General features: G+C 43.4%; 2 protein-coding genes, 1 long non-coding RNA gene and 1 pseudogene across 13 annotated transcripts; 2 read left to right on the top strand and 2 right to left on the bottom strand.

Moving 5' to 3' along the window:
- Positions 1–83,421: 83,421 nt before the first annotated feature.
- Positions 83,422–690,865, bottom strand: CELF2 (CUGBP Elav-like family member 2). 11 transcript variants are annotated; one of them, XM_059183789.1, is made up of 14 exons: positions 690,847–690,865; positions 471,949–471,984; positions 234,677–234,873; positions 186,642–186,724; positions 156,918–156,966; positions 148,540–148,674; positions 140,267–140,346; positions 135,981–136,139; positions 132,236–132,299; positions 121,420–121,554; positions 100,571–100,702; positions 94,798–94,995; positions 89,866–90,009; positions 84,215–86,713 (listed from the first exon to the last, which is right to left on the bottom strand). In XM_059183789.1, the coding sequence occupies exons 3-14, from the start codon at positions 234,852–234,854 to the stop codon at positions 86,586–86,588; spliced, it is 1,485 nt and encodes a 494-aa protein (XP_059039772.1). In that variant the 5' UTR covers positions 234,855–234,873; positions 471,949–471,984; positions 690,847–690,865; the 3' UTR covers positions 84,215–86,585. The 11 variants fall into 11 exon arrangements, with proteins under 11 accessions (XP_059039765.1, XP_059039772.1, XP_059039771.1 ...); XM_059183788.1 differs by lacking the exon at positions 690,847–690,865 and adding an exon at positions 587,696–588,211; XM_059183782.1 differs by lacking the exons at positions 471,949–471,984; positions 690,847–690,865 and having other exon boundaries at positions 83,422–85,131; positions 86,542–86,713.
- Positions 408,739–421,760, top strand: LOC131838321 (large ribosomal subunit protein uL6-like; annotated as a pseudogene).
- A 102,137-nt stretch (positions 690,866–793,002) lies between the features above and the next one.
- LOC131838099 (uncharacterized) lies at positions 793,003–794,936 on the top strand. Its single transcript, XR_009356472.1, has 3 exons — positions 793,003–793,030; positions 793,626–793,711; positions 794,687–794,936. It is a non-coding gene; the product is annotated as an uncharacterized LOC131838099 (long non-coding RNA).
- Positions 794,937–852,110: 57,174 nt separating this feature from the next.
- Positions 852,111–852,542, bottom strand: LOC131838098 (metallothionein-1E-like). Its single transcript, XM_059183794.1, has one exon. It carries the CDS (start codon positions 852,468–852,470, stop codon positions 852,285–852,287), a length of 186 nt encoding a protein of 61 aa, XP_059039777.1. The 5' UTR covers positions 852,471–852,542; the 3' UTR covers positions 852,111–852,284.
- Positions 852,543–1,013,494: the final 160,952 nt, after the last annotated feature.

Here is a 1,013,494-nt window from a genome sequence, read left to right as displayed (position 1 = left end):
CCAATGTCCGTCCTCCATGAGACTCTGAGGGTCTCCGGTCTTCTCGGGGCTCATTCCATCCGGAAAGAGAGGAGCCTCAGCTGTCCTATAAGCCCTTCAGAGGACAGGGCTGTTCTAGTCCCCGTCCGTGGGCCTTCCTGCTATTTGTCATGTCATCCAAGCAGATGCAGACCAGTCACACTTCTGGATTCATCTTTAGATCCAATATTCCGGACAGCACCCTGCACTTGTCTTTGGCCTGGGAGCCCTTTCTTAATTTTGACATCACTTGGCATCCAGAGAAGTCAAGAATTTCCCAAACCAGGACGGTGGCTCCCTTTTGTCTAAGGGCCCTTCCTTTAGCTCCCTCTCCCTCTGGTTTTCACCAGAAGCAGCAAGAAGGCCGATGGTGTCTCCCACTCTCGGTGTGGACCCTCTCCTCAGCCGGATGACCCCGGGAGTAGGGTACATTTTTGATTTCCCCTATTCCTTGAGGCAGTGGGGCTGGAAGGTGTCCTGCCAGCACGGCTAACTGTTCCATCTTTGAGTTTGCTCTGTCCCTGAAGCAATTATTGGAGGCCCCGCTCGAAGACAGTCATGCTTCTGTGGTCAGGCTTTCAAGGTCATTCAACTTTTCGGTGACGTATCCCTCAGGGTCCTACAGGACCAGGTTCCAAACCACAAGGGAAATTTCCATGAATGTCCCCAAACTTATCTGGAACTTGCGTACCAAGAGATGAGGGGTCCTTCTTGGAAAACCTGCTCCCCGTAGCTCTCTGCAAACCCCTTCCCCTCCAACCTTCTTCTTCTGTTTTTCTTCTCTTGCTCACTTCCTCTCTCTCTCCCTCCTTCATGGGGTGGGGTGATTCGTTGGTCAGATACACTTCAGTCTTCTTGTCTTACCCAGAGACCGTAGCTCTGAAAATTTTGGCCAAGCGCTAAAGCCACTGCAGGTCCTTGTCTGATGTGGAAGAGGCGGGGGTCCCTGGTCAAGGGGAGAGCAGGAGCCTTCTCACCCATGAACACGTCATGCCGTCACTCAGAGCCCGATCGTGCTACCTGCCGTCTAGGTGTGGTCCCGGCTCATTTCTTGACAGCCCGCGTGAAGCAGTGTCACTGATGGGAAGATAGAAAGGTCACAAAATTGTCTCAAGGGCACACAGGTTGTCGCAGAGCCAAGATTTGAAAACAAGCCTTTCGTAAAAGCCCACGACATTTCTGTCACATCCAACAGCGTGTTGGCTAAGGGGCCCCTCAGTGTTTAGAGAACGGTTGAATGGATGAAAGGGTTTCTCTGAGTCGGTTCCGCCACGTCCCCAGGTTCCGCGGTGGAAACCGCAGGTGCTGGGGGATGAGGTTCATTTAGACAGGTGGAAAGGCACCCTGCTGTCCTCTGCGGGTGCTTACGAGGGGGAGGGTCAGCTCAATGCCAGTGACTTACCAGACCCAACAGGTTGACCAGGCATATGCTCGGGGAGGCACACGGGATCAGCGCAGGTGTCCCGTCTCTGCTGCCATCAGAGCGTGAGTCCAGGCATTTGTAAGGAACCTGCGACACCCAGAATACAATGGCTGCTGCCGCCACAACCAGCATCTCTCCACTCTGTCACGTGGCCCCTTAGAATCAGGTCTGTGTCACCTTCACATGTGGCAGCCAGAGAAGGCTGGCACTGCCCCATCGTGGCCCTTGCTAGAAACAGCTTCCTGCTTCCTGCCCACCCCTCGCTGCCCCATTCACAGGAGGAAGCAGCACCTGATCTCAGTCACCGAGATCAGCCTCGGTCAGAGGAGGGCCAGCGGAGTGCGATTTGTTCATTCGCACCCTCCGCCACCGTGGGAGGAGGCATGACAGCTCACTCGTCCGTGGCAAATAGATCTGTGAGGGCGTTGCTGATATTGGAGAGGCACACATGGGTTTTGGAGTCAACCTGATCACAGTCCGTATTGTGACTTTGGGCAGATGACTTAACCTCTCTGAGCCTCTGCGTCGTCATCCACCAAGTGGGATGCCAACCTCTTAGCAGTGTTGTAAGGGTTAAATATCAAGCATTTGGTGCCATGCTGGACAAACTGGAGGTGTTTAAAAAATATGTTTCCTCATTTAGGAATAAAAGAAAAGGTTTTTATTTGGGAAAAAGTGGGGTTTAGGAGTAAGCAAAAAAATAGGTCGTCTCAGTTTAATATAGGAAAAAACATTGCAGGAACATGAAATTCTGTGCCTCCCCACCAAAGAGCAGTGAGGGTCCCTCCTATGTAGTATCAGGCTGTCTGTGGGTCGTGTTGCTTACTGAGGCCACGTTATAGACCAGATGCGTGTGTCCTGCCACCAGACTCGTATCTAGACTTTGTCATCCCAAGGTGATAGTAATAGAAGATGCGGCCTTTGGGAGGTGGTTGGGTCATAAGCAGGGAGCCCTCATGATGGGATCAGTGTCCTTATAAAGAGACGCCAGAGAGCCCCGGCCCCTTGTCCTGTGAGGACATGCATGCACAGAGCTGCCCACAAGCCAGGAAGCGGGCCCTGACCAGAAGGACAATCCGCCTGTGGCTTGAACTTGGCCCTTCCAGCCCCAGAGGTGAATACATGTTGTTTCTGCCCCCAAAACTGTCATATTTTGTTACTGCAGGCGAAGCCAACTAAGACAGTCCACATGGCTAATTGGGACCAAGATAAAATCAGAGGTTTCCTGACACCCTATTCCTATGATTTCAAAGCAGTCATAGACCTTATTTTGGGGAGGGGGAGTTTACGTTTAATTTACCATCTCTGCCTCCGTTTCTTTACCTGGAAGGTGGGGGTTTGGGCTTGTCTTTAAGCCCGCCCCTTGGAGGATCTTGGGCCATCTTTCCTGGGGTGATACGGCCTTCCTGTGGCCTCTGAGTGTTCTTTCCCTTTGCCCTAAATCGCTTCTATCCACGGGACCCGGCCTGTTGTAGGCACGTAAATCAGTGCCCGGGAAAACCGCAGTGACTCCCACAGGTCCATTCTCCTTCTGCCTTCTCTGTTTTCTGACCTTCCGCCACCTGGCACTGCTGGGACTAAAGCACAGATTCCTCTGGGCCAGACTCTGCCCTCTTCCAGGGCCTTTAATGGAACCTCTCCCCCTCCAGCTCCGTCCAGCCACCTCCGTCCGGCCACCTCCCAGTCCTGGCTCCCATGCACTGTTTCTGTCCTGATAATACCTGTATTTGGGTGCTTCATTGGAAAGGTGTGCTTGCAGCTGAAAAGAAGACCCCCCCCCAACCCCAAACACACACACAAAACCCCAAACCCTTGACTCTGATCCTATTACAAATCATCCCTGAAGCTTTACTGAGCTCAGCCTTGCCACGCGGCCCTGGGAAAGAAAGATGTGGCCTGGGTTTCAAGTGTCCTATCGAGATCCAGCAGGAGGAATGAGTCACATTAATTCCGTCTGACTTCAGGGCCTCGTTGCGATTCTTCACAGGGCCTGCTCAGAGGCCTTCGGGGAAAAGCATGTTTTCAAATCGAGGACAAAGCCTCGGTGCGAGCCAGCTTCGGGGCCTTTGCAGCTGACTCTCAATAGAGAAATCCAGCTTTCAGCATCAGACTTTGCACATGGAAAACGTCCGCCACCGACATCACTGAATGCAAGGCCCAGACAGGTGGTTCTTTCTGCCAGAAAGCAGAGTTGGGCGACTGAATGTGAACTTGGTGGCGCAGGGCACTGGGCGTCCGCGTGCCCGGACACGGATCCCTGTCCTCTCTGTCCCCGGGGGACTGTGTCTGCGGGCCTGTGGGTCCCTGGATGAGGTCATTATTTGGTTGACAGTAAATGGCATGGGTTTTGTGCTGGGGAACAAGGGTTGGCGTCGCTCTGTAGGGGGCTGCCCCTGGGTCCGGGCCATGGTGATGCCTGGTGGAGTGGCCTGTGAGTCCCTCCTCTGTAGTCTGTGGGGTCTCTGCCCTCCCAGACACGGCCACATCTCAGCGCGGCTTCAGGCTTTGTGCACGCGTGCGTTCTCAGAGCCTGCCGCTGGGGCCGGAGGCTTCTGGCCTCTCCAGCTTTCCGAGCCTCTGCTCTGACGGCCACTGTGTGTGCAAGGGACGTGCCGTTTGGAAAAAGGAGCAGTTTGCCTTCTGACTGGAGGACGGATGCAAGTGGAGCATTTCCTCTTCTACTCAGAGCTCGACTCCAACCTGGACACATGCTTCCCGGGGTCGCCAAGCCCCACGCTTATTCAGAGTCTGGGCCTCCGCGCGTGCTTTTGGTAGGATCTGCTCTGCCCCAGATTCCTTCCAAGGTGTGTGTCACCTTCCCGCGCTTTATCTCGCTGAGATAATGGGTGGGGTCCCTCCGAGAGTTTCAGAAGGTCTGAGTCTGTTTGGAGGCCGATCTCCGCGCCCTCCATGTAGGATGAGACACTCCGTAGCCTGGCTTCCTCCACGGAGAGCGGGGCTCAGGTTCCGTCGGTGGAAGAGCTGTGGGGAGGAATCAGGGTGACTGTCACAGATGTTCACAGGGGGAATGTCACAGACTGGTCACAGATGTTCTCCCCTGCAGGGAGCTCAGAACGTGGGGCTGTGTCCCGGCCCCTTCCTGCCTGGCTTGTTTCAAGAGAGCCTGAGTCAGAAGGGGCAGGAGTGAGTGGGGACGCAGGTACCCCGTTCGCAGCAGTGGAGTAAATACGGGATCGTGGCGCAGGTCAGCGTCCCAAAGCTGGGCTGGAGTCTGTGGGAACCCACAGACGTGGTCAAGACCAGCAACATTTTATCACCTTCTGCTCTGGGGCCTCAGGCAGGAGACCAAAGCAGGTTACGCCCCAGTACATCAGCAAGGAGTAGGCAAGGTCACAGTGGCCGGGCAGGGCCATCAGCCCTGTCCTTCCGGAGTCTGAAAAGAGATGCACCAGGTCCAGGTGGAAGAAGCCACCTGGTGGTGCTCAAGGCCTGGCCTGAATTCGTCTCCCTTCTCCCTGGGAGGGAGGGAGAGAGGGCAGCCCTGCCTCCTCTTCATTACCCCGTGATGCCTCGGTCCTTACAGAATCTGTGACATGAGACTTGTCAGCTCTTGTCCCCGAAACAGGTCAGAACAGACATTGGCTAAAGCCAAGGACGCACTTTCCGTGAGGTCCCCCCAGGCCCCTGGTCCCGAGAACTGGCCTTACCCAAGAGATGTGGTGATCCCCTGACAGCATTGCCAGACACAGTGCCCCAAACAGCAGCTGCCCCTCCCGTTTTCGTTTTGCCAGAAAACCCAAGTACTCAGCAAATGAGATCTCTGGTTTCGGTCCCTCCTCTGTCAGTCCCGAGTCTGTCCTGCTTTGCCCTGCTGGGATCCCTGGAGCTGGACCCTCTCAGCGTTTCTCCTTTGCCAATGGAGGAAGACTGTCCTTCTAGCAAGATCTTCTTGCTGTGTCTCTGATGGGGTCCCAGGCTTGGGATGGGGGTGAGCCCCCATCCTGCTCCGTGTTCCCTCGTGCCCAGTCTCCCTCTGCCACAACGTCATCCTCTCCAGCTCCTGCCCCCTTCTGGGCCCCTTTGGGTCCCCTTCCAGCCTTTCCATGGTTTCAGGTCACAGTTCTTTATCTTAAATGTCCCCATGCAAGTACCCAGGGCAGTCCGTTTCTTCTGCCAGGACGCCTCCCTTTCCTGCAGAAAAATGAAAGTGGCCCAAGTCAATCCTTCTTCGTTCCTAATGCCTTAAAGAAATGAAACCCTCGGAGAAACGGAGAGAAACTTCTCTGTTAACGCCTACGGGGTGTGTGAGTACACGGGCAGTGTAGAGTCCGGTGTGTGTGTAGGGGGTGACCCAGGAAGGACCTAGTCTCTCTGCTGGGGGGAAGGCCAGCGCCTCGTGGAGGCTGAGGAGGGGTGTGGCCATCCCAGGCGCCGTGGCATGGGGGAAGGAAAGCCCTCCCCTCTCGTTGTGTTTCTGTCCCTCATTCAGGACAGCCCCCTCTTCAGCATGAGTAAACTCCTTCCTTCCTCTCTCCTGTCCTTCCCTCTTTGCTCCTCCCTCCGCTCCCCTGCACCCCCCCCCGCTCCCTCCCTCCGTTCCTTCCTTCCTCACCTTTCAGTCCTTTTTAAGTTGGAGTGAAATTCACAGACCCTGAAATTAACCATCTCCGAGTGAACAACCCTCGGGTTTAGCTCATCCCCCAGGGCATACAACTGCCACCTGCGTCTCATTCCGGAACGTGCTGTCACCTCAAAAGGAGACCTCAGAGCCATGGAGCAGCCACTCCTCATGCCCCCGTGCCCCCCAGCCCCTCACATCCCCCAGCCCACCTTCTGTCTCTGTGGGTTTGCCGATTCTGGGTACTTCGTATGAACGCAGCCGTACAACACGTGACCTTTGTGTCTCTGGAATACGTCCCTCTTGAAAACTTGATGTGCTCAAGGCTTACCCACATTGTTGTGGGTGTGACAGACGGTTGGGTTGTTTCTCCCATTTGGCTATTATGCATGACGCCGCTGTGAACATCTGTACAGATGTATTTATCTGAACACACATTGTTAATTCTCTTGGGTATATGCCTAGGAGCAGAATTCTTGGTTCATACGGAAACTCCATGTTTAACTTTTTGAGGAAATCACCAAACCGTTTTTCATGGTGAAAATGGGTTTTCATAACTCTAAGTCTAGAGTCTTGACCAAAAAAACCCACAATATATCAGTCTTTGGTCTTAATCGGTGACTTAGTCTGTTTGGGCTGCTCTAACAAAACACCACAGACTGGGTGGCTTTCGAAGAACGGACATGTATTTCTCCCAGGTGTGGAGACTGGGAGTCAAAGGTTGAGGAGCTGACATGGTTGGGGGAGGGTCCTCTTCAAGGTCACAAGCTTCTAGCTGCATCTCTTTTATAAGGGCACGAAGCCCCTTTCCAAAACTCCTGTCTCCTCATACCATCACACCGGGCATTATATTTCAGATATGCGTTCAGGGGACACACACACAGACCATGACCATCAGAGCCGCAGGGGTCACGGAGGGACTGTGAGCCGAGAAGTGACGAGGTCCGATCTGGGCTTCCAATGCGGGGTCTGGCTATGCTGTGGTGGGCAGAGAAGCAGAGCCGCAGGGAGACAGGTACAGAGAAGGCTGTTTAGGACCCAAATCCCTGGATCAGATTGGAACATTTCACAGCCCCATCCACCCAACCTGACTTTCCCTTGAATTTGTCCTACAAAGGGGAGGTGGTGGAGAGTAGAGGAGGGCTTGAACACATATAGGTTTATTGTTCTCACATAACCGGAAGTTCAGAGGTAGGCATCGGCTGCCACGAGTCCTGCTAATCCGCAATGCTTACCCAAGGTCTTTCTTTGCCTCGTGGTTGCAAGACCGATGCCACAGCCCCAGACATCATGTTTGTGTTCAAGGCAGAGAGAAGGGAGGTAAAGAGTAGAACCCGCCGAGTCTGTCCCTTTAACAGGAAAAGTAGAAGTTTTCCCAGAAACGTTCTCAACCTACTTTCGTTCTCAACTCAATGGCTAGAAGTGGGTCATAGGGCCACCCACAGCTGCGAGAGAAGCCGGAGCACTGAGGAACAGGATTGTCGTGGTTTAGGATCTGGTGCTGGGCGTGTGGCCACCACAGACACTGAGGAAGGAAGGGTTAGGAGGAAAGTTGGGGGAGTGGCAACTGACAGGTGGCTTCGTCTGGGCTTGTTTTTGAGAGTCTCATCTCCAGGCAGACTGTTTTAGATTGAGATCAGTGAACAACAATGTCTCCACACCGGCTGTGTTCTGTAAACCAATGTCGTTTCTGCAAGTGACACCGAGCGGCCCGGTGGTTTGACCTCCGCTTGCTGGTTTAGCGGAAACTGCCAGAATGCCCTCTACTTACCAGCTGTTCTGCTCAGAATGTGCGAGTATTTAGGAAGGAAATAAAGCCGATCGCTCTGAGGCTTCAGGAGGAAGTTGAAGGTATGGAGGAGGGAAGTCCTTCATTAACAAAGGAAAGCTTTTCAGTCCCAGGAGGGGTTCGTTAGCGAGCCCAGGGACCAGTGGGGTTGCCCATGGTAACCAACTGAACTTTCTATCCCCTCGAGGTGGCGGCGGGCAGACAGTGAGGAGAGTATTGGCGCGTTTCCCTGTAGATTTCTTCTTTAATTACATGTAGGGGGAGCAAACCAAGGCCAGGGGATCAGAGCCCACTGCGGACAGCCTCCAGCAAAGCTCTGACTGATTCTTAGGGAGACAATGGAGGCTTCTTTCCCTGGAGGCCACTGGAGAGAGACGTGGGACAGGCCACTGTTGCTGATATTTCTAACTCTAAAAAAAAAAAAAAAAAAAAAAAAAAGGCCAGAAAGATTTTTCAACCCAAGACAAAGTTAGGCAGTGGTTTATGAGAGCTAGAGTTTTTAATGACATCCCATTGTTCTTATAAATAAAACCTATGGTAAGTTTAAAACAGTATATGCGCTCTGGGGGTATCTGGGGGTCTCTGCGGGTAAAGAACAGCTTTCACTAGCTCCCAGGCTTTGTCATCTCTCAGCTTTTCTGGATGGAGGGGTGCTTTCCCCGGGGCCCGCCAGGCCACGGAGCAGCCAGGAGGCTCACAGGAGGGTCCACGGCAAACCACTGTGGCCCCTCGGGGGTGGTCCGGGCTGGATGCATCTCCTTTTTAGTGATGGAAAAGACACGAAAGCCGACTCGCACCTGGAATTCTGATTTCTGTTTTCCTCGTGTCGCACCCCCTCGTGTGACTACATGCTGACTGGCGGCTCGTACTCTTCAGCAGGACAGGTGCAAGCCTCGTTACGGGGCAGCCGCAGAAATGGTCCCTTCAGGAGCGAACTGGCCACTTGTGGCCGGGGGAAGCCTGGAGCTGACCTGGCAGGGGAGGGAGAGATGGAGCGGAGGAAGCCAGAGGTGGGCTTCCTCTGGCTGGGGCGGCGCAGGGGTGCTTACTTCCCACTCCCTGCAAGGGCGGGGGGCAAAAATCAACACTGAGGCATTTGCGAAGGAAAGAGAAGTGGGTCCTGCCCGCCGTTTGGCTCAAGGTCATAGGGCTCTTATGTCAGGAACCTAATTGGATCTTTTCCTCTTATGTCCAGTTTGCCTTTTTTGGGTCTTTCCAGAAGTCTCTGTTTTCCCACTGGTTCTTGCTCAGGCCCATTGGCTTCTTTGATGGACTCGCCGTAGAGTGCTCAAAAGCCGGGTCCCCGCTGTCCCTAACGGGCGGGTTCAGGGTGCACCTCAGCGGCTGCGGGAGGCTGGCTGTGTAACCGCACGCTTCCCGCCCCCTGCCTCCTGCCCTGACCCTGGAGCAGAAGGTCTGTGTGCCAACGTGAGTGGTTACATGTACACACGTGCTCGTATCTGTGTCTATGGAGAGGAGTACGTGTGTGCATGAAATCTGCTTATATTTATAAAAAGTAATGATAAAGTCCAGACTGCAGAGGTGCAGGGGGCAGGGAGAATAGCTGGGTTCCTCGGGTAGGGCTGCCCCCGGGTCTGGATGAGGGCACCCCTGCTCTGGCCTGTCCCTCGCCATCTGTCCCACCGGTCCCCTGAGGTAAGGGGTCTGTAGGGCACAGGAGCAGTGGAGTTAGCATCTTCCCTTCTAGGTCCTGGAACTCAAATCTCCTACCTCCGTGGCTCCAAGCCCACCCGGAGGCCCCATCCCCGGGTCCCTCCACCTATGGGCAAACAGCACCGCAGGGACACACGCCTTGCCACCTGAGGGCTGGCCCGGGCCCGACACACCCACAGGTGTGTGTGCAAGTCCTCCTGTGGGATGGGAGGGCATGAGAGATGGGGAGAGTCGGGGGAAAGTTGGGGCAGGCTCTCCCCAGGCCACCTCTTCCAGCGCCGAACTCTGAGCCAAGACTTCTGAGTGGGGAGTCGGTCTCCCTGTCCGTGGAAAGACGCGCTGGCTAAGTAGGGCAAGAGGATATACTGTGTTTAAGAATTGGGCAGCTTGCTTTAGAACTTGCACTACCTATGCCATAGGGACCTCGGCTACCTTGTCCCAGGGCCCTGTCCCAGGCAGTCTACTAAATTCACCTTGCTTGGTTCATGGACTCTATTGTCTGTGGTAGTATTGGGCATTTTTATTCTGAGACTTCAGTGTGTATGCCGTGGAGTGGGGACCCCGAGGTCTTTTGTGGGTGCCACTGAGGGAGACAGGACGATTTGCTCCAGAAGGAAGGGCACATGCACACTTAGTGATGCGAATAAAACCCCCATAATCCTGAATTTGAATTGGAAGTTTTCACATGAACTCGTGTATTTTATTTTTAAGATTTTATTTATTTATTTGAGAAAGAGAGAGAGATTGAGAGAGCGAGTGGGAGGAGGGGCAGAGGGAGAAGCAGACTCCCCGCCAACCGCCTCTTGTTCCTTTTCACAGAGCTCTCTTGGGGGCATCTGGAGCAGTAAGTCTGAGTGGAAAGCAGTGCCCTTCCTCTGACTGATGCTTCCAGACTGGATCCTGTGGGCTGGCTTGAGAAGCTTCTAGAAGACACCTCTGAGAAGAGCTCTGAGCTTGCCTCTGAGCTGCTGTGGGCTACAGAGGCAGCTGGCTTTTCCAGTCATCTGGATTGCAGGCCACAGGCAGAGTGGCCTTTGCTTGGCGGAGCTGTCCCCTTCGTGGAGCTGTCCCTCTCCCTCTTTGCTTGCAAACATTCCCAACTTAATGTCTCTCCTGATAGCGCCTTGCTAAATGCAGCAAGAAATAGTCCCACCCATTTGAAAATTTACTTTTCCTAGAACTACAGGCTCCTGAGGTACCTGGTCCACCTTCTGAGTTATCGGAGGCAACTGATTTGCCGAGTATCTTGCCGTCTAATCTCACAGATCAGCAGCTCTCTGGCCTGCGCAATGACTTTCTCACTGCCTGCCGCCCGGCTGCGCCCGGCTGCTAACACTGTCTGACCTCAGGGTTGAACTTGACCCATTCCATCCCGTCTGCATTCCAGCCCAGACCTAGGCAGAAGAGGAGGAAGTGGAGTGCAAAGAATTTCCTTGTGAAAATAACCTGTAACTTGCACGAATCATTCTGTCCACAGTCCACTGGTCAAAACGTAGCCTTACAGTCACACGCACATGCATAAGAGCCCGGGAAATGTCACTTCTAAACGAGAGGCCATTTGCCCAGCCACATTCAGAGGAGGGGTTCTGCTATTAAAAGGACAAAGGGCCAAGTAGATCCTAGGTACAATAAACCTTTCTGCCACACCTAGCCTGCCCTTGGAATTACAGCTCGCCCCGGGGTGTTTTTCCTTAAATCTGTGCTGCCCAGGACGGACATTTTCTGCCGCTCAGCATCTACAGCTCCTGGTTTAACTCACACCAGGGGGAGGGGTGTGAGTTGGGTGGTGTCCTCTCTCCCAGATGGCCAGGTTATGGGACCATGCAGGTGGGGGCCTAGAAAAGCCACGGAGCACGGAGGGTCACCAGCACAGCAGCAGAGGCTGTTGGAGAGGAGAGGCCTGGGAAGGGGCTCGCTCGCCGCTCTCAGAAGGAGCCAGCCCTTGATCTTGGCCTTTGCCTTCTAGAACTGGGACACAGTAGGTTGTACGGTGGACCTGCTTCAGTCCACAGTGCTCCTTATGGCAGCCTCAGCCAACAGCTCTGCTCTGCTCTCCTTGGAGTCCTTGTCTTGTTGGGATCCGTCCCATCTTGGTAAGGGAGCAAGAGCTTCTGTCTGCCCGTCAGTGGAGAGCGTCCGGGCTCCCACCCGCTGCTCAGGGAGGTTTGTGAGGGTCCCGGATGTGGACATGCCCCAGGGCGGAGTCTGTGGAGACGTGGGGGTTCCCGTCTCTGGTCTTGCCTTCATCGCCCAAGACCCTCCTGCGCTCATTCCTGCCTCATTGGTTTCCTCTCTCGTTCTTCAGGCCCAGGCTTACTCTCTCCACGTGAAGAAACTGGCCATGGGAGGGTTTTTTCCTTGTCTGCTCCTAACTGGTCTAGTCTCAGAAAAACTGACGTGGCCCTGGGATGCAGCGGACGGTGAGCTGCTCCCAAATCCAGAACGAGGACTGCGTTGTGCCCGTGTTGCGAAGGTTTTTACATAAAGAGTCACACAAAAGTACAAATACTAAATTCTATCAGGCCATTCATTGAAAAGGGTAGAAAAATACAAAATCAAGGCGACCTCAGGAATTGCGGTTGCGGGATCCCTGTCCCACGTGCTTGGGCTGCCTCAGCCTCTCTCTCTGCATCTCTTCAAGGAGAGCCTCCACTGCTCTGGGGAGAATCCACAGCCATGGCCACAGAAACTTCTAGGCTCACGGTCCTCTTGATTTTCCTCATGAGTTCTGTTTCTAAATTCTCTGAGACTTTCATTTTCTCTGCTCCGAATAATCCTTTCTTTTCTCCAGTCCTGGGGCTGGAGGTCCTCGGCTGAAGGAGGTCTCCACCATCACACTTGTCCCGTCTTCGCGGGGCAGCAGGAGCTGTGGACACAGACCACGGCCACGTGTGAATTCACGGGGTCCCGTCTCCCACGGACTCTGGGCCCTTGACCAGCGACCTTAGCCACGTGTGCCCAGGTGCTCCCTTTGTCACCTGGGCCTGGTACTGGTACCCGCTCACAGGGCTGTTGTGACAGTTAAGGAGTTAGCGCTCATACCAGGGGTTTAGTAAATGTTACTGTTCTCTGACAGCCCATCTCTGGGGCCCAGCTGTCATAGTCGATCTGCTCAGTAAACATTTGCTGTTTGAATAAATATGTCCTTCGCACTATCCTTTCCTGGTGCCCAACTTCAAATTAAAAAGCTGCAGAAATCATGCATTAAGCTTGGTCCTTGGGAGGTGTCTCAGTCTGGGTCCAATGAGGAGACAGAAACCACACAATAATGGGGCAAGGGAAGTTGACTATGACGAATTATCAAGCAGAGTGGCTGACGTCTTCCCATGACGTCCCCCTCCCGGCCTCGATGGTGACACTCAGCATCACACTCACGACAAAGGAGAGACGCTGGAGGGCCGCCCCTTGTCACCGTGCAGGTTCTGAGGGTGATTCTGGCCCCACCAGGAAATACATCGACAGCTGGCACATGCATAAAGATTGTGGTGTTGATCTACCAGTTAAAATTATATGGAGAAATTCAAAATCATCTTTTAGAAGACTCTTTGATTCCTTGAAAAAAATCTTCCTGATACATTACGTGAAAAAAAAGCGAATTACAAAAGTGGATAGTACAGTGGAGCCCTAAATTTATAAAACAGAGGAAGAAAAAGAGAAAAGCTCTTCATTTCACAGGAAAAGATTCTTGGACTTCATTTGCTTCCTCCTACTGCCTATCAGCCCCCTCCGGCCCCTTCCCATCATCTGGTCAAAATGCTAACGTAAGAAGCAGGTAGGCCAGGGACAGCCACCTCGCATAATGGAGAACGGCGGGTTTTGATTCGTTTTCTGTCAGCTGCCTCATCCCTCACCCAGAAGGAGTTGGGAAGAAGGTGCAGGGAAATTACTACTGAGCTGCGTCCAGTCGCAACCAACAAAGACCTACGGGCACTTTCCCTGTCCTTTCTGCTCTCAGAAGTCCCCCGTGATCCTGGACGGGCCTCTCCTCAGACCCAGAAGGACCAAAGAGACTTTGTGCGCTGGCTTCAGGGAGGGTGTGAGAAGGCAGGATTCTCCTTGTCATGTAGATCAGTGTGCATCCGCGTTCTCCTGGGAGAAAAAGCAGCCCGTGGTCGACGGTGCTGGTTAGACCGTGTTTAAAGGGGTTCCTTGCTGCCCTGCTTCTCAGTCCCTGTGCGCTCTGGGAATCTCTCTGTGGCTTGCACCGTGTCCCGGCTTTTGTTTTAATTCGTGTGTTTGTTTGGCAGAACACAGTTTGCAAAATGCTGCAGCTGAAAAACAGGAAAAACGCCTACCCTCATTTTTAAAGCTTTAAATGTTAAAATGCGTTTGATCTCACAACATCTTTTCTTATACTAGTGACTGGCTTCTGTTACAAAGCGTTCGCTCATGAAAATAGCCCAGCATGTGTATGCATATACACACATCTGTACACATGTGCACACACACACACACACACGACACATGCGGGCGCGCACACATGCACACAGATGTAATACGTGTGCACACAGAGGTGTATGTACATGGATAAGCATGGACAGATACTGGAGGGTTCGGTGCTGTCATGACAGCAGCTCTCGCCTCCCGGGCTGAAATTCTGGGTGGGGGCATCCATCTGTGTGGGTCTCGCCACCATTTCTATGGTTATTTATTCCGTGGTATTAAGGCAGGAGTAACCGTGAAATGCCTTCTATTGTGTTTCCGCCGTGGCATTTCAAGCCGTCTGCGGGGTGCCGCTCTGAAGGCGAGCTCCCGCGTGCCCCCCGTCAAGGTGACTACCCAGAGGATGCCCCCCGCGTCAAATTTCTTGATGAGGCAGCGTCAACGCAGATGTCAGCAGGGAAGCTCCTCTGACCCGCTAATGGGCTGTGTCCTGATTCCGCAGGGCCTGCTTTCCTTTCCAGGGTCACTCTGCTGTTTTCTCAGCTGGTGAAGCCCTGACCCTCTCTGGCAATGATTACTTCATGTCAAAAGGGCGCCGTGCTGAGCTGTCTAAATCTGACGGGAAAAGATAGAGCAGCCCCCATCAAACCTGGGCCGCAAGGCTCCAGTGGCGGGTTAAAGGTTCTGGAATGTTCTGTGGGAAGGCATAACAGCCTTCCCTGTGCTAGCCTCCTAAATAGGATCTCGGCGGACTGCGGCATCCCTCTGTTGGAGCACAGGCCTTCGGCTGTGGCACCAACGTGGGGCCCGGGGCCGTGCGCTGAAAATGGGATGAGAAGGCGGCCGGGGGGCTGTCGGCCAACCATCTTCAGCGCAAATAACCTGAATCTCCTGGAATCTGTTCCAAGAGGCAGTGGAGAGGGTGCTCTCTCGTCTAAGGAGAAATGACCTATTTAAAGCGCCAGAGGTGCTGCCGAGTCTGCACGGGGGCAGCCGACGCCGTCGCTTGCCGCCTCCCCCCACGTCCCAGGCTGTTGCCTGCAGCTGCTGACTGTGTGCTCTGGGCTGCACTGGGCCCGCGGGGAAGGAGAAATTCGTCCCGGAGACAGACGGAGAATGACGGAGGGTAGCTCATAGCTGGGGCTCCTGCCACGAAGGGACCCTGGGAAAAGTCACCAAGCTGGGAGGGCCTGGTTCCAGGTGGCGCGTCCTCAGGCAGAAGCTGGTTGAGCGTCAGCTCAGAACGTCCAAGCTCAGAAGCTCAGAAGCACCAGTGATGATCAACGCTGTGGCTTCTCTTGCTTTGTTCTGCTGGGGGTGGCAGCAAGGAGGTCACCTGCTTCCTGGTGGTGCCCAGACCCGCTCTCCTGCGTGCTTTCTGTTTATACCCACGAGTGCAGAATGACGGTGGCTGGTCCCAGCAAGGGCTCATGCTTTTGGAAGGTTTGCTGTGTGCCCTGAAGTAGTGCTTTCCACGGATAATTTCACGTAAGCCATTCTTGCAACACTTATTTGCACACCTCCCATGTGCTAGCAAGGTTCTAGGTCCCGTAGCATAGCAGGGGACGAAAGAGGCAGAGTCCCATGGAGAAACAAAGTGTGATTCGTCCGCACAATGGGATATCGTTCAGCCTTAAGGAAAAAGGGGACCCTGTCACCTGCCAGCGCACGGACAGATGCTGGGGACAGTAGGCTAAGAGAAATCAGAAGGACAAATGTGTGATCTGACTCACACGTGGTACCGATTGTCGTCACGTTCACAGAGACAAGAACAGTGGCTGCCCGGGGCTTGGGAAGGGAGGTGGGGAGTTAGTGTTCAATGGGGCGGAGTTTCAGTTTAGGAAGATGAAAAAGTTCTGGAGATGTGTGGTGCGGAAAGTGGCCACGATAATGTAAATGCAGTTAGTGCCACGGAACTTCGACATAGCTAAAAAGGTGAATTTTAGGTTTCGTATATTTTAACAAAATTTTTGTTTCTCTTTTCGAAGATTTTATTTATTTATTTGAGAAAGAGCATGCATGAGCATAGAGAGGGAGAAACAGGCTCCCTGCTGAGCAAGGAGCCCAATGTGGGGCTCGATCCCAGGACCCTGGGATCATGACCTGAGCTGAAGGCAGACGTTTAACCCAGCTGAGACACCCAGGCAACCCTAATTTTCATTTCTTTTAAAATCAGAAGAAACACAAGGCAGCTGTATTGATAGTTAGTTAAGCGTCTGCCTTCAGCTCAAGTCATGATCCCAGGGTCCTGGGATGGAGTCCCGTGTGGGGCTCCCTGCTCAGTGAGGAGCCTGCTTCCCTCTCTGCCTGCTGCTCCCCTGCCTGTGGCACTCTCTCTCTGATAAATAAAGTCTTAAAAAAATAAAATCAGAAGAAACAAATGAATTTATACGTTGAAAAAAGTTGTCACATATGTTATTAATGTACTCATCTTTGTACCGACGCAGTTGTAAAATACAATTTTTATCTGAATTTTTGGAGGAAGAGCCCATGAAGGTCATTGCAAGGTCCCGCCTCCTACTTTGCTAAATGTGGGTCCCCAGAGCCCTGACCCAGGGTTTGCACCCAGTGGACACGGAGAGAGAAGGAAAGGGACAGCTGTGAGGAAGATAAAACGCGCCGTGACAGTGATGCTTACGGGAAGTTTCGTGAAACTCATTCCTCTAACAGAGCTTGCAAAGTATGGGGGAGATCAGGCTTAAAAAAAATAAGGAGAGGGGCGCCTGGGTGGCTCAGTGGGTTAGGCCGCTGCCTTCGGCTCAGGTCATGATCTCGGGGTCCAGGGATCAAGTCCCGCATCAGGCTCTCTGCTCAGCAGGGAGCCTGCTTCCTCCTCTCTCTCTCTCTGACTGCCTCTCTGCCTACTTGTGATCTCTCTCTGTCAAATAAATAAATAAAATCTTTAAAAAAAAAAAATAAGGAGAAAAAGTGAGGAGGGAGAGAGAGCTGCCGAAGAAGAGAAAGGGTGCCTGGCTCTTTCTGGGGCCCCGGGGGAAGCAGGGAGCGGGCATCCTGACTGTGAGCTCTGTTCCGGTGGGGAAAAGCACAAGGCAAGCAATGGAGGGTCCTGGCCTTTGGCTCATTTAAAGGCAATTGAATCAAGCAAGCAAGCTGACAGTACAGAGTGTGCCGGCACGCTGGCGGGGGGACCCTGTCCTGCCCTGAGCTTGCAGCAGGAAGAGGGGCTCTGAGTCCCACGCACAGAGCCTCTGGGAGGCCTGGCCCAGGGCACCCTGCCTCTTTTAAGTCGCTCTGGTCCAGCAGCCTACGTGGGGTGAGCGGTGGGCGGAGAGAGCCTGCACACAGGACCTGCTCCAGAAAGACGCACAAAAGCACATTCTATTTATATGTTAGAAGCGGAAAGCAGCCGCAGGATTTTTGAAAGGCGTGTGCCCCGGCCTTGGCCTCTCTCAGCACCCCCACCCCCAGGAGGGTGGGCGTGGGCAAACCTCCCTGCTCTGCGTGGCACACAGGGCTGGGGACGGGGACTCTTGGGGGGTGGGAGGGGGCACTGGCAGCTGGGGCAGAACCGCATCATCACGCCCCCAGATGCTGCTCCTCTGACAAGCCCGTGGAGGAAAGGGGGCTGCATTTTCAAGCCGATGTTTGATGTTCAAGTGCAACCTGGTGCTTTGTGTGCTGCTATTAAATGTTGTTATGTGATGGCACGTGGTGATTAGCCGAGCCACGTCCCTCGCTGGGAACCTCCTCCTCCTGCTCGCAACCCCCACAAAGCCCTGGAAGTGGGTTGGGATCAGAGAGGGGGGCACACAACAGCCGGTTCCGAAGAGGCTGTACCCCCGCGCGGCTTCCGTTAATCAATAGACACCTGCCAGCTGAACGGTCTGCTGCCACCAAGATGTCCTCACTCACTCCGCCTGAGCTGGGGGCCGGGAGGATGGCACCATTCCTTTAATACCCCATAAAACCACCTGAGACCTCATTTCCACCCCCCATCCCTGCTCACTACAAAGGCCACTTTCTTCTAGAATAATTGGGGTCGTCTCACTTCGGCTCCAGAAATGGCCCTGCTGCAGCTGGCTTTTCCAGTGCCTCCTGCACAGAGCTACCAGCCCAGGGATTTGCCTGCTTCCTTTGTCCCCTGGGGCACATCAGTCCAGGTGTCTTCCTGATAGCTTGGGACAGCAAATGTGGACTCGTTGCAGAGCCGACGGGCAGCCTCTCAAAATGTGGCTGTTCTGTGCTAAGGGGGCCCCTGCCAGTCCTTCTGGAGGCCGCCTTTCTATTGGGGTGCTGCCCAGTCCCTCTTCATCCCAGAGCTCCCCATCTCGCCAGTCTTCCGGGGAAATTCTGCTTTTACTGCTTGCATAGCTCTTGCTTTTTTATGCTGAGCTTTGAATCCTGCTTTGGCTAGATCCCTTTCATCTGGGTGATTGATGCCTTTTGAGCGAAGGAGCAGAAAGTCCAGACAGGATTTTCCCACCTCCCTGCAGCGCTCTCCCCTCCCCCCACAGCAGGGATGAGGGTCTGCCTGTGGGTGCCATCCCGAGACAGATGCTAGGGTCCAGGGAGGGAGGGGGCGTCCCACGTCCTAGCCGCCTCCCTGACCTTGTGGTGCATCAGAGTGGTTTGTCAAGTCGGCAGATGGGATTGTCCTGCTTAGGGATCGAGGCCGTCTTGTGAAGCGTCCTTACGCATCACTGCTCGGGGGGATGGTTCTTCCATGGAAAAGTTCTGCACTGAGATCATCCTTGTTCTAGGATCCAGCTGTGATCTGGACAGAGAAGTTTCCCTAGTCATCGGTGGCTCTTCTCCATGTTCCAGATGGGGGGCACATCTGGTTTAGACACCCGAGAACCCCAAGGAGTTCATCATTGGATCTCTATAAAGATCAGGGTCCAGGTGTCCTCCCACATCCTGGCTGAAGTCCGAGGGTGGGGCAGAGCCTCAGGGACTCTGGGTGAGTCTGAGTCAGAGAGGACAGGCCAGGACACCGGCTTCCGGAGGGGCTCGGGTGTGCAGGAGTGTGCATGTACTCACACAGACACGTGTGCACATACACACACAGACATGCATGTGTACACATGCATATATTTACACAAACACTTGCATGCCCATGTACACATCACAAGCCCACCCCTAGCTTCGCTGTGGTCACAGTCACACACATAGATCCCAGGCCCAGGGATCTGTGTGCAGACCAGGTTAGCTTCAGAAAGCAGAGTTCTTGAAGCGTATCCTGTCCAAGTCTACAGGTGGTGGATGGAGATGCTTATAGCAGAGGTAGCCCCTCCCACCTCGAATCAGGCTTGTGAGGGCAGACAGGCTTTCAGGGAACGGGAAGAGAAGCTGAGGTCTGGGAAAAGGATCTGAGATGGGTTTTCACAGCTATGCAGGAGTTGAATAAATGGAAGAACATGCAACATTAAAGGTGAAGGGGCCCGTGCAAATGAAGGTGGAGGGCATTCGAATGTCCGGTGAGAGCAGGCTGCTGGGACCATCGGCAGGTGGTTGGGGAGGACAGCCATGGAAACGAGGCTGGGTAGATAGCATGGGTCAGACAAGGGGCTCAGAAGTCTGCACAGTGGGGTGGACATTAGACGCCATTGGTGTTCCTTGAAAAGAACAAGAGGAAAAGGAATAGATATTGACATGACCTCCCTACTCAGCGGACTCTGTGCCCGGGGCTTCGTGTTGGCTTAGCCTTCACCATAATCCTGCAAGGCAAGGCATGGTTATTCTTAGTTTTACAGACGAGGCGGCTGAGGCTCAGGGAGATGGTCTCACCAGCTTGTGCTGGTGCAACGTGTAACCGACCTGGCCAGTTCCAAACTCACGTTTCCCCGGTTCCAAAGCTCCTGATTGTTCCCACCATCACGCTGCCTCCCAAGAAGAGCAACGGAGCTAAAGTTAATTTAGGGAAAGATTCATCTGGCTACAGTGAAGACACAGACAGATTGGAGGCTGGGGTCAGGGGACTTTTCATGGAAATAAATGAAAGTAAGACGGATGTGCAAGATGAGCCCAGAGCAACTTGTCACACCGGCAAGTGAGCAAACTGTCACAGTGCGTGCGGGAGCCAAAGTGGTTCCTACTGGCTGAAGACGAGGTCGTTCAAACATCAATTAGGGTAATAACTACAAGAGATTGACTGCAAGGGATTAAAATACATCGGAATGTGCTCCCCTCCAGGCCTTTACGACAAGCTGCAAGGAGAAAACTCACTGGCCAAGCCTTGATGTTAGGGAGGCGGTTCATTCTTTGGGAAACGCATATGAGAAGGGACAGTCTCGAGGGTTCATTCCCTTTTTTGCCCTGTGCAGTTACTCCTCGTAGAAGCGTACTAGCAGATGTGTGAAGAAGGAGCTGGAGAACTCGGGCAGCGCTGTGTGTTGAGCGAATGAATGGATCTGGTACCAGGGCCTGTTCGTATCACGAGAGATAACCAGGGGGGTACCAAGCCTTCTTCTGAAAGACCATCCCTGCTTCGGGTGTTTGTTGCCCAAACCAGTCGTACCTGAGTTGGATTATGCCTCTCGATCTAAATATGAACTCGTAGGACATTCAAAGGACAGAGAAACGATCTAAATATGAACTCGTAGGACATTCAAAGGACAGAGAGACGTATTAAGTGACATTTGGGGATGCAACCAGCAAAATGCAGACCTTGGCCATCATGACTGGATATTTGATGATTATCAGAAATTGATTTCATTGCTAAAGGGAATGATAATGGTTTTGTGGGCTTGTGCTTAAAAGCTCTAATCTTTTCAAGAAAACTTCTGAGGTATTTACAGAGAGGATGTTAAGGATGGTTTTGGGGGAAGTGGGCGGGGGAGTTAGAGATAAAACAGGGCTGGCGATGCGTTGGAAATCGTTGAATTTAGGAGATGGGAGGGCATGGAATGATCTTCTCTGCATTGGCTTGTGTTTAAAATGTGCGTCCGGTGGGTGATGGTGATGATGACTTCTGCCCAAGGAAGCAGCGTGTATGGCGAGGAGGTTTTCGAAGGGATGGGAGAATGAGCCAGAGCTGCGTGCAGGGTGCCATGGGGAGGGAGAGGCGTGGTTGGGTCTAAGCCTTTAACCGGCCCCCAACAGTGTACCCCGGGCAGTGGGCCTGGGAGAACCCAGGCTCCTGATTACACACAAGCTTCTCTGCCCGGGGGTAGCTGAGAACAGCTCCCAGCCCAGCTGTTCAGGATCTGCTGCGGTCCCAGCTCCGAGAGCTCCTCCCCTGTGACGTCTCCTGCAGGCAATCATGCCCTGTTCCAAGCTCCCCTGCTCCCCACCCAGACTTCCCTGGATGGCAGTCACTTGCATTTTGGTCGATTGTGTTCGGTCCCATGTCCCCACTGCCATGCGTGCCCCTGAGGCAGGGCTCACAAGGGAGCCCAGAGCAACTCCACACGGGAGGCATTTAAAACCTTCCCACTGGCCTCCTTGTTCCCCTGGCAGGCGAGGCGGGGCAGGCATTGACCATAAACTGAAAGCAGAGGGAGATAGACAGGACAAGAAGGGGCAGCCTGGGCCTTCGTGGGGCTTGACACTGGCCAGGAGATACTCAGCCAGAATCCAGACCCTCAGCTCCTTCCACGACCCCATGAGCAGCTGCCTCTGTCCCTCTGAAGTCAAGTGCATTGAGGACCTAGGGCCAAAATGATCCTGAAGGTACTAACCCTCAGGTCACGCTCAGGGTCCAGGTACCCCTCGTGCCCACACTCTGCTCCGGCAGTTCAGAAGCTGCCATTACAAGCAGCCTTGCCCAGCCACATCCCAGTCTCTGTGCAGATTTCTGGGGGTGGGGCGGCCTGGGGCGCCGCTTTCTGCCTGTGCTGCTGAGACCTTGTGGGCTCCCAGGGAGCACCGAGGTCTTGGACCCGTTCCAGGCTGAGTAATTACATTCTGCCCATTAAACTTCCTCTGCAGTCACAATTGGATACTGTTGTCATTGCGTTTGCTTTTTCAAATCAGCTTTCAGAGTGATGTCCGCGGCCTGTGCTGCTGGGACCTGTCTCACGAGGCAGAGACACGGAGCAGAACCAGGGGTCTTGCTTCCGGAGCTCCGGTCCCTGTCCCCACTGCTGGGGTCTGGGACACCTCGGGGACTGACGTGGGTGGCTGGGGTCAGGAGGTGTCGGAGTCTTCCTGCCGGCTTGTCCTGTTCAGCTCACAAAGGGGCAGAGAAGGGGCCTAGTGGTTCTGAGCAGCACACACCCAGCGTGGGTCCACCTGGGTCACAGCCCTGAGCGTCCTGCCTGTCTCTGTTGGGGGTTGCTGTCTGAGTGGGACCTTCCTCTGCCACGTCTCTGTCTCCTGACTTGAACGGGATGCACTTTGGAGTCTTGGAATTGTTTTGGTCAATTATCAGGTCACCTATCTCCAGGTCAAGTATCAGGTCACCTATCTCCAGGTCGACCATTTGGCTTCCATGTCTCCATGGCAGGCAAGCAGGGGCAGAATGAGCAGAGCAGATCCCTCCCGCAGGCACAGCACCCCCGACCCCTGGGTCAGAAGGACCTGGAGAGCACCCAGCACAGTCCTGCTCGGGCCTCCCGGACACAGAACCCTTCTTGCAACTCGTGTGTAGCAGAGAGCAAAGCGGGGCTGCTTGATTCGTTCCCCCTGCCCTCCCCCACCCTCCTTGCCACCCTTCAGGGCTTGAATCTCATGCCTGGTGCAGCTCATGGGGGCTTCTGGGCAATGGTACACAGAGGCAGAATCCTGGGGCCCCTCAGACCATGGCCCAAAGACACTGTCCAAGTCCAACCTTCTCCTTGTGCATGTAGGAAACTGAGGTCACACGCCTGTGATGGGCAGAGACGGGACCAGAACTCCCTCAGCTCCTCATGACCTGTCCAACGTTCTCCTGCAGCATAGCCACAGCCCCTTCTATATCCTCCAGCACCCCTGAATCTGTGAGCAGGCCCACAGGGTTGCCTATTACCTACAGCGGGGCCCACTGTCTCGGGCTGGGCACCTCTTGTGCGGCGTCGTGAGTATGAGGGCCTGGAGCCCAGGAGAGCTCGATCCTCATGTCTGGCTCAGTGATGGCGCACCCACTGGGAGAAAGACTGCATCCGAATGCCCACACTTGAGTAAATCAGCAGGGCGAGGCCGACTCAGCTGGAGCAAGTCTCCAGAATGTCCCAGGACCCCGGCAGGCAGGGGGCTCGGCATCGGGAAATAGGGACGGCTGCTTCCCACTGAGCCCGTGGGGTGTGGGGGGCAGGAGGTCTGGCCTGGGGGCAGTGAGGCCTGGGGGCAGGAGGTCTGGCCACTCGTTCTCCTGGAGGGCATCCTAGCAGTCCTCCCCCCTAATACCACCGTCGAAAAGTCCCTCAGTTTCCCAGAAGACTAGGAAATCACCCGCCACAACGGTAATGATGGCAAGTCCTCCATAGCTCCTGGGACCCTGGGAGAGGAGCCCGTGGGAGTCCCAAGAATGAACAAAGTGGGAGGTTAGGAGGAGTGCCCAGTTAGCGATGGGGTCATCAGGGATCGCCTGGCAAGAAGGGTGGGTGTGAGAGGGTCCCCAAGGTCTTCTTCCTATCTGGGAGCCCTGTGCCGAATCGCGAGTAGTGCTCAAGGCTTCAGGCCCACCGGTGCCTCCTCCCGAGTGGCCCCTGCCAGATCTCAAGTGCTCCTGGGAGTGGAAATGAACAAGGAAGGAGTGAAGGCGCAGGACACAGGTGGTTGGGTTGAACATACGGCCGTGAGCTCGGACCGCTTCTCTTCTCTGAACCTCAGTCTCCTCGTCTGTAAGATGGGGCGATAGCAGGGCCCATGCCCCTGGGCTCACTGGAGCCTAAAACGAAGTCCTCTGTGGAGGAAAGCCGAGTGCCCGGCACAAAGTGGTTGCCCGGCACATGGCAGCTTTCTCCTACCGTCTTGAACGTGACCCATCCATCAGTAGTTTCCCCTACGATGAGGGACGGGGCCCGGGGACTTAGGAGAAGGCGGTGTCAGGACCCACGGGACGTGGAGAGTGCAAGCAGGGGGCCAGAGTGCAGGAGCAGGAAGTCTTTGTGGGGTGTCTCCTCGGTGACCCCCCTTTCCCTGCCAGGTGGGCGGTGAGGAGATCTGCTGGGGCACCTCAGTAGGACAGCTCTCAGGGTCACAGAGGCCTCGTGAACCCTGACTGTGGTCCCTGTGGTTGCCACAGCGATGATTCTCTCCTGGTCCCCCATGGTGTGACGTCACTGGGCCAGCCGAGGCCATGGGCTGTGACACTTTCATGTCCTTCTTGGAACCCCCCGCCCCACACATCCTCCTTCCTCAAGCGGCAGGCTGTGGGATTCCTCCCTGTGCAGGTTTTATGACGGATGGGAAGGTGGCGGGACAGGACTCAGGCGGGTCCTTGTATCGCTCACACCTCAGACAGGCACCTCCCCCTCAGATGACAGCCAGCACTGCTCAGGGCACTGAAGGGGAATTTGCTTGAGGGGTCCTGATTCCCCCGGGGACACCACTCACCGGCAGGAGATAACCCCAGCCTGACGGCTCGGAAAGGCCCAGAACCATGAGTCTCTTTGCATTTGTTTTAGTGTGAGTGATTTTAATGGGACCGATTGGAAATAATCCACGTTATGTGTGTAAAGCACTTGACCACACTTCTGTGTGGGGAGACCCATCCGCGCTTGCTCTGTCAGGGAAGTCTTGACGGCCAGGCCGCCGTGAGGGACTGCTCCTGGCTTTCTCGAGCCTGGAACCCCTGGACCGAACTCCTCTGCTGTATGCGCTTTCTTAAAGTCAGCCAATCTCTAAGCAAGTGATGAGGAGTGGAGGGGGGCTGGGGCTCAGGCTCGGACGGGTGGACAGTAAGGGGCATTCCATTTTCTTATGGCCCCTGGCACAGGTCACGGTAAGAGTCCTGGCCAGGAAACACTTCAGCCCCAGTATGGTCCCTGCTTTCTAGCAGCTGCAGATACGTGGGAGCCAGTTTGCACACATGGCTGAGTGCTCAGAGCATCTTGGTAAACTTCCATAGCCCGGTTAGCTGGTCGCTGTCAAATCCCTCCCTGACCGGGGAGAGGGGTCTGCGCTCAGACCCTGTGGTTCCTGCGGGGCCCATCAATGCAAACCAGGCTGTGCCAAGCTGTCTTCCTTTTTCCTGGCAAGCAGCTCCCACAGCTTCTAAAAGCCTCTTCTGGCTCCAGTGATCTCACATGCCCCCTGCCTACCAAGGAAATTAGCCATGGAACCTTCTGGAATGATAAATTCCAGAACTCTGGCTTAGTCACTAGGACACACAAATGAATGTCTCTTCTGTTTATAACCACCACATCCTGGTAAATCCTTTCTTCATGCTCCAGATCTCTCATGGTCAGGAGAAAGTTCTTCCAAAACACTAAAAACTGGGCTATAGTCCGTGACCTTTTCTTCTCCGTTTCTCTCTACGGGGTTGGTGTCTCTCCTCCACTTCTCATGGGCCACGAGTGGGAGGAGATGTTCCAATATCTGAGCTCTAATGAGCTCAGTAACTAGAGAAAAAGGGCCTGTGGGGTGATTTAATTTGAAACTCAATGGTCCAGTTTTACTCTGGACCCCAGAGCCCACAGAGTGGGGGTGTCCTGTCACAGCCAGACCCAGCACCTGCTGTGGTTTTGAGGGGGTCCTGAGGCAGGGAGGGAAGAGGAAAGGAGTGAAGAGAGAAGCCAAGCTCAAGGGAAGCACTGCCTGTTGTTTTTGCTAATAAAAATGACCCTTAAAATTACCCAGGTCCGGGCCATGATTCCTGCACGCTCTGTGGTTCACAGCTTTGGGGCCTAAGCATACTCCTCCAGCTTTTATAGTCGATTCAAAATGTTCCAGAGAAAAAATGTGGCTTGCCTATGGGCAGCTTGATGGCCTACTTCCATGTGCTAATGGGATGGTTCTGTCTGCTGGTCTAGAGCCCAAATGGCCATGGGTTACAGGTGACAATCTGGGGACAAACCTTATTAAAAAAAAAAAAAAAGCGGGCTCTGATTTTTACGTATCTCACCATCCGTATACTCTGCATTAATTCATCAGTTCAACCCACATCCCTGACGTCCGGAGAGGAGCCCTCTCCGCGGGTGCTCCTAGCGTACACCATGTCTCCGGCTTCCATCTTTCACTACCCTCTGGCCCTGCTCCTCTTTTTCTCCTTCGTTTGGGTTGAAATGGGAGAGTTGGACCATCTCTTTCCCAGAGCCGGTGTTCCCTCTGGCTTCCTCGGGATCCAAAGCCCCTTCTGTCCTGGCTCTTTTCTGACATCATTTAAGTGTTTGGGGGATGGGCATTCGGAGGGCGCTTGTCCCGATGAGCACTGGGGGTTGTGTGTAAGTGATGAATTCTACTCCAGAAACCAATCTCCCGCTCTATGTCAAGTACCTAAAATTTTAATGAGAAGCATTCCACTGGGGTCCGTACCCTTCCAGGTGTGACTCCAACCTTCTCCTCCCACACCGAGCCCCAACGTGCTAGGACTGTCCCCTCACCTTCTCTCCCTGTGGGAACTGGGCTCTCAGCCCTACACTCCCTGCAAGTGTTCTCACCCCGTGAGCCATGGCCTCAAGGTAGATGACCTCACGGCCTCTGTCCCTGCTGCTCTGGCCATTCACCCTGCTGAGCACTCCCTAGTGGGAGCACTCTGGCCCCCTGGCTCTGCTTGCTCTCACCAACCTGGCTGGCTCTTACTGACGTCTCTTTGAGGTCCTAAAATCCTGGTGCTTCCCCGGGGCTCTGCTCTGCCTCTGTCTCCAGCCCCATCTTGCTGTTTCAGTGTGCGTTCACATCCCCACGGCTCCCCAGACCCGCAGCTGTCCTCGGCTGCAGTCACCCTCATCTGCCGCCGGGACCACCAGAGGCACCACCCTTACCCCTCCAGCTCATTTTCCACCATGACACCAGAATGATCTTATGTCCCAGTTTGGCACGCCGCTCTTCTGCTTCAAACTCTTCTGTAATCTCAAGGTCACCTTGAAGCTAAGGTCTCTGACATTTCACGGTACCTACTGGATCCTTCATGATCACACTTGCTCTTCTGCAGGTATTTTCTTTCTGGAACACTCTTTCCAGGGCCAGGTGCTTGGTTAGTGAGTCCTAGGCTCTCAGGGGTTGAGTTGGGAGCCCTAACCTCCAGAATGCGACTGTCTTTGGAGACGGGGTCTTTAAAGAGGTAATTAAGTTAAAGTGAGGTCATTAGTGGGCCCTACTCCAATGTGATTGGTGTTCTTGTAAGAAGAGGTGATTAGGACACAGACATGCACAGGGGGAAGACCACGTGTAGACACAGGGAGATGGTGGTTATCTACAAGCCCGAGAGAAAGGCCTCCCAAAAAAGCAATCTTGCCAAACTCTGGCCTCCAGAAATAGAAGAAAATAAATGCAGAAGCCCCTCAGTCTGTGGTACTTTGTTCTGGGAGCCCTGGCAGATTGAGACACAAGCTTTTAAATGGGCTTCAGTGTCACCTCCCCAGGGAGGGGCCTTCCTTGACTCACTCTCGTAAATTCTTCCCATACCGTCCTTCCCCTTTTGAAACCCTTCTTACGTGTGTGGAGTCATTTCTTCTCAGTGGCTGTGTTCCTGGCAAGCCCTCGAGGGTCTGCAGGAGCAGGAGCTTGTGTTTGTCCTGCGTATGGGCGTGGTCAGAGTCGAGGTCATTGTCTGGTGTCTAGAAGATGCAAGTAGTGGTTGCATGGCTGACGGGATAGACAAATGACTGACTGAGTAGACAAGTGGACAGATTTCAAGGCATTGCTGGGAGGATCCTCTGAGCTGGAAGACCACTGGCTTCTCGACCGGGAGGCTGTGAGGAAGGCAAGGCAGAACCCTGATTCCTTGGTCTTGTCTGTGCCTCTTGACCTTTTCGTGTAGGATTGAGCTAAGTGATAGTGAAATGTTAAGGTATTACTAGAATGGCAGTGTGGATTTGACAGTCAGATCCTGGTCACCTCTTTGGTGAAGAAACGATCCGCAAAAGAACAGGAGAGAGGAAGGTATGAGGAGATGGAGTCAGGGAAGGCGGCCAGAGGGTGTCAGGGTGGGGTTGGGAACATGGCGGGCGTGTGGGGAAGAGAATGCCGGAAAGGTAGGTTTCTGCAAGGAAGACACCCTTCAGCCATGACTCACTCTCTTGTAGGGTCTCCCTGGAGTGATGAGGGGTCCAACAGGCCGCTCCTATTTGGTAGCTATCCAGCGAGAGAGATGTGGAGGGAGGGATTCCAGAAGGCTCCATGAGACATACCCCAGCATACATCTGTTTAGACTAAATTTCTCCGTGTAGTATTTTGTCCTTTCAAACTGAGGGTGGGAGAGGGACCACGTTTCCTCAGAACAGGAAGATAAAGAGACAGCTCTGGCCTTCTCTTCTCATTTTCCATATTCCGCTTTCCAGAGCATCCTGTCATCTAGCCTTTTGGGTAACCCCTCTAGCCCAGAAGCCCACCCCTCCTTGATATCTGTCCCTTCTGCAGTGGGGCTTTGGCCCGCGTGTGCATCTCATGACCCCTTCTGCTGGCCTTGGACTGAGATGGGCCCATGGGCTGGCCAGATTCTCGCCCTGGCGTTCAGAGGTGGACAGCTGTCTTCCGCAAGGAGCTAGGGTGTGGGATCGCTACCTACCGTGGGCCCTCCCGGCCAGCTGTGCGGCTGCGAGGTGGAGGGCACGGGGCCGCGGAGAGAGGCGAGTGGAGAAGAAGAGGAAGAAGGTGCGGGCAGAGTGGGTGGGAAGCAGGAAGAAACTGGGAGAGGCTTGGGTTCTGGAGATTTCTGGGTCTTTGTTTCAGAACTTGCTTTAGGCCCACCCAGGTGCATTTCCATGACTAACCCCTCTGTCCTTGTGGTCTTTCTCTTAGGCTGGTATCATTTGGCTTCTATCCTTGTGACCAAAGTTACCTGTGACCTTTTGCTCTGATCCCTGCGCTTTTTTCTCTCCCCAGCTGGCCTCCCCTTCCCCTCCCCTCTCCCTTCCCTTCCGGTCACTGAACTGAGCTAAGTTCCTGTCAGCCTGGCCATCTGGAGGGGGGCTTCTAGGCTCCATTGGCTGCCCTCTTGTCACTTACCCCTCCAGATCTCAGGCAGCTTCTTGGAGCTAATAAGATTATCTCTCTTGTGCTTCCCAAGTTCAAAGCCCCAACCCTAGCAGTGGAAATAAGCACTTGTTTTTATATAGTTATATCTGGGGCCATTTTCATTTATATTTTTATATGTGTTGCTTTTCCCCAACAGATCTTAAAGAAGATATGGGTTCCCAGGGAGGGTCCTATTGTCCTCAGTGCGTAGAAGCCCCACACTGTGCGTGTAAGGAGCTACGTTCTATATAGAAGAGGACCACAGCAGTGTGATTTTAATGAAAGAGGAAGGAAATAAAAACCTTTAAAACACATCGCTTGATCAAAATTTCTCATCCCTCTACGCCATATTCCTTCATCTTCCTGGAAGAAGAGTACTACAGTAATGACTCAGGCCTGCTGGGCTTGGCCTCTCTTTATTGAAAATGTTGTGTGCATGCGTGCGTGCGTGCGTGTGTGTGTGTGTGTGTGTGTGTGTGTTTAAGGAGTTTTTTGGAACAACCACACTGGCTAGGATTGCTTTAATCATGGAACGTTGGTGTGGCGGGCCATACCCGGCCCCGGAGAGCCACCGGCGGGAGCAGGGGAAGCCCTCCTCCTGGGAGCGTGCCAACAGCTCTCATGAAGCTCTGTTTTTCTTTTTCAGTGAACGTACACTGAAAATATAGGGTGAACAGGTGGATTCCCGGACGCCACTTGGTGTGAAAGCCTACTGCCATTTATACCCCCCATGCCCCCACAAAACGACCTTTTGAGTCTTCGTCCCATTGGTTTCCTGCCCTCTTGGGGTCCCTGCTGGGTTGTGAGACTCAAAGACCACCATGCGGACGGAGAGAATGGGGGATGCCAACGGTGCTGTTGGTGGTGGTTCCCCGGTCAGTGTGTCTTTGGACCTGACCCGCCATGGCCCCAAGGACACCCCTGTCTACCACTGTTTCATATCCATCACCCTGTCTCCTCCCAGGGAATGTCTTCAGGAGTCTGTAAGCTACGACCAGTGTGGGTGGCTCTATGGTCCGTCTGCTAGTGCCACGTGTCTCCCTGGTCCTTTGGCTCCAGCAGTTGGGGGAATGGCCTCTATTTCTATCTTGCACCAACTTGGGAGCAGAACTCAAAACATTTTCGTTCCTGCACTCGATGGCAGCAGTGTCCCCACAGGATTTATAGATGCTCTTGTAGGGAGACGGGTAGAGAAGCTGACATCACAGCAAACGACTTGAAGATCCATTTTGATGTTTTATTGCTCTAAATCTTTTCTCTCTGTGTTTTCTAGCTCCCTGTTCTCTGGAAGTGCAGAGTGCTTCCTGCATTCACACAGAGAGCACAGCACCTCTGCCCCTTCTCCTCCTCTGAAACCTGCCCCAAAACTCTGGGCCAGGGTTACACGGTTAACTAGACCCACTTCCCATGAAAGGCAGTTAGGCGATCGCTTAGTAATTACATCACTCTCCATAAGTGACTTACCCAAATATTCATTTCAAAGAGATTTCTCTGCCTAAGAGAAATAATAGAAAAAAAATTTTTTTCCATCACTGGCTTTCTATCTGGTGGTTGTAAACGTTGTGTCGTATTTAACACTCTTTAGACGCCACTCCTTTGGATTTCTGTAATTACCACGCTGTCCGTGAATGCATTCGGGGCCATCTAGGAGAGTAGAGGCAGCCCCCGCCCACACCGGCCGTCTCACCAATCTGTCCGCCTCCTGCCTGGTGTCAGCGTCTTCCCCTTGCTAGCAGGAGAAAGCTCGTCCCTCTTGACCTGGCGTGCACAGCCTATGGCAGTCAGGTACCTCCCACCGCTCTTTCCTACTTCTGCGTACCTCGGGGTTCCCATATAATGCCACCAACTGGGTGCTCTTAATGTGGCTCTGTCTTTTCTGCCTGACTCACACCTTTCCCCACACCAGGCATCCATCACAGGCAGTACACACCCTGCACACACCACCTTAATACCCCCCGATCCTTATCGTGGGGAGCAGGAATGGGACAGTGGCACCCTGAGCCAGGCCTGGCTTTCTGTCCTAAGAGGGGGGTTGGGAGTTTCCCCACTTCTGTCCTGTTTGGGGTGGCCACTGCCCTCTCTTCCTGTGACATTTCTCTTTTAGTTTCTAAAAGACTAAAAGACCTGAGCTTGTAACATTTCTCTTTCTTTAAAATTCCTCTGGCCTCTATTCTCTCTTCCTCTGCCCAGGCTGATCATGAAGACTCTGGAAGACCCTCAGGCAGCTCATAAAACCGAGGCTTTTTGTTAACACTGTGACTGTCTCCAGCCAAGCCTTCCTGGGCCCTGCTAAGACTCCCTGCCTCCCCTTCACGGCCTTGTCCAAGAACCTCTCCCGTCTCATCTCCGACTCTGGGCCTCCCACCCCCTTTCTGCCAGTAGGTAAGAAATTACCTTGGTTTTCCCCAGAACTCTTTTCTCCAACAGACCTGCCCCCCACCCCTTTCTGGAGGATACCTTTGCTTGAAAATTTTGGATCAGAAGAAGATGCTCATACCCCCCTCCCAAGCGGATTCTAGAACTAACGTTCTAAGACCTTCTCACTATGAGAGGCCATTCCAATCTTCCTTCCCATACCCTTCGCCCCTGTAACATCTCTGCAGCCAATCTCTCAGTCTGTGGGACCCTCCGTATGATTCTGACACCGTGAGACCACACATCAAAGTTTGGAGAGCCAAGATGGTGGCCTTTCCCACTTTTCTCTTGTCATTCCAGCTCCTTCTCTCTTTCCCAGGGTATGAAGTAAAGAGTGGGTAAGAGACAACCCAAAGGACTCTGTCTTGTTATTTTTTCAACCATTAACAGTGGTTGAAGATGAGTCTCCTGCTTGGGTTGACTGGAACTGAGACCTACTCTATGCCCTTGGCTATGGCCAACTTGGCCACCATCCCACTAAAGCAAACAGACATGAGCCCAGGAGATACCAAGGCTTTTCGGATAGATTTTAAGGTCTTTGGTGAGAAATCTAAACTTTAGAGGTGGGGATAGAAGAAAAATCAGGTGTTAGACATCCACCTGCCCCCCTCTCCCCTGAATCCTCCATCCTGGGCCTGGTCTAGAAATCCTGTGCCTTTTATTATCAAAGGATGGGGCCATCAGACCTTTGGGATGACCCCTCATAGATATCCCCTAGGCCACCTTTTCTGCTTTATTGGCTACTTCTTTCCTCCCCGTATGATTTTTCTGCCCCTTTAACTCCTTCCCACGGACCCTGCTTCTCCTTTGCCCTTCCCCACCACCGGCCTCCACCAGAATCTGAGAAATTTCACATTTCTCCCACCGTCTCGTGAGCTTTCACTGCCTCTGGATAGATCCGTGAGCCAGCGACGCCATCCATTTCGCGGCTTGGCGGGATAAAAGGGGGTGATGGTGGTCACCTGCTCCCAGTGACAGCTGTCTTTCCCTTTTATTTATTTTACCTCCCTGAAGCCAATCACATCACATCTCAAGTTGCAAGCGGTACTTTCCGCCACGAGTCCTATCCCTTTCACACTCGAGCCTCGGAGCCTCTCTGCTGGAGTCACTGACCTTATCCTGCCAAACGTCCCACCTGATGCACCCCCCACTGTGCCTCCTGGCTTTGGGAAGACTTGTTCCGTTGTTTTGGCTCTGAGGGGCCCCATGCCCAGCCCCTCTCTGGCCAGAGGACGGGGCGTTGGGGCGGGTGTTGGGGCCGGGCAGTGCAGCCACACCTAAGGTTGGAAATAACTCCGGGAGAAGACCTTCTCTGGGACCTTCTGTCTTGGAGATGAGAAGCCCAAGGCTCAGAGAAGTTAAGTGACCTGGCAAATCCCACGGTCAGCAAACAGGTGGCAGGACTGGGAGTGGAAGCCATCGACCTGACTCCCCGGCTGGCGCTCTTTCCCTCGCCTCCACCTGGCACCCAGGTGCACTTGCTTTCTGGGCTGGGACAGCCCCAGGGACTTGTCATAAGATGGAGTCCAGCCGCCCAGCGCCCCCGGCAGTGGTACCTGGGTTCTTCTCCCATCCCTTCATGGGGGAACACGCCATCTCCTGGGACGGCCCACACACCTTCGACGAACACGTCTCTCCTTGGCAGAATTGAATTTTGTCTTTTTGTTGCTTGCATCAGAGGCCCGGCTTCTCTGGGTCTGACCTCTCGGGGTCAGTCCTGAGTTGCTCTGATCCCTCCTATGGCGATGACAGCTCTTGCGGGAAGCCTGCAGTCCATCCTTTTGTGTTCTTTTCTCCTGGGGAAACAACTCTGTCTCCTGTCTATGACTCCGGCACTAATATCAGTGTGTGTGTGTGTGTGTGTGTGTGTGTGTGTGTGTGTGTCGCACCCCACCAGACAGTTAGCTCGATTCTGACACTGCCTACTTGCAGGTAGCCTCAGATCCCACAGGGTAAGTGCTGGGTCCTGCCAGTCTGTCCCTGCCCCATTTCAGATGCAATCCCAAGTCCAGGTCGTTACCTGGGCTCCCGACTGCCTGGGGATCAGAGGTTCCAGCAACCCTGGCTTTGGGTTTAAATAACTTGCTGTGTGGCGCAAAGAGCGCAGAGAAACTTTTTACTCACGAGATTCCTGGTCTATGAGAAAGGATAGCAAAGCAAGAGCCATACGGGAGAGATGCGGGGGGCAACGAATGGGGAAAAGGCACCGAGCTCCCATGCCCTGTCCAGGCGCGCCGTCTCCCAGCACCTCCGCGCGCTCACCGACCCCAGAGCGCTCTGGACCTACCTATCCTTTTGAGTTTTTATGGAGGCTTCATTACATAGATATGATTGGTTGTATCATTGGCCGTCGGTGATTAATTCCATCTCCAGCCCCTCTCCCCATCTCAGAGGTCCGTGGAGGGACACAAAGTCCCAACCATCCAATCACACGGTTGGCTCCCCTGGTGACCAGCCCCAGTCCTTAGGTAACTTCAGTGTTTTCTAGAAGTCACCTCATTAACACTGACTGGGACCCCTTTAGTGCTCTTGCCCCCTAGGAATTTCCAAGGGTTTTAGGAGCTCTGTGCCAGAAACAGGGACAAAGACCAATATGTGTTTATTATAATTTATAAATCGCTCTATCACAGTCCTCCGTGGGGGAAAGCCTCATGCCAGGGGTCCCCTTCCCAGTCCCCATGGGGTTAAGCTCCAGATGGGCCCTGTGGTGGGCCCAGAGGACTGAGGGTCACCTGCTTCCCTTTCTGATCGCCCCAGTGCCGCGGAGCAGCCGAGGAGGCCGCCCTGTGTGGGGGCCCAGCTCCGGAGCTCCTGCTGCCTGCCGCCGCCTCGCCCCCACCCTGCTCCCCTGCTCTGCGCGGCCCTGAGCAGAGCCAAGAGCCCGTGGAGGAGGAAGACATCCAGCTGGGGCTGGGCCTCTGGGGGGCAGGGGGCGGCTCAGCCTGCCTGGGCCCCCAGGGTGGGGTGCCGAGGAGGGGCCTGCTTCTGAGGTGACACTCAAAGAGGTCAAGACAGGCTCTCCATGTGGCAGTTAACCCACAAAGCTGGCCCCGAGTGGCAGTTTCAACCATGTGACTGGGATGCTTTGCCATTGGGGCTTGAGCTCCAGAGGCGGCCCAGCAGTGTATTCCCACAAAATGTTGAGCAGTTGGCATTTCTGGTGGAAAAGCCAGTTTTTGAAGGGTGATTTCTTGGCTCCTCTAATTAACGGGAAGTAGGGATTTCAGAATGGCAAATCAAACTCTGTCTGGATGCACTTTTTTCCCCCTCTTCTTTGCTTTTCTTGCCTTTAAGTCTTTTTAAAAAGACTAGATAATAATAATAATAATGATAAGCCTTGAGGTAGGCTCCAATTTTCAGATGTAATGGGAACACACGGGGCTGAACAGAGGGGCTCCAAGAGGCTCCCAGGCCCCAGACCTTGCCTTGGAAAGCACTGGGCCCCGACTCTTCTCTCTCCTTTGGTCTCCTTGTTCCAGACATCCTTAAACACAGGCTGGATGGTTTCAGTGCTTGTAGGATCCAAATGTCCCATACTGGCATCCAAAGTCCTCTGTGATTTCCCACTCTTCCAAGACAAAAGAGGCCCAGTTTCTTAGCCTGCCTGCCTTCCTTCCTTCCTTCTTCTTTAAAATCTTTCAAAGATTTTATTTATTTATTTGAGAGAGAGAGCATAAGTGGGGCAGGGGTGCGGCATGAGGTAGGAGCAGACGGAGTGGGAGAAGCAGGCTCCCGGCTGAGCAGGGAGCCCCATGCGGGGCTCGATCCCAGCACCCTGAGATCATGACTTGAGCCAAAGACAGATGCTTCACCGACTGAACCACCAAGGCACCCCAAATATTGAGTTCAGTTCCTAGAGGAAAACTTCCCAGGGGGATGTGATGTTCTCATCCTCAAACCCTTTGTGGGCCGAATGGGGGGCCCTGGGTCCTATGCCCCTCCTTGGAGGGCCCATCCCCGGCAGCAGCCAGCCTTGCTCTCTGCCCAGGGGCCGCAGCCTCACAGAACTTCAGAGCTTGGTCTAACCTGGTCACTTTATGAAGGAGACAGGTCCAGGGAGGACCAGGGACACACTCCTATCACCCGGGCAGTTACTGGCCAGGCCTCCCACTGCCATGCTGGGAGCGTGTTGGTTACTCTCCTTGGTCGAATATTCCTCCTCCCCCACCTCTGGCTTCTTTCCACTGTCTCTGGTGGTTGCTTGTCAGGGGAAATGAATGCAGCATGAACAAATCTTATTGGAAGAGAGACCCATGGGGAATGGGAGGCCATTCCTTCCGCCCCATTTCCCTGGTGGCCTTTGTCCCGTTCGTTCTCAGTGATTCCAGAGGCGGTCCCTTCATCACGGCTGTCCCAGGGCCCTGCTGGGGCTGGGTGGGCCAGCCTCCATGGTGGCCCAGGCTGCTCCTGGTGGTCGGGGGTGATCATCCCCCCATAAACATGATGGACGGTCTCTTACCGGACAGTAAATCCACAGCCAAGCAGTTTGCACTCATCTGCAAGTCAGCTCTTTCTGTCCTGGCCCCCGATCGTGGGATTGTGTGAAGCAGCCACTGTTTCCAGGATTCACGACTTTAATTACGTTCCTTCCAGGGGCCTGAGTTTATGGGGCCAGTGGATTCAGTCTCGCCTTTATGTGCTCACCACACGGGGGCCTCCACAAAGTGCTGATTCCCAATCTTGTTAAAAGTAGCCCATTAGCATGAACAGGGCCTGGAGAGAGCAATTGCACACCTGAGTTCCTGGAGTGCTTGTGGGAAGCCCCGGGCCAGATGGGAGTGTCCAGGAGGGTGCTGGTCCCAGACCCGTCTCCTGACCTGCTGTGTGATCTTGGGGAAGTCCTTGACTTCTGGTGTCAGCTTTCTCCTTTGTAAATCATCTACCACCGTCATTGGCTGCTCCATGGACAAGTGGTAGGGAAGCACTTGGTCCTAAAAGCACGTGTGCTTGTTCAGCAAGTGTTCACGTGGGCCTGGCCCCTTAATGTCCACAGAACTCATTATTCCATTATTTCCCATGCAACTCATGGCAGATCCAGAGCTCAGAGGGGTTCAGTGATTTCCCCAAGATCACACAGCAAGAGAGGGCAGAGCCATACAGAAACCAGGTCGTCAGTGTCCACAACCAGCGGGCTTTACCATCGGGCTTTGCTGCCTCCTAAGACTTAAAAGGTCAGCTCCTCAGGTACCCAGAACAGTAAAAGGAGCCAATAATGTCAGTCTCTTACGCAGACAGTTGAGGGCCAAGGGGACGTTAAGGCTCTTTGGAAGAAAATTCCAAATAGGCTCAACTTTGCCAACTCCTTGCAATGATTATTTCTTCACTAGTGGATTGCCTGGCCAGGATGGAGCGTGGCACAGAACAAAGATCAGTGGCCTGGGAGTCATGCCTGGGTCCCTGGATCACTCCTGCATGCTCTGTGCTAATGGAGGAATAGCCCTTAAAAATCTCCAACATCAGATACTCATGTAAAAACTCAGAAGCTTTTAGAATGTCTCTATGCCCTGGTCCTCCCCAGACCAATCCACTCGGCCTGTGCGTGAATGAGATCTGCACACAGCTGAGAACCACCGGCCCCATAGCCTCCAGGGTCCCAGCCAGTTCCAGGTTACTGGGTTTTTATAATGTATCGAGTGTCTACTATCATTCCAGAGTCACATTAATGTAACATATGATCTACCCTTGAACTGTATTAGAACCAGCACCGCTAGGAGACTAACGTGTGTGGAGTCGCTGTATTATGAGGGCTGGGGCTTGGAATCGGAGGTCCCAGTTTTATTTTTATTAGTTATTTATTTTTAAATATGTATTTATTTGAGAGAGAGAGAGCAGGTGAGTGAGCAGGGGAGGGGCAGAGGCCAAGGGAGAGAGAGAATCTCAAGCAGGCTCCGTGCGCAGTGTGGAGTCTGACCCGGGGCTCAGTCTCACCACCCAGGGATCATGACCTGAGCCAAAATCTAGACCTGGACATTTAATGGACTGTGCCCCCGCAGCATCTCTAGGTTTGGTCCTGGCCCTGTGCCAGCCCACTTTCTGTGAAAACAGAAACACCCATTTCCTTTTCTCACCCCACTGGCAAAAGAGCATGTGGCCTCCTCTGCAGCTGGGGCTGATGTCTAAAGCCAGCGGTCCCTGCAGAGAAACCTCCTCCGCCCTCAGTTTTTGTTAGCACCTCCTGGTACTGTTATTTCAGGGTGAAATGAATTTCAGTTCTGCTTCCGTTGCTTTTAAAAATAACTCATGCCGCCCCATTAGGGATTGACGTCCCCCTGAAATGTCACTGAGCCTGTCCCCTTATTTCCAGCATGAGAGACTGAGCCCTGGGTCCCATGGCCCTTGCAGAAGCAGACATGTCACAAGCTGGCAGAAGAGGGACAGCCTGGGGCTTCGGGTCTGACTTGGACTCCACTCTGTCACATGTTCTCCATGTGACTTGGAGGGTGCGGCTTAAACTTCTGGAACCTGTGTTTTCGCTCTGTCACATGGGAATTAAAGGACCGACTTACGAGGGTTCTGAGTGCAGAGGAAATGATATCGTTGGGTAAAGTGTGTCCAGCCTTGATGGGCTGGGAGAGGCCACCCAGGTTCAGTGCCCGGCTCCTGCTTCATGGCCTTGGGGTAGCTAGCTGTTGGGGTACAATAAATGAGACCAAACAAAGAAACAGAAACCCTGCCTCCCTGAAGCTTACATTCTAGCGGGGGGCCGGGACCCAGATGAGACACAGTAAACACAATGAGTACATCTGCCTGGAATGCTAGAAGTGGGGGGCCGTGCTATCGAGAGGCAGAGCAGGGTGCGGGCAGCGTGTGCGGAGCTGCTGTGTGCGTCTTGGCCCAACTGTGCACCCGGCGAGCTCTGGGAGGGGAGGTGGGAACCAGCCCCGAGGGGTATTCACCCCCTGGAAACGAGCAGCAGCTGGGAAACCAGTTGTCCCACATTTGGGAGAGCATCGCGGGTATGAGGAATGGTTGATGCGGGGGTTCCGTGGCTTAAGGACTGGTCACGGTGGTCCCCAGGGAGACTGGAAGGCTACCGGGGCAGGGGGTGGGGGGGTCACCTTTTCCACGTTAAGGAAGCAGCCATGGTGGGAACATGCCTGGCGAGCCAGCGGCCCAGCCAGGAGGTCAAGGTGGCTGCGGAGAGTCTGCAAGAAGGAAGATGGCGGGAGAGCAGGTCCCAGAGCAGAAGGGGAGAGGCGGGGAGGGGGAGAGAAGTGGAGATGGGGAGAGGCAGACGGTGTAGCACACAGGAGTGGAAGCTACCACGGAACTCCGGTGGGGGATCACGGTGGCCCATCAGAAGCAGTAACTTCCTCGCCACATGCTGACAAATCAGATGTCGGATCCCAGGGAAAGGGAGGTGGGCGCCAAGTGCTCAGGCTTTGGGGCTGACTCGCTGGAAGGGCGGTGGTGTTCTTAAGTGAGGCAGGATCAGACCGAGTTTGGACGTAAGTCTGAAAGTTCTCTTTCAAGTCCTAGTGTGGATGTCGCCCGGAGAGTTGGGTTTTCAAGTCTGTGGTTCAGAGGCGAGATCCAGACCGCAGAAGCCCAGGGGACAACTGTCCACGTGTGGGGGGGTCTAGCTCGGGGTCAGCAAAAGAACGGGTGTAGACGAAATACGGGAGGGACTCAATGACCACCCCTCGGGCGTATCTGCGTTTGCCGTCCGCGGACACGTGGAGAAGACAGAAAGATGAGTGACCACCGAAGCAGAAAGAAATTATTTTCTTTTCCAAACAAAAAACACTGGAAATCATAATTCAAAGTCAGCTCAAATTCTCCCCGCTCTGAGCATCTTCCGGAACCGTCCAACTCAGTGGACTCACTCCTCCCACGAGCACCTCCAACAGCATCTGCACAGGCCACTCATTTGGCACCTCTGACATGCTGCCTTGGGTCCCACCGCCTGTCCCAGGATGGGGTCCTGCCACCCACCTGGGTTCTAAGCCCCTTGAGGGCAAAGTCCATGCCTTGGATCTCTGTGTCCCCATACGGTCTGGCAGGCAGCTTTGCACACAAATAAATGCACACCAAGTGATTAGCAGATGGGCTGAAGTTGGGGGCAGTGACGGGATTCTTGCATTTCCCGAGCACTGTTTACGGAGCACCTAGCACATGCTAGCCAAAGGCTGTGAGCGTCTTCTAGGAGAGCCAAATTGTTTTGAAAAATCTATCAGAATATCAGGTCACAGAAGGATTCTAGGAGAAAAAAAAGATTAAAAAAGAATATATTTGGGGCACCTGGGTGGCTTGGTCCATTAAGCATCCAGCTCCTGGTTTTGGTCATGGTTTCAGGGTTGTGAGATCAGGCCCGGCTTTGGGCTCTGTGCTCAGCGTGGAGTCTGCTTGGGTTTCTCTCCCCCTTCCTCTCCCACCCCCTCCGCCCTTTTTCCGCTCCCACGTACCCTCTCTCTAAAATAATTAAATAATAAATAAAATCTTTAAAAAAAAAGATGACTTTGGCTTCTGGAGGGAAGACCCCTGGGTTGACTGACCCCAACCCCGTGCAGTGACAGAATCACCTTCCAGAGAAGATCACGGGACTCCAGCTGCTGTTCACCTGCTGGGCAAATCTCCCCCTCCCTCAGCCTCCCTTGGGTTCCTCGGGGAATGCAAGAAGCGGTGTCTGACTTTCTTGAGAGATTGCTCGGCACTTTAGAACCGGAGCCCAAAGAAAGCGGCAACCAGCAGGTGGCCCGGCCTGGTTTGCACCGGGTCGGGGCGGGGGGCTGCCTGCCGGCTGTTCACGCTCCTTGCTCCCACCCTGACAGGTATCCCCAGACCTGCGACCCCTCATCGCTCGCCCTCAAGAGGAGTCATTCGCAGAAGCCCTCTCCAGCCGCATCACCGTGAGCCCCTTTCCATCCTTCCTTCCAGAAACATGAGACTCATCCTCGATGTGTACCTGGGAAATGCAGACCAGGGGCCTCAGTGCTGAAGTGGTCGGTGGTCGGAAAAGTTCTTGCCTCATTTTATTCTCCTTCTGCTCGGTCACCACAGCCACGAGGCTCCCCCGAAGGGCCACTGTGGTATGTTCTGGGTGCGTTTCCGAGTCAGCGGCTCCTTTCCTCGCTGCAGGCCTCTGCAGAGAAGCGGACCCCGCCGACTACGGCCTTTCCTATGGACTTCATGCTCTGTGGCTGGCAGAGGGGCCGACTCTTGGGGCTGGCTTCTCTGGTTTCTGCCTCTCTGTTGTTCAGGTTTATATAATACTTAGTGGTTTGGGCTGTTGGCTAGCCCCTCCCCCACCCAATCACAGATCCAGAGAGCTCCATAGCTGAGAGCGCCCGGCAGAGCCTGGCTGTTTCCCTGGCTGTGGACCCCATCCTGGGAGGACCCCATCTCAGCCACAGCACAGCCCGGGGGGGGATGCTGGAGGCAGCCCCAGTGTGTGTGTGCAGAAGTGTGTATGTGCGCGTGCGTGTGCGCATGTGTGTATGTGGGGGGGGGGCGCCTGGGACAACCCATGTCTTCTGGTCTCAGTTTCTTACCAAACATGAGAGTAAGAACCATGGCATGTGAAGCTGGTCAGGTAACAAGGCGAACACGCAGCCTGATGGCCACACACAGTAGCTGTAGCCGGCTGGAGAGCAGGACCCCCAAGTTCACGTCGACCTGGAACCTCAAAACGTGACTTTATTTGGCAGTTGGATCTCTGCAGATATAATGAAGGGGAGAATCGAGATGACATCATGTGGGGTTGGGGGGTCCTAAGTCCAATGAGAGTGTCTGAGAGGCAGAAAAGGACACACGGACACAAGAGAGGTTGGGGGAAGACGAAGCCAAGGCATGCCAGGGACCTCCAGAGGCTGGAAGAGGCGAGAAAGGACTGTGTCCCTGAGCCTCCAGAGGGAGTGTGGCCCTGCCGACTCCTTGAGTTTGGGGTTCTGGTCTCCAGAACTGGGAGAGAGAAATCTCTTTTGTGTTAAGCCACTACGTCTGTGGCATTCATTATGGCAGCCCTAGGAAACGAGTCGTCTGCTTGTCATAAAGTAGTGAGGGATTACCGTCTTCCTTTCAAAGAGTAGCCTAGACTGTGTCCACAGGCTTCTTGGGGGGAGGAGCAGGGGCGTCCCTCGAGGGAGACCCCGCAAAAGGCTGGCAGGTGATTGGTGGAGGGACCTGTGGGGCAGAGCAGAGCCTGGTGGCAGGTGCCGTGGAGAATTCTGCGGAAAGTTCACCGTGTCCCTTCCCGTCTTCCCATTCGTACTCACCCCAGGGCGGGGGTGGGAGACGGTGGGGGTGGGGGGTGACGGGTGGGGGGTGAGGACTCTATGGACAGAGCTCACAGTCTCCCAGAGAACCCAGAACCAGACCATCTCCAGCGGTGGCTTCAGCAAGCCTGGACCCGCAGCGGCCCCAGGAGCAGGAGAAGCGCCCGCAGACTAGGAGGGGTCTTTGACCACGACTTGGCTTGGCGAAGGTCAAAACTCAGCCCCACCACCAGGGGTCCTTCGCTCCTTGTAGCCAGGCAAAGTGCCCTGGGACCTCTGTCAACTTGTCCCCCATCCTGCCTGTGCCCCAGGGGAGCCAGAGGATCTGGGTCAGCTGGGGACCCCCTCCCGACCCGCCACCCCCCACCCCGGCTTGGCCCTCATCTGCCACAGGCCTTCCTTGGCCCTGTCAGCCAGACTTCCTGGGGCCACACCTTTGTGCCGGGGAGCGCCAGCCCCTGCTCACCCCCTGACAGGACTCAGATGCTGCCTGAACCGAGAAGCCCCTCTGCTTGCCCTCTTGTTCACCTGCAGGCTGCGGGCCGGGACATCATGGACACGCCTCCTGTCTGTCCCAACTTTGTGCCCCCCTTCCCGCCTCACTGTCCTCAGAGCCGCCTCACCACAAAAGCACCCCTTGACCCGAGGGCCCGAGGAAGAGAGGCAGTGAGCGAGCCGACCCCTGAATCTTGCAGCGTCGCCCTGAGCACGGGCACAGTCCCCACAAACCCTCCAGGGACCCGTGTCAGTCGGCCACTCAGCGAGTCCTCCCTGAGAACCAAGGACAAGACGTCCCGGCAAGAAAGCCGTGAAGCGTCCCCTGCTTGTGGAACTTTCGTTCTGGGGCGAGGATGCTGAGAAAAGTCCTCGTGGGGGGTGGGGCAGGAAAGCAAGGAGCCCAGTGGGGGGCCAGTGGTCAGGGAGGCAGGCGGCCTCCAGGGGAGGGCAGCTGCAGAGGGCTCTGGGCGGAGGGGGCCGCTCGGGGAAGAGCAGGGAGGTGTGGACAGAGGTGCACAGCTGTGCAGGGGTGAGAGCTGCTCAGAAGCGGGTCCCTTCAGGGCGGCGCTAAGTTTCCTGGTGGTGGCCTGCAGTGATGAGGGGAGGAGGGAGTGGCCGTGGGTCTAGGGTCGGGGCTGTCAGGAGACGTGGGTGATGTGGGTCTCACGGTGTGGGTCACACAGGTGCCGTGGGGGCAGCTGCACCACCGCGTGGGCCACACCAGGGCCCCGTGTTTTCTCCTGAAGCCAATACCAAGCCGGTGAGTGCCAGGCGGGGAGTAATCGCACCAAATTTGCCTTTTAGAAGATCGTCTGAAGGTCGTGTGGAGGACGGATGGACATGGCCCAGCCCCAGGAGGGTGGAGGCAGGAGTGTGCTGAGACCGAGTGAAAGGTGGCCTCCACAGGGCTGCAGAGAAGTCGGGGGCAGGTGAGAGCTGGCCTCAGAGCTGAACTGGCACGGGAGCCTGTGGGCACTGGAGGTGCTGCCGGGCGTGGGGGTCCCACCCAGGCTGTGTGCACTCCGGATACCGGGCTGCGTGCCCCCACTGTGGGCCCCCCGTGAATACTGGCTCCAGGCCCTCCCGGCTCATCCCAGCCTCCCCTACACTCCCACCCTGTGTTTCCTGCCCGCACCTGCCCCGCAGGGCTCTGCACCCACCCCCCCACCCCCACCTGTCAGCCAGGCGCCCTCTCCGATGGTGTCGGGATGGGCCCCACACCCCCTGGGACTCTCTCACTGCATGAATGTGTGATTCTAGCAACACGAGCGTCAAATTACCAAGGACAAGTAGCTGCAAAGTAATTACATGATTCTTTGTTACTTGGAGGGTTGGGGTCCTCCCCCTTTTAAAGCCGATTCCTTTAAAAGCTCCCGTTTGGTGGGAGGGGCGCGGGCGGCAGACGGGCAGGACTAGAGACCGCGGAGGGGGTTCAGCCTCCTCAGGGCTTCAAGTTGGGGGGAGCGGCCAGGGGCGAGGTGAGAGAGGTTTGGGCCCCTCTTCCTCCTACCAGGGCAGGAGTGGTGCTTGGGGTGCAGAAGGGTCAGGGAGACGGGGTAGGAGTCCAGGAGGAGGTGGGGGTGCGGGAGGTTATTCCTGGGGTCTCCGGAACCGCCATGAAGGGGTGCGGTGCAATGACACATTATCCTCAGGAGGAACCCCCAGCACCTCCGTCTCACCCCATCACATTCTTCCCCGGGGCACTTCAGCCTCTGCTAAAGCCCCAGAGGGAACCCCAGTCCCCCAGGCACAGCCGCAGATGGAAGTCTGCGCCGTCGGGGCTCTGACCACCTCCCCCAGTGGAAGCAGCCCCGCTGTGGCCCCCGCGGGCTCCAAGCTGCCCACCACCCCCCAGCCCCGTCCAGCAAGTGCAGACACCGGGCTGGGCACACAGTAGGCAGGGAGTGGGTGGAGATGCCGACGCCAGTGTGTCCTGGCCCTAAGAGGAAGGAAAGCCAGTGGGACAGGGCTGTAGGGACCACGTCGAGCGAGACCTGTGCTTCTCCCACAGGCTCCCCTGCCATCCTTGAGGGGAAACTGTCTGCCGTCTGCCCCACACCTCTCCCCGACGTGATCTGCACGGTTATTAATCTGTGCTCACTTGACATAATGCCCCTGAAGGACTTGGTCAGCTCCCTGTTCCCACTGGCCCGTGGATCCTTCCTCCTGGACCGGACCCTGCAGTGCCCTGGGCCCTCGCTTGCCCGGCCAGGGACAAGGTCACAGGAAACATGCTTGTGGACGTCCTCAGGCACGCGGGCCGGCCACTGTTGAACACTCTCCATCACGCCCATTATGGTTTAGATTAGAGCGATTATCCTTCCGAGCAGCTGTGAAACTCACCGGTCGCATCCATTTCGCTTGCTAATGGTGGGCAGCGGACCCACACTGGGAAGAGCCCGGGAGGTCGGAAGCAGGCCAGTGCCTTAGCACCGTTCACTCCTTGGCGCTGTGGAGAAGTGGTCGGGATGTCTCCATCCAGACTCCGAGGTCGGTGCACAGGAGGTACGACTGGGGTCCAAGGGGGGTTTTCCTCCGACCTCATGGGAATAGCACACGGCCCGGGCCAGGTGCTCCCAGGCAGAGGAGAGCCCCTGACCCGAAGCGGGCAAGGCATTTTGGCTGGATTCAGATATCAAAAATGAGCTCTTTGACCCAATGGGGTGTCAGAACTCCATTTCTAGGTTTCTAGAAGGCAGAAACCCAGAGGTCATGCTGTCACCGTGGTGGTCCCAGGGGCCTTCCTGTCTACACAGCCATCTGTCTCTGTGGTGGGGGTCTGATGGAGGTGCTTGGAATTCTAGAGTCCTAGACCTCGAGAGGATGTGGCCTCCCAAAGCACTTAACTCTGTTCATTTTCGTGAGACTTAGAACTTACTTACCCAGGGGCGCCTGGGTGCCTCAGCGGGCTAAGCGTCTGCCTTCAGCTCAGGTCACGATCCCAGAGTCCTGGGATCGAGTCCCGCATCAGGTTCCCAGCCCCCTCTCTGCCCTGCCCCCTCAGCTCGGGCTCTGTCTTTCACATTTATTCTCAAATAAATCTCAAATCTTTTTTTGAAAAAAGAGAAAAAGAACTTCAGATCTAAGATCCGGAGCCTCCTCTCGTGCTCTCCTTCCGGTCCGTCCGGCTCAGCACACCCAGTTTCACACACAGTACCGCATGCCGTATTACAGCCCTGCCTCGGAGCCCGCTCTCCTGGAAGGTTCCACGCCACCTTTCTCCAGACCCTGTCCTCTGTGGCTCAGTTACGCTCACATCTTCTCCACGGAGCCCAGGGCCAATTCCGCGGGTGAAAGTCTTCTTTGTTCTCAAACTCCTCCCTTCCCCGTCTCTCCCAGGATTCTTTCCAGGGCTCTGCTGGCCCGAGGAACTAAGGAGAAAAAAAAAAAAAAAAAAAAATCAGCAAATAAGAGCAGGTCATGCCCTCGGGCTCAACAGGGAGACAGGGCCTGCCATTCGCAGCCAGGTGGGATCTATTCCCCAACAAGGCCTTGCGGATTTGTGCCCACATTCTGGAAAGCGAGGGCTGCAAGTAGAAAGCAGGGAAACAATTTTGCTGTGTATCTGAGGGGCACCAGGAGCCAAAGGGGCCCCCTGGGGTGCTGTCCCCGTGTGGATCGATGCTGGAGGGGCGGTGGGGGGCAGACGGAAGAGAGAAGAGAACCTGCTCGGACCCTGTGGTTCCCACGCCAGCACAGTGACACGGGGGAGTTTGTGAGCAGCTGACCTGGTGGCCGCTGGGGGTGAGCGGGAGAGGGGGATCATGGCCAGCCCGTAGTGGCCGAGGACAGCGCTCAGGAGTGCACGAGAGAGGTTCTCAGGCTGGGGTTGCAGAGGTCCAGGTTGGCAGGTAGGGTGGAGCCAAGAATTCCTGGTTTATCACCTGCGTGTTGATTACTATTTTTTAAAATGTAAATGTGACCTTCACTTTTTTTTTTTAAAGATTTTATTTATTTACTTGACAGACAAAGACCCCAAGTAGGCAGAGAGGCAGGCAGAGAGACAGGAGGAAGCAGGCTCCCTGCTGAGCAGAGAGCCCGATGCGGGGCTCCATCCCAGGACACTGGGATCATGACCTGAGCCGAAGGCAGAGGCTTTAACCCACTGAGCCACCCAGGCGCCCCTGATTACTATTTTTGAAAGCGAAGTCTGGGAGTACCCTCGCAGACATTGTCTCGGGGTCTAGAGGGTAAGTCCGATGAGGTCAGGTGCCTACGGTCCTACATCCTCCTCCTCATGAGCTGTGAGCTGTGTTGGTCATTAATTCAGCTACATTTTGCAGTGAGGCGATTTTGGAGAAGACGCTAGGAAGCAGCATTGCCCAAAGCTAGCCAGTCTCCAGGTGTTGGGTTTTGATCCTCGGGAAGCATCCTTTGCAGAGATGTGCCTCCAACTTTTTCCAGGCTGCAGTGACTACACCCCTGCTCTCGGGGGTGGAATTTTGGAGATTTTTAAATTTTATTTATTTATTTATTTATTTTGCATTACATCAGATTCCAAATTATTTTCTACGGAGAGTTGGCCTTTCTTTCCTTTTTTTTTTTTTTCCCCCTTCCTGTTAATTGTTCTTCCCTCCTGCCTTCGGCCACACCGTCGTCCATCCTTCCGTAAGTATTTACTGAGCACACAGTCATCGAGAGGGAGGGTGTCAGGCTGCAGTCAAATCCCGGCTTCACCACTTACGAGGTGGGAATGTCGCATGAATTGGTTGCCCTCTGTGTCCTTCAGTTGTCTCAGCTGCAGAATAGGGACCTCCCAGTGGACTGTTGGCAGGATTAAACGGCTTGCTATGCAGAAAATGCTTGGTCCATAGCAAGTGGCAAGTAACAACGCTGTTCGCTATGACTATTTACTGTGGCAGGTGTGGCGGTCGTGCTAGGGGGACATACCTGGCGTGATCCCCGCCTTCATGGAGCCCCGAGTTAGTGCTACAAGATGTGCTCTCCATTCCCTAGCTCAGCGAATTGTGGCAACTCCACGTCCCTACCGCGCTGGCTGGGTCAAAGGGCTGAATCCCGGGTGACACGATTGTAAATTGACCATCACTTAACACCTTTCACATGTGGCTGAGAGACACATTAGGTTTCTTAAATCAATTTTTATTTTATCTGAGGAAAGCATGCACATTGTCAAACAAGTTAAATGAAAACTAAAAATTTAAATCAGAAAAAAAGGAGTCCTCTGGCTCCTATTGCCATTTTATCTTCTTCCTTAAAGAATACTTTTCATCATCTTTATTATTAGTTTTTTACGGGGCTCGATCCCAGGATCCTGAGATCATGACCTGAGCTGAACACAGAGGCTTTAACCCACAGAGCCACCCAGGCACCTCCATTGTCTTTATTATTTCTGTTAGTATTTAATGCCACATTCCTAAATAATATAAATAGTCTGTATCCTGATTCGTCAGTTACGCGGAAGACGAGGGATTTTACTTCCTTACACCTGTCTCGTTTCCTGTGCTCCCACTCCAGTTATATCACATGTTTTATTAGCTCTTCCTTCCATATTTTCTGAGGTGACTCTGTGAATATTGTTCATTGCTGAGTCAAGTAATGTACCATGACAATATTTTATATGTCGTTCAACTTTTATTTTTCCTGGAGTTAATAACTGCGTTATTCTGTCGTCTGTTTAGGTTTTTCCTATCCAGTTGCAGATTTTATTTATAGGCAGTTTTCTCCCCTAAGTTTTATTCTGTGCCACTAGAAACTGCTTACTGGAAGGCCAGTGCATTATGGCTCTTGAGTGGCCAAGTTTCCTATTGGTGTGAAGTCACCAGCCTATATTAAGTCCCAAGGAGCTCATTACTGTGTCCTAGAAGGAAGCTTTTGAGGACATTGATCAGTAGGTTTTTCTCTTGTGAGGATTTCTTTGTCTTATCCTTGAATAGTGTCTAATTGTTTTTTACTGAGTGGCTGACTTGATCTGGCTAAGCATCCCTTCTCCTGTTGGCTTCTCCATAGCTCAGAGTGTGTAGAATTGAATTTGGGGTTCTCATCTCATTTCTACTGTTATTTTATCTCTACTCATTTGTCTTTGCCTTTGTTTCTTCATTCTCATCCACTCCTGGTTTTTGTTCTCTTGTTCCAGCATATATGATGGTCCTCATAAACGTCCTAGTTCAGAGGAACAGATCACCCAAGCTTCTTTGACCCACACCCGGAACGCTGATCTCTGATCTCCTAGTTTTGGAGCCAACCACTTGGAGACTGAGTCCAGACCTTTCAAAACTCTGTGATCTATGGATTTACCATATTCTAAGAATTGATTTCCCACTTCTGTCCCCTTTCCCCAGACACGGATGGCCTCTAGCTCCAATCTGGGCATGAATATGGGATATATACCATGGTGGGTCCTGAAGAAATGTGTAGAGATGGGAAATTGGTGTTCTCTCCCTCTAAGACAAGCACACTAAGATCTATCCAACCAGCAGGCCTTCACCGAATGCTACCTGGGCACACAATGCAAGAATACACGGCGATACCAAATGCTATCTTTGTTGTGAAAGAAATAGCTTAGACTTCCATCTTCAGGGAATTCTTGGGACGGTCAGATCTCTTTTTCCCAAAGTGAGGCCCTACTGAGGCAACCCACGAAGAGGGAGGGACTCGGGCCTGTCTATCTTGGGCCATAGGTGGAGTCGTTCAGTATGTGAGGCCAGAGAAGACAATAGTTTGCCCAACATTCCTGGTGTCCAGTTGCTGTGTTTCCCTTTAAGGGAGGTTTCTACTGCTTCCTGTTGTCTGACGTTGATAGTGGAGTAGAGATGGGTTTACTCTCAGATTTGTTTTTCAGTTCCAGTTTTGCATTAATTTCCTTATTACCCATCTGGCCTTTCCTTTCTCAGAGATTTGGGACTTGACAGGGACTTGGCCCAGCTCCTTCCCAAACGAGTGGCCCGACTACCCATTAAGGATTCTATTAGTTTCCTATTGTTGCTGTAATAAATTACTATGAATTCAGTGGCTTAAAGAACACGAAACTATTATCATTAAGTTTTGAGGTAAAAAGTCCAAAATAGGGCTCACTGGGCTAAACTCTGTTGGCAGAGTTGTATTCCTTTGTGAAGGTTCTCGGGGAGGATCTTTTTTTTTTTTTTTTTTTTTTAAGATTTTTATTTATTTATTTGACAGAGATCACAAGTAGGCAGAGAGGCAGGCAGAGAGAGAGGAGGAAGCAGGCTCCCTGTCGAGCAGAGAGCCTGATGTGGGGCTCGATCCCAGGACCTGGGACCATGACCTGAGCCAAAGGCAGAGGCTTTAACCCACTGAGCCACCCAGGCACCCCGGGGAGGATCTTTTTCTTGCCTTCCCTAATTTCTAGAAGGTGCACATTCCCTGGCTTGTGGCCTCCTTCCGTCCTCAGAACCAGCAATGGTGGTCGGTCTCACATGGCACAGCTCTCACACTGACTTCTCTGCCTTCCTCTTCTACATTTAAGGACCCGGTGACTTCACAGGGTCTGCCCAGATAATTCAAGGTTATCTCCTTATGTAAGATCAGTTGATGATCAACCTTAATTCCTTTTGCAACCTTAATTCCCCTTTGCTATGTGATATATCATATTGGCAGTTTCCAGGGATTAGGACCCAGACATCTGTAGGGGGCCATCATCCCAAGGATCCAGTATTCAGTGAACAGGAAGGGCCAGGTGTCAAGTCGAGAATGTATAACATGGAAGGCTGCTCCCTGTCCCTGCGTTCTGACTGATCTAATTGCCCCCGCTCACCCCTGTTCCCAAACTTATTCCTCTTCACGGATTATTTTCCCAAATTGTACAAAATTATGGCACAAGGTCACACCCAGAATTCTGACACTGATGAAGTCGAGATGCGGAACAGTCCCAGCACCACAGGGACTCCTGGGTTGTCCTTTTAATTTATTTACTGTAAAAAAATTATGGTAAGATACACAAAGTAGAACTTCTAATACTCATAATCCATCTTTTCTCTTGTTGAGAGAAAAGTAGATGGCTTCTAAATTTTTTCTGCTGAAAACAATATGGGAAGGATGAGTTTCAGACGTACCTCCTTGGAGACACGAGCAAAAGTTCCATACTCAAGAAGGGCGTGCCTGGGTCACAGGACCTGAGAATGTTCTGCTTTGCTAGATCTTGTCAAGTTTCTATCCAAGGAAGATTCTACCGATTTTTGTTCTGAAAAGATCACTCTGGGCGTGAAGTACCAAGTGAGGTGGGTGGGGGTTGGGGGGCTGCAACAGAGGCCCAGGCACACGGGAGCCAGGAGCCAGGTCAGCCAAGTTTAAGGTTCCTCAACTAAAACACTTGTGGACAACTTTCTGGGGGAGAGGCTCTGCTGCCTGTTCCCATTGTGCCTCGTATCATCGGGCTGGCAAGGACAGAACCATACGCTGCTCAAGTGTTAGCAATCAAATGGTGAATTGTGTGGGCCGCCAAACTTCTATTCCTGGTAGAAAAATATTATTTATTGTTTGCTGAACAGAACTCAAGGCCGAGAGGGTGCTCTGTTGTGCCCTTGTGCGGGCAGGAGTGTTTTCCCTGCTTTGGCTGGGCCCGGCCTCTTTGTTATGCGTGTGTTGTATTGCAAATGTGGAGCAAATGAAGCCGAGATATGAAATTAATACCGTGATCTGTTTTTCTGTTTTGTTGCCATAACAATCGGTGGCTCTTGAAACAAAGACAAAATGAGAATTGTATTAAAGGTGTTTATACCATGTACACTCCGTCTGCGTTGTTATTTATTGCTATAGTAAGTGTATTTAACATTTGCTTAAGGAGGGTTAACTGCTCCTGGTTTTTGCCTGATGTTTGCTTCTGCTCACCCTTCCAACCTGGTTTTGCTTTTGACCTTGACTCTTCCTATAGCTCTGAGCAGGAAGGAAGAGGGAGTTTGGGTCAGATGCCTGACGTCCTTACGTTTATTCCTTGCCTTGGCTCCCCAGTCCCGAGAGCAATGGTTAAGTCAGGAGTCTTGGTTACAAACAAAGCAGGACCCGGAGTCAGCTGTCTTCCTTTCTTTGCCGCATTCCTGTCCTCTGCACCCGAATAGGAGGCCCAGCTCTCGGGGAACAGGGATGAAGAGAAACAGAGAAACTGAGCAAAGGAGACCTGGAGGCATTTATGCCTCGCAGAGGTGGCTCGGAAATCGGAACTACAAGTGGTGAATCAGGGGTGCCAGTCCCCTGAGATTCCCAAGGTTAAATACGCAACGGTGGAGAGCCTTCTCTGACTGAGGTCCTTCCCCTCCAGCTGACACAGGCTGCAGTCCGCTGGGTCACGGGGTGGCCACGATGGTGAAGCCCACATGGTGGGAAACCTGTCTTCCCCACAAACTAGATAAACTTACCCGCCCGGAGGCCCACTGGGGACTGTCTAGTGTTACCAGCTCTTTGAAGGCGGAGGCTGACCTGCTCCTTGTATCCGCCTACAATTCCTAGACAAATGTAGGGTGCACGCGAGAGACTCTGGAACTTTGTTCGTTGCTTGTTAGGGTCACTGTAACTCATCTAAAGACACACTGGTCGTGCGGGAGGCTCATTTAAACATGTGCGTGATGTGATCTTGGTGCGTGATGCCCATCTTAGAGGGCCTGCGGCTCTAGGAAAGATAGAATGCAAGGGGATATCTCTGACCCTTCTTAGAAGACTCAGTCCAGGAACACCTGGGTGGCTCAGTCGGTTAAGTGGCTGCCTTCGGCTCGGGTCATGATCCCAGCGTCCTGGGATCGAGTCCCACATCGGGCTCCTTGCTCAGCGGGGAGCCTGCTTCTCCCTCTGCCTCTCCTTGCCACTCTGTCTGCCTGTGCTTTCTCTCTCTCTCTGACAAATAAATAAATAAAGTCTTTAAAAAAAAAAAAAAGAAGAGTCAGTCCTTCAGAGCATCTTTGTCTGTTTTCTTCTTCGTTGGGGTAGAATGTGGGCAGAGGGGCCACGTGGGATCCCCCACCTGGACACTGTGCAGGAAAGTGGGCGCCCTAGAGGCCCTAGTTGATGACAGATTTAAAAAATGTCCTATTGTTGTCCTTTATTGTCCAGGGGACCTTGAATCAAGCCTAAAGGGTCTTTCCTGGGTGCATCTCTCTTTGAGCACAATAGAGGCAAACTTAGAATGGGCCCTGATAGTGTTGGAGAGACAGGCGAAAAAGAGCCCATTAGTTCTAAGAAAAATCAACGTTTCTCTCAAGGCTAAAGTTACCTTCTGTCTTAGATTCTTGTACTTGGGTGTGCATGTGCATGCACGTGCGCGCGCGCGCGCACACACACACACACACACACACACACACACTTAAAAAGAAAGGATAAAGAGAATGAAAATGGGTTTGGAGGTCCCGGTTAGCACGTGAGCGGTCACAGTATTATCACGCGGGAGGCAGCTGCTGTGACTATGGCAACTTCGATCCCGAGGGAGAAGTGCAAAATGGAAGGAATATTAATCAGTTCCAGGGCCGGGAAGATGCTTAGGGAAGGGATGGGAGCGGGGAGAGGTGGGGGGTCCCAGACGTTTGGGTAAGGCTGGCTCTGGTGCATCTTCGGGAAAAGCTGTCACACGGTTTAGATCTCCTTGTTTGCAGCGGGCCCAGCCCTTCTGCCTGGGTGCCCTCCTCAGTCTAGAGCAGAGACATCTCTAGAACGGGGCTAACGACATACATGAGGCAAGGCACAGTCATTCCCAAACACGGCCCTTTTGCTTTTATGAATAACCTGTTGGAAATGCCCCACTGTGGTCCTGTGTTCTCACTCAGGCATGTCTGTCTCAGAAGGGGGAGCAGCCGATTCCTTTGTCTCAGTGGATCTAGTCTGTGTGCTGCCGAGGCCAGCCCTGTCCCTGTGGATCTAAACTGCTTAGAAACTGTCACATCCGCCACTCAGTTCAGTCACCAATTCTGACCAAAAGAGTTCATATCACGGTGTGTTTATTTTCGTGCCAGATCCTTCACTGAGGTGTAGAGGTGTGAAGTAACTTGTCCAGGTTCACACAAAGAGGGGATACTTCCCTTCAGAGCCCTGCGCCATTCTGCTTGCTTGAACAAGCGCCAGCGTGTCTGTGTGTGACGAGGGACCGCTGGAGCTTTGCTGAATTTTCTTTGGTTGAATTCCCTGGTGTCTACATGGTCTGAATGTCAGTGACTGAAATACAGTCACGAGAGAGCGGCTTGCGGTAATGTGCGCTTCCCACCTTACGCAATATATGACAGTTTCATTTGTTCCAAGTCAATTCCTGACAGTAGCCAGCTCCGCGGATTGTGCAGATGAAATGCCCCTATTATGCTTCCTTGAAAAACATTCAGGAAATGTGTGCATATTTTTGTGGGGGGGGGGGGAGGTGATGTGAAATATTAACAGAGTCTCCCATCTCGCAGGGACACACACATTCCCCCCCCCCCCCCGACACTACCCTGCATGAGGAGGTCAGAACCCAGGCCCCTGCGCTCCCAGCGTGCGGCTGGCCAGACTTAGCACGGAAATTTACCAGATGCTCCGCTCAATCCGAAGAGTCAGATCAAGGACATAGAACGGGATGCGGTTGTGAAGGGCATCAGGAATAGGGTGAAAATAAAATTGTAGGGGCTTATAAATATAGCTGGGAAAGATTTTCCTGTGTCAGGCAGCCATTTCATAGTCTCATGGATGCGCGTGGAGCTCGGCAATCCTCTGGTCTGCATGGAAGAGGGAGACGCGACTAAAACCTTCCTGCCTGATAGAAATCCCAGGCATCCGTCATCCAGTGGGAAGAGGAGGAAGGCTGAGCGAGCAAATAGGATTTTGAATGGAATGCAGCCTGTCCTGTCACAGCCGGACCTTCCCGGCGTCCCCATGCTGATCTTTTGGGAAGGGGAGAGTGAAAACCCCATCCTGCGTCTTCGTACAGGCCTTTTTCCTCCTGTTGCCTCGCTCTAAGAGTGAGCCCAACCATCCCTGTAACTAACTCTAAAGGCTACCCGTTACTCAAGTCTCCCAGAGCAGTTTCTGGCCCCTACCTCCTCAGATCAAGTCCAAGAGAGATTTAACTACCCAAGTCCCCTCGCAGAATATGCTTCTGCTTCTCTTGTGTCCATCTCAAGGGTATTTGCTACCACCTTTGGCTTTCTCATCCCACACACCTAATGTCCCCCCCCCCCCCCCCGCCTTTTTGCCATGCCGAAACTTTTTGTAAATGTCACACCTGATATTTAGCTATGTTTGAAGTACCTTTAAACCTGGTTTCTTTTCTCTTGTGTCGACTGCTTCTTTTTTCTCCGTTTAGCTGAACTATTGCAATATCCTTGAACCTAGTCTTTTTTTTTTTTTTAATTTGTTTGAGACAGAGCACGTGCTCTGTCGAGGAGGAGGGGCAGAGGGAGCGAGAACCCAAGCGGACTCCATGCTGAGCCTTGAGCCAGATGTGGGCTTGATCTGTGACCCCAAGATCGTGACCTGAGCTGAAACCAAGGGTTGGATACTAATGGACTGTGTCACCCAGGTTCCCCGGATTGTGTTATAATTACATACCTCTGTCCAACTAGTCTGTAATTATCTCTTAGGCAGGAGCCCCCAGAACACTAGCGGATTAGCTTCTCTGCCAGTGTTTCCCAAAGTGTGTCTCAGAACACTGGTTCTGCTGTTAATCAACACCTATAAGCCACTCATGGCGTTATAAATACTTTGCATGCAGGTAGGCATTGTTATTACCATATCCATTGTGTTGATGAAGAAAATACTGGCTACGAAATGGCAGAGCCATCGGGGTTGGGACGCAGGCAGCGTTGTCTTCTCCATCAGGCTACAGGCATATCGCCTCTCAGATAAATAGGGATTATGTGATACAAAGTTTCTGGAACAAATGCCCAATTTAATAAACACCAGATTAAACCAAGTCAGATAGGTGGATCTTTGCTGCAGGGTACAGAGACTTCTCAGTGCTTTTTGTATGTTAATGTACGTTGTGAATTTTCAAAGGGAGGTTAGAATTAATAGCATTCCTTACCCATTCTTGGTTATCAAATTTTATCCCCCGCCCGAGGTAGCTTATCTTGCACGTCTGTGTCTGTGGAATATAATTTGGAAAACGTTGCTTTAGATCAGTGTTTCCAAATTCATACCACATTGTAATTAATAGATTATCCAAATTTTAAACTGGGCAGTTGTTATTGTGTATGTGTATATTATATATTTATCACGTTCTCTCCTCCCCCACCCTCAGTGTATTGAGATCAGATTGACACGTATCACTTACAAGTGTATTGAGATCAGATTGACACGTATCACTTACAAGCGTACAGCATCATGGTTTGACTTACATTTATTGCGAAATGACCACAGTAGGTTTAGTTATCATCCATCATCTCATTTAGATATAGTAAAAAGAAAAAGCTAAAAAAAAAAGTCTTTTCATTTGTGATGAGAACTCAGGCTTTACTCTCATAAAAATTTTCCTATGTATTATACAGCTGTGTAAGCTCTAGTCATCATGTTGTACAGTACATTCCTAGTGCTGATTTTTATTATAACTGGAGGTTTGTATCTTTTGACCTTCCTCCTCCAATTCTCCCAGTCCCTACGCTCAACCCTCAGGTAACCACAATTTATTTGTCACTTTGGTTTTTTTTTTTTTTTTTTTTATTCTACACATAAGTAAGATAGTATTTGACTATCTGCCTGACTTAGTTCACTTAGCATAATGTCCTCAAGGTCCAATCAGGTTGTCATAAAAGACAGGATTTTCTAGTTGTTGTTTTTTTTTTTTTTAATTTTTTTATGGTGAGTAATATTCTATTATATATGTACACCGCAGCTTCCTTATCCATTCATTCATTGGTGGATGCTTAGGTTATTTCTACGTCCTGAATCTTATAAATAATGCTGCTGTGATGTAAGGAGGCAGCTATCTTTCTGAGTTAGTATTTTCCTTTTCTTTGTGTATACAATTAACTCTTGAACAATACCAAGCCCTTGCACAGTAAAAAGTGTGTATAAGTTTTCACTCCCCCGAAACTTAACTACTAATAGTCTCTTGCTGACCAGAAGCCTGTTAATATAAACAGTTGATTAACATATATTTTACATGTTATATGTATTTTGTACTGTAGTTTTACAATAAAGTAAGCTAGAGAGAAGAAAATGTTAGGGAAATCATAAGGGAAAATACATTTACAGTCCCGTGCATGTATTTATTGAAACAAATCCGCACACAAGTGGACTCACCTGGTTCACACCCATATTGCAGAGGCAGCTGCATTCCCAGAGGTGGGTTGCTGGATCAAAGATTAGTTCAGTTGTTAATCTTTTGAGGATTCTCCATACTGTTCTGTGCTGTGGCTGTGCTAGTTTTCAGTCTCAAGTGCAGTGCCCAAGAGTTCCCTTTGCTCTACATGTCCTCAGTATCTCCTCTTGATGACAGACATCCAGACAAGTGTGAGGTGATATCTTAGTGTGGTTTTGATGTGCATTTCGCTAAGGATGGTGATGTCGAGCATCTTTTCACGTACCTGCTGGCCATTTGTATATTGCTTTTGGAAAAATGTCTATCTGTCACCCACTTTTTTTTTTTTTAAATAATTGAAGAATAATTGACATATAACACTAGTTCCAGGTGTACAACGTAATGATTCGGCAATTACAAACATTATGAAATGCTCGCCACATTACGTGTAGTTACCATCTGTCACCATACGAAATTGTTCAATATTATTGAATATGTATATATGTCTTATGCTGTACTTTTAAGCCCTGTGACATACTTATTTTATAACTGTTAGTCTGTACCTCTTAATCCCCTTCCCTTCTTTGGCCTGTCTTCCCACCCACCCCCTCCGACAACCGCCAGTTTTGTTCAATATATTTATGAGTCTGTTGTGGTTGGTTGGTTGTTTTGTTTTTTAGATTCCACACGAAAAAGGGAAATCATGTGGTATTTGTCTGATTTATTTCACTTGGCCTAGTATCCTCTAGGTCTGTCTATGTTGTCATAAATGGCAAGAATTCATTTTTTTTATGGCTGGGTGACGTTCCGTCATGTATGTATACACCACATCTTCCTTATCCATTCATCTGTTCCTGGTCACTTGTGTTGTTTCTGTATCTGGCCTATTGTAAAGTATGCTGTAGTAAACAGGGGTGCATTTATCTTTTTAAATTAGTGTTTATGTTTTCTTTGGGTAATTACACAGAAGTGGAATTACTGAATCCTGTGGTATTTCTATTTTTAATTTTTTGATGAGCCTCCAACAGTGCACAAGGGTTCTCTTTGCTTCACATCCTCACCAACATTTTTATTTCTTATCTTTTTGAGACTACTCATTCTTACCGGTGTGAGGAGATCTCATTGTGGTTTTGATCTGTATTTCCATGATGATGAATGGTGTTGAGTATCTTTTCACGTGTCTCTTGGCCATCTGTATGTCTTTTTTGGAAAAATGTCTATTGAGGTCTTCTGCCCATTTTGCAGATTTTTTAAAAAAAGATTTTATTTTTTATTTGACAGAGAGATCACAAGTAGGCAGGGAGGCAGGCAGAGAGAGAGGGGGAAGCAGGCTCCCCACTAAGCAGAGAGCCCGATGCAGGGCTTGATCCCAGGACCCTGAGATCATGACCTGAGCTGAAGGCAGAGGCTTAACCCACTGAGCCACCCAGGTGCCCCTTTTTTGCAGATTTTTTTTTTGGTCATCTATTTTTTTGGCCTTGAGTTGTATAAGTTTTTGTGTATTTTGAACATTAACCACTTGTTGAATATATATCATTTACAAATACCTTCTCCCATTCAGTAGGTTACCTTTTCATTTTGTTTATGGTTTCCTACACTGTGCAAAAGCTTTTTATTTTGTGACTGTCTCAATAGTGTATTTTTGCTTTTGCTTACCTTTTCCTCAGGAGACATATCCATAAATATGTTGCTAAGGCTGATGTCCAAAAGATGACTGCCTCTGTAGAAGTTTTAGGGCTTAAGCTCTCACATTTACATCTTTCATACATTTTCTGTTTATTTTTGTATATAATATAAGAAAGTGTCCCAGTTTCATTCTTTTACATGTAGTTGTCCTGTTTTCCCAACACCATTTATTGAAAAGACTTGTCTTTTTCCTTTTTTAAAATGTTTTATTTATTTATTTGAGAGAGAGAGAGAGAGAGAGAGCGAGCATGGTAGGGGAGATGGTAGACTCCCCAATAGAGCTGGGAGCCCGATCCGGAACATGATCCCAGGAGTCCAGGATCATGACCTGAACTGAAGGCAGTTGCTTAACCAACTGAGCCCAAGACTTGTCTCTTTCCATTGTGTGTTCTTGCCTTGGTTGTGGATTAATTGACCATGTAAGTGTGAGCTTATTTCTTAGCTCTGTGTCCTGTTCCTACTGATCTGTGTGTCTGGGTTTTTTTGTTTGTTTGTTTTGTTTTGTTTTGTTTTTTTGCCAGTTACTCTACTGTTTTAATTTCTCCTGCTTTGTAATGTAACTTGAAATGTGAGATTGTGCTGTCTCCAGCTTTGTTCTTCTTTTTCAAGATTGCTTTGGCTATTTGAAGTCTTTTGTGGTTCCAAATGTATTTTAGGATTATTTGTTCTACTACTGTGAAAAATGCTATTGTTATTTTGATAGGGATTGCATTGAATCTGTAGATTGCTTTGAGTAGTATGGACATTGTAATGATATTAATTCTTCCAAGCCATGGGCATTGTTATGTTTTTCCATTTGTTTGTGTTATCTTCAGTTTCTTTTATCAGTGTTTTATAGTTTTCACAGTAGGGGCACTTCACCTCCTTGGGTGTTTGTTCCTAGGTATTTAATCTTTTTGGTGCAATTATAGATGGGATTGTTTTCTTAATTTTTCTTTTTGCTATTTCATTAGTCATGTATAGAAATGCAACAGTTTCTTTATATTGATTTTATATCCTCCAAGTTTACTGAATTCATTTATTCTAATAGTTTTTTTTTTTTTTTTTTTTTTTTTTTTTGTGGGGTCTTTAAGGTTCTCTCTATCTAGTTGTAATCCTCAGGAAGTCACAGTTTGATTTTTTCCCTTACCAATTTGGCTGCCTTTTATTTCTTGTCTGATTGCAGCAGCTGGGACTTCCAGCACTATGTTGGATCAGGGCATCTTGGTCTGGTTACTGATCTTAGAGGAAGCACTTTTAGTTTTTCATTAATGAGTATATGATGTTAACTGTGGGTTTTCATACAGTGCCTTTATTATATTAAAGTATGCTCTCTATGAACCCACTGTTGAGAGTTTTTATAAAAAATGGATGTTGGGAGTTTTTATCAAATATGGATGTTGGGGGGCGCCTGAGTGGCTCAGTGGGTTAAAGCCTCTGCCTTCAGCTCGGGCCGTGATCCCAGGGTCCTGGGGTCAAGCCCCGCATCGTGCTCTCTGCTCAGCGGGGAGCCTGCTTCCTCCTCTCTCTCTGCCTGCCTCTCTGCCTACTTGTGATCTCTGAGTGTCAAATAAATAAATAAAATCTTAAAAAAAAAAAAGAAAAATGGATGTTGGGAGTTTTTTAAATGCTTTTTGTATATCTGTGGAGATGATCATATGATTTTTATCCTTCCTCTTGTTAATATGATGTATCACATTGATTTGCAAATATTGAACCACCTTGCATCATGGAATAAATCCCACTTGGTGGTGGATGAGCCTTTTAATACACATTGTTGAATACCTCACTAATATTTTTGGTGAGGATTTTTGCATCTATGTTCATCAGGGATATTGGCTTGTGATTCTCTTATTTTGTCATGTCTTTGTCTGGTTTTGGTATCCAGAGTAATGCTGGCCTCATGGAATGAATTTGGATGTTTTACTTTCTCTTCTATTGTTTTTTTTTTTTTTTGAATAGTTTGAGAAGAGTGATTATTAATTTTCTTTCAGTGTTTGGTAAAACTCATCCGTGAAGTTACCTGGTCCTGGACTTTGGTTTTGTTGGGAGTTTTTTGATTATCAGTTAAACTTTGTTAATTAGTAATTGGTCTGTTCAGATTTTTAATTTCTTCTTGATTCAGTCTTGGAAGATTCTGTGTTTCTAGGAATTTATCTATTTTTTTGGTAGGTCGTCCCATTTGTTGACATAAACTTTTTTTTTTATTATAACTCTGTGTTTTTGTGGTGTCATTTGTTATTTCTCCTTCTTCTTTTCTGATTTTATATATTTGAGTCCTGACTCTTTTTTTTTCTTGTTAAAAGACTGGCTAACGGTTTGCCGGTGCTTTTATTTTTTTCAAAGAAGCAGCTCTTGGTTTCATTGATCTTTTTCATTATCTTTTTAGTCTCTATTTCATTTTTTCCTGCTCTGATCTCTATTATTTCCTTTCTTCTACCAACTTCAGGCCTTGTTTGTTCTTTTTTTTAGTTCCTTTATTTGAAGGTTAGAGTCTTTGAAACTTTTTTTAACGTTTCCTGAGGTGGGCCTGTATCACCATAAACTTCCCTCTTAGAACTGCTTGCACTGTATCTCAGAGATTATGGATCATTGCATTTTCATTTGTCTCATGTATTTTTAAAAATTTCTTCTTTGATTTTTTGGTTGGCTCATTAGTTGTTTAGTAGCATGTTGTTTAGCCTCGATGTGTTTGTGTTTTTTTCCAGTATTTTTTTCTTGTAATTTATTTCTAATTTCATACCATTGTGGTGAGAGAGATGTTTGACCTGCTTTCAGTCTTCTTCTTTTTTTTTTTAAGATTTTATTTATTTGAGAGCATGTGTGCAAGAGCAGAGGGGAGGGGTAGAGAGAGGGAGAGAGGGAATCTTAAAGATTTTTTACTTATTTATTTGACAGACAGAGGCTGCAAGTAGGCAGAGAGACAGGCAGAGACAGAGAGAGAGGGAAGCAGGCTCCCTGCTGAGCAGAGAGCCCGACATGGGACTCGATCCCAGGACCCTGGGATCACGAACTGAGCCGAAGGCAGAGGCTTTAACCCACTGAGACACCCAGGCGCCCTGAGAGAGAGAATCTTAAGCACACTCTGCTCCCGTTGTGGGGCTCAATTCGGTGATACTGAGATCATGACCTGAGCTGAAACAAAGAGCTGGATGTTCGACTGACTGAGCCCCCCAGGTGCCCCTGATTTCAGTCTTCTTAAATGTATCAAGACTTGTTTTTTAGCCTAACATGGGATCCGTCATGTAGAATGTTCTGTGTGCTCTTGAATATATACTCTGCGTTTTTAGACGGAATGTTCTGTTTGTTTCTGTTGGTTCCACCTGGTCGAATGTGTTGTTCAAAGTCATTGCCTCCTTGTTCATTTTCTGTTTGGATGATCTACCCATCAACGTAAAGTGGGGTATTAAATCCCCTACTAGTACTCTATTACTGTCAGTTTCTCTTGTCATGTCTGTTAACAGTTGCTTTCTGTATTTAGGCGCTCCTATTGAGGATGCATAGATATTTACAATTGTTATATCCTCTTCTTGGATTGAGACTTCAATCATTATTTAATATCCCTTTTTGTCCTTGATACAGCATTTCATAAAAGTCTGTTTTGTCTGATGTAAGTATTGCTACCCTTGCTTTTTTCTGCTTCTGTTTGCATGGAATTTTTTTTTTTTTTCTTTTTTCCATTCCTTCACTTTCAGTCTGTATATGTCTTTGGGTCTGAAGTGAGTCTCTTATAGGCAGCATACAGATGCATCTTGTTTTTTTTGTTTGTTTGTTTGTTTTTTATCCATTCAGTCATCCTGTGCCTTTTGTTTGAAGCCCTTAGTCAATTTACATTTAAAGAAATTATCAATAGGGATACCCTTATTCGCCATTTAAAAAATTGTTTTCTCGTTCTTTGTGTGGTTTTTACTCTGTTTTTCTCTTCTCTTGCTCTCTTTGCTTGTGGTTTGATGGCTTGCTGTAGTGTTATGCTTGGATTCCTTCTTTTTATTTTTTGTACATCTACTGCAGGTTTTTTATTTTTTTTTTTTTAAATGGAAGGAGGTCTGTGGGTTTTTTTTTTTAAGATTTTTTAATTTATTTATTTGACAGATCACAAGTAGGCAGAGAGGCAGGCAAAGAGAGAGAGAGGAGGAAGCAGGCTCTCCGCGGAGCAGAGAGCCCGATGTGGGGCTCGATCCCAGGACCCTGAGATCATGACCTGAGCCGAAGGCAGAGGCCTTAACCCACTGAGCCACCCAGGTGTCCCAGGTTTTTGATTTTTGATTACCATTGAGTTTGTATGTGATATCCTATGAATATAGCAGTCTATATTAAGTTGTTGGTCACTTGAGTTCAGACCCATTCCGAAAGCACTAAATTTTACTCTCCCCTCCATGTTTTATGTATATGATGTTGTATTTTATATCGTTTTGTTTTGCATATACCTCCACTAATTTTTGCAGATGAAATTGAATTTACTGTTTATGTGTCTTAATCTCCACACTGATTTTAGAAGTAATTAATTTACTACATATTCCGAATGATTGCTTTTATCTGTCAAATTTCTTTCTTTCTTATTTTTTCTAATTAATGGCCTTTTCTTTCTACTTAAAGAATTTCCTTAATATGTCTTGTAAGGCTGGTTCGGTGATGATGAACTCCTTTAAATTTTATTTATCTGAGAAATTCTTTGTCTTTCCCTTTCTGAATGATAATCTTTCTGGGTAGATTTTTTTTTTGTACTTTTTCTCTCAGCGGTTTGAATGTATCATGTAACTCCTTTTGGCTTATAAAGTTTCTGCTGAAAAATGAGCTAATAGCCTACAGGCTTTCTTCATATGCAATTGTTTTCTTTTTTTTCTTGCTTCTTTAAAAATTTTCTCTTTGTCATGACCTTTGCTATTTTAATTATTATGGGTCTTGATGTGGATCTCCTTGGGTTCTTCTTGTTAGGGGCTCTTTGTGCTTCCTGGACATGAATGTCTGTTTCCTACTCCGGGTTAGGGAAGTTTTCAGGTATTATTTCTTCAAATAAGTTTTCTTCCCCTTTTTTTCTTCTTCTGGGATCCTTATAATGTGAATGTTATTATGCTTGATGTCATCGCAGAGGTCCCTTAGCCTATCCCAATTTTTTAAAAAAGATTTTATTTATTCACTTGACAGACAGAGATCACAAGTAGTCAGAGAGGCAGGCAGAGAGAGAGGATGGGAAGCAGGCTCTCAGCTCTGCAGAGAGCCTGATGCGTGGCTCGATCCCAGGACCCTGAGGTCATGACCTGAGCCAACGGCAGAGGCTTTAACCCACTGAGCCACCCAGGCGCCGCTATCCTAATTTTTTTAATTGTTTTTTATATTTGCGGTTCAGCTTGGGTGCTTTCCACTACCCTGTCTGTCGGATTGCTGATCCCTTCTTCGGTCTCCTCTGATCTGCTGTTGATTCTCTCTAGTGTGTTTTTCATTTCAATCATTGTATTCTTCATTTCTGACTGGTCCTTTTTAATATTTTCTGTGTCTTTGTTGAAGTTTTCACTGAGTTCATCCACTCCTCTCTCAAGTGTGGTGAGTGTCTTTATGAACATTACTTTCAGCTCTTTATCAGGTGTTTTGTGTGTGTCCATTCCACTGAGCTTTTTTTTCCTGTGCTTTTTTTTTTTAAGCATTTTTTTAAAGGTTTTATTTATTCACTTAACAGAAAGGGAGAGTATAAGCTGGGAGAGCAGCAGGCAGAGTGGGAGGGAGAAGCAAGCTCTCTGCTGAGCCAGGAGCCGGATGGGAGACTCCATCCCAGGACCCTGGGATCGTGACCTGAGCCGAAGGCAGCTGCTTAAGGAACTGAGCCACCCAGGCATCCCTTTTTCCTGTGTTTTTATCTTGGTCTTTTGTTTGGAACAAATTCTTCTGTCTTCTCATTTTGTCTGACTCTCCATTTTCCCGTATGTATTAGGTAGGTCAGCTCCATCTCCTGGTCTTGAAAGTAGTGGCCTTCTGTGGAAGGTGTTGTGGTCTTCTCAGACCACTAGAACCAGGTGCTCCCGGTGTGTCCCCTGGGTGGGCTGTGTATGCCTTCCTGTTGTGGCTGAGCTGTGGCTGCTGTAGGCCCACTGGTGGGCAGGGGCTTTTTCCCCCCTGTGGCTAGCCAAGAAGTCTTGCTGCAGCTTCTGTGGGTATGCTGGGGGGCAAGGCTGACTGTCAGCCTAGCTGTCTGCAGCCATCTGCCTTGTTGTGGGGGCACTGATGGGCAGTGCCTGCCCCCACCATAGGTGTCTGGGAAACCAGCTCTCTTTGTAGCTGCTGTGGGGTTCCTGCTGGGCAGTGTCTGCTTGTGCCATACCTGGCGGAGAGGCCTGGCTGTAGCTAATCCTGGCATGCTTGTGTGTGGGGTGAGCTCCTCCACTCCTCAAGGCAGGAGTTGATTGGGAGGGCAACTTGTTTCTCTGGGTCTGCCCACTAGGTTGTGTGGGGTGGCAGTTGCTTTGTGGGGGTCGTCAGTCCTGAGGCAGGCTGTCCATTGGGTGTGCGGCATGGGAGCCACGTTGGAGGGTCACCTGTCTGGGTGGGCTCTTGGTGTGGGCCGTCCACAGGGGAATGCTGGGGCCTGACAAGTGGTGTTAACAAGGTAGATGGAGAGCATGAAAACTGGTTCGTGCAAATGTCCAGCTATCTAGGATGCAGGGCCCTAAGAAAAATGGTGCCCACCAGTACTTCTGTTTTTAAAGACCGTTCCTGCATTCCCTTCCCCTCTGGCACATGTCCTAAAATTGGTCAGTAAAATCCTTTATGTATAATCTATGCACTTTTCAAATTGCTACTTCCGTGCCGGGTCTCATGCTGAGTGAGAATATATGCTGGCTCTTCAAGAGCAGAGGCGTGGTTTCCTATAGCTCTCCAGCTCTCCTGGAGTTAAGCCCTGTGGATTTTTAAAGCTCCAGGAGTGAGTACCTACTGATTTTCAAAGCCAGCTGTCATGCGGCCTCATCATCTCAGTGACCTCCGCAGGGCTGGTGTGGGGCCTGGTCCCGATGCTCCTCCGTGTGTGCTGTCCCTTCCACCTGTGGGCAGCCGGGTTGGTGTTTTAGTTCCTGTTCTATTCAGTGTGGATTTCTCTTTACAACATTAGGGAGATATGATCTGCCATTCTTCAGGTTGTTTTCAAAGTTGGTTGTAATACATTCAGTTGTTGCCTTGGTGTGTCTGGGAGGGACGTGATAAGCTCAGGATCCTCCTGCTCTGCAATCCGTACTCTCTCTTGTCTTCTGCCCTCTTTTTAATCAGGTTAGTATTGTTGTTGCTGGATTATATGCATTATTTACATATTTTGAATATTAGACCCTCACCAGATACATGCCTTGCAAATATTTTTTCCCATTCTGTAGATTGTCCTTTTACTTTGTTGATTGTTTTTCTGTGCAGAAACTAAATTCAGAATTTCTTTTTATTTTTTTTTAAGATTTTTTTATTTATTTGACAGAGAAAGAGATCACAAGTAGGCAGAGAGGCAGGCAGAGGGAGAGAGAGAAGCAGGCTCCCTGCTGAGCAGAGAGCCCAATTCGGGGCTTGATCCCAGTACTCTGGGATCATGACCTGAGCCAAAGGCAGAGGCTTACTTAACCCACTGAGCCACTCAGGTGTCCCCTAAATTTAGAATTGGATGTAGTCCCATATGTTTATATTTTATTGCATGGCTTGTGCTTTGGGTGTTGCCTGCAAACAGAGACAGTTTTACTTCTTTCTTTCCAGTTTTGGTGCCTTTTATTTCTTGTCTGATTGTTCTGGTAAGGACTTTTAATACTATATTGAATAGGACTGGTGAGAATGGGCATCTTTCTCTTGTTCTTCTCTCAGAGGAAACACTTTCAACCTCTTCACTATTGAATATGTTGTTAACTAGATCATATATGATATTTATGACGTTGAGTATGTTCCTTCTCTACATGATTTGTTAACAGTTTTTATCATGAGCGGTACTGAATTTTGTCAGATGCTTTTTATGCATCTATTGAAATGATCATCCGATTTTTTCTTTCGTCCTATTAATGTGACAAACCACATCAGTTGATTTGCATATGCTGAATCCCCCTTGTATCTCAGGTGAAAATCCCAGTTGATTATGGTGAGTGATCCTTTTAATGTGTTTCTGAATTCTCTTTGCTAGTATTTTATTGAGAATTTTTCCATCTGTGTTTATCTGAGACATTGGTCATTAGCTTTCTCTTCTGGGTTTGGTACCAGGGTAATACTGGCCTTTTGATGTGAATTTGGGAGTGTTTCCTCCTCTTAGTTTTTTGGAAGAGCTTGTGAATGATCGACACCGATTCTTCTTTAAATCTGTGGTAAAATTCACCGTCTGGTCCTGGATGGTTTTTGTTTTGTTTTGCTTTTTTCTTGGAGGGGTCAGATTTTTGTTTATTGATGTAATCTCTTCATTAGTACCGGTCTGATCAGACTTCATGTTTTTTCCTGATTCCATCTCGTTAGTTTGTACATTTTTAGGAATTTTTCAGTTTCTTCTAGGTTGTCCAGTTCGTTGGCCTGTAGTTGTTCATAGTAGCCTCTTATGATGCTTCGCATTTTTGTTATCACTTGTAATGTCTCCTTTTTCATTTATAATTTTTTTTTAAAGATTTTATTTATTTATTTGACAGAGAGAGACCACAAGTAGGCAGAGAGGCAGGCAGAGAGAGAGGAAAGGAAGCAGTCTCCCCGCTGAGCAGAGAGCCCGATGTGGGACTCGATCCCAGGACCCTGAGATCATGACCCGAGCCGAAGGCAGCGGCTTAACCCACTGAGCCACCCAGGCGCCCCTCATTTATAATTTTCTTAATTCAGATCCTTACTCTCTTTTTCATGGTTAGTCTATCTAATATTTTGTCAATTTTGCTCATCTTTTCAAAGGACCAACTTCTACTTTTGTTAATCTTTTCTCTTGCTTTCCTGTTCTCTATTTTGTTAATTTCTGTTCTCATCTTTATCATTTTCTTCCTTTTACTTACTTTGGGCTCAATTTGTTTTTCTTTGTTTACTTCCTTAAGATGTAGATTTAGGTGGTTTATTTGGGATCTTTCTTGCTTCTCACGGTAGGTGTTGACAGTCATACCTTAGAGATATTATTCCAGGTTTGATTTTAGGCCACCACAGTAAAGTGCATATCTCAATAAAGTTATTCAGATTCATTTTTTGCTTTCCTGGAGCATACCCAAATTATGTTTACACTGTTCTGTAGTACAATCAGTGTAGACCAGCATTATGTTTAAAAATGTAATCAAAATTTTATTTATTATTTTAATTAAAAAATAATTTGTTGCTCACAGTGCTAAGCACCATCTCAGCTTTCAGCAAGTCACAGTCTTTTTGCTGGTGGAGAGTCTTGCCTTGATGTTGATGGTTGCTGACTCTTTGGGGTAGTGGCTGCTAAAGGCTGGGTTGTCTCTACTTATTTGATTTTTTAACTTCATTAAAAATTTTTAGTTCCAGTGTAGTTAACATACAGTGTTTTATTAGTTTCAGGTGTACAGTGTAGTGGTTCTACAATTCCTGTATTACTCAGTGCTCAGCAAGATTAAGTGTGCTCTTTTTTTTTTTTAAAGATTTTATTTATTTATTTGACAGAGAGAAATCACAAGTAGGCAGAGAGGCAGGCAGAGAGAGAGAGGAGGAAGCAGGCTCCCTGCTGAGCAAGAGAGCCCAATGCGGGACTCTATCCCAGGACCCTGAGATCATGACCTGAGCCGAAGGCAGCGGCTTAACCACTGAGCCACCCAGGCGCCCCTTAAGTGTGCTCTTAATCCCTTCATCTAGTTCACCCATTCTCCCGCCCATCCCCTGCTAGTAACCACCTGCTTGTTCTATGTGGTTAGGCAGTTTCTTAAAATAAAACAGCGGTGAAGTTTCCTGCATTGATGGACTTTTTCTTTGATGAATGATTTCTCTGTAGCATGCAATATTGTTTGATAGCAATTTTCCCCAGTGGAGTTTCTTTCAAAATTGGAGTCATTCCTTTCAAACCCTGCCACGCTTCATCAACTAAATTCATGTTATATTCCAAATCCTTTGTTGTCATTTCAACATTTTCTTAGCATCTTCACCAGGAGTAGATTCCATCTCAAGAAACCACTTTCTTTGTTCATTCATAAGAAGCTACTCCTTATCTGTTAACATTTTTAGCATAAGATTGCAGCAATTCAGTCATGCCCTCAGGCTCCCTTTCTAATTCTAGTTCTTCTACTCTTTCTACCGTGTCTGTAGTCACTTGCTTCACAAAGTCTTGATCCCCTCGAAGTCACCCATGTGGGTTGGAACCAACTTCTTGCATATTCTTGTGAGTGTTGATATTTTGAACTCTTCTGTGAATCATGAATGCTCTTAATGGCATCTAGAATGGCGAATCCTTTCTAGAAGGTTTTCAGTATACTTTGCTCAGGTCCATCAGAGGAATCACTATCTGTGGTAGGTACCGCCTTGTGAAATGTGTTTCTTAAATAGTAAAACTTGAAAGTTGAAATGTCTCCTTGATCCAGGGACTGCAGAATGGCTGCTGTGTTAGCTGACATGAAATCAACACTAATCTCATGGCACATCTCCATCAGAGCTCTTGAGTGACCAGGTACATTGCCAGGGAGCAGTCATATTTTGAAAAGAGTCCTGCCCCCCCCCCCCACGCAGTAGGTCTCAACAGTAGGCTTAAAACATTTAGTAAACCATGTTGTAAACATATGCACTGTCATCCAAGCTTTCTTTTTCCATTTTTAGAACATAGAGTAGAATTAGCATAATCCTTAAGGGCCCTGTGGTTTTGGAATGGTCAGTGACCCTTGGCTTCAATTTAAAGTCACCAGCTGCATTAGCTTTTAAAAAGAGTCAGCTTGGCCTTTAAAGCTTTGAAGCCAGGCATTGACATCTCCTCTCTAGCTATGACAGTCCTTGATGGGCCATTGTTTTCCAATAGAAGTCTGTTTCATCTACATTGAAAGTCTCTGGTTTCGTATAGCCACTTTCCTTAATTAGCTCAGGTAGATCTCCTAGAGGACTTGGTACAGCTGCATCCGCACTTGCTGCTTCACCTTGTACTCTAATATTGTGGAGGTGTTGTCTTCCTTAAACCTCATGAACCTACCTCTGCCAGCTTCAAACTTTCCTTCTATAGCTTCTTCATTTCTCTTAGACTTCATAGGGTAGATGAGAATTTAGGCCTTGCTTTGGATGAGGATTTGGCCTAAGGGATTGTTGTGTCTGGTTTGATCTATCCAGACCACTAAAATTTTATATCAACCATAAGGGTGCTTTGCTTTCTTAATGTTTGTGTGTTCATGGAGTAGCACTTTTAGTTTTCTTCAAGAACTTCTACTTTGCATTTATAACTTGGTTAACTGTTTGGCACAAGAGACCCAGATTTCAGTCTTTCCCTGCCTCTGACATGCCTTCCTCACTAAGTTGACTCATATCTAGCTTTTGATTTAAAGTGAGAGAGTTCACTTGAACACTTAGAGGCCAGTGTAGGGTTATTAGTTGGCCCAATTTCAGTATTGTTGTGTCTCAGAATAGGGAGGCCCAAGGAGAGGGAGAGAGATGGAGGAACAGCTGGTAGGTGGAGCAGTCAGAACTCACATAACTCATGTCAGTTAAGTGTGCCATCTTGTGTGGGTGTGGTTTGTGGTGCCCCAGAACAATTCCAGTAATGACACCAAAGATCACTGATGAGCACAGCAAACAGAATAATGAAAGAGTTTGAGACTTTGCGAGAACTACCAAAATGTGACACAAAGAAATGAAGTGAACAAATGGTGGTGGAAAAATGGCACTGACAGACTTGCTTGCTGCGCAGTTGTCACAGACCTTTGATTTGTAGAACACCTGCTATCTGTGAGGCACAGATGAAGTGCAGGGAGATAAGGTATGCCTGTTTTGTTACCAAGTTCCTTCTTAGAACATTTTTTTTGCTCCATCCAACAAGTTCTGGTATACTGTGGTTTCATTTTTGTTTCTCCAAATATTTTTATTTTTCCTTAATTTCTTCTCTAATTCATTGTTTGTTCAGGAGAGTGTGGTTTAATTTTTTATGTATTTGTAAATTTTCCAGTTTTACTCTAGTTACTGAATTCCAGTTTCATCTCACAGTGGTCAGAGACGATGCTTGATATTATTTCAGTCTTGAATTTTTTGAGATTTGCATTGTGGCTAACATATGGTCCATCCTAGAAATTGTTCCAAGTGCAATTGAGAAGAATGTGTGTTCTGTTTTGTTGGATTGAATGGTCTATTATGTCTGTAGGACAATTTGGTCTTTATCATTGTTTGAATCCGTGGTTTATTTATTCTCTACCTAGTTCATTTGTTATTGTTGAGAGTGGGATATTAAAGTTCCCAACTCTTATTGAAGTGCTTTTTATTTTTCCTTTAGCTCTATTAGTTTTTGCTTTGTGTATATAGTTGCTCTCATATTGGGTGCATAAATATTTAAAGCGGTTATGGTTTCTTGTTGTATTGATCCCTTTATCATATATAATGACCTTTTCCCCCTTTTTGAGCCATTTTTAATTGAATATCTGTGTTGCCTGATAGAAGTATAGCTAGCCCAGTTTTTGCTTTTGGTTACCATTTGTTCGAAATGTTTTTTTCCATCTCTTCACTCTCAGACTGTGTTTATTTGTAAGGCTAAAGTGAGTCTCTTGTAGGCAACATATTGTTGGATCTTGTCTTTTTATCCATTCAGGCATTCTGTATCTTTTGATTGGAGAGTTTAATCCATTTACATGTAATTAATTATTGATAAATAAGGACTTACTATTGGCATTTTGCAATTTTTTTTTTTTTTATTATTTTGTAGATCTTGTTCCTTATTTCTTACTGTGGTGCCTTTTTGTGTGTGTTTTTTTCATGTCTTCTGGTGTCCATATGCTTAGACTTCTCTATCATGTTCTTTGGTGTAATTTATGCAGGTTTTTCCCTTGTTACCATGAGGCTTACATAAAATATCTTAAAGCTCTGAACCCTATTTTAAACTACCAACAAATTACCTTCCATATAATTTCTATGCCTTATACTTTGTTTTTTTCTCCCTTTTACATTCTAGGAATTGGTGTAACATTTTCATATTTTTTATATTATATAACTAATAATTTTTGTAGTTATAGGATTTTTACTACTTTTTAAACTTTTAAACAAGAGTTGGAGGTGAATTGCATACTACCATTACTATATTACAGAATCTAATTTTGATTGTATACTTACCATTACCAGTGAGTTTTACACTGCCTTGTTATGTTTTTATGATGTTATCTAATATCCTTTTGTTTCCAGTCAAACAAGTCCCTTGATCATTTCTTGTAAGGCAGATCTAATGAATTTCTTCTGCTTTTGTTTGTGTGGGAAAGGTTTTATCCCTCCTTAATTTCTGAAGGACAGTTTCACTGGGTTTGGCATGCTTAGTTGAGTTTTTTTGTTTTTTCTTTTAATATTTTGAATATATATCATCCCTTTTCTTTGGGCCTAAAAAGTTTCTATTGAGAAATCTGTGGCTAGTCTTATGGGCATTCCTCTGTATGTAACTTCTCTCTTTTCTCTTGCTGTTTTAAAAATTCTTTCTTCTTCCTTGACTTATGACATTTTAATCATAATGTGTGCCTGTGTAGACCTATCATGGTTCACTGTGTTGTGGTTCACCCTTTTGGGGGCCCTTTGGGCTCCTTGGATTTGGAGGTCTTCTTTTTCTGCCAGGTTGGGGAAGTTTTCAGTCATTGCTTTAAAATTTTTTTTTAAGGTTTTATTATTTATTTGACAGACTGAGATTGTAAGGAGGCAGAAAGGCAGGCAGAGTGAGAGAGGGGGAAGCAGGCTCCCCGCTGTGCAGAGAGTCCGATGAGGGGCTTGGTCCCAGGAGCCTGGGATCATGACCTGAGCTGAAGGCAGAGGCTTTAACCCACTGAGCCACCCAGGCACCCCTCAGTTATTGCTTTAAATATGCTTTCTTAGGATGCCTGGGTGGCTCCGTGGTTAAAGCGTCTGCCTTTGGCTCAGGTCATGATATCAGGGTCCTGGGATTGAGTCCCATGTTGGCTCCCTGCTTATCCTTCTCACTCTGCTTGCTGCTCTTCCTGCTTGTGCGCTCTCTCTCTCTGGCAAATGATAAATAAAATGTTTATAAAAAATATACTTTCTTCTCTATTTCCTTTCTCTCCTGGATTCCTATAATGTGAATATTGTTTTTTTTTTTAAATTCTGTCCCATAAATCTGATATGCTTTTATCACTGTTTTCCATTCTTTTTAAATTTTTGTTCTAATGACTGAATAATTTCAAATGTCCTATTTCCTAGGTCACTGATTGTTTATTCTGTTTGGTTGAATCCACTTGAAAGGCTCTGATTTGAATTCATTTGTTCAGTATTGTATGTTTGAGCTCTAGAATTTTTTTTTTTTTTTTTTTTTTTTTTTTTTTTTTTACTGTTTTTGTTTCTTTCTGGGGTCCTCATTTGTTCATGCATTGCTTTCCTAATATTTAGTTTTCTGTGATTTTTTTTGTTGTTCACAAAACTTCTTTTGGGTGATTATTTTGAATTTTTGAGAGTTCATAGATGTCTTTTTTTAGGGTCAGTTAGTAGAGATTTACTAGTTTCTTTTGGTGGTGTCAAATTTACCTGAATTTTTTTGGTGCTCTTTGCTTCCTTCCACTGATATCTGCATCTCTGAGTAAGTGTCTTCTCTAAGTTTTTGCCAGTTTGCTTTCGCAGAGGTAGTTTTCATGCATTAGTTCAGTTTGGGTTTCTGGATGTGTCTGTTAGTAATGTCCTTGGCCTGGTGGGGCCTGCTTTTAGGGTTTGTTTTTGGGCAAGGAACTTCTGAGGTCAGAGTGGAGGGTTGGGCCATTTGCTGAGAAGAGCTGGGGAGGGCTGTTATCTTGGTTTCCTGCCAAAGTGAGGATGTAGTATGGGTTCCTTGGTTGCCTGGAGTCTTCGGTCAGGCTTGCTGGTTGCTCTGGACCGGGTCCTATGCTCAGCACTAGGTGGGACTACGAGTTAGCTTTCTGTTGTTTGGGAACCACGAGTGTCCACTGAATATCCTGGTTAGGTGAGGCCACTGGTTTTGGGGGAGAGCCATACGCTGCGCTTCCTGATGAGGTTCTCTTGTCGGGCCGCCTGAAGGCTGTATTCAGCAGCAGGTAGAGTTATGAATTCGTTTTCCTGCTCAACATAGCCGGAGGAGCAGCTCCAAGGCCGCTGAGGCTCTTTGTGGACTTAGCTCAAGCTGACCTGTGCCCAGGTTCGTTGGCCAAGCAAGACCCCTGGCTTTGCTCTGGAGGTCATCAGCTCTGCCCACCTCCCTCCTGGCTGGAGCATTACTGAATTACACAGCAACTTCGAGATGTTCTGTGCGCTCTTTCTGTCACATGGCGCTGGGGGCCATACTCAACTGCAGATGGGGCTGTGGCTCAGCTCTCCTGCTTGGGTGGCATGGGGAGGGCAGCGTCTCCACTTTCCCCAAAAGGCTTTCTGGTTGGGAGGGACTGGGAGGCGTCCTTTGTAGTAGGAGAGGTGACTCAGCTCTTCTGTCTAGACCTGGGTAGCGCAGGCTCCAGGGCCAGCAGAACCCTCTGTTTGAGGACCCGAGTCCGGCAGATGCACACGCAGCTGCATTTCGTGGTCGGACTGTGTCGCTGACTTGGTTCTGCAGACGAGCAGATCTGCTGGTTCGCGGTGCTGCTCGGGCTCTGCAGGGCGAACTTAAGTCTCCGGAGACCTGAGTGCTAGTTGTTGCACACCTTTCCTGGCTTCCCTGTTATAGTCACATTCTCCGGGATCAAGCCGCACAGAATCTCTCTGGTACCCCATGGAGCAAAACCAGAGTAGGGGCCCCCGCGAAGCCACCCACAGTGTTGGCTGCAGGTTTGGGGAAGAGAAACCCTGGGCTCTGTTTTTCCGCTGGAGGAAGCATGTGCTCAGAGCAGACGTGGGGGCACTGTGCCGCGCCGGGGTGCCGCGCCGGGGTGCCGCGCCGGGGTGCCCCGCTGGGGTGCGCAGTGTGGGGTGTTCCCCTTGCCCTTCCCGTGTGCTCTGTCTTGCGCTCTGTGCTGCTGGGGAGTGCTTTGTCCTCACACCCGAGTTCTAGGATTCTCTCAGTGCTGTCCTGTCCGTGAGTAGTTGTCAGTGGTTCTTGTGAGGGGAAATGGAGTCTGGAACAACCTAAACAACCTTAGTGAGAGCAGCCTAGGCTCGTTCCTAAGTGGCAGAGTCCGCAGTGTTTCCTTATCGCCTGTTCTAGCCAGCGCGAGGGGCCGCCTTGCTCACGGTTCACCGCAGGAGCGGGAAGGCTGAGTTGAGCTGGAAAGCCCTTTCTCTCTGAAGCCCGCTCTGCAGAGGTGGGGACCAGGGGAAGCTGGCAGGTGTGGGCGGCATCTGACAGTGCTGGGCTGAAGTTGCTCCTAGGAACGGGGGTGCAGCTAGTCCTGTCGGAGAGCTGAAGGAGGCTCCTGGGTGGTGGGCGCACACTCGCAGTGGGCTGGGAAGGGGGGCAGAGGCAGACCTGGGGGGACAGCGAGCTTGTGCGCCTTGGAACTGCGTACAGGTGGATGGTGGCAGCGCTGTCCGCTCTGCAGGACATCTCGTGCCATGTCCCCGTCCGTCATTCCCGCCAAGGCTCTATCCCTACCGGTCCCCTCCCAATCTCATCATACTCTTTAATGGGAAGGTTCTCATTTGTGTCGGGTCAGAGTTTTTAAAGAGATGCAGTTAGTGGCTGGAACTGGTTCTGCGGACTAGTAGGAATGTGCCATAGCTGGCCGGTTCGGAGTCGTGACACTTGACCCCACACAGCCACTTGGCTCAGCTCTGCCCTTTGTAGGGACTTAGGTTAATGGAAGACTTTAGGGCCGGCTCCTCTGCCTCCATCCCCTATTTTAATTTGTCTTTCTGGACAAACCTTGAAGCCCTAGCCAGGGAGACATTGTGTCTGGTAAGTGCTGAGCTCTGCCAAGGCGTGAAAAACCTAGAAGAGCTGCCATCTTTTTGTGGATCTTCAGTACGGAATCCCGCACAGGCACTGTGGGGTGTACCGTCTGCTGTGCAGAGACCGTGTTTTTGTCTGGCCCATCTACTCTTTCGCATTTGAAGGGTTTCTCTTTACCTGGCACATATGCTGATGACGGCAGTTTCCTGGAGGCAGGATCCCATACTTCTTGTGAGACCCTCTCCCTTCCCCTCCTAGAGGGTCTCACGAGGAGTAGCTGCCTAATACCCAGGTTTTAGATAAATGAGCGATTAATTGATTATGCACTATTGCTGTGGTAGTTACTGACAAGTTGGGACGCATTACTGGATATGTTTCCTGGATGCCGGCGCTGAGTGGCATCCCAGAAGCAGCATCAGCTTTGTGCCTTTTCAAAGCTGTTCTAGTGACTTGGTCGTACCATGCTCCCTGTGGGCTGGCCCAGGCCTCGTCCTGCTCGAGGCACTCAGCTGGCCGAAGGAACAGTGGCCACAAGTGGCAGTTGACCTGCTGCTCAGGAGTGCCTTGGGGTCATATGCCTGTACTTGTAGTTGTTTTCTTATTGATTTGGACTCCATTTTATAGTTTTTCTGGTCCCTTAGATGTTAAAAACCTTTCTAGGAACAGCCCTAAAATATTTTGGAGAGAGTGCAAAATTTGACCTAAAAAAATGACGGTATGCTGCAGGTGGCGTGGCTTCATGGTAGCAGTGTCCTTTCATTCAGGCCCCGGTGGCTGATGAGCCCGGTGGCAACAAGGAAGAGCCTACATCTTTGGGACCCACAAACAGATGAGTGTTCTTTGTCCTGCCTATGTCCCAGGCTTCCCATAGTGGCTCCTGACTTTTGCCCAGAGGCCTCCAGTTTCCACCAGCCTCAACCCATACCATAATCAGACCTCTCTCTCTCTCTCCAAGGGTGTTTCCTGAGTTGTCCGGTTAGTAAGGAATGCTCCTCCCCAGCCCCCGCAAGATCACCTGCTGCACTGATCCATCGTGCACTGATCCCCCCCTCCTACACGTCACCCCCTCCATCCAGCATTTTTGCACACTGGCTGTATGGCGGGGACTGTGTCAGGTGCTGGGGATACGGTGATGAATGAGAGACAGGCTCCTACGGCAAAGAGCTCACGTCCTAGCTTCAGGAGACACATAAGCAACGGGCAAACAGCGCACAAGAGTGACTGTAACGATGCATTGTGGACAAAGAACTATGAGCAGATAGGAATGGTGGAGAGACAAGGAAAGAAGAAAGAAGGCGAGAACAGCTCCAGAACAGTGCCTGTTTGTCACAGGGCGGAAGTACGGGTAAGCCTCTGTCAGAATTACCTTCTTCTGGAGCCGTGTTAAAATTTTTGTGGTTTTTTTTTTTTTTTTTTTTTTTTTTTTTTTTTTTTTTTGCTTTTGGTAAAAAAATAAATTTTTTTCCAAATAAAATTTTACATGAAACAACCAATAAATAAAGTAAGCCAAAGCAGAGAGCCTTTGATTAAATTGGGGATCGGGTAGAGATGGGGGTGATGGTCTAGAAAGACCTCTGCCTGGCCACATCCAGCCTTCTGAACCCTGCCCTCTGCTCTTCCCAAGGTGGTCAGAATTGTTTTGATTCTGGTTTTTGTTGAGGACACACCTTTGCCTTGGAAGGGCATAGAACGTAGAGGAGTTACAGGCAAATCTCTAGATTTTTGACACCCACTTAGGACCCAAACTGGATTGCTGGGCTTCTCTTGTGGGGAAGAGAGACCTAAATATAGTAGTCAGAGGTAGGAAGGACCCCTCTGAATGGGGGGTCAGTCGCCCCTTTTGAAAATGGAGTTAGTTCTCGGTCCTCATGACTTAGGGCAGGGCTGGGTGGGTGTGTTACCCCTCGAGGAAGGGTGGGTTAGCTTCTAATGTAGTTTCTCACGAGGAGAGCCTGTTCCGAGGCGTGTTCGTGCGGAGCTGTGGTATCTGGTTGCACCTTGTCCATATTTGTCCCAAGAGCCCAGGGAGAGCTGTGGGGCCCTCTGGGGTTGGCGGAGGGGACGCGTGGTGGGAGAGAGCAATAGGCCAGGCCGGCAGGGAGGGGCTGACTGTCGGTAGAATCTCCCACTGCTGCTAACTGGTTGACCTTTCTGAGTATTGGCGCTGTGACCGACCCTGCTCTGAGTGTTTTCTGTGTATCGGCTTAATTAATCCTCATCATAACCCCATGTGGAAGGTATTTTTTTAACCCCGATTTTGCTAACGACGTTAAGGCACAGAGAGGTTACGTGGATAATTAGTGGTAGAGCTGGCACTCAGAGTGAGGCCGTGGTACCCACGGAGTGCTCCGAAGTGTTTCCTCTTCCTTTAACTACCACTTTCGTGGTAGAAAGTTCACGCAGTCTCCAAAATAGGGGACTTTTAATTGACCAGTCTTCTAGATTTATATATTGGTTATCTCTGTATTTGTGTATTTTTTATTTTTAAAAACATCCTACAGACATGGGCAGGTATGAGTCGGTACCAGCCTTTGCTGCCCCACAGAACAAGGGGAAAAGAAATGTGGCCTTTCCATAAAGCACCTGACAGACCCTCCAGCCTCACTCGGGGCCACATCTGCCAGCGCGCAGCCCCTGGATGCCGGGTCCACGGCGGGGGGCCACTGCACTGGGGCTCGGAGGGAGAGGGCATCTGTTGCTGTCCCTTCTTACCTGACTGAGCCTCAGAGCTCTCTTGCCGTTATGACCTTGGATGTATTCTCTTACAAAAAGAAAGTGTTTTCTATGTTACTGATGCTCAAGGCAAGACTACGAGGAAAGTTCTGTCCTCAGGTACCTCCTCACCAAGCCTGCTCGTCAGTGCCGGACCCCAGGTCGTTCAGAGCAGTGGTTCTCAGAACGTTCTTTTTAATTTTTTAAAGAGAACCTCTTTCCTCTAACCCCAAACTACGTGGCTCCAGCAAGCAAAGTCTGTCTAGACCCTTTGATTTAACTACCCTTGGCTATTTCTCGGATCCTTCACTTTCCCTCGAAGTTGTTTTGTTCTTGTGCCCAACTGATGAGTAGGAGGTTTGGTGTAGGAGGAGGCCCACACCGAGCGAGAGAGAGTGCTCGCTCTCTGCTCTCTCCGCGCCTCGTTATCAGGGATTACTAAGATTTGTTTTATAAAGGATTAGGATGTCGGTGCTGTTTTGCAAGTAGAAGTTTAGGACTTTTTCCTAGAATCAAACATCAATCGAGAAAAACAAATCTACCATAAAACCCCAAAGCAAAAAAATCCAAGAGAAAGCTCCATTCTGTTCAGACTTACGGCCTGTAGGAAATTTTTCAAAAGTATTTTCTTCAAGGGGCTAAGCAGCAGGACTCCCATTTAAGCACCGCAGCTGTTGTAGGATGTCTGCCTCACATATGGCTTTGAAATTTTCCCCTTCTTATCCTGAATGATCAAACACCCTCTCTCGCTCTCTCCCATTTTGCGGTCCTGAATAGAGTGGCCATTGCGCTCCAGCGGCCTAGAGAGAGTTTTTGGTGTCACATCACAGTGGAAAAGCATTGAGGGCAAGCCAGCATTATTCCTGGAGCTTTCTTTTTTTTGTTTCCTTTCTTCTGAGCCTGAAGGGATCACATTCAGAAAGGCAGTTGGGTTTTCTAGTTTAGGGCAGATTCTAGACGCTTTTCAGGGGCCTTGGGCTGTTGTGAAGGGATTGCTCTCTCCTGCCACCCATCGTGCCCTGGGTAGAGGTTGGCCATGGTCACCAGGGAGGGGATGGTTTTCCAGATGTCTTTTGCTAAAATGTGCTCAGAAGAACTTCCCCCCACTCCATTTTGTTTCCAAAGAAAATTTATTGAATATTAAGTCATAAAGCCAGTGATATAATTTTAATGAAAAATATCCTGTATCACTCAAGACTTAAAAGAACAAAAACACCCCTTAGAAACACTGCCTTGAAAAATAATCACATTAACTGTACACACAACAGAGTCCTTTCTTAAGCTTTATTTAAGAAATCGAGTACTATATAGTTCAATATATATAAGACACATCCAGTATTGTGTTCCTGATAGCAAGTGCATAGATTTTGTTAAGATATCATTTCACTCGATATAAACGTTTTATGGTCACATGTAATATTCCCAGTGATTTTTGCCCAAGCATGAGAGGAGAAAACAGAACACAGCAAAAATAGTGAGCTACAACAGAGATGAGAAACAAAAACAGCAAATTAGCAGAACAGTCGATTCCTGATAAGTGAATAAGCTGATTGTTTGGTCACAATGTTTTATTCACTTATCAGGAACGATTCACAGTACATTGATGTTCACTGTGTTTCCTGGCCTGCCGGCTGAGAGGCCCAGCCCGAGGCTTGTTGGGAAGTGTAGTGGGCTGGGCAGAGGTGTGGCTGCTGTCAGCGCTGTAAACGTTGACAGTCCTGTCATTTCCCAAGGTGATCCGTGGGTGGCAAACATACACCTTGCTAGCTAACACTGCAGTGGTGTTGCACAGAATCAAAATGATAAGTATGAATTTAAGCTCAGACCAACTTTACAATCATGAATGCTTCAGGGAACTAGCAGCTTTGTCCCCTTCTTTGGAGAATTACTGTTTTTGTTGTTTTTCTAAAAAATAACAACAAAAAACTGGCTTTGTCTTTCCCTTCTTTTACTTAGCATGAGTATTTTGCCTTGTGCCAAATGGTAGAGAGATCTCTCTCTCTATCTCTCTGTAGAGATATATATATTTTTTCATTCATTCTTATGTACAGATTTTAAAACTAAACACTTGCATCTCGGAAAGAATCGATCACCCTCTGCTCCCTTCTCCCTCCCTTACGCCCCTCCCATCAAAAAAAAAAAAAAAAAAAAGAAAAAGAGAAAAAGAAATCACACCCTTAGCCATCTTTCCCCACTAAAAAGATGGGGTTTTCAGAGGCAATCTGATGGAGCCTATGAGATTTAAAGCAGAAGTATTGGCAGGAAGTCAGCTCCCAGGTCTGCAGGTTTGGAGCTGGTGGAAGTCACTTCACGGAGGTGTTCGGCCTATGGGAGAAAGAGCCTCTTTTTCCTCCACCTCACCAGGTCCCTCTGTGGTTGAGCCAATTGGAAAAGACAATCCAGGGGGCAGAGGGGCCGCTGACACCAGAGCGTGAAGGGCTTGAGCACCTGCGGGGACAATCTCACGGGCAGCGGGAGGAAGGCTGCCCGGTGCTGGGTGGCCTGAGTCAGACCGAGCTTGTGCGGCTGAAAAGTTGGAAGGAGAGCTAAGACAGAGGGAGCAGACATCAGTGGAATCTTTTAAGAGCACTTGGAGAGCAGTCAGATTCCTGAGCATAAGAGATGGGCCTAGAAGGGAGGGGGGCCTGGAGCTTCGGTTTCAGAGGGCTCTAGTTCTCTTTTGGTAACTGAGGCTGGGGTGATAGTGAGGGACACCGTGTTGACTCAGGAGGGAGTCGTGTGGGTGCTTACGGCATTGTTGGCTTTCGTTTGGAAAGGGATGATCTGTCGTGAAGACACGAGCGTGGGAATCTTCCCCGCCTTCCCCTCCCCCCTCACCGAGTCACAGCTTCCTTCTGAGCGCTGGGAAGTAGTCCCTTTGTTATTTTCAGTAATTAAAGCTGCCCCTGGCTTCCATCAGCTCTAAAAAAGAAATAATTTAAATTACTTTTCTAGAAGTAGGTAGTGATGGATAGGAATGTGTAAACTTCAGTTTAACCCTTTCGCATCTCTGTTGACCGGGCCAGTGTGTCGTTTATTCCCTTTGAGCTCACCTCTTTCAAAAACGTGGTTCGTTCCTTGGAAGAGTTGGTAATGATATGCCTTTAGACTTGTGGGGAGGTAGAAGGAACCCCAGCTCTGCTGCTGCTCCTCTTACATTTCTTAAAGGAATACAGCAAAGCAGCGGCCACTGTGGGCGAGCGTTCGGGACTGCACCCGCACACCCACGGGAGGGGGCGGGGAGGGAGGGTGCCAGGTACCAGTGGGGTCAGAAGACCAGAAGAGGCCTAGGCAAATCCAACTCTGTAGGCAGTTACTTAGGTGAAGGAGAGAAAGAAGCAGCAGTCTTGGAAGCAGTGATTAAAATGGGCTGTTGTACAGAAATCAGAGGTGGCTGGTGTGCAGTCTCCCCTTTCCCCAAATCAGATATTCACTTAGGTGGAATCGACTGTATCTTTTTACACAACATACAGGAAAAAAAACAGATACGTGAAACAGTGAGGTGTGTAGATGTATCACCAACACATAATGACTACCAACAATACAACACGCAGAGAGAGAAACAAGTATTAGGAAAATGGTTTAATATTGGAGACAGAAGCAAAAAACTGCATCACACAATAACATACGTTACAAAAATAAGTTTGACTGTCTCAACTACACGGTTATGTTCACAATGAGGACAGAAGAATCAGAAAAAACTTTGATCTAAACAGCAAAAAAGCAAACCCCTAAAGTTGTAACTAATACATTTATCCACTTAAAGTGACTGAGTACTTCTAAATCTAATTACCTTATTGTGTAACTGCACAATACAGAATAAAAAGTGAAACTTACCGCTGTATCTTTAAGACAAAATTCTAATGCTAGATATAAGCAAAGGGAAAAAAGAAATCAAGCCAAAGTTTTTAATTCTCAAAAGAAAAGCAACTTTCTTTCTATCAGTCAGAAATCAAACTTGAAATCAGTCATTGTCAGGGGGCCCACTAGAGTAAGCCACAAAAATTTCCATTTTTTTTTAATCTCCAGTATAAAAAGTTCCACTGGTACAAAATGCGTAAGTACAATCAGTTGTAGAAATAGGAAAGCCTGCTTTTTTTTTTTTTTTTTTTTTTTTTTTTGGCTCAAATTCCATCAAACAACAAAATCCAAATGCATCAATAAAACGAACAATACTCAAATGGTCTTACAGTTTCCACTAGGTTGCATTAACTTTGGCTTTTCTCAGACAATATTTAAAAACTATTTTGTAATTCTAAACAAAATGATATTATTAATCTACAAACAACAATTCTCACAGCACAAAAAAACACAAATACATTTTTTTGTATGACATTATTCAAAAAGGTAATGAAACTACAGGTTTTTTTAAAATTTTATTTCTTCTTGTTAATTAGCACTTAAGATAATAAAAACAAACAGTAAAATGAGTCCAGAGTAGCACAAGCCAAAGAACTATAACCCCTATGGTGAAAGAAAGATGAACTTGTTACGCCTTTGAGGACTGCCATTTTATCACAATTCTCTAATTTAGTGTAAAAACGACTATTCTCTACACTTGATTTAAAAAAAAGCAGTTTCCCTGTGTGTTTTTCCTTCTGGCACAGGCCCTTTGCACCCTGGCAGCTTTTTTTCCTTTTGATATTAAAAGATAAAGTGAGTAAAAGGACAATTTGTCTCTGAGGAGGGTCAGCTTTTAAACAATGCAAACATGCCAAAAAAAACCAAAAAAACAAAACAAAACCAAAAAACAAAAACCAAAAACCCAAGAAAACAAAAACCCCGACTTTCCCCCCAACATGTCCTGTTTTTGGTCACCTGCAAAATAAGAAACACCCAATGTGAAATGCCCATCCTGAGCCTCTTGTCACCGGCACTCAGGCTCCTCTTGGGGAGATGCGGGTGAGTAAGAAGAGGAGAGCTGGAAATTCAGGTGGTGTTCTCTCGTGTGCTGCGCGCCCGCAAACAACCCTATGCTGTGCGTGACAGAGAGATGTGCGTGAACTCCCGGCATTAAGCTGATGGCTGCAGGAAGTACAAAATAGCCCTCAAAGGATGAAGGAAGGCCCCAGCAGTAGTAAACACGTGTGAGGATAATACAAATCATTTCATTGTAAGTGCATGTGCTATAAGAAGGAAACTTGTTTTGTGTTTAGTTTTTGTGTCTTTTGTTTTTGTTTTTGTTTTTTTGGTTTTTTTTGCATCATTAGAGGCTAGTCCTTTCCATCCCAGGGCTATCACATCCGTACATGTGTTACTGAACAGAGCAGTGAGCGGGAAGAGAGGAAGGGGCGGGAGCCAGCGGTTTCTGAACTCCTTTAGAGATAAAGAAGCTTCCAGCGCCTGCTTTCAAGAAGGCAGGTGTTTGTGTTGGGGCTTCAGGGATGACACTGGGGTTTGTCAAGACAGCAAGAGATCTGTTCAACGTGAAGTCGAAGTCAGAGTACTATGGCACTTTACAGAGTGGCAGCAGGATCTGGTGCTAGGTATTTGGTCAGAAACTGTGACAGAGAACAGAGTTGGACTTAGATGGTTCAGGCCCTTTTCAGTGATTTCAATTAATAAAGTTAATAAAAAGGCAGGAAACGAAAGGACTGTCATCTTCTAACCCCAGACACCTCGCTTAATCAGAAGTATCTCCCAGCACAGTGGCTGATTAGAAACATCATTAACTGAGAGTATTTAAGAAACAAAATCCCTCAAAATACTACTTCATCACAAAGTCTTTTAACTGGAAGGTATATAAAAATATTCTGAACTAGAACATATCCCTACACCTGATCTCAAAAGCATATAGATTCAAGGTTAATGTAGGTGCTGAATCTACCTAATGTCCCCCTTAGAAGTTTTATCCAATCAACTGTTTCTAATTAAAACCAGAGAAGGAATTTCAGCAGCACATTCGTTTTTTTTTTTTTTTTTTTTAAATGACCAGAAATAATCAAAACTAAAAGAAAAAAAAGTGGTGTAGGGAGAAAAAAAAAAAACAACAAAAAACAGAGATGATGAAAATATATTTTTTTCCCTTTGGATTTGCTTTGTGGAGTTTTGTTTCTTTTGGATCTCAACCAATAGGTAAAAAAGGTAGGAAAGACAAAAAAAAAAAAAAAAAAAAAAAAACCCAAAAACAAATTAAAAAAAAAAAAATCCCCAAACCTCAAAGATGTATGGGGGCGGGGAGGGGAGAGGGATCCAAATTAGAAACACCCTGGAACAAACAAAAATGACAATGGTATAAAAAGTTACCAACGCTCCAGACAGCTCTGGGTAGAAAGGGTTAGAAGTTCAAAACTTTCTCACCTTAGAGGTTTCCATATATCATGAAGGAAATACATCGTGAGGTTGCCGTCACAGCATTGATGTGCAGAGCGGTTAAAAAAGTGAGACATGGGCACTTATACAATGTCTTACAAAAAACATCATAGAGAAATAACAAACAATAACAATTTCAGGCAACAAGACCACAGGATAGCAAGTTAACAAACTTTTTAACCTCTTTTTTTTGTTTTTTGTTTTTTAAATATTAGGGATTTATACAAAACACATAATAAAATACCCATGTTATCAAATTACTTCTCACAAGAAACACACTGAAGCTCTAGGAAGGAAGTACCTTTGGAATTTGGCACTATATATTTTCACTTTTTTTCTTTAAAAGAAAAAAAAATCACATTTTGCTGAACACAAACACATCTAAATAGTCCACAATAATAAAAAAAAAAATGACATCAATGCTTTACAAGCCAACACAAAACTTATTCTGGAATAGGGTTTTTTTTTTTTTTTTCCCTCACATGAAATTTTTTTTTTTTTAAGCAAACTTTTTTTTTTTTGAAATTCTTTAAGTAAACCAATTCTAAACTTGTCTTATCAACAGAGAACATTAAGACCATAAGACTCATGATTGAAACCACAACTTAATTCACAGAAGCACCAACATAACACAGTTTACAGTAACCTTTCTCCTGTACATTGAAACAGTATAAAATATAGGTAATTTCATGTGCATTAAACCATGGATTGTCTAACTGTGAGTCAGTTCAGCAAAAGGTGACACAAATAGGTAGCATTTGCCCCAAAACAGGGTAAATATTTTTCTTATACTAATCTACAAAAAGTGGTTCTATATATATATCTTAATGAGAAAGTGAGCCACCTAAAATGGCCTTATCAAAAAACTTTACACTGCCTGAAAAATGTAAAAACTATTACAGACCTCTAGAGACTTAAAATCAGACAGTTTTTTTCTCAAACTGTTTTTGGAAGTAGTCTGTTAGAAACCAACATTCTGTGTCCCTGGACACATATTGCTATTGTTACCAGTGACCGGGAAGAATGCCAATCCCTGTATAATACTTTCAAGTCTGTTTTATGAAAAGAAAAAAAAAAAATAAGAAAGAAACGTTTTTGCCACAGGTTTTTTTTCTATAATTAATTTGTCTAATAATAAATTTCAGTCTTGCATGAATGCAGCAATGTTTTTCACATTGACTTCCCAGAATTCATAGCTAGATGAGGTCACATGCAAATTTCAAAGGTCAAACTAGATCAAAGGTCAGTAGGAGAACCAAATGTGATGTGAGGTCAGAAAGACATCAGAAACAATGACGGGACGATGAAACTTTTTTTTTGAGACGCCACAGGGACATGCTAGGCAAACGGTGAACTAACGGGCATGAAGATGTCTAGGGAGAAAACAAGGGAGAGGAAAAAGTTACACAGAATCGACGCAGCAGCAACAAAATCACTCTTAAGGGTGCAGGAGAAAAACTAATGCAAATCTTAGGTCATCAGGGAGTCTAAGAGCCATTCCCGTAATTTGCATTTCTTACGATATTTATCCACAGCACAATGGAACCCCAAGAGAATCCATCCGGAGGAGGAGAGGGGATGGATTCCGGGAGGTTTGGGGTGGGGGCTGGGGAGGGACAAGGCGGGGGGAGGGGGGGAGATCCAGTTTCAACGGATGTGACATACGGGGGAGGAGAGTCAGACGACCGAACTATAAACTAGATAGATCATGGAAGCTACGAACAAAATCGTCAGACAGATACAAACAACAAGAGGGAAAAGCATGAACTGTAGGCCTAGGGTTCAACGGTGAAAAAAAGCCCATTCCTAGAACGATTCCTCTAGAGACTACTTCAAAAGGCTCTAGCTAGCACAGAGAACTGCTCTTTAGGTACCCAATAAGTTAACAATAGGCAATAAATAACTTCCATTATTTCTGAGGCAGTAAAAATTTTGTACAAAAATAGAAATGCTTTTTTTACAAATAAAATTTACAGGCCTGTGGCTTTCTTTTTTATTTATGTATTTATGTATTATTTATTTATTATTAAATTTATCTTTCAAGAAACATCAAGTATTTTCACTCATTTTTATTTTATTTTTAAACCCTGTAGCTTTAAGAAACAGATCTCTAAATCTTTTTTTTTTTACATTAATCCTTTCTAAAAACTAAAATAAAACAATAACAAAATAGACAACCAGTGTAATAATCTGACCGATAAATGTCATGTTTCTTTGAACCCTAAAATAATATCCTACTTGTTAAAACAAACCAAATGTAGTGGAAAGATGTTTGTATTGTTTTAAGTGCTTCTCCTGGCTTCTCTCTCGTGCTATGCCACCACCTTAACCTCTAAACGGTTGGCGCCCTCCTAGGGGGGTGGGCGCGGGCAGGAGGGGTGAATTCTCCAGGCAGTGCTCTGGGGCACCAGGGCTCTCAGAGTTAGAATTGCACGTTAGCCTTTGTTAGCCTTTTAAACTCTCAAGATGTCATTTATTCATGTGTGTTTTTCTTTAAAAAAAAAAAAAAAAAAAAAAAGCCAAAAAATGAGAACAAAACAGAAAAGGTAAAAGGAGATTCAAATTGCAAAACAAAGGAAAATACAGTGGCACAACTGGAAAAGGAGTTTTACTCGATAGAAACAAGGTAGCCCAAGTTTTTAATTATGGCGAACTGGGTGTGGGGCCACGGGGAGGGGACATGGAGGCCTTATTGTAAAAATAACCGTCTCTCTTGGTAAAAGTTGGTAATGTGGTCCTCCTCTGCCTTTCCTGTTGAGAACAGGCTGGCTTGTGGGACTTACCCTAAGAAAGCTAAAATAAGAGCAGGGAGCCTCGGGGGTTGGGATCAGTAAGGTTTGCTGTCATTCTTGGAGCGCTTCAGCTGGACCTTCAAGCGTTTCATGCCAATCTGAAAGCCGTTCATAGCCTGGATAGCAGCTTGTGCGGACACCGGATTGTCGTAGCTAACGAAGCCTGGAAGACACAAGGGGAAGGACACGGCGGTCACCAGGGAGAGGCAGGGGAAGAGACGGGAGGGAGCAGGATGTCACTGGGCGGGTGGGGGGGGCTGGAGAGTGGGACTGTACGTGGGGGGTAGCGTCCTGTGGGCTCGGCGCATGCTCAGTTCTCTGTGGGGGGGGGGGCGGCTGTGGATGGGTGGGGTGTGTTTTATGGCCACCCCTGGGTATGTCCACTGAGAAGCGGTGAACAGAGCTGGTCGGACTGGGAATTTGGGATCAGGAGAGCAAACCCCTCCTCTGTGAAAAGCGAAATCTCAGACTCTCAGACTCCTGGTCTGTTTACTGATCTCAGTTAGGTCTGTTTGTGTTTCAGGCCCCTTGGAGTCCTTCTGACAAAACCCCTGGTGCCTAAGTGTTCCCAGGGGCGGAGGCATAGATCCTCTGGGGCTCGCAGGGTCCCCAGGGGCTTGCGTGTCCCAATCAGGTGCAGTTTAAAGGCAGGGCTGGTCACCGCCCCCTGCAGAGACCCTGACCTTCATCCCAGTTCTCCACCTGCACCCACACAGCCCACACCTGCTCGACTGTCGGATGGGGTCCGGTAGTGAACTGAACTCTACGGTATTTGTACTTGATTTTTAACATTGTGGAGTTCTTTCTGAGAGGGACCTAGGGACCTAGGGAAATGCTGGCCCTTTCTCATTATATCAACTTCCATTTTCAAAGCGCCACTGCATTCAGCAGACTGGAAACTGCTACCTTATACCCCCTAAGAATAAAGAGTCCGAACAGCTTAGGGGTTAAGAGCCATCCTCACAGACTTCCCAGTACCTTCATCTGTACTAACACCACCAAAATGGCAGGGAGCGCATGCTTTTGAGAAAGAGCAGTGACGGTCTGCAAAGACCCAGAAACAGAATTCTGATCACAGAGGCTGCTCTAACCCTGAGGGTGGGGGACACACAGCTTTCTGCAGTTAATGCCCATGTTTAGGGGTTGAGCTTGTGCTGTCCCTACTTCTGGTGTTGAAAGGAAGCAGTTACACTGGGTGAATTTCAGTTCTTAACATCAGCTGTTCAGAAGGTTCTATACTAAGCTTCTTCACCTATCTGCTAAAGCTAAAGAGCAAATTCCTTTACAAACCAGAGGAAGAGAAGGACATCATTATACCTTTAGCAGAGTTCTCAGCTGATAAAAATGAGCATATGGTATAATGCAGACAAGTTTTCCGTCGGCAGGCTGTACTGCAAAACGGTGGGACAGATTTTTACTAAATCTAATTCCCAGTGTGTGTGCTCTCGAATCCAAGATTTTGGCTCTGAGTTTCTCCTTTCCTTCTAGGTCTTTATCCAGAAGCAGCAAGATGATTAAAGAATGGAAATGGGTCAAGGGTGAAATGGATAACGAAATCTGGCCAAGAGGTGAGCATGGAAGAATGGGCTACCTAAGACTAGCAAATCTGGGGACCCCCCCCCCCCCAATTAGGCCGGCTCCCTGAGAAATGTAGGTTTGGGATACTGCGGCTTTTGATCAGAACGGACAACAGCGCACAGTACTAAATACAGTTGTCCACATTCATGGGTGCAGCCTGCATTATTATACCTCGGAGGAGGAGCATGTGGACCAATCTCATCTCTTTTCAAGGCACTAAGTATTTTTCTCAAAATCAGACCCTGAAGCACAACCCCTTTCCAATCTCCAGATAAGCCCAGGGCATTGCTTCGTGACGAGGAGTCAAAGTCTGGCCCAGAACCTCGCGCGGGGCAGCTCGGCGTGGTAAGCTCCCACCGAGTGCACACACGCCCCAGTGGAACAGCTCCCTTTCCATGTCACTCGTTGGTCAACCATCACGGGGCGGGGGGTGTTATGTGCTTGTCATAGTGGAGACAGCCTTTCCAGTTGGGTAAAAACAGTGACTTTCAGTGGCGGACATACTAATTCTTCTAACAATAGAGGCTTCAGACCTTCCTGGGTGATGGCACAGAGATTAGAAAGACAGGACGATAACGGGGTTTTAGAAGCCCAAACATTCTCTTTGCATCCAGTGCCCATTACCAGTAGCCAGATGCTGTGTTTGAGTACCATTCCTAGCACCTTTGATGTTTCTCTCCACTGCATTTAGTTCTTTGTCCTTCCTCTGGCCCGCTCTGCGGCACTGTTCCGTGCCGTTAGGCCTACACCTACACGGATTCCTAGATTTGGAGGAAGGCAAACATTGGAGCTCAGGCTGGCCCAGAACTTGCCAGGCAGGTCATGTGTAATCTGAACAGTCTAGCCTCTAAACCACTTTGGAGACTAAAGGGGTTCAAAAAGCAAAACAAGAAATAGAATTAACGAATGCTCTGTGCGCCTGCTTCTAAAACATGAGGGCAAGCGGAGAGTGTGCCTTCCCGGGGAGCACAGACTGCCTCAGGAGGCAGAGTCCAGGCTGCGTGAGGAAAGAGGGAATCATGACAGCCCAGGCCACCGAGGAGCTGGGTTTTTCCAGCGTTCTCTGAATGCCTGCGTTTCCTGGGCTCTGCGTCCACTCGGGGCAGGCTGTGCAGAGCCCATCAGCCCAAATTCCGGCTCCCGAATCAGCATAACACAGCATTCCACGGGGCCATGAGAGACACCAGCTCCCTGTCCTGTGCTCCGGGTGGGGGGGGGGGGGTGTCTGCAGTGCTGAGGGTGGCCCGGCCACACCCCTGCTGTGAAGGGACCAGTCTCCCTGAAGGTTTGTGAGAGTGCGGGCAGCCTCCCCATACAACGTGCTACCCGATTCCACAAATGCCTGATGCCTCCCGCACCTAGAAGGCTGCGGCATCCGTGGCAAAGTGTCTACAGTGCCGCCCTGTAGCAGAGCAGCCCAAACCACCTCCGTCTCTTGGCTGTGTTTCCACCTGCTCAGGGTTGTGGTTCCAGCTGTGGGGCCTGAAGAAACCCCCGCTGCTGTCTAGTGAGAGAGAACCGGATGTGCGTCGTCAGACACTAGTAGCACAGCACACAGCTGTCACCTAACGCGCGGGCATTTACTGTCGTTTCCCAGATGCTTCCTTTCTAGAGCCCCTTCCTCTGCTTTGGATTAAAGGGCTTGGCCCGATCGGCTCCCATGGATCCAAAAGGCCAAGAAACAGCACCACCCAGGGGAAGTTACTGTCACATTCTGGCTTGGTTTCTTTTGCATACCAAAGCACTTGCTCAGATTGGTCTGTTTGTCAATGAAGACTTTAGCAGAGATAACGTTTCCAAAAGGCATGAACATCTGCAGAATGTCCTGGTCTCCGAACTCCTGCGGAAGGTGGTAAATGAAGAGGTTTGCACCCTCCGGACCTGAAGAGGGAAAAAAAAAATCAGAGTCAGGGATTCTTCGCTACTTAGTTCCCAAGGCCTCTTCTTAGGGCTGCTTTCACATCAGACAGGCTAAGCATTGCCTTTCTCTCTCGTACTAGAAGGGAAGGAGATAGATGATGGGTAAATGTCAGGTGTGGGATGTCTTTCAAGACAGGAATCATCCCTCAGATGTTCCTGATTTCCAAAGACACTGGTCAGCGACAGGGTCTTTTTGGGGATCATCTTCTGTGACTCACATTTGCTTAGTGTCCGTATTTTCAGTGTCTTCTTCGTGGGGCTGAGGGTGACCCCCGCGGGGTCGAGGTGGGAAGGAGAATGCTGGACTGGGTTTTTGCCGGGTGGCTGTGTTTTGTGGTATGTATATACGAACCTCTTGGAGTTGAGAGTATCCTGTGCATTCTAGCAAATTGCAGCAATTTAGAATAATGGATATAGCAGTAATGTTGCTTGGATTTCTCAATCATTTACCTAATTATCCATCCAGTTTTGATTTGCCAAATCTCTTAACACACAGTCTAATAATCATTTTTATTAGAAATGACTGGCAGTGAGTCAAGGCAGGAAAAAATAGGTAGTTAGAGGTTCACAGCTGTGAGAGGAATTATACCCCTGGGGATTAGCCTTGGAAATGAACGCATGAGGTACAGGAGCTAGTCAGAGACCAGGCTCAGCCATGCTCTTCACGCTCAGCCATCGCTTTCCAGAGGAAGAGGAAGAAAGGGCAGAGTATGGAAGGTCCTCTTAGCTACACTGGCTAGAGAGGTCAGCTCTTTCCTTGTTCTCCCATCTCATTCGCCATCTCTCTAGCACCTGCCCGGAGCCATCGCAAGGTGAGAAGGAGGGAATCTGAATGACCTGATGGAAGGTGGTCATCCAACTTGCCAGGTCCAAGGTGCCTGGGGTAGTTACAGAGCTTTCCCCCCACTGCTGGTCTGGAGAGGCCCGGGGCTGGATGTCTCTTGGACGTTCAGAGTTCTGGGCGTGGGGTCTGGGAGGGAAGGGTGCTCACAAAACTGGTGAAGTAACCTTGGCATCTGACTCCTGCACCCTTAACTGGCCCCCTGGGGGAGGTGGGCTGCAGGGCTGGGCGTGGTGGCTAATATTTGGGTCTAAGAAGAGTAAAGCTAGGGTAAGAATAACTTTGTAAAAATAAAGGACAGAAAGCATCTTTGTAAAGAAGAGTCAAACCACGTTTCTTCCCACAAACATGTGGGACTTTTCCTGAGGATGTCTTCTGGCGGCAAGCTTCTGAAGCCACGGAAAGCAAGCATTTCTCTGTCAACCTGACTACTTTAACTTTGTGTGTTGCTCAAAATTCCCATGGACATACCCACATTCTAGTGCCAACGAGGCAGTCTGTAATTCAAGGGACACAGTTGCACGTCTTAGGTCCCCAAATGTTTCCTGGTTTAAAAAAATTCTTAAAAAATCAATCACAATATGAACAGGTGCAAAACCGAAACACCGGAAAGGGTTGTACAGAGCCCCACTAGGCCAGGCTCGGCTTCGGCAGTATGTACCCGGCAAATCTGGCACCATCCAGATTTCGTGTTCCTTCTCAATAAAAGATCGACATGTACAAATGAGGATTTATGGGACCCACTCTCAACTCCTGCATCCTGGGGAGAAAATGCAATTTAATGCACTCTGTCCGATTACTGGCTACACCTGGATAGTCCTGGTATTCTGGAATGCCATACGTTCCGATTGTATCTGTGCCACATAGGGGGGCCAAGAAAATAGGAAAAAGGTCAATCTAAGGAGACTCTGTCCTTTGTTCACCATTTTCTCAGGTCAAAGTGCCACCAGCATCTCCTAGTATAGACCTCCCAGTTTTCATCACACAGAAAGCGTATGATTTTGCAAACTGCCAAAACTGTGAACACTAAAATGAGAAAGAGGTGACTCGATGTGGAAAACCTCTCTTCCGTGCAATGAAGGCGGCTGTTGCAACAGACACCAAGGGTAGAAACACAAGAACACGTTTTTGAGGGGTCCACCTGTGTATCCACCTCAGCCTTCCCTTTAGTAAGAACCTGCTGACAAGTCATGCATTCCTCAGATCTCTCCCAGTACCTGTCACTTTAACTTACTGGAGTTCTCTGTTAGAGTGTTGGTCCCAGCTGGCTGGGTGCTCCCATTTCCTGTTTCTCATAGGGCACCAGGTCTAGCATAGAGCACTGGGGTATCTGTGGCCAATGACCAGCACCTCCCCCCCCCCCCCACTGCTTGGTGGCCTTCCTGAGGCTCTACCTACTTGTGTGTGCGTGACTGCCTCCTGCAAATCAATTAGAGGTCAGAGGCTATTCAGGAGTCACCGGAAAGGTGGTCATCTTTTCTGGATTGAGGTCAGTAGGGATGCCATAACCCTTCAGAAGCTTTAGCTAGGGAACGTATCAAAGCTGCTTTAAAATACCACCACCGGGGCGCCTGGGTGGCTCAGTGGGTTGGGCCGCTGCCTTCGGCTGGGGTCATGGTCCCAGGGTCCTGGGATCGAGTCCCGCATCGGGCTCTCTGCTGGGCAGGGAGCCTGCTTCTTCCTCTCTCTCTTTCAGCCTGCCTCTCTGCCTACTTGTGGTCTCTGTCTGTCAAATAAATTAAAAAAAAAAAAAATCTTTAAAATACCACCACCAAAGCCAGCCCGGCTCATTTTCCTGTGGGAAAATACATACTAGGGTACATGACTAAGTGCATCAACCTGACTTTCAACTCTCTTAACTAAAGGATAAAACTGTGGAGCAGAAAAATCTAAAAATCTGTTTAGCTGTGGAATTCATTTTTTTTTTTCCCCTTCCCAGTATAACCTGCTTTGAAAATTATATTGTGGTTAACTGATACTAAGTTTAAATCTCTTGAGCACACAACTGGGTGAAAGGTGATCAGAAGACAGGTATGAGAAGGTGGGAGATGATTAAAATTGCTAAACAAACCAAAAATACCACCACCACACATACAAAAAATCAAAACTAAACCATGCTGCTGGTAGCCCCCATACTTAAATGTCAGTGATCCTGGGCTGGCAGCCATTATTCACATGAATCCCAGAAGGTTAGCTCCTACACAGGCAACCCCCGCCCCCCTCCAAAGTCAAGGCATGGAAATGTGGGGCAGTGGGCTGCGGTGAAGCAGCAGAGGAAAGTCGTCTCAGGGCCCACACTTGATCCTTGCACCAGTGCATGGCGACTCGGCTGGTGGCTGGTGTTTCTCAGCGACAGTCACGTCACCTGTGCCCAGGCTCTGCTGGACAGTGGAGAAGTGGCCAGCATTCTTTTAAGAATCCCGTAGGGAACTGGCTTTTATGCTCTCTCTTAAGAACATCCTGTCACAGATCCACCTCCTGCCACAGTCGCCACCGTAGTCAGACCCCAGACAGAGGGACCTCCGTGCAGGTGTTTTTGGGAAGGCATGGGATTTATGACGTAGGGTCTCACATGCTTAGGGAAACACAGTAGCCTGAGGATCGGTGCAGGGTTTTAAAAAATCTACACTAGCCATCACAGCGGCGAGTAAAGAGAAAGTTGAAATAACGAAGAATTTAGATTTTCATGTATCTTGCATTTTTAACGATCCCTTATTTCCAAATGGAAGCAAGACTTTTTTGCTTTACAAGAGTATCTTTAAAGCTCTTGTCCCTTTTAAAGTTCACAACAAAGTTAAAATATTCTTTTCTTGGGCGCCTGGGTGGCTCAGTGGGTTAAGCCGCTGCCTTCGGCTCAGGTCATGATCTCAGGGTCCTGGGATCGAGTCCCGCATCAGGCTCTCTGCTCAGCAGGGAGCCTGCTTCCTCCTCTCTCTCTCTGCCTGCCTTGCCTCTCTGCCTACTTGTGATCTCTCTGTGTCAAAAAAAAAAAAAAAAAAAAAAAGATTAAAAAAAAATATTCTGTTCTCCTAGAATACCATATTTAATGTACGCAGACAAGAACGTTTTGGAAATGTAAGGTTGAAGGCAAAGAAGGGAAAGAAATTTGTAAAAACCTCCTCAGCCATCCTTCCTCTTCTAGCCTCTTCTGCCGCACTCCCAACAGGTGCGGAAGAGAAAAATACCATGTGGCCGAGTTTGCTTTAAAGCAATTTCTACTGAGGAGAAGAGACCGAAAGCAAGAAAGGAAAAGACATGCTCTCCCTCTCTGGACTGGCTCATTAACTGTTTTATAATTAGCTTGAATTTATTCTTAGCCTTAACTTCCTGAGACTCAGTGGCCTGGCTGGCAGAGAACCAAGCCCATCAATCACGCACTCACTTCCTCAGGAGACCCCCCCCCCCCCATGCCACAGACCCAGCTGATCCTGACGGGGGATTCTGTCCTTAGCCCGCCACCGTCACCTGCCAAGAGGCCAGCCAGCCAGGGGCAGGGGCTGAGCTACCTGCGACATGCCTGGGAAGACCCCGGCTGACCCCCTCCACGAGGGCGGACTTGATGCGGCAGGGGAGGCGTCAGAGACCGGCCCTGCTGCTGATCCGGGCGGGGGCTCCTGGCAGGGTTGAGACGGCAGCAGCTACTAGAAACCGCAGAGAAGCACGCAGCGGGGGAGAAGCGTGTCTGAGGAGGTAAATAGGACACTCGGAACCTCGGCGAGATAAAAGAAGTTCAAGTCCGAGGAGGGGAGGAGGTGCAGACCGCTGGCTTGGCCGTGTTGGGTTTCTCAGCAGAAACTAACCAGGAGAACCCAGCCCGGGAAGAGCGGGACTGACCCCCTGGCTTCCTCTTCGGCTTCGTGGGCGCCCGCTCGAGGGTCCTTTGCCCCGCGGGCCGGGCGGGCACCTACCTTCCTTCTGGCTGCCCGCGGCGCTCTGCTGCTGCAGCAGGCTCTGGCTGTACAGCGTGGGCAGCGCCGCGGCCGCGTACTGCTGGATCCCTGAGTAGGCCTGCGTGAGGGCGTCCATGGTGCCCGCCGTGCCATTCGTCAAGCCCGTGGCGCCAAGTCCTCCATTCAGAGCCGCCATACCTGAGAGCATTTGAGCAACTTTACAAAAAACCCAACAATAGAGAAGAGAAATAGCACTGTTCATTAGTGCTTTCCGAAGGAAGGCAGAGTCATTTGACACAAGTACGACACAAGTGCATGCAGCCGGCACAGCGACAGCCCGACGCGACGTGAAGACGCCACTGCGACGTGACAGTCGTCACAACGGTGAACACACAACAGGACCCGAGGAACCCCCCCCCCCCCCCCCGCCCCGCGCGCGGACGCCGCCCCTCCCGAGGCGGGCGAGCAGACGGCACGCGGCGCGACAGCGAGACGCCACACGGCGGTTCCATGCACGCTGCTACTGGCAAGAACGCGCGTCCTTCTCAACGGAAGGTCTCTCCCAGCCCAGCCGTGGCCCTGCTGCAGGAGGCCGTGCGGGACGAGGGCTGCGAAGAGCCCGGCACCTACGTCCGTTCCCTGGGCGCTCGCAGGAGCCATGGGACGGCTCGGGGGCTAGCGGAGAAAGGGACACAACCGCGCTCTCAGCAGGCGGATGACAGGGTCCCGGAGGCAGCTCTGTCCCCAGCGAGCCCGTGCACGGCCACTGCCCCGCCAGCCCTGAAACAGCTGACGGATGGCGCCTGAGACTAGGCCGATCGAAGCATCGTCTAGCCGGGAAGAATGAAGGCACAGGACAGAATGGGGACCGGACCCTAGTTAGGGAACAGGGAACTGGGGCTGCTCGGCAGGAGAGGCTCAAAACAGAGCGGGGCCGAGGGCAGCAGCAGCAGCAGACACACGCTGGTATCAGCCCGGGCCCCGGGTCACGGGTTGCGCTGCCAAGACAGCCCGCTCCGACCCTGTGTTCCAGGTAATTGGAGTGACGCCGGTCTGTAGGCGGGCTCTCGGCCATTCCTGCGGGGGACTGCTGGCCCGCACGCTTTGGTTTTTTCCCTGTCGCCTGGCTGCTCTCTGGCTCTATAGAATGGTTGCTGACTGTGCCCCATGGGCCCCGAGTCCGGGGTCAGAACAAGCAATACTTTACAAAGGGCGAACTTTCCTAGGAGCTCAACAGATGGAAGTGGGGACGTCATTATTGCCTTCAGTTGCCTTTACTATGATTAAAACATTTCAAAAGAGAGAGATCCCGTTTCTGGGAAGAACTCACTGAAAACATTAAGGAAACTCTTGAATGGATTAGGGCAACTGATTAGGGCTATTAAGATAGCCAAGATGGGGGCGCCTGGGTGGCTCAGTGGGTTAAGCCGCTGCCTTCGGCTCAGGTCATGATCTCAGAGTCCTGGGATCGAGTCCCGCTTCGGGCTCTCTGCTCAGCGGAGAGCCTGCTTCCCTCTCTCTCTCTCTGGCTGCCTCTCCGTCTACTTGTGATTTCTCTCTGTCAAATTAATAAATAAAATCTTAAAAAAAAAAAAAAAAGATAGCCAAGATGACTAAGTGAAACACAAAACCCAGCAAGAAGCCTAAGGAGGGTCAGGGAACCAGATGAGCTCGCTTAGAAATGATCCCAGGAATCCAACCCCGGGTCACGTGGGCGCCCGCCGTGTTCTCGGGCGCCAGCCCCAGACCACGGAGCAGGTGGGGGTTCTGCTTCCCCTCAGCATCCCTCTGTCACTCAGATACCTCCCTCCCTCAGGTCGGAAGGACTACAGACATACTGGAGGCTTAGCAGCAGAGGAAACGCATCGAGCCTCAGGCCCGGTTTTCTTCCTGGGGGCTTGCGGGGACAGGAGTGGGCACTGGATGAAGTGACCGCATGCGGCCGCCTCCGTACAGACCCCGCGTGGCCCCGGGGGTGAGGGGCTGAAGGACGGGCCTCTTGAAAACCGAAATCCCTGCAGGTAGATCTAGCAGACGCGCAATAAGCTGACGAGGTGTTGACCAGCAGAGGTCCTGGGGACTCTGCTTCACGTTTCTTACTGCGAAGGAGTCTGCGCTCATCCCAATAAATGCTCTTAAAGAGCTTGAACCAGTGTGTCCTAATTAAACAGTCCCCCAGACACCGGCTAATCCCATCTACCCTGCTCAGGCCTCTCTCCTCCTCCATGCTGGTGTTCTTAGGGCTGCTGAAGGCTGGGGAGTAACTTCACTTTTCTCCTTTCAGTCTTATCTTCGCCTCATCTCCCAGTATTTGTGTGAATGCAAAGAAACAGCCTCGTTCTTTTCTAGGAAGGGGAGGGGAGGGTGTACAGTGTGTCTGGAGAGCTGGGCACAGCTCAGTGCTGTTGGTTTCGTTACCGCCGGGCTGTGCGCAGGTGCTGGGGACACAGACCAGCAGACCATGGGGCTCGGCGATGGGAAGCCGGATCCCTGTGCGGGAAGGAATTCTAGTGGGAGAGAGTGGGGACTTGCCACTCTACTTATACCTATGGCGTGAGAGTCTAGGTGTGCATTGCAGCCTACAGAGCTGCTCAGGCACAGCTGAAGATGGGTGTTCTGCCGCCAGCACGGAATAGAGCTCGATGTCTCTAGAACCTTGTCGGCTAAGGGCCTGGCTGTTTACAGCCCCTGACACGTAGGAGCCTTAGGAGTGTGCCTCCCTGGGCTTTGCAGCTTTACTGGAGACCAGACACACGGCTGGTGTTTCATTGAAGAGGTCACTGGGGGCCCCTGACTCCCTTCCTCTCCAGTACCACCCCCCCGCCCCTTTTAAAATCATCCAGGTCAGGTGAATTTTGTTTCCACCTTTTTAATTGAAAAAAAAAAAAAAATCTGCCTCTCAGTGGAGCTGCACAGTTCAAACCTGTGTTGTTCAAGGTCAACTCTATTTCTATGAGGACTGTTCACCAAGTGCTGGTTACATTCTGACAATCCTCATTTTAAGCACTATATGGTAAGCCATTTGGAAAAATGATGTGATTTGAACAAAGAAAAACAGGTACTTCACCTGACCTGTATTTCAACACATAAAGTTAGATACGGACTCTTGAGTGGACATACCTGCAAAAAATATTTGGTCTTAGTTCAGATGTACAAAACATGTCTTAGATACAGAGCATGTCTGGGGAACCCTCAGATAATCCAGAACTGAAAGCTCTGTTAGGGAGTCACCCACAGTCCTTACTTCTGATCTTGGCAACTTTTGCTTTTAGCTTTAGGCTTCCACTCTACTTTTTTTAGCCCCTCCATTCATGAATATATAAAGGGGAGACATGGGATATCGAATTTGAGTTTAATTGAGTTACTTGTCTTCTAGCTAAAACTTTATTTTGGGAGGAGGAGAGAGGCCCTTTGGCAGTGAAGAGCGTAGTAACATTTACATAAAGATGAGCTAATTGGGAATTAATTGGATTCCATCTACCTACATTCTTCCTGGCTCCTTGATCCATGGGAAAGAGATGGCTCTATTTGGACAACCAGAGATTTCTTTCAGTAGCGTGTCATTGTTCCTGGGATTGAGTACGGTAGGAAACAGCAGTGATATGGAAGCTGTGGCCAACTGTTTTAGGAGCTGCCTCTGTTCTGGTGACTCGAGTACCTTGAGAATCACGCTGTAGGACCGACAGCATGATTGCGTTCAGGCAGAACGGCCTGAAAGAGGATCCTCTATGTATTTCGGATTCCTCTTGGTAGTTGAGGAAAGAAAGACCAGCTCCGAGCCAACGTTGGGCTTGTTAAACAGCTCTGTGCTAGTAACCTTTACCAAATCAGAAGGAATGTCGTTTTGTTTGTGATTTTCGTAAATGAGCAATTAAACATTTTCCGGGTTCACGCCCTCCCCTAAGGGCTTTCTGAAATGAGACACCATCTCTATTCCCCGTCAGCTCTCCGTACTTACTGTGCCCCAATCGCAAAAAATTTAGAAAACAAAATTTAAGCGTGTTGTCCTTGCCAGAAGCAAAATTGGTGTGATGTAGAGCCCACGCAAGAACTAGCCCTGGTTTCTCGGCCTTTCAACAGAGCCCCTCGCTAGTCCCTCATGGCACCGATGGGAAACACCAGCAAAGCACCAGAGACTGGGATGGAGAGAGACAGGACCACACAGACAGGAGGACAGCACACAGCAGTCATTAGCACGTGCTGAGGAGGACAGCCATTCCCACTGGCCTGTTACTTTGCAGACCAAGGACAGGACAGGCAGGCGATCAAATCAAAGTCCTTGTTTTAGGGGAGCTAGGTCCTGGGGCAAGAGAAGCAGCATGAAGGGATGTGTGCAAACACACTTGTCTGCAACCGAGGGGAAGGAAGTGGGTTGGAGCGTCTGCAGAACAAGTCAGAAATAGGAGTCAAGGCAGTGAGGGCTCCTCCCGGGCCGTTGGAAACTGGGGAGCTGGAGGCAGTTTTACTGGAATAAAACATTCTGTTGTCACATGGTTCCCACTTCATGTACTATTTGCTAATCAAGACTGTCCCATCTGGAAGGAATAATCTTTTTCTTTTTTTTTGGCCTATGGTCTGATAAAACTCAGTCCCGCTTTCTGTTTTTCCCAGAGCATCTGAATAGCAGTTTAATAAAACTTGAACATTTGTTAAGTTCTAGATTTTTTTTTTCAATAAACTACAAGGCATTCTTTTTGAGATTTTAAAATATATACTTATTCGGATTTTTTTGTTTTTAAGAAAGTGTACCATCTGATCACTTCTTAAAAACTGTTCCCTGCTTGGATCATGGCTGAAATCAACTTGCCAAGGACCCCTTTCTGAAAGCTGAAAGTGGGCAGCCCTTGGGTTGCCCGGGCTGCATGGTAAGTCATTGGGCCCCCAAATCAGAATCTCTTTGGGCTCTCCTAGGCTGGGCTACTCCCCACTTAGGACCAAACTGAGGGAAAGGCCAAAGTCCCTCTCTGGGGGCAAAGGATCACTTTCCCCAGCTGTAGGAGCCAGTGCCAAGCACAAGGCTAAAATAGGACTTATTCTCTGTCTGGGGCCTATTCCGACCAACCCCCCAAACCCTTCTAAGATCCAAAATGGCAGAAATGGGCAAGCTGTGCAGGACAGAACCTGGAGTTCTTCCCTGAGTCCCTAGCTTTCAGGCTGAAGGGATTCTGTACGCCAGCTGCCCGGCTCTGCCGTGCCATGGTGACATTCTCTTCAGAGAGGGAGGTGCTGTGGAGGGAGTCCTGTCTGGGGGTGTGGCCGGCGGGTCTCCACACTCCGCTCTAGTTCCTTCTTTCCAGGGCCTCGCTTTTCCTTCTCTATATGTCATAGATCTTTAGAGCAAGAGGACACCAAGGAGATCATCTAATCCAGAACTTTTCTGTTTTCAAGTGGGACTCTGAAACCTGGGGTGGGTGGGCCGGTGTTTGCTCACGATTTTTGCAGTTTGGGGAACTGGACCCATGCGTCCCGACTTCTAGTTCATTGCTCTAATAAAACACACTGCCTTTCAGAAGAAGAGACCACAGCAAAACCCAAACCACCCTGCTGTGAAGCCTGCACCTCTCTGTCAGCCGCAGGCGCCTGTGGACGGATCCACACTGGGAGACCAGGCCGGGAGGGGGCTGCTTTGGGAGGCAAAGTGAGCACAGTCCGCGTGTGCCGGGAACGGCTGCGCGGCTCCATCCCAAGTTTTAGTTCTCTCTGTTCCCTCTCCTTTGCAGGTCATTACTCGCTGACCGTTTGCTGGGGAGAATTTGGGGGAAGGCTGTCCACCAGAGCAGCAAATACTCACTGTTTATGGTACCTGCTAGTGCATTAATATTATTCAGTCCGACAGTGGCTCCCGCCAGTCCTTGCAGAGTCCCGAGAGAGGTCAGAGAATTCATGGCTGCACCAGCAGTGGAGTTGGGGGTTGAAGCTGCCACTGAAACACAAGACAGGGAGACGGGGAGAGAAAACAGAAGGTGAGTGAAGGCCAGTAGGCCTGGAAGGTTATCGTCCTCACCACGGCGGACGGAGCGACCGCGCTCGGGGCTGCTCCGACCGTGAGGTTTGGTGATTAGAAGAGTCACAGCTCTGGCCCGTCGGTGGGTGTGTTCCACGCTTGTGGGCCGGGTGAGTCTGCGAGGGGGCGGCTGTCTTCTGGGGAGGCTGCCCCCCCTCTGCCCCGGCAAGCCCCATTAGCTGCAGGAGGAGGCTCTGTCCTCCAGGCTGGGGACTTACCCAGGTTCACCAGGGACCAGCACATGGGTCAGGGGCACGGGGGGTTGGTAAGTGACACTTCTGGGCTTTCTCACTGTTTCTGCTTCAGACTCAGCTTTTTCCTTCCTCAATGAAATTTCGAAAAAAAAAAAAAAAATCCTACATCTTCCTGAGTTTGACAGAAGACTTAAGGATCTAGGTGGTGGTGGTGACAGGGTGAGGAGGGGTAGGAGACGAAACCACTTTGCCCCAAACTGTCTCTCTCTTAACTACCCACCCTTCCCCCACCTTTTAGGTTAGCAGACTTATTTCTCCTGCTCCAGTGCACAGTTCATGGGTGTTCATCTGTCCACAGGGTTATCCAGCGCCACCACCTCGCAGAATATTCTTACCCCAAAGAAACCCAGCCCCCTTAGCACGCATTCCCCATTCCCCCGCTGCCGACACTGGCCCCCACTCGTCTCTCCCTGTCTCTGGGTTCGCTTCGCCTGGATAACTTCACATAACTGGAATCCTACAAATCGTGACCTTTTCTGACTGCTTCCTTCATAGCAGAACGTTCCCAAGGTCCGTCTGCACGGCACGGGTCGCAGAACTTCAGCCCCTGACTGCTGAGTAATACTCCGCTGTACAGAAGCGCTGTCATCGGTTGAGCCGCTCATGGGGGCGGACATTTGGACGTGTCGACTGTCGGGTCAGTATGAAGGATGATGCTGGGAACACCCGTGAACGAGCTGTCCTGTAGCCGTATGTTTTCATTTCTCCTGAGTGTGTGTATATCTGGGTCTTTATCTCTACACACACCCAGGAGGGGGATTGCGGGGTCATAGGATAAAGTTACGCTTGACATTTTGAGGAATTGCCAGACTGTTCTCTGGAGCAGCTGCACTCCCTGTCCCTACTGCACTTACAGTGGCTTCTGTAAATAGTACTTCAAGTATCTTACGTTTGTGTACAGTTGTTTGCTTTACACTCTGCCGACTTCTTCCACGGACATCACTTCCCTTCATCCTGACGATGGAGGGTAAAAGCTAAACTGAACTTCAGCCAGTGCTAAAAGCAGCACCGGGTCCGTTTCTGGCTGTGAAATCTAGGATGGCCCGGAACTCTATCCATCCTTCTGGAATGTTCCGGCTCAGCGGGAGCTCATCCTTGTTCTGCCTTCCGAAGCCACATACAGAGCATCGCTTGAAATGCACCCTGCTTGGGATCCCTTCTGGATGAGGCCAGATCAAATGCCGAAAAAACGAATTCCCCGCCTTGTCACATTTCCGTCCACACATGGCATTAGCTTCTGACACCTCATAATGTGTTTTCTTTCTTTTTATTAAAAAGAAAATGATATATAATCCAATGTTTTCATTCTTTTGTATTAGAAAACATTTCAAACACACACACAAGAGAAAATAACATGACAGACTCCTGTAAACTCAGGTCTATATGCTATCTGAGAAGCAACTTTGTTTATTTTAAGGCATAATTTCACACCTTTGTTGTCTCACCGCTATATACTTAAGTATGTAACTCTAAGAATTGTGGATGTTGTCTTTAAAGTCTCCAAACTATTATATCCCACAAAAAGAACAGTGGCTCCTTGGCTTTACTATGGGATCGTATCTTGTTTAGGATTTTTTCACCTATGAACATGAATAAGCTGGGCATTTATTTTCTCTTCTTGTGCTATCTTTAGTTGTGCTAATAAGCTTTTGCTAACCTCATAAAATGACTCTGCCTTTATCTCTGCATTTTCTGGAATAAATTGTGCAAGTTTGATATTACTTATAACTTAAATGTCTGGGAAAATACGCCAGTAAAAATGATGTGGACTTGATATTTCTTCAAGGGATGGTTCTAAAATACAGATTACATTTCTTTAATAAATAGGATTGTTCAACTGCTTTAACCAGTTTTATTAAGTCATAGCTTTCTAGGAAATTGTATATTTAAGTTATCAGATTTATAGTGGCATAAAATTACTCATAATATGCTCTTAATAAAATTTTAAAGTCAGGAACATTTACCTTTAAGTCTTTTTTTTTTTTTTTTGGTTTGCCTGAGCTGTCCGTTACTGAGAGAAGCCTGTGAAAATCTTCCACTATGGTAAAATCAGTTTCTCCAGGTAAATGTGGAAATGTTTTGGAATACACCTTGAAGCTAGCTATGTTTCTACTTGCATAGATGTTTCTAAATTATTCTATTTTCTGGTACAATAAACTTTGTGTGGTGATCTTCTTATTTCTACTTTTACCTTCAAGTCTTTTGTATGATGTTAAAAAAAGAAAAGCACCAGATTTGGTTATTTGAATGTCTCTTTTGTTATGGTTTTGCTTTTTTCTGTCTGTATTTCAGCTGTATCTCTTATAATGAATATATACACAGGTTTCAAAAACTAGAGCATAACAATTTAATAGTCTTTCAGTATTTCAGCACACACATTTTAAGTGTGCAATATGTCCTATCATTTTCCCTCTTCTTGCCTTCCCTTAGGACTATTATCATTACTCTTTTCACATTCTATTTTCTCCTCTACTACTCTGAAGGTAATATATACTATTTCTATTCTTTTATATGCTACTTTAACAACTTTAACAGTCAAATGTAACTTATAAAAATCAAAGGTAATCATTGTCTTTTTTTCCTTTGCCAGAACATTTGTCAGAATGCCTCTCCATCTGTGTATGTTTTTAGGACAATGTCTAGAGATGGTGGTCGACTTTTATAATTTTCACCAGTTATGGTGGTTTCACTGGGGAAGCAGTTCACAGATATCCTCATATGCTCGTATTTCTGTTCTAGAAGTAGTTCCCCAATGTCACCTAAAACTGTGTGAAAATTCTTCAGGTTTTTATTACCAGTTCAGAATCAGAACATGCATTACGGATAGTTTTTACTCCTCATTCCCTAGCCCAACAGTCTGGTGAAGGCTGTCACATGCAGACTGACACCAGCCCCACGTAAGTCTGGAACCCCAAAAGGTAAGACAAGCAATCTAGGATGAACAAGGGATACTCCCCCTTTGTGGACTATAGGGCAAACTGCTGGTTTCAAAATTCAGTGATAAGTAGGATGAGGGCAATTTCTCTGATAATGTTTAATACTAATCAAGCCCTCACATGGGTTTGCAACCCAACTTTATTTCATCTGAGTGGTCCAAAGCTCAATGTCTAGAACTTCGTGTGATCCCAGCCTTATACTTCTAACATCTTCAGAATCAAGTATAACTCATCCTTGAAAGGACCTATTTTCAACCCCAATGAACTCCCAGAAATAAAGGCCAAGATAGTTAAGTTGAGAGTAAAAAAGCAAAAAACAAAAAACAAAAAAACAAAAATGTACAACTAAACCAAGTACCCAGAATAAGCAGGAGTAGACACAGAGTTAGATACCTTATTGAGATCTACCAAGATTTCAGATACTGGATTTGTTAGCACACAATAGGAAGGAAGTGCATTTAAAATGTTTGCAGAAACTTAAAAGGTTCTGAAAAGTGAAAAAAGCAGGTTATTATAAAAAATGACCAAGTATACTGATAACTAAATGAAAATCCCAGAGGGGGACCTGGGGTGGCTCAGTTGGTTAAGTGTCTTATTCTTGGTTTCAGCTCAGGTCATGATCTCAGGGTCGTGAGATCAAGCCCTGTGTCAGGCTTAGTGCTTAGCAGAGTCTGCCTGAGATTCTCTCCATCTTCCTCTCCATCCACCCCTCCCCCTGCTCATGTTCTGTCTCTAAAATGAAATTTTAAAGTCCTAGAAATGAAAAGTATAATAAAATACAAAATTCATTGGATACAGAGGTTTAATAGTATATTAGACACAGTAGAAGAGAGAATTTAGGGAGCTTGAAGACAGCTTTGAGGAGTTCTATGCAACTCAGAGATTGAGCCAACATGAGATGTTAAAATACTGCACAAGATCTCTAACATGGCTAGGTGAAGCTCAGGAGGAAAAGAGAAAAATGGGGAGGAGGCAGTATGGGAAGAGTTAATGACTGAGAATTTTCCAAAACTGGTAAGATCCCCTGCCCTTCTCCAATATCCATACATACAGGGATTCCAATGAATTCTATTCAGGAAAAATAAAAACACATAATTAGATGCACCACAACAAAAAAACCAAAGAAAACAAACAAAAATGCAGAACACCAAAGGAGAAGATCTTAAAAACAACCAGCCAGAAAAAATGCCTTCAATGTCACTGAAGTGACAGACACCTCGCTACCTGGCATCTCAACAGTAATGATGTAAGACAGGCTAGAGGTGCGGAGAGCAGCTAACTGTCCACTTAGAATATCCAACAAAAATATACTTCACAAATAAGGACAAAATAAAGAAGTGATTGTCATGTAAAAGCTCAGACTTTTTTTTTTTTTTAACCAATATCCCTCACTAAACGTAAGGTTCAGGTGGCTATGCTTCAGACTGAAGGAGAGACACTCCTTGATGAACAAAAACTGAAGGGATTTGTTGCCAGCAGTCCCTGTTACAAGAAATACTAAAGTCATTCAGGCTGAAATCAATACCCCCCAAAATAATATAAACACACACACACACACAGGACACCAAGAAAAGTAATTATGTAGATACTTATAAAAGACAGTAAAATTGCATTTTTCTTTTCTTCTCTTAATTGACTGAAAAATCAACTGCTGAAAGCAGCGTGTATATAATTGTGCTGTTGGGCCTCTACCATCTAGAAATACATTTGACAGTAAAAACACAAAGAAAGTGGATGCGGGAGACAAAGTTGGGCTGCACGCGGGGAACTACACCAGATAGTAACCAGAGACCCAGAGGCGGAGAGAACCAGAGATGGTAAGTACGAAGGCTGCAGACAGACTCTACAGATACATGCCTGCCCTCCTTTTCTATTTAAAATTAACTCGATACTAGGTTTGTGACCACACAGACACAAGAGGTATGTAATAGCACCAAGGCGAGGGGGCGGAGCAGCAGGCGGGAGGGCCCGCTGTGTGTCCCACCGGCGTCCAGCTGCTGTTACCTGAGCCAGATTCCAGTAAGACGGCAGGACACGCGGAAAGTCGGGGAGCAGCCACCAGGAAAACACACTTTAAAAATAGGGAGCAAGGTCACTGAAGAAGTTCAAAGGTTATACTAGAAAATATTCATTTGATGCAAAATCAAGCCATAAAGGAGCAACAAAAACCAAGCAACTAGAGACCCGCTGGAAATGTCACACTCACGGGCGGCCTGAGACGGGTACTCGGTGTGGAGGACCGGACGGATCGGAAGCCGCGGCTGTCAGACCCGGATCTGCCGGTACCGTGTACCGCCGCAGACACACTTCGGAGTCCAAGACGCCAACAGGCTGGAAGTACGGATGTGAGGATGCAGGCCGTGCGCACGGCGCCCCGGGCCCGACCGGCCGAGCTGGCGCGAGACCGAGGCTTCCCGCAGCCCGAGCGCGGACGAGGCCGGGTCAGCTGCTCGCGCGCGGGACCGGACCCCCTCCGTGAAGACCGGGAGACAGAGCCCGTAAGAGACCTGCAGCGCCAGTGTGTGCGGACGGCCAGAAACCCTTGTCGGAGCTCTGTTGTGTGTTTTGCCCACGCCCTGGGACTCCGCATTCGGATCCAAGAGATGGTGCAGGAGCGGCGGGGCGCGGGGGCGCTCCTGCGGCGCGGGAAGCGGGCGCGAAGCAGACGGGGCGACGGCACCCCGAGGGGCAGCCAGGGCAGCGGAGTGCCTGCATCCGAAGGTTCTCGCTCTCCCGCGGGAAGCACAGGCCGCTCCTGCCAGAACGGACCAGGCTCAGCGGCGGCTCCCACCACGGATGGCCGGCGGTGCCCGAGCTCACGGTCGGCCGCAGGGAGAGCGCAGCGAGGGATGCCCCCGCCATCCCGAAAGACTCGGGCGGCCGTCCCTGCGCGGCTGGGGGGTCCGGGGACACGAGACGCGGGACAAGGCCTTCAGCGCTGTCCGTCGCACAGGCCTCCTCGGTCTCTAGTCCCTCTGCAGCCCCAGGGCGGCCCCCTTGCACCCCCGCCGGGCCGGCAGCAGGGGCCTGCAGGTCGCTCAGCGTGGGTGTCCCTGAGCGGGACCGGGGGACGCTGCCAGCCGGGCCGCGGCTGCTGCGAGGCGAGGCTTGCGCTCGGAGGAAACCGCATCTCCTCACCCCCTTGTACCGACAGAAAACCCGAGGCAGCCGGTCCGGAGCTGAGCCCGCGGGCGCGCGGTGCAGGCGGCTTCCTCATCTGCCCCGGCGTCTGCGTCATTCGTAAGCAGAAAAGACAAAACCAGATGCCACGCCCGACCGAGAAGGCCGGGAGGACCGGGTCACGGGTCGTACAGAACCGGCTGCGCGCGGTGCCTGGAACCATGCTGGACCGGACCATCGTCGCCTGCGGGGTGCGGAGCAGCGGAGGGGACGCACCTGCCATGGGAACCTCTACCACGACGAGAAGGGAGGCGAGCTTCTTCCCTGTCCACTCGGCTTCGGTTCCCGACGCCTGGACGGCCACAGGGTCACCCTGTCCTTCCTCCCGACGGGGGGCGGAGGACGCGTGTGCTTCGGAGGCCGCGGGCCCGTCTGCTTGCGCCCGCCCACGGCACCGAGCAGCAGCGGGCACCGAGCAGCAGCGGGCGCCGAGCAGCAGCAGGCGCCGAGCAGCAGCGGGCAGCCGCGCCGGCACCGCTTCTCGCTGGAGCTTCCCGTGGTGGCGGGGGTCGGGGGCAAGGAGCCCGCCGCAGAATGGGCTCGCCCCGTGTCTTGTGGGTGACCTGCCCCTCCCCCACCTCTAAGACGGGCTGGAGGAGGAGGTGGGGGAAGCCACACTCCGCTTGGTGTGGCGAATTCCCAATTGCGACGACGAACGGCAAGCTGGAGAGCGGACTTTGTGGACAGACCGACACACAGACACATGCGCGGGGGTGGGGGACACGGCGGGGAGGGGGGCTGGAAATCCAGGAGGCCGCCTGGTCACCGACAGCACCGACAGCAGGCACAGCGGCAGGCTCCAGGTCTGGTTGCTATTACTCAAGCCTGGGACCACGGATACAGGGAGGCCGGGCGACTCCCCGCGGCTGCGGCCAGGCCTGGAGGAAGGCTGGGCGCGCCCGGGGCTGGGGGAGGGATCAAGCAGGACAGTAAGACACGGGAACTCCCTAACTTGCCCCCATGAGAAGATGCCATGTGCCCTCGGCTTTGGGCAGAATCTGAAAATTCACCCTGAGCAGGTCTCAGCTGGAAAAGATATCTCCCCTGCGTCGCTGGCCGCCGCTGAGGACCTGCTGAACTCCAACAGAGTACCCACTTTGAGCAAAAAACCTCAAATTCCTCACAACCGATCTCAATGATGTGCTTTAAAAGCAGACACACAACAGAGACCCCAGACGTGGAAGGCAGAGACAGGAAGCCCCCACCCTGCACCCCACTTCTCTTTCCAGGAAGAACTCCCCCTCTCTCTGCTGTATGGATAAAGGGGACTCTACCCTTCCAGTCCCCACCAGCCTTGACCTCCCCAACGGGAGGCAGGGTGCCTAACGCAGCTGGAGACGTTGGAAAGGACCTGACCTCCACAGGACCACTGAATGAGAACACAGGACATCAGCAGGTGCCTGACGAAGGCCTTCCTCTTCTCTCTCCTCTTCCTGTTCGTTCTAATTTCTACATCACTGGGAGGCCAGTTAAGTTTATTTGGGTCCCAGAGCTATGTCTGGAGAGAGACCAGAATTACCACCCTGTGCTCTATGGTTCCCCCCCAAAGATGTCTGTGTCCTAATTCTAGGCACCTGTGACTATGTCAGGGGACATGACCAAGAGGGATTCCAGGCTGCTCTTGGGCAGACCTGGAGGTGAGGAGATGGTCCTGGATTACCTGCCTGCATTCCTGCCAGTGGAAGAGGGATTTGAAAGTGCGAGAGACGGCAGCATGAGAAGGACTTGCTGTGGAGATGAAGGAAGAAAGGAGCTGTTTGTTGAGGAAAAGTCTGTAGCCTCCAGAAGCTGGAAAAGCAGAGAAACGGATTCTTCCCTAGACCTTCCAGAAAGGACCATACGCTGGTGATACCCTGGTGCCCACCCAGTGAGCGCGCTGACCTTCTGACCTATGGAGGCGTGAGATAAGAGGCCTGCGTCGTTTCAGGCCACTCAGTCTGTGGCAATCTGTCATAGCAGTGACAGAAAATGAACACATGCTCTGTGTCAGCTCCAGCAGTAATAGAGCGAGCCATGGTGACGGCTCGCACGACAGAGGCTTCCCTTTGTTCCCGCACGCGCCTGTGGTGGCTCCCGGAACCGTTCCCGGCTCTCCAGCGAGGCAGTCACTGGCGGAAGCTGACACGCGGCTGCAGGCCGGGGTCGTGATTTCACCCAGCTGCCTGGCCCTGGAAAGTTCACAGTACGCGACACAGACGGAAACTCCTATGTTGCATCTTGCGTCTGTCAGGCTGCTGCTGAGACTGACTTAGAGAAGCAGTGAGCTCACTGCCATCATTTGGTTGGTTTTGGGGCTTGGGCCCCTCCCTAACCTGTAAGACCTTGGGCAGTCCCTCCCACTTCGCTGAGGTTCAGGATGATCCTCAACGTGGGGATAAGGTGAGCCCCCCCCCCCCCCCCCACGCCAAGAAGTGACAGAGGATCCTCAGGAAGTCAGATGAGGTGGTGGCACTGGTGTCTAATGCATGGGACGTGACCGATCCACACCGCAGATGATGTGTCCCGGAGGGATGCGGAGCTGGCCGTCCTGTCCTCAGGTTCATGCTGAGCCAGTCCCTCCCTGTCGAGAGGAAAGCAAGTGTGCGGTGCCCAGAGACCCCGCCGCCTGGGTGGTTGGCCTCATCCGTCGGGCATCTCCGGCCGTGTGCGCCATTCTGAGAGCGAGGAGGAGGGCGGGCGGCCGGCCAGGCAAGCTGAGACCCCGCTGATGCGAAGGCAGAACGGAGCCCAGAGAGAGGATGAAGCGGAGAGCCGGGGTGGGGTGTGGACGTCGGGAAGGTGTTCCCTGTAGCTCAGGAGTCCAAAACGAGGCTCACAGCTCGCAGGCCTCCAGGAGGAGGGTGCAGCCCAAAGGAGGCCACTCTGCAGGGGCAAGTGGCCACAGACGTGTGCCCGCCCCCCCTGCTCCCCCCCCTCCCCCCCGTCTGTGGAGCTAGGAAAGCAGAGGCTGCCAGGTGGTCCTGTGTCCGGGGTTTGTGCAGATCCTGCGCGGATCTCTGTGACTCCATCACAGAGAAAACGACGAGAGAAAGACCAGACTTTGGGGGTGGAAACCCTCTGAGCTGGGGCCCAGGGCCCAGAGAAGCTTGGCGCATCTCCCTGTCTGCGGGAGGCGGGGGCCGCACTGCCCTCTGAGGGCTGGTAACCGTGTGCACGTTGAACGGAGAAAACTCACTTCTTAAAAAACTACACTGTACGACCTCCTGCCCCACAGTCACCTGGGGGCTCCTTCAGATGCCCTGAGCCAGAATCTCCGGGTGCGGGACCGGATTTAACACGCCCTCCGGGGGGGGGGGTCCTGCTCCGGGAAGCATGAGAGCCCCCAGCCTCGGAGGCGTCCCAGCGCGGTGGCACCTGCTTCCGTCAGGCTGGGTGCGAGGCATCTGGGGCCTGAGAAGGTGAAGGGGTCTGGGGGAGGGAAGGTTTGGCTTGTGATAAGAACGGAACAGATGCCAGGAGGCAGGAAACCAGGAGTAAAAAAATTCCGTAAGACAACTGAGTTATGGGTCCCATTTCCGAGCGCCCGCAAGAGTAACGGACACGTAACGGGCACCAGAGATTTGCTGAATGAATAAAAGAAAATAGTACAGAATGCTGAGGCAGGTACACGGAAGGCCGTGTCCAGTTTCTCTGAGCACGAGGCCAGCGGGAGACCCCGATGAGAGCAGCCACGGGGATCCTGGTCCGCCTTCCACTCTGTCTCACGGAGGGCCGCACGGCCACAGCTGAGCTGCGGCTGAGCCAAGACTCTCCTCTCACTGTCCCTTGTTGCTCACAGGCCGCAGAGGGTGTGGCTATTTTGAAAAACAGCATGGACAAAGCCAGTTGCTGCCTTGTCACCGAGACAGGCAGAACTACCCTTCCATCCTCCGACGGAACTCTGTCATAGAAGGAACCAGACGCCCGCTCTCATTTGCCACACCGGCACTCCCGTGGGCCTCCTCGGTGCCGGGGGGTGGGCACGGGGCCCAGTGCCGAGACCAGCCTGGAGAACCCGCCCCTCCCCTTGAGCCAGATCGCAGACACACGGTAAACACTGGCTCCTTCTCCTTCTGTGTAGAAGGTAGGATGAGGATCTGGAGCCCCGGGGTGGCGGCTGCCTGCAGGGAATGTGGCTGTTCCTCTGTCCTTTTATAGATTCCAGACCCAGAGGGCAAGTAGAGAGACGGCCACGAGGGGCTTAGGAGTCTCCCACTTACCATGTGCCTGTTTACCACCTACCTCCTACCCGAACGTGGCCCCCTCTTGTCCGTAGACTGTGTCTAGCTCCCATCGACCCCACAAATGAGCGCCTCCTAGGAACCCGGGGCGTCAGTTTCCCCATGTTAACCAGTCTCCCCCTTGCCCCGGAGAGCGAAGATTTTGCTCTGAGCTCCAGCGAAACAGCATTAAGAGTGGACGGCGAGAATCTGTATTCAGCTCATTTGTTAAAATTTTGCACCAGCAATCGAACGGCAGAAGCACAGAGGCTTTGTGGTTTAGAAAATAAAATATGTCCAAACGGCAAACTGCCTGTCCCGACCAAACGTACTGAGGACATCGGAGCCCTCGGTCGCCCTTCTGCCTTGAACAGGCTTAGACGCTGTCGCCAGTGCGGGGAGCCGGCGGCGAGGAGGCAGGATAATTAGGCCAGGCCAGGAGCGCTATGGTTATTGGCTAATCCCAGCCTTGGGGCATGAACAAAATGCCCAGGTGCCCCTTCTCCCAGGGGGCTGATGACTGCGCAGGAACCACACCTCTTATTTGCATTTCTCCCCTATAAGGTTTTGGGGGGGTGGGGGAGAGGGAGGGGACGAGGAGGCTGTTTGTATCAGAATGTAGGATGCAAAGGGTTCTGGTGTCAGCACTCGACGGTCTGCAGCCGGCATATCCTCGGTCCCATAAACATCTGCTCCCCGCCTGGTTCGCCTTCCAAGGACAGCGGACGATGCGACACCGGGCCAGGCCGGTCCCCCTGGTTCTCTAGAACCAGGACCCTGGACCCTGGACCCAGGAACCTGGACCCTGGACCTCTAGGGCCTTATTCAAGGGCAGGAGACACAGCAGAGGGTGCCAACGTGGTCCAGAAACGGAAGGAGGCCACGTCTTCCTTGAACTTCTCTTTCCAAGTGCTGGTTGGAGCTCTGACGAGCTGATACTCCGAAGAGAGACACTGACTTCGTCAGCTGTCAGCAAACCTGGGGACCTCCCCAGTCCCATGAAGACAGACACTTTTGGAATATGTCATTTGGGGCCTCCAGTTTGAAAAAGTCTGTTCATAGAAACTCAGCAGATACGGATCTAACAAGACCGGATCCAAGAGAAAACTGGACCGGTTTTCCTTTCCAGCGATATTCTGCTGAGTGATTTACCGAAACACAAGCACATGCATCCCCTCAGATGGCCCCAGAGGTTTGCTTTTACAGATGGTCGTGAACATGAATAGAAGGAATTGTTGATTTTCTCACAAGGGTGAGAACATGTGAGTGGAAAAGTCCAGAACTGCAGCTTCACGTCTCCGAGAGTTCCTGATTTTGCATGTCTGGCAGCGTGGCCGGACATACTGTCATCACCTCTGCTGCTCATGGCCCGTGTCCCTTCGGCAAATCGTTTAACCCTGCGGCCTCTCGTGGGTGTCTCAAGATCATGCACGATGACCCTCAAGACTCCTCGTAACGGGAGAATGTGCCGATGGGACCCGCTCTGCCCGTGGGAGAGAAGGTGCAGGAGACGAGCCCCTGGGGCAGGCAGATGCGTGTTGGCAGGTCACCGACAACCTGCTGGAGTCCAGTTCTGGGAGGCTCGGGAGCAGGGCCCAGAGGGACAAAACACTCATTCCTAAGGGGCAGATCTTCCTTTGGAGAAGGGGCCGAGGTTGCAGGGGCCACGTGTTCAGCCAGCAGAGTCCTCGAGTGGGAAGGCGTGGGCCGCGGGCTGCTGCCCTCGTGAATGTCCGCGCTTGACTGGGTGGTGGCCACTCCGAGGACATCCTGCCCTGTCATGGTTCCCTTGAACCATGTTCTCGAAGCCAACTGTGCCATCGTATCTCTGGTAAGTACGGCGTGTTGCTTCTACAATTTCAAGTCCAGTGTGCGGTACTGTGGGAAGTTCACTGCCCACTTGTTCAGCAGAGCCCCAGAGCAGAAAGAAGGCGGGCACGGGTCTACTCCCTGCATTTGCATTCTAGCATTTTCAGAAGGGTGGGAAGACTCATTTTTTCCAAAGGCGAAAAGTTCAGAGAAAAATATCCCTGGATCTTCTTCTAGTTTTAACCTAGTTTCCTGTTGTCAACAGGGGAATTTTATATCATCTCAAAATAATGAAATAATCTTTCCCATAAGATACTTTAATGTTGTCTTTTAAAAAAAGTGATGGTGTGCATTCGATGTATGTATTACCCTCAATGTTTCAGTAAAAGTGAACAATTCCATTTCACAACTAGTCCATTTCACAACTAGTCCATTTCACGCCTAGTCTACTTAGGCTTAAAATCTGGGCTCAAATGTCAGCTGTTCTATTAAAATTTCCCCACCTCCTCAAGACAGAATCTCTCCTGTTACTGATCCCTTGCACCTTATCTGACTTCCTGCTTTTCAGCTAGACTGGTCTGCGTGGTGCATTTTGCTTTTTTTTTTTTTTGCATGTGACCACTGCATCTAGTTTATAGCGGCTCATGGGATCAAACCATCTGTGACCTAAATGTTCTTACTTTGTTGCTTTCAAGTCTTAAAACATGGACCTTAGATCATAAACCCCTGGGAAGCTGTGACTGGCAACTTTTGTTTGCAAAAGTTGGTTACTTTTCCCACTGATATAAAATACAATTAAGCCATTAATACATGCTTTTTGCCAGTGCTAGCAGTAATAATATGCCTATATCAGACACAACATAGGTAGTTTAGTGGGAAAAGGATCTCACAGTGTCGTACAGAAAATATACCTCTGAGCCTGTACACACATCACCACCGGATTGGACGTGGGTCTACCGCACAATATAGGAGACTGTGCAGAACACGATCTATGATGAATCACTAATCCTGGGCTCAGCACAGGTTCCAGAGCCACTCCAAGTCAACATAAAAAGAATGAGAGCCAGTATCTGAATATATTAGCAAGTGTACCCAAAATGAGGCAGGAGCAAAGCATGGAGTGGTAGGGGGAGACAGCCCTAGGCACGCACGCAGGACCTGTCCACCTCCCCGCACTGGGGAAGACGGGACAAGCAGGGCTCAGGGCACAGGTGAACTTGGCTTGCGTAAGTCCGAGCTCTGCAGAGAAGTGGGGGTCTCTACCCCTCAGGCACAGCTTTATGAAGCCTTAAAGCAGTTCAGGAACTGTCCAGAGACGGCAGTCTGCCACAGGTCAGGGGCTACTCCCCCTTGTCCACGGTGATGGGTCTCAAATGCCTAGAACAGTCCCAGGTGCACAGGAGACGTTCAGCAAATGTGTGTAGAATGGATGAAAAAATATATCCAGAAAATTACCGTTACTATGGTGACATGTCATTACGGAGCTTTTACATCACATTCGACTCCATTAGCGTCAATGAAAATAAAGTGAGTCCCGTAATGTCAGGAACAAGTTAACACACAGAAACCTTCTAGATAAAAAAATCGTTGAGGGTTGCAGGATGTGAGCAAAGAATGGGACTGTCCGTTCTCTTTTGGTAGCAATAGGGTGGAAAGCTATTAGATTCAACCCCACAAATAAATAGCCAATTTTAACCACCTTTCTGACTAAAACACTTAAAAAGTGTAGCTGATGATGGGGAAAACCGACTGTTTTGAGACTTTTCTTTGGTAACAAGCAGTGAAAACAGATGAGCGTCTGGAGGAAAATGGGAGGGTCCGAGATGCAGGTCAAGGCTGGGGGCCGTGTAAGCAGGAGCGTCCTGGACAGCTGGCGGGGCTCTTGTCGCTGAGCAGCGCTGGTGCCTGGAGGGCGACAGTGGCCCAGTGAGGCGCACATACTTCAGGGCGCTGAGGACATGCTCTTAAAAGCCCGCACTCGAGCAGATGGTTCGCGACAAAATGAAATGCCTTTCTTTGATGGGAGCCTCTCCCGCTTCTACCGCAACATCAGAATATTTCAAAAGGTGATCTTTGTAAAATGATGAGAATAAGAAAATGTCTTACGTGATTTTGTACTAATGGAGATTGGTCGGGTTGGGTCTTCAGGAACCTGTCAGGCCGGAGTGTTTGTTGGGAGGGAGTGGCTGTTTTGGGATTCTGGAAGCCCCGGGTCCTGGGTGGAAGGTGGGTGTGGGAACCCTGTCACCCGTCACCGTGGCAGAGCCAGCTTCCTGCTTAGAGATGGGCCCGCTGTACTAGGCCAAACATACGCTTTACAACACCTGCCTCACGACATCGTCACCTGCTGCGTGACGCAGGTGACCCATCTGAGGGTCCCCGGAGCAGGGGAGTTACAAGTAAATAATCCCTTCCTACTTTGTAAGAACTTCCTGTCTGGACAGTGAGAGACGGCGCATGTGCCCAAACAGCCAACCTACAGAAACGCTCCATGGAGTGTTCAGTACCGTAAGAGAAGAATACCGGGGTGGCCCCGAGGGGTAGATGGTTTTTCTAGAAGCCTCTTCCTTGCCTGACACTGCAGCCTCCCCTTCCTTCTCCACCCATAAGGAAAATCTAAGGGAGCTCAGGGTTAGAACCAGCTAAATATTTATCCACGAAATGAAACGTGGAAGCACTTACTTCCTCCTGGAGGGCTTCATGGCAGAGGGGGCATTTGCAATGACTCTTAAAAGTATTTGAGTAGTGGGGCACCTGGGTGGCTCAGCGGGTTAAGCCGCTGCCTTTGGCTCGGGTCATGATCTCACTGTCCTGGGATCGAGCCCCGCATTGGGCTCTCTGCTCAGCAGGGAGCCTGCTTCCCCCTCTGTCTCTGCCTGCCTCTCTGCCTACTTGTGATCTCTCTCTGTCAAATAGAATAAATAAAATCTTTTTTAAAAAAGTATTTGAGTATTAATAAAGCCATTTTTAATCAATTACTAGAAAACATTCCTTTCCTGCAGCTTAATTTAGTGTAAACTATACTTTTTAGGATGTGCCTTAAGAACACCATATTGACAGCTATACCCTTAAACTTTCCAAGCACTGAGGCCACCACAAATCAGCGATGTCCGGGATTCTCATAGGAGGAAACAGAAGGCACATCCAGCCGAGAATAAGGCATCAAGGCCCACCATGTGTTTGGGGAGGACGAATGGCCTGGTTTAGCTGGAGGGGAGCTGTGGCATTGCGGAAGGCCAGGGAGCACCCCAAGCGCCGCGCCAAGCGGGCTGCTTCCCTCCATGCTGCGCCGGAGCACGTGGGAAGCGACAGATCTGTTTTGTTTTGCCAACATGGGCAAGACGGATGAGGGCCAGAGCGGATGTGGCGGCTGCTGTGACAGCACAAAGGGATGACCGGAGCTTCATCCCGGGGCGGGTCGACCGGGAAAAAGGATGTTCCAGAAAAGGAACCAGAACCGCCTGGCTGCAGGCAGATGAGACGCACATCCAGCCTGGAGGCCAGTCTGCAAGAGGCCAGGAAAGGTGCGGTGGGCCGGGTCGTGGGGGCGGGGGGGGGGCGGGGGATTGACTCTCAGGCTTCCCGGGGTTGGTGGGGTCACTGGAGCGGCCTCGGCGGAGATGGCCTCGCCCAGCACCCACTGCGTGTCTGCCCGTCTCCTGGCCCCATCACAGTCCACCGGATGCTCCCGGCCCCGGCGTGTGGGGGAGGGGGGTTGAGCCCCATCACACCTCTTCAGGGGACACGGACACCCGCAGGGCACTCCTAAAGATACACAAGTGCCTCTGGTCACACAGCCTCTGGGGTGACCCTGAGGATAACCACCCACCGGTCCTTCTGACCTGAGGATCCCGGGCAGTGAGGATCCCAGGGAAACAACTCCAGGCTCCGTGAGCTCTAAGAACCCCTCCTTGGGGCTGTTTGCTCAAGACTGTGTTGGTCACAGCCTTCTAGGAGGCAGGTGACCTTCTGAAGATTGGAGGAAGAGATAGTGCCTTGGATTTAAAGGGGGAACTATTTGAAAAGCCAACGGTGGGAATGGGAAACATCCTCCCCTACATTTAAAAGGCTTTATATACTTAATAATTTCATAAGAAATTATCTCCTATCCTGAACTGTGTGCCTGATCGAGCGCACTTATGGAAGCATTTGGAGAATTTTAAAATATGTTAAAAACAAAACAGAAGACGGTCAGTGGAATAACGGGGTACATGAATGCAATATTATGTTTGAGACAGAAAATGCCAAAGACACGTGCCTGTGTGGCAATAATAATGCCCCCTCCCGAGCTGTCAAAAGCCCCAGGCAAAAACAAGCCCAGGAGCAGGAGAAAGACCAGCATCATCTTTAAGCCCTCACTGCACACCTTGTAGACAATTTCTTCTTTATACCAACACAGAGACACACTCCTCCAAAACAGGTTCAAAATTTGGAGAGGAAATGACCCAAGAATTAATTAAGAGAATGAAGTAAACAAAGGAGAAATTATCATATCAAAATAAAAGACAAGAAACACGATTAAATTAGGCTTTGAAAGACCCGTGAGGAACCCATAAAAGGCGTAATATGCATTTACCTGGTTTTTATTCTTTCATGATTTAATTTCTAATTTTATTCACTACCATCTGATAATTGCATGAAACACTTATTCTAACCATGGGCAATTTAAACTATTTTAATTTTTATTTCAAGGCCATGAGACAAAGGAACCTATTTATTGTCTAAGGGGATTTTTTTTTTTTAACAAAAATTAAAGCTTAATCTTTCATGTTTTAAAGCAGAGACTGTTTAAAATCACTTATAATAATGCTGTAGGGAGACTATGCCTGGGTATGCAAAATTGAAATGATAAATTCACAATTATTAAAAAAAAATTAATAGTTTGGGGGATTGACTTGTCCCTTCCCTTTCAAGATGGACTTGTGTGAGGTACAGGGGACATCTCTGAAAGCAGGGTAAAGCCAGGGCCCGTGTGGGAGCCATGCGATGGCGCCTCTGTGCCTTTCACTGATGGACTGGACTGCTAGGGGTATAATGTCGGCAGGTCCTGTTTTTTATTATTTAAAAATAAATAATGGCATTGGCCTTGGGAATTACGTCGCACCCCTTTTAGATTGTAGGTAATAGTTCTGATGAAGTGGACGGTCATGAATTCTACCAACCACATTTTCTGTGACTTTGAAAAAGTCCCTGATGGAAATTAGACAAATCATTTACTTTCACTTAAATGCCAGATTTTTTTTTAGTTACGCTTAAGAAAAATAATTGAAATGTAGATTTAAAATCGGGGCTGCTGCTACACTTCAGGATTCTAATGAAATACTTTCAGCTATTATGCAAAGCATTGCTCAACAGAGAGGAGAAAAACCACTTTCAGTGGTACCGCAGCAGAATTTCTGGAAGGGCAGAATGCGTCTTTGAGAGCAAAGGTAAGACGCTCTGCTATGGGGAGAAGGAAAACAGATCTCAGGACACATTTTCCCTTTCATTAAGAGCTCAGGAAAAACCTGAAAATGGTCACATGTGCTTAAAGTTCCTGAAACACACAGGCCATCTTCCTCAGCTGTCTGAGTCCCCCACCGCTGGAAGAAGGTTCCAATGTCTTCGAGCTGGTGACCCTACTGGATGGAAAGCGCTGGGTCCAGGGACGTGGCGGCCCCCCTCCTCTCTGCTCCGGGTGCCACAGCTCCCCTGCTGGGGAGCGATGGCCCCAGTTCCCTCCCAGCTTCCGGCGTGCTCTGTCTATGCCTGAATGTCCCTTCCCTAGCTAACCAGGTAGCCTCCTCCAGCTTCCTTCACTCTCCGCCACGGTCTGTCCAGGCTGGCCTCACAGCGCCGCGTGGCCTGGCGCACATGGGGCGCACTGAACTGCTTATCGTCTGAGATCCCCTCACCAAGTGGGACCTACCCGAGAGCAGGGAGCACGTCTGCTGTGGTCCCCCCGCCCCCCTGCACCCGGGCCAGGGCCTGGCATCAGACAGCCCCTCGGAGCGGTTATCTACCAACTCCACGGTCTACCCCGACCAGCTCGCAGTCTCTCTGCACTTGCCTTCTTAAACGGACATGTCTTCTTTTAAAGAACGAAATGTTCAAATATTGGTTCTGATTCCCCAGAGCCCAAGCACGTTCCAGCCCAAATATCACAATGGGAGAGCATATTTTAATAAAGTCAAATGAACTCTCACAAGCAAACGATAGGCCACAAACCATTAGCCAAAATGTCCTCTTATGCTAATGGCCTGTCTCTGGAATGGCAGAACAATTTTCATGTCACTACAGCACTGAACATCTCCAAGTTAAAGTTTTTAAGGGCTGGAGGTTCAAACTGGGGGCTACACGGCCCCCCTGCCATTTAAGGACAAGTTTTCTTTTTTTCTCTGCCTTATTGCCAACGATGTGGTCAGTTTCTGTGGTTGCTCTTGATAAAAGGAAGAGAAGATGAAGACCAGGGGTGGAAAAATTATAATCACTTCCTTTTGCCAAATACAGCTGACATGGTTTTCTCTTTTTAAACACCTAATCCTCTTCATTTTTATATAAGCAAATAAAGAGCAAACAGATTATAAATGACTTTTAGTTTTTTTTTTTTTTTCTCTCTCCAAGTAAAACAGAGTTAAAGATATCCGCTTCTGGTATATGACACTTGGTGCTCTTTCAATGTAGTCGTTCCATAGTCCTCATAGGCGAGAGAAACATCCTCATTTAAGAAAATGCTTTTCAATCTGAATTATAAAAGAGGCAAATTAGCGAGGTCAAAATGTTTAGCTTGCTTTTAAGAAAAGTCACGACTATTTTTATAAATGGGAGTTTACGCCAAAGATGTCTATTTCTTTTCTTTCCTTTTTTTTAGATTTTATTTGACAGAGAAAGATAGTGAGAAAGCAGAAGCAGGGGGAGCAGCAGACGGAGAGGCAGAAGCAGGCTCCCCACTCAGCAGGGGGCCCGAGGGCGCGGGGCTCCATCCCAGGACCCCAGGGCCATGATCAGAGCTGAAAGCAGACACTGAACCTACTGAGCCACCCAGGCGCCCTGAAGAAGTCTGTTTCTTAAACACAGTCACTGGAGAATTTACTTAAGTAACAAGTCTATGTACTGCGCAGTAGAGTTGTGACTTGATTTGCTGGAGGTAAAAAAAACAAAGAAATGGGGTGAAAGTTGATTTTTTGGAAAGACCATCGACTGCTCCAGACGAGGCCCGCGGAGAGTGATGGCACGTTTTGGAAGACATTTTACAGAACAAAGTCAACACTCCTCAGTGCTGTGGCTGGGACAGGACAGGATGTGAGGACGAGTCCCCGGGGCCTCGCCTACGTGTCCCCGAATGTGTCCCTGCAGTGGGGAAATGCGTGCAACACCCAGTGTTTCATCACTAGGCCACGGGCTGTGGTTCCTTGGGGGGCGCGGGCTCCCTGGGCAGCCCCGCTGCTTCCTGCGGCCAGAAACCTTAAGCAAGCCGGCCTGCCGGGTGCAGCTCGAATTTTTGGTTCTCCTGAAGGCCAGCCCCGTGCTCGCCCCCGGGGGCTCCTCCAGCTCCCGGCAATGCTGCGGCAGAGCCAGCACAGGGCCCATGGGCTCCGCGGGGCCCGTGCTGGGCCTCGGCCTCCACGCCTGAGGTGTGCGCCGGAGCTTATCTGTCAAGGCCTAGAAGACTCCAGACGAAGGAAAGCCAGCAAGACAGTTTTTAAGACACAAATCATGGTATCCAGGCAACCACGTTACATCTGGCTCAGATGAAAAGAAAAATGGCATCTGCTTTTGAATAAGGTGACAACACTTTGAGGAGAAAGACTTTCAACTGCCTCGCCCAGAAGGCGATGGGGCATCCCAGGCCGGTCCTCCCCAGAGCGGGTGTTGTAAAAGCAAACGAGCGGGGGGCAGGACCCCGTCGCTGTGAAACAGAACGCCGGAACAACGTGGGATTCTGAGATGCAACAGAATGTTCTGGAAGTGCTAAGGAGCACAACAAAGATGGCCGAGCAAACAAGACGGGGAGAGGGAGGCCCTTCCTCAAGGCGCCGGATGGAGTGGCGCTGGCCGGAGTGAGCGGGAGATGCCCCCAGCAAGGTGGTGGAGAGACCCTTCCAGAACACTCCCTCCTATGCCCTGGAAAACCGCACGCACTGGCCTTCACACCCCGAGTCTTTAAGAAACCTTACAGCGAGCCAGCAGCCCCGTACCCCTGAAGGCCGGGGTGCCCCCTCCAGACACAGTCCCCCCACTCCCCGCCCCGTGTCCCCAGAGGGAGGGCACCCCCTTACCGGGACTGGTGAGGGCTCCCAGGGCGCTGCTCGTGGTGGACAGAGGGTTTGCATTGGTGGTGGTGGCTGAGGTCTGGGCTGCGGCCGCCGCCGCCGCCAGCGTTGCCAGGTTCTGTAACTGCAGAGCATTCATGCCTGCGGGGGGAAGAGAGACGCCACTTTAGCAAGAGGCCTGCTTGGCCCGGCTCCAAACGCGGGGGCAGCGACAGGAGCAGGGGCCCCGGGCAGCAGGCGCTGTGATGGCCCGCTCTGCCCAGCTGCCTTGGTGACAGGGCGCCACCACGCTTCCCAGCGGAGCCACCGCCTGTGCGCCCTGCTGCCTGTCCTCGCCCAGGACCGGTCCCCAACCGCCGCCTCCCAGGGCCGCAGACATCACTGGGAAGGACAGGAAGAGATCGTGTGTGTGCACAGGCCACCCCCTGTCAGGAAACCGTGAGTCGGGGGCCCGGTGGCTGCAGGACGGGCCGCCCGGTTAGTCCACTGGGGACATCAAAGTCAAACGCTCCTCCTGCTCGGACGGAACCTGAATGGGCTTCCTGGCTCTGCCACTTTACCAGCTTGGGGGACTCGGAAGAATTGGCTCCCCTCTGCGCTTCCTGCTCAGTGACTGGGACTGTTCTCAGCTCCTCACGGCCAAGGACAGCGCGCAGATTAAATGAGACGAAGAACGCAGATCGCCCAACACCGTGATGGGCCCAGCGCCAACACTGCCCTTACGACTCTCACTGTCACAACCGCCACCGATGCCCTCGCTCCACACTCACTGTTAATGTGAACTCAAACGTGACCATGGTAGGAACTCACAAAACATTATGAATAAGAAAATGAAGGAATAAAAACGGCAATGCCCGTCCTATTTTTATTTGCGAAGTGCTTGTATTTGCATTTTTGGGTTTCAGAGAAGGACCGTGTTTAACCAGAACGGATCTCTAGCTACTGAAAAATGAAGCAAAGAGCAGCAGAGAGAAGTAAAACTTTGCAGGAACACGAGGGTGGGGTCAGCTGAGATCTGGGGGTGTCACAGGGAGGCTGCCTGACCTTGGAAAGGCCTTGGGGGTCATGCCCGCATCACCTCCCCACCTCTGTTTCTCACCCCAAGGGTCTCCGAACATTCAGTCTTTGTTCATGATTCACTTCCCACTAAAGCACATTCAAGAAGCAGGCAACAATGGTTCTCTCCCCACACAGAGGGATTTTACACAGAAAGATGCTAGTTTTAAGTAATCCGCTTAATTTTACCTTCTTCTCATGTCTCAAATCCAGGTACTTAATACATGCCGACTGCGCAAATTTAATCTGGTTTAGAGAGACTGGCCAGATCGCAGCTTCCTTCTATGTTGGGGGTGGTGGTGGAGTGAGTGGTGATGGAATATTCTAGCAACATTCCTGTGTAAGCCCCCAGCCACAGTGTGGAGCCCTCTGCGTAAGCATGGCTCAGAGCACGGCCGCGGGGCTCGCTTATCCTGCTCCCCCAGCCTGGCTGCCCCAGTCACAAGTCCTACTCAGAAAAGACTTCCTGATGTCTTTGCCGCAAAATGGCTCTTCATGTTGTTCAAAACATCACCCTGTCTTCTTCCCGGAGACATCCGGCCGCCTTGGCTTAGGAGAGAGCCAAGCACCTGATTTCAAAATCCACTTAGGGGCTGGGGACGCGCAGACGCCGGACACGGGCAGTTGTGGAATCCTGCTAACTTCTGTGAGCGCAGGGCAGCCTCCCAGCAACCCTGTCTCCTCCGGTCAGTGCAACTGGCACCAGAGCTCACTCCCCTTCCCTCTGATCCAGGGTCAGACAGGGTCATCCTTATGAAGACGTGGGATTTGAGGAAGCGTGGTCTTATTTTTCTGGGGGTACTTGAGGCAAATGGGGGAGGCACAGACCCGGCCTCGGCACGGACCCACCTGGACGCAGTGAGGGGCTCAGCGGCCACCAGGGGCTCGAGTGCACTTCACACCTGCGTGGGCTGACGGGCCCGGGCCCTGAGTGATGCTGGGGGCAGTGCGGGATGTTCCTTCTGACCCATCAGTCCCCTCTTGGCCCTCTTGTGGCTAAGGGTACTTCTGATGCTTTAATGGCACAAACCCCATAACCAGACTATATTCCCGACACTTGGCTGTGCTGGCGAAGAAAACCCACGGGACCCGCCTGGCACGAGTTGATGGTAAGCAGAGCCTGTCTCCTGGTTCCGGTCCCACGGAGCTCCTCTGGCCTCCAAGACCGCTCCCCTGACCCGCCCCTGATGCGGGCTGTGGCCCGCAAAGGGGATTCCAGAACTCCAAAGAACTTAGCCCACGCTTTGGCTCAGAGACTCAGGTCCTGGGCTGAGGCCTGACAGCAGAGAGCTGGCTGTGGGCCCCTGAACCCGGGCAGTGCTCCTACCACCCCGCACAGCCTCCCTCTGAAGACCGAGTCTGCATTCAACACCCCTTTCGTGTGTGCTCTAAGTCACTGGTCTCGCTGTTTTTGACTTGTGGCATTCGCCACATCTGACCTTGAGCTTATGGGTGTGTACCTTTCACCCCCGTAACTAGATACCGAGCTCCCTGAGGGCTAAGGTTTGTCTGTCCGCCTGTGCAGACAGACACACACTCGCAGCTGTAGGCGCAGCAGGCGATGGGTGAATCCGCGCAGGACGAATGGACAGGGGCATCCAACATGAAATTCCCATGAACCACAACAAAGAGGACCACCCGCAGACCCACACAAGCTGTGGTTTTCTCTGCTGTTCGTCCTTCAGAATTTAGCACGGCTTTCCCTATGGACTGTTTTCCACAACGGTCACTAATCCAGTCTCCAAATATTTATTAGAACAATGCATCTTCCTTATCTCACCACTGGCATGGCTGGGGCCCTGCTGACAATACTCCAGTTTTCCATTCCACTGTCCTCTTCTGCTCACACTCGGGGTGTGTCACCTTCAGGATCCCCCTCGACCCTTCTTCCCACGTGTCACCACTCAGGGGACTCTGCTGTCCTAGTCCACCTTCCCCTGCCTCCACCCAGCAGGCCAGGCAGAGGGACCTCGGCTCTGGGGCACCACAGCGGGTGGGGGGCCGACTGTGCTCAACAATCACAACACAAGGAAAGCAAAAACATGGGCCCAAGGAAGCCACAGAGAGGGACAGTGGGAAGGACAGGTCAGCAGGAGGGCCAGCATCTGAGGGGCCTGGGGAAAAAGGAGGATTCGAGGGAGAGATGCAGCAAGCAGGAGGAGCCCGCATCCCTGCGGCTCATCCGTCTGTCCGTCCACCCACCTTCCATCCGTCCATCTGTCCATTCACTCCGTCATCTCTCTACCTATCTTCCCAACTCTCTCCCCGCCCAGCCCCCGACACATCTGTCCGACGTTCAGCAGGTACCGAGGCCCCGAGGCCAGCCCCCCACCGCCGGACTAGGGACCGAGTGAAGACCAGATGACGTGTGCCCCCCAGAAAGCAAGGAGAAGCCAAGGCCCCGAGCGGAGTCCCACTTCATCTGCTGCTGGAAGAAGGTCCCAGACTCATAGCTCCTTCTCTCTGGTCTTTGATGGGACGGGAGGAACCCGGGACAGCACTGGGCAACTGACGGAGGCAGCCCCCCCCCCCCCCCCCCCCGCAAAGGATCACGCCACTCCTCCCATTCTAGTCCTTTCGGAGTCCCGCGTGCTGACGCTGGGAGGGCCACAGCCCCGTCCCCACCGAGAAGTGCGGGCTCCGTGGGCTCGAGGCGGTAGGTGGAGGGGTGGCGGCTTCCTCGCCCACTTTCTGGAGGAGGAGCGGTTCCCAGGCCGGATCCTCCCCATCCCTGCTTTCCTTGACGACGCAGAGGCCTCCATTCCTCCACCTGTCCTGTGTGGCAGGGCCTGGGCCGCGGGGCTCTCCCCGGCGACAAGAGCCACTGTGTCCTGGAGGCGCTGCCGGCGCAGGGAGGACAGTGGCGCCGGGAAGACAGCGCGGGCCGGGCGGGCTCCTCCGGCCTCACACGCGCCCTCGCCCCCGGCACCAGCGGCGCTCCCAACCGGCCCGGGGACCAAGGCACCCGCCGAGGACACAGAGCCCCGGGGAGGACCACCCTGCGGAGGTGGCGCCCCTCACAGGGGCCGGGCCGTCCCTGCCACGAAGGCCTCCCTGTGTGCCTTGGGTCCCGCTGGTTCCCTCTGCCCCGCCGCCACCGCCTCCTCAGGGCGCTTGTGATCCACGCTCGTCTCTCAGCTTTGCTCCCAGAACATTCCGGGCGAAGGGGCGGAGGAGGGAGGGATGGTGGGACACGGGGTTTCCCAAGCAGACGCCCGGGGCGCGGGGGCAGGGGCAGGGGCGCACACGGGGGTGCTGCAGGGGTGCGGCTGGGCCTGCGGGACGCCCCGGAGCTGACCAGCGGCCTTCTCCGCGCTCCCCGCTCGGCTCCAGGCTCGGGTCCCAGAAGCCAGGCCGGGGCGCAGGGTCCCAGGCGGGCGCGGTGCCTGGAGGGGACCAGGAACCGCCTGCGCCTCCTTCCCCACATCGCCGAACCGCCGCGTTCGTTTTGGGCTGTGACTTCCCTCCTGCCCGTCACCGACCCCCCAGTGTCCCCCTTCTTCCGTTCCCGATTCCCCGCGGCCCACATGGGCCCGGACCGCTTTCCCGTGAGCCCGGAGCGCAGGGCTGTGTCCCTCGGCTGTACTGGGGGGCAGAGGGGGGGCGCCCGGGAGCTGGGGACTCCCACCCACCCAGAGGCCCGAGGCCCGGCTGGGGCGGCCGGACCCGGGGGGCAATGGGGACCCGAACAGACTGTGCCGAGGAGGGAACCCGAGGCCAGAAACGGCTGTAGCGCCCGCTCCAGACAAAAACCGATGCACAAAGGCCGAGCAAGGAAGCCCAAGGAGCCAGAGGCTCTCCCCGAGCTCCCGGGCTGAGGTGGGACCCAGGCAGGGGCCTAAGGCGGCGGGTCAGGCCCCTCTGCGGGGCTTGCTGTGGCCTGGTCGCGGGGCAGCGAGGCTCCGCTCCCCGGTACATGGCCTTCTGTCCGGTCCCACGGAGGCCCAAGGCTCGTCCTCTCGTGGGTCCCTCCAGGAAGACAGCCTCCTCTGGGGGCTGGGGGCCTTCCAAATGCGGCTGGCACACCCCCTAAGGTGTCCCCAGGCCAAGGCATCTGGACCCTTCCCTGCCAACAGCACACAAGCCAGGTGGTGGATGTTAGGTTCTTCCTGCCCCTTCCCCGGCTCCCCCAGCCCGGGCGGACATCACACACGCCGTCGGTCCTACTGAGGGCCTGGGGGGCCCACGCTGCTTCCAGAAAAGGCATCTGCCCTTAGTAGGGAAAGCAGCGCCCGGAGCTCTGTGCCTCGACCCTCTCCTGCTTCCACCACCCCAGGCTGTCCGCGGCGCTCTGGCTCTCTGACCACACGCGCTTGCGCGGTCCTCCCTGGGCTCCAGCCCCCTCCGGGCCCAGCCAATACTGGTGGCCCTGGCTGCAGGCCGCCTGGCGCTCTCTGCGGCCCCGTTTTGGTTCTTCCCTGCCGTTTTCTTGTCTCTGGGGTGTGTGAGCCACTCTGTTTCTTCCTCTCTCAGCTCTCTTCTAGATCACCGGCCCTCTGGTCACCCTCTCCGCCGGGCCACTTGGTGATACCCAAGGGGCACCTGAAGAGCCCGCTGCACCCGGGATCAGCTGTCTCCCCGGCAGAGCAAGAGCTTTCCACCTCACCGAGCCCTCTGCTCCGAGGGGCCCCACGCAAGCCAGGGGCGACAATCTGGGTGACTAGAAATACAAAACATCTAAATACATTTTACGAAATCCCACAGCGTGCCAAGACCAAGATGGTTAAAAAAAAAAAAAAAATTAGGGGGAATGCAGGCATTCAACTTTTCATTCATTACTTGGGAAAAGAAAAATCCTTCTCCAGACGAAGAAATGATGTACAGAACAGATGTGCAATATGCCTACTTGAAATTTAAGATTTAAAAAAATTATTTATAAGGAGAAGGGCATGAAAATTTAATTTAATGTTCACCTTAGGTAATTTTGTGTCTTATTGTTCATAGCAATTACCATAAATCTGCATATCAATAAGCGAGAACAGATGTCAGTTGTTACAAGTGCTTGCCAATCAGGTCTGTTAAAAAGTGACAGATGGGTGGTTATGGAATGTTCTCATAAGGCCTATTAGCACATTCGCGGAAGCGTCTGCAGCGAGAGAGTGGGAAGCTCTGCTCCAGGAAGGCTTTCTCGAATCCAGAGCCCAGCCCTCACAACCCAGGCGCTGCGGAACATGGACACCAGCTTCTGGAAACATCTCCCGTCCTGTCCTCTTGTCACAGACATTCCAGGACGGCCTTCTGTAGAGGCAGGATCCCACACCCATGTAGGAAGAGGGCGTATGTTGTTTTAAGCAAAGAACGGTGCCCTGTAAACTCTCACTGTGACTTTTAAAACTCAGGCCGGATGTTCTGGAAGAGAATCATTGCCACCATCTTGGACGACGCCAAGTGCAGCCCTTTCCTCTCGTCCATCAACAGATACATTCTTTTTGGTCGTAGCTCCGTGAATCAACAGATGAACTCTTCTTCGTCAGAGCTCTGTAAATCTTTAATTTCTTTAATAACACCTCCGCATGCTGGGAAAAAACAAAACAAAACAAAGCTGCCCCAACACCAAACAGCCCGCTCTGAACACACGTGCGTTGCCTTCCAGAAGGAAGGGAGGCAGCTTTCCTGGGACTGTTGCTTCTTTCTGCGGCGTTCTGGAGAGCTCTCTGCATTACTGATCTGTGGCTTGGATTCGTGATTTGGCCCGTGAAACCGTGTGCAGGGGAAGGTCACTGCAGTCTGTGTGTCTGTGGACAGACCTCTGCACCTGCTGAGAACAGGTGCACCATGTCTGGGGTGGTCCGGAGCTCGGGGCTCGGATGTGCTGGAAATTTGGACCTGCTGTGTCCCAGCACAGTGACATGGGCAAGTGTGTTCATGACCCTCTAATCCTCGGCGGCCCCCCGCGCCCTTGAAGCAAGACGCCTGTGATTCCTTGAACTCTGGACGTCAGTCCGTCCAGCGGGTCTCACAGAGTTATTATCTAACATTTCCCACTTCAGTTTTTCAAGTGCAACAGAGTAACGAAGTGCAGGTTTTGTCCTTGGCATGCAGTGAGGATAAACTGTGGTAATTGCAAGGAGCACTGTTAAAAACGAAACTGTGAAATAGGACCCTTGCTTATTGAATGCGATGCTCTTTTGAGAGGACAGTGGTTCTAAAAAAATTATTGACCGAAAAGTCACTTTTCCCTAATTCTTTTTTCAGGGAGAGAAAAAAAAAATCCAGACTCTTAGCCCAAGTTTCTGAGATTTCAGAAATTCCTGGGACAAATGTCACAGTTGGGTGAGAAACGGACAAGTTTTTCTTAGAGGTTTTAAGCGGCAAAATAAAATCAGTCAACTTTAAGGACACACAGGCAGTACAGGTGAAAGCATCTGGCTTCTACAGATTTGAGCCTGATCTAGTTTCTGCTCTTAAATTCCATATTCAGTAAAGGTTCCCTTCCATAAAATTATGAAACACATGTGAAGTTCTTTTCAGTTTGAAAGGGAAATGGTCAGTCACTTTGGGGAAACTAGCCGATGCCTCATTCCGTTTTATTGAGACCAATACTTCATGCCTTGTCGAAAATGTTTTTCCTTTTGTGGCTTTATTTTCCGCTCAAACAGAAAGTGTTTTGCTCATTCAAATGAGACATTTTTAGACTTTAGTGATAAACTTCAATTTCCCGAAGGACAGGCTATTATATATTGAGAGTTGTTCACAAAATATTATTGCTGCTTTCTGGAATGATGTTTCTCTCTCTCTGGTGGTAGTGTTCCGAGCTAGATCACTAAAGTTCGAGTATGTTTTATGCCGTAAGACATAAAAACTGCGTCTGAATCATGTAGGTTCCCATTCGAACTGGGCCCTTATCTCAAGCCCTCAATAAGCATTTGAACCTCGGGTGAGATTTGGGGTAAACGGCCTCTTGGATTTCTTCCTATCGCTTTCACCAGACGCTGCGGGCCATGTGCTTGGCCACATGTTTGATCGTGAACCCACGGTTGCCAAATCCTCGGCAACCCAACCGTGAAGATGCTGTCATTAGCTTACGTAATGTTTTCTCCGCTCAGGAGCTAAGGCCAAGGTCAAATTTCTCCATTGAAAAAATAGGGCGTTTAACTTAAGCTCCCCTGGGAATGTATCCAAAATATCAATTTGTGTTTGTCAATTTATACATGTATTCAGCTGTCCACTCGGAAATAGTCAGTAGCACCTCTCAGCGGAGCCAGGCCGAGCGCCTCTTGGGGCCTGATGGCTTGGGAGCGTTTGGGGAAGGTGGTGAGGAAAGAAGAAAGGGCTTTAGGGTACCCCTCCCATATTTTGTGGGGTATCAGGGAAGCCTCCTTTATTTTTTAAAGATTCACTTACTTATTTTAAGAGAGAGAAGGGAAGAGTGTGAGAGCCAGCAGGGGGCGGGGCCAGAGGACAAAAGGGAATCTCAAGCAGATCCTGTGCTGAGTGCAGAGCCCAGTGAGGGGCTTGATCTCACGACCCCGAGATCATGACCTGGGATGAAATCAAGGGTCAGATGCTCGATGGACTAAGCCATCTGGGTGTCCCAGGGAAACCTCCTTCAGAGAGGTACTTCTGTTACCATTTCACTTTGTAATGCTGGTCCGGAAGACTGGCAAAGACAGGAGCGAAGTCCTACTTCAGGAGAGGACGAAAGAGCAGGAAGCCTTATAACTTGATTTTATTGGCAGAAAATATATAGAATATATAGTCCAAACCACCGTGCTTCAAATACTCAGGAGGAAGCAGCTGGATTTTCCCTAGGAATGAAGAAACCACCTTTCTGGAAATCACCGAGCAGATGGAGCCCTGACATTGACATCCTTGATACTCGGAGTGTTCAAGGTGATGGTAGATAATGGACCACTCAGCATGTGATTTCACAGCCTGTGCAGTCTTAGTGTGCTGAATTTTATATGTTGAAGGTTCAAGAAAGGGATATTCTGGAAGGCCCAGAGTGCTTACAGACTGCCTTTAAATTAGCCATCTGCTCCATGGACCTTCTAAGGTGACTCCTGGATAGCTTTAGTTTTTAAATGAGCGCACAGAGCATGTAAATGCCACCATCCTGACCTGTGGCTGGCGAGACCGAGGAGCCAGGGCACTGAAAAACGACAGGGCGCTCTGTCCACCGGGGACGACACGCTCGGCTGTCGCCTCAGGACCCAGTGACCTCTGCATAATTTAACTGGGAGTGGGAGAGCCGGAGGCTTCCTCTAAGGAAAGATCCTAATTTCGGATCTGGGTGGGTCCATACTATTAGAGGGGAAAATAAATGTTGTATTGGTTGAAAATATGACAAATCTTTGTATTTCCTGTAGAACCATAATCTGGAGATTTTCCCTTGAAAACACAGAGCACTCCCTGAGTATTTTCCACTTTTGTCTCTCCAATTCCCTTTGTAGAACTAAACGTTAACCATTTGCTGTGATCCTTAGATCCAAGGCAAGCCTCCCAAACCGTATTCATAAATATATTGCTGAAGGACTGAACTACTTACCATTTTAACATGTTTTTCCCCCTAGTAAACTGAGAGCAGTATTACAATAAAACACATTGGCATTGTCATGAGATTTAAAGCCCAATGAATAATTCTGCATTTTTTTTTTTAACTGTAGACCAACATATCCTGTCAGACAACAGGTTCCCCTTAGTCTGTGGGGCCACGGGGGAGGGCTGGGCTGGTGATCACGGAGCACACGTGAGGAGGAAGTCCTTCCAGATACATTCAAAGTGAAACAATCAAACAAAACCAAGAATAGTTATTTAGGAAAAAAAAAAAAAAAGAAATGAGAAAAAAGGTGTTTTCACAGTGACAGGGAAAAAAAAAAATCTGGCTTCTATTCTATACCTTCAAGGTTTCATTTCATTGAGTCAGGGTGTCCTTTGTTAAAAACAAATGGCGCTTGATTCTAACATGCCAAAATTCTGTTCTTCTCCTGCCCTCACTTCCCGCATCTTTCTGGAACCAAATAAGGGAAGTGCTCCCTCGCTGGCCCTCAGGGCAGGTGGACGGCACCTGTGTTCTGACAGACAGTGCGGGCCACCTTCTCGAGCCCTGCGGAAGTTAGGGTCAGAGCCCAGAAGGTGACGCCTTAGGAGTGACTTTTCACTAATCATCGCACCTGGGTTACTACTGACGCAGCTCATTCTACAAAGAAATCCTTCATGAGCCAGCTTTCAAATCCAGCCCCGCTTTGATTTTCTCAAGAACAAAGATTATACTTGTGCATAAAAGCTTCTCGTGCACAGTTCTGTCAACCGAGGGTACCAAAGTTTAAAAAAAAAGAAAAGAAATGCACCCTGTTAATTGTCTACGGCTATCAGGGGATTGCAAACTGTATCAAAGATAGGCCTGCAATCTTGGCTCTCATTATGGAGGTCAGAATATTTATTGACTGCTTCTTATTAAAATTTCAGCAGCCCGTCAATCATTCTGGCTGCCCTGGATAGAAGCAATCTTGTTGGAAATTCCCCAGCAATCAATCCCATCAAAAAACAAAAATAGCAAAATAGGAAACAACTCTGGAGGTTACGACAGGCTTCGCAGCCCCTTGCTCCCCACCTCCCCGCCCTGGCTGGAGAGGTCTGAGGTGGAGGGCAGCTCCCTAGCCCCGGACTCTGACGGTAACACGTGAGTCCGAAGGCCCACAGTGCTGCTCGTGGCTCTCCTGCTCTCTGTTCCCTCTTTCTTCCCTGCTTGTCTTCTTAGCCCTCGGAAGCCACCCAAGTCCAGCCAACAGCACGGTCCAAAGCAAAGACACGCATCACGACTTACCAGCCATCTGCTGAATGCCACTGAACGCACCCAGGTTGCTGGAGGAGGTGGCTTGCTGTAGAAGCTGCAAAGGGAGGGAGAAGTGGACCGTCAGACCAAAGTGCACACGGGACGAGGAAGCTTCTGGAAGGGGTAGGGGGGAGCTGTCCAGCTCCCTGTGCGTTTATACAGTCGCGTGCTGCTTCCTATTCATGGGCTGTAAATCCATATTCACGTCTAATCTCTATTAAGAAGCACAGACACTGGGGAAACTCAGTACCACTGCTGCCTTAAAACCATCCATTTGGTCTTTTTAACGACAGGTGTTACATCCATTGAAACTAATGCGGCGTGACTGAGGCGGGCTCCCTGTAGCCTGGTGGTCGCCACGGCGCAGCTCCGTCAACCGAGGCCCATCCCTCGGTCTAACAGCTCAGTGGCCTTCGTCCTCCATAGGGAGCGCCTGGCTTCACGGACTCTTGGGACAAGAGAGACATCACCACGATAACTACTCTCTCTCACACACACACGCACACACGCACCTGTGCACGGCTGCCCAGGGACACCTGGGACCACCTGAAGCTGGTCTTCACTGGCGGGGGGGGTGGGTGGGACATATGACTGGCCAGAATTTAGAAGTGTCTGGTGTAAGGTACAATGACACTGGGCGTTGACAGGTAGGTCAGCTGCTTTTCAAAACACAAGATCCCTGCGTTGGCATCTTTCCCTGGTGCACTCGAAAACACATCTCACCCCCCCGAGTCAGCGGGCACCCCAAGATAAAGGCCTGTGCCTACTGTCCTCAAGTGCTCCTTTACTGGTCCAATTCAGCTGAATTAGAGGCTAACTTGGGGGCCGTACTGTTGACCTAGATTTTTTTTTTTAAGATTTTATTTATTTATTTGACAGAGAGAGATCACAAGTAGGCAAAGAGGCAGGTAGAGAGAGAGGAGGAAGCAGGCTCCTTGCTGAGTAGAGAGCCTGATGCGGGACTCGATCCCAGGACCCTGAGATCATGACCTGAGCCGAAGGCAGCGGCTTAACCCACTGAGCCACCCAGGCGCCCTGACCTAAATTTTTTGATACCTGCTTTTTGGGAAGGTAGATCAAGACAGACATCGCCGTACAGAGCAGCGAGCATCTAGTTATCCTCGCTCCAAAGTCCTCAGACACCGGGAGGCCCAGGTTCACCAGACTTGTTACTGAGAAATGTGATGATACTACGTGCTCAGGAGGACACGACCGATTTGTGATTTTACAAATAGCTTTGAGAATTTGTTTGGAGCATGGCAGAGCCACACAGAGAGTCCCTCCTCTGGGTCAGGGCGGCAGGAGACTAGCAAGCGAAGTCTACAGCTAGGCAGGACTCAGAAATGGGCTCCATCCAGGGGCCGAGAAGCACCAAGTGGAACAGAATCCAGTGGCCGATCTGGCCCGAGTCTCGATTACCATGATGGTAAGGGGGTCAGCAGGGACAGGTACCAGAGCAACATCTGTGATGTTTACTCATCCCTTTGACTTGCTGAAAGGCGCTGCCGAGGGTTACACACAGACTCAGACACACACACGGGGAACGGCGAGGAGGGAGAAGTTAGAGATTAACTCTTTGCATGGACAGAAATTCCTTATTTTGATTTGATTTCATGGGTTTCCCATTCTCTGGTGGTTATAAGCCCTTACTCTCTTTCCTACCAGGTATGTTTAAAAATTAAAGCGAGGTAAAATTAAATTAGCTTTGAAGCTGTTTTGAGGAATTAATAATACCTAATGAGGTATGTGGAAGTATGTGGGGTGGCCTTGAACTATATCACCCAGGATTCTGTCCACGGATGGCCATTCTCTGGTGGGCCAGAGTCAAAAACCCTTCATCCCACAAGCAGGGGATGCCTAGAAAGCCAAGGGCTCTTCCGACGAAATGGGTCTTCCAACGGAAAGGGACATAATGCACATGGTCGAGAATGGATGAAAGCCCACAGTAGGAGCAAACGTCATTCAGATCATAGAAAAATATGTTTTTATAAATGATGTGGAGATGAATTCTTTTTCAGGGTACGGAACAATGTGCAGCTGTGGTCAAAGAAACACATGCTAGAGACAGTCGTCTGCCGTGGGGCGTGGGAGAGGGGCCGGAAGTTGGGGGACAGGCGCAGGAGTCTGGGTTTTTAGAAACGGTGGAGCAGGAAGCTGGATTCTTAGAAATCATGAAAAGGTGAGCCTGACATCCATCTCGGACACCAATTCTGGTATTCACAAACAGATGGTCTATGAATAAGTGAAAAGCACAAGTTTGGGGCAAACAAATGACTGTTCAGCTCATAAGGCATCAACAAGATTCCTTTCTTGTTTCATTAAATTTCAGACAGAGAGACCAAGAAAACAATACGGCAGAGCAAATCTGGGTTGTTTTTTGTTTTTTGTTTGTTTGGTTTTTTTAAGCAAGACCTCTGATGCAATCGCTCCCGGGGTCTCTGTGGCTAGGACTCAGAAATGGCCAAAAGGCAACGGAAAAGTCAGTCAATGCTCTTACTAACAACGCGAGCGAAGATGGGAGAAGCAGGCGCCGCCTTCGCTGAGCAAACGTGCACTAGGAGGTGTTAACAGCCAGACTGCCCTGAGCACGGCCGGGCGGGCACAGAGAGGAACGGGAGCCACAGCAGAGGGCAGGAGTCCCCGCGCGCCAGCAGCTCGGGCTCGGTGAGGTTGCAAAAGCTCCTGGAGCCTCCTTCCTCGCCTGCACCGGCCCGTTCCCCTGACCTACCCTTCACGGTAGGGGGGCTGTCGTGCAAGCTGTGCAGGCTAATGGACCCCGCGGTCCCGAGGGGGACAGTTCAAGTGCCAAGTGGCAGAATCAGGACAGAACACGCATATACACACACGCACGCGCCCCACACGGGCACACGGGACAGGCCAGGGCACCAGCCCCAAACTCGCGATGCAAATTTACAGTCGTCAGTTGGGGGGGTCCAGCCTGCGGGAGCCGAAGCAGGAGCGCGGGCTAGGGTACCACGGGTTCGTGGGGGTCAACTAGAAACAAATAAACACCTGGACCCCGTTAGCTGCCTCCCGCCTCACGGGCACTGAGGTCAGCACGAGGGCCCCTCCGAGGCTACCCGAGGATCCTGCCACGTCCACGGCGGGGGGTGGGGGGGTCATTGGTCTGTGCGAGGTTTAGCTTGTGCCACGGGAACTGTATTCCACAGCGACACATGGTATTTTACGGGGGGGGGGGGGGGGGGTTGAAAGAATTGGGTTTATCTGCCCCGAAATAGGATCTCATGTTTGGGTCCCAAACCAATGAAGAAACGTTTGATTTCGTCACTGTGGTTCCACAGGGAAGGGCCAGGACCACCGAATGGCCAGGCCAAGGGGGCTTTGGTGGTGGTCCCGGCATGGACTGTGCTCACCTCTCCGGCCAGACCGGCCTCGGGGTCGCTAGCCTGTCCTCAAGCGTGCCACCCCCTGTCATGCGAGACGTTACAAGGTCTCAGAAACAGTGGTTGGAAACGGCCTCGTGGGTCTTGGCTCAACGGACCTCAGGCCAGAAGGAGTCACGTCCTGATGCTATTCGAGTTAACTCGGACAACTACCGGGCACCGACGCTGATCTCAATCATTTCCCCAGATTCGAAACGGTCCCACCCAGAACTCTTTTGAGAACTTTGTGTGTGTGTGTGGGGGGGGGCGCGAGGCGTTTTGGGGAGGCCACAGCGGGGACGGCCCCCTCTGCCCTCTCGGGGACCCGGCGCTGGCCCCGGCCGGGCACTTACCGCCAGGTACTGTGGGGTGAGTCCGCCCAGCCCCGTCAGGTTCCCCCAGGTGGCAGTGTTGAGCTGTTGCATCTGCTGGGCCAGCTGCTGCTGGAGGCGCCTTTGCTCCTTGTCCTTCTGAGTGTCCGCGAACTTCACTACGATGGGCGAGGAGCAGCCCTGTGGTCAGACACAGCGGAAAGTGAAGAGGGGGGTTACCGCCTGGCTGAATCCTCCCATGACACTCAGCACTGGACCTAGCTCTCCCAACTATCTAGGAGCACATGGAACCTTCTGGAAGGATTTTTGTTTGTTTGTTTGTTTGAATGGCCTGATATTCCTTCTTCTTCTCTGACCAGTACCATCAACCGAAAATTCCAGATACTGCCACTGGTTTCTCGGGGGATCTGGCGGTCGGTGAAGCCAGTTGCTTTCTTGCTCTGCTTATTACACTGCCTCGCCTCCTGTCTTCGCGTGTCTTCCTCCAACCTTCCCAGGACCTCCTTAGAGACAAGAGACCTTATCAACGTTCTTTAATGAAGCTTCATGGTTCGCTTGCCTGCAAGACAGACTTGTCTGTGTGTCTGCCTGTCGGGCGGAGGAGGCGCGGGGGACAGGAAGGAGAGATACCGTGCTGGGAAGGAACATGTCCCTCGTTCTCGTCTTTATTTTTTCCCTCTTTCCATTGCCAGGGCTGCTGTTTTGGACTTTGGAGCGCGGGAGTCCTCCCGACGCAGCAGTAGAGATGGGAGAGGAGGGTTTTGTTTTAGGAAACGTGGATGGGGGAGCAGGAGAGCTTGAGGGCGCAGGCCCGGCCCAGCGGCCCAGGGAGGCCTCTCTCCCTTCTCGAATGTATCTACTCTACCCCCCGCACCTAGGGCTCCTGCACCCCGCCAGTCTCTGCAGCGTATTCTAGTGAAAGCAGCTGTGCGGGACGTGGCAGGAGGCCTCTCCCTGGCTTCTCTCGTCAATGGAGCTCACCGTTCTAGGGGCTTCTCTTCAGTTTCTGTTCCCTTTAAAAGGCAGCGAGTAGGGGCAGTGGGGGAGTGCGTGGCCAAGGGATACAGACTAGAATGAATTCATGTCCGAGATGGAGAAACTCATTAGGGATACTAAGGGTCTGCGTTTCCAGCAGGAAGACGTCCCTCCCTGAGCGGCTCTGGAACATTCGCCCCTCAGCCAACAGGTGGCAGAGACAGGAGTTCCTCCCTCCTCACCCTTCCCTCTCTCTTCCTAGGGCTTGCCTACACATCTCATCACCATTAAAGCTGTGGAGGTAAAAAGAAGTCATTCTACCTGGGTGATTAAAAAAAACAAACAAAACTTTCATTGAAACTCAGCATGATAATAGACCTCTCTCTCCCCTCTCAGAAATTTTATATTCCGACTTAAAAGAGCTCTCTTTCTTATTCCCTTCCCCTTGGGTCATTTTTCTTTCTCCTAGAAAACAAACCTGCATGTGCTTTTTTTCTTATCACCTTGAGTAGTTACTGGGGATGTAGCTGTGAGTATGTGTGGCTACCATGTCTGTTAGGAGCAAAATTTTAAAAAAATGTGCGAAAAGCGAGGTGGCTGGTTTCAGTTGGAACTTGCAGCGTCCCGGTCTTCAGCACGTAGCCGCGGCCACAGGACAGAACGTTAAATGTCAGTCAACCGCGTGAAAATAATCTTTCCACCACTTAAAAAAAAAAAATCTATACTTCATTTTTCTTCTTCTGCTCCATATTTCAGCACTTCGTTGCTTGAAAGAGAGCAAAATACTCTGAAGATGGAAATTAGACAGAGGGAGAGTTTTGTATGGAAAGGGCTGTTACTGTTGTGTCTAATTTGTTCCATAAAAAAATCATAGCATCTCCTCCTAAGAGTACCTTGAGTACCTTTACTGTTTTTTTTTCTTCCTTAAAAAAAAAAAAAAAAAGATAAAGAAGCAAAATATAGGTCCAAAATAACTTGTTTAAGCCGATTGGAGGAAAGTGGAAAAACAGAAAGTATGATATAAAAATTTTTTAAAGAACATGTTCTTTTAAACTTTAACATTCAAATCATTTTGAATTCAAGTATCTTAGATAATACATCTTGGTTAAAGATGTGAGCCAGAGTCCTGAAAATAACAAAATTAGTTAAAAAAAAAAAATCCAACAAACTTCGGTTGTACAACTATAATGTGACTGGCATATGATAAAGTCTTCCATTTCAATGTCAATATTTTTAAAATTCAATGAGAAATTTCAATGTCTGAGGGTCCCTCTGTCTGAGCCTGGGTGTTCCAGATTTAAAAACAAGTTGTACCAAATTTGATTAAAAAAAAAATTACAGATGTCAATACCAAAGGGTCAAGGATTTCCTAAGAATGAATATGCCCGATTCTCTCCTGCAGATTCTTTTCATTCTGAGCCCTATTTTTCTTTGGTTCTGGTTCATACCCAGGTCTGTGCTACGTTCCCGAGCTCTCTCCCTGCGGGAACACAGAAGAACACAGACCAGCGTCCTCTGCAGCTTGACTCAGGGGGCCCTGATGGAGGAACTGGGGTTAGAGCTGAAAGAATTTAGGTTAAAAAATCATCTAAGGTACCAATCACTAAATTACAGGAAATAAAAATGATTACAGAGGCACATGTATGGAAGTTAATAAATACAGGTGAAAACTTTTCTTTTTTTTTTTTTTCCTTCCCTAACCATACTTTTTGATCTCCAAACTGAAGGGTGGCTGGGTTTCAGACCGATCCCAATAATGGAGCAGCCGGAGAGAAAGTGGGGGACAAACACAGCATCAAGTGTGACTGCACGTCGTACAAGACTGGATCCCTAGGTATTTCAAATCCTGCTAATTATCTCTTATTGTGGCCGATTTTCACCTGAGCTCGCCTTCAGGTAGGGGGGTGTGAGTGTCTTAAAAATGCATTGCACTGAAAGGAAAACACAGTGATTATATAAGATATGTTAGGAATATCAAAGTCAAAATGAAGCTCAAAAAAGACAATAGGCTTTGCAATGCTGATATCAAAACTCAGAAAAGTACAGGAAACACTTAATGACAAGGCCATGCACACTCCTTGCCCCCCTGGTCCACCCACCTTCCGTCTCACTGTAAAAAAAAATTGCCCACAAAACATGACGTGGAATGATCACTTAGCTCCCAGCATGCTTTGGGAGATGCAGCATTGCAAAAAACGAACAAAACAAACAAATAAAAAAAATAAAGAAAAAATAACCCTCCCCACAGAAGGAGGTTAAAAAAAAAAAAAAAAAAAGAAGCGCAAACGATCCGTAAAGAAAGTTTTGCACATTAAATAAAATTGAAAATATTTTGCTTTCCAGAAGATGAAAACGTAACTTCAGGTAACACCACAGGGCCACCTTGAGAAAAGATCACCCGTACACAGATATACAGGGTACAGAACATGCACTCCCAAATGATTCTACCAGACAGTACAGAGTAAGTCACAGCATATCACTCTTGGAATGCTTTTGTGCAAAATTCTGAAAGGGCAGACCCAAATCACAGACTAGAAGTACAGCGCCATCTATCTACGTGAGTGGGCGAAACACTCACATCGGCGTATCTAATCTTCCCCCAAAGCCACTATCTCTCATTAGGAGACCAGATTTGAGCCTTCATGTTTCTTTCATCATGCGTTTTTTGTTTTTGTTTTTGTTTTCAAAAAGACGAATCTGATTTTTCAAGGGATTCTCGTCCATTCACATTTTCACTGGTTAAACAATGTAGGAGAGGTATTAATTTTCTCCCGACATTCTTGATGCAAAAACACAATTCTGTTGGACTAAAGAGAACTTGAGTCCACATTGAAGGGAGGGGAAAAAAAAAAAAAGAAAGAAAAACAGAAAAAGGAAAAAAAAAATTAAAAAGAGCCCCGTGACTGGCACAAGAAGGGGCTGTAATTTGGAGGGATGGCAGCTAAGGCTGACTCTGTACCAACCCCGGACCAGGAACGGGCTGGGTCCTGGAGAGGCCGAGGAGGAGTCGTGGTTTACATCGCATCATGACTGCTGTGCGGCAGGGCCCAGGGCCCCTGCAATAAAAGGCTCAAAAAAATAATGTACAGCACGTGGAAGGTTCTACTAAATGCATTTCAAGTCATTAGGGGAAAAATTCAGAGAGCGAGAGAGAGAGAGAGAGCGAAAGAGAGAGAGAGAGAGAGAGAGGATGAAGATGAATGAATGAATGGGAGAGATGGTGGAAGTGTCCGTCTGTGATTGTCACTGAACAATCCGCACAGGAGAGAGCTGCTTTACCATTCCCCATCATTTGCACAAAGAAAACAAAGAAAGGGCAGATGATACAGTACCTCCATGGTCTGAGACTGATGCATGGCTTTGATTGCATTCTGTGCCATTGCCCTTGTAGAAAATGTGACAAACGCACAGCCTGTGGGAAACAAGGGGACAGGGAGCAGGAAAGACAAAAAACAACAAGACAAAAGGGTTGGACGCTTGTTAAACCAACACAGTCTACGAGAACTGCCACAGGACGCCACTGTTCTCAGTAGTACATAAAAATCAACAACTTCTCTCTTGGTTTTATCTTAGTTTGCTTTTGACTCACAGTGCTGACTTGCTAATCTGACCAAAGCAGAAAGATTTATTTATTGACTAGTTTATTTTTTTAAATGGAGACGAGGGGAACGTAGTTGGGCACTTTTTTAAATTTTTTTAAGCCACGGGGAGTCTGAAATTAGCAAGATCTAGTCTGCATTTTCTAAAATAAAAAGTTGCTATTTTACATTTTTCTCCTTGGCTGATCATATCGACTCAGGGCATCCACACATTCAGGTTTCTGGATTTCAAATTCTAGTGCTGATTTTTTAAGCAGCAAATAATAAAATCCTCGACACCCAGAGGCCAATTAGCAAATAAAATTCCAAAGGCTCGGAATGTCAGCAAATTAATACATCTGATCTCTTCTGGGTAGTTAAAACATATACATGTATACGCATACACTGATGTGATTCAGATGCAGAGAAATGTACCCCATCCTGCAGGACCTGTTTAGTGATAATTATGAACAAAAACAAATGCTCTGTTACTCTCAGAATCGTCAATAGCGCATATGAGGCGAAACTTTAAAACCTGCATTGGATTTCTAAGTTGTAGAAAATCTTTAGGATTTTTCCAAGTTGTGGTTTCTGCTATGCATCCGGGATCTGACCTCAGGTTTAACATCCACCAGACAATGTACAGTTCTCTGAACGCTTCCGGTGAGACCCACTGAACTTTCCATGGCTCTTTATTTCTTGTGCCGTAAAATCACCAGAACCCACAGCACCTGCCCAAGTGCCTGGTGGCAGGGGCTAGCCACCGTGCAGGTCGCTGTTCCAACTACATGGCTCATTGCCCTTTTCACTAATAAAAACACTGTCTGCTGAAATTTACATTTTCTTCATCGTGCACCCTTGGGCTTCTTAGAGAAAAAGACTGTGAAATTAATGCAGATTCAGGCTGATTTTATAATAATACCACAGCACACTAAAAGCTTAGCTAAAGCAATGCAGACTTATTTCACTTATGATCTCTAATGACTTTAAAAGTGCATTGATTTTCAGCTTCTTTAGCTCTGCACAGTTTGAACTTAGGTATCAGAGAATAATTTAGTGTTCCACTCAATTTCTTCAAAACATTATTATTATTACTACTTAAAAGATTTCCAAATGAGGCAGATCTAAACACCGAGAGATGGGAGCCTGCTGTCATCTCAGAGTGAATGCAGGAAAGCGGGATACTGGCATCTGCAATGCAAGATTATTGCCCCTGTGGCCAGTAAACCAAACAGAATGTTCTATGTCCAAAAAAAAAAAAAAAACCCCAAACAAAGAAAACAAACAACCCCCCCCCAGCAGATTGTTTGGTTTATGTAAATCAATTTGTGAGCCATAAAATATATTTTCTTCTTTTGCTCTGCCTGAGTACCTGGTGAGATTATCAAGTCAATACTGTATTAGCACCTTTTAATCAAACAGCAATAAGAGAAAGCAACACCTGCCCATTATCCCCAAAGCACAAAAACATCCAGTCATGGAAATAAGTCAATGCATTTTTTTTTTTTTTTTTTTTTTTTTTTTTTTTTGCATCATGCCGTAATTTTGAATACAACAAAACTCTGAGTACACGGGAGAGTCCTCTCTCATTGACTTCCCAGTTACACTGGCCTCAAGAAGCCTGAGGTCTAGCTTGCTGTGAATGCCAAGCGGTTTTGTACACTTCTCTGACATTACAGCAGCTAGTGAAGCTGACTATTTAAACACACTGCCTGCTCCTCCACTGGCTGTAGCTTCTGTTGTCAGGGAAAGCAATCTGGAGCCTTCTTTGAGGCATCTAGAAGGTGTGTGTGTGACAGCGTGCGACAGAGGACAGCACGTCTACAGGCTTCCATATTGTGACTCAGCTCTACAATCCGAGAGCCCCAAAGTTACCGTCTGTCTCCGAATAATACCCCTTCAAGAACGTTGTGATTATCATCGGCATCGTTAACGGAGGCGAGAACACTAGGATGTGTCTTCTTCCGTTTCTTGAGACGACAATGGAATTATTTGCTTTTGTAAATTCTCTAATGGAAATATACCTGACGACATCTCTAATGGTATCTGACATCACGTGAAGCCTGGCCTAACTCTGCTTTTAATAGTCAAGAAGGCTGTTTCATTCACTTTATTTGCTCTGATTATCCAGGAACATGTGCCAAACTGACAAGTTTCTGAATGGAGGTTAAGAATGCATTAAAAAAAAAAAACACACATATAAAATGTCAACAGAAATCAATAAGGCACAGTTTATGCATTTACCACAATTTCAGAACAAGGAGAACTTTTTCAGTAACTTAGTGAGAAAGATACAGCAATTAGCAGGTCTCAGAAGTATTAGCAATAGAACCATAAAATTCCATCTCTATAAACTTGAACGACTGCTCTTTCCTCCCTTAAACTTGCAATTAAAAGCTTGACTGATGTTTCGAATTACAGAACCCTTACTGCATCCCCTCAAAAAAGAGTATCTGACAAATCTGATGACTCCTTTAACCTTTTTACTCTATTGGCAGTGGTGTAGGATGAGAGAACCTGTTGCGTCAGGGGCTGTCAAATTCGGGCTATGTATGGTGTTCAGTTACTTAAGAAGGAAATTACCGTCGTTTGTAAAGGGAGGGCGCGTGTTGGAAGCTTCCCTCCCTCTGCCTTTCTGAACTTCCACAACTTCAGAACCCAATGTTTCATGGCCGGGTAGCTTGTTAACCTTCGTAATTTCTGCTCTAGTCCTCTGGTGAGATGTTAATTTTCTTTTCCCCATCACTGAAAACATGGTGGCGGCTTTAGGATTACGCCTCAGATCTGTGGCTTTTCACTAATATAGGGTCATATGAGCTTCTTCCGTGAAGACTGGATGCCAGCTTCTCTGACCTTGTAGAGTTGGCCCTCCACCGTTCTAGAATGTCTCAGGGTCAGCCCTCCTCTGTTCTAGACGAGTGGATGTCCTGTCTCAGTAGTCAGTTCTCTGGCTACTGACTAAAACGCAGGAGAAACTAGAATGGGGCCAAAAAGATCCCATGTACCAAGATAAATAAAGCTTTAAAAAAAATTTTTGTTGTTGTTGTTGTTTTTTGTTTTGTTTTGTTTTCCTTAGGTAAGGTAGTCTGTATATCATTGTCTTAAAGCTTCTCCATACACGTAATAATAGCAGAAAAAATAAAGGAAAAGTCTGTCCTTAACTGTGGCCAACCTGTCATTTACCTTCCAATTACTTATTGTCTCTACTACTTTCAGAATGTCAGAGCTTCCTCACAGAAACCAAAGGAACCGAACTCCTCCTCGTTCAGTGAGGTCACCTTCTTGCTGCTAAAACAGATAAATGATTGACTGGAGAAAGGTTTCTCCAAGTAATTTCCTCCTACAGACGGGATCTAAGGAAAGCACGTGGCCCTGTCACAGAGAAGATTCTGGAACACATCTATTACACTTGTCAACTCAACCGAAAAGCTGTCTTACGCTCAGGTGTTCTACCCTTTCTCTCAGCGGCAGGAGAGTTTTGAGAGAACGAGATGAATTCTTGGTCTGTGCCAGAAAAAGCCAGAGAGCGAGCGAGCGAGAGGGGAAGGAAGGAGAGAAGGAAGGGACTTTTTAAAAGCACGTCTAACGCCAGGGCCTCTTGCTTTTCTGCCTCTTCTTTCAAAGAGAAGCAGCAGCCTGCTAGATTCCAAACAAGGAGGGTAATTTAAAATAACTTGGGCAGCATGAAAGCACTTGCGGCCTAGGGAAGACTTGTTTATAAATTCTCGTTGTGCCAGAGAAAGTTCTTAATGCAGCCAATTTTCCTTGTTGTAGCTTGCTAGCAGTGGCAGAATTTATGAAACGTTCCTATCACTACCACACGAGAGCTTCCCAACTACCGTGCGAATGGACCATCCCCAGGGTTGGGTTAGTTCACTGGGAACCGGCATGGAGAGACAGCTGGTCCGTGCTGCCCGAGGCTGAGGGCAGAGGGCGACTTACTGTTTTGCAGAAATCTCACCCTCATGAGGAGCTTCAGAGACTGCCCTCAGAACGACAAAATACAGTTCATAACCCCGGGGTATTTGATACGCGTTCCCACGTCTGTTTAGATGCTAAGCGGGCACGCCTAAGACGTCCTGATCAAAACCCAGTCCGCTCCAGGTACGTATTTCCGAAGTCAAATGCCCTGTCCTGATATTCTGATCAGATATAATGGAAACAAATGAGGATTTAAGGGCTAAAGCCAGTCTGGGCTTGCCAACAGCCCCGAAAATACTGCCGATTTCATTTGTCAAGGGTTTTGGCAGGAGGACGTTGGAACACTGTAAACACAGCTGGAATATTCTTAAACAAGCAGAGAGTTGCCTTACACGGCAGTGCAGATCTGACTACACTTCACGGGGAAAGGAAAAGGAGAGAGACTCTCTCCTGGTCTCCGAGTTACGGAGAGTCAGTCGTTGCCAGGGTGCAGAAAACAAGCCGTGTAGATTACATCCAGACAGCCCATTCTGACTGTGGGGTTACAGGTAAGTGAGAACATGTGCATCTTAGGAAACCAACAGGCTGAGGGGACACTGATAAATAAATTCACTGGTGGAGAAGACTTCCAGCCTAGATTTTGAGAGCAGATGCCCCCTCTGACTTCCTGTGCATGGGCTCGTGGCATCCTGCTGGCTTTCTCCAAGAAGGTCCATTCGGCAGGCCTGGGAGGCTTGCCTGCTGTTGCAGAAGGATCTGAGTATCATGAAGGGGCTGGAAAACACCTCAAACCAAGTTTTCCAAATGAGAAAAGGTGGCAGAATGGGTTACTGGCCCCAGAGGGGAAAATCCATGCTTAGCTGCGGGCACATTGCATAGAGAGAGTCAGACTCCTGATGCTCGCTGAGCGCTGGTTTCAACGTGCTTGGTAGAGGCCAGCTGCTGGTCCATGCGCAGCCATAACAATTCCTAGCGAGGGGTGGGCCGGGGGGGGGGGGTCTGATCTGGAACATGCCACAAATTGGGGGGCTTGCAGAGTCCTGATGGGACTTTACAAATGCTCCTTCTTGCCAATATGGAGATGACGATTTTTGTTTTAATGATGGTGATTCTGAGCCAAAGTCCAGAGCTGTGGGTCCCGGCAGCCCACCACTCCGCATCAGTGGGCCTACAAGTCTGGGAAAACCTTGGCTTCGCAGCCTTCAGGGAGCAAGGGAAGCCATGGAGGTGGCAGAGAAGACCGGACAGGAGACACGTGGCGGAGAAGACCGGACAGGAGACACGTGGCGGAGAAAGCCAAGAACCGCCTCTTTTGTCTTCATTCTTGGAGCGGAAACGGGCAGGAGTAAAGCCAGGAAAGTGAACCAGTGCTCTGGACCTCTCCCTTGCGACCAAACGGTGCGAGTGCAAAACCTTTTTCCTGACTAGCTCATACGCAGTTTAGCATTAGAAGGTGCTTTCCAGAGCAGCTCACCTTTCTTTTCACTTAGTTTTTATTTATTTGTTTGTGTCTCAAACAGCTGAGCTAGCAACAGGCAGGGAGACGGGAAATGCTGAGCACCCTTTATCTGCAGAGCCACTAATGGGAGACACTCATTAATATTTGATTGAAAACTGCAATTCTTTAATGAAAGCAAAATAGTGGCATGAAAGAGAATTGTTCTTTTCACAAATACACTGATTCAGGAGCCATGCCCTGTACCCGGGAGTCCCTGCTTGAAAAACCGACCACTGTCCAGCTTTGTATTTCAGAACAAGTGGTTATAAATGAGTATTTCCTTTTTTGCCATAGGGAATTCTCATCAGGTCCCCAGATGAGGAGGGGGAGGGGGAAAAAAAAGGGGGGAGGGAGGATCTGCTTTTTACACGGAGCCATCATTTGCATAAAATGCGGGTGAGAATGCTCCCGACACTCCTGCAGACATCGGCCTCTCTGGTGCCCTCGTGTCCGCGGCCGCGTCCTGCTCTCCCCGGCGGGCCCGGGCGCCTGGCAGATCTCATCCGCAGAGAAACGCCGTCGGCTCAAGCTGCTGAAGATGCTCCTTGTTACTGTCTCCCCTGGACAGTCGGGGAGAGTGTCTGGGGGCCCCGGGCCCGCAGAGGCAGAGCAGGAGCCGAGGTCTCTCTTAAGCCAAGCCCTGGGACAGGAGCGGGGCAGCTACGGTGACTGCTGCCATTCACAAAGGGGTAAACTGAGGCACAGAGCTAGGACGAGGAACTCGGAAGGCCTGGGACTGGATCTCGGGGTCACTGACCTCTGGGCTCTATAAATTTCACCACGATTAAGTGAAGGGCCTTGCTTTCTGTTCTGTCCCCCTGCTACATGCCTTGGGGAAGGCGAAACTGCCCAGACGGGCGTGTGGCTGAGAATAAGGGGAGAGAAGAGGGGTTCGGACTGCTGCGTTGGCCGTGCAACAGGGATTGCAAAGACAGGATCACATGTCCCTTCTGTGTTTGCTTTTCCGTCTAGCCTCACTGCCTTTTCCCATGGGGTTCTCCTCTACCCGGGGTTGGTCCCCTCGAGCGGGTGGGTAGCTCTCACAACTGCTGGCAGAGTCAGAGGACCCCAGGCGACAGGAGAGCTCTTGGGGAGCGGGTGTGCCGGAGTGGAGATCGCAGCTTCCTCCTATCTCCCTGGGGCTGTGTGGCCACGGGCCTGGGCGGCTGCCGTGGGTGACGCCGGTGACCGCGTGGGTGGCGAGCCACGGCTCGGGGTCTGCAGGCTAGGGTCCCGCTCAGGACCCACCTGGGGCGGCCGTGGGAGAGGCCCGTGTTTGCAGGGAGGCAGAATGATGACATTGGCCACTCTCGGGGAACGGCCCAGGTGTCACTCTCCTGCCTCCTTCCTTTTAAAACCACCTTCGGAAGAAAACACGAGCCCCGCAAGCTGGAAGCTGTTCCGCCTCCTTCTACTGTTCCCTCGACTACCTCCGTGCGGGGCTCTGGAGGCGGGTGTAGGCGCGAAACCTTCGTGCCCTGTGCCTTCCCCTCTAGCAGCTGACATCGTGAAGTTTCGTGTCTCAAAGTCAAAAGAACAAATGTTCTTCCCCACATGGTGCTGCGGTTAGCTAGAAGGAGGGAGATGGGTGAACATCAGTGCTTTGAGACGTCAGGCCCGGCCTTTCCTTCCAGCACCGGGAATGAGACGGCAGTGCTGGCCCAGAACCAGAGCCCCGGAACGATAAGAAGTTTCTCATCAGCCCCGCGGAAACCGCATCAATGAGCTTATGAATAGAATGAGACCCTCTCTGCGTTACAAACGTGGGGATCTCTTAGAAGAGGTGAAAAATATGTTGTATGCCTACGCTCTGACTGCAGCCTCCTGGGCCGTCTTGGGAAACACAGTCTGACGGGGGTGGGCGCCGGTGACCGCGCTTCCCAGTGGTTGAGGAAGGGTCTGTGTGGCGCTGTCCGAGGAGAGGAAAACACAGAGAGAGGGGTCTTTCCAGTTCCCTTGGAGCGCTGCTGGTGCTAAACTGCTGGTTTCTGTCAGTGCTCGAAGCCACCGCCCCTGCTCCTGTCACGGTGACAGAGCTGAGCCTACAGTCTCCTGGACCAAGACACCTCTCTGCCACTTCATGAACTTCCCCGATCGGGCCTCCAGGAGCTCTGATCTTGAAAATAAAACCCTGATAGCCCGAGACGGGCCCATCTCTTCTGAGCCCCTGCCTGCTCTGCACTACACGGGAACACCTATGTCCTCCCCTGGTTTCTACCGCTGTCGGGTTTCTCCTGGGCACAGGCAGGGAGCCAGAGACCGAGATGAAAACAACCCATGTCTTCTTTCCTCCTCCACATCTCTCCCTCACCCCCAAAACGTACTTCAGTTTGAGGTCAGAAGGGCTGTACCACGACAGGGCGGCCCGTCGGCTTCCCCGCTGGCCGGGAGAGCCTGAGACAACACGCTGGCTTCCAGACCTTCTCGACCTGAGAGATACAAGGCGATCCCTTCCGCTACGGTGAAACGCTCACGGTGGATAACTCGACCGCAGGGGACACGTTACAGGGTAACCTCTTGCTGCGTGCGGTGGCTACGTCTACCTTGACTGTGACACAGAGTTCCAATTAGCACGTAAGCGGGGAGACTTGATAGACAGCCCACTCACCTCGACTCAGCCCGTCGGGCCCCCGGAGAATCCGGCATTCTTCTATCTGGCCGAATGGAGAAAACATCACCCTGATATCGTTCTCGTTACATTTCTTCGAAACCATTCCTATGAACAATTTTCGGTCTTCCACGGCTAGGGGATAAAAATAACGAATGAGCAAAGGCCATTCTCATCCCTTTGCTTGTAATCAATGCCTCATTACTGCACCAAGCCGGGGCGGGGGGGGGGCTCATGTGAGAGGAAGCGGCGCTCCAAGGCCAGCCCTTCCGACTTGCGGGCCTGCTTCCTCCTCCACAGCCAACCCCGCCACCCTGCTCTCCCCACCCAGCCCTTCCTAGACACCGCTTTCCTCTGTGAGCTCGTCCTGACCCATGCGACACCTTCAGAGGACACCAGATGCTGTGAAGTCCCAAACCCCGCCCCACCCTGTTGGGAAACTCGCAGAGCTTCGGGGACAGGTTAAGCCCCACGCGCTGGCCCAAGGCTACCGTGGCTGAGACATACGTGGGAATGCGCCTTTGAATTTTTCTGTAGGTGTTCTTTTAACTTGAATGACCGAGAAAGAAGAAGGACCAGGGAAAGAAAAATAGGACGAACAGAGGAAGCATGATAGAAAACACAACTTTTAAAGATTTTATTTATTTATTTGACAGAGATCACAAGTAGGCAGAGAGGCAGGCAGAGAGAGAGGAGGAAGCAGGGCTCCCCGCTGAGCAGAGAGCCCGATGCGGGGCTCGATCCCAGGACCCTGGGATCATGACCTGAGCTAAAGGCAGAGGCTTTAAACCACTGAACCACCCAGGTGCCCCAGGAAACACAACTTTTAATAAGGCACTTGTTGGAAAAAGCCTTCTCCCCCAATTTCAAATAGCTTGGCCCCGTGGATCCAGACAATAAGGAGATAAGGGAGATGCTCCTCTCTCTGGAGAGCTAGTAAATGACCTGCTGTCGGTCTGTCCGTCCATCTGTCACGCTGGCTCTGCAGCTCTAACCACGACAAAGCATGGTCTGCATTTCTGACTGAAGAGCAAAGCCGCTGTAGGGAGAGAACGCGACTGTGGCCGCTGGAGAATCCCACCGGGGTGGCGCCACGCTCGGGCTGGAACCCAGAACAGAAAAGACCAACCGCTCTGCTCTTGGCAACCGGAGCCAGGACTCTCGAGGACCAGAAACGAGTTCAGGTGTCATGACAAGCACACGCCAATTCCAACCTTGGAAATGGCCAGGAGGGAAAGACTGGGAAAGGTTTGCCTCTGATGACTTGGGAGATCTTCCTCAAAATCTACAAGCTTGCGCTCAGGATAAGAAGCCTACATTTAGCTTCAAAGGCTCAATTATCACTGATTTCAGGACAGCGTTTGCAGCCTTTTTTAGGAAAGAGCAAAAAAAAAAAAAAAAAAGAGAGAGAGAGAGAGAGAGAGAAGCCCCCTTCCAGAGGTCCACGGAGAGGAGTCTTGCTTATTACTTCTTGTGTTGCATTTTAATCCATTTCTTAGAACTGCAAGCAAGGGCAGCCGGCCAGGCAGCACCTCACCCAGGCTGGCTCGGGAAGGGCCCTGCCGTCCATCGCTGTGTGAGTCGTATCTCACCTTTGCTCTCTAATGGGTTCTCATCTCTGTCTCCCTTACTCTTGCCCTGGACAGTCTCCTTTTCATTTAAACAACAAGAATGCATTTTAGACTTTGTAGGGTGAGGGGACTCTTGGTGCATGAGTCCAGCTGGCTGGGTTGGGGCAGGATCGGTCAGGGAAGCAGGGATGGGGCCCGGGGAGGTGCCCTCTGGAGCGGCGCCGTCCAGGAGGGGAACCGATCAGTCTGTGACGTCCGCTGCAGTAGCTGAAGCCTCGCGTGGCTCCTGAGCACTTGAAACGTGGCCAGCCGTGTGACTGCGAAACTGCATAGTTACTGTGATTTAACTGCAACTAATTTAAATTTAAAAAGCCACAGGTGACCTTCTAGAGGACAGTGCAGCTCTGAGAGGCCCCTCCCCGGGCAGCCACTGGAAGGGAGTGATTTGAAAGAGGTTTTCTGTCCTTCTAAAAGATACCCCCCAAACCCCGTGGGACAGGGAAAGAACTTCCCTGGGGTCACTCAGCAAGGGGGGGTCCTAGCCTGGACCACACCTGCTGTCCCACTCCTGGCTCCTGTCCTGTCTCCTGTGACGTTTCCTAGGAGAGCAGAGGAGGGAGAGGAAGCCTCCAGTGGACAGCAGCAGGGCCGGGTCAGGAGACCTGCCTGGTCCCAGCCCTGCCACCTCGTTGATGCGTGACCCTGGGGAGTGAGAGGACTTCTGCGGACCTTGGTCTGGTCACCCACAAAATGGGTTTAAATTCTTCTCTTTCCTTGATGTCCTTCTTAAGGAGCAAAGAGAGGGGGGCCCTGCTACATGGCTGGGGTGACTGAAGTACTTGGGGGTGGGGCAGAAATGCTGAAGCCCAGAATCCCACCCTCCAGCTGCACTCTGCCCTCAGCAGCTCCTGAGTCAGCGCAGAGAAACCGGGGCGGGGGGCGGGGGAAGGGTCTGAGGAACCCGGGTGGAAGCTGCGACGCCGTAACACCATGAGTTACGGATCGTGCGCCAAGAGCTGGAGAAAGGCTTGGCAGAGGAGGATGCGGCATCTAAGCTGGACTTCAAGGAGCAAGGGCGAGCCTGGGAGATGCGTGGGGGCAGCGCACGGTGGGACGGACCGAGGAAAGCAGCCAGGTTTCGGCACCACAGGCATCATTTCCTGCTGCTCCCGTCGAGAGGGGCCCAAGGTGTCAGGACAGGAACACCCTGGGTTAAGCCTCATCGGAGTGGATGTGGGCAACGGAGTCATTGGGGGAAGCTGGTGAGGACCTGGCTTCCTCCCTTAGATGAAACAATCTTACACTGAAGCTCTTTTCTCGCCCATCCGTGTAGGTGAGCTTCCAGAGATCTACGGAAAAGTGGTGGAAGGAAGCATCTGTGCTCACCAGCACTGGGACCACCAGGGGGACGCGGTGGCCCAGAGGGAACACAGCATCCCCCCCGATGGGAAGGGATGGACTGAACATGGTCGCGCAGGGAGCGGCAAACTTCGAGTCGCAGTCGTGACCTCCCCCTGTGCCCCTCACCATCCCTGGGACTTTTACGGGAGGAAGCTGTGGCTGGGATCTTGAGAGTGAAAAAAAAAAAAAAATTCTGCTGAATTTCTTCTTATCCCAAAGGATCCCCTTTTGGTTCTTTCAAACAGAAGCAAATGATAAATTCCCAGGGAGTCCTTGGTTTCACTGGGAAACCTATCACGATGGCACAGGGCTCCAGCGGATGCTGGTATAAGCACAGTGAGCAGCTCCCGAGTAAACAGAAGAATGATTTTTTCCTAAGATGTGTAGTAAGAACTGGAAGCCATCTGCCAACAAACCCTGGCTTCCGAGGCATCCCGCCGGCTAAACCCGGGTCAGGAGAGGGAAGAGAATGCTCTCTTCATTACCAAACTGTCGCTAAGGAAATAGAACGGAAACCTACACCATCCAGACGCTCTCCGACATGCTGATGCCCTCCCGTGCACGCGCCCCGTCAGGGAAGCTGGATGTTTGCAATCCCTCGACCGCCCTAGTCCCCCGTGGTCCTGACAGCTGGGACCCTGTATGCTTTAAAGGGCAAATGCAGAGAACCGCTCACTCTCTGCTTTCTTCCCCCCTCAAATTTTCCCGGTGAAAACTTTTCTGTAGAACTTAGTCCTGGCATTCCCAGCCTGAGGATCCCTAGGCGGCTTTGTCAGCATTTTAAACAAACATAATTATCCTGCGTTCACTGAACTTTCCATCGATTTTTGATGAATTTCTTGGTGGGGTTTATTCCTCCGTGTCCATAGGCAGGCAGCGGCTCACTTTGGTTTCCAGTCCACAGGAATGTGGATTGCTTAAAGGAGCATACTGTGTCTATAGTATTGTGTTAAGTGCTTTACGGGAATTTAAAAAAAAAAAAAAAGGAAGGAAAGACTAGGTCCCTGTCCTGCAGGGGAAAAGTCTACTTTCTTTAAGGCTACCTGACAACTGGCCGAGGGAGGACACCTTTCACACCGTGCGCCGTACAGGTGGGCTTGACCCCATCACCTGTTACGAAGGGACGTGAAGCTATCCCACAACCAGTGACCATTTCAAGTTGTCCTTCCGTGGTGTGGGAAAGGGTTAACATTTTAAGTTTTAAGTGGGGACTTTTCTAAGTTCGGGGAATAGAAACTTCGTTTCTGAAAAACCCCTAATTGTGAGTCTGTGCGAATGCCCTGGTGTACAATCTGTCAAAGTCACACCTGGATTCAGGGCGGCCTGAATTAATTAACAACTTTTCAATGTGTTAGTGCTAACATATGGCATTTAATTACTGCCTCCAAATCCGTGAGTCTCTCCACTCCGAATTTCAAAATTATTTCTTCCTCGTCGAGTGCCTCTGAAGGTGAGAGAATGGGGGTGCCCATGAACCCCATCTTTGGCGGAGGGTTGCAGGCCTCCGAGCTCCCCGACCATGTTCCGTCATCTGGACCCACGAGCTCTGAACTCAGGGCACGTACGCCAGGGGTCTGGGAGGCCTTGGGAAGAGAGGGCTTACTTGGCATTTCTGGACGTGGGGCTCCAAGCAGCGCCGACAAGCTGTTAGGTCGGAGGGTTAAAGCAGGGGCATTTATGCTCTGTCTACAGCGTCAACTAAAGCAAAGTAGAGCAAAACAAAACAAAAACACCAACTCTCTCAAGCAGGGGCATGACCCAAGAGTGAACACTGGTTTGTACTGGCTGGTTGCTGAGACCCCCAGGCCCAGAACCGAAGGTGACCTCTGCGGTTTTCTTAGCACTCACTGCCAGACTGACTTCAGATCCGGCAACTGACTTTACTTTTCCATCTTGCATAGCTGGTACCTTTTTCTGCACAGCAAACAAAGCTGGAAAAGAGGCCCTCCCATGTACACAGAATGAACGATGGTGGCCCTGTCTGCACGAGGGTATGTTGCCATCTGGAACCCATGCCTCCTCAAGCCTCTGGCCTTGCCGCTACCGAGAGTACGTGGTGTAAGCATGGCAAGACAACTTGGAATCTGAGCTTTGGGTATTTATTCACTGTGTTCTTCCTAAAGACCTCAGCACTTTACTGCTGATCCAGAATGGGATTTTTTTCTTCTTCTTCTTCTTTGAACACCTGCCACAGTTAGAAGCACCAGGGCAGAAGTAAAATGCTGTGAGTTTGCAGAAAGATGCTAGAGACTGCAGCTTAAATCAGAGCCAATTAAGAGAGCAGGCTCTAGGAGGCCTGGAGATCTGGAAAGCCCATGCAGGAAAATCCTGAAGGGCACGGCAGATCCGAGGGAAGCCCAGCAGGTCTGGGCTTGCCATGGAGGTTCTCTTCGTCAGAATCTCTAGATGGACAAAAGGGCTTCCAAGAGTGATTGCTTTCTGGAATTCATCTGTCCATCACTAATTAATCCGTGATTAGCAGCCCTTTCTTGCTCAGCAAATACAAAGTTTCCGAGAGCCGAACACACTGATAATGAAGATGGTAACTGTCTAAACTGTGATGAGTCCTTTGTGCCATCCGTAAATGTCAGCAAACTCAATAAAGGTGCAATTAGAGCTCGTTATCTCCCTTTCACAACTCCAGGAGCTACCGAGAGCATCTGGGCCAAAGAAATCTTTGTGCTCTCTGAGCTTTGGAAACTACGCTTACCTGTCAAAACTGCCATGTGAAATCAGAAAGGACTTGCACCTTTTAACACTTGCTTTAGAAAATGATGCGACGCTCCTGATTCCTCGGCCAGGTCCGAGGAGAACCCTGAAGCCCGCTCAGTCTTCGCAATGCTCGGCATAGGCTTTGCACCTCCATGAAGAAAAATGCGTTAAAGGGCGCTTTCCATCTGCTGATACTTTTTGAACCACCCCCCCACCCCCGCACTGAAATGCAGAAAGTGAAGGTCGCTCCGCAAAGCAAAGGAAGATCTGGCCCAACGAGACGGTTTACAGAGGTGGTTTTTCCCTTCGTGTGTACAGAGCTATGCCTTGCGATGAAAGGGAGCCTCGACTGCTCAAAATGCAGGAGCACAGCTGCCTCAACCAGCCACACGTGCGTGGACGACCCGGCAGAGTGGACATTTACTAAGGGCCGGGTATCACGTGAAGCTCTTTGCAGATGTCAACTCGTGTGCTCCCAGAGCCACCCTGAAAGTTGGGCATTACACGAGTTCAGACTGTGGACCACGCAGCCCCTCTCACAGCCAGAGATACAGGGGCTGGGTTAGGTCACAGGACCTGCCCAAGGACCCAGCTAACACGTGCAGGGTCAGGGGTCAAGTCTGGGCTCCTTGAAATAGCTTTTCCCGGGTACCCTGAGCTGCTTCCTGGACAGCGGTGTTTTCAAGTAACTTCGTGTCTTAGTGAAACAGTGTTTAATCCTGCTTTGGCTTCTGAGATTGTGCAAAATGGCTGGCTGACAGCAGTCCTACTCTGTTGCTGTGGTTCTGAACCCGGAGCGGACATCGGCCTCAGCGTCCAGAACCGACCCTGGGAACAAGATGTGACGTCCAGGCAGCTAGCCTAGGGAATGGATTCTCTGAGTCAGGCATTGTGTCCATAGAGCAGCAAATGCAGAAGAAGAAACCCTTTCATGGTCCCACAACCTGGGTATGTCAGGTCAAACGTTTCCAGCCGTGTTCTCCCCTTCATCCTGCTTCTATAACGGTGACGTAAGGTTCAGAAATAAGACAAAGCTTCCTTCGCAGCCCTTGTCCTGAGACAGGCTAGAGAATTCAGGGTCCAAAGGAAAGGGAGCATGTCTTAGGGGCCAGGAGCTCCCAGATGACCTTCAGACAGGGTTCATCCCCCAAATACACAACCCCTCTCTCCCAGGAGGAACAGAATGGACTGTAAATGTGCACTTCTGGGGTAAAAGGCTCAGGAGTCAGCATGGGCACCTGGTCTTCCACCTGTCGACTCTCTCAGTGCGGAGCCAGAGAAAAATCTGGGAGGTAACAATAACCCTTATTTTATAGAAGCAGTGGTGTACCATTTGCAAAACACTGTTGTATCTTACGTTGAGTCTTTAAATTGAAAAAAAAAAAAAAAAAAAGCCAACCTATGGGGTAGTGACCATCCCTCCCACTCATGAACGAGGAGATCCAAGTTCAGTCGTTAAGTGACCGTCAGATCAGCAGACTCAACGTCAGTACGTTCTGTGGGGGTCAGGACAGTGTCTCTGCAGTCTTTTCCCTTATTCTGCTTTAGACCTGGGGCCACAGCCCAGCCCAGCCCAGCCCCAGGCAACAGGCCTGGGGCACAGGAAGTCATCACAGGGTAACTGCTGAATTCTGGATGCAGGGTTTGGGGTACACAGTACAGGAAGGAGGGAACAGACTGTCAGAGGGGCGGTGGCAGAGAAGTCGGGGTGGGGGTGGGAGGCGGGCACCCAAGTCGGGTCCCTGTAGACCACCGGGGGGCTGGTGGCACCACGCCATGACTTGGAATTTACTTCCCAACTTCCGAGTCTGTGAAGAAGCCAGAAAATGGGACGCGCTGCAATTAGCAGAAAGTACCTTGTGGAGAGAGTTAGACCCCAATCATAATTTACATTTGCAGATATGCAGATCTCTGAGTGCATGGCTTCTGCCCTGATTACTAATTAATGAGCTGCAAACCTGCCTGTGGGAGCAAACAGTGCTGATTATGTTGGTCTGGGGGGACGGAGACGTGCCGCGGTCTGAGAAGGTAGAAGATTCCTTGAACACACACTTCAGTGCATTCAAAGAACAAAACGGGGACAGAAGACGGATATAGAGGGAAGCAGCAAGTTGGGGGAGACAAAGTGGCTGTTGGCCCTTCCGCGTCACGGAAAGGTGCGTCTCAATGATTTCACAGACCGTGTCCCATGCATATGTTAGCACTGAGCATCCGTTTCAGTAATCAGCTGGCTGAATTCTGAATGAATTCGGATGCAAATGCATCGGTACAACTTAGAGGAGAGTGCCAGGGAGGAACACACCGGAGAGCGGGGTTCCTGGTGGGCGAGCCCGTTCCCCCTCCTCTGCTCTGCACACCCTGAGGTCCTTCCTCCCTGTTGGGTTTCCTGGGCTGCATGGTCTGTGGGCGGGCGACCAACTAGAGGCAAAGGCCACCGAGTCACCACACAAAGCAAGCCCTGAACAGAGGGGCACAGAAAACCATTTCCCGTAACGTCTTCACACATCTCGACACCAGAGACCTACGAGGCGGGAGAGCGAACTTCTGCAGCCTCCAGGTGCAGGGCAAACCCCAGGAGCAGCTCCCCTGCCTCTCCCGGAGCGGAGGCACGTGAGGCCGGCGCCTCCCTCCCCCGCTGACTTCCTCATTGACACAGACAGACAGCAGTACACGAGACAGTCGGTCACCACCTACCGTTGGACTTTTCACTATCTGCAGGTTTCATCTGGATGGGATGATGCATCTAAAAACACAAAAGCGAGACAGTAAAGGCAGATTGAACAACTGTGCGCAGGTCTCCGAAACCCCGCACTCGCCCGCGCGAGACCTCGTCCTGCTCCGAGGACACATCAGTAATAACAGGATCTCTCTCCGTCAAACGTAACCCTGTGAAAATGCAGCCTGCTGCGGCGTTCGGGAACAGAACCCTTTGTGTCACTGGGCCCCGTGGCACAGGACTGGGCTTTGCAGCCGGACCTGAGCTTGCAACCCGGTTTGGACACTCAGCAGAGTTTCTGCCCGCATCAGACGGGCAGGTTTGGCCCTGCCGTTCGTCATCACTGCCATGTGATCTCGGGCGAGTATCCTAACTTCCCTGAGACTCAGTTTCCTTATCGGTGCAACAGAGGTGACACCGGCACGGCAGGAACGGAATGCGCAAAGGGCATGAAGGGGGTGTTGTGAACAGTGCACAGGACACGCTGAGAAAAGTGAGCTACTGTTACTCTGTATGTAGTATGTCACACATGTCAATGCAGATGGTCTCTGTTTTGCTGGTGGCTGTGCGCTCTGCTGCATGATCTTTTTTAGATCTCACGGTCATGGGTAATTTGAAGGTCTAGCGGTTGACTGATTGAGGCGCGATTATGTACGTTCTTCAAACACCAATTCTGACCCAGGAATGCGGAGCTACTAAAGGGATGGTGGGGGTGGGGGGGCGGGGGAGGAAGGGCAGGAGGCACGGATCTTGCAATTGGGTCTGCTCGGTCCATGTGCAGGGGCAGGAGTACCTTGGGACAAAACAGCGCCGAGATCCTGAGTCGCGGTGCCCCAGCGCTCTGTGGCTCTTTACACAATGCCCACCTCACTGTCGCGTGCGATCCACCGAGTGCTGAATGCGACCACCATTTCCAATGAAAATAAATTCCTCCAATCACGCTCAAAGGTCCTCGCACTTCCTACTTCACCAGATCCCGAGGAACCTCAGAGCCCTGGTTTAGATGGAATCACTGGCTGTGCAAATGCTTTTGTTCAAATGGGTCCTGTTCTCGCTGAACCTCTAATCCCCCCAGTGGACTGCCAGCACTTGCAAGCCCCAGCTCTGGGTTTTATCCAATTTAAAGGAAAGCAGAATGGTACTTGGCTCCGGCACTTAAATAATGGGAAATTATCATCAGGCAATCAGGGGTATGTGGAGTTAGTGCCTGGCAGGGTCTTCAAAACACGAGGGGAACAGCAAAGAGGCAGTACTATGAGGGGATGAGGGGCTGAATAATTCCGGGCTGCCTTGTCTGTTCTAAAAGGCAAGATGCTCTCGTGCACAGGACACAGGCCTTAACACGTGGGGTCTGTTCGGATTCCTGCTCTATTAACACATTCAGTTTGTGTAGGAGAGACTAGAACGACACGGGTCAGCAAGTATTGTTTCAGAGAGGATACTTTTCAATCTTTTCAGAAAAGATTGGCATTTATTCCTAAAAAGCAGAGTGAAGTAAAACGTGGAAAGGCCTGGTTTGGGCTGGGGAAGGTGAGCTCTGTCCTACGCTAATGCTTGGGGAAGATGGGCTGCATCCCTGAGGGGCTATCCCTCTAGCCGGCCTTAGCCCACCCACTCAGCACAGAGGGGTGAAGCACCCACTTGGGTCTCAGGCTCTAGGCTAGAAACTGGAGGATGAGGCCCAGGGAAGAATCTCAGGCCCTTCGGGTGCTCGGTGTGTCTGGGGGGTGGTTGATGTGCCAACAGTGCCAGGAGCCGTGTGAGAAGTGCTTTGCTAGACCCAGAGCAAGCTTGTGCAGGAGCTCATGGGAGCAGACACTCACTCTGCCTGGGGAAGAAAGCGAAGGCTCTTAGCAAACGGGATATGTGAATTGAGTCCTAAAGGCCACGCTGGACTTGCTGGCAGAAAAGGGGGAGATGGCACCTGAAACCAAGAGATTATCGTGTGCAAGGTGCAGTGGTGAGAAAAAGCACACTTCCTCCTAGCGAGGAGGCCAACGCGTGTGTGAGGAAGGGCGCACGAAGACGCAGCTGGCACCTGGGCGTCCGACATCCTGCCTACGAAGGGACTGAAATGGTGTCTAAAAGTCAAGGCGGGCATAGAAGATTCGAGGAGCAAGGGCCACGAGAGCAAATCTGAATTCCAGAGAAGTCCTTCCTGGCTCCAGTGCGGTGAGTGGATTATAGAAGAGAGGGACTGGGTGGGCGGAGGGGGGGGGGCGGGGAGACAGCCGAGAGGCTACTGGGAACATCTGAGTGAAACTGATGACGGTCAACACCCGGGAGGCAACTGGCTGGTTGTGGGGAAGCAGGGGAGAGAGAACCATCACCGGAGCATGGCCCAGATCGGGGAAACGTGAGAAAGTGGTTTGGGGGGAGACTGCTTCGTGCAGGTCTGAACACTCTACACCCGATGTGACTGGGGCTGGAAAGAAGTTGGGGGTGTGCATCTCAATGGCTCTGGGGCCGTGGGCGTGGGTGACACTGTCCAGGAGGAAACGTGAAGTGAAAAGAGCCAAGGAATATCAAGAGGATCATAGAATATCTTGTCAAGAAAGAGGAATGGAAGACGGATGGAGAGGAACAGCAGGTCCCACAGCAGTCTCGGGGCAGAGCTTCCAGAGCAAGGCGGTGGTCAGCACATGCGCCGCTCACTGCTATGACAAAAATGCCCAAGGATCTTTTGGCCCTGACCGTACGATACTCTTCTGGGAATTGATCCAAAGCAGCTTCTGTGAGGTGGTGGGGCCCGAACACTAAATTATACAGAGCGGGGGAGTTACAGGGAGAGCAGCAGGAGAGAGGAGAAATGGACACGACTATCTCAAGAAGATTCGCTGCCAAGGGCAGGATGGGAGAATATGAAAGGTCAGTGGAGTCAGGGGCAGAGAATGAGAAGGCAGAGTCTGTCTCTTCTAGTCTTTTCTTTTCCACACAGCTTTTCCAACGAGCTGTGAGACTCTGATGAGAGTCACAGGCGGAGGCAAGGAGAGAGGAGGCCAGTGCACCTGCACTACCTACGGGGCATGAAAATGAACCAAGAGGACTCCTGCCCTCAGAGAGCTTCCGATCCATCACGGCGGCTCATGTGCACAAAGAGAAAGAAGAACAAACTGGCCAACATTAGGAAAGGCCCCCAGACAGAGCACAACAGGCATTCAGAGGGACCTCCGACATGCAGGGAGGTCTCGGGCAGGAGCTCTGGGAGCTTCTGCAAGAACAGAAATCATTCTGCCCTAAAGCTGGAAAGGGCCCCGGGAGCATCCAGCCCAATGCTCTGAAGGGAGGCCTGATTTCACTAAGGACACACACAGCTGACTAACGCCGCCAGAGCTGGGATCAAAACTCTAAGCTCTTGCCATTTAACCCAGGGCCACTGACCCGCAGATCACAGTGCTCCTCTGTTAACCGCCCGACACGGGACTTGGACACACGGGCCTACGGTGGAGGGTGCCGGCCCCACCCACTGAAGACTCTGCTATCCCCCGTCAGGCAGAGGTCGGCCTCCCTCCTCTGACTTCCCCGAACCCGTCATCTATACAGCTCTGTGACGAGTATTACTCTAAGACTCGACTCTCGGTTTTCCTGCAGCTGCCAGGAGAACCAGATCTGTTTCTGACCCAAGACTGTCCCAAAGGCTCTGGATAGAAGATCAGTAGATAGAACTCGGCCATCGCCGCTGCAGACTTGAACTCCACTGTGGTCTTCCCCCAGCCCCGAGAGAGGGAAAGTCAGATGCACAAATCTAGACTGCCAGAGCATGGCGAATTCTGAATGGGCAGTCGCCCCCCTTCAGGTATGTTCTGAAGACTACGGAGATCATGTGTGTAAAGCACCATTACCTTCTTGGAGAAAGGTGTTCAATCAGTACTGTATTAAGAATGGCTCCTTGTCAATAACAGTTCATTTGAGTTACGGTTTTATAGGAAACAAGGAAGACCAAAAAAACCCACCACCACTACCACCACCACCAAAAAAACCTAGTTTGGAGGAATTGTTCTTGTAATGGTCTTCCATCGCCTTAAATCTCATGAGTCCAAAGAAGTTTGGGAGATTTGTTGAGTGGAGTGAGAAAGTGACTGAAAAGGAGCCCACATTCTAGTGGAAAGTTTCAAGGTGTACTAAAGAGACTCTTTTCCTACCACAGGAAATGGTTTCAAAGATTTGATGCACCCGGACTAGCACTGCACGTTTGTTCACTGATTTCTCCGTTTACCAGACGCCCTGTTAGATGCTGTGAACACACGCATGGAAGAGTCTGGATAATATGGTGGGGGTGACAGACTCCTCAGTGGCACATGCACTCAGAGATGCCGGACGCACACCCAGGGAGGGCAAGCCAGAGATGGTGTGTGAGCCCAAGTGGTGTCGGAGTTCAATCCTGAAGGAATCCTAACGCTCCCAGGACCTGAGGGAAGGATGTCTCAGGGCAGAGAACACACCCCAAGGCACAGAATAAGAGAAAACCAGCCTTGCTGCTACAAGAGACGGGGGTGACGACCTTCTGAGAGGAGGAGGAACAGAAGTCACTAAAGGAGGTCACTCACCAAAGACGAAATACCTAAAGCACGACAAGGCTAAGAATGAGGGACGTGTTCGGGGAGTGGAGAATTTCAAGATGGAAACTCAAGCTTGAATGAAAACTCAGAACCAGACTGAGGGCCAGCAGCACACCTTCACCACGTCATCGAGCGCTAAAGATGAGAGAGACCCAGGACGCCCCGACTGCTGCTTCTCTAGACTGTGTCTGATGGGGGGGAAAGTGGCTGCCCCCGCCGCCTGAGGGGACGGGGGGTGTGTGGGGGGGCGGAGCCTCAGCTCTGCACCTGGAGGTCCCAGCTGACAACTGCAGACCAGAGGAAGGGCCTGGGAATTCGGCCGTCAGGCTTCCAATCCCCTCATGCCTCACCCATCCTAAGGCAATGTCAGAGCCAGGCTCCAGGGTGGTTCCCTAGAGGACGGCAACCTTCAGGAATTTTTGCAAGGAGTCTCCTAGGAGACACATGCTAATGAGGTTAAATCTGCGTCTCCCTAAGCATACAGGGTGGGCAGTGTCCGAAAACGTCTCCAGGGGTCCGTACTGTCCCGATCTGCCCATGCTGTCGGAGGAGTCGAGGAACCGCACACATGCCCACGCCAGCCCTCAAAATCCCCAGGGCGGCTTCCCGAGGCGCGGTGGAACAGGAGCCACGAGTCTACTACTTCTACTACTCGTGTCCCAGTCAGCTGTCCTCCGAGCGAAGCAAGACAACAGGACCCCCCCCCCCCCCCCCCCCCCCCCGTCGGCAGAGTGCGTGTCCTGGGGACACGCCAAGATCAATCGTTTTGGAAACGGATCCTGTTCGTGGCAGTAAATTTGACTTAACATACTGCATCCAATTTGCATCTCTGTGAAGAAAGCCTTCTAAATCTATTTCCTTGAAGATTTCCTTGCCCATGAATTTTTCATTTCACTGTAGAACAAAATTTTGCCTCAAGTTACACATGAAGGTAGCTGGTGAACTTCTTGGTCTCTAGCCCTGTTTGGTTAAGAACAGATGCAATCTAACGAAAGGGGACATTTTCAAAGCTCCTTGCCTCCCGGTGCGGGGAGGGGGCGGTGATGACCGGAGCCACGCATGTTCCTTAGAAATCGGTGGTTGAATTTCGGTGACATCTGGGTATTAAGTGCAGCGTTCCTCGTACAGAAGGTGGGACCTCCCAGAGAAGAGGACAGTTACTGCTGGTCGCTGGGGTCCGTGTCTTGGGGACCTGCTCAGGCTCCCAGGGAGTGGGGGCTTCTTGAAAGTCAAGGGCAGAGGCTCGCAGCGGATCTGAGCATGGGGTCAGGGACACGCAGGCTGCTCTCCCCTGGCGTGGGGCCCTCTCGTGGGAAGCGGTCGGTCAGCGTCGGGGCGCACCAGCCTTCTGGTACAAAGCCTCTCCCTCTCCCAGCTCCTAACGAGTGAGTGGCACTTGGGCTTCCATCCCCTTGTCCGCCTGTATACACGCGGGGCCCCCCCTACTGGGCTTTCCTACTGCTGGTCTTCAGAATGGGGGGGGGGTCCCTGACAGGGCCAGACACTCCTCACTCCTGAGCGCGCTGCCCTTTGATCGTCACAGATGCGCCCGGCTGTGGCTCATGGAAATGAACATGAAGATGTAACGCTGGCGCAAAGCCACCGCGCCAAGTCCGTGGAGGTCACCGCACGTACAGGGAGCGGCGCAGGACCCCGGCGACGGCTGTCGCCGCCAGCCTCACGAGTCCCGTCATGTCACAGCGACAGAGATGGGCTGAGCCTGCCGAGTGCCAGCATTCCTGAGCCGCACTCTCGGGAGCTCGTGTGAAATCCGAGGTCTGGCGTGGTTTCTCCAAACCTGTCTGCCCTGGTGCCGTGACGAGCAAGTGGGGGGGGGCGTCCGAGCTTCGAGAGCCGGTGTGAACACTGAGTCTGGGGGGCCTGCGGGAGGGAGACACGGCTGGCTTCTCCCACCGAGGACTCGTGTTGAAACTTGTTTGACCCCAGCCATCGCCGATTGATGAGCGAACCACCTTTAACACGAGATTCAATAAAACATGCCATTTTTGAACCTGAAGTGGGTTTTACAGAGTCACTCTTTGGCATCTCATTACTAAACCGTCTTGACCCCTGAGGGAGCAGCCGTGATGGTACATATTATAAGCTCACTGCCCATAAAATATTTAAAGGGAGGGAAGCAGGGGGGGGGGAGGGAAAGACGTGACTTCACACGAGAGCCACGCACCAAGTGAGAAAATGACAGCACTCCAGCGCTCCAGCGCCTCAAGACCAACGGGAACCTTCCCTCCGTGACGGCGCAGACCCAGCTGGTGCAGACCACTGCCCGCCTCGCAGCACAGGACACTGTGAAACACCCAGAGCGCCTGTACTTCTCACATTTTTCTCCAAAAAAGCGGTTCAATTGGGAAAAATAAGTTTCAAAAGATCCAAGATCCACCTCCCCCTGGCAGCGTGCTGTGACTGCAGAGGAAAGCCCGCACTGTCAAGGGGTCCTCCCTGGGGGCGAGGCTCCCCGAAGCCACGTCGGCTGGCCGGGCTCTCCAGGCAGGCGAGAGTGGCGTTTTTGGTCGCGGTTCTATGAGGCTCAGCATCAGAGAGGGTGAAGAGAGACAAAGGTGGCTTCCAGAATGTTGACTGAGCCTTACTAAGAACCTTAGTGCAGTCAACTTACGAAGACATCTCTAACGGAATGGCACGTCTGCCGGAAACAGGACGAGCCAAATCGAGTGTGGCATTGGCCACAACGAGCTGGTAAGGGAAGTCACCCCTGGTAACGAAAGTAGAGAATTCAGGCAACTTTCTGATTTTTTTAAAAAAGATTTTATTTGTTTATTTTCAGAGAGAGAGCGTGCGCGCACACATAAATGGGAGGGAAGGGACAGAGAGAGAGAGAGAGAGAGAGAGAGAGAGAAGCAGACTCCCCACTGAGCAGGGAGCCTGATGCAGGACTCGATCCCAGGACACTGAGATCATGACCTGAGCTGAAGGCAGATGCTTAACCAACTGAGCCACCTGGGGAACAAGAGAGGGAGGGCCACGTAACCTGGTCCAGACAGAGAGCAAGTCCATCGTGGAGCGGGGGTTGACTCGGGTCTGTCCCAGGCTGGAGCGTACGTCCCCAACACCCCTCCATCTGCCTCTGGCACATAGCCACACAGTTGTGCTGTGAGAGAGTTCGGGGTTTCTAAGAAGCAGTAAAATTACCATAGTTCCCCTCTTCCACACGAAACATAAAGCTTGTCTAGTTCTAAGTGTCTTCCTTCTTCGCTTATACACGCGCGTGGGCAGTGTGCATGGGCATATGCGTGGACGTACGCTAGCGTGTGCATTTCACACGCACGTAAGCCACATCATAAGTTAGCCTCAAAACAGGAATTGCTGGGTTTCCTCCCCAAAAAATCTGGGAAAGCAAAAGCGCATGGCACTACAGCCGCGCTGGGAAAGTACTGCCCGACCGAGGAAGCATCCGACCGTACGCATGTCCTAGTGTAGACGCTTAGTACTGCTTCTCCCACAGCCCCTTCGTCAGGCCCTTCTGAACAAGACACACACCACGGCATCAGACCCTGAGGTCTGCTTCACGGGCCAGGCTGTTTGAAATGTTCCCCCCTACCCTGGTGAGATGTGCACTGATGATGACCAACCTTAGTTTTCATCCAGCCTCAGAGAGGATCCCTGCCACGGACGGATCCTACATTTCGTGGTTTCCGCCCAAATGGCGGGTACAGTAAAGTACTCAATCACGTGGACCACTTGGAGTTGGCTGAGCATCACAGAAACCAGAAAGCCCTAGCAGGCGGCTTTACTTTTTATGTTAACTGACTGGATTGCACAGTGCCCTCTATGTGAACATGGCTTTGGGAAGTCTGGAGAAAATGGAGCTCTCAGCTGCCCTCTCGAGACGGAATTCCTTGGTGGAAGCAGAGCGCATGGGATCCGTCTCTGCTTTGGAGCCCACGACTGTCCCAGATCACTTTTGGGCACTGCCACGAACTGAGCCGACACGGTCAAGGTGTAGAAAACTTGCGATTGGTGTTTGCTAACCCAAATTTTTATAAAAGTGATCCAAGCCAGGGGAAAAATGTGGCTTTGAACATGATGACAGTATAGAAACAAGAGTCACCTTTTCTCTTCCCACGACAAATCACAACCCGGGGAGAACACTCCGAGTGGAAAGAACTATTTCTTCCTGATAGCCCCTGACTGATAACTGCAAAGTGTTTAAAGCCTCCAGGGCAGAAGGCGGAATGAAGTCATTACCATCCTTAGTATCTTACAGAGCATAAAGTTTTCCCGGAGGTGGGGAGCAAAGGTCCCTTCAAAGCCAGGATAACACACCGGGGAAGAATGGCTCTTCTGGCTCACCTGGGATGCATGAAGCTAGTTTCATTCAACTCCTGAACACAGGAGAAAAACCCACAGAACCCAAATTCTAGATCTGCGTTTGGCCCATTGGGCAGCAGGGCAGCCAGCTTAGCTGCTGGACACTATTTGCATTCCTAGTACAATCATATGCGATACCAGAGGGGGAAAACACAAGGAGCATAACCATTCAGTCCTGGGGAAAGTTGTTTTTTTTTTTTTTAAATAAAGTAAGTAAAATAAAATGTGGCGGGAAAATTAGATTACTCTGGGTGGAATTCTATAAGGGAATCTGGAGTCTAACGTTAGGGTGATTAAGTCATCGTTTCTGACAGATTCCTCTAATTGGCTGTCAAGTACCATGGCACAGCCCCATCTGTGAGCCAGTGTCCTCGTCACTGAGCCTGGTCACCTTCGGGTGGCACCCACACACCCAAGAGAAGCTCCAACCCGGCATTAATTGTTCTCATGAGCTCTGATTAAGGTTCTGTGTTTTCATACGAAAGAGTAACACAAGCTCCCATTTTGCTTTATGTACTCCTCAAATTACAAGAAAAATGAACAGGCTCAAAGGAGGAGGGGCGGGGTCCGAGGGAAACGGAAGAGTTACAACCAAGTGCGAGTGTTCGGTGGCTCTCGGGGAGCCTGGCTGTTCAAGGAGAATGTTACTCGGATCCTAGTTTGATTTTGCTGGAAACTATTATAGTATATTACTGAGAAAGGTTAATCTGTGTCTGTCTGTAACCTTCCATTCGAGTCTGATATTTCATTAGTGGTTCCGGTAGAAGGGCACTGCTACTGTGTTTAGCAACATTGTAAACAGAAAGGTTTCCCCACCCTACCCCCCCTTTTTTAAAAGACAATTCAGGCCACCCCTCCTGGTCACTGCATCTTTTGGATACAAGCAGCCATTCACCCAAGAAGTTGAGCTCCCAAATAAATGTGGTGAAAAGCAGAACACGACTAGTTAAAACTGTAAGACTGTACTGTGCTTTGTCTAGAATCTTGAGATCTGTATGTTTTAATGACCAAAAAACACTGGAGGGCACAAAACCGTTCTAGAAATGAAGACGGACGGGCAGACTCAGTGTAAGGAAAGGCTTGTAGGATCGCAGGGCTGCTGGGACCGCCCCAAGTGCAGCAGAAGACCACACGAGGGTTTCGCACGACAGCTGGGAGATCACAATCACTACTGATTAATGAGCCAAAATTAAGAGAAAGGTAATAATTTGCCCTTATTACTAAATGGGAAAGACACAGATATCCTTTCTAATCATGATTTCTTTTTGATTGTGGAATTGTCTTCCAAAACCAGTGATGGATGCTCCAAGAGCCGTTCTTCCAGATGTTACCCAGATGCTAAATTCGACATGCTGCCTAATCGAGCCACACAAAACACACGCTGAAATAATAAGGCCTGGCCCGGTCGTTAAGGAGGGGTCAATGGCCCAGGGAGTCCGTTTATATTCCCGATACTATGACTCCACATGCCACAAACTGAGCAGAATTTCATACTTTAAGACAAATGAATCCGGTTTAAAAATAAGTCGTCCTTTTGACATTGGCCTCCGCTGGTAATGGCCATCCTTGGGCTCAGCTCTCACACAACCTTGGGATAAAGGGGAACCCAGCCAGCCAGGCTCGCGGTGGCTTGTTCCCCAACACCAGCCGTTTTCAGGTCGTTCACCACTACCTTGTCCTCTACCCCTCGCCCCCGCCCTTGAATGGGGACGAGCAGAGCCCTGCGTGCTGGAGCGCGGATCACGGGGCCTCCTTCTGTGTGAGGACGCCTCCTTGCTGACCTGGCCCTTCTGCGCCTGTTCACTCCCTGTGAACCCAGCCCGGAGGCCTGGCCACGCGGGGAGCTCTCTTCCTCCCTGGGGCTCGACCCAGTCCCTGGCAGTTCCTGGTGCCACTTCCCAGAATCCTCTCAGGCAGCCATTCAGCCACCGCCCGGCCGCATCCCCGCAGGAAATACCCTTTGGATGGAACAACCTGCTGGCCTGCCCCTGAGTTTCGGTCCCCCGCTGGAGGCTGGCACACTGGCTTAGACAGCGGCTGGGTCCGTCTCCCCAGACCCGCACCTGACCGCCGCTCTGGCTTGGCCCTACATTTGCAGAGTTTTCTTCCCCTAGGAATTCTCCGTGTAGATCTAATTTCCCCTCAATTTGTTCTCCTTCTTTACTCCTTGCTATTTCTCCGGCTGCTGCCACCTTGCTTCCTGCTCCCTCGGACTCCTGAAATACCGCCCCCTCCCCCACCATTTCCAGTCCTTGCCGTCCAAAGATCTCATACACCACTGCCTTTTTAATCTGCCTAAAACTCTGGTCTAGTAATTTCTGTCTCTTGCTCAAAAACTTTCCATGATCTGCCAAATTAAATTCCAGCTCCTTGGACTTCCAAACAACTCCACGCTTTGACCCCAAATTACCTTTTCAGGCTTATTTCTCCTGATCGCTCAACATTTCTCTTCAACTCCAGTAGAACTGGGCAGTTTCCTCGGATGGGAACTTCATCCATACGCTTATCCACAAAAAGGCGCAGCGACCCTCCCCAGGCATAAAGAGGCGCTATTTCCTTTGCTGGCAGGACCACTATATCAGGCACCTAGGAACTCCTATATGTTATTGGGTTGACTCGTGTGCCATTGCCCTTTTGTAGATCATAAACAGTTGAACAGGGACAACATCATAGACCGCAACCTTGTCTATTGCATAGCAATGAACCTGCATGACGTTCTTCCCAACGCACTCGTGAGAAGTCCCCAGGTTCCATTCAGGAGGGCTCTTGCTTTTGTAAGGTTTGAGAGCTTTCCAGTAATTCATCTGCACTATTTATGAGCTGTACGAGCGCAATTAAACGTGAACTTGACACAAAGCAAAACTACTCCCCGTACCAACCGTGGAGCCCATGGGTGTTCTGGGGGCTGCGCCGGGTTCCCTTCACCCACTCTCTGCGGCCTCGACCCTGTTAAGATCAGCGCCGCTTTATCCTGTAATCTCAGGTTCCCTTTCAACTTCAAGGCAAACTAAAGCCACCACAAGAATACCCTTCTATCAAGCAAATCTTTAAAACCTCCAGTTCAAAACTAACTGGGGAAACTTAAGCCCGCTGCATCTGCTCTTGAACCTTCTGACAGGGTACCGGCATCTCATCAAATCCACAGAAAAGCCCCACTGAGTTTCGTGTTCTACTGATCCTTCCCTAGCTTAGTGTTAGAGTCGGGAGTTGTTTGAGTTGCTCTCATAGCCACGTTTATTAATTAGTGTCTAACATTTCCATCTCTGCGAGTTGCAACCTCTCATAAAAAATGCACTGGGGTGCCTGTGTAGCTCAGTCATTGGGCATCTGCCTTTGCCTCGGGTCATGGGATCGAGCCCCGAGTCGGGCTCCCGGCTCAATGGGAAGCCTGCTTCTGCCTCTCCCACTCCCCATGCTTGTGGTCACTCTCTTGCTCTCTCTCTGTGAAATAAATAAATAAAATCTTAAAAAAAATGCGTGGTTTGATTGGCTTACGAGTGACAACTCCATTTACATTAGACAATAAACACCACACCCCACTCGGTAGCCTCTCTCCATTTGTTTCCTCAGCTCCCTCCATGGCCTTTGGGATTTATACTAAGTGAACGGAAGCAGATAACTTGTATCATTTTCCTCTCTTAATCATGTTTAGGCAAAAATGATTAAATATCTTTTTAAAAAAAACAAAAACAAAAACAAATGAGGCTGGTTTTTAAAAAGTGATTCCCTACTAAGAAGAGATGGCAAGTTTGAAAAAAAATGCCTTAAGGGCCATTTCATATTAGCCATGTTTAAAATGTAAATCCATTAAATGTCTGAGAAGACATCTGATATTGTTTTTAGCAACTCTATTCATTTCGCCTTCCACAGTAGTCCTAAACTTTGGCTGATATTTTGCCAAATGAAGATCTCTCCTCCAGCGCGGCTAATTCTTTATGAGTTCGAGTTTGATTTTCCTGTCTCATTTTGATTTCTACCTTCCATTCTCACATGTGAGGTCGTTTCCCAACTTTGGAAATTACTTGTTGGCAGCGCTCGGGGAAATTATGATGGTTCAATTTCTATCAATACCCTTACCCTGCAGCTCCGTCTTCTAAAGATCAGATTCTGGGTTGGGCCTTTGAGTACAGAGTACTGTAACCAAAATTCACATGGCAGAGGAAAACTCAGAAAGGGGGTACATTATGAATATGGGAGACATTTTTATATTAAGGAAGAAACGCAAGAAGTCTTTGTTGATAGCACCTGAACTGCAATGACTGATCTATTTTGATGGTTTCTTCTCTGAATGAGGTCTTGGGAAATCAGGGCTGCTTTATTAGTTCAATACTGGAAAGAACATCACAGTTACAATCACAAGGTCTAGGGTTGAGTCGTGGCCCAACTGGTCCAAGTCCAGGTATCTACAGTTCAAGCCTCTTGGCCTCCTTAAGCCTTGGGGAACTCTTATTTGAAGCAAGGATCACAATGGAAACCTCAATGCTTGATTATGAGGACTGAATCAGATAATAAGATGCAGAGAAACCTGAGATTATCAACTCTTATTAATTCATTTAGGAGTTACAACCAGAGTAAAAACTGCCCTGTGACCACACACGTTCGTGCCTCACCAAAAATGACAGTCTTTGAGATTAAAAAAATTTGAATTAGAAAAAAAAAAGAACAAAGTAGAGTAGGGGTTTAACCTGACCAAAAGGATTGCAAGGGAGAGCTTAGGTACAGGGACCACTTTCCCACCTCCCTCGTGTACCCCACCAGTGTGTAAAGGACCCTTGATATTTTTTTATATTGAGAGTCTTGATGAGTGTAAGCTATTCCTGAGTTCAGGCATTCAACACACATTTGTTGAGCAGCATTTCCGGTGTGAGGCTGGACTCTGAGGCGCCTGGAGCTCACTACAGGACAGAGGGTTAGATGATCGACTGAGGGAGTAACATTCAGCAGGGACAGGCTGAGTCTCGGCATCTGCTCCAGTGGACTACAAGTGAAGGAATATTCGATTCCACCCTCATGGATGTGAAACGATGCTTGTGTGGGAACCTATGGCTGGAACGTAGCGTATGAACAAGAGCGTCATAGAAGCTGGAGAAAAATAAGGGACACAGAGTGGAGGTCGGCTCTCGCCCTTAAGACCACCAGGTGTGTCCATTTTCTCTGCCGTAAGATCCAACACAACCACATTCACACGCTCCTGCAGCACACCGGGCATCACGGGCGACCCCAGTGTCCTTTCCCACCCCAACCTCTCCCACTCACGGAAGCGCCTGGAAGACGAACGAGTGTAGTCATTACAGGGAGAACTTGGAGAATCTCTTAATCCCTTCTATGCTTTCATTAGCTGAGGTGACAGCTAGTCCCAACTGAGAAAGAGGTCAGAATTCCAGAGATGTTGCTAAGGGGGAAAACAGGATTTCCTCGATGATCAGAAATGGGGTACAGAGATGGGGCCATCTCGGAAGAGGAGGGGTTGAGGAGGACTTCCAGCGTTCTGTCCTGGGGGGTGTCCCCATCCACTCAGACAGGTGCCAGGTGACTGGGGCCTGGGTGCTGGCGGGAAGATGGCTTTAGTATTACCGTTGCCTGTGGACCAACTGCATGGAACTTTCCAGAACCAGCTAGAATCAGAGAAGACAGATTTCAAGATCAAGATTTGGGAGGCAGCAAGGCACAGGAACCAGAGGATGCCTGAGGATGAGAGAAATCAGAACCATGCAGAGTGAGAACGAATGGGTGAAAACAGAACCCCGGGGCCGAGCTCTCTGCTTGCTATCCTTGTGAGAAACAGCACGGTCCTTTTTATTGGGGGAAAGTAGGTGATCGATCACTTGTCTTTGCTGCCTAACGGAGGCACCTGGAAGGCGTGTGGCTTGAGATGTCTTGAGAGGTTCTCTCGTGCCGTGAACTCTGCTCTATCTCCCAACCCCCCCAGCTTCTTCCCCGTTCCAAGTTTTAGGCCAGAACCAACTTCCTTTCTGTAAATCAGTGCCGAGCCCAGGCAGCTCGGGGACTTCTTCTTTCATCGCTTAGAATTTTGTTAAAGTCAAAGGTAACTTTTTGTTTTCCCACTAAGGCCTTTTAAAGTTACCATGGGAAATGTTTAATATCGGCATTACCGTAGGACTTGAAGGGGGTATCATGTCGAGAGAAGAGAGTCTAGATAAAACGCTTGTGAACACACCCCAAGAACTCCAACTCCAACATCGGTCCAACCACATGCTGCCAAAGATACTGAAGGTCACGGTCCATGGGACGCTATTCCGGGGCCCAGGCAATGTGCACCGACGCCTTCGAGAGACCTGCCTCGCAAGAGGTCCGGGACGTGCACGCAGAGGATTTTTCCATTTTCCTCTTCCCGTCCCTGAACGTGGGTGGGGACCTCCCAAGAGGCGATGGCACAGAACTGTGACATGGGTGCGCCCTTACGGCCGGGTGCGACACAATTCCGCTTGGCCAGCGTCGTCAAAGCGCCCTGAGGAGGCATCTCCAAGGACGGCCACAAAGACCAAAACGCCCTCTGGCTTGCTCACTCCCTCCCTTTCACGGTTCGTCAGCGGAGCTGGGAGACGGGCTCCGTCTTCTCTAATGAGCGGATGTGCGGACAGTGGCCTCCGCCTCCTGCCGCCACGAGGGGTGCGGACTTGGGCTTCTTCCCAAGGCCACGGGCGAGGGGCTCCGCCCATGGGAATCAGAGGCACCGCGAGCATCGATGGGACATCACGGGTTGTCCATCTCCGAAAATGCATGTTGGGGAGGCGAAGCCCCTCCGTGGCCCCGGTCTATTAACTCCGCTCCAATCACAGCGCGAAACGCAGAAGTGGGGAGAGGCAAGCGAGGAAGAAACGCGGCGTCCGACCAATGTCCTCTTGTGTCCCTCGGCGCCTCCCTTGTCGGGGGGGTCTGGCGGGGGCTGTGCGCGGACCGCAGGCTGCCAGCAGGCGGCACACGGGTTGTGGCCCGGCTTCAGAGGTGAGGTCAGACGAGAATGATGCCGCAACGAGCGGTGGTTCTCGGGGCGCACGAACTCCCTGCAGGGCTCGTGCTCACAAGCCAGCTGGGCGGCCATCGGTGAGACGGACACAAGGTGTGTGCTTGCGTGAGTTCCCGGGAGGCCCGAGGACTTGACTCTCTCCCGCATATGCCTTTCCGGGTCCCCCTTTCCGTGCCAGTCCAGCACACCCTCACAGGAGGCACGGCACCCCAAACGCGTCCTCTCCCCGGGGTGCGCTCCTCTCTGGGCCTGGCTCCTCTTGGCTTCCTTCCCGCCCTGGCTCCTCGGTTCACCTTCTGCTTCCCGTTTGGTCACGCGCTGACACGGGTCTGACAGCAGCGGTGGGACCCAGGCGAGCGCTGGCCATGGTGGTTTGAGTTTTTCTGTGGCAACACAGGACTCCGTGCTCAGAAACCGCGGCCCGGGATTCTGCTGTACTTCCAGGGACCGTGGACACCTGACTGTGACACCCATCCCAGCTCGGCCAGAAGGCGGGATGGAACGCCAGAGCCCACTCTGGGGAAATCCCACAGCCGCCCCGTAGGACGGGGGACGTGCTTTCCAGGCCTCCCGGGCTAACACACACACACACACACCTCTCAGGAGGCAGGATGTTCTACCCTCATGCTCACGTGGTTGTTAGGTTTTCTTGGTCTGCGTGAGCCTTTCAAGCTGTGGCCACCCACAGAGACGGGGTGGTAAGGGCTCTGTCCACCCCCTCCCCCACCGGTAAGGACCTGCAGGTCCATGAAGGTGAGGCAGGTGACAGTTTGTGCAAGGTGGAACCGCGCTGCCAAGTTACAGCTTAGCTCCGTGTGGCAGCGACCTGCTCCTCTTGCTTTAGCATGAGCTGATGCCGGCAGAAGCCTGTGCTGGAAACAGCACCAAGTGCACTCCTTATCTCGGAGGCCGGGACACATGAATTCTGTGTCAGTCTCACTCGTGCGAGATTTTCCGGCCGGTCTTTGAGAGATGACAGCATGGGGAAGACACAAAAGAGGCTGCGGGACAGCAAAGGACCTACTCCTATGCCAGCGACCTCTTTACCCCCTTCCCGACCTGTCCCCACATCGTAGATTACCCAGATCCCTTTCCAGAACATCCACAAGCAAGTGAGGGTAGGTGGTGTGGTCTCCGGCCAAGGAGGAGCTCGGCCCTCTCCGGCAGGGAGAGGCGGGAACACACCCACTCTGCCGCAGGAGGTAGGTGTGCACGAGCAGTCAGAGCTTAGACTGACCGGGGACCGAGTCCTGGAACAGTCCTGGTGAGGCCTGGCACTGGTGCGGAGGTACCAAACTTCGCTGTGAGTACCTAGCACCTGGGATCCAGAGCAAACATGGGTCCAGGGAGAGAGGCCCCAGAGTCAGCCTCTCTCGCATATTCTTGAGGATCCCAGCACTGCTGGCCCGTGGACCACACTCGGAGTAGCAAGGCTACCTGTGCCAGTGGGAGGCTAACCAGCCGGTGGGCGTGCTCCCATGCACCCAAATGAGCAGAAGGAGGGAAAAGGTGCATCGCTGTCACCTCGCCCTTGGCACTAAGGGTGGTCATCCTCCAACTGTGGTTTCCAAAGTTGGCTAAACACTGGGATCACCTGGAGAGCTTTAAAAATACGGACGCCAGGCTCCCTGCCCCTGGGAGATCCTTGCTCAATCTGCCTGGGGCATGGTCTGGGCATATGCAATTTCAAAAGCTCTCATGTGAGTCTGTGGGGCAGCCTGAGTTATTAATCGCTGCCCTTGCTGTAGATGCAAATGGACTTAAACTTGGGGTCACTTTTGCTTTTCTTCATCCCAGGTCACCTGTGATTTTAGGCAAATGGTCAGGAAGAACATTATTCTTATCTAAGAACAGAGGAGAAAAGGAACCACCATACGTTCGCCTGCCTCACATCACACAGTGGTAATGCCATGGACAGAGGGGGCGCTTGGCCCTGAATTCCTGGTTCTTTAAGTGACGTGTCTGGTACAATCTCGTACAGAGATTGTGGCAGTGCGAGGTGCGGACAAGACCAACAGGCTTGTGGTCGGGCGACTCACACTGCTGTTCCCACTCTGCCTTGCCACCTAACTGTCCTGGGCTTCTGCTTCCTCATCTGTCATGTGAGGGGGGGACAGTACTATCTCCAAAAAGCACTTTTAGCTCCCAGAGTCCATGACCTGGGACGAGCCAGGGTCCGCTTCCCCCCACACGCCCTGTCTTCCTCTGCTGACCCAGAGAGCCACATTCAAGCAAACAGAAAGCAAGCCCGAGAGCAGCCCCAGGGTTTCCTAGGTTTGGAACTCCTCCTTTCCTTACTGATGATCATTTAGTTTTGGTTAATGACCCTCCAGGGCTTTTCCATCTGGGCAATGCGGACTGAGGCATGATCTGGGTGACTTAGGGGTCAGGATCCTCTAATCGATGCCCTGATGGCACTTGTGAGTTTTGGTAGGATTTGTGATTACAGTTAATGCCTCCACAAGCTGCAGAAGAAGGCTCAGATACGACTCGTCCAAACCTAGGATAAAGTGCCTCTTCCTATTTAAGCGCTGGTTGGTAAATAGGAGTGAATCATCGGTTGTGAGGGACGCGTTAGGATGACGGGTGAAGTTAAACGGAATTAGAGGACAGCTGTCTTTCACGCCATCCTTGTGTCTAGGTGGAGGAGGTCAGTTACTAGCCAGAAGAGACATTCAACAATTCGTTGTCCCTAACAGTCAAAATTACTTTAATGCTCTCAAATTTGGAGTGACAGACATTCCGCTGAAAAGGCAACCCGGGAGGAGGGGAAGGAAAAACAAATTATTACTGTTCTATTATTTACCGAGTATTTTATTCTTTTCATGAGCTCAGGTGTATAATTAAAGCCCTGGGCATAGTGCCCAAGACATAGTAAGTGCTCAGTAAACGTTAACTATTACCGTTATTTTTTATCAAGTGAACATTTATTGCTATTTGGTTAAAATTATCTAAATCCTGAAAGTCACTGAAAAATATCAGTCACGTAGACAGAACATTTAGAAAGCCAAAATTTGCTAGAAACACACTTCTGGAGTTCCAGAACTACTGTTCTGCGTCTATGCCCAGCTTACAGCATATATGCAATGACAGTAACTAACTATTTCCTGACCTATGTGACTCGAGGACTCTGGTTCCACTGTGCACTGGACCTCATGTACCACTTAGCACAAAACACCTGGGACAGTTTCCTGATACTGTATTTACATACGCGCTTTTCTGAAGAAACGAACCACAGCATAAGCGTGGGTAAGTGCACAAAGGTCAGAATTTGACCCGCAGTCACCCCGTTTAACCTTCAGAGTTCAGGTGAGCGTCTAGGGAACCTAGTTCTTCACTTTAATTTGGTCCTTCCGGTCCCTGATAAAGGAAGGGGGCACAGGACTCAGGGGCCTCGAGATCGCAGAATTCCTGGTCTAACCCCATGTGCCATCACAGGGCGTCCTGTCTCCCGCTCCCACCACCAGGCCAGCAGCGGGGAGGCCACATGACCGAGTGTCCATGACACCCCCGTACCTCCATTCAGGTCAACCAAGCAATCACGGCACGATGCCCAGATGAAACCGACCACGTCACTGTCCCCCTGTCGCAGCTGGCACTCAGCAAAGGGGGGAACAGAGCAGGTGGCTGGATGGGGACGGAGAGAGGACATCCAGGCTCCCTGGACTTGAGGGAAAGCGCCCTGCTGACCTAGTCTCCCTGCCCTGACTCTCTGGTGGCTGTGAGTGCAGCTGCCGTCCTGGGGCTGTGTGCGACCGACCCCCCCCCCCCCCCCCCCCGTCCCCCTCAGTGCCTGCTGCTTCTTTTCCAGCGCCCTCTTCTGGGGTGTGGCATCTGGTCCCCGGTTTTCAGAAGCAGAGGGTTCGCACGCTCTAGGGTCCCCGCAGACTCATCGGGGGGCTATGGGGTCGGGGGAGGGTGTGATGATGGAGGGCGTCTGGAACACCTACTTCTTGCCGGCCCGGCCTGCCTGCGGGGCCTGCTGCGTCACGCTCTAGGTGGGGAGCCGCGGGGTTTGTGCCCGATCTCCTGAGATGAGCCCAGCCCCCAGCCTGCCCTTCCCCTGCGGATGGACACAGAGCCAAGAGATGGAGGGGAGGCCAGCTGGACAGAGCCGGGCATTAGAATGCAGATTGGGGACTGGGACCGAGCGCCTGTGGATGTGGATGAAGAAAAGGACCCTAACAACATGAATGTTGATGAGATGGTGCTGGTAAAGCCATACCCCTCTGAAGAAAGGTGTTGCATTCACAATCACTTGTGCAAAGCAGTTCCTCTCACAGGAACGAATGGCTCTGCCCGCGGGCTCCCTCTTCAAGGGCCTGGTGTAAGGAACCTCAGACCCGAGTCACGGTACCCACGGGTGGGGTCAGCCTGTGCCAGAGCACGTGGCTTTGCTCTGAGGCCAGGCAGCATGGCCCAGGGCCCGTGCCCGGGTGGCATCAGGACCACCCCCCGGGGGAGGGCACCAGCTGCCTTCCGGGGCGGCCTGCTTAGCAAAGCACCCGGACCCGGATGCCCTGCCCCTCGGGGGAGCTCACTGTGGACACGGCCAGCTCGTGTGGTCGCGGAGCTGAGGATACAGATTCGGTTCAGGACAGCTGCCCGGGGCGCAGATGCGGGTGCTCCGAGTATCACTGGAGCCATGGGGGTGCCAAGGGAGCGTACTGCCGCCGGAGGCCTCTGGAACGGCGGAACCCGGCCCAGGGACCTGCAAGTCTTCGTGCCCCGACCTCTAAGGGGCCTCTAAGGTCAGGGACTCACGGTCACCAACTGTCTAACCCCGGACAAGTCATGCTCGAGTTTCCATTCCTCACCAGCCCACGGGGGCCAGAGGCTACCTGCCCTGTGCTGTGGAGATGCTGGGCCCATTGTGAGCAACAGAGTCATGGAGCCTCCGCACGGAGCCCAATACTTGGCCAGCCAACACACGGTCAGTTTTGCAGGGGTCCCCGCTGCTGCGCTGGGCCGGCCTCCTGAGTCCCGCTCCCCACCCCCAGGATGCGGTGAACCATGCCGGGCCCACTCGCAGGAGACCGCGCTACTGGGGAATTTCAGCAACGGTGGCATCTGATTCCAGTGCTGTCACTGCTCTGCTAGGGGAGGTCAGAGAAGTTAATTTAATTTCCCAGTGCCTCAGTGTCCTCAGTACAACAAGGTGAACGCTATCAATACATCACCTGAAATATGTTTAGAAGGGATGACAACACCGTAAAGCCATCTACAAACAGAGGTGACTCACTTACCCACATTAACTGGGGACAGGAATCAAACAGATCACAGAAATCCACCAATAATCCTACAGCCTCATCAGGTTACATGCCCTTACTTGCCAACCCCAGGCTGTAAGCAAGAAATCAGACAGACTTGTCACCCTTCATCACCTCCCCCTCCTATCCTGTGGTGGGAAAATTATGAGTGGTAAGCTCTCTGTTGGTTGAAAACCAGAGGGGCCTGGGAAGCAGATGTCCAGAGGATCTGAATCGTCCAGATGCATCTCTAGGAGGCACAGGTGGCCCCTGAACAGTAGGAGGGCTAGGGGCGCCGTCTCCCGGTGTGGTCAAAAATCTATGTATAACTTTGGGCTCTCGAAAAACTTAACAACTGATTAGCCTGCTGTTGACCAGAAGCCTTATTGGTCACATGAACAGTCCATTAACTAGTATATGTATTATGCATTGTATTCTTATAGTCAGGGTAAGTTGGCGGAAAGAAAAAAGTGCCGCTAAGAAAATCCAAAGAGAAAATCAAGTTTACAGTTCTGCATTTATATAAAAATATCCCATCTGTAAGTGGACCCACGTCGCTCTAACCAGTGTGGTTCAAGGGTCAGCTGTCCTCTGAAGTCACTAACGAAGCCCTGAAGCAAACCAACTCATGTCCATCCACCTGGCTCCCTGCTCAGATGAACAGGCAGATAGACAGACAGACAGGTACAGCCAGACATTCCTCCTTAAGCAGGATACGACTGTAGACAAGGCACGGGAGGGAGAAAGTGCTGCACGACTAGAAAGGACTCTAAGAAGCAACCCCGGCAACCCCGTCGTCTCCCAGGAAGCGCTTTCCAGAGCTCCTCGGAGCTGGTGGGAGGGGACGGCAGCACACATGCGTGTCCTGAGTGCTGGCGGGAAGTAGTGACAGTCAGGAATGATACAGAGTATGAAAGAGAACATTTGTCACCGTATCCCCTCTCTGCAATCTCCTGCAGGTGGCTCCTTGGTGGCTCGTGGGTAGGGACAGCAGTAATGATATGGTCCTGAGATACTGCGTTATTATCAAAACAACTTTAATAGCTTATGTCATAATGCTAATGAGACTTCCTGAGCACCTGCGCACGGTGACCGTCTGTGGCTCAAATGAGCAAAGGGTACACAAAGCGTCTTCCCTCCCTGCCCCCCAGGGGCCGGCATGCTGGCCCTGCACCCAGCCGCACTGGATCTGGCCCACTGGGGGTTCTAAGAGGGGTTCGAAGACTCCCTTTGAACCTGGCTCCCCCTTCCCCCAGCTCCACCATTCTCCATGTTTCAGGGGGTGGGGAGGAACCTTGGGGCCCCTGGGAGAGCCGTCTCCACACGTCACATACTGTTTCATGGCCTGGAGCTCGAGGCTGAGAACCAGCCAGCCTCCTGGCACTGGACCCAGTCTCCCGAGCTGTGCCCGCCCCACACGTGACAGGTTCATGGTCCGTCCAGCATGACAGTAACATTTTCAGGGGATGAGTTCCCATGAGGACTGCAGAATACTTTGAGGACATAACTTGAACTATTTTTCAATGTTATTTAAAAAAAAAAAATTTTTTTTCCCCTAAGGTTGTAAGTTTGAGTCCCGCGTTGGATATAGAACTTAAAAATAGAATCTTTTAAAAAATTTGAAAAAAACCTTTCTCCTTTCATTTGTCTTAACTCCTTCCTCTGCAAGTCCATCCACACCTTTAATCAAACGCATGGATTCTCCCCACAATCTTCTCCCGAAATCGTCTCAGTCTCTAATGGAACAGGGATCTGATGAGCGAGCTGAATATTCCCAAGTTTGTCTCGGGATAGCGAGGAGAAACGAGTATGTCTGATATCTATTACTTCTTTTGCCACCGCGTCCTCCTACTGTGCCCTCACACGTTACCCGTGGGATCGCAGTCCTGCTCCATGACACGGGGCAACTCTGCACCCCTGGCCAGGCCCCTGAGCTCGGTCGTTTAAACAGATGCTCTCCAAAGCCCTCCCAAAGGTCTCAATAACTAGGTACGGAGTTGAGACTCCGATGTTTGCAAAACCAGACAAGCAAGGCCTTCCCCGAAGTTCTACCATCAAAAGGTGGTGCAGCTGCCGCCTGTTTGAACCCCGTGCCCGCTGTGCCGCTCTGCTCAGCCATCTCTGACTTTTCACCACCAACGACCTGTCATTCATTTTCTCCCACAGACTTCCTTGTGTTGAGTGGGTCCTATTTGAAAAGTAACCGGTTTTTCATTTTTAGCTAATCAAAGCCATGTATCACCACGTGCCAGTCAAAGCTATTGAACCAAATGCCCACCAGCCTAAAGCAGACCCTCCACTCCCGTGGCAGGAGAGGATTTTACGGTGGGTGGAAGAGATGCATTCCAACGGCTTGCGGTTAAGTCATTAAAATGTGTTTTCCCGGACTCCTTGGGATGGGCCTGCAGCTTGGGAGCCAGCTGGGCCCCGAGACTGTTCCATCGACTCATGATTGGTTCCAGGCTGAAACCAAGAGTCGGCCAGCACCCTGGCCGCGTCGGCCCGAGTCCCACCTGGGGCTGTTTCTTTCTGCAGGTTGAGCCCCTCTCCTCGTGGGCGTGGCGCAGGTGGGCAGGTGCGCCCAAGCCACTGCTCCCTTCCTGCACCGTGACACTCTCCACCACAGTCCCTCACTAGGTCATCTTAAAAAAAAAAAAAAAAAAAAAAAAGCGAATGAAATTCGCTTTCATTTCTGCAGAATTTAGTGTTACACTAAAAAACAACACAGGCCGCGGGAGAACAGCCGCTTTGGGCAAGCGCTACGAGGTCAACTACTTCGGCCCAGGCCCCATCCCGCAGACGAAGACCCCCAGAACGTACCCCGAGCCCGGGTCCCGGCTCACACACTACGTGGCCAGACACTACGTGGTCACACACCAGAGGAGCACACACCCACAGAGCCTGTCAAGGAGAAACAAGGCCCTGGAAGCACATTTCTTCGGGGGCTCAGAAAGCTTTACATCCATGATCTCATTCGACGCCTCCTCTTCTGTTAAGAAGGTGGAAGGCGGGGGTTATCGCCTGTAAATGGCAGCTTTCAAGCCCCCTCACATGGGGATGGAGCGTCTGCCTGGATCTTGACTCAAAGCAGAAACCAACCCACGAGACCAACAAACGGAAGAAGGTCACGGCTCCCCGCGCCTCCTGCAAGAAAGTAGACTATGAGGTCATGACGACCGTGCTGGCGGGCCGAACAGAAAGGGGGATTTTAAGGTCTCTCTTCCCAGTTCCATTTATTCGGCCGCACCGATACCCGTGTGTGGACATGTGACATGTATCCGCTTAGGTTCACGGAGCCCGACGCGATGCTCCGGGTACAGGATGTAAATTACACCGTTGCACGTGCACATGCGCATCAGCAAATTAACGTTCATCGTCTGTTCGGGGGCACTCGGAACACGTGTGGGCAAAACTGCCATTTTGGGGGGAACAAGACTTGACATCTCTGGAAATGCTGTAGGAAATGGACTCATTTGGGCACTAAACATCCCAGAGCTATTTGCTCAACGTGAAGCACATACAGGCGCGCGGGGCTCGCTTCGTTTTGGGGGGATTCCGCTCCAGGCGGCGTGGCTGCTGCTGTATTCTCTCGTCCTCAGCGCAGCTCTGGGCCAACATACAAACTCGGGGGCGACTCGTGGAGGCAGTGCATGGATGTTCTTTGGGTTCTACACGAAACAGGATTTTGAGGCCGGAAATCTGCTTGGGCAGATATTTTGGCTGTTTCTTCCTGTTTTTAAATAAATGGCATTTGAGAAGAAACCCGGCCTCTTTAGGCCTGGATTAAATAAGGTGGTTTGGGGGGCGGGGCAGGAGGGGAAGGGGCAGGGCATAGCCAAGATCGGATGAGATGGGGTTTGAGGGATTTTATGACAGAAAGAGTAACATGATGGTAACGATAAAATAATCCTGGTGGCTCTGAGAACAAGGGCGCTAAACACATATTAATAATTAGAAGGGGGGGCTCAAGGCAAAGGAAGTACCTCAAAATGCATTACAATGGGCAAATCGAATTCGGTCCCAGGGAGAGCCACGCTGTTCTGGTGGAAGCATATTAAACCCCAGCATTCCGCTCTTAAAGGACACAGGGGTACAATTCTACGGAGAGTTGCGAGGAAGGCCACCGGGGAGGAAGGAGCGTGCCTACCCGCGTCAGGAAATGATGTCTTCCAGGGCAAGCCAGGAAGGGGCCGCCTCACTTCATGTGGGTGAACACACTGGTCCCAGGAGGCAGTTTTATGTACTGCTTCTTCCTACTGGATGAGGCTCATTTGTTTTTATATCTCCAGTCTCCGTGCGGTCCTCGCGCCCGTCCCGTGTGCTCTTATAAAACACCTTTCAGTCAGCCACCACGAAAATGGAGCGCTCTAAACAAATGCTCTCTCGGGGAATAGCCCCTTCATAGAAACCGCATTTAATAAAACTGGTCGTGATTGTGAAGAGAAGAGAAGGGGTAAGGCACGGGCCGAGAAAATGTCTGGAAGAAATTTGCAATTAATATTTTACAAGACATTTAGATTCTGATTCCTCCTTGCTGTAAAAATTTAAGAGCTTTTCCAAAACTGTATTCCTCTCTGTTATTACATCCTTAATTAAATTAATTTATACAGTGAATGCTCTAACGATACGGCTGTAGATTTTCAATCAGAAAAGCCTTATTGCTAGAGACAGCATGCGCGGAGACCTTGAAAACCCAATGACAGAAGGGGCAGTGCCGACCCTGGCATGGGGGCTCTGTGGCCCTGGGCGTCTGATTACGGACGGGATCGTGGTGGTCTTCCCCTGCCTCCGTTAAGGTCTTGATTTTATTTTTTTAATTAAGCTAAATCAGGTCGGTGAGAATGGAAATGAATCCTGCAAGCTGCCTTCACACAGATTTGTCTCTGGGAAATACAACGGAGCGCGATGATGACATTTCTCCTACTCCCCCTACCAGGTAGGCTGTGCCTTCCCGAACAGAAGCCACCTCTGAGCCTGATTTGCTACACTGTCAAGGCAGAGGCAACCAAAATCTGTCCAGGAACACAAACGGTTGGGCTTCGGAAAAGGTCCGGCTAACAGTTTTGTAGCCAAGTCAACGGCTGGTCACGTGGCCCTGCCTGATGTCCCGAAAGTCTTCCCTTGAGGTGACGGGAGTCTCACTCCGCAGCTCTAGGACAGGCCTGCGCGCACGCATGACCGGCTCTATCCTAGTGCCTGGTGCCCAGCGGGCGCTCGAGAATCGTTAGTGTTTTGTTCACCTACCGAGATGTCATCTGCTGCCAGATCTCGAGCCTCCTTTTCCAGAGGAGAGCATGGTCAGCCCAGGGGAAGGACCCCAGATGCTCTTTCTTTGTTGCTCCCTGGGTTGAGCTGTTGCATCGGCTCCCCTTAGTGCCAACAGTGTATTTCTAGGATTAATGGTGAGCGTTTCACAGGATGAAAGACCCCGTGTCTTTTTCAGTTATACGGGGTGAACAACGTGTCCTTAATGACTCTGCCCTGATCTTTTGCCTTACCCCCCCCGTCCACTACGGAAAGGGTCTCTAAGACCCACACGAGGCACGAAGGAGAGGTGCCTCCAAAGAAAAACTCATTCAACAGAGTAAGATAGTCCCATCAGCATTTTTCCCTCTGCCATACTAACTGAGTTCTTTGCTTTTAATCTCAAGACTGAAAGACAGGTCCCTAACCATCAATCAAGTTTGGGTGCACGATGAAAGTTCCCTATGATATAAAACATCAGCTGCAAAAGAAAATTAAACAAGGGAGGGGGGAAAACCCGGCACTATTTGATCTTGTTTTAAATTGAAAGTTTTGGACACTTTAGGGGGAGGAAAAAAAAAAAGCAGCAAGTGCCTTTTTAATGGATTTTATCCGCAGGGAAAAATGATTACAACCAGAAAAGCTTTAAAGTGTCAGCTGCTGATGCATTTTTCTTTATCCCTTTTATTTTTATTCAGAAAGAAATTGAAGGCATATGGCAAAGTGCATCATTAATTTCTTATTAATTTCATAATACGAAGGCAACCAGTTAAAATAGTAGTGCTACAACTTTAAATTACCGAACTCACTTGGTAGTTAATGAGAGATTTAGCACAGCAGGGGTTCTGTTAAATTAAGTTGTGCCTTCACATCACAGTGGGAAAACAGGTGTATATTGGTTTAGAATTATGGAAATGTTGACTAATTCCAAGGCTTGTAATCAAACAGCAAGCCACCCTGTAATATTTTTTTCCCCCCAAATATGCATTAATCTTTTATGTCTGGTCCCACTGCTTTCTGTCCACCAAAAGCTCATAGCTGAAAGGAAACCAACTTTCATGTTTTGCCTCTAGCTGTTCGGGGTGCTGTTTTTTCAGACAGAACTATCCCTAAATGCAACATTGGGAGCCCTGTGCCCATGTACCTCATTTGAAGTGGTGAATGTACCCGTGGTGTGTGCCATGAAGGACGGGAGCCTACAAATCAGACGGGACTCCTCACAGTTTCCCTCTAACCCGTTGTAAGTCATGAGGCATAGGAAGCTGAACTGGAGAAAAAGAAAACCAAAAAACAACCCCCAAGCCATCTTTTCCAACTCCAGAACTCTTGCGCTTACTAACGGGTCTCCAAAATCATCGCTCCAGATTTCTGCATGCAGAATTTTTAAGAAGAGAAAAACAAACCATATATGCTTTTTTTTTTTTTTTTTTTAAATACTGAAGATGTTCCTTGTTTGCTAGGAAAGGGTCAGGGTAAGATGTCCTAAACAGAAGCAGACCTGCTACCCTCCTTGTAGGTTTTTCAACACGGCCCACTCATCATATGAACTCGGGGCTTCTTGAGAGTGTCTTCGCCAGTAAGGATGGCGTCCTGAGGAGTTGTGCAAGTTTTAGTGAAGTGGATGAATTCAAATGCCCCCAGCTGTGCATTAACTTAAATTAGAATGTGATATATATACCCTAAATGCTAAATATATTCATCACCTCGGGAATTGTTTTGAACATACCTAGAGGGGCTTTTGTGTGCTGATTACTAGAAAGTATTTCTTTTTAAAAAAAGGGATACAAAGTGGACTTTCGGTGTCCTTAGGAGACTGAGAAATAAAATAAACAAACAAACAAAAAATCCCCCAAAACCAAAAAACTTTTTTATTATTGACTGAGCCTATAAGTATTTGCCTTGGTTTCATCTGGTAATGTGACCTAACCCTGCGACCTTCTAGAATTTACACTGAAAAAAAATTTCATTTATAAGGAAAACAAAGCTGAAATAATACTTAAAAAAAAAAAAAAAAGTCACTGAGCAAAAGCACTTAGATGTCCTAAAAGCTGACTTTCACTAAAACCACCTTGAAAGTTTTAGGGAGAAATAGCCAAACAGGGAGGACAAGGTCTGCTCTGCCACGCTTGCTTTTCTGACTCTCCTGCTCTTTGATGGCCTCTAAGGAAAAGCGAAAAGCCACAGGGTGGGGTTGAAGACCACGGTTCGTAATTTATTATTTTGGGGTGGCTAAGAAGCTAATGTTTTGAAAACATTTTCTTGAGTAGCTTGCCACTACAAAATGCTATGAAATTTTCAATGGACCTAAGGTGATTTAAACAGATGTTCTCTTCTCTGGGGTGAAGGGTCATCAAATGCCTGCGTGCGTATGTCAGCCTGTGTACACACAGGTATGTCCGTGTGTCTACAGAGACGGCAAAATGGTAGCCAGAATCACGCCCTGAAAACACGAGGGACACTCTATTGTCTTTCTTACACTCTGATCAAACCAGGTTGCAGTGAAATTATTATCACGTGGCTCACCACAAGTTCTTCATTAGCACCAATACACACCATTTGGATAGTAAATGAATTCATCACCAGTATTCGGGTCATTGGAGAAAATATACAAACAGCACAGGACACATTACACCAGCATGCAATATATAAAAATGCCACAAAACCCCAAAAATCATGTATTCAGATGGAGGAGTTACATACAACATCAGTTCGCTTCTAGTGAATTGTACTAATCATCAAATATTACCAGGAAGGAAATGGAAAAAAAAAAATTGTAAGCTTTGTATTTTCTGTTCTCTACCAACATGAAGCCACAAATTAGGCATTAAAACATTGACTTTGTTAACCACCAATGACTGTTGAGAAACCATTAGGAGGTTTAATATTATGGCTGTACAGGGTACATTTTGTCCTTTCAAAAGAAAATCTGAGACTAAATTTCAAAAGGGGCTCCTGGTGAGTAAAAGCTTTTCCTTTTCCATCTGCTTTTCTCCTGTGTGTTGGATTTTTTTTTCTTTTCCCTTTTAAAATCTTAGCCCACCCAATACTCTTTGGCAGCCGCTGCTACCCAGTGGGGTCACTCTGATTTTCTGACCGGGGGACGTACTATTTGAGAGCTCTTTCCATCAGCATTAATGCCAGTCCTTTCTGGGCCGGCCAGCTGGTCTGGCTGCTGCAGGGGGGTACAGAGGGGTCAGCTCATACTCCTCAAAAGACCAAAGTCATTTTTGCCACTAAGAGCCCATAACTAGAACCTTCAGTTGAAAGGACCATTTTCAAGCAATAAAGTGATTTTGGTACAAAAGTAAACCGACTCACCCCAGGTAAAGTTTTAATATTGTGCAGTGCATTCTGGGCCTCAAGTGCAGCTTTTCTTGTATAAAATGTTACGAAACAACAACCTACAGAGAGAAATGAAAAGGTTTTAGAAATTTCTGTGAATGCTTTGCTTAGATATAACGGAGATGACGGCGAACAAATAATCAACTTAAAAGGACGCGCAATTTAAAAATAACAAAGTGGCATGAGAAGAGTAATAACATCTCAGGCTTTTTACCAGTGCCGTTCACCCAAACCATATTTACGAGCTTCACCCGTGTGGAGATCAATTCATGACTCTGTGGCCCAACCACCTGGAACGCAGCTCTTCAGGGATGGGGGGTTGGGTGGGTAAGTGGTGGGTGACATGTTAATGGGGCTGGTGTAGTGACTGCATACAGAGAAGGGCTTAATCACAGTGACAATGGCAGAAACTTGCAGTCACTCTCATTTCCTTAAAGGATATTCCAGAACATCACATTTTTAAAACACTGTCTAAACTCAACGGTGTAGAACACCGTTTCAGGTTCTGAAAAGCTGGGGTGCTGCTTCCTTCTTTCTTTTTTATCTCCACCAAGAGTATATAATGCAAAGTTCCATACATGAGATACTCAGTATTTGTTGGCCAAAATGTAGGGCTGTTTTAACCAGTTTGGGAATTCTGTTACGGTAGAGGTGGGCACACACCCAGACACATGTTTGCACACAGTGTCCCATGTCTTATTACGTAGGGCTACAGCATACCAACTGGCAACTTTGTGATTCCTTATATCTAAGAGCTGATGGGGAGTCGGGGAGTCTGGGATGAACGCCCCCCAGGAGAGACCAGCAAAGCCCCTCCACCTTCCTCCACCCAAGAAAATGGTGCTGAACCCTTACACCATTACTTCTGCATTCTGAAGGATGTCTGACCTCTCCTTCAGTTTGCAGCCAAAGATGCTGGTTAGCACAGCGGTTTAAATCAGATAGCGATGCCGATTAATGATCGGTTCATCAGCAGGTAGGTTTTAGCACAGTTGGGCTTGGGAAAGGGGGGTGGACAAAATCCTTAAAAATTTAAAGATAAATTTAACTCGGAGTTGTCTTTGTAAGTTGTGCTGAGGCAGGAAAGTGGGGAGATGTGCTCATGAAGACTGGAAATATTTGACCTTGAGTTGTACTTGAGCACCCTAAAGCATGGGGTCAGGGAGCTGGGGAGGGCTTGGAGAGGCATTCACTCACACCAGACAGAATACATTCACCAAGGACCATGAAAGAAATGCACAGCACTCTGGCATCAGCCTTGGTTCTACTTAGGGGAATAAAGTAAACAAGACTAAGAAGAGTTATAAAAAAAAAAAAAAAAAAAAAAGGCAGAGTTGACAACAGGAAGTTGGCCTTGCAAGCCATCGAAGGTTGGCACTGTCGTTTTTCAAAACAAAAACTCATTCAAAAGAGTAGAGAGGGAAGCCTGCGTGACTCAGTCAGTTGAATATCTGACTCTTGATTTCGACTCAGGTCATGATCTCGGGGTCGTGGGACTGAGCCCTGCGTCAGGCTCTGCAGTCAGCTCCGAGTCTGCTGGAGACAGATTCTCTCCCTCGCCCTTGGCTCCTCCCCCGTCTTGCACATGTGCTCACTCACTCGCTCTCTCTCTCTCTCTTTCTAAATGAACAAGCAAACAAATAAACAAAATCTTTAAAGCATAAGAGAAAATAAAGTTCAAGTCCATTCATTCAGCATTTCTAAACACATCTATGATACTTCGTCCTCATTTAGAAAAGAGATTTGGAAACTTGTATATTTGATTTTGCTTTAGTCTTCCAAGATTAAACTATACAAAATATACAAAACCTTCACCTTCTGGACAGAGCAGAAGATGATCACTGCTTCTTGGCGTTCAAACTACAGACATCCAAGGATCAGAAACTCCTAAAAGGTGGGAGTTCACAGATGTGATGGAAGAAATTGAAAGTCGTTAAGTTTCTTGAAAGAATCACAGATGGACTGACCATTTTTATTTATTATTTATTTATTTTTGAGAGAGAGAGAGAGAGAGATAGCAAGAGAGAGACTGAGTTGGGGGTAGGTCAGATAGAAAGGGAGAGAGAGAGAGAGAGAGAATCTTAAACAGGCTCCAAGCTCAATGTGGACCCTGATGCGGGGCTCAATCTCAGGACAGAGATGGTGACCTGAGCCGGAATCAAGTCAGATGCTTAACTGGCTGAGCCACCCAGGTGCCCCAGACTGACCAAATTTCAGATGAGTTTTTCACTTCAGCTATTTTGATTTCTGTGACCAGAGTTCATTTGACCTGATGTAGATTGATTGGTTGATTGATTGATTGATTGATTTTTACTGAAATGTTCAATTTAACGAGTGACTCTGACTTGACTCTGACTTGTGAGCCCAAGACTCGCTACAGGAATTGCTTCAGATCTAAGAAGAAGTTTTAACAGGGAAGTCAAGTCCCCACTTCCAACAAACCACTATAATCACTCTAAGAAGAAGACAAAAATACCAACTACGCCTCGCTGGGCTTAGTATAGCAAGAAAAGCAGAGAGAGACATAACCCCTGCCTTCTGAAAGCTCCTCACAGAATCTCAGTAATTTTTTCTCTCCCTCTTCTGCGCTTCGTGTTGGCCGCAATGGGGGAGCTCGCAACTTCACCTGCGATGACCAGAGCTCTCGATGGAGGCAGAGTCTGATACCCTCGAGCCGACGGATCTGGGGAGCGGGGAGCTTAGAAGAAAGAAGACCCGAGGGGTGGAGTGGCATGTGCCTGCCCGGACAGAAAGCAAGTCAGAAGATGAAGAAGAAGAAAGGGCAGCGTGGCCAAGCTCAGAGCTGAGAAGGAAGTCCAGACCGGCGCACGGGGCGGTGGAAGGAAGGGCGGGCGCTACAAACGGAGAACTGAATCAGTGAAAAGATAAAAGCACCAAGGAGCAAAGATGAGGCTCCTGAGTGAATCCCACGTGTGGGTCCAACTGGACGAGCTCAGGCCCAGACGCGAAGGTCTCGGGAATACAGGAAGCGCTCCTGCCTTCAACAACCGACAACCGAAACGCACTAGGACGGTGCAGTTCGTTTCCGATTTAAGTATTAAAATGCTCCCCATGGGGATGGAATCATCTAATTGTTCTTAGCGGTTTACAACTTTGTGTACATTTGGCTAAAGCACTTTCCTCTTAAAGTTCTTAGTGAATAGAAGGCGGTGGGGTGTGTGTGTGTGTGTGTGTGTGTGTGTGTGCGCACACACGTGTGTTTGGGGAAAGGCAAGTGAGCAGTAGGAGATGGGGATGCAGAGAGGAAAGGAACGTGGAGAGGAGTCTCATTCCAAAAGGACAGATGGGAAGACACCCCAAATCTCAGACTCCTTCCAGTTTCGTCCAGGGTCCTCTCTGCTTGTACAGCTGATACAGTGAAATCAGGGTTCCCGCGACAGACCCTCCTCAGCCTGTGCATAGCTCTCATTTCCTTTACTCCACACCCATTTGAACCAAGGTCTTTGGAAATGATGCCAAGAACAGCTCTGGCTGCAGCTGTAATGCACAGGAGAATGTCGTGGGTGCACCCGTGATTTGCTTCCCGACCCCCCACCAGCAGCTCAGCCCCCTCGGTGCTGTACTTGGGAAACACACTGAGCAGCTTTCAGAAAGGTGGGCACGGCTCCTCCCCAGCCCCAGGCTTGGTGAGCGGGATCTGGGCTCAATTTCTGCCTCTGCTTGTAGCCTCAGCTGGGTACCCTCATGCACCAAACAACTTACACAAACATGCGGTTTGGGGCAGACAACAGGGTTGGGACGATCACCCCGGACTCTACTTTCAGTTTCGTACGTTTGGTTCCTGAGTGGCTTGGGCAGAAAGAGCTTACTTCCTCTGTACCTTAGCCGCTTTGGTTTCATTACCTCTCAATCAGCGAAAAAAAAAAAAAAAAACCAGGGCTGCCTACAGTCCTCCTCAAAACAACACGGGTATACAGTCCAAAGGTTTTGCTTAGAGGAAGTTTTTTTAAAAAGTCAAAATTATTCTTTACTTTTCTTGGGTTACAAAGAACTTGTGCTTCATTTCAGTGCACAAACTAATGCACTTAAAAACAGCGTTGGATTAAAGTTATCTTCCATTTGCAGGATAAACACAGAACTACCAATTCAGGTGACCACCTTCGATAGAGCAATCTGTGGCTTTCCCCCCAAAGACCCAGGAGTCTGCACGCCACCAGAATAAGACCTCTATTTCTGAGAGAACCCTTCCAGCGAATAACCACTCTTTCTCATCATCCATCACTTGATAAGCTCACTTAAAATCTTAGATTAATTAACGTGCTGAGATTATTTCAACGAAAGGAAGGGAGAAGTATCATTTGCCTTGATGTGGTCATTATCATGGCCAAGGGTCAAGGAGCTACAGCAGATCCCAGAAAACCATGGCGGTTCAGCCAAGGTGGGATTTTCTTCTCTGCCTCCCCTATCTGGACGCACAGCTGTTCAGGGAACCACCTGTCCCTTAGATTTCCCCGCGCCAGCTGTAAGTCAGCTCTGAAATTCACTGGGATCCTTTTCAGGTCAGCGGCGACACCAGATGGCTCCGCCGTCCGAGGCAGGGGACAGACCTTCCTTCAGCGGGTCCTTCTTCAAACACTCTTGCGAGGCGGGCGGTTAAGCACCGACGTGCTCAGGGGCTCGTGCTAGGGCAAGGCCCGTGGCTGCAGTGGGCACCAAGGGGTTCAAGCCCTCTAGCGTCGGCATCGTTCTGGAGTCCCCCCCTCTCCCAGCTGCCCCTGGAACGCCGGAGAAGGTTCTGCTCTATGGTGCAGACTAAAGTGTCGCGGCCGGGGGTCGTCCGGCTGGTCAGGGGTGCGGCGAGCCGCGCAGATCCTGCTCGAGGTGGCTCAGTCACCCCATGAGCTGGTCTCCACCTCGCCACACGGCCTCACAACCGCGCTGCCCGACGAGACCTGCCACCTCTATCTGCCCCTTCAGGAGTCTCTGCCTGCGGCCCAAACTCTGAAAGGACAAACGTGATGTCCCACCCATGCGTTCCTTGATGGCATCTCACTTTTCAACACTTGACAATTCAGTGTATCCATAAGGGCTCTGGACTCCGGAGCCTCCCCGTCTCCCTCCCAATGTACCTCTCATGGGTCTGTTTATCGACACCGCCCCGTGACTCCCCACCAGCGGTTCTTAAATTCGTGGCTGCCACAGGTTTGGGGGTAAAAGTGGGAGGGGTTCCAGAACCGAGTCCCAGTGTCACTCACATCTCCCTGGGAATTCCTGCTGCGGCCGCACTGGGAACACCTAACGGAGCTCCTAGGAGGGCGGCGTAAGAGAGAGCGACCCTGACGGTAGACAAGGCCTGAGGAGATCTTGGGAGGCAGAGAGCCGTCTATGAAGGTTGACTGGTGCAAGCCTTTGGGGGGTTCGCAAGCAGCAAGTGGACGCTGGGCCCTGAAAGAGTGAGTCGGGGAGGGGGGTACTGGGAGCCTTTGGTCACCCAGATCCCCACATGGTGACAAGTTTAGCAATTTGATTGCGTATGTTCCGCGTGTGGAACCATGCGCAATCAACACTGTGATGAAGTGTGAGATATGATTAGACCATTTTGTCTCAGAAGCTGAGAGTGGCAGTTCCCACAAAGACTAAATGCTACCTACTCCAAACAGGGTACTTGGTGTCTGACTTGATCTCTTCACAGAGAGTTTCTGCCTGTCACGAAGAGTTCCCTCAGGTACTTTGCTGGCTTAATTGCAGAATAATTTTAGGCACCTTTAGGAGGTTTTTACTGTTCCCAAAGATAAAGCCCCAAGCAAGACAGGCCAATGATATCTACACACACACACACACACACACACACACACACACACGCACACACACACGTACACACGCACACACACACGCATACCAGTAGTGTATTTAAAATCATAAAGACACTCAACTTTACTGAAAGACTTTAATTTTAAATGATCAAGTAGATTTATCCTCAAAGAAACCATCTGGATTATCACACATCTTTTCAAACCACAGCTGTTTCTCTTGAAAATCTTTACTTGGAAACTCTCGGTAATAATACTCGCAGAGAAAAATAAACGCATTGCTTACGTAGAGATCACCAGTTTGTATCACGCCTTGCCCTGAGTCCAACAGCACCGCCTCTGTTCTTCAGTTGGAGGGCAGTGTAGACACAGCCTTAGAGAATGATACCCCAAACCAGGTTTTAAAACTAGCTCTGCCCTGAGGAAAACCGACACCATACTCATTAAGGAAATGTCCCTGAGGTTGCCAAACCCTGTTGCACTGGGGAGGTATGGAACGAAGGATTCCTGCTGTGGAGGCGCCATTTTAAAGAGACCGCTTTGAGTCTTACTCTACAATATAGACGACAAGACAGTTTGTACTAGAGAACGCAGGCTTAAAGACAGGAGGTCAGTGACTTCGCAGTTTTCAGTTATTGGAATGGTCACTTGTTAGCTGCGGGATGAAAGTTTCAGATCCCATGCCAATAGTCTACACTCGCAGTGGCGCAGGGAACCAGCCCTCTCCAGGGCTATCCTACCGAAACTCCTCATGATTCTCAAAAACCTACCAGCCTAGGCTGAGGTAAACGCTTCTTCAAAGGTACTCTCATAAATAGGAGAAAGGGCCTTTCTGGAATGTTCTAGTCCTAACTGTTGATTCCTTTTTTTTTTTTTTTTTTGGATACTACTCTTTTGTAGTATCTTAATATGGAAAATTGTGGAACATTTTCTGAAATACACAATTTTCCATATTAAGTTATTTTTACTGAAGAAGAGTGTCAGCATGGAAGAGAGAAGGCAAAAAAAAAAAAAAAAAGATTTCCCACTACTCTGGCTAAGCCGATAAAAGTATTTCACATTGGGAGCGTCGTGCCCTGAACACCCTTCTCCCCATGTGAACTCCATCCATGGGACTGTCTACGACTTTAAGGCCATTCAACATATCAGACATGGGAAATTTACATGCCTTTCTAAATCTCAGCCCATAAATACCTGAAGACAGCCACAAAATGATCCGCTAATGACTGAACACTGTACTTATTTCCTTTAAAAACAACGTAAGAGTCCTGGCAGACATATTTAGCTCAAGATACATTTGAATTCAGGACATCGACAAAGCCATCATGTTGTGAATTGAGAATTCCTTTAAAGGCTGCCTTTGAATTCCGAGGGGCCAACGGATCAAGGGACGAAGGCCCTGAAAGGCTAAATGAGAGAACCTGCTATGTTTTTTTCTTTCTGTGAATGAGGCTCTCTTTTGTATGCACATTTGCAAGCAAAGCAGGTGCCTGCTTTACGCAAGTTGAACTGCCATTGGGATCTTGGCTTCTTGTCAAGTCAGCAGCACACAAACCAGTTTAAGTCAAAAGAGGACATACTGCCCATACTTGATTCCCCTTGTAATCTATTTTCTCCTTCAACCTTAGCCACTGTATAGCGAATTTAATACTTTTTTCAGAGTCCAAAGGTTGTTGATCTAAGTGGTACATTTTGTGCTCAAGTGAATCTTCCGCAAACTAAAGGTTTTGACTATCAATCACTGGCCTCCCCCTTGCCGAGACCCCCGACTTCCAGTTTCTAGAAAGCAGTGAAAGGTTCAAAAAATCCCGTCAAAAACCCCCTGCATTAAATTTTTAAAGAAAACTCAGCAATGACCTTAAAACAAAACAAAACAAAAACAAAAACGGGAAGTAGTTTCCAGTGGTCTGGAAGGTGACCCTTAGCATCTCAAGGAAAGACGCAATGACGAGGTGCCATTCTCAAACCCACGGGGGCCCTTTGGGAGGCAAACTGGTCCCTTGGAGGGGCACAGATGGCTCTCCTTCCTCAGCCCAAAGCCTGCCCTCCAAGAGCTGGCCCTGCCAGGGGAGACCCCCAGCAAATGCAATGTTGCTAACTCACGGCCTCCATGGTCCTCCTGAGTGTTTATCCCTTTTACTCTGTCCTCGCAACCTGGCTCGCTCTAGAGGGTCACAAGATGGGATGTCACCATTCATGCTCTGATTTCACACGCCACATTTAACACCCAGCCCTGGGCTGAGCCTGACTTCCCTACTGTGGCAGCTCTGAACCTGGATGCCACACCGGGATGGCCATGGTGAAGGAAAGGAATAAAACAAGCAGACATTGGTCGTCTATGGGAAGGACCTCCAAAAAGATGAAGGGTTTTGTTCTTCGTCCCACTCCTTTTTTTGCTTTAAACTCAAAACTGAGGAGAAAAAAATTAGAGGAAGTTAAGAGGGCATGGCCTTCTCTTGGCTTCTGTACGTCTTCATTGGAATTACGGGATTTTCCATTTGGTTAATGCTAGTAACCTAACTTTCCATCACCCATGGAGGAAGTCAGCAGACTACCCACCAACACACAAGCAGCTAAGAGCAAAGGTATAACCATCCGTGTAATTCCTGATTAACAGCGCCTTCAACGACAATTTCTGTCAAAGGACAACACGCCATGGACCACCTGAGGGGTTCTGCCTTTCTCCAAAAGATCCCCAGAATGGCTGCCACCTCCTTTCATGGCACCAAAAATGTCTTCTTGCCACCTAGAAATCCCTCATTTTAAACTCTGGACAGTCTCCTGGGACAACCTTTTTTTCTATCTGAGACTGGGACTTCTTCCCCAGCTACAATAACAGCTACCCAACACAAACGCCACTTCCTGGAGAAACCAACTTTTAATGAAACCGTATCCAATTAGCTGAGTTTTATCGAGTTTGATATAATTGGCACCCTGATGTAAAAAGTATTAACATCTGGCCACTACCTAGGGAGCAGAGAAACAATGCTCCAATTCTGCCTTCAGTGTTGGGATGATGTGGACATCACTGTTTGGATTCCTGGGGAACCCCCTAGGAATCTCGACGAGAAGACAGGGGTTGTGCTTCTCATTTCTGGGTGCCTGGGGCAGGGAATTGATGTTCCTCCAAGAATCCAGACTCCCGTCCTCAGCGCGGTTACTGTTCCACAGCAAACCTCAGCTGACTTTCCAACCAACGAGAGAAGGATCTCACCCACTCCGTGCAACTCTGTCCACTTTCCTCAGACTCCGCACCTGACCCGCTATGACCACGTTCTGTTAACTGGCCACCAGATCTAGGCTACTGCCCTCCTCCTGCTGCTCTGGGGACTTCTCCTGGAGGAATCATCTCCTGATACTCCCATGGCCCTGTGAACGAACACAGGCATGCTTTCTAAATCTCCTGCCAAGAAAATTGAGGTTTTTTTTTTCTAATTCTTCTTCTTCTTCTTCTTCTTCTTTTTTTTTTTTTGACCTAGATTAAATCTACTGCATTTTCAGGCCTTTTGGGAAAGCAACTGTGGACGGATGTGCATAGCTTTGTGTGCCATGAACACTGCCTCGCCATTATTATGTAAATCCCAACAAGAACCGCAGCATAGACAGAAAAGACTTCAAGGGCAAAGTGGCTGGAATCTGCTCTCTCCCCGTCGCTGCGCCTCTGAAACAACCCACTTATGATGAACCACTTCAGATGTCTAATAGCTGTAAAAGTATCTGAAGAATTTTAATGTCACCTTTTCCCCAGATAGGACAATCACAGCATTTAGCCGTTTCTCGAACACTCCAACTCCACTCCAAGCATGGGAAGGTGAGGGGCTTTGGTGCCTGTGTTTGTCAGGGAGCCCTGGGGGGCAGGATGAAGCAAGCAAGCAGCCTCCTTTGTTGGGAAAGTCATTAGATCTTTGGAAGGCAAGGTAACAGGCAAGCTGTGGATTTGGTTTTCCTTTCTAAAAGACGAATTCTACAGTTGAAAGGAGGACCTTATTTTTTCTTTGAAGGTAAGGAAAAATACTTTAGGGTGAACCTGACAAGCCAACTGAAGGAAGCAGGAGTAGTCCCCCTAAGACCTGCATGTTGGCCAGGTCAGTCTCCTCGGAGTGTTGGTGATGAGACGGTCGTGGGTCCCCAAGGGGACAGCGGGAATGCCTCCTTCTCCAAGGGCTGGCCACTTGAACGGGGCTCCAGACTGGGTTAACCAAGAGAGTTTCACAGAGATGAAGGAAGGCATCCCAGGGTTAAATGTGGTAGAAGGTAGTTCTACCTTGAATCCAATTAAAAAGGATTTAGGTTCCCAAGTACTGAGGGACCTCATTAAAGGAAGTTTCTAATATAAGTTTATTTCGTAGGATGCGTTCTCCTGAGGACAGGATGGCATTATAATTAGGAGCCTAGCAGCAATGAGAGGTATGTTAAAATCATATCTGTTTTCCTAAGATTCTCAGCTCAGCACACTGGGCTGTATGATGCTTTCTAGCCAGGCCGGTCTTGTCTCAACTTCTTGATCCTGCTTCAAGGGCGGGGCGGCTTATATTCATGGACATTTCGAGTGCGGGCCCCTATCATTAGCGTGAGGTAAATCAAGCTGAGCCCGGTTCCTTCTGCACTGATCCCCGGTACCGCTGTATCCGTGTGTCTTAAGGGCCTGCTCTAGGCTTGGGCTGCCCTATTCTAACAGGTAGTTCAGTCTGAGGTAGAAGCGAGTTTTGTTTTGTTTTGTTTTTCTGGAATCGGAGTGTGGAAAGTTGTAATGCCTTCCTAACCCTGGTCTCTCTGGCCACCCTGGAATGGAGAGCCACGAAACTGGGTGCCGGCTAAGGTCAAGATCTGTACCGATTCTGGTCTTTTTCCTGCGGCGGGGGATTCTGAAGAGCTGATATTTCTGGCCGTGCTGTCTCACCCACTCTCATGGTAACTGAGTCATCTTTCATGTGCATGGAGATCATGGAGGGAGATATTTTTACAAATTGCCTGGGACAGCGGAACTCATGGGAGAAATGCGCGTCTGCAGCCAACTATAAATTGATGTTCCGGGGATAAAAGGCAAGTATCCTTGGGCCTGGAGTTCTCATGGCAGAGACTATGACAGTTTTCAAAGTGACACTGGCTATCTCGGTCCTGCTTCATTCATAAGCTTGTCGGTGAGGGAAACAGTCAGCCCTTATCAGCATTTCGGACTGACAGGGCGTTTGACAAATTTCTTAACCTCTTTCCCCCTCTGTTTCTTTATTTGTAAAACGGGGTTAGGAACAGCAATTTTACCTCAGGGTTATGCTCTTAAACAACATAATTGATGAAAATGGAGGACACAGCTCTTGACATAGACATCAAAGGGCTTCATAAATGTGCCAGGTTCTTGACCACCTAGAATTGGTCATGTTCCTCCGTAAGCCCCGCGCCCAAAGAGACAGGTGAGGGCCACGATAGTGTCGCCCCAATGTTGTAACACGGGAAACTGAGGAACAGAAAGGCTGCATGGACACGCCTGCCACAGTGTCGCACGGCTCCCCGCTGGTCTCTCCATGGAGGGAGACGGGGGAGCCTCTCCCGTAAGTGATGACCACTCACCCTTTAATAGGGTTTGGAATTGATTTTGTTGTCTTGCTTTCTGAAGTAATTACTTGGAACCAGCCAAGTTCACCCATTTGCATGGCCTCCGAGTTCTCTGAACACGCATTATGTGGCCTCAGAGGTGTCAATCAACGTTAATGGGATTCTTTCCATGACTTCCCTATTCAGGGGCCAACGAAATTTTAGCCAACTGTATGCTTGATGGTGCTCCCCCAGGAGGCAAAAATTCCCTGAAACAGTCTGGGATTTGAAATAAAACCCGTCGCCATCTCGTGGGCACATCCGGGTTTCATTATTATAAAAGGAGTTTAGCCACAGGCTTGTCACTTCCCTTTCTGTTGGCAACAACAGAGGAGGGAAAACAGGGACATGGGGCTGCGCACAAGGAGAGGCCACTCTAAAGGTCTCGGATCAGGGGAGGACAAGGTCAGGAAGAGAACTGGGGCACATGTGTCTAAAGTGAATTCAGGCACCCTGTGAACACAGGGTTTCCCAGGGGCTGGCTTTCATCTTGAGAGTTCCATCACCATGAAAAGACACAAGAAGAAAACCACAGGCCGCCTGATAAACTGCTGTCTTATCAGTGTGGGGGCACTGCCTTAGCGTCATGCCCACCGACAGACCCCTGAAGGTCTCTGCGGGCCGGGGGGCCACGTCCAAAGGCTCCTTGGTCCAGTGCACAAGGTGCAGCATGATGCTGGGGATCCACTTCTCAATGGACTGTCCTAGAGCCATTTTCCCATCTGCTGGCCCCATAGCAACACGGCTTCCTTCCAGACTTCATGTTCCACGAGCCTCCCTGATTGGGGTCACCAGAGATAAAAACCGTCCACACAACACTGTTCACTTCCCAAGAAGGGACTCTGGTTTACCTGACAAGTTTCTGAGCTGACATGGGTGTTGTCTACTGGTTGGGTGAGACAGATTTTCTTGCATCCATTTAGTAAGATCATGTACACAGAGGGCCAAGCTCAGAATCTGGCCCCTAGAGCCCATGACAGGAAGATGAGCTGCTTTTCTTTCTTCTACTGTGCGGCATCATTTTATGGGCACCAGGAAGCCTTCTTCTGTATCTAGGGTGATTCAAGAATTCATGCCAGTGGGGACACTTGGGCAAGTGGAAGGGGGTGATGTCAGTGGCCATCCTGGGACAACAGACAGAAACCCGGGCTACGACAGGCGCAGCTCCACACGCTCTCTCCATCACTCCCCTTCTCCCCACTTCGCAACCTGGGCCCTGAATCCAACGACACGGACCGTGTGCCGAAGACCACTGCGCCTCATTGTTCTAAATCTCAACCCTCACGTCTGCTGAGCACGGCCTTCCATTTTTCAGGAAACTAAGTAAGTATAACAGATTATGGATACAAGAAAAATATAATGTACGGTCCGTGCACTTGATGTATTTAAAACTCAGCTGTAGACGTAAGTGCTCATTCTTTAGCAGGTGGAGAGAAGATTTATCTTCCTCACCTACAGAATCTCCGCCTAGAAAACCTCAGAGGGAGAAGTGAAATATCTCCTTGATTTCGAGATTACAGAAAACTCTACACGCCACACACTGATTAGCGGCCATTTGGTTTCACTCGACAAGAACGTGCCATCGATCAACCAGCCTTCCCCACGCCGCGCACACACGGAAGCGGGATTGGATCTAAAAACTTCCATTTCTCTCAATCACTGCCAGTGACGCTTACTCTTCTGTGACACCTTTAGAGTGAAGAGGAAAGGAGCCTCCCGCAGCCTCGCCTTCCGTCCTGAGAGGACTGGATGAAGATGGATTCCCAAGCAGCTCTTTTGGACTTAAAGGGCCGCTGCTTGTTTGGATCCTGCGCGCACGAGGATTAGGACCCGGAGGGGAGGCAGGTCTCCTGTGAGACCCTCTGCAGTGAGCTCCAGGGCTCGGGGCACCACGGGCCCGTTCCACGGTCAAGCCTCTGCCACACACCGCTGCTTCCTAACTGTGCATGATAATGACACTTCTTTGCACTTAGAGGTGATCCTGCCCCACCATGTAGGGTCTCCCAGGCAGTTGGAGATTTTATTCAAACTCAGGGAGGTCGAGGTGCTCAGGCCATCCCCGCCAGTGGAGGTCACAGGCATCTTCGCCGGTTTGTCCTGGAGCACTTGCTACACCGGCGAGAGGAAGGGTCACCTTCCAAAGTGTGACTGTCTCGGGCTAATGTTAATGTCGGTGTGACTGCCCCGAGCACACGTGGATCCGTCGAGGGGCACGTGGTCCTCGTGACAGCCAGGAGGCCGAGAAAGCGGTCCAGGACCCCAGTGTGCCGTGAGGAGCAACAAACAGAATTCCTCACATCTCGTGTCATTTTTCTGGCAGGTGCAGGAGGCTAGGTGGAGAGCTTTCCATCCTTCATGTCTGGACTGAGGTCACTGATAAATAATTCAACCACTCTCCGTCTAATACAGTTATGCTTTTAATTCCCCTGGTGGTGGGTTTCTAAAAGATTCAACGTTATGACAGGAGGCAAAGTAAACTCCTAAGATTTCATTCTCAGTCCATCTTACACACCGGCTCCTGCGTGAAAAGCTGTCATAAGCTGGTATATTCCAAGCATCTGACAGAAACCATAAAATAACTCTGGGCCTAAGAGAAACCGTAGTAACCGTATGGACAGCTCTCTCACAGTGTTGACCCACGGGAGTCAGAGCAGAACCTTGTCTATACAACAAGGCCTACAGCCAAATTCGAAGGCTCAAGACTGTCAAACAAGGGCTCCAGGAGTTAGATCTCATTCATCTGGTCTGCCATTCTACCTTATAACCTACGATCCCCAGCCTCAAAGTGCAAAAATGCACCTTTCTACAGTCTTTCTAGCTCTCTACAACCTAATTGCATCGCTAACAGTGTTTCTCAATGTTCCTAAAGATCATCATCACCGGGCGTGCGCGTCCTCAATTGGATTCCTGCAACCACCCCGGGGTCCTACTGGGTGGGGACGTCCTGGGCTAAGGGCTGGGAATCTGTACAAATGTCCCCAGTGAGGCTCATTCTCTAAGAAGCCTGGGGAGCTCTGCAGGAAAAGACCCCCCGTGGCAGACGCCCCCGGCTGCCACTGCACTCGTCCTCTCTCCTCCCAGTGGCCAGGACCAGCGCGGAGCCCATGGGGGAACGCGTTAGCGAGCCTCCTGCCGTGTGGCTCACGGCACTCTAAGGAAGGGTAAAGGAGAGGGATATTTGCTTTTATTTATTTTAAAAAATTTTTAGAAGATTTTATTTATTTGCTAGCAGGAAAGAGAGCAGAGAGGGAGCGCACACGAGTGGAGGGGAGGGGCAGAGGGAGAAGCACACTTCCCACCGAGCAGGGAGCCCCACGCAGGACTCGATCTCAGGACCCTGGGATCACGACGCGAGCTGAAGGCAGATGTTTCCCCGACTGAGCCCACCAGGTGCCCTGGGCCAGGGCTTTTAGTAGATGGGACCTAACTTTTCCATATTTTTCTTCCCTTTCTTCTGGATGGATCAGATGGGAAGGAGAAGACCCCGGGTGAAGGCAGAGCCAGTAGACACAGCTGGCTGGGTCCCTGGACCAGCAGGTGGCGGACAGCTGCCCACCACCAGGAACACCCAGAAAGGACTAGTGACATGAGCAAGAAAGGGACTTGTGCTGGGTCTGAGGCCCTGACCCGTTCTGGGGTCTATCATAGGATGCAAGCCTATCCAGGTTACTGCAATACCTAGTGGTGAAAAAATACAAAAACACAGTTGCAACAGTAACACGTCAGGACCCTCCCGCACACCTTCAGCACATCTGCCGAAGGGGCTCCGATTCAAATGGGCCAGGAGGTCCGAGCGTGTTTCAGAAGCCAGAAGGGCGTGGGAATCTGCAGTGAAATGAGGGAGATGATGGGCGCAATGCATTTAAATTGGTTTCATGGTCAGAATACCTTCTTCTCCTTCTTTTTTTTTTTTTTTTTTTTTTTTTTTTGACCGAAACACTCGGTAAAATTAGCTAGACTGAGAGGAGATAATGCCTCCCCAGAGGCACGTCTACCCACTGCAATCCTCAGTGAGGAGCGATTCTTAATTCCGTAGGGTGACAGTCCACAAACAAAAGGTTTTGCAAATCCAGTGACTCAGGCTTACTCAGGCTCCCTTCCTCTAGTGCCCCAACTCAGTAGCAAATCTCAAAGGAGTGTGGGCGCTGGGCAGGGGGTGCTGTGCAGGTGGACGCAGAAATCTGACCTGGAGAGGTTGCGGGAGGTTTGGACGTGGCAGAGGGGAAGGGTATCATCCTGGACCACTTGCCCGGGCTGAGACAGGAGCAAGCAAGTGGTGTCTTCAAGCCCTTTTGGTACCTAGGTAGCTCCCTCCTTGTCTTAAAGCCCTCTCCAGAATCACAGAAATAAGCACAGGCCCCACTAGAACAGCGTGTACGAGATACCGAGGTGTTTGCGATGAATAACGAGGTAACAGGCATTTGAAAAAATTTAATAAATTCACCTCTTTTTTAATCCTCCTTGGTTGCGATTTCATGGGACTCTAAACAGCTGTACAGAAATACTAAGTATCTTTGCTCTAAGAAGAGGCTTTCAGAGTTGTGATCTCAGAACAAAGAAAAATTAATATCTTGAATGGAATTAAGGGCGAGGTTGGACGGCAGAGAGACAGCTGTGCACAAACGGGCTCTGAACATGCGTGTGTGGGGGCAGCTGGGAAACCTACAGTTTCTGGTTGTGGTCCTGGCACACTGTTTATAGAGCTGCTTTAGTGACCCTGGAGAGTTCATATCCTCCCTCCAAACCCCTCATGGGAGCACCTCCTTAATGCCGGAAAGTCTGGGTGAAGGTGAAATCTGGAAGGACTGTCCAAAATCCACGCCTGGAAAGGCTGCCCTCAAATATCTTCTCTAGAACGTACCACGCCTCCCATGACCCAGTTCTGTGACACTGATGCTGGGGCATCTCTGGGTGTTGGCTGCTCCGGAAAGCTCCCAGGTGAGAAATTCAGGCCATACAATCAGGACACATCTAGGTTATCGGATGCCTGGAGGCTCTGATTGGTTTTATCTCATTAGTCTTCATCACGTCGCTTGTTCTCTGTTAAGCCTTCCTCCGTACTATTGTAGAGACGCAATGACTAGATTTCACAGAGAGTTTAAAAAAAAAAAAAATTCTAAGTTTCCAGGCATCAGGGTGAACTTCTTGCCTGTCAGCAGCTTTTAAAATATTGATGGCTTTTTCCTCATAACAGACAAGCGGAGTGGAGTCTGGAGGGCCTGCTCGAAACTGTGACTAGAAATGGACTCCGTGTAAGTAAATGTAGTTTTCAAGAGAAGGCACGCTCAGAGAGGAGGGCGGGGGCCACGCGCCGCAGGCCCTCTTGCTAGCCCCGACGGGTCTCATCCGGATCGCGGACAGGGCGGGACCTCTGGGCCTGCTCTGTTCCCCAGCCTGACATCTTCTGATGCGTGTAACGGGCAGCAGACATCTTCTGATGCGTGTAACGGGCAGCAGAGGAAGCAGGGCCCTTGTCCAAGCAATGACAGGAGCCGCGCTTGGCTGGAGGGATAGAAGTCGGCTCGCAGGGAGCCTGCTGAATATTCGAGAGGGAAAGGAGAGGCAAAGAGACAACTAGCAACTGAACCAAGGAGGGTGGAAGCTCAGAGCAGCACACAGAGAGCATCTCACATGTGTCCTTAACCGAATGGCTTTCCGTGGGCCTCCATGAAAGATGCTGGTGCCAGCGATAATATTCCTGGGTTCTAATAAAATGATCATCTCGGGGCGCCTGGGTGGCTCAGTGGGTTAAGCCGCTGCCTTCGGCTCAGGTCATGATCTCAGGGTCCTGGGATCGAGTCCCGCATCAGGCTCTCTGCTCAGCAGGGAGCCCGCTTCCCTCTCTCTCTCTCTCTCTCTCTGCCTGCCTCTCCATCTACTTGTGATTTCTCTCTGTCAAATTAATAAATAAAATCTTTAAAAAAAAAAAAAAGCTCATCTCTTCCATGATCATCTCTCATCTGTAAAGAGTAATCACACACCTGTACATCAGACTCATCCGGGCTCTACAAACCCCTGCCCATCAGGCGTCCTTGGCCACCCAACAGATAAGGGACACTTGGTCTGCAAGATGGGAACTGCCTCAGACTACAATTCATTGTAGTCTTTTTCCCTAGACACAGAAAACTTACATTCCACTTTGGCTCCAAAGACAGGTCCTACAACCTCACCAACAGACTGTTATACAAAAGACTTTATTCCAAGTCTTGGGTCTTCCTTGAAATGTCAGTCAGTTGTGTATGGATTACTGCCAGCATCTTGGTCAACAGGAATAAGTTTCCCTTGAGACGTCACAGTTTATGGGAAACCAACCAACCGACCGACCCAAACGCTCTGGTGCTCTCCGTTCAGAGGAGTTTTATAGAAGGTGCTAGATCTGGAACAGAACAAAGGACCAGTCTTTCAGGTCTTCTTCAGTAGCTGCCTATGAAAGCAAGACGTGGAAAAGTAGAGAGTGGTCTAGAATCCACCCCCCCAAATTCACACAACCTCAGATATCTTTTGATTGCTTTCAGAACAAAAGAAAATTCTAAGCATCAGCATCCTTGTTTCCAAGGGGCCTGTCTAGGTCTTGAGGAGGGAATGAGACGTTTCCTCTAATCTAGTTTATCTAAAAATGAAAGATCAAAGGTAGAAGATGACACTGGTACCAGATTAAGTGTCTGTGCCCCAGGTCTCTGCCCTCAGCTTGCAGGCTCCTAGGAGGTCTGCCCATCGCAACTCGTGTGTTCCCTCTCGGGAGATAACAAAACACAACAGCCCAATCCAGAAACGGACTCGCTGAACACCGTGGCTTTATCAGCTCCCCCGGCCTTCGGCTCCCATGTTTTAACTGCAGCAGAATAATTATTTCTGAGATGGTGCACTGCCGTATGGAAGAAGCTGTAACCCGGAGAGATACCTGACTGATTACACAGCCATCTTCCGCACATTTCATCAGTCTCAAACAGCAGATAAAACAACTATTTCATGTGTACCAGCAGGTTCCAGATTAACCCTGCCGAGTTAAAACCGGTGGAAACGACTATCAGCTGATTCCGATTTTAAGCAATAAATCACTGGCAACATTGACATAGTTAGATGGGGTCTGCTTACCAGGTTACTGTGATTCTGCAGGGGGACCCAACTTTTGTATTAAAAAGGAGTATCTTTCCACGGCCTCGAAGGTGCCACAACACATTTTTAAAATCCAAAGAAATATCCTTAAGAAAGCCATCAATGGCATTAGAAGAGATAGAGAAGGTCCCTCACCGACACCTGACTTGACCTGAGCAGTGAATACACAGCCACAAAGGACACATGCAGGAAGTGGAACGGATTTGGTCTCCGTGCACCGAAATACCAGGAGCCCGTCTGGGAATGGAGATGGCAGAGGCGCCCCTCCCCCCCCCTCCCCGCCACCCTCGCCTCCGACTCTGCAGGTGGAACAGCACAGAGATGCTAGGCAGTGGCGGGAGCCCCACCCCCTGGGGGCTGTCCCTGTCACTTCTACTGTGTGTTGTTTAACAGAGACTGGCTCACTGAGGGACAGTCAATAAATGTCACTGCGGCTTTCCCTGGGGAGACGTGGACAACGAACTGTCTTCTGGCGAGCGCAGAAAATGATCCTGGTTTTCTCCTTCCCCGGTGACACTGGATGAGGAACCCTTGGCTCCCCTAGCACCTGAGTCTCTTATGGGAACTGAAACTGGAGAGGTGAACGGATGCTCCTGAAGCCACAAAGCCTTTCTCATGCACGAGAACGAGTAGGGGAGGAGGTGCAGTTCCACTCCCGCAAGAGAAGGACCCTGGGTTTTGCAGCACGCCTGATGTCACAGCCTGGGCCCTGGCCCGAGTCCCACGGGCTGGCTTGAGTCCCAAGTGCCCGAACGCGAGCAAGTCCCTGGCCTCCCTCAACCACAGATCCCTGCGCTGTCTGCCAACCCCCCGCCCCCGCCCACTCTCGGGGGGGCCACCGTGGGGCATGAAAGTGAGGACGAGGCAACGTGCTCTATGGACAGGTGGGGTCCACGCGGACAGAAGTTCTGATCCAACAGGCGATCGAGACGCCCGAGTTTATATAAACCTGGATCGGCCGCAGCAAAAGCTGAGCAGCTTCGGGCAAATTACTCTCTGTGTCTCCTCTCCCTTTACAAAGAGGCTAACGACGCTCGTGTGCTGCACAGGGTTACCGAGGAATGAGGGCTCTAAATGACTCTAAATTACATATTCACGGATTTATGTGATAATACGGCCACCAACCAATAAAAATAGCCCAATTATGAACTCGGGCTATATGGCCACGCAAAGAAGAAAGTCATTTTCAAGGGGCTAATTTTTTCCCACGAGGTGCTGGTGCCCCACAGACACGGACAAAAGAGGTTCAAAGGAAGACTCTGTTCTGCCGTGTTTAAGAAAGAGTATTACTATCTTGTGTGACTGTATCAGTGAATGAAGACATTCAAAAAGCCATTATGTTTTCAACATAGGTTAATAATGAGGCTATTTTTCCACCCACTCTTTGGCACAGCTGTAATGTTCTTGGCCTCAAGTGGGAGGCAATGCTGAACGAGGCATCAGAAGACAGATGACAGACAGCATAGCACTGCCAGTTCATATAAAATATTACCAGGTTGGAAATGGCTGTTTACTGTCTTAGTGACTGTGACCCCGCCCCCCACCACCCCGCCTTTCTGGGGAGCAGAGGGTTGTGACGACAAGGCCTGCCAGTACAGCCTGGTTTGCTGTACCCAGGTAATGGCAAATTAATTTTTGTCCTAATTCCAATCAGAGGCCAGCCAACACTTGAAATACAATTCATCTCCTGTCTTGTTTTCTTCAGTGACGCTGCTTCCTGTAAAAGCATGTTTGTTGGTCTGGATGAATGCGGCAGGTGCATGACCACGCCTGATGGTCGGGGGGAGAGTCAGAGATAAAAAAAAAAAAAAAAAAAGGATTCCAAGGCCTGGCTCTCAGACCTGGTGGCCCAGCACAGAAAAACCACAGAAACAGGGTCAGGGAATGCCAGATCTGACTCACTGCTGGTCAGAACCACCCACCGAGGGCACGCTCAATCTCCTCGGGGCGCCTGGTGGGTTTCTGTTTTCTCCACTGCAGAAAAGTGAGCCACATAGCAGTTAACACTCTCCGAAAGCACTCTGGGGGATGTTCTAGGAAAAGGACAGTGAAAGTGCCAAGTGTGACATTCCTCTGTTGTAAGAGAAGGAGAAATATTATCCCACCTAGAGGTGTGATAGGAGATGCGCTGAAGTTCGGAGAGGAGCGAGGACAGTAAATATCAGATGTTTCTACGGCTTCCAAAAGGGCATTTTGGAAGCGACTTCTCAGCGACGGGAGGCAAAGCCGCTGTCATCTCCCAACTCCGAAGCGGTGGAATTAGGTCCACAGGACACCGAAAAGGAGCCTGCTGGAGATGAGAATTCAGAGCAGAGGCCACGGAGATGAAAGCTCACCTCCACTCCTTCTCAAGATCCTGGCATGCCCCGCATCGAGCCACCGGTAATTTTATAACCCATACGGCACTATAAAATACGGCCGTGAATTGTTTTCTGTGAAACAGGCTGCAAATAAAAAAGGGAGTCCAAGTCCTCCCCGGCGAATGACACCTATGGGTGTTCGCAACCATGTTATTTTCTTCCAGAGCCAGACCCTGCTGCCTGACTCTGTAACATCACATTCTGTTCCTAGTAAAAGAGCAGAAGTTCTGAGCATGTCACTCAGCTTTGGTAACGGCAACCCCAGGCGCCAGGTCACATGTTCGGGACCATTTACTTTGGGGGTCTCGGTGGTTTCTCCTGTCCTTTTCATCTCCCGCGTCTGTGATCAGGACTGCGACCTGCAAAGTTGCAGGGGATCCTCGGAAAACGTCATGCTGCTCAAGGGGCTGGAACACCGTCACGGTGGGTTTACTGGCGTTACTAGGCAGAAGCCGATTTTCTCCCTTCAAAAAATTTCCGATTTCCTCGTGTTTTCATTTCAAGATGAAAACAGAAAAATCTTTACTTCTTTAAAGCTCGAAGTAAAGGAAAAAAAAAAAAAAGGCAGAAAGCTGTGAAACAGAGAAAGCACCAAAACAAGACCATGAGTCTGAGCCCCAGGGTGACCGCATGCCCAGCCTTGGGACTGTTTCAACTATACACAGCGACCTGCTCCTTCACGAAATGGGCACCAGCTTTGCCCCCTTCCCAGGATTCTCCTGAGGGCTGCTCCTGCACACATCTGTAAGCGGGAGGCACCATATAAGCTCATGCATCCTAGCTTTTCTTGGAAAAGCCGTTCCATTAACAAAGTGATGCAAACCTGCGTAAAATGAAACAGGACCTTATCCAGATCACATTCTTCTGGTTAAACAGACACTATTTTTTTCCTCACAGCAAAAACCGGATTGGACCCGCAGAAGGGGGTCTCTCTTATGGTAGAATTCTGCCACTCGGAAGGTCTGATTCACCTTCCGGGCCTCGCGTGCTGCAAACAGCAGCAGCGATGGGGCACGGGCGGGCGCGCGGATCTCCGTGTGAGCTCAGTTATACCCTTGCTTAGTTAACACAGTCTGGGCTGAAATGTTCTTCTGGGCTCTTTGAAACGTAATGTCTGCACTTATCTTGTCAGGGTGAGCCTTCTGAGTTGTACCCTTCATTCACATAAAGCTGCGGCTGCTCGCAGACCCTTCCTTGAAAGATCTGGAGACTGAAATTAACTGCCGCATCCTCCCCTTCACCTGGCGGGGTGTTGCTGAAGGAGCATGACGGGACTCCAGCCGGGACAGTCCTGCTGCCTGCAGAGCCTGGCCTCTCACAGTCCACGCTGGAACCACGCCCACCCAGAAAGGCCCGTATGACACTCCATGGGACGGTCCCTGCAAGCTCCGAGAGAGACTCACCCGTGGGAGCATCTGGGCTCAGGGGGGTGGACCACCACGCTGAAGTCTCTCTCTCTCTCTCTCTCTCTCTCTCTCTCACACACACACACACACACACACACACACACACGGCCTGTGGAGGGCGTTGGAAACAATGTTAAGAAAATCAAAGCAGAACCTGGTCACGATGGCCGTGACTTTACACTGGCCAGATGAAATCTTAGGGATTGCCAAAGTGAGTGGAATACGTGATGACAGGAACACCCAGCTGGATTTATTCAGTGCCTGCCCCCGTCCCAGAACATCTCTTCCTGTCCGGCCAGGGTCTTCAGACATCTGGCCGCACATCTGATTCACCTGAAATTGTGTCGATGCTGCCTGGGCCCTTGCACAGAGGAGTTAAATCGGAATTCCCGAGGGTGGGGTTCAGGCACGGATCCTTCTGCTGCTTTAATTCTCCAGGTGATTCTAATACAGACATTCTAGCAGACCAATGTCTCTCTTGGAAACCTCCTAAATCTCCTACCGTGAAGAGCGCCCTGAGAAGGTATGCAACTTACTCCAGGACATGCAGGAGAACATTCTAAGTGTGAATCCAGGAAGTCCTGGAGAGACCCTTCCCAATTCAGGAGCTCACTTGCAACGTTGTAACAGACTATCACAGGGGCGCCTGTCATGGGGGGGGGGGGTGTCCATGGACTAGCAGCAGGTCCCCACAAATCTAGTTCATCGGTATTCCCAGCTGCCACAGCCTCCCCCCACCAGTCGATGGCCTGGTGGCAAGGCCAGGCAGGATGGTGGTGGTTCACCCACCCTCAAGGTGACAAGCAGGTGAGAAATGCCATGCGGGTCACGGACACAGCAGGTGCCCTGTAATGCTACCGCAATAAAGGTGGGCAGCCTGGTTGGCGCTTCTAAGGAATGGTATCTTTTTATCTCCCTCTGAATATCACTGGGACGAAGGGGGGGGGGTCGGGGCCTGGGGGCAGCATGCACCAGAGGAACCCCACCTGAACCACAACCAGGCTCTCATACCCCACATGGTGTGAGTGGGTTTGACGCGACCAAAGCCCAAGGGGCCACACGGCTGTGCACGTGGGACCTCTCGCTCCTTAAAACTGATGGACGGGCTTCCACAGAGGCACGTGGGGCCGGAGAGGAACAGAGGGTGACTCCTCACTGCTAACTGGCTCCTCTGGGCCACTGGCAGCAGTGCAGACCACGCTGTCTCCATACCTCCACTAGAAAACTCTCCGAGTTATTGAGTTTCTAAGAGGTGAAAGCTACATGGGGGGAGGGGTGGGTGAGGGACTCGCAGGGAGGGTGGGGGGAGGGGTGCAAGAGAAACCAGAGGGATGGCATCTGCACCCACACATATCCCCTCCTTCCCTTTTTTAAAATTTATTTTTTATTTATATTCAGCATAACAGTATTCATTATTTTTGCACCACACCCAGTGCTCCCTCCCTCCCTTTTTATTGGCGATTTCTCTCCATTCAGATGGTGGATAATCACTCTGCTTGGAAATCTAAACACTAATGAAACAACCATTAACTATTTTTTATTTACAAAAGCAGCCTGGTGATTTGGAAAAGATCTGAGCTTTGAAAATGAGGATGCTTGAGGGTATGTATGCGGAGAAGTCCACACTCAACGGAAAGCAAGGGCAGGCACACGGTTCACTGTAGCTCTGACTGCCTCCAGCAGCTTGGGGATTTCAGGTTTTTAGGTGGTGGGTCCCCGTTTTGTGCCTCCTAACGGGTCACTTTCTGAGCCTTCGATGTAGGGAGCTGGTCGCCTGGCGAGTCCTGGTCCGGGGGTGTCGCCCCAAGGATGACAGGAGAGACTCGCAGACCTGTGACAGTCCACCTTCCTGGGGCCACCTCCAGAGACTGCGGTCCCAGGGTTCTCGTGCTTCAGCCTCTTATCAACAGGACGACAGGCTGAGCTTAACCAAACCATGCACCTTCCCAAGCCATCAATCTTGCCTCATTTACTCTGTACATTAGAAATACATGGGCAGAGTTTTCAAAATAAGACAGTCACTGTAAAGCAGAACAGGGCAGAACAGAGAGGACGTTTGTGAGCGCCTGCTATGTTCCAGGCACTGGATCAGGCACTTTGAGCTCAGTGCATCGGGCCCCACAAGGAGAGGAGAACACAGATTCAGAGCACATAAGCAGCTTTCCCAACCTTCCCACCACCAGCAGGCACTGCAACTGGACTTGAACCTCAGGTTTACCTATCACCCAGCCATAACATGGACTTTTTAAATGTCCTGCTCAGTGGCATCAAGTCCATTGACAGGGCCATGCCACCTTCACCACTATCTACTTCCAGAACTTTTTCATCTTCCGAAACTGTGCCCACTGAACAACTCTCCCTCCTCCCCTCTCCTGGCGCCCGGTGCCTGGCACCTACCATTCTACTTTCCGTCTCTCAGAATCAGACTACTCTGGCCAACTCAAATAAGTAGAATTGTTTCAATGGCTTTTTTTTTTTTTTTAAAGAGAGAAAGCCCAAGGAGTTAAGAGTTCAGTTTTGTGCCTTCTCCTCTCTTGAATGCTTCCAGTATTTCAGACAGATTTAGGAAGACAGAAAAGCTGTCCTTACCACATCCGTTGATCCAGTCTACTTTGTGGAATTTTTTTATTTTAAAGAACAAGTCTATTGTGAGGACCTCCCATTGAGAGTTACCACTGTGATTAGAGGGGCTATTTCTTGAACCAGGTACGGTACTGGGTTATGGGAAGACAAAGATAGCAATATAAAAATCCCTGGCTTGAGAGTCATTCTTTAAAGGGACAATGTCAACTCTCATTTTTAAAATGAGACACAGAGAAGAAAGGAGATGCAGCAGCTCGGTTAGGAGTCGGACTAAAGCATCCTGCAGACTATCAAATCTCTCCACTTGCTTTTTAGCCTAGAATATTCTTCATCAATGGGCTAAAATTCCATCGATAACTTTTCTGGGTGGATTCCAATTAAGTGTGTGTTGAACAGACATGTAAGGATTGCTTTACACTGTACACATCATATATTTTTCTAAGAGCCTCTGAATGAGACATGAATAAATCCTCAAAGGGTTTATAGATACTTAGAGGAGCTAAGATCTGTGCATAAATAAGTTAATACGCAGTAGAAGGTGATTGGGGGAATGCAAGAGGCACGTATGAGTCTTCAAGGAATTGGAGAAAGAAGATTATTTTCAACCAGGAGATTAAATAAAAATTTGTTGGAAAAGGCAGGTCCTCAAAAAAAGGCAGGCTGTAGAGAGAAATTGATGGAGTCCAGGAATTCCATTTTATAAAGAATCAATCTGAGGAACAGAGATTATGAAGGCAATTAGGAAAAGCGGGGTATGGGGGATTATGGAAGATCTGAATAACATGGTGGAAGATTCTGGCCTTTACTGACTAGGCAAGTAGTGCTGCCACTAAAAGCTCACATACTCTTAGCAGTATCGTGACTCCTCTGGATAAAAAGGCACTCTGAGAAATGAATCCAGAGTGAGAAAAAGAATCCGGAAGAACAGACCTCTGCTTCTGGTTGAGATGGATTAACTTCCAGCCTGAAAACAGCTGACGGCTCGGAAGAGTCTCCAGGCCACAGCGTGGGGAGCAGGAAGCTAGGTGGAACTTGGAAGACAACCTATGTTAAGAATTTGGAGCTGAGAGTCTGGGGAGGACAGACAGGTAGAACTCACAGAGAGTCCCAAGGGGAGAGAATGACACAGACAGAACCCCAGGCACCCGAAAAGGCTCCCCCTGAAGACTACCGTACAATACCAGTCAGTGCACGTGCGTTAAGAAACTATCAAAGATGGGATGGTGGGGGCCCCCAAAAGGATTAATAACTAAGAATAATGCCATTCCCAGCAGCCAGACTAGAGAAATGACTTCATAGCACACTGGTTAGAGAACTCAGAAAGGCCTGACCCCAGAAGTAGTAGCCCAAGGCTGGGTACTGTCCCAGACGGGCCTAATACATCCCAAAAGCAAGATTCAAAACAATTAAATTGCTCATAAGTATCTTAACTGCAGTGCAGAACAGAGCTCAACATTTTTTAGAGGCATACAAAAAAAAAGTCCAGAAGCCAGTAAGATGAAATTCATCATTTCTGGTATCTTGGTGAAGATTTCTAGCCATGCAAAGGAGGAGGAAAACATGGTCCACGTCGAGAAAAATCAACTAACTGAGAGGACCTGGATTGGATATAGATGTTAGAATTAGTAGACAAGAACATTAAAATGACTTTTATCCCAGTCTTTGTATATTTCAAAAGGTAAGTAGAAATTTGGAAAATACCCAAAGCACCCAAAATGGACTTCTAGAGACTAAAAACTGTAACATCTGAGATATGTAAGATAATGGATGGGAAGAAAGGTCAATTAAACATTAAAGAAAAAAATGAGTGAACCGTGTTTCAAACTGAAATCCAGAAAGAAGACTTAAGAAGAGGAAGAGGAGGAGATCCGCGAGCCACAGGGTGACTCTGAGAGGCTGGAATCCGTGAAAGAATGGGGAAAGGAGACAGGAAAAGTATCTAAGGACTGAAAAATCTCCAATTATGATGAAAACTGTAATCACACAGATCCAGAAAGCTCAATGAAGCCCAAGAAATAGGAAGAAAATTAAATCACAACACTTTCTAATGAAATTTCTTAAAACCTTAATAAAGAAAAAATCTTAAAAGAAGATGGAGGAATGAAGAGTCATGAATGAAGAAATAAAGGTAAGGATAACATCAAATTTCTTATCCGGATCGATACAAATGAAAAGACTGTGAATCCCTCACAGGTACGGAGAACAGACTGTGGTTACCAGAGGCAGGGGATGGAGGGTGGGGGAAATGAGCAGAGGGGGTCAAAGATGCAAACTTCCAATTGTAAGAGGAATACGATCTGGGGATCTACTATACAGCATGATGGCTAAATTAAAAATACGGTACTGTATATTTGAAAGTGGTCAAGAAAAAAAAGCTTAAAAAAAGTTCTCTGCACAAGAAAAAAATCTGTAACAATGTGAAGTGATGAGTGGTCACTGAAGTTATTGTGGTGATTATTTTATAATATATATATAAATCAAATCACCATGTTTTATACCCTAAATGAATACAAAGCTGTATGTCAATTCTCAAGAGAACTGGAAAGAATAAAAAATAAAATACTGAAGGAAAAATACCTGTCAACCTAGAATTCTATACCCAGTGAAAATATACTACAAAAACAAAGGTGAAATAAGTGATTTCAGACATACATAAGGTGAAAGAACTTAAAAACATATGATCTACTCTCTAAGAAATGTTAATTGAAGTCTTTCATCAAAAGAAAAATGAAGCCAGAAGGAAATAGGGGTCCAAACAAAGGAATAGAAGGCACTGGAAATAATAACATAAAAATAAGAAAAAAAATATTTTCCCTATTATTATTTAAATCTCTTTAAAGGAAATCTGATCACCTCAATAAAAATAACTAGGTAGTGTATGGTTTATGGCATATGTCAAAATTGAATGTCTGACTATAATAGTGCAAAGTCTGGGAGATAAAAATGGAAGTATACTACTGTAAGGTTCTCAAATTATATGCAAAGTTGTATACTATCAATTGAAGATAAATTGTAGTAAGATAAAGGTATCTACTATAAACCCTAAGGCAACTCCTAAAATAACAAAGCAGAGAGTTTTATAGTTAATAAAGATGATCAAATAGAATAAAACAACCTTAAGAAGAGACAGAAAAAGAGGAAAAAGAGAACAAAGAACAGAAAGGAGGAATAAAAAGCAAACCATGAAATGGTAGACCTATACCAACTTGATAAAAAAATCACATTAAATGTTCATGAAGCAAATACGTCGATTAAAAGATAAAACTTGTTACAAAGATTGAAAAAGAAGTAAGACCCAACTCTTGGCTATACACAGAAATTTACTTTGCATATAAAGATACAAACAGGTTAAAAATGAAAGAAAGGAGAAAGACCATTGTAACACCCTTAAAAGAGAACTTGAGTGGCTATATTGATACCTATCAAAGTAGATTTCAAATCAAAGGATAATACCAGAAATAAAGGTTATTTCAAAATAATAAAGGGGTCAGCTCATCAAGAGGACATAAAATTTTCTAAACATTTATGCACTGAATAGAACTTCCAAATACATAAAGCAAATAAATAACAGAACTGAAAGGATAAATAGAAAAATCCACAATAATATTTGGAGATTTCGATAGCTTTTTTTCCTGTAACTGATAAAATGAGGACATAGAAAACCAGTAAATATACAGAAGATTTGTACCACACTATCAACCAAGCCAAAATCTGTAGCATGTTTATTTCAATAACAGCATGATATTGATTTGCAATCACACATGGAACATTTACCAAGACAGGCCAAATTATGGGGCACACAGTAATTCTCGACAAATTTCAAAGTCTTCAAGCCATTCAAGGTGTGTTATGTGTCCGGACCACAGTGAAACAGAATATGAAATCAATAATAGAACAGTCTTTAAAAAATGTTCAAATGTTTAGAAACTAAATGACATACTTTGAATAACCATAGGTTAGAGAAGAAATCAAAAAGGAAATTAGAAAATAAATTTAGAATTTAGAACTGGATGAAAATGAAACCACAACACATCAAAATTTGTGTGACATAAGTAAAGCAGTACTTAGGAGAGAAGTATTCAAAGGGGTCCTCAAGAAAGGAGGAAGATTTTAAATCAATGACCTCAGTTCTACCTTAAACAACCAAACAAAATAAAAGCAAATTAAAACCAAAGCAAACAAGAATAAAAAACTAAGTGGAAGTCAATTTTATTGAGTAAAAAAAGACAAAACCAAAATCAAGAAAAGCAAATGCTAGTTCTTTGAGCAGACAAATAAAACAGACACTTTTAGCCCGATGAAGGAAAAAAAGAGAGAAAGCATAATTTATCAATATCAGGAATGAGAGAGGAGACATCACTATAGATTATACAGATATTAAAGGGACAAAAGAACATTACATGCATTTTCATGCCAATAAATCTGGCAAGGTAGATGAAACAGACATTCTCTGGAAGAGAGAAACTCAACAAGAAACATATAACCTAACATATAACATATAACTTACAGGTACATACAGGTGTATATATATATATACATACATTAAGAACATTCACATGTATATATACTAACAAAATTAAATCTGTGTGTAAAAACTATCTCAAAAAAAAAAAAAAATTGAAACTCAGATGGCCTCTGCATGAACTCTACCAAACATTTAAGAAAACAGTAACACAACCCAACATGAACTTTTCCAGGAAATTGAAATGGAGGCAATACTTCCCAAATCACTCATGAGGCCAGGATTACATCAAACCAAAATCAGCTAAAGAAATGAGAAGAAAACCACTTAACAATGTCCCTCCCTCTTGAACACAGATGCAAAAATTTTAAGTAAAATTTGAGCAACCAGAATCCCATACGGGCTGCACGTCCTAATAAAGTGGGGTTTATGTCCCAGCAATGCAAGGTCACTTTGTTTATTTTGAAAATTAAGGGGTGCCTGGGTGGCTCAGTAGGTTAAAGCCTCTGCTTTCGGCTCAGGTGATGATCCCAGGGTCCTGGGATCGAGCCCCTCGTCGGACTCTGTTCATCAGGGAGCCTGCTACCCTTCCTCTCTCTCTCTGCCTGCCTCTCTGCCTGTCAAATAAATAAATAAATAAATAAATAAATAAATCTTTAAAAAAAGAAAATTATTAGATTAATTAACATTAATTTTAATTTATTTATTCAAGACACATAAGCAGGGGGAGCAGCAGAGGGGGAGAAGCAGGCTCCCCGCTAAGTAGGGAGCCTGACTTAGGGCTCGATTGGATCCCAGGACCCTGAGATCATGACCTGAGCTGCAAGCACACGCTTAGCCAACTGAGCCACCCAGGTGCCCCGTTTTGTTTGCAAGGCTACTTCAACATCCAAAATCAATCTGTGTGAGTCACCAAATTTCTGAACTAATAAAGAAAGCCAGAGTCTCACAGGATCATCTCAAAACATGCCGAAGAAGCAATGGACAAAACCCAATATCCATTCCTGATGATAATTCTCAGTGAAACAGGAAACAGAAGGAAACGCGCTGAACTTGATAAAAAGGCATCTATGTAAAACCTCTAGCTCATATCATACTTAATGGTAAAAGAATGATTTTTCTTCCAGGAACAAAAAAACCATCATAATGCTACCCATTCTTAACACTCCATTCAACTCTGTCCTGGAGTGTGTAGCCAGTGGAAGCAGGAAAGAAAAAAATAATAAAATAAAAAAATAAAACAACAACAACAACAAAGACACCTACATTAGGAAGGAAGTAAAACTGCCTCTTATGTGTGTGTATGTGACTGTGCGTTAGGTTTTCTTTGATACCAAAAGCATCATCAGTAAAAGAACACACCAGTAAAACTTCATCAAAATCAAAAACTGCTGCTTTTACAAAGAGACCGTTAAGAGATTGCAAAGATAAGACAGATTGGCGGCAAGTGTTTGCAGGACAGGGATCTGGTGAAGGCCTTGTATACAGAGGAGGTCAGAAATCTCAAAATTCAACAGCAAGGAAACCAGTTAAAAAACTGGCAAAATATCTCAACAGACACTTCACCAGGAAGAAAGAGGAGTGTTGAGTAAGAACAGGAGATGATGAATGCCTTTCGTCATATGAAAGTTACAACCACAATGACACATGGCAATAAACACCTTTTAGAATGATTAAAATTAGAAACACTGAGTATACCAAGTGCTGGCGAAGACAGGAAGGGTCTGAGACGCCTACACTGCTGGGGAGGATACAAAATGGTACCATCATTTGAGAAAATCGTTCGGTAGTTTCTTACAAAGTTAAATCTACACTTAACCATCTGATTCAGCCGTTCCACTCCTGAATGTTTCCAAGAGACACCGAAGCACACAGACATTTGTACGTGAATGTTCACAGCAGCCTTGTTTGTAAAGTTAACAGTAAAAACTGGAAACCACCCAAAGGCCCATGCACAGAGTGTGCAGAACAGTGGTACAGCCATTCAACGAAATGTGACTCAGCCATTACAACGCAGTACTGAAAGACAGGAAGTCCTGACCCCGAGTCTTGAAACACATGCGGAGTGAAACACACTGGGTCAGAAAAAGGCACAACCTTATGACGGCAGTTACACGAATTCCAGGAAACAGAAACTTAACGATGGCAGAGAGCATCACTGGCTGCCTGGGTGTGGGGTCGGGAAGGGAAGGGATCCCAACAGAGAAGGAGGAAGTTGCTGGGATAATGAATAGGTTCCTTTCCTTGTGGTGAGAGCTTCAGAGGTGGACCCACGTTGTAAGATACAACATTTGAAACGTGTGGTAATGTCCATTGTATTTTGTATTTATTATGTACCTGGAAGGCTATTGGGTCGACACACAGTACTTTGAGAAGACGGAACACTGAACGGGGAATGGAAAAGAACAGCTAGAAGACGGCAACAGATTCAAGCTCTGGAGATCTGGAGCTTGGTTGACAGGAAGGAGGTGGCACCAGCACCAGCAACAGGGACAAGCAGCAGAAAACAGGTGCGTTCGAGCTGTGGGCATGGTGTGTGCCAGCGGGACATCTCGTTCCAAGGGGCAGTTTAAAACCCTCGGGCTAGAGACCAGAGGCAAGAGACACAGCCTTGGAACATTTCCTCCCTCCCTTTAATTTCACCTCCTCCCTCGGCCCTCTTGGGTGGATACATTTTCTTCTGTGTTATAATCTGAGTCCCGGAGGGAAGAAAAACCCCACTTTGGAAGAGTTCCATTCACCTACATGTGACCTGCAGGGAATTTCTAGGCTCACGCCCAGAGGTGAAACCCACCAGGTCCTCACCTCACTGAGTTCCAAAAATGCACTCGGCGGAGTGGAGCTTTCCCAGGCTCATAAAAAGCTGTATGTGTTGGCACAAAGTGAGTAAAGTGATGTATGAAAACGCGGAGGGAACGAGCCATGCGCGCCCCAGGATCTAAGGAACTAGAAATGGGTAACACCTATGAAGTCATTTCTCTGTTGGCTGCCCCACCACTCCCTGTTACATCAGTCCCTGCCAGAATGGAACTGTTCCTGAGAACGGCAGTGTGGCTCCTGGCGCCCGAGCCAAAGGAAACATCTGTAAGTCTGGCGGGGTTTCAGGTGAGCGCGCTGCTCCGAGGGCGCGGAGCCTGTCCCTGCAGGAGACTCTAGCTACAGAGTCAACTGCTTTTCTCCTGCCTTGTTTTATTTGAAACGCCAAAGCTTTTCACACTACAGTGACACCCTCAAATGCTTCTCTTACTTCCGCTGCTTCAGTTGAAACAATATATTTCCATGCTCCGTGGAGTGCCCACCAGCTGATTCAAAAACCGGGAATGCAACGGGACCTGCTACTTCAACGTGCCATGGAAAGATAAAGGAGGAAAAAACAGGTGGACGAGGCTGGAGGGGAAAAAAGGAGCTCTTTCCCTTGAATGTTCTGCAAACACTCACAGAACCGATGCCCAGGACGGTTTGAATGCTCGGTTGTAAAGAAGTTCTGTGAGGTTCTAGAAGGTGTGCCGACGGACTGAAATAGGCCCTGAATGCCTGCCAGAAGCTTCCAGTTCAGTAAGATGAGTGCCCATGCAACTGCAGCGTGACACCGAAAGCACGGTGCATGGGGAGAGGGAGACACGGTGTCCCGGGGATCTCAGCGGAAAGGGCATGACTCTAGCGGGGTTTCCAAAAGGAGCTTCTCTGGATGAAATGACACTTGCACTAGCCTTTGAAAGGCCAGCATATAAGCGATCGGAATTGGGAAGAAGAAATAACGCCTCTAGGGAGAGAAGACAGACGGGACACAAGGCAGGGCTGCCGAAAGCCAAGGAGTGCTTGGGGAAGAGTTCAATATTGTTCAACAAACATTATTAAGCGCCTGTTGGTTACCCGCTGCGCCAAGTGGCAGGAGTAAAAAGATGCCAGAGGAGTGTGCCTTTTGAAGTGAAATGGATGATTTCAGCATAATAACAAACACCAAGAACACAGACACACCCAGTGTGATCTAAGGAACCCCGGAGGCCAGGCAGTCAGGAGGCTGGATTCTCAGGACAAACTACTTAGGACGGGTTTGTTTGCTCAGTCGCTGTTTTCCCAGCTGTAACATGGGCTCAGTGCAGAGTATTTGCCTCGGAGGAGTGTTGCGAGCATCTGTGTGATCACAGGACCTTGTAACATTGTAACACCGTCACCCTTAGTGCAGGACCTGGCGCGGGGGCAGGGACTCCGCATAAAGATCACTTGTTTTGGGGTTCATAAGACCGAGGACCGACCCTGCTCTTACCGAGAAGCTAGTCGGTGCTGACTGTAGGCTGTACGCAGGGGTGTTGCTGGCAGAAGTGGGTTTCAGTGTCCTCTCCTCGAGGGGACGAGGGCTGAGGGCTCTACGTATGATCTCTGCGAACCCACGGACCATCAGAGCTAATTTGCAGATGAGGAAACCGAGGCACGGGGGTGTCAAGTAACGTGCTCTTGGTCACAAGCCAAGTAGCCTGGGGAGGTGGGTCAGAAACTAGCGTTTTATCCTCAGCACTCCCCCGCCCCCATCTGGCACCCCAGAGCCATGGAGCCTTTCTGGTTTGACCACAGGCCAACTCCAATAGTATTTTATTGGAGCCGGCATTTGATTCGGTAGGAGAGGGTGAGCGAAGCGCAACATGGCATGGAGATCAACCTGCACTGGGAAAAGCACGCACCTAACCGTCTATCACATCTCACATCTGCACAGGGTTTTACGATTTAGGAAACTCTTTCACTGGCTTGTCTATTTTTTTCTTTTCCCCTGACACCATGTTGCTGAGAAGCAGACTAATGAGTAGAGCCTTGTGTAAGGGAGCCCCAGGCCTGTATATTTGGGGGTGACCTGGGGGCAGGCATCCCCAGGGACAGAGCGAAAGGTTTCCGTTTCAGAGCAGGGCACCCCTGGGCACCCCACCAGCCCCCCACCAGACCCTGAGCTCCCTGCAGCTGTGGGCCACACCTTCCTTCTCTGCATCCCCAGGACCCTACGGTGCACACTGCTTGGCACAGAAGGCTCTTAAAACACTTTCTAAGAGCCACGAAAAGCCTCTCTCCGCTTCTCCGCAGTAACTGCAAAAATGGGCATGTCAGAGAGACGGAGTAGCCCCTCATCCGTTCAATCTGCAGCTAATTCCGAGTGCCCGTTTCATGCCCGGCACCGAGCTCGGCACAGGCGTTTCAGAGATTAAAAAAGACACAGCCTTCTAACAAGGAAATTTATGCTCGTAGCATGAAAGATACTTATGAAAGTAAGTACTATAAATTCTCCAAGATTTTCAAAGTGTGCCCGGGGCTTTGATTTTTACGGTACGGTATTATACGCCTATTTGTATTTGAATGAATGCCAGGGAAGTAAATGGGAAGCTAAATTGTCTTTTGAACTCCACGTACAATATTAAGGCTTAGATGGAAGTTCATATGGAACCCACATGGCGTAGGTAAAAGAAGTAGGAGCATTATAAAAATTACTCCGAAGGATGTGTTCGATTTTAAGACCAGATCAGCAATTTTCCCTGGCATTATCAGCCTTGCTCTGAACATCACTTAATCTTTGTCTCAGGTTCCTCTTTCATAAAGTGGGGGTGTGCTCTGCCTGGGGCAGGGGGGGAAGTGGCTGGTGGCGGGGGGAGGATGCGATAGGGCTTAACGGTTTCCTCGCTTTGAAGTGTTCTAAAAATAAAGCGTTTTCATGGCGAACATGGCTTGGAATATTGTGTCCACACAGCATTCCGCGTTGCTAGGGCAGTCCGACTGGTGGGCTTTCTTCGGCTAATGCAGGCGAAGGGCGGGCCACAGAGAAACAGGCCTGGCTCTTCTCGTCTGAGCATTCTGGGCACGGTCCCCTCGAGGGAGGAGGCAGGCCTTCCAACGACCCATCGGCCTAGCTTTAAAGCTCCAACTCTGTCATTGGACGCAGACTTCCGGTGGCCTCTTAAGCTGTCACAGTTTTATTTGCCTTGGAGTTTAATCTGTGCAGTAAAAGCCTGACATGTCCCACTTAAAAACTGTTCTCCTAAGTCCAGATTAGGGAACAATTAGACAGCGAGGAAAACCCCACAGACCTGATTTTTTAAAAATGTGGCTTTAATTTATTCATTACCTTTCCTGAAGTCTTCCTTCCGGGACATTAGAGCAAAGCCTGGGCTCTCGGAGGCATTGCCTCTGCGGGGCCGCGGGTGCGGTGGCGGGACCCCCTCGGTTGCCCGCCCCCCAGGGGGGGTGGCACGCGACCCGTATTGGACTTGCAAAACAGCTAAGCCCCGCCACCATCTGGCAGCTGTACGGGGCCCTGCGTAAAATGAACTGGTGGTCACAATCCAGTTCCCATTAGACAGATGTCCACTTCACAAAGAGAGTACCACACTCAGCAGCGGGCTTGGCAGGGACGAGAGAGGCCCGAGCCTGGAAACTGCGTTTCCTGGTTCTGCCTGAGCCCTGTTGCTCGCTGGGGGTTGCAGAAGCAGGCCGGGGAGCGGGGGGGAGGGCTCGGGGGGGGGGCAGGTAGACAGCAGCAGCTCTCAGAGGACTACCTTAGGTTCAGTGATCCGTCTCACCCTTCAGAAGCTACCTCGACACCCATCTCCGAGGTCTTCTCACTCACCCTGCTGAGAAGCAGTGTTTTCCCAAGCTAGGTTTTGGTTTATAGAGCCACTGGGTGGCTGTCCCTTAAGACCACCACCGGGACACCACGGCCGCACCCAGGGCCTGATGGAGACGGCACCTGCCTGCATCCCTCTCTCCAGCTTCCATCCCCGCCCCAGGGAGAACACGCGGGGCAGGGCAGGCAGAGGAAGGGCCCTCTTCAACCCTTCCTGGCTAATAACAAGCATCCCTGCCTCACACGAACAAGACAGCATTCAGTCCTAAAGACAAAGGGCAAAACCAGTGATCCTTTATCTCAAAATGTCCTGTCTGCCCGGACAACTCCTGAGCATCTTACAGAGGACTCAAGACACGAGAACCCTGCTTGCTGTTCTGCCGTGGACATCTTTTATTTAATCTAGAGAGTGAAACCAAGTTGATCTGGTTCCCCCCCCCCCCACCCTGCAGCATAAAGGAAGTGGGAGGTGTGAAAGAGAGGTATGCTTCCTGCATGGCGGGGATTTATGAATTAGGCAATGCTTTCCATTGATTTTTTTTTTTTTAAACACGATCCAAACAGCTTGGTTCACATCCTCTTTTGAATAACTGAAAATTCTTTACAAAATATTCACGTAAACACACGCACACATAAACAAAAACCGAGCGCCCAGCTATACAAACACCCACCAACCTGACTTGAAGGAGAATCTTTAAGCAGCAGCCCAGAGAGGAAAATAGAACTCTACCTCTTCATTGGGTTGCACTGACTCGGTGTTATGCTGGTGTCAATTACCACAACGTGTCTCAATATTAAACAGAGCCCAGTGTGCTGAACAACATGACGTAAGGCCTCGAGTTATTATCCAGAGTCTATGGAAATTTGGGCCAAAGCAAGATAATCAGACACAATTATTCTGAAAGAGCCTGTTGTCCTCGAGGCCAGGACATGAGGACCAAGAATTCTGAATAACTGCTTGGGTTTGGAATCCATAGGCGGCCCGCTACAGAGTTTCAAATATTTGTTTTGCCAACATTTATACTCTGTCTCCAGAGATCACTGGTTTTTCCTGATGACCCCGCCCCTGGCCCCCTCCCACCATGTTCTTTTTGTTCCCTGTAAAATGCCTATTTAAATCCCATCTAGTATTTCCTAGCAAACTAGTTGAGAAAGAAGCATTAGGAGGTGTCTGCGCACAAAAAATTTTGCACAGTCTTCCTAACACACAGTTTACGAAGTCTGGAGGCCACGATGGCTCCCCACCCCTGCATTCTCGGGCTCTCGCTACTCTGTGCTGCTTCCTGTCCTTTAATCTCTCCCCACCACAGGCCCGGCCCTGCAAGAGGCACTTTACGTTCAATATTCTATGAATAATTTATTCCTCAGTGGTCGCCCATGCAGGCAATGACACAACCATCTGAAGAAACGGTGCTGGCAGAAATGTACTTTGTGTCACCACCAAGTTTAAAACAGATGTGTGTGTTGGGTAAGTATACAACAAGCACACGCACACGCACGCCTCCTACATGGATGAGGCTGTTGGTCACTGTGGAGCACCGGCTGGATGTAGCTGCGTCAGGCAGGGGCAGACATCCTTCCACAGGACCGTGAACCACAGACGTTCCACGGAAAGAGGGTACCCAGGGCCTGAGGACGCGTCACCCACATCTGTGCTCTCCTACAGGACGGCAGGCAGCAAACCACTCGGCATTTTACGGGGAACCCTCCAGAAGGTTCATTCAGTGAAAACGTGAACCTCCTCCTGTCCTCCATGCCCTCCAAGGAGGAGAAAGAAGTGGGAAAATTAAAGCCGATGAAAAAGGGTTAAAGACATCGGGGGCCCATTGCTGGAAAATAAACATCGGATGCCTTCTTCCCCGAACTCCCTCCCTCCGCCTTTTTTACAGAAACAGCCAAAGATTCCTGCACATGCAGCCACTGGAGTGTCCTATCCCAAAGAGACAATGTTCCCATGCACAAAATGGACACTGCGTCACCCAAGCCGACTCTCTGCTTTCGAAGAACGTATGGCCACCCTGTCTTTCCTACTGTCCCATTCCTCCTCTCCTTCTGGGGCAAAGAACAGGACCTGTTCGTCTGTCTGTCCCCAGCCTGGAGTGCCACGCCTTGCACACAGTAGGGGCCGATAAACGTTTATGGCCCCGTGATGGCGCTTCGGCAAACACGGCATTAGATTTCCGGGCCACATCTTTCATCTTTTCTAGTCGACATGAAACAGGATCCAGGGCTTTCAAGGCTCCAATCCCTGTTACAAAAGAGCCAGGCATGAGGCCTCAGGAGAGCGCCGGCCGGAGGCCCACTGCTGGGGGCTGGGGGTCAGCGAGCTGGCCATCTCCGTAACTTTCATCATGTTCTGAGTTCGCCACCTCTTCTGTGTCAAAGTTTGGCTCAAACTCTACACTTTGCTGCTGTGCCAACATTTTGAGTCTGAGCAGCAGAATCCAGGGGTCTAGCATTAATTCAAAGACCTTATCTATATATAGCCTCGCTCTGTACTTAAGCATCTTCAAAAGTTCAATCATATTCTTTCCCCCCCTTTTTTTTTTTTTTTCTGAGAGCACAATCCCTCTCTTTTCATGTTTTGCTACAGCCTTCCTCCCTTTTCATTCCTGTGACTCAATGCTCTCAGGCCTTTTAAGTTAACCTCCTGGACCTTTCCATATGGGCTCACCTTCCTAGACCTCTGTGAATCATGCCGCTCTCCTCTGGAAAGCCTCCTGTCTCCTTGATCCGTCTTCAATACCATTTCCTGATATCGGGCACAGAGGCCTAGAGCGGAGCAAAAAAGCTCTTTGCGCAAGGCGGCGGATTACCTGCTCTTTACCACTTGGTGTCTGCTACCTTCATTTGTAACATTGAGCATTTGCGGATCGTTTTGACCATGAACTTGTCCGAGGCAATGTCTCTCGTGTCCCCCACGGTCCCTACGACTGTGTCCCTCCAGTGTCTGTGATGCAGCTCCCCTTAAACTATAGGAATTTAGGAAGCATTTTTTTTTTCTTCCACCCAAAACTAAAAAACAGGCAGGGGGATTAGAAAGGAAAAAAAAAAAAAAAAAAAAGGAGCAGCAATTCATGGGCCTAGCTGGCAAGAGAGCTGCAGATGACACACGGAACCACGACAGAGAGACAAGTGTCTAGCCTTGTATGTGCTGGGCTACAGGACTCCTCTCCATGGACTGAAGCCCTGCCACACCCCCAGATACTTTATAATGATCAGCTTCGGGGCCAATCAAGGAGTGTGATGAATGCATACTCCCTTCCAATCCTTGAATTCATCTCTGATTCCAATTTATGATCCCCTTAATGGAAATAGAGAAATTACATTTCTTTATTCTTTAAACCCATCACGGTCCAAAGTATATTTCTCTGATCGGGTTTCTCCAATTTGAATGAATGCCCGAACGTGGAAACTGGATTAGGGGCATCTTTCTCAGTAATTTACATAGAGAGTGAAAAAATATCGATCCGTATACCTATGCCGGGGGTGTCTCACTTGCCAGGCCCATTCTCCCAGAGCCATTAGTTTTTACCATGATAACCTGACCCTGTTCGGCGAACTAGCTCTCTTCTCCATCTGGAGCAGAAAGACGCTTCTGCCTATGTGTCCGTCCACGGGCCTTGAGAAATCTGTGTACCCCATCATTCATCCTGCCACGAATGCCTTTAGGATGTGCTTCCTTCCCCCTTGCCTGTGCTCACCAAAGTCGACTGGAAAATACCCTCGCACCCTGGAAGGCCCTAATACTTTAATTCATATAACCGGCCTCTTCACTGCAAATTTCTCTAGCATGATACCTCCTGTATCACCGAGATACCTAATGTTTGATTTTCTACTGAATTTCACAGCAGGGGTCAGAACGTTTCCAATTCTCTTGACCGAGTGTCCTGAAAGCCCATGGACTATCACCCATCATTTCTGTTACCAGAATATGAAAACCTCCACCAACCTGTTGCTAAATCCTATTACTTTAGCCTACCTTCTACCTCCCCCCACCCCCACCATTTGGCCAATTCTTTTTTCAACCCTTTTTCGTTTCCAATGGTCTTGAAGGTCAATGTGACTGTTGTGCATGTATTCCTAGTGGCACATCCTGGCACTCTTGTGTCCGGAGGGAGACTGGGTCTCACAGGAGTTTGGGCCAGCCGGGATCAGAGAAGAAAGCAGGTGAGTAGATGATCTCAGGATCAGTCAAGTTCCGACAAGGAACAAAGAACCTGAGACCTTGTGCCTAAATCCTGTCAGTGTTTGGGGCCGTATGTCCTAGAAGAAGACTCAGTCTCTGAAGCATCTAAGAACACAGGAGGTAGGGCTGTAGCTGTCGCAACAGCACTGTGCATTTCACCATGGTTGGAATGATTAAAAACAATACGCTTCTTCACCAGGTATACAATGACTTTATTTACATTTTTTAATGCCAGCATTCTAAACACTTCTAAAATCTAGCTATGGTTAATGATAAATTCTAATTAGAAGCAAAGCTTGAAGGAGGAAGAAAGCTAAGCTTTCCGCCACCTGACTGCCTGATCAGCTGGGGTCTTCGGAGTGGAAGTGAGGAAGGAAGGACAGGTCACGCCACGCCAGCTCTCGGGCCACGGTATGTGTGTCAGAGCAACTGACTCTAAGAAAACACGGTCTTTCTGACTGGGAACCTGGACTTGTCATTTCCAAAGATGGTTTCATAAGGAGCCACTGTATGGTAAGCCAGAGTGGTTCACTTGTGTAACTGATGGGAGAACAAGTCTAATGTGGAGAAATCTCATTGGGGGCAAATAAAAAGGCAAATAAGACCTCTAGGCTGGCAAAGTACAACACACTCAATGGGAAATGCAAATCGTGAGATCGTCTAGATTTTGCTGTTCTAGTCAACCTGTAACATGTGTTGGAAGGATCCCAACAGACAGAGGCCATGGAGCCCTGGGCTTACTTTTCATGTAAATTTCTACCAAAAAAAAATCCATTCCGCTCTCATCTACAGCCTGTTTTCTTTATTCTTTTATTACGCTGATTCCAGAAAAGCAAACTTTTTCTCCACCAATCTGTTGCTAAATCCTATTACTTTAGCCTACCTTGGGACCAGATGACTGGGGACCAGCCGATGTCCCAGACAGAGGAGAAGACAAAATGGTTAGAAGCAGCCTTAAGTAGTTTCTTTCCTTCCTTGAATCGGGCTCTCTCTGTGTGTCCTCTGTGGCTCTCTCCTTCCTTTTCTTCCTCTTTTCCTCTCCAGAGATGTAAGGATCAAAGTATGCCCAAGACAGATATTATCTGCTGGGGGAGAAGCTGCCCTTTGATAGAAGGGACAGAAATCCGGAGCTGGGCTAGACAGGCATGGTCCAGGGAATGTCAGCATCAGAATGGTGGTGGTGGGGGGCATTTAAAGGGAGTCCTTCTCACCGTAACCCAAAGGAGACTAATTTAACATTTTTCTTAATTTATCTCCATCAGTGCTGTGGGTGCAGTCTGCATAAGTCAGAATAATGTAGAAGTCCATTTAAAACAATGAACTGTTAAATCTTTCATAGAGCCATATGATAGAACTACTGAACCTCTCCTCTCACAGGCACGTGATCAGGATCCCTGACTGCATGAATATAAAAATTCTGACCACCTTTTATATTTATCCTGGAGGACCTCGGTCAGCCAACAACGCAAAGATGGCACCGGAAGTTACAGAGCCATTTCCGTTAACGTAAAATTAATTCAGGATGAAAGATCCTTCCTGTGGGCCACTGAGAGAGCGTTACCCAAACTGGGCCTGTCCCCGAAAATCGAGGGCAGCAGCCCCAGTTTCCAAGAGATTTAGGGCAGAAATCCTGTAACTACCTGCGTGCACCGAAATGTAAAAATTGGTTCACCTTGTTGCATTTTGAATTCTTTCTCCATTACGGATTCTGAGATGACATCACTTAAATACCCTGGTTCCAAGTCCATTTCTGGCACTTAAGGGAAGTTTCTGACCAGAGTTCTTTGAGGAGGAAAGGAGAGGCATGAACCGTGAAAACACTCTCACCCCGGTCCTCCAATGGGATTACTTCCATGAAAAGGTCAAAGGTGTTCTCTGCAGCCTTTCACGTTTTAAAGATTAGAGTTTGAGAAGATGTCACCTCTCCTCAGACCATACAGGCAGCCAAGCCCAGTTGTCCCCTCGCTGAATGTGCAAACCACAGGGAGCTTGTGACAGTGTTACTGTAAGGATGAAGGAAGCGGAGAGGCATTCTCTGAAGGAGCTTGAGATAACACATAGTTCTAAGCCCCTTACAGGTTCTGGAGTTGGCTCTCATTCTACCCCACCCCGGGAGAATCTTCCGGACTGGGGCTGGGGTGGGGGAGGGGGCCACTGTCTCCCTGTCAGATTCTGAAATGTGTACGATCGGGTTTTGGTGCCTTTCGTCCTTCCCCTAGAGAGGAGGCCAGACTTCGAGGCCACCGGTGAGCTCCTGCAGCCTGAAGCAGAGGCGTCTGGCAGGGAAGGAGGGAGCCCCGGGAGGTCAGAGCGGAAGAGCAGCGCCGGAGGGGACGAGGGCAGGGGCGGCCGAGGCGAGCTGCTGTCCCGCCGGCCCGGTAGCAGTCCGACCATCAAGAAGACGACATGCCACCTTGGCGCCGCCACCACCACAAAACCGCTCTTTTGAAACTTAGTGACTCTTCCCAGAGGAGCTGGCGATTTCGTTTTTTCCCTCCCCGAACACTCTGGCCTCCAGGCGCGGCGGGGGCTGCAGCGGTGCGGACCCTTCTGCTGCGACCTCGGAGCACATTTCAAGAAAAAAGGAAGTGCTGTTCCTTGGGCCTGCGGCACGCAGCGATAGCGACACAGCCACTTCCCGTTTCTGGCCTCTCTTGGGGTAAGAAGTTGCAGAAAAAGGCGGGGGTGTGTCGGGGGGTGATCAGGGAGGCCTCGGGTCAGGACTCTGGGCCTGGTTCCACCCTCCAATGCCAAATGTTAAACGACTGCGTTCCAGTCACTGAGACCCTCAGTCTTCCTCCCTGCAGAATCGGAGTAACAACATTTAACGTAACGACAGTCGAGGACAACACGGAACCCTTGAGCGCAGCGCCGTGTGGCTAGCGCCGGTGACGGAGTCTGTTCTTCCCGGGTGCTAGGGTCCCGGGTCAGGGTTTCGGGGAGAACAGAGCGAGCAAGAGAGCGACGATCCAAGGAACAGCATTTACCCCTACGTGGAAGCTCGGGGCGTGGGCTCCGCGGACACACCACCCCCACCGGGCCTCGCCCACGAGCGCCCGCCCCAGGCCGGAGCCACCCCTCTGCCCCTACCAGCTCCTCTACTTCAGGTCACAGGGAAGAGTCCCCACACGCCGGTACCCTTCCTGACCTTGTCCCCCGCCTGTCCAGGGCCTCACCAGCGACAGGTGATCCCCAGTCCGGGCTCGCTCACGGGGCCCCAAGCCTCAGGGCCCCGCTCCCAGACTTCACCCTCCCAGGGTCACGGGGCCTCCCCGCTCATCAGCAGCCCCGCTCTTCTTTCGCACTGGACTTTTCCAAAGCAGTCGTTTTAAGTCCGATCCCTTCTCCTCACACCTTCTGTTGCACCGGCCTCCGCCTGTCTCCTGAGAAGACGGGGCACCTGCACTGTCCACTGCGCTCCAGGACGCGGAAGCCTGCGGGCTGCTACTTCCTTCTAACGGCTCTGCCGTCTCAGCTGAGGTCCCCTTCTCCCCTTTTCCGTGTGCCCTTCAGCCACCCTGTCTCCTCAAACACCCTGGTTCTGGTCTTTCTTGTGCTTTCCATATGTCCTTTTGCTCTCTGTGTTTATTAGTTTCTTAAAGAAAAAAAAAAAAAAAAAGAAAGGCCGGCCCACTAGAAAGGCAGTCTCTGCGCCCAGGCCCACAGGTAAACCTACACAACCCACGGCCTCCACCTTCTGAAACGCTCTCGCACCCTCCCGGCCACCAAAGCCAGCGGCTCTCCTTGGCCCACGTCCTTCTGGACGCTCCCGTGGCACCGCAGACTCAACGGGCTGAAAGCTGAGCTCAGGCTTCCTCTCCTTCCCGCCCCCTCCGCGGCTGCTTCCCCACGCCTCCGGGTTCAGGCCAAGCCCTCCTGCTCACCCCCGCCTCAGCTGAGCTATCGAGCCTCCTTTCTATCCACCACCGCCCTGTCTGTGTCACTCAGGACACGCCTTCTCCACGGCCACGGCCAAGGCCACCAGCATCTCTGTTCCGGCCCCGTGGGCGGCAGCCGACGCACTTCTCACCGGCCTCCTGGTCCCCTCTTCCCCTCACTACCATGGCCTTTGCAGACCCTCAACGGTGTCTCCCACCAAATTCTAGGCTCTAGCCTGAGAGGGAAGGCCTTCTAAGAACTGGCTCCGGCCTCTGTTTCCAGGTGTCGCGACCTTCCCCGTTGGCATTTCATTTCATGGACTTCACGTTTCCTTTGAACTCGAGCAGGTTTCACAGCTCCCAGAACCTGCCCCGCACGTCCCACCTCCATGCTTGAAATCAGGCCCGTCCGGCCGCCTGGAATGCCCAACACTGTCTTTACTTAAGGAAATCCTGTTTTTCTCTTTGGAGATGTGGAAAAGATGCCACGTCTTCCTGCCTCCACAGCGGCTAAGCATCTATTCCCTCCCCGAGCTTCCAGAGTTCAAACAGGTCCCTCTCTTTCTCATCCTTACCGCATGGTCTCCAATATTATCGCTACCTGCGCGCTGGCCTCACTGTCCCTATTAGCTCGCAGGTTCTTGGGGACAGCAAGGGTAACAGCCCCTGTAGTAGTCAGCAGCACCACGCAAGCTCCTCCCACTTTCACCTCAGCCGCCCCAAGAACAGAGCTTCCCTCCTCAGATGGAGATTCGATAACATGCCCAAGGCGTGGTAGAGCCAGAACTTGAATGCAGGCTTGTCTGACTTCAAAACCAGTGCTCTGAACTACAAGGTGGTATCTCTCGCCACCCATAGACTCGACCAACAGCTCCAAATAAAATGTCATCTCCATGAGTCGCGGGACATGGGACAGTTCACTGAGCTGGGTTCCCCCGAGTTGCTGACAAGGCATACATTAATAGGGAGAAGGCACAGACAGTTTGGGCTCTAACTCGTAGAGGATGCTTTAAAAATACAGAAGAAAGTTCTGATGCTTCAAGGCTTAAGGACTTCAGGTGCAAAATGACAGGAAAAACCTAATGCACCTGGATTAGGTAATGACCTGATTTTGTCTCTTTCCTTGGAAGCACTTGTGTCAGGGAGGCAATGACTCAAGGCCACACCAAGAGGCCTGTGTAGATCATTCAGACCACGGTTATGTAGAAAATTCTGTTACCTGAAGCTGTGCCATCAGCCCTGGGAAGACATGATGACCATACTCTGCTGAGAGAGTCTGGACCAGGGCAAACGCGAGGTTCCACAGCACGTGTGCACAGAAAAATACCGCGTGGCACACATAGGTATGAGGTCGAGACAAGCTGTGGCTGCAAGTGGCTAAGGGCTGTAATCCTCTGAAGTGAATGTCATTATGCAGCTCAAATCCCATCACAACAAATACCCTTAAAACAGAGATATCTGTATAACAAAAATCCTTTCAAGCTTTGGCTGACGGCCCACGTACTTCAAGCAATATTTGATGTGAGATTTGGAGTCCGCAGTAATGGGAATTGACCTATATTTCCAGAGGTAAGATTTGAATGATTTCATCTGTAGCTTCTATCCCATGGTATCATGGGTTGGAATCCTGTACGATCTAAACCTGTGAGCACGAAAACCAAACGCGAAGGCAGGGACCAAATCGACCTTGCTCGTGAAGGGCAGAATTCCTTCCTTTCATTTGGGGGAGCATTTAGGTACAGGAGAAGGCCTCTGACCCACACCCTGACATGGCGCAAAGCTGGTGTGTGGCCTCATCTCCGCGAGGTGAGTACATGGTGGGGGGGGGCACAAAGACGGGAGGTACAAGTTCAGTTTCTTACTCTGCTACTTACTAGCTGGGTCCATGGGGCTGTTGCTTAACTTCCACAGAGCCTCCATCTCCTCATCTCTAAAATGTGACCAACAACACCTACTTCCAGGATTTTCGCAAGACCTAAAGGAATGGACTCCTAAAACAGCCCGGTGCGTAGCCTACATGCTCAAAAAAGTTGGTTCCCTCCTCTAGACTCCTCTCCCCTCCAAGACGGGGTGGGCTTAGGCCAACTATTTAAATGAGGTTGGTTTTAAGACCTAGTGAATAAGGTCAACAAAATGTGTCGTCTCAAGCACGGCCAGGTCAAGACAGTGTTCAGGGGAACGCTGGGGAAAAGAGAGAAAATGGTAGAAAAACTAGGCCATGCACACTTTTCTGACTGAGAGGAGGGTCTTCTGGCTAAGGCAGGCTTTGTGTCAAATAAAATGCAAGTAATCAGGCGACAGAAGAAATAAGCTTTGATCACATATGTCAGAGGTCATCCTGAAAAATGCTGACAGACTGAAATTTGGAGGCATGTTTTCCTGGACTGGGATGAAGTATGGCCACGGCTCCAAAACCCTCGCTTACTGTCCCTGGCCTAGTTCTCCGACCCTTATTTGGTGACTCTTTAGCACTAGTCTGGTGCAACGTACCATCTTTTCTCTAGTAGGATACTACGGAAATTACATATTAAAACAAATTCTAGTTTTCTCCATTTGGGAGTAATGCAGATAAATAATTCAGGAATATTATCGACAACCATCTCAATGTTGCCCCAATTTGTGACATTTTAAATCTTATTGAATTTTAGGTAGGTAATTTTTTTTTTTTTCAAATTATGGGACAATCGAGTTTGTGGGGACAAAATTCCACATAAGCCAAGAACACTATTGGTGTTAGACTCCTTGAGACAGAAAACAAAGTCCTAGGAACAAAATCGGAAGGTGTGTCTGTCCACCCTTATAAAATGAGTGCTGGCTTTAAAATTCTTCAAAGGTTCCCCAAAGTGCTATCAGACTGCAGCAGCTAGAGAGAACATGAGGTAGCCCACCATTTCTCGGGGTCACAAAGCATTAGTCTCAAAGATGATTTCCTCCTCTCTCTTCACCTTGACAGTGGGAAGGAGGCTCAGAGAAAAAGTATGTGCCAATGTTCATGCATTCAAGTCAACCACAGGTACAAAGCCCAACCATGAGTTTGCAGGACCTCTCCTGAGAGGCAACAGAGAAATAAATTAACAGGGCAGACCCAATTTCCAAGGAGCAGAGAAAAATAAAGTGCAAGATCCACTCAGAAGACAGGGGAGCCCTGGGTTAGATAGCCCAAGACATCAAGAACAGAAAAAACAAAAATAAGAAAGCAAGGTTAGAACATCCGCAAAGACTGAACAGTAGCAAGCAGCAGAGATGTTTTTTTAAATTTAGTTTGCACAGAGCCTACAGAGGATGCCTCCAGTACACAGAAGCTTCTGCACAGTAAAAGAGGTTTCTGATCTCTATTTTAATAACTGAAACTCCCTCTCCCCATCACCCTAGTCCTAAAATGGAGGCAGTAAAAACCAGCAGACCCTGCACTTGAAATTCACCACTGGCAAGGGCGTAAACCACACGCATTTCGGAAGGTGTGCTAACTATTTCAGGCCACTAGGGTGCTTCTTCCCGCCCGAAAAGGCACATTTCACTTAAGGATCCCCATCTAAGCCCCAAGAATTGATGTCCCTCTGAAAAAGTACACCCTCTCTTCCTTACACCAGTGGCATTGCACTAACTGTGCGGGAGGCATCTCAGGGTCTCCACACGCTATGGAAAAGTCCAGTGCAATGGTAATTGCACCGGCAAGAACGTGGAGGCAGAGGGAGAAAGAGTTAGAGCCTGCGCCGCCAGGGAAGTGACCTCGGGAGAGCGATCACGCGCCTGGACAGAGGCGCGGCCGCGCGCTCCCGCCACTCCTCCCTCCCGCGTGTCCCAGGCCGGCTCGGTCCACCTGTGCCGCGGGGCGGGGGCGCGGGTGCTGGCGCGGGGAGGAGCCCGGCTGGCCGGAGCCCCGGGGCGGCGGCGGCGGCGGCTCCCCTCGTGGTCCTCCCTCCCTGGGGCCCTGGGCAGCCCCGCAGGGCCCGCCTGCCGCCCCCCAACCCCTCCAGCCCCGGCACCCCCAGACTGCACGCCCCCCTCCACCTCACCCCGTGCCCACCCCCACCCCTCCCCAGCGGTCTGTACCTTTACTCTGGGGAGGGTTCTGACTCCGGTCCCGGAGGACGTTGATCTGGTAGACGGCTCCGTAAGGCTCAAAAAGTTCTTTCAGCTCCTTTTCCGACCAGGACCGGGGGATCTGTCCGACAAACATCTTAATGGCATCTGGGTCTGGTTGGTCTGAGTGATCCAAAGCGCCGTTCATCTTGTTGGCTGTGCCGTTACTGTCAAAAAGGGAACCGGGAGCCAGAGTTAGGGCTGCACGGTGAGGGACAGGAAGAAAAAAATGGGGGTGGGGGCGGGGAGGCGGAAGGAGGAGGAAGAGGAGCACGGGGCAAAGTGCCTAATGAGTCGGAGAAATTTGATGAACTAAAACAAAGCACAGGCACCATTAGGTTGCTCGGCGGCCGCAGCGGCTGCGGGCTCTCACTGCAGGCTGCGGTTCAGCATCGCCGCCCGAGCACAGGGCAGCGCCCCGCCGGCTGTCACCCGGGGCGTGGACATCTTGAAGCCCGGCTCGGGAGGCAGCTGCAAGTTAAGTGCAGGTCTGGCTCTGCAAGGCTGCCACCAACGCATCGGCAGCCTTATCAGCCCCACACTGGCTCTCGTGTGCAAAGGAGGGGAGGGCTGGATTTCTGCTGGATTCTCCCCCTCCGCCACCCCCCCAACCCCCCGCCCCGCGCCTTTTGGAGGGTTTTGGAAGAGAGGAGAGAGGTGGTAATAATAAAGTCACATGAAAAGAAAATGAAACACTTGGCAGTCCGTCAGATGACTAATGCAAGACGCTGGTGATGAATTTGCAGAGTGCGCGAGGCATCCATGTGTGCATCAAATTAGGACGTTGTTGCTGCTCAGAATGGAAAGTGCTCCAGCAATGCGGCTCGGCGCAGCCCATTGGCTGCCCACGCTGGAGAAAAGGGCCGGGCAGGGAGGGGGCTCCCCTTTAAAAAGCACATTGTTTATGGGATCCAGGCACAAAGGGTTTAATTCAGAGAGGCAAAGGCGATCTCAGAAATGCCTGCTTTGTGCCGGAAAAAAAAATGCAGCCCCAGAAAGTTGAGTTCCCACTAAAGGACACTGAATATTTCAAATCTTTCACACTCCATAAATTGCTCTCTGTATATCTGACTTCCAGATGTTGTACTTGAGTTCTAAACAATCACACGTTTGGGAGAGAAAAGAGGAAAGTCTGCCTTTTCTTCTCCTAGCTTCAGTAAATATTTGGGGCTGATACAAAGAGTGAGACCATGAGCTTTTGCATATCAGTCTTCCTTAATGCTGTTTTCCAAAACCGTCATTTGGAAGAGAGAACGCTCAGGTTTAGAGTTCTGCCGTTCTAGTCAACGTCATGTAATATGATGATGAAGGCATTCTTTTTTTTTTTTTTTTTTTTTTTTTTTTTTTACTTTGGATCCCTCCTATTTGAGCTGCAGTAAACAGCAAAGCAAAATCCCCTGCCTCCTTCATCTCGCCCCCCACCCCCACCCCGACTCTCCTGAATGCACCCTAAACCCATCCACTAGGCCAAGTGACAAGGCTGAATGCCCTGAGCGGCATTCATTTGCAGTACTGGGTTCCTGACTTCACATCCTATCCTGTGAAAATAAAATGGACCCAAGCAAGTACACGGCGGGCAGATACGGTACCTACAGAGCCACTTCCATGGCCACTGCCAGCGCCCAGCTCAGGAGGCAGAAAGGTCAAAAAGGGGCCACAGGGACTAAAACTTCACTGCAAGTGGCAGGTGTTAATTCCAGGTAGCCTGGGGGAAATAATGAGAAGACACTCAAGGATCTTAAGCGGGGTTCCTTATTAGGTTAAAGCCCACAATCGAAGACCACCAGAGTACCTTCCGTCCGCTGTGGACCTAGCTCCGGTCGCCCCAAGCTCCGGATTAAAAAAGACCCTGCGATCAGGCTAAAAGACCAACAAAAAGCCTGTGGAGAGGAGAAATCCTGAATTCAATTTAATCCCGAGAGGAACATGACGGCAAATACTGTTCACTAGGTCCTGGCTCCGATTTCCACTTCTTCTCACCCCTCCCAGTTTACCACTTAATTTTTTTTTTTTTTTTAAATTCTTGAGATAAACAATCAGACTGTCTTAACTTGAAGCACTTACAGAGCTTTTCTCTAATCAAACTTATTGTTATAAAAAATGTTCTGCCGAATAAAATACCGGGTGCAAAATCTGCCTTCCACAATTTGGGTGCAGGGTGACGCTTGTTTGCGGTGGAGGATGATCGCTCGTCTTGTTCTCAGGCACCTCTGTGTCTTCACAAATCGCCCTTGGAGGATTCAGTGAACTCTGTAACCCAGCTGACTCCCGCACAGTGTGGGCGGCAGAGCCCCACGCAGGACAGAATGTCGTGCTCACAGCTCGCTGGGAGCAGAGAGTGTGGCAAGATGTATTTCTGGGCCAGGAAGGGCTGTGGTTACCGCTGCTGACAGTCAGCGAGCCTGAAAAGCAGAAGGCACTGCCACAGGTCTCAGCTCAGGGGGAAACGGAAGTTCCACAAATGGGGCTCTTGCATCTCGGCTGCACAGAGCGGAGTTAATACAATGGAGGGGTTAGGGGACGGGACGGTACACCAGTCCTCATGCCAGAACTCAGAGCAAGCATCCTGGCGCTGCCTGCCCCACGGAGGCCTTTCTCCTTTCCTCAAAAAATACTCATGGGGGTGCCTAAAGGAAGGGAAGCTGAGAGGGCTGGCGCCTCATGCCTTTGCTCTTTCTGTGGGTGCCTATTTATAAACCTTCCCCATCAGCCATCCTGCAGAGATGCCTGCAGATCTCTGATCTGAGTGGGTTGTCAGGGCTCAGGGCATGGGCTCTGAATTCCGGGGCCACCCCTTTGAACTGTGCCATTCCGGGCCTTAATCTCTTTGTCTATAAAATGGGAGTGAAAGGGGCATTTGGGTGGCTCAGTGGGTTAAGCCTCTGCCTTCGGCTCAGGTCATGATCTCAGGGGCCTGGGATCGAGCCCCACATCAGGCTCTCTGCTCAGATGGGAAGCCTGCTTCCCCCTCTCTCTGCTGGCCTCTCTGCCTACTTGTGATCTCTCTCTATCAAATAAACAAATAAACAAACAAGTAAAAATGGGAGTGACAGATGCCATGTCACAGATTTGGGTGTCTGATACGGAATGCAGCCCGGGATGAGGGTCTGAGCAGTATTAGCTTCTCCTGCTGTTAAATTGCATCTTTGCACTCAGAATGCGCTTGGAAATGACTGACCCTTTGCAAATCTTCTTCTCAGTCCTCAGGTTTTCACGGAGGAGACTCAAATGCAATTCATCCCCTAAACAACACTGCCTATCTTTCAGTGAGGGCTTACATGCCAGATGCTGTGGGAGGCGTTTTACACTCATTTCTAATCCTTATAACAACCCGATGAGAAAGTATTATTTTCTAGATGCAAACATCGAAGAATTAAGTTCCTTTCTTAAGATGACTGGCTTATATGCTATAGAAGGAGAATTCAAACCTAGGCCCAACGGGCTCCAAAGCACGAAACATTTCTAATCCATCATGTGGCCGAACACTGTGTCAGGTCTCCCTTGGGCTGTGAGGGAATGGCTCAGGGTAAATCCGAGAGAAGACAAGGCCAAGAGCAAATCCTGCTGGGTCCCTAGAATCACACTGCCAAATAAAAGGCAGCACTAAGAGAAACACACACACACACACACACACACCCCTTTCTACTATCTATGGAAAGGAGGGGTCAATGCTGAACTTGACACTCCATCGAGCCTATGTTCAACCACACATTCTTCTCAATAATCACATAACAAGTCTCCATCTCCACGGATTCCCTTCCTCTCTACCCCCACAGGGTAACATCAGTGAGCACCTCTCACCCACACGGACACGTCATTTCCGAACTACTTGCCATTTTGCAAAGAACCGTTCCCAAGATTATCGTTAAATGCTAAGTGCCTGACAATCCCTTAAGTAGTTCCAACGACGTCTATTTCTTACACAAACTACCGCAAAAGCACATCTTCTCAATCAAAAGCCTCTGTGCAGGACAGGCGGCCCGAACCCTCGCCGACCCCCCATGGATGACCCCCACGCGAGATCCCAATGGTACCACAACAGACTGGTTCACTTTGCTCTGATGCAGGCAAGCTCCTCCTTCTTTGCACTCCCAGCTGTGTGTTTCTAGCAGAGACTTACTGACTTCTTCTGTCCTCAAGAGGCTGTGCGTGCTCACACTTCTAAGGAAGCCAGAAATGATGTGTCCACAGTTAGACCACTGGGGCTACCTGCCAGAGGCCACAGAGAACCCATGTGCTCCTCACAGAGGAATAATTATGGGAACAGAGACCCCCCCTTCTCAGCAAGATCTTCTATTTACTAGACTGACCTCAGGCTTAGAAAATTGGACTGGCTCACTTCTCCGCACTCCCTAGCCATCTTTAGCACCTAGCCCGGTGCGGGAATCAGATTCGAATGCAAATACTTACTGACGGCCTCCTCTTTGCCAGAACACTCGTCACGTACTTGATATACGGTATTGCAACAGCTCCACGGGCTGGCCTTGAAATGACGCCACGGAGAGGCATGGAGGTAAAGTGACTTTTCCAATGCCACGCCCCTAAGAACAGGTGTCTGCAGAATCTGGACACGTTAAGATGTTAAGGCCAATTGTCATCACTCACTATTCCACGAGCCGGGTTTCTGGAGGCTGAGGTTCCTGGAGGACTCAGGGGTCACGCACAGGCCTTCAACGAAAGCGCCTGTGTCTCTGCCGGCACCTCACCTCCAAGCTACAAGAGACTGAGCGCCAATGCCGCTCTTGGTTTTGGCGAGGAGCCAAACCTGAGGCTCCTCTAGGACAGATGCCATATGGAATCGGACCACGAGTTAGAGAGCACCAAGCCAGCGGGCACTGGTGGTATCAGTCTCCGAGCCAAGACGAAAATATAATGATGTTTGGGGAAGAAAAAAATGAGTGCGCTTACTTTTTTGCTTTTAGCACAGGCACTGACCTACTTCCCTACTCCATTTTTGCATAAAGAAAACTAGATCAACAGAGGATATGCAAAATCTTCTGAGGTTCCTCTAAGCAGTCAAATGTTACCAAAATTATAATAATTGATTCAATATATAACTGTTATTAATTCCAGGACAACAAGCTCAGATAAGGCCAGGTGAATTGCAGGTTCCCTTTTGGAGTGTGGTAACAAAAGAACCAGTAGCTCCTTTCATCCTATGGCCCGGAGAGCAACTTTCTGCATTCTGTCTCCTTTAATCTATAGGAAAGGGAGAATAACAGACTTACAAAATGGGTATAAGAAATGGTAAGTGGCTAACTGTACTTATGTTAAAAAAAAAAAAAAAAAAAGAAGAAGACATAAAATGCCCCTTCAGAAGATATACCAACCCAAAATCAACACAAAAGGATGCCTGCCTTGCCTTGGAAAAATTTTGTATAAAAACAGCGAATCTCCCTGAAAGTTTATCAACAATCTTACTGTTCCTATCCTCTTCATCGATCTTATTTTTGTTTTAGAAGATATTGGATCTGTGCTGCCCAACGCTGGGCAGTGAAGGAAATGTTCTCGAACTACACAATCCAACATGGTAGCCACCAGTTACAAGCGGGCTACTAGACCCCTGGGATGGGCTTAGCGCAACCGAGAAACAATTTTCAATTTTAATTTTAATTAAATACTTCAAGCTGCAAATATACTGCAAAAAACAAACAAAACTAAGGAGAGCTGAAATTCACTAAAACACGATTTCATCAGGAGGTTTCGGGAAAACAAGAATAAGCCCAGCAAATAAGAGGAATAAGGGGCCACCCAAATGCCGCCAGTGCTGGCGGCACTAGAGAGCAAGCGTGGGGGGACCTGGACTGCATGACCTGGGTTCTCAGCATGGCTTCGCCTTACATTCCCTGTGGGGTCCCAGGCAAACCCTGTCACCCCTGTGTACCTCGGGTTCCCTACTGGCAGAACAAAGAGAGAGAATCATTCTCATGTGGTTCCTCATTTCTGTAAACCTGTGACTCTAATTTGGGCCCAGGAGATGATGTATGGAGAAGATAATTTAGGTAATAAGACCAGCTGCCTCCAGCCTGAGGGGACTCCCTGTCTGTGTCGGATACAGTCCCCTGGGGCTCAGAGGTGACTAAGGCAGAGGCTAGGCATTGACGAGGTGTCCCTACGCCATGCAGAGTGGCCTGTGGGCTCAGACAGACACGCTGATTGGCTGATGACTCGAGGCGGCTACCGGGGTGTCATCTCTCTCAATTTGTGTCACTTCGTCCCAATATCCCAACTGCAGTCCCAACATTTCAGTCAGATGACAGGACACTCTTTCAAAGGGCCTGGGCATGGTTTTTTGTTTTCCTTTTTTAAATATCACTTGTACTTAAGTAATAGCACATGGAGAAACAGGCTTTGTTTGCTGATCAAAGGAAATTGTCCAAGACTGAGCTGCATAAGGCAAAGGCAGAAGGAAGCTGGCAAGGAGCCTGGTGCCTTCCGGCAGGCGTGGGCAGCAGGAGGGCGGGCATGAGATCTAGTACTCTGAACCATCTTCCACAATGTCCAGGGTGTTGATGATTATTGAAAAACACAATTCTAGGGGCACCTGGATGGCTCGGTTGGTTAAGTGACTGCCTTTGGCTCAGGTCATGATCCCAGGGTCCTGGGATAGAGCCCTACATTGGGCAACCTGCTCAGTGGAGAAGAGCCTGCTTCTCCCGCTCCCTGCCCCTCTGCCTACTTAGGCTCTCTCTCTCTGTCAAATGAATAAATAAAATCTTAAAACAAACAAACAAAAAAAACAACACAATTCTCTCCACCATCCACTGGCAATGTGGTCCCTGGGGTTCGGCACCAGCCATGTCCCCCACTGCACCACGGGTGACCAGGCAGAGACCTGGACATGGCCCCGCTCAGGAGGCACAACACTCTAATTCTAAACCTTCCACGGCCTCTCACTTTGGAGAAAGGAATCGCTTGTCATCTAACTTCAAGCCTGGGAATCTTGTGTCCTTTCGAAAATGTACCATTTTGGAAAACGTCCACCTTCTGTGGCTGCCTTTCAACACAGCACCTTTGCCACTGGACTGACACTGCTACGGTTTAATGACAGTGGGATTCGGAGTCGCTTAATGGTTTGGGTAAATGGTACAGAACTCTCTGGATGTTTGCTATCTAACTGATGAGAGGACGAAACCAATGACACTCCTGTATTCGCCTGGGAGGTAGTGTTACCACGGGTCACCAAAGCTCTGCAAGTCCAGGGCACACCGGTGATATGATGGGGCCCCAAATCCCCGAGGTGAGACACCTGGAGGTCAGCTGCTGAACTCACAGAAGATGAACTAGAGCCCATTCTACCCTAAGTCACTGAAGGAGACAACGTCCATCTGTGTGCGCTGACAGGGCGGAAAAACCCGGCTTATCAGAACGTACGGGACAGCGATACCATTCCTGGGTGAATTTCACCAGGAAAGAGCGCAGTCATGATGGACATCCTGCTGGATCCCGGGACCTAATGTTGGACTGTATTTGGAGGGAGGTCTGAAACCTATGCCTTTCTTCACCAGCGCGAAAGGGAACCCTGACTCGCAGGAAGTGACTCCCGCAGAAAAGGCCACACAGCACAGGCATCTGGACTCACCCAGGAAAAGGGAAACCTTATGACCTTATCCCATTTGACCACTAGTAAAAAGCAGATAGGTGGAAACCCCCCACAAAGCAGTAAGTCCGGAGGCATCCCGGGGTGTGTGCAGTCTGGCGTACGAGCACCCTCTCTGGGAAAGCCGCGAGGTGTTGGCTCTGGGTGGCCTCCGCCCAGGAAACTCATTTCACTCAGTGATTTACCAGAAATAGTTCAGTGGACTTGAGAACAGAGCAGAAGGCATTTGCATAGGGAGAGGTTTTTTAGATGAACTTTCAGAAACGGCAATAGGGAAATAATAGTCACATAGAAGATTTAGATCAGGCTTCTCATTTTCCAAGTCCTCGAGGAGCTCACATTAATTAATCCCCACCCCCCAAGGCTGAGGTCAGTATTGCTGACCCCACTTTCTAGATGGGAAGAGAGCGTGGGGAGGCACCACCCCCTGGGTACGTACCCCTTCCCAGTGCCCTCCCCATCTGATTTACCTCCCCATGGCTCAGTGCCGCAGAATTCACCTGTCTGCCGGCGCAAGTCACTGTACGTGGTCCTTCCGGCTGACGGGGAAGAGCCTGGTTTGGCCCCTATCAAGTAAGGTAAAATGTGAATCATGAAATGAAGACAGATGTGGGGAGCCTCCCCCTACCGAGTGTGGATCTTAACCTAAGATGTCTCCCGTGGCCACCTGCTCGCGGCACGTGATGACAATGAGGGACACACAGGGAGAGGGCGAACAGCACGGACACCGTGTCCCCAGGTCCTGGCCACCACGTTCCTTGAGGCATGTCACTCCTGCTGCTGGCCCTGGCTCAACTATTTTGCCAGGAGCTACGGATGCAAGAGGAAGCCAGCAGGGCGGCTGGCAACAGTCCCCACTCCCTGAAGACACACCCGCGGCGGAAGTGGACGGTTCTCCCTCGCAGGTTCTCTGTCAAACCCACGCGGAGTGGATTCTCCCCGCAAATCCTCCTTCCTTTCCCCCGGATGACGCAGTTACGGGACTTGCTTGACGTCAGGCACGGTGTTAGATGCGAAGCAGAGATGGAAAGGAGGTGGCTGGTGCCCCGAAGCCACTGGCAGCCAATGAAAAGGGAGGGCACCACGTGAGACCCAATTACGAAGCGATAATGCCCAGAACAGAGGGAACAGACAAGGGCCTGCCGTAAGCCGGCAACAAGTGACCGATGGGGCCATGGGGACGGGCACGCAGCGTCCTAAACATGCGTCGTCCCGGGGGTCAAAGCTTGAAGCGGCGCATGAACAAATCAGAGGCAAAGGAAGAGGAGCTGTTGCAAAGAAAAAGGGGTTTCAAAAAAAGGGGTTTCAAAGAAAAACCGCTATCACTGGGGGCTGAGACCGTCAGAGAGCAGCCCCAGCGCCCCTCCCTCCCAGGGAGAACCTGCACTTGTCACGGGGGACCGGGTCACGCTGGAGAGACCCAGGGCTGGGGCAGCCATCACCGCACTGCCCGACTTGCGTGGGGAGGCCCAGCCATGGCTCCCCACCTCTGCTCGCCCGGCCAGAAAGCGGGGGCCCACCAGCATCCACGGCAGCCCCTGCACCCCTCCTGCGGCATCCAGCACTCCCCACGACATCCCGCAGAGGCCAGCTACCCTGGTGCTCCTGTGGTTTGCTACCAAGTGTGCAGCAGTCCGCTCCCTCCTGGGCCGCTCAACCGCCCTGTCTGCTCTCCCACAGCCACGGCCAGCAGAAGGCTCCGGAACCACCGCAAACTCACGTCCTTTCCTCCAGCTTGGCTTCACCTGTGACGTCCCTGTTTCTCCGAGTGCCTCCCACTGCCTCCTACCCTGTGCCAAATCTGAGACGAGGAATGTCGTACACAGAACACACACGTCATGCAGATCTCCTGTCAGCCCCAGACCTCGCCCATCTCTGACCGCTGAGCCTACGGAAACAGTAACGAACGGAGCCCTCCGTCGGGTACACGGTTTGCCTCTGGAATTCTCCACGTGAGGTTCGTCTTCCTCAATCATGAATTCAACAGGTATTTATACAGGGACCCCACGACCCAGGCATTCTTCAAGGTTTGGAGAGAAGGCAATGAACCTTTAATTAAGGAGCTTCTATCAACGGGGGATGGGAGGGAGCATAAGGTGGCTAAACAGGTCAACCTTTCAAGAGGTTAGAAAGGGGTTGTTTGTTTCAGTGGAGAAAAATGAAGGCCAGGACGGAGACACGGAGTGCTAGGTGCATGGGTGTGACTCTTAAGTCCGATGTTGAGCGAAGAGCTCATTTGGAAGGCGAGCACGGGGCCTGCACAGTCTCAGTGTGGCCCTAACATATATACTCTGAATAATGAGATGTGATACAGCAAGAAGGCTGTGAAGTTGTAAAATTTAAGTCACGCGTTACACAGTTATAAAGAACCACGATTACAAAGGACCACGCTATCCCATTTGGCACTGTTTTATTGAATCTGAGGGTCGATACACCTATTACAAATGAGTTACTGAATTATGCCTATTTTTCTCTAAATGCCCGCTGGGTCCACTTGCCCCAGCTCTGCCACTGTCCTAATTCTGGCCATTCTCGTGATAAAACCATTCAGGGAGGGGCGCCTGGGTGGCTCAGTCGTTAAGCGTCTGCCTTTGGCTCAGCTCATGATCCCGGGGTCCTGGGATCGAGCCCCGCATCAGGCTCCCAGCTCGGCGGGAAGCCTGCTTCTCCCTCTTCCACTCCCCCAGGTTGTGTTCCCTCTCTCCCCGTGTCTCTCTCTGTGAAATAAATAAATAAATCCTTAAAACCCATTCAGGGAGCTCTCCTCCCTTGGATGAAAGCATGAAGATTTCACTGACCTCTGTGTTTGCCCTGTGTTCAGAACTCTATCTACCCTTCTGTTAAATATTGATTATCAGTCCATTCATCTCGTTTTATCATTTATCAAGGCCCAAATTGAATCTCAGGCTGGTCTTTCCTCAACCTGCATTTGGCCTGCCTTCCTCAGTCATCAATGATGTATACTCAAGGAGCACAAGCTAAAATGAATGCCAGCCTAAGGGAGGCAGCCAGCAGTGTAAGGCTTGATATAAATGTGCTGGAGGTTAGACATGCCACTGTTTCCTTCCACTGATCTGGAAAGTCTAAAGCTGACTATATATATATACAAAGTAATCACGTCATATGAAGGACCGTTTAGATCACAGAACGGCATCTGCTGGTGAAGGAAGATAAGTATTTCTGTAGACTAACAATTTGTTAGGTTCAGATGTATTTCTTTTTTGGGGTAATGCCTTCAAACTCCTACATTTGTGGGTTGTTGGCAAGAGAATTCAGGAAGAAAGAGACCTCAGAACAGTCAAAACATTTGTCACCAAACTCTTCCGCTGATGTTTATTTCCTTTCAATTCTTTGGGAGCGCTTCTCAATCCATTCCTCAAAGATTCTCATGTTTTATGTTGGTGTTTCACTGCCTTGATCACTGGCCTTTCAAACCCACAGGAGCCCGCAGGTAGCAAAGGAGAGGGTTTGCCAATGGCGGCCCAGGGAGTGACCGCCTCTGGGTGATTTCGAAGGCGCACAGCAGTGGAAAGAAAGCCCATTCCGAGCTGGGGCTGACTTCTGTTCTCCACGAGTTCCCAAGGACAGCTGCGCAGCAGAATAGTGAACCTGTATGACGGCAATCCTGGCTCATCGAAAGAGCCATTTGATGCTCAATAACTCTGGGTCGGAAGGCAGGGAAATACAGAATTCATTGTTGAGAAGGGTTCCTTCAAAATGAGACAACAGAGAACCTGTGCCTTAAGGGATATGCTTTCCACTTGAGGGCAAACTTAGCTAATAAGACTGACTCATCCTGCAGGGGCCCCAGGTATCCGAGATTTTTCTCTCTCATCCTAATACACGCTGTGCATCAAAACTCAAGATCTGGGTACCATCTAATTTGTTGCCGTTAAATGCAGCGGCTGATTTTTGCCAAGACACTTCAGCTTTTGGGGGGTTAATCTTCCCGAGTTGCCTGTTCTATTTTTACCAGTCTGTTATTGTGGTTCTTGTTGCATTTGGCTAGGACGAGTGAGGGAAGTGGGTGGGAATCTGCGGAGAGAGGAGTTGCTCCCTTTGGGGATTTTGTTTTTCTAAAGTAAATTATGTTTGTTCACTGATCAAGAAGTAAACTTTAATTCTTTCTCTTTAAGACATCACAAAAGATGATGTTTGCGGTTGGAAAACCGGAGATTAAAAAGCCCATAATGGATGCCTGGGATACCATTCAAGGGACTAGTCATGAATTTTCTAGAAGCTTTCTGTCCGAGCATAAGAAAACGAAACAAGAGCGTCTATAGAGACTGCACGAAATTCCTAGATAGCAATCCAAAACGCTTGCCTCTCCCATAGTCTGCTTAAAGAAATTTGTAAAAGTAATGGAAAAACACTGCCAAGTCTGTAGCATTACTCAAGGAAGACTTCCAGAATTCCACGCACGTCAGCTCCTCGGGTATGTTTCCCTATGATACGAACATGCCAGTTGGTCATGCTACAAAAGTACATATCAAAAGGCAAAGTCTAAATGCTAGTCCTCAAATTCCAACATCATGCCTTAAGATGAAATCAATACCAAATACCACATTTCGATTTGAAATCTATAAACCCCCCACCCCCAGCATCTCATAAATTCCATTTAGCATCTTCAATCACCAATTAAAATGGGCTTTGACATTTAATTTGCTGATTTACCGTACCATCCGACCGAGCCCCCTAAACAAATAAGAATAAAAGTAGGATTACGTCCTAAATTTTAATAGCTGTTATTCCAAGAGGCTGAATATCGTTCTATCAAAATTCCCCACAGTTGATTTTTTTTTAAAGCCATTTCTTCATTTTTTGACACTACATCTGGCACAATGAATACAGATGATCATTTGTTTATGTATCTGTCTAACTGCCTTTCCCAAACACAGCCAGATGGAATCTTTCAGAATCAAATTAATTTCAGATTAATTCACTCTGGACCCACTCCAGTTTCATGACTCTTTGCTTTGAGGCGTCAACCAAACTGATGGGAAGTCATGATCTTAAAAGAGCACAGGTTCCTTGATATCAATGGGGAGAAATAGTTCAAGTCCGTGGTCGCTCCCCGTGCCCAGAAAGAAATCCATCAGGAGGCCTGGCCAACAGTTCACCGTGTCAGAGTCATCCAGGAAGAATTTCCTTGTGGATCCAAATAGGATCACGGTTAATTTTACATCCAACAGTCACAAGGGCTTGGGAGGAGTCCAGGGAAAATGAGCAACCTAATTGCTAACATCAGGACCCGTGACGGTATGGTACCACTGGCCATATACGTAGTCCATTGTGGCACCCGTTGTGGCACACCCGCGAAGCGAGAGAGTTAATCCCAAGCACCCAAGGTGGGCGTTCTCCCTCTCTAGCTGTAGCAACTTAAGGAACTAGACACAAATGTACCCAGGCTTTGCACGCTGTCAATCTCGGTGGATGCCTTTATTACCGTACTTGTTTCAATTGCAATTTGGGTTTCCATGGAGACACAACAGTCAGCTCTAGAAAATTATAAGATAAATGTCAGGTGGTGATAACGGTGTTAATGAAGCTTCGGTGACAAGCAGCTCTGTGCTCCAAATAATAAGCTTATTTCTATTAGCATATGTATAACCTGTCAAAAAACCTGGGAGAGAGTATTAGGAATGCAGTATCTATCTATCTGTATTTAAGAGGAGAGGGGACAGACCCCCCTTGGAGTGGCTTAAAATATGGTGGGTCAAGAAGAAGAAGAAGAAGAAGAAAAGTAATGGCTGGTTTTGTGGGAAAATTAGGCACCGGTGACGGCTTCCGATGATGCTCTTGCTGACATGAGGCAAGGCCTTACTTCACCCACTAATGGATGGGATTTTTTTTTTTTTTTTTTTTTTCTTATAAGGTGGTTAATCTCTTTCTGGAAGCTGAGAGCTCAGCTCATAAGGCCTGACCATGGCAGACGGCAACCGTCCAGAAAATAAATGCTAATGCCAGCCTCATGGTAACGGGGTCGAGGCCGCCCATCGCCTGCCTCTCTCTCTATTGCCGGCTAACAATAACTGGCTCGCTAGAATCCAGATTCGGACAGCACCTTGGAGTCGTCTACCGTCAAATGTGTGCCACTGACATTCTCCCCAGAAGAACCTGTCAGGTCCCCCAAACTGCCAGCTCTGGGTGTCTGCAAGCTGGATGCATTGGGGACATACAGGCTGGTGCTGGTGAACCGTGAAAACAGTGCAGGGCCAGGTCTTACGAGAAGTCTCTGCAGGAAAAATGAAGGTTCCCTTTGTTTGGAAAAAAGGATTCAGATACGGAACATATTTTTTATATTCTCTTTGTGAACATCCGTGAAGACCCTGCAGTACGACGAGGGTGAGAATTCTGCCAATGGAAGACAAAAGGAGCCCCCCACCTCTGTAAGAGAAATTCTTCCCAATTCAGTACTCTGTGACCTGGCCAAAGGGCCCACCATTTTTTCATTGCACCGTATTTTTTTGATTTAACAACTTTATTGAGTGCCAGGCACTGCGTTTCAAAACACAATGATGAGTAAAACAGTCACCACCCTTACGTTTCTCATTGCTTAGGGCCTGGTGCAACCAAACGTCTAAGGTTTTGAACCAAGTATCATAATATTTCTTTTCCCTTTTTCTTTCTTTCTTTCTTTTCTTTCTTTTCTTTCTTTCTTTCTTTCTTTCTTCCTTTCTTTCTTTCTTGTCCAATGTTTGGTCGCTTTTGAAGGGACTACATGACTATGCTTTTTCTGGGGCAAAGCAATTCCTTTTGCTACAAGTCTACGTTGGGAACAGCGGGCTGCTCCAACCTTCCCTGTCTCTGTCTGGATTGCTTTAACAAAAATACCATAAGCTGGGTGGCTTAGAGAACAAGCAACTATTTTTCCCAATTCTGGAGGCTTTGAGTCCAGGACCCAGGCACTGGCAGATTCCGAGTCTGATGAGACCCACTTCTTGCTGTGTCTTCATGTCCTCATGTAATGAAAACGGTGAAGACACTCTCCTTGATCGGGGTACTGATCCCATTAGGAGGGTCCACCCCCATGACCTAATCACCCAAAGGCCCTTACATAAACCTCTGGACACCATCACCCTGGGCATTAGGGCCCACATATGAATTCTGGGGAAACAAACATTCAGTCCAAAGCACACTCACAACTCCTTTCCTACCACTCCACTTTCCAGGAAGAAGACAGATGGTGTCAAACCCAAGGTTCTGGATGTCACTGGGCTTCGGTGCTAGGGCAGAAATGTGTGGCGCAGCTTTTGAAGAAGTTACAAGTGACTGCTTCCCCATGATGCTTTCTTCTCTTCAGAATGTTCCCTGTCACTCCATATGGCTGCCGTATCACGTGCTGGGACTGCCTCCCACGTTAAGGGGTGGGCGCCTCTCCCAGCTTTGCAAGATCTAGCAAGACAGAGGAAGATCCAGGGGGAGGTGGAAACAGAATGGCTCAGACCTCACACTCCAGTTTTGAGGAGAAAGCCTGCACTTCTTTTCCTAACAGCCGGTCCCTCCAGCCTTTGCTCCCTGCCTGAAATCCCAGTGAGGCTGTGAAGACTCAAGCTAAGGTTTGGTCCACAAGAAAGTCTTGGGCTTCCATTTAGCAGAAGGTTTAGCTCAGGGAACACAAAGATCTCTTGGCTCTCTTGTGACCAGGCTGACTCTCCAGGGACAGGGGTCCCACCCACGCCACAGCTTGTCGCCACACATGCTGTCCCCTGCACGTGCGTTAGGGTCCAGGTGCAGGTGTGATAAAGCCGACAGAAGACTCCAGAGTTCAAAACGTCTCCACCTCACTCAGGAGGAAGGAATTAACATATCCTTCCCTCAGAGCAAAATACAACAACACAAAACAACCCTAAACCCAGCAACAACCAGCACGACGACAGCACACTCGCAGACTCCTTGATTTCTCTTCTGGTTATCCCACCCAGGGAACAAGGATGGCAGGAAAAATAACTCAGGAGCACATACAAATCCCAAGACACTAGCGATGGGATTCTTTAGTAGGGCCCAAGGGGTCGTCTGAATCCAGGAACACAACGGGAAAGTCATGAGGCTTAAGTTTAGCAACTGGACTTGATGGATGGGGCTTAGAGACTGAAACCTTTTCAGTTGTAAATCAAGTAACAAGTAACGTGATACTATGTTACTAAAAGCTGCCTGAAGCATCGTGGTCATGGAAACAGAAAGATTATAAACAGCACAACTCGGACCAGTCAGTTAAGTAACCTCAACCTCTCGGCTTCTGACCAGCACTCCTCATTTCTTCTGCTCCTGTTCAAACTTTTCACAAACCATTCCACATCCGTCTTGAAAGGCTCTGGAGCAATCCCGTCTTGAGACGGAAAAGTCACCTGCGATGATTATTGTTGGTGTTTTAAAATTATTGGAATAATTACTGTTATCTTTAATAGCACCACCACAAAGCATATTACGATAGTTCTTCAATTTTAAAATGACAGCTCCAAACTGGGGCAACCGAAATTACGATCATAATTTTCCAGAACTGACAATATTTGCTAAATAGACTCCTTGAAGAGAAGGAGGTTATACGCATGGGAAATAAATAGGAGATTACAGTTTAAGTGTGGCAGGGCTTAAACAGGGAGTTCAAAAGTGAAAGCAGAAAATAAATTGCTGCTTAGTTTCCCCCCCCCCCCCATCCCCGTTTTGTTTTGTTTTCTTCTTGTTGTTGCTTAATGTTGAGAGGTTTGACTACACTTCGGTGTCTCAGCAAGCAGGGGCCAGGTGCCCACCATGACCAGCAGAGCCCCACCCTCTGCTTTGGAAAGGTGTCACAAAAATCTTTCCAATTTTGTGTTTGTTTTTATAGATAATGTTATAAGGACAATCAAATCAAATACATTGAAGAGGTAGTTCCATAACCGTAAAAGTCGTTAAAACTACCATGGAAGAAGCCCTTCCAGGACAACGTAGAACAGATCGTAAGTTCCTCTGGGACTTGGGGGTGACAGGGTTCATGTTTCTCTGAAAATGGGACACACGACAGAAATAGCGTTTCGGTCAGGAACTGTGCCAAGAGCATGACGATTTTAAGCCACGGACAGTTTGATACCTATGATCTTGTCTCTTTAGTTGCAGGTTTACTTTGAAAATCATGATCTGTTTGGTTTTCCTCAAAGACTGATGGAAAGCAAAACCACCTGGAAAGATTCATGGCTTACATTACTGAAAACAGCAATGAAACAGAAATACTACTGAGGCCGAAACCCAAAAACCTATCAAGGACAGGATGATGCAAACTTTTAAAAACAACAACCCAAATCACTATGAAAATGATTTTAATTCCCCTCCCAAGGTCATACGGCATCAATTTTGGAAACCACATTTCTCCTGGGATAGAGAACTGTGTGAGGTTTCCTGTGTCCGCGGGATCATGAATATATTTAACAGCACAAAGGCGCTGGGATTTTGGAGATCAGCTGACTAGAGAGAGTACACCTGAATGAAGGCATGAATCCCCGAGGACAGGGTGCATTTCTGCAGGGGGGAAAATCCAGGATGATAATTATGTACCTGCTGAAACTGTAGACATGCTTTGAGATCAGCGTGTTTTTGAGGCTTACACATAGAGGTTTCATTAGTGACCCCAAACATCAGGATCTCTGTGGATACCCTGGCAACCTTCCACTTGGGCACACGGGGACCAGGAGTGCAAAGCACAGAAAGATCTAGAAGTAACAGAACGCCAGATGTGTCCCGAAGCTGTGCGCAGAAGGGCAAACCCTCCTGTTGACCTCAGACTCCGCTCCTGGAAATCCCACCCCCTTTGGCAGGGAGGCTCTTAGTCGTGTGTATTGCATTTATAAAAGGGATTTGTTCTTTTGGGACTGTTTGCCTAGAGGACAGAAAACCTAAAGATCTGTGGCTTCAGCTGTGTGAAAAAGTCAAAATGCATCCGCTGAGGAAGGCGGGGATCTCCTTAATATGCACATTAATAATGTAGGTGTGGGAGGGGCACTGGGCGTCAATCAGGAGAGGGTTCCCCTGGTTACTTGTGATGAATGGGTTCCGGCGAGGAGGCAGCTCACCTGTGAACCTGGCGTGAGGAGATCTACCGAGGCCATTTTTAATTCACTAACTGGAGATTATTGACAGGCTACCTGGGTTGTTGTGGGTTTGTTTTTAAGACAACAATCGATAATAAGGGCATCTTGCTTGGCTAACTGGAGGGAGATACGGCTCCTTTTTTTTTTTTTTTCCTCCTTAATTAACAATAACATTCAAGACCCTGACAGAGAATAATGGTGAAATAAATTATGGAACCACTTACGTATGAAACCATACATTATTAAAACTACTCTAAATGGGTCCTTAATCTAAATAAAGATGGTCATTTTAGGAAGCCAAGCATCTCAAGAATTAGAAAGGACACAATGTTATTCTGACCCAAAATATAAAAGGTGTGTCCCTTTGCCAGCCGGCCAAAGTATCAATTGCCCTTGACTTTCATTATGATTCATGGATGTCTCTATGCTGCCTGAGTCTCAGCTTCTATTAGTCACAGCCCCGTATTTCTGTTGGCTAAAGACAGGAGAAAGAAGCCATCGGGCAAATTCACTTCCAATATTTACACTTTGCATATCCCAAATGGTTAGCAAAAGCAGTTCTAACCAGTCTGCAGGGTGTGAATGAGCGCAAGGACCACCTTTCACTTGGTCAGCTTTAAGACCAGGCATCCTAATGAATGCAGTAAAGAAAGGCATAGGAAGCCTTTATTAAACCAGGTCTCTGCCGTATTGCAAATAAACAAGAATGTGGGGTTTTCTTGGGCAGCTTTGATGGTGCTAAGCTCTAGAACTCATTTAATGTAAATTTTGTTTTAACCTAACATATGCACATTACCCCTGACGCCATCAGGGCAGCTGTCATTCTGATGTGCGGCTCTCCGTGGGGGAGAACCTTCTTCGCTGCCACTGGGACTGCTGCCCTTGTGACTGCTGCTCCTGCCGGGAGGAAGGAAATCTCTCTAAGTGGGGAGCCTGGGCAAGGCTCTGCTTGGCCGTTTTACACATTTGCAGTCAGGTGTTCATAAAAATGAACTTTCAAGGGACACAGGAGCTTGCAAGGTACAGTCTACACCATGGAGATGATTATGAGCAGAGCAATTTCCTCCCTGTACAAGCCGCCAACCTGACTGTATGGACCCGTATAACTTACAGTCCACATTCAATCCAAGAGAAATCCACTTGCCTCACATCCATTGCCACGTGATTAGGAAACACTGAGCTCAATCGTTTTAACAGGCTTACTCTACTTAACAAAGACATCCTGGTTTGTATGCATGGGGGCCATGCTCAAAAAGGCTTATGGGGACAAGCTTTGCGCACAACTATTTTATTTTTTAATGACTATAGAAGCTCTTGGGGCTCATCATATTAAAGGAAACAAAAAGGGAGAGAAGTAGCACTGGTTTTTAATTACTTCTACCTCTGAAGCTAACCGTGCTCAAGCAGGAATTCATTGAACATTCAGAGACCAACCCAAGTGCAGACTTTTTGACTTGTCCAGTCTTCGAGTTCTGCCCGTACCACTGCCACAGGCAGGAAGATTTCTCACTGACGGGACAAGGCAGGAACTCATAAAAAGTTGGAAGTTCCTCTCCCCAAGGAATCATCCTTTGCAAAAACAAAACCCTGAAAATCTCAGGTAGCGGTTTCTCTGCAGTCCTTCTCCTCCTGCTCATTTCTGCGGCCATCGCCGTCGAGCTGCTGTGTGTCAGGCAGAGAGCCTGATGCGTACGGGGGTGGGGGGGTAGGGGGATGGATCGATCAGATGAATCATCTGTCTCCCCCGGGGCCTGATTCAAAATTCTAAGGACTCCTCGGAACTTTTATTAAGGCACCATTCAATCTGAGTCCAAATTTGTAAAAACCGTATTTACCATTTTGGCTCCATCCTTTGAAGTAAACATCCCGTCTGATCTAGTTCTGTCTTCATGCGCCGTGGCCTTGGGCTGACGGCTACACTGCCTTATTTTTTTCACCTGGGAGACATGAGGGGGCATCAGGCAAAGATAAACCTGTGCGGCTAAACACGCTGAGGGCCAGGGCTGCGGGTTGTAAATGGAGGAAGAGCGATCTAATGACACGGGCAGTCAAGGCAGATCTGGATTCAGAAACAAAGAATCCTGAAAAGACTGCTCAGATGACAGGCAAGATTCCCCACTTAGGACCGTGAATGGCAACAATTCACACAGGCAGCACACCAAAGCCTGTGGCCATCGGGGAACGCCGGATTCTAGCTCAGCGAGCCAACGAAATGCTCAGTTCTCTTCGCATGTATTTTCCTTCGCCAGCTAAGGACGAACAGCAGACACACAGGCCACACGAGGGATAACAACAAGAGAGCCAAAGGGGAAAACAAAGTTTCTGGTTTGCATTGTAATAAAAACGTCTCCTTCTTTTACTATGAAAGTCTGATTGCTTTAATCATCATCTTGTACACCTTAAACTTACACAGTGTTACAAGTCAAGGATATGTCAATAAAGCTAGAAAAAATAAAATGCAAATAAGTGTGATTATTGGGATCTGAAACACAGTTATGATCTTTTAAAAAGATTTTATTTATTTATGTAACAGAGAGATCACAAGTAGGCAGAGAGGCAGGCAGAGGGGGAGGGGGAAGGGGAAGCAGGCCCCCCGCTGAGCAGAGAGCCCCACATGGGACTCGATCCCAGGACCCTGGATTATGACCTGAGCTGAAGGCAGAGGCTTAACCCACAGAGCCACCCAGGCTCCCCCGTTACGTTTATTCATTTTTAAAGCCATTTTATTATTTTTTTTACAAGAGGTGTAGAGATAGATTTCTTATGTTAGAAAAAAGATACCCTGGTGAAAAGCATGGTCAGTTACATGTTGAGCCCTTCTGGAAAAATCGTGTGCAAAATACTAATAAGATGTTATTTGAATCACTGATTCATTCCTTCACTCATCCAGTATTTACTGAGTACTATAAACTGTTCCTAGCAGTGTGATGAATGGAAAGGAGGGAGGGTGTTGATGCTAGCCAGACCCTACCTAGCTGAAATCCCAGCTCGGCAGCATTCTTGCTATCTATAGAGCCCTGGGCTAATTACTTGGCGTCCCCAAATCTTCCACTAGACAACGAGTCTGCAAGGACACCTGTCCAGCACCTGGAGAGAGTACGGGTGCTCTCCCGACGCTCTTTGATTTTCTTAGTTAAGTAATACCTGAATGTGGAAAACATGCACACGCGAGTGAGGAGTGACTGTTTCTCAGGCAGAGTAAACAGCAGCATATAAAAGCCACATTTTAAATGGAAGCCACGTGGCCTAACACCATCCCAAGCATCCAGGATGCGCCACGAAGCTTAGCCAGCATTGAAAACGATGTTCAAGGAAGAAGAGTGAAGGTCCTTCGTCTACACTAGAGGGCCTGGTTGGATCTTCTGGGTGCTGCGAGGTTTCCCTGCGGCTGTGCCATGCTCAGGTCGAAACAGATGCAGTGTCCCCTGCTGTCTCCACGCAGACACCACGCCCCTACTCTGCAGCTCACTTCCTCTCCGTGCTCTGTCCCTCAACATCCCCCCACCACCGAGTGGCTGATTTCACAGGATAGACTTCCCAGAGCAACGCCCCCCTTGAAAATCTCCACCTCACCCAGCGGTTCTGAGCGGACAGTCTTACCGGACTCTCACGGTAAATGTCATCGCTCACCAGGCAGCCGCGTTTCCGACCGTGGGAGCCCCACATACAACCTGCTGTGATTTGCTTGGTCAGCACAAAAGGCGTCTCAGAGCTGCTTATGAATCGCGATGCCCCTGGCAGGCCACCTGACGAGGAGCCAGCTCTTTCGGCGACACATAAAAGTATCTCCACCACACAGATGCCTGCGACTCGTTTGTAGACCAATTACAAGATTGGAGCGGCAGCAGTGTTTGACATTTGTTCTGTTTTGTATTTTTAGCCCTGGCTTTTTCCTTCCGTGGATTATGGTAAATACAACATTTGCTTCCCGAATGTGGGACTTGCTAGGATCATAAAGGAAAGTGCCTAACCAGCAGATTACCTTTGGCTATTGCATTATAGGGATGCAAACAGTTACACTAAGTGGCTGGCTTTAGTCATATTCCAATTCTATTAAGCTGCCTTGCTGAGAAACACAGGAATAAATAAGGAAGCCTCAGTGCGCAGCATGTTTTCAGCTCCTGGCCCCCAATCAGCACGTCCCTGGGAGGCCTTCACTGTGGAGGAGGAGGGAGAAAGCTCTATAAAAAAGCAAAAAGTCTAGGTTTCTATCAATTTGTTCCTGAAGTTTCTTTCTTCCTTTACCATCGTATCATCTGCTTTTCCAACATCAGGCTAACAAAGGAATCTGTAGAATAAAGTAAAAGAAGCCCTAAAATTCTACTGGAAAACCACACACTGCCCATTTTACAGAGCCAACCGCGAACCATCTCGCATGGAGCGCTGTGTCTCGTCCTGAGCGGACGACATTCCTTAGGACACCCCCTCAGGGCTCAATCTGGCAATACCACATCAGGTTACGACTTGTGCATTTGGCTTGCTCGCCCAACTACACAGATCGTAGTGAGGACGAGGGGAAGCTTTGCTTCTCTTCCTCCCCACAAGTCTGCTGCTCTTCTGACCTCGCCATAAATTAGCGAGATACTGAGTTGTCAAGGTAGCATGTCTTCTGGAGGCAATTACGGGGACACTTTGTCCCAGCATTATGAGATGTGGCATTTTCACTAGGTAATGTCCATAGGACACAGGCCCAGCATGCATCCCTGCAGATGAATGGGGACCGTGCCATCGGGCCAAATGGGAAGGAGGTCGTGGTCCGGGCCACCATGCCGGGGATATCCGCGGCGCAGTGAACAGGCTAGACAGAGAGGCCACCTGCGCGTGTGTGCATTTTACTTAACAGTTCCCCCTTTCTTTGAGGAATGAGGCAAAGACATTTCACTGCTCTCAAAATAACACATTAAAAAAAAAAAAGTCAGGGGTAGCCTTTGAAGAGAAATGTATTTTAATAAAAGATGACAATACGCGCAAAGAGATGCTCCGAGGAACACAGGAAAGGTTGACGCGGGGTCTGGCGAAGATGGATGCCTTGGTAAGGATTGGGAACGAGGGGGAGACACCTCATGACATAACACGGGGCACGCGGAGCTGTGCGCAGGGCGGAGGTCACCGACATGAGGTATGCAAGACATTAGGAAAATGGGACAAGGAGGGCACAGGATGACATGCGAGTCAGAAAACTTCCCACCAAACCACCTGGGGTAAAAACTGCTCCGAACACAGACATCCTAAGTGCTGACGAGGGTAGGTAGAGAGCAGCAGCAAGAACTGTGCGGCCTGACGGGAAGCGAGCCAGGCCAAACATGGCGGCAAGGGAACAGGAAGCCTCGCCCTGACATCTCAGAATGCCCTGGCGGAGTCCCCAAGAACTGGAAAGCCGTGGGTTTCTGAGAGTCCCTAGCATTTCAAGAGGGAGAAGATTTTTGAACATTGAGGAGGCATGATTATTCAACAGGAGCCAAATGCTTGCTTGAGCTGGGGTGTCGGGACCAAGAGGAAGTAACAGAAAGGAAGTGCCTCAGGAGCTGGTGGGCTGAGGACCGCTTTGGCATCTCAAGTATGTGATTCGGGGTCCAAGAGGGACAGGTGGAGGCATTCCAAGGAGAACGGGGAGAGGTGCAGGAGGCAGCAGGGGGAGGCAGCTCCCTCCTGGGGAGGAGGGAGCCTCTTGGCTTCCCTGTAACCTCTTCCTAACTGACCTGACCTTAAACTTTTCCCACACGTTCATGCTAACACGACCACCGAGCTCTTCTTTTCTGAGCACGGACTCCTAAAGGCCCTGTCATCGGCACTCTCTTCACGAGCGCCTACACATACTTTTAATCTTGACATTCAAATTATTCACCCTTGAGTCTGACTGGCAACTCCCGTTCATTCCCTCTTTCCCTACCAGAACCCTCAAGCACAAGCTTTTCTATCCTGTTGTCTGCCTCTGCACATTTCTTCATTCCATTTCTGTACCCTAGAATTAGCTTCCTACTCCATCAAGAAGCAAATTACCATCCAAGATACAGAGAGTGATTAATTCTTCTCCAAACCAACCATCCAGTTCTTGTCTATATAAGCCATCTGATGAGTAATCACATTTTATGTAATCTTGTATATTTTCACCTTATACATTTACTCCATTATTATATTATTTAACATATGGGACTGTGTGGCACAGTGCCAAGATCTCATGCCTTGGGGTCCAAAGACCTTGGTTGGGGTTGCAACCCCAGTGCTCACAAATAGGGCTGTGGAACATAAAATACATCTGGGGTACAGGTTTTCATTAATAAAATGTCACCTGTAAAAATGTGATACATCACAGTTGCTTTAAGGATCAAAGAAAGATACCGTATGTGAAAGTACTCTGCACACTAGGATAATATTATACAACTGACCCCTGAACAACATGGGTTCGAACTACAAGGGTCCACTTAGACACCACTTCCCCCCACCCCACAAATACAGTACTGTCAATGCACGTCCTCTTCTTTGGGATTTTTCTTAGTCACATTTTCTTTTCTCTAGCTTACTTCATTGTAAGAATACAGAAAATTTAATACACAGAACATACAAAATATATGTTAATCAACTGTAGGTTATTGGCGAGGCTTCCCATGAACAGTAGGCTACTGGTAGTTAAGTTTTGGGGGTTGTCCAAAGTTATCTGTGGATTTCTGATTGCACGAGGGCTGGTGGCCCAAACTTGCATATTGTTCAAGGACAAATTGTCTACTATATCCTTTTTTTTTGGGGGGGGGGGAGAGAACTTTCTTTTTTTTAAAATATTTTATTTATTTATTTGATAGACGGAGATCACAAGTAGGCAGAGAAGCAGGCAGAGAGAGAGGAGGAAGCAGGCTCCCCGTTGAGCAGAGAGCCCGATGCGGGCCTCGATCCCAGAACCCTGGGATCATGACCTGAGCCGAAGGCAAAGGCTTTAACCCACTGAGCCACCCAGGTGCCGTATATCCTCTTTTTTGATCTTTCTTCCCACTTAGACTCTCAGTGTCTCCAGGATAGGAACCAGGTGCAAACAGTCCTTGGGATTCTCAGCTTCATCTATCAAGACACCTCAGGATCTAAGTAATGCAACAGGAACTAAATAAATATGCAATGATTCATTGTTTTGCACTTCAAAGTCAACAGCAGAGGGCCTGAGGAACCAGGGCCTGTTGCTTTGGTCTCCCCCTGCGCTCCAGGAGTGCCTGGTCTACACCACACTAACTCGGCTTCCACTTGGCTCCCAGAGGAGGCTTTTCACAATGCAAACCTGTCTCTGTTGCTCCAGCCCCCTTAGATAATCTCCAAATTCTTCAGAATGATCAAAAATTTTTAAGAGTTTCTCTGGGGCTGATTCCACAACCTCTCTTTTACCCCTCGGCGTGTCCTCCAGACCCAGTGGTTTCCAAAGGACAGAACTCAGTCTCCCACGGTCCTGCCACACGGGGCGGCCTCAGATCCATTCCTTTGTCCAGATCCTACTTGACCTTGAAATGCACTTTAGGGAACTGTCCACTCTCACTCCAGTCCCTGACTCCAGACTACATGAGGTTACCATGGTGCCAGACACATGACTAGCGGGTAGCCTTCCTGACAAAGGGGACATACCTTCAAATAGTCACCCCTAGAGCAGAGCACAGTGTTTGGCACAGGGTGGGTGGTTAAAATTTGTACCGAAGGAATGACTCTCTGGACGAGTTTCAAGAAAATTAAGCCAGCAACTTTATTTTTAATGCAAGTAGGGATAGGCATTATTTCCAGAAACTTATAACGAATACGAAGACATTACATATCAAAGATATAAAATTATGTGATAAGCAGAATACGGCATTTTGTACAACTCTTCAACATATCAAAATATTCTTTCATAATTAAAAATATGTTCTTATAAGATGTGGGATATATATATACAATGGAATATTACTCAGCCATCAGAAAGGATGCAGCCTCACCATTTACCACAACATGGAAGGAGCCAGGATGTATCATGCTACATGAAATAAGTCAGAGAAAGACAAATACCATATGATTTGACTCATATGTGGAATTTAAGAAAATACGGATGAACAAATGGGAGGGGGGTAAAAAAAAGAGAGAGAAAAAGAGAGAAGGAAACTGTAGAGACTCTTAAAGATAGAGAACAAACTGAAGGTTGATGGTGGGAGGGGGTTGGGGGACGGGCCAGATGGGGGATGGGGATTCAGGAGGGCACTTGCTGTCAGAATCACTAGGTGTTGTACGGAAGCGAGGAGTTACTGAACACTACTCCGGAGACCAATATTGCACTGTATGTTAACTCACTAGAGGTTACATAAAAATTTGAAGAAAAAAGAACCATGTTCTTATAAAACGAAATGAGTCTGGTCAAAGCAAACACAATCCCTAAGGAGGAGAGTTGCCTGAGGTTTTACAAGGTAGACCGAAGCACAATGAAGAGGCGTCTATCGTCCATAGTGTTTTATTTTTTTTTAAAGATTTTATTTATTTGAGAGAGAGTGAACATGAGAGAGATTATGGAGGGAGAGGGAGAAGCAGACTCACCGCCGTGCAGAGAGCCTGATGCGGGGCTTGATCCCAGGACCCTGGGATCATGACCTGAGCCGAAGGCAGCTGCCTAACCATCTGGGCCACCCAGGTGTGTCCACAGTGTTTTACAGAAAAGCATTCTAGATGACAAAAATGGGCCACTTACATATACATGCAGGGATGAAGTCTAAGATACGATTCCCGTCCTTTTGGGTACCTGGAAACGGGGAAGGGTAAAAACCTACCAACCAGACTTCCTTTAAGGCAAATTTAGTTCCTGCTCAGTATTTCCGATGAACTGATTAAGTGGTGAGGCTATTTTCCCAGACGGAACGCTGAGCTCACGTGACATCCCGTGAAAACTGGAAGCGGGCATTTTGACTTTCACTTTAAGTGAAATCCCAAGGAACGCTTTCTGGCTTCAAGTCCTAGAGGAGAATGCACATGAGAACATTGAAGGTAGCTTCGTCCAGAGGCGTTGAACAAGGTGGTGACGAGAAGAGAACTAAGAAGGAAAGACAGCGGGGAGAGATTTACGGAGAGTCTGGTCTCTGTGACTCGAGGCAGTGTTTGTTGAATAAAACATAATCGAATGAGGAGGCCTAATTTGGGGTGCTGGGGATGGAAAGGTGTGTGTGTGGGGAAGAATAGGAATTTATAGAACGAGGATTTACAGGATAAGGCAAGTAACCAGGCAAGGAGAAGAGAAAAGAGGAAAGCAGTGAAGATTTGATAGGTTTTATAACCTAGAAGACCCAGGGGGACTCCTCTTAGCTCTCTGACAGTCACGGCCCCCTAAAGGAGGGAGCAGTAGAGTAACGGGAAACCGTATACATCAATGGCACTGAAATAACTCACAGAAATGGTTGATAGTCACTTTTCGCCTGTAGGTCTCACGTTTACATAAAAATTACATAATCGGCATGAAAGTTTCATTCCCAAAAAGGAACTGAAATATTTATAAGGAAACAGTAATACGGCCCCTTTTAGCACATAATGCCATTAATATTCGTGTAAGGGTTTTTCGTTATTTAAAAATATTCCTCAAAATGTAGATCAATGGTTGAAAAATAATCCTGAATTTTAACAGGATCTGTTTTCTCATTCTTTTAAAACTATTTTTTAAACTGTGCTTTAAGCTTTCCCGAAACGTAATTTTTATAATTTAAAAATTTATAGTTCCGACTAACGTATGAAAGACTCCTAAAACATATAAAAGGATTTAAAGGTACTGGCAAGACACAAAATCCAGGTAATCTTTCCCATTGTTTAAAATTGTACTGATTTCACCATAAACAGAGCCTTTGCTCATCTTGATTTCCTCACCAGAATATTCTCGGAAGCATCGTTGTTTCGGTAGATACTCTCTATATGGGGCTGTTGCTAAATTCTCAATGTGATGATGGTAATTCATTTTCATGACTTAAGTAATTGAGCCTATCTTTAGAGTTATTAATTATAATTACCTTCTACTGTATTTCCAAAGGAAAGTAGAATAAATAGGATGTAATCGCTCCGACTATACTGTAAAAAGCAGTCATTACATATTGACTCCCACTGGTTCAGTCACCTATAGCTGCACGTTATTCCTTCAGGACATTTGAGGCTCAAGTTCGAAGCTAAGCAATAACTTTCTCTCCCTTCCGCTTGATTGTTTACAGCCTTTCCCAGTCACCAAGGTTCCATCTGAAAACACTACGCATTGCATAGGGGAGAGAACGTGGCTGTGTTCGACGCCCCCCACAGACGGTTTCCCCTGGGCATGTGCCAGGCCCCTCACCACCCCGGCGCCCTAATAGAGAACAGGGTTTGACGTACGTTTGGCCAAAGCAGCTCGTGATACCCGTCCCCATCCTTTGACAAGAGAAATCTGCCAGCATGTACTCAAGCTAATCTACTCTGTTGGATTATAAAACCCTTAAAGGATTGGCTTCTTTTAGTAATCACTGTGCCATGCGGCCCCAGCCACCACGTTCGACGCCCGTGGAATGTGTGTCCGCGCAGGGAGTAATAGCAAGTCTCTAAAGAAAAGCCATGGGAGCAGCATGAAGAGTCGTGTTGCTTCGGGCAAGTTCCCTGGGCTTCAGCAGGCAGCGGGTCTGAGTGGTTGAGAGCTATGGGCGGGACCCCCAGCAAGTGTCCTCCAGCACTTGGAGGCCCTCTGGGGCCTTTGGCCTTAGCCTCTGGGCAAAGGTAATTCTATTTTGTATCTCTGTTCATTTTTTTTTTTTTTAAAGAAACATTCTAGGGGCGTCTGGGTGGCTCAGTCAGCTAAGCGTCTGCCTTCAGCTCAGGTTGTGATCCCAGGGTCGAGTCCCGACTGGCGCTCCCTGCTCAGCGGGGCATCTGCTTCTCCTCCCAGTTTATGCTTGCTCTCTCAAATAAATACATAAAAATTTTTAAAAAAGTAAGCATTCTAATATTTAATAGGTACACAGCTTTAAGAAAAAACAGCTGGTGGGAAGTGAAAATCCCATAATTATTACTGTCGGTATCTCAATGCCTCTTTTATGGGAATGGCCATATTCTTCTTCAGCCCAGCTTTACAAAGTGATAATTTTTTTAAAAGATTTTATTTATTTGACAGAGAGAGAGAGAGATCACAAGTAGGCAGGGAGGCAGGCAGAGAGAGAGGAGGAAGCAGGCTCCCTGCTGAGCAGAGAGCCTGATGTAGGGCTCGATCCCAGGACCCTGAGATCATGACCTGAGCCGAAGGCAGAGGTTTGATCCAGTGAGCCACTCAGGTGCCCCACAAAGTGCTAACTTTGTTCAGATTATTGTTACCACCCTAAATTGAGCTATTACTGCTTTATAGACCTACCAGTTAACAATGCATTTGTAAATTCCTATCATCCTTTGGTTATGTCTTACAAAAAAACACACTGGAAGCTTCCAAGATTATAGATCAATGAAAGAATATGGGCATTTCTACGAAGAAAAGTTTGTTTGTTGAAGTGTGTATGGAAATGGTTGCAGCAAAAGGTTGACCAGTTATTTTGTAGATCCTAACTTGCCTTCCTCTTCTGGGAATGGCAAATAAAAAATATAGAGACTGGCTTCTTCTGAGCACAATAAATAATGATGATAATCAGAGCTACTGGTTATGGAGAGCTTATTTTGTGCCAAGCCTTTGGGTAAGCATTTAACATCTATTAACTTATTTAATATAATTCTCTATCCCTACCAGGCAAGTAGCATTACGGAGGCCGCATTACACATGAGAAAAATGAGTCTAAGAATTAAGTCCCACGGCTGCAGAGTGAAGTGAGAGAGTCAGGACGTGAACACAGAATTTTCTGACCCCAAAGATGAAGGCTAGTCCTGTACCCATGCACAGTCGTATATGGAGTGGCCTCTACCCTCTGGGACTTATAAGCATCCAAGTCCTGAAGAATGCACCTTCCATCCCGACTCTTTAAATCACCGAAGGCCAATCCCAGGAGACCTAACTGAGGAATATCACATAGGACATTTCTAACTCACTCTAATCTATTGACTTCTTTACAATTCCCCAGAGAGGATACTCTGGTATCCTCTGCAACAGGAGCCTGCAGCAATCTCTACTATCTCAAATGATCACAAAAAAGTTCCTCTATCGTAACTTTTACTTGAATTAATGTATTCTGGAATCATAAATTTACATTTCTCCCTGGATTTTTCTTATGTGTGTCTGTATACTACGCATGTACACGTGCATAATCCACACATATGGATTCATTCGAAGTAGGTAGCATTTTGAGAACAAAAATGCTAATTTTATCTGAATATACCTCTACATAATTAGATAATTAACCCTTACTCTATGACTGGCTAACAGCAAAGCCACAGAGTGATATGCTCTCTGAAGCAGAAGAGGCCTTTGTTTCAAAAATTCCAAATATTCTACAAAGTAATAGGGGATATTTTAAGTGCTACCTAAGGCTATACATTAATTTTTTTTTTTTTTAATTCATGAAGTGGACTCAGCATGGGGAAAAATCGAGATAGAAGTAAAGAGTAGCACCCAAAATACTGCTAATTACCCTTAGTACCACTCAGCAATTAACCATGTACCAGACTATGGTTTCTTTGTTAGAGTACTGAATTATTTGACTGTTAACTTTCATCCATGCTGTTTTCCCAAGCAGACTGTAAAATTTGTAGAGCCTAGGAACCATGTTATACTATGAGCGCCAGTGCTTGGCACAGTGCCTGAGGAACAGAACGAACACTGAAAATGTCAGCCCCGGGTTTTCAGGCGTCTCCCTGAACCTGACCGTCCAAAGCTGAGTCACATCTCTAAACAAGTGTCGAGCCGCAGACTGGGGCTCCACATCTGCTTCTGTGCATTTCTCTATTCCCAGCACCTAGTGGAGCGCCTGGTGCATTAGAGACCATGATAAATATTTACTCAGTGGAGGCAACTATTCTCAAAGAGCTGAGAATCACCTAGAAGCTCAGAAGTCCAAGATCACAGGCTTCACCCCAGAGAGTCTGATTCTGGGGGTCAAGGGAGAGATCCTAGACTCTGCACCAATGCCCCCAGACACGCTGGTATTGAGAAATGCAGACAAGCGCAACCTTATCCACCCGCTGCCAGGATTTCCGTGAAAGGTCCTCAGTCAGGGGATCCTGTGCTATTTGGGCCACAATGCAGGGAGCAGTACTGGCCAATTTCATAAAGGCAAGACCAATGAGAAGTGTCGCTGACAGCACCCCTGGCTCTGAGACCTCAGTCTGTTATCTTTTAAGAAAGGAGGAAACAATGACTACGGATATTTAGAATATTTCTTAGAAAGGCAAGAGACTTCCTTATAGTGTACATATGGCCACCTGAACAATTATTTTCATTTTCAGAAAATTTGTTTGCTAAGTCCTGAACTAGAGTGGAGACAAGATCGAAGAAATGAATTTTCCTTTGATGAAAGCTCAGATTTTGGACAAACCAAAAGAAACACCGTACAAGCCATGTACTTGGTCCTGGCCCCTCGCCTTCCCCTTGTTATGCACACATATGCCAAAAAGACAAGTCAGGGAAGGGAGAAATTCGTAAAAAGAGGTGCACAGGTTAATATAGAAACTGCACATGATTTATTTTCAGAGAAGCACCAAGATATTGATGGCACTGTGGGGGAAAAATTAAGCAGTATTTTAAGCTAAGATGGGGCATAAAACACGTCAAGACATTGTACCCGAATGGGGCAGTGCAGGTCATGTGACTTCTTGGGAGGAACCATGCACCAGAATCAGGACCAGGGACTCAGCCTTCCTCTTAGGGTCACTCGGCTCCAAGCACCAGTCAGTCTGAATGCTCACAGGATTGCAATAAAGTGTCACATGAGAACCTCAGATCTCCAACAGCCCTGATGCTCAAGCCAGTGGCCAGAGTGGCTTCAACTTCTTAAAAGGAAAGCATTTCAATTCAAATTTACAGACATCTGCTCCCTAGGTTTCCCAGTTCTGCCCCACCTCCTCCAACCAGGAGCGGCTCTCCGTGCAGGAAGGAGGGTGCAGGGAAATCAAGGCACCCAAGTATTCCCGGCTCTCTGCACTTGCGTCGCCCTGCGGATCCCACACCCACAGAAGCACTAACACATACAGACAAGCTTTCGTACCAAAGGTCTGTGGCGCGGCAGGCACTCTCCTCGAGGTGCCCGAATGGCGGAGAAGTGGAGGCATGCAGTCCCCGCCTTCACAGATGGTATCTAGCACAGAGGACCAGCTCCCCCACAGGTAACCGCAAGAAAGGGGAGTGCAGACAGGAAAAGCCCATCATGCCTCGGGAGACCTTAACAGGGATGCCTGACCACACCCAAGACCCACGTCTCCGACGAGGTAAGAACAAATTCTATTTAAAGGCTTCTTTGTGGCTCTCTCGAATTCCCAAGGGGAAGCATCCTCTTAGGGGATACTTGGCAACCGGCTCTGAAGAGCGCCCAAGACCAAGTCCGCCGCACCTCTGTACTACCAAGAAGCGAAACTGACTGATGTAAACGCAGATTTCTGATTAGTAAGTGCAGGCTCACAGGGGAGTGGAGAGCCACAAGTTCTTGCTGGGGAACAATGTTTCTCCAGGCTGGAATGTTCGGCTTCACTACAATGTGTCCATTCAGGCAGGAGACAGGGAAGAGAGCGATATTCCCCCTCCCCAAGGGAGTGTAATGTCCTCCTTGGTGAGACACGTGCAAATATGATTATGCCTGTAACTCTCGCTGTACACAAAATAGCCAAGCACATAAAATTCCAACCAGAAAAAAAAAAAAAAAAAACATGGGAACCTATGCATGACAGAGGAATGCTGACTGTGAAACCATGACAAACTTCGCTGCACCGGTATTACATTATTCCCTCTCTGCTTAGTGCTTGCTAACTTGGGGCAGGGGAATCTTGAAACATTTCAGAGTTCTTCCCAGGCTCAGTCCTAAGGAATGACTTCTTCTCTTCTGTGAGGCAGCTGTGTCTTTGCCAAGGAAGAGGCTGGGTAAGGGAAGTCAGGTGAAAAGTACAGACGCTCCAGGACAGGGAACGGTGTGGTGTGCAGCCTGGAACATAACTGACCCTTTTGAGATTTCGATTTCCTCTATAAAGCAGGGACTGCTCTAATGAGTATCATATCCGATTTGGATACTTATCGGATTAAATAAAGTGATACAAATAAATGTGTCTCAGATCATCCTAATGTATATCATTTCCCCCTTTAAAAAAAAAAGAATTTATTTATTTATTTGACAGAGAGATCACAAGTAGGCAGAGAGGCAGGCAGAGAGAGGGGGGGAAGCAGGCTCCCCGCTCCATCCCAGGACCCTGAGATCATGACCTGGGCCGAAGGCAGAGGCTTAACCCACTGAGCCACCTAGGCACCCCTCCCTTTTATCTTTAAGAAATTGTTTTTATTTAAGAAATACTGGCTTTTCTTTTCAAGTATTTATTTGTCAGAGAGTGAGCACCAGCAGGGGGAGCAGCAGGGAGAGGAAGATATAGACTCCCTTCTGAGCTAGGAGCCTGATGCCTTATCCTAGGGACTCCAGGATCCTGACCTGAGCTGAAGGCAGATGTTTAACCAACTGAGCCACTCATGCACCCCAAATATTGGCTCCTTTGTTCAGAGGTGAGCCCATTCCCTATCTTTACATGTATGCACAAGACTTCCCCCTCATGATGGTCATGACCGTGACTGTCGTAAGTTGCATGGTCACCATGCTCGCCTCTAAACTGTGAAATGTGGCACACCCTGTACTCTCACTGTTGTTCTTGATACCAGAGCGGACACTCTGGGATCAAGGAACCAGTATTTCGATGGAGATCAAGGTCAACACGTGAAGACAGGAACCAGCATTTCACTGGGGGAGAATCAGTATTTGAGGGAGGGGACTGTGACGTGAAAGGGGGTACCCTTAATAGCTCTAGCTTTCTAGATTCTAACTCTTTAAAGAATTCTGGTGATCTAAGGTAAGAAATCAAGAGTCTTGCTATCTGTCGATTCAGGGCTCCAAGATGCTATATTATTTTACTGAATCCTCTCTTCCTTAATGGTTCTTTATGCACTCAAGGATCTCTTTAGGAGAAATGAGAGGTCTCTTCCCTCCCTCCTAGGACTTTCCTACTTTCCTATTTAATGACAGAACGCCCGCTGGAATTCTAGGGCAGCCTGGCTGTGTTCTTCAAGCTCCTTATAGTTTTAGAGCTTCGAACATGAGGGCACTAATTAATGGCATTTCCATCACTCACAGGTGGCCCAACATTTCCGCCATTCCTATCGGTAATACCCTAATCGTATAACCACCAGCACCGGAAGCCTGGGGCTATTCAGAATCTGTATTTGTCCCGTTCTGAGGCTGAGAAACGTAGCTGGTGCCGGAACAAAGCAAATTTCACTGCACAAATGACCAATCTTTTGGATGCATGCTTCGCAGAGGCCCCTGGGTCCACTTGGTGGCCCCGTTCTTCTGTGTTCTAGGTCACCCTTCGGACACGGCATCGGTTAACGCTGTGTCCATCTCTTCTCCCGGGCAGGCATTCAGCACTGCTTTTCATTTCAGACTTGCGCCGCTGGAGTGATTTTGCTGCCGTCAGACTGTATTATGGATATTAGGTCTTGAATGAGCTGTAACTTTCTGCAATTGAAAATTTATAACACAAAGACAATTTCATTGGGCTCTGTCGCTGTTTAACACACAGTCCCTTGAGTACTGCGGATCGTGTGGGTTTCGATGACATTACCTCTACTGCTCACACGTGCTCAATTACGAAGGTGGTCTATTTTCATCCCTTGGCTGCTCTCTTAAGCCCATTCAGCTTCGCCGGGATAAAAATATGTCCGTATTCCCTTCCCCTGATATTCTACCCTCGTCTATACCAGGCTTTTGCCCTTGTAAAACCATGACCTGCTTGTAAAAACCGGTACCAATGGACAAATAAGATAATGATGAAAACTGGCCTGGAAGCTTGTGTTAGAGGTTAGATCTTTATTAAAAAGCAACTCTTTTGCTAGGATGAGGATGATTTTTCTCTTCCGTGTAACTGACCACGCCCTGGCAGACCTGTGAATTGGCAGTGACTCCCCCAAGAACAAAGCAGGAGGGAGCGAATCAGGATGAAGCAGGATGACCCGAGGATCACGGAACCACATGTTTATAACAGACAGGAACTGTACCTTCTCTTAGAAAAAGGTCTGAATAATCACATTCTCCACTTTTTAAAAATGAGGGTTTTATCATTAACACAAGATTTAAAGGTCAATATCCATCCACATTAGTATTCAAAATCTGTTATGGATTTTCTGTGAATTAGTGTTAAAGAACCAGTTCTTTTATTAAGAGTGATCTTTCGGAGGGCTGGCTGTGTCACCAGCTGCAAAACTAGATTCTGGGGCCCACCCTTTACATGGTCACTCTTTTTCACCAGGCGATCTTCTCTTTCCCTGAAGAAATCACCAAGACCAACTTACTACTGAGCTGCCACTCGCTGCAAAGTGTTTCCGCCGTGTCACATTTCATTTTTCGCTGTCAGTGCCAGGAAGCAACCACAACACGGTGGGGAACATCTCACAGTGGCTCACGGATCTGTATTCATGGAGCACACAGACAATGCTGGGAAGGTGGTGGGAGCTGGAAGAACACTAGAAGATTCTTTATCCACAAAACTCGTGGTGCTGACTTGTTTTCTTTGGACTTTATGAACGGTCACAAAGACTGGCACCCAAGTCAGCTTTCAGAAGAGATCTATAAAGTCCGAGATAACCACCAGCCACTAACTGGAAACCCTCCTGAGCTAGGAGGATGAATCTCAGGGTTAAAGTTTAGCCACCTAATAAAAAATATAAAAAAATAAATTAAAAAATTTTTTAAAAACCCATAAAAATAAAATAAAAATAAAATTTAGCAACCTAAGCCCTGCAAAGATGTCATGGCAGTTTCTGCTTAGGGACTGAGCACACAATGTCCATAATGAACCTTGAGGTTCTCTGGGCTCTCAGTACGGTGGCTGCCCCATGGACCAGACGGATGAGGGCTGGCTTCCTTTAGGACAAACTTACAGGCACTGAGATGTTTGAACCTGTCTTCTTGTCCTCAGGTTTCTAGGGCTTCCTGGCACCAACTCAACCCCTCACCACCCTGCCAAGTTTTTGACAAAGTCCAATACTCTAACTTTCAAGCTGTTTTGCTGGGAACTGTTTTCAGTGAATTGCAATTTGATGCAAGTTATTTTGTTTTACAGTATCTTTTCGTTGAAAGACCACATTTTCCGTGCAACAAAGGCTGAACTTGTCTTAGACGTCCAGTGAATCTCTCTCTGTTTTCTTAGTCCATGCACTCAACAGCTCAGGGTTTCTCACATTTCTAACACTGGAGGGGTCCCCTCTCTCTGAGTTTCAACATGGGGCTGTGCATAAACCAACAATGAAAAGGTACAGCAGGAAAGAGAAAGGAAGTGCTCTTGTAACAGACTGGGCTTCCTTAATATGTATTCCCCCAACAATTAGTCGCTTAGTGTTTACAAATACAAATAGCCATATACACGCATGCACACAAGGGCACGTACACACAAAGACAAATACAGGCACACAGAGCTATATAAATATGCTTACACTAACGCGCGCCCGTATACAAATGTCCACTTGCAACGCATAAACACAAATAAATGTTAAAGATTATGCTAGTGGCGCTGTGGGGAATAAAAAAGAAATACACTGTATTCTCAAAAATATGTAATCTGGTTAGAAATATGAAAACCATGGATATTTCAGAACTCAGGGCCGTTAATATAAATATATTTTTATGTATACATATATGTACATATACACGCAGAGGCAGAAGAGTATATACACACATATGTGCACTTCAGAACTCAGCACTTTTAATACAACATAGTGATAAGTGCCTGGGAAGAAGAGAAGGCCGTGGGGCATCAGAGAAAACAAAACTGTATCATGGCAAGGAAGGAAGAATGGGCGGGCGGTCCGTGAAGGCAGAGATGGTCGAGAAGACTCCAGCCTCCTCAGGGATCTCGCGAGACAGCTTGGGCCCCAAATGGTTTCGTTTTAGGGAGATTGTGAGCTGTGACAATCTGGCATGAAGTCCGTGTTTGCTGAATGAACGGCTGAAAGTATGAATGAGCCCAGACGACTGCCACGTGAGAATGTTCCCTGGGGTCTGTGATGAACTAGGAGGGCGAACACTCGGAGTATATCGCACGGCTGTAGGAAATATAAAATGCCAACCACTAATAACGTGTCCATCATAAAACCAGCCAGACCTCCCAGATGCACTCGGCTTCCACCGATATGACGGCTTCCTTCTCTTCTCTAATAACGCTGCACTCCGTGTGCCAACATGGACTTAGACACAGCTCTGTGGGCCGTACTAATCAGCTGCCACCACAGTTAACCAAGGATAAGGCCGTTTTTGTACACATCATCAAGGTTTCAATGTTTTCTTTTTTCAGAAAATCGTGGAAAAGACGATCCCTGTCTTCTAGCTACTAATGCACGCACGGGTGTTTCTACCTGCCCGTAGATAATGCTGTCTTGAACATTCTGGAGATCGGTCAGACTCCTCTCTTACTCCTTGTTTGCTTAATATTAGAATCTACTCTACAAGGGCTATATTGATCTTCTTGTAAGTAGACTGGTCTCTTGTTGGCCTCTTGAAACATGAGAGCAGTCACGTGGTAGCAAGGCCTCTGCTGGTGCAGAGGGGACACAGGGTTCTGGAAGGATTCAAGATCCCCTGGTTATCACACAAGAAGCTGGAAATAAACTCAGGGCACGAAACCACAAACTCAGATGTAGGTTTAACTGTCTTCTAAGACACAGGTCACCGTCAAGGTATTCCTGTTACCCCGTCACGGTTTTCTAGACAGCACATTTTGGTTACTCAAAGGAGGTGAAAATGGCTGCCAAAGTAGTACAAAAAATATTTAATTTTTTTTTTTTTTTTTTTTTTTTTTTTTTTTTTTTTTGTCAAATGGAGAGAGAGATCTTATTCTGAGTGATGGCAAGAAGATTTGAGGAAATTTACCGAAAATTATAAGCGGATGTTGACAGAAGAAGATGAACGGTTGGCAGAAGCCACACAAGCCCAAAGGCTGCGATTTTAAAAAACAGGAAATTCAAGTAAGCACAGAGCATTACTCTGTTTGAAAAATAGCAGGCGTATAAATTAAGTTGCCAAGGAAGACATCAAAAACAAACAGTATAAATGAGTTTTAGGAGACAAGTAGACACTTTAATGGGGACAGCAAGGATTTAAGGCTATAGTGACAAAGGAAGGAGGTGGGACAGAGACACTGAGAGGTGACAGGCGGTGTGACAAAACGCCACCATCACTATTTTAATAGCATCAACTCTGGACCACTGTGCCATTTCAGAGTAACGGAAAATGAAGAAGCTGCGTTATTAGATAATAGATCATCGGTTTATTAAAAACAGGAGTGCAAGGAGAAGCTCCATCCCTCACAGGAAGAGTATTTTCAAAATTTAGTTGCGAAGGGTGACTTATCCTTTCTGAGTGATTCGGCTGCTTGTGTGAGGCTCTCATTTTTTACCGAATTAGCCGCTGTATACCTGTATCTCTGTACCAGTGTGTCCTACCCAGAGGCTCTTTCCCTGTGGCCACATCACAAATAATCCAAGTCTCTGAATAATCCCAATTTCTGGTTCACCAAAGTTTGGATTTATGCCCAAGCAAGTTCATTTTACAGCCCACAAGAGAGATGACTCTTCCTCCCGAGTATCAACGGTCTGAGGCTCAGGGCATGGTGCAAGCGGCGCCTGCTCTTTAACCATCTGTGGGCACAGAGGTCCCCACGCGGCATCTATGCAAGTTCCTGGCCATTTCTACAACTCATCAGGTCAGTCTCAAGAGAGAGCCTGCTGACCCTGAAACCCTCATCCGTAACGGTCCAGCTAAGAAGGACCCATTAGAAAGGGAGTCATTTAGATCAAAGTGACTTATAAAACAATATCCTGGGCACCTGGGTGGCTCAGTGGGTTAAGCCTCTACCTTCAACTCAGGTCATGATCCCAGGGTCCTGGGATTGAGCCCCGCATCGGGCTCTCTGCTCAGCGGGGAGCCTGCTTCCCCAGCTCCCTCCTACTTGTGATCTCTGTCTGTCAAATAAATAAATAAAAAATCTTAAAACAAACAAACAAACAAACAATGTCCTGTGGTCAGCAGGCAAATTTGGCTGTGTGCCTGTATGGGATGTACCTGTGGCTCCCAGGGAGAATTTCAGCCTGTGCTTTCCCCCGCCATCCTGATCTACAAGAAACCACTTCATGCTTTTCTTTAAAATGAGCGCACAGGAATCAGAAGGAAGTATTACATCATCCACAAGCTACAGAAAGTGATTAGTAGAGGAATTTATGAATATCTATCAGAGGGATTTTGAATCCATTGAACATCTTTTGAAAATTTTCACGTGATTACAGGTTGTAAGCTCCATGAGAGGAATGAAAAATGTTGTATGATCCACTGTATACCTAGAAATTCTCGCAGCGCTGGGCACAGAGCAGGCATCAGCAAATCGTGTTGAATAAATGAACACGTGGGGGACAATGCTTTCCTAAATTTCCTCTTTGCCTGAAATAAATGGCCACTAAGTTTTAGAAAAGTTCCAAGAGTCACTTAATGTTACATTTGTAAAATGCTGAATCCTTTTTTGTTTTAGATACGAAAACATCAAGCAAATTAACGTGTGTATTGTACCGCAATTTATTTTCAACTGAGCAACATTTCCACCTTTCGGAGGTATAAAGAAGCGAAGTGGCATAATCCTTTCCCAAACAGGCACGAACACAGTTGGAGCCAATCTGCTTTCACAGGGAAGCTATTACCAACAACACGCACGGCCACAGTAAGTGTGTGGAGGTGCGCATATACACATAAATCTCATCCTTCAGGGTTGGGAGGGAGGAGAAGGTGAGAAAGAGAAAGGAAGCGGGCAGGGAGAGAGAGGAGGAGAAAAGAGGGGAAAGAGAGAAAAAAAGGGAAGGAGAGAGGGGGGACATACATCCTCACATTCCTCCGTATATTAACTTTATATGATGCCATGTGTCGTAGTTTCGTTAGACATCCTCCCCCAGAGGTCAAGGTCTGGCAGAGGAGCTTACGGACGGGGACCTGCCCATTCTTCATCCCTGCAGAAGGCTGGCCACTGCGCTACGTGGTAGGCATGGCCAGTCCTCCGAGAAGAGCAAGAACTGTGCAGCGCTACGGAACGTTACAGAGAATCATCACCCCACTCTTCTCCCTGCCCCCCGATGCCTCAAACTCAGGCTCGCCCAGGCTCCCCGATTCCCATGTAGTTTCTAGAGTCATGACGGACTGTTCTGGGGCCTGTTATTTTCAAACCCCTTTTTTGAACTTGTGTCTTTAGTAGCTCGATGATGAGAACAGGAACAGTGTCAGAAATGCTAACCATAAAGGACTCCTCAGAAAAGGCCTGAAGGTAGAAAGCATGGCTCACGAGCCTTGGCAACGCGTGCTGTGGTGTGGCGTGTGCCTTCAGGAACTGCCCGTTCATGCCCCTGATGGTGGCCTTTCAGAATGGCCACAGGCACAAGAACACTTTCACGACAGCAAGTTCACACTTGACAACGGTTTTGCGGATGCCTGTCCAAGACTGTAAGTTTCCTGAGGACAAAAGTCTTATTTTGTTACACGGCGAGCTTGGCCATCATCAACACCCGATATGCGTAAGTAAAGTTGAGTAGATCTGCCTGAGACCATTTTTGCCCCATGATTTGTCGGTTTGAAGAGGTCCATTCCTCCCGGTTTTAAATGAGCAAATGCCGGAGGAGGGGAAAAAGGAGGGTCCGCTCCCTCCGTTACCAAGTTAGGAAGGTTTTGGAATACTATCTATGGAAGGATTACTTTCTGAAAACTTTTTTTTTTTTTTAAAGGATTTATTTATTTTAGAGAGAGCGAGCGAGTGCAAGTGGGGGAGGGACAGAAGGAGAGAGAGAGAGAACCCTCAAGCAGACTCCCCCGCTGACAGCAGAGGCCCATGCGAGGCTCCATCCCGAGACCCCGATGTCAAGACCTGAGCCTAAACCAAGAGTTGGAAGTTCACTGATGGAGCCCCCCCAGGCGTCCCTAAAGAACAATCTGAATGAGCACAAGTTGGGGGATTTCTGCGGTCACCGTCTGAAGGGTTCAGCAGGCTGCAAACTGGCACAGAGTCAACTGATGCTATCTTTAGGTTTTTTGACTCTGTCTACCAGGTTATTTCTGAACATCATAAAAGCGTTCTCAGTTTGGCTCTGTATTGTGTAAAGCAGATGTCCTTGGTTACTACACTGATTAGTAAGTGGTTTGTATTATTCTAATGGTTTCCATCGTTATTAGAAAAAAAAAAGAAAAAACAAAACAAAACAAAAAGAAACCCAGTTGAGTGAGGCTGCGAAGCAAGACTGTTCTGCACAGTATTGGGGCTGACAGGATGTCATATCCAGAAAGGATCCAGGTATGCGGGCATGCCCTTGCTGCACAGACCCACTGACAGTAAAACCCTGCTTCAAAGGCTGAACAGTGCTGTGTCTTTTTAAAAAAATGAATGTTCCTTTCAAGGGCCGCTTGAAAAATATGATGGAAGGCAGGACAGCAACCAAACGTAGCTCCCAGAGATGCCTTTACCACCTGGAGCTGAAGTATACGCAGGACCTTTTACAATGGGCTCACCTTCGGCCATGATTCTAGGCTATGCGGCTGCCTGGCAAATACAGATAAAATTATAAAAAAGGAGAACAAGGCCCCTCCCCTCCCCCACCCTCCGCCATCTATATGACACCTTCCTTGAGGAGCCCGTTTCCTCAGTGAAAGATAGAATACTTTCCATGACAGACGTACAAACCTCTATTCTCTCCAGTCTTCAGACCATTTCTCTCAGCACACTAGGCTCTACGTGCCCAGAACGAGACCTCCCAAAAGACTTCGTCTGTAAAAAGCCCTGCGGGGGGGTGCTGCATTCAGAAACAGACAGCCAAAATCATTCTTTTCTTGGAGTCAAAGACAGCAAGGAAAGACTCAAACCTCTCAGCAGTGGGCACGATTTCTTCGTCCCAGTGATCAGCGTTGTAATTTACGCTTATTTCTGTGATTGTCTGGCTGACCCTGGTCTCCTCGACCTGGCCACAGGCTCCACGAGGGCATGAACCGGATTTGTTTCTGTTGGTTCCAGTTTCCCCAGCAGAACACGCAGTCTGGCACTTAGTAGGGCCTCAAATATGTGTCAGGGAAGGGAGGAGCAGAGAGAGGGAGACCAGCAGAGAGGAAGGAGAAAGGGGTACTGCCGAAGAGAAGATGCTGCTTCATGGTTGGGCCTTAGAAAAATCTGCCTGTTCGATGGCACACACATAGTCCAGACCTACAAATAGTCAGACACTTGACATGTGCTGGATGTTCACAAGCCCATGGAGAGTGGCTAGCCTCAGCAAACACTAAGATAGGTCTTAAAATTTTACACCAACCATGTAATTGGACCCATCAAGGGAGAAATTGGTTTGCTATGCCTGGAAATCGGTGGGAATGTCATTATTTCTGAATTTGCAAATTAGTGTTTGGTTGAAAGGTCCAATTGTGTGGACTTGTCAACTTCTAGGGCCAGATCTGGGCCCAAGCTGGGGATTTCTGTCCCCAGCAGGAACACACCTGGGGGTCTATGTCACAGAAACCACGGACACAGGGCTCATGTACAGGCTGAACCACTACCTGCCAGCTCGCGGCACCTCAAATGGACAGAGGCCATTTACAGCTTTTAGGTGTCGATTCGAGAGGTACTGGTTGGCCAGTCCACATGCTGTCTGATCCACACCTGCAGTCACGCTGCACATCAAGGACCGCAGGCGTCAGACAGACAGGAGCACCATTCAAGTGTCTGTAAGAGCCTGAGCGCCGCCTCTCGTGCTCCTACGGCAGGTCCCACTATGGCCCTTCTCCAGATCGTCATCTAGGAAATCAAGGGCCCACACCGCCAGCGCAGATGGAGGGCTTGGAGGGACTGGAGATTGGGACAGGGCATTGGAGGATGAATCAAGAGGCCCCCGATGCAGGAGAGGTGGAAGCGGAGGCTCTTTCGGAGTCTCAGGGCTGAATGGAGCATTCTGGAACCATTCCTTGGCTTCTGGAAGAGCAAGCGTGCTCCCCCAGGGCAAGCTGGTTCTTGGAGGTGGGTCTTTGGAGATGCTTGTGATTTACAGGAGTTTCAGCTTCAGAGGTAGTGGGGGTTAGCGCGTCTTCAAATAATACAAAGTAAGCTTGGAGTCTGATTTTTTTTCTCTTGGTGAATTTCATCTTTTATCCCCACAACAACGGAAATGAAATCCCGTTAGAACATTAAGAACCAAAGAAAACCCAGCGAAGTTTTCCTTTCTGCTTCTGGAAGTCAGGAGCACACGGGATGGGGAGAGTCTTGCCGTCTGATAAGTCAACGCCTGGGGAAATATTTGCTCACCAGCACCAGAAGCCAGGAATCCTCTTTCCCTTCAGTGCGTAAATTAAATTAACCAGTAAAGGCGCATCCTTCCTGTCTGCAACTGCTGCACTTCCTGGTAGGGAAACTCACTGAAGTCCGTGTTCCCTGCCCCTGGGGAAAGTGCTCCAAGAATGTTCAACGACTTGGAGGAACCTCCCTTTCCCCTGGGGAATTAGCGCTGTATCTGCCTCCAGTCCAATTCTGGGAGTGCCCGGAAAACCAACTGTTGGGAAACCCAAGGCGGAGGAAGGAGCGCAGTGGCCCCTGGGAGACCTACAGGGTTGTGCACGATTACCAAAATGCATCCGCGACACCCTCAGTGAGATCTGCCATATGCAAGTGACACCTTAGTGACCAGAAGGGGTGGGGGAGAGCCCACAGCCAAGTACATGGCACAGCAGGGATGCGGAGGAAGACAGAGCCATCCTCTCCACCGTGAAGGGTTCCAGGTCCTCCTATCAATCCCAGAGCGAGGCTGGAGGTGCCTGCTTGCACCTGGAAGCAATTTGCATTTTTCTGTGAAAAGCCTATTTGGATCCTTTGCCCATTTCTTTACTGGGTTTCTGAATTCCAAATGATAATGTCTAAAAGATTTTTAAATATTAAAATATTAACTTTGTCAACGAAAAGAAACTGAAGCTTTACAGCGCAAACATGACATTTCTGAAGATGATATTCCCTCCCGAAACGGAGAGAATGACGAACGGGCTGTGTGAGACGGAACCAGGAATTTGATTCATGTTAGGACAGAAACTTTCTCTATTCTTGTAAATGCTAGGGAAAGGTCCATGAGAGTGCTCGTCACAGGCTTTCTCGAAAAAGTTACGCTAGCTCTCCAGAATCACTGAAAGCTGTCGGAATGCAAGGTTTCTGAGCAGGCCAATTTGGATGGAAACAAGAATTTCCCAAGCTTTCTCTAAAGCAGCGGGTTCACCCTGACCCTTCCTCAGGGAAGATGGATGACCACGAAGTAAAATCGGAGTTTTAGGAAGCAGGTTGATGGAATTTCACCTCCTTGGATTTCTGCTCTGTTATATCCAGTCCTCTTCAATGGATCTGTTCTGGTTTACTCAAGAAATGTAAAGTTTCAGGGGAAAAAAGATACCGTACCTCTGAACCATCACACCTCTGTTGTTAACACGCGGAGACAGGGTGTCAAGGTTACACCGCCTTCCTGGGAGGTCTCCTTATTGAGAAATCATTAGTCCCCATCTGGCTTCGGCTTTGTTCACGTATCTGGTCAACCGGGTGGCATGGGAACGTGCCTTCGGCAGACCACTCTGCCCAGCGACTCTGCTCCCCTTGCTTTGTGGAGTCACCCCACCCTGAGACACGCAGGGGACCAGAGCGCCTCCATCCTCATTTCGCAGAGACTGACAGAGGAGTTAAGTGACTTGAGAAAGGTCAAGCCACCAGTCACTGGTCAGGACCAAAATAGAATCGGGGTTCACTGACCTCCTTGTCTCTTGCTCAAATGCTTCAAGGACAAGAGAAGTCCCTCCTGAGCTGTAAAATCACGCTCACAGGCTTTTGATTTTTCTCTCCCTTGAAGAGGATGAGTGGAGGTACTTCTGTACCTTTTGTTTTGCTGATACCCAAATGCCAGCCTGTTGAATTGGTGGGGAAACCAAAGGCCAAGAATCCCAAAATGGAAGACTTCACCTTCTCCAGGGACTGGCTGTGACCTGAAGCAAAAGTGGGAGGCAGCCGTGCCTTGACTTTTCCATTAAATGGGAATGTTTTGAACCAGGTATGGAGTATACTAACCTTTTCACCTAAGTAACCTATCCTTGGGTCCTGTTATTCAAAGGTGTGGGAATGCCAAGTGACTGAGCACGCCACTTACGGAGAAAACAAGCACCAAGAAGCGCGGACATCCTGGGAATATTACTGGGCACGCTGGCTTAGGACTACTGAGCACAGGGACGAGGAAGCACCACAGCGGGGGTTTACTCATCGTGCAGTTGGACGAGCAGCCCTGGGCTCTGGCACTACTGAAACAGTTCACCTTTGCTGTGCAAATCAGGCCTGACACAGGGCCTTATTTAATTCACAGACATGCTTATACTTCTGCAAAACTGAACAAAAAAATAGCTTTTAATTACTATTTGGAGAGCATCTTAGACAATTAAATGCTTCTGATTACCCTTTTGTTTTTTAAAAACATAGACTCAGAGAGTAAACATTTCTGCACAGCCATTAGAGCAAAATGCCTTTTGAGGGAGAATGCTTTGAATACATTTTGCCTTATAAAAAACAAAACAAAACAACAACAACCATATAAGACGACAGCACAGAAAAAGGCTGTGAGGCATGACATGGCCCGTGATGTTGGGCATGCGTGAGTTAGCTCCTACACGGTCCGAACTAGAAGCGCAGAGGAATGCTATTAGCCTAAGCCTGACCCTTTGGAAGTTCAATGTCACGTCACCTGGGGTCAGGGACAGGGCCACTCAAAGCGAATCCTCTCTAGACAGCCAGGTACTTTAAAAAAATATCTGAGCAAATATGGTATTCATCACCTCGAGTCGAGACTCTGTTCTAGGCATCACGTTCACGACCTGACCCCATCATATCTGTCATCTTTGTTTCTATCCTAAATATTAAACAGTCAGACCTCAACCCCCAGTAGTTGTCCAGCATGACTTCAAGTGAGACCCAGCTCTAGAGGGGAATTCCAGGGCACGCACAGGGAGGAACAGGTAAGCCAGAGCTACAGGAAGACAGTGAGGATCCTTTGGGCATTATCAACGTTGGAGAAACACTGGTCTTTCTGAATGATGCCTAACCCATTCCTACCGTGCTCTACATTTTACAGAGCACTTTGACTTTGTGATGGTGATAGGATTTCTATCATTCTTCCCATTTGGTGATGAGAGTACATGGCATGGTGATTCTTCCAAAGCCACATGGGTAGTGAATGTCCGAATTCAACCATAGGCTCTTCTAAACCAGCCCACCTTATTCAACAATCTCTCTCAATGGTCTTTATAAAAGACGCCAGTGAAGAGAGATGATATAAAGGAGGAAACTACATTGCGTTGGAGAAAGGATCGCTGGTTGTCGGTGTGATTCACAAATCATGCCTTCAGCTGCTGGGAGGAAGCCCAACACAGGGGTCTGAGCATGGAATCATGAGCCAGACCACCCAGATTCTAATTCAAGTTCTGCATTACCAGCTGTATGATCCTGGACACGTTACTCAACTCTCTGTGGCCGAGCTGCCTTATCTGTTTTTCTTTTTGGTACAATATACTGATTTGACAATTCTGTACATCACAGAATACTCACCCCGATAAGTGTAATTCCCATCAGTCACCGTGCCTTATTTCAATATTATCAGCTATATTCTCCATGCTATACTGTTTATTTCTCTGACTTATTCACTGTATAACTGCAAGTTTGTATCTCTTAATCCCCTTCACCTATTTCACCCCTCCCCACCCCCTTCCCCCTCTAGCAGCCATGAGTTTTTTTCTCCGCACTTAAGAGTCATATGGTATTCGTCATCTTCCTCTGTTTAACATTTTTCACTTATTATAATACACTCGGGGCCCCTCCACGTTGTCACAAATGGCAAAATATCTCATTCTTCTTCATGGCTGAGTAATGTTCCATTACATATATGTGTGTCTGTATCTACAGGCCACATCTTTCATCCCTTCGCTTATGATGGACACTTAGGTTGTTTCCCAGTCTTGGCTACTGTAAAGAATGCTACAATAAACAGAGGGGAGCGTGTACCTTTCTGAATTAGTCTTTTTGTTTTCTTCTGATAAATATCCAGTAGTAGACTTATAAGACCACATGGCATTTCTATTTTTAATTTTTTGAGGACCCTCCACACTGTTTTCCAGAGTAGCTGCTCCAATTTACATTCCTCCCAACAGTTCCCTGTTCTCCACATCCTCCTCAACCCGTTTCTTGTCTTTTTGATACTGTCCATTCCTGACTGGTGGGAGATAGTATCTCATTACGGTTTTGATTTGTATTTCCTGATGATGCGTGACGCTGAGCATCTTTTCATGTGTCTGTTGGCCATCTGGATGTCTTCTTTGGGGAAAAACGTGTCTATTCAGGTCTTCTGATTTTTTTAATTGGATTTTTAATTTGGGGTTTCTTGGTGTTGAGTTGTATAAGGTCTTTACATATTTTGGATATTAGTTCTCCAACCTGACCTATCATCTGCCATTATCTTCTCCCATTTGGTAGACTGCCTTGTCATTCTGCCAATCATCTCCTTCACTATGGACAAGCTTTTCTGTAATCCCAATAGTTTTCTTTCCTTTTTTTTTCTTTTTTTTTTTTTTTTTTGACTTTATTTCCCTTGCCTGAGGACACAAGTGGTATCTTTAAGGCTGACACCATAGGCTGTTTTCTGTTAGGAGTTTTACGGTTTCGGGTCTCATATTTAGGTCTTTAATCCATTTTGAGTTTATTTTTCTATCTGGTGTAAAAAAAAAAAGTGGGTCCAGTTTTCCTAGCACCTTTGTCAGAGATGGACCATATAAGTGTGTGTTCATTTTTGGACTCTCTAATCGGTTCCACTCATCTACGTGTCAGCTTTGGTGCCATTAGCATACTGATTTGAATACTACAGCTTTATAGCATTTCTTGAAATCTGGGATTTGATACCTCCAGCTTTGTTCTTTCTCGAGATCGCTTTGGCTATCTGGTGTCTTTGTGGTTCCGTACAGATTTTAAGATTGGCTGTTTTAATTCTTTGAAAAATGCCACTGGTCTTTTGATGGTCGTTGCAGTGAGCGTATGGAATACTTTGGGTAGTACGAACATTTTAACAACATTGATTCTTCCAATCCATGAGCATGGTGAATCTTTCCATTTGTTTAGGTCACCTTCAATTTCTTTGATCACTGTCTTATAATTTTCAGAGTACATGCCTTTCACTTCCTTGGTTAAATTTATTCCTAGGCATTTATTCTTTTTGGTACCAGTGGGACTGTTTTCTTAATTTCTCTTCTGGCTACTTCATTACTAGTACAGAAGCAAACAGAATTCTGTATATTAATTTTGTGACCTTCAAGTTTACTGAGTTCATTACTAGTCTTTTTTTTTTTTTTAAGATTTTTATTTATTTATATGACAGACAGAGATCACAAGCAGGCAGAGAGGCAGTCAGAGAGAGAGGAAGGGAAGCAGGCTCCCCGCTGAGCAGAGAGCCCGATGCGGGGCTTGATCCTAGGACCCTGGGATCATGACCTGAGCCAAAGGCAGAGGCCCTAACCCACTGAGCCACCCAGGCACCCCCAATACTAGTTCTAATAGTTTTTGGTGGAGTCTTCAGGGTTTTTTTAATGTGGTATCAGGTCATCTGATACCAGGGATGATTTTACTTCTTCCTTACCAATGCGATGCCTCTTGTTTCTTTTTCTTGTCTGATATTTGCGGCTAGGACTTCCAAAATTATTGGAAAAAAGTGGCATGTGTGAGCATCTTTGTCTTGCTCCTGATCTTACAAGAAAGGCTTCTGTTTCTCACCATTAAGAATGTGAGTTTCCTTATCTTTCAAGTGAGCATGATAAGAGAACCTGCAGGAACCAAGGGCCTCTTTCCTCCTTGACATTATTTTTCAGTTTAAAAAAATTTTTATAAGTAGAACTTAAGGACAATGTTTTATTTTTTTTTAAGTTTTTAATTTAAATTCCAGTTAGTTAACATACAGCGTAACACTAGTTTCATGTATAGAATATAGTGATCCGACAGTCCCATACATCACCAGGGGCTCATCGTAACAAGTGCGTCTCCAAATCCCATCACCTGTTTAACCCATTACCCCCACCCCGCTCTGGTGACCATCAGTCTGTTCTCACTACTTGAGATCCAACCTAGTCCCTGGGTTCATGAGGCTCACTCTTCTCTCAACAGCTGAAAAACTGTGGACTGATCTTACTGAATAATTAACATGGGTTGATCCAAGGTAGAAACCTATCCAGCCAAAGTGGTGACCAGTGCTCCTGCAGCAGCACTAACATGGCGACTCCAACCATCAGTCTGGGTAAGCCCCCGCGCCCACGAGGTCTCGTGCATATGGCATATATGTGAATAAACAGACTTCACATAGAATAAGCTGATCAAACTCATCAGCGAAATTTCTGCATCTTAAAAACCATTCCGTCTCAAAGAAAGAGTGCTGAAAACGATCTCTTTGGAAGAGACCCGGCCATTTACTGCTAGTTAAAACTTCGTATGGCTTAGTCTTTTGATCTTCTGAAGGATGATCTGTAACTTTCTGCCGTCTAGGGTTCTTGCGGGGAAGTAATTCAAATACATTCATTTATAGTACTGGAAGGATTTTATTTTAGAAATTACTAATACTATCCCAGCGGATTATGACTATTTAAAAAATCATTTGCTATTTCCCTGCATTCATCGTTTGAAAACCAGGCTGCCCTCGCGCCGTGCTGGCTGCCACGGGGAGAACGGTTCTTCGTGCTTCGTCGTCATGGAACGGTTGTCAAAGCCGAAGTGTCCCATAGGTTTCAAAGGAGAGTGGCAGGAGATGTGAAAAATCAACCAGTTTTTCCCCTCTACGATAGGGTGAAGAGACCTTCGTAGAATCGACTGCCGTGAAAAGTCCGCGTTTCATACGACGGACCACTAGCACCACCACGCTGGATGAACAGTGGCGAGGAGTAATTCGAATCTACGTATATTTTCATCACACATTGCAGGATTTTGTTTCTTAGGGCTATTGTTTTTCCTTAGCAGCTCAGTCAAGTGTCAGCTGTGACTTTCTGAGTAGCTTTGAATAATGGGATCAGCTACTGTTCTGTACATGAAGAGATTCCATATCATCTGCTTCTCTAAAAAGACTGCTGTCTGCCACCGGAGCCGATCAGCAGTGATGAACAGCGAAGGGGACAAGCGGGTCTCTAAATTTACTTCAGATCTGACAGCCCTTCGGCACATACGGATAATGGGTCCCTGTGACGCACGGACACAACTCCCTCTTACTACCAGACCAGAAAGGGCAAGGATTCTTAACGACCCAATGCGTTCTGCCCTTCCCCTTTCCAACAAGCTGATGACAACTGGTTAAACGTCTGTAGACTCAGGCTCTGTGCAGCTTCTGGGCTGGATATAAAAAGCAGAAAAAGACACACGTCCTTTTAAAAGTCTGAAAGTCTGTGAGTATGTGGCTTATGACTCGATCGGAATTCATATGACCAATCAAAATGAAGAGGAAACAAAATTTTGTGTGCGTGCACACCTCTCTGTTTCTAGCTCGCTGACCTCCAGATACTCGAGTATCTGGACAACTTGCCAGGATTCGGAGTCCACATCCTTGACAGTTTGCAACGGGCACATGTCTGCACGCTTACGGAGGGTCCCTTTTATTCTCCATGTGTGGCATCTGGATTCACCCATTCAAACATGCTAATTAAGAGCCTAATATGTGCCAGACACAATGCACTGCGTGTTGGGAACTCAATGGTGATACAAAACAGACAGAAATGCACAAAGTTCTTGACCCATTGAACTGATGACCTTACAAAAACAAGTAATTGTGCGGTGTTGGTTGTATGTTTTGGCGGATCAGAGATTACAATTATATGCTTCTTCCTAAAATGACTGCATTTTCTGCTGTGGGTGTTCAGACAAGGCAACGTTCTTTCCGGAGTATAAACATTTTTTGTGAGGTCTGTTAGGATACATTTAAATTTCCACCAAAGAATTAAAGGGCCTCTGCCAGCCCATTACAACCAGACAACCACGTGATAAGAACCTCTGCTCTTCAAAATCGACCCCCACCACCGAGAGAGCAGTGTTTGCACTGAAATTACAGCCGTGGGCTTTAACCTCGAGTCCTCCTGTGATTAGGACTCTAGGAGAGTAGAGCTAAGTGACAGTGTCAGCTGTTTTAAATAGCTACCAGTGACTCACGATGAGTCCGAATTTGGTGTTATCCAAAGATTTGACATAACATGTAAAACGGTCAAATTTTCTTCAACATGTTGTGTGTTTACGGACACTGTCAGTTTTTCTCGTTAACGCCCCTTCACATCTGTCTTATCCTGGTATTCTACATAAATACTATTGGCCTCTAATGCCGTGGATATTTAGAAATGACCATTTTTGGGTTCAAAACCTTTTTAGAGGTCTTTCTGATCATCACGGACCCTACTTTGACTTATCCTTTTTACTCTCAGTATGTTCTGTGCCCCAGGCCCTTTGCTAGGCACCAGGTCTAGAAAGACAAATGAGACCCAGAGAATCCTTAATTGAACTATTATATCACGTTAAAAAAAATTAAGCCGGAGAAATAGGGAGGAACATAATATTCAAAGCGTGGAAGCGTTTCCCGGAATTGGATTTGTTATGAGTTGTTTTTGCCCAATTACTACTTTAATTGAACCATCTATAATTCCTTCCTCTTGTATTCTTAGTCCAGAGGCAGCCAGACACAAGATGCTACCCACGAAGCCAGAAGCCAGCACGTTTTTTGACAGCAGAAACTCCCTCAAGTCTATTCAGATCACCAGAAGAAAGAAGAAATCAATAAGTGATGGTCCTGGGAAACGACACCTGACAAGTCCAGAACCGTGATGTCCTTTCTTATGTTCCTGGCCTGGCAGCCCAGGATGGGGATGGAGGGAAGAGCCAAGGCAGAACCGGAACTCGGGCGATTCTGCACACGGGCACCCAGGACAACACAGGCTGCCGCGTCCCAGGAGGCGTTTCTAGAATCCAATCCTCCCAGGACTGCGGAAGCCCTTCCCAACTCTGACCTCAGAGACACCTGCTTCTGCGACAGGACATGTAGGACACGTCCACACCATCTCCCTACTTGGGTCGGCGGTGTGTGCGCACGGGTGCTCATGCGGAAGACTGCATCTCCTGCCACTGCTATCCCCACCACTCTGTCTCTAGCATAATTTTAATTAATGAGAAAAGTCCATAGAATGTTATCATCCCCTTCTTCCACCTTTGGAAACACTGCTATATTCCCTTACCAGCCAATTAGTGGTAGCAAGCGGGAGAACGAATCCTCTCATATTCGGTGCCCCCAATTCCCCACGCACTGTCTAGTGGTGATGATAATTATATTAACGGTAATGATGATGCTGACGATGGTGTTCTCAATGAATTTAAAACACCTAAAAAGGCCACTTTAACGGGGAGTGGAAAAGAAGGTTGATTTTTCCTTTTGGAAACACTGCCTGAGAAACGAAGCACTCGTATTGCCTTGACAAGAATCACCGAGGTCTCGGGGTTAGAAGGCAAGGTAGAGCCATCTCTATTTTAAAACAAGAAGATATTGATTCACTGAGCAATTGAAAATTGCATTTCCCTGTTCACTGGCTTTCCAAATACTGGTAGTAAGACAATAAGGTGTTTTTGGGGTCAGGGCCCAAGCTTCAGGTCTGGGCTACGTGTGTGAAAATGCAATGCTTTTTCTCATTAAGTCTCAGTTCCCAAACTACCCTCCATCATTATTTCATTGCACTGGCCAGGTCTTTTGTCCATAAATAATTTTTGTTGACTGAACTTCTCTTGCCTCCCAGATGCCTATGTTAGCACTGATGATTACCAGCACTTTCCCCTGAATAAGTCTTATTGTCCAGTTTATTGCCACATGAATTCCTTCTCCTTAAATAAACATAAAAGTGTTTCTCTGGTCACCCACCATGTCTCCTTCTTCGTTATTAAAAATGTATAAAGCAGCAACAACAATAAGAACAACAAAAAAACCACGTGTGGTCTATTTTGCATCCCGCACTTCCATTACCAGTGGGAAAACTGATGAACCCGTAGTAGCTCAACCAACAGCTTAAACGTGTGTGTGTGTGTGTGTGTGTGTGTGTGTGTGTGTAAAATCAGAGCTGGGAATACACATGTGTGCACACACTTCATTAGAAAGATCAATCTGGGGGCACCTGGGTGGCTCAGTGGGTTAAGCCTCTGCCTTCGGCTTGGGTCATGATCTCAGGGTCCTGGGATCGAGCCCCACATCGGGTTCTCTGCTCAGCAGGGAGCCTGCTTCCCCTTCTCTCTCTGCCTGCCTCCCTGCCTACTTGTGATCCCTCTCTCTCTCAAATAAATAAATAAGAATTTAAAAAAAAAAAAAAAGAAAGAAAGATCAATCTGGCCTCACCTTTCTTCAACTTCTGTAGTTTCTGATTCTCCTTCTAAAATCAAATAACCCATAACCTCGAGTTTTGTATGTGTTCCCTCATTGCTGATCTCTGGAGAATGCTCTCTCCCTCCTGGGTCAGAGCTTGAAGAAAATAAAAGGCTTATGACCCCTGTGGCTGAGATGAAGAACAACACGGAGGAGCCTAGAAATCAAGATTTTCCTGAAGAGGTGTTAACGTCCAATAAAGATGTGGTATGCAGAAGAGTGTCAGTTCAGAATCTGTTGGAGACGTTGCCAAAATTCCGCCATATTTCACGTGTAGTTGAACGTGCAAATATGGACAATCCCCTTGAAAACCAAAAATGCACATGAGAAATAAACAACAGATCTAAAAAAAAAAAAAGTCTACCCTGGGGTATCCCCAAGATATTTCGTGTTTTCTTTACGAAAACCAGGTCTATCACACAGATTGCACAGAGTCTCGTCAGAGAACTGGCCTCTTCTACCGCAAATATTTGATTATTGTAAGTTAACCAAATTCGTAAGACGCAACTTCCGCTTTAAGGGAGAAGTCACTTTCCAAAATGTACTGCTGTCTGAGATATTGATTTGTTCTCAAACTGCTCGTGGAAATGCACTGAGTTTTAATGTATCCGCCAGAAACTCAGAAGCAGCAGACAAGTCATTCATAGGATTTCAATTATTTTTCATCTGTAACCTCTATGACATAAGGGCAAGTTGCTTAGTGAGAGAGAGAATGCTTTCACATCAGCCAGACAAGCATTTACAATCCTCTGCAATCCAGAAACCAAGAACGGTTGCCCATTTAAAGAAAAAGAAAAGTAAATCCTCTTTATTATTGAAAATAGCCTTCCTCTGCAACTCTGCGAGGCTTGGCTGGGAAGGGAAAAATGTCTTAGTTTAGGAGGCAGGTTGCACTGACTGTGGATCCCCAGAAAAACTCAGCTCATTCTTCTTAGGAATCAATCCTAACTAAGCCAACCACTAGCCATCATTTACAAAAGCATCCACATGGTGCCCCTCATCTCTCTGGCTCCTTTCTTTCTAGATCTTGCTGGAGGACCTACCTGCCAAGAAAGGCAGGTACGTCGGTAACTCTGCGCGGTCGTTATGCCCATCTTGAACAGAGAAATTCAGGAAACAAATAAAACACTCAAGAACAAGATGAAGATTCACATTAGGAGGCCCAGAGTAAAAAACAAAACAAAACAAAACAAAACTTTAACACCATTCCGCTAATGCTACATTAGTATCTCATCAAAGGATTTCCTATCACTTCCAACTGTCAGTTCCCGGGGCAGAGGCAGACGCGAGAGTGGAAACGGAGTGCACACGCTAAATGTTCAGTGTGCTTATCTTGCAACCGGCCCTGCCCTCTCCCAATACGCTTGCTACACATGCATGCAGTTGTGCCATCCTGAGCAGGAGGATATAGTAAAACGTGGGCTCTACTGCCTTCCCCAGTGGCCTTGTGCCTTGTTATCCACGGCCATGATGCTCCATGACAAGGGGCTCGCGGTCAGGCCGGCACACTGGGGGAGACTCTTCCTTCAGCACGTTTTACTATTCCAGAAGTGGCTATTTCAGAAGTGGCCCCTCGTTGTGCGCTGCTAGAATGGCACCAGCAAGATCATGCCGGCGGTTTTTCTGCCTTCCTCCCCCGGCAGACAGCAGACTCAAGGGACCGAACCTCCCCTGTCCTTTCCCTCCGCACCTCAGGTTGCTACTGCCGATTCAAGTTCTTCTGCTTCTGCTTCATGAACTGGCATATTTATAGACCGAGCAGTGTCTAGGGCAAGCAAAGCCATGACACAGGAACCTGGACAGGGTCTGGTCTACACTTAGGCAAAAGGCAGGGCAGAGCCCAAGCAGGAGAGTGGGTTAAAACATAATTCCTTCTGTTCCATGACACTTTTTTTTCTGTTCCACTCAGTGATGGAGAGAGTGTCTCTCAGCTGGAGACACATATTTTTGTAATGCCTCCAAAGATAATGCATCAGGGAAGGAGTAACATTAATTTTTCTGAAACGTCTATTAAAATGCAAAGCGTCAAGAAGACCCCAGGCAGCCCTGGATTGGGTAGATTCCCACGTGCTACCTAGACTCGCACCAGTAATTCACCTTTTGTAAGAAGGGAGGCAGGGAGGCAGGAAGAAACGTAGGCGGGAGAAAGGACAGATCAGAAAATACAAAACACCCAATAGTGCACCCAATAGTTAAGAAAAATAACTACACCTAAAGACCAACAAATTTGATCACTAACTAAAAAACCCATAAAACAAACAGGCCAAAGTAGAAAGTGAGGCTGAAAACCAACCTGCTTCTCCCCTGAAGAGGGAGGCAGCCGTGCGCCATTCGGAGAACACAGGAGGCTCTGGAACACACCTGGGGCACAGCCCTGCGTCTGCCACGTGCCCGGGGTGACTTGGATCTCACTGAATTTCAGACTCGTATGAAAAAATAAGAACATGAAGTAGGTGATATTTAAAGGCATGTTCAGCTTTGAAGTTCTGGATAGAAATGCCTGGAGTCTGTCCACACACTAGGTATGTGAGGGCCCAGGGGTTTCCTGATACTTTTAAAGCCCAGGTGTGTCTGCTGTTCGAGAAACAGAATCAAGGTCCTACCGCAGATCCATGTGGATGCGACAATTTGTCCTATGATTGAGTGACACCAATTAGGGGGAAATAGATGGGAAATTCTGGAGATGGTGCTATAAAAACAAGCTTTCTATAGAGAGAAAATGCTGGATCGATACCTCTGCTGTAAAAACAGAACAGATGCCCCAGAGCTTCCCTGGGTAAGCCATAAAGGTCTAGATGAGAGGCGCAACCACGAACCCACTAGAAATAGCTCTTGGAAAGTATTCTCGATCATCAGGGACGAAGGAGGCGTCCTTAAGCATGATGTTTTTCTAAATCACAAAGGAATGCATTGATGGATCGCCCACAATAGAAGACACCCGGCAAAACTGACAGGAGACACCTGCCATCTCTAAAAAGACCTGCCTCTCTACAAAGGATTATCATCTAGACTATAGAGGAGATCCACAAGAAAAAAAAAGAAAAGAAAAGAAAAGAAAAATTTGCATAAATTATGAACAAAACTCAGAGAAGAAAAAGTGCCGGTGGCGAAGAAGTATTGAAAGACAAGTCCAATCTCACTAGAACTCCAAGAAATGCTGATTTAAACGACAAGGATGCAGCCAGCATCAGAGTTGAACTGGAAAGTCGAAGAGAGGCTCGCGGCAGCGCGGGGAAGCAGCCGGAGTCCTTCGTGGCGGGGCAGGATGCGCTGCGTCCGCCGCTCTGAGCAGTGCTGTGTCTGGGGAGATGCGGTGTGCCCGCGCCCCACGATCCCAAGAGCACATGCCACACTGGCTCCCCCACAAAGCCAGAGGAGGACATGCATGTGCATGCCAGCATCGTTTGGGAGGCGGTGACAATGATGTCACTACGGAAGCCAACGGATAAAACGTGGCCAATCTGTGGGAGGGCACGCCACGCGGGAGCCACGAGGAGGGAATGAGATGCACAGCAGCAGCACGAGCAGCTCCGAAACCAGAGCCAACTGGGAGGAAAAACACAGGAACCAGAATCTATAAAACCCCTCAGGAGAGCATACGATTCACCTGTGCAAGGATGCATTTTCCAAGGTCACAGATGTGTCTACCGCAGCATCGACTGCATGATGGCGGTGACCCCCGAAGGGCACGGGAATGGGGACAGGGGCTGCGCAGGGAGAGTGATGCATGGCCTGATGGCGGGGACAACCACGTACAGAGGAGGGTGATTCTGTCCCCCAGCTCCGGACACCTGAATGGGCAGGGGAGGAACTGGAGGCGGCGGCAGGGCAGGAAGGGGGGTGACTGGAGGGAGCCTGACTTGCTTGCTTCTCTTGAAACTTGGAATGTGGACAGGATCAAGGCGTGCGGACCCAAAATGCTGGACTGAAAGCCTTCGAAAGAGGATTCAGCTTAGGAGTTGAGATGGTTTCACTTCTAGAAATACACGTTCGGTGAAAACACAGCGCGGCGTTCACTCAGTAAGATCAGGCAGTACGTACGGATCAAGGCTGGGACTTATTTACCAGGTTCTCGAGATTGTAGGAGGCAGAGATTCAAACGAAAAGCAGCCGTTCCCCGGATGTGCTGAGATGCCCACCGTCCTCTGACGGCCTGGCTACCTGAGCCCCCAAATCCACAGGACGCACCGTACAAGCGGCGCGAGAGGACCTGGGATGCTTCTTGTCAGTGAGCAGTGCGGCTCGAGGGAAAAGACTGTTTTCGAGAACGAAGGTCACAGGCTGGTGGACGAGGCATCAGATCCCGCTTAGACGAGCCACTGGTTTAGCTGCCCACATTCACATTCTGCATTAAGAACGGATCCCTGGTCCACGCAGAACACCGGAGAAATCCGGGACAATGGGTCCGCACGCCTGGACCTGCCGGAGCTCCCTTCCTAGAGCAGGTGTGTGGCTTCAGGTGTGCAAGAGGCCTCCGCCACCCCCTCGACACGCCCCCCCACTGCAGCGCCCGCCAGGCCCACACGGGCCTCTGCGCTGGTGACGCCACGGCTGCCGGACAGGACAGGTGGCTCCACGGCCCGGAGCCACAGAGGAAGCCGGTTGGTGCAGCGGAGCAGGTTGCTAATGGAAATGATGTAAGTCTACGCTTCCAATGAGTGTAAGCCCGTTTCAAGTGGGACATCTGGAAGGGCTTTACTCCCTCCGGAATGCACCAGAATTAGCAGAGGAAATGGGGCAGGGAAAGGAGAGCAGCCTGGTTCTCCTGCGTTTGGAAGATATTCAAGCAGATGGGGTTCCAGAACGACCTTCCGGAAGGGAGGTGAGAGTAAGCCTGGACGTGTGAGAGGACGCCTGCACGCCGGCCGTCCTGCCCCCCCGAGGGCCAGGGCCCTGTTCGCGGTCACTGCAACCACAAACCCCAGCTCCCTGCTCGGCAAGTAGCAGCGTCCAGCAAGACCGACAAAAACACCAGCCACGACTGTTCGACTCCCCACAGCAGTCACTGTTTAATCTATGTATTAATTTCCCCACTCCTGCTTCACACGTCTCCTTCAAATGTCCTGTGGATGCTGGGTCCTCGTCCTCATTAGAAAAGCTGCATGGAAATGAAGGTTCTGCTTATGTTCTAGGATTAATATTACAACTCTCAAGATGGGTTTAAATGCCTTTTTTTTTTTTTTTTTTTTTTGGCTTCAGTCTGTCTTTAAAGGGGCTAGGAGTGCCTTCTTCAAATGATCAGGGCGTTATGTGATGCCGTGCACACATGGGATTGACAAAGACCTGAGGTCGATTCTCTGAAATGGAAAGCGCTGGGACAGTCGCCATGTTCCATGAAAACAGTTGAGGCACGGCTTACACGCACTTTGTTCTGATTTCTGTTCCATCAGAGAGACCTCCCATAAGCGAATAAGACACTACAGTCAGGTAACACTAAGAGCTATGAAGAGATCTTAGAGGTAGGAGCTCGCATGGAACTGGGGTGTTATACTGTCTTGAGTGGGGGGCTCCGGCCTGGGTGGATACTGGGGAAGAGCGGGCACTGCGTCCCTGGGGCAGAGGTGTGCACGGGGCGCTTCGAGAAGCAGAGGGAGGCCAGGGTGAGGAGCGGTATGAGCAGGGGAGGGAGTCCTGACACGGGGAACAGGGGCAAGGAGAGAACATCGGTGAGGTGATGGCCTCAGAGAGGCACCCTGTGCCCCGAAAGAAACTCAGAGTTGACCTGTAGCGGGAGAACTGAGAGACAAGAGCTGGGTGCCGGTGAACGCAGGGGCTGCAGAGGTAGTCGGGGTCGCTGGTGTTTTGGAAGTAAGTGAAGTCACTCATCCCAGGAGCAGCTCACACTTGTTCCCTGCACCAGCAACAACACAGATTCACCCACACACCATCCCCGCGGCACCTCCTTGGAGAAGGGACTTCATCATCCCCACCACTGATGAGGCAACGGACCTCAAGAAGCAAACCAGCTGATTCAAGGTCACGGCTAGAATGCTACAGACCCAGATACCAACCTAGATAGTCTGGCTCTGGGACCTCTGGCCCCCATCACCCATGTATACTATGAAAAGGATGACTTACAATTTTTCACCCAGTGAAAAGGTGATGCCTTCATCAATCTGGATTGCAGAAAGTTACTTCCCCATCACACCAACCCGACTGGATGGGTCTCCGCATCACGGTTTTAATTTTGTCAATCAGGAAATTAGTGGATTGGAAAGAAGATCCTGGGTCCCACTGCTTCTTAGGTGACCAAGTTTTTCAGTGTTTGTGGATCTACAGAGAAGGTGACCCCACAGCTGTAAGTGGCAGTCTGTCCCGGGGTCCTTGTCCCCCATTCCCCAGCGGTCACCGAGCGAGTCCCGTGCCACGGGGCCAGGCTACACACCAACTGCATACAAGAATTCAAAGGCTCTGATGTCCCATGGTTTCCCCCGATGACTCCCACACCTACAAACTCCACCGACCATTATGAGAAAATGAACTATAACCTATGTCTAATGATTTCTTCCTTAGTTCAAGGATATTTTGCTTTTTTTCCCCAAGAGCATTTCTTATCTCTCACTATTTCTGCTAAATACATTAGGTTCATAAAGCAAGCCTCACCAGAACATTTTGTATGTGTTTCCTAAAAGGTGAAGTCCAGTTTTTTCTTTATACGAAGGTTACAGAACGTGATCATCTGAAAGAAAATTGTAATAGTTTATAGCACATGGCAAAATGCCAGCAACTCAGAAATACAAGAGGAATAAGATTCTAAAAATTCATTTCCTCCAAGTGCATGGAATTGTATTCGATGATGTAACTTATGGTACATTAATCGTGGTATCATGTGAAAAGCAGTCAACACCAGTGACAACCATATTAGTGCTGGAGATAAAAGGTTAAGGGCAAAATCTAGGTGTCCGTCCTTCTTCCTTTGTCCCAGGACTTTTTGTGCTTTGCTAAATGAAAACTAAATGACCCACCATAAACAGCACTACACGGGCTTCTCACATTTCAAGAAAGGATAAACTCAGAGGAGTTATTCGATTGCCCAATAATTTATCCTACTGATCTTTTTTTTAAAGATTTTATTTATTTGACAGACAGAGACCACAAGCAGGCAGAGAGGCAGGCAAAGAGAGAGGAGGAAGCAGGCTCCCTGCCAAGCAGAGAGCCCAATGTGGGCCTCGATCCCAGGGCCCTGGGGTCATGACCTGAGCCGAAGGCAGAGCCTTTAACCCACTGAGCCACCCAGGTGCCCTATCCTTCTGATCTTATTAACAATATATCTTACAATAGTTTTTACCATGATCTCTGGAACTGCCAAACTATATGCCTGTGTGAATTCACCTACTGCTTATCTACTTATTGGATACTTATTGGGGTTCTACTAAGGACCAGTTATTGGAACCTACAATCTTGAAGAGAATGACCTTACAAATAAGTATGTACCAGGTACGGGGTTTAATTTCATGTGTCAAGAGCTTTATGAAGTTTATAGAGGTCATTAAGAAGACCCTAAGAGAAAGAGTACGCTGTGATCCCCATTTTACAGATGAGACAAATGAGGTTCAGGGAGGTCAAATAAATTGAACGTCATTGGTCCTGGTGAAATCAGGTTTCAAACTCAGGTTAAGGTAGTTTAAAATCTTGCACCTTAAAAAAAAAAAAGCGCTAGGCTGTATTGTCTCTTGCAAGATATTAAAATGTATAAAAAATGTAACCAGATATATATTTACAGTGTAAATAGATAAAAAATGTAGCCACCAATGTACCAGAAGCCATCACAGAAACAATGCATCTGAGCTGAATCTTAAATGATGAATAACTCAAAGAAGGAAGCACGCTGTGAAGTTGGCTGTGAGAAGGCAGACATTTCTTCAAATACCAGTAGTAGTAGGTCTTGTACGGCTGGGTGACAAGTATATACAGGTTGCTAACTAAAAAGTTGGATAAGAATAAGTTGGAGCCACATAGTGAGGTGCCTATGGAAATGCTAAGCTGTTGGAACTCCAACAGGGAGCTACTGGGCTAAGGGAGGCACTAGAGAAACTCAAATAGGGAATGATGTGGCTGGGTTCTAGAAAAATCTGTGACTTCCGTATTGAGGCAGGGAAGGTGGCCCAAGAGAGTAATTTTGCAATGAGGTGAGGGTCTGTTCTTGCATGATGAGGGGAAGGCGATGCAGTTTTAAAAATGCATTTAGTAAGAAAACACAGGATTGAGAGTTCTGTGAGCTGCAGTTGAGGGAGAGAGAAGGGGTTAAGCAGGATTCTGATGCAGTTTGGGTGCCTTTTTTCTTTTTAAGGCTTCTACAGACAAAGGAGAGGGGGAGTTAGGAGTCCCATTTTATGTGGAATGCGGTTGCCAAAAGAAAATTATTGGAATTCAAGAAAAAAAGGAGGGCTTGAGATAAAGATTTAGAAGTCAATGTAGTACGGATGATGTTTAAAGCCCCAAGCATGGCTGAACTTGGGACCTGGAGGATAGCTAGGCCCGGAGTTTCAGGGACAAACAGCACATCCCCACCAACGTTACAGGCCACCATCTGATTCTGATGCTAGAACAGAAGCCCATATATTTTAAAATCTGAGAACGCTTTAGTATAACGAAGCGTCAGTAAGACAGAGTTTAACTTCCAAAGGAATCGATACCACCTACATTTGTTCCATATTCAGCGAGGGCAGAAACTGTTTACACAGGGAAAGTAAAGTTACTTTGTGAACTGAGAGTTGCTTAGATATTTTAATTTTTTTTCTTACCTCATACTCCCCCAAAATAACCAATTAATGCCTTCTTCTTTCAATCGATGATTTTAAAACGGGCATACTAGGGAAAGGATCTTGCAATCTATTGAAGGTCTATTTTTATCATGGTCAGAAAAGCTTAAGTAAACAACGATTGCTATTTTTGTGAATTTATTTCTGCTTACGCAATGGTTCGCTGGATTATAGTCTCACTAAGGGTGAGCGTCAAACTTTGCAACTCTGAAACTTCAGTGTAGTAAAGAAAAGGGAGAAGGGGAAGTTCTCGTTCTAACACGGTAGCTTGATCAAGAGCTCTGCCATTATCGTTAGTTCAATAAAGGGCCCCACTGCTTCGATGTGGAAGAAAATACACTTTAAAAAATACATTTATTAAATCTGGACTATAACTTTATTATGGGAGTTCAATGTGTTCTCCCAGGAAACAGCTTTAAACCAGGATACGTCAGCAATAATGATATTTTCCCGTCATTATCCAAATTGTCAACAAAAGGAAAGATCATTATGATCCCATATAAGAGAGAAAGAATGGAGCAATAAACTAGATACACTTCCCACAGGATGATATTAAAGCAGAATTATTCCAGGCAAGGGAGAGACAATACTGGGTAGGTAGAGGTTGGAAGTTTTTCTGTTGTGTCAGAGAGGTGAAAATATGCCAGTCAGCCAGTCAGAAAGGGCACATCCTTGCTGCTTAGAAAGCATGGCTGGTTTTTTTCAAAGAAACCTAGACTATGCCTGAGTTTAACAGAGAAAGTCGTGTGTCTTATTGTCTAGGTTGAAATGCCCTTCCACCTTGGGTTCTAGGACATAGAGCATCCTGGGCCATTCCTCCTCTGTGTGCGGGGAAGGCTCATCTTCCTCTACGAGCTGGAGAGTTATTAAGCACCCTCACTCACACTCAGGACTTGAGATCACTCCTGTCTATATATAGGCACAACTTGTATCTCCACCCTGGCCCGCCTTATGTAGTCCAGACCTGTGCCTCTAATCCCCTATTGGACAAGACCATTGGGGTGTCTCAAAGTACTGCAGAGCACTCCACATACCTAACATGCAGCACTCCTGGTCTTCCAACCAAGGTCTTCCAACCTTGGCTCCCTCCCAGAAACTAACGCTCCCCACTCAACCAGGACCTTCACTCACTCAAGCACTCAAGAAACCCTGGGCTATCACTTAAGCCTCTCCCCATCTCTCACCCTCCAAATATAATTCATCACATCGTCCCACTGGTTTCCCCTCTCACTGTCTACCAAGATTCTGAAACAAAGTGTTTTAGAAACAATCATCAAGTCTCAGAATCTAGATGGCACCAAAGGTACTGAGTGGAAAAAGTTCTTCCTGGCCTGCTGGTTTGACATTAGATCATCTGCATTTTCATGCAGATTTTGTGTCACTGCATTAAATTTTTCATTTCATAGATGAGAAGACTGGATAGCTGCTATACAAGACCTCTTAGTACTACAAACACAGAAGGAGAGGTAGCTTTTCCTGCCTCTCCTGAGCTATCTGTTCACTGGGTTTGAACATGCGTGATTGCTAGCCACTTCTCTGCTTTGAAAAGTCTCACACTACAAAAATACTATGGGACTACTTTCTTTCTTTTTTTAAAAGATTTTTATTTATTTATTTATTTGACAGAGAGAAGGAGAGAGAGAGAGAGAGAGAGATCACAAGCAGGCAGACAGAGAGAAGGGGGGAAGCAGGCTCCCTGCTGAGCAGAGAGTCTGATGAATTTCATGGACTTCCAAAATTCCTTTTCCGTTTCTTAGACAATATAATCCACCAATATTTATTGAACGTCTATCTGGCCCAGCACAAAGGCGGCCCCTTGCCACTTGTGAAGAATGTGCTCATTTTCTAGGAATGTAAAGGGGACAGAGCATTTCTACAATTAGTATCACTCTCAGCTGATATCCCAGAGCTCCACTGTACTGGCCCTGGGTGATTCTGCATGATAAACATAAATTGTGTTCCCGATCATCAGGATAGGTCTGTCATACACACTAAATTCAGAATTCTATCATTAAAAATGGTAGCAACCTACCACTGGATAGTAAAGACTGTAATTTACACAGCAGTGAGCGGAAATAAGTTATTCCATGAAGAAAGGTCAAATCTAGAGAGGTAATTACATAGGAATGTGTTGAGCTGAAAAGTAATTTTACATGATCATGAGTCACAGGGACTATAAAATTTCAGTCGAATTTAACTGATTACATTGGTGTTAATGCCATCACTACTAGAGACAGGCAGAAATAGAAGGAAACCTGCAAGTCCACATGAGGCGCTAGTCTTCTTTTTAATCTCTCTCTGAAATGTGTTTGTTTTAGGCAGACACCTAGTAAAACGCCAATGAAGAGAAAAAAAAAAAATCGACCCCAAGATAATTTTAAATGAGAAATAAAATCTGGAAGGAAGCCATGCCAGAATTTATTGAAAAACAGATTTTTCTCCTTCAAAAATGTTATTAAAAAATACGAATGTTTTTGTGACTTATTGCCAAGTTTATTTTATAGGCTCTCTGCTACTCAGATGTACCATACTGTACAATATGATGGATGGAGGCTATTAATCATTTTTACTGAGAGGCAGAACGGCCCGTGCTATACACCACTATTAAAAAGGTGAGGTATTCCGAGAGTACATTCATTTCCTCATAACGTCACATGTCACTCCTCCCCCGGCTTTCCAACTAGTTCCTTCCAAGGGACTCTCGTACTCCGCGGGTCCTGAAGGACGGGCTGGCTGCTGGGAAAGGGCTGTCACGCTGCCCCAGGAGGACGGTCCTAGCTCTCTGGCCAGATTTCTATCTGAAGGCGTGCCTGTGCTTTGGACAGTGTAACCCTGTTTGTATTTCTGCCTGTTATCTGCATTTTGAGCCAAAGCCCAATTCACATAGTCTCTTCCTACACCCACTCCGGCTGGGGGGCGGTGGGCCCGGCGTGTGCACGGGGAGCCTGTCCCCTCTCAGCCCCGGCCAGCGGCCCGGCGGGGGCTGGCCCCACAGGCAGAGTCCAGCCCCGGTCTGCCGCTCAGCCCCGACACTAGCCACGCTGAGGAAGGACCCGGAGGCCCATCCGCGGATTGAAAGATCCGAGAGACCACTGCCTGGGGTCTTCATTACTGTTGCAGAGAAAATAATAAACTCATGATACGTATTTGTACATATCATAGATTCCTTGTCTTAGATTTTTAAAAATGAGAGCGCCCACAGGGACTGCCTCCTCTCTCCTGGGGCAGACAAGGTCTCAGGGGCTATCCTCTCTTTTCCCTCCTCTTGCTCCCCCCGCCACAACGCCTCCCCGCTAAGTCCTCCTTTCTGAGGCTGTCTCCTCCTTTCTCGATAGCGCACTGCGGTCCCGGCAGGGTCGACTGTCCCCGGGGCCACTGGGGCCGAGCGGAAGTGAGAATCAGATGAATCCCTCCACCTGCTAAGGCTGAACACCTGAGCCTTCTGCTCTGGGCTGAACCAGAGCCAAGGGCACACGGGATCCCGACCCTTCACAGAAAGAAAAGGCAATGGCTCCCGAGGGCCTCTCTCTGTCCAGGGTGAAGAACTCTATTCACCAGCTTCTTTATCCCAGGCCTGCTTAGTCCATTCAATACAACATACGGGTAGGAAAAAACCAGCTCACAGTTCAAAAAGACAGAACTTGAAACCTTTACTCACTCTCTGGCTTTCTTCGCTTCATAATCCTGCATTTGCTTTTTCTGGGTAGCGTCTGGGGACAACATACCCCTTACTGGCAAGACCGCATCCCCTCTATGAGCGGTCACTGCTTGTCAGACGGGAACAACCGACTCACACAGGAGTGCGACACCCCGCTTCACGGGACTTATGTTAGAATTTTATGTGGCTGGGGGCAAGATGGGTCATGTTCCAGAAGGCCACAGCCTGGGGAAGAGACCAACCTTGGGCCAATTTGGGAAAGCCCCAATCACGGGTGACTGTAAGGGCGGAGCGTATCAGTTGTTGAGAGAAACCTACCACAGCTTAGCATATTAGAAAACTCTGGAGAAACCCAGGTACATAACAGGATCCTAAAAATCAGAATGGAAGAACAGGTCATGTTGCATGCTGGCACTGGTCATGAGGATCCCATGCAAAGATTCAGATTCCAGAACTGAGGCAGAATGTCCCAGACAGAGTAAAGGTGGCTTGAGACCCAGCTACTGACCGGGAACACCGCTCTGCTGCAGATCTCCTGGCTCCAGAGTTCAGGGTCAAGTGGAAGCCTATTAGAGTAGGAGGCAAGTGTTTTTAGGTCAAGGACTAGAACCAAGAAGGTCATTTTATCGGGTATTTTAATCCTCCCAAGTCATATTTCCATCTCCCATCCATCTCTCTTACCCTAAACTCCCCTCTTCATAAGTTTACTTTAAAACCTTTCTGATTTCTCTTCACATAGATCAAGAGCAGACAAAGGACTTTGAAAAGCAAATGGAATGACTTTATGGATACAGAGCCAAAGAGAAGCGACAGAAGCATTTTTTAAAGGTAAGTTTCTTATGTTAACAGTTCAGTGAAATAATTCTGTCTTTGCTCTCTTGATTTTTATTACAATAGCCACAGACACGAGAACGAATGGGAAGGTCAGCCCAACTTTTGTTGGGATACTAATGGGAAATGTTATAAATCTCTAAATTGGGTAAAGATGGAAAAATATGGAAATTGTCAAGATAAAACATGGTCAGGAGAATTTTGTGAGGAACAATGGTATTCCGCAGACCACATTTTTTTGAACCAGTGATTAAAAACTTCATTTCCTTGTTGGCTTTAACATCTAGCAGATTGGCATGTATTTGAAAGCATAAGGAACTAGTACTAAAGAAATGCAAGAAGGAGAAGGAGGATTTGGTTAGTAATAAGCTTATTTCAGACCTCTTCAGATTAAGGTCAAGTATAAAATTCTCATTAGTTTCCAGTTTATTTAAATCAGGGCTGCCGTGATTTGAAAGTCACCTCCATCATCCGGAGCTAAGAACTGTGTGAGCAGGTCCACGGCGCCCAACAGGGAAAGTTACCTGTGGTTTCCCCTTTTGCAAAATATACTTAGAATTGCTAAGATCTAAGCCTTTTTTTTTTTTTTAAAGGCTATTTTTTTTTTTAAGATTTTATTTATTTATTTGACAGAGAGAGATCACAAGTAGGCAGAGAGGCAGGCATAGAGAGAGAGAGGAGGAAGCAAGCTCCCCACTGAGCAGAGAGCCCGATGCGGGACTCGATCCCAGGACCCTGAGATCATGACCTGAGCCGAAGGCAGCGGCTTAACCCACTGAGCCACCCAGGCGCCCCTAAAAGGCTATTTTGAGAGAGAGCGAGCTTGAGTGCCAGCAAGGGGAGGGGCAGAGGGAGAGAAGATCTCAAGCAGACTCCAAGCTGAGTGCTGAACCCAGAGCTCTGATCACAACCCTGAGATCATGACCTGAGCCAAAATCAGGAGTCGGAGGCTTAACGGATTGGAGCCACTGAGATGCCCCGATTTTCTCCCCCCTCTTTGGTTCCACGGAGAAAAGCTTTGCCAAAACCCTACTCTGGCCAGCCCCCCAAACCTAGCCTGCCTTCAATTAGTGCAAGAAACAGACTGGAGAGACAGCAGCCTTTTCCCTCTTTGATTGTTAACTGCTTTCATTTTCCATTTTATTTAAGATACTTAATTTGTTTTTAGTGATTTACTCTTCTTTGTAATTAGATGTAGCGATTAGCAAGCATCTTTTCCTTGGCAATGCAGTTTCCCTTCAACGGAAATGAGCTTAAGTCAACATTACACTTACCACTACTAAGTGTACAGATCTGTAAAGGGGAAAACAAGCGACTAGACTCCCTTTCTTACGATTAAGTAATGCAAATGAGAGGTGAGACAAAGAAAGAAGTAATTAGTAGGAGGGAAGAACAAAATGGAGATTTTTAAAAAGCAGAATCCATTCATAACACAACACTTCTCCGGAGAGCTGTTCTAATAGATTACCTTGCTGAAAATGCATTATTTAAGTCTTCGTTGTTTGGAGCTAGAGGTAAAAGCATCTTCTCTGCACTGGGCTCGTAATACCTTTCAAATAAATGCAGGTCAATGTGAGGATACTTACTTGTCTTTGCAAAATCAGATTTGATGTCAGCACAAAGGCAGGAGGAGATAAAAGGGGTTATTAATACCTAGGAATGTGACACAGATGCCCAAGCACTCTGTGCGACAATATAGAATAAATATGGCAAAATGTTAAATTATCAAGACCAGGGATTTTTTTTTTTAAATAGTTTTACTCCCAAAATCTGCTAAAATAAATGGATCTTCTTTCACAAAAGAATTTCACAAAGAGAAAAGGGTTTCATCCCTTTTGTCCTAAGTGCCAGTCTCAAATTTTGTAAGAATTTCATCTCGATGTCTCCTGTCACCATGATGAATGCCGGAGCCTGGCTTCTCCTACTGGGAAGGATCACATGTCTGCCTCAGTCACTCTTTTTTTTTCCTGGTCTCCAGACAAAAATTCCACCACCACCTTTCTCCGGTTGAAAGGCAATAAGGCCTTTTCCCAAGCCGACAGACTGTTTCCGAGTGACAACTTGTCACAGTTACAATGTAGGCGAGAGACATGGAGGTTTACACGCCTCTGGTAAAGCTCGGCTGCCCCAACTCTCTGCGGGTCATGGATTAAAACATCCCGGGCTGCATCCCGGCCCAGGTAAACCAGCACGAGTGGATGGAGAAAATAAGCCAACCCGGGCAGAGCAGAAACAGGGGCCACGGGCAATCACAGACGGCCACTCTGATGGCCCTCAACAGCTCCATCCAAATGACATGCTCTGGAATTCGGGGGCAGACAATTAAAAACAAAAAAAAGGCAAGGATTCTCCTTTTAATTAAGTCACAAACTCTGGCGCCTCAGCGGGCGTATGTGAGTGGACCTGTGTGCACACATGCACACCCCCCTTCTCCAGTGCACAGTTACACAAACATTTTGCTCACGAGCACAGGAAGGAACTCCCCTGTGCCAAGTTTCACAGGGCAGCGTCTCAGGGCCTGTGCCGACATCGGTGCAGCATTCAAAATACCCACAAAAAACGGACGCAGATATGATTAGAAAGGATGAATGACTGATAGGAATAATAAATAACTTCCCAGATCAAAAGCAAATCGAATCCCGTTATTACTCTACCAAAAATATCAAAATGCAATTATACTGTTTTCACACATCATTATTTGCCATTCTGGGGAATTAGAACGGACACATTAATTAATGGACAAAATGATATTCAATTAAAACAAGCGCAGTGCGTTCAAGGTTTTGCACTGGAGCTCTCGCCAACGCGCCCCCGCTCTAGGAGTTTCTACCAAGCGCTCTTGCACATGTTTATCTGAGGTTTAAGGTTTCTCTGTGCAAGCAGGCCGTTCCCACAGTGCTTGAAACGCTCTCGCTCTCTCTTTTTTTCACCTTTGAAAATAAATCAGCAAATGTATTTAACATAGAGGCACGGCTCCATTTGCTTTTTGTTCCCCTTCCAGAGAAAATGTTTTCAGGAAGAGGCTGGTTGCTATGGAAGCTTTACTGTGGACCACTTCAGTATTAGAAGGTTGGAAAACAGTCAACCATTTCCAGTCACCTGATCTACTAAACATTCCCAAGTTCATTATAATAAGAATGAGGAAGAGGCAGACAAGGTGATTTCAAAAAAAACAATGCAGCGGCTTTGCCAGTTAATGGACAAGGCAGAGCGGAGAAACTGGGACCTCAGTAATCAGGATTGCTTCCAACACACTTTTCTTTCCGAAGCTACTCTTCTAAATGATGGCATTGTAGAAAAACAACACAGATTCGGAGAGTTCTAAAATAGCACGCAGGTCCTGTCATTGTTCCCTTACTTGGTGGAAAGTTAATGCCCCAGGATTCAATTCAGTCAGGCAACTAGGTCTCCAGCAAGTTCATGTGCTATAGAGACATGTTTTCATAAACACGAGTAAAAATAAAGCACTGGAACCCACAAAAACCAGTTTTCCAAACTGGCCTGAAAAATGGAATGGCTTCCAACCTACCATTTGGACATCCGGTCTCCTAGCACTCATGTGGCCTGTCCTATGGTCGATAGGCTCTCATCCCAATACCATTAGCAGAAATGAACTGTAACCAGTTGTAAGTGGCTACTAATTGCCCATGACAATGATGGAAAATACCAGCTCAACCTCAGAAGGGTTCATTTAGGCTGAGTGGTCGAGGTACAGTCTGAAGCTATCATAATTATATCACAAGCTGACCTTCTTAATTAGCCATTCTGGAGTTCTAGCTGTAAAACCGAGATCAAGAAAAGAGTGGTAGGCTGCGATCTCATTGGCAGTGTGGGTCGAGTTCACGGAACTGACTGGCTGACGGAGCTGGAAAAAAGGGGCCTGGATGAACAGAAGTGAAAAAGGAGTTGTTCCCCAGTGAATTCAAAATTGCTCAATTGTTCTACGCATGCGGACTGCTATAGCATCAAGCTTGTTCCCACGTTTGCAGCACGGGTCAGACCCATTGCACTGGGAAGCCCGGTTTGGTGGTACCTCTCACACCCTTCTTCCTCTCCATTCCTCGTTTATATGGTACGTGGGCACTTTAAATAGGGAAATAAATAAAAACGGATGCTAGCTTGAATTTCCCAGTATGCTTTGCGAGGGCAGAGATACCCCGAGGTGAAAACAATGTTGCCTGTCAGGACTTTTGAGGCTCAACTCCAATCCTGGGAATAGGCAGGTGAAATTAACACATTAACGAATTCTCCAACACCAAACTGTTGCCCTATGAGAAGCACCAATAGGCCAAGGGTCCCACAAGATGATTGACGGCAGCATTAACTCCATCTTCCATTAAGAAAATCAACAGACTATAGACGTGACAACAGCAACAACAAAGAGGCTGGTTAAGACCACTGCAAGCCAGCACGTCATTTTGCATCTGCCGGCATGCCAATTCTCCGACGGAATAGGAAATGAAGACTGATGCCAATCATGTTGCACAGCCTCCTGTCACACGCTGGACGGGAGGGACTGCACCGGGCAGCATCCAAAACACCAGGAAGCACGTCTCCTCTTTAAGTGAGAAGTGCAAAGGCCAGTGAAATTGCAGATTCAAGCACGGCTACAAGTAAGCGATCCGGGGCCCATGTGTGAGGATGGCTATTCGCACCACTGGGAGGGTGGGTATTTATCGGTCCGAGCTGCCATGGCTTGAACTTAAGGAGCGAGAGGACCGAGGGGTGTCCACAAGGCCCGCTTGCAAGAGCCTGACTCTGTTTTGGTCACTTCTGTTCTAATGGAGGGAGCTGAAAGTTGGATTAAAATTCTCGAGGCTCTTTGAAAAGCAGAGAGGAAAAATCCTGGACCGTGGTGTGGTGGTAAGAAAAATGACCTGAAGTTTACAAGGGAACATGGGTCGGGGTAGCACATCACGTCCCTCGTTGTCTCAGGATGGGGCACTGTTAGTTCTATCCCCGTGATTATCTTAATTCTCTAGAATGCGTCTGTGTCTGACTTTGCTCCATACGGATTCATTTGATAGTACAGGTCCCAAAGGTGTGGTTTGTTACTTTCTAGGATATTAATCAGTTTTATATACAATCACGAAAATTTATGCTAATATTCTTTTCTAAATGCCTATAAATACCCAGTTACTCAAATGCTCTATAAATCTGTGTTACCACCTTACAGGTTTCCTGATGAGTTAAATAAATCTTTGACATTCGTTCATTCTACACTTGACTGAGAGCTACGTGCGACCATTTAGGAGACAATTCTGACAGCAAGGTCACTTTTACTCATTGAGGAGGATTCTAATGGTGACCTTTCTCCATTTTTCTATGGGTTAAATTTTCTAAAAATGAGTTTAGAAACTACCAGGCTGGTATAAATATAAAACCCCCCCAAACACCCCACCTCTAATCCCCTTCATCTTTAATTTTTCCTTGTATTGCTCTATCAACAGACAACATGCTCAGCTGACTGCAGGAACCTACATTTTAATATTTCCTCACAAGCATAGTTTAGCTACTTAAAAAGAAAAAAAAAAGCCAGGAAAGGCATTAAAAGAAAAGTCAAAGCACATTAATTTTCTCTGAGGGGCTGCCTCACGTGTTCATGGCCTCCTTTCTTGTAGGTCCTGGGCATGTGGGTCAGTCTTCTCTTAAGGCTGAAAGAAGCTGATTAACTTCCATAAAAGAGGCCAGGTTTCTCACAAGAGTCCTCATTCCTGGGATGCAGAGCCCCCAGGGGCAACTGCCTCGCCCACATCTCCTGAGAGACCCACAATTTCACTTTGTGCCCCCAAGTGCAGGGATGCCCTATCAGCGGGTTAAAGGGATGCCCTATCAGTGGGGTGGGGGAGGCCCTCTGCTCCCAAGAACAAGCCCCTTCCTCCAGGAAGCCAGCGAGACAAAGGTCCAATCAAACATTCATGCTGTGGGTGTACTGCTTTGTACTTTTTTCTTGAGATCGTCCCTTGTGGTAGGAATTTCAGAAGGTAACTCAGCTAATTGTTACTTAAAAGTCTACCCAGGATCATACATGAACTAAGAGAGTGATAAAGGAATGACACTGAATGTAACAATTCTCTATCTTTTTAAAAAACATGACCACATTACAGAAACTTTAGGCAACAGAAGAAGACATACAGCCTAAGACAGCCACCGTTAGTGTTTTGATATTTTTCCAGACTGTATTTTTAAGTTTTATTGCACACACACATGCACAATTGTTCCCTTAAACTATGTTAATTTTACCTATAAATTGGTGAAGGTCAAGCCTAGCTCTCACTGAATTGCTTGTGAATTTCTACTAGATCCCTTATGTCCTAGCCAAGTTCTGATATATAGAAAATAGTAAATAAATATTAGTCATTTTCCCTGATTATTATTCTAATTAAAAGTGGTTGTAAGATATTCCATTAAGTAGAAATGGCATAATTTCTTTAGGTATTTCCCTTGCTGCTGGATGTTTAGATTACTCCTAACTTCATTTAATCATAAACAATGCTGTAACTTCATTACCTACATTTCTAAATTACAAATCTGTTGGTGAGTTCTCAGGCGAGTCTGTTAAAACATCTGAATATTGTAGCCCATGTTTCCTTTTAAACTATTAAGCAGTGAAACATGGAAATTCCTTTTCATTTGGGAGGGGGAAGAGAAGTTTCTCTAAAAAGAGGAATATCCAGGATCAGACATAATTTACTCTGTATTCTCTAATTCAATCTAGAAGGAAAATGCTATTTATATTCATATATATAGATAAAGAGAGAGAGCGAAATCTGCTCTTCAGCTGGCCACGTCCCTGAACTGCCTTTTGCTCTTGACTCCAGAGATAAAATGCTCTTGATTGCTTCTACTTTTCCACTAACTTCTTACTCCATAAGTCTTCTGCTGCCTGGTTTCTGCCTCTACCAGCCACCGAAGGAACTCTTCTCAAGATCACATAGTACCACTCCTTTTTAAAATTTGTCCTTCCTTCAGTTTCCATGACCATGTTCTCTTGAGTCCCTTGACCCATTCCTCGGGGTGGGGGGCTCCTCAGCCTGCCCTTCTCAGTGCAGGGCTGGAAGGCGCTGTGATGGTCCTTGATGTTCTTCGGCACATACCCTCTCTTTGAAACGCGCTATCTCAAGACTGGAGTCTAATTCCAATATTTTCAGTTACTATACCCTTCTTCCCTCCCAAGTCCTATGGGCACCTCCAACTAAGTGAGTGCAAAACTGAACCAGTCATCTTTGCTAGAGTCACAACTTCCGTGGCGCAGGCTGTGTCTTCCAAAGGTGGCCGCAATGACGTCCCCATGCCACTGGCTCTTCCAAAGTCAGACCCATGGAGAGCGGGAACCCAGCGGGAAGTGGCACTATCAGACTTTTGAGGATAGGTCACAGAGGCTGTGCAGCTCTTGCTGGTTCTGCTGGAACTCCCCACACCCAGCAGCGTTCTCTCTGAAAACCCACGAGTTATGCTGCAGGAAATCCAGCGAACAAGCGCGGCCAGGCGTGCATGCACCTTGGCCACCGGCTCTGGCAGCGCCCGGCTTCTTAGCGAAGCAATCCCGCATGTCCGAGGGCAAAGATTCTCCCCTCTGAGCCATTTCTCCACTAAGTCTTTACTGTGGCATATGAAGACTTATGCAAACAGGGACACAGATGCCAACAGCTCCAGCCTTGAGATGACCCTGGCCCTCCCTTCAAGTATCTGCCTAAGAAAACTCAAAGCTGCCAAAAACATTTACCATTTGTTCCAACACCTTTAGATAGATTTTTGTCCCCCAGGCTCTGTGGAGGGTAGGAGCCTAACTTCCATTAAGCACCAGCTAACAAACCCAGAGAGGTGTCACATAAACCAATCCCTCCTCCCCTCCAGCTTTTTGTCCTGTTTCACTTCCTGACTGGAGCCCCTCCCACGGGCTCCCTGTACTGTTATTCTCCCTGTAAAACTCCAGTCCCCTCCAACAAGTCAAAGTTGAGTTCATGTCATGTTGGACTCTCTTCTCCACTACAATAGTATATAATGCTGATTAAAACTTGTCCTGAGCACCCTACCTGGTGTGGGGCATTGTTTATCTCAGACACACACGTAAGTGTAGAAGCTGCCAACAATCCCAGTCCTCAGGCCCCTGGGACACAGGCAGTCGTTTGAACCTTCCCAGCTGAGGACCTAGACATCACCGCCCTTCCCTGTCCATACTGATTCTGTGCAGATTCCATACTGACAGGGTCATCGTTTAATGCCGCACAGTCTGGGATGATTTGTTACGCAGCAGTACGGACCTGCTACAGCCAGCAAACCCACCAGCTCTGCCTGGCTACCCCTGTCGCCAGCGGCAGAGGTCTTGGCGTATGCGTTCACAAGCTGGGGCAGAAGCTAGGGAAGCAGCAGTCACCCACACTGGCTCTGCTCCCGTGCTCTGCCTCCTCTAATCCATTCTGTCTATTACTGAATTAATCTTTTTAAACCGCAGGCCTAACCATGTCATTCCTCTGTTACGAAGCCTTTAAAACACGTCCAATGTCTACAGAGCAAAGTCCAAACTCTTCAGCGCGGCATGTTAAGTCCTCTCAAATGTGGCCTAAATTTATGCTCCCTGCCTTATCACCAACTTCGCACTGCCCACTTCAATCCAACTGGATTAGTCACTCTTGTCCAGAAATGTCCAGAATTCTTTTATGGCTTTGCCTCAAATGCCTCTTCTCATCACCAGGACGATACCCGTGCGCTTCCTTTCTGCATGGCTCGGCCTCAGCAAACAGCCTCAGCCCTTCCTCACCTTGAGTCTGGTGTGTCCACCTTTCATCTCGCATGGGTATTTGGTTTGGCATCTTTTCTCTTCCGCTCTACTGCCGACTTCATTAATAACGCAGATCCTGTCTTGGATATTTCTATATCTCCATTTCCTAAAACGCTGCCTTGCACATAAAGGGCATTTGGTATTTCAGTCATTGCTGGGAGTCTATCAGAAACACAACTTCATTGGGGGGGGGGGGAAAGTGTAATCATCTGCCTGGAAATTCGTTCACCTTAACATTTAAAAAAAAAAACAAAACACAAATTCAAGGCCCTTGGAAGGTTCACGTCTGGTTTGTCCTTCGGAAGTTCTGGGAAGGCAGCACTCCCTAACTTGAGGGGGAAAATAAAAAGCTACGAGTGCAGTTTTAATTCTGGGTGCTTTGAGAAGAGGCCTGTAAAGGAACATACTCTTGCTAGTGCTGTGTGGTAATGCAGTTGGTTTAAAATGCGTAAGTTATGAACCCATTCCTATGGAAATGTATTGATGGGATAGGCCAAATTATTCCTACTGATTGAATAACATGGAGTCCGTATTATAAACGGGAGGCATCTCATTCCAGGCCCTGCTGGAATGCACTGACATTTGATAATGAAATGATGGACAGGTGCAGCTCACTGTATAATAACAAGGCCATTTCCCATGTCAATCGAGATGCCTTCAGAAAGGCCTAATTTCGGAGGGGAAGCCAGTTGCTAATTTCTTTCACCTGTGCAACTCTGGCCAGCTCTTTCCAGCACTCAGTGACATACATGTGTTGCCCTCTTGCAAAAAAGCTGGAAGTATTCAGGTTTCAGATTAAAGTGTTTTCTTCATGGGTGCAGCTTGATTAGCATCCAGACACGACCTCAATATGTAAGAAACTCATCTCTCATCACCTCAGAACCCCCCTTTTTATTGTTGTTCATGCTGTGTGGTAGCTGGTATCTGAGGTAACCCACATATTGCATGAAGATAAACAATTTCACCAAACTTAGCAAAAACTAACACTAACTTTACAGCTACAAGACAGCCCTGATACTCCTGGGCATTCTCCTTGTTCTTGGGTATTCTGGTTAAATTCCTTTTGGAGGTCACAGTTGTACAACTCCGTTGCCTCTTCTGGCCCCAAGTCTCCCAAAACCACCTCACAGTGACACCATGACACACGAGATGGCCAACGTCTCCAAGAAGATCAACCCCCTAATTCTATTAAAAAACCCAATCCTTGAGGATCAATTACTCTTTTGCTGGTTGCTCTCCCATGTCCTCCTGCTCCTTTAAGGAGGCTGAAAACAACCTTCCCCAGAATTTGCAGAAATATATTTTTAAATGAAATTTTATTTTGGTCTCACCATGCAGGAAGCTATTACCCGTCCGTTATCTTTATGTGCGTGATTAGGAATAATAGCTGATTTGTGAAGTTATCTATTACGGGAAATAATCAAGATTAATGAGCCCTGTGGCACTCGCTGAATGCCTTGGGAGATTTACTGCTCAGGCTGTGCATTTCTCTTGTGTTGTTGGTGCCGTCAGGGAGGGTTTTTTTTTCTTTTTTTTTTTTTTTTAACAAATGCAAATGGAGACATGGATTAATTGTGGAGAGGAAAAGAGCTCTTCCAGTGTTATCAAATACCGGGGACTGCTTGGTCCCATCTCTCCCAATGACATGGTTTTATTTTATTTAATGATGTTAGAGTTCTATCCCCATCTAGCTTTAGACCCAGGTAGGGAATGTTTAGCTCACATGGCTCATGGGCTGTCCACCTGGGAGTCCTGTATCCAAGTGGACACTGACCCTAGCTGGAGAGAAAACTATGGTCACCCCTGTTGACCGTGTGAAGGGAGTTTCAATCACGCTCAACCAGGGAGGGGCCATGTCCCCCCCAATGGCACGGTCCCCTAGCTCCGGGGCTGCTGTCGATGGCAAAACCAATGTCGCAGTGCAGATGTACCTCTGTTCTGAATGCGTGATTCATTCCTGACCGTTCTGTGTCCTGGGCATCTCTGGAAATGGAGCCGTGAACCGGGATTCAAACGCAACTCCAGCAGGACTGCCACTATACCAAACCAACAGTGTAGTTAACGTAAAATTGCAAAGACTGTTTTGGACACAACGTAGACGGGAGGTAGAAACAAAAAGCTCCAGTGACCAGCTCCCAGTTAGGAAAAGCAGAAGAAGGTGTCAAGTCAGGGCAAAGGTGCCTTTGCCTTCCTCCGTATGCATGGCTCTCAGCACTGTGCACCCCGACCACGTGTGAGGTCTCTGAGCCTCCCGGGTCCATCTGTAAACTGTGGAAATAACAGCACTGGGAGGACAAGGTTGCTGGGATGGCTCCAGTGGGTTAACACGGGTACCAGTACTCAGGAGAACTTCATAAATGTTAGCTATGGTTATTGCTTTAAAGAAGTTTGTCAAAATGTCAATCCCCTGGACGCTGCATTTGTGGTGTTCTAGAATACTGGTTCAAATCTGCAAGCGCCCAGTTTTTTTTTTTTTTTTTTTTTTTTGTTTTGTTTTGTTTTGTTTTCCAACAGACAGAAAAAGGGTAAAAAGGAATGAATCCCAAATAGGGGGTAAAAGGTCTAGCTTCTGGAACCAGCTGTGTCACTAACTAGCAGCGTCACGTTGGTCAAGGCACTTCCCTATCTTTGGGTTTAGTGTCTATCAAGGACAGAGTAGGGAAATGATTTCCAGTATCTTCTGTGATGGTGTCACATAAACCTACAGGTTGTACTTGCTCTTCAGGTCAGGGGGAGGAACGGCACCCAGAGTGAATGCAAAATCAGCATAACACACCTGACACTTTATGTGAATGGAAGACAACCCTAACGATGCTGCTGTATCTGAATATTTAGAAGATCGCTTCCTGTACCAACTAATAAAGCCACAGGGTGTTCACTTGCAGACATTTTAGTAAGTCAGAGCCTCCTAAAAACTTACTTTGCAAAATACAGGAATAGCAAAGCCTCCCAATAGGATACTTTTAATGTGCTCGAGCTTGCATTTCCGTAATGATATTAAAAGGGCCACTGGGTTTATTTAAAAGCATATATACTGATGACCTTAGCACTTACACGATAATGGCCTTTTTGTTGAAGGGGGTTATAATCTAGACCATAATTTTCACATTCTCTTGGCAGAACCTGGAATATTGTTTTTTTTTTTTTTTATGTTTTTCCCAGAGACTTGTTAATTACCAGGTAGAGCCTGAGCTTTCAACACCAATAGGAAATCGGCTGGTTTTTTTCAGCAACATATTTATTTTCAATTTAAAAGCTGAAATTGCTGCTTGTGGATTACACCACTTATAAATTCAAGAGTACGATTTCTTCATTTCTGTCTCCCAACCTACCCTTGAGGATGTCTGCTAATGTACTACCTTCTTAAAGCCCTAATCAAATTCCAAGATGTCATCAACAACCTTTCCAAATGATGCTCACCTCCCCCTTCCCGGAGCCTCCCCCAAACCTTCACACCTCGAGTGCAGAATTCCGCACAGCACACTTACTGTGTGCTGCTGTGTTCTGTCTTTCAGCCCAGTGAGACTAAGTGCAGGGACCATTTCTGGCCCGGATTTACCCAAAGAAATAGTCAACCTCGTGTCTGTGTATTGCTCTATCTGGCCAACTAGATTAAAAAAAAAAAAAAATACAAGGACTAGGTTTTCATACTGTTTGCTTCCATGGTTCCCAACCAATGCCATCCGTAAAGCTGCACCTCCATCTAAGTTGTAGAATTACATGCTTTCACGTGTGGAGGTTATCCCCAGCCAGAGAAGAAGAAAGTGGATTCTTCTGGAGGGAAATGAATTATCCAATGGTAGTTTTGTTTCATTTTGTTCTTCTTTGCTGAAAAGTTATTTGCTCAGACCACTGATCATCAGCATGGACTGGATCAGTCAGGGGCTGGTCACTGCTCTGAAGCCCTGATCGTGGGGTTCGGCTCCCTGGACCGAGAGAACGGTAAATAAAGCCTAAAACAGCCCCTATTTTGGTGATTGCGATTGGCGGCAACTGGCAATGGGAAGCATGAAGACAAGGCTACCACTCGCCAGGCTCTGTTGCAAAGCCCTCTCTGTCCGTTCTCTACTTTTCTCTCCCTTACCACCCAACGGGAAAAGCATTACTCACCACCCCACCCCACCACGTTTAAAGACAAAGCCGCCAAGATATAGAGAAGCTGAGTGGCTTCCCCGAGTAAGTGTTGGAACCAAGATTCTCAATTCGGGCTGAGCACAGAGCCCTTGCTCTGAACCACTCAACTGTGCTGGAAGGCTCAACGAGAAATGCATTTCTCACTCACTGGAGGAAAAGAGGAATGGGAAACAAGGAAAAGACAAAAAAAAAAAAAAAAGCAGAGGGTCGAGCGGAGGTTTTAGCGGGAGGAGGCGTGACAACAGGCCACCTGGTAAAAGCTTTCAGGAAGAACCCAAGGAGCTCTCCTCCATCCACCGGCTGGCTGCTGGGCTCCTGTCGACGACGGAATCAAATACATAGCACGGTCCCCAGACTGCCCTGAGCACCAGTCCCCACTGGCTTCTCCACCTCTCTGTTATTTAAATTCAATTACATTTAAGTTCAAGAGCTCCTATAAGCCACTCACAGACCAGCCAAGAAACTGAAGCACACGTTTGCTTCCTATTATTAGGAACCCGCCAGTTGGCATAGCCCCCAATAACGGGCATCTGTCAAAACGATAACCATGCTCGTTTTTATTCTCCCAACAGAGGTGTCAGCTGTCAACAGATGGCCGGGCTATGAACAGAAGGGTCAGGGCGGCCTCTGACCTTGCTGCCAGTCAGGGTGGAAAAAGAAAGCATGGCCGAAGGACATGATACGTATCAGGACAGGACCTGGGTTTGGGATCCCTCCTCACAGGTGACAGTTTCTGTGCAGAGAGAACAGGAACATTTCTATCTGGAATAAACAGAACTCTCGATCTGGCATCTATCTAAAGTGACCCTCTTCTCACTCTAAGTATTAGGACACCAGTGATTTCCTAAGGGCTGGGTCTTACATTCAAAGGGGCTATCTGGGGTGTTTGCCTGGAGGGCTGGCTTTCTTTGCCAGCTCCAGTAAGTACCTTGGAGCACCAGGCTGTTTCTCCCATGGGTAGAGTGGGTTTTGCACCAAGGCCAACCAAACCTCAAACCACAGGATTAGCTGTAAACTACCACATGCTTCATGCCAAGAGTAGAAAGAATTTAGGTTTCCATTTCCATCTGGAAATGTGAAATACTGGTCATGCAGCTGTTTTCAGGAAATCACAGCATTTTACATGTAGAAGGGACCTCGGAGCTTATTTGAGTAGCCCCTTCCTTTTACAGATGAGAACAGAGAAAAAAAACCAGGTGGGAGGAGTGAATTCACACGCAGTTCCACAGCTGCTCACGGCAAAGCCAAGTCCGGAACCCAAGTTCTAGGATTCCCAGGCCGCCGTGCTTTCCACCTTGCAGGGAAACCTAGCACACGGCCCTGCCTGGAACAGCCAGCAGTACCTGTGGCTCAGTAAACAGCTAGGGGATCTGGAAGTCTAGGAAACCTGGAGGGAAGCGAGTTTGGAGAGAGGGATCACCACTGGGCCGGGCCACGGGACTCCTGTCCGCCATTATTTCAGTAGGAGATATGAGCTCGCCTGGTGCCTACAGCTGGACAGATTTTATTAAGGGTGCTCTCCTGGAAAGGGCTGCAGGCTGTATATCATTTGGGGGGGTTCTTTTTGGGGAGTAATTAGAGTTCTGAACTCAGAGAGCACTTGTGCGGGGGGGGGGGGTAAGGGAGCAGGGAGGGCTGGAATCCAAAAATTATTTCCCCTCCCTTACTGCTCTCTCCTCCACAGAACCCTGGCTCCAGCCAGAAGCGAGGAAGGCGGAGCCGCATCCCCAGTCCCGTAGGATATTTACCATTCTCGGATACACTGGCCAAAGTTGCAAGAAAATTCCAAAGTTCCGGGGAAAGAAAAGTAGGCCTGGATAGTGCGATATTGACCTCGGTGAGAAAAAATGTGTGAGTGACAAGTTATGGAAGAAAGCATCAATGTAATGTGGAAACTGGAGTCCCGGGACAATGCATCCGTTAAATGACCAATATACCCTGAAAGCTGTTCTTTCCCAAGAAAAGATATCAAGAATTCCCAGGTCAGCCTAGATACTAGGTCATACATCCTAGAAACCCTGTAGCAATACTTATTTAGCAAGAGACTGTGTCACATACTTCAGAGAAAAATGAACTTATCGTAACACCCTAGTCTAAACTGCCTCCTGCTTCTACGATGTCACAAGAATCTTTATGTGAAGGTTCCAGCATGTCTGGTGGGTGGATTCTCTCCCTCTCTCTCTTTTTCCTGTCTCAGCCCTTCAAGGTTCTGGCTGGAATCTGAATCTGGCAATTGTCACAGGGACAAACAGGGAAGCAGGCTTCTGATGTAGGGTCCTTCCTGGGAACACACTCTACCGTGAGTGCCATGCTCCTGTCCTGGCCTGCGTTAGCCAGTTTTTCAAACTCGAATTATCCCAGGTATGACTTAGCTTGATGTCGATCCAAACAGTGAACTTGAATTTTCAAGTGATGCTCTTTCAATTACAGTGCTGAGATAGAGACATTCGCCCTCAAGATTTCTTCTCTCTTTCCTGATCTTTTTGCCAACCTAGTAAATAGGACATCTCTCGGTAAATCTAGTTTCCTCAAACCACCTTACTTTCTAACTGATGCTATTAACATGACACAAGACCCAGCTATATGAAAAACCTTACTTGTAACAAGCAAAGGTAGGTTAGTAATTCCTCACTTTACTACAGACTTTATGACAATGTTGAGATGGCCCTCTTCTCCAAAATAAGCACTTTTTAAAAAAAAGATTTTATTTACTTTATTTGACAGAGATCACAAGTAGGCAGAGAGAGAGAGCGTTGGGGGGGGAGCAGGCTCCCTGCTGAGCAGAGAGCCCGATGTGGGGCTCGATCCCAGGACCCTGAGATCTTGACCTGAGCCAAAGGCAGAGGCTTTAACCCACTGAGCCACCCAGGCGCCCCAATAAGCACCTTTTAAAGAACATTTCTACAAAATAGATGCTCAAGCAACATTTCAGAAATTCAACATTTTTTTCAAATACCAAACTAACTCCTCTAACACAGCCAGCTTAGAAACAGAAAACAGAAGCATAGAGTCCTCTAGGAACAGACAGCTGGCTAGACTTGGTTCGAATGACAGCAGACAGGAGTCAAATCACAGTACATAGGATTTCCTTTCCAGTAAGTGACAATAAGGACTCTGATTCAAATTAAATGCTGTCCCAACAAAAGGACACCATTCTCTTCTACACCTAGGACAGCACTTTCCTCTCCTACTATGTAAGTTTCTTTTTTTAATCACTTTTTTAAAAAGATTTCATTTCTTTGACACACAGAGAGAGAAAGAGAGAGCACAAACAGGGAGAGTGGAAGAGGAAGAAGCAGGCTCTCTACTCAGCAGGGAGCCTGATGTGGGACTTGATCCCAGGACCCTGGGACTATGACCTGAGCCAAAGGCAGACGCCCAACCCACTGAGCTACCCAAATGCCCTTTACCACCTAAGTTTTAAACAAAGCGCATAGTGAGGTTCTCTGCACAGTACTCAGTGAAAAGGTCCCCAGTATGTGACTCGGTGTCCTGCTTTCATCATAGGTGCACAAAATGAGTGTTTGAGAGGAAGGCAAAGATGGTCACATACAGAAACCTCCCAGTCTAACACCGGCGCTGCCTGGAATTTACGAGGTCATACGCTTCTCTAGATGTCCCCTGTAGGCCAGGTATCACCTTCCGGGTGATCCTGGGTAAACTTCAAACTCTATGCTCCTTGTCTGGTAGAGGAATAGAATAGCCCCACCCCAGTAAACACAGGCCATCATCCACACATTCGTCCCATGAATGTGTACTAAGCAATCACGAGGGGGTGGGCACTGGGCTCTTGCCCAGAAATAATTCATTAAAGATGGTAAAGACTTGTAAGTAGACACATTTACTTAAACGAAGATAGAAAAAAGCAAAGGGAAACATTAAAGGGTCTCTACTAAGAGCTTTTACACATTACTCAATTCTCATAATGAGTCTGTATTATTTCCATTTTTTAGGTGAAAAAATGAAAATCTGTGAAAAGTGAAAGGACTTGCTCAAGGTGACCGTGGCATAGCCGGATTTGAACTACCACCTGCCCAGGGCAAAACTCTTTCCATCCTGTTCTTAGCGCTCACCACCATGGAGAAAACGTTTATAAACCAGGGAGCAAAGGACTTTGAGCCTCTTGATTATTCAGCCAGATTCACTTTTGTTTTAGTTTTAAGTCCTACAAATGGCTAGCAAACTGACGGATCCCAACGTCGTATTTTTTACTACTAAATGGTATTGCTGTTTGCATGTACTGTGGTAATTCTGATCACACACAACCATACAGCCAGGTGGGAGGAAAAGCCAACCCAGGAGATAAGGCTGAGTGACAGCTCCTCTTTCTATTTTGAATAGCTAAATTCCACCATCTGCATTTTCCCCATATTTTTGTTAAGGTAATAGCTGTATATCAACCCAAAAGCTAGGTATATGCTAAAACCAAGGTCTAGCTGATAAAGTATGAAGAAATTACAGAACAAGAAATCCTTTAGGTCATAGGACTTTATTTCCAGTAGATCCTAAAAACAAACAAACAAAAAAACAAAAAAAAAAACCCCACAACTTATGAAGTTTACATGTTTTTTTCTCTGATGTGCTTCCCTCTGCCACCCCCCACCCCGAGCCCTTGGAACACATTTAAAAATGTTTTCGTTTTTACTTCAAGGCCAATAAATTCAAGAGGATCCTTAAAGTCGCAAAGAGGGCAAGGAGGTAAAAAAATTAAAAAATTATAAAAGGCAGGCTAGTTTTATACATTCAGGGCATGAAGGACAGACAACACCATAACACCTTAGTGGTCCTCAGGGAATACAAACAGCCCCTGAAAAGAGGCGGCGATCTGCTCTATTGTAAAACAAATCTCTTTTGGTCCAAAAGTGTTTGCTCACTTGATTCTTTAATCCTATCACATTCCTACCAAAGAGGGGACTAGGAGGAGTCCCTGAATGAAAGAAACGGACATGCCCAAGAGCATCATCACATCCCGATCACGCCTGCCTCGCAGCCACAGCTCTAGAACCTTCCCCCACATGGGTCAAGAGCACAGCCAGGGGAACGGAAGAGGGAACTGCTGTCATGGGTTCTTCTCCGTAATTTCTGCAGGCAGTGCCTGAAGAGACAGTCTTCCACACTTCTGTGATCTGATACAATCACGCCTTCATCAAGCTTTTAGTGGGTGTTATATTTCTACCTAGCCTTACAAGGAGTACGTTTGCCGGGGGTATAGACAGATCACGAAAATGGGAAGAACCCGAGAGAATAAAGCTGCCAGTCGTACACATTGGTTCCACACTAAAGTGAAGACAGTGAAAGATACATTCAGGAAACCTCCCCCTGCCAGGACTCAGGACCAGATTATTCTCTGTTCATCTGCACGTTTAATGTGGGCAGAACTTGTTCAACCCCAGAAAAGCCATGATTTCATTCCCATTACACTCATTTTCTCTGAGCAAAGCATACATTTATGAAAGGTGAAATTTGTAGCACCCACAAGAGAAATGTTGCTGAACTCGTGTTTCCCATTGCGTACATTCCCCACAAACTGCTTTTAGGGTAACATAAGAAAGTGCAATTACAGAGGAACTAGAAGGGGAAATTAGAAGAAAATTTAGGGTGAGTGCCTTCAAGAAACCCTCGACCCTCTATCAGCCTGCGGACTGTCCTCAGAGAACTGCATCCAAACCTTAAATGGGTGTAACATAAAGTCTTGTAAACAATGACCTTGAACTAGCAGAAAATGGTCTGCTCTAGCCACTTCCCAACCCTCATTTGATTCATTCCCCACAGAATACATTTCTCGAGGATTATTTTGGGCTTTAGTTGTAAAGCTCCTAACATTTTTTTTTTTAAGCATTATTTATGTCTACATCCTGATGTAACAGTTTGAAAATCGGACTCCTACAAATTTTGCTGCTACTCACATAATTTCTAGGGGAACCAGAATCCATAAAAGTGAAATTAATTTTATGTTTATGTGTACTGTATGGTTAAGATTATGGGCGAGTCATTCATAATTCATCTGTCGAGAGGTTCACCCTGTACTTCAATATATCTCAGAGGACATCAGCCTATTTAACATGTTCAGCAATAAATAACTACCTTTGGAAATAATGAATTTCCAGTCTCCACTTTACGTTTTACTAATAGAACCCACAACACATTTTTACAGGGCTCAGAAGACTTGCATCCTTTCCCAGGAGACAGAAGAATATGTATACAAGACTGCTTATTTGGAAGACAGAAGTTTCTAATGCCAACAAGGTGACCTAATTACTTTTGACATTTTGCTCACATTTATGGTCAAGTTTCTAGTTATGAAAGCATTACAGAACACCTTAAAAGCTGGACTAATCAGGACTAACCCACTAGGAATTATTCAGGATTTTTCCCAGTGTATTATTCCCTACTTCACCTGAATTTGCCTTTAAGAAAAAATAAAGAAAGAAAGAAAGAAAGAAAGAAAGAAAGAAAACAAACGTGAGCGATTAAAATCATGGTAAAAACTTCCATCAGAAGGGCACCTGGGTGGCTCAGTGGGTTAAGCCACTGCCTTCGGCTCAGGTCATGATCTCTGGGTCCTGGGATCGAGTCCCACATACATCGGGCTCTCTGCTCAGTGAGGAGCCTGCTTCCCCCTCTCTCTCTGCATGCCTCTCTGCCTACTTGTGGTCTCTCTCTGTCGGATAAATAAATAAAATCTTTAAAAAAAAAAAAAAAAAAAACTTCCATCAGAATAAAAGAAGCCCATCAGCCAGTTACCCCGCGATGGGCATAAGGAGGGCCCATGACAGAATGATCACGGGTGGCGTATGCAAAGGATGAGTCACTGAATTTTACCCCTGAAACTAACGAAACTCTATGTTAATTAAATTGAATGGAGATAAAATAAAAGAAGCAAACGAGAGGCGTCCTGTTCGGGCATGTTGTGGCGTTGGCAAATATTCCTTCCACCTTCTCACACACTGTTCCTACAACCACTCTGCACACTGAAAATCTGGTATTTATAACGATGACCCTGGACATGGTATGAACCGCAGTCTCCACGGAGACATTCGCTTGTCCCGGAGATAATGGTTTTTAAAACTGCAAAGAACTCAGGAAATTGCCACTTTTTAGGTGAGGGAAGTAGAGGTCCAGAAAAATAAAGTCATTTGCCTAAGGTCACCGAGCATTAAGTGACAGAGCAAGAATTCGGAGCCAGATCTTATCTCGAAGCCCAGCAGCGTGCTCACACCTTTCTCCTTTACTCTAACCTGTTTCCTGCAAGCTACCAGCTATCAAGGATAACTCAGTTAAATCTGCAAGCTACCCATCCCCTCCCCCACACATCCCCCTCTCCCTGGCCAATCCCCTTTAAGCCTGAAATTCTGCTATTGACTACCAATGCCTTGATTTGTGGAGCTCAAACCAGGTAATTTACATTTTCCTCAGGCTTAGGAAGCTGCAAACCGGTAATGCCAGCAATCCAGGCGATGCCAGTTGTCCCGTCAATTTCCCTTTAATGAACGCGCAGCATCTTAGAATACAGCACGAGAGGCTCAAAGGACCACGGAGGCTAGAAACGTGGGGTGCTCGGGGTTACACTGCGAACTCAAACTTCCCTTGTTATCAGCCACTACTTAACTTAATTCTGGATTGTAAAACATCCTGAGAAGGCTCACTTAAGAAACATCCGGGCAGGGAAAGGCAGCCGTGGATCTAGATCTGTCCGTGGATATTAAAACAAGCATGCACACTGAAAGCCCTCAGGCCATGCTTAGCCAGCTCTGGCTGGGACGTGTAGCAAGCCCAGCTCCTTGAAATGCAGAAGCAACCTCACAGCGGCTGCCTTGTCCTTATGCTGGCCGAAGGACAGATTCTGTCCCCTTGGGCCTGTTGCTAAATCTAGTCGCCCTGACCATCACTTAGGATTCTGCGACGAAGATCCTATTACTTCTAGCATCCTTCCTCCATCAGGAGTCAGGTGCTAAGCTTTAGTTCAGCGAGGCAGGCGTGCACCTGGCAATATCCTTAATAAGCTTCCTCCCTCTAGGAGGATAAATATTCTATTTCCTTTTTAAAAAACGGAAAGAACTACTTTCTTATGTCTACCAGTAACCTAACTGGACTTTAAAATTAAAACAACAACAACAACAAAACAAACCCAAGAAATCATGAATGTTATTTCTGAATAACTCAAGATTAAAAAAATAAACAAACCCTTACTGTTCGGAAATAATCAGTGTTTTTTTCATACTAAAAAAATGATGCATCATTTTCAAAAAGCTTTTAGCAAAACAGGAAGAAAAAGCAAAGTTATCTTGATTTGGTCGTTTGGAGACTGTAAACGTTAGCAGTAAATTAAAGACTGCAGTTAGTTGAGATGTTGCTCTAATACTAGTCTTTCTTTCTCGCCTAAAATGTTTCTAACCATTATGTCATAGTATATGGTTGCCTGGCTCCGTGAAGACCACCAGTCTTGGCTCCTAAGAATTCTTAGAGCTTCTCACTCCCCATTTCATCCTTGCCAAGATCAATGTCAAGGCTCGGCTGCATGTATTTTATTCCCCCAAGACAGGGCTCTAGTAAATGCTAATCCAAACGGAAGCAAAGGAGAGAACATACATTTTGCTTTTTAAACCCTGGACACCTGAATTCATGTAGTCTATTTATTTAAAAGGGAGCAACCTCCCTTTAAAAGCATGGGTGAGTCTAGGTTTCTGGAGTAAAACCCCTTCGAGGGGCGCCTGGGTGGCTCAGTGGCTTAAAGCCTCTGCCTTCAGCTCAGGTCATGATCTCAGGGTTCTGGGATCGAGCCCCGCATCCGGCTCTCTGCTCAGCGGGGAGCCTGCTTCCTTCTCTCTCTCTCTCTCTCTCTTTCTCTCTGCCTGCCTCTCTGTTTACTTGTGATCTCTGTGTGTCAAGTAAATAAATAAAATCTTTAAAAAAACAAAACAAACCCTTCCAGAGGCTTGTGTGGCAGGCCACGTGACAGTGTCCTTCAGACTTCCCTGAGCACATCTGTCGGGTGTCCACACGCGGGGGCCCCACACATTGACTGAATCTGTGGTTCTTCCTAAGGTGGTATGTCACGGATGGTCATCATTTTATTGGGCAATTTTCACGCTGACCTCCATTCTTTTCTGTTTAAAATTCGTACGTGTGCATGATGAGCCAGGGGGATGCTGGGAGGTGGGCACGGAGCAAGCGCTATGTTTCTCTCTATAAAATAGAAACATGTCTTCGGACGACTTACGAACGAATGCCCCTTACACATGAAGAGCCAGAGGGCGAGGCTCGTCCATGTCTCTGCCACCCAGAAGCAGTCACAAAGGAAGAAGGGGACAGAGGCAAGAGGACACATGGTCCTCGGCAAGGGGAAAGATCATTCCTGAAAGATGACGTAGGGCCTAAAGATGGGGACAGAGGAATATCTTTCCATGCTAGCAGAGCATACTAGAAGAGCATCACCGAAAACATCTGTCAGGTGTTCCTGGGTGGCTCCTGATTTCAGCTCGGGTCATGGGTCATGATCTCAGGGTCCTGGGATCCAGCCCCGCCTAGCCTCGGCGCTGGGTGGACCCTGCTTGGGAGTCTCTCTCTCCCTCTGCCCCCCCCCCCAACCTAAAAACAAAACTAAACAAAATAAAATCTTTCCATTTCCTTCGGAGTCAAGGAGGTTTTTGGGGAGAACCTACACATAAACCATTTTAATGAGAAAATAAATTCCAAAATTCAAATATGTAACTTCCAGTGAGCTCTCAACTAGTCTGCCACTTAGAGGCCACGCAGGGGTTTTGCTCTGGAGAACTGAACACAGCAACAACCCACTGATCCCATGTCTGGGCAAGGCAGCCAGGGAGTACTCGCTAAAGAAATGGTTCTCCCAGGCAGAGGTTCAAATAGAACTTCGTCCATCTGATCATTCAGATGTGTAATGCATGATTTATACCTTCTGTGGCATTCAGAACCACCACTGCTCTCTCCACGGCATTGGATAACTATAGTTCTGCACCACACGCTTTATCTCTGCTTACACAAATGTTGCCAACAACGCTGGCTCAGAGAGTGACCACAGGGAAATGAAGGGCGTCTTTCAGTCCGTTTCAAAGAAGAGCAGGTAATTCATTTCACACTGAATATTAATTAGGGAAACCAAGAACAGCAACCAGACATGGGCTCGAAATCTTTCCCTTTAATCCCAAGTGGCTTCCAAGGGAGGGCTAGGTGGTTTGAAAACAAAGGTATTCAATGAGGAAATTTTACTTGAGATTAAGCAGACCTACTTTCCAAGAATGGAGAATTAGGCTAAAAGCCAAAATCACCAAGTAATTTCCAATCTTTGGCTGTTTTTTAAAGAACTCCCTTGAACAGTAATACCCACTCCTATTGAGCCCCATTGTGAAAAAGTTTTAGACTCCTTGGGTGACAATAGTCGAACATTTAGTATCTGATGACTGAGAATATACAAAAGGATATAAGGCCACGTTGAATTTATTAATACGTATATTTTTTTTTTTTACTGATCAAAACTGCAACTAGATTGGACAAATGCTATAATATAGACATTTTCACATATACTTCATAAGTGAGTCTACGACCAAAGCTTGATGTGTTCAAAGATTTCAGAACCTTTGGTAATAACTTCAGCCCCCTCAGGGGCCTGGGACACAGAGGCTGGAGATAATTTCTCTAAAACAGTCATTCAAATCCCAAGACGCCAAGTTCTAAGACTCTTAAGATAATATTTTCACTTTCTTTACATCCGGTTATATGGTGAAAATGTCTTTTGAATTATTTCAAAATGAATGGCCAGATAAGGACTGTAAAGAAATTCTGAACTAAATTCTAACTTTGCTTCGCAGAACTACGTAAAATACAAAAGCGCACCCGGGGGCTTCCATGGCCACGTGTAGCCCTGCAACCCTCCCCTTCTCCATCCTGCACCCAGGGGAAGGTCTCCACAGGGTGAGTGTTAAGGAGGATTAGCAGGGCTCGAGGCCATTTTCAGGCCATGCTAACCCCTCACCAGTGAGCCACGGTGGACCCTAATATAAAAACCTCTCCGCTTGAAACCACACGATCAGCACATCGAGTGTGTAGACACAGTGCCTGATGCTCAGAAGCTGTGCACAAATTTGGTGAGTCCTATAACTGCCCCAAGCTAGTAACTCATTAAACTTGGACACTGTTAAAAAACCAGAGGGCAAGTCCCAAAAGGAGTTGTTGATGCTAAACCCCATTCACCAGTCCGAGGCTTAACTTAGTTTTGACTCTCCCAGAAATGGTATCTTAAACCAGTCCGTCAGGAGCTGCCTGATCAGCACAAGTGAGGTCATCTGCCTGATAGACCCTGGCCACCTCCTAAAGGAAAGTGAACTCGCCAGAGCCAACCTGCTTTTCTGTGTAGTGTCATGTCCTTGCTCCTAGTCCCTTCTGCCTATAAAAGTCTTTCATTCTGTACAGCTCTGTGGAGCTCCTTTCTCTGCTAGATTAGATGCTGCCCAATTCATGAATATTTGAATAAAGCCAGGAAGATCTTAAAAATTGACGCAGTTGAATTGTGCTTTTATCAATATATACTAAATGCTAGGAAACCTCTCATAACTGATATATGCTGCAGACATTCCTACAAGTTCACTGCACGATTTCAGATCTGTGCTGCCTTCTCCCAAAAAAGCCTTTCTAGAGGAAAATACTACAGTACTGTGAGGACAAATGATCAAAGCTTCAGAGATGGGTCCATCCACAGGGGTGCAATCTGTGAGGCAAATGGAGTGACACTCAGGGCAAACATTATACTCGAAACTTTTGAGATGTTCCAGTATTTTATGATTACCATATTATGGCTATGATTTGGTATATTTTAGTGTAAGTATGTTAATATTCATTAAAGAATTGTATTTATATAGTTTGTGTAATATATATTTTGTGTAATACGGAATTTATATTTGGTATTATTATAGATTTATATAATACATTCTTACAAGAGTATATTTGTAAGAGATGTATTAATTATGTTGCATTATATGAGTTAGTATAGCATTTGAATATAGTTATTCAAAATAAGCTCTTTCCAGTGTTTTCCTCTATTTAAAAATGCATTAAATATTTCGGGGACATTTGCTTCCCTCTCCAGTTAATGTACCTCTGATTTATAATGAGAAAACAGAATTCACCTAAAAGGACATCACGAAATGAATATTTCAAAATGACAGTAATACTTACTCAGCCTACGTGTCTTTTTTTTTTTTTTTAAGTATAGTGAACATAACGCAATGTCACCTTAGTTTCGGGTACACAACATAGTGATTCCACAAGTTTATACGTTATGCTATGCTCACCCCACAGGTGTACTTATCATACACGGCAATTACAGTATCATCGAGAACGCTCCTTGCGCTGTGTCTGTCATCCCTGGGAATTCCTCATTCCGTCCCTGGAATCCGTGTCTCCCACTCCCCTTCACACATTTTGCTCAAACCCCCACAGGGTTTACCCTCTGGTAACCATCATTTGTTCTCTGTATTCACAGGTCTGATTGTGCCTTTTGTTGTTTCACTTGTTGTTGTTTTAGATTTTACTTATGAATGAAATAATACGGTATCTCTCTTTCTCAGTCTGACTTATATCACTTAGCACAGTACTCTCCAGGTCCATCCATTTTGTCTCAAACTGCATGATCTCATCCCTTTTTACGGGTGTGTCATAGTCTATTTTACATACATACACCCCCCCCACACACACATATCTTCCTAGTACACTCATCTACTGATGAACACTTAGGTTGTTTCCGTATCTTGGCTATTGCAGAAAATGCTGCAATAAACACAGGGGTCCCTGTATCTTCTCAAATTAGTGTTTTTGTTTTTCTTTGGGTAAACTGCACCACACAGTATTTCTATTTCTAATTTTTTTGAGGAACCTCCACACTGTTTTCCACAATGGCTGTACCAGCTTGTATTCCCGCCGACAGCGCACAAACGCTCCTTTTTTAGCACATCCTCGCCAACACTTGTTATTTCCTGTCTTTTTTTATTTTGGCCATTCTAACTCAAAATGTCTTCCAGACTTAATGGTTATATGTTGCTAACCTTATCTGGGTACAAAAGTACTCTTGGGTACCTGTCTGTGGCAGAAGCTGCCTCTTTATGGATGTTTGTTTTAAAATCCAGAGGGACAGAAGATCAAGCTCAGTAGAGGACATGGACACGGTTTTGCCCCCAGTCCCTGGTCTCCAGTGCCACCAGAGCTGGAGAGGTCACCGCTGTGACGTGAGGCTGTGGGGCTTTGCGGCAGCCAATGGTCCTGTCCCAGCCCCCCGGGCTCAGCACAGACCTGAGCTGACACACAGAAAACACACCCAAGTCCTTAATGCCTCTGACCGCGACTGTGGCACCTGAATCTTCCCCACAAGGCAAAGAAACATCTTGTCACAGGCTCTTGAAGGGGTCCTCTGAGTTCCCCGTAGATGCAGACACAGAGCAAAACTCTAGGAGAGCACAACGCGCATGGCTTTCAAACCCGCGCCTCTGGGTCAAATGCACATTCAACAGGTGCTTTGATCCGGAAGGAAAATGGCTGCAGAAGAAACCAACATTCCTGTTCTCCGTTCCTCCCACCGAGCCTCTCTTTGCTTTCACTTGGAAGCAGGTATTCCAGCTCTACGTGGGCTCCATCCTCCATGGAGTCAGAACAGCACACCGTGCGGGGCCATCACCAAGCCTCGGCGGTCCCCATAAATCCCTCCGTCTACCCCAGGGTGGCACCGACCCAGCAGAATGACACTGGTGACACTTCTGTTCGCTCATGGTTTTCTCTGTACAGACATCTGAATATTCTCCTGCCATGACCCTACGGACGCTGGACAAAGTGCTGAGGTGACAGTATTTAGGGTGTTAGGGCACGCAAACCAATCCTACACCCTTCCGTGTTCCCAGAGCCTCTGGGAAGCACCCCCGTGTAACCACTGTCATTCTGAATAAGGGTTAATTAAGTCCAGCACAAGGAAGTCGAAAGAAATGTCCCCTAAGGCAGTGGTGGGAAAGAAGGAAAACTTCTGGGTCTTCAGTTGGTTCCATTCTGACCAATCCTAAGCGTATAGGTCAAACCACAACAGTAAAAACAGCCCCAAGGATCTGGGCCTCCACGTGAAAAATCTCTTGGGAGAAGTAGCCCATTATTTCAACTGAGATGTTTCATGGGTAGGAGACACATTGGGAATTGACTGGTTTTGTCATCTGTAAAATGCACGTAATGAGCCAAGCTCACAGCGCCAGGCTGAGGGACAGACCCAGGGGAACCGGCTGGGTGCCTGGCAACCAAACTGGATGCCCTTCACAGCCTGGGGACAGGCGCATCCCCAAAACCTGGGCAAAATCTGAGAAAATTCTTGATGGCTCAGATAAAGGGAAATCCTCATTTAAATTAAAGCAGAATGAGCCTGCATAAATAAAAATGCAATGAGATTAAAGTAAATTTTCTGTTGTATTTACGTGGCTATGTGACATGACCAGATTTGCTCCTAGCGGCCATATTTCTCACGTCAGCTGCACGTCTTTCCTCACCTTTCACCCCACAGCTAACCTCCATCTGGCCTGTAACCTCACCATCGCTCTACCCAAGCTTTGCTCACCGAGGTTACCAAAAATCTGCATGCTGAGTTCAAAACTGGCTTTTTGAAAAGCATCACTCTTATCTGACCACTCAGGAGACATCTGTCCCCTCCAGCTTCCTTCACACCACACCTCTGTGTTTTCTTCGCTGCTACCTGTCCCCTTCCTGTCTCCTTTATGTGCTCCTCTTCTGGGCCAAGATTATTGGTCATCACAGAAGCTGGGGTGCAGACCTTCTCTCACTTTACACTCTCCCCTGACTGATTTCGCATTTGCAGGGGATCTTAGTAACTAAAGATCTTCTACCCCACTAAATGTAAACGAACCACAGTGTTAAATTTCCAGCCTGAAAATCTCTTTGAGGTCCAGTCCCACATACCTGACTGCCTACTTGATACTTCTTCTTGAATACTTCAAAAATCACCTCAAATGTAGCAATCTTCCTTTGAAATGCAAGAGTGATAAGGCTGGTCCTCTGCTTAAAACCCTGTGTTGGCTTCCCTTGCTCTTAGGATCAAGACAAAAATCTTCAACAAGCCTACAGAGCATGCATCAGGGCACCCGCAGTCCTGTCTCTAGCCCCATTTCAGTCTGCTCCTCCTGCCCTCTGCATTGTGGTCTCATGAGACAGCATTTAGTTCCTGAGATTAAACTCTCTTCCCCTACCTCAGGGCTTTGGCACATGCTGTTCCCTCTTAATTTCTCTTCCCTCACATTTTGCCTGGTGAGCCCTCTATATTCCAAGAAAGTGGTCATCATCATTTACCATCTGTTTTCAATAAGCCCTTTAATATTTTTTAATTTTTAAAAAATTTTAAAAGCTTTATTTGAGAGAATGGGCAAGAAAGAGAGGAGCACAAGTCGGGGGAAGGGGCAAAGGGAGAGGGCTATGAGCAGGGAGCCCAACACAGGACTCGATCCCAGGACCCTGGGATCATGACCTGAGCTGAAGGCAGATGCTTAACTGACTGAGCCACCCAGGCACTCCAGCCTTTGAATTTTTAAAAAACTTCTTTGGAATGAATTTAATGAATAATTACAAAAGAATGAAGGTAGAGTAGAAAGAACTTTATCAGAAATGTTAGGAAGAATTTAGGGGCACTGGGTGGCTCAGTCGGTTAAGCATCTAACTCTTGATTTTGGCTCAGGTTGTGATCCCACAGGTTGTGATCTCATTGGGTCATGAGATGGAGACCCCAGTGAGGCTCTATGCTGGGCATGGAGGCTGCTTGAGATTCTCTCTCTCCCTCTACTTCCCCCAACCTTTACCCCTCAACGTGCTCTCTCACTTGCTCTCTCAAATAAAAAATGCCATTAAAAAAAGGGAAATGTTAGTAAGAATTTACATGGCAAACCCAACATTGTATTCTCTATTTTCCTACGAAGGTCCAGACATCCTAATTGGGCAGCATCCTTTGAATCCAACCGGCTGTCCGTCAGTAGTCTTGACTAAGCTGGGACACGCCCATCTCACAAACACGGATCCCAGCTCCCACTATGCATTCCTAGTGAGTCCCACCTTGTTATTACTTTGGGTTCGTCTTACAATTGTTTCATCAAAACTAAGTATCTTTGAATAATCTGATGGCTCGTAATTCTGCTGACAAGAACACAGCCATTTTCTTGGCTTAATTGCACCATATTTTCTTTTAGATGTAGTCATGCTGCTACGTATGAGAAAGACGATCTGAAGATCTTCCATTTCTATACCATCTATTTCTTCTAAACACCTTTGTGTACCTACCACATGTGTCCACTCATCAAGCATACGAAGAAAATTTTTGGTGCATAAGCATCCTGAAGGATGAAAGAATACGGTCACACCACCTTTCAGCAGAATGGGGCGGTCCAGATTTTTTTTTTTTTTTTTTTTTTGCAGAATTCATGATAAAGTATGTTCTATTGGATGAGTAAGTGGATAAGAAGACCGTATTTCCGTTTTGCCCTTTGAAATGCATCGTTGGCTCACTGATTTCCTGAGTTGGGGAAAATTCACCTAGGATACCTCTGTCTGAAGAATCAGTCTCACATTTCACATTAATTTCACCACTCAACTTCACGAGAGTCCAGAGAGCTTCTATAGGTCTTTCTGCATTTACCTTTCTAATACATGTAATAATTATGAGATGACTTCCTCCATCACTTTTCTTCGCCATCTTTGGATTCTGAAAGCTCAATTATGTTCAGTTAAAGATTCTTTAGGGGCGCCTGGGTGGCTCAGTGGGTTAAGGCCTCTGCCTTCAGCTCAGGTCATGATCCCGGGTCCTGGGATCGAGCCCCACATCAGGCTCTCTACTCAGTGGGGAGCCTGCTTCCTCCTCTCTGTCTGCTTGCCTCTCTGCCTGCTTGTGATCTCTGTCAAATAAATAAAATCTTTGAAAAAAAAAATAAGTACAAAGATGGTGTCTCCAGACTTCTTTTATGCCTTCTTGAAAGATGATGCAAGACTGCAGTAATGCAGGAAGGAAACTCAAGGACAATATAATAATGAACATTTATTTCACCATTTCATCATCTGTACAGATGGTTCCATCATTCTCTGGATTTCCTACCATTTCAGTGTTTATTTTTTTAGCATGGTTGGAAATAATTGATGAGTAAGGATGCACTCAGCCTCAGATTGTTTCAAGATACAGGGAATAGAAGATCACTATGATCCTACAATCTATCTTGGATTTGCAGGAGTCCGGTGGAACCACAGAGTAACGCTAAGACAGAATCCACTGTTTCCTGCTTTAGAAGAAATAAATAAATTTTCTCTTTGCTCCTTGGCAGACCTCTAAGAGCCAAAATTTATGAAGTAGCAATATGCAAAAACACTTAAGACTGTTCAAAAATGAAATTCCAAAGCCAAAAACGGGACCCAATGGCCCCTGATAGTAAACTGAGGGTTAAAGACGGCCACCCACATTTAAATCAGCGCTGTTGCCGTTTTCTTCACGGAAGGTTTTCTGGATCTCCCTAAGTATGTCCAATTCCCCTGTTACATACTTCCCTATCATTTCATCTTTCAGAGCACTAAGCGCAACTCTGATTTATTGGTCAGATGAGCATTTACTCAGTGTCTGCTCTTTCACAAAACTGTCAAGATTGGGAGGAGAGGAACTGACTATTGGGAATCCTGATCTCCCGTGTCACCTCAGCACCCCCGAGCCAAGCATGGCACACAGTAGGTTTTCAACAGGGATCTTAGGGAAGTGAGTCCAAACTCAATTCTGTTTTTTTCTCTCCGTTATGTGAAATACTTTTAAGTGCCCATTATCGTTTCATAGTTCCTCCCTTTAAGATTCTATATTTTCTCCTCCATCCATCCTACCCCCTCCTGCATGATCAGGGACAACAGGGAAGGAAACACCTGCTAAAGTCCCTACTGGAATCAGGAGATTGACACTGATTGGTTTTTAAAGTCTCAAAATCTTGTAAAGGGACTATGATGCTATTCTCATTTGTACAGATGGGAAACTGGGGCCAGGAGGTTAAATCACTTGTCCAAGGTCACGGCACCAACGAGCAGGAAATGAGAGATTCAAATTCACGCCTGATCTGCCTCCAGTCTGGGTCCGACCCCTTCCACCAGGGAAGCGTGTTCTATTTCTTCTACAAGGATCGCAAATGCGGAGTGTCTGGCTCGGGAGGCAGCAGGGACCGTGCGGTATTGTCTAGAGGGCTCGGATTCCATTTAAATCAGTATTTAGAGCTGGTTTATCCGCGTGGGTAGTTGTAGGATTTTCTGCAAGGCTTGGCTTCCTCTTGCCTTCCTGCGGGATGTTATTTAGAAGTGGGACGCCTGCCACACAGGCACGGGCTGTTCCACCTTCCCCAGAAAACAGAATGTCAGGTCCGCTGCATCCGGAAGGGCATCGCGCTATGTAGGTGGCGGCCGCCTGTGGCAGGCTTCCTCTGCCAATGTAGGAAGTGCCCCAGTGAGGGATCTGCCTCTTACCAGCACCTCAAAAACATATTTCCTCTGGCTCTGATCATGCCTGTTGCCATAAAACAGAATGATCGACAGCCAGCCCGGTGTCTCTGAACCCGTCAGACACAGGCAGCTTCGTGCGCTCGTGCAAGAGGCTGCACTGGCTGCCTCCTCCAGGCTGGCTTCCCCTCATTCATCACTCTTAGAGGCCTGGGTTCTTCCTTCCACAGTGCAAAGGTGAATTCATGAGACGATGTCCTTATTAGCCATAAAAAGGTTAGAGTGACGTGAAGGGACTAAGAGCTGGCTGTGGGAGGGAATGAGGAGTGAAGTCGTAGATTCCACTCCCTCGCTACCATCTCCACCTGGAGGTGAGGACATCTCTCAGGCCCCGGGACGGTGACTGCACCTCCTGGGGGAGTGTCCCCCCGACTGTGCTGTTTATGACCCGGCAACACGCACGCGAGTGGGTTGGGTCGGGAAGGGTCCCGACACTGGCTGCGGTTCTTTGCTCGGGACACATACACAAGTCTCTCTGTGTCTCCCCACCCCCACTCTGGGGCACAGAGGGCACTAGGTTATAACTGGGGGATTTATCATTTGATATGACTCCACAGATGACGCCGACAACCGCGTCGCTCCGGACCCCTGGAAGCCACATGTAGACCCATAAGGTATAACCCACGAACAGTGCCCTACCCAGCCCGGCTTTACAGCTTCCTCTGCTCATCCAGGTGTGGGGAGGGGAGGCGCTGGGCGCAGGTTGCTCAACAGGAAGCCTGCGGATGACTTAGGGGAGGGAGGGCATGAGTGGGGTCAAGAGCCAGGAATCTGGAGACCCCCTGCCTGGGCGTGAATATGGATTCTGCCACTTGTGAGGCCCAAGGTCCTTGGGGAAGTTCCTTGTACCCGCCAGGTCTCCCTTTCCTTTCCTTACCTGTGATATGGAAATGACAGTATCTATGGCTCACGCCTGCTGTAAGGGTCGAGGGGCTTCATGCGCGTCCAGGGAACGGCAGCCTAGCCAACAGAGCAAACACTGACTGCTGTTGTTAGACTTGTCATAGACATAAAAATGAAGAGGGAGCCTGCATTTCCAGAAAAGAAATGAAATTTAAGGGGAAAACAAGTAGTGCCCAGACATCTGATGGGTGGGGAGACACAGAGTAAAGCCAGATTCATCCTTCTCAAGGCTTTCGCATCACTTGGAATAAAGCCCAAGTTCATTCAAGGCCCTCCAGGCCCTACGTGGTCTCGATGGCCTTGACCTCTGTGACCTCATCTACTGCTACCTCCCATACCCACCCCACCTTACTCCCTCCGGGCCACCCTCCAACCTGCCAGGCACACTCCTGGCATTTCCACTCCGCTGCCTCCCCTGCGTGACCTCCTGGCTAACATCCCTCCAACGCCTTCCTGTATTGGTCCCCATACCTCTCCTTGGATGAAACCCCCGCCCTGACATCTGTTTAAGATTGCAATCCTGCCTCCAAAAGATAAGCTGCTCTCAATTTCCCTGACCCGCCTTTATCTTCCCCCCCATGGCACTTAATCACTTTCTCATGTAAATTATGCGTTCTAATTAGTGTCTACCTATCATCTCCCACACTGGACTGTAAGAACCAAAAGGGCTAGGGCGTTTGTTTTGCTCACGGATGGTCCATAAATATTTGTGGAACTTAATATTTTAGACTGCCTTTACGTTTTCCCCTACTGGTTTGAAGAAGAAAACCGCATCCCCTTCCCGTCTTGCCTTGGTGACCTCAGGATCCCTTAGTGTTCAAATGATCCAGGAAAAATCCCTAACCATCACAGCAGACCCTTTGCTGGGTAGTAAAGGAACGAGTGTTTGAATCTGTCTCTATCCATCTCTTTCCGGAAGAAATCTGCGGTAGTTTCAGTGGTAAGAAATCGCCCTTCAGCAATATGGGAATTTACCTACAGATCTACTGGAAGACACCTGAAGGGAAGAAAAGGATACTCTTGCCTTTTTATTTTTATTTTTTTCCCCTTTCTTTGCAAAAGCGTAAGAAACACACACTTGCATATACAGACAGGTACAGGTGCTCTGGTAATAGAAATGGCTGTCACACTTGTGGCTCCCCCCAAGATCCCGGCGCATGCCGGCTGTCTCCGAAGAGATAACCTTCTCGAACAGAAGGCGCGTTTCCCAACTGCATCAGTTGCTAAAGGGTTCCATGCCTTTTCCACCAACGTGCGTCACGCTAATAAAGACGAGCTTGGGAGGATTACCAGGGATATTCCGGGTGACAACTTACACACACATCTTGAGAAAGAAACATTCCTGGAATGGACACCAGGCCTGCAAAGTTGTGCCACATTTTTCTGCCTGGTCTAAGTTTAGACAATCGCCTGACCACCGGAGGGAGAGTGTGCCCTGTGCCGGGCTTACCCCAGCTCACGCGACAGATTTTCATCTCCAGGACTTCAGGTCACATTATCACACGAATGAACTGCTATTTAGGTCAGTGGAGAGTCTCTGCCTAATTGAATGTGCATTTTATCCTCGGTGTTCATGCTCTACATATCAGGGTTTCAGATAGTTATTGGGGAACGGGGAAGAGAAAATACAGGCTTCGAGATGCCGAAGGGACTGACACAGAACAACTCAAAATGCCCCGATAATTTAAAGTCTCTCACTCTTGAACGCTGGGTTTACTTTTAAACAGAATCACTACCATTTAAATTGATATTATGTATGGACTCCTTCTTCCACAGTGTTAAACATATTTTGTAAACTATGAAGTACTGCTACATTTTAACTCTGAAGCTCAGAGTTCTGAAAAAAAAAGAAAGCATATTATTTGCTTCTTTATAACAGGCAAACAAAAGTGACTCTGGCTCAATGACCACAGAGCTCCATGAGAGGTGCACAGTACAGAGAAACCTGCTAAACTTGGCAAATTAATCCAAATCCTGCATGTGGTTGAAGAGAAACAAAATCCCAGGTCAGAGGAAATTAAAAAAAAAAAAAAAAAAAGTCAAGTACTACGAAGGGATTCTGACCACCTGACCCCTGACCCAGACCCGAGAACGGTGCTACATCTATCAGCAGAACAAGATGGTCCTGTTAGTGGTACGTGCAGACTTCCAGAAGGTGTGATAAAGAATCTTCTACCCAAACCAAGAAATGTACACTCGGAGGAGGGAATTAAGGCTCTCCCCAGCGGGGGCTCGAACAGGGCCCGATACACAGCACAGCCTTAAACTATTGGTGGGACAGACTCTCGAATGAAGTTTCTTAAAGTTTGGCGGAGTGGAGACAACCCCAGTGAACGAACACTGCTCTCTGGGAGCCACACACATAGAAAGCAGAAGGCACACGATCTCCTTCCCGCCCCCACAAAACCACAAAGAGGTTCAGCCTCCAGCTTTCAGGAAGACGGACTTCACGGGCTGGCCTGGGACCCGAGCACCCGTGTTTTTCGAGAATTACCCAGGTGATTCTAATGTGTAGCCAAAAATTTTTATAAAAGCCACTGATCTGTACGACACTGAATTCTTAAACCTGAACGTTTTTATATAATGATGTTTTATCTACACTGACAAGCAAGAAGCACATTCCAAGGACATTTCACATCAAGTCAGGAAATAAACCTCATCTCTAGGAGGCTTTAACTTAAAACGTGATTCCCAAATTCCTCTGAGATAGAATGCTCTGTACATTCCCTGTGTGCAGTGGTGCTTTCAAATAAAAATCGGTAAATAAAATCCTACAGTTTTAACTAAGGACGTGATCGTGTTTCTGGGTCTACATTTTCCAGATAAATCACAAGGGCTGTGGCAGTTGCTGGTCCACCTCAAATCAGCATTTCTTGTTTAGTGATTTCAAACAGCGTCATAGCTCTCCAGTGGGGAGCAAATGTCAAAGATGCAGCACCTCCCCCCGAGCCCCCACGTGTAACAGGCTCCAACACAGCCAGTCTCAAAACCCACCCAACAACAGGATTTGAACTCAGGGCACCTGAGGAGAAAGTTAAAGGGGTTAGATTTGGGGCTTTGAAATACAGAGAATATTGTAACATTTAGAAACTCCACCACACAAAATACTTTAAATTGTACTTTTCCTGTATATTTTTGACTGTAAGGACCAAATCTGGTATGGGAACACGTCATGCCTAGGGAGGTGTGAATCGTGGTGGGAAAGCGGTCCCCAGGCTGACCTACCCAAGAAGAGCTGTTGCTTGAGGGCTGCACACGCAGAACAGAGAAGCTGAATGTACCTATGAGGTATACCCATGTGATCTTAGGTATCTGAAGAAAGCGACACTTCCTCGGGCACCTCTGAGACCCACAGCTGTTCCATGACCGGATGAGACAAGGGGCAATCTGACTCTTCAGATAAACTGCTCCCTGACCCCGGCAGTCCACAGCCTTCTATCCCCACCTTGACGGGATGGCTCTTCTCTTCCACCTGGAGCACAAGCTTCTCATTAAGTGCAAAGATGAGTGTTTCAGATAAGCTTTTAAAGGCAGAGAACCCAAGACAGAGAGAGGACTCTGGCCAAGTCTGCTGTTTCTGAGTTTCTGCCCTGGGCAGACCACCAGAAGCCTGACGTTTGTGGTTCATCAGATCAAGTTCAAGTGGAAAGGGAAGGGATCTAGGTTCTCCCTGACACACCCATGCAGAAGACGGAAACCCTGCACACTGGAGGCATTTCAGACACTCAGCAAGATGGGTTTGGGGGATGGGGCTTAGGTTTCCCGAGGTATTAATATCTCTCCGGCTCCGTCCCAGCTACCCCCTGGCTGGATTCAGCCACCACATTTCCGTCCTCTGTCCTGACCGTCATAGACCTTAAAGCGCGGGGCTCCATGCTTACTGCAACTGTGCACCCCTTTCCTTCCCCCTTGCCTCTGTCTGAGGTTTCAGGGCCTTGAGGCCGAGGAACGTGGTCAAACACCCAATGTTGTCCTTCAAACAGGCCCAGCCTCGAGATGCTCTCCCTCTGCAAGGGTGCGACCTCGCTGCGGGGCAAGGACCCCCTTCCCTGAGCACCTGCTTATCCAGGGCTCTCCACTGGCCTTCTGCTCTGTACTGATACCCCCCCCCCCCCAAAATCCCACAAGGCAGGCCACATTGAGCCCCCCATAAAGACAGACTAACTGAAGGACAGGGTCACCGTCCTCATACAGATGTTAGATTCAAGTCGAATAAAAAAGTAAGCAACTGAGGATCTGAACACAGATTATGGGCTGACCCACCGAAACCCACCACCACACGCTGAACCCACACGGTCCCTCCGACCAGGTGCGGTGATGCAGAACACCTGCATGCCAGGGGCGGACCTCTGAAGAAGGTCCTTCACGTGTCTGCAGCACCCTTCACACCCAAAATACAGTAAGTGGGGCGTTGCCCAACTGGCTTGGGGCAGGGGGGTGGGGAGTGGCGGGAAGGGGTGCTGAAAAAGAACGCTTGACACTTGAGTGCAACACATTATCGCCGAGCTCGTGCAGCCGGGAGAAGCAAGGCGGAAAGCAGATGTGCTGTAACACACTGCAAGGGGCCCTGGGAGTATCCATCAAGGAAACCTACAGGAGAACAGTCAAAGCCGAATGCGTCCACCGATGGGACACCGTGTTTCCACTAATGCATCCACCGACGGGACAATGTGGCTCCACTAATGCATCCACCGACGGGACAATGTGGCTCCACTAATGCATCCACCGACGGGACAATGTGGCTTCACTAATGCATCCACCGACGGGACAATGTGGCTCTGCGCAGGCCCGCGGGTGTGTCTTCCTTCTCACCTCCTGCACCGCACTGAAATACTAAAACCCAACTGGGGGCATGCTGAACTCTCCTGCGGCCCCAGGGGAGGGCATTTTAACAAGAGAGTTAGCGGGGCTCTCTCCTTCGAATAATATATTCCCATTTGGCTGGGAATGAGTCCCCCCCCCCCATTTTGTGTAGACTCTTCTTTAGTTCTAGGCACTCTAAGACCTAGACGTGAAGAGAAGAGGCGACGGAGGAGAAGAAAATCCCACTTCATATACATCCTGCTAACGGCAAGCAGAGTTAGTCCTCCTGCTGCTTTTTTTTTTCTTTCCTGGTCTTGCTTTTTTATTGTTTTTGTTTTTTGCTTTTTTTTTTTTTTTTTTTTTTTTTGCTTAAATTCAATTAACCAACATGGAGTATGTCATTAGTTTCAGACGCAGCACTCAGTAATTCATCAGTTGCATGTAACACCCCATGCTGATCACATCATGTGCCCTCAAAGTCCATCACTCAGTTACCCTGTCTCTCCACCCCCCGACCCCCAGCAATCCTCAGTTTTTTCCCTAGGATTAAGAGTCTCTTAAAGTTTTTCTCCCTCTCCAATTTCTTCCCATTCAGTTTCCTTCCCTTCCCCTGTGGTCCTCCACACTATTTCTTTTGTTCCACAGACCAGTGAAACCACATGATCATTGTCTTTCTCTGATTGACTTATTTCACTCAGCATAATCCCCTCCAGTGCCATCCATGTCGGTGTAAATGGTCTTTCTTCTTAGAGATTTTATTTATTTGACACAGAGAGAGAGAGAGATCACAAGTAGGCAGAGAGGCAGAGAGAGGGGGAAGCAGGCTCCCTGCTGAGCAGAGAGCCTGATGCAGGGATTGATCCCAGGATCCTGAGATCATGACCTGAGCCGGAGGCAGAGGCTTCACCCACTGAGCCACCCAGGCACCCCTGGTCTTGCTTCTTAGGATTGTTCTTTGTGGTGGACTGTGAGCATATCTCAGAATCTTACTGGATGTAGTATCTTAAAATGCATCACTCTGAGAAGATAGAAGAAAAGGTTTGGGCAAACAGGCAAAGCAGAAACACTTTGTGGCTCTTGTACCCCCCAAATCTGTACCCCAACAGTCATCACCCCCCAGTTGGACCCTCACCCTTAAACAGCCAGCTTCAAGGGTTTCACTGGAGGGGAAAAAAAAAAAAAAGGAGCAATATTTCAATGCCTTTGAGTGTATAATTAATGTTTGTATCCAAAAAGGCCAGACATTCTTGGATTAACACTTATTCAAATGAAATCCTCCCCCACAAGACTCTGTCTGGGGCTTCCTTATAAGAGCTCCATGGTGAGTGGTTGTTTATCATGCCATTAACTCGCTTTTCTTTTTCCTCTCATTCTCTCTACAGATGAACATTTAGCAAAATGAAAATTTCCTCCAGGTAATTACCTGGCTGTATTTCAAGGCAGTCATAAGAACTACTGTTCCCTCCGGTGAGGGATTCCACTCAGCAGGCACAAGAATTAGGGCAGTGGGTTTGGGAGCTCGCTGGGCTTTGCCACCATGGGCCAGCAGCGCCCTCCCAGACCCAGGCCGGAGATGCTCTCAAGGTCCAGGGCTCATTAGCTCCGGGGCATCTTGCTAAAAGTCAGGGCTGGGACCTCTTACTCTTTCAAAGGCTGTATGTGCTGCCTCCCAAGATGGATTTGTCATCAGGACAGACATGCTGACCCTCCCAGCATGGCCTCCCCTGGGCCCAGTGTTCTATACTCAGTTGAGAGCAGGTGACTTGGATACACCCACTCGGCTGGTCCTGAGGCTCTTCTGCTCCTGTAGGGGGGTGTGGGGGGGACTTCCCCAGTATGAGCTTAGAAGCCTAACCTCGGCTCTAGATTTTCCTCTTAGGAGCCTCACCTTTCACTGTCTATAAAAGTCACCTAGTCCTAAGACCTCCATGTTTGGGGGGTTTTTGGGGGCGGGGGGACTAAGTTTCCAAAGTCACTTCCAATGCTTATGCCCTTTCAAAATTTTATTCTTGGAACGAAATGTCCTGATTGAGCCCAAGGATTCCCATCTGGCACCAGCTTACTTAGTGTCTCCTTGCCCTCTTCTGGGAGTCATGGTCCACTATTTCAATGTAAATAAATCCTCCAACTCTGATTCCTCTTACATGTGCTCTCAGGCTTCTATCAAAAAGTAAATCCACATTCTTGGTAAACACTGCATTCTTAACTCATAGAATTTATAACCCTGGACTCCCTTCCTTTCTAAGTCAGATACTTTCCCCTTCCTGCAGGAGGGATCCTCAGAGATCCAACTACATTCCCTCCCTCATTTTGCGTCATGATTTTTGTGGGATTTATGCTTATGATTGCATTTTATAATGTGTTGATCTTGTACAGAGATGGTCACAGTGTGGAGATTCTTGTACAAGCTGCCTGACGGAGTACAAAGCGCAGAGCATGCTATTAGCTATGGGTTCCTAGCTATGCATTTTAGAAAAAGGCAGAACATCTAGCCATTCATTTTAGCCATTCCTATCCTATAGGAACAACAAGGCCCCATTTATGGAATAACTCTAAAATTACCATGGAGTGTAAAAGGGCATATATATTTATGTGTGTGTGTGTGCATATATATATATATATATATATATATATATGCAGTATGAATGACCTGTATGACTGTAAACTACATTTTAAATAGTTTTATAGGGTAATGGAACATAAAATACCACAGTACACATACACTTCTACCTGTAACAAAAAAGTCTCCAGTTTCCTTCAGAGATTTTTTTTTATCTACATGGGCGCTCAGGATTCTCCATTTTCAATGGACAAACACATGGAAAGCAATTCTGCCGAAAACAAACAAAATCTCTTTCTAAATGCATTTCTTGGATTTAGGCCATTGTCACAAAATCACCACTCTTCTGTGTGGCTCCCCTGGCTGCTTTTAAAGCTTTGTTTTCAAATACAAAAGCAGATTTGAGCACTGCTTGTAGTGAGTGCTGTAGATGGGATTTAAATAATACAGCAGTTGGGACTGAAAAGGAACCTTCAGAAATGGCTGAACAGGGGCTCGACCAGATGGGGAGAGGGAAGGCAGGAGAGAGTCCCTGGTAAGACTTTCCAAGATGGCGGCTAGCGCCGGCACCGGCTTTATGCTACGTGCGGTGCTTTTTCACTGCTCTCAAGGGTTTGGGTGAGCAGATGGGACTAAAAATCAGGTGTCTGGCCAAAGGAAAAAAAAAATTCTGTTTTTCTTCTTCATGACCCATTCTACAGAGTATCAGGGTCAGAACAGGTCTTAAAAACCATCTAGGACCAGCACATTTCTCCCGCTCACCTACTCGGGAGCTCGTAAGCCATGAGGACATGTGGAGAATAAGGAAATTATTGAAAGGAGGAAATGCACTTATATGAACTTAAATTATCCATCCCTCCATTAAAACAGTTCCATACAGAATGATCACACGTTGTCAGGACAATTCACCTTACTGTTCTTTCAATTATTCCGATGCAGAATCTTGGTAGAAATAAGAATTTGCCCTATTTGTAAGGTGCCCTGATTGTGGTGAAACTGTAGAAGTAACTGTACAGTAAGAAGGAGTATCATTAAGACTTTGAAGGCATTCTACAAATGGACAGCCCACCTACTTGTTTTGTGTGACTGTGTATGCGTTTGTCACCTACACTTAACTCCAGACTAGTAAAGGACACAGACCGAAAAGACAGAGGAAGCATCAACCTTTTTTCTCAGTTTTTCTGGGCAACTAGAAATTTGTATGAATGATACGTATGACACATGGAGTAAAGATTATGACTGTTCTGGTAATTTCTACATTTCAATCAGTTCTCAGCAGCTACTAGAGCTAGCTCATGGATTATAGCTCGAAGAGGTATATGCTAGAAGAGGGAGTTTGTGGTCTTCCCTTCATAGTATCGCGACTCTACTGTTCAGATCTTTATTCGACCTCCACGTTTCACCTAAGCAGTGTCTGTGCACAGAGTCCTCTCTGGTCCGTGGTGAAATAAAATCAATAAGGACCATGCAGTAGATTTTTCATAAATTGAAATTCTTGAAAAAATAGTCCTATTAATAGTCACTGAGATTATCTACACTATTTTAAGAATGATGATGACAGCTGATGTTAGATTTTTTTTTTTTAATGTCAAATTAAAACCTTAGCACCTTGGGCCCACCCCTCCTTGTGTTATAAGAAGAGCCTGGGCCCTAAATATCACTGGTGTCTTCCCAAAGATATTGCAGTAACTATGGGATGGTAATATAGCCCAAAGGAAGATGAAAGATGGAATCATTGGTGCAGGAGAGGCACGACGGAAGTAGTAGAAGCAAGGACAGACCCCAGGACCACTACTATCTGAACACGCACCAGCGTGGGGGCCGGCCTCTGGGCAATGACTACACACCTCATGGGCAGGCTCTCGGAGTCCCTCATCTCATTACTCCTCACACCTTGAGGATCTGAGTTAAAGAATATGTTGCTTTCTAAACCCATTAGCCATTACACATGGAAATTAACTGTGGCTATGTTTGGACAGTAACAAAAGGGATACTCCTCTTTTCCTGTACTTTCCAAATGGTCCAAGTGTAGTTCCCTTATTTATAAAACGTATCATTAATAACTATAAACCAATGGCCAAAAGTACATTCAAGATGAGCTGACGGAGAGAAGAATGGGCATACATCCACGATTGTTCAGGTAAATTGGTTTCGTCTCTTTTAAATATGTGTTTGTTGAGACAGAAATAACAGAAATGCATTGATATAAAAGAAAAGAAGAATCTTTAGACTACAAGCGGGAGAAAAGAGAGATGACCACAACATGAGAGCGCGCCTCTTGATCCAGCCACAGAGTGCAACTGAAACGGATTGTAAATGTGTTGGAAGAGTTTTATTTTCCTGGAAGTCTCTCAGATGTTAGAACAGACCCGTAGCCATTTTTAGGGATGTAGCTGTGCACTGGGAAGCTCTGAAGGAGACCAGAGCATCCATCTACTTAACTGAAGACAGACTGTTGAGGAAAAACTAATTAACAGTTGATCTAAAGAAGAAAAGAATCCTCTCGTGTGACATTTTGTTGAGAAATTGGCTGCAATAATAATAATAATGAATATCCAGAGAATGTGTCACATAATTATAGTGTTTATGGCGGATAATTTAAAGGCAGAGATGAGCTGGATTCTTCTGAAAGACTCGTCCAACCTGTGAAAATGAAGCTTCGTATCTTCTGACCTTGGTTTTTCATAAAATAACCATCTTTGAAAGAGCGGACCCTCTGCTACAAAATTATAGGGAAGGGGTGTTTTTTGGCTGTGTGTTTTTGTTTGTTTGTTCATTTGTTTTTAATAACTCAGGCTTTGGGCAGGAGGCAAGTTAAGGAGGATAACCTGGGATTTCATGCTCAGGACAGAAACCAGCTCCGACACATTCATGCAGCACAGTCTGTTACTGAGACAGAAAGACTAGACTTTGACATTGGAAGACCTCCGCTACCTGACTTGCTAGCCGTGGCACCTGACCGCCCACTTCATCTTCCTGGGCTCCAGTATCCTTCTGTCTCCCACCACAATGACAGGAGCATCTCATTCACAGACTCGTTGTTTGGATCAGACAAGAAGACAGACGGTCTTTGTAGAGAATCCTACCTCTAAGTGTCAGAGAAATTTATAAGGGCCCAGACAAGTGCCAGTGAACAAGACCGTTACATGATAAAAAGTGAATAATATTTTCTCTATCTGCAGTTAGTTTTTCACTTTTTTAAAATAAGACACTGCTTGGTTCTGAACAGGGCAGAAGTCCATTTGCTAAAGCCCAGGACAGCAGCCAAAGCCCCTGTGACATTTCCTAAAGAAACATGTATCACCACACTCCAGTCTGGTGGTTTCTAAGGCCGATTAACACAGATGGGTAATTGTATAAAGAAACTTCTAGGGGTGCCTCAGTTGATTAAGGGTCTGTCTTCGGCCCAGGTCATGATCTCAGAGTCCTGGGATTAAGTCCTGCATCGGGCTCCCTGCTCAATAGGGAGCCTGCTTCTCTCTCTCCAGCTTGTGCTTGCTTCCCCTCTCTCAAATAACTAAATAAAAAGTTTAAAAAAAGAAAAAAAAAAAAGAAATGTGTCCCAGGTATCTGCATCAACCAAGGTCAGATCAGAGCAACTACAAACTAGATAATTTGAACAAAATTTTACAATGTCCTTGAAAAAAAGGTTATGGTCTCCATTGGTTAAAGTCTTCTCAGAGTTCCCCTCAATGGTCCACAGACCCGATTTAGCAAAGCAGGAAGTATTAACAAGAAATGCACACAATGCACATGCGGAAAAACCTTGGACGTCTAGGAAGCAGTTCGGGTCATCGAACTGCGCAGCCATCCTCTACAGTAGACATCAGGAAGATCTTTTATACAAAGCTTGAGCATTTCCAAGTGAAGCCTTGACCAGCTCTGCCCCGAATTAAATCAGATCCCTTGCTTATACATCTTAAACAGCTTGGAATTGTGGAGACTCTCTCTCTCTTCCTCTCAAATAGAAGCTCCATGAAGGGAGTCCTCACAGCTGTTCTGAAACCCTCCCCAGCCCACAATGCACTGCCGGCCACTTAGCAGGGTTTCAGTACGCACTGAATGAACCAGTCAGATGCAGTATCTGATTCAGGAAGGCCTGGGGCTGGGATTCATGAACATGCACTGCTCAGTTAGGTCACCAGGTTTATTCTAAGCCAGCTGAGCTGGAGAGGCAAACCCAGAAGAATAGAAGCGAGGCTACCAACCGTGCCGGATTTAAATATTTTCCATAAACAATAAATGGGTAACTGAAAAGAGAACTGTGTAGGTTTCTGCTGTTTTCAACATCCACAATGTAAGTTAGCAACCCACGTGACATGTGGCTGAAAGGTTGTTTTCCAGACAGTATCCATATCACTGGAGGGCCCCCATTCAACCCAGCACAAGTGCTCTTTCAAGAAGGATCTAAAAGGCTATGATTTTCAAGCCAAGTTGCCTTTTCTAAGAAAAACTAGAAGGCAAAGAGACTCTGAGATTCAGCTTGGAGTCCTCACCTCTCCCAGACCCGGCCATCTTCCACCTTTAAGAATGTCCCCATGCTTAGAGATCACGCCAGATTCCCCAACGGGCCCAGCTGAGCCTTCAGATGAGGAAGACCCGGTCCTGGGACGCAGGTGGGCTTGTTGCACTCCTCTTCCCTCACAAAGGGGTGTTTTATGCAGAGGGAGTCAGGACATGGGCAAGAAGGCAGGTAAGTGAACTACATGTTCGCCCGTGCGGGCGAAGAGGGGTGACAGGTAACAGACACGTGGCAGTCTGCAGAGCTCTGAGAGCCAGAGAGGGAAGGATAAGCACGGGTGTTCTGGGACGAGACCCCACCAGATGCCCGGAGATCGACTGGCCTGTCCATGCAGGGTAGAAGGGACTGGAGAGGGGAGCACAACAGCTGGGGGACAGAGTGACCACACGGGAATGGAGAGGTAACGACTGACAAACCCGGGCTCTGCAGAACCAACTGCTCACCCAATCCAAGAGAACACTCGAACACTGGAAGGGAACATGTGGTGCCTGTCTGGAGCCGTGGGTCAGGGACAGCGGCCACCCAGCAGCAGACCCGGCCCAGCAGAGCCAAGTGAGAGACACCCCCCCCCCAATCACAAAAGGCCACGATCTGACAATACGAGCATCCCCTACTCGCCAGTTTCCACCCCCCTTCGTAGTGTCCAGCATCTCCTGCATGTCCCAGAAGGAGGCAAAACCCCAAACCATCAAGATGTCCCAACGACGCGCCGTTCTGACTGTTCAATGTCCCATTTTCTTCTTCCATTCAAAAGAGCAAAACGAGCGGGATGTTTTCAAGCCTCTTACACTGGGTTTCTCCCCGGGAGCTGCAGGGACAGAGGCTGGGGCGCACACGATGCTGTGTTCTCAAAAAGACACACTTTCCGTGGCTCATTAACTCCTCCCGTTGCCACGGAGATCCCCGCCCTTAGCAGGAGGCCAGTGGGTCAGGAAACCCGGAGGGAGCCTGCCTGGGCTACGTACGGACCGAGGAAACCACGCCTGTCCCTGCGTGGGGGCCCCGGGGACCAGCAGTATTTATCACCCGTCTGAGGGAGCACGGGCTGGCAGGGCTCCACGAGGACAGGACCCGCACTCCAGACTGTTCTCTTTCTCCCACGTGCCATGCAGGATTCTCACTCTGCCCCCAGCTGTGCGAACAGAGTGGGTGAAGGCTGTCACACCCAGCATCTTCCTCCCTGGAGTGAAACCCAACCTGTGTCAAGAGAAAAACCCAACTGTCTGAAGGACGTTGGACAGGACATCCCAATCCACTGGGGACCATTCTGTTCTCCCTCCTCTGTGTCCAAGCACACTTGGGAAGTGGGCCGTGCTGCTGGAGAGGAGAGGGGCGCGAGCGAAATGACCAGGCAAGTTTGATTGCTCGGGACAGGGAAAGAGAGTGGAGAAATCCGAACTCAAGCAGAGGACAGGAGAGACCAAAAAAAAAAAAAAAAAATGGAAGGAAAAAGGGAATGAAAAGCACCAAATAAAGACAGTTTCTGAGTGGCTCAGGATAAGGTAGAAATCAAAGGTCCAGCGTATTGCAGTCTTATTGTTTTCCTGTACACTGTGTCTTAAACTCTCTCCATCCACTTCAGCCCAAATGAGGAGACAGAGACAGAGCACCCAGGGCTGGCCTGATTCTGTTGACGTCAGAACGCAACAGCGGAGCCATGATGGGAACCAGCCCACTTGAACACTCTGTTATCGTCCAAATAATTAAAATATTGCTACAAGTCAAGTTCCTGGGACTCTCAGTGCAGGCTCACATCTGTAATCCAACACTCGGGAAGTCTGCAGAGGAGGTGTGGGGGAGCATAGACAGAGATGTGCTTTCCAAAAAAAAAAAAAAAGGCACATAAACGAATACAGCTATCAAAAACAAGGCTTTAGTTTTCGTGTTGTTTTTTTTTTTTCCTTCCCCAGCAAGGAAAAAAGTAAAAGAACAGTTTGTTCAAGGTTACATAAGAACATGCAGAAAACAAGAAATGATTTCCTTCTTGCCAATGTTTCAGGGTAATAGGTCACACCTCAGATCCCACTTGATTCTGTACACATTCTGCAGCTCCTCCCGCTCTGGATACAGGGAGGCAGTGTGCAGGGACCAAAGGGAAGGATATAAAATACCTAATCTCTGTTTTGCCGACAACTCAATGATGTCCTGCCCCTTTGCTATTCATTCAGATGATCAGATGAGGTACGCTGCGCTCAGGACATGTCCGGGCCACACCCTGATACGTGTGTGCGGTTTGGAAAGTTTTTCACCTGCGCTGATCATTAGAGTCCATGAGTGAGAACCAGACCGGCTGAAACAGAAAATGACAGTGCTCCGTCACCGAGCACGTTCAGAAAGTTTGGATGGCCCCTCGAGCAGAGAGGAGAGGAGGACCGTGCTATTAAATTCTACCTTCGATGTTTTACGGATGTGTTTTCACAGCTCAGTAGATCTTAGCGAGCCTAATATCGCTGTCAAGTGGGGGTGACCTAACTCTTTCCAGATGTCAACAGTCCTCAAGTGGGGGGTGCGGGGCGGGGGTTGGGGAATGACACAGAAAACAAGGGCTGGTGGCGCGGGGACATTCCCTATCGCAACGGACACCCTGCACTGAGGAGGGAAGTTGGACAGTGACAGACAACATGGTGTGTCCAGAAAAGCGAACCTTCTCTTTCTAAGGGGTGCCTGGTTTCATCGTTGGCCACATTTACACACGCACTCCGGATCAGCTAAAAATGCACAGCCTGCTCATTGCCAAGTTTAAAAAAGCAGCCATCGCCCCAGCGCAAAGGAAAAAAAGTCAACTTTTCTATTGTCAGTAGTGTTAATAACCTGCAGCTATAAAACTCTGCTCTTTCCTCTGACAGAGCCTCGGAGATTAATAGCCTTCCCTGCTCCAACGACACTTCCTTGGCACTTGGTAGTGACTGAGAAAAGCGACATGACACACAGAATATTGCTAACAGGAATACGGCCCGAGGGGGGCACTGGGGGAAGGGCAGAAGGCAAACAGTGACCTTGAAAGAGTAAAAACTGGCAAGCCATAATTCCGACATTCGGAGATGTGGCTTCGTAGGCTTGTTTAAATTATGCATGTCTAGCTTCAAATGAATATTAACTTGAATTTTCCATAAACCTGAAAAACGGACATCTCAGGAAGGGGGGAACAAAACCAAAACCCAAACTCGTGACTTTTCTGCTGTACTTTACCCTGGAAGTAATTTAGCCACAGAATGCCAGGTGAATTAGGCAGTGAAATTTAGTCTGAATATAATAAACAGGACAGAGTGAAAATTTCTACATTCCAAAAAATTTAACCAGAAGCCAGCATTCAGAATAAGCAAAGCCCCAAAGCCTTAAGTAGTGACAGAATTACTAACAAATGGGGTTTCCTGCTTTGGAAAGGGACCTGAAGCTGTGTCTCTCGTAGGGGACTGCACAGGGCAGAGCAGCTTTCTACACCCTGAACCCTGAGGAACCAGAGAGGGTGATCCCACTGAGGGTTTTCACACAGCCTCACAAGGTCTGCTCTTTAAGTGATGCCACAGGATGCCCTACCGAAGTTTCCACCGCCACTGAGCGCCTAGAGACGCCCCGCCTTCTGTGTCTACGATGCCCACCAGCCCTATTAATGTTCTGACAGTTCCCGAATTAAAGAAGCAGAGACACTTGAAGCCTATGTCTGAAAGCCTCCTTGATTTTTGCTCCAAAGCTCTTTTCATCCAGCAAACATGCCCCCACAGTGTTCCACAGAACCCACTTTGGAAAACACTAATCTAAGAACAAGTTAGGTGTTGGCTGCGAGCAGAGTGAAAATCAGACTCAGAAAACTTGGTAGAAAATGTATTTAAAGGTCTTCAACATCTTCACATAGAAGGCTCCCTGGCCAGTGGTCACGGGTCAGGGGAAACTGAAACTCAGAGGGTTTTTTTTTTTTTTTTCTTCTCTATTTTAATGAAGGAGAATATCACTTTCCTGTATAATTTGTGGATGCTCAAATAGGAAGAGTTTAAAGGATGTGCAAAACAACCCACCTCCCCCCTCCTCCCCTCACCCCCCCAAAAAATTCTTTTCTAGTGAAGATATACCCAAGTGTTCACAAGTCAGAAAAACAGGGGAGAAATAAACAATGAATCTGGCAACGTGATAATTCCAAACAATCCTTCCCCTGCAAATCCAGTTTGTTTTGTATCATTTCTCTATAAATCTTTTCTTCTCCCCAGTGACTCAATCAAATGTTATCTTGGTGGAGGCCATCTCAATCAAATGTAACATTTTTAGACAATGAAGCAACGGGCCAAGAGCTTCGGGCGGCTGGCTCAGGGGTGGAGACACGGAGCAAAATGAGATTAAGGATAAGGGACTTTGCAAAATTCTTTGGGAGGTGGACGGGTTCTCCTTCGGGTACTAGCCCTGAGGGTTCTGCGGGCTATTATTAGTGTTCTCTCGAAAACGGGCCCAGAAAAGAAAGGGGAGAAGATAAAAATGACAGTATGTCAAAGGAGCCATGAAAATGAGCATGCAGCCCACCCGCCCAGGACATAAAAGGAATCAGGACGTTCTTAATGAGAATCAGGCAGTGCACTTAATGAGAACCTTAATATACTTTATCTTCCCTTTATATTTCATTTCGGTGCCATTAGGTGCAGCGAACCAGTAAGTATTTACTGAGCGCATACTCTGTGCCCGACCCCGGAGCCCAGGGCTTGGGGAGGTCTCCAACTGTGTGCAGCCGCTGTCTGGGACATCGGGGGGGCCCCGGCCAGCAGCAGCAGAACCCCCTGGGAACCCACTGCAAGGCCGATTCTCGGCCCCACCTCAGGGACGGAGAAGGTCTGGGTGCGGCCTGCCCTGCATTCAAGGCCTTCTGTGCACCCGAGGGGGCTCGGGGACCACCGGCCTACAGTCTGGTCGGGAGACGTGGAAACCTTCCACAGCAGCAGGTCACAAAACAGAGCCAGAGGTTGCGGACAACAGAAATCCCCAAAGAGAAGTGCAATGAGCAGTCAGAGAGCTCTTCTGTCAGAGGAGGCCAGGATAGGAGCACTCTTGGAGGAAAGGCTGCTTAGGGGCGAAGAAGGCATGAGTGGGTCCGGGGCTAGAGCAGAAAGCTACTCTGACCTCAGGCCACAGAGCTTCACCACATGATCCTGCCTCAGGTCGCTCTGAGCCTCTCTGTCAGTATTAACATACTGTTCCGGCTGCTCAGTGCCTGGGGATACCTAGGAACAGAAAACCCCAGGCCTAACTCTCTCCCACCATGCCCCAGGCCTGACCATGCCCTCCACATCTGGGCGTCCTTCACTCAGCCACTCGATACATTTCACCCAACAGGCACCAGACACTGTGTTTGACCCTCAAAAGGTTCTGACCCTCCAGCTTCTGAAAGCCAGCTTTCTAGGCTCAGGCTCCCTGGGGTAACTCCAGAGATATCTTCTGTTTCTGTGGGAGGACCCTACCGTGCCCACAAAGCCAAATCCAGGAGAGGAAACCTGACCTGAAGATACTGGAAATGGACTGAGAGGATGGGAAACCGACCCTTGTCCCGTCCTGAGTCCTTGTGTCCCCCTGGAGGGAAAGGTTGGGTGGGAAAGGCAGAGCAAGAGGCACAAAGGTTGTGATCAACAGCCAAGAATCCAAAGTGAATAAAGGATTCAGGCTCACTGATCGCACAGACTCCCTGAAGAGGCGCCAGGGCCCTTCAGAACAAACTCCGGGCTCTTCTCCCTTCTCTCCCCGCCAGCCCCAGAAGCTGATGCCAAAGGGAGGAGGAGGGGGGGGTTCTCAGCTCAACCCAAAGAGCACACCGGCTAATGGGTGTTGGGAGTGTCTCTGGCCAGAATCAGTGCTGTAGGGAGATCCATTGTCATTCACTAAATAGCTATCAACATATATGGTACCTTACGGGGGTCTCTATCTGCGTTCTGTTTGTTATTTTCACCGAGTTGAATGCAATAGGGTTCTGTGTTCTGGGGGGAAAACATTTGCATTTTATTGCCCTATTTAAAGCCCTTTTATGACTCTTTACCTGACAGCCATCCTAGCATCACTTTGCTGAAGAATATTTCTTGGGAGAGAGCAAATATTTTAAAATGATAATAGTAATAATAATTGCAGTTCACATTTATTGGGCATTTTACTACGTGCCACGGACTTGACATAAATCACCTCCTAGACTTCTCAGACTCACGAGGCGGCTGTTGCTCGTCCCGCTGTACGGGTGAGCAAAGGGAAGATGGCCGAGATGCCGTCTCTCGGGCACACGGTGCCACAACAGTGAAGGCGGGTTCAGAGTCAGGTGAGCCGGCCTGCAGGGAGCAAGTCTAACCACGGCCTCACATTCTCCTGAATTATTCAGTGTACTCCTGGAAGGCCCTGGAACATTATCTTCACCAAAGTTAATATTAGCCTCACTTATTTTTGGCAATTGCGTGAAATGGAATAAACAGGCAAGAGAAAGGCTGGGAGGTACCTGAACAATCTGGAATCTTCGGCCCTAATGTGCAACACAGCACGAAGAATAAAATGAACGTACGAAAATATGGGGGTATCCATATCCCCTTTCGGTACAGCGGTATCTCGTGTTTTAAATAAGACTCTCAGTGGCAGATTCTTATCCTTGTATATTTATTATTAAACCATTAGAGCTCTATGTGACTATAAGTGAGGTCCTTATTAGTAGAACCACCAAAATAAGATATCACCGCACTATTATATCCTAGGGTATTATAATACCAGGCTATTATCATGTACTCGGCTAATAGGGTCCATACTGTTATAATGTATTAAAACCAGATTGAGTAATAAAAATGACAATAATATAATCATCATCTTTGGTACTTTGGGGGGGGCAACACAGTTTTCAGAGGAGGCCTCCAAAGCACCTGCCTAGCATTAGAGCAAATTTATACGTAAAGGAAGTGTGCTAGAGAAAGGCTTACACAAATTTACGCAAAAATGCTTGGAAATCTTTTGCAGAATGGAGGAAAGATTAAAAGCTCACCTAATACAGGTTGACAGCAAAAAGACTCCGAGTGGTTATTTCAGGAAGAATGAAATAACCTGCCCACCGGACAGTAATTTACGGAGAGCCCCGCACAGGCTCAGTACTATCCTAGGCAGGAGGATAGAGCTGTGGACCGATGACAAGAAGTGGCCGCTGCCTCGGGGCTCGCATCCCGGAAGACAAGGTGGAAGATGAAGAAATGGGTAAATGCGTACCGTAGGTTACGTGAGAAACACCATTCGGGGAGATGAAGTAGGAGAAACGCATAGAAGGGAGCGGGGCTGCGAGCTGTGACAAGGAGGGTCCGAGACAGCCTACAGATGAGGCGACGTTTCGAGCAGACACGCAGAGGGAAGTAGAGGCAGCACAGGAGGTCTGGGGGATGAGGGTTCGAGACCGAGAGCAGACAGCAAGGGCAGGGCACCTGAGGGGAGGTCGGAGACGGCAGGGAACAGGAAAAGTGGGCAGGAGGGGGCTTTAGGACAGGATGAGGGCAGCGGATGTTTTGGTGCGTGTGAAAGGAAGCCGCTGGGCCGGGGACTCGTGTGATCCTCTGTCCGGGGAAACAGCACGTCCTGGGGGGGGGGGGTCTGCAGACGGGGGACTGCGGGATGGGCACGGGGCACAAGGGACTTGTCCAGGAGCCGCGCGAGGAGAAGGACAGGGCAACTGAAGAGCTGAGCGCTCGGCCCCGGCGGCTGGCGACCCGTTAGCGAGATGGGCACGGGAGACGGGAGCGGGGCGGGAGTTTGGCGGGGGACGAGTGGAGATGCCGGCCACACGCCCCAGCGGGGACAGACCAGGCGGCGGCTGGCTGTTCCAGCTGCTGCTGGGGGAGAAGGCTGCGGTGGAGACACAGCGGATGTGATCACGGGGCAGGAGGACACAGCCAGTCTGTGCTGGTGAGGGCCCACGGAACGCAGACGATTCCAGAACGATTACTCCCTCCCGTCTTCCTCACCCGGCTTTCCCTGAGTCGGCGTGGCAGAGACAACGGTGAGAATGACCAGAGACACACGTGTCATCCCTGGCTCTGCCTAGCACGCTGGGGCTCACCGTCCATGTTCTTATGGGACAGAAATGACACTGCGACAGACAGTGGCAGGTGTTGGTGAGGACGTGGAGAGACCAGACACTGCTACCCCTGCTGCTGGCGGGAACGTGAAATGGGACGATCGTGCTGGAGACTGCGCAGCCGCTCCCCCGGATCACCCCACGCCCCAGCGGCTGCTTTCCTAAGCACAAACCCGATGGACACACGTTCGCATCAACTCTGATACACAGATGCTCAGGGCAGCCCTGTCCCTAACGGCCAAGACAACCGACATGCCCATCCGCTGAGGCATCAGGCGGGGTCTCCCCAGGCAGCCGAGTGATGCTCAGGCCTAAAGAGGGATGAATGGAGTGCTGGTCTACCCCGCAGCCCCGAGCCCCTTGAAAACATACGCTACGTAGAAGCAGCCAGACGGAAGGGCCCACATCACGCACGACTGGGCTCATGTGAAAGGTCCAGCCCAGGACAACCCACAGACACAGAAAGCAGACTGCTTGCCCCCGGGGACTGGGAGGCGGGCTGGGAAGAAACGAGAAAGGGTGGGGGGGTATACGAGGCTTCCTTTTGGGGGTGATGAAAATATTCTGAAAACACACTTCTAGGGGGATGATGGTTGTGCAGCTTTGGGAACACACTCAGACCCCTGTCCCCTTCAGGGGGGTGACTACTGTGCTACGTGAATTCCATCTCAGATAAAAACAAACTAGAATAATACTGGGCAGGGAACGGAGACACTGCCGCCGTCCTCAGAGCAAAAGGACAGGACAATGGGCTGAACTCTGCTGTGGGCGAAACATCAAGGTGACCCTTTCAAGTCCAGAGGGAGCAGGGAAGTCAAGTGGGAGCTGGGACGGCCACTGCTGTCCGCCAATCCTGTCCTCACGTCCGCCTCGATCAGCACCTCAGCCTTCAAACAACTTGAACCTTTAAGCACCCTGTGTAAGTTCACTTAACTTACAGCCATGTTGTCAGGCTCTAAAAGGCTCTGAATTAAGAGTGTCTCCTAAGGAACGCTCACGAAAACAGGAACAGAAGTGGGGTCACTATAAATTGCCCTTTCACCCCCCCAACACAAATCCAGCTCCTTGGTAGTCTCATGATGTATCAACCCAGTGCTAAGCCCCCAACTTTCCTGTTATCTTATTAATGAAATCCTAATCATGCAATAATAGTTCATCACAAACATTCCAGACTATCCTGATTCTAACCATCACAAACTGTGGACCCCCATAAATGTGTGCCAATGATTTGATCACAATATAAAGTTAGTGAAACCCAGATTCAGGGTGCTGAGACCTCAGGAAGCTAGAGCTAGGCATGCACCAAAGACATGAAAATCAAAACAATCCTGGCAGAACTCCTCTTACGTATGCTGACTGGAATGTGACTGTCCAACCAGATCAGCTCCTAACACTTTAAAATCTCCAGGATCCATTCCATTCCAAAGGGATTCTGGTCATGTCCAGATGGAAAGTTACAAAGATCCTATGCAGTAAACATCGTGGAAAGGGGCCCCGAGATATCTCTTCATAGACAGTAACTTTCTCGAGATAATGATCTGGAAAACCCAGTTGTGCAAAGTTTGTGTGACCTGATGGGGCAGAAGAAACTGGACATGTGTCGAACTAAGAAACAGGAGTTACATTTTCGTACGAAGTCTTACAATCTCAATGTCGTCTCTCTCTCCGCAACTTTTAATGTCACTTTCTAAGCCTCATGAAATGAGAGGGTTTGGGAACCTTCTCTGGTGTGGCTTTTCAAGTGCTCCTGCCCCACGGTTTGAAGGCAAATCCCAAAGAATGTGTGTTTATAGTAAACCACTATTCAGAGTTGGTGGGTCTTGATGTCGCCTGGTCACCTCCCCAGTCCTTCTTAGTAGTGGAGATGGCAGCGCCTTTCTCTCTCTCTCTCTTTCTTTCTCTCTCTCTCTCTTTCGGGGCCTGCTTCTATGTCTTTGTAGTCTCACTACTTATTATGGAGAGTATCTGTGTCTCTCTCTTTCCAAATTCCTATCCTGAAGTCCTAACCGCCAAGATGATGCTATCTGGAGGCAGGCTTTGGCGAGGCGAGGTAATTAGGTTGAGATGAGGCCATGGGGTGGGGTCCCCTCTGTTGGGACGAGTGCCCTTGTAAGAAGACGAAGAGACCAGTGTCCTCACTCTGCTTTGCATGTACAGACACAGCAAGACGGTGGCCATTGACGGCCATCGACGGGCAGGAAGAGGGTCCAACCTGGCTGTCGGACCTCCCAGTCTCCACTGGGTGAAAAGTAAGTGTCGTGTAAGCCGCCCAGTGTGTGGGAAATTGCTAGAGCCTCCTGAACGGAGTAAGACCCCGTGAGTGGCAGGGGGCTCGAGGAGCAGCCACTAGCACAGCCTGTCACCGAGACAGAGCCCAACAGCGCGTCCACACAGCCGGGGCGTGGAAGGTGGCCCGGAGGGGAGAAGGTGCCGTGGTTGGACGAGAACTCGCCAGACAGGAAGCCGGCAACAGGACCTTCTCCGAGAATGCGGGGACCACCGCGAAGACCCGAGGCTCCCCCCGCGGTAGTGAACAGGGGCCGGCCCGGAAGCAAGCACTTAGCACGTGCTGCCCCAGGAAATGAGAGTGAAAAACCCCCCAGCAGGGAAAAGGGAGAGACCAACGGGACCAGAGTGACAACGAACAGAAATGAAACAGACCACCACGTCGGAAATACAGCCTCCCGCAGCACAGGGGCTTCCTGGTGGCTCCGAGCTCTACCCGTCCACCATGAGAATGCCACAGAAATGACACCTTTGAAAGTTTCCATAAACTCTTGTTCCTTTCGTCCTGAGATACAACTTATTCGATGTGAAAACGTTGTTACGGCAGAATAGGATCTTATCAAGCACTAAGCAGGGGTCTGTGTTCACGGAACAGAGAAGCTATTTTCCCCCTAGAAGTGTATTTTCAGAAATACAGAGAAAGTACTACCCCCCACCCCAGCCACTCAACATCGATGACATGTCCCAAAGTCTCCAGGAATTACAAAAACGTATCTGCATATTTGAACTGCCTTGGGCCCATGGTCTCCTTCAGGAGCACTGGCGTGAAGGTGTGAAATGTAACTGATACATGTAGTTTTTCCTCATTTTGTAATAAAACCAGCCTGAAAAACGGATATAGAAGTTCTCACTTCAGTGACAAAAGTTAGGAAGCACATGTAACATTTATCTTCCACGGAGTGGCTTTAAATAAAGCTTCAAAAATAAACTTGTGACTCAAAATGTTTTCTTCGATAATGCGCATTGAGAAGCGGACACACGCAGGCATGGAAGAAAACGTACACGTAGACAAATCTGGAAGAAACAGAGTTGTGTCTCTTGGGCCAAGTAATGAAGCCGACAGCTTCGGACCTCGAGGTGTGTTTCGGGGGCGCTGGCAGCGCTCCCCAGGACTCCAGGGGTCCCTGCCCCCAGAGTCAGAATGCCAAGAGCTCAGGCAGGTCTGGCATTAGCTCTGATGACAGGCTTTTTGTCTTCACGTCCTATATCCTGGCATATGGTAGGAGCCCCGGGAGCATTCATTCAGTTCATTTCAATACTCAAAATAGGGAGTTCTTGACTTATCTTCCGTTTTCTTTTGATGTGTTGTGCTCGTGCCTACTCTGTGCCATATGGAGTGGGAACGGGACCCGCGCTGCTGGAAGACCATGGTGGATGCCGCCGAGGAGCACTGTGGCTTACGCGTGTGTCCCTGCACGGGTACGTGCCCAGGACCCAGGAGCAGGAGAGGGACGCTCAGCCTGCGATGGGGGAGGGGTGCTCTGGAATGAGAAGGTATCGTAGTTGGCTTCCTACAGAAGGGCCTCCCTTGCCCTTCTCCACTTTAAAGATTTTGTAGAGCCTTCCATTTTTAAATGCCAAAATCACATTTAATAAGTGAGTTTCATTACTGCCAGAAATGTTTTAATAGAAGTGAACCCAACCAGTATCATTTAAAATAATTATCGTGACTTCAAGCTCATGTATGAAGTTCCAAACATTAAAATGGTTTCATGTGGGATACTTACAGAAAGGTTATAGCACATTTTAAGACCATAATCCTTAAGAAATAGTGTTTTAGCAAACCCCTTCCATCTGTAACTCATGATACACAGATTTATAGGTGTAATATGCACAAAATCAGTGCTACAATGGATATTCTGAGTTTCACTCCGGAATTCGTTTTTAGAGCGGTGTAGTGCATAATGTTGGAGCACAGAAATCCCGGCAGAATTCCTACTGTTCCTGCACCAGAACTACTCCCCTCCTAATGCGTTTGGGAAAAAGAGTCATCCCTTCCTTCACACTCTGCCGAAGTTGACAGCCATCCTGTATCAAGAACTTAGTAATAAGCCCTGCAGTCGGAAAGACCATTCAGTTTCACACACCGCATACCTCTACCTGCACAACCTGGTGATGTAACACACGGCAAACCACCTCTGGGGCGTTCTTTTCTTTAAAATGTAGGTCGGAGGCTCTGCTCAAATAGAAGCCCAGACACGGCGGGGGGCGGGAGCGGGGAGAGAGAAGGAAGAAGTCCTTTCTCAAATGAGGCTGACGCATATCTCTGGGGAACCCGACCTGTTGCTCATCCTTGTCCGTGTGGCTCGGTCCCCCCAGGGGCAGTCACTTCCAGGGACAGAGGGACCCAGCACTGCCCGTACTTACTGGGGCTCCTGTGCCTATGATCACTGTCAGAGGAGACAGACTTACCATGGAACGGAGCTGCCTGGAGGTGCTGGAGAGCATCTGCACAGCCGCCAATAATAAAAACCCCAAACTCAAATCACTTCGGTTTTGCCATAAGCCTGCTCCCAAGGAATCGAAATCTTTTTACTTGGCCACGCCCATTACTTCAACCTATACCTTGATTCTTCCTTGCCCTCTACCTTTATGATTTTTTTTTTTTAACTAAAGTTCTAGGGCTGTGGACCAGAGCCCATCACAACATGAAAGCCAAGATTACAGCAAATCCATTTCAAAGAGAAGACTAAAATGTCAGTAAGAAACGAAATAGCCCAAGCTGGGCAGGGAGGGAACTTCATCTTGTGAAACACCGAGTCCAATAAATAAAGGAAGAAACAACTCTAAGTGTTCTTTCAGTAACTTACAAAACCCTTTGTGGGATTATAATGCTCTTAATAAATTGTTGAAATGGGACCGTGGCCAACTCCGGAACACTCAGGAAGCAGCCGGCGGAACAGACAGGCTCCATCCACCCCCACCAAAGCCCCGTGATTGCCACCAAGTGCAGGCTACCGAAGCAGAAACACAGCTCACCAAAAGACACCCACATAAAATCAACTGATCAAATGGTGACACCCAGCTTCCCCCCACCCCCATCCGTCTAAGCGGTGTGGTTGAGGGTACGAGCTTTCTAAGAAAGAGAAGGTTCAGAATGACAGGCTGAGAGCCAAGGGGCCGGGATGCAAGAGGCCCACAGTCAGGAGGCAAGAAACGGGGTGTAGGGAGTTGGGAGTTGGAGAGACATGAAGAGTCAGAGAAGGAGAAAGAGCCACGTGCCACGGAGACCAAGTGAGGAATTTTAAGACGACAGTCATTTTGACAAATATCTAGAAGATACGCAATGAGTACCTGATGATGTAAAAAAATACCGAGCCACACTGATGCTCTCCCTCAGCCACCAGTGAGGAATGAAGTTCATTTTAAATCCCCAGCGAGGACATGGGGTCGCACCAGCAAAGGCAGAGACCCAAGGGTACCTACCACCTTCCCATGAGGAATTGTTCTTAGGGGGCGAAAAGAGATCCAAGTCACCACCAGATGGCAGCACAGAGCCAAATACGACTCCCACTCACTCCTCTAGGAAACAGAACAACACCGGATCACTGGAATGGCCAATATATCACTAGAATGTCTACTTTTATGTTTAATAAAAGATAAGATTAGAGAAATAAAAATTGGCCCCCGTAGAAAGGTAAATACTGAGGCTGAAGAAGCCTCTTGTCATTGCACAAAACAGATCCACAATTAGTAACTGTACCTTTGCTGTCTCAATGGCAGGGGAGAGTAATTAACAATTAATAGAAGCTGCCCTCAATTTAAAGCCTCGAAGGGAAGTAATTAAATTTAGTAGAAGCGGTAGCCTCTAAACAAAGACACGTAACACACATACAAAAGGAAACACAGATCTGAATAATAAATGCAAATTAGAAACAAGGTTCGACTACAGACAGAAAAGAAATGATCCTAAAATCCTCAGTCTCTCTGTTCAAGAGACCTGGTTGTGAACCCGTTTTAATCCAGGCCAAGGTCTGATCTGAATCCTGGCTGATGTTTCTGAAGTACAACCTTGCTTCCAGAGTCTTTATGTATGCGGATCAGACAGCTTCCCGCGGCTTGAATTAGCTGTACAAGTACCTTTCATATCAACGCGGATATATGCTTGATATATACAGTGTCAACATTACTACCAGGCCTGGAGATCGCAAACATTGCTCTGCTTGTTGGTCATGAAACAAAACTGCCAAGCAGAATCTGTGTAGCTCCAGAGGGTAAATTAGTGTGGGCAACATGGTTATCAGCAGTCTTTAGCTTGCCTCTCGAAGCTTCTCACAGAAACAGTTAGGGAGCAGAAGCATTACATCTGGCTACAGCTGCACATTACATGGCCCATTGAGACTCAGATGCTGATGGCTGAACTGAATAACAAACAGCTGGGTATAAATGTAAAAATCAGGAAATCGATTTTAAACACACATATTTCACAGATCCTTTGAAATCCTAGCACTGGATGAGAAAGCAATTAGCACTGAAGAGTGCCAAAGTATCCCGGAGATTAGAATTCAAAAATATAGCTGAGGTGCCCCCCCGCCCCCCGCCGGTGTCATTATACCTCGGCCAGCTCTCCTGTTACTCTTTCACAAAAGACAGCCTGGGGACAGACAAAAGCAGCGCCATCGGATCATTTTCTCTCTCTGGTCATGCTCCAGCTCAAAGTCAGCAGGAGTCACGGAGCTTCCTATTTGAGCTTTCAGAATGAGGGACCCGAATCATGAGTTTAACGGAGTCGAAGGGAGAGGGAGCCCCGGGGCAGCTGGTGTCCGGTCCCCCGACAGGGAACCCGGGTGCGGCGGCAAGGGTGTCCAGGCAAGGCTGTAGCCAGGAGCGTCCGGGATGCCAGACTCAGGTCAGAGAGAAACTTAAGTGACGGAGACAGCACATCCCAGAGTGCCCAGCAGGGAGCAGACACATTAGGAACAAGAGTAAGCTTTGGTTCAATTTGTTAAATTTTTTTTTTTTTATGAAGTCCCTAAAGTTCATTTTTGCTTTTGTTTCCTTTGCCTTGGGAGACACGTTTTACGAGAAGTTGCTGCGGTCGATGTCGAAGAGGTGACTGCCCATGTTCTCCTCTAGGAGAAGGAAAGCAAAAGGGATTGGGGGTAAATCTGAGGGGAAGATGAAAGATGAGAGACGGTGGGCTCTGGGAAACAAACTGAGGGTTTCGGAGGGGAGGGAGTGGGGGCATGGCTGAGCCTGGTGGTGGGTATTACGGAGGGCACGGAGTGCGTGGAGCACTGGGTGTGGTGCATAAACAATGACTCTTGGAAAGGAAAAAAAATTTTAAATGAAGACATTAATTTTTTTGTCAAATTTTCTCTTAATGAGGATTTAGGTATGGGAATGGGTCAGAGAAAGAGAGGTTAGAAATTGCTTTTTTTCTGAATGTCTGAAAGCATGGAAAACCCTTTGTGTGGGGGAGGTTTGTGTTGCTCCTATGTACAGACTTTTCAAAGCTGGCCAACACGTTTGTACTGTATTTAAGAAAGCTAGTGATGATGGCACCGGTTGCGAGAATTTATTATCCAAAATCAGATAGTTTTTAGGCTGACAGAGGGATGCTGGTTACGACAAGGCCAGGACAACGCCAGGGAGTATGCCAGCTAACCAGGACACCTAGGCCCTGTACCTCCCTGTAGGAGCTTGAGGCCCTATCTGGGATGCCAGGGAAGTGGCTGTGATCCCAACGGCTTATTTTTACTCTGCATGGCTACTTGTCCTCAGGATTCCAGACCGAGTGTAAATTACAGAGCGTGTCTAAAGGAAGTTCAGGGAGCAAGAGGGCAGACTAGATAGAACCCAGATTTCTCTGCTTGCACAGTTAATTCTGTGGATCACACCAGACCCCAGACCCAATCTGACCTGACAGGGCAGGGCCCTTCTCCACAGGGGCAGCTGTTTTAGACGAGAAAGAACCGCAACAGTCTGGGTTTTAATAATCGAGGCTGATTTCGCCCCCATCTCTCAAACTACCTGGATTCTGCGATCCAAACGCCGGAGATGATCAAAGTGCTAACGTCCATGAACATTTCCACTAAGAAACTCTGTCTTCTCTCCTGGGTTCTTAGTAATGAACACATGAAATAGGGTGTGTAAGAACTCTAGGAAAGATCCAGATAAAGGGATAAAGGAAGAAAAAAATGCAATGAGGCAGTAGTATGTAATTTATCTAATGGGATGTATAAGATGAAGAATGAAGGTCTTTGGAAGGAACAGGTACATTCTTACTTCCCAACAAGAGAACCCTTCATTAGCCAACAATGCAACAGCACAGACCCTTCTTTTAAACTAGTGTTTCCCCAACGAAGGAACAAAGTCAGCAGGGATGACTGAAGCTCAGAGTCACCAAATGTTGCACTTCGAGTAGGAATTGCTATTAACATTTTGTAAAACTTTTTGACACCCAGAACAGGCAGGCAACCAGCCAGTACATTATGAAATTTAAAGTATTTTTGTTGAGAACGATGATGAAGATAAGTTCACTGTTCACTCCTGTTCACTGGGAGGCAGTTCACTGGGAGGCAGAAAAAAAAAGATTTTTTTTTCAGTACAGAAAATGTTTAGGTGGTTTCCACATGACAACAAACTGATTGATTTCAGCCAAATAATAGGTCAGCTGTGACTCATAAATCCTAAACTCTTCTGCTGTCCAACTTAATTTTAACTCTTCAGTCTGTGGTTTAAACTGAAAAACTGCCCTGTGCTTTCCGACTTGTGTTGAATTGACCACACCACCGTGTGGAATCAATCTGCTATTGTAGGGGCGGACAAGAAACCTCGAGAGTCCGATAACTCTAAAAGCTAATTTACTTTGGTTCTGGGCTAATTACATTTCTTAAAGTCAGTTTTGCTGATTGGTTAAGAATCCAAGCTATCAAAAGCCCAGGCACTTAGAGACATAAACCCCTAAACTGTCAAAAAAAGAAAAAAAAAAGTGGGGGTGGGGCTGAACATCAGAGAAGGGTACGTGTGACTCACAGAGGGAATCAGTGAAATACATACACTGAGTCGTTCTCATTTACAACTTGTACCTGGGCACTGAGATTACGGAGACTCGCTACAACTCAAGAGTTTTCCCGGCAGAGGTCTTGTCCCAAAAGCCACAGCCATCCATTCACATTTAAAAGTATACATGATAAAACCCCACAACACTTGTTGACGAGTTGTATTAGGCAGAAGGCATTTTACCTGGATGCCAGTATTATTTAATTTCGATTCCACGAATGTTGAAACTACTGAGTACAGGTGGCTGTTTTCATGTTATAAGTGAAGTGGCCTGTCCAAACCCCCACCACCTTCGAGTTCTTAATTTATGTTAGAATGTGGAACTCCATATATATGTAGATGGGAATACCCAACCAGATATACAGCAGGGCTTCCTAAACAGATTTCAACTGTTCGCAATTTAATTATCACCTAATAGACACTTGTTTGATGACATGTCTGTCCTTCCTGTCAGGGCTCCACAGAATCAGGAACAGCCTGTGGCTTCTCTGAAGCACTTCAATCAACTGCTCTGTTCCTATTCTGGATTAAAGCAACACCAAGATTTTTCTTCAGTTTCCTGAGAATTTGAACTCTACGAGGGTCTGGAGAGTGAGCTGTGGCATTCTGAACCATCATATAAATGACAAATACCTTAAAAACAGTAACAACAGACAGAGTGGCAATGCTAATCGTAACTTCTTCCTCCTGTTTGCTTTACCTCCGAAACCAAGGAACATTCTTCTATTTCACTGGTTCCCTGGGTATTAAGACAGAAATAAACAATGAGTGAAATACTAAGTTCTAACATGTCAGATTTTTTTTTTAATTCCAAGGGGTGTAAGCTCTCACTAAAATTAGAAAGAGGATCTCATCTGTGTCTAAGAAAGCTAAATTGGCCAGCATGTCTATCGTGCCTCGCGGCCAGGCTCTCTGACCAAAAGAAGAGCCTTCCTTACAGTAGTGTCTACATCGGAGTCTGTTTCAATCATGCCCTACATGGGGGGGGGGGGGGGCACTGTAAAAACACAATGTCACAGCCATAGAATAGTGTCTGTCCCAGGAAAGTAACAGTGTCTGTTTCTCAACCAACTCTGTCAACTTGGCCCATCATGCTTGTATCTAAATCCAACTGTGGTTTCTCATATCACATCCTGGAAATGGAGGATTTGGGACAGGAGATGCCACTGTGACTGAGCGGACAACAGAGCAAACCAAGTGCTGGAACAGTCCTAGCGTTTTCTTCCAGTTATAGGATCATCCCCGGGAACCCAGCACTTTGACAGAGTGTTCAAACATCGGAGAATGGAGTTGGTATCCTGTAGCTGAGAGCCATGGTGCTGGGCCTTACAGTCTGATTTCTGAAAGCCTTATAATGAGGGTGGAGTGGGTATACATTCCATTCTTTGGCTGTATTTTTGTTCAACAAAGCCTGCAATTTTCAGTCACTTGAAAATGTAATTATAGATAATGTTTGCATCAGTAGCAAGAATACAATAAGCTCGGGGCGCGAACACTCCACTCAAATCACAGCCTCTTAGGTTGTGACGCTTGTCTCCTGCCAAGAGTAAAGGCATTTCGACAAGCTAATACTCGATAGGCAATGGGTTCAGGGTTAGACCAGCCCCTGCACGGATTCCACCCTACCGCATGCATTACCCCGTCCTTTACATTGGGTTTCTAGACACAAAATAAAAAACAGGGCTGAAAATTCAGAGTCCTGTCAGATGTTTCTGCACTTGCGCAGAGGTATGGGGAGGGCTGAAGTTTACAGACATTGGGAATGGACGGGACACCAAACTCAAGGTGACATAACTGTCAATCATCTGAAATCCTTTGGTCCAGAGACTGGCTTATGCTCTTGCCCCCCTATCAGGTCCACTTATGGAGGGGGTGGGGAGAGCGCAGGGAACAGGGTTCTGCACAGAGTTAGTTACCAACTGAGGGGGGCGGCGGAGCTGAAGGTCACCCGAGAGCCTTTTTCTAACTCACAAGGGGGCCTGCTTTGGGCTCAAGGTGCCCCTGAGAAAGGCCACCTGTCCATCGGATGTAAAAACTAAGAAGCTGGAAATAAATGAGAGAGAAGGCCAAGTGCCTAATGCAGTCCTCACAAGAAACCTCTTCGTGAAAGATATGGTTATCTGGGAGGAAGGAGAAGGATCGGCCTGAACGTTCCAAGTTAACGGCTTCTTCACCTTGGCAGTGAGTGTGACCGGAGGCGTTACGAGAGCTTGACACGGCTACGGTCCCTCTTCCTACGGACATCGCTCCCAACACTCTTGCCTTCTAGACTCAGAAATTGGTCTGGCTATGAAATGAAATCAAGCACAAGTAATTTATGGGAAAGAGCACGTAAAAAGCAGATCATCATTAGGTCATAGCTAAGAAACTGTATTTCATACCCAGAATCCACACTCGCCAACATCCCCAGAAATGCAATCTGCTCACCGTATGGAAGGGTCTAAGAATCCCTCGAAAGACAGAAGCAGCCTCCCGGACCACAACATTAGGGGGCACAAGGAAAAGACCTCAGCCTTTGGAAATGGGTACCTTGAAGCAGACACATACTTCCATCGTCTAGAACTTCTTCTCATTTGCAAAATAGGAACGATACAACTCATCTTGAAACATTATTCTGAAGATTACTGATAATTTATATGAATTCCTTAGCCTAATGGCAGGCACCTATCCTTAGCTAGTATCATACAACATTCCAGAAGGTATACCCACAGGAAGGCGGCATCCTTGAAAGTATCAGTGATCAGGAGAAAAACATCTGACAAGGAGTATTTAGTTGTCAAAGAATTACAGCTTTGTTGACACGAGAAAACTTTTTTTTTTTTTTTTTTTTTTTTTTTTTTTTTTGCTTCTGGGTAGACATCATTATTCTATTGAACAGACAACCAGAAATCAATTTGGATCAGACACCGTTGGGGCAAGATAAAGGCCACCAAGTGGTTTCTGTGGTGGACAACCATCCAATTTTGGTCACTTTTTATAACCACCGGACACAAAATCTTGGCCCGACTGAAAGGCTGCCTGCAAAGTTAATTCGGCTTCTCGGACTCGGAGCAGACAGAATGTGCTGGTTGCAAAGTGCCCGTCAATTTGCCCAGGAGCCTCTGCGGCAGCCGGGTGGCAGGCCCCTTCCCCAAAGGTTCCGCCAGCTTTGGGCCCCAGGCCTCGTTCTCCTGGCACAACGAGCCGAGGACCGGCCATCAACTCTGACGGCCCGGTTCACCCTCGTGCAAGGCGGTCTGTTCTGGGAGGCGGGGCATGCTTAGCTTTGGAGGTCACGCTCGTGACCTGGAGATCCTCGGTCAGCGTCACTGTCTCAGCCAGAGCAGGTGCGGACTCTTCCCCCGGCCCATCCCTGGGGAACATCCTTCAACCAACGGGCTCAGACAGGCTGTCGGCTTCTCAGCTGAATCTGAACAGGTGTGATCTTAATCAAGTGACTTATAACATTAGGAGCAAATCTTCACACTAGCTCAGGCAGCTCTGGTCTCTCAGGATCTCAAGGACCCTATCGGCTCTGTTGGGAGAAGCCAGTGCCCGTTTATTAAGGCACAGACCAGAATAAGTATGATGCACCCTACAGCCGGGCGCCACCAGGACAGACACTCTAGACCCACTGTGGCACCTCGTAAAAACCACAGATTCCTTCTCCAAGTCATTTCCCACTTTGGAGACTCTCCTCCTCCAGCTCTAGGCATTCTGTGGCCTGAGCTCCTCATGAAGAGGTTAGATGCCGGCGTTTACAACAGTTCCTCTCCATAGGCACATCACTGAAATTGTTTTCCCAGTGGCTGGGTTTCTGTTAGGGTTAGGAGTCCCATTACTGGGAACCAGACTGGGTATTGTGGGACCCATTCTCTCCCCGTAAGAAAATCAAGATCTGTCTCAGCTGCTGTAGAGACGGGCTTTTTCAGAACACGCATAAGGGGACCCTGGGTGAAGATACTGCTTTTTGCTTTAGCCCTATCCCAGGATGGAAGTCCGGACCATGAGTTCACGGTTGAAAAATGAACCACATTTTACTTCTCAATCATCATGCAGAGAAGGGAGAGGGGGAAAAATCAGTCTTTACAACGTTGTCCTGGGCACTGAGCATTTTCTGGAAGTTTATATGGGAGCAATACTGCTTTATGGGTCTTTGGCTGAGACTTTAAAGCACAAATGTTCCGAGGGAGAACACATTAACTCGTCAGTGTAATGAGGTTTCACTGTACTTGACTCTCCCAGGAAATGCAGGTGAACTTGTGGTCAGTTTCAAGTACCAAGAAGCTATAAAATATTTAGGTTATCGTTCTCTTCCCAACGTTAGCCTCACAATAATTCTGTGGGACAGGTAAGGAGTGTATCTGAATATCCTTATTTCCTAGATGAGGAATCTTGACAAGTCCCCTGAGACCAGAGATGGGCATGGAACTAACCAGAAGAAAAGTCCGGGGAACAGCTGAACGGTTGCTGAGTGAAGCCAGGGGCTGGAGACACCTACAGCCACACCCCCAGTGACCTCAGTCCCCCCGACGCAAGCAGACCCCAAGGCAGGGCAATCATCCCCGCACGCACACACAATCCAAGAGGAAGTTATTTCTAAGTCAAAATTCAAACCCACACACAGAGTCAGTGGAATGAAAACGTTTCCTCGGTTCTTCCTTGGAGAAAAGTGAATTCTGTGGCCAGTGTTCACTTAAGAGAGAGAGAAGTGCTTTGCCTCAGTCTCTCCTCCAGGGTGGGGTTTTGCCAGGGACGGATCAGGGCTCAGGATCGGGAGGGAGGAGCCCCTGCTCTGGTTAAGGCAGGAAAGCAGGTGCTGGAAGTGATCCTTTGACATATAAGAGCAAATGAAAGGGAAGAAAAAAAAGAGAGAGAGAGAAGGGAAAAAGAGGCAGGAAAATAAGGCTTTTTTGTGAAAAGAAATAAGAATCCTGCCAGCGAGCATCATCATGTAAGATAAACACGACTGGATATTAAGAAATCGCTTTGAGGGGGAGGCGGCAGCGGTGTTCAGGGGCATCCGGCTTCTCAAGGACTGGTGGGTCGCCTTTCAATCCTGACACCAAGGAGAGAGGGCTGGGTGGACAACGGGCGTCACGAGGAAAGATGTCACCAGCGTGGACTGAAGGGAATAATTGCCGTTGGAGGCCTCCTGGTGACAATTTCGAGAAAGCAAACACAGCTGCAGCAGAGCCAAATATAGCTGCCCAAGACAATGGCCTCCGTAAAGTTAATCATTCTGAAATACGCTCCCCTTCTGCTCACGCGGAAAACGCAACACCCCTTCTATAATGTCGGAAGGCAAAATACAGTTTGATGCACAGAAACACGCAGCTGCTCTGCGGAGTCTCCTCCAAGTGATGGCCGAGGGCTTCCCATGCCACCCTCCTCCCCGGGCTCCCGGTTCCAAGAGCTGGACGCAGGGGGTCCCTTCTCTGCCCACGGAGAAGGCTCTTGGGCAGGGCTGAATTAAACGGGCTTACGGAAGAGGAAAAGAAGAGAAGGAAAGAGCTATCAATTAGGAAAAGGCAGATCAAGAGGCAGAAAGAGCTATCGATTAGAGAAAGGCAGAAAGCCAACTTCAGAAGCACCTGCTCTGTTCGGAACCTAAAGGAAATCCGAGGGGGGCTGCGGAGAATCGGGAGCGAAGGGTTCAACAGAGCAGCCCGACTCCATCAACACACAGGAGTCCTCTCCCCCAGCCTGCCTTTCTCCTGCTTCTCCACAGCATCTTTATTATTCCCTTAAGGTTTTTCAAGGAACAAGTGAAATGTCATGTTTCAACTTTTTTTCTGCTTCACCTGCGCGACACCAGAGAAAACAACCGTGTGCGTTAGGATGGTTTCCACCCAATTCGCTCCAGCCCCTCACAGGTCCCTAGATCCCCGCCACGTTAGCCTTTTAAAGGGGCTCCGTTCACGTGCGGAACCCTCACCAGGCACGATGAAACTGTCAAGGACACTGCGCTGTAGGACCAGCAAGCTCTGTGGTCATGATCTGCGTCTCCGAGGAGGGTGGTCAGCAGTGGCCAAGAGGCACAAGGTGAGGCGTGTGGTCTGGCCGGCATCAGCTATGTCTACCCTAGAAAATGGCCTTTTAGGGTCAACTGTCTAGGCTGCTCTGTGAAGGGTCTTCTTCCTACTCCAAGCCTGAAAGACCCTAATGGCAGCAACATCCTGATTGCAGCTGAGAAACAGAAGGGGCCCCCAGGTCCTGGGACTTTGGAGCTAGGATAAAAAGGGTCACCCAGTAAGGTGGGACAGCACTATCGGGGGGACTTTTTCTCTCACCTTTAATAGAAGCAATTCAGAGGCTCTAGGCCAAAGGGTCAGAACATGGCCCCGAGCCCTATTTCTAGCAGGACCACCGACCTGAATCCATCTCTCGTCAAGACGCTGAGGCTTCCCAAATCTTGAAATTTTCAGTTGTGAAGATAATAATGCACAAACGTAGGCACGTTTACATATGTTAACATGTTTCCTATGTTACAATGTATCTAACAATTTCATAACTTTTACAGCCAAAGATCACTAAGCAGAAGATATTTTAAGAAAGTAAAGAACTATGCCCAGTAAGATCATTTCTAACATATATATTTTTTCACATATATGTGCATATACATGCATATGTATGTGTACAGACACACACACACACACACACACACACACCCCTTACATCTACTGACCACAGCCAAGTGAAGAGCACTATTTTGCTCTTTTAACTTAAGAGAGGACCAGCTGATTTTATTTTTGGCAGATACATATGGTACAACTCTCCTGCTATAGAAGGAACCCAGGAAAAAATGAAGACATAATTTATGGGGAAGGATATAAAATACAACCTTAAAGTTTAGTGAGCCCAAGTCCAACCATGAACTTTCTTTATAAAAAAAGCATGGAAGTTAGGCATTGCAGTGTAAAAATCACAGAACTTTAGATTCTAGTAGGAAAACTGAAGAACTAAGTCACTCTCCCATGGTACTCAAAACACAAAAATCATGTTTAAGCTGTCCAAAAGTTATGTCAAAATGTCAAATTAATTGCATTCTGAGGAGTGAGTCACCATCATCATCTGTGCTACTGAGGGATCTTGGGGCCCTACTAGAGCTTATAAATGCCAGACAAAGCAGCTGATGGGTTGGGGGAACTGGATGTCCACAGTCATAAGTCACAGGCATAAGCACTTTTACTGAGGAGATGAAGGACTCTGGCTTCCTTAATTATTAAGACCTTAAAAAAAGGAAAGAAAAAGACTTAAAATCAAAATATCCTGGGGCTCCTGGGTGGCTCAGTGGGTTAAAGCCTCTGCCTTCAGCTCAGGTCATGATCCCGGGGTCCTAGGATCAAGCCCCGCATCAGGCATCAGGCTCTCTGCTCAGCAGGGAGGCTGCTTCCTCCTCTCTCTGCCTGCCTCTCTGCCTACTTGTGATCTCTGTCTGTCAAATAAATAAATAAATAAACATCTTAAAAAAAAATCAAAATATTCCATAACCCCACTTTTAAGGCGATGTTACTATTAAAGGAATCTCGTGACCTGGTCATGGATCTGTAGGACTGACCCTTACGATCCTATGGACCAAAAGGGAGCACAGACCATTGAGACTGAGACCTCCTCAGAATAGACTTATTTAAAATCCGACCTTAAGTTAAAGGGCATAGGGGTCTGGTAGAGAAGTTCGGAATAATAAACCAAAATGATGTTTTAGTCTAAATACAGCCTAAACCTAATTTACATAAATCTTCAGAAGGGGGGAAAAATGGGTCTAATAATTTGCTGGCAAGTTGGCTCTGAGGCATTCATTCAAATGGAGTAATTAAAATTTAACCAAAAACGGAATTTGTACTCATCTGTCATTTTGAGAGCCGTAGGATTACATATTTATTAGCATTCCATTTTAAAGTATCAGCTGATGTTGAAGTATCACTCTCAGTATCTGAACATAATACACAATCTGCAGTTCATGAAACAGACCGCTCGTAAAACTCCGGGTGCAGCTCTGGGAACATGTAAACCTCAGATATTCTCACCAGGCAAGGAGACCACGTAACCGGAACGGTCTTCCTATAAAACCAGGTGGAGGAATCACTTTCCGCCCTGATTGAGGCCAAATGGGAAGGGTGAAACCGTTCAAAAATCTCCCTGTTCCCCCTTTCTTTTTAAAGTCCTGTTTAGGAGGAGTCAAAAGCTCGCAGTAGATGAAAAAGAAATCCCCAGGAGAAGGAGGTTTCTATCCCTTCGCATCTAGATTCAGAGCATGAGATGACTGGATGGCACAATTAAACAGTGATAATGCTAAAGGGGAATAATTATTTTACAATTACCTGAGAGCATCGCATTTACGGCACTAATTAGTTTTTGTTTCCCACAAAGGTTTTTCCAGGGATGTGCAGCTCCATGTCTCTTAGCTTTAGCAACAACAGCTCTCTTAAGGAAAAATAAAAATACATTTTCTGCACTGCTACCCAAGTGGCACACCGGTGACGCTGGCCTGTCGTATTCCCGGTCCCTCTCTGATAGTGGAAACAGACATGGGGGCATGGGAACTTATTGGTGCTAATGAACTGGAAACCAGGAGTACTTTGCGGACCCTCCCTTCCGTGTCCTGCAGAATACGTATGACAGGGTCAAACAGCTGACCCTCTGTGGTGCCCTAATCTGCAAAGAAAAAGCAAAAATCTGAGCCTTCCCTTAAAAACAAAAACAAAAACAAAAACACAATGCTCCAGAGTAAATACTCTCCAATTGGAAATAAAGACTTCTCAAGTTTGGGTCACGTCCAGCACCAGAAATGTGACGCATCTGTGGCTTATGAATTTAGCTCCTTGAAACATGTTGAAAATGTCAGGTTTCCCGGGGAATGCCAATCAGATAAAGGATGCTTACAGATACTGTTTCACAGTTGCAAGGTGGATTTGAGAATGTGCTGCAGTGACATCAGTGACCCTGCAGAAGTGTGCACACAGGCCTCAAAAACGAGCACAACCCCTGCATTTTGACAGGACAGCCAGAGATCACACCCTGTGCTGGTCGTAGGACACTCAAGTTTATCAGAATTTTTGCATGTCAACACGGTACCTGTCCTTTAAGGGAATCTGCATTTCATCTGTAAGCCATAAAACCACAAGGAAGGGGTAAGGAGAAATGCAAAGTTTGCAAGTTTATGTAAAAAAAGGGGGGGGCGGAGTAGATTTCAGTCTTTTATCAGAGGCCAAGTACACTGTTGCTACAGCTGTTGGAGCGGGGAGGGGAGAGGCACTCTGAGGTGGAGAACATTCTAAATGATCCCATGAAATCTTAATTACTAGGTTCCTATCTGAAAAATCTTATCTCCTTTTTTATCTTGTCTTGCAAGGTTCCGTGGCCCCTAGTTCACAGCATCTCATCAAGAGATGCCAGAGTAATCTCAATCCAGCAAATGACAATTAAACAGCAATACTTAACAATTAGCATAATACCTCTAAGCCAGATCAAAGAGAACATTAGTGTTCCAAACTGCCAAGATGGCCTGAGTTTTTGGCTTCAGGAAGCAGCTGATGCTAACATATGTATTCCTTACTGAGAAATGCTACCTGAAAGTATACTTTTAAATTTTTCCTTAAAAACCCATCTATATAACTCTTCTTTTGGAGTCTTCTGTCTTTAATTCCTCACACGATCATCCAAGAATCAGGTGATAAGTCTCAGTTATCACTGGATTTTATTTTTGGCATTTTCCAAATATACATCAAATGTCATCTGGGAGTCAAAAAAGGAGACCCTCATGCTTTTGACCTTCACCTTACTGGTACCTTGTAAACCAGAAAGTATTTTTAACTAAAATATATTCCCTTGAATTAACATATGGAATAAGAGTGTGAGTTTGAATTAAATAAGGAAGTCAATCCTGACAAGTGCTATGTATTTCCTATAATGGTCAACCATTCTCCTGTGGCACAATTTTGGTTTCCTGATAAAAACTGATGTCGAATATTTAATTCACAGTTCTCTCCTCCCTCCCCAACAATGTGCGAACTGGCTTTTATATAACACATGCACAAGCCAACCATAGCTTTGCTGTTTACTGTCTCTGAGGCATGGGGCAAGCACAGAACCTCCTTAAGCATGATCTGTACAGTGGGTATAATATGCCCCCTGCAGATCTATCATCAAGGTTAGAGACCGATAGATCAAGTGCCTTGGTGCGCAGTAGGTGTTCAATTAAAGACTCATGTTATTGTCATTTAAGGAGGTAAAGGAAGAACGCAGTAATTGCCTGGCCTTTGAGAACTGTCCACATTGCCCAAAAAAAAAAAAAAAAAAATGTTCTTAATCTATAAAACGAGGAGGTTTGACCAGAGGCAGATGGTCTCTAAAGCCCCTTTCAACCTGAACAATGAAAGTCCCTTAGAACCACCTTTCAGTTTAACTGGACACGGACGGACATTTTTCTAGTTATCTTAACTTGGGAGGACTTCATCAGCAAAAATGGTGAATTCACCAAGTTGATGGATTTACACTCAGGCTAACTCTTTTCATTTCCAACAAGGTTAATGACTGAAGGTGAGAAAAAAAAATTTTCATGTTAATTTACTGATAGCTTCTGGGTGTCTTATTCTAACATCACAGATGATGATATTTTTAAAGCTGCATTTGTATATTTTTTCCACCTGCAATTTGTCATTTCCAAGACATTATTCTTAGATTTTTCTGTTTAAAAATTCAAAAACATCTAAAACCTCCGAATACCTACATGATCATTAAAAAGGTTAAACAAAGGAAACCCTCATCTCTAGCCCTGTTCCAAAATGCCCCAGTTTAAAATAACATTTTTGAACTCAGTACCTATTTCTATTTTCATTATGCTTTGCTGCGAACGATAGTCTCCAGCCACACAAAGACAAAACATTAGTGGTTAAGATTATTTAAAAGGTCTATTTCCATTTACAGTTTCGACCCTGAATGCTTAAAAAAACCAAGACTTTGAAGCATAGGTCCTAACAATTCAGACCCACCGCAGAGGCTTAAACTAGATGGCTCGTGGGGCCATCAAGCATAATAATTCATCTGAAAAACTATTTGTTCATCTGCCTTGAGGACTCAAACATATTACATCTTGCAAACTTATGTAATATATTCTTGTGGGAGAACGCCATTGAAAATATGTCCTACTGCTTTAGAAAAATCAACACCAGAAAAGCCCCTCTGCTTATTTAAGTTCCTTTTAGGAACAGGCCAACATGGAGCCGACTGCAATTTAGTCCAAATGACAATATACCATATGTGACAACCAGTCCCCAAAACAATAACTCCGCACAGCTATCTTCTCAACCGCATGCATATGGCGATCAGATACACTGCTAGGTTGGTTTCCAACATTTTCAGCTTGTCATATGCCCTCCCACACACCTCTGTTCCCCAAAGACAGTCTCCAATGTGAGTTAATTACAAACTATTTTGGAAAACATGCTACAGTGCTCTTGGGACTAAGACAACAGAATAGTTATCTCAGAAACAAATATTTACAAAACCTCTATTTTTCTTTTCCAAAATAAAGTTCAATTAAGCGATAGTTGACGGCACTGAAAACAATGGGAGTTTAGTTCCAAAAGATACCGTTTGGAAACAACAAGCATGTAGAAGAGAAGTAGGGTAGAAGTTACGTTAAGGTTTGCACAGGAGACTCCGTGACCGAGATACAAAAGCTCTATTCAGAGCAAACAGTTTGAAAAAGCCACATTCATCCACCAAACGAAAAGCACAAGTGACAGTTTCATAATTCATAATTTAACTGACAAGCATCAGCATCTTTGGGAGACCATTAACATATTAAATTCACAGAGCATTCATTAGTTATATTATAATCACCTAAGTAGCAGGTGACCATAAGTTCACAATCAAGCCAATTCCTTTCCCCCGACACTCCTTCAGAGAACAGAAAATACAAAACTTTCAATAGCAAACGTACAAATATTACACATCTATGCAAACTACATTTGTCTACCTATATCTATATCTATCTATCTATCTATCTATCTATCTATATTCAGGGGGACAGGACCGAGATCTTGCAAAACAAGTATTATGGGAACCTTAGTAATCAAGGTAAATTTCCCAGAGAAAACTGCCAAAAGGAAATTCAATATTTTAATTTACGTTATCTGATTATCTTAGTTGGGACAATGAACCTGATCGTGTGTGCAAGCAAGTCCACATTCTTCATATCGACTGGAAGCGCAATTGCACTGAACAGATTCTATGCTTGCCTTCCCCATGTTTTTGGTTTTTTTTTTTTTTTTTTTTTTTTTTTTTTTGGTAATCCTAGGGGCTCAAATAATTGGCCACTGCGGAGTTTCTCAAAAATCTCTCAAACTCATACCATTGAGCATGCTAGAAAATGAATCTAGCACCAAAGGGGAAAGTTAGTTGCCAGAGAAATGGATCATAAAGCTCTGAATGGCCTACGGATTGCAAAGGGTAGATAGTAAGGTGTCAGAGAGAATATGGATGTGAAATCGTAAGGCGGGTAGAAGAGGAAACATTTTGTATGTACTCTTCCCAAGGATAACAGTCCCTCTTTGCACTAGATCATCCGCCGCCCAGACTCACTAGCAGACGCCTTGCCTGGTAAGAGAGAATTTTACACATTCCCAGTCTAAAATGGACACAGACCTTTCCGACCCGCTCTGGCAATCCCTGCAGGTTTCTTTTTCATGACACGCCTGAACGCTAAGGACCCCATAGCGCCTGAGCTGATAAGACAAACTTTCCTGTCAAGACTAACGAGCCAGATAAAAATTAGATCCACTTTCCTCCGAAATCCCAGCTCTTGCCTTCTCCCAATAAACTCTCCACCCTAGTTTGACGACACGCAAACCCAGCAGAATCACATTAATTATTAAACTGCAGACCGCATATCAGACCAACCACCATGATTACGTAAAAATTACCTCTAATTTCTGCAACCGAGTACACACCGGGCTATTTTAATGCTTTGTAATTATCCAGCCCCCTCCCCTCCCCCCCTCCCCCCCCCCCGTCTTCTCTCCTACCGCCAGAGAGGAGTCTTCGCACATCGAAGTCAGAGGAGCGGGTCATTTGGTGAGAAGGGATCTTTAAATGGGCCACGAGAGCCCCAGCAGCCCCGCATTTCAGATGACACGAGCGTGCACGCGCACACCCCGCCCCGCTCGCCGCGCCCCGCCGGCCGGACCCCCGGACCCCGCGTCGGGCTCGCCGCTCCTCACCTGGTCCCCGGCTCGCCGCTCCCCGCCTGGAGCGCGCGCCCAGCCTGCCGCCCGTCGCCCCCGACCCCGGTCGCCGCTCGCCGGTCCCCCACCCCGACCCCGGTCCCGGTCCCGGTCCCCGCGCCCCGACCCCGGTCCCCGCGCGGCTCGGCGCCGCACGTCCGGACACTCGCGCCCCGCGCCGCCTCCGAAGCCCAGGGCAGGCGGCCGGCCCCGAGCCGCCGCCCGCTCTCGCCCTCCCCGGGGGCTCCCGGGAGGAGACCCGGCGGCGGCCACCCGGCCGAGGGCGCGGGGGAGAGCGGCCACGCGTGCCCGGGCGCGGGGGCTCCCACTCACATTCTGTCGGGAACGAGCAGGCGGCCCTCGACCATCATGTCCGGGAGGAAATCCAGCTTGAAGGCAGAAGTCATGTTCTCGGCGCGCGCGCTGCGCTGCGCTCGGGCGGCGGGGGGCGGCTGTGCGCGCGTCCGAGCGGCCGCGGGCGGCGCGAGACGGGCAGGGACAGGTGCGCGCGGCCTCCCGGCGGCGGCCGCCCGAGCCGGCACTTGTCACATCCTCTCCGCTCCCGCTCTCCGCCAATCCCCTCCGAAAGCCAGCGGCCCCGGCGCCGGTCTGCCGAGCGCCAGGTGCGGGGAGCGGAGGCGGAGCTCCGCGCCCGCCGCGCCGCCGCTTAACCCCTGCGGGCCCGCCCGGCCCCCGGAGGGAGGGACCCGCCCGAGGCCGGCGGCTGGGGAAGCTGAGCTCACCAGCTTTAAAAATAGCCCGACTTTCCGAGGGCCCCCAGCCTGCAGCAAGGCAAACTAGTTCAGCACGCGGACTCGGGCCAGTGGCGCTCGGTCCCCTGATTCCACGGCGCCTGGCACGGGGCCCGAGCGACCGCTCTAAGAGACTGAGTGCCACCCGATTGCCAGAGCCCCGTTCCCATGCCCGGCAAAACCCAGCTCCCGAGGGACACGGAACCCCCAGGAGCGTTCGCTGAGACGCTTTTCTGGGCGATCTGCTCGCCAGGGTTTGAACTAACAATAACAACCGATAGAGCAGCCCGTGGCTAGCCCAAGTACAAATCAGATAAATGGCCCAAGTGACATTAGGCACGTAGCCCAATGCTTTAGGGACAAAGAGGACTCAGTCTCCACACAGTTACATCGGCTTTGTATCCTCTCCACCACGAAGACGAAGTTGGGAGAATGTGAATGGCAGTAATCACGTTTTCTTTTAAGAAGAAATCAAATCTGTCATTTTTCTAGGATTTCATAAAACTACCGAAAGCCGACAGTGACTTTATTGAAAGGCTGTGAGATCTATAACGTAGTGGACGTGAAACTTAAACACCCATTTTAAGATTTGCAACTATTTACTAATAGGGCTTGAGAAGGGCCAAAATCTCACAAATGAAGAGAAGCGGGGACCTTAATTTTCCCAAGTGGTTTGCAAAATTCTCGAATGGTAAGTAAATGGTGGCATTCTCACTCACTCCTGTCGTTGTTTGGTTATTAGGATGAAACCAAACATCTCACAATGTCACAAGTACCTAAAACTTCTCATAGTTCATGTGCAAAGCAGCAACATCAATTGCTTACCAGAAGTTTCGAGTTTGCCTCTTTCTGGTAATCACTTTTATTTTTCACACCTGGCGATGTAGTCACGGTAATCAAGGGTTAAGCAATTAAGTCACGTGTGTAGTCAGATATATCAGGTGTGAGATGTTATCAAACACAATAACATGGAGAAAAGAGCTACTCTCACCAACTTCCTGGGGGATGAGAAAACTGCCCATCTTTGGAGATGGTGAAAGAAAAGAAGTATTTATATACCAATTTTAAATCCAGGCTTGATGGACTGAGCGCTATGAAGTAACAGGCCTGGAGTATTCAATTAAGTCCATACATACTTAATGGACTCGATTTCCTTCTTCAGCTGAACCATAGATCTGGTTTTGACCGAGATGGTTCTAATTCCAAGGCCAATATAGGGCTAGGACTAACCTTCATTTGAAAATACTGGCTTTCTGAGGAACAAGGTCTAGGTACCTATACGGAATTGAAAAGCAGATACAATAAAATGAATTCTTGGATCCAAAGTACCCAGACTTTTCCTGATAGCACTAATTTCCATTTATTCTCTAGCTCCAAAGGCAGCCTTTGAAATTATAAGAATTTTGTTGGTCTTTCAATAATCTTAATAAAGTGATTAACTTGGTAAATGAGACCAACCTTGTCAGTTCTCGGTTTTCATACATTATTTATATAAATCCCAAATGTATATAATGAGCTGACTGTATAACAAATTTATTTTAAGAATGAACAGAACTGGCCTCTAGAACAGAAGCAAAACACAAGCGCGTTAATCAAAGGGAGAAATATGTCCAAAAAGCTACATATCTACATTCTATAAGGTAGAAGAAGCTTCATTAACATGTACACTTCTGAAATATTTATTTTCTCTTTAATTGCATGTGAATTAGTTGGGAGAAGCTGTAGGGAAGCCTTCTTACTGACTTAAGCCTTCTCAGCAGTTTGTTCAATTCTAGCCTCAAATCCCTTGAGGCAATAGTGGATTCCAAGCAGCTTTTAATCATACTATGAGGAGGGTGAAGTAGTGTGTAAGTAGGTCATAGAGACAGAATTACCAGTGCATAGGTTATTGCCTTATTTAACAACTACAGCATACCCGAGTTTTCAAAGCACATTTGCTTTTGCCATTTAAAGTTAGAAGCAAAACCAGGGTCAGATACAAAAAGAAAACTCACTCTTACATTGGATACCGTGACGATGCGAACCAAGGAATGCTTATGGATGGCAGCTGAGTTCAAACAGTTTGGCTGCCAAATACACAAATACTACAGTGATTGTACAGGTACCTGATGTAGGTGCCAAAGAGAAACAAAACACACACACACACACACGCACGCACACACCCATAGGTCATTCCATGATCGTAGCACATGCACAATAGCCCTTTAAAAAAAATACCAATTTCAAAAGCTCTTGAGTCTAAAAACGAAAACAAAACAAAAACACCCAACCAAACATCACCTGATGAAAGGCATAAATTTCTCGTTTCACTGCTTTGGCAGAAGGGAAAAACAAAATCTAAAAACAACTCAATGGGGCCCCTTTTTTAATTTTCATGCAGTAATGAATCACCAGGTATCATGTTTTGGCAGTCAGTTTTTTGGCAGACAGCTCCACTGGGCCGCTGGTGAACACTTGGGTTCAATGGAGCTATTTTATATCCAAGGATCTTATCAACAGCCCTGAAACGGGATGAGGCCCTCGGCGGGGCCCTCTCGCGGACTTGACCTGGTTGGGCACACCAGTGTGTGCCGCCGTCACTGGGGACTGGTCTGTTGGGAACAATGAAGGTTCCTCCTGGTTTTCACTTCACTGTAGAAAACCCTTAACCTCTTCCCTAGGCCCATCCCCCTACCTTCCCTAATTGTCTTTTTTTTTTTTTTAATCAACCTGCTATTCATTTCCCAAACAAAAGGCAATTCAAGAATTGGAAGCACTTCAAGGGAAAGTTTCTGAATGACCTCATTTTATATGAGGCCTTCTAAGGCAATGGGGGGGGGGTACTGTGCTGCTTCAGCAAGCCTTCCCCCCCCTCGTGCCTCATCTCAAACTGAGTTTTCTCTGATGGTCATTGTTTGAGCACTGAATGATCACTGCCATTAAAAACAAAACAAAACAAAACAAAACAAAAAAACCACAACCTCTCAATAGTAACAGCGTGCTAATAAAATGTATTTGTGCTCAGAGTACACACTGAGACAACCAGAAGAATCCTATGCCTGTCACCCCACTCCATCAGTGAACCAGAATACAGCCCCTCGATTAGAGAGCTTTCAATATTTTCACACAAAGTTCACAACCATAACTTAGAGATGGATGCTTGAGACACGGTGATTGGTGTTCATTAGCAAACAATTATTCTTCCCCTACAGACCACCTTGTCTATTTTATGACAAGTTTCCAGTTTTTAATAGTTCCCACACACGACGTCACACATTGCAATCTCTTTAAAAGCACGAGACTCTCGGCTACGCTCTCATAGTTGTATCAGTCCTGCTCCGTTTACTCAAAAAGCCTCCTTCACAAAAGGGTCTCTCTCCCACCCCCTCCACTTCTGGTTCACCATTACAAACTGGAATCCAAAACATCTTTCCCCTATCACATTTTCAAATTCAAATGTTATCAACATAGCTGTTTTAGCTTAGGAAAAAAAAAAAAAAAAGCCTAATGTGCTCAGAGCCATTTGGAGCAAGAAATACAGGCCCTATGAGGGGATTTCCCATCATTTCTAGCCAATAAATTTGAAATCCACATGAATTTTAAGTACCTGAGAGAGTATCTGACTTTGTGGCCATGTGTTTGTTCCTGGCTTACTCCAGTTTCATTAGCAACTTGCAAACATAAACAATGGTGTTTTTCATGTGCTTAAAAAAACCCAAACAGATCCTTACGTGATACATTCAAATATATTTTTTCTTCATCCCATAAGGTATCCCTTAAAAATACCTTTATCGCGAATTATAAATTTAAAACGATCACTTTATTATTCATTAAACTCCTCCCAGCCCCTCTTTTCAATCGAAAGCTTCTGGAATGGTGACTTTGTCACATCCCTGAAAGGACTTAAATAAAATTAAATGCCAATAAAGATGAAGCAGTTATTAAAGTCTTATTTTATATTTTTACGGGAATTTTAAGTAGTCACTCTCCCTCGAGAACAGCTGCTACTGGCTTTTTGCAATCTTGTGTTTTTCTGAATCTGTTTTTAATAAAGCAAAAATACATAATGGCGAATTTAACTTCCTTCTGAAGAGGTCCTCAAAATGAAGATGGTTCTCTGTATACATACCTTCGTGCTCCGAAATGAGACGCCCCTCTAGAGTTTCCAGAAGCTTCCATTCCAAGGGGATGGAATGTTAACACTGTGGGTCTGTCAGACCCAGAGCCCAGCCAGCTCATCACTTCTCTCTCCACCTTGGTCTTCCCCTTGCCTTTCTCCATGATACCAGCGCTGCCTACTTTTTAGCTTCCTCTCTCAGATGGCAGCCAGACAATGCCAGAAGCTTCCCCCTACAGCTGCATGTCTGGGGAGGCAGGTGACTATCTCAGTGAAGGGAGTTGCGGTTGGTTGCTTAATCTGCACGTTTGCCTCGCCTTGACCAGAGCTGGTTTCTGAACTGGGAACAGCTGTCTTGGAGTGAGCCAGGGGATTTCTTTCCAGACATGACCAGAGGGCGGGAGGGGGTGGATGCAAGTCTGTGTGTCCCATGAAGTGAGGACACAGGGCATGAACGTGGAGAAGAGTGAAGAAACAGTGGGCAGAGGAAAAAGGTCTAGTGTGTTGCTCTGCACACGAAGGCACTCAGTGAAAACCTCTGGAGGAATGTTCCATTGGCTTCCGGAAGATCCCGAGATGGGTCGGACCACACCAGGTACCCTTATCTGGTGCCAGGCTGGCGGCAGGAACAAAATTTATACCCATCAGCATGAGGCGTTTAATTCTCTGGCAATGTGCCCTCCAACATCCCCCCTCCCAACCCCTACAAAAGATTGTCCCCGATTGGCCACAAGTTCTCATCTTACTGTCATGTGTTGTTCCATAAAAAAGGAGAAATTTCTGCCTGATGAAATGCAACAGCTGAGCCCAACAGCTGGGTGGGTACAGCAGTGGGGCAGACATGAGGTCCACAGAGAGAGAGAGAGAGAGAGAGAGAGCAGCAACAGGTGGCGGGGTGGGGGGCGCGGGGACAAGGAAATGCAAGTTTGAGACCTTGGGGTGGGGCTTTCTGAGGCAGATCTTGGCAACCGTCCAGACCTCAGCTGGAGAGGCAGCCCCAGAGGTACGGCAGCCCCATGTGCCAGAACGTCTCTCTCTTTTTTTTTCCTAAACAAATACATCTGGAAGAAGAATGAAGACAAAGAGGGCAAAATCTCGGGTTTCTGTAAAACAAAACACAAGAATCCGCTTTGCCCACAATGGTGATGGGTCGCCATCACAGAGCCTTGGTTACCAGGACCGGAAACCACCTGATAGGGTGTGTGCAGGTCACACTCTTGAAGACAAATGCTACTTTCCAACTGAGTGGAAAAGGTGAGAAGATTGAGGAACCAAACCTGTTTGATTCTGCATCTGATTCTGTCAAAGAGTTGATGATGGACACGGGGAACGCGTCCTTTGAGGTACTGATTCATCAGCTAGACCTCTGTCATGGGCATGGCCAGCGTTTCCTCGTAGGGACAAATGGCCGAAAAATCAAAGTCCACCATGATCCTCAAATAAAAGGTGCAATGTGTTAACCTAATTATTACTACAGCAATTACATAACAAAGCTATTAAAATGACATGTAGGTTGAAAATACATTAAGGTTTTGAGTACAGGAAATTTATTTTTTCCCTATAATATGGTTCAAATCTCTAGCCATTTTTAGCTTATGATAGAAGTTTTTGAAAATCCCAGATGACTCTTTATTTAAATTTGCTTTTGATTCTAATTCCCCTAAAGTCCATTAGGGGCAAATATATTTTTTTTTCTTCTGCTTAAAAGAACTACCCTAAGTCTTCCTGAACAGGTGACTTAGCTATCTTCCCAAGCTAAGTGGAACGTGTCCTATCCTATCTTATCTCCACTGCTGAGTGTAAACCTTTATGTTACCCCATAGTTCAATCTCAAGATGCTTTGGAGGCTAATAGGTACATTTGTTCTATTTTGTAGGAATATGGCAAGGTTAGGGAGCAGGAGAGGTGTGAAAGACTTTGGGTCTGGGGAGCAAAGCGGAGGGGGTTAAGGATCTTGCTTTGCTTTAATAACAGGACAGTTATCCTTCTCACTCATTCCTACTGCACAGGCCAGTTCAACGCCCAGTCCTCTGCCTCAAACCCTGAGACCTTTCTACTTGCTATGCTTCCTCCGTTTGATGACTGTTGTGAGTTTCTAGATGTCTGGAAGTATGTCTCAGATTGACTTCAATATATACTTGTGCCGTGATTGGTTATGATTGCGATCGGACAGGTTTTGGCCCCTCTGAGGGACCAAAAGTTACATTTCAACTTCATAATGTTTCAAAATTCTCTCTTTTTTCCTGCCAACGCCTATTCCCACTGTAGAGCTTAAGGCCCGAGGAAAGCAAGGCAAAGCATGCTTGAATTCAAAGACCTCATGAACTAGAAGGCAGATGAGTGAGGACAGAAGGGGAGTCATTAGAAGCCAGAAGCAAACACCACTGCGAGTTTTCCTTTCGTGTTCATTATTTTTTTCTTACGGTACCACTTCCTCGGCAAAACCCTGAGGCACGTGCAAGTCAAAGGCTGTGGTGCAAATGTAGCACGAGAGGAAGAGATGACTTTAAAGTGTCAGATATCCAACAGTTATGCTTTCAGTTTAGCAGTGAAGGAGTCTGGCTGAGTCCTGAGTTCAAGTCCATCCCTTACAGGCTGTGGGCCTGCAGAACCATTACTCTACCTTTCTCTGTCTCAGTTTTTCATCTTTAAAACGATGGAAACAGGGCGCCTGGGTGGCTCAGTGGGTTAAGCCGCTGCCTTTGGCTCAGGTCATGATCTCAGGGTCCTGGGATAGAGTCCCACATCGGGCTCTCTGCTCAGCGGGAAGCCTGCTTCCTCCTCTCTCTCTCTGCCTACTTGTGATCTCTCTCTGTCAAATAAATAAATAAAATCTAAAAAAAAAATAAAATGATGGAAACATGTCTACCTGTCACTCTCGGATGTTTGTGAGGATTAACATATAAAATTTTTAAAACCCACCCAATGTAGTGCCAGGCATAGACTGTTAATAAATTTTGGTTTTATTCCTTACTTCCAATCATAATCTCCCCCATACCACCCAATCCCACTCAACCCAATCTTTGTTTCAACCTGGAACTGGCAGGTAGAAAGGAAAAGAGAAAGCCAGTTCTAATCCTATTGTTCTGACAGTATTAAAGTTCCACTGACACCTTCCATTTTGAGGGCCAACAGCCTAAACCAGAGGGAAGGGGAAGCTTGTGGTTTACAGAGAGCCAGCCCTGAGCATCCTGGAGATTGAAGGGAGCTCTCTATCCCTTTCCATCAGGTCAGTTTCCAAAGAGAGGGTCCAAATGAATCCTAATTGCTGGAACATACCACGCCTCTTACCACCGACTCTGGGAGTTTTCATTTCCAGAGACGTTTCCTGAATCACATCTGAATGAACGGGTAAGCCAGTTCACAGAGTCCAAAAGCGATTTTTTTCTTTTTTTTTTTTTTTAACCCATTGCGGCTGCAACCTTTCTCAAGAGAGGGATTAAAAAAGCCAGGTATATCATTGCTACAACTTTCAATCTCAAGTCCTCCTAAGTTTGTCAAGCTGAATGATTTTCTGTGGGAGATCCTAGTTTTTATTGTTCTCGGAGGGCATCCTAGTAAGTTGTGTCTTACAAGCTCCAGTGATTCACCCTGATCCCAAGCAGCCAGTCGCGGGTGGATACTTGGAATGGGCTGAGGTAACAGCCCAAGCCGCCCTGGTAATACATGTCATTCCGGGCTGGTGTCATCTCCTCCCCACAGACGCCATTTCCTGTTAACCGTGATGGTCTTGACATATAAGAAAATGCGCTGTGATCAGTCACCGCCAGAGAAAAAAGCGACAGAGCCGCGAAACATACCTGTGCGTGATAATCCCTAACGACATTGCATGGAACAGAAGGTTGGGTGTGGGAACAAAGGGTACCTCATCCCAAATTAGGGTTAATAAGCACTTTTCAGAGTTGAGTGGAGGTTCACACACACACACACACACACACACACTCTTACGTGTATGCCTAGCTTCCGTGTCACTCCCATCTCTGTAGACTGCTACCATATGATTGGAAAGGTGCTGCGGCCCCTGGACACCTCATTTCAGTTCTTAATGGGCAACACATTAAAGCCTCACATATGCTTTCCTTCCTCTGACACCCTCTCCCCAATGTCAGTTAAGAAAATGCCATGAACTTCGGTCCTCTCCAAACCACTGCGTTGGTCTTACCTTACCAGAACAAAAGTCACGGTGAGTTCTGAAAAACTCCCAAAGCCAATAACCATCGGAGAAGCAACAGTTTTAGGGAGGGGGGAAACCCGCCCCTCTCCACCAACGCCCCCAGGAATTTCCAAAGTGTGGAAAGAAATGCAGTGACGGCTGACAAAGGCGAACCAAGGCATTCCTGCGCCACAGAATGGACCATAACTTTCTCCTGCTGGAAAAGGTTCAGAGAAACGCTACGGGGCTGGGAACGTGCCCATGAATGAACTGCGTCTTGTTAATGACTTTATAGACCTCGCCATTCGAGAAATGAAGTTGGGCATTTCTTATTTCCCCACTGCCACAGTTACACCAGCTCAGGGGATGGTTTTCGTCTATAAATTCTGGCCCCTTAAGCCCAGAACCACCATCTCCACACAACCCTCCTCCTTCTGCACTTTACCTGTCCTGGGCGTTTCCAGGGCGGAGCGCAATGAACTTTCTATCAGTCACATTTTCACCTAATTAACCCCCCTGATGACAATAATTGGTATTGAATCATTCCCTGAATGACTTCCTAGGTATTCACGCACAATCTGCACTTGCCATCAAGTTCAAGATAAGAATATTAATCAAATGCTCTTTGTTTTTCAGCCCCAAAGGGGTATTTTTGCAATAGCACACACTCCTATTTTAAAAAAGAAAAAAAAAAATGTGAGGTTTCATCTGAACAAATAAAAGAGCATTAATACGCGGAGCTTACAGATCTCGGTCTGTGTTCGTCCGAACACAGCTGTGTGAGTATTCCCAAGGCTCGTGTGTGAAGGGACTCTGGGCACAATCGTTACTCTATTGAAAGAAGCCATTTTCCCAGTTTGAATCTTTTGCTATTCCTTTCCTGCAAGTCGAGGCTTAGAATTAAAATTTACTTTGACATTTGTTTAGGTCACTGTGGGGGGGATCATCCCACGTGGAGGCTAATGGCAGGATACAGATTACATATCTTCTTACTGCTGTGCAATTAGATGCAAACAAGTTTGCCAACTTCAGGCCTCATACCGTCCCCATGAGGCTAAAGGAAAAGATACCCGCAAGCTGGACACAGGAATGGGGGTCCCCAAACTCCGAAAGCTGGTGATTGATCAAACCACAGGTGAAGCAAAGTGAGAAAGGATCTCCCTTGTTCTCGGACCTAATTATGACCACCCAGGGATTAAAGTGAATGAATCACGGGTAAATAATTGTAATAGAGTCAAAAAATTCAACATGGAGGCTTCCAAGTTATTTCCTTATTTCAGTGTGCTACCGACAAGCAGCTAGGGAGCACAGAGGACTACTTTTCTCCCAAACCACAAAAAATTGCTTTGCAGCCTTTGTTTGGAATAAAAATTTCCCATGAAAGCAGAATCGAGGGGTGCTGGTAACAGTGGGCTTCAGATATAAAGCTTCGCCAATTACCTTTTATGAGCTCATCCTAAAAGCAATTATTGGCATACCCGATGGAATGAGCAGTCCAGATCCCATCGGAAGTAAGAGAACATATTAAGTATGCATTTAAAATCCACTCTATTCACAATGGATAACTTTTGAAATTTTATTCTACTACAAATACCTTTTGGGTCCGCCCAGGCTCTGAATATACTGGCAACAGAAAATTTACACTTGAGAATGCAATTTATTTAGCCTGAAACATTAGTTTTAATAGTTCTGAATTAGATATTTCATAACATTTCACCTTAAGTTAAAAAAAATTAAAATGCATGTCCAAACTCTAAAAAATAGTTAATATTCCCTAACTGTTGTTTTTTATGCGGAATGCTTTTTGCTCCTTATTTACTGAGAGCATCCCTAACTTGAACCACAGTACAATTCAAGAGGAAATATTTGTAACTAAATATTAAAAAAAATTTTTTTTGCCCTTTAAGATGATTCCCTTTTGTGTTTAAAAGTTAGGTCCTTAATCTTCCTTTGTACATTTATGAATATTTTTCAGTATTTTGCTGTGGCACGAACAACCAATTAAGCCAGACACTCAAGTGTTAGATAAGAGAAATTCTTTAAAGAAACCAACCTTAGTAAGATGATTTTCATGTAAATCAACGGCCACTGAGAATTCTAGGACCAGTTCCTTTACATTAAGCATGAGAGTAAAATGGTGTCAATATTTGAGAAGTTTGAAACAGATTTTCCCCATTTCGTCTTTTTGAACTGTTTTCACCTTAGAAACCAGTGCTTCTTTTATAAAATCAAGATTTCTTTAGACATGAGAAATGTTTGCTGTGCATAAAAATGCATTTGATGAGCACATAACCATATATCAACAATCAATTTGTTCCACAGAGACCTTGAACTTAATAACTTAAATAGGTTATGGAACAATAGTTTATGACCAATATTCTAAGGGCAAAAGTTCTCACGTGTCCTTGAATTTCCAAACCATCTATCTACCTGGATGCCAATAGAGGAAAAAAGAGGCTAGAAATGACAATTTACTTAAATATCAAAAATATGTCCCTTAACTTCTCTTTCCTGCTATGTTCCGGGAGTCCACCAAACAAGCAAATTTAAAATCCTCCAGCATTAAACACTGTAGAGGCATGTCTGGCAACAAGGTATTTGCCAGAATGATAATGGTATTACAAGCAGTCTCAATCAATACATTGCCTTCTGTAGTTAACAGAGAGGTAAGCAATAAATCTCTAACTTAATCCAACCAACATCGCTGCAAAATGCAAAAAGCTCTATGAATGGTAGATATTAAATTTTTTTAAAAGCACAAAACCACAAACAAGCCGCTCTAAAAGCTCTTCATTCTGTAGAGTCTATACAAACAAGATTAAAGCAGATAAAAAGGGTGTTGAGAAAGAAAAAAAAAAAAGCCCCAGACATGCATTAAGCTAGTTTGACAGCTCCATTGTTCAACCGGTCCCATTGTCAGACCCAAAGATGTATTCAGTGCTACAATGTCTGCTAGCAAATAAACAAAAGACTACATTTTTCAAAGCAGGATGCCAATTCCATCATAATTCTTTCTCTGCTTCCCAAAAGGTCAGTGGTGGCTCATTCTTGGTATGTGATCGAACCCTAACACAGAAGCAGGAGACAAATATTTGCTTTCAATACATAGGGACCCAGGACGCCATGCATGAACAGAGGTCTTTAAACAGGTACACATTTTGGCAAACAGGATAAACTGATCCAAACCTGGTCACAGAGAAGGACTATTTAGGTAGGCTAAGTCCAGATTAGAGCCGTATTGGGAACGCAAGTCTAATATGGAGTCTCCTTAGCTCCTTTTTCGGTGATTATTCCATGCAGAGTGCATGATAATGAGAGGCTTAGACATTGCAAAGGAAAAGACACACCAAGAGCCAGATTCAGAGCCTTTAAAATTATCCGCTGGCCACTCACAAATAGCAGGGAACAAATTCATGATATGCTTTCAAAAGGCAACGCGTGCAAATATAACTCGCACTGGGCAGTCCTTTCCCTTTCTCTCGCTGGCTCCCATTCTCCCAGTCCTTGGTCTCGATTTCGTTTCCCTCTCTCTCTCTCTCTCTCTCTCTCTCTCGATTCTTTTTTCCCCCTCTAAGATAAGGAAGCTACTTGATGCCGAGCGTGATTATTGTCTCAGCCGGCTCTAGAAACTAGAAAAGCACACATTAAAAACAAAGGACACAACAACATACCTTAAAAGCAGCTCCTCATTTCTCATAGTAACAGCGGATTTGGGACAGCGCATGCTTTCTACACTGATACACTGATAGTCTCAACAAAAGCTGGTTCAGAAGTACGCTCAAACATCAATGCCACAGTAGCGGTTCACTAATGCGCGCTTTCTCTCTCTCTCTCTCTCTCTCTCTCTCTCTCTCTCTTTCCCCACTCTCCTCTCTAGTCAAATTCTGAATGGTGGAGCAAAAGGGCTCCTGCAGATTCACTAAGTAGAAATAATCCTCCCTGACAAGTTATGTTGTCTAGGCATATTTTTACATGAATACACTGTGCTGCCTATAGGGGTCTTGTCTGCATTCACCCAAACCTGCCTGGTGTTCGTTCTCCTACTTACCAGCTTCAAAAATGGGAAAGAAAAAGAAGTAACTCATTTACCTTTTGCTTATACATATCCTAGCCAAGCCAATGCCACATTTTCTTCCGGCTAGCAACTGCGATCCGTAAGCATCACAGAAGACTACCGGAGGATTTGGATAGGTCAGTGTGCTAAAAAGGATTTTTGCTTCTCTTTTCTGGGACACTGAATTCACAGTTGGGTTCATCTGTTCCCTGCCTCTTGTCCTCAGGAAGAGTGACAAGGTCAAGACCCTGAGCCCCACCCTGGGTCAGGGATGCAGAAGACAAAGATTGGGGGACTGGGAAATATTTTAACTCTGTGCGCTCCAGAGCTCAAGCAGATCAGAGTTCACCTGAAGCAGGGCATTGAAAGGAGGCAGGCGAGATTGTTTGGTCATATTGAAGTCCTAGTTGACACCGGAGCCTCCTCCTCAAAAGACCAATTAAATGGTCTTTTCCAAAGTAAGAAAAATCCGCTTCCCTGCTACATTATACCCAACGGGCTTAGCAGATACAGTCGGCCAGGGAAATACCCATTATACTTCTGTTTATTGGAATTAGAAGAATTTCATGCAGATTAGCCAAGCAAAACAGCAGGCTAAACACAGAGAGAAAAGACGAGATGCTGTGATCGGAACGGTCAGTTGTCTGAAAGTGCAAACCAGGGCATCAGCGCTCTGTGCTTGCAGGAAGCCAAGATTGCTCTCAGTTGGGTGGCACTGAGCAGGGAACAGCCTGGAACACGGCTGGATCACCGAACGCTGGATTCTTCACTCCCAGGCTCAAAGGAGGTCGCTGTCCTGCATTAGCAGAAGCAGCACCTCGTAATCATCTGGAGTCACAACGCCCATGGGAATAACAGTGGGGTGGGGAAAATAACGGTGCACTCTGACTCTCTCCTATTTGAGGATCTGGAATGCAACCCAGTATCTTGCTAGATCTGTGACCTCTGAACTTAGTCTTGGCCCACAGCCAGGGAAAGGGAGATGTTCCGGAAGGTGCTGAGAGTTCTTCAGTCGACTGGACAATAATCTCGCATAGTTTATCAAGGCACTGAGGACAATATGCAGCGGTGACCGACAGCAGTCCCCATCCCTGTCTCCATGATGAATAACTCGACAAAGGTCAAACAATGAAATAATGTGTGTCCCTAAAACTTCGTATTTTCACATTTCCCTCCTTCATTATAGCACCTGGAAGTTATGCAAAAATGAATTACCCTTGCCAGTGAAAGATTTTATATAAACCCCAAGATGTTCCTTAGAAGCCAGATAAGCATCAAATAAATGAGCATGGACCCAGAGAGAGCTTGGAGGGGGAGAAGGAGTGGGAGCCATTCCTCTAGTGACTCGCGGAGGCAGAAATCACTTAGTGTGGTTCTCTCTGACCCCCGTTCTTAAATGGACGGCAACAAATATGAATTTCTTTAAAGCCCCTGAAGATGCTGCAATGAAACTCGGTATGTCCTGTAGGGGCAAATATTTTTCATTTTTATTTTTTGGGGGGTGGGTGAGAGAGAGTAAGAGAGCGAGTGGGAGGAGGGGCAGAGGGAGAGGGAGAGAGAAAATCTCAAGCAGGATCCAAAACGGGGTGGAGCCCAAAGCCAGCGGGATCTCCCAACTCTGAGACCCTGACCTGAGCCACAATCAAGAGTCCCCGCCCTTAACTGACTGAGCCACCCAGGCGCCCCCTGTCGGTGGGAATATTAACAAAAAGAGGAAGGCCATGGTTTTGTCTATTAGAAAAAGGGAAAATTGTTTCGGCTCGGGTCATGATCCCACGGTCGGGGAATCGAGTCCCGCATCGGGCTCTCTGCTCCGCGGGGAGCCTGCTTCCTCCTCTCTCTCTCTGCCTGCCTCTCTGCCTACTTGTGATCTCTGTCTGTCAAATAAATAAATAAAATCTTAAAAAAAAAAAGAAAAAGGGAAAATTGTGCCGCTCAGACACAAAGCTCTTTTCTTAATATTTCCATAAATTTCTTTAAAAATTTTTATAAAAACAATTTTTTGGGGGTATGAATGACCTATAATACTAGTTTCAGGTGTACAACATAATGACTTAATGTTTGCATGTACTGAAAAAGGATGATCACAGCAAGTTTAGCTATTATCTGTTAACATATACAGCTACAAAATTTCTTTTCTGTTTATGAGAACTTTTAAGATTTATTCTCTTAGCTCCTTTTTTTAATTTCTTTTAAAATTTTTATTTATTTATTTATTTTTTGGGTGACAGACAGAGATCACAAGCAGGCAGAGGTGCAGGCAGAGAGAGAAAAGGAAGCAGGCTCCCCGCCGAGCAGACAGCCCCATGTAGGGCTCGATCCCAGGACTCTGGGATAATGACCTGAGCCGAAGGCAGAGGCTTTAACCCACTGAGCCACCCAGGTGTCCCTTTTTAAATTATTTATTTATTTATGTGTTTACTTGTCTCTTAGCAACTTTTAAATATGCAATACAGTATTATTAACTACATTAACTACATTCACCATGTTGTACATGAAGCCAACATGACTTATTTGATAACTAGAAGTTTGTACCTTTTGGCTCTCTTCACCAACTTTCTCCACGTTCCCCTCTATTCTCTGTATTTATGGGTTCAGATTGTTTTCTAAATTCCACAGATAAGTGAAATCACATGGTATTTGTCGCCTCTCTGACTCACTATACTTAGCATAATGCCCTTGAGGTCCATCCATGTTGCTGCAAATGGCAAGATTTCATTGTTTTTAATGGCTGAGTAATATTCCTGTGTGTGTGTGTGTGTGTGTACATGTGTTCTTTATCCATTCATCCATTGATGGACACTAAGATTGTCGCCATCTCTTGGATTTTGTGCATAATGCTGCAATGAACATGGGGGTGCATATATCTTTTTGAGCTCATGTTTTCATTTTCTTTGGATAAATACCCAGAAGTGGAATTGCTGGATCATGTGACAGTTCTATTTTTTTTTTCTTTTTTTGAGCAACATCTATATTGCTTTCCTCAATGCCTGCACCGATTTACTTTCCACCAACAGTGCACCAGGGTTCTCTTTTCTCTGTATCTTCTCCAACACTTGTTATTTATTATCTTTTTTGATCATAGTCAATCTGACAGGTATGAAGTGATATCTCATTACAGTCTTGATTTGCATTTCTCTGGTGATTTTTGATGTTCAGCATCCTTTCCTAGACCCATTGGTCTTCTGTGCATCTTCTGTGCATCTTCTGTTTCCTCTGTGTGTCTCCTGTGTGTCTTCTATATGTTTTCTTTGGAAAAATGTCTATTCAGCATGTTGAGTTTTTTTGTTTTGTTTTGTATTTTTTTTGTTGTTGTTTTGTTTTGTTTTTACTATAGATTTGTAGAAGTTCTTTTTATATTTTGGATATTGACCCCTTATCAGATATATGATTTGCAAACATTTTCTCCTATTCAGTACTGTGCTTTTTCATTTGGTTGATGGTTCCTTTGCTGTATAGAAACTTTTTCCTTTGATGCAGTTCCACTTACTGACTTTTGCTTCTTTTGCCTTTGCTTTTGGTGTCAGATCCAAAAAAAAAAAAAAATCATCAGCAAGACAAACGTCAATGAATTTATTGCCTACACTTTCTTCTAGGAGTTTTATGGTTTCAGGTTTTATATTCCAGTATTAATTCATCTTGAATTAATTTTTGGGTCTGGTATAAAGCAGTCCAGTTTCATGCCTTTGCACGTGGTTGTTGTGTTTTTCCAGCAACATTTATGGAAGGGATTGCGTTCCTCATTGTATATTCTCCATTCCTTTGTCATCAATAAATCAGTCATATCAGTGTGGGTTTATTATTGGCTTCTCTGTTCTTTTTTTTTTTAATATTTTATTTATTTATTTGACACAGAGAGAGAGAGAGAGAGTACAAGCAGAGGGAGTGCCATGGAGAGGGAGAAGCAGGCTCTTGCTGAGCAGGGAACCCAATGCGGGGCCCGATCCCAGGTCCCTGGCATCATGACCTGAACCGAAGGCAGATGCTTAACTGAGCCACCCAGGTGACCCAAGGTTCTCTGTTTTGTTCCACTGATCTATTTGTCTGTTTTTAGGACAATACCATATTGTTTTGATTACTATAGCTTTTAAATAGTTTGTAAATAGTGATGTTTCCAGCTTTGTACTTCTTTCTCAAAATTGCTTGGTTTATTTGGTGTCTTATCTGGTTACATATAAATTTCAGGACTGTTTGTTCTACTTCTGTGAAAAATGCCACTGAACTTTTTATAAGGATTTCATTGAATCTGTAGATTTGGGCGGGGGGTAGTTTGGACATTTTTACGGTACTAATTCTTCCAATCCATGAACATGGGCCATCTTTTCCATTTATTTATGTCTTTTTCAATTTTATCATTGTCTGATAGTTTTCAGTATATAGCTTTTTCAGTTCTTTGGTTAAATTTATTCTTGGTAATTTATTCATTTTGAGGCAATTGTAAATGAAATTGTTTTCTTAATTTCTCTTTCAGATAGTTCATTGTTAGTATATGAAAACACAACAGATTCCTGTATATTGATTTTGTATCCTACTACTTTACTGAGTTCATTCATTAGTTCTAACAAAATGTTTGGTGAACTCTTGTGTTTTCCTTATATAATATAATTCATCCACAAGTAATGACAGTCTTATGTCTTCCTTTCCATTTTGGATGCCTTTTATTTCTTTTCTCTTGCCTAATTGCTCTGGCTAGGACTTCCCATACTATGTTGAATGGAAGTGGTGAGAGTGGGTATCCTTGTCTTGTTTCTGATTGGACTGGAAAAGCTTTTCACTTTCCACTACTGAGGATGATGTTAGCTGTGGGCTTGTCATATATGGTCTTTATTACGTTAAAGTATGTTCCTTCTACACCCACCTTGTTGAATACTTGTATACAATATCTAATGGGGGCTAAACTATGAGGCAAGTACTAATGTATAACAATAATGCATTTGCGTATCCATAAATAGATTCTAAGCATCAGAAGCCAGTGCTTCAGTACATGCATCTATTCCTACAGGGAAATGAATTATGGATCCACAGTAGTAAGGAATGGAAGCAAATCAAACCGTTAAATATTTATATTTATATTTCATATTAATATTAATATTTTATTTAAAATATATATTTATTTTATATAGTCATATATATTTTAAATTTATATATTTATATAAATTATATATTTTATATAAATATATAAATATTTATATTTTCTCCACTCCCTTTTTAGTCTAGGGACCTAAATAATGAGACCACAATTGAGGTAAATAAGACTAATACTTGCCCAAAGTCCACTAAGATGAACTGATTAAGGTTTTTACACCCACCAGTCATGTGTGCTGAATTTGGGGTCATAAAGGTGAGTGTATAGAAAGAAGTTGTCTTATTTCTAACATTTACATATTGGGTGGTAAATCTTTGACTTTACATCCACGGGATTAATCTCTGCACTTTTTTTTTTTAAAGGTGTTATTTATTTATTTGACACAGAGAGAGAGAGAGATCACAAGTAGGCAGAACAGCAGGCAGAGAGAGAGGGGGAAGCAGGCTCCCCACTGAGCAGAAAGCCCGATGCGGGGCTTAATTCCAGGACCCTGAGATCATGACCTGAGCCAGAGGCAGAGGCTTAACCCACTGAGCCACCCAGGCGCCCCAACCTCTGCACTTCTTAATCCACCCAATAAGATAACTTTCCCACAGCTAGTACTTAATAAATATTTGTTAAATAAAGGAATTTATTTATTTATTAATTAATTTATTAAATATTTTATTTATTTATTTGACAGACAGAAATCACAAGTAGGCAGAGAGAGAGGAGGAAGCAGGCTCCCCGCTGAGCAGAGAGCCCTATGCGGGGCTCGATCCTAGGACCCCGGGATCATGGCCTGAGCCGAAGGCAGAGGATTTAACCCACTGAGCCACTCAGGTGCCCCTAAATTTATTTTTAACTATGGGAACTTTGGGGAAAAGACCATTTCATTTTCACAATTCCTTTATGTAGCCTCCTTAACAAATATGTGGGGAAAAACCCACAATGGCTCACTTTTATCCTAATTCACTCAGTTGATGTAGCCAAGGGCACTGAGATTTCCTTAACACATGTTGCTGTGTCTTAAACTTCAGGAACTTTTCACATGTAGCTCATTCAATCCCCACAACAGCGCTGTGCGGCAGGAGGACCCGGTACCGTTACCTTCTCGGTTGAAAAAGTTCACATACAGAAAGACTGAGCACAGAAGTTGCAATAATGAGCGAGCGTGGAAATCCAGTCTAAACCGGCCCCTGGGCCGACACTCTTTCCACTGCTCCACAGGGTGATCCAGTGTTTCTACTGGGGCCAGGTGTTCCCAGCACACCCAAGCAAGGCATGGCTTTTAAGGAGCGTTTAGTGCAATGAACCTTATGTCCCTTTCTTTTTAAAGCTTTATTTATTGATTTAGGGAGCACATGTTGGGGAGGGGCCAAGGGAGAGGGAGAGAGAGAATCTCAAGCAGACTCCGTGTTCAGCATGGGGTTCCATCTCACGACCCTGAGGTCATGGCCTGAGCTGAAATCAAGAGTCAGATGCTTAACCAACTGAGCCTCCAGGCACCCCAAACCTTATGCTTTTCTAACGCAAGGATAATAAACATAGAGGGTAGATAGTAAATTAATGAAAGATTGATTATAAAATTATGTTTTGGCTACTAGTATTTACTGATTCCTTTCAAAACTTTATTTCAGATGAAGATTAAGTTGAAACTAGACAGACTAAGAACTCTGGAGGATGATTTTATTTTATTTATTTTATTTGAGGTCATTTAAAGAGAGTTGATTTTTAGCAACCCTGAAATATGGTTTGTAGAGAAAATCTTTCAGAAAGATTGTGGCCAGTAATCGGCAAAGAATAGTAGCAAAACTTAGTTGATCTCCGTGCCTCTGTATACCTCTATATAGGTTTTTAACTATATAAATGAAATTTTTACCTAATAATCCAAACTTGAGGAGTGAAAACTGAAAAATGCCTGAAATGTGGGATTATGGAAGGGAGCTGAGAATCAGCCAGATTTCTTGACCTTTCTAGATTTGAGTTTCCCAAAAGTTTTCTCAAAGGTAAATTATATATGCATCTATTTATATTACTGGTAATTTCTAGAATTAAAAGCCGAATTTCTAAGTGTGACATTAACAACTTTTTTTCTGGCTTCTTTACCTTTTTTTTTTCTGGCTTCTATACCTTAGTTTTGCACTTTGACATTTACATTGCAAAGGTAAGTAGAGAAGAGTGTTTCAATGGAAAGGTACAAGATGACCTGTGCTAGAGAAGGAGCGCCAGGCAATACAGAATCCTTCTCTGATGACGGATGGGATAGTACCAAGATGTAGCCCATCTCTTAGCTTCCCATCCAAAAAGAACAATCTTGGAATTTGGAAGCATCAAGGACATTACATCTGTTTTGCTGCTAGTTTTAGAGACTATCTTAGTCCATTTGGGCTGCTAAAACAAAATACCACAGACTGGGTGATTTATAAATAACAGAAATTTATTTTTCACAGTTGGACGCTGCCAAGTCAAGACACCAGCATGGTCACGTTGGAGGAGGGCCCCTTTCCTGCTTCATAGCTGGGACCTTCTCGCCGCATCCTCACATGGTGACAGAAGCAGAGGCTCTTGGAGGGGGGCGGTCCTCTGTTGGAAGAACACTAACCCCATGCCTGAAGGCTCTAGCCTCATGACCTCATCAATTTCTAAAGACCCCATCTCCTAGCACCATCACATTGGGCATTAGGATTTCAATAAATAAATTTTGGGGGGACACAAACATTCAAACCATAGCAGATACAAAGAACTGGCAGATTCAATTAAGAAATCACATTGCAACAAAAGACAAAAAGACCATAGAGAGAATGCAAGAAGTAAATATGAAGCAATGACCGAGGTCTACAAGAAATGGATTTCTAGGGGCGCCTGGGTGGCTCAGTGGGTTAAGCCGCTGCCTTCGGCTCAGGTCATGATCTCGGGGTCCTGGGATCGAGTCCCGCATCGGGCTCTCTGCTAAGCAGGGAGCCTGCTTCCTCCTCTCTCTCTCTCTGCCTGCCTCTCTGCCTACTTGTGATCTCTCTCTGTCAAATAAATAAATAAAATCTTAAAAAAAAAAAAAGAAATGGATTTCTAGTATGCTCAGTGCCTGACACACAATAGGTGTTGAATAAAGTTGATATTTCTGCATGTGAATAGATAAATGTATATCTGTCCAGAGCTGATCTTCAGCAGAAGACACAGAATTTCTCTGATCAGCTTCATCAGCCTCCAAGGAAGGGTCTCTATCGGCAAAATGGAGGCCAAGTAGTGAAATCTGCCCACAGGGGCGAGCCCAGAGCGGCACCAGAGGCAGAAGCTGGAACGAGTAGACCATGGAGCAATCCTGTTCTCTCAGACTCCCCGGGCTCTCTTTTGCCTTGAGGGGAAAACCCTCCAAAGCCAAAAGGACATAGCTATCACAAATCACTACCTGAAACATAAAACTGACAGTTGGTTTAAAGTAAACCCGGGCAGCGTTAGTAAAGGAAGGGTTTGATGGTAACCCAAGGATTCGTGTAACATGAGATCCCGTCACCGGAGCGCTCAAATGTTACCTCCCAGTCAGACTTCAGACGCAGGAGGCCACTAGCCCGGCAAGTCCAAGGCCTCCAAGCTCTAAAAAACATTCCTTCTACAAGCCGTGCGACTCCTTACTCATGTCAAAACGGAGAGGTTTACTGGGAGGAGTGGGGCATGGGACTGAGTAATCAGCAAAAATAATTGGAAAGCCCCTTAAAATGATAAAAGTATGATATTTATCAATAAGTAGATATAAATAATAAACCATACAGTACTTAGAGCTCCAAGAAGCCACTTGAAAATATGCACTAGATAAATTTAAGAGGTATTATAAAGAATAAGGATGACTGCTTGTTATAAAGGGAAGAGCTATAAAGACAGACACCAGAAAGTGTGTCTGGACAACACTTCTGGGTAGGTGTGCTGAAGACAAGCCGAACGAAGAAAGGAAAGGAATTTCCACGGAACACACGGGCTACCTAGTTGATCAAATAACTAACTTTGGTTCATGAACTCCTATGACTTAGCAAACAACATGTTTACAACTGAGCAGCAATTTTTGGCCTAATGTTTTGTCAAGGACCACTCATGGGCAGATGGGACATCTTGAGAAGGCCACAGGTGACTATACTTTAGTTAGGCATTCACATTTGAATGAAAAATGGGCCAAGTGTATTATTGCTATTTTTAAGACAGACTCGTGCACACACAGCTGCCTTTCCACCTGTTCAAATGGCCATGGTGAAGAGGTTCTGTAATTTGACCCTTGTCCACGAGTGCTCAATGGACATGTAGAATTTGGTGCCCTTGGGGATCCCTATTGCTTAATGTTTTGTTTTGTTTTAAGATTTTATTTATTTATTTGACAGACAGAGATCACAAGTAGGCAGTGAGGCAGGCAGGGGGGTGGGGGAAGCAGGCTCCCCGCTGAGCAGAGAGACCGATGTGGGGCTCGATCTCAGGACCCTGGGATCATGACCTGAGCCAAAGACAGAGGCTTTAACCCACTGAGCCACCCAGGTGCCCCTGCTTATTGGCTTTGATCCTAGGGGATCCTAAGAAGTAAACAGCACATGTATAATGAAGGTTGTGGGGGGAGTAGACAAGTCTTCCTCACAGGAAGATGAGGCCAAGATGGGGATTCATATGACCCTACGGTAGAGATGAAAGAAAAACTCAGATGGTTCAGGAAAGTGTTCCCCAAGCCCCCACAACACATTCACAGCTCTCCCAGAATGTGCAGGTGCTTTAAATGTTACATTTCTTTATATATAACTCTGAAATGAAATCATCTGCTTGTTTACTTGTTTATTATCTGTTTCCTGCACCTGAAATGAAGTCACGCGAAAGCAGAGACTCACCCCATTTTAACACGACTTCGGAACAATGCTTGGCATATGGTAGACATTTAACAAGCATTTGCTCAATGGCTCCATTTCTCTGGGAGGCCCATTCTTCTTGTTAAGGGACAGGATCTCAGTGGCTCACAGCTCTCTGATACAATTTGTGAAACATTTCCCATGCTCGACGATGGAAACTAAGGCTCGAATCTCTCAGAACACAAAGACTAGGAGGGCCAGTTCCTGGCTTTAAGTACGGTATAGAGTCACTGGGACGGAATGATAAGCTTGCTGTTTTAATCATTTTTTTTTTAACTTTAAAGTACCCTATATACGAGTTTATAGACAATCAAGTAATCAACAGATGTATTTCCCTTCTTACTTTCCATAATGCTGAAGTTTGGGATTTGATAAATTCCAAGTAGGTAGGACTGGGTGTTGACAAGGACACGCATGGGAAAAAACTTCCAGAATTGAGAGCAATGCACATCACAGAGTGTTTTTTGTGACGTCCTGCACCAAGCCAGTGTCCTTAATGGGCAGGGGTTGAGACTCAGAGGCCAGTCTCATTTTGGTTTTGTTCATTTTCAGGAGGAGATCTACACCAGGTAGCTCAGTCTGTAGCCGACCGTGCCACCATGCCCGGAGTGGGCAAATTCAAATGCCAGGGAAGTCTGGCCTTTCGTGCCTGTCACTCACTGGGGTTCCCAAGGTCGACAGCAGCTTACCCTCTTATCACTTCCATCCTCCGTCTGTTATTAAAAATAAGAACGCAGATTTCCTTAAGTCAGTTCCTCAGGGGATATATCCTCACTTTTAAAAATGTATTAAATTGATTTTGTTTTATATGGCAGGGCTAGACGTTCAACATTACTTTGACTTTCCTATTCCTGTTTATATACACACACAGCCCTATGCACATATGTATATATCACATTAAATATAGTTGTGTATATTAATCATATTAATTTATATATAACTCCTATACGTAATAATACATACATCAGTGTTGGTACGATATGTATGGTAAATGTTCTAAGAACATGACTGAGTTCTGATCTTCAAGGGAAGCTTCTAGAGGCCAAAGGGACACACTAGAGATGAGACGAAAAGTAGCCCGCCGCAAAGGAAGGAAGGACATTGCATTCCACACTAGAAACTGGCGCTAGGAAGCCAGGACTGATTCTGCAGCGTCTCTGACCCTAGATGGGTGGCTGTTTTGGAAGGGAGACTCCAGCAAGAATGTAGACAAATCTGGGAGGCAGGGAGGTAGCGCTAGGGAGGCCACCATACAAGTAAGAGAGGACGAAGTGGCCTTCGAAGTGGGTTCCTCTGTTTGTGGACCACTGCCCATCGGCCGGGCTTTACTGGAGATGCTCCGTGTAAGATCGGATCACTCCCTTCAGGGGGCAAGGCAGCCAGTAGAGATCATCACCCACACTACACTACCGAGGACACGAGGAGCTGGGGGTCGGGAGAGCCCTTGCCGACAAAGGCAGCGATCAGGGGTCAGGCTTAGTCATCTTCCCTCTCCCACACGGACTATGCAGTAGATACCCAGAAAGCAGAAGGGGGGGGGCGGTTAAAAGATATAATTAGGGATGGAACCATTTTATGGAAAACTGAATGCGTGGAACAGAGACAAGAGAGGAGGGGAGGGTCATTTTGATGGTGCGAACATGTTGCTTTGGTAGATGACGACTCTGCTAACCAAGAGGGAGACCAAAAGACACGGCAAGGAGACAGGAAAGGTGCAGGGTCCACGGAGAACCAGCTGAGCTTGAGAAGCGGGCGGCAGGCCTCCTGTATGGAGGTAGCAGGCAGGTAGAGTGACCTCTAGGCGTGGGTGAGATCCCCCAGGAGGAGCACTGCGGGGACATAATAAGAAGCGGAACAAGGCCAAAACCCCAGGGCAAATGAAACCCCGAGGAGGAGGAGGCCCAGCGAGATGCGCCAGCGAAGGCAAGAGTGGGCACATCGCTAAGGGGCTCAGATGTCACCAGAGAGACAGAACTTATGCCCCCAAAGTCTAGACTTACCTTGCTAGCCAGAAGATTGTGTATTATTGGTTTGGACGTGAAATGAAAAAGCAGGGCAGTATCAAATAAGAGGCAGGAACATTTAGAAAGTTTCAGGAACCAGTTGGGCACTGCACTGAGAACTCTAGAAGGCAGCCTCATTTGAAAAGGAAGCGGCTACTTCCACAGCCACATGCCCCTGGACAAGGAGCCGGGCAGGGCTGTCTGGCTTGCTCTAGCCTCAGTCTCTAGCCAAACCTTCAGCGCCTCACCCTGACTCCTGAGTTAGAATGGAGAGGCGCTCCGCTGTTCCGCACCGCCCTTAACACCCAGCTGACCAACAAGGAGGTGGCACCCAGCTGGCAGAACAGAACAAGGGCTCAGAGCTTCCCAAGTTCATATGCTTCAGACAGGCTGGCTGGATCCAGCAGTTCAAAAAGGCCAACAGCAGAAGTCGTTTTTGAAGGTGTCCATGGACGTTGCCAGATAAAGATTCCAAGTTACACGGAACTATAGAACTCCAGACTTGGATGACATTTCTGGGGCCAATTATTTCCAACTTTTTAGCAAAGCACCATATACTTAGAGAAGAAGAGCTGTAAGTGGTTTTTAAACCAAGACTTGCTTTTAATTCCATCACCAAAGTAGGATTTGATGAATAGAAATATCTAGGAACTAGGATGCTTGGAAGTAAAACTCGCCTGAGAGACAGTGAGGGTCCTTTGAACCAAACTTTCTTAAGAACTCAACCTACTTTTCACCATCTGCATGACCAGAATTCGGGCTACCAGTTTCTAAGGGGTCTCCCTCCCTCCAGTTCCACTGGCTCTGGACCACGTTGCACACATCAGAGGTTGTGTATTTGCTATTGCAACATGGTCCCAGTTGCCTCCTGCTCGGCACCCTTGAGAGGCTCCCCACTTCTCCGCCCTGAGGATGAAGTCCAAGTCACAGACCATGACTCACGAGCCCCACCTCCCACTCCAGTGTCACTTCCGGGTCTTCTCAGCTGGTGCACTGTGCCCTCTGCCCTGGGACCCTCTTCTTGGTCCTCACCCATGGGGTCTCCCTTGCTTCTGCACTATGCTTTGAGGTTGCCCACAAGCACAAAATTCTCTGACGATCCCACCCCCTCACCAGGTTTATTTCTGCGTATCCTTCAGGACTTGGCTTAAACATCGAGTGCTGGGCACAAAAATAGTCACTCAAAAATACTTGCTGGCTGGCTGGCTGGATACAGGAGTAAGTCAAGGACACCCTCCCGGCAGCGAAGGAAACACAAAGATGTCATGAGATGGTCCCACTTTAAAAAGGAAACAAAACTATGATGTAATACACCAACCACACTTTTTGTATCTGAAGGACTACCTTAGTCTTAGTACCAGCAGTGGAATTCAAAAGAGGTTCTAGAAATGGCCCCTGCCCCCTGGGAACAGACAATCCTGGTAGACACACAGAATTTAGCTGCAGGGAGCAAAGAACACGATGGGGTCCGCTGCTGCGACATTCTCTAGAAGTTGCAAGGAAGGAGACATGGGGTGGAGTAAGCGGAGTCCTTTGTGGAGGATCTTGACGGGTACGCTTGCGCTGGGTGGGGGGAGATGTGCAAGGGAAGTGTGGGGACATCCCCAGCAGGGGAGACCAGTCTCAGGAGGACAGTTTATGTGGGCAACAGTGAAGAGAAAGTCTGTGTGGAACAGCACAAGTGTTGGGCAACGTGAGGGAAGACAGGAGACTAGGAAGTGTGAGGCCAGGCTGTGACTCTGGTACATCGAGCAAAGGCATCTGGAGTCAACAAAATAAGCGTTGGAGACTCCGTGTAATTTCTGCATCAGGGAGTAAGACGCCTCCCCGCATCCGCCAACGGGAAGGGAGCAGCTCTGGCAGCTGGTAGCTGACAGGTAGGCCATGATGTTCCCAACGAAACACAAACAACTCTCCCAGAATAGAAAAATAACCAGACTTGGAGACCACATGGAACAAGAGAAAGACAAAGACACTGCGACCACAGAAATAATGCCATTTGCCCTTCCGACTGCTTCGGTACCAGGGACGACTCCAGCTCTGCTCCCCGCTTCCTGCTTTCTAGACAAAAGCTACCAGCATACCTGTATGAGTCTGTGAGAGCTGCTGTAACAAAATATCACAAGCTGGGGGGGGGAAGGGGTGGGTGGTTGCTTAAACCACAGAAATCTGCTTTCTCACAATTCTGGAGGCTGGAAGTCCAAGATCAAGGTGTTGGCAGGTTTGGTTTCTCCAGACACCTGTCCCCTTAGCTTCCAGACACTTCTCTCCTCAGCACCTCCTCACACGGCTTTCCTCTAGGCACACACCCCCGGGGTGTCCCTTCCTCTTCTTATAAGGACACCAGTTCTCCTGAGTCTAACCCACAGGACCTTGTTAATCTTCATTACCCACTCAAAAGCCTTTTCCTCAAATACAATCACATTCTGACCTCCTGGGGGTTAAGACTTCGGTATATGGACTTGGGGGTGGAGAATGATTCAGTCCATCACAAGACTAATACTTGTCAAAAACAGCCAGTGAGAACTGACTCCCATGCCCTTGCACCTCTGTAGCATGTGCACAAGCCCTATTTTGTTTATAATAAGCCTCTTCCAATTCTTTCCCTGAGGTGCCCCATGACACCCCTGGTGTACAAGCTCCTCTGCGGCAGCAGGTTAAACCCAACATCGACTATGATGTATTCCCGGTGGCTTTGGCCGTATACTTGAGCCTAACCTTTCTCATGCTTCGCACCTGGTCATTCCTCCTTCCTGGTTAACACCTGCTCACCTTTAAGGACTTAAGGATTCAGTTCGAATATGAACTTCCCTGAAAGCATTTTCTAATTTACTTTTTCTAGGAGCTGGATTCAATTTCCCTTGTGATGGCTGTGTCATGTGTCGACTAGCCTATGCTCAGTTGCACTTCCCAGATTTTCAGTTCACTTCCTCTTCCCCCTCCTTCTTCTCTACTTCTTATTCTTTTAATGTTTCTGGCCGGGTGAGCCACAGGAGAAGATTCTTAGGAGACGTAAAGGACAGAGGGAAGCATCAGTCATTCTGTAGCTTTTACACACTTTGCTGCTGATGTGCTGACTTGCCTCCTTGGTGTGAAGCCGCTGCTGAGCCCGCAACAGCTCTGCCTTCCTCAGATCCTCCCTGAGCTTCTCTGACCGCTGAGCCAGATGTGTGTTCACCTCTGTCATCAAGGTCCCCAAGGCAGAGGCAACAAGAGCTGACATGTGTTTCAGTCCACCCTTGAACACAAGCATTCAGTGTCAACGGGTTCCAGTCTGCCCTCGATGTCCTCCACTCCGCATCCATTTTCCCTTTTTGACTATGTGGCCTTTGAATGTCAAGTTCCATCAGCAGGTGCAGGAAAATCTTACAGAGCCTGCTTCACTAGGCTGTGTAAAATCAAAACCCCCTGTCACAACTATGTAGGCATCTATCTATCTATCTAATCATCTAGCTACCATTTATGTATCATCAGTCTATCCATCTGTTATCTGTCTGTATATCTATCTGCTATCTATTTTTCCATCCATCCATCCATGATTTATCTACTATTGATCTATTTTCCTTATCCATTTATTATCTATCTTCCACCTGTCTATCTACCCATTCATCACCTGTCTATCTGTCCTACGGGCTCTGCTTACCTGGTTGAACTGGATGGATATACCCCTCCTCTAAGATATTCCTCTGTACTTCCCTGAAACCTTGAATACACTGCTCTTGTGCCATTTATCAGATTCGACTGTGGTAGATTCGATTATCTTGCCGGTTGCCCTGTACCATGTTGCCTTGTAATGTACGAGAGTGGTGGAATATATTTCTCTACTCCATGGACACTGGGCTTAACAATGTGACTTGGTTTTGGCTCAGGTCATGATCTCAAGGTCCTGGGACTGAGCCCCACGTCAGGCTCTGTGATCGCCTTGGAGTCACTTGCGGATTCTCTCCTTCTCCCTTTGCCCCTCCCCCTGCTCATGTTTGCTCTCTCTCAAATAAATAATCTTTAAAACAATCGAACCAAGAACAGTGTGTCTTGTTTCAGCTATTGAAATGTTAGGCATTATAGTATATGTTTTTGTGTGGTTTAGTTTGGGTCTTCATTCTGTAACCCGCCATGAGAAAAGCATGGCCCAAAGAATCTGTTGCCCTTCTACCCGGGCCCCAGAACAAACACGCATGAAGGAGATCTGAGCCCAACCCACAGCCTGGAGTCACACGCAGCTGACTCACGGCCTGAAAGATCACTATCCAATGTAGATCCGCCAGACAACCGTTGACCTGCAGACCCATAAGTGTAAGAATAAACATGTATTGTTGTAAGCCACTGTACTGTGCAATCATTCGTATGCAGCTTTATTGCAGCAATTGACTAGCAAATTAGTTTTCTGTGCCCCAATTAGGGTGTCTGCTTCTTGAGACGAGAGGCCACGATGATAATTTCCATCTCTCTCATGCCTTCCAAGATGCCATACCTCGTAGATTCTCAATAAATACTTGTATACTAAAATAAATAAACAGAGGACCAAATGATCAAAGAACCGTAATGGAGAGAGGCATGGCACAGGGGTGTAAGGAAGTAGAAAGTAATAGAGGTGCATGAATTGGAAACGGGAGAGATGAGTCTAGAAGCAAGGGAAAGATGACATGATCCATGCCCAATTAAATGATCAGAAGTTACCTGTCTTTTGTTTTAAGATGCTCACATGTTCAAAAGACCCCGGAGGTTCCTTGTGACTCAAGCCATCTTTGAAGAGCATTTTTTTCCCCTACGGTACACTCTCATAAATCTTTGGGGACTGCTCGCAACCAAACTCCCGTGCCCGTCTGTAGCCACCTCTACTATTAGGGAAATTGACAAGGATAAAAAGACTGAACCTCGTCTAAAAACAATCAGCAAACAACATACCTGGAAAGTAAAACCTTCCTACTCCTCCTTCAGGTAACCTTGTCTCTGTGGAATGATCTAATCTGATGTGGGCTGTTTATGGTCACCTTGACCCACGGGTCATTTTGTTTCTTGAAAGGCCTGTGTGATGCAGTATCTGAATCAGCCTGGTCAGCAGAGGTCTATACAGCCTGCTCTCCCCAGGGCAGAGCTTGGGGGCTGAAAGCAGGTCTCTGCAGCAGCCATGCTCCCAACTGGGACTGTTGTCACATTCCCTTAGAGCATGTGTCATGGGCCTGTCATTAGAATTACTACTTACGAGACACATCTTGAAGGGTGCAAAACTCATTAGTGTCTTTGGGGGAACCTTTCAAAGCTTTTCCTTACAGGAAACAACACACACACATACACATACACACACACGTGCATATAGATCCACCATAGATACACACACACACACACACATGCATATAGATCCACCACAGATACACACACACACACACACACATGCATATAGATCCACCATAGATACACACACACACACACACACACACACACGTGCATATAGATCCACCACAGATACACACACACACACACACGTGCATATAGATCCACCATAGATACACACACACAAACACCCACGTGCATATAGATCCACCACAGATACACACACATACACACACGTGCATATAGATCCACCACAGACACACAGACACACACACGTGCATATAGATCCACCACAGATACACACACACACACACACACACGTGCATATAGATCCACCACAGATACACACACACACACACGTGCATATAGATCCACCACAGACACACAGACACACACACATGCGTATAGATCCACCACAGATACACACACACACACACACATAAACACACACGTGCGTAGAGATCCACCACAGATACACACACACACACGTGCGTATAGATCCACCACAGATACATACACATACAGACACACACAAACACGTGCATATAGATCCACCACAGACACACAGACACTCACACACGTGCGTATAGATCCACCACAGATACACACACACACACACATTCGGCTGTGTGCTGGAGAACAAAGAGAGGCTGCATTTTGCTTGGTGTCAATCAGCACTTGAGATTAAAGTTGTTGTTTTAAGCATTTGAAAGCTATACCCACCAAACTCATGCCTTCTCTGCCTAAGCTCTGAACTTCAAAAGGAATACTTCATAGGAAAACACATACACACACACACACACACCTCCAAAAGTGCTGTGAGGACCTGAATGCATTTTGCTCCCATTTCTATACATGAAGGCTGGTAGGCCGTACACCTGCAAAGCCATGAACGTTGTACAAAGCCACGGGGAACCCAAACCGTCCGCCATGACACCTGAGCCATGCTGACATACACGGGACAGCGTGTCGGTCGATGTGATGGGGAGCACTATACTGAATCCCACTTCCAGGTTGTTTCAGGCTGAAACAAAACTTGTTGTAACAATAACTTATCCTGAAATCTCTGGAATATAATTTCCTTTGTATAGTCTATACTTAGCATCTTGCTACAAATGAAACTTATCAATATAATATGCCGAATTCCCACTGAGCATATAATATCATACTATTAAAACTTTAGCATTAAAATGTTCTTAATTTAGATGCCATTAACTCAGATTTCGTGGTAATTTGGACAGACAGTGTGAGTCTTACAAAAATAACATTTATTATTGTTAAGGATTACAAAAGCAATGTTGCTCAGAGATACATGTAAGTGTAAAGAAGAAAAATTAGCATCACCTAAATCTGAATAGAAAAAAGAACTGTGTAACTTTTGGCATATTTCCTTCTCATTGTTTTCAACACATAGACTTCATCTTTCCACATAAAATTGGGGTTGCATGGATAATATTATTTTTAATCCTGGTTTTATTCCCAATATGAGCAGTTTTTTCCCCAGAAGTAATGATTTTTGAAAATGTGTTCCAAGGATTTCATCTCGTTTTACTGATGTCCCATAGTTTATGTAGCTACTTTTCCAAGGTTAGATATTTATGGTGCTTCCCAATTTTCATTTTCACGTGTAACACTGAAATGAGAACTCTTACATGCGAATGTGAGTGTTTCTGATTTTCTTTTGATAGAAGGGAACTGTGTTAAGTCTTAACATATATTATCAAATTCCTTGGCAGATTTGCAACAGCTGACACTCCCGCACAGGACCTAAGTTCATGACTCCACATCCTCTCAAAGACACCATTATTTAATTTTAAATTTCAGAACATGATGAGTGAAATGTATTACTTCATGGTTTCACTTGCATTTCTTTCTACTGAAGGTAAATATTTTCCCTTAATATTTATTGTCATTTGTCTTCTTGGATGACTGGTCACTTTGTGTGTGTTCATCATAAACTGGAGATTTTTGAATTGGGTCATTCTACATATATTTCTGTATTTTAATTATTTTTATAAAAGGATTTGTCAATTCATAAATTTTCCCCCAGATCATATTTACTTTTATTTAAATTTTTTTTCACTCTGGTACTAAATTTTAATATTTTTATATAGCTACATATTTTAATAATTTTCATTATAATTTTATTTTTTACATCAGAAGTCTGGCTCATCCTAAAAGTAGGTTAATCTTTGCCTTTGTGTTTTGTTCATTTTTATTTTTACTATTTGGTTCATTTAGAATTATTTTGGTGAGTAAGCTTCAACCTGAATTTTCTGTCTTTCACAAATAGGCAGTTTTGCAAGTATTCTTGATTACGTGATCCATTCTCCTCCCAATGGTTTTTAGGGTGCGATGAGTGCGTTTATGTATTAGATCCAGTGCTACTGAGTTTCTCTGTCATTCCTTATGTTGGAACCTTAATGATTCAAACAGGAGAACGTGGTATATCACCCCGGATGGCAAGTGCCCTAATTTTTACTCTAACTGTGCAAAGGGAACTTCCAGTTGAAGTTTGGAACAACCTTGCCCATTTGAAAAATCTCTACTGAGATTTTGATCGGTACGTGATGGGAAAACTTAGATATATTTGGGAAAATTGAACATCATTATAATATTTGCTCTTTCTAACTGGAAAGATGGGTTGACCCTAAATTTACTAAAATCTTCATTTATTTCTGTCTCAGGGAGGACTTAATGTTTTCTTCGAGTAGTTTCTTTGTCTGTTACTACTGACTTTTAGTAAAGTTGTTGATTTAAAACATTTTTTATTACACTGTACTTAAATTCTTAGAGCTTTTTAAGCCAATCACCTTGTTTTTCATGTTTATATTCATGCCATGGGCAAATGATACATTTTTCATCTTTGTTTTTAAGTACCATATCAGTATTTCATTTCCATGTGTTATTTCTATGACCAGAGCTTTCAGAACATCATTTGATGAACCATGATAATTTGTAAGCTTGCTCATTTCTCATCCAATGATTGGCTGAAAATACCTGCCTTTTATTAAGCTTTTAAAGTTCCTCGTTTTCTAAGAGCACCCCCACCCCACCCCAGGATTTGGGTTTAATTTTATTGTGTATTTTTTCTAAAAAATATTTATTTAAATTCAATTACTGTGTATCTTTTAAAATCTTTTTTTTTTCTTATTGACCTGCTAAGGTGATGTATTTTATTAGCAGATTTTCTAAAATAAAAATATCTTCTTATTCTTGGCACAAGCCATAATTGGTTGTGGAGGACTATTCTTTTAACATATTCTACTTTTGAATTATGTCAGGGGGCATACATTAAAACAATACTGTAACCAGAAGTCCCCCCACAGATGTAATTTGGGGGGGTAAGATTTTAAAATTAAGAATTTTTTAACGATGTAACTTACCATTTTAAAGTTTAGAAAGCACATTTAACATTTAATATAGTCCTGTTGTGACCTACTGGTTTTCTTTCTTTCTTTTTTAGATTTTGTTCATTTATTTATTTGTCAGAGAGTGAGCGAGAGAGAGAGAGCATGAGCAGGGAGGAGGGAAAGGGAGAAGCAGGCTCCCTGCTAAGCAGGGAGCCCAATGCGGGGCTTGATCCTAGGACCCTGGGATCATGACCTGAGCTGAAGGCAGACGCTTAACCCACTGAGCCACCCAGGTGCCCCAATGACATATTTGGTTTCATTTAACTTACTTTATACAGCTAAGTAGTATGTGTGCGCCTTAGTTTAGTACAATATTTACAAATACAGTTTACATTTGGGAAATTCTCCAATTTTCAGAGACTGCTTTGAATTAGGGAGGTTTTAATGCACCCCCAGGAATGGAGAACAAAGTCTCTGAAACTGGGTTAGCATCTTCTCACTGACGACTACCCAATGCTTTAAAGTGACCAGCCACCTTGCTGCTGGTTTCCGCCATCAAGGCTCTCGATAGCCTTGCCAATCTTAATTTCTTTCGTTACTACCATGAAACACGTTTCAAGGAGCAGAATCAAATCGAGATGGCGGGATTCAAAAATTAAAGATCCCCATTGCCAAGAAGTCCGTCCATGGCTGACGTTCAGAAAAGCAGCGACTTAACGCTTCTTCCTATAACATAAGTAGTTGATACACTTCTACAGCATTCTCTTGACATTTTCATCAGTTGCTCCTTGGATGTGTGCCTTGCTACTATTGCCCAAAGTCCGCAGAGCAGGGGGCCCTCTGTGAGTTTAGTGCCTTCTTTAATCATCTCCTACGTACCTTTATATATGGCACTAGGAATGCATGAGCACTGGGGTTCTGGCTGCTAACCTGTCTCACCCGTTCCTTCCAGCCAGACTGGCCAAGCTGCGGTGGAGGAGGCCTGGGGAGATCGGCTGGATCACCCCTTATGGCTGTGCCCCAGTCATGTTAGGTGTGGATTAAACTTTTTGAATTCATAAACTCAATTTAATTTTTTTAAAAAATCACCCAAAAGCTGCTGTTTGCACGGAGCCACACTACAGCATAAAGAAACTCAGTCTGATTATGTGAGATTTCTTTCTTCTCCCTCAGTAAATTAAAATCATAATTTCTACTGATTGGGTATCAATATCTAACTAATCTCAATATTTTTAAAACTCCTTAAAAATCACCCATCACGCTTTTTCACTTTTAATGTGATACATGTATCTCACATAAAGCCCATAAATTAAATAATAGTAGGAAGATGGAGTGCAGCAGATAAATCTTTATGTGATTCATCAGACTCACATTAAACTTTACTATGTCCAGATTATAAAATATCTTCATAAGATATTAGGGGGAAAAAACCCCTAGGTTCCTTAACCTATCTCAGAGTCTAGCAAATTAGGTGGAAATTAATCTTTTGCTTTTTTTTCTTTTTCATAATTTGAAATACAGAAAATATATTCTGTATTTTTAAGGCTTACACTAAACAAATTCCATTGTTGTGATAGGTAATAAGGGAATGAAGAAAAGTGGGAATTAATTAAAATTCAGGGAAAAATATAGCAATGGTTAGAATTCCTCTCAAATGCAGTTATGCTTTTATATTTTGATCTCAATGTAGACACGGTGTACACCCGCATTTCTAGACAGTAAGTCCATAAATTTCTTGGCGGGGGGAGGGGTGGGGGGTGCCGGGAGTCCGAATTTCCCAAATATGGCCTGCTTCTTCAATGGCTTGACAAGATAAGGTCAACGCCCATTGGCTGCCCAGGCACAGGGGACCGCGTCATCAGTGTGGCCGGCATTCTGCGAGTGCTGGGACCCAGCCCCGTGACCACACTTTCGTGTGTCTTCAGAGACGTGAGGAAAGGAGAAGGTACCAGAAGGGGGACTGCGGGCTTGCAGAGTGGACAGCAAGCACCAACACTTTTACATATTATGATAACAACAAGGACAAAGGGTTAAAGGTGGCTATTGCTAATTCCAAATCTCACCAAGAACACTGTTTCTGGCATGAACCAAACTCCCCACACACGGCATCAAAATCCTCACAAAAGGCAACTTGTAAGAAGATGATTACCAAGCACATACATGAAGACAATGTGTTCTTTGTGATCAATTAAAGTGCAAGATTAGTCTGTAGCGGGGCGTCTTACAAAGGACCCTTTCTTCTCAGTACTTCAGAAAAGGCAGATCTATCAAACTTATGATAATGCATTGCCATGCTGATTTAATTGTCAATTACATATTACTTAAGTGTACTTTAATGATCTATATAAAGCCTTATTTTTTTTTTTTTTTTACTTCTAATAGCTATTAATGGTTGTTAAAGAAAATGAAACCACTTTACTGAAATGTAATGTGGCGGTCTATTAAGAATAAGTTTTCAAAATGATAAAATACTACCACGAAAGTGTGAACCCTGTACCTTTTAATATTCCTGAGTAGGTCAATCTTTATTCCGCTGGAAGAATATTTCCTTCAAATTGCACACAATTACAGTTTAAACATCTTCCTATGTGTTATATATAGAATAAATCTTCCCTAATTCCCAGTCAAATGCTTCTCCAGAAGATGGGGAAGGAGTGGGGGCAACCTATTATTACATTTCCTCCCAAAGTTTCACAAGGTTTGCAATGTGGGTCGTTAGAATGAACTTGGGCAAACACACCCACACCCCTTGGTTCCCTTCATCTCTGCACTTGCCCCTTGCTTTGAAAATCGTTACAAGAATGAATGAGATCACATGAGAAAAATGTCTTGTGCTCTACCTAAGGACACACATTTGATCAATTCTAGATGCGGATGTGCCCCACTTAACACAACGGAAATATTTCTCTCTTTTTAAAAAGATTTTATTTATTTATTTGACAGAGAGAGACAGCAAGAGAAGGAACACAAAAGAAGGAACACAAGCAGAGGGAGAGAGAGAAGCAGGCTTCCTGCTGAGATCATGACCTGAGCTCAAGGCAGATGCTTAAGGACTGAGTCACCCAGATGACCCACAAAACAAAAATATTTCTTAAAAGAAGTGTTGTTGACATTCATATATTAAAATACTATTTTAGATATACTAGAGGGCCTGGCTGATTAAACAAAATTTGCAGTGAATTCCTTTAAGAGAGAATAGTTGTTTTGTAAGCAAATTATTTCCTAGTGTATCTGTAAGCCTGACTTTCTGAATGGACTGTCTTTAAAGGGGGACTGTCCTGCTCTAAGGACCTCTGAAAATCCACGACTAAAGACAAGCTGAAGATGTACCTTGCACTATCCTCTAGGACACCCACTAGACAAGGAGCTATTAGGAATAAGAAATTAAATATAATTAGAGTCAGAATAAAACAGCATCAGGCTTATGTCCACATAACCTAAAGTAATTTAGAGACTTCACAATTATCCCTTTAACTTGTAACTGTAAGACAGTTAAATAAGCCAAATTAGTGAAAGCAAAATACCTATTTTAGATCCTTCGTTTATTTTATTGGGCCGCCTACATTGATCACATTAAGCAGCTATCTCAAGTTTATTTAATTTTGTATTTTACAGCCAGATGTCAAGGGTGCTGGAAAGAAGATGGATTTTAGAGTAAGACAGAGCAGAGAGTGCAATTCTGACTCGGTGACCTGCTGTGGTTCCCTGAGCAAGTTTCTTATCTGAACCCACCCCCCCGCTCTGGAAAGCAGGAATGATGCAAACCTTACTTGCATGTTGCAAAGATAAAATAACCGAATAGACAACGTAATAGACACTTCATAAGTGTTATTGCTCCTTATGATCTCTCCATCCCTGAGGTCTTAAAAAAAAATCAGCAAACTCATAGAGATGAGACTTCATGCGCCACTCAGTAGTTCAATAACTGAATGCAGAGGGTACATGCAAATTGAAAGCCTGGCTTTTAAATCATTGAGGGCAAGGTTCAAAACCTACATTTAAAAAATATGTATATATTTATATATATATACACACATATATATCTTCAATAGCGCCTAGCAGAGCATTGGGCCTTTATGGACAATAAAAATCATAGATCGAATTTCCGAGTGCAGGGGAAGAGCTGCACTATATATGTATTTGCTCTTCAGGCCAACCAAGAAAGCTGTGAGGTGAGGGAAGATTTGTCAACTTGGGTACAGGTTACTTATGAAGACCCTCCCCCAAACACCCTTGGTTTATTTCACTATAACGTGTGTATATAATGCTATATAGGGATATGGGGTATTTAAGTAAAAATGTTTAAAGTACATCATTCAAGTGTTTCACTAGTTTTATTTAATATTTTCATCTTGTATGAGCCCATGTCTCTGAAATTATCTTCTGGAAAACTAGAGAAAATTAGTACCCCAGCCAACCTGCCAGGTTAAGATGCAGCCTTCAGGGGCACCGGGGTGGCTCAGTGGGTTAAGCCGCTGCCTTCGGCTCAGGTCATGATCTCGGGGTCCTGGGATCGAGTCCGAGTCCCGCATCGGGCTCTCTGCTCAGCAGGGAGCCTGCTTCTCTCTCTCTCTCTCTCTCTCTCTCTCTACCTGCCTCTCTGTCTACTTGTGATCTCTGTCTGTCAAATAAATAAAATCTTTAAAAAAAAAAATGCAGCCTTCAAGTCAGTGAAGGGTTAACAGCCCCATTCACAGAGCAGAACTGCTGGGGTAAGGGACTTCTTTAGCATGTAATCCTGACAACATACTTTTTGACAATTTAAATGCATAAATATAGAAGCATGGTGTTCCCATAAAATTTCCAATGTGAAAAAAATCGAGAAGAAAGCTCTAGTAGATCCTGAGAAATGAAAGTCACTTCAAAAGCAAAATAATTTGAGAAATTGAAGGTTTGGGGTAGTTACGAATAAGAATGGAAAAACTGGAAAGTGCTTGATACATTAATTAGCTTTAAAATAGCTGCAGGGAAGATGTAATACTCCAGTTGCCTGACTGAATATGCCTCAGGTCATAAAATGAAATCGAGTCTGGAGACGGAACCAATTTCTTTCCTTCACACCAGAGCTGAAAGTACAAGGCGATAGGAAGGTGTGAGATATACTTTCTTAACATTCTCTGATTCAACGATTCAACGAGGAGCTCCTTCCTGGCATCACTGTCCCTCATTCTGACCTCCCCTCCTTTCTCTTAGGCCTCTAGCCTGGCGGGACTGGGTTCTATTCTACCCTTTCTTCAAGGCACCTAGATGTTTCTAGATTAGCCTAGATGAAGTCTGCCCCCAGGACAGCCAAGTTCATACATTTCTATTGCAGCTAAAGGTTCATTTCCTATTAATCGGGAAGCTGGTTTTGTCACTTGAGAAATAGAACATGAGGGGCATGCTTTTGAAGGGTTTGGGGTCATCCTACACCTCAACCTATGATTTCTGTGTGATCCAAGAGTGCATAATTTCAAGGGCTGGGGTGCCAGGAAGTAGAGGAGGTGGTCTACGGAGGAGTCAGGAGCAGAGGCTTAGAAATGTGAGAGACCAAGGTTGAAATTCTGAGTAACTGTGTGGCTGTTGTAAAGTCTCAATTTTCTCAGTCCTAAGATGAGAATAATATAATTTTACCTGCTCAATAGAGTAGAGAGGATTAAATGAGGAAATGCACGAACAGGGTTTGGCACGATGCCTCACATGAAGAAAGTGCACAAAAACTTTAGGTATTATTATTACTGTAATATCTCGGCAGGAAAAGGTGAGTGCAAAATGTAATAGAATTAGTGAAGCCCTAGAAAGGGGAGTAGCTATAGACAGCACTGTTCAAAACACTTACGTTTCCTAAGAGTCTCAGTGAAAAGAATGCATGCTTGGGCACCAGACGATGACGTATATATCTTTGTTATTTATAAAACAGGTGTAGCAACACAGGGTTTTACACATATAGATGCCAACCTGTGCAGTACTTATTAACCTGTGCAAATGGCTGTAGTTGCAGATTGTCCAAGCATCAATCTATCAGACCACAAGCATCCTCCTTCTTCTGGCTATTACTTTTTAGTGCTCTCAAAATGTAGTAGGAGGGTACTGCTAAGTGAGTGGCAAAAGCCAATAAATGCTTTGACAGGTGAGTACAGTTGAGTGAGTTCATTCCCCCCACCCTTAGCCTTTCAACAAACCACATTGTTCTAACATCTGCACTGACTTAAGAGAAAAGATCTTTGATTACAGGTATTTTCTAGAAGTCTGTATAATAAAGTGGGATCCAAATGAGAAGAAAGGAATGAGATAAGTAGGGAACATTCATTCATTTAATAGTATTACTGGGCAGCTAATATACACCAGCTCTGGGAATTCAGTTGATATGCCGTGGGCCACTAACCCAGAGCCCTCATATGCTAGTAGTTCAGGATTTTGTCCTTTGGTGTAAAAACCTACGTGTAGATATGTGCAAATTAATGCATGATCCCAGGATAAGTATTGAATAACAGAATTAAAACTTAAAAAAAAGTAAAGGAGGGCAAAGGTGACGAGAAGAAGGTAGGGTGGGTTAAGGGGTATTTTATATATGCTGGTAAAGAAGGCCTTTCTGCCTTTTGCTCATCTACTGCGAGAAGGAAGACCATCTCGGCAATCGGACCATAGACATTCCAGGAAATGTCGACATCGCTCTGAAGGGATGCATTGTTATTGTGAAGGGCCCCAGAGGAACCCTGCAGAGGGACTTCAATCACATCAGTGTGGAACTCAGTCTTCTTGGAAAGAAAAAGAAGAGGCTCTGAGTTGACAAATAGTGGGGAAATAGAAAAGAACTCGCTTCTATTTGCACTATCTGTAGTCACGTACAGACCATGCTCTCTGGTGTTGCCCTGGACTTCGGTTACAAGATGAGGTTTGTGTACACTTGCTTCCCCCTCAACATTGTTATTTGGGAGAATATTCTCCTGCTTAAATATGAAATTTCTTGGTGGAAAACCACATCCTGGGGTTTGGATGAGGCCAGGTGTTGCTTGTTCAGTATCTCAAGCCCAGAAAGATGAGTTAAATCTTGAAGGAAATGACACTGAACTTGTAACACACTTAGCTGCTTTGATTTAGCAAGCCACCGAGTTAAAAAGCAAGGATATCAGAAAATTTGGGGGTGGTATCTATGCTTCTGAAAGAAAGAAGAGTTCCGTAAGCTAATGAGTAAGGTCTAAGTTGTCCAGCTACAGAAATAGCAAGATGCCGGATGATTTTTCAGACCTATTTGTGATATCTTAAAGATGCAATAAAAGTTGTGTTGGTTTGAGGCAGTAGAGAAGACCTTTTTGAGGGGGTGATATCAGACCAGACTCAAATAACAAGTGTGTAAGAGAGAGAGGGAGAAAGAGGAGCACATGAGCCATCAGAAAAGCATTCCAGTCAAGGAAAGGGCAAGTGCAGGCTGCTGAGGCAGGATCCTGCTGGTGTTGCTGAGAACCAGTAAGACAGCCCGCACAGCTGAGCAGATTTGCTGAGTACAGCATGGTAAGGGAGAGAGCTGGGCTGTGGAGAATGTGGGCTTTGTAGGACACAGTGAAAATAGAGATGTACCAGAGCCTCGGAGCCAAGAAGGTCTTTGAAGATAATATTCTTGGTAAAATAAGATGGATACCATTTTGGGAGGGAAGAGAGAAAATGGCACAGCTTCTTTTAAATAAACAGGGCCATCTGTAAAGATAAAACTCTATGATTTGGGAAGAGAAACTCGAGTGCATAATAGAGCACTGGCACAAACACTGGCAATGGTAGAAAATAAAATACAACCAACGCTTGACAACATCCTACATGTTTGTTTTTCCATTTGTGGCCTGTGCTTTTGGTGTCACATCCATGAAATCATTGCTAAGACTGATGTCACAATGTCCCCCACTTTCCCCCTTTTTTCTCCTAGGAGTTTTATCACTTAAGGTCCTATGTTTAAGTCTTTAATCCATTTTGAATTATTGACTTGGGTGTGTGGTATAAGACAAAGGTCCAAAAACTTCCATGCAGCCAAGGAAACCACAGAGTGAAAAAGCAACCTATGGGACCTGAGAAAATATTTGCAAATCAGATTATCTGAGAAGGAGCTAATTTCCAAAATATATCAAAAACTCCTACAACTTGGGGTGCCTGGGTGGTTCAGTTGCTTGTGTCCAACTCTTGATTTCAGCTCAGGTCATGATCTCATGGTCATGAGATCAAGGCCCACCCTAGGCTCTGTACTAGGCATGGAGCCTGCTTAAGATTCTCTTTCTCCCTCTCCTCCTGCCCCTTCACCCCGCTCACTCTTTCTCAAAAAACAAAACAAAACAAAGACACAAAAATCCAAAACAACTCCTATAACTCAACAGCAAAAAAACTAACAACTAGATTTAAAAATGGGCTAACGACATGAATAGGCATTTCTCCAAAGATGACGTACAGATGGCAACCAGGTACCGAAAAGATGCTCCATGACATTAGTCATCAGAGAAATGCAAGTCAAAACCACAATGAGCTATCACTCACAATTTTTAAGGTGGCTGTTCAATATTTTAAAAAAGACAGCAAGGGATGGCAAGGATGTAGAAAAGCCAGACCCTTGTACACAAGAGGTCAGAAGACAAAAGGCACAGCTGCTATGGAAAACAATAAGGAGGTTCCTCAAAAAAATTAGAAATAAAACTACTATATGATCTAGCTATCCCCCTTCTGTGTACATATTCCGAAAGAACTGAAATCAGGTTTTTATAATGCCATGTGCCCTTTCAAGTTCCCAGCAACATTATTCAAATAGACAAGATGTGAAAACGACCAAGGTGTCCCCTGATGGATGAGTGGATAGAAAAAATGTGTATACCCATGCATGTATACACACACACGGATATACACATACATGCATATATTCACACACACATACATACACACATGCACACAATGGGATATTACTAACCCTCAAAAAGAGAACCCTGTGGTATTTGACAACATGGACGAACTTTGAGGACCTGATGTTAAGTAACATAAACCACTCACAGGACAGACACAGCATGGTTTCATTGACTTGAGTTTTCTAAAAGAGTCAAACACATAAGAGAGATCGGAAAGGCGGTTGCCAAGGACCGTGGGGCGGGAGCGGTTGAGGGAGAGGAGGACTTGGCTAATTGCTAATCAAAGGGCATAAAGTTTCAGTTATGCAAGAGGAATAACTTCTAGAGTTCTGCCATGCAACGCTGTGTCCGTGGTTAACAAAACCGTTTTGCACTAAAAAGCAGTCAAGTGTGATCTGTGATGGCTCCTCTGTTGTTACTTTCTCTCACATTTGAAGCGACTGCAATTTCTCTTTCTTGTTCTCCTTGAATTGTTTTTCTAATCTCTTTCCTCTGTTTTTAGCAATTTATCAGGGGTGGGGGGAGTCAGATGTCTTTTAACTGAATTATGGGGCCTAGAGTCCTGGTTTTTGCCTCGTGTTGACTTGACACTGTCTTCTTTATCACCTTTTGTTTTTGTCTCTACAAGGGCTGTCAACATTCTCTCATTATAGAATGTCCATTGGCTTTCTTCAAACCACCCTGGGAACAGAGAAAATCTCTTTTTATCAAGAAGGGGCTGGAGACAGAGTTATGCAAACCTTTGCAATTATAGAATTTTCCTCCTTCAGTTTATTAGTGTCATTATTCCATTTTCCCCCGATTCCCAAGCTTTGCCAAATATGTTCTGAGGTCGTGCTGCTCCTACAAGCATCATAAAGTTTGATTTGCTCTCTAGCGGAAGCACTCTGCAAATTGTAGAGTTATAATCCAATGTGATTTTTACGGTAATTGTCATTATCATTACTGATTATTTAAGCAACTCCCACAATGCCCTCCCATCTTCTTGGATTTACAACTTGAAGTCTGCAAACCAGGGACTTCCTGGGCCTCATCGCCTCTGGCCAGATGGAAGACACATGCCTGGAACCAAGAGAACAAGGGAGGCTGTGCAGGGGGAACCCCCAATACACTCCGCCTCGGTCTTCTCTTGCTCTCAGGCTCCTGTGTTTCAATCACCTGTCCTCCCAGAAAATGCTGGCCAAACCTGGGGCCAGAGAATGAAGAGACAACTTCAAGGGCAGAAGACTGGATCTTGACTGTTGGAATACAGTTTCTAGGGTTTTTGAAATAAGAAATCCGAATCCCAGAAATGGACTATGAGGTAAACACCAATTGGGTCCTGCCCAGGAGCCCAAACTGGTTCCCAACTTCTCAAAAGACGTGATATATGCTTCCATACGATTCTCCTTGCTCCTGAATATTTTTGTAAGTTTCTTCACAGGCATCAGAAATCCTGATATCGTTTGGAAACCAGCTTTACAACTGTCTCTTACTAGGCTCCTAACTTTTTCTCCTCTCTTCCTGTTCAGTTTGCAGGCTTGGCGTGATAGCCTCCGACAAAATCAGGAGAAGTTGAGGCTGGCCAATTTCTTGCTGCCCCCTGCTTCCTAGACAGTTGGTAGATGTGGCTCTCATATCCCATTCATAAGCTACTATAATATTCCAAATTGTCGTTATTGCATTCTTGGCACGTAGGGTACAATTTTGAGTTCTAATTCAATTATTTTGGATGCTGGTCAACTTGTAGCTGCCATGCTCCTACCTCTTTATGTCTCGAAAATACACAAACCCCAGCAGAGACCTAAGTGCTACCCGGGATGCTTCTGGTCTTGCCTTCTTAATTTGCCACCAATCGAGGTCATCGACAAAGACAGAAATAGAAGCAGAAAATCTTGAGCTAACCTACTTTTTAACATAGCTTTTTAAAAGGAAGCAAATCCTGTCTGAGTCACCTTTGATTGTTTTTCCCCCAAGACTGAAATGATCAGAGCAGCAAGACGGCAGTGAAATTGTTAAACTACGACAGGGCTGGGTTTTGCCAAGCATTAGGCTAAAATTAGACATTTGGTTTTTGAATAACTGAACAGTGGTGTACAACCAGCGTCTTGGGAAGTCTGGAAATGTTTTGAGAGCAGTTGTTTTGTTTTGATTTTTGAGTCATGTAATTTCGATATGAGTCAAGTATGATGATTTCACAGAAACATTTCTTGTAAATCTAGGATCGACTTCAAAAAAGAATCGTCTAATGCACCACCTTTCTCTGAAAGGGGAAAAAAATCCCCTCATACCTTCTTTAGACTTTCATTCCCATGGAATAGCCAAATAGCCGCTAAAACGGCAACATTTAGGGAACACATTCACTGCAGTAGGCACTGGTTTTAACTCTTTGTAGGAAAGACATTTATTCCTGACAATAATCTGAGGAGATGGGGGCTGCCCACATCCGCATGTTACGGGGAAAGCATCTGAGCCCCGAGGAGTCAGACATCATGTTCACGGCCATATAGCTATGAAGCGGTGGAGGCCGAATTTGACCTGAATCCAATTCCGGGGCACACAGCAGTGAACGGACTGCCAAGCAGATAGTGATGTTCCTGAATAATAAACCCAGGGAAGACAATGTGCAAAATTCTTCTATTTTCCTTTAAAAAAAAAAAAAGAACTGTACAGTTTTCCCCCATAATTTCGGAAGGGGATGACATTCCGAAAAATGCTTTCTTTCCATTTCTGTGCTTTGGAGGATCTAAATTGACTATCTCCTAATCTTTAAGAATTTGTACATTTCACACCAGGAAAGACAGTCAGAGAAGGGAACATTTTATTCCCAAGTGACATTCTGGGTTTAACTCTCCTTTGCAACAGTTTTGTTTTGAAAGATCTCTGTGGCTGCATACGAACCAGCCAGATGTCAACGATGAGTCTACCATGTACAATATTCCCCGGAGACTAAAAATACCGCTTGCTGATAGAGTATCTGGAAATACCATGCGAACACCATCGGACCTGATGCATCGCTAAGTGTCTGTGTAAACGCCTCGGAAACAACAGATGTTCTGGGCTTCTGCTGTTCCCTCTGAATAACAAAATGACTTGTGGGGAGCTGAAGTTCCCCTCACTTTTCCCCCAACAGCTCCAGGAAGAACCGAGGAGTTTTCATCCTCGCTTCGACTTCCGAAAGGAGCGTTAGACCCCTTGCAGGTCCTGGAGTCCACCTGTGGCGACCGGCAGGCTTCTGCAGGTGTTTGCCCGTGGGAAGCTGTCAAGAGTAGGTCCAAATCTGGGCAATGCTCCTGACAGAAGAAAATTAACCAGCAGGAACTTTCTAGGTACCAGAATATCTTTCCGGGACACAGATATGTAGGTGGAATCTGTAGTCAAAAATAACTCAGTGATGGGAACAGCAGAAAAGACGACAGTTGAGCCGTGCCAGCAGAAGAACAATTACCTGGAAAATGTTCTGTGAATCAGGAGGCCTGACATACTGGATGTGACCCAGAGAGGGACCCAAGGTTGTAAATAAGCAGCATTTTGAGTTCCCTCAAGGGAAAATAGGGGGCATCTCTGAAATTCAGATCCTAAAAGGCGGAGGGAAAATGACAGTCAATAGAAATGGACTGAGCTTCGAGGTCCGCCGTAAGACTGGTGATCGTCAAAACCTTAGAGCCACAAGCACTCTGCGATGCCCAAAGCCTCGCTAGGTGCCTCACGTCATCGGACCAGTCAGGAAGCTAGGACTAGAAAGCGGAACCAGGTCCTGAGGCCAGGAAAGAGGACAGAAGTAAAAGGAAACAAAATTAAAGGCGATGTCGAGTTTTCCTCCCTGAGACTGAAGACGTGGGAAAGAAGCAGGGTAAAAGAGCTTCAGGTAAGAATCACTAAGCCTGACATGAGATCAGACACGTTCACGTCACCGAGATAAATGCTGACATAACCAGCGTCTGCAGCAAGCCCGTGATGTTCGGGAGAAGCATGCCCTCTCCGCCTGAAGAGAACTGGGCTCAGTAACTTAGCAGCCGTGTCACCTGGGGTGTGTCACTCACCAAACCCCAGCCTGCTCTTCTTTACCTGCAACAGTGAAGGGACCTGCCTACCTGCCTACCACTCTCTATGCAAATGCATTTATGGTACTGCTCGGTGTTTAGGAGGCACGCGGGAATGTCAGCTTAAAACGATAATCCAATTGCTCTCGGTCACTTCCGAAACTGTCTCACGGTAACAAATTCAAGTCTAAGAGCTCCATGAGGCTGACGTTGTTCCCATCTGACAACGAAGGAAAACAGAAACTGAATGGTCAGTTTGTGGACCTGGCATTCGAAATTAGGTCTTCCCAGTTCTGACCCCTGGATCTTTTTCATGGGGGAAAAATAAACCATCGAAATAAAGTGTCCCAAGCCACACAAGGAGACAAGAGGAGAGTGTGAGCTTTCTGCGACATGTTTTCCTACCCAGGAACCCTAAACATGGCCTGTGTTCTTCTCCACCAACTGTCTACTGTTGATTACAACTGACTAACACCCATTTTCAGATAAATATCTAAATAGTGTTCTGGCCGACATGGGAAGATCAATTTTTTTGAGTCAGAACACTGCAAAATCACTATGTACTTCGCCTTTACAGTAAAAACGGAAGCTCAACTCTACTCGGTTCATGAGACTTGGACTAGGCAGGACCGAAGGTTTCTTGAAGATAGTCTCTTTAATTTACTTACCATAGGCGAGAGGTGGGACTAGGGAAAGGAGCAATAGATCAAGAATTTCTTCTCCTTTCACTAATAGTAAATTGCTGCCTATAATCCAATAGCCAGCGGGCATAGCTTAACGCACTAAGCTTCAGGTTTGCTATGCCTAGGCTGTTTAAAACCTTAAGTTCAAATCCCAGAAGAGTCTGTATGACTCCTCATCTCCTTGAGTTTGATCAATTACATTTCATAGATCTTTATCATGTGAGAGACTCAAATAAGGCTTTATAACCCAAATCCGGTTTATCTTACGGAGACTCCAAATACCCTGTACTTTTTATTTACCTAAATATTGAGTTTCAGGCTTACTGTCTCGTAACACCTTCCCAGCACTTAGCGAGGAAATTGTGTGAAAACTTTTCATTAGGATGAGAATATCTATGAACTATATAATTTATATATGTAAACTTCCGGTACTGTTGAAAGAATGGAGGAAGGAGATCCAGTCCGTGAAGCAAAGACGAACCAACATGGTACGTGATATTAACCACCATTTGTTGAATGACTACTACGTGCTTGGCACTTAATGGGAATTACCTCGTTGAATCTTCATGGCTCCTCTCTAAGGTGGATATTTTTATACCCGGTTTACAGAGACTTCCAAATGCTCTGTCCAAAGCTATCTGAGCTGAAAAAGGAGAATAGGATTTAAACACAGGTGTGTCTTATCCCATGTCCATGATGTTCCATTTACGTACACTGCCCTACAGCCGCCCCATGTCGACATAAAAAGTAACAACAAAGTGTACGAAGGCACCAAAAATGGAGCTGGAAAGGGAAAGCCCAAACCAAGAAGACAGCAGGACCCGGGGACTCAAGAAGGGGACCTGAGTCAAACTGTCATAATTCTACATCAAGACTGTCTTGAAAGAGCTGGTGACGGATCATCCCACTCACACCATGCCTCATCCACATGGTGAGTAGGCAGGCTTACGGACACGGTCTCTAGAAGAGCCCAGCGTGGGCGGCTGCCAGGGTGTAATGGCCTTTAAAAATGTCACAGGCGAAAGTTCTTATGCTCAGTGGAATGTGCACTCTGCTCAGATGGCGTGGCCTGGAGAGCTGGGGCCCCAGAAGTCACACCCCGTCTGGGAGCATGTTCTGTTCCTGTCTTGTCATCTCCCTAGAGTTCTGCCATCTTTGCGAGGACGGAAACTCTCCATCCTCCGTTCACAGCCTTCCATCACATGGCCATCCTGTTATAACTGAATCCGGAGTGAAGCCACAGGCAAAGTCAGCTGTGCCCCAGGTTTTCTGGGAAGGTTGACCCAATGGGTGCTACCACTTCATACCATCCAGTCGGGAACAAGAACAGGTCAAAAACGGGGGGTAGGAGTGGAAATAACCACATCAACTTGAGACATGTTAGACCTGAATTTCTTGAAGATCATCCGGGGGAGATGTACGCTAGAAAACTGGATCTAGAGTCTCTAGTACATGGGAAGTTCAGAAATGGAGACCCAGATGGGGAATCACTGATATTGAGGAGACACGTGAAACCACAGAGGATGAGCTCACCCAAGGAGAGAATATATAAAAAGAAGAAGAATGGGTCAACACTGGGAAATAAAAAAGAGAAAAAGAGAGAGAGACAGAGACAGAGATAGAGAGGCAGAGACAGAAACAGAAAAGAATTAGGAGGATAATTCTAGAAATCAGAGAACCAGGAGAGAACAGTGACGGGGAATCATGTTTAAAGGACAGCATTTCTCATAGGGTATCCCTAGTTTTATAGTAAGATAAGCTTTACAGATTAAAGTAAAACTGCCTTGCTAATTTGTGGCATGAATCTTTAAAGAGGATTATATAGAGAGAGCTTTCTAAAAATATCTGACCACAGAACTCTTCCTTTTACATAAAACCTATTCCCATCCTTCCAAACTCAGGTCCCCTGGAGCACACATTGGGAAAACTTAGAGTGAGTTTCCCTAAGCAAGAAATCATGACCTCAGTACACAGAGAGAGCCAATATATAAGTATTCGATAAGGGCTACATTTTGACAGTTAGCAAGGCATCGATCCCCTTTCCCGGAGCAGTGTCGGCGAAGCAGTAAGGACACAGGTAAGGCAGCGAAGAACTGAGTAATAAGAAGGTAGAATGTGAAAACAGTGCACGTGGCTTACTTTCCCCCAGAGCCTTGGCTTTGAAAGGCAAGACACAGAAGATATAGGAACTAGCATGTAGCTTCAACAGGACATTTAAGGATGGATGAGATTTGTGCACATTCCTAGGCTGCAAGGAAAAATGAGAGATAGAGAAATATGTGGGTTGAGAGAGTGGGGAGAAGGGGTAGGTGTGGGGACAAGGCACCGAGGACGCAGAGAGGAAGCAGATGGAAGAGGGATGGTGGGGTTTGCACATACAAATAAAGTAGCCAGCCGCAAGAATACGGAGAGCGAGGCGCTCAGGACAGACGGGAAAGACTGGGCAGGGCTCCTTGCAAGAGGCAGTCTTTGACCTGGGCCTGGAAGGAGCCGCAGAGAAGTGGAGAAGACAGCCATGCCAGAAATGCAAACCATTCCAAAGGGACAGATGCCAGAAGGATATGGAGACCCTGAAGAACGGAGTGTGCCCAAGAAAGAACACCTGCGATTGGCATCCCAGGGCCCTTCATTCTTAGCCCATTGCCTTTCTGTTGGATGTCCCTGATTCCATGGAAGAGGATGTCTAATTCACTACAGGGTCCTTAACAATGGCATGCCGATCCATCTCTTGATTTGTTATCAGGGGGCCCTATTTTATTATTTGATTCCTGACACCTGAAGTCACACAACCCAAATTTCCTACTAAAAATAGGAGTAAAGAAACACACAGTTGACTCTTAGTGGGTTGAAGAATATAAATAAACAAGCTGAGCCAAAACAAACCACAATCTTGTGGGTAAAAAAAAAAAAAATTACATGTTCGTTTTGCTAATCTGGAACTAAGAGTTCAGTCAGGCAATTTATGCAAGACCAGAATTTGGAAAGAGGAGTGTATAATAGATCTGAACAAGGTTATATTTTCCACCTTGCTGGAACTACATCTTTTTCTAGACAAGGAGATGGGAGTTGTTCTTGGTGATTACTGTTTACCACTTACAGGTATGAAATAATCAGTATTTTTGGTAATCGTCTTAAAAACAATTATTTTAAAAGGCTTTTCTTGCCTGTGCAATTCAAAGCAAGAACTTACTAAGTTATCTCTAACTTTTGGAGAAAGTGGGCTTGGGCGTACTCAGAAGACATTTCTGCAAAACATTTTTTGCTCTGCGCAGACTGCATAAACAGAAGCCTCTCAGCTGTTTTCCTCTATAACATTTCAACTCTTTATCTAACACCCTGTTAAGAAATAATAACAGACACTTCTCCAAAAAAGACATACAATGGCCAACAGACACATGCAAAAATGCTCAACATCACTGGCTAACAGGGAAATACAAATCAAACCACAATGAGATACCACCTTACAGCAGTTAGAATGGCAAAAATTAGCCAAACAGGAAACAACAAATATTGGGGAAGATGCGGAGAAAGGGGAGCCCTCTTACACTGTTGGTGGGAATGCAAGCTGGTGCGGCCACTCTGGAAAACAGTATGGAGGTTCCTTAAGATGTTAAGAACAACAACCCAGCAACTGCTCTAGTAGATAATTAGCCTAAAGATATAGACGTAGTGAAAAGAAGGGGCACGTGCACCTCAATATTCGTAGCAGCAGTGTCCACAAGAGCCAAACTGTGGGAGGAGCCGAGATGCCCTTCAACAGTTGAGTGGATAACGAAGATGTGGTCCATATATACAATGGAATATTACTCAGCCATCGAAAAGGATCATTACCTACCATTTGCACTGACGTGGATGGAACTGGAGGGAATTATATTAAGTGAACTAAGCCAAGCAGAGAAGGACAATGGTCATATGGTTTCACTCTTGTGTGGAACATGAGGAATGGCACAGAGGACCATACGAGAAGGAGGGGGGACATTCGAAGGGGGAGACCAGAGAGGGAGATGAGCCATGAGAGACTATGGACCCCGAGAAACAATCTGGGGGTTTCAGAGGGGAGGAGAGTCGGGGGAGGGGGGAACAGGGTGATGGGTATTGAGAAGGGTATGTGCTGTGACGTAACTAACGAAACATGGAACACTACATCAAAAACTAATGATGTACTACACAGTGGCTAAACCGAACAAAACTATAAAAAAGAAGTAATAACAGAAATTAGAATTAGAATAATTCTATTAGAATAATTAGAATAATTCTAATTAGAATAATTTTAGAATTATTCCATTCTAAAAGTGTAGTTTTAATCAGAAGGCTGCCCCCCTCTGCTCCTTGAGGAGGCCTCGCCATTAGTCTACACAGTAGCTGGGGGAGGTTGTTCCTCATCCCGAATTAGTGTTTAAACAACAATAATTAAGTGGCAAGTTGGTAACCTAAGACTCCGGCGCTGTTAACATCCCACTGAAAACAGGACCATTAAATGTACATATCTTTAATTGCTACAGATAATTCACTTACCTGAGGACCAATACTGCCATTTCTGTGGGGAGCCTTCCATACAGACCTCAAGTCACCACGTGTTACTTCAGCGGTATAGGGCATGTGTCTGTATTTGATATGTCTTCGGTGGCAAGGAAGTAGAGACCATTTCTTCCTTTTTGTAGAGTGGGTTAGTGAACACATGACCGTGCGTGCTTACAAGTGTGTGTGTGTGTGTGTGTGTGTGTGTGTTGTAAGAGACAGAGAGACTCAGAGTCCATATTCAATACTGCATGAGTTTTTGAATGTGTAGCAAAACAGGGAATGTTTGTTGTTTACATTATTATGTAAACTAGGGGGACAGACTGGGTGATCTACAGGCAATTATTTGCTCTACTTAATGACTAAGTCTCCATTTCACATAAGAAAATGCACCTTCTTCAAATCCTGGAAGCCCTGGTGAGTCACAGTCCGCAGACACCTCCTTGTTTCTGTCTCCCCTTCATGCCCACCCTCGCTTGTGACTTACTGGAATTTAATTAATGCCTTTTGGGGTTTGCCCCAGTCCCACGTTCTGAAATAGCCCCTGGATACTTCTGTACAATCATAGTCCCAACCCAAGCCATCCATTCTTCCTCTCAGAAAAATCAAGGTCTTTGTTAATCCCGTGTTTGTATTATTTGAGTCAGTTAAAGTAGTCTCATTCCAAACAAGAAAAGAAGGTCTTTTAGACCTTAGAGTCATTACCGCATTATGAATTTTACCTCCAATCATTAGAAGGGTATCTCTTTAACCATCACAAAAAGAAATTCTTATCAGTGATCATAATGGCCAGACCTTTAGTCAGGAATCTTCCCAAGAAAATACTGCACATCAAGCAACTGTCCCACACTGATGCCTGAATGTCTTTTACCACTTCTGAGGCAAAATCCATTGATATGGTATCATTTTTGTTACACATTATTTTCAGCCCAAAAGAATAGAGCAGAGTATGATACAATTAGAACACAATGCACAGGGAGCAGCAAATTATCTAAAAGACTCCTGCTCCCTGGGCACCCCACCCCAAACAGCACAAAATATACGGTACGTGTTGAGTTTTGGAAATCCTAACTCCTCATTTCTCCATTTCGCCATCAGAAGAGACACAAAGCAAATTATTTACATAGTTTAAAATACAGCATGATCTATGTATATATGTATATTTAACTTCGAGAACATCGCTAGGTGGCAGCTGGTATTCTAAACATCATTATGCATTCCACCCAGTGCAATGGAATACAGATTATTTATAAAATGAAAAATTAGGTGCTCCACATTTAAAGGCCAAGATTTTTTTTCTAGGTCAAAAGAATGAAAGTTTTAGCAATCCTTAAAAAAAAAAAAAAGCACTGCCAATTCTTGCTTATTAGGCAGCAATGATTAAGTTGGTGCTTTTCCCAGCACCTCCCTCAATGTCCCTCCCCAACCCTCACCCGCCCCTGTCCCCCCCTTCTACGGCTGACGACGCTACGGCATTTTTTTTTTTGCTGCTTCATGGAGCACTGAGAGGAAAAGGAGGCCAAGGCAGCTCATTTTGTTACTCTAACCGGGTCTTAATACCAGTCAGGAGGGATACACAGGCTGAACCCGCAGGCTTAAAGCAAAACTTTCGGATCATGGTGGATTTTTAGTGACCTGTGCCCTCCGCTTTCTAAGTACTAAAGATAATGAAGCATTTTTCTTTTTCTTTTCTGTCCTCTTCTTGACTTGAGTAACAAATACCATCGCACCATTCCCACTGCAAAGCCCAATTTTCACATTTACCTGAGACGCTCTGGCTGTTGGCCTATGCAGAAGGACACCCCCCTCTCAGAACGTTCCGGCTACAAGAAGCATAACGGACCACAGTTGCTGAGTTCCAGATCCATCAGCACATTGGCTCCAAGTCACGCTTCCCATGGGCTGCTCCCCACTGCCTGGGCCCAGAAAGGATATTGAGACAAGCCTGTTTCTGGACGACACAGGCCAGCTCTCACACAAGGACTCCCGAAGCCTTGTGGAATCTTCGTCAGACTGTCCTTGGGTTTGGGAGCTTCCAAACAGCCTTCCCCTCCCTCATGGTCAGCCGTGCGCTGCATTCTGGCCGCTCTCCTGGCCTCTTCCAGCTCCTGCCCCGTTTTCTCTCACAGACATTTCTCCTCATACAATCCTTACACATTTATTTCCTTCTTGGGGCTTGTTTCTCAAAGTACCCGAACTCGTACTATACGGACTATAATTCTATGTGAAATCAGGTATAGGAAAGAATGAACCAGGAATCACTGAAATCCTTGTAGGCATTACAATGTGTGTGTGTGTGTGTGTGTGTGTGTACGCATGCGTGTGCGTGTGTGTGTGTCTGTCTTTGCGAGTGTGCACACGCCTGTGTGTGCTGACTCAGGAATCCCTGGTTCACAAATGGCCAACTCGGAATAACTGTTCTAGCTCACCTCAAACAATACTCATCAGGTGGCTAGAGGAATTTCTTCTTCTTTCTGATTTGCCAATGATGATTACTTTCTTCTAGTCCTTTAGCCCCAAATGATAGAGAACCTGCTGTTACCTGGGATTTGGGCTGGCTTCTGAGGCAGTCCAAGCGGTGACACAGGGCTACCGGGCTGAGGCTAACTCATGATGCCTTGTGGCTATCCTGGTCCTGTCTCTAGCCACCCAGTCCTGTCTACTGATCTCAAGTCCCTCTTCCCAGACATGCTTCCCTTTCTCAACAGAGAAGACCAGCTCAGCATCAGGTACTACGAGAGTTCCCCCAAAACGCAAGTGAGCGGGCGTCCCAAGAAACATCTCGATCAGCCGCTTTAAGTTCTTCATAAATCGGAACAAGGAAAGATTGAAGGTACAGTAGGATTGAGGGTAAAGTGGGAAGCCTACGGAAGAAGTTGACAGAGAAGGCAGAGCCACCATGATGGTGACTGAAATCTCTAAGTAGGCTTGTCCATTGCTGGCCCTTGAGAAGAAAGATAGAAGCTACGAGAAAGAAGACCAGAAGTATCCCCAGTGGTTTATGCCACATACGGGGAGCTCTCCCTGAACCATTCAGCCCCATGGGGCTTTGCTGTGACCAGCCATGGCAGAAAGACACCCCCTTCTTCCACGTCACTGTCTGGCTGACAGAAAGGGAAGGATGGATGGAATCTGAGGGAGCTTCCATGGAAGAGGCAGTAGCCCCACAATACGGCATGGTGGAGTGCACCCCACTCTGCCAAGGGAACCGCCATGTGTCCAAAACAGAATTTTCACCTCCTCCCCCCCACGCTCTGCTGTCTGTTCGTTGGTGGTGATTTGTACCACTCTGAATCCCAAGGGTTTCTCCCTGAGAAACCCAGTCTTAGAACCCGTGGTATTATTAGAACTATCTCCAGGTGAATTATGACTTAGAGAGACATTTGCTACCCTTGTTTATCACAGTTCTTCAATGGCAAAGCACATTTCGAGATCCAAACCACAGACATTAATAACCCAGAATATGATCCATTCATAAGCTGAGTAGTAGCCATGTTAAGGATGTGGAATACATCCTCACTTAGAAAATTATTATCATTTATCAGTTTGAGCTATTCTTTCATGGTCTGATATTTTTCTTTCATGGTATTTTTGGAGCTCTGCTTGGTTTCTTTAACTTCCGTGCTCAGAAGCTAGTTACTTAACAACATTTGTTTCTATGAGTGATGTTGCTTTGTGCTCTTAAACTCCAATTAAAAATTGGTAGAGATCTGACATATCAGCAAATAGAATCTGAAGGAGACTTTAAGCATTAATCGGATGCAGTGATTCTCAGGATGTGGCCTTGGGATCAGCAGCATCAGCAAGATCTGGGAGTCATCAGAAATGCAAATTATCAGCCCCATTCGACACCTTCTAAACCTGACTCTCGGGGGGTGGGGCCCAGAGTTGCGTTTTAACAAGCTCTCCAGATGATTCTGATCCCTGCTCAAGTTTGGGAACCACTGACCTCATGAGTCTACCACATTTAGGCCAGGGATTATAGCACTCATGGGTTCTGTATGTGGTTTTAAGGGCGCTAGAGGGAATCATACCTATAGAGAGCCCTGAAACAGCTCTGAGAATGAGTCTTGCCTTTTATTTTATTTTTCTAAGATTTTATTTATTAGAGAGAGAGATGGAGAGCATGAGCAGGGGGAGGAGCAAGAGGAGGGGGACAAGCAGACTCCGTGCTCAGTGAGGAGCCCAGCACGGGGCTTGACCTCACAACCTTGGGATCATGACCTGAGCCCAGATCTAGAGGCAGATACTCAACAGACTGAGCCATCTAGGTGTCCTGAGTCTTGACTTTTAAGAGTTTTCAATCCAGTTGGGGAAACTCCCACACATGAAATCAAGAGATAGCTGACAGGACAATACATCATCAAATGGGCACAAACTTAACTGTACGGCAGGATATTCAAGTGGCGGGAACCATATTGCTGGACTATATCTATTTGAATATGATTCAACATTTGCCTTACAAACTGATAATTAATACTGATGGCCAGATATTCCTCTAGTAAGTGAGGAAAAAAAAGAGGCTAAAGCTTTTTTGTTCCCCTGGACCCCAAGAATTGGGTTAGGGCTAAATTTAATCTTGTCTTTAAATGTGCTTTTTTTTTTTTTTTTTTGTCTTCAAAGACAGTGACTCCACAGCCTTTCTCAGCAAATCATGGCAGTATTTGAATGCTGTGAGAGCTGAGAGAGGTTTTCATGCCCAGCTGAGAGCCTTTCTTATTGACCAGAAAAAAAAGCTCTTCATAGCTAATTCATAATTGCAACTGTGAGGCAGTGGGATGGGAAAACTTTCTGTAAAGTTGAAAAGTTCTGCGTAAGTTGGATATTCACTACGGTTATTATTACTATTGTTTGATTTAAACAGTGGTTCCGCTTCTGCCTGAGAAGGCTTAATGATTGTGTTGATTCCAAAATGACAACGTGAGAAGGGAAGGTTCACAGGCAGTTTAAAATTAAAAGCAAAAACCAAAACAAAAACCCCTATTTCCTCATTCTGTCTGTAGATGTGTCGGAAAATGTGCAACAGACAAATCAAAAGCCCCAGGCTTTCTGTTGCTCTCGAGATTTTTTTTCTAAGTTGCTGAAATGACATGAAATCAAATCCCTTTGAAAGGTGGATGGCCTCACAGATAATTCTATAGATCTGATCCTAAAACTAAAAAAAGGGAATGATTGGCTCACTTTTGGTGGTCATTAATTCTTTCAAGTTACAAACACACCATTTAGTAAATTACCTTTTCTAAGACACTAAATGACATCTTAAAGGTCTGAAAGTGTCAAATCACCTTCTAAAAGTGGTCAGTTTACTCCTTAATCACTGATAGCATCCATCCAAATAGCTTCAATTTCTTCAGTACTAGATTCTGATAAATATAAAGCACTTTTATAGACATTATCAAATTATCCTTAATACCAAAGTTAGGGTGGGGAAAAGGGAGCACTCTGCCCCTCTCCCCCACCACCAAATGATTTTCGAATTTCCCTGGTAAAGGAATACCATGGTTTTCAAAAATTTTAATTATAAATTTGTCCAGTAGTTGCAAAATACTATCCAAACGTCATGCTTTCTTTTTTACCGGTCATGCTTTTTCCTTAAATGTCACAAGGAAGCCATCTAGTTTAGTATCTTCTTGATTCAAATTTATCCTTTCAGGCTGAATGGGAGTATATGGTATTAGAATTTAGATTCTGGCCTAGGATAACATCATTCTGAATTTTTTTTTTTGGACAACTGTGAATATGGTGGGCACTCAACAGCTTTGATCCTGAGGCATCTCTAGGGGTCAGTAGGCAATTTCAGGCTAGAGCGTGGATGGCTAAGGACTCACTGCTACACTTCCACTGGGATCAACATGATCAGCTGATGACCTCAGGAGGGTGAGCCCCCTTCTTCGCCTAAATGGTCACCGCTGCCTTATTCATGTGACTTCCACCCTGACTTAAGTTTGCTATGCATCCCCAAAAGTCATAAGTTAAGTCTAGTTCACGAGTTACCTTACCATTGTCCAATAAACCAAGTGACTAAAAGTTTCCTTCAAAGTAGAAATTGGTCATTACAAACAAATGTGGGATACAGTGAACCTCTGAACCCATAGAGGAACTCTGGAGAGATTTCAGTCTATCAGGCAACAGCCCGTGTATGTTCTTGTCCCATTCTTCACTTAAATCTCTAGGTTTTAGCTTCATGGGTTGCTTGTACACATACTTTTGACCAATTTTGAGGGAAAGCTCTAAGCCTTGATGTGGGAGGAATGTGAAAGACCCCATTCCGTGGCAAAGGTTAAAGACAATAACCTTAAGCGTGGAACAGAAGGGAAATACTTTTTCAGGGTTGACTAAAACAGAATTTACTTAGAGAGAAGGTTAATCCATTTGACTTACCAAGATGGTATTTTACATTAAAACATGACACTTGAATGCAGGGATCAGAAGGCCACGCAACAGAGCAGAACCTACCTTGGCATTAGCCAAGGGTTTGGGTGACCTTCAGAGATCCTCAAAGAAATATTAAATTTTTTTTCTGACTTTTCTCCCATCATCTCCCTCTTGCCTCTATTCCCTCATTATAGTTGTTGGAAAGAGACCTTTGTTATACTCTATTTTCTCTGTTACCTCAAGCACAAAAACTTCTTATGGCAGAATTATGGTCATATCCTAGAACAAGTGGTGGTTCTAAGGGCTCTTTGAAATCTGTATGTTGCTACAGAAAGCCAAAGGTGACCGGGCAGGGCTAGAGGACTGACACCCAGAACCCCATTCTGTTTCTTCTGAAACCTCCATGTGCTCCCGTGGGACTTTTGGGTTAAAAGTGGGAAAGAAGAAACAGCCTTTTCTAACTTTAGATTCGATTTTCACCTTTCATCTGGACTTGGATTGGAAAAAAAAAAAAAATCTGAGGTGGAAAAAAAAAAAAAGAAAAGAAAAAGTATACCAAGAAAGACAATGAAAAATTAACTGAAAAATCCTAAATTAAATAATGTGGGAAAAGTTTCAAACATCTTTTCTTTTTTTGAACTAAATCTTCAGTATCCCTGGCAACGTTGTTTAATGAGTCAAATGAAGAAATCTACCTGCGTGAGAATGTCATGCACTCCTTCAACACGGTAATATTTCACACTGTATTTTTGGTTTTTCTCTTCAGGAAGTCAATATCCCAAACTATAAATACACAGTGTAATCTTCTGCCAATAAAATGAGGTCAGCTTTCCTTTGGGTCTCCTTTAAAACTTGAGATCATTATCCCCTACTCCAAATCCCCTCACCTACTTAAAGAACTTACCTCTTCTCTCTGTCTCTCTCTCTCTCTCTCTTTTTAGGGAAAAGAACAGAAGCCTTATAATTCCCAATTAACTCTTTGGCCTTCCTTAGGCCTCAAAAGAAAAAAAGAAAAAAATGAGTTGTAAAAGGATCATATTGGAATTCAAAGTCCATTCAGCAGCTGGGGGCTGTGCTAAAGAAACAGGTAGAGATATCAGAGCAGTGAGATTCTCATCCTTGTTCTGTTCTCTTTAATCCCATTAGCCAAAGAGAATGCTGTACTTTGGGAAATTGAGGAGGAGCGAGTTGTCTGGCTAGGGGCATAACTGGTTACAATACCTCCCTCTAAAATGTGCCTAGCGTATTTAAATCTATAAAGCTAATGCCCAATTAAGAAGAAAAAGGAGGCAGATTCTCATACCTATTAGGTTCGCTATAAAATATAAGAATGACCTAACTCTGCCTTGAGCAGAACAACCAGCCAGATAACAAGAAGTTTTTGCTACCCACCCTGCTCGGTTAGGAAGTGGGATGTTGTGTCAAATCAAACACTGTTTAATAGAGTATTATCAGAAATACCAGGTATGCATTACTAATTTGCAAGATATGGAATATAAGAAAAGACTTCAACACTAAAACACACGGAACACATTTTTGTCTTTCTCTGATGATCCAGACATTTCAGAGTGTTTCACTGCCTCTAGGTCACCATTACGAACCTCAGTTTTCACTATGCCCAGGGAAGCATGGTTCTATCAATTAACAGAGGTTTCCATTTGACAGAGCGTTCTAACAACCAGCTTTCCCAGTATATTGTTTGTACTGGGTGGGTAGGAGATGCAACATGAATACCGATCAGTTGGTTTTTTTTTTTTTTTTTTGCACAGAAAGGCAGTCCATTGGTTCGGCATCTCAAAGAGTGCTGGCTTCCTGTGGTTTGGATGGCAAAGATTTAGGGGAAAGAAAGACCCTTGGCCATTAACAATGGGTAGGAGTGGAGAGAGCCGGTTCACCATTATCCTTAGAGCACACAGAACAGAAAACTTTCCAGTTGTAAAGTCTCTGGCTTCTAGAGCTCCAGTATCCTCAAGGAGGAGGGTGCCACGGGCTGGAGGGTCTTCTAGGAGCTTTACTACCTGGCTATAAAATCCGAATGGCAGTTTAAAGCCATCCTGAGCAGCTGGAGAGTTTTGGAGCCCGAAGCAGGAATCCTGACAGCTTCCCGCGTATGCTGATAAGCACGGCGCAGGAATGAAAGTATGCCGCTGCTAATCTTTCTTCAGTTTGGGTCACCCAAGGTGACAGCTACTGGTGCTAATTGAAAAAGGAAAACGATAATTCAATGCTGTAACACTTTTCACCTACCTCACGCTTTTTCATCCAGAAGGCGAAAAAACATTTTTATACAAAGGAAAATAAGGTAGCTTGCCCCTGGGGTATGGGTCATTCTCTGTCTTTGAAAAGCCCAGGCAATACCTATGTGATGACAGCGCCTTCTGCAGACGGGCCAGAAAGACCCGAGGAGGGAAAATGACATATTCGATTCTAGAACCGGACGGAAGAACACAGGCTGGAGATTCAAGAACATTCTTGCCATCCCACGCCTGTCAGAGCACCCAACTGGAGGCTGATCAGTCTCCCTTGTAAAATGCATGTAACAATTTTCTTTTTAAAGAAAAAAAAAAAACATTTTTTTTTTGTTGTTGTTTTTTCTGAGCAGAACTCAAAGTGTTTTAAATGCTCAGGAAATATTTAAGGACGATAATCACAGTCTGCCGCTGAAAGTAAAATGCTGCACAGAAACCATGACGGGCCATAAAGAAAGCCTACCTACGCTGATGACAGATCTGCAGGAGGTCAGAGCTGTAAAGCACCATGAAACATATCTGGCTTAGTCTGTTTGGGTCTGCTGGAACAAAACTATCGAAGACGAGGTGGTATAAGCAACTAACGTTTATTTCTCCTGGTTCTGGAGACCGGAAGTCTCATATGAAGATGCCAGAAGGTCCCGCCTCTTGGTGAGGACATTCTTCCTGGTTTGCAGATGGCCGCCTTCTTGTTCCAACTTCCCATGGCGGACAGAGATGATCTTTCTCAGATCTCTTCTGATAAGGGCCCTAAGCCTATTCCAGGGGGCTTTACACTCATGAGGTAATCACCTTTTCTAACAGTCCCCAACTCCTAATAACATCTCCCTGGGAACTAGGCCTTCAGCATATGAATGTGGGTGGGGGCAGGGCTCAGACATCAGTCCACGGCATTATTACACTGAATCTGGAGCTTCCTGAGACTACAAAAATGTGTTGGCCTAGTTTGTGACATGCCAGGACGTAGGTACACAGCGGTGATAACGTGGCCCTAGTCTTTGGGTGTTTTCTAATGTATCGGAAAGGCAGAGTAGTGAGAACACAGTTCAACATGGAGGGCAGGGCCGTCAGCTTTCCCAACCCGAGGCCCTGGGTCCCAGCCTTGCCAGGAGGCTCTGCGCTCCCCGCACGTGCCCTGCAGCAAGTCAGCCTAGGGCAAAATAGCTCGGGCAGATGGCTGGCTTTCTCACTTCCATCTCCCTGGCTCCACAGTTGGTGCTATCTCCCCCTTTCAAAATGTGGTTCATTCTAGAAACAGATGAGTTGGTACACGTAGTCCTTCTGAGGATAGATCCCCGGGAAGTCCGCCGCGGAGCCTGGGAGAAGCGTTATCTCTGGGAAGAAGCCAAGCCCAGATTTCAGGGGAACATCTCCCTCAAGCTTGAACAAGTTTTCCTTTCTTGTTGAAACCCGTTCAGTTCCCTCCCTCTGCCCTCCTCTCTAGACAGATGGACACACAAGGAGACAGATCCGTGCTTATTTTGGTCTAAACATTTCTTTGACGAAGTACAGCTTTCAGCCAGGCTCGGTTACGTATTGCTCAAGAATCACTCACACCCAATCTGTCTACCTCAGCCCCGCCTGCGGAACTCTTCCAGAACATTCCCCAAGTCCCCGCGCCCCTCAGAAACAGACAACAGGAACGCCAACGGGACCCCACAGAACCACCCCCCCAAACAACAGGAAGCGCTTCTAACGTGGTCCCCCGTGAGCATCCCCGCAGCCTGGCATGAAGACGCAGAAGACGACACCATCCCGATGAGGGAGATGGCGACACTACAGAAATCTTGGTCAGTTTGAGAGTAAAGGACTTGTAGGTCTGTTCTGGCCTCCAAACCAGGTCTCACTCACGAACTGGCAGCTCTTTTGAAGAGACATAAATGCCGAGACCAGTGAAAAGCTGGGGAGCTCTGTCAGGGACCAGTCATTTTACTGTGAGGCCGGGACCCTGGACGCTGCCACATGAGGTCTTCCCACTGACCTTGGCCTGTCTGCTTTCTTTCTAGGGAGTGAGAGACAGAGGGAGAGAGGGACTATTCAGCAGTCCACCAGGCAAACTCCTGAACCGCTGTTTAAAGCAGAACCCAGTTCAAAAAATAAATAAATAAATAAAAATAAATAAATAAAGCAGAAGCCCGTTAATTCCAGTAGCTTCCTCTGACCTCAGCTCACACTGCCTTACAAGTGAATCAATTCATCCTTTTACGTTCAAACTGAGGGCATCCTGGGATCATCTCCCAGAGAGGGAATGACTCCCTTAGGAAGCGTACACACAAAACAGCACGCTAATTCGACCACAGGGCTAAGGTACCATTACTAGTAATGACTGCTTTCAATAAATTAACCAGTACCCACGGTCATGGCTAAAGACATAAACCAGTTTGAGAGAATTAGGAGGAAAACGGGTCACATGAGAAAGAGACTATGAATTATCATATGAGGAAAAGTCAACCATTCCAGAGTGCCGAAGCCAAGAGACAACTTGGTAGAGAAGATGGCTGCTTATACATCGTTTGAGGCATGCCCTGTGGAGGATTCTGTGCATGCTCCCGAGGGCCCAGAAAACAGAGATGGGACCTGCCGCTGATGACACAGGGAGGCAGAGTTTGTTACATTATAAAAGGGTCTGAGATTTCAGGGCCATCTGCTAGGTGTGAGGCACTCCTAGGGTGCCCAGAGAACCGCGTGCCCCCATCTTGTACAGCAGATGTTATTTAACATTGTGGTGGGGAACATGGGAGGCTCAGTTGGTTAAGTGTCTGCCTTCGGCTCGGGTCCTGGTCCTGGGATCGAGGGCTGGGTGGGGCTCCCTGCTCACCGGGGAGCTTGCTTCTCCCTGTCCCTCTGCCTCTCCCCCTGCTCATGCTCTCTCTCTCTCTCCCTCTCTCAAATAAATAAACAAGATGTTAAAAAAAACACACCCCATAATACTGTGGTAGAGAAGTTAGCAACCAAGGATCAGAGAAGTTGTGAGACACTTGCTTCAGGTCATAGTGCTTATAAGAGGCAGAACTAGGATTGGATCCAAGTCGGGGCCACCCGCAAAAGCATGCCCCTGGGCCCGCAGCCACCCGCAGGAACATGGCTGCGAGGAAGGGCCAGGAACATGCACTAAACACAGTATCTGGAATAGCTTCCACCTGTGACAGAAAGCAATTTCTCTAAAAAGAATCTTAAAACCCTAAAGTTTTGATTACGGGCTGCGCTTGAAGAAATAGAGTGGAGAGACCCCAAGCTTGCATTCGTCTTTCCTTCACTTCTATTTAAGGGCGGTTTCGTGGCAGCGATAAAGTAAAATAACTCAGAGTCGACGTTAGGTGAGCTCCCCAACAAATAGCCAGAAACAAGCATGTTGAGGAAGCAGGATGTTGCTACACGAAGACCTGTGGACTGATGCAGCTACGTGAGACCCCAAAAGCCAGGGCAGACGGACCCTCTGTTGCCCTGCCCTTCCCATTTCGGTCTCACAAGTGCAATTGTTCCATCTGAACAATTCCCAATGACGACCTGATTTGCAGCGACGGGCCCAGGAGGAAGCGAGGAGCTCCGCTGAGCCTTTCGAGCCTCGGCTTCCTTTGCTTCTCTGAGCTTTGGTTTCCTTGTGAGTAGCATGAAGGGACCCCCGCGGCCGCTCGCTCCTCCGCCTACACACACCCCAGCACATTCCCATGATAACAGCCCCACGTCTTGTCTTATGACTGAAATGACTGCGTCTGAGCACAGCATGTGGCTAAGAATATCGCGCTGTGGATGACAGCCCAGGAGCCAGACGGCTCGGCCTTAAATCTCGGCTCCCACCCCGGGCCAGCTGTGGGACCCGCAAATCCTTCAACCTCTCTCCTCCTCTGAGTCCGAGTCTCCGCATCCGTGAGATGCGGGTATGGACGGCACCTGGACCGTGTGGTTGACCGAACGTTCAGTGAGTGAATGAGTGGGTGTCATCATTACTATTATGGGGGGCCAGTGTCCTCCGTGGGTCAGTTCATCCGTGGGGCTTTGAAGAACCCCCACATAAAGGGTCTACTCCAGAAGGGAGGAGTGGTAGATTAGGGATTGGGCCTAGAAAGCTGCTAAATCCACGGGGGATGGGGGGATGCCCTGAGGCACAACTAGAGGCAAAGTCACCGTGGCCCCCAGAGGTTGACTTGCCCAGTATGGCTGAGTGAGAAGCACACGTGCTTTCGACTCAGACAGCCTGGGTTCAAACCCTGCCTTTGCCACTTCTTAGCCACGTGGCCTGAAGCTAATCACTTCCGTCCTGTGTGTCTCAGTTTTCTCATCTGTAAAATGGAGAGAGTTAGTACCATCTTGCTGAGAATGTAGTTGTGAGGCTTAGAGAGAGATCTGGGGGAGCTCCAGCAGGCAATCAATAAATGATGCTTTACGAAATGGGCACTTACCCTGACACAGATTGCTCAAACCAGAAGGAAAGACAATAGAAATGGGAGAAGTACTGGCTACTTGGGGCCTTCGGAATAGGCAGCGAATCTTCTAAGAACTATGAATTACAATTTATCTTTTTTAGATAACAAATACACCTGTATGCTACTTGTTTCCCCCTTTTGAACAAAGCAAATTTATGTACTCTTGGCTACATATTGCTGTTTTTTTTTCTTTTCTTTTCACTTAACAATATATCTTGGGGATTTTTCCAAATCAGTACACACAGAAGATCCTCATTTTTATTCTACAGAAACATGGTATTCTGCTGAAGTGAGGTCTCGTGACTGAATCTGGTCCCCCACAGAAGGGCAGGTCGGTGGTTTTCTAGCATTTTCTCGTACAAATGATGCAGAACTGAGTAACTCTAAAATAAACGTCTTCACACAAATACACCTATAGGATAAATTCCTAGAAGTGAAATCACTGGATTGGGAGGTTTGTGTATTTTTCATTTTGTTAGAAATCACCAAGTCCCACCTTAGGCTAATCTGTAACCACATTGGCAACAAGAGGGAGACAATTTCTCACACCCCCATCAACACAACTCTCTTGCCAAACCTCTGGTTTACCAATGGTCACAAGCGTGACCTCATAGTCTAATTTGCCTTACAAGTACAGGGGTGCCTATTTTAGTATATTTTAGGATTCTTTCAATACTCTTCTCTGGGCAATGATTATTCCTATCTTTTGCCCATTTCTCTGTCGTTTTGTTGGACTTTGTCATTTTGATTTATAGCAGCTCTTTACATATTTGAGTTGGCAGGCCTTGGTCTGTGATATGAATTGCAAATTTTTCTTTTAGCTTGTCATTTATTTTTTGACTTTTCTTATTGCTATTTCTTCCTTTTTTTTTTTTTTTTTTTTAAGGAGTTAAATGTATCTACTATTTCTGGTATGGCTTTTGGGTTTGGTATCCGAGTTTTAAAAAGGCTTCCCCACTCTGATGTTATTGGAGAATTCTCTCCTGGTTTCCTCTGACAGATTTACTGTCTTGAGTTCTGCACTGAAATCTCTGACCCATTTGAAGCACATTCTGGTGTAAGATATGTATCTGTTTTTTTTTTTTTTTTAATAGACTTAATTCTTTTACTTATATTTAGAGAAGAAAAACTTTTTAAGAAATCATATATACGGTAAGGAAAATAAAAAACAGCCCTGAAAATTTCAAGCAAAGAGAAAATGAACAGTCCTTCGTGTTAGGTAACTCCAACAGCCGACTTTTTTTCCGTTTTCCTGGTGCGAACGCGCATTCAACATTCTTCTCCTCCTTTTCAACAGTTGTCACTCATTTACTAAAAATATTAATCTTCACAGTGAATCAAATTAAAAATTACAGATGGTAACAGTGAGTGAAAATTTCTTAAGATGGCATCATTGTCCCTTTCCAGTGACTCCTTCTTCGTGCGGGCAATCTTATCTCCTCTATCGCCAATGCTTTCAATGCCTCAGTACAATAACAATATAATCATAAAAGCTAATTAGTAAAGATTTTGTGTCTTGTTAATGATGCACAATTGATTATGGCTTGAGGACAGAATGAGACTAACCATTCATCCGTGAGGAGCCTTGCATTTTATCTTCCTACAATATGTAGGTGATGACATTTTTATTACTGTTTTTCTATCATGCAGACATCGGAACCGACTCGTCAGTCTGATTTTCTCTAGCATGATCTTTTACTGTCGTCAAACCTGAGTCCCTTAAAAATGTACAGATCATTCTGGATGCCTGATTACAGGAAGAACAAGGAGAATTAATTAAACAATGGCCAAATGGTGAACAACAATCAAGGCATCACTACTCCACACTATCTCTGTTTTATTTTTTAGGCTATATTCTTCCCATAAAGCCATAGGCCATAATTACGTTCTACAAGCGCCTGAACAAAAACTCACTTTAAAGTAGACACTTAAGCCACTAATCTTTTTTCCTGGACCATCTCATAGTCATTCATTCTTTCTTAATAAATAGATGTAGTCAGACATGGATATAGATAAGTGTTAAAATATTTATGTAGAGAAAGGGACACCATGACAGAGACTCTGGGACTCCCCAACACATGTCACTTCCCGGGGTCCGTGCTGTGCCCCATTCCTGCCCTGAGTCCAATTCCTGTCTTCTTTCTCAGTTAAAGGTTTCCTTCTCCACCTCAAGAGTCTCCGACTCCAAAGCTGTGTGCAACTGTAGCTGCCGTCTTTGGAGGTCCGGTGCAGCACCCAGTTTTTCAAAGGGATGGGAGTTCAGCTCTTGCCTGAGCTGGTGTGGACCCCACAGCTGTGAAGAGAAAAGCACAGACTAGGTGCGGAATTTCCACGGGTAAGGGTTAAGAGTCTGTTATGGTTATGACATGGACCTTCCCTCAGAATGTACTACTAAGACAGTAATTCTGATGGATTAATTCCCTGTTGCTATTCCCTGACATTTGAGAATGTCCAAAGACATTCTCATCTGTAGAGAGGCTCTAAGGCTGCACTCCCATGACCTTCACTCCCGCGCGTGGCCCCTTCCCTGCCTGACCCTGAGCACTGCTCTGGCTGGAGGCTGTCCTGTCTCTCTCTGCCTTACACTCTTCTTCCTCACTTTGGACGGTGGGGCTGAAGGGACAGCTCCAGAAGCTCCAAGTGTAGAAGACTAAGAGGGAATCCGTCATCGGAAGAAGTGACTGGTCTTTGGAGAAGAGATCCAGACCTCTCTCCAGGCAGGGCGCCCTTCCTCTCTCACATGAGTCTGCGTGCTTGGCCATGGCCTCATTTATCAGGGCCAAAAAGGCAAGATGTGGAGTTGCATGGGGGTTCAGAGGGTCATTTCATTGGAAAAGTGTGAGTCGACTTCCTTCCTCTTAGCCCAAGAGTAAAGGGGCTGGCTCTAAGGGAGAGACACTGGCTGAACTAGGAAGCCCGAGCAGAATGCACAGAATTGAGGAAGCCTCCAATGTTGAAAACTAGCATCCTTGGAGGAGTGGAAGAGCACGGTGCCATGTCCACGCACCCAACTGCCCTTCCGCTGGTGGGTGGCTATTCACTGAACAGAAATTTACCAAAATCCGGGCTTGAGTGCTTGGAGCTACAAACCAGAAGCAGGTGCCGAAGATGAGTTCCTGGCAGGCTTAAAGAGTACGTCCTGAGCACTGCGGGGACTGGCTTTTATAGACACCCAAAGTCTAGCTAAATAGCAGATCACAGAACAGGGAGGGTCACCAATGGGACATGAGCTATTTTCAAGAATTACCACAATAAGATCTCAAGGGCATGACTGCTGCCCCGTACCATTCCACAAAGTGAAAGTCTGACTGTGCTGAAACTTGCCGTACAAGGTGTTTTTCATAGAAATTCTCCTTCGGTTTGGTGTGGGTTTGGCTCGTCGGATGCCAGGCATGACCTACCTTTGTAACAGGCGTTTCACAGGAGACATCTTAATCTGTGCTGCCGGCTGCTCTTCTGTCTCATATATTTTTAACAGAGCTTTTATGTTTTAAACTTGTGGCCTGAGGCAACTTAATCACAAAAGTTGCAATTTCATATGCAAAAAATGATCAATAAGTAAATGGCGTTCAGTTTCCAAAAGAGGGTGGCAGTGATGGGAAACCACAGACGTAGTTACAGTTCCTGTCTCCGTGGTGAAATCTTTGCATGTCCTCCACACTTCCCAGTAAAGGGCAGTCCCTGGGAGAGGGTGTGGAGTGAGAGCAGACCCCCTGCTCTTCCCACCCTCAGAATAAAATCAAAAGCATGTTAATACCCATCTCCCCCTCTGGTTGCTACTATTTGTAAGAACACTGTGCAGTTCCTTTTCCCTTTTGTCTCCATCTGAAACTCTGACGGGTGTAAGCCTCTTGCCCTATTGGCTCAGACCCAGTGTTTGCTGGGGCCACGGACAGAAGCCACCATCCTAACGGACTGCGAGGCACTTGCTCTCAACTGCAACAAGCTTAGAGTAAGTTTCTCTGACACGCAAAGTAAGTCCCCAGACACCCAAAGCTACAAGGTCCTTCCCCAGCTCAAGCCTCCTGTTCTGTTCAAGAGCACACAGTGAGGGAGCACCTGGGTGGCTCAGTGGGTTAAAGCCTCTGCCTTGGCTCAGGTCATGATCCCAGGGTTCTGGGATCGAGCCCCACATCAGGCTCTCTGCTCTGTGGTGAGCCTGCTCCCCCCACCCCCTGCCTGCCTCTCTGCCTACTTGTGATTTCTGTCTGTCAAATAAATAAATAATCCTTTTTTCTTTCTTTCAAAGATTTTATTTATTTATTTGAGAGAGAGAGAGACAGTGAGAGAGAGCATGAGAAGCGAGAAAGTCAGAAGGAGAAACAGACTCCCCGTGGAGCTTGGAGCCTGATGTGGGACTCGATCCCGGGACTCTGGGGTCATGACCCAAGCCAAAGGCAGTTACCTAACCAACTGAGCCACCCAGGCACCCAAATAAATAAATAATCTTTATTAAAAAAAAAAAAGTCAAAGTTCTGTCAACCAGAAGAATGTCAATCTTTTATGTAGATACAGGAAGGGTTTTTAGCCGGAAACTGATCCTTATGGTGTGAGTCTGGGTTTCTAGGTGGGATTCCACAAGCCCGAGTGAGAACCCCACCTGTTATCCCACATCTACGCCATCCCCTCCCTCTTGTCCACAGTGGTGAAAGGACTCTGGGGCGAGGCTCCTTAGAGACACGGCCCCCGTGGAAAGCAGTCAGGTTTGGGGACTGATAGCATATTCCAGAAAATGCAGGAACTTTGGAAGTGAGACAGAGATTAATGGAGAGAGAAAGAATATGGGAGGGAGGGGGTTCAGGGGCTGGATAAGGCAGCCTTAGAGGAGGAGGAAACATCCACAGGGAACACCCTCAGGTTCTGGGAGGGAAGACTTTACAAGCTCTCTTAGTCTTCTCCCAGGGCTATAACACAACCCCTTAGACTGGGTGGCACTTAAGCAAAAGATATTTAGTTCTGGACAACCAGAAGTCCAAGATCAAGGCACTGACAAGGTCATATTCTCATGAAGGCCCTCTTCTTGGCTCAGAGCTGATATTTCATCACATGGTGGAAGGGGCTGAGTGGTCCTCTCTGCAGCCTCTTTTATAAGGGCACTAATCCCATTCATGAGGGCTCCCCCCATGACTTAAATCCCTCCCACTAGTACTATCACTTTTGGGGGTTGGGACCTTAACATATGGATTTTGGGGGGACGTGAACATTCAAAATGTATCATAGACCAAATGTTTTTCACCCTGTATTTCTTTCTCCTTCCCCCTGGAGATTGCCCCCCACACACACACCCCTCCCGCACTCCTAATTCTGTCTGAATAAATACTGACTTCACTCATTGTATTCTCATTGTATAGTCACTCACTGACTTCACTGCATTGTGTGTCTGTGTTCATTCTGGGGGACCAAGGTCAAGGCAATATTTGGAACCAAATGACAATAATACAGGAAAAGCAGTTGCTCTCCCTCTGCTATGTCCAGCACACATGTAGGCAGCACACATTTTAGGTAAGTATAATGGAAACTAGGAAGATGTGCAAGAAGCCAGTGGCAGCCAGTACATGGTGCAGAAGGAATTTCAACAAGGGATCGATCACATGAAGAAGGACCATGGGAGGTGGCAAGGGTCCATGACTTAGAAGGTAAAACGTGATAGCTTCTGTGCAAGGCAGTTGGCTTGTCTCAGAAAGGGATGTGTGCAGGCAGAGAGGGGAAGTGCTCCAAGGTTCAGACCACTGGGCAGAATTGAGTCCATAGCAGAGAAGAAGGTCCCCCCGCTGAAGGATGGTCAGACTTTGCCTTGGCCTTCTCAACATCCTCAAGGCCCTCTGAAATGTTCTGAAAAGAGCCCATGTAGTTGGTAGAGGACAAGGTTAGGGCCCACAGACCTCTAAGAAGCTTGATAAAGCAGCAGAATCTCAAGTTCTATGGCCAAACACAGAAGCGCCATGAGACAATGTGAGGTTCTGGCAGTGGGCCCCATGTTTAGGACCACCCAACATTCAAGGGCGCAGCACTCCAGGCCTAAACTTCAAGGGCATCCTTGTGAGGCTACTCCATTTTTTGCTTCTACTTGGATAAGAAAGAGATTTAATGGCAAGATGTAACCTTCCTGGGAGATGTCACTCCCTTCCTGGTGACAGAGAAGAAAGGCGTAGTGAGGGCTCTGCTGGACAGTGAGCTCTATTTCAGGGGTGAGTATGGAAGAGTATGGAATCCAAGAGTATGGAATCGTAGGGCCATGGTCAAAGAAGGTCCACCAGGCTGTTCCCCAAGTCCTCCCACAGGTGTCCCCACACCCACTCTCTCGTTATGTGGCCCAATGGGGTTTCTGGTATAATGCAGAGGCCCATCCCCTAGTTTAACTGAGCGAAGTGAGTGGCACAGCGGTGCCGGGCCTGGATCCTAGACCGATGCCAACCTGGATCCCTTCTGTGCATTAGCCTGTGTGACCAGGACCGAGCGGGTAACTCACATCTGCTGATTTGTACTGCATATCCCGTGTGTCTTCGTGTGAGCCAGGTGGAGGCTGGGAGCAAAGAGAAGCTTCTCTGGCTCACCCAGCTGGCGAGGCCTAGAGCACCACTTGGTTAGTCTAGGAGATGACTCCATGCAAGGGCGGGGTCTGCAGCCCCTTACCCTGAGGGGTGGGCGGAGAGGCAGGGGAGCGCAGGGAATTGTTCTAGTTTGAGAGGATGCCTCAGTGCACCCTTGTGCTACCTCAGTGTCTCACGGAAGAGCTAGTTGGGAAATCGAGTGGGAGGGGCTTACACTTAGACGGAGGAGTGGTTCCATCACCAGGTTGGGTCATCACACAAGGCTATGCTTGAAACTACCCTTCGATAACGTGTCCATTTTGTGGAACTTCAGGGAACGATGTAGGACACAGTATGTACTCACCAAGGGAATCACAGATCTGAGTCCTCCTCCTGCGCTGAACATAGGCCTGTCCCCCTAACCACGGAGAGCGAATCGAGACACGAGGGCTCTGTGGTATTATCAGAGACGGCTGCTCGCTCGATCAGCGACCTGACCTACCGCCCGAGGCAGCCCACGGATGGGTGAATGCGCGGGCAGGCCCACTGTTTCTCTGAACTACTGGGGAGTACTGGGAACTAGGACATGGTGTTTGGGAAGTTAGTGGACCAGATCACCAAACTAACTTAAACCAACGCGCCCTTTGTATTACACATAGAAACGTGTTGTGAGAAGCGGGAGGCAGGTCAGTGCCCTCTAGGACCCTCAGAGAAGGAACCGCATTGCCACGCCTAGTTAGATTCAGATAGCAAAATGCAATGCCTTACCACGCTCAACTGCTGTTCTCACAGAAAGGGAAGGACTACATGCGTGCAGCCTTCTCAGGGTTGCGTGGATACTCATGTTCTCAGCTGCATATTGGCCGGGGTCACACTGAATGTGGTCTTGGCATGTGCTGAGAGTGCAGAATTTCGGCCTCCGGTGTTTGCCGGGGCTCAGCAGTAGAGATGCCAACACTGTTGCCGAGGCCTAGGCTGGGTCCGTCATCTGAGAGACCAGTCCTGGGGGTAGCTCTCTACTGGGAAGGGGGGGGTTGCAGGGTGTGGTCCAAAGTCTGAGGGTCCCTCCGGGGCTCCACCTTTGCAGTCCTGTTATGAGACTAGAACCGAGGGAGAAGAGGAGATCCAGAGCTGCGGAGGCGGCCGAAGGGGACCAGGAAATGAAGGTTTCTTCCACAGGCCTGGGGACTCGGGCCCTGGCAGGAATGGCCACTCGCCAACTAGAGACAGACCCAGGATTGCAGGGTCGCGAGTCGGAACCAGCTGATGCTGTCAGCTTATGCTCTGCTCTTCCTAACGCCTGAGGCACAGCAGACACCAAAAGTGCCAAGACGAGACAACAACAACGTTCGTTTGTTCAACAAATGTTTATGGAGCAGCTACTCTATGTCAGGTCCCATTGTAGACTTTTGGGATACGGCAGTGAACAAGAGGCAGAAATCCCTGCCTTGGTGGGGCTAACGTACTAGTGGGCAGGGATGGACCAAGAAACAAATAAACTAGTAAAAACGTATAATGCCCAGTGGTGCCCGACACTGCGGAATAATGGCTGGGAACTCGTACAAGAAAATTTCTTTTTTTTTTTTTTTTTTTTTTTTTTTTAAGATTTTATTCATTTACTTGAGAGAAGGCATGAGAAGGGGGAGAGTCAAAGGAAGAAGCACACACCCCGCTGAGCAGGGAGCATGATGTGGGACTCGATCCTGGGACTCCAGGACCATGGCCTGAGCTGAAGGCAGTCGCTTAACCGACTGAGCCACCCAGCCGCCCCAGAGAACTTCTATCTATCAGGCACTGTTCTAAGTACTTTCCCTACGTGAACCTCGTCTGTCCTCAGGACAGCCCCATTCTTGTTGCATCTCTATTCTATGGATGAGAAAATGGAGGCCTCAAGAGGTTGATGTAACCACCCAAGGTCCTGCAATCTGGGAAACTGAAGAGCCAGGAATTCCCTCTCCCACGGGCACATGGCCCCAGAGTCCACACTCCCAGTCATCTGTATGCTGCAGGGGGAAGGGGGGCAGAGTGGAAGGGATGCTGGGGGTAGGGTCGGGCTGGGAGTGTGATTTTAAATAGGGACATTGTGGAAAGCCTCACAGGGAAGGTGACCGTTAAGCAAATCCTGCACAGAGGTGAGGGTGGGAGACAGGAGTTTGCCCAAGGGAAGATCTTTCCCTCCAAAGCCCTCAAAGCTGGAGGGAGAGGACTAAGAGGCTGGCCTGGCTGGGGCGGAGGACCCAGGTGGGGACCAGCAGGGCATGAGGCAGAGCTTCCTGGGCTTGGAAATGCACAGGACGCCTGTGGCTTTTGATCTGAGTCCGAGGGGAGGTGGGGCTCGGTCTGGTTTTCGTACGAAAGTTCTTGCTAAGCTGAGAATACATGACGGTTTTCCAGGGCTGTAGCCAGGAAAGCAGTCAGAGGATGGCCGAGCTCCAGAAACCCAAGAAATGCCACTGTGGGCTGGAGGCAGGAGGGGTCAGCAGGCCTAAGGGTCCCACCAGGCTCATGGGGAAGTCTGCGTGGACATGCCCTGGGGCTGTGCAGGCCCCATCAGATGCGCCGTCCACACAGACCCAGTGACCTGCAGAGCAGGGTCCGGAGACTCTGAACACGAGAGGAAACACGAGTTTCCTCTGCCTGTGCTGCCCTGTGCACTCACCAGATATTACCCCCTGACACTCTCAGTGACGTGCTTACTGGTGTCAGCCATTCCTGCTTACCTCACCTCACTTAACTTTCCCTCAGGACTCTGATTCCTCTTCTTTTCCTCAACTAATACTTCTCTGGGCATCACCTTGAACTCCACACCCCAGCCCACATGTCTCTAACTTCCACGTGTGCATCTGTGGTTCCTGTTTCCTGTCCCACAGACTCAGCCCCATGGTCCCTCCCACGTGGCTCTTCCTCTCCATGCCCCGGATTTCCCGACTGCTGGGTCGGATCTGTACTTGTACCTCAATCCTCCTTTGCTCTTTGCTCGTGGCCAAATGACTATAAATTATTCTCCGAGACGTCTTCTCTTTCCATGCCCACTGCCATGCCAACACCCCTCCCGATTCCCTCTCCCTGGATGGTTTTGATGGTCTCCCAACTGGTTGCACTTTTTCCCAGATCAACCATCACTATGGACCCTTGTGAGCCCAAGCTGGCCAAAGATGAGCTGTGACCCTTGCTTGGAACTCCTCGACAGCTCCTTACTGCCTGGCGTACCGGCGCACGTGCCCCCGCGTGCAGTTAACAACCCCCCTAAATACATCCGGAACCCGTCTCCAGCTTCACTGTCCCCTGGGTAACCTCGACACACCTCAGCCTGCGCGGCAGGTGACTTGCGTGTCTTCTGCACTTTCCTGCCTCACGCTCTTGGAGCTTGGAGTTCCACATGTGGTCCACCAGCTTTCTCGGCTACCCTCTTCATGAAGACTTTCGTTTTCCTCCAAAGCCAAAGCACTTCCTCTCTCTTCTAAAGTAACACGTTTCTCTTATGCATTTGTGGCACAGATGCAGACTTTGGTCATACTCCACTATGAGTGACCTTGGATGCAGAAAGTTGGAGGCATCATTGAACATCTGCATGCATCTGGCAGAAAGTACTCCAGATGCCAGGTACCTAGGTGCTAGGTACCTGGGTCTAGATCCTCATTACTCATTCATTTCTTTATTCTCATTACTCATATCCTCATTACTCATTAATTTCTTTATTCCACAAACATGGAAATCCAGGCACGAAGGACACAAAGGTAGCAAGATACTGATCCCCTCTTCAATATGCTTGTTAGGCACTTAACACAACATGAAATAATTTACAAATTACGGGAGTGGTAATCCTCAGTTAACAAGTATGTTTCGCGCTACCTTCTACTCCCGCCCTCATAAATCAAGGTAATTACTTGGCAATCTGGCTGGGCCTTGTAAGGCAAAAGAGCCGCTCATGTCTCGTGTCAACCGGTGAACAGGGAGGAGAGGAAAAAAGTAGATTACGCTGCTTCCCATCTGTGCCCAGTCAGCTCTAAATCTCCAGGAAAAATGTGCTCAGGATCGCCGAAGCCAGATCCTTCCAACGGTGCCCGGAATGCAGGGTCTCGTGCAGTCGGTAAGCGGCCGGCCATAGCAGGTGGGCAGGCCTATCTGAAACCTTGCAGTGATCTTTTATGCTTGGGAGAGAGAGCACCTGCACTTCTAAAGGATTTAAAAGGCTACCCTACCTCCCCCGACTGTCCGCACAGCACGCAGAGAGGGACTGTGAAGGTCTGACTGCGGCACACGTTGCCCATTTCAGAGGGGCCCCGAGAAATGGAAAACACCACTGTCTGCTCAAGCTCCGGTGCCATTCTGGTATCTTCCCAAGACTGTGTTCTCATCAGATGGGAGACTCCAAGACGGGGCCAGCGAGTAGCTGAAATGCCTCCTAAAACTGAAACTAAGGACGATGTGGGTAGTCAGTGTGTTGTTGTGGTTCGGAGGCTCGGGATCAAGTCTGCTTGGGCCGGGACCCCAACTCCGCCACATACAAGCCGTGTGATGTCAGGGGAGGTCTATCTCTCTCTGCTCCATCTCTAAGTGGACATAGTAATCGTCCTTAGAAGTTTTGCTGTATTAAGTGAATTACTACTTAAAAGATGCTTAGAACAGTGCCTGGCAAGCATTAGCATCATATAAGTGTTTATTAAATTGAAAATAAAATAGCCAGGGGCGGGGTGCCTGGGTGGCTTAGTCAGTTAAATGTCTGTCTGCCTTTGGTTCAGGTCATGATCTCAGGGTCCTGGGATCGAGTCCCCTGTCTGGCTCCTTGCTTAGCGGGGAGTCTGCTTCTCCCTCTGCCTCACCCCCTCGCTTGTGGGTGCGTTCTCTCTCTCAAATAAATAAATAAATCTTCAAAAAAAATTTTTTTTGAAACTCTACCATTTTTTTAAAGCATCGTTTTAAAGAAAAGAAACAGAGGGCCCCTGTGCCCATCGGTAACCCCACACAGCACCGGGGGTCCCCATCATGACCTCACGGCTAGGTGTAGAATGACTCTCCGTTCCTGACGGTGGGGGGCGGGGAGGGGGGGCGCCAACGTTACTTGTGGGACAAGCAGGAGAGTAAGTTCTGCTGTACACAGTAAATTTTTCTACTCACTACTCTCTCAAACAGAAGGAAAACATCCAAAAAGGAGGGGGAGAAAAATCTTCTCCAAATGGTACTTGAGTAAACCTGAACATACGAGGGCTTGGTGGGTGATGTAAGCCTCTGCGTAGGTGCCACGCGCGCCACCGCATTAATGAGCATCACGTGCAGCCCTTTGGGGAGAGAAAGTCCCCAAATTGGCCCTCTTTATGCCTTGTTTCCTCCTTTATGTGCAATTTCATCTTTCCGGGGCCTACATAAATCTCTCTCCCCAGTATTCTCTTCCCATTACGAGTGAGCAGCCATAATGACAGCCACCTGTTTTAACGACAAAGCCAGGATGTCATCCTTTTCAGCGGAGTGTTGTTAATCTAAGTAACCTTTCCCTTCAGGAATGCCATCCCCACCCTCGCGCAGTTACAAGCCATTTCCAGAGCACCTGTTCCCCCTCTAGTTTTAAAAGGTAAATTCCTCCCCAAGGGGGCCCCCTGCTCCTACCCCAGTCCCCTGCTACGCGCTTTGTATAAATCTTGCACTTGGTGGTTTTCTCCATCACACCAGCAGGGGGAAAGAGAGGGGAAGACGGAGACATATTGTTCGAGCAAGCACATTAACACACTGTAATAGCCCAGTCGGAAATTTGTCAACATCGTTAACTGCCACCTTCCTGGGCTTCCGTCCTGGAACAGCTGCTGATGCTGCCCCCGGGCCCTTGCGCGGCCTCGCCTTCCCCGGACGTCAGGTTTGCAGCGGCCACCCGCGCGGTGGGGTTCAGTTTCTGGGACTGTGCTGATCACCGCTCGCCACTCATGCGCACAGGACCCCCCAGAGCTCTGGGTCCCTGCACTGAGCCCGAGCACCGGTCCCAGGCTCACCAACCCTGGTCTGGCAGCCAGGCCCGGAAACTGCCCATGTCAGAAGTGTCCTGGCAAACCCAGCGACTGCACACACACGTGGCTCTCGACCTGCCTGCAGCCCTCTGGACGCAGGGTAGCAGGAAGCGGAGGTGACACAGGCCTCAGGTCAAGGGCTGCCTCTTTGTCTTGCGGGCCGCAAGCCTGCAGGTAAGCTTTGGCATCTCGACAAAAGGCTGTGGTGAGACAGGAGAACACGTGCCAGGCCCTGGCAGGGAGCAAGTCTTGGGCACACGGTGCCTCTTCAGGCTTAGGTAGTTGATCTGCCAGTGAGAGCTTTGCCTCTACTCCCACCAACAGAACCTTTCAGAGTTTGCCAGTGACTCATTCCAGCCAAATCCAATCCCACGTAGAGACACTTGAGTGCCCACACTGTTGAGCCTCTCAGCAGTGTTTGATATCGTTACCATTTCCTTCTTCTTGTTATACTTCTTCCCTCAGTGTGGATATAAATATAATTTCAGAAGTCATTAGCAAACAGATAACCTTTGAAGCTTGGGAGCATATTTGACCCAGGAAGGAATTTTGCATGGAAAGGGCAGGGAGCCTGGACTAGGCCCTCAGGAATTACATGCCCAAGGGAACAGGAGGGATAGGTGTGTCCAGCACAGTTATTGACCTGAGAGGTAAGAAGGTAGCCAGATTGGAGTGGGTTTAGAAGGGAGTTGGAAGTGAGCAAGTCTAGAAGATTCACTGAAGGCGCTTAGCATCAGAGGGGACAAAGAGAGGCAGGAGGCTATATCATCGTGGAGGGACTAGGGTCTGGACTTTCTTTCTCCTGTGTTGGCAGAACACTCCTCTTTGGGCGATGGCCAGCCCACCCTCAGATGGTCAAGTTACAAAGTCAACCCCTTCAGGAGCCATCTGAGGTGGGTGACAGAACTAGTTTGTTGAGAACAGTGTTTTGCCTAGGGCTCTAGAGTTCTAGAACATCCCACACCCCCACCCTCTCCCAATCCAGTCCTATATCTGGTACCTGATTTTTCCCTTTGAGAATCTGCTCATTCCAGTAAGAAGTGCACACTTAAGTTTCTCCTCCTGCCATCTGTCTAGATCCCAGGTCCACCAGTTCCTCTCCCTTCAGAACTCAACCAACTCTTGCTTCAGTGCCACTGGGGGAGTTCTGCCTCTCACGGGGAGTCCTTCCATAGTGATACCGATCTCATCATCCCCTAGAGCAGATGCAGAGTCCTGTCCTGAGCCTACACTTGGCTTTAACTTTGGTTCCTTCTTAGCTAGGGTGGGGACAATTTTCTATTATGGAAGAAATAATTAATGATCATATTCTTCTTGGCCCTATGATTTCTTTCTTCTTCACCATCAAGATACTAATCCACATCACCACAAATAATTGAGTCTTTCCTAGAACACAATATTTAAGCTACAGCAAAACAAAGCAATACACTCTCCATCAGCTTGCAATTTTGAAATCATATTTGTGTAAGAAGCTTCAATAATGGCCCCCAGTGATCCTTACCTCCTTGTGTTCGTGTCCTTGTACAATCCCTCTTTTGAGTATGGGCTGGATCTTATGACTCATTTATAATGAAGGGGATACATTAACAGTGACAGGATGTCATTGATGAGATTAGGTGATAAAAAGACTATGACTTCCATCTTGCAGGCCATATCTCATGTCTGACTATATTAGAAGCCATCTTACCTATGGAGGGGCCCACATAGTAGGAAAGTGGGGGGAGCCCCAGTCGACAGAAAACCAGGCCAGGGAGGCTCATTCTAATAGCCCACACGAAACTGAATCCTTCCAACAACCATGTGAATGGCCTTAAAAGTGGGTCTTTCCCCAGTTGAGTTTTCACATGAGATCACAGCCCTGGCCAAAACCCTCCCTCGCAGCTTTGTGAGAGATCCTGAAACGCAAGCCTTCAGATTCCTGACCCAGAGTGTTTGTTTCTTGAGGCTGCTAAAGTTTGGGGTAATTTGTTACACAAAAGCAGGTTGAAGAGCAGGGAAAAAACACACCCAAGACATTTTTTCTCCCCCTGAATCCTAAGTCAAAATGGCGATAGAGAAATGCATGGCTGAAATTCGAACATGATGACAGATGTGGCATCAGTGAAAGTCACTTGACTTTTGATTTCAAGGTTAACTATTCAGAAGAAAATAGCGTTCAATTCCCACCATCCCAACAGAATAAATGGAGGAGATAATTAGTTGTTGCTTGCTTCGTGTCACTTGCTTGTTTTATGTAGCTGTTTTGGGCAGATGGAAAGTGAGTCTAGCATCCAAGTGCAGTGTTAGCATTAATGAATTCCCAAAATATTCTTTTTTTTTTTTTTTCTGGGGTAGATTTACTTTATAACTACCACCACTGCCAACCAAAAATTAAATCAATAAATCAGGATGAGGAAATTGTCAGGAGCTAGGAGTCCTGTTAGAAGAAAGCAAGTGTTTATGGGGTGAATTCCCACAGCCCTGTGTAACCAGCTGGCCCCCCCACCCCCATTCCAGGCCCATGGGAGGCCTAGAGAGAGAGAGAGAGAGGCAGTCGCAGACCTGAGGGCATGGAAACACTTCTGGGCCCGTGTGGGCTTTAGTGTCTTTGAGGCCCATTCTCCACTACTCAGGAAAGGGGGAAAAACTCTTTTTGCTTGTGTTTCTGTTTCTGGCAAGGGATAAGTACTTCCAACTTATTAACTCTTTGCTAATACTGTCAAACTGTGCACGCTTGATAGTGCTTTCCCAAGTGCCTTTTTTTTTTTTTTTTTTTTTCTGGTGTGATCTATCTACAGCAACATCACTCGTGCCCCAGAGAAAGGGACACAAGAGCAGGCCTGGACTATCAGTGACGAAGTTAACACAGTTGTCACAGTGGGAGAGGGCTGCCTGGTAGAGAAATGGCCCTTCAAGGTTTTTTTACACGTTTGCTGAATCAAGGGACAATCGGGATTGTCGCTTCGAAAGAGCCACATGATCAAAATCAGCAAATAAACAAAACAAAACAAAAATAACCCAACAATGAAACAGAACCACTTATTTTTGGAAGGAGCTCCTCCCTCCAGGCCTCCTCCCAACATACGTACGTACCATCCACACGTAGGAACATATTCCCATCTATGCTTGCGATGGGAATGCAGAGAAACACTCTCGGGTGATAACAGTCTACCCCCATAATGAGAAGTAACACAACAATAATTCCAGGCAATACATGCTCTTTCTAGATATTCCAATGCTGAGCGTCATGTATTTGAAACATCTGTGTGATTTACTGAATCTTGTACTCTTCGTTCAAATATGTCAGTAGAATGTAAACAAAACCATTTGTGTTGTGCTAACATCTTGCTATCTGGAAACATCCAGGTAAGCAAAGTAACATTTCTGTTGTTGTCTAGAGGCCAGACGTTTGCTGTCCCAGCCTTTCTTCCCACAACCAAGAAGCCAGTCACTTCCCTGTTTTCTAGTCTAAGGCTTAGCACGGATAATGCACACCGCAAGCTCGTCAATGATTCACTAATCACTAGAAACTGACTGGAATGTTGGAAGTTCATATACAGTAGAAAATCAAAGATGAATATATGCTTAACCTTTTGAAAAATGATGTGGATATAACATCAGATGTGGATATAACCTAACCCTGGATGTTTAAGGAGGAAGTCCCCTAGAGCCAGCCCCTCGAGTTGAGGGAGTAGATGCGTAGGGCTATCTGCTCTCATGCTTACCCTGGCTTACCTTTGCCTGTCTCTACATGCATAATAAATCTGGCAAGCACAGAATGTAGATATGAGCTTGGGGACCTAAGTCAGAAGTAAAACATCATAAAAAAAAACAAAACAAAAACAAAAAAAGAAAATAACAACTTTGTGGGATACCAGTGGGGTTAAGTGCCCCACTCCTGTTTTCAGTTCAGGTTGTGATCCCAGGGTCCCAGGATCAGGTCCCGCACTGGGCTCTGTGATCAGCATGGAGTCTGTTTGGGATTCTCTCCCTGTCCCTCTGCTCCTTCCCCCTACTCATGCACCCGCTCTCTCTCTCTCTCTCTCTCTCTCTCAAAATAAATAAATAAATAAAATATTAAGAAAACAAAAACCAAAAAACCTCTCTGAAATCTTTGATGTAGCGACACTGTTGGCTAATGTATAGCCAATGCTGGCATTTCCGAATCTGAGTCATTCATTTTTTTTCCCTCGCCTCCTCTTCTTCCTTCTTTCGTTCACTAAATAAATATTCATTAAGCACCTGTTGGGTTCCAGGCGCTGTAATCAGTGCTGGGAATATAACAGTGATGCCTTGATAAGATACTGCCCATGCCCTGCTTTAATGCCCTGCGTTTGCCTGGTGGGTCCCCTGCAGATCCTTCCCCAGAAGCCTGTGAATTTCTGCCTCTTTCTGTCTTTCAGGGAGTGAAAGAGCTATTTTCCTGGACTTTGGAGTGTTTGGCCCGAGCATGGGGAAGAGGAAGTGCCCAAGAGTGAGGCTCTCAGAGGATCATCGACCACTGAAGGATAAGCCATTATGGGAGATAGCCCAGCTGGCTTACCTCTCAGTAGGACAGTGTCCCCAGGGTGCCCGGTGTGCTGGGATCCCCGTTACCTGGGCAGTACCCCACTCATGAGCGTATGTTTACTGGCGGTCCTCCCTTCCAGCATCACTTTCCCACTCCGATCTTTGACTCAGGATTAGTTTTGGGGGAAACTCTTTGACCGGACCAACTCATGGCGGGGGGGGAGGGGCACAGAAAAGTTACCAAATTGCCACAACACTCCTATTTTTTTTTTTCCCCAAGTAGGAAAATAGCAGAATGCTAAACTAATTCAAATTCAGAATCCTCTACAGTTAAGCTGCCTGGTAGGTTTGCAATGGTATTTTTAACATATCCCTAAGTGTTGTGAAAATCCATAAAGTATTCATTCAAGTGAAATTTGAAGGACACAGAAAACACAGGCATATTCTCTGAAAGAATTACCATGTGACTGGCATTTTTCATTCTCTAAACTTAAAGATAATCCTTTGGCATTTGGGTTTTTGGAATGGCTGTACTACTCAACTTTTTGTGAAAGCTAAAAAAAACATTTCCTATTCTGCAAAACAGCATTAGACCCTGAACCAAACCAATTCTTCTTGGTAAACTTTACTCGAATGCTATTTTTTTTTTTTAATCAACGTCACATGCCTATTAGAAAACAAAGAACAGCTGGCTTTTCACTAAAGCGATTATTTTTCATTCCTGAATTCTGAATATTCAGTGTTACCTGTCTCTCTCCTTCCTCTTGAGTCATTGCAAATTAGATCGCTATATTCAAGACACCTCAGTTTACTTCAGTAAAGGGGACAGGATGAATAGGAAATAGAAGGAGAAAGAGAGAAGCAATATTATTTCTCTAATACTTTTCAGCTTCATATGGAATGAATAAACCAAAGACAATTTTAACATCTGCATAGTCTATAAATGTCAGTTTCCAGAAATCAGCTCCACAGCCCATGAATTGACGACAGTGGTGAAACTGATTCCTGAATATAGATATATATTTTCATGCTGCCATGCCACCTAGACTTATATGTCTACAGTCCCTGTACAGAATGGGAACTCAATTACTTGACATAAATAAAACTTCATATTTGCAAAATAAAAACTTTCTAATAGCAAACTTCTGGTCTCTCCTCTGATGATAGCTTACTTGTCATAAACTCAGAATTGAAAGTCAGATCTTGATTGATACTGTATCCTAAACCCATACAGGCTTGATAATAGAACACCACCTTTATTTCATTCTTTTCAATCTGCAGGCTTCTACAGTGGTTTTATTACTCAGAGTTCTTCAGTGGTTTTATTACTCAGAGTTTGAAAAGAAATTACTCCTGCAGTGGCAGTTTCCAAAACGCTTTGTAGTGTCTTCTCAAAAAGTAAATAGTGACAAGCCAACCACAGATAAGGTAGAACAGTATGATTAAAAGCATCCTTTCTTGAAGGCTTGGATTAGAATTGGTAAGTGACTATTGCTTGTTTTAAACAAGATGTGGCTGGCGGGTCCATGGTCCCTTGCTGCTGACACGGTGGTCTTCGACCGGAATCCTTAGAACTCCCGTGGGAACTTGCTAGAAATGCAAAAGGTCAGGTCTCACCACAAGCCAACTGGATCAGAATATGCATTTCAGTGAAACCCTCGGGTGATTTACATGTGCACTCAAATTGGAGAAACACTGTTGTACAACATGACATAACAAGGTATAAATGGAAACACTGAAAATGAAGTTTTTGTCCCCAGGGTCTAGGAGGGGAACGGGCCAGAAGTTACCAGAGAAGTGTGGCGGTGGGGGGAGGTCCAGAAAAACCAGAAAGTCAAGGGGTTTCTCAGTCTATGGCCCCCCGAACAAGCCTTAGTGATACCTGGAGTCCATCCACACTAAGCAAATATCAGCTTGTCCAGCAAACCCAAATTGTGTGGTCATGAGGACTTCCTTTGGACTCTCTGAAGCTCTATTCATCTGTTGAACAAGGAGATGACACAGAGTAACTCCATCTAGCTCTCAACTCCTATCATTCAACAGACAGAAAAGCAACAAGTTGGGAGATACAGTGCGGGGGTCGGGGGAGGAGACCGTTCACGCAACACAAGGACATTTTCACAATTCTTGTGCAGATTACTTTCTGATCTCTGGGCAATTTCTACATTAAAATGGGATTATTGTTCCACTGAGTAACTTTTTATTTTTTTTTTAAGGAAAAACATTTATTTGTGGCGAGTTTATTTTTGTATTGAGTGAGAGAAAACATTTCTTCACCCTTAATTCTTCTAAAGGTCTTACTGCTTCTTTCTGCTCTCTGGAAGTCAAGTACGCTGCACACATGCATCAGAGAAGGGAGAGAATCCAGCCAGAGGTGGAGAGGAAGAGAGAAGAGTGAAGTATGGCAGCATTGTCTGCGGTCACTGGGCTGAGAAGTCATGGTGCCCACGCTGACGTCATCGTGCACTCCAGACCTCGGTTCTTTTACGGGGTCTCACTTCCCAATTCTAAAGTAATGCAGTCACCCCAGTGGATGCCTGAATCCTTGGCTAGTCTCAACCCCATATACCCTGTGTTTTTTTTCCCATACAAACACACCTATGATGAAGTTCAATTCACACATCGGGCACAGAAAGAGATGAACAATAGTAACTAACAACAAAATAGAATAACTGTAACAAGACATGGTAATACAAGTTACGTGGATGTGGTCTCTCCACATATTGTATTGCACTGTACTCCCCCTAACTCTGTGCAATACCGTGAGATGATAAGACACCTGTCTGATGAGCTGAAGACAGGTGAATGACGTAGGCATTTTGACAGCGTGAAGTTATGATCCCCCTTCTTGGCCAAAAGGAAGCTTATCTGCTTCTGGGTGTGGTTGACCTAAATCCATGGAAAGTGACACCACAGAGAAGGGGACTACTGCCCTGTCCTTTACTGTAGCTAGAACAGGAACATCGTTTTTCAGTCGACACAAGCATCCCCGTATGATGTATGAATGGGTGTACACACTGACAAGCAAAATTTAAAATCTACATGACTCAACAGCCCTTGGGCTGTACACTACCAGGTAGCCTCTTTGGGACCGATTTCCCCTTCACTGCTATACCAAAAGTTGTCCGGAGGCATCTCCAAACGAATCTCTGCTCTTTTACAGGAAACGGTAATGTATAATATTTAGGCGACGCCACGGCGAGCTTACAAAATTAGCAGCAAAAACATTGCGCTACTTTTGGGTTTCAAATCACCGTGATATTCAAGAGAAACTCTTGCATCATGGACGTTGAACTTGGATCAGACTTTCTCAACTGAACCCTGTCAGCTGCCAGAGCGTCAGGCAAGAACCCAGAAAAGATAAAACTCCAGTCAGGATGGAATTAGCCAAGCAGTACCAGGCCAAGGCCAAACGAGAACAGGAGGCATGCACCGTTCTGTCGCCAACAGAACCCCCTGAACAGTGTCACGTACCCGATTTTTGCGGTGAATGTTAGGAACAAGATGGCACATAAGGTGGGTGTTTAAAAAGAAAGCGTAGTTGAATATGTAAGGCACCCCAGAAAACTTTTCGCTTTATTCCCCTGAGAACTTGCCAGAATGAACTAGAAACCATTCAGTATTACACTGTCTCTGCCTCGACATTACTTGTCCTCGAGGACTCCCTGTCAAACTTGAATCTTGCCTCACTTGGCAAGGGGCACCCCACTGTGAAAGACAATGGCAAATCCCCTTTGTGTATACGCAGTGACAATGAAACTTTCTTGCAAACAGCTCCCGAGGCCACCAGAAACGTTCCTCTGGATATCTGGCCTGATCTCAAACTCAACAGAAAACAACTCTCTTTGTAACCCCGCATTTCCGAGCAAACACTAACTCCAGACCTCCCTGGGTTTTGTGGGTGATACCAGGACACCTGGAAACCTGATCATTGTTTGGACTGCTCTCTCCTTCACTGCCTGGGTTTAAGCAAGTCACATTGATGTGTTTTCCCCAATATTTTCTGTAATCAACTGTTGCTTTTTTCTTTCTGTGGAGACCAGTCTAGTTCATACATTTATTATCCTGATTAGAGCGATTTAGAAAATGCCCATTTACTCATTAACTCATTTGGCGCCTATCTGAGCCCCTACTATGTGCTGTGGGCACTGTCTTAGGGGTTCAAGGATAAAAAGATGAGCAACATGGACGTGGTCTTCATCCTTGGGGAGCTCACAGGCTGTTGGAGCTCCTCCCATTGAAATAACATTTTGCAGGACACCATCAGGTCACCTTACGAACACATTCTGAAACATATACTCATCGTGCACAAATGCCGACTGAAAACAAAGCAAACCAAAAGCAAAATTCTTCCCATCATTTTAAAGCTTGCAAGCTGGCTTCCACCTGCTTCTCTAATCCCCTATTTTACTATTTTCTCAACAAACCGTCAGGCTGAAAGCAGCCGGCCCAATCTCCGTTTCGGGACACTTCCTATTTCTTATTCTTTGCTTTGTTACTGCTGTTTCTTTTCCCAGAAGATCTACACCCTCCATCATGATATTTTTCGACTGTCATACAAAAAAATGGCATGTCTCCCTTCTGAACTTAAATATTTGGTCAATTTACATAACACTTACGGTATTCAATAAAAATGTTCCTGACTTCTCACGGGACAGACTCCACTCGGAACTAAGGATCTGGGGAAGAGTATTCTTTCTCCTACTAGGATTCACATTTCCACCTTTCAAGTCTTCTGGTTCTTAAAGGCAGGGATCATAGTACCTTGCAACCTCCATAGGGCCTTACGTATTTCCTTGTTCATAGGGGTGAATCAATGATGCAGCTAGCAATAATGATATTGTTAGTACCAACAGGGGCATTTTAAAATTTCACTATTTTTTATGTCAATAATCATCTTCATTATTCATTAAATATTTTTTTTAATGGCGAACTATCCACAGAAACCTAATTTCATGTAAAGCCTAATTTGGGGATGAAGTCCCTTTACTGTGGAGGGGGAACTTGGTGCGCTCTAATGAATTATGAGCCATCGGATGTCAGTCTTGTAGATGCTAGTTCCATCGGTCTGAATCTGGGTGAGGAAGGGTCTCGAATATTGTATTCTAGTGGTAAAGTAGAAGTTCCAGTATTCATGCTTCCCATGGGGTTCCCCAAGGGATTCTCTTTAGAATTCCTTCTGTAGCTCAGCATTACTCTTTAAAGTTACATCTCTCTTCCCCTAAAAAAAGCATGAAAAGGAGAGAGTTAAGGATGAATGGTCTGGCTAAATGGTGAATTTATTTTCTCTGTTGGCTTGTGTCACTGCTCCAGTTTGGTTTTATATAGTGTTATGTGAGTTTAATGTTGCTTATTTGAAAAATGGAAACAACAGAGGATGCTTGAGTGGTTTGGACCCAAAAGGAAATCTGTACTTTTGCCAGAAAAAAGGAAAAGGGAAATCCATAACAGGAACATTTACAAAATCTAACTGGAAAAGAAAGGTTCATGAGGTTTAAAAAAAAGTATGTATATATAAAGGTGAATTTTATTGATTTATAGACCACTGGTAGCTTGGAAAGTCCAAACCTCAGTGGAGGCTCGTATTTCCGAAGATGCAAAAACCAAGCCAGCTCTGAACAGGGAGAGCAACTCTCCCACCTGGTGTTCTGTCAAAGCTCAGCAGACAGCCAAATCCAGAACCCTTCAGGGAAGCGAGAACAACTTTTTCTCCCCACGAGTACACTTCCTATGACAAAGTGGTATTAAGTAAATCTGAGAAAATTGTATTTAACACATCCTTGTATCTTGGTGATGTCCCTTTAAATGCAAAAGAAAATGAATGATGGAAGATTAGGAAACAATTATTTATCCAAGAGGCTGCAATAGCTCTGTGAATGCTGGGGCCAGGAGTTCTTCTTATTCTGCTGTGGCTTACCTTCCTGCCTGCTGTGTGTGTGTGCGTGTGTGCGTGTGTGTGTGTGTGTGTGCAAGTTTGTGTGCGTGCATGTGTGCGCGCGTGCGTATGTGTGTGTGTGTGCGTGCGTGTGTAGCTCCCCTTCAGTCTCAGGAAGTGGAACTCTGACATAGCAAATAAGAATTCTAATTACAAAATTACATCATCCATGGAAACGTTTGCTACCCCTTTGCTCTGGAAGCTCTAAAGATAGGGATGCTTCCACAAACAGAATGAATGAAGCCCCAGTTCTCAATGGGGTCAAATTCAGGAAACGGCAGGTTTTATCTTAAAAAAATTCAACTGATACACAAAAGCTCTCGTGCGTGCCGATAATGGAATTATCAAATTGGGATAAAGGTGCTTTTAAGAATTTTTATTTTGATCATTTATTTCAGGTTAACACTTGTGGATAATATAGCTTTGAGTTACAGAGCAGATAAGGAAAATGTAAAAAAAAAAATTTAGGGCAGGCCTTTATTAAAATTTTAAAGTATGTCTTTGCCATACTCTATAAAGAGCCAAATAGGGTATCAAAATCTCTGGAGATCACCAGTATAATTTCTTTATCATGTTCCATTTAAAATTTAATTATGCAGTCTACAACAAGAAGAATCTGAGCTGTTTAAATAGGTCATGCAGTGACTAACTTAACAGTATTCTAAAGTTTTCCTTGTAAAGATCATTCTTTTGATAGTCTGTTACACATCAGAACTCTATATTATAAAACAAGTGCAATTTAATTCAGTCACTACGGGCTCATATACATCTGTAAAGAATGAAATGTTTTGATTTAGGTAATTTAGAGAAGTGATGAAACGCATGTTTCTGGAAGAGATGCCCAGGTTGGATGGCCAGTGTCTTCATATATACTGTCTTTGGGTAATCATTATTTCCATGCAGGATAGAAAGGTCAAGGGAATCCTTTATTTAATGTTTGGGGCATTTTGCTTTATTATGTTTCCTTTATTTCCATAATCATTTGTAGCAAGACAAAAACTTCCGCCACTGCATAATTAACCTATGACTTAGAGGTGCGTATGGCCTCTGGCTTGCTTCTCCATTCTCCACCTCAAATTTCACCCCGCATGCAACTCTAATTTCTTTATAATAAAATAACAAATTTAACACTGCGTTGACCACCTTATAAGTATCACTTCATTTCATTCTCAGGACTATTGGTCTTATCCCCATTTTACAGAGAGAGACCATGAGGCACACAGAGGGGAAGACATTCATCCAAGATCACAGAACTAGTAAATGGCCAAACATGACTTGAGCAGGGGCAGGAGTTCGGCTCCAGAGCAAATGTGAAAAACCACTTCACTACGCTGCTTCTTACAATACAAAAGGAACCTTGTCTTAGATATGGACAGTGCTCAAATGTTGATGAAAATAATTAGCATAAATCCATTTTGAACAGACGACGGTAATAGCTACCATGTATTGATTATTTTCTGTGTGCCAGACACTGAGCTAAACTGATTATATGCTTTATCTTCTCACACTGACACTTTGAGATAGGTATCATAATTTTTCCAAATTTACAAATGAAAAACTGAGACAGATATTAACGAACCTGCTCAAGGACAAACAATTAAGAAACAGCAGACACAAGACTCAAGCATGTCTAAAGCCCAACCTTCTAAGCTCTATGCTAACACAAACTCAACAGCAATGCCTCCAAACAGCATAGTAACAGTGAAATTTAGGTTAGTAACTTCTCAGCCATTAAAATGAATGTTTCTGGGTGCCAAGTGTTTAAAGCAGTGAGCAACACGTGTAGGGTAAGAGAAGGCAAAAATCATACATCTGGTCTACCGCTGGTTCTCGGGAGAAGCCTTCTTCAGTGCTTCCTTTCTCCCTTCCTACGACCCCCCAAATCCCCGAATCTATGTGTGTTAAAGCCCCAACCCCTAATGTGATGTAATTAGGAGGCGGGGCCTTAGGGAGGGAATTATATTTAGATGAGGTCGTGAAGGTGGGGCCTAAATGTGCGATTAGAACCCTTAGAAGAGACACCAGCGAGCTTTCTCTTCCCCCCCCTCTCAGTCATAAGAGGATACGACAATAAGGCAGCCATCTGCAAACCTTGGGTCAGGTCCTCACCCAGACACTGAGTACTGAATTGGCCAGCCCCTTGGTCTTGGACCTCCCAGCTTCCAGAACCTTGAAAAGAAATGTTGTTTAAGCCATCAGTCCGTGCTATGGTATTTTATTATAGCAGCCAGAGCTGACTAAGATTCTAACTCAAACTTTCATGCATTCATTCAAACCTTTATTCACTCAAATGGTCAAAGACTGATGAAAATATTTTGTTCAGGCAGTGCTAGGCACTGAGGATAAATAATGAATAATAATGGGATCTCTTAGTGGAGAAGGTGTCTAAGTCTTCCATTAAACTGCAGTGTCGGATGGTACAAATGCTAGGATAGGAGTTAGTACCCAGGGCTTTGGAAATTAACAGAAAGCACATACAACCTTTCATGACAAAGAAGCCATCATAGAAGAAATGGCATCTAAGATGTGTGGCTTCTTTTTGATTGTTCGCTAGGTAGTGAATCTGACAGGGAGGGTTCTGAGGATTGTAAGGTCTTGGAGTATAATGGCGTCTTCTGTGGGGAAATTTAATTCCTTTTTTCCCGCCAAATCCATTCTATTAATTTGCCCAAGCTGCTCTTTAAAAACATTTGATAACATTCTCTGGATGAACAGTATCAAAGAGAATAACAGTTCCTCAGACTGGTGTCTAAACCCCTCACTTCAACCAGTCATCCCCTAAATTCCTCTTCCCACCTCCGCACACTATCCAACAGTAAGGCACCACTTCCTGTTCCCTGCATGCCATCCCTGGGCCTCTGTGATGACTTTCCCTCTGTGTGGAGCTCACGGCCCTCTCTACCACCACACGCTCCATCCTGACCCATTTTCTCAAGTCATGCTCAGGTTGATTCAGGATGCCGTAGGATGCCTCCTTGTTTCCTCCAATCAGAAGTGCCTCATCTTATTGCTGAAAGCCCTTAGCGCCTTTTGTTTGTTTATCTAAGTTGTCTTATCTATCTTATGGCATTAAACATTTTCCACCCAGCACTCTGATGAGCTGTACCTGCTACACCAGACTAAACTACTTCAGGGGAAGAGACAGTGTTGTTTGTTTTCTACCAAAGAGCCTACAACTATCCTTGGCAGATAGTACTTGATGTGTCTTTGCTGAATTAATGAATCAATGATAGATTTTTTGAATGTTCAACTGCGCCAGGTTTGGGTCCCAGGAGAGTTGGGGGAATTATTCTTTCTTAGGGATTATTAAAAGACATGAAATGTTCATCAGTTTCAGATTACTTAGTAAGAGGTTGGCTTGGAAATACCCAAATCTTTTTCCACCCTACTTTCTTTACTCCCCAGCCCCTGGAAAACAATTTTCTACTCTGTGTCTATGAGTTTCATTTATTCATTCATGTGTTTTGTTTTTTTAGAGTCCGCAAATAAGGGATACGATGCAGTATTTGCCTTTCTCTGGTCTATTTCACTTAACATAATGTCCTCCGTATCCATTCATGTTACAAATGGCAGAACTCCTTCTTTCTCAGGGATGAATAATATTCTAGTGTATGTATGTATCTATGTAAGTATACATGTAGACACATCTTCTTTATCCACTCGTCTGTTGACAGACATTTAGGTTATTTCCATATCTTGCCTATTTTGAATAAAGCTATACTGAACATTGGAGTGTAGATATCTTTTCAAGATCCTTTTTTCATTTATATTCGGAAATGAGACTGCTGGATCACATGGTAGTTCGATCTTTACTTTTTAGGGAGAACTCCATACTGTTTTCCACAGCGGCTACATCAATTTATACTCCCACCTACAGTTCACTAGGCTTCTCTTTCCTCCACATGCTCCCCAACATCTGTTATCCCTGGTCTTTTGGATGATAGCCATTCCAACAGGTGTGAGGAGATATCTCATTGTGGTCCTGATTTACATTTCCCTGATGATTAGTAATGCTGAGCTCCTTTTCATGTACCTGTTGATCACCTGTAAGTCTACTTTGGAAAAACATTTACTCAGGTGCCCTGACCAGATTCTAATTGGATTGTTTGTATTTTTGCTATTGATTTGTGTGAGTTCTTTATATATGTTGGATATTAAGCCCTTATCAGATGTATGATTTGCAATATTTGCTCCTGTTCCGTAGGCTGCCTCTTCATTTTGTTGATGTTTCCTTCGTTGTGCAGAAGCTCTGTAATTTGATATATGGTCCCACTTGTTAATTTTTGGTTTTGTTGCCCTTCTTTTGGTGTTACCAACATTTTTATCTTCTAATTTCTAAAGAAGATCGCATTTCATTTTGAAGACAACAAGAAATAGGAGATTCTTTTACTTACCAAAGCCTTCCATGGGGAAAAGACATTGAACTTAAAACCCAGTGCCATGACTGAGAAATATGGCCAATCAGAAAGTTTAGTCTTGTTCTTTTACTACATGGAATCTGTTCAGTTCAAATTCCAAATAACAAAGATCAACTGAAGACTAAAATTCCATAGGTGAAACTGTAATATAATGACTTTTATCTCTGATAGTCACATAAACAAGCATTCTGTCTTCTTGGTAGAGGATCTCAACTAATAATCCTATGGCATATGCTGGCGCTCTAGAAATCGGGGGTTCATATTTGATATTTATATTCCATAATCACTGCAGAGAAGGCATAGACAAAAGATGAAGTTGTTGGATTAAAATATAAGAAAAAAGTCCAAGTTTTTCTTTAATGACTTTCATCTTTGGCCCCTGACTCCAACAGCTAAAATCTCATAAAACATGGCCTCAGAGTTACATACTTAATTATTTCAAGCTTTGTTTATTAATTATCCTCAATGAGCATCCTGACCTCTCGTTGTTGTGCTATAAGAACTATTGTAGCCCTTCAGCTACTTCTACTAAGATCTATTCCATTGCTTTATTTTCCATAATATTTAGTTTATATAAGGAAAGTGTACTATGTCAGCAAAGAATTAAAATGCTTTCCCTTTGTCAAAAATAGCCACTAAGAGTACATGATTGTGCTAAAACCTCCATTAATATAAACCTTGCATATACCTTTACTCTGCTATCCAAAATCAAGGGCTAACTCTGTTTAAGCATCATTTATATTAAAACCCCCGCTGGCCATCACTAATTTAGTGCCTCCTTTCTATTCGAATAGTTGGGTGTTTTACCATAATTTAATTAAAACACCTACCTAAACACTCTTCACCATTAAAAAGGATCTTGAAAGACAAGCTTGTCATGGGAAACAAAACAAAACAAAAAACAACCAACTGTTCAGAATGCTAAATTGTTCTTTGCTACAGCAAAATAAAGGTGGGGAGTCACCTGTGAGACTGAAAATGATCATTTTCACAGTTCAGGAACGTGCAGCCTACATTCCATTTCCAGGACACTTCCAGACAAAGAGGACAGCATGAATAGTACGTGTAGCCAGTTTAAATATTTGTTTTAATCCCCATGAGATCATTGGTTTTAATATGTATAATATAATTACAATGCTTAGCGTGCATTGCTCATATAATCTAATTTTTTCTGGTGACATATTATTCCCGGGCTTTAATTTCAGCAATGGCAAGAACTCAAAAACACATTTAGGTTATCATTAGTAACGAAAAACAACCCTGGTACCTGTTCGAGCACCTTATGCACATATCACATTTCAACTTCAAAGCATTTTTAACTACCAAGACACAACCCACTGCTACGCGATTTGTACATTTTCACAGAATATCATCAACCAGCGGCCAGCCACTTGAAATTAATGCCATGTAAAGCAATTAAAGTTGAAATTCTCCACCCTGGTGCAATATTTGTAAATGGCCTCACAGAAAATCTCAAGACAGTCAAAGCAGATGAAAACCAAACCATAAAACTGTTTCCAAACGCCACTGTCTTCCTTGCCAGCCCCATATCACTAGTTAGCAATTGCCTGAATTCTCCACTTTTCCTAGATGTCAAAGCATAAGCACATTTTTAGGACGCAAAGGATAAAAAACACAAAGTGTCATGTTCTAGTCATCATTAGCCGACCCACAAACAAAATAACCACAGGTGCCTTGTTCTAAATAGCACCAAGGTTTTCCAGAGCTCATTTGCACTTGGCCAGTGACAGACTGGAGAAATGTGCAACAGGGCAGGAAGCTGGAGAACAGACTGAATTCTACAAGACTCTACAAACAAATGAGTGCTAGTGAAAGAAGTAGTTTGCCGCCAGCAGAAGGATTTGTCACCAACCGTATTAACGTTATTTCGTGTTAATGCGAGGAAGAGAAATAATCAATGGATAGGTCCCACACTGCCCTGGAGAAAGTAAAACGATACCCGAGACCACATTAGAAGAAGCATAATTGAGGGAGAACTGACATATCATTTCTCACACCCTAATTGTCGTGCGTCACAATGACTGCGACAATGACTGCGAACTCCAGTTACGATGGGGTTGTTGTTGTGTTTGTTTTCAACACGATGCAACATTAGAATAGCAACAACCCATGGGAAAAAAAAATAGGTAGGCTCATTACCAAAATACCTCCCCTCAAACTGCAGAAGGGATCGGATCCTCCCTCGAGTAATAAACCAGCTACAGTGAAAGTTCCTTCGCAGTGAACACGGGCACTGTCTTTTGGTATTCACAATAGAACATGCTACTTAATAGAATTCAGGGTGCACACCGGGTCTCTCGGACATCTGAGTAATTTTTATCTGCGTGATGATAGCTCCATGTGGGTTTCATCTGACAATATGAGGGTGGTCTGCTTCTCAGCGGGTCTAGAAAAGTTGAAAGTCATTCTGCATTCCATTATTTGGGGATTAACTTCCTCACCGCAAACGTGGGCAGACCCACAAGTCTCTCTCTCTCTCTCTGAAAATGACAAATGCTTAGGTCTTCACTGTGAACTTTCTCCTAGCGAAAGCACAATGAAAACAAACCCAGTGGGGACACACACACCAGAACACACGTCTGCTTCGAACCCTGTGAACCAGCACGCGCTTGAAAAGTTTCTTTGGGATGGTATCCAAAGAATTAAGACATAGAATAATTTAAATATTTGGATCACAGTAAACAGAATTTTTTTTTTTTGGCAATATTAATCATGAGCCTATAAGCAAAGATTTTCTCTACATAAAAAAAAAGCAACCAAATGTGCTTATCTCCTGGAACAGATGGTGACGATATGTACTTTCTCCCTATTCCTAGTGCTGTTCATTATCACATTCTGCTGGCTCTTCTTCTTGTTCTCAAGACTCTCATCATTTTCATTTCTAGCAGTTCCCAGGCAATACCCTTTGCCCTATTCACTCATTCATAAGTGGTTATGGAGCACCTTTTAAGACGAAGGAAAGATGCGAGGTGCTGTCTACGATGCCCGCTAAAATACCTCTTAAAATACTGTCACTCCCTTTTTTCTTTTTTTTTTCTTTCTTATAATAAACAGTGGTAATCATTTTTGATAGCTAGTTGCCTATAATATACATCCTGTTAATCATATCTTATTTCATACAGTGACATGAAATATAAAAAAATATATAAAGCACACGGATCAATGTATATATTGATTTCTTTTCCTGGTGAGATAATAGTACTAAGTATTTGTTTTAATGACAATAAGAAATACAAAAGTATTTATATTATCACCAAAACTATGATGTAAGGTCTTTCATGGAAGCTCCGAATTCTTTCCTAACTCTGTAAGTCATTGGACGCAATCACAATAGTAGATATGTGGGAGAAAAATAAAATTCATTTTGCTAATTCCCACGAATATAATAAAGGAAGCAACATGTTTATGGTTCCTGCAGAGAATATAGCATATATATATATCTCCAAATGCATGATATAACTTTTAAAAAATGAGAATGATTTCTCTAAGCCATACATGGACATTTCTCTCATATCTTCTTGGTTACATCTCTTATGTGTGACTCATACACAATTTTTGGCATTTGCATCATGAAATATGAGGTTTTAAAATCTAATGTGAGGAAGAGAAAATTACAAAGGCCTCTCCAAGAAGATACGGTATTTCTTTTGAGGTATATCAGAAATCATGCACAGAATAAGCAAAGCCAACCTGCTTACCTTGGTAGTCTTCCCACTAACTCGGTAGTTGTCTCTCTGGAGGAGAAAAAGAAAATATGTATGATTAGCTTATTGTGGTAAATCATAAAAATTTGTTTTATAAAACCATAACACAACATGTCAAGGCATTTTTGTGAGGGAGACAGAATTCAGGAAATTCAGGATGCACACCAGAAATTTACAATCGCCTAACCATATTTCTCATTAATTCCCATAGACATTTCAATGGTTACTTTCAATGATATTTTACACACATGCAAAATATCTATCCCTGCTTTCTGTTTAAAACATTAAAATCTGACAATGTACAACATATACAAAGAAAATGGGAAGGGAAGAAAATCCCCAACCACCTTATAGGTATTTTCCAGTTAAACAAAATGCTTGTATTTCTTTCTCCAAGAATCATTTAGGAACAAGTTTCTTTAAGCATATGTCTTTGTGTAGATGATCTCTGTCACCTGAGGTTCATGAAAGAACACGTACAGCACAAAATCCAATTCTTCCAGTAACAAATTGCTGGGTTTTTTTTATTTCTTCATTATAGTGTCCTACCAAGTGGGATTTTTGAAAGCACACGCTATGATAATTCAAAAGGCATGAAAGACAAGTCACTAATTGAAAGCTTTATAGTGTACTAATAAGAACAACCAGAGACAGATTTCAAAACTTTTTCCTAATTGCAATATCCTATTTTTCAATCAGAGATGCATTCTTGGAAATTACAGGAAGCAAGGAGTAAGAGGTTGAGACGGAGGCTTAATGATAAAAGTGGAGGTGCGTTAGTAAAGGTGCAATTCTTAGGAACAGTGGTACATAATCTTCTTCAGGTCATACAGTCCCTTTAAGAATCTCATGAAAGATACAAACCCCTTACATAGGATAAAATAGTAAGACACCCGTACATGGGCACCAAAATATGGTGCACAACTACAGAAGGTTTGTGGACCTCCTACAACTACCATGTGTACTCTGGATTAGGAATCTCAGCCTTAAACTTACATTCTTTTTACTCATATTGACCATCCAAATAAAGGACTTCCTCCTCCAGGAATTTTCTCTGGCCCTCCCAGCCTCTAAAACTCTCTCCTACTCCTTGCTAAATGGCTCCTGGGGCAAAATTGCCATCAGTGGAGAACCTTTGCAGTAGAACAACAGAATTGAATGATCAGTGATTGACCTCTGTTTCAAAACCTTACTGGCTTGAGAAATACTCTCTACTCCCATGGAAAAACATGGCGGCTGAGCCTGGTCAGGAATGCCCATCTCACTGGCTCGTGGCGCCTCCTACTGTCTTTGACAGTCCTGGGCTTGCTGCTTCCTATAGAGCCATACTACCTTAAATTAACGAATGATTTATAAATGAGTGAATTCAGCGGGGCTCCTAGAGAAATAGTCTTTCCTATATAACCAGATACTTTTTTAAAGATTGATTGATTGATTTTAGAGAGGGAGTGTGAGCACAAGTAGGGGGAGGGGCAGTGGGAGAGGGAGCGAGAGAATCACAAGCAGATGTGGGGCTCCATCCCAGGACCTACGAGATCATGACCTGAGCTGAAAGCACAAGTCAGGTGCTTAACTGACTGAGCCACGCAGGTGCCCCAGTAACCAGATAATACGAAACTTCCAGCTTTGATTGCTACAGAAACTAGTTGTTGAGAAAAAGCTTCCATTTCTTTAGCAAGAACCACAGTTGAAAGTTCTGTCTGTGACACTCTTCATTGCTTTTATATGTATTCCTCTTTTCTAAGAATTCCCTGCCTGCAGTAGAAATTTCTCTTTCCTGACAGAATCAGAACTGTGGGTACCCCAGCTATGAGACACCCCTCCCTTTAGTCTTCCTTTATAACATCGATCGCAACAAGCATCTTTTAAATTCTATTTTAGTATTTATTGTTTTGTAACTTGAGGCCAACATTTGTGAGTACTCAATAAATATTTGTTTGATTTGCAAGGAATGAATTAATAAACTCTTCTGACCTTCTTGTTGCCCTGGAGGGTTAGATCTATGTTTTGAGCTTGCTCATAGTAATAACAGCATCCCAGGGTCAAGGTACATTATCTTTCCTTCTTTCTAATCTTTTAACTCTTTATTTTGGCTTTCCAGATTATATGTACTTTAATATTATGAGTCCCCCTTGTATCTTTTTTAAAGATATTGGACGTACATTATAATATATCCACTTACATCCCACAGTAGAACAGCATTTCTCCGCCTCAACTATAATGATATCTGGGACCAGATATTCCTTTGTCATAAAGGCTGTTCTGTGCATTTAGGATGCTTGGCAGCAGCGTTGGCCATTACCTACTAGATACCAGTTGTACGTACCCCCACCCCCCCACTTTGTGACAAATAAAATGTCTCTAGACATTGCTAAATGGCTCCTGGGGCAAAATTGCCATCAGTGGAGAACCTTTGCAGTAGAACAATAGAATCGAAGGATCAGTAATTGACTTCTGTTTCAAAACCTTACTGGCTTGAGAAATATTCTCTACTCCCATGGAAAAACATGACGGCTGAGCCTGGTCAGGAATGCCCATCTCACTGGCTCGTGGCGTCTCCTAAGTGTGCATGCTAAGAGTAGGCTACGTTTGCTCCACAGCCAGTTTATGTTAGGCAGATTCATTCTTTTTTTCAATTCTAACTAAACAAGGTATAAAACTAATGAAAACTGACTGTGAAAGAGTTCTCATTTCTTTGAAAACGAAGTGATAATCTTTGGAAAGAGTAAAAACAACGAGTAGCTTATGAAAAACTGATCTTGAATTAAGAGTAGGGGCAAGAAAACCATAAATATTGGGGGACAAAAGACATGATTCTCACATGTGTTTTAAGTTCTTGTTCCTCTTCAAAAATAAACTAGAAACAGGTGGTCAGTTATAGGTGTGATATATGCATGAAAGACGGTGCAAGACTCCACTTGGGGGGTCCACGCACTCAAAGTGTCCGCCTTACTTTTAGCACAAAAAGGCTATGAAAGAAAGTTCTGCTCTCCACATAGGAAGTACATGCAGGGGAAATTTATATTTTACACAACTGTGTACTCAAAAATTTACATTAGAATTACAGATATCACTTCATGGGAGAAGTAATTTTTTAGTGAACACTCATAAATGTATGAACACAGTTTAAATGATCAGATGTTACCTAAAAACCCAATGATTCCATTGAAGCACATAGCTGCACGGTTTCAAGAAAGAACACGTTGAGGGAAAGAAGCATCGTATCTGACTAGGGTAATGCAACTAGGCTCACCAACCAAATGCCATTTTCGAGATCAGGAAAAACATTAGAGCTTTTAAAGCGATGACCTGTTCATTTTTAACCATTTGCTATTACTAATAAATAATCTGAATTATTCACATTTTCATGAATTTATACCTTTTGTAAAGAAATCCTTGAGGAAAATGGATTTAGCCTAACATGCTAGGCTTTATCTAGATAACGCTCCATCAAAACCCACTTGAGAGAACTTAACAAAGTATCATACAGAATATTTTGGGGGCAGTGAAACCACTCTGTATATGATACCCTGAAGGCGGACACATGTCCTTATTCGTTTGTCCAAGCTCATAGAATACACAAGGCCAAGAGTGAGCCTTAATGCAAACTATGGAACTCGGGGTGATAATAATGTGTCACTGTAGGTTCATCAATGATATCAATCCCGGTAGGGGACGCTGATAGTGAGGGGAGGCTGTGTATTTGTGGGGTCAAGGGGAATATGGGAAATCTCTGTACCTCCCTGTTAATTTTGCTGTGAACCTAAAACTGCTTTAAGAAATAAAGACGAGGCTTTTTTCAATGAACTTGCATGGGGCTCTAGCATCCACCACTACTATGACTTTCTGAACATAATTCATCTTCAGCACTAATATCTATCCAACATACTCGGTGAACACTTAGCATATGTTCAATGCACACACCGCACTGGGTGCTTTCAGAGACACCAAGATGAATTAGATCCTGAATCCTTCTGTCCAACTGTTTATACTCCACTAAGGGATATTATATCAAGTAAAAAGGGATGGGGGGGGCGCCTGGGTGGCTCAGTGGGTTGAGCCGCTGCCTTTGGCTCAGGTCATGATCTCAGGGTCCTGAGATCGAGTCCCGCATCGGGCTCTCTGCTCAGCAGGGAGCCTGCTTCCTTTTCTCTCTCTCTCTGCCTGCATCTCAGTGTACTTGTAATTTCTCTCTGTCAAATAAATAAATAAAATCTTTAAAAAAAAAAAGGCATGGGTACTTTTGAATTTTATACTACTGAGAGCTCCTTTAAGCCAAAGACCATGACTTACTTGTTATGTTCAATACTTCGTCCCTAGCAAAACTCAGACACCCAGTATATATGAGAGGAACAGAATCAAGCAACATTTCCATTTGCAGGTAATCTCCATGTCCTACATTCATTTCTTAAAATGCCTGTTGGAATCACAGCAATTGCACTAATTTCCTTTCTTTTGTTACCATTACTAAGATAATCTGATTTCGCGAAGAGAGTAGAATGCTAAAAATGAAGCGAAAACAATGATAACAAAAACAACATAGCACACTTCCGTGTCCCAAGACATAGAGCTGTCCTGAGGGCTAAGAAGGAGACTAAGATGATGGAGGGCACGCGGCAGGTTGCATATCCTTGGGCAATTTCTTCTGCCTCCTGGCTCTCTAAGTCCCAGAATGTAATAACAGTGCTGCCCTCTGATCTAGAGTTGTTGGATCAATCACCAATGTGAACAAACAAGACATCTCCCTGTAAGTTTGAGGCTGTGCTATAAATTCAATGTTATCAGAGAAAAAAAAAAAAAAAAACAACAAAAAAAGAGAGACAAGCACCTTTCAAAAGCAGATGAGTGTCCCGTGGGTATTATACAGTTTTTCTTTTTATGTAGATTATCTAGCATCCCTTAAAAAAAACAAAAAAACAAAAAAACTGACTTTAAGTATGTAAAGCATGTGCCGGTTCACAGTGATGCCAGCTTTTATCATCTGTCTGAAATAGCGTTCTTCCTCATCATGTCCTATCCCTTTCCATTCTTGAACGATGGAAACAGTTCTTTTTTTAGGAAGTGTTGAAGCAAGAGCACACCATCCATTTCTGTGAGCTTGCCAGTTTCCAAAATTAGCCAACAACTATAAAACAGAGGACAAGAGCCCCCATGCTAATTGTGTGGCGGCACGATAAATATTTTGAAGACCTGGAACGTTTCTCTCCAACGGTAGGTGCCTTGGATTCTTCTAGAAGTCCCAAGACTTTAAAACTGTCAAAATCCATTGTATTTTTATTGCGTGTCCTGCAAATGATTTAACGTTTCGGTCATAGAAGAGGTGAGGTTTTCTTTAATTAAGAGTGAAAGTATGACCCCGAAGCAGATTTTTTTTTTCTTTTTCTTTCTTTATTTTTACTTATCCATTTATTTTTGTCACCTGGCATGGGGCAAAGGGTGGGCATCTAAAGTTGATCTATTTCCCAATACAACAGCCACAAGAAGAGTCACTTAGAAACCTCATTACAGCGGCGCCTGGGTTAAGCCTCTGCCTACGGTTCGGGTCATGATCCGGGGGTCCTGGGATCGGGCTCTCTGCTCAGCAGCGAGCCTGCTTCCCCCTGTCTATCTGCCTGCCTCTCTGCCTACTTGTGATCTATCTCTGTCAAATAAATAAATTAAAGAAAAATCTTAAAAAAAAATAAAGAGACCTCATTACAAATGAATACATTAATTTGAGACCGTTAACTCTTGTCTTACATGGTGAACTTTAGTTCCAGGAAATCTGAAAGACATCAGAGATCTCCTCTCTGATGAAGAACGTCCAAAAACGCTGCTCATTCCCCTTCATCCAACACTGTTCTCATCCGTCTATCATCTATCGGTCTTCATGTTCTCTTTATTTTGTCCCCTCTTAATTTCTTCCCTCGCACCCCACTCCTAAATTCCTGCTCATGTGATTAAAATTTCTGCTCACGTGTGTGCTGCCATGCATGAGTGTCTGTTACAGACACAAGCAATTAATCCCACAGAAAAACTACGCACACCCACCCAAGCTCACACTTTTTAGACTCTCATTTAATACCAGCCACTACTATAGGACATTTACGTGAACCTACTCCTTCCACGCTTACAAAATCTTCAAGCAGTCATCGCTATGATTTAAACACGATAGAGATGAGAAAAATGAGGCAGGAAAATGTAAGTCGCTTCTTAGAGCCACGTGGCGAGTGACAGGGTCAGGATCTGAATCCAGGAATGCTGGTCTCAGAGTCCATGCTTTTGAACAGGATGTGATATTGCTACACAATATTTACAAGCTACAAAATATATGTGTATATACATATATGTATACATAGGTGTGTATACATACATACATTTTTTTTTCTCTTTTTTTCCTTCCTTTTTTTTTTTTTTTCTTGCAGGAGGGGACCAGCCCAAAGACAGGGGTAGAGGCAAACCTATAGAATCGGTTGGAAGGGCAGTGGCAGGACCGGAGGGAAGGCGGGTAGGAAAGAAAGCCAGCCGAGGTGGCCTGGTGATGGAGGTCCCATTGAAGTCACCATGTCAGCAGCCTGAAGGAGAGGAGGGGGGAGGGGGGTCTCAGCAGCTGAAAGGGGCCGGGTTGGCGGCAGGGCGAGGAAGAGCCAGTCTCATCGGAGACCTGCAGGCTGCCCAGGCCTGTCCCGGGGGCACAGGGCAGGCTCAGGGCTCCAGCAAAGCCCCTTTGTGGACAGCACAGGAGGGACGGGCCCAGGAGCGCAGGCCCGGAAAGAGGGGGGACGCTGGGCCAGGGTTCTCAGGGGAGCAGGGCAGCAGGTAACAAAGAGCGAGCCCCCCTATCAGCAGCTTTACCATGGAGGAGGGGGAGAGAGACCAAAACCAAGTGAGCGCGTGGGAACTGATTACACGTTCCGCAGCAGGGGTGCTGGAGAAGGAAGGAGCGGGACAGGCGCAGAGGGACACGGGGCATCATCTACAGGGCGGCCGGGAAGGGCTCTCTGGGGGGAGACCGAGGGAGCGCGCTGGTGTGTGAAACGCAGCCACTTCCTCCCCCGCCCAGACGTCGCGGCTTCTGTCCTTTGCTCCGCTGCGTCTCACACGTCTTTTCAGCAACTCCTCACCCAGGACCCACGGCCCGGCGCACACAGTCCGAGGGTCGCTCTGGTGGAGAAAACACGACAGGACAGGCAGTCTGGGTCCCTACACGCAGCATGCTGTCAAGGAAGAGGGAGACCAGGGCCCCCGTCCACGCAGGCCGACACTTCGAGAACCCTGACAAGAGACACTCGAGGCCGTTTCAGAGGCCGCTGCCTCCCAGTCCCGCTGCAGCCGGCGACACTCCCCCTGGGGGGCCGCCCGCAGCGCAGCCCCGCAGAGCAGCTGGCCAGGCTCCTCCGCGCAGCCCGCGACCGTGGACGTGACCTCCTGCGCACTCGGTCCACGGCCTCGGGTCTCCAAGGTGGCGTTTCTCTTTTAATCACTTTTGGGATTTGGCTCTGGCTGAGGGTCATCCCCACGGGGAGATGGAGCTTCCTTCTGCCAAGTCCCCGCAGGAAACAGGGACAAACCGCAGGGGTGCCGAGCCGCAGGGATTTGCCGCAGGCAGCAGGCACGCGTGCAGTCGGAGTGATGGGAAGACCGGCCGGGAGAAGTTTCCTTTAATCTCGGGGCTCCGGGGTGGCTCAGTGGGTTAAGCGTCTGCCTTAAGCTCCTGGATGGGGTCCGTGTTGGGCTCCCTGCTCGGTAAGGAGCCTCCTCCCTCTCATCCCCACTTCTGTGCTCTCTCTCACTATCTCTGTCTCTCTCTCTCAAAAAATAAAATCTTTTTTTTTCTTTTTAAATTTTATTTATTTATTTGACAGAGATCACAAGTAGGCAGAGACAGGCAGAGAGAGAGAGAGAGAGAGGGAAGCAGGCTCCCTGCTAAGCAGAAAGCCCGATGCGGGACTCGATCCCAGGACCCTGAGATCATGACCTGAGCCGAAGGCAGCGGCTTAACCCACTGAGCCACCCAGGTGCCCCAATAAAATCTTTTTTTATAAAGATTAATGTAATCTCATCACGGACCCATCCAGCCTCCTGATAGGGCACACCCTATTTAGAGTTCTTGCTAAGATTACTTTTGCCTCAAAATTTCTTCGGATCATTCGAGTACTCCCTACGTAAAACACCCGCAACCGCGTGCCTTTCTTTGTCTGTCTTCCGGAGCTCCGAGGCCTTGAAAACAAAATCGCCAAAGATTTCCTTCAATCAGCTCTGCAACACGGCCCAGCTTGCCCCCGGGGTCACCTGTGAGGGGCCACGGTTCGAACAGCCCTGCTGCCCCCTTCGGTCCTTTTGAGATGGTGTTAAGGGCTGTTGTTTTCCTTTCTTTCCAAAATGCCATCGGGATGCTTTAGCTCAGGAACACATCTGAGAAGGGGAGGCTTGTCCTCGGCGCTGCTGGGGCATTGGGAAGAGAAATGCATCTGCGCACACACTCGGGTGTTCACCTGTTCACCCTCCTGCTCCGTGCTCCAGAGTCCCCCACGGTTAAGTCACGGATCCAGGGAGGACCCGAATCAGCCACGAGTAACAATTCCTGCTCACTAAAACTCACTTATTTAGACTTTAGCCATAGTGAATGTAACCAGCCCTGGAGGACGGTCGCAGAGCCTACAAGTGGCACATGACGTTTCATGCATAAACTAACGTTCTCAGAGGCAAAAAAGCAAAAGCAAAAACAAAACAAAAAACCGGACAATGTACATGCAAGGCTGTATGTGTGCCTTTTTTTTTTTAATGTTTTAAAAGCTTTGTTCAAAAAATGACATCTCTCCAAAACAAAAACAACACAACACAAAACAAAAACAAAACCAAAACCAACACAAAGGAGACGAAGAGATGTATTTTCTTCAAATTCTATGCTTCTGCCAGGAGGAGGGGGATCAGGTTACTAAAAGGTCTCTGCATTTAATACTGCTGGATGATTGTGTTCTCAGCCTTACTGTAATTCCTAAGTGAGCTTAAGGGGAACTCCTCCACAAAATTATTAATCAAAAATAATTTTTTTCTTTGATACATCAGTCTGAAAGGAGGTCCATTTTTCAATAATGCCTAATTTTTCTCTATTCGTTCCTAGGGATGTTATATTGCCAATAAGTCCTCTTAATGAGAGAAAATCATCCCCACTCCTGATAATTTCTGGATCAAAGAGGGATTTGCAAATACCAGCCTGCATTGTAATATTTGACTAATGGCCTAATTCATCAACCGACAAGTACTGGTAGCAAATTCGTTACCGTACGTAATTAGTATGTATGTATCAATTTGCTCAACAAATGCATTTCTACAGCTCCTACTATGTGCCAGTGTCTCTGCGCTAGGGACAGAGCGGGGGATAAACACAGACCCCTCCCTCACAAGGTTGACCGTGTAGTGTGGAAACCTTCCCAGCGGACACTTGCACGAAGAAATGCCTGCTTGTAAGTAGCATCTGGCTTCATCCCTGATGATCCCTTTCAAAGTTTCTGGGAATAACAGATCCAGAGACAATTCAACAGCATAACAACGCTGAAGTCTTGGCTGATGAACCAGAGTTCCGCAGAGGAAGGATACTTTGTTTTATAGATGCTGCCCTTTCCAGGATCTTAAATTCAAAAACCACTGCTCGGCTGAGCTGCATGTGAGAACTTGCAGGGCTGCACCTGCTAGAGATGGGCTCTGGCCTGGCGGAAGGGGCCGGAGGACCGAAGACCCATGGGGTCACGGGGCAGGAGACAAGAGGGAGAAGGTGGTGGTTTCTGACATCCACAGTCAAACTCTAGGAGGAATGAAGCGACAGAATGATAAAAGCGTAGAGATGGTTATACCACCTCCTGACTCCTGGGCTGTTTGAGATTGGAGAAGAGTCCGATTACTTCCCGCCCATTTACAGCTGAGACCTGAAGGTCCTGCCAGGTGCTGGCTGCAGGAGGGCTCTGAGGAACACAGGCTGGGACCCAGGACCCAGAGCCTTGCTGGTTTCCACCCACCATCCAGAAGTATAAGAGACCGATACGCTCCTATTTGGCACGGAATGTAACCATGACCTCCGCCAAATGAATAACCTTCAAAGGGCTTCTATGTCCATCCGTGGACCTGGCCTCCACTCTGCAGTGGGGAATGGGGCTCAGCCCAATGCACTGAGCCCCTCCTTACCCCTTTTTAATGAAAAAAAAAAAAGAGGGGGTGATAAAAAAAACCAAATTCTATCAACGCTGATTCTGGCTATAGTGCTAAAAGCTCATGACAGCCGTCCATGGAAATGGAAAGGTGATAAATACTGCGCTGATATGATTTGAGGGAATCTTATTTTTTTGTTTGTTTTTTCACTGTCCAGTACAGTGGCCATAAACACATAATAAAATGCTGAAACTAAAGAACTCACTTCTCTCCAAGAGTATACTTATTTATTTTCAGTCTACCCACTGAGACAGTCCTCAGTGACGAACAGGACTGTGCTATTACTCCTCATCTCTCAGACTAGTCGAGTGGGGCTCCAAGAGGTTCCAGAGTTCACGTCAAAATAGTCAAGTGAGGGGGCTCAGCCCTTCTGACTGTAAAGGCTGGCACGGACATCAGAGGTCTGGCCAGAAACCCAGAATTCAGTCTGAGTCCTGGGCACAGAGAAAGGGGCGAGATGAAATTTCTCATCCAGGGGACCCTTTCTTTCGCCTTCTCAAATTCACCCATTCAAAATACACCCATTCAAAATAACACGACTCCAGGGCTGTCCGCAGAGGGATAGTTAATGCTATTTTCGATCCTTCTGGTTTTCCCGGTCGCTTCTTGGACTCTGCCTGGGTAAATTAAATGCAGTATTCATCACTACCTCGGAAAATTCAAATCTGTGTATTCAGCCACGATGGGTCACGTCCAAATCTCTCATTTAACAATCGCCAATGTGCTTTTTCGGTGGCAATAGGCATTCTGAACCCATCCCAGACGAAATCTCCAACCTTCAACACATTCACAGATGACAATTATATCTCTACAATCACTAAAAAAAATAAATAAAATAGAACCAACAGAAATGGAATCAACAGTAAAAGAGCTAAATTATAGATAACAGAATATTCATAAAACTATACCTCATCTCATGAATGTGGGTGTACTTTCTGTATGCCAGGATTTCTTTAGCCACTGGTGATACTCAGCTATTGCAATTGAGTGCAATTACAGTTAGCTATAATTAAGAACAATTACAGCTTTTATTTCTACTTGTTCTTTAAAAGCACATTTGTAATAAAACTTTTTTTTTAAAAGGTGAAGAATATAATTATACATCCTTATAACGTCTCGAATAATTAGTTTGACTAAAGTTTCTTCTGGAACAATTTTCATTTTAACTGTCAGATCTGCCATTTATAGTCAATGGAACATACTTTTAAAAAAATTCCATCATTAACCTTTTTCACCCCATATAGCTGTATATGAATTATTGGTACAAATTGGAGGTTTCAGTATTTAAATCTCCCAGGGCCTGCTGCAAGCCATGAAAGGATTTTCCCTTTGAGTTGTCTGTGTGTGTGGATGTTCACGCATGTACACGTGCGCACGCGTGTGTGTCCTTTAAGAAATGAAAAAAAAAAAAAAAAGAAGTGCCACATTTTTAGAGTATGCTTTCTGGTTCAAGATTTTTTGGGGAAAAAATCACTTGTGTTAGAAAGACGCATTCTCTAGGTATGTATTACGGAACACTGTCTCTTTGTTTATTTGCTGCATATTTATACAGTGTCCGGGCTATGCCATGCCAAAATGAAGTCCTTGGATTGTGACAAACCTGTCCCTTGGTTTAGTAACTCATGGATTGTCCGAATCAGCAGAGTGGGAATCAGGGCCTCACTGGGACCAGAGAAATGTTACCTCCTTATAAATCTGGACCCCAACTCAACTCGACCTGATCACCAGCTCCCCTCCTAGAATGTAAGCCTATGAGGCCAGAGATGATCTCTCTTGTCCATCTCTGTCACCAGTGTCCAGATCAGAGAGTGGCCGTAAAGAACATGCTTACTAAGTTGAATATGTTGGATCAATGAAGAGGGTTTGCTTTTTTTTTTCCTCAGGTCTTTCCCATTTATGTTGGGTATAATTGAAAATTAATCACCCGGATGACTTTGAAGATAGAAGAAAATTAGGTAATACAACTCCGGAAATTAAGGATATTTTCACCACTTATCTGGTTGAATGAGTTGTCCTGGGAAAGACCCTGTGAGAGAAGGTCTACACACCTGCACACGGGGGGTTGGAATGGGGCATCTTTTAAGGTCCTTTTCCTTGGATTATCTAACACTCAACATAGACGGAATCTTAACGGCAATTAACATAAGCCTAACACAGGCATGTGCAGTAGTGTATGGGGCTTATAAGTACAATCCAGAAGACAGACCATCAGTATCAGAGATGCTAATACACTGAGAAACTGCTCCTGTTAAAAATACTCTCCATATTCAAAATACTGAAGTAGATTCGGATGCAATTTATATCGTGGAGCTTCTCATTTATTCCGCAGCAGTCATCCGTTACTATGGCTTCCTATGCTTCAATCACTTTGCTTAGCACTTCCATAAACTTTCTCTCATTCTCCACAACTGTCTGTTATTAATAAGCCCATTTTTCAGATGAGGAAGCTGAGTCTCAGAGAAGTCAAGTAAATTTGAACCCAGGCTTGTTCAACTCTAAAATAAACAGTTAAAACAAGATAACAAAAGAATTCATGACCAATTGACCAATCAATTGGTCAAAAGACACCAAAAATAGGAGGAAAACCTTGGTGGTGGTGGTTGGGGGGTGGAATCTCTATCCAACCTAATGGTCCAAATGAGGGAAACAGAGATTTAAGAAAAAGTTTCACTCCCAACTTTACTCAGAGATCTGGTTCTCAGATACACTTTCCATGAAGAAGACCCATATGCATTAGAGGTATTGAAAGGGGACATCAAATAGGTCAGGTCTAGGGTTAAAGGTCAGCTGAAGCTCCTTCTGGGTATCCATAAATGCTCATATGCACAGGAATGCATTGATGGGCCATTCATTATCGCTGTGTCTGCAACCAAAACCATCTCAACACCACAAACACAGTACTGGCTACACTGCAGGACATCCCCATTGTGGAATAGCTACGGAGCCATTAGAAAAAATAAGGCAGCTTCCTGTGGTCTAAAACGCATAGACTCCCAAGGCATGCTGAATTATAAAAAGAATAAGTTGCAAAATATAGGTTGCATTTTTTGCTGTTGATGTTAAAAGCAAACATGGAATAGGAAGTTCCATGAGTCCATGTGAGCATGGAAAGATGTAGAGCAGGCCTGGAGGCGATCCATAGGCTGATAAGCGGTGGCCGCTGCAGGAAGGAGAGCGGTGGGCATAGTTCAGGCTTTTTTTTTTAAAGGGTTGTCCAGCTGATCTGAGGTCCCTGTAAGTGAGGAGGCATTTCCAGGGCAACAGCAGGGCGTTTAGCTTTCTGGAGAGAGGCGGTGTCAGGGCCCTCCATGGTGCTCAAGCTGATTGCAGCATCTTCTAGAAGGTGGCAGGAGCTGGGCGCCAGCCCTCTGTCCCTGCTCCCTGGGGAAGGCTACAGCCTGGGGTCTGAGATGGGGCAGCAGGCACTGTGCATGCTACCTGCATCCCACTCACGACACCTGCCTGCCGTGGAAGGGACACTTCCTGTACCCATGGCCGGGCAACGTCCACCCACATTCCCAGCACGTTGCTCACGGTCTCTAGGTGTGCACGGACCTGGGACTGGCTGCATGGGACAGTATGACAATGAGCCTAGGTCACTTCCCCAGTGGCTGCGTAGGGGGCTTCCCATCCGGCAGGGGCGCTAGAGATCCAAAGGGTCCTCTGCAAGAAGGCTCAGCAGCACACAAGGCACCACTCTCTGCCACCTTCCAGGTTCCACCAAGGGCTGCCAGGAGAGGGTGAGGGGAATACGGGGTGGACATCCATGTCCCAAAGAGGCCCAGCCAAAGAAAGGGCAGCTTATTAAAAAACTCATTCACTTGGGCAGCCTGGTTTGAGAGGACGAAGTTAGGTTCCTGAAATATGTGCAAAAGTCGATTTTTAATGTACTGAATCACGTTTGGATGCCCTCAGGAAACTTTGCTATTTTAAGGGGCCCTCTGGGAACCCTACTTTGGTAAGGAATGTGATCAATCTTTCACTCGTTTTAAAAGGACTATTTTCACAAATCATTTTGTTTATTGGAAAATTTTCTAATTAATAGAATTCTCTGGGTAAGGGTTAAGAAGAAAGTAAGGAGGTATTATTAAATAATAATAATAATAATAATAATAATAGTAATAATAAATGAGTCTTAAACCACAACTGTGGCCAGCATTCCCTTTTCCCTCTAACATCCCGGGAGGAGAAAGGCTGGATGTTTCTGGGACAGCGCACCGGCAGAGCCCTGGCGTTCAAACACGATCACAGAGAAGCTGTGAAAGTATGCGTGCATAGAACCACCTGAGCGAACATCTCCGTGGAGAATGTCACTTAGCTTTACATGCGTAGCTCGGGGCCAGTCTGACTCAGATTAGGAAATGATATGGGGCAGCCTTAAGGAGACTTTCACTTTGCTTCCACTAACCTGACCTCCAAGACCCCTTCTCTAAGAGTTGACATTTCCTCCCGTCCTCTCCTCCTTTTCTTCCTTCCTTCCCTCCTTTTCTGCTCCTCTTCCTCCTTTGCTTTCCCAAGGTATAGCTGATACACAGTAAACGCAATATACTTCCAGTGTGGGATTTGCTAAAATTCGACATGCACATCCATTCATGAAATCATTGCCACAGTTAAGTTACTGAACGTACTCATCAACCCCAAGAGTTCCCTTCCACCCTGCTGTACGCCCTTCCTCCCACACCCCCTAGTCCCAAATCACCACTGATCTGCTTTCTCCCACTCTACACTCATTCGCATTTCCTAGAATTTTAGATAAATACAATCATACAGCATTACTTTTTTTTTTTTTTTGCTCTGGTTTCTTTCCCACAGCATCGTCACTCTGAGGTCCGCACATGTTGTAGTAGATATCGATGGTTCCTTCTTTTGACTAAGTACCATGCCATCGTACGAATAGGCCATGGTTTGTTTCTCCATTCTCTTCTTGGTGGACATGTGGGCTGTTCCCATCTTTTGACTCGTACAAATAAAGTGGCTATAAACATTCATGGACACATCGTTGTACAGAAATTGTGTGCTTTCCGATCTCTGAGGCAAACATCTAGGAGCAGAATGGCTACGTTACACGGTAGGTGTATATTTAACTTTTAAGGAAATCCCCAAACAGTTTTTCTGACTGGTGGGAGCATTTTACATTCCCACCATTAGTGTACAAGAGCATCCTATAGGTCCCGTACTTCTCTTACCATGATTCGGTAGGATCAGTCTTTTTAAATATATTTATTCTAGGAGTGCCTGGATACTCAGCCTGTTAAGCTTCTGCCTTCAACTCGGGTCATGATCCCAGGGGTCCTGGGATCGAGTTCCACATCTGGCTCCCTACTCAGCATGGAGCCTACTTCTCCCTCTCCCTCTGTTCCTCCTCCCTATTCCTGCCCTCTCTCTCTCAAATAAATATAAGTCTTTTTTTAAAAATATGCTTATTCTATAGGGTGTGTGGGTGGCTCAGTGGGTTAAGCCTCCGCCTTCGACTCAGGTCATGATCCCAGGGTCCTGGGATCAAGCTCCGCATCCGGCTCTCTGCTCAGTGGGGAGCCTGCTCCCTACTCTCTCTCTGCCTGCCTCTCTGCCTACTTGTGATCTCTGTCTGTTAAATAAATAAATAAAATCTTTAAAAAAATAAATAAAAATATGCTTATTCTAATAGATGTTTAGTGGTAGTTCACTGTGGATTTAATTTACATTTCTCTAATAATTAATGATGTTGACAATCTTTTCACGTGCTTATTTGACATCTATATATCTTCTAGGGGCACCTGGGTAGCTCAGTGGGCTAAGCCTCTGCCTTCAGCTCAGGTTATGATCCCAGTCTTGGGATCAAGCCCCGCATCAGGGAGACTGCTTCTCCCACTCCAGCTCCCCTGTGCTTGTGTTCCCTCTCTTGCTATCTCTTTCTGTCATACATAAATAAATAAAATCTTTAAAAAAATTTATGACATCTATATATTTCTTTGGAAACATGCTTGTTCAAATCTTCTACCCAACATTTAAAATAATGTTTTTTTTCTTATTGTTGAGTTTTTAGGTTCTTCATCTATAATTTACAAATTTTTCTCTTTGTGACTTCTCTTTTCATTTTCTTAATAGCTTCTCTCAAAAAGAAGATTTTTTAAAAAAATGAAGTCCAATTTACCAACTTTTAGGTTATTCTTTTCAGAGTTGTATCTAAGAATCTTTGCCTACCCCAAACCACAGAGTTCCTCCAATGTTTTCCTCCTAAAAGTTTTATAGTTTTAAGTTTTGGATTTAGCCCTGTAGAATTTGGGGTTAATTCTTTTAATCTGGCACAAAGATCAAAGTCTGTTTATTGCATGTGGATGTCTAATTGGTACAGAACCATATGCTGGAAAAAACCTACCATTTCCCCTTTGCATCCTTGTTATAAATCTGGTTTCTGTATATGTGTAGGTCCCTTTATGGGTTCTCTATTTTGTTCTCTTTATCTGTTTGTCTAATTTTGTATCAATATCACACTGTTTTGATTACTACAGCTTGATAATAAGTCTTGAAATCACGTAGTGTTAGCCTTCCAAATTTGTTCTTCTTTTTCACAGTTATTTTGGTTATTTTAGGCCCTCTGCATTTTCCCATGAATTTTAGTCAATTTCTACAAGAAAAGCCTGCTGGTATATTGATTGATATTGCATTAAATCTATAGATCCATTCGGAGAGGACTGCCATCGTAACGACTGTGATTCTTCTGAACCATGAGTCAACGTGCCCTACCATGTATTTAGGTCTTCTCTAAGTTCCCACAGTTTTGTGGTTTCAGCGATCAGATTTTCATCTTTTGTCACATTTCTTCCCAAGCTCTTAATATTTTTGATTGTATCGTAGTAAAAAGAACTACAGTTTTCTAGTATATATAGACCTTATATCCTGCCAATTTGTGAAGCTTATTAGTAGTGCTAACAGCTTTTTGTTTTTGTTAATTCTGAATAATTTTCTAAAGAGGCAATCATGCTAGTTTTGACTAGACACTATACTTCTCTTTCAGTATTGGTGACTTTCATTGTATACTTTATACCACAGCCTTGATGCTTGCACTGGCCAGAACCAGGATAATGTCGAATGAAAAGGAAGAGGCAGACGCTGTCTTGTCCTTGATCTCAGATGCAAACCATTAAGTCTTTCCCTGTTAAGGATGACAACAGCAGAGAATTTTTCATAACAGATTGAGGAAGTTCCTGTCTGTCCCCATTTTGCTGAGCCTTTTTCTCAGGAATGAATGTTGCGTTCTGTCAGATCCTTCTCTGCGAGTGTCAGATGATCGGCGGGTTGTTCTTTTCCGGTTGTTAATATGGTGAATTACAGTAATTGATTCCCAAATGTTGCATTTTTGCTGTAAAACCTCCATGGATATCGTGAATTTTCCTTTTCACATGTTATGGATTCAATATGCTCAAATTTTGTTTAGGATTTTTGCATCTATATTCACACGGATATTGACCTGTAACTTTCCTGTGGCATCTTCTTCTGGTTTTGGTAACGGGCTGACACTGGTCTCACAGGCTGAGCTGGGAGGTAGGTAGTCCCTCTTCTTTGCTTTTCTGGAAGAGTTTGTGCAGAACTGTATTATTTTTTCCTGAACTATTTGGTAGAATTTACCAATGAGCCTCTCTGGGCCTGGAGTTTTCTTTGTGAGAAATTGTTCAACTACAAATTCAATTTCTTACTAGATGTAGGGCTATTCAGGTATTTTATTTCTTCTTCAGCAATTTGTCTTTCAAGGAATATAGCCACTTTCTCTAAGTCAGCAGTTGGTCCGTACGTAGCCTTTACCCTAAAAGTGTTTTAAAAAAAAAATTTTTTTTTAAGTGAAAACATGTGACAGACCACGTGTGGTCTTCAAAGCCTAATCTTTTTTTTGTTGTTGTTTTTACTGTCTGACCCTTTATGGAAAAAGCTTATCAGCCTCTAATCTAAATTTTTATTACTGGCATTAAGTTGTTTATATTTTCCTTGAAAATAGCTGGAGAATCGCCAATGGCACATGGTTCCTTTTTTTTTTTTTTTTTTAAATATTAGTAAGTCGTGTTTTTCCCCTTAATCAGTCTAGCTAGAGGTTTAGTCATTTTATCAATCTTCTCAAAGAACTGGCATTTGCTTTCATTAATTTTCTCTGTTCCTTCTCACCTTTACTGTTTCTTTTCTTCTATATCTTTTGTGCTTAATTAGCTCTTCTTTTCCTAGTTTCTTAATGTGGAAACTGAAGTCATTGATTTGAGACTTTTGTTTCCAATATAAGGGTTTAAAAGTTCCCCATAAAACTGCCTTAGTGACATCGCACAGATACTGATATGCTGTGTTTCTGTGTTTCTTCAACCCAAAATGTTTACCGATTTTCCATGTGATTTACCGGATACATCAGAAGTACGACAGTGTGTGTTGTCCTGAAGTATGCTGGACTCTTCAAAAGTATGTTGTTTTCAAATATATAGAGATTTTCTATGATCGATTTCTAATTCAATTCTGTTTGGTTCCAGGGTCTACTCTCTGCCATGTGAATACTTTTAAACTCATTGAGACTTGTTTCACGGGCCAGAATGTGGTCTATTTTGTTAAATGTTCCACATGCACTTGAAAAGAATATGAATTCGGTTTGTTGTGCGTAATGTTCTATAAATGTCGATGAGGTCAATTTGGTTCAAGTGTTGCTCAAATCTTTTATGCTCTTGCTGACTGCCTGGCGGCACGTTCCATCAGTGATTGAGACAGGAGTGCTAAAAATCTCTGACTGTTGCCGGACTGTCTGCTCCTCTCCTAGTGTGTGCTTCCTGTATTTTGTTTTGTTTTTAATATTTTATTTATTTTATTTGACAGACAGAGATCACAAGTAGGCAGAGAGGCAGGCAGAGAGAGAGAGGGGGAAGCTGGCTCCCTGCCGAGCAGAGAGCCCGATGTGGGGCTCGATCCTAGGACCCTGGTGGGATCATGACCTGAGCCAAAGGCAGAGGCTTTAACCCACAGAGCCACCCAGGCGCCCCATGCTTCCTATATTTTGAATCTCTGTTTTTAGATGCATAAAAGTTCAGGACTTCTATCACCTCTCGATGCACTGATGAACGGATCTCTTTGTCATTACCAAATGGCCCTCTTTGTGTCTGGTAATAGTCTTCCCTCTAAAAGCTACATTGTCATTATTCATAAAGCCATTCCAACTTTCTTTTGATTCGTGTAACCATGATGTATTCTTTTCTTAAGAGAGCTGTAACAAAATACTAGGAAATTAGTAGCTTAAAACAAGCAGTATTTGCTCTCTCACACTTCTGGAGGCTAGATGTTCAAAATCAAGACATCCGCAGGGCCATGCTCCCTCTGAAGGCTCCAGGAAACAACCCTTCCTTGCCTCTTCCAGCTTCTCTTAGCTGCCAACAATCCTTGGTGTCCCTCTGCCTCTACTGTCCCATGTCCATCTTACTGCGTGTGTCTGTGTCTCTTTGTCTCCTCCTCTTTTATTTTTCCCCTCTCTTCTTTTTATAGGACAACAACAGCCATATTGGATTTAGCACTCACATTAATCCAGAATGTTCTCTTCTTACCTAGTTACATCTGCGAAGACCTTCTTTCCACACAAGGTCACATTCTGAGTGGGCATGATTTTGGAGGGACACTACTCCACCCAGTACAGTCTGCTGTCTAGACCCCAGAAATTCACATTCATACCACACGCAAAATATATTCACTTCATGTCAACATCCTCCAAAGTCGTAACCCGTCTCAGCATTAACTTTATTTTTATTTAATGTTTCAGGTTTGTAAATTCTAGTTAGTTACCATACGGTGCGCTATTAGTTTCAGGAATAGAATTTAGTGATTTATCACTTAACATTCAACACCCAGTGCTCATCACAAGTGCTCACCTTAGTCCCCATCACCCATCTAGCCTATCCCCCCACCGACAGCATTAACTTTGAATTCAAAATCTTATCTAAACATCATCACTTCCAAAATGTTCCAAATATCATTATATAAAGCATCTAAATTAGATACGGGTGAGATTGTGGGTATGGTACATCCTGGGAAAATTCCTGGTCCTGTGTGGGCATGCGATACTTGAAAATAAGTTACCCGCTTCGGAAGCACCATTGTGGGCAGACATAAGATAGACCCTTCCATTCCAGAGGGGGAGGGGAGGAGGAAGGGAAGGAGAGAGAAAGGGGGAGGAGCAGAAGAGGCAGGGGGGAGGAGGGAGAGGGAGAGAGGGAGAACGAAAGAGAGAAATTGAAGGAATGAAGGAGTTGATGGTCTGAACACGTGTGCAACCCACCAGGGCAAGTTCTACTGGGTTTCCGAGTCTGAGACTAATTCTTTGAAGCTTGATCCATCTTCTGGGTCCACCACGGCTGAGCCAGTTCCTAGCTCTCTGGGCTGGCAGAGATGCCATCAACCTCTGCCTCTGAGTTCACGGAGACCCCAGGAACCCCTCCCGTGGGTCTGCCTCTCTTCCCTCTCCATCTGTAGCTCAATCCTCAGAACCCTTCTTTCATTTTATTGAAAAGGAGGGCACGTTTGTAGCTGAGTGGTGCTATCAGCCCTTTCCTGCTCCTAGAATCCCAGAAATCGGACAGCCTTCGCCTTTTCACCCTGCTTTTACCCCCTTCTGTCCAAACTGCAAGGGTTTTTGCTGATATCATGCTCGCAGAAACCCTGTTGGTCTTCCGTGTCTGTCTTGGGGAGCCACACCACTGCACGACAAGAACTTCTACAGATCCTTCCTTGACAACTCATCTCTATTCCTGGAATCTGCCGAGGTGACTGACTGAGCCCATGACTCACACAGCGGATCCCTTCAGCAAAGGTCTGTGCGGCCACCCCTCTGCCCTTGTTCCCAGAACACACTATGGAGAGCCGCATAATTTCCCCAGGCATCAAGTTCTGCTTCTTTTTGCTTAAAAGTTCCTCCCCAATTTGTTTTTTTGTTTTTTTCCCCCCTCTCCTCTCATTTTATTCTCCGCAATGGGGAGAAACCAGGCCACACTTTCCACACTTCGTGTGCAGTCTCCTCAGCTAGACATTCAGGTTCAATGCTTCTATGTTCTACTTTCTACCAAGCCTTATGATGCAATTCAGCCAAGCTTTCTGCCGCTTCACGACAAGGATTGGTTTTCCTCTGGCATCCAGTAACATGTCTGTTCTGAGGCCTCACCAGGATCGCCTGAATGCTGGTGTCTACCGACATCCTGCTCACGATGTGACAGACGCTTCCTTCACCATGGCCTTCATGTCCCTGTAAGCCTTCACCAGAATATTTACCAAAAATCTCTTCAAGGCAATCTAAGCTTTTTTTTTTTTTTTTTTTTTTTTTTTAAATCACACACCTCCAAATTCATGGCAGCCTCTACTCATTATCTAATTCCAAAGCCACTTCCAAATTGTTAGTGATAACAATACTTGGATTCTTGACCAAGTAAGTATCTGTTACTTTCTTAGGACAGTACCCCTGTATCAAAGTATCTGTTACTTTCTTAGGACTTCTGTAACTAATAATCAGAAACTGGGTGGATTAAAACAATAGAAATGTGTTTCCTCACAGTTCTGGAGTCCAGAAGTTTGAGGTCAAGGTGGTGCAGCAGGGCTGTGCTTCCCCCCTCTGAGGTTCTAGGGGAGAAGCTCTTGTCTCTTCCTAGCTTCTGTGGGCTGTCGCTAAGCTTCGGCATGCCTTGGCTTACAGCACCGTCATTCAAGTCTCTGTCTGCTGTCCCGTGTCTTCTTTCCTGGAAGCACCCCTGTTTCTGCGTCACCTCTCCTCTTCTTGTTAGGACACCAGTCAAACTGGGTTTAGGAGTCACCCTCTCCCAGCACGCTCTCATTGTCACTAATGACAATTGCAAAGACTCCATTTGCATATTAGATGCATAAGATTCTGGGTGAATGTGAATTTGGGGGAGGTGGCCATTCTTCAACCCAATACACAGGGCACACCTTTCTAATCTTTTCCTTGGACTCCGTTTATATTTTTACATTGGCAGTGTGTTTCTTCTAGGCAGTAGATAGTTAGGTCTCGCTTGATGAATGACTTACTACGCCCTATTATTAAGACAAGACCTTCGGTGTGCTGGAGCCATTGCCCTGCGAATCCTGAGGTCTTCTTGTGTGGCTGATGGAATCAGGCACTATTCTCAGCCCAAGTTCCAGGCGCTATTGCCTCTAATCCTTTCAGCTGGCTCTGCCCTCAGCCTCTAGGAACTTTTTCACGTTCGTAAACTGACCATACTCGGGGGACTACTCCAGAGGGACCTTCCGGAGGTGTCTGGAGCTTTTTCTCTGTGTAGCTCTCTATTCGCCAAGACTCATGGGAACTCCAGCCATGCCAGTTTTCTGAGGCTCTCAGCTCTGTGTCCTCAACTCAGGGAGTCCCCGGTTCTACTCCCCTCCCCAAGCTCTGACCATGGCCTGAAATTCCCTCATGACAGTCAACTAGGGCGACTGAGAACTCACATCATTTGTCTCTCATTTCTTAAGGACCACTACGGATACTTCATCGTTTGGTGTCCAGTACCCTGCAAATTTTGTTTTTTTTTTTTTTTTTAAATATATTTAATTTTTTACTCTAGTTCTTAAATACATCTTGTCCCTTTTCTCTTATTGCTTTGTCAGACAAGAGCCCAAATCGGGCGCCTGTTACACCACCTTGATCAGGAGGAGAAATCCCCCAGCTGACTTTTCTTGGATTGGAAACTAAGTTTCTAATTTTGTAATTACAGCTAAGATGAAAATGCTTCAGGTGGGTAATGCTGTCAGATTCACATCGAGATGACCAATAACTCTTTCCTAGGAAAACAGCATTACTGGGTGAATCCATGAAGGACATCAGGAGGTAGCACAGTAATGTGGGTCAAAAGTCCGAACACCGGGGTCCAAGTCTCGGTTCTGTCCCCTGTAAGCATGTGACCTTGAGCGGGTTTCCTCCTCTGTGCACCTCAGCATCCTTGTGTGTAAAATGTAGCTAAATGTGGCCTCCTGGGGGGATTTCACATGCTATCCGATATCAGTACACCCAGCACAGTGCCAGGCGTGTAGCAACTAGCACTCAATTCTCAATTAAACGTTAGCTATTATTGGTACTTCTACTTCACAATCTTGCCCAGAGACTACAGGTGTGAACAATGGAGGAGAAAATCTCTAAAAATACAGCTTTGGGTTTCTCCATGGACAGACGCTTTTCAGATTATAAAGAGAGAATGAAATCATGTTAGATTTCCAGGGGATCCGTCATCAGACGGGGTGCACCAGGGGATAGAAGGAGAGCATTTGCCACAAGGTGGCATGCATTGTGAGTCTGGGGATTGGCTTAGTGCCATTTACACACATGGTGCCCGACAGGCTGCCTGTCTTTAATACAAATTTATTTTTCAGGGGGCACATTTTATAGTTAATCACAGTAAATTACTCTTTGTAGTTATCCAATGCTTTCCTAAATTGAGACAAGCTTTCAATACTAACTGCCTATAACCCAGACCTATTAGTATGATTGACTATTGAGGACAAAAACCAGTAGCTCTGAGGGTCTCTATGATAGAGGAATTTTCATGTAATCTTTTTTTTTTTTTCTTTAAAGACTTTATTTATTGAATACAGAGAGTGAGAGCGAGCACAAGTAGGGGGAGCAGCGGAGGGAGAAGGAGAAGCAGATTTCCGATGAGCAGTGAGCCTGATGCAGGGCTTGATCCCAGGACTCTGGGATCATGACCTGAGCCGAAGGCAGATGCTCAACTGACTGAGCCACACAGGCGCCCCTTCATGTTATTTTTTAAACTGCCCCATGTATCTGTGGCTTTCACAGAGAGGACCTGCTTTAGAATAACACCAGCAAAATCAAGTTACTCTTAGAATCTCACGGTGCAGCTGGGCTACTTACAATAGCAAAGCTTAACAATTTTACCCACTACATTAAGGCCTACGTGTTGGTGCTATGGACCTGGTAAGCGGCCTCATCTCCGGAAATCCGGTAACATGTTACCAACTCCCATACTTAGATTCCCATTTTATTCTATTTGGTTTTTTATAATCCATTTTCAGGCTCCCATCATACCTCCTCTCTGAGGTGCAAATTTTGGCCTCTGGCCCCAAAAGGTAAACTTCCGAGTTTACCTCCAATTCTTCTGGGCCCCAAACGAATAATCTATCACTGGGACTTTTTTGCCCCATGAGAATCAGGTCAAAAACATTTTATTTTGTTAAAATTATCTTTATGGCTCTGACTCACATTCATCACTGGTCATTCCAGTCCAAGAACTTGGATTCTGGAAGGCAGGAAGAGCTCTCAGTGCTGACCATCCCAGACTCGGTTTGCTCCGGGCACCTGCACAGTCAAGCCAGGCTGGGGTTTTAAGTTCTATGGACAGATGCAAGAATGCAATGGTAGCTTCTCTTATAAATCTTGCATTCTGCTCCTGCCCGACTCTGGGGTTTCGGCTGGTCGCTCCCAACCTCGTAGCAGTTGATATGGCAACCATTCGGACTGTGGAGTAACTGTCGGATGCCTCGGATAACACGATACTTCTATCATCTTAGGGCTCAAATAATTAAGATCTTTCTATATGTATAATTGCTTCCAAGCCATTCAGTAACTTGCTGTGTGGCCTTGAGCAAGTAATTTACCCTCTCGTGTGTCTCTGTGGGAAATGCCCTGCATCTGTGAAGTAAGGAGAATTTTACTGACCTCTCTCATTGGGATTCGGGCTGGATTAATTTGTTGCTGTATTTAAAGGGCAGTTAATTCTAATCCCCGCTTGAAAGCAGAACGTGTGAATGTTCTGTTCTCACGCTGTCCAGGATGTCCCAAAGGAGTCAGCGTTAGAAGGAAAACAATCAAGAGGAAACAATCGTAAGAAAAAGGAGGACCACGAAAGTGACAGCCACGTGTAGCTTTGTGGCCCTTGCTCTGTTCTCTCAAGCGCTACTTCTTCCACCTGAGAGGGGTCCTGACAAGACCTACGCCTTGTTGACAAGCACATTTTCCTGTGCTCACCTTGGACCAAAACAATAAAAATCATCTTTGTGTGCCTCGGATCTTCTCTAGTGCTGCGTAACAATGATAAATAAGAGTGACATTGGCAGTTTTCCTGTGAATTGGGGCCATATGAAGAGGCTGGCAGTGGGTCAGAGGAAATGACCAGTTCAAGTTCAGTCTGTGCCCCCAGGAAGTTCAGGTTACCATGAAAACTGATTTTCCCAGTACTATCTAAGGCTAATAACAACAAGAAAAAAAACCCATTCATGAGACAGTTCGGGAAAACGGGTCATGTTGATAACTTGCAATTTCTATTTCTAGCCTTTGTGGCTGAAAGTCTCTTAAAAAGTAGTCATTTTGGGGCGCCTGGGTGGTCAGTGGGTTAAAGTCTCTGCTTTCAGCTCAGGTCATGATCCCAGGGTCCTGGGATTGAGCTCCACATTGGGCTCTCTGCTCAGCAGGGAGCATGTTTCCCTTCCTCTCTCTCTCTCTGCCTGCCTCTCTGCCTACTTGTGATCTCTCTCTGTCAAATAAATAAATAAAATCTTAAAACAAAAACAAAAGCAAAAACAGTCAGTTCACTGAGAATGAGCACAGTCTCCAGGAATGGACATGTGTGCCTTCCCGTATAGCTGGAGAAGATCTGGAGAGCTCACACTCTGAACACAAGTGTGCACAACATCAGACCAAGGACAGGGGAAGTACAGAGAGACATTCAGGAGAGATGTGACAGAAAGAGCCCCAGGAGTCTGGGCGGCAGGCTCTCATCAGGGAAGTGACTTGGGACAAGTGACTTGATGTCCGTGATCCCTACAGAAACTTTTTGCTCTAATGGTCTTTCGGCTGTGACCCCAGAAAAATCTTAAAAGCTGTTCAGGATTTTTAGCAAATCCATGCTTTTCACTTATTTTCTTACTGTTTCTTGCTCTCAAAAGCAGTGTTCAAGAAAACAAAAACAATGTAGCTAATTAAGAGTTTCTATTTATTTGGGTTTTAATTAAATGAAGGATTTTATTGCCTATCTTTGCTTGTACTACTTGATAAATGTCCATGTCTTACAGTAATATGAAAGCTTTAAGACAAATGTGATTTTAGGAATAAGCCTTGCGAGTGACAGCACTCCAAGCAGGAAGGGTTGTAAGCAGACCCTGCATCTGTCTAGCACTCAGTATGCATCATGTCATCTGGTTGTCCCAGCGATCCTATGAGGTTCGGAGGCCCCATATTAACAACACTTTACAGATGAAATAACAGGGCTCAGAGTGATTAACAGACTCTTCCAAGACCACAGAGGTAATAAGTGACAGAACTGAGATGCGAAGCCATAGGTTGTTTGACCTTAAGGCCTGGAGCCCTCTAAAGCCATCCATCCATCCAGCTCATCTAGCTAATGAACACAGAAGGAGCAGCACAGCACCGTGGCGTGAAGAGAAGCCCGAGGTCAGATGTGGGCTGAAGTCCCAGCTCTGCTTCTTAAAGGCCGTGCAAGTGACGTCAACAATCTGAGCTGCTGTTGGCTCATTTGAAAAATGGGGTGTAGGATCCATACCTCCCAGGGTTGGTGTAGGAATGGAATTACATGAGCTGATGTATTTAAGAACTTGGTACTGCATCTGGCCCATAGAAGAAATTCAGTACAATTTGCCCATTATTATTACCATTATTATTGTTGCTATCATGATGAAAGATAAAGCTTCTGGGTTTTGTCACGTCTGGCTTTCTTTCTTTTTTTTTTTTTTTAAGATTTTATTTATTCATTTGACAGACAGAGACGACACGTAGGCAGAGAAGCAGGCAGAGAGAGAGGAGGAAGAAGGCTCCCCGCTGAGCAGAGAGCCCGATGTGGGGGCTCGATCCCAGGACCCCGGGATCATGACCTAAGCCGAAGGCAGAAGCTTTAACCCACTGAGCCACCCAGGCACCCCTCTTCTGGAAGTAATTTTAAACAAAAGAGAAAAATCACTCTAAGCATTGAGCTGTCCTACTCTCTCTCTTCTCTAATCACTGTCCTCTCTTTTCTACTGTGGATTGCTACCAAAACCCGAGTTCACCTCTCCCAGGAAGCATCCTCCCAAGGCAGAGAGGAACGTAAGGCTTCAGGACAAATGTTTTCAACAAGTGGACAAACAGTAAATGAAATCACATTCATGTTAATCAGACTGGATTGAAAAATCCGGAAAATTATAAAGCTCTATTTTCAAGGCTTAGTTGGAATAATGAACCACCAAATGCTGTATTATGCGTTTTAGTTTCCAAAGTGATTTTTCCATGATGTTCCATGGAGCTCACCAGTCTGATAAGTTGGTCTAGGATCATGCAGCTGGGGAGTGGCAGAGGGACGTGTGGTTCCATGTCCTCCACCTCCAAATGTGTGGTCCCTCCTCCGTGCTTCACTCTGCGTGGTAAGGACAATACAGCCCTGCACACCTCAGGTGTAGATATAAAGATCTATGAAAATACCACTGATTTCTAGAAGTTGGGAGAACAGATGACTGGGTGCCCTTCCATCTGGGTATGTCATTACCTTATTCCTTTGCACTATTAATTTTACTCTCATTTTGAAATGGGAGAGAAGAGAGTCATAAGAATTAACTACACCCACAAGTCCTCTTCATCTCTTGGATCCTATTCTTTAAATTTTTTTTTCAGAGATTTTATCTATTTTGTTGTAGAGAGAGTGAGTGTGTGTGTGTGTGTGAGAGAGAGAGAGAGAGACAGAGAGAGAGAGAGAGAATGGAGGGGCAGAGGGAGAGGGAGAGAATGTCAAGCAGACTCTGCGCTGAGCTCAGAGTCACATGTGGGACTTGATCTTCGACATCATGACCTGAGCTGAAAGAGCTGGACACTTAACTAACTGAGCCATCAACCAGGCACCCCAACCCCAGTCTTTATGTGTCAGGAATCTGCATATTTCTGATTTTAGGCTGGACAATTAAGTAAAAGGTTGACTGACCATTGTGTAGGGCTGTTCTCCTGTAACCTCCCCAAATCTGTCGTGCACAAGAAGGGACTCTACACTCAACAAGGAATTACTGCGGAGTCCAGATGGGCTATTGACTTTTCTCGGAATCAGAACCATGATTTGAGTCACATGACTCTGGGGAGCTCTCTAGTGTTACCGTTCCGCTACAAATCCAGAGGGGAGGGGGGCTCTGTGCTTTCTTGGAAGGCAGGTCCATGGTTGGAGGTGGTAGAAGCAGGTTCTACAGATCAGTGCTTAAATGCGGGCTAGATCCGGACATGGATCATTACTCTTATGAGAAAGCAAAGGTCAGGTTGTCATGGGATAGAGACCACAGGAGGTCTTTGGAAATAAAACTTGTTACCTAGATCTTGCATGTCTCTGGTTTTCGAGTTCTGCTGGCTGATGTGCAAAACCTCTGATCTTAATGAAGAAACTACACACAATAATACACACTTGCTTTGGGGATGGCAAAAAAAAAAAAAAAAAGTATTACCTACAGTGATAAACATCAGCTTATTTATCACTGTTTTGTACCACACTGCCTAAAAAAGAAAAACCCCAGGGCTCCGTGAGTAGAGTACAGTATATGATTTCTTTGAAACTTCATTACGTGTAGATTAACCCCTGCAAAATGCTTCTATCACATGGAATTACTGGAAAGAGGTGAAAACAACAAGAAAGCAAATCCATGGATTTCAGAGTGAAAATCCCCCAGGCTTACTTTCTTCTCTGTTGGATCTGCCCACATGAACATCTTATATTAGAGGATTTTAAATTCTACAACCCTTTTCTGCTTTCTTCATCAGAGAAGGTTTTACATTAAGAGTTTTACATGCTTGGACCAGATAAGAAATACAATAGAGGGTGATGAGCTGTCCCTCTGACTGGCTGGTGTTTCTTCTCTCTGGGTACAGAGTCCTTCAATCACTGAGTAAGCACTCACCGAGTCTGTGGTCTGCTTGGGCAAGGCAGAAATAAAGAGGTGAAAGTCACCGGGGACTCAGTGCCCCAAGAAGGTCACAATCTATGGGGGAGAGCAGGGGGAGGGCAGACCATGTTGAAGATCAATAACAATGAACTGGTCATAAAAGAGGTAAGTAGAATGAGTTAGTGGATTTCAGAGAAGAGCAATTCAGTAGCTCTGAGGAGAGGTGGCCATGACTATTTGTTCTGAACCTTAAAGGAGAAGCAGATCACCAGAAGCAAAAAAGAGTGTTTCAGGCCCAGAGAACCACTTCAGCAAAGGTGGGGAGGCGTGAAAAAATTCACGTTTGGGGAATGCAGGCTTGTCTGTGCAGCTTGAGCCATGCATTCATGGGACACACATGAGAGCTCCTGGCAGAGGCCTTTAACGTAGAAGACCTCGCCCTCCGCGGGTGAAATTCATCAACACTGGGGTTCGTGTATCTCACTACTCCTTACGATCGCACGCTGCTCTGTAACCAAGCGATCCTTTTTAGCTGTGCTTGCGAGCGATGCGTTGACATGAAACTGCTCCCCCCAACTTTTTCCCCAGACTTCAGTCCGCAGGAAAGCCCCCTCCATGCCCCTTAACGCCCCGTGTGCACAATTAAATTTCCTTCAGAATGCTTCCAGTGAGCAAGTCATGCCTTGAAGGAATGTTCTTTATGCTCCCATCAAACCTGAGGTAGTCTGTTCACCATCTAAATCTCTTGTCATTTATAAATTTAGTAACCCAAATAGTGTGTCATTTCATCCATAAATCTTATGCACATAGACAACCTGACATGCCCAGCAGTCTCCTGCATGCCCAGCCGGAGCGTCACTGTGTTCCGACTTTGCTCCAAGGACCTTCGGAGACCATTTTTAATTTTTCAGCTTCGTGTTCTACCTGGAGCTATGCTATATTAATTTTGAAGATATAAAATAAAAGGATGCCTATAAGAAAGTTATTCCTTTTCAAGTGTGTACCGTATTCTGGAAGTGGCTTGAAAAAATACATACAAGCAGCCACACGATCTAATCTCTATTATGTGCACACATGGTTTCTGTACTCAAAGTGCTTGTTATTCTCACTCCACAGAAGCCCAGAAAATCAATGGAACAAGAGGCCTTGTCGATTCCATTGAACTTTGCAAACTACCGCACTGTCATAATAATATGCGCCGAAACGTCTGCCCAACCTGCTTATATAATGCAGCTCTTATCACACGAGATTTATCAGCAGCCACATTTTTCTTAGTAGACTGGAGCCCAGTGAAGTCAATGGTGAGAGAGACCTATTAATCACAGCTGAACTTGGCGTGCTATCTGTGATACCTTGTAAAACGGAGGGTGATAAAAAAGATGCGTAGTGACACTCACTGTCAGAAATGCTTACGGAATGATGTGTTCATATCAGATGGCTTTGCAAGTTGGATTGGCATTAAATATTCCACAAGTGGCGTTTAGAAAAGAATAACAATGCCACAAATCTGGGAAGGAACAGCTCTAGGCTTCTGCCAGTCCCCAGTTATTTTCGACCTGGCGAAAGGGAGTTTAAGGCTTAAGAGAGGCTGCCAAGGCACCTGTTCTAAACTGCAAATTCAGGAAGTTCTGACACCCAGTCAAAAATCTGTACCCCCCACCGCACCCCCAATCCCACCCTGTCTAGAAATGCAACTTCCGTGACAGCTCCTGGTTTGGCATGCTGCAAACAACTTATAAATAATGTCGGCACGCTATTCATTTACTTCTTTAATGCAGAGAAATGTTCCGAGCTTGTTCCTTCCAGTTGTCAGACTGTTGCTTGTGTATCTCCTCACAACAGTCTTACCTGCCAGGAAGTATAAGTATCAGGAGGGCAGCCCCTCGGTCAGGACTTCGACAGCATTTTGGATTTTGAAAGGTTTAGTGAGGGTTCTAACATACTGATGCTCGAACTTGTTTATGGAAGGCTCACCTAAGGAATACCAGGTTGAGTGACAGCTGAATCTCAACAGCTTTGTCTCAAAGGAACAGTCAAAAGGGGGATGGAGGGGCTCCTGGGTGGCTCCATGGGTTGAGCCTCTGCCTTCGGCTCAGGTCATGGTCCCAGGGTCCTGGGATCGAGTCCTGCATCGGGCTCTCTGCTCAGCGGGGAGCCTGCTTCCCCCCCCACCTCTCTGCCTGCCTCTCTGTCTATCTCTGTCTGTCAAATAAATAAATAAAATCTTTAAAAAAAGAGGGGGATGGACAGTCAAGTGTCTTCTGCTGGTACCGCTCACCTGGGCTGAAACCTGCGCCTGACACTCAGCAGGGACTCACTAATTCCCTAAAGAAAGAGGGGAAGGAAGGAAAACAATTCTGGATGGGACACTGATTTAAAAATAGAAAAGACCACCTGTCCAGACCATTGGAACAGCTGAAATGACAGAGCCCTCTCTGGTTCCAAAAGACAGGGTGGGCAGAATAAGGACCCTCCAAAGATATCCTCGTCTTGATCTCTGGACCCTGTGAATATGTTACTTATTATTTAATGCTATAAATCAGCCACTCAGCACCAACCATGTGCAAAGGGGACTTTGCAGGTATGATCAAGTTAAGGATTTTGAGGTGGTAGCATACCCTGGATTATCGAACTGAGCCCAGTGGTACCACAAGGGTGTCCTTACAGAGGTGGAGGGAGCAGAAGACTCAGAGTCAAAGAAGGAGAGGTGCAGGCAGAGAAAGGGGTGAGACAGGAGGAGGCTGCAGGTGCAGCAGCCTTGGCTTTGAAGTTGGAGGAGGGGTCACAGTCTAAAGGATGTAGGCGGCTCCAGACACTGGAAGAGGCAACGGGGTAATTCTCCCCTAGAGCCTCCAGAAGGAATTCTGGTCTCCAGAACTGTAAGGGATTGCCTTTGCGTTACTTAGGCCACTAGGTTTATCGGCAATAACAGGAATGAGATTTCTATTTTCCCTGCCAGGGGCTTACGGAGCCGTTTTTGTGATTACACGAAATTGTTTTTTTGACTTACTTTTCTCCTTGTATGGAACTGGTTTTGTACATTTCATAAGGTTCCTTGAGTCTCATAATGCAGCTCATCACAATAAAATTTCCGTCTTCGGTTTGTTTCTTGCCAATCTAAAGCATAGATTCTAAGATTCAGAAACTGTACTTCTGACACTTCTTACACAATGTTAAACAACAACCATCTATCATTGACAGCTTTGTTTTGACTTCACTTTTTAGCACACCTAGAAAGCATGTTTCCTTAAACATAGACCTTTGTGTGATGCGGATACCCACATATCATCTGCAAAGACCTATTTTTTTTTTTTAAGGATTTTATTTACTTATTGAGAGAGAGTGAGAGAGAGCACAGGGGGAGAGGAAGAAGCAGACTCCGTGCTGAGCAGAGAGCCCGACATGGGACTTGATCCCAGGACCCTGAGATCATGACCTGACCTGAAGGCAGATGCTTAACTGATTGAGCTACCCAGGTACCCTACTGGTAAAGACCTATTATTTAATGTTATAAATCAGTCACTCAGCAGTAACCATGTGCCAGCCACTGCCCTCTGGGCAGAAAATGCAACAATTAATGAACCATAGAGATGTGCATTTACACAGGTGAGTACTCGATACAAAAAAGGACCAAGGGAGCCAAAGATATTCCTGCAGCCTATAGAAATGCCAAGACACGGAAGACTGGATTTCATTGTGAGGACTTTCACAAAGAAGAGAAAACTTCATCTGGGCTCTCATTGATACAGACTTTTCTCAAGTTCAGGAAAACATCATGAGGCAGCTGTGGTCCCTTAAGTACAAGGTATGTTTTAGAAATGACACGGGTCTTGAGATGGTTAAAACACTGTGCGTGTGTGTGTGTGTGTGTGTGTGTGTGTGTGTTGAGAGTGGGAGTTGGCAAAACAGTGCAACACACAAGAAAAGAGATGAAACATACAAGAAACATACAAGAAAGGAGAGGGTGAATTCTGTTCTTAGTCCTAAAAGTCACCATAAAGAATGTAGACGTCCCTTTGAACGGAAGGAAATTAAAAATGAGGGAATGCTGAGAGTGCACTCTCCTTCAGATTTGTGTGAACGGAGACCCCGACCTTTGATCTTTCCAAGTACTGTGGGGTAGGCAAGGGACAGCAGTTCGGTTCAGAATCGAGATGAGAAGCGTCGGTCACCTTCTGCATCACCAAGATCTCTCCTGCCAGCAGCGGGCACGCACAGGTCCAGCTCACCCCAAGCCGACCGCTGGGTAATACTCAGCTTCTGCTCTCAGTGAAATCCACTGGACTCATGGTTATTCTTAGCGCTGGCAGAGAGCTGCAAAACTGGAAGATAGCTTCGGAGATGACTATTGACTCAGCCTTGGCTGTTTTTTCAATGTATGTTTTGTTTTCAAATAGAATTGAAAGAAAAAGAAGTTTCCTGGGGGGTTCCTTGGGATCTCTTGCGAATTCCTAAATCATACAGCCAAAACGCTTCTGATGAAGAGCAGAAGAAGCAAAGAGGAAAGAGGCGGGAAATCACCGTGAGAGTGTCTAAGTTTTCTTTCCTTTTCTTTTTTTAATATTTATTTATTTTTTTGTTAATTTTAAGTTTAAAATTTGGGTATTACACCCTATGGTGTAATATTGGCTTCTGAAGCAGAATTCCGTGCTCCATCACTTACATACCTCTGGGCTTCTGACAACAAGGGCACTCCTTAATCCCCACCCCCCAGCCAGCCAGCCCATCCCCCACTGGTCTCCCTCCATCGACCCTCAGTTTGTCCTCTATCCTTAAGTCTCTTATGCCTTGTTCCCCGCCTCTCCTTTTTTCCCTAACTTTTCATGTCACCTGTTTAATCCCCAGCCGCAGGACAGGAATGTATTAGGTTAACCACATGGAATAGTTATTGTATAAGTGGCAACGGTCAAGTCTCAGCAGTGACCTGGTTTAACCGGTCCTTCTCCTCCACTCCCTCCCTCGCTCCCCCTGGAGACGAGCCTCCCCTGGACACATCCAGGCCCAGTGTCTTCCCAGAGTGAGGGCACCACAGCAGGGAGAGCATTAGGTGGGGGGGTCCAGGCACAGGCCCCCAGGGGCCCTCTCCCCAGTGCAGCCTGAGGAGCACGCGGCTCACTCCAGTTGCTGCTGGAAATGCCATTCTGGGTGGCGCGGCCATGACCAGTAAGGGCACCCTCAGAAAGAACGACGAGGGCCAGTTCATGTGCAGAACGTGTGTTCCAAATGTGAGCCCTCTTCGAGATGCTCGGGAACCTCAACACTATCACGTGAGGAAGATTTTTTTTTTTTCCTTATGATGCAGGAAATAACATTTTGGAACATGATAAATGCTGTACTTCTTAAATTTTATTTCTTAAATACCCAATTTATATGGGGAATTTTCAAGCTGGAAATAAACACAGTGAAGGTCAGTTAACACAGATCTCATTTCCGTTCTGTTTTGCTTACATGTACGTGTGTGTGTATATGCGTACACATAGACATGCATATACACATACACACGCACACATATATTTGCTCCCCTTCTCATTATTTAAGTGTACAAATCTTGTCAAAGGCACTACTCTTGAAAAGTGGCATACATAGGTAGGTCACCCACGGAAAGGGTGAATGTGTCTGTTACTAAGTTACCAAAAAGACAGGAGTATTGGGGGGTATCTTATGATGGGCTGTTAAAGTATAATAAAAATGAAAGTAAACTATTTTTTACTCCCAGTGCTATCTTATCTTAATTAAAAAGTGTGGAACTAGCATTTCAAGAGACAGGCAGAGTGACAGTGGCACTTTTGTCATCCTCCAATGCGCAGAGCTTAGAAACTAGGAGAAAATGAGCTCTGCTATAGTCATGATAAGACCACACATCAGGGCACACTTAGCTTGAGGCTGCACTGAGGGGGCAAGCAAGCGGCCCAAAGCTTAGTGTTGTACCCACAATATTGATGGCGAGTATTTAATATTTTAAATTTTGGAATAACAGAATAATAGCATAGTAAGAGTAGAAAAATAAGAGGCATTTTATTTATTTATCAAGGGCCCCAATCACAGGAAAACCTTCAGGGAGGAAATTCACATGGGGCATATCCTTGTCATTAAGTATACCATTTTTCCTCTCTTAGTACATTACCGAGTTCCTCTCATCGATGAAGGAATTGCTTTTTAGAGCAATAAAACTCAATGGAATAATTCAATTTGTTCATGTTAGCAGTGGGATTTTCCAATAATGAATTGAATTTTGTAAGAAAAAAGAGGGCCCATTTTCATAGCTATGAATGAGGATTAAACCAATATAAACTTTCTTCCCTGTTCAGGCAAGTAATTTAGTGACAACAGAGCACTTTCCCTTTGTGGTCAAGTAATGGGAGCAGAGATGAATGTCAGAAACCCCAAGGGAAACCACATTTCAACTCGGCTCTTCCATAGCTGAATAAGCAGTCCTGGGGCCATTCTAGGGAGTCTGTGATTTTTTTTTTCTTCTTTCCCCACTTCTGTACCTCACTGAGTATTTCAACTTCCCTTTTCTTGCTAATTTTGAGAGACAACACTAAAAGTAAGTAGTAAGAAGCCAGCTCATAGCAATCGAAGTGATGCTGATGGCCATTCTGGAAGAAACGGGAAATCCAGCCAAATACATGGACATGGCAACAATAACTGCATTCTTCAAAATTATGACAGTGATCTGCTAGCGGTGGCAGGTCCCCTTGCTAATTTTTTTCTGCAGTGCCCTTCAAAATACATTAAAAGACACACAAGTGCAGTAGCACTACCAAAGAAAACCACCTCTTGAAAATGTCATTGATCTTTTGGCAGAAATTGCCCCAACTGCCAAACAGGCAAGTCATATTGGAGAAGAAGTACTATCCCACCACGGAGAGACTTCCGAAATTCAGTACCGTAGAATCATACTGGAGCCTGGCCAGCTGCATAGCAGAAATGTCATGAGGTTTGTACCCAACCACTTGCTCTCAAGCTTCAGGGAGGGCAAAAGTGGTTCTGGAAGCACCAGATAGCATTCCACCAGGGGTTCTAGAAGCACCAGGTAGCAGTCCACCAGGGGTTGTAAAAGCACCAGGTAGCAGTCCACCAGGGGTTGTAGAAGCACCAGGTAGCAGTCCACCAGGGGTTGTAGAAGCACCAGGTAGCAGTCCACCGGGGGTTCTAGAAGCACCAGGTAGCAGTCCACCGGGGGTTCTAGAAGCACCAGGTAGCAGTCCACCGGGGGTTCTAGTAGCACCAGGTAGCAGTCCACCGAGGGTTCTAGTAGCACCAGGTAGCAGTCCACCGGGGGTTGTAGAAGCACCAGGTAGCAGTCTACCGGGGGTTCTAGAAGCACCAGGTAGCAGTCCACCGGGGGTTCTAGAAGCACCAGGTAGCAGTCCACCGGGGGTTCTAGAAGTACCAGGTAGCAGTCCACCAGGGGTTCTAGTAGCACCAGATAGCAGAGGAGATGAATCTCCCACAGACACTGGGTGCAGGAAATCTTTCTTTGCTCAAAAATCAGTCAAAAGAACAACAGATATTTGATATGGGGGTCTATGAGAAGAAGCACTAGCATAAAAGAAAGGCTCTACTATCCTGCAGATATATGGGAAATACAGCTCGCAAACGAGGACACCAATAGGATTATTTCATCACTAAGAGCAGCAGGGGCGGGAGGAGAGGTTTGGAAGCCAAATTTCTGGCTTGAAATCCCAAGTTGGCCGTCCACTGGCTCTCTAGCCTATTGGGACTCCAGTTCCTCATCTGCGAAAGGAAGAGGAGAGCAGCACACCGTGTGGGGTGAAGGTTAAATCAATTAATATACATGAAGCCCCCGACAAGGTCATGGATGTAAAATAAGAGATGACCAAATTAGAGGAGGCATGGATCTGGCCAAGGTGTGAAAAGGCAACTGACAGAGAAGAAATTCATCTAAGAAAATACACACGAACACCTGAGTACATGAAAATGTGCATTTAAGGCAACGACCACAGAGAAGGAACGACGTGTAGAGAAGCACACCGATGCCGAGGAAAAGTTACAGATAATTTACAGGAGAACAACAACAAGTAAAAAAGATCAGGCTGATCAAACTGATAATTCGATGTCTAACAAATCCAGTAGTCCCAAGAAACCAAAAGGAAAACAAAACAAAGCAAAACAGATAGGTAATATACCACATCTCTGGGACGCTAGAACAGTTCCCCTCCCCCATCTGTTAATAGCTGTGGAAGCTTCTCGTTGCTGTATGTTTATATACACACATACACAAACGCCCATGTACGTATGTATGTATACAACTATAACTGAATCAATGATGCATGTTACAATTGGTGGGATCTTAAAATTAAAAAAAAATGTTCAGTAAACACTTTCTTGAACAAAGTAAAACCAGCCAATAGGAAAAGATCTGAGTTCCAGAAAAGAATATTAAGTCTAAAGAGATACATAACTACACATAGACTGAGATTTTTAAAATGTCAAGACTGAAGCAAAATATTCTCATCAAACGTGAGATTGGGAACATCACTAACACTTAACATTTTACTTCTGTAAAAAGAGAAAGAGATCTGAGGTATGGGTGGGGGAAAAAAAAAAAACACTTTATTATGTTACGTCTGGATGATGGGTTTCCCTTTGACTAATTTTACTAATCTTTGGATGGTGACAGAGATTTGAAATATTTTACATTTAATAAAGGCTGGTCTCCCTTGCTCAGACTTTTCTTTCTCAACTTGTAAACTCCAGTGAAAAATGAAGTCAAAATTTTTTCTGAAGGCAATCGTTGGGTTTCTCAAGAATTCTGTACACAGCCAGATGGCTTTCAGATCTTAAGGCAACAGTAAGCCTTTGCTTAGATATGCAAGGTCTCCGAAAATATATCATCCATGTACTAGTTCTAAAAATTTATGCAAATCGATTCCAGTTACGAGCGAGATGAATCAAAGTCAAAACTTGAAGCCTGGGAATGTCAAGGTGTGAGAGGACTGTGGTAAGCAATAAAGAAGCTAAGCCCATAGGATTACATCCAAATCACAGCTGTAAATAAAGTCGCAAAACAAACACAAATGTTAAAAATAATTTCTGAAAGAAAATCTTCCTGTGACGATGCGCAATTTCGCGATAAAAAATAGGAAGCCGTAATGACCAAGGTCTGGACTTCTCTACCACAAAGGGATTAACCAGAAGGTTAATTTCTCATCGTACAAGAAGGAGGAATGAAAATAATGATTCTTTACTTGTGTCATTAGAGTGGATAATGCTTTTCTACCTTCCAGAAATGTACCTTCCTCATCATTGTTAAGAATGAAAGCAAAAAAGACAAAATTAGGCAAACAGGCACGTAAATGTGAAATGTATAAAATGACAGAAGCTGGTCCGCACATTATGGCTGAGACAGAAAATCAATGTGTGAACAAGGTTTAAAATCCCCTTTAAAAATGAAGACTCGAAGAATTGGTTTAAAAAAGCCAACTATAAACTTGTCGTAAAGGGAATCAAGAGAACAGATAAATGTTAAAGGAAAAAAATAGAAAAGAGCTAATACTTACCAGGCAGCCACACATAAAAAGAGTGCGGAGGTGGCAATAATAATTGAAAGTAAATCTGAACTAAAGACAAGAAGCATTAAATGAGAAACAGCATCATTTTCACTATTAAAAAATAAAATCTTTCAAGAAATTATCCAACATGTAGGTGACAATTTTGATAGCATGTCAATAAATCGTAAATTTAGGAATAAAGAAATGGCCAAAACCAAAATTCTGTGGGATTTACAACTCGCTCAGTCTTTGACAGATGAAGAATTCTTTTAAAAAGGCAAGGAGATAAAAGATCGGAATTTTGTAAAATGGGGAAATTGAATAAATGCATATTTAATTTTACATGGTAGCTATCAGGAAATTGTTACAAAACCCTAGACCCAATCATAGGTTATCAAAATATTTTTTTTAATCACTAAAAAAGAAGGGATTACAAATATCATAGATTCTGACCAACCACAATCCAGTAAGATTGGAATTTCATAATAAAAATGTAATCAAAATTACCTAGCCACTTGGAAATCTGAACAAAATAAAGCAAAACAAAAAAATAAACTTCTGCTAAATAATCCTTAAATAGAAAATTTTAAAATTTACAAACTACTAGAAAAATTTTAAAACCTTTACTAACTAATATGTACTAAGAATATTAATACACAACATATGAAAATTTACAAATGGGTAGATCTGTTAAGCAACAAATAAAAATATATTAAGCATCATATTTATGAGAGTAAGAAAAAGACGAGACAACAGGAAGATGTAAAAGATAATAGCAGAAATTATAGAAAGAGAAAACACAAATTCAGAAATTAATTAGTGAACTAATTATTTGGGGGGGGTAGAAAAATGAAATCAAATCAAGACCATGAAAACCACGAGGGCAACAAAAGCAAAAAATTAACAAGTGGGACAATGTCAAACTTACAAGTTTCTGCGCAGCAAAGAAAACCTTCAACAAAATGAAAAGGTAACGGACCAAATGGGAGAAAATGTTTGCAAACCACATACCCAGTGAGGGTTTAATATCCAAAATAGACAAGGAACAGGACAACTCAATAGCAAAAGACCATTCACAATTAGGCAAAGGATCTTAATTAACATTAAAAAAAAAAAAACCCACAACCTATAAATGGCCAACAGGTGTATGCAAAGGGGCACTCGGCATCATTAATCATTAGGGAGATGCAAATCAAACCCACCATGAGATATCAACTCAAGCCTGTCCGAATGGCGATTGTGAAAAAGACAAGACATGACAAGTACTGACAAGGTTGTGCAGAAAAGGTAATCCTTGTGCACTGTTGGCAGGAACGTACACTGTGCAGCCTCTATGGGAAACAGTATGGCGGCCTCTTAAGAGAGTTAAAAATATGTATATTTTAACTAGAACTGCCAGATATCTGGTAATCCCACTTCTGGGTAGATAGTCAAAGAAAATGAGTCTTTCTCTCAAGGAGATAGCTGCACGCCTATGTTCATAGCGGCTTTATTCACAATAGGCAAGGTATGGAAAGAAGCCGGAGCGTCCACAGATGAATGAAAGGATAAAGAAGATGCGCACAATAGTATATATCCAATGGGATAGGGTTCGTCTTTAAAATAGAAGGAAATCCTTGCATTTGCAACCACACTAATGACTCCGGAGGGGGCATTACGCTAGGTGGCATAACCAGAGAAAGACAAACCCTGCATGCTGTCACTTATACATAGAATCTAAGACAGAAGTGGAACACATAGGAAGAGAAAGAGACAAGTGGTTGTTGGGGGCTGGTGGCGGGTTAAGCAGGGAGGCTGGTAAAAGGAATCACAATTTCAGCTACCAGGGGCACCTTGGTGGTCCAATGGGTGGTGTCTGACCCTAGATTTCTGCCCAGGTCGTGATCTCAGGGTTGTGAGACGGAGCCCCAGCGTGGGCTCTGTGCTGGACGGGGAATCTGCTTATTCTCGCTCTCCCTCTGCCCCACGCCCTCCCCTTCTCCTTCCTTTCCTAAAACAAACAAACAAAAAGGAACAGCAAAGTTTCAGCGACAAGATGAGTAAGGTCTGAGGGTCTAATGTAGAACATGGTGACTCTAGCTGACAGCACCATACTGTACAACTGGTATTTGCTAAGAGTAGAATTTAAATGTTCTCACCAAAAGAAAATAAAAAAAAAAAAGGCATTGATGTGAGGTGATGTATGAAATAATTAACGAGATGGGGGCTCCCTTCACAGTCTATATGGGTATCAAGTCATCACCTTGTACATTGTGCCTTCCAGTTTTATTTATCAATTATACCTCAGTAGGTCCGGAAAAAAAAAAAGAAAAAAAGAAAGAAAGCTGACACCAAAAAGTAATAGGAAAAATGACCTTAATAGGCTCCCATTATCAGGTTTACGGTGAGATTTTTCTATTTTCCTTAAACCCTCCACACTTGAAAAGAAAACAACCACCACCAACAACCTTTAGACGCTGGTCAGTCTCTAGTATATGATTTGTTTCTGAGCCTAAGGAAAAACATCAGAAGCGCTGTGATTATGATTAGTTATTGTGCAAGAATCCTCTCTCCGTCCTGGACAGGGGCCAAGGAGGTGCTGCTCTGTCCAGTCCGCCCCTGGCCCTCACCCTCTGGACAGCAGGTGTCCCTCAGATCTGCGTTTGGGGGTCAGAGAGAGTCAATTTCCTGCCAGTCCGCTCCTGGAGACCTATTTCCACTTCTGTTGGCTTTGGCGTGGTTGCAGCTCCTCAGAAGAGGGGTCACGTCGGGGATGTGCAATATTACAGGTCTCCCTAGCCTGCCCTTCCCGCTACGGAGACTGGGCCCTCCTCTGCAATGCATAGGTCACACAGATTTTTGCAGCAGAAAATACAGCCAGTGTCTCTCTATCCCAAATCTCATTGGAAGAATCCTTCAGGTTAGAAGAGTCACTGTTTTCCTAAAAGGCTTTGGCTAAGGGGATGTGCTTTTCTGGATCTTTCTTTATCAGACCATACTACGAAATGAGGCCTGAGAACTTCTAGAATACGTTCATTATCCTTACTGTCTCTCTGCTCTGAATATTCTGGCCTAACATGCGAGTACACTTGATTTTCCAGATACTTGTAAGTTAAAGATGGCAGAAACTACATTAACAGTAGGCGTGGAAGAGGGGCTAAGTCTTCCCAAACCCAAATCCCATGCTTAACCTCCCTGGTAAAGCCCAACCCCTTAGAGTCCCCCCAGAAAGCATAGGAGCCAATCCTTCCTCAGGGCCTAAGGAGCAGCCTTTCCCTGTGCTGCCCCTGACTCATGCTGTGTTCTCGTATTTAGCTGTTCGCGGACTCAAGATTTGCGGCCCTTGAAGACAGGAACCTTCTCTTACCCTTCCTGACTCCCATTAGTTGGAGCACATTTTCTTCTACTTAGCGGACTGAATAAATATTTGCTAAATGGATTTAAAAATGAAAATTGAGCTGCTTGAGTTCACCCCGTGTCAGATTTCTCAGGAGGTTAGATGTCAGGTTTTCTAATTAGGAAGATGGTCAGCTCTGTGATGCCATTACCGTCGGACTAGATGAGGGAGTCCGCAAAATCTGTGTGTGTGTGTGTGTGTATGTGTGGCGAGGTGATGGGCAGGCGCAGGCAGTGCGACACTCTGAAAACACCAGAATTACTGGACTGGGTAAAGAGGAGGCTTAGTAAGAGGGTTTCAGGTTAGGAAGGAGAAGAGCTACAGAGAGGCAGCATTTCTTTCTGTAGAAGGCCTAATGGAGGTGAGCTAGTGGGATTATGTTCGACTGGGAAGAATTCAGATCAGGCAGAATGAGAGATTCCTGAACTCAGTGTCAAAGGATTGAGATGGTTGCCATGTAGACACTTTTCCTAGAAAGCTTTTTAAATAGAATTGCCATCTATCCATTCAGAATGGTTTCAATGCAGACGCTCCTGGGAGAGCTCAACACCACATTTTATTTACAATTCTGAGAATCAAGAGTATCAATGATGTCAAGAATGAATTCCACAACAACCTGGCTCTAAACAATTCAATTTTCTTCTTCTTCTCTTTTCTTTTTTAGGATTTTATTTATTTATGCAAGAGAGAGAGAGTGTATGAGCAGGTGGGGGCGGGGAGGGCAGAGGAGGAAGCAGACTCCCCACTGAGCAGGGAGACCGATGCAGGGCTTGATTCCTGGACTCTGGGAACAGGACCTGAGCTGAAGGCAGATGCTTAATGACTGAGCCACCCACACATCCTAATTTTCTTTCTAAACACATGGTCAAAGTGATGTCCTCAATCCGGTTTCTAGTCTGGGCTCAACTAAGTTGCATTTAAAACTAGTAGCCGGGGCACCTGGGTAGGTTAAAGCCTCTGCATTCGGCTCAGGTCATGATCCCAGGGTCCTGAGATGGAGCCCTGCATTGGGCTCTCTGCTCAGCGGGGAGCCTGCTTCTTCCTCTCTCTCTGCCTGCTTCTCTGCCTACTTGTGATCTCTGTCTGTTAAATAAATAGATAAAATCTTTAATAAAAAAATAAAAAATAATAAAAAATAAATAAAACTAGTAGCCAGAGCCCGGCCCTGCTTCTCAAACAATTGAGAAGAGTTAAGGGGCAGGAGTCTGCAGAGACCCAGGAGCAGCCAGCGTGGTTTTCCATCTCTGCTACGTGCATGGTGCTGGACTCTCCAGGCCTCTTCCTTAAACGTGCAGCTGTGTCAGAAGAGTGACACTGTTTATTTTCCATTACGAGGAAGTACAGTGTTGTGAGGACTTGGAGTTGCCCATTATCATTTGATTAGCTAGAGGAAAATGACCTGCGAATACAATCATCCCAGTGATTTCCTGGACATGAAGAGACCAGGAATTAACGGCCCCATGTGACCCTTACAAAACCAAAAAAGGCTGTGGAATGGCCCTAGGAGTTGGGCATGCGACAAGCACATGATCAAAACTTCATTTCTTCAGACAATGCATTCGAGGGCCAGCGGGAGGGACCAAAGTGGCAAACTGGCCTGAGCTCTTCATTCTCCCTGACCCTAACCTTCCCCAGAGCATGACAGAGACAAGGAGGTGCCGGGACAAGGCCGTCGTAGGTACAGCTGGTCTCATCTGTGCATGGGTGGGAAAGAAAGTCCATGTTTCCTGTCACAAATTATGTGGTCTCAGTTCTAATTAGAAACAAACCCCCTTGGCCACAAGTAGATCTGTGTTGTTCCTCAGAAAAGCATCCGCTCACGCAAGATGGGGAGAGTCTGGTCAGCATACACCCCAGCTTGAGAGAACTCGGGCAGAAACTGAGGGCATCTGTGCAATGGTGGAAGGTGCTTACCAGAGCACAGCTGCTCGCTTGGCTGCCCATCTGGTCATCTGTAGGCAAGATCTTCACGTAGCATCATACCACAGAGAAGACAGGAGCCCTGAACCACAGACTCGTGAAGGTGAATGGATAGCGGTGTAGCACAGATGTGCAGGCCGAGCTTGAGGTTTTGTTAAAGGGAACGGGTGCACACACACGAGTTTGCCATATCTTCCTCTCCTTCAGGAGGCTAACTCCTGGTGCTCAGAGCCTCACAGAAAGATCCGTGGTTTATATCCCAGAGCCTCCATGTAGCAGAGGGCAGGGGGCTCATAAGCCCATGCTGATGGACACTGACTTCGGGATCAGCCTACTTCCCTCCAGTTTAGGGTCACAGAATCCCGATATAGTCATGCTGTGTGTGTGCGTGTGTGTGCGTGCATGTGTGTATGTGTGTAGGGGGAGCTTCTGGGCTCCCCACACTGGATGGTGTGGGGGTAGTAGTCATTCTGTGCATAGTTGGGAAGTCCCTGCTGGCAGGCCACCCATCTCCAGCTTGGGTTGCTGGGTTTCTTGTGAGGGCAGGGAGGCCCAATGACCCAGTGCTGCTCTTTCCTCTATCAGCCATTGCCCTTGGTCTATGAAGTTTCCATCTTGGAAGGGTGCATTTTTATTGGCATGCTCTGGTTCAAGCTGCTAGAAAATCAGGTCCCTTCTGGATGAATGACTAAAAGAGACACATTCTGTCAACCAAGGAAGCCAGAGGCTGTGCCTGCCTATTGAACATCACAGGCATAAAGTAGAATGGATGGATGGATGGATGGATGGATGGTTGGATGGTTAGATGGATGGATGGATGGATGGATGGATGGATGGATGGATGGTTGGATGGTTAGATGGATGGATGGATGGATGGATGGATGGATGGTTGGATGGTTGGATGGATGGATGGATGGATGGATGGATGGATAAGCTATCCAACTATCAATGGGAATGAAGGCTCCCTCCCATCGGACCCTTCCACCTCACTCATTATCTCCAGCCTCACTAGCTCTCCCTCCCCAAATCCAGGTAGCCGAGAGATTCTTCCATCTATTCAAAAACATTTTAGTCACACTTGCTTGAAGGATGGGATGAAGGAAGGCTGAATTCCTGCCCGCCTGCATTACCAAAAGAGCCCCATTTGGCCTATTCATGGTCTACACTTGTTGCCCACCAACATGGAGCCATAGCTGGGAGTTTTTAGACATACAGTGGATTGGGACTCTTCCAAAAGCAATGTAAAGCTGCTAATCATGAAAAGGAATGTAAAAATACACTTTCCAGCGGAGGGAACACAAGTTTAGGAATTTCAAGGGAGGCTCTATCTCCATACATGCAAACATACGTGTTCAGTACCAACACTCACGGAACACTGCTATGTTTAAGAAAAGCAACTCTGAATTTCTATCTGCAATTTCACCTTCAGACGAAGGAATGTTTGATGATGATTCTGTCCCAGCAAGTTTTAACAGGAGGAAGGAAGCAGAGGAAAACCTAGGAGAATCAATCCTTTAAGTGGGGGAGCATTCCACGAAGCAGGAATCCTGGCTTATGGAGGGAAGGCTGTGGCCCGTGAAGAGCCATGTCCATATTCTACGAGTTTTCTTACAACTATCAGAAAATCGAAGTAGTCAAACTGCATTAAAAGTGACTGGCTTGGGGCACCTGGGTGACTCAGCTGATTAAGCATCTGCCTTTAGCTCAGGTTATGATCTCAGGGTTCTGGGATCCAGCCCCATGTTGAGCGCCCTGCCCAGTGGGAAGCCTGCTTTTCCCTCTCCCTGCTGCTCCCCGTGCTTGTACTCTCTCTCTCTCTCTGACAAATAAATAACTAAAAGCAAAGCAAACAAACACAAAAACCTTAAAAACTGACTGGCTCTATAAAATGCAGCCCAATTGGCCACATCTCATTTGTGGGAGGACATACTTGCCCATGAGTGTGAGTCCCCATTCTGTGAGAGGAGAGTCAGAGAGGGGACATACTGTGACCTTCTTGTCGGTGGCAGGCCTCTTTGGGCCAAGCTGGAGACTCAGTCTCCGAGCACATTTAACTGTAGAGTTAAATGAAATCTCAGCAGACCAGCCTCTTGTGACAGCTTCCTCCAAATCATCATCCTGCTTCTTAACCACTTAGCATTTCCTCTACCATATTACAGAAGAAGGCATTTCTCCAGTCAGTATTCAAATGGAAACTGACATTTGGTTCACTTCTAAGACACTCTGATGTGTGCGAGGCTTTTTTTTATATAGGACTAAAATGAGCCTCGACATAAACCATTGGGAAGAGGCATAAAAATGATTCTAAACCTCACCTGTGCTCAGCTGACACCTGTAAAGCACAATTGTGTTTTAATGATAAAACCCTGGAATGGCCCAGGTAAATACAGTACCATGTGCAAAGCTTTCAGATCCCACAAATGCCACCAGTACTTATGATCCCGGTGGGTAAGTTTTCTCTTGCTGTGTTCAAGTCTGAATGGAATATAAATGCACCATTAAATCTGCCCTCGAAGTACAGAGAGCAGCCGTTGCATACTTAAGTGAAAAAGGCAGCATTTTATGTCTGATAGAGCAGTCATCTTGTAAAGAACAAATTGGGAGAGAGAGACAGGGGAAAGCAATGTATGGAGAGTGGCCTCACCAGGACAGGCAGATGGAAGTCTAAATTCTTTTATAAATTCCTTTCTAAATAACACATTTTATTGAGCTATTGGAAGAAAAAAAATGCAGATTCTCTCTGAAGCTTAGAAAAAAGGTGCCTATCCCTAGTCTCCCCCTCCAACACACACACATCAAAGCCACTAGGATTACCACCACCATTGTTAGTAAGAAGGGGGAAGTAACAGAAACAAGAGTAAAAGTCATCTTTCACTCCAGCAAACAAAACAAGTTTAGCTTGTCACAGTGAGTGATGAATGGCTACCCATCACTTTCCCAACGACAGAGAAACCAAAGATTGTGTATCAATTTTTATAATTTTAAAGCCGAAAGATAATAACTCTGCAGAAATGGAGCAGACCACATAAAAATCCCCTCTGAAAATGTGATTACACATAAAAATCCATAAAAATGTACAAAGTGATAGATGAACCAAAACTACACAAATGCAGTTTTTTATCCTTTTGGAACTGAGCAGAAATGGCATATGTAGAGAGGATGATTTTATTTTGTATTTTTTTTTTTTAATATTTGGAGCTTAATTGAATTATACTTCTGGTGGGAATTGAAATATTTAGCTGGAATATTGGGTTTTATTTTAAACTGAATTCGATATTGAAGAGATGAAGAAAGGAACCACCGTGAGGGACTGGCAGTAAGGTTGACCCATTTCAACACATTAGAAAAGCCACGCATAATAGAAGGTAGTACCCTTTCTTCCCACCCTCTAACCCCCAAAGGGTCTGTATCCACAGAAATCATCTTTGAGCTATTCTAATTAAATACAGGTTAAATCTGATATTTATTTCTTGAGGTTCTTAAAATTTACTTTTTTTGTGTGTGGCTACCCTGCTAAATCTGTTTAACACCCCCCCCAACTTTCAATTTTATATCTATGAGTCTGATACATGTCTCAAGATGCATGTCTCCCTTTGCTTATTCTGTAGAAGTTACTGAGTTAATCCCATTTTTTTCTACTACACCTTACCAATACACACTACTTTTTATTCATCTCAGGATATTTTGTTTGCGTTAGGCCTTCAGCGGTTTCATGATGTCCCCATAGGTAAATTTAACCAACAGTACTATGTAATAAAATGTGCTTAAGTTTTTTGCATTTAGAAATCACATCTATAATTTGCATTTTTTTAATGATTACGGTTGATGGGGGGAAAATGCACTTTTCTCTTGAAAACTTCAAAAGCTGTGTCAGAAACCCCTAGAGCTCTCTTATAGCGTTCAACTTACGGTTCAGCGTACGGTCCATATGGTATGGGCACCATTGTATAGCACAGGTGAAGTGTCCTCTTCACATTCAATCCGGGTACAGCATATTGTGAATAGAGCAGTACAATTTTTAGGGCGTAATTTCAGTGTGTTATCTATATCAGCTAGGTTTAGGGAATATACAGAGGCTAGCTTAACACCATGCCAATCAAACCTGAATTTTAAGCAGCCGTAAGGAAAAGAGAATGCATCCCACAGCTCAGCTTTGCTTCTAGCAAACCCTTTCCTTTCCTCCACACCCTTCAACGGTGGCTGGACAAGGAGCAAAGTTCTGCATATCAGCCACAACGACTAAGGAGAAGGAGAAGCACACATGACTACAGGGGGAAAAGATGAATTCCAGAGGGAGGTGGAGGGGAAGGGGAAGGTTAACAGCTGATGGCTTACCCCTAATTTCTTTAACATACGACGACAATTCTAAGCCTCGGTGAAAAACCCAACGCGTGTTGTATAAACTTCCAGCCCTCAGTCTCCCGGATTCTTATTAGAGGAGACCTAGCGAGACAAACAATACGCTGGGAGCACGAGAGTACCTGTTATAAACAGTCTGAACTGCAATTCATCTTACTAAACATCTTGGACACCAGCCAGCTCGAGAATCATAAAACACCTCTGAATACGAGATGCTGTCACTGGAGAAACACTGTTTGCTTACCAAAGAAAAGGCAGCCAATTAATAGTTTTATTACTAATACCATTACCCCAAGGGCTAAAATTAGGTTTATTTATTTATTTTAAGTCCAACCCACTAAATGCCATGCTAACACACAACAAGGTACAGCTCATGTTACAAATGAATAACTTAATTAAAAAACATTGATTTTGCTCATTGACTGCTGCAAATTTTATTAAATATTAATGATAACATTTTGTATTTTTTATACTAGTCATGAAAGTTTTATGTGCTCTCTCCCCTACAGCAGCCTTAGATTTTATGACAAAATCTTAGGCAGCTCAAAGTACAAACATAAATATTACATTGGCCAGCTTGGTACAATATATGTGTGTACATAAGCCAATGGGAAGATGTGTCTACATTTACCCAAATATGCACCAAGTTAGGAGCGCTGATTCAATGAAGTGAGGGAGAAACTTGAGTGGTTTAAGTTTGTGTTTTAAGTGCCAAGAAGGGTCACCCAGAAACTACTGGAAAAAGCACCCTATGAAGTGGGACTTCAGAACTCTATAACCAAGCGTGTTCTCCCCCCAAACCTTGTGTATCATACAAAGCACAAACACGACTTCAGAAATAACGTAATTTCATGTTATAGGTCCTCCATGGGAAGAGGTTTCACCAAAAAGACAACATTCTCCTCTTTTTTTTCCTGGTGGGGCCCCACACACTAAAAGCTTACTAGCTGACAGAAGACGTTTTCCAATTTTCTGTTGCTGTTTCTGTGGGCTTACTTTACATGTTTACAGTAGAGTTGGTATGGCTTTGGACTTTTGTTAGTAGTCTAGATGGGTCAGAAGGAACCCTTATCTTGTTCCTCCGAGCTCTCTGTGAAAACCATCCATGTTTGGAGACAGCTGGCAGCTGTGTGAAGTGGATCAGATGACACGTTATTTGGGATCTTTTTCCATTCTTTGGGAACTTTTCACTCAGAATTTTGTAAAATGTTAGCAGAACGCCGCTGCTTTGAACTTCTGCACTGAGTCTTCTCTCTGTGTCTCAAAGTCATTTAAACAATTGAGAATTTATGTCACTTCCTCAAATCACCTCAGAGGTCAGAGGGACAGGTCAAGTCTCCGAGTTATACAAGGCTTCCCAAAACTTAACAAACTTCCTTAGGAATACAATCATAGCAACCCAGACTTGAAAACAAAGTTTGAGCATTATTAAGTACTTGTTAAAAAAAAAAAAAATCCAGCCATACTCTGCATAGTTTGAAAATGCCCTCACAGCAGAAGGTGAGGGAGGGAGACAGGCTGGGGGAGTGATTTCCAAAGGGAAGGACTTCACATGAAAACACTGAAGCATTTTCTAGAAATGGGGAACTAAAAGGCAGACCAGAAGAGCTTTCAAATAGATGCTTTTTTGAAATGCAAAATATGTTTTTGTAAAACATCAATGGAAGGTGACACGTGGAAAGCAATGTATTCAATTTTGTAGTTACAGGTGACCTAAGTATGCCTAAGTGTTTCGCTCTGTATCCGTTATGTTTTGGGTAGCCCCCTGTGATCTGCCCCCACCCCCAATCCCAACCATCCCTCTGGGCTCTGGGAGACTGAGCCCCAAGACTGCATCTCCCAGCCCTTGCCAGCTGGCCTCTTGGGTTGGGCCAAGGACAACAGCTGGAGACAGAAGGGCAGAAGGAGAGAGAGAGAGAGAGAGATGGGGGCATTTCTGCCCTGCGGCTCCTTATGTTTGCCTCTTTGGAAAAACTATGCTCTCTCCTTGCTCCTGGGTCCTGCTTCTGGTACCACCTCTGGGCCCCTCCACCCCGCCCCCGCTGCCCCCCATCCCCGCCCCACAGGCTGTATACCCAGCAGTCCTTAACTACAAGGCTTCAGAACTCTCTGCTAAGACCGTGACTGACAAGAGCAAAGGGGCTGTAGCTCCTACTAGGTGTCCTTTCTAGGTTGTGTTACCTCAGACAACTCCAGACATCAGGTCACTGGGGTGCTTTTAAGAAAGGAGCCTTCTAAAGAAAGTAACGAGATGGAAAAAAGATGAAATAATCACCAGTCAACATGTGAATGGCTGCCTCCATTCTTCTGTGAACTTACAGACACACAGAATGCCACACGGTTACATCAGTACCATCTCCCTTTCCCAGGAGGAGTCAAGTTTCTTTCCTTGATGGTGAGCACTCCGGGGAAAAACAAAACGAAAAATCTCCAGCCATTCCTGGCGATGGTGCTCGGTGCTAGACCTGAGGGCATGCGCTCTGTAAGTCTGACACATTTTGAAAAGAACTAGTGTCCCCAACTCTGCTTGACTGTGAACCAGGTCTATAGAGCCACCTTTAGTCCTCCCAGGGAATAAATTAAATCTGCATCATGACTGTTGCCTGGAAGAGATTGTTAAATTATTTATGGTGCAACAGCAAGGGAGTAGCTCTTCTGCGCAAGGTGGGGGTGGGGTAGAGTGTGCTCTGCCTGTTGTCTACTCCGGGCCACTGCGCTCTCAAGTCCAGTAATGTCTAGAGAAAAATAACAAGGCTGGAGGCAACAGAGATATATTAACAAAAAAGAGGCAGTAAATCACTTTTCACTGTTTGGAAAGGACTTTCCCCCTGCGAGGGCTGCCGTTGTGCTCTGCTTCTGCCTGGGACATGGCGGATGTCTACGGATGCCTGCATGGGGACTGTGGGGGAGGGGAGGGGCTAAGGACCACATGGATTGAAGGCGAGGTTTTAAAAATGGACAGAAGAAGAAAGTCAAGAATTTGTAAAGGGATTTGGGCTAATTTGGAAACCCCTGCTTCCGAGTTTTGCTCTTAGCTCATAGATGTACTCAGCGTCAAAATGGCTTTACACTGAGCATCAGAAGACCTGACTGTTGACATAGGACTGGTTCAAGGATGGATTTCTTAAAGCTTCTGGGTGATTTACTGGTATTTTGGAAATCCCTGAAGTATGGAGTGACATGGAGAGCCTCAGTGGTGTTCCTGTTAGGGGTCCTGAGGACCGTTATCCCTTGTGCCCTGATGCCCAAATTGCTTTTGCATGGAAAGAAAACCAAAACTACTGTTTAATTAGAGAGAAGATTTAAATGCCTATATGCGGTGCTAATACATTGACGCGTCCAGGTAAAAGTATCTCAATGACTAATCGTTGGATTTTTCAGAGATCCATTATGGAATGACATAGAGCGAAAGCACGCTCTGTGAAGGCGGCCACAGAAAGAGCGGCCACAGCACAGGAGGGAAGATGGATGATGCGAACATTGCCTAGTTCATGTTTCTCCCTACATCCAGAGCTTAGGAAATGTTTTGTCCTGCTTGCTTGGACAGAGAGAAATTCTATCCTAAAATGTTTACACAGGACCATCTTTACTTCAAGTTGGAAGGGGTGTTATTTTACCTAACGTGATTGGAACTATATCAGAAATCAAGTATGTGATATTTACATGAACATACTCTCTCCATAGACCTCAAAACCTCTTCCGCACATTATTGGATCCCTCCACATCTGAGTTAGGAGGCCAGTTTATTACCTCATTTTGCTATTGAAGAATTTAAGGCATGAAAAAGTTGAAATTTTTTGCTTTCCTAGATAAATAGAAAGATAAGTAGATGATAAATGGGTGATAGATGTATAGAGATAGAAATATTTGTAGTAGTTTTATTTATCCCGATGTTAGTGTGTGTTTTTATATCATTCTGAATTTATACTGGTGATAAACACTAATTAGTTCTCTAGTCTAAGAAGAGAGATGTTAAGCCTGAGGTAATACATAGCACTGAAGTTAGTACCAAAAATTCATGTTATGAAGGTCCACGGGTTTGTTTCTTCCCCTTTTCTACTATGTTTAAACTGTTTAAAAAATATTTATTTCTTTACTTTTCAGGAGGGAGAGTGTGCAAGACCAGGGGTAAGGGGCACAGAGAAACCCAAGCAGACTCCAAGCTGAGCATGGAGCCCAATGAGGGGCTTGATCTCATGACCCTGAGATCACTGGGCCAAAACCAAGAATTAGATACTTAACCAACTGTGCCACCCAGGTGCCCCTAAACTTTTTATTGAAGTATAATACACAGAGAAAAGTATACAAGTAATGAATTCATTGATCTCTACACTTTTTAAAATTTTATTTATTTATTTTTTTTACTGACACAGAGATAAGAACTTGCTTCTGGGATAAGTCAGGAGTGGAGCGATTAGGAAGAAAGCAGATGAAAACAAGGGGATTTTCAGTACTGGCAGATTGTAGGTACCAAAGGTGGTTGGAATAATACCTCCCCTCCCATACGTCCTGCAGAGTGACCTTGCAACTCCTTCATCAGGAGGTAGAGTTTATTTCTCCACTCGTATCTAGGTGGGCTCTGTAACTGCTTTGACTAATGGAATGCAAGTAGACAGAACATTGTGATTTTTCTGGGCACAACCTTTAAACTTTATGCTACTTTAGTAGCTTCAACGTTCATCATTTGGAATATTTGCTCTTGGCATGCTGTCTCTCGGAACCCAGCGTTGGGCTGTTAGTAGCCAAACCACATGGAGGGGTCATGTGTAGGTGCTTTGGTCACACTCCAGCTGAACTCCCAGCCAACAGCCCACATCAATGGCCAGCCACCCACGTGTGCCATCTTGGGTAGCCTGCTCATCAAGACCTCAGATGACTGTGGCTCCAGCCAACATCTGACTTCAATCACACAAGACAACCTGGTGAGAAATGTCTAGCTGAGCCCAACCAACCCACAGACCCATGAGAGAAACAATAAATGGTTTTAAATCCACTCATTTGGGGAGGGTCATATGTCAACCAGACACAGATCACTGGAACAGGTACCAAAACACTGATACAGAAATTTCACTTTCAGAGCAGGAGAGCAGAAAAGGGACACGAACAAGCAAGATGATGGATATATTCACAGATTGAATGGGTGAGAAATGAGAGGTGAGAATTTGGAAGCACTGGCATTTGGTAAGAAAGAGAAAAAGATGGCGTATCAGGCTTAGAAAAGGATAGATATTCGAAATGTCATGTGTAGGCAATGGGAGACAGTCCAGCAGAAGTTTACAGACACGTCTGAAGACCAGGCTGATGTTGCAAACCATCATCCTGAAGAACAACAGCTGCCTGGGGCTGGGATTTTCTCCATCTGTGTTTGGCTGTGCAGGGTGGGAGGAGAGAGATCATACGACTGGACTGATCTTGGGCTGCAATTTTAAAGAGCAGGTAGGGAAGGAAGGACGAAGAGCACAGCAGTGGGTTCTGGCAGGTGTTAACTGAAGCAATGGACCGTGGCTTTTAACCTGTAGAGGGAAAGGACATGAAACTGAGAGAGAGCTGCCTGATTTCAGAAGTGAAAGAAAAGAATCTGCAGAAAGTGGAGGCGTAAAAGATGAGCTACGTGAGAGCAAGGAATGAGAAAGCTGGAGAGAGAAGTTTTGATCCAAAAATAGAATGTTATTGAATTCTTTGATGTCCTTGTATTTTTTAGGACCTCATTAGTACTTAAGAGTTTTACCCATAAAATATTTAAAGGCTAATAGATTTTAAAAATCCAAGCCAGTTACTATTTCCACCTGTCATTAGTTTGTAAATTATCCCTGGATCGGAAGGTGATGCACAAGGAAGGGTCAGACTGTGGCTTTATTTGCCAATATCCAGTGGTGAGAGCGGACCGCGCGCATCTTCCCAGATTTGTGCTGACTGACATCACGGCGGTAGCTTGAAATCGGCCGTGGTGGAACATCTGCATTACAGAAATCTGCAGACACAACAATTCAGGGCTTTGGTCTGCCAGAGGGTGGGCTGTGAAACACTTATCAGCACACCACTACTCACTCCCTCCACATACCCTGTTTACCACAAGAAAGAGATTTTAACGTCCTACATGTCTTACAAATGTGTATCTACTAACTCACGCCTCACTCTTCAAAGGACGTGAGTGGGGGATCATTTCAACACAAATATTGAGCTCAGGATAAGTGATTTATTACATGGGAAGACACACCTCTCCCTCTTTCCTACGCCAGAACATTCCAAGACAGAAGGAAAAAGTCAGCAGGACGAGCTGAGATGTAGGTCTGATAACAGCTACGAAATGGAAAAAAAGATTAACTCGGGGCACCTGAGTGGCTCAGTGGGTTAAGCTTCTGCCTTTAGCTCAGGTCATGATCCCAGGGTCCTGGGATCCAGCCCCACATCAGACGCCCTGCTGAGCAGGGAGCCTGCTTCCTCCTCTCTCTGTGCCTGCCTCTCTGCCTACTTGTGATCTCTGTCTGTCAAAAAAAAAAAAAAAAAAAAAAGGATTAACTCTGAAAAGATTATTTTAAGAGAGGGAAAACTGGAGTACTTTGTTCTCTCTTCTCCATGGGCTTGTGGCAAAGAGGGACTGAAGTCAGGATCAGCGTCCTCCTGGGTCTGTGCGAATACACCCACCCCTGCTCCTGGCAAGTCACGGGACTGGAAATCCATCCCCAAATGCCCGTGTTCCTGCCACATTTAGTTGGTGAACTCTATAATATTGGCACTGAAAAGAATAAACCAATCACTCAGACAAATTTTTAACCTTTCCAATTTGCCCCACAGTGTAGCTGGTGTATTGCAATCTACAGTGAAACAGGTTCATTCCCTCACTTCATCTTTTTGGAGAGGGTTTTTTATTTTTTTTCAGTTTGGTTTTCAAATACTGTCTGAATTTTCCTTTCTCCTTCATTTTGCTTTAGGATAGTAGCAAAAATTAATGAATTAGTACAATAAAAAGGAAAGGTTACCAGGAATATGAATGAAAACACACTCCTCCGAGGATCTCAGTCTGATAAATTTGAAGGCAGATGCAAAAATGTTATCTGCTAGGCAAAGCAAACCTGGGAATTTGGAGCTGTCCCTTAGTAAACTAAACTATATTAATATTTTTTTCCATTCATGCAATAAAAACTTATTGAGAACGACTTAGATGTGAATATAAGGGTAATAAAACGCTTTGTGACTCACTCTCAGAATTGCAATAGAGACTTGAAAGGTTTCATTAAAATTAGGAGCATTTTAGCTTGTTCTGTTTCTATTAAATGGGAACACATTAATGTATTTTATTTGGGGGGAGGAGTAGAAGAGATGAATATGTAATAACTCGTGTTAAAATGCACGGTGATATTTCTGAGACCAGAGAAAAGCACTAACAACCAGCACACCACTTGAATGCTGTTTTGTGACATTCTTTATCCGGGTGGCTTCAGAAAATCCCATTAGGCATTTGCAGGTGTTACGTTAGTCACTGGAAGGCTTCCTTCCATATTTCCCCTTGAAGACAGTAGGAAACAGACCGTGTTTCCTACTGAGAACAGATGAAGAGTGAGGCACAGGGTGAATTCTGTGTAATGGTTACTCTGTTTCATGAATGAAAATTATCTAACAGGGAAAGATAATTTTCCTCATTTCTCCTTCCAAGGGCACTTATTAAAATGGATTTTTTAAATGAATATGCAATGATACAGCAAATTAAACTTGCTATATCAAAACAACAACACACTATGAGACTTTGAAAATACCCAAGGTTCTTTTATTATATAAGGAGAAATGACTATATTGTAGATATATATTTTTCATTACTGTACTTCAAGATGATGAAATTTGGAGACAGGCAGGGGTTTTAACATTTCAACAATCTTCTTCTGAGAGGAAAATGACATGTGAAATATGGGGACATGGAGATTAAAGCTGGTTTGTGGTGGACTGAACATTTGTTTCTTCTCCAAATACTTATACTGAAGTTCTAACCCCAGCATGATGGTATTTGGACATGAAACCTTGGGGAAGTGATCAGCATTGAACAAGGTCATGATGATGGGGTCCTCATGGTGGGATTAGGGCCCTTCTGGGAAGGAAAGGGAGGGCGTTGGTTGGTTCCCCTTCTGTGGACAGAGGCGGTCTGCAAGCCGAGAGGAGAGCCCTCACCAGGCTCTGAACCTTGATCCGGGACTTCCTAGCCTTCAGGATGGTGAGAAAATAAGTATCTGTAGTTTAACCCATCCAGGCTCTATTTTGTTATGGAAGCCTGAGCTAATTAATACGTAGTTTCTGTCTTCAAAGAGCCCAATCTAGAGGGGGCAGGTATACATGTGATTTCTTTAAGAACCGTGGCAGACGTAAGCATGAGGGGCAAACCCAAGGCATTACTGAGGATTTACCTACTTCTCTGAGATCTAATACACGATGAGGTGAAGAAACAGCCTACATGTTGAAGTGATTTGCTCAGGGTCACCAATGGTTGGTGGCAGAGCCAGAACACTACCCGAGATACTGCGCGAGCCTGTGTGTGTGTTTATATAAATCAATCTGTTTTTTACTCATTCACTCAATTGTTATTAACCCCTCACTCTGTGCTATTATCAAAAACACTGATATGGGGACGCCTGGGTGGCTCAGTTGGTTAAGCAGCTGTCTTCAGCTCAGGTCATGATCCCAGCATCCTGGAATCGAGTCCCACATCAGGCTCCTTGCTCAGCAGGGAGCCTGCTTCTCTCTCTGTCTCTTCCTGCCACTCTGCATGTGCTCGCTCGCTCTTTCTCTAACAAATAAATAAATAAAATCTTAAAAAAAAAAAATGACATGCATATCTAACTGCATCCTCAGATGCATTTCACAGATGAGAAAACTGACGTTTGGAGAGATTTACGAACTTAACCCAAGTCACATAGCTCATACCACTGGAGCTGGATTGGCTTTGAAACCAGATACCTGAACATCAGTGTTGTAGGAAGGTAAGAGATATAAAATGACTTGGAGGAAATTAAGTTGTAAACAAGTGCTGATCAGTAGATCCCTAGCATCTGCTAACACGCTGTGAACACATATGAAAATACATAAAGTAGATAATTTTCTCATCAGTAAAATTGGGGTAATACCTTCCTCGAAGGGCTAATATGAAGATGAATGCTACTCTAGCGAGAATGTTTCTGTCTCTTCGCCTACGTGGCTCACCTGGGTAAAGGGATGAGAGACCGCCCTGTTCATCCATATTCTTCCTAGACCATCGCAAAACCTCCGCTACTCTGAGGCTCCCACGATTTGGTTGCGCCTGCCTCTCACCACAGCCAGAGCCATCTTTCCTAAGTACCCTAAATTTCAGTTGCCGTCATTTTAAGAAGCTCTAAAATCTACGCAGATGACACATCCAGCACGCTGGCTTTCAGATCTTGTTGGATCCCTTCTTTTGCTGCCCCACCCCCATCCTAGCACCATGCCCTTGACTCTGCCATCACTACTGCAATCACAGCTTCATGCAACTCATTCCCCATCGCAGCCTCCTCTCCTTCCAGCTTAAGGGCCCCATGGACACGGCCCACCAAATGCACAGAGAGCTCTTCTCACTCTCCTCCTTTCCCGTCCACGCGGCCTGAAGAGAACGTTCCCTACTTACTAAAGTCCTCGCCTAAAAGTATCCAAAGGGAATACTGGGCTCCATCACAACTCGTTCGAGAGGCTGACCCAGGAGACCGGACTGTACCGGCCCTACCAGAAATCTCTTTCCTGACCAAGAAGCAATGAGATTTTTCAAAAATTAACCCTGTACAGACCTATGGGTTTATTCCATTCTATGTACAGTGCTATGTTTTAATCCTTAATTTGCATGATCACTGCGAACCCTCTCACTCCCAATACTTACTGACATCCGATCTCTTTTCCAGCTAACTACTCAGAATATTCCCTCACTGGTGTAGGTTTTCTTGCCTGGACTGTTAATAAAATTGGCTTTGCATCTCTTTAAAGACTTGCTGTTATTTGTTTTGTTCTTTGACAATGGAAAATCCCAACTCTAGATGAGTCTGTCTCATTCTTTGGGTCTTGATCTGGACAGTTGAAAACTGATGAAGAAAATTAACATGAACTCACAGATTGCTATCATATAATACACACATGCCACATCAGCGGGGTGGTGTCATTGGAGGCTCTACTGGAATTGTTGACTCAAACTCTGTGGAACCTTCCAGACACTTAATTCGCAAATCAATGGCCTACACTTAACCCTTTCCAATTTAAGCACAGGGAAACTTGATATTGTTGTTACTACTGCTTAGAACTTGACATTTCTTTGGCTGCCGTGTTTCTTTCCTCGTTTCTTCAGACCGCTCCTTTTATTATTTATTTATTTTTCTATTCATCCCTTTGAACTAGAACTCTAAGGTCTCATCCTTATATTTTCTTCTAATGACCTCCTCTTTCCATTATCTCTACTTTTATGAAAGCAGTTCTCACAACTTTCAAGTCTAGATCTCCACACAAGAACATTCCTTTGATTTCTAGACCTAACTTCTCTGTTAAACGAACCCTTGATGGCATTCTTGGAAGGAAGGGAAAGAGTGAGCCATGGGGCACCCAGGTGGCTCAGTCAGTTAAGCGTCTGCCTTCAGCTCAGGTCATGATCCTGGTCCTGGGATCTAGGCTGGTCCGAGACTCTCTGCTCAGTGGGAGTGCCTGTGTCTCCTTCTCCCTCTGTTCCTGCTCCTCTGCTCATGCTCTCAGGTACTCTTGATGAATACCTGACTGAGAAGGTGAGTGAACTGGATAAGGGGGCAAAGAGTGGAAGTGGATCATGTAGAGTCTCACAGGTCATTGCAAGGCCTTTGCATTTTACCTGGAAAATTCCGAGACTGACTTAGTCTTTGAAAATAATTTTGCTGCTAAGGGTGAAAGCATGGAGTATAGTTAGGAGGTAACAGCAATAATCCAGGCAAAACATAAAGGGGGACTTTTACTTAAAATTCATATGGAGTTTTCTTGTCAAGCTTTTTCTTATGACTGATAAAATTTCTTCCTCTAAAATAAAGTGCCATCTTGTCTCTATAAATTATTATGAATTTCAATATAGTTTTGTTCTAATTCTCAGTCCTAAGTTATAATGTTTCATTTTAACTCAGCCTAAATTCTGCCTTGGTGGTTAATCTGTCCTGAATCTGGTTTAGCTCTTGGACATTAGGCCAACTCCAGAGCCCTTACAGTCTCTTTCAGTTTGTAGGTGATGGACATTTTTGGCTTTGGGAACCAGGCTTATAGCTTCCCTCATTTATTGCCCACTGTTGAAGTACCTGTAATTCTGCAGAAGGAATTCTTTTTTTCTTTTTCTGAAGATTATTATTTATTTTTAAGAGATCTCTACACCCAATGTGGGACTCAAACTAGCAACCCCAAGATCAAGTCACATACTCATCTGACTGAGTCAGCCAGACTGCCCTACAGAGGGATCTCTTTTTAGTTTTCTTCTCTGTCTGTTTTTACATCCACATAGAAAATGAGGTTATATTAGTGAACACTTTGTTGAGAATATACAAAACTTCCCTTTATGTTCATGTTTTCACCAACCAGAAGAGTAAAACCATTCTTCTCTCAAGAGTTTTCTCAGACTTACCTGAAAAGTTTTTTTTTTTTTTTTTTAAGATTTTATCTATTTACTCAACAGAGAAAGATCACAAGTAGGCAGAGAGGCAGGCAGAGAGAGAGAGAGGAGGAAGCAGGGTCCCCACTGAGCAGAGAGTCCGATGTGGGGCTCGATCCCAGCATCCTGGGATCAAGATCCGAGCCAAAGGCAGAGGATTTAACCCACTGAGCCACCCAGGCACCCTCTGAAAAGTTTTTAATACTGTACTACTTGAACAGTAATTCTATCAATGACTTAGCAACCTGAAACTTTTAACAAATTAACTTTAAAATAAAAGAATGCCTTAAAATTTGTTTGCTGAAAAAGGTTGCTTCCTTTACACAGACTATAACACTTTAAGCAGAGTCAAAATAAGAATTCTGAACATAAACTAGTTCCATGTGATCATGAATATTTTAGAATATAATAAAGATACAATGAATTTTACTGGCATTACATTGTCTCTGCAGGAAATATTGTAAGTATTAAAGCAGGCACTCTAAACCTCGCATGGAGTGTCGATTTCGAAGCATGTCTGCAGACTACTGAACATTCCTCCCATTGAAAGTAACGTCCATGTGCCCTCCTCTTGAATCTGGGCTGACCCTAACGACTTTCTTGCCACTAAAAGAATACAATGGAAATGATGCCAAGTGAGTTCTGAAGCTGGATCAGAAATGGCTGAGAACTTGCTGCTTAGTCCTCTTAAGATATTTGCTCTGGGGTCAGCTAGCCAAACATAAGAAATTTGACATCGTTACACTGGAAACTGTCACACTGGGAAGTCTACATATAAGCATTCTGATTGATGGTCCAATTAACAGCCTACATCAAAAGCCAGGCAGATGAGTGAGCAAGCTTGGATGTTTACTTCCCAGTTGCACCTTCAGATCAGGTTGCAGCCCTACCAACACGAGAGACGCTAAGTGAAAACTGCATGGCCACATCCTTTTTGAATTCCTGACCTACAAAACTGTGAGCAAAATAAAATCATTGATTTAAGCTAAGCTCAGTGATAATTTATTCAAAGCTAGTAACCAGAATGCATGGATATTACAGCCATTACATGCTTAATTGTCCTCTATTCATCTGGTCTAACTTACAGTCTTGCAAACTATGTATTAATATTTCCAAAGATGTATCCCTCCATAGATTGAAGTTATATGTTAATATGAAGAACTGGCTTTATTATCATTAAAATGTCCCAAGAACCTTGACTGTAAGCATTTTGAAGAGCTGGACATAATGAGAATTTTAAAAAATAGGTTCACTCTGCCAATTCTTTTTATTAGACCTGTTGTATTCTAGAGATTATTTCTAATTATATAATGATTAGGGAGTCAAGGGCCTTTGTCTACCTTTGAGCATATTAATTATCTTCTGTCTTAGTTTCACAAACTCAAGGATATAATTTTTATCTGCCTTGATCATGTCTTCCAAAAGAATTGGAATTTTTAAGATACAAACGTTGAACACTTTTTACTTTAAAAGAAAACATTTTTTTAATCATTTCTAAAGTGGGAATTTCCAATTCTTGCAAAATATTAGGGATTTACAGGTAAGGAGGGGGATTGGGAAAGCACAGAGTTGCTGACTGGTTGGTAAAGTGGCCAAAGGCTATCTTTTTTTATTAACTTACCTACCACATCCTTCAAAGCTGAGAAACATTCTAGGGATACTCAGCTTTTACAAGACCATGCAAATATATCTTTTTCTAAAAATGTACCAAAATCTATCAACTGAATTAAAACTGAGCTTTGCCATAGAACCAAAAGGAATAAGGGGCGCCTGGGTGGCCCAGTGGGTTAAGCATCCAACTCTTTTTTTAAAATATTTTTTAAATTAATTTATTTATTTTAAGCATAACAGTAATCATTATTTTTTCACCACACCCAGTGCTCCAAGCAATCTGTGCCCTCCAACTCTTGATATAGGCTCAGGTGATGATCTCAGGGCCCTGGGACTGAGCCCTGCATCAGTCTCCCTGCTGGGCATGGAGGATTCTCTCTCTCTCTCTGCCTCTGATGAACTCTCTCTTGCTTTCTCTCTCTAAATAAATAAAATCTTAAAAAAAAGAAAAGAATCAAAAGGAACACAATTTACTTTTTTTCTCTTATGCTTTTGACAACTTGTCATTCCTTTTTTATAAGTCATACAATTGCCATCAGGAGACTTTAGCCAGAGAGAGAAGTCCTTTGAACTGATTGGGACGGACATTCTCAAAGTGTGGCCTGGGGACACCTGTGGGTCCCAGAAACTATTTTTAGGAGGTCTGTGAAGTCAAATTATTTTCCAAATCATGTTAAGACTCTATTTGCTGTTTTTGATCTCGTTCTTTCTGGGTACACTGTAGCATATTTCTAGAGCCTGCATGGTGTGTGGTACTACAACAGAATAAATGCAGAAATACGCAAGAGAACCCAGTTTTCTTCTTATGTAAGATGCTAAAAAGGTTCACAAAAATGTAAAATAATGCCACTTTTATCACCAATTAATTTTGGTAAAATATTTATTGTTTTATAAGATTGTGGACAAATTATGAATACATTTTCTTAAAAAACTACAAACATGCAATGGATTATTAAATGAATAAATATTTTTAAATTTTCTAAGTTTTCATTTCTAAGGTTAAATATTGATAGATGTAACACATATAAAAAATTTCTTTGAGATCCTTAAAATTTTTTTATTGTGTTATGTTAGTCACCATAAAATACAGTAGTTTTGGATGCAGTGTTCCAAGATCCATTGCTTATGTATAATGCCCAGTGCTCCATGCAATATGTGCCCTCCATAATACCCACCACCAGGCTCACCCATCTCCCCAACCCTTCCCCTCTAAAACCTTCAGTATGTTTCTCAGAATCCAGTCTCTCATGATTCATCTCCCCCTCCGATGTCCCACAATTCACTTTTCCTTGCCTTCTCCTAAAGTCCTCCATGTTATTCCTTATGTTCCACAAGGAAGTGAAACCGTATGATAAATGACTTTCTCTGCTTGACTTATTTCACTCAGCATAATCTAATTTTTTAAATAATTTTTTGTTTTTTAAATTTCTTTTCAGTGTTCCAGAATTCATTGTTTATGCACCACACCCAGTGCTCCATGCAATACGTGCCCTCCATAATACCCACCATCAGGCTTACCCAAGCTCCCACCCCCTGTCCCTTCAAAACCCTCAGATTGTTTCCTAGAGTCCATAGTCTCTCATAGTTCATCTCCCTCTCCAATTTCCCTCAACTCCCTTCTCCTCTCCATCTCCCCATGTCCTCCATGTTATTTCCATGCTCCACAAATAAGTGAAACCATATGATAATCTAATTTTTTTAACATGTGAAGAAGTTCTCAAAAACTTTGAGAACTCCTCGGTTAGGAATTCATCTGAGGAAATAAACATTATTTTACTGATGATAACTAACAACACCATGCTTCTAGGTAACTCAAAACCTTAGACTTCTAAATCTGTGTTATGCTGCAATACTCAAAAATTTTAGTAAGAATGAGAGACATCACTGTGTCATATATGGGCTAACTAATAGACCTTGGTAGGCCAGTATTTGGAGTTCTGTGAACCAAAGATCCCAGCTAGTGTAAAAAGGTATGTGTGTGCCCATGTGATTATTTGATAGGATGGCAGAAAATCAAGGAAAAATGTCCTGTGTGAAATACTAATAATTGAAGGATTAGGTCATCTTCTTTCTAAATCTCTCTCCTCTTCTCTTTTCAGCTAGATAACAGAGTCAGACTGTTGTGACTATTCATCATTTCCTTGTTTGCTTAGCAAAAGTAGGTAATAGGAAAAGTACGAGAAATGGTCAGATCGTCCTGTTCCAAAGTGTTAATACTCACTCCATTTAGCCTTTTGCCTCTGAACCAGTAAAAAGAAAATACCAAATTGCTTTTGATTAAGAAATCCTGAAATTACATTTTAATTAGGGTAATAAAAATTAACTACACTGACCAACCTGAGCCTTTGACCAAGCTTTGATCTGACTATTAAGTTTTAAGGAAATGCGCAATTTGTTGTTGATGTAGTTTTTTTAATGACTTGCTTTCAGGTCTTTAGAATCATTATTTTTATTTAAAACCAAGCAAAAAGTGACTAACTGTGGTTTAAAAAAAAAAAAAAAAAGGTGTGTGTGGGGGGAACACAGATATCTCCATAAGACTTCTTGAAAAAGTCCAGTTTTGGGGCACCTGGGTGGCTCAGTGGGTTGAGCCTCTGCCTTTGGCTCAGGTCATGATCCGAGGGTCCTGAGATTGAGCCCCACATAGGGCTCTCTGCTCAGCAAGGAGCCTGCTTCCCCTTCTCTCTCTCTGCCTACCTCTCTGCCTACTTGCGATCTCTGTCAAATAAATAAACAAAATCTTAAAAAAAAAAAAAAAAGAAAAAGAAGTCCAGTTTTTACAGTGCTTAGACATGATAGTCCGAAAGTCAGTTCTTCCAAGAAAAATAAATATTTACTTACCATTTCCTAGTTATTGAGTACCTTATGGGAATATAAAAATTATACAGAAGATAAAGAGACCACATTGTCCTAACTTAATATTAAGTTATACCTATATGCATACAGTTTTATCAAGAGTTGTGAGATAAAACTACATTCCTTCTTGGTTTATAAACTCTTACCTTTCTAAATATTTTAATGGAGTTAATATTATATTATATATAATATACATGAAATATATAATATAATCTTATTATATATGTACATGTGTGTATATTTATGTATATATGTAAATGTAAGTGAGTGTGTATATATATCTGTACATATGTGTGTGTGTGTACATATATATATATATCTGAGAGCAGCAGAGAGTGAGAGGGAGGGGGGTAGAGGGAAAGAGAGACAGAATCTCTTTCTTAAGCAGGCTCCACACCCAGCACAGAGTTCAACATGGGGCTTGATCTCACAACCCTGAGATCATCACCTGAGCTGAAATGAAGAGTCAGATGCTTAACCAACTGAGCCACCAGATGCCCCAGGACAATATTATTTATATGTCCTGCTGAAAAATAAAGACTGTACATCCTATGTACTATTCAGAAAATATATCTATTTCTGCTTTTTCAAAATTCATTCAACAACCATTTATTGACCAAGTACTATGTGCCTTTGCTATAAATAAGGCACTGGAAAAGAACAAATGTCATGCAATTTATATTCTAGTGGGGTAGACCAATTAATACTTCACATAATTTTGATTACTTATAAATGCTAGGCAGAAAAACAAAACAAGAATATAAAGTGTGATAGGATGCAAAATGGGATATATTTAGATAGGATAGTCAGAAAGGTTGCTCTGATGGAGTGACCGAGATTACAAATGGCCACACATTCTTTCTATCTCATGTACCCATTTTTTTGAAATGTGACTTTGCTATTTCTCTCATCAAAAGATATAGTTTATTTCTCCAGCTTTCGAATCTGGCCCAGATCATGTGACTTGATGTGCCAACTGGACATCAGAAAATGGGACATAAGCTAGAGTCTTAAAAAGCATTCATATAATAGGGTCTTATCTCTCTTGCTACTCCTTCTACCTTATACAAGCCAGCACCACACTACTGAATGATGACATCCCTGCTTGGTGTCTGTGAAATTCCTGAATTTTGGTGTTTGTGGTTTTCATCGTGTTTTTAAATATTTCAGTCATTATTTTCACCAACTATTTATTCTGCTCTCACTCCCTTCTGTGATTCCGAATTACAGTTATGGTCACTTAAAATTCATTCATAGCTCAATGGAGCTCTGTACATTTTTTTTTAGCATTAATTATGAGTTTCTGACTCTGGATAATTTCTATTGCTATGTCCTTAAGTTTAGTGACATTTTATTTTCTATTTTCTAATTTGCTCTTAAGCCCATTTAGTGACTTTTAAAATTTTTAGAAACCCTATTTTCTAATTCTAGAAATTATCTTTGCTGTGTTTTACATATTCAATTTCTTTACTCTTTACATCCATGTTTTCCTTTAAATTCTTCAGCACATTTCTAATACCTGTTTTAAAATCCTTTTCAGCTAATTTTATTATCACAGTCATTCTAGGGTCTTTTTCTATTGACTTTTTTTTCTTTTGGCTATGCATTAAGTTTTCCTGCCTCTTTGTACATCTAATAGTTCTTGATGGGATATTGGGCATTTTAAATATTACACTACTGTCTTCCTTTAAAGTATGTTTTGGGGTAGGCAACTAAGTTACTTGTGGGGTAGTTTGATCCTCCTGAGACTCGTTTTTTAACTTTGTTAGGGTGCATCTACAATATTCTTTCCTCCAGGGCTAATTTAGTCCTACTACAAAGAAGTAATATTTTGGGGGTCTTTTCTGAATAATTTGGGAGTTTAACAATGTCTCTCCACTACATCTGATTAGAATTCAAATATCTCCTCATTATCTGAATACTTGATAAGTTTGTAATTTATAGTATCATTGGTACTTCTTCACCCAGCCAATCCATGAGAAGCTTAGAGGTCAGCCAAAAACTTAAGGTGATCTTGTGGATTTTTAGAGTATTTTCTCTGAAAAGCTACTTTGTTGGATCTCATCCCTGAAAAATACCATCTGCCTAAGCCTCTCTGAACTCAAATCTTTGCTCAATTCATTGAGACTGTTGTTCCCTCCTTGGGTTCACCCTTCCTGTGCTGCACCCCTGAAAATGGCTCCAGGAAGAAATCTAGGGTGATTATGGCCTTATCCCATTTGTCTTCCTTCTCTAAGGGATTAGAATCCTGTGGTGCCTGCTGACCAATATCCAAACAAATATGACTTGTATATTTTATTCAATTTTCTAATTGTTTATGATGAGAGGGCAAGCCCAATACTAATTTCCCCATCGAGTATGGAAACAGAAGTTCAGAAGATGATTCTTTGCTTGTGTGAAGAAGAAAGATACAGCAGTGTTATAAACCAGTGGAAATGATCCAATTAGGAAGAGAAATCTGGTAATGTTTGAGAAAAGTATGTATTTCAGAAGCATTTTCTTTAAGAAAGTGAAAATGGATGTAAACCAGTGCATAACTAGAAGGGTTGATTTTAATAAGGAAATTTAAGTTTTATTTATTAACCCAGAGTTAAAGTAATATGCTAACAAATTCAGAATAATAAAGCAAAACTTCGTACATAATAGAAATACTATAACCATTATGTATTTTTTGATCAAAGGATTTGAGTGAGTAGAATAGCAAATAAAATAAAGCATTTGTTCTTCATCTTTGGCCAAAATGGAGTTATATTTTTCCTCCCACATTACAAGCCTTTAAATATTTAGTCCTTCTGTTTCACTATGCATCTATTTTCTTTTGAGGATCTCTGTATCTAGAAGGATCAAATAAAAGATATAAAAATACTATGTGTATATGAATTATTGTAGATAAATTCTGGGTTTTGGTGCTGGTCACTTGGTTGGTTTTAAAAAAAATACCGCTCTATTGTTTTCCAGTTAGGAAAACCAATGTAATTTTGCATTGGAATTAATAACCATATAATAGGGTTAGTGTTAGGATTAAAACAAAATATAATCACTGTGCCAACCACAGTTGTCACTGAAATATCAATTTCCATCTTCTCCTTAGGTAGTGGAAGTTCTCATCTTGTTTACATAGTTCCATCTTCCACTTAGAAAATTTAAGTTCTCTGGAAAGATTAACTAGGAAGACAATATTAGATCCCATCCACTAAATAAATCTAATGGATTTAGTTCTTTTTTTGTCCAAAAAAGGCTTTCTCCAAAAGCTTTTTCTTTTTTTAAATTTTATTTTCTCTGAAAATACAAGTCAGAATTTAAAGTGAATTTAAAATTTAAAACAGCTTATATTGATTTTTATGAGTATACATTTATATTATATAACATTATTGGTAATCATATTCTACTTCCATTGATTCCTTGACATTTCAGTTTTTCAGATAATTGTGCAAAGTAGGGTAAATTCTCAAAACTTATTCTTAGATCCAGTTTCTCCAAACTGAGATCTCCTTATTACGTTTCCTGATTTTTGTATCCTTTGCTCATTGATGGGTCTTCAGGTCCTAGAATCATGCCTAGCACACAGTAGAAAGTCAGTATATATTAAGTTGGAATTAATGCTGAATATTAGTATCTGTTACTACCTCCAAGGACGTTAGTATTCCATGGAACCAATTCTGGAAACTGCTGTCATGGAGCTATTTCAGTTAGCCACCCTGATTTTTTCCCCCCTCTGTGCTGAGACCTTCTGTAGCACAATGAATGGGAAGCTTTCTTCTTTGTGTGTATGTCAGAGAGAGGCTATATCCTAAGTCGGGTAGCTAAACCTTTGAAAGTCACAATCTGTGTAGGATTTATGTGCCAGGGATATTGAAAGGATTAAATCTTTCTATGCTCTGCTAGTCTTTGGTGACAGGGCACTATATTTCCTGTTATCAGAGCCCTTGTCCGTGGCTCTCACCCTGGTGCCAATGGATTTAGATGAGCAGGCTGTGCGTTGCTGTTGTGTGTACATGTGTCAGCTGCAGGAAGTCCATCCCGGGTGACAGCAGTGTCACTTTGGTATCACATCCTCTTTTACACCTGATCACACTTGCAGATGGGAATGCCAAGAGCACCTCGGAGTTACAAGGCTAGAGGAAGTGACTGGGAGAGTAGATGCCAGATGGACATCTTGACATGCAGAGGGGGCCTGAAGACCCTCAGTGTGAGCGCTGTGAAAATATATCAAGCCTGTGCCTCATGCACAGATTCTCACTGTGACTGGATGCAAGGCACAAGGTGGTAACAATTCAAGAACCAGAGAGAGGTAGGCAGACCTACATTTATGACCCAAAGATGAAGTTTCCTAGCAGGCGAAGGTGAACTTTGATGGACTTCTGTCTGCTTGGCCTAGCTGTATCTATTCCCAGGGTGTTGGTGAGGTGAACTTACTTATCTGTGCTTGACCTAAGGGCTCTGTCCCTAATTCTCCTCACCTGGAATCCACTTCTACCCACTAACATATAATTAAATCCTTGTGTAACAGAACCAAACATTATCATGAGGGAAAAGGGTCTTTATTCTTCTTGTCCCCCAAGAGCTCTTTGCCCTTCAGCGGATGGAGGCAACCAGCTAGGAGACTGAGGTAGAGAGAGGACAGGAGTGAGGATATCTGACTTGCACTCAGATGTTGTAATATTTCTATGTGAAGCGGGAAATATCAGCTGACAGAAAGAAGAGCTGTAAGAATGGGTTTGGATTAAGAGCTGAAGGTTGATGGGAAGAAAGAATCCTCAGGTTTGTGGTGTAGTGAGGTAGACTGTAGAAAAAAGACAGAAAGGTGTTTCGGGAAATTTGGGTTAGACATTAGACACAATTCATTTAAACATTTTTGGGGGGAAATGCAAATCAAAGTGGGATCATATTTCCTAGTAATTACTTAAGGTATCTGGACTCTGCTCCTTTGAATGAGTTACTGTGCCAGAAAGAAGCTTCATAGATCCTGGGGTTGACTTGGCTTATGTCTGCATAGAGCCAATTTTTACCTGTGGTCTTTTCGCTGACTGCACCTGTATGCTCACTTCTAGAATGAATGGCCATTTGCAGGTTTGGCACAACATCTTATGAGTAGTCACAGCACATACATAACTTGACTCCTGATCCTGCTTTGCGTTGCAGTTTTTCATAGCCTGGGTTGACAACATCTAAAATAGGTACACTGCCCCCAAATTGTTCCTGAGGGTGGGCCGGCTGCAGACAAAGCTAGAGCAGGTATATCCTTGTTCTGAATTTCCGCATTCCAGAATCTGTTCTCATGCCGACACAGAGCCCTCCTAATGTTCCCTAGACAACTTCGCTGTTAATATTTATGTATTCTTGACTTGGCATTTTGCCAGTACCAGGAGAATGCATATTTTAAATGGACTATTAAATGAGGGTTCATTCTTAATAGAAAAGTATTCCCAAATGATAAGAATTTTAGAAACTGTACAGAGAAGGAATTTGGGGGCAGAAAATTTGCCTTCTCAGTATTCTTTAAATACCACACTCCTTGACTTCTGTATACGTGTAAGTCTTTTTCTCCCTTTGAGATCCTTGTTGAGGCAGACATTCATCATCATCTGGTCAGTCAGCATTCATGTCTCCTTTCTAATGGCTCTCCCATTTTCTCTAGGGGAGCCACACCTTCTACATTGTGGGAAAATTTAGTGCAATGCTAAACTCTGGTGTCTGGCCCTCACTGAGGAAATCAAGAAAGCCAGATCCTTGCTCTCATTGTCTCTGTAGGGGAAGGAGGGAGGTAAATGATGTAAGTCTCGTGATGGGGAGGCCTTTTCTGCTAGACTTTGGCCCATGAACAAGTGATGTTACAAACGAAGAATGCTTCGAGTGCATTCTTCCCTGCCACCTGTTCGTACCAGAAGACCACTCTATTTATCTAATTCTGCCTCCTAGACCTCCAGAGCTGCTTTGGTTTCTGTTCGTTTTCAAAACTGGTTTTGTAGCCCTCCAGTGGATTTTCTGAGCTCCCCAGATCCTTTTACTAGTTTTTTTGTTCGTTTGTTTGTTTACAGTAGCCTGAAAATTAAGCCCCTTCTTATTACTGCAACCAAGAATCTAGGATGGATAAACTCGAAAACTACAAAGTTAAAATAATGATTAATAGTTGCATCCTATATGCACAAATCATCCTGAGTCCAAGTAAAATTAAAATGTTAATTCTGTGTTCTAAAAAAGGATATATGAAAATAAATTATATGTTTCTGGTCCTGCCTCCAACATCAGCTTTCGAAAATTAAAGACCTCAAAAAGGGTACTTCATCTCATCCTACTGTTTTAATACGTGTGTGTGTGTAAGCTTTTCATTTTGAAATAACTGTGGATTCATATAGTTATACAAACATAGAGATCGTTTATTCTTTACCTGCTTTTCCCCACTGTTAACATCTTTCAAAACTTACAAGTATGATACCATAAGCATGATATTGATGCCAATACAATTCCTGGATCTTATTCAGACTTCCCTAATTTTTTAATGAACTTTTTAACGTATGTTCCATTTCATGCATATTTTATCACATGTGGAGGGTTGTGTATCCATTACTAAGTTAAGATCTAGAACAGTCTCATCACCATGAAAATTCATCATGCTGTCCTTCTATAATCACGTACCTTTCTCATTCAACCACTAATCTGTTTTCCATTGCTCTAACTTTGTCATCTCAAGAATTCTCATCTCAAGAATCATTTAAGCATGTCACCTTTTGGAATTAGTTTTTTTTTTTTTTTTTTTTTTTTTCACTCAGCATACTTCCCTTAAGATCCATCCAATTTGTGGTATAGATCAATAGTTTATTTCTTTTTGTCGCTAAGTAGTATTCCTGGCATGGGTGGACCACAGTTCGTTTAAACATTCACCTGTTGAAAGACATCCAGGTTCTTTCCAGCTTGGGCTATTACAGACAAAGCTGTTCTGAACATTCATGTACACATTTTGGTATAGAAATATAAATTCCTTTCTATTGAGTAACCACCTAGGGGTAGCATGGTTGCAGGAGATGGCAGCCATATATTCAACTTTTTAAAAAAACTACCAAACTGATTTCTAACATAACTTTATCATTTTGCATTCCTACCAGCCCGTATGACAGCATTCCAGTTCCTTCCCATGCTAACATTTGATATCGTCTGTTGTTTAATTGTAGCCATTCTAATAGGCATTCAGGAGCAGCCCATTATAGTTTTAATTTGCATTTATCTAATAACTCACAATGTGGGGAAACTCTCCTGTGTTTATCGGTCATCCATATAGCTTCCTTGGGGATGTGCCTACTCTAATCTTTTGTCTATTTAAAAAATTGAGCTATTTTCTTATTGTTGAGTTTTGAGTTCTTCATATAGTCTGGATATAATTCATTTATCAAAGATATGATTTGTAAGTATCATCTCCCAGACTGTGACTTGTCTTTTTATTCTCTTAGGACATCTTTCAAAAAGAAAACTGTTTTGCTATGTTTCATTTCAGTGAAGGCCAATTTACCAACTTTTGAATCAGGGTTTTAGAGACCCGGCTTTGCCTATACAAAGCCACAAAGATTTTCTCCAATACCTTGTCTAGAAGTTTTATAGTTCTAAGTTTTATATTTAGGTCTGTGATCATTCTGAGTTATTATTTCGAATGTGCTGTGAGGATCAAAGTTTACCTTTTGCATACAAAGCTCTAAGTGTTCCATCACTGTCATTTGTGGGGGGAGGGGCAAGTCTGGTACCAAAAAAACTGCCATGAACATTTGTTGTGTGAACTTAACTTACTTTTCATTTCTCTGAAATGGATGCCCAAGAATGTAATTTCTGAATTTTAATAAAAACTGCCAATTTTTTAGTATGTGTTTGAAAAAAGAAGACATGAGGATTAAGAACTTGTATGAATTCGGCTTTTGCTTCTTCCTTCTTAGGAATTTTGAGCAACTTACTAAATGTCTCCATGCTTTTGTTTCCTTACTTATAAACTAGGGGAATAGTATAATCCATCTTACTGGATTGTTATGAGGATTCAATGTATTAAAAAGGAGGAGGAGGAATATTTAAAAGTATTTAAAAGAGTATTTAAAAGAACGCCTAACGTGGAAGGCATGGTCAATAATATTAGCTAGCATTGTTTGCAACCAGCATTGCTACTATTATCTTTTGTGGCTGTTCATCACCCTTGAGTATTCCTCCTAAATTTTGTCTATTTCCCATATTATGAGATCCTAGGAAGCCAGAAAACTTGCATTTCCATCTTTTCTAGCAACAGGGGGAAAGGCCTGTGACTTGGGTCTACCCATCGGATTTTGGAAGTGAACAATAAAGGCAGATGGCCCTTTACCAGCAGTTCACTCCTTTGAAGAACTCTGGGCAGCCAGAGTGGTGTTCTAGAATTCAGTCCTAAGGGACATAGGTATGAGCAGAGAAGCACTGGTTTTTCTTCCTGGAGAGAGCCTCTCTTTTGTTTGGCTTTTTATTCCCTAGCTGTGCAGCTTCAGAATGTGGCTGTCAGGCCTTTCTGGAGATTACCAAACTAATACTATTTAATATTAGAATATTGTTTAATAATTTAATTAATACTATTTAATAATGTTCCTTGCTATTTAAATTACCAACTTTGTAAAGTCACATGTGTGGGTGTGTATGGCTTAAATGCATTTTTAAGGCATATACATATATACAAAATAGAGAAAATAGTTTTAGCCATCTATAAATAGATAAATATTTATTCCTACGTATATAGGGCATTTGGGGGACTGTTGAAGAACTCTGAATGAGGTGGACTGTATCATAGTGATGCTTCACACTAATGTCCTGATCTTGATAATTTTACTATGATTATTTAACTGAATCTTCTCGGTTTTAGGAGATACACACTGAAGGATTTAGAAGTAAAGGACAACGTCTGTAACTTATTCTCAATTGATTCAGAAAAAAAATATGTACAAAAGGATGCTTGGGGTGCCTGGTTGATTCAGTCGGTTAAGAGTCAGCCTTGGGCTCAGGTCACCATCTGAGGGTCCTCGGATGCCAGATTCCTTGCTCGGCAGGCTTCTCCCTCTCCCTGCGGCTCCCCCTGACTTGGGCTTTCTCTCTCATGTCAAATAAATTAAAAAAAAAAAAAAAATGTACAAAAGGATGCTCAAGCAAATGTGGCAAGATGTTAAGAAACAGAAATGTGGGAGAAGGGTACACAGTATCCTTTGTGCTATTCTTACCATTTTTCTGCAAGTTAAAAATTACTAAAAAAATTAAATACAATGAAATACAAAAATTAAAATAAAGGGTAAAAAAATTAGTCAAAGTGGATTCTGTTGTTTGTAATTAAAAACTCTACTAATACATAAGAATTATGGGGAATCCAGGGTCAAGACTGTTTTTGTCAGCTCAGGCTGCAATAAACAGACTGGGACGCTTATAAACAACAGAAATTTACTTCTCAAGTTCTGGGGGCTGGAAGTCCAAGATCAAGGCCCTGGCAGAGTCTCCTCACACCCTGCAGAGAGAAAGCGAGCGCTGGTCTTTTCCTTTACTTATAAGGACACCAATTCCATGCTGGGGGCGCCCCTCTCCTGACCTCACTGAAACCTAATCACATCTCAAAGGCTTCCAAATACCATCCCACGGAGCTTAGGGCTGCAACATGTGAATTTGGTCGGGGTAGGGGAGAGCAGCAGAGAGGGAGCTTGTCCTCATGATTTTCCCCCTACACCCCCGAGCTCGGTAACCTCTGCTTGAAACCATGCAAGGGCAGTCGACAGTCATGGACTGGAGAAGACACAGAGTTCTTAAACGCAGAACTCCAGTGTGCCGTAAACATGGTGGTGTCTCCTCCTATCAGACTCCCTCTCACACCTGCTCTCCTGATGTCCCTTCTCTGTGGGCTCCATTGTCCTGGGAGGATGACAGAAGCTACACAAAGGCCAAAACTAACACTCCTCCTCCTGCTCTGAAGGGAAGACACTAGGAACTCCTACACCACCATGGGAGCCTTCTAGAGAGGGAGACAAAATAGAACTCTTGCTTCAGGAAGCCTTCTGAGCTGCTATAATTAAAGACTGCTGTCTTCATCCCATTCATAAACTTAAACCCAACTTGAATTTCCCGTGAATCATCTTTCGGTGAAAAGCAACATTCCTGATCTTTGGCTGTTTTTAAGCGTCACAAGGCATGCTTCTCGAGAGCGGGATACAAGAAGAGATGATCCCACCTGGACAGCCAAGGCACCGGTGCTAATTTTAGAGAGTGCAGTGCACAGAGGGGAAGGTGTCAGTGCCAACGTGAGATTCACAACATGGTTTCCCTCCCTGACTCAAGACGGTTCAAACTTATTCAGCTCCATACTATTTCTATCGCAAGTTCAAATAGAAAAGCTTTTACCTAAAATGTACTTGTTTTAAAGGACAATTTCATATAGGACTAGGAAATGAAATTTCCTCTAAAGGATTTAATCTGAACGGATACGCACAATAGAGCAGGAAATTGTAATCTCCAGGTATCTGATGGACTTGTATACCTGGAGGGTAAGAGAAAGGAGAGAGAGAAAGGTAGGCGTGGAAGGGGGAAGAGATCGTTCTATATATGTGTGCTGTGATAGTCTCCCGGTTAAAATTCAGTGCTTACAGTATTTACTTGGAGGTAGTCACTGCAGTGTAGTCCCCTTCCCTGGCTGTGTATGAAACATTGTATTTTCAACTTCAGAGAGAATGCTGTAAAATCTGGCTGTCCATTAGCATCCTGGAAGTGCTTCGAGCTACACCCTGTCTGAGCCCCAGTTGAGACCCAGAGAATCAGAATCCCTGTGGGAGGGGCCACAGGTCCCCCCACGGACCAAGCAGGGGCCAGGACCCACCGCTTTAAATTCCGCATTCTGCTTTCTACCATAAATGTGCTCCTGACACCGGAAACCTTTTTAACATTCACAACAACTTGATACTGAACGTCCCGTAATGGTGCTGTTTCAACAGGAAAGCCATCCTCCCTTTTAGACACATGAATCTGATTTTTTTTTTTTTTTTTTGCATTGTATTTGCTGTAAATCACGTGAGTATTTACAGAGCGAGATACACGTAGGCAAACGAATGTGCATTTCTTCAAGCACGTGCGGCTTGGGGATACCACCTAGACTTCATATTACAGTCCCCCCTCCCCAGAACATTTTCTCATTTGAGCCTATAAAGCAAGTAGGTCAGATGGTATCATCACTGTTTTCACAGATTAATGAGGGATCGGGAAGAACTGAAATGACATTTTTGAATTCTCTTTGTGACAAGACTAGCACAGTTTTCTTTACACCAAATGCAGCACTATTTCCCCCTCTCTCTGCATATATAAATGCACTGATATAGAGAAACTCCTTTTACATAATATAGACTTCCATGTAATAATATATAATTATAGGTATATATAATATTATTGCATATTACTGTATCTTTCCCTTGTGTTTATACACATATTTGTTTATAGATATATTATATATTATATAAACATCTCTCATAAGTAAAAATATTAAGGGGCAGCTTAGGTTTCTTAGACTGCCTTCATCAAAGTTAATAACAGACTTAGCTATCAAAACTGTTCATCAAATATGTAGGTAATAAAAGAAATCACATCAGATATATCTTTCTTAACCTTAGGCAAGCAGGTATGGGGAAACTGCAAGAGGGAATTACAAACAGAGAACCAAAACCTGCAATCACTTGAAAGGGCTCAAATCTTATTTAAACAGCATGTACAAAATTTGGTGCCTGAACTCAATTTTTATTTTAGGAAACATAACTTTCCCTTAGATTGTTTTCAAACCTCACTTCAACAAAACAGAGCTTTATCTCAAGGTTCATAAGTACTGCGCTTCGCTCGCAGCCATACCTCTAGCGTGTCTTTCTGCTTTGTGTTAAATGCTAACTTAAGGTATAAAGCATCTATTGCAGATCTGGACCATTCAGGGACTCACACTGGCTTTGCATGTTGCCCTCCACTCAAAAGGCAATTACTGCTTTCTTCCGCAATTTATGGATCCTTTCTAAATCTTTATCCCTGGTGATAAAAACATCAAAATGAAGACAAGTTCCTGAAAAGAAAGTGACAAGGAAACTATCACATACATAGACTCTTCTGGGATTTTTGGAAATTTATTTGCTTATTGGAACGATATTTGCCAAGATGAAAAGACACCAGCAGATTCCTTTAGCCCCTCACTGACCAGGCAGCAGCTCCTGCTCTACTGATACAGGGAACACCCATGAAAGATTCTGGGCAGTGAGGGGAGAGATTTCGTTGTCAGCGAAAAAGCTCTAGGAACCACCAGGTCCTGGAAAGCACAAAGATGCTGGGAAACAACACTGAAACCTTGGGATACAAGAAGGCCACACTACATAGATTTAAGCATGAAAATGCTGGGTCTGAGCAGAAGAGAAGGGAACAGACTTCTTGCTATAAATAGTCCCAAAGATTGTAGAAAGAAATGTGTGCTCCGACTTGAACTCAGGGAGGATGGAAGAATCTGTTCAAACTACAAATGCCAAAAATAAAAGTTACCTCCTGGGCCAATGAACCATTTTACAGATGGAGAAACTGAGCCAAACAGATATACATACATTTTGACTTACGCTATTGAAGATTTGCTCATCACTGAGCCAAATGGTTACATAATATCCACTTTCATCTTCTGCTTTTAGAATCACTCTTTGCACCTCTTCCTAAGGCACTTTCTCTTGGGAAAAAAAAAATAGCTCAGGGACAGATGGCAGAATTTAGCTACAACCCTGTGTGTGTGTGTGTGTGTGTGTGTGCGCGCGCGCGTGCGCGTGTGTGCATGCACATGCACATGCACATGTATATTGTTTTATTATTTTATTTAGTTTTAAAATTTTAGGGAGTTTCCATAGATTTCATCACAATACCGGAGGGCTATTTATAAAAACAACTCCCATTTTCTTTGGAGAAAATTGCTGGAGGCTAATGGATGGAAAACTGGGATTGCTCTCTTTCTTTTTCCCTTTAAGAAAGCTAATTTGCACTTGGAAATATGTTTAAAACAAATTTCTCAACTGAGGCCCTCAAAGAGTAAGCTTACCTTCTCAGAGACTCCAGTTACTCAAGCATGAAAAGTGGTCAAACCTATTTCCCATCCATGATGGCAAAGGCCACTCATCATTAAATGGAAACATTTAAGTGGCCATATAAATATTACAGGCTAGGAAACTGCTTAAGCAGCGAACAGGAACTGGAATTAGAAGACCAGTCCGGTCCTTGAGCAAATAATTAAAACCTCACTGTTTCTCACTCTTGTCTGCAAAAATGGAATGAAATTTCTGGTCATTCATCCATCTAACACGAAGCTCTGAGAACTAATGACTAGTTACAAGGGCTCCTTCTCAAAAGAAAGTCCTTGTGGGAGAGAAGAGCAATAAACAGCAGCTGTACTCTTCCTAGTTTCCAAGACAATTCTGATTGTAAATTTTCTGTCCTTTTTTAAGGTCATATGTCAGGCTCTGTGCCAGATTTTTCTCCTAACCTTAATCGAACTCCCCTTCCTTATGGACCTAAAACAAGGTTACAATTTCTTAAAGTAAGAGAATCCTAAGAAAAGTCAACAGAGAGTACCTAGAGGAGAAAGGTTTAGGAAACCTCCTTAGCATCAGGCATAAGACACACGCTGATTTGCACAACTGATTTATAGGTATCATAAAAGAGTCACTTGCCAGCTCTGCCCCAGGCTCCTCATTTTTCTGGGGATAAAAGTGCAACTAGCAGTAGAGTGAATCCTCCCTGGTCTGTCTGTTTCCACTTAGCAGAATCTCCTGTACTATCCAAGTTCAAATGTTTTAGATGAGGAGTTCTCTCTCTTTCTCTGCCTCTGTTTCTGTCTCTGACTCTCTCTTTTACAATTTTATTCCAGGAGAAGACAGCAAGAGAATCATTGTTTTGACCACAAGTATTGGTTGAGGCTCCTTATTTTTTCTAACTTTTCCAGAATCGACCCTTTGGCTTATAGTGGGGTATGGATGGCTTTTCCCTGGGTTTGAATGTTTTAAGACAGGCACTTCATATTCGAGGATGATCTAAGGAAAAGCTAGGAAGGTATTTGATCCCCCCCCCCCCCGCCGCCGCCGGTCTCCCAATAAGTATACTCTTGCATATTGGTCAGAGGTCCAGGTTAGGTTTCACTGAACAGGTAGCTCGTATTACTGAGGACAAATTAGCAGGTCTATGAGGCAGAAACCAGAATAAGAGCAAAGAAGAAAGTCAGGTGAAAAGTATCCCTACGAGAATCCAGGATTCCATAGTTGGGAGGCCTTTAGAAATCAAAAATTCAATTTTGTCCTGATTCATGATTCTCTTCCAAAATATCCTCCACAGGTGATTGCCCAGTCTAATTTTTTTATACCTCTACCGCCAAAAAATTCACTACCACCACTTTTCAAGGATACTTATTTTCACAGTTCATGGAAAGATAACTGGGACAGACCCAGCGAGCAGCTGGATCTGCAGTGTTGGGAGGTGACTTTGTTTCAAAGACCAAAACATGGTCAGTGCTTCACGCCCCTCTGTCCATAACTGACAGATGAAGCAGGGAGAAACTCAGTAAGGATCTAGGTGACTTGAGCAGCACCAGCAATCAACTTGATCTAATTGACATTTGTAGAATATTTCATCCAACAACAGCAGAATACATTTTCTTCCAAGGCTCTCAGGGAACATTCTGAGACCATATTCTGAGCCACAAAACACACCTTAACAAATTTAAATGAGTAGAAGTCATAAAAAGTATGCTCTCAGTCTGAACTAAATGAAACTAAATCAATAAAGTTGGCCATAAAACCCTTAAATATTTGGAAATTAAATTACTCACTCTAAATAAGCCATGTATTGAATAAAAAGTCTTAAGTACTAGAGTACTTTAAAATAATTTGACCTTAATGAAAATAAAAATACAACCTAAGAAAATCTGTGACAGGTAGCAAAAAGCATGTTTACAGGGTGATTTATGGCATTAACTGCATTATTAAAAAGAAGAATTATCTAAAATCAGTAATGGTTCCTACTTTATGAAACTAATGAAAGAAGAACAATTTAAGCTGAAATCAAAGAGATAAAAAGAAATAATTAAAATATTAGAAACAATGACTGAAAACAGGAAAACCATAAATATAATCAATGAAACCCAAAGCTGGTTTTTTGATAAGATCAATAAAGTTAATAAATGTCTGGAAAAATAAGAATAAAAGGACACAAATTGCCAGGAACAGAAATAAAAGATGAACCATCATCACTGATCCCATGAACATTAGAAGGATAATATAGTAATATTATAAACAACTCTATGGCTACAAATCAGATTGTTTAGCTGAAATGGACCAATTCCTTGAAAGATACAAGCTTGTGAAATTCATGGGAGAATCAGACAATCTAAAGAGCCTTATATCTATTAAAGATAGATATAAGAAAGAATCAGGTCAAGGTGGCTCCTTAGGTAAATTCTACCAAGCACTTTTAAAAGAAATTATCAATTCTCTACATTATCTTCTGGAAAACAGAAGCAGAGGGAGCACTTCCTAACCCATTCTAGGAGATCAGCATTATCCTAATATCAAAGCCATATAAACACATTGTAAGAAAGAAAACTGCAGATCAATATCTCTCATGAATATAAATACAAAAGTTCTCAACAAATATTAGCAAATCAAAAACAACCTGTAAAAAAAATTATACATGACGACCAAGTTAATTTATTCTAGGTATGTAAGGCTAGCTCAACATTAACCAATCAATCAATGTATTCTACCATATCAACAGACTAAAGCAGAAAACTCCTTATGATCACATCAATAGATGCAGAAAAAAAACAAAATTTAAAAATTCTAAAGCCCATTCATGATTTTAAAAACTTTCAAAAATTTAGGAATGTAGAAAAATCTCCTCAATTTGATAAAGAACATCCACCAAAACAAGCAAACAAACAAACTAAAACTAAAGGTAACATCATTTTTAACAGTGAAATACTGGCTACCTTTCCCTTAAGATCAGAAGCAAGGTACAGTTATTCTCTCTCACCATTCCAACTTAACATCATACTGGAAGTCTTAGCTAATGGAAAAGGGTAATAATAAGAAATAAAGAGAGGGGAGCCCAGATGGCTCAATCAGTTAAGTGTCTGACATCAGCTCAGTCCTGAGATTGAGCCCAGTAGCTGGCTCCCTGCTCGGGGGATTCTGCTTCTCCCTTTCTTTCTGTTCCTCCCCCTGCTCTTGTGCTCTCTCTCTCTCAAATAAATAAAATCTTAAAAAAGAAAAAAGAAAAGAAATAAAAAGGTATACAGATTGGAAAGGAAGAAATAAAACTGTCTTTAATTGCAGATGACATGATTGTCTATGTAGGAAACTACAAAGCATCTACAAAAATCTCCTGGAACTAACGGACAAGTAAAGCAAGATTGCAGGATACAAGGTCAATATGCAAGTCAGTTTTTTCCCACATACCAGCAATAAACAATTGAAATTTAAAATTAAAGAAAAATACCATGTTTAATAGCACCAAAGAAAAGGGAAATACTAAGTATAAATATGCCAAAACATATATAGGACCTGTATACTAAAATCTACAAGAATAGTGACTTAAAAAAAAATCAAAAGTTTAAATAAATGGAGAAAGAGTCTGTGTTCATGCTTTGAAGATTTCAATATTATTAAGACATCAATTGTTCCCAACTTGATCTATAGATTTATATATACTTATAAACCTATAGATCTATATAGATTTAATGTGTTCAGAAACCTAGCAACTTATTTTGAGAACATACACAAACTTACTCTAAAATTTATATGGAAAGGGAAAGGACTGAGAATAGTCAAAACAATAGTGAAGAAGGAAAACAAAACTGGAATATTCACACTGTCCCATTTTAAGACTTATAATTAAGCTATAATAATCAAGAGAGTATGGTCTTAGTGAGAGAAGAGACATACAGATTAAAGAAATAGAATAGAAAATCCAGATGTAGATTTACACAACCATAGTCAACCAGTTTTGTTTTTTAGAGGTTCAAGGTAATTCAGTGGAGAAAGGATAGTCTTTTGAACAAATGGTGCTGGAATACCATGTGGATATCTATACATACAAAAATGAATCTAGACACAAATCTAGACCTTCCACAGAAATTAAAATACAAGACTATGAAACCTCTAGAAGAAAACATAGAGAAAATCTTTATGACTCTGTGTTTGATGAGGAGGATTTTGGTTTTATTTGTTCATTTGTTTTGATACTATATGAAAACCACAACCTGTTTAAGAAAGAAAATGATAATTTAGACTTTATTAGAATTAAATCTAGTCTGAGAAAGATAATGTTAAGAGAATGAAAAGACAAGCCACAGATTGGGGAAAATATTTGCAAAACCATACATCTGATAAAAGACTTGTATGTAACATACACAGAATTCTTTAAATAAAACAGGTAACCTGATTAAAAAACAGGCAAAATAAGGAATAGATACCTCAACAAATAAAACATACACATGGTATACAAGCATATGAAAAGATGCCCAGTATCATTTGTCATTTGGAATATGCTGATTAAAATAATATGAGCTAGCACTACACCACACATGTTTTAGAATGACCCAAATCCAAAGAACTGACAATTCCAATTGCCGGTGAGGAGGTGAAACAACAGAACTCTCATTCACTGCTGGTGGGAGTGCAAAATGGCATAGCTGGGTTGGAAGACAGTCTGGCAGTATCTTTTTTTCTTTTTTCTTTTTTTGTTTAAGATTTTATTTATTTATTTGACAGAGAGAGAGATCACAAGTAGACAGAGAGGCAGGCAGAGAGAGAGGAGGAAGCAGACTCCCTGCTGAGCAGAGAGACCCATGCAGGGCTCAATCCCAGGACTCTGAGACCAGGGCCTGAGCCGAAGGTAGAGCCTTAACCCACTGAGCCACCCAGGCACCCCAGTTTGGCAGTTTCTTAAAAGCTACACATAGTCTCAGCTTATAATCCAGCAATCGTCTTCCTGGGTATTTACCCAATTGATCTAAAAAATTATGCCCACATAAAAACCTACACATGAATATTTATAGCAGCTTTATTCAGAATTTCCAAAAGCTAGAAGCACCAAGTTGTTCTTTAATAGGTCAAAGGAAAAACAAACTATGGTACATCTATATCCTGGAACATGACTCTGACAGAAAGGAATGAGCTACCAAGTTATCATTCAAAACCAGGGATGTATCTCCAATGCATACTGCAAAGTTAAGGAAGCCAGTCTGAAAAGGCTACATCCTGTATGAGTCTATGTATATGACATTCTGGAAAAGCCAAAACTGAAGTGATACTAAACATCTGAGTAGTTGTCCAGGGGTTGGGGTGGGAGCACAGGGGAAAGTCTAGGGTGGTGAAACTATTCTCTTTGTTACTACAACGGTGGGTACATGACAACGCATGGGCCAAAACCTTTAGAACCTTACAGCACAAAGAGTGAACCTTAATTTATACACAATAAAAAAAAAATCATTGAGGAGTTCAGGGGATCCCAGGATATGACTCAGAATGAAACAAAAAGAATCTAATTGTATTCACACTTGTGAAACAACCTCACAAAAGAGGGAATATTTTGACCACGTAACAGGAAAGGAGTAGAGTGTGTAAGACTAAAGACAGAAGGAACTACACATAAGCACTATACTCTAGTTGATAGTGTTGTTTCCCAGTGAAGTATAAGAATGGGTTAACATTCTGAAATCACTATGACAAGTGAAATTGAACACTTAAGTAAATGGACGGCAGAGCTGAGATCCAGGTGTCTCACTGCGAGAGTGAGAATCTGCACATAAGTAGGGGGAAGGTAACGGATTAGAGTTAGAGACATTAGTATGAATTATCTTCAGCTTAAGATTGCTAAGGAGTATCATATGCAGAAATATTTAGAGATATATGTATATGCATGCATTATTATGTACACCCCTATTCCTTAGCTCTGTCATCTCCATGGGCCTTCATGAATGACAACCTAGTAGTAACGAGCAAATCTACTGCTGTGATCTTGGTTCTAATACCATTCTCCAGTTAACGGAAATGGGACCCCTTAGAGAAATGGTTGACACTAAGACTAGGGCAGGAAAAATTCAAGATGCACGTGGAGCATCTTGTCTTTGAGCAAGGAAGTACTCAAAATAGAAACAAAATATATAACAAAATAGAAAAAAAAAAACATATAACAAAATAGAAAAAAAAAATCCCATAAGGACAGGGTTATTTCGAAGGGACTAACGAGACTACTGAAAGAGCTCCCAATAGCCAAAGCTGGAAGAATTTGAGGAACAAAATGAAGAAAGTTGTGTTAGATTATAAAAATATAAATATCTACTAGCTCATCGCGATATAAGTAAATGGTTTAATAACTAATTAAGTGGAGGACAAGAGACAGATTTCCCATGCAGAAGAAGACCAAATAAGCTTTATAGATACTCAGTCCTCAAGTAGGTAGAGTATAACTCCCTACAGCTTAAGTGTGGGCTTTGCATTTGACTTCCTTCCAAGGAGTATGGTTTGGAAAGGAGGGGGAAAAGAAAAGAACAACTTTCTAGTGGAGACTCGTGGCAGACACCGGGTGATCAAGTCGACATCAACAGTGATAAGCCATGTTGCTAGAACACAGCTTCGATATGGATATGATGGAATGGTGGCACTTGGCTAATTCTCTGGCCTTCCTCCCCCAAAACTCACCACCCTATCTAAAGAGACACACATCAGCCAAATCCAAAGTGAGAGACGTGATACCTGGCCAGTACATTTTAAAACTGTCAAGGTCATCAAAAACAAGGAAATCTAAGAAACTTCACAGTCAAGAGGAGACAAAGGAGACAGGAAGACTAGATTTGATACCCTCCGTGGGTCCTTGGAAGAGAAAGAGGACATGTACAAACTAAGGAATCCAACAAAGTACAGGTATTAAACAACAACAATCACAATAACAACAATAATAATAATGTATCAATACCTGGTCATTAATGTGATATATATGCCATTCCACTTACTATACAATGTTAATAATCGTGCAAAGTGAATATGAGATATATGGAAACTGTGTATTATCTTTGTTAATTTTCCTACAAATCTAAAAACCTCCTAATTTTTTAAAGAGAGATATGAAAAGTAAAATGAAACATGGTTACTGGATCTGGATCTCATCCTGCTAGCCTTTCTCCTCAGGAAGGCATCTACAGAGATGTAAGGGTGGGTCTGTTCTTGATACTGCCCCCAAATTAGGAATGAATGAGGAGAGAATGTCACCACCAGTCAGGCAATTAATCCCATGTACTAATATGTGTAAGATGACACGTTGGGAGATCGCTAAGTGTAATGGCCATCATAGTCTCTAACCTTTGGCTAGATAAAACATAAAAGATAACATGAATAAAAGCAGTATTGGATAAATGTCCCAACAGGGGTTACAGACAGAATGTGCTATAAAATGCAAAAGGTGAAAAAAAATCAGGGCAATCATGAAAGCCTCCCCCTGGGAGCTGGGACACAAAGAATTCTGAAAGTAAAGGGAGTAGCGCAGAGCCTAGGGAGCCACCTGCGGTCTCCCACTAAAGAAGGGACAGAATCAGATGAGGATTGCAGGTGACGGTTCATCGGCACGCATTGTCTCCCTTGTCTTCTCTCCCCTTTCAGCCCATTCCAGAATGGCTTCTGCCCAGCCACTCCTCCACTGGTCATCCTCTCCCTCGGCATGAGAAGTAGGGATCACTCCCCCTTGAAAGGAGCTTCTGGAATACCACGCCTTCCTTGAAGGGGCGGTTTCTCCCAGTCCGCCTGTTCCCTTTCCCTCTTCCTCTGTAGTTCCTCCCTGTGGACCTCTTTCATTCTCATGGTTCGGTTCATTTCCACCTGTTTGATTTTATCCCACAGTTTATATCCTTAGCAGAGAATTCTTCTCTGAGTTCCACTCATACAGATACAGCGGTCTGTGACAGCTTCTCAGGGATGCCTAGGAGTTATGTCAGAGCCGTATCAAATTTAAGATGTTTGAAGTTGTTCTCGGGATCTCGCTTCCTCCTTCTTCAATTGTGCTCGGATAGCTCACATTTCCATAAATAGGACTACCCTCCTCCTAGTTCTACACAGAAACATGGGAGATACGGAAGCTGATGTTTGCCTCACTGTCCCTAGCAATCCCCTAGCTAGTCCTATGAGTTTTACATTTTAAAAATTCCCTGAGGGGCACCTGGGTGGTTTAGTCATTTGAGAGTCCGACTGTTGATTTTGGCTTGGGTCATGATCTCAGGGTTGTGGGATCAAGCCCCGCATCGGGCTCTGTGCTCAGCAGAGTCTGCTTAAGACCGTCTCTCCCTCTGCACCGCTCCCCCCCCCCCCCGCCACCCACAAACACACACAATATCTCTTTCTGAAATAAATAAATAGGAGCACTGGGGTGGCTCTGGTCATGACCTCCGGGTTCTGGGATCCATACCCACATTGGGCTCTGCACGTGGAGCCTGCTTAAGATTCCCTCCCACGACCACCCCCATTTTATCTTCCTCTCTCTCTCAAAAAAAAGTGAAAATTACCTGAAATAAAATGTCATATAGTGTGTGTGTGTGTGTGTGTGTGTATGTGTGTGTGATGTATGTGTCTATGTATGGATGGACCCAGAGGACATTATGCTAAATGAAATAAACCAGACATGGAAAGACACACCCACATGATTCCACCTACATGAGGAATCTGAAACAGTCAGACTTCTAGAACCAGAGAGGAGAATGGTGGTCAGCAGAGGCTGAGGGCAGGGGAATGGGGAGCTGCCACTCAAAAGGCACCAAGTTTCACTTACACAAGATGAATCATTTCTGGACGTCTACTGCACCACATAGGACCTATACTTAACTGTACTGTATCATGTACTTAAACATTTGCTAAGAGGGCAGATATTATCTTAGGTAATATTACAAAAATAAAAATATTAAAAATAAGTAAATAATTTTTAATTACCTTAAATGTGTCTATTTTCTCCATTCCCTGCTCTCTTGCATGATGCCCTGAAGCTGCCTCCTGATAGGTTTTCCTGCTTCCTCTCTCATTTACCTCAATATTCTCCGCTGTAACAATGCCAACCAGTTACCCTCTCCTGAATAGACCTATGTTGCTTCCTCTGGCTCATAGGATAAAAATAAAAACACTTAACACGCCCTGCTTGGTCCTGCTCCATCTCCACTTCTGGCCTCACCTTGCTTCACATTTTCCTTGCTCTTTGTACTTCAACCACACCAGCTCTCTCTCAGAACCTCAAATACACATCTCGTCACACAACGGCCCTCACAGTCAATGGCCCCCATCTCACATAGAACAAAGCCCAGACTCTTTGACAGGAACTACGAGGCTTTGTGTGATGAGACCCTTGCTCGTTTCTCCTGTCCTCTGTCAGGCTCCGTCCCCCCTCACCCATCATCCAGCAGACAAGCTCATTATTGTCCTGGTGCTTTTCACCTGCTGCTGCCTTTGCCTGATGATCTCCCTTTTGATTCTTCACAAAATGACCCCTTAAGAGAGGCCGCCTTACCTAAGTAGGTTCCTCACCGTCTATCACACTACCCTACTTATATCCTTTAGAGTTCTACGATCTTAACAGTAAGAATTGGCTGACATGCCTTTAGTCTATTTCCTCCCCAAGGTCATAGGCTCAAGAAGACAGGGTGACACCTGTTTTGCCTTCCACGGCATTCAAGGTCAGGCTCTGATGCCTGGTAAGGACTCAAACATTTGAAAGTTAATCTGATCATAAGCCACATGATACAAAGAAAAGTTGGGAAGAAATGCAAGAGTCCAGGTAACGCATCACTGACTTATACCCCAGCCTCCTATATAAGGGAGGCACAAATGTGAGAGATATTAAGAAGGTTAAGACAGTCCCCGCTGCGTTACTAATTTGACAAGGTTGGGGAGAAGAGAAGAAAGGAACCGAAATGATGCAAAGCTGTGAAGCCTGGGCAGAAATGCTGGCTCACCACCGATACACGTCCTCTGGAGAGGAAGTAGGATAAAGGCACCGTGCACTGCTTGCCTATTAGCACTCTGCCCCTTAAGTATATCAGGTTTCCTTCTGTGCTGTCCATGAGCTTTATAATTTTATTATATATCACATAAAACCAAATTTCCATTGTAAGCAGGATACTTAAGATATCTAGAGAGCTTTCCAGTTCTACTACAAAGAGGAAAGACTTTGAGATCAAGTAAAAAAAAAAATTGCGCATTCCTCCCCATCGGCCACTCCCTGGCGTGTGTCCTTGGCATGTTCATTAAGGTCTCTGATTCTTGGACTCTTCTGTAAACTGAGAACAGCAACTTCATGTTGTTGTGAGATCTAAAATGAAACACATGGCCTAGAACGGGCGTGGTACCTGCCCGTGGTCTTGGACATCCCAACCCATTCCTCATCCTTTCCAGTTCAGATCTGTTCCCATCCTCTCCCTGATCTCCACAATTCAAAATCCTTGATTATATGTCTACCTACTTTCCAGGGACAATGTGAGAATAAATGAGATAATACAGTTTACTCCTAAATTCCCACTTTGTAGCTTATTTAAGCAAATTCTCACTCTTGTTTGAGCCTTGTCCTGGCCTTAAGAGATCTCTTGGCAGCTTCTTTATACCATCAGTTGCTGAGCACTACGGAAAAGGAGCTCAAATTGAGTATCAGTCTAATAAACACAGTTGGTAAGGAAAAATGCCATGTACATTCCAAAATCAAGCATAAATGCCTTTTAAAATTATTCGTGGTTTTGAATTATGTCTGGAATTGCTTCATTTACATTAAGCAGGTTGATGAGAATGGGCTACATGCCATATTTCTGAAAAGATTTAATGCTTTTTGGAGAGAAGACAAACCATAAACATAAGGCATTATCACAAAAGTTTTTTATGCATGAGAAACGATCCTCAAAAATACGAAGGGTAAAAAGTGGCTATACTTTCCCTCTTTATTAAAACCTTTGCTTCCCAGATTTTAAAGAATTTACATTTTAAAAAATACCACTTACACCTTCTGTGAGTGTATGAGTCTCAAAAATTTCACACATGGCCAGGTGTTGCACCTGGTATGGAGAATTCTAAAATGGCGTACGTTGGTGGTTCCTAGTGAGGAAAGTAGATTCCTGAGGGGAGTGTCTTATTCATGATGTTCTTAGCAATGGGCTGACTTTGCATTTCATCCTCTCTCCCCTAGAATTCTAGTGCATTGCGTGCGCCATCTTGGGGATGTTTTGTCTGTTTGGTATTTTCACTCTAAAAACATGGCACTGGTCAGGGAGGAAGTAAGTTTGAAACTATTCTCAAGGACCCCAGGGAGAAGATCCTGCCATCAGGATGGGTTCTAGACTCTAAGTCATAGCCTGTGTAGTCACCTAGTTCCACCTACACACTCATCACAGAGTTCCAACTGCTCCAAGAAAGGGTTACTCTTACCTTCAGTCTACAAGAAAGGGTTACTCTTTCCTTCAGTCTACTGTTACAACAGCAGGTGTCAAGAAGCTGAGTTTGAGTGTGAAACTGCAAAAGAAGAACGTGCTTGTGCCGTGTGTGATAGGGATCCCATTTATTTTCATGTCTGGTGTCTTAGGAGAGAACCCAAGGACATTCAACTATATCCGCGGCTCCAGAATTCCTGTGCTGAACCCACTTCCCGAAGTTCCCTGAAGTGGTGCTCACGCAGCAAGTATTTATTAAATGCCTACCATGTGTCAGAAACTGTCAATTTTCCCTGAGGGGACACTGGCACAGGACAGTTGACTAGGTGGAGAGCAGTCCCAAATATGCCTGTGAGAAACAATGATCTTGTATAGGGTGCAATAAAGAGCTCTTACCCCTACCTTGTGGACAGGATAAGTCCAAGAAAACTAAGCTTGGACTACCCCATTCTCAAGGTTCTTTCAACACCTGCCTTTAGGACTTATGGAATCACTTCTTTGGGCAGAATGCCCTGAACCAACGGTGGGCCACAGGGAAGACAGAAGTGCCTCTGTGAGCCCTGTTCCAGAAAGGGCTTTGCTACCCTTTGTCTCAGCCATGACCCTCAGCCAACCCTGAGGAGGTAAACACCAGGGAATCTGGGATCGTATTCAAGTATCTCAGAATACTCATTACACTATAAGAAGTCAACACTGGAGCAATTTGTTCTAGAATAATGCTAACATACTTGAAATTTGCGATTGGGAATTTAATTCATCTCAGTGTATAAGAACATTTTTGTCTTTGTTCTGCTGGCTTCAGAAAAAAAAAAAATACATATTTTCCCCCAGGATACCACCACCACCCATTTCCAGTACTTCTGGTTTATTTGAGGCAATTCTCACTCATGCCACCTCAGACAGCCTGACACTTCCGCTAGATCAGGGACTGAGCATAGAGTTAAGCAAGTTTGGAGTAATCAGAAATTTGGAATTTGATAGGGTGACGTCTTTTGTTTTTCACATGTTACAAAACAAGTTAGGGGAGTCGATTCATTGACAGATGTGTACGATTGTGATGAAAAAAAGAGTTTCGCAATATATTTGTGTCTTGCAGCTAGGCAACCAGAAATGACTAACACATAGGAAGTATGCACTTGTGTGCTTCTTCCAACCAAATTATGGGAATTACAAATCTCTTATGCTCTTTATGTGAATATTCTCTATGTAAAAATGAAGAAAGAAATCAATAAAGAAAAGAAATAAAGCCCCTTGGGTCTAGGGGGCTTATTTTGGATGAACTTCTCTCCCACAGTCCTTTTATTTTCTTTCCTTAGTTAGTGCTTCCCACTGGGCATCAGGAGCGGGAAGAGCTGTAAAAAGAAACGAAGGGAGTGGATTGTAAACTATTAATTTAAAAAATAATAATAAAACCTTCAAGGACCCAAGGAAGAATATAAAATGAGGAGTCAATCTTGGCTTCATTCTGGAGTGACATATTATATGATCCTTGTTATATATTTTTTAAGCTTTCTTAAGCTTTCAGGAAATAGATTGGCATTGAAGTCAACACTATTGCCATACAATAGCTATGATTACATTGTAGCTCAGACTCCAACAATCTGCCATAAATACTGTTTGTGTTATTACTGTAATTCTACAGTATCTTCCTGTTGATCTTTTTTTTTTTAATCCAAGACATTTAATAGCCCACAATTTGTCCTGCCCTATGGAAATCTTTTCACACACTAGGCTACACGATTGCTTTTATGTATCCAAGGGGAGAGACTTCTATATTGGGATAATACCCGTGCCTTTTAAAGAAAGGAGTCTTAGAAAACTTCTCGACAGAAATGGTTGCATCCTGACCTTCGACTAGCTATATAGTTCAATAGCTTTTCCCTACTGATGCCAGGCAGCCAAAGAGGTAAACACGATAGGATACCAAATAAATGGGGGTCAAAGAAACAGAATTGATCAATGGGTTAGAGGTTGTTCCTTCGGGATTTTAGAAAATGCAGCTGTATGTTTAAAATGATGTTATGTAAGTTCCAAAGATAAACTACTTGGAATGGAGGGACTCCATTAGAACACATCCATGGCATTTATAGAAGTCAGACTCTGCAGGGCTAGCAGCCAACCATTTCAGCTCTGACAGGGCAACTGTGAGCAGCTCAACTGTGTCCCACGCACCTCAGTCTTCCCCCCTCTTTTCTTCTGGTCTCTCAGGAAGTTGGCTACCCAGAGGCCCAGAGGCAGAAGTATATTTTAAAGGCTTTTACTAAAAAGGTACCCAGAAGAAATCCATCAACTTTACATCCCAAACCTGCTGTACCTACAAATCCAACAGAGCAAATCCCTTAGATTAACTCCTGGTAAGGAATGAAGATTTTTAAATCCAAATCACATGAAATGATTAAGAATTTTTTAAAAACTCCCTATTACAGACAAATTGATCAGAATCCATCAAAATTTCAAATTCATGAATTCACAGGAAGTCATCTCTGGAAAGAACCTTATCCAGAAGTCTAAAGATGTTATCGATCTTAAAATGAGTCTCAAAGAGAATGTGATCTATCTGATGAAGGTCCATAGTTTAACAATTAGATAGGGACAACAATACAGGTTTCCTCATTCCTGGATTACAGATGGATTTCCAATTAAATGTATCTTTAAACAATTCCATGTTTAATAAGCAAATAATTACAACTATTGTAAAGCATCCTTCTTTGTGTGTTTACTTAGCTTTCATCAAAAAATGACTCGAAAGTGGGCAGCACAGGTAGGTTTGAAAGTCAATATTCAAGATAAACATTAGTCTCTATTACACTGATAAAATAGCATATGCAGAAGGTAATATTGATAATAATTAACCATCCCTTTATGCGGTTGTTCTGCAACCTGTAAATTCACATTAGAATTTGTTTCTTTTCACATTTACTCTTTTTGGCTATTGTGAGACTTTGAGTTTCTCACTGATTGAGAGAGGAGAGAGGAAGTATGCAGGCATGCATGAGAGGCAGAGGGGAGGGAAAGAGAGAATCCCAAGCAGGCTCCACCCTGAGTGAGGGGCCTGAAATGGGGCTCAATTTCACAACTCTGAGACCATGCCCTGAGGTGGAATCAAGAGTCCGATGCTTAACCAGCTGAGCCACCCTGGTATCCCAACATTGAGTTTTTTAAAGGCATATGGGAGCTTTCATTTTGTGACTCAGTGGGCAGTGATCAACCTCCCCTTCCCATGCCCATGATAAATATTACTGATCAGGCACAGCATCATCTCCAGTAAGTCTATACATTTATTATTTAATGCATTCATTTTGTTCCATAATTATTTATTGAATACCCATTAAAGTACCTCAGAATATCAGTGTCAGCCCTGGGCATTCTTGGTCTAGCTTATTGCTTGGAACATAATAGATGTTCAATAAATGATGCTTTTATCAATGAGCAAATGACCAAGTTAGGTTTTTTTAGTGAGCTATTTTTACTTATGGTAAAATACGCATAACGTAAAATGTACCGCCTTAACCACTGTTAAGTGTACAGTTCAGCAGCATTAAAGGTACTCCTGTTGCTGGGCCACCAATCTCGAGAAGTCTTCCGTCTCACGAAACTGAAACTCTATAACCATTAAGCTACGGCTCCTCATTCTCCTTCCCTGCAGCCCCTGGAAACCACCATTGGGCTCTCCGTCTGTATGAATCCGAGTAATATCCACACCTCACGTAAGAGGAAGCAAACTCTCTTTGTCTTTTTGTGACTGGCCTATATCACTCCACGTAGCACCCTCAAGGTTCATTCAGTCATGGTACCGCCCATGTCTGAGTTCCCTTTCTTTTTAAGGCTGAGTAGTGTTCCATTGTGTGGAATTCTAAAACACTATATTTTGCTTACCCACTCAGCTGCTGATGGACACTTGGGTTGCTTCCCTGCTTTGGTTATCGTGAATAGGGCTGCTATGAACATGTGTGATGACATCTTTTTCATACCCTGCTTTCGGTTCTTTTGGTTATGTAACCAGAAGGGAAATTACTGGATCCCTTGGCATTTCATTTTTTAATTTTCTGAAGGACCACCATACTGGTTTCCATGGTGGCTGACCCTTTTCACAGTCCCACTAACAATGCACCAGGGCTCCCCTTTCTCCATGTCCTTGCCAACACTTCTTACGTACTTTCTTTTGATATCATCCTAATGAGTTGATATGTGATCTTGTGGCTTTGTGCTCCTAATCCAAATCAGTTCAATTTCTTAAAAGTGTGAAAAATGAGATTTGTAACACACACTTCTCCACTCATGATTTGCGTTTGTTCATCTTTGTAATAAATGCATACACATGTGTTCATACCCATGCACATATGTGTACACGGGAGCACTTATACACACACCCCCTTTTGTATGTAATTTTCTACATATAGAAATACAAAATCAACGCCAAATATGACACGAGGACTTTTTAGATGTATTTTAAGGAGTAACAATGCTTCCCAAGCATAATTCCATTCCACTGGGATACACAAGGGAACATGATAATTTCCATGTCTAGAGGAAGGGCTATCACATACACAGTCTACTCTAGATCATCCTCGGTAACTGGGGTCAAGGACAAGATGAATTTGTAAAATCCACGGCTAAGTCCTAGTCAGCCATTTCTTTAAACATTTTCTTCCCTAATGCTTTTCCAGAGTGGCTTGTTGCAAAGATAAATGATTTATGTTTTGTTACCCTTTTTCCAGTGTATACCTTCAGAAGGACACGTTATTGAGAGGTCAGAGCGTTAGCTGCGAAATAATTCTCAGCAAGTTAGCGAAATGAAGGAAGAAAGGCGAAAATCCCCATGCAACCTACTGTTTAGATATTTAGCTTTGAACACTTACGGGTAGACAGTCACCTCTGTTCATAGGAACATAAAATATTTGTAAAATGGAGACTATGCCCCTTGGTGGCCCAAGGATCTGGGTCAAGAGAGTAGAATTCCCTATCTAGATACCTGCAAACAGTGTGAGCACGGTAAAATTCTCAGGAAGCCAGAGGATTATTTAGTCCTATCTACATAGTGCTACACCACCTGGAACATTCCTTCACCCCTCATTCCCTAAAAGGTCCTTGAGAAAGGAAGCTAAGTCACTGCATTTTAGATCTGGTCACTTTGATTCTGCAGGGTGTATCGTCATCTATAAAACAAGGGATTTGGGGACGCCTGGGTGGCTCAGTTGGTTAAGCAGCTGCCTTCGGCTCAGGTCATGATCCCAGCATCCTGGGATCGAGTCCCACATCGGGCTCCTTGCTCGGTAGGGAGCCTGCTTCTCCCTCTGTCTCTGCCTGCCATTCTGTCTGCCTGTGCTCGCTCGCTCTCTCTCTCTCTCTCTCTGACAAAAAAAAAAATAAAATAAAATCTTAAAAAACAAACAAACAAACAAAAAAACACAAGGGATTTGAATCTATGGATTCTAATGGCTATCCCCTTCCCAGCACTGAAATTCTGTGATTCTGCCCCCGTGATTACTTTGCATACACTATCATGGTGCCCACAGCAGTGCAAATTCTGGACCCCGCAGGCAAAAATTCCGAAACAGGGCTTCTAAAGCAAAATAAGTATGCTCAATTTCCTAAGGTTATTCAGGAGCACTTGAGGATGTTTCTATTTTCTAGTTATTGTTTCGGTTTCATCCTCTGGATTTCAGACATCTCAGAGATGGGGCCTCCTGATTATCCTCGAATGCATGTACCCAAGGACGGAGATCCAGATTCTCTCACAGAAGGCTCTCATGGGTAGAGCTTCCTGATAAAAATACAGGATGCTCAGTTAAATCTGAACTTCAGATGAACAATACCCTTTTTTTTTTTTAAATATAAGTATGTCCTATGCAACATTTGAGACATACTTATACTAAAAATAACCCCAATCTGTTTGTGGCTTATCTGAAGTTCAAATTCAACTGCAGAGCCTCTGTCTTCATTTGCTCAATCTTGTGACCTTGAGAGCATGAGTCCCGTTGTGTACAAAGCCCATCGTGGCCACATGTGGATGGACATTACATAACCTCCAGGCTTCTTGGTATCCTCACCTGCTGACTGTACATAAGAATCATCTTCCTCGAGGGAGGGCCAACTCAACACAAGTGCAACCCTGGAAAGACTAATGATTCTTTTTCCTCCATCCAATGAATATTCATCAAATACCTGCATGATATTTATTTAGTAAAAGTAGGAATAAGCTGTTTTATTTTAATAATGCATTAATGCTCAAATGAGAGGTTTTAATCTGTCAGCAACGAAGCCTCTTACGGCTTGATTACTCTGGCATCTGTTTGGTTATGGAGCCCCCTAATCTGGTTCCGTAAGGGTTAACAGTAAAGATTGTCCTTCAAGTTTCTAGTACGGCTCCTGGCACAGAGTCCCTGCTCATCGCAGGTAGACAATATTATTATTCTTAAAATATCTCTGCCTGAATAGCTTACCCCATAACCTGGAGATGGATTTACAAGCATCCTGTAATGAGAGCGTCTTATCTGAGAGAGGATTTGGTACCAATTAGTCATTTAACAGATAAGGAAACTGGGACCTTAGGGAAGTTAACTGATTTACTTAGTCTCCTGGCCAGGCAGGTGCATGACCTGGTGTCCTCTGTGCTCTTTGGTGTTACATCAGAAGACTTTGTGGAGATGTAAGCTAATGCTCGAGATATCTAGAAAGCTGAAATAATACATGATGGATTTACCCCCACAAAGCAAAAATAAAAGGTATATTTAAATATGTGTGCAAATATTAACTGTACCATTATGACGGTTTATAGGAACACAGAGACTTTACCATCACTGTTGGAAGCTTAAACCTTTGGCATCTTTCCCAAGAAAGACCCAGTGAAATACAAGGAAACACCAGGGAGGTTGAAGCTAATGATCCTACTAGAGCCATCTCCAAACAAATGCCAATTTCCAATTGTGAAACAGCTCAAATGAGTTTCCAAGTCACTTTGGAAACTATTAAGATGCTTGTGCAGATTACAATTACAAATGCTTATTAAAACAGCATGCCCAAGAAAGCAGAGACGACAAACAACCACGCACAGAAAGGTCACCGCCTGATGAAATAGTTCCATGAGGCAGCCCAGCACCAGAGTCCTGCCCTGCTTTTCCCTCCTCATCAGAGGCTAAAGAGGTGTGAGTGAGTGCTGGACCCAACTTTCCATGAGAATTGAAGCCTTCAACTTACAATTCGTTGTTCTAAACATTTTCTTATGCTATCTGGCAGCTTGGACGTACAGGCACATATCTGAGCCGACCTCCTTTGGCTGCGGTTCCCTTGCAGTCAGCTCGGCAACAGAGACTAAATACTTCTGACATTGCTTAAGAAAGGAGTCATTCTAAGTGGGTTTACACTTTGCATTCTTATGGGAGGTCCAGCTTGACGGTACTAGTGCTAACTCCTCCGGGTGGGAGATCGCACATAATTCTTATCCCAGCATCACGTGGAGAAGGAAACGGAGATGCCGGACGTGTGTGTCAAGGGCCGGTCGGACACAGATCACACAAACCCTCAACTTCGGTTCACCTTTATTCTTTCCAGAGTTTTGGTGCAATGCCTCTGGTTCCAGATAGGCATTTGAACTTTGGGGGTCTGGTAGATAAAATGCAGAGGTGAGAAATACTGTGAGATGAAACAAATGGAAAATTCTAGGAAACTGTCTTTGCTCGCCAAATAAATAGCAATCTCACTTAATAGCATTCCTTAGTGAAACTGACCCCTATAGCACAGCTCATTATTTAGATAAAACAAAGGGTTTTCACAAAGTTCTTACATAGATTTTTAATATGCTAGACTTTCTACTTTTAAACTTTAATAACTAAGATTACTTGTATAATGGGAACAAATTCTAAATGGTCTTTAAAGGGAAAATGAACTTGGATTTCTCCGTTGTGCTGAGCTCCAGTTCTATCAGCCACAAAACTCTCTTTCTCTGTCCACAAATGTATAAAATTTATATATTTTATAAATTATGTACATGTTAAAGCATAAAATAAAATCTATATTAAATATAAATACATAATGTATTTTTTGGTTTAATGTAGTTGTTGTTCATTTTCCAATGGAGCCAAAAGAAGCAAACATGCTAATGGTATGAGTTTGGTGCCCTGTTTTCCCCATCTCTATAATGGGGATGATAATATGATAGTGGCATCTGCTTCATAGGGCTGTTGCAAGGATGAAATGAGACAGTAAGTGCAAATATTTAGGATAGGGCTTGGCAAATGGTCATTATTCAAATAGCAGCTGATACTATACTTATAAAGTATTTATTATTGATATTTTCCCCACCACATTTAGTTTAGTATTTTTAAATGACTAAAATTGTTTTGATGGTTTTCACATACATTGGACACAACTCAGCCACTCCACTGTTTTGTCTGTAGGCAAACACACAAGCATATATACACACACACACATACACACGAATACACACACGCCATTCGTGCATACACACACGGCTCAGTTTGCAGACTCACTTACCTGAGTTCTCCTGCCTATAGTTTGAAAGCACTATGTGCAGAGAAGGGGGAGATCTAAATCTGACAGGTCATAGCCTGAGTTGACTCAAGACTCCCCATTCCCAGAAGCAGATGGGGTCATAGTCCTAGAACCAATTTCCATCTCTGCAAGTACGCTGATCTCCTTACTTTCCCCTTCGCCCTGTAGGGCTGTGCTAGAATAGTCTGTAAAAGCAGAATTTGGGCAACTAAAATGCTTTGAGACAGGGCCCTGATATTGGATTTTGACTTAATAGTATGTAATTTCGACTACAGGCTCATTACACATTTATTTTTAACTAGAACTCAAGAGAATACAGGCCATACCTACATATATTTTTCCTGTTTGTAGGTAGCCAAAATATGCTTTAAAATGTGCCTTCTGATTGTGGTTCCCTCCCCCACCCCAAGGAAAGAATAGAATTTTGTAGGCCTTTTTGAGACATGTCTACAAAATATCCTATTTTTAAGAGCCCCTATACATGCAGACTGTAGCCAAAATAAGTAAATAACTTCTAAAAATTCCATTTTGGATTTATCTGTACCCATCATAGCCCTTACCAGTGAAAATCCTAGAAATGTACAGAAATTATCTTTATAAGTGGATTCTTTGGAATGTATCAATTTTAGGCCCCGTATGAGGGCCAGCCAGCTGCATCAAGATAAAAAATAAAAATTTGTAATAAATAGTCTAATTTTCTTTACTTCAAATGACTAGCTTTCACAACTTACTCAAATACATGTTCTCTTTCTCCTTCTCTTCCCGTCTTCTCTCTCTCTTTCTTTCTCTTTCTCTCCTTCTCCCTCCTTTCTATGAAAAGACAGTAGGCAAAACTCCAAAATTGGAGAAAAACAGTAATCTAGTAAGTCAGGTCTACATACAAGTAGTATGCAGAGTTAACTGCTTGAAAAAGACACCTTTTCCCCTGAGGTTCTCCAATTGAAGGTTGAACTTTTTCTCACCGATCATACATAATTATTCTACGGAACTTAATCCAATGGGGTTTTAAGGGCATTTCATTTTGAGGAAAAATAATGTCCTGCCTAAACTGGTAAGGCAGCTTTGACTACTGACTTAAAAACACAAGATTGTGTATGTGTTGCTATTTTGCTATTTCTTTTAAGCATGATTTATATAATTCCTCGCCTTTAGGTGGGGAGATTCCGTTCCCTTGCTCCAAAGCACCCCTGAGGTCCGTGTAAGAGGCAAAGGAGCTTTATCTGCATTCGTACCTATAGAAGTGAAGGTCAGTGGGCAGCAGTGTTCACAGCAAGGAACCACTCCTAGAGGCCAATGCTGTTCCAGGCTTTGGAGATGCAAAGTTGGGTGAGGTCTAGCGCCCCCTGTCAGACAGCTTGCTGCCTTTTAGCCAGGGAGCAAACAGACTCTTGGATTAGTAGCTACAGTACAGGGTGACCCTTCCTAGGCGGACATATGAACAGGATACTTGCAAGAGAACAAGAAGTCCCACAAGCTTGCAAGTAGGAGACCCACGAGCACACGTGTCCTTTAAGACGACAATGACAGCAACGTAGTGGGATGTTCTGGGGTCATGAAGGAAAGTGGCAGGAAGTCCCGATGGAAATGCAAGAAAGAATGGAAAGAAACAATGAAGACCTCCACTGTGGCAGGGGCAGTAAGGAAGAGAAGGACCTGAGCTCAACAGGTGCCTCCAAGGAGAACATGGGCGTATTCAATGACAGTGCAATACATGTGGGAGGGACAGAAGCGGAGCCATGGATCACTGGCACTTCTCAAGCCTCCATCCGAGCTCTCGCTCTCTTCCTGTGCCAATGTCGCAGGTAGGCATCTGACAGCCACATGCGCGTCCAATGATCTCCCCTACACAAATGAGTCACAGATTTCTCCAGCTAGCTCGTTGGAATTCCAGAAGCACAGGGTCAACGCACTGCTTGAGATGTCTCCTCAGCTGGATGGGAGGCACTGTGGACTCACGAGGCCCGAAATCATCCCACCTCTGGCTCTCTTGGAGGCTTCAATCTTGGCAGACGACAACCCCGTCATGCCAGACGCTCATGAGTCACTCTGAAGATGAATGAACACAATCTTCAATGAGGCCCAGACTGTGCCTTTACACCTTTTCCTGCTCTTTTTGCTACTTAAGTCCTATACACATTCTGTTGTCAGCCTGACTGTCCCACAGGAGCACCTTTCCTGACACCCCTAACTAGCTTAGAGACCCATATGTAATTCTCACGGCACGACACGCCCATTTACCCTTTAGCACGGGCGCCGTGTTGTACGTATTTTTATGATATCTCATTCATGCACTTCTCTCTGACCACACAGTAAAATCCAGGAGGCAGGGACCAAGTCTGTTTATGCTCACTGCTGAATTCTCCCCCTCTAGGACAAAGCTGGTACACCTGATGTGCCTTACCTGCGGGAAAACAGACCACCCTGGAAAGTCCATGGTTTCTAAGGAGGAAGAGGGAGCTGGATAAAGTCATTGCTCAGAGTTGAGAACGGACCGTGAATTCAGTCTGGGACAGGTCGCAGACCTCCCCAGGATACTCAGGCAGGGGACGGAATATACAAAATAGTTCTGAGGGAAGTTTCGAGAGAAACTAAAGAGTCGTTATGCATGAGTCCTTGAAACTTGGCTGTGCTAAGAGAAAAGTTGCAAGCTCACCTGCCCCCGGGACCCCCAGAAAAGGCATGTGTGTGACATGGGACAGCAGGAGACAAGAGGTCGTGGGCATGAACCACAGGATGTGTGCTCTGTTGTAAGGCATGCACACACGAAGATCAAAACAGAGAATCTTTTCAGCAAGACAAAACACTTGTGTAAATTCCACCCAGCCCTTTTGGAGGGCTGTTTGGTATCTTGGCGATGAGAGGGGAGAAAAAGGTCACAGATAAAGACCTAGGAATGCAGAGAAGGCAGCAGAAGGGAGAGGGAAAAACACTGATCACAGAACAGAGCCAGTGGCCTGTGGTCTCTTGGAAGCCAAGAGAGGAAACTTCTTAAAGAGAAAGGGTGAGTCAACGGTATTAACACCTCTCAGAGCTCAAGTGCCACAAGTAACCTCAGCCGGGGCAGTTTCATGTGAAACTTAGGCTAAAATTCATGGTTTCCAGCTCCAGAGCCAGGCTGATTTCGGTCCTTTTTCTACAAGTCGGGTCCACGCAGAGCCCTGCCCCTGCCCTCAGTTAACTCGGGTTCCCTCCTGCTAAACCCAAGCATCTCACGTTCCCCATCAATGTTGTTTCAAAATTCCAGATAAAACTTAGAGAATAACGAAAACCAAATCAACGTGAGAGTCATGGTGAAAATGCTTCTCATTATCATAATAACCTGGACAGGTGGATGGGGCAGGAATTATGCCCATTCTCTAGATGAGAAGACAGAAGCTCAGAGGTCCCACAAACACCTATATGCTCCCTCCCCCGCCCTGTTCACAGTTAGCCCAAATCTGGACTCCTTCCTGGTTGCAACCCTGGATGGATCCTTGCTAGTCTGTTTGGTGATATGCTATTAATAGGATCAGCCAAGCACACCCCTACCACCAGAAATACAGACACACACACACACACACACACACACACACACGCACACACACAAGAGACACAGAGTAAGCCAAGCTGACCGTGGTTGAGAAGTTCAATTGTCCACCTGGAAGAAGCCAGGCCACTTGCTGGAACTATGGAGGCTGGGACCTCCTTCAGACCCCTGAAAGTAGGCTGCCTTGCTTTTTCTCATCTGCCTGTACAATTATGTCTTTGATGGAAGCTGGACCTCCTCTCTAGAGAGAAACCACTTCTTCTGGACAGACTACGTAAGTGCCTGGGAAGCCAGATCTGCTCCAGTCCTGTCCTCCACTCTTGGCACCTGTACGTATCGTCGACACGCCCCTGCCAGTGACCTGACCATCCCGGTCTGGCTGGAGATGTGAGGGTCACTGAACACTTACCAGCACCAAGCTACCTACCTACATTGTGAGATTTTGCTTGAGAGCCTCAAAATGTAGATTCTGAAGGGATACTGCCACAACAATGTTATTTACCTCAATGCCAATCCCAGTAACAGCAGAAGTGTGTGGTTTTATGTACAAGAGACATTAGCAGGATCCATCGCTTGCTGAGTGAGTAAGCTACGCAAGAAGAAACTGTGAGGACGGCAACAGGTTGGCTGACATTACTAGACCACGTAATAGTGTTAGTGCCCAAAATTCAGGACTGAGAGTTTAATAGAGAGAGAGACACTCACCCCCTGTCTGCTAAAGCTGACTCAGATGAAACATTGATTTCCTCCATGCAGCCCCCTCCCCCCGCCAACCCCTCCACTGCCTGTCGTGTTTGCTGTGTACCATCTGGATCTTCTGGAACCGGTTTCCAAGTCCCCTGTCTAAACTGCTGACACCGCACAATGCTGACCTCCAGATTTCCAATTTTCTTTTCTTGCTCCCAATTTTCATTCTTAAGGAAGAGTCAGAACAGTGCCTATTAACATATTTTATCTTCCCTGTACTAGAGGTTTTCATGTTGAAAACTCTAGTTACAGCCTCTGGTTACACGCTGTCTTTTTTAAAAGAATATCTGCTTAACTTTAATCCATTACTTGAATCTGAAATATACTAAACTCGGTTGTTATATGGAGTCACCTGTGGAGAGTTTAATGGAAAAGCAAGGCAGCAAATTAGTGCCATATGATCAGCTTGGGTAATACTAAGTTTGTTTACCCAAGGCCCCTCTGAAGAATGGACTGTATTTTTAAGATATGACTGCTTTTCCATATCTGCACAGAGGCTCGTCGTTCCTTACTGGACATTTAATTTTCCCCATATTCATTTTCCTCCTTACAGACAGCTCTTTGGCTATTCAGTATGTGCATAATGCAGAGAAAAATAATTATAGGTAAGGGGACACAGAGAATGTCATAATTAAACCATGCATTTGCAAAATACATTCAGTATACCTGAAACATCCTGATTGCTATAATCAGGTAGATTAGGTTTTCAGCAAATACTTTTTTAAACAGAGGTTTATCTGAAGTCAGAAGCAGAGAGGCAGCTCTCAGAATCACCTTATACCACGAAATTAACTAAATCTGCCTCCAATTTTTTTTTTTAAATCAGATATAAAGAGAAATCAAAATGTTAAATCAATGGGTCTGTGAAACATCAGGGCATTTTTCACGACCTTCTAGAACAGGTTTAATTTTCTCTCATCTGAACTCAACGTTAACAAAAGTCTCTATGTGTCTCAATGGCAAATGCAAAAACTTACTGCCTCAAGATGTGATTTACACTTTTATGTCCCAGTTTGGAGATGAGAGTTCAGAGCAAACGTAGTCGCAGGGGTCAACGAAAGTAAAAGATCAATGCAGAGGATGGTGTTACCACAAGCTAAAAAACATTCCCTGTTTTTATAAAGGAAAAAAAAAAAAAAACACTGTCTGCCAAAAAATACAAAATGATGATCAAAAGGGATTTAAGCCAATTACTGGGGCGAAAACCCGGAGCTATAAAACAGAGTCAAGGACTGCAAATCCTCTTATTCTCTCTTTTTCTACGCCATGGTTTATATGCAAAATATTTCTCTCTGATCCCTGTCTAACTAATGGGCTCGTTGAGAGTGTGGGTGATTGTGCCGATTCGCTGAATGGTGACCTGCAGAGAATAAGTAAAAGACAAGGAAACCAATCTTATGGAAACAACAAAAAAAAATTAACTAGAGAATTAAAGCTTAATATAGCTTTATCCTCTAGAGAGCTCTGCCTGATTGCAGACAGAGCTTAAAACCAGGATTCGGAAGCACAACACACCAGTTCCCTTATGAGAGCTCTGCCCAAGATATGTTCAATAAATGGAAAACCACCTTTGCTGCCTGCCTTCTGTAATGAGAGAAGACAGGAAGGCAAATACTAGTCTGGGAGCCAGGGAAACGGGTTTTACTCTCCAACTCAGTTACTGGTTTTTAATGAAACAAAATCCAAGTTCTCAGGAGCTGTTTGCCTCAAACACACTCACCCCTCTTTCAACGATGAAAACAATGACCCCTTCCTTCCTTTCCTACAGAAATAAGCATTGAGCAAATTATGCTGTTCCTTCCTCCCACTTTCTGTCTGTCATCAGCAATGCCAGGGGCCCCGAGATGAAATCTGCCTCCTGTTCTGAGGGGACAGCAGGGAATGAGGAAGACAAAGGCAGCCAGTCAGGAGGGAACCTGATTAGAATCTGGGGTGGGGCGGGTGCCTGTGGGGAAGAAATTAGAAATGAAATTAAAGTCGTTAAGAAATTCTGCCTCAAACCACTTTCCTCTCTAGTGGTCTTCTCTAAGCCCCATTCTCGTGTAATTCTAGTCCTTTGACAAGGGAAACTGACACTTTTGATCTGGTAATTTAACGGCAATTTATTGTGAAGTGGTAATTTATTAAGTAAGAGTCAAGAGTGGAGAGAGCTCTCATAACCAAGGAGTGTTCCTGACTCAGGTCTTTCTAGACAGAACCGATGGGGCTTGATTTCAGGGATACCCAGAGCCTCACCAGACTTCTTTGAATTCCTGAATTCTTCTGTCCGCACTGTCCCACCCCGCTAACACACACTCCACGCAGCAAAACTGGAAGTAAGTCTTAAAATGTAGATACCCTGAGGTCATCTTCTGTTGATTTAAATTCATAGTAAGCTATAACTGATTGATCTCTTTCTCTGAAGAGCCCTACAGCACAACAGGAAGCTGGAAAAACCCTATTACTTCATTTGGCCCCAGGCCAGGTCTTAATCTTAAATTTCTGCAAAGATACTCTTAGTCTGCAATGACTGTGTTGAATGTGCGTGGCCACATCCTGAAGAATAGGTCAATTTTGTGGGGATGAAGACAGCAGTTGTGGGTATAGACCAAAGACCCCGAGAATCAAGCTGTATTTCTTTAGAAGTCACTGTGTCTTGGGCGTCAGGCAATAAATTATCCCGTCTGCCTTCTGCCCACAGATTCCTCTAATCCTTGTAGGGCAGATTTTGCAAAGATCCTCTTTTCCTTTCTTCCCTTCCTTGGTATCACTTCATGACCTGTTCCCCTTCCCCAAAGGGATGAGTTCTTGTTACAGGCTGATGAGATCCCAGGTGACTCTCAAGGACAGGTGAGTAGAAGGGCTCAGTCTTCTCCTTTAAAAGCAAAGTGTGGCTCTGGTTCTTGCCTCAGTGGGCCCAAGGGAAAGGTGTTCCTGGGTCGGAGACAGTCCAGCCATCCCTCCCTTACTCCTTATATACTTTCTCTTCTTTCCAGGAGCCAAGGCCCAGTACAGCTTAGGCCCGCTGAGCACAGAGCATCTGGAGAAACATATACTCTCTCTTGCTGCCTTCTCTAGTTCAGTTTCCCTACTGCTGTCCAGGCTGCCTTGGCTCTGAAAGGTCTAAAACTCATTGGAGCATATAGAGTCTTTTGGCTAACCTAGGAGTCAGCAAACCATGGCCCGTGTGCCAATCCAGCCCACTGCGTGTTTTTGTAGAGTTTTATTGGAATCCTGCCATGCCCATTCATCTGTCTATTGTCTCTGGCGGCTGCTACCATGGCAGAGTTGAGTTGTTGTGACAGAGACCATACGGCTCATCAACAAAGCCAAAAATAAGTTACTAACTGGCCCTTTATGGAAAAAGTTTGCCAACCCTTGGTTTAGACCACTGTAAAATGGAGCTGAAATATTCAGTATTTGGTGACCTGTGGCTGAAACATTCCTGACAAACAGACTGAGGTTTCAACGTGAGACTGAGCAGAAGTTATTTGGGACCATCTAGATTAGGTTTGGGGGCGAAAATGGATATTCTGCATCATCTGGCCCAACTCAATGGATTGATCCATATTGGGGTTTTGAGACAATGCTACATTTAATTACAAACTATTATTCTCCTTCAATTTGTCCTTGTTTTTCTCAGGCCATGAGGGTCTGGATCCGACAGAACTGGCAGTATTATAGAACGTTCCAGCATCCCCCCTACAAAAAGAATCCCAAACAAATGGTTTTCAGATTCCTCAGCTGAGAGAATGATGGGACGCATCTTGGTCCCAGTCTCCTCAGTCCCTCTGGAAACTTATACATGAAAGGTAGCCATGGTCAGTCTCAGGACTCAAATATTCTTGGGCTCCCTGACCATAATGCCGTTGAATTGCACCCAATCTTAGTCTCCGTCTCTATGTAAAAGAACTACATTGGTTATGTCACTCAAATGTGCACCTTTCATAAATACCCAGCACAGTAGGCCTTCTGATAGGGACGTGATTTCTGCTTTCATGGAAGTTACTCTACAACCCAAAGGAACAGATAAGAAAATACAAACACACACGCATTCCATTCTGCACAGCAAAGGAAACCATCAACAAAATGAAGGGCAACCTACCAAATGAGAGAAAATATCTGCAAAGGATGTATTTGATAAAGGGTTCGTATCCAAAATATACAAAGAACTCATACAACTCAATAGTAAAACAACCAAATCACCCAATTTAAAAATGGGCAGAGTATCTGAATAGATATTTTGTCCAAAGAAGACACACACATGGCCCACAAGTACATGAAGAGGTATTGAACACCACTAATCATCAGGGAAATGTAAATCAAAACTATAAGGATATCACCTCGCGGCTGTCAGAATAGTCATTATGGAAAGGACGAGAAATGACCAGCGTTGGTGAGGACGTGGAGAAAAGGATAGCCTTGTGCACAGGTGGTGGGAATGTAAATCGATACAACCACAGCGGAAAACATTAGGAAGGTTCTTTTAAAAGTTAAAAATAGGGGCCCCTGGGTGGCTCAGTTGTTAAGCATCTGGCTTTGGCTCAGGTCGTGATCCCAGGGTCCTGGGATAGAGCCCCACATCGGGCTCTCTGCTGCTCGGGAAACCCGTTCTCCCTCTTCCTCTCCCCCTGCTTGTGTTCTCTCTCTCACTGAGTCTCTCTCTGTCAAAAAAATAAAAAATCTTTAAAAAAAAAAAAAGTTAAAAATAGACTGAATGTAAAAATAGAAAAATAAAAAATACAACCCAACAATTCCACTTCTGGGTACTGCTCCAAAGAAAATGACAACACTGATTTGGAAAGATATTTGCACCCCCGTGTTCACCACAACATTATTTAAAATGGCTAAAATGTAGAAACAACCCAAGTGTCCTATCGACAGATGAATGGATAAAGAAGATGTGTGATGTACACACACGTGCACACACACACACACACACACACACCATATAGGCACAAAACGGAAACAGAATGGTTTATACCTCAGCCATAAAAAAGAACGAAATCCTGCCATTTGTGACAACATGGATGGACCCCCGAGGGCATTATGCTAAGTGAACTAAGTCAGACAAAGAAAGACACATGAGCTCACTTATATGTAGATTTTTAAAAAAACAAACAGGGTCCCCTGGGTGGCTCAGTTGGTTGAGCAACTGCTGTTCAGCTCAGGTCATGATCCCGGACTTGCAGGATCTCGTCCCGCCTCGGGCTCCCAGCGCCTTGGGGAGTCTGCTTCTCCCACTGACCTTCTCCTCTCTCATGCTGTCTCACTCATTCTCCCTCAAATAAATAAATAAAATCTTTTAAAAAAAATAAATAAAAATAAAAAAATTAAAAAACAAACAAATGAGAAAAAGCACCAAACCCAACTCATAAATACAGAGAACAGACCTATGGTTGCCAGAGGTGGGGGGAAGGGGTGCTGAGGGGGGATGGGAATGGGAGAAATGGATGAAAGTTGCTCAAAAGGGACAAACTTCCCGCTATAAGACACAGAAATCCCAGGGATGGAATGCAGGGCACGGACACTAAGTTAATAATTCTGTACCGCATACTTGGAAGTCGCTAAGAGAGTAGACCTTCCAAGTTGTCATCGTAGGGAAAAACGATCCTATAAATGGGACCATGCTGATGGATGGCCGTGAACTAGGCTTACGGTGGCGATCACTCCACAAGGCCCACAAACACCGGACCATGTCCTGCATTAATTATGCCCACTTTCCAACAGTCATTTAAACTGCATCCCCGCAGCGTCAGAACTAAACGTCGAGGGAGCTCTCGAGGGGCAAGTGGCCGATCTGAACGGGGTTATCAGGCCAAGTTACACTCAGGAGCTCCGGTTAGAACAAACCTTCCAAACACCTGTGTTTCCTGGGGAGGAAGGCAAGAGCAGGGGAGCTCGGCGGCACTCGAGAACGGTTGTGATGGTCCATAACGATGCTAAATGACAGCAGGGAAGAAAGGTCACGTGCGGAGTCTCAGAAGGAGCACTAAGAGCACCACGTGTAAATACCAACCTTGAACGAGGGCAGTGTTTTTTCCAGTTTAGAAAAATCTTTCACTTACCCACCAGGAAACATGATAAAATATATAAAGCTGCCGTTTCCACGGGCCTGTGACAATTTTTTTCTGGCTTAGACATTTGTGTCTCTATAAGAATGAAAAACTAGGGCAATGAAAAACGAAACTGGAGCTCCAAAGCCATCGTTACCTGATGCACCTGCAAGCTGGAAAGATTGCCATATCCAGCCCCGCAGGACCGTCCTCTGATGGCTAATGTCAGTACGTGTCAGCAAAGCTCATCCCTGGAACAGGTGATTTACATTAGAGCCCTGGTTTGGAGACAGAACATCTGAAAGCAGGTTTGTGGTTGAGGCCATCAACTCTACAGAGGGATTGGGAATAAAACAGCCTTGAAAGAAAATGAGGATCAATAGAAAGAGAATTGCTTTGCCGCGAGAAAAACTAGACAGTGCAGGGGAAGGATGCCTAGGACAGCTCGGAGGTGGCTCCTGCGGGAGGGGGCCTCTTTGTTCTACCGCACATTGATCATAGAATTTTATAGCTGCGGGTCCTTAGATATAATCTGGTTCACTTTCCTATTTGACAAAGGAGGAATGTACGCACGTCCGTGCAAATACCGGCTCCGCCAAGAGCTCTCTCTGCTGATACAAAGGATGCCAGCGGATGGGCAGATGAACCTTCCCGTCTTCTGGGAGTTCTCCGTTCCGCTAACGGAACTGAGATGTACATAAATGTCGCGGGAGAGGAAATGTGTACTTGCATTTGAGGATCTGACGTTTCGATTCAGTGCTATGATTACTAAGGGGAAGAAAAATAATGCTGTTGAGAAGAGAGTGGGGGTGGGGTGGGGGGGTTGGGGTGGCGGTGGGAAGACGCAGAGAGGGGTTTAGTGAGAATTCTCAGCTGAAACTGGAAAGTATCCAACCTGGGTCAGGACTAGGCAGGGCTGGAGACACAGTAGGAAACACGACAGACAGCCCATGTCTGTGAATAATATGGTGTTGCGGGGGTGGAAATTTTTTTTTTTTAACTGGCTTGAAGAAAGGAGAGTGATCAATGGATCTCTCTAGGTACCCTCTCTCTCACTGCACCAAAGAGGGGAGGTGAGGTTAAGCAAGGGCTTTGCATGAGAATGGACGGGAAACCTGTACCCTGAGCCCTCTCCTTAAGCATCCTCTATAGCTGTGATTCCAGGATTCTGACCCTTTGAGCCTGAACACATGTGTGGGAGTGTAGGCAGGTAAGTAGCACATTCTGCTTTCTCTTCCCAAATGTTGGAATAAAAGTGGCATGTGATCCTTCTCTATTTGGGGAAAACAGCTTCCCTGTGGTCTCTGACCTTTGAGAGATGTTACCTGATCACAGGAGGAGTTTTTTCCTTTGTTCCTTTTTTTTTTTTTTTTTTTTTAAGATTTATTTATTTACTTTAGAGAGAGGTGGGGAGGAACAGAAGGAGAGGCAGAAAGAATCTCAAGCAGATGCCATGCTGAGCGTGGAGACTTATACGGGGCTCGAACTCACCACCCTGAGATCGCAACCTGAGCTGAAACCAAGAGTTGAACGCCCAACTGACTGGGCCACCCAGGCACCTCCACTGTGTTTCTCCTAACAGGAGATTCAAATGATCTGGATTTGTTGGTTTTCTACTTGATAATTTGCTAGTTCCGCCCACAAGTGAAACAGACCCACCCAGGATGGAGGGCCGGAGAACATAACTTCACCTGAGCATTTCTCTACTGACTCTTTGTGTCAGTGGAGTGGAGACAATTCATGAGAGGATTTTTGTTTTGTTTTTCAATGCTGGAATGAGACAAAAATGTGATGTCAGCAGCATCCAAACCACAGATAACAGGATTTCTCTACTTTACATTTTGATGTGATTTTATAATAACCTTTGTCATTATTAGTTATGTCATGGGCTACATTAGTCATGCTTTGTGAAAAAATAGATTGTTCTCCAATATAATAAATTATTTAAAAGGCCCAGGTCTTGTATTCACTTTTCATAAACACATAATTCATTCTACCTTGAGAATTATTACTGGGTGTTCTATTTTTGTAGCCTACATCCCCCTGCTCTGAATTTTTTTTTTTTTTTAAGTACCCAGCAGTAACTGGGTCACAATTCTTCAGACTTCCCTGAGGGAAAAGGAAGAATGATGTGGTATACATTTTTCCCATCTGAGACATAGTTAAGTTAAGGCAACATGCTTCATCAAGTTACCAATGTACCAAAAAAAGGTGCTATGTCAGGACAGTATATGACATCATCTCATAAGTGCTCTGGCTCTTCAAAGTTGAGTTAGCCAAACCCAAGTCAACTTTGTGGCCAGTGGGAGCAATAGAACCACCACCTACGTCATAGAGCTGTTGGAAAGATCCAATGAGCTTTTTAATATTAAAGCACTTAGCATAACGCCTGGCACAGAGAAAGCACAAGTAATTCTTCTGTCACCCTCAAAGAGGACTAATCCCTGATCTACAGAAGGCCAGCCTACCCTCAGTGGACACCCACAGAGCTTCACCATAACCTCTCCCCACTCCAGGCATCTCCAAGAGGTCACGTCACGGGAGCTGACGAGTCTCTACACATGGCCTTCATTCAAAATTACAGAGCATGTTTTCCTCTGTGAATGTGGAATTGATCTTGGGAGATTTATCAGGCATGTGAAAGGGGAGTGTCTCCTAGATGAACTAGAGCAAAAGCAATGAGAAAGAAAGAAACGAGGCCAAGCAGTTACTTAAAACATGTTAGGATCTGGGCTATTTTTTTCCATCAACATGTGCTGTTCTCATTAATGGGAATTTCTCACACACTCCGTAGGGGAAAAGGCAAAAGTGTATCTTGTTGTACTGTTATGACTCATCCAAACATTTAAGGGATATGATAACCCCTAAACTTCCTCCAGACTATAATCACATCTTTGTGAGGTCACATGCTCGTGACCTAAGACTTCTCTGACCTTTGAAATATCACTAAGCCTCCTTTAAATTTTTTTCCCCCAATCATGAGGCAAGTTTATAATATGCACTTTGTCATATGAGATTTGAAAACATCTGTCAAGGCCACTTCTATTTTCTTGTGAGTCAAAGCATTAGCCTAAATAATAAATGAGAGGTGGACTATGGCCAATGGGCCAAATCCAGGCCGCTGCCTGTTTTTGTAAATAAAGTTTTATTTATCACAGCGGAGCTCAGTCATTTGCATATACCCTAGGGTTACTTTCACCGCCACCTTGACAGAGTTGAGTAGTTAAGTTACAGCAGAGGTTGTGTGCCACCCCCCAAACCTGAAGTATTTACTCTCTTTGCCAATTCCTGATCTAGATCATTCTCTTGTGTAGAAAGAATAAATTCTGCTTGAATAGTAGGTACCTATTTGATTCCCAGAGAATTTAAAAACGTTCCATGTTATCAAATCCACTCACTTTGTGGGTTAGAGCAGGAATGAGAACCTGAGGGTGAAATGATTCAACGGGGAGCCAGGAGTCATTCATTCATTCCACATCACACAGCCCCACCACTGTGATAAATACTGTGGCATTTGGGTGTGAACAAAACACATAAAGCCTCTGGCCTCACGGAGTGTAAAATTGATGAGGGGGAGACAAACACTGACCACTTCATTGTTTCTTCATTAACTCATGCGTTATCTGTTATGTGTCAGGAAATATCTTGGGCACTGGTGTACTCCAGTTATCACACAAACCATATATTCTAATGGCGGAAGAGAGAGAATGAGTTTACGTATGGAAATAGCAGGTATTGGTAAGTGCTACCAAGAGAATATTAGTTGAACTATATGAAATTAAGATTTTTATCGGCCCCAAATGGCTACATATGGCAATTTTATATAGTTCCGTCTATCAGGGAGAAATGCTAGCAAGTGACTTTGGGCAACTTTAAATTAAGGCGGTCAGAGAAGGCTTCTCGGAGGAGGAGGCACTTGAGCTACGAGTTACATGACAAGCAGCCTCTGGCCCGGCAAACAGCTCAGGAGCAGATTTCCAGGCCAGGAAAAAGAGTTGCTGATGCAAATATCCTAAGGCCAAATTAAGCTTGGCTTGTCTGAGGAGGAGAAAGCAGACCAGAGAGGTTGGAGGAAGACGAGCTGTGGGAGAGAGGGAGGAGGTAGGCCGGAGAGGTAGTGGAGGGTTAGGTCAGACGCGGTCTCGTAGGTCAGGATGAGGACACCGGCTTTTATGTGACGAGTAAAGGGGAAGCTTTTAAACAGCAAAGTCACAGGATCTGATTTATGGCTTTCGAAGTGTTCTCATTCCTCTCGTGTGGAAAACAGACTTAGAAGAGCATGAATGGAAGCCGAGAAACGTGTTGGGAGGGAGTGCGGGGCTCTGAGCAAAACAAAACCACAGCGAGGAAAATGCAGGAACGCGGCGAGTCCGTGTCCGGGAGCTGAAATCAACCAGAGCTGGGGATCGTGAGGATGGAATTAAGAGAGAAAATGAGCGACTGTGAGATGCGCAGCTTTCTGATTTGAGTACCTGGCTGGACAGCCCTGTGATTCCCACGCCTGTGAGTACCGGAAAAGAGCCAGGTCTTGGGGGAGATGATAGGCACAGTTTGCAACCTTGAGTCATTTTTGGGACATACAGCTGGCTATGCTGAGGAGACTTGTGGGAGCTCTGAGCGCTGGTCTGGGCTGAGTGTCTTAAATCGGGGGAGGAGGGATGGGGAAAGAGAAGAGAAGGTGCCCCTCCGAAGATAGGGGAGTGGAGACAACTTGTTCCACTGATGAGTTCTTTGACCTCATTTATCACTTCATCTTCTGGGCTCAACTCCCTCATCTCTAAATGGGAGAGTTAAACCAGATTTGGTATATTCTAGACTCTTGCACAGAAGTGACGCAGGGGCTGGCTGGGCTGGGGCACAGGGAGAGCCCGGGTATTCGAAGCTCCGCCCAGTTAATTCCCCTCAACTGTCAACGTCTTTCCCTCAAGAAGTATCAGTGACTATTAAATCTCGTATCAATCATATGGCCAGGATTGTTCCTTTCATTGTCACTTCCTTTCTCCTCCTCTGTGTGCTGTGAATATTTTTTCTTGATTTAGAGGATTTTGATTCTCTGAGTGATGCTTTTGTGTTTATGCATTCTTGATGGTCAAGAAGGGAATCTTCCTGTTGAAAATGATTGGCGTGTGTTTTGGTGGAAGTGATGCCTTTTGACGTAGACGCTATTGAGAACAGCCCACAGCACCCTTCCCAACCTTGATTTTTCCATTTGACAAAAAGGACCAAAGACGGAAGGACTTCGAATGTGCAGTTCTTGAGAAAGGTTTATGACCGAACTTGGGGGCCCACCACCAGGTCTTGTGCTGAAACGCTGAAATGTGACATAAGCAGACTTAACAATCATGCATTGCGATCACTTTCCAGGAGCAAGAGGTGCGGCAGAACTCTAGGTGCGTGGCCTGGAGCAAACGCCTGAAAATACTCCAGATTACGTGAGTCTGAAAGCCTGTCCCCTAGCATATACCAAGCCTTCTGCTTATCTGTTAGTCAGACAAGGCCAGCGATGGTGCTCCCTTTCTGTACTGAAATGGGCGCTCTCACATCTGGATTTCTCTAGCCTTTTATTGGCATAACTCCTATCAAGCACAACCCTGTACATTAGCACACACCTCTTCATTCTCCTGCTAGATTATCCTATTTATAAGGTCATGTTATATCGTTGCTCCTCCCACATATGCTAGGCAGCCACTTACTGCTGGCCAGCAAATGGTTCAATGAATCAGAAATTAGCCAAAAGGATGCCTCATTATACACAACTATGGAATTTAAAATGCAATCCATAAACACTAGTCCCTTTATAATTCCTTACCCCAGAAAAGGATTAAACACAGTTAAAAGTTGATGGAATAATGCTTGCCAAGAAGAGGTGTGGACAGAATGAACTTGGAATACCCCAAGAGGTCAGTGTAAAAATGATGCCCTTTCTCAGGCCTTGCCGGTCTAAGTTTGTGAAGCTCTACTCATTCTAGGCATAAAATCAAGTTCAGTATGTTAGCCACACATTGAGGGGAAAGAAAACATTATTACTGAGTTTTTAATGGGTTAAGACCCGGAATATTATTAAAAAGGCCTTTGGAGGGCTGCATTGCCACAATTTATAACCGTGGTCACACACATTCCTGAGAGAGAATTCACCTTATCCACTTGTGCAATAATGTTAATAAGTTATTCATCCAAAACAATGTTTTTAAGAGCACTCTTAAGACATATTTCAACTTTAAAAGTAGGTTACTAATCCAGTTAAAGAAAAAGGACAATAAAATTTATTTTAATAGCTACATCAAAAGAACATTTACAGAGGTACTTTGCCATCTCTCCATTAAAATTAATTTTAAACCGACAAGCAGAAGAAAGTATCACAGACAAACCTGTAAAAACGTGCATGCCCTTTCATCTAGAAATCCTGGGAACATTTAATGAAAGCAAAAAGCTATACGCGCGGATCCTTCAGTAACCTTTCTAAAATGTCACCTACTTCGGGAACCCTTTACTGATGTTCCGAATGGACAGTCTGCCTCCTCTGGAACCCCAGTGATCTCTTGTACCTTTCCTGTAGCATTTTACCTGGTCTCACCTGCTTCTGAACAATGGACTTCTTCCTTTAGGGACTCTAAATACCTCAACAGGTACATGAACAATAAATACTACATCTCAGTATGTTGTCCTTTAGTAAGAAAATAAAAAACATCCTGCCCTTTTCTTACTCTTCAAAAAAGTTAAATACTATCAACCTATCACTAATAGTTTAAGCATCCCTTTTCAAAAGAGTTGTTTCCAAATAAATAAATGAGTTGAAAAGCCTACTTAGCTCACACACACACACACACACACACACACACTTTTACATATATATACTGAGCTATCAGCACAAAGATGTTCCTTGTGTTGTTGTTCATACAAATCAAAGACTGGAAACAATCTAAATCTTCAACGGAAAAAGTAAGTAATTTAGTAAAATGAGGTATATCAACATCATGGCGCCTTATTTCGTTACTGAAATTATGGTTACGAAGAGTAGGCAGAAACATGGAAATACGTTTGATAGTTAACTAGAGAAAGCAGATTTTAAAATAGCACGGACTGTATGACGTACCTATATAGCGTGAAGTTCTCAAAAACAAGATGTACAAATCTTAAATAAGGAAAATAAACTGAAGATGGGCCCTTTTTGCTTTTAAAAAATAATAAAATGAGACAAACACTAAGGGAGCACTCTTAAAAGGCAAATAAGTAATCGCTAATTAATACAAGATAACTGTCAGGAAAAAGAGGTCCCAGGAAGGCACACACTTCTCTTCCTTCTTTGGATCTTGGTTTAGTTCCATGTTTTGGGGGGGGGGGTGTTAGGCATTTGGGACAGCACGACATCATGTAGAACGACTTTTGATAAAAATCCCTCAATTTAACACTTTCCTATTTCAAAAATTGACCCAAATGTGTTTTGTTGTTGTTGTTGTTGTTTTGTTTTCTGGGAAACAGCATTTGGTGTTCGGTGAAACCTGGGATTCAGCATGAACCCTACCAAGGGGTCAACTCAGACCCAAGCTGGGGTGATGCATGAACCCCGCCCCTGCGCTGTCCTTGCATTCTCAGTTTCCTGGGCCTCTGAGAGATGAAGAGGTCGGAGTTCACCTTTTTAGGGTCAGTCGGAGAAGACCTCAGCTCATCAGTTGTACTCATTCAGTTTTAGGGTCTGCGGAGCCTTTCCTAGGGCTGGCTCTGCCAAGGTAGACCCCGGCAAGGGGAGGAGAGCCGGTGAGAGGAGGAAGGAACCCACGTCTCCCCGGACTCCCGCAGCAGGGACACCGTTTTCTGGAAGAAGTCCCCGCAGCGGGGGGGCACAGACCGGCTCCCGACCGAGCGCCCCGGGGGACGCAGGCGCGAGCGTGGGCGCGGGGTCCGCGGGGGAGCCGGGGGCGGCCCCCCAACTTCGCGAGCGCGGGCCCCGCCCCGACGCCCGCACCCCGCCCCGCGGACGAGGCCTCTCCGCGCTCCCCGGGGGCGCCCGGGGCTGGGCGCACCGGGCCCAGCCCGTCCCGCCGCCGGCCCCGCGCCGACGGCTCGGAGCGCACGGGCTCCCCCGCGGGCGGGGACGCACGGGGCGGCGAGCGGGGCCGGCCGGGGAGAGAAAGAAAAGCAGGCCTACCTACCTTCAAACTTTCCAGGCTCTGAGTGGCTCCGAGTCGGAGATTAGGGACACCATGGTCTAGGGGCGGGAGGCGAGCGCAGGCCCCGGGGCGGGGAGCGGGGCGAGGGGGCTCGCGGCGGGCCGGGCGGGCGGGCGGCGGGGTGGGGTGGGGGGGCGCCGGCTGTGCGCAGCGCCCCGGGCCGGTGAGCGCGGGCGCGTCCCGGCCGCTCTCCACCCCCACGGCCACCCCGCGCTGGGTCCCTCCCAGGCCGGGCTCAGTTCTCCGCACCACCTTCTCCAGCCCCTGTAATCTGCTCCGACTGATCAAATTTGACCTTTTTGTAGCCCACTTTATTCCAAGCACAGCTCTCGGCTAAATCTCTCTTTATTAACACCGTCCTCCTCGGCTTTCTTTTGGAACAAACACAGATCAAGCCCGAAGCCTCCAGACTTCCCCAGCAATCATTTACAGATTACGGCGAGCTGCAGGCAGCCTCCTCCTCTGGGGCACTCCTCCTGCCTCGCAGATTTTTGCTTTCACATTCCTGTCAGAAGACTGGTTAGTTTCCTTCTTCCTCGTGAGTGTGTGTGTGTGTGTGTGTGTGTGAGTGTGAGTGTGTGTGTGAGTGTGCGCGGCTTGGGTTCTGGGACACAAGCATCCGTCTCAGAGCTTCCCTCAGAGGCTGGAACTACATGACTGCTAGGATTTGTTGTTTCAAAAAATAATTTGGAATCGAGCTGTTAACAAGCTAGAATTTACTGTGTGTTTGCTGGCAGTGACTCTGCTACACCGGGATTTTTTTTTTTTTTTTCCCCTTCTCCTTTCTTGTGTTTGTAAATAGCATGCAAGAGGGCATGGAGAGTCTCTCTGAACACGAACCGAAAAGGGTGTGTGCTTTTCTCCCTCAATTTGTGCATCTTTTGTCCTTTCTTTAAAGCTGAACATCTTTTCGAGGATCATTTGAAACTGTGCATAGCAGATGTTAGAAAAATGTATATATATGTATGTATGTATCAAGAACTAGATTATTTTCTCTAGCATCTCCCGTTCTGTCTCGGCTGATGTGGTTCCTTTGTGAGTGTCCAGATTCCTTATTTTCATAAAGCACTGCGTCTTAAGCGTGGCTTTCTGCTTTCACCCGGTTCTAGCTGAGAATCTGCAGCTGAAGTTCTTCTCCTGTCCTGACAGGACTCTGGAGATAAAAGACCTTGAAATCTCGCAGTACAGTGGGCTCCAGGCAGAAAGTGTCTCAGGTCACCAAGATTCCCCTCATAGCTGCGGGTCACGTGAGCTTTACTTGCTATCCTCTCTCTGTCCATCACATTTCTCTTTTTCTTACACTTGTTTTAAAAGGAATTTTCAGGGTCATTACCATAAATGGAAAATCAACTTCACCGGGCTAATAAAACAATAGACCCAGAAACATAAACCAGCTAAAGGCACTGATGATCTAGGGCTATTTTTTTTCCCCCTCTTGGTTGAAAAGAGAGTTTAGCCAATGTTAGGGGGTGTTAAGAAGACACTTGCACGAAGGGGGAACTTGCCCAGCAAGGAAAAATGGAGATTTACTTATCTTGGGGGGAGGGTGGGGGGGGCAGGAGGAGACAGAAACTCCACCCTGAGCTTGCAGCCAGAGTGGGGAGGGGTCTCCATCCCAGGACCCTGAGATCATAACCTGAGCTGAAACCAAGAGTCAGATGCCTAAAACATAGCTCCCCCAGCCCCAGCCACCCCAGGAAAAGTAGATTTAAAGGGAAAATGATATGATTCAAATTTTGTGATGACCTTACTCCTTAAAATCATCAGCCAGGAGGAGGGGTTCCTGTCTTGCTTTTAGGCAGAACCTACCAAGAAAGAAGATTTCTCTTCTTTCCGGAGTCTCCACAGGGAGAGATGTGGTGACAGCTATTGGAAGCAGGCTGCTTTTATTATCAGGGAGTTCTTCCAGTCAACTCCAAATGCCCCTCACAGCATTTTAAATCTGTTTCCCATCCCCCTTTTCTCGAAGGACTCCATCCTTAAAATATGCAGCAAACGCTCAGCCAACATATGCTTGTTCTTCTACAAATATACTTTCCTTAATGGCTGGAAATGACTCTCTTCAGAAGTACAATCCCCTTTATACTGAAATTAAAAAGAAGTTTATGCCTTTTACCCAAAGCATTGCCTCCTTGGGGCTTCGTGCTTCTTCCTGGGCTGTATTATTGTCTCCCTGGGGATCCTGGGCCACATCGTAATAATGTGTAAACATGTACGGAACACTTCTAATCCCCGAGGACGTCACCAAATGGGGGTGATAATAATAGCATTTGTGCCGAGTGGACCTCCAAAGGGTTTCCAATGCTTAGATAATTAGTAAAGTGTTTCTCCCTTTAGAAAGTTAGCAAGAGAAAACCAAAGATGATAAGGAAATAGTTTCTGGGACTGCAATGACATACAGCATCCTTATAGCATGAACCCCTCGCCCACACCCTTGAATTCAGATCTGGGCAAAGAAAGGGAAGGAATCCTTAACTCTTGGGGTTCAGGGCTAATGGGTGAAAGGGGGAAGAACTTGGCTTCTGGTCCAAGGACAAGAGGACAAAAACGTGCTCATAAACTTATGAAAGAACATTTTAAGGCATTAGTCCTTCCAAAAACTTTTTAAAGGCAAGATAAACTTTCCCCTGAATAAAGTCTGCACCAAATTAAAGTACAGAAAGAGGTAAGAGTGAAAGCTTATTACTAGGTAGAAGGAACGGTTCTCATTTCTTTCGGGGTATTAACTTGTTCAGTCCTCATGACTAACTTGTTAATGAACTCAATTACCAGAAGCACCCCCCTTTTGTTAATACGGATGAGGACATTTGGACACACAAAAAGTAAGCAAATAGCCTGAGCTCCCAGGGTTAGTCGCCCTTTGGGGGAGGAGCAGGACCCAGAAGGTGTGCCTGTGGGACCCCAGGAAGGACCATTGCAGGCACGGCCCCCGCCCCCCTCCAGCCAAGGGCTATTCAGGGCAAGAGCCTCTGTTCACCGGAGGACTGGGGCTGGATCAAGTAAGAGCGGTTGCTTAAATCTCAGGCTTATATCCCTAGGACCCCCTAGAGAGACCCTAGCTTTCAGGACACACTTTGAGACCCACTTCCTGGAAGTATTTGGTCATGAGGGAGATGAATGATCTTTTAAAGGTCATACTGAGTCCAAAACACACGGAATATTTTGCTCTTTGCTTTCTTAACGTTGAGGACCAAGTGTTTCCTTACCTACTCCCTAGAGTAATTCCACGTTCTCTATCTCATGGATTCCTTTTCAGCTTCCTCCAAGCACTACGTTCCTGATTCAGAACAGCTTCGCCTCAGATGGCTCCTTCCTACCAAGAGAAAGCCCATCAGAGTGATTTGCTCACTTTCACCTGTGAACACGCTCACTAAAAAACAATAAAAATATCTCCCTGTTCAAAACTGGGCCAACTCTTCAACTGCAAGTCAAGAAAAGCAAGAGTAAAACTCCTATACATAAAACACAAAGGTTAAGCTTAGCCTTGTGCAAACTTGTGCCAAAAAATATAATCTTCCATGTCACTGTATGAATTACAAGATTTAATTTGACTTGTGCTCTTTTTCTCATATTTGGATAAATTTACCCCCTTCAAAACTCAGATTATTTTGTCATTGCTTATAATGTCTCTTCAATAGTTAGCTCTTGGCAATTCTCCCAACCGTGTTAAGAAAGAATCCAATCCATATAAAGCAATATTCATGAATTGTTCTACTATCACCAGCACAACACTCAACATTCTCCTATTTGTATAAATAAAGGTTTTGTGCTACCCCTGCCTCTTCCCAAGTATAGAAACCCAAACCCAAATCTAAACAAAAGCAACCCCACTGTCTGTACCTTTTCCGTCCAAAGGGTACCCCTGTGCTCTCCGCCGGTATTGGGCTTAAAGTCACCTGGAAAGCACATTGGAAGGCAGAAGCTCAGTAGGGAGACAGACAACAGCAGGAGCCCAGGAGTCTGTATTTCACACCAGACCCGGGTCCTTGCAGAAGACCCTGAAAAATGCTGAGAGAGAGTCGGCAAGTGTGAAATTTACCCAGGCAGATAGCCTCTCACAGGGGCATGGTCAATGCCATCAGAGCCAAAGCTAAAGGTCTGTGGAAAGCTCATGTTACACGTCAGAGGAGCAGGAAGCACCTGGAGGCATGAACTAGCCAAAGAATAAAAGAAAACAGGCCTTCTCCATCAGTGGGATGTTAGACTAACTACTGAACAGAGGTTTGGAAAGCAGGTATGATGTCTCAGGAAATTTCTCAAAGACAAAATGTCTAAGTTCCTTAGAGTCAAAAACTTAAAAATTAAAAAAATAAAAATAAAAGCTGCTTCACTAGGGGAAAAAAATCTATACATTTTTTATGTCCTCTTTTTCATTCTGTTTCTTGAGTCCTAGGAATATGATTATCTTAAATAATTTTTTTCCTTTTAGAAAGTCTTGCTTTACTCTTACTTGTTCCTAATTCTGTTACCTCCTGATAAATATTCTTTCCCCTTCTGCTTGTCCCAGATTTTTTTTTTTCCTTATGTGTCAGCTCTTAACTTCAGCTCAAGTGGGTAAGGTCCCTCTCTCGCTGTAAGAAACTGAAATGACTAATTGGAAATGCATTCATTCTACTTCTGTTAAGGAAGCTTTCCTGGTCTTGTTGATGTGCCAGTGTTTTAAAGTTGGCAGACGGAATGGGCTCAGAATCTCTAGCACTTGTTCTTGACCCTGGAAATAGGATCCAGCTTTGCATGCTTTTCATAGCAAACCATAGTGTGGCGATGATGATAGACAAGGATTGCCAGATAAAATACAGCACACTCTGTTAAAGCTGGATTTCAGAGAAACAATGAGCAAATTCTTAGTGTAGGTATGCCTTCCCCAACAGTGCATGGGACATACTTATAATAAAAAAAAAAGTTATTTGCTTTTTTCCCCCCCGAATGCCAACTTTAACTACGGCCCCTGTGTTTTTACTTGCTGACTCCAGTAACCCGATGCTAAACTGACTTTTAAACAAAAATAGCAAGATCACTGTGATTATTATTTTTCATTTCTGGTTGTCTATAAAGGCACCCTGATGTCATCCAGGAGGCATCAAAAAGCATTTATTTAAATGTTCTTAAAGCTTTTCTCTTGTATTAGTTATCAACCAAACATAAAAAGCCACACTTGAGATTGCTTGTCAACCAAGCAGGCACATGATTAAAGTACACTTGTATCTTATTAGATATTGGATATCAATATTGGGCACTCAGAAATGCCACCCAGCCTTCTTGTCTTAAGCCTGGTTAGTCAAATGCATTTTTAACTGTTGGTAGCGCCGATATGCTCAGATGGACTGAAGCTGATGTTTTGTAAATTGGGCAGCATCTCTCTATTATATTTATTTTATTCAGAGTGACTTGGCAGTTAACACAGCTGCTGTGTTGTGTTTTTGCAGCATGCGTCAGCTCCTGCCGGAAGAGAACTGTACCTGAATAGTTAACCATTAATCTTCAGTTACGTAAAATGTGTATTGTACATATCCTCCCTTTAAGATGTCTATAGAGACGCATTCCAAAGGTGGTTGGTTTTTCTTCTTCTTCTTCATCTTTTTTTTTTTTTTTTTTTAATAAGTGAATATAACTTGAATGGAATTTCAAGGGCTTTCCATGTTTGGCTTATAACACCTGATGCAATGGAAGGCTTGTGAACAGAGACATGTGTTTTGCTGCTTCATCAATGACTTGAGAATTGCTATTATGGGCGCTTAAAAATTTTTTTTTCTATTATTTATTTTGTTAAAATTCTAAAGGGTCTCTAAAGAGATAGCTATGAAACCTGCTAAGTATAGGGAAAGGCCAAAGGTGTTATTTAGGGTCTACATATGTACCGAATATTTTCTACTGATGCCAAGGCCCTTCTAGCAATTGGGAAGGAATGCTTTTTACATTTGGAGCCTTAGTCAGCTGAACAGGAGGGCAAAATGGATTAAAGCTGGGGGGGAGGGGTGTATGGGGTCTTTGCCAGCATATTTTACAAGTGAGAAAGGAAGAGACGAGACTCACACCCAGCCCGCTGCTTTTCATGCCACGCAAAGAAATCAGAGGCCAAATTTGATACAGACAGTGGGAAAAAAAGAAATTCAAGCTTTAACTCCTGTACTGCCATGGAAGATGAGATTTTCAAAAGCTGTGTCATGTCCTTCTTTGAATTCCCAGTCTGCTTTTGTTAGGATTCGTGGCTTACACCAACAGGGACAAAGGAATGCCCAGAAGAAGGATGTATTGTTCAGACGGTCCCTGGGTCCCAAGCCAGGGAATAAAACCTGCAACATGGATCTTCTAATCTTGTTTTGTTTTTCTTGAAACGGTTCATGTGCTTACAGACAGGACTCCTCATTGGTTTTTGAAAGGGAGATCTGAGTTTTTGAGAAAAGGCAAACACAATGGCCAAGTTTCCAGTCAATGAGACAGTGTCAACATCTCCTGGAGGTGAGCTGGCTGGCCAGGACTATTGCCCTTGAATCACTAGGAAGAAGATAAGCTTTGCATCATTCTCCCTGGACTAAAACCCGACAGACTTAGGTGGAACTGAGGTATGCAGCAAATTCATTTGAAGATACGGATTTAAACCCTTCGTAACTTGTTAATTTAACTCCATGTGGTAACCACCAACAAAAACATACTGAATGATGATTGACTGCAGAAAGTGTTTCTTTGGCAATCAAATGATCCATTAGCGGGCCAAAGCAGTTCCCTTTTGACCCTAGGGAAGGCAGTGGTGAGAAACCTCCTTTTTCTTTTTTTTTTTTCTAGTTCCCAATAACATTGTAAGTGAATACTTTCATAAAATACATAAAAAATTTCATAAAAAATTGAATTACTAGAAAAAAGTAAAGCAAAGTCACACAAAGTATAAACCCCCTTTTTAAATTATTTTGAATTAATAGTCATAAAATTTACTCTATAAAACTGCTATGCATGTGTGAACTCTTCCCCCTAACTATTATAAACTTTGCTTACAATTTGTTACAGTCTACAGACCTGCACTGCTCTGCTTTATACACTGAGGAGTTATGATACAAAGAATACTACAATTCTAAAAAAAAAATAAAATAAAAAAATTAGGTACTTTTAAAGAATAATTTTAGGGTCTGTATTGAATAAATAGAAACTATATCCACTTATATTGTTGAAGAAACAAAAAAATACTCTAAACTCTTCTAGTAAAAGATTAAAAATTAAAATCAATTAACTTAATAGCCAATTGATGCCAAAGATTCCTTAAGTCACCACTTAATGAGAAATTTTAAAATCACTTATAATTACATTAATGCTCTAAAAACTGGGACTCGAGCTCACTGAAAATAATTCTTTGTTGACTGGCAAGTTGGGAAATTACTAACTGCTTGTGACACAGCTCCAACTGGTTCCTCTAATTCCTATTTTATTCTTCATTAGAGAGAGGAAAACAAAACACAGCTGCCAGTTTGTCACAATTTAAGATATCTCAATATATGAAAATCCAAGTGTAATGCCCAAAGATTATGTTTCAATTACAAAATATTGTGAAGAGTCCCTCAATATATTTAATTTCCGCTAGTGCACCTAAGCATTCCCTTAGGTCACAAAACAGTTGAAACACAGTTGTAAATAGAAGGGCCTAGAAGTGAAAATTAGAGGCACAGTGTGTTGACTTAACAAACCTATAGCACATACTATGTCCTAGACACTGTTCTAAAGTCTTTACAAAAATTAACTCACTAAACGCTCATAACAACCTATGGGGCAGATTCTACTTGTTTTCATTTTATGGGCATGGAAACTTTTTAGGCAACAGAAAGTGTAAATGATCGTTTGTAGTATCACCGGGGCAAGATTGGAAACCCACTGGTCTGGCTTTAGAGTCACCCTTGTTCCCTACCTGGTGGGTATCCTGTAATTGACAATCAGAAACAAGTGTAAAGCATTTTAAAGTCAAAATGTAATTCAAGTGGACATTTAATGAACATGGTGATTTCAATAAGACTTTTCTGTGAACATATCTAACTCATAGATCAAGGCAGAAAGCAGAAACCATAGGTTTCTTCTTCTTCTTCTTTTTTATTTTTTAGATTTTATTTACTTATTTAAGGAGAGAGAGAGCAGCACACGAGCAGGGGGAGGGGCAGAGCGAGAAGCAGACTCCCCACTGAGTAGGGAGCCAGACACAGGACTCGATCCCAGGACCCTGAGATCATGACCTGAGCCCAAGGCAGATGCTTAACTGACTGAGCCACCCAGGCAGCCCACCACACACACACATAGATCTCTGAAGATGGCACTGATCATCCCATTCGCCTCGCTTTCAAACCACTTCTCTTAGCATCCTTTCTGAGTGAGATAACTATAGTCATATAATGACCTTCATACTTCATACTTTCCTTTGTAAACATCTATCCCTAACGGGTCCTATGTAGGAGGAAACAACCTCTGCTTCAACCTTCATGTATGTCATTCATACATACTCTACCAGAGAAAAAATGTGCATATAAAATCTCTATAAGAATCAAGAAGTATAAGTTAAAATATAATGACATACAGTGTTTTACCCATCAAACTGGTAAACATCTTTACACGATGATCTGTAATGGCAGAATGAGGTACAATTAAATGGGTCCGTTCATATATGGCTGGAGAATGTTTAAACTGTTGTTGAGAAAGTGATTTGGTAATAAGTGCCAAAAATGTTTATAGAAATATCCTTATTATTTGATCCAGGAATTTCACTTCTAAAGGTTTTTATTTCTAAGGTTTATGTAGAAGGATATTCATTGAGATACTAATGATATTAATGAACTATTAAAGGCCACTTAACTGTCTAATAATTTAAGGTACATGAATACACACACACACACACACACACACACACAATGTTGCAGGATATTACGAAGCCAATAAACCATGCTTTGGTGGAAAAACTTTGAAAGACTTTTGAAATAAGTGAAAAATGTAGGTCATAGTATGTTATATGCTACGTATTATCAATATTTTGTATTGCTACCAGGGATTGCAAGCACAACTGCCAGCAGTCCGCAGAGGCATCATCGTGAGTGAAACTCGCAAGGAAGATACGCATTAAACGGCAACAACCTTCCTTTCTCCAGTTTTTCTGGAATATTCAGTCTTCTTTCTCTTTGACCATCATGTTTCCTCCCCCTCCCCTCCATCTTTCTTTTTCCCAGTCTTACTGAAGACCAGACACTGAAAAATCCATCTATACTGTACACATGTGTAATTACTTGCAATGGAAATTCAGCCATATTAAGGAACAGCACAGAGAGGAGGGAGTGCGGCAGCCTGCTAGAGAGAGGGACCTCGGGGGGCAGGAGTCCTACCCAATCTCTTCGTGCCATAACAGGTGGAGCTCACTTACCACTTCATTCAAGGATGAAAGAAATCTTACTTTTTTAGGTGAATTCTGATTGGTATTGTTGACTTAAGATTTTATACACACACACACACACACACACACACACGGTGAGGATCAAGCAAAACACATTGAGAGATTTAAAGTTTGCGACGACCACATTTACAGCATCCACACTTAAGTGCATGAATACAAAAACACCTGGAAAGAAACTTACAAAAATATGACTAGCATCATTTTGGACAAGATTAGGTGCCTTAGGGGTGGGCCGTGTAGCTGCAGACAGCTAGCATCATTTCAATTATTTCATTTTCTTTTACACCTTTACTATTTCCTTAATTCTTTCCATGTATTTTTTTTTTCTCTCCAAGTATTTCCTTTTATAACCAGAGATTTATGACCACCTCTCATATTACTGTATCTACTTAGTAATCCTTTTGGGAGATACAGAGTAGTTTAAAAAACATGCATGGTCCTATTTGGAAGTTTGTCTCCGATCTTACCTTTCTAGATATGTTCACACACCTGCATGGTTATAGATCATGTTCTAATTCATGAAATCATTACTTCTAAGCCACCAGAAGCATCTTTGAAAAACAGGGGTCTAAAAACTTGTCTCTCTCTCTCTCTTTTTTTCCTCCTATGTGGCTTACTCCCATCATTTCCTGCTTAAATTCAGCTGCGTTTCTCTTTTCTCCTTCGAATCACATCTAACCTTTTCAATTATAGCTGGGTGATGTTAAGCAATCTTCTAATCTAGTGGTAGAGACCTTGATGGCACGATTTTGGCAGTTCATTGGCCAAAGTGCCTTTTATAATTTAAACGATTAGGACATTCCTTGCTGTTTGGACAGGGGTGGCTTTGGGAACAGAAAAAGTGTCAAGGTTTAAGGTAGAGGTGCTGCCTCCAGGACGCCTGCTTCTCTGGATAGTCACCTTAACAGAAGGGGATTAAAAAAAGTAAAAGGAATGTAGCCCACAAGTACAGTACTCAGTCTAGGGAAAAAAACAATGTAACAGGCTCAGGCGATTGACGGTTAGGATGATATAACTGGTGAAAATGACAAAGCCCTCTCTTTCTGTTGGGACAAAGCATGCTTTTACAAAGCTCAAAACAAATTAATTATGGAATTACGGCTGCCCACATACAGTAATCATTATTCACCTCCCCCTCTGGGTGTCTTCTGTTTAAAGGGTGAGGCTTCCTGGAAACAAGCTTGTTTGACCGTTTCTCTTGTTTATAGAGCATGCATTTTATGAAAATCGGGAACATAGAAAAATCTGGATTTCATTTTTAACCAGCCATTGTTTTTCTAATTTCTCTATTTTACTGAAAGCATATTGTGTTTTTAAAAGTATTAAATGAAAAGAGAAAATGAAAATTGTTCACATTATTATAGAATAAAAACAAGTGTATCCTAGCCATTAGGCTGACATTATTGGATCAAAGAAAGGCTTAGTAGAATCTTTAAAATGTGTGTGTGTGTGTGTGTGTGTGTGTGTGTGTGAGATATCAAACCTTAAGGGCTTTCTTTCCACTGAAATATTAAAAAGTGAGAATTCTGATTTCTTGTTGACAATGTTTAAATGAACCTGTCAGTTTCTAATTACAAATGCAAAGGGAAACTTTTTATAACTGAATATTTAACATATATTACAGTTATAACACCAACTACATTATGTGATTCTTGCCCCATTTTGGCCATGCTTTCTCTCTACAAAGGAGGCATCTCAAATCACTAACCTTAAAACTTGAAAGTAGTTTTCTGAGATGGTGAGTTCTCTGTGAAATGGGGGTGGGTTATTCTATGGCTTTTCCTTTAATGTCCGTGTGGGTGTTCTCATAACATAAGCCTTACAGGCAAATAAAGATCAAAAGGAGTAGAAGGTAAGTACTTCCTATAGGGGCAGAAAGTACAGAGGGTTTAAACTCACTATGTCTGTGGCCTTCACTTTGCTTAATTGTAGAATGCTTCTGTTCCTATAGTACCTTTGACCTCCTGTGAGCCCCTGAAAATGAGACTAGGCCATTTATTTCCTCTTAACTTGATTTCCATTCTTTGAGTTGAATCACAGAGTACAGAAAACTTGTCAGAGCAGATTGAGAAATGTAGAAATATTTCAAGGTTTCTGCTCTGTAACTTCCTTTTAAAAGAATTAACCTTTTACATATTTCTTTTTTTTTTCTTTTTCCAGATGAATCACAAGTTGTGACTAAAGATTTCTCATCTTCCCGATCTAAGTTTTATGACTGCCCAACTGTGTGGCTTTGTGATGTGGTAATGTAGGGTCATTTTTTTTTTAAAGATTTTATTTATTTATTTGACAGAGAGAGATTACAAGTAGGCAGAGAGAGAGAGGAGGAAGCAGGCTCCCTGCTGAGCAGAGACCCCGATGTGGGACTCGATCCCAGGACCCTGAGATCATGACCCGAGCCAAAGGCAGCGGCTCAACCCACTGAGCCACCCAGGTGCTCTGTAGGGTCATTTTTAATGCCTTTTCTAAATACCCAACATGACCAGAAATCCATAAATAGACAGTCAAAGGAAATATTTGTTCCCGATAACACTTAATATGGGCTGAGCACTTTAGATGCATTCTCTCTTTTAATGCTCACATAAATACTATGAGTATGAGGGGCGCCTGGGTGGCTCAGTGGGTTAAGCCGCTGCCTTCGGCTCAGGTCGTGATCTCAGGGTCCTGGGATCGAGTCCCACATCGGGCTCTCTGCTCAGCAGGGAGCCTGCTTCCTCCTCTCTCTCTGCCTGCCTCTGCCTACCTGTGATCTCTGTCTGTCAAATAAATAAATAAAATCTTTAATACTATGAGTATGAGCCTGGGGGTTCAGCCATTGAGGCTCTTGATTTCAGCTGAGGTCATGATTTGGGGGTCTTGAGATGGAGCCCTAGGTCAGGTTCCACTTTTAGTGGGGAGTCTGCTTCTCTCTCTCTTCTTCTCCCTCTGGCCCCCAGGCTACTCATGTGGGTTTGCTCTAAAAATAAATAATTAAAATTAAAAAAAAAAAAGACTACGAGGTATGTAATAATATCACCCCTGTTTCACAAACGATAAAGCACATAGCCATTACATGGCGGACCGCAATCCCAGCTCCCCTGTGACTCCTTCCAAGACCTACACTTTCCTAGTCTTTCAGTCTCTTGGCTTGGAGCTTTCAAATCTCAACGTCCGGGACATCCTCCAGATGAAATCGAAATGGAATCTCTGAGGGTTATTTCTAAATTTATTTCTAAAAATTTCCAGGTAGTGCTCCTGCATGGTGGGTTAATACCATTTCACTACAAGGGTTTCTTCCCTTCTTTCCTCTTCTTCCTTTCTTCCCTCCCTCCTTTCTTTCTTTCTAGAGCGTAAATGGTGGGGGAAGGGCTGAGGAAGAAGGAGAGAGTCCGGGCGTGTAGCCAGACATGGGGCTCAATTTCATGACTGACCCTGAGATCATGACCTGAACCCAAACCAAGAGTTGGATGGATTCTTAACCCACGGAGCTGCCCAGGCACCCCTAGGAATTTCTTTACTGACCACCCCCCCCAAAACAAGTGTTGGCCGTACTTCAAACTTGAACCGAGTGCATAGGCAAGTTGGATGAATCTTTATTTTATATTTGAGAATAAACCTACATCATGGTTGGGGCGTGCAAATACAATGGAATTTGACTTGAAAAGTCAAAATTATATAATGAAGCAATTTGAGCTTCTGCTGTAAGCATTCACGGATCCAAGTCTGCCAATATGAAATCAGGCAGTGGAGGTAAGTGTATGAGGACGACAGGCACCCACACATCAGCCTCCTGTACCGGTGATGTGGGTCCCCATGTGTCCAGCTAGGTGTCTCAAGCCATCTAAACCCCAGAAACCTTCCCGAAGGCAGCAAGTTGGCGATCATGACCTCCCGTTCTTATTTCGCTTGCGCACAGCCTCTGCTGGGGACTGGAAAAGATTCTTGCTCAGAACTTGAGCTGCGGGGCATTTCAGGTCTTCCGGAAATAATAATGTATTAGTTTCCTGGGGCCGCCATAACAAAATACCACAAACTGAGTAGCTTAAACAACAGACATTTATTGTCTCACAGTTCTGGAGGCTAGAAGTCTGAGATCAAAGTGCCGGCAGCGCTGGTTCCTTCTGAGGGCTGTGAAGGAGAAGCTGTTCGAGGCCTCTCCCCAGTTTCTGGTAGCCTGGGGCATTTCTTAGCTGACACATAGCAGTCTTCTTTCTTTAAGTTTCTCTGCCTCTGTGTTCAAATTCCCCCTTTCATAAGGACAGAGTCCATATTGGACCAGGCACCCACTGTCACCACCCCATCACCACCTTGATCACCTCCTAGGACTCTCTTTCCACAGGTCCTGGGTGTTAGGACTTCAGTATCTTTCACAGGGACACAACTCAGCCTGCAGCAAATACTGTCTTCCAATGGAAAGACGTTATCACTAACTAGAAATTGCGAAAATCCCCCATGACAGGGAATTTCTTAATTTTTCTGAAAGTTGGTAAGAACTATCTTAAAATGTGAATAGCACTTCAAAGCTTAGAAAACATATTCTTGGACACTGATAACTCTCACAGGGACCCTTTAGATGTACTAAATAATGAAAATCAGAGAGTTCAATTAAACACTTTGGGGCCACACAACTAGTAAGGGCAGTGGGAGGGGGCAGTCTATGGGTAAAGCTCAGTCAGTCATCCAACCCCACAATCTACTGCTCTCCTCAAGTAAATTAGGGGTCCAGCCTGACTCAGCACAGACCATGAAGCATGATGGCTGAGAATCCTCTCCTTGACTGAGCTGCTGTCCCCAAGGACCTGAATGGTCTGACCACGAGTAGACAATCAAGGTGAATATATTCTCCCTCATGGAGCAGAGCATTCAAAATGAGACACTGAGGGGAAAAAGAAAAAACTCAACGCTTCCCATAAATACTGGTAACTGACAAGGGGAGGACACTGTAGACTCCCTCTTTGGGCAAGTGGGTTCATTTTCCCAAATGCCTTCTTCAATGGAATTGTTTGATTTCTTAGTGTTTCTGTGATGACTCAAGAAGAGTAGAATGTTTTATCAACATGGTATGTTGCTTCTTGAAACATGCTGAGCCCCCAGTGGAAGAGTTACTCCGAGTCTATAATAACCCCAACTTAATACCCATTGACAAATCAAACTAATCAGAGTTGTGTTGATGTGTAGGATTCCAGCTCATGGTGTCAAGCATAGAAACCCTCGCGTATACTGGAGGCCACAGATGTTTGAGCTCCTTGGCTTTTGGAGTGTTTCCTTTGTTAGAAACCCACTTCTTAAATCAGGAAGGGAAGAGATCTCTAGAGTAATTGATCTGTCCTGCAGATCCGGCAATCCAGGAAAACACTGGGTGTCTCTCCTCTTACTAAAAATGCCCAGAGTAAGTGCCTTTAAGAATCTTTTGTTCTTATTCTTGGCAGATAATCATATGTACAGAATTTGGGTGGGACTGGGGAGCTCCACAAAATGGCTGTTTGGCTGTAGATTCTGTATTAAAATAAAACAAAACAAACAACAAACAAAAGAGCCAGAGTATTCAAAACATACCAGTACAGGTCCCAAGGTAGGACTTAAAAGGCATTTTCCTCAAAGAAAGTGTGCTTATCTCTCTTGAGAAAAACAAAGCAAAGGAAAACCAAACCAAACCACAAAACCTTCTCCTATCAGAGGTACGAGGACTAACCGGGTCCGCAGAGTCAGAACCCACCCCTCTCTCCCTCTCTTTGCATCTTATCTGCAATGAACCTCACTCTCTCTTCCTCTGTAACTCCCAATCCTGACCCAACTTTTCCATCAGGGATCCACCAATATGGGCCTTTGAGTGGGACATCAGAGACTAGAAAGGTATTAATTTTCTTAAATATTGTTCAGGCCAATGACCATTTTACAGAAAACAACAACAACAACAACAACAAATCTCCACAAAAACCAAAACCTAATATGGAGGGAGAGCTTAGACAAGTGATTCTCACCCCGGACTGCACTTTAGAACCTCTTGGGGAAGCACTGAGACACACTGGTGCCCAGAACTCACGTTAGAATATTTAAATTCAGACACCTTGAAATAAAGCCATGAGCACTGGCTTAAAAAAAAAAAAATCTCAGATGAATCTGATGAAGAGTGAAGTGTTGGAACCACTGGGCTAGATGACCCCAGTTGTTCAATTTGTAGCAGTAGAGCTGGGACCAGTGCTTGCTAACAGAAAGCGTCACACTGCCACGTTCCATGCTGAAGCAAGGGGTCAGAGTCTAGAGAAGGGACAAGGGGAAGAGGGAGAAAAGAACAAATTGGAAGAAGAAAGGAGAGACAGGAAATTTTGTAAAGGTGGCATGGAAGGGGCCAAAGACTAGAAGAGCCCACTGCTCCTCAGGGCAGCCCCTGGCTTGAATAAGGATTTGACATTTGCAAAGCACACGGCCCCACTTTCTTCCTCCCTACAGACCACATACTGCATTTGCTTAACTGACTGTGTAGGAAAAGGTTATGGCAGAGGAAATAGAGCAAAACTAGACCCCAAATTTCTGGCTCTTGAGTTTCAACTCTACTTTTTGACCTTAGTTAGCACTATTCTACGAGATGGCAGAGTCTAATGTGCTCTTCTAGCACAGCGTCAATGTGCTCTTCTAGCACACAGTCTGCGAGCCCACAATACAAACGTAAAGTGCAGAGATGACACCAGCATAGGTAGGTGGAAAAAAGGTGAAGGAAGAATGACTGACTCACACAGAGTGAAATGTACACTCTCCTGTTATCTTTGCAAATGTCTCTTTCTAGAGTCTGCACTCAGTGCTCTCCTTGATGCATCTGTGCACTTTTTGTGTTGACTCTCAGTGGAAGTGGTGTGTATCCAAATTATAAATGGGTGAAATCATTAGCTAGGTCTGATGCAGGATCCAACTGGTTATCAAGACTTGTTGTTTATCTTCACATCTACGTGCAAATGTCATCTTCTCCATGAAGCCTTCCTGGACTTGCAGCAAGCATTTTAGTTGTTCCCTCCAGTGTCCCCATCGTCCCATATAGGTATCTCCACTAGAACGCACTGCCCCATAGTTACTTGGGTGTATCCTTGTCTGTCTCCCCAGTGGACTGAGAATCACAGAGCTCTTAACTGTGACTCATTTTTAGTTCCAAAACATGTACGCATTTATTTATTCTTCTCACATATATGTATTGGTCACCATTATTAGCCAGACTCTATGTTCTGGGCAAGGCGTGTTATGTTCTAGTTAGAGACATAAGCAAACAAATAGGTGATTACTGTTCAGAATAAGAGGAGTAGTAAAAATCTCGGTTCATAACTCAGACATGGAAGAAATACATCTTTATTTTTTCTTTAACTTGGCTTTATTTGTTGAGTTCCTATGTCACCAAGGAAGCTCAGCTCTCAGTTAATGTATAATTTCTCCCCTTTTTCTAGCTTTGGTCTAAGTTCTGGGAGCTGACAATTTACTATGGTTTTAGAGGCAGGAGGGTCACCTGATGCTTAAGCATCTGTGTAGGCATGTGCTTGTTTGGACATCCATGCAGAAAGGCAACAAGACATCTCAAATTCTCACCTAATTGGCCTCTCCAGGCTGGATGGCTTCTTTTCTCGGGTCATTGTATTTGCTTAAGGTTCCTGTTGAATCTTCTATGGGAACCTGACTTCACTAGGTACTATGCCCAAGAAAGTGGGGATAGCTTCTTAATGCCTCAACACACTTGTCGCCTCTTGAGTCCTAAGCTCAATCATAGCTTTGCTGCTACTATGCTGGGATCTTTCCAAAAACTGGGGTCCAGGGTCCCTTTCTCCTTGGATCCAGCTGTGCCAACATCTACTCTCATCAGGAAGCAGACTTTTTGGGTGGTGGTCTAAATGCAGAGGGGGAGGCTTTCTTTTCTATTTCATTTTTAAAAAATGGTGGCCGATGATACAATAGGATCATATGAGAGGGAAAACTGGGGTTGGAGGTGGGGCATGAGTTTGGCAAATTCTTGCAGGAGGTAATTCTAGGCTGAGACCTGAAGTTGCCAAAGAGAAAAGAGGTGTAACCCAAAGACTAGTGTGCAAGCAGAGAGAAGAACTTTGAGGGAAGTGAGAGGAGGGGTGGCCAAGGGACTGCCAAGAATGTGTCATGATCAAGGCATGAACTTGGAGGCAGGGAGTGATAATGTGAAGGAGGGGAGGCAGCAGCCGAGTCATGGAGGGTTTCAAAATCATGCTTAGGTGTTTTGGTTTACCTTCAAGGAAAAGAGGCCTGGGGTGAAGGGCCACTCACAGATTTTTAAGCGGGAGGTTGTGTGATTGATCTGTACTTTATAAATACCACCCTGAGTGCAGCTGAGAGAAACAAGACCTAAATAAGTGAGACTAATTAGGGAGCAAAGCACTGACAGAGGCAAGAGATGGAGAGAGGGTCAAAGCAGGGCAGTTGTGGTGGGGGTAGAGGAGAGAGGGCCTAATGGAAAGATGCTCTGAAGGGAAAACCAGATTGAACTGAGCCACTCATCAGATGCTGAGGGTCATGGGGAGAGAGGAGTCAGGTATGATGTCTGATTCCAGCTTAAGCAACTTATTAGATGGGGTGCTATTCTTTAAGCCAGGAAGTACAAAGGAGGCACTGCTTTGGAGAAATGCTTATGAATTCAGTTTGGGATACAGTGAATTTGGAGTACCTTGGAATATCTATGGGAGGAGGTGAAGGGTCCAGTTGGCCATACAGGCCCAGAGCCTGGAAAAGAGATCTGGGCTAAAGCGGAAAAAGGCATCATTATCACAGAGATGTATTCGAAGCGGGGGATTCTGAATTCTCTAAGTGTGTAAAATCAGGGGGACTTGGAGCCAGGAGCTTTAAAAGTCAGCTGACTCAGCACCCAGTGAGCTAGCAAAGGACACTTGCTTAATACACAGACTTTCTTAACGCACAGAAACAGGCACAGAGAGGCAGACAAAATAAGGAGACAGAGAAACATGCCAAATGAAAGACCAGGACAAGGCCACAGCCAGAGATCTAAGGAAATTTTATTTTATTTTATTTATTTTTTAAGATTTTATTTATTTATTTGACAGGCAGAGATCACAAGTAGGCAGAGAGGCAAGCAGAGAAGTGAAGGGGAGGCAGGCTCCCTGCTGAGCAGAGAGCCCGATGCGGGGCTTGATCTCAGGACCCTGGGATCATGACCCAAGCCAAAGGCAGAGGCCTTAACCCACTGAGCCACCCAGGTACCCTGATCTAAGGGAATTTAAACAATGATCATAAGGTTATTCACCAGACTGGAGAAAACAGTGGAAGACATGAGCGAGACCCTTAACACAGAGATGAGGAATAATATGGAAGAGATAAAGGCCTCAATAAACAGAATGAAAGCAGGATGGAGGAAGCAGAGGAATGAATCAATGACCCAGAAGACAGATTAATGAAAGTTATCAAGCTGAACAAAAGAGAGAGAAAAGACTTAAGCGAAATAAGAACGGACTTAGGAAACTCAGTGACTCCATCAAATGTAGTAACTTTCATACTATAAGAGTCCCAGCTGAAGAAGAGAGAGAAAAGAAGGCAGAAAATTTATCTGAAGAAATAATAGCTGAAAACTTCTCCAGTCTGTGGAAGGAAACAGATAATCCAGATCCAGGAGGCATAGAAAATGCCCAACAAAATCAACAAAAGTAGACCTATACCATATAAATTTAATTTATAATTAAATTCACAAAATATACTGATAAAGAAACAAATTAAAGCACGAGTCAAAAAATTATTAATTTATAAGGGAAAAATCATAAGGCTAGCAGGAGATATTTCAACAGAAACTTTGCAGGCCAGAAGAGAGTAGCATGATATATTCAAAGCATTGAATGGGAACACTGCTGCTAAGAATACACTTTACCCAGCTAAGTGATCATTCAGAATAGGAGAAGAGATAGAGTTTCTCAGACAAACAAGAACTGAAGGGGTTCATGACCACTACACTAGCTCTGTAAGAAATATTAAAAGGAACTCTTAGAGTGGAAAAGATAGACCAAGTGACAGTATAGAGGTAGGAAACACATAAGCAATTAAAAAAAAATTCTGCAAAATGCCAGTCAAGGAACTTTCAAAAAAAAGGATATAAACTATAATGGCATATACCTAAAATATGGGGAGGACAGAAGAATGGATTCAAACTGAAATAACCATCGACAATAGAGACTCTCTATATAGAAGAAGTTATATACAAATACAATGGCCTTGATTGGCACACGGGACCAGGTGGACTTAACAGATATATTCAGAGCATTGCATCTGAAAACAGCAGAATACACATTCTTTTCAAGTGCACATGGAACATTTTCCAGAATAGATCACACATTTGCCCACAAAACAAACCTCAACAAATTGAAGAAGACTGAACTCATACTATGCGTATTTTCTAACCACAACATTATGAAACTCAAAGTCAACCATAACACAAAATCTGGAAAGACCACACATACATGGAGGTTAAGGAACATGCTACTAAATAATGAATAGGTCAACCAAAAACTAAAAGAGGATATAAAAAAATACATGGAAACAATTGAAAATGAAAACACAAAGATCCAAAACCTCTGGGTTGCAGTCAAAGTGGTTCTAAGAGGGAAGTTTATAGGAATAGCTCAATACCTTCTTGCTACCTTAAGAAGCAAGAAAAACCTCTAATAAACAACCTAACCTAACACCTAAAGAAACTAGAATAGGAATAACAAACAAAACCTGAAACCAGGAGCGGATTCTTTGAAAAAAATCAATGAAATCGATAAACTTCTGGTCAGACTTATCAAGAAAAAAAGAGAAAGGGCTCAAATAAAATCACAAATAACAACCAACACCACAGAAATATAAACAGTCATAAGAAACTATTATAAAAAACTATAGGCCAACAAACTGGACAATCTAGAAGAAATGGATAAATTTCTAGAAACACATAAATTACCAAAACTGAAACAAGAAGAAATAGAAAATTTGAGTAAAGCAAAGAAATTGAGTCAGTAATCAAAGAACTCCTAAAAAACAAAAGTCCAGGACTTAAAGGCTTCACAGGCAAATTCTACCAAACATTTAAAGAAGAGTTAATGCCTATTCTTCTCAAATCATTTCAAAAAATAGAAAAGGAAGGAAAACTTCCAAATTTATTCTATGAGGACAGCATTACCCTGATACCAAAACCAGATAAAGACACAGGCCAATGTCACTGATGAACATAGATATAAAAATTCTCAATAAATGCTAGCAAACTGAATTTAACAATGTATTAAAGAAATTATTAATCACAATCAAGTGGAATTTATTTCTGGATTGCAACAGTGGTCCACTATTTGCAAATCAATCAGTGTGATACATTATATCAATAAGAGAAAGGACAAGCAAAATATGATCATTTCAATAGATGCAGAAAAAGCATTTGATAAAGTACAACATGTATTCATGATAAAAATCCTCAACAAAGGTTTATAGGGAACATACCTCAACATAATAAAGGTCATCTATAACAAAACCCACAGTGAACACCATCCTTAATAGGGGGAAACTAACAGCTTTTTCCCCTAAGGTCAGGAACAAGACAAGGCTGTCCACTCTCACTACTTTCATTCAACCTAGTCTTGGAAGTCCTAGCTGCAGCAATTAGACAGGAAAAAGAAATAAATGCCACCCAAATCCGTGAGGAAGAAAGACTTTCGCTATTTACAGATGTCAGGATACTATATATAGAAATCCAGAAAGACTCCACAAAAAACTGCTAGAACTAATAAACATGGGGTGCTTGGGTGGCTCAGTCAATTGGGCATCCAACTCTTGGGTTTTGGCTCTGGCCATGATTTTGTGGTTGTGGGATTGAGCCCCACTTTGGGCTCTGCACTCAGTGAGGAGTCTGTTTCAAATTCTCTCCCTCCATCTCTTTCTGCCCCTCCCCCTCCCACTCACAGATGTATTTTTCTTTCTCTAAAATAAATAAATAAATAAATCTTAAAGAAAAAAAAAAAGCCTAATAAATGAATTCAGTAGATTACAGGACACAGAATTGATGTATAGAGATATGTTACTTCATTTTTGACAAAGGCAGCAAGAATATTCAATGGAGAAAAAAAAGCCTCTTCAACAACTGGTGCTGGGAAAACTGGACAGCAACATGCAAAGAATAAAATCAGACCACTTTCTGACACTATACTCAAAAACAAATTCAAAATGGATTAAAGATCAAAACATGATTGTTGAAACCATAAAAATTCTAGAAGAGAACATAGGTAGTATTTTTTCTGACATTGGCTATAGCAACCTCTTTCTAGATATGTCTCTGAGAGACATATTGAGAGACATTGTTTCCTGGGAAATAAAAGCAAAAATAAACTGCTGGTACTACATCAAAATGAAAAGGTTCTGTATAGTGAAGGCAACAACCAATAAAACTCAAAGGCAACTTATGGAACAGGAGAAGATATTTGCAAATGACATAGTCAATAAAGGGTTAGTAGTCAAAATATATAAAAAACTTACACAACTCAACACTCAAAAAGCAATTAATCCAATTAATAAATGGGCAGAGGACATGAGCAGACATTTCTCCAAAGAAGACATACACATGGCGAAGAGACACATGAAAGGATGTTCATCATCACTTATCATCGGGGAAATGCAGATCATAACTACAATGAGATATCTCACACCGGTTAGAATGGCTAAAATCAACAACACAAGAAAACAAAAGGTGTTGGCAAGGATGTGGAGAAAAAGGAACACCCACGCACTGTTGGTGGGAATGCGATGTGGAAAACAGTATGGACGTTCCTCAAAACGTTGAAAATAGAATAATAGAATAGAATTAACATGTGATCCAGCAATCACACTACAGGCAATTTACCCAAAGAGTACAAAAACACTAATTCAGAGGGATATATGCTCTGCTATGTTTTGCAGCGTTATTTGCAATAGCCAAAATATGGATTCAGCCCGTGTCCAGCGATATACACACATACACGCACACACAGAGAAATATTATTCTGCCATAAAAAAGAATGAAAGCTTGCTGTTTGCAATGATGTGGATGGATCTAGAGAGTCATATGTGGATTTAAGAAACAAAACAAAGGAAAAATAGAAAGAGAAACAAACCAGGAAACACTTTTACCTATAGAGAAGACACTGCTAGTTACCAGAGGGGAGGGGAGTGGGGGAGGGATAAAAGAAGGGCTTAGGGGGCACCTGGGTGGCTCAGTGGGTTAAGCCGCTGCCTTCAGCTCAGGTCATGATCTTAGGGTCCTGGGATCGAGTCCCGCATTGGGCTCTCTGCTCAGCAGGGAGCCTGCTTCCCTCTCTCTCTCTCTCTGCCTGCCTCTCTGCCTACTTGCGATCTCTGTCAAATAAATAAATAATTAATTTAAAAAAAAAAAGAAAATAAGAAGGAATTAGGGAGTACATGTACCGTGATGAGCACAAGGTGTTGTGTGGAATGGATGAATTGCTCTATGGCACACCTGCAGCTAATACAACCCTGTATGCTCACTAACTGGAATTAAACCAAAACCATAAAAGTTACCATGCAGTAACGAAGACCTGACTTCGATTAGGGACTTTGAGTCTCTGGCAGCACCGATCTTGGCGAATTCTCTCCATGAGGGTAGAACGTGGTGAGTATAGCACTGACCCCCAGTCATAGTTTTACAGTAAATCTTGGGAGGAAGGTGATGGAACAGATGGGGGGCTGTGGTCTGGGCCGCAGCAGGAAAGAAGTAAAGAGAGAAAGGCAAAGTTCTCGACAGGGGAAGGTCAAAAGTCAAGGATGAAGAATCACAAAATGGGGGGCAATCATAGCGATGTCTGTGTCCTCACTCAATTCTAATATAGGGCCAGGGTTGAAAACCACTGAAGGCAGAGAACAAATGTATCAGATTGACTGGGTTAACAAGGCACGCTGCTCAAATAGTTGGCCCTGAGTTGTTCCGATGGCTTATTTTTCTGATGCAACACACTAAGCTTTAAATCAAAGGAGTAAGCTCATATATGTGTAAAGAGTGTTCAATGTCATAATTAAATCAAACTGCAAAAAAAATAATGCTGGATTTGGAACTCAAAAGGAAGCAAAAGGCTTTCAGTTCAAAGTTATAGGAAAATTTCTCATTTTCAGTTTTTATACCTCTATTTTGTGTGTTTTAATGCCTACAGTGATGGGTTCTTAGACATTTGCATGGGCACACACACACAGCGCAACAGCCCCTTGACCGAGAGCAATCTTAAAAGGTAGGTGAATATAAAAGATGGGTGTTATTTTTTCCCCTCCCTTGTTCCACATTTCATTGAAACCTACATAATATTTGGGTTGAAAGAGATGTTCTATATATTTCTCAGTAAGCGGTAGATCCTGTTTACTGAATAAATGCTCCATCAGCATGTGTCAGTTTAAACTTCCTTTAAACTTCAGTCTCCCCAATTCAAATTTGATAAGACAGATATTTAAAGATATACCTTTTAATAAAGTGTTATCATGCTGCTAAATTTCCTTCTACTATATAGAAATTAAAAGCAACATTTCTCTGGCCTAGAGCTAACTTTTTATGACTCCCTTGGTACTCTCTTTTTTATCTTGATTTTTTAAGATGTTCAAATAAGTGAGTTTTCTTTTTGCTTGACACATTTTCACATATGTTGCCTTGATCTTTCACATCTTTTACCCATATGGGAGACTGCCTAAGAAATAAAGGATCTGTGTTTAATTATCTCATGGGGACAATTTAAAGGGAAATCTAGAGCTTCTCCTCTCTAGTTCTGCCTTAAAGAGGAATAAGAAGCAATGGTGAGTTTATAGCTTTTGGCTGTTGATAGAGATTTCTCAGAGTTCCCTCTGTGAGAGTACTAATCCCACCTGTTCACTTGGGTATGTCCCAAGCTCATTGATTCAGACCCTAATTTGTGAACATTCACATTGGGACTGGGCTGACAAAGATGGCATGCATTTCACAAAGGTTTGCTTTGCAAATTTGCAAAATATAAAAAAGATAAAAGAGAATCTGAATTGAGGCCAAACTAATTTTATGCACCTTTGCACATTTAACAATTATGTAATGTTTCTATCATTTAGCTTTACTACTGAAAGCTGATTTTTTAAAAATCTAGAATCATATAGTTGACATTTTACAGTTCAAATAGGACAGAGAGAACTTGAACGATTTACCTAAGATCATGTGTCGGGGTAGTGCCAAAACCAAGGTTGGAAGGCAAGTTCACAGTTTCATTAATAGGCTGACTTGCCTTTGCATTTATTCACCAAAAACACATCCCTGGGAAACTCTTCACTACTTCCAGTTGTTTCTGCTCTTGAATGTAATAATGCTTCTCATAAAATATATTCTACCATCTAGAACTTTTGCCCCAATTTCCCTTCCTGTTGGCCAGTCACATTAATGAGAGTCTACTCTATTCTCTAATATCAGATGTGTTATTGTAAAAGGCTTTCTCATCCATGCAAATAAATGAACCAAGAGAAATGAATAATAGGTTGATGTTCTCAGGAAAAATTTGCCTTCCATGTATATGTGTTAATCAGGATTTTTTCTCTTCTAAGAGACTGAAATTGCTATTTTTGGCTCTCATACATGGGAAGGATACTGGGGCAGCTCACAGGACTGAAGGAAGATTTCCAGGAACCAGAGACAGGAATAGGTACTCATATGTCATTTCTGCTTACCTTTGCTTGGCTTCATTCTGTAGGCAGACTCCTACCAATATCTGGGAAGATGGCCACTGGTGGCTGGAGAGTACACTGAATTAGCAACACCACTATAAATGATGGCTCCCAAATCTATTTCTGAATCTCAAAAAAAAAGTCTCTGATGAATTCCTCTTAGGTCATAAATCTCATTGTGTCCAGAGGAAAATGACACCAAAGTTGTCTTGGATATAGCAAGATGGATCAGAAATGAATACAAAAGTGAAAAGATGAGGCACAAAGAAGCTTCACAGAGAGATAGCAACAATGACCACCAAAGTGAACTACATATAGAAGGAGTTATTGATTTGAAGAACTGGAAGAAGGCTCATCTATTCCCCAGTGGTTATTCCATTGGCCTATCTCTTTAATGGAGATATTTGCAAAAATTCAGATGTTCAGTTCCCATTGCAGAGCAACTGAATCCGAATTTCTGAAGTTGGAGCCCAGTGGGAGCTTATTGTTGAAACAGCACGGCAGGAGACTGCTATGTCCCTAGTTAAGAACCACTGTTTTAAGTCATTATCATCAGGAGTCTATTTTCCGGGATGGATAACATACCAAGCATTCATCAGCCATCAGTGTCTTATCATGATTAGTTCAACAGATTAGCCTAATTCATTTAACTGAATTTCCAAAGCATGGGATACAGGATGAATACAATTTGATGAGGAAGAGAAGAGGAACTGGGGCTGGCACTAATGGGGCTTGGCCTGGGTACAGAGAGGTGGGATGTGGCATTACAGGGAGGCCCTGTGCAGTCGCAAATGATCTTAACTCCTATTCCAATTTCTGACCAGAGTCTATTATTCTAACTCCTTCACTTCCTCGTTCTTTGAAACCTCTTCTCAGTCTTAAACTTCCAGCTCATGATTTCTCAGGTTTTTTGTATTGTTTTGTTTTGTTTTCCTAAATTAATACCGGCTTCATTCTACTTTCTCATTAGTCTGGACGGTAGAACTGATTCGACTCCTTTTTAACTTCGTTCTTCTCGGACCGCTAGCCCACCAGACCTCAGTCCTTGATCAGTATTGTATTTTGCTTTATTCCCTCTTACTTGCCAGGTGCTTCTCACTGTTGAGGAAATTGTACAATGATACTCCAAAGTTTTAATTTATTATGCTCCCTCTTTATCCTATTACCATTAGGGACTAGGCCATACCTGCCCTGTTCTCATCAAGCCAATCCACTCAACCCTCAGGTCCACCATGCCCCTCCTTCCCTACTTCACTGACACAAAATTAGGGCCATTCAGCCCCACCAACCTGAACATCAAATTTCACTGAATCTAGACATGGATCTTTACTTATTTCTTTCTCTTTATTCTCAGAGAATGAAGCATTCCTCTTTTTGTTCATGGTAGCCTCGCAAGCATACCAAGAATTCTTCTGTGGGTCCTGTTTTCTCTCTATATATTCCTTTTCTTTCTCTTTGTGCCATACTCATTGTCTGCCTCTTGCTTACACGTTGGACCTAGTTATGGATCTATTCATGGTCCATTCATCTCCTCCCTTTAGATTGCTGCCTTGGGTGATCTCTCTTATAGTTTTAACCACAAATTTCAGACTGATGATTCACAAATATTTCCAGCCCTAGCTTCCTTCTAGATAATCCTTGGATGTTCCATGGGCATGTCAATCTTAACATATCCAGAACTGATTATATCATTTTTTTCTGCCAAAGCTGTATCTCTTTTTATATTCTCAATCTCAGCTAATTATACCCCATCCTCTTAGGAATTCAAGTTCAGAAACCCTCAAGTTACCCAATGTACTTCTGTTCACTTCAATCACCTCTGCTCACCTCAATCTCTATATCTAATTGCTTATGAAATCTTACTGATAACACCACTTAAACATATCTTTAACTTCTTTCCTTCTCTCTGACCCTCTGTAACCACTGGGTTAGACCTTCATTGCCCTCTGCTTGGACAACTGCAGTAACATTACAACGAAGTCTCCCTCATGTTATAAACTGATCCTCGGTTCTTCATCCAGAGTGATGTATGTAAGAGGTAATTCTGATTTTTACTCTTTCTGTTTAAATTTTACAGTGGGTTGACATTACCTACTGAATCACCATCTGGTTTCTGATTATGACATAAAAGATCTCCCATGATGTACTAGTCCCCAGCCAGCCACTATATCACATTTTATGTGCAAGTAACATAGAATGGATTGCAGTTCTATCTGTGCCCTGTGCTAGTCTCCATGCCATAATCAGGTGATTCTCTTTTCCTGGAATTCCTTTCTCATTATTTGCTGGACCAATTCCTACTCTTCCTTTCAGACTTAGCTCAAGAGTCATCTTTTTCAGGAAAACTTGGTTAGTCCTCCAGGTTAGAAGTGCCCCCAGTTTTGTAGTGTCTCTCCTGTTAGATTGTAAACTTATCAGGACAAGGGTCACTTCTTTAATCTCTGTCTAAATTCTTGTTCCGTAGCACAGATGCCAAGCATGTAATAAATATCTGTTATACTGAGTTGATAATAACTTGGTGAGATAATCCCAAAGGAAGTAGTAAGAAGGAAGAAGACAAAAACTCGCTGTGCTTATTTTGTAGTTTTGTTTGCAGTGGAGCATATATTTGGTGGGCAGAAGGAAGGATGGAGAGGAGAGGGCATTATTAGCATTGTAGATGACAGCTATGGGTACGGATACAGACTCTAGTAGAAAACAAAAATAAGGAAAGAAAGATTAGGACCTAGAGAAGGGGAATGGCAGAGGTAGAAAGCTTGTATCAGACAGATGCCTTCTTCAAATCCTCTTGACTTTCCTGGTTTCCTGGGCCTTTGGCTACTTGTTCCTGCCCAGAAGTTGCTTCAGCAAACTCTTAAGAGCTCTGACCTGCCAGCACTTTGCATCATGTTCCTACCACATTACTTCTTATGCCCTATCCTCAGGTTTTGCTTTTGATGCTTGAGGTGTGAGATGCCTCTATGCAACAAGGATCTGTGATTGTCTCATGGGTATTCACGACTGCCCCATGGGTATTCGTGATTGTTCCATGCCCCATGCATGCACAACCCTGGAAAATTGAGGGCAACTGCTACATGGACCAAATATTTGACCAATTGGTTATGGAAGCTGGCAGATAAATTTTTACCTCCTACTTCCCACAGCTGGATTTTTTGAAGACGAAACTATTCATACAGCCCTTTCAAAGACACCCCCCAGAGACTGAATAATCAATCATACTGAATAGGAAGTAGCAGTCTGCTTCCTAACACTCTCTGCATGGGCTCTCTTTTTCTATGCCTCACTCCCTCTGTCCCTCCTCTTGCTTCCTTGCATTGTACTCCCTAATACAGCAACATATCCTTTTAAATTTATTTTATTATGATTGTTTTAATTCTAGGCTCTGCTGTCTCAGGGACCCAGGATAAGCCAGTTGGTACCAGGTATGGCCCTTGAAAATACACCATAAGGCTATTGTTTTGGAAACTCTTGATTTGGAATTAGCCCCAAGGAGATCCAGAAGACATGATTAAATTACATGAACAAGTGGCTTGATCTACCTTGTCATCTACTTCTAAAGTGCTAATACTTGTCCTTCAACTCACACATATAGCATCATGGTGGTGGTGGTAGGGTTTTGTACGATCAGTTGAATGTGTTGGGGCTGGTTTATAGTTCACTGATAAGTCAGCATGATATACTGATACTGGTATGTATTAGACTAGTGCTACATTTTAGCTCCAACCAAGCATAATCCCAAAAGACAGTGATGAAAAGAAATACACCCACTGGGCAGGACTTCTGGCAGTATATTTAGTTGTTCCTATTGGATTGATGGAGAAGTGGTCTGAGATATGGTTATATATGGACCCTTGAGAATAGTGAATGAATTGATTGTTCAGGGACTTAGAAGAAAAAATATTGGAGATCAGGGACAAAGAGGTCTGGGGAAGATATATGTGGATGGGCATCTGCAAGTTGGCATGAAGCATGCAGGTCTTTGTGTCTCATGGTAATGCCCAAGGGAGACTATCCAGGGAATTAAAGGATCTCAAAAACTAGGGAATAGGATGACTCATTGTGTGTACTCAGTCTTTCCATCTTTGGCATCCCCAGTGCAGGTGTAATGGACCTATGAACAGAGTAGCCATGGCGGCAGGGATGGAAGTTCAACATGAGCCCAACAGCATGGTCTCCATCTCACCAAGATGCATCTAGATATTGCTACGGCTGACTACCCAGCCTCCCACAAATAGAGCTTGGTGCTGAGCCTTCCTCTGTACCATTTCTTGAGGAGCCCAGTCAGATGCTAGTACAGGTCCCTTACACTAGACTCTTCTATCTTGATAGAGATAGCAGTTTGTGGTTCACCTTCCTTCTTGTCAGGGTCTCAAACTACTGACCTACCCCGTATAAGAACATCTTTGACATGTTTTATGACAAAGGAAGTGCAGCCTTGGGCATAGAGCGAGATAATTCTCTCATTATTCTATACAAACCATTACCCAGAAAGAGCTTGTTCTATGGAGCAAAGGACTGGCCTGTCAAAGGCTCAGCTAAGGCACCAGCTTAGGGAAAACATCTTACAGGTCAGTATGTGATCCTATATATATTAGTATACAAGTGGTTCTTACTAACCAGTGTCTGATATGTTATGTTCTTAGTATCTAGAATATAAGAACCTGGGAACCAAAAAGACAGAAATAAGATTGGCCCCTCTGGCCATCACCCAAAGGCCAAATTATCACATTTATGGTTCTGGCTCCTGCAATCTTAGTTTCTACTAGGTTAGAGGCTCTGGGTTTCCAGTATTGGTGGCCAGAACACGTCCACCAGCATTCTTGGTTTCTCAGGTCTGTGTGTCAAAAGCCAGTAAAGCAGTTCTTGTAAATGGGTAGCTCGAGCCTTTCATGCCGTGCTAGGCGGGGCAGGGAGAGTATGTCTGGAATCCAGGGATGAACTGTAGTGTCTCCTGGTGCTTTCGTGTAGAGTGGGTATGAAAAACAGACAATTAAAACAACTATAGCCCAACAAGGGAAAGCCAACCAGTGCCTCAGCCATGAAGCTCGGGTCGGCCCTTCTGGTAAGCAACACAGATGAGCCACAGTGCTGGGTGAGCATAAGGGAAATCCAGAACGGGGGTGGGGAATGATCTATCATGGCTTCAGGGCCCACTGCAAGAATGGGGTTGGAGTACTTCTGATAGACTCGTCTCCCTCTGGGGCCCTAAGCCACTGGCTCTGGCTTCGCCACTGCTGTCTATCCAGCCCTGCTTGGGTTCTAGCCACCTTCTTGCAGGCACCACCCAAGGGCAGCTTTTGTCTTTGCTGCAAGCATGCCTGCCATCATGCCCTGGGCCTTCTATTTTTATAAGAACAAAAGCAAGAGAGGCCTTGAGACTTGCTCATGGCCACACTTCAGCAACTCAGATGTATGGGGGCAGTTATCCCACGAAGAGGCACTTGACCGGTGAGAGATGGGAGCTGGCGGATAACGCCTTCCTTTCTCCGTCCCCAAACACGTGGTCTGAAGTTACACTTGGACGTCAGTCCTATGCAATCAAGCGACCAGTGCCACTCAGTTCCAAAGTGGCCAGCTTGGAATGATAGCCGGCCCTATATTGGGTCTCATCCTTCTCGTCTTCCCCTTTTCCCTTATCCCGCTTTCCGAAGATTGTGCTCTCTAATAAAATACTACACATAAGCTTTTGCCTCGGGCTTTGCTTTCTGGGAAGCCTTGCCAAGGCTGAATTGAGAAGAACACAGAGATTGGAGATAGAGTGAGCTTGTACAGAGGATCCAGATGCAGATGTTTAGCAGGGCCGTGGGGGAGGGGGAGATGTGCCTGAGAGGTGGGGGAATGGTCTTTTTTTTCTTCTTGACTGTTTTCCAATTCAAGACATTTTGAAATATTGGCACGAGGACTTATAATATTATTAAAAAGACATTAGGAAGAGTGGAAAGTAACATTATGAAATACATAAAGAAGGGGACCAATTCATTTGTGATTTCCCTGACATTAACACCTGGCCTGGTGCCTACCTCTCCAGAGATACTCATCTCCGGGCTCTTTCCTCCTCTTGGAAAATTTGGCCTTGACTCTTCTCAGAAGACGCTTTGAGCAGAGCACATGTGCAGTGCGACGTAGTGCCACTCTATTGTTTGATTAGGGTTATTATTGTCTACGGCCATACCACCCTGAACGCGCCCGATCTCGTCTGATTAGGGTTATTATTATTTTTTTTTTAATTTTTATTTTTAGAAGGTTTAATTTCTTTATCCAAGAGACAGCGAGAGTGCACAGTGGGGGGAGGGACAAGCAGGCTTCCTACTAAATGGGATGCTGGGGTTCCACAGAGATCCCAGGAGCCTGAGATCGTGACCTGAGCCAAAGTCAGACGCTTAACAGACTGAGCCACTTGGGCATCCCTTTGATTAGGTTTTAATGAGCAATTGTGTTGGACCCTTAAAATGTTCTGCCACAAGCCTGTGGATTTATCCGTCTTATGTAGGTGGAAGGCCAGGTTAGGGGGGTGGAAATGGCTAAGTGTGAAGGCATGGGATGGGCTTTGTGCCAATTTTCCAAATGGAGTTTGTGTGGGAAGTATGCTTTTTATAAAACTCCTGTTTGAAAGCCGGTTTGATTTGTAATTTTTAAAGGACATATGATTTCCCTTTCCAATACAAACTATTGGGGTCTTATTGTCATTGTATACAAGAAAGTATATCATAAACAACCTCACCGCAAAACATGTTAATCTTCCCGAAGTGTCCCACTGACACCTACTTTGCTTTTCTTCCCTTTTGAATTTTTACATGACCCCAGAGTGGCTCTGTTACTAATAGGAACAAATGGCTGAATGCACACTAAAAGCATGGGGCGCTGCTAGTCTGTGGGTTACCATTGAAAACCCTCTCCGATAGTAGCACAGCGTGAAATACTAATTCATTACATCTACAATACCATATCCATTAGTGCTTTCTCATCCTGGAATTTAAATAGTCCGAAGCTCAGAGAGTCACTAAAGAGAGTAATTAATACAATAGCACAATTCTCCATGGTTCAGGTGATATGATGGGCTGACTTACCTGTCACAAATAAATATTATAGGAGCCCGTCTCCTTCTGGTTTGCATTTTTAATCAGTCTCCTCTTTCTCCAGGGTCCATTGTTCTCTTTCCAGTTTGATTTTATTTTTTATTTTTTTTGCCTAGCGAGGGTGCATTTGACCCACTGTCCCCGTGCTTATGCTTCTTGCCATTTAAAATAGCTCCACGGTTTGAATAGCATGCCGTTGCAAAAACCATGCACAAAAACGATATGGTTTATAGGTTTTGGTTTCACCTGCCATTACCTACCTTTCTGCCTGCTCTCCCTTGAAGGAGGGGGGCAAAATTGGTCACCCCCAAATATGCCTGCTTAGCATAAGGATTATCTTGGGCTGATTACTTTTGAGAACTAAGACACAGGGAAAACTCCGAAAACCAATTATATGTCACCTTTTTGCAAGAGCATTCAGATTTATATGGGAAAACTCCATTGGTCAGGCTCTCTCCCTCTCTCTACTAGGAAGGGAAAGATGAGTAAGTCTCGAGAAACTTCTCAGTGGATAAGGCAACTATTAACATCTCTGTCACAACCTTATTCTTGTTACTTGTTATTTCCTGGTAACCTTTTGCAATGGGCCTTTTCTACTGGCAACACCTGTCCTTTGTCACTAGCTGAAGCTGGTGAGAGTGTGAAGGCTTAGACCATTTTGGGGAGTTCCTTGGTTTTCCTGGGTCTCTTTCATGTTTACAGGAGGTATGCATGTTATTAAAGCTCTGTTTGTTCTTCTCTAGTTCATCTGTGTTTTTATTATAAGGAGTCTCTGCTGAGGACCTCGAGGGTAGAGGGAAAATTATTTTTCCTCTTCTACCAATCTGCTTCAACTTCTTTCATATTCAGGGTACAGATTCCTTATAAAAGAGCTATTCAGTCCTAAGACCCTCTGGAGATAGTTTTTCTTGACATAGGAAGGCTGCCAGTTTGTTTGAGCTGTAAGGCTTCCCTATCACACTCACAGATTCAGACTCCTTGGGATCTATTTTCTAGGTCCATTATCAAATCTATCTCATCAGCAACTTCATGCAGCTCACTACAAGGCATATGGTTGCTTTTGTGCAAAGTCAGTGGGGGGTTAAAAATCCTTTGTAAAGGGTTGGAACTTCTTAAATGACTTATTTGCATAGGAGAAAAGCTGGTGCCCCACAAATGCAAGTCTGGCCAGCATTTTCAACTTACCAACACACCTTCCCATGCATTATCGCATTTGATTCCCACAACTCTTCCCTGAGTTCAACAGGGCAAGTATCATCAGGTATATACATGTATTTTTTATGTTATTTTTTCAGTGTTCCAAGATTCATTGTTTATGCACTACACCCAGTGCTCCATGCAATCCGTGCCCTCCTTAATACCCATCACTGGGCACACCCACCCCCCCACCCCAAAACCCCAAGTTTGTTTCTCAGAGTCCACAGTCTCTCATGGTTCGTCTCTCTCTCTCTCTCCCTATATATATATATACATATGTGTGTATATATATATATATATATAGGGAGATATACATATATAGGGAGAGATATATATATATATATATATGGAGATATATATACATATATATAGTTTGTTATATATATATACACACATATATATATAGTTTGTTAAAAAAATATATTTCATATATATATATTTTAACAAACTGTAGCTCAGACATTACGAGATTGCATATAGAAAATATTCTATTAAATCTAGGACTTCTAACATGAAGTTCTAATTTCTATGCTGAAGATCTAAGACTAACCAGAAAGGATGGCCCAAAAAACATGACTGTTTCAAATCTTTGCTTTATCCTTCTGGAATTGTATGTTGGAGAGGGTACATGGTTGTATTCATACAAAAGCCCTCAGGCACAGGGTGGGTAACTTATATAGGATGTGAATCCAGTATGAGATCTTCCCCCAAAAGAGGTTAGGCTTTCCCAGAACATACTGGAATGTTGTCTCAGTTCCTGAGCACTCATTCGAACTCTAACAGCTAGTCTCAGTGACTCCTCTTCCAGGACTTCAAGTGTTTCTGTCGCTACCATCTAGTCTTTTGTTTCTCTTGTACCAATTCTCAGATGAATTTCCTACTCAGTATCTCTATCTCTGCACTTCTAAGTCATGCTTCATATTTCTTCCATTGGCCGTCTACGTGATTCATAGTTAGGTGCAAGCACTCATTTTTGTATTGCTCAACTCAACCAACCCAGTTACTCCTTAAATTCACCACAGGGTACAACCCATCCACCTCTTCTTGAAGCATTCTCTTCCTACTTCCATGATGCCTCAGTCTCCCACTTTGCTCCCTACCTCTCTGTTCATTCCTTCTATGTCCCTTGTTGGATCATCAACCTTCTCTGCCCAACCTCTAATGTTGAAATGCTTCAGAGCTTAGTTTTAGAATCTCCCCTCTCGCTCCTGATTTCAGGGTGTCTCATCAGTCCCAATGGCTCCATTTATCATCTGCATCCTCAGAGCTCTCAATTTATATCAGATACTCAGATACCTTTAAATAGTAGTCAAAGTTCTCCAGAGAAACAAAACCCAAAAGATATATATGTGCATACACACACACACACACACACACACACAGGGGAAGAAATTTATTATAAGGAATAGGCTCTTGGGATTATGGATGCTGAGAAGCTCACATCTGCCACTGGGGTGCTGGAGACCTGAAAGAACTAATGACATAGGTCCAGTTCCAGTCTGAAGACCTGAAAACCAGGAGAGTCAATAGTATAAGCTCTGGTCTGAAAGCCGACAGGCTCCAGAGCCAAGAAGATCTGAAGTTTTGGTTCAAAAGTCCAAAGTCATAGAAAAGAGTTCACCTTTGGGAAGGCAATCTGCTTGATTCAAGTGTTCATCTCAACTAGGAAACAGCCCTACATATATATAGTGAGAATAACATGTGAACAGATATCTGGGTGCTCAAAGGTCCAGTGAGGTCTACACACAGAATTAACCATCACAACTTTTCAGAAACTTATACATCTGACTACCAAATTACCAGGGCTACTTGGATTTCACATATGTGGGACCAAAAATTTAACCTGTAAAAAAAACAATGTATAGTTCTTTTTTCTTCAAGTTTACTACCCCTCAAATATTCCTAAAACCTGTAAAAAAGACACCATCACCCATTCAACCACGTAGGTCAGAACCCGAGAGGGACCATATTTAACTGAATCATCAATTTCAGCCAATTCCAATTCTCAGGTATTTGTTGAAATGCTCTACTTTTTTCCATCTCTATTGTTACTTAATTCAGGTATCATCGTATGTTGTAAGGGCTATTGACCAAAATGATGATCTGTAGGCTTCTGAATTCCCACCACCCAAATCCAGACTCCTAAGGCACCAGGAGATTGCTTAAAATGTTCATTAAATCATGTCACCACCCAGCTTAAAATTCTTCTATGGCTTCCCATTGCGCCTAGGATAAATCCAAACTCCTTAACAAGCCCTATAAAATCTTGCATGATGTGACCTTTGCCAGCGTCATTAGCCTTATCTTGTGGATCTTTTTCATTCACTATGCCCTGCTGAGAGTTTTTTGGTTTTTTTTTCCCCCAGTTCCTCCCACACAGAGCATTCCTTTTCTCCTTGAGAATATTAGAGATACTGTTCTTTCTGCCAGAAACACTCTTGGCCTTTTACTGCCTTTGCCTGGACAAGTTCTATACAGCTTTCAGGACTCAGCCGGCATGTCGCTTACCCTGGGAAATCTTCCCGAGTCCCCTGATTAGGTGTACGTGTGGTTAAAGCACCTTGTACTTCTCCATTCCAGCTCTCATCATAGGTATCCGTAATACACTGCTTTTGTAATTATATTTCATGTCCATCGCTCCTACCAGACTTAAGTTTTATCCATCTGAATTATTTGCATCTTGTGAGTTATGTAGGGTTCATATAAGGTACGAGTCATTTCATGAATAAATGAATAATGATTTTGTGAGTAAATCAATGGATGAACCAATGAAATGACCACCTCTTCTAACACAACTGGCTACCAAACCAAGTAACAGGAGCAGAATTCCTTCCCCATCCAAGTGTCAGTCTGGATCATGTGGCGGGACCCAAAGGGTAGTCACAGGTCACTCCTCGCATCTCACATCCTCCGGGATAAGGAGATACTGTGGGAGGTAAAGAGGAGGTCTGGATGTTCCAGGGAAGAAAGAGTAAGAGTCAGAACAGTAATAAATAAATATATATATATATATATATATATATATATATATATATATATATATAAAAATCTGACTATTTTAGCTACTGTTTCTACTAGGAATGGCACTCTTGGAGCTCCTGGGTGGCTCATTAGGTTGAGCATCTGACTCTTGGTTTTGGCTCAGAACATGACCTCAGGGTCATGGGATCAAGCCCCATGCCAGGCTCTGTGCTCAGTGGGGAGTCTACTTCTCTTTCATTCTCTCTTTTAAATAAATAAATCATTGCCCCTTCCCCCACTTGTACCTTCTTCTTTTCACTCTCTAAAACAAAAAAATCTTAAGGAAAAAAAAAAAAGAAATAGCACACTCTTTGCAAGAATATAATTTATCTTTTCTGTGGTTTTCCAAAGGCATACATATCCAGGAAAAGCATGGCATCTTATACTGATACTGTGTGTGTGTGTGAAGGGGAAGGTAAACATTTAGACTTATAAAACTATAAAACCACTGAAGGGCCTTCTATGACAACGGTGATTCTCCCATCTGTTGCTAGGGCCACATAGTTCAAAGTGGGGGTCATGCCTTGTGTGATCCATGGTTGGCTGCTGAGTGAGATCACTGAGTTCAGCTAATATTCACTGCTTTATGGAGGGTGGGTGTGTTAAGCTTGGCTTCTCCATCTATGAGTTCCTATTTCATCTTGATTTCATGGAGTATTTCATTTGCTATTTGGCTCCAATGATGAATTTATATGTTGTGCTCAGGCTCAGAGAATGGACAGCAAGCACAGTGTTAGGAAGAAATCAAGGATTTGATGTCTCCTATCACTATGAGGCAAAGATCCATGTCAACTAAGGAGAACTCCAGCTTTTGACAAGGTTAAAAACATTCAGAAGACTGTTTGACAGTGAGGCAATAGAGAAAGCTATCTGAGTTGCTTTGTTCAACAAAGGCAGTTTTCATCAAAAGACAAATGAAGTTAGAGGATACATTGCATTGATCTCAGGGAAACTGAGAGATGTACATGCCAGGGGAATAAGAAATGTATACAACAAAGGAAGAAAGGAGAGGCCCTTATTTTGGATCGGGTGGCTTATTGCATTCCACCTCATTAAAACATGCTTGAGTTTGTCATTTATGCAGGGGATGCTGCCTTATAATTTTTTGTTTACCACCATGCAATGTCTGCACTATCTTTTCCCATTAAGATACCAAGGTCAATGATACAGATAATTAACCAACTGATTTAGTGCATCAATTTTCCTTGAAGTTCGAGCAAGAGTCTCTCCCTCCAGCCTTGAGATTCCTACTGCACACAGACCCAGGGACCAGGGCTGGCTCCCTATGGAACACGGAGGCAATCCATGGCTCGAGTGCTGTCTAGAAGCATCGTGTGTCTACTTAGATGATGATGAATGCTATCTTTGTTCCAGGCAGGAAAATGTCATTACGCTGGCTCATATTGCTGACCTCCCAGGGCTTCCCACTAAGTGTTGCCAAAGGGTTGTGGTGCTGATAATTCCTTACAGAGCTCTGAAGAGAATAAAGCAGAGAGGGAAACCTGATGAAAATTGGATAAAGAACCCAAGGTGAATTGGAGCTTAATATACCAAACAGCAGAGAGCGTGGCTTCTTTCTTTTACCACCTCTTGTTTCCCTTCCACAATTGTAGGCAGCACTCCAGCTGTTATTTCTGCCCTCTCCAAGCATTCTTCAGTCACTCATAACCAGTCCTGCACTTCACCTATCAATAAGAGGAACTTGAAATCTTTCAACACAGAGATATTATTTCTGCTTCAACTGATTCTAGGATGCCACAGTTCACAATGAAAATCTGCAGATTGCTGATAGCTCTGTCAATATCATTCAACGGCTAACAACACTTTATTTGTGGTACCTGTAGATAGAGTGTAGGCATCTGAACCCATCAATAAATGGAAAGAAAGTCCTGGGGCTCAAAACAATTTGGTTTTACAAGGAGCCTGGTTTACAAACTTTGCTGCTTCATTACAAGAAGAATTCTTCGTAAGGTTTAAAGGACGTAAGATGCAATCATCTTCTAACAACTTCAATGGTAGGCTAATAACGGCAAGAACTATATGCTAAGAGGAGTGTTTGCTATAATGCATTGTTGTTTTGTATCACAGGTGTATACTCAATCCCTTCTATAAGCTGCTTCTTATGGTTTTAGAAAATAGCTCATAGTCGATCTCATTGGTATTTTTATTCTTGGGCTTTTGAATATCTTTTCATATGTTTCCTCGTCATTTCTTTTTCTTTGTCAGCCATTTGCCTCTTTGATTTTATGGCTCTTCAATATATATAGATATATACATACACATACTTGTGTGTCTTCATTGCCATCATTGAATTCAATGAATTCATAGATGTTTTGGTTTTATTATAGATACTGACCTTTTCTCTAGTGATCAACAAAACTATTGATTTTTTAAGTCAATCTGATTTATAGGGTCTTGATATTCATACTGTTGTAGATGATGATTCTTAGAAAATTACTAATCATGAATGAATTTTAGTGAAGTGGTAGTACAAGAATAGGAATAGAATCAATATAAAAAACCATTATTATCCCCAGTTACTGTAATTGAATCACTACCATTGAGCCATTGAAAGTCAACAAATTGGAGAGATATGTTCAATAGAAATCTACTTCCTTTGAGGTACCTCTGATGTTCAGTGAAAAATGACTAAACAAATATAAGATAAACTATTTGATACAGCATGGATTTTATAAATCAAGATTTAAAATAATATTACTTTAAGAGAAGTCAAAATAAATTCTCTAGCTGAAAACTATGAGGGTGCTATTATTTTTAGGAGAAAAAAACTCTACCCCAAACATAATGACTCCATCCTGAATATGAGTCTATTAAATATTATGGACCAATGCTTGTAAGTATTGTATTGTACTGTATTCCTTATGAATGAAATGATGAAGATAAAATTTCCTTGATGTCATGGCAATTGTGACATAACTACCATCATTAGTAATCAGTGAGATAAATTTTCTTAAATATTTTTAAATATACACTGAGCACCTTTGAAAGAGCTTCACCATTTGAATATTAAGTGACCTGAGAAGTATAGGTTTTTTTCCAAAAGAAACTACATAGAAATGGAAAGAAACAGACAGCAACAGTAGTTTTGGTGAAACACCATGTTCCTGGCATGATTTTAGGTACAAAGGATACGGAGAAAAAAATTATTCTTGATGATGAAATGGACTCTTCCCAAATAAATATTTACTAGTTTTCTCCAATAATATAGCTGGAAAATTATTGTGGGAAATAGACCCTTTGCCCAGGGAGCATTTTATGTCTCATAGAGCTAACATTAGAATGGCAGCCTTTGGTTCTGCTGGTTTCTTTGAAAAGCTGAAGTAGAAGTAGTGGTTGTTGTAGGTTGCCTACTTAGCATCTCTTCTCTCATGTGTTTTTCCCCAAAGGACCTCAGTTTTGTTAAAATATCTTCTTCCTTTCCAGTCAACTCAGGTGTCTGAGGTGAATCTGAAGCCACACACAGCTCCAAGACTGAGCATGACTAGTCTGGTTAAGTTTGTAGCAGGGGCACGTGATGCAATTTGGCAACAATGGTTCATGGACATCACATGCAGGATCATCTTAGGAGAGCTCTTCCCTGCAGTCCTGGGAAAGGTTACAAAGATGACCCTCTCTCTTTTCCCTTTGGACAATTTGTCCTATGCAAACATTGAGCGCGGAACTATCACTCCATCTCAAGACCAGCTGGAGGAGAAAGCTAGCAGACACAAGAAGGCAGAACCAAATGAACTGGAGGAAAATGATGCAGCACCAGATTCAGGCAAATCTTGAAGCCTGTCCTATCCCTGCATTCCATTGTTTGGGGCCAATAAATGCCCCTATTGTTGAAGACAATTTTAACTGGATTTTCTGTTACTTTCAACAAGAGTCACCCTAAATAATACATAATATTTCCCAAATAATTGGAATGTTAGAAATTATGAAGAAGAGGTGAAAGAAGCCAAACGTCAGTATGCAAGAAGTCCAAGTATCTGGTGAAAATGATCAATGGTTGTATTAATTATCTGTTAATCACCTACTAATTCTTCTTATGTCCTAATATGAAGATTTTTATGAGATTTTTATGCCTATCTCTTATCATTCCTTATATTTTCTTCATTCCCCTTTTAAGTTTTCATACCGGTATTGGTCTTTTGTAGACATGACCTTGGAATAAATTGCAAGTGACTGATAAGTGTCATTTCTGAACTCAGAGAAGATGGTCTCTGTTCACAGGAAGGAAATAATCTATTTAAGGAAAGAAATCATCTAAGTTTTAAGACACAATAATAACTAACACAGTAGGGGTGCCTGGGTGGCTCAGTGGGTTAAGCCCCTGCCTTTGGCTCAGGTCATGATCTCAGGGTCCCGGGATCCAGCCCCGGGTCTGGCTCTCTGCTTGTGGTGGGGGGAGGGGAAGGGCTGCTTCCCCTTCTCCCTCTACCTGCCTCTCTGCCTACTTATGATCTCTTTCTCTCTGTCAAATAAATAAATAAAATCTTAAAACAAAAACAAAACAAACAAACAACATGATATTGTTGACTAATTGAAGTAGAGAGTTTGTGCCTCAGGAACTTGGGATGGTGTGATTGGGAGACAGAGAGGCTTGGGAATGGAAGAAAGTTCTTTGAGGCTTCAAAGAACAAGTAGAATTCAAATCTGCAAAGGTAGAGGGAGACTATGTTGGGCAAGATGGTTGAAGCCTAACAAAATAGGCCTAAAGAATCTGGATTTGAACCTAGGAGCAACAAAAATAGACCTGGGACCAGACACCATTATAGCATCAAGTTCTGAGATAACAGAGTTCACTCTGAAGCCATTTCTTTAGGATTATGAGCATTCACGTTTATCACTTGAAGCTGGTCTGGTGTCTTCATATCTCTCTAGGACCTTAAGGAAGACAAATAAGCGTACTTCTGCCTCATCACTGAAATGGTTAATTTAAAGTGTTCAAGTCAATGTTAAAAAATATATATATAAATATCCAAACAACCTTTATTTATATTTGCTTCTAATAAGAGCTATAAAACATGTCTCAACAAGCAGCAATTTAATTACATCCATGCATTTGATCTGCAGAACATCCTGTTCATAATAAACCCTTACTTATAAATATACATTGAAAATACAAATTAAGCATCCATGTTAAGCAGTGTGGTCTGTTTCCTAGATGCTCTAAGTGTTGCTCTTGAATTGTTTTATAACTTCAGGGAGGCCCTGTGTTCTTTGCATAGTACATTGCATAAAACTTTAGTTTTAATCTGGGAAGTTGGGGGCATGTGACCACTTCCACAAGGTAGGAATAGCACCAAGAGTTTTGTAGCTTCAAGTCAACAGCTCATCCTAGGAGTTTTTCCCAAAAGACTTGTGAATTTCTTTATATAAGAAAGTGAAATTCTACTCTTGTTCAGTTGGCCAGGAATAAAATCTATAACCAGTAACATGGTGGGCTTCCCCATCACTGACCACATTTCATTTTGAAGAGTGGGTTCACTTTTCATAAGATGCTATTAGCTAGCAAATTTCCATAGTTACCTGTGAGCAAGAAAACAGGATGTTCTCCTACTTCAGTGGAGCAATGATGGAGACAGTTGGAATTCTGCAGTAAAGTATTTACTTTATTTATTGATTTTTTGTGTGTAAAAATTATTCTTTCTGTTGTAGAATCACATGCACATGTATACATACTCACAGAGAGGTAAAAACCGAAGCGCTGTCATGTCCTTTGCCCTTGTCTGCACATTTATACACACAGAGCTTTGAAAGTTGGAATTCTGTTTTAGTAAGGAATTTTAAAAAGTGTGACTCTCTATTACCAAAGAGACATAAACTTCCTACAATATTGGATTTAAATTTTATTCCACATTGTAACATTATATACAAACCCACTAAATACACACAAAGTCAAACAGACATTTCACTAAGTCATACTTGCTTTTCAAATATGACATACCCTCAGATAATTTTTTATTTTATAGTATCTCTCATTGAAAAATAAACAAGGAAAGCCTACAACCTGTAACACTGATGGGTCACATCAGTTGAAAAACACTGTCTTAACATAGATCAATGGAGCAGAATAGAGAGCCCAAAAATAGACCCTCAACTCTATGGTCAACTAATCTTTGACAAAGCAGGAAAGAATGTCCACTAGAAAAAAGACCGTCTCTTCAACAAATGATGTTGGGAAAATTGGACAGCCACATGCAGAAAAATGAAACTGGACCATTTCCTTACACCACACACAGAAATAGACTCAAAATGGATGAAAGACCTCAACGTGAGAAAGGAATCCATCAAGATCCTTGAGGAGAACACAGGCAGCAACCTCTTCGACCTCAGCTGTAGCAACTTCTTCCTAGGAACATCGCCAGAGGCAAGGGAAGCAAGGGCAAAAATGAACTATTGGGACTTCATCAAGATCAAAAGCTTTTGCACAGCAAAGGAAACAGTCAACAAAACCAAACGACAACTGACAGAATGGGGGAAGATATTTGCAAACGACATATCAGATAAAGGGCTAGTATCCAAAATCTATAAAGAACTTAGCAAACTCAACACCCAAAGAACAAATAATCCAATCAAGAAATGGGCAGAGGACATGAACAGACATTTCTGCAAAGAAGACATCCAGATGGCCAACAGACACATGAAAAAGTGCTCCACGTCACTGGGCATCAGGGAAATACAGATCAAAACCACAATGAGATACCACCTCACACCAGTCAGAATGGCTAAAATTAACAAGTCAGGAAATGACAGATGCTGGTGAGGATGCAGAGGAAGGGGAACCCTCCTACACTATTGGTGGGAATGCAAGCTGGTGCAACCACTCTGGAAAACAGCATGGAGGTTCCTCAAAAAGTTGAAAATAGAGCTACCCTATGACCCAGAAATGTCACTGCTGGGTATTTACCCTAAAGATACAAATGTAATGATCCGCAGGGGCAAGTGTACCTGAATGTTTATAGCAGCAATGTCCACAATAGCCAAACTATGGAAAGAACCTAGATGTCCATCAACAGATGAATGGATAAAGAAGGTGTGATGTATATATATATATATATATATATATGGAATATATATGGAATATATATGGAATATATATAATGGAATACTATGCAGCCATCAAAAGAAATGAAGTCTCGCACTTTGTAATGATGTGGATGGAACTAGAGGGTATTATGCCAAGCGAAATAAGTCAATCAGAGAAAGACAATTATCACATACTCTCCCTGATATGAGGAATTTGTGAGGCAACGTGGGAGGCTTGGGGGGTAGGGAAGGAAAAAATGAAACAAGATGGGATTGGGAGAGAGACAAACCATAAGAGACTCTTAATCTCACAAAACAAACTGAGGATTGCCAGGGGGTGAGGGGAGGGAGAGGGAGGTTGGGTTATTGTCATTGTGGAGGGCATGTGCTATGATGAGTCCTGTGAAGTGTGTAAACCTGATGATTCACAGACCTGTACCCCTGGGGCTAATAATACATTATATGTTAATAAAAAAATTAAAATAAAAAAAAGAAAAACGCTGTCTTAAAGTACATTATGTACTTTAAGACAATTGTGGACAATTGTAATGCATGTTAACATATTTACACATTAGTTTGTTAATATGTTAACTAGATTCTCCTCAGTCAGGAACTACCACTAGAATAATTCTGAGACTCAGTATTTCATTTTTAGCACCATCAGGATAGAAATATTTCTGCTGCCAGCACTTTGTCTCCCTGGGTAATATCAGTAAATTATATAGCCTAAATTCTTTTGAACCTCCAGAAGTCTCTTGAAACATAAAGAAACACTAAAGCAGCTTATTTCTGCCACCTCATGTTTCTAGAACTAACTTTATTGAAGAGCTCCAGCTGTTTACATGTTCCTAGTGGCATTTTCGAGTGCAACGAATATCCCACAATATGAGGAATAGATTAGCAATTGTCGATAGTGACGGAAAACCTCCAGGGAATATCCACGGTCTGGATTACAGGACCAGACTCTCTCGCAGGAGGAGTACAAGTCAAGTGGAACCAGGATTTGGACGAGGCACAAGCCCTGCTGTAAATGCTGAAAAGCAACACTTCTCTGCACCTACTTGCGTGTTTTCAGTTAGCACATCAGGAGGTTAGGTAAAACTTCACCTTCATCAATTCAGGGACCGAAGCAGGTCATAACTTGTTGTTATATGCACATCTTTGCAGAAAGGATACGGGTCTACTTGACTTGGGAATGCATTTTAAACTTTAATCAAACAAGAGGAGGTCAGGAGTGCTCCGCAACAAATGAATACATTAGTGCCGGAAACCACATTGGAGTATATAACTTCTCACTCAATTTTTTAAAAATTTCCACTCACAAATTGGAAATATGATATCTATCTATCTATCTATCTAATTATCTATCTACCTATCTCCAATGATATATAAGTCAAACTCATGAAGGCATAATATGAAGCTATGTTTTTAAAACCAGCCCAAGACTTGTGCTGATTCATCTGTTTTTACCTTACTCCCTCGTGAGCATAGGGTAATATCTAATAAAGCTTAGTCATGAAATCTACAGTCCCAAGGAGATGTAGTTTGACAGATCAGTATTAAGGTTGAGTACAATGTTTTGCCTCTTCAGCATGAAGTTCTATTCAAAGGGACTGTAGGAGAAAAAGGCAAGAGACACCATCTGGATAGATTATGAAGAGGCTCATACATACACTGGTTTTGTTAATGGTGGTCTGCTTTGCCCTAAAGGAGCTACACTTCAATTCTGTGACTCTCAGAGGCTAATCTGATTCTGCCTCAGATGTGGGTCTATATCTGATTTGGAATTTCGTCTCTAACTATTCAGAATGTTCACTCCTCTACCTCTAGACTGGAGTCTGCTGACCTTGCTTTAAAGCAAACATCCTCATAGGACACTGGACAGTCACTTCATTTGATGCAATTGGCATCAAATTTTGAGGGGAGTAGAGGGGCAGAGGTAGAGAGAGAGAGAGAAAATCCCAAGTAGGCTCCACACCCAGTGTGTGAACCTGATGTGGGGCTGGATCCCGTAACACGGAGATCATGACCTGAGCCAAAATCAAGAGTCAGATGCTTAACCGACTGAGCCACCCAGGTGTACCAACAGTGATAATTATTTTTAAACAAAAGGATAGGAGGAGGGGCTACCAGAAAATCTGCTTTATAAATACACCCCCCAAACCAAGATTATGGAAAGATTTGCCACAAGCCTAACACTCCAGTTTTTTTCAGAGAAGAAGATATTGTTCGCACGATGGGATCTTTAAAGCCTATTGGATTCCAGTAAGAACATAAGGAATATTCAGGGCTTTCTAGACATCTCTGAAACATTCTGAAATCCTGAAACAATTTCATTGAGTAGCTTTGTTATTTTTGTAGGTCTTTAGATCTGCCTTTAACAAAGGGATTTGGATTTATCAGATGCTAGTGTCTAAGTGGGAATAAGAATGGACTGGATTTTGTGACTCTGGGGACCTCGGTATCTGCACCCATGGCAACTACATCACAGCAGTGTCTCACCCCTCAGTTTCAAGGACGCCTTTACCAGCTGAGCTTTAATTAATGATAAATCAACAGACAGGCAGGTGACAACCATTATATTCTTCCACCTTATCACTGAGGCTAGAATTAGTGACAAAAGTTTTAATTAAATTTTAACTTTATCGAACTTAATTGACTTTACATGAAGATGGTACATACAGGCACACACATGTATTTGCATGTATCTATCTGTTTAGAAATTAAATTATTTTATATCAGAGTGTTTAAGGAGAAAGGTATAGAAGTTAACCCAAATTAATCCAGTATAAATTTAACCTTCTGCAAGGGTCATTCCCAAACGTGAAATACTTAAGTGTGCCTGATACATAGTAAGTGTGCAATGAATGTTCGTTAATGATAACAGTTTCACTTGTTGTCTCATTTGCTTGCCTTTTTTCAGAATTTCTGCGCTTCTGCACATTTTCCCCATGAGCCTATCCATGTGATACACTGGCTATCAGTAATAAAAGTATTGATCTTTCCAGTGACTTAAGAGAAAGTAATGGATATGTTTTTCATAGATCCATTCTATACATTTAACTTAGGGTAGGGGTCATATCTACACGATCCTCCTAATTCCCCAATGCTCTGGTCATGGTCTCCTTTTCTTTTAGAGAATTACCATCACCTTTAATTCAGAACTGTGGGGGAAATTCGTTACAAAACATTTAAAACAACTTAAAAGCATAGAGAAAATATGAGAGTGACTTTAAACCTTATCACCTGTTGATAGCTATATTTGACATATTTACTAATTTCCTTCATCTTTTTTTTAGATAAATAGATTACTTTCAGTCTTTAAAGAATACTGAAGTCATCCCACCCATATGCTCTAGTGGCCTACTTTTCACGCAGATATTTTCAATACTATTTCATGTCATTAGATATTTTTCAAAATCATTATTTGCAATGACCGCTTAACATTCCCTTCTGTGAATATATCCTATTCAACCTTTACTTCAGTGCCAGATATGAAGATTGTATCAATATATTGCTATTGTAAATAAATGGTAATATTCTATGCACACTGATTATTAGTAAACATCATTTACAGATTCCTGTCACTCAGGTGACATCCATAATTTGGTGGATAGGATATGAAACTGTAATTTAGTTCCTTCCTTAGGAGCACTGAGTAACTGCTTGTGGTGATGTGTCTATCTCATGACACAGCCTAGTGGGGGTTATGGAAGGCGACGCGCCCTCTGTAATGAAGCCAGCCCTCAGAGTCGATTTTACATCTAAGTAGATTTTACATACAGTCCAAACTTCCCCTAGATCCAGAACCACTTATCCTCTATCATAATAGAACAGCACCGGGCACAGCAAGGGCAGTTAATCAATCCTTGTAAACTGAATGCCCAAGCATCTGTTAGACATTTCACTTGGTTGTCTTACAGGCATTTCAAACTTAAGATGCCCACACACTAAACTTTTAATAACTGCCATGAATCTCCCATAAAACCAACAAAACACCACCTGTATCTCTCTCCTTCCTTCCCATCTCAGCAAATCAGACCATGACTCACACATTGTGTCAAGCCAGAAAGCGGGGAATCATCTTCCACATGCTCATCCCCCTCCCACCCACGCGGCAAGTCCCATGGCTTGCTGTCCAGAACCAACCCTTCCAACCCATCTTCTCGCCCCTGCCGCAGCCCCCAGCCTGGTCCAAGTCACCATGAGCTCAGGGTGAGCCCTTCTTTCTGGTCTTCTCACTTCTGCCACTGACTTCTTTCACACAGAACATGTTTCAAAATATATTTGTGGTCCTTGGCACTGAGCATTTTAATCACATACAAACTGAGTGTAGCCCACCTGCTCCAATACCCATCCCTCTGTCAACGTGCCTTTTGTATTTCCTGCACTGCACTGACCATCATTTGTAACTAGATTTATTTTTATTTTTCCTTTGTCTCTCTCACTTGATGAAAACTGCAAGAAAGCAAGGGCCAGACCATCTATTTTATTTATAGGATTTTACTAGCACAATGTGTGCACATATTAGACCTTTCAGGGATATTTGTAAGGAGAGACATAACCTCAGGATCCATCACTCTGGGTGCTTTGGGGATAATTTAGAACAATCTCTATAGGTCCCCCATTTTATAGGTTCCCAAAGGATGACTCTTTGCCTAGTTGGGCAATCCCAGGAACTGCTTCAGTGTTTTTTCAAAGCTCCCTGAAAGAATTCTATCCCTGAGAAAAGTCTTGATGAGTGTTTATTATTTTTTTAATTCTTACTTTTTAAAATATTTTATTTATTTATCAGAGAGAGAGAGAGAGAGAGAGAGAGAGAGAGAGATATCACCCAAAGCAGGGGGAGCAGCAGGCAGAGGGAGAAGCACAATCCACCCTGAGCAAGGAGCCTGACGTGGGACTTGATCCCAGGAATCTGGGATCATGACCTGAGCTGAAGGCGGATGCTTAACCAACGGAGCCACCCAGAAGCCCCTTGATGAGTGTTTAAAAAGCTCAACAAATGGTTTCTAAGCTCTTTCCTTAGGTAGCCATATTCTACAACCATGCTACCCTTCGACCACCCAGCTCTCCCTTAGACATGAACCTAACTTTTGACTTCTCTCCTACTTCTCATCACACACCTGGCTGTACCGTGGAGCCAAGGCTCTGCTTATAATGCTGCCGAGGAGCTTGGTTCCGTGGTGATAGTGCCATTATCTACTTTGCTGCCCTTGAGGTATTTCAATTATCATTATAATCACTAAATGATTATAATTATTTTATTAATTTTTACTAAGAATAGCAACTTTACAACCAGTATCATCCAAATCTCCAGTTTTGAGGCCAAAGAGATGTAGTAACAGGTGTAAGAACATCAAGAAACAGACTCCGAGTGGTTGCTGGTTCCTGCTCAGTGTTCAGCGCAGAGACGACAGAACAATGGTGAGGATTTCCTCGGACAACATGCATTGGAACTTATTTCTCGGGGTTTAGCCTCATTCAAAAGCTAAAGGTAAAATAATTCACTTATAGTTCTACAATTTTTTGATTCAGAATTCTATCAGCTGGCTAATCAATCCCGAAGCGAGATCTTTCTCTCTCTCTTTTTTTTTTTTGGCTGAGTCTATTTGACACCACCTCTTTCCAAGGGGGCTGCTAGCACTAGTGAAATTCTTAAATTCTCCATATGCAGAGAGAGTGATTACAGCACATTTTGCCAAATAAATGCACAATCGAACACTAGACATCTGGTTTTTAAAGTTTGTGTCAATATTGTCCACATTCTCTGTTATCCTGATTTTCTGCAGATTTACTGGTTGCCCTCAAAGAACACAGACTCTTTGGTTTTCATAATAACAAAGCCTGCTGCAGGATTTAAAAGTAAGACAGCGAACGAAAGCAGTGAAAGGCAGGGCAGCTGATTTGCCTCAGATGAATGGTGAAGATTTAGAGGACACAAGGATTCATGCCCTGGACTGGCCATCTAATTAAAATGAGAAATGACACGGGCAGCAGCTACGCAGTTTGGGGAATTACTAATCAGGCAAAAATGCAAAATAGGGACACTATCTTTTTTAGAATGTTCGTTTGCATCTCTATGTCACCCAGTCCAAATGACGGGCAGGAAATAATATCAACAAGATGCAGACAACATTAAATAATGTTTAACCCTCCTGTAGCACAACATGGATGGGAAGAACAGATTATCAGCCTCATTCACGTACGAGAGTATTGAGAATTTACCAAGGGGTATTCGACTTACCCAAAGATACCTACGTCAAGGTGGAAGATAGGGAGTGTGGATGGCCAGCTAGTTCCATGGTCTTTTTGGAAGGATCGTCCTCCATTCGATGGACACGAGCAGAAAACCACAAATAGTGCAGCAGAACAAAGGTAGGTGGTCTTCTTGAGGATAGAGATACTCACTGGAGGGAAATGGAACTGGTTTACAATTATACTATCAGCAAGCGGGCCAGTTAAGAGGAGGTTAAACCCAACACACAGCTCAAACGCCCAGGAGGAAGCATGCTGCTTCACTGGGAAGGATCTGCCAAGTTCTCCACTTCAAAGAGAGCTCAGTAGGGGTGCGGACGAAGGGAAGAATTTGGATGAACATGTGAAAATGTTTACATGGATCTAGGAGAAGAGATTGTACAAATTCACATGGACTAGAAAATTGCCTTGAACACTATACAAAGAAAGATGAGCCAAGAAAGGAAAATAATTCAGGGGGAACGCCAGGTGCTGAAGCAGCAGTTTTGACCAACAGAATGTTATTGTACACATGAGTTCGAACGCCGGTTCTCTAACTTCTGGCTTGCTGAGTGATGATGGACAAAAGAATCACAAGTAGGCCACATCCGCAAAACAGGCCTCTCTGCAATTGTCTCTTCAGTTTTTATCAGAAGTTGTTTTTATCTCCCCCTATAGCTTTACATGGCATAGTTTTGACGGATTTGACAGCAAGCACATTCCGTGTATCTTTCAGGGAAGGAGCTTTTCCCACAGGAATAAACTAATAGTCATATCTCTGAGCTGGCTTTTCTGAGCCCTGATGCTCTGGTTATGTCCAGGAAGTCTGGCTATGCATGCAGTGTTTTGCAAACCTCATGTGTGAGCCCCAGAGGCCAGGAAAGGTTGGTAAAATGGAAACAGGGGAAGGTTGCTAACTGGCTTCCAATTTAGGTAGAGAGTGGATTTGGGCAGGAAAAGATCCCTCCTCTGCACAGATCTTCCCTGTGGCTTAACAGATCTTGATCCTGTTGTTAGAGCATGAGGGAGAAAAAAATTATTGGAGGTAGTGGCTAATTTAATGTCAGATTGGAAAGGGTCCAACTCACATTAGATACTCTATAGATACTTGCTGAAAAAACTAGGAGAATCATTTTTCGAGTATAATAAGCACAGATATAAATACATATTTTGAAAGAAAAAAATGCAATGCCTTTTCATTGTAGAGGCTTGACATAGAGGGTGGGTCGTGCTTGGTTGGACAGGATGAGGTATGTAGGCTACCCACAGTGGTGTTCAATTGCTAGATATGTCTGGCATGGCATAGGATCAATATAATCACTTGTGTCAACTTTTCCTAATTGGGAACAAGTAGATACCATAGGGAATCGCTTTGTAAAAGTACTCGTTAAACACTTTAGAAATGCACTAATATAAATAAGTACTAAATTGCATGTACTGTTACTGCTAATTTATGACCAAAAGATTTCTCTTTGTTTTTGCAAATGTGAATAATTACACCTAACAATCTAAAGGCACTGAAATTATATGCATTTGAATGATTTACGATGCCAAATAACACCAATCTTTTTTAAGCTCAATAGGAGAGAAAATATGTGTTTAGAAGAGATTGTGACTTCTAACGCTATTCTCACGATACAGGTGGTAGAGTGAGCTAATAACATTTGCACTTCTTTATATGGACTTGAGATCTTAGAGCTTCTTTGAACAGCTTTGGATCATTTTTACTGCTTCAGATATTTGTAAAACAGTCTTACCAAATTACTTGGTAAATATTTACAACAGATACAAACAGATAGATTTAAAAACATAGATTTAAACAAACAGATGGATTTAAAAAAAAATCTATCATTTAGACTTACAAACAGATAGACTTAAAAAAAATAATCCTGTGTAAAACACAATGAGTGTGAAGAAGGAAAAGGGATACTAAGAAAAATTTTACTTCTGTATTTCACATCTTGGAACTATCAAAGATGACCAAGAATGCTGAACTGGAGTCATTTCACTTCCAGTAAACCCACTTATGCCCTGTTTTGCTTGCCAGCATTTCAGGTATCCCCTGTCAATGGCCATCTGGAAGTCGATGACCCTCCCTCTGATCTCTGATCAGAAGGTCAAGAGTAGCCTAACACTGCATCAAAGTGTATCATTCACCTCACTTCATCTCATCGTGTGGGCATTTTATCATCATGTGTCTTCACAAGAAGGGTGAGCACAGTACAGTGATATACTTTGAGACAGAGTCCTCATAACTTGTATTTGTATGTTGTTCAATTGTTTCATCTCATTATTAGTTATTGTGCTAATCTCTTACTGTGCCAGTTTATAAATCAAACTCTATCATAGGTGTGTGTACGTATGAAAAAAACAGTATATACAGGGTTTGGTATAATTTGTCACTTCCCTGGGGGTCTTGGAATGTATCTCCCTAGATATGGGGGTACTACTGTGTGTCTGTTCTGCTTCCAGAAATCTATTTTTTCCCTAGTTTCTCACTGGAATATTTGCCTTAAGTAGTGTCTTTAAGAGTTTTTATGGTCTGAATGGTACCCAACCAAAGGTAATTATCCTTTGTGTGTGACATTCTAATCATTTCCATAGCAACCACTTATGGGTTAAGATGTCACAAAGAGGATTAAGACTTCATTTGTGGAATAAACAACAGCAATGAAACACCACTAATATATAGATGCTGCTTTTGCATCAATGAAATGAGTGGGAAATAGACAAAATGAAATAGCAGTATTTTCCAATTAAAAAATTCATTGCACTTACAAGTTGCCTGTCAGTGAGGGAATTCTCAAATGTGAGTTTGGACAGATGGTATCTTCTCATCAGGGGTGATAAAGACCCAACTGTATGTAGCCATTTAGAGATTAGAGCTATTCTCAGTTTCTCAAAGGGCAGTCCTTTATCTAGCTGCATAGCATGAAACACTTTGCAGAAAAAGTGTACTATTGTGTGTAACCTGCAACTTGTCATTTTAGTTTTTCATCAAAAATGCTCCAGTTTCTCCTAATCCAAAGAAGCTTGCTTTGCTTCTACAGACCACTCCTCATTCCAATGGAGATAGTCAACTGCATTCATACAATAAATCACAGGGAGCATCTTCGGGTCCTTTCCAAGTTTGGAGGAACTGTTTTGGGGTAAGGATCAAGGCTATTATGGGATCACAGGTATCTATAGGCTCTGGAAGTATTTTATGAAGTAGGAGGTAAATGCCATGAAAGCCAAGACCATTTTTTCCCCACCATTTACCCAGAAATGGAAGCAGTCTTGGGCACATAGTAGGTACTCAAAAAGTTTTAAGTTGATGAATAAATGAAAGTAGCAGTGGCTACTATGAGAGCAAAGCCAGAGATGCCCATGATGTAACTTTTAGAATGCTTGACCACAAAGTTAAGGTTCCAACCTCAAAACAGAAACTTGAATCTTCCCTTTGCAAGAAGTTGCCACACTCCTGGTTTTATTTTTTATTTTTTTATTTGTTGCTGTTGTTTTGCTAAAACAGATCCTAAATCCTGTCTTAACATACATTCGCAGGGAGATACGAGACCCTGGCAAGGGGAGGGAGCGTTGCCCTGGTTGTGGAGAGATGAAGCTACAGTGGCAGGTGGGGACCAAGCCAAACTGGAAACCATAACAAGCACTGGCTGGATCTTCTGCCATTTTAATTTAAAGCTTCTCTCTTTCTGCATGGTTAACTGAATGCTACCTCTTTCCTCTAACCTGATTTATTCAAAGTTGACTTCACCTGAGTGAAAAAGTTCTCATAAAGAGATGGTGGAAAGAAGTGGATGTGTGGCCATACACAGGAGCAAACATTAACTTGGTTAAGGACCTAAGTGTAAGAAGGAAACCATACAAGCATTAGAAGAAAATATGGGAGAATTCCTCCTTAACCTTGGGGGCAGGGAAAGGCTTTTCAACTATGTCAACTATGTCTTAAAATCCAGAGGTAATAAGAAATTGATACCTCTGACTACATAACTATGGCAATATTTTATATGGTGGAAACATCATAAATAATATCAAAAAATAACTGGTAAACCTGGATGCAATATTTATAATATCTAACATAAACAAAGGGTGACTGTTCCTAATATATAAACAACTCTTCAAAACTTGAGAGACAAAGGATCAAAAACTCAGTAGAAAAATTGGAAAGTAGTAAAATATTCAAACAGAGAATTCACAAAATGTATATGAAAGTTCTTAAATGTATGGGAAAACATCCATATCTTTAAAGTGTAATATTAAATTTTTATATTTTAATGAAAAAAATAAATATATTTCTCACCTATCAAATTAGCAGAGACTAAAAAATATAATAACCCACCCTGTTGTCGCATATTACTAGTAGGAATGCAAACTGATAAAAAAAATTCTACTTGGGATTTATACCTATCAAAGCTACACATGCCCTTATCTTTTGACCCAGAAGTTTCACTTTCTAGGCAGATGTATCTAAAATAATAGGAAAATAGATATATGCATAAGATGATTCTTTTTTTTTTTTTTTAAAGATTTTTATTTATTTATTTGACAGAGAGAGAGATCACAAGTAGGCGGAGAGTCAGACAGATTGAGAGAGAGAGAGAGAGAGAGAGAGAGAGAAGCAGGCTCCCGCTGAGCAAAGAGCCCGATGTGGGGCTCGATCCCAGGACACTGAGATCATGGCCTGAGCCGAAGGCAGCTGCTTAATCCACTGAGTCACCCAGGTGCCTCCATAAGATGATTCTTATAGCATTATTTGTATTGCAAAATATTGAAAAAAACCCCTAAATACATATACATAGGAGAATTATTGAATAAACTATTGTATAGCCTCACAATGGAGAAAATGAGGGGTGGTTTCTGTGGACTGATATGAGGAAATTTCCAGAATATATTGTTGAGTGAAAAGAACAAAATGTAAAGTAGAATCTATAGTATGCCACCTCCATGGAAGAAAATGCACACTTATTTGCTTCTTTGTGCACAAGAAATACAGGCAACATGAACAGAAACGGAAGAGACTGGTTTCCCAGTAGAGGGCCAGTGGGAAAAGGGGAGGGAGAATGGGAATGGGCCAGTTCGCTAAGGAAGGACTGATACGTTTTTAAGTATGTGTTGTTGTATAGCTCTAACTCTTAGAACTGCAGTTTCATTTCATATAGCCAAGAAAATCAAGAATAAGAAAACAAGATGGATGCAAAGCCCAAGATTAAACATTCACAAAACCAAATGAACCTAAAAAAATGGATTATGAATTGGTGACAGAACCACACAGAAGGGGGTGGGGGAGGAAAAAAAACGAATCAAAATAACTTTGGGAAACAATATTATGATTAAATGCTATTAATCCCAAAACAGAACACACACACACACACACACACACACACACACACACACCTGTATACAAATTCAATTATTAAATTTGTTACAGGGGTATGGGTTATACATCCTGAAACTACTTTATATGTATATGAGGATTGAAAAAATAAACAAATACATTGTAGATAATGAAGACTAGGTTCTTCACTATTAAAAAGATATCATAAACAAGGAAGGTGAAAATGAACCCATAGTGTTGGATAGGGATCTCTTCCTCTCTCCAAACAGATGGATATAGAATTATATACATTATATTATATTATTATATTATATATGGATATAGAATTACAGTTGTTAGTGTGTGTCTGCGGGTTGGTATAATACATATATTTACTAGCTCTTTCTGCTCAGAGGTCTTAGATACAATGATTTTTCAGTAGTTATTGCATACCTCGATGATCTAGATTTCGGTTTCTAAACACTATTTGCCAATAAAAGGGACCAAGGCTACTTGGAGATGTGGCTGGTTCTAGGGTTGGAGTAGAGACATACAAGAAGAAGCTGAACAATCTTGTGGTGTCATAGGTAGCAATTGCTCAAAAACAGATGGGGGCATGTTTGGAGGACCTAAAGAGTCAACCTAAGAAAGTTCCTCATGGCAGAGTCTGGAACAATTTGATATATTTATATTTTTTACGTATTTTATTTAAAAATAAATAATGATAGTATTGGATAGAATGGCATAAGGTCATACTGATATAAATGCATAAATAAGGAAGAAGGGCTATCTTTTTCTTAAGGATGCCAACTAATAAATATAGAAAGAATGAACTAGAAAAATCACCTCTGGACAAGCAACACGGTGATAAGTGTTACAAAAGCACAGTGTTACTGTGGATGCCAACATAAGGAGACAAAGGCTTGAGGAGGAATCAGGATATTTGCAGTCTCGAAGTCCTATGAAAGATGTGGAATTTCAAGAGAAAAATAGGAACTTCATAAGTGGAAGTATCTATAGACACACCATAAGCAAGTGGTCAAAGTCAACTTCCCCAGTAATAAGGCATATCAGCCTCATGAAGCCCAAAGGTGAGGCACTGAGAAGGCAACATCGTTTCTAGGGTATTCTTGTCAAAATGAGAAGCCTCCTCTCATTAGGAAAAAACATCAGACAAACCACAAATGACGGATATGCCACAAAATAACTGATGAGAGCTCTTCAAAAGTGTCAAGTTCGGGCGCCTGGGTGCCTCGGTTGGTTAGGCAACTGCCTTCAGCTCAGGTCATGATCCTGGAGTCCAGGCATCGAGTCCCGCCTTGGGCTCCGAGCTCCACGGGGAGTCTGCTTCTCCCTCTGACCTTCTCCCTTCTCATGCTCTCTCTCAGATAAATAAATAAAATCTTTAAAAAAAATGTCAAATTCACAGATGATGAGAGAAGACTAAGCAAGACTCACAAATAGGAGGAAACGAAGAGATAAAAGGCAACCGTGGAAAAACCAGTGACATTTTAATACGGTCCACAGTTTTGTTAATAGTCCTGTATCAATTTAATTTCCCAGGTGTGGTCATTTTATAATGATTATGTAAGATGTCAACATTAGGGGAAGTTGGATGATGAATATTCAGGAACTCTTCTATTTTTACAACTTTTCTGTATGTCTAAGAGTATTTCAAAATAACGAGGTACAAAGGGGCCACTGGGTGGCTCAGTGAGTTAAGTGTCTGACTATGATGTCGGCTCCCGTCATGACATTATGGGCTGTGGGATTGAGCTCTGCGTGAGGCTCTGCACTCAGTGGGGAGTCTGCTTGCAATTCTCTACCTCTGCCTCCCCCTTCCTCTCTCTTAAATAAATTAATAAATCCTTAAAAGAGTAAAAATAAAAAATAAAAGTTTAAAAAAAAAAAAAGAATACTTGGTACAATAAAATTTGTTCCTATTTCCGAGTCCCCATAGGGTTCAGTTTTTAGGAGCTTGCTTTGATCGTTGATTAACATTGGTAAAGCTAAACATTTGGAAGGTTTGAATAAAAAAACAAAGAAGAACTAATTTCACATTTTAAAAATTATTTACATAGAAAAGTTGTGAAAAAATAGAAAATAAGCAAAGAGAAAAAAAAGATCTGTTATCCCACTTTTAATCTGCCCAGATTTTCCTATGGACATTATCTGTATTAAAATATGAATATATGTGTATATATATAATTTTTGTTATAAGATTCTCTTTGATAATTTGCTTTTTTCACTTAAAATTAAATTAGTTGCATATTTTGTGTAAATACATATACATCTATAGCCTTACTTTTTTCCCTTTTATATAGACTTCAATTTTTAGAAGGGCTGTAGATGAATAGAAAAATTGAGAATATTAATACAAAGAATTTCTATATACTTCATATGTAGTCTTTCCTAATATTAACATGTTATATTAGTATGATACATGTGTCACAATTAATGAGCCAATACTGTTACATTATTATTAAGTAAAGTCCATATTTTATTCAGTCTTTTTTTTTTTTTTTTTTTTTTAGTTTTTACCTAATTTCCTTTTTCTTTCCAAGATCCCATCATTCAGGATACCAAATTGCATTTACTTGCCATGTCTCCTTAGGCTTCTCTAGACTGTGACAGTTTCTCAGATTTTGCTTATTTTTGATGACCTTGACAGTTTTGAGAAGTATCAGTCAGGTATTTTGTAGGATGCACTTCTGTTGGAATTTGATGTTTTTCTCAAGATCGGATTCGGGTGATGGAGTTTTGGGAGGAAGACCACAGAGCCAAAGTGCCATTACAACATACGCAGGATCTATACCATCAATATGATTTATATTAATATACTGATATCAGTATTGATCACCTGTTTGAGGATTGTTTATCAGCCTTCACTATAAAGTTACCCTTTTCTCCATTTTTCCATACTACACTCTTTAAAAAGAAGTTACTATAACACCCAACATTTAAAGATAGAGTTTAATTTTAATGGCTTCATAAAAATGAATGTCTTGCAGTATATTTAACCAATTTACTTTTTGGTGGACACAGAGAAGGTTTATTTCAACTTTTAATTACTACAGAGAACCTTTGCATTGCATCCTAACCAGGAACATTTACCTGTTCGTGTATCACTGATTATTTCTTAAGATTTTATTTATTTATTTGACAGAGATCACAAGTAGGCAGAGAGGCAGACAGAGAGAGAGAGGGGAAGCAGGCTCCCTGCTGAGCAGAGAGCCTGATGCGGGGCTCAATCCCAGGACCCTGGGATCATGTTCTGAGCCAAAGGCAAGAGGTTCAACCCACTGAGCCATCCAGGCACCCCACACTGATTATTTCTTTAGGATTAAAAACCAAGAAGTGAAATTGCTGGGTCAAAAATATATACAGCAAGGCATGTGACACATAGTACAGAGTAGATTCCAGAATTTCTGTGGCTATAGTCCCATCAGCACATATCAGCAAGAGCATGCTGTTTCTTGCATCACCATGTATAGCTAGTGTGAGGGAGTGCAGTATAAGAATATGCTGGAGGGGTGCCTGTGTGGCTCAGTCGGTTAAACATCTGCCTTTGGCTCGGCTCATGATCCTGGGGTCCTGGGATCGAGCCCCATGTCAGGCTCCCTGCTCACCACAGAGTCTGCTTCGACTCTCCTTCTGCCCTGCCCCCCACCTGCTTGTGATTTCTCTCTCTCTCTCTCTGTCAAAAAAATAAAAAAAATCTTAAAAAAAGATGTTGGAGTGGCGGAAAGAGGCCCAGGATGTGCAGGATGTACAGAGTTTGCCTCTTATTCTCAGTGTCATGGGAGGCCATCAGAGGCTTTTTAGCAGGGGACAGACCCGATCTGCTTAATGTCATGTGTGGCATGCCTTCCTTTCCTAAAATGGTCAGTTAGATTATGGCTGGGTGTTTCTCTTTGACCTTGACTCAAGGTCATTTAAAAAAAAAGGCAATGTGACAGGTGACCTGCCTTTTTTTTTTTTTCCTTTTTTTAAAAATGCCAATCTCGCTTGCCATGGAGAGGGTAAACTGGAAATGTAGGTGGGGAAAGAGAAACAGAAATGCCAAGAGGGTTTATTCAGAGGGAGCGTCTTGGGCGGCAAGGCGGGGTGGAGCAAAGGTTGGGGAGAGCCTCCCCAATGCTGAAGGTCTTCTGAATGACTGCTAACGAGCTCCGCCTTGCTGGCTGCACACTGTGTGCTGCCTCGACCATGAAAAGGGATGGGGAGATGAGAGAACAAGTCCCAGACAGCTGACAGTTTTCGGCTAATTTTGAATCCTGGCAGCAAACACATTACCCAGGATGAGAACATAAGGTAGCATCAGAAAGAGCTGTTCAGGGATAATTCCGTGTGAGTCACTAGATCTCTCCTTTGGTGTGACTTAGTAATTCCTCATGCAAAGATGTTTATCACACTTGGGATGACAAAGGACTGATAGAAAACACTAGAATCTCCTAACTCTTCATAGCATTTCAAAAACGAGGATTAAAGAGAATGATAGGAACCGTGTATGAGCCATTAAAGAGACCCATCAGAAAACTTTTTAAACATTCAGGGAATACTTAGACAGGACCAATAAATATATTAAGGAACAAAATGCTGAAACTTCTCCCACGTTTTCTCTCTAAAAGGTCCTGCCATTGATTGGGATGGATAAGAACCAAGGTTCTTGAAACATCCCAGGAATGACCAGATGGCACATCCATCACAGGGCCTACTGAGATTTAGAATTAATCTTTAATTACTTATTTATAATTTATAACTACCCAGATAGGGGCAGCTCATCCTACTTGAGGAATTTTCTCTGTGGGATTGAGTTGTGCCATTTGGAAGGCAGGTTGACTCTTTCAGTCCCTAGAGTTTTGAAAACATGAATGTCAGGACACGACATCATCACGGGCAAGATTATCAGTCAATATGCGTACAAAACTACTGAGCAAATTGGTCTTAGTGGCTGACTTTACTAAAAATGATGAAATCGTCTTATTAACTGAATCCTGAAAAATTGATGGTCAGCGCATTTGGGCCCCTCAGAAGGCTGAAGGGATCGTGCTTGAATTTTTCCTTTTTCCTTTCAGCCCTAACTCAATCATCTCCTGCTATGGGGATGGCTTTGTGAAACAAAATAAGCAAGGAAGCAAACAAAAATAAAGACCTAATCTACTTCTCTTAAGTGGCATTATTTTAAACGGCAGAGTATTTTATCAAGTGCTGATCCAGAGATATTCAAATTTTGCCAGTTTGATATACTTGATACATCTCTGTAACCAGTATGCAAAACAGGAGAAGGGCAAAAAATGAATAGAAATGATCTTAGCTGCAAGAAATTCTGAGCTAGAGAGCGGGCTACATTCCTAGCACCTTTATTTAAAAAGCAAGCAGGCTATCGTGAGCATTTATAGGAAAATAACAAAAGAAGCAAGGAGAAAGCCATGCCAGTATGTACAGCCAGATCCTTTGACAGGGTCTTGTGTCTTGCTTGGGATGTGAAGAATGGATCCAAGACAAAGAATGAAAAAAATGGGATTCTAAGAGGGGAGAATTTCAGGACTAGACTGGGTGCTCAAGAAAATCGAGTCTAATTTCCTTTTTTATTTTATTTTTAAAAGATTTTATTTTTCAGAGAGAGAGAGAGAGCACAAGAGGGAGAGCAGCAGGCAGAGGGAAAAGCAGGCTCCGTGTGGAGCAAGGGACCCAATGTGGCACTTGATCCCAGGACCCTGGGACCATGGCTTGAGCTGAAGGAAGATGCTTAACCAACTGAGTCACCTAGGCATCCCTAATTTTCTTATTTTATTGTATTGTATTATTTTTTAAAGATTTTACTTATTTATTTGATAGAGAGGCACCACAAGCAGGGGTTGCGGAAGTGGGAGAAGCAGGCTTCCTGCTGGGCAAGGAGCCGAATGTGGGGCTTGATCCCAGGACCCTGGGATCATGAACTGAGCCGAAGGCAGACACTTAATGACTGAGCCACCCAGATACCCCTAATTTCCTTATTTTAAAGATGAGAATGATTAAACCCATGGAGCTTTGGTGACTGATCTAAACTCCTATATTGAGTCATTGGCAAGCTTATTCATTTAGCAGTATTTATTGGCTATCTATTGGCTGTATTGAGTATTTTTGAATTTTAGGCACAAAAAAGAGAGTGGCAAGTAAGCTGTCGTTCAGTTTGTCTTCCTACCACCACACTGCTTCTCTCAACAACAATGACAGGACACACTACTGTTTAACATAACCTAGGAAAGATTAAGGCACAATAATTGTCCATAAGGATAAGAAATATTCTCAGAAGGAGGCTGACCATTTATTATCACCATGGGGATGCAAACAAGACTAATGGGTTCATGTTACAGTGGAACAGAATTCAGTTAAAAATAAGGAACCACTTCTTGGATGCCATGGTGATTAAGCATTGCAATTATTGAGGGAATTTGTTGATAGTACAAAATGAAAGAGATATTCATGTTTTCAACTCTAGTTTTCTTGCACATTATTCATTTTGTTTCTCATGAGGCTCTGTTTCAAACAACTAATTCCATGGGTTTTAGTTACAAAGTTGTTTTTGATAGAAAGCATATCACCTGTGCTCTCTCCGAGATGTTAAAATTCATAAAGACAGTTGAGCTATTGTGCTACTGTGTTTATGCTGTCTTTTTTTCCCCACAACATACTGGTGCATAGAAATGCTCCATGAGATACGATAGGGAAGGGATTCTGAAAAGTCAACTGTAAAGTTAAATTCTGAATTTAGCTTTTCAATTTTTTATCACTGACTTCACACTAAAATATGGAAGTCATGCACCCACAGAAATCTTTTGGTTCCTGATGTTAATAATAGTCTGTAATAATAATTCCCAAGGATTGAATTCCCACTTTGTGCCAGATACTTGATACTTATAAAGTCATACATCACTCTCAAGCAACCCTCTTTTATTCCTGTTAAAAAAAGAAGGAGACTCAGAAGATGATGTAGACTGCCCATTATCTCCCTGTAACAGCTGGTGGGACAAGGTTTGGAAACACAATCAGGTTGACCTTTAGGGTAGTGAAGTCTGAGCTTCAGGGACCCTCACTCACACAGCCTCCTCCAAGGCCCTGGGAGGTGCCCCAGAAATATGTTTACAAGACAGTGTGGCCAACTTCTTAGTTTGCCTGGGACTGAAGTATTTATTGGGGTACAGGGCTTTCTGCGCTTAAACTGGGACTGTCCTGGCAAATTGGAATATTATTATAAAAGGCCATATATATATATATATATATTTTTAATTTTTAAATTAACATATAATATATTATTAGCCCCAGGGGTACAGGTCTGTGAGTCGCCAGGTTTACACACTTCACAGCACTCACCATAGCACACACCCTCCCCAGTGTCCACGACCCAACCACCCTCTCCCTCCCCGCCTCCCCCCAAGCAACCTTCAGTTTGTTTTGTGAGACTAAGAGTCTCTTATGGTTTGTCTCCCTCCCGATCCCATCTTGTTTCATTTATTCCTTTCCTACCCCCCAAACCCCCACGTTGCCTCTCAACTTCCTCATATCAGCGAGATCATATGGTACTTATCTTTCTCTGATTGACTTATTTCGCTCAGTATAATACCCTCTAGTTCCATCCACGTCGTTGCAAACGGCAAGATTTCACTTCTTCTGATGGCTGCATAGTATTCCATTGTATTTATATATCACAATTTCTTTATCCATTCATCTGTTGATGGACATCTAGGTTCTTTCCATTGTTTGGCTATTGTGGACATTGCTGCTATAAGCATTTGGGTGCACGTGCCCCTTTGGATCACTACATTTGTATCTTTAGGGTAAATACCCAGTAGTGCGATTGCTGGGTTGTAGGGTTGCTCTAGATTCAACTTTTTGAGGAACTTCCATACTGTTTTCCAGAGTAAAAGGCCATATATTGTCTAAAAAAATATTAAAAAGTGAGATACCCAGTGATCACAGTGGACTCAAACAGCTGTCTTCTCCAACTCGTATTTCCTTCTCCTTTGTCTCACCTCCCCTTGTGTTCCTGGAATAGCCCCGTATATTTGGGTTCCAGCTAAGGGAAGATTGAGTTGCCATCAGTGGGATATATTGATGAGGTCTGCAGTGACTTCTGTAGATAGTTAATTGGTTTGCCAGTGATCCAAGATCGGGAATGGCTTCCAGGGCTAGTCCTATGCCCACTTGGCCAGCTCACCTAGGCCTGACAAGACGATGCTGGGGCAGAGGTCCAATCTTGGCGTAAATATATCCTAATTAGTACCCTGCACTGGGAGTATGAGGGACGTGGAGGGAAAACAGGATCGAGAAGCTCTGCTGTAGAAAATTCTTCCCAATTTCAAAGCTCTTCTAGGAAAGGAACTTGAAAAGGTTCTCTCAAATACAGCATGTCCTCTCTCTGCTGCCTCGCTTGGGCACACTTTCCATTCCTTTCCATGCTTAAAGTCTGTTCCTCTTGAGGACTCTGGAACATTTATTGACAGATCATCGACAGATCGACAAACGGAAAGCTTGAAGAAAAAATATACGTTATAGATGCAATTATGAGAAATAGGAGAAGAAAATCTCTTACAGAAACAGACAGATGGAAGAGACCCAGGCATAGACTCTAGTTGTGGACACGTAGATCAGACACTGAAATATGCGTCAGGCGCTCTGCTTTTCCCTAATGAGTGTGGCCTCCATCGTTTGATTCATTGCCAGTAGATTGTACTCTGATACTTCTTTTTTTTTTTTTTTTAAAGATTTTATTTATTTATTTGACAGACAGAGATCACAGTAGACAGAGAGGCAGGCAGAGAGAGAGAGGAGGAAGCAGGCCCCTTGCTGAGCAGAGAGCCCAATGTGGGGCTCGATCCCAGGACCCTGAGATCATGACCTGAGCCGAAGGCAGCAGCTCAATCCACTGAGCCACCCAGGCGCCCCTCTGATACTTCTTTTTATGACAAGCTCTATTTCTGTGTGCATGCTCTACTCAGGTGAGCCGTTTGGCATGGCTGGGAAATTAGATATTCTCATTAATCTAATCTATATTCAGGAATAATAAAATAAGTTATTTGGGGGCTACATTTAAGAACTGAAATTAACTTCAAGAATCATGTAACTCTACCCGCTTATTTTATGGACACAGATATGGAGGACAAGGAAAACAAATGTTCTTGCAGTGTTTAAAGCTCCTCTGGAATCAGTGACGGGCCTGTTTAAATATTTTCCCCATAAATTTAAATAAAATTAAATATACATAATGGCAAAAATATCATACTTATGCTCCTTTTAAAATGATTTTGAAATAACTTTGGGATCTTCATGCCTGAGATTCATCTTAAGAAATACAAGTCCACGTGACGTTTAAATGCACATGAATCGTACCTCTCCAGCGAAAGGCAGGAGTCCTACATCTTTTTAAGATTTCCTTTTCACTTCTCTAAGGAGCGTTTTGCCACCACCGATCTGAGTTGCAGACCAAACTCATCAACTATACGTTCAATATTAATACTATTAGTATCAATGATAGTGACTATTTATTGAATATGTACAATGTCCTCGTCATGAAGCTTTCTGTGATTTATTCACTCATGACAACAACCAGGTTAGTGGCATTAATTAAAAAGTGAGGGGGTGCCTGGGTGGCTCATCAGTGAAGTGTCTGGCTCTAATCTCAGCTCAGGTCTTGATCTCAGGGTGGTGAGTTCAAGCCCTGTGTTAGGCGCCATGCTGGGTGTGGAGTCTACTTAAAAGAAATGTTAAAAAGTGAGAAGAAACTGGAGCTAGGAGCAATGGTCTTGCCTTGGATGCATAGCTGGGAAGTAATCTAGATGGGGTCTCAATTCCTATCTTTCTGTGTTGACTGTCTGATGCTCTTTTTTTAAAGTGAAGAAAACTGTCCAGAAGACAAGTACTTCTGGAAGTAACTTCCAGAAGACAAGTACTCTGTTCCAACACTGCCTGGTATTTTCTTTGTTATTTCCATTGCTAAGTCAATGACCCCCATTATAAGTTTCTTTTTGTGGGGAGTTTGGGGGTGGCTTCTCCAGTTCCAACCTGCCTCCTAAAGTATGGCCCCTTTCACACCATCTGGAGGTTACCTATTTGTACAGGTACATTCCTTCTTCTGTGCCTTCTGAGTCATCTCGGGGTTGTAAGTTTGTGGTGCTGAATGTTGTATGGATATACTAAATAAACCACTTATTGAAAGTAGGACTGTTGGTGGCAGTATTCTGAAGGGTAATCTTTCTAAATAATTTTCTCTTCGGAAGTGTTGTTTTGACAAGCAAGGATCCTCAAATATGGACTAACCACATTTTATCTCTTATTTTACATTTCACACTGCATTTAAAAATACCAGTTTCCATATTTCCATAACAGATGCTGGAGAAGTTTTCTATCTACAACTTTCAGAAGGGAATGTCATTTATGTTAGATCCTCATTTCTTCCCACTTTATATAATTATGTCATCTTTTCTATTAATTATGTGTGTACAATATAACGGAACCATCAGCTCAATAACATTAGTCATAGAAACTTGGAAAATTAGTATGTACTTGAATGACCATGCTAATCTGGCAATTTATGTCAAATCTGTTCTATATTGGTTAAGAAGATAGTGACTGAAGTTACTTAGGGATGTGTGTGTGTGTGTGTGTGTGTGTGTGTGTAATTTTCTGCACCCATCTTTGTCTCGTTAGCATTTAAACCAACTTTAGAAAGAGATTTTCCACTGGAGGAAAACTTCCAGGTGTGGGCCACTACGGTATTTAATGTTCAGTCAAACTTGCCCTTTTGGAAATGGGATGGAGATTGGGAGCAAGGTTCAGATAATTTTTAAAGATGTATACCATGTGGCATTTTAGTAGGGGAAGCAATGTTTCTTGGGACATACTAGTAGACATTCTATTCAGGATAATACTAGTAGACATACTATTCAGGATAATCTGAGGGGCTTAGAACAACAAAAGCTTATTTTCCTTCATGCATGATGGCCTCAGGTTAACTAAGGACCCTGCTCATTACAAGTAACCTAGGGTTCATCTTAACAAACAGCTGGTATGAACGTTGAGAGTGGGGGAAACATACTCTGCCGGATCTCACACCAGTAACTAGAGGGTCCAGCCTAGAAGTGACCCAGATTACTTCCCTTTACAACTGACTGGTAGAAGTACATGTCACGTGACTCCACTGAACTTTTTCGGGACCAAGAGTCCGACCCTCCCAAGTATCTGGAATGCACAGAGGCAAAATTATTTTGCAAGCAGGATTAACAGTGTTCCTGTGGGGTATATTTTAACCTTCCTTCTTTTGATCTCTGCATCTAGCCATCTGTACATTACCTCAACCTGTGTTTTTTTTGGCCCCTAGTATGTGCAAGTTACTGTGCTAAGTGCTGGGGCACAGAATGATGGACCCACTCTTGGTTCCCGAGATTGGCGGATGGAGTGGAGCAAGAAAGCAGAATATTTACAAAACATTGAAGAAGTCCCCTAATAAAGATCATTGATGTTGAACTGTTCCAATATTTTTATAATCACAGGATGTGGCACTTTTCCTATTTTAACCTATAGGTGATGCTGAAGATTTATAAACCATAAAGTGTTTTCTGCTGCTTATAATCCATTACTCATCCCAGACATCAATGTTGAAAAAGGTTTGTGTCTATCTACTTTTCCAGCTATGGATATTATAAGTCTGAAACCCACCAGGAATAGCCAATACAGTTGAGAGTATAAGAGAAGATTAATTTTGCTTCGTTTTACTAACCAAGTAGTAATGCACAGCTTTCATGGTAGTAACAATAAGCTTATCATCAATAATTATGTTGGTTATTTTTATACTTATCTTGAAGGTTCTTCTATAATTCTACAATGCCGTCACTTCTTGGGAGAATTAATTGCAACTAGAAATATGTTGGAACCTGTGGTTTTTCTGGCTTGTTGCTTTCTAGGAAGAGAACCACCAGACAAATCTCACTCAAAGAGGCCCTGGTGAGGAGGCACAGGGCTTTGCCAATCTAGACTAATGTATACTCCTTCAAATCAGAGAATTAAATATTTGATTGGCTTTATTTCTTTTATCATCACTAGTCTAGTTAATTTGGATTTGAAAAAGTTAAGGACTTGTCAGTATACTTGTCTGCTAAAGAGAGGGCACAGCTAAGGTCTTAGAACATCTGGTCAAAAGATTGGATCCTCCTCTCCCGTGAAGCCTGGGATTTTTAGCTGGTATCCTCAGTTTGTCTGCGTAATTTTTTCCCCCACAAATTGGTATTTAAACCTCAAAACCTTTAGCTAACTACATCTGTCATTGATATTTTATTGTTTAATTTTCTTTTTATGGAGCCAAATTACATCTCTCCCACATACAGCCGGCACTTTACATGTCTAATTTGTCGACATGTTCTATAATGATAATTTCATTGATTTAGAAAGTGACATTATGAGCAACATATGTTCAGTTTAGCAGTAGACCTTGTTATGGCAATCAATTTTTTTCCCCTCCAGAACTCAACTATATTCCACATTTAGAGGCAGCAAAATAATTTAACCAGTTCATGTTCTTATGGTTTAAAAAAAAAGAGAAAGAAACCTGCTTTCCTATGAGAATGCATTTTCACTAGGTGCAGTTTGCAATGTTCATATATTATCACTGTATACCAGAGGCAGGTGAAGAGAAATAAAGCCATAAAGGCATTTAATAAAATGGAAAATGACAGAGAAAAAAAATACTTCATGAAATTCCTTTGACTGTCTTCTACTCTTTCCTGTTCACCCCTCAATCTTAATCAACAGTTCTGCAAATATCTGCCAGAGCAGCAGGTACAAAGCCAAGCACTGGGTTTCCCTGGACGCTTTCATGCCCCTTTCATGCTCTTGTGTGAATTTTTTTCCTTATTCCTATACTTAATGGAAATGAACAAAAAAATCTCATATTTCAAGATCCAGCTCAAAGATCACCTCTGCTCAGAGGCTCTCCCCAACCTTCTTCTCCCAACCCAAGTCAGCACAAATCATGCCCTCTCCACCTGCTGTGCGTGTACGTGACCCCCCCTCACCCTCCTGTAAGCGACTTGGGGGAGGATCTTATTCATCTTTGTGTCCCTAGCAGCTGAGTGCCTGGCTTATTGTAGTGCTCAATAAAAATGAATTGGATTACGTAGAAAATAGTTTCCATTTGACAAAGTTATTGTACACCAGGAAGGAATCTTTAAGATGGCATCCTGTTTTTCTTCATCAAGCAATCAAGGGCAAGTGTTCTGTGTTGTTGCTGATGGTGATTTATGAAGCCGGTGAGTTTAGTTCAATATAAAGAAAAAGTGGAGTCGTTTAGAAATGATGTGGGAAAGAGCTGAAAAGAGTATGAAAACCTCTAATAATCCTAGAATAGGTGACTACATAAAATAGGAAAACAGAAGCAAGTTGGGTTAACTCTTATATAGACCGTATTTTTGCCCCCAAATCATTTTCAGGCTTCAACTTAAAGTAGATGTTAATCTCCCACAGCATTGAGATCTACCCTTATGTAATTATGAAAGCCAATATAGCATTATTCCTAATTATAAAAGACCAAATTATGTTTTGTATAAGATGCTTATAAAAGTAGGAAACTGGGTAAATACATTAGAAAAAAATTTTAAAAAACACTAAAACAGAAAATCTGTTTTCTAAGTTTATGACCAAAGTGGAATAAACACATCCATTTCTTCTGTTAAGTACAGCTAAACAGTTGGGGTATCATGCCTATGAAGCTCACATGAAAAGATGCGGAAAGGTGGTGAGACAAAGACAGCCCAGTGAGGCTCCCTGGGACCTGGTTGAAGGCAGGGTGGCGAATTCCCTGGATTTTCTTTGTGCCTCAAGTATCCCCAAGTGGGGGACCATAGAAGATGACAACTTAGGCACTTCAATGAGTATAGACAAAAGATGTCAGAAGAAACGTTGGCTCTCTACCAGGAAAGGGATGTGAACCCACAAGACAGAAAACTTGCAGACAATAACCAACCAAATGCAATAGGAAAACTCCAGAGTCCTACTTGCAGCCCTGGATGTCAGTTCTGTGCTTTCTTCCCTGAGGAATGATCACATCTGGTGTACGTCACTTACTGGTGATAACATCTCACCAAGAGAACCACCATCACATTCTGCATTTACCACATGAGGACAGTGCTGCCCACAGAGCTTGTATCTTCAGTCCAAGTGGGCAAGCTCGTAAGTGGGAGAAATAAAAACGGAGACGGGTCCATCTGGCTCTAAGCCAGGCTTCTACCATTCAGCGCACTGTCATAAAACTTCATCCAAGGTGGGAACACAACTTACGAGAGGTGAAATTTATTACAAGCAAGTTGGGATTTTCGCTGGCTGTCCAAGGAGGACCAACAGCAGTGAATACACATTCCATAAGGCCATAAGAAAGAAATCCTTGTGTTCTGCCCCCTTCAATCCTGCACTGCTATGGACTATCTAATAGCTACTACATTCCACCCCAGGTGACTGAATCGATCACTCTGACTGAGTTTGTTTATCACCCTGTCAAAAAGGAGAAGTACTCTATTCTCCTTTGATTAAAAAAAAATATGCTACATAAACATAAACACTTGCCAGTGGAGTTATTATTATTATTCCAGGTAGTGGCAGCAAATTAGAGACACTTTTCATTCAGATCCAGAAACAAAAATATTGATTTTTCGGTAATACAGGAAGAAAGCTACCCTTAGGGAATTTATAGTCGATAATTGAGCTATGAATTGGAATTCTGGTAAAAGCAAAAGTAAATCCAGGGATAATTCACAAAAGTTAGTGCTGAAATTGAGCGTGTTTTCAAAGCAGCATAAAACTAGAATTGAAAAGTATTTACACTAACCAGGATGAAACATTTCAAGCAGACCTGCCATCTGTATGTATGTATGTATGTATTCATTCATTTGTTTATTTATAAGTAGGCTCCATGTCCAGCATGGAGCCCAATGCAGGGTTTGAACTCATGACCCAGAGATCAAGACCTGAGCTGAGATCAAGAGTCAGAGGCTTAACTGAATAAGCCACCCAGGTGGCCCTTGTACATTTTAGAATTGAGCTAAAAATCGTACTCCCTTTGGAGCCTTCTGAATTTGTATGAAAATTGTTGTCACTTAAAAACATCCCAATAGACAGACACAAAGTCAATTCCATTGGGCCATCTGGAGTAATTTATACAGAAACTCACAGGCTAGAAAGGTGTAGAGGAGGTGAGGATTTGAGAGAGTTGAACGGTTAATACCTTTTCAGTAGGAATGCCAGGCTGAAGAGTGAACCCACAACACCCCCTTCACTGCAGTTGCAATGTTGGTCTACCTTGCATCTGAAATCACAAAGCAGTCAAACAACCCATGATTAAACTTGGAAGTTCAATTTTTAGTTGAGAAAACTGAAGCCAAGAGAGGGGAAATGACCCAAATTTGTACAACCTAGCAGAGATGGCCCTGGGATTAAAAACGTGTCATGTTTAGTACATGGGCATTCCTGGTTTTGTTTTCCATTGGTTTTCACTAAAATTAAAAGGAACAGAGCTTTTATTGAAAATGCACAGAGGTGAGTTACAATGGTTGTATACAAGGAGGGAGTCTCGGCTTCTCTGAAGCTCTAAGTCAGCCATCACAGGACTGGGCTTGAGACCCAAATGTGAGGAACTCAAATTTTCATTTACAGACTATGTCAATCACTGAGTCTAGGTGGCTTTGATGTAGGGTTACTGGCCCTTCAAAGATTAAATGTGGTGTTTGCTTAAAAAACAGAAAAGAAAAAAAAAAAGCCATAGTCCTTGGAACATTGAAAAAATTAAATTAAATTAAATTAAAAAAAAAGAAAAAAGAAAGCCATACAATGGCTTCCGTGACAATGATATTTAAAGGAACTATTCAACCAAGATGTAAAGAACACAGCCAATGAGATGTGATTTTTAGTGAGTATAATAAATCATTTTCAACTGCATTGGTGGTTCTTGGTATATATATAGAGATAGATAGATATCTCTATCTATCTCTATATATATATCCACTTAGAATTTTCATCTCCTCCAGAATTCTCTTTCTCCTCCTCCCTAGGATGGCACACAGGTACTTCCAGGAATTCGTGACTTGATTCTTTCAACCTTCCTAACATCGGTTCTCTCATCCATGTAAGTAATGTGGTTTTGTAAAAAAACGAGGGACTACGTAGCACTTTAGAAGGGTTCAACATGCTTCAAAACACTGGCTCACACCTCAAGGTAAATGGTAACTGATGAACTCTTTGGAATTTCTGAAAGAATACCCAGCAACTCAAATGATACTCAAATGATAATTAACTAAGAGCTGAAAATGCATTTGCAATCCTCAAACACCAAGGAGTCTTGGGTCCAGCCACAACTTTTATGGATCTCTTTGAGTAGTTACTGGGAATTTTCTTTCTAGGAGGCTGGGACACTGGTTAGAAAACCTTTTAGACCAGAAGCTCTGGTATGTCAACTTGTCAAAAGCCAAGATATATTTGATCTTTTTTTGAGAGAGTGACCCTCACTTTATACACTCAACATACATACTTCCCATTAAAACAACAATGAAAATAGCCATCATTGGGAAAGCATAGACCCAGGCTCATAGTCACATAATCAAAAGATGAATTTAGGAGGTGTTTATTGTTTCCAATGGACTTCAACTGCATTAAAAAGTCCTATTCCTCATAGATCCCGTGGAATTAAAATTCAGAGAAAAGACAAAACACGAGAATATCATAGTGCACATGGGTTCATAAGGAATCAGTTTTGTGGTGAAGACTTAAGCATTTCCTTTCAGAAGAACCAAAATAAGATTAATATCAACATCTGAAGTCGAGGAAGAGATCATTTCCTTGTCAAAACAGGAAGGGTCTTGCTTCATGATCTTTAACTTGTCCAGTCCCTAAATCTCAGTTGTTGTTACCTTGCCCAAGTCAAGATAGCCAAGAAGGTATTGTAAAAGGAAGTGCTAAAGCGTGCTTCTGGAATTAGAGGGAGAACTTTTAGTTCACTCAAATCTTAATTTCTCTGGTCCTCATTGAATGGCTGGTCATGGCCATTCAGGTGTCATTTATGGTTCATGCACAGCAGAATCTTTCCCTGTTGAAACTCGAATGTTGATGCCTTAGAAACGAGAAGCTACACAATTCTATTCTTGAAAAAATTTTTAATGACTTATTTATTTATTAGAGAGAGTATGAGCTCGAGAGGGGCATAGGGCAAAGGGAGAGCGAATCTCAAGCAGACTCCCTGCTGAGCATGGAACCTGACTCAGAGCTCGATCCCACAACCCGGAGATCATGATCTGAGCCGAAATCAAGAGTCCAACACAGGAGCCATCCAGGGGCCCTGACAAAATCATATTCTTGAAAAAAGAAAAAACCCTTTTAATCACAAAAACAATTTTTTTCTGAGAGGTTGGCTCTCCGTCAGAGTTGGCAGGAAGGAGGAGAAGAGCAGAGCTTTGTTTTCCATTTTGCATTTCAGGCTTTAAGGAACCGAACTAACGAACTTATTTTTGGGAACAAAGTTATTTAAGCTGTGCAAATTTGTAGGAGCCTACAGGTATGTCGTACCCTTCAACTTCTTTCAAATATTTCTTACCATGAGCTATTCAAAGGCTGAGACTTTAAGAAGACTGCATTGTACAACTCATTTTACTATTTTAAAAATGTTTCCCTAAACTATGTCTTGTTTAATCATTGCAACAGCCTGCTCAACGGGCAGAGAAGACTCCATTTTCCTCCATACGCGTGGGGAGACGCTCATTCATTCATTCATGGAAGCCTGAACCTAGAGTGTGTGCTAGGGCTGTGGCGCCCCCAGAGAAGACAGCATTTACCGGAAGTAATGCAAGAGAAAGGAGCCAGGGCAGGAGGGATGCTGCTGTTTGCTCGAACCGACTGTGGTTAGTGATTTTTGGAGAGGAGACAAGTAGGCAACGAGAGGGGAATACTATTAGCTTATCTCGAGTGAATTTTGAAAAGGTGATAGATACATCTGTTGTCTATGAGAAATGCAGATTCTTGAGAGATTAAAATTTAATTCAAGAAAATATTCACGGTGCTCCACTTTCAAAAGACGATGCTAAGAAGGATCAGGAGACATGGTATTGATAAGTAGAAGAAGCCTCAGTGAGGGTGAAACACTGATGTATTATTTTGCTCCAAAACTTTCACTTGGTAAACATTAATCAAACAGAGCAAATAGTAGCTTTGAGTTCTACCGATTACTTTTCCTAAACAGACACTAAATATTTGATGGTAGGGTATAGATTGCTGTTAAATTCCGAGTGAGATTTCCGTGTAGATTAACGGGGGTAAAATGCATTAAGCGTGGGTAAACAAATGATTAATATTTCAAGCTAGATCCACTTGGCTACTTTTAAAGATTGACCTTACCCTACTTCAAGACCTCCGCCCAAACCAAGTGTTTGGCTTCTCTTTTCCAAATGGCTCCTGAACAACTTCTCATCAACTGCAGTTGTATGTGACATTAAGGTTCTGAATTTAAAATAAGATATGCTTTTAAAAACTCATAAAATGCAAATGTTTATAGTCTCTGAGCAGAAGTTGCAATCTGTGCGAGAGTGCTTTACCCACACTAAATTGACTAAAGCATTACCTGTCTAACATGGCTTAATTATTTTATTAATCTGTGTTACCAGGCAGAACATTTTGTTTTACATCTGGAGGCATGGTTTAAATGATAGTTTCAGGATTTGCATTCGTGTTTGTCCCAACTGGCTTTCTTAAGATGTTATTTCTGCTCACTTTATTGGGCACAAGATGCTGAATTCAGTTGTGGCGAGGGAGCCTATCAGTAGGTTTGCAAACTCATCTCAGGCAAGAACCCAGCCAGGTTACATGCAAGAGTTGCTCATGGGTATTATTTGGGTCTGACACAGTGGAGGCTCTGCAGCATTGGGGACGAGTGTGCGTTTTTGTGCCCAAGATTTGAATTCACACTGCTACTCATCACCGGGGTGAGCTGGGCAGTCTATTGAACCTCTCCAAGCCCATGTCTTTCTCTCTAGGCCAGGGACAACATGCAATCCCAATTTTGAGAATGAGAAATAATAATAAAAATCATGCAATTTTGAGAATGAGAAATAATACATGCAAAGAGTCTTGTGTGGTACCCAGCTCATGATGTTTTCAATAAATTGTAACTAATAAAAAAAAAACAACAACAACAAATCACTTGAGTCTTGGTCAAATCACTAGACTCATGATTAAACAGTTGTGTTGGACAGGTGTGCCTGGGTGGTTCAGTCAGTAAAGAATCCTACCCTTGATCTCAGCTCAGGTCTTGATCTCAGCGTGGTGAGTTCAAGCCCTGCCTTGGGTTCCACAGTGGATGTGGAGCCTACTTATATTAAAAAAACAGAAAAGTTATGTTGGATGAAGAAGTTTAGATGGGCAGACCTCTTAAGCTTCTCAAATTATCTCCAAATTTCTCTATTTTTTAACCAAGAACGTCCAGTCAACATTTACTACATACATACTACATACAATTACTCCAACATTTGCCACTACTCCACACACATAATGCATGTATGTGAAGTACCCTTCACTACATCATATATACATAATGGAGGATAATCTAATCTTTGGCATTTTCCCTTTCTTCTCAAAACCCTTATGCCCCAGATTCTGTACCATGGGTTCTCTTTATGCAGGGGAACAGGTGCAGGTAGAGAAATGAATTAGGGAAGAGATGTACTATCTAAAGAAACTGTTCTATTCGTTTTTATCTGCTTTACATAAGTGATCTCACGTAATAATTTCTACGACCAATTTGTGGGCATTCTGAGAGAGGGTGGAGGCAGTGAGGACCCCCTTGAGGCAATGGATATTAATGGCGGCCTCAAAGCAGGAAGCGGACAAGGTAATTGAGGCCATTGACGAGGGTAATGGTCTTTTGTATTTGCCTGGCTTTCTATATAGCTAATACAGTCAGGTTTTTAAATTTGTTTATTTCACTAAACTACTATAAGATAAGTAGTGTCGTTATCATCCCTACTTCTAAATGAGTTATCTGCCAGATGCCCTGCCCAATGGTAAGTCAGAGTTGGAGCCTCCAGGGCCTCTGACTCCAACCCAGCACTCACCATCACATTTTCCTATCTTGCTTCATGAAAAGAAGCCCAACTGGTTCACTCCATTGTATTCAGTGATAACCTTTTCGGACTGAATGAGAAATCATGAACTTTAGGCAGACGAAGGGGCCAATAACAAGTCGGTACCTGTGACTTACTGGATGGCTGTCACTGGACTGAAAACTGCTTCTGTCCTTGTCATGTTTGGTTATATGTTGCTCTGACCCCCACCGCCAAAATTAGAATCAATAGCGAACGTTTATTGGTGCTTGCTACGTGCTGGAAGCTGAGCTCTTCTGCCTCTATCAATCTTTATAATCACCCTATGGAATAGCTACTATTTTAATTCCTCCCCTTACAGATTAGAAGAGGCACAGAAAGGGTAAGGTCACACAGGTAGGTCAAGGTCAAGAAAGAAGCCCAGATAATTTGGCTCCAGTGCTATTATGCGGTTCATAGCGTTGAAGGGAGAACTTGACCACTTGTCACATAACTTACGGAAGCAATATAAAGCTTCCAGTAACTAGTTATCCTGGAGAGAATCAATGGGGGACATTTCAGTAATTATTTATCTTTGCTTCTTAAAAATGTTCGGGCTAAAGAAGTCTGGAGTGTTGGGAGAGGGCAGTGGGTTCACTAGCATAGGGCGACAAGTTCACTGCCATTGATGGGAAACCCGCTGGTCTGGCTCTTTCCCTAGGTGTGAGGAGAGTACAACAGCTGTGCACGGTGTGCTGTTGTGTGGCCTGACTTGGGTCAGCTCGCTGGAGGAGACCGCCTCTTCACACCTAGGTTTCAGCCAAACTGTTGAGCTGGGGGGGGGGGGGGGTGGAAAACCTCCTATGTAGCTGTTTGTTCATTAAGTGAATTGAGGGAAGGAAAACAAACCTATTTCCCTGGAGCAAGGAGCCGTCGAGTTCTTGCGTGACGATGACTGTGTTTGCTACGGCATGTTGTCAGCACTCCAGCTCTGTTTGCACACTGAACATTGTGTTAATTGTGCAAACACAGCGAGGCAGAGCTGTTCCTATCCCACCTCTGAAGTCTCTGCAAACACGACCAGCTGGCGTGCAGGGGTTTCCATGTTTGTATCCCCCTTCGCATGGTGGGGTCTGACGGTGAAACTCACTCTGGAACCAGCCCAGGGAAAGAGGGAGAAAGACCAACTGGAATGGGCATGAAAAAAGCAGAACAAAATTGCCCAGGAGTGTGGTGTTACATCAAAGTATAGTGTGACGGGGTCGTCCTCATGATCTACGCTGCGGGCATGTCAAGTTTTCCATCCCATGAAAATGACCTTAAATAATCTTGGACTTGCAGGTAGTGAAGTCACCAGAAGGACAAAAGAATGACAGATGACATACCTTTGGTTCAATTTTCCTAGTGCTCTTTGGCTTCCTGTTCAGGACAAGATAGCATCCACTTTTTCAAATACGACTCTCAGATGTGTTTGTTTAAGACCAGAGGAATTTAAAGAAACTTGGATTGGTTTGTTAGACAAGAAAACATTTCTAAGTTGCTTCTTCTTCCTCTAAGACTTCATTTCTTATATTCTAGGGATAAAAATGATCATCTCTCCCTGTCTTTAATACCAAATACAAAGCCATAGAACTTGAATGAATGCTTCTTGTCACCGGAAAAGAATAATCATGGTTCATGAATTTGACAGTAGAGCCTCAGTAGGAACTAGGATTCTGCTGTTATTTTAATTGTTTATAAAACATTTAGGAACCCTGGGGGTAAAGCGGGGGTGAGGAAAAGTTTTCCTAGCAAATTAATACCCACAAAGACCCTAAGCTAGAGCGTAGCATTCCCTCTGGAGAAGACTGGGGATAAATCTATTAGAACGTACTCCAGTGGATGAAACAGAACATCCTGTCACTTCTGCTCTCTTCCTTCAAATGACCATGATTCCTTTTTGCTCATCTCCCTCTCCCTCTCTCTCTTTGGTTTTAATTTAAATCATCACATAAAATGGTGAGTCATTCTTTTCATTCTTTCTGCATTTTACTTCCTACAGGTCAAGCTATGACTTAAAAGGTAGTGAAAACTCTCAACTTGGGAGGCACGAGGTTAACTATTTTATACATAAAATGGTTCATTCTCATTTACATGAAAGGAGAGAACCAAATATAAATTTATTCTTCACATAATGGGCTGAAATTTTCTTTCATGAATAAAAGTAATGGCCTATAAAGTAGTTTAAAAAGCCATTCAAGAGGCTGTTTTGATTAGGTGTCTGTATTTGACTAAGATACATTATTTTCTTAATAAGTTTCATTGCCTCTGGTGACTCCTCTCTCAAAGGGGGGGGAAAAACCCTAGTAAATTAAAGGTACATGCTAGCACATTAAAAAAAGTTCCAATGGCAGGACACAAATTATTTTATTACCACACCAACTGAGCCACTGATACTTCGCAATTCATGAACAAATTTTCCATTACTATAGAGTCATGCCTTTATTGACTGTTATAAAAATCATCATTTGTATCTTTTTTATCCTGCTGTGTTCCTATTTTATTGGAAAAGTCCTATAACAGGTATAACATCGGCTCAGATTACCAAGAAATCTATAAAATAGCTTCCTGCTACTACCTTTGGTACGGACTGAAAGAATACATTATGATCCCACTGAGTCTCTGATAAAAACTGTGATTCACAAGCCCACATGATTTATCCTTATCTGTTAGACATCCAGGCTTTATCTGCTCTATTAAATTATGGGAGCATTTCACTGGTATTGATTAGCTGTGTTAGGCATAATTATAGCACCTGGGTCATGAAATTTAGGTACAAACTTTAGGCATGGTGATAAAAACAAAACAAAACAAAAGCCAAGAATGCTTCAGTGAAAAGGAGAGTTGCAAAGGCAGGTGATTCTCGCACATGCTTTGTTTGAAACTCTCCACTTTGGTCTCTGATACTCCAATACGCTGATTACTGAGGGTTAAAATAAAAACCAAGAGGAGAGCATGACCATAAGTTGAAAGTAGCTCTATTGGCTCGTTTTTTTAATTGCAAAAAATGAAAGCGAAGAAAACTGAAGGAATTCATTTTTAAGGATCAGTTTCAATAATTTTTACAAAGAGTGTGTCTAATATGCCAGAACTGTCATAAACTATTTGATCTGCATCTTTTGAAGATTAGTAGATGAGCTTTATTGGCCAAATTGCTCTCGAGTCCCAGTGGTGATAGAATTTCTATCTGTGATTGTATTTACAGGCCAGCTAGGAAAATCAGCTGGATACATTCTCATTTCCTTCTACACAGTTTTGCGGGATGTTCACAGAGAACTTTTCTGGCGAGTGGGGGATGAAGTTTGTTTTTAGAGTACAGAGCACTTCCGCTGACTTCAAAGCTCACATGGCAGAGGAAGTGATCCTTCCTACCAAATGAGGACATGCCAGAAGGTTCCATCTTTCCTGGACATGATGGAAAGACTTTCTAATCATCTAGTGCTCATCATGCAAAAGGCACACCAGGTTAAATAGGACCGGTTTTACTAGCTTTGTGTGTAGCTGGCTTTCAGGTTCTCAAAGGGCTTTCAGAAGCTCAGCGCTTCTTATCCTTACCGCAATCCTATAGGGCAAACAGATAGAGGTATTACTTCACTGGTGAGGAAAAAGTTGGTTATGTAACGGCATCAAAACTTGGTCTCACCACCAGCTCTTTTGCCAGAGATTTTGGCTCATGTGTCAGGAATTTTTGGTTTCACAGAAAAATGCTATAGTAAACGACACCCATGATCTGATCCCACATGTAATGGAACATAGATTAATAAAGGGAACTGATTTGAACCTTTTCTTTTCCTTATAAAGGTAATGTGCAGTAAATATTATAAACAAGACTTTCACAAAGGAATAGAAAATATCCTTCGGTTAAGAACAATATTCAGTGACTTCAAAGTAAATGGTAGTTACTGAACATGGAGCACAAGAATTTTGATATATGAAAACTTATTTCATATATGCAATTTGATCGACTAGCGTATGGGTTAAGGCTGGACTGTTGAAAATTCTATGGAGATAGTGTAGAGCAAGGATATTTTTGTTCCAGTTACTGAAAAAGCAAAGGGTCCATTTTTTTCTCCTTCACGGCTTTTGATTAACTACCAATGTCCTGTTTTATATTGTATTTTTGTTCTTTAAAATGATCCATGAAGTTCTTAAAATGTTAATTTACTTTCCTATCGACACATTTAATGATTTCAGAGTTGCTTTATTTTTATTTCTGATAGCTCTTGAATTGGTTATAGCTTCTAGAATGTGAACTTTAAATTTCCTTCTTTCTGTCATTCTTGGTCCAGTAATAATCTCTAAGCAAACACTTAAAAACACAAGAGAGCTCTCTATGAAGTCATCCAGTGATGAATCTTTCATATGGTAGAAATAAATGCCCTTTGTAACATAAACTATTTCCAATAAGTCAGATATTTTGGACTGCATGGCTTTTTAAACATTTATGTTTGTAGGGTGCATGGATGAGAAGGGGAGGGCACACTGTAGATCTAAGCTAACATAATTATTTGTCAATTAAAATGTAAGCGTGTGGATGCAAAAGGAAGTATTTCACCATGCCCGCTTTTATATTTTGGAGAAGTCATTTTCCCTATGATTAAAAGATATCCCTTGTAAGGAACTCATCAAAAATTCCCTGTCCTTCCAGCACCGAAATGATTGCAATTCTGTCAACATGTCGAACGGGCATATATAACCTTCTTTTATTGTGTCAGCCTACAGGCATCCTTGATCTCAATTGGTGTGAATTTCATTTAATTGCCAAACTGTGGGAAGATGCAAGGTAGACTCTGGTTTTTATCCCTAGTTCACACTTTATTTCCCTCTTGAAGCTGAACATGTCTAACCAGCAGAGCTCCCTGATTCTGATGGCTGGCCTCTAATTAGTTATAATTCAGCTGCCTTAAGTTTCAGGTCAGTATTCGTAATTGTACCACGTGCTTTCTTTATTTTTCCGAATGGAAATTTCTTTTACCAGGGATCGTGCTGATGATGTTGGCGATCACAAAGTAATTATAGACAAAATAATAGTGGTATAAATGCAAAAAGAAAAAAATGAGCCCCAGAAAGTTGCCTCAACTCAACGGTTGCTCTTGAAGGAAATTTCATATTTTCTAGTGGCCAAAAAACTGATTTGTTTTTTGGGGAGAAGGTGGTTATATTTTTAATTACCACCCAAACATTGTCTGAAAGTAGAGTCTTACATAGATCTCATTGCTCTAAACGCACGTATAGCCATATTTTCCTTTGGTGCTAGCTTGATTTATTCACAATGACTCATTCTTTCTGTCCTTGATGAGATGGCATAAGAATCCTGGCATCATTGGGCCTTAGAGGTAAGTAAAAACACAAAAACAGAATTGCATGACACACTGGAGTTTGAAGCAAGATATTTGGATCAGGAGTTCACCTGATTAGTTCGTATTTGGGCCTTATAATCATTGAAGGGTAGTTTGGGATTATCCACAAATCTCAAGATGGATAAATGCACTCTCATTGGAGACAGGCACTAGAAAGAGCAAGCAGTGAGGTTTTTACACAGCATTTAACTTATCAGGTGTCCCCACCCCCCACATACACACACACACACACACACACACATTTGGATTCCAGCTAGATATCCCACAGGTATTTATTTAGCTTCTCTATGTGTCAGGCACTGTTCTAGGCTCCAGGGATAGAGCAATGAACACCATAGAGTAATTTCCTGTAAGGGGCATGTATTCTAGCCATGAGGACAGACAAGAGACACACTGCAAATAAATCATTTCAGAAACACATGCTGTGATTAAGCTAAAAGAGTTGACTGTTTCCCATGAATGACCGGGTGGGACAGCTCCACCAGGTAATGGGGGTGTCTTCAGGAGTAACCACTGGAGTTGGGATCTTAATGATAAGAAGAGAGCACCTTGGAAGGATTGGGGAATGAATCTCACAAACACAAGAATAATGGGCAGAGAAGCCCTTGCAATCAAAACAAACCAGATGTTCTATGACAGAAGGTCAGTGTGACATCTGTGCGGCAAGTGAGGAGAGGATGGTAGGAAGCAAGGGCCAGATTTTGGACGTCTTGTAGTTTTTAATAAGGGTTGTATTTCACCCCAAGTTTAATGGGAAGTAGAGGATTTAAAGCTTTAGAAATACTTTGTTGACAGAGCAATGATTCAAAGACGATTGGGAGAGATGCCAGTGCTTGGCACTAAGGTGTAAGAGTGAAGAAGATAAGCAGTGGTTGGATTTGGGATGTATTTTGGCAGGCTGGACATGAATGTAAAGCAAAGCCCGAATGACTCGTAGCTTTGGGAGGGGGTTGGGTCTGTGAGTGGATTAATAAGTAGAAGTGAATACGGAAATCAATAGTTGAACCTTGGCCATGTTCAGTGTAAGATTCCCATCGGGCATCCACATGAAGATGGCCAAGGAGGAGCTGGATAAAAGAAGACAGAACTCAGCGGAGGGGTCCAGGCTGCGGAAATAGACTCCTGATACATGGGGTGCATTGGAAACGGTGGAACCGGATGAGATCACACAGGAGGAGTGGGTCTAAGGTGGAGAGGGCTGAGGGCAGGGTCCTGTAAACTTTGAAATAGTTGATAAGTTTTATAGAAAAATCCAATAAAGAAGCTTAGAAAAAAAAATGTAATGTAAGAGGAGAATGAGGCAAATGTCGAGCATAGAAATCACGAGAATAAGACGATGAGAGAGGAAGAGTGTCCTCAGTCATGTCAAGGGCTATTGAATGTTAAGTCGAGCTACCCAGTCTGAAAAATCCGTCCCTCTTGTGCAGAGGCAGACCTTCTCTGGGGGATTCAGTTAGTGGGGAGCTATGACAGAAGCTGGAGTTGACCTGCCACCAGGTGACCGACATAGCTTTCCTGTTCTGATAGGTTAGTTCTTCATCTGTATATCCTACCCATCTCCATGAAACGTCATTGAACTACAGAGGCAAGCTAAAGTCTTTTGAAGGGAGAAAATTCAGAGGGAGAAAGGGCTCCTCAACTATTTTCTAAACAAGAAAATGAAGCCCTTGAGAAGCCGAGGACTATTTGAGCTGAATGCGGCTATCATGGGCTCCTTATTGCAAACCAGAGGGAAACAGTTTGCCAACCGCTTGCGAGGAAAACAGATCGCAGGATACATACATTTGTCCTCCCCTTTATCCTCAAGGTACACACGGTTAGTCATTATAATTAAGTCTGAGGTGTGCGAATTGGTGGGAATGCTAGCGGGTGTCTCTGGTCGGTGGAGGTGAGGATTGGATTCCGGACAGCCGGCAGCAGATACAACACCGTGACTCAGAAAGACAGCCCTGGGGCCAGGACATCACAATGTCTTTCATCTTTTTCTTAAGAAAAGAAAACCACGTATCACACAACAAAACTATAAATCCCATAGTGTCATAGTTCCCAACCTATGTGATTTCTTGGGTTAACTTAGAGCAACTGGGAGTATTGACAGAGAGAATCTGGAAAGGCCTCTGAGATACTCAATTTTATTTTATTTTATTTTATTTTATTTTATTTTTTTTCAATTTATTTATTTTCAGAAAAACAGTATTCATTATTTTTTCACCACAATTTTAAAGATAGCTCTCATTGTCTAAGCTCCTCTGCATCCTAGGGGAGGTGAGCTGTTTCCTTTTGTCCTATCTGACCACTGTTTAATGGGAAAGGGGCAAGACTCTGACTGAACATCTTATGTCTAAAGGAAACCAATGACCTCCGTTACATCCATCAAGAAATAAAGTTATCATAAGAAATTTTAAAAATCAAGCACTCGGGTTTTTGTTTGTTTGTTTTTAATCCCAACAGTTAGGATCAATTTGTTATCTCTCACTCCTTTTATTGGCTCAGAATGCTACTGCTTGATATGTATTGGGAGTTCTTCATTTCCCCTCTATGTCACAACTGGGGGAGAAAGATCAGCCTCACCAAGGAAAGCTGATGGCTTGGTGCTTGGGCGAATAACACAGCTAATAACATTTGCGTTGTCCATTCCTTCTCTTCGTGGCTTCTGTGGTTTCTGGCTCCATGCTGGGTCCCTTGACCCGGTAACGATGTTGTGACTAAGGATTCCACAATGCAGTCAGGAAAACTTACAGAGCCCTGCCTGCCACTTTTCAAGGACTCCACTCCTGTCACATTAAATGGATGGTTTAAGCAGCAAGAGAAAAACAGTTTTCCTGCTTGGGTTTGGGGCACAGGAACAGTACCCATTCAATAGAAACATGGAGGCAAATGTACTTCTCAAAGTGAAATCTCCAGGCAGGTTAAAGTTGTTGCAGTCATAAATTGGGTGAAGAAACAGATTTGGAATAAGAGACTCCATCATCTGGAGATAATCAGTGTCCCAGGCAAAAATTTCCCAAGACCAGGATTTCACATCTCTAAGTGGGAATAATCACATGGAAGCAAGAAGCACTATTTAATGAGTGGACATCGCTTACTCCAGAAGCATGAACTGAGCACATGCTGCATGTGTAGTACTGACTTAGAAGCATCTCTGAGTCCAGCAGAAGTCGGTTTCTGATCTGATGATATGATTAAGGAAAGAATCATTTGGTTGAAAATCAATTGCATTGGCTACCCGCTACCTGGTGAGCTTAAAATATGAAAAATAATTTTTTATTCCTTTCTGTTCCTCTCTTGGAATGACTTTAAATGTCAAATTTTGTCTCGGGAGCAGTAGGGGTTTCACCTGCAGACTCAGTGACACAAAAAGTTCACAAGAAATGTTAAAACGCTCTAATGCAATCAGTAGAACGCTGTGGGCATTTCTGTGTCCTTCTAATGGAATACGGCTCTCATTCTCTTTCTTCAAAAGTGAAACAAATGGCATAAAACCGAGACATTGCTATTGTTCTATAACGGCGGAACCATGGGGAGAATGATTGAACGAGATTGTACTCGCCGTCCATTTTAACATGAAGTTTCATGCTGAGAGTTAACTATGGTTTTTCGCCTTTTCTTTGTTATCAGAGTTTTTCAACCTCCACACTCCTGACATTTTGGGTCAGACAGTTCTCTGTTGTGGGGACCGTACTGCGGGTTGCAGGGTGTTGAGCAGTGTCTCTGGCCTCCCCCGACCAGGTCTAGGAGCAGCCCTCCCGTCCAAGCCGAAGTGCCTCCATCTCCCGACGCTGCCTAAGGAACCTGGGGGGCACCGTCGTGCCCCTGTCTCCAGTCCCCATGGAGAGCCCATGCTGAATGTCAATGCCTGACAGACAGTGGATCCCGTGCGTCACTGCCGGCCAAGGTTGCCCAAGTTAAATCAAGAAATCACATGGACGGTTAACGATGACACGATGGCATTTATAGTTTGATTGTGTGATTCATGAGTGTCTTTGCTTAAGACGGAGCAGTTACTTCCTATTCCGTAACTTTTTGTGAGAAAGGAGTAGCATTCCTTAAACACGGGAATTTTGAGCAAAATCAGGGACAATAATTCAATGTGAAAGGAGTGGGGAGAGATGGAAAACCGCAAAGATGGAATTGGTAGAGGAAAGAACGCTACGAAATTAGAAAGAGATTTGGAAAAGGGACAGAAGAAACTGGAGATTTCTTTTCAAAGGAGTCCCCGTACTGCAGGAGTACATTCCTTCTGAATGTTAATTACAGTCTTTACCTTGGCATTTTGCTCTCATATCAGGGAAGCAATTACTGGCCTAATTCAAATTCATAGCAGCCATTAACAATGAACAAACAGATACATTATTTTAATTCCATTTGCTGCTTCCTTTCTGCTGATGTATTGACCCATGAAGCTTTGACTGCATGTCCTGTAATTGGCATTTGGCAAAGAGCGCGATCATCATCATCCTTTTCATATACGGGTATTTATTAAGCCTATATTGCACATATAATACCTTGCAAGGACAGGCAGCTTAAAGACCACAGGACAGAAATAGCCTTTGCTTTTCTGGAATTCATGTAATTATGCCTTCATTTTTTAGATAAAAATGTAGTCTTCATGTGTGCGTGTGTGTGCTTGGAAGGGTCAAGGTGAATACCAGTATGCTAACAGGATTATTATTTCTTAACTTAAATATCATTTTAGTATATTGTTTTGATCATATATAACTTTATTTGAGGTTCAATAATACCATTTATATCAGAATCCAAGGCAAGATCTCACAATGAGATATAGTTAATAAAAAGAGAAGACAAGAGAAATAGCCCTCAAATGGAATAATCTATAAAGCTTTTCCTATAATTTCCTCTTCTTTCTTGAGTCAGTGACTTTTCTTATCATTGCTCTCTATAATATACTCTTCCTTCCCCTTAGTTTTGTACCCTGACATGATTTTTATGTTTTAATTTGGAAGCGTTTTATATGTGCCCAGTCATTTGTTTGCTTTTCTTTCTTCTGGGCCATTTACTATTATTGTCTTGTGTCCCAAGACATCAGCCCTTACATAGATTAATTGACTTGGCTAGAAACAGTGCCCAAAGCCATCAGCACCAAGTCAATGGCACAAACTGTGGGCAAGTCATTCACCTTCTTGGATCTCAACTTCCTCATCTGCAAAGCAAGATGATGGGATTCTATAGAGCCTTCCAGTTCTGAAATTTTTATTTCTATGTTTATTTAGACCTTTATGTTCACTATAGAAACATGATTCCTGCATTTCTCAGTTTGTGGACTTTGCCAGTGACATGAAATATTATACAATAGGAAAATTTCCAGTAATTCCTAGTAATAATCCAGATATTACTAAAATCAACTTATAAAGGCTAAATTGTACACAGCCTGGTTTTAGGAAAAAAATATGGAAAAGGAGATCATCTTGTTCAACTCTCCCACCCAATGCAGGAATCCTATGTACATCACTTTCGACAGATGGTCATTAGGCTGCTTCTGCTTCAACAGTGACCAGTTGCTTATGGATTCTTGTGGTGGGTCATTTATATTGTTGATCAGCTCTGATGGGGAGGGATTCTTTTCTTTATGTGAAATAAAAATCTGCCTCCCTGTACTCTACCCAACTCTTCTAATTTTGCCTCTAGATTAATAAGGAATGCATCTCACATTGTCATTGTTCTAGTGTTTAATGATAACCATCATTTCACCATTATCTGACATGAACTTCGTTCTATTGACCTATTTTTCCCATTTTAAATAAAGGAAAGAAATCTATTTTCACCCTGCCTGACATAATCAAAAGACCCTACCAGTATCAGATGGCTAGGCTTTTGCTGACATTTAATAAAGTGTCTGGAGACTGAGGGTACACACTCCAATGGAGAATTTCTAGATCAAATTGTACACTGATTATAGAGTCTGGCTTCTGTAATTAGTACCCTAAAATTGAGTTATTATTTATATTGCCACTAGAGCATCGTCCTCAAAGAACTGGCATTTCAAGTGAAGTTGAATATTTAACCGAGATTGATAAAGTGGGAGAAAGCCAATTACCCCCAAAGTCAGAGCTCATGATTTTAATATTTGCTTCAAGATTGAAGTTCTATTGAAAAACTGACCTGATTTGGGAAAATAAAAGCCTGAGTTCTAGGCCAATTTGGAATAGTTGCTCTCCTTCTTATAAAATTAAAGGCTTTCTGAGTTTTGTTTGGTGTTTTCATCTGCGTTATCTTCTCTCCTTCAATTCAGTAGAAGACACATAGGGTATCTTTGGTTGGCTGAAAAATCTACCTGCTTAAAGTTTTTGTAAAAGGTTAAAGTTGTGAAATCTAGGTTAAAAAAAAAAGTTCACTGAACTATATATCTGGAAACAAGTATTCTTGACTCTGCCACTAACTACAATGATCTTTGACAATACACTTGGATTCTTTGGATCTTAAGTTTCTTAATACTTAATCTGTGAGGATCTAATTGAATATCTTTAAGACTTAACTATCCGTTCATGCTCAACAGTAATATTCTTCAGGGAGGATTTTGAACTACTTGAGAATTTTAAGACCAATGCCCTCTTGCTTCCCATTATCAGGAATAACTAAAGGTTGGGTACATTTGGTTAGGCACATGCCATTATGACTTAGGCCCACATTGAGGCCCATGACTTTTATTACTGTGAGGGAAGAAGCTGAGAAATATAGTGGTGTTCCATAGGCTGTGAGTCTAGTATGAGGCTGATGGGTTGGGATTGTTGATAGAATGACAATTTCTTTGAGATCTTGGCTATGTGATTGGTCCTAGTTAAGTCTCCATTTCCCCAAAATATCTGGTTGGGGATGGAGACTTGAAAGGAGTTTTCTTTCTGCTATTTCTACAATTATATGAAGGGCACTCACGCAATTTTGGTTGAATTAAATTCAAATGAATTAATGGAAAGTTCCAACAGACAAGTTTTGTCACTTGTTACTATTACCTTATACCTAAATGGAATTTAGGAAAAGCAAGTGACATTTAGTTGGAGTCAATTTCAGTATTTGAGAACATTTATTTGAGAACAATTATTTATTGAGAACAGAATTCAACATGTGCATAAAGAGTCACAGAGTTCTCGCTAGCCTTTAAACTTGTGAGTTGAGCAAGCTACAGACAGAGCGAGAGAGTTGAAAAAGAAAAAAACCAAAATGTGTGTGTTGGGCTTGCCTTTCTAATATGAGAAGACTGACCACAGGATAAACATTGACTTGGTCCTGTGACAGGTAACATTATTCTTCTCTGCACCATGTTTAGGCAAAATTTATGAGCAACTTATGTAAATGAATGCAGTCTGTATTACATCCACATAACCAATCGGAGCTTTTAACACACAGTTTCTCATTTGGTCAATCTTCTTATATCTATAACCAGAGCCAGCGTCATTCATTTTTCTTGATTCCCTAATTTCATGGGCTAGCTCCCCTTCCCTTTCTTTCTTTCCCCCTCCCCCCATCAATATCATTTTTATCATTTGACACTCACCTCCGATTTTTTTGAAAACCCGAGGTCTTGTTTGTTTAACAGTGTAAGAGCCCAGGCCCACCCTCTTCTTTCCCATCCTTGACTGCTCTGAAGGCAGGAGAGCCCGAATACTGTAAAGTGGAGGGCACTGATGGGGGGCATGAAGCTGGTTGAAATGGGTTGCAGGGATACCCAGATGGGGTGGTTGTATGAACAGAGAGAGGGAAGATGCAAGGTTCCCCGAGCCACTGACCTCATCCACTCATTCATTCAGCCACTGTCTCATTCAACGAAAATTCTGTGACTGTCTACGTTGTGCCAGGTGCTGTGCTACGTAATAGCAATAAAGGTGCAGAAGCAAACGTGTTCCTGCCTTGATAGAGCATATGGTCTACCCGAAGAATACCACGAAAGCAACACGATTTATGGAGTCCTATCAGGAAAATTGCGCATTGAAAGGGACTCCAGCCCCAGCTTGGCTTCTTGGAGGAAGAGCCTGAAATCTAGTATGAAACCCAAAACATGAGGCTGAACTAGCCAGAGATGGGTGGGGAGGGAGAGAGGGAAGAGGCAGAGTCTTAACCCACTGAGACACCCAGGCGCCCCCTCAGGAAGAGTTTCTTGACCTTGCAGGTACCATTACTCCCTCAGCCACACCTTGACACAGAAACACAGCCTTTCATCACATAGCGGGAATTGAATGTTTTTAAACAAAAATGCTCCAGAGGGTTTCCCCATTGCTAAGGAACAGGCTTGCTATGAGCTTTTCAAGTTTCTTAGAGGGATGGAGGTAGACTTCTGTACTACAGTGAGTTCAGGGATCTCTGAGTCATAGGATAAAAGAGAAAATGGTTCTCCCACGTCTACATGGTTTGAGAGCTTCACCGGTGTGTTCTATGACTTGTTGTTCATTTGTGGAAGAATTTGGAGGGAAGTAGGGCTGGAGTGGGGGAGTGGGGTTGGGGAAAGAGAAGAGAAAAAATTCTTAAACAAGCTTTCTCATCTCTGCTGGGATGGGCTGGGGACATTTCAATGGGACTGCTGGTACTCTTTATTACCATTAAATACTAAGAACACCATTAAAACTCCTACTTTTACAGTTTTGAGCCTACGCTGGGAGCTAGTAGGCATGATGCACCCGTCATCAGAGTAGACAAACAGCAAGATGGAGAAAGCAGTGTGCCTGCCTGAGAGTTAACTAAGCCTAAACTTTCCAGCAAAAATATCTCATAGAGAAACCAGAGACTACCTCCACTGCCCTAGATGATGATCAGCCTTTTAATCTGGTAGTTTGAAATAAAGTACCCCTTGATGTATATTTGATTATTAATTACTATATTATTGTTCATTATTTCTGAAAAGTAATAACATGTTTAATAAAAATCTGAGCTACTCTAATGAAAATCATTTAAATAATTTTGAGCATTTCAACCTCCTGAGGACTTCAATTTGATTTCTACAATACAGTAGAAACTTACTAATTCAGACTAATGACAGAAAGCCCCATTGTGAATTACCGAATTGTGCAGATGAGTGGGTATGCAAACAGAGAGAAAAAAAAAAAATCAGGGAAAGTAAACCACACAATATGCTTTATCCATTTGTTTTGACAATAGTAGTTCAGACTTAACAGTTTATGACGAAACTGTCCTGTATATCAGTAAATGTATTGTCGCTTGTTTCATAAAGATGATGAAATCTTGGTGATCAGAAGTCTCACTATAGAAATCAGATACTAAATTTCTGCTGAGAGATAGCTCTGGGACTGCAGGGGTTTCAAATAATTATCTGGCTTACAAAGAACTGATGTGAGAACCACGGAGTTCTGTAAATGCAAAGTGAGGCACAGAGGTAAAAAGATATTTTAATCCATCTTACGGTTGCCATTTAGTGTGGCTATAATATTTTTTCTCTGTGATCCCAGATCTTCTGAGGCAGAAGAGACTTCATATCCATTCTCTTGCCCAGTCTCCTAGCCTACCACACTACTGTATTGATTACAATTTTATGATTTTTCCTTCAACAAAGAGGGAGATCCAACTTAATTACACGCTATTCTCCCTTGTCTGAGAAAGGGTGACACACTTTTACATGCGGAGTAAGACCCAGGCTCCAGGATAATATTGGGATTCAAAACCTAACATGACCCATCATTTAGCGCTACCTCCTCCTCTTCTTTCCGTCGATCTTGATGAATGACTCTCTACCCTGGCTGTCCACTGAACCACCCAGGGAGCTATTTAAGTACACCATTCCCCATGTGCAGACTTCTTGCCTCAACTGATGATTGAAAGCCCCTACGTACTGAGAGGACCCACGGAGAGCTTTGTCTTTATCTTTGCTGTTCTATTCTGTGTCCTTCTTAGAGCCACAGCCATGAGGATATGTGTCGATTTCAGGGGAGGGGAGGGGCAGGCTGCCGGTCAGGTGGAGGAATAGCGTAGAAGCGAGTGCTCGGCATCGGTGTCCCAGGTTTGAATTCTCAGCCCATCACTTCCCAGCTGTGCTACTAACTGAAATTTACTTAACGACCCTCTACTCGGGTTTCCTCAGCTGTAAAATGCAGACACTGAAACCGTCATCTCTAGAGTTGCGATGAAATGGGTTAATACACACCAAGGGTTCAGAACAGATCTCAGGGCATGGCAAGAACTGTAAACTTGTCCGTTGTTATTCAAAGGGACCCAGAGGGCAAGGGAAGGGGAGGCAAAAACCATCGCTTCACAAGGCCTGAAGGTTTGGAGAAAAATTAGGCTGGGCCCCCAGGGGACAGGAGAATTGCTGAGAGCTGCCAGGAAGAACAGGATGGCCCTTGGGGTAGCCACCAGAAACAGCTGGAAATGCAGTCAGTTTTATAGGATAGCCACTGTGTACCTATTAGAGAGAAGAAGACTTAAAACGAGAAAAGAGCCAAGGGAATAAAATCACTTATAATGAAAGATGGGTATACCTAAGCTCTAACAAGTTCTGTTCATCACCAAAAACAGGTCTGGAGTAGTTTTTTAGAGAGAGGACTAGTTCTTGAAATGCTTGCTTCTCTTTGGAAGGAACCATTGTAGAGAGGTGATAAACCTGGCTGAGAAGTCCCAAACACAGACACAGCTATAGCGACTCTTTGGATTGGTGGGGTTGAGGCTCCTCAGCAAGGTTGAATTCCAAAGACCCACAGGTGAGAGACACATCAAGGAGTGAGTCAAATGAAAAGGAAAATTTTAGCAAGGACAAGAAGTTAAGCATACCACCAGCATTCCTCTCTACAAAGGGAAGCCCAGATTTATCAAGAATTTGTAAATTGTTCATTTTGTGATGCATATTTCCCTTTTTTTGTGGCAAAATTTACATTTTTGAGGGCCTCTCCATCCCGTTCGGTATCTTTTTGTTTCAAGCCAGGCAAGGCTCAGGGAATAGAGTACAAGTTTAATACTGGCTTAAGCCAAAACTAATTAGGCAAGCAAAGCTGCTGTTCCCCTCAAAAATCAAACATTGCATACCAGAATCAAGTCAAAATGACTTTTAGATTGTCTGTTATTTGGGAATATCTGTACAGCGGCTCCTTCAATTACCGAGTCTAATTTGGAGTTGACTGCAAATTTAAGTACTTTTAGCAGGAGAAGTTCATGAGTCATTCAGACTAAATCTAATTCATTTGTACAGTATTTCTTGGGCAAAGGTGGGTAGCTAGGGATTCACCTAAGTCTGGAGAAGGGGGAAGCTGCCGTGTGAGGGACTTTCTAAAGGTCTGCTCTCAAGGACGGCTCCTCACCCCTACTCCCTCTCTGTGCACAAACACACGGAGGCTGTTTGGGGGAGGGGGGAACAGGCTCGTTATAGCAATGTTTACACCTATGATGTCTACGTGCATCCGCACATCGTGCACATCCTGCGAAAACCTGGAGACCATGGTATTTGGATATAATTGAAAGGGCGCAGGCTAATTTGGGACCCCGGGACAGCACCCTAACAGAGATTTACAGTTGCAAATGGTTGACAACTCGGCTACTGGGTGAAAAGAGGGTGATGGGAATCTGGTTTGATGGGATGACCCTTCCTGACATGTGAACAAAGAAACCTGCATATCTATTTTTAAGCAGGCTCTGGAGACTTCCAGTAATTGACATTTGGAGCAGAGGCGCGTGCTCGCCCCAGTTCCTGGGGACATTTGCATCCTTTTCTGTGTTTGGGTTTTATCTGTCTAATCCCTCCGAGCAGGTTGGGAAGCAGCCATTAGTCTCTGCAGTGGCAGAGGGCTCCGAGATCCTCCTCCGGCACGTGCTCCCTGCAGGCTGCCCGCCTCCTCTCCCGCTTGGGGCTTCAGACCCATAGTCTGAAGGTTTCTAGTCCAGGAAACCTGCAAACACTACTCCAAGCATTTAGGAGTTGTTACATCTGAGTACCATTCATGAACTAAGTTCTGGCATCATGGTTGTTTTTACCAGCGGGGGAGATGGGGGATGTCAAGATTGTGTCCTTGAGGGGCACCTGGGTGGCTCAGTGGGTTAAAGCCTCTGCCTTCGGCTCAGATCATGATCTCAGGGTCCTGGGTTTGAGCCCCATGTCAGGCTCTCTGCTCAGCAGGGAACCTGCTTCTTCCTCTCTCTCTGCCTGCCTCTCTGACTACTTGTGATCTCTCTGTCTCTGTCAGGTAAATAAATAAAATCTTAAAAAAAAAAAAAAAAGAAAAAAAAAAAAGATTGCGTCCTTGAGTTGAGGGACAGAAGGAATAGTGAAGCCAGAACTCTGTAGGTAGGGCTCGTGCAAAATCTTCTCAAACAAGGTAGTGAATAGATTACAGAATTGTAGTCTGTGAATTTGGTTTCTGGCACTACTTGTTCTCTCTTTCCCTTCTCCATGGTGTGACTCATTTTGTCCTGTCCATTTTCCTATATTTGGGCTTTATTTTATCTCTTCTTAAACAAAACCTCTTCTTACGAAAGTGAATGACTGGTCCATACTGAGCTATAATTGACAAATGGGGTTCATGTGCTACTACTTCTCAGAGTGTGTGCTATTTTATTTTATTTTATTTTATTTTAGTATTTTAATAGGGATAAAGTCTTTAAGCCAAAGGTGTAAAACTGCTTGGGGATTTCAGATATCTAGCAGGGACCATATTTCCAGTTTAAGGTGGAGGTTGGCTTTTCTTTTTCTTTTTTTCTCCTGGAATCATTAAAATATCAACATTTAACTACTGAGATACAACTTCTCTCAATATAAGACCAATCTCCACAAAGATAAAGGTAAGAAGAGTGTGGAATCTGGAAAATATTTTGACATCCAGTCACTGCAGTTGGGAGCCAGGAGCAGTTAAAATGGCTCCTAGAATAGAGATCGAAATCCTTCGGGAGGTCAGCAAGGCTCCGGGAGGTTCCAGCCTTCTCTGGGAACCTTGCTCCTTCTTCTTCCTGAGCTCCCCCCACCTCGACGGTTCTTTTGACAGTTCCTCAACTATATAATCCAGTCTGCTCAGGGGACGACCTCCTCCACATCGGGACATCTGATCAGCCCTCCTGCCTCTGCCCGAAAGGTGCACCCTCACCCCTCACTTCCTCTCCATCCCCCACCCGGCCCGTCTAGCTACAGGACTACAAATCACCCTGCAGGCATGGGAGCAAGTGTTCCCTCCTCAGGGAATATCTGGATGATTAGGTCTCATCTCCTCGTAATTTGCTCGATTCTTACCCACTACAGCGCTGAGACAATTTGAAATTATACCTCGATTTGTGCCATTATTTACTAAGGGTCCAAGTAGCCATTCCCACAAGGACAAGGGCTGCAGATGAATCATTTACCACGTATACCACAGACGCTCCCATCTCTAGCACACTGCCTTGCTCACAGGGAACAATAATACAGCCATGATATCAAGCAGTTTACATGGCTAGCCGACAAATTATACTGAAACTCAGAAGTCTGGTGGGAACTTTCTTCTGTCCTGATTGAATGCTCAACAGGACGGTTAGTTTAGTGATCAGAAAGGAACTTAAATGGACTTGTCTTCAAAACATGTATTATTTTCTTGGTACATTTGATATGTATGTGTGCAAGTTTATACACACATAAATGTGCAGCATAATTAGGATAATATTTAATTTTTCAAAGGATCCTTTTCATCTTCTCACATATTTTATCAAAAAATCTCTATGAGGAAAGTAAGGCATTTCATTTTGAAAATAATTAAGATATATGTATGTATGTTCATACGTATTACTTTATAGCAAGATCTATATCTCGCTATAGTAACAGTAATAGTAGTAGTAGTTATCTACTATGGTATTAGTGTGTATATATATGTATATATATTCTAAGGTGATATATATATATAGTGTATAGTGTATATAACATAGTGTATATAGCACATAATATATATACACTATAGCATGCATCTCATACATAACATAGCATGCACATAGCATATATACTGTATATGTACTAATTCACTAGTATATAATTATATATTATATATATATAATGGATATATAAATTTACCCCCATATTACATGTATTTACAAAGAGCCACACTGCAGGCTAGTTGCAAAGACAGATATCATTACTGACTTATGTAATCAATAATGATGGTTAAGATAGTGTTGACTCTCTGTGGATGTTGTTGAAAAGCCCGACTCTAGACAACCCTTCCTTCCATGCTTGTGTGTGCAAAAATGTCTCTTTTGCTGTTTACTTATGACAATAAATAAATGGGGGCTTTGAGAAGTCTTTCATTGCTGATTTTTCTATAAACTGGAAGGGAATGAAACAGTAGTGAGTCAGGAAACAGTTCAGCCCAAAATGTGTTTTTTGTACTAGCACATTATTGAACCGGAGCCCGAGCCTACAGTTTATTGAGGATGCCGCTCTGCTATTTGGATGATTATCCTGAAAACTAATGGATCATTTTAAGAAAGTACATGGTTTCTCCATTTCAGGCACAGGGGATTAGGGGGGAAAAAAAAACACAATGAGAAAAGAAAGTTATGTGTGTTTCATTTACTTTGCATCACGGATTTTGCTCAGTACTTCTGTATTTTTTTAAAAGATTTATTATTTTAGAGAGAGAGAGCCCATGAGGAGGAGGGGCAGAGAGAGAGAGAGAGGGAGGGAGAGAGAATCTCAAGCAGACCCACACTGATCGCAGAGCCTGAGGCAGGGCTCTATCTCATGACTCTGAGATCATGACCTGAGCTGAAACCAAGAGTTGGACACTTAATTGACTGCCCCACCCAGGTGCCCCAGCATGGTCACACATGTTTTATCTCTTTTAACTCTTCCCATGTGGTGAGAGACTTAGGCATTGTTAGTGACATCTTATAGCAGAAAAGTCAGTTAACTTGCGTAACATCACTGGAAAAGCCCAATTTTGGGAATAGTTCTACCACTCTTAGCTACATGAATCTATTCCATTGGCTTACAATCTTCTCCTGAAGCTCTTTTTCCAGTTAAAGGGTATATTTCACAATAGACTTACTGTCGTATGAGTTTCTAGGGTCTAGGAAATGAAATGGCTGGTATCATGTCAGGGCTTGTGGTTACCATGCCAGCCTCAGGATTGCCTACAGAGCTGGTCTGTATACAGTTCCCAGGTCATAACCCTTGCCCTAACACTGCTTTGGAGCACTCTTAATGAGATGGATGTCCTGTGGTCCCCTTTCTTTGCAATGAACAGCTATCATCCAAGAGCTGCTTTGGTAATCTATCATCAATTCTCTATACCTCTATCCCTTTGGAAACATCCTATAAACACCCGCTACCATGTTGGTAACTCCCAGGTCCTGTTGGTGCTCCTGTCTTGCTATTTATTAAGCCCTACAATCATTTGCTACACTCCACTTCCTCCAACACCCAGACTGGTTGCTTGCTCCTGGTGGACTGCTACTTCTTCTGCCTTGTTCTAAGGCAGGTTGTCATAATAACATGTCCTAGTCACGATACCAAGCATCTTAAATATATTTGATTATCCAATCCATGAAACCACACGGTGAGACAGAAAAAAAAATTTTTTCTGAAAAAGAAACCGAGGCAGCAACAACAAAAGTTTTCTTAAGGACATACCGCTTGCCGGAGGTTGGGCTGATATTTTTGCCTCCAGGTGTCCTGTCTTTACCTGAACTATTGCCAACCTGTACCTACTGATGGGACACTTGACGGGGGGCAGTTCAGCATTCTTTTTTTTTTCTTTTTAAAGGTTTTATTTATTTATTTGACAGACAGAGATCACAAGTAGGCAGAGAGGCAGGCAGAAATAGAAGGGAAAGCAGGCTCCCTGCTGAGCAGAGAGCCCAATGTGGGGCTCAATCCCAGGACCCTGAGATCATGACCTGAGCGGAAGGCAGAGGCTTTAACCCACTGAGCCACCCAGGCACCCCACAGTTCAGAATTCTTGACTTACTGTTCTACTTTTATTTTGGCAAATCAGTGTATCATACATAGTGTACCGCTTTAGCACAGATATGGGTAACTCCTGTTAAATAATACCCATAGACACTTTTAATAAAACAGACTAGAAAGACAGGGGACATACCTGTCCTGTATAACTCAAGCCTCAGATGTAAAGGAATTTCAGAGTGGAGTGCCTTATACTCTGGGGGTGACATGTGCCACTCAGACATGGTCATGAGCCAGTCAAGTCAAGTTACCAGAGTTACAAGGTTCTGGAAATTTCAAGAGTGAGGTCAGAGTATCTTCTCTCATGGAGGAAATCCATATAGTCTCAGAGGGTAATGAAGAAGAGGAGACAATTCCAAATTTGGAGGAATGATAGAAAAAGAGACTGTAGTAGTGACTAGAGACCACAGGCCCTAGCAAATGTGAGTGTATATCACACCCCCTGGTTCCCAAGGCTAATCACTATTTAAACCTCATTCTCAAGCCTATCTACTCTGACTCCTGCCATGGGACTTTGTCTGGTGCTTGGATTATTACCAACCTGGGACATATTTTCTGTGGGATTTCACATTTGATTCCAATCATATTTGATTGGATTGGATTTTAAATTCAGTAGAAAAAAGTTATATGTATGTATATAGAGATAATTTTGTCATAATATATGTATTTTAATGAATCTATAGCATGATGTGGAACTGCTTTCACTTCTGTTTAAAATCTTTGGCTGAATATAGGGTTTCTTTGCAGAAGTTGGGAAAAACACTCACCTATTTGTTAATCCCAGGTCTTTGGCCAATCTGTCTTGTGCCATGGTGATTCCCATGGCTTTCTTGGGTGTTTGCATAAGAGCAAATTCATTACATAAAACCATCCTTGAGCAACTTTTGTTAATATCTTTAGCCACTGTGTCCAAAAGCATTTCACAGTAATATGAAGTATATGCAAACACTAGTTTCAATTTTTCACATTATGATTTTATACTTTTTTTGGACCCAATATATAGTAAAAGTGATAAAAGATTATGGCACCCCAAAAGCATATCATTCATGTTCTTACAACCAATTATATCATCATGGATAAGTCTTAAGGTGTTGATTCAATTGTTAGGGAAGCTAGATGCTACAAACTTTGTACAGGTGCTGTGAATACTTTAGTTGTCAGGAGGGAAGTGCCCTGGACTTTCTCTGACCTGGACAAGCAGCAAGTTTCCTATTGGTTTAGTTCATTGTAGTATAAAGTCACCAGTAAATGTGGGAATACAGTTATGCACAGACAGGAAGAGTCTGGAGGAGGATCTGGGCAGCATAGGAGACATCAATGGATGATCTATTGGCATCTTCTCTTTCTGTGTGTGGCCATTGGGATGGCATCTTTGAAATATCATGGCGTTGCTTCAGTGTTCCCTGTGTGGAAAAGCAGTTCAGATCTGTTCATAAAGAAGCATTTTATCTCCTACCTCACAGGATTCTGTAGCATAGGGTCACTTGATAATCCCATGCTGAAGTTACAGGCCCCACAGAACAATTAGTGCTTCTGCTGCCATGTGGAAATGAAAGACATGCAGGTAAAATACCTTCCAATAAAAAACTCTGGTGTGGCCATAAGAAAGCAAATTTTCACAGCTCAGAGAGTTTTGACAAATGTGTTCACGAGTGTCAGAAATGTGGCAGCCCCAGGGGCCCTTGCCAGGAATATGTGGCTTAGAAAGAACAACTGTAGAAGTTTTAGATGCCGGCATCAGAAGTTAGAATGGAAGCAAGGATTCTGCTGTCTGGTCCTTTGAAAACGCCCTTTTGGCAGAAAGTTCCAGACATGCTGGCTCTTCCAATCACTTCTTTCCCTCCTGCTTCAGGGAGTGAATTGCCAGGGGGTTGGGGAGTAAAGATGTGAGGGTAAGAGAAATGATGTAGCTGTTGCATGCCAGCAAGACAAATTTCAATCCCTTGAGGTCTTTTAAATGGTATTAATTCTAGAAATAAGACACAAAATTTAACCTTTTCATGCTAATAATGATTTCATAAAGAAAAACTCGTTAGTAAAGGTGACAAATATGAAGTTCTATTGAACATTTAAATTCCAGAATCTCAGTGAATGCCCCAGGGAGGTATTTACCTAGCCAATGACTTTCTGATATTATTAAGAAGTAATTTATTCAAGAAAGTCTCCATTCATGAGTTTACATAAGAACAATATCTACTTTACAAAGGCTTGTGTTCTCAGTATAGCACATACCTAATTTACAATGACTTTTGGTTAAAATTTTCATTAGGTTGGTTCAATAGTATTTGATAATTTTAATTTAGTTTTATGAGATCCCAGGTTCCCATTTATAGGAAGAGAAAATGAATGCAGAGGAAATAAATTTTTAAAGAGCAAATTTATCTCTCAAATGAGCTCTGCTAATTTCAGCAGTAAATCTCAGGTGGAGGAAAGTTAACCTTTAGTATTTCTGTGGCAGTCCTTTTGGGCATAGACTATGGGTATCCATTAAAAAACAGCTCAGACTCACGATGCCGATATGCATAGTGATTCTGTGAGAGACTCTTTTGTGAAATGCTGAAATGGAAAAGGAGCCCCAGGGTTTAAGCATGGGGCTGAGCACAGGAAAGGAATAGTCATTCTCAGGCACAAACCAGGCCCTTGAAAACAGAACCAAAATAGATGAGAAGTGAATGCTACAGGTTCCCGAAACAAGGGTAAAGGAGTATACAATTACTAGAGGTCAGGAATTTAGGTAGAATGGCCATGATTCAAGCATTGGTTAAGAATGCGAAATCAGGGCAGACTCAGAGTCCTGGATACAAGATGAGACAGACACATCATGGGGTCTGTCACTGACAGACGGACCAGCCCTGACAATGTGATGTGGGATTTGCTCTGCTTGACTGAAAAGGGATAACAAGAGTTAACAAGAGTTTATTATACATGAGTATGAGGGCCTGCACATGCACACACACACAGACACAGAGAAAGTTCAGGTTTTTAGCAACTAATTTTTCTGGTAAAGCTACCTGATTTAGACTTCCATGAGGATGACTCCCAATTCCTTCCCATGTGATCTGCAAATAGCAGAGCGTGATGCAAAGTGAAACACCCCCCCCCCCCGCCCCTTATCAACAAATTGAATGGATTAAAATTGCCAACAAGGCAGCAAGTCCAGTCTCTCACAGTATTGCCCCCATGTTGATAGAGGGATTGTAGATAAAATTCCCTGTCACATCATTCAGCGGGGTCCTGAAAATGTAGCAATGGGTCTTTTGTGGGTGCCAAAGACCACAGGAGGTAATCCAGTCCCTGCCCTGCCACTACCATTCTGAACTGGCCTCTTTCCTCTTGCTCTACAGTGAGGGAGAGGACTGCAAAGCAATTATTCAATGAGTTCGATCAATGTAAAAACCAGGCTAGACCATTCACCTTCTACATGTCAGTTTCTGTTTACTGAAGACTCGCTTGTGTTTATTCTCTTTACCTCATTCGTGCAAATGTCTGTGGTCTATTAAGAAATAGACTGTTTCACAGCCATTACCAGAACAGTCTTCTGTTTCATCAGTAGGCGTCCTGGGCTATAATGTCAGCCTCAGATCAGGTCAGGATTCTAATGAACATCAGCTAAGTTTTTAGGTCTTATCCCCTGAGATAGCATATAAAACCACTGAATCCAAAGTCAAAAGCCCTGTGTGTTAGTTGCATATGGACTATACAGTCTGTCTGAAAGAGTTAGCCTACCCTTCTGTTAGAGTTAGCAGTGAATCTACAGAATATATTGTGTGTGATTGTCATTGTCATTATAAGTTACGGCCCCGTATTTTATAGTATATAATGAAATGAGATGATAAAAGTGACATCAAGCTTTGGATTCTAGTGTCTAAATCACCCATTTTATTCATCATTTGGCAGCTAAATGTCTTTTAAATACTGTGCAAAGTTTTATGATTTAATGTTTGCCTAAAGAACGGAAAGAAATGTGTTAAGCTGCATTACTAAGTAGAATCAGACTCTACTACATAAAACCATCAGAAGACAGGTGTTTAATCCAGTTTCTTTTGGCCTCTGAGAAGAGGAATGCAGGGCCAAAGTCTGAGCTGGTCTATCTACCTCTGGATACCCCGTTCCCCAAGGCTCATCAAATCTATGCTATGCATCCAGCAAATGAAGAGTTTACCTGCTTTCTACTACTACATTTAACTTGTCCTGAAAATCCTTTCAAGCCCTTCTTTGCTGCTAAGAAATTGATATTTTGGTCTCTGGTGGTCACTTGTATTTAGCCTTCTGTCTTTGTTGGCTTTGCTGTGACCAAAGAGAATTCATCACTGCGTAAGAATCTTAATTCACGGTGATTAAGAGCTCAGTGAAGCAGCTTCCAGTGCTATGAATACTAGGTGCCTGTTAGTTTTCTTGAGAGACTTTGGAGCCTATGCACCTTGTTTCTCTGATTTAGGAGCTTCAGAGCAATACATTCTATTCCTGTGATGGAAGGTGGCCTAATCTGACAAAGCACTCATTATTTGTGATTTTTACTTTACCGAACCCTCTGCCAGTTTAAAGATTTTATTTATTTATTTGACAGACAGAGATAGGCAGGCAGAGAGAGGGGGGAAGCAGGCTCCCCGCTGAGCAGAGAGCCCGATGTGGGGCTCGATCCCAGGACCCTGGGATCATGACCTGAGCCGAAGGCAGAGGCTTTAACCCACTGAGCCACCCAGGCGCCCCCCCCCCGCCGCCAGTTTAAAGAGCTTTCCATCCCCCTCCCCTCCATCATTCATATCCATGGTAAGAAACAGCTGCATCCATTCCAAACTCACTTTGTTATGACTCCAAATCCGATAAATAATCATGGTTAGCCCTCACATTCATGGAGGAGTAACCCACTTTGTATTGAGAGCCCCATGATGCTAGGGGACCTGGGATAGTCCTTTTACATCCTAGGATGTCCACCCATCTTTGGCTCATATTTAAACCATCGCAATTCTCCACTGTCAGTGCTTTCCCCCTTCACTCCAAGGCACGAATGCTAGGCAATATGTGAAAATTGTAACAGAGAATAAGTCCCCAAGACGTTATTAATTATTCCTCTAGGTGCAGGAAGTTTTTCTTTTTTGGAAGAGTAGGGGGCCGTGAAAATAGAAATCCTAAAAAGGGGTGGAAAAGGAGATCAAGAAAGAGGGAGAAGGATAAGAAACGGAAAATTCAGGGACACCTGGGTGGCTCAGTGGGTTAAAGCCTCTGCCTTCGGCTCAGGTCATGATCCCAGGGTCCTGGGATCGAGCCCCGCATCGGGCTCTCTGCTCAGCCAGGAGCCTGCTTTCCCTCCCTCTCTGCCTGCCTCTCTGCCTACTTGTGATCTCTGTCTGTCAAATAAATAAATAAAATCTTAAAAAAAAAAAAAAGAAACGGAAAATTCAGAGACCCTGGAGACATTCATGCCTAATGGCCTTTGCCTTTGGCTCTCTTAACAAAACTCTAGGATTTGACAGGCTCTAAATTGTTTTTTGTCACCCTCTCAATTAGAAAGGCTAATCCTAATATTAATGAACACCGCTGAGCAATAAATTGTGTAAAATATATTTTCTCCCATAACCAAGAGATCATATATGATCCACATCACAACTACGATCCATGTAATACATATGTATTTTAGGATTAAGTAACTTTTTCCTTTCCCATCTGTGCTCTAAATCTGTGCCATATGTCACCTAACAAGGTATTTTCCATTATTCTTTTATTCAGTTCACTGCATTTTGTTCCTCTTGTCCCTTGAAAATTAGCCTGTCTGTAATCACAAATCACTTCCATTCACAGTTCAGTGCATCTACGGTAGATGTGGCAAATGCTTGTTTACGGGGCTGGTAATTGGATTAAAACATTGAAAAGAAACAGAAAAATGGAATGTATTGAAAACATTAAAAAACATAAGCATAAAATCAACAAAACCAAAAACAAATTAAAAAGCTCTAATGAATAAAAATGCTATTAATGGAAATCATTTATCAGTACAATGTTTCTGAATCTGTGGTCCTCAGTATTCAATTGAAATGATATTTAAAAACCCAAGAGAAAAAGGAAAAGAATTCTAAATAGCTCTTCTGTGAGCATGACTTGAGAACGGTTGATTAGCTTCTGTGTATCTTCTGGGCTGTCTTGCAAAATGGACAGCGCATAAATCTTCACCAGGTATTTTGCAGGCAAGAAAGCACAGCTGTGTTAAGTCACTTAAGGAAAATTAATTATTCTTTCAAATTTGGATATTATTATTTTGATACCTGAAATCACAGGAGAGAAAAAATAGGTACGAGCTCTTTCTGCCTAAGCCTTGCTGAGTGGTATGAACAGGTCATTGTGATGCTGGCAGCCATTGGGCATAGCGTGCCGTTTTGTCAATTCAGGAGTGATGGAGTTGGAGGATCATCGACTGCTTCCAACTAAAAACTATACCCATAGGCCTAATTGTCTAAACATCCTTCCAATAACCTTATTCAAAATGTTTTTTTAAAAAGAAGCCAATGTTTCAAGAAAACAAAACAACTTGCGACGAAATAAACCAATAGTGGTATAGGACTGTGAAATCAGTTAGTCATACGAGAATGTCAATATCCAACAACAGGCAGGCTTTGATATAAATGGGATCCAAAGAGACAAAGGACCGGACTCAAGAATAAACAAAACCCAGAAGAGAAAAATCCAAAGAGAAACCACAGAACTGTTCATCTATCAGAAAGCATGAAAAGCAAAAATCAGATAACCAAACTCATGTGATTAAAACACCATCACTACCTTTGGCAGGCATCTTCAGGCACTCTCTTAAGCCTACAGAAGGGGGAAGCTCTTACCTGCTTGGCTGGGTCACTCTTTTCTTTATTTCGGTTGACCTAATGATGAAAAAAAAGAAAAGTGATTAAGTTCAATTCTTAAATTTGGGAAAGATATTTCATGTTGACATACTTTTAAAAAAACACTTCTTTTTTTGTTAAAAAAAAAAAAAAGTTGCAGTAAAAGCAATGTATAACAAGGGGCGCCTGGGTGGCTCAGAGGGTTAAGGCCTCTGCCTTCGGCTCAGGTCATGACCTCAGGGTCCTGAGATCGAGCCCTGCATCGGGCTCTCTGCTCAGCAGGGAGCCTGCTTCCCTTCCTCTCTCTCTGCCTGCCCCACATCTACTTGTGATTTCTCTCTGTCAAATAAATAAATAAAAAATATAAAAAAAAATAAATAAATAAAAAATAAATAAAATCTTAAAAAAAAAAAAAGCAATGTATAACAATTAAGCAAGATGAATTTTGAGTTATTTGCCATTATAAGTTGTTCATTGTGCTCACCGACCTAAAGTGAAAGCACAAGTGAAATTTAGTGGTGGGGGACCTCTTCAATTCTCAGAGTAAAATGATGGTGCTGCATTAATTGATTTCTAATTTCTGTCACACCTGTGCTGACAAGATTGTTACTAGAGTTTGTCTATATTACCTTGGGGATTTTGCTGTCTGACGTTTACCTTTTATTCGATCCGTATCAATTCAATCGGGGTGTAGGAAGAAGATTAGTGCCCTTCTGCCACTGAAATTCTATCTAGTGACTTAACATCAGAAATTATTGTGGGAATCTGCTTGATCTGGTTTCTTATGTTGTAAAATCTAGAACATTAGCTAGTTGTTCTAGTCCAATGCTTACTACAACCCATTTCCTATGTGTAACATCATTATTTTCAGTCACGCAATACAAATTAGGTTCTAAAATGTTTTAGATGCATTATATTTTGTTTTTGTGGCTGTTAGGGGTGTAAGATTGCTGAATTAGTGAGAAATAAGGAGTATGCTAATATAAATAGAAAACCTGAACCCAGTTCTAGAAACCTTGAATCCATTGGCCTAGGCCAGGAATTGGCAAACTAGATAGAGCCCGTGGGCCAAATCCACCCCGCTGCCAGTTTTTATAGGACTCATGAGCTACAAATGGTTTTACCTTATTAAATGGTTGAAAAAATCAAAAGAAAAATAATATCTCATGGTATGTGAAAATTATACCAAATTCAAATTTCAGTTTCCATTAATAAAGTTTTACCGGAACACGGCCACACACATTTTATTTGCTTGTTGTCTGTGGCTGCCTTCATTCTACAATGGCAGAGATGAGTCGCTGGAAGAGAGAGGGTATGGTCTACAAAATTTAAAACATTTAATAACTCGTCTTTAAAAAAAAAAAGTATAGACCCCTGGCTTATGATGTGATTGATTTCATCTTTGTTGACCCTAATAATTAAGGTTATTCACTATAGATAGGTGAGTGATAGATTTTATTAAAATAAAAATGACTGTATTTCATTCTGGGGTCATCTAGCTCACTCATTGCTGACCATGAAGGGCAGCCTCATGAGAAAATAGAGTCCTTAACCATTTGTGTAGAAAGTTCTAGGCCGGCTTCATTGCTGTACTCTAGTTACTTATCAAATCTACTTTCTACCTTTTGACAAGACTTCAAGACTCTCCTTTATATTTGATAAAAATATCTAGAACATTAACACAGTATGGAATAAATAGAACACAAAGAAGCAAAAGACAATACATAAGTATACATAAAATGATTTATATGAAGCATCTATATGATGTTCAAAAATGGAAACAAACTATATTTTTAATGAATATATATATTATATATATACACACATAATATATATATTCATATATGTGTAGAAAAGGATTAATCTTGCTCAAAGAGAGGTCTGCCCTTTCCACTTTCCTCTTGGTAGATAATTTATAAGCCTTTAGAATATCCTGCCTGATGAGAGTGTTATTGTTTATCAGGAGGCCAATGTGATTTACATGATTTATGGCACGGGGGGGCCTTGGATCATGGACTATCACCTCAACTTCTGGAGGAGCTGGAGATGAAGGTCAGCCCAGCAGATGATCAACCATGTTTATGTGACTAAGTTCCAATAAAAATTGGACACCAAGGCTTGGATGGGCTTCTGTGGTTGGCAAGCCTGTGTACATATTGTTCCATGGCATCTCTGGGAGAAGTAGACCCTGTTCACACAACTTCACTGGGAGGAGACCCCTGAAGGCAGTGCTCCATGTGCTGTTTTCCTTGGCTATTTTTCCATCCTTTTACTGTGATAAACCATAACTTTGAGTATAGCAATGTATATAGTGAGTTCTTTATATTCTTCCAACAAATTATGGAACCTGAGGTTGGTTTGGGGGACCTGTTAGTTTAGAGCTGGTGTCAAAAGTGAGGGTGGTCTTGGCGACCCCTGAAAACTGTGTTATATACTGGGCGCCTGGGTGGCTCAGTTGGTTGGACGACTGCATTCGGCTTGGGTCATGATCCTGGAGTCCCAGGATCGAGTCCCACATCGGACTCCCAGCTCCATGGGAAGTCTGCTTCTCCCTCTGACCTTCTCCTCACTCATGTTCTCTCTCACTGTCTCCCTCTCAAATAAATAAATAAAATCTTTAAAAAAAAAACTGTGTTATATATACATTTTTAAAAGTTTGTCTATAAACCTACATACATATATATCACCAAAAAAATCACATTAATGGTTATTGGGGTTGGATAGTGGGCATGACATGTGGTTTCCAGGATGTTAGCATCCCAGAATCTGATGGTGGTTAAATAGATACTAACATAATACTAATCGATATTAATGTATTATTATGTTAATATGTATAATAGAGACTGACATTCTTTAAGCTTTTCATATACATTTTATATACTCTTCTGTATTTATGATAGCTCAATACTTTTTTAAAAGAGGTAAAAACTCCCCAGGGAGCATGTTACTGTAAACACACACAGGCATCCACACACACGAGGTCCAGTGTAGGAATGAAAGTATTCATCTTCAAAAACTGTTGCCATTCTGTCCTGTCCTGAGTTTTATTACTCAAGGACTATTACCTATTTTTCACGAAAAAAGTCACTTTGTTGTTCAAGGATCAAAATCACAATTCCCATGGTCTTGTGTTGGAACATTGGTTTTAGTTTGTTTTATTTGCTATGTGCTAGAGTCTTGGAAATTCTATCCCACTTACATGTGCATCTCAGAAAGGAATGTGTGATTTCTCGCATTGACATAGTTGTAGCAGAATGAATGACCTCTGTACAGATGAGATGACTAAATTCTTAGCAACACAGGAGAGTCATATATGATCATAAAAATGAACTACAACTTCCTCCATGAACAAGAACTGAAATTTCTTTCTCCCTTTCAGCACCTACCCCATTTCGGGAAATATTGTGTGCCTGGGTAAATAATTTTAAACTGATTGACCACGGGGAGGATTTAAACCCATCAACACTTGGTCCCCTGTGTCCACAGAGATCCATCTGTTCCCAGTTTCTAGACTTTCTGCAACCATTGCCATGTCTACACAGCACAGGCAATACCATCATACAGAAAGACCACCATCATCTTCCATGCAGAGAAGAGTGTCTTGAAAAAAGCACAGGATTCTTTATAGTCAGATCACTGGACTTCTTTAGCAGCCGCCAAGTGCTCAGTATCTGACAAATCTGCTGGTAGCCCCCAAATAGAGATGTTTTGATATGGTAACAGGGAAAGAAATTTTGAGTATTCGTTTTACTTCTTAAGCTATCACATATAACGTACTGACCCTTCAAAGGAACCTAAAAATAAATAGTTTGGAAATATTGCAGACATGAATATCTCTTATAAAATAATGAAATTATAGGTAACAAAGGCAGAAAGATTACAAAGGTTGGTGGTAACTAGTTGCATTGAATAGTCTAAATATGCCAAAGTAGAGTTTTGCTCAGACCTTTATCAGTGGTCGGCTCAGACAGAGGGATACATATAGATCGAAGACAGAAACCTACTGGGTCATCTTATAAAGTAACTGCCTCTTTGAAGTCACTCAGATCCACGGTCAGAGGTCAGTTCCTGGTAATTGCATCACCTGGCCTTCATCTGATTCCATTGTTCACGTGGCCCCAAATAATCAGGCCACGCTTATTGATTAGTGGCTTGTTCTGGCCCACTAAACAACTCAATCAAATTGACCCCATGGCAACTTGCTTCATTGTTTAGCAGAAAGCAGTTAGGTTTCCCCTAAAGTGGGGGTCAGCCATAGGTGGGGCATTTGAAGCACTCAACACAAGGTTGCTTCCAAGGAAAGAACGTGATGGTGGGAGGCAAAGCCCTGGGCAGCACCACCACGTGTTCCTGATGGTGGAGCTCAGATACGCTAAGGGAGCTTCTCACAGGTTACAGTCACAATCTGATGGAACATTGTTGGAAATGCTGATTCCTAGGCCCCATTCCAGAGATACGGATTCTGTATTTTGCACTGGGGCCCCAGGGATATGCATTTTCAAGAACCACCCAAGTCATTCTCCTACTGATGGTCTCAAAGAAACTTAGAAAAACACTAACCCTAATATGTCAGAACCGCTTCCAAGCTTCGGAAAGTAGCAGCTGTAGTTCCTTCTGTTGCCATGTGATTCATGTGCCTCAGGCCAGGACCTTTGAGTGGCCTCACATTCGATGACCCAGTAGAAAAGGTTACATCAGATGGTCCTGTCCACAAGCCATAAGATTCATCTGGCCACTATAGAAATGGTGTTTACTTGGCTTCCTCGTAATTTGGAGGACATAAAGAATGGGACCCTCTGAAAGCATCTTATTAACATCATGTAAATGTATACTCTAATGTCCCCAGAGAATAATCTTGGCAGATTTCTTTCCCCAGACTATACATTGCTAATGGTCATCATTACCTTACAGCTGTCAAATAAAACCACGAGCAGCTGGCCTGAACTGGTCTGCCTTCTTTTTTTTTTTTTTTTTTTTTTTGGACTATATTAAAAGATTTTATATTGTTAATAAAGCGAGACAATTTAAAGGTTAAGTATTTAGCTCATCCAGACCTTAGAATAATGACTAATTATAAAGACAGTTGCAGTTTAATTCCCCAAATTTAAATTCGGCATTCACAGTTATTAAAAGTGTAAGAGCTAAACTATAAACAACCCACTTTATTTTTTGTCAAGTTTTAATCAGAATTCTGTTGTTTGGTAAGTGACCTGTTTTGTCTAATGCTCACAGCTGGGCTGGCCAATCAGTAAGGGTATTATTACTCTCACTGGAAACTCAAACTGGGACTGAAAGTCCACTTAATTTAATTCAACAATTGTGTGCTGAGTACGTGCTATGTTTAAAGCATGTATGAGACCCGGTCCTTGCCTGCAAGAGAATGAAATCTTAAATAAGTAGCAATAATATTATGAAAAATGTGTACGATCTCTAAGGAAAGTTCAAGTGCCTAAGGTTCAGAGTGAAAGGAAATTCTATCTTGTGAGGATAAAAGAGGTGGTATGAGCAATAGCAGAGACACCCGGGCCGTGCTGAAGAAATGCAGACCCTGGCCTGAGTGGCCTGCCTATTGCATTTTGGGAGTGACAGTAGATGACAGACCTGTCATCCTTCTGTGTGTACTAGTCCTGGCTCCTAACAAGGCAACGCTAATTTCAGATCAGGACCAAGAGTTGCACAACCCCTTTAGAAAGAATGTGTCATGACTAGTTTGGAAATAATATCATATCATTGTCTGTTGCACGGTGTGGTCTGGTGGGAGCCTAAGAGATGACGTTCTGTTCCCCAGCTCTGTGAACTCCCTTGTCTTCTCTGGGTCTCCATTTCTTCCACCCATGCCAGACAATACTTAGGAGTCCTCCTGATCTCAAAGGAACATCAGCATAATAAAAACTTTTATTGGATTAAAAGTTCACTCCTCTCAAAACAACCCCTGTGTTATCTCTTTTGATCTGTATAGCCAACCTTTCTGGGAACTGGGGCTGACAGGTTAATCTCTAATTTTGCAGGTGAGGAAAGTAAACTGAGAGAAGGAAACAGCGCATTTTCCGAGACCCCGCTGCTTTCGCCGAGAACACCACAATTCAAACCCACATCCACAGCCACTAGAAACCACCACTAAGCTGCCTCTCCTCAGAGTGAGGAGTGAATAGGGTGAGTCACAAATATTTGGTAACAGAGACAATGTCAAAACTCCAAGAACTATAACCCAAGTAATATTCTTGTTCAAGTTTCTAGATTTTCTTACGTGCAACTTTTAGGTAAAAAAAAAAAAAAAAAAAATCATTAACAGCAAAAACAAAGACTCATAGAAGGACAACACATAAAAGTTAGTCGCAGAGCAAGTAGGATAGACATAATTGGATCAAGCAGGTATTAAGAGTCTCTGATTTAATGCAACATGTATTATGTACGCTGTTTTTGGCCCCAAATGCGTAACGCAAACTTATCAGACCTGTAAACTGCACCTTTTACTTTATTGGAAACATAACAGGGGAATGAGCTAAATGGCACCAAGAAGAAGCAACCGGTCAAATCTATCTAGAAGGCGGGGCATTCTGGAGGGACAACTTTCCTGGCTTCCTTAGCAGATGAAGGTTGTGGATTGGAGGATGGGTTGAGCGATGCTGGGATTGACAGGAGGGACTGACTGAAAAGAGACCTGAGGAGACTCTGGGGTGTGCTCCTAACCGCAGTGATGATCTCACAGGTGACAGTGTGTGGTAAAACCAAGTTGTACATTTTGAGTACATGCAGTTTATTGTATGTCAGCTGCACTGCAATAAAACCTAAACTTTTCTGTACCAAAAGCTAACAGTGATCTTCTGGAGTATCATGGTCACTTCCTTATTTCAAATTCTTCAAAAAAAAATTCTTCAAAAAATAAAATAAAGGGGCATCTGGGGGGCTCAGTGGGTTAAAGTCTCTGCTAAAGGCTCAGGTCATGGTCCCGGGGTTCTGGGATCGAGCCCCACATTGGAGGCTCTCTGCTCCATGGAGAGCCTGCTTCCTCCTCTCTCTCTGCCTGCTTCTCTGCCTGCTTGTGATCTCTGTCTGTCATATGAATAAGTAAATAATCTTAAAAAAAATAAATAAAATAACAAAAAACTGTTCAGTGCAACCGAAGATGCCCTTAAGAGAAAGTCTTGTGGCATGGGGGTGGCTCAGTCTATTAAGTGTCCAACTCCTGACTTCTGCTCTGGTCATGATCTCAGGGTCACGAGACTGAGCCCTGTGTCAGGCTTCACACTCAGTGGAGAGTCTGCTGGAGATCCTGTCACTCACTCTCCCCCAGCCCCTCCTCACTGCTCTCTCTCTCTCTCAAATAAATATTTAAAAATTAAAAAAAAAAGTCTTAATGCTATAAAATAAAATAAGTAATATGAAAACAATCCTAGGCAATACAGTTGATGGTATTGGGATGGTGTTATATGGTGACAGATGGTAGCCACACTTGTAGGGAGCAGAGCCTAACACCCAGGCTTATCTAATTACCACACAACATCTTGTATCATCTATACTTCAATTAAAAAAAACATTTAAAAATCCCCAAATCTGTTAAAAATGTTAATGGCGGAAGTGATTCACAGAACAATAGAAAGGCTCCTTCTAAGTTCTGGGTGTCTCAGTCTCTCCCTCTGGACTGGTGTTTTGCCTGGATTGTCCGTTTCATCCTGTTGAACAGTAGAGAAAACCAACGGACAGGCTCAGCTGCTTTGGAGAATCTGTGCCTCTTGGGGGCACGTAATTTGGCAGTTAATGCAGTCGGAAGGACTAATGGGAGGGTGTGTCGAGAATCATGGGGTTAGGTTTCAAGGGAAAAAGCTAAAAGGAGCCCTCATTCCGAGATGCCCCGCAAAATCCCGACTGGGAAATGGTAAAATCCTGCGGGATAGGCCCCTGGAGAGCGGAGAGGCCCTTTCAATCCGCGCTCCTTCGGATTTCACCTTGTGCACTTATCCCAGGTGTCGCAGTGGATTGGGACGGATGCGCCTGCACTCACAGAGGCCCCTTTGAAAAATCACATTTGCATAAGCCCACACACTGCCGAGCGCTTAAAAGATCCATCAATAAGCACAATATTGCTCCTGCAGATAAAAATAGAAAGACGCCTTGAAATTTAGGGTACATATTCAAAAACCTCAATCGTGCTTTTTAAGTTATAGGAAATGTGGCAACACCAATTTCGCTGTGGCCGGCGCGGCCCCCACGCGGGTGGTCTCTGCCCTCATGAACAACGTGTCCATTCCAATGTGCCAACACCTGCGAACCCTTGCCCAAGGCCCCAGATAACATACACTTCCGTTTATTTGGAAGAGGCTAAACGCAGGAGTGCATTTTGCATGTATTATTTTTTTCCAAAACAAATGCCTGTTTGATTTTTCACAGCATCCACTGATGAAGGCAGCCCCTCCAATGGAAAGCGGACCCCAGATTCTTTTCCTGTTCCCATCACGTCACTCTTTTGAAGTTCCCTGTTTGAGCAATAATAACGAACAGCCATCATCATGCCAGTGGATTGATTCAATTATCCAAGGAGCGCGGTGCCGTTTGAGCTGACATCCTAAAACATTTTCCAATGAAAACAGGCATCTTTTGGATCGCCCACAAAGCAGATTCACTTTCCTTTCTAGTCTTTGCTGCTAGACTCGGGTTCCCATCCAGTGTACTTTGGGGGGGGCTCTGGCTTACTAAATGTCAGCGGAGGTGCATCTGTGAGCTCACACGTTCAAAAACAAATCTCAGATGGGCTCTGAGGTGGAGTAGCCTGTTTCCAGCTGGCACACAACCTTCCCCTTGGGGAGGAACCTTGTCTGTTTCTGAGACGAATCATTCGAGGCTCCCCCCGCACCCCACGCCCTCTGCTGCACCTATGACCACTGGAGAACTTGGCTTGGTTCCTTGGACTTCGCTCAAGGACAGACATGACGGGGGGATGGCTGGAGGTGACCCGCAGGTTAGAGGCAATCCTGCCGCCAACGTGTGGCTGCCCAGGTCTGTGCAGGGCACTGACCCGCGAACTTCTTTCCCCTGACTCATGTCCCCTGCAGCGACACTGAGCTCCAGCAGGCCCTTCCACCCAGAACTGATTAAACCCATGGGAACCTACACATCTACCTGGTCACTGGTACTTGGCTGGGACAGAATAGGGACAGGGTAAAGCTCTGGGGACCCTGGTTAAAAAGAATGGGTTTGCACTGCCAGGTTGACAAGTGGATTTGGAAACCCAGGAAACCAGCGTGAAAGAGAGGAAAGCTAGATGCCCACGAGCCTACCCAGGATAGCAACCGTGCCAGTGGAGGGAGCTTCTCCCCTTCGTGAGCAGGGAGAATGATGAAGCGGGCTGAGATAGCCCCCAGCCCACTGCAACCACAGGGGACTGGCCCGGGGAGGCAGGGGTGGTAGAACCTTATAGTACGGTTCAAGGACTTTAGCCTCACTCCTGGACCATGAGTTGCTGGTGATAAACTTGCAGAAATAGTTTTTGTGGCACTTCTTCTTTTCTCTTTACAAACTTTTCTACCAAATGAGCTGCCTGTGCACCTTAAGGTTTAGGACTATTTTGCAAGATGTTGATATAGCCAACCCTACCTCCCTAAACAATCCTAAATCCCAGAGTTTATTGATAAGTGATTTGCGAAAATAGAGCATTAGTCTTCTTTGAAAACAAATTGGCAATGCGCTGAAACTGATATGATATAATAAAATTGTATTTTCTTTGTTATATCGGCATTATATTTATTTTCAACTACAAGGTGAGTGTTCACCAGATACCAGAATTATAATGCCTGTTGGTTGGTTTAGACATCCAGGTGAGACATGGGTCTTCTGAGGGAACCTGCTCCTACCTTCTTGAGGACAGATAATTAAAGAGATAATTCAAGGTATCTGGAGTCCAAGAAAAAATAGAAATTTATTTCCTGCTTATCCACATGCTCACGTATATCCACAATATATTCCCCGGCATATTATGTATCTGTAATGCACAGTCATTGGAGAGCCAATTTTCAGACAATTTTGCTAGTTCCACAAATTTATGGGCCTAAGCTCTGCATTTAATTTTGATTTCCGTGGTCTTTTCCACGGGCAGGCATATTCCTTGGCCCTAGGAACAGGTTTTGACCTTTTCAGCTCTTTTATTCAGTTTGACATTAATTTTTCTTCTTTATTCTTAACAGGTTTTCATTGTACTTAGTGAACAATACAGGGGCCCTGGGGGCCGAAATAAACCCGTAAAGTGCCCATGAATTTTAACCAAAGACTTACAGCACTACATGATTAAAAGCTTTAAATTCTCAAAGAGCAACATGATTAATCCAGGACCACGGCGCTGAGTGGCTTCACACTGTCTCCATTTGTTGGTATTGTTATTTTCCTTGGTCGTATTTGATTTGTTGGAATGACGATGATTTTAGTTTGCACAGTTAATGTGAATCTCCCTCTGCAATTGCAAAAATGTCTTAACTGTTTCAATAATTTTTTGTTAAACTACTCCTACCCGACTTTGCGAGGCAAAGTATGCAAGCCCCAGCTATGCCTACAAAGACGGATCCACACACCTGGAGCTACTACCGGGAAGGCGGACGTAAAATTCTTTTCAGTTTATGGTACAGCTTCGTAGAAATGAAGGCAGATGGTTGAGGTGGTTTTCTCTTCTGTTTTTTTCCGGCTATGTTTAAAGGTCTCTAGGAGCCTCAACTTCTCCTTGGTGCACCATGCCAGTGCTCAGGAAGTGTGCAACAGGGCGCCTGGGTGGCTCAGTGGGTTAAGTCTCTGCCTTCGGCTCAGGTCATGATCTCAGGGTCCTGGGATCGAGCCCCGTCTGGGCTCTCTGTTCAGCGGGGAGCCTGCTTCCCCCACCCCCTCTGACTGCCTTTCTGCCTACTTGTGATCTCTCTCTCTGTCAAATAAATAAATACATTCTTAAAAAAAAAAAAAAAGTGCAACAATTTCTAGCCCAATTCAACTTCCCCACTTTCTCCTTTGGCCATTCTTTGCACAAACAGAGAAATTCCCTTTTGTGCCTCCTTCATGATACTACTTCAAATACCCAGGGGTTTCTACGAAGGTAGTGTTTTTGCTTAACTTCTCCTAGTTAAAACAGTCCTGTTATCAGGAAATGACAGATGCTGGCGAGGATGCGGAGAAAGGGGAACCCTCCTACACTGGTGGTGGGAATGCAAGCTGGTGCAGCCGCTCTGGAAAAGAGCATGGAGTTTCCTCAAAAAGCTGAAAATCGAGTACCTTACGACCCAGCAATTGCACTACTGGCTATTTACCCTAAAGATACAAACGTAGTGATCTGAAGGGGCACGTGCACCCGAATGTTTATAGCAGCAATGTCCACAATAGCCAAACTATGGAAAGAACCTAGATGTCCATCAACAGATGAATCGATAAAGAAGATGTGGTATATATACACAATGGAATAATATGCAGCCATCAAAAGAAATGAAATCTTGCCATTTGCGACGACGTGGATGGAACTAGAGGGTATTATGCTGAGCGAAATAAGTCAATCGGAGAAAGACAACTAATATATGATCTCCCTGATATGAGGAAGCGGAGATGCAATGTGGGGGTTTGGGGGGTAGGAAAAGAATAAATGAAACAAGATGGGATCAGGGGGTAGACAAACCATAAGAGACTCTTAATCTCACAAAACAAACTGAGGGTTGCTGGCGGGAGAGGGTTCGGGAGAGGGGGGTGTGGTTATGTACTTTGGGGAGGGTATGTGCTATGGTGAGTGCTGTGAAGTGTGTAAACCTGGTGATTCACAGACCTATACCCCTGGGGCTAACAATACATTGTATGCTTATAAAAAAATTTAAAAAATTTTAAAAGTCCTGTTATCATTAATCTTTCCTCACAGAGCCTGTTTGATATCATACTGTATATATTTCCATATTTGTCGTAAAACCTTGAGCCCTAAGCCCATTGCAATGAAACCCACCGCGATGTACATGTGGATTGAGCAGTGGTTTCACTTCCTGCCTCATCTCATCATTCGAGAGAACTGCAGTTGTTCCCATCGTGGTGTCACTGTGTCTACCCTTTCTAATGGCTCAAGATTTATCTTCAGCTTGCAATCGGTGAGGATGAGCAAAACTCTGTCTTCCTGCCTTGGTTTCCCTATCTTTGACCCAGATTTTCAACGGATTCATAATTTCTTTTTGATGCTAAGGATGTTAAAATGCATCTCTTCGGTGGTTTTTATCCTTAACCTAATTTGTTTGGAGAGTTCAAAGTTCTTGGAGATGAGCTCCAGAAGGCTAAGTAAACGTAAGTTTTCGAAGTCAGTATCTCTTTCAAAATGTCACTTACAACCAAATGGATTTCTTTTGCTCTAAGAGGTTAACTACTGGTAGAAAACGAAAGATGACATGCTGAACAATCTATTTGTGCTCTAATTCTATAACATGTCACTCCTATCGAGTTAGAAATATAATAATATTTCAGCCACATGCTGTGATTCATCTCTCAGGGAAAGGAGAGAGATCCGGGGCCATGGACATGTGTCTCTGGTATCAGTACTAAGTCATTTCAAACCTGAACTCAGCCTCAAGATATTTTTCAATGGGTCAGCCAACTGAGGCTTTGCTTATCACCTCACCATGTAATTTCTCTATCCACAGACTGTCTTACTCTCTCTTCTGACAGCTGGGAATTGTGTGAAAAATAATGAACTTTAGGTATTTCTTCCTCTTTCCCCCAGTGGCTCAGCAGCTGACATAGATGTTCTTGGGGCCACAGTTATCAAACTGGACAGCTTTGGTAGCCGAAATTCATGTCATAGGACTTTGAGAATGATCAAAATTTCAAGCTGGAAGATCACTTCCTCTTCATCAGTGTGTCAAAGCCTTGCCTTTTCCTTGTGCTTTTATTCTTTGGGGGAAACTGGGGATGAGTTGCAACTTCTAAGACTTTTCTCCTTGAACGTCCTGAAATATTAACGTGTGGCTGCTTGCTATTGAACCGCCACAGAGAAATAACCAAAGATTAATAAACGTGGCTCAATTTCATGGTTGTGGTTCTTGGGCAAGTCCTTCCTCGCAGTATTTTGAGTGTACAAAGCAGCTGCAAGCTTAAAATGAAAGGTTTTTCAACTTCACCTCTTAGCCCCTGTAATATCTCAGCTGAGCCTGCCTGAGGACTTCCTCCCTTTCTTTGAGGGAAATAATAAACTGTGATGAGTTTCCAATAACAGCTCTCCTTCCCGCCACCGTCTTATTTCTAAGAAGTGAGACAATAGCTCCTTTTATTGCTGAGAACAAGACCCTCCACAGCAGTGGCATTGAGACCACAGAGCGGGAATGGGACTTCCTTTGCACAAAGTTCCACCAAGGTCATGGACAGACATCTTGACCTTGAGCTGCCGTGGATGCATGAAGATGGTGTAGTGACACTCTTCTCTTTCAGCACGTAGAGATATGCACTCTACTGCACGTGTCCCATAGCAGAGCCCCTGGGCCACAAGATCCTTGGGTGCTCCCCACGGCCCCTGTGCCTATCGATCCCTCCACCATGGCTTGTTCGACTGGGAAAAAAAGAGACGATATTCACTTTTTTGCTGTTTTATGACCTCTTCTCTTTCATTTTTATACCCAGCCTGTCAATTTAGAATGAAGACATCCCTCAAAGAAAGACACCCCTTGCTCCAAAACCAGGTCTATGGAGGAAGGGTCAGTTTTTAGTGCAAAAAAGGAGACTTCTTGGGAAACATGTATTTCACAAGCCACGCCCTTCCTCATATGCCTGCCAAGCCTGCTAGGCCTACAGATCTGTGCTATGAAGTGGCGATTGAACCGCCAGGATACAGGGATAAGCAGCCACCACTAGAAGCTACATCAGGGCTGAAAGATCTCAGAAAGCAGCCACATCATCCCTCAAGTGCAGGATCACTAAGCAGAAGTTCAAAATTGACAGCTACTGTGGACTTTTTCCTTACCGGAAATTCATGCAAGCTTTCAAGTATATACTAAGCCTGGGGAGATAACTGTCATCTAGAGTCATCAGTTCTGGGCCACAGAGGTGAGTCTTTCCGAGTAGTGACTGAGTGCCTTTCTTCATATGGATTGTCCCATCCTGAGCCAATGCAGGTACATTGCGGTAAGGAAATAATTTATGCATTCTAGTGACTGGCCTGGTAGAATGGATGCTGTTTGAGCCCTGCCCAGATGTTGTGGACCCGGCCAATGCTCCCGTGCCCCAGCTGCTGTGCATGGCTCAAAGCTGCTTTCTTCTCTGATGAATTACAAGAGCCACCGACCCAAAGAAATGCTTGGGAGTTGGCTCCCTACATGTGAACTCCGCTTCCCTGGAGGGGGGCTGTCTCCAGCAAACAAAGGTGAATTGTCCAGCTCTCCTACCTGAAGGTGAGATGCTCTAGAACTTTCGCTGGGTAAGGGTGAAGCTGGGCTTCAGGTGAAACCACCTTTGGCCTTAGCTTCTTCCCTGCCCTATCCTGCTTCCCTCTCTCCGGGACAGGTTCCTCCTAGAGGCACCATCTCAACAGATCCCTTCCAGAAAATTCCCTGTCTTAGCTTCTGCTTCAAGGGACAATGACCCAAGACACATGGTAACTAAGTCTAATGTTGCAACACACTATCATTCATAGGACAATTACAATAATTTATTTCTTGTATATTCTAAAATTTATGTGCATATGGTCCATCTGCTGATGGTAAAATGAGGATATATGTTTATAATGTGAATCAGTAATTCCACTCCTAGGTATTTATCCCAGAGAAATGAAAACATATGTCCACAAAAACCCTTCGACAAGAACATTCATAGCAGATTTATTCACAAAAACCCAAACCTGGAAACCCAGATGTCCATCAATAGAAGAATGGAAATGTAAACTGTGATGTGTTCCTAAAACGGAACCCAACTTAACAACAAAGTGAATGAACTACTGGTACAGACAATAACAGAGGTAAATCTCAAAAATACTACACAGAATGAAAGAAACCAGATGCAAGAAAGTATACACTATGTGATTCCATCTAAATGAAAGTCTACAGCAGACAAAACTAATCCAGAGTGACACAAATCAGATCAGTGATTACTTTGGAGAAGAATGTGGAAGTGACTAGAAAGGGGCAGGAAGAAATTTCTGAGGTGATAGAAATGGTTTTTTTTCCTTGATTTGCATTCATCAGAACTGATTGAAGAACACACTGAAGATCTGAGCATTTCACTGTGTGTAAATTATGCCTCAATTAAAAAAAAAAGCAGATGTGAGAAATGCATCTTTTTCTGAGTTTTGCTTATTTTGATCATAAACTTGTGTTGAACAGGAACTGCGGTGAAGGTAGCTCGGAGTGAATCACCAAAGTGATTGGTTCCACAGTCCCCCTCTGCATCTGTTCTACAGAGTGCACCATTTGGTTTCAATTTACTTCAGGTTTCCTTTGGATTAAAAAAGAGAGAGAGAAAGAGACGAGGCAGAGAGAGGAGAGAAATAGAACCGATTCTCTTGATTGCATTAAAAAAAATGGATGTAACATAGGTCATTCTTCTTGATGACACTTTATTTGCAAAGTTATAAAAAGTCTCATCATTCACTTATTTCCTCCCATCAAACATTTGTAGTTTACTTGTAGCATTGCAGGTAATGAATTGGATGCTAGGAATATGAAGAAAAATATGTCATTTTCTCAGCCTTAGGAAGGTGCTGAAGGAGTTGCCTGTAGCTATTGTGGTCACGGAATCCTGGAACTAAGTACCATCCTGGACACAGCAGATGTTGAACGGGCTGAGATGGAGAGACCCATCTGGACAGATGGGTCTCCAGATGGGTCTCTGGAGAGACCCACTAGGACAGGCTTCTAAAAGGAGGAAATATGTGAAATAAGATGCCGAAAGCTTTAGTAAACAGAAGAGACAGCATGGTCCTGCTAACATAGGACAAGTCTGGATATAGGCAAACCGACCCAAGAAGTTTGCTCCAACACACTCTATCACCTTGGCAATCGGCTTATCTTCCTTGCCTCCACCTCATTATTTCTAATTTGAAACAAAACCACTTGCAGTGTTGCTACAACATCATACCTAGTTGTTGTTGTTGTTATTATTATTATCTGGGAAAGATGATTAAGTTGTGATCATCTATTAATGCCTTGCTTTATCAGATTAGCAACCTAGTCTGGTAGAAGTAAAGATCATTGGGCAGCTTGGATTTGGGCGCCAAAGATCAAATTCCTTTCTTGGTCTTTTCTAGCTTCTAGAGGCCTCCAGCTTTTGTTGGCCCGTATCCCTTCACTCCATCTGCACAGTGGTACAGCATCCTCAAGTCTCTCCCTCTCTCTCATCTCTGCTTTCCCTACCAGATCTCCCACTTCCTCTCCACTTTGTCATCATGTCTATTCCAGGTTCTGAGGATTGGATGTGGACATCTTTGTGGAGGGGCTGACATTCAGCCTATCACAGACTATATGTGAGTTGTCTTGAGATATTTTTGGAGACTATGAGAAGCTGAGAGGCAACACTGGTGGGACTGACCGGATGAGAGGCTGAGTGGGATCAGGGAAAGGTCATTGAGAGGGAGCTAGAGCTGAGGGCATGAAGAAGCCCCAAGCTGACAAGCCCAGTTCTGTCCTTCAGGGATCCAGGACTGCTTAGGGTACAAGATGGCTTGCAAGGGTCTGGGAACCGGATGGAGGTGAGGCCATATCTCAATATCTAAGATATTCCATATCTTGGAAGTCACTGCAACGGGCAGGCAAGGTATGAACTAGAAAGTTCCCCAGTTTCTTAATTGTGCCCAAGATGAATTCCATGCTTAGTCATCATAATGAGGGGAGAGATTTAAAGATAAGGATAGGAAGAATAAAAGGAGAATGGGAGGAGAAGCATGGATTTCTTGTCTTCAGAGTTTTGGCAATGGGTAAACACAAAAGGAAAATAACATTCATGGTATACTTATTTGTAATTACTGACTTTGAAATTCCTTTAAATATTGCAACACTGAGGGCACTTTAGACTTGGAAACCTAAATATTTTATTAAAGAGCAAGCAATTCACCAACTAACCTGATAACAAGAAGATCCCCTCATTACGGAAACACTGGCAAGTTATTTGTATACAGCACACGATCTCCTTGATATGCACCTGTTTTCTTTATGAACTGAGGGATTAGATGGGTCAAGAAAATCTTAAAGAATGAAACTCTTATTATCAAGCTCCTGAGGTCATTTTATATTCAATAAAATAATTTGAACAGCATTTTTACAAGAGACAAGGTAGCTTATGCTTGCTTTTTCTAATAACCAGAAGTCAAACATAAATTCTAAGCATTCTTCTGGTGAACATTCATTACTTTAAGCACCTCAAACAGTAATGCAGCCTGATTTATGAGCTCAGTGTCACAGGTAGGTAAGATGGTACAGATGCTTTTCAAACCACAGAGAATGCTCCCTCCTTTCACTTGAAGATTCTACAATTCTCAAAAAAGACCAGGCATTTGCTCTGAGTTATCCAGGCAAAAAGTACAAAGTCCTAGGACATGACAAGTTCTGGCTCATGACCATCTAGACTCTATGAGGAGCAAATTCTACTAGACCAGTTAACATGCTACATACTTGACTCAGAAAAGAACCAAAATGAATTTATGGAGAAAATACTCATATATTTAGAGATCGCAACAATACAGGATGTATTTTATAAGGTCACATTTGCTGAACTTAAGTCTTTCTCTACTGCAGAAAAATTTTTGAAAATGCAGAACAATAGGCCTGAAATATTTCAACAACATAAACATTTACTGAAATTGGCAAAGAGGGTAAGATTTTGGTGTCCTGTTAAATGGATACATGATGTTGCTTAGTCTGTAGGAGATCTGATCCTACATCTAGGATGTATAGATTCATATTGATTTTCTTAATAAAAACAAAGAATTCTCATTAAATAGCTTAATGGATGATAGCACTTATAAAATTATTAATATTATTTGGGATTCCAGGTTTGAAATTTAAGATAATATCAAAAAGTGCAGATGTAATCAAAAGAGAAATTATGAAGTGGTTATTTGACAAGCTATGATGGAAAATACACATCAGCACTCTCACAGCCCAGAGCAGCAGAAGACTGGGAAAAGTAAATGAGCAAAAAAGACCATGATGGCCCTAGTGGCCCACAGTTCACCAGGTATTAGTATTTTTTTTTTTTTAAGACTCAGTATTTAGATTTTAGAAGGACATTATCAGATAGGAATTAAGTAACCATTCTCAACAGGGGAATAGTGATGATAACTTAAAGACTTAACATTTTTATGGGGCAAGTATGGGAATATATTGCTAATTTCCTTCAAGTTTTATAGTGGGATGTTAAGGTTGCAACCAAAACTCATAGGGGATTTAACTTCTCTTTGATCTTACAATTCAGGGTAAGCCTAATTAATGGGAGCAGAAAGTTACTAATAGGGCAAAGCATACCCTGATAAAATTCAGCTGATCCTTCTGGATGAATGGGCTTGTTGGTAATTATTATTTTTATTCCAAAATTGTTTAAAAAATTAAGAAGACATAAACGATTTTATACTGAATATCTTGTATCCTTACCCAAACTTAAGAAACAAAATATTATAAGTAGTGTTGGAAACCCTGTACAAATCTTCCAGAGCATGTTTCCCCTCCCCATCCTCTTAATTGTCCTTAGTTACCTGTATGTGTACATCCTGAATATAAATGTAGTATTGTTTGGCGTAGTATTTAAACTTCATATAAATGGAATTATATTACAGGCATCCTTTCGTTTTTCTCACTTAACATTATGTTGTGGGAAATAATCATGTTGATAACTTTGTTTCTACTTCACTTTTCCTTCTAACCTTTTAAAAAAAATAGCTTTATTGAGATAGAATTAACATGTCATACAATTTGCCCACTGAAAGCATGCAACTGAATTTTTTTGGTGGTATATTCACGGGGTATGCAGCCTTCACCAAAATCTAATTTTAGAACATTTCACTCCTCTCCCCAAAACCCCCTGTACCCCTCAACAGTCACTCTCACCACTAAGCTATATGTAACCCCCAAACTACAACTTGTCTACATAGAGTTCTGTGTTCTGGAATTTCTAATGTATGGATTTATATGTTATTTGGCTTTTTGCGTCCGGCTTCTTTCACTTAAAATGCTTTCAAGCCTCATCCGTGCTGTAGCATCATCAGTACTCGATTCCTTTTTATGGCTGAATATTCTATTCCATGGATACACCACATCTCACTTATCCACTTGTCAGTTGGATGGTGTCCACTTTTTGGCTCTTATGAATAACGCTCCTATAAAAATTCACGCATAAGTCCTTTGTGTGAACGTAAGTTTCATTGCACTTGGGTAGACACCTAGGAGTGGAATTGCTGGGTCCTATGGTAACTCCCTGCGAACCATTTTGAGAAATTCCCAAACTGCTTTCCTAAGTGGCTGTACCATGTTACATTCCTGTCAGCAACGTATGAGGGTTTCCATTTCTCCACAACCTTGCCAACATTTATTATTTTCTGGCTTTTTTATTATAGCCACCTTAGAGAGTGTGAAGTGGTATCTCATGGTGCTGTTTCCTTTTTTGAGTGCTGTATAGTATTCCATTTTGTTTAAAAATATTCATTTTCCTGTTAATAGGTACTTAAATTGTTTCTTTTCCTTTTTTTCCTCTAGGGAGGTCATGTGTATAATTTTACACAGACTTTTTTTTTTAAGATTTTATTTATTTATTTGACAGAGAGAAATCACAAGTAGATGGAGAGGCAGGCAGAGAGAGAGAGGGAAGCAGGCTTCCTGCTGAGCAGAGAGCCCGATGCGGGACTCAATCCCAGGACCCTGAGATCATGATCTGAGCCGAAGGCAGCGGCTTAACCCACTGAGCCACCCAGGCGCCCTACACAGACTTTTATATTATGCACCTTTAGGGATCTATTTAGGATCAGAATTTCTGGGTTGAAAGTATGCCTATCTTCAACATCATGAAAAACTGGTAATTATTTTTTAAGCAAGAGTGAGTAAAATCAGTAGATTTAACACTTCCACAGTAAGATGGATAGCAGAAGTATAGATGTGCTCAATGAAAAGAATTTTGCTTCTCTTGCTAGGATGTCTCATTCTTTGTCTATTTCTACACAAGTGATTGCTTTGACTGAAAACTCACAATACTTTCAAAAGGGGGGTTTTGTTTTGCTTTGTTTTATTTTTGTTTTCAATTTTCTTTTATTGCCTCAAATTGAGGCTTTAATAAAACAGCATTAAGGGACAAGGCTGTACTTTGCATTGTTCTTTATCATTCCTTGGATTCGACAACAGTATTTGCAGAGCATTCAATACTCTGAAAGTCTTCGGCAGATTGCAATGCAGTTGGAGTTCTTGGAGCTAAGCCCACGTCTGTTCCTACAGAATGAGCAGATTATAGAGGGGTGGATACCTTTGTGGAGTTTTCTTAGGAATCGATCTAATCGGCCACTTAAATCATTCCCCTGCAGAGACTGATGTGGAGGAGGGTGCAGTGAGCAGACGGACGGCCACCGTCCAGGGGAATCTGAACGTAAAGTCTCAGGCATTGGAGTATTCCTGAAAGCAAGTATCTATGCTGTATGCTGGGTCTTTCACAGGGCTGGAAAGCGTGCAGTCAGGACCCAGAATTTTGGGGAACTCTGGAGAAATCTGGGATTAAGAGAATCTGTTTGCATCTCTAGATGTTTAGAATCTGCTCTGCAAGCTTATTATTACACAGAGATTAAGTGTGCAAATTCAGACTGTCATCTAGGATAAGCTGTGTGGCTTTTGGTGCTATACTGCTCCCTGTAGGATGTACCTATATGTATAACACACACAAAAAATCTTGGGGATGGTCCAACTTTATTTCCCCCCCCAGAGAAAATAGTTGGTAATAGTGACCTAAATAAATATAACAGAGATGACACATCCTACCATGTACTTAAAATTGCCAGCTTCTCCAATAGAAAAACGGACCTGCATTTTATTCTAAGATCACGAAGGCACGTATATTCAGAAAAGGTCGTTACCTTTTATTTATTAGGTCATTTAGAAAAATGAAAGCCTCACCATTCTTGGCTCTGAAGAGTGTGTAAGTGTGTGTCAGATCATCTATGAAGAGCTGTGGTTTCACCAGTGTGAAAATATCAGGAGATAATGGTTTCTTGAGACATAGTACCTCTTTCAGATAGAAATAGAGAGATCAGTTATAGTCTAGCTGCCGAAAATCCAGGACTGAAATCTCAAGCCTTGAGAAGTTATAATATATCATAAGAGAAGGTGAGGTACACGTAACATTTCAATTCTGCGGCTCTCGGGGCAGGGTTGGGGGAGAGAAATGGGAAAGAGCTTGACCACCAGCCCCACTGCCTTCTTTCAATCACTGAATCAAATGGGAAGCAGTTACAGCAATATTTTTGAGAAGACCAAATTTCAAATCATTGTTCTGATATTTTGTGATAAATAATCATGACATTTAAGAATGTCTTCCTTCCGGCTGTTGGGTAGTATGGTCAATCATCTCGGATATTAAGACACAAAATTACAAAACCATAAAATATTTTTCAACAGGCAATAAGAGGAAATCAAAATACACACCTGGCCCATTTAAGCCACAGACCATTACTTCCAGAACGCTATATATCATCCCACAGAGCAGGGAGGGAATGCTGTAGACTGGCCTGGCTCAGCCCTGTGTTATATATTCATTGTGGTCATTACGCTTTAGCTTTGGCTCTGGGGGAAAGATTATTTTATCATTCATTCATTCATTCCAACCCTCCCTGTTGGTTTCAGAAAACCAGGAAACTAGTTCATTCATTTGACAAATACGTATAGAAGAACATAAAGGAAAGGCCAGACACTGAGCTGATCAAGGAGAAGTGCTAAGATGCAGAAGAGGTGCTCTCTATGTCCAAGGACTTTATAGTTGGGTAAAAAAGGGCAGATGTCTGCTGAAAATGCAGGCAGTAAGGTACTCCAGTGGGCTCCTAAGGAGGGCGCCTTTGTCTCTAGGTGGGCTGTGGGATCAGAGCAGAGCGCTGTGCTCAAAGTTGTCAGTGGAGTGAATGTACATGGGCCTGGGGGCCACAGTGACCCAGGCAGGAGGCAGTTCCATTCATCGCTCCAGCAGCTGGTGGTGGATAAAAGGCATGACTTCATAAATCATTAGGCCAGTACAGCTGGAAGCTTCTTGAAGGGCAAAGATATTTTCACATGGGGTCTGGAGTTTACACATTTGGGTTTGAATCCTAGGCTGTCACTAATCTGTGACCTCAGGAAGTGAATCAAGCTGAAGGTTAATTTTCTCTCCTGGCACGATGAATTCAGAACAAGTGTCTTACCTCTTTCACAGAGCAGTGAAATGGATTTAGTTCAACGACATCCTAGTGTTTTTCAAACTGGTCTTATTAACCCAGACAATGACTGTGGACTAGTATTTTTACTTAATGGTGAGTGATCTGCAACATTTTAAAATAGAAAACGAGAGTCTTCTCATGGGAGATAACAACATTCAATGAAGTTTTAAAATAAAGCAAGAGTCTTAAAATATTTTATGCTTGCCTTCCTTTTGGAGCTGTATCCTCTTACCCTGAGGATCTACGTCCCAGGGTATCAGGGAGGGAAAATCTGAGAAGTACAGTTTATGGAGGCACTGGGTAAAGGGTAGGGTGGTGTGCAAATGGTGGTCTTCATGATTTGCAATCTTCATTTATTGACGGGTCATCCTCTCCATGCAAAGCTGCCCTTTGGCAATAGACGTGGCTTTGGAGTTGGTGGCTAAATTTAACTCACATCTAGGTCTGTATTTACAAAGAGTTCTTAATTTGTCAAAAACACACAAAAGAATGGAGATCAAACAGAAAGCAGCATTTAGGGAAAGGCAGGGATACTGTGCACACCCCAGATGGGGTGAGGTTGGGATTGGGTTCAAAGGACAGAAAACCTCAGGGACCACGATCAGCAAGAAAATCTTAACAGCTAAGAAACAGTTCAGCCAAGCCCTGAAAGAGGCTTAGGGTTTCCACTGGAGATTAAGTGGGGCAAGTGGAGTTGGGGCAGGGTGGCAGGGCCTGGGCTGTGAGAAGAGGGGCCGGTTGTCAAACTTAGAAATCAGGGTTGAATCCAAGAAAGACGGGAGGGGCAGACATATGTGTGCAGCCCTATTTATGAAGTCGCAGAGATATTCCGTGGCAGGAACCATGATGCATTCTTCACGTCACCATCGCTCACACCAAGGAGGAGGCTTGTGGGAAGAGGAATGAGCAGGACACACGCAGCTCGCTGAAGTGTGGGAGAAACCATTAACGTGGGGCAACAGGCTCACCCCACTGGACTCCGTCTCTCTCCTCCGAGCCCCGACAGAGCGGAGCTGACAGAGTGAGCGCAAAGCAAAGCTGACATATGAGCGAGAGGCTCTTGGTACACAAGTGCCACGCAAGTTCCACGTAATGATGTGGCACCTTGATGGCACCTGTTTCTAGTCAGAACATCCCGGTTCAATATTTTATCGCAGCTTGTCATAAATATTCCATGAAACAAAACTCAGGAAGTAATACTGGATTTGGATAATTTTTCTAGTCTCGGAAGTCGTGGTGGCAATTTTCATTTTCAAAGCATCTAATCCATTTCTTAATTATGCATGAAGATGGATGTGGCTGCTGTAATATTTAACACTATCAAGTGTTGTAGCCAGTGGAGGAGACTTGGTTAAATAGTGAGGGAACAGGGTAAGGGACCGGGCGACAATGGGCAGGAAACCAAATGCTCTTCCTGGGTACGGCACGTGTCAGCCCCGGATTTTATGGGAAAACTGGTCAATGAGCATCAATCCCACACGGCTCTTCTTTGCATGAAGTCATTCATCTTCACTGTTCCCAGAAACGTTTCTGCTTTTACTTGAGAGTGTTTCCCGACTGGCCACCTGGGAAATGGTGCAGTAGGTGCACTTTGGGTTTTGGCGGCGTTCTATTTCCCTTTCTGTCCTCACCCAAGACTCTCACATTTTGTAGGTGCTCAGAACACCTAAGTAGCCTCAGATGCCATGTCTCATAGGAAAAAGTAGGACCAATACATGCCTTAATTTATTATTAGCAACCTCAGGCCTATGAGTCCTTACCTGGGAATTTGCGCGGTCAGTGGGGGAAAAAGAGATCAAGCTCACCAGGATCCTATGTCAAGGAACTAGGACTGGAACACCTGGAAAGGTCTGAGTGCCCGCCCCTCCTGGGAGTAAACTGAGGCCCTAGGAAACTGGTGTCTGGATGTCGTTCCCTTTGGCAAGGCGCAAAGCTGGAATCAGGACTCAATTACCCTTCACGGCCGTCTTGTGGCATCTCAGACTAGAGTTCTCTGATTAAAGGAAAGAAAGTTCTAGATAGAAACCTCGTCGCATTAAGTCATTCTTCTGTTAAAGAAGAACTCTATCGGGACACCTGGGCGGCTCAGGTCAGGATCCCAGAGTCCTGGGATGGAATCCCATACCGGGCTTCCCCTGCTTTGTGGGGAGCCTGCTTCTTCCTCTCCCTCTGCCTCTCCCCCTGCTTGTGCTGTCTCTCTCTCTCTCTCTCCCTGTCAAACAAACAAACAAACAAACAAATAAATAAAATCTTAAAAAAAAAAAAAAGAAGAAGAAGAAGTACTCTATCAAGCCCCTGTTCTATGTCAGGCACCTGCAAGACCTAGGAGATACCCAGTGAACAAGACACTGTCCCAGCATCCAGGAAGCTTATCCACTCTTAAGTGAATCATCTCTTGCCTTTTTTTTTTTTTTAAATGTTCAATTAGCTAACATATAGTATATCAGCAGAGCATTACTTAATCCCGATTGTGGTGAGCAGGAATCGGGAGTGGTGGTGACTCTGTTCTGAGGCAAGTAAATGGGCCTTTCCCGGAAACATGCATTCAGCAAGAGGGACTCAATAGCAGGCATCAAGGGGGGAGCAGTCGTGCAAGCCAATAACCTCCCGTCTCCACTTAACAAGTGAGCTACACGGCATCCTACTGTCCTGAAAGAAATCACTGTGCTTTCAAAAGAGGCCAGTATCCCCGGGAGATCATTCACAACCCTGGCAGGATATTTTCATTTTCGGTTTGTTTTCACAGCTGCTGGCGGAGAGGAGCTCTCTCTCGGTGTATCAGCTACATTTACTAAACAGCGCCCTGTACGCATAGTTCTCCCACTTCATCTGCCTGTCGCTAGGATTTCCGAAAGGATGTGAAAAAGTTGAATTCCATCTGACATCTTCGGAATCATTGCTGATTTGTTGACATTCCCCAAGTTGTCCGGGTGGAAACAGTGAGACGTTCCCAAGCACACTTGTCAAAAGAGCCCGCTGCGCGAGAGAGGGCCGTGCACGCTGAGGGGGACCCTTGAAAGCCTACAGAGCCAAAAAAGAAGGTGGGGGTTGCTTTTGGGGCTTTTGAGATAAACCAACTCAGAAAAGAAATCTTAATACGCAGATGGCTTCCTGCTTCCCCTACCTCGCTCAGGTTGACTCCACCTCTTAGGAGACCAAGGAACCAGGTGAACATCAGGGGATCAAACTTCCTTGTGGAGAAGGATGCTGGGTCCCAGCGCGTGGTGCACTGGGATGGGCCCCTGCTTCCACCCCTGGTGTGCACGGAATCCTTAAGACTCAAGCTGACACTGCTCTGTCTCAGAGCAGATACTCTGAAGTGCACGCACACACACACACACACACACATACACACACGCATGCACATGCACACACACACACAATGCAGTTTCCTAATTGAATCTAAAATGTAAAGGCTTTGCTGTTTAAAAGGATCTTGCTATCTTGATAAGAAAAACTAATGAGATGCCCTTTCCGGAGCTGGTCACACAATAGCCCTAGTGACAAGGACCCCTATCAAGAAATAAAGCAGAAGATAAATGAGATTTTTCTAATATCCATTTCACCCATTGTTCACAAGTGTCAGGCAGTGCCGATTCTATTTATCATGGGGTGGGAGAGAGGAGACACGCTTTTGTAAAGAAAGCCTAAATTGCAGCATCGGATTTTTCAGCCACAGGTAAATCTCCTTTGTCACCTGGTAGAAAACAAAGCAAGGCTCGGGTTTGCGGGGCTGAGAGGGGAAGATTGTCCACATTTCTGCATTTTTCCCCCTCGGGGCCGCCAAGGCTCAGGAGAAGATCATTTGGAAGACAGGTGAGAAAGAGAAAGAGATTATTTCTGACTATGGACTCCATGCGTCTAGTATTTACAACGCATTAAACAGTAACTGTGTCGAATGTTCAAAATGCAAATGGAGACGAGTAAATTGCTACTTAAGACTGATGCAATTTAGAATTTTCAGAAGCTACATTAAGACATAAAGTAAAGTACAGAAGTTCAATTTCAGGCCTCAGAGAAGGCTGGGTGTGTTTACAGGAATTCCCAGGGTTCTTTTCTCTAGAAGGGGCCCCACAGGGATCAATATCTATGTTGTTCCATAAAATGCATGATTAATAAAGGAGAACCCTGGACAAAATGATCCAGTAGAAACCAAGAAAATATTTAAATCTCTATGGTCCCACCCTGCAAAAATTTGCATTTGGAAGAATGACATAACTGTCAGTCATTGGACCCTGCAAAGGGCCCTCTCAGGTGAGATGCTGAAAGGCTCACATGCCCCCTCCCAGCTCTGCTCAGCATTACAGTGGCGGCAGCCCCGCGATGGTTAAAACCTTTTTTAATATTTTACATTTCAAGAGAACTTTCTAATCTGCAGATGCAGAGGGCTGTGGCGGCTCCAATTCTCACAACTGCTGTTTACTGCGGATGCAGATGAAGAATGAATGTCCTTGTTCTCTGAGAGGGGAGCGACAGCCAGGCTGGCTGAGAGGCAATCCACATGGAGTGACAGGCCTGCCGGCGGGGGGCGGGGTTGGGGGTGGGGGTGGGGGTAGAGGGTGGGGGTAGAGGGTGGGGAGAAAGGGCTGGGGATCTCCACACGCACCCCTTCCCTGGCTTCCGGTCTAAGCAGAGAAGGCGGCTCTCCACCTGCACCCCTACTGTCCACAGACCCGCTGGGAAAAAGAATGATTTTGAGCCAATGTTAATTTACCCTTCTGGCAACTTTTACTATGCCTTTTGCTATTTTTAGAGGAAGTCTGCATTTTTAAAATAAGCATTTCTTCCCCACAATTCTTACATATTTTCATATTGTTGGTGCCCTCTAACAGGCTAGAGATAAGCATGGGGGCAGGGGGACAACACAAACGCTATCTTCGAACAGATTTTCCTTTTCAAAAGAGCTAAAGAACAAGCACAAAGGATTCATTTGCATTTCAATAAACACTTTCTCTCTCTAGTTGTTTCCGTGCTAGAAAGACATCCTCAGTCTGGCTGTGACATCATTATTTAATGCAGGCGACCATTCAAGGCTCCCAGTCTGTTTGGTAGTGGAAGTTCTAAGGTAATCTGAGTTTGACTTTGGGACTTCGCTGGAGGAAAGATTTGTAGAGGGGAACGGACGGGGGAGACTTGTCCGAAGTCTCTTTTGCTCCATCACTAACCTGACAAGATAACTGGGCAATACTGGTAAGGAGAGACACTTGCCTTGGATGATAAGTAGGAAAACCAACCATATCCTCGCCAACACAAGCTTTCACTTCTATCCATGTCTATCTAGCAGGCTTCCTGTTGTCTTTTTTAATTCCAGGATGGTCTTGGTTGACTACTGAATAAATGAACGAAGAATCAATCACTTACTGACCACCTACGGTCAGATCTTGATAGACACTGAGAATCAGAAATAAAAGCAGTGTCCTTCCTCTCAAGGGGTTTACGATCTAGTTTAAAAGCTTATTAAAACAAACAGTATGAAAAATTATGATAGCCGAGGACACGGAATGCCTCAGGAGAACAGGGAGGGAGACTTAATACAGCCCGAGGGACACCAAGTTGAGTTTTAATATCTATTTTAACCCACTTTTATCCAAAAATGATCATGGGGATTGGGGTGAGGGATGTGGGAGAACGAACTGAGATGAAGAGAAATTTGTTTGAAATCTCTTCAGCGTTTCAGCTGTGGAAAGAAGGAAAAGAATCCTTTGTGTGTTTCTAGACACTTCCAAGTGTAAGCATGTACTATAGAATTTACTTCTTAGGAACAACATGACAAAGTACTATATTACTGCCATTTTACAGATGAGGAAATGAAGATAAAGTCACTTGCCTAAGGTCACTCTAGGAAGTAGAGGTACCAATTTAAACCTTGCTCTGTCTGTATACAAATTCTTTCATTTTTTACTATGACACATGCTGCCTTCTAAATAAAAATGTTGTTGTTGGTGAGGTGAGACTATGGGAAGTGGGTGACATTTCAGATTTATCTTGGAATGTCCAGTATGGTATGACTATGACTGGTATACCACAAATTCTCAATAGTGTAGTTTATATTCTATGCAGAGAGATTTTGAAGCTTTTCTTTTTCCCTAAAGAAGGTATATTATATTCATGTAGTCAATTTATTGCCAGTCAGAATGTCTGCTTCTCACAGCCAAGAAGATGGGACTGGGTGATGGGTAGAGTCTGGAAGAAAATAAAGATGACTGAGGGGTGAGCCACCCACTGCCATAACTGGGCCAATGGACTTTCGCAATGTATAGTGGAAATAAAAGGAAAATGAAGTAAAAGATTTTGTAATATGCTTAGTTAAATTTCTTTTCTGCATTTCTTTGATTCTCTGTTTCATGTTTAAGAAATAATACAAGAATGATAGCAGGATGCATGGATTTATCCACCAAATTCCATTCTGACATCTATTCATTCATTTCTTCTGCAAATATTTATTGAGTAACTATTATGTTAGTCTAAGAAATTCAGAGATAAAAGAAATGATTCAGGGGCGCCTGGGTGGCTCAGTGGGTTGAGCTTCTGCCTTCAGCTCAGGTCATGATCTCAGGGTCCTGGGATCGAGCCCTGCATCGGGCTCTCTGCTCAGCGGGGAACCTGCTTCCTCCTCTCTCTCTGCCTGTCTCTCTACCTACTTGTGATCCCTCTGTCAAATAAATAAACAAAATCTTAGAAAAAAAAGAATAAAAGAAATGATTCAGGTCCTCAACGAACTCATAAGACTACTAAGATCCCTGTGTAAATAAGCCATGATAGAATTATGCCATGATTCAGGAAGATAGAGATTTCTGTGGAAGTGTGCAGGACAGACCCAAATGTCTCTTGGCCGTTGGTAGAGAGGAAGGGGATAACTAAAGCAGGCTTAATACAGGCGCATGACAGTTGAAGAGGTCCTGATGTATGAGTAAAAGATTTGGGTAGCAAAGTGAGTAGGACTTGGGAAAAGGTATCCCAGTCAAAGGGAACAAAGAGTAGGAACAAAGGCATATAGAGGAGAAAGACTATGATATTTTCATAGAATTGCAAAAATGACTGAACCCAAGCATTTATTGAACACCTGCTATGGTCCAAACACTGTTAGGGCAGAAAGATTTGAAGATACGATAAAATTTTCATCCTCAGCATGTTTAATATCTCATTGGAGAAACAGAGATATACATAATGGCATAAATAAAAAAAAATAAAATAAAGACATGATAGAAATTGTGTTATATAGAGGGTAGAAGCAACATGCCCACAGTATAGGAGAAGCGGTGATGAGTTAAGGGATCGTGAAAGGCTTTTTGGAGGAGATGACATTTGAAATGGTCTTGAACAATGAACAAGCTTTTAACAGACAGTACCAGAAGAAGGCATTCCTGGTAGCAAGGAGACTGTGCACAAAGACAAGAAGGTATGACCCATTCCAGGAATGGAAGCTCTTCCTGTGGACTGGAAGGAGGGACAGTGAGAGATGAGCCTGGCCATGTCGACTCCAACACCTCCTACAGTCTTAAGCTCAGTGATTGTCCCTAAGGAACCTCGTTTGCTTGGTCTAGACAACAGGGGAAGTCCTCACATTTAGAAGTTAACTCTAGGTTAAATCAGTTACCAAACTAAATAGTTTTATTTTTAAATTCAGTAATTATTTGCCCTAATGAGAAACTACACTAAGCAAAAAAAATTAATTAATTAATTAAAAATATCAAACATTTACTGGGGATGTCCTAGACCCCTTTTATCATTGCACACACACACACACACACACACACACACACACACATATATATATATGTGGTCCTGATATATATATATATCAGGGCAATTAAAATCCATTTGCCATAAACTCTTACATTGTTGGAACAAAGTTCAAGTGGAAATGGTAAAAAGAGAAAGTGAATTTGTCATTTGCACCAGTGGTTTGTGAAAATAACGACCTCCTCTAACACTTACAAAACTCTCTAAATGTTTTTCATTTTATATTTAGTTTCTTAAACAATAAGAACATTTTCAAAAAGGCACAAATTCTGTAAATTGCAAGCACTCTTTCAGTATCCAAAGAGGGAAATCTCAAGAGGGATGGTTCGAGTCTGTGGTCCAGTCCAGACTGGAAAATAGTCTTTTGTCATAAGTAAGAGTGGGGTATGCCACAAGGTGACAGACAATAAGACTAGCCATTAAAAACACTCCAGATGCTTAGGATATTCAATTGCTCAGAAAGAATTTCATAACGTCCATGCTAATGAAATAATCCAGAACAACTACACATAGAGCTAGGATATGTCTTAGTTTTCATGATCATAAAGTCAGAGTCTGACTTCTATTACATGTTCTCTTTTGTATTTTTTCGAGAGTAAAACCAAGAACCAAATAGAATCTTCCCATCTACACAGGAACCAACTCTTCATGGCCCTGAAGAGAGTTTCACACTTAAAGAAACAGTTTGGCCCAGACAGCATGGGGAATTTTGTCCTTTGCCAGTAGGTCTTGAATTGCCCTGAGGCAGAGGCTGTGATTAGTCACCAGTTTTCATCTTATACTCTGAATAGCCACTTCTTCAGTGAGCACCTACTTCCAGAACCTTACGTGTCTTAAAGCAATGGATGCCCTCCAACATGAGTTAGATGCAGTGAGAACTGGTCTCTAGATGGGCATTTCTCTAAAATGTTCCTTTTCTATTAATGTCTCAAGCAGAGAATCTGGAACTAGTCTTGTTTACGACACTCGTGATCTTCCAGTAGATATTGCACAAGTGAGTCCACAGTTCCAAGGTCTTATTGGACCATGGTATGACCATGTACCACGTACTCATGAATGAATGGATGGCTGGGATGGATGAGTGAGTGAATAAATACGTTCATGCAGGAACTCGTGAATGCATGAAGCCCATGTAGGCTTGGAGTAGAGGATACTTGCAACAGAACTTCAGACACAGAAAACAAGAGGATCCATGGATTTAGAGAAGCTTGGGCCCTTTGATTAGAGCATTAACAATGCTCCTCTGGTTCCATTAACTTATATAAATGGACGAAAACAGTATGGTGGATGTTTTATTCTGTGTACCAGGAAGATGCTGGCAACATTTTTTATAATATTTAAACATACTCTGCTCTATCCATGTCAGTGCCCTTAATGAAACTGAATATTTCTCCAGATTCTGTTTTTGATGAACTATTCATAAACCAAACCAAAGGAGAGACCATTATAATAACCCTTATGATTTTTCTTTTCTTTGTTTTTTTTTTCTAAAAAAGTACAATTTCTAACTATTATTGAACTTTATAAATATAATGTTCATTTTTAGGACCTCAGAAATTCTACTTAACCCCTCTTCAGGGTGCAGAATTTAGTGTAGCTGCAATAAAGGGCTTCTGATGTAAGGTACCAAAATGGGCCAGAATGTTCTATTCAGGTTAATTTAAGCAGAGCAGAGATGCCATGAAAAGTTCAACTCATTTGAGACTCAGTGATAAATTGAAAGGTGAAATCTACATTTTCAGATCACCATTGTAATCCCATGCCAACTGAGGAAGAACACATTTCCTAGTTATATTTGCTGGACATTCCCTGCTTTGAAGTAGATATATCAGAGCCCTGAAATCCTGGGGTTCTCTACTTTTTGAGTGATGGCTACCAAGTTCTTCTCTGATACCCATTACAAGAGCCAGTGCTGACCCAGATGTTTCTCCTTTGCTTTGAGGAAAACAGAAGCTCAAAGGCAATGGCTACAGGATGTATTCTTCTTTCTCTGGTGGTGAGGGAAGTAGGACAGTGCCAGGACAATTGGGATCTAGAAAGACCAGGTGGGGTTCCAGTCCCAATCTTGGATGAATAAATATGTGATCTTCAGCTGAATGTCTCTTTCTGGGATTCTGGCACAATAGAACATGTTTTGAGGGGATACAGTGAATTCTTATGGGATCAGACTATAATTCAGCATTGATAGCTTTCCCTTATTAATTTATCAGAGGTAGATCATTCGTGCAGTACAATGGAGAAAAGTGGATCGAGAGGGGCTAGGACACTGGGTTCCAATGCAAATGCCACTGGTTATCAGCTGTGTGTCTCTCAGGGCCCGGTTCCCTCATTTACACAACTTCATGATATCGAACATGCTTTGCACCTGGAAAGGCTTTCACCTTGTAGACACTGTTGACGTGTCCCACCTAAATCTCTTTCCTAGAAAGAGATAACATTCTAAGACTTATATCCTAATTATGAAAATAAGACTTGTTTCTCTTTATCCCAATAATCTCACCGCCGCATATACAAACCTCTCACAAGTCTGGGTTTCCAGAATTGGGTGAACCACACCCTTGTCATAATCTTGTTTACAGATTATCTTCACAGGGAAGGTCTTTTTGACTATAGACATACTTAAATTGTTGACTCCATGATGTTAGGGTAAAGAATCTCAAGCAATGGGGATTTCCATTTTCTCAGAAATTGGGGAGAATTTGGCTATCGGGCACCTAATGGGATTATTGCTAGTAGGTGTGGATATGACTTCCATGTTTGTCCTTGGTGGTAGTAGAGGAAATTGAGGGTGCCATATCTCCATAGTGTTTATTTTACACTTAAATTGCCCAGTGCAGTAAACACACAATTACTGTGATGCAGCTCACTGACTTTCTCTGAAACGATATATTCTGCTCTAGCATGGGGCTATTAACATAATAGAAATGTGAATCTGATTTTAGTGTTGAACTCAAGGCTACTGCTGAATGTAGAAAGAAAAATGTTAATGTATGCAGCAGAAGGTATTTTAAATAAATATCTGTCATATATAGTTAAACTTGTGCTTCTCTGGTGTTAATTATGGCACAATCAGAAGAGAATAGAGAAGAAGGTATTTATTGCAGGTTGAAAAGCCAAATATTAGTTCTGGGACAAAGTAAGTCAAGTGAAGTGGCAATTATATATTGTTTTGATCACGCAGGAAATTCTTTAAAACAGATATTTTCTCATGTATATATTATTGATCAGATGGGAATAATTCAGATAAGAACTCCGACTAATTGGCCATTGAGATGGTATTTTGGAAGTGTTAAAACTCCATTCCTTTCGGTTCTTTGCTATATTTCTTATGTGAAGAATATTCCCACGTGATCATCTCTCCTTCAGGATATTTGCCACAGATATTTCTTTTCTTTTCTTTTTTTTTAAGATTTTATTTACTAATTTGAGAGAGAGAGGGAGTGAGAGAGAGCATGAGAGAGGAATAGGTCAGAGGGAGAAGGAGACTCCCTGCGGAGCCAGGAGCCCGATGCGGGGCTCGATCCTAGTACTCCAGGATCATGATCCAGGCTGAAGGCAGTCGCCCAACCAACTGAGCCACCCAGGCACCCTGTCACAGATATTTCTGTTTTGAGGGACCCAAATAGGCCCAAGGAAAAAGGAAAAAAAACCCAACTACATAATAAGCATTTTTAAAACATTCTTAAGACTTGAGTTATCAGAAATTATATTATCAGAGTTCCCACAGCAATCGCTCAGAAGGAAGCATCTGGAGGTCACAGGGATGGTATCTGTTTACTAAGTAATCACCTCGCTGCAGATAGAATTTGAAGAAAATAATGCCTGAAATTCTTTTCAAAGGCATGTAGAGTGTCTCCTATGCCAACATTTTTTTATTTTGCTAATTATTTAGAGAGAACTTGGACATGTTTATTTTTCATGCTGTGGCTTTTGAGGAGAGCAGGCGGAGAGGTAAAGCTATATGTTTGTCTACATATGTATCTACATATATATATTCACTCCCCTTCTATCCATATCTCTCAAAAACAAAGATTTTATACAACACAGTGCTTAAAGGACGAAAGTCTTTCTCCTTTCCTCAGATGTACAGAGCTAATCTAGCATTAAAGGGATAAAACGTGGAAGAATGGGGCACCTGGGTAGCTCAGTGGTTAAGTGTCTTCCTTGGGCTCAGGTCATGATCCTAGGCACCCAGGACTGAGTCCGGTATGGACTCCCTGCTCAGTGGGGAGCCTGCTTCTCCCTCTCCCTCTTCCTGCTGCTCCCCCTGCTTGTGCTCTTGCTTTCTCTGTCAAATAAATAAATAAAATTTTTTTAAAAATGTTAGAAAAATTCAGAGATAAACCCTGCAGTGCCACAAGATTAGAACGTGGAGTGGCCTCCTGGAAGAAACACTGGTCAGCCGGTACATGGGCCATTCCTCAGAGGAAGGGAAACAGGCTTGGAAGGATTCCTCTGATATGTCTGAGAACTGGACTTTAAAAGGACTCATTTTAGCAAGGTCTGAAATGATTTTTTGAATAATTCACATGTAAATTTTTTTTTTTTTTTTTTTTTTTTTTACTTGCTGGATGAGAAATAAATGAAGCTATTTCTGCTGGGGGTGTCTGGACAATTTGTTAAGTGGGTCAAAGTAATCACAGGAGAAGTCACGTTGCATTGCATCAGGATGACCTCTATTGCCAGGGAATGCAGCAGGATTGCTCTGCCTTGCCTCTTGGATTTGAGCGCAGCGCCACTTGCTTGGAACAATGAAATGTTCGCAGAAGGGACGCGTGTGTCTACTGGTCTAATTGCTGATCCCTGGCTCTTTGCTGGTCCCTTCTGCAGCATGGGCTCCATGGAAGCCTGTGCTAATTGGAAGGTGCCGTTAAGGTTCGCCTGGAAAGCCGAGCCAATACATAGAGGATCACTGTCCTGGAGAATCATCTGGATCCATGGCAGACGTTGGTTGGGCAAGCAGCGTGCTTTGGTTGTGCCAAATCTCTAAGAATCTGAAGACGTTGACTCCTGCAGCCTAACCTAGCTTATCCTCACAGAAGCTAAAACCCAAATTAAGAAGGAATATTTGAGGTTGGCATGTTATTTACTTGTAAAACACAGGGAACCGGTTGGCAAACTACTATAAGCAGTAAGATAATTCAGTAATGAATTCAGATGAAGAGACTTCATATATACAACCAACGATAAATATAGAGGTATGGTAGAAGAAAAATCTCTATTTGCAGTTACACCTCAAATTGAGAATATGCCTATGAATATAATTAATGAGACACGTGCATAATATATACAAAGAAAATTTTAAAACATTATTAAAGAACCCAAAAGAAAACAAGTGAATACAAAAGCTTATCAAGTTCTTGGCTAGGAAGACATGGCATCATAAAGATTTCAGAATCATCTTAGGTTAACTTGTAAATTCCCTGTGCTCTAATTGAAATAGTAAGATGAGCTTATTTCAAAGTACTTATGATAAAATAAAAAGTAAGAAGCCCAGGGAAATTCAAGGAAAGCAGAGAGAGGGAGAGTTAGCTAGCCTCAGGACTTACTAAAATGTATTTAAAGCTCCGATGAAAACTGGTGATTCTGGTAGTCGAATAGACAGAGTTGGAACAGTTTAGGAATTTAGAAATAAGCCCAAATACATACACAATTTTAATATATGATAAAAATGGGAAAAGATGTGATATTCATTAAAGAATAAATGGCTAGGTATCATGCAAATATCATATCTCTACCTCACTACTTAAACAAATACACATAGTAGAGAAGTCCAATTGTCAAAGGTTAAAAAAACTAAAATCATTAAGATTCTAGAGAAACCAATAATCTCAGAGCAGGACAGTGCTTTCTAATATGACACAAAGCCAGAAGACCTAAAAGATTGAAATGAAAAATCTGGTTACAGAAAAAGAAAGATTTTTGGTTTTGTGATCCAAAACCAAAAATCAAATAGAAAGGTAAAGGAGAAACTATTAAAAAAAAAAAAAAAGTTTGCAAGTCATGAGACAGAGTTACTGTTCTTAATATAAAAAGATAGAAATTAATATAAACAATAATCCAATAGAAACATGAGTCATGGGTATGAAATAAAGCACTTAGGAGGGAATAGAAACATACAAAAGGATACCAGGCCAGAGAAAAGTAAGCAAACACTACACTAAAAGATTTATTATCCCAGATGAGCAAAGATCCGAAGCAGCCTATGAACAGTGTGGACAAGGATGTAGGGAAATAGGAACTCACTGGCGTTTCTGGTGGTTTAACTGTTAAAACTTCTATGGGAGTAATTTAACAGTGTCTACTAAAAAAAAAAAATCCCCATAATTTTTGAGCTGTTATTTTAATTTCTTTACATTTGTCTTATATACTCATGCAAGTATGAAATGAGAAAAGCTCACGTATAGCTCCAAAAATAGTTTCCGGAATAACAAATAATAATAATAATGATAATAATAAAGACTGAAGAGTGACCTCTAGCTCCTAAGAGAGAAGTAGGAAAGCATGGTACCTCCACATACTGAGATACAACGCAGCTGTTCTAAAGAATGAGGCTTCTCTACATGACTCACATGGAGTGAGCTATGAGCTATATTAGGAAGTAAGAAATTCCGCACTCAGGTGCGGTCCCTAATATTGGTATATATTTGTACCTTTGTGTGTGCATAGTGTAATTCTGGAAACCTATTCTAGAGCCCCGGCAGGCGTGCTTGGCGTTCGGGACAGGAGCTGGAACACTTGGTTCGGGGTTAGGAGGGCTTCCTTCCTACCTGATGAATTTCATACCCCACATCTTCATGACATACTAAAATAATTGGAATAATCAAAACACAACGAAACAGAAAGGAGTTTTAGAGATTTTAAGGAGAGTGCAGATTTAACACAGATTAGCAGTTCTACCAGACCCGCAAGGCATAGACCGTACCCGAGGGCTGACTGTTTACAGTGATCCAACGGCCAGATGGCCCAGTGTGTTCACTCATTTCACCTTTCCTAGAAGATCTAGATGATCTACTCTTCCAAACAGTAGAAGTGACTACCTTTTTTTTTTTTTTTTTTCCCAATTTTTAGGGGAAATTTGGAAATGGAGTTGTGCCTACAGAATCTACAACATGATGCTTCTAGAACTACCTGTGAACATCAAAGAAATCATTGGATGAGCCAGGTGATGACTTACAAGGTTAGACAGCTACTACAAAACCCATTTCATCCCTCGCCGCACCCCACCCTTCGTGCCTGTGTCTCTGAGAAGGGAGAAGGCGCCATCTGTCTTGCTCCTGTGTGCGGAAGGCGTGGATCAGCTTCATGGCTTAAAATAAACTCAGAAATAATAACTTCCCCACTTTGCTTTTAGTTATGAGAATATAGCTTAAAACATTTTGGCATGTGAGAATAAAGCAGAAGGAGAGAGCTGGAATGAGGGTGGGTTGTACGTGGGAGCAAAGAGAACTAATAGTCAAGAACGCCTGCCATGTGGTGGGCACTGTGCTAAGTATTTCACGTGGCTATTTCGTGTATCCCTCACAAGGCTAAGAGATATGTGCTGCTAATACCATTTTATGCATGAAGAGAAGTGCAGCCTTGCAGCTGGTAAGGGGCAGCTTACCCCGTTCCCAGCCCCCAGAGCACCAGCCATTATTTTATTTGGTATCTTTGTTCAATACATTCCCATTTCCTTATCTCGCATACTGTAGGTCATCATACTTTCTTTATGAGTAGAATTTCACCCGTGCTAGGAAGAATTCTGATGCTGAGCTCTTAGAAGAAGAGGAACTGGGTGTCAAATGTGGATGCTCTTCCAAAAAAGAAAAAAACGGGTGATTCACTAAAATCTCAACTCATTCATGTTCCAGGAATTTACAGCTCCCCTCATCTTTTCTTCAAATACAGTTAAGATCCTACGTTTCTTGGTTTTAGGCAAGGTAAATAATTTTATTGTCAACTTTAAAGTCATTTCTCAATGGAATGGTTGGCGCTGGGATGACTTCACTTCGTTATCCCTGCTTTGAGACAGCTTCTGGAATTTTCTAAAGCTAGTGACAAATGGGGAGTCTATTTCTGGGTTGGAGCTGGTAGGTCAGTCCTGAGCCCTTCGGGTTCTTTCTGTGTGAACACAGAAACGTCTCAGGTCCAAATAACAATTTCCAAATATATGTCGGTGCTTTTGAACTAGATTTTTCTTGATCCCTAGTCTAGTTTGTTCAAACTCACCATGAGTCTGGTTTTGTTTCTAATGAGCAAAGGTGCCTTTGTTACTTCCAAAGACTTCTATTTAGAAACAAAGTTCCAAATGTCAGGCTGAATCTGGAAGTGATTACTCATCAGAATAAAACATGGTAAGTACATATTTGAATGAACGCTCACAGCTGTGTTTTTTATTAGAGAAATTCAGTGAGAAGAGTTTTAACGTTGTGTTATAGTTGAGAATCTTAAGGTGTATAACATTGGCAATTCCAAATTAGAGCTCTCCTGGCAACTGCCACTCCGTGACATCACATTTTATGTAATGAGGCATAAAAATGAACACTTCGTGCACTCCACAGCAAATTCACAGGCAAGGGGGGATGGAGTGAAGCTTAGAGTGGGAGCTACCTCCAAAGTCTTCGTTACAATGTTTCATCCCTTCAGTTTCTTTGTTTGCAGCTCTGTATTTGCAGATCTAACAATTTAGTGATTCTAACACATTGCATGCTTTAAGTGTTAAAGAGAAAGTACTCAATCCCTTTTCCTAGTCCATTTATCTGACTCTCGTTAATTTCCCTTCCAATCTGTAAGATTTTGTGGAGCCATTAACAGGTTCTATGTTTATACTTGTCCAAATCTCACTCATTTTATGAGCTGTTGGTTTAATGGCTACAAAATGTTTTACAGCATCTAGTGACAATCCCTACTGAGTGGATCTGGTTTCAACTAGTCACCAGAGTCCTGATTTTGGCATCTGTCTTTCTTACAGCTAGGGGACCAGTCACTATTGAACACAGATCTGAGTGGCCTCCCATCCAGATGCTGGGTGTAGGGATTATCTCTCTTCCCAGATGAGATAAAATTCCTTGCCCAATATTTAGCACAACCCCTGCTAAGCAGAAGGAAAAAGTTAGTGAGAACTGAGATACCCTTGGATGGCCTTTATAATTGCTAATTTTGAGTTGCAGAGGGGACTTTGTGCTTGTGAATGCCCTCACATTCAAGATGTGAATTGAACAAGCACTAATTCCTCAGTCCTTTTCCCCAGACGGAGCCACACAGATGGGCTGATTAAAATCATAGGTCTGTGTTAAAGGAAAATTATTGCATTAGAGGAAGCATTTGGGGAAAGTGGGCGATGGGTTGGGGAAAAAAATAACAAACAAAAGCAGATGGAGTGTCTTGCTTGGCAAGATATTATTCCATTATTCTTTTATTATCTAACTTCTGAAATGGGAGAACATAGAATAATGCTAGATACAGATTTGTCAGTAATAAAACATCAGGTAAAACTCCTTCGGGGCCATAACAACTAATAGGCCATTGTTTTAATAGTTTTGCAAAAGCTTGATTCTTTTTGTCTTTATTTGTGCTTTGCAGTGGTTTGCTTAGGCAAAGAGCTCCTGCAAACGACGATGTCACGTGCAATGTGCCCAGATCCCTAAAACAAACCCTTCCAATTAGTACTTTGAAATGGAGCATACTGGCCACTCCAACATTCTCACTAGGAAACAGTTCACTCAGAGTTCTGCTATCTTTAAGCACACTGGTAATTTTGTTGGAGAGATTGTTATTCCTGAAGTATCTTGGTTTATGTAATCCAAAAAGTACGTAGCTCAGGTAACAATGATTTTGAAGTTTATGTTGCAGAAAGCATGGTGGGCATTTGTCCAAGATGATGTGAAGAGAGCTTTAATTAAACATCAAGAGATCAAATTTTAAAAAGGAGGTTAAAAACAGTTTGCAGATTTTTTCTAGGGAATACAGAAACCCTACCATTAAAAAGCAAATGCAAAAAATAGAATAAAACAAAATAAAATAAAATAAAATAAAATAAAATAAAATAAAAAGCAAATGCACCCACTAGTGCAATAAATTACAAACTGGATTCCAGGCATAGGAGTGCCTTTTGTGAGCACAGTTTCCTTCTAAAACCATGGGGGGCAATTATTGACTTCTGGCTACTTTTAAAGAATGGGAAAACAAACCAGGGTAAGAGAGCAAAGAAGACCAGCACCAAGGGGGTAGATGGGGCCAGAGGTCCAGGGTCAGAGTGCTGGAGAGATTTGGGGTGACTATGCACCAGAGTCCAGTACCTGGGAGACCCATCATTGCACAAGCTCCAGAGAGAGTAGAATATCACATCACAACCTATTAATACCACTGGATTAAAAATGTGGGCCCTCTCTACTCTTCATAAGCTTTTTTTTTTTTTTTTTTAAATGAACATATAATGTATTATTTGCCCCAGGGGTACAGGTCTGTGAATCTTTGGGGTTTTAAAAGGTGATTCTCTTATTCATAGTCATCATTGTTTTCTGGGGATCCTCTTCTCTATGACCATGAATTTCTGGGAAGGTTGCCTAGTAAAGAGGAAAGTTTCATAGTCAGACGCCGAATTACGGTTATCTGACACTTTCAGCCCAGTGACTTGGGTAAGCTACTTCATGTCTCCAAGACTCCAATGACAGAACCTTCAAACTGGAGACTGCACTCCCCACCTCATCCACTTTTTGGAAGGACTGGTGAAACACACGCAGGGAAAGGATCTAGCAGAGTGGGTGGCATATGGTGGGTGCTCCATAAATGAGATCTTCTCCTCCCTTCCGTCTGTTCTTTTTTTCTGGAACAGGAACAGCTCAGTCTATATGATAATAAGATATTTGGTTCCACACACATAAGGACCCAGATAAAAGTTTTGACCATGCCATGGGGCATTCAGTGTTTTTAAGAGGATTAGGTAAGAATTAGGCATCCACAAGGTCCCAAATAATATGTTAAAAACTAGAATAGAATGATGAACACCCATGGTCCTCCTGTGCCGCAGCCTTACAGTGTGGCAGGCACGGGAAAGAAAGCCCATTTTATGGGGTTATCTAGAAAGTTTCCTTCAAAGGGTAGACGCTGAAGTGTTCCGAGACCACAGAAGGCCAGGGCTCGTGGGAGCAGGTAGGATCTCAGTAGCATCAGACGCAATCCTCTTCTCAGGCCACACGGTCCCCTTGAGCAGGCCACCCCAGTGACCCCGTCCCCTGAGATCACTGATGGCGGAGAAGTAGGTGGTGAGGCTTAACGGAGAAAACACTGGTGAAAGAGTTTTGGAACCTAGAAGGTGCTAGACAGACACAGGGGACTTTCGTCATCCTGGGCTCTCTGCAGGCCTGCACCCTGGGGAGATCTGACCTCCTGCAGCTGCCTCTGATTTCCCAGGTGTGCTCCCTGCGGTGGGGGGTGGGCTGAGGGCTCCGGGGGGCCACTCTGAGACACTCACTTATTTCAGAAGAGCCACAAGCAGACAAAACTGTCAGAAATACTGAGCTATAATTATTGTAATTCTAGTCATCCCTAAAGAGCCCCTCCCCGCCCCCCCACCCAAGCTCCGCTTCCCTCTGAAGGTCCACGCACTGACTCAGGTTTTATTGGCAAGTGTGAGAACCCTGAGACGTAAAGCCATAGGGACCTAACTCAGAGCAATTCTTGCAACGAACACAAGTTTGTCCTCCTTTCAGTGCATCAAATGAGGCTCTTTTAGGGGATGTGGAGGCCCCACATACATCTTTACTGGATGGTCCTGAGACCTGGATTTCTCTGCCAAATTCTTTGTTTAGTTACAACTAGCAGTTGTAACTTAGCAGTGGCTTTTTCTTTTCTTTCTTTCTTTTTTTTTTTTTTTTTTTTTAAGATTTTATTTATTTGAGAAAGAGAGCACAAGCAGGGGGAGCAGCAGGCAGAGGGAGAAGGAAAAGCAGGCTTCCCACTGAGCAAAGAGCATGACATGGACCCAGGACCCTAGAATCATGACCTGAGCTGAAGGCAGACACTTAACCCACTGAGCCTCCCACGCCAGTAGTGACTTCTTAAATGCCAGAGACCTAGAGTTTGGGATCAGAGAAACCCTCTAACAACTTGTACTGAATTCAAAAAGTCCCACTGACAGTTTAGGGAATGTAAAAAAAAAAAAAAAAATTTAAAATATTAAAATTTAAAAAAATAATAAAACCCCTCTGAGCCCTGTAACACATGGTATGACATCGGTATATCAGTGACTTCGACAGAGAAAAATACTCAACAACTTAATATTGCATTGTAAACAGGTGACTAAGGACAGAGTTTTCAGGATTTGAGGACTTCAAAATTAATATACAAGAGACAGCACATTTTAATAAGCTGTCAGTGAAGTACACTAAATAGAAAATACACTGCTGCCTGCTACCAGAGCTAGCCAGCTGAAGAACGAGTTTGCGTCAACGCCATAATATAGGAACCCTTAAAAGCATTTAACGTTAAGTTCTAAAATAAGAAAAGAAAGTGGAAAGAATAAAAATCTATAGCAAAAAGACAAAACCCTAGAGGAAGAATTCAAGAAAGTCTGTTTATTTGTGATCTCCCCCGCCATTCCCTCACGAAAGCTTTGCCAGGAGTTGATGGGTCTCCCAGGCGCGAAGCTGTTAATCACATTTAGGAAATTTACATGCTGTTAACTGCATATGAAACTCACTTAAGTCGGGCAGATTTACTACCCCAGATCAGTCTTCCTTCATTTACTGTACTCCTGTCGTTAATCCAAATGCACTCTAACGTGAGTAGGGGAGTCTTGACTTGACAATCGCCCTTTCTTTTTCTTACGAGGGAGGCCCGGATGCAGTTCCTGACCTGTCGGAAGAAGGTGTGGTTCAGGAGTTTCCAAACAGGAGTAGACTGTAAATCAATAAAGCGACTAACGTGCTTCGCGACCGGGCTCAGGCACACCGCTAAGCACACCGGCTTAACGACAGTAAACTCGAGGTGGGAGAAAAAGTCGACATCAGCTTTTTATTTTGGTGCAAGTCGGGAGCAAATGCCAAAATGTTCTCTCTCCAGGCAAAAGCCAGATTCTAGTGGCAGGTGAAGCGGTTGTTAACTGCTCTGTTCTACACTTGAAACTTGTTGGTGGACAGCTTGGTATTTTCAGAGAAAAAAAAAAAAAATCTCATGAACTAGATCCAGAGGCTACAGCTTTCAGGACATGAATAAAGCAAATGAGGAAAACCGTGCTGGCTCGGAGTCACCCGGATACTTAGATCCACACTGTCCCTTTGGGGCATAGAATGATGCTGTGTGTGACTCGTACCTTTTGCCCTGCTTCAGTGAAGAGGGGATGAGAGGTCCAAGAGGATGCGCGGTCCTCTTGGAAGAGAAGGAGGCAGTGAAGAAAGGGTTGCTGAAGGAAGCTGGTCCCACAAGGAAGGACACTTTCTAATGCTCCAGCTACAAATGATCAAGTAAGAAGTTTTCACTTTGGCCCCGAGGCGATCTCATTATGGGGAAAACCTGGCTTCTCAGAGCTTCAGGATTTGCAGTTTTGAAACCTGACTAAGTTCCCAGCTGATCCAGCAAAGCAGGATGCTCTTTGTTCTGTGAAAATACAGGACATTATTGCTGTGCTTCTAACACACACGCCACGTAGCCTCATGGGCAAAATGGGATTAATATTGGTGCCCACCAAAGTGCCTTACAAAAGGATGCCATGAGTATTAAATGAGTTAATTCATAATGGCAGTTTCACAGAGTACCAGGGCAATGAAATCTCGCTGCTGTTGTTTTCCTCGTCATGATTGTGGCCATATTTCCATAGGAAGAATTGTGCTAAGTCACAATACTCAAAAGGCAGGTACTGGAAGTGACTTACAGGCCGACTGGGAGAAATTCTAAATTTGTCTCTTCTCTCCACTCTCTACCTGCAGGATTAGGAAGACGTTACCAACTACTCTGCATTTTTACTTGGCTGCCGTCTACTTAAACTAATCATGGAAAACTGTCAGGCCAAAAAAGGGTCACAAGAGGGCAGCTCAAAGTTGAAATGTTTAAGTCATTTTGCTTTATTTATTTATGGATTTATTTATTTATTTCAGAATTATTATTATTTTCTCTTGGAGAGCATGGGGGTGCGGGCAGGGGGAGAGGGAGAGGGAGAAAGAGCATCTTCAGCAGGCTCCACGGCTAGCCCGGAGCCCAACACGGGGCTTGATCTCACAGTCCTCAGATCCTGACCTGAGCCGAAATCGAGAGTAGGACGCTTAACTGACCGAGCCACCCTCGTGCCCTGATTTTATTTTATATCATATCTTTGGGGAGTTCAATTTGAAGGAACATTCTCGTCCATGTTGCTATGGGTAAAAGACACCAGCAGAGTGGATATATGGGTCTATGTGACATGTTATTTTATTTTATTTATTTTTTTTAAGATTGATTTATTTATTTGACAGAGAGAGATCACAAGGAGGCAGAGAGGCAGGCAGAGAGAGAGGAGGAAGCAGGCTCCCCGCTGAGCAGAGAGCCCAATGCGGGGCTCGATCCCAGGACCCCGGGATCATGACCCGAGCCGAAGGCAGAGGCTTTAACCCACTGAGCCACCCAGGCGCCCCAACATGTTATTTTATTTTATTCTGAACAACAAAAGTGGCAGAACCAAGACCTTTCCTTCTACCATTTGCCTCTTTTTTTCTGAATTTTCCCTTTCTGTTCTTGTTCCCTGGAGGAAAGATGATTATCTACTAGTTATTTTAACAACTCAGAACTCCTCTCAAAAACCTCAGTAGCCAGGATCATTGCCTTAGCTCGTTAAATTCCAGGAATGCATCTGAGTATAGTACGCTATTCACCGAATTCTAGATCCACTGGGATTTGAGACCGTCCCCCAGGGTTTTCTGCAATCCACATAGATCATGGCATCAGCCCTAGGTTTCTATGCTGAAAACATGGGGTGGCATTAATTTGGGTCATTTTTACCAGCCATTATATATCGACTGACCAAATTAGCCAAATGTGATGTGAATTGATTAAGGTAGCTAGATTTACTGATTGTACCAAAACAAAAATCATTTTGATTCCATAGATGCAGACCAAATCTTTTAAGTGACCCACATAATGCACTTTATGACAGAGTTATTACTCATGTGTTGTGGCTCGATATGGTTCATGTGCACTGGAGCAAAGGGGAAAAGTTATTAGCACCTTTAAGGTGCTAACGGCCTTAATGGCTTGGAAATTGACAGGGAGCAGATTTTTGGTTTGGATCACAGAAATCTGTGTGCCCAAGCTCTGCTATGATCCACTGTCACTGAAAGCAGAGGAGATGGCAGAAATGATCAAAGGCCACGGAGAAAGCTCTGTGTGACCCGTGGGAATAGTCTTCCCAGAACGCACTGCCTCGCATATACTGTTCTTTCTCCTTCTAAAAAAAAAAAAAAAAAAAAAAAAAGGAAAAGCAAAACAAAACACGGAATAGTCAATGGAAATGCAGGGACCAGAGCACAATTTGGGGCGACTTGCTGTGTCTAATTCTATCAGTCTTGTCAGACTGGCAGTCCACCTTCCTGAGCGGGGGGGTTAAGCACATCACTCCACAGTCTCACTCGCTGGGTTCCGCCCAAGCTGGCCGCTTTCGCTCACCGGCTGACACTTCACTTCTCTGCCTCTCAACTTTCCGATCAGGAAATCAGGTATAGCTGACCCGATCTTGTAGAACCGTGATAAGCATTCGATGAGATAAAATCAGGCAGAGCACGTAGGACAGTGTCTGGCCCATTATATTATATTATATTATTATATTATATTATATTATATTATATTATATTATGATACTGTAGGTCTTCCCCCTTCATCATCCTCATTTGTCCTGGCTCATCCTGCTTAATGCTTAAGTCCGAGTATGCTTCCTCCAAGATCCAGAAGCCACTGGCTTTGGCGTGCTGTTTCCCAGGGGGTCTCCTGTTGCACAGGCCTTGGGTTCTATCAGTGGCCAGGGTGAATGGAGTGCTCGCCAGCTCTGCTGAAGGGAGAGAGGCCTGACGCCATAAAACACTGCCAGCGTGACATAATTCCCCACTGCTAAGATTAGCCTCTCTCCGGAATCGGAATACAGTGGAGTGATAACTCAGAGTAAATTAAACGGTGACTGCAATCAGCTTGCAACCTGCCCTTTTATTTTTAGTAAAATCGGCATCTCTTTTCTGATCATGTTTATGGCCCCGATTACCGGCATCTGCTGCCCTCTGAGAGCAAAGAAGAGCTCTCTTCCAGATACTCTCTGCAGACAGGTTTCGAATTCCGGCAAACAGAGATAGCAAGGCCGTTATTCACAGGAACAGATTCCACAGGCTGTGTCTTCCATGTGAATGAAAAGCATTTCATCAAATTGTTGTGTTGTTTAAAGCAAGGTTGCTGATGGCCGTGAAGAGGGCTCCAACCACCTACTCTAAAACCTGGTACCTAAACATACATCCTGCCTGAAACATTCGGCTCTTTTCCCAATCCAGAGCCTTAACCTTGGCATTTCTCAAGAACAGGTCTGTCCTTTCAAGATGGTTATCCTTCCCTGAGTTACATTAAAAGGAGGTCTCGAAACCAAAGATACATTCATTTGAACGCTGCTTCTGAATTATCTCAGAGGATGCCCTGTCCTGGTAGTGGCTGATCCTGGCTTTGCCTCTGAATCACCTGTGGGACATCTGGGCCTCAGCCCTGGAGACCGTCAATGGGGAGTTAGGGCACAAGGCCTAGGAATGGGTCCTTCTAGAAACTTCCACAGGGTCTACAGTGTGCAGCCAGCCTGTGAACAACTTTGCTTTTCATTTTGCCACTCTGAGTACCCTCAGGGTCCCACATGAGAAACTCCTTTTGGAATTCAGAGCTGAGAGAGAGGAGGAGGCAGGCTCCCCGCTGAGTAGAGAGCCTGATTAGGGGCTCGATCCCAGGATCCTGGGATCATGACCTGAGCCCAAGGCAGAGGCTTTAACCTACTGAGCCACCCAGGTGCCCCTAGAAATCAGAGCTGAGGAAATTTTTTTTCTCATAATGACACAGTTTTCTTTCTTCTAAATAGAGAGATTTGGGACGCCTGAGTGGCTCAGTTGGTTAAGCAGCTGCCTTCGGCTCAGGTCATGATCCCAGCGTCCTGGGATCAAGTCCCACATCGGGCTCCTTGCTCGGCGGGGAGCCTGCTTCTCCCTCTGCCTCTGCCTGCCACTCTGTCTGCCTGTGCTTGCTCTCTCCCTCTCTCTCTCTCTGATAAATAAATAAAATCTTTTAATAAATAAATAAATAAATAAATAGATTTATATAACACACTTAACTTCTTATATACCTGATAGAAGGAAACTTAGAGTAAATTTAAGGTTCACTCACAGAGGCTGCTTCAGCTCTCATGGTAAGTATATTCAGGCCCTTATTTTTTATTTACTTTTAATATCTCTCACAAACATGTTTGTTACATATTTTACTGTGAGTTTCTTCAAATTCTCGAGGGAATCACTTCTTAGTTTTACTCTTCAGTTTTTCAACTATCCAAGAGTGAAAATGGACTAAGTACTACTACTAATAATGAATACTACTGCTACTACTAATGAAATTTCTTAATGTTTCTTGACTGCTCTATGTCCCAGGCACTGTGCTAGGGGATTCACATAGGCATTGCATGTCAGTTGCCCTTTCTCCTTTACAGAGGGGGCTAAATTTGAATTCAGCACCCCCCGTCCCCAGTCTATAGCCTGCTCAGTTCCTGATCAGGAAATCTCTCTGGGGGATTTCTATTCCTTCTGAGCAGGAATGCCAGCTCTATATAAAATGTCATAGTAAGCACTGGTAACAATATGCAGCTTTGTCCCAGATGCAAAACTCAACTTTCCTTCAACCTTGTCGCTAGAAGTCCTCTCAAAAGAAGCTTCATCAACAAACTAGCTCTTCCCAAAGAATCAAGGGGGCTGAGGATGTTTACACGACACATTGAATTGCACAGTAGACCTTTTGGATCTAAAAAGTTCTGTTTTACCCTCTACGAAGGGGAGGGTTTGCCCATTAGTTATTTCCCTAGGTTAGGGATCAGCAAAGCTCTTCTGTGCAAGGTGGGAGAGGAACTATTTCAGGCTTTGCAGGCCATCTGGTCTCTGTCTCAGCTCCTCAACTGCCCTGATCCTGTGACTCGAAGCCACAGACGGTATGTAAACAAATGAGCCCTTGCTGCATTCAGTGCATCTTTATTCACAAACAGGTGGCAGGCTGAATTTGGCCTCTGGGTCACCAGGTGTCAATCTTTCCCTAAAGGGCTCCTTTTGATATTGTGCAGGTTCCCTCTCTCTTCTTTGTTCGGCTCTTTGTCAACTCGATTCCCCATCCCTGTCCTCACCAAGAACCCCCAATGACCTTTTCTTCCTGGGCACAGTGATTCTCTACTCTTCTCCAGAACTTTGACATCAGACGGTACCTAAGCCCCTGGGTCCCAACTTCTGCTCTAAACTGTTATGAAGATGCTTTTGCAAGCAAACACAGTTCTCCCATTGAAAGGGATTCCGGGGCTCGATGATTAGTTTAGAGCAGACCACAGTGTTCTCTGCCTCATTTGATCCTATAGTTCTGTAAACCAGATGTCAAAAACACCAATGCCTTCGGATCAGCAATGACCAGGTAGGTGAGACCACAGGGAGGAAGGAAATAGAGCTGAATTGGAAAGGCATGCTATGCCTGAAGAACTCACATCCATCTTTAGAAACTGTGGCGTTCACAGACGAAATATACCTGTTGCCTAAGGTGAGCCCAACGACTACCAGTGTGCAAACTGTTCTGTAAGGTTTTTAGGTATTATTTCTGCATGTCTGAAAGTAAGACTCAAAGTCCAAGTGCTTTTTCCACAGCCAGTAAGTGGCAGAGCACTTGAGAAAATATTAATAGAAATCCTGCTTGCTATATGCCAAGCCCTGTGACTGGCCTTGGAAATACTGTGACACCCTAGGTAAGCAGCTCCTGTTCTCAGGGAACCTACAGTTTGATGGGGCGAGAGGCCTATACAGTGTACCCTGAGGACCCCCCAGTGGGGACTGATCAGGGTATTTTGCAGTTTCATGGTAGAGTCACGGGAACCCACCCTATGTGGGCATGGCTTCCTGGAAGATGTCCTAGTTCACTTGATCTGCAAAAGACACATGGAATTTCAAGAGGTAAATTTTACCCTGAGCCAGAAGGCCAAGGATAGTGCAATGACCCTGAGCTAAAAAGGAACATACTCTTTCTAAGAAAGGAGTATGGAACACTGGGCCACCGTGGGAGAATTCCAGAAGAGACTGGCTAGGAAGAAAGAGCCAGATCATCCTGCGTCTTGAAATGGACTTATGCCTAAGGGCAATGGGAGCCATCAAGTGGTTTTAAGTATCAAATGCACATTTTGAAAAGATCCTTCCAGCCGATTATAGAAAATCGGTTGGAAAGAGGCAAGCCTGAAACTGGAGTTGGGCTGGGATAATCCAAATAGGGCATGGTGTGAGGGTTGAGAGAACTGGTCGGAGTCAAGTATCAAGGCAGTGAGTGCATTGATGGGTTTCCAGATTGTTTTGCTTTATAGAAGGCATCAGGGAAAGGAAGTAGTGAAGGGTCATGTCTGGGGTCCTTCTGGAGCCTTGTGCTGCCTGATTCTAGCACAGGAAGTAAGTTCCAATTAGAAAAGAATGGGGGGCACCTGGGTGGCTCAGTGGGTTAAAGCCTCTGACTTCGGCTCGGGTCATGATCCCAGGGTCCTGGGATCGAGCCCCGCATCAGGTGCTCTCTGCTCAGCAGGGAGCCTGCTTCCCTTCCTCTCTCTCTCTCTCTGCCTACTTGTGATCTCTGTCAAATAAATAAGCAAAATCTTAAAAAAAAAAAAAGAAAAGAAAAGAATGGGAGGGGGGTATGGAATTGGAATATTAATGTAAATTAGATGTGTGCCCTTTTATTAATGCCACTGCACTTTGGTTTACGGTTACTTAGTCCTGAGAAAATGTGCTTTGGTTCTCTGTCTGATTTCCTTTCTTGTACTTTCTTTTCTCTTCGGGACCTACTCTTCCTCTTTGCAAAGCCCAGAACACTTCTGACTTTCTGGTATTTTCACGTTTCCTAAGAGGATATCTGGGGGTTGCTGTAATTAGCAGCGAAAGCCAAGAATCTGCCATCAGAAGACCCAAGGTTAAAACCCAGATTAGCCATTGAATAGTTGTGTAACCTTTTTGGCAACTTACTTAACCTCTTGGCCCTCACCTTAAAATGGGCTTGACAACAGTCTGTCCCTCCTAATGTTCTTGAGAGTATTCCGAGTTCCCACCTACAAGATGGCCCAGCCCAGAGCGAGTCATCAATAAATAGTAGCTATTAAGCCTGAGTTTCCTGCATTCCCATTTTGTAAACCCATACTCTCAAAGTTATTATTCAAAACTATCACCATCAAAACTCTCATTCTTTTAGGAGATATAGCTGCCGGACATCTGAGAGACCATCTGATGGATGGGTACTGATATTGGCCGATCCAAGGTTTTTCCAATTTAAAAGAGAATGTTGGAGAGGAGGAAGCAGTGTTGTTGGTCTCATTCTTCCAGAGGGCTCAAGGTAGATAGCCTCGTTCTGCCTGAAGGAGGTTGGCTACATCATGATACCACCAGTACAGCATAATTTCTCATATTAGGATCACTGCGGAATCCCATTTATTCATTCATTAAATGTTCATGAAGCCTTTCTATAGAATCTGACACCTGAGGGCAACCTTCATGTAACCCCTTTATTTTAGAAACCAAAATGAGCCTGGAAAGATAGAGAGACTTACTATAGACCAACATTTATTTAATGGCAGGGTCGTTCCTAAGACAAGCAGCCATGGAATCTTCCCATTTCCTCTGAACAATAGGTTCTGAATTTGCTTTGTAGAAGAAATTTTAGATAATGGGAATTTTTTTTTTTTGGAGCCTATATAGTACTTTTTACTTTCCAAAATATAGCAGATGCTTATTTGTGACAGTTGTGTTCTATAGAAGTCACTAGAAATACTAAATTAGTAAATACTGAGCCATTGCTCCTGGGGGAGATAAAAAGTTAGGTTTTTCTGAGATTGTGGTAATAACATTTTCACCAACCAACCAACATACAGCTTTTTAAAAAATGTGTTTAAAGTTTAAAGACACCCGTGTTTCTGTTTAAAGACACCTCATTTAACACATACTGTTGATTCATTAACTTTGAACTCATGGCCAAGAGCACCAAAGCTTATGTTTGAACAAAGCTGATCTAACAACAACTGTACTTTCTCAGTAAGGCATAGTATAGCCTTCTTGCCCTAGAGCCGCAGCTGGCACTTCAGCAGTGTGCTTGGGGGACATGATAAAAAGTGAAATTACCAACGAAAAGTACAAAAATGTGAAAAAGGTGGCACAAAATAAACCATGTTTACAGCATGGCAGCTAAAACAAGTAGGACTTGTTGGACCTTGGCTGGGAACATTCACATCTGCTGACTTGGGTTTTTTTTTTTTTGTTCCTTTATACATGCCCACAAAGGACTGCCAAGTGCTACGGGTATTGATTTTGAGGTCACCAATAAATCTTGGTGAACAGGACAACTGACAGATTTGGAATCAATGAATAGTGAGGATGGACTGGATGGACTGTACTTTGCTCTGTATCTTCCCAATAATGGCATGAATTCTGTTTTAACTCTACTTTCATAAATTTCAACAGAGAACAGTGAATTAAGTCACACAGTCACATAATGGGTACTAGAACCTAGTCGATCTCATTTGTTGATGGGAAGATGTTAGCTCCTAACCTGGGAGACAGGAGGCATGCTGGACAAATGGAATGTTGTTTACTTGAGCCTATGGGTACCATCAAGCTTCTCAGAGTTTCTCCATCCAGCACTTCCCCACACATGGGCACTCCCCACCATTCTATAGGGAAGGCTCTGTCTGGCTGTATAAGCACTTTGGTTTGCTCCTATGTCTGTTTCCTAGAGGGTGGATTTTTCATTTATCAACTCACCTTTGTCTGGGCCCTGGCCAACACTCGCAGAGAGAAAAATCCCGAATTCTCTATCCAACTTTTCCAGTCATTGGCTTATAAACCCAGGTGGCCTTCTTTCTCTTCATAGTGGGATAGAAACTGGCAAGGACAGTAACAAGAAGATAAGGCTGGACGCCCATCTCCCCCTGTCAACAGACCTGGCGCCCTCCTCATTTTTATTCTTGAAGAAGTGTCTCAATCAGTTCTCTCTTGTGGAGTTCCTTGTGGCTGGCTCTGTGAAGTTGTGGGGAATGTGAATCACTCACAATCAGTTTTGGAGACAGTGGAATTTTATGACTTTTGTTTTCTTTTGTTTAAATGGAGCCATTTGCTGTGAGATAAATCTGCCTTTACAATCAGAAAAAACAACTTTGGCGGAGACTGTCTTATGAAATTTGCTGCTGATGGAGAGACAAAATTTACATTGGCTTCATGGTGGAGGCCAGTGCCCCAGGGATGGAGAAAGTCACTTATTTGGAGGGAAATGGATGGGAGGTGGTCGTTCTTCCACTGCTCCAGTAGAGTACAAATGCTAATAGACATCTAACAGGTGTTGAATCCGAAGGCATAATAAGAACCATTAAAATTACTAAAGGAGCAATGGGGGAGAAAGGAGACATCTGGTCAACCTATTCAACCCTAGAGATCAGTTAGCCCAGATCCTGAAATCCAAATTACTTTAGAAACACAAGCTCAGTCTCCCTTCTACAAACATTACTCTGGGTACAGCCCATGGTCATGAATTCTATATTAGTTGGGGAGAGGGCCAAGGCATTTGTTTATTCCCTCATTCTGACTGATTCTATTACACATTTGCTAGCACAAATAATGACAATTAAAAATTATACACATTGTGTGCAATAAAAAAAATGCAGCCCTCATTTCCAAAAGAGCTGATCACCTTATGCAAGAAGGAGCCATAAATCTAAGGGACATCAGCAAGATGAATAAGCATTTTGGGCAGGTTATAGGACTCCAAAGCATCATTTCTATTTTGTACTGTGATTATCTCGCCATAATCATACCCCTGTGTTACATTATTGCTCATAATAAAAGTCCACATATTGGAGAGGAAAAGTGTTTTTTTCTAAAAGCATTTTCAGGGAGGATTTAAAATTATTTGAAATCAGAGCAATAGCAAACCTAACAGGAGAGCAACTTGCATACTTCTGCATTCAACAGTTTGAAAGCAGGCTAATAGTAATTAAGGGGGAAAAGTCAGGAATCTGCTACATTCTGCCATCTCCATAATTAAACAATAAAACTACTATATCATTTCACAGAGACACTGTAAATACTAAATTAAGAAGCTCCGATGAAATGTCAGAAGCATTTTCTTATGAGTTTATATCAGCCATGTGACTATCTTATTGATTCTGCATGCCAATGAGATAACATTCCACTGTGTTTATTTTTCCCCCAATTGCCTTCCAGAAAGTAATAAAATTAAATCCAATATGATATTAAATGTAAATATGCATGGATATTATATGTAAATACCCATTTTAAACTCTCTTTGCTTTTTGATATTTTCCGAACATAATGTTGTCAAGCAGTAGTACTATCCCTCTCCCGCACACGGCCCACCCTCATTTCCAGTACCAAGAAAGAGAACGCCCTTTGTAATTCCACTTGACATTTGTTTCATGACTTCTGGGGGAAAAAAATGTGCTTTTAAAAGTTACTGAGCTAAGAATTTAAGAGTTTACAAACTAAGAAAGTTTGATTTCCAACAGTGACATCTTGAATGAGTGTATGCGTAAGCGTCATTAAACACCGCTTTATTTTTTTGTATGTTGCTTTTTTTAGATTTATGTATTTACTTTACAGAGAGGGGTGGGGGAGGGATAGAGGGAGAGGGGAGAGAATCTCAAGCAGACTCCCTGCTGAGCACAGAGCCTGAGATGGGGCTCGATCTCACCACCCCAAGATCATAACCTGAGCAGAAACCAAGAGTGGGATGCTTAACCGACGACGCCACCATGTGCCCCGGTGTTAATTTTATTTCCCTCTAAATCTGTCATTTCATGTTAACTGAATGATTTAAACGCTTTCACTCATCTGACTGTTGACTGAGATGCCCAGCTAGGACTCTATCCTTGCAACTCGAACATCAACAAGAGTTTTCTGTTTGTAGAAAACAGAGATTTTTATCAGGATGAAGTGACCAGTCCCCTTTGCTAAGTAAGGCATGAGGACACAATGCAAGACTCTGGCTCTGAAAGGACATGCAAATTGATCAGCTGTGGTAGTCCCAAATGAGGATAACAAAGGGAATCACAGGGTTAGCAGAGAAGGGCACCCAGTGCAAATCAATTACTTCTAAATTGAGGTCTGGAGGAATTACGAGGTTTGCTGGCCGTGGCTTAACCACCTTGTCTCATCCTAGTAAGTATCTTCTGTTGCACAACTTTACACATTTTCCCTCCATCCAGGAAAGGGAAGTTACTTGCTTCTATTAGAGATACGTCTCTCATTCAGAATGATTTATTTGCCCTTTCTTCTCTGGCCAGTATGTCCTTGCCTCCAGCAGAATTCTTGGCACATAAAACTCTTGATAATGGTTTGGTGATAGAATGCTTAAGGTCACATGGCTAATTAGTCACAGATCTGAGATTAAAATTCATATTTATTCATGTATGTGTGTGTTTTCTTCTATTACTTTGTGCTTCCCCCTCTTCACACAGTCTATAGAAAAGCTCACCATTTCACTATTTCCTGGATGAAGCAACCAAGAAGTGAAAGATGAGATGTATGACTGGATTTGATTTACCCGTAAAGCAACAACTATTTTTTTTTTCTTGGCCAGTGAGGACTTAAAAAAATAATAATAATAAAAGGCTTTATTTTTCAGAGAAGTTTTAGGTTCACAGCAACACTTAGCAGAGGGTGTGGATGTTTTCCAAATACCTCTGTGTTCCGTCCTCCACCGCCCACCAAGCTTCCTCCTCCATCAACATCCCCCATCAGAATGGGACATGTGTCACACATGATGAACCTCCACTAACACATCATTATCCTCCAACGTCCATGGATTACGTTAAGTTGTTGATACTCTAACGGTCTGGACAAATATATAATGACATGGACTGACCTTGAGGGTATGACACAGAGTAGTTTCACGGTTTCCCAGAGTCTCCGTCAGCCCTCCCTCCTCACTAACCTCTGGCAACCACTGCCTTTAAAAACAACAACAACAACAACAACAACAACAACAAACCATCTCCATAGTATTGCCTTTTCCACAATGTCATAGAGTTGGAATCACACAGTACATATAATGAGGCCTTTTGGTGTTGTTTGCTTCATGGAAACACCACTGACCGTACTTGGGATAAAAGCCACTAGCCACATTTTCATGGGTGGGGTCTAATATTGGAATAACAAGTCTTGAAGAGAAAGTTTCACTTTTCCAACTGATTGTTTCTGCTATACAATACTGTAAGAAGTAGATAGGGTGTTTTTCTCTTTTTCCTCGAATTAAGAACTGAAATAATAAGACTATGTGGAGTCATGTTTCATGTTTAGACAATGCTGTAAAGGAATACAGAATCCTGGCTTCCCTCTGGCCAGTTATGATGGGCTGTGCTAAATCTGTGCCTGGTCTCCCTTCTGACAAATAGCTTGCCTTTACTAGAGAGTTGGCTGGTCATAAAAGAGAAATATAAGAGGAGATTTTATATACATATAAAATATTATATATGCATATATATTTATATTCATGTATATAAAGACAGAGGGGGAGGGTGAGAGAGATATGGATATGTGTGTATGTGTATGTGTATGAGTACTTGAGTGTTTGTATACAATTAAAGGGCCTCGTGTCTCTGGCCTCAATGCCATTAATCTCTAACTTAACCAGGAAATCAAATCAGCCATGGACAGAGATGACAATGATTTTCAGGATCTGTTCAGGGAAAGGGCTTTGCCATCATGTTGGATTTCTGAGGCGCAACAATTTGAAGTGATCTCAGTTATGCTTTGTTATAAATATGGTTCATTACAACTGGGTCTTCATCTCAGGTGTTCGTGATGCTGGGGTTCTAGAAAGCATTACGGATACAACAACGGTGCCACTTCTTCGAACATCTTGCCAAGCAAGAATCATCGGAGGTAGTATCCTTGCAGCTCAAGGAGGAAAAGTCAAGTGAGATGATGCCAAAGGATGCCAAGTTTCCTTAAAGTAACTCAGCGAAGAAAGTTAGGGTGAGATACTATGTTTGGGTCTCTATGTCTGACTATCGGATCAGCCCTGTAGAAGGACTGTTGTAAAGGAACAGAAGATTTTCTGCTGCTAACTCTATGAGGCAGATGGGGTGCACAGGTTTCCACTGCCTTCTTTCAGCCATGCCTGCATGAGGCCAGCAGTGCCTTCCTCCCACACAAAGTAAGTCAGGGGGTAGACAGGGATACACCTGATTTGGCCCTACTAAAGGGTATTTCCCACTCTCCCCTGTCCAACTCACATCATAGCTGGATCATAGTAGAACACAGAAGATATCCAGAAGAACATCGTCCAAAATCATCACTCTAATCCCTACTCTCCCATTCTTGAGAGACGGCAAGTAAGATAGCCCTATGACCCCTCTGATTGTTTTGCTTCTACTGTCTTTTTGGAGATAAATACCAATTTACAAATCTGTCTGTTGGCTCTATTAGCAACTGTGTCTCTCTGTTTCCTCAACCCAGAATTCTCCAATTTAGTTACCCTCCCCACTGAAAATGGGCCTAAAAGTGAGACAATTAACTTGTTTTCCTGATACCTACCAAAGTATGAGTTTCATTCTTTTTTTAATTGACTTTTCTGAATCCACTGTTGGTTTTCCTGGCATCGTACAGACAAAAACATTCATTGGCATGAAAGAACAGCTTCCCGTATGTAAAACGGAGTTCAATCAAAGAAAAACTCCTTTCTTCAAACTTCTAACTTCCATCTTGAAGAACATGCAAGTGGGTCTAAAGATAAATTCAAGATTTTCAAGTTGTCTCACATTAGTGAAAACAACTTGGAGCAGTAATCACTTTAAATGAACCGTCAAAAAAATGTCAACTCCAAAAAAATATTACCAGCCACTCACAGAATAAAGTCAGATTCACACATGTTCTAAAATTCAGAATGAAAGATTTTCTTTGGCACCATTTTAAGGAAGCATCGAGGGAGACGGAATGTGAGGATGTATCTTTACTTGTGTAGGAAGAATATTTTTATATTTTTGAACCACAGATATCATAAAGATACAGCTCTAATTAGTAATGCTGGGTACCGCAGCACATTCAATCAGGCTCATGGTGCATTCATTTTGATAGATCTTGTTTAACCGACGGGAGAAAAGCGAGGTTCAGATTGTTGTAGCCTTTTAGTTTTGATCAAAATATCAAAGATATTTCAGCATGAACTAGTTATCTTAATTGATATGATGCACAGCAAAATATATTGATCCCCACGCGAAGGTCTCAGATCAATTGTCCTTTTGAAAATAATGTTTACATTTAGAAAGGACCCCAGAAATGCATGGAATCCAAAGGTTAAAATTAATTTCTCCTTAACAACAGTGATTAGTTGGGTTCCTTGTACCTTGAATAGTTTGAAATTGATCCAAAATCTCTGAGAAGCTTTGTACGGTGGTTCCTCAGAGTATATCAGAGAGGCGAGGAGGTGCCGGAGATAGTGGGGCCCATTATTTTAGCACATTAGCAGATGGAGAGAACAGAGGCACAAGCCAGTTGGGTGATTTGGCCAACACCACAGTATCTACAGTGATTACGGCACTCCCAGAATAGAGTTCTCAACTCCTACCTCCCATCTGTTCTTTAAAGAGACTTCAGAAGCCAATTATCTGTTCTTTTGTAAGAAGAATCTATTGATTCTATTAGTAGGGAAAGAGCAGGGCGCAGTCAACTTTGCTTAGACTTCCCCTCTCCTGCTCCTTCAGATCCTGCCACACCCAACCCCCCTTACCCACCCTCTTTGCCTCCAACCATAACACTCTCATCAGCCAGTCAAGCCTTCTGCTGTGATGCTCCAGGAGAGGGGTATGTGAGCTCAGGTGGTAAAAGGAGATCCTGGATAAAGGAAAGGTTTCTTAACCATTTTTCCTGTTGCAAACACAGCTCTGGGTGCTCTGCAACCTTCTCTCATCCCAGCCTCATTAGGACTTATTAGAGTGGGAGCACATTTCCTCATGGACATGAGAGATGCCGGGCAAATAAATTGAAGATGGTGGTCCTGATTGGTGGCAAGGCAGAATGTTTACTGAGGCCCCCAAAGTAACTGGATTCTGGCTTTGACTGTTTCCACTAAACCTGTGTGACCTTGGTTCATGCATCCCCCCCCCCCATATCTGGACTTAATTCTCTCACCAGGAATGTAGGCAAGACACAGTAGACCAAACGAACCCTCAGACTATACTGACTCTAAAATTGTAGGAGAATGTGATTGAAATTGTTCAGTCAATGTGAGGGAGATCCCTGGTTCTCTCAAGGGAGATCATGCTTGCAGGCAGGCTGCTTTTCAGTTCTGGTTTCATTTCAGCTAGTGTTTTCAACCCTGCCCATAAATTACGGTCACCCCGCCCAATCCCCTTAGCATTTGAAATTTCTGACACTAAACCTGCTCATTTAGGGGATCTCTGGGGCATCTAGCAGCCCTATATTTTTAAAGGGATTTGGAGGTGTTTTTGATGGGTACGTCCAGATAGGTAGTTCTGGTGAGGAGTCACTGCTATTACCAAGGAATTCTAGAATATCGGGGAAGACACTTGGCAGACAATTGAGGGCTTCCTGAGACTTCTCTACTCACACCATCTTTCTGGTCACTGTGTGAGTCTAGACTCACCCATTAGGCAGGCCATTGGACTAGGGAGAGTTTGGGAAACCTGGAAAGGTATTGATTGTTGAAGCCAAGTTGAGTGCTGTCTGAGAGGTCAGGTCTTATTTGCTTCTATCTCATGCAGGTCTTTTTCCCCTGCTGCCAATTCAACCTGCATAGAGCTTTAAATCTTTCCTTAAAGAACACCCATTAAAGATGATGAAATAGTCTGGCTCTCAGATCCGTTCAGCCCCTCAAGCTTTAAGATGACATAACGGAGGCATCAGCACTGTCTAATTTTGTCTTTGGAGCTAATTAAGTATCCTGTGGGATGCACTAAGTCCTGGATGTTATTTTGTGGAAAGCGATGGACAGTCAGTAAGGATGAATGATTTTAGGTCCCCAGGCCAGTATTAATCTGGTTGTCTTAAAGTAAGCACATATGGTGTTCAAAAATGCTCTCTCGTTCAACTCAAACAGCGATGTTAATCTGCAAATCCCCAAACCAAGTATTTTTTTGTGTATTGTCATGGATTTCCAGAAGGTAACCAAGGTTATAACAAATGCTTTTCCTTATTCAAGTGATATTTAGACATTTCCTTTATCAATAGCCAAGAAAACAGAGTCTTGTGTCACTTAGAAATGCCTGGACTTTTACCCTCAATGATCTTGGGCAAGTAGTCATCCCTCATTGAAAATGAGTCACTCACTAGTTTTAAAGTATTCCCAGCTTTTATAGTCCTTGGCTGGTGTCTCACATCTGAGGAAGGAAATTTACCGAATGGTCTTGTCCTACAAGTAACAGAGGAATGAGTTCTTAAACCCACCCTCTTTCTTTACAATGTTTTCCTGTTGATTCCTTTGTGTTTGGGGGGAGGCTCCCAATCAGGACAAATGGAAAACACCTGCTGCTTTTCAGAATGGGATTCTACCCATGCTGGGCTTTGAGATCTATCAAAGAGTAAGCCTGTAATTTCAATACTTGTAGTCTGAACCCACGAGTTACAAATGGAAGTCACAATTCCTGTGGCAGGCTGTCAGGTAGCTCATTTTGTTGCTGTTTCCTATTTTTTAACATTCTCTTTACATAAATAAAATGTAACACTGTGAAAAATGAAACACCTGAACAAAACACATGATGAGGTGGACCAGAGAGCACTCACATTAGTCATTTCAAGCGGTTGGTTGACGCATGATCTTTGCTGAATATCTTGGTGTTAGAAGCATTACTAAGGTTATAAACTGAGTAAGGAAATAAAATTGCTCTTGGTCAAGGATCATCTTCTAGCATTAAGTAACTTTTGAATATTTATGGGGTGTATGTAACACCATAGTGGTGTTCAAGATGATCTCATAGTGGTGTTCAAGATCATCTTGAACACCACTATGCACAGGGTTTTATAGGAGATTTGTGTGAACACACACACTCTCCCCTTTCCTGGAAGACAAGGGTCAGGACAAATATTGATGATCTCAACCTTTGAGGGGCTGAACAGATCATTGCATGTACCTTCACTTATATTTTTCCTCAGTTTCTCCTTTGCTTAGAACTGTGGAATTTTGGGGTGTCTGGCAGGTTCAGTCGGTAGAGCATGCAACTCTTGATCTCAGGGTTATGAGTTCAAGCTCTACATTGGGCATACAGCTTACTTAAAAAACAAACCAACAAACCAACATGGAATTTCAGGTCTAGAAAGAACTTCAGAGTAAGGTGGAGATAACCATTTCCTAGTTCATGCAGTTGATCCTTAACAGATGCCATCTAAAACCCCAACCTGTTGTCTTCCACTGGTGACATCCTTCTACAAAGCCAATGCATCTCCAGATAGATGAGAAACCAGACTTTTCCAGCCTGTATTATAGTTAACCCAACCCAATTTTATCAGATAAATCCTGATTGGTGTGTTCTAATGTTACTCTAGTGACTTGAGAAAACTTCAAGGTACAGTTCAAAAAGGGCTCCACAGAATTTATTTCACAAAAGTTCAGTTGGTTAGAACATGTTACAAGGAACCAAGTTCGTGAATTTGAACCTCATACAGTGCTAGTTAATTTTCCCCTGTGTGACCGTGACAGATACCTATACCTTGTGAAAACATGTGCCATCAGCCCAAAGAGTGACCTTGATACCTGCTTCTGCTCAATTTGTCATTAGTAAATCACGTCCAGTCTAAAGGTCATTCTCAACTCACCATGGGTTAATAGCACAATGCTGATTTACAAAGGACATTCATGCTCATAAAAACTGCCTTTAGTTTCAGGACTGGGATTAAAACTTAGAACTTTTATTCTCTGTCCAGTGGATTTTCCATCACAGTTTCACTCCTTCCAAAGACTCCCAAAGGAGTAAAACCAGCCAAGTCTCCTCGGTCACATTTTTCTCAAACATAGGTATCTCGGTGTTGCAGACAAATCGTTGGATGTACCTTCACTTACAGAACCCAGCACAGCCCTTGAACGCAGGCAGCCCCTCTGTCTACCTCTGAAACCAAGGCTGTGTCTACTTAGTTTAAAAGAAAGACAAGGGTCGGGACAAAGAGGAATGGGAGGGAAATGGGAAGTAGCACTAAGCACAACAAAACACCAGCGCTTTCCAGCTCTGAGTCACATGCAGGGTTGTAAAATGACTTATAGCCCTGAAAATGTTGGCAGAACACTCAGCATAGATCATGCATTTCAGGCACATGATACAAATGCTTTTTGGCTCATGATTAGAGGCTAGCGATTTCCAAGGCACCAGTGCTGTTCCAAACAATTCATTGTAGTCGCTTTCTGTACTAAGTCCCTTCGACTGATTAAAGGAAACCTTCCAAAAACATGCCTGCACTTCCTATATGACTTTGCTATTTCTCCCATGGCCGATATGACCCTATGCTCTTGCACAGGGTTTTATAGAACATTTGTGTGAACAAACACACTCTCCCCTTTCCTGGACGCTTCTCAGAGTAAGCATGCTTGTACAATGTGGTCAAATTGGCCAGCATGCCAGTGCTTTACACTGATTTCATGTTGGACAATGTGGAAAACCACAGGATGAACCATGCACTCTGATGTGACCAACAAGCCAGCCAAAAGAGTAATCACATTAGGTGTAATTCAGCTCTAAAGGTAGAGGTTTTCCTGAATATATGGAAAACCTGAAGTTTCATTCTATGATAGGACATATGTGTTTGTATCTGTAACAATAGTCTTAGGAGGACAATAATAGAATAATGATATAAAAATATATACAAAGGACAGACATTGAGAATATCTCCGTTTATGGGATGCCTGGGTGGCTTAGATGGTTAAGTATCTGCCTTTGATTCAGTTCATGATCCTGGAGTCCTGGGATTGAGCCCCACATCGGGCTTCCTGCTAACTAGGGAGTCTGCTTTTCCCTCTCTGTCTCCCTCTGCTCCCCACCCCTGCTCATGCTCTGTCTCAAATAAAGTCTTTAAAAAAAAGAATATTTCCATGTTTTTATGCAGTATTTTTATTAATAATTACTAAAAAAAAATTCATATTAACCATGAAAACATTAGACTTTTTTTTTCATTATTTTACCTTTATCTGTGCTCATACCTGATAGGATATTGCTAGAACAGGTGGGTAATTTTAGTCACATCTATGGGAGTAGTCCTTTGTAGAAAGAACAGCAGACTAATGTCAATACATCTTTTTTTCCTATGCACTTATGTTTTTTCCTCAGGCTACTCATCATAATTTATATAATGATTCAGTGAATTACTATTTCTTTTTTTTTTTAATTTAATTTAATTTATTTATTTGACAGACAGAAATCACAAGTAGGCAGAGAGGCAGGCAGAAGAGAGGAAGGGAAGCAGGTTCCCCATTGAGCAGAGAGCCCGATGTGGGGCTCGATCCCAGGACCCTGGGATCATGACCGGAGCCAAAGGCAGAGGCTTTAACCCACTGAGCCGCGCAGGTGCCCCTGAATTACTATTTCTGCTGCTGCCGCGATTATGAAGAATCTTAGAGGTCACCTTACTTTGTTTACTAGAGGTAAACACACTGAATCTAATAATTTCAACATTTTTTATATTTAGTCTTTGTGGCCATCAAACTTCTTTTTTAAAGATTTTATTTATTTATTTGTCAGAGAGAGAGAGAGAGAGAGCACTCACAAGCAAGGGTGTGGCCCGCAGAGGGAGAAGCAGGCTCCCCACTGAGCAAGGAGCCCAATGCAGGCTCCATCCTAGGACCCTGGGATCATGACCTTAGCCGAGAGCAGAGGCTTAACTGACTGAGTCACCCAAGCATCCCCATTAAACTTCTTTCTGAGCAGAACAATCAATTCATTAATTCCTAGTGAACCACAGCCAAAATAGTAAATGTACAGTGTCTTACGTTAATTTGTTTTACCTCCTTAGAGTTAGCTATTATATGTGAATCTTCAAAATGTTTTAATTATATTCCTCTCTGAAGCACTCCAAACTTTATCATTTGTATCACGAAAAATATTCATTTTGTAAGGTAAAGATTTTCCTTTTAACAATGACTGTTTTCTTTCCTTCCTTTCTTTCTTTTTTTTGGAGAAAGTATCCCAGACATTGCTTCTTTACTTTGTGTGTCTTTTTTTTTTTTTTTTTTTAAGATTTTATTTATTTGTCAGAGAGAGCGAGCGAGAGCGAGCACAGGCAGACAGAGTGGAAGGCAGAGTCAGACGGAGAAGCAGGCTCTCTGCGGAGCAAGGAGCCTGATATGGGACTCGATCCCAGGACACCGGGATCATGACCTGAGCTGAAGGCAGCCGCCCAACCAACCGAGCCACCCAGGCGTCCCCTTTGTGTGTCTTTAGGCAGTTAGAAATCTGACCACTTTCTGAGTGGCACTAAGAACTTAGAGGTTTATTAGCAGACTATTAGAGAAGAGGAATTTATCTGTATTTTTTATTTAGAGAATGGATTTTTTTTTTTCCTACAGTAAAATAATCCAAGTTTTTGTTTAGGTTAGTGGTTCAGTTCCAGTGATAAGATGAATGATGAATTCTACTTTTGTGATAATTGGGCCCCTCTCCTTCCCATCTTCCAAAACCAAGAAGAGAGTTTAGACAGAAATGCATCCCAGGAGGCAGAAGACAGTGGCCCCAAGGTAAAAGCAATTTAAGCTTTCATCTCAGGTTTGCTCCCTTAGCTGCTCATTCATTTTGTGGCTTGAATGGAGAACGCATTGCCTGGATTTGTAAAAATATATGGAAAATAATTCTACCTCCAGTTCATTGTCCTCTTGGCTATTTTTCTCATTTTGAAGCTGCATGGAACTATTTTGGGCTTTCCCACTACACTTAACATCGCTTTAAAACAGATTTAAGTCTCGCTACAAGACTGAATTTCCAATTCTCCATCCAACAGAGCAGCACACTATTAAAGATCTACCAGGTGTTTCAATATGCACAGTTATCTGATTCCTCTTTTAGTTAGAAATAATAGAAAATGAAATCCGAGATTTATGGGTACAGCATGAGTGGATGAAAACACTGGTGTGAAGTCAGGTTTGGGACCACTTGGCAAAGATAGAGATGAGATCCATAATAATTTTAAATGTAAATGTATATTCCCTCTTTGGATATCTTTTTGATATGCGTAATTTTGTGTTTTAGAGACAACCACAAATCCCCCCAAACCACATCAGTTAGGGAAAGATAGCAAAAGTAATCTGTGAATTACTGTTCATGGTTTGTCAATTTTGTGGCTCATGTGTGGTGAGTTGTTGAAAGTAAAAAACCCATTCCCTGTTGCAATCACTCTGTGGTGATGCCTGCCTCGTTTTTATAAACAGACGTGAGGTCACCCATTGTCAGTGAATCAAAAAAAAAAAAAAAAAAAAAGGCTGAAAATCAGGGGAGGAAATAAAATTCTCTTAACTCCCTCCAGCTTTGGGGGAATTCATGGCCCAAATTATAATTTATTCATTTTCCAAAATCTCATCACCAAACCTCGTTTGGTATACAGTAAAAACTCAATAAAATATTTGTGAAACGGTAATGAATTTGCCTAATTATAAAGGATTTTCAAGTCGCAGTATATCTGCTGCTTTTGGTTTATCCAGGTTAATTAGTAATGAGGAGCCAACCGCATGCATACACCTGCAACGGTTTTCTTTTCGGTCCGGGGTAAGCAGAGAGAAGCCTGGGTGTCATCTTTAAGGAGCTCAGACTTGAGGCCAGGGTTCAGATATCTTATAAAACTGCGTAAGGTCAGCAAAGCCTGGAGAAGTTCAGAGAAAATCCAAACACAAAAAACCCTTCCTTTTGGATGCAGCGCCATTCCCAGGAGTCCAGAAATCCAAGCTGAAGTCACATGTGCGACGGAGGGAGCACGCTTCTCGGTGCTACGTTTGTTTTTTGTTTGTAAGAGGGAATAGAGCACAGATGGGCCATTGCTTAGATTAACGATGCAGCCAATTAGACATTTAAAAGGTTAGAGACAGAATGTTTTGAAGAGAAATCAAGTGCAGTTTAAAGGTACCTCGTTTCTGCAGGGGCTCTGCTGGCCCCAAGTCCCGGGAGCGGTCGGCCCCGCACTCGCCCAGGTACCTTTCTTCGTGCCGTGCCAGTCTGGGCTATGGAAAGCTCTTCAGCGTTCCGGATCAAGCCCTCTCACTCTGACTGGGGATGCCTTACAGTTCTCACCCCAGTACACTCCTCCCTCCTCTGCTCTACCCGGCTCCCCCCCGCCCACGCAACGATGACTGGAAGTGACTTTCTCTCGGATCTCCCTCATTCCCTTTTGGAACATCATTTTTGAGATCTGGAGAGACTGGGACTATCTTTTACAGGATTTCAGCAGGGAAATGAAAAGCCCATTTGGTTGTGAAGAATGGAGAGGAAAGGGAGTTCTAAAAGCGAGGCTGTTGGCGGAACATTTTGTAGCCAACAGGTCATTTGTGGTTCTTCCCCAGTTCTCATCATCTGGCTGCCGCTCTGGCCTCTTGAAGACCTCGCCCTCCTCCTCCTCCTCCTCCTCAGCATCTTCCCAGACCTGTCTAATCCTGGAGCCGGGCTTTCTGGGTCCGAACCCTTGGATCTACCCCTTACTGGCTGTGTGATCTCGGGCAGTGACTTCACCTCTCTGTGCTTCAGCTGGCCTATCTGCAAAATCAGCAGATGGAAGGGAGTCCTAATTGTACGGATTTCACAGGGTTGCACAAGATTTAAATGAGCAACTGTAGGGAGAGTGCTTACAAGTACCACACGGTGCGTCCTATTAGTTTGCTCCTGTTAATTTCTTGAACTTCACGTAAAATCCTTTGAGAAGGACGATCGAGGTCTCCAATCTCTGTTCAAGGTTTTCTCCCTCCCCTGGTTTTATGCGTCCAGTAAATACACTGGTTCTTCTCCCTCTCAAGATTATCCGGATTGTCTCCTTTTTCTCTTTCCACCATCTGAACGAAAGCTTTTCTCCAAAGTCTGCACCCAGATTTCATGCCTCCCCCTCGATTTGGGGATATTATTTGTTTCCATGGCTACAAATATCACCACCATGCCGGCGACTTCCATGTCTCAGTTTTTAGCCAAATTATCTCTTTTAAAATTTTTATGAGCCAAAAATCCTTTCAATCGTTTCAATTAAAAGACCACGGAGCGGAATGGCGATTGCGCATGTCGGGAACAGTGCCCTGGTCTTCAGCACGACTTCGGAGATAGACCAGGCTCCTCTGAAGAAGTTTTAAAAATAGATTTTGGTAATTGACTCCCTATGAATGCCAATTGAGAAAATAACTTTTAAATGGAGGCTTACTCTGCAAAATCCTCTATCTTCACATCATCACGCAGTTTCCCCTGCCCTTGTGCCCGCCTCCTGGGATGCACGAATTACTCTGCATTTTCCTGATGACAGAGCTGCAAGTGATCACGAGCCCCGCTGCATCAGGCTGGCAAAAACTGTTTAGGATTTAATAGCGTATTTGTGCAGGAGGTCAGTATTAAGGCATACAAATGAGAGGGACAGAGAATAAACAATAAAGGCAACAGTAAAAAAAAAAAAAAAAAAAATTAAAAACCTGTCACAGGTGGTTTGGCAGCAAAGGGTAATAGTGGTAATCTTGTCACCTTTCCAGGCACGTTTTCCATTCCCTCCTTTGCAAGCCTACCAGCCTCAAAGCTAATGCTTCTCCTGCTGTCTGCGCCCCATTGTTTTACCGCCTTGATGGGCTTCATGATATCAACGAGGGTTCAGAAACAGAATAAATCCTTTGTAGTATGGCTTTGTCTATTGCCGGTAAACAAAAAGATGGATGGCTAATATTTATTGCTTACATACTCTGAGCTGAGCATGGTCCTAAGTGCTTTTAATGTATCTTTCTCATTTAATCTCAGTAACGCCAGAGGGATAGACTATTTTATCCCCATTTTACAGGTCAGGAACTTGATTCTCCTAAAAGTTAAGAGCCTGTGACAAGCTCTGGTCACAGTTTATAAGGGGTGTGGACTCATTTAAGTCTCATCAAAAACCACTGTTCTTAATGACTTCGCTGTGTTACTGCCTTCATCTGTTGGAGCCAGTATGACAAAACAGCACAAGCTGGCTGGCTTATGAACAGCAGACATTTGTTGCTCACAGCTCTGGAAGCTGGAAGTTCAAGGTTAGGGGACCAGTATAGTCCGATTCTGATGAGAGTCCTCTTCTGGACTGCAGACAGCCAACTTCTCTGTAAGCTCCCATGGAAGGGTTGAGCTAGCTCTCTGGAGCCTCTCTCTTAAGGGCACTAATCTTATCAGGAGGGCTCCACTGTCACCACCAAGTCCCCTCCTAAAGGCTGCGCCTCCTAGTACCATCACACTGGGGGTTAGGAATTCTACATAATGAATGTGAATTCAGACCATAGCACCCTTCTTCCAACTTCTGTTAGTTAATGGTTTTCATCAACACACCAGTCAGTTTGCAAATCGGGCCCAAGAATGAGCCCAGGGAGGGCAGGGAAGCAGAGCGCTGAATTCTGCCCAAATTAGAACATCAGCCTTTGATTTTCAAAAGTTGCCCAAAGTTGCCCAAATGCTACATATCGTTCAGAATGCTCAAGGTCCGCACCAGTGAGTCATCAGTTGAAGTAGTGCGCCCTGAATACACATACATATCTACAGTAAATCACCAGGTATGGACAGCTCTCCCCCAACTGTATGCATATATATTGCGACTCTGTAACCGGAACCAGGGGGCTCATGACCAGCATGCTGTCAGGTCAGAGCCCCGGGTCCCTTCGGCATACCCCCCAAACATGAGTGAGACATCTGCTGCAGTATCTCTGTTTCACGTTTCGATATTAAAAATTACAGCTGTCCAACATGAGTCACAGTCTTTGTGCATAACCCATTGCCAAGTCCCTGAAGAACTGCAGTAAAAGTAAAAAACTTGAAAGAATGATGACTGACATAAATCTATCAGGGGCCTTTTCCAAGGAAGGATTGAGACTACTTGTCATAAATACGTTCATATTTTATTCATGCCTATCTGAGGTTCCAGAACACAATCTTTGGCCATACCAATATCTTATACTAAATACTCAGGTGGAATATAAGGTTTGAAATTAAGTACTCTGGAAGTGCTCCATTCATTAGGACCTCAACTCTCTCTGGACTCAAGGTTTCTATCAGTTTGAGAGAAAGTATTATTTGAAATGCTTTTTAGACCAGGCACCAAGGGGTTCCCTCTTAACGAGAAAGTACTATTTTGATAAATGATATCCCCTCTGCACAAAAAGGTAGTCTCGCTAGACTAGATTCATTAGAACAGAGGGCTCATGCCTGGATTTTATTGAGAAGTAATATTTAGGTGTTAATCTTGGACACCATTTTCCTTTGGAATGCACCGGGGAATATTTAAAGGAAGATTTTTAATTGGACAAATGTGCTGCTTTATCTATAGTCAAGTGTCAGGGTCATTAGAACGAGCACTTGAAAAGGATTGGAAAACATGGTGCATTGTGGGAGAAGAGGCCTAAGGAGCAGGGCACTTGAAATGTGATTTTTGCTAATGTTTCTGCACTTCATTGCATTTATATGTCCAATCTTACCATTAACTTGGAATCAACTACAAGGATTTTTTAGAGGACTGTGTATCGCACCCTGGTCCTTTAAAGTTAATTATAATTACTATGTAATATCAAAAGGTTATTATACAAAATGTTCTCTTGGTCATTAGAGTTGATTTTGTCTCTGTCACATGTGTGCCTGCCTGGAAAGGATTTACAAGGGTGGCTTATCCTTATTAGTCAATAAACCCAAAGCTTTGAGTACTCATTCCACAGCTGCTCGTGTTTCCTTTCCATGATATTTTGGCATGGGAGATAAAAAGAAAAGACACGGCCAAGGCTTATTTTAGCATATCCCCATTGTTCAGAATGGTATTTCCAAACGTACCACCCTTTGGAGTTCAATGTGGACCATTACAAGGCACTGAATTTTCTTAGGCAAATTCTCTGACTCCGTGAGCTCCTCATTCTCTGAGATTGCAACGTTTATCTCCTTCTCAAATTTAAATTACTAGAGACGTGTCTCTTTCCTTCCTGGATTAAGACACTCAAGAAACTCAGATTTGGTTTGTGGGTGGGAAGGGGATTAAGTTTTACTGATGTCTGAGCAGATTCAGTCTCGTGCATGAAGTTGGAAGAACCACTGTATTGGAGTGGGCTGAGGAGGCAGGGACCCCAGTGGGAGGGTCCCGAGAGAAGTTAGGGAGTTGCCATCACCGTGAGGCCCCACACCCTCATCCCTGAGTCTCTGACCACCTCCACACCTGTCAGGGCTCTGATTCATCCCAGTGAGGGGAAGAAATGGGAAATACTCAAGGGGAGGTAGAAAGAACAACAGAGACCGTGGCTTTCCTCTCTTCTGAGAACTGGGTAAGGAATAAGCCAATAATGGCAGGAGCTCACACCTGGGAACATCTGCTCTTTTAAGCAAGGAGACGTGAAATGGTTGAGGGGACTCAAATCCTAACCTCTATGTTCCTATTGGTTCCAAAATCCAGAACTGCCTGGTGCTCGTGGGACACCTACGCTTTCTGCAGTAGCAACTGGGCCCCTTCTGCACAGATTGCTGCCCACCCACCACAGCAGAGCAGATCCAAGCCTCGTGCACACAGTGTTCCTCGAGAGGACACTGAGCCACATGTACAAATCGGAGACAAAGGCAGGGAGTGGGTGGGCTGCCCTCGAATGATCATCCAAACCCAGTTAAGGGAAAAGTAAGTCTCTTAAACACCTCTTCCAAAGCAAACTTGATAACAGAGACGTATCTCTGGTAGCGTTGGGGGTCTATTTATTTATTTATTTTTAGCAGGTGGAAGTCAGAAGTCCTTTTCAAATTCCAAAATTCCTTGCTTTTTCCCTCAGCAACATCCTATTAGCCTCAGTACCTATCCCACACAAGGGGGTGGGAAACCAATGCAGTGGTTTCCACTATCTGCTTTCAGCACGCCATTGTCAAATCTCTCGATCATTCCAGCTAACGTCATGGTGGAATTGTGCATTCCTTGTATATCCTTGCCTTGACCTGGTCCCAGCACCACTCTTAAGAATGAGGACTCTGTTACCCGGTGACTCTTGAGGTCCCTCCTACCGCCTTTCCAGGTCTACAGTGCTGGTTTTGGGTCCTCAGATCTTTTCATTTTTCCTGGATAGTCTTTAAAAGGCTTATGAAAGTCCTCAAATCATATAGGTAATTGTGTGTGGATGATGTGAATTTTCATGGTGAGATAGTTTATGGTTTTCATCAGTTTAAGAACTAATGACCTAGTCGTTAAATATTTTAGGACCCCTTGTCCTCTACATTAGCATGTTTGGGATCTGTCCTATCTGCACCAAGCCCAAGGGCAGAGGCTCTAGTTAGTTCCACTGTGCTGCCTGGCGGCCGTCCTCCAAGTCCCAAGCAGGGACAAGCATCCAGCGCACACTCTGTAAGCTCTTCTGCCTGAAAGACTTTATGGCAGGACACAGAGGGAGTGGCCCCAGACTTCTGAGAACTAAGGGTTGACGGAATTCCTAAAAGAACTGAATTGGTACCCCTATACTCCCTCAGTAAAAGTTCTCCAGTTCTTATTAAACAAAGCTGTTTTTTCTTTTCTTCTTTCCTGGTGATCCTTGATCCCCATCATTTAATTGGGAATCTGCAGTGTCTTTGTTTGGATCAGTCTTGCACTGCTGTCCCCAACTAGAGGGAGAAAAATCCTGTTCCTTTTCCCCCAGGTTTTTGTTTTCCCCTCTGTTGGCCACTTTTGGTCTTCTCTGCTTCCAGGCATTTCTCCAAGCTCAGTCCCTTCCAGTGGAGACCTCTGATGGGATGACATTGTCTAATCTTCCAGGGAGGCTGAAGCCAGTTAAATAAGAGGGAACAAAACTAGGAATTCCAGCCACCTATGTTTGCTTATTAGGGTCTGGATTTTATGGAGGAATAAGGGCCTATTCCATCTCTAAAAATCTATCTATCTATCTAAAAATCCATCTCTAAAAATCCTTTGAAATTCTTGTGCACTGTTGGTGGGATTGTAAACTGGTGCAGCAGCTATGGAAAACAATATGGAGGTTCCTCAAAAAATTAAAAATAAAAATTAAAAAATTAAAAATCATTTCCTATGATCTGGAAATTCGGCTTCTGGGGATATAAGAAATGAAAAGACTGTACCAAAGAAATATTGGCACCCCCATGTTCACTGCTGCATTAATAGGAACGGCCAAGACATGGAATGAGCTAAGTGTCCACTCGGATAAATGGATAAAGAGGTTGTAGCCAATAGATGCAATGGAATATTATTCAACCACAAAAAAGAAGGAAGTCCTGCCATTCGTGACAATATGGATGGATCTTGAGGGCATCATGCTAAGTGATATAAGTCAGACAAAGAAAGACAAATTTCACTTATATGAAGAATTCAGTAACAACAATTAACAACCAAACTCATAGAAAGAGAGATCAGATTTGAGATTACCAGAGATGGGGGTGGGGGTGCAGGAATTGGAAGAAGGTGGTCCAAAGGTACAAAATTTTGGTTGTAAGATCAATGAGTCCTGGGGATGTCATGTACAATGTAACGGCTAGAGCTAACACGGCTATGTTGCTATATTTTAAAATCTTTGAGAGAGTAGATTCTAAGGGTTCTCATCACAGGTGGAAAACGATTTCTTTTTCCATCTCTATAAGAAGACAGATGTTCACTGAACTTGTGGAAATGACTTCACAATGTATGTAAGTCAAGTCATGATGCTACGCTCCTTAAACTGACATAGCGTTGTACGTTAATTATATCCCAATAAAACTCAGGGAGGGGCACCTGGGTGGCTCAGTGGGTTAAGCCGCTGCCTTCAGCTCAGGTCATGATCTCAGGGTCCTGGGATCGAGCCTCGTGTAAGGCTCTCTGCTCAGCAGGGAGCCTGCTTCCCTTCCTCTCTATCTGCCTGCCTCTCCGCTTACTTGTGATCTCTCTCTGTCAAATAAATAAATAAAATCTTTAAAAACAAAACAAACAAACAAAAAAACCCTCAGGGAATAATGAAGCCTTTTGCCTGAAAGTGTAATTAGATTTACAGTTGGAGTTTCTTTTCACATTATGTAATCTCATGGCTGTGGACAGTTAGGTTTAAAGTTGAACTTATGGTGTCTGTCCAATGAGTACCCATAAGCCTAGAGTCTCATTGGTATCTCAAATTCTCCTAAAAAAAAAACAAAACTCATTAGTTTTTCCTTCTAAATAAGTTTTTCCCTTCTATCCTGTCATTTAGAAGCAAACAGTTCACCCAGGAACCCGAGTTAGAAAATCTAGAGATTTCTCTTGAGCTTTTCTTTTTAGAGTTTCACACGTAGTCAATTTTCTTCATCCTCCAGTTGTTAACCCCCAAATATTCCTCAAACCTCTCTTCTGCCTTAGCTACTAGTGCTCATTTCAGGCTTTTATCATCTCTCACCTGAACTTCTGTATCTGGGTGCTAAGTGCTCTCTCAAGATCCCAATAACAATCAAGTAGTTATGGCTAACACTTAGTGCGTGTTTGTCCCCAACTCTTGACTATTCCAAAGTGCCTTAAATGTTTTATCTCCAGTTAATCCTGGTTATAACCTTATGGGTTAGGCATTTGGTGTTATTTCCACTTGGTAGATGGGAAGACTGAGGATTATAGAGGTAAAGGAACTTACTCAATGAAATATATTTAGAATGTGGTACGGTCAAGATGCACATCCAAGTTTGCCTGTCTTTAGATAGAGAGTGAGTTTTTATCAACAAGTCTATAATTTCTCTGAACTCATAGTTGCCTGGGTGGTTCTTTTAAAATATAAACTTCCTCTAAAAAAAAAAATATATATATATTTTACAAAAATATATACATATATATGTATGTATTTGTGTATGTGTGTATATATATGTGTGTGTGTGTGTGTGTGTGTGTATATATATAAACTTCCTGTGTTTACATGCCCTAAATGGTCTTCCATTTCTTTAGCATGTTACTCAAGGCCCTCTATCTTTACCTGTTGTGGCAGATTGTTAAGAGTATCAGCCTGCAACATATCACACTTCCCTGTATCTGTGCCCTTGACAGTCTTCTCCTACACCAACTATGGGCTTGACCAGTGGGACATCAGCAAGTGTAAAGCAAATGAAGTCTTGAAAAACACTGTCACGTGGCACTTGCATTCTGGGAATCTCCTGGCTCTCTGCGAATCCTGTGGCCTCTATACAAAGAATCCAAAGCGAACTTCCTCCAAGGTGAGAGACCATATGAAGTCATCTCAGTCATCCTAAGTGAGGTCTCAGATGTGTAAGTGAGGCCTTCCGAAAACATCCATCTCTGGCCAAGCTGGTCCAGACCAGAAAAACTGCCCAGATGACCCAGAGAGTCAGGAATAAATAAAATGGTGCTTATTTTAAGCCAGGGTTGGGGACATTTTATTTGGGGGTGGTTCATTACATGGCAAAAGCTAGTGGACACACCTGCCTAATTTGCCACCTTTATCTCTCATCACTTCTTGCCTGCCATTCATCCTCTAGCATCGGCATTCTGCTTGTTGGCCTGTCCATTCATCCTCTAGCATCGGCATTCTGCTTCTTGGCCTGTGATTCTTGCCTCTGCCTTTGCTCTCATTGAGCATTTGACTGGGAATGCCTTTCCTCTGGACCTGGTTAGCTTTGATTCATCCTTTACTACTCAGTTTAGATTTTATCTCCTTGTTCCTTCCTTGACATTTCTTTTCTCACCCTTTCCTGTGGTCAGGTCGGGTTACGTAGGTATCTCTTCCAACTCTTTTCAAAAATCCCTATCATCACCCTTCCAAATAATTTTATAATGACCTATTTATGGGTCCATTCCCCAGCTAGAGGTTGGGGTTTTTGAAGACAAAGTCTTGCTTTATTCTTTCTTCTCCAACCCCCCATCATCTAGCAGAGGGGCTGACACCTAGTAGTAGCCAATACAACCTGCTGACTGAATGAATGACAGAAGGACCAGAGGACATCAGGAGGGAGTCTGTGGCTAACCGGGGAAAGACCCCACATCAAAGGTGTTAGTGTGACACTCTTTAATTCAACTTCTATATATCTTCATCTTATCTCTGTAAAGCATGAACGTGGTGAGAAAACCCAGATGAACTTTAGGCAAAGAGGGCTGTGAGTACGCAGGAGAACAGATATCTCAGAGACGTCAACTGTGCATTTTGGATGCTGGTGCAGGAGAGTGGAAAGTAGCTACATGAAACACACAGAAAGTAGGTCTGAGGTAGATTATTGAACTTGTTCAAGTTCAAAATGGAAATCTGAATCCGTTTTCCAATAGGCTTCCTTTAGCTGGATAGAAAAGAGCGTTTTTCTTTCCTTTCTCTATCCCAACCCTCCCAGCACCGTCATAAAACTCACCCCGAGACAGAGTGGATAAACTGACGGATAGTATCAAATGTCAGCCAGGGTTTCCTCTTCATCCCCAGGCTCTTGGGAACAGCATTTGAACAGATTGTTCCTGCCAGAGTATCTCATTATTTTAAGCAAACTGAATTTCTCATTGACTATGTTGAAAGGTTGTACGCTAGTTATAATTACCGGTTTTACTTAATTTCCTTTTATAAATAGGTCGGTACTCTGTACTTGAAAGTAGTATGTTGATTACTGATTTTTTTTTTTTTTTCTTTTGGCCTCAGGGACTGTTTAGAGCAGAAACTGCTGACTGAGTGAATTTAATGAAACAAATACATGTCCAATTATAAGAGGGTGTATGTCTGAGAGCACACACTGGCACACAGGTAGTAAAGACACACTAAGCCAAAGCCATAAGGGTGACCATGAGCACAGAAGAGGTTTTGTGTTCCGGCAGCAGCTTAGGCCCTTTGGAGCTGCTGGTGAAGAAAACTGCCCAGGCAGTGGGAGCTGAGAGACGAGGAAGGATTCCCTGCCCCCAACCCCCAGCATTATCTTCTCTGCTTCAGTTGTCCCTGATTTCTACTCATGGCACCTCTGGGTTCTGATGAAAATCAGCTTCCTAAAAGAGTGCACACATGTTGTCTTCAAATGTGAAGGGAAGGATCAGACTGTCAATTCATGAAAAATGCTTTTTTGTTTGTTTGTTTTTCCAATTATAAAAGTGATACATCTTTTGGGGGGTACGGGCAGCATGTTCAGAAAATGAAATCTAAGAGAGAACAATAATAAATATTACCTATAATCTCACCACCTGAAGATAAGCACTCAGAATTTCACATATTTTATATATATATGTAAGTATTCATGCACAACTTTATATCTTGTTTTTTCACAATATTCATATATTGAAAGCATATGCCCATGTTCTTTGCCTTTGTAAATATAACTTTTAATGATTATATATCATTTCATAGTGTGGGTAGATTGTGGTATCTTCAGCCATTCCATTTATTATTGTTAAATATTTTATTTCATTTATTCATCCTTCAGCATACTATCTAACATTCTATTCTACATGTCTTCCGCTATTTCCTTTGGGTAAATTCAAGAAATAAAATTTTTGCATTAGGGGTTCGAACTGTTGTCTATTTGTTTATTTGAGAGAGAGCACGCACAGATACGCAGGGAGTGGAGAGGCAGAGGGAGAGGGAGAGGGAGAGAGAGAATTCTCAAGCAGACTTGCTGCTTAGTGCAGAGCCTGATGCAGGGCTAGATCTCACGACCCTGAGATCATGCCCTGAGCCAAAATCATGAGTCAGATGATTAATTGTTTAACTGACTGAGCCACTGGGGCACTCCTGAGCTCCTCCATGTCTTAACACAAATGATAGGACTGGTTTTTTTAGAAATGTTGTATCAGTTTGTATTAAATGGTACATAAGACTGCATGTTTCACTATACTTTTGTAAACACAAGGAATTAAGTATTCTAAAATATTGCTAATGTGATAAGTGAAAAGGTCTGTTTCATAGTTTTCATTTGCATTTCTTTTGCTCTTAGTAGGTCAAACAATTTTATGTCTACAGTAGCAGTTTAACTTAGGCATTTTGCTCTGCAAGGGGACAGGGTTTGCAGGAATGGGACACAGACCACTAGGGCAACAAAAGAAAGAAACGTGTGGAGCCTAGACACACATTCTTTCTTGCTTGAAAGAATCAGCCAAGCAATCTATGAAGATTTTGACTTATCCGCTTATAGAGAGGCCAGGTATTGGTACTTTCTAACAGTTTTGCAGGGAGATCTAACATGGACCTGGGGTGAGACAGAGCTTCTCCAGAATGAGCAGGCCTGTGTGAGTGGCCAGGATGGGTTCCTAAGAGAGGGTAATGGTGGGACATGAAGATACGGGGCTTTCTGCAGGGCTGCTGGTGGTAACGGTGCAAGAAAGTTGCCGGACAACAATCCGAGATAAAGCAGCCCACCGCGATTCTGCCTTACCTTATACCACTGATTCCTGATTTGGGGCTGATAAAGCTGCCTTTTATTACCTAACTTACTCTCCACTTGGAGCCAATCATTCAGTTTGTGAATTGTTCCGGTTCCTGCATTTTCTTGCTCCAGGGTGAGTTCAGACACTTCCTTGCTCATAAGCACCTCCACGAAATGTTACAAGTAATGGCCAGCATGAGGGTTGGAGATTATCTGTCGATTCCAAATAACCAATTTTTCCTCAACCCCTGTTGCCACAAAAAACAACAAATTAACTTTCAGAAGATTTTGCTCCTCGTTCCCCCATCTCAGATAGAGAGAGGTTATATAGAAAGATGCGTGTGTGTGTCGCTGGTGTGTCCCATTTGGGGCCAAAGTGATTTGAGGGTCCCGGAGGACAACCAGCGTCCAATACAGCAGCCTCTGTGGGGCTGGGGAAAGCTTCCCGCGCTGCCCATGAAGAGAGTACACCCGGCTGCCTCTGAAGTCCTGAAAGCTGCCCCACCAGAGGGGGGGCTGCCTCAGGCACAGCACTTTTAAGATCCTAAGGCCACTGCCCCTAGTGTCTGTGAGAGCTCCAGAACTTCAGCCAGTGTTGTAGAGGCAGCAGGATGCACACGGAGTCAGGAAAGCTGGTTTATAGTCCCATCTTCTGCCACCGATAGGCTAAATGACTTTTGAGGAGTCACCACGTTTCTCTGGGTCTTTGGATTTTCTCCCATGAACACCAAAGACAGTGACTTCTGTCCTCTGGTGTAATGGAAAGGACACGTGCCAAGCCTTGGCCGGACCGGGTACTAGCTCATGGCCTGGGGTGCTCACTGGGCCTTGAGGAGCCTCACTTTTCTAGTCTGTTAAATGGGGCTAAGAGGTCCAGCCATGCCTGCTGAGCACAGATGGTGGAAAGGTGGAGGATCCAGGAGGTCACCACGTGTAGAAGCGCCAGGGCAGTGTGCAGTAAGGAATGCTACGGCAAGAGAGAGGGTCAGTGGGCATTTCCGCATAAATTTGCTTTTCTGTCCATATTGGCATCCACGCCCGAATGAGGTGGGGGGCTGTGCTTTAGCATCAGGGGAACACAGCCTGGAACACCTTGACAACAGCCAGAGGGGTTCATGGTTCCGTCAACGGGCTTTGAGGTGAGACTGTTCTCTTAAACTCCTGACCTCGCGATAAAAATATGTCTCACGGGCATCTTCAATGACGTTTGAAATGTCAAAATATATTCACGGCCAAGACCAAACCAAAATCATCTACAAGCCCTTGAGAAGCTGCCACTTGTTACCCCACCTCCCTCACTACTATAACGAGCATCAAGACTCCAAGAGAAACCCGGGGATGACAGCAGCAGTTCCCCTCTGCGTTTTCGGGGACCCCAGGATGGCATGCTGGTGCATCGGGACCAACCTTGCAATCCCAGAAAGCCAGAGCAATGAGGTTCATTTGAGTTTGGGAGCAGTAAAGGACAAGGCACAGGGTCCCCACGCATGCTGGGCACTTAGGGACAAGACTGGAGTCAGGATCATTTGTCTCATTGACCTGCTCTTTCCTTTTGGTGAAAAGTTCTCAAGGTTGAAGCAATATCCCCATGTGGCTCAAAGTCCCCACAGCTATCCTGAGGAGACTCCAGGGGGTCTCCAGCCGCCCCTGGATTTGGGGGAATGAATGAGTCTGGGGACAGCCACCAACCCATGAAGAGACTGCCAGTCGTAACACACACACAATTTCAGGTCTGCTGGCCCAGTTGGTGGGACCATTTTTACGCTTCTTTCACATGTAGTCTGTGAAAAAGGGGCCACGACTTTATCTTCAACAGTTAACATTCGATGTCAAGTAAAAAGTAAGAATGAAATCTGCACTGTTCTTCCCCGTTCTTCTTCCTCAGGGGCAGTGGAGGAGGCCAGTTCAGGTTGCTTGGGTTGGGACACCTTGTAAACGTTCTCAGGCTTGCAAATCTCTCTTTATAAGCAGCTCTAGGATCTTCCCCAGCCAGGCCAGAAAGCCAGAAGCTAGTTTTCCATATCAGCTAAGCCCCCATTTCTTCTCCTGAATTTAGCTAAGTTGGACTCTGCCGCAGAAAAAATCTCGAGGGGAAAACGTAACAAAAAGAACAAGGAAAGAATTGAGCTGGAAATCTCAGCAGGCAACACTGGCACTAAACTGTATAGTTCTGATGCTTTAAGCTCCTTGGATCTTAACTTGAAAAGAGACAAGAAAATACATCCCTAGGCTTGACTTACATTTTGGCTTGTTTTTATTTATTTCTCTTTTTTCAGTTTACAAAATGATCCATTTTGCACACGAGTCAAAGCAATTTGGAAGATTTTCTGAACCTTTAGCTGAGTAACAAGGAAGCACTGTCCACCATCCATGTGAATTTGTTTGGCAAGGGCTGCATGGGCGAACTTGGCTGTACCGAGAGGGATCCCAAATTCAAACACTTTTCAGGGTAGGCAGGGACATATATAACTGCAATGAGTGAAGAAAGCTGGTCACAAGACGACAGGATGGTAAGGCTGGAGGGATGGGGATGTGTAAGTCCCACCCACAGGTGTGACGTCGAATTTTTAATCCGGCCCATGCAGGCCACACGCAACATGCACTTGGCCCAACGCGGGGTCTATTGCCTTCGCATTCTACTCAGTGATGCGAACTCTCTTTCCTTCTCCTTTCCCCTCCTCCCTCTAAGCAGCAGCACGACAAAGTGGTTAGGAACATGGGTGCTAGAAGAGCAGCCATTAACTGTGTAACTCTGGGCTTGTGATTTCACCGCTTTGCGTCATAGTTTTATTCATCCGCGAAGGGATGAGAAGAATAAAGTAGGCTAGCAAGTGCTTAGATCACTGGCAGGTGCACATGAAGCATTACAGATCTGTTTTATTATTCATTCATGATCCATTTGTCATTATTCAAGCAGTTCTCATGTACCAGGCTGTTGTACTGGCCTGACTAGGAGCTACGTCATTGGATCAGATAGAAATACTTTGCTTGATGGAAGCAGAAGAGTGAAGAATATATATATATATATATATATATATATATATACACACAGCATACAGTATATATATATATATTTATATATATATATATATATGCATACACACACACACACACACACACATATATATATATATATATATATATATATATATATTTTTTTTTTTTTTTTTTTTTGCCTCTTAAGTGCTAGGTATGTTATGAACTTTTTAAACATTATCAGTTTAATCTTTAAAGGAGTTCAAGAGATATGTTTCATCACTCCTATCTTTTGAGAGAGGGGAGCAGACCTTCTCAAGGCCATGTGCTCATGAACGGTGGGGCTCAGGTTTGAATCCAGGTCTCTGAAGTCTGTGGGTTCCGGACTTCTTACAGGGTCTAAAAGCAGAGCAAATGATGCTTCTGTGATCACTGCTGCATTAACCATTCGTGCTAGTGCCCTTCCCTGCCTAGTCCTGGACTTGGCCTTATGTTCTTCTTAAAAGGTTCCAGGCTTCACCGCTAGTCACCTATACTTGGCATGAGAGCGGGAACCTATTTCCCACCCTGGCGATGTTCTAGACTGCCGCAAGGGAAAATTTTTTACCAGTCTTACGATCATTGTCATTGTGCAGATAAGAAATAGCCTGGAGTGAACAGTAAAGGCCACAGCCCACCTCTGGTTCTGCTCCTCTTTTGTATCTTATTTGGATGATAGACAAGCAACACGCTCCTTCCTGAGGTCTCCTGCTTATACCCTGCATGGGGACATTTCAGTCACAGACACTGAGAAGAAGAAGGGACAGTAAAAATGCTTGCCTTCACTAGCTGTCAGACACAGACCACCGGGTTCTTTAGGTATGACAAGAACCACTAAAAGAACTTGTTAAAAAAAATCTGTATCTATATCTATCTATCTATCCATCTATCTATATGACGTCATTCATATTAGCATTGCTGGAGGGGCGGTGGGTGGAGGCATGGGTTAAATGAGTAACAGGCATTAAGGAGGGCACTTGGGATGAGCGCTGGGTGTTGTATGTAAGTGATGAATCACAGAATTCTACCACTGAAACATATTATACTATATGTTAACTAACTGGAATTTAAATAAAACTTAAAATATCTATTATATATGTAGATTCATGCGCCTCACTCTTGGCAAATTCCGATTTAGTTGTGCTGGAGAGAGGCCCAGGAATCTGTATTTTAATAAATTCTCATACGTAGACAGATTAGGAATCCACTGATCAATCCGACCCTCTTAATTTCAAAGAAAAAGAAATGTGATTTTCTTAAGTTTACACCACTAGTTAGTATCAGTTAGGTTAGGACTCAACACTTCTGACTTCCAATAGAACAGGTTTCCTACCACATGGTATAGTTTCTAAAACCGGGCACTGACTGACCAAGTCTCTCAGACTATTATCTTCCTAATTTGCCACTGACATTAAATTGTAGGATTTGACTGTTAGCTTAAGGTCAGGAGCGTTGCTTAAAATCAGTACATGCAGAAGTACAGACAAACACAAACATGCTGATGTCACCTGGGCAACACATTTACGGAGATTTCCCTTGGCCTGAATTGGAGCAATCTCAGAGGGAGTGAACCATGGCCTTTTGTTATCCCAGGATATTTCAAGGAAAAAAGAAATAAAAAAGATTTTAAAAATAGATGGTAACTAGACTTTAAGAATAGAAAACCTATTTTCCCTGTTACAAGGTTATGGTCCCAAGGGAGAGATGGAATAAGTGTAAAGCATGCCTATTTCAAGAAAAGATTAAACACAGACAGACCTGCCTCAGAGTTGTTAGAGGAAAACATTTGCAGCGGGAAAGCTTAAAAGCACGTCTTATTTTTATTAGCATCCACTTCTTTTCTGAAAGGCTAATTGTAAAATTTATAGAGCTAATTATCTCTCTAGATTAATATTTATGAACACACAATAGCAAATGTGAGTTCCAAGTGTTGTATTAAGAATTGGCTTTTCTCCCTTCACACATACAAGCAAACAGCAGATAGCTCAAGGTGATGTTAATATTCTCTCTACAATGTATGTAAACAGTCATGCCAAATTTTTCTTCCGAATTGCTGCAAATTGGTATTTACCCAGCAACTGCAAACTATTTTTAACAGTTAATACTCCCAAAATGTATGGGGACCTTTCTGCAACATGATGAAGAGCTTGCAAAATCAATTGCATGAAGGCTTCCCTAATCAAACACCAAGGAGTAAGACTTCTCTTTATTGACTCCTCTTAACCACATTTTATTCTAAGAGACAGGAAAGATAATCAAAAGCACTTTGTTGTTCTTCCTGCACTTGGAATATGGAACTAATGGTTCCTTCATTTTCAGAAATGGGAGAACAAGGTTAAATATTGAAAACAAAACAAAACAAAAAAGCCCAACAAAACAAAACAAAACCTACTGCCCTTTCAAATAATTCCAGGTGGGCTTATCCAAGCACACCCAGCTGACTCCTAACTTCTCGGATAAATCTAAGCTAGTTCCACTGTCCACATAAAACATGAAATTTACATGACCCAGAGTAAAAAAGATGTCCAGAGGTTAGGAGGGGACACAATGAAAGCCAAGACTGATGACAAATGAATGGCTTCGGGGCCAGTCTTGAAAGTCTGTGTCTTGGTGTTCCAGTCAACAGACTGAGGGGTGTTTTGCTATATCAGGAATTCTCAGTCAGGGATTTGTGGTTTGGAAAGGGGGAGCTGGATGAGCTTTAGGGATTTTCTAATTGTTCCACCTAAAACCCCACAGATATTTATCATATAAATCAGTATACTCCTATTACTGCCTGTGAATACCACTGCTTTCAACAATTCTCAAAGGACTCCAGAAACTCAGAAAGGTTATGAACTGTTGCACAAGATGACGTCTAAGTCACTTCCTGCTATAATTTTCTTCAATTTTTGCTGCATCTTTGCTCTAATCTCTAATTGCTTCAATTGCCCAGCCTTACTGTTATGCATCTCAAATTTATCTCTCTCTAAGTTTCCTTCTTCAAAGACTTTTTTTTTTTTTTTTAAGATTTTATTTATTAGGGAGAGAGAGAGTTAGTTCACAAGCAAGGGGAGTGGCAGAGGGAGAAGCAGGACCACATCATGACCTGAGAGTCAAAGGCAGATGCCCAACTAAATGAGCTACCTAGGTGCCCTGCCCTTCTTCTAAGACTTTAAAGTTGTGGTGTTCAACTATTGGGTATTTATCCTAAAGATACAAACGTAGTGATCCAAAGAGGCACGTGCATCAAAATGTTTATAGCAGCAATGTCCACAACAGCCAAACTGTGGAAAGAGCCTAGATGTCCACCAACAGATGAATGGATAAAGAAGATGTGGTGTATATACACAATGGAATACTATGCAGCCATCAAAAAATGAAATCTTGCCATTTGCAATGAGGTAGATAGAACTAGAGGGTATAGTGCTAAGGGAGGTAAGTCAATCAGAGAGAGAAAATTATCATATGATCTCACCAATATGAGGAATTTGAGAGACAGGGTGGGGAGTTGTGGGGGAAGGGAGGGAAAAATGAAACAAGATGGGACCATAGAGGGAGAAAAACCGTAAGAGACTCTTAATCTCAAGAAACAAACTGAGGGTTGCTGTAGAAAAGGGAGTGGGAGGGATGTGGTGGCTGGTTGATGGATATTGAGGAGGGTATGTGCTATGCTGAGTGCTGTGAATTGTATAAGACTGATGATCTACAGACCTGTACCCCTGAAACAAATAATAAATTATATGTTAATAAAGAAAACAAAACAAAACAAAACTGTGCTACTCAACATGGCAGCCTCTAGCTACACAGGGCTATTGGAATTTAATTAAAGAGAACTAAACTTAAAAATTCAGTCCATTAGTCACACCAGTCACATTTGAAATTCTCAACAGGCTCATGTGGCTCTTAGTTTCTGTATTGGACAGTGTAGATATGGGACACTTCCATCATTGCAGAAAGTTCTGTTGGATAGTGCATCTTTAAAGACTGATTTCTAAGCTACATTCTAAGAATCTACATGTTAATGAGCTCCCCAGGTGATTCTGATGTAGAGTGTCTGCATATCATGCTTGGAGAAACAGCACTAAGGCTAACACTTAGAAGAGGACCTAAAGAACCCCTGACCTCTGGTTTTCCACTTTTTTCTGGGTTTGTGATGATGACTGCCCCACTGACCAGTATTTATCACCAAAATCCTACTTCAGTGTCCAAGATGAATAAATAGCATTAGACTCCTACAGTCTTGGAGTTGGATGGAATCTTTAAGCTTATCTAGTCCAAACACTTGTTTGTTGTTTGAGTTCTCTCTAGATGATCTTCCGTGGAGCTTGTGGAATATGCAATTGAACAGCAACAGTGATGGGGAAAACACTTTCATGGAACACATTCAATCTGATAAAAGTCCCAACTGCTGACTAGTCATCCTTTACATGGAACAATGTCCTAGTAGCTTCCCCACATTGGTCAGAGCTTTCTCTGGTCAGAGTTCAATCTTGACTTGGGTATTTAAGGCTGATGCCAGTCAATCCCTCTTCTCCAGGTGTCACGCTCTATGAACATGTTGTATGGAAGGAAGGGGCTTTTTGAAAAGAGAAATTTTGGGTGATCTTCCTTGGGTGTGATAGGAGATAATCTTATCTCTGGTTTTGCCCCAACAACCAGGTCTTCGGCTTTACTGGGAGATGGGATGGTCTCCTCATTTAGAGCAACATGGGAAACAACCTTAAGCTAAAGGGCACATAGATTTTTGCATTTGAATGACTTTAAAGTTTTGGGGGCCTACAAAGACCACATCCTTGGCAGAGAAAGAGTTTCCAGCGGCAGCAATGGCAGTCAGGAAGTATTTCTGTCACGTGACTCATGAGCAATGAAGTGAGAACAGAAAAATGCAGAAGGGAACAAATGGTATTTAGAAAATAGCCTGAGGACACACAGACATAAACAAAGATGAGTCAGAGGGGTGGACAAACCCCGCAGTTATAAAAGTGGGAAGAGGCAGATAAATAAAATAATTTATACCCTCAACTTGGTGCTTTTAGAGATACTCAGGTTATGTATATCTATAAGATCATTATGCTTTTGCACACAATGGCACGACAAGACCTTCTCATATTTGAAGACAGCTTTCATTATACCCCTACATCCTTTCTTCTTTAGGTTAAGGTCTGTATTTATTCTACATGGTCTTGGGATTTTTCATTATCCTCTGAACATGTAGCTTGTCTAACTCCTCTTAAATTGAGAATCCAGGACTGTTTTATTTCAGATATGGTTTGATCACCCTTGCATAGAATGAAACCATCACTTCCTTCTCTCCAAATCTTATACGTCTACTAACATAAATCACCACGACTTTTTGTTGAAGACCCAAACTGACATAGAAGCTCGCGACCCATGGCTCCCTGGCTTTTTATTTATTTTACTTGTTTTCTAAGATTTTAATGATCTTAGAGAAAATACCATAATATATACAGTTCTACCGCATCCTCTAGATCTGCTAGCAGAGCTTGGAATATGATAAGTACTCAAAGCCTATTGATTGCTTGAAAGTCTAAGAGAGAATATGCACAACTGAGGAAATTAAAAAATAAATGGCATGGTTATTACCTGGGGAAAGGATTAGGAGAGCTGGCTGGTAAAACAGTTCTATGTATAAAGTGAGAAGCCTGGACTCCATAATCACTTAATTTCCTCTTTATCTCAATTTATACATTTCCATGAAAACACGTATTGCATCCCACAAAGCAAACTCAATTATTAGCAAAAATACTACCAGACTTTGTAATATCCTGGTAATCTAGGAATGATTAGAATCCTCCCCAAAGACACATAACCAAAAGTTATCTAATCATGAATTCTATTAACATATTTAAATTTTGAGAAAATATTTAAAATTTTGTAAGTGTAACTAGTGACATCAACTAGTTAAAACATCTTTACTACCCAAGCTGGGATTCAGACGCTTGGGGTAGTGTGCAAGAGAATTGTGTCAAGTGGAAATGAAATTTTATTGGAAAGGAAAAGTTCCAGAATTGTTTAAAGAATTAGGGAAATGTTCAGAGGAATGAGTAAACCTTGATTCTGCTGCTTGAAATGTGGGAACTTTTTACCTGTAACATAAGTGGTAGGTACGTGAGGGTATCTTAATAATTGCTAAATCTTTAGGTTAGATATTTTCTTGGTTTTCAAATGTACTTAGAGACAGCCATTCCGTGCTCACGGAATCCGTTGCCAACTTTCTTTCTTTTTTTCTTCTTCATTCCACTCCTTCTCTCTGAAGCCTTGAGTGACTGAAATACCCTTTTCCTGGAATGTGGGAGGGAGATAGAGTGGTCTTTTTCTGTTACTGGTGTCAGTGTGTCAGCTTTTCTGAGTACTATTGAAGCAATTTCCACCCCTGCCAAAGTCTTCCCATCATCTCTCATCTTGACTGTCACCTCCTATTTGCAATGGTCAATCCATGTTCCAGCGCTTTGGGCTTCTCCATCAAGGCACCCTCTTGACAGTCAATGGATCAAAATCTACATGATTTCCAACTTAGCTTTCAAAGATTGTCCCTTGACTCAGATAATTGGCTACTTCTAAAAGGATTTTATTTTATTTTTTAAAATTTTAACTCTTTTTAGAGAGAGAGAGAGAGAGAGAGAGACAGTGAGCCAGGGGAGGGGCAGAGAGAGAGAATCTTCAGCATGTCCCACGCTCAATGAGGAGTCTGATGCAGGGGTCCATCTCATGACCCTGAGATCATGACCTGAGCCAAAATCAAGAGTCAGGTGTTTAACGGACTGAGCCACCCAGGGGCCCCCCTTATAAATGTATTTTATTTTTTAAAAAGATTTTATTTATTTATTTGAGAAAGAGAGAGCATGAAGAGTGGGAGGGGCAGGAGGAGAAGCAGACTCCCCACTGAGCAGGGACCCAGACTGGGGCTTGATCTCAGCATCTTGGGATCTTGACCTGAGCTGAAGGCAGATGGTTAACTCACTGAGCCACCCAGGCACCCCAAAAAGTATCTTAAATACACGAGTTACAGCTAACGGTTATATTGAGCTATTATCTGGGGAGCACCTATTAGCAAATTGAATGAATAGGGCCTGTCCTTTGTTTAGTCTGTGAATACTACCCATTTGTTTGCTTGTAAACACCATATATCTCCCACAGTAATCGTTATGTGCAAGCACTGACATCTTATACTTGGCAGGAGATTCAAGTATGGGTAATTCAACAGCATTTAAAAAATAAAAACACATTATCTCTGACATACGAGCAGTAATGGCCACACTAAGCTGGGACAGCCGACAAAGAGCTGTGATAACAGTAGCATAACTGTGACCTGAAAAAATCTCTTTCTCTAAAATTGTGACCTTGCCATGCACAGTAGCACAAGGAAGTAAAATTTACAAGTGAAAATCATTTCCTACAACTTGCACTATATTTTCAGATAATTCTATTGACTTTTACAGGGTTTATGCAGTCACTATGAGATGTGTTCACCCATTGACTCAATCATGTAGTAAATATTTACCAACCCGACAGAATACAGTTTGTTAAGCCATTTCTATTGCCTTGTCTCTGACTCTCAGGAGACAGAATTTCCAAGAAGAGGAAGCTTGAAACTACAAAATATGTTCATTTGGATTCCATTTTCTCGAATGTATTATGATCTGTGGCATGTATTAATTCCTTAAAAATCAAAGTTGTAGCACTGTCAGGGGCTCGGAATTTGTTAGTTTTGGTCATTCTATTTCAAATACGGGTAAACTCTGGCTCGGAGGAGTGAAGGAGCTTTCTCAGGATCACAGAGTTGATTAGTGATGGGGAAAGAATGGTCTTCTTGGTAAACCATAGTATCATTTATGTGTTCAAAATGCAAATTGTTTTTACTTGGGAACAGGTTATAAGCTTTGAAGATTAAGAAAGGATTTCCCGAAGTCATTCCTGAGTGAATCCATAGAAGAAATAGGACCTGGAGTCTTCATTTCAAGGAGGGTCTCTAGATAGTTAAGATATTAAAAGCAAAATTAAATAAACTAACCCTTGCAAAGTGCATGGATGAATCTGGGAAAGGAATAGATCCTCCCTCCCTCTCCACTTTCCTCTGCATAAAGTGATCTTATACTGATTAATCCAAGAATGATTATAGGCTTTTCAAATGACTTGAATTTGTAAATTTATTCTCTCATTTTCAAGTTCATATGAAAACACACTTTTGTGATGCAGCATTTTAAGGAAAATATTTAAATACGTTTTCCTCATGTGGCAACGATTATTGCTCTGTGGAAGGAGAGCATAATTTACGGTAACCTCTTTTGACATGTTGTTGAATCCCCAGATATCAATCCGTATCTTACATTCTTTGTTATCTGTTCCTGTAATTCAAATCTCTCCTCCACTCCATCAATATTCTATTTATGAATCATCTCATCAATACTTCATTGTATTTTGGTCATTTATTTTTTACTTTGCAGGTCCCACTCAAGAACAGTTCCCCCCGCCCGCCCTGCGCCAGATATGTGGAACTTCTAAGTATTTTAGGCTATCAGATAGTCAATGATTCCCAGAAGAGATTAAAAATTCCTTCAATGTATTCTGAGGGGGAAATCTGTGGCACTAAAAGATGAATGTTCTTAATATTCTGGGGCAGCGTTGTTTCTGTAGAGAGACTGCCTGTTTACCCTCTCTTAAAGATGCCACCTCTTCAAGGTAGGAGAAAGTTTATTCTAGGTTATATGTTTTCCTTTTATTCTAATCCCAATGCCATGCACCAGAGTTTCTAAGGCTAATAACAAATGCAGCACAATGAAAAAGTCATTTTAGGTAACCACCTAACAATCTATATTGACCCTTGAGGCTCTCCTCAGACTGTGCTGAAATGAGGCTTCTGTTTCATCTTTACCAGAGAACTTCCAACCAATGGAGAAAGACAAGGGTATAAAGCAACATACCTCGTTCTATGAAAGACAATGAACACGGCTCTAACATGGATGTTTCTTCATGAGTTTAAATCACATATTGGCAGCCTTCTTGAACACAAAACGCTAAATGCATAACATCCCTTGACGCATTTACTGAAATTTTAATTTTCCTAGATATCTGGTTGGAAATTCCAAGAAATCTGAACCTAGAAGAAACTTTTATTCTCTTACACAATGTATTTGTTTCTTCAATCACTTGTGAAAATGAAATGTTTGTTCTAATATATGTACAGAACTAGCAGACATTTTAAATTTTCAAAAGAAGGAAGTAGAGTTCCTGTAAGTTCCTCCTAGACCTGGAGATTATAATGTAGTTGAAGAGCTAGGATATGGGTAATATAAACAGCTAATGGATATAGACATTCTTAACCTTAAAAACATGTAAAAATATAGAGTCTTGGAATGACCAGTGTAGAATGAAATTATCAGTTTTTTATAGGTAGAATTAGTATAAAGATTTAAATGCCTAAGGAGTCCTGGAAGAACTAAATATGTGCATGAAATGTGAGCAACTTAAGTCATGCTAGTGAAAATTGTAAATGCAATGAAGGAATATCCAAAGAGAAGCATATCTGATTAAGACAATTATATTTTATGCATGGAGTATGCTCAATTGTTACTTTGCCCACTTTGTAAATCAATACTCTACTTGAAATAGTCTTGTAGGGTAAACCCTGGATATACAATTACAATGGGTTAGTTCTCTAATGTATGAAAATTGAAGACATCATGAAAGCTGGTAAATTGATTTGTTGGGAACAACTGAACCCAAATTTCACAATAAGAGCAACATAAAAATTTTTACTCCCACCAAAAACATCGACCATGTGATTTCTCCAACTCCCGTTCCTCTCTACGTGGGAAAAATAACCCATGGCCACAGAGGCTCGGCGAATAGATCTATTCTGGTCTACATATTCTTCTGGGTGTCCTTCAATATTCTCATCACTCTGGGCTGAGGGAGTTTGCTTCTAGCTTCAGGGCCCCTGGTTTAGTATTTGTCAGTGCGCTTGCTCAAAGTACAATATTCTGACTCTGAGTTTCTCTCTGCTGTGATCTGCGACCTCCCCTTGGATTACTTCCTTCTCCTTGTGTGATTAGTGTTTTCCTTCTTGCTGTAATAATGGAAACGGATTGGTAAGCCCCTGTGCGGATAGCATATCCTTTTCCTGTTTGACTTCTAAAATGAAAACGAAGTCCCTCACTTACTTATGCCTAAGAAACACTCTATTTGCTGTACAACACAATTAAACATTCCACTGGTAAGAATAACTCTGGTGTGGCTTATTTACTTTATGTGGGTTCTTCAGGATCATATGACACATGTAAATGAGTGATGGGTATGTGCATGAGGAATTAGAGAAGGGACCAGAGTGGATAGAAGTGGGTAGGTAAAGTGGAGAAAACATCTTATAGAAGATGAATTGATTTTTTTTAATATAGTTTGGTGAAAGATGGTTGATGAATATTCCCAATAGGAGAACCAGCATGAGTAAAGGCACACGATGAGAATATGTAAGTCATCCTTTCAAAATGAAGGCAATTGCACAAAATGCAGAGCACCATTGAACCCAATCAAGTTTTCATTGTGAGTTGAAGTGGGCTCACAGAGTACCGAAGGCTTGGTAGGAGAGAACCCCTGAGCCAAGTGCACTATGCATATTAATTCATCACTTTCACAAATCCTTGGAGGAGGCACTATTTTTATTTACCCTATATAAGTGAGGAACCGAGTCCTACGGTTTTTAAAACAACCAGAAGTGGCATCATAAGGAGCAGACCCAGGACTCAAACCTAAGTAGTTTGGCTCAAAGGAGAGCATGCACTTGTTTTGAAGACTCCCTTATGTGTCAACTGATGACTTCATAGTTAATAATTCATTGACTTGCTACCTAAAAGCATCAGAAGCCCATCCTGGGGTCAATTTCTTCTTTCATGAGTGCATAGTATGTCAAAACATAGGCCCGAGAAAGCAAACACTTGAGTTAATTGTGATTTTGCTAAAGAACCTAAAAATTAATCCAGGCAGTCCCTTGGGCTTGTGTTAATTATGAACTTTAGAGAAAGGGGCCACAGGGAACTTTCAGTTAGCTATACCCAGTCATCTGATCCTTCCAAGTCCTTTAACTTCTCAGCCAGCCTGAAGCCCCTGGTTTCGTCTCTATCTCCCTACAGGGATTTGACAGGGCTCTTGGAGTTCTGGATATGAAAAACAGAAAAACTCTGCGGCTGGAGGCCTATAGGATAAAGGAGCCAGAGGATGTCTGTATATATCGTACTTTGCAGTTTTTGCAAAGGATTCAAAATTCAGAACCCTTTCTATCAGTCCATGAGACTGATAAAATGCCCACTATGATTTGATTTAAAGTCTACTTTGATATGATTTACTTTTCCAAATCTGGAGATAATGTCTGTTCATGATTCTTGACCTTGCCAAGGGTCATGGTATTCCTTTGATGCGATCTTGAAAAATATTTTTGAGTGGTTGAATTTTACTTAGAGTATCCAACACTCACATACAAGCCAATATGAAACTTTCATTTTTCCCCCTTAATTATGTAACTTCAGACAGGTGAATGTCTTGTCCCTTGTAAGGCTTCTGCCTTTTATTGTCTATTCTGAACCGAATCTGTTTTAATTGGATATGTTGACCTAAAAAATTAAACACATGACCTCAGTAGCCAGAGGAAAGCTAGGCTTTCAATTCTGGTAATAGACGCTAGCTATTTGATGCAAGGTCAGACAGAGAAATTCCATACTGAGAGTGTATTCCTTTTGTATGGTGGTAGAATGGATCCTGCATTGGGGGGAAAAAAAATCCCAGCATGGTACATAAAACACTCAACAAAAGAAAAGCCTGTCTCAATCAGGTATTTTGAAAATGAAAATTTCTTTACATTTCCACAAGAATGAACTTCAATATGAAGCATGTTTTGTCAGTGCTTTAATCTATGTGAAGCACTTTTACTAATAACTTTTGCTAATAACGCAAAATAAGAAAAGTATAATCTAAACACAAAGTATGGATTTGCTAAGATTTCTTCCATGATTTGTACCTTATTCTACATCAGGCTTTTATATATTCTCTTTACTCAGTGTCAAATGCCCATCAAGAATGAGTTAATGAGTAATGTGTGTTTTTGTGCCTGTTTGTTCATGTTTGAATTGCCATTATTAGGAGCAACGAGCTCAGTGAAACACGGTACGGCCTGCTCGGTGGTCAACAGTGCTTCTACTCATTCGTTCAGTGTTAAGGCTGTTTTTAAAAGTGATTACATGTGCTTAGCCTTTCTAATATGAAAAACAAAAGAAAAAGTCATTTGCTTCAAATAAAACATTAACATATACACTGCCAGCTCCCAATTTGTGGGTTGTTTGTATTTATTATGCTCACAAACACAGGAATACTAAATTTGAGCTAAAACAGTTTTTTCCCTGTTTTCTACAATGTTCATGAGAAATACCATAATTTCCTTAATTAAATTGAACTCCTGTAGGACCCTTTGGGATCCTTGATTTATTCCTGTTGTCATCTCACTGCTGATGATTAGTAATAAAGTCCATTGGTTGACCATAATGTCTTTCTTATTCAGCCATATATTTTTTCTTTCTCTCTTATGGAGTATGCTTATGTCTCTTCAAGGCTAGCACTGAACTTCTAACAGCTTTATGCCTCTAGTGCCTCTCCTACACAATATTTCTCATAACTTGTCAGCAGTCAGTCCTAAATTGCTGATTTCATGCTATCATTTATCTGCTCCCAAACTCTCCCTTGGCTTGATGTCCCTATGGGTTAATGTCTTCAGCATTCAAAACCTTTAACCCAGTAATCTGTATTTTCCATTATAACCATACAAATACCTTTTATTTAGGAAAGCTGGTTTTACAAAATAGTCTTCTGCAATGCTATTTCTAAATCTGTATTCAAGCCATTTTTAGCTTTCTATTTCTCTTTAAAATATAGAATCTTTGAGGTTCTCTTTGAGCAAAGCAGACTGCATTGGCCCTTTTCTACTGAACATCCAGAGTAAATTTATAAAAATCTGGGTAATTCTTCTTTTGACATTTAATCTGTATCAGCTTTTATAAAATATTAGATATAATTTAAAAATATTAAACAGAATTTCTGAAAAGTAGGTACATGGTCTTATACTTCTTTGTATCACCTGCAACACAGAAACTATTACTTAAAATGTTTAGGGAGCTCAACAAATACATTTCCATGATTATTTTCAAAGCATGCGAAATCTAAAATACTTGATTAATCAGAATGTTCTATTCCTTATGTAATCTGAGCCTAATTTATGGATTTGAATTTGTATTACAGGTTTATTTTATTTATATACTGTAGGATGTTTGCATATTTTATTTACAACCAATATATAATCAATATAAGCAATAAAACATACAAAGGACATGTACTCACAATGATCTATTTCCTGCTCTTTTTTCGTTGGACCGTAGATTCCTTGATAAATAGACTTCTGAATCTTTTTGGTATAGATTACTTCCTCAAAGAATAACATATAGTTCCATACAACCCTCAGACACTCATAAAATTGTAAAGCAAATCAAACAAGGCGTAAGAACTCTTCCAAGAATCCTGAAACTAGGGGCACTGGGGTGGCTCGGTGGGTTAAAGCCTCTGCCTTCGGCTCCGGTCATGATCCCAGGGTCCTGGGATCGAGCTCAGCATCGGGCTCTCTGTTCGGCGGGGAGCCTGCTTCCACCTCTCTCTCTCTGCCTGCCTCTCAGCCTACTTGTGATCTCTGTCTGTCAAATGAATAAATAAAAAATCTTAAAAAAAAAAAAAAGAATTCTGAAACTAAGTCAGAAGATCTGATCTTGAGGTATCCAGAAAGAACAAGGTAACTCAACAGATGCTAAACTGTGATTAAAAAATTAATTTCTAGATTCCCTTTATATCTAATTAAGCCTTGCAAGTAGGAACTCTTAAAAGACCCATTCTGCAGCGTGGTCCATTGACCCAGACTCTTGCACAGCAACCCACAGTATACATGCTGTCATCACTTAGGTGTAAAACAGAACATCATGTAGTCAAGATCTGCTCCTTGTGGCCACACCCAAGATCTCCACTCCATTTCCTCCTTATTGCCATCATTCACAGATCACACCATCACTTTTAGCTTATTGAGCCCTTGGGTTTCTGACTCTCTTACTTCTCCTTCTTTCTCACTCCCATCCCATTTTGGGGAATGGTAGAATTCTGTCACTTCCTAGATTTCACTTCTGAATTTTTTACCTTTGTCTCATCTCATGACTCACACCCACAGTCACCCCATTAGAGCAATACCTCAGAAATCTACTGCAACGATGTAGTCTTTGACAAAGCTTCATATCCTATCCTACCAGGGTTCTGACTGTAAATTTTCCTTGACCTTGTTGAGGCCTCCTAATGATCCTACCATTTTTGCATTAGTAATCATTGCTCAGATGACTTTCCTTTCTTTATAATTCTACTTACTGCCCATGGTCCAACATTATTTTTATTTCCTGATACACAATCACCAACCTGGTCTCTCTTGCCTGCTTTTAAACTGATGTGGTAAAACCTCAGCTATTTACATTCTTGGTGCCAACACTTGAGCTGCTTAATATGCCTAGATTTTGGAGAAAAAAAAATTATTTGGGTGATTGGATTTACTTTTTTATTGTTAACAGTGAATAATATTTACCAATACTTTCATCAATGTCCCCGCCAACTGAATATGTTCACTTATTTTTGCAGAAGTACGTTGCTTAATCATAGCTTTAGTAAAGGTCTGTGGGAAGCACTTTATGTCTTTGAATGTCTGAATATTTTGTCTTGCTGTCATTCAAAAAAATCTAGTCAATCTAGGCATAGAGTTGTTGTTGCAATTTATGTTTTTCAGTCTCTTGAAACTAGCATGACATTTACTTCTGAAAACATTTTATTATTGCTGATGAGAATTCTGATGGTAGTGCACTTGTCTGGTTCTTTTAAGTCATCTTTCTTTTTTTCTCTAGAAGCTCTTAAGATTTTAACGTTACCCTTGAAGTGCTTTTATTTAATTATAACTCATCTCTGTGGGTTTATTTGTATTTGAGCAGCTTAGTATTCACAGTATATGGTTTTTTCCTTTTGCAAAAATCTCAGAAGTATGCCTCCAAATATTATTTGCCCATTATTTCTTGCACTCTCTTTTTTGAAACTCCCTTTAGATGTAAAAGCATCTGAAATGATCTTCCACATCTCCTAATTTCTTGTTTCTATTTTAAACTATTGGTGTTCCAGGTGACTTTGTCAGTGCTGCATTTCAGTTTACTAATTCTCTCCTTAACTATGCTAGTTGTATATTTATGGGATCTCTTGATCTTTTTAATTTGATGACATTTTAATTCATAGACTTTAAATTTCTCTTTCATATCCACCTATTTTCAGCCACTTTTTCTTTCACAAGTTATTATTCTTTTGAATTTGATATTATTCTTTCATTTATCTTTTTGAGCATCCTAAACATTTGTGTACAATTGTGAATTTGTATTCAATTACTGATTTCATTGCTTTCTTAGGATAAATTTAAGTTGCTGAGTTCACTTTGAGTTGACATTTTCTGTTTTCTTTGTCTTGCACTTTCTTCATTAGTTCCAACCTTACAGTTGCCTCTACCCCGCTGCCTGTTTACAAAACTTAGCACTAAGTCTCACAATGGTATTTCAGGGCTCACCAGACCCCTCACTGAGCCAGGAGATGATCTGACTCAGTTTCTGGCCCTGAGACTTTTTGCTGCTCCTAGCTATCTCAATAGACCCATAGATCTCTGTAACATAAAACCCCAGGCCTCAGGCAGTAGATCGTTCATGTTATGCTACCTCACTGTTGTGGGTACTAGATTAGTTTCTGCCATTTCTCTTTCCTTTTATCTGGAGGAGTTAGAAACCTATAAACTTTATCAGATGTGAGTAAGTACCTTCATGTTAGATTTGGAAAGTGCAAGTGAGGTAGAGGCAATCTTCCTAAAGCCTCTGTCTGCCTCTGTTGGGATGTAAGGGCACAGCTTTCCTGAAACAGTTTCTAGTGAACCAGGGACTGGTAAAGCTGCCAGCCCAGGACAGCTCCCAGAGCAGCTGAGGTTGTACCTGACTTTATAGTATTCTGCCATCATTCCATGATGTCCAGCCTAGAACCTGATTCTTCAACCCTCCCAATAATTTGTAAGCACCTGATCTTCTGAACTAAATTCTATACTATGTTTCAAAATACGTTTTTAAAATTTTTTTATTATTAACATTTAATATATTATGTTTCAGGGGTACATATCTGTGATTCATCAGTCTTACACAATACACAGTGCTCACCATAACACATGTCTTCTCCAATGTCCATCACCCAGTGACCCCATCCCTCCCACCTCCCTTCACTCCAGAAATCCTCAGTTTGTTTCCTGAGATTAAGAGTCTCTTATGGTTTGTCTTCCTCCCTGCTCCCATCTTGTTTCATTTTTTCTTCTCTCCCCTATGATCCTCTGCCTTATTTCTCAAAGTCCACATATTAGTGAGATCATATGATAATTGTCTTTCTTTGATTGATTTATTTTGCTAAGCATAGTACCCTCTAGTTCCACCCATGTTGCAAATAGCAAGATTTCATTTTTTGGTGGCTGCATAATATTCCTGTGTGTGTGTGTGTGTGTGTGTGTGTGTGTGTGTGTGTATGTGTGTGTTTGCCACATCTTCTTTATCCATTAATCTGTCAATGGACATCTGGGCTCTTTCCATTGTTTGGTTATTGTGGACATTGCTGCTATAAACATTATGTTTCAAATTTCTAGAGTGCTTTATATTCTTTCTTTTTCTTTTTTAAAGATTTTTTAAAAATTTATTTGAGAAGGAGAAAGAAAGCACAAGCAGGGGGAGGGTCAGAGGGAGAAGCAGATCCCCACTGAGCAGGGAGCCCAACACAGGGCTCTGAGGCAATGGCAGATGCTTAACCAACTGAGCCAACCAGGTACCCCAAAAGTGCTTTATATTTTTTTCTGCTGTAACTGATACACCCACCCTAACTAGCTTTAAGAGGGAGCTTAAAATTAAGCTAATTTTATCCTTCACCCTGAAGAACCCAAACACCCAGCCACCATGCCTGATTCTTCAAGAGAACTTACTGTCTTACTTTTCTGCTCTGTTTTGGGTATATGGAGATGATTATATTCTTTCTAAACCCAACTGAGTCTTTGTTTGTTTATTCTATTAATAATAAAAGGGGCAGAGGGAGAGGAAGAGAGTCTTAAGTAGACTCCATGCTGAGTGCAAAGCCCAAACAATAAAATGTTTGTTTATTCTATTAATATATTAGTTCTCACTGCTTTGGGTTGGGAGAGAGAGAATGCTGTCCAAGTATAAATTTATTACAACATCATAACTAGTGGACCCTTCATTAAGTTGGGGTTACCTTAAATTTGGGGACCTGAGCTCCAATGGGTGTGTACCACCACCTCTTTCAATTCTACCATGCTTCCATAGGAAATTAAGCTTTTTTATTCTCCAAATAAAGAGCTTCAAACTTCTCTTCTCTTTTCAAATACTTCCAACTTCTCCCTCGAACTCCACACTATTATTTAATTTGCCACCAGGAAAATAAAAGCCATCAAAATGGAACTCCTTTCTTTTGGCCACCACCCATCCACAAACCTAACTGCCTCTGTGCGGATCTTTGCCTTTCCTCCTGTCACATTTCAAGAAGGGCACCTGCTCTATCCACAGGTGAGTCTCTTCAGATCTGCCTTGGATCCCATTTCCTCTCACCACTTCGAATCCAGTGGTCAGAAGACATTTTTTTTGGTAAAGGTCCAGGTTGTAAAAGTTTTAGGCTTTGTAGGCTATGAGTTCACTCATAACAACTCAAGGCTGCTGATGGAACATGAAAACAGCCACCGACAATAAGGAACTAAGTGGCTGTGGCTTTTGTAAAGCTTTATTTACAAAACCAGATGATGGAGTTGGGGCCCTAGTTTGCTGATTCCTGATGTGGACCTTGCTTCTTTGGCTACCTTTTCTCTCCTGACTCACCCTTCCCTTCTTCGCTACTCGTCTGCCTTGCAAACATCTTTTGATACTACCTCCCTCCTGTAGCTATCGTCCCAATTTCTCTCCTTTACCTCATAGTCAATATTTTCAAAAGAATTATTGGCTCTCATTCTTTCCACTCCTTTGTCTTCCATTCATTCTTTAATCCTCTGTCTTTGAAGGCTCTATTCAAAGTGGTCTCTCCTTCCCCTCATCTCTGTCTTGTCACTCTAGTTTCTTTATAGTACTAACACTTGGTAATTATTTCATTTGTTTGTTTCCTTTTCATAAAAGCCATTCCTCACCCTCCAGAGAGAAAGTCCCAGGAGGGTGAGGACCTGGTCTGCTTTGTTTATTGCCTGATCTCGGGAACAGATTGGGAGAGTTCCATGCACACCCATTGGATGAATACATGAATGGGTACTGTGTACTGTTTTAGACACTAACATGCTGTTCAGAGTCCCCTTTTCCAGAATTTATTTTCCCAGATGCTGAGGAAATAAATTCTGGATGGCTCTTTGCTGGTACCTTTGCTAAAGGGAACCACAATGCTCAAAGTCATGGCACTCATGGGGAGCACACTCAATGAGTAATCAGTGTAGGAGTTACAAGGACCTGGTACTCTCTGGTCTCAGGACCATTCTGATGGGTTAACCCAACTTTGGAGCTCCTTGTTGAGCAAATGGAAGACTTTGATGAGACTACAGAGAAGCTCAACTTCTCTCTACCCAATTCTGCTTCAGTTCTTTCTCTGCCATCTTTTCTTGTGTGTTCATCCCAAGTGCACCCCCAGATAAATCTCCTAGTGTACAGTCAGCTTCTTTAGGAAACTCAACTTATAATGCTTGCTGAAGTTTAATTGGTCTGTAAATGACAACTTGGAATTCAAACATTTTCTACTGAATTTTAAAGTCAATGCACTTTTCTTCATCTGTTTGTTGGAAGTTTTACATGATTTTTTTCTTTAGTTTTAAAATAAACCCCTTCCCCTTCCTTTTTCAGTTCTCTTTACCATTAAAACGGACTTACAGCAATAGAGTGGATGTTTATTTTTCTCATCCAATCTATCTGCATCTATTATTTAGTCTAGAATAAATCTATCCAGAAATGTTAGTCTTTCATGCATTATTAGAATATCTTTTCTTAAATGCCCACATCTTTCTATTTGCAATGATCCTCCTGTCAGTAGCAGATGTGACCAATATTTAAATATGTATAATTATGCATGTGTATATTTAAGTATTTATGTCTCTGAGAGCCAAAATGCAATGTGTGTTCTTTGGCTTTAGCTTGTAAAATCTGGCAAAACCTAAAAAAAAATTTTTTTTAAAGATTTATTTATTTGAGTGAGAGAGAACGCATAGCAGGGAGGGGCAGAGGGAAAGGAAGAAGGAGTCTTAAGCAGACACCATGCTGAGTGCAAAGCCCAGTGCAGGGCCTGATCTCACAATCCTGAGATCAGGACCCTGAGATCAAAACGTGAGCCAAACCCTAGAGTCAGATGCTTGATGGACTGCACCACCCAGGCACCCTGAGAAAACCTAAAAATTTAAGGAGGGATATCTGGGAGAAACACATTCTAGAAGAGTTACTTATTTCCAAGAAGCTAAATCAATTTCCAGGGTGTCCTTTTAAAACATCCCCAAATAATAGCTTTGCAAAATCTAAAGCCTTTTGGACTCAACCTAGAATTCAGCTATAATTCATTTATATAAGTAATGGACAAAAATGACTAACCTAAAAGTTTACAAAACATGATTGCTTAATCTTCTATTTCTGAAAGTGAAAATTCTTTATTTTATACTGTCAGGGAAGGTCCTTAGAAGAGCTTGGTGCAATCACTGACAACTGAGACACAGCTTTTTCTACATGTTTTCCGTATAGGAGAATGAGAAGCCCTGCAAAATCCTCAAGTCTTTGGGCCTCAGCTAGATTACATCTACATAGATTATGGTTTCCATTTTCCCTGGAGGCTTCTTTTTTTTTTTTTTTTTTTTTTTTTTTTTTTTTTTAATTTTTTATTTTTTATAAACATATATTTTTTATAAACATATATTTTTATCCCCAGGTCTGTGAATCACCAGGTTTACACACTTCACAGCACTCACCAAATCACATACCCTCCCCAATGTCCATAATCCCACACCCTTCTCCCCAACCCCCTCCCCCCGGCAACCCTCAGTTTGTTTTGTGAGATTAAGAGTCACTTATGGTTTGTCTCCCTCCCAATCCCATCTTGTTTCATTTATTCTTCTACCCATTTAAGCCTCCATGTTGCATCACCACTTCCTCATATCAGGGAGATCATATGAGGCTTCTTTTTAAATGATGTCTATGAAAGCCTTATGTGGTTATGCCTAGACTCTTAGTTCCTTGAGCAAAGGGACCATGTGGTGCTCTATTGTATGTCCTCAGGTGCTGAATGATGCTTGTCCCCTAAGTATATGGGAATATGTGTAGGGACACAGTTCAGTGTTATTTTCAAGGTTCTTCTTTACAAAGCTGCTCAAGTTCAGGAAAAGAGGAAAGTGATGCAAAATTACAACCATGTTTAATTTCTGCTAACTAAAACATAAAGTCAAGCATGGTAACCTCAGCTGCCACATTAATTGTCAATCCTTATCATACATCATTAAGAATTGAGCCTAAGTAAATGCAAAATTAGATAAGCAAAGCTATTACCTTCATATGTAGCTAATATAGCTCCTTATTTAATGATTATACAAGCTGGAGCCCATGATGAAACTAAGTGATATTTGCATTACTCCCATGCTTGTTAAAAGGAAAGCGTGAAGTCCGAAATTCTTCCTGCAGAAAAATTAATGAGTATGTATGAAATCTTCTGTGGTCTTATACATTCTTTTCTTTTTTTAAGATTTTATTTATTTTTTTGACACAGAGAGAGATCATAAGTAGGCAGAGAGGCAGTGGGGGTGGGGAAGCAGGCTCCCCGCTGAGCAGAGAGCCCGATGTGGGGCTCAATCCCAGGACCCTGAGATCATGACCTGAGCCGAAGGCAGAGGCTTTAACCCACTGAGCCACCCAGGTGCCCCGGTCTTATATATTCTTGGGCCAGAAACAACCAGGAATGACACAGATAGTCTTCTCAATGGGGGCTTTTACACCTCTAGAGCCAGGTCTCACAGAAGTTAGAATCAGGAGCTGCATTTCTCATCCAACACATCTGCTTAGGGCTTGACAGAATGAGGGTAATTGGATTATACCATTCATTCTCTCTGAGCAAGCCCCTCTCCCTGTTCATTCTAAAGTATTCTTGCTATGTTTGTTTCCCCTCTGTCTATCCCTGTGGGCTTATGATCACCATCATTACTGCTTAGCATTTCAAAAGTCTTACCTATTGTTTATTTCAGTCTCTCGTTACATAACCCAAGGAAGCAGGTCAACATTGCTATTAACATTTCCCAGAAAATGAAGGAGTAAGGAAGCAGAGCCTTGCTTAGAAAGGTCCCAGCTAGTGCACAAGGACTCCAAGAGCTCCGAAAATAGCCCGGACCTCCTGACTGCACACCTCTCCCCATCTACCTTTTCTCAGCCCTGAGTGAGAAAATCAGTCCCCTTATCAATTAGCTCAAGAGCACGGGTTCTGGAGCCAGGCCAGTGGGGGTTACAATTCTGACATATGTGGCTGCCTGATCTTAGGCAAATTTCTTTCTCTCTCTGAGCATGCATTTCTGACTTTGTACAACAGTGAAAACACTGAACCCATAGTATCGTGATGAAATGATTAATGCGCAGCTCTTACCATGGTCCCTGCACACTGACGCGCTCAATAAAAGGGCTGTCTTTGCTTTGGGTATTCGTTTGACTTGCTACTTCTTGTGGACGTGTTTTAAGTGCACCTTCTGTTTGTGCTTCTTGGTGGGACAGAAAAAGAGCAGACAGCAAGACAGTGTGGTATGTGATTCTCTTCTGTGTCTGGGACTCTCCGGCACTGTGTTCTTTCAGAATTTATGTCTCTCTAAGAAGGCGAAAGGGCAAGTGGTAATGGCTAAAAGAGTCAGGAACAGATGAAGAAGGTAAAAGGGGTGACAGAAATTATGGTAAACACTTTGTCTTTATCCCTAGTCACTTTCACATAAATGCGATTCAAATGATTTGCTACAAGAAATTATATCTTCACAGGTGTGAAGGGTTGAAATAAAAAAAGGAAAATCAATATGGCACAAAGAAATCAAAATGACTGTCTTTTTAAAAAATTATTATTATTAATTTCCTACACCCAGTGTCACCAAGGAAGAGACCTGCCCAGCCTAGCTTTTCCTGACGAATGTGTGGATGTGTAGCCATTTCTGCTGGTGCATTTTTAAGTAGAGCTGCAGGGGATGTCATGTGTTGCAGTAATTGCCATGGAAACCATTGTTGTGGAATGAATAGGAGAGGTTTTAAATCCTTGGTAATGAGCCCGAGAACTAAGTAGGTCTTCATGTTTAACTTGTTTGGAAGTGGTTCATATTTCACGCAGAGATATTGGAGGCAAAATGTGGGGGGGGGGGGAGGCCGAAGAATAAGAGAGAGGAAGTTTCTAAAAAAATGTGAATAAACTAACCTAATATGCTACACTTCTACTAGGACTTTTAATAGAAAAACACCAATGATGCATAGTATCAAGCTCCAAGCCTTGAGCAACACTCTTGCCTATTGAACGGAGTAATTTTGATATACTTCCACCGAAATCAACATTCAGTTCACCTTGCACAAACCTCAGCAATGCAAGGGAGAATGTAAAGATTTTTAAGGCAATGAATTATCAGGTTTATGTGGATTGGGAGATCCTTGAAAAGGAGGGCCGAGCTCTGTCACCTTTGTATGCCCCCATGTTGTATGACGTACTATGACAGAATAGACCGATTCAATATGTGTCTTCCATTCGAATGGTGATTTAAGGAATGACCAGTAACTAAGGGATTCCCACCTTGGCCAACAGCCATTTATGAGGATCTCTTTTCTTCCTTTCATGTTCATGGTTCTATAATGGCACCCTCTTCTGGCACCTTCTCTCTTACCCAAGACTTTTTCAGGCTGGGTGCCCTCGAGGCAGAACCGGTGATAGAAGCATTGGAAGAGACAAGAAACAATGGATAAAGGACCAGAAGGGTAAGCTTTCTCTTTCCCAGTGGCAAGGAACTCCCCAACCAGCTCTTTTCCCTCAGCCGGAGACACTGGGGCATACATGCATGGGTTTGGGGATATAAGCTGCTCCCTGAATATTTGTATGGTAAAGGGAATTGGGACACACTACCCCAAAATATGCCACTTTGGTGTAAGAACTATTTTGATCTGGAGGCATTTGAGTTTCTGAAATCTCTTATCTTCCTGAAAGCAGAGCCTCCCCTCAAAATTCAACGGTCATAAATCCCCTCCACAGGCAACTGTGCTCTCTCCCGGCACCGCACCCAGACCCTGCCACACACCAGCACACCGCCCATCACTCCTCCTAAGGGTCCACTGATCTTTCCAGACAGTCCCAGGCTCTCCCGTACGTGCTCTTCTCCTCCTCCCTCTCCCTGCTAAGTTAGGTGCACCGACCCCACGTCCGACCCTCCTTTGAGTTGCTGAGGGCTGGGCGCCATGTGGATGCAGGAGGCCCCGTTAATAAGCTGCTGTTTTTCTCTTGTTGATCTGCTTTCGTCAGACCGTTGACAGGGCCTGGCTGGAGAACCCAGTAAGGTGGAATGAAAATAATTTTTCCTCCCTCCCCTACGATGTTAACTTTGTCATTCTTGGCAGAGTTTACGGGAGAAAAGAGGGCGGTGATGAAGAAGGGCCCTAGTGAGAAGTCTTCACAGTCTGCCTCTTTATCTTTGTTACTAGTGCTTAGAAAGTGTTAGAAAGGCTTCCTAAAGGTTCAGGGCTGGAGAGCAAGCAGGAGAGCATCCTTGGCTGAAAGAACCATGATGACAGGGGAGGACAAGATGAGAAGTCAACATCTGACCCAGAAATTAAAAGAAAGGAAATGAGAAAGGAAGGGTAGGGAAAGAAGGAAGAAAAGAACCCTAGCTTGGGAAGCTTGAAGGCTCAAAGCTTGTAGTTCCTGTGGGTAACCTAACCAACGAGAATCTTTCCTTTCAGCTGATCATATGCCGGTATTCTACGGAAAACACTGTACGGTCTCTAAAATGAACGTTCAGCCTACGTGTGGGTATTAGATCTGCCATTGCTTGCTGCAAATTACTTCACTTCCTGAAGTTTCATCCTCCTTAAATGGAGCCAGTGGATAATTAAATACACCACCAACAAAATTATTGTGGAGATTAAATACAATGATATATGTACCTTTTCAGAAAAGTGCTAAAACGTAGGAGTTTCAATAAAAAGTAAGTGATCGATAAAAGTCACTGAGTATGATTATTCATCTCGACTTGCACAGACCTGCTCCCTCTTAGTCTTCACTTGAATTAGAAACCCAGACCTGGCTGCAGCGTCATCATTCACAGTTTTCTATTGGGAATCTGCTTTCCCTCCTTACTCTACAGACACTTCGGGGTGAATGGAGAGAGGCAAGATGCCAGAGGGAAAGAGTGCTGTTTTAGTGCTATTTTAGACTATTACAGCTGGAAATGCAGCAATTCGAAAATCCTGTCCTGCTCATAACTTCTACATTTGAGGAAATTCTCCAGGGAATTCTAGGCAATGAACAGCAGAGTTGATTGGTCGTATTGGCTGGTTTAAAGCCCTCTGGTTAATGTTGGAATTGGAGCACCCCCCCCCACTTAGATTTTCTGTGCAGAACTTAATCTTAAGATTGCACCACTGTCGGGGCACCTGGGTGGCTCAGTGGGTTAAAGCCTCTGCCTTTGGCTCAGATGGTCCTGGGATTGAGTCCCGCATCGGGCTCTTTGCTTGGCGGGGATCCTGCTTCCTCCTCTCTCTCCGCCTGTCTCTCTGCCTACTTGTGATCTCTCTCTCTCTCTCTGTCAAATAAATAAACAGGTGTCTTAAAAAAAAAAAAAAAAAGAAAGAAAGAAAAGATTGTACTGCTATCTAGCTAGGCTCATCAAGAAATGAAGTCAAGAAGAAGGTGGGAGCAAGATGGCTGCATCCGTAGCTGGATCTTAGGTCATAACGGCACCTTCTCAGAGAAGTTGACCTCAGCCATCCTGTCTTAAAATATCACACCAACAACCCCCTATGTCCTGGCTTCATTTTGCTCCTTAGCACTTATTACCTGAGACACCTGATGTTTTCCTTATTTATCTGGTTGATAAGAATCACTCACAACTAAAATGTAAACTCCACGAAGAAAGAGACTTTGGTCTGTTTTGTTCCCTGCTTTATCTCAGCCACTAAAACAGTGTCTGGGACAGAGGAGGCACTTCTCGCGTGTTAGTTGGATGAATGAAGTAGAAGAAAGGGCATGAAGCATGTCTATGTACCTCTTATTAAGACAGAGTTGCTCATGCAACTAGTAACCCAAGGCTGATAAATGGCCTTGGATGCCAGCCGGTCAGGTCTGTAAGCCTTCTACTGAGATCAGGGGGCAGCGTGGCTGGGAAGGAGACAGAGCAAGCAGACGCTGTTCTGTTGGAGAGAGAGGACGCTGAGAATTTTGTTGTAAGTGAAGGGAACAAGTGAGAGAACTAAAAGAGGGTGTGACCGATGACAGAACACCATCCCCAATCCTATCAGGACAGGAAAAAGTCTATGCTGGACTAAAGGTATGTTCTGGACTCATTTTACCATGGGGCATTACACGGTTAGGCTCTTTGACAATAATACTCAGTGTGTTTGAAACACACATTATGATAGTGATATAGGAATATACATTCTATGCTTTGAAAAAAAAAAAGCATATATGTTTTAGTGTGCCTGTATTTGATTTATGCCTATCTCTCATTCTTTTGAGGAAAGAATAAGGACTTGGAGAGCTACACACCTCAGAAGGAATGGTTTCAGACTAAAATTCCTTTGGATGGGCTGTAGGCTGCCGGTTATAGCTATTCTTGGAAAGTTGACCTGAGCTGGGAAATCTGTCCAGTCATATTGAAGAGAAATCAGGCTGCGGATTTCATGACATTGAGACTTCATTCAAGATTTCCTCTTTTACTCGGTTAATTGGTTGGAAAGCCAACCTAAAGCAGTGTGAGGTTGGCTTTGTAGTACATTTTTTTAGAAGCACAGAGAGCTATCAGAGATTTCTAAAGCTTCATCAAACAGCAAATTTGCATTCAATAACTCTTTCAGTGCACATTTTTATACTCCTAGAGCTCTTTACCAAAGATCATAGCTAAGGTTGTGGAGGTCTTAGCAAAAATTGGAGAATACGGCAGGTAGCAGAGAGTGGCCCATAACTGAGCAAAGGGAAGCATGCCTCGCTCCTCCCTCACGCCATTGGCATAAATCCTACCTTGGAATTCCCAGGTAGGCCATTTACATGGATTAGAAATTTAGATGGTTTGTAATTAATAAAGAGTTAAGAGAGCCTTTACCAAATAACACTTTGCTGGTGGGGCCCGTCCCTCAATTTGCATGAGTGAATTCACTGACCACTGATGCTGTTTGAGTTGACAATGGTGACTTTTATGCAAAGTCAGTCCTATCATCCACCTTTTCTCATGCACACTTGTTTAAACACAGACAAACCAAATAACTGGTATTAGTTTTGAGCAGCTACTGTATGTCAAACACTGAGCTAGGCACTTAACATTCGTTTTCCTTAATCTTTCTAACATCCTGTGGGGGTGTCTAACTGATGAGGAAATTAAGACTCAAAAAGTTTAATAACTCGCTCAGAGCCACACGGCTACTGAATACTAGATTCAACGCCAGATTTCTCTAGCTACCAATTTCATTTTATTTTGCCATACTTCATGTGCCTCCCAGAGGAAACCCTGCATTCCCCAAATCACCAAGGAAGTGGTCAGACATGCTGAATTTTGGTGGTAGAAGGCGATTTGAATTTTGTGATATTTATGACAATTTATCTTTAGATGAATGATTTTTTACACTCTCCCCAGCAATACGCACATTTTCTAAAATTTTTAGTAGCCATGTTAAAAAAGTAAGAAGAAACCATTAAAGTCAATTTTAGAAGTATACGTAATTTGGGGGACCTAGGTGGCTCAGTGTGTTAAGCATCCAACTCTTGATTTTGGCCTAACTCTTGATCTCAGGGTTGAGAAACTGAGCCCCACACTAGGCTCCATGCTGGGGGTGAAACTTGGCTAAAATTCTCTCTCCCTTTCCCTCTGACCCTCACGGATGGAACCTCACCCCCCCCCCCCCACTTGTGTTCATGCTCTCTCTGGAAAAAAATGTAATTTAATGTCTAAATTATTACTACTTCAACATATAATCAACACAAAACATATTAATGCAATATTTTATATCATTCTTACACTGAGACTTGGAGAAATCCAGTGTATATTTTATACCTACAACACATCTCAATTCAGATTACCACCTTTAAAGTGCTCGGTAGCCATACGTGGTCAGTGACCACCACCTCAGGCAGCAGTTGTGGAGTCAGGAGAGGCTGCGTCTCGGCATGTGATATATTTGTTGCCGAAGTTTACTGAACTTTAAAATCTTGAATTAATGGTGTTTTCAAGATAGATGGAAGCGTTAAGAGTACGTGTATATGTGTATGTGTGTGTACTTACACAGGGATGTGGAGAGGTTGCAGAGTTTAACTTGTTTAATGTCCTAAATGGTGTAGTGTATCCTGTATACCGAACAATGTGAGTTATTTATAAAAGCCACAATCTGGGTCATTCCCAGCACAGATTGCTAATACACAGGTTATATTTACAACTGAGCAAATCCAATTTTGTATGACACTAGAATTATCCTCATGAGTATGAGAAGGTCCCAGCTCTGAACAAATGTAACTTGGGTTCATGCTTTTCTCCCTGCCCTAGTACATTGTTTTTTCACCAACGATACAGACTGTACAGACACAACAATTTTTCTTTTCCGTAAGTGACAATCAATAGAGAACGGGCACCGAACAGCTATCATAGCTTGGTGTAGACTTCAGGTAGAAATTATTTTAATTGTATCATAGATAAAGTAAAAAACAGAATAGACTTTTCGGTGTTCCACATTTCTATATTTTGCTAATATAGCTTTCTAATTATTCCTCTTGAGATTCTACTTTTAGTTGTTTGTTAATGACATTTTGCTATAGCTTACCTAACCTTTGTTTTATACATATAAATAGATAAATATAAATATAAATCTATATCTATATCTATATTTATACCTGTATCTATACCTATATCTATATCTGCATAGCAGTGATGTCACCCTATCACCCCATGGCTAGAGCTTGGCAAATGTGGAAGCAACTCGATTTTGGCATATTTCACTTCCTTTGTCTAGCCCCTTTGTTCTCTGATCTTCTGCTAGTGATTCTGCATAGTGTCCCTCTCCCCAACCATACCACATCCTGCTCTCTTATACCTAATATATATGTATATATATATAGAGAGAGAGAGTCTATGGGCAAAACCATGTCCTATGTATAATTCAATTTTTAAAGTTTCCTAGGATTGTTTGCATCTGAAGCTTTCTATTTCACGATGGAAGAAAACTAATGAGTGTCAGACATTGGTAAGTAGTGGGAGGGATGCATTTATGAACTTAGTGATGTAAGAACCACATGAAACAAGGTCAGACCAGGCAAATGGAGGGGACTTTATTCAGAGAAATAGTCATACCGATGACAGAAGGACTGAGAAGCCAAACAGGGGTTACTGAGATAACCCAGAGGCTGATAACTAGGAAATTGGATAGGAAGAAGATTGTGCTTAGAGTCCAGGGCCAGAGGGCAGCGGGAAACAAGGCAGACTTGTCCTGCAGCAACTAGAACTCTAGGACAGACTGCCTAAGGCAGAGAAGTGCCTGGGTTGTCTTCCTGCCCTCTACTCTACATAGCCTCCCAATGGCCAAACTCAGCCAGAAATCGTCCGGACAACAAAGACTGCAGGGGCCAGCCTCTGTAATCAGAGCAGAGCAGAAGAAGGGCAAGCTGTGATGTCTTGATGTTGGAGGCATACCCTGTGTGCTCCATGTGAAGAATGAGGTGTATGAGATCTGTACTGTGTTGTGCACACACATCTGGCCCAGATCCTTCTGTCAGGTGTCGAGGGTAATGGCATTTGCTAATTCCCTTTCCTTTGCCCCCCGGATCTGCTCGGCTGTCAAATCCCATTGCCTTAACCTCTTCAGTAATTCCTGAATCAGTTCATGCTTCTCCTTTCCTATTATCACTCTCGTCCAAGCCACCGTTGTCTCCTGCTGGGATTACTACAATTACTGCCTACCATCTACCAGCGTCCATTCAGACTTGAGCCACTTTTTAGTCTGTTCTTTACACCAGGCAGAGGAATCTTCTCCGACTATGAAAATGCTCATGCTATCACCTTGTGTAAATTCCTTTAGAGGATTCACTTGGTATTGTGCAGGCAAGGACCTGCCTGGTCTGGCCCCCACCCATCTCTCGAACCACACCCTGCCCACTACCCTCTCTGAGCTCTTTCTGTTCCAGGTACAATGAGGACCTTCTTTAGGCTTTGAACTCGTCATGCTGGCTCCTTCTATGGCTGCCGGTCATACTGCCCACTGGCCTCCAATGCTCTTTCCCAGTTGACCTCTGGGTTGCTTAAGTTCTGGTTTGGTCTTTCTTCAGGAAAGTCTTCTCTGACTTCCCCAAATAGGTGATGTTTCTCTCATCCCGATCTTTGAAAGCAGAGACCATATGCCCATTACCCCCTTCTTTCTATGGCATAAAAGGTGTTATGGACTGAAAAGCATTCCCCGAAATATTCATATCAACATACTGAGTCTTCTTGAGATTAAATGGGATTTGCTTGCTAGGTTTGGGCTTGCTTGGCACCCATCACCCCTTCTTTTTCCATTTTTCCCTTTTGGAATGGGAATGCCAATGGTCTGTCTGTCTCACCACTGCATTTTGGATGCACACAATTTGTCTCATTTCACAAGGTCACATCTCAAGAGGAATTTTGCCTCAGGATGAATTACACAAGACTCCCTCACATCTGATTTGAATGATATTTAGAAGAGACTTTGGATTTTGGACTTCAGACTCGATGCTGGAATGATTTAAGACTTGTGGGGTTGTTTGGGTGGAAGGACTGTAATTTGTCGGTGAGAAGAACAGGAATTTCAGGGGTAAAGGGGCCAAATGTTGTGGACTGAGTTGGGTTTCCTCAAAATGAAAACATTGACGTCCCAGTGTGATGGCATTTGGAGATGGGGCCTTTGGGAAGTAATTAGTTGGGAAGTAATTAGTGTTAGATGAGGTCATGAGGGTGGAATGCTCATGACGGGGCTAGTGCCCTTATAAGAAGAGAGCCAGAAAGTTCGCTCCCTCCCTCTGTCGGCCGTGTGAGGACACCATGAGGAGGTGGCCATTTGTAAGCCAAGGAGAGAGCCCTCACCAGAAAACCATCTCTGCTGGTACCTTGATCTTGGACTCCTAGTCTCCAGAACTATGGGAAATAAATGTCTGTTATTTATGCTGCCCAGACCATAAAATTTTGTTATGGGAGCCTGAGCAGACTAAGACAGAAGGTGCCCCATAAATGGAGAATTAATGAATAAACAATGCTAACAAGGAAATGGCAGCCCAACCAGCCAGAAGCTTCCCTTGGGATCTGTCTCTGATCCCTGACTCACATAACACGGAGTAGCCTTTTCTCTTCTTTACCCATTATGCAGGGTGCGAATCTGTTTTACGGCACCCCACAAAACACTTAGAAGTCTCCTTTGAGGTCAGAGCAAACTGTTTCATTTCACAGCCTGAAGCATTTCGCTCTTTTATCCTCCCTGACGCGGTGGGTGTGAGTTTACACCTGGAAATAGGATCCACCTCTAGGAGGTATTGAAGGACAGGCCACATGGGGTTGTGTCCTTGGGAGAACAAATATATTGGGCAAATCTCCATTTATTTTCTGCTCGTCTCCATTAGGAAAAGCTGCAGGCAAGAAGGATACTATGTACTTCTTTCACTCCCACACAGCGCTTTCTTTACTTAAAATTCTTTATTTCTTCCCAGCCATTCATTGCTAGGTTACACTTTCTGGAAACAATAGGCTGCCATTTAGCTTCTCTCTTGAAGTCTCACTGTGCCTCAACCCAAGGACTCGCCGCCATGAAGTATTATTGCACAGTTTGGAGAGGCACGTGGCTTTCCCAAATGGACTTTCATTTGCACTGATCAGCAGCAACCACAAAAGCCTTGTGTCAGAGATACAAGGCAACCTCTTTGTCTGAAACCACCCCCTCCTCTTTTGTTTTCTTCCAGAGCTCACTGTGAATTATGTTCCACATGCTCTTTTCCGTGCCTCTGCAGATGTGAAACTTTAAATGCAGGGTATTTAAAAATAATAAGGAAAAAAAAAAAACCCACCATGAAAATTATAGAGCTTTGTAGTCAAGCGGCATGCGGCTCCCCAAAGAGCTCCTTACAGCAAGAGTTCAGATGGTTTATGGGTTGTTGATTTGAGCTATCTGGATGACAGAAGGAAGGGGGTCAGAGGGGAGGGAAGTTAAATATCCACGCTGGAAAGTACCTCAAAACCAGCTCTCCCAGACCCTGTTCCTACTCAGCAGAAACACATCAGATAGCTTTGCGTGGGAGGCCAGGGTTCTCCATAGCTTGATGATCCTGCTGTCAAGGAAGGAAGGGCCTTGTGGGCACGCCCAGATTGGCCCCATGAAAGGGAAATCTTGTCAGCTCCAGCTACATTCCAGGGACGAAATAGTGGTACCCGCGCTGGTCTCAGTCAGTTCTCATCAAAACCCCATGAAATGGTGAAATTGACATTTACCTCTCCAGTGCAAGGACGGCGGTACCCTCCTGCCCCCCACCTTCAGGACCAAGCCCCAGCTGCTAAGCTGAAGGTTCACATGACCTTTGATTACGTGGAGTCTCTTGGTGCAAGGATTTGCCTCCTTCCCTCCCCTGGAGGCATTCCTTTCCTGGAGGCATCAGGTCAGTGTTGGGGTACAAAGACCCAGCCCTTTGACCTCAATTTGGGGCAACTCTAAAGGGTCACCCTTGCTCCAGAGCTCTCTATGGGATCATCTGAAGCCTCTGTTATGACTCTATTGTGGTTCAACTTCTCCCATGGCCAGATGCTGCTTCCTTCACTTCTTTACTGACTTTATCCCCGAGAGCTTGCCTGTATCACTCCCCCCACACCCCCACCCCTGCTTGTAAATGTGCTGCTTGCACACAGCCATCTTGGGGGCTGCTGCCCAGGGAACCTATCTGCTGAGTTGTGTTCCTCCAAAAATCCTATGTTGAAGTCCTTTCCCTCCAGAATATGACTGTATTTGGAGATAAGTTCTTCAAAAGGGTGATTAAGTAAACAGGAGGTCTTTAGGATGAACCCCAATCCAAAATGGCTGGTGTTCTCATAGGGGAGGAAATCTGGACACACAGCAAGGGATTCCCGACCCCGTACCCACCAAGGGATGACCACGCTCACAGAGAGGAGACTTCCATTTGCACCCCAAGGAGGGAGGACTCTGAAGGAGCAAACCCTGCCCACCCATGACTCCAGACATGAGAGAAACTACATTTTTTAAAAAATTTTATTTATTTATATGACAGACAGAGATCTCAAGTAGGCAGAGAGTCAGGCAGAGAGAGAGAGGGAAGCAGGCTCCCTGCTGAGCAGAGAGCCCGATGCAGGGCCCGATCCCAGCACCCTGGGATCATGACCTGAGCCGAAGGCAGAGGCCTAACCCACTGAGCCACCCAGGCACCCCCAGAAACTACTTTTTTGAAGCTTAACCACCCAGTCCGGGATAATTCGTTATGGCAGTACCAGCAAATTAATACACCACCTAAGACATTTCCTCTAGTTCCTCTCTCTGTCCATTTTATAAATAAGAACCTGAGGGTTAAATAAAATGCCTAAGGTATAACATGTCTTGTACCAATAGACTCCAAGGTTAAAGTGATAGTCCAAGCCAAATTCAATGCCCTTCTGTTACCAGAGATGGACTCTGAGCTTCCTACTGCACCTGCTTATCCTACTAAAACCGCTATTAACCCTCACTATAGACACTAAGAACTAAATTACACTCAATATCATTTAACCTCTGCCCCAAATGAAGCCTCCTTCTAATTGGGGTTGATCAAGAGGAACAAGCTACAGATTGCTATTTATTTGCTTAACTAATCATTAAAGAAAGCATGTTCCCCCAACCCCAGACATACTTACAAAATTCAAGGCAATATACAACTTGAAAAATAATTATGGGAAGTAAAATGGATACTTATAGATGAAAACGATAATAGCTTCAAACCAATATCAAAAGAGAGGTTAAGAAAACCTTGATGACTTTTCTCAGAAATAGGAAATCATGATCTATTCTTAGCCAGCAGAAAATTATTGACCCACTGAGGAAGACAACAACCTATTATATTTAGGGGAACCTGGGTGGCTCAGTCAGTGAAGTACCAACTCTTGATTTTGGTTCAGGTCATATCTCAGGGTCATGGGATTGAGCCCTTCATTGGGCTCTATGCTCAATGTGGAGTCTACTCGTCCCTCTCCTTCTGCTCCTTCCCCACTCTCTATCTCTAGAATAAGTAAATAAGTAAATTGAAAACCAAACACAAAAACAAAACAAAAACTCCTGGGTGCCTAGGTGGCTCAGTGGGTTAAAGCCTCTGCCTTCGGCTCAGGTCATGATCTCAGGGTCCTGGGATCCAGCCCTGCATCGGGCCCTCTGCTCAGTGGGGAGCCTGAATCCTCCTCTCTCTCTCTGCCTGCCTCTCTGCCTACTTGTGATCTCTGTCTGTCAAATAAACAAATAAAATCTTAAAAAAAAAAAAAAAACACAACTAGAGCGTATCATGCTTAGTGAAATAAGTCAAGCGAAGAAAGACAACTATCATATGATCTCCCTGATATGAGGAAGTGGTGATGCAACATGGGGGCTGAAGTGGGTAAGAGAAGAATCAATGAAACAAGATGGGATTGGGAGGGAGACAAACCATAAGTGACTCTTAATCTCACAAAACAAACTGAGGGTTGCTGGGGGGAGGGGGTTGGGAGAAAAGGGGTGGGGTTATGGACATTGGGGAGGGTATGTGCTTTGGTGAGTGCTGTGGGGTGTGTGGACCTGGCGACTCACGGACCTGTACCCCTGGGGATAAAAATATATGTTTATAAAAAATAAAAAATTAATAAAAAAAACACAAAAAACTCCTACTTATATTTAATTTTTCAAAACACTGTGATTCCCATAACCATAAAATAACTTTCAAACATATCCAACATGCCAAATTATTTATACTATTAGGATATTTATTACAATATATATTCATAATTAAAACTAAAACCTAATTAGAAGGGCTTATAGGCTCATCTCTCTGACTCTCACTACTCCCTGTCCTCAGAAAGAAAGGCTGATGGTTATCTTGGTGTTCAGGGAATGTGATACTGAACCCTGGGGCTGAGACTGTGACAAAACCCCTTCAGGAGACAATAACAACCAGCACGTGCACTCTTGCACGGGTAATTATAAATGGGGAGGTTGACCGCGAATGATTTCGGACTGTGTGTTAGGCTGGGAGGGACCTCGGATACGCTCTAGTCCACTTAACAGATGAGGGAGAACAGGCCTGGAAAGATGAAATGATGTGTCTGCAGTCACATGCTCACTAGTGTGGAAGCCGGGGCTAGAGCCAGTGGCCCCCGGCTGCCCATCTGGGGGTCTCTCACCAATGACTTGCTGCCTTTTCTTTCTGGAGACGCTGAACTTAAAATCAAAAAGTAACCAAATTGGGCGCCTGGGTGGCACAGTGGGTTAAGCCGCTGCCTTCGGCTCAGGTCATGATCTCAGGGTCCTGGGATCGAGTCCCGCATCGGGCTCTCTGCTCAGCAGGGAGCCTGCTTCCCTTCCTCTCTCTCTGCCTGCCTCTCTGCCTACTTGTAATCTCTGTCTGTCAAATAAAATAAATAAAATCTTAAAAAAAAAAAAAAAAAAAAAAAAGTAACCAAATTAAAGGAAAGCTGAGAATAATCTTTAGAATAGATTTTTTTTTGTGAACGGTATTCATCTCTGCGTGTTATAAATGGGATTAATTTATGCCCTATGTTTGTATTCTCTGTCCCATAATATACTATTAGCTCTTTGAGGAAGGTATGATAGATGTTTTATATAGAACAGATCAAAACTTGCTCAACAACGGAGGTTAGAGAACAAGGAGCCCAATAATTTCACCTGGCTGATGAATCAGGTTCCCAGAAAAATGGACATTAAAAGAACTTATTGCTGAGATGACCAAAAAAAAAAAAAAAAAAAAAAAAAAAAAGTCATTGCATTAAGGCTACTTGCACTCTTTGCCATTTTAGGAACAAAATGGTGCTATTTCATGGGGAGGGGACCAGGAGTGGTAGAAGACTGAGGACTCCCATGGGGTGAGTGACTCCTGGTAGCCTCGGAGGCAAAGCACACACAGTTGAAGAACAGATTGCATGCTGAAAAGACACTGAAGCTGAAGGCATACAATAATATAAAGCCCGTTTCTGTGCCGTGCTCTTGAATATCCTGTGGTATTTGTGAGGCGAGTTCACATTTATCTCTTATTAGCTGCTTTGCTGGAAAAATCAGTGCATATAAAATCTCCTGCTGTCCAAGACATATATGTGACAGTTGTAGAACCAACAGAGGTAATTACTGGGTGGTGTGGGCAGCCGGTCTACAGCCTGGCGGGTCAGATAGTCTCAGGTGAGGAGCGCAGTTTTGGTAAAACAATGACAAGGGTGCACTGGAAATTTGTGGATAGGCAAGTATTTGGGTAAGAGTCAGGATTCCAAACACTTGTCTCTCCCAGAGTCCTCCTCTCCACCCACAAATGTAAAAAAAATCCTTTTATTCATAGGTACGTCCTTGATAATCAAGTTTCAAGGCCCCATTAAGGAAAACAAAATGTCTGGGAGATATGTGTTCCCTCCCGTCTCACATTTTCGGGGAGGATGATATCGTGTCCTTTCCTGACAAAACTCAGGAAAATAATTTACCTACAACATATAAACCCATTCTAACGTAGTCTCTTCTTGCCTGGAGAGTAATTATGGCCTGTAATTGTCTTTAGGAGCTAGCTCATTACCCTAGGGCACATACCCTCGCAGAGAAGAAGTGGGTCGCACTCTGACTCACATAAACACCAGTTCATTTATAACATAGTCCGCTTACCATTAAAAACACCGGGTTCATCTACCCAAGTGTCCTGGATGTGAACTCGCTAATGACCACGAAAACCCTCTCCTTGCCACCTGGGTCCACGGGTCCAAATTAACCAACCTGGGGTTGAACTCTTGAAAAAAAGAGATCTACCTGAACCCCGTGAACAAAAGCATCTGTTGTGCTATTTATAGACAATTTATCAAAATTCAGTGGGTACAATTAGCAATAGAGAGATTATTGGATGGTGACTGCCGTGTCACCCTGCACGGGGTGAATTTGCATAACCCCCTGTGCATGACAGTCCGTAGGCGTTGCCTTAGTGTCTAGTGGCAATTTTGTAAGAGAACTGCCATTGGCTATATGGCCCCAGTGCTTTGAAAGCTGTTTTGAGTGGATTACTGGTGCCAGGCACCATAGGAACGGATAATTTTTTTAAGTGCTTGTCAGATTTCTTTTCCTGATTGTTATCAGTGTCATCCTATATCCTGAGGGGTTTTCAGCGCAAGGTCTGTTCTCTGAACCTCTCACTGGATTGTTACCTTTCTCCTGGAGCGCAGCCAAAATGACACACCTCCTCTGTGGACGTATTACCGCTTGCCTCGGTGCTTTTAACCACAGACGTGGCCTTATTTTGATATGCTCTTCATTTAAAGGCTGCTTCTGCTAGAGTTCTTATTTTATTCCTCAGCGCACTGCAAAATGTCTCTCTGAGGGGCTCTGCTACCTCACTAATCTTGAAAGTATGAACTTCTCTCATTTTTTTAATTGTTTTCTATTGAAGATTTACTCCTTCTTAGCATAAAAAGATTGTGCATATATAAAATTATATCCCGAGGATCATGCCCGTGGAACAAAAGCATCGTTTTATTTGTTGCTTTGTGTTTTGTTCATTTTTCTGACTCGCTCTTGAGAATGATGCCATGGATGACGAACTCATTCTTAATATGATAGGAAATCTTTGCCCTTAATTAAAACATCCTTTTTGTTATGTAGAGAAGCACACTTGATGTCATCTCTTTATAGTGGGCCTTGTTTGGGTTTCTTTGGTTTGTAGGCAGAAATAGAGTTAATCCAGTTAGAGGATGACTAGCCAGACTAGATTCAGTGGAATGTTTATATCTAAGAATATCTGCTGTAACCTGAGTGGGCACATGTGATGGAGTTTTTTTATATTCACACGGGGGCACGCACGTGCACACATGCCCAGCCACGTGCCTACACACATCTCCATAGATCGTGTCTGGCTTTCCAAATAAATCACAAAAGAATACGTTAAGGTGGAAATGGGCATCCTTATGTAAAAAAAAAAGAAAACAGAAGATATCATCTTTCAGGTTTTATTGTGGTCTCTCATTTTATTCTTCAAGTGTTTGAGGAGAGCCGAGGAGATGCGTGGGCTGATTGCTTAGTTCTGTGTGTGTACTGAAGAGAAACAGAAACCTCATTGAGGTGTGTGCATTATGGTGATCAGGAATCCAGGTGCTTCAGGCTTTAGAATTTTAAGGATGACTTCAGGGGTGCCTGGGTGGCTCAGCCATTAGGCGTCTGCCTTAGGCTCAGGTTATAATCCCAGGTCCTGGGTTTGAGTTGCATGTCGGGCTCCCTGCTCAGTGCGAAAGCTGCTTCTCCTCCTACTCCCCCTGCTTGTGCTCCCCCTCTCACTGTGTCTTTTAATAAAGTCTTTTTTAAAAAAAAGAGTTTTAAAGATGACTTTGGACAAAATATTTTCTTTTAGGTGTAGAGCTAGACACTCATTCAAGGGTCCTGGAAGGAACAACCGAGTTTTATTTTTGCCACTTTTTGCCAAGAGAATATCAAATTAAGGAATTATTTTACATGGATTATTGGAAGGGCTGTTCGAATTTGTTTCAATACTCGTTGGTGAGCAATCTCTTATAATTCCTTTCTAATTTCACGTGTGGCTTCTGAAAGGAAAATATTCCTTTCTTCTTCTCTCTGTCTGCCCAATTAATGGTAAGAAGGGTTTGCAGAATTTTAGGCTTGCTCTTTTCTTCTTTCAGACTTCCACTTGGTTTTTTTTTTGTTGTTGTTGTTGTTGTTGTTTGTTTGTTTGTTTGGTTTGGTTTTATTTTGTTTTGTTTTTGTTTTATTTTGGTTTGGTTTTTTGCAGTCACCATTTCGGTGTATAGTAGTAGGAGTATTATACTCATAGTCTTCTACATGGAATCTTTTAATTTTACCTTAAAACACTTCATAAGTTTGTTCACGGATCTATACAGAAATGTCACACAGCTATTACATAGGTAGCTCTGTCAGGTATAATAGCCACTGAAGCCCAGGGAGAGAAGTGATTCGCCCAATCACTTCCTCCAATAACCGAGTCAGGTTAAAGGCCACGTTTATCATGCTGCATACTCTCCTTGCTGTGCTGTACGTAACAGGATAGTCCTCACATCCACTCTCCTGTGACCCCTTTCCTGGTCCCAAATTGCTCCCTTCCAGGAGGAGTGAGTAAGATAGTGGCCTCGGCCAAATGCTCCACGCTTTCTTCAACATTGTACTGACCTTACCGATGGGTAATGTGCTTCTGGGTTTGTGCTCACCCGGTAGCTGGAAGGAGCCACTGTTGTATTTTATGTTAGATTCCAATTTTAACACTGGTCACTAGCACTTGTTGCATCACGCTCTCCATAGGTAGGATGCTGGCATGCTTTTAATCATGTTCTCCTCCTTTAACATCTTTAGAACATAGATCTGTACTTGTTGTGGGTATGTAATTGATTCAGGTCCCCAAATGCAAGCACTCATGTTAGCTTTCATATTAACTTTGTGTTAGAAAGAGTCAATAAAATCATAGCCAGAGCCATATCTCATTAGGGACTGATGTATTTCTCAAGGCAAAACTCACCGGATGCTTGGTGTTGAAACTGTCATTCACTCAAGTCATTGAAAAATGGTCTCTCACGCAAAAGACTGTAGGACTCTCTGAAGGCAAGGGTAGTATATTCTACTTCCTTTATCATAATGAAAAGACCTGGTTCTCAGGACAAAAAAAATTTAACTCATTATCTGTGTTGCATACATTTAAGATTCTCTGTTAAATGCTTACTCCTCTTGAAAACAGAACCATCTAGTAACATAAGGAAATGCGGTAGGCTATTGGGTAGGCCACCAGCTGCTGCAAAGGAGCTCAGTCTTTGGGAGCAAAAGAGTTGAACAGGTTGCCTCTCCTCCAGTTCACTTGTGTAGTAATTTTGAGATCTGAATTTTAGTTTGAAAAGGGAACTAGAAATTCTCCCCTCCTTGCATTTCAGCTAAGACCTTAGCCAACCTTTGACATTTATTCCGTGGGCATGATTAAGGATGAGGCCGACTGTTTTTCTACCTCTTGCTCCTCACCACCAGGCAAATATTAAGTAGCGAAGGCGAGGTCAGCATTAGGAAACTCAACAGACACCAGAAATTCACCAGAAATCAAGACTTTGACCTAATTCACAAACCTGCTCCAGTGAAAGAATCTGCTGAGAGCTAGAAGACTCCTTTCCAGAAGGAGGCTGTCTTCCATGGTGGGAGAAAAATGAATGTTCTAGCAGATTCTTTTGCCTTAGAGATTAAACATACAAGCTGACAATGGCCAGACCATATGTTAAAAATAGGACTATTACCTACTATCTGCAGCAACCAGTCCAGGAAACCAACCCACTGTCCTTCGTAACCAGCTCTGGAGGCCAGCTCTCTAGAAGCCAGACTTAGAAAAAGTCCTATCAGTATTTCTAGAAGACAGTCCAGAAAGCCAAACAAGAACCCTTTTAATGATTGGCCTCAAATAACTAGTGCTGGATCAGCAACTGACAGCATTCCTAATTCTTGTCTCTGCTTCTGCCTAAGGACCAACCAGACAGTGCCAGACGTGCACCTGTAACCAATCACATGGGGCGACCCACTTCCAGTCCGTCTGCCTACAGCCTCCCACATCAACAGCCTCCAGCCAGGGTATGTCTGACGCTTCCCTTTTGTCCTCCATGCACCTTTCCCACTCTGTTCCCTGACTGAGTCTCAGCCACAGCACAAGAGATGGCAGCTGGCCCCATTCCTATAGCAAACTCGGCATAAACAACCCACTTTAGTTCTCATTTGCTTGCTGTTCATTTATTTCCACATACCCCAAAGTTTCTTTTCCCATCTGTTGTCAAGCAGTGAAGTATGGGGCTCTGCAAACACACCAGTCGCCTGTGTTTGAACCCAGGCATGGACGCTTGCCCGTTGTGTGGCCTTTGGTAGGTTAGTTAACCTCTGTATGTCAAACTCCTCATTGGAAGTGGAGTGGATCCCTGCATTTGCTTCATAAGGTATGTGAGTTAGATGACTCAGGCCCATTAAAGCACAAGAACTATCTATCCTAAGTGCTGCTGTGAACCATTTTATCAGCCCCATTACAATTAAATTCCTTGTCCCATTACTCATTTCTTTGACCTGCATCCCCGGGTATAAATCCTGATAAGATGTAAATCCTATCTGGAAGAGGCAGCACTTGAAACTGTTGACATTTATTCACAAATTAACCTGAATTAGTAGATAAGATTTATTAACCTAGGAAGAATCCTGAAATTTGATATCAGCGAGTCTGGAGAAAGGCTTTACGTGTGTGTGTCCTCAGGGGGTGAGGTGACTGGGGACGTCAGTAGGCATCAAATGAACACCAAAGGCACAAGAGCAAGGAGAGGGCACTGAATTTTTTAGGAGGTGGTTGTGGTTGCAGGGGGAGGATGTTTGGGAACAGACACCAGCACCGTGGAATCTGTCCACTTAACGAGGCCCAGATTCTCATGGTGGACACAGTCCTGGTAGCCTCATACGTTTTAATAATTGGGGGAAGTAGATGGACCCTCTTCTCTAAAGGAATCCAGGGCTCCCTGTGCAGATTCTTCTATTTCTGCTCATCAGGAAGTTATCTCAAGAATTTATCATTGGTAACATTCACCAATTTGGACTAAGAATCAGCCTTTCTCCCCCTGCTGTTCTGTGACCTCCTGTTTAGTAATGAATCACTGCGTGGGCAGGCAGGTCTTCTAGAGTTAAAGAATTTAAAAAAAAAAAAAAAAATCCCTTTTGCTCTATCAAAAGACAACCCCAGCTTAGGTATTTTGCTAGAAAACAGGCAAAGCATGAGATTTCTCTTGATGGCGATTGTGCACAGCCCCCCTAGCAGAAAGTTCCCAAGAGGATGTCAGTTCAAACCTCGGAGGCCAGACCTGTGCGCCGCAGATAAGGAGGCACAAGTGTGAGAAGCCAGGAGCATGCAGCCCTTTGCCGCACATTAAACCGAACCTATTCCCGTGGTGTTCCGTTTGGGAGTAGATGTATTATGCTGTGTGTGCTGATGTGTCTGCTTCCAGACTCTGCGATGCAACAGCCTGGACTTGATCTTGAAGAATTAAAACTTCACCATGAAGTCCTTCTTCACCTAACTGAGGAAGGTTGCCTCCAGCAAAGAAGTTACAGGGCTCCTCACATCACCTCTGCTGTTCAAAACCAAGACACTGGAGCAACAGGAATTATTACTGCCTCAATCTTTTTTGGAAAGATTTGGAGAGTGTAAGTATTTAAAAAAACAAAAACAAAAACAAACAAACAAACAAAACAAAACAACAAAAAGCAAAAAACAAAACAAAACCAAAAAACCCAAAAAACAAAACAAAAAACAACAACAAAAAAATCCCCATAAAACCCCAAATAAAACAAAACAAAAAACCCACAAACAAACAAACAGAAAAACCCCAGTGGAGCTGGAGAAGTCCTGTTCCCCCTTTACCTCTGCTGAAATACTCTGTTTCTTAAAATTTGCTAGAACTACACCTGGCAGCTTTCCCTGAGTACCCGAGGGAAAAGAAATAAAAATCGAGGAAAGATTCCCTTATTTAGCCTGGCTTATTTTCTTACTTTCTGCTTCAAGTAGCCAAGTTATTTACTTTGAAAGCTTCTGTAACTGAACATGTATATTTGCTGAGCTATTTCAAATGGGTTCCATTATGCCTCCGCCTTTTTCAGTGATGGCCTTTGCACATAGTTCTAATGCCTGGTGGTACAATTTCTAACTGGGAGGTGTTCTCCAGGCGGGCTGAGTAAAAGCAGTAGCACAGTGTAGAAATAAAAATAATCTCTTCGGGGTTGGTGTTCCAGAGTTTTCCGTGAAGCTCTGGCAGCCAAGATCACGCAGCCCAGTTCAGGGAGCGTGGCCTTCTGGGTGCTGCCCTTGCCATCGGTGTGGTGGGAGGGAACTACCTGTCCCAACTTCCTTTGCTACAGTTGCTTTGCGAGAAATCCTAATGGGTGTGTAAAGTATCACAAAAAGGAAGGGTCCTGGCTTTTCAGAAGCCAGGGTCCCTCTAAAGTTAGCCAAGCAAAGGGTCACCTTCTGCACTGGCCAACCCCATAGAGACCCAGGGCAAGAGTCAAACACTGGTCCCTACTGCTGATCAATGAGGATTATGCTAAATCCTCTGATATAGATTATCTCTTGGTATTTAAAAAAACAGAATAGGTATTGTTACTTTTTTTTTTTTTTTAAAGACATGGAGCACTGGGTGTTACACGCAAACAATGAATCATGGAACATCACATAAAAAATTAATGGTATATTGTATGGTGACTAACATAACACAATTTAAAAAAAGATTTTTGCTTATTTGAGAGAGAGATTGAGTGTAAACAGAGGGAAGAGGGAGAGGAAGAGGGAGATGTAGGCTCTCCTCTGAGCAGAGAGGCCGATGCGGGGCTCCATCCCAGGACCCTGGGATCATGACCTGAGCCGAAGGCAGAGGTTTTAACCCACTGAGCCACCCAGGCACCCCTCAGATCACTACTCAACTACTTCATCAATGGGTTTAGGGCCAACTCCCAGAAATCTGGAATGTGGAACGGTACTGATATTTTTAAAGCATCTGGATGACTCTTAGGAATCAGTGGTAATCAGACTACTGAGAAACACTGAACTATGTTACCATTCTCTGTCCTGCTGCTCTTTTTTATAGACATTTGTATTCTACTTGTTTCTTAAAAGAATTTGGGGAAGATTTAAAGAAAGGATGTCAACCAAACAAAAAGGTTAAAATATACTAGGGAACATCAGAACTCATAAGGAGACCAAAAGACCACGAAAAAAAAAAAATGCTTTCTTCTAGTTAATAGGAGAGGGAGCAGTGGTATTTGTTCAGCATGATGAATCTCTTTTGCCTGATATTTCTTTTTCCTTCAGTAATTCCTATATGCTTAGCACACATGGCTGTTTTGAGGTCATTCGATCTCAGATACCAAGTTGTCACTCATCTCTCTTCTCTTCTGTAGAATGTTCTGCACTGGGCATTTGCTCCCTGACTATATTATGACTAGGCTGGGCTTTCTGTGAGACACACGAGGTTGGCCCTGGTGGTAGATGATGGATGAAAGCTAGGAGGGCAGATAGAGAGATGTAGGGGTTTAACCACAGACATGAGGCACCAGGCGCGGCATGCAACAGAAGCAGGAGGGACTGGTGTACACGTGCGTGCTCCTGTCTCTCCTCGCCCCTCCAGACTCATGCTTCTCCAACCTTCTCCATCTCCCTCTGTGCCCAGGAGGTTGAGCTCTGGGGGCTCTGGGGACTGTGTCATCTGAATTCTCTTCACATTGGCTTCCAGTTGGCATCAGCCAATGGGGAATAAGGGCAGGAAAACAGAGGCAGGGGGAAGGGGTCTGTATATTCTGCTGGTCTCCCTACTGGGCAAAGGCGGGGCTGGCAGTGGTGCTCCTCTGCTGAAGGCCACACACGCTGTCAGCTAACCCTCTCCTACAGTAACAGCTGACCCTTGAACAATGTGGAGTAAGGAGTACCCACCCTCTGCTCAGTTGAAAATCCATGTATATTTCTGATTCCTCCAAAACCTAACCACTAACAGTCTACTGTTGACCAGAAATCCTAATGATAAAACAGTCGATTAACACATATTTTGCATGGCGTATGCATTCTATACTGTATTCTTGTATTCTTACAATAAAGGAAGCTAGAGAAAAGAAAATATTATTAAGGAAATCATCTGGAAGAGAAAATAGATTTACAATACTGTGTTTATATAGGGAAAAAACTGTATATAAGTGGATGTGTGTAGTTCAAAGCCATGGCACTCAAGGGTCAGCTGGTCTCTTGGTGACTCCTCTCTCCTTAACCCTTCATGCCGACAGGTCATAATGGATCCTGCACTGCCCTTAGGGCTTGTACAGGTTCTGCTTTGCCTCTCTGGCCATAACCCTCTTTATGCCATGAACAGTCCTTGGGGATAAGGCACCATGTCAATTGAAGGACATGTTCTGCCCCCTTCTAAGTCAGGTTCCAAACACCAGAGACACAATACTCTCTCTACAAATGGCTCCAAGCCCAGCTGCAGGTTCTACCAGGACTTTTTCTGGGCTACTCATGCACCTGTAGTATTTTCAGCCACAGGCTCTAGGGGTGGTTAAGGCTCGGTTGCTTGTGGGGGAGAGTGAACTGAGTTGGGACATGTGGGCTGGGCTTTCCAGGCTCATGCATGTGAGACCCCTTCTTGGGACAGTACAGAGCCAAAGGGGGGAAAAGTGAGGGTACAGGTTGACGGCTCGTCTTCCACCACAAATTCCCAGCAGAACATCAAGGAGTCCCAGAATTGTTCATTCAAGCCAGCTCCCAGGCCATCAGAAAATGACATTTGGTTAGGTAAGTAGACAAGATGCATTTTATTTCACAGTTTTCTTACTTTATAGCTTAAATTTAGGACCTATGGGAGGGAGGTGTCCATTTGTGCTCTTGCCCTGGCCTCATGCTGTTCGGGACAAGCCTCCTAACTCCCACTGCTGCCAGCCCTGGGCTTCCCCACGTGCCTTGGTAGTTTCCCTTCATGCTGCCCCACATTTTGGAATGTTCCTGTACTGGTTTTAAAGCCACTGACTCTCAGCTTCAAAACTCACCCCGCCCTGTCCATACCTTTCTTCGTGATCCACGAGCTGGTCTACACCTCTGCCAGGCCAACTCGTTCTTTTTTAGGTTCTTTGTGCTAGAGGGAGACTGCGAGCCTGGAGGAAGAAGGGGTTTCTATCCCTTGTTTGCTTCTTGCTTTGCCCCTCTGGCCATCACCCTTTTTATGCCATGAAGAGTCCTTGGGGACAAGACGCCATGTCTGTCCAAAACAAGGACATCTCAGGTCTTACAGCAGCTTCACCTTACACGCTGGTGGTGGTATTTTATTCCACAGCAACGGCAAACTGAATGCCCTTGGTCTAATTTACTCTTTGTTCTTCCAAAATTGAAGAACCAGCCCCATCATGCCCCTTAAAAACCATCAGCGCCCACCAGTGGAACCCTTTCCTCTCAAGTTTGGTTCCCATCCCTTCTCGCATCTTTAACAATTCCAGTTGCTGCCTGTAATTTCTCTAGGTCAATCTCATGCACCATCTGAGTTTTTAGTGTTCTCTTTTTGCCCTTTCAGGTACCCAGTAGACATATCCTTAGATTAAATTCTCTGTGTTAAAATAACTGGTGCAATTTCTGTCTCTGATGGCATCCGCCATCCGCCATCAGACTCTTGTGAATGGCCCTTCTTTTTTTTTTTTTTTTTGAATGGCCCTTCTTGATGGAGCTGTGCGTTACCTGCTGGGACCCTGAAATGATCCTCCCAGCCAAGAGTTACAAACCCAGAATCCTATTCTGGAGTCACAGTTAGGTCAAATGATGAGTGTGGCCATCCACAAAACTGACTTGATACTTAATCAGTGGCTTGGGTTTCCTTAAATTCTCCTCAGTGAGGAACGCTTCACTTAGAACATACGCTTGCAGAGCAGATGCTATTGCAAAATAGACCACAAGCATTAGGAAGTATTTATGTGAGCAATTTTTTTCATGGCGCTTTCAAACCCTGTATGTGGAAAGCACATAAAGCATCATTCATACAAATCACTCTAGTAAGACTCCGAAACTTTCTTGTCACCCTACCCCTCTCCAGGCAAAATGCCTTGTTATCTCAAATTCCAACACAATCCCGTTATAACATGATTACTTACTATGTTGAGTTGCTTATGTGGTGGGTGTGGTGTAAAGCACAGAAGTAAGGCTCAGTATTATGTGCTGGCTTGACATTTGGTACAATCAAAAGGGCCTTGAATGGCTGAACCACAGATTTCCCTCCCCATTTGGCTCCTGTGAAGTAAGGGCCTCTACATAAACAGTCCTCCTTACTAAAGGGACTGGGTACCATTCCTGTTTACCCCTGAGTAGTGTGCCTCAGCTCCCTGTAGGCTTACAGATTTATTCAAACACATCAATCACATCCTCCTGTGGGAAGCAGGGGCCCCTCACCCTTTTGCTACTACAAGGTCTACCTCCCAGAGACCCTGGTTCCATTCCATTCCCAAATGTACCACCCTGTGGCCCTGAGTGGCATGCAGTGCCATCCTCCTTTGTGCTGTGTCTATGTAGTTAATAACCACAGTTGATTTCAGCCACCTAGTATTCATGTCCTGGGTTCAAAGCCACCATCATCACTCTGGGGTAGGCGCCCTTCCTTTACCAATGAAATGAATGGGAGGTATTTAAAAAGTAGGCAAAACAGATCTCCCCAAATATATACCGGGGTTGATATAATGGGATTTGGTTCATAGAAAATAATTTTTTTTTCTTTCCTGCAAAATTTTCTCTCTTTCTCCTTTTAAAGATTTTATTAATTTACTTGAAAGCAAGAGAGAGCACAAGTGGGTGGAGAGGCAGACAGAGAGGGAGAAGCAGACTCCCTGTTCAGCAGGGAGCCTGATCCCAGGACCCAGAGATCATGAACTGAGCTGAAGGCAAATGTTTAACTGGCTGAGTCACCCAGGCGCTCTTCCTGCGAACTTTTCTTAGTAAGGAGTTCTATACTATTATACTGATTAGTTTCTTATCTGTGTATACAGTCCCAGATTCATTTTAACATTGCACTGGTTAAGAAAATTCTAAAAGATTTCTTTAAGTGTCAACTATTCTACATTATGCCTAATTCTACTCAGGGAAAGAATTAAGTTGCCCCCTTTCAAAGTTCATCAATTCTTTTAGACCATAATGATGTATCAGGATGACCTCTTGATTTCTAGGAAATCCCTCAGTGGCCCGAAGTTAACCATTTCTTAAAAACGAACACACATTCTTTACTTCTCAAAGGTAGGATTTGGAAAGAACAAGGGATAAGTGAGGGAAGACAAATCAAATGGGAGATTGGGTCCATATTTTCATAGTGAACCCTTACAAGATCTATCTGTATTTCTCTTTACCCTTCTCCCTCTGGTTCAGATTTTAAAAAGTCCCTTTTCCAAGGTTAACCTAACTTTGTGTCCATCACCTTGTTTCCTCCTTGGGCTCATTGGAAACCCCACTTGATGGATTTCTCTTTCTTTCTGAGCTCTCTGCCCCATCAACAAACATACTCTGGTCTCCCAACTTTAAAAGAAGTTCTTTGGATTGCCTCGAGTCACTGTGCTATTTTTCACCTCTCCTTTTACCCTACACTTCTTAAAAATGTGTCTGTATTTAGTGCCTGCCTTTCCTTACTACGCTTACTCCTAACCTCTTGCCTTTTATTTTTCCATCCCAGATCTTTTTTGAACGACTGTGAAGCATCTGATCTTGTGGTCTACTTTCTCCCATTCAAACACTCTGTGAAATGGAAGTTGGTTTTCGTCGTTGTCTTCCTATTTTCAGCTGATCCTTCCTTGGTATCTTTAATTACCACTAATCTCTCAATTTTCCAAGCATATCCTTAGAGTTAATCTTTCTTCTTTCTACTCTTTCTGGCTCTAGCTCTCTCCTGAACCCTGATACCCCACTTCCTGCTATTCATCTTTTCCTGGATGGTCCACCAGCATCTCAGAGTCAACATACCAAGACATTAACTACATATTTATTTCCTCAAAGAGATCTCCTTGTCTGGGCATGGTGTTTATCTCATTACCTCTGGTTCAATTTCTCCCTCATTTGTGAATCCTACCTCTCAGAGTGGTTAAGCCATTTACCTAGGTCACACAGTTAGGCAGTTCTGATACAACAGTCATGTCAGAGTATATCTGATTCTACTACACTGTGTTCTTTCCTTTATTAGCCACTCTGAGATGGAGAGGAATAAGACCTAGCTTCAGCTCTTGAAGGACTTATAACAAAGTTCAGGAGTAGTATTCGGAAAAAAATTAATGACCCTTAGTAGGTTCTTAAAAATTGTTAGTGAACTTTTCTACCTCCCTATAATAATCAGTAAAGGTTTGTATCATGATTATAAAAAAAAAATGTTCTGGTTCTTCCAAAATTTATATGGTCTGAATATTGAACAGTAGCCCCTTCCCACTGGCCCTTCAAATAGTTTTTATTAAAAGACAAAATAGGTCTGTTTGATCAACATTAACCGTTAAAATAATAAATGACAACCTAAAGTCAAAACACGTCCCGATGTTTAAGCCTGTACTGTAAATCATACTCTCCACATTCAAATGTACTCTCTCTAATTAATTTCAGGTGTTTAAAGCTATATTATGGTAAGTTGTCATGGTTTCGAACAAGTAAAGATAATTTAGCCATCTGCACTATTTCTTCTCAGTTACAAACCCAGCATTCTGAAATAAGATGGATTTAAATCTGCAGAGACAGCATTCAGAGAAAGAACAAAGCCAGAAATGCTAAGTTCATGAAAATTCCCATCAGCCCAAATCTCCCGCCAATATTTGGAGGGTGTCTGATTGAGCATAGCTGCTCTACACTTATGCTGTATTTTGAGTGATTTCTTTCTTCAAGAAAATGATATTTCCATTTAATTTTTTCCCCTCTTGTATCATTGCAACATCTAATCTCCCGATGATATACCAAGGTAGCTCAGAAAGATCCCAGATCTCTAGTGAGCAAACGATTTTTTTTTTCACAATAGAAATACGTGATACCTAAAGGAGATTTAAAATTCACTAATAGGCAAGGACCTACATTTAACAAGTGATACCTAAGACTAACTTCACGTTGATTGTATCCTATTTAGAGATCAGGACTGCAACACACAGAACAATGCTGCAATATTATTTAACTTGTGTTATTTAATTTGTGCTGCTTACAATATTAAGTTGTGTAATCACAGAAACCTTTGTCACAGCAGAGTACGCCTCTCTCCCTTAACTTGTGACTTTCACTTAAACTATGAGGATTCCCACTGTGCAAATAAAAGCGCTGTTTTGGTAACAGCTTGTGGAGAGAACTCCATGTTTCCCCAGAATGTACTTGAAGAAGATTAATGAGTCCTACATACATGCCAAGTCAATCTGTTCTTCCCTGTCAATCATCATCCCAAGAACAAGCTTCTTTATCTCTGTCTATATGTTTTCAAACAGATGTATAGCTTAAATTTTAATTAAATCATGGAGAAAATGACTACTAAAGACTTTCCAAATGCATGGCCAAGGAGTTTTACAGTAGAATCGACTGGACTTCATTGAGAAGATCTATCTACTCTGGCAGTTCTCAACCAAGCACTGGCAGTAAGACTTGAAGAGACGTTGCCTATCATTGGAAGCAGTTGAATAACATTTACTGTACTACTTATTCAAATACTTAGGACTTAAAATATTGCATTCTTTCTTCTTTCTTATCCATCTTCATCTAAGGATCTCCAACCACTCAGTCAACTCCCCACTAGCGTGCTTTCCTCATAGAGTAATGGCTACATCTACAGACTGCAATACCATGAGAAGGATTGGAGCACCATGCTGAGAGCCTCCTGAGAACACCAGCTCTTCCTGGCTGACCACAGGACGAAAGGGTGCTATCACAATAGTTGATGAAAATCATGTTCTCTCTACAAGTGGTGAATTTCCTATGAAACAATGTCAACACTTGATCTTAGCCAAAAGGCTGAGAAGTGATCAGTTAAACAATGCTAAAAGGAAAATTGCAGTTGATTCATTCTGATTCAAAATTATTTAAAAAAGGATATGAGAAGAGAAATTGAGCACTGGAGACTTAAACAGTAGGCTTCTCCTGCAGAATTCACGGGTAATCACATCTCAGCCCTAAGTGAAGATTGTACTGCCTCGTTCCCCATGGACCAGGCAAAGCAGGCTCCATGTGAAAGATTGAGCAGTGGCTGATGTCTAAATCCAGAACTGCCTAAAGAGGTGCCAGAAAGAATGATTCAGAAGAAGACCTGAGGTCAGGATCTTGGGCATGTGGTCAGGTATCAGAGCCTGGAAAACAGTATTTTCCTGTCACAGGACTGTTTGCGTTGGTTGTTTCATCATCCTAAAGACACTACAAGACTTTGGTCATTATACTACTTCATTTTAAAGAGAGATTCTTAAACATGGCATCCACCAAAAGCATATAGGATGTTAAATGCAGTTTCCTGGAACTTAACCCAGTAGCTACGTGGAGTGAAGTCAAGGAATCTGTATTTTAAAAAGTGTCCCCAGTGGATTCTGATGTATGTGGGGCTCATAGCCTACTTTGAGAGACCTTGAGAAACTGTGGCTTTAAGGAATACCAGTTTAGACTGAGGTAATGTATGATTGTAGGTGAATGCCAAGTTAAATGCATTTCTATTTTTTTTTAAAGATTTATTTATTTTAGAGAGAGAGTGTGCATGTGTGCATACACATGAGCCGGGGGAAGGGCAGGAGGCAAGAAAGAGGGGTAGGGAGTAGGAAGAGGGACAAGCAGACCCTGCACTGAGCACAGAGCCCAAAACAGGTCTCAGTCTCATGATGAAGCCTAATGCAGGGCTTGATCTCAGGACCTTGATCACAACATGACCTGAAACCCTTAACCACCCGTGCTACCCAGGTGCCCCTCAAATGCATTTCTTTAGAAGATGTGGGTAGCTTGTCTTTGAAAGGTCTGGTATTGAATTAGCCATTCATTTCTCGCGTACAGATACTGTACAGGGTAAAAGCACAAAGAGACACAACCATGATTTTCTGTGCTAATATCAGCAGAAAACTACCACTTGACCATCATCTTAATTAGCTATTTTGTATTATAAATACCATGAGCAATCATCAGCAGCAGGTGTAGGTCCACCCTCTAGTTTACTCCTATGTAATTTGAAGACACAACATTAAAGAGACAATTCTATTCTGTATATGGGAGAAAAGAACAGTACATTTCGACCCTGAAAATAGTTTTTAATAAGAATTAGTGAATAGCACGCTGTATTTATTCACTGCTTCAGAAACCTTTCTTTATTCAATACACCCAGCCCATCTCTGCACTCACTGTTTTCAAACAGCTTTGTAGGTAGTCATGTATCAATATACAATAGTCGTATAGCAGCTGAGAAGGGCGTCCACTCTCTCTGCCCTAACCTTCCCTGCATTCTCAATCTGAAGGGTGGCTAGGGCTCCTAGACCCCCAGAGAAACAGTTTTCCCTGGACTGTAGGTGTGTGTTTGTGCATGGGTGTTGGAGGAGGATGCCACATAGGAAAAAGAAGTAAATATCCTTTTGCTCTCCCATTAAGACAGCAGAGCTCTAGAAATTCTTCAGCTCTTACAAGTCTTGGACAGTTTCTTGGAAATGTGGGTTCTCCCTTGATTTCATTCGGCACTGATGAGGAAGACCTTGGGATAGAGTGCCTCCGTTGTCCTTGCAAGGGGTTCTTTAGTCTTCTGACTGAGGCAGGGGTAGATTTCATTTACTTTAACTGTCCACTGAGGAACCAGATAGGAGGGTGTCTGGAGGACACACTCATAAATGTAAGTGGTCTCTAAAATATGGCTAGCGAATACTTGACTAATTTTTAACACTGCTGTGCAAAAAGAGCAGGACAGCTGTTTAATATTTTATGAAGCAAGCTCTGATGTGGAAGGCTGACAGAATTTCCACTCACCAGCAAGAACACACCAGCCCTACTGCACATGCCACCTCTGAATGTGACAGGGCAGAAATAAACAGCACTACTAAATATCATTCAGCCTAGCATTAGACTCTGTCCAGGAGGGTGAGATGGACTGGATTTGCTATAATGCTAATTTACATTGCTTTTAATGAACATACATGTTCAGCTCATAGACGAAGAAGTGCTATTGTACACCTAGCTTCTTTCTACCCCACACTGGCTGATGAGACATTCTCCAGACATTTGTAATTATGGGCAATTTGTAATAATAATAATAGCTGCTTTTTATTAGATGCAATAAAAAATCAATTCTACATTCAATTACCATTCTTGGCTGTGCTATGATAGATAGTCCTAGGTAAATACTAGTGTCAAAATAAGATTAATAATAATGACAATAATAGAGTTTTAAAGGACAAAATCCCCCTTTTAAGATCAAAATATACCCCTTTCTTTAAGTCCCTCCCATACCGAGTCATGAATGAATGATCTGCATTCTTGTTTCACTTGTTTGATGATAAAGGATCTTAAACCAGTATTGCCACATGTAATAGCACAAATCTTTTCAAGAATGTGACACCATAGCAATTCTCACCACTCATTAAATAAAGGGAATGGATTGAGAGTACAGGCTAAGCATCAATTCAGCATGGACACTGGCCAACATTGTAGACGGACCCCTGCTGGAGGTATATAGATAGGATTTCTCATCCAGAAAGTCATTAATTTAGATGGGGTAGATTAGCATATTCATTTCTGAGGTTCAAGAGTCAGGTTTTTAAGCTTGAGACTTCCCTCTTGTTATGTAGATTTGTTTATTTCACAGGAACCCTCCCATATTAATATTAAATGTCAATGTCAACTAGCTGCCCACCTGATAGCGAGGAAGGCCAAAGGAGTCTGCTGTCCCCTAATCACCTTTCTAACCTGCCTTCTTTTTGCATCCAGGCAATCTTTGTCTTTTGCTCTTTATGTCTTCCACCTTAGTATCATCTCCCAGAGAGTTTGGTGAATTCACTTACCCCTTCCTGGTGCATTGCTTTGTGACCAAAACAAAAGAAAACAAAAAGGAATGTATCACAAGCTGTGTAAATTCAAGCACCTATGAGCTGAAGTAAAAGCCAGTGACGTGGTTCTAGTTAGGAATACTGCATGGTGAGCTAGAGCTGCGAAGGTCTGGGCTCTAATGGGAGACCCTCCAGTAGTTGCGTGATCTTGGGTAAGTCATTTAACTTCCCTGGGGACTGAATGAGACAATGTATGGGGAAGTCCTGTCAACACTGAATGAAGTTCCATGTACATGTCACAGAGTAATTGCTGGCTCTTCTGAAATGAGCTTTGCTTGAGTGAGGATTATAGAGTCAGGTCAAAGAAATGTGACCACTTAGGATTCTTCAGTGTGATTCCTTCATAATACTTTGGCCCTGTCCATGCACTTACTCCTGAGGGCATCAAAATCCCAGAACAGCTATGGAAGTAACAGCGCTGTTCTTCTTATAAAGAATTACTGTCTACCATTGGATGCAATAATTGTTTCCTCAATTGCTGAGATTTCCTTGGACATTAGCCATAATACCCTCTGGGGTCCCAGTCATGTAAGAAGTTAGAGACTCACAAAAGAAAGATAAGCACCATCTAGAAGAACTCAAGTATAGGAGTTACCTAAGAAGAGTCAAATAAACTCCATGTACTCTATGGTATATATTATCTTTAAAAGGGGCATCATGCATTAATACATTATTCTGCCCTGTGGTTTGGTTAATTAAGAATAGTCCAGATTCACAGCTTCACACATTTATCATTGGAGTGTGACATCACTGAGTACTGCAGTGTTGGGAGACGGTCAGCCCAACATTAACCAACTTGGTCTCCTTTTATGTAAGTGTGTGTGCAAAGAAACACATCTGGATCTTCTTCTGCTTATAATGAAACCATAACATTTTGCTTAAATAGGTCAAAATAAAGTGCTACAGATGATTTATAAACTGTGGTACAAGTTTAATATATCCTGTCTGATGCTAGTCTAGAATATGCTTCTTTGCTCAGATGACCACAAGTCCAGCTCCTCAGTGCTTGTCTAGCCGTGATTTCCAGAAAGAGTGGCAGGACCAACCCTATCTGTAAAGAAACCATCCAATTGAGATTGAGATGGATCCATCCAATTGAGATGGATCCATCCATCCATCTCATTATATAGAAAATGAAAGCTTGTCTTCCATATGACATCTGTGTAATAATTGAAGATAATTCATTTATTTATCCAGCAAACATTTATTGAGTAAAAGAAAAGGAAGTGGCAAAGTACAGGGTTGGTGGGGGATGAGCTCCAAGTTGATCTGTGGAATCTGAGATGTCTGAGGGCCATCTGGATGGAAATATCCAGCAAGCAGTTGAATAGATATGTTTGAACCTAAGGTCTGGTTTAGGAGCCATCAGCATCTGCTGCATATGAAGTCACTCTGAAATTAAATGAGGTGGCAAATAATGATGGTAGAGGGAACTCTATCAAATAGCAACAATTAGGGGCGCCCGGGTGGGTCAGTGGGTTAAGCCTCTGCCTTTGGCTCAGGTCATGATCTCAGGGTCCTGGGATTGAGTCCCACATCAGGCTCTCTGCTCAGCGGGGAGCCTGCTTCCCTCTCTCTCTCTCTCTACCTGCCTCACTGCCTACTTGTGATCTCTCTCCGTCAAATAAATAAAATCTTGAAAAAAAAACCAGCAACAATTAAAGGTGTACAGAAGTAACTTACTAAGAAGTCATCAGACAGGTAAGACCGTCCTATTTGCTCCTTTGTAACATGACTGTGATGTTTCTCCATAAAACATTATCTGAAGTTTTGATTCCAGACAATGTATCTTGAGGGAAACCTTTATGCACCGAATTACAGTTGTTTTTTACTAGAGTACTGTTTACATGTGACAGCTTATTATTTTTGATTCTATACTGTTTCTGCAGTGATAGTTGGAAGAGAAAAGGGTATATACTTGGCTAATAAACAGATTTTTACCTAGTAAGTCCAGTAGACAATTCTTTAAAAGGTTAATTTTTTTTTTTTTAAAGAAGCTGAGGAACTTAGAAATGTGGCCCCATTTAAGAACCCTCTATTGTTAGGTCTAGAATGATGATTTTCATCAGAAACGTATGCATATATTGACACATACATACAAAGACTTAACATTCACTGTGCACATGACATATTTGTAGGCCTCTAAGCACTAAATAAGCAGTAGATGCTGACCCTTTCCTCACAAAATCCACAACCCATTCTTCTAAGCAAAACTGAAGTTTAATTCCAAGTTTCAACACTACTTTGGTAATTTATTAGCTCAAAAGGATGTCCTCACATCCTCAAACAATGTGCGGCATCATCATCATCTGAATCCTGCTCTAACAGAAAAATGGATGACAGGGCTGTAAATCTCTTTAAAAAGCCAAGTCGCCATTCCTGGAAGTATCAGTGAGAGGAATTCTATCACTTCCATCACTTCTGTTTCCTAAATCACCATTTCTGAAAGCAGACTCTCCTCTGATGCAACTTATAATTAAGGTCATGGATTCCCTTTGGTGTGATGGGCAGTTTCATGGGGTGACAGTATAAAAATGGCCATGGACTCCTATCTCAACCCCACGTAATAATGATTGAACATCTATTTAAGGGTTTGTCCATCTTGTGTTAATACTAAGCAGGAAGTTCCTTTGGCCTTAAGATCTCTGAATCTCCTCGATTATTCTTATTTTAGACTTGTGTATACACATACAGAAGGAAAAGCACACTTACATGTACACACACACCCAGAACTAATATACTGTTTCAAACTTCTATCATGAACTTTGCCCTCTGAAACTTGTTTGGCTCAAGTGTAAAATACCTCTTGAGGGTATTTTACACTTGAGGGTTCCCATATGCTTCGCCATTCCAGTTCTTTCTTCTTCCTTTGATTTTATTTTGATCTTTCCACATTTCTTATTATTTTAATTACCAACTGTCTATAGAAGACCCCCTTCATTAAAAGACTTTCCTGCCAAATAGGAACATATGGATTACAAATCTCTCTGTATGATTTCTTTTTGTTCAAAATTTAAACCAACTATGCCTTAATCATTAATGCATGTAGTTTATCTATAGGATTTTGGCATCACAGAATTTTGCTGGCTGAAGAGTTTGGAACGGAAGCTGGATGGCGCCATTCACAGGTGTAAGATGCTCTTATTTTGTGAGACCAACCAGACTGAAGTATGAAGTCTTCCATTTACTGAATGAAAATTGTGGGCGATTCCTGGGCTACAGGGTTGGAGGTGCTGACCCCACTCTCCCACAGCCCTACTCTGGAGCTTGCTCCTACACCACCAGCCCTGGGAGGTAGGGACTGTACTATGTGACTTTTTATTGGTGCATCCCCAGTGCTAATTATAAAGAACTGTGTCAATGAACATTTGTAAGTGAATGAACGCTGAATGGAGGTTGAGCGGATGCCTTGATGTTCCTAGCTCAGCGGCAAGGATGAACTTCTTATTTTGACTCCAGGAAATGGAAGCTGCGGTGGTAAAGACTAAGGAGGTCTCCAGGTGAGTTTTTCCACCAAGTTAACAAGGTTTCACTAGCTCCCCAGCAACAACGTTAAGTGTACATAGCACTATAGTATGATGCTGATCAATAAAGGTTAAAGGACAATGGACCTAAGTGTCCATCTTCAGACTAACCAACTCTTAGAAATGGTTTCAATGCATGTAACTAAAGTGCCTAAAATGGTCCCGATATTCTTTGAAAGATATATGTATAGTCAAGCCTCAAAGTGTTACTGAAGAATGTTGTAACCTAATAAATTGCATTACAACTTAATGGGTTGAAAGAACTTCACGGTGCATAGAAAAAGGGAAATTTGACAACAGGAATATGTCAGTGCTTATCTGTCAGGTCACTGCTGTCTACCAGCAGCTCCCTGCCTCATCTCCCAGAGGCCGACTTATGGGCTCTCCCCCAGGAGGCACCACTGTACACAAGACTCTAGGATCAACCCTTCCTCTCAGCAGGGGAGATTGCAAAGAGTTCGAGCCTTTTTTTATCTTAACATCCAGCATCTTCTCTGTTTGCCTGGTTCTGTCTTAAACTTGATACTCTCCTGACCATTGTACAAACGTCATCCAAGGAAGAAATATGCTGAGTTTGATTAATAATAACCTTTGTGACCCTGATACTGACCTTTCAAAAACAAGGAATGCCCTATAGGATATTACATATTCTATGGGAAGATGGTTCCAATGATCCCCAACCTTGGGAAATGCTGTATTACTCTATCTTATTTATGCAGACTCAACAATTCAAATTGGAATGTCCACGATTGAGAAGTGATCATGGTAAAGAATTTGATTGTGCCTATTAGACTGCCACAATTCCCACTGTTTATTGAATGGACTTCCCAGACTTCCCAAGCCAGGAAGCTCTACTTCTTGGGTCCATGCTCACCAAGCATCCTACTGATAGTGAATCTGATGCCCCAGAAACCTTGATACCAAGAAGTGTTGCACAGAGTACGTACAGGCATTTTGGCAAAATTAGAATCTTATATGTGGAGAAGGACACTTGGGACCCCAAAATTGCTGGGATTATTTAGCAGTATTTCCCAAAACTGCAGCAAGTGTGAAGAACTCACTCATTTTTGTCATGCTTGCCCCAGACAAGTGACTTCGCCAAGATGCTGCCACTTTCTAAGAGCCTGGCTGGGCTTTGGCCATTCACTTTCATTAACTGCAGCCCAATGTGGAACACCACTGCTCGGTTGTCCCTATTCATTCCATCTTCATTATCTGTGAGTTAGAGAAGGATGTGAAAAGTATGCAGAGCCTCTAATTTTTCTTTGTTAAAATAACACATTTGTTTATGGCTTTTTATTTATTTATTTATTTTAAGTAGAATGGACATCTTGGTAGGGCCCTGGGAGTTCCATTTAGGTGACCAATTACATAATGAATTAAATGTCACATACTTTGCTTCAGTTAACAATTCAAAGAGGTGCTATAGATTTTATGAAGTTTAGCGTGAGCGAGCAAACAAACAAAAGGCAGAAAGAGACCCATCAGGTCTGGAACAAACTAATGGTTACCAGAGGGGAGGAGCGTTGGGGGATGGGCAAAATGAGTGAAGGGGGTGGGGAGACCGAGGCTTCCAGTGATGTATAAATAAGTCACGGGGATAAAGGATAAAAGGTGCAGTCCAGGGAATCTAGTCAGTGGTAGTGTAGTAGGGTTGTATGATGCCAGGGTATCCACACTTGGCCATGAGCGCAGTGTAATGTACAGACTTGTCCAATCACCATGTTGTACACGAGAAGCCAATGCAACACTGTGTGTTCAGTAAAAAACAAAACAAAGACAAAGATCAATGCAGCCACTTCCGCTTTTTACACCATTCTAGCTCCACCTTATTGGCTCATTTACATGATGAGTCTAAGGCCCCCTGGGAAGGTTCAGAGTTTAAAATATTTAGGTAATAATGGTCCTATCTTATCAGGTTATTGAGAATAACAAATCAAAGACAGACACAAAGGACTTGGCACAGCGCATGGCCTGGGTTAGTAATGCAAACTATTTTACCTGTTTTTTTTTTTTTTTTTTAAGATTTTATTTATTTATTTGGCAGAGAGAGAGAAGGAAGCAGGCTCTCTGCTGAGCAGAGAGCCCGATGTGGAACTCGATCCCAGGACTCTGGGATCATGACCTCAGCCGAAGGCAGGCTTTAACCCTCTAAGCCACCCAGGCGCCTTATTTTACCTGTTCTTAATCTGAAAACTGAAATGACAGAATCTTCACTTAGCTTCTTAGGCCCTGGCCTCCCCTACCACACCCCACATCCAGGGCTCTCCACGTCCACCCTGAGCTCCCACGTCGCCTTCTTTCGTCAAGTGCCCGACATCTCATGGGGCCATGGCAGCTCCATTTTGGAACGTGATACTTCCATGGCTTCCACCCAAGCTCTTGCCCACCAGTGGCCGCCCCTGCCGGTTGTACTTGGTCTGGGGCTAGTGACTCTTCTCTGACTCATCTTTGCCCCTCTCCCAGGGTCAATGCTCTGGTTTCCAGTCACTGACATCCACTTGCTCAGAGCCAACCCGGCATTTGCCTCAGACTCTACCACCTGAAATCTCCTCACTCCTTCAACAGAATTTTTAACAGAAACTTGCATTTCAGGAGCTGGTTTTGTTACCATAGCACTGCGGCTCTTGTCAGGGTCTGATTTGAAACCACCTAGCTTGACTAAGTAGTTACTAATCTGTTTGGTTTCCATTTAAACTTCCTTCCCCCCCTCCCCCACCATGTGCTCATTACTGTGGTTTATATTCAGCTTCTGATGATCGCTAACCATTTTTGTGAAGCCTAGAGCATAATAGGTATTAAAAGCTCAAGCCTTCTGATGCATCTGCTGTTTGTTTTCCCTCCCTACTAATTAGCGGGTCTACATTCTCCTTTGTCTTGTTCCTAATGTATTTGTGAAATATTGTCTGGTTGCCATTTGTTTCTCTTGCTAGTTGCATCTCGCATTGTGCTTGGCTTTCCGGCTGCCGTTCCCATATTCTACATGCCCTATTCTCTTACCCTTGCCTTTAGCAGTGTGCCCTCATTTTGCCTTTGCATGTCATTTTATCCTGGCAGCTTAAAACTCAGCGTGGGTTTTGCTTTCCGTAGAATCACTAGCTGGGTGAAAGCTTGAGGACAAGCTCGTAAGCACTGGAGAATAGGAGTATTGGGCTCTACGGTATCTAGAGCTTAGCACAAAATGTAAAACATTCCAGTATGTTTCGGAGAGTTGACCTGCCCGGACCCAGCAGGCCGGACAGTTGGCCATGGTGTTAGGTCAAGATCTGGATATTCTAAGGTATTCAGCAGTAGTCTCTGTTGACTTCCGTGAAAGTTGGACAAGGCATCAGGTAGGAAAGGGGCATTCACTCCTCTTGCCTTCTCCTGCTCCCATGAACACACTAGTAGAAATTGCAGATTTCCCCACTGGTCATTAAAGAGATGCTTACAGATTTTGGGGGATGGTCTAATGTTGTCATCCTATTGTTTAAAATGTGAAGCAGGCTCAAATCTTTTGTCCATGACCTGGCTTGGTGCTCTGAAAGATTTAATAGGCTCAACTGCGAGGTGAAAAGTAGAACAATGAAGTCAATAACTGTGGCACAGATTTCTTTAGCAGGTCATATGATGGGGGGGCCCATAAGGATGGTCATGGCCCCTTTTCAGCTTAAGCTTCTTCCATTTAGTGACCAGCAAGAGGGTCTGGGTTCATCCAGAGAGAAGCACTCCTTACCTCCCATGGGCTGTGGAGCTCTGGAGGAACCAGGACAGTCACCCACCCATGTCTCATGTGCTTTTCCCACTCAGTACTTGCTGGTTTCATAGTAAACACAAGGGGGAGCAACCCAGACCATCCGACTCAGGATTCTCACTAGTTTTTGAAGCTGAGACGGAACTTATGGTCTGGCCTAGCTTACCATCGGGGAGATGGTGTTTGTAAATGGAACACGCTGAAATTGTTCAGCTACAAGAAGGCATTCTTGAGGAGAATAAGGCCTGGCAGGAGCACCGTGGGCATTTCTTTCATTTTTAGCACTCTGCTTTCATGGGCTACATCTGTCAGGACTATTTTTCTTTTCTTTTTCTACCACTAGGAAGTCGGATCTGCTGTTGACTTGTGAAGTTCCAAAGCTTCTCTAATGTTATCCTAAATGACAATAATGTGGACACATCTCACCTACCATTACATAAACTGCCAAAAGTAATGGCGTGGGTCATTTCATTTATTACAATTCTGATCCATCCACTCGTGATCTGAATTCCTTTTTTTTTTTAATTTGGCCCAATATTAGGCTATATTAATTTGCTTAGAAGATTTATCCAAGGTAGTCACACATCCCTCTTTTGATAGGATCTCCTGAGCTTGACCCTTTAAAAGACAATTGTTTCCAGAGATGAGTAGAGGCTACGCTTCACAAACACAGAATCTGCACACAAAATAGCCAAGTGACCTAAAGTTTTGCTAAATTCTGTTCCTGCATGGAACAGAATTGCTGTGTGTTCTACCCCACCCCCCAATCCATGCCAGGCTGCCCCCAGATTGGGGTTCATACTGAGCCTCAGATCGTCTTAGTTAACGTTATTTAACTTTTTGATCGACTTCCTGGAATTGTGCTTATTTTTTCAAAAACTTGACCCTTATTCATCCCTTTTCTAACACTTTTCGGACTGATCTCCTGACCGGTTCTTGGCCATGTGGAAAGCTCTGTTGGGCTCACCTGAGGTGCCCAGCTCCCAGCAATGTGCTTCCCCATCCACGTGGAGAAATTTATTTTCTTCAAAGATGGCCTCTCAGCTAACCTATCCTCTTCATCTTTGGAGCTTGGCTCACCAATAGGATGGTCCTTAAAAAGAGTCTACTCCTGAGTATAGGGCTTCCTGTCTCTTCTGTTTCGTCCCGATGTCTACCAGATAAAAGTACATGTTAATACTGGGTGCAAACATTGCATTTTTTCAGATTCTGTGTATCATTATCTTCCTTTAAGAATTTTACTGAATTTTAGTTAGTAATTCATAGCTCAAGATAATAAGACAGAATTCCTACTCTTGTGGTGTTTGGAATTATAGAATGACTATCCTAATAGAGCTCATTCACATCCTCTAGTACAATCCTCTCTCCGTATCTATGAAGACCCCAGAGCCCAGAGAGTTTCAGTAACTTCTCTGAGGTCACACAGCAGCAGACCAAGACATGGAAATATAATCGCTTGTCTTTTACTGTATTTTTTTTTCTAGCACAGTTTCGGTTTCAGTCCGACATAAATAATGCATCTGCATATTGGTGTGAAAATTGGGTTCGAGAAAGCACACTGTTTGTATTAGGGCCATTCTAAGTATAGCACTGAGCCTGGGAAAAATAATCATAGTCTCACAACTGCTCGAAACAGCTCCTGTTACAGAGAAAGACAAAGAAGCCACGACAAGGGGAAGCATCATTTGTGGGGTGCTGGTAAAGTTGGGCTGGGCACAGCTGAGAGCCCCCTATGTAACAGTGACATGAAGCCGATAGACACCAAGTGTGACTAGGCTGTCTGCACAGCGGGGTGGGGTTTTGGGGAGGTAGCGGGTGGTTAAGACACGGTTTGTCACCTCTTCAGTGGAAATGAAATGCAGCTGTGCCAGTGAGGCCATTGTCCTTCTGTGAGAAACGGGCACCCCCCAGGTTTGGGCACTGGAAAGCCAGAAAAGGAAATGCCGTTTTATAAAGGATTTTCTAGCACATTAACCTCATAATTCCTCAGCAAGATTGTGAGCTCTGTGCAAAGTGCAGCCCTCTCCCACATAATTGCCATAGTGGGATTGCTGTCGGGAAGGCTTCAAAGCTCCTGTGCAGAGACCCAGCTGTCTTTCGGCACCTAGTGAGACTACGCCCTCCTGGCTACTCTCGTCACCTATTTTTTTAAGGCTGCCAATCAAAATCGCTTCCACAAACTGGGCTAATTTCATGAGACAATCTGACATGAGCCCTTGCCAATGTCTTCAATGAACTTGACGAAGGGATCCAGGCTGCAAATGTAAAATATGGGCTCTGCGTGTCAGCCCAAACTCCAGGAGAGAGTCACATGTCAAAATATATTTCTTATTATGCGAGCCGAGCTGACCAAGGTCAGGAGTATGAAGTTTTGACAGCCCTCCCGCTTTTCTTACAACGATGCTCGGCCTTTCCTCCTTCATAGCCAGAATTCGCATACCAGGAAGGCAAAAATGAGTAAATTGGCTAAAAATATGGGCTCGAGGTAAAAACAGCGTGGGCCTGGATGGAAACCGGCTTCTCCTCTTAATCCTGCAGGCTGGTTTCCTCTCAGCTTGGGAGGCCCGGGTCTCAATTCAGTTTTCCGCAAGCTGGCACACCATTCAGTCCCTGAATTAAGGATGCCTACCTCCTCTGACCACAGGGATGGCGAGCCTTGGCCGAGACAAATGGCATAGGGTTAGCTCTCAGTACGCGTCCAATGTGTTGTGTTGGCCCTTGCTTCGTAGGAAACAATAACTAATGCATGAATGTCTCCATGCACCCATCCCAGCTGGTTTAGCATTAAACCATGAGTGAGGGCAATGGAAGAGAGGGTAGGGGCCCCCCAGAAGACACCTGTTGGTACTGTGCCACGGAACGAAGAGGTAGACAGAGCCTTCTAGGGCCGGGTATGTATGATGGTGGTGAATGAAGATACCAGGCTGGGAGACATTTTACGAAAATGAGGAGGGTGTGTTGGAACAAATGATTCATCTGGGACTAGGGAGGAGACTTGTCCCCCTCCAAACTTCAGAGGAGTCGGGGGAGGGAACGCAAACATAGCAGAGGTGAAGTTTGCATTTTTTCATGCTGCTGAATATTTATTTTCTGCCATCTTTTCTCTCCAGATCTATGGACATAATTTACACAGGACCCCGAGGGTAATTAAGCCAGCAATTCCTTTGCCAGTGAAATGAGAAAAGCCAGTTCTCAGTAAATTCTGAATTCCACTATGGATGTTGTAGAAACAGAACTAAAAACAGCTGTAGTTTATCTGTGCTGCAGAATTGACTGTAATTTGCTGCCACTCTTACCCTTACCACATAGCAATCAGTGTACAGAAGTACAGAATTTTAAGATGATGAATGTTTTATTTCTTAAAATAAACAGTAGCAATTTAGAAACACATTTATGTATTTTACATTTTTTTATATAGTAAAAGTATATTGGAAACTTCCTTAGTGTCAAAATCCTTACATGCACTTGTCAAAAATATCAAGATGACAAGCTAATATGGAATTCAGATTTAAATAATAGACTTTTCAGATATAGTCCATGAAACTTCTGATTGTTGTGTTTGCACTGACCAAGCAATGCCTATATCTTACCCATGAGCAGGTGTCTTAAGTGTTTCAGACTTATATGCCATGCATTCCAAGTGTTAGCTCTGGACCAATATGTGAGTTCCTTTTTTTAGTTAACTTTCATCCATCTAGCGAATTCCGGTCACTGAATTAGTTTGCCGGGTTGGAGTGACTCTCTCAGTTTAATAAACTGCATGCATATACTTGCCACATTTGTAGCTCTCTCACATAATTTCATCGGAACTGGTTATTACTATCTTCCATCAAATCTAAGATGCATGGACTTGGAGGGGGGGCATACTGTTATGTCATTTATCATGAAACAAACAACAAAAAAAGTGCTGCCCACAAAAATGTGTTGCGGCATAGGTTAAAATGTTTCCCCACTTCAGTGATGTTCAATGAGAAAAAAAAAATGTTCTTAGAATTCATGGAATAGGGCATGTCCACTTTTCAGAGGAGAAAACCAACACAGTGACTGATCAAAGTTCACATAGCTACTTAGTGACAGAAACAGGAGATGAGAGTGTTCCTGACTCCGGAGATCTTTCCAGCTTAGCTTGTCTAACATTGTGACCTTGAGCAGTCACGAATTTTCTCTATGCTACGTTTCTTTTCTTCTTTGTTCCAAGGGAAGTTAACAGTGATAATAACAGAGTGTTAGTGAGGCACAGTTGGATCCTGGACTATAAAAGATTCTTTGATTTTTCAAACGATCCTCTGCCCCCTTCAAGGTCACTTGATTTCTCTTTTACTAGATTGAATGATGCTCATTTTTTCCTAATTATTTAATATAAATGTTCAACTACTATATATTAGTGTTTTAAGACTGTGCGGTAGTGGAAGAGAATTCAGCTCAAATGAATGACCTTTAGTCAAGGCAACTGAGGATTCGGGAAGATCTCATTGCGTCAACATGGCTGGTGTTAGCACATATTGTAATTGAATGACTTCATGAATTTTACCCAGCTCATGTGGGCCAGATTCATGATTTATATCAAATCAATTGTGGGAACCTGATATGTTTATAAAACGTGATCAGATGCAGTTGTGGAGTTCAGTGTCACTGTAATAGCTCAGGGGGCATTTCATGCGCTCAGTACCCTCTGTCCTTAGCAGCTCTTCTTAAACTTGGTGGGTTTTTTTTTGTTTTATTTTTTGTATTTTCAGATCTCCTTTCGAGTCAAAATGCCATAGGCAAAGAAGTTTGGTCTTTGCCATTATCACACATTTGCATAACCTGTTATATAACTCCTACTTTGTCATAAATGCTAATTAGCAGGGCTTTGCAAAGCTTCCAGAGGTTATCCTGATTTTGCTGATGAGGAAATTGGAGGTAAGATTTATTTGGGAACAGGAGTTTGAATCACACCAAATGGCGACAAAATGGTGGTTTCAGGACTTAGCACTCATGTTCTGGATTTGTTAGTTCTCTGTTTAAGTCTGGCTATTTGTTTTCTTTGGAAAGAGACCCAGAAGCCATGTCTCTTGAGGAGGCCGCTCCCTTGGCGCCTCTACTACTCAGGCCACATCGGCTGCTCTCCTCACCAGACAGGGAACCCTGCAAGCCCATCCTGTTTTCTCCCAGGCTCCTGCTAGGTTTCTGTTCTCAGCTAGGGTTTGAGGCCCTACCCTCAGGAGGCTTTCTGAGCTGTGAAGTTCCCAGGACTTAATCATTCTCTTTGCCCTATGCTTGTTGCTTCCTGTGTTACTATTCTTCAAATGCATTCCTGAGGAGCAGGAAACATGCTTTTTGTTTTTCTCTACCCTCCACCTCACTTGGAGTGTGCTGAACATAACTCCCCAACAACAATTCATAACCAAATGTTTATTTGATTCAGTTACCATCATCCCTCAGTAGGTCAATTATGTACGTGCCCAACCCACTGAAAATGAGTTCCATGTGTGGATCAGTCTACAGCTGCAGTCCAAGGCTAATTTTTTCTATAAAGTTCTCCAATTCTACTCTTCCAAACCGAGTGTTCCCATCTCTCATTCCAGAATATTTGAAATCAAGAACTCTATATTTGTGAATGTCCCCTGAGGATCTAGGAATAACATCTTCTAAAGTCCTCGGGGGTTCTGTGTGCTTGGCAAAGAATGTGAATGAGCCTGTCAGGAAGGCAACCATTAGCAGTAGATGGCTTTAGGGTGTTTGAGTAGGTGATGGAAAGTGAGAGGTCTGCTGGCAAGTAAAAGAATCTAGGCTGTATTTAGAGAAAGAACTTGGGCTTTGCTTATATACCTTACTTTCGCCCCTTCTTTGGAGCTGATTTAGAAGGTGACAGGTTCCAGGAGCACCTGGGTGGTTCAGTAGGTTAATCCTCTGCCTTTGGCTCAGGTCTTGGACTCAGGTCATGATCTCAGGGTCCTGGGATCGAGCCACGCCTCACACTCTCTGCTCAGCAGGGGGCCTGCTTCCCTCTCTCTCTGCCTACTTGTGATCTTTCTCTCTTTGTCAAATAAATAGATAAAATCTTTAAAAAAAAAGTGATAGGTTCTGCAGCACAGGTTCTGCAGCCAAGTGGAATTTGAATGTTTGTATTTTTCAAAATTAAGTCTTTGAAGAAAGCACCTTTATGATTTAGATTCATGATATATATCTTTTTAGACTAAATGATATTATCATCTCAGCTATTTTGCTATAATTTGACCTTTCTACTCTATGTAGGTAGCTCTGCTAAAATAATCCTGGAACCACAGGATAAATTGAGGTTTTTGTATTTTTCTTATTTTGGAGGTTCCATTTTTTTTTCTCTCTCCCCCATTTTATACTGAATGAAGGAGGGTTTCCATTAATTGAACAGAAGTATTTGCTATTATGGATTGATGGACTTTGTCTTTCTCTTAAAGAAAACTTTGAAAAAGAAAGTAGAAGAGGGAAATCTTCTGACCCTAACAAATTGGCCATGCCGGGGTAAAGGAATGCTGCTCTTTCAACACATCAGGACTAGTAGGACTAGCTGTGAGGATGAGCTGGTGGTGACATCCATCATCCTTTGATTACCAGAGTGGGCAGAGTGATGTCATTTCTTAAATGTATCACAGAAAATTTATGGGAAAAACAAAAAGGGAGAAAAATCTACAGTACCCAATGAACTGTTAAGGTACATAGCATCTGGTCCATTATTAATGCTTTATTTAAATCTTTTAATAGACACTGATTATTATCATTGAGCCATACTCAGAAAGAACAGGAAATGAGAGTGAGCTTCCCAGATGACCTTATGTATCTGCAGAAAATAACCACCTTCACACCCTTTTCGTTGTGTCAAATGAATCACTGAACTGTTAGACCACAACTTTAGGCAACAGGCAGCTTCTTATGAAGTAGGAGGCTGAAATCTTCAGAAGACTATTTCTTCTAAGCCGGAAAGGGAGGCTAGAGTGTTGATTTGACCACCCACTAAGACTAATAGATTATCTTTCTACCTTCTGGTGCAAAAGGAAATTCAAAAAAAGGACTAAAGAGAAGATTGTGTTTTGTTTAGTTTTTAGATTTATTTATTTGAGAGAGAGAGAGCATGCTACAGAAGGTATCCACACATGGTGGGAGAGGCAGAGAGAGAGAACCCCCAGGTAACTCCCTGCTGAGCTGGGATCCCAACCCTGGGCTCAATCCCAGGACCCTGAGATCATGACCTGAACTAAAACCAAGAGTCAGATTCTCAAAAGACTGAGCCACCCAGGTGCCCCGAGAGGACTATTCTTTTTTTTTTTTTTTAAAGATTTTATTTATTTTATTTTATTTGACAGACAGAGATTACAAGTAGGCAGAGAGGCAGGCAGAGAGAGAGGGGAAGAAGCAGGCTCCCTGCTGAGCAAAGAGCCCGATGTGGGGCTCGATCCCAGGACCCTGGGATCATGACCTGAGCCGAAGGCAGAGGCTTTAACCCACTGAGCCACCCAGGCGCCCCGAGAGGACTATTCTTAAGAGGAGAATAGGAACTACCAAGCAGCAGAAACCAAAATATCTTTAATTGATCCTGTTAAGAGCTCCCTGTTGTCAGGGGAGGGGGCTACTGAAACTTGGTGTGAGGCATTCCACATCCTGTCACTATAGATGCTGCCATCAGAAGCCATCAGAAGCAAAAATGTCTACTGAGTCCCTTCTACAGGAATAGAGAAGGAGGTCATCTTTCATCACAAGCTGCTTGCTTCACTTATGCCCCGGATAAATCTGCTTGTTGATTTATTTAAAAAAAAAAATGAATAACCAGAAAGAAAGCTGAGGATAACTTGCCAGATTCACATGGTCCTTTAGGAATATGCCCATTTCAATATCCCCGTGTTTTGAGATTACAGTTGCTGGATTCAACAAGCATCTATTTATGGATAGTCTAATGTTTATCACCTCTTGTTGGCTCTACAAACACTAGTCAGATGAAAAAGATATGGTTCTCACATCCCCAAATCTTTTAATATTTTTGAAAAGAGAAACTATGAGAATGAAATATTAGGCCTGTATAAAGAAAATAATAATAATAGCAAGCCTTTACATGGTTCCTCCTGGGTGCTGTGGCCTGTTGCAAGTGGTTGACGTATATTTACTCATTTGATTCTCACAGCAACCCTTGAGGCAGGTGATAGTATTATTTATGTTTGTTAGATAAGGGAACTCAAGCATGGATCGGTTGGAAGGTTGAAATAAATTATCAAAGCTTTCATGATAGAAGCAGCACCCCAGATACATACACACACACATGCATGCACACACACACACACACGCACACACACGCACACATGCATGCACGCACATTTTTAAGTAAAACCAGTCATCTGAGACTCTGATTCAAACCCCTTGCTTACACTCCCCTGTCATACAGAACCCAATCCAACCCTCCACATGGGCTTACTGAGCCTCCAAGCTTGCTGCTGCCCACTCCTCGGAGCTCTTCCAGCCCCGCCTCTTCCTATCTACCTCTCCTTAGTGCCACTGGCCTTTCTACTCTGGAAATGCCCCATGCTCATTATCTCTTCCAGTCTTTGCATTTGTTATTCCACCTGGGAAGCTCATACCTTAGCTCCATGCGTGGCTCACTATTCAAAATTCGTATCTCTGCCCAGATATCACCTCCCCGGACACAATCTGCAACGGTCATCTCACTGTTCATTCCCTTACTGCCTTATTGTTTGTTTAAGTGATGTTTATCAGAATCTGATGATTCATAATTTATGTGTTTGTTTATTGTCACTGCCATTAGACTATAAGCCCTAACAGGGTAGGGATTGCATCCGTTTTGTTCACTGCTACCATCCCCAGTGACAAGAACACAGCCGAGCTCATTATCGGTGCCAATATAATATTTGGTAAATGAAGAAATGAACAAATTGATAATCTATCACCTTGGGGAAGATAAACATTTTGTCGAGGTAAAAATACGTTTTAAAAGAGGTTGTTATTTTTATCTCTCTCCCCCTATTCTTATGTTTTTCAGCACAACCTAAAAGAATTCTGCCAGGGGCTTGCTTGATGGTTGCACAAGGGCTAGAAGCCACTGACTTTCCAAATCAAGAATTAAAGGATAACTTTTCAACAGTGAAAATGTCTAATTTTTGTTCATGATAATAGCCCTTAGAGGTTTGTGACTAGGAAGTGGATATGATGATGAAATGTATATCCAGAGGGATCCTCACTAAAATGAAGTCTCCACCCAGAAAGATCTAATAAATCAATATTCAAGGTGACTCTGGCTCAGATAAGTATGCCTTCTGTTCTAGAACAGGGGCAACAACATCCAGTACTGTAGTGCATGGGGAAGGAGAGAAGTTCGGATGCCAGCTTCTCCCTTGTTCATGTAGAAATGCCTATGCAGATGCTAGACCTCATCTGTAGAAATAATACATCATGATTATTACGCATGCCTTGCCCTCTTAGCCCACTGTCACCCATGCTGATGAGGTAACTGAAAACAACAGTCTTTGAGTCCTTTAGGAATACGCCCTTAAGATATCATGGAGATTTTCTCCAATGGAACTGCCATGGTCACGGTCCCACTCTTCCAAGACAGAACCAAAGCCAAGACAGTGACTTGGCAGGACACGTGGCAAAATCTTAAAGAAGATTCCCAAAGAATGGCAGGGACTCTTGGGGTTATTCTGTATAAACTGAAGCTCTCCCCCTGAGACAGGCTGGGGGTTTCCTATAGTGGAATGCCACAGACCTGATAGAATTAGAGCAGTTTACTCAAACAAGAATGGGTGAGACCGTCCCTTTCCAATCTCACTAAAAGCGCCTCCTGATTCTCCCCGTACCTGAAGTTATTTATGAAAGGGAAATCAAACATGCTGGCAAAACAGTAGAAAACAAAATTAAACAGAGCCTCCAGTCCTGGAATGTGTCACATTTTTGAGGAACTGCGTCTTTCTCTCTCTAGGATGACCCAACCATGTGGCCACCCTAAGATGCAAGTCATTTGATCCTTCTTATTTCATTAATTTTCAATTAATACGCTGCTCTTCCTTTTGAGAAATCTGGGTGAAGGCAGCACTGAAATCCTATGCAATTGGACCCAAACACAGCCAGTATCCCTCACTGACATTCCTCCATGTGGGATATTGGGAAATCTCCCTGAATAATGCCTAATGGGAGCCACGGTTCGGATGACTCTGAAAGTGCATTAAAGATGGCTGAGGCAGCTCAAGACCATGCTGAGGCTCTCTGGTCTCGGCTGTTTGGCTTAAGGATTTGAGGAAGCAAATAGAAGCAGCTGCGCTAAGGATTTTCTGCAATTATGTTCATGCAGATTCTGGAAGTTGCTTATTAGGTCTGTCACTTTCAATCCATCTGGTATTTTCATGTTCAAGTAGTATTGTGAGTTGCTCAGTGGGGTCAGTGGTTTTCCTTTTACCTGCTAGACAGCCCCGCACAACCGTAAAGGCTTATCTGCTGGAGGCAGGATGCACAATTTGGCTGCCTACTGCACAGCACATGAATTTTTGATTTGTCTGTGTGAGACAGCACAGACACCTCTTAGGAGTTCCAGTTTGGACCAGTTCAAGATTTAGGTAACATTCCCAAATGGTTCTGGGCTTATTTATTTTTTACTTTTATTTCTTTGCATGTGTACTTTCCTCCAGTGGCTTATGTAACACAAAAACCAAATGTAAGTGCTATGGAAAGCTAGCTATTTCCGTTTTATTTTATCACCTGTCTGGTATTGATTCAGAAAGTTACAGACTAAATTAGGTGGTATCCCTGGGATAGGGCTTGACACATTCAGACTTCTGCCATATTTAAGGGCTCTCAGTAATAAAGACCATAGCTGATCCCTAAGAATCTGCTAATTTTCAAAACTATTCTCTCTTCTACATTTCTCCCCAAAGTGCTTTTAGAGCATCAATCTTCATTTGGGTGGAGGAAAACTGAATTCAAAGACATTCAGAAAAATTCCGCATGGGTACTGCACATGCGTCTCTTCCCACCACTTCCTTTCTTTCTCACCCTAGTACCTCAGTTTGCCATAAATTTTCAACGCAGGTTTGGCTAGGCACTTATTTGGAAATTTTGTATCTCTTCTTCCTTGACACTCACTTGGTAACTATGATTATGCTACGTCATACCATATCCTCGGGATTATGCAATTATGAGAACTTCCAACTCCCAGGCTTAATCCTTAATATTTTATGTACTTTTATTTATTTATTTATTTATTTTTTGTATTTTCAGCCAACTTCTTGAGACTTTGAGAACTCTTTTTTTTTTTTCCCCCTCCAATTAGACATAGAAGGGGTCTGGGCCAGAGTTCATTGGTTTTCATGGGTTTATTTTATTTATGTTACCTCACTTATACTCAGAGTTTAAATCTGCTAAAAGATGATAACCAGAAATGCCCTGTACTTCTTATAACATATACTAAAATAGTGCTAGAGCAGGGAGAGAGGTTGATTTAGGAGGATGGAGTGGCTGCTTATTTTCTTTTATGTTGGCGATTGTGAAGTGGGTCCTGCAAACATACACCGTCTGGCTCGTGCATTTTGCCAGATGGTTTCCATGCTCTCCTTCCCAACAGGGGTGGGGATACACGGGGTGGGGAACTGGAGTGCAGGGAAAGTGACTCCTTTACTTATCACAGTGCTGCTTGGAAAGAAAACAAAACAAAACAAAACAAATAAGCTCGCACAATTGGTGGTGATTTCAGTGAAACACTGGTGAAGCTTTTGCTTCTCAAAACCATGGTTACCGTGAAGTATTTCTGGATGATCGTATGATGTATGCTTAGATGAGGCCTCTCATTTGACCTACAGGGCTACAGAATCCGGAAATAACTGTAGCCAGTTTACTGGTAAAAGAAAAAGAGAGAAAATGGTTTATTTTAACGTAATGTTGAAGTCCTTGAAACTTGAGGCTGGAGAGAACTGAAATTCCTCTCTGTCAAGTCTATGAGCTAAATCCCAAACATCCCCAAATCTTCCTTATCCAATCTACAAAGCATATCCCTCATCCGGAGCTACACTATGGAACTTAATTTTAACCAGAACAGGACACGGAGCGGCATGGTGAATGAAAGGTACACTGTGTATGCACTCTTTCAGAGTTCAGGACAAGAACTCATGCTTCCCGAGAATAAAGTCCATCAAGTTCTGTAGCTTCCTCTCTACCTTAATGGAAAGGAGGTAAGTGTGACGGCCGTCTCTGGCATTCAAGCTCCACCAACTGATGTCTGGCAGCCACTTTGGTATTACTTGAAAAGCATCAAATATTGGAAGAGCATTTGATAATATTTGATTGGCTTATTGTAAAGTCTTATTTTTATCATCTCACACACACACACACACACACACATGCACACACTTGAATGCGCTCATTCAACATGAGCATCCCGAGGATTTGATAATTTGATAAGATTAGAGTGAAAGCCAAAAAAAAAAAAAAGGCATGAGATCCAATGGTAGAGAATTGATGATTTCCTACTGAAACGAACAACCTGATGCAGTTTTTTCCTTTGATCTCACTGTTGCAAGAGGCATGACAATCTACTCATATGTAAAATATTCTTTTAAAAAATTAGTAAATACAAAAAATTAAAAAAAAATAAAATAAAATAAAAAATTAGTAAATACTAGTTTCTGCTTCTGGAAATACAGAGTAGATGTACTTTTTCTTATTCCTCCTGTTGGAATCCCTGAGCATTATATATAAAACAAACATAAGAAGATTATGATAGAACAATTAGAAAATCAGCAAGGATACAGAGGAACTTAACAACACCAACAACCAACAGATATTTTATAGAACAGTCCACTCAACAACAACAACGGAATACACGTTTTTTTCAAGTACCTTGGAACATATATAAAGATAGTCTATATCTCATGGCTAAAATGAATTTTGATAAATTTAAAAGAATTAAAATTATACAAAGTGTGGTTTCTAGTCACAATACAATCAAACTAAAATCAGTATCAGAAAGATAAGAAATATCCAAACATGTTGAAAGTAAATAGCCCAGTTCTAAATAATCTGTACACTATGAGGAAGACCAAAAGGAAATTTAAAAAAATACTGAACTGAAAGAAAATTAAAGATAGCATCAAAACTTATGGGACACAGATAAAGCAGTGAAGAGAGGGAAATTTATAGCACTAAATGAATACATTACAAATGAGGAAAAGTCTCAAATCAATAAATTAATTTCTCACCTCAAGAATCTAGGAATAGCAGAACAAAATAAACCTAAAGCGAGTAAAAGATAAAAAGAAAGATAAAGCATCGATAGCACTGAAATTAGAATTAGAAAAATAACAGAGCTTTATAAAAAGATTAGTAAAAGTAGAAGTTGTCGAGGAAGACTGATAAAGAAAAGCAGTGTGCAAATTACCAATATTGGAAATGAAATGGAGGACATCACTACTGACTGTGCAGACATCGAAAGGGCAATAAGGAAATACTATGAACAATTTTACACACATATATTTGATAATTTAGATGAAATGGACCACTTCTTCGAAAAAGGATAACTAGCACAATTCACCCACATGAAATAGTTTGAATAGCTCTATACTTATGAAAGAAATGAATGTATAATTTTAAAACTCATAAAAGAGAAGTCTCCAGGACCAGAGAGTTTCACTGGAGAAATATCAAAACCAAATATGGAAAAAATGATTAATATCAATTCTACAAAATATCTTCCAAACAGGAGAAAATACTTCTTAATTCTTTTCCTAAAGCTAGCATTATCATTATACCCAAATCAGACAAAAGATAATTCATAAAAAAAAACTGCAAACCAATATACCTCATGATTATAGATATAAAAATCCTTAATAAAATATTAGCAAATGGAATTCAGCAGTATATATAAAAATTTTACACGAAGACTAAGTGGAGTTCATCCCAGGGATACAAACCTGATTAAATATTTGAAAATGTAACTCAATAAAAAGAAAAAAAAGAAAAGAAAATCAATTAATGGAATTTCTCCTATTAGTGGACAGAAGAAGGAAAATAAGGTAATACCAACCGATGTGGAAAAAAAACCCATCAATCGTTTTTGATAAAAATTCTTACAAAAACAGGAATAGAGGTAACTTCCTTACTTGATAAGGAGCATCATGAAAAATGCACAACATACATTATACTTTTTTAAAAATTTAAATTCAAGTTAGTTAACATACAGAGTATTATTAGTTTCAAGGTAGAGTTTAGTGATTCATCAGTTGCATATATCACCCAGGGCTCATTACATCAAATGCCCTACTTAATGCCCTTCACCCAATTACCCATCCTCCCACACCCATTATACTTAATCATTAAATAATAAATGCTTCCCCCCAAAGGTCAGTAGCAAGACAAAGAGGTGTTCTCTCCATTTTTTTCAATATAGTGCTAGAAATTTTGTCAGCTCATTAAGGCAAGAAAGGGAAATAAAAACATGCAGATCAGAATGGAAGAAATACAAGTGCCGTATTTACAGATGACATGATTATTTACATAGAAAACTCCCAGGAATCTACAGAAACACCTAGAGCCATTGAGTTCAGCAAGATTGCAGGATACAAGAGAAAAATATAAAAATCAATAATATTTGTATATATAACAATGAACATTGGGGAACCAGAATTAAAAATATATTTGTAATTGTTAAAAAAAACAACTTTCAAATAGATGCATATCAAATAGATGCAAAACACTTACAGGACTTTATGCTGAAAGCTGTACAATGCTGATGAAAGGCTGAATGAGAAGAAATCAGAAAGGGAGATGAACCTTGAGAGACTCTAGACTCCAGGAAACAAACTGAGGGTTACAGAGGGGAGGTGGGTGGGGGATGTGGTAACTGGTGATGGTCATTAAAGAGGGTCCATGACATGATGAGCACTGGGTGATATACTCAATTAATGAATCACTGAACATTGTATCAGAAACAAATGAGGTACTATAACATGGCTAATGAATTTAAATTAAAAAAATTTATAAACAAAACAAAACAAAAAACAACAAAAAAGAAAGACTTTCAAGGAAGATCTAAATAAATAGAGAGACATTCTATGTTCAAGGACTGGAAGATGAAATAGTAAAGATGCCAATTCTCCCCAAGTTGGTATATAGGTTGAATGCAATTGCTATCAAAACCACTGTGTGTGTGTGTGTGTGTGAGTGTGTGTGTATGCGTGTGTGTGTGTATAAAGGCAATATAATTCTAAAACTTATGTAGAAAAGTAAAGGAAATAGAATACCTGAAACAATACTGAAAAAGAAGCATTCAGTGAGAGGAAGCAAGCTAACTGATTACAAGACTTATTACATAGATTAAGTGATACAGATAGAGGAACAGACACATGGATCAATGGAAAAGAAAAGAGAACCCAGAAAGAGAACCACACAAATATGCCCAATTGATTTTGATAGAGATGCAAAAGCATTCAATGGAAAAAAGATACTGTTTTAAACAAATTGTGGTAGAGCAATTAAATATCCATAGACAAAAAAAAAAAAAAAAAAAAAAAAAGAAAAGAGGAAGAAGAAGAAAAGAAAAAAACCTTGACCTAAATCTTACATCTTGTACAAAAATTAACTCAGAATAGATTACAGGCTTAAATATAATACTACCTAAAACTATAAAACTTTCAGAAAAAAATACAAGAGAAAATCTTCAGGATCTAAGGTTAGGCAAATATTTTAAAAATTTTTTAAATTATTTTTGTATTTTTTAGGTAACAAATTCTTAAGACTTGACACCAAAAGCCTGATCTATGAAAGGAGAAAAATGCATTGGAATTTATCAAAATCTAAAATTTTGTTTTGTAAAAGATATGTTAAGAAAATGAAGTGACAAGTTTTAGAGTGGGAGAAAATCTTTGCAAACCACCTATCCAACAAAAGTTATTATCTAGAGTGTATAAAGGACTCTCAAAACTCAACAGCAAAAAAACAAAAAAAAAAAAAAAGAAAGAAAAGAAAAAATCTAAAAATTTTAAGGTGGGCAAAATATGAAGAGACAATTCATGGCAGAGGATATGCAGATGCCCGATAAACACATGAAATGATATTTAACACCATTATCCAGTAGAAAAATGCAAATTAAAACCACAAGGGGATATCACCATACACCTATCAGAATAACTGAAATTAAAAAAAAAAATAGTGACGAAATCAAATGTTGGTAGGAATACAAAGAAACTGGGTTACTCATACATTGCTATACATTGGTAATGGAAATGCAAAATGGTACAGCCAGTATGGAAAATTTAGGCTTTTCTTAAAGAAAACAAACAAAACTCTAAAAGCCCCGCAAAATAAGACATAAGTACCACAAAACCCATTGCACTCCCAGGTATTTATCATAGAAAATGAAAACTGAATTTACATAAAAAGTGTACAGAAATGTTTATGGAAGCTTCATTCATAAGATCCCCAAACTGGAAACAATGCAGATGTTTTTCAGGGCTTAACAGCTAAACTGTGGTACAGGGTGCACAGAGAATGAGTACTTACTCAGCAATAAAAAGGGAGAAACTATTGATAAATGCAAACCTGTTAGAATCTCCAGAGAACTCTGCTTAGTAAAATAAGCCAGTCCTCAAAGGTTATATACTGTGTGATTCCGTTTATACAATATTCCTTGACATGATATGGAGAACAGACTAATGGTTGTCTGGGGTTAAGGAAGGGACTGAGGGAAGTGGGTATGGATATAAAAGGCCACCAAGGGAGATCGTGGTTGTGATATTGTACTATAGTATTGTAAGATGTTGCCCTTGGAGGAAACTGAGTAGAGGATACTCGGGGTCTCTCTGTGTTATTTTTCACAACTGTATGTAAATCTACAACAATCTCGATTAAAGGATCCATGAATTCATTTAAAGTTTAAACTATAAAAAAACTAAGTGAATAGGGTAATAATGCTTCAGACAACAGAGGGAAATAGAGCCTACCCCAAAATGCCACATCATTCTTATGTAGTGCCCAAATGAGACTTGAGATAGCCAAGAAGCTACAATGTACAGGGTCTACTTCCCATGAATCAGTGTAACGGAGATGCTGTTTCCTTTTTTAGTTTACATGATGAAGTCATCTTTCTTTTAAAGATTTTATTTATTTATTTGACAGAGAAAGATCACAAATAGAGAGGCAGGCAGAGAGAGAGAGAGAGAGAGAGAGAGAGAGAGAAGCAGGCTCACTGCTGAGCAGAGAGCCGATCCGGAACTTGATCCCAGGACCCTGAGATCATGACCTGAGCCAAAGGCAGCAGCTTAACCCACTGAACCACCCAGGCACCCATGATGAGGTCATATTTCACCCTCATGTCTCATGGAATCTACACGGAGCCGACTTTGCCCTACCTGAATACATGACTCTCTCTTGCCCTATGTCACGGTTCCTACTACTGCCATTAATGGTTCAGGGATGCACATTTCTGCACAGCATTGTCCCAGCCTGTTGGCCTTTAAAGGACCCACATTAGGATTCTTTCCCTTCCATTCCCACCATAGCCCAATTTAAACTGTCAATCCAAACAACTAAGCAAATCCATCACAACACTAAGCAATCCGGTGTGAATGACCAGTTTTAACCCTCCTTCTGGATGTCTTATACTTTATAAGGAGCAACAACGACTTATATGACTCTGCAATTGGTAGAATGCTTGGGGGTGATCAGTTGTCCATATGTGGGCGGTGCCTGTGAAGGAGCAGGAGCCTCTGTTTGACTTCTCCCTCTGGATTTTCATGAAGGAGAATGAAGCAGGGCTAGTAAAATACCAAGGCATATGTTTGGACTGCCCTTTCTTCTCCAACTCTCTCCCATCTCCCTGGGGTCCTTCTCTAACAAGACCATTAATTGTGTTACACTATTTTGTTTGTAAATGTCCTTTTTAATGAAACGAGTTAATCAAATTTTAGCGGGAAATCCCTACCTCCTAATTTTGTATGAACTTAACACTCTCACTTGTTACCCAGTGTTGTCCATCAGCGTGCCTCTGTGTTAGCCGTTATTTCGTGATGAGAAAGAGGGCAGAGGAAGGTAAAGTCTGAGTCTTCTCTGCAGAATAATCCTTGTCCTGTGAACTCAAAACGAATTCTGTGCTAGATTTATCTAGTTCCTTTTACCCAAATGCTGTTTCCTTCTCTATGTCATGCTTTCTTTCCTAGCTTTTAGTCTTTCTTCAACCACGGGCAGTCAAAGCTCTTCCCCTAGCAGTTGAGCTCAAACAGTTCTCTTGGTCAAACCCAAGAGATTTGGCCCAGCCTTAGCACTATTAGCCCATCTGTGATTTCGGCCTGACCACCCACCTCCTTACTTTTGACATTCTCTTTCCCTGATTGCATGAATGCTGCCTGACTCATTCTCCTTAAGATGGGGCTATAAACTGTGGGGTCCTAATTTGCCTTTGGATGGGTCACCGGCATTTCAAACCTAACATGTCCGCCTCTGAGCTGCTGATAGTAACACAAATCTGCTTTCCCATTTCAGCTAATGACGATCCCAATCTTCCACTCGTTCAGACCAAAAACTTGGGGCATTCCTTGACCCCCTCTTCTGCTCTCCCCTTACATCTGGTCCATAAATAAACCCTCCTTGCTTTTCTTCAAAATATATCTAGAATTTGAGCACCTCTTCCAACTCCATCATCACCCGCCATGGGTGTGACTTTCACCATATGCCTCTATCACTGCTGATAGTCACCTGTCTCTGTTTCTGTCCTTGACTCTTATCTCTTAACTTTCAACAGAAAAGCCAGCCAGCATGATTATGGTAAATTGTAGCAGGTCACTCTGCTAGCAGTTAAGAGCTTCCTGTCTTGTTTAGAGTAAAAGCCTGATCTTATAATAGTTTGCCCAACAGGCTCACTCTTACATCATCCTTCATTTTGACCTATCCCCACTGGCCTCCTTGGTCCTCTTGGTCATGCCCAGCAGACGCCTGCTTCAGACCCTCATGCTTGCCTTTGGTTTCCTCTGTCTGAATGCTCTTTCAAGGGAACAGCATGGCTGATTTCCTCATGTCAGGCTCCAGCGGGTTACCTGAGGTCCTCCCCTACCACCTGCAGAGAAACTGAAAGACCTCATCCTAAACACTTCATCTCTCCCATTCTTATTTTGCTATCAGCAGTCCTTATGTCACATGGAATATATTTGACTTACTCTTAGTGCCTTTCTCTTCTACCAGGCTGTGAGTTCAGTGGGCAGATGTTTTTGTTTTTTCCTCACTCTGTTTTCAGCACCAAGACTAGTGCCTGGCACACAGATTCAAAATAATTATTTCTATGTGAACTGAATGATTATTCTGTCTTTGCGTCTCTTCATTTCTCTCTCTGCCCCTTGGTTGTGTCCTCTCCATTCTTGGCTATTCCTTCCTTCTTCTGCTTCATAAATGTAGGTATGTCCCAAGAATTTCTCCTGGGCGCTCTCATCTTTTCTTTATTATGTTCCTTTTCCCCTTCCTTTTTCCTTCTACCTGCTTCCTTTGGCCACTGATCCCTGACTCCAAGGTACAGTCATCTCTCCTTCCCTCTTCCACTTCTCACAGGCCTCCAACTATCATTAGGGGTGCTGCACATCTAGATCCTGGAGGGCAAGAGAAACAAGGGGACAGGTGGCATGGATGCAGAGATGATTATAGTATTGTTTATCATAAAGGCTTGAGTTTGCATCTTGAGTTATAGAAATAAGTTTATATGTTCTCTTTCCTTTTGTCTGATAACCCTCTTAGGGGCAAGAATCATACGTTTTCATGTTTGTCTTCATCTATCCTTCCCTCCCTCTAGTAATCCATCCATGCGTTCACCAAGAGATATGTGCTGGGTACCCACTATGTTCAAGGTCTTTTTTTTTTTTTTAAGATTTTTATTTATTTATTTGATAGAGATCACAAGCAGGCACAGAGGCAGGCAGAGGGAGAGAGGAGGAAGCAGGCTCCCTGCTGAGCAGAGAGCCCGATGAGGGGCTTGATCCCAGGACCCTGGGATCATGACCTGAGCCGAAGGCAGAGGCTTTAACCCACTGAGCCACCCAGGTGCCCCTATTTGAGGTCTTTTTCCAAGCCTCTGGGAATGCAAGGTTTAAGTAGGTAAAAACTGAGATGGCATTAGAGCAATCAGAAGAGCTCAAAGGTTTCAAGCTGTGAAAATCAGGGACACAGTGAAGAAGAAACCAATTAGGAGACTACTATTTTACTCTAGGCAAGATATTAAGGTAGTTTCTAAAGGAGAGAAAATATGAAGGGAAACAAGTAGCCAGATGTGAGAGAGATCCAATGAACGACTTACCTAGGATAGTCAGTCATTCAATAGTATTTACTGAATGAATGAAGAAACTTGATTTGTCATAGAAGGAAAGAGTGACTTCTAAGAATATAGGACTTGAAGTTGCACAGATCTGGCTTTAAATTCCCCCAAGCTCATCTGTTTGCTAGCTGTATGGCTGTGGTCAAACTATTTAATCTCTCCAAGTCTTAGTTTCCTTAGCTGGAGGTATGGGCAAAATCCACCTCATAGGGTTTTTTCAAGGATTAAATGAGGCAATAGTTATAACGTAAAAGACACAAGGTCTAGCACAAACTAAGTGCTATTTACATTATAGTAAAAATTTAATATTATTATTTAAAGAGTGACAGATGGATACTCCCAACAGGTTGAAATACCTCTCATTCCAATAGAAATAAAAAATGTTTATTTCAATTAGATTCCTTCCCCTTTTTCCTGGTATATGAGGATATAAGGAGAAAATGCCTACAGTCCTCAGAAAGTGGATCAAGTGTAGTAACTAGAGAGTTTGCTCTGCTGGGAGAGAAGGGATCACTGCAGAACACGGCGAACAGAAGTGCCCCAGTCTGTCTGTCTCCCTACCTGTGTGTCTCTCATTGTCCATGTTGTTTTAAACATTATGCAAAAAAGTCATTTAAAGTCATGTTAATTGGGGTATTGCCAAAGGACAGTGGGTAACTATTTCCTCTGCCAGGAACTTTTATTTCTTTTTAAAGGAAGGGGAGAAAGCCGGAGGTGCTGAGTGGAACAATTGTGGTCATCTGTGGACCCTGCTGCCTGCTCCAATATAGGGAACATGCATTAAAATGTGGGTGGTTTTCAAGGGACCTTTAAGGTCCTCAATAGATAATATCCACTTTAGTAATCTTTTTTTTTTTTTTTAAGTCCACAGCTTTTATTATGTAATTCATGTATTTTATAAGGATAAACAACAAGGAATGTAGCAAACTGGTCAGGGTTGTATCCAAAACAAAAAGCACCAAGAAACACTGTAGGTTTGCACACATCGCTCTATTTACATCAGAAACAGGCTCCCTAGGATCAGGCACAGCAATTGCACTTGTCCGACGCCCCTTTGCAAATGCAGCCCTGGGCGCACTTGGCACAGCCCACCGGGCAACAGGAGCAACAGCTCTTTTTGCAGGAACTGCATTTGCATTCTTTGCATTTGCAGGAGCCAGCGCACGTGCAGGAACCACCTGTACCGCAGGAGCAGTTGGGATCCATAGCTTTAATGACCGACAACTGGACTCCGTAGACAGTAGCACAACAAAAACCAGGCACTTGGCAGAAGCGTGGTCACTTTAGTAATCTTAAGTTCTATGCTAGTGCTTAGCTATTTTGAGATACAGAGTGGAAAGGGTAATTTTCCTTTCAAGAGATAACAGATTAAGGCCAAATGGCTATTTATTAGCATGACCCATAGCTATCTAATTTTCCATACATAATATGATATTTTTTTGTTTTCTTATTTACAGAGAGATACATCTTTTAATGGGGCAAGGTAGATTTTGAATATAACACTTGATTGCTTGTGGACTAATATTAACTTAAAATAATTCAAGCAGATGGTATCCTAATCCATCTTAGTTTGATTTTCTCTATTGTTTGGCAAAATCCACATATTTTGTTTTATGGATACTGTTCAGTGTTCGTCTGGGATATCAAAAGCCCAGAGTTTAATCTTTTTATGCCTTTCATATATGTGTTTGATAGTGATTGCCACATTTAGATGATAAACTGTGAGAACATGGGCTCGATCTTTTATGTTTATATAACCCTCACTTCTCTCCCTGAAGTCAAGTATAGGAAAGAGCATGTAATAGATGCTCAACAAACCCTCAGTGATGGGTTTAGTGTTTATGAGAACAACCCTACTGTAGAATATCATGGTGAGGAAGTTTGATAGTTGCATAAAATAACGGGCTTAAAAAGAAATTGTCAAATCTCCCACTCATAGTTACTGCTTTCTTTTTATGATAATTGGAATAATCCATCAGTTTTCCTATGAACTGACACCACCACTTGTAAGATGAGATATTGGAAAATGATTGTCTCTAATATTAAGAAAACTTGGAATACACAGTGGTATCTTACAATGCCCATTTCTTTGGGAACAGTCAAAGACTCTGGGTTACTCCTAATACTTTACTGATCAGTAACAAAATCTACCAAAAGAAAATGTCCATATGGTGCTAGGAAAAAAAAAAAAGTGCTTATACCAGCTCAATCAACTTTAAATGAAAATATTCTTAATTCTAATATTTTAGAATCCTTCCAACATTTTACTTGTGGGAACTACCTTTTCATCATAACTTCTTTTTTTATGTATTGTTCCGTGATTCATTGTTTGTGTGTAACACTGAGTGCTCCATGCAATACATGCCCTCCTTAATACCCATCACCAGGCTAAACCACCCCCTCTCTTTAAAGGAAAAATAGTAAACTGGACATATGGTGATTCTTACAAAATGTTCTATATGGTACAAGACTTAATATTCATTCATTAATTTTATGTGTATGAGACAACCCTTGTTTTCTGCCAGACAAAAAATTGCTCTGCATTTAAGAAATTGACCCCATCTTGGGAGAGATATTAGGATAAACCTCTCAGAGATTTTATGGTGCTGATGTTGTAGGGCGCATGATCACAGAGACCCTTTGGTCTCCACGAGACAGCAATATATATTCTGCTCTGGATTGTCAAGGAAAGCTCAGAGGTAGGCTGGCAAAGTGGGATTTTCTAGACAGAAGGACATTATGAGCAGGGCTTGGAGGAATGGGGTCACAGAGTAGTTTATGGCTTAGTAAGGAATTTGGGCTTTTGGTAAAGGCAGTGAGGTTTGATTTATTTTATTGTCATAAAATATACATAATATATGCTACCATTTTAATCATTTTTAAGTGCACAGTTTAGTGGCATTAGTCTATCTACACTGGTGTGCAACCATCACCACCATCCGTCTCCAGAATTTTTTCATCCTGTGAAGTCAAAACTCTGTTTCCCAGTAAATAAAACCCTTCATTCCTCCCTTACCAAGCCTCTGGCAAGCACCGTTCTACTTTGTGTCTGTATGAACTTGAATAATCCGGGTTCCTCCCAGAAGTAGAATCACACAGTATTTGTCCTTCCATTCTAATTGGCTTATTTCACTTAGCACAGTGTCTTCAAGATTTATCCATGCTGTAGCAGGTGCCATGTTTTCCTTCCTTTTCAATGGTGACTCATATTCCATTGTGTGTATAGACCTGAATTTGTTTATCTGTGCTTCTGTTGCTGGACATTTGGGTTGCTCCTAACTTCTGGCTATAGTGGTTAATGCTGCAGTGAACATGAAACATACATGTATGTCTTTGAGACAGTGATCTTGTTTCCTTTGGATATAGGCTTAGAAGGGCAATTGCTGGATGATATGGTAATTCTATGTTTAATTTTTTGAGGCACTGCCTTACTGTTTTCCACAGCAGCTGCACAATCTTCACATGTCTAAATGAGGGTTGATCTGCACAATCTTAATGCCTAAATGAGGGTTGATTTTTAAAGGCTTTAAGCTAGTGAGAGACTGATCATTCGGTGTAGAGAGCTCACTGCCTGCTGTGCAGAGGACGGACGAAAGGCAGCAGAGCTGGAGTTAGGTGGGTGGTAACCAGCTTAGAGATAAGGAAGGCGGGAACCAGGGCTGGCCCTGTGTGAACCATGACAAATGATGAGTTGCAGAGATTCCCAGAGAAGTGTAATCTAGGGCTGAATGAAGATTCGTTATAATGGAATCACCAATAACCAGCCCCAGATGTGGTAGAAAATCAAGGAAAGAGTAAATCCTAAACTATTCAATGAGTTGCCTGGGAAGGGGGTGGGGAATGGAATAGTAGAAGTGAGAGGAAGGCATATGAAAACGAGGAGGAAAGAGTGGGTCAGGGAGATCCAAAGAAGAACAGGGAAAAGACCAGAAGAAACTAGTCCTATGAACAGATTTATGAAAAGATGATCATGGAGTCTTATACACCGCAGAACTCTTTAAAAGTTTACTGAGATGTGCTTGAATGGGTTAACTTGGTGATGGGCCATAAGGAGGGCACATGATGCGATGAGCCCTGGGTGTTAAACACAACTCACACAACTACATCGGAAACCAACGATGTGTATCACAACTAACACAATTACATCAAAAACTGATGATGTGGGGTGCCTGGGTGGCTCAGTGAGTTAAGCCTCTGCCTTCGGCTCAGGTCATGATCTCAGGGTCCTGGGATCGAGTCCCATGTTGGACTTCCTGCTCAGCGGAGTGCCTGCTTCCCTTCCTCTCTCTCCACCTGCCTCTCTGCCTACTTGTGATCTCTGTCTGTCAAATAAATAAATAAAAACAAAACAAAACAAAAAAAACTGATGATGCGCTATATGTTGGCTAACTGAAAATAACAATAATAAAAATAAAGATGTACTTGAGAGGTAGTGGACAAAGCAAGAGACAAGAGAAGTATATGTACTTCTTAAATAAGAATGGGGCAGTTACAGGGCAGGCCAACTGGTTTATCACTTTTATATTGTGGCTTAACTGTATTACCTATTTAACTGAGCAAAAGATCACACTGGCTTTGTGCCTCAATGTAAAATGTGTGTTCAGAGATGAGAATAGGAATTCACATTGCTTAAGGATTCACAAGTCACCAAAGTAAGAAAACCAACATAAACAGTTTGGGCAATGGATTTCTTGCAGTTCAGCTAAGATTAGAAATACAGTCCAGTTACCACCCATAATCAGGGAAACACAGAGTCATCAGCTTGTAAGTGTGATTAGGATGGAGATTATCTTCCTGAAGATACTGAAGAGCAGGAGCAAAACATACCAAACGAATTTGAAACTATTACTAGTGCAGACGCTGCTGGAAACCTCATTTAGCCAGAATTTTGAATGGATATGCTATGCAAACAAGTATAATTTCTGTGCAAGACAATTCTGCATTTATTGAATTTGTCTAGATGAAGTTTTTGAAACATACCAAATAAAATATATTGAATAGATTGTAATGTCAGTGAAAGGGGCTGGATTGAAGTACCTAGATGTATTTGTTTGCTCTGCTGGGGAAGCTTCCGTTGCCAAGCAAGTTCCTCTAACCTTGACCTTGGGAGACAAACAGCCTCAGAGAAGGAGGAATCAAGTGGTTTTCTAGCTGTGATGAGATTTAAGTTTTCTTTAGCTTGTCCCCCTAAAGACATTTAAATAGTATTGATTTTCTTACAATAGCCACTGGGGAGCAAATACTAACTAATTTTATAAAAATTTCATATCATCTGCCCGACTACTGCTGTATTTTTATGTGACCTTCTCATTTTCAGTTTGGGAGGTCATCTTTTGGAGGTGAAACATCTCAAGTCCTAAGAGGCTTCCATTTGAATCAAAGCTTATTTTCACTTCTAAGTAGCTGTTCTTTATTAATTCCCTTGGGCGAGTTTTGTCCATTTCTGCTTCTTGGTTTCCACATGATGTTTACCTCTCAGGATTTCGAGATGGGTCAGAGATGACCATTCTCAGCCTAGAGCCTTGCATTCATTTGTAACCTACCCACATATTCCTACTAACTTCCCTTCTTCCTCTTCTTCTTCTGTATTCTATATAGGGGGTGGGTTTTTTTTTTTTTTTTTTTTACATTAATGTGTGTGTGTATGTGTGTGAATAATTTCCAATGTATTGTGTCTATGATCTCTCCTTGGCCAGATAGACTATAGACTATAATCCCTGGAATAACATATTCATTTCTTATAAGTTTTTTTTTTTTTTTTTAATCCTCAAAATCATGAAAGACAGGTTTGCCTCCACACTGAATACCCATTAGTGTTTTCAACTGAATGAAGTCCAAAAGAATAAAGATAGTAAACCTTTGGGTGAAGACAAGGGCATTTTTCAGAGAATAGTTATGTTAGAATAAGTAGCAGATATCATGTGATACCAGAGAAAAATGATTTCTACTTACGGTAATTTTGCAAGTCTTAAGACTAAAATTTCCAAACATAGTTTCCCCCTCCCATATCTTTTAATGGCAGAATTGTTTCAAGTTAGGCAAAATTGACCAACTCTCTAGTAATTAGGCAAGCCAAAAGGCTCACATTACCCATGTCTTTTTTTTTTTTTTTTAAGATCTTTATTTATTTGTTTGACAGACAGAGATCACAAGTAGGCAGTTCAGACAGAGAGAGAGAGGAGGAAGCAGGCTCCCGGCTGAGCAGAGAGCCCGATGGTGGGGCTCGATCCCAGGACCCTGGGATCATGACCTGAGCTGAAGGCAGAGGCTTTAACCCACTGACCCACCCAAGCATCCCTTACCTATGTCTTAATATCAAATGGATACCATCCTAAGAAATGGTCGACAATTCATTTAAATTCGGGTTTTTAAAATTTTCTTTTCATTTTATTTTATTTTATTTCTTTTCAGTGTTCCAGCACTGTTATGCACAACACCCAGTGCTCCAGGCAATATGTGCCCTCCTTAGTCTCTTTATTTTTTGATAATATGATAGAAGTGATATTCCCATGACATGCCAGAGAATTTTACTGGAAGAAACATCAATTGTGATTTTTCAGATAATAAAGGTTTGTAAGATTCAATAATGTTATAAAACACCAGGTACTCCCTTCTGACATCTGAGTCTTTATACCAAATAGTTACAAAAATGGAGTGTCTCTTCTAAATAATGGCAAGAGTCATATATATGTGGTATATGCATATGACTTTCCCCCAAATCTGAGGTACACTCATGTAGATTAAAATTTTCAAATTAAGAGAAATGAATGGGAAAAAAGTTATTTTGCTGAGATTCTAGAGCTCATGATGTTATTTAATTAAAATCACCAACTTTACTCCTGAAATCCTGCCATTTTACCAATTTTCCCCATATTTTGTTTTTAGGGACAAACCATAGAAAACATTTTAGCACTAATTGCCCTCAAGTAGTCTGAGGACTATTTTATGACAAAGCTTCTTTACAATACTGAAAGACCCAAACATTGCCAAAAAATTGGCAGGGAATTTTGGTCTCTCATGCCTTGATGATAATCTTTAAGTAGTGTTATTTTTACTTGACTGGCTATATAAAACTCAAAACAGTGAAATCCAGGACATTTCTACTGCATGCTGTATATTCATTGAATTATGTGAATATTTGGGGGTCTCTAAGTGAAATTACCACATATTGTTAATTAACAAATTAGTAAAGAAACAGGAACAATACAATATCTTTGGATACGGTCAAACACTAAATTTGGGACTGAACTGACATTGAAAAAAATGTCACATTTTTAAATGATCAGTAATGAGGATTCTAAGTATAAGTATACCTAGACTGTTCTAATTAAAATTCTGAAATCCTAGGGGCTCCTGGGTGGTGCAGCTGGTTAAGTATCTGACTCTTGGTTTCACTCAGGGCCTGATCTCAGGGTCATGAGATAGAGCCCTGCCTTGGGCTCTGTGCTAACCAAGGAGTCTGCTTAAGACTTTCTCTCCTTCTTTCTCTGCCACTCCCTCCCAAATAAATAAATGATATCTTCAATTTTTTTTTTTTAAACCTGGGGCCATGTGTCCCTCTGGATAAGGAATATGACAGGACTAACATATCTGGACTGTCTGTAACAAACAGCTATCTAGCACTGAAGTGCCGTTCATATTAGGTTGATTTATTATCATCCCTCAATATTTACATTCCACAGAGTATGACTTAGGCGAAGTGGATTTTTGATGAAAAAACTGGTTTTGAAAGAAGTTACTCATCAATGAAATATTACTGATGGCTAGAAGCTGTTGTACAGGGCTGAAGCTTGGAGTGCATATCAAAACTGTGTCCTGATAATTAAATGAAGATTTGACAGGTCTTCCACACTTTGGAAGTTGGTTTACCATCACCATTCCCTATCCTCAACTTTGCCACTTATAGTAGGGAAGGAGGGAGGTTCAGATGTATTATCTTTATGCCTTTGTTGGGAATTTTGACCTTTCCTCCTCTCTGATGTGGTTTTCCCCAAGCCTTGAATAGGACAAATTGAAAGATGTGGTATTAAATGCAATCGAAGTTTAACAGCTGCATTATTTTACTGATTTAAATTAATATTACCTTGTTCAATTACTCTTTGACCAAGGTGGCAAGAATACACAATGGGAAAAAGACAGTGTCTTCAACAAATCGTGTTGGGAAAACTGGATGGCTACATGCAAAAGAATGTAACTGGACCACTTCTGTACACTATATGCAAAGATAAACTCAAAATCGATTAAAAACCTAAATGTGAGACCTGAAACCATAAAATTCCTAGAAGAGAGCACAGGCAGTAATATCTCTGACATTGGCCATAGCAACATTTTTCTAGATATGTCTCCTGAGGTAAGGGAAACAAAAGCAAAAATAAAGTATTAGGAGTATATCAAAATAAAAAGTTTCCGCACAGCAAAGGAAACAATCAACAAAACTAGAACAGTCCTGAATGGGAGAAGATATTTGCAAATAACATACCCAATAAAGGATTAGTATCCAAAATATATAAAGAACTTAAACAACTCAACACCACAAAAAACCCCCACAAAAATCCAATTTAAAAATGGGCAGGAGACATGAAGAGACATTTTTCCAAAGAAGACATAGGTAGTCAAAAGGCCCACAGAAAGGTGCTCAACATCACTTGTTATCAGGGAAATGCAAATTGAAAGCATAATAAGATATCACCTCACACTTGTCAGAATGGATAAAATCAAAACATAAGAAACAAGCATTGGTGAGGATGTGGAGGAAAGGAACTCTCATGCAAGGTTGGTGGGAATGCACACTGGTGCAGCCGCTTTGGAAACCAATATGGAGGTTCCTCAGAAAAGCAAGAAGAGAATTACTAGATGATCCAGTAATTCCACTACTGCGTATTTATCCAACAAATATGAACACTAATTTGAAAAAGATATATGCACCCCTGTGGTTATTTCAGCATTATTTACAATAGCCAAATTATGGAAACAGCCCAAGTATCCATTGATAGATGAACCGGTAAAGAGAATGTGGTGTATATACATATATATGTATATACACACAAATAGCGGTTTATTTCCACATTGAGGATTTTTTCTCACCATAAACTAGTTATTGGAATTTGCTTATTTAAATAATAATATAATGGCTTTCATTATTATATAAAAGGTACCATTCAATGAAAAATTATTAAACAAAAATAGAGCCTTAAAAAGACCAAAAATAAAAATATGCAATCTTTGTATTACAAATGCAACTTAACTAGGGCACCTGGGTGGCTCAGTTGGTTAAGCATCTGCCTCTCACTCAGGACATGATTTCAGGGTCCTGGGATTGAGCCCTGAATCAGGCTCCCTGCTCACTAGAGGGTCGCTTCTTCTTCTGCCCCTCCCCCTGCTTGTACATTCTGTCTCTCAAATCAATAAATAAAATATTTTAAAAAAATGCAACTTAACTTCAATTTCTCATTCTTATTTTGAATTATTTGCTACAAATATACTCTTGTATAATTTAAAGGGTTATGCATAAAGACCATCATTACTAATTCATTTGGCATTCATCATAAGACTTTTAATCATGATGTATTAATCTGGTATAAATGTGGATATAATATATAATTTCTAAGTAATTCCATTATAATTTATCAGTTAAATAGTCTATTGTAATAAAAAATAGTCTATTGTTATTTCAATATCTTCTCAAATATGCATCAAAGTGTAATGCTTTGTTTCTTTATGAAACAGCCAAAGTTAAGTAAAGCACCAAAGCATAGCCCTTTCTCCAGAGTATAGAAACAGTAGCAGAATCTCCAGTAGGAGGATAGTGTTATAAAAATCACAAAAAGCCCATCTAAAACCACCCACAGTTCATAACGCAAACAAATGTACTGCGTCATGTTTGATTTGAAATTTCTGGAGGTTAATGTGCAAACCTTCAGAACCCTCCAATCCATGGCAGATCAAACCAATCAATTTGCAGTTTGGCTTTTTAAGTGGCTGAGACCTCGGAGAGGGACATTTTGACTATAAATAGCTACCCAGCCTTTACATGGCACTGGCTCCTGTTGTGGTCATTGGCCCTTCTAAAATTTAGATTTTACATCCGCGCTGTGAGTGAGACACTGGCAACCCATGTATAATACTAGTGAGAGAATCTGAAAATGCAAACCAGAAAGGGGTACGTGGAAACATGCACCCCACATGTTCTATGAGAGCCATTCCAGAAACCATAAGAAAAATCATCTTACTTCTGAAACACACTCGCCCCTGTGTCTCCAATTGGGAAATGCTTGCACATTCTCTAGTCAAAAGAAAAACATCCCTAGACCTATGCAATGGAAGAGGAAATTTCATTTTCTACTGCGGACAGTGAGGAGAGGGTGGAGAGAAACACAGTTGATCCATTTATCAACTTGTTGCTTTGAGTCCTTTGTCATAATTCCTCTCTCTTCCTTTTGGTGTTTACTGACCTTCCGCTGACTAATTCTTCCCCATCACTGTTGGATCCTTCTGCTTTTAACCTCCTGGCAATGGCTTCCTAAATTAATCTGTGAACAGCAGGACAACAAACCCAGGGATATTTACCTAGATTACTTTGAAAAAATACGGCGGTAAAAAGAGAGTAAACAATAAATAAAATAACACACAATGGTGTGAAATGTGTAAATCACTTCTGCATAGAAGACAAAAAATATAATTTATTATGAAAAACTCATTTGAGCTAGATCATGGTATGGACAGACCATCAGAAGGGTCAGTGTCTAAGCTGTTCTCTGTGTGTGCGTGTGTGCGCACGCGTGCGTGTGCGTGTCTGTGTCTTTGTGTATAGTTGACCAGTGAGAAAAGGGTAACATCTGGGGTCCTTGCTTCTGTGTTCATAGTATCTGTTCGTTGTTTCTCTCATCGCTTTGTCGAGTCCAAATTTAGCAGCAAGAGGATGAGGGCCCTTGATTGTTGAGTACCAGCTCTTCCACACACTTTTGGAGTGTCTTTGACCTTTCCAGGAGAATACAGAGGATAATCCTGCAGAAGCTGTAAGATTTCTCCAATTTCCAGATGCTGTTATTCTACATTTCTATGATTCTAATTCTACTCCATGCTCTAATGGAGGCAATTAACTCATTTTAAAATGGTGTCTTTCTTCACATGACTGCCAAGTATAGAATCTAAAAGTTTCTGATCATAAACACTGATGATGATGGGGGTGATTTCACTTGCTCTCCTGTATTTCTCTACAGTGGAATCCTGGGATTTTACTTTTTTTTTTTTTTTTTTTACACCAATAACCTTTCTGTTCACCCTGATTTCACCCTGATTAGGCTGAGATTCTGCAGTTCGGCTTTGCACTTTGTATGCCTCCCTTGGAGAGGGAAGGGATGGCGATGGTTAACTTCAGGGACAATGGGTGCACGTCTGGGAGTATTCTGGGAAGAGGCATTATATGAACACAGAGCGCTTTGTGAAGATGCTCTTACGCATCCTCATAACCTCTCATGAGGTGGGTGCACTGTGAACACTGTTAATACAAAGCTGCCGGTGCGTGCCACCAATAGAACAGAGATGATTTTCTCTCACTGCATGAGGAATGACAACGTTTTGCTCACATTTCTTAAGGGGAATTATCCACTGGACGGCTTTGTGAATGTATCTGCCTGATCGCTCGCAAATGTGACCTAAAGACTTGTTTGCCAGAAAAGCAATGTACCAAGCTTAAAAGTTTATACATATGCAGGTGCCTCTCACTGCAAACCAAATTGAAAAAGGTTAATGTGGTATACTGAAATAAAAATGCACAGGACTGCTTATAGGGAAGAGAATCTGTTGAACAAGGAAATGAATATATGTTACCCCTGGACATTCATACCTTATAAATCCAGGTCCTTGGTGTGACTCATCATTGCTTTTAACATTTTAATAAAGATTATGCTGTAACAACATGAATTTTATCTTAGCAATAAGGCTCAGGCATGGCAGTCAATGTAATTAAATCTATTATCAATGACTGCGTAAGGAGTTAACTCTTATGTAAAGCCAATCTCCTTAGCAGACCACATAAAAATTATTACTCAAATGCCCCAGTGAAATGTCATAGTGTCCCCAGAGGGCAATACCTGGTCGCATCAGAAAGAGTACATAAAGACATATAAGGTACAGGCTGCCATAAAGCATTACCAAGAAGCTATATAAAGAGAAATTCAACAAAAGGGATCATACTTTCATTGGAAAATATCCTTTTCCTCATGGCAGATTTGGCATGGGGGATTTTAAAATAAAACCCATATCCAGAAAAGCAGATATACTGCCTGCGTCATCATGAGGTCTCCTAATTAAGAGTGGCATTATACGGTTTATGATAGTATTTTATTTGGTATATTTCATTTTTAGACGCCTCACCTGTTGGCAGTTGAGTTGAATTTTGATCATTAAAATGCACAAACATGACCAGCTGCATATAGATCTGAGCATGGCTTAGATCCCTAACCAACCAAAAGGTCACAAATATATTAGTTGAAATCCATCTTCAGAGGAATAAAATTTTATAACCTGTAGAGTTAAGGAGAAAATGTTTTCTTTTTTTTTTTTTTTAAAGATTTTATTTATTTATCAGAGAGAGAGAGAGGGAGAGAACAAGCACAGGCAGACAGAATGGCAGGCAGAGGCAGAGGGAGAAGCAGGCTCCCCGCTGAGCAAGGAGCCCGATGTGGGACTCTATCCCAGGACGCTGGGATCATGACCTGAGCCGAAGGCAGCTGCTTAACCAACTGAGCCACCCAGGCGTCCCAGAAAATGTTTTCTTTATAGGATACTTTGAATTGTTCAATTTGCTACACTGTGGGCTCCTCCTTCCAGTGAACCAACACAGGTTTAGAGACCAGCCTAGTTGGTAGAATGCATAAAAAATGAAACTGATCTTAAAAAGACCTGACTTCTATTTCATTCCACTGCCAAACTAAACAAAACCGAAGACACAGACAGCAATCTTAAAACTGTCTTTAAAAAACTGGTTGACTTTATTTAAGGGCAAATGAATATGACTTTTTCATATCTCAGGGATGATCAATGGCTAATATGAAACTTTACTCGCTCTTCTGTATGTGCTTTTCTCTATTTACATACTGAATTTATGTATATACTTAGACACGGAACTCCCAGCTTTCCCAGAAACTGTGTTCTACACATTCTATCTTATTCAATTTCCAGAGTACTTTCTGAGGGATTATTACTATCTTTTCCATCTTACAAAGGAGGGAATGGTTGCTCACAGAAGCTAACTCATGATATTTTAGACAGTAAGAAGCAGGGTTTGTTTTGAATCCAAGGTGACTCCAAAGTCCATGCTCCTTTTTACCCTAACCAGTGTTGACCAAACTGTCTAACACACTATTTAGGCTAGTTGTACCTATGAGATTTCAACTTATAGGGGAGACTAAGTGATGACACACAGAGGTCAATGCCACTGGAGGGAGTCTTTATTGCTTGGTGTGTCTGAGAGGAGAGTGCCCACCAGCTCATCCAGGGCTCCGTAGGAAAGCATGGGTTTGGTCAAGGGTAGGAGGCCAGAGTCTTCATTGCGTTCTCCAGGGGAAGGAGGAAACGGGAAGATTTAGGACCAGGACAGTCTTAGGACTGGGTAGTTTGAATAATTTCAGCAGGCTACAGGTTATAGAGATGGCCTGTAGTTGTCTACTACCTGGCTCTGGGTTGATCTGGGACAGAGAAAATACTGGGCTGGTATGCAAGATAGAAAAAGTAGGTGACTGGGATGTAGATCAGGGATATGTTTGTCTATGACAGACATGTTTGCAAGTATTATGTTCTGTGTTCCCTCCAGATTAATATGTTGAAGTCCTAACCCACAATGTGATGGTATTGGGAGGTAAGGCCTTTGGGAGATGCTTAGGTCATGTGAGTGGAGTCTTCATGAGTGGAACTAGTCTTCTTATAAAAGAGACCCCAGAGAGCTCCTTCTCCCCTTCTGCAACATGAAAACACAGGAAGAAGTTGCCAGCTATGAATCAGGAATAAGGTCCTTACAAGAATGGGACCATGCTGGTACCTTGATCTTGGACTTCCCAGACTCCAGAACTATGAGCAAGAAATTTCTATTGATTAGAAGCAACCTGGTCTGTGGTACTTTTAGTAGCCTAAACAGGCTGAGGCAGCTAGAAAGTATACTAGGAATTAGCTAGATCAGGGAGAAGTAGTCTGTCAAAGATTAACAAGACCTCCCAAGATGTCAAAATATAAAATACAGAAAAAAAAATCCCGTTGTTGCTTGAAAAAAAAAAAATGTCTTTGGTATGAATTTGGTAAATCACGTAAACTTTATACTTGGCTTGAATATTCACAATGACTATTATCATATTTAAGTTTGGATGAAGTCCTATAGCAAAGTAACCTTTTTAACAGGATTTAACCCAGAATTCCTTAAGTTGCTTTGATCCAGCACCTATTAACATTTAGCAGAACATTAATTTTATGAACTACAGCTTTTTATCCAACTTTTTTTCATATTTTAAATTGGGTGGTTTTAAAAATCTGTCATTGAACATTAATTATAACATACATTCCATATACTTTGTATATTGGTGATATTTCTAACGTTAAAGAAGTACAATGTGCATTGGGGTATTTTGAAACAATTATCCTTCTAAACAGAATTTTTTCTCATGCAATAAGAAGGTTTGAATATAACCAACCATAACCAAAATGGGAGCCTCTCTTCAAAGCCTCTCTTGCATTTACTATGCAAACCATTTGCAATTCTTTTTCAGAGACAGTGAGTCTATGTGCAAATCAATACTGTTCACCTACTTTTAGCAGTTCCTATAATGTTAACTCCTATATCTGCTTTAAAAGGTAGGAAAATGATTCTTAACACTAATAAGTTTAAGAACATCCAAAACCTGGACATTGAGAATTCAGAATCATGCATTGCCAGAAATAACTTTTGCCTAAATTGGACCTTCTACATATGCAATGAGACCTGATTCTGTATTATTTCATGTACTGCTAAGCCTGTGTTTCTGTCAGTGAATAATTATTTTGAGTTATTAGAAGGAAAATGAAGCATAACATTTGCATGATTTCCCCCATACTACAGAATTGAGTCAACAATTAAAAGGGGAAAAAATCAGGGCGCCTGGGTGGCTCAGTGGGTTAAGCCGCTGCCTTCGGCTCAGGTCATGATCTCAGGGTCCTGGGATCGAGTCCCGCATCGGGCTCTCCGCTCAGCAGGGAGCCTGCTTCCTCCTCTCTCTCTCTCTGCCTGCCTCTCTGCCTACTTGTAATCTCTGTCTGTCAAATAAATAAATAAAATCTTTAAAAAAAAAAAAAAAAAAAAAAAAAAAAAAAAAAAAAAAGGGGAAAAAATCAGCACACTAAACCGTGTGCTCTGAAAACAAAGGAAGGATCTTGTTCCTCTTTTACCTTATCTTCCCAAGTCTTGCCGACCCATTTTCCAATAGTATCACATGTAATCCAAATGGCAAAGGTATTGCTGAACTTGGAGTCCTTTCAGAGCATCTGTGACTGGGATATCTTCAAGTCAAAAATGACCCAACTCAGGAGGGAGAAATGGAGAATGGACAATCTGATTACTTCAACTTTCGAGTTAAATTGCTGCTGAGAGAATTTTCCCTTTGTCACACTTTTCTCACCCCAAAGAGTTATCTTTATGGTAGTTCAAAGTGAGGGCTCACTTAACTAGTTCATTCATTCCTTCTTCCTGTGGTAAGTATTTACTACAAGCCTAAATGGCTTTGATGGAACACGAAGTCCCTGCACTCATGGAGCAAATTCTGTAAGTGGAAAGAACTAACAGGCCAATAAATAATAAGTTTATAATGAAATAGATGTGATAGAAATCAGTGATATAGAGAAAATTGACAGTTTGATGTACAGGGGAATGACTTGTTCACTACTATGAATTCAGTGGTTAAGGAGGACTCTCTAAGGAGATAATTGTTTAAACCGAACAAAAGGAGGAGCCAGGGGAAAGCATCCCATTCACATTTTCCTCCTTTCAAAACACACTGAACAAGATTCCCCATCACCTGAATGATATCAAGGTGAAAATGACGACAACAACAAAACATGAATTTTGTTTGAGGTGAAAAAACAAGTAATGGAGTGTTAAGAAAACAGTTTCAAAAGAATGATTTACTGGAATGTAGATAATTCTTTTTCCACTTTGAGCTTTCTTTAAAATGCACAGATTTTAGTGATTCTTTCTGGTTTTCAGTTTCAAAAGCAGTTGTTAAACAACCATCTTCAAATGCTTAAGTTACAGAATGAGTTTGTTCGCTTCAATTCAAGAGTTAGGAAACCTGTGACCATGTTATCCTTGATAGCAGTGATTCTCCAACGAGGCAGCGTCTCTCTCACTTGGGAAACTTGTTAAAATATCAATGAGCCTCCAGTGATTCCAATATAAACTATTTTCCAAAATTGTTCTGACTTTACCTCAAACTGAGGAAGCAAAAGTCTGAGCTAGCAGAGCCTGGCCTGTAGGTCTCTGTGTGTAGGAACAGGAGTTGAGTTACACCTTGGGAGAGCTGGTTCTCCAGTAAACTTGGACACTGGGCTAAGTTCTGGAAGACTCACTATTCCAGTGGTTTTCTGAAGGAGTTGATGGAAGGCTGGGGTCCCCAGACATTATTCAGAGGCGAAGATTTTGGCTCCACTTCCTTGTAAACTAGAGTAACGTCTCTTTTGAATGAAGTATATGTTGGGGTTACATATATGATTTCACTTGGAAAAGTTCTATTTCTAAATAGATTAAACATCATTGAACTATGTAGTAGAGAAAGAGCTGGGAACTCTGTTTCCATAGAGCAGGCAAGGTCCAGAGTCCACAAAGATTATAGGCACCAGGAATGATAGGTGAGCTTTTGGAACCGGAGTAAATTGATAGGTCAAACTTAACATTTTTAATGCACAATTATGCTTTATTTGCACAGAAAAAGGTGAACAGGGTTCTGAGTAATAATATTAATAATAAATAACTTATTAAGGAACCATTAAATTGCAAGATTGCACACTCCACATCATATATTTCACACAATGAATCACTGAGGAAGGTGTTGATATTCCCATTTTCCAAGTGAATAAATTGAAGCTTGGAGATATTAAATACCTCCCCCCAACAGTCTTCTGGCAGATCTCAAACTTTAACCTAGGATCTGTCTGGTTTCAAAGATCATGTTCTTAATCACAACTTCCAAGCAGATCCTACCTTAGAACAAGAGGGCTTTGCCTTCTTAGTGGTGAGATTTACAGATGATTTGATAAAGTCGTCATGATACTTAGCTCATTCCCACCATATGTTGACACAGTTTAGAAATCAATCTAGATGAACCATCTCTAATAAAGATTGAGGAAAAAGTAGGATAGAGCATCTCTTTACTTCTCCATCCATTTCCGAATGTGAGAGGCAGTCCTTGTGTGAAAAGAAAGAAAGTGATGGAAATATTCAGGGCTGAACAAGTACTTCGCCATTGAGGTCATGGAGGGGCAGAGGTCACAGGGCCCCAAGCATGAGCAAAAGAAAGATTAAGAAATCCTTCCAGTTTTACCAAATCATACCAAAAACAATTACTTTAACCTATTCTTTGTGCTTTTACCCTCTTACTGCTCCCAAACCAGATAAAATATTCAGTTGCAGTCAGTAATTTACTGTGAATGCTTTTAAAGCCGAAATTATTTCCAGCCAGAAATAATGGAGGTCTGTTTCCAGAAATGTCTGGGGCTAAAGAAAGGCATGGTCGACTGTGTCCATGGGTTACTGACTTCTTACGGCCATGGTCCCTGAATGGCAGCCACTTCTGTCATGGTGAGTCCACCCCAAATTGAAAGATCATTTTCCTCTAATGACTCCATAACTCTGTTTTTTGGTTTGTGCAAATTTACAGAGGACTGTATCTTCTCTAACTGATGGTTTTTCCTAATCTAAAATTAAATGTCATGACAGTGCCCTCACCACTATAAAGAGAAATGTATACATTAGGCCCTTCTGTCTAAATTGGGCATTTTCTGGTGAGTGTTTGAATCCTAGTGGGCAGAAGTCAAATGTACAAAATGTATAATATACTTTATGATGAAGAAGTACAACTGGGGTTGTAAAGCCTCAGTAAAGCAAAACAGCCTCACACTGGCCAGATCGCAGCTTGTAGTGGGTGGAAACCCCTAATGTAATTGAGAAGCAAACAGATTTGGGGTCTACAGTTTTTCCCATCGAAGGTTTGGCTCACCTGCTGACAAAAGCAATTTAAGTGCTATAGAACATCATCTTCTATCAAACAAAAGATAGAAAAGCTGATGGCCAACTCTTCCCTTGAAGGGTATGTAAGAACAGTGTTCAAATGGAAACTGGTATCAAGTGATTTTTCTTTAAGATTTTATGTATTTATTTGACAGACAGAGATCACAAGTAGGCAGAGAGGCAGGCAGAGGAAGAGAGAGAGAGGAAGGGGGGAGGAAGCAGGATCCCTGCCGAGCAGGGAGCCGGATGCGGGGCTCGATCCCAGGACCCTGAGATCATGACCCGAGCTGAAGGCAGAGGCTTTAACCCACTGAGCCACCCAGGTGCCCCTCAAGTGATATTTTTAATTGATATTTGTCCGTGACTCAACCACAAGAAGATCAGAACAACCTCTGAAAGAGTCTTGTCCGTAGCATTAAAAGGTGTTACTGATCTTGTTAGAGAAATAAATAACTTGCCACTTTATATGCAGGATTTATTTTCCTTGGGGAGCAATCATCGACATTCTTACTAAAATAATATGAGGAATGTAGAGATCCTATGTTTTGGAGTTTAAAATATTGTAAATCCTAGAGTCCAGGGGTTGCCAATTTTTTTCCTGTCAAGAGCTAGTCTATAATTATTTTAGGTGCTGCAGTTACACACAGTTTCTATCTCCTATTTCCCTCCATCTCTTTCTCTCTCACTCATCCTTCTGTCCCTCCCTTCCTCAATTCCTTCTCTTCCTTTTCTTTCTTCCTTCTTTCCCTCCTTCCTTCCTTTTTTTCTCTCTTCCTTCCTTCTTTTCTTTCTTTCTTTCTTTCTTTCTTCTCTTTTTCTTTTTTCTTTCTCTTTCTCTCCCTCCCTTCCTTCCTTGCTTTTCTTCTTTCCTTCCTTCCTTTTTTTTTTATATAATTTTTTATTTTTTATAAACATATATTTTTATCCCCAGGGGTACAGGTCTGTGAATCACCAGGTTTATACACTTCACAGCACTCACCAAAGCACATACCCTCCCCAATGTCCATAATCCCACCCCCTATATATCTATAGCATAGATATATGCTATATATCTATATATAGCATATAGACATATGCTATATGTCTATAGCATAACATATAGAATCTATAACATATAGATTCTCCCAAACCCCCTCCCCCCAGCAACCCTCAGTTTGTTTTGTGAGATTAAGAGTCACTTATGGTTTGTTTCCCTCCCAATTCCATCTTGTTTCATTGATTCTTCTTCTACCCACTTAAGCCCCCATGTTGCATCATCACTTCCTCATATCAGGGAGATCATATGATAGTTGTCTTTCTCTGCTTGACTTATTTCGCTAAGCATGATACGCTCTAGTTCCATCCATGTTGTCGCAAATGGCAAGATTTCATTTCTTTTGATGGCTGCATAGTATTCTATTGTGTATATATACCACATCTTCTTGATCCATTCATCTGTTGATGGACATCTAGGTTCTTTCCATAGTTTGGCTATTGTGGACATTGCTGCTATAAACATTCGGGTGCATGTGCCCCTTTGGATCACTACGTTTGTATCTTTAGAGTAAATACCCAATAGTGCAATTGCTGGGTCATAGGGCAGTTCTATTTTCAACATTTTGAGGAACCTCCATGCTGTTTTCCAGAGTGGCTGCACCAGCTTGCATTCCCACCAACAGTGTAGAAGGGTTCCCCTTTCTCCGCATCCTCGCCAGCATCTGTCATTTCCTGACTTGTTGATTTTAGCCATTCTGACTGGTGTGAGGTGATATTGCATTGTGGTTTGCTTCCTTTTTAAACCCTTAAAATTGCAAAAACATACTACCTCATGGGCCATATAAAAACAGGCCAAGGGCCTGTTAATCATATTTAATTTTTAAGGATATTACATAATAAGATCCTTCTGCCCAGAAAACGGCTGTGTCAAGACCATAAGAAGGACAGGGTGAGGATACACAAATATGATTGGCAAAGTTTAATTCAGAAAAGATTCCCTTCAAAATTCTGGATGTCCCAGTATGCACCAGGTATTTCCATTTGCTCTTACTTAGCTATGACGAGGACTTGGGCAGACCGGAGAGATGAAACATTTTGGGGAGCCCGCCCATTCTATTTCAGCAGTCACACAAAAACTCTGAGTCAAAGGCAGCACCGATACAGAGTAGACAGGATGGTCATTTTTTATGTTTATGACCTATAGTAACCTATTTTTCTTTAAGGCTACATTTGTGGTTTTTTTGTTTGTTTGTTTTGTTTTGTTTCATTTTGAGTGGTTTTAGGTCACTGCAAAGTTGTGAGGAAGAAATAGCAATTTTACATATAATCCCTCTAATTACCCCCTACACACATACATAACCTCACCCATGATCAACATTCCCCATCCAGGTGCTACATTTTCATGACCACCTTAAGTCTACAGTTTACATTAGGATTCATTCTTGGTGTCGGACACTACATGGGTTTGGACGTGCATATAATGGCATGTATCTACCATTATAGTATTATACAGAGTTATGGTATCTCTGGTATCTATGGTATAGAGATCCTCTATGCCCTGCTTATTCATCCCTTCCCCTCCAACTCCTGGCAGTAATGGGTATTTTTACTGTCTCCACAGTTTTGCCTTTTCCAGAAAGTCATATACTTGGAATAATACAGTATGTAATCTTTGCAGATTGGCTTCTTTCACTTAGGAATATGTACTTAACCTTCCTCCATGTCTTTTCATGGCTTGATAGCTCTTTTTTTTTTTAGTCCTGAAAAATATCACATCATTTGGATGGACCAAAGCTTACTTATCCATTCACCTACTGAAGGGCATCTTAGTTGCTTCCAGATTTTGGCAATTATAAATAAAGCTGCTATAAACATCATTTGCAGGTTTTCATGTGGACATAAGTTCTTAGCTCCTTTGTGTAAATACCAAGAAGCACAATGACTAGATCAACAGCCTTGTCTTTAAATAAGTTAAATTTGTGCTTTTTTCTGTTTAATATTTTGGGATACACTGTGGAAATGCCCAATAAGAAGACAGACCTACAGTGGCCACAATTCTCAACCCTATGGTTTGAATCACAGTATAATTCTCCATTTGAAAGTATAACATGAAGGCTAACTATTTTGAAATGCTTATCTCTCCAATTTTCTGCATTTGTGCATATATTTCAGTTGGCTTTTACAGAAGTTAAATAAGAAATAATGTATTTGTTGGGGCGCCTGGGTGGCTCAGTGGGTTAAGCCCCTGCCTTCGGCTCAGGTCATGATCTCAGAGTCCTGGGATCGAGTCCCGCATCGGGCTCTCTGCTCAGCAGGGAGCCTGCTTCCTCCTCTCTCTCTCTCTCTGCCTGCCTCTCTGACTACTTGTGATTTCTCTCTGTCAAATAAATAAATAAAATCTTAAAAAAAAAGAAATAATGTATTTGTTTAAATTACCTAAGTTTTTAGAGTTTTTCCTTCAATTATGTTTGTTTGTCCTCATAATATTCCTGATTTACTAAAGGAATACATATTTATGTATAGGTCACCAAATGGGGCATCCTAAGGAAGAACAGTTAAGATCTTTATCCAAGAACACATTGCATATGTTGGTCTTTTAGCATGATCTAGGAGAACCTGAGTATTGAAGACCCAAAGGGTACAACACTGGCAGTTTACTCATCTCATAAGCAAGAATATGGGGAATATAGAAAAGGATAGCTCGGACAAAAAATATTTTATAATCATTAATGCTTTGATTAATTAAAACCACTAGGAACTGGTTCTCTGTTAGGGCTCTCGATCCTTTTCTTTTCAAACACTTGCGTGCTAGCAAACATTATTTGCTTACTGTAAATGTAAATGCAAAATTTTACTTACTCTCAATGTCTTTAGGGTTTAGACATTAGGAGTAGGACAAGAGCACAGAGACCCATTCAAATATTGATGTTAGAAAACCAGCAAAATGGGATTACTTTGAGAACCCCCTCTTCCTGGTTTCTGGAGATAATCCCCTTTTCCCACAAGAGATATTTATAGATATCATAACTCTGTTAATGTTCTCAACTTGCTAATAAGTGACTGCTTTTACATTCAATTAGCTCTTGGTCTCAGCTTCACATTTACTTTTCAAAAATCTTCTTGATAGTAACCCCAAAGTTGAATAATTCCTGCTATTATTGACTGATAGGGACTCAACATCTTCTCTGGCCTACATGGGGTGGGGTGAGGCAGTGAGGAAGAGCTGTATGATTAAAGTTAAATCAGAAAGCAGACCCATTGGGTGAATCACAAAAAATAACCTTCCCTTATAAACATGAATGGCATGACATTGAAACAAGTTGAAATCATGGGATTTTTGCCAAGGGCATTCTTGAGTTTGAGAAAACTTCCCAAGTTATTTTTCAATTGTTTCTTACTGAACTCTGCTAACCAATTCTCTGCCTTGGAATAGCTACTCAAGAAAGCATAAAAATCCACAGTGTCGATACTGGAAATCCTCAAACTGTAGTGGAACCAGTTGCCAAAGTGACCCAGAAGCAACAGTATACAAAAGGAAAAGGAACTGTCATCAACCACCATGAAAGAAAGAGCTCAACCGCTTAAAAGTGGAATATACAACAGAATCAAAGGAAGAAAATATCTGCCTGCTTGAGGAAAAATGTACTCCCTAATCTCAATTGCCCAAAATTGAGTGCTTAAGGGTTCGTTATTCGAGTGATAAGCCTTTCTATGCATTAAAAAGTACTTACAAGGTATGAACAAATCGTGAATGAGTAATCAGGAGCATTCTTTGCTAGTCTTAAGTCACCTGTGTGAACAATGTATATTGAACATATAAGGGAGGGGCAAAATATTCTAGTTATCCCACAATGCATTATTTGTCCTTTTTCCATCAGTACTTTGAATTATACACGTTCCCCAGAAGGAGGTCCTCAAAAATTATATGACTGAATCTTTGTTTCTTCCTAGGTAATGACAGTACTCTGCAAAGTTGATCTGGAGGCAGAAAAGAAAACTACTTTTCTATTTTTTTTTTTCCTGAGTGGTCAAGCACAAGAGCTTGAATAATTCTGCCCCTAATTGACTTGCAACATTGACAACTCAGTGCCATTGCCTTGTTTGCACATCTACATCTATCTGAGTGAGGGAGAGGCAAACTGGTGTGGTAGAAAGAGTCCTGGCCACGTGTTGGAGAGCATGGGACCTCTAAGGATTCTATCACCAGGCACCCAATGCATGCTTCTGAGCAAGTTCTGTAACCCCTTGTATCCAGCTGCTTCATTTTCAGAATGGGCACAACAATAACTGCCCCACCAAAATTGGGGAGATGTGTAGGGTACTCGTGTGTGTTCACAGAAAAGTAGCTATAAGGATAAATACAGCTATAAGGAGTTGATAGCTCATAAGTATCTTTTCCAATATGAAAGCTTCTGGAAAAAAAAAGATTAATACTCCTTTGGACACTCTGACCCTGAATCTTAGTTCTCCCCTTTTCTACTTTTCTTATTGACCTCTGTGCTGGGGATACCATTCCTAATTTATCAGTGAAATCTTACAATCTACTTTTAAATAAGTCCTAAGGCTGCCCCCCCCCTTTTTTTTTTACCACATCCAGAGCTCATGTACCCATCCTGTCTTCATCATCTCTTACAGGATGAGCCTAACTATCTTCCTTGCTGCCACGTGTCCTCCCCCAAGAGTTTATCCTCCACTGAGCAGCCACAGAAATCCTTTGAAAATAAAATTTGGATCTGGTCACTCCTTGGTTCAAAGCCCCCCCGATGAGTGCTTCTCACACAGAGAATTTCATCAGAAGTCCTCAGCACTTCCTACAATGCCAGTAGGGGTGGCAAACTCCCATTTTTGTACAGTCCATGAGCTAAGGATGATTTCTACATTGTTCAATGGTTGTCACATGAACAACAATTCAAATCCCAATGTCCATAAAGTTTTATTGGAACACAGCCATGTTTAGTCACTCACAAACTACCTATGGCTGCTTTCCTTCATCTACAGTGCAGAGTTGGGTTGTTGCTAGATACACATTATGGTCTGCAAAGCCTAAAATGTTCCCTAGCTAGTTCTTAGCAGAAAAGTTTGCCAACCTTTGCCCACTGGGTATAATTTCTCTTCTTTCATACCAATTTTTTCATTGTTATTCTGCTTCAGTCACGTTGATAGCTTATTCTTTTGCACTTGTTCTTGCTACAGTGCTATTTTATATGCTGCTTCTTTTTGCCCTTAGATATTTTCCTGGGTATTCTATGACTTCCTCTCTCATATCACTCTAGAATCTGGTACTTTTCCCAAAAGAGTCCTCCTTGACAATCTTTTAGAAAATAGCGCTGCTGTAAAACTTAAAATAGTACATAAGAAATTTTTAACCTCTAATCTGTGGTTTGTCAGGGCTCACACTCTCTTTTAGATACTAAATTTGTAATTGTTAAAAATCAGTGTCAAATGTTACATATCTGATATTTTATGGCTCAGTTTAGAGGAAAAACTGAGAATGAAAAATTACATGCTTTTTTTTTCCCCCAGCTCTTCTAATGTGACTTTGTACAAATAATTTAGCATAAGGAGGCTCAGTTTTCCCTTCAATGATTTAATGGTTATTTCTTTTGAGCTGCATTATAAATATGATGGATAAACATAGGCATATAACAATCTCATTTTTTAAATCCTCACGAACAGCAAGAATAATCAAATGTCTATTCAACATATTATAGCATATGCTATTCTTACCGGGATTTCATTCTCAAGACTTCTTAGAAAAGTGACCACCTTTACCAAATGACTATTTTTGATTAAACCTGCAAAGCACCTATCTAGCAATGGCATCTTTGTTGGCTTTCTAGGGCTAACATAAAAAGCACCACAAACTGGGTGGCTTAAAACAACAGAAATGTATTGTCTCACAGTTTGGAGGCTAGAAGTTCAAAATCAAATCCAAAATCAAGGTGTTGGCAGGGCCATGTTCCTCTGAAATCTTTATGAGAATCCTTTCTTGCTTCCTTCTACCTTTTGGTGGTTTGCCAGTAGTCTTTGATGTTCATTTGCTGGCAGCTGCACAACTATAACATTTGCTTTCTTGTCATAAGGTGTTCTCCCTGTGCGTCTCTGTCTTTACATGGCTACCTCCATAAGCGCACCAGTCACACTAGATTAGGAGCTCACCTTATGCCTGGATGATCTCTAAAAGTTTACCAGTTCCACCTGTAACAACATTATTTCCACTGAGGTCATATAGTGAGTTACTGGGAATGAAGAATTCAACATATCTTTTTTTTTTTTTTTTTGACAGGGGAGGTACATTATAACCCACAATAGTATCCAAAAGTGTAATGGCAAGGATCTTTAATACTTATCTTCAGGAACACAAGTGAACTTCTTACTATAATGCATATTCTTTCATGTGTATTTGCTCACTATCATTGTAAACAGCATTTGTTGTGGGGTGGGGAATCAACAGCTGTTACTGTGATTGCCGAGTTTCTTTCAGTGGTATGTGATAGCATTGTTTGAGGCCCGGGTTGAAGAAGAAGAATGGGCAACTGATGATTTCACTCTCTGCCTTAAATATGACACTAATCTAATTATGATCACCATTGGAGGCCCATAGTCAGGTACAATGAGACCTTTAAGTTGTTAGAATAGTGGACTGGAAACTTGTCATTTTGTTCCAAATAAGAAAAACAACAACAACAAAAAAACCTCATGAAATCCTGCTCATTCACAGACCTTTTTATAAAATTCAGTGCTTTTGCTGTGAAGTGTGTAAACCTGGCGATTCACAGACCTGTACCCCTGGGGATAAAAATATATTATATGTTTATAAAAAATAAAAAAATTAATAAAAAAATAAATAAAATAAAATAAAATAAAATTCAGTGCTCTTAATTCTTAAAATGAATGAACTGTGAATGTATTAACCACTTAATAAGAGACTGTAATGACCACAGGTCAGGTTTAAATTGTTATACATGAAAAAGTCAAAGAATTTCCTCTTTGGATTAGTTTATTTATTATTTTTTAAACAGTCCCTGTGACATATCAGATACAGAAAATATAATAATATACCTACAAAAGGAAGGTACAGTCATAGCAGTGAAGTTGTGTGGTTGTGCCAACCCTTCCACAGATAATAATTACTAAAACTGGATAAGACATTAAAAACATTTAAAAATCTAATAATTTAAAGATAATTGAGGTGTTAAATAATGTACAAAAGCTGGAAGGAGCTTATTCTTTGGGGGGGGGGAAAGAAAACATAGTTATGAAGGATAAGAATTGAGAGTATTTCCCAATCCCCATGGCTATAGCAGAAGAAAATGGTGGTAGAAAAACAAAGCCTTGTCAAATGTTTTCAGAAATCAGAGTTTTGGACTGGACAAGACCTGGATGTGTAAAGACAAAGCTCTGAGAGCAAGATAATTGCAGAGGAAGGAAACCAAAACCCCATAGTGTTTGATAGATAAACTATGCATGGTGACAGGAAATTCTATAGGACCTGCAACAATACAAGAAGAGGTCAGAGAGGAATTCACTTTTGAAGGTTGAAAGATGCATGAAGCATGATATATAATTTTGCTGCTTTTTAAGCTTAATACATTTTCCAGTTGCATGGAATCTAGCCAGCAGAAGGCTGATGCCTCAGAGATTTGAAGTGTCAGAAGTGAGATCCTAAGAATATAAGGATATGCCACAGAAGTTATATTCAGAAGGAAATTCCTAGAAGAAAAAAAAATCTATAGAAAGGAGAACCCCAAAATATGAATAAAATCTTGGCCAACATCCCTCACTGCCAAATTACACAGGCACAGGGAAGAATTCCAAGAGGTTAGATTAATAAAAGCATTTTGAATTCTTAAGAACAGTCCAGAGATATCAGCAGCTACATGCTACAAGAGAAGCATGTAGCATTTCATGTTCAGGAAGATTAACTGAATATCAGAATAAAAGAGCACAATTCTCAGGACACTACAAAATCCACTATTACAAAAATGTATTAACTTTAATGTCCAGTTTACAACCAAAAATTACTAGACATGCAAAGATACAGAAAGTATGACCCATAAATAGGAACAGAGACAGTCAATACAAATTGACTTCCAATAGTCCCAGGTGTTGGAGGTAAAAACTTTAAAGGAGTGATTATAAATATGCTCAAATAATTAAAGAAAGTATGATGCCAGTGTGTGAAAAGAAAATCCCCCCAAAGAAATAAATCTATAGAAAAAAATAGAAATTTGACAATTGAAAAATTCAATAAACTTTAGAAATTAACTAGGTAAAATTAACAGTATATTGGAGAGAGCATAATGAAGTATCACAAAACTCGAATAAAATGATTGAAGGAAAATAAATAGAGTCTAAGAGGCTTATGTGAGAATATCCGTTAGGTTATTATACATGTAATTGGAGTTTCGAAGAGAGAAAAAGAAAAGACCAGGAAACATTTTTTTAATTAAAAAATAGTAGAATCTTTCCCAAATTTGATGAAAACATAAAATACAGATATAATAACTCAATAAACTTCAAACAGGATTAAAACAAAGAAAAACACTCCTAAGTACATTGTGGTTAAACTGCTGATACCCCAAAATAACAAATAAGATCTTAAATTCAGCCAGAGAAAACATACACATTAATAACAGGTAAAGAATGCTATGATTTACTGTCTTCTCTTAAGAAACTGTGGAGGAGGCCAGCAGGTACTGAAATGACACAATAAAACTGCTAAAGGAAAAAAAGAAACTGTCAATAATAAATTCTATGTTTAATAAAGATTTAAAAAATAAAAATGAAATTAAAAATTTTTCATATAGGTAAAAAGTAAGAAAATTTATTACCAGAACTGCATTAACAAATAATGGAAGGGAAGGTGTTCAGGTTACATAAACATATTTTCTTTTTTTAATTTCTTTAAAAAAGAAATTGTTGTTAAATGCAAAACCAAACAACCTGCTTCAAACCTCCCTCCAAATCAAACAAATCCAACAAACAAAACCAAGACAAATTTATTGATGAGTTTATAATGTATATAAATATAATTATATAACAATAGCTCAAAAAAAGGTAAATGGAAATATACTGTTGGAATATTACAATTAGCTTTAGAATATGTATTTTAATTTCTAAGAAATCATGAGAAAACAATTCAGAAAGATATAACTCGAAAACCAAAATGTGATTAAACACCTGATTAACACAAAAAAAGGGAAGAAAGGAAAAATTAATCAAAATAGAGTTAATTTCTAGACATGCAAAGACACAGAAAGTGTGTATGTAGAATGCACAATATAAATTTATACACCCGTATATATATTAGAATGTAGGTATAGTATATAATATATTTACATATATATATATATATATATATATACATATTATAAATGCATATACACCTAATACTAACACATGGATGAAAATCTAACAGAAACTTAGGGGGATTAATCTAAAAGAAACTAAGAGGGAGAAATCATGGTGGGGACTGTATACAATGATTAGTAACTGATAAGACAAATAGAAATATCAGTAAGAAAATATAAGATATGTAAGATCAAATGGACATTACCAAACTAGCTGGCCATTATGGAACAATCCACCAAACCACTGCAGAATACACATTGTTTCTATGAACATTTCAAATTCTAACCCTAGTGTTATATCAAGACATAAATTTAAAAATTATGACATTATGGAGTAAGTTCTCAGACTAGAAGGGAATTAAAATAGAAATCACAAGAATTTATTTAGAAAAAGTTGAAGTATCTAGAAATTAAGTAACATACTTTTTAAAAACCGTGGGAAAATGAAGCAGCCACAAAATAAAATTATTCTGAAGGAATAATAATGAAGAGAACATAAACTAAAATTTGTGGAATATAGCTAATGTGGTGGTTGGGGAAATTGTATAGCTTTCAAGGCATATATAAGAAAAAGGAAAAGAGTGTAAAGTCAGTAATGAAAGCTTCCAGCATAGAAGGCAGAAAAATGGACCTTCAAAGAGGTCTATGCTCTAATCCCTGCAACCTGTAAATACGTGACCTTGGATTTTAAGAAGAACTTTGCAGACCTGATTAATGGTACAACCTTGAGAAGTGAAGATTATCCTGGAATATCTGGATGGGCCCAATCCCATCAAACGGGTCCCTAAAAGTGGAGAAATGTTCCCAGTTGGGTTAAAGAAATAAGACGGAAGAAGGAAGAGTTGAAGTCTGAGAGGAACCATTGCCCCTTCAAAATGGAAGAAAGAGTCCACAAGCCAAGAAATGACTTCTAGAAGATGTGAGTAACCCTTAGCTGATATCCAGCAAAGGAATGGAGATTTCAGTCTACAACCGTAAGGTATGGAATTTTGCCCCAAATGCAAAAGAGTGAGGAAATAGATCCTCCTCCAGAGCCTTGGCCCAGTGAGATTTGTCAGACTTAAGATATACAGACCTATAATGTAATAAACTTACATTGCGTGGGGTGCCTAGGTGGCTCAGTGGGTTAAAGACTCTGCCTTTGGCTCAGGTCATGATCCCAGGGTCCTGGGATGGAGCCCCGCATCGGGCTCTCTGCTCAGCGAGGAGCCTGCTTCCCTCTCTCTCTCTGCCTGCCTCTCTGCCTACTTGTGATCTCCGTCTGTCAAATAAATAAATAAGAATCTTAAAAAAAAATATTGCTTAAGTCACTAAGTTTGTGGTAATTTGCTATAGCAGAAATAGAAAACTAATGAACTGATTTAAAAAAACAAAACAGAAAGAAAACACAAACTGCTAATATTAAGAAAGAGAAGATGTAGGATCAGTCCTACAATACTCAGAGGATATGAGAATTGGATGAACATTTTACAGTAATAATTGTGATAGCTCAGATAAAATATACAAATACCTTGACTAACACAAATGACCAAAGCTAACATAAAAGGAAACAAAAAATTTAAATAACTCTATACTTATGAATAAAATTGAATTTGCCATTAAATGTCTTCCCACAAAAAGAACTCCAGACCCAGAGAGCTTACAGATAAATTCTACCAAACATCTAGGGAAGAAAGAAAAAATCCTATTTCTACACAAAATCTTTCAGACAATAAAGAAGGAAGGCGTACTTCCCACCCTATTTTATATCAGTCTTATTCTGAGGGCACACCAGACAAATACATTACAAGAGATGAAAGGTGCCAACCAGTACCTTAACGAACTGAGACACAAAAATCTTAATCAAAATATTAGCAAATCAAATCCTTGGTATATAAGAAGACAATACCCTTTCATTATTAAGACTCTCGGGAAAAAAATGAATTCCTTTTGTGGTAAAGTGTATGCATGAAATTCCCTCTATCATACTCTATGATGAAAGACTGAATGTTTCCCCCTAAAACTGAGAACAAGTAAAGGACATTCATTGTCAGTATTTATATTCAGTGTTTAACTAGAAATCCTAGCTCTTTCAGTAAATTAAGACAAGGGATAAAAAAAATACAGATTGGAAAGGATGAAGTGTTTTGATCAAAAGTTGATATTAAAAAAAAAGTTGATATTATATTTGGAAAATCCTAAGAAATACACATGCAAAAAATACCCACTAGAACTAAGAAGTCAATTTGTCACGATACTAGTATAGGAGGTCAGTATGCAAAAACCTAAAGTCCATATATAACAGCAACAAAAATTGAAAAATGAAATAAAAAAATACTATTCTACTTCAATAACATTCAAAACACTGTATACTCAATTTATAAATTTAACAAAAGTTGTAAAATACTTGTTTACTCAGAATTACAATCTATCACTGAAATAAAGAATACTTAAATAAATGTTTATGGATGGGAGACTCAAAGTAGTTAAAATGTCAGTTGTACAAATTGAACTATATATTAAATACAACTCTAATAAAAATTTCAGCAGCCTTTTTGAGGGAAAAATTTATAAACTAACTCTAAATTTATATGAAAATGAAAGCAACTTAGACTAGCCAAAGCAATACCGAAAAAGAAAAACAAAGTTGGAGAACTTACACCACCTGTTTTAAAGACCTACTACAAAGTTAGGGTAATCTCTATCTTATGGAATTAGTGAAAACATATATTATAACACTCAACAGGGACTCTAGAAGACAACCAACACATATATGGTTGATTGATTTTGGGCAAATGATTCAAGATAATTAAATGGGAGAGTTTTTCAATAGTGATCCTTGAGTATTTGGATAACCATATAAAAAAAAAACTGAACCTTGGTTTTAAATGTGTCATTTAAATTAATTTAATTAATTAAATTAAATTAATGAAAATGTGTCATAGATCTATATATGAAAACTAAAATTATATAACTTACAGGAGAAAACAGAAAAACTTCATCATCTTCTAACTGGTGAAGATGTTTTAGAACACAAAAAATATGAAGTACAGAAGAAAAAATTCATATATTAGTTATAAGATATATTCTGGATTAATCCAAATTTTAAAAAATGTTATTCCTTGAAAGATACAGCTAAAAAAACATAGAAAGAAAAGTCACTTGCTGGGAGGAAATATTTTCTGTCAGATATTTGAAAAAGATTTCTCTCCAAATATGAAAAGAAATTCTACAACTAAATATTCAGAGAAAAAAATGGGCAGAAGATTTAAACAGAAACTTCACAATAAGCCAATGCATATAAAAAGATGTTCGACATCCTTACTTCGCAGGGGATGCTGATTAAAACCACAGTAAGATACCACCACATACCCACCAGAATGACTAAAACTGAAAAGTTGGCAATATCAACCATTGGCAAAGATGTCTAGCAACTAGGACTCTCCTACATTGCTGGTAAAACTATAAAATTTTATAGTACTTTGGAAAACTGCTTAGTTTTCCTTATATAGTTAAACATACATCTGTCATTAGACCCAGCATTTTCACTTATAGCTAGTTGCCTGAGAGAAGAGAGTTCCTCTGGCCACATAAAGAGTTGTTCGTGAATGTTCATACAGCTTTATTCATAACAGCTCCCAAATGGAAACTATCCAAATGTCCATCCACATGTGAACGGATAAACAAAATATGGTATATTCAAGCAAAGGAATGCCCCTCAGCAATTAAAAAAAAAAAAAAAAACCCTACTGATGCACGTGATGATATATATGAATCTCAAAGGCGTTAACGCTGAGTAAACAAGCCAGACACAAAAGAGTATACGTGGTATGGTGCCATTTACATAAAACTTTATGAAATGTAAATTAATCTGGAGTGATAGAAAGCAGATCAGTGGTTACCTAAAGACAAGGTGTGGAGAATAGGATTGACTACATACAAAGGGACACCAGGAAACTTGTATAAGTGGAAATGTTCTGTGCTATCTTTTTTTAATTAACATATAATGTTTTATTTGCCCAAGGGGTATGGGTATGTGAATCATCAGGCTTATACATTTTATAGCATTCATCATAGTACATACCCTCCCCAATGTCCATAACCCAGACACCCTCTCCCTACCCCCCAGCAACCTTCAGTTTGTTTCATAAGATTAAGAGTCATTTATGGTTTGTCTCCCTCCCGATGCCATCTTGTTTCATTTTTTCCCTCCATATCCCCCATGGCCTTCCACCCTGCCTCTGAAATTCCTCATATCAGAGAGATCGTGCGATAATTGTCTTTCTCTGATTGACTTATTTCGCTTAGCAGGATACCCTCTATCGCTGTGTTGGTTTTGCAAGGAGACACATTGATACAAACTCTTCACACTGTACACTTAACATGGGTTCAGTTTATTTTATGTAAAGTACACATCACTTTAGCTGGTTAAAAAACTATCAAATATCTTTCAAAATGAGGGCAGAATTTTTGGGATTTACCCCCAGTCCTTCAATTAAATAGAGGTCAGCTATATAATAGTTAAGTGTAGTATAAAAGAAATACTCAGAGAATAGTACATCTTCAAAGTGATGGCCTTACTGGGAAAGCATGCCATTACATCGTTATTATAATAACCTTTCAGAAGTTGAATATTCAGAGAGCATTATCTCCCTATAATATCATCTGTAGACTACAGGGCTGTTTTCATATACAAATACGGTGGAGCTAAACATGAACAGAAGAGCTTGTTCTGTCCATTTCTCTGTGGCCTGCTTACATCATCCCGGAACTAGTAGATTCTGAGGAATGCTATTTGTACTGTTAAAGTGCTATTTTAAAAAGTACACGGAAAATTTCAGACTCTATGATGTGGCAATAAAAACAACTTCAGTAAAATGTTTCCCAATTCCTTGAACCTTGCTTTCTTTATTACCACTCATTAGATCACTTAATTATAACTCACTGGATCAGCTTATTGTTCCTCAGGTCAACTACAGTTCCTGAAAGTCTTCTAGAGATCCCAGCAAAGCCACAGTTACCATGTAAGAAAGAACTATCTTACTTCAGATGATCCAGTCCACATTCCAGTAGATTCTGCACATACAGAAAACCAAAAAACTCTCTACTACTGCCGCTATTTGCCGTCTAACCCACTGGTTGTGTCTCATCATTTCCAATAATGCCTTATGTCTCCATTTCTCTTGGTACTTTCATCTGAGTCCTTGAAATTGATACCTCTTTGGATAGTCTACTTCAGTTTTTGGCCCTGTTTCTGGATCTGTCTTTCTGAGCCTCCCTGACTCCACTTCCCCACATTTTTGACCCAGTCTCCTGCACTTCTGCACTCAGACCTGGCTTCGGGAACCGAACCCAGAACATAGCCCTAAGCCTACTGATTAGGAAGACAGTGACACCCAACATTCATTAAACAAGTATTTATTGAGCACCTTTTATGCGCTAGGTATATCTAGATGCTAGGGATTCAGCAGTAAATAAAATAGACCAAAATGTCTGCCCTCGTGAAGTATCTATGTTAATGGAGAAAGTTCAACGATAAACAAATTACAAAGTATATGATACACTATAACAGAAATGATGAGTTCTTTGGAGAGAAAGAAGTGAAGGAAGATAAGGAAGACTAGGGTGAGTCGTACTTGTAAACAGAATGGTCAGAGAAGGGGATATTTTGGGAAACATGAAGGAAGTGAGAGAGCAATGGATATGGATATCTAGGAGAAGAAAGATCCAGGCTTAGAGAAGATTAGATGCAAAGATCCTGAGGTAGGAGTAGACCTGGTGTACTCTATCTGTGCTTAAGTACATGAAGGTACCTAGAATATTAGGGGCAACAGGAGGAAGGAGTGAGTCAATGTAGGGTTAGGCTATCCTTATTAGTCCTGGACAGCTCCCTTTCCTGTGGCTGTCCCACGGTGATTATTAATATTAACACCTTTCATTCTTAAAAGCGTCCAGGTTTAAATGAAAAATTATATACTCCACCTATTTAGTCAAATTCACAATAGATGAGTATGACATAAAAATTCAAAAGGTACAAAAGGGTATATAGTATAGGACAGCCTTCCCCTCATCCCTATGCCCCAGTCATCCAGTTTCCTTTCTTGGAAACGACTTCGAAGGTATCTTTATTGCAGTGTTTTGAGTAGAGAAGTAACGTCTTCTGACTTACATTTCTAATGGACCACTCAGGCTGTGTATTAAGAAGAGACTACAGTAGAAGCACAGAGCCAGTTAGTAAGTTATTATAAAAATCCAGGTAAGCAAAGAACTCCCTTAACTCAGCTACACAAAGACACACAAAAAAGTAGAACCACGTATTTCTTTTACTTTAGAATGAGTTAGCATCTGTATCTTTGGGTTAGAACAACTCTCTTTGAGTCTGGCAATTTCAACCAGTCTCCCCTTATAGTTTCTATCAGAGCACTTGAACTTTTCTTCACAGCACTTAATACAACTTGTAATGATCCATTTTGTGATCAGGCCTCCCCCACCCCCCCATATCCTTCTTTTTCTTTTACTGTAGTACCGTTGACACATAATGTTACATTAGTTTCAGGTGTAAAGCATAGTGATTCAATAACTTACACATTCTGTTATGCTCTCTACAAGTGTAGCTACCATCTGTCACCATACAGGGCTATTACAATACCACTGACTATATTCCCTGTGCTGTACCTTTCATCCCTGTAATGTAAACATTCTATCACTGGAAACCTGTGTCTCCCCCTCCCCTTCACCCATTTTGCCCATTTCCCAGCCCATTCTACCCAGAAACCACCAGTTTATTCTATATGTTAATGGGTCTCTTTCTGCTTAGTTTTTTTTTTTTTTTTGATTCCACATATAAGTAAAATCGTATGTTATTTGTCTTTCTCTAACTTACTTCACCTAGAATAATACCCTCAAAGTCTATCCATGTATTTTGCCAAAGAAGACATATAGGTGGACAGCAGACACATGAAAAGATGCCCAATATCACTAATCATCAGGGAAATGCAAATCAAGACCACCATGAGATATCACCTTAAAAAGTCAGAATGGCTAGTATAAAAAAGAAAAGAAATAACAAGTGTTGGTGAGAATATGAAGAAAAGGGAATGTACACTGTTGGTGGGAATGTAGATTGGTGCAGCTACTGTGGAAAACAGTATGGAGATTCCTCAAAAAATTAAAAATAGAACCACCATAAGATCCAGTAATGCCACTATGGGACCTTAACCCAAAGAAAATGAACTCACTAGTTTGTAAAAATATATGCACTCCTACATTTATGACAGCATTATTTATAATAGCCAAGATAGGGAAGTTAGCCCAAGTGTCCCAAACAAATGACTAAAGATGATGTGGTGTTTGTAAATAATGGAGTACTACTCGGCCACAAAAAAGAACAAGATCTTGCCATTTGCGGCCGTTTTAAGTTTTTGAGCACCGGAACCATATCTGTTTCTTTAGCCAAGGTATCTCAGTGCCTTTTATAGAACAGACACTTAAAAACATTTGAATGAAAGAATCAATGAATTAATGAAGAAATCACCAGTTCTGTCTTGCTACACGTCTTACAATAATAATTGAAGAACTGCTCACCTTCTCTCTACTTCTGTCCATCCATCTAGGTTTCTAAAGGATTAATTATCATTTGGATCAGAATAAAAGGGGAAAAAATTAAACAGTTTCTCTGTCTACTTTTATCCTATGTAGGTCTCAATCTTTGCTCTTACAAAGACAATAGAAAGCTAGGGAGGCAGGAAGAAAGCAACATGATTATAAGACTTAGCATAACCAAGCATGTATATATATTTACAGTGGAAATATAAGATGGGTATATTAGACAGTTTCAGTAATAGGCATTAGACAACATTCCCATTTTACATTTATAATGTATTTTATATTATTAATATGTAGATTATAAAGTGACATGTTTGAATTATTTCATTACTAGAAAGTGTTAGGGACAGATTTTAGATTTTAGTTTCAAGGAGAGAAGTGTTCTCTTTATTCTCTTGAGTCACATGTGGAAGCATCTCAACAGATGGTAGAACAGCATTCTTTATATACACTTACTGCTCTGTTGCAATGATTCTCTCTAGTCCTGTGGGCATTACTACAGCAGTGACGTGAGAAGAGGGTACGCCATGGAGGGACTGGCCTACGCACACACTGACTCTGCCCAGTGCACAGGCCAGGACTTGCAGCTTATTAACTCATCATTTTGTTTAAACCCCTTGACCACAGGGCCTTCCCACACAGACATTCCCCTTTCTCTTCCTTGAAAGTTACCCATCTTCAGCTAGGCAGAATCAAAAATACTTGGCTATCTGATGGGGCGACTTCCTCTTTGCAAAGATGAGGAGACAGAGGTCCAAGAAGATTAGCTAAAAAAGTCAGTGGTTGTAAGTAAGGACTAGGATTGATATCTCTTGTTATCCAGCTTAGTATTTCTTACTCCTTTTCTTATTATAGTGAAAAAAATACAATATTGTGACCGTATCGATAATAACAGTAATTTTTAAGAACCAAGAGAAAGAGACACACATACATGACTAGAGAAAAATGCGGGAACTGAAGAATATGCCAGTTTCAAGAAGTCAGAAACAATGCATCAGAATTTTTCTTGATCCTGAGATCTCCACACTTGCTAAGTTTTCCAAAATCTCATTAATAAAATCACACTTTTTAGTCTACCACTTAAACTTCTACTACATTGTAAGTCCCTTGATGACCAAGAGATGGCTTTTTCATTTTTCAATTGCCTGCAGATACTAACGTAGTTGATGCTTAGTAAACACTTATAATGAATTGAGCAAATGACATATTTTCAGAAATCATGGCTTATACATTTACATTGTCTTTATACTTTTATTCCAGCATCCTATATAATTCTGTGTGTACATCTGTGTGTGAAATAACAATGTTTACTCTCTCTATAAGGTATTTTTCTACTTCAATATGTAGTGCAATTATAAGGTAGAGACTATTATGCCAAATGCTACAAGAGTTACATGGCAAGTGTAGAACTGCTAACTGTTCTAACTGTTAAAGAATTTTGCTCTTGAAATTGTAATGTCATAAGCACTCCAGCAAGGGGAGAAGAAAAGACATTCTGACATTATGCACGCTTAGATACTGGGATGTGGGGTTATTACTGGTTCTTTTTCTATTGAAAATATGGATAGGGTAAAATCTAACTAAAGTAATTTCAGTGTTATTCAATATTTTATTAATGGGGGAAAGCATCATTTTAACTCTAGCCATCTATAGAATTATGGACTGATTACTAGTTCAAATGACAGAGTCCTACAGTGAAACCCATAATTTCACATTACGTTCTGCAAGAGATGAGCAGTTCTTCACATATAATGGTATTGCTAGCCCAGAATCTTGTTAACACTCATAGTCTGAGAGGTTGTGCTTATCTTCTCTCATTCTTATTTTGAATCAGAAAGACATTTTTTTCAGAGATCTATTGTCCTTTAATTCTTTATATATGGGACTTTGGTCAATTAGACAGTTTCATAGAAGAAACACCTTGGTTAACAAATTTAAGGATTTAAGTAGAAGGGTAAAATTAAAAAGAAATGAATCTTTTAAAAAAAGAAGAAATGCCCGTGCTGTGGTTTGACTTGTATTTAGCTCTTTGTAGCTATTTCTAGTCGCTGATTCTATGGAAAGTAGCTTCAGTTAGTTGCTTGTTACTGGGCAACAATTTATTCCAATTATAACTGAAATGTTCCTAATAGACAGTTACTGGTGGATAAAAACAGATTGTAAAAACGAACTATTAAATACATAGTATTTTCTCTTGATGCAAGAGGCAGAAATTATTCTAACAATTGACATTTTCTAATGTTCCCAGGTCTTTTCAGACATTTCAAATGATTTGGGGGGCATTGGTGAGGACCCAAGGGGCGGCATGGTTCAGAGCTGTTAAATGTAGAAATGACACAATTAGATAGAAGAGATACAGAGACGGGGAACCAAATGTTACCAGCGTATGGAATGCCACATTCTCTATCAGATGCAAATGGTATACGATGTTCAAACTTTCATAGGAGAGTCTTTCTTTAGAAAAAGGGCTTAATGGGCATTTGGGAACTACATTCTCTTTCTGACAATCTCTCTATTATCTTACTTATCTATACTTACCTACTTAAAACAACCACCAAAAAAAAAAAAAAAAAAAAGAAACCCAAAACCCCACAAAACACCACAGTTAACAAACAACAACGGAGAACAGCAAAAAATATCCCTTAATATTTTATATGTATTTTTTTAAGGCAAAAAAAAAAGAGAAAATCTTTGTTCCGAAGTTTCTCATCCCAAATCCAGCCAGACTCACGGACAAACCTAAACCTTTCTGTGTATATTCCAGCCTCTGAGGCTAGAATCTGGATAAGCTCAAATAAAGTTTGCCACATGGATATATTTTCAAATGAGATGTGTGGTTTGCAAGAAAGATTTCTTTGTTTTCTTCCTTCTTTATAATATTAAAATGCAATAACAAATGTTCTGACCATACTTGCCATTGACATAAAATTACATGCAAGGAAGGAAAAGAAGTGCTTTGATTGCATATTTAACCTTGGGAACTTTATCTCATAGTCAACAGTTACGTGTTTTGAAATGTGTCTTAAATGACCTGATCAGTTCTAATGGTAGTAAAAAGAGGTGGTTGCTGAAAATTTACACCACTTAGCTTCAGTTTCTCCCCATAACAGAATAACAGGCAAGAACATTTTCAGCACCAGTGCCAGGCACAGTATATAGAAATACTTATTAAATTAAATTGGGTTGAATTAGAATTTATCCTTTTAAAGAATAACGTTGGCATTGCCAGTCAAAGGTCCCCAAATGATCTAGGCTCTCCACAGTTGACTGTCTAATGAACTCCTGACTAGTTACAGATCAAAGGGATTAAAATAACTTTACTCAGCACTCACTTGAGTCTGTTTCATTATCGGAACTAGGGAAGTCTAGGATAATTACAGTGTTCCTTAAAAAAGTTTCATCGTCGACTTCCTGTTTGGTGAGTAAACAACATAACAGTTATGGTCTGTAACGGACCTATTAAAACCCGAACTCCCCTACAAGCGAGTAAGTTGGAAAACTCAAGAATTCTCCCTGACAGGACACTGAAATGCCAACCCTAAACAACAACAACTCATTGCCATCGTGCGACAATCTTAACCCTGTTGCAGCTGGGTGACCAGTCAATTCGCAGGGAGAAGCATCGACAGGGTACATAGGAATGCTGCTACTACCCATTATGAGGATGACGCGAACGTCACATATCAGGCAATTACACCTTTTCATTACATGCTAACCCCTCACGGCAGGAAAGCCACGCTTATGACTGCATTAGACAGACAAAGCCTTCAGCTCTTTAAAAAAAAAAAAAAAAAGAAGAAGAAGAAGAAGAAGAAGAAGAAGAAGAAGAAGAAAGAAAAGCCAAGGGGGGGGGCACAAAAAAAAGAGAAAAGATAAAAAAATTAAATTCGTTTTCTTACCAGCACGTTGCAGCACCAACTCGCTCACAGGAATGTTGCTTTTACAGGTTTCTCTTTTAATTATCCTGGAAGCAGGGAGACAAAAAAAAAAAAAAAAAAAAAAAAAAAAAAAAAGGCAAAGAAGAAGAAGCAGGGTGGTTAAATTAGCGTGCTGGAATCTTTTCAGTTTGTCGCAGAGTAGAAAAATAAAAAAGGAAAAAAAAGGCTCAGTAATTTAAATTTGCTCTCAGTTCAGGCTGCAACGTTGGGTCCCGCCCCTTCTTCCTGCTGGGTTCCACTACCTGCAAGGCTAGAATTGACAGCTACTGTGCAAACAAAAAAGGCAACAAGCATGCTGGGACCATTCTGACTGCTGTTTGGGTCTCACTTGTCCTGACAACTAAAAATCATCAGTGCAAAGGTATTCTACATTTTCTATTTGAAGCATTTGCATGTAATTCCCTTCCATTTTAATGATGTACCATAGCTCATGATGATGGGGTTTGATTTCTGTTTGGGCTTGTTTTTTTTTTTTTCCTTTCATTTTTTTTTCTAAATATGCATAATAATTATAGTTACTATTATTATTTATATTTTTACTCTGATCATCTGTTCAGTGCCATCCTATAGCATTCCTTCCTGTCCTGTCCTCCTAAGTCACGTTCTCTCCTGTCTTTTCCTTTTACTCATAAACACTGAAATTTCTAGGGATGATAGAAATACCAGAATTATCAGTTTCCACTTCTCACTTGATTCCTTTCTTTCTTTCTTTCTTTGAGCATATAGTATTGGAAATAATTCAAGGGACAGAAGGGCCAGGAAGAAGATTCTATAAGCACCAGAATCTTCTAAAATGTTGAAATATTAATGTCAAAAGTCTCCACAACCAAATCCAAAAAGTTCATTTTCGTAGTTATGACTGGAGTAAATAGCTACAAATCATACAGAGAAATGTGCTATCCACTGCAAACTTAATGCAAGGCATCCCCTATAGAAAACCACTTTAATTTTACCAACAAAAATAAAATGGCTACTTAATGTGCAGCATAACTTGTCAGTTTGTAGCAGAGGAATTATGAAAGGTAATAAAGCCCACCTTTCTATCAGAATGTAAATAGCTTATGGGAAATTTACAACAAGGTTTCCCACTGTTGTTTGCTAAACTTTCTTTTCAGAGGAGGCTGCTATAGACTACTTTGGTATGGAAGTTATTACAAGCCTGCATGTAGGGCGGATTATACAAGTTTGCTTCCTGACCTGAAGCACTGCTTCTTAAAATGTATATAGCATGGGGTCTCCTATTAAAATATGGATTTTCTTAGCTAGTCCTTCTAATGTAAGAGGATTATACTCATTGCTGTGTCATGTCACATAGTCGGGGTGGGCAGTTAAGGAGTAAAGAATATAATGCACATGGTTCTTTGCTCGTGGCTGTGAACATGAAGTTATTTGTATATAGGATAATTACTGTATATGACAGCATTTAATTTACTTTTGCTCGTTAGTTTTCATATTTTTTAAAACAGCTTTCCCTTATCCCTACCTCAAGCCATTGAAATGCATTTCACTATTTCTGCACAATTTGCAGAATCCCTGAAAGTCAATAGCGAGCTTGACTTCATCAAAATCAAAAGCTTCTGCACAGCAAAGGAAACAGTCAACAAAACAAGGAGGCAACCCATGGAATGGGAGAAGATATTTGTAAATGACACCACAGACAAATGGCTGATGTCCAAGATCTATAAAGAACTCCTCAAACTCAACACCCCCAAAACAGATAATCACGTCAAAAAATGGGCAGAAGATATGAATGGATGCTTCTTCGAAGAAGACATACAAATGGCTAACAGACACATGAAAAAATGTTCATTATCATTAGCCATCAGGGAGATTCAAATCAAAACCACACTGAGATGCCACCTTACACCAGTTAGAATGGCCAAAATTAGTAAGACTGGAAACAATGTGTGTTGGAGAGAATGTGGGGAAAGGGGAACCCTCTTACACTGTTGGTGGGAATGCAAGTTGGTGCAGCCACTTTTGAAAACAGTGTGTAGAGTTCTTAAGAAATTAAAAATACAGCTTCTCTATGACCCTGCAATAGCACTACCAGGTATTTACCCCAAAGATACAGATGTAGTGAAAGAAGGGCCATCTGTACCCCAATGTTCATAGCAGCAATGGCCACGGTCGCCAAACTGTGGGAAGAGCAGAGATGCCCTTCAACAGACGAATGGATAAAGAAGATGTGGTCCATGTACACTATGGAGTATGATGCCTCCATCAGAAAGGATGAATACCCAACTTTTGTATCAACGTAGACAGGACTGGAAGAGATTATGCTGAGTGAAATAAGTCAAGCCGAGAGGGTCAATTATCATATGGTTTCACTTATTTGTGGAGTGTAAGGAATAACACGGAAGACATTGGGAGATGGAGAGGAGACATGAGTTGGGGGAAATTGGAGGGAGAGACAAACCATGAGAGATTGTGAACTCTGAGAAACAAACTGAGGAGGAGGTGTGGGGGGATGGCTGAGCCTGGTGGTGGGTATTACGGAGGGCACATATTGCATGGAGCACTGGGTGTGATGCATAAACAATGAATTTTGGAACACTGAAAAAAATTAAATTTTTAAAAAAGAGTGAGCTTGACTTAAAGGACTTTGATGTATTTCACTTTTTACAGTGAGATTTTCAAAAAAGAAATGATCAGCCACATAACTTAAAGAAATGTCATTTAGCTTTCTCAGTTGGTAAAAATTTAGCAGAATACCAGACATTCTTATTGTCATTTGAAGTTTCATGGTAAAGTTAAACCACCCAAAAATGGAAAGAGTCAAGGAGGTAAAAAGCAAAGCTATATATATGCCTTGTATTATAGACTTTATCGGGATTATTTTTCTGCCAGCAATGAATGCCTTTGCTCAATTCCCATGAAAAGCAATAGCAAAGAAAAATAAGGCAGGTCAAGTACTCAAGAAGACATGTTAACTTCCCAGGTAGTTAGGCAATCAGCCTTAATGAAACAGCGGTAAATTACACCAATGTGCTAATCATGGTACTGTGTCACAACAGAAAATGGAATAAAACCAACCCATGTCTTGGCTTAGAAAGTGTTAGGCACAGATTTTTTTCAAAAGATTTAATTGGGGAGAGATTTTATTTTCCTGAAGCATTCTGTAATTTTAAGTGGCTTTTCCTCAATCTTTTCCTTTTAGGAAAGCATTCTAGAAAGATACATAGCTGAAAATAAGTAGAAAAAAATTTATGTAGCAGAAAAAACATGTAGAGCTAGAAAAAGGCAGTGATAATGGCTTATTTTAAATTGGTGTCTTACATTATAATTATACATTTTAATGACTAATATGCCAATAGGAAATACTCTTGGTATTATTGTGAGTAGCATAACACACTTTGAACATGTTCAGGTATATACAGATACACATAGAGCAGCACACGTTGGTTTATATTCTGAACATCTCTGTTTTAAATGAAGAAGAATATTTTATGGTTGTCAATGCCAACTGAGTAAAATTTTCAGAATATTAGTCTTAAGCAAATAAAAAATCCCAACACTTAACTTTAGAAAAGGAGTAGGCTTTAGGAAAATGTATGAGCCCCATGATTTCAGTAGACGTTTAGCCTGTTACTTCAGAAGTTACTACTTGGTGTTGGGAGACCAAGTACCATGTTATTGTAAACCTCATAGCTAATCTGGGGAAGAAAGCCCCTCAAAAATATCCTACTGAATTGTTAGGAATTCTTTGCAGAGAATACATTTATATGGCTTTCAAATCATGGAAACATATCTTCAACATGCTGAACAAATTTACTGGAAATGTGTTTTTGAGAAATTCTTTCAATAACTTTAATGTCATACACTATTTAAATGTTCATTCTCAGAGAAACTTAATGTCAAGGTGGGAAATGCTAGTTCTTTTTTTTTTAACTTTATCAAATTAATACATGTTTTCTCAGTTATCGTTGATGATTTTTTCAAATTTATTGCATATTTTAAGACTATCTTATTACTTTTTGATAAATGTCTCCCTCATCCTAAATCAACTCTCTTCAGTATGATTTTACTCTTTTGTCTTTGGGGTGGTGAAACACTGCCTAATGAAGGGTATTTTGTGACCCTCATGTCTTACTGATTACAAGATCCTATGAGTGATTTTTTTTTCTTCTTTCAATAGAGTTCTGAGAAATTGCTCATATTTATTAAATCACTAAATACAATAATTAATCCCTTTAAACCTGAATAACCAAAACATACCTCACTGCTTTCATGAAAATGGTCTACTACTCTTGGGTTGTTTTTTGAAACATGTTTCCATTATTAAATCAATTTTATTAACTTTATGAAAAGTAAGTTTAATTTGAGTTTTTATACAGACGCACACACAGACATAGAATTCTGAATTTTAAGGAGATTTTCATTATCATTTCATTAGGACCAGGTATATACAAAGTTATGGACAGTTCAGTTTGGGTATTCAGATTATGAAAGTATTGACTCAGAAACTGACACTTGGCCTTGGATAGAATAAAGACTGTAGAATACCTTAAACGGCCATATCTATCCTGATGAAATATTCTTACACAGGCATTTGACAATTGAACTATTCTGAAGTGTGAGGTAGCCCATGAGTGAGTGTGAGCTCTAATGGCTAAACATAATGTCCCCTGACTAGTGGTTCTGGGAACATGTGATACATGATGTATAATGGTAGTTGTGATGGGAATCAACATTAAATTCTATTTCTAAACTGAAAGTATAAATTGCTCTTCTGATATGCAAACATACGGGATGTAAGCAGAAGATATTGTAAACCACATAAAATACAAGGAATACAGATGTTAAGAGAGACCTGCATAAACTAGAGCATTTTATAAACATGCTCATTTCCTGCTTAAGCTGGCTGCTAGAATTTTGTAGAACATATGGGAAAGAAGCAAAGCTGCCTTAAAAATCAGTTGGAGAGAGAAAGTATTTTAAGAAAGTTTAAGCAAAGATAAAAGTCCAGGAAATTCAAGTCCCTATACTGACCAAGGTGATCCAGGGCTTATTGAATAGAATCAGCAGAACACATTCAGTGCTTGAAAGGAGGGGTGACTTTTCACCTGGATAAAGAGACGGACTGTAGAAAAGCTCATCCTCTGGGGGCTGCTAGGAGGTTGCAAGTTTTGCATTGTGAGTGATGGTAAGGTTAGTTTGAAACACGTGCATTTGAGAATTCAGTTGGACAAAGTACAGAAGATGGCCAGCATCTGGATCTAGCTCCAAGAAGACTCATCAGTGGAGAGATAATAGCAGTGGGAGTTATGAACATGGAACAGAAATGATGGGCACATAATGATGGGCAAGTCCTTCAGGAAAATGTCAAGACTTAAGAGACGAGTTTCAGGGATGGTAAACAAGAGCTCAAGTGACGGATGAAGAGGTGGCATGAGAGGTGAGAGGGAATATGGAACAAGACGGGGTCAAAGGATTCAAGTGAGATGATTTGCACCTCTCCAGAACACCAAATTGTGCAAAGATTTCAAATATATAATCTGGACTGGAAGAGACTAGAAAATATTAAGTAGAAACTGCAAGCAGGGGGCACCTAGTGGCTCAGTGGGTTAAGTCTCTGCCTTCGGCTCAGGTCATGATCCCAGGGTCCTGGGATCAAGCCCCACATTGGGTTCTCTGCTCAGCGGAGAGTCTGTTTCCCTTCCTCTCTCTCTGTCTGCCTTTATGCCTACTTGTGATCTCTGTCTGTCAAATAAATACATAAAATCTTTAAAAAATAAAAGAAAGAAAGAAAGAAAGGAAGAAAGAAAGAAAGAAAGAAAGAAAGAAAGAAAGAAAGAAAGAAAGAGCGAGCAAACTGAAGGCTACTGGCAAAACAATTTCATTGTAGTGGTGGGGCCAGTTGCTAGATAACATTGGTGAAAAAGAAATTGCTACAGGCATAATTTTATGGCATTAACTGTGACACAATTAAATTTAATTAGAATTTATTAACCATCTTACAGCAGTTCTACTTGCCAATGTAGCTTAGTTTAGGTTTTAGATAGTAAGGGATACAAAAGAACAAGAGTTCAAGGTTCTTGTTCTTGATCTATTTAGAATATATGACTATCTATTTTGAATACAGTTGGTACTTGGAGAACATGGGTTAGAACTGTGCAGGTCCACTTATATGCAGATTTTTTCAATAAATACAGTAAATACTGTAAATGTATTTTCTATTCCTTAGGATTTTCCTAATACCATTTTCTTTTCCTTAGCTCAGTTTATTGAAAGAATATCGTCAAATTAAACATAACATAGAAATATGTTAATCAACTACTGATGTGATCAGTAAGGCTTCCTGTCAACAATAGGCTATTAGTAATTAAGTTTTGGGGGAATCAAAAGTTATAAATGGATTTTTGACTGTGTGGGAGTCAGTGTTTCTAACCCCTATGTTGTTCAAGGGTCAATTATACATCAACTGCATTTAAAGCTTTATTTTAGAAATCTCTTTCTCATGTAGAGAAGATTGTGATTTGATTGGAAAGACAACATAAGTAAGTGCACATTGGACTATCTATTAACAATATAGAGCATTCAACTTGGCAGAAACTATGTGCGTAATTTTAAAGATGATTTATGGCACACCTAATAAGCCAAAGAAATATCTGTGGATAGTCTAGTCTATAAATATGAAGTATACTGTAATGTGCCTTATATTTAAATAAATGTCCCAGAAATCACAGAAGCATAAATGTATAATGTCACATCAAACAGTGCATTATTCAATTGTGCATTTTGGTCTGAAATGGAATTTTTCCATCCTTGTTTCAAGTTCTTAACTTTAGTCACTGCCCATGAGTTTTCTCAAGTTAGACTCTTTATAAATTGATTTATAAGGAAGTTTAACTCTCCCAGCTCACAGATGTTCTCCAAAATGCTCTTCCACATACTTCTATTATCTGATACTGTTAGGAAGGCAGGATTAAATGGCTTGCTATTTTAGAACTTTTGCAAAAGAATACAGAATTTCATTACAAAACTCATAATTTCTTCACAAGCCAGTGGTGAGAAAGTCTTTGTGAAAGCAGAGTTATTTTTCCAAAACCATGATTATCTGTATCTATCAGAATTGACAAAATTCTCCTTTTTTAGATGTAGGAAGAAAAACAAAGGGGATGATAGAGTGAAGATAGGATTCGAATCCTGAAAATCGTCTATAATTTTTCTTTCTGAAACAATTTCCCACCGTCATTTAATTTAAAAATTCTTCAAACTTGAGGATTGTAGGTATAGTTATCCTGGACTCTGAGTTAACTTGCGTATAAATTTGCTACATAGTTACCTAACATACTAAGATTTTATTACCAATTTATTTAGACAAAAGATGAACAATTCATAGTTACACTTTTACACTCTATCTTGCACCCTCTCCATTTTCTGCAACATGACATAAACCTTCTAGAATTTCCATTACTTGCCAAATACAGTCCAATATTTATCATTGTGGAAAAAAATCAAAACAAAACAAACAAACAATAAAACTATCCCTAAGCTCACTACTGTGAAAAGGAAATGTCTTGCTTTACAATTCTGATGAAAAGGTAACCCAGTACATTTTCAAAGAAACATATTTGTATGTTTTCTTTTCCAAGTGGATTAATGAAATGCAGACATGTTGTGCCTAAGCGATCTTATGTCAAGATTGCACTGAGTGAAGGTGTCAAAAAGATCTATGCACAACTTTTTATGAAGTTGGTTTCTCATCTTAGATGCAATGGGAAGTCACTGAAATATTTTAAGCATGACTGAGACATCATTATTTATGTATTGTTGAAAAACAAATCTGCTAGCAGCATTTACAATAGGTTGAAGTGGTGAGCATTCCTCCAATGATGTATTACCTGATAATATTTTATCTCATTTGGTTAAAAAAAAGATTTAAGGTAGCTTACAGGGAAACATATAATCCAACAATATAAAATAATGATCTCAAAGAGAGAGAAAATAAAGGCACAAATATGAAAGGAAACTGGTACTTAAATTAATGAACAAAATGGTACTCTAATATTATAGAAGTAAGAGGCAATTTGGCTCTAATCTTCCCAAACACTATGAAATTAAAAACACAATCAGCTTCGTGTGTCATACTATCCATAAAATGAAAACAAACCAGTTGTTCAGAAGTAATATAGATATTTGAGAGGAGAGACTAGAAAGGCATTTCTCTCACAGGTTTTCACAGAGAGGCCCCAGATTGGTGCATTAGACAACCTTCTCAATACAAACATTTATATCTTATATATAATGGGACTGGTTTTGGTCAAGGATGGGCCAAACTTCTTATATCAAAGCTCAAAATAATTATAATTTTAGGCTGAAAAGAAATCATATATTCTACCTCAGCCCCAAAACAAGGGGCAAGAAAACATAGTGAGCAATTAACTAGTCAATTAAACCAATATTAAGCATTTAATTTGTGTCAGGCACTGTCCTAGTCACTAGAGATACAACTGAGAACAAGAACCAATATTTTCTTACAGACAGGAAAGGATAAAGACAAGTTAACAGAAAGCCAAAATTGTGAGTTATGAGCAGAAGGATGAAGAAGTATGATATGGGGGGACCAAGAAAGTATAGTGCCAGATGATATTCAAAGAATGTGAGATAGATTCCAAGAGGAAGCAACATCTATGCAGCATCCCGAAGAAAAAGGAAAACAAACCAAAACAAAAGAAAAGTCGGAATCTACTAGGAAAATGGAAATAGATAAAATTGTCACACTCAAAGGCAACAAAGAGTAGACAACTTTTCTCAAATGAGTTAGCATTTGCATCTCTAGTGCCTAGAACAGAGCAATCTAAACAAATTCTAAATTAATTCCCAAGTGAAAAGAATCTCTTAACAAAAGTTGATAGAATGACACTTACTGAAAACAGTTGTTGTTTACCTAAAACAACGAACATTGTGTTGAATGTTGGAACTCAGAAGCATTCCCCTTAGAATCAAGGAGATCTTTGGTTATCTTTGTTATTCATCATTTTCTTAAAGATTTTAACCAATAAAAGAAGATGAAAAGATAAGTAGTGTCTATTTTTTAAAAAAATTTTAAAAGATTTTATTTATTTATTTGACAGAGAGAGATCACAAGTAGTCAGAGAGGCAGACAGAAAGAGAGGAGGGGGGAAGCAGGCTTCCTGCAGAGCAGAGAGCCTGATGTGGGGCTGGATCCCAGGACCCTGAGATCATGACCTGAGCTGAAAGCAGAGGCTTAATCCACTGAGCCACACAGGCGCCCCAGCAGTGTCTATTTTGAGAAGGAAAAACTATAATTTGTCTTCTTTCTTTTCAGATGACACACTTATCTATAGAGAAAATGCAAGAGACTCTATATATAAATGTAACCATTTATAAGTATCAGGAGATCATCAAGGCTACTGATAAAAAATAAATATAAAAATAAAAAATATAAATATAAAAAATAAATATATAAAAAGAATATTAAGAATATGCCTACATTTTAGCAATAAAGATAAAATTTAGTGGAAAACACAACTCTCTATACTGGGAAACAAAACTGTGAAGCCTTGTGGAACAGACTTACCAAAAGATGTGCAAAATCTTCTTGGACACAATTATAAAATATTATTGAAATATATAAAGTAGGATATGAATATTTGAATTGCACAAGGTTGTGGAGATCTGATATTCCTCAAAATTTTTTTTTAAGATTTTATTTATTTGACAGAGAGAGAGAGTGAGAGAGGGAACACAAGCAGGGCAAGGGGGAGAGGGAGAAGCAGACTCTATGCTGAGTAGGGAGCTCAATGTGGGGCTCAATCTCAGGGCCCTGGGATCATGACCTGACCTGAAGGGAGATACTTAAGGACTGAGCCACCCAGGCACCCCTAATATTCCTAAAGCTAATCTATAAATGTGAAGCAATTTCAGCCAAAATCTGATACCTTAGAACTCATAGAAGATCCAAAATCTATTGCTTGAACTGTGCATTCAATCTCTTCAATAAAATACTGATTTCAATTTCAGAATTTTTAAATAATTTTATCACATTTACATGAATTAACAAAGAACACAAAATGAGCATGTTAGCACATGAAGCAAAATTATCAAGACTGACAGCTTTAAATTATCAAAATGCATGTAAAAATAGAGTGCTATAAGAAATATAGTAAACATTTAAATAAGTATATTCAAAACCATAGAGTAGAATAAGAAAATATGAGGACATCCTTCATAATAACCAAAATCTCTGTGTATTTCCCCTTCCCCAGCAGTAGTGCTCTGTCTAGGCCAAGAACAGATTCTTAGTATTTATCACATGCTAGGGCTGAAAACGGCTTTTACAGATACCCTAGGACCTTGTTTCACTCCTAACAGTTTGTCTCCTCTTCAGAATTTGACTCCCTTTCATCCTCATTTCTTCTATAGCTCTATGAAACATTTAAATATTTTAATTTTATAATATATCTAGTGCTTCACATTCTTCTCATTGGGAGAGTTGGCATGCTGTGAACACCTCCGTCCTATCCTTCCCAAAATATCATGTTATTTCTCCTTATTTTTAAGTTTTATATAAATGATACCATGCTGTATTTGGTTTTCTGAAATTTGTTGTTTCACTTAGGCTTTTGCTAAGCATATAGATGTTATAGCTATAGATAATCAATAGTCACTCAAATAGAATATTCCATTTTTTATATTACAGAATTTATTTTTCAACTTTTCCACTGATAGATATTTGGGTTGTTTCTAGATTTGTTTGGTTGGTTTTGGCTATTATAAAAAACACATATAACACACAACATCTTTTGCACATTTCTAGTTATTTTGCTGTTATGAAAAGTGCACACTGTCAACTATGTATTTTAGTTTTTAAACACTATATGGCCAAGATTATATTGTTGGTTTACAGCATAGAAATCTCCTAAGTATGTATTCCATGCCCATAATGGAGTAAACAGACAATTTCGGTAGCAAGACAAGAAGAACAAGGCAACAAAAGCCCCAGATCTTTCAGAGATGAGAGGACTGGTATCCTGCACTTAGCAAGCATGCTAGATCAGCTGAAATATTGCATAAGAGTAGGGAATCTTAACGTATATATTATAAGAGTTCCAGCAGGCTAAGAATAGAATCGATGAAGGGAAATAGTTGGAGAGAGAATACATGAAAATTTCCCACCTATTTCATGATGAAAATGATGAAACCACAGTTTCATGAAGAACCCAAGGAAAATGAATAAAAGAAATATACAATGATACACTATGAACAAAAAGGTAAAAATACTATTAAAGGAGTAATTCCTAGCCATGATGCAAGAACTAACTGTTGGACTTACTTTCTTGCTATGAACAACTATAGTCCTGGGTAGAACATGTGAAATTGTATACTGACATTAAAGCATAGGCAGCTCAGATCTGTCATCCCTGAGACAAAAGAAACACCTGAAGTGAGCACCATATTTACCCCAGCTCTCTGCCTAGGAGGACGCTCCTGAATGCAGCAGCAAAAAGTAAAACAAACAGAATATCAGGGTCTCACTAAACATGAGGAGGCTGAGAACAGATTTCAAGGCTTTTGAAGCAGCTGAAATGTGCAGAATGACTGCCAGAAAGGAGGAGGCAATGGAGAAAGGGAATCCTTAGTATGTGTTCCTTGCTTAAGGTAAGTTCCTAAGCAAAAGTGGCTGTTTCAAGGTTTGGAGTGGATCCAAGAGACTGCATAGTTCCAGGAAATGCTATTTTCCTGGCTCAATCAAGGACATTGTTGATACTGCGGACACTCAGCTGAGACACCAGCACAGTTATACCCTAAGGGTAACCATAATGCCCCAGAGTAACTGTAGTGTTTCTTAACAAAATATAAAGCTAAGTTTCAAAAAAATAATTTAAGATGCCAGTAAATTCACTTTTTTTTTTTAAACAAAAGACAACATTCCTTAAAAGGATACATTTACCCAGACTTATTATAACTGATCATCCTTCCCAACTGGCATTCTTGCATGCCTTCTAGATAGTAGAATAGGCAAGAAATTAAAAATATATATTTATTTAACCAAAAAAGAAGACATGGAAAAAAGAAGCAATAGGACAACAACAGATGGGGCAGGTAGAAAAGAAGTAGAAAGATGACAAAATTAATCCCACATATGTCAATAACTACATTAAATGTAAATGAATCAAACACTTTTATTAAAAAGCAGAGATTAACAAACTGTATAAAAAAAGTAAGAACCAACAAAATGCATTCTTTGAGATTCACTTTAAATTATAAGCCACAGCTAGTTTTAAAGTAAAAGGATGACAAACATTGTAAACATTAAATCTGTGACAACCATGAAAATATGAAAGTATATAAAGGCTAAGTTTGAATCAAACTAAGATTTCCAGATATGAAGTATTAGCAGAGATAAAGGGGGAAATTTTATACTGGTAAAAGGGTAAACTCAACAGGAAAACTTATAGTCTTAAATGTACATGTGTCTAGTAACAGAACTTCAAAAAATATGAAGCAAAACTGACAGAACTAAAGAGAGAAATAGACCAATTCAAAGTTAGAGATGGCAATTTTGACTCTTCTCTAAAAAATGGTTTGAACAAGTAGACAAGAAATCAATAAGGATATAGAAAATATGACCTCAGAACATCATATCCAGTAACTGAAGTATATACTTTCTTTTCAAGTGCACATGAGACAGTCACAGATATACCATATTGGGGGCCATAAAAGAGGTCTTAATAAATTTGAAAAGGCTGATGAGAAAAAAATAGAAAAAAAATACTGATAATAGGAATGAAAGAGAAGATATCATATATTCTTCAGGCCTTATAAAAATAAGAGAATGTTGTCTAAAATTCCATGTAACAGATCAGATAAAAATTTACAAATCTGTTGAAAAATTCTACTCACCTTATACAAGAGGAGATAGAAGACCTGAAAATCAGTTATAAAAATAATTATATGTGTAATATTCTATCTGCCTGCAGAGAAAAGTCCAGACCTAGGTATACCAGTGAATCCTGTTGAGTGGATAATGTCCATATTTATACAAAGTGTTTCAAAAATGGAGACTAGAACACTCCCCTAATTAATTTATGAAACTGTAATAACTGTAGCAACTAACATTACATGGACGTTATATGAAAAGAAATCCAAAATCTCTTATGATTTAAATATATACCAACCCAGTTGCTCTGTAATGCAACTCTCAAGAGTTTAACCAAGAGAAATGAAAACATATATCCCCCAAAGAATTGTACTTGATGTTAGTAACTGATTTACTCATAATAACCAGAAACTAGAAATAAGAATATGCTTAACAGATGATGGATAAACCATGTTTATACAATGGAATACTGCTCAGCAGTAAAAAAAAATAATAATAAAACTGAAAGATACACTCAAACTGAAGATATACTCAAGGAAATAAATTCCTCTTATAAATATTATATCTAGCAAAAGAAGTCAGATATTAAATAATACATAGAGTTTAATTCTGTTGATATCAAGTTCTCTAACAACCCAAACTAATCCATGCTGATAGAGAACAGACCAGTGGTTACATGGGGTGAGGTTGGGGAGATGGAATGCAAAGAAGTGAAGGAAGCTTTCTGGGGAAAAGAAAAATTGGGGGGTGGTTGTTACAATGTTACAACATTGAGCTGTATACTCAAGTCTATGCACATTATTGTATATTTTGTATGTGCAGTTTATTTATAGTAGAAGTTGTGGAATACAGAGAGAATAGGTGGAATAGTTATAAAACAAGGGCAATTGAAATAACTGCATATATTTTAAATACAACAAGGTAAGTCTGAAGAAAATGGAATATTAATTTTAAAACATAGAAGACTACCTTAAACAGATATGTAAATTGAAATTATCTCTGTATAAGATATTATTAATGTCCATTCATATTGAGATTCTATTAAGATTTTCATCAAAAGTGAAAATTTGGCTCAGCGGGTTAAAGCCTCTGCCTTCGGCCCAGGTCAGGATCCCAGGGTCCTGGGATCGAACCCCGCATCGGGCTCTCTGCTCAGTGCAGAGCCTGCTTCTCTCTCTCTCTCTCTCTCTGCCTGCCTCTCTGCCTACTTGTGTTCTCTGTCAAATAAATAAATAAAATCTTTAAAAAAAAAATTTAAATATTAGAAAAAAGTAGTATGTGTGTCCGGGGAAAGATGAGTAGAGTTAAAATATTAGAATCTTGTTTTCTGGAAACAAGTCTTGTTTTCTAGAAAGTCTTGTTGTTTTTACCTTTATTCAGTTAAATATTCATGAAAAATATTTCAACAGTAGTCACCAAAAACAAATACTAATAATAAATGAAAGAAAAAATAAGGAACTTAAATTTCAAATCATAAAGGAAAAATATAGAAAATAAAATAGACCAACAAACCAAATGAAAAGGTCCTAAATGAAAAAGAATTGTAATTATAACTGATACTCAAGTAGTGATTCTTAAAACTGGGCTCGTTTAACTCCTTTATATATATCAACAAGCTACATCCTCATCACAGCTTTATGGCTTATGACTACCCTCCTTTTACAGGTAGGAGAACATAACACGTATTTCATAAAGCTAATAAGTGGCAGATTCAAAACTAGGCATCTTGGTTACACAACCCATTCTTTTTTTCTTTTAATTTTTATTAACATATAATGTATTATTAGCCCCAGGGGTACAGGTTTGTGAATGGCCAAGTTTACATACTTCACAGCACTCACCATAGCACATATCCTCCCCAATGTCCATAACCCAACCACCCTCTCCCCCAACCCCAACCCCTCAACCCTCAGTTTGTTTTGTGAAATTAAGAGTCTCTTTTGGTTTGTCTCCCTCCTGATCCCATCTTGTTTAAAGAATGATACACAAACCATTCTTGAAACCAATATCTTATTCTTCCCCAAAAAGTGGAGCAAAGAAAATTAAAAAGTGATGGAATGAAATGAATTCCAAAATAATGACAATTATAATAAAAATTTATAATTGTGTGTGATAATGTCATCTGGTAAAAATATAGATTTTCAAGTGAATTTCAAGTTACCTCTCTATTCCATTGTGAGTGGTATATGTACCACTCACAATATGTACCACAGCAATAAGAAAAAGCTGAAAGCACAATGAAGGAATAGGATACATAAAGAAAATGGAAACCAAAACAAATACTAGATAGTTATGTTTATATAAAAACATACTTTAAGACAAAACATATTGAGGATAGAGAGGATCACTACAAAGTAATAAAAAGACTCTATTCACCCGGAGGTTATAGGAGGTTTGCAAAGTTGTATGCATCTTATGAAGTAGGCCCATAAATATAACACAAAAATGAATACAACTGCTTTTGAGATTCAGCCCATGCTAGTGGTCAATAAATGTTGATGAAGTAATTCAGACAGAAACTTGAGCCCCGCTTAAGAAAATTTATGTTGTCCAGTATTTTGACATGCTTTAATATTAAATGTATGCAGAAATTGTCATCTTGTTTTTACATATGATGATAGACTTTTTTTTTTGGCCAATAAGATATTTTCTCATTATCATTATTTTTGCCTTAAGTTATATTTATAAGAATGGATTACTGACTTAAAAGTTGTACACAGTTCTCAAGGTTCTGATATATATCATTTATATCATCAAATTTGCCTTCTGAAATATCAAACTAGTTTACATTCAAATATTGACATATGAGAATTCTTTAGGTATTTTCATTTTTAAAAGGCTTTTGCATAGATGAAATGGAGTGAACTTGAATTTGAATTTGAATTTGAATTCTAGGTCATTTACATAAGATTTTTTTCTTACTTGTTCATTTATATATCTTGTCTGGAGTCTCTTTTCATGTTTTGCCCAATTTTCTGATAGTGTGCTTATGTTCTTTTTAAGTTGTAAGAACTTTCATATATTAAAGATAATAAAATTTATATTTTGTATGTATTAACTTTTTTGATAACTTTTTTATGGACAAAATTTTTTGTTATTAAGCAACTTAGAAGTTTGATGTACTCAATTCTATCAGTTTTTTCTTTTAGGATATTTTTACTTTGTCATGTTGAAAAAACTTCTGCTGTTGCAAGATTATATAGTGATTTCCATTTATTTCTATGTATACAAATTAAATATATGCCTAAGTAACTCATATTTCAGTTAAAAAAATCACAACAAAAATTAGAATTGAGTAAAACGAAATTATAACTGAGCAAAAGAAATTACAAGTCAAAACATGTTGAATGCTGTAATAAAACAGTAAATTGAGGGAAGTTGAGAGTCATGAATATTTATTTTAGGAGATAAATAAACCAAAGAAAGTATAAAATGGGCAATAAACAAACCAAAGATTAGAAACCAATGGATTAGAACATAAAGGTACCACAGATATTCAAAGATTCAATAGTAGTTTTCTTCAAAAGAATAAAATAAAATAACCTCTTATAAATGAACAATGAGCAACAAAAGAGGACATAATTAGAGATAGATTTAAAATATAATCAGAGAATATTTTGAGCAACTCAATGCCATTAAATTAGAAAACTTGGATCAAATAGACAAACTATTAGAAAAATATAAATTATTATAGAATGCTCAAGAAGAAATAGCAAGCTCCTCATAACCAAAGAAATATAATCAATATTAAGAATAATCTCCGAAAAAAGTCATTCAGCTTGAAGGATTTTTGCCAGTGAATTCTATAAAACTTTGATGGAAAAGATCATTCCACTTTAATTCTATCTCCTCCAGAAAATGGTAAAAAGTGAGAATACTCTCCAACTCACTCCATGCAACCAGCATAATCTTGAAGCCAATCTCAACTGTGATCCTAAATCCCAAACTCCTTAAAGTGACCTAATGCAATACTGTATTTAAAAAGACAAAGTTACAAACTCCCTCTGGTGTCTGTATTTACTTGAAACACCACTGAATTTTGCAATCAACTGATCTCTACAGGTGGCAAAACTCTGCACTTATGTTTCCAGGATTCCTAAATCAGCTGTTTTTTGGCTGGGTTCAACACGTGGGAAGCACTATAGGAGAGAGATGAGGGTAGAAGCAAGGGGAAATCCAGGACACTTCTCCCTGACTTTATTTTGGGTGGAATTTCTAGTAGCAACTCACTTTTCTGTGGCTCTAGCCATCACTGGCTGGCTTTGCAATGTCTCAGCCTTCACTGGGCATTCCTCAGCACAGATGCCTCATGGTCCCTGTCCTGATTGGTTTCTGCCTATTCTCTCACCTTTGTAACCAATTTCCTGGATTAAACTGTCTCTGCAAAAGGGCCAAGTATCATTTATATAAGGAATATAATCACCATGTTAACAAATTTTAGAAGACATCTATATAATCATCTTAATAAATGTAAAAATCATTTCACCTGACTCATTTTAAAATTCTTAGAAAACTAAAGCACTTACTTCTAATAAAAGATAAACTACAAAATATCATTCTTAATGGTGAAACCTTAAAAAAAATTCCTAAGGAATGCCTATTATCACCATATCTTTTTAATTTTATATTAGATACACTAAATCCTAAAAATTGAAAAGAAAGTAGATGTAGTGATATAAGAATGAGAAAGAAACAAATTCTTTTGTTCACAGAACCTATAATTATCTGTAAAGAAAATATAAATTAATCTATTAATTATTATCAATAGTAAGGATGTTTGGAAATGAAGCTGGCTAAAGAGAAAGTCAAGCAAAATTTGTGCAAGATAAGAACAACAACAACAAAAACCAAGACATTTTTATTGAGACTTAATAAAACAACCTAAATAAAGATATATATTTATATTCATTAACTGAGAGCCCCAATATTATATTTAATTCTTCCTCAAATTGATTGATAGATTTAATTTTGATCTAAATTTCAAAAGAACATTATGTGGGACTTTATAAGTTGATTCTCAAATTTATAGCACGCTCAAAGGCCGAAATCTGCCAAGAAATTTATAATAAAGAAAAAGATGTATGTAACTGTGTAGAGTTGCTTTACCAGGTATCAAGGCCTGTTATTAAGCAGTAGACAGCAGGGTATTGGCTCAGGGATAGAAAAATTGATCAATGGAGCAACACAGGGAACTTAGAAATAGATCCATCCATCCATGAAAACTCATGTCCCTTTTCACACTGACTTTGCAATAAAATAGGTCATTTAGTTCAAGCTTATATTCTGTGGAATTCTATGTCAGTAACTGGGCATTCTCTAAACCCTCTCAGGATGGTTCTTGCAGATGCACTGAGAGTATAAAAGGAAAATCTATATCCTGCTTAAGTGTCAGTTCTGGTAAGAATGAATTACTGACCCTCTAGGATAGAAGAGTTCCAATGTAACAGATTTTAACCCAAGGTGCTGGCTAATCTCCTTGCATTATGATACCATATTGAGAGCTCAGATTTGGTCTCTGCTGCTACCAGGGTTGGATATTTAAGAACAGCAAAAGGTAGCTGAGCCTGAATGAGGAAGAACTTTGTTGAAAAGAGTCACGGGGCTCATGCATAGCCTCATCTCTGTCATCTTTTCTTCTCCACTTATGGGTCAATTGTACAAAGACAGAGGATGGCCAAGAACAGAGCCTTCAGAGTCAGGCTATTTACCTGAAAACTATTTACCTGAAGGCTATTTACCTTCAAAGTCAGGCTCCAACCTTATAATTTGGTGAATCTGAACAAACTGAGCTTATCATGTACAGCAAGGGGTTTTTTGGTCAACTGATGTCCCATGATTAAGCATTCACTGTTTACTAGGGCCAGGGAGCATGCCAAGAGCTGCTTCTTAAACATAGGTGATATCTTACTTTGGAACCCTAGTGTTCTCTACGGGACTCACCTGTTAGAGTTAGCCAGAGGCTTTACATAGTACCTTATCTACCACAGATACTTCTAGCACCATTGGATCTGCAAGTCAAATCATCTGAACATGTGGCAAAGTTCTCTCTTGCTCTCTACAAATAAAACTGGCAGCATTTTGAGTCACTCAATACACAGACCCAACTACTAGGTATGAATACATTATATGCTGCCTCCAAAATCCAAAGAAAACCAACAAACCTGTTGTGTTATCTCCCTCTCCCACTGATAAAGGGTAAAATGTTCAACATCTAACCCTTTTCCTTAGACGGGTATCAGAGCATGTCTCAAATTATTGGAATCTCATGAAGTGGGAAATATATGATTCTTGTAGTATGTGCCCTATGGCATATTATCTACATTTACAGGGTACCCATATTCTGATGATGTGCTCATGAGGGCATTTTAATATAATATGATATATATATAGTGGCCAAGAAGATGTTTTACAGAATGACAAGACCACCACAATTTCTTTAGAGAGTATTGTGACAGAGAGTAGGAGAGTTGACATAGCCTTGGTACAAGACAGTGAATGTGTACTGTTATTCCCCCATGTAAAAGCAAATAGCTTTGCTCCTCTGTACCTCTTTATACTGAAAATAATTCACCACATCAATTGATATTCATGTATCAATAGCCAAAAATCCAAAGTGTCAAAATCTGTGATGATCTATCACATCAGCAGTGACTGGAGCTACAACTGCATTAGGTTTACAGTAATTTACTACCATAGGCATAATGTATATACATATTTTTTTCACATATGCCATAAAGATGAATAGGATAAGAATATAATGGAGGCCCTTTGACTGGCAAGTGATCCATTCTAGAATTTGATTAATAAAAAATGCATTAAATAGCTGATTATGGTCATGGGTAATTGGGGTTCAAGCCTTCTAGTAACTCTCTGAGGGCCCATGTACAACACACATTAGAATTATACCATGGGTTGCTCCTGAGATGTTTATATCCCACATTTGGGGATTTTAGTTCTGCACAGTTGAGAAGACTCTGTGGCTTTGGAGGAATGCTAGGGGCTATAAGCAGACCCCTCAGCAAGGTCTTTGTGTGGGAGGCTGGCCACTTGCTGTACCAGAATGAAGCAGGCATAGCTGCATGGAGATCATGTTGACTGCACAGCAGTGACGTGATAAGTTACAAACATTTGCAATACCCAGAAATGTATACAAGTTGTTTTTTTTTTCCCCCAGTATGTCTACCACCTATCTCCCCCTCCATTTTCCCCCAATGTCTATCACATTGCATAGATGCATTGAAGAGGATTACATTTCCCTGCCCTTTCTGAAGTGTGGCAAATCCATTTGATTTGCTTTGGCCAGTGAAATTTAAGTGAAAGTTATGGGCATCACTGAATGGTGATTACTGAATGGTAATTCCGAGCCAGTGTGCTAGTAGCCATCTTTGCTCCCTATTGCCATGGTGATAGTTTAAGTATTGATGTGAAATCGATCCCTAAGCACACTTCCTGCTCTCACTAATCTGTGCTGGTTATCCCTGTGAGAAGAAATGAAACTTTCATTGTGTTAAGCCACCAAAATTTTGAGGTTATGTGAAATCTTAATACATGTTAAGACTGGCAAATTATGGCCTGTAGGCTAAAGCTTGCCCACTGCCTATTTTGATTAATAAAGTTTTATTGGTTCTCAGCCACATCCATTTATACATGTATTATATCTTGTTTTAATGCTATGATGGCATAATTGAGAATGTCCCTTATGGCTTCCAAAGCCTAAAATATTTACCACCTGACCCTTGACTGAAAAAGTTCATTGACCCTGATATAACTATTCTATAATCATAAATATGAACAAAAATGTCTGAAATCCAACATATCCCCAAACCAATTAATAATGAGAACAATTATTTGGTTTTCTAAGTCACTGAATTTTCGGATGGTTCATAATCCAGCATTATTGTTGGAATAGCTAGTGGATACACTATATGAATTTAACTTCATAAAGTTCAAACATGAACAAAACTCATCATTTGAAGTTAGGGTAGCAGTAACCCTTTGTGGGTTGTGACTATAGGAGGCCACAAAGAAGGTTTCTTGACTGCTGTTGAGTTCTGGTTCCTGATTTATGTGCAAGTTCCTTGGCGGAGTTCAGTTTTTGAAAATTCATCAAGTTGTTTATTGATGATATTTTTTAGTTTTTCTTATGCATGTTATACTTCAAAAAAATTAAAAAGAGGAATGAGCAACCTTTACATGTATTTATACTGAATGATTTTTCAAGCTACTTTGTTAAAAGGAAAAAGCAGTCTATAAATAGTCAGTATGAAAGGTTTGCAATCATTTGTATAAAAACTAAAGGTAAAGATGTACACATAACTATGGTACCTAAGTAAAATGTATCTGGAATGATAAATGTAGTTGCCTCTAGAGAGGTTAATTGGGAGGTAGGAGTGACAATGAAACTAATTTTTCACCATGTAACTACCCCCTCTTTTTTTTAGTATTTTAAATTTTTTACCATATATGGGCGCCTGGGTGGCTCAGTGGGTTAAGCCGCTGCCTTCGGCTCAGGTCATGATCTCAGGGTCATGGGATTGAGTCCCGCATCGGGCTCTCTGCTCAGCAGGGAGCCTGCTTCCCTTCCTCTCTCTCTACCTGCCTCTCCGTCTACTTGTGATTTCTCTCTGTCAAATAAATAAATAAAAATCTTTAAAAAAAAAATTTTTTTACCATATACATAAAATAACTTTCAAAAGCCTAAAAATATTAGAACTAAAATTGTAATACATATAATACTATTACATATTCCCTTATATTACATGTTCTAATTTCTAATCTTTATTACTTATTGTTTATAAATCTTTACTTCTTGGGTGATTTCTTTAACAAATTTCTAAAACAGAAGATGACTGGGTCCAGCAATGAACGACAGTTAGATACACCTGAAACTTGAGTGAGTTAATTACTGACACTGACACTTCTATCTTATAGTGTCTTTTTCCATAAATATGGTGAAAATAGCACTTAGTAATTTAAATAAATGTTTAAAGTTTGAATAAAAGCTTAGAGAATTTTAGAACTAGATTTTATAAAATAATCAGAATTCTAATGATAATTTATAATAGTTTCTGTTTATATGATTATTTAATATTGTTTTGTAACTCTTTTTCATTGGTTTCTCATCTTGTTATTTAAAGTTAAGAGTGTGATTTCAGTATGTGTGAACCTGAAGTGATTCTCCTAATGGAAGAATGAGTGGAAATTATTATCTAACCACTTTTTAGACCAAGAATCACTACATGTGATACATACATGACACACAAAGAGCTGTACAAGTTTTGGTATATCTAAGGACTTATTTTTCTCTTCAGTAACTCAACTTACACAATAGATAATGTGAATTTATGTTTTATCCCTAAATATGATCTTTTTTTCTTTATTTGTATAGAGAAGAAGACCTGATTATATTTTGTATAATTCTCCTTCTTGGAGTTTCTTTTCTGTGGGCTTCTTCCCCTTCACACAATTTTTCTTGGCAGAGAATGATACTGCTGTTATTTTACTGATCAATAATTGAGATTATAAATCTTTATTATCTTTGAGTGTTTTGCCAATGGAGTAATTTTTTGCTGCCATGCATGTGGTAATGAATGGTGTCATGCAATGTCTATACAATAAAAATATCTGGTGTAAAATTCACTGCAGATTTTTTTTCTTTGGTAAACAAAATTCTCCAGATTTTAATGCATTGGCCCTGTGGTTATCTTTGTTTAATCATTAAAAAAATGATGGGAAAATCAATTAGGATGAAGAAAGCACAGTTCTTACTTCTTATGATCATGTTGGCAAGAATTTGATATCTTTCACCTTAGAAGTAAAACAGAATTGAATATTTTCTTCTCTACAACTAATTATAAGCCTTCAATGCAAAGCTGATATTACCAATTCCCTATGCTACCCCATTTACCAAAAAAAAAAAAAAAAAAAAAAAATCCTTCACGATAGAGTTGGTATACAAGTAGCTGGTGTCCTTTCAACTTGAGAAACTGAGTACAAGACATACAATCAAGAATTTTCGGTTTTAGTGCCAATTCCCCACTGGGAAATGCTATGCAAATCACTCATCTCTCTTTGACAGTGCTTTTGAAGAAACAGGCAGAAGTACCTCCAACATTCTTGTGTTACCACTAAATTTTTTCATGTTTATAATATGGATTCTAAAGCCATGCTTCTACATTATTCACAGGAATATTTGGTGGCAAGGAAAGTTAATACGTCTATAGAAGTGTTTTGAAGACTCAAAGAAGTGAGCATTGCTCAAAGAAGTGAACATTGCTATGTAAAGCTTATATCCTCAGAGAAGATCTCAATGTTGGGCATGCTTAAGTCCTCTGTATACATAAATCAGTAGAAGAAAACAGTTTAGGATTCAAAGGAGAAAAGAGATGCCTAAAACAAAACAAGAATACATGATGAATCCTAGTTTTCTAGGATTGTAGTAAAAGGATTGTAGTAAAAGTCAGAGATCTCAGAATTTTTAAGGCATTGTTTGCTGAGTGACATTAAAAAGTAAAGCCAGTTTTCTCCTATGAGAAATGAAGAAATCAGGCAAGATGACTCCTAGGGTCCTGTCCTGATATTCTATACGTCTTGTGTTATATTAATATCCCTTAAGGTTGTGCTTCACTCGCTGGGATATTTAAGTACCTTGGTCATCGTCTTGGAGATTTTCTGTTGGCACAAACAAATTAGGCTGTTTGGGCCCAAAGGAGATGACTTGAAAAAGCATGTTAGAAATTGCAGCCTGTTTAATTCCCAGTAGTTCTGTGAAAATCTCACTACAACAATATTCTTTGACTCAAGCCATAGCATCAAATTATAAAGTGATTATTTTAGCATAAAACTTTATCTTCTGTTATACAGAGACAGATCAGCTTGGAAACTCTAAAAGAAATGCTGGTGGTGTTAAAAAGATGTTCAGGCCTGTAATTCTGGCACATTATGCATTTCTAATAGACCGACTTCACTCAGTTATATCCCTTTAGGAATGCAGTCTATTATCATGCATTTTCAGATGTATCCAACATGGCATCCACATAAGGAGACAGTCTGTTATATTAATTGGGATAATTTCAACTGCTTTAACAAATAATCCCCAAACTTTCAATCGTTCAACCCTGCTGAGGTTTATTTCTTGCTCAAGTAACAAGAAATACGTCTGTAGACTGCGGAAAACTTTCCACTATGCTATGATGGTGGCAGAGGGTACCTACACTTTTTCCTACACTCTCCTACAAGGCTGGAGAGTCCTCTGCTTCTTGCCAATGGATAAGGGGAAAGAGTATAGAGAAAATAAAGCACTTCTTAACTCTCTTGGGCCAGAGGCAGCATGCATACATCATTTCTGTTTCCCTTCTGCATATAATGCAAGGGCAACTGGGAAATGCAGCCCTGGGCTGGGTGGTTACTTTCCAGAATGACTGAAGGCAAAATGTGGATGTCAACAGCTATTTTTGTCTCATCTGATATATCAACATCAGGAAGTTTTTGTAAGCCTGTCCTTTAATGTTCAGGTCACTGTGTTTCTTTAAGTGACCACCCACACATTAGTTTCTACCAACTTCATTAGACCATAAATGGAATTTTTGGCTGCGGCCTGTCCCAAGATTGACAACAGTGCTCCTTCATTTATGACTCTCATTACATTCATTATGAAAATAGGAAAGGCATGCCAGAAGCAAAGTGGTTATTAGACAAAGCACTCCTGGATGAATTTATATGGAGATAGTGTTTCTGAGCAGATTATCTCCCTTTTCGATTATCAACTCAAAGTTTCTGTTCAATAATAGACAGAAGAGCACTGTCCATATCATTAGGAAACCTGGTGCTAAACTCTTCCCTCCCTTGACCTCTGTTTTCTTACTGCACTTAGAGTTAGTTTGCAAGTTTCCTTTATATTCTAAAATCTCTAGAAAGTTTGATGGAAACCCATAATGTTGCTTGCATACCTTAGGCCCTAGGAATTCTGCTCTCATCTTGTGGCGATTCACACTGATGTTTTTATTCACACTGGCTCTGCTCATGTCTGACTCTCTTTGCCAGTGTCACCTGTCAACCACTTCCTAGCCCCCAGCAGCTCGGTCATGAAACATCCTTTCCTGCCATGATTTCAGTATCTGGAATCTGGCCTATATTCTAAAATTCATAATCAGTTTCTTGAAGCTTTATGTTCAAGCTTAATGATAACTGAGCTACTTAACCCTTTAAAATATATTCCCCAGGTAAACATCACTCTTTTCTCTTTGAATCTAATTTAATGCCCACGAACGTGATCCATTTGATGGGACCATCTGTTTTTTTCTTCTGCCAAAGACACTCTGCACATTTTGGCAGCTCCCCTATGTGTACTCAATAACTCATGCCAAGTACAGTTGGAATGCTTCATGAGTCCAAACTCTGAAAACAACTGAACCCAGCAGTGTTCATCGGAAAACTGATTGTTGATTTCTGATGAGTCAAGTAGCACTGGCCTCTACCTTTTAAGGTCTGGAAGAACAGAAAGATAAGTTAATGTGATGACTATCCCTGGTTGACAATATAGAAGCTATTTAAATTTATAGAATAGTGACATTTATGAGATTTTATTTCCAGAAGTCTATGCCTTGATTTGGGGATTTACAGCTTCCATTGATATAAGCACCACTGTGATCTCTTTTGTACACATAACCCTGTGCACACTGAGACACAGCTGTTTGGTTCAGAAGAGGGTGTCTGGCTCATGCTGGCCGAAGCTCAACCCTTCAAGGAGGTAGGTGTATTGAGAATCCAGATGGTGTCTATAAGAAGAACAGCTTGGATGTTACAGGTCATCCTGAGTCTTGTCATATAGACTAGACAAAGAAGATAGCCTGTCTTTAATAAGGAGTGAGGGAAGGAGGGAAATAAAGAAAAACAGAGAACAGAAATACAGATAAGAAGACAGAGTTCAATATTATTTGTACTTCTGGTTTTTCCTGAGTGCAACCACAGTCTTCCGCTTAAATTTCAGGAAATATTAAGCTATTTTTAAAGATATCCCCCTTTTTTGCATAAGTAAGTCATGTCATTTACAAACTAAATATTAATGTGTGTCTATAGAAAAAAATGAAATTTAGTATCCTTCCAATCAATATGAGACTGGAATCATATATTAGTTACTGCCAAAGAATTCAGATTTTAAAATAAAATTTGAGTCATCTGGAGGTTTTCCCTTTATTTAGGATCAATTATTTGAATTATGACAGTTTTCATAATTTACTTGTTATCTAAACAGTATATATTTCCCATATATCCAGATTCTGGAGGGTTAATCATGGGAAATATTTACATCTTTACGCTGGACTTTTAATATTTCATTGGTAAAAGATTGGGATGCAATCGATTTTTTTTTTAATGTTTCAACATTAAACTTTCTTAACAGAATCTTATAAGTCTTACAAATTATTCTTACTCAATATACTTATTATAGTTCTCATTTGCATAAGAGAAAAACCAACCATAGTAGTCATGAAATACAAAGAATGTTTTGAGAAATGAATGTAAAAAAGAATGAGTTAGCCAAAGAGGGAAGCATCATTTCTGATTTCTATCATTAAAAATTCATATCACATTTAAAGACAAAGTCTTTTAAAGCTTTATTAGTTACATATATAACATATCTTAAAAGAAAATTAAAGCACTACTAGGGCCTTATATTAGCATCTAGGAAGAATGAACTTCAAACTAGGGGCATTTGTAGCTTATGCATTTTGATTAACTCTCAATGGTAATTTTATAAACATTGATGTATATATTTAGATTTTAGTGAATCTGCTAATAATACATTTTTCTTCAACTTTTTGTTCCATTAAATTTACCTTGTTTTAAGGTGTAAAGCCCTTTTAGGGACTATGGCCTTTTCCAGGTTGGGTAAAGCCAAGAACCCATCCATTAGCAGGGTAATGCAAGGAAGGGTTTTTATCTTCTGACATGGAACTCGGTGTTAGAATTCCAGCTTCAGAAATTACTAAATGTTTGTCTTTGGGAATGTCATTTCACCTTTCAAATCTTATTTTGTTCATCTCTAATATGACGATAATAAAATTTGACTTGAAATGTGATTGCAGAATGAAAAACAAGGGCACAAAACACTAGATAAGAAGTTGGCAGTAAATAAACTATTGCAACCATAATTTATTTGTGTCCTCAACCAAAATAGGAATTTTCTTTTGGCTCCCACAAAAGTTTTCATAAATCAATTGGTTCATTCCATTCTTGATAATCCAAGAGGATTCCTCTTTCAGGGCAAATGGAAGAAAAGTTTTTCTCCTTTTCTAGATATTTACATGTAATCAGTGATTTGCTTGTGAGCAGAGATCTCTTTGTGGTTACCATCCACTGTGAGATCAGGGGATGCAGAGATGGAGCCATTCTTAAAGCTGTGACATTACAGAAGGTTTAGTCAAAAAGGCTCCCATCTGCTGGTTTCCGATAGAGACTTGCTAAAATATCACCCCAATACTTGGTTTTCTTTTAATACTACATTGTCAGCAGGATTGAATTTTTCAATTTATTATCTGTTCTTTTTTTTTTTTTTTTTTTTTTTTACTTACTACATATATATGAATGAGAAAATGTCTTAGTCCATTCAGGCTATGACCAGGATACCACAGACTGGGTGGCTCATAAGCAACAGAAATTTATTTCTCACAGTTCTGGAGGCTGGGAAGTCCAGGATCAAGGCTTTGGCAGATTTGTGTGTGATGACAGCCCACTTCCTGCTGATAGGTGGCAGTCTTTTCACTGGGTCCTCACATGGTAGAAGGGGTAAGGGAGCTCTGTGGAGCCCCTTTTATAATGGCAATAATCCTATTCAAGAGGACTCTGTTCTCCTAATATCTCCCAAAGGTCCCACCTCCTCTTACCATCATCTTGGAGTTTAGAATTTTAACATGTGAGTTTTGAGGGGACACAAACATTCAATCTATCATAGGAAGGAAACAAAACAGAAATTGTTAGCTTCCCCCTCCCACCTCGAAGAATGATCCTATTTGGTCAACAATCAGAAAGTAGAAAAACACATACACAATTTCAAGAGGTTTTCCTATTCTCTACCTTTTCTTACCAATAATATGATGTTTAAAAAAAAGTACACTCCAAGTTGATAAATGAAAATAGCCTTTGAATGATGGATTAGAAAATGTATTGCATTCTTTCTGTATAAAAGTCTCATGGTAGAATATAAATTTACTCAATACCAAGGTTTCCAATTATTATCAAATAAAACATTTGAATCATGTTTTTCACTATTAAAGTTAAGAAAGGCATGAGTGTCCTCTTTGTTGTTATTCATGAAGAGTTTAGCAGATTCACGATGGTTGGCTTTATTCAAATTTATCATTGAGCATTCAAAAACAATTTTGAAAACAAATTTTCTATTTCTTGCTGTACAAATCACTACAAACAAACCACCATGATTTTTAGAGGCTCAAACACTCTTTATAAATATCTATTCCAGCCATGTTTTAATTTTACTATTCCTTAGAGAGTTAACCCTTATTTTGCTTACTAAGAATATGTGAACCTAATACAGTAATAGCACACTGCAGGCACTCAAAACTATTTCTTGAGTTAATTTTTTTCTAGAAATGTTTATTTCAACCTTCAGTATTTGAAAACATATGTTTTATCTCTATAAAATATATCAATTAGTTAAGATTATTTACTTATCTCTTTCACTAGGTTCCAACCAAAAGGGCAGTGCATAGTTAGATGTAATCAAAAGAGAGACAGAATGAGTGGATTTGCATATTATTTCTCAAGTAATAGACAGCAGTGTAAAACACCAGGAAACTTTCTTTTTCTATTAATTTATCAAATTTTATATTGGGTGAATTATTTACTGGACTTTCAAAAAATCCATCTTTACCAAGTTGTACATTTGTAGGATGTATATACCATTCATTTCTTCCTTATATATCCTACCAACCGCTCTCCTACTTTAGAGTACTTTCCTTTTCCTTGTTTTTTATTTCTTTTACTTATACAAGATTAGGTCATGTTTTACTTAGTTTAAAAAAACCCTCTCTTCTCCAACAATTTAAAGATCTTGAGGATATCCATGTGCTTCACTGAAACTTGCCAATAGTTGACTTACTTGCCATTAGTAATTCAGTAGTGTGCTGTTATAACAATGCAGAGGCATGAAACAAAATATTTAAAAGGCCACTTTTTATCATGATGAGAGCTCTTCCAATGCATATTCACATGGCCATTTTACCCTTTGTCCCACTGCATGGAGGTTTGAGGCATGGAAAAAACCAGCAATAAGTAGCAGAGATAAATATATGTGGTTTCCAGGTAAAAGGCACTTTGTAGAAGCATTGTCCTTAGGAGGTATTCATTCTTACCAAAAGGATAGAGTACATTGTTAGTTCTAGTATATGACAATAGAGGTAAAAATGAAACATTGGGATGTGACCATCGTGGTAAAGAAGGTGGACAGTCTAGTGAAACCACGTTGTTCAGTGACCAGAAGCTGTGGTTCTTAGGTTTTACAAGTTTTACATAAATCAATCACTGTATCAAAGAATCTTGGTTCCACCACAAAAGAAACCTAAGTGTGTGTGCGTGTGTGTGTGTGTGTGTGTGTGTGTGTGTTTTAAGATTAGCAGGTTTATTTAGGTGATTTGTATTAATTGTCTCAATAATGGCTATGTTAGTGCTGTCATACCCGGTTCACTTTTGTTTACTATTACCACTTCATGTTCAATAATTGGAGAATCACTGTCAAGAGACATACCACATACAAAGGACTGAAAATTCTAAACTTGACTTTGATGGTGCCAACTGATCAAATGGCAGGCAAAGCCTTGAGAAAGAAGATTTAAATGGGATCACAAGAAGCATTAATTCAACGTGGGGAAATGGGAACTATCACCGATTGATGAAGTGTACCAAAAGCAAAGTGCGAAAGATTAAAAGAATAATTTAGGTTGTCCTAACGAGAGACAATTGTATCCTCATAGGCAGTCCAAGTATCAAGAGACAGATGGATGAATAGTAATAGTAATAACACAGCAGTAACTATAGCAGTAGTGCTTATGAAAGCAAGAGAACCTAGGCATTAAGAATCTGATGCTTATAAAGGCCCAGAGATTCTAAGGACATTCAAGTAAGGATCTTTCCAGAAACCCTAGGAGAAGACAACAACTGATAGGATGGTAGCAGGCAGGATCTGAGGAGACCAGGACAAAGACTGTCTCTCTCAATTTCAGTGACAGAGTTTATGAGCTTTCAGAATGTGTCTGTCACCGGCAGTCCAATGAGAGTCACAGCAATGAATTACTTTCAAGTTCAAATTTAATTTGAAAGTTCAAATTTAATTCTTAGTAAGACTATACATGCACCACAGTGTTGATTTTTTCTTATCTATGTCTTTGCCGCATTACTGCTTCTAAAATACCCATTTAGAAGTTAGAATATAAATGATTGAGCTCAGATGGTTTCAACGGGTTACATGGTAATGACCTAGAAATTTAGGTAGGTACTGCTTTAGTTGATTATTCGGGCCATATGTTAGAGCTGGAAGAAGAATGTTTGGAGTGTTAATATGTCTTAATATGTCTCCTGTCTTATGCTGCTAGAGATACATGCACATAGAGTAGCTTTGCTGGTCTATTTTATTGATTGATTGATTGCACAGATTTGTTACTTCACAGGAGAACCTCAGTACACACACATACATCCCTACTTGTCTATATCAGTACCCACTGAAAGCATTTCTTCTCCCTTTCCTGTTTGTTCCTCCACACAAGAAGGAAAAAAAAAAAGGGGTCATGCAGGATAAAATAACATAGTTTGTCAATCTTTTCCTAAATTTGGAATCAGTCCAGAAAATCCATGAGGAAGTTCAACTCAGTGACAGCTAATCTGTAGAAAATGCACCCTGTGTGGGTCCCGTACCCCCATAACTGCTGATCTCTTCATGTATTCTTTATCATGAATCCATTGAACTTTAATTAATATGAAAAATTCAGATTTTCATCTGATTTAATGTGACTGACATCATGCTGCTACTAAAAGTGAAATAGAGTACAAGCACGGCGAAAACAAAGCCTGAAACCTGGTGCCTGCCACAGTTCTATTTCTCCTAGATGCTAGCATGTCTATGATGCCTGACAGGGACACGTCAATAGCATTTTCCAGGAATCTTAATGGCTATACCCATAAACAGGAACACCCTTGAAAAATGTCTATACCCAGGAAAGGACGCCGTTCAATATCTCTCTTCAGTTCCAAATGTCCAAGTTGAAAATGAAGGAAACTGCATAGTTATAGGTGTACAACTCCAGAAGGTAAATGGGGTAAGAGGGAGGGAAAGTCTTGAGAAGTGAAAACTCACACATCCCTATATCCATCTGTCATTTGCCCCCGCACACCTTTCTCCTCCTGTTCAGTGAACTGTTCAGAGTAGGCATCAATGTGTTCTTGGTGGGGAGCTGTGTGACATAGGTCAATTTCCTCTCAGATCCTAGCCACTAGCATTCTGGTTGCCATGGACCAGGCTGCTGGTCATGTTCATGTATTCTGCTTACACATGTGTATGGTACCTGTAACATGGCACAGCACCTGTGCAGGGCTACCTACAGCCCTCCATCCTGCTTCCTCCACAGAACCTAATATGCTGATGTAGCATTATATGAAGACCTAAAACACTGACTGCCAGGTTAACATTAACACATTTATTTTTTTTTTTTTGTAACTTCAATAAAATACCTGGGGATTTGCATTTCAAAAACCTCCAGCTATCTGTTAAAAAATGATTGACTCTCTCACCATTTCCCCACCATGGCCATGTGTGCAGTTGAGCCCTTCCTTGCCAAGACTTCTCAGAAGACTTTCAGGATCAGCAACTCTGAGCCAAGAAACAAAAGCAAAATCCTCTCATTTCCCCATGGAAATGAATGAAAATTACTGACAAAATAAAATATAACTGCAAAGGAGACATCGGGGAAGAACTAAGGTGAGTCTATAAGGAATCCCACACAGGATGGCTATGTCAAGGTCACTCAACTCTTACCATATCAAACTGGAAAAGTGATCAGTATCTGGACAGTTGGACATGTTTTATTGGGGGAAATAATGATTTCTTGTTTTTATACCTCTTTGCTAGCAAGTTGGTTCAGTAATACATATGTGATATCTACGGGTTAAAAAAAATTTTTTTTAAATTAGAACTTTGTTCCAATTCTATCAGCCTTGGTCAAATAGTTCTATGTATATGTACCTCTATGTTCCAGGACCAGGAATTAGATTATCTCTTACTGTATAAATGTGATTATATACCATTTGAATTCTTGGATATTCTAATTAAAGTGTAAAAATTCTGAGATGGTGAATCTCATTTTTAAAAAATAAAACCTGAAATTATAGTCAGTTAATCTAAAATCTGAAGCACTCAACTTATTTTCAACTTTATCAATTTTTGTCTTTTCCCTATAACCTCTGATAAAGATAATTTTCCATGTATGTACATCTATATACAAACATGAACACACACATGTAAAACTTTTCAAAATTGTAGTATAAACAAGTGGTACAGAAATAATTTGATTTCTTTTTTGTTGTTGTTGAGAATTTTATTTTTATTTTTATTTTTTTAAGATTTTTTTAAAATTCATTTTTTTATTTTCAGCATAACAGCACTCACTATTTCTGCACACCACCCAGCACTCCACGCAATCCGTGCCTTCTATAATACCCACCACCTGGTACCCCAACCTCCCACCCCCCACCCCTTCAAAACCCTCAGATTGATTTTCAGAGTCCATAGTCTCTCATGGTTCACCTCCCCTTCCAATTTCCTCCAACTCCCTCCTCCTCTCTAACTCCCCATGTCCTCCATGCTATTTGTTATGCTCCACAAATAAGTGAAACCATATGATAATTGACTCTCTCTGCTTGACTTTTTTCACTCAGCATAATCTCTTCCAGTCCCGTCCATGTTGCTACAGAAGTTGGGTATTCGTCCTTTCAGATGGGGGCATAATACTCCATAGTGTATATGGACCACATCTTCCTTATCCAATTGTCCGTTGAAGGGCATCTTGGTTCTTTCCACAGTTTGGCGACCGTGGCCATTGCTGCTACAAACATTGGGGTACAGATGGCCCTTCTTTTCACTACATCTATATCTTTGGGGTAAATATCCAGTAGTGCAATTGCAGGGTCATAGGGAAGCTTTATTTTTAATTTGTTGAGGAATCTCCACACTGTTCTCCAAAGAGGCTGCACCAATTTGCATTCCCACCAACAGTGTAAGAGGGTTCCCCTTTCTCCACATCCCCTCCAACACATGTTGTTTCCTGTCTTGCTAATTTTGGCCATTCTAACATCAGTAGCCATCAGGGAGATTCAAATTAAAACCACATTGAGATATCACCTTAGATCAGTGAGAATGGCCAAAATAATTTGATTTCAATGGAATTTTGTTTGAAGAAATAGTTCCAGAGATGGCAATGCAAGAGAGCTGATGTCCATCTTTGTTGTTGATTAGCTGGGGTCTTGAATTTAAAAGGTTCAGAGTGTTTCTTCCCATTTCATAATTTTTTAAATATTTGTTTTGGTAAATTCTGTGGATATTTAAGTGTGTTTGGTTTAACCCTGTATTTCTATCAAAGCATTCAAGATCTGCAAGTACATGGGGATGGTTTGGGAGGCTGGGGTTGGTAGACAAAACTGACTGAGTCTCTAGCATTTTTGCACATCTTACAGATAGAGGCATTATCTGCTATTGTTCTGGATTATCTATTAAGGATGTTTGTATGGTGAACACCCTTGGAAAATACAGATGGTATTTTTCTCCAGAGCAAAGGGCAGGCATACTTACTGTCTAGTATAATAAAGTTAATGTCTCTCACTGGGGCAAATGTCAGGCAGGCTAACTGCCCATTATAAAAGATTCATGTTCTCTAAACTCGGGTGGTTCTTTTCCCTATAACACAATGCACTATGTCACAGCTATTACCTGGAGGTGTGTGTGTGTGTGTGTGTGTGTGTGTGTGTGTGTTGACTTGTAGAAATTAGGAATTAGGAATTGGGGAATGGCACAAGAAATGTGGATGTTTTGACTCTGCTATTACTATGAGTGGTAAATTTTCCTTTGTTTCTGACCCAGGAATCTTGTGTCTTATGCCAGTATCTTTGAGACTGTGTCAAGCTAATTTATTCATTTGCAAGTAAAATCCCAGATTCTATGCTATTCTTAACAGCTGGGTATTTGGCCTAGTAGGAATGCCAATTCCTTATTGTTACAGGACCATCCCTATGAATATCAAATAACAGGAGTATCTCCTTTGGAATGATGTATCAGTGAGCCGATGTTGTAGACCAGGGATTGGCAAATTGCTGCCCACCTGGAGACCAAATCTGGTTTACCACCTGTTTTTGTAAACAAAGTTTTATTTGGAGATATCCATGCATGTCCTTTACATGTTGTCTGTGGTTACTTTCACCTACAACAGCAGAGGTGAGGACTTGAAACAGATGCTGTATGGCCTTTGAAGACTGAAATATTTACTATCTGGCTTTTTAGAGAAAAAGCTTGCTGACATTTGTTATAGAGCAAACGAGGCATAAATTCAGCTATCATAAGTTGATTTAGGAATATCCGGAGTAGAGAGATGAAGATAAAATATATTTTGCATGACAGGATGAAAGGGAGCTTAACAGTTAACTACAGATAAGCTCACTGACTGTATATACTTTACTTCTAAAGTATATTCAACAAATATGCAAGCCACAACCACACATGCAAATCCTTTAAGACTCAGCTCATCTTCTCTCTAAGAAGTTGACCCTGATTCAGCATTAGGAAATTTATTTTTTCTCTTCAGAGCTCCCACAATGCTTTATCTAAACATCTTCTATAACCAATTTTCTACCTTATGCAATATTTACATACCCATGATTTCTCAGGGTGAAATCCATATCTGTAAACAGATTAACAAACTTATTTCCATGATCCAAATTTTGGGGTAATGATGCACCTTTAGGGACCTAGATATTGATTTGAACAAACCTTTTTTTTAAAGTAAGAATCATTAAAATAGGATTTTTTTTCCTCCTGTAAGTCTAACTAGCAAATTATGCTCTTAAATTGAAAACTTAAATATGTTTTAATGTACTATCTTTGTAGACTTCCTTTTGCATTTATACTTCTTAAGGTCAAATTGCATTTTCTTAGTTGGTTTCAACTCAATAAAGGAGGAGAGTAACAGAATAGAACCATTCCTATTGGCAAGGGAAAGTATATATACATATCTTCTTAAGAAGGTGATATTGGACAAGATATAGAAAGAAATGTTGCTCTGAGATTGACACAGCCATCTCTTGCAAATGGAGAAAGAAGGTGAGCCAATCAGTTAGTCACCAATTACATGTTACATAGTTATGAGTAGGATTCAGGTGTAGCAGGATTCAGGTAGGTATAAATGGAGTGCCAAAGGAATATTGGATCAATGCACAGAAGCAGATTCTCAGAGAAGGAATCTGCATGTGTTGGAGATTACTGAGATGAGTCACTAAGGGAAACATTTCATGAAGAAATGACTGAATGCCCTCCAAGAAATTTAGGATATATAATAATAATAGCAACAACATTACTGAGGGCTTGTTAAGAGCCAGATGCTCTATTAAGAAATTGGAATGTATTATCTCATTTAAACACAAATGCTATATAAAGTAAGGCTGATTATTGTCCTCATTTTATAGATGAGAAAAAGTGGCTTCAACAGGTTATGTAATGCTTAAGGTCACACAAGTGACAAGTGAAGCTGATTCAAGTTCAAACCACTTCATTCCACAGCACTAACTTTTTTAGAAATTATATTCTACTGTCTTCAGATGAACAAAACTGCTTCTCCATAGTCTTCCATCCATTACTCTACTGGAGATAACCTTATGAAGATGGGGTGCTGAAATAAAGGGACTGATCCACACAGTTTCAGGTACGATTTACTTTTGAAGCTCATTTAGTCACCTGAGACATGTTTCTCTATTCTCAGTTAAAGGATCAGGGAGTGGCCATTCCCACTCCCTAAACAATTCCATTTGCTGTTAACGCCACTGCATATATTCACAGTTCAGGTGTTCCTACTTCTAGCAATCTACTTCTGTGCTATTCACACTTACAGGCAGAGTATTCTATTCTGGTGGCAGGCCATACCATTAACATACTTAACACTTCAGAATAAGGAGAGGCAGACCTTGATCTAAATCTTTAAGATGTGCTAATAATAATTTTTTGGCAAATTTATTATTTCTTGATGCTCTCAGAATAGTACAACTCTAAAATAATTATGATATATACCAGGCTCCTGGTCCAGAGCTCCAGGGTTTCAGACAAAGACGAGAACCTCTTCAGAGAAGCCAGCATCTTGGAGGACAAAGTTATGGTGGCAAGAGAGTTCTCAGCAACTGGTACTCATCCTGGTTTTATCTTTTCATTTTGAATCATTTAGTTACGCCCTGACCTTAAAAAAAGTCTAACTGAAAGAAAAGTAAAACTTTTATAGCCAACAGGACAGGAAGGTGAGAAAGTTTGAGTGAATGGAGAGACAACTTAAAGTAAAATTCAAGAATACTATAGTATGCCTTTCATGTGGAAAAGAAATTAGAGAATTTAAGGTGAAGTGAACTTGTCAAGTCTTACGGGTTTGCACAGATAAAGACCTAAGAATAGTCAGATGCTACAACAGTCCACATTGTATTATTGCTGCAACTCAGAATATATACCCACAGGCTGAAACTTGATTTTTTACTTTAGCAGCCAACCACTACCATCAGCTTCTTAAGGAACAACTGCAAATCTGAGGGAGAAAGCTTGGGTGTGTTTCTTCTTATCCTCTAGTGGCAAGGTTTGTTTTTGACTTTTTAGCTGGTCCCTACCATCCTCCAATTCCAACGTGCAAAACTATTTTCAAGGGAAGAGCAAAAGGGATATGCACATTTGACAAGACTTCTGGCATTTTATGTTTAGATAAACATTGTGGTGTCAATGGGAAATTAGTGATTGTATTTATTTCTGAAAACTGTAACTAAAATGTACCAGTTACTTAGGGCTTGGGACTATGTCCTACTTCTCTTTTTCATGTATCTTCTACCTTTAAAAATATCTATACAGTCACTAGGATATCATAGGAGCCCACTAAATACTTCTTACATTGAGTCAGTAGCATGGTTTTTATAAGCTAAATGGATTGAAGCAGTTATGGTAATGAATATTCATGAACCTATGCGCAGGATAAAAATCATTCTTATTTTTCCTGTATCTATTATTCTATATAATGGTTGTAAGATAAACTCAGTTAACTGTATCTTTATTATTTTCACATGGTGTGTATACCCCACTAAGAATGTCAGCTGAAATGGATGTCAGCTCTGACCATGAAATTGTCTCTGGGTAGATGCTAATTCTTTTCTGAAAACTAACTGTGGAGCCATAAATTTTGTTGGGAAGTTGGCATATTTTATTTACTAATCAAACCATTCATATCCCCCACCAAATATCAGTTTTCTCCTGAAACTGGTCCCCCTGTGTGTTACGTATTTCAGTAGTATCTCTCAGTTTACAAGAGTGAAGTCTAGCGTCATTGTAGACATCCACTCTCCTTCCCTGTTCACATCTATTCCATTCTGAACTCTACGGTTTCTGAATTCTTTTTTTTTGTAATGCCAATTTATGAAATATGAATGGGCTATGTACTGTACAAACTTAGAAATATTAGCTATTATCATGAGTTGACATTTTTGAGAGGTTAGATTTTATGCCTTTAAAAACAAGACTTTACATTTATTCTTACTAAGTTTTACCCTCTTAGTTTTTTGTTTTTTTGTGTTTTTTTTTTTTTCCAAAACCCAACTCAGTCATTCATTAGCTTTTTGACACTAGGTGAATTATCACAATTCTTTTTTAAATTATTTTATTTTATTTTTTCATCGTGACAAGTGTACTCTTTAATTCCCATCACCTATTAAAACCCATTTCCCCATTCACCTCCCCTCTGGTAAATGTCAGTTTGTTCTCTATAGTTAAGAGTCTGTTTCTTGATTTGTTTCTCTCTTTTTCTTTTGCTTGTTTGTTTTATTTCTTAAATTCCACATATGAGTAAGGTCATGCGGTACTGGTCTTTCTCTGACTTATTTCACTTAGGATTATAATCTCTAATTTCATCCATGTTGCTGCAAATGAAATAATGAAATCTTGTCATTTGCAGCAATATGGATGAAGCTAGAGAGTGGCTAGAACCTAGAAGAAGTGAGATATATATGTATCTCACATCTTCTTTATCCATTCATTGATCCGTGGACACTTGGGCTGATTCCATAGTTTGGCTATCATAAGTAATGCTGCAATAAATATAGAGGTATACGTATCCCTTTGAATTACAGTTTTTGCATTTTTTGGGTAAATACCCAGTACTGAGATTCCTGGATCAAAGGGTAGTTATATTTTATTATTGATTGATTGATTGATTGAGTTTTTCAGGAACCTGCATACAGTTTTCCACAATTACTGCACCAATTTGCATTCCCACCAACAGTGCATGAGGTTCCTTTTTCTCCACATCCTTGCCAACACCTGTTGTTTCTTGTATTTTTCATTTTAACCATTCTGACAGGTGTGAGGTGATTTCTCATGGTAGTTTTGCTTTGCATTTCCCTAATGGTGAGTGATACTGATCATGTTTTCATGTGTCTTTGGACCATCTAGATGTCTTCTTTGGGGAAATGTCTCTTTGTGTCTTGAGCCCATTTAAAAAAAAAATTTTGTTTATTGAGAGAGGGAAAGATGGAACAAGTGGGGGGAGGGACAAAGGGTGAGAGAGAACTAGGCTCCCCACTGAGCAGAAAGTCTGGACTCAGCGCAAGATCCCAGGACCCTGGGACCATGACCCAATCTGAAGGCAGATGCTTATGTTCTGTCCATTTTTAATTGGGTTATTTGTTTTTGGGGTATTGGGTTGTGTAAGTTCTTGAAGTATTTTGGATACTGATCCTTTACTGGATATGTCATTGGCAATATCTTCTCCTATCCAGTAGGTTGCCTTTTAGCTCTGTTGGTCGTTTGCTATGTAGAAGCTTTTTATTTTGAGGTAGTCTATAGTTTATTCTTGCTTTTACTTCCCTTGTCTAGAAAAAGGTTGCAACATAAGCTTTTTGAATATTTACATTCTTTTCACTCCCTCAACCATTTTTAGTTCTGATAGAGCTACTGCAATAAATATCCAATTGGCTTTCTTGAGCCTAGATTCTGCCCTCTCCAATACAACTAACAGTTCTGCCAGATAAATGTTCTATATATATTCTTTGTCCAAAAACAATTTAATGTCTTCCACTTGTTGGAAAAGTCCATTCTTTACATATTTTTAAGTAAGGCTTCTTGGACATTAGCCTTACCTCTCTCCGGTAGAAAGCCCAGTGATATGATCAAGATCTATCAGTGCTCAGAGTTCCATTTCTTTGATTTAAAAGTCAAGATAATTAAAAAAAAAAAAAGTCAAGAGGGTGAACCTGTTTCTTTTTGACTTACTGTGCATAGGGTAACTTCGTAGGGTGGTGCTTATTAAAAACCTCAAGTGTCCTGCTATTCTAAGTTCCTAAACATTTTTAGGACATGGACCTTTGACGAGATTTTGATAAAACTGGGGCTCCTACCCACAGAAGAATAACATATAGACTTCCATGGCATGAATGCCTCTGATGGTTTATGGAATTACCCTGTACTTTCTTCCTATAATACTTTTTGTTCTTTTCTCTCTGTTCAGTGGATCTATACTTCTAACATATCCCAAGAAACTTCTTGAGATCTAAGTCAAATGTGACATCTTCCACTGTCTTCTTTAATTTCATTAATTGGACAGGAATGACCTAGTCTCTAAACCTGCATAAAATTTTGTGTGCATCTTCCTCATACACTCTTCCTCGTATTTTAATTCTTTGTGTTCTACTCTAATTCTCTCCACTATTGCAAGACCTTTGCAAGCAGGACTGTTGTCTTACTCCTGCTGCTCCTCCTTATACCCTTCATCCCACTCCCTCCACCCTAATATAGACCTTAAACATTAGAGATACTCAGCACACATTTATCAAGTAAATGAATAAATGAAGAGTTAGGATAGCAATTTCAAAAGCTCTAACTTTTCATTTACCTGTGTATTTATGTTTTTTAAATAAAAGTAACTTATGAAACATCCTAACCATAAATAACTGAGAATAAAAGGAAAAGGTCAAGTTGGGCCATTGGTCAGCCATCGAATTTCATGGAATATTTCTGAGAGAGAACAGATTTTATCCAGATTCTGTGCTAAAGCAATGTTACTCCCTATAATACTAAGGTCAACTTTCACAACCATGAGTTCTGTGCTGTATTTACAATTCAAAATGCTCAACTTTGAAGAACTTATGTTTTTTTTTGACTTGAAGAAAATAAAACTCATGCCCTTAGTTCCTTAAAATGATACTTTCCAGATGAGAAAATGTTCATAGAGCACTTTGCAAAAGCACCATTTTCTTACCAAGGTAGTGGTTTGTGTCCTGATGAGTAAGTAAATAACCCTTTCTTATTGTGCATTTGTTCCTCCAAGGAAAATAATCCTAACACATTACCTCTTATTAGATTATACTTTTATTTCCATGATAGTCCATGTGAATTAAGTTTTCTGATTAAATGACTATAAAATCCCTGATTTCCTGATCTACAGACCACCATTCCTCTTGGGAAATGGATACACCCCACCTTGCAGAGACTACTTTAAGTTCTTTAAGTTAGCTTGTCCACATGTCCATGACCTTCAGAATCCAACATTGCACACTAAGCAAGAGTCTTAGGCCACTCCCACATGGCCTTTAACAAGATGAAAACTGTGTTCATTACATGAGTCATGCATTCAATAACAAATACATTCATTTATTGCATATACTGATTACACATACTCAAGGAAATTTTTAAAAATATACTTTTGTACTAAATCGATGTGGAGGTATAACCCAGATACTCCCCTTTAATTGAGGGTAGGATGGGAATGCAGGTGAGCCATATTTGGAATAAAAAATAGCCTAATCTGAGCTCATACCTCTAATCTTGATGTCAATGAAGAAGTCACTGAAAGTGATATGGTGGTTCTTTCAATCTAAGACAGGCCCAAAAAAGAATAAATGCTCGTCAGAACAAAAATTTTGTAGTTTTTATTTCCAAAGAGCTGGAGTCATGCTAACAGGAGAGATAGACTTGTCACAAGTGAGAGCACACTGTGCTGTCTCTGGGGAAATGTACCACTGGCCTTGCTGAAGGATACTAGCTCCCTTGGTCAATTAATGAGTTAATCAGCACCATCCCTGCTACAGTAGAACCTGAACCAGGTTTGGAAGGCACAAAGGAAAATTCTTAACTCCATAAAACAGGAGCCTGCATGGGCTGGAGGAAGAAAGGGTCTTGGTGTTGAGGTGGAGTATTTATGAATATCCTCCTTTGGGTCCACCTTTTTTGAAAGCCCAAATCTGTATGAACCCTTTCTGATACTCACTATAAGGGAATAAAGAAGCTGACTATAGCTTCTTTAGCTAGAAAGCATAATAATTATTGTTAGGGTCTTACTGTATTTCCCCAATGTTCATGTGTTGAAACTTTGCCCCCAAGGTGATGGTATTAGCAATTGGGGACTTCGGGAGTTAATTAGGTCATGAGGGTAGAGTCCTCATGAAAGGGAATAGTGTCCTTATAAGAAAGACACCACAAAGCTCTCTCACTCACTTTCAACCATGTAAGGATATAAGGAAAGGCAACTATCTGCTATCTACAAGAAGATCCTCAGCAGACCTGACCATGCTAGCACCATGACTTCAGAATTCTAGGCTCTAGAACAGTGAGAAATAAATTTCTGTTGTTTATAAGCCACCCAGTCTGTAGTACTTTGCTTTAGCAGCCCAAACTAGGATGACTATATATGTATATAAAATCATATATACATGCATTAATACCCTATAAATTATACATATTCTTTAAAGATATAATTGAGTGTTGAGTAGAAAAAACTCTATATCCTTCTGCTGAATTTGTTTTATGTTTTGTCTGAGCAACCCTAGAACAGTGAAATCTATTTAGGTGTAGGGTGGTGATCATTTCCTATCTCCATCATCCTGGTAAGCCCAGACAGAAAGGAAAATGCACTGCTTCCATGCCCATTGAATAGATAATTTCAAAGCAGGGTCATTGCAGGTGCAGGCAGCAGTAAGAGTACTCAGTCCCCCCATGTGAGGACTACAAGAACTAAATTACCTGGCAGAAAAGGGAAGAGCTTCTCATGCCTAAGTCACACTGGTAGCCTTTTGGAATGATGCAATGTGGTTTCTCAAGAAGAAATGTCCCTAACAAAATTGTCCACATAGAGCCTCTGACTATTACTCATTTAACTTTCATACAACTCCTTGCTTCATACAATAGATACTGGCATTTCTATATCATCTTTCTTTTACTGAATTTAATTATTAGGGCTCACAAAAGAATGAACACTTCAGGCTTTCTCAAAGAGCTCTATGTGATAGAAGTTCTTTCTGAGAGCAAAGTCTGAGCTTCAGTCAAGGTAGCATGGAGTTTTTATACCAAGATGAGTCCTGGTGCTGAGAGTTGCAGGAGGACAAATTGGGGGCATGGTCAAGTCTGTATTTTCTGCTCCTCAAAGGATGAAACCCCAAAGGGTGTGAGTCTGGAGTTGACTTAATCATAAGTGCTTCTGTTGTGGCATTTACTTACGGTCAGAGGCAACTTTCCCTCTTTGTAAAATGATCATATCCTCCTACCTTCTCTTCTGGCCACAGTGGAGCACAACCTTGAATTGGGAGAAGAAACTAGTTGGAAACCTTTACTCAGGCAGCCACATGCTTGTTTACTCAATAGGACTGAGGGGGTTTGGCCATCATGGCCCAAGTTAACTAGTGAGTAATTATGGCTAAGAAAGATAGAGCTTTCTCCCTGCTAGTATTTCAGAAAGTAGTGCACTCCTCTTAGGCAAGTATAAAGACCAGATCTGTGAGGGGTACAAAGGGCAGTGGATCTGTGCAAGGTGTTCAGACCCCCTAGTCTCTTGGGATAGCTGGAGTAGCTTCCTGGCTTAGTTGATATCTGTGACATTTTTGTTTAGCTGAAGGATTGCCTGGGTTTAAAGAAAGGTAGTGCCTGAATGAACCATTATTATGGTTGACAGGTATCAAACATTGCGTGAGGCCATCCAGTATATAGCTCCCTGGTTAAAAAAATAAATATATAAAACAAATCAGAGATGTATATATTCTCCTTTTCTATTACCATTTAAAATTCCATATTTTGCAACAGGACACTAAAATTAGGACTCAGTATCACTGAAAACATGAAGGGTGGGAACAGAGACAAAATATTCTCCAAAACTGCCAAAAGGTATGTATCAATTCTCTATGGGCAAAAGTGGCCACCCATCTAATAGGCTGACAAAAGTTGCTTGGTAGATCCTCATGGTCAAACAATGTAGAAGGAACACTTCTTTTCCTTATATAAACTCTGGATACCGGCAAACTTGTCTAAGGGAATGCATTTCAAACTGAGATATTAATTATTCTTTTTTATTCATGTAGAAGTATGCTCCATGGTAGGGATGGAGCAGTGGTTATCACAATAGAAGATAAATTAATGTGAGTAGCATTTCTGGTTCTCCACCATGGTGGGAATGAAGTTACTCCTTCCCTCCCCACAGAAGCGTACTCAGAGACCTCAACTGTTTGACTTTCCAAGTGATTTAAGGAGCATGTTGTATATCAGAAGAGGGGCTTGCTGATACTAACCCAGTACTTTTGAACCAGTTACTTCCACATTTACTTTATCTCTGTGAAGACTGAAATGAACATTAGACTCCATGAAATACAGCACTCATATTATTGAAAGCTCTGCCTCTTCCATCTCTCCCTCTCCCAGAACTCCTCTCTCTTTTGGGTAACTCTAAACCTTCACGTGGCACTTCACATTTGAATCTTACATATTTCTTTAAGACTTATTTATTTATTTGAGAGAGACAGAGAGAGAGAGCATACAAGTGGGAGTGGCAGAAAAGGAGAGCGAGAGAGAATCTCAAGCAGATTCCACACAGATCTCACAGAGCCTGATGTGGGGCTCGATCTAATGATGGTAAGATCATGACCTGAGCTGAAACCAAGAGTTGGAGACTTCACTGCTTAACCAATTGTGCCGCCAGAAACCCCTGCATCTGAATCTCTTTACTTGCATGCGTTCCCTTAGCAATAGATTATAATTCAGCTAAGTCCAGTCCCATTCTTTTTAAAATATTTATTCTGTACAAATTACATGTCAGGGACTGTGAGAGGTGCTGGTGATAAATACCCAAGACATGGTCCCTGGCTTCTAATAAATAGCTTAATATAGATGAGGAGGCTGGCACATGACTCAAGTTTAGTGGGATAAATACAACCATAGAAGTACGGCCAAAGTAACAGGCAGCATGGCGGGAATTTACAGGACGAAAAGCAGAGGTTTCAGGAAACGGTCCCTAGAGGTGTGACATTTGCAACAGGCTCTGGGATAAGTTGACTTCCCTCAGGCAAGGTAGAGGAAGGAGTATTCTATTTCAGGCAGAAAGGAAGTTTGTGCAAATGATTGGAACATGTAATATCCAACCCATTTGGGGAAATGAAAATAGTGCAGCACCAATAGAGCATAAAATTTAAAATAGTGGAGATCAGCAAGAGATGATACTTGGACTCAGATGATCAAGGGTTTTGCATTTTATGCTAAAAAGCTTGGATTTTATCCTAAGGCCAAAGAAAGTTATGCAATGATCTTGGACTTCCCAGCCTCCAGAAATGTGAGAAATAAATGTTTGATATTTAAGATACTCAGTCTATTGTATTTTTGTTGCAGCAAGATGAATGGGTTAAGGTGATGTATATTGGCATTAAATACAAGAAATGGGTAAGGAGGAAACAGCTGGGCACAAAGAACTATTTAGTAGACATAACCTAAAGAACTTGGTAAATGAGGGGGATGGGAATGGGGAGGTATCTGGAAACTTCCCCAAGTTTCTGCCTTAGGTACCTTGGTAAATGCTGGTGCCATTAACAAGGAAAGGAATGAAATAGGAGTTAGAGAAGCTTTATGGAGAGGAAAATAAGGTGTTTGTTTTGGGTCTTTTCAAGTTTTGCTCATTTCTGTTGGTAGGACAACCTGAGACAATTAACTGTCTAGCAAACAATCACAAGTGTAGGTGTGAAATGCCAGGAAGAAGGCTGGGGATGCGTGTCTCATTCTCAGTGTGTCCCCTGAGCCCACCACCTGGCCCTGGCACAGCAGCTATTCATTTCAGATCTTTGATAACAGTAGTAATTATGGTGCTAACGAGGATGCATCTTTAATCAGAGTTGCACTTTGTCAGCATATGACATAGTTTAGGTAAGAACTTTTTTTCCTGAGGAGGGGCTTAAAACGTTTTGGATGGCTCCATTAAATTATTCACCCTCTCTATTATGTCATTTCCCTTGATGTGTTCTTTGTGTGCAGTGGAAGACACTAACTAGACTCTCCTGGGAAAACACAGAGCCCTTGAGGTGGTCTGATGCTGCCCACAGGGTACCCTAGCTCCAGCTGTTGCCACGAGATAAACAGCTATCTCCAGAGCATTAGGATGGTATAGTCACTAAAGACTGAGGGAAAAGAAAATCTTGCTTTAAACTTCATCATTCACTAACATTAATCATCCTTTGCCTCAAGTGCTCTACCAGGTGTAGGGTTATTTATTTATCTCTATTCCAGCAGACTAGTGACCTATCCAGTTCAACATGTAAAACTTCCAATAGCGTTTTGAAAACAGAAGTATTAACGTATTGTGATAAACATAAGAAAACTGATTCAAATTTCTTTGAAAGCTTGATTATATTTCAGAGAGACTCTTCTTATTGGTAAGCAATCGACTGACTTCCCCATATTAGTTTCATCAGGTGGCAGCATGGTATCTAGAGCTGTTTTTCAGTCTATTAGCTATCAAAATAAAAGAAGGCTGTCTCATTGAAGGCAGCCCGGAAATGTTGGGTACTCAACGGGCTAATGTGGCACTCAGCTTTATGGCTGGGGAGAAAATGATGGAAGCATAGCTATTGGGAGATTGGCCACAGCCATGGTCATGGTCAGGCTCAGCTCTGATTAGCATCAACCTAATCTAGGTAGGCAGTGAGGAATTGGGAAAACAGAACTCAGTACTACTAGCCAAAGGCAGAGTGAAAGATGGAAGTCACACAGAAACATAGGAGAGACAGGAAGAACTATAGAAGGAAAAGGTGTAATCAAAAGGAACTTCCTTTACATGATCATACCTTGTCTTTGACTGCTTTTGTCAACTTTTCTAGTGTTATTTCCTTTGTTGTTGAAATTTTTGTTTGTTTTTTGTCCTCCCTATTGCCTACATTCTTTTTGGTTATTTTTCATTGTTTAGAAAATGGTGATTAAATATATTTTACTGAGTAAGTAAATTTTAACTTAAGTATTTATTGAATGAATCTCAAGTTTTAAGTCGCTGTGTGAGATCAGTACAATGGAGATTCAAACAGGTAATGCGTATTGTCTCTCCCCTGGAAGGGATTTATAATCTAGTGTGGAAAGTAGAATATGCATGTAAATGACTATATTGTCAAACAGAATGGGAAGGGCTTAATGTCTGAAAACTACAGTGGAAGCTCAGAAGCAGAAGGAATTATTCCTAGATAAGAAACCAGAAAAGGACACAGTGGCAACATTTTTAGTTGGCCAGTGAATTATGGTTGGTGATGTAGTAGGCAGAGGTGTGTAGGAAAATGCATGAATGAAGACCCAGCATTGGCAAAGCAAATAACAGATTAAAAGGGATTCTGACAAAATTATCTGGATAGAATTTGATAATCTTAAAATGTGTGTGTGTGTGTGTTATATGAATTTAATTTTATCATTCTCATTATTTTGTCAGAAAATACAAAGATCCTCAGTTAAAACCCTTTACACTTAATTATTACATGAATGCCAACAAACATTACTTTCAAACATTTTTAATGCTCTGAAAATAAAATATAGGCTCAAGTGATATTTGATTGACTTTGGATTATGATCATATGTTTATTCTTTTGACTTATCAGCTGAAACTTCATTAGGCATGGTTCTTCAACTGTTTGAAGAACAACACCTTCTAGAAGAAAACAATTACAATGGCAATGTGGTATTTTTGTTTAGGAGAGGACCAAGTTAAAATTACTTTATTTAAAAATAACTTTATATTATCCAAATGGTAGATTATTATTTTTAATGAGGAAATTTGAGAGAAAGAGCAAAGATAAGCCATGTATATCCAAGTCTATCATTTTATAACTATATTGACCATTTGATTATCTCTTTTTGTTTTTTTAAAATTTTTTAATTTATTTTTTATTTTCAGCATAACAGTATTCATTATTATTGCACCACATCCAGTGCTCCATGTAATCCGTGCCCTCTATAATACCCACAACCTGGTACCCCGACCTCCCACCCCCTGCCCCTTCAAAACCCTCAGATTGTTTTTCAGAGTCCATAGTCTCTCATGATTCACCTCCCCTTCCAATTTCCCCCAATTCCCTTCTCCTCTCTATCTACCCATGTCCTCCATGCTATTTGTTATGCTCCACAAATAAGTGAAACCATATGATAATTGACTCTCTCTGCTTGACTTATTTCACTCAGCATAATCTCTTCCCATCCCGTCCATGTTGCTACAAAAGCTGGGTATTCGTCCTTTCTGATGGAGGCATAATACTCCATAGTGTATATGGACCACATCTTCCTTATCCATTCATCTGTTGAAGGGCATCTTGGTTCTTTCCACAGTTTGTTGACCGTCGCCATTGCTGCTATAAACATTGGCATACAGATAGCCCTTCTTTTCACTACATCTGTATCTTTGGGGTAAATACCCAGAATTGCAATGGCAGGGTCATAGGGAAGTTCTATTTTTAATTTCTTGAGGAATCTCCACTAAGAGGCTGCACCAACTTGCATTCCCACCAACAGTGTAAGAGGGTTCCCCTTTCTCCACATCCCCTCCAACACATCCCTCAAAAAAATTGAAAAATCCAGAACACAGCAGCTGTCTCTACACCTTAAAGAACTGGAGAATCAACAACAAATCAAACCAACTCCATACAGAAGAAGGGAAATAATCAAGATTAGAGCTGAGATCGATAAGGTAGAAACCAGAGATACAGTAGAACGTATCAATGAAACTAGAAGCTGGTTTTTTGAAAGAATCAATAAGATCGATAAACCATTGGCAACACTAATCCAAAAGAAAAGAGAGAAAGCTCAAATACAAAAAATTATGAATGAAAAGGGAGAGATCACAACGAACACCAAGGAAGTAGAAACAATCATCAGAAGTTATTATCAACAGTTAAATGCCAATAAGCTAAGCAACCTAGATGAAATGGATGCATTCCTGGAAAACTATAAACTCCCAAAATTGAACCGGGAAGAAATTGACAACCTGAATAGACCAATATCTAGTAACGAGATTGAAGCAGTGATCAAAAACCTCCCAAAAGACAAGAGCCCAGGACCTGATGGATTCCCTGGGGAATTCTACCAAACTATCAAAGAAGAAATAACACCTATTCTCCTGAAGCTGTTTCAAAAAATTGAAGCAGAAGGAAAACTTCCAGACTCTTTCTATGAAGCCAGCATTACCCTGATCCCCAAACCAGGCAAAGAACCTACCAAAAAAGAGAATTTCAGACCAATATCACTGATGAATATGGATGCTAAGATTCTCAACAAGATCCTAGCAAACAGGATCCAATAGAACATTAAAAAGATTACCCACCATGACCAGGTGGGATTCATCCCTGGGCTACAAGGATGGTTCAACATTCGTAAATCAATCAATGTGATAGAACAAATTAATAAGAGAAGAGAGAAGAACCACATGGTCCTCTCAATTGATGCAGAAAAAGCATTTGACAAAATCCAGCATCTGTTCCTGATTAAAACACTTCAAAGTATAGGGATAGAGGGAACATTCCTGAACTTCATCAAATCTATCTATGAAAGACCTACAGCAAATATCATCCTCAATGGGAAAAAGCTTGCAGCCTTCCCGTTGAGATCAGGAACACGACAAGGATGCCCACTCTCACCACTCTTGTTCACCATAGTATTAGAAGTCCTAGCAACAGCCATCAGACAACAAAGAGAAATAAAAGGTATCCAAATTGGTAATGATTATCTCTTTTTAAGAAGTACCTGCTTAGTATTTCACCTATGTTACTGTCGGGTTGCCCACTACTTTCTTATTCTTTTGTAAGACTTATTCTTATACCCTATATATGAATCTTTTATAAAACATGTATTAAAGGTATAGTAAACTCCATTATTTGCAATAATTATGTTCTATAAAGTCAAATGAACACAGAATTAGTGAATGCTGAATCTTGCTCCTAGAGGACATAAAGGATTGCATTCCTACAAGCCTCTAGTTCCAACATTTTTGTCAACTGATTAATGCATCACCTTATTTTATGTGTTTTCTGCTTAAAGACACCTCAGCTGATATATTGTTGATTCATTAGCATGAACCTCAAGGCCAACAGTACTGTAACTCATGACTACAAAGTTTGCTAATACACTTTCTATGTAAGGCACAGAACAGCCCTTCTCTCACCTAGAAACACTAAAACAACACATTGGTACTAGGGTTGGGGGCCATCTGAAACAACAAAATAACACACACAAAAAGCTAAAATATGCAAAAATATAGTACTAAATATATCGCAAAAAGGACACTTATTTACGTATGAGAGCTGAAATAACAAGGCAGAATGACTCTTTGTTTGACCTCAGCTGTTAACATGCATGTTGGGCAACTCAAATTTTTTACCACTCTGTTCTTGTCTGTGAATGACCATAAAAGCACTGGGAGTATTTAATTCAAGGTTACAAATAAATGTAGTGTGAAGCAAATTCACAAATATAAAATCCATGAATACAAGGATTGAGTATACCTTATTCTATAGTTTGCTATTTTTATTGTTGTTTTAAACAGAGGCTCTTAATTTCAGTATAGCCCAGTTTATCAATCTTTTCCTTCATGCTTTATATACTGGGTTTAAAAGATCTTTGCCTACCTCAGGATCATGAAAAGGCTCTCCCATAATTTCTTCTATAATTTTAATATTTTGCCATTTCACATTTAAATGTATAGTCCATTGCATGGAGCACTGGGTGTGGTTCATAAAAATGAATCTTGGAACACTGAAAAAATAAAACAAAATTGAGATGTTAAAAAATGTATAGTCCATCTGCAACTGAGTTTTTATATATGGGAGGAGCTAGAACTCATAATCTTTTTTCCTTGTGGATATCCAACTGACCCATGCATTTATTATAAAGATTATCCTTTTTCACTACACTAGACTGTGAACTTTGCCATAAGTCAGTTGAGTATATACATTCATCTACTTGTGAACTTCCCATTCTGTTCCATTTATCCAGGTATCTGTCCTTGCCCTAGTAGTATGCTATATTTTAATTACTGCAGTTTATTTTTTTAATTTATTTTTTAAAAATATTTGAGAAAGAGCATGAGAGAGAGAAAGCCCACACAGTGGGGCAGTTAGAGGGAGAAGCAGACTCCTCACTGAGCAGGGATCCTGACCCAGGGCTTGAAGGCAGATGCTTAGCCAACTGAGTCACCCAGGCACCCCTTAATTACTGTAGTTTAAAAATAAGTATCCACAGTTGTTGGTTGGGATAAAACATTCTTATTTATCTTTCTTCTTAGCAATTCTTGACTCTTTGTACTTACACATAAATTTTAGAATACGCTTACTAATATTCCCATTAAAAAAGAAAGAAAGAAAAGAGAAAGAAATACTGTGGGGCTGATGGGATTGCACTGAATCTATAGATTAATCTGGAAGGAATTAGAGATTCTGAGTCTGCCAATCCAGGTATTCAAGATACTTCTTTGGATTTTCTTTAAGTATACTCAGAAATGTTCCAAAAATTAGAAATGGAAGGAAAACTTCCAAACTCATTTTACGAGGTCAGCATTACCTTGATCCCTAAACCAGACAAGGATTCCGATCTAGCAATTTTTTTGACAGATATATGGTACTTTATTTTTTAAATTTTTTTATTGTTTATGCACCACATCCAGTGGTCCATGCAATACGTGCCCTCCTTAATATCCACCACCAGGTTCACCTATCCCCCCACCACCCTCCCCTCCAAACCCCTCAGTTTGTTTTTCAGAGTCCACAGTCTTTCATGCTTCGTCTCCTCCTCTGATTTCCCCCAGTACACTTTTCTTTTCCTTGTCCTAATGTCCTCCGTATTATTCCTTATGCTCCAAAAGTAAGTTAAACCATATGATAATTGACTCTCTCTGCTTGACTTATTTCACTCAGCATAATCTTTTCCAGTCCTGTCCATGTTGATACAAAAGTTGGGTATTCATCCTTTCTGATGGAGACATAATATTCCATTGTATTATAGGGACTATATCTTCTTTATCCTTTCGTCTGCTGAAGGGCATCTCGGCTCTTCCCACAGTTTGGTGACTGTGGCCATTGCTGTTATGAACACTGGGGTACAGATGGCCCTTCTTTTCACTACATCTGTATCTTTGGGGTAAATACCCAATAGCGCAATTGCAGTGTCATAGGGTAGCTCTATTTTTAATTTCTTAAGGAATCTCCACACTGTTTTGCAAAGTGGCTGCACCAACATGCATTCCCACCAAGAGTGTAAGAGTGTTCCCCTTTCTCCACAACCTCTCTAACACTTGTTGTTTACTGTCTTATTAATTTTTGCCATTCTAACGGATATAAGGTGGTATCTCAATATGGTTTTGGTTTGAATCTCCCTGATGGCTAATGATGATGAATATTTTTTCATGTGTTTGTTAGCCATTTGTATGTCTTCTTTGGAGAAGTGTCTGTTCATGTCTTCTGCCCATTTTTTGACATGATTACCTGTTTTGTGTGTGTTGAGTTTGAGGAGTTCTTTATAGATCTTGGATATCAGTCCTTTGTCTACAGTGTCATTTGCGAATATCTTCTCCCATTCTGGGGATTGCCTCTTTGTTATCTTAACTGTTTCCCTTGCTGTGCAAAAGTTTTTATCTTAATGAAGTCCCAAAAGTTTATTTTCGCTTTTGATTCCTTTGCCTTTGGAGACATGACTTGAAAGAAGTTGCTGTGGCCGATATCAAAGAGGTTACTGCCTATGTTCTCCTCCAGGATTTTGGTAGATTCTTGCCTAACATTGAGGTCTTTTATCCACTTTGAGTTTGTTTTTGTGTATGGTGTAAGAGAATGGTCTAGTTTTATTCTTCTATACATAGCTGTCCAATTTTCCCAGCACCATTTATTGAAGAGAGTCTTTTTTTCCACTGGATATTTTTTCCTGCTTTGTCAAAGATTATTTGGCCATAGAGTTGCAGGTCCATCTCTTGGCTTTCTACTCTGTTCCCTGGTCTATGTGGCTGTTTTTGTGCCAGTACTATGCTGTCTTGGTGATCACAGCTTTATAGTAAAGCTTGAAATCTGGCAAGATGATGTCCCCAGTGTTTTGTTTTTCTTTTCAACATTTCTTTAGCAATTTGGGGTCTCTTCTGGTTCCCTACAAATTTTTGAATTGTTTGTTCCAGCTCTTTGAAAAATGCTGATAGAATTTTGATCAGGATGGCATTGAAAGTATAGATTGCTTTGGGCAGTATAGACATTTTAACAATGTTTATTCTTTTGATCCATGAGCATGGAATGCTTTTCCATCTTTTTGCGTCTTCTTCAATTTCTTTCATGAGTGTTCTATTATTCCTCAACTACAGATCCTTTGCCTCTTTGGTTAGGTTTATTCCCAGGTATTGTATGGTTCTTAGCATTATAGTAAATGAAATCAATTCTCTAATTTCCCTTTCTATATTTTCATTGTTAGTGTATAAGAAAGGAACTGATTTCTGTGCATTGATTTTGTATCCTGCCACATTACTGAATTGCTGTATGAGTTCTAGTAGTTTGGGGTTGGAGTCTTCTGGTTTTTTCATATAAAGTATCATGGCATCTGTGAAGAGAGAGAGTTTGACTACTTCTTTGCCAATTTGAATACATTTTATTTCTTTTTGCTTTCTGATTGCTATTGCTAGGATTTCTAGTACTATGTTGAAGAACAGTGGTGAGAGTGGGCATCCTTGTTGTGTTTCTTATCTCAAGGGAAATTCACTCTTCAAAGTATAGGGATAGAGGGCACATTCCTTAACTTCATAAAATCTATCTATGAAAAACCCACAGTGAATATCATTCTCAATGGGGAAAAGCTGTCTAACAATTTTAGAAAAAATTCTTACACGTTTTGAGTTCACTTGTATTTTCTGCAGTTATTTTAAAAGGAATTTTTAGTTATTTTCTGTGGTTTGCTAATACATAAAAAGATAGGTATTACATACAATAACCTTTCTAATGTCACTTATTAATCCTTACATTTTAATTATAGATATTTGTGTTTTTTACATAGACAACTTTATGATATACAAAAAAAAAAAAAAAGGTAATATTCTCTTCCTTTAACCATCTTTATATTTTTTATTCTCTATCTTGCCAACGGTACTAGCTAGGACTATTAGTACCTGAAATATAATGATAAATAAAACTGTGATAAAGGCCACCTTTGTCTCATTCCCAAACATGGGAAAATCTCTACAATATATTGCTAATTAATTATATGTTTGCTATAAGATTTTCCTAGATTTTCTCCATCAGATTAAGGAACTCTGCTTCTATGACTTATTTGCTAAGAGGCTTGTGGCCTAAATAAATGTTGAATTTTACCAAAGCCTTTTTCTTCATCCATTGAAAGATATGACTTTTCTCCTTTTCTCCTGACAATGTGGTGAATTACATTGATTTTTTTTTTCAAAGGTAAAAAACTAACTGTGAATTCCTGAAATAAACTCAGCTTGGTCAAGATGTATTATCCCTACTATATAGCTAGAATCTATTTTCTTAAATTTTATTTAAGATTTCTGCCTCTAGGGGTGCCTGGGTAGTTCAGTCAATTAAGCATCTGCCTTTGATTCAGGTCATGATCTCAGGGTCCTGGGATCAAGCCCTGTATCCAACTCCCTGCTCAGTGGGGAGTCTGCTTCTCCCTCTGCTCCTTCCCCTGCTTGTGCTCTCTCTCTTTCTCTCTCTCTCTCTGTCAAATAAATAAATAAAACCTTTTAAAAAAGATTTTGTATCTATACTCAAGATAAGTGATAGCTTATAATATTCCTCTTATAATATCATTTGTAATTTGGATATCAAGATTATTGTTTTAGATTGTATTCCCAGAAAAAAAGAAAAAAAAGATAGTGAGACATATTTGCCTGCAGATGAACTCCTCTGAGGGAGAGAGGAAAAGTGTAAAGGGTAAAAAGGAAGAATTTATTGTGATACAGTCACAACAGAGGCCACAGACAGCCCAAAGGAGTTCTTAACCCAGGATGGTCTTCAGCATTATTCTGTAAGGCCTGTGGTATGGGCATTTAGATCACTCTGTTTGGTCACTAGAAATTCCTCCGGTGTGACTAAATTGAGGAGCCATCAGCTGCCAATACCAAATCAATGAGGTAATTGCTGACTCTGTTAAGAATTTAGTGTGCCATAGAATCTACCACAGTTCCTCTGGCCTCATAAAATGAAATAGTGTTACCTCTTTTTATGGTCTCTAGAAAACTTTATTATTGTTGTTCCCTTCCATGTTTTGAAGAATTCACTGGTTAGTATATGTGAATGTAGGCAGAATTTAAATTATAGGTTTAATATGTTTAATATAGATACAAGTCTAATCAGATTTTCTATTTTTTGTGCCCATTTCATGACTTGGTTTTCCTAGAAATTGGGACATTTCACTTACATTGACTTATTTAATTGTGTTAATAAAATATTTTAAGATCTATTTTACTTTCCCCACTATTTGCTTTTTCATTTTACATTCTTCTGCAGTTCTTTTCATTGTGAAATAGTACTGCACGGCTGCCACATTATGTATTGAGAAATGACAGGAGACCCCTAGGAGCTGACTCCTCAATCCTACAATACAAGGGACTGAATTCTTCCAAAAACAGTGACCTTGAGAGAGCATCCTGAGCTCAGATCTTGAGCCCTGGCCAAAACTGATTTCAGCCTGAGCAAAGAATCTAGTTAGCACTTCCTGGCCCAAGAAAATTTTAAAATAATTTGTTGTTTTTATAAGAACCTAAATTTGTGCTAATCTGCAGATAGAAAACACATTTAGTGGTGACATTACAAAGTTTAATGCCCATTTCTTTTCTCATATTTTAAAATTAATGAATGTATTTGCTCTTAACCAGACAATGTAGCCAGATAATGTAACTTTAACACTAAAGTTTTAATAACATTTGTCTATTTCATTATATTTGTGGTGCCATAAGAAATTGTGATTTTCATGGTTTATATATCCATTGCTCATTTGGAATTACTCACACATATACCATTTTCTTTGCTCTTTATTCCTTCTTACATCTCATACTATTCACCTAAAATATGTCATTTCTGACTAGTATATATACTCTGGAGTTTTCTTTTAGTGATTTCATCTAGTGAAAAACTCACTTCTTGCTTGCCTGAAAATCTCTTTTCTTTATCATTCTCTCATTTTGAAAAGAATTTTTGTCTAGTATAGAATTCTAGATAGACTTTTTTTTCCAGCACATTGACAACAGGAATCCAGTAACTTCTGATTTTCATTGTTGCTGTTGTGAAATCAGCTAGTAATCTGCCTTTTAAATCCTTTTCTTATTAATGCATGTTCTTTTTCTTTGTTGCTGCTTCTTTTCTCTTTTAAGGGCTCACCTCATTATGTCAGTACCCCTTTCCTCCAAGATAATCTCTCTTTTGAGCAATTCAAAGTCAAATGATTAGGGACCTCCATTACATTTGCAAAATCCCTTTTGCCATAAGAGGTAATATAATCATGGGGATGATATTCCATCACCTTCACAAATCTTGCACACACCTAAGGGGGAGGGGGTTTACAAAGGCATGAGTCATTGGGGTCATCTTAGAACTCTGCCTATAACACTAAATGACCTGAAAAAAGTTGGTTCTTTAAAAAGAAAGAGTAAAACTCCCATGTAGTGATGCTAAAACAGAAAGAAAATGAAAGAAAGAAAACGTGCTCAACAGAGTAAAAAGGCAAAAAATAGAAAAAGGAAATACTGAACATGGGTGGGGGGAATAAAGCAGAATAAATGTAATAATATTGATTATACTAAATGGAAATGGATTAAATACTCTAATTAAAGACAGGTTGGAAAACAAAACAACAATAAATAAAATTTGACTACATGCTCCTTACCAGAGACATCTGAAATATATATAGCAAGGTTAAATTAAAGGGATGGAGATTAATTCTTTTCCAAGAGAAACTTGGAGGTAATTGCATTATTAGGCATCAAAGGATTAGGTCATGGTGAAAAACTCTGATTTACCAGAAAATTTTAAATTTGTAGGCATCTAAAATATGAACCCTAAATACATGAAACAAAAACAGACAGGACTACAAGATTAAAAGGAGAAATTCACAGTCACTATTGGAGATTTTAATACAACTTTCTTAGTAATTGACAGAACAAGTAGATAATAAATAAGCAAGAACACAGAAAATTTGAATATCACAATTGTCAAACTTGATCTAGTGATTTATATAAAGATCTGCATCCTAAAACTGCAGAATACACATTCCTTTCAAGTTCACATAAAAGATGCATGGAATTTGATCATATGCTGAATTATAAAGTAAGTCTCAACAAATTTCAAAGGAATTAAATAAGATAGAGCATATTTTCTGACCTCAATGCAATTAAGTAGACATCTAAAGGATAAAAGAAAAATCTTATGTTTGGAAATTGAGAGATACATGTCTAAGTAACTCATGAGTCATAGGAAAAAACCATATTAAAAGTTAGAAAATATTTTGAAATTAATGGTAATAAAATATATATATATATATATATATATATATATATATATATATATAACTTCTAGAAACATAATGATTTTGACAAGAAAAAGTTTAAAAATGACCAATCAAGGGAGTGCCACAGTGGCACCATTGGTTAAGTGACCAACTCTTGGTTTTACTTCAGGTCGTGAACTTTAGTTGTGAGATGAAACCCCATATCAGCTCCATGCTCAGCCCAGAGTCTGCTTAAGACTCTCTCTCTCTCTCTCCCTTTACCCCTCCCCCCAGCCCGCTCTCTCTCTAAAATAAATAAATAAAAATTTTTAAAAAGACTGATCTGGGATGCCTGGCTGACTTAGTCATAAGAATATGCAACCAGACTATGGACTCTGAAAAACAATCTGAGGAGTTTGAAGTGGCAGGGGGGTGGGATGTTGGGGTACCAGGTGGTGGGTATTATGGAGGGCACGGATTGCATGGAGCACTGGGCGTGGTGCAAAAATAATAAATACAGTTATGCTGAAAATAAATAAAAAATAAATTAAAAAAGAAAAAAAAAAAAGAACATGCAACCCTTGATTTCAGGGCTGTGAGTTCAAGCCCCATGTTGGGCATGGAGCCTATTTACAAAAAAAATAAAAGACTGATCTATGTCTCAGTTCCAAGAAGGTCAGAAATAAAAATAGCAAAATGAGTCTAAGCAAAGTAAAACGAAACAAACAAAATATTGAAAGCAGGAATAGATACTGATAAAAGATCAACAACAACAAAAAAATACTCGTTCTTTGAAAAGAAAGGATCAAAAACAGAAGAGATAAAATAGAAAGAAAAGACAAAATCACTGTCTACAGATGTTGGAAACACTGAAGAGATTATAAGACTATGTATACAAATATTCATGTCAATACATTTGAAAACTAGGTAAATCAGACCATTTTCTAGAAACACAGAAATTCAATTGCATGCAGCAATGTGGAGGTGACTGGTTATATTGACAAGAACAGTTTTAGTGAATTGATAAGATGTCCTGATTTAAAGGAGTTTAAAGAAGATTAAAAGGAGAAGATCTGGAGTTAAAATAATGCTTTTGAATAATTTTGTGGTAGGGGAAAGAGGGAACTTCAGTGACAGCTGGATGGAGAAATGAGGTCAAGAGAAGGTATTTGTTTAAGATGGCAGAAATAGCAGAATCCATATAATAAGGGAAATAATTGGTAGAGTTGTAGGAGAAAATGCAGCATTGCTCAAGAGATATGCTTGATAAGGCAAAAGAATACAAAATGGGCAGGATTCGCTGCAGGTGGAAACATGGGTTGTTCATCTACAGCATGACATAGTGTACTGAGAAAGAGTGTACTGACGCAGACATTCGTAGTAAAGTGGACATGCAGTTTGGATCTATGGAAATCCTCTTCTGATTATATTAATAGATACTATATACTAACTAGTATATAGATATAACACATGTTAAATTATTCTAGAATTTAAATGTACTTTAAGCTAAAATCACTATAGAATTTTAGTAGAATTAAACCATCTGATCCTAAATTTACTTGACAAAACAAATATCAACCAATTTTGAGAAAGAGGAAAGGGTGTGTGTGTGTGTGTGTGTGTGTGTGTGTGTGTGTGTTGGGGGTTACTACTATATATCAAAATTTATTTTAAAGATATAGCAATTAAGATCATTTGGTATTAGCATAGGAGTAGGAAACAGACAAATGACACTTGGCCCAGAAATGGACCCAAGAATATGTAAGAACTTAGTATGAAAGAAATTCAGTAGTACATTAACAGGGAAAAGAAAGCAGTACACTACAGGAAAAAAATAGTACATCATTACACTTAAATGATGTGGGATATATGGTTACCTATATAAAAGTTTTTAAATAAATTCCTATGCCACAGTGCACACATGAATAAATGGCACACACAAAAAAAGAATAAATACCACCTGGATTAAAGACCTAAATATGAAAAATTCAAATCCAAGCCTTACAGAAGAAATAGAAATATATATAGTCTCCAAAGTCTTCATATGAATACATTTTTTTCCCTAGGAAATCTTTCACTTTCTGAGCTTTTATTACTCAGTCCCTAAATTGATTTGAATAATGTGGTCTCAGTGATGAAATATACTCACTAGTTAATTGGTAAGAAAGAACACTAGGATTTATGATGACATTCTCTAATATCCTTACTGCTCCTATACAAGTTTTCCTTGGGTTCAATTTTACTGAAAAAAGAACAGATGTACTTTATTTATTCGGTGTATGCTACATAATCATGTGTATCTATATCTTATATAGCATATAGTTTCTTTTATAAACATGTGATATATATATAATCACGTTTATAATAGAAACTACATATATATATATACACATACACACACACACACACATATATATATATTGCTTAGATCATCTGTATTAGCACTCATGTGGGCCAGAAGAAAGGGACACTCTATTGTACTAAAATTCATCCACAGAAACTTCCTTTTCCCCTGTTCAGCCTTTCTTTCTTCCTGTCTTTGGTCCATTCTTCGCCTGGGTCCATGCCCCACAGAGCTGATCCAAGCCTGGCAAGTCTTTGAAATCAATGGAAGCTCTGCAGGGGAGCAGGGGAAGCTGAGAAATGGGACCTTTGTAATTCTTACCTCTGCACCTTGCAGGCTTTGTCAAAATTTTTCGAATAGAGATCCAAACACTTTGCTTTGAATTTTGTGAGCTCCTTAGATCTCTGCCACAGACATTCTTCTTAAAGTACTTCCAGCCAGATAATGATCCCCAGAGACACCCATCTGCTCCAGGGCCACCCATGCCTCAGTGGGACTTCTTGTAATTGCCATATGCTTGATCTTTATTTCTGAGACTTGAAGTTTTAGCTAAAAAATGTTAAGGGCATCAAATTAGCATAAGAAGCACAAGCATCTTCCATATACACTACCCTTTTTCTTCTATATAATTCCAATCCAAAATAGGCTCATTTAAGGAGAAAAGTGACAAGTTTAAAGAAAGCAGGTTGAGTCAGCTCTCTGTTATCACTCGTCTGTAGCCATGGTTCATATGGCTAGTGTGTTGATTTACCCTATCTACAGTTCCCCTTTGTTGCCCTCAAAATCCTTGCTGAATATTTCTTTAAGGTTTTTCTCTATTTGTGAATCTTAATAAGGGAGGTCAGCAAAAGGCCTCAGGTGTCTCGTGCAGAAGGAGAGTTGGATCAATCAAAACCAGGGTACATTATGGTGTCAAGAAACCTCAAATAAGAGCAATCCTAAAGAGGGCATGCCACTGTACCAAGGACAAGAATTTGGGGTTAGGCAATTCAGTTATTACAAATCATAGTGGCAAAGAACAGTTGAGTGTTTAGGGTCAAGAACATAGGGAGTGAGAAGCTGGGAAGTATTAAGATTTTATGCACAGACCCTTGAAACAGGATAAGGAGTTCAGTGTCAGTTTTGATACTTGGAGGCAATTATTGGTGCTTTGTTTTTAGATACACAGGGCATTCTTTCTTTACACAAGTATGTCTTCTCATAAAACTCACCCTACCAGAAAAAGGAATTAATTTTAAGATTCTGTCTTATTTTATTTTAAGATTGTATTTATTTATTTGACTGAGAAAGACCAGTGAGAGAGGGAACACAAGCAGGGGCAATGGGAGAGGGAGGAACAGGTTTCCCACTGAGTAGGCTTGATCCCAGGACCTTGAGATCATGGTCTGAGCCAAAGATAGATGCTTAATGACAGAGACACCTCAGGCACCCCAAAATTCTGTCATCTTAATACTATCAATTGTTTTATTTCTGCCTTTAGAGTGAATTGCCAAGAAAAATGCTGACCTGTGAACATTGACATGTCGCAGGATTATTTAAAATCTAGAGCTGTCAAACCATAAATGTACAATGTTATCAGGTAGTGAAGTCCCCATTACTAAGTGGAAACTGAATGGCCAATTGCCAATGAATTTTTGCACTGGTGGAAGGTTGACCCAGATACTCAGTTATTTCTATGTGCCAACTGTATATGAAATACTATTATAGTTGCTAAAATGATCAGAGTGGAATTACTTCCCAATTCTACCAGTTGCTAATTAAGCATCCTATGTTGACCTGAAATTACATAGAGCATGAACATGATGCCTCTGGATGCCAGAGGGGAGCAAAATCTAACACAGAATACAATTGTAATTAATACCATGTAAATTGGACTTCTAAACAGATATAATACTTTAATCTGAACAGATAACAATTTTGCATATAAGCTTGTAATGCCCCTGTTATTTGAAATAAAGTGATGCAGAGATTGTTAACACTAAGTTGTAGTCTAAATTATATATACACTGAAAACAAAATATCAGCATAGGGTTGGTATATGAATAAATGTGGGGGTAGCATACAGAGATATGTGGGTGACACTAAAGCCTGTATTTTCTGCTACTAGTGTTCTTATATGTTATTCACTGGGTTCTGATAATAATCTCATCTCTATGTCTTTACTCAGACCTTAAGTTCATTCACATAAAATGATTTAATATTATGGGAACACTGTTACTGAATAGATCCTATACTAAATAACCATTTACTCTAGAATTTCTGATAGAGGCTTCAACTCAAATATCCTTTTCTCTTATTCTATTACAAATTGGAATATATATTTTGAAAAAACCCTCCAACATGTTGGCATGCTCACTGACTTTTCTAGACTACATATGGGCACCCTTGAATTGAATAAATTATTATTATCAGGTCCTGTGTTTTAACAGAGGGTTTCTAAAATATGATATTAAAATAGCCATTTATGATTAAAAATGAGCATATAGAGCAAACATATCTCAACAATGAACATATAGGGAGCAATGAGGGAACATATCTCAACATACATGGCAAGGCTGCAGCTAACATAAACAGTGTTTAAAAATTAAAAGCTTTTCCTCTAAGATTAAAAAACAAGTCAAGAATGCCCACTCTTGCCACTTTTGCTCGAGTATTAGAAGTCCTACCCAGAAAAATTAAGCAGGAAAAATAAATAAAATGCACTCAAATTGGAAAGAAAGAAGAAAAACTTTTCTTATGGCAGATGGCATGGTGATATATATCTATATATCTATATAGAGATATATAATATCCATTCCTAAAGACAACATTGATACTAATAAATTCAGTGAACTGGAGAATACAAACACAATATGTAAAAATCAGTTACATTTCTGTACACTAATGAAAATCTATTAGAAAGAGAAAATAAGAAAACAATCTCATTTACAATTTCATCAAAGAATAAAATTCCTGGGAATAAATTTAGCCAAGGAGGTGAAAGACTTGTAAACTGAAACTATAAGACATTGGTGAAAGAAATTCTCAAGTCACAAAGAAGTGGAAAAATATTCTATCTTCATGGATTAGGAGAATTACTACTGTTAAAATAACCATATTACGCAAAGCAATCTAAAGATTTAATGCAACCACTAACAAAATTTAAAAAGGTACTTTTCACAGAAATAGATCAAATAATCCTAAAATTTTTATGGAACCACAAAAGACCCAAAACAACCAAAGCAATCTTGAGAAAGAACATCAAAGTTTAGAGGCACCATGTTTGCTAATTTTGAACTATATTACAAAGTTATAATAATCAAAACAGTATGGGGGCACCTAGATGGCTCAGTTGTTTGAGCACCCAGCTCTTGATTTTGGCTCAGGTTGTGATCTCAGGGCCCTGGATTGAGCCCCACATCAGGCTCAGCTCTGCTAAGCATGGAGAATGCTTGGGATTCTCTCTCTCCCTCTGCTCCTCTTCAATTATCTCTCTCTCTCTCGTTCTCAAAACAAAAACATAACAAAACCAAAAGCAGTATGGTACTGGCATAAAAGAGACACACAGATCAGTATGTTATATTAAAGAACCCAAAACAAACCTATACAAATACAGTCAATAAATTATGCAAATGAAGCCAGAAATATACAATGAGAAAAGGATAATGTCTTCACTAAATAGTGTTGGGAAGACTGGATATCCACATCAAAAGAATGAAACTGGACCACTGTTTTAAGCCATACACAAAACTTGACTCAAAATGGATTGAACACTAGAATGTAAGTCCTGAAACCATACAATGTCTAGAAGAAAATGTTGGTGGTAAGTTCTTTGACATAGGTCTTGGCAATCATTTATTTTTGGTTAACAAAATGAAAAGGTACATGAGAGAAAATATTTGTAAATCATGTATATGATAAAGGGTTAATATCCAAAACATATAAAGAACTCATAAAACTCAATTCCCAAACCAAAACAAAACAAAAACAAAATCCAATTTAAAAAATGGGCAGAGGATATGAATAGGCATTTTTCCAGAGAAGACAAACATGTACATGAAAAAAGTGCTCAACATAGTAATTATCAGGAAAAAGCAAATCACAACCACAATGAGAGGTCATTTGTATGACAGGTCATATGTGTCAGAATGGCTACTATAAACGAGACAAGAAATAGTAAGTGTTTGTGAGGATGTGGAGAAAAGGGAACTCTTGTGTGCTATTAGCAGGAATATATATTGTATAATCACTATGGAAAACAGTACAGAGGTTCCTCAAAGTTTTAAAAATAGAACCACCATATGAGCCAAGAATTCCACTTCAATGCATTTGCCTAAAGGAAATGAATAAGCTAACTCAAAACAAAACCACAGGATCTCCTTGACAAGGAAGATGTTGGAGTAGGAGGATCCTAAGCTCACCTTGTCCCATGGATACACCTAGGTAAGAGACACATCAGTGTAAATAACCCAGACATTGATCCAATGACTGTCAGAAAAGGCTCTACATAGTTAAATAGAGAGATGTGGCCATGAAAAGAGGATAGAGGATAGATCCTACAGCTAAACAGACCCAGAGGATTGTACACAGGAAGGAGGGATGCCCTGGGCTTGGAGACAAGGAAGGAGTAGATCCCCATACTAGGCAATCCAGGAATGGGGGAACCTTCATTGGGAAGACAAATTCCCTAATTTTACCAGTCTTACAACTGGTAGTGCTGAACACCTGGAACTTTAAAAATCAGCAGGCTTGGATCTGGGAAGGCAGGAGGGCAAACAGAAACTGAGTCAGTCTGTACAGTACTACAAACTAAGACAGTAAAATGAACAGCCCCCCTGAAATACAGCATGACAGCAGCAGTTTGAAAAATGCTGGGGGTATATGGAAGAGATATTTGTATAGGTATCTCAGAACATGTACTGGAAGAGCCGGGAATCATTGGGAGACTTCTCAAAGAATGAGAGAGCTGGTAGCTCCTTTTCCCTACCCTGCCCCAAGCCTTTCTAAAAGTACTTTTAAAAAGAATTCAAACTTTAGTACCACTGCTGGAGGCCAGGGAGACGGGAGTGATTGAGCATTTTTCTCTGAGGGCACACTGAGGAGTGAGACCCCGAGCTTTCGGCTCCTCCGGGCCGGAGACTGGGAGGCCGCCATTTTCATTCCCGTCCTCCAAAACTCTACGGAAAGCATTCAGGGAAGAAAAGCTTTTGAAAGTGAACCCAAGCTGAGTACTTAGCCCGGCCCTGGGTAAGGGTGGTGCAATTCCGCCTCAGGCAAAGACACTTGGGAATCACTACAACAGGACCCTCCCCCAGAAGATCAACAAGAAATGCAGCAAAGACCAAGTTGAGCAAGGAGAGCAGCGGAATTCCAGAGGAGGAGAAAGCAAAGCACGGAACTCATGGCTTTTGCCCCATGGTTCTTTAGTCTTACATTTAATTTAATTTTTTTTAATTTTATATTTTTTTCTTCTGCTAACTTTTTAAAAAATTTTACCCTTTCTTTTTTAATGTTTTTTAACTAGTTTATCTTAACAATACCTTTCATAAAAAAAAATAATCTTTTTGAACCTTCATTATTATACTCATATTTTATCCTTCATTGTATTTAACTTTATATTTTGTATACACATAGGATTTTTTCTTCTAAAAAATTTGGGGTACAACTTCTTCTAATAGATCAAAATATACCCTAAATCTAGATCCGGGCTTGTTCTAGTCTCCAGCCGAAGCAAATTCTATCCACTTTCCTTTTCTTTATTCTCCCAACCAACTTACTATATCAACTCCTTTTTTAGAAATAAAAAGAAAAAAATTCTTTTCATCTTTATAGACGTATTCCATCCCTTTATTATATTTACCCTTATATATATTTTTCATTCTTTAAAATTTTGGGAGGTAGTTTCTTCTAAGAGACCAAAATACTCCCAAAATTAAGTGGGTGACCCTTTTCTAATCACCAGTCTAATATATATATATATATTTCTCTTTTTTTGTATTTTTTCTTTATTTCTTTTCTATTTTTAATTTTTTCTTCTTTTTTCTGAACTTCTTTTTATCCCCTTTCTCCCCTGCACGATTTGGGGTCTCTTCTGATTTGGTTAAAGCACATTTTCTTGGGGTCTTTGCCAATATCTTAGTATTTTATTTGCTCCTTCATATAGTCTTATCTGGACAAAATGACAACGCGGAAAAACTCACCACAAAAAAAAAGAACAAGAGGCTCTACCGAAGGCTAGGGACCTTATCAATACAGACATTGGTAATAAGTCAATCTAGAGTTCAGAATGATGATCCTTAAGGTGCTAGTGGAACTCGAAAAAGGCATGGAAGACAGAAACCCTCTCTGGAGATATAAAAGCCCTTTCTGGAGAAATAAAAGAACTAAAATATAACCAAGCTGAAATCACAAAAGCTATTAATGAGGTGCAATAAAAAATGGAGGCTCCTACTCCTAGGTTAAATGAGGCAGAAGAGAGAATTAGTGATATAGAAGACCAAAGGACAGAGAATAAAGCTGAGCAAAAGAGGGATAAATAGGACAATGAGGGGAGAATTCAAGAAAAGTGATACCATAAAGCAAAACAATATTGGAATAATTGGGATTCCAGAAGAAGAAGAAAGAGTGAGGGGGGCAGAAGGTATATTGGAGAGAATTATTGTAGAGAATTTCCCTAATATGGCAAAGGGAAAAAGCATCAAAATCCAGGAGGTGTAGAGAACTCCCCTCAAAATCAACATTAAGAGGTTCACACCCCGTCACCTAATAGTAAAACTTACAAGTGTTAGTGACAAAGAGAAAATCCTGAAATCATCCCAGGAAAAGAAGTCTGTAACCTAAAATGGTAAACATATTAGATTGGCAGCAGACTTATCCACAGAGACCTGGCAGCCGGAAAGAACTGGCATGATATATTCAGAGCACTAAATGAGGAAAACATGCAGCCAAGAATAGTATATCCAGCTAGGCTATCATTGAAAATAGAAGGAGAGGTAAAAAGCTTCCAGAACAAACAAAAACTGAAATAATTTGCAAACACCAAACCTGCTCTACAGGAAATATTGAAAGGGGTCCTCTAAGCAAAGAGAGAGCCTAAAGAGGAGATCAGAAAGGAACAGAGCCAATATACAGTAACAGTCACCTTACAGGTAATACAATGGCACTAAATTCATATCTCTCAATAGTTACCCTGTATGTAAACAGGCTAAATTCCCAAATCAAAAGACACAGGGTATCAGAATGGATAAAATAAACAAAACCCATCAATATGCTGTCTACAAGAAACTCATTTTAGACCCTAAGACACCTCCAGATTTAAAGTGAGGGGGTGGAAAACAATTCACCATGCTAATGGACATCAGAAAAAAGCTGGGGTGGCAATCCTTAGATAAATTAGATTTTAAGCCAAAGACTATAATAAGAGATAAGGAAGGGCACTATATCATACTCAAAGGGTCTGTCCAACAAGAAGATCTAACAATTTTAAATATCTATGCCACTAACGTGGGAGCAGCCAACTATATAAACCAATTAATAACAAAATCAAAGAAACACACTGACAATAATACAATAATAGTAGGGGACATTAACACCCCCCCTCACTGAAATGGACAGATTATCCAAGCAAAAGGTCAACAAGGAAATAAAGGCCTTAAATGACACACTGGACCAGAAGAACATATATTCAGAACATTTCATCCCGAAGCAAAAGAATATACATTCTTCTCTAGTGCACATGGAACATTCTCCAGAATAGATCACATCCTGGGTCACAAATTGGGTCTCAACCAGTACCAAAGATTGGGATCATTCCCTGCATATTTTCAGACCACAATGCTCTGAAGCTAGAGCTCAATCACAAGAGGAAATTTGGAAAGAACCCAAATACATGGAGGCTAAAGAGCATCCTACTAAAGAATGAATGGGTCAAACAGGAAATTAAAGAAGAATTGAGAAAACTCATGGAAACAAATGATAATGAAAACACAACGGTTCAAAATCTGTGGGACACAGCAAAGGCAGTCCTGAGAGAAAAATACATAGCGGTACAAGCCTTTCTCAAGAAATAAGAAAGGTCTCAAATACACAACCTAACCCTACACCTAAAGGAGCTGGAGAAAGAACAACAAAGAAAGCCTAAACCCAGCAGGAGAAGAGAAATCATAAAGATCAGAGCAGAAATCAATGACACAGAAACCAAAAAAACAACAGAACAAATCAACAAAACTAGGAGCTGGTTCGTTGAAAGAATTTATAAGATTAATAAACCCTGGCCAGACTTATCAAAAAGAAAAGAGAAAGGACCCAAATAAATAAAATCATGAGTGAAAGAGGAGAAATCACAACCAACACCAAAAAAAGACAAACAATTATAAAAACATATTATGAGCAACTCTATGCCAGCAAATTTGACTATCTGGAAGAAATGGATCCATTCCTAGAGACTTATAAACTACCACAACTGAACCAGAAAGAAATAGAAAACCTGAACAGACTCATAACCAGTAAGGAGACTGAAGCACTCATCAAAAATCTCCCAACAAACAAGAACCCAGGGCCAGATGGCTTCCCAGGGGAATTCTACCAAACATTTACAGAACTAATTCCTATTCTCCTGAAAACATTCCAAAAAATAGAAATGGAAGGAAAACTTCCAAACTCATATGAGGCCAGCATCACCTTGTTCCCAAAACCAGACAAACACCCCATCAAAAAAGAGAATTACAGACCAATATTCTTGATGAACACAGATGCGAAAATTCTCACCAAAATACTAGCCAATGGGATCCAATAGTCCATTAAAAGGATTATTCACCACGACAAAGTGCAATTTATTCCAGGGCTACAAGGTATGCTCCACATCCGAAAATCAATCAATATGAAACAATACATTCATAAAATAATGAACAAAAGCCATATGATACTCTCAATAGATGCTGAAAGAGCATTTTTCAAAGTACAGCATCCATTCTTGGTCAAAACTCTTCAAAGTGCATGGATAGACGGTACATACCTCAATATCATCCAAGTCATCTGTGAAAAACCCACTGCAAATATCATTCTCAATGGAGAAAAACTGAGAGCTTTCCCACTAAGGTCAGGAACACGCCAGGGATGTCCATTATTACCACTGCTCTTCGACATAGTACTAGGAGTCCTAGCCATAGCAATCAGACAACAAAAAGAAATTAAAGGCATCCAAATCGGCAAAGAAGAAGTCAAACTATCACTCTTTGCATATGATATGATACTATATGTGGAAAACCCTAAAGACCACTCCAATACTCCTAGAACTTGTACAGGAATTCAGTAACGTGTCACAATATAAAATCAATGCACAGAAATCAGTTGCATTTCTCTACACCAACAACAAGACAGAAGAAAGAGAAGTTAAGGAGTCAATCCCATTTACAATTGCACCCCAAACTGTGAGATACCTAGGAATAAACCGAACCAAAGAGGTTTAGAATCTATACTCAGAAAACTATAAAGTACTCATGAAAGAAATTGAGGAAGACACAAAGGAATGGAAAAATGTTCCATGCCCCTGGACTGGAAGAACAAATATTGTGAAAATGTCTATGCTACCTAAAGCAATCCACACATTTAATGCAATCCCTATCAAAATCCCACCCATTTTTTTCAAAGAAATGGAACAAACTATCCTAAAATTGATATGCAACCAGAAAAGACCTCGAATAGCCAAAGGAATATTGAAAAAGAAAACCAAATTTGGTGGCATCACAATTCCGGACTTCAAGCTCTGTTACAAAGCTGTCATCATCAAGACAGTATGGTACTGGCACAAAAACGGACACATAGAGCAATGGAACAGAATAGAGAGTCCAGAAATAGACCCTTAACTCTATGGTCAACCAATCTTCGGCAAATCAGGAAAGAATGTCCAATGGAAAAAAGACAGCCTCCTCAATAAATGGTGCTGGGAAAATTGGACAGCCACATGCAGAAAAATGAAATTGGACCATTTCCTTACACCACACATGAAAATAGACTCAAAATGGATGAAGGACCTCAAGGTGAGAAAGGAATCCATCAAAATCCTTGAGGAGAACACAGACAGCAACCTCTTCGACCTCAGCCGCAGCAACTTCTTCCTAGGAACAACGCCAAAGGCAAGGGAAGCAAGGGCAAAAGTGAACTATTGGGACTTCATCAAGATCAAATGCTTTTGCACAGCAAAGGAAACAGTTAACAAAACCAAAAGACAACTGAGAGAATGGGAGAAGGTATTTGCAAAGGACATACCAGATAAAGGGATAGTATCCACAATCTGTCAAGAACTTATCAAACTCAACACCCAAAGAACACATAATCCAATCAAGAAACTGACAGAGGACATGAACAAGTATTTCTGCAAAGAAGACATCCAGATGACCAACAGACACATGAAAAAGTACTCCACATCACTCGGCATCAGGGAAATACAAATCAAAACCACAATGAGATACCACCTCACACCAGTCAGAATGGCTAAAATTAACAAGTCAGGAAAAGACAGATGCTGGCAGGGATGCGGAGAAAGGGGAACCCTCCTATACTGTTGGTGGGAATGCAAGCTGTTGTAACCGCTCTGGAAAACAGTGTGGAGGTTCCTCAAAAAGTTGAAAATAGAGCTATCTGATGACCCAGAAATTTCACTACTGGGTATTTACCCTAAAGATACAAAAGTAGTGATCTGAAGGGACACGTGCAGCCAAATATTTATAGCAGCAATGTCTACAGTAGCCAAACGATGGAAAGAACCTAGATGTCCATCAACAGATGAATGGATAAAGAAGAAGTGGTGTGGGTGTGTGTGGTGTATGTGTTATGTGTGTGTATATTTATGCAATGAAATAGTATTCAGCCATCAAAAAAATGAAATCTTGCCATTTGTGATGACGTGGATGGAACTAGAGGGTATTATGCTGAGCAAAATAAGTCAATCAGAGAAAGACAGTTATCATAGAATCTCTCTGATATGAGGAAGCTGAGAGGCAAAGTGAGGGCTTTGGGGTGTAGAGAAGGAAAAAATGAAACAAGATGGGATTAGCAGGGAGACAAACCATAAGAGACTCTTAATCTCACAAAGCAAACTGAGGGTTGCTGGGGGAAGGGGGTTATGGTGAGTGCTGTGAAGTGTGTAAACCTGGTGTTTCACAGACCTGTACCCCTGGGGCTAATGATACATATATGTTAATAAAAAATAAAAATTTTTTAAAAGAGATGATGTTGGGATGATGTCATATATATATATATATATGGTGGGGATAGAAGTAGTAAAGCCAAACAGGTAATCTATCATGAAGGACCTTGTACATTATATTTTGAGGCTATAATGTTTTTACATGCTTTAAGAAAGGAGGTACTTTTTCACATTTGCTCTTTGGAAAAGTGACTATGATGGCATTGTGGAATATGGTTTGGAGGGGGGCAAGAACAGAGTCAAGAGGACCACTTAGGAAACCATTGTAGTGATCTCAGTGAACATCGTGAGGATCTGAATCAAATAAGTAACAGCAAGAATAGAAAGAAGGGGGGTATGTGGTAACCATGAGTTGTCAGTAGGATTTGTACTTTAAAAATAACTTGATATTCAGTTTTGAGAAGTGCAGTTGGCCAACCCCTTCCTGCTGTAGTTTTTGAAATCTACTGCAGCATTTATATCATGATTGTGTTCATTTTGGGCAGATCTAGCCAGTGGCTGGCCTAGCTACAAGCACTGGAATCTGGCCATTTCTTCCCAACACAGGACTTATGTATGCTGAGCTCTCTACTGGTTGACTTCAAAAGATCTCCCTTGCTGTTTGAAACTCCTTGCCCTGTCTGGTTTGTGACATAGCCTGATGGCTTTTACTATCCCAATTCTGCTTTTTTCCCTCTGTTACCTTTCACAGGGGAAACCCCCGAATAAACTGCTTGTGCTCATGTCTTCAGTTCGGCATTTACTTCCAGGAAAATGTGATTGTCATACGTTGTTTGAGAAATAATTACAATATAGAATTGACAGGAGCATTTATTCATTGGATATAAAATACATCAGATGGGTGATTCAAAGACAACTTAGGACTTTGCTTTGGATGACACTTCAGTTCCCTGAAACAGTTACAGAAAGAAGAGCAGGTCTGGAGCAGGTGGTGGGTTTTGGAAATGGTACAATTAAGATTCCTGTGGGACAAGCAGTAGTTGGGCCCCATAAGTAATTGTATGCGTAGAGCTCAGAAAGGGCGCCCAAGAATGTCTGCATACATGAAGAATGCATATCTTATAGTTGTAAGCATGTTGCTCACCAACTCTGATTGATTAATTAAGATAAGACTCTAGATGCAATAGTGCTGAAATTCTATAATTAATTTGAGTAGTTGCAGTGAATATTTGTGATTATATTTTATCACACACACATACATGTGTCTTCAATAATTGGCAGAATCAAAGGACAGAGGCTTTTCCATTCTGTTGCATACATTAAAACCTCATTTTTGTGCCATTTTTAAAAAAAATTATAAAATGGGATCAAAGGAGTACTAACCTCATAGGGTTTCTATAAGGATTGAGGGAGAAAACAGATGACAAGCCCTTAGATTAGTACCTGGCATGAAGCTATTTTTTTAAAAAATTTTTTTTTAACATACTACTACATGTCTTTTATCCCCCATAGTGCCTACCAGGGTAATTTTTAATAGTTCACATGTAATAAATATACACTTGCCAAGACAATTAATGAAATGCAAGTGAAAATAAAAATAAGCATTTCTGAATTCCATTCACATGATACCCTAAATTCAAAAATCAACTTGTAAAAGTCAAAGTCTTACCTGATTTAATTCCAGACTAGTCTTTGTCATACACTCTTCCAGTTTTCTAGAATTCATAGCAAGAAAAGAGGCAAGGTGTTAAATCCCACCTGGATCTGCCTCGCAACGGTTTTGTCAGAATCAACTGGCTCCCTCCCACATGCCTTAGAAATTTTATAGTCACCCACGCTAGCCCCCACCATCAGTAATCTTAGACTTCCAAAGAAATACGAAGTTATACTGTTTTACTAGATTAGTGGTGACATTCTTACGGAATGATGAGTGAGTCACTATCAGCTCAGCTACACACGATTTTTACCTCTAAGTTTTTATTTCTGTCACGATTAATTAACTAAACTGTATCTGAGCATCTTTCCAAATTAGCACCAATTATAAGAACTTAATGTCTATTCTGGCTCCTATATTAGGCTGTCAAGAGAGTTTAATCATTTGCCTCTTTGTCCCTCTCTTGAAAATACAGTCTAGTCACTGATGGTATCAAGATCATATTTTCATTTTTTAAATTGTGATATAATTCATGTACATTATATTAGTTTCAGATGTGCAATATAATTTGATAAGTGGATATACTGTGAATCTGCCACCACACATAGTTACAAATTGTTTTTCTTTGTGATGAGAACTTGTAATTTTCTCTGTATCTATGAGTTTGTTTTGTTGTTTAGTTTTACTTTCCACATATATGGAAGCTCATATGGTATTTGTCTCTGTATGATATAATGCCCTCAAGGGCCATCTGTGTTGTTGTGATTGTCAGAATTTTCTTATTTTCTTATGGCTGAACAGTATTCCAGTGTGTGTATATCTCACATTTTCTTTATTTGTTCATCTATAAGTGGAAACTTGGGGTAATTCCATGTCTTGGCTATTGTAAATAATCCTATAATAAACAGGGGATGCTGATATCATATTTTTAAATTTCAGGATAATTAACATACAGTGTAACATTAGTTTCAGGTGTCAAATATGTCAGCCAGTGCTCATCACAAGAAGTACCCTCCTTGATTTACATCATCTATTATATCCCCTCAGGTAACTATCAGTTTGTTCTATATAGTTAAGAGTTTATTTCTTGGTTTGTCTCTCTTTTCCTTGATTGCTCATTTATTTGATTCTTAAATTCCACATGTGAATGAAATCATACGCATTTGTCTTTCTCTGAGTGACTTAATTTGCTTAGCATAAAACTCTCTAGCTCCATCCATGTCATTGTAGTTGGCAAGATTTCATTCTTTTTTATGACTGAATAATATTCCTCTGTGTGTGTGCGCGCGCACGCGCGCGCGCGTGTGTGTGTGTGTGTACTATCTCTTCTTTATCCATTCATTTATTAAAGGACAATTGGGCTGCTTCCTTAATTTGGCTATTGTAAAGAAGGTTTCTATAAATATAGAGATACATGTACCCCTTCGAATTACTGTTTTTGTATCTTTAGTGTAAAAAGCCAGTCATGTGAGCACTAGATCTTAGTGTAGTTCTATTTTGAACTCTCTGATGAACCACCATACTGTTTTCCATAGTGGCTGCACCAGTTTGCATTCCCACCAACAGTGCATAAAGGTTCCTTTTTCTCCACAATCTTGCCAACAGTTGTTGTTTCTTGTGTTTTTTATTTTAACCATTCTGACATGTATAAGAAGATATATCATTGTGGCTTTGATTTGTATTTTCCTGGTGATAAGTGATGTTGAGCATTTTTTTCATGTGTCTTTTTGCCACCTGTATGCCTTCTTTGGAGAAATGTCTATTCATGTCTTCTGCCCATTTTAATTGAATCATCTATGCACTTTTTTGTGTCAAGTCATTTAAGTTCTTTATGTAATTTGAGTACTAACCCCTTATCTGATGGTTATTTGCAAAAAATCTTCTTCTATGCAGTAGGTTGTTTTTTAGTTTTATTGATTATTTCCTTTACTGTGCTTAAGATTTTTATTTTGATATAGTCCCAATAGTTTATTTTTGCTTTTGTTTCCTTTGCCTGGGGAGACATATGCACAAATAGGTTGCTATAGCCAATGCCAGAGAATTTTTAGCCTGTGCTCTCTTCTAGGATTTTTATGATTTCAGGTCTCATATTTATGTCTTTAATCCATTTTGAGTTTATTTTAGTGTATGGTGTAAGAAAGTGGCCCAATTTTGTTCTTCTGCATGAGGAGACTTTTCCCATTAAGTGACTGTATACTTTTGGGTTTATTTCTAGGCTCTTTAATGTGTTCTAATGATCTATATCTGTATTCTAATGATCTCTGTGTCTATTTCTGTGTCAGTATCATACTGTTTTGATTACTATATTTTGCAGTATATTGTGAAATCTGTGATTGTGTTATCTCCAGTTTTGTTCTTCTTTTTCAAGATTTCTTTGGTTATTAGGGGTCTTTTGTCATTCCATACAAATTTTAGGATTATTTATTCTAGATCTGTGAAAAATGATACTGGTATTTTGATAGGGACTGCATTAAATCTACATATAGTTTGGGTTGTATGGACATTTTAACAATATGTGTTCTCTTCATCCATTAGAATGGAATATCTTTCCATTTGTGTCAGCTTTAATTCTTTTATCAGTGTTTCATAGTTTTCAAAGTACAGGTCTTTCACCTCTTTAAGTTTATTCCCTAGGTGTTTTATTATTTTTGATGTAATTGTAAATCAAATTTTTTTTAAATTTCTCTTTCTGCTGCTTCATTATCAGTATACAGAAATGCAATGGATGGGGTGCCCAGGTAGTTAAGTGCTTTTGGCATGCTACTCTTGATTTCACCACAGGTCATGATTCAGGGTATGGGATCAAGTCCTGTGTTGGGCCCCATGCTCCACATAGTTTGTTTGTCCCTCCACCTCTGCTTCTCCCTTACTCATGTGTTCTCTCTCTCTCTCTAATAAATAAATAAATAAATAAATAAATTCTTTAAAAAAAGAAATGAAGTATATTTCTATATATTGATTTTGTATCTTGCAACAGTAATGAATTCATTTATCAGTTTTAGTAGGTTTTTGGTGGAGACTTAAGAGTTTTTTTGTATACAGTACCATGTCATCTGCAACTAATGGAAGTTTTACTTTTTCCTTACCAATTTGGAGGCCTTTTATTTCTATTTTTCTTGTCTGATTGCTATGGCTAGGACTTCTAGTATTATGTTGAATAGAAGATATGAGAGTGGACATGTCTTGTTCTTGATCTTAGGGAAAAAGCTCTTAGTTTGTCACCATTGAAAATGATGTTAGCTGTGGATTTTTCCCATATGGCCTTTATCATGTTGGGGTATGTGCCCTCCTAACCATACTTTATCAAGTGTTTTCATTGTGAATCAATGTTGTACTTGCTCAAATGCTTTTTCTCCCTCTACTGAAATTATCATTTTTAAAAATCTTTTCTTTGTTGTTGTGATGTGTCACACTGATTGATTTGCAAATACTGAACCACCTTTGTATCCCAGAAATAAATCCCACTTGATTGTGGTAAGTAAATTTTTTAAATATATTCTCTTCTAATCCTTTGTATTTCTGTGGTGTCAGTTGTTATTTCCTGTCTTTCATTTCTTTTATCTTTTTAAAATATTTTATTTATTTATTTAAGAGAGAGAAAAAACATGAACAGGGGAGGAACAGTGGAAGAGGGAGAAGCAGACTCCCCACTGAGCTGGGACCCTGACTCAGCTCTCAATCCCAAGACCCTGAGATCATGATCTGAGCTGAAGGCAGGCACTTAACCCCTGAGCCACCTGGGCACCACCCCCCCTTTCATTTCTAGTTTCTTTGAGTCCTCTCTCCATTTTTTTTTTTTTTAATGAGTGTAGCTAAAGGTTTATCAATTTTTAAAAATGTTTTAATTTTTAAAATTTTTTTATAAACATATAATGCATTTTATCACCTGGGGTACAGGCCTGTGAATCGCCAGGTTTACACACTTCACAGCACTCACCATAGCACATACCGTCCCCAATGTCCATAACCCCACCCACCTCTCCCGACCCCTCTCCCCCCGGCAACCTTCAGTTTGTTTTGTGAGATTAAGAGTCACTTCTGGTTTGTCTCCCTCCAGATCCCATCTTGTTTCATTTATTCTTTTCATATCCCCCCAACCCCCCATGTTGCATCTCCACTTCCTCATATCAGGGAGATAATATGATAGTTGTCTTTCTCTGATTGACTTATTTCGCTAAGCATGAACCCTCTAGTTCCATCCACATCATCCCAAATGGCAAGATTGCATTTCCTTTGATGGCTGCATAGTATTTCATTGTGTATATGTACCATATCGTTATCCATTCATCTGTTGATGGATTTCTAGGTTCTATCCATCATTTGGCTATTGTGCACATTGCAGCTATAAATATTCGGGTGCATGTGCCCCTTAGGATCACTACGTTTGTATCTTTAGGGTAAATACCCAGTAGTGAAATTGCTGGGTCATCAGATAGCTCTATTTTCAACTTTTTGAGGAACCTCCACACTGTTTTCCAGAGCGGTTACAACAGCTTGCATTCCCACCAACAGTATAGGAGGGTTCCCCTTTCTCCGCATCCCCGCCAGCATCTGTCTTTTCCTGACTTGTTAATTTTAGCCATTCTGACTGGTGTGAGGTGGTATCTCATTGTGGTTTTGATTTGTATTTCCCTGATGCCGAGTGATGTGGAGTACTTTTTCATGTGTCTGTTGGTCATCTGGATGTCTTCTTTGCAGAAATACTTGTTCATGTCCTCTGTCAGTTTCTTGATTGGATTATGTGTTCTTTGGGTGTTGAGTTTGATAAGTTCTTGACAGATTGTGGATAATATCCCTTTATCTGGTATGTCCTTTGCAAATACCTTCTCCCATTCTCTCAGTTGTCTTTTGGTTTTGTTAACTGTTTCCTTTGCTGTGCAAAAGCATTTGATCTTGATGAAGTCCCAATAGTTCACTTTTGCCCTTGCTTCCCTTGCCTTTGGCGATGTTCCTAGGAAGAAGTTGCTGCGGCTGAGGTCGAAGAGGTTGCTGCCTGTGTTCTCCTCAAGGATTTTGATGGATTCCTTTCTCACCTTGAGGTCCTTCATCCATTTTGAGTCTATTTTCATGTGTGGTGTAAGGAAATGGTCCAATTTCATTTTTCTGCATGCGGCTGTCCAATTTTCCCAGCACCATTTATTGAGGAGGCTTTTTTCCATTGGACATTCTTTCCTGATTTGCCGAAGATTGGTTGACCATAGAGTTAAGGGTCTATTTCTGGACTCTCTATTCTGTTCCATTGATCTATGTGTCCATTTTTGTGGCAGTACCATACTGTCTTGATGATGACAGCTTTGTAACAGAGCTTGAAGTCTGGAATTGTGATGCCACCAAATCTGGCTTTCTTTTGCATGTAAATTTTAGGATTGTTTGTTCCATTTCTTTGAACAAAGTGGGTGGGATTTTGATAGGGATTGCAATAAACGTGTAGATTGCTTTAGGTAGCATAGACATTTTCACAATATTTGTTATTCCAGTCCAGGAGCATGGAACATTTTTCCATTTTTTGTGTCTTCCTCTATTTCTTTCATGAGTACTTTATAGTTTTCTGAGTATAGATTCTTAGCCTCTTTGGGTCGGTTTATTCCTAGGTATCTCATAGTTTTGGGTGCAATTGTAAATGGGATTGACTCCTTAATTTCTTTCTTCTGTCTTGTTGTTAGTGTAGAGAAATGCAACTGATTTCTGTGCAATGATTTTATATTCTGACACTTTACTGAATTCCTGTACAAGTTCTAGCAGTTTTGGAGTGGTCTTTAGGGTTTTCCACACATAGTATCATATCATCTGCAAAGAGTGATAGTTTCACTTCTTCTTTGCCAATTTAGATGCCTTTAATTTCTTTTTGTTGTCTGATTGCTACGGCTAGGATTCCTAGTACTATGTTGAAAAGCAGTGGTGATAATGGACATCCCTGGCGTCTTCCTGACCTTAGTGGGAAAGCTCTCAGTTTTTCTCCATTGAGAATGATATTCGCAGTGGGTTTTTCACAGATGACTTGGATGATATTGAGGTATGTACCGTCTATCCCTGCACTTTGCTGTACTTTGAAAATGCTTTTTCCGCATCTATTGAGAGTATCATATGGCTTTTGTTCATTCTTTTATGAATGTATTGTATCATATTGATTGATTTTCGGATGTGGAGCATACCTTGTAGCCCTGGAATAAATCGCACTTTGTCGTGGTGAATAATCCTTTTAATGGACTATCCGATCCCATTGGCTAGTATTTTGGTGAGAATTTTCGCATCTGTGTTCATCAAGAATATTGGCCTGTAATTATCCTTTTTGATGGGGTGTTTGTCTGGTTTTGGGAACAAGGTGATGCTGGCCTCATATGAGTTTGGAAGTTTTCCTTCCATTTCTATTTTTTGGAATGTTTTCAGGAGAATAGGAATTAGTTCTGTAAATGTTTGGTAGAATTCCCCTGGGAAGCCGTCTGGCCCTGGGTTCTTGTTTGTTGGGAGATTTTTGACGAGTGCTTCAGTCTCCTTACTGGTTATGAGTCTGTTCAGGTTTTCTATTTCTTTCTGGTTCAGTTGTGGTAGTTTATAAGTCTCTAGGAATGGATCCATTTCTTCCAGATTGTCAAATTTGCTGGCATAGAGTTGCTCATAATATGTTCTTATAATTGTTTGTCTTTCTTAGGTGTTGGTTGTGATTTCTCCTCTTTCGCTCATGATTTTATTTATTTGGGTCCTTTCTCTTTTCTTTTTGATAAGTCTGGCCAGGGTTTATTAATCTTACAAATTTTTTCAACGAAACAGCTCCTAGTTTCATGATTTGTTCTGTTGTTATTTTTTGGTTTCTGTGTCATTGATTTCTGCTCTGATCTTTATGATTTCTCTTCTCCTGCTGGGTTTAGGCTTTCTTTGTTGTTCTTTCTCCAGCTCCTTTAGGTGTAGGGTTAGGTTGTGTATTTGAGACCTTTCTTATTTCTTGAGAAAGGCTTGTACCACTATGTATTTTTCTCTCAGGACTGCCTTTGCTGTGTCCCACAGATTTTGAACCGTTGTGTTTTCATTATCATTTGTTTCCATGAATTTTTTTCAATTCTTCTTTAATTTCCTGTTTGACCCATTCATTCTTCAGTAGGATGCTCTTTAGCCTCCATGTATTTGGGTTCTTTCCAAATTTCCTCTTGTGATTGAGCTCTAGCTTCAGAGCATTGTGGTCTGAAAATATGCAGGGAATGATCCCAATCTTTGGTACTGGTTGAGACCCAATTTGTGACCCAGGATGTGATCTATTCTGGAGAATGTTCCATGTGCACTATAGAAGAATGTGTATTCTTTTGCTTCAGGATGAAATGTTCTGAATATATGTCCATCTGTTCCAGTGTGTCATTTAAGGCCTTTATTTCCTTGTTGACCTTTTGCTTGGATAATCTGTCCATTTCAGTGAGGGGGGGTGTTAATGTCCCCTACTATTATTGTATTATTGTCAGTGTGTTTCTTTGGTTTTGTTATTAATTGGTTTATATAGTTGGCTGCTCCCACGTTAGTGGCATAGATATTTAAAATTGTTAGATCTTCTTGTTGGACAGACCCTTTGAGTATGATATAGTGCCCTTCCTCATCTCTTATTATAGTCTTTGGCTTAAAATCTAATTTATCTAAGGATTGCCACCCCAGCTTTTTTCTGATGTCCATTAGCATGGTGAATTGTTTTCCACCCCCTCACTTTAAATCTGGAGGTGTCTTAGGGTCTAAAATGAGTTTCTTGTAGACAGCATATTGATGGGTTTTGTTTTTTTATCCATTCTGATACCCTGTGTCTTTTGATTGGGGCATTTAGCCCATTTACATTCAGTGTAACTATTGAGAGATATGAATTTAGTGCCATTTTATTACCTGTAAGGTGACTATTACTGTATATTCGCTCTGTTCCTTTCTGATCTCCTACTTTTAGGCTCTCTTTGCTTAGAGGACCCCTTTCAATATTTCCTGTAGAGCAGGTTTGGTGTTTGCAAATTCTTTCAATTTTTGTTTGTTCTGGAAGCTTTTTACCTCTCCTTCTATTTTCAATGATAGCCTAGCTGGATATACTATTCTTGGCTGCATGTTTTTCTCATTTAGTGCTCTGAATATATCATGCCAGTTCTTTCTGGCTGCTAGGTCTCTGTGGTTAAGTCTGCTGCCAATCTAATATGTTTACCATTTTAGGTTACAGACTTCTTTTCCTGGGATGATTTCAGGATTTTCTCTTTGTCACTAACACTTGTAAGTTTTACTATTAGGTGATGGAGTGTGACCCTCTTCATGTTGATTTTGAGGGGAGTTCTCTACACCTCCTGGATTTTGATGCTTTTTCCCTTTGCCATATTAGGGAAATTCTCTACAATAATTCTCTCCAATATACCTTCTGCCCCCCTCACTCTTTCTTCTTCTTCTGGAATCCCAATTATTCTAATATTGTTTTGCTTTATGGTATCACTTTTCTTGAATACTCCCCTCATTGTCCTGTTTGTCCCTCTTTTGCTCAGCTTTATTCTCTGTCATTTGGTCTTCTATATCACTAATTCACTCTTCTGCCTCATTTAACCTAGCAGTAAGAGCCTTCATTTTTGATTGCACCTCATTAATATCTTTTTTAATTTCATCTTGGTCATATTTTAGTTCTTTTATTTCTCCAGAAAGGGCTTTTATTTCTCCAGACAGGGTTTCTTTAATATCTTCCATGCCTTTTTCAAGCCCAGCTAGCACCTTGAGAATTGTCATTCTGAACTCTAGATCTGACATATTACCAATGTCTGTATTGATTAGGTCCCTAGCCTTCAATACTGCCTCTTTTTCTTTTCTTTTTTTTTTTCTTTTTCTTTCTTTTTTTTTTTTTTTTTTTTTTTTTTTTTTGGTGAGGTTTTCTGCCTTGTCTTTTTATACAGATAAGAACATGAGAGAATTAAATACTAAAATGTTGCCAAAGACCCCAGAAAAATGTGTATTAACAAATCATGGGGAGGAGAAAGGAGGTAAAAGGAGGTTAAAAAAAATTTTTTTTTAAATAAAGAACATATATATATGTTAGACTGGTGAATAGAACAGAGCCAACCACTTGATATTGGAAGTATTTTGGTCTCTTAGAAGAAACTGCCTCCCAAAATTTTAAAGAAAGAAAACCATAAATAAATAAATAAATAAATATATATATATATATATATATTCACAAAAATGAGGGTAAACACGATGAAGTGATGGAATATGACTGTAAAGATGAAAATTAAAAAAAAAATTCTGAAAAAGGGTTTGTTAAGATAAGTGGGTTGGGAGAATAAAGAAAAAGAAAGTGGAGAGAAGTTGCTCAGGTTGGAGACCACGACAAACCCTGTGTATACATTTAGGGTATATTTTGATGTATTAGAAGAAATTGTATTCCAAAATTTTTTAGAAGAAAAAAACCCTATGTGTAAACAAAAGATAAAGTTAGATACAATGAAAGATAACATACTACTATAATAATATAGGATCAAAATGATTTTTTTAAAGAAAGGTATTGTTAAGATAAACTAGTTAAGAAATGTTAAAAGAGGAAAGAGTAAAAGTTTTAAAAAATTAGAATAAGAAAAAAATAAAATAAAAAAATTTAAATTTGCAAGATTAAAGACTCATGGGGAGAAAGCCATGAATTCCATGTTTTGCTTTCCCCTCCTCTGGAATTCCATTCTTCTCCTTGATCAGTGAGCTTGGTCTTGCCTGGATTTCTTGTTGATTTTCTGGGGGAGGGGCCTGTTGTTGTGATTCTCAAGTTTCTTTGCTCAGGGCTGAATTGCACCACCCTTCCCAGGGGCTGGGCTAAGTAATCTGCTCCTGTTCTCTCTGTGGAGCTTTTGTTCCTTGAATACTTTCCATAGAGCTCTGGAGGACAGGAATTAAAATGATGGCCTCCCAATCTCTGGCCCAAAGGAGCCAAGAGCACTGGGCCCCACTCCTCAGTGTGCCCTCGGAGAAAAGCTGTCAATCCCTCCCATCTCTTGCCCTCTGGCTATGCTCCAATCTCACCTGGCCTGTGACCAAGTTTTTCTGTCTCTGGCACACAGCCCCGTTTGGAGTCTCCAACCCAGCATATCCCTGCCACTCTTCCAAGGGGAGTCTCGCTGGATCTGCCACTTGTGGGGTCCCTGCTCAAAGAACAGTGGTCTTCCTGCACCATGGATCACAGTTTAAGATAACCCCAAGCTGAGAGCTCACTCTTCTGCTCCGTCTCTGTAGCCGGCTTCCTTGCTTTAATACCTGAGATCTCTGCTACACTCAGACACCCTCAATCCTTCAGTGACCCCATGGGACCTGAGGCCACTCTGGCCCTGCAAGGGCTCCATCCCTGCTTAGCCTCTGGAGTGATATCCCTCAGTGGAGCAGACTTTTAAAAGTTCTGATTTTGTGCTCTGCCACTTGCCAGGAGCCACCCCCTACCTACCCACAGAGGTCTGTCTTTCCATTACTTTGGATTCACTCTTTGCAGGTCTCACCTTTCAGAAAGTGGTCGATTTTCTGTTTCTAGAATTCCTGTTCTTCTTCTCTTTGATCTCCTGTTGGATTTGTAGGTGTTAGGAATGGTTTGATAAGCTATCTAGCTGAACTCCTGCTACCTGATGTCATCTCAACCTGCTACTCCTCCACCATCTTCCCAACATCATCTATTTCCAAGGAATGTTCCCTGACTGGGTTAGCCTGTGATCTGTCTTTTGCTTCTTTGTTTTCCTCATTAGATGGCAGGTTTGTCCAAGGCAGGAAACACGTTTCCCCTCCATTAATTCTCACGCCAAGCTCACTGTTTGGAACTTATATTCCAATATACATTTATTGAATAAATTAAATAATATGGGCAAAAGTGATATTTAATTGAAGATGAAGCCTCAAGAGGATTGATTTTTATATACATATATATGCCTATTTACACATATATATGCATATAAATTATATATATATAACTTTAGTTTTATAATTAAAAAGGAAAAATACTGAATTTACCCCATCATCAATAATTATAATTTCATGGGCACCTGGGGAGCTCAGTCAGTTAAGTGACTGCCTTCAGCTCCATTCATGATCCTGGGGTCCTGGGATTGAGCCCTACATTGGGCTCCCTGCTCAGCAGAGAGCCTGCTTCTCCCTCTCTCTCTGCTGCTCCTCCCACTTGTGCACTAGTGCTCTCTTTGTTAAATTAAAAAATATTTTAAAAAATAATTACAATTTTTAAAAATCAGCCCTATATGATTTAAAAGATAAAACATGTTTGCTTACACATAAGGTGAGCAATATTTGAGAATTTTAAAAATGCCATGCTTAGTTGTCTACTTTTTTAGGGAAATACACAATTATTCACTTAGACTTGATTCTGTAAGTGCTATTCAATGTTATTTTAGTGACCAAAACTATGGGCATGTCTGAGAGAAAATAAACAGCATCAGATTCCTAAGGAGATGAAACATTTTATAGGATGCAATAAAAATTGTTTAATTAATATGTTTACAAGTCTCTGATCATTATAAATGGAGAAAAAATTAAGATCTCCTTTTCCTATAATATTTCTATGCATAAACTTATATGTGTTCTCATGTAAGATATAAAAAATTCTTTACATTTAGATTTTCCCCCAAACTTTGTCTTTTAACATGAAGAAAATAAAAATATTTATTTTCTTTCCCTCCCTCCCTCTTTTTCCTTTTCTTCCCTCCCTTGTTTATTCCTTCTTTTTTTCCTTTTTTTGTCCCTTCCCTTTGCCTCTCTTTCCCTCCCTTCTCTTCTTCCCACTCACCCTCCTTCCTTGATTGCTTCCTTCCTTCTTTCCTTCCCTCCCTTCCCCTTCCCTTTCTATAAGGTTAATAATCCCAGGAAGAGAATGTATTGTCCCATAGGTCAATAAACTACGTACCTATTTCCATTTTCATCTGATTAATGACTTGTGTGAGAGTCTGGGATCTTTAGGTGATAAATCAGGTAGAAAAAATGTCAGAGGAAATGAATGACGTGGCTGACATGGATATCTACAAGATTCAGGATAAAAATTCTCAGAGTACATTAAAAATGTTTCTGGCACAGAATGGAAGAAGATATTCAAAAATGACACTACAGACAAAAGGATGATATCCAAGACTGATAAAGAACTTCTTAAACTCAACACCCAAAAAATAGAAAATAAAATTTAAAAAATGGGCAGAAGTCATGAACAGATATTTCTCCAATGAAGACATACAAATGGCTAGCAGACACATAAAAAAATGTTCATCATCATTAGCCATCAGGGAGATTCAAATCGAAACCATGTTGAGATAATCACCTTACACCAGTTAGAATGGCCAAAACTATTAAGGCAAGAAACAACAAATGTTGGAGAGGATGTGGAGAAAGGGGAACCCTCTTATACTGTTGGTGGGAATGCAAGTTGGTGCATTCACTTTGGAAAACAGTGTGGAGATTCCTCAAGAAATTAAAAATAGAGCTACCCTATGACCCTGCCATTGCACTACTGGGTATTTACCCCAAAGATACAGATGTAGTGAAAAGTAAAGCCATATGTACTCCAATGTTCATAGCAGCAATGTCCACAAACACCAAACTGTGAAAAGAGCAGAGATGCCCTTCAACAGATGAATGGATAAAGAAGATGTGGTCCTCATATACAGTGGAATATTACTCAGCCATCAGAAATGATGACTACCCAACATTTGTATCAACATGGACATGACTGGCGGAGATTATGCTATGTGGAAAATTACTCAGCCATCAGAAATGATGACTACCCAACATTTGTATCAACATGGACATGACTGGCAGAGATCATGCTATGTGAAATAAGTCAAACGGAGGAAGTCAGTCATTATATGGTTGCATTTACTTGTAGAACATAAGGTCTAATATGGAGGACATTAGGAGAAGGAAAGGAAAAGAGAAGGAAGGGCAAACTGAAATTGGAGGAAGAGATGAACCATGATAGACTGTGGACTCTGAGAAACAAACTGAGTGTTTTAGAGGGAGGGAGTAGGGGGATGGGTGAGCCTGGTGGTGGGTATTAAGGAGGGCATGTATTGCATGGAGCACTGGGTGTTATATGTAAACATTGAATCTTGGAACACTATATCAAAAACTAATGATGCATTATATGATGACTAATAACACACACACACACACACACACACACACACACACAGAAAAAGAGAAAAAGAAAAAAAAGAAAGAATGTTACTAGCCAGTCAGAGGAGAGATTGAAATATGGAGAGGCCGGCCCTAGCGTAAGGTTAAACCATAGAAAAACTTGGGGAGAAGCTGCAATTCTTCCTGTGACCTCTGCCTGACCCACAGATATATTGTAAAGCTCTGGTAGTTATTTTGTTTTGTTTTGTTTTGTAATAGAAGGATCTGATTTAAGCTTTGCTTGCCTAACATCCATTTCAAAGATGATATCTCCAATACACATTTCCAGTCCCACCTATAGGTAAACACCAGGGTATCTTCACCCATCTGAGGTTCCTTCATTATAGTTATTATTTTATTATTTTTTTATGTTATGTTAGTCACCATACAGTACATCATTAGTTTTTGATGTAGTGTTCCATGATTCATTGTTTGTGTATAATTTTTTTATACTCAGTGCTCCGTGCAGTAGGTGCCATCCTTAATACCCACCACTGAGCTAACCTCATTTTAAAGATCTTTGTTGATTTCAACAATTGACCTTTTGGGCCACTCTTTTTCTTCCCTACCTGTGCTTCAAATTCCCTCTATTATGTTTCAAATTTATCAATAAAGAATGAGCCCACAAAGTCCAAGGTCCCCACCTTAGACCCCTATGAAAACAGAATCCCAGGCCTGTTCTCGCTCTCTCTCCCCTCAACCTTGCTGTGTGGCCTCAGATGTACTGTGCAATGTCCAGGTCTTGTAAGTAATAAACCTTTATTATTATTTTTTTTTTCAGAATTTCCTGCTGGTTATTGCTGAAGGGCATCTTACAATCATAAGAGCCACAATGGTCCCCTCATTGCATTATTTGGGAAGGGGAGATGTTTGTGGGAAGTTCACAGGGGCCCAGGTGAGTGCCCCCAGGCATTTCTAGAAGACATCATCACTTCTGATGGGGTAATACTGGCACAAAGCAAGAGCTTTCTGTCACGGGGAGTTGTTATCTCCCAATGTTATCTCCACTTGGCAACCCTTCTGCTTCATGATTTTCTATCTAAAACCCATGGCCACAACTCCTTATTTCTTTCCCCTCCACCAACATTCTCACATTCAGCTGGTAACTTCGACCTTGTAGCCCTATCAGATTTTTCTGTTTTCTACTAAATAGCTCTGGCATTTGGGCTTGTGTTCAGACTTACTGCAATCCTGCTCATTCAACAAATATTTATGAACGTATATTACACACCTGGATCTGCTTGGATACAGAGATGACTAGGATGTATTCCTGCCCTAAAAAGCTCACAGCCTAGAGGCAAATATGGAAAACATGCTTAGACTAAATTTAAATAATATCACATTTTAAAAGAACATATCACCAAGAGTGCATTTTAGATAACATTAAATTTCATTAAGAATCTCTCATACTGCATTCAAATACAAGTAGAGAAAATTAGATCCATGTAGGTATAAATATATTTTTGCTCCTAGGAAACATAGTTTATAAGTCCACAATATGCCCCTCTTGGCATTAAAAAGCCAAAGAGAGGTGGAGAGTGCTATTGTTTGTATAATGAATGTGCATTAAACATCTGCTTTATGTAAACAAATAAGAAAAGATCCAATAAACAATAGTGTCTCCCTTGTGCAGGCATTAGAAATAAACTTTTATTTTGATGATGCTTGACTATACTGTAGTAATTTTGATAGCCAACCAAGTATAGTAAAATAGGAATTTTACCTTAAACGGATTTCAAACTAATATGTCTATTATGCCATGTCTAATATGGCATGTTCTTCTCTTATATAAAATACAATAAGACGGGATTATTTTCACATAAGTCAGGTAATATGCTTATGCTCTGTAATACTCTTTGTGATTATAGAAACATGCAAGCACATGTCTTAAGGACTACTAATTTATTTTTATATAAAATTGGTGTTATCTCAAGGACATAAAATAAGCAAAATTATATGGAAAATAAGAATTTGGGTTAAAATATGTGATGGACTACTTGAATATACAGTATAGGATTGCTCTAGGTTCCTTACACTCTGACATCAGAAATGCTATTATTATTTATTACGGAGAGATAGAGTTATATACATAATAAAAGCTATAAATTGTATACATTGTTAATTTTTGGTTTTACAAATTTCTAATATGATGAACAGTGGCCTTCATGGAACTTCCATTCTTTCATTGACTCTCTGAATGGCATCCCTGGGAGTTAGGCAGTGCAGCAAGTTTGTGGTGTCCACAGCCCTTCTGAATGTCTGATTTAACTACTCTCCAAATTGAAGTACAGAGTTCTTAAATAACCGTCTGTGCAGTTCTTCAATAACCATCTGTGCTGAACAATATGGGAAATAAGAACATAATAGTAACATTTGCTTCTAGAATCATGTAACAAATCATGTACCAAATAGTCATGTAGAGACAGACTATAGTTTTTGCTTTCAAAGGGTACTCATTTCTCTTTTTTTCTGGTTTCCCATTTTTGCTTATCTGTAGGTTTGCCTTGCCTTTGTTTTGTAATGGTTTCTGTTCTTACAGGAAGCATATGAGAAGGGCTTTCCTGAGTCAGAATCCTGTTTCCATTTTGAGGTCACCTACACAATCCTGGGTGCTGATGTTTATATGACCTCAACCGCCTTCTGCTAGGTCTGCCTTCTTCTGATTTAATGTTGGCACAAATAATGCCCGATATCGTAACTCCTGCTGTGTCCACCAAGGTCTCTAATAGACCAAAGTTCGAGACTTGTGGGGCATGACTTAAAGGTAACTAGAGGCAGGGGCTAACAGATATACCTTGAACATAACAGGATGTTTTCAGTCAGAAATCAACAGAAGGAAAAAGAGGGAAGTGGTCCGTGAATCAAGGAGAAAAAGGTAAAAAGCCTGTGGAGATAGGAGGGCAAAAGAGAAATTCCAAGGGTCAAGGAGGCCACATAACTTTTAAGAATAAAGACAGTCTAACCTCCAGTTTTCAGTTGGGTGATGTGTTCTAATATAAAAAGCCCCATCATCTCAAAATATCCATAAACAGCTATTACCCATGTAGCATTATATCAATCATATTTTAGAGAATGGAGAAATGAGGTAGTCTTCAGAATGAAGGTTGAGTGGGGCTACAAAGGGACCGCAGGTATGAAATGGTGGGCTCGTCTTCGAATTCTTTTGAAACAGGAATTCAAAGTGGAAAAGATGAGGAACACACATCCTACTTCTAGTGGGTAGAGGAGCCAGATTGTATTAGCCATGAGAGTCAACCGTTAAATTTTCAGAAAAGTTGTGAGCTTCTTATTAAATATGGTCACTATTAAAAGTTAAATTATATAAGCATAATTAAATAAATTATTGTAAAAACAGAAACATCACTTCCTAATGATTTTACTACTTTTAATATTAGATACAGGCTTTATTTATGTTTACTGCATCTCTACAGTGGAAATACAATATAACTCTGTGCCTACTCCAGACTCAGTAATAGCTTGAGTTCTGTACTTTGAAATTAGCTATGGTGTGAGAATTTATGCCATGGACACTGGCAAATGTGATAAATCAGACCTTTTTGTGGAAAGCCAGGTTGTTAAATATTCACCAGTAATCATTGGTGATCAGCTCATATGCAAGAATTTCAAGAGACTAGCAATAAGTGGTGGTCCAGGGCATTTTGGGAAGGAAATTCGAAGGGGAAAAAAAAATCTCCAGGGACTGAGGAACCCCCACAATAGCTGAGTCACATGTGAGTTTAATGACTTCCCCTCACACTTTAGTCAATGGTTCTTGAATCTTGAATCCAGAGCTTAAAATCTGTGCTCTTACTGCCCCATAAATCCACTACTGCAGTTCTACTGAAACACCTCACTTCTAATCTTCTGTTTTGGAACTGAGGTGACATAGATATTTTTATTCTTTTTTGAATCAATTCAGTAATGTTAAGAAACTGTATGTCTGACAAAGAAGGTGATAAATCTCTATAACTACATCATTTTATGGTGTTTAAAAAGCCTCTACTAGACTTATATATTTTATCATATTCTGGCTTTATATATTACATTCCTAAAATCATGCTTATTGGATTTATCTTTGCTGATTAGGTTAACCACAGGGGATAATACAAGAACATCGAACAGATGTTTGATTATTGGAGCATTTGTGTACTTCCTATATCATTTCCTCATCCCCTATTTTCAGTATCTCGTAGCTAACGTCACTGATAATTGCAAGTTTACAGTATACTATAACCTTTTATTTTTTTTTTATAAAGATTATTTATTTGAGGAGGGAAGAGGCAGAGGAGAGGGGGAGAGAATCTTAGCAGATCCCCTGCTAAGAGCAAGGAGCCAGAGGCAGGGTTGGATTGCATGGGTCTGAGATCATGACCTGAGGCAAAATCAAGAGTCAGGCGCATAACCGACTGAGCCACCCAGGGGCCCTTGTTTTCTGACCTTTGATGGAAGCAGGAGAGCAGCTCCCACCTCCTGATAGAATCATGTACTGTGTAATTCTCATGGCTTTGTGAATCATTGATACAGTGTAGGGGTGAGGTTGTGGGCTCTGGAGCCAAACGGATTCCAATCCTTAACCTTTTACTTGATAGCTAGGTGACCTTGGCCATCTCTCTCAAACTTTTTCTTTTTTTCTTTCTCCTCTCTCTCTTTTTTTTTTAAGCTTCTTCTCTTTTTTAAAGATTTTCATTTATTTATTTGACATAGAGATAGAGAGCACAAGTAGGAGAGCAGCAAGCAGAGGAAGAGCAAGAAGCAGGCTCTCCACCAAGCAGGGAGCCCGATGCGGGACTCGATCCCAGGACCCTGGGATCATGACCTGAGCCGAAGGCAGCTGCTCAACCCACTGAGCTGCCCAGGCGCCCTCTCTCAAACATTCTGGGGTTTAGTTTCCTCATCTATAAATTACGGACAATGATGTTATCTACTTCATGGGTGTATTAATTTCCTATGGTTACCATAACAAATCACCACACACCTGGTACTTAAGAAATTTAATTGCTCATGGTTCTGAAGGCAAGAAATCAAAATCCCGGTACTGTAAAGGATGCACTCCCTCTAGATGCTGTAGGGGAGATTCTATTCCTTGACGCTTCCAATATCTGCTGGTTAATTTTGTTCCTTGACTTGTAATTGTGTCACTCCATTCCTGCCTCCATTTTTACATTGCCTCCTTCTCTGTCTGCCTCCTCTGGATGTCCCTTGAAAGGACACTTGCCTTTGGATTTGGGCCCACTGGATGATTCCGGATGCTCTCATCTCAAGATCTTTAACTTAATTACATCTCCAAAGGCCTTCCCTGCACCCCCCACCCCCAATTAGGTAACATTTACAGGTTTGGGACATTAGAACCTGATACGTCTTTTAGGGAACTGCCATTCAACCCACTAGAAGGTGGTAGTAAGAATTCAGTGAGTAATAAAGACACATGCTTAGAACAGTGCCTTGCACAGAATAAAGGAACATTAAATATTTCTCCTTCTCTTCCTTTTCTATTTTTCCTGCTCTGTCCCTCCTCTTCTTCTCTGTTCTGTTTTCTTTATCAAAATCACTAACTTTCCGTATTTAGTTCCAAGTCTCAGCATTCAGTTTTCAGGGAAGTCCTTCATTGCTTGCCAGCCAAACCTAACCTCAGCTTTGATGTTGGAGATTCTGGAGCCGAATTCTCCACTTTGAACCCTCGAGTTCAAATGAAACATCTGTCCTTGTCTTTGTTACAGAATATTTGTTTGAGTGTCTGCCTAAGAACACGTATTTCCCGCAGTTCGGTTGTCTTCCTCTTTCCAGCTTACCTTCCAGGGCCTGGATAACTACTGCGGGCCCTCAAACACATCAGCCACACTTCTGAATGCTTCCAGAAATGATTATGATTTAAAATAACTGCATACTTTGTATTATGCACACTTACTTGTCTCTTTGCCCAAACCCAGCTTCCAGATGTCTCTGCTTGCCTGACTTAGAGACACCAGTGATGATCATGCCCTGAGACAACTGTATGCCATGCATTATGTATTTTTCCCTCCTCACTTCTCTGCTGTCAGTTCCCAAAGGAGGAACGGCTAACTTAGCTCCTGACTCATCCTAGTAGGGAAGCCTCAGGAAGCCTGTCTTCTCTGTTCCACTTTATGTCTTGGGACACGATGCAAAGTGGCCCTGGACAAACTTGAGATACTATTAGCAGTGAGGCTAAATTCCATAAACTTGAGCAGTTTGAATAGTTTAGTAGTTTCTTAATATTTGGGGGGAGTTGTATTGAAGCAAGAAGTAAATGGTCTGTAAACTGAGAATATTGGGACGTCCAGCTATTCAGACAGTCACCCATGAGTCACACGTGCCAACATGCTGATTTTAGAGGCAAGCAAAATTTCATTACTCCCAAACTCAAAGAATAAAAGTAATACCTTCCATCAATATTTAAGAGTAGAACTCTTTTACAAAGAAGTGGAAAATATATGTATATATTACTATCCTTTAGCATTATGTAACCTGTTTACTACTCTGGAAAGTACCCTGCTGTATTTACTGTTTTATGCTTTCATTAATTCTTAATATAACCACAGATTTTGCTGTGGATGAGTGCTGCCTTTTTAGGGGTTATCTAAATACTTTATCTGATATTCATTTTACTTAGGGGGAAAAAACAGGATTTGAGTTCAAGTTTCCTCAAGGGATTACTCTCTGCTGTACAGAAATGACTTAAAAAAAAAAAAAAAAAGGTACATTATCTGAGGACTGCAGTGCATTAAAAGGGATTGTAGTAACAAGAAAAAATATGGTAGGATTAGCTCACTGTAATACCATATTGCACAATATTTTCAAGTTTAGTCATATTATACTACATTGAACTTTTCAGTTTATTGATTTCCTGTACATTCTTTTTAAGATAGTATAATGGCTGTTCAGAAAAGCTCTAAATTGAAAAGAAAACTAAAGCTAGGAAAGTAATTTTAAAGTTTCACTAATTAAATGTCCTCACTGGGTGGTCGCTTAGTCCCTTCGGTATGAATTTTCTGGTCTTTTAGGAAATTAATGCAACTTGTTTAATGAACAGAGAGGTGTGATTTGCTTCCTGCATCTGGAACACAGCTTCGAAGGGGTCTTTCCAATTTACCTTCTCATGACATCAGCAGGAATTGTGTTTTTTGTTTTTTGTCTTGTTTTGTTTTGTTTTCCCTGTAAAGAGAAATAGAATCCACAGTGTCCTGCCAGGACTTCGGAAATTACCATAGAATGTTTATCCTCTCCTGCTGAAGCCATACGCTAGTGGTGATGCTTCCTTATTACATTCCTACCACAGAAATTCTCCTGGAAACCAAGATTGGAAATATAGACTTTATTTCTCATCACTGCAACATTTAGAATATGCTTCAGCTCCAAGTGAATCAGAATGCCCCAAAACAATTGGCTAAAAGCAATTAAAGTCTCTTTTTCTCTCATGTTCAATAAGTTTGGATTCAGGAAATGCAAGGCTAGCATGGCACGTCACAGTATTAGAAACCAAGGCTCCTTCTTTTATAGCTCAAACATCCTCAGCATGTGGCTTTTGCTTCATGGTCTCAGTTAGCTACTCATGCTCCAACCATCCAATCCTCATTTCTGGAAGAAGGAAGGGGCTAGGAAATACATGCCTCCATTTCCAGTTCTTCAAGTAAGCAGCTTGGACGTCACCACTCTGCCCTGCCAATAAGTAAAAAGTTGAACTGACCGAAAATCAACAACTCTTCTTGAATTGGTAAGACAGAGGAAGAAACGGGGCACATCATGACCCATAATATCGCAGACAGACAGGGAGCTGTGGTTTACTCAAGCAGAGATCAAGGAGCAGAAAACACGGTGGGAACTAGTGCTGGGGCTAAGAAAAACTGAACTGTAATTGATAGATTATTGAACACTCAGTGTGGACAAGTATGAGAGTTAAAAAAAAAAAAAAATCCAGGGAAACCCATTCACATCCCCCTTTCCCCTATCCACCAGCAGTGTTGTGAGATCTACCTCCAGGAGTTTCATCAAGGTTATTAAAAAAGAAAAAAAATATATCCTTATGCTTTCAAGATGGGGAGGAGAAAAGGACAATTGTGGAATACACAAGAGGATCTGTTTCAAAATCTGCCCACTGGAGAAATTAGTTAACCAGAGCCTAACCTGCTGGGTTATTAGCAGAGCCTAGCAGAGCTGGGGGAAGGAAATAACCAATTCTAGCCCACTCCAGTTATCCTGTTTACACCTAAGGGGAGAGAACAGATCTGAGACACACTTGTGAAGTTTACAATACAGAGACATAAGCTCAATAAAAGACTGAGACTTAACCGGAAACTATAGAACACTTCCCCCCACCACCCCAAAACCTCACCATCATGAAAGGTCTCATTATAGCAGCTTTTTAAATTTGGTCCACCATGTTTAAGAAAAAATTAAAAGGTCTACCAATGGCAAAAAGCACAAATTGAAGAGAGAGCAAGCATCACAACTGGATGTGGCAGGGAGGCTGGAATTATCACCCTGCTAACTTAAAACAACTATGACTAAGATGCTAAAGTCCCTAATAGATAAGGCAGATAACATGTAAGAACAGATGGGCAATGTAAACAGAGAGATGGAAACCCTTAGCAAGATTCAAAAAAGAAATGTTAGATGTAAAAACAGTTGTAACAGAAACTAAGACTGCCTTTAATGGGCTCATTAGTAGACTGGGCATGGCTGAGGAAAGAATGTCTAAATTAGGGAACATCTCAGTAGGATTCTCTAAAACCAAAAAACAAAGAGAACAAAGATAAAAAACAAAAAAACAAAACCAAAACCAAAACAAAAGAGCAAACTATCCAAAGATTTTGTGATACTTACAAAAGGTATAACATATAAATAGTGCAAATACCAGGAGAAAAAAGAGAAAGGAATAGAAGAAACATGTAAAACAATAGTGACAGGAATTTCCCCCAAAGTAATGCCAACCCCCAAATTACAGATCCAGGAGGCTCAGAAAACACCAAGCAAAATAAATGCCAAAAAACTACATGAAGGTGTATCATTTTCCAACTACAGAAATTATAGATTTAAAAAAAATGAAAAATACCAGAGGATATAAAACCTTATCCACTGAGGAACAAAGATTAGAATTATATCCATGTTCTTCTCAGAAACCAAGTAAAATATTTAAAGTATTACAAGAAACTCCTCCCCCACAAACCTATTAACTCTATACCTTGTGAAATTATCCTTCAAAAACACAGAAATAAAGGCTTTCATAGATAAACAAAAATTGAGGAGTTTTTTTGTTTTGTTTTGTTTTGTTTTTGCCAATAGACCTGCCTTATAAATGTTAAAAGCTCTTTAGAGAAATTTGGATCTAAAAGTAGAAAGAACACCAAAGAAGGAATAAGTGAAGGTAAAATGAAAACTTTTATTTTTCTTATTTTTAACTGATATAAAAATAACTGTCCAAATAATAATATCAAAATACATTTAATTATGTGTATATATAGATTCATATTTTTATGCAAATTCATATTTTTATGCAAATTGTATGAATAGCAGCAATGATACAAGGGATGAGGGAGGAATTGGGATTATTTTGGTATTATAAAGTACGCATGTTACACATTATGTGGTATAAAGTTATTTGACAGTGTATTTAGCTTAGCTGTGAATATATATTGCAGAACCTCAGGAACCACTGAAAAAGGTAAAAACAAGCAAAGTAAAACTGACATGCTAAGGAACGAGAGAAAATGGAATCATATAAAATGCCCAGTTAAAACAACAAAAGACAGAAAAAAGTGGAGGATAAAGATAGGTACAAAGGACAAGGGCAACAAATAGAAAACTGTAACAAATATGGTAAATACTAATCCAACTATATGAATTTATAATCATCTAACATGTCAATCATCTAAATGCATGAATTAAAAAACAGAGATTGTAGAGTTGACCAAGACACAAGATACACATATATGTCACCTATAAGAAACCCACTATAAATTTAAAGACACATATAGATTAAAAGAAAATGGATGGGGAAAAAAAAATATGCCAAGATGGAAGTAATCAAAAGAAAGCAAGAGTAGCTGTATTAATTTCAGACAGAGCAGAGCAAGAAAGTTATTAGGGATAAAAAGGGCATTACATAATGATAAAGGGGTTAATTCTCCATGAAGACATAGCAGTCTTTACTATGTATGTGCCTAATAACAAAGGGTGCACAAGAGGTAAAAGCTGACAGAACTGCAAAAACAAATAGATGAACCTGCTGCATAGCTGGAGACTTTAATACCTATCTCAGAAATGGACAGATTTATCAAGCAGAAAAATTGGTAAGGACAGAGTTGAAATCAACAACACCTTTAATCAACTGGATATAATTAACAACTACAGACTAATAATCACTAATAATCTAAAACCAGAAGAACACACATTTTTCTCAAGTTCACACATGGAACATTCACCAAGATAGACTATATGCCGGACCACAAAATGCATCTTAACAAATTTAAAAGATTATGACTCATATAATGTCTACTCTCAGAACACACTAAAATTAAGCTAAAAAACAGTAACAGAAAGATAACCAAAAAACTCCAATATACATGGAGATTACACTTCACATTTCTAAATAATACATGGGTCAAAGAAGAAACCTCCAGAAAAAATTTAAAAAATAGTTTGAATTAAATGAAAAGGGAAAGAAAAAACATGTCAAAATTTGTAAGATGCATCAAAAGCAGTACTGAGTGGGAATACTATAGTATTTATAGTATTGAATGCATATAGTAAGTGTTTATAGTGTTGAATGCATATATTAAGTTATAGTGTTGAATGCATATATTAAGACAGATGATATAAATAAAAATCTGTTTCTATCTTAGGAAACTAGAAAAAAATAAAATAAAAAAAATAAGACATAGAGTAGGAATTAATGAAATTAAAAATGGGAGGTTGGTAGAGGAAAACTAATGAAACCAAATACTGAGAAGACCAATAAAATTGATAAACCTCTAGCCAGACTATTTAAGGAAAAGAGAAGATACAGATTATTAATATGAAAGGTGTATCAGGACAGAACTTGTAGATATTAAAAGCATATTAAGGGATACTATGAACAATTCTATGTCTACAAATTTGATGAAATTGATGAAATGGACTGATCCCTTGAAAAACAGAATCTATCAAAACTCATGCAAGGAGAAATATACAATCAAAATAGGTCAATATCAGCTGAAAAAACTGAATCAATAAGTAATTTCAATAAGGCGTCTCAAAACAGAGTTCATCAGTTCCAGATGGATTCACTGGTGTGTTCTGCAAATCATTTAAGGAAAGAAATTATACTAATTTTCCACAATCTCTTTCCAAAGACAGAGGAAGAGAAAATACTCCAAAACTCCTTCGGTGAGGTAGCATTATTCTAATACCAAATCCAGGCAAAAACATTATAAGAAAAGCAACTACAGACCAATGCCTCCATGAACATAGATGCAAACATCCTAAAAAAGGAAAAAAAAAAAATCAGTAAACGGAATCTGACAACATCAACAAAAAATTATACATCATGACCAAGTGGAATTTATCCCATGCATGCAAGTCTGGTTCATCATTATGAAATCAGTCAACATAATCTGTTACATTAATAAAGAAAAAAATCACATGATAATACCAATAGATTAAAAAATGTATTTGATAAAACCCAACATCTATTCATGGTAAAAACTCTCAGTAAACTAGGAATAGAGAGGAAGTTTTTCAACTTGATAAAGAACATCTTAAAAAAACAACAGGTAATGTTATGATCCAATGGTGAGAGATTTTAATCTCTCCCACTAAGATCAGGAAAAAGACAAGGATGTTTCCTCTCACCACTACTTTTCAAAATCATACTGGAAATCCTAGCTAATGCAATAAGATAAGAAAAGGAAATAAAAGGTATATAGATAGGAAGGAAAGAATAAAGCTGTCTTTGTTCACAGATTGCATGATCAGCTATATGGAAAATAAGAAAGAACTGATAAAAAATTCCTGGAAATAATAAGCAATTTAAGCAAGGCTGCAATATATAAGGTTAAAATACAAAAGTCAACTATTTTCCTCTATACAAACAATGAACATGTAGAATTTAAAATTAAACACCCATTAATATTTATATTAGCAATGTAGCCTAAAGCAAAATACTTTAGCATAAGCCAAACAAAATAAACATAACAAAAGCAGGATAACTATAAAACTCTGATGAATAAAATCAAAGATTGAAGGGACTAAGAACACATGAATCCTGATGAGCACTGAGTAATGTACAGAACTTTGAATCATTATGCTGTATATCTGAAAATAATGACACTGTATGTTAATTATATTCAATTAAAAAACAGGAAAGAATGAAAGGAATCAAAGATTTAAATAAGAGTGGAGACAGTCCATGTTTGTTGATAGTAGACTCAATATTTTCAAGATGTCAGTTCTCTTCAACTTCATCTATAGATTCAACGCATTACCAATGAAAGTCCCAAGTTATTTTGTGGATATTGGTAAACTGATTCTAAAGTTTATATTGAGAGCCAAAAGACCCAGAATAGTTAACACAAAATTGAAGAAAAAGAACAAAGTTGGTCAGACACTACCTGACTTTAAGACTTCCTATAATTCTACATCAATGAAGACAATGTGTTATTTGCAAAAGAAAAGACAAATGAATCATTGAAACAGAATAAAGAGCCCCCCGAAACAACCCCCGTAAATACAGTCAACTGACGTTTGACAAAGGAGGAAGGGCAATTCAATGGAGCAAAGAAGGTCTTTTTCACAAATGATGCTGGAACTACTGGGCATTTACATACATAGGAAGCAATGAATCTACACACAGATCTAATACCCTTCACAAAAGTGAACTGAAAATGACCACAGACCCATATGTAAAACACAAAACTACAAAACTCTGAGAAGGTAACATAGGAAAAAGCCTACATGACTTTTGGTATTGTCATGTCTTTTTAGATATAACATGAAAGACATGATCTATGAGAGAGATAATCAATAAGCTGGACTTCATTAAAATTTAAAACATCTACTCTGTGAAAGACAATGCCAAGATGATGAGAAGACAAGTAACTAACTGGAAGACATATTTGCAAAAGACACATTTGATGAAGGACTGTTATACAAATGTAAAGAACTCTTAAAACTCAACAATAAGAAAAATAAATTCAATTTAAAAATGGGCCAGACCCTAACAGATTCCTCAGCAGAAAAGATTTACAGGTAGCAAACAAGCATATGAGAAGATGTTCCACATCATGTCATTAGGAAAATGCAAATTGAGATAACAATGACATATGAGTACAGAGCTGTTAGAATAGCCAAAATCTCCAATACTGATAATATCAAATGCTCACAAGGATGTGGAGCAACAGGAACACTCATTCACTACTAGTGGGAATGCAAAATGGTATAAGGACTTTATAAGACAGTTTGGTAGTTTCTTACAAAACTAAACGTACTCTTATTTTAAGATCTATAAATTTCTCGTTCATATTTACTCAAAGGAATTGAAACTAATAACCACACAAAAATCTGCATGTAGCACCTTTATCTATCACTGCCAAAACTTGGAAGCAACCAAAATGTCCACCAGGAGATGAACAGATGAAGTGTGTATATCCAAACGATGGAATAGTATTTGGTGTTAAGAATCAATGAACTATCAAACCTGAAAAGACACGGAGGAACCCTAAAAGCACATTACTAAGTGAAAGAAGTCAAGCTGAGAAGACCACATGTTATATGATTTCAATATGACATTCTGGGAAAGGTAAGTCCATGGACACAATAAGAAGACCATTGGCTTTCAGAAGGTGAGGGTTGGGGGAGGGGTGAATAAGGAGAGTACAGCAGATTTTTAGGAAAATGGAAATGGCCTAAATGATACCATAATGATGGATATACCTTATAATACATTTTCCAAATCAATAGAATGTCCAGCATCAGAAGTGAACAGTAATATAAATTCTGGGTTATAATGGTATGCTGATGTAGATTCAGCAACTGAAACAAAGGACCACCTGGTGGGGATATTGGTAATAGGGGAGGCCATGCATATGTGTGGGTAGAGAATATTTGGGAAGTCTGTGTACTCTCTTCTCAATTTTGTTGTGGACCTAAAACTGCTCTAAAAATTACAGTCTTGGGTCAATTGGCTGGCTCAGTTGGTTAAGTGTCTGACTCTTGATTTCAGCTCAGGTCACCATCTCAGGGTCCTGAGATAGAGTCCCACATCTGGCTCTGAGGTGAGCGTGGAGCCTTCTTAAGATACTCTCTCCCTGTCTCTCTGCCCCTCCCCCGCCTGCATGCACACTCTCTCTCTCTCCCTAAAAATACAAACAAACATAAAGAATACAGTCTTAATTTAAAAGAGAATATATAAAAAAAAAAAAAAAACCCAAACATAAAAACAGGAGGGAGGAGAACAGAAGAAAGGAAGAAAATGATGAATGGGAGGGAAGGAGGAGGAAGACCTATCCCTGTCTCTTTAAATATACTCAATGAAAGGCACACATGACACTTGTGCTTATATTTTCTTACCTGAGTTAGGGCACATGGTAATTTCTTGCAAAGGGGGCAGAGAAATGTAGTCTTTATTTTTGGCAATTGTGTGCTCCAGTTTACCTTTATATGTTATGTAGAATTTTTTACTGTAATCTTAAAAGTTGTATTTTTTGTTTCTACAATGTAAAATTGAAGAACTTACGTAATAATACAAAAATTGCAAAATGGAAAAAACAGAGACTGAAGGTCTAAAATTCTTCACCATAAAGAAGCACAGGTTAGTGTCTAGGGCATATGCTTGCAATTTCATATCTATGTAATATATAAGATTACCATAATTTGTTTGTTAACAAAGTATCTTGGATTTTTTCCATGTCAGTATATACATAGGCACCATACTGACAATTTTATCCAATCTTGGTACCAGCATAGAGGAGAAGAAAAAAATTTTAATTTCTAAGTCAGGCCCTCTTCTGTTTGAACCGTCATTGTACTTTATCAAATATTTTAAATTATGAAACATGGACAGTCAAAAGCAGCTTGTGAAATATATTCTAAGACCAGTTCAAACTTATAATCATCAAAACATATTTTCTGGTTTGTTTTGTACCCTTAATGCTGATAATAAAGGCCACCTGTAAAATAGTTTGTTCCTTGGTTTACCAAACCAATGATGATATGGACTTAGATTTAAGTTTTTCTCCCCTCCTTATTTCAAATCACTAATATACTCTTCTATCCTCTCCACCCCACACACTGATATTTAAAATCTCATGTTTGTTGAATTTTTTCTTCTACAGAACCTCACGTTTTTATAACTGGGGCATTTATTTCTTTAGACCAGTTTATCTGTCTCCTACAAAATTCACAGGTAGCAGATGTCCCCACACCTATCACAGAATTACTAGGAGTTATGTTCTGTCATCTTTCTGTGACCATATCAATGGCAACATTATAGATTTACTTCTTATCTGAAGTGGTGGTTCCTGAACTGTGCTCCCTAGACCAACAGCAAAAACATCACTTGGGAACTTGTTTAAAATGAAAATTATGGACCTGCTGATTGAGAAGCACAAGGTGGGGCCCAGTAATCTGAGTTTCAAAAGGCTTTCTAGATGATTTGAAGCACATCAACCTTTGGTAACCACTCTCTAAATCAGAGGATTTTGACAGTGCTCACACATTGGAATTACCTGGGGAGTTTAAAAAAAAAAAAAACAAAATGACGCCTGGGTCGTAACCCCAGAAATTCTGAATTAATTATTCTGGAGTGAGGTTAGAGAATTGTGAATTTTACTAGCTCCCTAGATGATTATTAAGTGCAACCAAGGTCGAGAACCACTGCTCTAAATCATTTATAACTTCACATTATATTTGCCAACTCCAGGTTCTTCAAGCTTTTTGTCTTTCCCTGAGGATCTAAGCCATATGAGGATACAGAGAGGCTACAGTGAGTTAGATATTACCTTGTTCTGAGTGGATTTAGATATTAAATGAAATGTGACACTGCATCTTATCATTTCCTTTGGTTTTGTTTATCATACATGATGAGCCTTTGAACTTGAAGCTGAATTAATTTAATGCAATGTTTCCTTTTGAATCTATTGGATTTTGTGTGCATTGGGGTGACATGCAAAACAAACATCTAAATGCTCTTCCTGTGATCTTTGGGAAAAGCACCAGAGGAGAAAGAGTGTCCACGGTACATTAACCATGTAAAGTGAGTTTAATCAGATGGAATTGATTTGTTTAAGTTACACTTACATGTACAAAAAGAAATGTTCTGAACTAAATAAATTCAGTATTAAAATTGCCTTCACAGTCCATACCTAACCAATTTCATCACCATATATGCTACCAGTTAGATGCTACTTGTGGAAGAAAACGTGATTCTTCAGCTGGCAAATGAAGATAGCAAGAAGGAACTTCTTCACGGTTTCAGTGGGGAGGAATATGTTAAGGACCTCCTGCACCCGCATTATGCCAGACATGGATTAGAAGCACTCTGAACTCATTTTGTAACAGACAATGAATTGCTTTCTTCACACTCAGTCAAGTATTTTAATCTTGTCTTTTTTAAAACAAACATCAACTGGTGGCATACCTCTTTTTGTTTTTAATCTCATTTAATATGTGGAGAAAGATGTGGCTATCCTTTGTAAGGCAGGCTTCATAGTGGGAAAGGCTGCTTTGAAACTGGGCTTCCTATTGTTTTTGGGAGAAGAGGAGCCCAGAAAACTCCAAGCCAAATGACAGCATTTAAGCAACAGAAGCAAGATGGATATAATTACTGAAACACACAGCAAAGGGTGAAGGTTGCCCTTTGACTTGCAAAGATCTGTGGTGTGAGACAGATGGTCCAGCAGCAAAGGTACACTACTTGAGTTCATAACAACAATAGCAAGAAATCAAGAACAAGGAAAAAGAAAGCAGATGTCAACTGTTGTAATGAAAAATCATGACCCCTTCTTCCCATTCCAGAGATGAGCAAATTCTCAGATCTTGGGCCCATTTACTGAAAGAGAACCTATATCCTCAAAAGAAGGGCTCTGAAATGTCACAGGAAGTATACAGTGTAAATGTACTTTTCTCCCAATCCTCCTCTGAGGCAATTTAGCAGAGTATACTAAGGAAAGGGGAATACCCAGATCTTCTGAGGCCTATACCATACATGACCTGAGATGACACTGATCCCAGAGGAACCAAAAGGTTATTATGGTCCCTCTGTTAAGGTGAAAATCGGTAGAGTCCTGGCCCAAGTTCATCACACAAGGGTCTAATGCAGGAGTCAACAAACTGGGCCATAGCCAAATTCTGCCCACCTCCAATTAGGTAATATTTATTAGAACACAGACATTTTTGCTTTTTAATGTCTGTGTCTGCTTTTGTGTTCCCGCAGCAAATTTGAATAGGTGCAATAGATACCATATAATCTACGAAACATAAAGTTTACTCTGGCCCTTTAGAGAAAAAGTTTTTCTGACCTTTAGTCTATTCGGTCCCCAGACCTACCCTATCATTCTTTTCCGTAGTGTCTGACTGGAAAAATTAGGATGATTTAATCCTAAAACAGTGGGCAGATTCCTGACAGAGGTTACTTGCCATATAGAATAAGAGCCATAATAGTAGACAAGTCAGCGGGAAGCTCTTGAACATTCCACTCCCCACCAGCCAAGAAACTAAGTCAAAAGCAATAACACAAATCAGAAGGGATGGCATTGAATAATGTAGGGGTGTCATTCTACACTCCCCAAAAAAGGAATTCACTGATATGGCCATCCATAAACCATTGGACTAAGTATAAACTTCACCAATTATACTTAAACAATCAAAACTTCCATGTCAAATATCATATTTTTACTTGGACAGAATAAATACAGCCTTTGGAACTTGGTATGTGCCTATTCATCCTGAAAGTGCTTGTTTTCCATCCTTGCGATGAGGGGAATCAAGAGCATTTCACATTCAACTAGGATGAACAACAGTACATGTTTATAATCTTGACCCAGAGCTCTCTTACTTCTCCTACTCTTTGACATAATACAACCCAGAGATAACTTGATCTACTTGACATTCCTTCATTTATACTGGTCTATAATATTGATGGTATCCTATTAAATCAGACCTAGAAAGGAAAACTTGACAAATACTCTGAATGCTCTGGTGGTACACCAGAGCGCCAGAAAGTGGGAGAAAAATACAACAATTTATTAAGGGTTCCTTTTCATTGGGTTTGAGTTTTTAGGAGTCCATTATTCTGTTACATACATAGTCCCCTAACACGAAGAACACGATACTCTCGCTCTTAGCTTCTATCAGTAAGAAGACGACACAACACTTGAAAATCCCATTCTGATTTTGGAGGCAGCACATACCACACTTAGGAACTCTTGATTAACTCAGAAAGAAGGCTGTCCATTTTGAAAACTGAGAGTAAGAGGATTATAGTCCAGTTTTAGGCTGTGATACAAGATCAAAGCGGTTCTTCTGTTGAGTTAGTGTAGGCTAGATGGAAAGATCTAGAGGATACACAGTGGATATGATGGTTAATTTTTTATGTCCCTATGAAAGGCAGCTAGTAGCATGACACTAGCCCCTAATAATGAATACTTAACCAGGCAATATTAATTGATGATGTGACCTGAGCTATGCCTCATGAGCTAGTATTGGCATAATCACTAAATCATAAGATTAAGTGGGCATAGCAGTGATACATTATACAATGGAAAAACCTTCATTCAGAATTGGTCCCACCCATGTTTTCAGAGTAAAAATAAATTACAGGAACAAGGGGTTCATACCTCATTTATCTACCTGTGTCACATCGATGCCTTACCTCAGTTCACACCATGACCAGCTGATGGATAGAACAACTTGTTTGTTAATGCAAACCAATAAAGAGCTCCTAAGCCACTAAATACCCACACAAGGATGTACCCAAAGAACAGTGATCAGGGGAAATCATCTCAGAAGAAGTATCCTGGGTAGTGCATTTCGTCATGCACTTTGAAGAAAAATGTAATCTGAGTTAGGAATAAACATGATGCCTTGGTAGTGGTGAATGGCTGAGATCAAAGGCAAAGAAATGTATATGGATGGACCTATGGGAACAGACACAAAGTGTGTAGACTGTCTAGTGTCAATTTCAACCACAGAATATCCATTGGAATATTCCATTTCAGAGAAAAAACTGAAAACTAGATGTCCAGAATGTCTCATTCAGTAGATGCTAGCTAGTAACTGCTCTTGGCTTTCCCATTGTTTTCACCTGAAAAGAGGAGTCATGATGGCAGCAACGAAAGGTATGCATAGTTGAATTGGAATTAATTCCATCTCACCAAGCTTATTCTAGCTATCCCTGAAAGTTTTCCTCTACAATTTCTTGTTTTTTGAATTTTTAAAAATTTTTAAATAAATATATAATATATTTTTATCCCCAGGGGTACAGGTCTGTGAATCGCCAGGTTTACACACTTCACAGCACTCACCATAGCACATACCCTCCCCAATGTCCATAACCCCATCTCCCTCTCCCAACCCCCCTTCCCGCAGCAACCTCAGTTTGTTTTGTGAGATTAAGAGTCACTTATGGTTTGTCTCCCTCCAGATCTCATCTTGTTTCATTTATTCTTTTCCTACCCCCAAACCCCCCATGCTGCATCTCCACTTCCTCATATCAGGGAGATCATATGATAGTTGTCTTTCTCCGATTGACTTATTTCACTAAGCATGATACCCTCTAGTTCCATCCACGTCATTGCAAATGGCAAGATTTCATTTCTTTTGGTGGCTGCATAGTATTCCATTGTGTATATATACCACATCTTCTTCATCCATTCATCTGTTGATGGACATCTAGGTTCTTTCTATAGTTCAGCTATTGTAGACATTGCTGCTATAAACATTTGGGTGCACGTGCCCCTTCGGATCACTACATTTGTATCTTTTGGGTAAATACCCAGTAGTGCAATTGCTAGGTCATAGGATAGTTCTATTTTCAACTTTTTGAGGAACCTCCATGTTGTTTTCCAGAGTGGTTGCACCAGTTTGCACTCCTACCAACAGTGTAGGTGGGAATTTCTTTTTTCTTTTTTTTTTTTTTTTAAGGATGGGTGAGATTACTTTTTTTTTTTTTTTAAAGATTTTATTTATTCATTTGACAGAGAGAGATCACAAGCAGGCAGAGAGGCAGACAGAAAGCAAAGGGGAAGCAGGCTCCCTGCTGAGGCCCTATGCAGAGCTCGATCCCAGGACACTGGGATCATGACCTGAGCTGAAGGCAGAGGCCCAACCCACTGAGCCACCCAGGCGCCCCTCCATTATGATTTCTTATGAAGATGATTTAACCACTTGTTGGCAAGCTGGTAACATTAGGTAACTCCTACCCTTCTATGATTCATTTTATCAAGAATGATACATATTCCAAGTATAGATGTGTCTTCCTTGTCTACAGTGTCTCAGTGTCTGACAGCTCAGGGATCCACTTTACAGTAAAGTATGACAATGGGCATATATGATTATGAAGCCACTAGTCCTCCTATGAATTCCATCATGGGAATCTGATAGCCTGACAGAGCAGTAAAGCAACCTTCTTTAAGTTAGAGCTAAGCCACAGCATGGAGATGACATTCTGTGAGGTGAGGCGCTGTCTTTTAAGACATCATTATGTGGTGCTATGTCATGACACACTGATAAATATGGATCTGGGAACCAAGGGGTGGGAAGAGGGGTGTTCACTCTCATAGTTAATTCTGATCAATTTACTTGGAGACTTTGTACTCATTACCTGCAAAACTATAGATTTTGCTGCATTAGAAATCCTAAGGAACACTTCTTTCAGGGTACAGAAAAAGGATTCTACCAAACCTCAATCAAACTGTCATGTGGTCATTTTGGGCACCTCATGACTAGATACTAGCAGGCAGAAAAAATGAGTTCCTATATTATCAGGAGTAATTGATCCTGATTATCACAAATATATAGTACTTCTATATAATGAGAGTGGGACAAGAATGTCTACAACTCCTAGATGTTACTGGGGAAGATCCTGGTGCTTCCATGCCTAGTGGTAGCTATGAATGCATAGCCAAAACAGCCACATTTTAGAAGCACATAGTAATGGGGGGGCTCAGATCCCACAGAAATAAGTCTGGACTACCCCATGGGACAAAAAACCCAGACCAGCAGAAGTACAGCTGAAGGTAACAGTAAACTTGCATAGAAAGTGCAGGAAGATGATGAATATCAGTTATGGTTTTGTAATATCATATCTTATTCCATGAAACCTCTAGTTATAACAGATTATGGTTTTACTTTTGCTTACAATTTACAGAAGTTGTGTCTGCTTAGCACTTTGAAGCAGCACAGACAGAGCATTAGAACAATGAAAACTTAGCAAGGAACACGGAATTGTAAGTCAATAAATGAGCTTACACTCTGGAAAGTAAAAGCAGTGTGTGTAGTAAAATTTGTCTTTAGAAAATGTGTAACTTCTTTTCTTCTCTTTCAAAATACAATAAGGGGACTTGAGAGGTTACCTTTTCTGCTATTCAGAAAAATCTAAATTTAAGACATTCTGATAGGCAAAAAACTATGTGCGTGTATATGTCTGCTCAATAATATTGATTAAAAAGTTAAAAAGCCTCATCTGATGTGTAATCTCAGATCTTACCTAACTTCCTCCTGTTGCAAGCTATACTTGTTCAACGATTGATAAGTATTCCTTTCATTGTTACTCTGTATTTGTACACCATTACTAAGCTATCTTCTGACATCTCCAGTAAATAATCTTAGTTTTTTAAGATTTTATTCATTTGAGAGAGAGAGAGAGACCATCCATGCATGAGCGCTCGAGGGGAAGAGCACAGGGAGAGGGAGAGAGAATCTGAAGCAGACACTGCACTAAGCATGGAGCAGGACATGGGGATCTATCTCACCACTGCGAGATCAAGACCTGAACCAAAACCAAGAGTTAGACACTTAACTGACTGAGCCACCTAGGTGCCCCAACAATCTTAATTAGTAAGCAAAAGTGAAGAGACAGAAGATTTTGTCCTGGGATTTCCAAGTTCCTACACCTATTACTTATCTCGATTGCTTTTGGAGTTGAGAACCTAGGATTTAAACAACTACTTCTTTAAAAAGCTTCCAGACATAGATTTTCATATCCACTGCTTTTGGAACATACTGTCTCCTGAATTATGGCAGCAATCCAATGGAGGGTTTTATTGACCTGATGCTCATCTGTCTCAAACCCAGCCTTCAGACCAGAGTGTACTCTCAGAATGGAAATCTGATGCTGCTGCTTTTCTGCTATAAATTTTCAGATGTTCCTACATCATTCTATAAATCCCTCTGTGTCTTGGTCCCTAAAACACCTTGCTGGACTCATTTGCTGACACAATTTAATTCTCCCTTTTGTTTCTAAAAATGTACTCAACATCATAAAGTATTGTCTCTGTGTCACATCCATACATAGCAAATATATTCTAACTAATTGTCTATCTATTTCTCTTACATGCTCTTCAAGGGCAGGTTCCCCATCTTCTTAATTAATAATAACTGTGTATTGGATTGGACCATACCTTGGAAAGATGCCAGTAGCCAGCAGACATTCTTCATACTTAAAGAAATTTGAGAAGCCTTGGATGAGGGAAGTCAAAATGTAATTGTGAAAGCCACAGCAAAATACTGTAACTGGACCACTATCTTATGCCATACACAAAAATTAACTCAAAATGGATTAAGGACTTGAATATAAGACCTGAAACCATAAAATTCCTAGAAGAAAATATATGTAATAAATTCTTTGACATTGGTCTTTGTGATATTTTGGATCTTGCTCTGATAGCAAAGGCAACAAAAGCAAAGTTAAAGAAAATTATCAACAAAATGAAAAGGCAACCTACTAAATAACAGAAAATACATGAAATTATATGTCTGGTAAGGAGTTAATATCTAAGATATGTAAAGAATTCATACAGCTCAGTAGCCAAAAACCCCCCACATTCCAATTTAAAAATACACAGAAGATATGAATAGACCTTTTTTCAAAGAAGATACACAGATGACCAAGAGGTACATGAGAAAATGCTCAACGTCACTAATCCTCAGGAAAATGCAAATCAAAACTATAATGAGATGTCATTCCACACCTGCTAGAATGGCTACCTCCAAAAAGACAAGAAATAACAAGTATTGACAAGGTTGTACCGAAAGGAATACTTGTGCACTGCTGGTAGGAATATACATTGGTGCAGCCACTATAGATAACAGCATGGAGGTCCTAAAAAACAAAACTAAACTAAACTAAACTAAAAATATAACTGCCATATGATCTAGCAATTCACTTCTGGGTATAATTTAAAGAAAACAAAAACACTAACGCAAAAAGACATTTGCACCCATATGTTCATTTATTTTTTTTTAAGATTTTATTTATTTGACAGACAGAAATCACAAGTAGGTAGAGAGGCAGGCAGCGGGGCGGGGGGAACAGGCTCCCCACCAAGCAGAGAGCCCAATATGGGGCTCGATCCTAGGACCCTGGAATCATGACCTGAGCCAAACGCAGAGGCTTTAACCCACTGACCCACCCAGGTGCCCCAACATGTTCATTTTAATGTCTGTTGATGGATAAATGGATAAACACACATGTCTGCGCACATACATACACACACTGAAATATTATTCAGGCATAAAAAGGAATGAAATTTTGCTATTTGGGACAACACAGACCTTAAGGGCATTAACTAAGTGAAATAAGTCAGAGAAAGATGAACATTATATTATCTCACCCTAAAAATTAAAATTCTAAAAATTAAAAAAATTTTAATTTTTTTAAATTAAATTTTAAATTAAATTCTAAAAATTAAAAAAATCAACTCATAGATAGAACAGATTGGTGGCTGCCAGAGGCAGGGGGTGAGGGGTGGGTAAAATGGGTCAAAAGGTATAAACTTGCAGTTATAAAATAAGTAAGTCATGGTATGTAATGTAGAGCAGGGTGATCATAGTCAGCATGCTGTACTACCTATGCAAAAGTTGCTAAAAGAATAGATTTTAAAAGTCCACATCACAAGAAAAAAATTATAACTATATGTGATGGTAGCTGTTAACTATATTGGTTGTGGTGATCATTGTGCAATAGATACAGATGTCAAACATGTCAGGTACCTGAAACTAAAAACTGTTTTCTGTCAATTATACCTCAATGGAAAAAAAAAAAATACAGTTGTGAAGAACAGATTTGTGACCAGAGGAATAGGTCATACTATAATGGGGGACTTAATTAATGAGGACAAAAGAAGAGCCAACACGAGTTCATTCACTGGACCACTTAAAGATCCAATGAAACCATGGGTAGGAATAGGAAATTGAAAAAGAGAGTTTACAGAAATCCTCTCCTGAGGGAGGAATTCTTGTCACTCTTTAACCAGTCTTTTCATGTAAGAATGTAGATCTCAACCCAGCAGTGAGGAAAGACAGAGAAAGGAGGAATGTGGAAGTGAGAAGGCATGTGTCCTGAGATGTCAGAGGCTGCTTCAACTGGACCAAATCACATTTTCCAGTGTAAGAATGTTCAATAAAATTCTCAGAGATCAATAAGTACATTACATAAAGGCTGGAAAGATGATACGGTATTTCTGGTGTTTGGTATATTAGATGAAAATATCAGTTGTGTGACCATTGATTTTGATTTCTGTTGAGAGATAAAAATGCTGAGAGTACCAGCTGCTTCTTGGCCAAAGACGCTATGGGTCCCCAGCTCTGTAGTAAATGACCAACATACCTGGATGAGTTCCGCCACCTGCAGCCTGCCTTGTCAGCGCAGTTGGCTATTTAGGAACCAGTGGGGGTTTATTACAAGTTTGTTTATCTTTCCATAGAACCACCTGCCTGGAGTTGAATTGTCTGAGCTATAAATAGAGAAATAGTGCACAGGATAGCTTTACCATTAAAGAGGAGAAGACCATTAGATAAGAGCAGGGGAGCAAATTCTCGTTCTACTTTGTAGGAGCCTGGGTAGGGTCTTGGGAATTTTTATCCAGTTAACTTTGGAACTGGAAAAGAAATTAACAGCAGTACCAGGATGTTTAAACAGCTAAAATCTACTGAAAGACATTCTATAATCTCTTAAAGTCTGGGAAAGAATCCGTCGTGGGATATTAGCCTTGTCAACCCTAATGGCAAAATGACAATCAATAAAGCGAATCATTGTAGTGTCCTCTTGAAGTTACTAGAAAGTGGAACATACCCAGTTCCTTAATACCAGCTGGGTACCGTTCAAAGCACTCATAAACTCTTTAGAATAATGTATTGTATTATTGGTAGGGTCAAAAATGTCTCAGTTGGTTCACATTTCTATACCAATGACCGAACTATAAGTCAATTTGTTCTTGAGATGTACAATAGAGTATCCTTATAATTTTATGATGGAGAAGGTGAAAGATCAGGAATTTTTAAATTTAACTTGAATCTACTGTACCAATGATACCTATCTAAATTCCTGGGCCAAACCAGATTCATTCTGTTTTCTGCTGCACTGCATAAAGATAAATTCATACAGTTTCTTCTTTGTTTCTTAATTTTCTTAATTTCTAATTTTTTTAGTTTGTAAAGTGGTTTTTGAATTTCATTATTAGTATCTTTGAATATTGTTTTCAATTTTTTATCATGTAAAATACACATAAAATTATTAACTCTTCTTAAGTACAAACTTCAGTGAATTCTATACATTTCCAATATACAACCATCACCACCATCCATCTCTATAACTCTTTTCATCTTACAAAACTGAAACTCTACACCTATTAAACAAAAATCCTCCATTCTTCCTTCCTTGCGGGCCCTGGCAATCACTATTCTACTTTCCGTCTCACAGATTTATTTTTAAGAAAAACTGAAGTCAAATATTTTTCCTATTAATTTATTTACCTCACATATTTTCATGATTTATTCTGATCAAATATAAACATTGACAAATTATGATGCTGAGTGATACCGACTTCACACTGACTTTTTGTGTGTGTGGAAATGTAAATTTTGGTTTGTGGGAATGCAAGTTTTCACTTTGCTAGGGTGACCGTTGAGGCATGGGACTGCTGGATTGTGCCATGAGTATGTGTTTAGCTTTATAAGAATTTGCCAAAATGTTTTCTAAAGTTGATGTGCCATTTTGCATTCCCACCTGCAGTGTATAAGAGTTCTACTTGCTCCAAATTCCTGCCAGCATTTGGTATTGTCAGTGTTTTTTTGATAATAGCCATTCTAATATGTTTATAATGGTATCTCATTGTGGTTTTAATGTGCATTTCCCAAATGACTAATGATTTTGAGCATCTGTTTATGAGCTCATTTGCTATCTGTATATCTCCTTTCGTGAAGTGTATGTTCAAATATTTTGCCCATTTTTCAAATTGGGACTTTTGTTTGATGTTTTCTTGTAGAGTTTTGAGAGTTCTTTACGTATTCTGGATACAAATTCTTTGTCAGAAGTTGTTTTCACTGTTAATTCCTTTGCTTTTCCATACAAAGTTTAGAATTAGCTGGTGATAGTCACAAAAAATCCGGATGGGATTTTGACTGGGATTGGGTTAAGTCTATTGCTCAATCTCATCTGATAGGCAGATGGATACATACAGATAGGAATGATGGTTTTAGGATATAAAAAGGGTAGCTCACAACCAATTAATCAAATTCCTGCATTTTAAAAATATCTACCCCAATCTTTCACCTCCCTAATCAATCTCACCTGTGTTTGATCCCACAAGTGCTTGGATTATTCATTTGCATACTAGTGAATCCTTTCAATGTGTATTTATTGAACGCATATTATGTGCTAGAACTGTGGCAAAGACTAAAGTAATAAAGATGCAAATTTACCCTTAAATTTGCCCAAGCTTGAGATATGAACAAGATGCTCTAGAAGCACAGAGAAAAGGCATCCAAATCAGACTGCATAGTAAGTAAAGGCTATTCAGAAGAGGTGGTTTGAGCTAAAATTTGAAGGAAAGGTCTCTCACTATATATACGTGGTATATATTTTACCATTTTTAACCCTGAGTTATCATTGTCTACCCAATGAAAGGCCCCAGTAAGTGTGATGTGGGCTTTGTAATTCAGCTGCCCCACTACAATTGATGGGATCAGGGGCACACACCTTTTCCAACACAATCAATCAAATGTAAGGATAAAGCCTCTTAGACTCTCCCCAGTAATCCGAAAGGGGAGGGCTGCAGAAGGGCAGAATCCAGTTTTGGTGCTGGATTCTGAGACAGAGATGTTACTGTAGAGTAAAGAGTTGGCGGTAGAGCCAATGAGTTGGTTGCTCTCTTTAGGCATGTGAAAGTTAGAGAATAAGCAGAGAAAGCCAGCCTCCTTGAAGGGAGGAAGAGTAGGACGATAAGGACCCCAGAGGGAAGAGGTCAGAGAAACTAGGATCCTCAGAACTTGCTGGTTTTCCAGGTCCTATAGGGTACAGATGAACATTCCTTTCTTAAGTTCCCTGTACAATTTTTTCACAAATTTGACTTTTCACTAGAACAAGATAAGGATGACCTCTAATTTTTGAAGCCAAAAAAGCCTTGGTTATATTAAAGATTTAGCAGCAGGGGTTGAACCCTTGAGACAATATGGGATTGATTATATCATCAAAGTGGAATGGAGCTGCTATGAGCTAACTGGTGATAGGGCTAGTGTGAACCAAGGTTCTAATGGTCCCTGACCTCTAAACTATGAACACTTATTTAACCTTTCAGAATCTCCTTTACTCCTAGTTTCAAACAAGTAATTCTCATTTGATTTCTTTCCTAAATATTTGCCTGTTCCTTCATGTCTCCTTTAGTTTTTAGATCAGGGGTCAGGAAACGTTCTGTATAGAGCCAGAGAGTAAATATTTTAAGGCTTATAGGCCATGTGTTGGGCTACTCAACTCTGCCTTACAGCCATGGCAATACATAAGCAGATAAACATGGCAGCCTTCCAATAAAACTTTATTTACTGACACTGAAATCCAAATCTCATATTTTCCCATGTGAGGAAATAATACTCTTTTTGATTTTTTTCCCCCAACCTTTAAAATTTCTTAGCTCACGGGTGTACAAAAGCAGGCAGGCCATAGTTTCCCAGCCTCTGCTTTAGAGGTTCAACAGGACTCTTGTTTCACTTCCTCAGAAACTTTTTCCTCTCTGCCTGATAATCCATCTTTGCTCTTCTGATTTGTTATTCTATTCCATGATTGACTTTCCAAACCAGAAGTCTTAGATTCATAATTTCCTTGGTCGTCACGTCCTACTTCTCCCATGTTTTCTTAGACCATATGCAAGTTTATCCTAATTCTTTAGCTGCAAATCATTCCAACTCCAGTTTTCCTACATCTGTTCTACAAAACTCTCTTCCAGGATAAATTCTCCTGGAGACTCTTGTCCCTTTGTTGAATCTTTCTTCTCCAGCATGCCACATGTTCAGATCCTGTCCTTTTTCTTCACCACCGTGTGTTTGGCCTCTGTATTTCAACTCCATTTTATACAAAAAATGCACGTAACAAAACAAAATGCAATACAGGCAGCATCAATGACAGTTATCCCAGAGTAGCAGGTAATTTAAGACATTCAAAAATATAAGCATATAAGCATACTATATTGGTTGGGCATGGTTAGCTCAGTGCAATTAGTTGATGAAAATATTTCCATAAGAATAAATATAATTGATATTTAAATAATTATACAATAGGGCGCCTGGGTGGCTCAGTGGGTTAAACCACTGCCTTCGGCTCAGGTCATGTTCTCAGGGTCCTGGGACTGAGTCCCGCATCGGGCTCTCTGCTCAGCAGGGAGCCTGCTTCCCTTCCTCTCTATCTGCCTGCCTCTCTGTCTACTTGTGATCTCTCTCTGTCAAATAAATAAATAAAATCTTTTTTTAAAAATTAATAAATAAATAATTATACAATAAATTATACCATAACAATATACAATGTATACTATAATTTAGTTGATCGGCCACCCAATTTGGGACTTTTGATTAATAGTGGTTTTTTTCCACCTTCATTAATACTGCTATGTTGTAAACCCTAGTGACTGCTCCTTTGTACACATCCATGATTATTTAACTATTTAATTAGGATACGTTCCTGGAACTCGAACTGCTATATCAAAATGCTTTCATATTTTATAGAATGTTCATTCACACTCAAAAATTACTCCACAAATGTTATCAATTTTTACCTCCTGGGATAATGGATTGAATACTCAGGTTTTTCCTGGGCAAACTAATGTTGGACATTAGTAATTTTTTAAAAATCGCTAAATTAATAGGTGAGAAAATAGCATACATTAAAAAATATTAAGGGTTTTAAGACTTTGCCTAACATACATTTTCCAATTATTTTCTCAGTTTATGGAATCCTTTTCAATTTTATGACTTCTTATGTTAGAGAAGTTTTTAAAATTTTCACGGATTTTAGTATTTCATTTGTCTTTTTTTTTTCTTTTCAGTTCCTGGTACTTGGTTAGTTTAGCTAGTTGGCTAATGGTATTTATTAAATAATATTCCATTTTTATTGATTAGAAATGCTACTTCTTATTTATAATAAAAACATCATTTGGGGAACATTTTGTACTTTTGATTTTTTTCCTATTGATGTTTTTGTATATTCCTGTCATACTCTTCTAAATATTATAAATACATAATATGTAAATATAACTTTCCCTATTTTTTTCATACTTTATATGTGAGTCTAGAATTAATAGATGGGTTTTTTTAAAAAAAGATTTTATTTATTTGTTTGACACAGAGAGATCACAATTAGGCAGAGAGGCAGGCAAAGAGAGAGGGGGAAGCAGGTTTCCTGCTGAGCAGAGAGCCCGATGCGGGACTCGATCCCAGGACACTGGATCATGACCTGACCCGAAGGCAGAGGCTTTAACCCACTGAGCCACCCAGATGGCCCTAGAATTAATAGATGGTTTCCAGGTCAAATTATCCACTAAGCATATAGCCTTATCTGGTGTCAAGAAATGAAGTCACGGAAACACTGGATTTAAGTTCTCTGTTTTCCATAGTAACCTCATTGCACTATCGAAACTTCCTGTTATCTCTACACTAGAATATTTTTCAAGATCAAGTGCCCTTTTTACTTACCCCAGATTCCTCTGTTTCTGGCAAACTACTGTCACTGTACCCCAAGCCCCTGATTTTATGAGATTATGGTACTGCTTAAAGCCAAACTGCAAGTGAGTAGGTTAGCAGAGAAACAATTACTTCCAAGGTCTCTTGACTTGTGGTTTAGTGGTTTTGGCTTTGACTTTCTTTTTTTAAATTCATTTGTATTTCTTATTTAATTCTGTAAATGCCATAGATCTATTGAGAATTCATGGTTGCTTGTTTTCAAGGAACAGGCTAATACAAATAAATGATCAAGATATTTAAATTTATTTACCACAAAGTAAGTGTTTAGTGAAATCATGCTTTTAAATATAGGTATATTTTAAAAGTCCTATTGTAGATCAAGATTATAATTCCTTTTTAAGGTTGTTGAAGTTTTATAAAAGTGAACCCCTTGGGAGCTACCTCTGAATCTTGGAGTGCCTTATACTTGATAGAAGTTCAATAAATGTAGTTAAACCAAACTGAGCTCTCATTATCCAATCATGTAGCATGTTTGGTTTTTTTCCCATCACACATGTGTGTGTACATACACACATAAACTAGTTTTTAAGGTTTTTTGTTTTTTTTTTTTTGTATTTGTTACATGTTAGCTCAGTTGTCTATATAGGCATTATTTTTTTTAGTTAAGAATGTCCTATAGGGGATGATTCATCCTTTAAGATGTGATTTAGGGAGTGACTCCCCTCTCTATCTTCCTCCAAATCTTCCTTGATGCCTTCAGGCTGAGTTGACCTTTCTCTAGGTTGTCATGCTAGCAGTTATCATTTCACATACTTTGGATACTAATCTGGTATGTAATTGTTACCTCCTCTAGATTACTGATCTAACACAAATTCTAAACTAAGACGTTTGTCGCAACTGTTCATGAATGAATGCACATACAATGTGCTTGATTCAGAGCCAGCCTCGGGTTCAGGCAGACAGGTGGTTTACGAAGGATTTTCAGATTTGGAATCTATTTAAAAAAATAACAACCTGAGACATTTATAGAATTTAAGAAACAGCTGAAGCACAAATATCCTGTTATGAATGTTTTATGATCTTATTTTTTTTAAGATTTATTTATTTAAATAAATAAATAAATTTATTTATTTATTTAATAAATAAAGAGAGTGTGTGCATGAGCAGGGGGAAGGGCAGAGGGACAAGCAGACTCCCTCCTGAGCGTGGAGCCCACCACAGGGCTTGATCCCACGACCCTGAGATCATGCGCTGAGCTGAAGTCAGATGCTTAACCGACTGAGCCAACCAGGCGCCCATTTTATAATCTTCTTTTGAATTAACAGTGATCAATTCCTGTCTTGCACAATGTGTACAATTAGTGTCCACCCAATTAACTCCAGGTCTGACAGCATGTCTCTCTGTGGGGTCAAGGGTTCAGAATGGCTACAAGATGGGATGTCCTAGAGTTCCCTGACTTAAAGCCACCCAACATACATAGTCTTGTGTATATATATAGAGACATACATCAGAAGGATGGAAATACATTTAGAAATGTTCATGTTCTTCCTCAATATATAAAAATGTGTTAGTTACCATAGCAACAACAGATATAGATTCACTTATTCTTTTTTTATTACATGAAAAATAAGCAGAAACTGAAATATTTTACAATAAACTTTTCCATAGATGTCTAGAAAAATATTTTTGTAATCATCTATGATATTTGAAAGAATATGCTAAAATGGGAATGGAAGATTTTTTTCTTAATACAAAGTCATTGAACTATTCACAAAAAACCATCAAGTGACATATATTTCCAAATAATATGAAACCTTCCAGTGTAGGATGAATAATATTTTGTTTTTGCTATTTGGATCTGAAAAGGAATCAGATTTATTTTAAGTGAACAGTACCTAAAACTTAGGAATATGAGTATCACCTTTGGATGGCAAATGCTTTCTGTTTTTATATATAATATGTAACCACAAATGAACACATTTTATATTTTTAAATAAATAAGAAGTCAATGACCAAAAATAACCTCATTGCAAAAAATATTAACCACTGAAGAAAACAAGAAAGAAACCCTCAAGAAGACACAGGAATTCTAGCTATTGAAATGATAACCACACCACTATTATATTGGTTAGGATGGAGGGTCTAAGTTGGTTAACAGATTTAGTGAGAATATGCAAATATAAATTAGGAAAGTCAGCAAGCGTACTCTGCTAAGAAAAGGTCTTAAAATGGTAGTTCACACTTTTCCCTTGAGCTGTAGACCTAGAGCTTCCCTGAAAGCTCAACTCCGTTTGGACGTTTCACAGGCTCCACAGCTGAAGTTAGGATCTCTAACCACCCCCATTTTTCTTCCTGACCTCCTTCTTTCTATAAATGGCAGAAGCACCCGCCTGGGGACTTGAACCAGAAACATCATTATTTTATCACCTCTCCCTCAGGACTCCCTTTCCATTCCTCCAAAACCATCCAATGAATTTCCAGCTCCTTGGAATGAAGGCAGAACAGCACTAGTGTAACAAATTTCTATCCTCTCACTTCCTCATTCAACCCCCTTAAAGAGCCTCCCCTTTCCCTGCACCAACTACAGATAAATCCCAAACTCCTCTACGTGGCGTTACCTGGCCATTGCCTCCCCTCTGTGCTCACCCTCCTCTATTCTCCCAAGGACTACTGCCCTCTAGTAATTTACTATATACTTCACACTTCTGTATCTTGCTTGTGCAATTTCTCTCTCCTAGGATTTCCTTTCCCATCCTCTTCATCTGCTACATTCTAGCTCATCTTTGAACGCACGAGCAACATCTTTTCCAGCAAACCTCCCAGGAACCCCCAGGCTGGCTCCCTTTCTCTCTGCTTCTGCAGCGACCACCATTATCAACATTTACAAAAGTGCCCATCACCATACTGAATCCATGCTTTTGTCTTCGCTCTATTGTAAACTTCCTATGGTTTGGAACAGATCTTTCCCATCTCTGAATCCTTAGTGTGTGGCAGTAAACTTCTCTGAGAGGAGGCTGAGCTCTTAATAGGCTTAAATACCAGGAAGGGCAATTTAAGGTTATTAATATGATATTATCACTTCTGGTGTAATTGTCTGCCAACTCTTTCTAAAACGAAGGGAACATATTTTTCCAAAGTTTTTCCTAGAATTCTCATTTCGAACCAAGCCTAACACAAAAATAAAACAAACAGAACCCTGGGATGAAAAGCAATATAAAATCTGAAAAAGGGAGAAAAGAATAGCATCAGGAGAAGCCAGCCACCTGTTCCTCGCAGAAGAGACGAGAGCGGTTTTAGGATGTTGTTTTTGGGTGCACACACATTCCTAGGTGGAAGGGGCATACCATGCCCCAGAGACACATGGCATTAACTAGAAAACAGTATCTTTGGAATTAAGGGAAATGGCCCCCCCCCCAAAAAAAAAAAGCAAACAAACCAACAAACAAAAAACAACTTCTGGGTTCTATGAACTCCAGTGATGAACTTGGCTGTCTGTCAGCCTATCCTTGGCTCGTACATTCTTGGAAGCACATTGTTCCATCTCTACCTCATTCCACTGGGCACTATTTAGTGTTTCAGCAGACATGGCCAGCTATGCAGGTTACATTTACTCCAGAAGCAAGAAGGCACTAAATTGAATTCTAATGGCTCCAATGAGGACGTACAGCCCACCAAACACCTCACTTGTAGATGACTAAGTCATCTAGCAGATGACTTATGCACTGGGGATCCCTCTGTTCATTAACCAATGTGGGTTAAGCGCTTATATGGGTAGCTGGGAGTTGAAATGTTCAGTATTTATCCAGACAATGGCCTCTCAACTGACACACATCTTACTTAACCTTTGAAAACAGAGGGGCACCCAGATGCTGATTCTGAGGCAGAGTAAAGGTTATCTATCACAGCCCTTCCGATGCTTGCTTAAAAAAAATATATTGCTGTGTGCTGGGCTGTGTGCTGGGCAGGGCTGTTTAACGTCACGGCCAATTGTGCATTGTAAAAGCAACTTGAAAAGGGGCATTTAAGGGAGTAGGTTGATCTCTGTGATGGTCTTATAAATATCAAAGATGACATTTCCTTTTAAAATGGTCCAAATAGGGACACCTGGGTGGCTCAGTTGGTTAAACAGCTGCCTTCGGCTCAGGTCATGATCCCAGCGTCCTAGGATCGAGTCCCACATCGGGCTCCTTGCTCAGCAGGGAGCCTGCTTCTCCCTCTGCCTCTGCCTGCCATTCTGTCTGCCTGTGCTCGCTCTCTCCCCCTCTCTCTCTCTGATAAATAAATAAAATCTTTAAAAAATAAAATAAAATAAAATGGTCCAAATACTTTCATTGCATTTTAAGAACCTCAGACTCTATAGAAAGAGAAGTGCGTTGTCTCCCTGTCTGCTCCAATTGTCTACCAGTCACTGTCAAGGCAAATATCCAAATGGCTACAAGATGTGATCTGCTTCTGTAACTCCAACCAGTGACTATACACATTCAATACTCATTAGACCGAAGACATTTTTCTGCCTGAAAATGATTACATGTATGTATGTGTTTCATAAATTGCTGACTTTTAAGAGTATTGGTGCTATGAGTTTTACTTGCTAGTAACAATAATAAAAATGATTCACCCTTTGCATAGTATTTTATGCTTCTGAAAGTATTTTGTCACTTTCTAATTTGATTCTTACACAGAGGTTATAAAATAGAGCAGTGGCTACTACCCTCTGTTATTCTACCAAATGGCAACAGAGAAAAGATTGATTAAGTGAAAAAGCTAAGACTTGCAATGAATCTTCTAATACTTAATGATCGTCTAGCTTTGAGCGTTAAGGGCCTCCGAGTTAATCAAAAATTGGGGATAGAAGCTTTGGTAAAAACAAACAAACAAAAAAACCCCATATGAATTATTAAAAACTCTCCTACATATATTCTGTTCAAAGTTACCTTGAAAAAGTCACAGTTTGACATGTAGGATATGTGACAAGGAAAACATCATATAGTCGATCAAAAGGTGGAGTGAGTGATTTTGAAACTTCAAGACGTCTGCTTAGGTATTGGTCATGGATAATAAACCACAACCAGCTGCTGAGAACAAGAATGAATGTTTAATAAAGAAAAAATGGGAGCTGCGGCAAGTTGGCCAGGGGCAGACTGCTCGGTGGTAACTTGGTGCAAAAGCCAAGAGGGTTTTGGGGTTTTATGGGATTATGGGAAACTTGGAACTTTGCAAAAGCTGTGTCCAGAGTTAAGACTGTAGAGAGCAGAAGAGAAGAATTAGCAAGTGCTTAGCTTAATATGATGAAGAGATGTAAACTGGGATCTGGGCTTGGTCTCAAAAAGTACTGCTTCTCATACTGGAATGTGCAAGTGAAGCCCATGCATAGCTTCTAAAAATGCAATCTGTCTGGGGTGAGGCCCAAGCTTCTCTATTTTTAACAAGCTTCCAGGTCATGCCAAGGCTTCTGGTCCACACACCATCTTGGAGTAGCAAGGTTTAAAAGAAACACACCAGAAACCCAGCTTCCCCCCACCCCACCCCAGCTCAATCATCTGTACTTCTCAGTTTATAAATCAGGTCACGTTTAATGTTTAAGGGGACATGGTCACTAGTGCTGGTGCCAGAAGATTCCAGAGCTATGCACGCGAGGAGTCAGAGGTGGGGCAGGGAAGAAGCATCTTCGCTATTTTATGCCACCAATCATTTACCATCTCCCTAAAGAAAAGACACCTTAATATCTACTACTCACATGCCATTTCAGGTCATTGCAGAGAAAGAGAAATACAAGTTGTAGATGGAGAGGCTGTATCTATGAATTAAAACATCTTCCTGAAATCCAAAATGAGAATTCAAGATAAATCCGTATTTCTTGGCGATAAAGTCTCATTTAATATGTGGACAGTTGCCCAGAATACTTCATTTTATTTTTTTCATTTGGGGAGACTTATAAAGACCTTGCCTGTGTTGGCAGTGCAGTCCCCCCACATCTGTGCATGGGGGTGCCCCCACGTGGACTGTACCCCCCTCACCACATGTACTAGTCCTACTCTTGTTGCAAGATCTTCTGAGATTTACTTTTCCAGTTATTATATACTGTTGACCCTCCTTATGCCAGATTCTGTATTTGTAAATTCACCTACCCATTAAAATGTCTGTGAGCCCCAAGATCAAGAACTGATAGTGCTTTCCCAGTCATCCAGGGACATGCACAGAGCAGCAAAAACTCCGAGTCGCCTGATGTGCTTTCCCAGCTGAGGCTGAACAAGACAACATCCTCCCTTGTCGTTTCAGCTCTCGTGATAGAAACGAGTGTCCTTCTTGGGGTCTATTGAAGGCTCCATCTTTTTGTAGTTTTATCCTTTTCTAGGTGATTCTGCCTTTTAAAATGGCCCCCCAGAAGTCCTGAAATGTTGAATAGTATTCCTAAGCATCGTAGAGAAAATAGGTGTGCTCAACAAGCTTCATTCAGGCAGGAGTTAGGATGCCTGGCTGGGAGTTCAATGTTAATGAATCGGCAACATATGTTAAATGAGGTGCCTCTAAGTAGAAACCCGCATAACACAACGTTGTGTATTGATGGGGTTGATGACAATGAAGTCAGAGGCTTGCAGGAGCCCGGCCCTGCCTTTCTCCAGGGCTGTATTTCCCCAGTGAACAGTGCTTAGTATCTGCTAATTCAGTGCTTGCAGTGACTACACAGAGCATAGCTCCTGTGGATAATGAAACCGGACTGTAGCTCTCTTTGTGACAAACAAGTAGCTTATGGTTAAGCAGATGGGCTCTAGAGCAAGACTCTGTGAATTCAAATTCCAGCCCTACCATGTACCACCTGGTAGAGTTTGGGTTTTAATCTCCTCTTTTGCAAAAAGACCTCATTCATAAG

The sequence above is a fragment of the Mustela lutreola genome, chromosome 8 (assembly GCF_030435805.1).
Source record: "Mustela lutreola isolate mMusLut2 chromosome 8, mMusLut2.pri, whole genome shotgun sequence".
NCBI lineage: Eukaryota > Metazoa > Chordata > Mammalia > Carnivora > Mustelidae > Mustela > Mustela lutreola.
The sequence above is the reverse complement of the archived record's forward strand: the minus strand, read 5'-3'. Positions and strand labels throughout refer to the sequence as shown.

Excerpts from the sequence above, each read along its gene's own strand:
- CELF2 (XM_059183783.1), bottom strand. The coding sequence starts at position 376,459 with ATGACTTCTGCCTTCAAGCTGGATTTCCTCCCGGACATGATGGTCGAG. Across the intron at positions 234,874-376,385 it reads CTGCTCGTTCCCGACAGAAT|TAACGGCACAGCCAACAAGA; the intron begins GTGAGTGGGAGC and ends CCTTTTTGACAG. Across the intron at positions 132,300-135,980 it reads TCACCCCACAGTACCTGGCG|CTTCTACAGCAAGCCACCTC; the intron begins GTAAGTGCCCGG and ends CTCCCTTTGCAG.
- LOC131838098 (XM_059183794.1), bottom strand. The coding sequence starts at position 852,470 with ATGGATCCCAACTGCTCCTGCGGTACAGGTGGTTCCTGCACGTGCGCT.